This window comes from Pseudorca crassidens, chromosome 6, assembly GCF_039906515.1.
Source record: "Pseudorca crassidens isolate mPseCra1 chromosome 6, mPseCra1.hap1, whole genome shotgun sequence".
Taxonomy (NCBI): Eukaryota; Metazoa; Chordata; class Mammalia; order Artiodactyla; family Delphinidae; genus Pseudorca; species Pseudorca crassidens.
The window spans coordinates 198655-1313132 of NC_090301.1; the positions used below are offsets into that span (position 1 = coordinate 198655).

Consider the following 1114478-nt stretch of genomic DNA (forward strand, 5'->3'; position numbering starts at 1 on the left):
TCCGTATCCTGGGAGGGGCCGGACCACGAGAGCCCCGTGGGCTGCTGGGTTCCTGCCCAGGTGAGCTCCGTACCCTACGAGGGGCCTGACCACGAGAGCCCCGTGTTCTGGGAGGGGGAGGTGTGTATGAGCGTCCTCTCTGTACAGCCGGCACAGAGTTGCTTAGCAACTTCCCTGTGGGCAGTGCTGGGATGAAATGAGAACCGGGAGATGCCACGGGCCCCCTGAACCCCTGTCCATCTAGAGTGATGAGGTCAGTAGGCAGGTGCTGGCCACTGTGCTGCATGAGGGAGGCCCCACAGGTACCTCTTGTGTCTTCCACCTGACACCACGGAGGTTTCCCCAGGACAGAGCAGACAGCCTGTCTGGGGCAGGTGGGAGCTCCTGGTGACGCTGCAGGGGACATGAGAGGGACAGACCAGGCAGGAGGGGGTGGGAGCCCAGGCAGAGCCATGGGGCTCGGGGCCGAGGGGGCCTTTCTGGGTCTGAGCTGGGAGTGGACGTGCAGGTGGTGAGTGTGATCCAGGAAAGCTGCCCTGGTGATGTGAGGCTGATCCTGCTTCAGTGACAAGCCTTCCGGGTGATCCCAGAAAAGGATAGTGAGACGGATCCTGTTAGAAGAAGGTAAGTGAATCCCCCCAAGAGGAGGCTCTGTGAGCTGGTCCCGGGAGGGGGTGAAGGGAACAGGCATGGAAGCTGCGAGGAGTGGGCAGTCCCCCTGGGCGGGCGGCGGGTGCAGACCCCACTCCATGGTCCCACAGCTGTGCTTCTGGCTGGATTACTTGGCTTCTCGGAGCCTCAGCTTCCCGGTCTGCTCGTGGGGTGATGGTAGCATAGATTGACTAGTGATTTGCTCAGAACAGGGTAGAAAGGGGTCTAGTGGAAATTCCACACAACACCGTCAGTATGGGAATCGCAGGCCCTGTTTCCCGCAGGTCTGTCTTCAGGATCGGGAGAGCAAAGCCGAGCAGACTTGCAGCAGAGCCTGGGGACGGGCTCCGTTTGGTGGGTCCCCCCGTTTCCCGAATCTCGGAAGGAGCACCTCCAGTGGGAAGTGGCAGGTTCATCCCACACCTGGGAGCATCCAGACCTTAAGGCCCAGCAGCCCACGAGCCCTGTGTCTGGGCCCCCTGGAGGCAGGCGGGACAGGCCGGCATCCTCCTCGGCCCTCTTCCTGCCCAGAACATTCAGGGTCCGGGCCATCATTAGGGAGAAGCAGGGATGGGGGTGTCCCATGTGGGAACAGGACATGGAGCGGCTTGTGCAAGTGGACGTCCACACCGGGAATGTGGGTCAGTGGGACGCGGGCACCAGGAGGGGCAGGCGGTGGGCCTGAGGAAGCAGGGTGGGACTGGGGGTCCGGGGGGTGGTGCGAGCTTCGCCTGTGCTGGGCCTCAGACTCCACGGGGCTTCCCTCCCCTGTTCACTGGGCAGGAGGGGCCAAGCAGCGTTGGTGGAGGGACCCCTCACGTCCCCAGGCCCTGCCAGCATCAGCCCTCCAGACTCTGGGTCGGGGAGCCTGAGGGGAGCAGGTCCAGCTGTGCCCACAGGGAGGCCTGAAGGGGTCGGGCAGGAAGCACGGGTGTGGTCTCGCCTGTGCGGAAGTTCCCGAGCCAGTGTCCAGTGGGAGCCCTCACCGCGCACATGGGTTTCAAGTCCACAGCTCAGATCACCTTCTAGCCATTTGGTCTGTTTTCTAGACACAAAGTCCTAATATCTCCTATGTCCCCTGCCCGTGAAAAGGCACGTCTCACCTGGCACCAGGTGCTGCCTCTGGTCCCTCCTGACTGGAGGCCCAGCAGCCAGTGTCACCACGTCACGACTGTCAGGGGTGTCAGGCGTGGGGGGACGAGAGCACAAGGTCCAGGCCCACGAGGGGCCGTGCCGTCCACGGAGCCGGTGCTGTGGCTGTAGGTGTTCCCTCCCCCACCCTGCGGGCAGAGACCACCGTCCCCTTACAGACTGATACCAGGTGAAGTCATGTGGACCCTGCTCGGGCCCCAGCCTGCGAGGCGCTCTGCCTCAGTGGGGGAGGTTTCCTTTTCCCATGTGGGTTCAAGTAGGCAAATAACAGAACCAAAGCCGAGACCAACACAGCACAGGCTCCATTCAGTGGCCAAAGAGTGGAGAAGCGGGAACTGAGTTCACAGATCGCCTTCTCGCCCTCCTGGAGAGAGAGGTTTAATTTTAAAGAATAAAGACAAAGAGGGCTTCCCTGGTGGCGCAGTGGTTGAGAGTCCGCCTGCCGATGCAGGGGACACGGGTTCGTGCCCCGATCCAGGAAGATCCCACATGCCGTGGAGCGGTTGGGCCCGTGAGCCATGGCCGCTGAGCCTGCGCGTCTGGAGCCTGTGCTCCGCAACGGAAGAGACCACAACACTGAGAGGACCGCGTACCGCGCAAAAAAAAAAAAAGAATAAAGACAAAGGGAGGAGGACGGAGGCTAGTGATGGGATGAAGAGGCCTTCCGGCGAAGGGGTGGGGCTTCCTCCAAGGGGCTGAGGTACCACCTCCTTTTACCCGTTTCTGGTCCTTCATGTCCAGTCATGGCCGCCGGTGGGTGTGTCACTTCATATGCTGATATAGTAAATTCAACATGTGATGAGACTCGGTTGTGGCACTCGGTTGGGTCGGTTGGAGGTCACACTCATTGCCATCTTGGTTCCAGCTGGTTCCATCTGTTTGTTTGTTTGTAGCATCCTTTCTTATCTCTGGACCCCTTCACTTAAATACTTAGGTGAACTCCTGCTGAAGGTGGGGGTGCAGGACATCCCTGTGAAAGCTGGGTGCACGGGGCTTGAGCAGGGCCTGGAGCAGCTCTGACAACAAGAGGCGGAGGCTGAGACGGGGGGGCGGGCAGTCTGACGCCCGCACTGGGGCCTGTGGTCGGCATGCTGAGGTGGTCAGCCGGGGGCATGTGTCAGGGAAGGCTCTCGGTGTTTACACAGAAGATGTGAACGTGGGCCCAGATGCAGAGCTGCCTGCAGACGCTGCTACAAAAACCCCTGATTCTTTCCTGAGAAAATTTCTGGGCAGTCATTCAGGCAACAGGGCAAACTGCTTGCTCTGGAGGCTCTTGTGGGGAAGTGGGTAGATAGCAACAGGGGCTCAGCCTGCATAACCCCAGAAGCCCTCCCAGGACAGCCCCAGAACTGCTTCTGGAATGGCAAGGAGAAGTGGGTCTTCCACCTACAAGACATGGAGGAGAGGGCTGGGGTCTGCAGGGCCACCCTCACCTTCAGGGACTGGCTGGGAGGCTAACAGGACACAACATATGCTTGTGGCTTGTGTCCTCACAGGTGATATGGGTCACAGCACGCAGTAGGCGTTACCTCGAGGCAAGTGCTCACACTGAGTGTCCCACTAGCAACACAGCATGGTAGGATGCTGACTTTCTCCTCGAGGAGGTTGACTTCAGGTACGAGGTCTTCATGGAATTCTAAGCAGAGGGTTTTCAATGAGTCAGATTTCCCCGGCATGTTGGACGTTCTAGACCGGTGTTCGTGAACCTCTGGGAATGCTGGGGATTTCAAGCAGTCCCAAGAAGGCATGCACTGTGTTGCCCTACACTCGGCATACACAGAGTGGCTCTGAAGGGCTACGGGCCAGGAAGTTGCTTAGCAGGCCCAGGGGGACGTGGGGGTACTCAGTGTTCCTGCCGGCAATACGATGCCGACGCGAGGCTCCTAGGTGTCCTGAAAAGCATACTGCCGTTAAGAAAATGCACTGCATCGGCTATGGGTTCATGGAAACTGCTGCACGCCTCCGCTTCCGCACGGCAATTCAGGGCCTTACCTTGAGGCAAGTGCTAACGCTGAGTGTACCGTTAGCGAAACATCATGGTAGGATGTTGAATTTCTCCTCGAGAAGAGTGACTTCACGTACGAGGTCATCGAAGAATGGTAAGCAGAATGTTTTCCCATGGCAGCTCAGACGATGGCAATGACAAAGAATTCCATGGCACGTCGGACTGGCCAGAAATGTGGTCCTGAGGCCGTTCAAGGGCTCTGGAAATATAGCTCACCTTAAGGAACGTGCAGTGTGTTGCCCCTCACGTGGCATACACAGAGGGCCTCAGAGGGACCAACCTATGGGCCTCGATGTTGCTCAGCACTCCCTCAGGGGTCTGGAGGTACTCAGTGATCCTGGAGCGAAATAATGCACACCCGAGGGGCCTAGGAGTCCTGAAAAGGGTAGTTCCTTTAAAATACAGCAGTACAGCGACTTAGACCTCATGGAAACAGCCGCATGCCTCCCTTTCTGTCCAGATACTCAGCGCCTTCCCTCGAGGCAAGTAGTCAGGTTGAGTTTCCCTTTAGTTCTAGAGCATGGCAGGCTGAACTCCACCCCGGCCATGGAAGCACCTGGTTTAGAGAGAGGAAAATCATTTTCTTCCCAGAACTAGGCCTGCAGTGGCTAGAGGGCTGTCAACAGCAATGAATTTCACGTAGCTTCAAGGCAGCATGAATGGAGCTTTCAAAATGGGAAAGCAAGTCTAGTTGCATCAGGCCCCCATTTCCATGGGCACACTCAGCATACATCCCTATGGTTTCTAACAAGTCAAAAGAGACGCAGGTTACCCAGTGATTCCTTCCCTGAATAAACTCCTTGAAGCAGGGTGTTCTGCATCTAGCGAAATGCCTCAACCAAGGTACGCCCTAGCTAGGCTTCCAGGCCTGTGGCTCTTCAAAAGCTTGCAGTGTTACACGAACAACTGGGCTTTAGTGGTAGTCGAAACGCAAATTGAATTTCTCCTGGAGGCAGGGTGACTTCAGGTAGGAGGTCCTAGATGGAATGTGAAGCCAAGGGTTTTTCTCAGTGCAGCTCAGACTAGGGCAATGAGTCAGACTTCCCCGGCATGTTGGACGTGCTAGAACGGTGTTCGTGAAACTCTGGGAGCGCTAGGGATTTCAAGCTCTCCCATGAAGGAGGGCAGTGTGTTGCTCTATACTCGGCATGCACAGACTGGCTCCGAAGGGATACAGGCCTGGAAGTTGCTTAGCAGGCCCAGGGTGGCCTGCGGTAGTCAGTGCTCCTGCTGGGAATAAGGTGCGAACACAAGGCTCCTAGGTGTCCTGAAAAGCGTACTGCCGTTAAGATAATGCAGAGCAGTGGCTATGGCCTCATGGAAACTGCTGCGTGCCTCGGCTTCTGCACGGCCATTCAGAGCCTTACCTTGAAGCAACTGCTCATTCTGAGTGTCCTGTTAGCGACACAGCACAGTAGGATGCTGAATTTTTCCTTGAGCAGAGTGACTTCAGGTACGAGGTCCTAAAAGAATTGTAAGCAGAATGTTTTCCCATGACATCTCAGACGACGGTCATGACGAAGACTTCCATGGCAGGTCCGACTGTCCATAAATGTGGTCCTGAGGCAGTTCGAGAATTCTGGAAATGTAGCTCTCCTTAAGGAACATGCACTGTGTTGCCCATCACTCGGCATACACAGGGGGCCTCTGAGGGACCGACCTATGGGCCTCGGTTTTGCTCAGCAGGCCCACAGGGGTCTGGAGGTACTCAGTGAACATTGAGGGAAATGATGCACACCCGAGGGGCCTAGGAGTCCTGAAAAGGGTACATCCTTTCAAACACAGCAGAATAGCGACTAAGACCTCATGGAAACAGCTGCATGCCTCCCTTTCTGTTCGGATACTCAGGGCCTTTCCTCGAGGCAAGTACTCACTTTGAGTTTCCCTTTAGCAATAAGCATGGCAGGCTGAGCTCTACACCAGCCATGGAATCACCTGGTATAGATAGAGGAAATTCATTTTCTTCCCAGAGCCAGGTGTACAGTGGCTGGAGGCCTGTCAACAGCAGTGAATTTCAGGTCGCTTCAAGGCAGCATGCATGGAGCTTTCAAAATGGGAAAGCAAGGCTAGTTCCATCAGGCCCCCATTTCCATGGGCACACGCAGCATACATCCCTGTGGTTTCTAACAAGTCAAAAGAGACACAGGTTACCCAGTGGTTCCTTCCCTGAATCAACTCATCGAAGCAGGGTGTTCTGCATCTAGCAAACTGCCTCAACCAAGGAACGCCGAAGCTAGGCCTTGGGTCTGTGGCTCTTCAAAAGCCTGCAGTGTTACACGAAGAACTGGGCTTTAGTGGCAGTCGGAATGCAAGCCGACATTCTCCTGGAGGCAGGGTGACTTCAGGCAGGAAGTCCTAGATGGAATGCGAAGCCGAGGGTTTTCCTCAGTGCAGCTCAAACTAGGGCAATGAGTCAGACTTCCCCGGCATTTTGGACGTGCCACAGCGGTGTTCGTGAAACTCTGGGAGTGCTGGGGATTTCAAGCTCTCCCATGAAGGAGGGCAGTGTGTTGCCCTATATTCGGCATACACGGAGTGGCTCCGAAGGGCTACGGGCCTGGAAGTTGCTTTGCAGGGCTGGGGTGCCTGGGGGTACTCACTGTTCCTGTCGGCAATAGGGTGCTGACACGAGGATCTTAGGTGTCCTGAAAAGCGTGCTGCCATTATGATAATGCGGAGCAGTGACTACGGCCTCATGGGAACTGCTGCCCCCCTCTGATTCTGCCCGGCAATTCAGGGCGTTACCTCGAGGCAAGTGCTCACTTTGAGTGTCCCGTGAGCGACAGAGCATGGTAGGATGCTGACTTTCTCCTTGAATAGGGTGACTTCAGTTAGTAGTCTTCGAAGAATTCTAAGCTGAATGTTTTCTCATGGTCGCCTAGACAACGGCCATGACGAAGACTTCCATGGCACGTCGGATTGGCCACAAATGGGGTCCTGAGGCAGTTCGATGGCTCTGGAAATGTAGCTCTCCTTAAGGAACGTGCAGTGTGTTGCCCATCACTTGGCATACACAGAGGGCCTCCGAGGGAGCGACCTACGGGCCTCGTTTTTGCTCAGCAGGCCCACAAGATTTCTGGAGGTACTCAGTGATCCTGGAGGGAAAATGATGCACACCCGAGGGGCTTAGGAGTCCTGAAAAGGGTACTCCCTCTAAAATAAAGGAGAACGCGAATAAGACCTCATGGAAAGAGATGCACGCCTCCATTTCTGCCTGGCTACTCAGGGCCTTACCTCGAGGCAAGTACTCACGTTGAGTTTCCCTTTAGCTCTAGAGCATGGCAGGCTGAGCTCCACCCCGGCCATGGAAGCAACCGGTTTAGCTAGAGAAAACTCATTTTCTTCTCAGAGCCATGCTTACCGTGTCTAGAGGCCTGTAAACAGCAGTGAATTTCAGGTAGTTTCAAGGCAGCATGAATGGAGCTTTCAAAATGGGAAAGCAAGGCTAGTTCCATCAGGCCCCCATTTCATGGGCACAGGCAGCATATATCCCTGTTGTTTCTAACAAGTCGAAAGAGACACCAATTACACACTGGTTCCTTCCCTGAATCAACTTCTCCAAGCAAGGTGTTCTGCATCTAGTGAACTACGTCAACCAAGGATCACCCTAGGTAGAACTTCGGGCTTGTGGCTCTTCAAAAGCCTGCACTGTTACATGAAGAACTGTGCTTTCGTTCAGGTAGTAACACATGCCGACCGTATCCTGGCAGCAGGGTGAACTCAGGAAGGAGGTCCTAGATGGAATGGGAAACCGAGTGTTTTTCTATGTCCAGCTCAGTCTAGGGCAATAAGTCAGACTTACATGGCATGTTGGACGTGCTAGAACGGTTTACCTGAACCTGTGGGAGTACTGGGGAAATCAAGCTGTCCCAAAAAAGAGTGCAGTGTGTTGCCCTACACTCAGCATACACACAGTGACTCCGAAGGGCTACGAGCCTGGAAGTTACTTAGCAGGCCCAGGGGGGGCTGGGGGTACTCACTGTTCCTGCCGGAAGAGGGTGCCCCCGCGAGGCTCCTAGGTGTCCTGAAAAGCATACTGCCATTAAGATAATGCAGAGCAGTGGCTACGGCCTCATGGAAACTGCTGCACGCCTCCACTACTGCCTGGCAATTCAGGGCCTTACCTCGAGGCAAGTGCTCTCGTTTAATGTCCCATTAGCGACACAGCATGGTAGGATACTGACTTCCTACCTGAGTATAGTGACTTCAGGTACGAGGTCTTCGAAAAATTCTAGGCAGAGTGTTTTCTCCTGGCAGCTCAGACGAGAGCCATGATGAAGACCTCCATGGCACCTCGGACTGGCTATAAATGTGGTCCTGATGCTGTTCGAGTGCTCTGGCAATGTAGCTCTCCTTAAGTAACGTGCAGTGTGTTGCCCATCACTCGTCATACACAGAGGACCTCCAAGGGACCTATGGGCCTCGATTTTGCTCAGCAGGCCCACAGAAGGTCTGGAGGTTCTCAGTGACCTTGGAGGGAAAAGGATGCACACCCAAGGGGCATAGGAATCCTGAAAAGAGTACTTCTTTAAAATAAGGCAGAACCCCGATGAAGACCTCATGGAAACAGCCGCATGCCTCCCTTTCTGCATGTCTACTCAGGGCCTTACCTTGAGGCAAGTACTCAAGTTGAGTTTCCATTTAGCTCTAGAGCATGGCAGGCTGAGCCCCACCCCAGCCATGGAAGAACCCTGTTTAGCTAGAGGAAACTCACTTTCTTTGCAGAGCCATGCCTACAGTGGCTAGAGTTCTGTCAACAGCAGTGAATTTCAGGTAGCTTCAAGGCAACATGCATGGAGCTTTCAAAATGGGAAAGCAAGGCTAGTTCCATCAGGCCCCCATTTCCACGGGCACACGCAGCATACATCCCTGTGCTTTCTAACAAGTCAAAAGAGACACAGATTACAACTGGTTCCTTCCCTGAACCAACTTCTCCAAGCAAGGTGTTCTGCATCTAGTGAACTACGTCAACCAAGGAACGCCCTAGGTAGGAATTCGGGCCTGTGGCTCTTCAAAAGCCTGCAGTGTTACTCGAAGAACTGGGCTTTAGTTGCAGTAGGAACGCAAGCCGACTTATTCTTGGAGGCAGGGTGACTTCAGGTAGGAGGTCTTAGATGGAATGCGAAGCCAAGTGTTTCTCTTAGTGCAGCTCACTAGGGCAATGAGTCAGACTTACACGGCATGTTGGACATGCTAGAAAGGTGTTTGTGAACATGTGGGAGTATTGGGTAAATCAAGCTGTCCCCAAAACACTGCAGTGTGTTGCACTACACGCGGCCTACACAGAGTGACTCCGAAGGGCTCCGGGCCTGGATGTTGCTTAGCAACTAAGACCCTACTGCTGATCCAACAAAGGCCCTGATGCTGCTGCTACATCATGCCCTTACAGTGTCCCCAGCTAAGGGCTGACGCTAGGCCTCACTCAGGCCCTGTCACTCTCCCTAAGTCAGGCTCTGATGCTGTCCCTACCTGAAACCTTCACACTGGTCCTAAATTAGGCCCTGATGCTCTAAGTAACTAAGGTCTTGACACTATCCCTAGGTCATGTTCTGACACTATCCCTAGACCTTAACCTAACCTTGTCTTTAACTAAAGTCGAGCCCCTTATGCTAACTAAATCCCTGATGCTGCCCTTAACTAAGGCCCTGAAATTAGTCCCGAGGCCATGACGCTGTCCCTAACTGAGGCCTGGAGGCTCATCCGAACTCAGGCCCTGACAATACACCTAACTCAGTCCCTGACACTGTACCTAACAAAGGCTCTGATGCTCATCCTAAGTCAGGCCCTGACACTGTCTCTAAGGCCCTGTGGCCCTCAATATCTAAAGTCCTGACATCATCCTGAGCTACTATCCTGACCCATGTCTTACCAAGGTCCTGACACTGTCCCAAAGTAAGCCCTGACCCTGTCCCTAAGGGAGGCCCTGAGGCTGTCCCTAACAGAGGCCCTGATAATGTCTTTAACAAAGACCCTAATGCTGATCCTACAGAGACCCTTATCCTGCTCCTAGGTCATGCCCTGACACTGTCCCTCACTCAGGCCCTAGAGATAGGCCTCACTTAAGCCCTGTTGCCTTACCTTAGGCTCTGACACTGTGTCTACATCAAGCCCTGACACTGGTCCTGATTAAGGCCCTGACGCTGGCCCTAACTAAGGCCCTGATGCTCTCAGTAACCAATGTCTTCATGCTATCCCTAGCTCACTTCCTGACACTATCCCTGGCCTGGAAGCTGACTCTGTCCCGAGCTAATTTCTTGCCTCTTATCCTCACTCAAGCCCTAATGGTCTCCCTAACTAAGGCCCTGACTACTCCTAACTAAGGCCCTGACACTGTCTCTGACTAAGGCCCGGAATCTGTCCCTAATATAGGCCCTGCTGCTGGCAATAACTAAAATCTGGACAGTATCCTGAGCTAATATCCTGACCCATTCCTAACCAAGGTCCTGACACTGTCCCTAAGAAAGCCCTGTCGCTGTCCCTGAGTGAAGACCTGAGGCTGTGCCTAACTCAGGCCCTGAAGCTATGCCTACCTGAGGACTTGACGCTGTGACTACCTCAGGCCCTCATCATGTCTTTAACTAAGACCCTATTGCTGATCCAACAAAGGCCCTGATGCTGTTCCTACACCATGCCCTGACAGTGTTCCCAGCCAAGGGCCTGACGCTAGGCCTCACTCAGGCCCTGTCACTCTCCCTAAGTCAGGCACTGACGCTGTCCCTACCTGAAGCCATGATACTGGTTTTAAATAAGGCCCTGATACTCTCAGTGACTAAGGTCTTGACACTATCCCTAGGTCATTTCCTGACACGATCCCTAAACTTTACCCTAACCCTGTCCCTAGCAAATGTCCTGCCTCTTATGCTAACTGAAGCCCTTACACTGTGCCTAACACTGACCCTGAATTTAGGCCCAAGGCCCTGACACTGTCCCTAACTAAGGCCTAGATGCTCGTCCTAAATCTGGCCCAGAACTGTCCCTCACTAATGCCCTAACACTATTCCTAACTCAGGCCCTGACATGGTAGCTAACAGAGGCTCTGATGCTAGTCCTAAAGCTGGCCCTGACACTGTCTCTAACTAAGGCCCTGCTGCCATCAATATCTAATGTCCTGACACTATCCTGAACTAATTTCCTGACCAATCTCTTACCAAGTTCCTGAAACTGTCCCTAAGTAAGCCCTGATGCTGTCCCTCAGTGAGACCCTGAGGCTGTCCCTAACAGAGGCCCTGATAATGGCTTTAGCAAAGCCCCTGAGGCTGATCCTACCGAGGCCCTTATGCTGCTCCTAAGTCATGCCCTGACACTATCCTTAGCTAAGGCCCTGACACTAGGCCTCACTCAAGCTCTGTCACTCTTCCTAAGTCTGGCTGTGAGGCTGTCCCTACCTGAAGCCCTGACACTGGTCCTAAATTCGGCCCTGATGCTCTAAGTAACTAAGGTCTTGGCACTATCCCTAGGTCATGTCCTGACACTATCCCTAGACCTTAACCTAACCTTGCCTTTAACTAAGGTTGAGTCTCTTATACCAACTATATCCCTGACGCTGTCCCTAACTAAGGCCCCGAAATTGGTCTTGAGGCCGTGAACCTGTCCCTAACTGAGACCTGGAGGCTCGTCCTAAGTCAGGCCCTGACACTGTCTCTAAGACCCTGCTGCCATCAATATCTAAAGTCCTGACATTATCCTGAGCTAATAACCTGACCCATGTCTTACCAAGGTCCTGAAACTGTCCCAAAGTAAGCCCTGACCCTGTCCCTAAGGGAGGTCCTGAGGATGTCCCTAACAGAGGCCCTGAGAATGTCTTTAACGAAGACCCCAATGCTGATCCTACAGAGGTCCTTATCCTGCTCCTAGGTCATGCCCTGACACTGTCCCTCACTCAGGCCCTAGAGATAGGCCTCACTTAGGCCCTGATAGTTAGGCTCTGACGCTACCCCTACATCAAGCCCTGACACTGGTCCTGATTAAGGACCTGACACTGGTCCTAACTAAGGCCCTGATGCTCTCAGTAACTGACATCTTCACGCTATCCCTAGCTCACTTCCTGACACTATCCCTGGCCTGGAAGCTGACTCTGTCCCGAGCTAATTTCCTGCCTCTTATCCTCACTGAAGCCTTAATGCTCTCCCTAACTAAGGCCCAGACTAGTCCTAACTAAGGCCCTGACACTGTCTCTAACTAAGGCCTGGAATCTGTCCATAATATAGGCCCTGCTGCTGGCAATAACTAAAATCCGGACACTATCCTGAGCTAATATCCTGACCCATTTCTAACCAAGGTCCTGACACTGTCCCTAAGAAAGCCCTGTCGCTGTCCCTAAGTGAAGGCCTGAGGCTGTGCCTAACTCAGGCCCTGAAGCTATGCCTACCTGAGGCCTTGTCGCTGTGACTACCTCAGGCCCTCATCATGTCTTTAACTAAGACCCTATTGCTGATCCAACAAAGGCCCTGATGCTGTTCCTACATCATGCCCTGACAGTGTTCCCAGCTAAGGGCCTGACGCTAGGCCTCACTCAGGTCCTGTCGCTCTCCCTAAGTCAGGCTCTGACACTGTCCCTACCTGAAGCCCTGACACTGGTCCTAAATTAGGCAATGATGCTCTAAGTAGCTATTGCCTTGACACTATCCCTAGGTCATTTCCTGACGCTATCCCTAGACCTCAACCTAACCTTGTCTTTAGCTAATGTCGAGTCTCTTATGATAACTAAATCCCTGATGCTGTCCCTAACTAAGGCCCTGAATTTAGTCCCGAGGCTGTGAACCTGTCCCTAACTGAGGCCTGGAGGCTGTCCTTAACAAAGGCCCTCAACTTATCTTTAACTGAGGCCCTGAAACTCTCCATAATTAAGGACTGAGACTGTCTCTAACTAAGGCCCTGAGTCTGTCTTTAACTAGTGGCCTCACTCTTTCCCTAACAAAGGTTCTGACACAGTCCCTAACTAAGACCCTGATATGGTCCCTATAACTTCAGCTGTCCCTCATTAATGCCCTGATGCGGCCCATAAATGATGTACTGAAGACGGCACTAAGGTCCAGACAATGTCACTAATGACCCAAAATGTCTCTTACTAAGGCCCTCAAATTACCTCTAACTGAGGCCCTAATTATGTCCATAACTAAGTCCCTGACACTATCTCTAACTAAGACCCTCAAGTTATCTTTAACTGAGGCCATGACAGTGTCCCTAATGAAGAACCTGACACTGTCTCTAACTAAGGCCCTGAGTCTGTCTTTACCTAACAGCCTCACTCTTTCCCCAACTACTCCCTGATGCTGCCCCTACCCAAGGCCCTGACGGTGTGCCTAATTGCCTGAGCTGTCTTTCACTAATACCCTGACCCTGTCCATAACTAACGCCCTGATGATGTCCCTAACGAACAGCCTGAAGTGTCTCTTACTAAGGCCCTCAAGTTTTTCTCTGAGGCCCTGACACTCTCCCTAATTAAGGCCTTGACACTGTCTGTAAGTAATGGCCTGATACAGCTCCTACCTGAGATGCTGATGCTCTCACCAAGACCTTGAAGTCTCTAGCTGAGAAGCTGACACTGTCTGTAACCAATTTCCTGACTTTTTCCTTAACTAACATCCTAATTTTGTCCCTAAATAACGCCCTGACACTGGTCCTAACTACGGCCCCGACGCTGACCATATCTAAGGCCCTGACAATGTCCCTAATACACTTAGATGTCCCTCACTGGGGTCCTGATCCTGTCCATTACTAAGGCCCTGAATATGTGCCTGAGGACGTCTCTGACCCTGTCCTTAGGCCCTGACCCTCTTTCTTACTAAGGGCCTTGATGCTGTCTCTACAGAAGGCCCTGACACTGCCCCTAAATAACGGCCTGACACTGGTCCCAAGTATGGACCTGATCCTGTCCATAACTAAGGCCCTGAAGATGTCCCTCATTAAGTCTCTGACACTGCCCTTAATAAGCCCCTGACACTGTCCCTAGCTAATGGCCTAAGCTATAATTTACAAAGTCTCTAACACTATCCCCAAGACGCTGACACCCTCTCTAACTTAGGCTTTGATGCTGTCCCTTAGTGCCTAAGCGGTCACAAAATAACACCCTGATTCTGTTCCTAAGGCCCTGAATATATCCCTAAGAAAGTCTCTGTAGTGTCCTTAACTAACGGCCTAAACTCTTACGAAGGCCCTCAAGTGATCGCTGAGGGCCTGACAACACTGTCCCTAACTCAGGCCCTGTTGCTGGCCCTAACTAACGTCCCGATGCTCTTCCTAACTAAGGCCTTGATGCCGATTCTACCTGAGGCCCTAAAACCGTCTGTAACTAATGACCTGACTCTTTCCCTAACTAACACCCTAATTTTGTCCTTCATTAATTCCCTGACACTGGTCGACACTACAGCCCTGATGCTGGCCCAATCTAAGGCCTTGACGATGTCCCTAATAGCCTTAGATGTCCCTCACTGTTGGCCTGACCCTGTCCCTCCCCAAGGACCTGACCCTCTTCCTAACTAAGGCTATGATGATGTCTCTACCTGAGGCACTGTCACTGTCTATAATAACGGTCGACTCTTTCCCTAACACGCTGATGCTGTCCCTAATAGCCTCATGTATCTCTCAATAACGCCCTGATCCTGTCCATAACTAAGGCCCTGAATATGTCCCTAAGTATGTCTCTGACGCTGTCCTTAACTAAGGCCCTGATGCTTTCTCTACCTAAGGCACTGACACTATCTATAATAATGGCCTGACTCTTTCTCTAACTAATACCCTGATCCTATCCCTAATTGAGGCCCTGAAGATGTCCCTAATATCCTTAGGTGTTCCTCTGTATCACCCTGATCCTGTCCATAACTAAGGCCCTGAATATGTCCCTAGGTAAGTCTCTGACGCTGTCCCTAACTAAGGCCCTGATGCTGTCTCTACCTCAGAATCTGAAATTCTAATGTCCTGACTCTCCCTAACATCCTGACGCTGCCCCTAAGTGAGGCCTCGACACCTTAACTAAGGACTTGCCGCTGTCCCTACCTAAAACCCTGACACTGTCTGTAACTAATGACCTGACTCTTTCCCTAACTAACACCCTAGTTTTGGCCCTAACTAACGCCCTGACACTGGTTCTAATTATGTCCATGATGCTGGCCTAAGGCCCTGAAGATATCCCTAAGTAACAGCCTGAACTGTGTCTAACTAAGGCTCTCACATTATCTCTAAGTGAAGTACTGACACTGTCCCTAACTTAGGCCCTGATGCTGTCCCTTATAGTCTAAGCTGTCACTAAATAATGCCCTGATCCTGTCCATAACTAAGGCCCTGAATATGTCCCTAAGTACATCTCTGATGATGTCCTTAACAGCCTGAACTCTCTTCAAGTTATCTCTGAGGCTCTGACACTGGCCCTTCCTAAGGCCTCACGCCAGGGTTGTCCCAGGCTGCTGGGCAGTTTTCTCTTGTCCGCATCTCTAGCCAGCTGCCTGCCATCAGCTACTCTAAGATTCTGCGATGCAGTGGTCCCACGTGGGATGTGCCTGTGTAGGCTCACCTGCGGGAGGAGAGTCATGGCCACTCCGCCCTCCAGGGGGCTGCGGCTCATGGTAGGAACCTCTCAGCCAGTGTCTGGACACAGGGTTCTGTGTGCTTGTTTGTTGTAAATCCCTTGGAGTTACCTCTAACATTTTTTAAATGGATATCCCCCCCTCTGCATATTTATAATATAAATTATTTACCACACTAAAATCCAGGAATGACATTATTAGAATGAGCAGGAGAACACTGGATGTCCACCCCCCGCAATGATCTATTACTTGGAGGATTTTAAATTCTAATGAGAAAGCACTGAGTCTCCTCACCCTCTTGGGCGTCAGCACAAGGCGGGAATCAGCTGCATCCTTTATTTATCCCTCTGATTTTCCAGAACATTTCCTTCCAGGAGAAATCTCTGGGTTCTGTGGGAGCTGTGAGTGGTGGCCATCAGGTAAATCTGAGACTGAAAAGCAAGAGGAAGAGAGACAGAGGAGGAGATGAGAATAGGTGATGGGGAGAAGCAGGGGCGTCCACGTTCAATCGCAGGCTGAGAGTCTGGGTTAGTCTCCAGCGAAGCTAAGGACCACCAGGTTCTGGCCCCACTGGCCTTGTCACCTGGTGTGGGGACTGGGGACAGCCAAACCCCCATGGCCACTCTCAGAGAAATCAGGAAGGTTGGAGGGCACCCCTGAGAGCCAGATTGAAAATGGTCATGCTGTGAAATAATAAGATGCCCTTTCCAAAAAGTGAAGATTGTCCCCTTGGTTCTCAAAGACTTGCAAATACTCTGTGTCCTTCTGGAGGCATGCTGAAGCCTTCAGCCTTTGAGGGCAGTAATGGGAGTGCATCTGGGCTCAAAACAATCCAGCTCTCACTCCCTGAGGGTGCTGAGGATGACCCGTGTCCACCCCTCGGGTGCTGTGGGGCCTGAAATCCCCTGATCACCGAGGACGGGAGGGGCCGCACAGACACTCCCCTGGACCACCGGGAGCTTGGCTGCTGGGCTACGGTCCTTTATCAGATACATGGTTTGCAAACATCTTGGGCCATTTTGGATGGTGGATTATCTTATTCCTTGCTCCTTTTATACACAACTGTTTTTCACTTTGAGGAAGTCCAATTCATCTATTTTGTCTTTTGTTGCTTGTGCTTTTGGTAGATCTATGAAATCATGACCAAATCCAAGGTCATGTAGATTTACTCTCATGTTTTCTTCTACGAGTTTTATAATTTTCGTTCTTGCATCTAGGCCTTTGGTCCATTTTGCATTGATTTTGTATATGGGGTCGGGGGAGGTAAGGGTCCAACTTTACTCTTCTGCATGTGGGTATCCAGTTGTTCCAGAACCTGTGCTCACTGTTTGGGTGAAAATACCTGCAAATGATGCGACCAACAAGGGCTTAATTCTAAAATATACAAACAGCTCATACAACTCAAAAAAGAAAAAAAATAGGCAGAAGGTCTAAATAGACATTTCTCCAAAGACATACAGATGGCTAATAGGCACCTGAAAAGACACTCCACATCACTAATTATTAGAGAATGCAAATCAAAACTACAGTGAGTTACCACCTCACAGTGGTCAGAATGGCCATCATTAAAATGTCTAGAAATAAATGTTGGAAGGGGTGTGGAGAAAAGGGAACCCTCCTACACTACTGGTGGGAATGTAAATTGATGCAGCCACTATGGAATACAGTATGGAGGTTCCTCAAAAGCTAAAAACAGAATTACCATATGAACCAGCAATCCCACTCCTGGGCACACATCCAGACAAAACTATAATTCAAAAAGATACGTGGGCCCCAGCATTCACAGCAGCACTATTCACAATAGCCAAGACACGGAAGCAACCTGAATGTCCCTCAACAGATGAATGGATACAGAAGATGTGGTACATATATACAATGGAATATTACTCAGCCATAAAACAGAATGAAATAATGCCATCTGCAGCTACATGGATGGACCTAGAGGTTATCATACAAAGTGAAGTAAGTCAGACAGAGAACAACAAATACCATATGATATCACTTATATCTGGATTATAAAATGAGACCCAAATGAACCTATCTACAGGACAAAAACAGACTCACAAATATAGAAAACAGACTTGTGGTTGTCAAGGGGAAGACAGGGGAGAGGGATGGATTGGGAGTTTGGGATTAGTAGATGCAAATTATTATATATATATAGGATGGATAAACAAGGTCTTACTGTACAGCACAGGGAACTGTATTCAATACCCTGTAATTAGCCATAATGGAAAAGAATATGAAAAATATGTATATATGTATGTATGTACATATGAATCACTTTGCTGTACAGTAGAAATTAACACAACATTGTAGGCCAACTATACTTCAGTATCAATTAGTTTGAAGGCACTTTTATAAATCAGGTCTTATTTCTCTTGTCCTTTCATCCTGGGACAAATGTATAACAGAAACTAACCTGGATTACTCCGGGATGAACTCATATCACGCAGAACTTTAATTGTTGAACAAACCATGAATACCAGTTACACCATGGGAGGTCCTGATCCAATATGAAATTTGTAAACCTTGTATCAAGCCTGCAGAATCCACTAAATTTGGAAATTCAAACTGAAATGAAGCCACCTATCCCATGACTTCTCCACAACTAGTTATACACCATCAATTGGAAACCATATACAATCAAATGAATGTAGACAGAAACAACTATAGCCTTCCTGTTTTTTCCTTTTAGATGAAGACGGTATTTAAGGTGATGTCTTGGGCCGTTTCAGGGTGTTACTCAATTTCCTGGGTATCTGCCATGCACACAGGAGGTACACATGTTAGTTAACTTGCTTGTGCAACTATATGAAGGTAGTTAATACCACAAAACTGTATACGTAAAGTGAATTAAATGCTAAAGTCGTGTTTTGTATTTTTAATGACAATGAAAAAGAAGTGCAGCGCTGATATTTGTTACAAAAATGAACATTAAAAACATTCTTAGTGAAAAAAGCCATACAGAAAAGGCCACCTAGATCCCATATTCATCTTGTCTGCTTCAAATCTATCACGGTTGTCCAAATGAGGGAGAAACTCAGTAATGGGTCCAGAAAAAGAAAACCGGATCAGGATGGAAAAAGACATCTTCATACAGTTGGGACAGCAGGTGAAAGTTGAAGTGGGGCTGAGTAATAAATTATAATGTGGACATCAGGATTTCTTCATTTAGGGGTTATGTGCTGGTTCCTTGGGCAAAACACACTGAGCATTTTGTGTGAAGTGGCAAACGTGAGTACTTTTTGCCATTATTGCAACTTTTCGGTACATTTTAAATTACTGGAAACTAAATTACTTTTCTAGACAACCATGTCAGTATCATGCCAGAAAATCAGATAAGACAGACATCAAATTTTGTTATAGAGGACAAGACTTACCCAGACCACGTTCAACCAAAGTTATGATACTTATTTCCCTTGTAGGAGTCCGCATGGTATGAAGAGGCACCATGGGAGGAGTATATTAGTAGCTACCATCTCTTGGGTCCTGTGGATTACCTGGGGTACAGTAGAAACTGTGAGATTTTAGTATTGCAATTTTTCACATTACTTCAAAAAATATGCTAAAAAATAAATTCAGTAAAGTTGCAAAATATGGAATCAATATACACAAATCACTTTTGTTTCTATACACTAATAATGAACCACCAGCAAGAAAAATTAAGAAAACAATCCCACTGACAATTCCATCGAAAAGAACGAACTATTTAGCAATAAATTTAACCAAGGACATGGAAGACCTATACTCAGAAAACTATGCAGCATTGATAAAGAAACTGAAGACACAATCGAAAACAATACTCCATGCTCATGCATCAGAAAAATTACTATTATTAAAGTGTTTGGGAGAGGGGGAAGATGGCGGAAGAGTAAGACGCGGAGATCACCTTCCTCCCGACAGATACACCAGAAATACATCTACACGTGGAACAACTCCTACAGAACACCTACTGAACGCTGGCAGAAGACCTCAGACCTCCCAAAAGGCAAGGAACTCCTCATGTACCTGGGTAGGACAAAAAGTAAATAAATAAATAAACAGAGACAAAAGCATAGGGACGGGCCCTGCACCAGTGGGAGGGAGCTGTGAAGGAGGAAAGGTTTCCACACACTAGAAGCCCCTTCACGGGCGGAGACTGCAGGTGAGGGAGGGGGAAACTTCAGAGCCGAGGAGGAGAGCGCAGCCACAGGGGTGCGGAGGGCAAAGCGGAGAGATTCCCGCACAGAGGATCAGGGCCGACCGGCACTCGCCAGCCCGAGAGGCGTGTCTGCTCCCCCGCCAGGGCGGGCGGGGCTGGGAGCTGAGGCTCGGGCTTCGGTCGGAGCGCAGGGAGAGGACTGGGGGTGGCGGCGTGAACACAGCCTGCAGGGGGTTACTGTGCCACGGCTAGCCAGGAGGGAGTCCGGGGAAAAGTCTGGAGCTGCCGAAGGGTCAAGAGGCTTTTTCTTCCCTCTTTGTTTCCTGGTGCGCGAGGAGAAGGGATTAAGAACGCTGCTTAAAGGAGCTCCAGAGACGGGCGCGAGCCGCGGGTAAAAGCGCGGACCCCAGAGACGGGCATGAGACGCTAAGGCTGCTGCTGCCGCCCCCAAGAAGCCTGTGTGCGAGCACAGGTCACTATCCACACCCACCTTCCAGGGAGCCTGTGCAGCCCGCCACCGCCAGGGTCCCGGGATCCAGGGACAACTTCCCTGGGAGAACGCACGGCGCACCTCAGGATGGTGCAACATCACGCCGGCCTCTGCCGCCGCAGGCCCGCCCCGCATCCGTGCCCCTCCCTCCCCCCGGCCTCAGTGAGCCAGAGCCCCCGAATCAGCGGCTCCTTTAACCCCGTCCTGTCTGAGCGAAGAACAGACGTCCTCCGGCGACCTACACGCAGAGGCAGGGCCAAATCCAAAGCTGAGCCCTGGGAGCTGTGAGAACAAAGAAGAGAAAGGGAAATCTCTCCCAGCAGCCTCAGAAGCAGCAGATTAAAGCTCCACAATCAACTTGATGTACCTGCATCTGTGGAATACATGAACAGACAACGAATCATCCCAAATTGGGGAGGTGGACTTTGAGAGCAAGATTTATGATTTTTTCCGCTTTTCCTCTTTTTGTGTGTATGTGTATGCTTCTGTGTGAGATTTTGTCTGCATAGCTTTGCTTCCACCATTTGTCCTAGGGCTCTATCCGTCCGGTTTTTTTGTTTGTTTGTTTGGGGTTTTTTTTTTTAATTTTTTTCTTAATAATTATTTTTTATTTTAATAACTTTATTATATTTTATCTTACTTTATTTTATTTTACTTTATCTTCTTTCTTTGTTTCTTTTTTCCTTCCTTCCTTCCTTCCTTCCTCCCTCCCTCCCTCCTTTCTTTCCTTCTTTCCTTCTTTCTTTCTTTCTTTCTTTCTACTTCTACTAATTCTTTCTTTCTACTTTTTCTCCCTTTTATTCTGAGCCGTGTGGATGAAAGGCTCTTGGTGCTGCAGCCAGGAGTCAGTGCTGTGCCTCTGAGGTGGGAGAGCCAACTTCAGTACACTGGTCCACAAGAGACCTCCCAGCTCCACGTAATATGAAATGGCGAAAATCTCCCAGAGATCTCCATCTCAACACCAACACCCAGCTTCACTCAACGACCAGCAAGCTACAGTGCTGGACACCCTATGTCAAACAACTAGCAAGACAGGAACACAACCCCACCCATTAGCAGAGAGGCTGCCTAAAATCATAATAAGTCCACAGACACCCCAAAACACACCACCAGACGTGGACTTGCCCACCAGAAAGACAAGATCCAGCCTCATCCACCAGAACACAGGCACTAGTCCCCTCTACCAGGAAGCCTACACAACCCACTGAACCAACCTTAGCCACGGGGGACAGACACCAAAAACAACGGGAACTACGAACCTGCAGCCTGCAAAAAGGAGACCCCACACACCGTAAGATAAGCAAAATGAGAAGACAAAAAAACACACAGCAGTTGAAGGAGCAAGATAAAAACCCACCAGACCTAACAAATGAAGAGGAAATAGGCAGTCTACCTGAAAAAGAATTCAGAATAATGATAATAAAGATGATCCAAAATCTTGGAAATAGAATAGAGAAAATGCAAGAAACATTTAACAAGGACCTAGAAGAACTAAAGATGAAACAAGCAATGATGAACAACACAATAAATGAAATTTAAAATACTCTAGAAGGGATCAATAGCAGAATAACTGAGGCAGAAGAACGGATAAGTGACCTGGAAGATAAAATAGTGGAAATAACTACTGCAGAGCAGAATAAAGGAAAAAGAATGAAAAGAACTGAGGACAGTCTCAGAGACCTCTGGGACAACATTAAATGCACCAACATTCGAATTATAGGGGTTCCAGAAGAAGAAGAGAAAAAAGAAAGGGACTGAGAAAATATTTGAAGAGATTATAGTTGAAAACTTCCCTAATATGGGAAAGGAAATAGTTAATCAAGTCCAGGAAGCACAGAGAGTCCCATACAGGGTAAATCCAAGGAGAAACATGCCAAGACACATATTAATCAAACTGTCAAAAATTAAATACAAAGAAAACATATTAAAAGCAGCAAGGGGAAAACAACAAATAACACACAAGGGAATCCCCATAAGGTTAACAGCTGATCTTTCAGCAGAAACTCTGCAAGCCAGAAGGGACTGGCAGGACATATTTAAAGTGATGAAGGAGAAAAACCTAAAACCAAGATTACTGTACCCAGCAAGGATCTCATTCAGATTTGATGGAGAAATTAAAACCTTTACAGACAAGCAAAAGCTGAGAGAGTTCAGCACCACCAAACCAGCTTTACAACAAATGCTAAAGGATCTTCTCTAGGCAAGAAACACAAGAGAAGGAAAAGACCTATAATAACAAACCTAAAACAATTAAGAAAATGGGAATAGGAACATACGTATCGATAATTACCTTAAATGTAAATGGATTAAATGCTCCCACCAAAAGACACAGACTGGCTGAATGGATACAAAAACAAGACCCATATATATGCTGTCTACAAGAGACCCACTTCAGACCTAGAGACACATACAGACTGAAAGTGAGGGGATGGAAAAAGATATTCCATGCAAATGGAAACCAAAAGAAAGCTGGAGTAGCAATTCTCATATCAGACAAAATAGACCTCTTTAAAATAAAAACCATTAGAAGAGACAAAGCAGGACACTACATAATGATCAAGGGATAGATCCAAGAAGAAGATATAACAATTGTAAATATTTATGCACCCAACATAGGAGCACCTCAATACATAAGGCAAATACTAACAGCCATAAAAGGGGAAATCGACAGTAACACATTCATAGTAGGGGACTTTAACACCCCACTTTTGCCAATTGACAGATCATCCAAAATGAAAATAAATAAGGAAACACAAGCTTTAAATGATACATTAAACAAAATGGACTTAATTGATATTTATAGGACATTCTATCCAAAAACAACAGAATACACATTTTTCTCAAGTGCTCATGGAACATTCTCCAGGATAGATCATATCTTGGGTCAAAAATCAAGCCTTGGTAAATTTAAGAAAATTGAAATTGTATCAAGTATCTTTTCCGACCACAACGCTATGAGACTAGGTATCAATTACAGGAAAAATATCTGTAAAAAATACAAACACATGAAGGCTAAACAATACACTACTTAATAACGAAGTGATCACTGAAGAAGTCGAAGAGGAAATCAAAAAATACCTAGAAACAAATGACAATGGAGACACGACAACCCAAAACCTATGGGATGCAGCAAAACAGTTCTAAGAGGGAAGTTTATAGCAATACAATCCTACCTTAAGAAACAGGAAACATCTCGAATAAACAACCTAACCTTGCACCTAAAGCAATTAGAGAAAGAAGAACAAAAAAACCCCAAAGTTAGCAGAAGGAAAGAAATCATAAAGATCAGATCAGAAATAAATGAAAAAGAAATGAAGGAAATGATAGCAAAGATCAATAAAACTAAAAGCTGGTTCTTTGAGAAGATAAACAAAATTGATAAACCATTAGCCAGACTCATCAAGAAAAAAAGGGAGAAGACTCAAATCAATAGAATTAGAAATGAAAAAGGAGAAGTAACAACTGACACTGCAGAAATACAAAAGATCATGAGAGATTACTACAAGCAACTCTATGCCAATAAAATGGACAACCTGGAAGAAATGGACAAATTCTTAGAAATGCACAACCTGCCAAGACTGAATCAGGAAGAAATAGAAAATAAGAACAGACCAATCACAAGCACTGAAATTGAAACTGTGATTAAAAATCTTCCAACAAACAAAAGCCCAGGACCAGATGGCTTCACAGGCATATTCTACCAAACATTTAGAGAAGAGCTAACACCTATCCTTCTCAAACTCTTCCAAAATATAACAGAGGGAGGAACACTCCCAAACTCATTCTACGAGGCCACCATCACCCTGATATCAAAACCAGACAAGGATGTCACAAAGAAAGAAAACTACAGTCCAATATCACTGATGAACATAGATGCAAAAATCCTCAACAAAATACTAGCAAACAGGGCTTCCCTGGTAGTGCAGTGGTTGAGAGTCCACCTGCCAATGCAGGGGACACAGGTTCATGCCCCAGTCCAGGAAGATCCCACATGCCACGGAGTGGCTGGGCCCGTGAGCCATGGCCACTGAGCCTGCGCATCCAGAGCCTTTGCTCCGCAATGGGAGAGGCCACAACAGTGAGAGGCCCACGTACCGCAAAAAAAAAAAAAAGAAAAGAAAAAATACTAGCAAACAGAATCCAACATCACATTAAAAGGATCATACACCATGATCAAGTGGGGTTTATTCCAGGAATGCAAGGATTCTTCAATATACGCAAATCAATCAATGTGATACACCATATTAACAAATTGAAGGAGAAAAACCATATGGTCATCTCAATGGATGCAGACAAATCTTTTGACAAAATTCAACACCGGTTTATGATAAAAACCCTGCAGAAAGTAGTCATAGAGGGAACTTTCCTCAACATAATAAAGGCCATATATGACAAACTCACAGCCAACATCGTCCTCAATGGTGAAAAACTGAAAGCATTTCCACTAAGATCAGGAATAAGACAAGTTTGCCCACTCTCACCACTCTTATTCAACATAGTTTTGGAAGTTTTAGCCACAGCAATCAGAGAAGAAAATGAAATAAAAGGAATCCAAATCGGAAAAGAAGAAGTAAAGCTGTCACTGTTTGCAGATGACATGATACTATACATAGAGAATCCTAAAGATGCTACCAGAAAACTACTAGAGCTAATCAATGAATTTGGTAAAGTAGCAGGATACAAAATTAATGCACAGAAATCTCTAGCATTCTTATACACTAATGATGAAAAATCTGAAAGTGAAATCAAGAAAACACTCCCATTTACCATTGCAACAAAAAGAATAAAATATCTTGGAATAAACCTACCTAAGGAGACAAAAGACCTGTATGCAGAAAATTACAAGACACTGATGAAAGAAATTAAGGATGATACAAATAGATGGAGAGATATACCATGATCTTGGATTGGAAGAATCAACATTGTGAAAATGACTCTACTACCCAAAGCAATCTACAGATTCAATGCAATCCCTATCAAACTACCACTGGCATTTTTCACAGAACTAGAACAAAAAATTTCACAATTTGTATGGAAACACAAAAGACCCCGTATAGCCAAAGCAATCTTTAGAATGAAAAATGGAGCTGGAGGAATCAGGCTACCTGACTTCAGACTATACTACAAAGCTACAGTAATCAAGACAGTATGGTACTGGCACAAAAACAGAAAGATAGATCAATGGAACAGGATAGAAAGCCCAGAGATAAGCCCACGCACATATGGTCACCTTATCTTTGATAAAGGAGGCAGGAATGTACAGTGGAGAAAGGACATCCTCTTCAATTAGTGGTGCTGGGAAAACTGGACAGGTACATGTAAAAGTATGAGATTAGATCACTCCCTAACACCATACACAAAAATAAGCTCAAAATGGATTAAAGGCCTAAATGTAAGGCCAGAAACTATCAAACTCTTAGAGGAAAACATAGGCAGAACACTCTATGACATAAATCACAGCAAGATCCTTTTTGACCCACCTCCTAGAGAAATGGAAATAAAAATAAACAAATGGGACCTAATGAAACTGCAAAGCTTTTGCACAGCAAAGGAAACCATAAACAAGACCAAAATACAACCCTCAGAATGCAAGAAAATATTTGCAAATGAAGCAACTGACAAAGGATTAATCTCCAAAATTTACAAGCAGCTCATGCAGCTCAATAACAAAAAAACAAACAACCCAATCCAAAAATGGGCAGAAGACCTAAATAGACATTTCTCCAAAGAAGATATACAGACTGCCAACAAACACATGAAAGAATGCTCAACATCATTAATCATTAGAGAAATGCAAATCAAAACTACAATGAGATATCATCTCACACCAGTCAGAATGGCCATCATCAAAAAATCTAGAAACAATAAATGCTGGAGAGGGTGTGGAGAAAAGGGAACACTCTTGCACTACTGGTGGGAATGTGAATTGGTACAGCCACTATGGAGAACAGTATGGAGGTTCCTTAAAAAACTACAACTAGAACTACCATATGACCCAGCAATCCCACTACTGGGCACATACCCTAAGAAAACCATAATTCAAAAAGAGTCATGTACCAAAATGTTCATTGAAGCTCTATTTACAATAGCCCAGAGATGAAAACAACCTAAGTGTCCATCATTGGTTGAATGGATAAAGAAGATGTGGCACATATATACAATGGAATATTACTCAGCTATAAAAAGAAATGAAATTGAGCTATTTGTAATGAGGTGGATGGACCTAGAGTCTGTCATACAGAGTGAAGTAAGTCAGAAAGAGAAAGACAAATACCGTATGCTAACACATATATATGGAATTTAAGGGAAAAAATGTCAAGAAGAACCTAGGGGTAAGACAGGAATAAAGACACAGACCTACTAGAGAATGGACTTGAGGATATGGGGAGGGGGAAGGGTAAGCTGGGACAAAGCGAGACAGTGGCATGGACATATGTACACTACCAAACGTAAAATAGATGGCTAGTGGGAAGCAGCCGCATAGCACAGGGAGATCAGCTCAGTGCTTTGTGACCGCCTGGAGGGGTGGGATAGGGAGGGAGGGAGGGAGGGAGACGCAAGAGGGAAGAGAGATGGGAACATATGTATATGCATAGCTGATTCACTTTGTTATAAAGCAGAGACTAACACACCATTGTGAAGCAATTATACTCCAATAAAGAGGTTAAAAAAAGAAATACGTGGTGCCTCATGGTCGTCAGACGTGGCAGAGCGAGGTCGGCATCCAGCCGCCTCACACATCTGGGGAGAGCCGGCCCCAGGAGACGGGCGCTTAGGAGGCTGAGGCAGCGGAGGGGTCAGTATTTCTGTGCTTCGAGGGCGGCCCCTGAATCTGCCTTGAGAACAACGTGACATCATCTGGCTTCGCGGAAGTTTACATTTTTCCCTAATATCCCCCAAGTCTGGATAAACAGTGTTTCTATTTCTTCCCTTAGAAAGCAGTTGATTTATTTACCTACAGCAATTAATTTCATTTAAGGGGGCTGATAGAAATACTTATGATGTATCAGGGTGAAAAATTAATGGATGAAAAAATCAGAGTAGGGCTTCCCTGGTGGCGCAGTGGTTAAGAATCCGCCTGCCAATGCAGGAGACACGGGTTCGAGCCCTGGTCCGGGGAGACCCCACAGGCCGCGGAGCAACTAAGCCCATGCGCCACAACTTCTGAGCCTGCGCTCTAGAGCCCACGAGCCACAACTACTGAGCCTGCGTGCCACAACTACTGAAGCTTGCGTGCCTAGAGCCCGTGCTCCGCAACAAGAGAAGCCACTGCAATGAGAAGCCCGCGCAACACAACGAAGAGTAGCCCCCGCTCACCGCAACTAGAGAAAGCCCGCGTGCAGCAACAAAGACACAACGCAGCCAAAAATAAAATAAATAAATTTGTTTAAAAAAAATCAGGGCCAAAGGAAAATAAAGGCAGATCAGTTTGGAGAAGATGGCAGTCTGATTTGATTCGTGGATGAAATTCAGATTATTTAGAATGACGGTAATAGTCAGATTACTCCCAATAATGTTTTCGAAACACATGCCTCAGGGTGTTGATAGGGTTTCTAAAAAAATAGAGGAGGGTCCTGTTATCAAATACATTTGAGAAATGTAGAGTCAGACAGAAAAACAGGGGCCACCTGCCCCAGAACCCTTTTTCAGAGGATTCTCACACCCTTCATGTAATCTTCCTGAATAATGAGCATATTAAAACAATTAAAACAACAAGATCCACCATCACCACATGCAGAACCCCTGTTCATGTGCCACTCATATGTTCACTCAGACCCCTTTGTGCCCATTGCACAGATGGGAAACTGAGACCAGAAACCCCTCCCCAGCCCCGGGTTCCAGGAACTCATCCTTGGTCAGAATTGGCCAGGAGAGTGTCAGCCACACCTTCTGACAAGAGCCCTGAGTGAGGGGTCTGTGCTCCTTCGTGGGGGGCAGCCCCCCTCAGAGTCAGCCCATTGAGGCTGGGACCAGGCCCTTTATCTCAAGAGGGGTTCCCAGGGTCCACTTCTCACCACGGCTGAGCTTGTGCACATCAGACCTGCCGGCCCCCTGCATCCTCTGGGCAGACAAGCAGCTAACCAGCAGAACACACTGGCAGGCTGGGCAGACTGAGGAGTCGGTACGTGGAGGGGAACATGTGCGTGCGTTTCCCTCATCAGGGCCTTTTGCCTGAGGGAAGTTTGCCCCATTCAGGTGGGCAAAACCTCAGGAGGAAAACCCACGTCCACTGGTGTGAAGACCCAGAAATGGCTGGGTGACCACAGCAGCTGGAGACCAAGGAGGAATCCCAGAAAGGGGAGATCTCACCCCAAATCTCCCACTGACCCCAACACATGTGCAGGACTCCAAGTGGCCATGAGAAAACCTGTCAGAGATGGCAGGGAGACAGAACTTGGGGTTTACCTGATTGACCTGATTAAACAAAAATCCAGACACTCATGGTGGGAGGCAGGATCTCCACAACGCATTGTCCAAGATGTGCAGGATGCAATCTAAACTTACTGGACATACAAACAGAGGGAAAACTGTGGCCTACCATCTGAACAGACCTCCAGCCCCAGTGACCAAGGTGACCCAGGTGATGAAGACAGCAGTCACGGACTTTAAGGGAGCCATTCAATGTGTGCTCAGGTAAAACATGAAAGAATATGCTCACCTTGCATGAAAAAAAGGAAATGTCAGCAGTAATAAAAAAAAACTGTCGAACATAATCAAATAGAAACTCTAGAGCCAAGAAATACAGTATTCAAAATAAAAAAACCACTGTGCACAACAGCAGATTGGAGATGATAGAAGACAGAGCTGGTGAACTACAGAACAAATCAGCAGAATTTATCCAACCTGAAGAAGAGAGAAAAGGAAAAGAAGTGAGCAGAAGCCCACTGACCTGTGGGTCAAGAACCAAAGATCCCGCCTGTGTAATCAGAGTCCAGGAGGAGAGGAGAGAGGGGCTTGGGGGAAGCACTTAGAATAAACAGCAGCTGCATTTCCCGTCTTGGCGAGTTACATGCGTTTGCTGAGGCGCACAGAGTGGACAGAGCATCAGGGGACCTGGCTGCCCAGTGGTCCCAGCGGAGGCGCCCAGAGGGGCTGGACCCTGATTCCCCTGGGCTCAGAGCAGAGTCAGCCGGGCTGTGCCGGAGGTTAGCAAATGCTCCAAGTGGGCTCCCCAGGACGAAATGCACCTGGACATGCCTCCTGCACCATTTCCGTCTCGAGGCACCCCGCTGTCCGGGACCTACGAAGAGCATCCAGCCCAAGCTTCGAGGTGAGCCACTGTGCCCGGGGCCTGGCCGTCCACCCTCAGGGTTTCCCTGCCGGCCTGTCCTCTGCGAGGGGCACACGCCTCCCCCCAGGAGCCAAGAGCCGAGCCCGAATCTGGACCCGGCCCCGGAACTCTTGTCCCACCTCCCTCCCAGTCACTGCAGTGTCCACCTGGGGGTCCCCCTCCCGCCCTTCCCTGCCTCCTGCCCTGCAAAGGCCACCCCAGGAGGCACCTTATTTCCCTGGTGAAGGGCTCCTGGGGCCAATGTACATGACCACACTCAATATAAAATTCCCACGATGAGCTAAGAAATAAGAAAAATGTTACTTATGGCTGAGTAATAGTCCACTGTATACATGTGCCACATCTTCTTTATCCATGCCCCTGTGGATGGATATCTAGGTTGCTTCCATGTCCTGGCTATGTACATAGTGCTGCTGTGAACACTGGGTTGCATGTTTCTTTTCGAATTGTGTTTTTCTCCAGATGTATGCCCAGGAGTGGGACTGCTGGATCATATGACAGCTCTATTTTTAGTTTTTTAAGGAACCTCCATACTGTTCTCCACAGTTCACATTCCCACCAACAGTGTAGGAAAGTTTCCATTTTCTCTACACCCTCTCCAGCATTTGTTATTTGTAGACATTTTGGTGATGGCCATTCTGACCGATGTGAGGTGATACCTCATTGTAGTTTTGATCTGCACTTCTCTAATAATTAGTGATGCTGAACATCTTTTCATATGCCTGTGGACCATGTGTACGTCTTCTTTGGAGAAATTTCTATTTAGGTCCTCTGCCCATTTTTTGATTGGGTTGTTTGGTTTTTTGGTATTGAGCCACGTGAGCTGTTTGTATATTTTGGAGACTAATCCCTTGTGAGTCGCATCTTTGCAAATATTTTCTACCATTCTGTGGATGGTGTTTTCATTTAGTTTATGGTTTCCTTTGCTGTGCAAAAGCTTTTAAGTTTAATTGGTCCCATCTGCTTATTTTTGTTTCCTTTTCATTACTCTAGGAGGTGGACCCGAAAAGAATGAAGTAATGCCATTTGCAGCAACACGGATGGACCTAGATATGATCACACTAAGTGAAGTAAGTCAGACAGAGACAAACATCCTATAATATCACCTATATGTAGAATCTTAAAAAATGATACAAATGAACTTATTTGCACAACAGAAACAGACTCACAGACATAGAGAACAGATTTGTGGTTACCAGAGTGGTAAGGGGGGAAGGGATAAATTAGGAGTTTGGAATTAACAGATACACACAACTATATATAAACTAGGTAACCAACAAGGACCTACTATTAGCACAGGGAACTCCACTCAATACTCTGTAATAACCTACATGGGAAAAGAGTCTGAAAAAGAGTGGGTATATGTATACGTATACCTGAATCACTTTGCTGAACACCTGAAACTAACACAACATTGTAAATCAACTGTACTCCAATATAAAAGAAAACTTTTTAAAGAACGCTATTTACGATATGGCTGCCTTACTAGGAGCGTGATCGTGTGTTGTTTGGAGGCCTTCCTCTCATACATCTTAAGATAAAGGGGGTTTGATGCCAGCAGTTTTTTTTTTTAAACCTCAGCCTACGAGGCGTCTCAGGAGCAGCCCATCCGGAAGAGACGGCGGTGATTTCGGTAACACTATCTTGCCAGGAGCCAGCGAGCAGGGAAGACTCCCCGGGCTGCCCTCCGGTTTCTGGCCGAGCAGCCGAGGGACGCGTGCCTGCCACGGCCTGCGGCGGGAGCCCATCGTGTCTCCAGGGGCCGCCAGACTGAAGGCAGCTCGTCTTTCCGGCCTCTGACCGGACGCCAGGCACGGTGTCACCAAGCCCGTATAAAAGCGAGGGGCAGGCACAGTCCAGGCGCGCTGGGGACACGGGAGGACACCTGCCTAAAGAAGCTGCGCCGACCGGCCCGGACAGACCTCAGAGTAAGCCTGGGTGATGCGACCACGGGGCTGGGCCGTCCGCGGGGTGCGGGAGCCAGGGCCGCACACTGGCTCTTCTGGGGATTTAACTTTGTTAGCAGCTTCTGCCATTCAGCCTTCCGGTGACAAAGCCCGGGATGGAGACCGAGCCGCCGGCCGCCTCCCCCTTCCTCCCACCCCCGCCGACTGCGGGGACTGTTTCCCCTGTCCGCTGCTGGCTTTCTGGTGCCCCTTGGCTGGCTGGCTGGCTGGCTGGCTGTCCGTTGTTTCTGTTCCGTGAGGGTTTGAAGGGCTGCACTGCAGGGCTGGTCTTCCCGAGAGTAAAAGCTCTGATACCCCGTGTCTCTGGGAAGCCCCGCAAGGAGAACAGCCAACTCACCTCAAAATGTCAACTTCTCCCTCGGTCAGAAGGAGTCCAGCGCCAACCCCTGGTCCCTCCCAGAGGCAAAACCCTTGAGTGGATGCACCCCAGCCCCACACACACAGTCGCCCACGTTTTCACTTTTTTTTTTTCGTTTTCACTCTTTTAGTTCACCGGCAGCACTGCCAGCAAGGATTCGGCCCCTGGGGGATAAACTGCGGCGTTTCTAAGTCCTCTGGTCTACGGGGGGCCCCCTGGGGGGATAGGAGGCTCTCCAAGATCAGCAAGGGGTCTGACCCAGGCCCCTTCAAATTACTGCCGCTGCCCTGGGTCTGGGAGTGCGTGAGATTTTGCCTTTAAGAGCAGAGTCTAGTACCCACAGCCCTCTGGCTCTCTTGAAAGTAAGACTCGCTGGCCTTCAAAGCCAGACATTCTGGGGTTCATCTTCCTGGTGCAGGACCCGCAAGCTGGAGAGCTAACTGTGGGGCTCAGACCCCTTGCTCCTTGGGGAGAAACTCTATGATCGTGAAATCCCTCCCATTTGTGGGTTGCAGACCCAAGGGTGTGGGTCTTGACTATACTGTGTCTCCGCCCCTCCTACCTGGCTGGTGGTGGTTCCTTCCGTATAGCCTCAGTTGTGGAAGGTCCTGCCAGTCTTCTGGTCACTCTCACTGACAGCTGCCCTGTGAATAGTTAGAATTTGCACGTGCTCACAAGAGGAGGTGAGTTCAGGGTCTTCACCATCTTGACTCCTTCCCCATCATTGCTAATTTTGGAGTTAACAGCCTCCTTTCATGGAGTTCACTTATTTCTTTATTTGCTCTGCAAATATACGTGTGTATCCTGGTGCCACAGGGGGCCTGCGGTCACCTGGAGACACACCGAGGCCCATGGGACCCAGAGGAGGGGCCCTGCCTGATTGTCAGGGGAGGCTGGGGTCCTCAGAGTGTGGACATGACAGCGGAGTAGGGCTCATCCCTGGAGGCTGGGGAGGGGCTACATTCCAGGACGAGGAACAGACAGCCACGCAGTCACACAGAGTGAGGAGGGGTCTCCCCTCATGCCCATGGCATTCTGCAATTTCACTGTCACAGTAGACCCTGTCCCCAGCTGGGCTGCACTTGCTCCCAGATCCAGCCTGTCCCCACCTCCTTGGTGAGAACATGGTGAAGACAGCCCAGCCCCACGTGCCAGGGTGAGTACCAAAATAAACGATGGCCCTGAAAGATGGGTTCACGGCAGGCTGTCCCATCCCTCGGGCTCCTGGCGTGGAGGGCAGTGACCAGGAGGAGGGTGGCTCGCCCCGCGGCTCGGACAGGACAGCCCTCCCCGCCGTTTCCCCGCCTCCCCCGCCCTCCTGCCCAGACCCTCCCTGCCAGCTTCACCCTCCGCCCTTGAGGCCTGCAAGTGTCTTTTTTGTTTCTCCTTCAGAATCCACAGCAGGTGCAGGCTTGGCGCTCTGGGGTTAGTCACGCAGCTGCGTAAACCCCGACCCAACAAGCCAGCAGCCTCGGAGATTTAAAGTTGTTTTAAGGGATCTGCTGCCGGTCTCCAGGCTCTGTGGTTTCTTCTTTAGTTTTTGTAAGCATCCTGCACCTGAGATGCTTTTAGACTGCGAAGCGGGCGGCTCATCATTCTTCCTCTCTCCTCCCGGGCTCCTGCACCAGCGTCATCTCCTTCTCCCACACTGCGCCCTGGGTCCAGCTCTGGCCACAGATGTGAGCAGCTGTCCCTATGGCCAGCCCTCTGTCCCGAGGGTCAACCAGTGTCCAGAGCACGGAAGTTGCTCCCCAGTACTCACGCCCATGCACACAGGCACGTGTGCACACGTGCACACACATGCAGCATGTGTTGACAGGCTGGCACTGGGCCCCTTCTTCACTAGAAGCTGTGGACTAGACGCCGTGCAGGTGGAGCAACAGAGGAGCCAGCGCTGTGGGGCTGAGGGCTGGGCCTCCCCCCCGCTGCCCCCACCCCGCTCCCCCTCTGCCAGCAGGGAGCAGCCTGGTTGGCCCTTCAGTGCACGGCCTGAGGTTTTAACAGCAGCCAACTCTACATGAAAAACAAAAGCTCATTCTGTCCCCAGAAACTTACCTTGATCTCGATTTCTAATTAAGCTGGAGGTGCCCTTCCAATGATCTCGGCTTGTTTCAGGGGTCCACTGGGGTCCTGGAATCTCCCACCGGGCTTCTCCTGACCCAGTGTCCACCTGTGTGTTCTGAAACATGGGGTCTTGATAGAACACGTGGGGTGCAGCCAGGCCAGCAGGTCAGGCTGTGACTGCCGTTGAACAGACAGTTTGTCACTCATGGTCCCCAGAGGAGGGGGCACGCCCCACACTGCATGGCCTCCCGGGGAGCGGCAGGGTCAGCTGGGGGGCAGGGAGAGAGGGGACTGTGATTTCCATGGGAAGGCCCAGATGAGGCAGGGCAAGCTGAGGAATTCCAGTGGCCCGGGGTGCAGGGCTGTCCCTGGTTTCTGGTACCTGGTCCTGGGTGATGAGGGCAAGTGGATCGTGGCCCGGAGTGTGGCAGCCCACAGAGGGAGCCTCTGGATTGGTTGGGGTATGTTTGAAAAGGCACCCAGGAGACAGGAAGCCCAGGCACAGCACTGGGACGTCCAGAAGAAGGCGTGTCGGGGTCGTGTGTGCAGGGTAGACACTAGGGCCCCGAGCTTACAGAAGCTGGAAACCTGGTCATGCAATGAGGTGCTGGAAGGTACCACAGGCTGAAGCAACAGACACTGAACGTCTCCATCCTGGAGGCTGGACTCCAAGAGCCAGGCGTGGGCAGCGGGGTCCCCTGAGGCCTCACTCCTTGCCGTGTGGACGGCCGCCTTATCCCCGGGTCTTCATGGGGCGCCCCTCTGTGCGTGTCTGTGCCCTGACCTCCTCTTCCTATAAGGACCCCAGCTCTACTGGGTCAGGGCCACCCTAGTGACCTTTTCTAGCCTTAATTACCTCCATCACGTTCTGCAGTCCTGGGGGTTGGGACCACCTAGGACTTGGAGGACACGGTTCAGCGACAGCTCAGGGTGCTCAGGAAGGGACACCTGCCACGGGGAGCCATATGAATTGCTAGCCGTCCTCACCCAAGACCACCTGCATGAAACATCCAAAGACCCAAAATGGGATTTGCCATCAGCTGCTACTTCCTCTAATACAGGAAACAGTTCCAGAAGGTGGCAGGGCCGCTGGTCTTAGGCCATGAGGGGCTGACAGTCCAACTCCTCAAAAAGGTGTACAGGGTGCCTGGGAAATGTCTGGGGCCAAGCCAACTTCTCTGTTGTTAACAAGCTGGTTTCATGTGCTCTCGCACCAACACGGCAGAAAGTGACTGAGGCCCTGCAACCCTCCTTTATCCAGAACATGAGTAAAAGCTACACCTTGAAGAATCCGCCAAGGGTGTCCTATGATGCTGGCATGATAAAGATGTTCTGGGAGAAAAAAATCGAGCTTCACACTAAACAGCTGCAGAACGAGGACACGAGGATCCGCAGGAGTGCCCTGGACAGGTGAGCACAGTGCCAGCGACCTGGGGGCACAGAAACACACCTGCACCAGTGTTGCTCAGCCCTCAGGATGCAGGCGTCCACAGACCCCACCACCACCACCCGCTTCCTCTCCCCAGATCAGTGTCACAGGAGAAATGGGTACAAAACACTGAACACCAGCCACGTTAACTCAGATTCAAAATCACATTATTGAATCACTAGTGGGAGAGAGGAACACCCCATCCCTCCCTCCCCCCATCCCACCATCACCCCATCGCTCCTTCACCCCCTCCCTCCATCACCCCGTCCCACCATCACACTGTCCCACCATCATCCCATCCCTCCATCACCCCCTCCCACCATCACCCTGTCCCTCCTTCACCCCGTCCCTCCTTCACCCCGTCCCACCATCACCCCGTCCCTCCATCACCCCGTCCCTCCTTCACCCCGTCCCACCATCACCCCGTCCCTCCTTCACCCCCTCCCTCCATCACCCCGTCCCACCATCACCCCGTCCCTCCTTCACCCCCTCCCTCCATCACCCCGTCCCATCACCCCGTCTCTCCATCACCCCGTCCCTCCTTCACCCCTTCCCTCCATCACCCCGTCCCACCATCACCCCGTCCCTCCATCACCCCGTCCCTCCTTCACCCCGTCCCACCATCACCCCGTCCCTCCTTCACGCCCTCCCTCCATCACCCCCTCCCACCATCACCCCCTCCCACCATCACCCCATCCCTCCTTCACCCCCTCCCTCCATCACCCCGTCCCACCATCACCCCGTCCCTCCTTCACCCCCTCCCTCCTTCACCCCGTCCCACCATCACCCCGTCCCTCCTTCACCCCGTCCCTCCATCACCCCATCCCTCCATCACCCCGTCCCACCATCACCCCATCCCTCCTTCACGCCCTCCCTCCATCACCCCATCCCACCATCACTCCCTCCCTCCATCACCCCATCCCTCCTTCAGCCCCCCTCCATCACCCTGTCCCACCATCACCCCCTCCCTCCATCACCCCGTCCCACAATCACCCCATCCCTCCTTCACCCCATCCCTCCTTCACCCCCTCCCTCCATCACCCCGTCCCTCCTTCACCCCTCCCTCCATCACCCCATCCCTCCATCACCCCATCCCTCCTTCACCCCCTCCCTCCATCACCCCCTCCCTCCATCACTCCGTCCCACCATCACCCCCTCCCTCCATCACCTTATCCCTCCTCACCCCGTCTCTCCATCACCCTGTCCGTTCATCCCCACTCTCCTGAGGGTCTTGTAGGAAGCTGTCGCCCAGGATTAGTCTGGCTTTGTCTGTTTTCTGACAGTTGTTCCCACTGAGTTCAGGATAAAACAACGTGTCCCTTCTACTCCTTCCTGCACATTTGCTTGACTTGCAGATACAAAGCCACCTCCTTCTTTACTGGGTGGACTCCAGGGGCCTGTGAGTGCTGAGGGCATCTCCCTGAGCTCAGGTGACCCTGAGCAGACCCAGGAGTGACCGCTCGTGGACAGCTAAGACGGCGTATTAGCACCTAGACAAGGATTCAAATGGCCAGAAAATTCCAAAGCGGGCGCAGCCTTAGCCCCCAGATAGCATCAGCAGCTGCCGCCCTGGAAGCTGGGCTGGAAAGGAGGATTCTTGGGGGCCGCGGCGGGACCAGGCTTGCACTGACCTTGTGAGCAGCCAGAGGTCTGGTTGGCGCGCTGGGCGCCCCCCACCTGTCGTCCAAGGCTTCTGGCCACTCGGCACAGGCATGGGGGCCATGACATCTCCTGTCCTCACGGTGAAGGCCCCAGAGCTGGTCACTGCACCCACCTGGCCTCCGGGGGCAGGGGTCCTGCACGGAACCGTCACACGAATGGTTCCCCCCCACCCCAGGCTCCCTCCTGGGTCTCCGTGGCCTTGTCCCTGTCTTTCATGTGTCATCAGGCCCTGGGATGTTCTGGGTCTTTGGCCCATGGAGGCAGGTCCCAAGAGTGGGCCACGGGTCAGCACCGGCCCGGTTAGTCACCGAGGTCCTGGACTGCTATGGGCCAGACTGGGGAAGGGGGTGACATCTTCGCCTCTCTGGAGAGAAGTGGTTATTACGGAGCCTCGGACCCCTGCCAGCCCACACCTCACTCCTGGCCGGCAGCAGCTCTGGGCCACGTCCCCAGGGCCACCACAGCCTGGTAAAGGGCAGGAGCGTGGCCGAGGCGCGGGGCCCGGCTGTCCCAGCCTCTCCATGGGCTGCTGGGAGGCGCCCTCCTCACCTAGGTCCCTGGGCACTGGGACAGGTGTCTGCGGGGACTCTCGTTACCAGTCTGCCCGCCAGCCCTGGAGGTCAGTCCGGGCCAGGCGCCCCCCAGACTGCCTCCCTCCAAACCAAACCACACGCTCACATGTGGCCCACAGGCAGGTGTGACCCCTTGGCCAGGCCGTTCCCGCCCGGGGCACACCGTGTGTTGTGCTGTGGTCACCGCAACAGGCCACCTTCCCAGGAAGGGACCGCCCAAGGGGCCGGCGTGAGGGCGCATCCAGGCCTTGGGAGCACAGGTGACTGCAGTGATGGGCGCATCCCCAGGTGCGAGTCAGGACGCAGCTGGATCCCCGCTTTCCCTTCTGGGAGGAGCCCGAGTGAGATCCTCCGTGGCAGGCGAGGCCTGAAGCGCGGGCACCAGCTGGCAGGGAGGGGGCAGCTTAGCTCGCACGCGGCCAAGGTGCCAACACACGGGCCCAGCTGACCCCAGCCCTCCCTGAGCCCAAACGGTCGCCCGCCCCAGGCTCCGCAGCGAGTGGGCTCGGAAGCTGGAGAGGAGGAACCAGATGATGCTGAGCAGCCAGGAGGCGCCCCCGGGGCCCACCCCGCCCGGCACCCCCGACCAGCCCGCAGCCTGAGGCCCGACCTGCTTCCCCCGACGCTCCCGCCGTGGCCCCCGCGCCAGCAGAACCGCTTTGTGGTTTTGCGTCTCTAGCGTGACGCAAGCGCCCAATAAAATCTAAGCTACGTGGATGTTCGGTGCACATTTGTCTTCGCGTCTGTAAAACGTACACAGATTAAAAGCGACAGTGATGCTACTAACTTACAACAAGCCACAGAGAGAAGCCACCGGGCTGCAGGGACTCGTGCAATTTAAACACAGTTTCATTCACCTTTGATCAAAATGTGTGCAGAAGCTCAGCCTCAGGATGATGCCTGACGTGAAGGTGTGCAGAGCATGTGCTTCCCCAGAATTCCTTCACACTCTTTACTCATTACCAGGAACATCTCAGGAAGCTAAGCAGTCCTGTCCTCGCAGTCAGAAATTTCACTCGGGTCTGGAGGCACCAATCTCCTAAGTCCGCAGAGGCCATCCGAGCCGGGATTCGGGGCTTCGGGTTCAGTCGTGTCCCCCCCGAGCCCCCCAGCGGGGGCTGTGACCACCGCAAACGGGCAGGAGGACCGAGCATGCAGCAGAGGCCGGGCTGCAGCAGGAAGACCTGGTCTGTCTCATCTCCTGATGAGGCCCAGACACCAGCTGGTGCCTGACCCTCTCCGCCAGCCTGCCTGTGTGCGCCCAGCAGTGGCCACTGCGGCCCCTCGTTGGCGGTGCAGGACTGCCGGTATGGGGCTGGGGTCTAGCTCACGTCACCTCTCCAGACTGAGTAACAGGGAAGGACAAATCTGACTCGATATTGGGTCTGTTTCTTTAACTTTTGTATCTTATTGCTTTTGCTACAAGTTAATCACTGAAAGAGTGTTGCCTATAACCTGAAATATACAGGGTAGCCCATTCTCAAGGCTCTGACCTTTAAGGGTACAACACTTTTCATTCATATAAAGAGAAAAATTTGCAGGACAGAGAATACCACTTGTCTTGTTGGAGGTTTACAGGAACATCCTGACCTGACCTAGGTGGACAGCTGCAAGAACAAAAGATGCTGACACGAAGAAGTCTGCAACAACCAGCCACGCCCCTCCCCTTTTAGTATAAAAGAAGGCTGAATTCTGACTTGGGTGAGACAGTTCCCTGGGACATGCATCTACCATCTTCTCGGTCTGCCGGCTTTCCTAATAAAGTCCCTATTCCCTGCCCCAGCACCTGGTCTCTCAAGTTATTGGCCTGTCGTGCAGCCAGCAGTGCAAGCTCGGACTCAGTAACTATTGGGTTTGGATTCTGTTCTGTTCTGACCATCTGGTCCAGTTGGCAAGCAGAGGGGAAGGAGCATGGCTTCACCAGTTTTGGGAGCCTCTCCAGAGACTTAACCAGACAAAAAACGTTGACACCAATGGCCACGTGACACCCTGTGACATCCACGTGACATCCTGTGCTGAACACAGATGCCTTGTAGGGCGTTTCCAGAGCTGACCACACAGAGTGGAAAGGCAAGCGAAAGTCCAGCAGGAAAGGCCCAGAACCTGACACAAAGCGTGGATGCTTAGCTCCCCAAATGGCCCAGTGGCGAGAACCTAGCAAAGGTCCCTTACGACACCAACTTGCAAACACATGTTCCTTGGGTCACCTCGTGGGCTGTCCGTCATTGCTCGTGACTCAGGACATTCCACTGATAAACATGCTGGGAACGTGGTGATTAATTGCCCTAAAAATAGTTGGAGAACAAAAGTCCGTCACTAAGACTCACAAAGCCCCAGGCTGCTGGAAGGTAATTTCATCTGATGATGGGCTTAGAGCTCCGTGCCGTCAACACTGACAAACAGAGCCATCAGCTTGGACCGTCTGGGGTGGAAGGGCGTGTCGGTGCAGCAGCCCTAGCTGTGAGGCTGTGCACAATCTCTGTCCTCACTGCCTGTCATGCTGTGGTCACTCTGCAGTGACCCAGTGACCTTCCCTTCGTGGCAAAAGCCAAAATGGCATGGAGACAAGGCTCTTCACCAACCGCATCTACTCTCTTTGTCGTTGATCTTGGCCTCAGGCGAAGCCAAGCTAGACTCTGAGGTCAGAAGGCACTCGGTGAGGGAGAGGGTGCTGCAGCGAGGGCGGGCGGGCAGGACCCCAGCCCCAGGGGCCCACGTGAGGGCTCAGGACCGAGCTCTCCTCACACCTGGCTCTTTTGTAATTTTCCACGTGTGCAGAGCATGTTTAGGGGCTGAATTCCAACAGAATATCCACTCCTTCCTCTTCTGGAGGAGAATCTGAGGCACAGAGAAGTGGGGATGGGGCCCCAGCCACGCAGCCTGGAGAAGAGAGCAAAGAGAGCCTTTCTCTTCTCTCCACAAGCCTTCGCCCCTTCCCGGCATCGGGAGTAACTGAGGGAAGGGCCGTGATGGCAGAGGGTGTGGGGTCACCCGGGCTGCCTGATGTGAGGGGCGCCCCTGAGCCCGAGGCACTCCCGCCCTCAGGTTGGGCACAGACACCTGCTCCCAGCGGGTCTGTGCAGGCACCTGCCGCTCTCGGACCTCCACGGGGCACCTGGGGTCCGTCCACTGTGCCCATCAGCTCTTCCCCAAAACAGCATTGCCGCTCAGGTCTGACGTTCATCCTAGCACAGCAGGATAACTCCCAGTGGCTAGTTGGGTTTTTTCCTGCTGTATCATGGAAGGGTTTCCGAAACTCACACCACGTTTTGCCGAACTCATTAAGGCCGAGCAGAGCCACGCGCTCTGAAGAGTAACTGTGACTCTGAGTCCACGGCTGCCCGTCCTCCAGAACCAAGCTGGGGTCAGGCAGTTAGGTGACGGTCCGGCAGAGCCTCGTAGGGCCGCCCGGGCCCCCAGCTTGCTGTGCTGTTCCTCACCCGTGAGTCCCTTGCTCCACCTGCATGGGACTCAGTCCCAGTTCTAGCAGGAACCACAGCCCACAGCCCAGAAATTCCTGACACCTGTGGTCAAGCATCTTAATGTTTCTGCCGGGAAAACACAGGGAAGTTTCCTCTCAGTGTAATATGAGAGCGTCTGGCTGACAAGTGAGCTACAAAGAAAGCTTCTACTTTTCAGAGCTATTTGGACCTGGGCACTGCAGACAAGGGACAGAGGGGCTGTCATTGCGGGAAGTGAAGCCGCCCACGCAGGGCTGGCCTCCGAATTGGAGACCCCGTGGCTCGAGACCCCATGGGCGGCACCCATGGAGGCTCCCTGGACGAGGGTCCCCCCTGCAGAGCAGTGATGCTGGGCTTGCCAAACCAAGAACAGGGCTCATTAAACGAGGAAGTTAGTCATCCTTAGCGGTGGCTGGCCGTGTACCGTTTCTCTTTCCCTCAGCACACGTCTTGTAAGAATAAGAGCGTTTCTCAGCCTAGGCAAAATTAAGCTACTTAACAAAAATGTGTAAAGATTCCTTGACACCAGTTAATGCTGAGTCCTTTTTCGAATGCACCCAGTTACCCCCAAATTCCTGTGACAGGTTTGTGTGAACAAGACTCGCATTGAGCAGGTGACTCTACTTCCGGGGGGAGACCAGCATCCTGGGGACTGTCCCCCAACCCCGTCCTGAGGGGCCCCTTCCTCGTGGTGTCATTTGTCTGCTTCTCTATCCTCTTAAAGATGGAAATTCCCTCCAAGGGCTCAAGAGGTTCGAGCTAAACATCAGGGCTACGTCACCTCCCTCCCAAAGACCGGCACCTGGGCGTCCTGTGCATGAGGCTGAGTCTGAGTCTGCGTCCAGGAGACACGTGCCCCTCGTCTCTCTGATGCCAGGTAAGCCCAGGTCCCCAGCAGACACTCCTGAGGATGTGACCACAAATCCCCACCTTGTCCAACCGGTCACTTCTAGAAAGCTGACAAGGGGGACTTGCTCATCTGTCACCACTTTTATGTCCACTAGACAACATCTCTTTTTCAAGTGGGTTCTTCCTTGTGAGTGGCGTGGTTTGGTTAGACTGCCCCTCATGAGTGCAGAAAGCAGGATAATGTTTCATTTTCCCTTTGCCACCAATATTCAAAATGAAAAGTTGGCTTAATATCTACCTTGGATCTATTTCTCAGGCTTTCTATTGAGCATCACCATGGATTCATGGATTTACATAGACTGGATGCAGCCAGTCAACTCTGAGCATCACTTTAGATGCTTGAACTGTCACAGATTTGACCAGTGGGACCTTTCAAAGGATTTTCCACTCATCTTGAAAGTTCCCTTGCTTTCTGAAACAACAAAAGGTCCTAAGCTTGTGTGTACTGCAGCTGCCCCGGAACAGAAAATGAATAAACAAATTGTGGTACATTCAATAGTAAAATAATAGGAATAAAAAGTAACAAACTGCGGATACGTGCACCGAAGTGGCACGTGTGGTGAAAGGAGATTGGGGTGTGATAAAAACGTGCCCATCCTGCAGGTGACATCCCAGAAGGGGCAGAGAGAGTCATGGTGAAAGCGGGACTCCGGTCCCCTCCGGGCAGGGAATCATCTCTGAGCAGCTCAGGGGCGGAGTGGGGGTGGAGATGCTCCAGAGCTCGTGCGGGTGGAGGTTACATGACACACAGTCCTCACGGCGCCTGGAGCTGACCCTTGGGTGGTGCACCTTACTGCATGGGAATTTCATCCCAGTAGAAACGGTTTACAGTGAAGGCTCAGGTGCACCCCACCTCTGCTGCTGACCGGTGGCGGGGGGGCACATCCCATCTGAAGGGACGCGTTGCCCCCAGGGAGAGGCCACTCCACCCCCAGGGAGGGCGAGTGCTGGGCCCTGATGGGGGCGGGGGTGCTTATCCCACCCAGGGATCTCAGGTCCCCGGTCTCATGCGTTGCCCACCAGGATCCACTGTCCCTCTCCTCCCAGTCGGACCCTGATCTGGGCAGGTGCTCCTGGGACCGCTGAATGGCCCTTGGGTTCAGGATGGGGGAGGGGAGGGTCCTCCTGGCTTCACACGCGGCCTTTGACTGACGGCGCCTCGACCAGCCTCGTTCTGTCCCTCTCCAGCCATCTCACTGCCCGCACACCATCCACCAGCCCTACTGTCCCTCCCTCGCCTGGTCTGCGCCCGTCAGCATTCACTTCCTGGACCCCAGCCCACGGCAAACATTTGTGGGGTCCCCTGGTCCTGGGATGGAAATGCCACGAGGGGTGGGTCCTCACTGCCAGTCCCAGGGGCCTGGGCTGTGGGATCCCAGGGGCAGACAGGGGCCCCATTAGAGCAGGGTGAAGGCTGCTGCCAGGGGGGCCTGGAAGACGGGAGGTCGGCAGGGCTGTGCAGGGGAGACATGGGGCCGTGGCCAGTCCCTGAGGGGCTCTGAAGACATGTCCAGGTGAGCAAGGGGCCGGGCCTTACACTCGTGCAGAGGGCGAGGTCCAGGCCAGGGCGGCAGTTGGAGAGGGACGACGGGGGAGGGGCAGCCCTGCACTGGCCCCACCCAGGGAGCAGTGCTTGACGGGGCTGGGCGTGCAGCCCAGTGGTCACTGCGTCCCTCATCAGCTGCTGCAGAGAAGGCCGGTGTGAGAAAGATTAATAACTCAGGCTAGAGCCAAACCAAGGGCTATAAATAGACTTTTCCCAACCTGGGGAAGACAGAGACTTTGTGCAGAGTACAGTGTTTTGTGAGCTGCTAACTGTTCAGGGCCATCTGACTCGTGCTGTTGTCGGCAGGACAATGCTGCCCCCGATATCCACGTCCAAATCCCCAGAACCTGTGCATTATGTGACCTTCATACAAAGCGACTTCTCAGATGTAATTAAGTTAGGGGTCTTGAGATGGGGGATTATCCTGGGTTATCCAGATGGACCAATGTCGTCACATGGGTCCTTATAAAAGGGAAGCTGAGGATGTGGGGGCAGGGGGTGGCGCTGGCCTGATTCCGGCTCCTGGATGCCTCTCTCCCTCGAGGTGCATCTGTGGGCCACGCATGGGCGCAGCTCATCCTTCAGGGGTAATCGACTTAGAAACACGTTTCAGAAAATCCATAAACAAAAGCAGTTATTCCTGCGCACAGAGGGGAGAAAATACAATGGGCCGTTTTCCCAGCTCTGCACAGAGACCTCCGGGCAGGTGGCCAAGCCTCCAGCGTACCCGCCCCTCGGATTCAGCCCAACCCCCTTCGCAGCACAAGCTCAGTGGACTCCTGTCCCGAGGACCTACCCGCCCCCCAGCGCCCCCAGAGATCCAACAGAGCCGTTCACCATGAGACCTGAGGACAGGTGATGTGGAAGAGCACGGAAGCTTGACCTTTATCAGGAAGAAGTGACAACACAGGGCTTGGGGCTCCGAAAGCCAGGCGTGAGGGTGTCTGTGAAAAGCCATAGCGCACCTCCCTGCTTGCATTGCAGGCCCCAGAACAGAGACCTGCCCTCCCTGCCAGGATCCTTCTTGGGTTAATCCCGATTCAGGTGAGAGGACCCGACTTCTAGTTCACGCGCTGGTAGGGGTGCTACCTGGGAAGGACCTCGAGGGAGGCGCTGAGCGTAGGAGCTCCCGCCTGGGACAGCCCCATCTGTGGATGAGAAGGCAGAGCACGCAGTGGCCGGGCTAGGGGACAGTGGCCCTAGGTCAAGACCGCCGGTGGTCACCAGGTGGACGGCCACCTGGGAAGCCTTGACTCCTCTTATCTCCCCGCGTGTGGGTTTATCGCCCTCTCCGAGGGTCTAGCCACTCAACACCAGCCCATGTGATTCACCCCCGACCGCAGCCCTGCATGAACGCCCCGAGTGCCCCCCGCTGCAGCCCTGATCGTCTCGAATCCTTTGAAGCCCAGGTGCATGATTTCCTGCCCAGCACCCAGGCTGGGCAGCTCATGGCTGCAGCTTTGAAAGACACGCTCAGAACGATGCCTAAGAAAGTGGGGCATCGCCAGAGAGGCCCCCATGAAAGGCGCTGAGCTGGCCCAGGAGCCCAGAGGAGCCGTGACCTCACTGAGACCAGCACCAGCGTCCCGGCCTGCAGACACTCCTGGGAGCCGCAGCACAGGGCACGAACAAGAACCGCCACGCCCTGGAGCAAGGGCCACAAGGGGACGAAAATGGAACTAAAATGGACCCGACAAGCAGCAGACCAGCCTCCTCACCAGTCAGGGCAAAACTCAAGCTCCGAAGGAAGGAAGTGGATTCTCGGCCCCAAACCTGGCCACCATCAGCAGCGTCAGGACCCCAGGACGGGTCGCCAAGGAAACAGGGATATGTCAGTATTTTGACTGTTAAAGACTACACCCCAGGGCTTCCCTGGTGGCGCAGTGGTTGAGAGTCCGCCTGCCGATGCAGGGGACACGGGTTCGTGCCCCAGTTCGGGAAGGTCCCACATGCTGCGGAGCGGCTGGGCCTGTGAGCTGTGGCCGCTGAGCCTGCACGTCCGGAGCCTGTGCTCTGCAACGGGAGAGGCCACAACAGTGAGAGCCCTGTGTACCGCAAAAAAAAAAAAAAAGACTACACCCCAAATCCCATTTTGTCTTATCTAGAGAGAACTGCTGGATACTGCTGGATAACGCAGAAGAGAAACTTGAAAAAACTGCAGACGTCCCAGGAAGCAGTTCTTAACCTTCTGTCTCTGGGAGCTAGAATTTTTTGTTTACTTTCATAATGAAAATGGACCAAGTAGTTCAAATCACAAATACACAAATACTAATGGTATTAGTATTAATACTACAAATAGTAATGATATTAGTATTAATGGTATTAGTATTAATGGTATTAGTATTAATACTACAAATAGTAATGATATTAGTATTAATACTACAAATAGTAATGATATTAGCGGTTCAAATCACAAATACTAAGCGTGCAGTTCTTGCGAGGCCCCCGGAGCAGCAGCGCCTCCCAGAAGAAAGCCCCCACCCCGTGTCTAGAGTCACATTTCCTGGGAAAGGAAGCAACATGGCCCTCTGTCCCACCCACTCCTCTCAAGGCCACGCGGGGGTCAGGGCACACTCACCAGCCCCTTTCTGACTCGAGCTGTATAACTTTCTAGATGGGAATGCCAGACTGCCCTAGCGGGTGAGAACATCTGGACTACAAAACAGATGTGTTTCCTAATTGACAATGAAAATTAATCAATAGTCAATCCAAGAAAGAAATAGAAAATTTTACTCTAGCCAACCTCAGGATTATAACTGCAGAGAGTCTTTCAGAAAGCTCTGGGGAGTGCTCTGCCCATTAGAAATCAAAGCCCATTTACATAAGGTCTTGAGACAGTTATGCATCAAGTGACGTATTATTGACAGTTTACGTAATCCAGACCTGCACGTACAGAGTGAGTAGTGGGGCACAGGTCCTTGTAGGCCCTCACAGGATTAGGAAGGAAGGTTCCCTCCTAAGGAGGTCTGGTTGACGCAGACGCACAGCACACACTAAAGGGGAGGGAGGAGGCCCAAACGGGCAAGGAAAGGTTTTTGTTTAAAATTTTTCTCATCTTGCCGTAAAATATGAATTTTATTTCATCATAGTGAGAGTCAACAGTCTGCCGTCTAATCTTTCAACTAAGAGAGCAGGTGATGAAAAGATGGGGCAGCTCACACCCGGTGCAGCCCAGCCGACCCCATCCTCGGGAGGGGCACCAGCTAGTCAGGTTTGGCCAGATCAGGCCCCCTGCCCTGCGTGTGGTCTCCTGAACCTGCTCTGGAAACAGGCTGAGGAGAGGAGGGGTTTGTGTCCCCGACCGTGACGCTATGGCCTCTCCCTAGAGGGCAAGAAATCAGGAAATCGTTCACACTTTAAGTACCCCATCCTTGCTTGAACTAATAGCAATTACATTTGAAACGTGTCTGCCTTTAGTCCTCCTGGCCCAACGTGGTCACTCAGGCTGCACAGGGGCTGGGGCGCCGGCTGCCCTGGATTTGAGCCCCAGGCTCGCCCTTGGCGTTTTATCCAGTGTCCGCGAGCCTGAACTTCCCTTGACCGCGCACTCACATAGCCCGCACGCCTGAATGGGGGCGGGGGGGGGGGCATGGGGGCGCACAGGTCAAGTGTGGGTATTGCTCTCGCTTTCATCGTATTCCTGAATCTTAATTCTGAATGAATTATTAAGTAATTAAATGAGTTTTAATTATTTATGAAACCGTGTGCTAGTGATGCTGACGATGGGTGGAGTTTGCTGGGTTTTAAGGAACCTTCTGATTAAACAGTAAACAGTTAAAACAGTTAAAACAGCGGCAGAGCCTTCCCGCCTCCCCCATCGCAGGACTGCGCTTCCCGCCAGCGGCCACTCGGGGGCGCCGCAGGACAACGCGGGCGGCCGGGCGGGGGCTGGAGGAGGGGCCGGAGCTGGGGGCGGGGGCCTGGGGCGGCAGGAGACCGAGGGGCTGGGGAAGGGTGGGAGGGGTGGGGCTGGGCTAGGAGTTGGGGAGGAGACTGGGAGTGCCTACTGAGGACCCCCGGACCCGGAGGCGCTGCACCACCCCCCTTATGCCATCCGTGATGCCTCCTTCTGCCCACTCCCTATTTGGAGGACCCTAGCGCTCCCCACATTTTCTGCTTCCGGCTGGTGTGGGCCTTACTGAAGTCCCCGTGTGCTCACACCTAAGGGGACACCGCTCTTCGCAGGTTCCTAGGGCGAGGGGTGCTGAAGACCCAGAGGGGCCATACGGGAACCCGACCCTCCCTCTCCCTGCACGTGCGCGGGCCGGGCGGGCGACGGGAGGGACAGAGATGAGGTCAAGGTGTGTGGCCAGCAGGGCCCGGGGAGGCACAGACCGTTACCGTGAGTCCAACAGGCCCAGGACCGCCCGCGGCACAGCGCTGGCCGGGGATGTTGGGGGAGGGGCAGGTTACCGTCCGCCCCGGGTGGCCCAGCTGACCACCAGGAGGTCCCAGAAGCCAGGAGCTGGTGCAGAGCCCACCCATACGGGAGGGAGGGGGTTGGGTGGTGGTGCTGGGGGCAGATTCCGCACGCCTACCCCAGGGCCGGGGGTGACTCCGCCCTCTGAGCCGGTGTGGTCAGACTCCTGGACTGAACACCTGTTATGCACCCACAGGAGGAGTGGCCAGCACTGAAATTCTCAGCTGTCACAGCATCCAGTTTAATCCACCCAGGCAAGCTTTGCATCTGGGAAATAATTTTAGTTTATCTACAAGTTGGAAACCATGGAGGTGACGCTGCAGTTTGGCCAAGGCTGGGGAGGGAGAGACCTGCGCCAGCAGAGGTCACACTGGAACCAGGAACAGAGGTGACACCTCTATGGACAGCACAGCCTCCACGCAGCCATTTCCGGGCAAAGCCAGAGAGCCAGAGGCCGGGGGCCCCTGACACGTGGGGGCAGAGGGAGCCCACCCAGTGTCCATGCTGAGCCCAGCGCAGGAACTGCCATCAGAACCCCCTTTCAGTCAGAACCCCCTATTCAGCAGAAGTGCTTTATGCACACTTAGCATATTATCAGTTAGAGAGGGGCAGGACTGAACCTCTGGGAAAACAGACCTCAGAACTCGGAGTGCTCTCAGAGCCATGGGGGTTGGGCTTCTCAGTGTAGAGCCAGCAGTTCGGCCCTGGGCTCTGTGAATGGTTAATGAGCCCAGGGATTCCAGTTATTAGAGTAATGATTTTCTGTTTTGGCGAGGGGGGAGGGGGGCGGGGTGTTTGGTTTGGGTCTTGGTTTTGTTTTTTTGGCTGCGTTGGGTCTTTGTCGCTGTGTGCAGGTTTCTCTAGTTGCGGCGAGCAGGGGCTACTCTTCGTTGCGGTGTGCGGGCTTCTCATTGCAGTGGCTTCTCTTTGTTGCGGAGCACAGGCTCTAGGTGTGCAGGCTTTAGTAGTTGCAGCACGTGGGCTCAGTAGTTGTGGCTCGCGGGCTCTGGAGCGCAGACTCGATAGTTGTGGCACGCGGGCTTAGTTGCTCTGCGGCATGTGAGATCTTCCCAGACCAGGGCTTGAACCCGTGTCCCCTGCATTGGCAGGCGGATTCTTAACCACTGTGCCACCGGGGAAGTCCCTAGAGTAATGTTCTACCTCTAGTGCCAGGTTGGCTAGCCATGGAGGACTTTAATTTGGGCATGAAATGGCCATGGTCTTACCAAGGAGGTGATCCAGAACTGTAGGTTAACAACCTAATCTGTGGTTTCCTCTGCTGTATCTTCAGGAAACACCATATCTCCTGGGGCTGGATTGAGATAGGCAGCCCAAAGCAGTGTACAGGAAGGACCTAATTCTTGGAAAACAGGTAGACAAGATTATGGGTAAGAAGACAATGCTGAAATCTAGTCTAAAAGCCAAGGCAGGGTTGAAAGTGGAAAGTGAACAATGAAGGCCGAAGTCAGGACAGGGGAGAACAGACAGAAGGAGGAAGCGACTGAAAAATAACTTTGTGCAAACGCTGAAGAAATAAAAGCCCCCTCGGCGCAAGAGTTCAAGGAGGCAATTGCCTCCGAGTATGTGACGTGGGGCTTAGAGACAGCTCCCTAAAGGAATTGTGCAGGGCCGAAGAGGACAGCTAGGCGGGGGAAAAGACTACCTGAAGCTAAAAGAAAACAGAATCAGAAAAGGTGGCCCCGGGAAGGGAGCTAAGAGTCAGATACTAATTGCAAGCAGAGGCCGATGGGATCCTGTGTTGTTTCGGATATGCATATTCTCCCCCGTCTCTGTCTCTCCTCTGCTCTTTGCAGTGAACTGGAAACAATAACGCTGTCTCCTCTTACTCATTCTCAGCCCTTTGCACTCAAATTTCATCCCCCGCACTCCACTCATCATTGTGAAGGTGGTTTCCTAACTGAAGTGGCTTCCTAACTGAAAAATCCTATAGACTGACTTATTTTAATCCTCATTTTGCTACTTTTATTTCCATCAAGCCTCTTCTCAAAAGTCTCCTAATCAAAAGCCTTCTCTCAAAAGAGAGGCCTTTCCTGATTCCCCCAAATAAAACAGAGCTTATGTCATAAAAAAATAAAAAATAGGGGCTTCCCTGGTGGTCTAGTGGTTGAGAGTCAGCCTGCCGATGCAGGGGACGTGGACTCGTGCCCCGGTCCGGGAGGATCCCACATGCCGCGGGGCCGTGAGCCATGGCCGCTGAGCCTGCGCATCCGGAGCCTGTGCTCCGCAACGGGAGAGGCCACAGCAGTGAGAGGCCCGCGTACCGTAAAAAAAAATAATAATAAAAGTAAATTAGAACCCCAACCACCACAGACACCACCCAGCTAGGTCGTCACACCACAGTGTAGACGGGAAAACCAAGGTGGGAGGCTCAGTCCTGCTCTCAGGTGAGGGTTTCACCCAGTGTAGACAGACCACTAATAGTGGAAGGGTGGATCCTGCACAAAGGGTGAGGATCTCACCCAGTGTAGACAGACCACTGAAGGTGGGAAGGTGGTTTCTGTCCTAAGAGTGAGGGTCTCACCCAGCGCAGACACACCACTGAGGATGGGAAGGTGGTTTCTGTCCTAAGAGTGAGGGTCTCACCCAGTGCAGACACACCACTGAGGGTGGAGGGTGGGTCTTGCACTAAGGGTGAGGTTAGCACATAGGCCACCTGGTGACCTGGGCTCGTGCTGTCTGGTGAGGCTCTGCTCAGGCTGGCTGAGGTGTACAGGCTCACGTCCCGTGCAGGTTTGACCTTCCATGTAGGGTGGAAGCTTCCGTGGCTCTGGTGTCATGTGGGGTCTCTGTGAGCAGGCCTGGGGAGGGCACATGCCACCCTGGTGCTGATGTAAAGCCCCCTCCTCCCCTGCCACCTCAAGCAGCCCTGTCTGTGCGGGAGCCCCGCCCCGCCTTCCCCACTCACCCTGACGGCAGGCCTGAGGGCAGACTCTCCAGTGCCTCTGGATTCCGTCCACTCAGCCCTCCCCACAGGGCAGGCCTTCCCAAACTCTCATCCAGCCAGGGGATGCAAGTCTCAGACCTCGGGCTCTGCAGACAAACCCCCCACCAGGGTCCTGGGGCCGGCTCTGCATGGGGGGCTACAGGGCGGCCTGACCCAGCTGCCCCCTGTCACGCCCCCAGCTGCCTGGGACCCACATGGCCCAACACCCCTGCCCCTTAGAACCGGACCTACGGCCTTTAAGATGGAAATCCAAGGTGTGCATACAAGTGACAGAACAGTTTTCTGACCTACAGCACAGATGGAGTTTCTTAAACCAAAACAGCGCTGTGGATATAAATGCTCCAGGGGAGCCGTGAACAGAATCCGGTAAAGCGCTGGCTGGCCTCCTGCCCCTCCCGTGGGGAAGCTACCTCCTCAGCTACTGGGACCCTGGTGTTGGGGGGGCGGGGGGGAAGAGGCTTGCCAACCACACCTCAAGGGGCTTTCATCTTCGCAGAGTGGGTGGTGTAGGACCTCCTCCCCCCACCGCCCACCCCGCCCTGACAGCCTGTGCTGAACAGATCCGAGCGTCCCGTCTGGGGATCCAGGATCCATCGAGGGAAGGAGACCCCGCGGGGACTGGGACCCAGGAGTCGGCCCATGTGCCCACCTCGCCCTCCCACCTCACACCTTCAGCTCAGCCCGAGTGCCGTGTGGCTGCTGCTTCCTAACTTTTATTTTATTGGAGTGTAACACACGTACAGAAAAGCGCCTGGAACACACACGGTCAGCGCGGGGGACGATCACGGCGTGAGCTTCCACGACACCACAACTCATGGCAGGAGACAGAACACGGAAGCAGGGGGCGGCCAAGGCGGCCGGGGGCTTGCTGGGGGGACAGGGAGGTCACTTGGCTCGCTGGCTGCCCGGGCGGCCCTGCTGGGGGGTGAAGCAGGGACCGACGAGAGGCGCCACACTTCACACCCGCGGGGAGTGGTCAGGGCTGAACTTGTACAGGTACATTATCCAGAGGATGTGGACGGTCATGGAGACCCAGATCCAGACTTCTTCGTAGGGGTCGAAGCGGAAGCCTACGGCCCAGCAGAAGTCCTCCTCCCAGTAGCACCCAGGGCCGGACTTGCCCGCCCTGGGCCCTGGCTGCCTCTGCTTCTTGGAAAAGCCAGGGGTGGCAAGGCCATTGCTTTCAGGGCCACTGTCATCACTGCTAGAGCCCTTGCTCTGAATGATACTGAGGACGGAGAAGGGGATAGTGACGGAGCCCTCGCTGATGGGGACAGGGCCACTGGCATTGGTCCCCGGAAGGGGCTCACGGCCAGTGGTGGCAGGGCCGCTGCCGCCATCCCCCTTCCCTTTGCCTTCAGTGACGCCAGCAGAGGACGCCCCGCCTTTGCCCTTGGTGGCGAAGATGAAAGGGAAGGTGAGGGAGTCGTAGATGAGGCCAAAGGGGTCCTCGCCTTCAAGGACCACATTGGTCAAGGAAGAGGGGAAGGTGACGGAGCCCTGCCCGTTGTGCCTGAGGCTGATGACGTAGGTCACTGGCCGCGGGCTGTTTCCATCAGTGACCTCAGTGGCGGCACCGCTGCTGCTGAACGCGGGGCCCCAGCCATCGTCTGCATCTCATCTCCATCAGGGTCGGAGATGCAGCCGTGGCCTTTGTAGTTAAAGCCTGTCATCTCCTTGGTGCTGCTGAGGACGAGGCCTTTGCCGTGGAACACGGGGACTTTGATGTTCACCGGGAAGCGCTTGCCTTTGGGCGCGGCCTTGGAGCTGGTGGGCAGGTAGGGGGAGCCCCTGCCAACAGTGAGCGGCCCGGTGGGGTTGGCCGCGGGCCCCTTGTCCTCGCGCACAAGGGAGAAGGGGACAGTGATGATCTCCTCATCCTCTCGCCGAAGAAGTCCCTGCTCTCGGAGAGGGGGTTCTTGATGAAGTCGGCCACGGAGAGGGGGACCGTGGTGGAGCTGGGGTGTAGCCCCTGGAGCGGTCCACCATAAGCCTGCAGCCAAGCATGCGCAGCTGTTGGCTGGCGGTGGGGGCGTCCACGTTGCTGCCACCATACAGGGTGAACCTGCCCTTGCTGGTGCTGGGGCTCTTGACCTCGGGCCCCCAGGCGGGGTCCGGGGGCTTCTGGAAGAAGCAGACCCCCAGGTCGCAGGCGTCGCAGTGCTCGCCGAAGCAGATCTCGAGGCACTGGTCGGAGCCTGGGCCCTCCCCGTAGCACTTCTGCGCGATGAACTGCACCAGCTTGTTGAGGAAGAGCCGCACGCTGAGCAGGCTGACGTGGCAGGCGGCCCCGCCCGCGGGCACAGCCGGCACCGCTGGGCCCAGATGCGCACCTCCACCAGCCCCTGCTGGGCATCCTCGTCCCACTACAGGTGGAAGAGGATGTGCACGTGGGCCGAGGACCAGCCCCACTGGCAGCGGCCACACTGGAGCCTGGGGAGGAGAGAGGGGGTGAGCGGGGCCGGGGTGGCCCTCCCCCGGGCCCAGCGGAATTCATGACCCCAGCCCGTGTGTGCACATCCCTCGCTGCACCCACAACCTGAAAAGCCAAAGCCGGCGCCTTTCATCCATTCGGCACCAAGACGCTCTCAGCGGCAAAGCCGCGACTGAACGCGCAGGGCCGCCTCTGCGCCTGCTGCTGCCGGTCTGTCGCCTGCTGACCTGGGTCTCAGCTGCTCGAGGAGACGCCACCAGGACAGTGAGGAAAGGAAAAGCTTCTGTGATGCCCAGTGAGGGGGCGGGGGGCTGCAGAAAGGACCTGGGGAGCCCACCCCACGGGAGAGAGGCGATGGGGAGGCTGGGGGCGGGCAGAGGAGCGTGAGGAGAGCGGTGAGGGTGCCGCTCCGGAGGCTGAAGGCCCTGTGTCCTTCTGTTTCCAGACTGTCAGGTCACAGGTGAGTGACCCTCTGACCCTCACCGGAACTTCCCCTGATGGTGGGCTTGTCCCCACTGCGCCCCCGCATGCAGCCTCCAGCACACGTGGCCGGGGAGCACCTAGACACGGATGGTGCCCTGGGGACTGAACTTCCTCCTTTGTTAATTAATGAGCGCGTCATGGCTACACGTGGCCAGTGGCTGCACGTGGAGAGGTGGGTCTGCCCTAGTGACCATCCCACCAGCTGGCATTTCTGTCCGTGAAAACAGAAAACCAAGATGTACTCAGGGTCCTCGTCCCACCTGTGTAGAGTGGCTCCTCTGTGGGGCCCGGGTACCCACAGAGTACCGGGTTGGAAGGGGCCCCTCAGATGCGCCGAAGGCTGTTACTTCCTGACACCTGGGAAAGCCAGCATCCCAGCGCACACCTGACTCCAGGGATTTCGGACGCTGGGGAACTGGGGCGGGACTGGTCTGCGAGGCCCCCTCTCCCCTCAGCCCCCTCCCAGCTGGCCCCTGGGGGACCAGGCTGCCTGGCTGGGCAGGGCCCCTGCAGGTCTGGCCCGTCCTGGCTGCTCTGATGGCAGCTGGCATCACGAGGAAGAGCGAGGCTCACGTGGTGACCCATGGTCCCGGGGGCTCGTGACGCGGCCCGCACTCGGCCACAGCCCAGGCCGGGGACATCCTCCTTCCTCTGGGGCCCGTACCCCCTTCTTCCATCCCCTCAGGCCTCCCTGCAGTGCAGGGCCGAGCGGCGACCGGGTGCCTGCCCACACCCTGCTCCCGCTGTCAGCGCTGCCACAGAAACGAGGAGATGCTGCAGTGAACAAGCAAAGTCCTCCACGCAGGGGCAGCATCACCACGCCAGCTGCCCCTTGGCAGGGCCCCAACTGGCCTGGCAGTGCCGACACTGCCAGGCAGGGCCTCAGCTGGCCTGTGCTGAAAGGCAATGAACAGACTGCTCCCCCAACACCCCCACTTCCCGGAAGGGAGGAGCAACACCCGACCCACCCACCCACCTGTTGGGTGCCAAGGCCAGGCAGACACACGGACCCCCCGCCGCCTTCCTCACCGGCCAGGCCACACCCAGCCTAGCCAGTGGTTAAGTAGCCTCGGCCCCTCCCTCCCAGGACCCCACAGGAGACCCCCCCCCCAGCCGCACCTCGAGAGCCCCCGCAGCCGGTACTGGAAACCGCTGCTGTCCAGGTGCCCTGAGGCCAGGTCCTCCTCGGGGACCAGCTCCCAGGTGTCCTGGGGCTTCCTCTTGGCCATCAGCTGGGCCAAGGTGGTGGCCCACACATCCACGCCGTCCATGCTGGCGCTGGGCTCCCCAGTGCGGTCTGAGGGCTGCGCTGGCTGCGGTTCCTAGCGAGCGCCCACCCGCCTCCGGCACCGACCAATTGCCGCCTTGACAACCGTCTCGTCTCCATAGCAACCGGATTTGTCTCAGAGAAATGAGAAATAGGCCTTTTTTTCTGACCCTTTTGCGTATTTTTTATTACGCAAGCAGTGGATTTTCATTTTAGGAAAAATCAGAAACATAAAAAGGACAAACTACAATATGATAAAAATCGCCCATAGTCATCATTGTGGTGCTGACATCCACGTATTTTCGGTGCCTATGCACATATACATTTCCATAATTATTTTTCACAAATAGGAAATCTTACTGAACATATTATCCTAAGGCCTGCTTCTTTTACCCACAGCGTAGCATGGACGGTGATGCCCATTCTTCTAAATATCTGATATTTTCCAGTCTGTGGCTGGGGCATGATCTACCTGCCCGGCCTCTGTCCTTGACCACGGTGCTAAGTCTTTGCCATTACAAACAAAGCTTAAGGAACTTTACTGAACATGTATCGTTGCAAATTTTCCCATGACTTTTCTTTTTCTTTCTTTTATTTATTTATTTTTTTTGGTGTTTGTTCAGCTGCGCCACGCACGCAGCTTACGGGGTCTTAGTTCCCCGAGCACGGATGGAACCCCCGTCCCCTGCAGTGGAAGCGTGGAGTCCTAACCACTGGAGCGCCAGGGAAGTCCCTCCCAAGTCTTTTCCTTTCTTCATACTTTTTATTGGCTAGAAATGTACATTTACGTAAAAATGCCTTAAAGGTAATGCACAGCTTCACAAATTACTCTGAAGTCTTAGCTCAGGACCTGAAGGAGCCGGCCCCCAAAGCTGTCTGCGTGCCCCACACCCGCCGCCAGCAATCCCCTCTCGGCAGGGGCACCGGCGCTGGGAGCCCTGGCCGCTCCACCCGAGATGCAGCCTGTTTGGGGGCTTTGCGCCTCCCCTGAGAGGAAGCTCCGCCCCGCGTCTTGTGCGCATGCGTCTGGCTCCTGCGCTGTCTGTGGGCCAGCTTCGCCCCCCACCCCACCCCCCCGCCCCGTGTGTCCAGTACTTGGTGAAGGTGCGAGGGCGACATGGCTCGAGGAAAGAGCCAGCCGAGGCTGGAGGGTTGAGCAGAGCCGGGAGGGGCCTGAGCCCGGGGCGGTGGGGGGAGGGCTCAAGCGAGCTCCCAGGGGAGGCGGCACCCAGCGCCCTGTCCACTGGGCAGCGTGGCTCCGCCGAGGAGCTGGCCGGCCCAGTGCCACGGAAGCGGGTTTCTCCGTGGGTCCAAGGCTGTGAATCGGCAGCTCATGTTGACGAGAGGAAAAGCTCTGACCAAGTGAAACAGGGACATGGACTGTCGGGGCGGTGCTCAGCAGCCAGCAAGTCCCCCAGCGCCACGGCTGGCGGGAAAGGATGCTCCTCCAGGCCGTTCGGCAGCTCCCAGGCCAGAGCGGGCCTCATCCGGAGCACCCCGCCCGGAATGAGGGTCGTGGACCCTGCCCCTGGGCCTCTGGGCAAGCGGCAGTGCCCACAGCAGCGAGCTGCCTGCTCTGTGTCCCCTGCCGAGGGCTACGGCACCTGCCGGGCAGCCGGCTCCAGGTTCAAGAATCGCTGCATCCACCCCTGCTGGGAGCGGGCCTTGCGGACCTTTCCTGCAGCCTGTTCATGCCCAGACGCACCTAGAAATTCCAAGGCGCAGACTTAGCACAGCCTTCGCCCCCAGTGAATGCTCTGCCCATGGCCTGTTCACCTCCCTGTGGGCCTCCTCCCTATATCCACCTGTCTCGTGACTCTGCCTCTGTACCCTGCATGCTGAGCAGTTTCTTCTCATTTTTCTCCCAGTTCCTTGATTCTCTCCTCGTCTGTGTCCAGACTACAGCTGATCCTGTCAAGTGACTTGTTCATTTCTCAAACTTCCTTTTGGCTCTCTTTCAACTGGATGACATCTTTCTTCCTTGCAGCTAAGTGTGACAATGAGATAGAACAGGAAATTATTGGAATGTGCTTTGGGGAAGGTTCTGTAATATGGGACCAGGTAACCAGGGGAAGTCCAGCTTTTCCCATTCCACTTCCACCTTCTCTGTTCATCAGTGCAGAGGTGATGGCTGGCACTCCTGCAGCCACCTTAGACCATGAGGTGACCTTGCAGATGGAAACCACATGCTGAGACCCTGAATCCTTGAGGGCAGTTGGAGTCACGATACCACTTCAGGGTCGCCTACCTCTGGAGTTCTTCTTCAAGAGAGAAATAAACTTCTAGCCGCCATTTTCTGGGAGTTTTTTGGTTATCACCCAGCCAATCATAGCAATTCTAAGGTCCTGAATTTTGCTGGTCAGTCCAGGGCCATTGTGTGTATGTGGGCACCCATGCTGTCCTGTCACATGCCTGTGCAGGGGGCTGAGGGGATGGCTGTAGCCCTGGCCCAAGGAGCCCCCACCGAGCTCTCCCTCTCTGGTAGCGCCTCCAGGCACAGCGGCCCTGGCTGTGCCTACACCGTGCTGGGTGTGGGCACCCTCGCTCTGCCCAGACTGGACCACAGCCCTGTACACCAGGCCACCCTGCAGGCCTCTCCGCTCCGAGACCACCAACTGTCTCTGACTCTGGGGGAGAGTCTTGGAATCATAACTCACCACCCCCTGCCCTGGAAAATAACCTTTGGGTGATGAGACGGACCCTTTCAAAATGGAAGGAGCCTGTCGCCTCCAACCTTTCTCAGGACCTCCTCAGTCTGGCCCAGAGCCTGATCCAAAGGCCCAGGTGCAGACCCCGGGGAAGTCAGCCTCCACGTACCTCTATCCGTCTGCCCATTTATGTGCTCCCCAAACCCACGAGCCAAGCCCCCTGCAAAAACTACTTACAGGGTCAGCTAACAAATTCTTCAGGCATAAATATCCCCTCCTTTTCCTTTTGACCAGAGAAACGATGGGCGAAGCAAAACGCACACACCACTCCGTACGTGATTCCTGGGTTGTGCGGCGTGTCCTGGAACCACGGGTCCGGCTGTGTGCCTGTGCAGCCCGTAGGCGGGGTGGGAGAAGCCCTTCCTCGGAGCCGGTGCGAGGATGCTGGCGCCGCTAAGGACAGGCTCTATGAACGAGGCTCGGAGCCACGCCCTCTGCCTCTACGCTGCCCTCCACCTTCTGACCTATGACAGCCTCCCTGGGGCGCTGATGGCCCCAGTCCGGGGTGGGGGTGGGTGGGGAACGGTGTCAGGGAACCAGGTGCCACTTCTATATGATCGCCCCCCTGAGGGAGACGCCGAGGCCCCTCTCCCCGTGGACACTCTCTGGCCTCCCCCTCACACTCACTGCCCTGATCGGAGGGCAGGGGCAGCCCTCACACTGGGGGCTTCCAGGTGGAGCATGTGAAAGCAGACCTTCCGCAGCCCAGGTGAGACACGAGGACAGTCTCCTGCAGGAGTGTCTGTCACCCTCTTCGCCTGGCTGGCTCCCCTGAAGCCCCTCACTGCGAGCCTGGACGAGGGAACTGCCCCATTTGGACCGGGGGTGGGGAGGGGGAGGGTGGCAGAGGCAGGACCGCACAGCAGGGAGGCCTCAAAGCTGGCAGCCAGGTCAGGGTCAAGGGGTCGCTGGGTCCAGCACGAGGCCAGCCGGCTGATTGGCTTTGCTCTGTCAACAGGGCCCCACCTTGTGTGTCTGGACAGGAGAGGTTGAGACAGACAGGCAGACAGACAGACAAGAAGAGAGACTTGGGCAGAAGCGTGGTGCTCAGCTCGTGCTGGGCTCACCTCAGCCCCCCAGACCTCAGCAGAGGGGGTGCAGCTTCAGGAACATGGGCCACTCCCCGAACCCCAGGCCGTGTGGCCCCCCGGGAGGCCCGAGCCCAAGCATGCCGTCGAGGTGTGTCCGGGGCCTGCAGGCAGCAGGAGGGGGTCCTGGCCAGCAGCCGGGACAGCAGCCCCCACCCAGCCGGTTCTGTTCCTACAGGCACTTCCCGCCATCCCAAGTTCCAGCGTCCAGCCCAGCTGCTGCCAAGCGAGGGGCCGGCACCTCCGCCAGGTCCCGGAAGGAGCCGTGGCATCGGGCAACAGAGGGGACGGACAAGGGACGCAGGCGAGGGGGCACCTTCGGGGTGAGCCGGCACAGGCTAGGCAGAGGGGACCCGGCCCTCCAAGTTGAGGACAGCCTGCCCAGAGGGCAGCAGCTCTTGCATGCCCACGGGGGCGGCTGCACGTCCACCCAGGTCAGTCTGGCACTGGAGCCCGCGGGGCAGCACCTCAGCTGCCTGGGCGACCAGCCAGCAAGAAGCGTGAATGACACCCAGTGGGATAGGCCAGGGAAGTGTTCACACACGTGTACTACACACACATGAACACACACACATACCTATGCACACACAAACACACCACACACATATACACATATACAAATACCAACCCATGTATAAGCACATGCACACACGGGAACAGGTACCGGTGAACACACACCACACACAAAACACATAAACACATGAACACCTACACAGGCATGAACACACACCATACACATACCTGCACATGAATACACACACACGCCTACAAACCTACACACACACATACACATGAACACATACACCCAAACACACACTTTTGGAAATTTAAAATATAAATTTGCATTTAAACTCCCAACAGCATTCTAGAAAGTTTAGAAATGAGGGGGTAAGAAATCTGGCAACCCACCACCTTAACAAACAAGCCAACTATTATTCTTGTGTACAATAAATGGTGAAAATATTTTGTCCCTATTTTTTAATTTGATTCTTAAATTGGGCAGATAAATTAGGCGCTCTTTTTTAACTTCTGGGAAATGCTTCAGAAACAGGATAGAGCAGAAAGTTTGTATTTGCAATCACTATTAACCATTTCCTGTTCCAACCTCACACTAGCTGTGAATCCACCGCCCTCCCGGGCTGTGGGGCATCATTTCCACTGTGCTCCTCCCAGTCTGGGTCAGAGGTCACTGACACCACCACCCTCCAGCCCCTCGGAAGCAGTTTCAGGATGATCCTCCCACTTGCTGTGTTTCTCCTGTGAATGGAAACGTCCCTCCGGCTCTGGTGGTGCCTCAGGAGCACGGGAGCCCCCTCTCCCCCACTCTCCCTCCGCTCTTGTCGGGCTGTGCGTGTCACCTCGGCCGGCACACCTGGAAACTCTCGGGCCCCTCTTCTCAAGGTAGAAGGGTGGGTGGCCCGAGTAGGGAAATTTCCCCAGGCTCCTAAGAGCTAGACCCTGAGTCCTCAGTGCCCGCTTTGCTGAGAACCTTCTGGGCCGTTGGCTTCCTTCACTGCTGGTCCCTGGGCTTCTGCAGTTGGTCGGGCAGGAAGCAGCCGGCAGCCTGATGGACTGGGTAGAGGTGGGGTGCCCTGCAGACACAGAACACACACCCCGCGGCACCTTGCACCCAGCCACCCACGGATCCCAGGACCAAAGCTGCTGCTCACCCAGGCCCTGCACGTGGGATCCTCCCAGCGGGACCACCCCAAACTAGATCCACCCAGTGCACCTCAGCGGAGAAGAGCCAAGTGTGCCACCTGCCACGGAGCACATGCGGGCACAGCGACGATCCCAGTGGAGACAAACGCATGCGTGGACCACTGTCCATGGGATCGTGCGGCATGAGAGACCCACCCCGCGGGCCACTGCCGGGCCATCCCACTGTGTGCTTTGTGGAGACAAAAGTATATGCTGGAGGATGGACCAGTGGATGCAGGGTGAGAGCGGAAGGGAGATGGGTGTGGCTCAGAGAGGCACAGGGTGTCCCGTGGTGACGGACCTTGGCATCATCTCAGAGGGCTGGATGCCAGGGCTGTCACATGGCTACATCGTACAGCACTAAACACACACAAGTCAGTGAACTAAAACAAGGCCCTCTGCACTCCTCTGCTGGGCCGTACCCATGGCAGCATCCTGGTTGTAATAGCAGATGGCAGTTGTGCAAAATGTTATCACAGAGAGAGACTCGGCCCCACGTGCAGAGCCAGCTCTGTTATCCTCACAACTGGGAGCACACCCGCAATCACCTCAATGACAACGACACACAGCTGTCGTCACTGGAAAGCCCACTGAACTGGGGGTCCCCTGTTGGCTCTGATGAACCCCGTCCAGCGCCTGGTCATGTGAGAGGGTAATAGGTGGGACCAGGGGAACGGAGGCCCTGGCTGGGACCCCGGCTGGAATCTCCCAAACCTGAAGGGGTGAAATAAGGACGCAGGACAGAGAGGACAGGGCCAAACATCAGGGGACACAGAAAGGAGACAGATGGAGCCCTGACCTTCCCTCTTCCCTCCATCCAGGAAGCCTATTCTGTCCCTAATGAAGGATGGTGAGGGAGGGGGACAGGTGGGCACAGTGTGTGGGGTGGGCACGGTGTGTGTGGTGGGCACAGTGTGTGTGGGGGGGGACAGTGTGTGTGTGGGGGACGGTGTGTGGGGGGGGACAGTGTGTGTGTGGTGTGACAGCATGTGTTTGGATGGGGGTGTTTGGGGGAGAGTGAGCTGATAAGCACGGGGGAGCTGACTTTGGGGGGCCAGCACCCCGGAGGCTCTGGGGCTCCTACCCCATCCCTCACTTGCCTGCGTCCCTCCCTGGCTCTGACCCAGTTGCTCTGCTGGTCCTGCCGACCCCAGGCCATGTGCACCCCCTCCCCACCTCCACAGTCTCTGGGCCCCTTTCAGCCTCCTGAGTCTGGGTCCCCCCCGCCAGCCCACAGTCCCAGGGGTGTCAGCGGGGCAGGGGTTAAGAGGCCGGAGGGAGGGGAAAATCAGGAGGGGAGAGGAAGGGAAGGGGGGAGAGGAAGGGAATGGGGGGAGAGGAAGGGAATGGGGGGAGAGGAAGAGAATGGGGGGAGAGGAAGGGAATGGGGGGAGAGGAAAGGAAGTGAGGAGAGGAAGGGAAGGGGGGAGGAAGGGAATGGGGAGAGAGGAAGGGAATGGGGGTGAGAGGAAGAGAAGAGGGGAGAGGAAGGGAAGGGGGGAGAGGAAGGGAAGTGGGGAGAGGAAAGGAAGGGGGAGAGGAAGGGAAGAGGGGGAGAGGAAGGGAAGGGGGGAGGAAGGGAATGGGGAGAGAGGAAGGGAATGGGGGTGAGAGGAAGAGAAGAGGGGAGAGGAAGGGAAGGGGGGAGAGGAAGGGAAGTGGGGAGAGGAAGGGAAGGGGGGAGAGGAAGGGAAGGGGGAAGAGGAAGGGAAGAGGGGGAGAGGAAGGGAATGGGGGAGAGGAAAGGAAGGGGGGAGAAGAAGGGAAGTGGGGAGAGGAAGGGAATGGGGGGAGAGGAAGAGAAGGGGGGAGAGGAAAGGAAGGGGGAGAGGAAGGGAAGTGGGGAGAGGAAGGGAAGGGGGGAGAGGAAGGGAAGAGGGGGAGAGGAAGGGAAGGGGGAGGAAGGGAATGGGGAGAGAGGAAGGGAATGGGGGTGAGAGGAAGGGAAGAGGGGAGAGGAAGAGAAGAGGAGAGAGGAAGGGAAGGGGGGAGAGGAAGGGAAGGGGGGAGAGGAAGGGAAGGGGGGAGAGGAAGGGAAGAGGGGGAGAGGAAGGGAAGAGGGGAGAGGAAGGGAAGGGGGAAGAGGAAGGGAAGAGGGGAGAGGAAGGGAATGGGGGGAGAGGAAGGGAAGGGGGAGAGGAAGGGAAGGGGGGAGAGGAAGGGAAGAGGGGGAGAGGAAGGGAATGGGGGGAGAGGAAGGGAAGGGGGGAGAGGAAGGGAAGAGGGGAGAGGAAGGGAAGGGGGAAGAGGAAGGGAAGAGGGGAGAGGAAGGGAATGGGGGGAGAGGAAGGGAAGGGGGAGAAGAAGGGAAGGGGGGAGAGGAAGAAAATGGGGGGAGAGGAAGGGAATGGGGAGGAGAGGAAGGGAAGGGGGGAGAGGAAGAGAATGGGGGGGAGAGGAAGGGAAGGGGGAGAGGAAGGGAAGGGGGGAGAGGAAGGGAAGGGGAGGGGAAGGGAAGAGGGGAGAGGAAGGGAAGGGGGGAGAGGAAGGGAATGGGGGGAGAGGAAGAGAAGGGGGAGAGGAAGGGAAGGGGGGAGAGGAAGGGAAGTGGGGAGAGGAAGGGAAGGGGGGAGAGGAAGGGAAGGGGGAGGAAGGGAATGGGGAGAGAGGAAGGGAATGGGGGTGAGAGGAAGGGAAGAGGGGAGAGGAAGAGAAGAGGGGAGAGGAAGGGAAGGGGGGAGAGGAAGGGAAGGGGGGGAGAGGAAGGGAATGGGGGGAGAGGAAGGGAAAGGGGGAGAGGAAGGGAAAGGGGGAGAGGAAGGGAAGGGGGGAGAGGAAGGGAAGGGGGGAGAGGAAGGGAAGGGGGGAGAGGAAGGGAAGGGGGAAGAGGAAGGGAAGAGGGGGAGAGGAAGGGAATGGGGGGAGAGGAAGGGAAAGGGGGAGAGGAAGGGAAGGGGGAGAGGAAGAGAATGGGGGAGAGGAAGGGAAGGGGGGAGAAGAAGGGAAGGGGGAGAGGAAGAGAATGGGGGGAGAGGAAGGGAAGGGGGAGAGGAAGGCAAGGGGGGAGAGGAAGGGAAAGGGGGAGAGGAAGGGAAGCAGGGAGAGGAAAGGAAGGGGGAGAAGGGGGAGGGACAGAGGGTGAGGGAGGGAGGTGGGCGGGTGAGGAAGGGCCTGCATCGCCCTTTGTGGACACAGTCTGAGCTCTCGCAGATGGAACTGAGGTGAGGGGTAGTGAGGAGACCCCCCCCAGGGTCGGACAACACCTCCCAGCTCAGAGCACACCCCTACCCTCCAGCCCAGCCTCGTCCAGCCCTGGTCCTCAGAGGAGAGCTGAGTCCCCCAGAACAGAGCCTCAGGGCCCCAGTGTGAGTGCCACATGCCTCACGGGGACAGGGTCAGCAGCGAGCAGAGTGCTGGGTGCCTGGAGGCCCTGGGCTGACAGGAGCCCCCCCCCCCAGGGCTGCAGCCCCCCGAGGGGAGGCCAGGGGGGAGGGTTTGCCAGGAGATGCCTGTCGGCATGGGGTGTCACAGGGGTCAGCTGCGGCCACTCTCTCCCATACCAGCCACCTGAGCCATCTGGCCAGCTTGCCCCCCGACGCTCGACGCTCTCGGAGCGCACCTGGTCGGCAGGGACCCCTCCCACGCTCCAGGCGTCGCCGTGCTGGGGCCTCAGCAGCTGAGGCTTGGGGAGTGGCCCTCTGTTTGCCGCTGAAGCCTCCTCCGCCAGCGGCGCGCCCAGACATCGTCTTTGATGCTCTTTTCCCAGCGTCTCAGCTTTCTTTAATGTTTTCCCTTCACAGCGAGCCCTGCGTGTCTCAGAGCCGGAGCTGAACAGCAGCTGCCGGGCGGTTTCAGTCTCTGTCATCTCAGCCGACGAGACCTACGCATTACGCCCCTAATATCGGCAGCTTCAGGTCTCCTGTTTTCCATTCATTAGAACTAAACGCTTAGGGCGAAATGCGGCGAACAATCCAATCACTTCACAAATGTTCCGGCTGTGCGGGGGCGGGGGGGGGGGAGGAGGCGGGTCACGGACCCCAGGACCTCCCCCAGCCTGAGGCAAGTCAGTCCTGGAGGTGAGGTCTGCATTACCCGTCAAGGCCCGGCACTGGAGGGGCTCAGGAAGCTGCCGATAGTGGAAAGATCTGGAAACGCGGCCGCCCCAGCCCCGACGCCCCTCAGCACAGGGCTAGCAGGGTCACCATGGGGGCAGGGAGGGGCCCAGGACCCTGGGTAGGACCAAAGGGAAAGGGTCTTAGGTGGGCCTGGAGGAAAGGCCCCAGACCCTCACTGCCCACTGGGGGCAGCAGTGTGACCACTGCCCACAGCCCGCCGGGTGGCGGGGGCGGGCAGTAGAGGCCTGGTGGTGCCTGTGGTGCTTCAAACACTGTGGCTCCAGGGACCTAAGCCCAGAGAGGGCAGAGGGACGGCTGGGGAAGGGGAGCAGAGAAGACCCTGCACCCCCTCCCAGCGGACCCACAGGCTCCGGAAGAGTCAACAACAAATACAGAGACAAGAATGCCCGGGATGGAGACGCCCCTCCCCCGCAGTGGGAGGAAGGGGGCCAAACCCACCTCCCCCTCCACCTGCCTCCGTCTCTCTGTTTCTCCCTCTCTCTCACCTCGTCTCTGTGCAGAGCATCTCTCTCCCTCCCACCAGCTCCCTGCCCAAGGGCAGGAGGAGGAAGGGGGGGCAGGGGCTTGGGGCGTGGCCCTGCGACCTGACCCGGACACGTTCCTTTCCTCCTGCACTTCTGCAAGCAGTGGAGGAGACAGCATGCCGGGCGGGCTGGCGCTCCGGGCATGGGGACCCCGCGGGCACTGTGGCCACTCGTCTGGGCCGTGCTGCAGCTGGGCTGGCAGCCAGGATGGCTCCTAGGTATGTGGGTCGGGGCTGGGTGGCGGGGGGTCAGGCTGGGCAAAGACCTCCGGTTCTCAGTCTCTGGCGGGGGTGTGGGGGGAACCAGGCCCCTGAGGCCCAGCACGGCCCCTGGCAGGGCGCTGTGTGGCTTTGGGCAGGTGAAGGGCCCTCTCTGGGCTCTGGCTCCTAACCCACTCCCCTCACCTGGTGGTGAGTCCCTTCCTTGCTTGTGAGCAGGCAGGAGTATCCCAGCTCTTCCTGGGAGTCCCGAGGGACGGGCAAGCTCATGGCCCTCTCCGTAGGATGAAAGGGCTGGGCGGCCAGAGCCCCAGACCTCGGCCCCACTTGTGTTTTCCTGGGGGGAAGGGACTGACTGGTTCCATGAGGGCACAGGCTGGGTGGCCTGGAGATGTTTCTCCAATTATGTCAAAAGTGCAACAGTTCCAGTAAAGACCCATCCCATCGTGGGCCTGGGATGAGCCCCACCTGGGCCTCTGGACGAGCTGCCCTGGAGCACAGTGCCCGGGCACATCCGGGAGCGTCCACAGCAGGTTCTGGAGCGGGTCCCGGCCCCAAGCCCCTCAGTACGGGCTGTCCCCTAGGCAGGCCCTGCAGGCCCATGGCCAAAGCGGTGCTCAGGGAGAGGCCCCTCCTGGCTGCCCTGCCCTCAGCCACTGCGCCCGGTGCTGCCCTGATGGGAAGGGTTCCCCAGCCAGACCTAGGGCCTGTCCTCTAGACCTCGCTGGGCTCAGGGGTCAAGGGCCCTAGAAGGGCCAAGCCGAGGTGAGGCTGCCTGATCCCCACTGGCTGCCAGTCTTGGATTCTGTGCCCAGAGGCCCTCAGTTGTCTCTGCCTAGCCGGGCCTGCTCAGCACCTGCTCAGCGCCCAGGTCGCCCTGCTTTTTCCCCACACCTGGCCTCGCTCTCAGGATGGACGGAGGAAACTCACGGCTGCAGTCAGTGGTCCAAGAGCCTGTGGCCAAAAGGTGCCCTGTGCGGAGGCTTGCGGAGCCCAGGCACGGCATGCGGTGGAGACGGGGTGTGGGTGGAGACAGGGTGCGTGTCATCCCGGGAGGAGGAACCAAGGCCCGGGGGTTCGGGAGGCGCTGTGACTTGCCCTCGCCACCCACTCCCCACCAGGGCCCCTTCCCAAAGCAGGGGAAAATCAAAACGTGAAAGGGGCCGGCCTTGAGTTCCAGCTGAAGCCGACACTGGTGAGCTTTGTGCCCTCAGGCAGGTCCCTTAACCTCTCTGAGCTGCGGTTTTCCCACCTGCAGTTTGCTGATAATAATGCCTGCTTTATAGCGTCATGAGAATTCGATCTTATAAGAACTGTCTGGCCCAGCCTATGACACATTTTTTTAAGTCAGATATGTGTTATTTTTTTCAACGTACAAACTTGAAAAATATTTGAAAGATACAGAAAAGTTACCGAAACACAGCAGTGAACACCCTCACCCAGAGTCTTCAATTTGGTAACCCTGGCTTTCTGTGTTAGTTTGCTGGGGCTGCCGTAGCAAACTCCCACACCAGGCGGGCGGCTGGAACCACAGAAGCTTATGGGCCGGCGGTTCTGGAGGCTGGAAGTCGGACCTCGGTGTCACGGGGTCCCTTCCTCCCCAGGCTGCGAGTAAGACGTGGTTCCAGGCCTCTCCCAGCTGCAGGCGGTGGTGACGATGCTTGGTGTCCCTCGGCCTGTGGACACGTCACCCCAGCTCTGCTCTGTGTCACACGGCGTCCTCCCGTGTGTGGAGCTGTCCACGCATCCCCTTTTCCCCAGTAAGGACACGGTCGTGTCGGGTTAGGGGCCGCCAACCCCACACCTCATCTCAACGGATCACATCAGCAAAGACCCTGTTCCCAATAAGGTCACATTCCAGGGTGCTGCTGAACGCGGGTATTTGGGGGCCGGCGCAGCCCACAGCCCTCTCCATCCGTGCACTGCTGGTCACCTGAGCGTTAGTCACAGACTCTCCTAACGCCCGGGATGGTGGCTGACGCAGTCCCATAGATCAGATGCCCTTGCGTCCCGAGCCTGCCGTCTGGCTGGGCTCTTTCCCTGACGGAGCCGAGTCCAGACCCTCAGCTTCAGCCGGACGCCACTGTCCTCAGCCTCCTCTGACCTACAGCAGGCATTTTTGTTTGTTTGTTTGTTTTTAATCGAACCTCAATTTTATTTTAGATATGGAAATCCTTAGGCGTTTTTGAGGTGTAATCGGCATAGCATTATATTAGTTTCAGGCATACAGTGTATTTGTATTTGTATATATTCCAAAATGATCACCTCAGTAGGCCCAGCTAATATCATCACCATATACAGTTACCAGATTTTTTCTTGTGAAAAGAACTACCAAGATCCACTTTCCTAGCTACTTTCAAATACGCAACACAGAATTATTAACTCTAGTCGCCATGCCGCACATCACACCCCAAGGACTTATTTATTTTATGCCTGGAAGTTTGTACCTTTTGACCACCTTCACCCGTTTCCCCAGCCCCTACCTCTGGAAACTGCCGATCTGTTCTCTATATCCATGAGCTCAGTTTTTGTCTCGTTTTGTTTTTTTGGGTTTTTTTTAGATTCCACATATAAGTGAAATCATACAGTATTTGTCTTTCTCTGCCTGACTTACTTCAGGCAGAGAAAGATAAATATTCTCTAGGTCCATCCAAGCTGTCTCAAGTGGCAAGATTTCATTCTCTTTTATGGCTGAGTAGTATTCCATTGTATATATACCACATCTTCTTTATCCATTCCTCTGTCGATGGGCACTGAGGTCGCTTCTGTATCTCGGCAATTGTAAATAGTGCTGCAGTGAACATTGGGGTGTATATATCTTTTAAATTAATGTTTTCATTTTCTTCAGACAATACTAAGAAGTGAAATTGCTGGATCACATGGTAGTTCTGTGTTTAGTTTTTAAGGAACCTCCGTACTGTTCCAACAGCATCTGTGCCAGTTTCCATTCCCTTTTCTCCATGTCTTCTTCACCACTTGTTATCTCTAGACTTTTTTTTTTTTTTTTTTTTTTTTTATCTCTAGACTTCTTGACGAGGCCATTCCGACGGGCGTGAGGTGATACCTCATTGTGGTTTTTACTTGCATTTCCCTGATGATCAGTGACGTTGAGCATCTCTCTTTTCATGTGTCTGTTGGCCATCAGCATGTCTTCTTTGGAAAAATGTCTCTTCAGGTCCTCTGCCCACTTTTTAATCAGATTGTTTGTTTTTTTGCTATTAAGTTGTAAGAGTTTTTTATATACTTTGGATATCAACCCCTTATCAGATATATGATTTGCAAGTATTTTCTCCCATTCACTATGCTGCCTTTTCATTTTTTGATGGTGTCCTTTGCTGTGCAGAAGCTTTTTAGCTTGACGTAGCCCCACCTGTCTGTTTCTGCTTTTGTTGCCGCTGCTGGCATTCCTGAAGGAGCCAGGCCAGGTGTGCAAGCACCTGCCACCTGGGAGGTCACAGACATGATGGTCCTTCTTGGGGCACCCATCGGAGACCCGTCATACGGGGTCGCTCCCTCTGGGTCCACTGCAAAGCACGGTGGGGGGGGGGGGGAAGGTGCTCTTCTCCCTTCGGGATGAATCAGAGACCTGAGGTAGGGACCCAGCAGTCCACTGGGCAATGCTTTCAGCACCCACTGGTGGGTGTTGCCTAAATCAGGTGTTAGATGGTAGCTGTGAAATGTGGTCTCTAAGGCCGCCCTGAGCCCGTGCCAGGCCTCCCTCCACGGGAGCCGGGCCGGTGCCACCTTGGTGCTCACAGTGTGCCCCACACCCAGGCACCCCCCAGGGTCTCTCCCTCCTGACCCTGCTGAGGCTCAGCGGCTCTCTCCTCAACCCAATCCCCAAACAGAAAAACAAGCCTGGAGACCCCTCACTGACATTCCATTATTACATAAATAGACAACATTTAAATTTTCAATTACTCAAACAACATAAGAAAAGATGCACAGACATTCATCCTGCAGGGATAAAGGGGACCCCAGGACTCGGGAAGAAGCTCTGTTAGCATCCCAGGCCAAGGCTGATGTAGAGGGGTGGGGGTCACACAGGAGCCCAGGCCCCATCTGGCTCTCCCACCTGTTCCCAGCGCCATCTCAGCCCTGAGGTCTCCGGCCCCACACTCCCTCTGCTCTGCTTCCCGTGATGCTTCTGGGCTCTCGTTCCAGGGAACCATCTTTCTCCATCTGGGGGGCCTCTGAGCGCCCCGTGAGGGTCCCCCCTGTGGCCCTGCACGCTGGCCGGGCCGCCGGGAGCCCCTGACAGCCAGGCACCCTGTGCCTTTGGGGAGGCGGGTGCTTCCTGGTCAGTGTTGGGTCCCGAGCGGCCCCGGGTGATGGGCTGTCCCCTCCCACACTACCCCACGGACACTGCCCTTGACCTGTGTCCCAGGCCGGCCCCCCAGCAGCTGCATCCAGCCCCTGCCTCTGCCCACACTGTGAGGGTCCAGGGGGGGCGGGGCGGGGACAGGCATCCAGGTAGGGCTGTGCTGGGGTAGGGGTCTGAGGGGCAGCAGGGAAGCCATGCAGAGAACCAGGCCAGGGACCTACGTAGCCCAGGGTCCCAGCTACTCAGGTCCAGATTCTGTGAGAGCCCCACAGAGAGCAAGCAGGTAGACAAGAGACTCAAATGGCCACCAGTTCAGGCTGGCGAATGGGGGTGGTGGTGAGGGCCTGCACTGAAGACGAGCTGGGCCCCCGTCCATGCAGGGCTCGTCAGCAAAGGTCCCCACAGGCGCTCACGGGGGCCCTGATGGAGGGGCCTGTGCAGGAAGGGAGGCTCCCCAGGGGGCTCACTCGAGGCCTTGGCAGGTGGGAGAGGGGGGTTGGCGTGGACACAGGACGGCTGGGAGCACAGTCTGGGGGGCACCACCCAGAACAGCGGCTCCTGGGGTACCTGTGAGGCGCCCTGGGTCTCCGGACCCAGATGCGGGCTCGCTGCGGGTGGGAGCCCTGGGGTGGGGGGCGCCCAAGGGCCTTGTGCAGAGCAGGACTCTCGGATCCGGTGCACCATCACCACCGCGCGACTTTGACCAAATCTGTGTCCAGCAGGTACCGAAGCGGCGGCAGGGCGGTGGCAGGGGAGCAGATGCGGGCCCCGCGGGGCAGTGGGCCTGGCTGAGAGGGGAGGCCTGGCCGCCCTCAGGCCGCCCCGGCCTCCCCGCTGCCCCCGCCCCTCCTTGCCAGTGGGACGGGCCTCCACAGAGATGCGAAGACAACCGCCAGCCCTGCACAGAGCTGCCCCTCCACAGGGGCTGGGGGTGTCCCCCTCCCTGGAGGAGCGGGCAGGGGGCTGAGGGGGGCTGGGTCTTGGGGGGCAGCCTCAGGCCTGCCACTGTGTGCAAATCAGGGGCCACTGCGCAAGCTCCCAGCATGAGCCGTCCGCAGGGGGCTAAAGCACCGGGTGTGGGTTTGGCCACATGTGGGTCCCAACCGGGGCCCCTCCCTGCGACCTGGGCCATCACGTCAGCCTGGACTCTGTGTGGGGTGCGGCTGGGCATCTCCTGGGAGGGGCTGCCCCACCCCCAACCCCCCAGCCAGCGAGCTGGGTGTGAGGGCGTGCACACCCGTGCGTGCGCGTGCCAACGTGAGCTGCGTGTGTGTGTCGGCGAGGCGGGCCCCTGCATGTGGCGGGGCATCCCCAGGTGGGGCCTGCAGACAGAGCCCAGGCTCGTCCGCGCTGGCCTCTGGGCACCAGTCCGCAGTCGTGGCACGCCCAGTCAGCAGTGCCCACGGGGGGAGTGGAGGGGGCGCTCCCAGCTCTGAGCTGGTTCTGAGCTGGAGCCTGCCGGGGCTGGGTTCTCCGTGGGACGCCCCCACCAGCCCAGCCCGGCCTCCCAGTTACCCTCCCCCTCCCCCAGCGCAGGGAGCGTGGGGGTCAGGCCTGCGGGGACTGGCAACTGGGACTCAAGGAGGGAGAGGGTGAAGGCCCTTAAACCACCACTGCGGAGGGGGAAAAGCGAGGGCCTGGAGGTCAGAGCCAGATCGCAGCCTGGCCCCAGGTCTCAGTAGAGTCAAAGGACAAAGTCGCACCCCGGAGCGGCCCGTGAGAGGCGAGCACCCGTCCCCAGAAGCACTGCACAACCTTCCCATCGACAGGCCATGGGAGAGTGGGCGGGGAGGGTCTGGTGGGCGGGCTCCATACCCCTTCCGCACACCCGCCCACTGCTCCTTTCTCCACCCCTCAGATGCCCCCAGCAGGCCCTGGAGCCCCCTCACCTTCTCCCCGGCCCGGCTCACTGTGCCCGAGGGGGCGAACGCCACCTTCACCTGCAGCTTCTCCAGCAAGCCCGAGCACTTCGTCCTCAACTGGTACCGCATGAGCCCCAGCAACCAGACAGACAAGCTGGCCGCCTTCCCCGAGGACCGCAGCCAGCCTGGCCGGGACCGGCGCTTCCACGTCACGCCGCTGCCCGGCGGGCGACACTTCCACATGAGCATCATGGCCGCCCAGCGCAATGACAGCGGCGTCTACTTCTGTGGGGCCATCTACCTGCCCCCCAAGACGCAGATCAACGAGAGCCGGCCTGCGGAGCTCACGGTGACAGGTGAGGGCGTCGGCGACCCGAGGGCATGGGTGAGCAGGGCGGGGTCTGGGCAGCCAGCAGGAGCAGCCTCAGCCATGGGGCATCGTGGGCAGGGGTTGCCAGGCTCCATTCCAGGGCTCTGTCCCACACCCAGGACCACGGCGACCCACGGCCCTGGCTCTGCATGCCTGGAAGCACCCCCAGACCCACTTGTCCTCGAGGAAGAGGCTGGTGGCAGGCGCCTCTCAGGATGAGCTCGTGCTCGGAAGCTGTGCCGGGGTGCAGGCCGGGGCGAGACTGGTCAGCGCAGGTCTAGGACTCGCAGAGGGCAGGGCCCTGGGTCCCCCGGCTCTGACTCCTGTCCTGTTGCCCCTGCAGAGGGAGTCCTGGAGCTGCCCACAGAGCGCCCCAGCCCCCCACCCAGGACCGAAGGCCAGTTACAGGGCCTGGTCGCCCGTGTCACAAGCGTCCTGCTGGGAGCTCTGCTGCTGGTGCTGCTGACCTGGGTCCTGGCAGCCGTCTTCCTCTGGGCCACTCGGGGTAAGGCCGCGCCAGTCCCCACAGGCGCAGCCCACAGTCTCCCTCCCTTCACCCCTCCCCTGCTCCTACCCCCTCCATGTCCCCCCACAGGGAGGGGCCAGACTGGGCTTCCCAGGGTCTGTGGTCCCCTCACAACCCCTGTGCCTGCTCTCAGGAGGGGTGTGAGGGAGGGGAGTGGGGAGGGCAGCCCCCCCGCAAGGCTGAGTCACCTCAGGCTGCACCTTAGGCTGCAGGACACTGAAAGCTCTTCTAACCGCTGGGCGCCCAAGGTGAAAGCCACAGCCACCGCAGGCCTGGACACCGCTGAGGACACCCCACCCCTTGAGTGGGGTAGGGGTGCAGCCCAGCTGAGAGCAAAGCCCCTGTGGGAGGTCATCTCTCCAGGGAATCGCTCTTTCCGCCTTTAAATATTTTTGAGAACGTGCAGGGATCACTGATGATGCGCCCGCTGTGTGTGCTGCGCCAGCCGAGAGGGCGCTGCGCACTGGGCTGGGCCGCACGTGAGGCCTGGAAGCCAGGCGGGCCCTGGGGACCAGACAACCCAGGTCCCTTCCCAGGGACCCCTGAGACCCCCGCCACGACAGCAGGGCCTCGGGGCTCCCTGACTCGTGTGCTTCTCTGCAGAGGGCTGCGCGCGCAGGAGCGAAGACCAGCCTCCGGTGAGCGTCCTTCCCTTGGCGGTGCCCTTGCCGCGGCCGCACCTCGGGGGGGGGGGGGGGAGCCGGCCTCAGAGCAGCCACGCCCCTCGCGCGCCACCGCTGCAGTGTCCGAGGTTGGGTGGCCAGCCCTGCCCTGCTGTGCCCGCGCGTTTGAGAGAGAGAGAGAGAGAGAGAGAGAGAGAGAGTGTGTGTGTGTGTGTGTGTGTGTGTGTGTGTGTCAGCCCCTCGGAGACCGACGACCCGTCCCTTCTTCTCTCCCCAAGAAGGAGGGCTCCTCCACCGGGCCTGCGTGCACCGTGGACTACGGGGAGCTGGACTTCCAGTGGCGAGAGAAGACCCCGGAGCCCCCGGCCCCCTGTGTCCCAGAGCAGACCGAGTACGCCACCATCGTCTTCCCGGGCAGGCCGGGCTCCCCAAGCCGCAGGGCTTCCGCAGACAGCCCGCAGGGGCCCCGGCCACTGAGGACTGAGGACGGACACTGCTCCTGGCCCCTCTGACCGGCTTCCTCGGCTAGCCCGAGTCCTTCAGACCCTCCGCCAAGAGCCAGGGGGGCACCTTCCCTGGAAGAGCACAGAGTGGTAGGGCAGCCCAGGAGGTGAGCCTGTCCAAGGGTGACCACGCCCACCCCTGCCAGCACCTGCCAGCCCTGCCCGGCTCCGTGGGCGGGGGAAGGAGCCTCACCCCGGACTCCAGACCCAGTCTCAGGCTGAGCTGGCCAGAGCCTCCCTCCTACACACGCCAGCTGCCTCCCAGGAGGGCCTGGTGCCTGGACATAGGGGCCCGCGGGTCCTGGTTGGAGACTCCGCCTTGGAGCAGGCCTGGTAGGTCCAGCACGGATCCCTCGTGGGGCGCACGGGGAAATGCACAAGGTCAGGGCTCCCCTGGGGCCTCGTGTTCCCCCAGGCCTGGAAGAGAGCTCCTGGCGGCGGTGGGGCCCCTCCACCCTCACGCGTGCCCAGGCCCGTCATGCAGCCCAGGAAACAGGCAATGAAGGGAGCTGGCGGAGCTGGAGTCACGCCGCCGAGGCCATCCTGGGGGCCCTGGTGTCCCCCGTGTATCCCCACTTCTCCTTGGCGCCCATTCACAGTGCTACTTAAAGGGGCCTCCGCCGGGCCCCCTCCAGGGCACTGGGGCAGGTGCGGGGCCCCCTCGGCAGGGACCCCTCCGACGGAGCCGCCACTCCCTGTGGCCTGCACACAACGTCCGGGGCAGCTGGGTGTGGGGGACTCTGAGGCACGTGTCCCTTCTAGGGGTTCACGCACACTTCCTTGCTCTGTTACACTGTAATTAAAGAGTGATGAAAGCTCTAAGAAAGGCGCCGAGGGATTCCCTGGTGGCGCAGTGGTTGAGAGTCCGCCTGCCAATGCAGGGGACACAGGTTCGTGCCCCCAGTCCGGGAAGATCCCACATGCCGCGGAGCGGCTGGGCCCGTGAGCCATGGCCGCTGAGCCTGCGCGTCCGGAGCCTGTGCTCCGCGGCGGGAGAGGCCACAACAGCGAGAGGCCCACGTACCGCAAAAAAAAAAAAAAAAAAATGGCGCCGAGTTTTCCTGCTCACTCATTGGACACCGGCCTGAAGAAGTAGGATGCGCCAGCCTGCCCGGCCTGGCCCTCACTATCCCAGAAACACACTGGCCCTTCAAGGCCCCTCCTCTCCGTCCCCACCACACTCACGCCCACAGCCTGAAACCCCTCCGTCTTCAGGGGGCCACCGGGCACCGCCCCCCAGAAGCCCTCTCCAGGCTCCACGTCCCTGGGTCCCGTAACCCCCTGCCCCCGAACCTGGCACAGGACGTCCCCAACTGAGCAGCTGTGCCTGAATGTCCTGCCCCAGCCCCACGTGTCCCCACACCAGGCCGGCGGGGGGATGGAGTGGGCAGGCGAGCGAGTGGGCTGCCGCAGGCTATGAGTGAGCAGGTGCCAGGCTGCTGGGGGGGCTGGCATCTGTGGGGAAACCCAGTCCCTTCCCCTCTACAAACTGGATGATGGTTCAGTCCCCCAGGGAGGGGATGCACTGCCACCACACAGGTCATCGGCTCTTGTCCCTGACTACCGTGACAGACACCCCCAACCTTGCCCCCTCCCCCCCCCGCAGTGAGCCTCGTCCAAACCCGCAGGTGCCCGGAGCACAGCAGACCCCACCAGCTCCTCAGCCCTCGAGCTCACACCCTGTGCCTGCCATCCTGGAGACTGACCCAGGCAGAGGGAGAGTCACCGGGTCTGGGACACTGGAGGGAACACTGCTGGTGAATTTTGCAGACGACGCGGGCTTTTGTGCCTGGAAAACCCAGGAGGTTCTGTGGGGAAACTGCTATGGCAACAGGAAAATCTAGTCCAGGAGCAGCTGCAAGATTAACATCCCGAAATAAATGGCTTCCGTACATCCAACGGTAACCACTTAGAAGAAAAAGTGATAGCGAATATTCCGCCTATGACAGCAACAGAAAAGATTGTGTTCAAGGCGTAGATTCAGTGAGAAGAGCACGAACCCGCAGGAGAGCAGAGTACCGGCGTGGCCTGGTGATCTGGGGAGGATGCCTCGACGCCATCGAGACGTCAGTTCTTCCTAATTCTACAAATTTAATACGATCCCTGTGAAAACCACATTTCTGCAACCGTAAAGTTCATCTGGAAAAATAAACAGGCAAGTAACAGCCAAGAAAACCAGGAAAGGAAAGTGAAAGAAGAGCAGCTTTATCAGATCTAATACTGATGATCATTAAAACAGTGGCGTTAGCACATGAAAAGGCAGGAAGAGAGCCAATGAGTGGGGAACCATAGACTTCCTAGGTGGTGCTGGGACAGCACAGCTATTTGGAAAGTATAGTAAGGTAGATGCATCCCTCCTGCCCTGTGCTTGCATCAATCCCAACCCTATGAGACACAGGAGAAAAACCTACCAGACCTTCACAGGGATGCCGGCTCACCCTAGGTGCCATGGAAGAAAAGATGGGGAAATTCAGCTGTGTAAATTGGGGAAAACCCTGTAGCACATCAAAAACATCATCACGAGCAGACTGGGGAAGGAATTTGCAATATCACGCAGAAGGGTAACGCTCCAATTATAGAAAGGTCTAAAGTCGGGGAGACAGCAAGGGCAGAGTTGCAATGGAAAAGCGAGCCAGAGAAATGACGGACTGTTCACGCACATGCCTCCCACATGTTATGTGCACACATATCCCTTAAACAGGGAAAGGATGCTTATTTTCACTCAAAATAAGGAAACTGCAGATCACAGCCACACCTATTCACCAGCCAACTCGGAAAGCTTGACTACACCCTGGGCGAGGATGCTGGGAAGCCGCTGCTTAGCACTTAGTGGAGCATTTGCCCTTCACTCCTGAGCCCCCACCTGTGCAACACCTCCCGGGGGTACCAGCAGAAACGGGAAGCACGCGGGGTTCACTGTGCTGGACCTGATGGCTGAAGGTAGGGAGGCCCCGGGGTGGCAGGAGAAGGGGCCCCGCCCGGACTCTGGGTGAACTGGCTCCTGGGCGGCCGCCAGCCCTCAGGTGTGTGCAGGAGGGATGGAGACACTCGGCCCCGGAGCACGGAACCAGGTTGGGGTCCGGTCAAGAGACAAGTGGGCAATCTGAGCATCAAACCTGCCAAAATTAACATGAAAAATCTAATTGATTCACACACTCTGAGCAAGTTTAAAAGACCACGAGCTCATACTGATACTGGAAAAATTTTTTTAAGATGAAAGATCAGGGAGGGAAGGAAGTGGCCTCGGGTGTGCTGGCAGTGCCGGCCGCCCTGGCAGCCGCGCTCAGATAAGAAGTGAGACCGAGAGCGACACTCAGCACTTTGCATCCGCCTTCCCGTAAGGCGGCCCCTGCCACCTGCCGCCTGTCGCCTCTCACTTTTTCCGTTCCCCTGCTCTGCCCCAGCCGCGTGTGTCACCGGCCTGGGGGGGCATCGCGCCCACCCCCCCGCCCACACCCGTTCCAGCGGGTCAGTCTCTGCATCAGCGTCTGTGCATGTCACGGAGCCACAGCGTCGGGGAAGGGGGAGAGGGGGAGGGCGGGTCTCAAGGCTCCCTGCTCCCAGCCTGAGACCCCGGCAGCCCACCAGGTTCCAGGTGCTCCCTAGCCGAGCCCCACCTGGCAGCCCCTCTGCCCAGCAGAACACCCCCTCGGGCCACCTGTGCCCTCCCGGTCCCTGGCTGCTGTGCGGGGAAGTGGGGGTGGCCAGACACCTCACCATAGGAGTCCGAGGTCCCACAAGGCCTGCGGGAAGGGAGGGGGGCGCTGTGGCCAAGGCCAAGGCCAAGGCCTCCTGGCAGCAGAGCTCAGGTCTCAAAGTGAGCCCAGCCTTGGGAACAGGGAAGCGGGCCTGCTGTGCGGCGCCTGGGCTCTCAGCCCTTGTGGGTTGGTGGTCTGATGTGGACGGATGTCCCTATGGTCTGAGTGAGGTTCCTGAGTGTTTGGAGACTTCAGAATGTGGGGACCCCCCTGTGAGTGACCAAGGCGGTGCAGGGGACCCTTCCCGGGGGTCCTGTACCTCGACCCGGTCGGGCTGCCCCATCCGCTGGGGGGTGGCCTGTGTTCCTGGCTCCTGAGCCCACGACTTGGGTGGGCAGGGGTGGCGGGGGCTCCCCACAGCCCTTGCCTCCCGCGGTTTGGGGTGCCATGGGCTTGCCGCAGGTCAGGGCCGCCTCTGAGAGCCACTTTAGGGGAAAGATGTGTCACCTCCCCATAGCCCTGCTTCTCGGGCCCCGTTATCTGAGCATCACAAGGCGCTCGGCTGCTGGGCCCTCGGGCGGGAAGAGGCTCCGGGCCAAGGCACCCACACGTCCAGGCAGATGGCGCCCAGCCTCACATCCGCCCCGAGGGGCGCCGGCCCCCGGTGGCCTGCCCAGTGGGCACAGAGCCACATCTAAGAGCCCCCCAGCCGTTTTGACTTCTCCCAGCCAGGGGTCCCAGTGGGGGTCGTAGCGCCTCTAGATTCAGCTCCTGTTGGTCCTTTGGGCAAAATGGGGCTGGCCCAAGGGCATGGCCTGAGGGCGGGGCCTGAGGGCGGGGGGCGGGGCCTCAGGCACGCGTGTACCAGCGTCCCACCGACCCACCGACCCACGGCGGCAAAATCCATGATTGTTTTTTGTTTTTATCTCGGTCTGAATTCCGAAAATATACTATCAAATGCTATTATTCAGCCATTTAAAACATTAACTAATTAATTTACAAAATTCTGTCCATACACATTCATAGCAGCATTATTCACAGTAGCCACAAGATGGAAGCAACCCGCGTCCATCAACTGATGAAGGATAAACAGAATGTGGTCCGTCCATATGACAGAATATTATTCAGCCTCAAAAAGGAAGGAAATTCTGAGTCATGCTACACTGCGAATGAACCTTAAGGACATGATGGTCAGTGAAATAAGCCAGACACAAGGGGATGGACACCTATGATTCCCTTATATGAGGTCCTTAGGTAGTCAAATCATACAGAAAGTAGAATGGAGGGTGCCAACAGCTGGGGACGAGGGGTTGGGAAGTTAGTGTTCAGTGGGGACAGTGTCAGTTTAGGAAGATGAAAATGGGGCTGGGGTAGAGAATGGTCATTGCCACAGCTGTGGCAAGTCGGAGAGGCTGGAGAGCCAGGCGAGCTGATGCTGCGGCTGGAATCTGAGCTGTCAAGGGCAGAACCCCCTCTTCCTCAGGGAAGCTCAGCCTTTTCTCATAAGGCCTTCAACTGGTTGGGGGAGGCCCCCACGTTATAAAGGATAACGTGCTTTACTCAAAGTCTGCAGATTTAAATGTTAATCTCATCTAAAAATAGCTCTGTGGGCAGCTTCCCTCCTTCCCGCCTTCCAAACACTCTTGAGAGACGGCACAGGGTTTGCAGACTAAAGAAGACCACGGCCCCGCCCCACCCCACGTTCATCACGGTTTTATTCTCGGTGCCGCTCTGAGCGCACAGAACCTCTCCCTTCTTCCCTGTTACAGACACTGCCCGGGAAGGACCCCGGCCACCAGCCCCCCCACGCCCCTCCCCTGTGGGTCCACACCAGGACAGATGCAAGCACAAGCTCACGGTCACCTGGGGAGGGCAGGACGGGCCGCTGTGCACCCATCAAACTGGAAAAACGAAAAAGGCAAACAGCGTGCAAGAAAACAGCCTTCTCACTTGTATGGATAGCTTGTGAATTACTGCTCCTTTTAAGAAAATAGTCTGCTGTTATCGACTAGAATAAAACACTGCAGAGAGTCTTGCTCAGTCACCCCACAGTTGAGAATCCATCCCGCAGAAATCGGTCTTGGTTTGTAAAGACAGATGTTAAAAGATGCGCACTGCAGCTTTGGTTGCAGTGCAATAATAATGATAATAATAGAAGCCATCTGAATGTCCCCAGCAAGGAAATTGGCTGGCCCGTGTACGTCGATGCTCTAGAACACATCGTGCAGTTACTAAGAAAGCATGAGCTAGGATGTGAGTCTTGAAAGACATCTGTGTTGTTGTCTGGACTCCGCAGGAAATGGACCCCAGGACGGAGGTTGGCAGCTGGGGGCATTGGGGTGAGGGAAGTGGCCGTGAGCCACACCAGACCACAGCGACGAGCCTCGCCCGCAGGGCATGCGGCCCGGCCAAGCACTGCTGCACTCGGGCGGTCAGCTGCAGGACCACAGTCATGCGACTATTTCACCCTGGTGCAAAGGGAAACACGTCCATGTATGTTCCCATTTATTTCCTCTTGTATGAACCGTGGGAGGGGAGCAGGCTGCTGTCACATTTAGGGGCAGAATGGGGTGGGCCGAGACTCTGGGTTGACTAATTAAAACAAGCACTTGTGGCCACTGAAATTGTTTTAATGACACACAGCGGAAAACATTCAAAAGACTCAATGTGGGAGCCACCAAATGGACTGCAAGTTGGTCTCTACCCCGAACTGTGGGATCAGCACAGGCCGCTGAGCCTCAACTTCCACATCTGGGAAATGGACATAATACCTGCTTCACAGGGGCTTTGACTTATTAAAGGGAATGGAGTGCACAAAGCATGTGACACACAGGAGACCTTCTGTTAAGTATTTTGTCCTTTCCCCTCTGCGCACACACAGAAACGGAGCACAGTACTGAAGCAGAGAGAGGGACGGAGGAGAGAGACAGCGCGGAGGAGGGAGGGAGGGAGACCCAGAGAGACAGAGACAGAGAGAGATGGGGGAGGGAGGGAGGGAGGAAAAGCCAGATAGACAGACAGAAAAACAGAGACAGAGACAGAGAGACATGGGGGGAGGGAGGGAGGGAGGGAAAGCTAGACAGACAGAGAGACATAAAGACAGACAGAGACAGACAGAGACAGAGGAGGGAGGCGATGACCGCAGCCAGTCAGTCACAGCAAAGACAGAATTAGTGAGCTGGAAGAAAAGTCTAAGAGTGAAGCACAGAGACAGAAAATGATGGAAAACACACGGAAGAGAGTAAGAAGCATCCAGTGAGAATGGTAGCGTTCAGGAACGCGGGTCCCAGAAACCCTGGAACGGGATTAGGCAGCCAGTGTCGCCTGTTGGCGTCTCCCGTGGCCACTGGAACTAACTTGCTGACAGCAGCACAAACTCATCCCCCTTCAGCTCTGAAACGGGTCTCACTGTGCTAAAGTCACGGTGTCCACGGGGCCGGTTCCTTTTGGAGGCCCCGGGGGAGAATCCGCTCGCTGCCTTTTCCAGATTCCAGGGGTCACTGCATCCCTTGGTTCCAGGCCGCTCACCCATCCTCAAGCCCAGCATCGTAACACCGGCTCTCCCCTCTGACCCTCTGTCCCCCTTCTAAGTGCCAGCCCACCCAGATAACCCAGGACGATCCACCATCACAAGACCCTTAACTTAATCACGGCTGCGAGGTCCCTTTCTCACGAAGATCACACACTCACAGGTTCCGGGGGTTAGGACGCCGACACCTTCGGGAGCCTGTATTCTGTCTACCAGACATCACGTCTGTTTCACATTTCCTTGGAGGTCCTGCCAGTCCAGTAAAACAAGGAAAGGAAACAAAAGGAACAGCATTGGAGAGGATACAACGCAACGGGCAGTCTGCACTAGACTGTTTGCAGTGCAATAATAGTAATAATTATTATCGTTAGAACCCCCAGCAAGGCCCGACCCGGCCTGGGGAAAGCACCACAGGCGCACGGCAGAGGCTGGGGAAATGCCCAGGGGCTGGTCCATCACGTTGGACCCGAGGAAGGAAGGAGGAGGCTGGGAGAGCCCAGGGCCATCCCAGAGGGCCTGGGGGGTCAGATCAGCCTGTGGGGCAGTGGGAGGAGGGGGCAGAGGAGCGGCTCCTGTGGGTCAGGCTGGGCCGCACCTGAGGACCTGTGGCCCCGGAGGCTGGACAGTGGGGCACTGCTCGAGGTACAGTCACCCAGGACCAGGGAAGCCAGGGCCACAGGCCCCAGCAAGGTTGACCCCTGCAGGCCAGCAGCTGGTTCCAGCCCCGGAGAGCGGGGAGGGCCTTCCCTAGCTCAGCTGCCCCCACAGCAGCAAGCACCAGGTGCCCTGAGCCCTCGGGGACCAGCCAGAGCAGGTGCAGGTGGCGACAGGCCTCGGGGGTGGGTGAGGACGGTTTTAGGAGGGGGCCCGAGCTGCCCTGAGCCCAGGGACTCTCCCCACAGCCTCCCTCCCTGCCTGGGGGTGGGTCACACCTGGGGAAGCCCTAACCCAGAGCCCTCAGCCGCGGCCTAGACCATGAGGAACCAGGATGGGGCCCCGAGGAAGCCACAGTTCTGGGATGGACCCAGTCACCGAAGGCCGGCTCTGCTCGCTTCGGAGACCTCACTCCACGGCTGGCCTGCGTGGGGTGCTCAATGGAGGGGACTCGCCCCGGCCCGCTGGGAGCCCCGTGGTGGGAGGAGCCTGCCCAGGATGCAGGTGCAGGAGTGAGAGGCTGGCGCCTGCCTGCCGTGCCCACCAGGACTCCAGCCGGTGTCACAGTCCCCACACACGGACAGCCGGGACCTGCCCTGGCTGGCGCTGGCCCTCCCCCAGGTGGGCCAGCAGCGCTTTCCCGAAGTTCCACAAACAGGGCAGCCTGAGGAACAGGTGTCTGTCCCCTCCCAGTTCTGGAGCCAGAAGCCCCACGTCAAGGAGTCCCAGGGCCGCGCTTCCTCGCCAGGATCCAGGGAGGGTCCTCCTGCCTCTTCCCTTCTGGGGGCTCCAGGTGTCCGTGGGCCTGTGGGCACGTCCCTCCAGTCCCGGGTTCCATCTTCACATGACTTCTCCCTGACGGCCCTTTTCTCTTGTAAGGACACTCACTCCTGCCTGACTTAGAACCCAGCCTAACCCAGGATGGTCTCCTCTCAATCCTAACCTTAATTACATCCGCAAAGACCCTACTTCCAAACAGGTCACAATCTGAGGTTCCAGGTGGGATTCAGGGCACAATAGCCACCCAGTCTGGAAGTGAGCACAGGACACTGCCGTACACACCTGTGGCCTCTGGGCCTCTGGAAAGCCCCACCTGCCCGTCTTTGCTGGTTTCTGTGGCTTAAACCTGAAAAGAGAGGGGCGGACTCAAGCCACTGCCCAAAAGCCCCAGGTAGAGGGGCTGTCCGTACGGGGGACTGAGGCGGCCTGGGGGGGGGGGGGTGCCTGGAGCCCAGTGGCGACCCCTGAAAGGTGGCCGCCCCTGCAGGGACGGCTGACAGTGAAGGAGAGCAATAAGGGGGGTCTCCCAGCTCCCAGGGCGCTGGCTGTTCTGCGTTCCCTGGGGACCCTTGGGCCTCCACTGCTCAGAGCCTTCCTGCACGTCCCCACCCTTGGGGAAGACCGTGTAAGATGTCGTGCTGTTCCGGAATCCAGGCTAAGGAGGTGACAGAAACTGGGGCCATCCAGGGACACCCCAGAGGTGCTCATCCCGCATGACCAGCACCTGGGGAGACTGACCAGCCCCAGAAGGTCGCCCTGCAGGGTCCTCATCATGGAGCACCGGGGCCGTCAACAGAGCTGCTGGGGAGGGTGATAACGTGCTAAAATGAAGTCATATGTTTTTAAAAAGAATTTCTTCAAGGAATCAGAAAGAAATGCCAAAAAGATCATCATATTTGTGGTGGGCAGAAGGATATGTGTGGGTCACTTTTTTCTTTATAGTTTTATACATTTCCCAAATTTTCTACAGTGAACACATTTTATTTTTATAACCAGAAAGAAGATGTTACAAAGAAGAGGAAATAAGAAGGTGCTTCCACGAGGGCACAGAGGGCCGGTCCTGGGAGGTGACCCATCCAGGGAGGGGCAGCCACCGCGCTCCCCACCGGCCCCGCCGGCCGGCAGTGCAGACCAGGCACATCTGGGGCTGCCGCGCAGAGAAGGCTTTGCCTGTCCCCCTGCCCCATGGCTGGCAGCCCCCAGCACTGGAGAGTCTAGCTAAGGGGGGCAGACCCCACAGTGACGTGGCTAGAGCACTGGGGACCCTCCCCAGGCTTCGACGTGGAAAGAACTGAGGAGAGACAGCCCTGGACAGACACGCAGGATCCCTTTATTTCTTGTTCATAAGCCAGAAAAAAGCCAGCAGAGCAAGAGGAAAGAGGAAAATGGTACAGGCGACTAAGCACCGCGGGCTAAGCAAAGGATCCCGGTGCCACGCTCCCACCGCCACACGCCCCAGCCCCTGCTGTCGGCCTTGGGAGGGGGCAGGGTGGGCCATGCAGGGCCAGCCGCCCGTCCACCCTGGGCCATCCAGGCCACCCTCCCTTCCGGCTGTACACCTCCTTCCTAAAGACCAGCCCTGCTTGGAGACTGTTACAACTGAGCTTCTGTGAAATTCAATGAGGTCCCACACAAACACTCACCCTCACGAACCTCCTTGGAGAAGCCAAGGAGCAAAGGCGCCTCTCCAGGATGGAGCCCCATACAGGCCTGGGGTCACAGACGCCCCCACCCCGCCACCTCCCAGCATCCTCCGCCCCTGCTCCCCTCCCCGCTCCTCCTGGGCACCCGGGGCCAGGCCTGGCCAGAGGCCCATCAGGAGGGCCAGCAGCGCCCCAGAGGCTTGTCCCCAAGGCTGGGATGCCCAGTGCCCGCCCCAACGTTCCCCAGGACCTCCTGCAGGGAGAACATGCAGAAGGAGATCTCCTCATAGGAGACCCCGGTCCCACTCGCGTACAGACAGGCGAAGGTCAGGGCTCTCTCGGGGGTGGGCCTGATGGACGCCAGGTCAGAGTAGCCACTGGGGCCCTCGTGGATCGCCCAGGGCTCCGGGCAGCTGTGGGGGTCCAGGGGCGACCGGCTCAGGCAGATGCCCATGTGCAGCTGTGCCCTGCGCCCCACCGGGTGGGAATACAGCAGCCATGTGGGGCTCTGAGACAAGGCCGAGGCGGGACCGGGAGCTCGGGGGTCCAGGTCCCCCTGTTCCCCCCAAGCCCAGGCCCTGGGCCGGGCTCACCGGAGCCATCCCCACATCCCTCCGTCCCACCCAGCCCCCCGCCCCCTCGGGTATCTCCAGCACCCTCCTTCCTCTGGGGGTTCCTGGGGCCCAGGGCAGAGGTGTGGAGGGTGGAGGGTGTTCCTGGTACCCATGGTGCACCCCTCATTCTCCGGCCTGCTGGAGGGCGGGGTCGGAAAGCCCACAATGCTGCCCTGGCAGCCCCCGGCGGCCCCAGCCAGGGCGAGCACCAGCTCCCCAGGCAGGAAGGAGGCGCCCTCGTCTACACTGAGCACCTGCATGTGGCTGCCCAGAGGGCTCCAGGCACTGCAGTAGAGGATGCCACCAGCCTGCCCCCTGTCCCCCACCGCCAACTGGCCCTCGCCCGAGCGCAGGTTGGGCACGAGGCCCCCGTGGTGCCAGGTGCGGAGAAGGAGTGGGGGCCGGTCCCGCAGATCTCACCAAAGCACTCTCGCCGGTCCACGCGGTACATGTAGGCCGGCACCAGCAGGCGGCCCGAGCACAGCCGGATGCCATGGCTGGAGCCGACGGCAAACGTGGCCCAGTCTGCAGGGAGGAGGGGCTGCTGGTCCCCCCGATGGCAGCACCACCACCCTGGGGGACGGGGAAGACGGGGGCCAGCACCACCACCCTGGGGGACGGGGAGGACGGGGGCCAGTACCCGGGTTAGGGGACAGCTCAGGGGGCAGCCATCGGCTCACTGTGCCCCCACCGTCCACTCCTTCCGGCCACCCCCAGGCTGTACAAGCCTCCTGGGCCATTAGCAGGAGCCACGAGCCCAGGCAGGCCGCTGGGCCAGGATCTCAGCGGGTGAGCGGAAGGCCAGCCCCCAAGTGTGCGTGCTGTCCAGGCAGAGGGGCAGCTGAGGGCGGGAGGGTCTGGGCAGCCCCTCCTGGCAATGGGCTCGAGTCCCCTGGGGTGGGGTCCACACCAGCAGATAGCTCTTTAGATCCACTGTGCCCTGTCTGGGTCTCAGAGCCTGCCCCACCCCTCTGTTTAGCTCCTACCTGCCAGGGCCTAGGTGACCCCTGGGTCAGCTTCCACATGCCAGGGTCGGAGTGGCCCCGAGGGCAGTTGGTGGTCAGGCCCTCGGGGAAGGGGCAGCGAGAGCAGAGGGAAAGCTCTGGTGTCAAGCCGACCTACCCAGCTGCAACCCTGGGCTGAGCGCCGGGGGAGGAGTGAGAAGGAAGAAGAGGAAGGGGTAAAAGAGGGGACCCACCGGGGGTTTGGGGCCAGAAGGGACCTCAGCGCTCAGACAGAGACAGGTTCGGGAAGATGACAGAGCCTGCTGGGCACGGGACTGAGGTCTTCCGGGGACAGGATGGGGGCGGCCCACCAAACGGCGTCGGTGGCGCTTAGGCTGGGTGCGGAGTGAGGCAGGAGCTCCAGCCAGGCCCCCCTCCGCCGCCAGGGTGCAGACCCCTCCGCGGTGCAGAATCCCATTCCCCGCCCCGCGAGACCCCCTCCCTGCTCGGACCCCGCTTCCCCCCACCCCACCCCCGCGCCCTGCAGAGCGGGCGCCCACCTACCCTGCTCGGCGCCGCCCACCGCCTCCGCCGTGAGGTCCCGCGCGCCACCCCAGCTGCGCCCCGCGTCCCGGCTGGTCACGCCGCAGAGGTGCGCGGCGTTCTCGCCCGCAGCGATCTGCGCGGCCTCGCGGTTGCGGCCGCGCACGGCGATGAAGAGTAAGACTGGCCGTGCGCGCGACGTGCACCGGGCAGGGGTCCCTGGAGCGGTGCTCGTCCAGGACCGCTGTCCCCAGCACGCCCGTGGTGCCGCACTGCGGGGAGGGGGCCAAGCCTCAGTCCCCAGCCCTTCCGCGCGGCGCGGCCCCCGCCGCCCACCCCGGGCTCACCCGCACGGAGCCCCCAGCCAGCATGCCGGTCCTCTGCATCAGGCGGTGGGCGTGGGCGTCGTCGGGGCTCAGCCGCTGCTCCGCGAAGGCCAGCAGGGTGGGCCCGGGGGGCACGGGCAGCAGTGAGGGCACGCGGTACGTCAGGCCGGCCCTCTCGCCCTGGAAGAGCACGGTCCACGCGGGGACACGCAGGGCCCCATGCTCTGCGGGCGCGGGCCCAGGACCCCAGAGTCAGCGGGGTCCCTCCAGATGGGCAAGGGTTTTCTGCGGGTGCAGGCGCCGTGCCCCTGCCCTGGCCCAGCCCGCCTTCCTGTGCCCACCCGGAGACCACCCTGTCCCAGGGCCCCTCACCCCCGTCCAGGGTGGTCCCTCCCCAACGGCTATTGCACCTCAAATGTCTGGAATCTGCGCCTTGCGCCTCTCAGCATGGCCCACGGAGAGGGAACTGGTTGGTGACAGGAGCGGGGTAGCCTGGCCAGAGCCCCTCGACCCTGTGCACCCACGTGCTGGGGACTTGCGGTCATCACAGAGCCTGCCCGGCAGGAGGCTGCCAGGGGACCCCAAGGCTCTGGACAAGGAGGGGTTCAGTGTCCCCAAGCAGGGGCCCCACAACCACAGGAGCCGTGCAAACAGACACACAGAAAAGGACACAGAAAGACACGAAACACGGAAACATGGGAGACACAGAGGAAGACACGCTCACATGTGCTGCACGCAGATGCCAGGCTTCCGCTGCCATCACCCTCTCAGACCTGGGGTCCTGGGGGTGGCCAGGAGACGTTTAGAGGGTTGCCTGCTGACCCAAGGGGGGCCCAGCAGCTCTCCTGCAGATAAGGTCCTGAACTCCAGGCCCAGTGGGACATTTGCGAGGTGGGGGACCCGCCGCCCTGCCGCCCGGGCTCCTAAGCAAGGCTGGGGGACGTGGGGAAGCCCAGCAGAGCCACCCTACCTATGGGGTACCCCAAACATCTCACACGTGTACCCCAAGAGAGCTAGGGGCGGTACAAGCCAGTGGGGCAACAAGAGGGACCCCAAGGAGGCCAGAGAGGTCACCGCCCTGCCGTCCAGCCCCTGCCCCTTCCAAGCAGAAAGGAACCAAGTGTGGGGTGGGGGGTTTAGTCTGCAGTAGGGGTTAGGGGTTTGAACTTGAAAAGCAGCGGCTCCCACACAGTGATGGGAGGAAGATGAGCACCCTCCACGACGGAGCCCCCCAGAAGCGGGAGCACACACACGAGAGAAGCCAGGCTGGGGGACAGGGCATGGAGGCTGGGTGCGCTTCTCAGAGCTGAGAGCTAAGAGGGGAGGGGCGGGGTGAGACCACAAGCCAGGCACCAGGAGCGCCCCAGCAGGAGGGAGCGTCGCAGGGTTCAGCCACCATGAAGAAGGCCACAGCTCAGGCCCCACGAAGCCTGGCTCCCTAAACCTTGGCTGGTCGCCCAGCCCCCTCGCCCACAGGCCCAGGTTCCTGCAGGGGTGACGGAGCGTGGCCTGGGCGGCCTTTCTGGGGTGGGGTCACCTGAGGGAGGCTCAAAGGGCGGGGCCTCAGGTGTGGGTGCACTGGGGGCACACACAGTCTGCAATCCGCCGACCCCCTACCGGGGGTCCCGTTCTGATTCGCACAAAGGTGGGCTGGCCAAGCCCCCACCCAGGGATGGCAGTGAGTCTGCTCCCCGCAGCGCAGTGGGGTCCAGGGGCTGCGACCGGAACCGGAGGTGTCTGAGCAGCTGGGGGCCAGACGCGGCGGTAACCAGACAGGGTGCTGGGGGGAGGGGAGTCCCTGTACAGCGAGGCCGGCGCACATCAAAGGACACAGTCGGGATGGAGAGAGTGGGGTGACAGGAATGAATGCACACATACGCCTCCATGCCTGAGGTCCCCCAAACAGACAGACACAGCCACCTCTGCCCAGGACCGCCTTCTCCTGGGAGGCTCCCTGGGGCAGTGCACTAGCCCCACCACGCTGCCCCCTGAGCCCAGCAGACCCCTGCCCAACGCCAGGTCCGCCCACCCCACCATGCCTCTGGGGCCTCTGAGAGCAGCTTCCCGTGTCCTGGAAGCCCTGGGCCCCCACCCCCGCTCTGCATCCAAAGAGCAATTGTGCCCAAGCAGGAAGCAGGTGCAGGTGCCTCATGTCCCTCCAGGCTGAATGGACACAAATGGGACACTCTCTGCATTTGGTTTGCTCTGCAGGGCCCAGGACCGCCAGCAGCTGGTGCCAGAAGCAGGAGGGGGCTCAGGTCCAGCCCCCACTGTGGGACGGGGCAGCAGGGATGGAGGCCTGCAGGATGCAGGAGGATGCAGCTAGCTGGGCTGTCTGCTCACTGCGCACAGTGGGACGGGCTGCCGGGTACTAAGAGCACCTGCGCCCGGGCCGGGCCCTGCTGCAGAGCCCCAGAGCCTCGGGGGGTCCTCAATCTAAGAGGGAGAGCAGGCCTCCCAGGCTGCTGGCCCTGCCCAGCTGGGCCAGTGCAGCAGGTTCCAGGGCTTTGGCTCGACCAGGATGGCCGTAACCCAGCGTTCAGGGGAGTCAGCACCCGTAAGTCTCCATGCCCATCTACCCTCCCCAGCGTGGCCCTCCCCAGGTGATGCAACACAGAAGGGGAACCGAGTCCTGGAGAGGAGATGGGACCTCCAAGACAGTCTGGTCCCCTGGCCCTGGACCCAGGCAAGTTACTGGGGGTCATTCTGCCCCAGCAGGGGCCTGCCCCGAACTCCTGCAGCCGGTCCTGTCTGGGCTCCGCCCTGGAGCACGAGCCAGCCCAAGTCACCTGCCCCACGCCCTCTGGGCCAGCACGTTTGTCCCGTGGGCCTGCTGGCGCTGGGCACACTCAGCCTGCGGGGCTATGAAACGCATGCATACGAAGGGCACAAGCCCTTTGCACACAAGATGGGCAGACTTGGCTGTGTCACCTCAGGATGGGTCTCCAGCCTAACCCGGGTGTCCTGTGCCCTGTCCCGGGCAAGGACTCAATTCAGACACTTCTGCCTGGTGAAGCGTCACCTATGGGCCCAAGTGCTCATGCTTGTTGGGGCGGGGCCCCGACACCCAGCCTACACCTACCCCATCCTCTAAATCTACCCCGAGGCCCTGCAGGAAGTCGTCCCATTGCGGGGGGCCCATGTGGCAACTCTGGCTGAGGGCCCTCCGTCCACAAGCCCATTGCCCTCAGGCCAAAGAGAGGCAGGTCCTGGCCCCCGAGGGCCGGGGATATAGGTGAGCAGGGAGGGGCCTCACCGGGCCCCGCAGAGCTGGCTGCAGGGCAGCTGCAGGAGTGCTTGCCTCTCCGACCCACTCACAGGCAGAGACAAGGGCCCACTCTGTGGCCGGGAGCTGCGAGCTGGCACAGCCCCAGGGCTGTGTCAGGATCCAGGACCGTCCCGCCAGCCGTGCGACTGTGGTGCAGCACAGAGAGGGGTAGGTGGTGAAGAAGGGCAGCCAGGAGGGGGCAGTGTCCAGACAGGGCCACACAGGGCTCCTCTCTGCTGGTCAACTGGCTCCACCCTGGGCCCTCACCCTCCAACAAGGCTGTGCTGGGGGTGGGCCACCACCAGGGGCCACAGCTGACCTCCGAGGGGGACATGGGCGTCAGCTGCCCCCAGAGATGCCTCCCATCACGACTTGGGTGCCTACCTACCATTCCCTCAGCCCCCAAGATGCCAGCCCCTTTGGCCCTCATGGGCCCCACATCCTACCCCTGTGTCTGGGCCACCATCTCCTCCCCATGCCGGGGCCACACACCAGAGCCGGGCACCGGCAGGGCAAGGCGGGGCGGGGCAGCGGTGGCACCGTGGCACCCACTCTATGGAGGTGGCCCAGATGTGGCACACATCACCTCTGCCCCCTCCAGGGGCCCCAGGACGTCTCCAGCCAGCAGCCCATGCCCACATAAAAGCTCAGGGGTCTGCCGTGAACGGAAAGGGGAAGGCAGTGTGAAGGAACGGCTCACACAGCCTCCCGCCTCTGGAGCCCCGTCCAAACCAGAAGGCAGGATCTACCTTCCTCCCCTGTCTCCCAAGTCCAAGCCAGGTGCCGTCTCACAGGCTGCCCGCTGAGAACTGGGGCCTTCAAGTCCCCGCAGCACCTGTTCGAAGCCCCCCAGCCAGAGCAGGGCTGCCTAACCAGGGCTGCCTAACAGAAGGAGGCGGTCCGCACACACACACCTTGTTCCCTCTCTCAGGAGTTTTCACGTTTTAGTTAGATGCCAGCTGTTTTAAACCTAGAGACTTCACATAAAAACCTGTATTTCCAGCTTCTCTTGAAAAATCAGACGGTCTGTCTCCCCGGCTTCCCCCACTCCCATGGGCACTGCTAGCTGGGACACGCACACCCCATCCCAGTCACCCGCAGCCCTGCTCACCAACCCTGACCCCAGCATCACAAGGCCTGGAGATGCCCCTCCAGAGAGGAGATTCACAGACTCTGCGCTCCCAGCTTTATTGGTTGTGTAGGACTTCGCGTTTTAAACAACTGAGTTTGTCTTGGATGGACACCCAGATTGTTTCTGAAGTTCTCTGTTACAAACCATGTACACTTTACGTTGTAATAAATACCCCCAATTTTCCCTCCAGAAAGACAGCGCCAGTTTACATTCCTGCCAACCTCAAAGGCAAGAGTAACCGCAATTGAATTTCTATGGTAACGTTGCGTTCTTGGCTACTGTGCCCCTGAGCACAGGCCCACGCCCACGGGCCCAGCACTGCTGGCAGCGGTGATGGCCTGACACCCACTCCCTTGAGACAGCCTGCTCTCTGTATTAAGCGGCAGCAGTACTTTCTGCTTATCCTGGACTCACTCGCTTGCCCCTGTCGGCTGAGTTGGGGTCTTGTTTGCTTTGGGGGTTAGCAGAGCTGCCTGATGCTCAGGGCAGTGAGTTGCTTTGAGTCTTTCTTTAAATCGGGGTCATTTTGCCCATTCTTTGCTTGGCTATAGGTTCTCATCTATGGCCCTTACTCTCCTTCCCAGACTCCTATCAGGTTGGCTCATCCTGGATCTGATTCCCCATCTCCACTCTCCCTTGGGACTTCCTTCTTTGCATTTTCCTCTGGGTGGAGGATGCAGGAGCCTCCAGAGGTTCTCCTGGCTGACACTGGCTCTCTGCAGTGTCCATCTATCCTTCACGGTCTCTATTCCATTTTTTCAGAAGTCATTTTTTCTGTTTCCAAATATTCTCTTTTATTCTCAAGTATGCCGCAATATGTCCTCTAATCTTACTGAAAATTCATTCTTCTTAAAGTCCCTCCATTAGGGGCTTCCATGGCGCAGTGGTTAAGAATCCGCCTGCCAACGTAGGGGACACGGGTCCGAGCCCTGGTCTGGGAAGATCCCACATGCCGCGGAGCAGCTAAGCCCACGCACCGCAACTACATCACGCCGTGGCCAGTCACCTCCACCTCTCCGTGGGGTCAGCCCCCAGTCTTCCTCTGAGCTGGCAGGGCAGAGACTCTGCTCCCCTGCAGGCCTGGCAGGGCTGCCCACCCCCAGCCACATCCCATCCCTGGGGCTGAGGGGTGGGCGGCCTCCTTGCTCCCCCCGGCTCCCCGACAGCCTGATTGCAGCCCTGCCTGGGGCTTTCCTCCCACCCCCGGGGCCCCTCCAGCCGCTCTCCGCGGCCTCCGCTCTGAGCGGTCCTCTTACGTAACCTCTTCTCACACTGCAGCAGCTTAGAGGTTTTAAGGTGAAAATCAGAAGCTTTTTCTTTTTCTTTTTAATAAATTTATTTTATTTACTTATTTTTGGCTGCGTTGGGTCTTTGTTGCTGTGCGTGGGCTTTCTCTAGTTGTGGCGAGCGGGGGCTACTCTTCGTTGCGGTGCGCGGGCTTCTCATCACGGTGGCTTCTCTTGTTGCAGAGCACGGGCTCTAGGCACGTGGGCTCAGTAGTTGTGGCACGTGGGCTTCAGTAGCTGTGATGCGTGGGCTCTAGAGTGCAGGCTCAGTAGTTGTGGCATGCGGGCTCAGTAGTTGTGGCTCGCGGGCTCTAGAGCGCAGGCTCAGTAGTTGTGGCGCACGGGCTTAGTTGCTCCGCGGCACGTGGTATCTTCCCGGACCAGGGCTGGAACCCGTGTCCACGCACTAGCAGACGGGCTCCTAACTGCTGCGCCACCAGGGAAGCCCCCCAAGAAGCTTTTTCTAAGCCAAACCCAACAGCACCCTCAGCCCCTCCCTCGCCACCTGCAGGCACATGTGGCGCCTGTCCTCGGGCAAGTGGCTTGTGAGGAGCTGCTTCGGGAGGTGGGAGGTGTCTCCCCACCCCCACCCCACCGCGGGGTCCACTCCTGGTCCGAAGGCGCCTGCTGTTGGCGCCTGGCTGGCTCCCTCGCTCTGCCCGTGACGTTTTGTGTGACCGCAGAGCCCGCAAGCCTCTGGATGGGTGAGCCTCCCCAGGCCCCGACTTGACACGCGCTCCGGGTGTCCTGCCGTCTGTGCCTGCGGCCCCGGGGAGGGCACGTGTTCTCCGCGGGCACAGCCCACACCCGGGCTCTGCAGTGTGGTCCACACGGCCCGTGTCCCCGCAGGTTCTGAGAGTCGCCTGCTGGATGCGACGGGGTTTCCTCTGGTCTTCCTGCTGTTCCAGCGGGTTTTTCTGGACGTGTGAAAACCCAAGACCTCCCTGTCCTTGGGGAGCCCACGTTTTAGCATCACATAAGCGGGGTCCGGCTGGCAGGCCTCCTTCCTGCGTTCCCTCCGCAGGCCGCGTTGTTTCACTGATTCCAGGACACCATCCACCAAGACGGCACAAAGACCAGAGGACGGGGGCCTCAGAGGCAGAAGGGAACCATTGCTGGTCAAGGTGGTGCAGAGGAAACGGCACGTCCCACCCCAGCTGCTGTGGGCCCTGCAACAAGGCCCCTGGCCCGCGGCGCCGCACCCCAGGCCTCGTCACCGGCAGGAAACGCCCGGTGTGTGCCGCCTTCTGTGGCCCGCCACCGCCACCTCCTCCAGCCAGGGCGCTGCGCAGGGCGGCCCCGGCTCCGTCCCAGAAACAACTGGGAAATCACCAGCCTCAAAGCTGGCTTCCAGGGGGTCAGAAGCTGAGCACCACAGGCCATCCGCTGACCTTGGAAGGATGGAGGACAGACAGGCGAGCCACCAGGGCTCTCGGGAGCTCCATCGTGCTGAGTGCCCAGCCGCGGATGACGGAAGAGGGGACAGAGCCAGCCATAGGGCCAGCGAGGCTGGAGGGACCCACTGCAGGGCCCCCCAGGCAGGCCCTGGAACCAGGCGAGGCCACAGGCAGCCGACAACGGGTGGGGAGGGGACCTGCATTTTAAATCCTGGCAGAGAGCAGGAAGGGTCAGGTGGAGGCAGTCACGGGTGTCCCGACACGCCCACCCTGCTGGGGGCTGGAGATGGGCCCTGGCCCGGGCCCTGAAATCACGCTGGGGCCAAGACACCCCCAGGAGAACACCCACCTCCCCCAGGGTATGTCTCACCCGCAGCCAGAGGACCCTGGCCGGGCAGGTGGACCCGGGCCAGCCGCGTCAGCAGGGGCAGGGGCTTGTGTCCCCTTCGGAGCAGGCTCTGCTGGGGCTGCCCCTCTCCTGGGTGACAGAGGAGGGGACCGTGGATGCAGCCCATGCCCAGCCTCACCCATCCAGCCCAGCAGCAGCCACGGGACCTCTGAATCAGTTTGCGCCTGGCTTGTTCACGTTTTATGAGAGTGTACGTGCACTTGGCAAAAAAAAAAAAAGGCAAAGCATCCCAAAAATATAGAAAATGATACCCCCTCCCCACCCAACCCGGCCTCCAGGCGCCCAGAGTGAGTCCCAGCTGCGGTCTTGACACGCAGGAAGGTTCTGTTTGAACCGGCTTCCAAGAGTCGACGGCCTTTCTCAGAAGCAGGAGGTGAGCTGCCCCCTCCGTCCCCTCCTCTGGCCGTCCCTCTGTCCAGGGGCCACAGAGGCACACACCCGCCTCCTTCTCAACAGACACACGGCCAGCGACACGGCCACTGACCGACACCACCTGCAGACGGTGCTCCGTGCATGGCCTGGGGACACGCCGGCACGTGCATGTGTGCACGTGTGCCATTTGTGTGCAGGTGTGTGAGCGCGTGTGCACGCGCACAGGTGGACCCTGAGGGGCGAGCCCCAGGAGTAAACCGCAGGGCCAGTGGATACCACTTCACTTTTTGACACTTTGGGGGCCAGCTTATCCTTCAAGGACATGGAGGGGTCCCCCTGCCACTTGCTCCCTCCCACCCCCAGTCACTAGGCCACCTTCTCGAAGCCCTACCCTTACTCTAGCAGGAAATGCCTCAAAGTTTTAAGCCCTCTAATAATCCATGCATTACTTTAATTCTCCAAAAAAAACTTGCTTAGTCCTAAAACTTTTTATAGGAGGTATCTCTGCATCACAAAGCCCCTCACTGCACATTACCCACGTAAGACCACGCCTCAGCGGCCCGATGAGGCGGGGCTCCAAGCCACACAGTGGGGGACAGGGACGGGGGATGTGGCATGGGGATGGGAGACGGGGACAGGGATGCCCTGTCCCCACACACAGACTGCCAGGCTCCGGGTCGCTGACGCTGGGTGCTTGAGGAGCAGGGTACACGGGCACTTCACCTGGGCTTTTATGAGGTTGTTTTTCTAAGAACAGAAGGAAGGAGAGTATCGTGATTTATTCCCACTTTTACTGGAAGTTCAGGGCAGCCAGAAACAGAAAACGTGTCCGGCCTCCCAGACTGTGTGCACAGCCCGAGCAGCTGCCCCAAGGACCAAGGTCAATGGGGAGGACCCGGTCGGGGTGACTGAAGATGCTTGTGCCGGGCGGGGCTTCTCACCCGGCACTACTGACATTCGTGGTCAAAGCAGAACCGGAAGGACACATCACAGCAAACCACCAAGTGCAAGAAACCAATGCCTGTCTTCCAACAACGGTCTTGCCAACTCACGGGCCTTCTGGAAAACGGGGGAAATGACACCTTCCACGGTGGGGGGCATTCCTGTCACTGGCTCAAATGTGACTAAAAGTCATCTGTAAAGCGCCCGACGGCCCGGGCTCTGCTGGTCAGAGCTCCGCGTGGACCCACCTCACGGTGCTCTGCTGCCCACATGGAGTTCACCACCTCTGCCCAGGGCACCTTGGAGGCTCACGCTGTGTGGGGACCAGCGGAAGGACCACCCGTGCCCCCTCCCAGAGCTGCACCCCACAAGGTGGAATCCCAGGGGCCACAGGCAAAGCAGGGGCGACCTGGTCTATTCTGATTGGGCAGAATGGCTCACCCACCTGGCCTGTCCAGGACCTGCAAAGGGACGGAGTGCCCGCCACGAGGATGGAGTGAGGACGGGGCAGCCCTCTCCACTCGGCCCACCCAACAGAACTGGCAGAGCACCCGGAGGAATCCTGCCGAGAGCCACGTGCCCCAGGCTCCACAGGGCCAGCTCCCCACCGCCAACCACGGGCCCGGGCACCCCGCCTGCCACTGGCTCCGTCGAATGGAGGCCCTGTGAGCCCACGCCAGGCCTGCGGGAGCGCCCCACAGGCAAAGCCAAGGATCGAGGCCCCCTCCCGAGTCTCCCGCTGACCGTAGCGGGCGTCAGGTGCGGGTGGGCAGCGTCTTGTAGGGGTTCAGGATGCCCTTGGGGTCCAGGAGGGCCTTGAGCTGCTGCATGAGCTGCAGGGCCTCGGGTGGCTTGCTGTAGCCAAGGACGTCCTTCTTCTTGAAGCCCAGGCCATGCTCGGCACTGACGCTGCCCCGCTGCCTGGCCGTCCACTCGTACACGTAGGGCTCCAGGGTGCCCAGCAGCGACGGGCTGAAGGCCTCTGCCGTCACGTTGAGGTGCAGGTTGCCGTCCCCTGGAGGGACGCGCAGGTCAGGCTGGGCCCCCCTTTCCCGAGAGCCCCCAGCCCCGCCCCTGCCCTGCCTGAAGGCCACCGGAGGAGTGCCGGCCCCACCCACCTCTGCCCTCACAGCCGGCTTCCAGACCTTCACGTCACTGGCCACTGACCTGCTGGTGACCACTCCCCTCCTCTGGGGGCTGCAGCTCCCTTGGCTTCACATACGTTTCTCTCCAAGTTCTCCCCAGCCCCCCATCTCCACCCGCACAGCCTAACCTCCAACCCCTCCCCGAGGGCTCCAGACTGAGAGGAACGAACACCCACCCGACCTGCGAGAGCCCCAGGCTGGACCACCGATGCCTCCACAGACCTGGGTCCCCAGTGCCCAGGAGGTCTCGGACCAGGTGACCTGGGGGCCTCTGACCCTGTGACCTGGGGCTTCTTAGACCCCCCTCCCTCCATGTACATTTGTCAAATGCAGGGAGCAAACCAGGGATCCCTCTCCCACCAAAAGTGGTTCCCACTGATACCCTCAGGGTGAAGGCTCTGAAAACAAGGGTCTTTCCCAAGGGAAACACTGCGGGGGGCGGGGGGGGGGAGATAAGCTTATCTCCACTGACACTCAGATATCCACACCAGCAGCCAGCCTGCATGGGCTTGCGGCACAGTTCACAGGGCCCCCGTGGCCCCAAGGCCATTCCTGGCTGCGGGCTGGGACCCAGCCCCACTCCCACCCTCCCCACCTTCTGCACAGGCAAATCACCCCAACTCGGCCTCAAATAATTCCCACAGATACAAGCCTAAGATACATGAGCCCCAAATTGCAAACACACAGAAAAGAAACCATGATGACCAAGACCTGCAAGGACCTGCGACCTGGTGATTTCCAGAAACGGAAATAAATGTTTCACGTGTTTAAAGAAATGAGAGAGAAAAAAATATAAGACACTGACCAGGGAAAGCTTTTAAATACCCAGGCTGATCTTCTAGAAATGAAAAATACGGTCACTGAAATGTCAACAAGCAAAGAGAGATTAATGAAATGGAAAACAAATCAAGCACACAGAGGATCAGAGCTACAGACAACAGGAAAGACAGACAGACGCGTGGGGACATCGTGAGCCCTCGACTGAAGCTCCAGAAAGAAGGGGCGGGCGGGGAGAGACGATATTTGCAGAGACCACAGGGGAGCAATTTCTAAAAGCCAAGCCCACCAGACCCCAGCAGGGCACGCCAACGCTCACCTAAACCAAGCAGAGTGAAGCCCAGGAACCCCGAGGAAAAGGGAAAGATCTTAAAAGGAACAAAAAGGAAAAAAATGGACTCCTTTCAATGCAACCACACTCGCTGACAGCTAACTTTGCAGCAACAGAAGTCAAGCCGGCAGAATGATGTCTTCACTCTGCAGAGAACAGAACTGTCAACAGAGAATTTTGAAATCCATCGGAAAAAAAAACACCGAAAAACAAAATTGATACATTTTCAGGTAAATGAAACCCGAGACATGCTGTCACCTACTTTCCCACACTAGAGGCAATTCTAAAGGCAGGGCTGTGACCCCAGGTCAAAGAAGGACCAGAGGTGTGGGTGAGTCTAGACAAACACTGACCTCATGGAGTAATAACAACAGCGCTGCTGCTATCTGGGGCTAAAAACACGATGGAACACACTCCAAAACACAGTGTGTGACCAGGAGCAGATGGTGACACCAAAATGACAGGGTCCCAAGTGCTGATCAGGGCTTTCAGGGAAACAGAACCAGTAGGACACCTGCAGATGCACACAATGTACAGAGTGGGGGTTGGGGGGAGGGAGAGGGCTAGGAGGATGGAGGGACAGAGAGAGGTCAATTTTAAGGAACTGGCCCACGACTGTGGGGACGTGGGAGTCCAACCTGCAGGGTGGACCAGCATCTGGAGACCTGGGGACGAGCAGACGCTGCAGCGCGAGTCCAGAGGCTGTGGGGAGAACCCCCTCCCCGTCGGGGGGCATCTGTACCTTCCTCTTCAGGCCTTCGACTGCTTAGATGAGGCCCACCCACATCATGGAGGGTAATCTGCTTTACTCAAAGTCTGCCAATTTAAATGCTCATTTCATCTTAAAAATACCTTCACAGCAACATTCTAGATTGGTGTCTGACCAAGAATCGGGGCGACACAGCCCAGCCAGGCTGACACACAAGATGAACCACCGCACCACACTGTCTGGTAGGGGGATCATGATACTGATTAACTTCCAACCCTGCTAAGGTAGGGCCGCCCTGATAAGGCTACAATTCTAGGGCTACTGCCGAAAGAATAGATAGGCACAATTCCCTCGTTAGTAAATGGAAACAAGTTATACGAGAAAAAACACCAACCAAAAGAAGGTAATAAATCAGAGAAAAAGAAATAGAAGAAATGAAGGACAAACAGAAGGCCCAAAGTCAGACGAATCCAGGTCACTGAGTAATTACAGTCTATGTAAATTACAAAATATGCCACCTCAAAACAGCCTGCTTTGGCATAAGGATTATTTTGAGCTGAAGGCAACTGAAAAGAAACAGGCACGAGAAAAGCTCCCTGCCCTCCGTCCACCTAAAAGCAGGACACGAGTGTGTAAAGGTGTCCCCACATTCCAGCAAGGTCAGGGTACCCACCTGAGACAACTCTGGCCTTGGTCTACACAAGCCTCACGTCCATCAGCCTCCCTGTGTGTTTATGCACCTTCCCACAATTTGCTGCCTAGAAGTTCTGTCCTCTTTCTTCATCTGTACCATCTCCAAAGGTGTACTGTTCTTTGCTAAGATGCCCTCTAAGTCCAAGTTCTAACTGAAATCAAGCAGGACCCTGTGGGGCTCCTGCGCAAGGGAGCCTCTCTGTTCTGCCTCCATGACCTTCCCTGAGCTCCAAAGGGCAGATTCAAACAGCTGCTAATCAGGGAAGGGAGGGGAGGCAGAGACAAGGGAGGGGCGGCCAGGAAACAACAGCGCAGCCTTGGGCCAGGGTCCTGGTCCCTCCTCAAGGGACACACAGAACAGTGTATTTGAGCTCTTTACAGAACTAAAACCCCCAACAAATGGAAGATGTCAGCATTCTTCATTCCAGAAAAGACCACCTGAGGCCAGATCAAAGGCGCGCAGGCCCTGCGCACACAACCTAATCTCGTCAGCAACCCCACCCTTGAACCATGGCTGTAAAACTCCTCACCAAAACCTCCCGGGTTGGGACCCACAGTTTTTCAGGGCACAAGCCCACTGTGTCCCCATCTGCCTGGCAAAGCAATAAAGCTATTCTTTTCTACTTCACCCAAAACTCTGTCTCCGAGATTCCATTCGGCACCGGTCACCGAGGCCGAGTTTTCGGCATCAAACTGACAGCCCGCATCCCCTATCTTCAGAATTAGCAGAGGCACCAGGAGAAGCAGAGGGGTCTATTGTCACAGCGAGAGCTCCTCTCGGCAGCCGACAGCCGAGCACGTTCCAGGAAAGGGGCGGCACAGAGTGCACACTTTACCTGGAGGGCCTGCAGGGAGCACACTCCTCTCAGGCACCCACCGAACGGACATGGAAACTGGCTGCACCCTGGGCCAGGGACACGCTGCAACTGAAGATGAGCTCCACCCAGCTCTCTGCCCACAGCACAGTCAACAAGCCCATGATCTTTAAAATGGCTAGAAAACTCCCATATGTTTGGAAATTTAAAGACACAATACTGCCTACCTCATGGGTCAAGGAAGCAATGACAATGGAAATGAGAAAATATTCAGACCCGAAAGATAATGACAGTGCCATCAGACAGGGTGGGACCTGGGGCTTCCCTGGTGGCGCAGCGGTTAAGAATCCGCCTGCAAATGCAGGGGACACGGGTTCGAGCCCTGGTCCGAGAAGATCCCACATGTCGCGGATACAACTAAGCCCGTGAGTCACAACCACTGAAGCCCGCACACCTAGAGCCCATGCTCCACAACTAGAGAAAGCCTACACGCAGCAATGAAGACCCGACGCAGCCAAAAAATAAAATAAATAAATAAATAAATGTAAAAAAAAAAAAAAAGAAAAGAAAAGCACTAAAATCATTAACTTCAGCGGTCTGCTTTTCGTGATTAGCAGTAATATTTTGATATTCGACTACAAAAACTCCTCTATATCCTGGTTCCTCCTTTGCCTCTTTGACGCCGTCCCTCCGAGCTATCTGACAGGTTGCCTCCCATCCTATGTCCTCAGTATGGTCCCCGAATAAAACTTAACTTACAACTTTTAGGTTGTGCATTTTTCTTCAGTCAACAGAGACAAGAAACAAACCAAATGAGCAGTTAAACAGCCCCCCTCCCCAAAGGCTGGACATGGCACAAAGGAAAAGAGGGATAATATGAACAAGGTAATGCCAATACACTCGAAGGCTTAGAAGAGATGGACTAATGCCCAGAAAAAAAATTACCACAACCAATTCTGAAGAAAAGGAAAGCTAGGAGAGCCCTCTAGTTGTTAAAGAAATTTCTCTGTAGTCAATCCCACTCCCCCGCAAAAAAATACCCACAAAAACCTTCAGGCCCAAATACCCTCATTTACAAGTTCTACCAAACATTCAGGGAGAAGGTAATTCCAACCCGACAGACTCTGCCAGAGACGACCCCCAAATCGTTTTAGGACTTTGAGACCAACATCCAGCCTGGACAGAAGAAAGAAGCCTTACAGGACAGGATGGAGAAAGCCCTACACGGGATAAGTAAACGGGATCAAACAAGACACAAAGGTCTGGAGTGATGAGCCTTGTTGGCTGGTCAAAGGAAAACCAGCACTGGGCACCTGGGCAGACCCAGGAAAAGCATTTGACAAATCCAACGTTCCTCCTCAATTCTTGAAAGTGGAATCCCTCCACTCAAGCGTTCAGAGCGATGCTGGGCCAGGGCCAGGCCTCCACCGTGTGACCCTCACCGCACCTCTTCAGACCCTCACAAGCCCAGGAGGCACTGCTGAATCCCGCCCTGGAGACATGGATGGAGGCCCCAGCACACCTGCCCTGTGGACGGGGCTCTGAGACGCCCAGTTCCAAAGGCTGCCGGGAATGAAGCGGAATGAAACAGTTCCTTTCATTTTGCATGACTTTTCTGCAAAAAATCATTATCTGAACTGCTTTTAAGATCCTCTGTCTGAGGAGGGAGGGGTGAGGCCCCTTCATCAAACCCCGAGACCCCCGCGTTCAGGGCCCACCTCCCGCTGGCCCAGCCAAGCCCAGACCTTGCGCTCTGCCTCCGAGACGGCCCCAGAGACCGCGTGGCGAGGACGCGGGTCCTTCCCCCTCCTGGCCCAGGGTCTCCACCCGCACCGCGGGCCGCGCTCACCCAGGTGGCCGTAGCCCACCACGTGCTTGGCGTGCAAGCCGAGGCGGGCCCGCAGGTCGCTCACGAGGTCGTAGAGCCTATCCAGGGGCAGCGAGAGGTCGTACTTGTACACGTAGCCGTCCCGGCTCAGGGCCTCGGTGATCCTCTCCCTCAGGGCCCACAGCATCTGGAAGTGAGGGGACGGGCACGGTCACCTGCGGCGGGCAGGGCAGCGATGCTGCGTTGCTGTGGGGTGACCGCGGGGTCGCGAGGCGAGGAAACCCTCTGGGTGACAGAACGTTCTGCGTCGTGACAGGTGTGTGGCTTCTGTCCCAGAGTCCACATGGGACAAGGTCCCCGAATGAGGCCACAGGCTGGCCCCCGGGACCCAGGCACCCAGGGCCCCTCTCGGGACAATCAGAACTGATCCCCCATGGGGCCCCAAGCGAGGGTTGGGGGAGAGCAGGTGCGGGAGGACCATGGCAGACAGGGGGACATCCCGGGCAGACAGGGGGACATCCCGGGCCTGGGGACACGGGGAAGGACTGAGGGAGCAGAGAGGCAGGGCGGCCTCATCATGGTCACGCTGTCCTTCGCGAGAACGCCTTCCCTGTCGCGTGAGAGAACAGAGGGCCTGGGAATGCCCGTCCCACTTGGGCCTCAACCCTGCCCTGCCCTAAACCCCCCACTCCCCATTTCAGGAAACCTCTCGGCAAACCAACCTCCTCGGCAAGGCAAAAACTCCTTTCTCTTGCTTTTTTAACATACCCCCAGTGCAATGATCACCCCTGAAATAATAACAATAATTCCTCGCCACCGCGGAACATCCGGGCAGCGTCCGGATCTCCCCGGCTCTCTCACAGACTTCTACAGCAGAGGGTCACTCAGCACCTGCTGCCCGCACACACCTGGAGTCCAGCCACATCCCTGCACGGCCGGCCTGAGCCGGCTGGTCCCGCCTGTCCCCTGTGCCCAGAGGCTCCTCGAGCCCCACTCATGTCCATCACGTCCTGGTGCAGCCCCAAGTCCTGCTGCCCCCTCGTCTGCCCACTCCCTCTCACTGTGCTCCAATCCCACCCTCTCCAGAAAGTTCTGTCTGGAACACGGCAGGCACCAGCCCCCTCAGGGCCTTTGTGCACCGCACAGGTAACTCACTCCCCACCCCGCATCCATCTGTGCTCAAAATGTCCCTTCAGGGACTTCCTCCTGACCCCTCACCCACCCAGGAAGGATGCTGGCCCAGCCCCCTCCTGTGTCACCCAGCTGGGCCCCTGGCACCGACGTTTGAGAACGGGGCTGTGGAGCCAGCAGCCCAGACAGGGCAGGACCAGAGGGGCCACCGAGACAGGTGGCACCAACCCCCAGGGATGGGGCACCCAGCCCAGACAGATGGCCCGGCTGGGGACACGTGCTCACGCTCAGCCACAACCCACAATCTAACTGCAGGCGTCACGGGAAGGACGAGGGCCTCAGCCTTCACACACCTTGATCCTCCTCTGATCGGTGGCCAGGGTCCCGTCGGTCACCAGCCCCGAGCCCAGCACCTGCTCCAGGAAGCCGCTCAGCTTCTCCGCATCGTGCCCCGCCCCGGAGCCCGAGGTCTCGATGAGGACGTAGAACGGACTTTCTGGAGGGGGCAGAGGGAAAGCGGAGGGGAAAGCAGTTGGCCAAGAGCTAGGACAGGTCTAGGCCAGCCGCAGCTCTGGTACCCCTGACGGCGCTCATGTTGCCCACAGAGCAGCCGCTGGCTACTCGGGTTGAATTTCAGACAGTTTAAAAATAGGTCTTTCACTGTAAGAGAAGCCAGGCCCCCTGGAGACAGCACAAAGCTGTACTTTTGGTGCCTGGATGGGGTGGGGGCGCCCCAGGGACCCCTCTTACCAAACTGTGTGCTAAAGGGGAGGCCCAGCGCTTTGCAATGGCCGATAACACCCCAGGAGCCCTCCAACCATCCAGAGATCTTCTGTCCCTCCAGGGACCCTTCGCTCCCCACCCCCAGGGACCCTCCGTCTTTCCAACGGTCGTACATGTCTTATTTCTCTACCCTGGACAGGTGGTTTCCTATTTTATACGAAAACAAATGCCTCAGTAAAAACTTAAGGCATAAAGTTCTTTCCACACTTATGACTATTATGGACTGAACTGTGTAACCGCCCACCCCAAATTCCCACGGTGAAGCCCTAATCCACCTCTTATGTGACTGTATTTGGAAATTAGGCCTTTAGGGATGTAATTCAGGTTAAATGAGGTCCTAAGAGTGGGGCCCTGATCTTTCAGGTGCCCTCATGGGAATAGGAAGACACTCCAGAGGTCTCTCCCACACACACACAGAAGACGCCCCGTGAGGACTTTCACCAGAACCCAACCCCGATGGAACCCTGGTCTTGGACTTGCAGCCTCCAGAACCAGGGGAAATAAATTTCCTTCTTTAAGGCTGCAGTGTTCTGTTAGGGCAGCCTGGGGTAAGACAACGATCATTTCTTCCGGGTCGATTCCAGAAGTGAAAATACCCAGGTGTACAGCTGCACGGACTTAGCTTTACACAGAGCGCGGACTAAAGACCTGGGCATGACGAGCTCACTGGCAAAGCAGAACGAGCTGGCTGAGCTCCGAGGGCCAGCACTTCATGCGATGACACGTCTCCCAGTGCAGGAGCCGGGGGGGCGCCCCTGAGTGTGCATCTGGCTGTTCCAAAGACCCCAGGGCTACGGCACGACCGACAGCCTTTGACTGAACTCCGGGGGCGCACGTAAACGAATTTCAGGGAGAATTCTGCTCTCCACAGCTACAGGGACGCCGGAACCGTGGCGACGCTCCCTGCCACCTCCTACTTCACGGACGGGACGGAGGCTCCGATCAGCCCACACATCAAACGGCACAGTAGGGGCGGTGGGCGCTGCCAGTGGGCGGGGACAGCACCTTGCACGGGGCAGGCGAGATGGAGGTGGAGCCCGACCAGCTCCATGCACTCGGCGTCCATGAACTCGAATGCGGACAGGATCTCGCCCAGCAGGCCCCTGCAGGTGCAGAAGGTCTGCAAAACCTCCGCAAAGCCAGGACAGCCTGCAACAGACATGGAAAAGGACAGCTGAGCTGCTCATGCAGAGGCGGGGCCTCACCTACGGGCCCGCCTGAGCCCCCTTTCAAGCAGCAAAACCAACCCGTCTCCCGGCAACGGCGCTGCTGAGCTGGGCAGCCTCGCAGAGCGGGACAAGCCACCCGGGCCAGCCACCACGTCGTAGGTCCCAGGCATCGAAGAGGAGGAGAAAAGGCTGCCTGAGAGCCCCGACGCTCAGGAAAGCCACTTGGAGAGTCCACAAACACAGGGCCAGCCACGGCCGCCCCGGAAAATGGCTTAGCTGTGCGTCTCTGACAACACCCAGGGCCCAGCAAGTCATTCAAGGCACATGTACTGACCCCCGAGCTCCCCGTGGCGTCCCGGTGCCTGGAGCTGACCACCAAGCGGCCCAAGGCAGAGAGGGGACGTGGATATGTCAGCAGGCGGGGAGGGGTGGGCACACTTGGCCTTTCAGGGCAGGGATGGGAAGGCACTGAGAGGTCGTGTGGAGGTCAGGGAGGAGGGTCTGGAGAGAAGATCCCGCGAGTGAAGCTCAGGGGCTGAGGCCCAAGGGACACGTGCAGGACCCCCGGCTGGACGCAGGGCTGGACATGGCGGGTTTGGCGATACATGAACCCCAGCCGCAGGGAGCGTTAGTGAACTGGATACAGATCAGAAGAAACCTTCCAGAATGCATCACAGAGTGAGACAGGATGGAAACTCGGGTGCAGGGAAGACACAGGGAGGGTGGACGGATTGATAGGCTCTATCGTGCGTCTAATCGCAGTCCTGAGAGGGGAGCAAAACGGGGGCAACCGCTGACGACGGGGGGTGGCAGGAAACTTATGGAAGTGGGAGAACCAAGCCATGGGTTTAAGAAGTTCAGGAAACCCAGAGAGAAAAAGAAACGTACTCTCACACACGACATACCGAGACCCATAAAACGCCAAAGGTAAAGAGAAAATCTTTAAATCGGCCAAAGAAAAAGAGAGAGAGTCCCTCAGAGCAGCGGCAGCAGAGGACGGCTGGCTGGCGTCACCAACAGCCACGGAGCCACGCGGAGGGGCGCCCTCAACAGGACGAAAGGGCACAGATGCCAGCCTGTGCTCGCCAGAGTGTCTTCCAAGAATGGGGTGAAAGGGAGACGGTTTGGGACAGACTCAAAGCGAGGACTCAGCAGCAGGCGTCCACGACAGGAAACGACGGAGGACGTGTTCACAAGGCACGTGGCCTCTGCAGGAAGGCCTGACGCAGGGGACGAAGAAAATGGCACGTGTGGAAAATAACAGTAAAAGGACCACCAGAGACCGGAGACTGATGGGCTCAAGACGAGAGCCCGCGCGTGGTGGGAGCCACTGGGGCCCCTGCGTCCCGCCGCCGGGCAAGGTGCCGGGACCTCCCAGAGATGGGCCTCTGGACCAGCAGAGGAGCGGAGGCTGCAGTTAACCTAACGCAGCTGAACGACGGCGGGAAAGGAGATGCAAACAGGTGATGGAGGGATCGGAACAAAGTAGACGTGAGCCCGTTTTTCAAGCCTGCTCTGAAGGGAAGCAGAGAACGTGAACGGCCGGCGAGGGAAATGTCCCAACGCGTTCGCAGAGACAGGTGGTCCAAGACAGGGGAGGCCAGCGGCTGGCTTACAGAGGGGACTAATTACTGCCCCCCCAACCCTGTGATGAACAGACTCATGCCCTTGATCTCGCGCCAAACCACATCATTTCCCTGTGAATCTTACTGCATAAGCTGCCTAAGTAACAAACGGCAGGTGGATAAAACGGGCAAAGCCCCAGTTTTGTTACAGAATAGAGTGTGTGCTCTGCCCAGACCCCACCGTGGACACCAACGAGGCCAGGTCCCAGACCCTTTGGAAACAGCGAGAAGCCCAGAGAAACAGGAGGGACCGCACACGGCAGCTCAGCCTGAGAACCCGCTCGAGAGGCAGACGGAGGGCACCTACCGAGGAAAGCCACGTTCACAGCGCTGGGCTTGGGCGGACACAAGATGGACACGGCGGTGATGACCCCCAGGGTGCCCTCCGACCCGATGAAAAGCTGCTTCAGGTCATAGCCCGTGTTGTCCTTCCGCAGGGATGTGAGGCAGTTAAGGATGGTGCCGTCGGCCAGTACCTGGGAGGGAGCAGAGACGGGCACTCTTGCATCAGCCCACGGCCCCAACAGATGCCCTGGGGAGGCCGACCCAGCCCAGGGCACCCTGAGAAAGCTGAGCCAGTCATCAGCCCCCCGCCCCACTTTGGTCCAGGAACACAGGGGTCCCTAGGGTGGCACCAGGCCTGAAGTCACCCCAACAGGCTGAAAGAGGGGCTTCTCTTCCCCGGGTGCAGTGACGATCCCCACCCCCACCACGATCAGGAACCTCAGGGCCCAGTTCTCAAGGGAAGCTGGCCCAAAGCAGGGCACACCTGGGGTGCCGGAGGGCGCACCCGGGGAGGAGTAGGGCAGAGAGTGGCAGTGCATCAGGCCCCCCACCCCTGCACTGCTCATCCACAGGCCCCGCAGTCATGCTCTGTAGGCCCGTCCTGAGTCTTGCTTGGTTCATTTAGTCAGAAGCTTAGTGAAACAGCTTGTGAAAATGAGAAAGTGAGTTACAATAAAAAATAACCGGCGTCCAGAGGACAAAGCTACAGGAACCTCGTGATTTAGCAGATGCAAGTCGTTCCCTCCTTGGGTAAACGGAGGGCCCTTGCTTTAGAAAGCCCTGAGGTGTGCTTCACAGACTCAACAGCCCTAGGGGTGGTGACAGTGGCGCCACGGGGCTCGTCTGAGCACGAGCTACCAGGAAGCTGGAGGGCAGAATGCTGCTGGTCCGGGAAGCTGCTCGGGCTTCCCACGGCAGCTCCTCACAGGGACAGGAGGGCAGCGGACACGCCATCACCTCGTGGGAAGCCAGAAAGTGGGGTGCTTCGTGTAACCCCCAAGGCCCTGGTGGGACCGAGAGGAGACCAGGGCTGGTACAGTGGGAACCTGGATCTCCAGGCTGGGACGAGGCCCCATCCCCGAGGTGGCCTCGTGCACCTGCGCCACCCGGGGCCCAAGAGGGCAGCCCCCATGCTGGGCCTGCACCACCCCAGGTGTCTGCAGGGAGCAAGGGTGGACCTGACAGGGGGTCTCACCCAGAGACCTCACATGCTGACCACTGGGAAAGTCAGCCACCCTGGGACCGACCTGGGGACCAGAGCGAGCCCAGCCAGGTGTCCCTGGAAGCAGGGCCAGCACTGAGCCGCGACAGTGTCCCCAGCTCACCACTTCCAGGCCCAGGACCGTCCCCCGCAGCGAGCCGTATCGCAGCAACCGCAGGCCGCCTGCGTTGGTCGCCACGTTCCCCCCGATGTGGCAGCTGCCCTTCGCCCCGAGGTCCAGCGGCACGACAAAGCCCCGCTCCTCCACATACCGGCTCAGCTCCTCCAGGACGCAGCCCGCCTGGCAGACCAGGACCCCTGCCAAGCAACCAGAGCGCCCGCGGGGACTCTCAGCTCAGGACCCCCAGAAGGGGCGTCCACCCGGAACCCGGGCGAGGAGGAAAAGGGGCGTGTCCCCCCTCCCTCCCCAGAAGATGCCTTCATGAGAAAAGAAAAACAACAGTGAGGCGAAATGGAGGAGAAACACCTCACATACACCACCCACACCCACACCCACGCGCTTATTACGCCAGGGAGCCGCAAGCGGAGGGCTGCTACAAGGCCGTGGCCCTCGACCGTGGGGGTGATTCTGCCCCTGGGGACACGTGACAATCCTGGAGGCGATCTGGGCTGGAGGGGCCGCTGGCATCGAGTGGGTGGAGGCCAGGGTGCTGCTCGACACCGCCCAGTGTCCAGGTGCCCCTGCCAGACAGCACGATCCACCCGTATGTCCTGCCCGAGGCACCAACTCGCCGTTGCTGAGCCCCGAGCTTCATGAGCACGGAGCGCCTTAGACGCCTTGCACGCCCCGGGAAGGGCCGGCACGGCCAGGAAATGTCAATCTGAAGGGGCCGCAGGAACAGGTCAAGCCCAGGGGGTGAGTCACCCCAGTAACCAACTAAATAACAACCCCCCTCCAGACGCACCCGGGGGCCCGGCTCGGGTGGAGTGGTGGTGGCGTCTGGGCCCCCCCCAGGCCCGGGTTCCCCACGGCCCAGCCCTGCAGCTGAGAGGGATGGTCCTGACGACAGCTGGCCTTACCAGACACGTTGTGGAAGCTGACGATCTGGTTCATGAGGGCGGTGGACACGATGATCTCATCAAAGACGGGGGTACTGCCTCCCACCATGCCCGTGTTGCCCCCCTGTGGGCTCACGGCCAGGTTCCTCTCGTGACAGTACCTGGGACACGCACAGGACCAGCGTCAGGGCCCCTTTCCCACACCACCGGCCCAGGGGGACACTCTCGGGGCCCTCCTGCCGCAGCCTCGAGGGGGTGCCTCCTCGGCCCCCACGCACAGTGGGAGTCTGACAGGACAAACGTCCATCACACAGCCACCTGGGGAGCTGGCGGCCAGCATCTTCCCAGAGCACGGCTGAGGCCCCGGCTGCCCTGCGATGCCAGTCCTCCAAGTACAGACAGTCCGAGCAACAGCTGCAGCCCTCCCTGTTACCTGAAGAACCGCAGCCCCCAGGCACTCAGGGCTCCCTCCCACCTCCACGCCCCACGTCTCCTCTCTCCTTTAACCTTGGCCGCATGCCCTTCCCTCGCCCACCACCCTCCAGACCTACGTCAGACTCATCAGTAGCACCTCGTCCCCAACCAGGCTCCCGCTGTGCAAAGGCCTGAAGCGACAAGCGCCCCATTGGGTCAGGATTTGGGCAGCAGGGCACGTGCCCCGAGAGGCAGGCTGCCCACGTGCGTCAAAAACGCCGCCTGCCGGGCTCCCCTGGTGGCACAGTGGTTGAGAGTCCGCCTGCCGATGCAGGGTACATGGGTTCATGCCCCGGTCCGGGAAGATCCCACGTGCCGCGGAGCAGCTGGGCCCGTGAGCCATGGCCGCCGAGCCTGCGCATCCGGAGCCTGTGCTCCGCAACGGGAGAGACCACAACAGTGAGAGGCCCGCGTACCGCAAAAAAAAAAAAAAAAAAAAAAGCCACCTGCCATGCAGTCAGCCTCCAGCCGTGGCTCTGACAGAGAAGGCCGGGGCGCCCGCCCACCTGCCAGCTATTCTGAAGCACTGGACACACCTCAACGTGCCACCATGGGGACAGAGCACTCACAGGGCGCACACCTGCCATGCAATGACAGAGGCGTGGAAGAATAATTAGCAACAAGAAATGGGCACGGATATTGCCAAACGGAAGGGAAAAAAGCCTCTGACACTGTAGATACAACGTGGTAACATTTAAAAACCCTCACCCCCGCGAGAAAGATGCTGAGCTAACACACCAGAATGTCACCGGTGGTTTTCTTTGAGGGGAAATTACTGGCTGCTTTCGCATTTTTTTTCTTTATGGTTTTGTACGTTTTCCAATTTTTCTATAATCAACACGAGAACGTATTGATACAAAACATCAAAGAACACATTTCTCAAGAAAAGGTCCGTCTCCTTCCCTGCCCTGCCCTTCGAGTCTGCAGCCGCTCCCCACCCAAGGCCCAGCTGGTACCCCAAGGGTCCAAGATTCCGGGCTCAGCCCTGCTCAGGCTGGCACTGCCCCTGCCACCTCCCCGGCCCCGGTCACTGTCCACTTCACGGGGTCTGCCTGTTCTGTGTCCTGTGCCTGTGAGGAAACCATGGGTGAGCAACGCAGGAGGGAGGGTGGGCAGGGCGTGTACCTGAGGATGTGCGCCACCTCCTGGGACGTCCGGGGCCTCAGCAGCACCTTGCTGGAGCCTGCAAGACAGAAGCCGCGCGGTCACCCCGCGGCAGGGCTGCGTCCCACCTCCTGGCGGAGCTGGCCCACAAACCTCAAGGACCAAAACCCGACGGCAGGAGCGGCCCATCTCCAGCTGGAGGGGGCGGAGGGCCAGCGGGTGGTGGTCTGTGGTCCTGAGCTGGGCCCTGGGAAGCAGGCTGGCAGGGCCCCAGGGTAGGGGCGTCTGCCCGCCTTCCCCACTGAAGGTTACTGGGTTTCCCTTGTAATTTAATACGGGTCTCGCGCAGAGACCCTTGAGGCTACGTCGATACCCTGTCGCCCCGCAAACGGTCGCCTGTGAATCATCCTTACCTGAATCTGTTCTCAGGACAGGTGCCAGCGGTGATGTTTCTAGATGCATCCATCCCCTCCCCTCTCATGTATTTGTGTCCTTGGCCATTTAATCACAGCCGGGCGGGCTCATGGGTTCTTAGGTTGTTCATTGGTTACAATTCTTTGCTGCCACGATTTATTTGATGTCCAGCGTGGCCTCGTCTGTCGGCATTGCTGACCACTGTCTCCAAGACAATCAAGTGTCTTCCCACCCTTTCAATTTTGTGGGAAGTATCAGTACTTTAAGTGGCTACGAGGCTGCAGGAGGGCAGCAGGGCATCTAGCAGGTGTTCCTGCTGGCCAGCGATTTCATGGAGCTCTGAGAGTGGGCTGTGGTTGCTACCTTACCCTTTTTATTCTGAAAGCCATTTCTCACTTGCTGTTCATCAAATGGACTGTGCCTGCCCGGGCAGCTGGCTGTTTGGCACCCAGATCCTTCAGGACAGCACAGTCCAGGGACCCTGGTCACCCCCGAGGCTCTGTCGGTTTCACTCACACACTGTTTCTCAGCAACACCTGAGCGCCCACCCTCTGTGCCCTGTGATGGGCACAGAGAATAAAAACAGACGAGTTCTCCCGCCCCTGGGAAGTTTACTTTCTCACGGGGGAAAGGATAAGAAAACGGTCCAACGTGTTAATAAGGGGAGCCTACAAAGAGAACGGAGCACAGAGCAGAGAATCATCAGAGGCAACTCGGGGGAACCGCCCAGGACTGGAGGGAAGGAGCGTCCAGCCCGGACAGGCCGGGACTCGCAGGCCAGTGAGGGGACAGGTGGAAAGCCCGGCTGCACAGGCTCCGGACACCACCCCGCTGCGGCCTTCCTCCCTCTCAGCACCCTCACAGTGCTCTGGGGCTGTCCCTGCAGGGGGACCGCCCTGGATCCAGGCTCGCTCAGCACCCCACCCACCACCTGCAGCATCCCAGCGTTTCCAGGTGCCTCACCCCCATCCGCTTTCCTGGCCTCCTGAGCGCCCCGGCCTCCTGGCGCAGCTGCTCCGGCACTCCCGCCTCTTGTCTCTGCTTCCCCTGCAGCCCTAGGGCACTGACCCCTCTCCCTCCCTCAGGATGCCTCCGGGCTTGGGGTGCCAGAGGAGCCCTCCTCCCCTGGGGCCTCGTCCAGGCGCCCTCCTCACGCACACAAACCTGGCAGCGCCCCGGGTTCTCGGTCTCCCAGCGAGTCCTGGGGATGTCAGTGCCCACCGACCTCAGGGTCAGCACAGCATGCCCGGCTGCCGCCCCCTGCATGTGTCGTATGTCGGGGCTGCTTGCACACGACGGGGCAGAGCTGAGGCCCAGGACCTCCTGCCCGCCCTCTGCAGGAGCCTGCTGGCCGGGCCATGGAGACTGTCAACAGCAGGACTGAGACCTGGCCTCGGGGCGTCCAGTGGCCCGCAGAACAGGGTGCCCCCGCTCCAGCATCCGCACAACCCCTGGGACTGTGGCCCCCCGACGCTTCCTCGAGGACGTCCCTCCTGTCCCTGTGTCATCCACGTTTCCCTCTCCACCTGCTCATCCCCGATGACACCACAAACCTGCTGAGACGGCGCTCTCATCCTAGAACTAAAGACGAAAAGTCCCTTCACTTGACCCCTGAGCCCTGCAAGCCTCACCCACTTCTCTGACCCTCCTGGCCCCTCACACCCCAGGACCGGCTCCAGGGGCGCATGCATCCCCTTCACACCATGGAGAACCTCCCACGTGTCCCCAAGGATGCCCATGTGGCCCGTCTCAGCCTGTCCGTGCGGCCGCATCTGACCCCACGACCCCACCTCCCTGCCTTTCTTCCCCCGGCCCCTGGTGCCACGCCCCTTCGGCGGGCCCCTCGCCCCTCCACTGGACACAGCGGTCATCAGCCTCCTCGGAAGGCCGTTGCTTCCCCGCCCTAGACCTCAGACTAGCTTGCTCCACGGCCCGACAGGTCCCCTTGCGTGGCCACAGGAACACGTCCAAACCCAAACTCCTGGTTCTCCCTGCACAGATCCACCCTCCTCCGGTCACTCTCCGCATCAACTCAGCAGACGGGTCCAGTTTTTGCTACTGCTCAGGCCAAATGTCCCTGCGTGCCTGCCGTCGTTCCCTCACACCCTCATCCAGCCGTCAGCCAACCTCCCTTCCAGACACACCTGAGCCAACCGTTACTCAGCGGCCAGCCCCCCGCCCGGGCACCCGGGCCCTCGCACACCCACTGCGGCCCCCTCCGCCATGGCCCTCCGGCCGCACTCCCCATCAGCGGGCAGGAAAGGTCAGGACACACAGGGCCCTCGAGGCCTCGCTGACCCGCCCCTCCCCGACCTCCTCCCGCCAGCCATCCACTCGGGCCGCTCATGCGGTCTCAGGTCTCATGGCTCCTCCAAGGAGCCCAGTGCAGCCCTGCTCTGAGGCTTTGGCTGGCTGTCCCTGCTCTAGGCACGCCCTTCCAGAGGCTTTCCCAGGTCGGAGAAAACGGCCTGTGCTGGGGGGGCCTCCAGGGCGCTCACGGCCATGTGGAGCGCAGCCCAGCCCCTGCTCCTGCTGCCACCCCCAGGTCAGCCTCCTGTCCCTCTGCACATCCAGGGCCCCAGCCTTTCACTCGGTGCAGGCGCAAAGTTTGTAGGGTTAACCCATGAGCGAGTGGTCTAAGTTTTGAAGGAAGAAATGTTCAATAAGCTTCCATTTCAAATAAAATCTCACTTTTTAAGAAAAATTAAAAGACCCTAATCAGCTTTTGCTAGCTTACATTTTCTACGTAACTCTGAGATTAAAATGATCAAAAATTTAGACAGGCTTTCTCTCCAAAAGAAAGCCGCATAAAGGGGTATTTAGACAAAAATTCACCAAGTACCCCAACAGACGCCCACTGAGCAGCCGCTGGGCCCTGAGCCCTTGGACTCACAGCCGAGCAGGCCCAGCGCGGCCCCCCGAACTCAAGGAGACAGGAAGCCCGCAGGGGTCCTCCACATGGGCACGCAGGGCAGGCTGCCCACTGCCCAGCCCCCAGGTAGGTGGCTGATGGGGAGGAAGGCCCCCAGGAGACTGCAGCCGCCGCCCGCTCAGGGCACCCCAGAGCATGGGCACGCGGGCCTCGGGGACGAGCAGGTGGGGCGCCCTGCGTGGGGCTGGGCACTGAGGTCTGTCTGCCCAGACAGTAGCACCAAGGTGGGACCGCGACCGGCCTGGCGGAGCGGGGGCGGGCATCACCCTCTCCGGCCTCCAGGATCACTGCCTGCTGGGCGGGGCCTCTCAGCAGGGCAGTGCCGCCCCTGTGGGCAAGGCGGGGCTGGACGCCCTTCCACTCGAGGGCGCCCCAGCAGAGAAGTAGAGCCGAAGGTTGTCCAACGTCTCGGGCCTCCCACAGGGGCAGGACCGCCCCGTTATCTGCGCCTCCGCCCCAGTTCCACTCGCTCAAGACTCTGCACTGTGGTTTGGAACCTCACTCGGAGGTTTTCCCGCCGGCAGCACAGCCCTCAGAGTGTCCGAGTCAACAGCACAGCACACCCTCCACTACTCTTTTTCAGTCCCGAGTGCGCTGGATCCAGGCCCAGCCTGAGGACCTGGCCGCCCAGCGTGTCCTGGAATTACAGGTTTAAATATGCCCCCACGTTGTAAATTGCCTGTCTTCTAGCTCTCCTTAATATTGTAGCAAGAACATCACGGAAGTAGGTCACGTAATCTCTGAAATCATTTCAGAAGAGAACACAGGGTATTAGGAAATCTCTGTTATCAAGAGGGTGCGCTGGGTCCAGGAGGAGAAGCGCTGGTACAGTGGAGGAGAGGAAGCTGCACTGGGGAGAACAGGCCTCCCAGAAGATGCGTCCACCTCCCAGAAGATGCGTCCACCTCCCAGAAGGTGCGTCCACCTCCCACCCCTCAGAACCCGCGAACGTGACCGTATTCGGATAAAGCGTCTTTACAGGTGTAATTAAGGATCTCTGAGATGAGATCATCCTGATTAGGGTGGGACCTCAATCCAAGGACAGGCATCCTCACAGGAGAATGGAGAGGGGACACAGGGGAGAGGCCATGTGAGGACAGAGGCAGAGACTGGAGTGATGCTGTCACGAGCGCCGAGGTCTCCTGGAGCCCCCGAGAGCTGGAAGAGGCAGCCTGCACACCCACCGCGGCCGGTCACAGCGCAGGCCCCCTGGAGGGAGCCCTGCCCACGCCTGGATCTCAGACTCTGGCCTTGAGAACGGAGAGGATAAATGTGTCGTTTTGAGCCTGGTTTGTGGTTCTTTGTTACACAGGTGGCCCCGGGAGACTAATGCAGGCGCTGAGGGGAAGTGAGCAGTAGTTAACACACACACCCACCTCTGAGCAGCTGGCGGGGGGCGGGGGGAGGCGCTGTTTCATCTTTTAATGTGTAGACGTCGTGCATAAGAAAAGCGTTATGTGCCACCACCCAGAGCTCCTCACCGGCCTCACCTCAACTCACGCTGTTTCTCAAGCCCACCCACCCCGCCAAGTGTGAAGCATGAACAGACCCTTACTCACCCCGGACCGTCCTCAGCCAGTCCACATTGGGGGCCTCCAGCTCCTCTGGGTCTGTGATGACCCTGCCAGGGACGATGCGCTCCAGGGCAGCCAGGTCGTCCTCAGACACCACGGAGAAGGGCAGCCGCCGCACGGAGTAGCGCTCCCGGGTCAGCACCACCTCGGGAGCACAGGAGAATGCCGAGGAGCTGCCTCTTCGAACGAGGGGGCTGGTGCCCGTGGCCCCCCAAGGGCTGCCTGTCCCAGGGATCCTGGACGCCCCTGCCCATGTCCTCTGCTGTGCGGAGACTCCCTGAGGGCAGGCCGCCTGCCACCAGAAGAGCCACGCAGGCCGCCTGGGTGCCAGACGGGACATCATCGCTCCTGCCCTGAAAAGCAAGTGACTGGACCTGGAACTCTGGAATACTACAGAGCAACGGAAAGGGAAGCACCTGCTGGGAAGAGACCTCGGCAGAGCCCAGGCCCAGGAAAGGTCCAGAAACAGACAACACTTTCCACAGTGGTGGTGGCGGAGTGAGATTGGACCACCCGGGAGATGTGGGCTGGGGGGGGACAAGGGACACGAGGCCTTCACCCTGACGCAGTGTGCAGTCACCTCCTGACAAGTCACTGAGATGTACGCCCTTGGCTGAGGCCCCCCCTGGGTGTCAGCTTGTAACACCTGCAACAACTGTATCTCCCTTTCACCCCCCTTCCTTCAGAACAAACCAGGAGTTAAGGTGCTAAAAGGAAAGGGACAGATACCACTGAATTGTACACTTAAAAATGGTTAATATGATAAATCTTATGTTTCGTGGATATGTTACAAGTTTAAGAACCACGGAATCAAAGAAAGTGGGGGCGGGGGGAAGCTCCTCTGGCTGCCCACGGTGGGAGAGCCGGGATTCGCACAAACGCCACGCAGCCCTGCAGCCCCCCGGAGAGGCGGGAGGGGTGCAGCAGCCGTTTTCTGGATACTTCCACGTCACCTGATGCTCAGACAACCTGAGTCGGCACCGAGGGCAGCGTTCGCGCGTGGGTTCACACCCGCTGTGTGACCCTGAGAAAACGAACGAGCCTCTCTGTGCCTTGATGCAGCATGTGCCTCACCGGTGGGGATGAGGATTAAATGAACCACGGACGGTGACCCTCACCGTTAGGGGGTACGCAGTACAGGTGGGCGAGCTCAGGAAAGGAACTCTCTGGGACCCCCGACGGGGACCAGGAGCTTGGGGCCACGGCCGTCGGGCCAGCCCACAGGTGACCACCCGGGGCCAGGAGGGGCCGCCCCGGCTGGGAAGCAACGGCTAATCGCGGTGGCCCCGGCGCACCCGAGGGCGCTGAGTCACCCCGACTCTTCCGGAGGGGCCGGGGCGCGCGGCCTGCGCGATCACATGACGGGACCAGCCCGGGCGTTCGGACCCAAGGACCCCGCGGGCGCCCGCCGCGCCGCAATTGCGCGCGCCCGCCGCCCCGGACCCGCGCCCCGCAGCCCCGCAGCCCCTCAGCCCGGACCCCGAGCGGCCGCGCGCACGCACTCACGTCCGCGTCCCCGCCGCAGGCCTCGCGCCGCCGCAGCCAGAGTGGGCTGGACGGGCGGGACTGCGCCTGCGCCGGAGGCCTCCCGCCCCGCCCCCGACCCCGGGCCCCGTCCCCGCCCCCGGGCCCCGCCCCTGATGCCTCCAGCCCCCTGCGCCCTGGTGCGCAGCTTGATGCAGCTTCCACGTGGGGTCAGCTGGCCTTGACCCGCGTTGGCACCGGCTAGTGCGGGTCCCAGCGCACCCTCCCACCCCTTCCACGAGGACTGGCCCCGGGTGAGAGCGTAACTGCTCACTCCTTCGTCCTACGGGCGGTCCCCAGGGGACTCTGGCTCACCCCCCTCCTCTGCCCCAGGGACGCCCTGGCCCCCACTCTGGCAGAAGGGCAGACATCTCTGCAGGTCAGGTACGCACTGCAGGCAGGCCGAACCCGAGGAGCTCCAGAAGCTGCCTGCCCAAGCATTCTTTAGTGATGGGGCCTCAGAGGAGCTCGGCTGGGTTGGTGACCCGGCCGCAGGAAGGCCTGAACCACACCAGGAGGGAAGAAGCCTCTCCGGCCTGCTGCCTCCTCCGGCCCCTTCAGGTTTGCACCTGCCCGGTGCTGGGCTGCCGTCTGCAGCTCCAGTGCGTCCACCCAAGGGGGACAAAGGGAGGGGGGAAGCTTCCGGGCTGAGGGATGTTCCTCACCCCAGCAGCACGGGTGCCAGTTCCCAGCCGCATCACGTTCCCTCAGGGGTGCCCCAGCTCCATGGGGCACCCCTTCCCGGGGCTCCTGAGGCCCAGGGCCACCCAAGTAACACCTGCTCTAGGTGGCCGTGAGGCCGGCCCTCCTCCGAGCTCTGAATCCTAATCAGCGCCCCTCCTCCAAGCAGCCAAACCCAGACTCCAACTTCCTCCCCCTACCCTGCCCCCGCCCCTCGCCGACTTAGGGATGGCAGCCGCTTCCTCCAGTGACTGTTACCTCAGTGCTCCCTTTTTGCTCTTTCAGCCCTGGAATACCCTCAATTACATTGTTACAATAACTAACACAGTCCCTAGTACCCAGAGTAGAGTTCTCTTCCCACCCTCTGGCCCCCACGTGTCCTACCAAGGCATCTCCAGTACGTGTCTGGCTCATCAGTCCCAGAGTTCTTGGTGAGGCAGACAGGAGGGATGTTCTGTGGGATGCTAGGATGACGACCCGTGGCCCGGGGACTGCAGAGAGCGAGCGTGTGTACGTGGCCCAAGGCAGGGCCGCGACGGTGTGCTGCCAGCTCGACCAAGTATCAACAGAACAAAGATTCCGGTGGTCCCTGCATATTGGCACTGGCCAGATCAACAACTACCTGCCACCTGCCAAGAGCGTACGTTCTGCTCTGGTAACCATGCCCTGCCAGGAACAGCAGCTGCAGCAGGGTCTCACCCACATCTTCAGTAAACCATACTCCTTAAGACCTGCCCACCTCTTCCCAGGTAAGTTAATGGGGTGCGCTAGGAACATCACCCCTGACCTTCCCGCGAGGAGACATCCTGCCTTTGGATTATGCCCTGGCAGGGAGAGGACACTCCAGGCCTTCCACCTGGCCCTTCCTACCGTGACGACCCTCACTCCACAGGTCAACGTGGCCATCCTGCCAGCCATTACGTCTATTTCAATGACATACTCAGGCACTGGGAAGATAACCACAGAGGGGCCTGTGGACCCATCCAGACAAGCATTACCTAACCACCTGATTGCCGTGGGCCCTCACTTTGACCAGACCAATGGCATCCTGGACCTCTGGGAATCAGCAACAGTGCAGATTAGCACCCCACCCCCAAAACAAAGAGCTGGTGCCTCCTTTTCCCAGGCAGGCAGCCCTGGTGTGCGTGGAGCAAGATGGTGCAGGGAGAGGAAAGTCACAGGCCTTCCTCCAGAGCCGAAGGCTCCCCTCCAGCCACGGACCCGAGTCTGTGAACCAGGCTTCATCTGGAAAATGGTTGCCTGGCGGTGCTCTCCCAACCCACTGTGACCAGGCTGGGTTTCTGGACCCTGACCGTTAGAACTCGTCAAGGGAACATCCTAAGAGTTGTTTAGTTCCCACAGGGCCTTGGCGCCCAAGCAGGCCTAGAGGGTGAAACTTCTGTTCCAAAGGAAGCGCCTTAAGCCTCTAGAAAGCAACCCACAGCACTCTAACCACTTTATCTTTCCTGTGAGCTTGGGGACCAACTTGTGACGCCACGACACAGCTGAGGCCCAAGGCTGTCCACCAAGGTGCGGCCGGGGGTCCTGCCCAGGCTGGTGGCAGTGACACACCCCCTCTGGTCCACTGCACATCCCCTTCAAAATGCCACACAGGATGTACTTCTCATCTCCGGACACGATGAAGTTTTATTGTTTCCCGAAAGGATGCATTCTCAAATGTTCCAAAAAATACTTTATTCATTAAACAATATATCCATAATCTATAACATGATCCAAAAATACAGATATACATCTTTACATTATTTAATAAAAAGATTTACAATATTATCTTTCCTTTACAAAGAGAACATCAATAATTCCTTGAAAATACAATGTAACATTCATGTTAAAGCTGCATCATTTTGGATGAGATGTGGTATGATGAACACCACAGATACACACTAGGAAGGAACTTCACAGAACTCTCTCCTGAACGAGAACACTTTTCTTAGATGTCCTATTTTAAAATTCCTCTCGACACAGGTAATGAAGACCAACCACTGTTCACTGAAACTTGAGGAAAACCTGAAACCTTCCACGCCGTGACAAGTGTCCCAGCCCCGCACCAGGGCAGGCCCTGGCTGTGGCTACACGGGGAAGCTGCTCTTCAGACAGCGTTATTGCTCGAAGCGGTCCTCGCCAAGGGCTGCCAGCGATGGGTCAGGAGGCAGGACTGACACGCAGCTGGCCACTGTCCCCACACACCCCTGCAACTCCCTCACACCCACCCCGTCACTGCTGCCTGGGGCTGCGTCCGGCGTCTGCTGCCCTGGGCAGACGGGAAGCCACCCGGTTCACGTGGCCCTGCCAGCACCAGGTTCATGTCCACCTGCTCGGCGGCCCAGCCTCCAGTGGGGACAGTCACACAGGCCTCGGTGTATGCGTCCCAGCCACGAGCCCCACGAGCTTGGCCACAGGGGCGGGGGGCTCAGTTTAACACCTGCTTTTATTGGTGCAGCACGAGTTCTCCTGCAGGAAAATGAGAGGATGTTTCTCCAACTGCCGACAGATAAGACAGCAGTGGAAACAAGGGAACGACTCTGCTTCTCCTCTGCACGAGAAACCTCTTCCCTCACAAGTAAGCCCCACGGCCACAGAGGGCCGGCACTCTCGCTCGCTCAGAAATGCTGCGACGCCCAGGGCAGCCTCCACCTAGGTGATGGTCGGGCGGGGCTCCAGAGCAGCCTCCAGCATCAGCCCCGGAGCCCGGCGAGCATCCTGATGAAGGCGGCAGGCCTCAGACGACACCGCAAGCGGCGTGGGCTCCAGCCGACCCCTCGGGCCAGGACGTTCCCGACCACATGGCCACCAAGTGTCTTCTGTCACGGGCAGCACTGGTGTTCGGGGAGGCCAGACAATGCTCCGGGGACTCTTTCTACTCTGCTCCTGTTTTCCGTTTTCTCCTAAGCTACGTGCATATTATTTTGGTGATATTATTGTAACCAGCAAAAAGTAAACACTAGAAACATACAAGCACAGAAACTTTAAAAAAAAAAAAAAGGTCCACATGTGGGATGTTACACAGTGTGACAAGCAGGATGGTACCATCGGACTTTAAACAAAAGCTTAAGACAGAGAAGTCGGTCATCCTGCCTGGGAAACGACCGCGACCTCAGGAAACCAGGTGAGAAACCCAACTGAATCAGCCAGCAACCCACATCCACAAACACCATCGCTTTCCCGCAATAACAGCGGGTGTGAAGTGTTCACAGATGACGTGCAAATATTAAATTAGCTTCTAAAGAATCCCCACAGCTTACTGTACTTACCTATCTTCTCCACAAAAACTGGTAAAAGGGGGAAGAAAAATTTTTTTTCCACATTTATTCCCCACAATCCTTAAACACCTGTATTAACAAAACCCTAAGTTATTAAATACCAACGCCCCTGGGTTTCTAGCCAATGCTGAGACTGAGGGTGCTGACAGCACTCATCCGGACACGGCCCCCCTTCTCTGGGGCAGCAGAATGGCATCGGGTCTAGAAAGCCGTGTGGCTCCGGGATCCCCCAGGGACAAGCTGCAGCAGCGGCCGACCCCCTACCCCACCCCCGGCCCGAGACTGGACAGGCCACACGTGCTGAACCGACCTGCCCACGGTCATCTGGGATCAAGTGCCACTCCGTCAGCTCCCTCCAGAAAGGACAGAGTTGGACACGGGGCGCAGGCGAAGCCCCACTGGGAAGCTCAGACGCAGACCCCAGCCAGACCCCGCTTTCATCTGCTGAATATTAACTAACTCTGCGGGGAGTGGCCCCGTCTAGGACACAGCCTCACAGGTTCCCTTCTGCTTTCTTTCCTCTCCTTGGTGAATATTAGAAAATAGGAGGAGCATCTATAGTAACAAGGCCTCAGGAGGAAGCGGGTGTATCATTCCAGACGGCCTTCCTTATAAAGAAAACAAGGTTCGTCGAAATTGGGAATCTCAGCCCCAAGTCTGTCTCATGGACTTCTGGCCTGAACACAGAAGCAGGTTTCCCCTTCCGTAAATGCACGCCGGAGGCTCTCAAGTCCGAGGACACCTGCAGAAGTCACGCTTTCTTGGACCATCATGACACACGGAATCAACACACCGAAGGTACGCAACCTCCCCCAACTGTTACCAAAAAGACGGTTCAAAGTCGGTTTGGTGAATGCTGTTTAAAGAGAAAGGACACTCTAGTTTCCTAGCTTCATCCAGAATTGCTATTGTGGCACAAGAAATTCACAAATCACATCACAAAATTGTCTCCTCGATCTAAGCTGCTCATCTGCTGTGCAAATGAACAGGTTTCAAATCAGCCCCTAGCGGCTTGGACTCACTCCATATTCACACAGACCACGATCTTCATGCTACCACGATAATTCATCTTCACAGTAAAAACGCCAGGAATTCCCAGGGAAACAGAACATCAGCCCGTCTGCTGGGCCGTCTCTTATCGTTCGCTAATGGAGAGACGTTTACTCCAGAAAGTAAACCCCTCATGGAGGGAAGTGGGAGTCCAGACGAAAAGGCAGTGCACAGCGAAGCTGAGACCCCTGCCCACCCCGGGGAGAGCCGGCCCCTCCCAGGCTCGTCACCAGGCTCCACATGCACCGCTCTCAGTGAGGGTCAGAGGCGCCTGCAGTGGTGCCGGGCTCTCGGGGAGCAGCCCCGGGAAACCACAGACAGATGACCAGGGCTCACACCTCCAGCTGCAAAGCGATGGCAGTGTACCAGGCACGCACACCCCTCAAAGTCCTGGGGCCACTCGCTGTGACCGCCATGCTTGGGGCCAGGGGTCTCTACGAAAAGTCATGAGAATGGAGTCACTGTGGTAAGTCCCCTAGGGGCACTCCTCTGGGCAACAGGGCTCAGGTGGCTTCTTGTTTGTTTTAGGAAATATCCAGAATTACAACTGGCCATTGAGTTATTAAATATCATTGGAAACAAGGTCGTTTTAAAATGAAGATAAAATATTGCGACGTGAATGAAGGGATGTATTAACGTGCTCTTCGGGTCCGGGCGTCCGCCTCTTCCTTACTTCTTCTTCCTCCTTTCCTGAACACACCGCGGACAGAACCTGTGATGAGAAAGGCACAGTGAGGGGCCCTTTGCACGTGGGCAGCCAGACCCCATTTCCAGGATGGCTGGACGCTGCTGAAACGGCACCAGGACAGAGACCCACAAACGCAGAGAGCGCAGCCTTCCCATCGGGGAAAAGCCCCCACGCGGGCCATTCCATCCAGCACGTCTGTTCTAAAGTCGGTGGATAAGATTCGGGTCGGCGAGCAGCATGGTGCTTACACACGGGCATTCCTCTGGATCAAGCTCACGGGTCCTCCCTGTGCGATGACACCGCCACTGGGACCGAACTGGAGGCGGGCAGTCGGGCGGGGCCCCTTAACCTGGCAGAGGAGCAGAGCCCCGCCCGCCCCACAGGGCTGAGCGGGCCCTGGTGGCCCTGGGCGAGCAGGTTCCAGAGCCAGAGACACAGGGGGCTGCTCTGGGTCCCTCCTGGGCCCTGGCAGCCCCGTAACAGAAGGGAGGCAGCTGATCCTGTGTGATGCAGCTGCCCCGGCCCCGGCCACCAGCACCTAGTCCAGGCCAGCGAGTGAGCCTGGCCCTGCCGGGCCCTGGGGTGGAGGGCAACGCTGCACCAGCGAGCACGGTGTGCAGACTCCCAGACACGGGCTCAGGTCTCAGACCTAGGCGGGAAGCAGCCTGCTCTCTGCCATCTCCCAGGGGAGCCCAGGGAAGTCGGGAGTTAGCAGCGGGCTGGGGCCGCGGCGCCCTGGCTTCCTGGCCGGCTCTGCGCGTCCCGCCCTGTTCCCAGCAAGTGGTGGGCAGACCCTCTCCTCCCAGAAGGAAATGATTTTCCAGTGCCTACTAGACTCTTCCACCCAGAAGTCCCACAAACAACTCGAACCCACCACGTCCCAGTCAAACTCAAATTGCCCTCCCCGCCTCCTGTTCCCGGGACTTCGCTTCAGCGCAGGTCAGCAAAACCAGATTTCTATGCACACTAAAGCTGCCGCTGCCCACTGAACACAGGACAGAATAGACGGCGCCATGACCCATGGCACGTCTTCTCGATGGAACGGAAAGCCCGCGGCACTAAGGGTGCCTGGCCTGTGCCTGGCCAAGACCTAGTTAACGTTCTTCATCTTTCGTCAAAGCTCCCCGGGGAAGAACTCCTCATTCTCTGTTTGCATCTGTAATCATCTCTGCCTCACTCAACAGTCAGAATGGCCGTGGTTTGGGGGAACAGGAAGTGCAGGTCGCCTTCGATCAAGGCAGGGGTTGGAGCGCCGACTCTTTGCACAGTCGACTTACAGTCGGCCGTCCATACCCGCGGTTCCTCCACACCGCAGATCCAACCCACTGGGAATCACGGAGCACAGCAGTATTTACCATTGAAAAATATCTGCATCTAAGCAGTTCAAACCCATGTTGCTCACGGGTCCCTACATTATGCAAACGTAATAAAAGCCGCAACCCCGCGTGAGGCGGGTGGGTGTCCCCTGCAGCTCGGCCCCGGGGACCACGACCAGTGGCGGCAGGCAGGCCCCCAGCCCAGCCGCTCACCCAGTTCTCCAGGAAAGCCGGCGCCCATACTGACCATTTTCCTTTAGGCTTCGTGGTCAGGTCCACACAGGCGAAGTGAAACCACTCGATGGGGCACTGCAAGGCGAAGGAGGTGGTGGTCAGCCCCGCACTCCGGGTGCCACCCGGGCGCCACCCGCCCCGAGGACGCCGCCCCAGGCCTCAGCGAGGCCCCACTCACATCCGGGTTGTCACAGCCGATCATCTCCCCGTAGGACACCTGGTGGCACAGGCAGTAGGTGGGCTCGTTTGGGTCCACGGGCATGTCCAGCACGTCAGAGGGATGCACCGACAGGATGGTATCGGTGAACTCCGACCTGCGCGGAAACAACAGCGGTGAGTGGGGGGGTGGAGGGACGAGCTGCCCCGGATGGCGCCAGACAAGGCCGTGCACGAAGGCGTGGGAGGGTGTCGGGGGGAGGCGCTCACTACTCAGCGTCCAGACCAGTCCCCCCAGGGACAGGAACCATGCCCAGCCCCGGCCCCCCGCCCGATGGGGCCTGCTCCCCAAGCTCCTCCCCCAGCCTGGGTCAGCCCCCGCAGCCTCCCGCGGCCTCTCCCCGGCCGGGGCAGGCACACGCCACCACCACCAGCGGACACCTGGCAATATCCGAGAACCCACCTGAGCCCATCCAGGCAGCCCAGGTGTCTGAGCAGCCCTGGCTCCGCCAGCTCGCCCGGCACCTCCCCCACAAGAAGGGCCACCGCCTCGCCGCGAGAGCCACAGGAGCCCCTGCCCCCCTCGCCCTGCCCTGGCCCTGACCCCCAGGAGCCCACCACCACCCACCCAGCTGCCCACTGTCAGCAGGGCCGCCCTCACCTACCCACGCCAGGGAAGCGGCCTGTCGCCCTGCACTCCCCAGCTGCCCTCTGGGCTCCACTCACAGCCCAGCCAGACCCCTGCACTGTCCACACCGCCCTCCGATCTGCTGCCTGCGGCTCTGCAGCGCACACAGGGAAGGGCTCGTGGAATCGACTCTCATGTGTTTCGTTATTTAAAACAAAACCCGTGAGCTCAGGCTGGTGTAGACAAACAGTATGTTCCCACCAGTACAGAAAGAAAACCCTCCCTCCCCCACCCCCACCCCCAAAATAAAAAGTACAGGCGCAGATTCAAATGCGTACTTGCTAACCAAACACAGCAAGTCACACGAGGAACACGGCAAAAGGAAAGCTAGGACGTGGCGGCCGCCGGGCCATCTGAATACACTGACCCGGAAGGAAACGAAGAAAATCTGGTCCCCAAAGGGATTCACTGCTCACGTGCTCCCTGTGCACCAGAGTCTAGAAACACGCTGTGCCTTTGCGACCTGCCTCCCGGCCCAGCGAGGTGCCCTGGCCGCACACTGTCCCTGACACAAGTATGCTCGGTGCCCATGCAGCTGCCACACAGGGCCCTCCCTCTGTGTGGGCTCTGCTCTCCGTCTCTGGGAACGTCACGGAAACGCGTCCCGGCCCCTGTGCTTCCAAACTGCTTCAGGCACAGCCACGAGCAGGCCTTCGGGCTGGGGCGCTGTGTCACCGCCCGCAGGGTCCTGTCCTGCCGCCAGGGGCCTCCCTCCCAGGCGCCCCCCGGCGAATCAGTGCAAACCCCCGCGGCAGCCACCCACCAGCAGACTCAGGCCTCTCCTGTGGGGCTTCCCACCTCCGGCACAGACCTCGCCTCGTCTGCTCCGTGCGTTCTACTTGAGGCTCGACCACGCCGCACAGTTCCAGCTGCCGTGGCAGTAGGAGAGGCTGCAGGGCTTGTGGGGACCCCCCAGCGAGGACACCTCCAGCCAGCAAGCAGGCCTGGGACCCCGCACCACCGCTCCTCCAGTCTGACCTGGAGGGGGCTCCGGGGTGGGAGGGTGGAGGGAAGCGGCCAGGAGGTCACGGGGGCTGAGCCCACGAGGGCCCTTCTTGTTGGCCGAGCCCATCCCTGGGGCAGGCCAGGGCGACCCCTCAGGCAGCAGTGCTGCCCCTCGCTCCGGACCCCGGGACGTGGTGGGCACCCTTCACCAGCCACCCCAGGGAGCCCCACACGCTTCGCCCCCCACGCGCGTCCCAGGCGCTTCAGGACACGCCCCCCGACAGGCACGGCTACTCATCCTCAGGAGGAACGGCCCCCGCGTCCGCACGCAGATCCTGCCTGGCTCACGGGCTGTACAGACGGCAAGGATGTACCCGAGGTCTGGCGCTCGCCATTCGGGTGGCCCCCCTGCCTGGCCCCGCAGGGTGACAGGACCTGCCTCTGACCCTGGAACCGCATCACCCCAAGGCAGGCCGTGAAGCCACAGCACCGGCAGACGGGGTACACTGGCCCGCACCCGGCCCGTGGGTGTCCTGTCCTCTCCAGACACCGTCCCGGCCCCGTCCTGCCCCAATGGCCCCCGGGGACAGGGTGCCCCCGGTCACACAGCAGAGCGGGCCTTCAGGGCGGGCCTCAGCACCCCCGGCCCCCTCTGTCTGTAAACTGGGGCAGTCATGGCACCACCGCCCGGGGTGGCCGTGGAGAGGAAACGGTTCGCGCAGAAGCGCCGGGTCCAGCCTGACTTACCGAGGGCTCTGCCAACGTTGCCACCCCTGACTACCCCTTCTCACCTGCCGCTGCTGCGGCCAGCGCTACGAACAGCAGCCAGCGACATGCACGCCAGCCCCCTCAGTGAGGGGCAGCTGCGGGCCCGGCCGGCTCCAGCGCGTCCGCAGAGACGGGGTGAGACACCCGGGTCATCCCCGAGGTCTGAGCCACGGCCAGGCACGCACTCGTCAGGGAGCCTCCCACTGCACCAGGGAGCCAGGGTCTTGTCCCTCCAAGGGGGCTCATGGAGAGGAAGGGACACAGGAGAACACCTGCTCATCCCCAGAGGAGGCCGGCACGCCCCCAAGCCCTAAGCAGGAAGGAGCAGAAAGGCGCGGAACACTGCTGCCACCACGAGGTGGAAGACAAACCCGACAGTGAGGTCACACTTCAAAGACACTGGACAGCTGTGCAGTGACACAGGCAAGATGCCCTAGGGCTGAGGAAGAGGCAGCAGCCGAGGGAGCAGGCCATCCATCTCCCGTGCTCAGCCGAGGCCCGGAGGCCCACTGGGGACCACACCGACTCTGCAGGACCCCGGACACACGGCCGTGACCCTACAGTCCACTTACTGACCCTGGGGCCGTGCAGAGGCTGCAGAGTGACATCCCTGGTCTCTGAGCAGCCAGCCTCCTCCTCCAGGCCTCCGCAGGAAGGAAAGCCAAGCACCGCCCACAGACAGCCACTGTGGCAGCAAAACAGACACTCTGGCTTCTCCGTCAGGAGCCAGGGTGCCACCTTCGCCACCCCGCCCCAAGCCTGCTCCATCTGCCTGGACCAAAGAAGGGCAAGCCCTCTCCACGTGCCTCCAAGGCCAGACAACGAGACAAGTACATGACGTGAAAAAGCAGGAGTGGTAACCACAGGGAAGTGGGCAGACAGAAGCAGATGCAGAGACGACCCAGATGTTAAAATTAGCAGAGAAGGGCTTTAAACACACATTAGGAAGAAAACGTAAGTAACAGGGATGCAAATATGGAGACTTTTCAAAAAGGAACTAAAATCCGTAAAAAAGGAATCAAATGGGGGCTCCAGAATGAAGACTACAGTGTATGCGGACTTACGGCAGGCCCTTGACCAGGGCGGGCCTGGAGTGCGCGAGCCCACTTACACACAGGTTTTCTTCAGTGAGCACACGCTACAGCGCTACGTGACCCGTGGTCGGATGAACCCTCGGATGTGGCACCTCAGACTCAGAGGGCTGCCTGTAAGGTGATACACGGACTTCCAACTGCATGGAGGGCTGGTGCCCCCAGCCCCACACTGTTCAAGGGTCACCTGTAACGTTTATGGCCTCATCCGTCTGCAACGGACACAGCCTAACTGTTCCCACACAGTCAACAAACATGCCCCATAAGGCAGATGCTTTCAATCACCTCTGACACAGGTCTCATGGCCCAGCATTAAATGTCCTGCCAGATCTACAAAACCGGCTTCAGTAAGAACACACACAGGTCAGTGCATTCCCCAGGATCCCCCTGCAGAGCAGACAAGAAGGAGACGCACCGTCTAAATGCTCAACAAAGAGGCTCTCGCGAGGGTTCACATCTCATCAGCAACATCCAGACTCTGGAGAACGCTACAAGCCAAACAGCGCAGGTCCTTCAAGAAGGAAAATTATGAAGAAAAGAAAGGGATGGAGAAAAGCTTACGCATTAAAGAAACTTTACCTAAACAAAGACCCTGACGAAATAACAGGTACTGAACTGCCCGCCTACTATGAACAAGTAGAAAACTGGACAAGACACCTGAAGTAGGAGTTACCAGACACTACACAGAAGGCAGCACAGGACAGCGATCCTGAGAAGGTAAACGAGCCAGGTGAGACCTATGACCTTCTCAGCTTTCTGCCCGGAGGTACTTTCCACACGCCAGCCCTTAGAGAGGAGCAAAAGCCTGCAGGTCTAGGAGGGAAAAACCAAAGCTCAGGGAGGGTGGGGCTGCTGGAACTTGGGGGCAGGGCGCTGGAAAGGAGGAAGCTAGAGGAAGTGCGCTCCGGAAATCTGCAAACAGATCCATTTGAGTTTTTAGCTAAAGATTAAGCTGCCCGCGCACGGACTGACAATCCACAAGGCCAGGCAGAGAATACCAGGGACCCGCGAGCTGAGCAATTCCCAGAGCTCACACGCAGCCTGGGCAACATTCAAGTTCCAACCAGCCAGCATGGAGAGACCTCGCCAAGCACCAAATACATTCAGAGGAGAACACAGAAGGGTCACACCTTAGCAGGAGGGTTTAACCAACCCTAGAGTAAAGGCTGCTCTAACCTAGAGGTTGGCAAAATACAGCCTGCAGTTGGCTGCCTTTTCTACAAATAAAGTGTTCATGAAACACGGTCGCATCATTCATCTACACACTTGCTGTGGATGCTTTCAATAGTAAACAGCAGAGTTGAGTGGCCACAACAGAGACAATACGGCCTACAAGCCTGAAATATTTACTATCTGGCATATTAAGAAAAAGGCTTTTTTTAACCAACGTTAAAAATGTGCCTACAGGGCTTCCCTGGTGGCGCAGTGGTTGAGAGTCCGCCTGCCGATGCGGGGGACGCGGGTTCGTGCCCCGGTCTGGGAAGATCCCACATGCCGCGGAGCGGCTGGGCCCGTGAGCCATGGCCGCTGAGCCTGCACGTCCAGAGCCTGTGCTCCACAACGGGAGAGGCCACAACAGTGAGAGGCCCGCGTACTGTAAAAAAAAAAAAAAAAAAAAAAAAAAAATGTGCCTACAAAGGATCAAGCTGCTCCACAGGTGATTAAACTAGTGACAAAAATTTAAATGAATTTTTAAAATTCAACACCCGTTAAACGAAGACAACAAAATCCTGATATTCAACCACATAACACTGACAGTGTCTTAACAATGAGTCAAAACTTACTAGATGGGGGCTTCCCTGGTGTTGCAGTTGTTAAGAATCTGCCTGCCAATGCAGGGGACACGGATTTGAGCCCTGGTCCGGGAAGATCCCACATGCCGCGGAGCAACTAAGCGCGTGTACCACAACTGCTGAGCCTGCGCTCTAGAACCTGTGAGCCACAACTACTGAAGCCCGCATGCCTAGTGCCTGTGCTCTGCAACAAGAGAAGCCACCGCAATGAGAAGCCCACGTACCACAACAAAGAGTAGCCCCCACTCGCAGCAACTAGAGAAAGCCCACACGCAGCAACAAAGACCCAATGCAGCCAAAAGTAAAATAAATTAAATAAATAAAAATTTTAAAAAATGCTAGATGGACTTCCCTGGTGGCACAGTGGTTAAGAATCTGCCTGCCAATGCAGGGGACATGGCTTCAAGCCCTGGTCCGGGAAGATCCCACATGCTGCAGAGCAACTAAGCCCATGCGCCACAACTACTGAGCCTGTGCACCACAACTACTGAAGCTCGTGCGCCTAGAGCCCATGCTCAGCAACAAGAGAAGCCACCACAATGAGAAGCCCGTGCACCGCAACAAAGAGTAGCCCCTGCTCGCCGCAACCAGAGAAAGCCCATGTGAAGCAACGAAGACCCAATGCAGCCAAAAATAAATTTTAAAAAAATTACTAGACATGTGAAGGAGGAGGAAAATGTGATTTACAACCAGAGAAAAAGCAGTCAACAGAAACAGACCTGCCAAACTCATCAAAATGTATGCATTAAATATATACTGTTCTTTATATATCAATCATACCTTAATAAAGCAGCTTTAAAACAACAACAAAAAGAAATAGACCTGGAAATGACAGAATCAGAAGAGAAAGTTTTTTAAAAAGCTGTTGTAAAATGATATATTCAAAGATATAAAGGAAAATATATGTGTAATAACAGAAATGGCAAGTATATAAAAAAAGAAACAGAACTTCCTGATAAGAAAATTTCTTAAATCAAAGATTCACTAAAGGAGATTAAGATTAAATTAGACAACAAGGAAGAAAAGACTTGAAGATAAAGTAATAGAAACTATCCAAATGGAAGTGTAGAAAGAAAATTTCTGACAAAATAATAAGCAGAGCCTCAGTGATCTGTAGGAAAATCAAGCTAACACACATATATGATTGGAGTCCCATAAAAAGGACAAAAGAGAGCAGAAAAAAAATTTGAAAAACTGGCTGAAAAATTACAAATTTGATGCAAACTATAAACTAACAGTTCCCAGAAGCTCAATGAGCTCCAAACAGCAAACACACAAAAAACACACACGAGGACACATCATAATTAAGTTGTTAAAAATCAAGTTGCTGTGGACTTCCCTGGTGGAGCAGTGGTTGAGAATCTGCCTGCCAATGCAGGGGACACGGGTTCGAGCCCTGGTCCAGGAAGATCCCACATGCCGTGAAGCAACTAAGCCCTGCGCCACAACTACTGAGCCTGCGCTCCGGAGCCTGTGAGCCACAACTACTGAGCCTGCATGCTGCAACTACTTAAGCCCGTGCACCTAGTGCCCATGCTCCACAACAAGAGAAGCCACCACAGTAATAAGCTGCATACCGCAACGAAGAGCAGCCCCTGCTCGCCACAATTAGAGAAAGCCCGCGTGCAGCAATGAAGACCCAACACAGCCAAAAATATATAAATAAAACAAATAAATTTTTTAAAAAATCAAGTTGCTAAATGGAAACCTTAGAAGCAGCAAAAATAAACAAAGCCACTTATATACAGAAGAACAAAGATAAGAATTACCACTAATTTCTCATCAGAATCAATGCAAGATGGAAAACAACAGGACATCTTTAGTGATGAAAGAAAAAAAGAAGTCAACCTGAAACTTTATATCCAACAAGAATATCCTTCAAAGATGGAAGTGAAATAAAGATATTTTCAAAGAAACAAAAACAGAAAATTCATCACCATCAGCAAACCTGCACTGTAAAAAATGTTAAAGAGGGCTTCCCTGGTGGCGCAGTGGTTGAGAGTCCACCTGCCGATGCAGGGGACACGGGTTCGTGCCCTGGTCCCGGAAGATCCCACATGCCGCGGAGCAGCTGGGCCCGTGAGCCATGGCCACTGAGCCTGCGCGTCCGGAGCCTGTGCTCCGCAAAGGGAGAGGCCACAACAGTGAGAGGCCCGTGTACCGCAAAAAAAAAAAAAAAAAAAAATGTTAAAGAAAGTTCTTCAGGCAGAAGAGAAATGATACCAGATGGAAATCTGCATCTACATAAAGTGAAGGGCATTGGAAATGGTAAATATATGGACTAACTATAAAACTTTTTCTCATATTTTAAAATGTTTAAGATAAGCAATGATTTAGACCTAAAACAATAACAACAATATATTCAGAGACTTATGTCATACGTAGAAGTAAAATTTTTGATAATAGCACAAAGGACAGGAGGCAGAAAACAAAAGAATACTCATGTAGGCTCTTACATTAAACATGAAATAGTACAATATTATTTGAAATTCTTTGTGATAAGTTAATGAAACAGGGTATACACACTTGAATAGTCCTTAAAATGGAATACTGAAGAAATTCCCTGGTGGTCCAATCGTTAGGACACAACACTTTCACTGTCAGGGACCTGGTTAGATCAGGGAACTAAGATCCCACAAGCCATGCTGCGCAGCCAAAAAACAAAAAACAAAAAAATAAATAAAATGAAAACTAAGACTTCTTTGAGATACCATTGACACCCACTTAAAAAAAGTGGAATACTGAAAAAATACATGATTAATCCAAAAGAAGACAGGAAAAGAACAGATGGGACAAGGAGACAACTAATAGCAAGATAGTAAATTTAAATCCAACCATATCACTAATTACATTAAATCTGAATAGTCTAAACAGTGCAATGAAAAGAAGGAAATTTTCAGACTAGATAAAAAAGCAACACTCAATTATTTGCTGCTTTCAAGAAACTCACTCTAAATACAAAAACACAAATGTGGTGAAAGTAAAAGAATGAAAAAGGGAAAAAACACACCATGTAAAAACTCACTGTAAGACACTTGGAATGGCTATAGTAATATTAGACAAAACAGACTTCAAAACAAAGAAGGACAACAAAATAAATAATGATAAAGGAGTCCATTATTTTTAAAAAACCTAAATGTGTATGTACCTCCAAGTAACAGAGCTTCAAAATATATGAAGCAGAAACTCACAAAGCAGGAGGAGAAATAGACAAATCCATGTCTAGAGTTGGTGATCTCAACACTCTTCTCTCAGTAATTTATACAAGTAAACAGAGTATCTGTCAGGATACATAAAACTTGAACAGTGCTGTCAACCAAGTTATATAATTGACATCCACCCAACAACAGTAAGATACACATTGCTTTCAAGTATATATGGAACATTCAGAAAAACAGACCATAAACCACAACCTAAAACTTAATCACTTTCAGATAATTTCAATTACAGAAGTTCCTGATCACAGCAAAATTAAATTAGAAATTGAAATTAGAAAGTTACCTGGAAAATCTCAAATTATTTGGAAGCTGAGAAACATACTTCTATATAAGCTACAGGTCAAAGAAAAATCACAAAAGAAAATTTTAAATATTCTGAATGGAATAAAAACAAAAACATAACATATCAAAATTTGTGTGATGCAGCTAAAACAGTAATTAGAAGGAAGTTTATAGCTTTAAATATTTATATTAGAAAAGAAGGGAAGTATGAAAATCATACTAAGCTACTAAGCTACTTCTACCATAAAAAGCTGGAAAAAGAAAAGCAAAATAAATCCAGGCTAAGTAGGGGGACAGAAAGAATAAAGATATTAGCAGAATTAAGCGCAACAGAAGACAAACAGTAGAGAAAAAAACTCAATGAAACCAAAAGCTAGTTTTCTGAAAAGATCAAGGCAAAATGAGAGAAGACATAAATCATCAATTTCAGGTCTAAAAGAGTGAGCATCAGTACAGAACCTACAACATCAGAAGAATAATAAAGGAATATTATGAATAACTTGATGTCAGTAAGTGTGACAACTTATATGAAACAACAAATTCCTTGAAAGATGTAGATTACCAAAACTGACTCAAGAAGAAATAGAAAGGTTGACTAGTTCTATAACTTTAAAGAAGTTGAATACAGCATCAGACTGTATACTTAAAATGAAAACATTTTATTGTTATGTAAATTATTCCTTAATGAAGTTAATCTAAAAGGTTAAAAAAAAAAAGCAACAAGACTAAACTATAGGGTCCAGGAGTGCACTGTGTCAGGGACAAAACTACAAAGAAAGAATGGAAGTGAACACCCTGTCTGTGTGGGTCGTGTGTGTCTGGAGCTGAGGAAGTGGTGATTCTGAAGGGGCACAGGGAAGGGCCCCCCAGGGAGCGTTAGTCACCGGCCAGGCAATGATTACAAGGAGGTGCCTCTTACAGTAATTCGTTAAACCACACGTTTGTTGTGTGGTCTTCTGCATCTGTGCATTACTTTACAATACAAAGACACTATTTGGGGTTTGTTTTTTTTTAAAGATAAAAGTTTAAACACTAGGTTTAAGAACCAAAACTTTTTCTTTTGTCGAAAACTAACTCTCTGAACTCTCCCCATAACTGTCAGGATCATCTCCACAGAAGCCACTTGGCATTTTAGCATCTCCTATGAAGCAATGTTACACTATCTTGGAGGATGAAGCATCCCATTCATATTCTACGAAGCTATCTTGGCGGGTAGGGGGTAGCGAGTGAGAGAGTACTTTAAATGAAATATTCTGAAGTTCAAGTTAAATGACATGGATATTTAATAAATGCAGTCACACAATTTAAAAATGAATACATCTAAAACATGTATTTATATATAAAATGATCAACAGATGTGTATTCAACTACTAGGAAGTGGCTTAGCTTGAACCACACCAAACATCACCGTGTCTCTTAAGAGGCAGGGCACGCAGTGGCTAAGAGAATGGGTTCTGGAGTCAGACCGCCTGGTGCAAACCCAGGAGCTCTGAAGCCTCGGTCTCCACGACTGCAACACTGCTCCCTCAAGTTGCCGTGAGGACCAACTGACCCGACACGGGCAAAGCAGGAAGAGCTGCAGCACACCTGGCACGGGCAAAGCAGGAAGAGCTGCAGCACACCTGGCACGGGCAAAGCAGGAAGAGCTGCAGCACACCTGGCACGGGCAAAGCAAAAAGCTGCAGCACACCTGGCACAGGTAAGCACTTCCTCAGCCTTAGCAGTCACCGGTGTTTCCATCCTGAGCAAATACCAATGGTGTTCTTCAGGGAAAAAGAGAAAAAAAGCACCTCTCACCCTCCTTTATGCTTCTTTTTCTTTGGGGTGTCTTCTTCTGAGGTCCTCCTGCCACGACCCCGGGAGCCCCTCTTTTCTTTCTGACCTCGACCTTCTGAAACAATAAAGACCACAACTTTGTTCACAGATTTCACTGAAGCAGGACAAGATTTACCCAAATATGATATTTACCATAATGTTCCTAATACACTTATCAGACAAAATTCTTCAGAACTCCATAGTTAACAATAACAAAATGAAGAAAAATTAACAGACTTGCTTTTTAGCCCCCGTCCTCCAGAGCTTTCGAAGTCGCTGCCCTCCATCTTGTCCTTCAGGTCCGCCTCGAAGCGAGCCAGGTCCGCATCAAGCCTCCGGATGTGCTTATCCACCTACACAGAAGGATGCTCACACATTCCGTTCGAAACTCAGAGCAAAACGCCTCAGGGTCACAAATGCTCCTGACATCAAGCAGAAAGCACTGTCTGGCCCTTAAATTGAGTCCAGAAGTAACAACACTCTGCTAGAGCAAGGCCTGCTATTTCCCACTTGATGCAAGGGTCTTTTTTCCCCACATTCTGTTCCCCATCAACAGAATAAATCCTACTCAGGGAAAAAACCTTGAAGGCAGGCAACAATGAGAAACAGAGCCGTAAGATGCAGTGAAGTAAAGGGCTGAGGACCTTGGATACTAGATCCTGACGTAAAATGTGAAGAGCTATAGGTTCGTCAACAGAAAATGACATTTGAAGATGGAGTTCAGGACGGAGCTGGAAGGAAGGACCGCACAGAACTGCCCGTGACAGAGGGGATGCTCCTGTAGCTAAAAGGACGTCACAGCACCAGCTGGCTGGTGACAGCCGTCCAACACCAGCCATCACGGCCCCCGACTGGAAATGAACCGCAGTCCTAAGCTTCATTACACGTCAGAGAGAAAACGGACTGTCTTAAGGACGTTGATCACACCTAACTCCTTGGAAGACAGGCTGATTACTCAAAGGATTTAGCACTTTGGAGCATCAAAGTCCCAAACATAAGCATTAAGGTCTCCTCCTAGAGGATTCTTTCTCAAACACAACTAATTTCAGGCTTTAAAAAAATCACTGCTTAGGGCTTCCCTGGTGGTGCAGTGGTTGAGAGTCCGCCTGCCGATGCAGGGGACACGGGTTCGTGCCCCAGTCCGGGAAGATCCCACATGCCGTAGAGCGGCTAGGCACGTGAGCCATGGCCGCTGAGCCTGCGCGTCCGGAGCTTGTGCTCCACAATGGCAGAGGCAACGGCAGTGAGAGGCCCGCGTACCGCAAAAATAAATAAATAAATCACTGTTTAGGGCTTCCCTGGTGGTGCAGTGGTTGAGAGTCCGCCTGCCGATGCGGGGGACGTGGGTTCATGCCCCGGTCCGGGAAGATCCCACATGCCGTAGAGCGGCTGGGCCCGTGAGCCATGGCCGCTGAGCCTGCGCGTCCGGAGCTTGTGCTCCACAATGGCAGAGGCAACGGCAGTGAGAGGCCCGCGTACCGCAAAAATAAATAAATAAATCACTGTTTAGGGCTTCCCTGGTGGTGCAGTGGTTGAGAGTCCGCCTGCCGATGCGGGGGACGTGGGTTCATGCCCCGGTCCGGGAAGATCCCACATGCCGTAGAGCGGCTAGGCACGTGAGCCATGGCCGCTGAGCCTGCGCGTCCGGAGCTTGTGCTCCACAATGGCAGAGGCAACGGCAGTGAGAGGCCCGCGTACCGCAAAAATAAATAAATAAATCACTGTTTAGGGCTTCCCTGGTGGTGCAGTGGTTGAGAGTCCGCCTGCCGATGCAGGGGACACGGGTTCATGCCCCGGTCCAGGAAGATCCCACACGCCGTGGAGTGGCTGGGCCCGTGAGCCATGGCCGCTGAGCCTGCGCGTCCGGAGCCTGCGCTCCGCAACGGGAGAGGCCACAACAGTGAGAGGCCCGCGTACCGAAAAAAAAAAAAAAAAAAAAAAAAAAAAAAATCACTGTTTTATTGGGGGAGGCAAGGACGGGAGCCTCACTACACGACCTCATGTGCGTCGCAGACGGCTTTGTGCCACCTTGCAAACCCCAAGAGAAGCGGAATTGAAAGGAAATTGGACAAAACCAATTCTAGGACTTTACCTAAAGCTAACAAAAACAAGCATTAAAAGTACATATAAATGAACAAGCAAAACGGGCACAGGACACAAGACCACAGAAATGGTCCCAGGACGAGGACTCCTCCAACGTGCACTTTCTCTAGCGGCATCGCTCTATCGCTGCCCGGCCTCCACCTCGACGCCCCGTTTCCCGAGCAGCCTCCCCCTTGCTGCGTGAAAGCGAGGAGCGCGTCCGAGGGGAGGCCCCGCCCCCGCCCCGCCCCCCCTCCTCACCATCTCGTAGGTCTGCATGGCCAGCTGCACCTTGTCGTCGCTGTACTCCCTGCACTTGCTGTAGGCGCTCTGGATCCTCTGCAGGTGCTCCACGCGCTGACCCGGAGACAGAGTCTTCACCGTGGAGATATACTCTGCAGCCAGGATGTCGATCTCGGCTTTCTTGTCTGATAGAGTAATGGGCGAAAAGCCAGGACACGCTCACCAGACTGGCAACCAATAAAGCCTGACAACGACAAGTGCCAGCAAAGAAGTGGCTGGCCCACTGGCCGCCGGTGGCGGGCACCGCCTTCCCAAACACTCTGGATCAGCGAGACAAGCAGACACCCCGACCAGGGCAGTGCGCCCACGACAGTCCCAACGTATGACGCTGCCCCAGCAAGGGTTCATCGTGCCCTCTTGGACTCTCAAGTTTGAAGAGTCCATTTATTATTGTTTGAATAATAAATGATGTGCTCACCTTACCTATGACCCGGCAGGCTACTCTCAGGTACATACCCTAAAGATTTAGAGGCCAGGGCACACATGGGAAAACATTCATGACTGCAGATAACAGAAAACAACCCAAACGTCCAATCTACAGTAAAACAGATAAATAAGCTGTGGTCCGTTCACACAACAGAACGCTACCCAGCAACAAAAAACCAAACAACATCGGTTAATCCCACAAAAGGTGGCACTGAGCGAGAAAAGCAAGACACAAAGGAAAGCACACTGTATGATTCCATTGATGTTAAAGGCAAAGACAGACGCAACTCTTAACTCTTTGGTTTAGAGAGGTGAGAAAACCATTCTTGCAGGTGAAAACTCAGGGTGTACCCCTGGGGAAGGGGGGCCTGCTCATGAGGATCACACGGGCCCCCAGGCACTAGAGGCTCCATTTCTCCATCTGCAGAGAGGTTCTCCGCGTGCTATTTGCTAAGCAATCTACAAATGTTTATGCTTATTTCTGAATACAAATGCTTTATCTCACCATAAAAGAAACCTCTGCATTCACTAGTCAGGAAGCTGTTCCTTAGTGAAAAACCACAGCTATTCCAATCTTGCAAAACATGTGCCCAGCACAATGAGTGAAAAAGTGCCCATACCCAAGCACACCACCATGAAATGTAAAACCTCAGGGATAAAGAGAAAAGCCTAAAAGCTTCTAAACAGGAAAGGGAAAAAAAGATCATATATTCAAAGGATGAGAAACCCAAATGACATCAGACTTCTCAACAGCAACACAGAAGCTAGGAGACAATGCAGCAACGCCTGCCACATTCTGGGGGAAATGCCTGTCAATGTGGAATTCTATACCCAGCCAAACCATTCACTGCTGCATTTTCAGACATGCAATGGTATAAGAAATTTACCCTGCCGTAAATTTCCTTCTGGAAGCTCCCAGAGAAAACGCTCTTCTGAAACAAACGGGCAAATCAAGAAGTAGTATGTTTACAGCCTAGGAAACAGGGCTCCATGCCGAAGAGGAGCAAAGGGAGAGCCTAGGAAGACCTAGGGCAAGGCGTGCGCGGCAGGCCCGGAAACTGTCGGCCCGGACGGGACCGCAGGACAGAGGCTCCAGGAGAGGTCTCCATGCAGAGCACACACAGAACTGGCAGGTAACCTGGTGCAGCAGGCACCCTGAAAACGAGGAAAACAAAACCAACAAGAAAAGCAATTAAGAACTCCAAGAAAAAGACAGTTACTCCAAACAGGGCATGTGAGCATAGCATATGGTAAACTACCGACACAGCAGCCCAGGAAAGAAACAGCATCACTGGACAGCACAGCATCACCACAGTTCAAATTCTAGTCCATTACACCCAGGAGACAGGGGGAGGGAGCTGTGTGCGCATGAACCGAGCAGGGCACAACTGGAGACGTAAGTCTTCACTTTTTGTAATAACTGAATAGATAAAGTCTAAAACCAAAAGGAAATAAAGTAAGAAATAGCAGCAAAAATGAACTGTTTAGAAATAGGGAGTTAAATACCAAAAGATCTAAAAGGACTAACTGTTTAAAATAGGTACACAGTTTGAAAATAGAAAATCTTTTAAAGGAAAGAAAAGGTAACAAATATTTTGACTGCAGGAGGGGATGACGATTATAAAGATGTGACATGGAGACGTGTAGGGACACAAGGGACTAAGTTTACTTTAAAGACCCAGCACTAGGGGCTTCCCTGGTGGTGCAGTGGTTAGGAATCCACCTGCCAGTGCAGGCGACAGGGGTTTGAGCCCTGGTGCAGGAAGATCCCACACGCCACGGAGCAACAAAGCCCATGTGCCACAACTACTAAGCCTGCGCTCTAGAGCCTGTGAGCCACAACTACTGAGCCCACAAGCCACAACTACTGAAGCCCGTGTGCCTAGAGCCCGTGCTCCACAACAAGAGAAGCCACCGCAATGAGAAGCCCACACACCGCAACGAAGAGCAGCCCCTGCTCTCCACAACTAGAGAGAAGCCCGCGCGCAGCAACAAAGACCCAACGCAGCCAAAAAAAAAAAAAGACTCAGCACTCTCTCTGACACACTACCCAACACCTGCGGCCCAGGCTGGACAGCAGCCCCACTGCCCCAGGTCCCTGGAAGACCAGTACACCACCCCCTGGATCCCGGTGCTCCGCACCTGGACTTGGGGAGCTGCTCCCCACACCCTGGCTCTTCTGAAAGGTCTGAACCCACCTTCCGTCCTCTGGTCCAGCTCTCGCATCAGCTGGAAGTTCCTCTGAAGCTCACAGGGTAGGTTCTCAATACCTGAAACACAGACACATGCTTCTCAACAGCAGGACAAAACCCCACCTTCCAAGCGTCATACTTCAAGGCTACAAACAATAAGCCCACTCCGGCTTCTGTTTCTCTTAGAGTTTGGAGAGCAGAAGAATCAAGGTGTCTTTTTTCAGAGACACGAGTCCAACATTAAAGACAGTGGGGAATCCAGCCCTCCCCTATTTCACACTGGTAATCGGCTGACGTGCTTCAGAACTTGTCAGAAACTCGAGAAGCTAGAGGCGAACAGAGGGCAGAGGGAGGAAGGTGCCTGTGCGACTCTCCCACCGCAGACCCCAGGCCGCTCCTCCCGTGCAGACGCCCCACAACAGAGAACAAGCCCAAACCCCGGGGTCCTCCTTGCTCTCCTCCCACTCTACTCTGAACTCAGGGCATTGGGCGGTGCCCACCAGGGCTGTGCGGTAGAACTTGATGCCAAGACAGAGCCTCCCGACACAGCACGCACTGGCCACACGGGGCTACTGAGCACCTGACATGGGGCCAGTACAACTGAGGGACTGAACTTCTCATTTTACTTGAGTTTATTTAAAATCAAACAGACCGTGCGGGACAGCAGAGGTAAGGACCCTGCCCTACACTGCTCTCCTGTCCGTACGGCCGGGCTCCTGGTCCAGGCCAAGCTCCCCACCTGCCCGCAGCCAGGACAGGCCCCCTCCACAGATGACCGCTCCAAGAGCTCTGACTGTACAAAGCTGCTGCGTAAGCCCCAGGGCTTCCCAGCTCACACAGAGAGCGGGACAGACCCACCCATGGCCTCCCCGTGGGCTCCCCTGCTGTCCTACCAGGGCTCTCAAGACAGTGCCACCCCTGCACTCTCAGACCTGCTGGGCTCCTTTGTGACCTTTAAACTTTTGTGAACTTTTAAAAACTCTATCTCTCCCATTTGAGAGCCAGTTCCAGGAAAACAGGGATCATGTCTGCTTTCTTGGCACACAGCAGGTGCTCAGGGAGTGAGCAGGGGCCTCCGTCCGCAAGCCTTCACATGGGTGTCCCTCACAGGACAGGAATCGTGTTCCTCAGACCCTCCTCCTGGGGCCCCCTGGGCAGGCACCGGGTCAGAGGAGGTCATGCCACAGCACCCAGAACAGGCACCTGGGTGTAGGTCTCTCCAGTGACGATGGTGGGGAAGCCCCTCCCTCCACGGTGCTCTCCGGCCCAGGACGCTGTGCTCAGGTTGGGCCATGCCTGGGAGACCCCCTTGGGGAGGGCTGGATCCCCACTGCCTTCCCCGGAGCCGGGGTTCACTCCCTACTCTCAGCAACCTCGGGTGGGGGTCTGGGCGCCCAGGCCCGGATGAGTGAAAATCCCCAGTGCAGCACAAGGCTCCAGAGTTACCAGGCAAAATCCCCACCAGCCCGCATCCCCAGGCTATGCCCCCGCCAGGGCCAGACTGGAGTCGGACCGCAGAGCTCAAACGTGGGATCGCCACTCTCCAGTGAGTGACCTTGACAAGCTACTTAGCCTCTGACGCAGCATCACCCACGCTGTGAAATGCGGCAAATAACCACCTGCTCAGGAGTCCTCCAGAGGGTGCAACCTGTGGCACGCCTCGGGACGTTGGCCCACTCTGATGACCACTGCCTTGAACATCCTACCCACACGTCTAAGTACCGCCCCCAACCCCCTGCGCAAAGACAGGTGCCCTCAGAGACCCTCCGCGCCATCATGCCTTGCAGATGCACGAACTGAGGCTTGGAAGCGGACTCCCAGGTCACAGCACAAACAGGCACAGAACCCAGAACCCTCAGGCCCTGGGCCCCCCAAACCCGGCCCAGAATCCCAAGGGACTGAGACTCGACCACCTTAGTGGGTCACCGCGGTGGGGGCGGGTCCGGGAATGGGCGGGACGGGACTCGGAGGGGCGGGGCCTAGACAGAGAGGGCGGGGCCAGGGCGGAGAGGGCGGGCCCGACGACGAAGTTGGCGGGGCCTAGTGAATGAGGGGCGGGGCCCAGCCAAGGAAGACGGGTCCTAGGGACGAGAGAATGGGGCCTATGGCGAAAGTGGGCGGGGCTGAGCCTGGGAGGGTGGGGCCGAGCCGCGTTGGCCCCGCCCAGCACCCGCCGGCCCCCGCCCCGCCGTGACGCACCTGGAATTGGCGCGGCCGTGACGGCGGGACCCCGCGCCGCACCCCCAGTGCCCCTCCCTCGTGGGCCCTCCCGCCCCGCGCGTGCCTCAGCCCCTCCCGCCGCCTCCGGGCCGTCCCGCCGCCCCCACGTGCCCCGGGGTCCGCACGTGGAGCCTAGTGCGCGGGGCGGGGGGGGACGCGGCGGGGGCGGCCCGGCCAGGGCGGTGGGCCTAGGGGGCGCGGGGGCCGCTTACTGTCCAGGTAGTGCTCCAAGTACATGGCGGTCGCCATCTTCGTCCGCGGCCGCGCTCTGGGTCTGCGCGGGCGGTGGCCCCGCGAGAGGCGGAGGCGGGGCCGGCGTGGTCACTATTAATGAGCCCCGCGCGCTGATTGGTCGCCTTCAGGGGCGGGGCGCCGTCTGAACCCGCCCCACGGCTTCCGGTCGGGGCCGCGCGAGGTGTCGCGCGGGAGCTGGGCGGTCCCGGCGGGGCGGGCGGAGCAGGTGTCTGGTAGCGGGGAGGTGGAGCGCGTCCCGACCCCGAGGAGGCGCGGCCTCCGGGGCCCCGCGGACCCAGACTCCTGCGATTCCGGGGGTCAGCGGGGGCAGTCGTTCATCACTGAAAATGCACGTTTAAAGGTACACCCTCCTCCGTGAACTCTTCACTAAACCCCAGGCAGATATTTAAGAGTGGAAACACGTTCATTGTTTTGCCAATTTTATCTTCATTGTAGAAATTCAAACTGTACAGGAATTTACAGTTTCCCAACCTCCCGAAGTTAAAGGACTGTGATTATCTTGCTCACCTTTCAATCTAAATGATAGCAGTTTCGGTGCAACCTTTCTGGCCCCATTTAATGCTTGATGTGAAAATGCACACACGCGCGCTCGCGTACATAATTGCACACTACCCACCTTTTTATTGTTTTAAGTAGATAAGTGTTTTTATTAATAGACTTTAGAGCAGTTTTTGGTTTTCAGAAAAATCGAGAAGCAAATACAGAGTTCTTATACACCCCCTCCACACATACACACGGTTTCCTTTATTATAAACATTTTCCATGGGTGGGGTACATTTATTAAAATTGATGAAGCAATACTGATACATTATTATTAACTAAATTCCATGGTTTACATTACGAATGATTCTGTGTTGTACAATTATGTTAAGTATCCACCATTACAGTATCATACAGAATAGCTGCACTGCCCTAAAAATCGTCTGCTTCTCCTATTCATCCCTCTCCCTGCCCCCGAACCCCTGGCAAATACTGATCTTTTCACTGTCTTTAGTTCTGCATTTTCCAGAATGTCATATAGTTGAAATCATACAGTATGTAGCCCTTTCAGATTGACTTCTTTCACTTAGTAATAGGCATTTTAAGTTTCCTCCATTCCTTTTCGTGGCTGGATGGCTCATTTCTTCTTAACGCTAAAGAATATTTCATTGTCTATATGTTCCACAATTTATCCATTCACCTATTATTTAGTTACCTATTTTTGGCCATGCCGCGCAGCACACGGGATCTTAGTTCCCCACCCAGGGATTGAACCCGCACCCCCTACGGTGGAAGCACAGAGTCTTAACCACTGGACCACCAGGGAAGTCCCTCCATTAACCTACTGAAGACATGTTGGTTGCATCCAAGTTTTGTCAATTATGAATAAAGCTGCTATAATCATTCGTGTTTTGGTTTTCGTGTGGACATTTTTTTAAACTCCTTTGGGTAAATACCAAGAACTGTAATTGCTGGGTCACACTGTAAGAAACTGCCAAACTGGGATTTCCCTGGTGGTGCAATAGTTAAGAATCCGCCTGCCAATGCAGGGGACACGGGTTCGAGCCCTGGTCCAGGAAGATCCCACATGCCGCGGAGCAACTATGCCCCTGCGCCACAACTACTGAGCCTGCGCTCTAGGGCCCGCGAGCCACAACTACTGAAGCCTGCTCACCTACAGCCCATGATCCGCAACGAGAAGCCACCGCAATGAGAAGCCCGTGCACCACAACAAAGAGTAGCCCCCGCTTGCCACAACTAGAGAAAAGCCCAAGCATAGCAACAAAGACCCAATGCAGCCAAAAATAAAAATTAATTATTTTAAAAAAAGAAAGAACCCACCAAACTGTCTTCCAGAATGAGCTGTACTATTTTGCATTTCCACCAGCAACGAATAAGAGTTCCTGTTGCTCCACATCCTTGCTCCACATCCTTGCCAGCATTTCGTGTTGTCAGTGTTTTGGATTTTGGCCATGCTAATAGACGTGTAGAGGTATCTCATTTTATTTCCAATTCCCTAATGACAAGTGATGTTGGGCACCTTTTCACATGCATATTTGCTACCTGTACATCTCTTTGGTGAGGTGTCTGTTCAGATCTTTTGCCCAGTTTTTTTTTTTTTTTTTTTGCGGTATGCGGGCTTCCCACTGTTGTGGCTTCTCCCGTTGCGGAGCACAGGCTCCGGATGCGCAGGCTCAGCGGCTATGGCTCCCGGGCCCACTCGCTCTGCGGCATGTGGGATCTTCCCGGACCGGGGCACGAACCCGTGTCCCCTGCATCGGCAGGCGGACTCTCAACAACTGCGCCACCAGGGAAGCCCTTGCCCAGTTTTTAAATTGAGCTGTTGGTTTTCTTAATTGGTGTCACACTATCCACTTTTCTACCATTTACATTTTTAACAATACTCTTCACAAATTCTGGCCATGTTTTACTCAATTTTATGTCATTCTGTTTATTCGATATATTTCACAGTGTTAGTGTACCATACTTTAACAGACTCCTAATAGATGAACAATATTTTGATTGTTCCCAATCTTTCATTACCATAAATAGTGCTCTGGTGAACATTTGTTCATACACCTGTATGTATATGTTCCAGTTATCTACTGCTGCATAATAAAATACCTGAAAACTCTGTGGTTTAAAAGAAGCATTTTATTAGAGCTCACAATTTTTGTAGGTCAGGCATTCTAGCAAGGCTCAGTTAGATGATTCTTCTGTGTGATACAGTAGAGATCACTGGTGTGGCTGGAAGGCTGCACCCACTGGTACCAGGCCCAGAGCACCTACACATTGCCTGTCCAGCCCAGCTGTGCTTCTTATGTGGCTGCTCAGGGCTTCTGGAGATTTCCAGGAGGCCCTGGTGGAAGCTGCCAGACTCTTGTGACCTCACCTTGGTCATCCCAGGACATCACCTCACCACATTCCATTGGTTGAGTCTGGGGCCAACCCAGACTCAAGGGGAGGGGAAAGTAGACCCCCACCTCTCAATCGGAGGAGTAGCGCAGTTGTGGCCATCTTAATCTACCCCATTGTCTTATTAGTTCTTTTTTTTTTTAATATTTATTTATTTGGCTGCGCTGGTTCTTAGTTGAGGCATGCAGGTTCTTTGTTGCAGCGTGCAGGATCTAGTTTCCTGACCAGGGATTGAACCCGGGACCCCTGCATTGGGAGCGTGGAGTCTTAACCACTGCACCACCAGGAAAGTCCCGTCTTATTAGTTCTTCAAGATAGATTCTTAGAAATTGTATTGCTGGCTCAAAGGGCGTGTTCTAAGTGCTGCTATTTCCAAATGCATTGCCCGAGGGGAAGGTTATACTGACACTCCATTGCATATGTTTCTACTTTTGTTAACCCTAGATTTCACCAGGCTTTATTATCTTTGCTTAACATGATAGGGGGAAAAAAAACCTCAGTGTTTTGTGTTTCTTTGATTTCAAGTGAGGCTAAACAGATTTTCACACATTTGTTGGCTGTTTGTAGTTCTTCTGTCATTTTATGTCCTTTACTGTTATCTATGGGGAAATTGGTCTTCATGCCTTTCATCTAAAAAAAAAATTCTTTATTTTGAAGGGTAGTGGTCTTCCTGTATCATATAATGAAAATAACTCCTCCCAGATATTGATGAATTCTCTTACAAAGACCATTTTAGAAACTGCAAAAATGAGAGATGATTCCCTAACTATTGTCGACTGAAAAAAAATGCACAACCTAAAAGTTGAGAATTCAGCTTTATTTGTCAGACTTTCTGAGCAACTGCTCTGAGGAGGTAAGAGAGGAGCCAGGATCTATGAGAGTTTTTGCAACAAAAACGGCGCAGTCGAAACATCAAAAGAGTACTGTTAATTAAAGAAAACAGACACCTCAAGTTAATGGAGTTAACACTTTTCTATGTATGGGAAAATCCAACAGTCTGGGCTCACTGAAATCATCCCTCTGACGTGCACCCTAACTGTCTAGGGCCAGGACCCCGCTTCTCTCCCCCCTGAATCCCCTCAGGGCGCACCATCAGGGGCGTCTGCAGTAGCTGCCGGCTTGACAGCTGCAACACCCTTTGTTTACTGATGCGGCAGAGAGTACTTTTCATCCATGCTTTTTCTTTCAGTATGTTGCAATACTTTAGATAAATCTTTGACAACAAATTTCAACCTTGGGACTACTGACAGTTTGGGACCAATAAGTCTTTGCTGGGGGGAGGGGGGCGCCTCTCCTGTGCTTGTAGGATGGCCAGCAACAACCCTGGCCTCCCCCACTAGCTGCTCTTAGACCCCACCCCAAGCTGTGACTGTCAAAATGTCCCCCAGTCAAGAGCCAGTGCTTTGGGGGAAGGCTAAGCTACTCTAACAAAGAAACCCAACCAAAATCCACTAGCACAGAAGGAATTTTATTTCTTATCTAACAGTCCAGGGGCCAGGCAGCCATGCTCCGCGGGGTTACTCAGGGACCCAGATTCCTTCCAGCGTGGCGTCTGCCCCCAAAGGGCCTCGCCATTGTCTTCATGGTCAAGGGTGGATTGCAAGAAGGTCGGGGGGTTGGGGGAGAGGGAGAATGCTCCGCCCACCGTCTGAAGGGGCACACACCACTGCTCACGTCTCATTGGCAGTAACTTAGCCACCTGGCCCCATCTACCTGCAGGGAGGGCTGAGCGATGGCATCTAACAGGGCAGTGATGTGCCCAGCACAATCTTATTCTTCTGGAAGTAGATGAGTGCTATGGACTGAATATTCCCCCCCAAAAGTCATAGGCTGAATCCCTAAACCACAATGTGACTGTATTTGAGAGATCATTAAGAGGAAGAGAAACCAGACCTCTCTCTCTCTGTCCACAGCTGTACAGTGTGAAGGCCATGTGAGGACACAGTGAGAAGGTGGCCACCTGCAACCCAGAGGGAGAACATCAACCCTCCTGGCACCGTGAACTTGGACCTCCAGCCTTCAAAACCGTGAGGAAGATGTTCTGCTGTTTAAGCCACTCAGCCTGTGGCATTTTGCTCTTGCAACCCAGCTAAAACAGGGAGAAAGTCTTTGATGGATAGTAGCAAAGTCTGACCAATTCCTGTGATGGAAGGTGCAATAGGACAGTAAGAGCTACGGGGCCTCTTTTTTAATGCAAAGTCTCAAACTCACAAAAGCCGAGAGGACCTAACAAACTCCACATCCCATCAGCCAGCTTCAGTAATTCCGGCCAGCTTCTGGCCCTTCCCTCGCCCCAAGTACACTCAGGCCCAGCGCCCTATCTGGCATTTCCTCCGTGAAGTAGATGCCCTTGTGCCCGCTACCAGGCCTCCGTGGCAGGGGAGACTCGCACTGCTCAGGGCAGACTGCGGAGATGGTTCTCAGTGTAGCAAGCACAGAGACAGACGCAAGGACTCTCCTGTACCTGCGTCAGGGATGTGAGGTCACGACTGCATGCATGGAGGTGCTGCAGTCACCCTGTGACCACGAGGGACAAGCTATGAGAACTGGTAAGTTGTTGACCCAACATCTGACATCACTGAGTAGCAGAAACAGTTCTTGGCTGCCTAACTCTGGACTTTGTGTTATGTGAGATGATTAGACATCCTGGTGATTTAAGCCAGTTAGGCTGGCATTCTGGTACCTGCAGTCAAAGGCATGTTGGAAGAGGTGGAAGCAAAATTGCTTCCTGTATCTTAATAAGAAATTTCACCGTACTTGTGCCAGTTTAGCAACTTCTGCCATCAAAAGGGCATCCCCTGCATACAAGGACCCAGCAGCCAGGTTCCCCACATTTCCATGGGTGACCAGGAAGGCTGTGCGGTCACAAGCTGATGTATTGCACGTGTTCCTGCCTGTCTGCCTGGTAAGTTCATCCTACAGATGTGGTACAAGGCTGTCCTGGGACTTGCCCAACCCCAGGAGGGTTCTCTTGTGTACTGTAATCCCTAATCCCCTCATCCTTTTGAGGGCAAGGAGATGAAAATTTCAGAACAAGACTCATAATTCAAAGGCAGTGTTAAGTACTAGTGTTTGTATCAACGACCTTTCACTAGGTCGTACCGCAGTAACAAAGGGCCCCAAAGTCTCGGTGGACTCGGCATCACAACTGTGTTTCTTGCTGGTGCCACCTATCAGCTGCAATGGCTGTGGCTTGGCTGTGGCTGTTTGTTCATTCCAGGGTCCAGGGTGAAAAAGCAGCCCTAATCGTGCACATGCTGTTCTCACACTGGCGGCAGGAAGGGGAGGGGTGACCCGCACAACAGCTTTTAAAGTTTCTTCCTGAAAGTCAGCTCTGGTTACTTTACAGATGCCCTGGAAGTCACAGGGCCAAACCCAACATCAAGGAAGAAAGCCAACAATTGGGAATGATAGAATCTACCACCTTTCCGGAACCCACAACCAAATCAAGCAACGGTCCATCAGGAAAACGTCAAGCGACCATAGGTGTCTGGGGTCACGGGAAATCAGGGGCTTGAACCAAATGAGGTGGGGTAGGAAAGTCAGGCAAACTGTTGCCACGACCTCAGCCCAAGCACCGAGGTGGACGGTCTAGAGCTCGCGGGGGTCCGCTGCTGTCCCCAGCCCTGGAGAGCCCTCGCCCGTCTCTCGTCTGCAGCAGGGGAGCAGGTGCTTCACGAAGGCTCCCTGGAGAGCAGTCCTGAAGTTCACGGCCACACTTCCGGCTGCCTCCGGATTTCTCCTCGGCAAACTCGAACGTTCCAGAGGCAGTTCTGGGAAACGCGGCTCTCAGCTTGGCACGGGCCGAACGCTGGTGTCCGCCCCAACCCCCTAGGTTGAGGTCTGACCCCACCGTGACGGTACCTGGGGACAGGCCTCCGGGGCCACGAGGCCCGAGGGCGCGACCCCTCGACGAGAAGGCGGCCGACGCGGTCTCACCTGGAACCGCCCCTAAGACGACAGCGGCCAACCTCACTGAGCGCTTCCCGGTGCCGGGGCGCGCGCCCTCAAGGTCCCCGCCGTCGGGGAGTCGGCGGCGGGCGGGCCCTGAGGCCGCAGCCCCGAACTTTAGGAGGAGGGACGACCGCCCGCGCCCACGACAGCGGCCCGCGCCCACGACAGCGGCCCGCGCCCACGACAGCGGCCCGCGCGCGGAACGAGGCGCGCCCGGCTTCCGGCCCGGAAGAGGCGGTGCGACCGAGGCCCCGTCGGGCCAGTCGCGCCGCTTCCGCCGGACTAGTCCCAGCCAATCCGGCTCATCTGAGCCAATCCCGGCGCGCGCCGCGGGCGCCGGCCCATTGCAGCCAATGGGAGGTCCGGGCGGCCCGGCTGCGCTGGGGGTGGTGGCGGAGGCGGGAAACGCGGCGATGGCGGGCAGGCGCGGCGCTCTCATCGTGCTGGAGGGTGTGGACCGTGCGGGGAAGAGCACGCAGAGCCGCAAGCTGGTGGACGCGCTTTGCGCCGCGGGCCACTGCGCCGAGCTGCTGCGCTTCCCGGGTGGGCGCGGCGGGCGCGGGGTTCCGGGATGCCGGGGGCCGGGGAGGGGACCCAGGGGCCACGGAGGCCTCGCCGGCTCCTGAGGACGAGAAGCGAAGGCCTCCTGCGCTGAACTCGCTCTCGTTTGTCCGCGGGTCGGAGCGCCCAGGAAAGCGTCTTCATGACCAAGAGAATGAGTATATCTGTGACCCCTAAAAGTTTCCAAGTGCTGCTTTGTAATCCAAGTCTCCGTTTTATCTTGGGTTTCCCGCCCCCTGTCCTTGCATGGCTGTTTACCCTGTGAAGGGTTTTGTGTCATATTTTTAATTTTTTAAGGCAAAACATTGATCTTGAAAACCAGGGGTAGGGAGATGGGGGGGGATGCTTTTTAAAATTTTCTTGTTTTTTTTTCTTCTGGCCACACTGTGTGGCATGTGGAACTTCACTGACCAGGGAATGAACCCGTGCCCCCTGCGAGTCTCAACCACCGGGGAAGTCCGAAAGTGCTTTTTTTGAATATTTATCATTTTAATCTTTAAGCCAACCAGTCTACAAATCTTATACAGTTGATCCTTGAACAACATGGGTTTGAACTGCAGTGGTCCACTTATATGCATATTTTTTTCAATAAACATACAGTACTATGAAGTCTTGTGTTGGTGGAATGCAAAAATGCAGAACCTCAGATGTGGAGGGCCGACTTTGGGAGTTGAATATCCTTCTCTTGGTATCGAGGTAGCTCCTGGTACCAGTTCCCCTTGGTTGGCAGTTCCTTTGCAGTTGCTGCCTCCTACCTGAGTTCCTTCTTCCTAAAGCATTTTTCATCCCAGTGTGTCTGCACACTGCTGCCCTTTCTCAGGAAAAGGTCTGAACCTGTCTAAAGTTGTAAAATAAAACTCAAAGTTAGACTTGGGTCAGGGCCTAGAAATTTGGCACAAACTACGAATGTAGATGGAGAGCCTGTCCTCACTTTTGTGCGTTGTTCTCTTTTATTTTAGAAAGATCAACTGAGATTGGCAAGCTTCTGAGTTCCTACTTGGAAAAGAAAAGCGAGGTGGAAGATCACTCGGTGCACCTGCTGTTCTCTGCGAACCGCTGGGAACACGTGTAAACACCCCTGTCCTTCTGCCGCTCCCCCTGCTTCTGTGCCTGCCCCAAGGCTGAATGCGGCTCTGTTTCTGAGTGGTTGAGAGCATGCTGGAGGCTGTACCTTTACAAGGTTCTTTAGGTCACGGATCCCAAAGAGCACTAGTTAATGCTTTTTTTCTTCTCCCCACCCCCCGCTCCCAGCTTTTTGTAATTAATAGACTAGGTAGTTTTAGGTACACAGAAAAGAGCCCCCCGTCCCTTCCTCCCCACCCAGAGATGCTCTTATTTATGTCTTTGATGAACCAGTGTTGACACATCATTAAGTGAAGTTGAGTTTATGTTGGGGTGTGCCCTCTCGCGCCCTCTTTTTGACTTACATCATCTTGGTGGATTCCCTCTGCACCCTGCACAACTGTTGACGAAGTGCCTGTGGGGTCCGCTCTCAGGTGCTTCTGTTTCCATTTACACACGTATGTAGGTAACACACATGTCATCGGAGGTGTTTTGTTTTAACGTGAATGAATGGGACCCTACCGTACAGATTACCTCACGGCTGGTTTCCTGAGGCCGCCTCCCGATCTGCACTCTTCCTCTTCTCTCCCGTCCCAGCGGCCTGCTCTCCGGAAAGGCTGCCCCACCTTGGACTGAGGGATGCCAGTGGACGGACGTTCAGGTGGTTGTGCCTTGTTCCCTCTCACAGGCAAGCTGGCACTGCTCTCCTCTGGCTTTGGCTTAGCCGGTGGTCTTGTCTGGAAAGGCCTCCCCCTCCGTGTATTAGATGAGAATAAGGGCAGGTTTACAGTCTTTAACACATCTGGAGTTTATTGACATAAATGTTGTGATTTTCGCTTTTTGTGGATTTCTAGAAAAGTAATGTCAGAGCAACTGAAAATGAGAAACAGTTCTGACTCCATTCCCTAATTGCTGTCTGCTTCCAGGACACAGGCCTGCAAGTCTCTGGGCCATTCGTTCTGCCACAGCTCCCCCTTCTGATTATTCCAGCCACTGCCATCAGATTAGGTTTGCTGACACTTGGAAGTCCTTGGCTGACAGGTCGGATGCCGGGCAGCGCTGTGGCCCCTAGTACCCCTCAGGTCTCGTGTGCAGGACGGGCCTGGGAATGGGTGCTCAGTTAACCTAGGCTGTTTTGAGTTCACCCTGGTGCTTGGAGCACTTTCTGAGAGGACTCTGGTTACTTCCTCAGCCCCTGGTTTTCTGCCCTTTTGCTGTGCTGCGTCTTTACCGGGTCAGTTGCTGGTCGTGGAAGTCATCTCCCCTCCCAGCTGCTGCGCGGTTTCCCTGGCACCGATTGCGGTAACAGCCTCCACTTCCCTCCCCGGCTGTTTGTCAAAACCTACTGATCCTCTAGGGCCATCCAGGAATTAAATTCCTGGAAATGAGCAATCTCTCTTACTTTCCGTAGCAATTTAGCGATGTTCTTCTCTACCTGTTTTTAAACTTTTTATTCTGGAATAGTTGCAATCAGTCAGGAAGTCTGCGCCAAGAACCCCCGGGTGCCCTTCCCCAGGCTTCCCCGGTTAGTAACATTTTGCCACATTTGCTTTACCATTTGCTCACTCTTTTTAAAAATCAAGGGCTATTTTATGAAATGCTGGGTTTACCTGATGTTTCCTCATGAGTAGATTTGGGTTTGCATTTTTGATAGGAAGACCCCAGAAGTGACATTGGGTCCTCTTGAGGGCATCGTGGCGGGATGCGAGGCCACTTGGGTTTCCCCTGATTAGTGAGGGGGCTGCTGGCCAGGCTCTTCCACTAAGTGACTCTCTTTCCTGTTGTAAATAGTCAAAAGGGGAACTCATAAAACCAAAAATATCCCCTTTCTATGAAACCTCCTAGTTTGTGTTGGTTAGTCATCCTGCTGGAGTCTGTTATTGTGATTTTCTGATTCTGTCATTTCCGCAACACTGATCAGCTGGCATTCTGTGTAAGGAAGAGCTTTCCTGCCTTCCGTGTCCGTCCATCCGTCCGTCCATCATCAGTGGGTCATAAGCGCTACTGTTAGTCGTTTCGCTGTTCAGATTGTCCCAGCCTCGGCCTGTGGGAACCCCTTCAGGCTGGCTCCTTCGTCCCTTGGACGTGTTTCTGGCCTGACAAGGTATTGCGGCTTTCCGTGCCTCCTGCTTTAGCCGGGGCCAGCTGTTCTCTGCTCTTTGTAGAGGGTGGACTTCAGAGACCGACATCTGCTCAGCTTCTGCATGTGTTCACGTCCCCTGCATCTGTCTGACCCCTGCCATCTCATCCAGCACCCGGGCTCATCTGCCCCATCCTGCCCTCCACGGGCTGGTCTTAGGATCACTGCCCTCACCTACGTAAAGCCTGCCTGGGGCTCACGGGTGGTTGCAGCTCTGTTGTTAGAATGGGGGCACACGGTGCTGTGTCCAAACATCTCAGGCACGCCTTTGCCATTCCACTGTGTTCATTTGGGATACGGGTAGGTTCATTTGACTTTGTATACAATTTTAGGTTTTTCTTTTTTTTTTCCCATTCTTGTTGATTTCAGTTTTCAAATATGTAAAACATGAAATGGTTCTAAGAGTCAGAATCATACAGAAAGGTCACTGCCCTGCCCACCCCCTTTCCATCCAAGCCCTGCCTTCCGCTGTCGGTAAGCAGGCCCATTCACTTCTAAACGAAATCAGCAGATGCCTGTTGTCTTGACTCACCTTCTGTCTGATATAAAGGCAGCCGCCTGTGTGCCCAATGTGCTCTGCTTTGTTAGCAACGTGTCAGGAGGGTGTTTATGGGGCATCTTTCTCGCTCTCTGTACAGTTGCATCTTCTGTGCTCATGCCATATTCTACCAGTGTTCTGTTCACAAGATTAGGTAGTTTTAAGTGTTGATAATTTGCACTTAGGAATGACGCTGTGATGGGAATGGCGTCTCACTGTTGGAGGTGCCCCCCGCTGTGCTGTTCTGCGAGCTTCTCACCGTAACTCTTGTTCCCCAAAGTGCACGCAGTGCTTCTGGCCCATGCCAAGCCTCTGCACCCATCCTGCTAAGGTCTCGGGGCCGGAGGGTGGTGGGGACCTGCTGCCTCCTGCTGGAGGGTGTCCTGGCTCCCAGGCGGATGCAGGAGCATCCTTCATCACCTCCGGGCCACGTCCAGCCTTCCCTCCTGTTGGCCTGGCCCTCCCACTCCCGGACAGCCGAGCTGCCTCTGGACAGCTGCCGATGCCAGCTGCATTTATCCCCTTTAGTGGCGTTGTCTTTTCGTGCTGGGCTTTGCTGGGAGTGAAGATTCAGAGCCCTGGGGGGTGAAAGTCAGGCTACAGATGGCTGCCCGCGCGCGCTCCCTTCATGCTGGCTTCTGAATTGAATTGTGTCCTCAGGGTGATTTGAGCATGCGACTCAGGGCCTGTGAAGCCAGGACCATGGCTCACAGGATCCTCTTTTTTGTAGGCCGCTAATTAAGGAGAAGCTGAGCCAGGGCATCACCCTGGTCGTGGACAGGTACGCCTTTTCTGGGGTCGCCTTCACCAGCGCCAAGGAGGTGAGTGCCGCTCCGGCCCCAGCGCGTGGTTTGTGCCTGGTGTGGACTCAGTGTGGTCCCCATGGGCACAGAGCAGTCGCAGCGCGAGTCTCTTCATGTCACTGCCTCTAGCGGTTTGAGATCCCCGTGTTTGCCAGGTCAATTTGGTCTTTGTCGACAAGAAGAGAAACCTTTTTTGTAGCTACAGGTTTTCATAGATACAACTGCATTTTTCATTTGGCCGACACATTTCACATCATACATTTACACATGTGGTCCATCGGAAGGCCTGTTTCATCCAGCGTCTTGTTTGCGGAAAAGATGGTGAGAGTGTCTGGGGTGCTTTCGTGCAGTGTTCCTGACCCCCTGTTCCAGGGAGCTGCTGTTTCACAGGCATAATGGCAGTGACTACACTGCCCTTTTTTCCTGCTTTTTATTTAAAAATTTTCAAACATATACCAGCAGAGAAAATAAGCCACCCAGCACCGTCACCTGCCTCAGAAGCTTCTGGTCTCTGTGACCCCCAGACACATCATCAGTCCCTTCATAAACATTTCGGTGCACATCCCCAAAGCAGCTTTTCAGAAACCTCGTCTCACCCATTCCAGAGTGTCATCATTCAGGCAGTGTGCAGAGTTCCCAGTGCTCTCAGGAGCCGTTTGATCCGTCTTGTGTTTTTACAGTTCGATTGAATCGGAATCCCGCCAGTTAAGGTCCATTCTTGAAATGTCTCTTGAATCTCTCGATACATAGGTTCCTGCATCTCTTTTCTTCCTTCCGCTAAAATTTTTGAATTTTTTATTTTCCCGAGTCGCCTATCAAGAGGCACGGCGTGCCTGGTTATCTCCTTTTTGTGGTAACCGTCTTTGATCGTGGCTAATTCACGAAGGGCTGCAAAATGACAGCCTTCTAACCCTGCCAGTCTTCCCGCACGAGCTAGCTGGGTCCTCCTTTAGGGCAGTCCCCCGAGGTACCGGCCACACGGCTCCATCTGTGAAAAGCACGCAGGCTCGGGCAGGGCTGACGGGCTCCCTTCTCCAGTCAGGGTGTCCCGGCAGCACAAGGCTCTGAGCCCACAGCTCGGTTCTAACCCTTTTAAATCTTCAGAGCTGTGTGGCTCTCTCTTCCTCTAGAAGTGGGGACACTATTTTTAGAGTTGCGAGGATGAATGAGAGGGGACATGCAGGAGACAGCACACGGGGCGCTGGCGAGCGTCTCCAGGATTGGGGTCTTCCCCTCTCTGTAGAAGGGAGTGATGCCCTGGCTCGTCTGCTGCCACTGCTTGGCCAGAGGGTGTGGGACGCACGCATGATGCCCTCGGTCCCGGGCCCTGAGTGACGCGTCCTGGGCCCCGGGGTGTTCTGTCCACTGTGAACGTATTCACATGTCAAAACACAGGAAGGTGATGTGAGTGAAAGCAAAACGCTGGAGACCTAAAGGACAGAGCTGCTGCTGTGTAAGAACTCTCCCCTCAAACGTCAGCTCGCCTTTCCCCCTTTTCGATGAATTTTGAAACCAGGAATGAGACCGCATTAAGCTGGATCCGTAACGGTTGGGTTCTTCGTCTCCAGAATTTCTCCCTGGACTGGTGCAAGCAGCCAGACGTGGGCCTCCCCAAACCGGACCTGGTTGTGTTCCTGCAGCTGCAGCTGGCAGAGGCCGCCGCGAGGGGCGAGTTCGGCCGTGAACGCTACGAGAGCAGCCCTTTCCAGCAGCGGGCCCTGCAGTGCTTCCAGCAGCTCCTGGGAGACTCCAGTCTGCCCTGGAAGGTGGGCGCGGTGCCCGGGCCCTCCTGGGGGCAGCACTTTCTGGTCCTGGGGTTGGTGCAGGACGTGGGTCGGTGCCCTGATGCTGGCCCAGGGCAGGGCCGCACGGGCAGCGGCTCCAGAGCAGGCGTCCTGCACGGGGGACCCTGTGCCGAGCCGGCCGTCCAGCGGGCTCCCGTCCCCTGCTGGACGTCAGCTGTGCGAGGCCAGCACCCAGAACGCCGAGTCCGTGGGTGTCAGGCAGCGGCACTTTAGCTCCCATGCAACCGGGTCGAGCGTGGGGCCTTCGTTGACTCCAGGCGCCAGGCGGCCCGCACCCGCCACAGCTGCCACCTCCCTGCTCTCCGTCCCTGCGGCCTGGCACCCGCCCACCTCAGGGCACGTGACCCGGCGCCCCGGTCCATCTTCCCTGCACGTGCCCACCTGGCACGGCCGCTGCTCCTCTTACTGCTGGCAGTGTCCTCGCCACTCGGGCAGGTCCCAGGGTTTGGGTTCTCAGTTCTGGCACCTCGTGCTTCTCCCTCGCCCTCCAGCTGTGCCTCCCCGCTGTCCTGCTCTGGCTGGTGCTGGTTTGTGGCCAGGGCCGGGGCTCCTCTGTGTGCAGGTCCGGAGTACACCCTTGACCTTTCTGTTTGTCTCCTGTGTGCTCGGGGGTGGAAGGAAGGGCGTGTCTTTCCCCAGATGGAGGCTGCAGCGCGGTGCCTCAGATCCCTGTCATCTCTGCTGGCTGGTTCTATCAGCTACTGAATTCCAGAGTTTTCCTCTGGTTCTTCTTTTTTTGGCTGTGCCACGCGGCCTGTGTGTGGGATTAGTTCCCCGACCAGGGATCGAACCCCTGCCCCGTGCATTGAGAGCACTGGACCGCCAGGGAAGTCCCTCTCTGGTTTTTTTTAACTAGTTCTACATGGTGTAAGTTCCTCTTGATTTATACTACGTTTCAGCACCTGCTGGGAACGCGACAAGACTTCACAGCATCAGGAACGTGAAAGGGGAAGGCCAGCGGCGCTCTCCTCTCCTTCCTGCACTGACTGTTCGTCTTGTCTCGTTTCCCGCAGCTTTAAGAACTTCCTTTAATGTTCCTGTAGGGCAGGTCTCCTGGCATAGCATTCTCAACTTTTGTTTATCTGAAAATTTATTTTTCTTAGTATTTTTCAAATTTTTAAAGCAGTCACAAACTTACAGGAAAGTTGTAAGTACAATACAAGGAACTCTTCCAGGACCATTTGAGAATAAATTAGTACCTGACACCCCCTCCCTGTCAAAATGGGGCCAGTCACATGGATCCGCTCCTACTGCCTGACCCCCCGGTCCCACTAGTGACCCTTGTAACAGGACGTGGTTCACAGGCACACCTCTCTGGCCTCCAGCCTGTGACTTTCTCAACCTTGACTTTTTTGAAGGTCGCAACAGTCGCTTTGTAGCCGAACCTCAGATTGACTTTGTGATTGGATCAGGTTGTGTGTCCTTGGTGGGCTGTCGCTGCCCCGTCACGGGCTGCGCACCCTTGGTGTGTCGCGCTCCAGCGATGCTCCCCTTGAGCTCTGGGTTAAGCAGTTCACGGTGAAGTCACTCCGCGTCCCGCTTTGAGGTGGTGCTTTGACGCTGCTCATAGACTTCCAGTTCGTTTATATATTTACACTTGCACGGACTCACGTTTGTACCGCGTACTCACCAGCAACCTGTTTTCCTCACAATTGGAGGCGCAGGTTGGCCCAGGTCTGGCCCCTGGGTGACCCCCACCCCAGCCCCGGGTCCTTCTGATCAGTTCCCCTCACTTCCGGCCCTTCCCGGTCCCGGCCCATTACGATTGACCTCTGGGCTCACCCTGTGCTGTCCCGGCCCAGTGTCCTGAGGTGTCCCTGGTTCCATTTTATGAAGGAAGAGATAGAGGCGGTTATCTGGGCCCCCAGAGGACGAGGGGTGTCCACGTACGTGTCCACACGGGAGGTGCCACGCACCGCCAGCTGCCTGGGATGGTTCTGTGCCAGAGCTCTGCAGCTGGGCCGTGGCTGGCAAGGTGACCTTCAGGCGGGGCCGGGGGGCCCGTGGGGAGGCGGTGTCGCTCCTCATAGACTTTGTGCCGCGGTTACAGCTGTCTGAGCGTGTCTACACCCTGGAGCTTTTCCAGAGTTTGCTGCGCCAGAGGCTGCCTAGAGGCTCTTAGTGCCCAGAGCTGAGCCTTGCCTGAGGAGGGGCCTCCCAGGCACGCCTTCCCTCATGTGGCCCGGCATGTGTCCCTCCCTCCGGTGGAGGGTCGCTCCTCTCGTGGGCTGGCCCCCCGGTGACCGAAGGTCCTTGTGTCAGCAAGGTGGGGCAGCCAGCTATCGGGACGAAGCCCATCGTACCAGGGAGAGGAGTCGGACCCAAGTTGGGCTCCCGGCAGAACCTGCGGTACAGGCAGGTCCGGGCGCAGCCGTGGAGGGGCGAGAGTGGGCGCTGCCCTCGCCGCCGCTGCTGGCGGCACCGGGGTCCCCTGGAGGTGAGCGTCTGACTGGGGCTGCAGCCGGGGGGCCAGGCGGCTCGGTCCCAAGGGCCTGTCCAGCTCACTGTCCCTAGGCGAGGCCGGGGGTCAAGGACCCCAGAGGAGCGGAAGCCGTGCCCTCCGGAAGCTGCCCCACCCGCTGAGAACATTAACCTGTCTCTCCCCCCTGCCCCTGCCCAGACAGTCGACGCCTCCAGGAGCATCGAGGACGTCCACCGGGAAATCCGCGTGCTGTCTGAGGGTGCTATCCGGGCCGCTGCACACAGGCCGCTGGGGCAGCTGTGGACCTAGAGGGACGGGACCCCCGTCTGCCGCAAGGCAGGAGCCATGTGTGCACAGTGTCCGGGGGGGGGGGGGGGCGAAGCGGGACCCCCCAGGGAGTGGCCTGCGGGGAAGCCTCTCCTGCCCTCACCTGTGCCCCGAAGATACTAATAAATTAGTTATTGTGTTTCGCTTACTGGAGTTTCACAATGACTGTGTCCAGGCAGTTCCATCAGGGTCGCTGACCTCCTCGTGGATGTCTTCAGACACCAGTAAAGATGAAATGAAAACAGTTGTGGGCAGCCCCGGGCCCAGCAGGCATCAGCGGTGCCTGGGCTCTGAGCGCCGGCCTGGCCAGTCTGTGTCCGAGTGGCAGCGTCGCTATCTGAGCACGCCCAGTGCTCGCTTTGCTGTTCCCTCTGGTAAGGTCTGAAACGCAGGTGTGTAGTCCCTCCACCCTGTGAAGTTACTCCAGGATGCAGTGGCCCGGCAGTGGGCGGCGGGCAGAGCCCCCGTCTGCAAAGCACCACAGGTCTCAGCGCCCTTCTGTGCGTGCCAGGAGACCGGATTCCGAGCAGAAGAGGACGTGACAGTTTAAAGTGTCACAAGACAGTCTGACTAGGGCTTGGGAAAACCCGCATGTGGCCAAGCGGGTTCCAGCTCAGCAGTGGCGCCCGCTCCCCGCACCGGGCAGGGTCCCTTCTCATCCAGGTTGAATAGATGTGGCTGTCCATCCACAGGTGCTTGGCAGGTGGGGGCAGCCCAGCCCTCAAGGGAGGACAGGACACAAGCGCTGGGGGTGGCTGGAGCTGTGCACTCGGATGGCTGTGCTGTCAGTTCACAGCGGGTCCTGCCTGCTGATGACACCAGGCTGGCCTCGGGCGCCCGTCCGTCTGAAGGGCCTGGCTGTGTCCACCCCGACGTGCAGCATGCACTCGAGGTCAGAACTCGAGGCCCGTGACCCAGTGACAGAAACAGTTGGGAACCGCTCGCAGGGTCAGACCACTTGTTCTGCAGTCCCAAGGGTCACCCGCGGGCGTGGCCTGGCAACCCTCCCATCTACCTGCCTTTTGATCTTTCACATGACCAAGGCCACGTCCTAGGTGAAGAAAACGAAACGTGGGGCGGGGGTCTTGAGAGTACCGGTCCGTCAGGGAGGCTGCGTCGGCTGTGGGCCTGGGTGGGATGCCCGGAGCACGCTTGGGCGGGCCCCTGAGCGGGAGCTGGGCACCAGACGAGAGCTCTCTGTCCCAGGCCAGGAGCGGGGCCACGAAGGCCCCAGCGCAGACTCTCTCAGGGCTCGGCCGTGCAGGCGGGGGTGGGTGGACAGGCCGGAGCCCAGGGGAGGAGAGGCCAGAGCTGAGTGGGGCCCACGGGCAGCTGGATGGTGTGAAGACAGAAATGGCCCCGGAGACCACAAAATTAACGGGCCGCTGAAACTTTCTTCAGTAAGCCCAGCACGGGTTTTAAAACATCTTGCCAGGGCCGCGGCAGCCGGCACCGCCGACGGGGCTGCGTGTCCTGAGGCGCCCTGACCCTCTGGCCTCCCCTAAAGAAGCCTGTTGGGCCCCGTGGCCGGCAGAATGACGGCCCCCAGAGACATCCTCGTCCTGACCCCCGGAACCTGTGAGTAGGGCGCCCACCTGGCCAAAGGAACCAGGAGGTGGGAGGCCACCCTGGATAGCCCGGGAGGCGGGAGGGGCCTGGTCAGAGGGGACGATGCCAGCTCTGCGAGGGGGGCGGGAGTTGATCCAGGGGACGCGGGGGCTCCTAGGAGCCGGAAAGGACAGGTAGCCAGTTCCCTGGGACCCCAGGGGGACAGCCCCGTTGACCTCTGCCCGCCAGGGCCCTGAGAGGTAAGTGTTGTCTCGGGCCCCTGCGTGTGGAGGGCGTCACAGCTCAAGAAGCCAACGCGGCCATTTCTGGAGGCCAGGACTCAGGTTCTGAGCCATGGCGCTTCCTGCTCTCCTCTGGCCTTGGTCCCCTTGCACCCAAACTGGAGGGTGGGTGGGCAGGCGGAAGCGGTGAGCCGAGTGGGCCGGGGTCGCTCCGACTGTCCCACCAGGACTTCCCGGGCAGGGCGAGAGGCCCTTGTTCACATCCTTGGTGACCCGCTCGGGGGTGACCGGCTGAGGCACGGGGCGCCTACAGGGACGCTGCCCAGGGAGCCAACACGCCACCCGGCACCGCAGTTGCTCCCTCCCCGTCTATGAAAGAAGAAGGGCGTCTTCCCAAAATCAGGCTCCCCTGCATTTTTTTTTTTTTTTTTGCGGTACGCGGGCCTCTCACTGTTGTGGCCTCTCCCGTTGCGGAGCACAGGCTCCAGACACGCAGGCTCAGCGGCCATGGCTCACGGGCCCAGCCGCTCCGTGGCATGTGGGATCTTCCCGGACCGGGGCACGAACCCATGTCCCCCGCATCGGCAGGCGGACTCTCCACCACTGCGCCACCAGGGAAGCCCCTCCCCTGCATTTTTTGCTTTCAACGCAAACCACACGAGTCAGAGAGAGTCGAGAATCAGTGTCGCGGAACCAGGTCCAAATAGGAGGTCTGGCAACAAACGAGCTCAGCGCGTCCATCCACCAAGTCCTTCCTCAGAACCCTCGTGAGCTTAGAAAACACTTGTTCTCATTCTTACCATGTCCAACTACAGCTCTGAAAATATCTCCGAGAAAATCAAGACACAGACGAACCTTGTTTTCTATTGAAACTGTTATTATTTGCCATTAAGAATCGCGCACTGTACGGCTAAGAGTGAGCGCTCCTCAGTAATCCTTTCCCGACACACGCGAGACACAGCCCCCGCTGCTCAGGGTGGCCCCCACCTCCGCCGTCCGTGCCGCCAGCAGGAGCTGCAGCGAGACCCCCGGCCCTGCCAGCAGCGGCGCAGCAGAAGGAATGGAAGCCTTCCCACCCAACTCGACCTGATGGATGACGGGCGGATGAAGGGGAGAGAGAATGGGAGATGGAGGGAAGCACTCACGTCGGCAACACCTGGGGGGCCGGGATGCCCTCTGCTCGCTCGCTGGGCTGGCGAGGGCTCCGCAAGGAAGGCCCCCGGGGAGAAGGCTGCCACCTCCTGTGCTCCCAAACCCCCGCCTGCGCTCCCTGGTGGGACAAAAGCCACTGCGTGCGGCGGTGCCCGGGGCCCAGAACACAGGTTGAATGAAGGAGGCGGGTGCTGGCGTCCGTCCAGAAGGTCTCCAGCAGGCGCGAGGGGCAGAGGCACAAAGCTGAGGTTTGACCCTCCGGCCCCAAACCATCCGAAGCCTCACTGACCGGGAGGCGGAAGAAGGCCCCGGGGATGCTGGAGCGACAGGCAAGCAGCAGCTCGGGGGCCCCACGGCCTCACCTGCGGCTCTGGCGGCGCGTCTGTCCCGGTGCCACCTGCACGGCGATGTCTTTGGGCCTCACCGCCCCCACCCCTTGCTCCTCTCCTCCCAATGCGAGGAGGCCCGGGCCGTGGTTCCTCGGCCCCTTCTCCCGCCGCGATGGCCCTGGAGGCCACGTCTTCGGAGCCTGGCTCAGGACACGCCCAACAGAAGCCATGTCCGTCACGAAACTTCAAACAGGACTTTAATTCCAAAGCGAACCCGGGCCTGGAGCCCAGGAGGAAGCGGGGCCGGGCAGGGCTGGCAGTGTGGCGGGAGAGCCCCTCGTGCGTGTCTGGCGCTTGGGTCTCCAGCGGCGCGGGCCTCTTTGTGGGCGGCAGGCGGGCGGGCGGCGGCGGGCGGGATGAGATGCGGCGGCCGAGCGCCCCTGCAGGGCCAGTGAGACCGTCCCCCAACTGCAGGATCCTCAAAGGGACAAGATTTCAAAGTCTTCATCTTCTGAGTCAAAGAATCTTTCCAGTCGCTCTACGTCAGAAGCATCTAGAAGGAACACGACAAAACCTCAGCAGGTGTCAGGCATGGCTCAGCCTGGGGTGCGGGCCGAGGAGCAAGGGCCCGTGTGAGCACACCCGCCCCACGAAGGAGCGGTCCTGCCCAGCGCCGGACCGGCCAGGGCGCGGAGGGAGGCCGGAGGGTGCCCGGACCACCCGGCTGAGGCGCCCTCCTCCCGGGCGGGGGGTCCGAGCAGGTGGGAGAGGGGTTCTTGCCCTGTGAGCACAGGGACAAGGGCCTGGGCGGGTGAGGGCATGTGCAGCTGGGGGCAGACACGCCCCTCACCAGAGCCCAGAGGGAAGCAACGGGGGCCAGGAGGGCAAGGGTCCCATCCCAGGAGGGGTGCCCGCCCCCTGCACCAGCCGGGTGTGGTGGGGCATCTGTCCTGAGTCTGGCGCTGGCACCCCGACCCCCGCGGTTCCCGTGAGGCGTGGTCTGTAGTCCTCCCCAGGGCAGTCCCTATGTGCTCAGGGCCCCCCGGTGGGTCCCCTTTCCCCACGTGCCACGTACTTGATGCACTCTGGGGGAGGTGCCCCCAAGCCCAGAGCCACCGGGCAGTGGGGACGGAGCCACCTATGCCACATCAGCACAGGAAGCCTGGCCTGGTCCGGCTGTCAGGACCAGGGGCCACGGGAGGAGCGCGGGAGGGCCCGGGCGGGCTGCGGGTGTGCTGCCCCAAGCGGGTGGGAGGAGGGAGGGCAGCACCAGCAGCGTCCCTGGTCCCACTCACGAGGGGCTGCCGAGGGGCCACACAGCGTGAAAGGTCAAAGGCAACTGGGACAGGACCTGGGGAGGTGGAGGGCAGGGCAGAAGCATCACGCAGGCAGCACCCCCAGCCTCAAGACAGGGGACGCCCCCGTCCCCACCTGAGATGGGGCCCTGGGGCATCCGGACTCACCTAAGGACAAGTTCAGGACGTCAGGACAGGCCAAGTGGGAAGGCTGCCGCTCCACCAGCTCAAACATTGGCAGCGCGCCTCCAAGGAGGGACAGCTGTCAGCAGGACACAGCGCGTCAGGGGCCCCGTGGGCGGAGGGAGGCGCCTGTGCGCAGGCAGGAAGCCCGCCACCCCTCACCACCCAGACTCGGGACTGGAAATCCCAGTGAGCCTCCAGCAGAGTCTGGCCCCGCGCTTTGATCACAGCAAGGACGCACCTGGCGTCCAAGGACCAGGCAAGGCGCGCGAGACGTGGTGCAGCCGAGCACCGCGGAGCAGGGGAGGAAGGACCCTCAGACCCGCGCGGGGGCGGGGCCCCACCAACCTTTTTCACTTGCTGGCACCAGTCGTTAAAGTCGTCCTCGGTCCCACAGAAAAAGCCCTGAAACCAAAGCCAGCAGGAAGCGAGTGGCACACACGCCCCACCCGCCGGCCGCCGTGCGCGTCCTGGGCGTGGTGGCCACCGCACACCCGGCCCCCTTCGCCTCTCCAGCCCCTACGCCCCTCTGTGGGCTGCGTCCACAGCTCTACCCTCGCCCTGTGCCTGGACTGACCGGGGAGTGAGCCGGTCACAATGACAAGTCAGGGCAAAGCAGAGAGCGCGCCCCTCCCCGTGCCCCTGGGGCTGGGCCGCAGGCCTTAGTGGCCCACAGCATGCGGCACAAGGGGATAAGCGGACCCCTCCCGAGGGGACACCAGACATGCGGACCCCGTCTCCCTGGAGCTATCGTCTGCAGGGCTCCAGGGTTGGGATGAGCTACTGGGAATGCTCAACCCGCCACGTGGAGAAAAAGAAGCTGGGGAACCAGAGAGGCACTCGGGGCTCTTCTCAGGGCCCTGGTGTGAGAACACGCGGGATGTGGCCGGAAGACGGAGGCCTGTTTCCCCGGAGCAGCCGTCCTCCGCGGCCACGAGAGCCAGGATGCGCGCTCCCACCTGACCTGATGTTCACGAGCTCACAGCGGGGGGGGGGGGGGGCGCTCCTGTGACAGCGGAGCCCCCACGCGCCAGCCCGCCGCCACCGACCTCAGGGCGCGACCGAGACCCATGGGCGGTGCGTCTGGGGTCGTCCCTTCTCAGGACCGAGTGCCTCGTCGTGTCCACAACTCAGTTAATCACTCCCCTAGGGGTGTTATGATTCCTATAGGTGTTTTTGGCCTCTTTCAAACCTATTTTGAGAACAACCAACAACTCCAGCCGTGTAATCAGAAGAGAGCAAGCGAGGAGGTTCATTCCTAGGGACCGCTGTGCAGACTGGGCTACTCTAAAGAGTGAGGACAGACCAAGAAGCCCCGCAGGGGTGCTGCAGGGCAGCGACGCGGGACACTCTCGCGCGCACACGCCTGCCTGGGCCGCACCTGAGGCTGCCGTCAGCCCTTCGTGCTCCTTTGAGTTCTAAGCCACGTGAGCATAATACTTATTCCAAAACGCTGAGATTACAGAAACGGGGATGCCTTCCTTCTCATCCTAAAGCAGCAGCAGGACTGGGCACAAATGCCTCGGGACACCCGGGCACACGTGCGTGCAGCTGGCGACAGTGGGACCAAGCGGGGGACGCACCACGGCGATGGACGGGTCGAGCTCTGCGATGCTCATCCTGCTGGGCGGGTGCTGGCAGTGGAAGCTCTCGTCCGGGATCGGGCAGTGCTCAGAGGCCTGCAGGGCTGGCTGCGTGGTGTGAGGGTCCAGGTAGATGAGTTCCTCACCTGGGCGGGCAGCAGGCAGGTCAGCGGGAGGCCGACAGAGCTGCCTCACCACAGCCACCAGCGCCACGTGGCTGGACGGGAAAAGGGCACACGTCGCACCGGCCAGGTGGGGGCACACTGCCTGTCAAGTGGGGGGGGGGCTGCCCGAGAGACCACGCTCCTTCCTCCGACGTCACTGCAGACCCCACTCACCCACGTAGCCGATGAAGTATCGGGCACTGTTGGGCTTCCCTCCGATCACGCCCAGGGACTGGGGCATCATGAAGCAGTGCTGCGGGGCGGAAGACAGGCCGGGCCACTGAGCGAGGGGCTTCCCGCTCCCCCTGCAGCGCCAGGTGCGGACAACCGCAGACGAAGATCAGACCCACAGGGTGCGGGTTCCGGACGCCGAGGCTGCAGGTCCTCAGGAAAGCCCCGGGCAGCCGGAAGGGACAAGGGGAGGCTGGGGAGGCGCAGACAGGGTCGGCCCAGCCTGCACACACGCCGGGCGGACAGGCGCAGGGAGTGGCCGGCGCACCGTGGGGGCGGGGGGTGGAGATGGAGACGGGAGGCCAGCAGCTCCACGTCAGCAAGAGGGGCAAGGGCTGCGGGAGGTGGCAGCAGGGACGAGTGAGCTGGCGGGGGCCGGGGGCCCGCAGGGCGGTCAGAGGGCTGGAACGGACAAGACGGAGACAGCTAGTGCTTTCGCGAGGACGCGGGGCCTCAGCCCCCCGGTGGGCAGGGAAGACAGGCGGGAGGGCACCGGCCAGCACAGACCCACCTTCAGGGTCTCCGCGTAGGCCGCATTGATGTCCGTGAGCCCCAGGCGCAGCGGGACCAGCAGCACCAGCGGTCTCCATGGTGACGGCCTGCTGGCGACCTCAGGGCCGGCCGGGAGCCCGTTACAGCGCGGCTCGGAACCTGCAGGAAGCGCTGCGGCCCCGGCACAAGGCAGGCTGCTCCCGCACAACCTTCCTGAAAAAGGGACACGTGCTTTTATGGGCTAAACGAAGTAGGCAGAAGTTCACCCAAGAGAAACAGTTACAGGATTTACACTGTTAACAGGAAACGAGTATAAAAAAGTCAAGTACTTGAAGTACACCTCAAACTTGGAAAATAAAGTATAACACTAACCCTGCTGCCGAGAGGAAAAAAAATAAATTTGCACATTTTCTATGCGTTTAACTTAAATTTTTTATTGTGAAATAAAGCATACACACAAAATAATGCAAGAAAACATTTACATGCATCTTAGAAGCAATAATAAGACAAGCACCACAGAGCCACCAGCCCGGTGGACGCAGCACTGACTCAGGGCCCCTCTGGTCCCCCCTCAGCAAGGACAGCAACGAGCGATAACTTTTCTCCTTCCTTATTCTTCTGTCTAAACACACTGGGTAATCCTTCAATAATCGGATTAACTACGGGGTTCAGTGGTAGGAGAGAGCCACTCCAGTACCCCAAGCACACCAGGCACCCCGTCCGTGGTTCCTAAACACCTTTCCCCACTAAAAGGAACCAGGGGGAAAATGTCTGATTCCAGGGATGAGGCAGGGAATGTACCAGGTGAGCCTGAGTCTCGTTAATGCCAGAAAGAGAACGCTGAACAACAAGAACGACAGGACTCTGTCAAAGAGGCAGCCGAATTTGGGACAAGGAATAAATAATGACCATAAGGGATAACACCTTGAATTAAAAACAGAATCCAGGAAGCTGCTGGCTCTAAAAACAGGTCTTCCAAATGTAAATAAGGCGAGGGCAGAGGGGAGAACAGAGGGCTCTTCCCAAGAAGAGCGCCAGCAGATAAACTGGAAGGGGTGCACGCACTAGAGACACCACCGTTTCAGACCCGACGTAGTACATCCTCAGTGCGTGTGACGTATCCCCGCCAGATCACTCGCGAGCCGCTAGGCACCAGGGGTGCGTCCTGAACAGGTGACCGAGGCAGCGCTACTGACAGGGAGCAAGCCGTTTCCGGGTCGCTCTACCGTGGACACCGCCACCAGGCACGCTCCTGGTCAACAGGCCCGATCCAAACCTAAACGGGCCTGTGTCACGAAGCCTCCACAAACTCCAGAAGGCCCAGGCACATACATCTCCTCCATCGGGCTGCTCCTGCGGTGTGTCCTTAAACACACCTGTGGCCTAGTGAGTGACGTGCTCCTGGATCTCCCAGCCGCTCCAGCAAAGTAACAGAGCCAAGGAGACGGGCGTGGGAACCTCCAACCCATAGCCAGTCTGTCGGAAGCACAGGTGACCACCTGCACTGGCCACTGGGGTCTTAAGTTGGGGGCGGGGGCCAGTCTGTGGGTCTGATGCCACCTCCAGGTGTGCAGACAGGGCCAGAACTGAGCTGAACTGCAGGATGCCCATTCATCTTCACTTTTTATGATCTGGTCACCAGTATTAAAGGTACGTGTTTTCTCCTGAGTTCAGTACACATCAGATTCTGATATGTAGTCTGTAAACTTGACTCTTTTTGACCCAAAAGCTAAAACAGAAGTTTGACATTTCTAGGTAGTAAGAGTTTGTCCTTTTTTCTATGTACTCTGCATTAGTTTATATAAATGTCCCATGGACATTTCTGAAAAGGTATGTTCTGCTACCAGAATCTAGGGTTTGACACATGTTCCGCTAAACGCTCTTACTGTATTATTCACATCCTTGTAACTTTATTTTTATACACTCGATCTGCCATACTGTCTCCCTTAATTTACTATAAGTTTTGCTTCGCTGATTCTGAGGCTCTTTTGTGATGAGAACATTTTCCTTGCTGACTAGATGGTCGCCACTAGCGCGGCCCCTCTGGTGTCTCTGGAACAAGCGCAGGGAAGCAGGACTGTCGTTGCTGAGCTCGGGGCTCACTGCATCCTCGCGTGGCCTGGCCCATACAAATGCCCTGTTAGTAAGGGGTGGGTTTCTGGCTGCACCAGGCCCCCATTTGTAGTTTTCTAGCCCCATTAGCATTGTCAACGTGTCTAAATTCTCTGCTTTTCCATCAGGAGACCTCATGAACCCAGGTACTCCTCAGAATTCTAAACACTTCCAGTAGCGCCTGGCATGGCCGGAAGACGAGATGGCCAGGGCCAGTGTGAATCGCCCTTCTTCATGGCGCATCAGGGCACACACAGGGCCTTGCAGTTGAACTCAGCACACAGGCGTCAATTATTTGTAACGAAGACGCAGAAGCAGCGTGGGCACCAAGTGGCCTTTCCGCTCAGCCTGGCCGGCACCGCCCTCAAGGGCCCACGGGCCAGGCAGGGAAGCGAGCTGCCCTGGTCCCGTCTGCCACAACACCGCGCTCTGGCTCACTTACTGATGTCCTCCATCACCACCGTGTTGTCCATCGCTACGTGAACGGCCAGGGCGCTCCACGTGTCGAAGACGGCGAGCTTCCTACCAGAGAGGGCAGAACACACTGATGAGCCTTCACAGCTCGAAGACCTGTGGCCTCTGCCGGCCGCTTCTTCTCGCCCGGGCCCCACGCTTGCCACACCCAGCCGCCATCGTGCAGGGCAGGTCCTGTGCAGGAGCCTGCCGGGGTGCCACTTCCCGATCAGGCTGGACACGGGCAACAACCAGAATGTAAGCCCAGGTCTCGGACACTGCCCGAGGCAGGCCCAGCCCCGTTGTATCCTCCAGGGCCCCTGAGCCAACGGCCGGCTTGAGTTCTCACAGAGAACCTGCGGGTGACAGAGAGCCCAGCAGGGAGTCACCGTGCTGGGTGGGTCACTGTGGCCGAGGAATTACGGTTCTGAAAGAAGAGCAGATTCCGCGACCGAAGGCACGACGGGAAGGCCTCTGAGCTCACCTTAGGGGCTGTGCAGGGGCTCCCCAGGTGAGAGCGCATCCAGCGCACCTGGGGACACGGGTGGAGGGCGGAGGCCCCTGGTCTCCTGGTGGGAAGGCCAGAGCGGATGCCACCTGCAGGGCTCCACCGGCTACCTCCCTCCCCTCCCTCCCGGGCTCACCGAGGGCCAGGTGGGTCCCCGTGCTGAGAGATGCGGACACACAGGAAACCAAGTCCCAGGAGAGGCTGGCACTCCAGGGGAGCTAAGTGCCTGGGGAAAGCACAGAGCAGGGGCAGAGGGGAGGGCGCTCCTCTGACGCAGGCGCAGGGAGGCCTGGGTGGGAGAGGCCTCGGCGCAGAGGCCCGGGGAGCAACGCGGAAGGCCTTGGGGGGCGCTCCAGGCGAAGGGCACAGCACTGCAGGGGGAGGACAGGGCCGGCATGCTGGCCTGTGCCTGCCGCCCTCCCGGGAGCAGCGGGAAACCCCAGGACAGCTGAGAGAAGAGGAACAGATGGCCACCGTGTTTCTTGAGGATGTGACTCTGCTGCAGACTCTGCTGCAGTTTGGAGGGAGACGCCAGGATGGTAGAGAGAGAAGGCGGCGAGGGGGGGGCCAGGGGGGCAGAGAGCACTGCTCAGAGCTCGGGCACACGCGGGTGGGCTGTGCTCAGCTTTTGGCCTGAGCCCCTGGAAGGGTGGTGCTGCGTTCCTGTAGGAGCAGTGGGCTGCACTGGAGCAGAGGGCAGGGCCAGCTCTGGGTCTGGGCTATTAGGTCAACGTGCCCCTTGGGCATCTGAGGGGCACTGCCGAATAAGCGTCTGGTTGTGAGTCTGGAGTTTGGACAAATCAGGAGCTGCGCGTGCGCAAACAGGAGGTGAAAAGCCGCGACCAAAGGCGCGAGACAAGCCCGCAGGGCTCAGCAGTGCCGGCGACCAGATGGACAGAAGAGGACAGCTGAGCAGCCCAGGTTTCCAAGGAGCGCGGCAAGCACCCACACCGGGGGCTGCCTGTAGACAGCTGAGTAAGTCGGGGCTGAAACTCGGCCTTGGGACATGATGATGGAACTGACTGTGACCTCGACTGGGCTGCTTCAGGGCAGCGGGGCTGGGCCAGGACGCTAAAGGGCAGTGGGGGCTGGAAATCCCAGGGGCTGGGCAAGGAGACACAGACACAGTGGGCTTGGGGATCAGCTGGAAGCTGGACAGGAAGCGGAGCAAGTGTCCTAGACCCCAGGAACTGACCCCAGCAGCAGGTGAGGAGGCTCACGCTGGGCCCAGGGGCAAAGGGAGGCGCCCACGGGGACTCCTGCAGCGCGGGAGCAGGCGGCAGAGGCGCGAGGCGGACGCGCGGGGAGCCAAGGCTGAAGACAGTGGTCTCAAGGCAAGGGGATGGGCGGGAGCAGAGGCGGAGGCCCAAGGCGGCCACAGGCTGCCCGCCTGAGTGTCGTCACCCCACGACCACTTCCCACTTCCCAGGCCACCAGACACCATGGCACAGGAGAGGACGCGACACACAAGGAGCAAAGGCCCGATCCAGTGGCTGCATCTGGATGAAGGCATTCAGCCTCACTAGAAACGGAAATCCCAATTCGCGAGACCACCGGCACGGTCACCTCTGAGGACCCTCCTGAGGGTCCTGAAAAGAGGACGAGACCCCTTATTTCCTTCAGCAGCAAAGACTGAGGCAAGGCTGAGCACCCCAGGCACCCGTGCCACCCTGCAGGGGGGGCAGGAGCGCGCTCGGCACCTACTTGAGGACCTGGGCGACGGTGTTGGGCCCGTACCACTGGCCGATGGACTTGCCCTCGCCGACTCCCATTTGTGCTGCAGGAAACAGAGCCGGTCAGCGGCACACGTGCCCCGCCACCCCCACACCCCTCCCTGCGCCTCACAGAGGCCGATCCCAGCACGTGTGGCGTGAGGCGCGCGTCACAGGAAGCCTGCCTTGGGCACGAGCTCCTGACTGGCACCAGGACGCGTCCTCCCAAAGGGACAGACTCCTCCTCAAGGTGTCCCCTCCCCACCGACCTGCACCGGGCAGCAGGACTGGGGACATGGCCCAGGCGAGCGAGTTCAGGGCTCTACCCGCACCTCCGTCTACAGGTGGAGACACGACGCTCAGAAGCTGGATTAAGACACAGGAGCGCCCGGACTGCCGGCCGGAGCCCGGGAGGACCAGCGTCCAAGGCCACCAAGTTGGTGTCCAGAGACAGGGCGCCTCACAGCACTTCACCACTGGCCCAGGGCCGTCCCCACCCTGCTGGCCTGCGCCTCACAGCACGCCAGAGCTCTCGAGGACCCGACGCCGCAGCGTCCCGAGGCATGGGCCCGGCGCGCTGCCACCCCCCACCTATCTGGTGGATGGAGTAGCAGCTGTCCTTCCTGTCCAGGAACTCGTGCAGGACGCTGAAGTAGCTGTCCGGCTGCCTCGTCCGCCGCGTCCACCTCCAGTCTACGGAAGACACAGACGAAGTTCAGTCTCACCAAAATACAGGCAAGAAGGTTTCATTTCTCTAAGGCACTCAAGGCACTCGTGGTATCCAAACCTCTCGTGAACCTTTCTAAATTTAAGAACCGAGTTCTCCGGGATTTCAAATACACAGATGCCAACACATCAAGACAAATCCATACAGAAAGGAGAGAATGGCTCAGTAGTTTAAAAATAATTTCTACAAGACAAACGTTTATCAACATTTCTTTAAAGCCCCTTTCTCTAACCGACGAGAACCAACCACTGGGTCGTCGCTGAAGGAAACCCCAAATCCTAAAGTGTCTCGTGGTGACCCACTCCCGCCGACCTGGCCCCACCACCCTCCTGGCTTCCTGCAGACGTGGCCGCCCCAGGCTGACTCACCTCGGCCCAGGTGCCGGCACACCAGGGCTTGGGCAAAGATCATCTGTCCACACCGCAGCATGCAGCCCCAGCCCGTGTCCGAGGTGGGGCCGGTGCCCCCTGCCGTGGAGGACAGAGAGAGAGAGGCACTCACCGTCAGACCGAGGCCAGGAGCCCACGCACGGGTCACCTCCGCGTCAGGCGACACATGCCACGTGAACCTGCTCACACCAAGGCTGCGCTTGCTGGGAAGTGAAACGTCCTAACAACCCCCTCAAAATGGGCCAAGACGTGAACAAGTCACAGAGAGAAAAGAATGTCTGGAAACATGGAAAGATGCTCAGCCTCATGAGTAACGCGGAAAACGCCGCCCACCGGCCAGGGCACAGGGAGACTCTGATGCTGGGCACCGCGGTACCAGGTGTGCGCAAGACAGGCCCTAAGATGACAGGAAACAGCGCTGAGACCACGCGGGCCACCGTGGGGGGGCTGCATCCTTTGCCCGCCCCTCTGGCAGCCCCTCCCGCACACACGCGCAGGGGACAAGGCCCGCCTCCCGGGGCAGCGGTGGGATTGGGGGAGGCAGAGCCAGGTGTGCAGAAACAGCCCCAGCCACCCACCCACGCCCCACACGGTCGGCTCCACGCGGCCAAGGCCGACACAGACCACACGGCCGGGAGAGCCACCACGCTCCACCCGACGGCTTTTCCAAACACAGGGCTGCCCTCCAGCCTGCCCTGCCCCTGTGGGTTCAGACACCTATGGGTTCAGGACGCTGTAGGTCAGGAGTCTGTCCTCCCGACCACACAGTGAGCCTCACAGGCCAGGCGACCCCACCCCTGAGTCCAGGGCCAAGTAGGGGTGAAAGGAGAACTTTTGCTGGATGAACCAACATTTCCCGAGCATGTCTGACAAGCCCTGTCACTAGACACTAACCCTGGTGATGATGGCCACACCCCCTACCTTCCAGTGTTCCCAGACGTCGAGCTCTGGGGGACGGATGGAAGCACATCTAGCAGTGGGACCAATCGAGACAGGCCGCCAAGGCAGGGCCGCCTCCTGGTCCCAAACCTCGGCCTGGGGTTCTCTGACTGGCAGAGGTCAGGCGCGGAGCCAGGCCCCATCTGTCCACCTCCAGGGGTACCGCGAGGAGAATCACTTCAATGGAACATGCTTTCGTATCACGTGAAACACGTCACATCCACCTTCAGCTCCCACCACAACTAGGTGTGGGAGATACTAGAAAAGGCAACGGGTACGGAGCAAGGGCGTCCCAACATCCTGGACCAACAGCAAGAAGCACGCTGTACAGCTATGACGCAGGACAACACCAGATGCACAGGCACACGAGCCCCCCGGGAGCAGCAGGCTGCAGCGCGACCGTGACGTGCCACACCGCTTCCCGCCCCGTTCTGCTCTACGTTTCCAATGCCGGTCGTGACCCATTATCCAGATTTTAGGCCCCAGTAATAGAGTGTGGCTTACAGTCAGAAACAGCACTGCCTCAGCAGAAACAGGGGCCCTGGGTTTGGAATCCAGCTCTGCCACCACCAGGCGCAAGACCTCAGCCGGTTTATTTAACTAGGGTTGCCTCAGGATGACACCAAGTGACAAGTACTTGACACACTGAAGTCAAAGCTAGAAACCTAAGTTTTCCTCTTGAATCACATGCGCTTCATCCCACGTTACAACAAACAGTACTCACCAATGGCCGGGAAGTTCTTCCTGTATGTAAACCAAAGTCTCGACGCCACATCGGCCAAGATCTCGTCCTTTTCTAGAGAGCGTTCGAGAGAAGAAACATGCACACACAGCCGTCAGTTTCCAGGGCACATGTTACAGAGAGACAGCAGATAACTACCGCCACCAAACAGTCCTTTCTGCAGACTGAGCACGCAGAGCACAGCAGGCTCCGGCAGGGCTGGTACCTGTGAAGATGCTGTACTTTCTACCCAGGATCCAAAGAGGCTCCGAGGTTTCGGGGAAATCTTCAAACTCAGCAAATCGGAGAGTGTCGTAGGTCAGAGTAGCTATGGAAAGCAAAGACACACTCTGATGACAGTTCTATGATTTCATAAAACAACATCAGAGATAATTTATAGCATCTCCGTACAAAGAGCACACGTGGAATTCTGCATCTCAGTGCACCAGCCACACCACTACACTGAGAAATCAAACACTCGCGACCGACCCGGCAGCGGCCCTGCACCCACTTCCTGAGCCTCTCAAATTCAAGACAGAGTCATTGTCTGGCAGACCCAAGGGTGAGAGACCAGCTGGGGGCCAGGCCCAGGGCACAGAAAGGAGGGGGAAAAAAGGCACCTGATTTAAGCCCTTAACTGGTTTAAATTTAACTCTAAAAAGACAAAAACACAAGAGGCCAAACCTTTATCTCTGTACACGAGGGCGGCCCCAGGTGGCACAGAAGGTCGAGCAAGCCCTCCTGGCCGTCCCAGGGCTCCCAGGCCATCCCGACTTCTGGGTTAGGAGCCGTAATGCAGTGAGCAGCAGAGGGGCAGAGCACTACTCCTGGGAGGGACACTGACCTCCTGAAACTAGTGCAAAGCCCTTCAAGGTCCCGGGTGCCGCGAGGCCTGGAACCTGGGGGGCGCACCCCGACTTCCTAAGGAGGTGCCGTGCGTGCAGCAGCGTCCACCTGCTGTGTCTCCAAGGCCTGAGCGCCTCCTCTGTGAGCACCCCCTTCCGTGTGGCTTCCACAAAGAAGCTCGAGAGGCCGTGTCCCTACCGCCCTGGAGCTCCGGCAGAGGACACCCTCCCTCTGCACACGGCCCCGGAGGCGACAGAGCTCAGCCACTGCCCGCGAGGTGAGGGGCACACAGTGTGTCCCAGGTACCCCGTCTCCCCAGCTGCTGCCTCACCAGCTCCACAGTGCTCTCTTACCCTTCACCTGCACTCAGCTCTTTGGAAAATCAAAGATATTAAATGCGTTGCCCCCACACCGGAGTTTATTCTTCAACAGCCCTACCTTTCGGTAAAAATGACATGCTATTTATAAAAAAAAATAAAAACCCCGAAGACTACAAAATGTAAAAAATCACCCTCAGCTTCGTGCCCAGCACTGACTCTCCTTCCAGAAGCCTGTATGTGTAGATCCATAAATGAAGCCACGCCGCACCTGTGGTTTCTTCATCCTTTTCCACGTGGTGGTCGCAGCACCCCACCCAGATGTCTCAGGGCCTCACAGTGTCCTGCTGCACGCACATCCCTGCCAGCCCACATCCCACAACCTCCCAGCTCCGGCCTTCACAGGCTGGAGGTTCCCGAGCAGGCACTTAGCCTCTTGGTGTGGAAAGCCCCTCACCCATAAAACGGAACATATAACAGGATGCCCGGCAGCGCAGCGCTGAAGTGTCCCTGAAACCCTTCCCATGAGGGGCTCACGAGGAGGCTGGCAGACAAAAGGCTCCAAGATCAGTTGGTGTCACTAACATCAAGGACGAAGACAAGCAATTCTACTACATCCAAAAGGATTAACTGGATGCACAACAAATTCACAGTCACAGGGCTGGGATAGCAGCGCTCACTGAACGAACAAATCCGCTTCAACAGAAGGCCCTGTGTTCACCGCTTCAAGAATGCTCAAACTGGGACTTCCCTGGTGTCCAGTGGTTAAGAATACGCCTTCCAATACAGTGGACGCAGGTTCGATCCCTGGTCGGGGTACTAAGATGCCATATGCCGCGGGGCAACTAAGCCCGCACACTGCAACTACTGAGCCCTCGAGCCGCAACGAAAGATTCCCCATACCGCAACTAAGACCTGACGCAGCCAAAAATAATTATTTTTTTTAAAAAAAGGGATCCTCCCCCTTGCAAAAAGAAAAAAAAAATAGAATTCTCGAACGTTGGGAACCCAGACCCAGCTCTGCCTTTTTTCTTTTCACCTGAAATCCTACAGGGTCAGAGGAGTCCTGTGCTTCCAGAGCAAGCTCTGCTGCCCAGAGGGCTGGGTGCAAGGCAGGGAACATGTCTTTCCAGACATTCTTTTCTCTCTGATGTGTCTGCTTGTCCACACCTCTCCAGACGATGTCAGCCAGGCCGCTTTGGGATCAGGGGTAAATAATTTAATGTCCAAGTTTCTCTCTCCCCTTTTTTACATAAGATTACTTGTTTCTGCAGGTGATTATAAAAACCGAGTTGAGATGAGTTAAAGTTCTACCTTTTCAAGGAGCTGAAAACATCATGTGTCTCTGCTGCCCCTCGAAAGCCACCCCACATCTTCAGAAAGCACGGCCTTCTCTGACCTCGAGGCTTAAACGATACGTACGCTCAAAACCCACAAAGATGACTCCAAGAAAAAAGCACGCAAACAAGACCTGATTTCAACTGACAGCGCTGTGGGACTGTACCTCTCACCCTGCTGGACCGAGGCCCCAGGAGACTGCAGCCTTGAACTGAAGGCAGACATGCCTTCTAAACGCTGGAGGCTCTGAGCGACAGAGGGGCGCGGCACACATCAAAGGACTGCTGAGACGCTCCTGAGACACCTAGCTTCCCACAGTGAGAAAACTACCACCGCGAGGGAGACAAGCAGATAAGGAAGAGAAGGAGACAAGGTTCGTTCTGAAAGCCAGGTGACGACGGCCGGCCGCCCTGCAGTGGGGGGATTTTCATCTCCAAAGGCACCACATGCAAAGCAGGCACATCTCTCAGGGTAATGAGCCAACTTCATAGGCAACAAAGCCAACTTCAGAGGGAAGGCAGTAACAGGTGTCCTACCTATTAAGTTAGAACACATCACCGAGCTTCCTGCTGTAACTAACAGAATGATGGCTGTGCAGTCTCAGCCTTTAGAGTCCTCACTGCGTGAGGCACCTGAAGGGAAAAAATGGCCAAGGTGGCAGCCGCAGGGCCCGGCAGCTCAGGTGCAGCCGGGAGGTGACAATGCAGGTGGTCCCCACGTCCCCTGGGCCCACACCTCCCTGTTCCTCCTGATGGCAGGACCACCCGAGTCCTGCCCCCTGTTGGGTGCGGGTCACACCTGCCTCTTGAACCAGCCGCGGACACCCCGCAGGCCCTGCTCCCCTCTCCGGGCCACACGGGGCACCGGGCAGAGCATCCGGTCAGCGCGCGGGGCCAGAAGTCCGTCACTCCCCCCGTGGGAACCCTCCGCGCCTGTTTCCTCGCTGGTAAAGCAGGAGTGGTGCTGCTTTCCTCGAGGCTCATGGGAGGAAGAAACACGTCAACACACAAGAAGAGCTCTGATCCTCACTGGGTGGCGATGGGCAGCGCACGCGGGGCATCGCTGAAGCGGGTAGGAGACCTCGTCTCCAAGGCCCGCGACCACAGGGAGGTGCAACACCCGGGACGACGTCCACCGCCCGAGTGACTTTACCAGACCCGGACCCGGTAACGGAGCCCGCTCGCAAGGGCAGGGCCGCCGGCCACTTCCCGGGCTGCTTCACTGTCCTCAGGCTTCCACCCCGGAAAGCAGCACAGAGACGGACCTGAGGCGGCTTCAACCAGAAGAGCGGCGAGCGGAGGGCTTCTCGTTCCCGGGCCGCTGTCAGAAAGTCCCCGCGGGCCTGCGCAGAGGACGGGACCAACCCTCCCTCCTGACACCCACCCGCGAGGCCACGGGCCGGGGCACCTGGACCGGACCCCCAGCTCCCTGACCTTCGGCTCAGCCTGTGTAACGGAGAAATGAAAGACTTTTCCGAATTCCATTCACCTCCAGTGTTCAACTTCCTAATTTGTATTAAGATTTGATTTTGGAGACAGAGAATCCACACGCTAGCTGTATGACACCCGACTCAAATCTCTAAGCCTCAGTTTCCTCACCCACGAAATGGGGAGAAGCTGCCAGCTCTGCCCAGTGGGCTGAGAACACAGGACGGGTTCCAGCACCGTGGGCAACCCCCAGCCATGGCTCTGAGCACCTCCTGTGCCTCTTCCTCGTGTGATCTCAGACCTCATTACTTACAAGAGGAAACTAAATTCCCCCTTCCCTGAACCAAACAACACTTTTGTTTTATCATCGGTATTAATTTAGCCATAAATATGTATTCATGTTTGTGCAGAACAGAAAACATTACAGAACACCAGTCCAGAAAAGACTCCAACAGAAAAACTAATACTTTTCCCTTTTAAAACTAAAGTTCGCGATCACTGAGCTTCACAGAGGCCGACCAACACGAGGAGCCCACCCTCGAAGGTTCCTCATCGACTGTTCTCAGACTGACCAGCTCCACTGGGGATTGAGGCCAGCAGCCTCCGCACTCCGCCCAGAGGGCTACCTCGTCTCACACCACAGCCCTGTGATAACCTCAGCACCTTCACATCCGACATCATTTCATTTGAAGTTCACACACCTCCTGAGTTAAAAGGAGCCCAACTTCCCAAAGAAGTCCAGTCTCCAGATGCCCAGATAATGATTTTAATTTTTTTAAATCTTTTTTTAAATTTTTTTTGTTATTAATTAATTAATTTGGGGCCGCGTTGGGTCTTTGTTGCTGCACACAGACTTTCTCTAGTTGCGGCGAGCTGGGGCTACTCTTCATTGCAGTACACGGGCTTCTCATTACGGTGGCTTCTCTTGTTGCAGAGGACGGGCTCTAGACGCGCGGGTTCAGTAGTTGTAGCTCAGTAGTTGTGGCGCATGGGCTTAGTTGCTCTGCGGCATGTGGGATCTTCCCGGACCAGGGCTTGAACCCGTGTCCCCTGCACTGGCAGGCGGATTCTTAACCACTGTGCCACCAGGGAAGTCCCATGATTTTAATTTGAAATAAGATGACACACAGAAGCAAGACAGGCACCATCCACCTTGAGAAAGAAGCCTTTTAGAAACACCTTTCCCACCTGGTCACCTGGGTCCCAAACGCCTGATTTTCCACCTCTTCCTCCCTAGGGTGTCCCTGATCACACCCAGAAGAGGAAGTGGAAAGCCTTTTAACCGAATGGCAATTCCATTTTTAAAATGTTTCAATTTAATGTTATTAATATGATAGAAAATAGCAAACTGTGCTCCATAAATGTAACCACATGACAGTCCCAATTACATAACTCATCCAGGGAGAACGACAAAAATCATGCACCATTACTTTTCCTTTAGAGCTAAGTGTAATGTACCACATTTCAAAGACATTTCCTCAAAATGCTTATGCTTCTGAAAGATTATACTCCGTAAATACATATATTATATATGCTTTATGAATAAAATTAGAACAAGGAATCTTCCTTTCCTTCAGAAAATGCTTATGTTTAAGATAACAGGTTTGCAAATAGTTTTTTCAAATCCCAAATAGTCTATATGAAAACGCTGGTGGTTCAGTTCCGAATGAAAAAAGGAAGGAAGGGAAGGAGAATGGAAGGGAAGAAAAGCTGGAACTTCAGCGGCATGAGAATACTGCACACGCCGCTTCAGTGGCCACGCTGGACAGAGCGTCCACAGCGAGCCCTGCTGCCCTGCAGTGAGCTGCCCTCCTCATCAGCCACACTTGACGCCAACACACTGCATTTCCGTTACACACAGACTCTGCAGCCCAGGAACGTCTACAGGACAGGGATGTGTGCGTTAACACCAATTCAAGTTCTGCTTCTTCGATGGCCAGCCACATACCAGACACAATGTAAAGTACCAGAGATGAAGCACAAGACACCGGCTCTGTCCTCAAGGAACGGACAGCGTGTTGATTTAAGTGCCAACTGGAGCGGGTTTTTTTTGGCTGCGTTGGGTCTTCGTTGCTGCGCGCGGGCCTTCTCTAGTTGTGACAAGCAGGGGTTGCTCTTCGTTGTGGTACGCGGGCTTCTCATTGCGGTCGCATCTCTTGTTGCGGAGCACGGGCTCTAGGCGTGCAGGCTCAGTAGTTGTGGCGCACAGGCTTCGTTGCTCCGCAGCATGTGGGATCTTCCTGGACCAGGGCTCAAACCTGTGTCCCCTGCGTTGGCAGGCGGATTCCCAACCACTGCACCACCGGGGAAGCCCCTCGGGCGTGTTTGAATGAACAGTGCTTGGGGCCTGCCTGCCACATTCAGACCTCTACACAGCAGCCCCAGGGCCCCATCCCCAGCTGTCTCTCTCCTCCCACACTCAGACCCTCAGTGACCTCGTCCAAAGTGGCCCCCCGCACAGTTCTACCTCCAGCCCCGCCCTCCTCCCTCAGCTCCAGGCCTGCAGACCCAAGGCTCTCTGGACGTCACAACACGGACATCTTGCAGGTACCTCATGGTCACCATGTACAAGACCAAACTCCTAACAGCTCCCCACCAAGCGGGATCTCCCCACGTCTCCCCACCTGAGTGTCTCAGCTCAAGCCATAACCTCACCATCTCCAGCTCCTCCCTCTCCACCCTGCCCTCGCCACGTCCCACTGGTACAGTCCCACTGTCTCAACCTGCAGAGGCAGCCAGAGGTCAACGCCCTCTCCCCACGCTGACCGAGGCCTCCAAGGGTTTGCACGCGGCGTACTGCAACAGCCTCCTAACTGGTCTCCTGGCCTCGCTGCTGCCTATCTGCAGGAGGGCAGCCCGAGCAAGTCGCGTTACTCCTCCTCTCAAAGTCTCCGAAGTATCTTCTGCCCGCTCGGACGCCCTCACCACGATCCAACAAGGCCTCACCTGGGCCGCATCACTGCTCCGTCTTCAGCTCTCTCACCCCCACCCACTGTACCCTGGCCTCACTGGCCACTGGATGCTCCCGGAGCAGGACGCCTACCCTCCCCCAGCACTGCTTCTGAGTCCTGGTCAAAAGTTACCTCTGTGGTGAGACCTTTCTGGGCCATCCTGGAGACTCCAAACCCCTCCTGTTTGACCCACGTCACCCGCCCACGAGCCACACCGTGGGTGTCGTGTCTAGCATGTCAGCCAGCACACGGTTTTTATCTATTTTGTTCACTTCTCTAGCCCCAGGGTCTAGAACAATGCCAGACACAAACCCACACTCAGTAATAAGTATAGTTATTGAACGGATGACTATAAAAACAACCAGGAACTGCATAACATGTGGCAAGGAAGGCAGAATCTGTAAGGACTCCAGGGATGAGGGGAGGCTGGACCATTAATCATCCTAAAAGGTGGTACAGCACCACAGCAGAAAGAAAACTCTCCATAACACCCTACAAATGTCATATACGTTTTTATTAGCATCAGGAGAGGCCTTCAAACGTGAACAGCTTTTCTGCTTTGAAGCAGTGATCTGTGTCCCATGAGGTATCGCCATGTGGCTACTCAACTTTAACGTGATGGTTTTCACGTTTAACGTAAAACGACCATCACAAAACTGTTTCTTCCACCCTAACTGAGTCTCCCAGTGAATGCTCTTAGGCACCCAAGCAGTCATAACCTAAAAGAAAGTAGATGACTAAATAATTCTATTCCTTCCCCGACCCCGGGCCTAGTACTTTTTCTGTTTTGAAAAACTTCACAATACTTCTGGTTAACATCATGTTTCGGGAGTCATGGCTACCATTCTGTCCTACTACCTTGTGACTTAAGTGACAAGATGCCACAAGTCACTGAAATATTGGCCATACAGGTCTATATTACAGTTTCCAAACTGAGAATTCACTAAATTTACACTGCAGCTACCAGGAAAAAAAAAATGAGGCAAAAACAATGCCATCCAGAATGATAGGTGGAATTAAACCAGAAGAAAGTTTTTACAGATGTGGGGATACTTGAATACAAATCACTCCCTACAAGTTATAAAAGAACTAAAACTGCTGTGGGATGAAAAAGAGGGCCTTTCAAGGTGTAAGAATGCTTTCAAGGATACTGGACAAATATCCAAAATAGCGTGCCAGCAAAAATTAAACAATTCTCCCCCCTGGAGCAGAAACATGATGAAACAGAGCACAACAGCACATCCACAGATGTACACATACGTACGTATACGCACACACCCTCCCACCCCAGCCCCCACACACTTTGTGTCAGAGAATTAAGACATGATGAGATGGATTCAGTCCGTCTTTTCAGTCACGGAAAACCCTTAGATCACCTACTGGTTACTGAATTTGAAAAAAAAAAAATGCGTATGGTTTGAGTGGTGGAGTATGTTGCTCGCCTCCAGCCCACCCCCGTAACTTTATAAGAGTGAAAGTTTCCCCTTCGTAACTCCTAGCGAACGGACAAAAGCTTCCCCACCGCAGTGTCATGGACCGGCTCCGCCCGGCCTCCAGCACCGCTCAGCGTCCCCACCCGCCGTCCCGGACGCCGCGCTGCCCCGATCGTCCGAGCCGGCCGCGGGCCCGGGGGACCGGCCGCCGGGGCGCTGTGGGCGGCCCGGAAAAGCGAGAGACACGCAAACGGGGCTGTCAGACCCGCGCCGGCCTCCCGCGGACGCCGCCCGCGCCCCGCTCCGCCCCAGGGCCCCGCTCCGCCCCGCGCCCAGGCCGCGCCGGCGAAGCCCCGGCGCAGACCTCGGCGCCAAGCGGCCCGGCGAGCGCCGCCCCGGTCCCCCCGCGCCCCGCCGACCCTCACCTGCGTCCATCTTCCCTCCAGAGCCGCCGACTGAGCCCGGCGTCGCTCCGACGGTTCCGCAGAGAGACGCGACGGGCCGCCGCCGTGGCCAATCCGGGCCGAACGGGTGCGGGCGCGGGCGGGGCCGGAAGTACGCGACGGAAGTGCGCCGCCGCCATCTTGGCGTACGGCTGACCCAGCGCGGAGGTCCGGGCCCGCGCGCTCGGCTCCACGGCGGCCTGCGTCGTGCTTCCGGGAATCCCAGCAGCGACCCACCGGGGCAGCGGAAGCAGGCGCGAGCGGGCAGCAGGGCACCGGGGCGGGCTCGTGAGCCCGTCGTGCGCTCAGGCCCGCCGGCGCGGCCATCTTGCCGTACGGATGCCCCCCATGCGCCGTGTCGCCGCAGGGCGATGCCGGCCCGGGGCGCCCCCGCCCACCCTAGACGCCGCGAGCCACGGGCTGCGCCCCGCCAGGTGCCGGGTATCCAGGGCGCGCCGAGGACCGGGCCTGGCGGCCGGGCGGCGGGCGGCCGGGCGCCGCCATCTTGCCGTACGGCGGGAGCCGCGGGGCTGGCTCCCACGTCCCGCAGCCGTGTCGCCGCGCGCCCTCCCCTCGGGGCGGTCCCGCCCGGGGCTCGGCGCGGCGAGACGAGGGCCGGAGCCAGGCGGCGGCGCGGCGGCCCGAGGCCCGAGATGGTGATCTGCTGCGCGGCCGCGAACTGCTCCAACCGGCAGGGCAAGGGGGAAAAGCGCGCCGTCTCCTTCCACAGGTAACCGGGCCCCGCCCGCCGCCGCCGGCCCGCCGCCCGCGCGGCCCGCGGGCCACGCCCCCGCCCGGCCCGGCTCGGCCCGGCCCGGCCCGGCCGCGCGGGGAGACTGAGGCCGCGCGGCCCTGTCGGACGCGGGGTCGCTCAGGGCGCGGGCCCCGGGCCGGTCCCGCGAGTGAGTCAGCGCGGCGCTGTGTGACCTTGGCCCGGCCGGCGTCTCTGGGCCGGGCGCCTCGGGCCACCGTGGCTGGCGACTTCCATCCGCGGCCACCCGACCCCCGCGACCCTCGGCCGCCGGTGCGCTCCCCATGCCCACTCGGAGGCCGCCCGGCGCCCACGCCGTGGCCTCGGCAGCCTCTCCACCACCCCGTGGCCACCCTGCGCCCCATGGGTTCGGGTTGGCGCCGCCAGCCTCCAGAAACGGTGTGTTCTGGAAACACGCTTCTTTCGGTCGGTTGTCGTCTTGCGTTTGCTGTGACTTTTCTGCTTTTTTCGTCACGGGGGAGCCCGTCTTGATCTCTGCGATCAAGGATGTGGCCGAGCAAATGCGCCTCGTGGATTAACACGCGCTCCAGACGCTGTGTCCTAGAAGGGGCCTCGCGGTTGGCCTCGGGGAAGGTAGCCCTGCCGCGCGGAGGTGAGTCCCGGGAGGTCCCTGACAGCATCCAGCGTGGGGCCGGCCCAGCCCGCTCCTCGCCGGGGCTTAGCTGCGAGTCGTGGAGGGCTCTGTTCCGTGGGCGCCCACTGAAACCGGCCCGAGCCAGGACAGGGGCTGGCCTTCTCTCTGGCCTGGCCTGCTTCGTGAAGGCTCTGGAATTCAGCTTCTTACGGCGAGTCCTTTTCTACAACCTCCACGCTGGAGGTACCAGAACAGTGAGCAGAAGGAACTTCACCTTAGAAATCTCCTCCCGGATACTTTTCTGTTTTCCTTTTGATATTGCAGGATGGTGTTCAAGTTTTGCAAACCTGGAGGACATTTGTCCTGTAGTCTTACTGGAAGTTCATGGTGGGTTGCGCTAAGTCTTAGGTCGTTGCAACCTATCAGGATAGTAACAGCAGGTCGTTTCAGCGGTCAGCCAGCATGCTTACTTGAGTTTCCTTCAGAGCCCTTAGTTTTGTGACTGTATTTGAAAACGGAGGCAAAGCATTGCAGAGGAGGCTGCTCTTGGCATTCATAATGGCCGAGGACGTGGGAACTGGGGGGTAGGGGGAGCTTCGGGTAATGGGCTCCCAAAGCAGTGAGGAAATTTAGAGGATCATGCTGCTTGGAGCTTCATGAGGAGTTGGTGTCCCCATGGTCCTGGTCCCCAGCAGCGTCAGGTGGGTTAGGTGACCTCAGGTGCAGCAGAACAGCCCTCTGGAATGGCCGCTCTACTCCCACCCTCGTATGTGTAGTTTCACCAGAGTTTTCTAAGTAGACATCTTGACTGAATGAGAAAAAAATGATCATTAAGTGTCTTTTTCAGTGTTTGCCAGGGACTGGTTGCTTTTCAAAGGGAGCCGCAGAGCCACGGCTGTTGAGTCTCGCCTGCTCTGCAAGCTAGTTTCGCACCCTCAGCTCCTTGAGCCGCAGCTGGGGCACGGGGGCGGGGGTGTGTGTGTCTGGGACGCTCTCCTGGCCTCTTGCTCCCATCTCTGCTGTCTGACGCTTGGCCTGACTTCTAAATGGGGAGGGGCAACCATCTTCCTTTGGGCACCCCAAGTCTTGCATCCCAGGCACACCAGGAGGGTTGGCCAGCTATGAGCTTCTAGGAACTATTTCCAGGGTTTCCTGCAGCCTTTCCCGCTGTCCATCTGGTGCTGTCTCTCCAAGGATTCTGTATCCCTGCAGGGCATTTACCACAGCCTGGGAGGAGGTATCCACCTTCACTCTTTATCCACCCTATGGACTGTAAGCTTCTTAAGGGCAGGCAGTGCCATCTTTCATCTTTCTATTTCAGTAATAAGTTGCAAGTAGAAGGTATTTCTTAGATCTTTGTTAAGTTTTTAAATGGATAAAGTCAACACAGGTTGGGGTGTTTGCAAATACACTTGTTCTGCTTTTATAGTTGATAGTAGTAGGGGGAGGCATTTAATTATTTTTTTCTAATTTGTCATTTGTCCTGCAGATTCCCCCTGAAGGACTCAAAACGTCTGATCCAGTGGTTGAAGGCTGTTCAGAGGGATAACTGGACGCCCACTAAGTATTCTTTCCTCTGTAGTGAACATTTCACCAAAGATAGCTTCTCCAAGAGACTGGAGGACCAGCACCGCCTGCTCAAGCCCACGGCCGTGCCGTCCATCTTCCACCTGGCTGAGAAGAAAAGGGGGGCCGGAGGCCATGGCCGCCCCCGGAGAAAGGACACCAGGAAGGCCTCGGGGGGTCTGAGGGCACATGCAAGTGACATTGCCGACGGGAAGGCCGCTGCAGGGTCGTCGTCGTCGTGCTCGAGTGAAAGCCTAATGGCCAAGCCCGAGTCCCGCAAGCTGAAGCGGGGCGCATCACAGGGCAGACCCGCAGCCAGGGCTACCCGGGAGGCCGCCGGTCTGCAGCGGGCCCGACAGCCTCTGGAAGGACACGGAGATGACGGTCCGGCCTCCGCCACCGCGTCCGGCGGCCAGGGAGAAGCCAACACTTGTGCTGTGGATGCCGGCGACGAGAACGCCACCTCCCCGGACGGGGGCCTGCTGGACAGGAGCGGCATTTCCGTGGATGACTTTACCCCCCCGGGGTCGGGGGCCTGCAAGTTCATTGGCTCGCTTCATTCCTACAGTTTCTCCTCCAAGCATGCCCGCGAGAGGCCGGCCGTCCCCCGGGAGCCCGTGGACCGCAAGAGGCCGAAGAGAGACGCTGAGCCCGGCTGCAGCGGGAGCAGCCCGGGGCCCGATAAGGGGCCGGCGCAGAGCCCGCCACGCGCGCCCCCCACGGCGAGCTCATCGCTCACAGCCACGCCGCAGAAGCCCGCGCAGGGCCCCTCGGCGCCTCCGACCGACGTGACCCCGAAGCCGGCGGCCGAGGCCGTGCAGAGCGAGCACAGCGATGCCAGCCCCATGTCCATCAACGAGGTCATCCTGTCGGCGTCAGGAGCCTGCAAGCTTATCGACTCGCTGCACTCCTACTGCTTCTCCTCCCGCCAGAGCAAGAGCCAGGTGTGCTGCCTGCAGGAGCAGGTGGAGAAGAAGAACGGCGAGCTGAGGGCCCTGCGCCAGAGGGTCAGCCGCTCGGACAGCCAGGTGCGCGAGCTGCGGGAGAAGCTGGACCGGCTGCGGCGGCTGAGCCTCCCCCACCTGAGCAGCCTGCTGGCCCCCGGCCGCGGTCAGTACCCGGGCCTGGCGCCCGCGCGGCTGGGGTTCGCGAGCGCGGGGCCTGCGCCGTGCGGTGCCTCCCGAGAAGGGGAGCCAGGCTGGCGAGCTCGCCTCACCGTCTGGGCTCCGGGGTGCCTGGGAGGTGGCTATAGCTGGGAGCTTTAGCCGGTGAGGAAGGAGGGGTGGGAGACCCAGAACCACGGTGGTGGGGCCCGGACGGCTGGTCCTCCACCCCACTGGGGTCCCTTCCTGCCGCAGACCTCACGCAGACAGTAGTTGCTAACGAGTTAGGGTCGAAACGTAAGCTTAGACAGACGCGGTGAGCCATTAGAAAGATCGTAGGAGACTCTTAAAATCATGAGGAGGTTCTTTCCAGTTGGGTTGTGATGAATATCCTGACGTTAAGCATTCTGAACGTTAATAATAACTTTTTAAAACTTTTAAACACCTATTCGAGTAGAGTATGTTCTCTCGTAAGAACACCGCAGAAATACGTCGGCTAAGAAGTGGTGAAAATTCCCCTTTCCCACTCACCTCCCCACTTTTATTCCTGGTTGCCATTAAAATTTAGTGTGTAGGGCTTCCCTGGTGGCGTGGTGGTTGGGAGTCCGCCTACCGATGGAGGGGATGAGGGTTCGTGCCCCGGTCTGGGAGGATCCCACATGCCGCAGAGCAGCTGGGCCCGTGAGCCATGGCCGCTGAGCCTGCGCGTCTGGAGCCTGTGCTCCGCAGCGGGAGAGGCCACAACAGTGAGAGGCCCGCGTACTGCAGAAAAAAAAAAAAAATTAGTGTGTATTCTTAGACTTTTTTTAATGTTTTATGAAAAATATATTTATTTGGCTGCATCGGGTCTTAGTTGCGGCACATAGGATCTTTGGTTGTGGCATGTGGGCTTCTTAGTTGCAGCATGGCAACTTTTATTTCTTACAGAATCAGTTTTGAGGTTAGTATCTTTTGCCTGTTATGTGTATAAAGGTGGAAACCATTTTCCTACCACATCGTGCATTTAGTCTGAATCAGCATTTGTCTTCCAGGTTGCAATTACCACTGCAGGTGAGAAAAGGCTCCAGTGTGTGACAGGCTGTTCAGGGCCTACTAGACCCCCAGGTCAACAACCATCAGCACAACCAAAAACAAAAGCAAAACCCAAAGCCATCCTGATGTACTGGTCAGAGTTACACACTACATTCTCCTGTTATTTTAAAGTGGTTTTTGTAGTTTCTCATACCTGATATTCTTGGTACCTTTTTCTGCTCCTCTTGGTCAGACGCCCCAAAGTTTGTCACTATTGCAGGTCTTTCCAAACAGCCTGCATTGATTAGGTCTCCGTTGTTGTTTCTGCTTCCTTCTTCCTGACTTCTTTTTGCTTTCTTGAGTTTTATAGCTGTTCTGGCTCCTGGAGGGAAGTGCATAACGTCTTTGGGGACAGTTTATGTTTCCCGGTACCTGCAGTTGAGGCTGGATCCCTCCTTCTGTCCCTTTGGCTCCCCGCCACAGACCCGCCTCCTGTCGCTCTCCTTGCCCTTAGTTTCTAAAGAGTTTGTAATTTCAGTCTTGATTCCCTCTTTAACTTGAGTTGTTTAGGAGGGTGTTGTGGTTTTCAAGTGGATGGATTGGGGGAAGGGAGTTAATTTTTTGTGTTATTGTTAAGGTTCAGTGACTTAAAGATGCTTGCTTTATAGAATCTTCTGAGGTTTCATTGTGGCTCAGAATGCTCTTTGTTTGTGACTGCTTCCTTACAGCTTGAGAAGAAGGTGTCCTGTCCATCGATTGGTTACATTGTTCTGTCTGGCTGAGGCTGGATCTAGCTTATTTTACTGGTCAACTGATCTGTTTCCTAACTTATTGTATCCACTGATCTGCTGATTTTTTTTTTAATTTATTTATTTTTGGCTGCGTTGGGTCTTAGTTGCAGCACGTGGGATCTTTCGTTGCAGTGCGAGGGGTTCTCTCTAGTTGTGGAGTGTGGGCTCCAGAGGGCCTGGGCTCAGTAGTTGCAGCACACGGGCTTAGTTGCCCATCAGCATGTGGGATCTTAGTTCCCTGACCAGGGATTGAACCCACGTCCCCTGCATTGTAAGGCAGATTCTTAACCACTGGACCACCAGGGAAGTCCCTGATCTGTTGATTTTTAAGAGGTGAGGTAGGTCTGTCACTGTGATTCCTGAGGTGCTATTGCTTCTTGAATGTCTGTTCAGTTTAACTGTATTTACAGACCATGTTATTAGATACGTGAGTATGCCTCCATGTTACCAAACAGAAAGGCCTATTTTGTCCCATTTAAAGTTTTACTTCTTTGTCTCCTTATTTTCAACCTTTTTATATCCCTTTATTTTGTAGCTATATTTTAGCTCAATCTGAGAGCCTTATATAAAGTAATTTAATCCGTTTACAACTGGGATTATAGATAAATTGAAACTTGGGCCTGACTCTTTATTTTATTTTTTAATTTGTTAGGCTTTCTCGTTGTTTCTTTTTCTATTCTGATGGGTGTCTGTCAGCCTTCATCCTGTCTTCCTGTAAATGCTTGAGTTGAGGGGCTCCTGTGCCCCTTCCCAGCCCCGTCCCTCCCCCCATCCCTCCCCCCTGCGGGTCGTCTCTGATCTGAGCTCCAAATCCTCATCTCCCCAGTAGATGCACGTACACGTGGTATTGGTTACTTTATTCACCATGATTTATCGTTACCAATTTTTCCCTCTTTTGGATAAATAGTTAATGATTTGGGGGGAACTCATATGACAGAGAAACTTTGAGAGGAATCGAGTTTGAGATGCCTCATAGGTGCTGATGCCAGAGAGCCAGCACCCAGCCTCTTGAGGTTGCATGTGTGTGCCTGCAGAGGGGGGAGAAAAAGGTATTGTAGAAAGGGGGGTGCTTTGCTGGGCTGCCGCAGCTCTGATCAGAATGGAGAAAGGATGGCCGACTCGGCCACATGGGGTCACTGGTGACCACAGTCTCCTTGGAGTGGTGGGAATGGAGCTGGGTGTAGAGCCAGTGAAGGGAGGGGCCGGTGAGGGTGGCTGGGGACCAGGCACTTTAAGAGGTCGAGCTGTGGGGACAGTGGGCAGTAGCCAGAAGGGAACACGGCTCCACGGGAAAGTTGTGTGTGTCAGATGCGGACGAGGGAGCAGGTGTCTGCTGGGGCCCAGGTGGACAGGGAGAGCCGTGAGGACAGACAGGAGCGCACTGGGCCCTGAGGAGGGGGCGGGGGTGGGTGCTGCCCCTCTGCTCCTGGGCTCCCTGGGGTGGAGGGAGAGGCTGCAGGAGGAGCTGGGCCAGGGGCAGTGGGAGGGGTGGGAGGGAGAGAGGCCATGCAGGGCCCCGCTCGGAGCCACGGTCCCCGCCTGCGGCTCTCCTTGGCATCTGCTCCCTTGACCGTTCCCAGTGTGCTTACGACTTCATTCATCGGTGAAGGAACCTTCTGATGATTTTATAGGGTGTGTTGAAGGGACTGTACACATGTTTATTCAGTCCGTGACCTTCAGCCAGTCCCATTTTTTTGGACAGAATCCCTGAAGCAGAGAAGCCCGGCCAGTGGACCTGCAGGTTCCGGGCTCTGGGAAGTTTGCCCTCCAGAAAGCTGGTGCTGAGTGGCATTCCCACAGGATGGGGTGCTCTGTCCCTGAGCCCGTGCTGAGTCCAGGCGTCATGCCGCACCAGCCCGCGTTGCTGGCCTTTCTGTGAACCAGTGAGGATGAACATCTTTCCGCGTTCATCCCCTCTCTGTCCTTCCCTGACCGTGCCATTCCCGCCTTGCCCACTGACCTGTGAATGTCCCTGATGTGACAAGGATGTCCACTATCAAGTGTGATTCAGCCGTGCCCTCAGTTTTAATTTAATACTTGCTTCAAAAATATCTGTTTTCTTCCTGCTCTTTTATTCATTATACAGACAGTTCTTGAGCTAATCTGGAGTTTTAAAAGCTTTTTATTGTGGAAATCTTGAACATGTACAAATTAAACAGAAAAGTATAATAACCCCCTTGTACCTACCCCCTAGCTTCAACATTTATCAGTATTCTGATACTCTTGTTTCATCTATATTTTTACATACTCCCTACCTTCCATTGATTATTTTCTGATTAATAGAAGGTTTTTTTAGGAAAGTTTGAGAGTAGTCAGCAGATAGTACAGGAAATTCCCCCACAGTTTCCCCTGTTACTAACATCTTGCATTTCCACTTGTGTTAGTGTGGTTTATTCATTACAAGTTATGAACCCATATAGATACGTTGTTATTAACTAAGTCCACAGTTTACATTTAGGTTCCTGTCTTATACTTGGATTTTTTTTCCACTGACAAACTATTGTTAACAAAACAGAGTATCTTTCAAAGATACAAATCTCAAGAGGATTTTATTTAAGACCAACTCAGTAGAATGAAGTAAAAGATTGAGTGGGTAGAAATTTTGTGATTTCAAACCATTGAAGATGAATCATTGCTGGGCAAGAAAAACATGGTTGGGGAAGGGACAAAAAGAGGAATCTTTCAAACAAGCACAAACACAGGAGCACCAGCCTTGCCCCACTGAAGGCCTGGGGAGGAAGGCGACCACTGCACGCGTCTGAGTCCCGGCCAGGGTCTGTGCGCCCCTGGAAACACTCAGGCAGGTCAGCCCGCAGGACGCCTTATACTTGGGTTTTGACAGGTACATGAGCACATGTATCCTCATTACAATATCACAGAGCAGTTTCACTGCCCTAAAAACCTCTCTGTCCACTGTTCGCGCCTTTCCTCCCAGTCCTTGGCAGCCACTGATCTTTAGACTGTTTCTGTAGTTTTGCCTTTTCTAGGATGTCGCCTGATTGGGATGTATGGATGCTGTGAACTAGAGCATGCAGCCTTTTCAGGTTGGCTTCTTTCACTTAGTATATATTTAGGGTTCCTCTGTCGTTTTATGGTTTGGTAGTTCATTTCTTTTTTGTTGTTGTTCCTTTTCTTATATTGAGTTAAAATACAAATAACAAAAAATGTATCTTCTTAACAGTTTGTCAGTGTACAGTTCAGTGGCATTAAATACATTCACGTTGTTGAGCAGCCATCACCACCATCCATGCCCATAACTCATGTAAATCTGAAACTCTATACCAATTAAACAATAACTCTCCCTCTCCCCGCGCCTAGCCATTGGCAGCCACCATTCTACTTTCTGTCTCCATGATTTTGACGCATGTAAGTGAAATCATATAGTATTTGTCCGTCTGTGATTAGCTGTTTCAGTTAGCCTAGTGCCCACAACGTACATCCATGTTGTAGCATACTACAGAATTTTCTTCCATTGTATGGATGGACCACAATTTGTTTATCCACTCATCCATCGACGGACATTGGGTTGCTTCCACCCACTGGCTGTTAGGAATCATGCTGCTATGAATGTGGGTGTACAAGTAACTTTTCAAGACCTGACTTTCTGTTCTTTCGGGTGTATACCCAGAAGTGGGATTGCTGGTTCATATGGTAGTTCTGTGTTTAATTTTTTGAGGAACTTCCGTACTATTTTCCGTAATGAATACACCACATTACATTCCTGCTGACAGTGCACAAGAGTTCCAGTTTCTCGGCATCGTTACCAACACGTGTTTTCTGTGTTTTTGATAACAGCCATCCTCACGGGTGTGGGGCAGTCTCGTCTCACCGTGGTTTTCGTTTGCATCTCCCTAACGGTCAGTCACACTGAGCATCTTTTCATGTGTATATTGGCCAGTCGTATGTCTTCTTTGGAGAAATGTCTGTTCAAGTCCTTTGCCCATTTTTCAGTCAGGTTATTTGGGGGGGGGGTTTGTTGTTTAGTTTTAGGAGTTCTGTATATAGTCTAGATATTGATCTCATATCAGAAATATGATTTGCAAATATTTTCTCCCATTCTGTAGGTTGCCTTTTTACCATGTGGATATTGCCTTTTGATATACAAATTATAACAATTTTCTTAAAGTCCAGTTTGTCTATTTTTTCTTTTGTTACCTGTACCTTTGTTGTCATATTCCAGAAATCATTGTCAAGTCCAGTGTCGTGAAACTTTCATCCTATGTTTTCTTCTAAGAGTTTTATTACTTTAGGTCTTACGTTTAGGTCTTTCATCCATTTTGAGTTAGTTTTTACATATGGTGTTAGACAGCCGTATACCTAACCAGTTAGAGCCCACCTTCGTTCTTTGGCACGTGGATGTCCAGCTTTCCCAGGACCGATTGTTGAAAACACTGTCCTTTCTCCACTGAATGGTCTTAGCACTCTTGTCAAAAATCATTTGACCATACATGTGGGGGTTTATTTCTGGATTCTCTGTTCTGTTCCGCTGGTTTATATACGTCTTCGTGCCAATATCACACTGTTTTGAATTACTATAGTAAGTTTTGAAATCAGGAAATGTGAGTTCTCCAGTTTTGTTCCTTTTCAGGATCGTTTTGGCTATTCTCAATCCTTTGAGATTCAGTATGAATTTTAGGATGGTTTTTTTTATTTCTGCAAAAAACATTGGTATTTTGAGAGAGGTAGCACTGAATTTGTAGATTGCTTTGGTTAATATTGACAGTTTAACAATATGAAGCCTTTCAGTCCATGAGTATGGGATGTGTGTCCATTAATTTATGTTTTCTTTTAATTGCTTTCTGAAGTGTTTTGTAGTTTTCATTGTACAAGTCTTTCACCTCTGTGGTTAAGTTAATTTCAAAGTATTTTATTCTTTTTGATGCTATTATAAATGGGATTGTTTCTGTAGTCTCCTTTTCAGATTGTTCATGTTTTGTGTATAGAAATGCAACTGATGTCTGTGTGTTGGCTTTGGTATCGTGCTAATTTGATGAATTCATTTATTAGATCCAACAGCTTTTTTTTTTCCTTAAAGGATTACCAGATTACTTTAGCCGCCTCACCATGAATCACCGTGGGTTTATTGATGTTTTGTCTTGTTTTTAATTGAAGTATAGCTGATTTACAATATTGTGTTAGTTTCAGGTGCAGAGCAAAGTGATTCAGTCTTTTGTTTTTTCAGATTATTTTCCATTATAGGTTGTTACAGGATATTGAATATAGTTCCCTGTGCTATACAATAAATCCTTGTTGCTTATTTATTTTATATGTAGTAGCATATATCTGTTAATCCCATAGTCCTAATTTATCCCTCCTCCCCTCCCTTTCCCCTTTGATAACCAGAAGTTTGCTTTCTATGTCTGTGAGTCTGTTTCTTTTTTTTTTTTTTTTTTTGGTACGCGGGCCTCTCACTGTTGTGGCCTCTCCCGTTGCGGAGCACAGGCTACGGACGCACAGGCTCAGCGGCCATGGCTCACGGGCCTAGCCGCTCCGCGGCATGTGGGATCTTCCCGGACCGGGGCATGAACCCACGTCCCCCGCATCGGCAGGCGGACTCTCAACCACTGCGCCACCAGGGAAGCCCTGTTTCTATTTTGTATATAGATTCATTTCTATTATTTCTTAGATTCCACATGTAAGTAATATCACATAATATTTGTCTTTGTCTGACTTCACTTATTATGTTATTTTCTAGGTCCATCCATGTTGCTGCAAATGGCAGTATTTCATTCTTTTTTATGGACAAGTAATATTCCATTGTGTACATATATACCACATTTCTTTTTAAACTGATTGACTGCTGATAGGTACTTGGGTTGTTTCCATGTCTTGGCTATTGTAAATAGGGCTGCTGTGAACATTGGGGTGCATGTATCCTTTTGAATTAGAGTTTTCATCTTTTCCAGATATATGCCAGGGAGTGGGATTGCTGGATCCTATGGTCGCTCTATTTTTAGTTTTTTAAGGAACCTCCATGTTGTTTTCCATAGTGGCTACACCAATACCTATTCCCACCAACAGTGCAGGAGGGTTCCCTTTTCTCCCCACAGTCTCCAGCATTTATTATTCACAGACTTTTTGATGATGGCCATTCTGACCAGTGTGAGGTGATACCTCATCGTGGTTTTGATTTGCATTTCTCTAATAATTAGCAGTGTTGAGCACCTTTTCATGTGCCTGTTGGCCATTTGTATGTCTTGTTTGGAGAAATGTCTTTTTAGGTATTCTGCCCATTTTTGGATTGGGCTGTTTGTTTTTTGATATTGAGTTATATGACCTATAATCTAATAGCTTTTTTGTGCAGTGTTTAGGATTTTCTACATATGAGGTCATGTCATCTCAGATAATTTTACTTATTCCTTTCTAATTTGGATTCCTTTTATTTCTTTTTCTTGCCTAATTGCTCTGGCTAGAACTTTGAGTACTATGTTGAATAGGAGAGGTGAGGTGGGCAGCCTCGCCTTGTTCCTGATCTTCGAGGAAAAGCTTCAGTCTTTCATCATCGAGTATTATGTTTGCTATGGGCTTTTCATATATGGCTTGTATAGTGTTGAGATAGTTTTCTTCTATCCCTATTTTGTTGAGTGTTTTTGTCATGGAAGGGTGTTGAATTTTGTCAAATGCTTTTTCTGCATCGAGATGATCACGTGTTCTTTTCCCTTCATTTTGTTGGTATGGCATATTACACTGATCGATATTTGTATGTTGAACTATCCTTGCATTCCAGGAATAAATCCCACATAGTCACGGTATGTAATTCTTTAATATGATGCTAACTTCAGTTTGCTAGTATTTTGTTGAGGATTTTTGCATCAGTGTTCAGAAGGGATATTGGCTTGTAGTTTTCTTTCCTTGGAGTATCTTTGTCTGGCATTGGTATCAGGGTTATTCAGGCCTCAATACAATGAGTTAGAAATGTTTCCTCCTCTTCAATTTTTTTGGAAACGTCTGAGAAGGATTGTTGTTAGTTCTTCTTAAAATGTTCGGTAGAATTCACCAGTGAAGCCATCAGGTCCAGGGCTCATCTTTGTCAGGAGGTTTTTGATTACTGATTCAATCTCCTTACTAGTTGTAGGTGTATTCAGCTTTTCTATTTGTTTGTGATTTAGTCTTAGTAGGTTTTGTGTTTCTAGGAATTTGTCCATTTCATCTAGGTTATCCAGTTTGTTGGCATGCAATTGTCCATAGTCCTTTCATAGTCCTTTTTGTTTCTGTAGAATTAGTAGTAATATCCCTACTTTCATTTCTATTTTTAGTAATTTGAGTCTTCTCTCTTTTTTTTCTTCGTCCATCTAGCTAGAGGTTTGTTGAATTTGTTCATCTTTTCAAAGATGGTTCTCCTATTTTTTTTTCCTATTTTTAAATTAGGTTGTTTTATTATTGTTTTAAGAGTTCTTTGTGTATTTTGAATACAAGTCCTTTTTTGTTTTACTTCTTTATGTAATAAAGTTAAATATATGAAAATGTATGAGATAGAAATGGTAGGGGAAAAAAACAAACATGGGTTAGGAACATGAATTTTTCTAAAACTAGGGTCCAAAGAAGGAGGCAGGGAAGGAGGCAGGAAGCTTTTAGGCAGGGTGGGGGGCGTTGGAGGGGTTGGTAGGGGGTGGCTAATATAGCCTCCCAGTCTGTAGCTTGTCTTTTTATTCTCTTTTTATTTTATTCTCTTAACAGCATCTTGCAAAACAGAATTTTTTAAGTTTAATAAAGCCCTTATCAGTTTTTTTCTTACATCGATTGGGCTTTTGGTGTTGTATCTAAAAACTCATTGCCAAATAAGGTCACGTAGATTTTCTCCTGTGTCTCTTGAAGAAGTTTTGCACTTTAACGTTTTACATTGAGGCCTGTGATCCATCTTGAGTTAATTTTTGTAAAAGGTGTAAGGTCTTTGTCTAGATGCTTTTTTTCAGTCTAGTCATCCAGTTTCAGCACCGTTTGTTGAATAGACTGTTCCTTCTCCGTTGTATTGCCTTTGCTCCTCTGTAAAAACTCAGTTGCCTCTGTTTGTGGTGGTCTAGTTCTGAACTCTGTTTTGTTCCACTGATTGATGTATCTGTTCTTTCACCAGTACCACATTTTATTGATGACTGTAGCTCTATAATAGGTCTTGAAATAGGGTACTGTTAGTTCTCCAACTTTGTTCTTTTCCATCAATATTGTGCTGGCTATTCAGGGTCTTCTGCCTCTCCATATGAACTTTAGAATCAGTTTGTCAGTACCCACAAAATGATCGATGAGATTTTGATTGGGATTGTGTTGAATCAATAGATCAAGTTGGGCAGAATTGACCATCTTAACAATATTGAATCTTCCAATCTAGGAACATAGAATATCCATCCATTTATTTAGATCTTCTTTTATTTCTTTCATCAGTTTTGTAGTTTTCTTCATAAATCTTTACATATTCTGTTAGATTTGTACTTAAATATTTCCTTCTTTTTTTGGCGCAATTATAAATGTTATTTTTTTTAATTTCAAATTCCAGTTGTTTATTGCTAGTATATAGGGAAACAATTGACTTGAGTACGTTAGCATTATATCCTGCAACCTTGCTATAATTGCTGATTAACTCCAGTAACTTTTTTGTGGATCCTTTAGGATTTTCTACATAGACGGTCATGTCATCTGAGAACAAAGACAGTTTTATTTTTCTGTTTCACTCTGTGTACCTTTTATTTCCTTTTCTTCCCTTGTAGCATCAACTGGGACTTCCAGTTCATTGTATGAGTGGGGAGGGGGCATCCTCGCCTTGTTTCTGATCTTCGTAGGGAAGCTTTGAGTTTCTCACCATGAGTATGGCATTAACTATAGCATTTTTTTGGTTTTGGGGGGGTTTTTGGCCACGCCATGCAGCTTGCATGATCTTAGTTCTCTGACCAGGGATTGAACCTGCACCCTCCCCTCAGCAGTGAAAGCACGGAGGCCTAACCACTGGACTGCCAGAGAATTCCCGTCTGTAGGGTTTTTTAAATAGATGTTCTTTATCAAGTTGAGGAAGTTCCCCTTGATTCCTAGTTTATTGAGAGCTTTATCATGAAAAGTGATTTTGTCACTTTTTCTGCATCCATTGATATGATCATTTGAGTTTTCTTCTTTAGCCTGTTGATGTGACGGAGTGTATTAACTGATTTTAGAGTGCTGAACCAGCCTTGTATACTGGAATAAACCCACATGGTCATGGTGTATAATTTTTTTTTTTTTACGTTGTTAGATGCCATTTGCTCGTGTTAAGGAGTTTTGCATCTATGTTGATGAGAGATATTTGTAGTTTTCCTTTCTTGTAATGTCTCTGCCTGGTTTTGGTATTAGGGTGATGCTGGCCTCAATTGAATGACTTAGGAGGTATTCCCTCTGCTTCTGCCTTCCAGAAGAGATTGTAAAGAATAGGTAAAATTTTTTCCTTAGATGTTTGGTAGAATTCACCAATATTCTAGAAACCCATCTAGGCCTGGTACTTTCTGTTTTAGAAGGTTATTAATTATTGATTCAGTTTCTCTAATAGATACAGGCCTATTCAGATTTATCTCTTTCTCCTGGTATAAATTTTGCTAGTATGTGTCTCTCAAGGAATTGATGCATTTCACCTAAATTATCAAATTTGAAGGCGTAAAGTGTTCATAATATGCCTTTTTAACCTTTTAATGTCCATGGGATAGTAGTGATGTTCCTCTTTTATTTATAATATTGGTAATTTTTGTCTTCTCTCCTTTTTTCCTTAGTTAACCAGGCTAGAGTTTTATCAGTTTTATTGATCTTTTTGAAAAACCAATCTTGGATTTTGTTGATTTTCTTTTTTTTCCTGTTTTCAATTTCATTAGTTTCTGCTCCAATTTTTTTTTCCTTTTCTTCTGCTTGCTTTCAATTTAATTGCTTTTCTTTCTCTACTTTCCTAATGTGAAAACTTAGATTATTAATTTCAGGTACTACTTTTCTAATATACATTTCCCTCTAAGTATTGCTTTTTCTGCATCCCACAAATTTTGATAAGTTGTATTTTCATTTCCATTTAGTTTAAGTGTTTTTATTTCTCTTGAGGCTTCCTTCTTGACCCACTTGGTTCTTAGAAGTGTCCTGTTTAATCTCCAAGTATTTTGGACCGTTTCAGGTATCTTGCTGTTACTGATTTAATTCCAGTGGTCTGAGAACGTATTTTGCATGATTTCTGTTCTGTGAAATGTGTTAAGATGTGTTCTGCGGCCCAGAACGTGGCCTGTCATGGTGAATGTTTCTTGTGAGCTTGAGCTTGAGCAAAATGTGTGTCCTGCTGTTGTTGATGGAACTGGTGGTTAGTCAGGGATCTTTAGAGAAATAGAACCAGTAGTGTGTGTGTGTGTGTGTGTGTGTGTGTACACAGAAATTCATTACAGGAATTGGCTCCCACCATTATGTACGGCAAGCCCGAGAACTAGGAAAGCTGGTGGAGTAATTCAGTTCCTGTTCAAAGGCCTGGGAGGGGGTAGGGAAGTCCTGGTCCATCTGAAGGCCCCAGGACAGGAGATGGTGCCCCAGCTCCAACAGAGAGAGCAAGCTCGCCCCTCTGCGGCCTTCTTATTCTGTTGAGGCACTCAAGGCCCACGCACATGGGGAGGGCCATCAGCTTTACTGAGTACACCAATTCAGATGCTAATCTCTTCTGGAAAGACCTTCACAGACACCCCCTGAAATGTTGTACCAGCTAGTTGGGCATCCTCTTAGCCCAGTCAAGTTGACACCTAAAATTAGCCACCATAGTGGTTCATAGAGATCAGTTATATTCAGTTGATTGATGAGTTCATCAGTGTCCTTGCTGATTTTCTGCCGGCTGGATCTGTCCATTCCTTGTAGTGTGTTGAAGTCTCCAGCTGTGATGGTAGGTTTGTGTATTTCTCCTTGCAGTTCTGTCAGGCTTTGTCTCACGTATTTTGATGCTCTGTTGTTAGGTACATAAGCATTGAGGATTATTAATCTTCTTGGAGACTTGGCCTCTTGGTTATTATATACTATTGCTGCTCTTCACCCCTGGTAATTTTTCTAGTCCTAATGTCTGCTTTCCAGCTATTCCAGCTGTCTTTTGATTCTTGTCAGCATGATATATCTTTCTACATCCCTTTACTTTTTTTTTTTTTTTTTTTTTACGGTACACGGGCCTCTCACTGTTGTGGCCTCTCCCGTTGCAGAGCACAGGCTCCGGATGCACAGGCTCAGCGGCCATGGCTCACGGACCCAGCCGCTCTGTGGTATGTGGGATATTCCTGGACCGGGGCACGAACCCGTGTCCCCTCCTCGGCAGGCGGACTCTCAACCACTGCGCCACCAGGGAAGGCCCATCCCTTTACTTTTAATCTGTCTTTATATTTAAGGTGGGTCTCTTATAGACAACATATAGTGGGTCTTTTTTTTTTTCAATCTGCTCTAATGGTCTCCATCTTTTGATGGGTGGTCTTAGGCCACTCAAATATAAACTGGTCATTGCTTCAGCTGGATTGATGTCTGTCATGTTTGTGACTGCTTTCCATTTGCTTCTTTTGTTTTCTTCCTCTCCTTTTCAACCTTCTCTGTTTTTAATTGAGCGTTTTATTGGATTTCATTTTCTCTCCTTTCTTAGCATATCAATTAACACTTCTTTTAAAAAAGTTTTTTAGTGGTTGTCCGAAAGTTTGCAATATACATTTTTTTTTTTTCTTGCGGTACGCAGGCCTCTCACTGCTGTGGCCTCTCCGGTTGCGGAGCACAGGCTCCGGACGTGCAGGTCCAGCGGCCATGGCCCACGGGCCCAGCCGCTCCACGGCATGCGGGATCCTCCCGGACCGGGGCACGAACCTGCATCCCCTGCATCGGCAGGCGATTCCCAACCACTGCGCCACCAGGGAAGCCCTGCAATATACATTTACAACTAATCTGTGTCCACTTTCAAATAACACTACACTGCTTCATGGGTAGTGCAGGTGCCTTTAACAGACTGTCCCTTATGAAATTGCTGTCATTCATTTCACTTATACTTACGCTATAATCACCCTGTTACTACTAAAAATTTGAACAAACCTTTGTCTATTGTGTCAATTAAGAATAAGAAAAAGCATTTTATTTTTACCTTCATTTATTCCTTCTCCAATGCTCTTTTCTTTACATAGATATGAGTTTTCTGATCTATATCATTTTCCTTGTCCCTGAAGAACTTTTAATATTTCATGCAGGGCATGTCTGCTGGCAGTGAATTCTCTCAGTTTTTGTTTGAAAAAGTCTTTATTTCCTCTTTACTTTTGAAGGATACTTTCACTGGATGTAGGACTCTTCACTTTTCCTGCTTGCAGGTCTTCTAACAAGAAGTCCACTTTAATTCTTATTGTTTTAACTCTGTAGATGAGGTTTTTTCCCCTCTGGCCTCTTTTAAGATTCTCTGTCTTTGGTTCTCTACAGTCTGAATATGATATGCCTAGATGTAGATTTTTTGGTATTTATTTTGCTTGTTATTGTCTGAGCTTCCTGGATCTGTGGTTTGGTGTCTGTCATTAATTTTTAAAAATTCTCAGCTCTTTTTACTTCACACATTTCTTTATCTCCTTTCTTTTTCTGTATTCCAATCATGCATATGTATCACTTTTTTATTGTTGCACATTTCCCTGATATTCTGTTCTTGTTCTTTTTTCTTTTTGCATTTCAGTTGGGGAAGTTTCCATGGACATATCTTCAGACTCCCTGACTCTTTCCTCAGCCTTGTCCATCAGTGTTTTTGATTCTTTGTCTGCATTTCCTTTCTCCTCCGATGTTACTCATCTCTTCTTGCATGGTGTCCACTTTTTCCATTAGCATCCTTAGTATATTAATCTGATAATTACAGAATTTCTTCCATATCTGAGTCAGGCTCTGTCTCTTCAGACTGTGGGTTTTTTTTTTTTGCTTGCTTTTTAGCATGCCATGTAATTTTTTGGAAAGGTGGTTATGGTGTATGTATCACAGTGGAAACTGACGTAGATGGGCTCTCAGCTTGAAGTGTCGCCGTAACCTGACTAGCGATTGGGCCGCGTCTCATCTCTCCTGCAGCTGCAGCTGTACGTGCCAAGGCTTCAGATTCCTCCAAGTCCTTATTTTTTGTCTCCCCTGTTGTCTTTGGGTTTCTCTGAAGACTGTTTTTGTAGTAGAGTCGGTACCTTGGGGCATTTTCCCCTGTAATCCTGTTACGCTGGAGCCCTGAGGAGTGGTGTGGGGGAAGGGAAGCATTTTATAATCTTAGGATTAAATTTCAGCCTTTTAGTGGCCTGTATTCCTGGGCTGTGACCTTCACAAGTGTTTCTTCCCCTTCTTTCCCCTCCCTGGGGTAAGACCGGAAGGCCAGAGGGGCCAAGTGGGGAAGAGCCCTTCCCCCAGGTGAGATCAAGCTCTGGTGGAGTCTTTTCACTGCAGAACAGGACTTTGTTTTGGAGAATGCTCTGGGCTTATTTCAACATGGTTCCCTTACCCTACCCCTGCCAGGGACCCAGGTGATTTTTTTCTTGGCTTTTTGTGATGAGAACTTGGTGGGTTTCTGGAAATGAACCCCATGAAAGTGCGGGGCCTGCAGGACTGTGGCCCCGCAGATGCTTACTGTCTCGGTCTTGCGCACTCAGCCCGGCATCTGGTCCAGGGTTCCTGCCAGCTTCTGCTCCAGGTGAGCACATTTCTGCAGGTTTGGGGGAGACATCTGTGGCCGCACTTCTCTGATGGGTCCAAGGACAGTCATTAATTTTCAGTTCTTTCAGTGTTTTTCTTGTAAAGACAGGAGTTATGACTTCTAAGCTCTATGTGTCAGAGTGGAAGATGGCCCCTCCTCCCCTGTTGAGTTTAATTTGCGGGAAATCTGCCCATTTTAGTAACTGCCACCTTAACAAATTCACTTATTAATTCGAATAGTTTCTCAGTTGAGACTTTTGGATTAACTAGATAACCAACCATAACATTTATCCGCAAATAATAATTTGGCCTCTTTTTATGTCTTTTGTATTTTATAGAAAATATGCTCAATTTTCTGTCATTTCCTTTTCCCCCCTGTGTGCATGGGTGCCTTTCCATTTCCTGGGTGATGAGGTGAGGGCCTTGCCATCATTTTAAAAGAACAGCTTCCCCTGGGGTGCCCGTTCCGTGGGAACCAGCCGGACCATGTGTGCCGCGTGTATGCCCTCTCTGCCTGGGACAGCCAGCGCCGGCTGGGCCACCTGGGCTCTGCACCCTATGTGTGTGCAGTTGGCGTCATTTTCTCTGTGCCCTGGCGGGAACGCTGGCATCAACACAAAGCGATGTGGGCGTGGGTGGCACCAGGAAGACGTCCGTCCCTAGGTCCCAATGGACGGGTGTGCTCATTTCCTGCCCTGGGGGTCCTGGGCCTGTCTGCTGACACATTTGCCAGGAGACACAGAAGGGGACGCGGCAGGAGTTTCCACAGTGCGTGTTCCAGAAAGAGCCTTTGCTGCGTGCTTGGCCCACGTGCTTTCCCTGTTGAACGGGGCAGTCCCCTCTGGCCGTCAGTGGGAGCAGCAGAGGGTGTAGGCCCCAGTCCTCACTCTGCTCCACGCGGTTCGCCCCTCTGGCCTGTCTGACTTTCATAAATTCACCTTGACCTCCAAAGCCCCTCTCAGCTCTAAGATTTGGTCATCTCTGGTCTGTCCTTGTCTTCCACTTTCTCCTGAGGAATCCCCTTTTATCGTGGAACTACAGTTCCCAGAATGCATCCTTCAGGTTTGGCAGTCACTTCCTGCCGAGCTGCTAACAGCCAGGTGCAAACATTTCCCGTGTATTGGCAGAAAACAACCTTGAAGAACCTTGACGGTGTCCGGAGGGTAGAAAACTTAGGGATGGGTAAGCCTGCTTTCACTGTCTTGAGCCAAAAAAAAATGAAAATTTAAATTTCTTGGAGAAAATTTAAATTTTTGTTTTTGCATTTTGGTTGAGATCTTAATAAAAGAAAAATGAAATCAGGAAAAGAAATGCATAGAAAAGCCTGTCTGGTTTATTTGAAGAGGTTGAAAGGGGCAAGTAGGCTAGATTTCCTATTTATTATACTACTCATTTGTTTGACTTTTAAATTCATTTTATTTTTGTTTCTCTAACAAAGTATAACTTATATAGAGCTAAATACACAAATCTTAAGGATATAGTTGGATGGATTCTGGCATATGTATAGGCTCATGTCACTTGACATTTGGATTTTAGAAGAATCCTGTTGGTCTTTCTGCCCTGCAACACTTCAGTGCAAACAAGGAGCTGACAGTGGCTCCCCAGTGGTGGCAGCTTGGGGTGGGGGCAGGGCGGGGCAGCCAGCCTTCGGGGACCTGCCCACACCCAACGTTGACTGCTGTCCTTGTCCACACTGAAATTCATTACGATTAAGAGCAAGTGACAGCAAGCCAGGAGGACTGGATCTGAAGTGTTTCTCGGCGCAGGGCCAGGTGTCAGACCTTCTGGGTTGTAACCATGCGCTCGGGCCGCACCAGGAGTCCCCTGACATTTATTTAACAGCGTGCTCCTTCCTTTCCAAGCAAGCGCTCCATTTCTATTCACAGTGTTTCTTCTGGCTTTTAAAAGAAGAGTCATCTTAGAATTTTCTAGTCTTTTTAAATATACAGCCTTATAAACACACTGCTGCCCCTTCCACTTTCTTAGTGTGATGACAGTGTTCATCACATGTGAGCTCCGTGCTCAGTGACAGCCGACACCTAGGCGAGGGGTTCTGTTTCCCGAGGACTCAAGGAACCTCGGCTCGGGAAGGCTCCACGTGGCCTCGTGTGCACCATCCGGCCCTGCCGAGTCTGCTGATGAGCACATGTGGGGCTGAATCTCCTGGAGGCGGGGAGCGAGGCCCTAAGCTCTCACCCCACCCCGCCTGCTCTTCCCGAAACACCCTGCCACCCTCTGTCCAGGGGCCTGTGCCCAGCTGAGTGCCTCTTTGGTGCTTCTGACCTGTGCTGGTGGCAGTGTCCACCTTGGCTCGTGTGGCCCACACCGCCGCCCTGATAGTGCCAACCCCCCAGGACGCCGGCCGCACCTGGACTTCTCCCCTCGCCTCCCCCACCTTCTGTCCTCATTCACTCCCTAACCTACGTCGCATCTTAAGCCTCACTTGCCATTTTCTGGTTTTGGCGACTCTCCTCCAGGTGTCTGACTTCCACCCTCAGTCCCCGTGGCCACCTCCCTGGTCCCCATCCCCGGGACTGGTCAGCCCCACCTTTCGCCTCACCTGGCTGTAGTTTGCACACCCAGCTCCTCCCCTGCCTGAGCCTGGCGGGTGGTAGCCTTCACTCAGACCCGGCCCGGGGCCGCTACCCCGGAGCGAGGAGGGCAGGCGGGACCAGTTTAGGTGGGCCGCCGGCCAGCCCTGCCATCTTGTCCCACGACCCTGCAGGTGTAAACCGCGTGGTCCAGGCCCGCCTCAGGCCCACCAGCCCAACTCTCCCGGGACCAGCTGGGCTCTGCGTGTGTCAGCCAGCCGCCCCCATGCCCCGTCCTACCCATTTGAGAGCAGCTGGGCTCTTGTCCCTTCAGAGGACCCTCCGTGGAGCCCTTTTCCACCTGTGCTCCTCCTGTCTCGTCTCCGGGTCCCTGAGGCAGTTCCTTCATCTTGCTGGAGTTTCTTATAAAAACATCTTCTCTTGCCTCCTAGCAAACGAGGGTGCAGTGGAGACTCCCCAGGTCCATCTTTAATCCGTCTTTGCTCTGCCTCCCGCCACCTTCCAGGTGCCGGTGTTGCGGCGAGTCCCTGGGCCCCTGGGGGCTGGTGGCCACGGAGCATCCCTGCAGGTAGACTTCGCAGGCTCTGCAGCCCCGTTCTCCCGCTGGACCGGCTGTGCTCTCCTGCTCGTGGACCGCTACAACCACGTCCTTACAGGCCTCTCCCAGCAGGTCCTGTGGCTGTTCCTCCTGCACTGTTTAGGCTGCTGGTTTCGTGTTGACATCAGGGCAGTGGGCCTGTCCGTACATAGGCAGCGTCCCTGTGTACAGAACAGCTCCCTGTGCATCTCAGACAGTGCAAAAACCTACTTCCTCACTTAGAAACCCAGCTGAGGGCAGCTGCAATGTCCCTTGACACTCTGGAAGCCATTGGTTCAGGTTGCAGGGGGGTCGCTGGTGTCACCAGCCTCTCACTCGGGCTGGAAGAGAGAAGGGACGAGAGGCCGCGAGGGGGGCACGCATGGGCCCTGACCCTGGGGCCAGGGGAGCGCCGGGCCCTCCACAAGCCCTGTGTCGTGAGGACAAGGCTGTGACAGCTCATGGACCGGGACCACTGGGGACGAGGGGCTGGGACTCCCCACAGCCTGGTCTTGTTTTAATTTGAACATGTTTAGAAATCGCGATATTTTACCCCCAAAGTCAACATTTCTGGTTTCTCTTAAAATACCAGAATACCTGCAACGGAGAGCCCGTCCTTGCGGGGCAGCAGTCCCCCTGCAGGGACCCGAGACCCAGGAGGCGAGGCCGCCCCGTGCTGCTGTCGCACAGCCGGCAGGCCAGGGAAAGGCGGGCGTCTCTGCTTTCTTTCTTTTTTTTTTTTTTGCGATACACGGGCCTCTCACTGCTGTGGCCTCTCCTGTCGCGGAGAACAGCCTCCGGACGTGCAGGCTCAGCGGCCATGGCTCGTGGGCCCAGCCGCTCCGCGGCATGTGGGATCTTCCCAGACCGGGGCACGAACCCGTGTCCCCTGCATCGGCAGGCGGACTCTCAACCACTGCGCCACCAGAGAAGCCCTTTGCTTTCTTTTGATGCTTGTTTGTTTCGTGGAAGTTTCAGCTCCTAATGTTTCTACTGAGGTAGCATTTACATGAGTGAGACAGCTTAGGTGTCCCCTGGATGAGGTTTGACGGGTGCAGACCCTTCAGCCAGCACCCTCAGGCTGTTTTGTGCCTTCTGACTCCCCTCCCATAGATCTGCGGGCCTGATCTAAACGTTCTTACAAGTGGAGTCATGGAATGTGTACGTTTTTGTGTCTGGCATCTCTTTTCGTGGCATGTTTTTAAGGAATATCTGTACTATTTTAATTTCTAGTCTCGCATTGTGATCAGACAGTATGGTGGGAACTCTTTTTAGTTTTTGAAACTTACAGGTTTTCTCTGACCCCTTATAAGGTAAGTCTTCATGAGTCTTTCAGAGGAACTTGAAGGAGTATTCTTTAGTTTTAAGCTACAAAGTTCAGTGTATGTCAGAACCACCTCATTAATTATATTGTATAGGCTTTCTATTTCGTTATTTGAATATTATTCACTTGAACATAGACATGAATGGAGATTTCCTTTGGTTTCTTTCTGTCAACATCTGAGCGTCTTCAGTAATTTCTGCTTTATAAACATTGCTGCCACGTTTGGTGCGTGTGTATTCACAGATAATCTCCGCGGTGACCTGCGCCCTTAGCGTTCTGAGAGGCTGTTCCCTGTCTGCTTGAATGCATCTTGGCTTGAACTTCACTTTACCTGATTTTAGGGTCATGACGCCTGATTTCCTGCTGCTTGCCTTTGCCCCACCTTCTGATGCTTTTCCACATTATTTTAGGTGCATCTCTTGTTTACAGCAAGTGTTGAGGATCTTGCTTTGTGATTCATTCTGAAGAGCTTTTTCTTTTAACATGTGACTTCAGGTGTGTTTGGTGTTAGTTCTGTCTTAGTGCTTTATAGTGTGCCTGCTGGGTTTTGTTTTTAAAGTAAATCTTTCCCACATGGCCTGTTCCTGGTTGGGCAGCCTGGGGGCCACGGACCCTCTGTGAGGGACCAGCAGACCTGCCCTGCTCCCCGGGCTCCCGCTCCGCCTCTGGTTTCTGTGCGCGGCTGGGGCACCCACCACCCATGCCCAGCGCTCACGTCTGCTGTCCCGTGGAACATGTTCAGGACTTACTGCAACTCCTCTGCCATCATCTCTCATCGCCTTTTGGTGAAGTCTGTCTTCTAGGAACACCCTCAGGGGGAACTCACAGGACAGCATTCCGTGAGTGTTGAAAACTGGCCTTTCCAGTGCTCTCAACAGGAATGTGGCCCGAGTTCCTACCTAATTTTAAATATTCTACTAAACGTATTAAAAAGGTAAAGAGAAACAAGTGAAGTTAACTTTAGTAAATTATTTAACTCAATATTATATAAAACATTATTATTGCTGATTTACGTGAAGTTCCTTTTTTTGGACTGAGTTTTTGAAATTCAGCGTGTGTCTTACACTTAGAGCGTGTTTCAGCGGACCAGCCACCTTTCACAGGCTCAGTGTTGGACGGCCCAGCCTGTACCTGGACGGCAGGGAGGGCTCTGGTGGCCTCAGGATCCTCGGATCCGCGTTCCCTCCCCGCGTCCCTGGGGAGCCTGCCACCCGTGTTGCTGCGCAGAACGCTGCTCTGCTTTCTCTGTGGACCTACCCTTCTGGCATTTCCTACAAATCGGGTCGTGCACCGAGTGGCCTTCAGCGTCCGCCTTCCCTCTCTCCGCGTGCGTTTTCAAGGTCGTCCTCATCTAGAGCTTCCGTACTTTTTGTGTCCAAGTTGTACTCTGTGTCTGCGTGATCTTCTGATCCCCACGAGGGATCCCCACGAGGACATTTGGGGTGTCCCAGATAAGCCTCGTGTTCAGGTCTCGAGGGGGCGTGTTTCCGTCTCTCTCGGGTGCTCCGAGGGCAGGATTGCCGCCTGGTCGTGGCTTCCTGCCCTTCCTGCCGCCTCCCTGGCGGCCGCGGGGGCCACCCTCCTCTGCCACCAGCTGCTTCCTGCAGCCAGAGGCCTCAGCCCTTCTGCTCAGACCTCCAGGCTCTGCCCAGAGTCAAGGCCGGAGCCCTTCCAGGGGCTGACACGGTTCTCCCAGCCAGCCCTCCCCAGCCACACTGGCTGCCTGTTCCTGCCCAGCAAGGCCAGCCCGCCTTGTGTCTGCAGCTTGTCCGCCTGGTCCACCCTCCCGAGCAGCCGCCGGCTCCGGTCCCCAGCGCGGGCTCTGCTCCCCGCCCACCAGGGTCCAAACTTGCCCCGCTTAGTAAGATTGCACAAGGTCCCCACAGCCCCCAAGTCCCTTTCTGGCTCATCACCTCGTGTCTGGGAGGTTCCGCCCCTTCTACTTATCCTTGTGTCCAGCCGGCTCCCCTCTCCGGGACGAGTGTCTGTCTCCCGTCCGCTGGCTGCTGGGCCCCTCTCCCTGGACGATCGTGTGGCACATGGCACAGATGAATGAATGAGCCACGCGTCCCCGAGAGTCAGCAGCAGCAGGGTCTGCTGGAGCCCAGACTGGATTCTGAAGCTCTATTCTTTACTTCCATCAAAGATTGTAACTAGAAGCCTGATTTCAATTTCTCTTGCTGTCTAATGATGAAGGTTTGATCAGTCAAAGCTCCAGTGTTGCCATCCTCGCTTTCTAACTTTCCACCGGCAGTTTGAAAAGGAAGTACCAGAAGAGATAGCCAGGTTGGAAAAGAAAGGGAGTTTCACCCCGCCCCACCCCCCAAAGCCTGCCCATTTTATGCCTCATGAGGCTCAGAAGTCAGAGGTGTGAGTCCCTGTCCCCCACCCTCTGGTTCGCGCTGCATGCCCAGGCCTGGCCGGGAGCTTGGCCCTCCTCCGTGGTCCCCAGCGCTTCTTAGATGCTGTCTGTCGCTTCTCCACCACCAGAGCCCTTCGAGCTCCTTTTCCCCTGGGTGTCATACTCCCAGACTGCTTTCAATCTAGTCGAAGGTTGTGTGATTTTAGAGGCCGAGATGCTTCCGGAACTCCCGTCCCCTTGGTGTGTGTGACTGGGGAGCGGGTTCCTTTGCTCTGGCATTTTGGAGCTTGTTGATAGAACCCAGAAATCAGTAGTGTGGCCTTGGGAATTCCCTGACGGTCCAGTGGTTAGGACTCCGTGCTTCCACTGCCGGGGCCCCGGGTTCGACTCCTGGTAGGGAAACGAAGATCCCGCAAGCCCTATCATGCAGCCAAGAAAAAAACGTAGTGTAGCCTCGCACGCGGCTCAGCTGACGCCGGCCTCTCTCCTCTTCCCACGTGGCTCAGCTGACGCCGGCCTCTCCCCTCTTCTCACGCGGCTCAGCTGACGCCGGCCTCTCCTCTCCTGCTTTTGCTTAGTATCACTTGCACTGTTTGCCTGAAAGCACTTGGGTTTGAGGCGTGACAAGGCGTGGGAAGCAGGCGTACCGGGAGGAGCATTTGACTGCATCTGGGACCCAGACCACCTGTCCCTGTGCCCCCGGTGGGCCAGGTGCGGGCTCCAACCCCGCCTTCCCGTGGTCTCAGGGCGAGTCCACCGAACACGGCAGGCGTGAGGATCGCGTGAGCCCATTTCTGAAAACCCGCTCAGCAGCACGTGGTCCTTAGCCAGGCTCCATCCCCTGACTGCTGGCGGGTAGGAGTGGGGTGTGGGGCTGGGCTAGCTGCCTGGGAGCCGCTGGCAGTGGGCGCGGTCACGGTCCTGTCGCTGGGGCCTTTCCACCTGGCTCCTCCCCATTCAAGGCCTTGCTGTCGTCCCTCTTCAGTGACGGTGGGTCCTTTTGAGGGTCCTTTCCCTCTGGGTAATGGTCTAAAGGAGGCCCACGGGAGCTGCTGGTGCAGACCCTCGGCTTCTCCCGGGAAACTGAGTCCAGTCGCGTCTTGCCCGCAGGGTGCTCTCTTCACGTCTCACTGGCCCCAAAGCCCTCCGCTCCGCTCCCCACGAGCTTCCTTCTGCCCTTTACCTCCATCGCCAGGCCGCCGTGCCCGGGCACGCTCACCTAGTGTGGGGCCTGGTGTTGCCGCTTCCCCAGCCCTCCTCGGAGGCCCCGCGGCCTCTGGCCTCTCCTTGCCCTCCGGGCCCTCTCCTTCTCTTCTCTGTCGAGGTGCTGCCGGGCTCCAGAGCTGCATCTGGCAAGATGACGTTTGCTAATTGCTTGGCCTTTTTCTCCCCCTCTTGACAGGTGGCTGGTGGCGTGTTCAGGGCCCCGCAGGGTGAGCTGTAGTGACTGGGGCCTCCCCAGTGCGGAGTGTGAGTTTCCGCACAAAGCCCCGCAGGGACCACTGGCAGCAGCCGCTGACACTCTCTCCTTCTGTCCTCAGAGGCCCCCAGAATGAACCCTGTGCTGGAGCCGCTGTCCTGGATGCTGGGCACATGGCTGTCAGACCCGCCGGGAGCTGGGACCTTCCCGACCCTGCAGCCCTTCCAGTACCTGGAGGAGGTGCACATCTCGCACGTGGGCCAGCCCATGCTGAACTTCTCGTGAGTCCGCCCGCCGCTCTGCTCTCTGAGATGAGACAGGTGAACGCCAGGTGGGAAGGTACAGAGGGCACCTGGTGGTCTGTTTCAGAAAGGTGCCCTCTTCCTGCCCTGGCACCTGAGACGCACGCTGGGTGGAAATGGTACCTTCTTGTGTTTTAGACAATGTGAAGGTGACCGCAGAGTCTCAGGCTCGGTAGTCCAAACGTGGAGATAAGTGTGTGTGTTCAATTAAGTCCTTCATCTCCTGCAGTATGCCTGTGTGGAAGTCAGCCACCCCAAGATGACTGAAGATGGGGGCCCGGCTTTCATTTAGTCCTACCCCTGAGCCAGCCGAGGGCTCAGAGAAGCTGGTGTCTCGTGGTTCTCAGATTCTTAGCGTGCAGCAAAGCGCTTCCCTGCCACTCCTGAGGAAGCAGGTCGCAGTGCAGGGTGGCTAGGTGGGGAGCACCCCGGGCCGTGGGTTGGTAGGGAGGGGGCGGAGGATATATTGTCTCGTACCTTTTTGCATGATTCTTGACTGAATGGGTGAAGGGAAAGAATATCCTGCACATAAACAAAAGGTGGAAATTCTGGGTCATGCAGAATAACCCTTAATAGAAAGCAGTCTTTTTTAACTATGAGCTGTAACCCGTTAGAGACATTTATGACTAGCATTAATTAATTTTCTTTTAATGCTGGTCACTCAGTTTTGCGACTAACGTTAAAGAAAAATGAGAGTAGAAAATACGTATTTTGGTCAGTGTCGTGGTCTACGTGTATGTAGTAGATGGTATTTCTCAGTGAGGGCTTGTGGTCTCAAGAGGGCGTGTGAGCCGTAGCCACAACACCAGCCTGTCAGAAGTTCATCCGTGGTAGCAGTAGATCCCCACACGTCATGCTGGTGAGGCTGTAAGCGTTGGTGTTGAAGTTGTGAGTCGGTGCTCTCAGGTCAAGGTGCAGCTCTTACTCACCACCGTGAATTTGCAGTGGTGGCGGCGCGATAAGACGCTGACTCCTCGCCTGTTCTCCTACCCTGTGAATTAACTGGACTCCTAAGCAAGATAATAGCTCAGAAGAGGGAAGGCCTGGCATTGGGTGGGACTTTACTTTGTTGGTGGAGGGCTTAGGCTGAGAAGTGTGTGCGGTGCTGGGGCTGAAAAGGCCTTGGTGGGAGGACGGGTGGGGAGGAGAGATGGGGGAGCGGGGGTGCCCACACCTGTTGTCTCCCGTGTCTCCGCACGGCGTCCTTCACACGTGACTGTGTTTCCAGGTAGTGCTTCACGTTCAGTGGGTTGGACGCTTGCCAAGTGAGGAGGGGGCGGGCCACAAAGTCTGGCATGTGCTCTGGTGGGCACTGGGTACCTGGGCTTCACCTGTCACATTACCTGTCCAGGTTCAACGCCTTCCATCCGGACACCCACAAGCCCATGCACAGGGAGTGTGGCTTCATCCGCCTGGAGCCCGACACCAACAAGGTGGCCTTCGTCAGCGCCCAGAACACAGGTACTCCCCTTGCCGGCCTGCCTTGCACCCACGCGCCCTGCGTGCTGCAAGCAGGTGGGGTGACATCTGCCCCCCGATTTCTGTGTGACCGCAGACGTGGCCCCGTGGGTGCGTTTCGCGGTGGACAGTGTCGGGCCTTTGGACGGCTCGGGGAGCTGGAGAGTGGGGGGCCGGCAGGCGGGGGGCTGCGGGCGTGGCTCTGTGGGAACAGGCCAGCTTCATCTCCGGCCCTCTGCGCTCACATCTGTGCTGTCGCTCAGCTTCCCATGCAAGTGGGGCTCTGGGGGTACCTAGACCAGGGAGCAAAAGCTATGTCTGGAAGTTTGCTTTGCCCCCAGGGGGAATTCATCCTAAAATAGTAAACCAGGTTCATGAATTCGAAATTACTCAACACCCACCTACGTGACCCTTAACCTCGCTCACTGGCTCAAGTGCGCGCTCACTTCCTGGCAGCAGGTGGACAGTCCCTCCTGTCAGATCGCTGGGGGGAGTGGGACGGACCCACTCCAGGAGTTGCAGGAGGAGTTGCGTCTTCTCCCTCTTGGTACCTGGGGGCCATCGCAGGTGCCTGGGCAGTTATTGCCTCGATGGCTGCGGCGTTCAGATTGGTTGAGCCCTTGACTGCAGAGGAGGGTGGTGAGCGCAGGGCAGCCGGGAGCCCCGGGCAGGCTGCGTGGGCTGACGGTGTCCCTTGCAGGCATCGTGGAGGTGGAGGAGGGCGAGGTGAACGGGCAGGAGCTGTGCATCGCGTCCCACTCCATTGCCAGGACCTCCTTCGCCAAGGAGCCCCACGTGGAGCAGGTGAGCCCGGGTGGGACCGCACGGCACCCCTGCCTTTGCACTCCATCCTGGAGGCCTGGCTGTCTCTGGTCACCCGCTTCTTTCTCGCGCTCACACAGGCCGTGACGTGATTATCTATCCCTGCTCATGCGCGGTTGGCTGTCCTCGGGTTTGTTGAACAAGTATGTCCCCACCAGCATTGCACGGCGGGGACCTTGTTCCCTGCTCCTTGACCAGTGCGGTGTGTTTTCAGGATTTCTGATTTTTTTAATCTGCTAGATAAAAGGTGGTATCTCATTGGTGTTTTAAATTTAACTTATGAGTGAGGGGGCATTCTTCGCGCTCACTGGTGGTTTGTATTTCTTGTTCCGATACTTGATGTTCAAAGTCATTGCCTGTTTTTCTGCGAGGTGTCATTTTCTTGTTGATTTCTGGGAGATTTTTTATGTTCTGTGGATACTAATCTGTCGTCTGCTGTATTTGTGACAACGCCCCCATCCGGTGGCTTAGGCTAGCCTGATTCGTGATGTCTTCTGCCCACGGGCTGTACATCTTTCTCTAGTTGCTCTCGGGGTCTCGTCCTAAAGGCCGTCTGAATTTGGGCTCTGGCTCAGGAAGATGTCTTCTGCTCCAAAAGGATAAAATTATTCTTCCATTTTCTTGTACTCTTACAGCTTTCCTTTTTTACGTGTAGACCGTTAGTCTCTCTTCCTTTTTGTTTTCACGTGATGGGCTCCAGAGACCCCGCAGGTAGCCATGCACAGCAGCGTGGGGGTGTGCTGCAGGGATTTCGGACCTTGTTCGGTGTATTTCAGTAGATACCAAAGTTGCTTTCTTTATGGTGTCGACCATAGAGGCCTCGGACACTCCGTGGTGAAGTCTTAAGTGCTTTATGGTTCCTGATGCCGCTCTGTACCCCTGCCCTGCAGCAGCGCACAGAGGGCCAGCTGCCCCACACCCTTTCCCGGGCTGGGCCTTGAACTTAGGCCATCCTGGTGGCTACCAAGTGGCATTGCAGTGTGGTGTTAATTACATTTTCCCAGTGGCTAATGATGTGGCTCATCCTTGCAACGTGCTTATTTGCCGTTGTATTCTTCGTTTCATGACGTGAGCGTTCAAATCCTTTGTCCTTTTTCTCCAGCAGCTTGTTTGCCTTATCTTTGAGCTGTAAGAGTTTGTTACATATTCTGGACACAAGTCCTTTATCAGGTAGATGTGTTGATAAAACTGTGCTCTCAACTTAAAACTTACCATTTCATTTCTTTAACAAAATGTTTTACTTTTGATGAAGTTCTGTTATCAGTTTTTTCTCTTACAGTTAGTGCTTTTTGTGCCCTGTCTTAACATTTTTTGCCTAGCACACACTTTCACCTGCATTTTCTTCAAGAATTTTTACAGTGTCTCCTTTTACTTTAAGGTTTATTATTTGGGAATTTATAGTTTTGTATGGTGTGAAGTAGGAGTCAAAATGCTTTCATTTTTTCCTAGATAGATATCCAGTTGTTCCAGCACTATTTTCTTTCTTTCTTTCTTTCTTTTTTTACAATTTTATTTATTTTTGACTGCGTTGGGTCTTCGTTGCTGCTCGTGGGCTTTCTCTAGTTGTGGCGAGCGGGGGCTACTCTTCGTTGCAGTACGCAGACTTCTCCTTGCGGTGGGTTCTCTTGTTGTGGAGCACGGGCTCTAGGTGCACGGGCTTTAGTAGTTGCGGCACGTGGGCTCAGTAGCTGTGGCTCGCGGGCTCTAGAGCGCAGGCTCAGTAGTTGTGGCGCACGGGCTTAGTTGCTCTGCGGCGTGTGGGATCTTCCCAGACCAGGGATTAAACCCGTGTCCCCTGCATTGGCAGGTGGATTCTTAACCACTGCACCACCAGGGAAGTCCTTAACCCATTTTTATTATTTTTATCCTCGCTCAAAATATTTTATTTCTTCAATGGTTTTGTTTCCTTGAACAGGATTATTTAGAAGAATGTTACTTATTTTCCAACTATTGGAGGATTTTCTTGCTATGATTTCTAATTCAGTTCTATAAAACCCAGAGAACGTGGTCTGTTTGAAGTTATTTTGTGCCCCGTATATGATCTAACTTGGTGAATGTTTCATATGCACTCAGAATGAATAAGTATTTGACAGTTGTTGGCTGTAGTGGACTGAAAATACCAGTTAGGTCAAGCTGATTGATAATGTCATCAGGTTTTCTATATACTAGCGTGTTTGGGGGTGGGGGGTTCTTGGTTGTATCTAATTACTGAGAGGTATTAAAATCTCCAGTTATGACTGAAGATATTTCAGTTCCTTTCTTTGGTTCCATCTTTGCTTCATAACTTTGAAGCTGTGTAATTTAGATGCATACAGATGATATATGTATTATATTTATGAAATGTCCTTTATAGCTTGTAATACTATACCTGGAAGTCTGCTTTGTCTGACCCTAATGTAACCGCACCTGCTTTCTTATGCTTATCATTTGTACAGTATATCTTTTTTCCTACCCTTTCCACATTCAAATTGTGTCTTTATATTTACAGTACATTTCTTATAGAGTCTTGCTTTTTTTCTCTAGTCAGAAAACTCCGTATTTTAATTGGAGTATTTAGTTCATTTACGTTTAACATAAGTATTTGTAAGGGTGGCTGTACGTCCACCATCTTGATTTGTCTGCTTTACTTCTTGGCTTTGTTCCTCTTTTGTTCCTTTAGTATGTTTTCTTGGGTTAATTAAGTATTTTTAGCATTCTGGTTTATTTCTTCTATTAGCTTAACTGTATCCTTTTTTTAAATAGTTGATTTAAGGCTAACAATATGCATGCTAAATTTATCAGAGTCTGTTTATAATCAGTGACACACGGTTACATTTCCCACTTCACATGTGTGTTAATCTTACAGCTGTGTAGAATTGCATTTATCCTCCTTTTGTGCTGGTGTCATCATACCTTTTACATGTAAAAAGTATCCACATACATTATAAACCTTCACACTAGGATTTTTGCTTTACATAATCGGTTGACTTTCGAAGAAATTACAGTGGGGGGGGCAGGGGAGTAATCGCTTATAGTTACCCACTTAGTTTCTCTTTGTGTTGCTCTTTTCTCCTTCTATAGAGTTTCCTGTGGTATCATTTCCCTTCATTCTGAAGCTGCGTTAGTGGCATTTCTTGTAGTATAGGTCTGGCAATATTTCTTTTGAGTTTATTTCACCCCCAACTTTTTTTTCTTCTTCAGTATTTTTTATTGTGGAAAAATAGATACATAAAAGTTAATTATCTTAACCATTTTTTTTTTTTTTGTGGTATGCGGGCCTCTCACTGTTGTGGCCTCTCCCGTTGCGGAGCACAGGCTCCGGATGCGCAGGCTCAGCAGCCATGGCTCACGGGCCCAGCCGCTCGGCGGCATGTGGGATCTTCCAGGACTGGGGCACGAACCCGTGTCCCCTGCATCGGCAGGCGGACTCTCAACCACTGCGCCACCAGGGAAGCCCTATCTTAACCATTTTTAAGGGTACACTTAAATATATTCACATTGTTAATCATCTCCAGAACACGTTCACCTTGCAGAACTGAAACTCGGGCCCACTAAGCAGTAGCTCCCTGTCCTCTCCTCCCCTGACCCTGGCAGCCACTTCTCTACTTTCCATCTCTCCGATTTTGACTACTTAGGTACCTCATATCAGTGGAATCATACAGTTATTTTTCTTTTTGCATCTGGCTTACTTCACTGAGCACAATGTCCTCAAGGTTCATCCATGTTGTAGCCTGTGTCAGAATTTCCCTCCTTTTTAAGGCTCAGTAATATTCCAGTGTGTGGATGGACCACATTTGCTTTTCCATTCATCCATCAATGGATACCTGAGTTGCTTCCACCTTTTAGCTATTGTGAATGATGCTGCTGTGAACATGGGTGTACAGATATCTCTTCAAGACCTGCTTTCAGTTCTTTGGGGTGTATACCCAGAAGAGGAATTGCTGGATCACGTGGTTAATTTTATTTTTAATTTTTTGAGGACCCGCCATAGCTTCCCACTTTACCTGCACCATTTTACATTCCCATCAGCAGTGCACAGGGGTTCCAATTTCTCTGCATTCTCATCATTTGTTGTTTTCTGGTTTTTGGATATCACTCATCCTAATGGGTGTGAGGTGGTATCTCATTGTAGTTTTGATTTGCATTTCCCTAAACGATAGCGATATTGAGCAACTTTTCATGTGCTTCTTGGCCATTCATATATCGTTTTTGTAAAAATGTCTATTCAAATCCTTTGCCCATTTTTGAATTGGGTTGTTTGTTTTTGCTGTTGTTGAATTTTAGGAGTTCTCTGTTATTCTGTTTATGAATCCCTTATCAGATATATGATTTGCAAATATTTCTCTTATTCTGTGGGTTGTATTTTTTCTCTGTAAATAGTATCTTTTGATGCACAAAAGTTTTTAATTTTCATGAATTACAGTTTGTCTGCTTTTTCTTCATTGGCTGTAAATTGGTATCCAGGAAGTCATTGCCAAATCCAATGTCATTACACTTGCCCTATGTTTTCTTCTAAGAGTTTTTATAGTTTTAGGTCTTACCTTCAAGGCTGTGATTCATTTTGAGGGGTTTTTTTGTTCATTCATTTTTTGTACTAATGTTAGGTAAGGGTACGGTTTTATTCTTTTGCGAGGGGATATCCAGTTTTCCCAGCACCATTTATTGAAAAGGCCATCCTTTCCTCATTGAATGGTCTTGGCAACCTGGTTGAAAATCATTTGATAACACATGCAAGGATTTATTTCTGGGCTCTCAGAACTGTTCCATTGGTCTGTATATCTGTTTTTATGCCAGTGTCACACTGTTTTGGTCACTGTCATTCTGTAGTAAGTTTTGAAATCTGTTGAGAGTCCCTTGAGATTCCATATGAATTTTAGGATGGATTTTTCTATTTCTACAAAACGCATCATTGGCATTTTGATTTGAATTTTGTTAATTCTGTAGGTCTCTTTGGGTAGTATTTGTTTCTTAATGATATTAAGTCTTCCAATCCATGAACATGGGATGTGTTTCCATTTATTTATGTCTTCTTTAATTTCTTTCTGGAGTGTTTTGTATTGGGTTGGCCAAAAGTTTCGTTCATTTTTTTCCTTAAGAGGGCTCTACTAGCACTTAGTTGTCTTTAACTTCATTCAAAACAATTTTGTTAGATTGTGTGTGACAGCTGTCATACCAGCGTGCATTTATAGAAAGACTTATTGGGACTTCCCTAGTGGCACAGTGGTTGAGAATCCGCCTGCCAATGCAGGGGACACAGGTTCGAGCCCTGGCCTGGGAAGATCCACATGCCGCGGAGCAACTAAGCCCGTGCGCCACAACTACTGAGCCTGCGCTCTAGAGCCCGCGAGCCACAACTACGGAGCCCACTTACCACAACTACTGAAGCCTGCGTGCCTAGAGCCCGTGCTCTGCAACAAGAGAAGCCACCGCAATGAGAAGCCCACGCACCGCAATGAAGAGTAGCCCCTGCTCACCGCAACTAGAGGAAAGCCCGAGCGCAGCAACAAAGACCCAACACAACCAAATAAATAAATAAGTAAGTAAATACTTATCAAAATTGGTGAATTTTTGTATAGCCATTTTAATACCAAAGATGGAAGAAAAAAGCAACATTTTGAGCATATTATGCTTTATTATTTCAAGAAAGGTAAAAATGCAACCGAAATGCAAAAAAAAGGATTTGTGCCATATATGGAGAAGGTGATGTGACTGATCAGACGTGTCAAAAGTGATTTGCAGAGTTTCATGCTGGAGATTTCTCGCTGGCCGATGCTCCACGGTCAGGTAGACCAGTTGACGTTGATAGCCATCAAATTGAGACATCAGTTGAGAACAATCAACGTTATACGATGTGGGAGACAGCCGACATACTCAAAATATCCAAATCAAGAGTTGAAAATCATTTGCACCAGCTTGGTTATGTTAAATCACTTTGATGTTTGGGTTCCACATAAGCAAAAAAAAACCTTCTTGACCATGTTTCGACGTGTGATTCTCTACTTAAATGTAATGAAAGTGTTCCGTTTTTAAAACAAATTGTGACAGGTGATGAAAAGTGGATACTGTACAATAATGTGGAACGGAAGAGATCGTGGGGCAAGCGAAATAAACCACCACCAACCACACCAAAGGCTGGTCTGAAGGTGATGTTGTGTATATGGTGGTACTGGAAGGGCGTCCTCTATTATGAGCTCCTGGAAAACCAGACGATTCATTCCAACAAGTACTACTGCCAGTTAGACCAACTGAAAGCAGCACTCAACAAAAAGTGTCCACAATTAGTCAACAGAAAGCACATAATCTTCCATCAGGATGATGCAAAACGGCATGTTTCTTTGATGACCAGGCAAAAACTGTTACATCTTGGCTGGGAAGTTCTGATTCATCCATCGTATTCACCAGACATTGTACCTTCGAATTTCCATTTATTTAGGTCTTCACAAAATTCTCTTAATGGAAAAAATTTCAATTCCCTTGAAGACTGTAAAAGGCACCTGGAACAGTTCTTTGCTCAAAAAGGTAAAAAGTTTTGGGAAGATGATATTATGAAGGTGCCTGAAAAATGGCAGAAGGTAGTGGAACAAAAGGGTGAAAACGTCGTTCAATAGAGTTCTTGGTAAAAATGAAAAATGTGTCTTTTATTTTTATGTGAACACCGAAGGCACTTTTTGGCCAACCCAATATATGTGAAATTTAAAAAAAAAGAAAGAAAACTCACAGAAACAGAGTAGAATGCTGGTTACGGGGGGCTCAGGTGGGGGAAATGGGCAGATGTTGCCCAGTGGGTATGAACGTCCAGGTGTAAGATGGACAGCGTGGCACTAGAGTTGACAGGGCGGCACTAGAGTTGACAGTGCTCTGTTATATTAGTGAAATTTGCTAAGAGGAAAAAGATGTAACTGTGAGGTGATGGATGTATTAACTGACCTTATTGTGGTAAACATTTCACCATATACACATGTATCAAATCATCATGTTTCAGCTTAAACCTATACAGTGTTACATGTCAGTTATATCTCAACAAAGCAGGGTGCAAAGGAGGGGAAAGGAGCCAGTACTGGCAGCAAGCAGACTGCATCTGTTCTAATTCTTCTTTTTTTTTTGAATTGGAGTAGAGTTGCTTTACCATGTTATGTTAGTTTCTGCTGTACAGTGAAGTGAATCAGCTGTACATGTACATACATCCCCTCCCTCTTGCAAGTCAGTGAGAGAAACGTGAGGCCTGCACTGTCTGTAGTTCTCCAACAGTGTCCTGATGTCCTTGTTTATCAAACTCAGCCCCTTTCTTCATGACTCAGCCCCCTCCTTGATGCCTCAAGTGTTGTATGGGGTGGCTTCTTCATTTTTTTATTTTAGGACCTAAAACAAAGTCAGATCCATCTAACTCTCTCCTGGCCTTTCCTTCTCCACCTTTTCCCCACGGGACAAGACATAACAGGAACAAGAAATCATTAAAACATCAAGAAGTTCTCACATCGAGTTTCTCTCTACCGTAATATTTCTCTTTGGTCTGTGCAGTCGAGGAAAAGTGAGCACACTTGGCTGAAGTAAGAACTCGTGTCGTTGTCAAGATGGCCTCTGTCCCTGTGTTCAGAGGCTCCTTGGAGTTTGCCTTTGCCATCGGAGCTGGGCCCCAGCTGTGCAGGCTTCTCTCCAGAATGCGGCTCCTGCAGCTTCTGCTTTACCCAGTGGCCCCAACAGGCTCCACTTTGAGGGTTTAAAGGCAAACAGTTGCTTCCAGCCCCACCTTGTTTAAACTTGTTTAAACGAGGGTCAGTCTGCAGCTCAGGTGGATTCTCGTCCTGAGGGTGGACTTGGCATGACCTCAGGATCATCGTCAGCAGAGGCCGTGGGCACCGCAGGAGGTCTGGTTCTGAGCCTGAGCGATGTCATCTACGACCTGCCTCAACTTTAAATTCTGCCAAATAACTTTCCTTTGAAGAGAAAACTAGCACAAGAAATTTCATCCAAGAGGCCACCAAGCCCAGAGGAACCTAACAGGTGACTCCCGGGCACGGGGACACGCTGCAGTAGCAGTGTCGTCGCTGAGGCCACCTCGGTGAACACAGTCCCGAGTGTGCGCTCCGGCGGCTGGGCAGCCCTCACACACCCTCTCGCTGGGACCTGGGGAGGTCGTGGGGGACCAGCGTCTCCGCCATGGGGTCTCCCCCATGACTGTCTCCCTCCTTTTGTTGCCCTGTGTCTTGCTGCCCGGTGGCTGTTACCGGATGTTCACAGACTTCGGCACACAGAAGCAGAGCCGAAGGGCGAGGGAGCGGCCGCCCTTGGGTCAGCACACGGTGAAATGGGCTGTGTCCTCGTGGCGTGGCCCGCAGCCCCTGCGGCATCGCGGAGGCGGGACGGGGGATGCAAGGCCGCGCGAGAAGCCAGGTAGTCCTCAGGTGCTGGTTTTCGGGTGTGACCGCAGCCTCGGCCCGTCGGGCGGGCTCCGTGTGAGAGACACGCAGTGTCTTCCCTTTAACGTGGAAAGGTTCAACGGGGGGCGGGGGGCCCACCTTCCGTTCCCCGGGGAGGCATTTCCTTTGCCCCCGCCTGCGCTCCCCCTGCACGTGTGGTGCTGGGCGTCTGGCATGAGGGCGAGAGCCAGTGTCCTGCATCGGTGGTGGGGTGTCGGGGGAACAGGTGCCCCGCAGGCCGTGGGCTCTGAGGACAGGCGACTGCTGTCCTGTGGAAGCTGAGCGCGTGGCCCGTGGTGTGGGGAACACAGGCTTTGTTTCTCTCCACTGCACTTCTGTTTCCTCTGCAGAGTGGTTTCAAGGGTAAGAGCCTTGACTGTTTGTTTTGTTTTTTGCGGTACGCGGGCCTTTCACTGTTGTGGCCTCTCCCGTTGTGGGGCACAGACTCCGGACGCACAGGCTCAGCGGCCATGGCTCACGGGCCCAGCCGCTCCGTGGCATGTGGGATCTTCCCGGACCGGGGCACAAACCCGTGTCCGCTGCATCGGCTGGCGGACTCTCAACCACTGCGCCACCAGAGAAGCCCCGACTGTTTGTTTTTCAATTAAATTCCAGAACAAAGGCTGTGGAGTTGAAGAAGCAAGTCCCATGTGAGAATGTCGGCCCGCCACCCGTCTGCTTTCTATCTCTCTGTCCACCTCATCTGGGGCTGTGCCCTCCCGTCCTGCCCTCTGCAGCCCTCTCCCGTCCTCAGGCGTTACCGTGGCGAGGACAGCGCGTTGACCTTTGACACCTGTGGACGGTGGCAAGGACCTTAGGACAGGGCTGCTCAGACCACCACGCGGTGTGGTCCCTGGGGCTCAGGGTGGCAATTCTGAGGCACCGGGTCTGGGGCGGAGCCTGAGACTCTGCATTTCCAGCAGCCGCCCAGGTGGGGCTGGTACCTGGAGCCCACCGAGTAGCAGGGACGTAGGACACTGACTCTGTGTCCTCCTCCCGCCTCTGCTTCTGCTGTCACGTGTTGTGAGTACGCACGCACAGTAGACCCCACAGGGTTGTATAAATGCCAGTTAGCCCTCGTCGCAGCATTTGGGTGACGCACGGTTTTCCATACGTTTATCCTTGCTGTTGCTCTTCCTTTGTTCCTGCGTCTCTGCTTCCACCATTTTCCTTAAAACCTGAAGAACTTCCTCTAGTGTTTTGTGTAAAGAAGCGGGGGGTCCTGCTGGTGGTGAATTCTCTGTGGATTTTTTGTCTAAAAATGTCTTTATTTTGCCTTCACTTTTGAAGGGTGTTTTCACTGCAACCAGAATGCCAGGGGGACAGTTATTTTCATTGTTTTGAAGATGTTCTTCCTTTGTCTTCTAGTTTCCATCCCTTCTGTTGAATTTCTTGAATTCTAGACATCGCGCGTGAAAACCGCGGGTGACTTGAGGCCTGTTTGATGTCGTCTCCCACCAAAGGGCACTTCTTGCGCTTCTGGTGGTTTGTCCAGGAAGAGCAGGTCCTGTCCACAGAGATAGCACTACTTTGAAACCGGACTTCCCAGTCTGTTTCTGGGGAACTCTTACTCCTGGGGTGCGGCCCTAAGGGGGTCCTGACCAACAGCCGGGCGGTTTTCCGCGGCCCCTCCTTCTAGACGCCGGGCAGCGGTTCCAGAGGGTGGCCCGTGCAGCGCAGCCCCGTGGGTTAGGGCGCACCCACCCGGCTCCCCAGCCTCTGGGTGGCCTCTGAGAGTCAGCACCGGCCTTGGGGGGACAGCTGCTCTGAGCTGGGTCTCTCCCCTGCACGCCCTTCCCCCTGAGGCCTTGGCCTTGTAGCCTGGTTGCTTTAAACAGGCTCTGGAATCTGGCTTTCCTCTCTTCTCTGCCCGACGGTCGCTGGGGCCTGGCCAGCACGGGTTCTGACGCTCGTGGGCCCCCACCCCCGCCAGTTCTGGCGCCAGGTAGCCACCCCTGGAGGCGGCTTCCACAGTCCTCGGGCTTTCACCCTCTGTCCACAGACGTTCCAGGCAAACCCATTTTCTCATCGGGGGCTATGGTGCTGCAGGTCTGTGTTACTGTTAGAAGCAGCTGCCGTAATTGGCCCTGATGAATCGGGGGTTCCAGAAGTGCTGGTACCGAGTTTTCTGAGAACACATTTGGCATCATTTCAGGCTGTGTAGGGAGGGACGCGCTGGACAGCCGGCCCCTAGGCAGACGGCGAGGCTGACGCCCGCGCTCACCTCCGGACGTTTGGGAACAGCTGAGCGGCAGGGAGACGGCACGGGCCAGGGGTCCGGACGCCCATCACGGCTGCCGGCCGAGTGTCTGTCACCCACTGGCGGGGACTCTGCCTGGCTCACAAGCCCCTGACACTGAGGTGAAATGTTGCAGCTGCCGCGGGACTGTGTGGCCTGTGGTGGCACCTCAGCGGTCGTTGAATCTTTGGAAGGTGAAATTAAGGCGTTTTGTATTTGTTTTGTTCTGCTCAGATTACCCGAAAATTCAGGCTGAATTCCGAAGGCAAACTTGAACAGACGGTCTCCATGGCAACCACTACGCAGCCCATGACTCAGCATCTGCATGTCACCTACAAGAAGGTGACCCCATGACCCCAGGTAGAGCTGAGTCCGGTGGGGCTGGCCTGTGTGGTGACACTTCAGCTTCTCAGCAGACGCCGCAGCAGGTGTGGGTGTGGCCACAGGTCACCGTGGGTTCGAGGGTGTTGCCACGTGTTCCTGTAATGGCACAGAAAAACCAAATAAAAGGCCTTTATTTTTATGGCTAAGCATTTTGAATATTATCACTTGCGTAGACTGCGTTTCTTTCATCTGCTGGTGACTGTTTGTTCTCAGAGTCGTTTCCCTAAAAAGTTAAAAAGGGGCGGCTCTCTCCTTCCCTTCCTGCAGTTTTGGCGAGATCTGAAAATGCTTACAAATCCACGGTCGTCAGCAACAAGGTGAAGAGAAGGTCGGACACGAAGAATTGCAGCGAACCTTCCTTTCCTTTTAAAGAGCTGAGAGTGTAACGACCCCATTTCCATGTGGACGGAGGGCATTCCCAAGGCGAGAGGGTGGTGGTGAATTTATCATCATTCTGTAAATTTGATTTAGTCTCGGCAATATAATATTGCCTTCATTTGTTCGTTTACGATGGAAGTTTCCAGACATACACTGACCCCCCTGGACCTCACCCCGTTCCAGCTCCTGCCAGCATGTCCCCGCACCGGTGGTTCCGTCTGCTCTTCCCCCCTTTTTGTGGCTGGAGCATCTTAAAGCGAATTCCACACACACTGTCCCTTCTCTCGAACACTTCAGCATGTGTGTAAAAGCAAAACAGAGCCTTTCTCTTTTCCTGAACACAGCACAGCATCAGGGGCCTCACCGGGAACATAGACACGGGGTGAAAGGAGGCCGCGCTCAAGAGCAGGGGTCAGTGTCTGCAGCCACACACCCCCTTGTCACACACGCTGGGGACAAAAGGCACTACCGGGGTGGGGGGGTTGTCAGTACCTGGGAGCGCAGAGGAGGGACCGGGGCTGGTGCCGAGCCCTCAGAGGAGCGTGGCCGGAGTGTGAGGAAGGCGGCCGGCCCCCTGCGTGCAGGGTGGACGTGGTGGCTGGGCTGGGCTCGCCGAGAGCGTCAGGTCAGCAGAGACTCAGGCCCAGTTCGTCGTCCCTCCAGCTGCGAACCTGGGAAACCAGACAAGTTATTGGCCTCCGAAAGTCAACGACGGGAGAGGAATGGATGGACACTCCCTTTCCAAAAGGTAGAAATAGGAAACAAGAAGGCGTGACAGGTCCTGAGCAAGTCCCAAACCTTAAGGCTTAAGAGGAACGATCCTCTGTGGCTCAGTGTCTGTCCTCCGGGCCCCCCTGGGGTGGTCCTGCCCCCCCCCCCAGCTTTTCCGGGTGCAGCGCTCACCACGGTTCTCAGGGGTTGGAGTCGTGTGCCTGCGGCTCTCCCCAGGTTCTGCCCACCCCGGGGTCGCCCTAGCGGGGGCTCTACACCCCTTGCAGGGTGTGGGTCTCTGCCTAGGTCATGAGCCTGAGGCTCCAGGTGGCTCCATCCTTCAAAATTGAGGGAAGGTAGCAAGGCCCCCAGGGCTCTGCATTCTGCGTGCTGGCAGAGATGGTACCTTGTGGAAGCCAAACACCGATTCCAGCCAAGTTTGCAGCTGTGCCCTCCAGTGGGGCAGCCACGTCTGCTGTGGCCCAGGAATGTGGGGAGCAGAGCCTTATCCTCTGGGCCTGGGATGGAAGGGTCACCCCCACAATCTCTGAAATGCCTTTGAAGACATTTTTCCATTGTCTGGACTTTAGGCTTCTGTTTAGGTGGCTGCCTGGTCTCCCATGATGTGGGTAACTAGCTCGTAACTGATGAGTACTAACCTCCGTGTCAAGTCCTCCCAAGCGTCATGATCTGTCTCAGCAAGCTTTCTTACTACTTTAAGTATCAGTAGGCTGAGGATTTTCCACATTTTTAAGGTCTGCTTCCTCTTTGGTTAACAATTCTGTCCTTAAGTCTTCTTGCATTTTCCTCTAAGTATTCAAGAGAAACAAGGCCCCTCATGCTTCAACACTTTCACTTTGCTTGGAAATTTCCAGGCACATAACCAATTTCATTGCTCACAAGTTCTACCTTCCACAAAACTAGGACACATAGTTTAGCCAAGCTCTCTGTCCCGTCTTAACAAAGGTTGCCTTTCCTCCAGTTTCCAATGACCTCCATTTCCATCTGAGATCTCAGCAGACTGGCCTTTACACCTGTGAAAATTAGTAAAGGGAAACCTCGCGGAACTGGAGTGGGGAGGGAACTCCCTGGTGGTCCAGTGGTTAGGACTCTGAGGTCTCACTGCCAAGGGCCTGAGTTCAATCCCTGGCCGAGGAACTAAGATCCCACAAGCCACGCAGCACGGCCAAAAACAAAAAACAAAAAATAATGGAGTGGGAAGGCCACAAGGGGGAGCGCTCACCAGCTCCACTGGATGTCAGCACAGATCCTGACAGGAGGAGGCCACCTGGCCTCTTAGACCAGAAGCCCTTTACCACCCCCAGGAGGAAGGAGGATTTTCTCCCTGTCAGGCAACAGCCCAGCCAATGAGAAACTGTCACAGCTCAGCCAATGAAAAGCCACCACACTTCAGACCCCCATTTTCCTCCAATGGACTTTTTTGCTTATAACAGCCCCTCCCACCTTACCTTTTCCTCTATAAAAGAATTTCCTCTCCTTTGACCTACTGGACTTGCCTGTGGACTTGTGCCACGGTTACCTGTCCTGAAACACAAATCTTTGCTGCTCCTTAATAAACCCATTTTGTTGGTAAAAACTGGCTGTTTTATTGTTTCAGATGAACACATCCCATATATCTACCAACATTCTGTTCAGGATTACTTAGGTATTGTCTAAGAACACTGAGGCTTTCTCCACAGCTCTCCTCTTTTCTTCCTGGGTCACCAGAATTGCCCTGAACAGTCCGTTCACAGCAGTGGAGGCTTTTGCTAACATTCATCTTAAAACTCTTCCAACCTCTAATTTCCAAAGCCACTTGCACGTTTTTAGATACTTGTTGTTTCTTGGTAACAACTTTCGGACTTAGTTCAGGCTGCTGTAACGAAAGTAACCGTCCACTGGGTGGCTTGTACACAACCGCAATTTACTTGTCCCGGTTCTAGAGGCTGGAAGCCCAAGGTCAGGCTGCTGGCTGATTAGGTGGGAGGGCTGCTTGCTCATGGACGCGTCTCCACTGTGACCTCACGTGCAGAAAGGCTGAGCTAGCTCTGTGGAGTCTGTGTTATGCAGGCACCTGTTCCAATCGTGAGGGTGGAGCCTTTATGGCCTAGTCACCTCCCAAAGGCCCCACCTTCTCCTACCATCACTTTGGGGGTTAGGATTTCAACATACGAATTTGAGGGAAAACAGACATTCAGACCATAGCTCCAAGGGAGCCTGGAGGATGGGACCAGAGCTGTCTCTGCTGCTGGAATGATGCTGAGAGGAGCTGGGAGCAGCAAGGAAGCCCCCCACTCTCTCCCTCCTGCATCCCAGGCTGCTGCCTGCTCACAGCTGGAAGAGGGCTAGGAGGGCAGCACCCAGACCGGAGCAGGAAGGGTGGGGCTGAGAGCCGAGAGATGAAAAGCAAATAACTGACATGGTCACCTGGTCCTCTTCCTCCCCCCGCCCCCCGTGCTTCTTGTTGGGAAGCTGGAAGGCGTCCCCAGTCTGGATCCTGGGTTCCCCTGGGTTCCTCGCGGTGTCTGAATTGTTCCTCTAAGCCCTCTGTTTGCTGTAGTCTGGAGGTTGGATCACACTTCCTAAGGGCTGTCCGGGTCTTCCTGTGCGCCGTCGGCCTGTCTCACGTGGCTGATGCTAACGTAACAGGCCCAGACGGTGCAGCCTGCCCTCCTTATTCTCAGCGCCTGTCAGTCGGCCCGCCCGTGGGTGACCCCTGCCTGAGCCAGCTCCCCCATCAGAGCTGCCGAAGGGCCATCTTCCAACCCTGTCCTTCTGCATTCGGTGGCGGAATTCTCCGAAGAGCTTCCATCCGTCCAATTAGGCTCAGTTTGGTGTCTCTGAAATAAGTTCCCACCAGAAGGCCAGCGGAAACGCTTCTCTCTTCCCCTTTGATCATCGGGTTTTAGAACAGGTGTGCCAGGGACAGCGGTGCCGGCCGCCCGACCAGCCTTCTCACACCACAACCCCCCCCCACACCCCTCCTGCTTCTGTTATGAACCCAGTACTTTTTGTATGTTCGATGTGAGCTAGGCAAGTCCAGTCTTTTTCTTTGACAGACAGGAGGGGCCCACATGATGTGATAGTTGGCTGGATGGAGCCCCTCAAGCCCTGATGGCCTCTGTTCCCACTTCCTGCCTCAGAACCTCTCTTCTCTCCAGTGGGGGTGGGACTGAGAGGCCCCGGGCAGAAATGGAAAATCCCTTTATACATTATTTTCTCACTTATTTCCACTTTACTATTTGAGATCTCATTGCCGAGGTCACAACCCTTCACTCTCAGCCACTTTAGCATGGGATACATGCATTTTTAAGAAAAAAAGTTGTGCATCCACACTTAGGCTTCCAATTCAAATTTTAAGATTATAAAATTTTTTACTTAAATTCTTTGATTTTACCTCTTTTAAGATGAAAATCCTGTTTATCATTATTTGCTTTCCCCTACAGGATACGTATGATTATTTGAGAATAATAATATTGTTATTAATAAGACTACTGATTGAAGTTTCCTTTTTCTTTTTGCGGTACGCGGGCCCCTCACTGCTGTGGCCTCTCCCGTTGCGGAGCACAGGCTCCGGACGCGCAGGCTCAGCGGCCATGGCTCACGGGCCCAGCCGCTCCGCGGCACGCGGGATCTTCCCAGACCGGGGCACGAACCCGCGTCCCCCGCATCGGCAGGCGGACTCTCAACCACTGCGCCACCAGGGAAGCCCTGAAGTTTCCATTTTTGCTGTTGTTTTTACAGCTTTTTCATTGAAGATGTAAAGTTAAAATATAGTTGGAATAATTGATTCCTCTGGGTGTTTGTGTCACCAACTTGATAGAGAAACTCATTTGTTTAATTTTTTAAAGTTGACTGTTTTCTTAAGTTAGCTTTGCTTATGCAGAACATCCTACGTGACCCTATTGTCAAAAGTTTAAAACAAGGGACTTCCCTGGTGGCACAGTGGTTAAGAATCCGCCTGCCAGTGCAGGGGACATGGGTTCGAGCCCTGGTCGGGGAAGATCCCACATGCCGTGGAGCAACTAAGCCCGTGCACCCCAACTACTGAGCCTGCGCTCTAGAGCCCGCGAGCCACAACTACTGAGCTCACGTGCCACAGCTACTGAAGCCCGTGCACCTAGAGCCCGTGCTCCGCAACAAGAGAAGCCACCGCAATGAGAAGCCCGCACACCTCAACAAAGAGTAGCCCCTGCTCACTGCAACTAGAGAAAGCCCGCGTGCAGCAACGAAGACCCAACCCAGCCAAAAATAAATGAATAAACATAAATAAATAATTTATTTTTTGAAAGTGTAAAACAAGATAAATTTTGCTTCACGTGGGTGTATAGCCCAGCTGCTGAGTGCCCCACCAGGCAGCCCTGCCATGGTTTATCCAGCAGACACCCTGATGCTGGGCATCTGGGTTGTTTCCAGTCTTTTGCTGATCAAATAATGTCACAATGAATAACTTTATGTACATGGCATTTTGGACTTTGGCCAGCGTAGCTCTGGGATAGATTTCCAGAGGTAGCCAGTCCGAGGGTAAATGCATCTATGACTTGTCCAAGTGTTGCCCCTCCCCCAGGGACTGTGCCATTTTGCTTCCCAGCAGTGTTGTGTGAGGGGACTTGCCTCCACCAACAGGAGTCTGTGGTCAGATTTGGATCTGGGCCAACCTGATCGGTGAGCAGTGAGGTCCTGCACGCATTTCTGTTTTTGGCTGTGCCACCGCATGCGGGGTCTTAGTTCCCCAACCAGGGGTTGAACCCACACCCCCTGCAGTGGAAGAAGCGTGGAGTGTTAACCACCGGACCACCAGGGAAGTCCCTGCATTTCTCTTTTTTTGTCTTTTTCTTCTCGACTTTCGAAGCTTTTAAGTTCTTGTGAATTATAAACATTAATCCTAGTATTCCTGATTTTCAATGACCACCTTTCATGGAGGTGAAATGCATAGTTACAGCATGAACTTCACTCTTCCACAGTGTCCACAGGTGTACAGTTGAGTGGTGTTTAGTACATTCCCAGTGTCATGCAACCATCAACCCTGTCTACTTCCAGGACACTTCTGTCACCCCAAGGAGAAACCCCGTACCCATTAAGCCACTCCCACTCTCTACCCACCCGCCCCCCGCCCTTGCTTCCTGTCTCAAGGTGCAGATACTTTTGAAAATGTTAAATGTTATTGTTTTTTTCCCAGAAAGTATTTTGTCTTTTCTTGCTCCTGGATTTTAAATCATGTTGAGGAAGATTCTGCTCACTCCCCAGTTAGGAAGAAATTCACCCATTGTTTCTAGAACTTGTTTCATTTTTCATGCTTGGCTGTTGGATCCGTTTGGAATTTGTTTTGTGTCTAATGTGACATACGCATTCGATTTGGTCTCTGAGTGTTAACTCGTTTGTCACATTTGCTCACAAGCCCGACTCTTCCCACCTCATCATGGACTTGGTTCTCCAGGCACAGGGGTCTGTCTCTGGCGGTCCCGTGACCCTGCGCCTGCCTGTCTACATGCATTTGGCCTGGGGCCTGGTGGTCCAACAACAGACTCAGAGGCAGAGGCCTAGACCCTCCTCATTTCTCTTCTTTGAAGGGTTTTCCCGGCTGTTTTTGCCCTTCCCCCCCACCCCCACCCCCACCCCCACCCCACCTCATAGGAGCTTTTTTTTTTTTTTTTTTTTGCGGTACGCGGGCCTCTCACTGCTGTGGCCTCTCCCGTTGCGGAGCACAGGCTCCGGACGTGCAGGCCCAGCGGCCATGGCCCACGGGCCCAGCCGCTCCGCGGCATGTGGGATCTTCCCGGACCACGAACCCGCGTCCCCTGCCATCGGCAGGCGGACTCTCAACCACTGCGCCACCAGGGAAGCCCTATATGAACTTTATAATTAGCTTGTTTAGATCCAGAGGGGGGAAAACATTCTGATACTTTCATAAGGATTACGTTAAATTTACAAAGCTACTTAGAGAACTGTCTTCTTTATGAGATCATTTTCCTCTGGAACATGGGATTTCTTCTGTCCTTCCAAGTCCAGGGTGTCTCTGAGGTACCTTCAGAGTTTGCCTCACATAGGGTTTCGCATTTCTCACTCCGTTTATACCCCGGAATGTCATCTTCTGTTGTTGTTGGAAACGGGGTGTCTCCTCCACTGCAGCCTCTAACCCAATGTCCACGCAGATGCCTGCTCTCTCTGAGTGACCTTAAATCTGCGGCCTCCCTGACTCAGCGTCTGTAACATCACTTTCCCAGGCTGGAAACGTACCAAGGGATCGATCCTAGTGATGGAAGCAGGGTGGCAAAGGGACCTTCCTCTCCTCCCGCCCCCTTCCTTCCCTCTCGTCATCTGCCAGACTTCCCACTGCGAGCGCCCCTGGGTCCCATGCAGACAGAGCAGGCAGAGCTTGGAGAGGTGATGGGCTTGCAGGGGCGGCCGCCCCCTGGGAGGAAGCTGAGGAGAGGGGTCCTGTGGGGGGCCCTGGGGCCAGGAGGTGGGCGATGGGGGAAGGGGGGCAGCCCCCCTTGTGCACGGCAACCTCGCCTTTGGGCTCTTCCCCAGGAGGCTGGATGGGGAAGGGAAGACCCTAGCGGCCGTCTGGTCTACCCTGAGTTGTACAGAAAGGGAACCGGGGCTGAGAGAGGCCGCGTCCAGCACTGTGTGCCTGCTGCCAGGCCAGAGGCGGGGGGCGGGCGGGGAGGGGGACTGAGGAACGTGGGGCGCAGCTGCTGGTGCACGCATGGTGGCAGCACGTGCAGGCATATATGCGCGCAGGCCCAGTGTGGCACAGGGCAGCACAGGTTGGCCTTGGTGAGGGAAGACGTGCGCCTGTGCTCCATCACGTCGGGCCGGCCTGCCATCTGTCGGGTCCCCGGCAGTCGCAGGACAGGTACCAGGAGCAGACGGGGTCACCCTCCACGGCTGCGGAACTTTATTGGGATCGGACAAACACACCATCCTTGTCGGTCGTGGGCTCCCGCGTCCACAGGACCCTGCCACACAGAGACCCCCCCCACCCCGGTGCGCGGGGGACACGCCCTCCCTCTAGAAACAGGTTCAGCAACCACCACACGAGCCTTAGGCCCCACGTGCGGAGTCAGTAACACTCCACAGCTCCTCCGGCCTCGAGAGTCACCTTCAGGCCCAGAGTCCAGGCCCCCTGCCCAGGAGGACCGAGGCCAGCTCATGTCCTGACGTGGGAACCGCACACAGATGGGGCCCGGCTCCCTTCCTTCAGGGCCTGGGACGTGACCCTGACTTTCTGGCTCTAGAAAGAAGGGGACCAGCGGGGGTTCCGGGGGAGGGGGAACGATGGGGAAGGGCCCCTGTCGGCCCTGAAGCCCAGCTCCAGGGCCAGGAAGCCCCCCTCTTCCCTGTCCAGAGGGCCTGGGTCTGTGGAGGAGGGGCTCAGGGCAGGGCTTCCAGCTTCGACGTGGGGCTCCGAGGGTCTTCCTGGCTTGGGTGGGGCGGAGGGTGATGCTTTCGGGGGCCGAGGGCCTCCCATGTAAGGGGGCCGGGCTGCGGCCCCTGCCCAAGCCAGCAGCTCATCTCTCCGGCAGCAGCATGAAGAACGCAGCCTTCAGGAAGCGGCCACAGCTGCAGAGCGCGGCCACGAGCCAGTGGGAGCGGAGGCCGGGGTCGGTGCTGACCACGCACTTGAGCACATCCGTCTGGGAGGGACGAGGAGGCAGTTAGAGAGTGGAGCGGAGAGGGTGTGGCCTGTGCCCCCCCCACCCCAACCCTGGGTCAGCCAGGTCGCCTGAGGGAATGCTCGAGGCCGTTTGGGAAGGCTTGTGGTCCAGCTGGATGGAAGCCTCCAGCATGGGACCCGACCCAACAGGTGGATTCAGATGGTGAGAGGGAAGGGAGGGGAGCCTGCTGGGCCCCCAGCCATGGGACCAGCTACCAGCTCGGCCACCTGCTGACATCCCAGTGTCCTTCTGCAGATGCCGTGGAGCCTGGGGTGCCAGGGAAGGACAAATCCCTTAGCACAGGAGCAGGAACTGAGCTTTCCAGAAGCCCAGTGAATGGCCACTCCTTACTTCCTTATTTCTTTCTAGTCCTGCTAAGAAATGAAGTACTATCCCTACAGCTTAACCTTTGGCCGTGGTGTCAATCAGCATCCTGGCTGCCCTGGTGCCCAGCCTCAGCCGGGCTCCAGGACAGGATGGCAGGATGGGACAGCGGGAGGCCCACAGCCACGTGACTCATCCAGGAGGTGACACCCCCCCGCCCAGTGCCGCCTTCAGATGAGATCACAGCCCCAGTGGCCCCTCACCGCACCCCCTGTGGCTCCAGTCCCAGCAGAGGCTGAGCTCCGTCCCCTCGGCCAGTGTGCTTTGCACACCTTTGCCCACCATCCATTTTACAGAGGAGAAAACAGCTCTCCTACGGGTGCAGCTGCCCCGCAGTCCCCGAGGCCTGGCCAGGTGATCGGGGACATGGAGACTCTGACACCATCCCTGGGGGCGGGCGGCGGGTTTTAGCTCTGGAGTCGGGGGTGGTCAGACCCAGAGGGCCCACACTGGAGCTGGGCCGCAGGAGCCGTCCTGGGCTGGGCAGCCCCGGCCTCGCCCCTCCTCCAGCCCCGATCACCCCTGCCACTGCCAGCACTCAGGCGTTCAACCACCACCCCCTTCCTGGCACCGCCATATTCCCTCACCCATCCACCGCGTCTCCGCAGCCAGGTCGCCAGGGTCTTGCGCACGAACTCCCCGAGGCAGTCAACGAGGGCGTGGACCAGGGCGGGCTGGGCCTGTCGCACGCAGTCCACGGCCAGCCCCGCAGCCACTGAGTACAGGGACACAACCTTGCCCCAGGTGATTCCTGCAGGGAGAGAGATGGGTGCTGGTCACCAAAGGCCACCAAGACCCAGCTCGAGGCCAGCCCGCAGGGTCACGTGAGGGGGCTGAGCCTTTCTGAGCCACACCCCTGCCATTCCGCTGGTGACTGGGGTCGACACCCGGGGCAGCCTCAACCCACAGCTCCCACCAGACGGGGAGCTCGGTCAGCTGGCGGCTGTGCGAGTCCCAGCCACCGTCTGCTGCAGGTCAGTCCTGCCACCGTCACACGTCGTTCTCAGGCGGGGATGTCTCGAGCCTGCGTTACACACCTGCACACCTGGGCCAGGGCCTGGCGATGACCCTGCACAGCCCTGTATCTGCTGGAGGAGGTGATGGAGCAGAAAGGCAAAGAGGAGGCTGAGCAGGTCAAGGGGGCTCAGTGACTCGGCACTGGATGTGATAAACAGGAAGCAGCTTCCATCTGCGCCTGCCCCCAGCACAGCCCTGCGAGGACAGAGGATGTTCTCCATGTAAAGAAGCTGAGGCCCCGGGAGGAATGGCCTTGCCCAGACCACCAAGCTACTGGGGGCAGAACTGAGATGGAGCCCACCTGGGAGGAAAGACAGATGAATGACAGTCTGGGGAACAGTGCTTGCCAGTTGTACAAGGTTCCTTAATATAGAAAGAGATTTTATAAATCAATGAGAAAAAGAGAGAAACCTTTCAAAAGAAATACGAACACAGAATACAAACGGCTGATTCACAAAATAAGAAGCATTAACAGTACACTAGACACATGAAAGATGCTCACCCTCACCGATAAACAAAGAAGTGTACATTAGAACGCGATGTAAATTATAGTCTATCAGACAAAATTCCAAGTGGCAATGTGAAGATCCATGTAACTCTGCAGCCTGGTAACTGTGATGCAAAAGACAGCTGGAGGGCACCCAGCACCACCTGTGAAGGGACACAAACGCGGGTGCCCCGCCTGAGTCCTAGAAGGAAGCAGCACAGGCAGGGAGGAAGCATGCCCCTCAACCCATGCTCACACCACAGCTGGGACAGTCTGTCATAAGAGCACAAGTCAGTGCGAATGAATCCCTGTTCACAGTCGCCAAAAGGTGGAAATGACAAAACGTAAATAAGCAGTGAGTGGAAAGCACAATGTGGTCCAGCCACACAGCGGAATGATATTTGGCCTCAAAGTGGAAGGAAGCGCTGACAGGGCCACAACCTGATGAACCTTGAAAACATCGCGCTCAGTGAAAGAAGCAGACTTGAAAGGCCACACGTATCGTATGAGTCCATTCCTATGAAATGTGCAGGACTGTCAGATCCGTGGAGACAGAAAGCAGACCAGCGGTCCCTGGGGGCTGCAGGAGGGGGCCAGGCAGTGACAGCCTAATGGGAACGGGTGTTCTTCCCACTGGCAAAGAACTTGGAGAGGTGGTGGTTGCACGACACTGTGCATGCATTCAATGCCACTGAATCATACACTTTAAAATGGTTAACTGGGACTTCCCTGGCGGTCTAGTGGTTAGGACTCTGTGCTTCCACTGCAGGGGGAATGGGTTCAATCCTTGGTCGGGGAACTAAGATCCCACATGCCGCGTGGTGTAGCCAATAAATAATAAATAAATAAAATGGTTAATTGTACGTCGTGTGAATTTCACCTCAACGAAAATTTTAAAACCCCGTAAATCAGGCCAGGCCACTCCCCAACCCTCCTGTTACTGTCCCTTCCCATCTCCTTCAAAGTAAATCCAAGTCTGAAGTCCCACCTGAGCTGGCTGCTGGCCCCTCTGAGGCCCCCTTGTCCTGCGACATGGCCTCATGCGTGCTATCCCAGCCTCACCACTGCCTGCAGGGCTCCCTCACCCCCAGGGCTCTGCCCAAGGTCCTCCCTCTAAGGGCCACGCAGACCGTGATGGCATCAGGTCCTGGTGACGCTGCCGTCACACCACGCTCCCCATTGACCAACTGCTCGTGGGTGCCAGCCCTGGCGGGCTCTGTGCTGCTCACAGCTGTGCCCTTGGCACCCCCAGGCTTGGCGTCCTGCAGGTACCCACCACCACCAGGGGACAGGTGAAGGGTCAGCATGGCAGGGCGGGGATCAAGAGAATGAACACGCGTTCTGCGGTGCTGTGTGGAGAGGTGAGCTCCACGTGATGGCCACGTTTTACCTGGAGAGGAAAGCCCTGGTCCGGAAGGTGCCGGCAGGTGGTCTCTGGGAGGTGGGGCTCAGGTGTGTCCTATTCTCTTTGAGGTCTTTGTGTTCTTTTTTACGGAGATATAATTCACTAGCGTAAATTCATCCTTTTAAAGTGTGAGATCCAGTGTTTTTAGCATATTGACAATGTTGTACAGCCACCACCACTGTCGAATTGCAGACATTTTCACTCCAAATCACTGTCCCCAGGAGCACCACGCCCCTGTCACCCCAGCCCTGGTAACCTCTAATCTACTCTGTCTCTGTGGATTACCTGTTCTGGACGTTTCACGAATGCAGTCACACAGTAGGTCCCACTTTGTGTCTGACTCCGTTCACTGAGCAAAATGTTTTCAAGGTTCCTCCGTGCTGTCCTGGTGTGAGCACCTCATTCCTTGTTACGGCCGAATAACGTTCCATCGAGTGGATGGACCACCCATCAGGAAACGAGCACGTGGGCTGTTGGCCCCTCCGGCCGTGGGGATACGCGGCTCTGAACACTCGTGTGCAAGCCCTTGTGTGGACATGTGGCTTCCTTTCTCAGGGGTCAAAACCGAGGAGCGGAACTGCCGGGTCAGGGGGTGACCCCATCAGAGTTACCATTGGAGAAGCTGCCAGACCACTTCACGCCCTGACTCTTCACAGCCTCACCCGTGCTGAGTTCTCTGAAGTTTTGCCTTGAGTGCCCCAGTGGGCGCGAGGTGGCATCTTGTTGTGGTTTGATGGGTGTTTCCCTGGTGACTGATGATACTGAGCAACCTCTCATGCACGTACTGGCTGTTCACACATCTTCCTTGAAGAGATGTCCATTCAGACCCTTTGCTCTTTTTAAAGTGAGGTGGTCTTTTTAGTACTGATTTCTGAGAGTTCTTTATCTCATGTGTTTTCTGATCTTTCCGTGGTGAAATATTTTGCTCTTGTAATGAGAAGAAAAAAATGAAAACACTTGCCGACTTTCAGTTTTTCCACTGAAGGGAACCGAGAAGCGCCTGCAGCCAAGACGCAGCCTGGAACAGCGCCCCCTGCCTCTGCCTTCGCGGGGGCTCAGCCACGTGGGGAGGCCACCCGGAACCCTGCCCTGCAGTCCTCAGCCGTGCACGTCACCGGCTACAGCCAGAGCAGGTGAGGGGCCGGCCGGGACGACGAGGGGGAGGAATATCCAGCCCGGGGGGTCAGCGCGTGCAAGACCCAGCTGCTTGGGAGAGGCTGCGGCCAGAGACGGGCAGGGCCGGCAAGCATCTGATGGCTGGAGCTTGCCTGGTGGCAAGAGGGCCTGAGGACCGGGAAGGCTGGGATGAACAAGGGGTGAAGGGAGACCTCGGGTGGGCGGGAAGCGGGAGGGTGCGTGCGGCAGCCACGGGCGGGTCGGGGGGTGGGCTGAGAGCCCGTGGGCTGCACAAGGGGCGGCCCGCAGCCCTGTGCTCCACGGAGCCTGTCCCTGCTCCCCTTTCAAGTGGCTCTGAGTTCCACAGAGGTTAAGAACCACTTGCAGGTCACAGAGCCCATGAGGGGCTGGGCGCCCCAAAGCACCAGAGGGGCAGGTGGCGGTGTGGAGGCCACCACGAGAAAAGGGTAGGGCCAGCTGGGTGGGGCGGGGATGCTTGATCGCAGAGAAGTACATCCTGCTCTGGTTTCAAGCGAAAAATCACGGGCTTTAAACTGAACTCCCCAAGTGAAAGAAGCCGCTGGTACCCTGTGCCCATTCATCACGGCCACACCTTCCTCCCCGCCCCTCCCCCTCCCCGCCCTGCCCCAGCCCCTGCCTCGTCCTTCCAGAACCCAGAGCCCTTCTGGGCACGTCTCCGGCCCGTCCGGCACTGAGCAAGCGGGGCAGGCAGGGGTGGGCGCTTAGTCCCGGCTGCCCGCCCTCTGTCCCTGCCCACACACCAGCCACCTCCCCGGGGCCCAGCCGCCCCCCGCCCCCCTCAGTCCCGAACACCAGCGGCCGCAGCCGCATTCTCAGAGATGACCCTTCCTTTTAAAGCCAGCCCTCGCTCTAAGCCAGCCGCCCGCCCACCCGACAGCGGAGACAGACACCGGCGGCCACCCACGCGCCAGCGTCAGGCCTGACGGGAGCCCAGGGAGGGCCCAGGGCGGCTGTCAGCTCCCTTCCCCGGCCTGCCCAGGTCACCGCGAGGGCACCCGGGTCAGGACTGCCAGACCTCCTGGGCATCCCACGCCTCTCACCAGCCCGCTCCCTCCCAGGCACTCCCCCGTGAAGTCCTGGCCACCCAGTGACGCCCTGGAGGCTGGGTCCTGCAGCCGGGGGTCCCGCGTCCCTGCCACGCCAGCCTGCCCACCAGGGGTCGCAGGGGCCTCCCCGAGAGGGGACAGTGCAGGGCAACACCCAGAGGGTGCGGTCAGCGGGCTGGGGGCCCTCTGATGGGATGCGGCAGCCCCAGCCCCTCCACCGGCCTCCTTTCTTCTGCCGGTGGGCGGAGGTCCCCCATGGGGTGGGACTGTGGCTCCCGGAGCCCTCTGCCCCAAAGCCCTGCTGCCGTCCCAACCATCCGATGGCTAAGGAACGGCAAGGGGTGTTCCAAGGTCATGCCGCTGGTCGACGACAGACCCAAAGCCGCCTCGCAGAAGGGGCCCGTCCTCCCCAAAGCCCTTCCCACCCTCGATGCCACGTGGCCACTCACACCCCCACTCCACCAGGATGCGCCCCGGGAACACTCTGGCTCTGGGGCCCCCAAGCCCCCCTCCTTGAGGGCTGGGACTGGCCATCCCGTCCATCACAGGGTCCCCAGGCCCAGGGCAGCGCCAGACAGTGCTGGGGAAACCTCGGTGGGATCGGCTGATGGGGCAGGTGCTGCACTGGGCTGGGGGCTTCGGTCACCTGATGGCCAGCAGCGCCTGGTGCCTGCTACGTACCAGGACACAGGACCGAGGTGGACACGCAGGGCAGGGGCGCCAGAACAGGGCACGAGGTCACGGGTGGGGAGACGAGGTCTGTGGACCTCAGGGAGCCCAGCAGGTCCCAGGAGGCGGCGTGGGAACGAGAGGGGGTTTTGGGGGATGAGTCCTAGAGTTTCCTGGGAGCCTGGAGGCAGGTGTGCAGACCGGAAGCAGCACGAGCTGAACTCAGGGTGAGGGCACACGGAGGAGGGGCAGACGTCACCTGCTCCTAGGGCCCAGGTGGAGGCTCCGGGAGACCCACAGGTGACTGCGGGCCAGCCGGGTGAGACAGGTGTGTCAGCATTCTCCAAACGTGTGCCGGTGAGCCGCTCCACTGGGGACTCCCACCCTAGCGCACCCCTCCCACTGTGGGGGCTGTTCTGCGACCTGCCTCTGACCAACAGACTCAGGCTCAGTGACACGGCGACTTCTTACGTCAAAAGAGCCTGGCGGCGCCCACTTGGGCTGCTTGGGACCTGCGGCCACGCCGTGAGAGCCCAAGCCCCACAGGACACGTACTGCCACACGCAGAACAGCCCCACCCCACTCCAGCCAACAGTCAGCACCAACTGGCAGCCTGGGACATGCAGCCCAGACAGGGCTTCCGGTCACTGCAGCCCCAGGACCGCACAAGAGGCCCACTGTCCTTGGACCCAGGGAGGCTCCCCTGAGAGCCCACCCAGCGCTGCAGCCCCGGCCCTGACCCACAGACCCTGGGCCATGCCAGCAGTGTGGGCCCCCTGGACACACAGGCCTACCTGCAGAAACGATCTGGGCCGCCACAGCCAGGAAGGCGTCGGTCACCACGGTCTCGGACTGCAGGGGGATGTTCAGCTGGCGGGCCACGTTGCGGTAGACGCTGGGCCGGATCAGCTCCAGCTCGTCCGCTGCGGTCACACAGGCGGGTCAGAGGTGGTCACACCCACGGGGTGTGGGGCCCACACGGGCCTGGGGCCAGCCCACTCCTCAGCCTGTGGCCACAGCTGGGGACCCTGATCCCAGCCCTATTCCTGACCCCTCGACCTGTCACATGCCCACCCACGAGACACCACCCCCAGAACCCCCGGGGACAAGACCAGGGAGGTGCGGTGGGCACCCCCAGACCTGCCTCTGGGGCCTGTCCCCTCTGCCGAGCCAGCCACGCCCACCCTCCCCCCAGGGCAGAGCCGGCTGGGCCAGTGGGGCGGGCACCCCAGCAGTGCCTGACCAGTGACTCACAGCCCACAGCCAGCTGCATGGGAGGGCGGTAGTCTGACAGGCAAGCAGCCAGCCCGACATGGGTGTGGACTGTGCCAGCGACCCCACACCGGTGGGGAGCCCGGCTGCTGCCTCACAGGGGTGTCCTCGCTCAGGCGCCAGCACCATTCAGTGAACCAAGAAAAGGAGCCACTACCCGGGGCCGCCAGCACCACACAGGGTCAGACCTCGGCTCCTGGGGCCAAGCAGGGGTATCTGCATGGGGCGGCCGCACGTGGCAGCGGGAGGCCCTGTCAAGGGCGCTGCCTGCACGTGTGCCCGCTGCAGCGCCCCTGGCAGTCACGTGCCGGGAATCCCACACAGCCCTCGGACTGGGCATCCCCCAACCCAGCCGCCTCTCCGCCAAAGCAAACAGGAAAACGCTTCCGACTGGAAGTCCAGGCGATAAGGGCTCCGAGTCACCCATGGGGCCAGATGCACTCCATCTAATTAATTAAGATCTGGAACCAGAGGAGGACTGCGGGCAGGCTGGCAGAACGATGCGGGAGGGAGCATGGAAACTCTCAGGGCTGGCCTGGCTGTTCCCACATACAGACCCCGGGGTCTACTGGGGACTGACCCCAACTCGACCCGGGCCTCTTCCTGTTTGCTGCTGCTCCAGGAGCGGGGCGTCTGTGCTCGGGAGGAACTGGGGGTACGCTGGGGACAGGGAGACAGCTCCAGGCCATGACTGGTGGGGAAGGGGCGGTCACGCTGAGCAGCTGCAAGGGCGGATGCTTTGGTGGTTCAAGCCATCTCCCTCCAGGGTCCCCTTAGCCATCTCGCAGGAACTGAACCCCAGGGACTGGCCGTGATGAGGCCGGATGCTGGAGGAGGGCCTGAAGGCCTGGCCCCTGAGAGGGCCAGCGCAGGGCACTTGGCCGGACTCTGCTCCTCCAGCCCTGGCCGGAAGCATCCCAGGCTCTCCGGGTCTGAGGTCACAGTGTTGAAGGGACAGATACCGGCCCAGTCTGATTAGCAGAGCCCAAAGCAGGGCTTTTCAGAAAGTTCAAACAGTAGGGACCCCGGGCCCAAGGTAGAGGCAGCCCTGAGCCGCTGCTCGCAGGCAAGGAGATGGAGCTGGGGGCAGGCAGGGCAGAGGCAGGATCTCCTCCTGGCCACTCCAGGGGCTCTTGGGAGGTCAAGACACCATATTCACCAGGACCCTCTGGAGTGCTCCCCCAGTGTTGTCCCCACAGCCCAACTGGAAGAGGTGGCTCGGGCGCTGACCTCAGGGGAGTCCAGGCACTCTGGGCCTCTGGCTGATCCCCCAAACCCCACTTGCTCCCCTCCCCTGAGACCCAGGCGGGACACCGCCCCCCTGGCAGCCCTCTGCAATGGCCCCTCGGCATCTGTGTGTCTCCCCTGGACCCCAACACTCCTGTGCAGGCCAGGTCTACACAACCCTGCCCCCAGGGTCCACACAAAACAGGGCAAGCAGACGCGCAAGCCAGCCTGAGGAGGGGAGGGCGTCCGCTTTCACAGGGCGTTCCCTCCAACCAGGGCTCCCCTGGAGAGCCACCTGGTCAGGGCTCCATCTGCGCTGCCACACCTCCCCGTGTGCACACGCTTGGGGTGGAACTGTCACACTGGATGGGGCAGGGCTGGGCAGCCTCAGTCCCCGTGGAGAGGTGGACTGACTGAGTCAGCTGGGCCGGTCCCTCCCCCTCTGGGGTCCTTGGAGAAGGTGGAGACAGTTACCAGGCTGTGTGTGACCCCACAGTCAAGTACCTCCAGATGTCCACTCAGCTAGCGTCCAGGTGAGATCCTGGGCTGCCTAGCCTCACGGTAGCTCAGCCCTCCTGGGGCACTAAGTTTCACCGGGAGCCCTAAGAGGCCTCCTAATCGAGAGAAGAGCGACCCATGGCAGGATTTGCGCCAGTAACTGCAAGGACCTATTCTCCAAAACAAACAGCAGGACACGTGGTCCGACAAAGGATTTTTGTGCCCAGCTGAGCACAAGGGTCACTCAGGAAGTTTAGCCACCAAAACATCATTCTTCCCGGAGCTGTCTATCCTTTATGGCCAGAGTGTCAGAAATCCGGGCTGAGCAGGCAAATGCGGGGAGGTCTTTGGCGGGTGCACAGGCGAGCCTGAGGGGGGACTGGAAGAGTGGGGTGCTGGAGGGATCATCGGTCTGGGTGCGCCCGCCTTGTGCGCCGGGTTACTCAGGGCACACCGGACCAGCCCCCTCTCTGCCCCAGAGGGGAGACCGAGGCCCAGCAGGGGCGGGTGCCGGCGCGGTCACCGGCGGGCGGGCCAGTGCAGGGACAGCTGTACCCCGAGGCGCAGCGGGGCCGCCCCGCCGGCCGGCTTTGGAGGGTAAGCCTGGGATCCCGCCCGCCGAGGCCCGCACTCACCCAGGCGCAGCAGCACCGTGCACACTTCGGCCAGGCGGCCGCCGGGGGCGGGCGCGGCGCGCTCCGGCGCGCTCCAGGCGAGGCCGGCGCGCAGCAGCCGCGCGTGCACGAACTCCCGGCCGAGCGCCTTGGCCTGGGCCACCAGCTCCTTGTCGGTGGGCGAGCGGTCAAAGGCGTCCATGATCTCGGCGGCGAAGACCGAGGAGCGCCGCAGCACCTCCATGGCGGGGACGCGGGCGGGGGGCGCCGCACCTGCGGGCAGAGGGTGCTCAGACCCGCCCGCCCCGCCGCCCCGGCCTGGCTGGCGGAGGGGAAGGTCGGCCGCGCGACAACGGCGGGCAGCGGGGAGCGTGGAAGGGGCGCGGCGTGCGCCTAGATCGCGTGCGTGCGCCGGGCCGGAGCGCACAGGGAGGCCGGGCCGGCGCGGCTCTGGGGAAGGGCTTCGGCCAGCTGCGGGTAAGCGTTCCTGTTTGTGCCCCAAATCTTTAAAAGCGCGGTGTCACCTTCTTTTAGATGCCGAACTCAATCACAAAGATCCCCACGGGTGCCGGGGATAGGAAGGACCTCGGGGAAATGGCGATTGGCTCTGGGGCCGCCGTGCCCGCGCTCGAAGACGAGTGCGCGGGCGGCGGAGGCGTGGGCGGGGGGCATGGCCCGACCTGCTCCCAACCGGCGGCAGCCGGGACCCCGGCCCGGCCCAGCGTCCGGGGCCACCACCCACCTCCGCGCCTCGCCGTCCTCGGTGTTTGTCCCCGGCCTCCCCGTTCCCATGGCGCGACCCGCCCTGCTCACCTCTCCCGCCGCATGTCTCGGGCGCGGGGGCTGGGGAGGAGCGCTGGCCTCAGTATCTGCTGGCCGCCGTCTCCGCAGATCTGGATCCTTCCATTCAAACTGGCGAGGACGCGCGCCCCGCCCCGGCGCCCGCCCTGTCCACGCCTGAGCCGGGCTGGAGCGCTGAGGGCGCGGGGTCTCGGGCCCTACGGGGGCTCCGGCGGCGGCGTCGGGGGCGAGGCGAGTGCGGGCAGCACAGCGCAACTTTCCTCCGGGCGATAGGCGAGGCTTGGGGCTTTGCCTTCTAAGGGAAAGGCAACCCCGGGGCGGAGCCACGGCCAGAGCTTCCCCGCCGCCTCACCGCTTAAGGAGGACCGAGCGAGTTCCCGGTATGCGCTCAAGGAGGGCCACGGGGCAGGAGCTGTCCCCCACGGTCCCAGTGATTAGGACCTGGCTCTGGCACCAGCCGCCTGGATTCACAGCCGGCTTCATTATCGTATTGATTCCTAGAGGTTCTTTATATATTCTGGATGCTCTGCCCCTGGTCTTACACGGCTTGGTATTGGAGGTGGGTACTTGGATTTGCGTTGTATGGAAGGTATTGCAAATACCTTCTGCCATTCTGTGGTTTGCTGTTGCTTATATTGAACAGGAATTTTCTCAGTGACGTCCAACTTATCAATCTTTTCTCATGTTTAGTGCTTTTTTATTAGGATATTCTCCCGTGTTTTCTTTTAGAAGCTTAATTGTTTTAGCATTCACATTTAGATCTATGGTGGATCACAAATTAATTCCTGTGAATATTGTGGTAGGGGGTCAGAGCTCATTTTTTCTATATGGATATCCTGTAGACCATCATCAGTTATTGAAAGGGCCCTCATCTTTCCACTGAATTGGAGAAGAGTCCCCATTATACACCAAGTGACTGTGTATGTGAGGATCTGTTCTGGACTCTTTTCTATCCCACTGGTCTATTTCTCTATCCTTTTTTTTTTTTTTTTTTTGGCATGTGGGATCTTAGTTCCGTGACCAGGGATCGAGCCCACGGCCCCTGCCTAGGAGGCACAGAGTCTTAACCACTGGACCACTAGGGAAGTCCCTATTTCACTATCCTTGAGTCAACGTCTCAACAGGATGAACCCACTTGCCTTAATTCACATCATACAACACTTCACCCAATAGCTGTTGAATACATGTTCTTTCCGTGTGCACATAGGATGTTAAACAAAATAGACCATATCCTGGGCCATGAAGTCTCAACAAATTTCAAAGGATTGAAATCATACAAGTGTGTCCTCTATGAATTAAACTAAAACTCAAAAACAGGAAAACTATCAGAAAGCCTCCAAGTACTTGGAAATTAAATATCACACTTCTAAATAATCAGTGGGTCAAATAATAATCACGAGGGAAGTCGTAAAATATTTTGAAGTGAACTACAGTGAAAACATGACATATCAAATGCTGTGGGATATAGGTAAAGCAGTGCTTCAAGGAAAATTTATAGCTTTAGAAGAAAGGTTAAAATTAATGCTCTAAGCTCCAATTCAAGAAGCTAGAAAAAGAACAACAAGTTAAATCTAAAGATGAGAGGAAATAAAAATAAAAGCAGAAATTAATGAAACAAAGCAAAAATCAGGGAAACTCAACCAAGCCAAAAGAGATTAATAGAATGGATAATCCCCTGGAAATAATGGGTAAAAAAAGAAAACACAAATTCCAATGTCAGGAATGAAAAGAGGACATCACCACAGATACTACAAACATTAAAAAGCTAATAAGAGTATATTATGAACAACTTTATGACAGTAATTTGAAATTTAAATGAAACAATTTACCCAAACTGACGCTAGAAGCAATAGAAAATCTGGATAATCCTATAACAATTAAATAAATTTAATTCATAATTTAAAATCTTCCCACAAAGAAAATTCTAGGTTCAGATGTTTTCCTTGAGGAATTCCTCTAAACAGTTGAAGAAATATCACTGACCTCACACAAACCTGCACAGAGAATAGAAAATGAGGGAACATTTCCCGTCTCATTTTGGGAGGCCAACACACCATTGATGCTGACACCTATCAGGAACCTGTTGGGCCTCTGCCTTGGCTTCCCCGTCTGTAGAATAGAGAAAATAGTAATACCTACATTTTGTGGACCAAATTAGTCAATCCATGTATAAAAGTGCTTGTCATATAGTAATTGCTCAGGAATTGGAGCTGTTTTTTCAGAAAAGCTTTCAAGTGTGAGTGCTCATTTTATTGCACTCCTTAACGCACAGTCTGGAGCAGGACAGGGTCTGCCTCTGGCATCTCTGAAGAGCACTAAGGTTTGGGATTCCCTGTATTTTATAGGTGGAAATATGGAAGCTCAGGATGGGAAAGGGATTGCTGAAGGAGTCAGTGCAGGACTGGGCACAGGCAGATTGGGACAACCCCCCAGCCCTGCCCCAGGCCCATGGAATGTATCTCCGGCAGGGGAAGAACCTATGCCCACTCCCCCGCCCCGCAGTGGCCTCAGGCAGCTTCCCACCCTGCCCACAGCCTCAGTTTCCTCCTATACAAAAATAGGATCACGTTTTCTACTTCCTGTCTCCTGGGCAGCACGGATGGGTGCGGAAAGACTCGTGTGCCCTGGCACAGGAGCGATAGATGCATCTGTTTAGCGAGCTTCCTTCAGTACAGGAGCTGCCGTGCCTGGATCCAGCCATGCCTGAACCAGTGGACCTCTCCCTGGACATTTTAGACCAGCTCAAAGCCGTGCCTCAGGATACTCACTGCAGGATACTGAGGACCCTGAGGGACTGGAAGCGGCCCAAGTGTTTATCAAAAGGGGAGATTAAGCCCATCTGGAGTATCCAGACCACGGACCCTGAGCCAGACCTTAGAGAGCCCGGGTCAGGCTAGAATCAGTTGAGACCTTCCTGTCCCTTGAGGACTGGAGGAGGCTGACCTGATCAGCCCAGTCCCAGCCCCCAAGCCCCCAAGTGTGCGCAGACTTTCCTACAGTTGCCATTGGCACTGAGTTTCAGCCTCTGCAGATTTCCTGCTCTCCGCTCTTGCCTTTTGTCCGATCCCTCTGTCTGCCCTGCAATTGACCCAGTGGGTCCCTGGTTGCCGAGAAGCCTTCTGAGTGCCGACACCGGCCCAAACTGGCTTGAGCACAGGGAGCCTTGTTGATTTATGGGACTAAATTGTCCTGGGAGACGCCTACTGGTTTCAGGCATGGCTGGATCCAGGGGTCTCTCTTTCTATCTGTGAGTCTGTCTGCTCCTTCGTGACAGCTCTGCTCTCAGGCAGGCTGTCCCTGAGTGATGGCAGAAGACGCCACAGCTCCCTGTCTACACCGCACAAGTTCAGTCTTTCCCAGTGGGAAAAAAAGCCAGTCTTCCCAGGGAGTTCCTGGGGATGACCTGGGGCCAGCAGCTTCTGTCCCGTGCCTATCTCTGAACCAGCTGTGGCTGGAGATGGGAAGGTGCCAGCCTTTCGGGCCCAGTCACATTTGTGGCTCTGGACAGGGTGCCGGGGCCTATCGGTGCCACTGAACAACCTGGAGGAGGGTCCTGGCTTTCCATAAAAACCTGCTCAAGTCTGCTGTGTGGGCCACAATTTGGGGAGCAGAGGGCTCCATAACCCAGTGACACCAGTGTAAGAAAGTGAGTGGCAACATTCACCTCGACGTGGACAGGGGTCCTGCCTGGTCTGCATATGGCCACGCAGAGGGACAGGCACAGGAGAGTGTTGTCCCCGCCTCCAAAGCAAATGCCCAGGCCCCCGGAACGCTGTCCACAGCCTCCTTCAGAGCCCATGTGGGCCTCTTGCCGAGCCTGGCCCTGGAGGGGACTGAGTGGCCGGGTGTGGACGTGTAGGGCTCACGTGCGGGCTCTGGCGCGCAGGGCCAGCTGTGGACTCAGCAAGGGTCTTGGCAGGAGGCTGGCCTCCCGGTGGGTCTGGGCCTTGCACCTGGTAGGCGCTGGCCTGCATGGTCTATTGAGTGGCTCCTGGGCTCCTCCTGTGTCCAAGGATCCCCGGGCCCGCGGGGCCGGCCTCACCACAGCCTCTTCGCTCTCCTCTCACAACGTATCCCGAGAGCCACTTCTGCCTCCTTGCTGCTAGTGCCCCAGTCCAGGCCACTGCCGCCCACCCCCTCTCCAGTCCGCCCTGTGCACGGGGACAGTGTCCTTTCAAAACCAACCAGATTCGTCAGCACAAGGCCAGGGCCTCTCCCCTCTCTGCCTGCTCGGGGGTTTCAGCTGAACAAACACACTTGTGCCGCAGGGCCTTTGCATGGGCTGTTCCTTCCTTCCTAGATTGTCACAGCTCTGCTCATGTGCCACTTCCTCAGAGAGGCCCCCTCCCGCGCCTGCCTCTCCCTTTGCCCCGGCTAAAATCTTCCCACCCCACTGTGCACAGCAGATCCCTGCAGGGGTAGCTGGAGACAAGGTGGCCTGGGAGGATGTGGCACCCTAGGGGTGTGACACACTCTGCCCCTCACGCACGCCCAGTCTGCCCTCCCGGGAGTCCAAACCATCCCTGACGGTAGTTGTTCACAACGCTACATATAGTGTTGTGTTGTGTGTGTTCTGCTTCCCTCTGGGCAGCCGTCCACCTAGGCCGCCCGCCTCCTTCTCAGGCTACCCCCCGGGCCCCCAGGCGGGTGCCTGTGCTGAGCACACGTGTGGACAGAACCGAGAGCGGGGCCGGCTGTGACTACGGCCCCTACTCCTTCCAGTGGGTCCCCAAATCATCTGCTTTGGGGGGGGAGTTTATTCTAAACCCTGAGCCCTCCTGGCCCCTTTCCTCTTGAGGGCTGCGGTGTCCGCCTGGCCATCAGCGATTACAGTAGCGATGGGACACCTCTGGCTACAAGGAACAGAAAGCCAGCCCTCAGACAGGCCAGGGACTTATGCTCTCAGCTCCTGGAAGGAGGAAGAGACAGAGGGGCAGCGGGCCTTCCCAGGCACCAGCCTCTCTGCAGGGGGTTCCACGTGCCACCTCAGTGGAAGCGGAGACGGAGGCTCCTGGCCCAAAATGTAGAGTGTCGTTGAACCCTGGAGACGTTTAAGGAATCCCAGAAGCGGGAGCTAATGAAGTACTCAAGAGGCCGTCAGTCGTAACCCTCAGGGTCGGCCCAGGCCTCGGGTGAGGTCACCGCCGGCTGCAGATCAGAGCGCCCCAGGGGCGGGAGCCTCAGGGGTGACACGCAGGGTCACAGTGGGCTGCCTCCCGGGGGTCTCCCCTCGGGCTTCTCTGGCCCCCACCCCACCCCAGGGACTAAAAGGCGGGAGCTGCACCCCAACTCCCATTGAGGAGGGGTCCCACCGGTGCCACTGAGGGGCAGGTAACCCTCCCCACCCCCCCCAGCACAGTTGGGTGGGCGGACGCTGGGGGACGGGCCCCTGGGGTGGGGCTCTGCTCTGAAAGGCCGCCTGGGTGGGCGTCCGTTCCCTGCTCTTCCAGTGACCCGGCCATCCGACCGTGACCAGAGGTGTCCAGACGGGACCTGGGGTACAGAGGCAGCACCTCCAAGCTTGGGAGGCTGACAGCCGCATTTGCCCAGAGCTCTCCCGGGGCCAGCCCCTCCCCGTTTATTTTTCGCCAGAAGCTCATTCTTCACGGGGAATCAGAGCCCAGGCCAGAAGGGTTTTGTATAAACTTGGATAAGAGCAAGATAAACAACCTGGGAGCCCGCACAACAGAGGGCAGCGCGGCCAGGGGAGGGGTCCACGTGCCCGGCTTTGAGCCCAGCCCCCCGTGTCCAGTGGGGGCTGGAAGGGTGGGCTCCAGGCTGGTGTGGCCTCGTGTCCTGGGTCACATGGAACAGCCACGTCGCACCTGCCACCATCGCCAGCCCCTCTGGCAGCACCCTGGGTGCTACAAGTTATAAAATGAAGTCTTGCCTGCCTGAGGGGTGAACAGGGCAGTCGCGTTGTTTAATGCACTCGTAGGGCCCCAGGAGCCGAGGGGGCCAAGTACCTTCCTGGCGGTCTGTCAGCGTCTGAGCCTCATGACTCGTCCTGGCAGAGGGTTTGCTCATTTTCTCCAGCGCGACTTCTTTTTCTCATTGGTTTGTCTGTGTTCTTTGTATTCTGGGTATTAATCCTTTGCCTGCAAAAGTTTCCCCCAGGCTGTCACCAAGCGCGTTTCTTTGCTGGTTCAGAACTGGCAGGTCTGAGCGTCCCGCCCTGAGCTCCTAAGCCGGCCGCCCAGGCTTTGTTCCTGACCTCCTGGTGTGCTTTTTAAAATCCATTTCTGTGAATGTGGAAAAGACTTTCTTTTTCTTCCCCAGGTTGGGCTGGCGGTTGGTCCAGCATCTCCTGCCGGAGAGGCCTGTGATGTTCCCAGAACTTTAAACACTAAGCTGAAGCGGGTCTGAGTGTGTGTGTCCCAGACCTACCCCAGCTTCTATCCCTCCACGCTTCCTATTACTTCATCATATGTGTTGACGCCTGGTACAGTCATTTCCACCTGTATGCATTTGTTGTGCATTTTAACCAAAGTTATGCATGTCCGTGGTTTAAGGAATCCAGTGGTTCTTGGGGGTTTTCCAGGAAAAGCAGCTGTCTCAGGACCACCTTCCCGGCAGGCAGTTTCCAAGTCAGGGCTCATCCCAGCCCCTCCTGTGAACGCCTCTGCTTTCACTGCTGCATTCCTCAGCCAGGGCGTATCCCTGCAGGATGAGGAACTAGCAGCTCCCACAGCCCCACACCTACTTCTTGGTCCCTCTATCTTTCTTCCTTTTTTTTTTTTTTTCCAATTTTACTGGTCTAGTTGATTTACAGTGTTGTGTTAATTTCTGCTGTACAGCGAAGTGACTCAGTTATACGTATATATATTCTTTTTCATATTCTTTTCTATTCTGGTTTATCACGAGATACTGAATACAGTTCCCTGTGCTCTACAGTAGGACCTTGTTGTTTATCCATCCTACGTATAATAGTTTGCACCTGTGAACCCCAAACTCCCCATACTTCCCTCCCCCACCCCTACCCCCTTGGCAACCACAAGTCTGTTCTCTATGTCTGTGAGTCTGTTTCTGTTTTGTAGATAAGCTCTTTTGTGTCATATTTTAGATTCCACATATAAGTGATATCATATGGTATTTGTTTTTCTGACTTACTTCACTTAGTATGATAATCTCTAGGTCCATCCATGTTGCTGCAAATGGCATTACTTCATTCTTTTGAATGGCTGAGTAATAGTCCATTTTATCTCTCTCTCTATAAATACATATGTATATATGTAAAGAAGATGTGGGACATATATACAATGGAATATATACCCGCCACATCTTCTTTCTCCATTCATCTGTCGATGGACATTTAGGTTGCTTCCATGGCTTGGCTATGCACACGGGGTGCATGTATCTTTTTGAATTATAGTTTTGTCTGAGTATATGCCCAGGAATGGAACTGCTGGATCATATGGCAACTCTATTTTTAGTTTTTTGAGGAACCTCCATACTGTTCTCCACAGTGGCTATACCAATTTACATTCCCATCAACAGTGTAGGAGGGTTCCCTTTTCTCCACACCCTCTCCAGCATTTATTATTTGTAGACTTTTCTTTTTTAATAATTTATTTATTATTTATGGCTGCATTGGGTTTTCGTTGCTGTGCGTGGGCTTTCTCTAGTTGCGACGAGCGGGGGCTACTCTTCGTTGCGGTGCGCAGGCTTCTCATTGCAGTGGCTTCTCTTGTTGCAGAGCCTGGGCTCTAGGCACGCAGGCTTCCGTAGCTGTAACTTGCGGGCTCTAGAGCGCAGGCTCAGTAGTTGTGGCGGACGGGCTTAGTTGCTCCGCGGCATGTGGGACTTTCCCGGACCAGGGCTCGAACCCGTGTCCCCTGCACTGGCAGGCGGATTCTTAACCACTGCGTCACCAGGGAAGTCCCTATTTGTAGACTTTTTAATGATGGCCATTCTGACCCGTGTGAGGTGATACCTCATTGTAGTTTTGATTTGCATTTCTCTAATAATTAGCAATGTTGAGTGTCTTTTCATGTGCCTGCTGGCCATCTGTGTGTCTTCTTTGGAGAAATGTCTATCTAGGTCTTCTGCCCATTTTTCCATTGTGTTGTTTGTTTTTTTGATGTTGAGTTGTATGAGCTGTTTGTATATTTTGGAAATTAAGCCCTTATCGGTCACATCATTTGCAAATATTTTCCCCCAGTCCATAGGTTGTCTTTTTGTTTTGTTTATGGTTTCTTTTGCTGTGCAAAAGCTTATAAGCTTGATTAGGTCCCATTTGTTTATTTTTGCTTTTATTTCTATTACCTTGGGAGACTGACCTAAGAAAACATTGGTATGATTTATGTCAGAGAATGTTTTGCTTATGTTCTCTTCTAGGAGTTTTATGGTGTTCTCTCTTATATCTGTCTTTAAGTTATTTTGAGTTTATTTTTGTGTATGGTATGAGGGAGTGCTCTAACTTCACTGATTTACACGCAGCTGTCCAGCTTTCCCAGCACCACTTGCTGAAGAGACTTTCTTTTCCCCATTGTATAATCTTGCCTCTTTTGTCAAAGATTAATTGTCCATAGGCGTGTGGGCTTATTTCTGGTTGGCCTCTCTGTCTTTCTTTTTAAAATTTCCGGGTCCTTCATCTCAATGGATTGGTGGAGGGTTCTCCTCTCGGTAAAGGTTTGAAGCCATGTTCACAGTTCTAATTTTCTAGGGAGATCCTTCCGCGCACACCCCGAAGCTCGCCACAGGTGCGTCCAATCATCCAGGGTTACCTACATTCAGATGCGCTCCCCAGATAAAGACCCCCGGCATCCCTGGGCCCTGACCCCACAGCCCCTCCACTCCGCAGGGACTCCATCAGGACCACGAACGACGCTGTGGGCTGGTCTTACCCTGTCCTCTTAAAGACATACGCGAGACAGGTCGAACACACGTGCCGTCGTGCTCTTTAATCTTCGAGGCTGAGGACGACAGGCCCCACCTCCCTCTCTCATTGGTGGAGGACCGAGTCCCCGCCCACCTCGGTGATCTCATCACCATCCGCCTTGGCCGCAGCTGGAAGTACCGTTCGCCGCCGAGATGCCCTTCCTGCCTGGAGGTACCTTACGGCCCTGCAAATGCTTATCAGTCGCTTTAACAGATGCATCCGCCAGCCATCGTCACCTCTCCTCCGTCTTCCTGCCCCATCTGCACGGTCCCCGCCGCCCGCCCCGGGTTAGGAGAGCGCCTCCGTTCTGCCTATGGCCTGTTGGATTCTGATGCCTCCTTACTCCGTGACTGTTGTCTTAACAGTACCCTGGTCTCTGTTTTTTGGGCACAATATCTTATCTCTCTGGGGATTGTGATTTCAAAGGGCATTTTGGTGGCGGCATCCGCAGACTGCCTGCTTTGTCCCCGTTTTTCCAGCACTTCTATATGATTTGGTCCTTCCCTTTGGGGGCGGGGGGGGGGGGGGTGCGTGGAATTCCTTGGCTGTCCTTCCACGTGGACAAGAAGGACCAGCAGCGCCTTGTGGGATCCGAGCAGCGCCTGGTGACTGGCCGGCCTCTTTCTTGGGGTCCCCGAAAGGAGGTCTTCTTCCCCTGAGAAGCTTGCTTGGGTCTCCTGCGTGGGTGGGGTGGAGTGCCCGTCTGGCTGGTGGCATCCCGGAGCAGAGTGCGGGAAAAGGGGCCCGACCACAGGTCGGAAGGCGGCACCTCCTTTACCCCTCCCCCAGCCCTCGCCGTCCCCCACTTTCCCAAGGTTGGGGCCTCGCGGACCCAGTTTCTCTGGTAAGGAGGGTCTGAGCTCATTTTGTCCCGGGGCCTGGCGGTGGGAGGTAGGGAAGGTCAGACCCCTCACAGCCACCTGTGCCCCACTGCTCATCACTGACCCCTTCTGCAGGGACTGGGTTTTTCACTGTCACAATATTCACATCTGGGGGGTGGGGGGATGGGTGCACTCCTGTCCCTGGACAACTGGCCAGGCCACCTGACCTGCCTCGGCCAGTGGTTCGTGAGCAGTCATGAGGGCCACAGCCAAGCAAAAGCTTAAAGGTCAGGGTGTGTCTCTGCCTCCTTGCTTTTCCCTTTGCTGCAGGATGGCCAGAGAGGGCTGTCTTCCCACCGGGCACCTGGAGGAGGACAGCATGTGAGTGGAGCCTTGGGGAACCTGGCAGGGGGGACACGGTGCCTGTGTGAGAAAGGAACCTCAGCTGCCGACAGCCACCGTGGTTGCCGGGCTGTTTGTACCAAGCGCGGCCGGGCCGGGCTGACAGCTGCCCTCACTGAGGTGGGTACCAGCCTCACCTTCCCATTAGAATCTCTCACCCACTGCTGTCTCCTCTCCAGTTTCCTTTGCTCCTGTGGGTTCTCCTCTGGTTAAAAGCCCTCCGTGGTCATTCCGGAGGGGCTTGCCGAGGGGGACGTGGCTGCAGTGACCCTGTGCCTGTTTCCCAGCCAACACTCGTGCAGACTTTACGGGCGCCCCTGACGCCCCTGAGCCCATGCCTCTTGGGTTCTCTCGCCCCTGTTCTCTTTCAGAGCAGCTTGTGGGAGCAAACTCCCTGAGTGCCCGTGTGTTTGAAAATGCCTTTAATTCCATTGTTGTGCTTGAAAGACTGTGACTTGGAGTAGAATTTGAAGCGTCCCTTCACTGTCTTCATTCTCCAGGTGTACCTGTCCCCCTGATTTTTGTTCCTTTTCCCCCTCGTATCCTCCCCCACCCCTCCGTCCCTTCCTTCTCTCCATCCTTAATTTCCTGTGGCTGCTGCCACAAACCTGGTGACTGAGAACAGCAGACACCTGTTGTCTCCCAGTTCTGGAGGCTGGAAGTCAGAAGATCCAGGAGTGGCAGGGCTGTGTCCCCTGCAGTCTCCGGGCGAGGGTCTGTCCCAGGCTCTCCCCCTCTGCTGCCAGCCGCTCGGCCTGGAGCTGCGTCACTGCCCTGTCTGCCCATCTCGTCACGTGGCCCCTCCGTGTCTCCCTCTTCTTTTTTTTTTTTTTTTTTTGGCTGCACCACACAACCTGCGGGATCTTTGTTCCCTGACCAGGGATCGAACCCGTGCCCCCTGCAGTGGAAGCGCAGAGTCTTAACCACTGGACCACCAAGGAAGTCTCTCCGTCTTCTTATGAGGACATGAGTCACTGGACTTAGGATGTCAGTGTGACCTCATCCTCACTTGATCACATCTGCAAAGTCTCCATTTCCAAATAAAGTCACATTCACATGTATCGGGGGTTAGGCCTGAAACATATTTGGTGGGGGGACACCATCAAATCCACAGCACCCCTCTCCATTTTGAAGATTTGTCTTTATCTTTAGAGTTCTGACATTTTACTATTATGTGTCAGGTCAAGATTTTCTAACCTGAAAACCACATTCCTCTTCAGTTTCGGGGAAACTTTCCCCAGCGTGTGTGTGTGTGTGTGTGTGTGTGTGTGTGTGTGTGTGTGCGCGCGCGCGCGCGCGGAGTGCCTTCCCTCCCCCTCCCTCCCCTCTGGTCTCCTCCTGGAACTCCTGCTAGAGGGACAGTAGGCCTGGGGCATCTCTCCTCCACGTCTCGTGACTGTGTTTTTCTGGGCTCTACATTCTCGAGGGATTCCTCGGCTCAGCACATGAATCTATTTACTGCAGGGACACGATTCCTTCCGCAGACGCTGCCCTCTCTGGCCTCCCTGCATCCCAGAGTCTTCTCCGGCTGCTCCGTCAACTGTGTTTCCCAGGCTTGGGGGTGGGGGTGGGGTTCTTTCTTCAATCGAGCTGCTGTTTCCCGCCCGTCCTGGCCTGCTTCCAGTGCCCGGTGTGCTGGCTGAGTAACAAGCCCAGAGACGTTCCCGTCCAGATCCCTGAGATACGCTATTTCACACGGCCGCTGGGGCTGTGGGATTAAACTCAGGGTCTTGAGAAGCGAGAGCTCTCTGGATGGTCCAGGTAGGCCCAGGGCCATCGCACCGGTCCTATAACAGGGAGGTGGGAGGGTTGGCCCGTAGGGGAGACGGATGTGTCACAGGGTCCAAGAGAAGCTGGGTCGGAGACAGGCTGCGTTGCTGGCTTTGCAGGTGGAGGAGGGGCCACGAGGCAAGGGATGCTGGCGGCTTCTAGGAGCAGATTCTCCCCCGAGGCTGCAGAAGGAATGTCTCTGCTGACACTTTTAAGCCCCCAGGCCTCCTTTGGACTTCTGCCCTCCAGGCTGTTGGATGAGGGCGTGTTGTCTTGGTCTCGCTCAGTTTGCAGTGATTTGCAGCCCAAGGACATGGGCTTAGGGACCTGCTCTGCTGCCCCTCTGCCCCTGTAACCTAGTCATAAAACTAATACGTGTTCATCCGATAAATTCTGGGAAGTACAGAAAAAGTATTAAAATTTTGCGTGGAAGATTCATACTCTGGCTCACGGGCAACCATTGTAATGGTTGGATGCACTTCTCGCCATCCACAGGAGAGATGGGGGAGGGGACTCAGGGATGGAGGGAGCTGGGCGGGAATATGAGCCATTTCTGTTTCTCCCACTTGTGTCTTAGGTTCCGAGCGCTCGAGCGTCAGGACTTTCTAAGCAGCATTTTGGTGTCTGTACCACCTTCCACTCGATGGGCGTTTCATTCCGTTATTTATGTCACCGGGTTTTGAAGTTTGCATTTTTTCACTATTGGCCTAAATCGTGTATCTCTGATCATTTTCCTGGCCTCAGTGCCCGGGAGCGGAGTTGCGAGGCCAGTGGGAAGGGGAGTTTTAAAAGCTTCGCATCTGGAGCGAGTTGTGGAGACAGTGTTGTCCCCCGGGGCCCAGCGCCAGGACCCGAGCCAGAAAAGGGCTGAGGAGGTGGCGCTTCGTCGGTGGGCACGGGGCACAGTGGGCATTTGGGCTGGAGCCCGATGCCACCCTTCTCTGCCCAGAGAGATGGCGCAGGCAGCGTCTGGGGGGCTGGAGGCACCTGGAGGCGCCCAGCTTCACCAAGTGTCTCCCAAACACCTCTCAGTGCTGGAACGCAGGGATTGGCCCGTGAGGCTAGAGAAGGTGGCCCAGGCCCCGGGGGGACACCTGTGTGGACGGCCTCGGGGGTGTGGCTGTCAGGGCTGCTTGCCCCTTGGCTACCCTGGGCCCCAAGTCCCAGCGGGCCTGCAAGTGGCCTGCTCACTGGGGTGCGTGGGAGAGACCTCAGCCGCACACTCAGCAATTACCGCGTGCCCCCGATGGACGTGTCAGACGTGGCGCCCACGCTGGGCAGAGAGGAGCCTGGCTCGGGCCCATCCCAGCGGCCATCTCCAGGGCTGTCACACCGTGCCCCACCCGCCCCCGGCCGTCCCCCATCTTGTGGCTCAGGGTTCATGGAGGGCCGCTTTGGGCCCTGGAGAAGGGTGGTGGGCACCCAGCACAGGCTGGCTGACCCTTGGCCAAGGTGGACACTCCCCCGGTTGCACGGCTCCTGGGAGAGGCCAGCGGAGGCTGGTGGGGGAGGGAAGGCCTGCCCTAGGGGCCACCCCCGTCTCAGAGCTGGGACCCGAGGCTGCTGTGAGCGCCGAGGCCCTGAGGACAGGCAGCAGGTGGCAGCAGCTGGCAGTGGGCACAGGGCACAGCCCTGAGCTGCTAGAGCCTCCGGAGCAGCCCTGGGCTGTGAGGCCAGACCCAGTTCAAGCTCCGGAGAGAGAACCTGGGGCTCTGCATCCCAGAGTCTGCGGGTCAGGGGCGGGCATCCACTGATGCTTGGGGGAGGGGGCCCCGGAGGTAGGCAGGGGGCAACTCTGATGCCCCCACCTCCCCCGGGGTTGAGGGAGGGCAGGGCCCTGGGGTTCCTGTCACTGTTTGGGGCGGGAGCAACCAGCCACATCCCTCACTTTTGAAGTTTCCACAGTTGGGAGGATTCAGTGAATGGGGTGGGGAGGGGGAGGAGGGCCCCACCCCCGCTCCTCGCTGCCCAGCTCCAGGGGCAGCACGGGATGCAGGGCCCACACCCCTTTGCAGAGCTGGCGACCCCAGGGCACCCCGCCTGCCCCCAAGCCTGGCCTTGAGCCAGCAGCCGGCTTCACACCCCCTTCACCGAGGCCCTAAATCGTAGGTGGTTTTCCTCTCATCTGTGATAAACGATTAACCACAGGTGTGGACCTGCCAGCCAGGTGCCAGCAGGAGGGGTTGGGGGCAGAAGCCGTGACCCCTGCGGTGCCCAGAGGCTGTCGACTGAGGGATGTGACAGGGCTCATCTGCCCAGGGGCCGCCGGGAGCCCCCCAACCTGTAGCCCACGTGGGACAGAAAGCACCCAGGTCCTCGGCCACCCCAGGCGACGGGGACAGGCAGCGAAAGGGCTGGACGATTACTGGGCCCTTTTCCTGCTCTTGGGACATTTATTTTTCCCGACAGGATTTCTTTTTCTTCCGTCTTCCCCCCCTTCCTGAGGCCTGGAGGCCTCCTTTATGCACAAATATGTTATTTTGAAGCACTCTGCATTGTTCTGAGATTTCAAAGTCACGGCCAGAAGCCAGAGACAACATATTTTTCTGGCTATAACAGTAACAGTAAATCCTGGTCACTAAAGTATGCTTGGAAAATAAGAAAGCACGCGGAGAGAAAAAATTTGCCTCTGTGTTGCTGTGTAGAGAGCAGGACTGAGTACTTCGGTCGCTTTCTCTTCAGTTTAAAGTAACATACACACTTGTCCAAAACTAGCGCATGGCTCTGAAACCTGGTCTTGCATTTAATGCTCTATCCTGTGTGCCCCGGCGTCCCTTCACATTCCTGGTGGCCGTGGGGCATCCCGTCCATAACCAGAGGCTCCTACCCGCCCCTCCAGCAGCCTGTCCTCACCCACAAGGCATGCCTGCCTGGGAGACCCCTACCCTTCGCAGACACTCCCCCCGGCTTTGGGAGTGGGGGGCTGCATTGCACGTGGCAAGTCCGAGGTCTGCCTGGGGTTTGGACTTGAACCTGACGGAGGGACGGGGTACTTCAGCTCAGAAGAGAAAGCCGGTGCCCTCTGACCTTCCCAGTCCCAGGGACCCCCAGGGTGCATGTGGTTTAGGGACCATTCGCACTCAGCTGGGGGTCCACTCACGGTCCCCATTGGACAGAGGGGAAGCTGAGGCTCAGAGAGGGCGCGTGTGGACAGCAGGGGTCAAAGTCTGCGGGTCAGGCAGAGAGACCCCAGGGGCCCGAGGCGCCAGCAGGGTGCTGGCTGGCGGGGGGGGACCCGGCAGGTCCTCTGCCCTGAAGTGCTCACCGCCTGGGTTCCGCGCCGCACCCGAGCCCAGGGGCCGCTTGACCCCGTCCTCCCTGTTCCCCAGGACACCCTGAGATGGGACAGCCCTGGGAGCCCCGTGACACCTGCCATGTCTTTGGAAGAGGGGCCGTTACGCCCAAGGAGAGGCGGCCAGGCAGGCCCCACCTACCACCCACCCAGCACGGCCTCAGCACCCTTGCCACCCACTCTCCACGAGGGCACCGCTGCCAGCTTCAGCCCACGGGGCCTGGCGATTTCCCTCAGCGACCCACTCCCAGGGGCAGGCAGCTCCAGCCCCACCTACGCCTGCCACCCACCGTACCTGCGCGGAATGTGCTCCTCCGACACCCCTGACGTGAGTCAGTTCGACACCAGTGTGGCTGCAAGAGGGCGCACCGTGGAGCAGAGGCCTGGGTGCCTCACCCCAGCGCCAGGCCCCGGACCCGGGGTCCCGGCACAGTCTGACACCAGCACCAGGGCCACCTTGCGACTGGGATCCTCAGGCCGTGGGGAGCTCGGTCAGGCCAGGAAAGGGTGGCAGGGACAGAAAGCACTGTTCCTCACTGGGACCCTGGGCCCGGCATCGCAAAGGAGAACCCAAGCTCTGGTGGCAGAAAAGCCCCCTCCAAGCGTCCGCCCCCCGCGGGAGCCCCGGCCTGATGAGCATGGCCTCGAGTGGAAGCCTGGGTGGTATCCTTCTGTGCAGTTCAGGAAGGCCCACCGGCAACCTTCCCCGCCCGCCCGTGCACCTGCCCCCGCACTGAGCCGGCTCCGTCCTGTGCAGCCACCCTGAGCCCTGCCTGGCCTGCCGCCCGTGTCCTCCGACCCCAGCACCTGGGCCAGGCAAGGGCCAGCCGCCAACACTCCAGCTGCCCGTGTCCTTCTGTTGCAGGAAGGGGGACCCCTTCCAGGGCCGGGGATGGCTCTTGTCTAACGCTTGGAAATGAAATGTCCGAGGAGACAGACGTGCTGACACAGCAAGAGACGTTATTGGGAAGGGGCGCCCGGGGGGAGAGCAGCAGGGTGAGGGGACCCAAGAGGACTGCTCTCCACGTGGCTCGTGGTCTCGGGTTTTACGGTGATGGGGTTAGTTTCCAGGTTGCCTCTGGTCGGTCATCTTGCTTGGCCCATAGTCTGACTCAGGGTCCTTCCTGGTGGCGCGCCCATCTCTCAGGATGGACTCCAGTGAGAAGGACTCTGGGAGGTCGGGTGTCTCCCTCTTCCAGCCCCTCCCGAATCCTCCCGGGGAGTTTTGGCGGTAGCGGCAGCACCGTGTCCCTTATGGGGACCTCCTGTTGTGAGAGAACTCAGGCAAGCGGCCTGGTCAGCGGTTCCCTACCGCTGCCTCATCGGGCGTGCAGCCTCTAGGTGGCAGCCCTGCCGAGCCCTTGGAAGGCAGGGGGAGACTTCCTGGCTCACAGCATCTTCCCTGCGGTGGGGTTTCCCTCAGGCTCAGCCCCTCCCTGCAGGAGGCTCAGCTGCGCCTCCCCCCTCCAAACCTGCTGCCCACCGTTCGCTGGATCTACTTTCCTTTTCCTTTGCTTTTGTGTTTCTAGCATATTCCTCTAGAACATTATGGACCGAGTGGTGTCCCCCCCAGATTCATATGTTGAACCCCAATGTGGTGGTGTTAGGAGATGGGCCTTTGGAGGGTAATTCGGGTTAGATGAGGTCCCCACGATGGCATTATCACCCTTCCAAGAGACACCAGAGGGCTCCAGCTCTCTGTCTGTCTGTCCGTCACGTGAGGACATGGCAAAAAGGTAGCCGCCCGCCTGTAAGCCGAGAAGAGGGTTCTCCCAGGAAACAACCCTGCTGGCCTTGGCCTTGACTCGGACCCCCAGCCTCCAGATGTGAGAAATAGATGTCTGTCCTCTAAGCCTCCGGGGCTGTGGGTCTCTCCTGGCAGTCGGAGCGGACTGGTGTGAGTCTGGTGCCCAGATGTCGTCTTGACTCCTTGTTTCTGCCTCTGCCACACGCTTCCGTCACCCAAGCGAGCTGTGCGCCCCCTTCCAGGCGGCTGAACTCCTACCGCCCAGGAGGGGCCAGCTGGGCTCTGAGCTGTAGGTCTGCCCCCTCCCGTGGTGCAATCACCACCACCACCACCACCACCACCACCACCCCCCCGCGCCCGTGCCCGGGGTGACATCACTGACGTGCAGCACAGCCCTGGAGGGCTGCCCTGTGCTGATGCGCTCAGGCACAGACGGAAAAGTGGAGCAAAATGGTTAGGAAGAGCTGCGTTTCTAACATAACTCATTCTAAGTATTTATAATTAATTTTTTGCTAATGACGGTAACACCCCGCTCACAAAATTCCTGAAAATTTAAGGGCAGGCTCTTGGGAGCCGCTTGGTGTTTCTGTTTCCGGCGGATGCTGAATCCCCAGCCCCCCTCCGTCACCATCGCCCAAGCTCTAGCCCTGGGAGTCTTCCAGCACCTTCCCAGCCTCCCTTGGCGCAGTGGCTCCCAGTGTCGCGGGGTGGGGGTGGGGGGTCCCAGCTGGGGGCACAGGTATCCGCAGGGCCCTCTGGCCCCAGCGGCCTCGCCCTGTTGTGCCCCGGCAGCTTTCCTGGGTGAAAACAAGCACAGGCTGCTCTCCTGCTCTTCCGGGGTCCCGGGGGCGGCCTGGCTCTGGGCTCTCCCGCAGCTGTTCCTGGGCCAGGCTTCTCCGAGCCAGTTTCCCAGCACTGATGACTCGGCTTCGGGATCAGTGTTCCTACCGTGGCCACCTCCCGAGCAGAGGGAGGGAGGTGGGGAAGCTCGGCCTTTCCTGCCCCGAGGTGGTGGCCCTCCAGGGGGGAAGAGCACAGGGCTGGGATACGGAAAGTCCAGGCTGACACAGTTGACCGGCCAGAGGTGACTTGAGACCACTCTCTGGGGGGAGGGCATGGTGACCCAGGGTCCAGCCAGGGCTGCCCCCAGGCCACAGCAGCACCTGGTGGTGGGAGAGCTGCCGGCTCTCCCGGGTCCCTGCCTGGGGTCCCCTGTCCGGGAGACACCGACTCAGGCCCCTCGGGCTCCCGATGCCTCCCCCTGGGCCCTGCATCTCAGCTTCCCCTGCAGACCCCAGCAGGGAGTGCCCACCGGTTCCTCCCAGCCCCACCCAGGCAGCAAACCCAAGGGTGCAGGAGCCCCGACCTCATACCCCTGTGCACTGTTGGGGGTTTCAGCCTTGTCTCTGCGGCGTGGCTCTCCTTCCCTGGGGCCCTGCCCCACCCTGCCCAGGCTGGGCTGCCGGGGCACTGCCTGCTTCCAGGCCCAACACAGACATCCCAGGACTGAGACCCAGGCCACCGCTTTCAGATTCCAATCCATTTCTGGACTACAGCAATTCCTATCATATCTTCGAGTCCAGCCGTTTCTCCTCCCTCTGTATCTGTCTCTCTCTGTCTTGCCGCCTCTGTCTCTCTCCCCCAGGTGTTCAGAAATACTCCAGCGGGGGCCGCATCCTGGACCAACTGCCTGAGGACTGAAGATGCTCCAGGAGGCCCTGCCATGAACACGGGGGCTGCTGTCAGGGGAGCAGCATCAGGACAGTGAGGTGTGGGGTGGCTGCAAGGAGGGCGCGAGGGCCCTGGACTGACTGAGGGGGCAGCCCCCAGTGGGCCGGCCCCTCCCCAGTTCCCAGGCCTGCATCGCTGTGTGGATCTGCTTCCTGGGCAGAAGAGGAGGCTGGACAAAGGGGAGGAGCGCGGCCCCAGGATCAGGCCTGGCCTTCCCAGGCCGTGGGGCCCTGATCCCTGAGTCCCAGCTGGGGTTCCCTCGAAGGACAGAACCCTGTGAGCACCCCCTTCCCAGAGCATGGGGTGGTCACACCCCTGAGGTCTGGCACTGGACAAGGGCCCGTCGTGAGGCTGGTTATCCCACAGCCAAGTGCACAGGCCCAGGGAGGCCGCTGGTCCGTCCCTGAAGGTGTGGTTTTTCCCACCTGAGGTCCGCACTCGGGAGGGGCAGGGGCTGGTTCTGTTGGCCGGGTCATCTCAGGTCCTGGGCCCCCGGCCTCCCTGGCTTTGAGGCAGCCTCGCTCCCTCTGTCTCCAAACCTTCCCCTTCTCTCAGTTTCTCAGGGCCCCTCATGAGGAGGTTCCTGGGGGGCTGCACCCTCCCCCAGCCCCACTTCTGCACAGCCTCAGGGCAGTGCCACTCAGCTGTGGGCGGGGCTCACCTGGGTGGTGAGAATGGGCTGGGCACCCGCTGGGGTGTCCTCAGCCCCCTGGGCCCCAGGACTTTCCAAGGGGACATGCTCTGTCCTCCCCCTTTGGGGTGTGTGTGGTGTCTGATAAAGGTGACCTGCACCTCCTCACAAGAAGCCATCGGGCCTGGAGTCCACCTGTGAAGTCCTAGGAGGAGACAGGAGCAGGTGAGATGGGGGGGCGATCAGCAAAGTGCAGCCTGGGCCCCTCCGCAGAACAAGTGGCCAGATTTCTTCAGCACCTAAATGGCGAAGGGAAAAAGAGACAAGACGGATCATAACGTGTGGGCCTTACTGGATCTTGATTTGAACAAACTGTGTGTAGTCACACATCTGAAACCACATATATACACATGCACATATATATGAAATTTGAACACTGGCTCTACATTTGATATTAAGGAATTATTGTCAATGTAAAAACAATTATTTGTAAAAAAAAATACAGTAACATGGCCTTTTTTTTTTTTTTTTTTTGTGGTGCGCGGGCCTCTCACTGCTGTGGCCTCTCCTGTTGCGGAGCACAGGCTCCGGACGCACAGGCCCAGCGGCCATGGCTCACACGCCTAGCCGCTCCGTGGCATGTGGGATCTTCCCGGACCGGGGCACAAACCCGTGTCCCCTGCATTGGCAGGCAGACTCTCAACCACTGCGCCACCAGGGAAGCCCAACATGGCCTTTTTTAGTGTATAGTTCTATGAGTTTTACTGCCTGTATGGATTTGCGTAATCTCCAACACAGTCCCATGGCCCGGAAGCCCCCTCCCGCTGCTCCACTGTAGGCGAGGCTGCACCCCAGGCCCTGGAAGCCACCGCTCGGTTCTCCTTCCCTGGTGTTGCGTCCTTGTGCCCATGTCACTTAAACGGAGCCCTGTACCACGTACGCAGCCTTTGGCGACTGGCTTCCTTCTCTCACATGATACATTTATGGCCCCTCAAGTTGCAGAAGTATCAGTGCTTTGTTCCTTTTTATTGCTCAGTGGTGCTCCGTGGTGGGGATGGACCACGGTCTATGCACTCACCCCGTTGAAAGCCATCTGGGTTGTTTCCAGTTTGGGGCGATTATGAATAGACACGCTGTAGACATTTATGTACAGGTTTTTTGGGTTTTTTTTAATTTAATTTTTAACATTTTTATTGGGGTATAACTGCTTTACAATGGTGTGTTAGTTTCTGCTTTATAACAAAGTGACTCAGCTATACATATACATATGTTCCCATATCTCTTCCCTCTTGCGTCTCCCTCCCTCCCACCCTCCCTATCCCACCCCTCTAGGTGGTCACAAAGCACCGAGCTGATCTCCCTGTGCTATGTGGCTGCTTCCCACTAGCTATCTATTTTACGTTTAGTAGTGTATATATGTCCATGCCTCTCTCTCACTTTGTCACAGCTTACCCTTCCCTCTCCCCATATCCTCAAGTCCATTCTCTAGTAGGTCTGTGTCTTTATTCCCATCCTGCTCCTAGGTTCTTCATAACCTTTTTTTTTTTTTGCCTTTGATTCCATATATATGTGTTAGCATATGGTATTTGTTTTTCTCTTTCTGACTTACTTCACTCTGTATGACAGACTCTAGGTCCATCCACCTCACTATGTACAGGTTTTTGTGTAAAGGTAGGTTTTCATTTCCCCAGGGTAAGTACCCAGGAACGGCAATGCTGGGTCATTATGTAAAGTGTCTGGTCGACTTTTTTTTTTTTTAAGTAATAAACTTTTTTATTTTTGGCTGCATTTGGTCTTTGTTGCTGGGCGTGGGCTTTTCTCTAGTTGCGGTGAGCGGGGGCTACTCTTCGTTGCGGTGTGCAGGCTTCTCATTGCGGTGGCTTCTGTTGTTGCGGAGCACGGGCTCTAGGTGCATGGGCTTCAGTAGTGGTGGCGCGTGGGTTCAGTAGTTGTGGCTCCCGGGCTCCAGAGCTCAGGCTCAGTAGTTGTGGCGCACGGGCTTAGTTGCTGTGCGGCATGTGGGATCTTCCCAGACCAGGGCTGGAACCCGCGTCCCCTGCACTGGCAGGCGGATTCTTAACCACTGTGCCACCAGGGAAGCCCCAGGTTGACTTTCTAAGAAGCTGCCAAGCTGTTGTCAGAGTGGCTGCACCATTCTGCCTTCTCAGCAGCGACGGCCTATGTCCCAGCTTGCATCTTCACCCTGAGTGACCGACCATCCTGCTTTGCCAGGACCTAGGGGTTTCCTGGGACAGGGGACTTTCAGTGCTGGAACCAGGAAACCCCTAGGAAACCAGGATAGTTCATCACCCTATCTTTGTCAGCACTTGGTATTGTCAGTGTTTTTTATTTTAGCCATTGTAATATGTGAGTAGTTAGTATCTCATTATGGGCTTAATTTGTATTTCCCTGAGAGCTAATGATGTTGAGCATCTGTTCACGTGCTATTTGCCATCCATGTGTCCTCTGTGGGGAAGTGTCTGTTGAAGTCTATTCTCGATTTTTTCTTACTGGGTTGTTTGTTTTTTAACTGTTGATTTTTGAGAGCTCTTTATATATTCTCAGTACATACAGTTGGATATGTGATTTGCAAGTTTTTCTTCCAGTCTATGGCTTGTCTTTTCATTCTCTTAATAATGTCTTTCTGAAAGCAAAATTCAAAAATTTTGATGAAATCCAATTTATCATTGCTCTTTTAAAATTTGTACTAAAATATGAAGAACATAAAATGTATCATTTTAACCTTTTTTTTCATTTTAACCATTTTTAACTGTACAATTCACTGACATTCGTAAATTCACCATGTTGTGTAACTATGATCACTGTCTATTTCCGGAACTTTGTCATCACTCCAAACAGAAACTCTGTACCCATTAGGTAATATCTCCCTGTTTTTCCCCTCCCCCAGCCCCTGGAAATCTCTATTCTACTTTCTGTCTCTTGAATTGGCCCATTCTTTTTTGTTGTTATTGTTGCGGTACGCGGGCCTCTCAGTGCTGCGGCTTCTCCCGTTGCGGAGCACAGGCTCCGGACGCGCAGGCTCAACGGCCATGGCTCACGGGCCCAGCCACTCCGCCGCATGTGGGATTTTCCCGGACCGGGGCACGAACCCGTGTCCCCTGCATCGGCAGGCGGACTCTCAACCACTGCGCCACCAGGGAAGCCTGAAGTGGCCTATTCTTGACCCCTCATCTAAGTGAAGTCATACAGTGTTTGTCCCTTTGTGATAGGTTTATTTCATTTTATTTTATTTATTTTTAATTGTGGTAAAACACAGGTCGCATAAAACGTACCATCTTAACTGTACAGTTCAGCAGCGTTAAATACATTCACACAGGTGTGCAGCCAACCTCCAGACCTCTCTTCATCTTCCCAAACTGAAACTCTGCCCGCATTGAACAATACGCCCACCCTGGCAGTTACCCTTCACCTTTCTGTCTCTACGAATCTGGCTACTCTCGGGACCTCACATACGTGGAATCAAACAGTATTTGTCCTTCCGTGACTGGCTTATGTCACTTAGCGCCACGTCGTCAAGGTTCATCCAGGCAGTGGCTTGTGTCAGAACCGCCTCCCTTTTTCAGGCTGAATAGTGTTCCCGGGCACGTCCAGACCCAGTCATCCCTCCCCGACCGGAGATGCTGGAAGGGGCGGGGCCTGCAGGACAGGACGGGAGCCCAGGCCCAGGTGCTCCCAGGTGCGGGAAGGAGTAGGGGCAGCGCGAGGGCGGAGGGCGGAGGGCGGGGCGGGGGGGGAGGGCGGGGCGGAGGGGCGGCCCCACCCCACGGCCGCCCCGGCCCGGCCCCGGCCCGCGGCCTGCCGGGAGACGTAGGCCCGAGCCTCTCAGGAAGCAGGACTCGGAGTCCCAGAGAGCTCCGCGGCGCGCCTGCGGGCCGCGACACTGCTCGCCGCGTGGCCTGCCGGGACTTGTAGTCCAGCGCCTGCGGGCGCCCCGGCGCAGGGCGAGAGAGGGACTCGGTGTCCCAGAGAGCCCCGCGCTGGGCCACGACGCCGCGCGCCCTCGCCGTCGCCGCCGTCGCCGCCGCCGCCGGGCTTTCTCCGGCCGCCGCCGACACTGTCGCTGCTTCGCGGACTGGAGGGCCCAGGCATCTCCGGGCGAGCGGAGGCTGCGGGTGGGAGCCTTCGTGGGCACTGCGGAGCGGGCCGGGGGAGGCCGGGATGGAGCCCCCCGGAGGTGGGCGCGCTGCCGGGCGGGCCCGCGCCTGGGGCGGTTGGGGAGGGGGCCGGGCGGCGGGGGGAGTGGGGCGGGGGGAGGGCTCCGGGGGCGGGGTCGGCGGTGGGGGTGGGGCGCGGAGAGGGCACTGGGGGAGGGGTTAGGGGCGGGGGTCCAGGCGGGGGTCCGGGGTCTGAAGGAAGGGCGGGGGCCGGGGGCGGAGGTGTGAGGGGCTTCGAGGAGTGCCCGGTGTTGGGTGGCTCCTCCGGGGAGGCATTGGGCTGGGCCGGGCGAAGAGGAGAACGCGGCACTGGGGATCCTTCGGAGGAATGGCCCTTCCTTCTGACTCCAGCCCGCCCTCAACCCCAGCTGGTCCCCAGATGGTTGGAGGAGGGGGCGGCCGCCGGGTCCCAGGGGAGCGGGGAGCCCCGTGTACCCGGAACAGGGCACCGAGCAGGCCTGCTCTCCCTGCAGTTGACTGAAGCGGGTGAGCCGAGTTCCAGAGCCTCCAGGCAGGATTTCGGGGCCTCCCGGCGGTGCAGCGGATGGTCTGAGAGCCGCGCAGACATGGCTCACCTCAGGGGATTTGCCAACCAGGTAAGGGGGGCGTCTGGACCGCGGGCGTGTGTGTCGGTGCACGTGCGCCTGACACGGACCGCTGGCTGCAGGGTCTGAGAAAGGGCGCTTCACCAAGGACTGTCTGTTGAAAGTCGTCCTGGCGTTTCCGAAGAGCAGCCCCTGCTAAGGCGTGTGTGGGTTGAAGGGAGGAGCTCGTGGGGAGCCCTGTGATGCACAGCCGTGCGCAAAGCGGGGAGCAGTCTTGCGGTGCTCAGGCTTGGTGGGTGCAGGGCCGACTCCGGTTGGCTGGTTTGCAGCGTTCTGTGGGGCAGGAGTCTCCAAGTCTGTCAGCGTAGAGCCACAGTGCAGGGTCAGTGGAGGGCGTGCAGAGACGTATCTTGGGAACCGGGCCGGCCCGCAGGAACCTGGGTCTGCGCATCTGGAGGCATGTGGAAGGTCGGGGTCCACATGGAGCTTCGGCCTGGGTAGGGGCTGGGGGGGGGGACGAGAGGGGCTGAGAATGGGTTTTAGCAGCTGTTGGGAGAGTCGGTGTGCAGGGAAAGCCGAGGACACGTGTGTGCCTGTTTCTCTCAAGGGGGCTGGAAAGGGCTGCCCCTGGGCTGGAGGTGCCTGCCTGGAAAGCGCCCACTGCCTTTCTTTTTTGGTTGATTGGTTCTCATAATTCCCGACAGCCACTTTGAGGCGTCTGGCTTTGCACTGGGGACCCTCCACAGTGTGCCCTGAGGCTGGGTGGCTCTGGATAAGAGCGTCGGGGCAGCCAGCTCTGGGCTTCTGGGCCATACGTTTCCCCCTCTTTTGTTAGTTCAAATCGAGTGTGACCCGAAGCTGATGTGAGGTGAGCCACCTGGCAGTTGGGTGTCCCTGCGTCCTAGCTGTTGGGTCTTGTTCTCCTCATCTTGTCGGCTCCAGCGTGGTTTAGGCTGAGCGCTGTGAGGTGTTGGGAGCTGCTCTTAAAGAGAACTTCCGTGGGCTGAGTCTGAGGATGGGTGCTCGGGAGGAACAGGAAGCGTGTGTCTGTGTGTGGGCGGCGGGGCTGGGGTCAGGGTCAGCTCCAGGCCCAGCTGGGCTCCTTGGAGAAACCTGGAGCGCCTCACACAGTTGCTGGGCAGGGCATCCTGGACCGGCTGTGGCTGCAGACGGGCCCCAGGGCCTGCTCGCTGACGCGGACGTGAGCTGGTGGGTTTTCGTTCATCAGTGACATCTTGTGTCTTAAATTACATGACTCAGATGCTGGGAGGGAAGTCTGGCTCGAGTTTATTTTTATAAAGAGCTATAGGAGTGGCTCCCGTGGGTCCCAGAATGAGAAATGGGAGCTATGAGCCCCCCCATACCTGTGTGCTGATGGTGCTTGGAGTGTGGCCTGGGCCTCCGGATCACATGCCCGGGGAAGGGAGCGCAGGCCCAGAGGAGCTGAGGAAGAGACCCCAAAGGAAGGAAGCCCCTTTTGTCCTTTTAGGGGTGGAGAGACTTGGTCTTTGTCGGTGGCAGGAAGCCTGACAGGACGTTGTTTTCTCTTGAGACGGTTGTCACTGTGGCCCTTCGAGGCGGCCCCTGCATGGGGCCGTGGGTGTGCTCCTCCACAGGCATGGGGGAGCCCTGCATGTCAGGCCCCTGCCTAGCTGGTTCCTGCCCTGCCTACAGGCTCTGGATGGCTGCAGGCAGCACCGCGTGCACATTGGCTGCCACCCTTCGTGGGGTGGTGGGGGCTGTTGGGCACCCCTCATCTTGGAGGGTGACGCTTATGGCAGACGTATCGCTAAGTGGACATACATACAGACACACTGCTGAGTGGCAGCTGCAGACCTGGCAGCCCCAGGGCTGATTCAGAGAACCAGGGTCTGGGCCCAGCAAGCAGCCTGAGCGATTGTCCAGACCACGCGTGTTGTCAGGAAGGGCGGCCTGAGACCCAGGCCCCGGAGCACTTGTCTCTCCTTCCGCTGGCAGGGCTGTGAGCAGGTTGTGTCTGTGATGTGCCTGTAGGGTTGGGGTCACGGCCAGGAGCCTTCCTGTCACGCTGTCTGCTCAGGGGACTGGCCTGTAGCGGTGGGGACCCAAAGAGTGTGAGAGTTGGGGCCGGGGCTCCCTGCTTCCCTGCCGAGCCTGGAATCTGGTTAGGGGTCTGCCCTGTCTCCCACTTTGGGGCCGTGGAGGGCTGGGCACCCTGCCTGGGGTATCCCTGGTCAGGCCGCTGTGGGGGACCAGCCCCAGCCCTGCCCCGCGTGGAGAAGGCGGGGAGCGTGTGTCGCTGGCAGAGGCCCGAGAGCTGGAGGGACAGCGGTGCCCATCAGTGCTGCCGGGCCTCGGTCCACCTCCCCTGGGTCTTCTCTGAGACCACCGCAGAAGGAGCGCTGGTGGGACCGGAGGCGTCCCCGGGGCCGTGCCAGCCCTGGCTCGGGCTGGGGCTGGGGCTGGCGTGCGGGTGAGTGGTTTGCTGGACCGGCCCCCAGAGGTGCGAGAGGCCCTCCTGGGCTGGCTGAGCCGAGGGGCACGGGCGGAGGGGCAGGTGGAAGGGGGCTGTGTCCCAGGCTCGCTGGCCCAGCCCTCCCCGAGGCCCCATCACCTGCCACCCTCTCCTGGGAAGGCAGTTCGCTGGCCACTTGGGGTTGACACGTCATCTCAGTCTGAAGCCAGCTGGGCCGCAAACGGAGCTCTGCCTGGGCGTGAACCCCAGGGGTGCACGTGGGCTTTGTGCTCCCCAGGGCTGTCTCCTCCGGACCTGGTGAGCGCGGCTGCCCTGGGATGGGCCCGCCCTCAGCACCATCACGGACAGCGCTTAGCAGCCGAGCAAGTGGTGACGCCGCCGCTTTGGGTGGGCGCCCCCCGAGACGCCCTCTGGGTGATGGTGCTTGGGGTTTGGAGGGACGTGAGTCCTGGTGGATTTGAGGCCCGGCAGGGCTTGGAAAACCCTTTTCACCTCTGTCTGGACTAAATGCTATGCTCCCTGCCAGCCTTTCCACGGGTCCCACCCAGAGCTGCTGAACCTCACGTGGGTCCTGGGGCTGCAGCGCCTGTGCGGCCGCTCCAGGCTCTAAGAACGTGGTCGGTGGCGGGAGTGAGGTGATCTCAGAAGCCCAGGGGACCGCGGGGCGGGGGTGGGGGCGATGCCAGGGGTGCCCCACCCGCTCTCTGGTGCTGCTGCCTCCACGCAGCCCCACGTGGAGCTGTCTCGCCTTGGATGCACTGAGGGTCAGGGACAAAAGCAGGGTTGTCACCGCGGATGCCCCTCTGCCACAGCGTCCAGGTGCTGGGACAAGGAGGTGCCGAGCGCCTCCTGCCCCAGCGGCTCAGCGCCTGTTAGGGTGGTTTTGTGCTTCTGCCTTGAGCACTGGGTGGGACGGCGTTCCGTATATTTGAACCTCCAAGATCAAGCACCCAAGAAAGTGTTAGTTTTCAGCTCTGCGCTGGTGTGAGGACTGATCTGGGGGCTCGAATGGGACTCTCTCTAAGGGGTGTAGCTTCCGGGTGTGGCTTCCAGGTGCGCCTTCCAGGTGCGCAGGGAGAACTCGGTTAACGTGTGCTGGGTTTGTTTTTTGTTTTAATTAACAGGCTTTATTTTTTAGAGCAGTTTTAGGTTTACAGGAAGATCGGTGAGAGTTCCGTACATCCCTCGTCCCTTCCCCGGGGAGTCTGTTACAGTCACTGATCCAGTGTGGACAGGCTGTTTCTCACGAAGCCGGCAGGGCGCATGAGGCTGGCTCCTGGGTGGTTACAGCGTCGCCCAGGGTCGTCTCACGGTCCCCGCCTCCCTGTGCTCCACCGACTCGTCCCTCCTAACCCGTTACTGTGCCTTGCTGGGCCCTCCCCAGGCGTGGGGTGTGGGCAGGTCGGGGTGACCTGCGTGGCCCCTCTGCCTGCCCACGGCCCTGGTTTCTTGGCGAGAGCCCAGGTCTCGCCGCGCTTTCTGGGGGCGTTTTCCCTTGTGTGGAGGGTAACTTTATCTTCTGAACGAAAAGTGATAAAGGAAGCGAGGAAAGCATCTGGGGGCACTCCCTGGCTCTTCGCGGCTCTTGGGGTCACTGGCTGCCTGGCCCGCCCTCTGTCCCCAGCACTCTCGCGTGGACCCCGAGGAGCTCTTCACCAAGCTCGACCGCATCGGCAAGGGCTCGTTTGGGGAGGTGTACAAGGGCATCGACAACCGCACCAAGGAGGTGGTTGCCATCAAGATCATCGACCTGGAGGAGGCTGAGGACGAGATCGAGGACATCCAGCAGGAGATCACGGTGCTCAGCCAGTGCGACAGCCCCTACATCACGCGCTACTTCGGCTCCTACCTGAAGGTGCCTGCGGGCTGGGGGCTTGCTCTGCGCCAGCCACGCCCGTGCCCGCCCCTCCGGGGAGCCGTCTAGGTTCCCTGTGGCCAGCACGGGGACGGCCCCGGCAGTCCCCGTGTCTGCTTGGGAGGCCGAGGCTGGGTCTGCTCCCACGTGGGCCTGGTCTGAAGGGCAGGGGTCCCGACAGGTCAACACGGACCCAGCCTCACAGTGGAGAGGGCCCCCAAGAAGCGACAGCCCCCAGGACCAAACGTGCATGCAGAGAGGGGCCTGGCCTCGTCCTGAGGGGGAGCCCTTGGGAGGGCAGGGCGTGAGCAGAGTCTCTGGGGTCGGCCGGCTCTGGAGTGGCCTGGCTGCGCCTGCTGCCCGGGCAAGGGTGCATCTGCTGGGAGAGCTCTGGGACCCCCGCAGCCGGAGCCTGGAGCCCTTCCCAGGAGGGCTTTGAGGGAGGGGGCTCGGCTGCTGACCGGGCACTTGGTCTGTCTGCAGAGCGTCTGCAGTGGGGGCGTGGTGGGAGGGGAGCCAGGCTGGGCTGCTGCAGCCCGTCCCCGGTGGGCGTCCTGGCTGAGTCACCCCGGTGGGGGCGTGTGTCGGGGTCCCATGCTTGTTGGCTGCCCTGTGCTGACGCGCGCTTCTCTGGTACCAGAGCACGAAGCTGTGGATCATCATGGAGTACCTGGGCGGCGGCTCCGCCTTGGACCTGGTGAGGTGTGGGCCACGCAGTGGGTGGCCCGCAGGGCGGGGGCCAGACTGAAGTTGTCTGGGGGTTGTCCTTGGGCCCTGGGTTCCCGTGACCTCCCTCCCTTTGCCGTCTTGGCACATCGGATGTTCCTTGGGACCCAGCCAGTGCTGAGGGGTCCCGGGCCTCTGCAGGCCTCTGGGGGGTAGGGTGGTTAGCTCCCCCAGGCAGACAGCTCAGGGGTGTGGCCAGGACTCCGTTCTCAGCTGTTACGTTTACAGCGAAGGTGAAGGTAGCGTGTGTCTGTCCTCAGAAAAGGGCCTCCCCCACACCCACGTGACGTGGCCTCTGGAACTTCTCTCTCGAGAGTGGGTAAAGAAGTAGGAAGCCCCCGCCATCCAGAGGGTCACCCCGCGCGCGGTAGAGAGGAGGTCGAGCTCAGGCCTTGGCGCTGGCTCTGGGTGGCAGGGAAGGGAGGGTGGGCCGGCGTTGCAGGGGAGGCCCGAGTGTCTCCTGTGTGTCTGCAGCTTAAGCCGGGTCCCCTGGAGGAGACCTACATCGCCACCATCCTGCGAGAGATCCTGAAGGGCCTGGAGTACCTGCACTCAGAGCGCAAGATACACCGAGACATCAAAGGTCCCTCGGGGCTGTGAGGTGGCAGGCGGCTCTGGGGCACGGGGCTGGCGGTGCTCAGTGCGCCCAGCCTGCGCTCCCCGTGGCCTCGGAAACCCAGCGGTTCCATCTTGCTCTGTCTTCCAGAAGACACTGCCAGTAACGGACAGAGCTTTCTGAGTACCGTGTCCCTGTGCGCTGGCAGAGCAGCTCTGCACGTAGCGTAGGAGGGACCCTATTTAGGCCAAAAACATGGACTCTCGCTCAGGTCTTAGATCTGAGAGTGAGGTGTAGTTAGGGCAACCGTGCTGGTGTACACGAGTGGCCAGGCCACCAGGGAGGGACCTGGCTGAGGGGCTGACGGGAGGTGACTGGCAGAGTGAGGGGACGGTCAGGGTCACCTCCGCCTGTTGTGTGACTTGGGAGGAAGGGCCGTCTCTCTGTTTGTGGGATTTTTCGTAAGAGGCAACCACCACGAGGGCCCTGGAGCCTGGCCTGGGGGAAGCACGTGGCTGTGCCCCTCACCTGCCGGCAGTGCCCTGGGGCCCTGGTCAGGTCGTCGGGCGGACGCCGGGAGGGAGGCGCTTCCTCGGGCAGCTGCGTGCGGGCGGGAGCCCTCGTGGCGCGGAGGGTGACGCCCCGCTGTCCTGTGTCGGGCAGCTGCCAACGTGCTGCTCTCAGAGCAGGGTGACGTGAAGCTGGCAGACTTCGGGGTGGCAGGGCAGCTCACGGACACGCAGATCAAGAGGAACACGTTTGTGGGCACCCCCTTCTGGATGGCGCCCGAGGTCATCAAGCAGTCGGCCTATGACTTCAAGGTGGGCGCGGCGGGGGGGGGGGGGCAGGGTCGCGGGCGGGGGCGCTCAAGGTGCCCCGGCTGCAGTGGCCCCGTGTGGCTTTCCGTCCAGGCTGACATCTGGTCGCTGGGGATCACGGCCATCGAGCTGGCCAAGGGCGAGCCCCCCAACTCCGACCTCCACCCCATGCGCGTCTTGTTCCTGATCCCCAAGAACAGCCCACCCACGCTGGAGGGCCGCCACAGCAAGCCCTTCAGGGAGTTCGTGGAGGCGTGCCTCAACAAGGACCCCCGATTCGTAAGCACCTCCAGGCCCCCCGCTCCAGCAGGTGCCAGCTTGCATGGCTGGGCGGGTTCTGGCCGCACTGGAACCAGGCCCCAGGGGTGTGTGTGTGTGTGTGTGTGTTGGGGGGGTCTGTGTTGGGAGCTGGGAGGCGATGGGGCCTGAGGCCCCTCCCCTGTGCCAGGTGCCCCCTCGCCCCAGCCTCTCTTGGTCCAGGGTGGGCTCTGCTGCAACCCCCGGCGGGTCCGGGGAAGCTCCAGAGGGCTCCCCCCTGGCAAGGACGGCGTGCAGCACCCCCGAGCCTCCCTGTTGCCCCTTCCCACCCGGAGGCCCCTCACCGAGCCCCCGGGAGCAGCAAGGCTGAGGCCCAGGGCTCGGCCCAGGCTGTTTTGCACCCGAGCCCCCGGAGCTCGAAGGGCGGAGCTTGGCTGCCCGGCGCCAGGTAACCCGTGCCCGTGCCCGGCAGCGGCCCGCCGCCAAGGAGCTCCTGAAGCACAAGTTCATCACGCGCTACACCAAGAAGACCTCCTTCCTCACTGAGCTCATCGACCGCTACAAGCGCTGGAAGTCAGAGGGCCACGGCGAGGAGTCAAGCTCCGAGGACTCCGACATGTAGGGGCCCCGCTCGTCCTGTGGGGCTTCGGTGGGCACAGGGGCGGGGTCCCTGCTCGGGGGTAGGAATTGGGTGCTTGTTCCTGGTGTCGCGGGCCCAGCGTTCAGGGCCGTGAGGCCAGGTGCGCTTCGCGGCCCTTGTGACTCTTCCTCCTCCCCTTCAGCGACGGAGACCCTGAGGACGGAGAGCAGGGCCCCGTCTGGACGTTCCCCCCCACCATCCGGCCGAGCCCGCACGGCAAGCTGCACAAGGGGACGGCCCTGCATGGCCCCCAGAAGGTCTGGCTGTCCCCGCGCCCACGCCAGGAGGGTGAAGGCCTGTTCAGAGCTGACTGAGGGGAGGGCTGTGGGGGGGCACGTCTCCTGGGCACGTGTGCTCCCCAGGGCGGGTTTCCAGGAGACCGGAAACGGGGCGCCTGAGTTCGCTGCCCTGCTCACCCCTCCGCGCTTTGTGTTTGCAGTCAGCGGAGCCTGTCAAGAGGCAGCCGAGGTCCCAGTGCCTGTCCACGCTGGTCCGACCCGTCTTTGGAGAGGTGAGGGCCGGGCCGGGGGGCCTGGGGGGCAGGGGCTGTATTGCTGTTCTTCAGAGATGCTGCCCCCGCAGGGCCACAGCAAGGTACACTGGCCAGCCTGCCGGTGCGCAGGCTTTCTGGGTCCCGTAAAGCCCACGAGGGTGGACCTGTGGACCCGGCCTTCTGAGTGGAAGGGCCAGGGATGGCTGGGGCAAGCTGGCCTAAGGTGACCCTTAAGTTCCCAAGCCTGCCAGGGTTCTCTGGGGTCTCAGGGCAGCTTTGATCGTGAATTACTGTCTTAGGACTTTTTGTCTTGAACCAGCAACACGGGGTGACTCTCTTGTCTAGAGAGAGGCCGGGAGATTTAGATCTTGGTGTTGGGTGTCAGGCCCTGGGCAGGGAGCCCTTAAGGACAACTCCCCAGTGGTCACGTGACCTGGTGTCTGTGTCACCTGCTCACGGGCAGTCGGTAGCATCCGCAGGAGCATAAGTCAGCCGGCAGTGGGTTGTGGTCAGGTCAGGTTCACACCCAGGGTGTCGCTGGCACCTGGAGCTCGGGGGAGGAGGAGGGGATGTTGAGCGTGGCGGCAGCATAGCCTTTCCACGGAGGGTGGGGTGCGGGCACGGGGCAGGGGCGTCAGGATGCAGGCAGGCACGCTGCCACCTCCAGGGGCCTGGAATGCCTGGAGTGGGGGGAACGGGATTGGGGGGACTGCCCCTGGTTGTGCGGGCACCTGGGGCTGTGCGGCAGGAGCTCTTGGGGCTCAGCGTGGACAGCTGGATCAGAAGCCTGAGCAAGGCTGCCACGGGGCGGGGCCGGCAGCTCTGGGGCTGCGTGGTGTGTGCGCGCGCGTGTGTGTGTGTTCATTCGCGTCCCAGCTGCGAGGGGTGGGCCGTGGGCTGGGCCGTGGGCTGGTGTGTCGGGGTAGGGAGGTGGGTGGGGAGGTGGAGCCCCACCTAGGCTGGCTGGGGCCCCCTTAGGGTCCTGACGCTGTGGGCTGGGCCTGCCTGAGGTCGGCTGCTGGGGGGGTGTCCTGGAAGGTGTGCACCCCTGTTTCTGTAGTGTCGGGCGTGGTGGGGACGGGCTGACCAGTCTCCAGCCCCTCCCTCCCAGGCCAGTTGCAGGGAGGGCATCTCTCTCCTTTGGGTCCTCACAGCCCCGCGGTGCTGGTGGCGCCTGGTCCCGAAGGTCGGGCCGGCGGGTCTGGCTGTGTCCTCTCACTTGGCGGACCTGAGCTGTGGGCTTCTAGGACCCTGGTCAGGGGGAAGCCACGTGATTGGAGAGCCAAGGCCTGAGGACGCGGGTGCTGCAGGGGCAGGCGGGGGGTGGGGCGGCCACTGCCTCTCTTGGGAGCCCCGCCCGCAGGCGTTCCGGGGACCTGCTGTCCCAGCTGTGTGTGGAGGGACCACGCTGCGAGTCACAGGCGAGGGGAGCAGGCCACCAGCCTGAGCCTCTGACCAGGCGCACGGGTGTCTCTCTGCAGCTCAAAGAGAAGCACAAGCAGAGCGGCGGGGGCCTGGGGGCGCTGGAGGAGCTGGAGAACGCCTTCAGCCTGGCTGAGGAGTCCTGCCCCGGCATCTCGGACAAGCTGATGGCTCAGCTGGTGGAGCGCGTGCAGAGGTGAGGGTGCTGGGGCAGGGGGGAGGCCCAGGACGCGCTTTGGGTGCTCGCCCTTGGGACAGGAGGCGGCAGGACGGGGCCGCACCGGCTTCGCTCGGTGTCCCGGAGACCCCACCCCGGCCGGCACTGCCGGGCGGCGGCAGCAGTGACGGGGCCTCGGGTCCGCAGGTTTTCACACAGCAGAAACCACCTGACGTCAGCCCGCTGAAGCCGCTGCGGTTCGCACACAGGGGAGAGAGGGGTCTTCGTCTTGAGCTGCCTTGTCGAGGACCGCGCTCACTGGAAACCCCGTGTGCTGTCGGGGCCGCCGGCCTCCCTGCCGGGCCACGCCCCCAGCCCCGAGCAGAGGGCCGCCCCGTTGCCACGCCCCCCTCGTGGCCAGGCCACGGCCACACTCGGCAGCAGAGCGGTGCCTGGCCGTCCCCTCTGTGGGCTCCCGGGCAGTGCGGCCACCCAGACTGAGGGGCAGATATGCCTCCTCCCCACCCAGCCCGATGGCCCTTGGAGGTTGTAGATTTGCCTTGTGGTGTTGGATCAGGTACCGTGTCTTCTCATAAGTACTTGTCAGCCAGAATGTTGTTTTTTAAGAAAAATCAAACTTCCTTGCTTCCGTAAATAGCCTGAGGGTAAGGAGTTGGTTTTCATAGAACGTTGAGAAGTTCCTGCCACTTTCAATAAAGACCTGACTTGGAGACATGCTGGTGGTGGCCGGGCGGGGTCCACAGCCTGCGCTCCAGGCCTCTGAGCTCGTCACAGCTCGCAGGGACCACGTGTGCCCACTGGAAGGAGAGGGGCAGCACGCAGGCATACAGGAGATGCCCTTTATTTTTAACCACACGCAGGTTAGCACAGCGCACCTCCTGGGGGCTGATAAATTACGGGGACTTTGCTTTCCACTTTGCAGAGGTCTGTGGGGTGGGCGGCAGAGTGGTTTCTGCTGGACTTCCATGTGGCTGTGACCCAGGGGCCCTGTCCCACCCCCCGTTTCACCCAGCCTGAAGGGCAGGGTCCTGCTCTGGAGGCGCAGAGAGGGCAGGTGGGCACCAGCCTCGGCAGTGCATGGAGCCGGGCCCATTTCCACGCACACGTGTGTTCGTCCCGCTGCCCCACGGGGCCAAGGGAGTGACTGGGTCTTGAGGGGACTGTGCCCCTCCCAGGTGTCCCTGTGAGTGAGGCCCATCCACTGCCAGTCTGGAGGGGGGACACGGGACGTGCAGTCATGGGCACGTGCTGCTCTGCTTGCTCGGGTCTGTCCTCAGCCGGGCAGGGTGGGCTTCACGCCTCCTCCTCGGAGGTCCCGGCCCTCCCTGCTGAGGTGCTGGCGCTCTTGATCACCTCCATCCACCTGAGAAGAGGTTTCGGGACCGTCAGGACCGGGACCCGTCCCCCGCCCACAGCAGATTGGGAAGCGGGCGTGCTCTGACCATCAGACCAGTGGGCTTGCGCTCAACTGTCTTCCCAAGAGTGACCCCAAATAAGGAGGGCATGGGACTCAGCATGGGCCAGTTAAAAGCCTGGAAACAGTGCTCAGTCCTTCCTTTCTAGGACCCAGAAAACCCGCCTCTGGTGTCCTCAGTGGAAGAGGGAGAGCCGAGGAGATACGGGGGGCCCTGGCAGCCCCCCGCGAAATTACCTCCCTAGCGTGTATTTGCTCTCAGCCCGGAAGAAGTAGACGTGGGACTTGAACTGGAGCTTGAAGACGTGCTCCTTGTGGATGCCGTCGGCCTCCCCGGGGAGGCTCACGCTGTAGCCCAGCAGCGGGAGGCTGGCCAGGGGGCAGTCATCCTGGAAGGCAGCAGGGCACGCGCTCGCCAGGCGCCCAGCCCCCCGCCTCTCCCCACACGGCAGCAGCGGCGGGGCCAGGCTCGTTCAGAACCGAGGGGGTTCTGTGAGGGCGCAGTGGGCGGGCCTGGCGGTCCTGCAGTGCCAAGGGCAGAGCCCCCCTCGGGCTCGGTTAAGCACCCCTACCTGGTGAGTTTTGTAGAAGAACAAACAGAAATTGGTGAAGACCACCCACAGCTTCTGCCAGCCGCTACTGTTCTTGAACTTCCTCAGCAGGTATCCCGAGAGCTGGTTCTGGAAGGAAAAGAAAAGCCTGTGGGCACGGGTGTCCAAGAACCGCCAGCCCCAAGACAGCCACTCTTGTGGGCTCTGTCCTCCCAGGGGCCTCCTGGGAGCAGGTGTCTCCCCAGGGTCACCCCCCCACAGGCTTCGCTGGCTCCGCACTGACACGAACGCAGTGCCCTTCCCCATGCTCTGACGCTCTGCTCGTTGGCAGCTAACAAAGGAGGGTGGTAAAAAGTCTGGACAACGAAGTAGAATAGCGCTCAGTTTCTTTCCCGTCATCACCAATCCCCTGTGACACGGAGGCCAGACAGGAAGGTTCTCAGGCGGTGGGGGGCAGGGGTGCCCCGTAAACAGAGGCCCACGCAGCCAGCGGCCCGGCCTGCAGCGTGGCGCTGTTAGGGAGAGGAGGGGCTGCCCCGCTCAGCCCCGAGGCCTGCGCCGCTCTGCGCTGGCCCTCCTGCCCTCCGGCCGGCGCCACCGCTTCCGTCCTCGCACCTCGCGCTGGGGCGAGGCACACGGGCCCGAGTGCATCCACAGACGGTAGGGCCCTCCCCATGACGCAGGCCTCTGCCCCCGTTGGGGGCTGATGCTCACGAGGGCCCCGCGCCTCTGACACGTGAGGGGGTGGCACAGACGGTGGACGCGGTGTCCAGGGCCACTCCGCCGTCTTGCAGGCCCCAGCGAGCTGGCCACAATCCCCGCTCTTCCCCGCCCCCCCCGCCCCCCGCCGTGTCAGGACCCACCCACGCTCCTCACCTGCTCTGCTGGTCCCTCCCCCAGCTTCCGCGGAAGCTCAGGACAAGTGGAGGCAGAGGTGACCCAGGCGCAAAGAGGCCGCTCCCGGTGAGGGAGGCAGCCATCCCAGGATCCCGGGGCGACAGGCCCTTCGGAGAGAGCTCCTGACGGCGCCCTCCCGGCCCCGCCCACCCGGGCTGCTCTCCCCTGCCACCGTGGACCCCGGGTGTCCCATCAGCCCACACAAGCAGGGTCTCCAGTGGCCGCACCTCGACGGCCGCGCTGCGGTCGGCTCTGGAGATGCTGGTGGTGCGGTCCCAGCACACGTGCATGGCAGTGCTGGCCCGGTGCTGGCCCGGCCCCCCTGAGGAGCAGCGGGCCCTGCGAGCGTCGTCTTCCGACTCCTCCAGAGAGACCTCGTCGGAGGGCCCTGGGGGAGAAGTCAGCCCCTGCTCAGAGGAGACGGGACCCGCCCGCGCCCCCGGCCAGCAGCAGGCAGGGTGCGAGACCACGTGCTGCTCCTGCCAGAAGAGCTCCCGCCCGCCCGAAATGTCCCTCGTGGACGGAGAGCACGTGGGCCCAGCGGGCTGCCCGTGACCTGGGTGACACCCACAGGAAAGCTTCCTTGTCTCCTGGGGGCCCGGCCAGCACTCACTGCGGGGAAGGGGGCACAGCACGCTGCCCAGCGGTGCCAGGGCCGTGTCGGCGCTGCTCTTGGCTGCATTGATGGCAGCGTTCAGGTCCCTCATCCACTTTTCCTTCTCCAGCTGGGTGCTGCGGGGCAGGGCCGAAGCTCAGCCACTGGGCAGGGCCCCCTCCCACTGGAGGGCAGAAGGCCAGGGTGCCTGCTTCCCCCTCGTGCGCCCTATCCTTCGGGTCCAGAGGGCTTGTCAGGACGCTGCTGGAGGCCCAGCCTGCACCTGTCACGCTGGAACGGGGGGGCTCTACAGGGTACTTGGTTCCTGGAACGGGTGTTTAGGTCTCTGGGGCTGTGAAGCTGAAATATGAGACTGGGTCCTGGATCATAAATTAAGCTGCCAGGGTTTCCCGGTGGGAGTCCAGTGCCCTGTGCTCTGACATCAGCCAGGACCCCGCAGGATGGGAGCTGAGAGCCAGGCGCCGCCCGCCCGGACACAGGACGACACCTTTGGAAGAAGCTGGGGACGCGGGCTCCCACAGGGGAGGGTCCAGGCACAGCGTCCAGGCCGCCAGGAGCTCGGGTCGCCTTGCTGTCCACAGGGTGTGGGGAGTGGGGAAAGCGTCTGTCTGCTCCTGTGCTACGGCCCAGTCAGCCTCCTGCTGCCCAGCTCCGGGGCGGGAAGCACGTGACGCTAGGCCTCGGTGTGGCCGCCCCGCCGGGCTCCCCCCACTAGCCCGCCGGCCCCCTCCCTTGAGCAGCCAGCAGTGTCACAGCCAGTCTCTGCGGATGGTCTCAATGGTCACAAGCTCCCACGGACAGTGAAGCTGCTCCTGCGGTCGCGCAGCTTTGATGCAGTGCTCGAGGGGCTGCGTGTCCCCGCGACCGCGACACTCTCACAACTCAGAGGGGACCAGGGCCGCTGGGATGCGGAACGCGGGCGGAAGGCCCTTACCTGGCTGCCACCACGACTGTCTTCTGAGCGGCGTAGATGGTGAAACAGTGCGGGACAGACCACTCATTCTCACGTTCTTCCACCTGCGGGCGGGAGAGGAGGGGAGTGTGACCCGGAGCGGGGCTGGCGGAACCCGAGCTTGCGGCAGGACACAGGTGCCGACCAAGCCCACGCCGACTCTACGAGGGGTTACAGGAGACACAAGGGATCCCCGCGCCATGGCGCCTGCTGCCCAGGTGGGCAAGCTGAGGGCCATGGGCACCCAACTACTCACCGGTGGGTCCAGCACTATTAGCTGAAAATCAAGCACGGGAAAAAAGGTTGAGCATTTTAGTTGAAAAGGGAGTTGGACAATTCATGTTTATAAAGTGGTACCAAACGCTAACAGAGTTAGATTCAGGCTAATCTCAGTTATAAGAGATTAAGAGAAGTAACTCCAGAACAAAGTATTCCTTAATCAGACCTAACAGCCTAGAGGAGAAACTGTCCTCTGACGAAGTGAGCTTGTTCTAGGAATGAGGAAGGTGACTGATGGAACCCACCCTGTCACAAAGTCAAAGGGAGAAGAGTGACCATCCCCCTCCACATGCTGAAACACCTTTGCCAAAATCCCACACGTTATTTCTGATAATCTCTTATATACAAACAGAAGGAAACGGTGTCTTTCACAAGCCAGGAGTCACCATCCTTCCCTCCACAGTCAGGAGCGAGGGCTGTCTGTCTGTCCCCAGGACCAGCCAGTTACAGGTGACCCACCCCAGAACATGGGATGCCAACCACCGAGCCTCACGCTGGACTTAAAAGGGTCTGAAACTAACAGGAGCGCAGCCAGGAGGAGAAGGTTATCAAGATGTCGGCCGCCCCCTCCAAGTCAATATGTAAATTTAATGCAATTTCCACAGAAACGCCAATGTTGTTTCTTGAAGGAATCTGTCCAAATGACTCCAAAGTTTATTTAGAAGAATTAAATAAACACTTGAGCAAAGAACTGTTTAAAAAGAAGGACAAATAAGGGAAGGAACTTACCCACACAGTGACTAACCCTTACACCACCACTAATTAGAAGAGTGTAGACTGATGTTGGGACAGACAGAAATGGAACAGAACCTTCAGAAAGAATCCAAGTGTAAGGACAAGAATTTTTTTATATAATAAAGGCAGACTTTGGGATCAGTAAGAAAATGGAGGATGTAACAAATAACGGGAAAACTGACTATACGAGGAGAAAATGTTACATCCCAACCTAAAAACATCAAAACCAACAAATTTTAGGCGGATTAGGTAAAAGAGAAAAAACCGTAAGCACAGCAGCAAAGAAAGTCCCACAGCAACGTAGTCTTGGTGTGGGAAGGACTTTCTGAGCCCGTGCCAAGGACAGAAACCCTAAATTAGGAAAAGATGGACAGACCGACCACAGAAAAACATCTAAGTTCACCCCTTCAACACATATTCGTCGGGCCTCTGTGCCCGTGGCCATTCTAGGGACAAGACAAACGCGATCCCCGTCTGGAGGGACTTTATAAACTCTGAGGTGACACTGAAGTGCAGGCAAAGTGACGGGAATTACGTACCTGGAAGGCACCTGAGACCTGGAAGGGTTTAGGAACGCTTCACCAACACTAACAGGTCAGAGCGACAGACGCACCCGGTGCCTCCTGGGGGAGAGCAGAGGGCGCAGGAAGCGGCCTTGCTGGCCATCCCTGGGGCGCGGAGGACGGGGTGGATGGCCAGCGCTGCCCAAGGCTGGGACGGCGCAGGCGCAGACGGGCCTGGAGGGAAGGCCACCCAGTCAGCCGCTCCTACAGCCACTCAGTGGGAACAGGGAGCCCCAGGCTCACATACACGCGTGGCGGTTTATCTCAAGGCCGTAACTAAGGACGCGTAGAAAGATCCAATGGCGCTGTTTCTAATTCTGAGAAACTAGACGTAGCCAAAACGTCCGGTGCAGGGAGCTGGTTAACTAAAGTGTGCTTCGGCGCCCCAATCCACTACTCATGGCTCCTGAGCCGGTGGCAGAAGCAGAGGACACAGGAGCATGTTCGAGGTGAACTGCCGAGCAAAGCCAGTGCGGATTACAATGCAGCTTGTGGAGGGTGTTCCCCAGATGATGGCGAAATGCTGACAGCACTTACTACTGGGCAGTAGTACAACGATGAGTGCTTTTCACTGTACATCTTCAGTTTTTCTCTATGCTGAAGGTATAATTTTTAAAAGTATACTTTAAAACAGATGGGGTCTGCTTCCAGGGATGGCAGGTGAGGTCATTCAAACTGACCCCTTTTTGCTGAGAGTTGGAAAAGCTGAACAAATGTTACAGAGACACCTGCGGAGGCTCTGATGCTCTCTGGAAGGTGGTGCAGTGCCCAGGGTGCGGATGGCGGGGAGAAGGCCCAGACGCCACGAAGGAGAAAGGGGCGGAGGACGGCGCTGACGCTTTGGGAATTGGGAACTGGACAGGGGTCGGACCCCACCCATCCTACACCTGGACGGGGCCTGGCAGGGCTGCAGGGAGAGGTGCTCACTGCCTAAGATGTTCTGGACAAACAGCACATCTTTATAGCAAAAACCTGAACTTGGCCTCCTATCTCTGCTGTTCCCAAAGATGGGTTCCAGGCCGAGTCTAGGTTCACACTCAAGAGGGAGTCTCTCCATGACCTTTAAGGCCACAGAAGGCACTGACCACGGAGGAGAAGACAGACCGCATCCCATTAAGACGAAGAATTCCCGCTCATCAGAGACAATATTAACACGCCACGCGGCACTGAGACGGTGGGGATGCGGACACGCCCTGGCGGCATGTGGTGTGGACAGAGCATGAGGTGCGGCCCAGCCCCTCAAGAGCTCTGAAGACAGAGCTTGCGCCTCTTCACGGGGTGGAGGTCAAAGGACAAACGAGAGGACACAGCACGACTCAGTGGAGGTCACCGGGAGCTTCCCTGGGGCCAGTCCTGCCCTGCAGCCCACCCTCTCTTTAGCGGTGGTGGTCTCTGTTTTACCATTATAAAGCTGTGTGTGTGTGTGTGAAATAACTAATTATGATGCCCAAAGAAACCCAAATCGTCAGTATAAAAGAGAGAAGTATAAAATCGAGGAAGTGAACACTCTACAGTCTTAAGAATTCGGGGTCCAGCTTCCTCTTCTCAAAGCTGTGTCAGCACCCAACCCCTCCAGCAGCGCGGTGGCCCCAGCGCCCGACCCAGGCTTTTCACGGAGTCTCCCGCCAAAGGACAGGGCTCCCTGGGAGGAGTAGGTGGGTTCCTGGCGGAGCTGGGCCTTGTCCTGCAGGGGCTGGTGGCCTTGGTCAAGAGGCCCTGGAGGGGCTGCAGGTGGGGCTGTTTGAGCACCGAGAACAGTAGCCATAACAGGGTGAAAAGGCGTGAACAGCCCGGCAGGTGCTGCCACGTGGCGCGGCCCCCGACCCCCGGTCCGGACCCGCCCGGCGCCGGGCGCTCACCAGCATGCCGCGCAGCGGGAGGAGTCCCCGGATCCGGAAGCGGCTGGTCCCTGAGGCACCTCTGCCTGTGTACAGCAGCATGTCTGAGAACTGAGGGACCAGAAGCTTTAGAAAAATGAATTCTAAAAACAAGTAACAAGGATTCAACATCTTAACAATCAGACCAACTTCAACTCCAAGGGCCCCGTGTGCTTATGCAGTTTGCTGGAGGTTTTTGGCAGAAAAAGGATTTTTGTTCCATTCGTACAGTCATTTTGCCCAGGGGTGACCAGCAACCACATGGGCCAGCAGACCTCTTGGCCGGCGGGAGGCGCTGGGGGGCTGGTCCTGAAAGTCACCCCCACCCAGGAAGGCTGGGGTTTGAATCCACTAGCTGGGCGCGAGGAAGGGAGCTGACAAAAGGGGACCTGCTGGCGGCAGGGACTTGCTGGGAGGACCTGTGGGCTCGTGAGTAAGGCCCTGCGAACTGACGCTGGCACGAGCAGAGCGGCCCTGCAGCCGCAGGTGTGTGGATTTTTTCTACCTTCGGGCTTTTGCTCATCCTGCAGACAGGTGCCCAGAGCCCAGAATAAGGAAGGTGGCAGGCCCGGGAGTGTTTCTGCGACCCTCTCCGGCTCCTGACAATGAGGCCGCCCGCCTGGACCGCGCCCATCGCACCTACCAGAAAGAACATCCTCTGCTGCAGGCCCTTCCTGGTGAGCTTGTGGAGGCAGCCCTCGCGGATAAACTCCTGCAAGACACCATCGGGGTCCCTGTGTGCTGGCCGAGGGCACCTCGGGCCCTTCCGCGGCGCCCTCCTGCCCGGATGGATGCCTGAGGACCCGCCGTGCCACTCCAGCCTCCCTCCCGTCCGCTCCCCTCGGTCACCCGCATCCTGTTTGGTGTCGGTTAACTCGGTGCCTGGTCTCTGAGCTCCCACAGGCCGGCTGTGCTGAGAGCCGGCACACAAGGCAAAGGGCATTGTTGAGGGGCAGCTTCTGGAAGGTTCCACCATGGAGATGACGTGAGTTCAGCTCTGAGAAAAGCTGGGCGGGGCAGCTTGAGAATGGGAGGGAGGAGGACAGGACACCTGGTTCCCACCAAACGTCACAGGGGACTTGTTAGCTGCCACCCTGGTGCTTGAGCAGAGGATTCCTAAGGCCACGAAGGTGCTACGGCCCAGAGTGAGACCCTCCCGTGGGCTGAGGCTCAGCGGAAGCCCCCCGTGTCCCGGGCAGCCCTCTCCCCCCGGGACTCGGGGCTCCCCTCACCGCCGGGCCGGGCCCCGCACCTGCCTCCGGGGCACAGATGTCTGACATCCCTAACTGCCTGCGCCCTGGCTGAAGCACTGTCCCGGGGACCCCAACAGTCCGCTTTGGACGATTTCTGGGGACTCTTCTACCGTCCGCTGTTCTATCAGACAAACAGCACGGGCTGGTGCCCCGAGAACACCCCGGCCTTAACAGCCCTCAGATGACCTGAGCAAGGGCACAGGGAGGAGAGCTCACCCAGTAATCCTCACGGACACAGCGAGAGGAGAAACCAGCCCCAACCCAAGGGACAGCCCTGCAGGAGGAGGCGGGCGGCCCCCAGCCCTCTCTGGGCCGCAGCTGGCAGGCCTTCCCGCCGTCGTTGCAGGGCCAGCTCCGCCGCTCCCCAGAGACCCCAGCCCTTGGGGGTGCGCTCCCCGAGGTCCTGCCTCCTCAATGCCTGGCAGTGCTCACCCTCGGGGCCTCGTCACCCACCTTCAGTTCACAGCCCTGCTCTTCGACCCTGCGCTCAGACAACTGGGGTGGGCTCGTCTCTGACTGATGCACACATTTCACTTGGGGAGGCCAGGAGCCCCGGGGGTTAAGGCAGGACTCGGAGACCCTGACGCAAGGCCGCCCCGGGGAGCCCGCCCGGCCTCTGCTCTACGTGGCTGCTCTTGTTTATTTGCCCCTCTGGTGACAGTTTCCTGGGGCCACCATCTATAAGTCACTGCGTGGGGCACTCAGAGAAACAACAGTGTAACAAGAGCCCTCCCAGCTCCCAGCCAAGGCCCTGCTCCAGGAGGGCAAAACCTTCCTTAGTCTTGTTTCTTTGAGCTCATGGTCCCACACTCGCAGTACCTTTCTTCTAACAAGGGCTAATGCAAAACAGGATTTATACACCCACGCTCCAATACTCTTACGTTTGTGCTGAGACAGGAACATCCCACATCCCTGTGCAACCCTTTGTTTTCGGGATCTTAGTTCCCTGACCAGGGATCGAACCTGCGCCCCCTGCATTGGAAGCATGGATTCTTAACCACTGGACTTGTGCAACCCTTAAAACAATTTTCTTTTGCTGACAGTACTGAGTCCAAAGCAAAAGGAATTAGTGACAGAAAGTAAGCAGCCTGGGAGACATACAGACCCATGGATACAACTGAAGGTTCAAAAACGAACTCACACTCCATGGCCCACTGATTTTTGACAAAGGAGTGAAGACAGTTCAGCAAAGGTGTTGGGACAACTATACATCCACTTGGAAAAGAGCAAAGTTGGACCCATATCTCACACCATACACAAAACTCAAAATGATCAGCTCTAAATGTAAGAGCTAAAACATAAACAACCTTTAGATGAAAACACAGAGGTAAACCTTCATACCTTGGATCAGGCAACAGTTTCTTAGCTATGACACCTAAAGCACAAGCAACCAAAGAAAAAACAGACAAATTAGACATCAGCTAAATTAAAACCTTTAGTGTTGTAAATGATACCATCAAGAAAGTGAAAAGATAACCCACAAAATGGGAGGACATATTGCAAGTCATGTTCTGGCAAGGGTCTGGTATCCAGAGTAGATAAGGAGTCTCGCAACAGTAAAAACACAACCCAATTAAAAGGTGGGCAAAAGACTTGAACAGGCATTTCTCCAAAGAAGGCACAGAAATGACCAATAAACATATGAAAAGATGCTTGATGTTAGTCACTAGGGAAATGCAAATCACAACCACGAAGGGATGCCACTATGTAACACCAGGATGGCTAGAATCAAAGACAAGATACGGAGAAGGGCTTCCCTGGTGGCGCAGTGGTTGAGAGTCCGCCTGCCGATGCAGGGGACACGGGTTCGTGCCCCGGTCCGGGAGGATCCCACATGCCGCGGAGCGGCTGGGCCCGTGAGCCATGGCCGCTGAGCCTGCGCGTCCGGAGCCTGTGCTCCGCAACGGGAGAGGCCACAACGGTGAGAGGCCCGCCTACCGCGCAAAAAAAAAAAAAAAAAAAAAAAAAAAGATATGGAGAAGTCGGAACCATTCTATACCCTTGGCGGGAACGTAAAGTGGTGCAGCCACTGTGGACAACTCTGGCGGTTCCTCAAAACGTTAAACACAGGCCCGGCAATTCCACTCCTAGGTATGTACGTTTGTGCCCAGGAGAAATGAAAACACATGTTCACACAAGGACTTGTACATGACATTCACAGAAGCACTATTCACAATGGCCGAAAAGTGGAAACAACCCAAGTGTCTATCAGCAGATGAACAGGTAACCAAAATACGGTGTCTCCAGAGAATGAACACTATTCAGGCACAAGAAGCAATGAAGCCCCAACACAACACACAACACGAATGAAGCCTGAAGACACTGCGCTGAGTGAAAGAAGTGAGACACAGAAGGCCACACACCGTGAGAGTCCATGTGTATGAAATGTCCGGAGAGAAGCCCAGAGACAGAAAGCCGATGAGAAGCTGCCAGGGACCGGGGAGCGGGGCGGGGGCGGCTGCTGACAGCGATGGGGCTTCTTTTCGGGGAATGAAAATGTTCTGGAATTAGTGGTGACGGTTGCACAACCTCATGAATATACTGAGAGCCACCAAGTCACATTTTGAATTATATCTCAATTAAAAACAGTAACCAGTTCACAGAACTTTCTCAAAGTCACTCACCCTGCCGGGAGCAATAAGGTTCTCTATGCCGACCAAGTCCCGCTGCAGCTCCATCAGCTTCTGGAGGTTCTCCAGCCGGACGAGGCTGTGCTGGAGTGTGGAGGTCACCTCCGTGATGGCCTTGAGGGCTTCTGCGTGGGGAGGTCCCTCAGTACAGGTGCCCGGGCAGGTGAGCTGGGGGTGGCATGGTCGAAACCCTCCACCCACCAGTTTGTGACAGGAACTGACAATTTAAAGGTGGTTTTAATTCCAGGAACATTGTACTCAAACTCCTCACAGGACTGCTAGGGACAGCAAGTGTGGGTCCCTGCAGATGACCTGAAACGTGGACTCGTTCAGCCCAAACTGCTGACTAGCCAACGCTCACGCTCGGTAAAGAGAAAGGGCAGAGTCTTTATAAACAACTATTTAACGTTACGGGCAAAGCAGCGTCGCCCACCCTCATTTTACCTGTGCTGCTCTTCTTTCACATTTCCCCTAAAATGCATGGAAACATTCTGGGCAATTTTGTCCCCTCCTTTTTGGCAAACACAAAACACTTGCTTTTAGGATGCAGAGGAAGGGCGCTGTCCACATCATACGGTCTGTTTTGCTCCCTGTACGTCAGAAAGTTATCTGATCTATTCTCAGGACACCGGGAGACCCGCTGGAAGGAAGGGCTACCTAGCTCTTCGTATTGTACTTTCAGAGACAGACAGCGGTGACCGGACCTGAGAGGCAGTGACTTCCTGCTCTACGTTTGTGCTGCAGCTGGAAGTCAGTCCTATCTGAGGTCACAAGGGTCAGGGTTTATTCCTTCGTCCCTCTCACCAAAGTCAGGAATGACAAAGCCCACCGACATCAGAAGCTTCCCCCAGGCCACGTGGCCCCCCAGGTGTGCGGCTCAGAAGCAGACCACCGACCCCCTGCCCTGGGCGCCGCGGGCGGAGAACGGGGTGCCCGCGGGGGCTGGGTGTTGGGCGCGCACTCACCGCGGCGGTCGGCGCGGTCCTGGTCGCCGCGGTCGGGGTCCTGGCGGTCGGAGGCGCACAGGCGGCGCAGCAGCAGCCGGTAGTGGCGCAGGCGCTGCAGCGGCTTCAGCAGGAAGGCGTTCAGCGGCAGGTAGCAGACTTTCTGCAGCTCGAAGTCCCGGCGCAGCGCCTCCAGCCTCCGCAGGCGCCTGCTTGCCGCTTCCAGCTCCGTCAGGACCTCGTGGAGCCTCTGGAAGTGGCGGGTGAGCGTCTGCGGGGCGGGGGGCAGCTGAGCGGCGGCCCCCGGGCCCCGCCCTCCCCTGTCCAGTCTCCCCCTACACCGGTCTGCCTCGGTGGGCATCACAGGGGACGCGCCGGGCTGGAGGAGCGCCGCCCGGCGGCCGCGCGTGCGTGTGGGCCCTAAGTTCACGCCGCGCGCCTCCGCCTCCGGGACGCGCTCACCACCCGCCCCCAAAACCGGGGGCCTGGAGGCACGGCGGGGCTTCGGGGGCGGGGCTTCGGGGGCGGGGCCTCGGCGACGCGCTGGCGGCGCCCACCCCATCGGTCCCGGTCCCGCGAGAGCGCCGAGCGCTGGAAGCACGACCCGCGCCGCCGCCCGGAGCGCTGAGGCCGCGGGAGAGGCCGGGAACGGGCGCGAGCTCAGCAGGAGCAGCCGCACCGGCCCGCGGCTCTGAGGGGAGCCCGGCCCGGCGGGACGCGGCCCCGCGGGAGCGCGCTTTGTCCCGAGGAGAGCGTGTCGGGACGAGAGTGCCGGCCAGCGCTGCGCTGCGCGGGAGGCGGCTCTCTGAGGACCTGCCCCGAGGGGGCGTGTCCCGAGCGGCGATAGCGCTGGGAGCGGAGCGCGCGCTGACCCGGACGCCGTCCTGTCGGGACGCCGCGCTGCCTGAGGGGAAAGCTGCCCTGACTCGTGCACCACTCTCAGGGGAACACTGTCCTGACGGGGAGGCGGGCGCCCACACGGCCAGCTGCTAGGCCGAGAGCCGCGCGCACACCCGCGCTACCTTTAGCTGAAGCATGTTGCTGAGCAGGACGTCCCCGATGCGTCGGTGGTCGCCTGTGGCCTGGGCACTGGAAGACCCCTCCCTGGAGTGGAGACGGACAGACACACACGGTCAAAACCTCGCGACAGCGTGTGAGATACGCTTCGCTTGCTGCCAGTGCCATGGGGGGTCCCAGGCTCAGCAAGCACCTCTGAGGGCGAGGCCGTACTTGACAGAGGCAGTTGTCACATCTCAGCCACCCTCCAAATGGTGGTGACCGGGCGAAAAGGGGTCTCCTTGTAACCTGCCTCTGCCCTCTCCTCTGGAACAGGGTGAATGCAAGTGACGTTCCCTATGGACTAACGCCGTCTCGTGCAATAGCGGCCCTCGCGAACTAGCTAGGACGCTGGGAAGCTCCCGCGCACGGGATGGGGCAGCCTGCGGCCGTTACCAGAGCGCCAGCCTCTGCTCCACCTCGCGCAGGAAGCCGCTGTGGAACTCATAGATGGGGTCGATGTTGGAGAAGAGCAGGGTCATCAGGTCCGCAGGCATGGCGTCCGCCTTGACCACAGCGCTCCGGAACCACTGCCGGGAGAGCTCAGGGTGACCCAGGGACCTGGCCCCTGACGACACACGGCACCGGCCCCGGAGCCCCCACGAGGCCAGCTCAAATCAGCGCCGCGGCTGACCAGCCAGTTTGCACAACAGAAGAGAGCAATTCTGGGTGAAAAGCTTCGAAGGGATATATTCCCAGGTTCACAGAAAATCGGACCCACTATTCTGACCTGACGTAGACATGTTTTAAGGCAGGCGTATTTAACAGAACATGTACACACACACACACACACGCAGGTCTCGGTGGGGGGGATCCTGTGTCTCTGGCCCAGATTTAAGAAGTATTAAGAAAATCAAAGCAACAAGGGACTTAGGTTTCATACCACGGTAATAACTTCTAAATCCTTCAGGTATGTTCGCTCTGTAGCAAGAATCTCCTTTGCTATGAAGTAGGCCTCGTCCGCGGGCGCACACTGCAAGAAGTGCAGACAGCGTGAGCGTGTCAGCCGGCCACGTCGCCGACGGTCCTGGCGCGCCAGCTCTTCTGCTCAAGTTAACGCTGTCACGTGATCTTCACGTGCACTTCCTGAGAGCGTCACTTCTAAGTAAAGATATAAGCCCCGCTGTATCGCCCCCAGATGTTCTTCTCATTTTATATTATTCTTTTTTGAGAAAAGAATTGCTGTTTAAACAGCAACATATAGTGAAGCTAATTACTCATTTTGTGATGAAATTACTGTTCAGATATCACTCACAGGACTGTAGCTGCTTAACACACAGATACAGGCACACCTCAGAGAGATAGCGGGTTGGGTTCCAGACCACCGCAATAAAGCAAATATTGCAACGAAGTGAGTCACATGAATTTTTCTGGTTTCCCAGTGCATATAAAATTACATTTCCCCCATACTGTAGTCTATTAAGGGTACAACAGCCTTGTGTCTTTCCCTTTTTTTTTGGCCATGCTGCACAGCTTGAGGGATTCTAGTTCCCTGACCAGGGACTGAACCTGGGGCCATGGCAGTGAAAGCACCAAGTCCTAACCACTGGACCGCCAGGGAATTCCCACATTATGTCTAAAAAAACAATGTACATACCTTAATTAAAAATTACTTAATTGGGACTTCCCTGGTGGCAGAGTGGTTAAGAATCTGCCTGCCAATGCAGGAGACACGGGTTCGAGCCCTGGTCCAGGAAGATCCCACATGCCGCAGAGCAACAAAGCCCGTGCGTCACAACTACTGAGCCTGCGCTCTAGAGCCCACGAGCCACGACTACTGAGCCTGCACTCTAGAGCCTCCGAGCCACGACTACTGAAGCCTGCGTGCCTAGAATCCATGCTCCGCAACAAGAGAAGCCACCGCGATGAGAAGCCCACGCACCCAAACAAAGAGGAGCCCCTCCTCCCCACAACTAGAGAAAGCCCATGGGCAGCAACGAAGACTCAATGCAGCCAAAAAAAAGCAAAACAAACAAACAAAACTACTTAACTGCTAAAAATACTAACCATCATCTGGGCCCTCAGTGAGTGGCAGTAGTAACATCAAAGCTCACTGACCACAGATACCACAACAATCATAATAATAATGGAAAAGTTTGAGGTATTGTGAGAATTATCAAAATGTGACACAGAGACACAAAGTGAGCAAATACTATTGGAAAAATGGTGCTGGCAGACTTGACACAGGGTCACCACAAACCTTCCATTTGTAGGAAAAAAAAAAAAGCAGTACCTGCGGAGCGCAATAATACGAGGTCTGCCCATGCATGAATGTATGTGATTAGCAACAGTTAAGCCTAACTCACACAAAAGTCATTAAAATTGCCAAGCGATGTACGTTTTATCTGTGCCGGCGGTTAGAGCCGGAGGCTGCCTGACGTGGCCCAGCCCCGGGGCTCTTAAACCTGCGACAGGGCCGCTGACCATCTGCAGGGGCCACAGGCAAGTCAGCGGTGACAGGACCCTCAGGAGCGGGAAGGGCAGCACAGCGCTCCCAGCGAAGCACAGGCCTCGTGCCCACCTGGGCTGGGGGCTGTGTCTTATCCCTGCAGGGCCCCACCCCACTCTGAGCACACCTCAGAGAGCTGCCTCCGCCTCGGTCAAGGTCGGTGCATGGCCTCTCCTCCACCCTCTCCTACCTGGCGGACACCTGGTCCTGCTCCGCCCCCGCACGCTCGCCCCGCTGCTCTTCCCCCAGATGGAGGATTTAGGGCCGACCCTCCCACGTCTGCAGCCGTGCCAACAGGCACCTGGGACGTGCCCAGGAACAGAGGTCCCTGCCCTCGAGCTGACAGCTTCCCAGGCAGGAAGCAACTCCAGCTACCGGGGAAGTGACCCAGCTGGGCAGCAAAGCGCACAGAAGGACCAAGGGAGCAGGTGGGGTGGAGGCTGGCAGGACAGACGGCTGCCTCCTAGAGAGGGCGGGGCCGGGAGGCTGGGCGGTGGGGGCCAGCCCAGAGGTCAAGGATGGGGGGCTACAAGGTGAGCCAAGTGGTCACCAGCGGGGTGGGAAGGCAGGGTGTTTGGGGCCTATCTGAGCACATCGGGGTGCGCGGGGCTCAGGATGTGTCTGGGGGCCGGGGCTGGTCAGGAGGCGCAGGGAAGGGAGAGCCAGGCTGAGGGGTGCTAACCCTGATGGTCAGGGTCTGGGTGGGGGGAGGTGGCGAGTCGGCCGAGGGAAGGAGTGCGGCAGGGCGAGGGTCCGAGTCTGCAGGTGACCCGTTCGGGGAGGAAGGTGGGGCCGGGTTTGCACCGTGGGGTCTGAGACTTCTCCCCGGGGCCCTGGGGAGTTTAGGGAGGTCGCGGCAGCAGAGGCCGCTCCTCCTGTGTGTCCCGGAGGCCACTGCTACGGCAGCCGCCCCCTCAGCCGCGGGGACACCAGGAGGTTCCACCTGACCCTTCACAGCCTGTCCTGCTGTCCTCCCTCTGGGACTTGTGTGTGGCGCGTCCGTGGGCTGCTTCTCACGCCAGCTTTTCCCACAACACTGGCAGCCACACAGTACCATGGCATCTCCTGGTGTCCTGCCCCGGACACCTGCAGGCCGCCTTTCTAAACTTCATGCTCGTCAATTCTTTCTTTCTGGGCTTTGTGCTATTAAAAAATGACTGCTTCAAATCCACTGAAAAATCACTGAGCTTGTGTGCTCAGTGAGCTCTCTGGGGCCAGAGCTGCCCCAGGAGGCCCACGGTCCTGGTCTGGGAGGCTTCGGCCCTCCCTGCCTGGATCTCCCTGTGGCCAAGCGTCCTGGCTCTGCTCTGGATCGCGGACACGTCGCACGCACGCTGCCGGTGAGCATTTCCTGCCTGGGTCCCCACTGAGGCCCGAGACCAGCTCCTCTTCCCGTGGCGGGTGAAGGTGCCCAGACAGACGCTCAGAAACAACCACGGCAGTATCACTGCTGAGGTCACAGTAATACTGCAGGTGCCAAGGGGATGCCAGCAGTAGAGAGGTCAGCAGCAGCTCGTGGGTGGCCAGCCTGGGTAGCCAGGGCCAACCCGATTTCCAGAGCAAAGAGCACCTCTCAGGAAACTCAGTGGAGAGACAGCAAAACAGCTGCTGCTCTGCCAGCCATACCAGCAAGCAGACCTGCCCGCAGGCCCCAGGTCAGGGCAGAGCGAGAGGCCCTGCTTTGTCCCCACAGAGCCCCGAGCCTGGTGCCCACACACAGGCAGGGGAGCAACCCCACCTTCCCTTTCAGGCCTTCCCAATACTGTGCGTCCCCACCAATTTCTATTAAAAAGGAAAAACAGCACAGTAAGTGGGAGACACAGGAAGGAGGAGGGATCCCAGGAAGCTGGCACACGGGCTCCGAGGGAGGGTTGGGCAGCCCCCCCGCACCCCCCCCCCCAGCCGGGCAGTCAGATGCCGACGCGGGAGCCCAAGGCTTCCAGGACCTGCCAGGGGAGTCATCAGGAAACCTGGGGGTCTCCCAGCGTGCATATGGGGGCCAGGGCCTCGCTGGCGATGCTTCAGGCTGTGGCCTCACTAGCGAGCAGGCACATTTCTCTGCCTGGTCCGTGGCGCTCTGCCTACCGACCTCACTCTTCCCCCGCAAGTCCACACGCCCAGCCCCTGGGACGCACCTCCAGAACGCCTCAGCCCTCAGCCCCACGGCCTCGCCTGACCCCCAGGCCTCCTCCCAGCAAAGCGGGGAGGCTGAGACCCCAGGTCCCCGGGATCCACAGCCCCGCACTTGGAACCTACGGGCGCCAGGAACGTGAAAGGAATGAGGAGGCCCGTCTTGGCGCAGAGGGACCCCGAGCGCCCCAGAGGTGGTGGGAGGGTCTCAGGACTGGGGAACCCCCAGCCCCTGCTGCCCAGGCCCCCAGCAGCAAGCCCCCCGGGGGCGCCCACCTTGTGTCTCAGCTCCTCCTGGTCGTCCGTCCCGGCTCCGCCAGCGTCGCTGAGGACGGGGCTCAGCAGGGGAGAGGAGCCCTGCTCAGCTGGGCCCAGTGGGCTCAGGCTCGGTGGGGTCTTCCGGGTGGAGGGAAGCTGAGGACTCTCCACGGAAAGGCCTGGAAGTGAACGGGCGATGGAGCGAGAGATGAAGAAGGGCAGACCCGAGGGACAGCACCTGCCACCAGGCCCTTCCGGAGACACGCAGGCCTCAGTGTGACATAAAGCAACGGTGAGAACCGGTGACAAGTGAGAGCCCGCTTCCCCAGAGAACCTCCAGGGCTCTGGTTCCCGGGGAAGACGCAGGCACAATAGAGCCAACGGGGAGGAGGGAGCGCACGTAAGAGGCCAAACTGACGCTGACTTATCTGGAAAAGAACGTGTATTCTAAGGCCAAACTCATTAACCATTCACTTAAAACACTGGATCACACTCGTCATACTGTTTTCTACTTCCCTGAATTGTTCGTTAGCAAGGATTTTATTCTGATTTCTAGAATCATACCACAAAAGTAACTAATACTTAACTTTTTCCCCTTCTGAAAATGATGTTTGCTTTTGACCAGACTGAAGCCAAAATTCTGGCCTCGTTCTATTTCATCCAACATTTTGTGATCAAGAAATTCTCTTTTCTATTTAAAAAAATCCTCAAAGGTTTATTTCTAATGTTTTTCTATGAGAGATTAGTAACTATTAAATGCCACGTTTGAAAGTCACCTTAAAGCAGAGTTTTAGAGGAGACGTTTAACTGTTCAAAAGCAATTTAAGACAGACATTCACCTTGAGCTTATAAATGTGCGGCGTTTTAACACCCAAACTACCATCATCTCTAAGTATGATTATTAAGTCGCTTTACAAAACGCTAGAAGTAACACAACGGGTTTCAAAACGAGATCCTTTCACACTGTGATTGGGGACCAAATGCAGTTATCCACGGTGACCAGTTTATAGACCCAAAACTTAGTTTATTCAGCCTAAAGCATGAAGTGTGTAGGAGGCAGGCTGGTGCAGAGAGCTTCCTGCTGGCCGGGCTGCCACGCAGAAGCTCCTGCAGCCCTCCACCGTGGCCTGACGGCGGGAGGGAGCCCTTATTTTCACATTGACAAGTTCAGAGCTCTGGGAAGCCGGGACCCCACTCAGGGCTTCTGGGGATGGGCTACCAATGCCGGATAGCAGAGCTCTCCTCTGGGATTCTCACAACCACACAGATTTAAGACACAGAGAAACGTTCACTGACATTAGAAAACCTGGACAACGTAAGGACGTGAAATTATCGGAACCAGTTTTATTAAAATCTGCTTTTATTACACATTTAAAATAAGCTAAGCCACCTTAAAAGAGCGTGCCTTGCCTACGTCCCCTCCCCCGACAGGCCTGCACTGTCACTTCTCCGGGACCAAACCGAGCAAGGGCTCTGGGCTGTGCCAGAGGCATGGCTCCTTTGACTGCAGAAGAGGCTCGTTTCCGGCTGAGCTGTTCAGGATCACACTCCAAGGCCCGTTGTGTCCCTAAGTAGCCCGGAATTGCATAATGAGACACCTTCACACAGTGAAAATTCAGAAAAGATGTAGAAGCTACTAATAAGCTACTTATTCTTCCAGGCGTGTTGCTCAAGGTGTGAGAACCAAGACGCTCACCCTCGTTGGTTCTGAGAACAAGTCCATGGGGTGACCCTTGCGTCTTCCCGCCCCGCACAGCCCTCCCGCCCGACAGAAAGCTACTAGTGCACAGTTTACCACAGAGTTCTTGCAAAACCTGACTTTATTTTTACATAGCAGAAGGTGACAGGTGAGGAGGTGGTGTTAGCTCTGAAGCCTCCTGTGACAAGGCCAGGGTGGGCTCGGGGGCCGACAAATGGGCCGACGAACGGGAGACCAAAGCCCAGCAAGTGACCGCCTCGGGACAAACAGCTCGTCTGGAATAAACTGCTTTGACTCTAGGAAGGTTAAAAGCCATCATTTGATATTATCATTGTAGACAAGGCTGCCCTCACATCTGCAGGTTCCACATTTGAAGACTCAATGAGGACGGAATATATCGGGGGGGGGGGAACGTTCCAGAAAGGTCCCAAAAGCAAGACTTGAATTTGCCGCTCTGGCAACTGTTTACACAGCATCTTACGTTGCATTTACAACTATTCACAGAGCATTTACACTGGATTAGGTGTTGTACCTAATGTAGAGATGATTTACAGTATCCGGGAGCACGTGGGTGGGTTGTATGCAAATACGACGCCATCTCACATAGAGACTTTCCCGTCAGGGGTTCTGCTATTTGTGGGGTCCTGGAGCCAATCCCCCGTGAATACTAAGGGACAACTGTACTTACTATTTCACAAAAATTGTCAACTCACAATTTAGTGACTCGATTAAGAAGCACCACAAACAGACATTAAGCATTTGTTTTTATTAAATCTGTCAGCCGCAGCAAAACGTAATACATCGTACCTACATCAAACTCTGTCAACACAGACGCTACGAGACGAAGCGAATAAATCTGCAAGGAGCTGCTTTCAAGCAAGTGGCAGTAAACGAGGCTGCTGGAGCGTGCGGGCCACTGCCTCTCTGTCGTGACGCCAGTGACGCGAGGGCCCCACGCCCAGAGCACACCCGTGGGGCCGTGGTTCTGCTGGCCAGTTCCAGGAGCGGCCGGGGCGCGTGAAGGCTGCTCTGGACCGTGTGGTGGCGTGACAGGCTCTGACCTTAGAAAGCCCTGTCCACGTGGACGACCTGTATTAGAATGCACACCAACAGGCAGATTGCGTAAGCATTTTTAAGATGCTAAACGTCAAGTTTTAGGTGCCACAGAGTATGTGTAGCCTTAACTGACATGGTGAAGAATCTTAAATGTTTGTAAACCCAGACCTCTGCGTCCAAGGTCCTCTACTGTCAAACAGCCAGGAGGAGTCAATGTCGCTCTGAGTCACAGGACCCGCTCACACGTAGGTGGTGCGCTACTGCCCCACCGTGGCACCGAGAACCACCAAATCCTTGCAGACGAGACAGGTTTGGAAATGCTTCCAAAAGGAAATGCTTTGGGATGGGTGGACAGCTCTCCGTTTCTGCTGTCCACCCAGAGTTCACAGGCAGCCTCTGCTCTCAAAGGTGCAAGGTTTGACCGTCTTCAAAAAAAACACTGCAGGGCTTCCCTGGTGGCGCAGTGGTTGAGAGTCCGCCTGCCGATGCAGGGGACACGGGTTCGTGCCCCGGTCCGGGAAGATCCCACATGCCGCGGAGCGGCTGGGCCCGTGAGCCATGGCCGCTGAGCCTGCGCTCCGCAACGGGAAAGGCCACAATGGTGAGAGGCCCGCGTACTGAAAAAAAAAAACACTGCAAAGGTAAAACTTTCGTTTCAGTCAGTCAGCAGTGAGCCACCCTGGGAGATGATTTTCTTTGTGGCATTCTTTATTTCCAAACATTTCTAAATATCCATCTGATAATTTTTGACATCGTTTTGAGAGGCGCAGTACTGTGCTTTGTGTAACCTCCTTATCGTCTGACCAGGTGATGAAAGAGAAACATCACATTTAGACAGGAAGCTCAGCTACTTTTATTTCATACCTTTAAATTCTCTTCTTCAAAACTCTGTAATAAAATAAACAATTTTGAAACTTTTTGCCTTATAGCGGAGCAAGAGTCAGCTCCAGTTTGGAAAGTTCAAGGTCAAGTTTGAAGGTTAACATGATGGAGGGAGTGTAAGATCTAGAAGCTCCCTCTGTGGCTGGAACAGTGATCACTAATCCCATAAGAAAAGGGAAAAGCTGATTTTTCCAAAGCACCCAGGTAAGCGTGACCCTGAGGAGCCGCAGGAAACCACGTCTGGCTCCACTTCTGAACTAGGACGTCACGAGTCTCTTATGGGAAACATGGTTCATAAAATAAAGTAGGAGGTAAAGAAGCGGCTACTCCGAGGGGCCCGAGGCCCAGCTCACCCCTTCCTCCTGCTGTGTGTTCGCCTGCCTCCCAGGGCTGTGACGGCTCAGTCTGCAAGTGGCTGTGGTCACCTGAGACTCAGGGGGTGACGTCTACACGCATGGCGCACCCAGGGGCATTTTCCCGAGGCTTCTCTTCTGTTTCCTTCTAAGCAAACAAGACTCTTTCCTTGTTAAGAGAAACGGGGGTGCCAACCTACAACTCATTCACACTCTGGGCCACTTGTCCGGATGGCGCCTGCCAGGTGTGGGGTCTCCTCTGCTGACACGTGTAGGTAGTCCAGGGTGCACGTCCTTGTTCTAATAAATGACACATTTTGTCTAAAGTTTGAGAAGCTGTGACTTATGGATCTTCTGAACTATTGGAGCGACGGAGGCAAGGGCCCCGAAACAAACTATTCAAGTAAACTAGGAAGTGTGGAGGTGACGTGCGTTAGGAAGGAGGTGCAGCCTGTGAACGTTCTTGGAAGTAAAGGCCACACAACTTTTATTACCCTCCTAACTGGTCACCCTGTGCATCCACTGGGTTCATCACGGAGGTGTTGCCACCTCATCCCCGTGGGGGTGACGGCAGTGGGGGCGTCAGTGAGGGACGGGCCGGTGTGATGGGGGAAGAAATGGAGACCCTAGTGATCCACTGTCCTCTGCTCTAAGGGGGGGTCCCCCAGGGAGTTCATGCCAACAGGAGCCTTTCTAGACGCTGCCAGCCACCTCCCGCCCCCATCCCACTGGGCGTCAGGTGCCTCGAGACCCCAGAGGGAGCCCGGCCCCCGCCCCGAGGGGCCTGCGCTGCCCCGAGCACCCCGTCCTCAGCCGGCTTGCTGCAGCCGCTGCGCAGGAGTGGGGCAGCCCCGAGGCCTGAGAGGGGCTGAAGAGGCAGACAGCTCCGTGGACGCAGCAGAAGCTCGTGGCAGCCAAGAGAGGGTCCAGGAGGAAAGGCCAGTTCAGAATCTGAGCAGCTGCCGCACTTCGGGCCAGGGATTTTATCAGGTGGGGTCTAGCTGACTGCGGGGAAAAGGCAATAAAACGGTCTCATTTTCAGAGTTAAGAAGCCAACAGCACGTGTTCTGTGCACTATAAGCCCAAGGACCGTGCAGTTCAACCCCAAAGCTGCCAACAGTGTTGCTCTCAGCCGGCACCTTGGAGGCTCATGCGGGCCCAGAGCCAGCAGACCACTGGCTCTCCTACATCCCCCTCTGCACACTGACCACAGGGGCCACGAGCCTGAGCGGGGCCGCTGAGAAAAGCAAGGCACTTCCCCGACTGGCCTTCCATAGGGGCGTTGCCACCCACAGCCGGCATGAGACAGCCTGTGGGCTCCATGGGGCCAACTGCCTATGAAGACAGATGTCGGTGGTGATGTGAAAAGATACAGGGCTGTTTCCGGGGTTCACCTGACACATGAGATAACCTTCCATGGGTGTAAATCAAAACTGCACGCAAGTAGAGGGAAAGGAAGCTTAAAAAGCCATCAAAATCCATAGCAAATATTCCCTTATTTTATTGAGTAAACGAAGAGTTCTGAATTAGTACATATCTGCAAATTTATAAACGGCAATTTCAACAGGAAACAAACTTTCAAGAACCACAAACCAGGCAACGTCAATGTGTCTTTAAAGGATGAACGAGTTCAGGTTTACAGGGAAATGCCACCCCCTTTTCTCCTCATTCCTGGGGACATAGATACGTTCATGCAAAAGACAGCATCCAGGGTCACGGCGGGCAGGGCACTGCGTGGAGAGACAGTCCCACAGCGGCCCCCGCGCCCCGGCCAGCTGCGACAAGCTCTGTCACTTCAGGACAGGGGCCGGGGCGCAATCCCACGAGTGAACCCGTGGCCTTGAGAACAGACACTGAAATGCCCAACTTTAAGTGCCTGAGAGAACGTTAACATTTTCACCTACAAAGTACTGTGCCAAGAATGGATTTCTTTCTGGTGCTCCCTGAACCGGGAGGGAACAGCACACCCTGAAGACGCACAACTGGCATCCCTTGTCACACACACATAGGGGCGTGGCCCGTGTGCGCCACAGGACCGGAAGCACAGCACGCCTGGTGCTCAGCCACCCCTCCAGGGCAGCAGGTGAGAAGATGCCTGCGGTGAGAACCACACCCACAGCACCAGAGCAATTAAAGGACTTTGCAAAGTGGCGACCTTGGGGATGATCAAAGTTCTCCACGTTAAACTTCTTTGTGCGGTTTTCATTGCCCATCCCTCCATCATTACTACCATTTTAAAAACGCGTGTTAACTGGAAAAAGGAGTCCTGCTCTGACCCCGCACTGAGAGAGCTCCTGTGTGATGTGAAAAGGCACACACGGGACACGCCGCTTCCTGCTTTAGTGCCGTCAACCTGCCTAACGTGAGGCTGTCGTTAGACCCTGGAAACGGAAAGACAATCATAGACTTGACAGCTAGTAAACATAAACAGTCCACGTAAGTGGAGTGCGTCACTCCAGGGGACTTGGCGGGGACGGCGGGCAGCGCCTCTGGGCTGCGGTGACAGTGCCGGGCTCCCCCGTGGGCCGGCGTGAGGAGGGCTGCTCCCAAGCCTGTGGGTCCCACGCCAATCTGCACATTCATCCTGTAATCCGGGTCTGCGGGGCCACCCTTCCAAGGTGATGCCACTGCATAACGTGTTTTTCAAATAAAAGGCGATCACCACGAACGGCCTTCAGCAAACCCAGCAAAGGCCGGCTGCTGGCCTCACTCAGAACCATGCTGGATATTTTAATGTTTCCTGTAAGCCAGCTCTTACTAGACAGAACACGACAGTGCCACTGCCTGGGCTACAAGCAGAAAGACAGGACCTGTAGGAGCTATCTTTCAGGCTCATTTTCCCGGTTGCCGAAGGGTCCCCTCCGGGAGGGGGCTCCTCCCACTCGAGTGAAGGGGAAGAAGGGCTGTGGGCAGAGTCCAAAGAAGCCACAACTGATATTAAAGAAATGGTTTCAATATAAAAGGAAAGCTGTAAAATTAAACATATCGTGAACACTCTGGAAAAGGAAAGTTGTTCAAAATTTCTCCAAATCTGACCAAAAAGCTAACCCTGAATCTGAAAATCACACCTTCACCAGCAGTGTCCACAGAGCGTCTGGGATGCTGGGCTCGTTCTAGAGCCGCGCTGCCCATGCGTGGAACAGGGAGGGGGTCAGGGGTCGGGGTCAGCAGTCAATGCAGCTGCAGGTCCAGCCTCCAGGGCTGCAGGGCCTGAGGGGCAGACCGACGACAGCCCAGGCCGCTCGGCTTCCCTGCAAGTCACCGGCACAAATGGGAAAGAGGAAGGGGAGACAGACGGGCTATCTCGACCTTGAGCAGCACGCGGACCGGGTCTGGATCCCAATTTGAGCAAACCAGACGTCGGCCAGCACTTCGTCCACCTTGTGGGGTGACATCTGTGTGGGGTCAGTGAGGAGGCGCCTTACGTTTCAGAGACACATGAGCGCTGAGGAAGGTCGTCAGCGCGTCAGGCCCGCTTTATAGGAGGGGGGCAACACCCGGGGGGACGTGGCGGGGGGGACACAGGACAGCCCTGCCCAACAGGCTTGGGCTTCACTCCTGATACGCCTCTTTCCGCTTCTGCATATCCTGAAAACTGTCTAAACAAAAGCTAGAAAATTATCCCCAGAAAAAGAAGTTTCTTTGAAAAAACAAGACAAAACCTGTAACAGGAAGGTCCAGTAAAAGACATCTGAGAACACGACTTATTCAGATTCTTCGACATGTGACGACGACCACACAACCCCCCCCCCCCACACCCCCCGCCCCGCATCCTGCAGCCCCGGCTGCTCTGCTGGCTCAGACTTTCTGCCCAGACACCAGGACGGGCTGCTTTAAAGACAAAAGGACACTCTTGTTAGTTCGGAGCGTCGGGGGGCACAGTCAGGAGACAACAACCGACCAAGGACAGAGGCAGCCGTCATGTCAACTAAGATTCAGGAAAAGCGTTGGATGGACAGCGTCTGTATCAGCTCCTTGCCACACACCCCCACGGTGTGTCTTTTCAGTGACACAAAGTGTCCCAGACGTGCCATCCTCACCAGTGACGTCAGTCACGGTCACACAGTCTCTCCACAGACGCCGGCCAGTCAGCACCAATGCAGACGGACCCATGGCCTGGGAGGTGCGGGGGCGACGGGTGAGAACGTCCCGGGACCAGAGCCACAAGGGACCCAGAGCGGCGGTAAGGCAGCTGCGAGGATGGAAAGTACCGACCCATTAGGCTGAAGCCCCTGCTGGTACCCGACTGACACCATCGACACCATCGACGGACGGCGACCGAGCCTGCAGGGAAGCCCCGGCATCTCCACGCGGCCGCCGGGAACGGGGTCCACACACACGGCGAGGATGGGACTTTCAGGAAGAAAACTAACCTTTAAACACGGTGCTGCTCCACCAGGTGAGACCGGGAAGGAAGCACAAGACCCAGTCCATGGACTCGGTGACAAATCCAGCCCTCGAGGGGCCCGGCCACGCAGCCTGTGCTGAGCGCTGGCCCCACGTCCGCGGGGTGTGGAGCGCAGTGCCCCCAGGGCCACAGCCACCTTGGCCTGTCCACACACATGACCTTGCCCAAGGCCTCTGGACGGATGCGTGCGGATGGGGTCTATCAGAATCAGCCCGCAGCTGTGTCGGGTGCACACCTGACCGGAGGAGACACCACTGCTACAAAAGGCCAAGCCCCCTGCAGCTTGGGGAGGTCCCGGGTGCCCAGTCCCCACGGGGAACAAGCCCCCGTCGGCCCCAAGGAAACGGCTGGCCAGCTCGAGCCAACGCCATGCCCCTTGGGCCGGTTGGTGTGTCTGGTTCTGCCTTCCCTGCAACCGAGTGCGTGGCGTCCCCCAAGGAAGGTGGAAAGGACACAGTCTCGCTTACACCGCAGGTTGAACCAACGCCTCTCCAAGCACGGTCCCTGGATCCTAAGTCACGGACGCAGCCAAGCCTCGGGCGCTGAGCTGCCCTGGGCAGTCCCAGACCACAGCACACGGAGGCCGCAGCCCCCGCTGCCCTCCCCAGGAACTGGGTCCTGTGGGGCCTATTCAAGATTTCGTGCAGTCAAATCAGACAAAACCTCCATCATAATTAATCATGGGCCGCACACCTCACCTTAAGAAGCAGCAACAGGCATAAGGCACACATTCCATTAGAGGTCAACACGAATCAGAACCGTGTCACACTCAAAACACATAGCACCACTTTTGCAGTATCGAAGCCAACGCCAGAAGAATAAAGCTGCACAGGCGAGACGACCAGCCCCGAAGGGTGAGCTGGAGACACTCCCCCACTCTAAACCCGCGGCACAGCTTTTAACACCGCTCCAAGCGCAAGTTTTCACTTTTGGCATTCCAAATGCAACAATCAATCAGAGAATTAGGGTGAAAAAGGAACATCTAGCCGTGACCACAAATCACCTTCTGTATCGAAAGCCGACAGTCGGAGCCCTCACCCCCCGAGCAGGTGAGGGTCCCCAGGAGGGAAGCCGGGAACGGTCAGGACAGGTTTTCATCGACCTGCTCTCCAGGAGTCAAATTCTTTATGTTACTCTGCAGATCGAAAAGGACTCTCCCTCCCATTGTCAGGGCAAAGGGGTTACCGAAGAAGAGGCTCACGTCTAGGGGGGCCTCGGCCTCGGAGCCCCACGAGTCTGTGTCGGAGCCACTCGGGTCCTCAGCCGTCGTGGGCGGGCAGCTGAGCTGCTCTAACTGGTCGACGATGTCCGAGAAATGGAAGGCTGAGCTGGCCTCGGAGCGGACCGAGCAGGCGGGGAAGTTGGCCATGGAGCTGGCCTCGGACTGGGCGGCAGAGCCGGGCGTGTGCGCGGACAGGCTGCCGGGCAGCGGCGCGTTGCTGAGGGAGCTGGTCTCGGACCGGTGGAGCCGGAGCGAGCTGGCGGCGGACGGGCTGAGCAGGCGCTGCATCAGGCTGGCCTGCGCCTTCACCTCCAGCAGCTCCGAGGTGTCGGCGGGGTGCGCGGCGCCAAGGCTGCCCTCCTCCTCGGACTCAAAGCCGCGCGCCCCGCTCCCACGGGCCGGCTCCGGGGAGGACCCCTCCGGGCTGGACGGGGCAGACCCCAGGCGGCCACACAGCAGGGCCTGCGGGCGCAGACTGCCGAAGGGGAAAGGAAAGGCCTCAGAGCCTCCGGCAAAGAAGGAGATGTCTGCCAGGCCGCCATCTCTGAACTCCTCGAACGCCGGCAGCTGGGCGCTTGTCAATGTGAAAACAGGGCCCCCCCGGAGGCTCTGCCGGCCACACATGGGCGCCCCCCTGGAAGGGGAGGGGCCCACGGTCAAGGCACCCTCACCATGGCCACTGTGACCCGCACGCTCCCTGCCGGCCCCCCCTGCCTCTAGGCCTAGGGCGGCGCGACTCAGCCCCTCAGTACTGCTGGGGCCACAGCTCCACACGCCCCGACCCGACCCGACACCTTGGCAAGGCTGGAAAGCAGGCGGCCCGGGGGGCGGGGCCGCGGCCACGCCGCTCCTCTCTGCAGCTGGCCACCTGGCGCTGGGAGCCGGGGGCCCCGTCGGGGAGCCGCTGCCGTCCTTGGAACCGAGCAGGCCCACGGGGGCTGGAGGGGAGGCGGGGCGCGAACAGAAGGAGGCACTTGTTGAAGACGGGGACGCGGGAGTCCTCGTGCCCTCGGTGAACAAGACGCTCTGGGGATCAAATCAGGAGAAGAGAAAAAGGAACACGTGAAATGAGCAATTACTGCTGGGAAGTCGCAGAGCTAACTGGGCCCAGGTGAGTACAGCCGCACCCACACATTTCTGTCACAGCTTCTACAAAGGAGGGCAGCAGGTCAGACCTTTCCTTTTAGAACTGAAGATCTGTAAATGCAGACATGATTTCAAACGGACCCAGGATCTATTTAGGTCCCTTGTAAGTCCACTTTTTTCTCTGCATTAGGCGTGACCTGTCTACAAGAAAGGCCATTTCCACCACTAAAGGCCCTGAGTCTCCCTGGCACCCGGGTCACCCTGAAGTTGCCTGGGGCTGTCTTTGGGCATCATTGTTCCCCTGGGGCTGGGCAGCTGGAGGAGGGGTGAGCTGCCCCACTCGGCTACCCAGGCGCCCTCCCCCGCCCTGCCAGGGGTCACCGGGGGACAAAAGGCATTGGTGCATCCACACACCGCCCAGGCAGCAAGGGCCAGGTCCGCACACGGAGCTCCTCGCCCACGCCGTGCACAGGAGCCCCGGGCATCTTGGAGGCGCAGGAGCGGCCCCGCGTATGAGCAGGAAGAGGCTCACGAGGGGGGCGCAGGGTGCTGGGAGGGGCTGCTCGCCCCGCCGGGCGCCTGCGCTGCGTCCTGGCTCACGGTCCCACACGCAGGGACACGGAGCAGCCCTTCCCACTCACGTGTCACCGAGACACAGCCGTGTCACACCGGCACTCACAACATCACAAGGGGGCGGTCAGACCAAAGCAGAAGCAGCAGCAGCAGCAGCACAGCGACCACCCCTTTAGACAAAGCGGCAGCTCGCGACCCGTAAGATTAATCCCTTTTCGTGTGTCTACCACGTGGCTTTTTCCTAATCATCGACCATATTCCATATTCTCTGTGATTTTTAAAAGACAGCATCAGAGAACTGAAAGCTTAAGTGTAACTTTTAGACTACTCACAAATTTGAACTTTGTTAAAGAAACAAAAATAAGTTCTTTTAATTTCAGTTGATTTAACAAGGAATTCCAAAATAGAAAACATACCCAGAAGAGTTAAAGAATGTTGATATTTAAAAGACCCGATTAAAAGAAAATTTAGGACACATGAGCTTTAATATATGAGGTACAAGTGTAGCTTCTGGAAATACTATAACAGTATAAATGACAAAACTGTCAACGAAAATCAACTTTGTGCAGCAATAAAAATGTATAAATATGAAACTATACAGCCACACATAGAAAGTTACGAAATAACAGTACATGAAAAGAGCAAGATTCTCTGTAAAAATATACTTGCATGTGGCAGTCAACACGCAAATGTGAACACAGGGAGCGACAGCAGAGAAGCAGACCTGAAACACAGAGTCACCGACGTCCCGGCCTCGCAACACAGAACTGTCACGTCTGGGACACTGTGGCCAAACGTCTCCTGTGAGTGTTTGTGTGCACCTGTGTGCACCTGTCTTCATATAGCTGTGATCATGTCAAACACACAGGCATACACATTTGTTTCCTGCTTTTCACCCTTAAGATAATAGCAAAAGATGCACTCAGTGAACACGGCTTCACTAAGCAAATCATCTCCCTAAGCTGGCATTTAACCGCACCTTGCACTTTTACAGAAGAAGTATTTCTCAGTTGTTTTCCTGACAACAAAAAGCACTGTGTCCACAGCACAAAGAGAAGAAAAAAATACATAGAGAGAAGCACAAAGAGAAGATAAAAACTGCCTGGATCCAATCGCTCAGAGATCATGTTTGATGCTGTGCATACACTTCTCTTTTTAAATCAGAATGAGGACGTGACCCAGGCTGCTTCGCACCCTGCTACTTTCACGTACTGATATTCTCTGGGCGCGTCCTGCTCGCGCACTATTCTCCCGAAACGAGATTTTTAAAGGCTCTTGAGTAGCGCCTCCCGCGGACACGCCCAGAACTGCCAGTGACTCACCCGGCACAGACGGTGGTCGCTAGGATTTCTCGAATGATAAACAACACTGTCACACATCTCACTGCACAGAGCTTTCTCTTCACTCAGGACTCCTTTCTGCAAACAGGGTCCCAGGATTGGAATTTCCTCACAAATGACAAAGCTAATCTTAGGACTCTTGTTACAACATTGCCAGATTATTTCCCCGAAGAGGACAGGTGATCATATCGTGTACGTTTTACGCAGAAGGACTGACCTGCCTCGGCAAGTTGGCATTTAGGGCGCGGAGAGACATCTGGGTCTTGCTGTGTTTTCTGCAAACAGAGAACAGGCTGTGAGCCCCCAGCCCTCCTCTAAAGCAGCACATGCTGTGCCGCGCGAGGACTTGCATAAACGTGTGGCCAAGCCTCTGTTAACGTGAGGCACGTAACCAGGAATGGCGGGATGACAGAACACAAGCACTCAAACAAAAACTACACGTCCAGAAGAGGTGAAATTGCGCCCTTCACACTGAAGGAAAAGCTCCACATGCAAAGCAACAACACGAATTTTCAGATTCAAAGTTTACCACGCTACGTAAAAACATTACATCTAAGCTAAGCGATACAGACTAGAACCAAAAAGCATTATCTGTATCTGTACACAGTAACTGTAAATAACTGTAAAATACAAATCTATTACCATTAAAATAAATAAAAGAAACAGAACTCAAGTGCCAAAATACACGTTTACATATGTGAAGTGATTTTTACTCAAATACAGGTTAAAGTATTTAAAACGTTAATTTTCAAAGCCCACACTTTTCATCATGAAGATGAGAAAATTTACCTCTCATACGGAATCCTCTTCATCCCACCGTCTTTGACATAATCCACTAGTTGCTTCTGAGTTCTTCCACTGTGGAAAAAAATCAGGTTTTAAAGAAAAGAATAAACAGTAATTCACAGCATTAATTTTTCACAAAAGCAAAGGAAAAGTAAGACTTGCCCATCCTCTCTCACAAGTTTACATATACATTTAAAAATTATACTTTGCAACAAGCATAACCAGTTTTCTAAACAGTTTTTACGAAGCCTATTTTTCCCACTATTTTATTTGATATGCTTTCTCCAGTTTTACAATAGCTGCAGTCTGCGTGTAGTTCTCTGGAACATTCACACCACCTTCTTCTTGACTGAGGCTGTTCGGGTTCTCAGTCCCACAGACAAGGCCAAGACCCGCCTGGCACTGCTGCCCCACCTGTATCTGAAGGAGGAACCTCTGCTGAAGAGGATGGCTCTAGCTCTGGGCTTCGGCTGATCAGCAAGTCTGAAAAAGGTGTGATACTCTACACACGTCTTCCAGAAGTTCTTACACGCGTCCCTACTCCCCAGCACGAATTCCAGGGTGTCCTGGTAAGGCCCCTGGGAACAAAAGACAAAGGTTCGAGTCACTATATGAAGAATAAAATTTAGGAAGGCAAAAGGCTGCTCCAAAGTTAAAGATTAGCACGTTTTCTTCCTCAAGGTTGTATACAAAGACTTCTGGTTCCATTTACATTTAAGAGAAGAAAAACACAAGGTATATATTCATTGTAGAAACATCAGGAAAATGTGGCCATCTACAATTACACAACTGCTAACATTCTGAAGTTTACCTTTGTAACCTTTTCCCACCTAGGAAACTAAGGCATCTTTCCAGGCCGGCTGACGCATTTATCTGTTATCACCCAATCATTCTCCTGGGGGTTCTTCTGGGATGTTTCAGATGCCCAGGACACACAGGGTTTTCAGGCTCACAAACATCACCATGAAGAAACTACTGCATTGTCTCTCATGGCTATTCCTTAGGATAAATTCCCAGAAATGGTATACTGAGCTCAGAAACAACGCACATTTTTGAACCTTATGATATATTATTACCAAATTACTTGCCAGAAAGAACATAATACTTTGACTCCTATGTTTCATCTTAAAAATGTAAGTGCTTAGGGATACAAAACGTAACCTTGCCAGGTGCAGAGACAGACACAGTCCGGAACTTTGAAACATCACGCTGTTCCAAAGAAGAGCTGCTTTGGGATATAAAGCCGCAATTCTCTTCTCTCCCTGTCCTTTCAGAATAACTGCCAGAAACTTCTTTTTTTTTTTTTACAGAGAAAAAAAACGCAGCCTTTTACTTGTATTTTGTACATGTTTTTGGCATTCCTTATACTTCTCTCTCATCCGCAGAAGAAATATTTGAGTAAAAAACAATTAAGCTATCTCTTCATACTTGCTACCAAACACACTTACACGCCGCACATGACCCTGGGGTTTGACAAAAGCTAATCAAGTTGAGCCTTTGAAAAGCTTAGGTGAAGCCTCTCCTCCAGACTGGCCCGGAGCTCTGATCTCCCAGAGTGTGTCTAAGCTGACAGCCTCCTAAGCTTCAACGCCACAGCGGCTCAGCTAATCTACTTTTTATTTCCTAACTTCCTTTGTACAATAGACATATAACAATGTGAACATCTCTGAATAGTCTGACGTACTGGATTTTTCCAACTATCAGACTGTACAGACATTTACTTTTCCCCCTTTTTACTAATGTCAGTAAATTTATATTTAATTATTACCTTACTGACTCACAATCTCAAAAGAAAGGAACATTTATTTTCTGAAAATCAAGTCTACTTCCATTAGAGCTATTAAAGGGTCAATTTCTGAATCAAAGACACATGAGAATATTGGAAACGCCCCTCTCTTCATTCTGGACAGAAGCTCCAACACTGATTTGCTGTGCAGCTTCTTCTGATCACAGCTAAACACTCCGTATTTCAGCTTTATTACCCAAAGAAGGACTGGCTGTAATAGACCAACAGTTCTCAGCAGCCCTGGGAGTCTGTCCCACGTGCACTCTCTCAGGCCAACCCCACAGCTGAGTCTTGGGCGGGGCCACCCCCGGGGATGCTGATATGCCCTCTAGGTGAGAAGTGCTGGGCAGGTCACCCCGAAGCCTGTCCCCAGTCCCGAATCCTGTCCTTAAATTCTTATGTGAGTTATGCTGAAACGATATATAAAGTAATTAAAGGGACTTCCCTAGTGGTGCAGTGGTTAAGAAGCCTCCTGCCAGTGCAGGGGACACGGGTTCGAGCCCTGGTCTGGGAAGATCCCACATGCCGCAGAGCAACGAAGCCCGTGCGCCACAACTACTGAGCCTGTGTGCCACAACTACTGCAGCCCACGTGCCCTAGAGCCCGTGCTCTGCAACAAGAGAAGCCACCGCAATGAGAAGCCCGTGCACCGCAACTTAGAGTAGCCCCTGCTCGCCGCAACTAGAGAAGGCCCACGTGCAGCAACAAAGACCCAACTCAGCCAAAATTAAACAAATAAATTTTAAAAAGAAGTAATTAAAAACTCAGTATTCTAGCAGAGTAAATTCTCTTACAACTTAAAAAGTTCTCAAAATAATACTTACATGGACCTCTGGGTGGAGTTTGATAAGAAACCTCTTCCTCTTAAAGCTGAGCTTCCGGAGCCTGGACCAGTTGAAAGTGTTGATCTTGGTGCTGCTCTGGAATTCAGGACACAGACGTTCGTTGAGGAACATCTGTAACCTGACGCGTGCACACGACTTCTCATGAAACAGAGAAGGTTAAGTCACATCCTTGCCAGAAAGCACAGCAAGCCCCTGCCACTTCATGTTCAGAAAGACTCTGAATTAAAACGTCAATACTAACCACACTAATCTCTCTGTTTTAGGAAGAAAACTTTATTTCTTTGATAAAGCTTTATTACAAGCTCCTTTTTTCAATGTTAACAGTGAACATTTTTGAAGCCCCCCTACTGCGAGGACGGCAGCTGGGAGGGGCCTGGTGGTGGCAGGGCGGGGCTGGGTTTCCCACTGAAGGGAAGGACGGAGGGATCCCAGGGGTGCCAGATGGGACCCGGATCCAAGGCTGAACCCCCGACTCTCCAGAGTGGGCACACCGGGCAAGGACCTCAGCTTCTAAACAATTTTGTCCACTAAGGAGACCAGGGCCCTTTGCTCTTCCAGGGTGGGGCAGGCAAAGAACAAAGGAACCTGGACCATCTTATTGTGTAAGAAAGTAAACAAGTGCTCAAAAAATGACGGGGAAATGTCGAAAGGACACAGGAGGGATTTCCTTCCCTGGTGGTCCAGTGGTTAGGACTGCACCTTCCAATGCAGGGGGCGCGGGTTCGATCTCTGGTTGGGGAGCTAAGATCCCACATGCCTCGCAGCCAAAAGACCAAAGCATAAAACAGAAGCAATATTGTAACAAATTCAATAAAGACTTTAAAAATGGTCCACATCAAAAAAATCTAAAAAAAAAGAAAAGGGCACAGGAGCCACCTGAAGGGACTCCCTGATGTGGGTCAATTTAAAGATCAAAACAAATAATGACAACAGATCAAGTATCAGATTATAACCCGAATTATAACTTGAGTGATAGTACGATTATAATACAAACCCATGATCCACAGGGACGTAAAGACAATAAACAAACGAGGAGAAAACCCTTCTAGGATCATGAAGAATGGAATTTAAAAAGCTGCCTTTTGGCAACCATCCGGGAAATTTACAGTCTTAAGTATCTCTCCACAAAATGCTTACTAATTACAAAGGATAAAAAGTCACTTTGCAGCGAAGAAGCCTGTCAAATGCCTTCCAACCATGTGATGGATACTGGCACTACCGGCAATGGGACAGACAGGCACCGTGGGCCACCTCGCGGGCTGCACCAGGCACACTCGCTTCTGTCATTCACCCGCCCAAGAAGCTTAACTAGGGTCTGATCGTCAGCAGGTGCTGGGAGGCCCATGTCACAAAATGACTGGCCTTGAACCTTCCAAAGCATCAAGGTCAGGAGAATCAAGGAGAGAAGGAAGAGAGTTCCAGACTGAAGAGGCCAGAGCGGGATCCTGACTGGGCAGAGCGCTTGGCCTCAGAAGGGATCTTCTGAAACCAACGAGACTGGGGCAACTGGTGGAAGCTGGATGCGGTCTCTGGGGAAGGAGCATGTTCTACTGTTCTCATATCCTTTCCATAACCTTGAAACATTTCCAGAATTAAAATGTTAAATGGACTGAAACACTTTTCTGGCATTTTCTTTTCTATTCTCGACTATCATGACCATTTACTCTTTTCTACAAATTCAAGATGGGGGGTGGCAAGGTGAAGAATGTTTTCCCTTCAGAGATACTAAAACAAACAAACAAACAAAACAAAACAAAACAAAAAACCCACAACAACTTAAGCAATTAAAGAGGAAGGAGGCACTGAAACATGCACGACAGGGACAAACTCTGAGACAGGGGAAAGCTGTCAGGCACAAAGGCCATTTACAGGAACGTCCAGACAAGGAAATCAGCAGAGACAGAAAGCAGCTTAGTGGCTGTCAGGGGCGGGCAGTGACTGCTACGGTGTGTGGGGTGAGGCTGCGATTTAAACGTTCTGGGGTTAGTGGTGACGGTGACACAATTCTGTGAATATACTAAAAACGACTGAATTATACTTTTAAATGGTGAACTTTACGTTACGTGTGAATTATATCCAGTTTTTAAAATTCCTGAGTTAAGAAGTGTCCTTGAGGCCAAGATACAAATGACAGGGTCTAGATGAGACCCAAGTATCCCAGCTCCCAACACTGTCCAGACACGAAGTCACTTCAACTGCTACTCAAAGTAAAATATTTGAGGGTTTTCAACTGGGTTCTCAAAAAAGCAAACAAAACAACCAAACAATAAAACATCAACAAAAGAAAAGAAAACGCCCACCGCCAGCTCTCACCTCTAGATGGTAGGTGCCTAGGGCAAAGGCTTAAGAAAGCAGGTGGCCACAGGAGGGGCAGGGAAGGGCCTGTCCTCCCCAGGAAGACACAGAAAAGAGCGAGAGACACACTGTTCCCAGCTGCAAGCTTGCCTTCCCATTTTCCCTTTGGGTCAAAATAAAAAATCACCACATCCCAGGGCTTTAACCGAGTCATAAATCGAAACAAAGAATCCACGGATGACTGCCCTCACTCTGCCCTGGGCAACCCTGACACTCACCGAGCAGCGCCACTCAGAGCCACTGCTTTCATTTTGGATTTTATCAAAAAAATCCACGGCTCAGCTGTAAATGCCAAGTAAGACCTGAAACAGAACCCGGAGACTCAGGGCTCTCTGGGCCACCCTCAGGCCTGCTCCCCCGGACAGAACCGCCTTCCGGACCTGCATCCGCATGTCCACACAGCTTGTCCAAGGCTGCTACTGTACCCTGCTCTGAGATCTCGTCTCCTGGACCTCCACACCCACCACGACCTCACGTCCACCCCTCCCCACACTCCCTCCATTTTTGGTAAATTTAAAATTCAGTATTTATATTACTGATCACGTAAGTACTGCTTGCAAGTTGAGCCAACCTGAATTATAACTATACTTTGCTCCTTTGCTTTTTAAAATTAATTAATTAATTAATTTTGGCTGCTTTGGGTCTTCGTTGCTGCACGCGGGCTTTCTCCAGATGCGGCAAGCAGGGGCTACCCTTCATTGTGATGCGTGGGCTTCTCGTTGCGGTGGCTTCTCTTGTTGTGGAGCACGGGCTCTAGGTGCACGGGCTTCAGCAGTTGTGGCACATGGGCTCAGCAGTTGTGGCTCGCGGGCTCTAGAGCGCAGGCTCAGTAGTTGCGGTGCACGGGCTTAGCTGCTCCACGGCATGTGGGATCTTCCCGGACCAGGGCTCGAACCCATGTCCCCTGCATTGGCAGGCGGATTCTTAACCGCTGCGCCACCAGGGAAGCCCACTCCTTCGCTTTTAATTTTCCTCGAGTCACTAACTGCCTCTTTTCGTTTGCCTAATCTCTAGGTACCCGTCGCTAATTCTAATTCAGCCCAAAACTTCCCCGCAGACCTTTAGAACTCTTCGATACGGTCTAACCCATGAAGCCATCGCTCATTCTTCCCCCTGCCCCCTCAAAGGCCGCACCTCCCGGCTTGCGGGATCTCAGTTCCCCAACCAGGGACTGGACCCGGACCCTGGCAGCAAAAGCACCGAGTCCTAACCACTGGACGCCAGGGAGCTCCCCCATCAGCCCTTTCTTGGAGGCCGCCTCTGTGCTTATGCTGACGAACGTTCTCCCCATCTGAGCACAGCCTGCACCTCTGCCTTCTCCAATCTGAGTCACCCTGTTTCCTCAGCTCCCATCCGAGTTTCTCCCTCCTCCAGTGTTGGCCTTCAAAAGGCTGTGCAGGAACTGACTTTCTGAAAACCTGCATATCTGAAAATGCTTTCATGTTCTCTGTACAGGAGTCGCGTTGCACAGGGCACAGAATCCCGGGCTGGAAATGCTCTTCTTTCACGTGTAGAACCTCCGGTCTCCAGCTGCCAGTCCTGCCGCTACTAGCCCGGCAGCTCTCCAACTGCCCCCACCTCTGGCAGCTCGCGCTGACGAGCCCTGCTGCCGTCACACTGGAACCTGCAGGCACCTTCAACCTGGAACTTTGTGCCTTGAGTTCTGGAAACTTTTTCTCGTGTAATTTCTTTAACAATTCCTCCACTGCTTTTTGGTTCCTGCCTCCAGAATTCTGGGGTGCTGGACCTCCTGGATGGCGCTGGAATTTTCTTTACTTTTCTCTCCCATCTTTCACCCTTTATTTATTTATTTATTTATTAGCGGTACGCGGGCCTCTCACTGTTGTGGCCTCTCCTGTTGTGGAGCACAGGCTCTGGACGTGCAGGCTCAGCGGCCATGGCTCACGGGCCCAGCCGCTCTGTGGCATGTGGGATCTTCCCAGACCGGGGCATGAACCCGTGTCCCCTGCATCGGCAGGCGGACTCTCAACCACTGCGCCACCAGGGAAGCCCACCCTTTATCTTTTATTCTGTTCTGTGGAGATTTCCTCAACTGCATCTTCCAAACATTCTCGTTCCGCCAATGTGCGTCACTCTTTTTCTCCGTAACTGCCCTGCTCTTGTTTCAGAGATGCAAGCTTTTCCCTTATTTCTGTGAGGCTTTTTAGAAAACGTAATACACACAAATTGAAGGTCTGTGGCAACCCTGCACTGAGCAAGTCTATGGGCGCTGATTTTCCCAATAGCATTTGCTCACTTCGTGTCTCTGTGTCACATTTTGGTAACTCTCACAATATTTCCAACTTTCATTATTATATTTGTTATGATATCTGTGATCAATGATCTTTGATGTTACTCTTGCGAAAAGATTATGACTCTCTGAAGGCTCAGATGATAGTTAACACTGTTAGCAATAAAGTATTTTTAAATTAAAAAAAAGAAGGAAAATGTAATACAGTGACATACTAACAAGGTTCAAATCCTTAAGGTACCAAAATTGAGTCCAGAATGAACAGGCCCCTCTCCCCACTTCCAAAAGCCTGCAGGCTATAGTAACCATCCTAGGGGCAGTCAACACCAGTTTATTTTGTAGGGAATAAATAGAGTGTGTGTGTGTGTAAGTTCCCCTCTTTTCCCCATAAGCGGTAGCAAATTCCACACACAGTTTTGAACATCTTCTCCATTTAACAATACATCTCAAAGAATGTTTCACGTATCAGGACACAGAGAGCACATGCAACCTTTGGACAGTTGTCCAATTATCCCATAATATGGATGCCCCACCATTTATTTAACCGGCCTCCTAATAATTAATCACCAGTATTTTACTATTACAAACAAGGCCAGAATAAAAAATCACAAGAGAAACGTTTACACTCATGCTAAAGCTGTGTTCCTGTTCCCCATGAACGCGATGTGGGTAAAGCGATTTTTCTGTTTTGCCAATCTGATAGATGAAAAGCAGTAACCTCTCTGAGGAAGCGTGCTTTCCATTTCTTCCACCCTCAGCACAGTTTCTGTTTCTTCTGAGTCTCTTCTTCGCACAAATTTGGGACCTGTCCCTCAAATACCATCTTCCCTTGAAGAAAGGCTCTCCTCAAATTTCTGGCGACCCTTGGTCACTGTCTCTATTTAACAGCAAGGCTCTGGGTGTGCCTGAGTTAGTGACCATCCTGGTAAACACTGGCCAGGGAGCATCACGAGGGGACGCTAGTCTAAGGGACATCTGACAAGGGACAGAACATCTGTGTCTTAAAGCGCCTCTCCACGGACCACTTATTAGTTAAAAGAGGAAAACCAGTAACTATGCAGTAGAGGAACCAGAAAACACAGCGATCAAGGTTCGCATCGCCAGGGAGGCCAGGTGGCATCTCAGGTGTGACCCCCGAGGGGGACACATGTCACCTGGGCAGTGGTCCAGCTGGGAACACGTCACCTGAATCTAATCACAGGAAAACAGCTGACAAACACAGACGAGGAACTTTCTATTACAAAGGGGCTGTGTTCTTCAACACCGTCTTCATAAAAGAAAAAAGAATGTTCCAGATTAAAGGCGACTGCAGCGTGACGGCCTGGTTCTAGATGGGATCCTGTCCTGCAGGGAGACCACTGGCCAGCTGACAGGACTGAGGACGGACCCGTGTGCCAGGTGTTAAGAGCCTGCGGCCTCAGTGGTGACTGACTGTGGTCACGACAGAGCATATACTCTGCTCTTGGGAAACACACACTGAAGTTCTCGGGGTAAAGGCCCCGACGTGTGCAGCTTACTCCCCAAGGCTTCAGAAAAAACTGTGTGCGTCTGGGCGTGTGTCTGTGCGGCAGGGATGAGAACACATGTCAGCGGGAGGTGCAAATGGTGACAGCTGAACCTGGGGGACAGGTGCATGGGGTCTCTGTGTGCTATCCTCATTCTCACAGCTTTTTGGGACGTTTGAATTGAAAGTGTTTCCAGATGGAAGTCTTTACAAGAGGAGGCTCTGAAGTGCTGGTTGGCAGCTCCCAGGGCTGCAGCAGGGCCCCCGATGTCAGAACCCGCTCGTGAGGCACCTCGTCCTGGAGCGGCGGGTCGTGCTGTAGCTGCCGGCCCCGCCCCATCCGGCCTCCCCGCCCCCCTGGGGATCCCAGGCTCCTCGCTGGGCCGTCAGGGCCTGCTTCCCTACTCCCCACACTCTGGCGATAGTCCTTGTTTTCTGTGGTTTCCTTTTCCATTCTTTGTTCTTACTGATGTAAGGTTAAAAAAAAATTCCTTAACGGTCATGCCGGTGGGGATTTTGAGGGAGTGGAAATGAATTCAATCTGCCGCCTTTCATTTCAAGTCTCTAACCTCATGCTTTTGCAGTTTCTTCTGGTCATAAATTATTTGTCCTTTTCTGGAGAAATGACAACAACTTGATCCTGAGGGACGTGATTTCCCCTCTGTGCCAGGTAGGAACCGCCATCAAAGGGAGCGGGTGTGGGAGGCCCTGGACACCACTCAAAGGGCCTGGATTTCAGGTGGAATGTAACAGAACTGACATTCTAAACGCAAAATTAAATTCTTTTCCTACGGGAAATTGAAATTTGCTGGCTAAGTTGAGAAAGAGAAAGGAAAAGCAGAAGAAACAAAGTGTCCTTGATCAGGGAGGCCTGGATCAGACCAGCCGTTTCAGGCGCCGGCAGCGAAGACGGGCCACAGAGGGAAGAGCTGCAAAGCCAGCTGGGCGCCAAGAGCGCCACCGCCAACCCTGGGCACCACGTTCCACCAGAGGTGCCCGGCTCCACGGGCCGGGAGCAGGCAGCTCCTGGAGGGGAGGCGGGAGCACCTGGCGAGGCGCGGGCTCCGGAGCTGCAGGCCGGCGCCCTGGCAGCTGTTTCCAGGCGCGTCACACCCCACGGCCCGGCACAAGGACATTCACCACAAACACGACTCAGTGGCCCTTTATGTAACGCTCACCCATCCGAACGCCGCTACCGCACACATCCCCGGGAACCCTAGCACTGCCCTCGGAGGGTCCCCAGGTTGTTCTGTCTTGTGCTTTGAACGGTGACTGGGACCCGTGGCGGAGACCCCACAGGGCAGCAGCCTCCCCGCGGGGGTGGACGCCGCCCTACAGGGCAGCCAGAGCCGGGCTTGAGGTTCCACGGGGGCGACCTTCTGTCAACGTTAGAAGGACAGTGGGACATGACTGTGCGCCCTGCGGGCCATGGGCCCCGTGACAGTGAGTCCAAGACAAGAAGACAACTTCTCTAACGGGTGAGAGGTTGGATCGGAGGGTCCGCAAAGCTCTTCCTCCAAGTCTAAGACGGATTCAGCAACAAAGACTTCCCAGCAAACGTAAAACAACCCCAAGAAGCCACAGCACAGCCGCCCTCCTACCTGGAAGACGAGGACGCCCATGTGGGAAACGGCCAGGTTGATCTTGGCCCCCTCCCTGTCAGAGGCCGTGTGGAACCTGATGCCGTACATTTCCAGCTTCCGGGCAATTTCCAGCACCTGGAAATCCGACTCGGCAGGCGTCTGGCCCCTGTAATAAAAGACAGCATGATCACAGCACTCCTGAAAGAGCCGAAACACAGGACAGAAGCGACCAGGAAAACAGACCACAGAAACAAACCAACAAAGGAGGCTCTGTTCTTCAGAGGGTCGGTCACCCACTGTATGTTTACGTACACATCAAACAGAACACCGCACACGGGCCACGGAAACGTCCGCTTGCTTCTATTCTGTAATCCATTTCCTAGTGGGTCAAATGTTTTCTTTGCACTCATTATATGTTCAGCCTTATAATTTTATCTTAATACAAAGTAATGTGCAAACATTACGTGCAGAGACAAATAGTAAATAAAGGAAATACCACAGATAACTCTAGTATCTCATTAAACCCATTTCAAAACTTTAAAAAACTATTTTCAAAAAGTACAATTCTAACCATTAGAATACACTTTTATAAAAATGAAATTATCGGGCTTCCCTGGTGGCGCAGTGGTTGAGAGTCCGCCTGCCGATGCGGGGGACACGGGTTCGTGCCCCGGTCCGGGAAGATCCCACATGCCACAGAGCGGCTAGGCCCGTGAGCCATGGTCGCTGAGCCTGTGCGTCCGGAGCCTGTGCTCCGCAACAGGAGAGGCCACAACAGTGAGAGGCCCGTGTACCGCAAAAAAAATAAAAATAAAAAACTAAAATTTATATAAAAATATTTTGCTAAAAAAGTGACTACTTACTCAGTTACAGCTAAATATTCTCATAAACATTAAGAATATTACATATTGGGGCTTCCCTGGTGGCGCAATGGTTGAGAGTCCGCCTGCCGATGCAGCGGACACGGGTTCGTGCCCCGGTCCGGGAGGATCCCACATGCCGTGGAGCGGCTGGGCCCATGAACCATGGCCGTTGAGCCTGCACGTCCGGAGCCTGTGCTCCACGACGGGAGAGGCCACAACAGTGAGAGGCCCGTGTACCGCAAAAAAAGAAAGAAATTATCAAAATGAAGAAAAATATAATCACCACAACAATTGGTTTTATTGACGCCTCGCACGCGGCCCGCATGGCGCCGAGCAGCTCCAAGGCGTGACGCTCAGGTAAGTCCCAAACACTCCATGTGGGATGTTCCATTAACAACTCTTTTTTTCTTCTTACTTCTGAATGCCTGAGTTTTTGGATCTTTAAGGAATAACACAACTGTTTGCGTTATGCCATTCTTGTGATTTCCATTCTTTGACTAAAATGTCTGTTCTCTGAAGCTGATATAGACATCTATTAACTTGCATTTGAATAAATCATCTTCAACTAGATGATGATTCCATTGTATATCCACCACATCTTATTTGCCCATTCATCTATTGATGGGCACTGCTTCTGTATCTAGGCTATTGTAAATTATGCTGCTATGAACACTGGGGTGCATATATCTTTTTGAGTTAGTGTTTCTCTTTTCTTTGGGTAAATACCCAGGAGTGGAATTGCTGGATCATATGGTAGCTCTATTTTTAATTTTTATTTATTTATTTTAATTTTTTTTAAAAATTGGAGTAGAGCTGATTTACAATGTTGTGTTAGTTTCAGGTGTACAGCAAAGTGAATCTAATATATCTACTCTTTTTTTCGATTCTTTTCCCATACAGGCCATTAGAGAGTATTGAGTCTATTTTTAATTTTGGGGGGAAGCTCCATACTATTTTCCATAGTGGCTGCAGCAATTTTCATTCCCACCAACAGTGCACAAGGGTTCCCTTTTCTCCACATCCTTGCCAACACTTATTTCTTGTCTTTTTTTAAAAAATATTTATTTATTATTTATTTATTTTGGCTGCTCTGGGTCTTCATTGTGGCAACGCAGGATCTTTGCTGCGGCATGTGGGCTCTTAGTTGTGGCATGTGGATCTAGTTCCCCGACCAGGGATTGAACCTGGGCCCCCTGCATTGGGAGCACGGACCTCTGGACCACTAGGGAAGTCCTCTCTTGTCTTTTTTTTCTATCGAAGTACAGCTGATGTACAATGTTATATAAGCTATAGGTGTGCAATATAATGATTCACAATTTTTAAGGGTTAAACTCCATTTATAGTTATTATAAAATATTGGCTATATTCCCTATGTGTATAGTACATCCTTGTAGCTTATCTATTTTATACTTAGTAGTCTGTACCTCTTAATCCCCTACCCCTATCTCACCCCTCCCCGCTTCCCTCTCGCCATGAGTAACCAGTAGTTTGTTCTCTACATCTGAGTTTGTTTCTTTTTTGTTGTATTTACTAGTTTGCTGTGTTTTTAGATTCCACACATAAGTGAAATCGTACAGTATTTCTCATTCTCTGTCTTATTTCACCTAGCACAATGCCCTCCAGGTCCATAGAGGCTGCTGCAAGTGGCAAAGTTTCTGCCTTTTTCACGGCTGAGTAGTGTTCCACTGCACAATACATACACGTCTTCTTTGCCCATTCGTCTGCTGACGCATTGCTTGTCTTTCTGATGACAGCCATTCTGACAGGTGTGCGGTGGTGTCCCATGGTGGTTTGGATGTGCACTCCCCTGATGGTTAGTGAGGGTGAGTGTATTTCCATGTGTCTGTTGGCCATCTGTCTGTCTTCTTTAGAAACATGTCTCTTCAGGTCCTCTGCCCAGCTTTTAATCAAGTTGTTTGCCTTTTTCATGTTGAGCTGTATGAGTTCTTTGTATATTTTTGCAGACATATAATTTGCAAATATCTTCTATTCAGTAGGTGGCCATTTGTCTTGTTGATGGCTTCCTTTGCTGTGCAGAAGTTTTTGGTTTTATTAGGTCCCATTTGTTTATTTTTGCTTTTGTTTCCCTTGCCTAAGGAGACAGATCCAAACAAAAACATAGTTGACCCTGAACAACTCGGGGGTCAGGGGCACCGAGCCTCTGCACGTAAGTTACAGCCAGCCCTCTGTATCCGAGGTTCCACATCTGAGAATTCAACCCGCCTGAGACCACGCAGTATGTAGCATCTACTACGGAAAACGGTCCGTGTATAAGGGGACTCACCCAGTTCACGCATATGTTGTTCAACGGTCAACTGTATTGCTAAGACCCACGTCAAAAAATATACTGCCTGTTTTCTTCTAGGAGTTTTATGGTTTCAGGCGTTACATGTAAGTCATCTTTTAAAAACATTTATTTATTATATTAGTTATTTGGTTGCACCGGGTCTTAGTTGCGGCAGCCAGGCCCCTTAGTTGCGGCTCGTGAACTCTTAGTGGTGTGGGATCTAGTTCCCTGACCAGGGATGGAACCTGGGCCCCCTGCATTGGGAGCGTGGAGTCTTACCCACTGTGCCACAAGGGAAGTCCCCTTACATGTAAGTTTTTAATCCATTTTGAGTTTATTTTTTGTATATGGTGTGAAAAAGGGGTCCAGTTTGATTCTTTCGTGTGTGGCTGTCCAGTTTCCCAATGCTGTTTATTCAAGAGGTTGTCTTCTCCCCACTGTCTAGTCTTGTCTCTTTTCACTCACCCACAAGTGTGTGGGCTCATTTCTGGGCTCTCGGTCCTGTTCCACTGATCTGTGTGTCTGTTTTTATGCCACTTCCTTCCTGTTCTGATGGCTGTAGCTGTGTAGTTGTTTGAAATCAGGGAGTGATTCCTCCAGCTTTGTTCTTCTTTCTCAAGATTATTTTGGCTATTTGGGGTCTTTTGTGTTTCCATACAAACTTTAGAGATATCTGCAACACTTACAAACACATGCACATGTGCATGCGAACACACGACGTGCAGGCGCGGAGCCACCTCTCAGGTCTGGTGCTTTACTCCCCTCAAGGCGGGTTCTCAGTGTGACTGAGCATAGACTGGTCACCGTCCCACCGGCCTCCCCATGCATGGGGGGGGTCACGTCATGAACCCCCACCCACCGGGCCTGGCAGTGAGCCTCTCCCACGGGGCTCTGGTCCCCATCCTGAAGCACTCTTCCCTGGGGTCCACGGCCCCAGGCTGTCTTCCTTCTTCTGGCTGCTCGTGGCCCTGTCCTGGGGGCCTCCTTCTCACGGCCTGTGGGGCCTCTCCCCACCCCCATCCTCCAGGGGGCGTCCTGGCCCCGCCCCGCCTCACCCCTTCCCCCGCCTGCCTCACCCCTGGCCCCGCTCCGCCTGCCTCACCCTGCACAGTGCGCTTTGGCTCCACCCCTGCCCCGTCGCCGCTGCCCAGGTGGGACGCTTCACACCGCGGCCACCCCACCCTCCACGGGCGCCCGGCTCCGGCCCTGTGTGTCCTGGAAGGAAGGGGACCCTGCCCCCAACGCTAGGAGCAAATCCCACACAGGTGACCGTCCCCTTTGGGGCAGACCGGGGACTCACTCAGGCTGGCACGGGGAGGGGGCCCTCTGCTCGTCTGGTCCTCGGGGTTTGGGTGTGACACGGGGTGCGGCGCATTCCCCCGCCACCAGCGAGAACCAAGGCAGCCTCGAAAGAGGCCACGCCCCTCGGCGTGGAAGCGGGGCCAGAGCCCTAAGGGCCAGGTGCGCGCTGAGGCCGCGTCTGGGAAAGGGTGGCCCCGTGTGCACAGCTCGGACGCCCAGCGGTGCCCCAAACCACCACACCCAAGACGGAGGTCAGGCCTTGGCTCCGTGACGAAGGGGGGCCCAGAGCCCAGGGCACGCGTGGCACCGCGGGGTCACGTGCAGCCTCCCGCCAGCAGCTGGGGCTATTACTGGCTCCTAGAACCTTGGGGGCCGTGCCCCCCACCCCCAGGCTGCTGCCTCTGCCGGCACCCTCACGGTCCTCCTGCACCCCATCCTCCCCGCAGAGTGGGCTCTGCCTGGCACTGCAGCCCACATGCCACAAGTGACACATCTGTACAGACAGTGCCACCCCGAGCCAGGCACACAAAGGTCCGCTGGTGGCTCTGAGCGGTGAAGGCATGGAAAAGCGCACGGCCCCACAGGGAAGGGCATCCTCGAGGGTTGGAGCCTGGGTCTGCGTTGCCCAACGCCCGCCCTGCACGTGACGTCAGCGCGCTCGCCTCTCAGCAGGCTCCCCCACGAGGGGGGCCCAGTCCTCCAGGACCCCTCCCCATCGAGCTCTCCCTCTGGTGAACTCAAGCTCACAACCCCCGGGCCCGGGGCCGCCAGCCCTTCTCACGGCCTCCCCAACTCTCTTCCCCTCTTCCCCCGGGTCGCCCTCACCTCGTCCCAGCGTCAAGCCTTAGGGAAGCCAGGCAGCAGGGCTGCAGCAGGAACCATCCCGCCCCCACCCGACACCTGAGGACTGGGCGCGGCCAGTGCGGGACCCCGTCCACTGCCCCCCACTTACGGAGGGACGCCAGCACTGCCCGGGGCCCGGGCACCCTCCCAGCCTGTCCCGAAGCGGCCTGTGGACGGAGTCCCGCCCGGCCAGCCGACTGCCCCGACGTCCGGCGGCGCCGACTCACGCGTGCCCCCGATGGAGCTCCAGGATCCGCTCCAGGGCCCGCTCCTGGCCCGGCAGGTACTCGTGGGCCCGCAGGTGCTCCCGGACCAGCGCCTCTTCGTAATCTCCTATTTCCGCTAAGACGAGAAAGTAACAGGCGGTCTTTCTCATGTTTACATGAAGAAAAATACAAGCGTCTGTGCGTGCAAGTGCGTAAATTAAAAGCAGAAGAAAATTACCCTAAATCTGTAGCCAAAAACACATCCCTTAAATAAACAAAACGTTGTATTTTACTTTTCCACGTATTTTATGCCGTTCGAGGCAAACATAAAGGCAGGCGAAGAGAATTCTTTCTGAGTCTTGAAGAGGAAAGACGCTGGTGAGCGGCTCCAGGGAGGGAAACTCTGAGCTTTATACCCTGTTTGCTATGTTTTAAACGTTTTCTCTGTAAGTTGTCTCAAGACTACTGTGACCAGGATAAGGTCCTTTATTTTGTTTCAAGATAATGTATTTTAAATTGTTTCTTCCATCAGGCCCTCTCAAATTCTTGAGGAACAGTGAGTGTTTCTTTCTAATTTCATGTATTTTAAGGCCACACATATTTTCAAAATAGTAGTTAAAGCCCAATAATTTTAAGCAACATACTTTGTTCTGAGACAGTCTCAAATCACAGAAAAGCCGCATGCACAGGATCACAGCTTGGGGTGTGTTTTCTACAAAACGGGACATTCTCATGCATAACCCCGGCAGCACCACCCAGGTAAGGACAAGGCCACCAGCTGCTGCTCCATCCGAGCCTCAGACCCGTTCACGTTTCAGCAGCCGCCTAACTTTAAGGCAAAGGACCCGGTCAGAATCCTACACGGCATCTGGCTGTCGTGGCTCTTTACCGCCCTTCAATCTGAGCAGCACACTTCCAAGGTGGAACTTCCAGGCGGACGAGTTATTCTAAGATAACTCAGCTCGCACAGAGCCCTCAGCAAGAGGCACTACCGAAGGCCGTCCGCACTGCAAAGCCACCTGCTGCCTGAGAGGACCTCAGGACAAATCACAGATAACTAAGCCACTTCGACACCTGTGCTTATGGGTGTGAACGGGTCCCACTGTGCAGGACGGCAAACCTCTGGTAAAATCTGCTATTTGGAGAAGGTGAGTCAGGGGAAGGACCAAGTAAACTGCACACTAACCCATTAACTTAGAAGTTCCTAAAATCCTGAAACCTCTCTATATCATACTTCCTGAGTTCAAATTTCAGAAGTATTCGTTCTATGCCAGGAAGATGCGGTCCAGCCTCTAGTCCAGAAGCCAGGCGGGGATTCCCTTCTGTCTGTCCTGCGGTGGGGGGCAGGGGGGCCGCTGGAGAGCCCAGGCGAAGCGCGCACCTGCTCTCCAGACCCTCCTCTCTTATGCTTCTCCCAGGTCATGCCTGAAGTCACCATGGCGCTCAAACCACCTCCCGCTCTGAGATACTGAAGGGCTTCCTTTGTCCTTCGGGGACTGACACCTGACTTGTCACAGGGGCTGTGACGCTCTCCCCAGAGTCGGGGTGCTGCCTGGCCCCCCCACTGGAGGTCTGAGGGCCACGTGAGACCACGGGGAGGACGCGTGGCCTGTCTCCCCTCCCAGGTGGGAAGTTAACCCTCAGCCCTTCAGAAAAACCTGCAAGCTGAACCGCCCGTCCTTTGCTGGTGCCCAGCCTGGGGCAGGTGAGTCAGCCACAGGCGCAGCCATCCCGTGTGAGCGCAGGGCCAGCAGGACACTCACCCTGCAGGAGGTGGGACGCCAGGAGGGCAGCCGTGGTGTCCGTGCAGGTCAGACGCTCCTCCAGAAGGTCTCTCTTAAGTTGCAGGGCAAACAAGTATCTAGGAGGGAGTTCCAAGCACAGAGATCAGCTCCAAAGCTTCTGAACACACTTCCCACGTCTGTCTCAGGAGGACACACAGCCCCAGGTCACACCAGAGCAGAAGGCGAGCAAGGGCAGTCACAGGAGCTTAGCGCGTCCACACAGCGGGCGGTCCACACGCCGGGCACACCATAGCCCAGGGCGCCAGATCACCTGGAGCCACACCTTCAAGGGGGAAGCTCACAAATTCGTGCCACTTCTGTGAACACGCACAAAACTGCACTCGCGGTTTGTGTGAAGCAGCAGAAACAGCCAATGAGGGCGAAGCTTCAAGTGTGGCTATGGAGCTGTAAGGCAGATGGATAATGTTCGGTCTTGGCTAGAATCTGAGAAACAGGTAGTCTTGAATTAACTGGTGAGAATGTAACAGAGAGGGTGACCGAAACTATTTATATATTCATTTATCCCATGAGCAAATAATCCCCAAGCACATATATGCTCCAGGTGCTGTTCTGGGAGCTGGAAATACCATGGGGCGCAGGGCAGATGCCCCGCCCTTGTTGGGGGTCCACTCCAGCGTGAGCCGTCAGCGCTTACTGTGCTCTCTTAAACTTGGAATGTACACACCCTTGGCCTTAAGCAATCCCACCACTATGAACTTTTCTACAGAAACACTTCCAGAGTTCACAAAGATATGTGGACAAGCATGTTTATTTGCAGCATTACAGCAGAGAAAAGCTAGAAACAATCTAAATTTGCACTAACATGAGACTGGCTAAATAAATTAGGTTACAGCCATACATACTAATACGGAAAGACATCCATGGCATGCCATGGATATGTGGGGGAAAAAGAAACTCAAACTGCAGTTCTCTGTGTAGAGTTTGATACTGTTTTGTAAAATAATGACTTTAAAGCCCCACGTCTACTGGCATACCGCTGTGAATTCATCTGGAAGACTCATGTCCAAGCGTTAACACTTCTGGGAAGGCTGGGTGGGCAGGGAGTGAAGAGGAACGCTGACTTTTTACTCTACATAACTTTAAAGTTTTTCTTCTTTTACCACAAACATGCAGTTTTTTTATAAATAAAAAGATGACCTTTTGCATAAACCCGGCTTGGACCCAGGACACGGAATTAGGTTAACACTTCCTGTTACTCACCAATGTCTAGGAATAAAAAGTGATTCTCTCAAAAGGGACTTCCTGGTAAATGTGAGGTGTTTAATACACTATTAAGACAAGCTCTGTGCTCACTCGTAAGGCGCTTTCTGCCGTCCTGGGGTTCAGCTCCTAACCCGTAAAGATGAGACTAGAGCCTTGCGGTCTCTACGTGTCCTCGCAGCTGAGTCTATGACTTTGTGATTCAGAAGCGGTTGGCAAAGACCTTCTAAGCAGAGGTTCTAAGACTCTGAGGACCCAGGTATGGATCCACATTTGGTCAGGAAGCTACTCTGTTACCACTGCATCATCATCATAGCTCTCTCTTATCTAACTTCTGACTCCGGGTTTTGAGTTGATTTTTAGGTTTTTGCTTTATTCCTCATGATAAAATCAGTACATAAAACACAAGGAAAAAAACCACTTCCATAATCTTATTGCCCAGATGAAACAACTGCAAACATTTTCTTTCAAAGAATCAATCGTGAATTGAAAAGCGTAGCAGAAAAGAAATCACCTAAAGCATTTCTGCTCCATATATTCATGAGGACACTCCCAAGTAAGTGTATTTTGTTGGTTAAAAAAGTAAAGGAATGGGCGAAATTCCTACCGACTTCATGCACAGGCACAGATCTATGGAGAATATCTGTTTAGCAGTGCCCTCAAACACCATTTTTAATTCTCAAATTTGTGCCATAACCATTCTTCCAAACCCTGTTTGCATTTGTGTCTGTGCAAGAGTGAAAATGCAAAACTATGACACCTTGGTTACAGCTTTGACACAGACACTAGGCTCGTTCTTTGAATAAACAACCCTGACCAGGTGCTTAGGTAAAGCACAGGTGCTGTCGGGGACACAGGTGAAGGAGGACCCTGCCCACGGCAGCTCTGGGTCAGTCAAGCTCTTTACCGTGTATATTCTTCTTGCAACTGACCCGGATCAGGTGGGAAAAATTTCACTGCTAGGCGAAGCACTGTATTCTTTGGCCCTATAAAAAGAAAAATTTTAAAGTCCACAAATAAGGTCACACTCTGTATTTGCTATCTTTCTGCATATTCTGGTGTGACTGAGCTAGTGCTTTCAAATGGACTGTTAAAGCAAATCTTTCCAAGTAAGAGGATGTTAAGAAATTTCCTCTGCGTGAAATTGTTAGTCCTAAGTACCAGTCACATATAGCAAAGAAAAAATTGAAAACTTTTGCTTTAAGTAGAGATTACTAAAAGAACCCTAAAAACAAGCAGGAAACTGCACATTAAAATCTTAAAATGTATTCTTCTTTATATTTTAGAAGTAAAAAAGTGATTAAAAAAATAAAGGTGTTTATACTATTAGTCATAGTAATAATTTTAAAAGCCTGGGAGTTCCGTGGTGGCCTAGTAGTTAGGACTCCGGGCTTTCACTGCCAGGGTCTGGGTATGATCCCTGGTTGGGGAAATGAAATCTTGTAAGCCATGCGGCAAGGCCAAAAAAAAATTAATAATAAGGGCTTCCCTGGTGGCGCAGTGGTTGAGAGTCCGCCTGCTGATGCAGGGGACGCGGGTTTGTGCCCTGGTCCAGGAAGATCCCACATGCCGTGGAGCGGCTGCCCCTGTGAGCCATGGCCGCTGAGCCTGTGCGTCCGGAGCCTGTGCTCCACAACGGGAGAGGCCACAACAGTGAGAGGCCCGCGTACCGCAAAAAAAAAAAAAAAAAAAAAAAAAAAAAAAAATTAATAAAAAGGCCATTATTTTTGAAATCCTTATATACTTTAGTGAAAGAAAAATGTTATCATTCACTATACTGAACTAGAACAACCTGATTACTGTAAAGAAAAAGTGTAGGATATTAGCTTATCTGAGTATTTTAGCTTTATTGAAATTTTATAATAACACAGCCACATGATTTCCACCACAAGAAAAGAGGAACCGTTTTGCTAAACTGCTATGGCAACCGAAATGGCCTTTGCTTATCAGTGAACAAAAGTCCCTTCCATACAACCTCTTCTCAATTTAGTCCTAGAAAACTTACAGGTGAATTCAGGACTAGAGATTTCACCCCATATGTCTTTTCATAACTTAGAAACTGCACACTTATTTTTGGCCAAAAATGAAGGCAATATCGAGCAGCATATCCTATTTCTTCCAAATTTGAGGCAAGTAACTGAGAACTGAGTTAAACGACGCCCCACCCTCCACGTCTTACAGTTTAAAGCTAAACGGCAAAGTGACCTCCAAGTTCTCCTGCTGCTGGCGTCACCATGCTGCTGCCCAGAGTGGTGACGACCATGATCGTCTGAACGTGCCTTGAATTTGGACAGTCAAGGACAAAGCATCTTAAGTGAGCAGAGCTTTAAAGAGTTAAGAAAAGGACTTACTTCGTACTTGTCTAACGATGGGTTTCATAGGTTCAAGCCAGATCTAAAGAGGATTTAAGAAGAGATATCAAATCCATTAAATTATTTCTCTATTTAGCGAGAATGTTACAAAACACAAATGTTTATAATTAAGGGAGATATTTAAGGCAGAAGTATTTTGGCCCTGCTGCTCTTGGACACACGTCGAATCCTGATATAACAGAGTACAGCAGGGCACGCTTTGGGAGGCGTGGAACAGGATGCTGCCAACCACCCCACGTTACAGAGGCTGCTGTCGCCGTGCACAGGACCGGCACCCAGAGCTCTGTGCGTGCGTGCTGGGGCTGCTATCTGTCAAGACCAAACAAGTATCGGCCACCTGCTGCCTTTGTAAACAGCGAGCTGATGAGAGGGTTACTGTGTGACAGGGGTAGAAAGGGGCTCTACAGTGCTGACATGCTTTTTGAACTAATGGGTTCATTTGGTTTCTTTAAAAAACAGTTCCACCTGTAAATATTAAAGCTCCACACTTTTATGGTTCACCTATTAAGTAAAATGAGGCATAACCAGTTTAGTAAAGCAGTTTGCTCAAAATCCACTCTTGAAATGATCATCACACACGATATACTCTAGCTGCTTTTATAACTTATGAAGAAAGGATTTCCTTGGCACATGCGCTAGTAGATTGAAAAAAATTAGGAGGGATGCCAATTCAGGCTTAGGTAGAAGGCAAATATATTCCCTACAGCTGTAAATAAAATACTTTAATAGCACAGCTTTGATAACAACAATGTGCCCTGCTTGTTATCATTCCAGGAGGTCCTCAAAGGTCTCTGGCCCGGATGCATCATCACAAGCACCTGCAGCCCACCTACCACCTATCTCCAAAAGCAGATGAGAAGCACATACCCAGCAGGACTGGACGTTTTGAAACTCCAAGCCGAAGTAGTCACATTCTATCAGATTCAGGCGCTTCCACACCTGGGTCAGTAACACCTGGCCATAGCATTTAGGCTGCGGTGAGACAGACGAGAAGAAACACGAGGAGGGTTACACGACTTCAGACAACAAAGATTTACGAACACTGTGGCATAAAGTCCCTTCCCACACGCAGAACTTCATTATATTTAACTTCTTGCTTCGCTTTCCTTTCTGACGAGGCGCACAAACTGTCACAAAGCGAACAGATGAAACTGAGGCTCTGTGCGCAGGAACTGAGGCATCAGTAAAGCTAAAAGCGCCTCCATTCTACTTTCTCAGAGCGTGTGGAGTCACATTTCTTTGTAACTTTAAGGTGGTAGGAACCATTCTTAGCCTCAGTAAACATTTTATCCAACAATTCTGATATTTACTAAAACGGTGAGTCTCATAGTTCATGTTTGCATGAGATCCCGTGGATAACTTAGCGTCTGGCAGCCTTTCCCACAGGGAGAAGAGCATGAACTAGGCAACAAACCAGGTGGGGAGCCGGCCCTCCACTCTGCTCACAAAGATCAATTCCAGTGGACTAAAGGCAGAGGAGAATGTTTCCATAATCTCGGGCTGAGTACAGTCTCCTAAGCGGAGCACAAAGGAAAGATTGATAGATCCGGTTAAGTAGAAATGAAACATTTCTGAATAGAAAGACACTGAACAAAGTTACAAACTAGAATCATGCTGAAAAAATTATAACTTACGTCTCATGCTGCTCTTATGAAGCAATACAAATGGCCTTAGGCATACAAAAAGGTACTCAAGGGACTTCCCTGGTGGTCCAGTGGGTAAGACTCCATGCTCCCAATGCAGAGGGCCCCGGGTTTGATTCCTGGTCAGGGAACTAGATCCCGCATGCATGCCGCAAGTAAGAGCACACAGGCCACAATTAAGAGTCCGCATACTGCAACTAAGAGTCTGTAATGCCACAACTAAGACCCAGCGCAACCTAAATAAATATTTAAAAAACCAAAACCAAACAAACAAAAAACCCAAAAAGGTACTCAAGCCCTCTAGCAATAAAATAGATTAAAACAGTGAGGTGTCACTTTTCACCCATCAAAGAGGTTATGATGATGCCAAGAGTGAGTGGCGTGGCCATGGGAAGACAGCCACACACCTGCTGGGATAATGTGAAAACACTTTGCAATCTGAAGTGTATACATGTACCTTTGCCACAGCAACTCCGCTTCTACTTCCTCCTACAGATAGCCCAAAACAACTGCACAGAGCTACACACCAAGGACAAACTAGCAAAGAACTGGCAAAATGAGTAATGGCGTATCCCTAATTAAAAATTACGCATCCCTGGGCTTCCCTGGTGGCGCAGTGGTTGAGAGTCCGCCTGCCGATGCAGGGGACACGGGTTAGTGTCCCGGTCCGGGAAGATCCCACATGCCGCGGAGCGACTGGGCCCGTGAGCCACAATTACTGAGCCTGCGCGTCTGGAGCCTGTGCTCCGCAACAAGAGAGGCCGCGACAGTGAGAGGCCCGCGCATCGCGATGAAGAGTGGCCTCCGCTTGCCACAACTAGAGAAAGCCCTCGCAAAGAAACGAAGACCCAACACAGTCATAAATAAATAAATTAAAAAAAAAAAACAAAAAAACCCGCCCTTTGTCCTAACAGAAGCTCACAGAGAATCACAGAGCAGAACGAGCACCTCATCAGGACAGGAAGGTGAGCTACAGTGTGACCTCACGCTGAAAGTACAATTAGTAGGGAACACACACGCAGGTCCCGCTGGGCTCCGTTCCTATGACGTCCCTCAGAGCATCACAGTAGGGCTCCCTGTGACAGAGCAGGTGCTGGGGAGGCCGTGCAGTGCCCTGCGGGCCCCGTCTCACCGCAGGGACCACCCACACTGGGGCCCCTACATGGTTAACCGGCCAGAAATCATAGATTCTGCTGCAACCCACCCCTGACCCCACGACCCCTGGGTGTCTGACCCCACAGAAGTCCTCTCAAAGCCACGCCACCCCTCCCCCAGGATGGGCCAGGGCACCCCAGTCCCACCCCCAGCCCCCGCGCAGGGCTGGGTGCACACCTCCCTGTCGGGTCGGCCTAAGGGGGGGGCGTGTCCTCTGAGAACCCGCTAAGGTGCCCTTGACCTCCGCTAGCTCCCCCAACAGTCACATCACGCGGCCCCCGGACAAGGTGCTGGTGGCACTGAGACTGGTTCTCACCCGCCCTGGGCTCCCCACCCCGTCTGCGGTCGGACGGGAGGCGGCACAGCCGTACCCGAGCCGCCCACCCCACTACCCGCCGGCCAGCCCTCCACCTGCAGTGAGCGCGGCCTGAGCTCTGCTCTGGGGCCGTCCCAGTGGGACTACGGGCACCGACCACGGCACGTGTGTGACACGAGGTTGCTCACGACACAGTGCTGCCTGGCACCGCCCAACACCCAGGGCAGGGGCTGTATATCGGGGCACAAAGCACATGAGTTACACATGTATTTGTATGTATATGCACATATGTACACACATTTATGGATACACGAAAACACATACATGTATAATGCACACAAGAATGGACACACATACATACACACATGCATGGGTATACATACGGACACACATAAACACATGTGGGGATATGCGTATATAAATGCTCATGTATGATACACACATATACACAGACCTGAATGGACAACTATATATATTTAACTTCCTGAATTGGAATAATTTTCTTTTTTTTTTGCAGTACGCGGGCCTCTCACTGTTGTGGCCTCTCACGTTGCGGAGCACGGGCTCCGGACGCGCAGGCTCAGCGGCCATGGCTCACGGGCCCAGCTGCTCCGCGGCATGTGGGATCTTCCCGGACCGGGGCACGAACCCGCGTCCCCTGCATCGGCAGGCGGACTCTCAGCCACTGCGCCACCAGGGAAGCCCTGGAATAAATTTTACTAAACTAAAAAAGTTTTCCAAGTCAATTACTAGCCTATGTTCAGGTAACAAAAAGAATTTTGTATTCTCCGTGTGTCCTGAAATACATAATCAATTCCCACAAAAACCATCAGAAACAGGTGTCTCCACAAACCATGAAGGCACAGACATCTCCAAAGATATTTAAATTAATCCAAGGTGACACAGATGGCGGGGCGGGGTGGGGGGGAGGGAATCCCTTAAATTTGCTTTATGGAAAAGAACCCCCAAACTCCAAACAAATCCACATATACACACACATTCCCCAAGAGAAAGATTCCTCCTTATGGATGTCAATGGAAACATCCCAAGTAAAGTATCAGCAAACATAACCTGGCAAAAACAGAAAGAGTGACACATCATAGCCAAGTAAACTTATTCAAGAGAGAGAGGATAATTCAACACACCATTAGGAGATCTAACATTAACCTGCAGAAAAATATCCTACGGTTATTCCCAGAACCTGAGACTCTGAGAAGGCATCTGATAAAATTCAATTCTTAATAAAATAGGAAGAGAGGCATGATTCCCTAACATCTAACAAGACGGGGTGGCTGCCCCCAACCGCACATTCCATCACTAACGCTATATGCCAGCACCAAAACAGGAAGAAACGGGAGGCCAAAAACTGGAAGAGAGGAAGCAAGGTGTCATTACTTGCAGGTATGATACTTTACTTTGAAAATCCAAGAGCATCAACTAGAAAACTATTATAAAAAAGATGAAATTCAGTTAGGTGATGGGGGAGAATTATTATACGGATATCACCAGGCTTTTCAGGATAGAGAGGAAGAAACAACCACATTTGTAACAGCAATGAAAAAACTGAAATATCTTGGAATAAACTTACAATAAAAGAAAGCCTTACGGCGAAAATTTTAAAAACAGTCAGGAGACTGAACAAGGGGCGGAAGTGGACGGCGCCACCTTCTTGGAGAGAAACACCCGCGGAGACGTCAAGCTTCCTTCCATTAATCCACAGACTCCATGCGGCCCTAATAAAAGTACCAAGAGGATTCTTTAAGGAACCTGAGAGGCTGATTCTACAGTTGATGTATTTTTTAAAATGCAAGAATGGTCAGGAAAATTCTGAAAAAGAAAATTAAGAGAGGATGAGCCTTAGCAGATAGTCAACCTGTTGAAAAACTATAGTAATTAAAACATTTGGTACTGGTGCATATGTCCACACAGACAAATCAATGGAATAGAGTAGGAGGTGAAGAAATATACCCAAACACATAAAACAGTGGAGTGCCTGGTAACAGTGACATTTCAAATCAATCAGTGAGAGCAAAACAGATTATTCAATAAATATTATTAGGTATCCATCTGGAAAAAACTAGGCTGTACCCTTATCTGGCATAATAATTTCAAGATGAATAAAATATCTAAACACAAAAATATCTACCCATCAAAGTACTGCAGTGAGATAAATCTGTTTTGTACTCCACATGGGGAGAGGCTGTTTTCATTTCACTCCAGCAGCTAAAAGCCATCACAGGAGGCTTGAGAGACTGAACACAAAAATAAAAACCTCTGCACAGAAAGAAGCACTGTAAAGTCAAGACTTCTTCAAAGATAAACAGGGGAAAAACTTTGATAGCTCGTATCACAAAGGGTTAATTTCTTTAAAACATGCCAAACTGCAACAGAATAGAAAAATGGGCAAAAGGACAGGCTGTTCACAAAAACAGAAACCTAAATGACGTTTAAACACATAATTAGAGATATGCAAATCAAACCTACACTGAGATCCCATTTTTCGTGTATCAGCTGGGCAGAACTCAAGAGTGTCTGAAAGCACCATGTCAGGGAGCAGAGCAAACAGGCACCCCCCGTGGGACCATGCGAGCAAACTGGGACCACCTCTGTGGAATCACGATGGAGCTACCTACCAAAATTTAAATGTCCACACCATGCTTTCAAAAACCCCACTTCTAAACAGTATTTCAGGGGATTCCTTGGCAGTCCAGTGGTTAGAACTCTGCACTCTCACTGCCGAGGGCCCAGGTTCAACCCCTGGTGGGGGAACTAAGATCCTGGAAGCCACGTGGCACGACCAAAGGAAAAAAAAAGTATTTCACAGGTGCAAAGCTATGCATATAGAACAACATTTGTCACAATAATGCTTCTAATAGCAGACAATTAACCATACCCTAAATCTGCAGCAAACCCGGTGACCCTTGCGGCGGGTGGACGAAGCCGCTCTCCCTGCACTGAAGTGAGCAGACCGCCAAGGTAAACTGTTAGCATAAAAAACCTGGGTGCTGAACAACGCACACACCACCACTGCATGGGGGGATATAAATATAGATATAAATCTATACATACGCATGTACATACTGTAGGTAAACGCACAGACTCTCTCTAAAGGGGCAGTTAACTAGGAACAGTTGTTGGTTCCAGAGAACTGAACCACGTGACGCAGAAAGGACTTAACCACAAAAGAATGTCTGACAAATGGACCACCTGAAAATCAGAAACTTCTGTACATCAGAAGACACTGTTAAGACAGGAAAATGGCAAGTCACAAACTAGAAAATATGTGCAATACGAAAGTCCAACAAAGGTCATGAAGCCAACACATATTTAAAGATCTACAAATCATAAGGAAAAGGTAGACAGTCCAGTTAAACAGAAGTGGGCAGAAACAGCTGAACAGGCACTTTCAAAACAGCATTATCTAAATGGCCAATGAACAGCAAGAAAAGCTGCACAGCATGATGTCAGGGAACACAGGCTCAACCAGACGCCCTCCAGGATGCTAAAGAGGAGAGGACTGGCAATACTGACACTGGCAAGAACGTGGGGAACCGCATGCAGGTCGCGTCCAGGCTGATGTGGGTGCAGGTCTGCAGGTCTCCTGGGGAAAGCGGCGGCCAGACCTGCCCTACGGCTGCGCAGTCCCAGTCCCGGGGTACGCTGAACAGAAGTGTCTGCTTACGTACAGCGAAACACACGTTTGAGAACGTTCGCAGCAGCTTCACTTATAGGCAAACCCTGACAAGAGCTGAAATGTCAAACTGGATGGATAAACGATATATGGTTTGTTGACACGATGGAATATGACCCAGTGATGGAAAAGAGAGACCACTGCTTCATGCTTCATGCAGCAATACTGGTTACTGATAAATGTCAGCGCACACACCATATGACTGTCTCTGTACCAAACTGAGTATCTGGCAAAAGCATTTTATAGTCCTAAAGATCAAAACAGCAGCTATTTGGGGGCTGTAAGTGGCTGGCAGGGGCACAAGGGAGCCTGGGGTCCATCTCCACCAGGGGTGGGGAGCAAGTGCACACACGTCAGCTCACCAAGCTGCACACGAAGGGCTGCACACCTCACTGTGCAAGTGACACCCTGGTACGAAAGTCACCACAAGGAAAATAAGAGGTCAAACATCCTTGGGAGTTCCTGAAAGCTGACCTTTCACCTTTTACATTAATCCTTCTAGAGTTGCTCTGAGGCGTCAGGACGCACAGGGCACGAGGCACCTGGTTCCACCGCTGGACGGCCCTGCCTGGAAAGAGTTCCCAGCCTTTGGCCAAAATGCCTTTGCCTAAATCCTCCCCTGATCCATCTCCTGCAGACATGGTCCAGTTTGTCAAGGGCCCTTTCAGAAAGGTCACCCAGAACAGAACACACCGGAAAAGCCCAAGTCCAGCGTGGCGCTCCACGCGGAACAGACTCACTGGAGCCCATGACCTGTGCAAACGCAGGGACCTGGGGTCAGAACGTGGGTCTCCGTGAGAGCCTGACGCTCACGCACACACCAGCCCGTTCCAGTTTATAAACAATCGTTTCTCAAAGTGCTCAACATGAGAGACGGAGAGACTTTTTTAGACCACAGGTTTTGGGAGAGCAGAAACCATATCTTGAATTTTGTTCAATAATTAACAATTCACCGCACGTGTAGAGACTTTCAATAGAATGAGTTCTCCTTGGGGAAAAAATACGAGGTGGTTCTTGATACTTAAATTATAAAAGAGCGTCAGGAGGTTCTTGGCGCACGAAGTAATTTACAGGACAGGCACTGAGATGTCTGTTAATGAATCAATCCCATAATAACTGGGACAACCCCTTCCATTATGACCATAGGTACTGAAGTCCAACCCAACGTCATTTATTAAAAGACAGGGCAATCCATCCTGAGCAAAAGGATCAGGTGTGGGTGAGGTGCTCCGTGGGCTGCACGCAACTCGGGAAAGCGAAGAGGGAGGGCAGAGCTGCGAGTCTCCGGCCGCTCCCAGCTGCCCTTGGGCCCTCTGTCCCTGCAGCGACACAAGACGCACAGTTCCCGGGCATGTGAAGAATTTTAGGAAGATGCTGAACGGTTATTTTCCAAACCTAAAGAGGACAAAACTAGAAGAAACAGCTTAATCGACAATTTAGACATCAGCTAAAAATATAGAGAGGCATCGATGGTCAAGATGATGAAAGGTGAAAGAACTGGCGTGCTGCCCGATCAGCGCCAAAACGGCAGAGACAGTGACCTGACCAAGCTTGGTCACCCTCTGCCTGACGTGGATGAGAAACCAGGGATTTTCTTGAGATACCTTCCGGCGCCTTGGTTTCATCACAAGGAACAAGTTGCATCATGCGGCCGTAGGAGCACAGACCTGGAGTTGGAATCCTGGCTTTCCGCTTGGTGGCTATGCTGGGCCTGGGTTTTCCTCATTTGAAAAATAAATAATTCTTACCCTGAAAGGGTTTTCTGGGGCTGTCACGAAACCACGTATGAACACTGCCCCACGGGACGCCTGGCACAAGCCGGGTGTGTTGTCTGCACACGCGCAACCGGGTCAGCACTGCACAAAATATCTTCTAACTGTGCACAGAGAGAGCTCCCACCCCCGAGGACCGTCCGTCCAGGTCTTGTGCTTGTTCATCAAGTGTGCACAGTCTCCTCCTGACACGTGTCTGGAAAGAGGCACTCGTTTCATCTGCCTGGAGCAGAAGAGGAAGCAGACGGGGCAGGGAGCCCCTGGACTCTGCACGGGGAGCATGCTTCTCGCAGGCAGCCAGTGGTTTCTCCCTCCTGTCAACACCTATGCAAACACATAGATGCGGACTATGTTTTGTACAGTGTAGTTTAAGAGTATTTCAACATTACTTGCCAGGATAATTTTCTACAGGTTCATTCCTCTCAATTTTTACAGGAGCGTCACAACCACGACTTGGCTGGTGCAATATGGCAGCTCTGTTCTGTGTCCCTTGTATCTGTCACACGTCCATCTCTGCCTTCTCATGTCTTCCATACTCAGAGCTTACCTTCTGTTCCTAAAAATACAGACACTGACCATCAGTCGGACTGCAGTCTGCACGGTCTGTGCCTACAGGGGCGGATGGTCAGAGGGAATGAGGCTGCCTGACCAGCATGGAGGGCGTCTGAGCACCGGCATCCCCGACAGACAACAATGGAGAGACCGACTTCACAGCCCAAACCAGGGCGGGGCTTCAAACACCAAGCCAGAGGAGACACGGCATTAATAACACAACCAAAGTACAATACAGGTTACAGACATTTTGTTCAGTGTTTCCATTTTTCCAGTTGGTCACAACGGCAGAGCTCTTCTCCAAGCTTAGACATAAAGCATATTGTTAAATATCTACATAGACAAAAGTACCATTAAAGATTTTGTCTGGATGGAAATGGGTTACAGCAGCTTCGCTAACAGTACTTCTTTCTTCTCTGTCTTAGCAGCGTGGGAAGATCCTTCTTGAAAAGCCTGACTTTGTCCTGCAGCTCGTTGCTCCATGTGCCCGTCTACAGCTCATTTGTCAAACCACAGCTCCTCCGTCTCTGCTGCTGGACTGAAACTCACATCTCCACTGCTAGCTTCAGGACTTGAGATTTTTCTTGTCTAATGATTAGATCAACCCCGAACTTCCTTTTATAATATTAGACTGTGCAATGAAGACAATCTTGCGAGCTCAGAGGAAACTGTAGCCACATTCATTCGGGGCGCTCTGCAAGGTCACCGCGCTTCTGACGGGCGTTTCCCTCTCACTCTGGCTCATACTCAAGTCTGAGATTCTCACATATTCCTCAAATGCTGTATCACCAGAGACCCACTCCCTCCTGCGCTGAAGGCCACAGGAGCTGTGTGAAGCTGGAGGACATGAAGACATCACTGCTACGTGTGCTTATCAGGGAGGGGACACAGTGTCCTTGGACAGAGGCACCAAATGAGCTCACACAGCCGTGGATCCGCTGGTGCCCCAGCTCCTCCTCCAATAGCTTCCCCGAAACTACTCGAGGAAACAGGACAGCTTAAATCCCCAAATAAGACCCTGTTAGTACGGGTGAGCTAGTTATCTCTTTATTGCCCCTCTGCTCCAAGCCCGCCCTTCTTTGTGGCTTTGTGACCCTGGGACAGGACCTGCAGACATCTCTCTCTGACCAGCTGGAGACAGCACAGGAAGAGAGGGCCTCTCTCCCTGCTTCTGGGCTCTGGGCTCACAGCTGCTGGCCTGTGCAGGAGGCCCAGAAGCGACTCTCTCTCAAGCTCCGGTCCCACCGCTGGGCAGCTCCTGCCCGCAGCCTGTTCCTCGGGCCCTTGGTCTGAGCCTTGGGCTTGGGGGCGGCGGCAGCTGACTGCACTCCCTGCTCCGCATCCTGCGGGCTCCCCTCCCCGCTTCATAGTTACTGTCTGTTACCAGTTAACAATTGTTGCATTTCCCAGTTCACAGGGCAGGTGTATTCTGTCTCCTGACCCAGACCCTGAATAACTCGGCACACAGACCCTGGACGACGCCCACGGCGTGCACAGCCTAGGCAGGAGAGAGTTCCAGAACTGGGGGGAAAGCCAAACCCACAGCAAGCCTCCTGCAGCTCGTCCAAACGCGCACAGTTAGCACAACAGCCGCGACGTGACGGCGGCAGAAGCTCGTGACCAGATGAGGCTTAAACGCCGAACGGTGCGCATTAAACAGAGGGGCACGTAGACGTCTGTCCTGCGGGGTGCTCTCATGAGCGGGGGGAGGGGGCGACAGCAGAGAAGCAGAATCCGTGATGAGCATCCTAACAAGACCCTGTGGAGGGGGGAGGGGCTGAGGTGTGAGCACAGAAGGAGAGAGACGGGAACCCCCCTCCCAGCTCCGGGAAGGACCATCCCGTCTCCTCCCACCAGAGCGAGGGCGCTGGTGACCCGGGTAAAAGAGGCCGCATGTCCCCACCACATCCTTACGTAGTTTATGTCCCATGGCGGCAGCCAAGGAAGCAACCTGATACTTCTGATGAGTTTTAGTAGCTGGGCGATCAACCCACTATTTTTTTTATCCCTTGTCTTTAACTTACCATCAGGGAAAAATAAAACGGAGGGTGTATCTTAGCGGTGAATCTCCTAGAGCAGCCAGTGTCTCGGGTGATCCCTTTCTTTCCTCCTCGTCAACAGAAGGGTCTGGTTGGCTTGCCTGCCCTGACGTGTGTGCCCCTGTGCAGACTGCCTGCTCCCCAGCCAGGGCCCTACAGAGGGGACCTGCCTACAGAATCAAACTGTGCCTTTAAAAAGGTCACTGGAACCAATACCGAGCAGTCTGAACCTTCATTTGCAAAAATACACGGACAACCAGGAATGAGCAGATGCTTAACACCAAACTCCTGAAACAGAGGTGTCGACCTGGAAAGCAGACAGATGAATTCCCGATGAACGGAGCGGATGTGGTAACCAAAACCAAAACAACGTCATTAAAAAGAATAACGAAGATCCTCAGAAAGGCCAATGGAACAGGTCAATGTATTCGTAAAATGAGAAGATTTCGAAGAAGAAAAACAGCAACTAAAGAATAAAAGGAGGAAATAAAAAGATAACTCCAGAAATTAAAGGTCACCAGGAGGCCTGAACTGAACGGGTAAGACGTGCACCTGCATGGGTGTGGACAATAAATGGAGGCATTTCTCTCGAGATGGAGTAATGAAGAAGCATTCAGACTCAGGAACGTGGGAACCACAAACGTGTCTAAGAGGAATCCCAGGAGGGGGCGACACAGGAGGGGAGGGGTTGGGGGAAGGGGTGCTCAGTGACTCCTCTGAGAACGGCAGTGTAGCCTGTCACTTCCTCAATCTCTTGCTGGAATCACTGAAGATCAAGAAAGAAGATAAGAAACAAAAATGTAAAGTCCATTTTCAGCAAAACTAGGAAACTGCTAAAGCCTGAATCACAGCTTGGTGGGAGGAGTGCCAGCAGCAGAGCCAGCCCGAGGGCGTGGGAGGGCGTGGGACGACGCCCGCCCCGACAAGACGCCAGGGCACAGGTTTCAGCAGAAAGCCTCACAGAGCACTGAGTCAGGCGACCCGCACAGCTTGGGGGGTGAAACCTACACCCCTTGTTTGCAAAAAGGAGGGGAAGAGGCGGCGGCGGCAGAACTCAAACCCGGCCCTTCTGGCTTGGAGAGGCACAGGAGGCGGAGCCACATGAGGCACACGCAGGCCAGGATGAAAGACCGCGTGCAAAGACCCAGGCCAGCTGCTGCTTTCGGCTGACTGAAAATGAGGGGTGAACTGAGTTCCCCCCAAGCCTTAGGTCTTACATAAATGCCAAAGGTCCACAACTCTACAACCAGTCACTCATACAAGACCCCCTTAAAATAGCTAATCCATGAACAGCTGAACTGCTTCAAAGATGGGTGACCAAAATAGAACAATCCTGCAAATATCCAAAGACATTCGAGATAAAAGAAGGGAAAAAAAACAGAAAAGAAAGTCAGATGAACACTTAGCAGAAGAACGCTGCCTCTCAGCAGATGAGACTGCGGCCAAAATTTCATCATGAAGTTAGAGAACAGCTAATAAAGCAACTGCCTCTGTACTATAGGAGCACAACGCAGAGAAACAGGGGCTCTGGAAAGAGAAGAGAAGAGAACAGCTGTTCAAGGAAAAGGGACCACCTGGGAGTGAGTTCCCGGGTGCCGGCTTTCTGGCCATGTGACCCTGGGCAACAGTGTAAACTGGGTTACTTGTCTTTCATTATTGAGTTGTGAGAGTTGTTTTAAAAAATATATTCTAGGGACTTCCCTGGTGGCACGGTGGTTAAGAATCCGCCTGCCAATGCAGGGGACATGGGTTCGAGCCCTGGTCCGGGAAGATCCCACATGCCGCAGAGCAAGGAAGCCCATGCGCCACAACTACTGAGCCTGCGCTCTAGGGCCCGTGAGCCACAACTACTGAGCCTGCGAGCCACAACTACTGAAGCCCGCACACCTAGAGCCCGTGTTCCGCAACAAAAGAAGCCACCGCAATGAGAAGCCCGCACACCGCAACGAAGAGTAGCCCCTGCTCGCTGCAACTAGAGAAAGCCCGCACGCAGCAACAAAGGATCCAACGCAGCCAAATAAATTTGTATATAAAATATATATATATTTCTAGATAAAGTCCTTATTGATGTGTAATTGTAATTTTTTCTCTCATTCCTTTAACTTTCTCGATAGTATTATTTCTAGCACAATTTTTTTAAGTGAAATCCAATTTATTTTTTTTTTTGTCACGTGTGATTTTGGCGTCATATCTAAGAAGCTACTGTCTAACCTGAGGGCATGAAAATGTACTCCTAGGTTTTCTCCCCGGAGTTTTATAGTTTTAACTCTGACATTTAGGTCACTGATCCATTTTGAGTTACTTTCTGTGCACGGTTTGAGGGGTCCGACTTCACGTAAGGATTTATTTCTGGACTCTCAATTCTATCCCACTGACCTATACCGTCGCCTCTCGGTATCCAGGGGCACTGCCACAGAGAGCCGGATCTGCAGATGCTCAAGTCCCCAGTGGTGCTCCATGTCTGCGGGTCACGTGTGCGTGGATACATCCGCGCTCGGCTGAATGTGTGATGTGGGGCCTGCAGGCACGGAGGGTGGTCTGTACCTCTGTCCTGCTGGCACCACACCACGTGGATCACTGTTGCGTTCTAGTCATCCTTGGAACGGGAAAGTGTGACTCTTCCAACTTTCTTCTTTTTCAAGATTGTTTTTGGCTATTCTAGGTCCCTTGAATTCCCATATACATTTTCAGATCACCTTGTCAGTTTCTGTAAAAAAGCCAGCTGGGACTTGACAGGGATCACAATAGATCTGTAGGTCAGCCGCGGAGCACCGCCATCTTAATAATAGCAAGGCTGCTGATCCATGAAGATGGGGTATCTTTCCACTGATTTATTTAGATCTTCCTTCACTTCTCTCAGTAGTTTTACAGTTTTCAGTGCACAGGGTGTTTTTTTGTTTGTTTGTTTTAAAGTTACAGTTTCACTGCTCATAATTTCACAGTTTCACTGCTCATAATATGTGTTTGGAATTGAGTTGAGCTGTCTCTGGTGATGGTTAGGTCTGGGCCGTCCCAAGCAGGGGTGGGAAGTGGAGGGATGAAATGCAAAGCAAAACTCCTGGGCTTCCACAGCTGAGCTCGATGTTTCCTTTTACCGCCCTTTGCTGGAAGCACGAGGAACAGTTGCAAATAAGCAGTTATGACATTTTGGTAAACACCATCCTAAAATGCCAGTGAAAAATATATGTTCTCTAAACCAAATCTTTTCTTTTAATCTTTAGCTATTCATTGAAGGCAAAAAAAAGAAAAGTCTGTTTCTCCTGACATTTGATTCTGGCATTTAAAATTCATCTTTAAAGATCATGTTTTTCAGAAACAGAGTGGGATTTATTGAATTTGTTTTTAGTAGCATGTAGGCATTTCCCCCCCTAATTAATGGAGCTTTTCAGAGAACATGAAATCTGGTTCTATCACAAATCAGTACTTCTAGTAGACAAATGTAAAAGATTCAATTATTTTAGGACTTTACATATATTATTGTGTTTAGTTTTTAGGAAAAAATGCAATGTAAAAAATAGTTAATATTTTTGTAGCTGGATTCAACATAAACACTCTACAGTTGTGGTTTAAGTTTTAAAACATAGGAAAATGGATGGACAATACAAAAGGGAGGATAATTTGACCATATAAATAAAACAAATCAGTGAATTGTAATTTAATTAGAATTTTATTGTGCTTGAGAATTTGCAATTATTTTTATAATTATACTGCAAAGGAGAAAAGAAAAGACCTTTCTAGGCTATTCCCTTTGGAATTTTTTTTCCCATAAATAAAAAGTTTCATTCAAAATCTACAGGTGACTAACTGGCTTTTTTCAAAACTCTTTTTATGGGTTAAAACTACAGACTTCCCCTTCACGAAATTAGTAGTTGACTACCAGGCAGCATATAAATTTTGAGGTTCTTTTGTTAAATTTGTTCCTAAGTATTTTATTCTTTTTCGATGCCACTGTAAATGGAATTGTTTTCTTAATTTTATTTTGGGATTGTACATTGCTAGTGTATTGAAATACAAATTGATATTTGTATATTAATGTTGTATCCTGTGGCTTTGTTGAATTTAATAGTTCCAACAGTTCTTTTTTTTTTTTGTAGATTCCTTAGGATTTCCCATATACATCATAATGTCATCTGTAAATAAGAGATAGTTTCACTTCTTCCTTTCCAATACGGATTCCTTTTATTTCATTTTTTCTTACTCTTTTCCTTTTTTTCCTAATTGTCCTGGCTGGAACTTCCAGTACTGGGTAAGTTTTAAAAATTCCCTGTATCTCAGTTTTCTCAATTATAAAACAAAACTAATAATAATGCTGCTAATGGTTAAGGAGGAAATTAAATAGTACAGGCAAAGTGCTTCTGAACAGCACTCAGAATGTGGTAAACACTCAGTGTTGGCCATTAGGTTGTATACAAGAAACACAGCTGAAGCAAATGATACAGAAAGGTTGAAAATAAAAGAATGACGTGGTTGAATCACGAATATGGCAAACAACAACAACAAAAAGTAAGGGAACACGAACTTTATAGAATACATGGTTGAATTTAGGCCAAAAAGGCAACTGAGACCAAAAAAAAGTACATATTTTATAAGAGGAAAACAGTGCTATGCCCATCAGCATATTACAACGAATATCTTGGTACCAATTCACATGGTGTCAAGATTCATAGCACAGAAACTACAGGAGGTAAAAAGAGAAACAGGTAAACGCGCAAACGTTGGGAAGTGCTTACATGATCAAGTGGACGGGTGTGACGTGGACTGTGGGCCTGCACCCCACGTGCACACACACGGCTGACCGTCTGGAAGATTAAACGGGTAACATGACCACAATGTCAAAGGCATTATTTCTGGGTGTAGGAGAATAATACATTTAACTGTTTTCCTCTGTACTGACTGACTGAATGTTTTACTGTGAGCATGTATTAATCTTATCATTTGAAAAAAATACATAAAAAGTTTTCTACAGTGAAAAAGAAAAAAAAATCAACACGAAATACTATAACTTTACAAAGTCAGTTGACGTGAATAATTAAAAATAACAGCATCAGTTTCTAAACTGTAGAAAATCTGCAGCAATAAAAACTTTGGGGGACTTCCCTGGTGGCGCAGTGGTTGGGAATCCACCTGCCAATGCAGGGGACACTGGTTCGAGCCCTGGTCCGGGAAGATCCCACATGCTGTGGAGCAACTAAGTCCGTGCACCACAGCTGCTGGGTCTGCACTCTAGAGCCCGCGTGCCACAACTACTGAAGCCTGCGTGCCTAGAGCCCGTGCTCCGCAACAAGAGAAGCCACCGCAATGAGAAGCCCATGCACCGCAACGAAGAGTAGCCCCCGCTCGCCGCAACTAGAGAAGGCCCGCGCGCAGCAACGAAGATCCAGTACAGCCAAAAATAAAAATAAAATAAATAAAAATTAAAAAAAACAAAAACAAACAAACTTTAGTTTTCCAGAACTTAGAGTAACAATTTTCTGAAACACGTTTGCCCTCCTCTGGTGCTCTTAGGTGTCTCCTAATCTGATTCCCCTAAATAAGGAAAAATTGAAGACCCTTCGCAGAAGCCTGTGCTCTCAGCAAGAGTGTATCAAAGTCTCTCAAGACGTCTTTTTTTATTCTTTATGTTAATATGCTAACAAGTTAAATTTTATCTCAGTACTTATGTAAAATTTATGGTTTCATTTCATAATACAATTTGGATTCCTCGCTACATTTAGGATATGTTTCTACTATTTTATACGGTTTTAAAAGACATAGAATTGATATAAATCAGAGCCAGAAGCAAACAGCTATAAAACTGACTATCCTTGACTTAGTGTCTGATTTAAAAGAGTCCATGTTCCAACATAATTTCCAGAAGGAAAGCAACGTCTAGAGCCTTAAAGTCATTCTGAGTTGTCTTAACTGAAAATTACTTTAATAGGGGGAAAAAAGGCTTTTCTTCAGCTATAAAAATCTAACTTTATCAGATTCAAATATCAAAACATGCAAAAAAGCATAAGGCCACATATTAGTGGATAAAACAAATGCAAAAAATATAATTATGAGGAAACATAAATATCTAAAAATAGAACAGTAAGAAAGAATGTATCTTTCATAATCAGTGATGTTAAATTTATTTTAGAAAAAGATATTTTAGGCTTAACAGTGAAGCTACGGCAGAAGTCTACACGGGAACTTCTGAAGAAGGCTCAGTCCCAGGCAGGGGTTTGAGACCAGGAGCCAAGCAGGAAAACATTTCTTCCTGATTTTCACTGTCACCAGAAAAAGCCCTCAAGTAAGGGCTGGGCTCCTCTCTGCCACGGTGGCAAGTTACATAAACTACAAAATTACACACACAAAAGCGTAACACATGTGCAAAGGACATTCCAAAGCATTCCAGTAACAACAGTTGGGAAGCACCTACAGATGTTTTTCATGTTTCTTTTAAAGACTAGTCAAAATCTCGCTGAAAATAAAAGCCCATAATTACTGTGACCCAGGAGTCGAGGACAGGAGAGTTTAAAGCGGCCTCCTTGGTCAACAGCTGACATGGCTGGCATGTGTGTCTCGCTGCGAGGGGCCTGAGCGCAGGAGGGCCAGGGCCTCCCCGGGGACCCACCCCCTGCGTCCCCTCTCCTCCCACCCACACGCCGGGCTCTGGGTCCTCAGCCTCCAGGCCCCTGCACCCCCTGCACGTGCCGGTCCATCTCCACCTCTTCCTGTCTAAGGGTGCACCCACACTCCGCCCCTGCCTGCTTTGTTTCTCTCCTGAGCACTAAGGGCTCTGCTTTCCCTAGTTTATCCTCGAGCTTCTACTGCAGCATAAGCAGCAAGAAGGCTGGGCTCACCTGGCATCCCGGCCCGGCTTCCATAGTGGTGCCCGGAGCATCCCAGGTGCTGGGACACACCTGCCCCCGAGAGCCATGGGGTCGCGGAAAGTGGCACAAACGCACACCGACGGCCTGTCCAGGTGTCCAATCCCTGACTGTGCTTGCCATAAACTTTCTGTCCTTTTCTTCACTGTAAGTTGTCACTTTCTGTGATGTCTCCAGCATCTCCTGGCTTTTTCTTTTCACTTCAAATACCATATACTTACTCTCAACTTCCCATTTTTTTTACCTTCTAATATGATGTAGAAAAATTTGCAAATTGCATATTTGATAAGCGACTAAGATCCAGGATATGTAGAGAACTTTTAAAACTTAACAAAAAAACCAAACAACTCAATTCAAAAATGGGCAAAGGACCTGGATAGATATTTCTCCAAAGAAGACATATATATACAAATAAGCCCATGAAAAGATGCTCAACATCACTGACCATCAGGAAAATGCAAATCAAAACCGCAGTGAGGTACCACCCACACCCATCAGGATAGCTGCTATCAAAAAAAAAAGAAAGAAAAAGAAAAGAAAACAACCAGTGTTGGCTAGGATGTGGAGAAATTAGAAACCTCATGCACCGTTGGTGAGAATGCAAAATGGTACAGTCACTGTGGAAAACAGTATGGAGCTTCCTCAAAAAGTTAAAATAGAATGACCACGTGATTAAGCAATCCCGCTACTGGGTATACACCCAAACGAAAAGAAAGCAGAGTCTTGAGGAGACGTCTGTACGCCCATGTTCACAGCAGCACCACTCACAAGAGCTGAACTGTGGAAGCAACCCATCTGCCCCTCAGCATTTGAAGGGCTAAGCAAAGTGTGGGCCATCCATGCAGTGGAACATCATTCACCTTGAAAAGGAAGTTGTGACACGTGCTGCAACACGAGAGAACCTCGACACCACGGGGCTGAGTGAAATAAGCCACTCGCTCAAGAACAAATACTGTGTGATTCCACTTATTTGAGGTACTCAGAGGAGAAGAATCACAGAGACAGAAGGATGGTGGGTGCCAGGGGCTGGGGGTGGGTCAGCGTTTCAGGGGGACAGAGCTTCAATTTTACAAGATGAAGAGTGACACGGATGGACGGTGGTGATGGCTGCACAACGACGAGACTGGACTTAGCGCCACTGAGCTGCGCACTGAAAAGTGTTTAACATGGTAAATCTCTCCTGCATCTATTTTACCAAAAAAAAAAAAAAAAAAGTAGAGCAAACACACACACAAAAAACCCCTCAAAACAAAACCAAAATAGTTAAGTCTGATAAAACTGTGTCTAAAAAACATAACTTTTGCCTATTAAACTGGAGATTTCATTAGAAACCATAATAGGTGCTGCGGGGGGTGTAAAGCGCTTCTGCCCTCTGTGGGGCTCCCCGAGGGCCGTACAGCACCCGCTGACGCAGAACCTCCAGCTCCAGATATCCATCTACAGGGAAAAATCCAGAATGTGTACAAAGATTTATCACAAAGAAACTGAAAACTAGAAAACTACGTAGTCATTAAAAATTTAAGGAGAAAGTATACAGAAACATGTTCAACAGTAATGCTAAGTTTAAAAACAGACTACAAATGTATGTGGTTTGATTCTAGGTGTGTTTATGAATATATGTGAACAGATAAAAAGGGTGGAAGGATATTCAGAACACTGTGCTTGGCTGTTTCCTGGGTGGTGATTCTTGGCTATAGGCCTTCCCCATCTTCCATTTTCTTACAAGGGACACGTGTGATTTGTAACAATCAGCTGAACTCCCTCCCAAACAGGTGGCATCAGGAACCCTGTGTGCCATCCTGGCTGGTCTCTGAGGTACCGGCTGCGCGAGAGCCTCGCCAGCGGCACAGCGTTGCCAGGGAGCGGACCGATTAGCACCGGTGCAAGTGCTAATCCTGGTGGACACGCTATTCGTGAAACAGTAAGATAAACTTCGGAAAAAACGTGTATTAAACACAGTACAAGTGAAAACACAGAACGCTCTCCTTGAAAGAAGAGAGAATTGCAATCTTCCAGCCAGCTTTCTGGAGAATCTTGGTTACTTTCTTTAACTGAAAGTGATCAGTAACACAGAATTAGGTTCTTAGGACAGAAAATGAATTGTGCGGCTGCTACGACCTAGCAAAGCTCCACTGAGAAGTGGAGCTTGGAGGAAGTCTTGTGGGACACCATACCTTCTGGGGGGGGGAGAGGAGGGGAAGAAAGGGGGGAGGGGAGGGAGGGGAGGGGGAGGCAGAGGGGAGGGGAGGGGGAGGCGGAGGGTAGGGGAGGGGGAGGGGAGAGGGGGAGGGGAGGGGAGGGGAAGGGAGGGGAGGGGGAGGCGGGAGGGGGAGGGGAGGGGGAGGCGGGAGGGGGAGGGGAGGGGGAGGCGGGAGGGGGAGGGGAGGGGGAGGGGAGGGGGAGGTGGGAGGGGGAGGGGAGGGGGAGGGTGTGTTTGTTTTGTTCAGGGATTGAATGAATGGACGGAGGGAAGAAATGAGGGTCAGGAGAAATGGGTCAGCAGAGGGTGCCCGGGGTGGGGGAGGGCACACAATCCAGAACCCGTCAGCTCTTCTCGAAACCCCGGCCGCGCATCCTGCCCAGAATCACCTGAGGATTCCTCAGCAGCACGGCATGTTTTAAAGGTGGCCCTGGCGACCCAAATGTGCAGTAGGTGTGAAAGGCTCACTGGAGGCTGCAGGGGGTGGGGTGGGGGGACCAGGAGGACGGCAGCGCTCTCAGATGACCTGGCTGGGGACAGGAATCAGGACGGGATGCAGACAGCCCCGGGGCCAGGCCCACCAGCGGCCCACACTGGGCAGCAGCCCCCGTGGATGGAAGCAGCAGGAGAAAGGCCACAGGATCAGAGAATGGCTGGCAGTGGTCCTGTGTGGACGAAGGGCCCATGAGACGGTCTAACGGGTTTCCAGAGCAATCCACGTACCTGGGCAGGGCAAAAATGGACACATCCTACAACCACAAAGTGCACGCTGGGGACACACCCTAGAGAAACCAGCGCACGCAGCAACACACACAAAAGCATCCGCAGCAGCACTGCTCCTAACATCCAGACACTGTTCACCACTGAACAGAGCGGATTCTATAAGTGCAGAAAGCCCTGGGGTGTGCCAGGCTACACAGCTCAACATGGGGGGCAGGACATGCGGTGTGTGTCGGGCAGCCGAGTGAAGGCCTACAGAGGACGACTCTGGGCCTTTCTAGCCTCCCCGCCCACGTGGCCCCCGCAGGAGCAGACAGGCGCGGACGTCACCGCCCCCCCCCCCCACTCTGGCTACACGTCCGGACGGGGCCCCTGAGCAAAGCCGTTCCCAGACTTGGAGCAAGGCCCTTCCTCACGCCATCGGGTGGTGAGGCGCTGAGATTTAAAACCTGGTCCTAACGTGCCCCACGCGGCTGTAGGGAGAGGGATGAGCGTGCGAGCCCAGGAGGCCTCGGTGGTCAGGCAGCACCACTCTCAGGCGGGCCACCTCCTTGTGGGGAGTTGCGCCAAGAGTGCAGGCATCGGGAATTTCTGGGAAGGGGTGGAAGCTGAACGGGAACAGCGATTCAAGGGCCCAATCAGTGAAACAAGTACAAGGTCAGCTCTTCTAGCCTCCTATGAACACAGGACAACAGAACCAAATTCTTTCTGATCAGTAAATGAGAGCATCACGTGGATAAGAGCAAGGGTTCTGGAGACAGCCAGGGGGTGGGGTGGGGTCACAGGCCAGCTGCGTCACCCGGCAGCTCACTCTGCCTCTGCCTCCTGCTGGGGTTGCCAACGACATAAACCCGTCACGTGTCTTAAGGGCTCAGGAAACAGCTTGCAAGTCAAGACAACCCAATGGGCAAGTTTCCTTTCTATGACCCTCTGCTGGGACCCTGAGACAAGTCTGCTGTCTTCCATTACACAACGGTGGGGATGGGTCTTCCCTCGGCGACATTTCCCGATTCTTTTCCATTTGTCATCGGTCATCATCGCGGGGTCATCCAACATAGACTGTGCATGCCAACCCTCAGGCATGTCCGTGTGCAGGCGTGTGCGTGCATGTGTGTTGGAGCTTCGATACCACAACTGGGTAAATGTCCACACCTCTGCCTCGTCCCACCCTGCCACATTCCTGGGCTTCAGGGCCAAAACACAGATCAATTTTCCAAAACAAAATAATAGGTTTCAAAACCTAGGGCAGAATCACATAATTGCTGCATATACTAGGGACACACAGAGCTCTTATACAAAGCCTATATTATCGCCAAACTTCAGATGCTGAATTACTAACGTCTTCTTCTGAGATCAGACCAAAATAAGCTCTCAGGCGGTTTCTTTGCCATATTTAGGGCGCTCGTGTAGGAGCAGCGACAGACATCTGGCTACGGTACTCTCCGGAATTCTGGCTATTTCTTCCTGGCCAGAAAGAAAACATTAAGTTTTTACTGGAATAGCAACTTCCAAGTCCTCCAGCATGGGACTTCATGGCTGAGAATCTGTCCTCCTACTTGCCACATATTTAAGCTAAAGCTTTTGCAATTCTAAAAAAAAGAAAGAAAGCAAGCCCACTCTGAAACTTTTGAGGATGTTAAGAAAAGGGGAAACGTGAGCAACCTTCACGTTCATTAGCACTCCACCACACCTGCCAGCGAAGGCATGACATTCACTCCCGTGGGTGAGGTCTCCCTCACCCAAACCACATCCCAGACTGTTCTCTCAATCACTAAATATCACTCTTTCCGCAATACTGACTCCAGATAACAGAAAAGCTATAGGTGACGTCCATTCCTAAACCCGCCATGAATGGTCAGCGACGCAGGAACGTGCCCTGTCCCCAATGCCGCGCCCTCTGCAGTCGAGGGGAGGCCTCTCCAGGGAGGACAGGACCGCCAGCTCGGCCCCTCTGCTGCTCCCAGGGCAGCATGGACACCGCTCACACGTACAGGGCAAGGAGCTGGACACTTTCTACTCCCTGACTTTGCATGCAGGACAATCGAGCCGACACACGGCCTCCAGATGGTTTCTCTTACAGCTGAGAAAAAAAACTTTCCAGACCTGAGGTCAGATTTCTAATTTCAAAACCACAGAATTCATTTAATTAACTGAAAACAAATCATGATTTTACTAGATCAAAAAATTGGTCACTGACTGACCTTCAGGGAGTTAAAAATCCCATCAGTAAATGTCAAACATCACTTAAAATTAGATAGAGTTGAAGTTCCACCCTGAATCCATGAGACAGATTTCTCCCCCTTTCTTTGCGCCCTTCCGGACACAAATTAGTAATCAATATAAAGAACCACGAAGTACACCTTGCTTCATTATCATACGTAATCACGATAAACGTAAGTTTGTTAAAGCAGATGATCCAAATGGATGAGACTAAATCGTAGACATTGGCAGGTAGTACTTACAGATGAGATAAATATTGATTTAAAAATACAATTGCAGGGGACTTCCCTGGTGGTCCAGTGGGTAAGACTCCACGCTCCCAATGCAGGGGGCCCGGGTTCGATCCCTGGTCGGGGAACTAGATCCTGCGTGCCGCAACTAAGAGTCCGCATGCCGCAACTAAGACCTGGCACAGCCCAAATAAATAAATAAATAAACAAACAAATACATCTTTTAAAAATAAATACAGTGTCAGTAAAAGTCTAAATGAAACTTTAAAATGTTTCAAAAATTTTGACACGGCAGCTCCCGCTCCTCTACCAGCTTCAGTTCCCAGGGCCTCCAGGGCCTGCCCTCAGCCTGCTTTCTCTGTGGTCCTCACAACTCTGGGATGTAGAAATGTTCACTCCACGTGTGGTAACTGGGCCACAGCTAGACGGTTAACTCCACAATTACTCATAATCTATCCAAGGAACCACCCCAAAGATAATTTTTTTTTTTTTTTTTTTTTTTTTTTTTTGCGGTACGTGGGCCTCTCACTGTTGTGGCCTCTCCCGCTGCGGAGCACAGGCTCCGGACGCGCAGGCTCGGCAGCCATGGCTCATGGGCCCAGCCGCTCCGCGGCATGTGGGATCCTCCCGGACCGGGGCACGAGCCCGTGTCCCCTGCATCGGCAGGCAGACTCGCAACCACTGCGCCACCAGGGAAGCCCCAAAGATAAATTTTTAATGGTACAATTCTCATATTTTTGGGCTGAAAACCTTCCTTTCTTTAGCCATTAAAAATTTTAAAAATTTCACCTCAAACCACAACGAGATACCACTTGAAACCCACTAGGATGTTTAGAATCAAAAAGTCAAAGAATAGTAAGTGTAGTTGAGAACGTGGGGAAATTGGAAGCCTCATAAAGTGGCTGGTGGATAGAAATGGTGCGGCTGCTTTGGAAAGCAGTCTGCCAGTTCCCCAAACGATCACACACAGTCGCTGTACGACTCAGCAGTCCCACCCCCAGGGGTCTGTCCGAGACAAGTGGAAACGCATGTCCCCACAAAACCTGTACCCAAATGTTTACAGCAGCGACGTTCGCAACAGCCCAAAGGTGGGACGTCCACCAGCTGACGAGTGGGGAACAAAAAGGAAAATAGTGCTGAGACGTCCAACAACGTGGATGAACCCCTAAAACACCACGCTAAGTGACAAGCCAGTCACAAAAAGCCACGTACGACTCTGCTCAGATGAAAGGGGTCTGTGGAAACAGGACCCAGGTCACGATTTGCTTAGAGCTGGGGGGGGGGGCACCGAGGATGCTGGGGCTGCGAGGGCGACAGCTAAAGGGCGTGGGGTTTCCAACTGGGAGGGATGAAAACGTTCTAAAACTGACCGGCGTGATGGCTCTGCGTTTCTGTGAATACGTTAAAAACCACTGAATTGCACGCTTTACGTGGGTGACTGTACGGTTATATCTCAATAAAGTTGCTAGAAAGTTTCAGCTTATCCAGTGCTGCTCAGGAAAAAGCAGACAGACCCCAGCTTCCAGCTTCCAGCCACCCTGACTTTGGGGCAGCAGGACTGCAGACCGAGAGAGAAAGCCAGAGGAAGAAAAGGCTCCCGTGTGGCCAGCGGTTTTGGCTCTCAGAGTGCTGGCCGGTATCGTGGGGCCTGAGCTGGCAGAAGCAAAGCTCACATCACCGCCCTAGTGGGTGGGAGACAGACGGAGCCAGGGGCTCGCGGATGCGCTCACCCCTCTGAAGGAAGGGAATGAGGGCTGGGGGAGGGCAGCCTCAGCTGCTGAAGCAGCAGGAGACGATGAGCCACAGACTCTGCCTGTGAAGAGCCACAGGCACCAGCAGAAGACGCCGTTTCAAAAATAACTAAACGTCAACTTCTTCCCCTAAGAATAAACCTTCAGTATCAACCAGGGGAGTCCACACAGGCCACACCAGGCCAGGTGCCACCGGCTGCACATCAACCCTGCGAGTCTGCAGACAATACTGCAGAATACTTAGTAAAAAATAAACCAAATCAGCACACCGTAAGATAGGTGTGGACGGCCCCAAAACCCCAGACACAAAACACAACACCTGAATCCCTAGCGTCAGAAGACGTTGCCATAGAGGGAAAAACTAAAAACTCCTAACGAAAGCACGTTACCCAAGCTCACCCTCGCTTCCGTTCGGTCGACCGCACTTACCGGCACTGGTCCAAACACGGAAGCAGCCTCGCCGCCCAGGAACTGCCTTCCAGGAGGAGAGCCCGGCCAGCTCCGGGGTGGGGGCGTCTTCCCCAAGACCTGCCTTTTGTGCCACCAACAGAGGCCATCCGCCCCGGGACCTCACTGCCCGGCACCTCAAGTCTATACCACCCACAGACCCACAGCGAAAGTCACCCAACCACAGTGTGTCTCTCAGTCCAACTGTACAGGGCGGGCGGGGGAACGACAGACAAGATCGGTGACCAGGGATGGTGGGGCAGGGGCGGCAGGCCCAGGGAGACCCAGCCTGGGCTCTGCATCTCGGATCTTGGCAACGGCGGCCCACGGGAGACACTGGGGAGGAGGGAGCAGGGCAGATGCACCTTCTCCAGCAGCCCCTCCCGGAGGAGGCCCCACAAAGTGCTTCATCTGGCAAACCCGCCCAGCCCGCTGACACCAGATACCAGACCTTCAGAGACTTTCCAGGGACTGTGCACCTGATCCCTGGCAGCAGCCGTGTGAGAGCCTCTGCAGAAAATGGCCACAGACTCCGGGTACTTCTTCAACCTGGGCTTGCCTGGCAGCCTGCTTGATCAGCCAAACCCGGCAGAAGGTACACGTGTGAATTACAAGCCTAGGCCTCAGGGACCTCACAGCTGCCACCCCCGAGCGCATTCCCATCACCATGCGCACAAGGTCACGCCAGCTCGCTGGAGAGTGAGGTCCTACACGGAGAGAGGTTCCAGCTGGGGCCCCAGACATGTGAGCGAGGCCATCCTAGACCACTCAGCACTCAGACCAGAAGAACCTCCAAGCCAACACTCAGACATGCAGAAAATATTAAATATTTGCTCTTTTAAGTTATCAGGTTTGGGGGTGACGTGTTACTCAGCAAAGCTAACTGATACAGTTGTAGACGACTAGGGTACTTAGAAATAGAATACAACTAACTTACAAAAAAATACATTGAGTTTTAACTTCTCCTGAAAGGTATGCATCAGTGAGTAGCACAATTTAAAAAGGACCCCATCCAACTCGGGATATACAACAGCAATCTGATTCTTTACTTTCTGGTAACTCTGCCAGGTCTATCAAAATACCAAACATGATGGTTCTATTTGGTTAAAAGAAACAACAATCTCAATTTATTAAAACTTCGACATGCTCTCTATATTCTGAACCTTTATAAAATGCTATCTCTGATTTAAAAGCAAATTTCTCAGAGAAGGATTACATCTTATTTATGACTCAACGATAAATGTGTGCTTTTTTTCCTTTTCTGGTCCTAGGTTTAGTTGATAAAGACCATTAAGCAGGCCAGAAAAAGATGCTCTAAAAGTAAACCCTAACTAACGCAATTCTTTTCTTTTCTCTTCTTCCTTCCTTTCTTTCAAAAAATCTGAACCTCTTTTAAGCCTAGACCATAGCAAATGTGTTTATCATAGGACGGCTACACGGTGGGAATTCTTCCAAACATTTGTCCGGAAAAGACGTGGGAGCCCAGCTAATTCCCAGATCTTTAACCTGTTTCTCCAGGTGACTCATCCGAGTACGGTAAGACAGGGACCGAGAGCCAGTCCCCTCCTTCAGGGCTCAAAGGTGGCCTGTTCCCAACTCCCTGCCCTGCAAAGGCTGCTTCTTGCAACACAGGAGTGACCTGGGAAGGTGGACAGACAGGCCCTACCAGTTCCAGTTACCACTGCCCTGACGAAATGACATCTGGTTTCTTCCTCAAATAAGACCTAAAAGAAGCATTCAGGGTTCCCTGAGTTCAGACACTAGGAACCTAGGCACTAGATACCTGCCATCGAACACTCAAGGTGTACCCTGGGCTCCAAGCAGGAGGGCACCTCTACTCCTCAAGCCCCCCAGCTGGCCTCTCCCCTCCGCTCCCCGCCCCCGACCGTGCTCACCTCCTTCCTCACCTCTGCCTTCTCACACAAGGCATCCTGCCATCAGGCTCTGCGGGAGCCTCAAGGCTTCCTCTAGGCCTCTTCACACCGGGCCCACAGCTCCTCAATCATCTATTTTCTGTGTAGCATCTGGACCTCTCCCCAAGCATAAATAAACCTCCTGCTAAAGTTTAAGTTCATTCTCTCGTCTTTACTTTGTGACATTAAGAGCAGGGGATGCTTCCAAAGGTATTACTTTAAACCAATATAAAAATATTAGAAAAAAGAATGTATTCCTGCATTACTTATGAAAATAAGTAATTTTTTAAAAGAACGTTCATTCTATTGCCATTTAGAAAATCAGAAAAGATGTTTTCAAACATTTGCTATATTCAACTGTCTTTGCCAACATTATCAGTGCAATGTATTATTAGAGAATTTTCACGATAAAAATGTTCCTACTGCTGACCTAGAAAGACAAGCCCTGTGCGAGCGCTGTGCCAGGCTCTTCGTGTGCTGAGTGCTCTGCCCTCACCCCAGCCACCCTGGGAAGCGGGGACCTGAGTCACCCTCACATTCAGACGAGGACACACTGTGAGGCTAAGGGGCGTCCCTCACCCAGCGGCTCGGCCACCAGGACCTGGGTGGAGACAAGCTGGTTCCAGTCTGCACTGCGTGGCTCTCAGCCAGCCTCTCAAAAGAGAAGAATGTCAAGACCACATTACGTCAGAATTTTAAGTCAGGAGAACACCACTCCCCAAACTAAAAGGGGAAACGCAGACGGAGTTCCCAAGGATTTTATTACCAGCCCAGCCACTCATGGGCGACTTGACAAACAGGCAAAGTCTAACCAGCAAAATGGAGTTTGGTACATAATACCAAATATTACCCGACTTCTAGAAAACGCGAGGAACTAGGCCTCCAGGAATCTCGCTTCTTACCTCAACGTCAAACACCTCGACGGAGCTGTCCAGCAGCTGCACTCGGATGGGCGTCCTGGCCGCTGGCCACGCCGCTGCTGCCGAGGGGCCCTGCCCAGGCTCGAGGGTGCTGACGCCCGCGGGGGTCTGGGCGCCTAGGCGTGTCCCTGGGGTCTGCAGGACGCGGTAGGTTCCTTCCAGCTCCCCCATTCTTCACCAGCTAAGAGTGAGGAATGCACTAAAACACACAAAAAACCCCCAAATTATCCCCAGTTATTTCAATATTAAAACAACGTAAGAAAATTGTCAGGTACACAAGAACTCTCTGTACTGTTTTTGCACTTCTACGAGTCTTAACGTACATCAAAATTAAGAGTTTAGAAAGATTATCTTCTCCTCATACCTCGACTGGTGAGCATACACAGCAACACGCCGCAACACCACTATCGCTGGGGTGCACGCAAGCTGGCAGTGCGTGAACTCATTTAACCCCCAGACCCTCTGAAGGAGCCGCAGCATCTCTGCCCACCGGCAGGGGAGGGGAGGCCCACAGCCGCCTGCCTCTCTTTCCCCAGACCACCCGGAGGCCCTGCACCTCCTCCCTCCACCAGCCCAGACATTCACGTGCTGACCACACGCTCTGTGTGCCGGACAGCGCTTTTCAGCAAAGGGAAAGGGGTACACACAGCACGGTGCCAGCATGGGTCCTGGGTCCCACCTCCGCTGACACGGTGGGGAAAATGCCAAGGAAGGTGGATGAAGACAGCCAGGCTGTCTGCCCGCTTTGCACACCCTGGTTTTTCTAAGCTGTGTCACCAGGCTGGAGTGGGGGCCACCAGCGGTTCAGGAGGTAACTTCAGACTTGGCGCTGAGTGACAGCCTAGCACACGTCACGGGGAGCACACGCGTGCCACCCTTCCCAGCACCCGCCCTGTCCCGTCCTCATAATACCCTTGTGGTCACCACCACCCACGCCCTCCTCACCTATGACGACACCGAGGGTCTGCAAGGGTCAGAGAGCTGCCCCGGGAGGCGCTCGTGCCCTTTCAACCCTCCTCAACGTGCCGGGGGAAGGGTCTCCGGTTCTTAGCTGTTAAGTGGAACAGAGCCAATCACGCCATTGTTTTTTAACAACCAAAGGACAGGCTCAGTGCCTGCTAGAATCTGGTCATACTGCCTTGCTTTTAGTCGTCCTTATTAATATAATTACCTTCTATTTATGGCTAATTCCCTTCTTAAATACGTGTATTTATGTATGAAAGTCAACTTAAAGAAACATACCTAATGGTTAAACACAGTATGGCAAACACAAATGTCAGATGTTTAATCAAGAAAGAATGCAGGGGCTTCCCTGGTGGCGCAGCGGTTGAGAGTCCGCCTGCCGATGCAGGGGACACGGGTTCGTGCCCTGGTCTGGGAAGATCCCACATGCCGCGGAGCGGCTGGGCCCGTGAGCCATGGCCGCCGAGCCTGCGCGTCCAGAGCCTGTGCTCCGCAACGGGAGAGGCCACAGCAGTGAGAGGCCCGTGTACCGCAAAAAAAAAAAAAAAAAAGAATGCAGATGCGGTGAAAACCATTTTATTTTGCTTAATCAGCTTCAAAAAGTCTTCTACTAATTTGCAGTAAATATTTTAGAGAATTAATCTCACTAAACTCCTAGTCCGTGCCCTTTCATGCCAACTTAATTGCTGAGTCCTGTGGCCTTTTCCTCTTTTTCGAGCTTATTTTGTTATCAAGATAAACCAACTCATGAACTTATTGTCTCTTCAATTAAGATGGAAAAGCTTCTCAGTGACCCACTGCCAAGCAACTCCTACTTAAACCCTACTCAGCGAAGACCTTCCCAACAATCTGCGTGAGAATTTCCATGCATGTCTGGTTTATCAAACAAGCAAACAGAAAATGAGAAAGCTAAAACCCCCGGGAAAGGTGAAATGTGCGTAGCATGAGCAAAGTGATGAGGCGACGTGTCCTTCTGCGAAATACAGCTCCCGACCCACCCCATGCACCAACGGGCTGACCCCCGGCTCGGACTGGCACGTAGATTCCCTGCACCACACGTGTGGTTCAGGTCGGCAGTTACCCACCGTCTTCAGAATTCTCTCTCCAGGCTGCATGCCCCCCGGGAGCGGTCACTAATTCTGTAAATATTTGCTAAGTATTTACTTAATTAACGTCGCAGGCATCAAAGAACAGGCACCGTGTATGCCGCAGTCAGGAACCACACTTCAGAAAAGCCCTGTTTTCCTGCCACTGACTGATACTCAGCGTGAGGTGTATGAAGCTCTGAGAGCCATAAACGTGAGCGTTTTCATGCCAGTCTCACAAACTTGAGTAGTTACTGCGGAAGAGAGGGGTGTTAAGGAAGTCAAGCCCACCTCTCAGGTGTCCCAGGTGCGCACGCAGGTGAGAGTAAAGCGTGGTCAGCTCACAGCACTCGCCCAACACCCGCCACCAAGAGGAGCTTCTCCTGAAACAAGCTACGGGATGTTTCACTTTGGGCACCAAAGTGATCCTTTCCCTTTTAAGTAAAGCTACAATTCTGAAAACATATATACAACCAAGATGTACTTTTAGCAGTCACTTCTGTTGTGTATTCCACTGTAAAATTCTCATTTATATTTCTTCATAATAATTTTAGATGGAAAAAAATTTCTTCAGGTTCTTTCTCTTCTACTTATTATAAGAAAGTCATGTCTGAACGCCTACTTTAAACAAAACAAAACAAACCAAACCAAGCAAGACTAACCTGTCTTGAGGGGCACATCCGGGTGAGAAAACTGCAAGAACAGGCAAGGAGGTTATTCCTAGAACAGTCACGGCAGTGGTTCCCTTGGTGGGAGGGGCCTGTCCCGGGGGCAGGGCACAGGGGAGGGGTCCTGGGTGTGGCCGGCACAGTTCCATCGCTTCACTGGACAGTGTCCACTTTATTCATTAATCTGTACATTTGATTAATGCAGTTTTTCTGTATCTGTGTTTATTTTATAATAAAAAATATATTTAAACCAGCATACTTTTAATTTACCATTGTTTCATCTCTCATAAGAACATAAGATATGTTAGATGAAAAAAACCATTTTCTTGGCTCAAGGAATTCTAAAACATGGCTCTTGAGAGGAAGCCTTTGCAGGTTCGTACACCTTGTGAGCAGCATGCTTACATCCTAGTTATTTGCACCTGGTCAGAGTAAGACACCCACACAGCTTAGGCTGAGACTCCGGACCACGAGACGGCCTGATCCCAGAGGTTCATCCCAGGGAGACAAGTTCTCTTAAGAGGAAGTGACCCCATGGGGCACCCTCCTGCTGATATTCCAAAGAAAGCTCTGTTTGCTATCACACAACGGCAATGGGGCATTAAATCACCCATTTGATAATTACTCAGCTTTAAGTTTAAGAAAGTTTAGAAAGGAAGACACTTAATGGAAAACTGAATGTAACTGCTGTGCTGTGAATGTTAGTTAATAATCATGGTGTCATTTTAGAACGAGCAGCAGAAGGACCCCTCCCTGCAGGAGCGTGAAGCTGCTCATTCAACAGTCTTGCTACATACAGCCTGATTGCTTCCTGTAGTCTGACAATGGGAAAAAATCAAAGGGAAAAATGTATGCACTGAATTTGCTTTACATAAATTAATAAACTAACAGAAATTACTTTATTTTGCTCTGTGTGCTTATAAATAAACATTAAAAAGGCAAGAATATGCAAACTGGACTAGACACACAGAGCGCGTCCCGCAGTCCTGCAGGCTCTAAACGTCAGGCATTAGCCCCTGCTCGCTCCCCTGCTGCTGCCAGAGACCCTCTCCAGAAATCTGGAGGGAATCAGCGGTGTCAAGAGTCAGGTGCCTACGAGGGACTCCAGTTCCCTTCTCCCTCCCAGGTGAACAAAATGATTTGCAGTCTTCATTCCTAAAAATATTTCTGGTGGCTACATACAAACTTCCACCACTGATATTTAGTATTACCTACTACAAACTCGGCTCCTATATATTCTCATTTAATAAAAAATTTAAAAACCGACTCGTGACATAAAATTTCCATCTTGAAGTTGGAAAAATTCGGCTCAAAAGTCTGTCAAGGGGCTTCCCTGGTGGCGCAGTGGTTGAGAGTCCGCCTGCCGATGCAGGAGACACGGGTTCGTGCCCCGGTCTGGGAAGATCCCACATGCTGCGGAGCGGCTGTGCCTATGAGCCATGGCCGCTGAGCCTGCGCGTCCGGAGCCTGTGCTCCGCAACGGGAGAGGCCACAACAGTGAGAGGCCCGCGTACCGCAAAAAAAAAAAAAAAAAAAAGTCTGCCAAGGCTTTGGGTGATGATGTGTCAATGCAGGTTTGTAACAAAGGTACCACTCAGGGGGTTGGGGGGGACGGGGGGGAGACTGTGCACGTCTGGGGGCGGGGGGCATATGAGAAATCTGTGAAACTTCCACTCAATTTTGCTGTGAACTTAAAATTGCTCTAAAAATCAGGTCTATTAAAAAGAAAAAGAAGCTCTGCCACATAACACATAATTCAGAAGTGACAAAGCCAGGACATGAGCCCAGCCCAGATTTGGCCCTCAAGTCGTCTCCCCCGCGGCTGGGAAGTCAGCCTGTGGCTCCCCAGACAAGCGCAGTCCACTGTCCACAGCAGTGGAAGTTGCTAAAATTTCGGTCACGCATGGAAACGATCTCTACGTGCTTCTTTGATGAAAAGGTGAATAAAAGCAAGGTACAAAGAAGGCGCGTGGCGCACTAACTGGTTAAAAGAGGAAGACGGTAAACACATGCATTTTTCAAACAACCACCCTGGAGGGTAAACCAAAACCTAAAGGAAAGACCTTCCTCTGGGGGCAGGGGGAGGGGGAGGCGCTGGGAGGGCAGCGCTGGGCTCTGCTTCCTGCGTCTACAGTCATGTCGCATAGGGAACCTTGTCGATGTGCTTTTGCCACGTAACATAACCTGTTCCCAGAAGTAACACCAGGGGGTGACGGCCATGGGGGCCAAAATTCTGCCCACCGCAAGGTCTTTGTCGGGTAATTCCGATGTCTGCATCATCTCAGCTGTAGCCTGTCTTTTCTCGTGTGAGCTGGTATTTCCCTGGTTCTGTGTAGGCCAGGTAATTTTGGATTATATCCTGGACATTTTAAACACTGTGTTATGAGCCTCTGGCCTTGTTCAAATCCCACAGGGAATGTGGCACTTCTCTTTCAGCAGCAGGGCCTTGCCGGGTTCAGGCCGCAGCCGTGGTCTCAGCATCAGCTCCACCTTCAGAGGCTCCATCCTCCCTGTGCACCATCACCCAGCTGACAGCCTGGCTCCCGGGCTGTGGTCGACCCCTTAGCTGAGTTCCCACAGCCTCTGGCAAGTGGCACACGGTCGGCCCCATGCGTGTACAGCTCGGTGTCGAGCCCACAAGTTCACTGGCAACTGTGAGGGGTCACCTCCTGAGCACCGCCCTCCATGGGGGTCACAGGCTGCAGGAAAGAGAGTAAAAAGCCCTTGGAGTTTTAGGTGTCTCAGGCCTGGCTGGAGAACAGGGAGAGAGAGAAGAAATGGTGGCTTTCTCCCACTCCCTCTAGAGCCCAAACTGGGTGGCTCCCCCTGCAGCCCTCCCTATCTGCCCCTGGAGCCCAGCTCCGGGTTTCGGACACCTGAAGACGCTGGGGACCGGGGGTGCTGGAGGGAGAACAGGAAGCTCAGTGCTCCTGCGGCAGGCACTTCAGGCCCTGGCCTTTGTCTGCCCGTCACCACTTCTTTGCCAGGGTCCTCAGGGCTGCTCCCGCAGCTGTCTAGCTTTGTGGCCACAGTCAGCGGGAGAGACAGGGTGGAGGAGGCTCATTCCTTCTTCCCACAAACGGAACTTGGCATCCATGCATTTAAAGCATGTTTGCAGAGGTCATCTTTGAGAGAGGGAAGAGGGCTGATTTTTATTTCCTTCTTTCCTGGCGCCTGTATCTCTTGAATTGCCTACCGTGATGAACGTGCGCTACTTCTGAAATCAGATGGCTTCCGGGCAGACGACGGCAGGGGCCACCTACAGCCGAGCCCGCTCGCCTTCAAAGAGAGAGCCGGGGTAAGCACCCACGTCTCCTCTAGGTGTTGCGCTTGTTCTTGCTTCTCAAATAGTGCAGTTAAAATAAAAACTAACATTTTAAAACACTCTCTTTAGATCAATTTAAAAAATTGATTTCTTGTTCTGACACTGAGACTTGTTCCCCCCACACTCAGCTTGTGTTAACTATTACCAAGGCAACTGGGATCTGAACGACGCAGGAGGTAAAGTGAATCACGCCCAGTCATTTAAACGGCTGTAAAACAGCCAGCGCTGCTTCCTGCTTCCAGACACATCCCGCCAGCCGCAGGAGGAGGCGCCGTGCACCCTCACGCACGTGCCTCCACGGTGTTGTGTGGCACCAGGCAACGGACCACAGGCTGCCCCTATGCCGGCAGTGTGACTCTAAAGCCATTCTGCCTCGTTTCTGGGCCCCTACCTGGCACCGGCCTGCCAAGGTCCTAAGAAAGGCCCTCAGTGAAGTGCGGCCATGATCACAGCCTTCTGGGAAATTCGAAAACATATTCAAATTGCAATCGACTAACACTGCTGCCCCTTCCACCCCAAGTCTGTTTCTGTCCCTCCTTCCCTCCACGTCAGGCAGCTCAGGAGAGGACCCAGCTACCAGCACAAGGAGCCAGGGACACCCTTAGTTTGGGCTGAAGTGGAGACGTTTCAGGTGTTCACACTGAGGTGACCACCCGCCTCACAATGCAGCTATGGCTCCCGGAACACCACTGCCAGTCCCGTGCTTGCGTGCTGGAGGGTTACGGAACAAAGGTGCAGGGCCCAGGCCCTGCAGCAACATGAACAGACCCGATGGCACCTGGTGCTGGAAGCATGTGGGCCCTGGGAAAGGAGCAAGGTTTGAAACTCGGGGAGCCAGACGCACATTTGTGGGAAAATCATCACCAGACTTGTCAAAATGCAAGCAGAGTTCGGTACTCAGTAGTCAAAACTACACTTCTCGCCTGTCAGAAAAAAAAATTTATAATGTAGCAGTATGACTATAAATACACCATTGATTTTTTAACGTTTTTGAATGGAATTGTGCAAAACAGAATTTATCAGAACTCCTGCTTTTCCGAGACATAGCCGTGCTAGAAACAGCAAGTGTGAAACCATGTTTTATGCATCCTAACAATCACTAATAAGATTTCTGATCAGCCATGCTAGAGGAATCACTGAATTCTTTCTATTCTCTGTCATACGAAGAGACAACTAAAAAGTACATAGCCAAATGAAAAGTATTACAGAAGTGTGTCAGATAATTAACAAATATGCTCTCTTTCTGGATTTAGTGATGTCTGTATCAATGGTCAGCTTTTTCAAATCTGTATCTTATTTACGTTTTCTCATTCTAAATAAATATCTGCAAATTAATTTTCAAATTGATTTTTATTTGTAACACTGTATTTTCTTAAAGAGGTCTCCTCCCCCAAACTGGATAAGTCTCAGGCCCCATAAAAGTTGGCATCTGCCCTTGCCCCAGATAAAATTTGATTAGTTCAAACACTGATTGAGCACCTTGCCTCGGTATCAAGCAAGTCTAAGTCCTTAAAGATACGGGAGCCTGTAAGAGGGAGGAAATCCCTCCCATGACAGTGGGAGAAGACAAAGAAGACAGTCTGTTAAAGGGCGGTAAGAGCCATGTGGAAGTGAAGTGAGGGAGCCTCCAGGAATCTGGTAGGTGGAGAGGGAGGGAGGAGACCTCAGCAAAAAGCGGGTGTCTGCACATCTGGTCCTCACAACCCCCATCGCACACATGCTGTCCCGTCTCCGGTTTAAGGGACCCCACGTGGCAAGTACACAATGATCTAGAAGGGGAGACCACTGTGGACGTGGCCCTGACCACTGCCTGCCGCAGCACTGGAAGGCAGGAGGCACGAGGTAACACCGAGGAAGGCAGCGCGGCTAGCCTGGCCAACGGCTCTCCGGGATGAAGCAGGAGCTGGGCCCTGCGGGGCGACAGGAGACCAGCTGGACAAGAGCAGCCTGTGCGCAGGCAGGGGCTGCTGGGCAAGGCTGAGAGTGGCGGGGGCCCTGAGGATGCCCACGGTGGGTCGGGCTGTGGGGGTCTCGAGGGCCCACCTAAGAGGTCTGGGTGGAATCTCATACCTCCTTCTGTGCTGCAGCTGGGAGAGAGGGGATGAAGAAAGATTCGTCACTGCACCCGACAACGTCAGAGGGCCTTTCTGCTTTTGAATTTTAAAATGACTATAAACCAGAACACCAGCTTAGCGAGAAAACAGTCCTGTGACCCTAAAATAAAACTACTTACATTACTCCACCTTCCCTTCTGATCCTTGCCCATGTCCTCGCACATTTTTACATCCGTATAATTGCTGTGTACAAACTACCTCGCCTTTTTGGTTAAGACGTGTTTTTGAACATATTTCCATGGATCAAAATGGTTCAAATTTTGCTGGGAAGGAAGGATAGGAAGGAGATTGCCAGAGCATGTCTGCTGGCTGAGGAGTACTCTACCCCTCTGACATGCAGAGTTTATGTATCAAAGTTTGTTTTCAAAAACAAACTGGGATTCCAAAATCAAAATCTTTATCACATACGGCTAGCTGCTCTCCAAAAAGATTAGACGAAATTTACAGAATCACCAGAAACCCACCAAACACCGGCCTCTATCATATTAGGCTTTGTGGAACCCCCTCACATTTCTGGCACCCTGTTGCCAAGGTAAAACCTGGAATTGACACATATGCTACCGTGCAATCATGCTCTACACACGGGATCTCAGAGAGCACCACCAGAGTGACCTCGGCGCAACATCCAGCTTTACAGGGGGGTTTCCCTGCGCCTAACGCCAAGCCGTGTGCAGGAAGCTCACGACCCCTGAGCAAATGAGGAGGTGGCAGGCTTATACGAAAGCAGGTGAAGAAAAAACAGGAACAAACCTGAAAGGGCAAAAGCAGCAGCAACAAACACCTGTTACCGTCTCAGGATAGAGGAGGTGCTGGTGTGACTAGAGGCAGGAGTGTTTGGAAAGGAGTGGAACAGAATTCCTTGGGGCCCAGGGGATTTAAAAGAGCTTGCATGGAATTACCCATGCATCCACCTTTGCTTTCTCAATCCAGTGCATATCCTTCCCTCCAAGCAGGGTAATTCTGCTTAAATACTGCGTACTTCTCTCTCTACTGTCTACTCAGATCATTCTTCCACCTGGTAATACAATGGCTAACACTTGTCAAGCACTTACTGTGTCCCAGGCATCTAGCTAACAGCGTTTCCACTGATGTTTAATCCTCACAACAAGTCTATGAGGCAGGTAAACTGTAACCTCATTTGCTGATAGGGAACCTGAGGCAGAGATAGATGAATGTATCATACAAACTTCCCTTTTGGGAAAGGATGCCCATGCATGTAAATGAGCCAGTAAACTTCTGCAGCTCCTGTCAGCGTCTGGTCCAAACAGCTCAGTGTGAACTGCTCACGGAGAATCTGCAACAAAGCAGGAGCACGGGGGAAGCAGGGCCAGGGTGTGACCCTAAACCGGTCACCCCGCTCCTCTGCTTCCAGACGGGGCCTGGGCACGTCTCCTCGGCAGATTGTGAGAGAACCAAATAAAATAACGGGCGTGAAGCGCTTCACAACCCTTCCCAAAGAGCTACGTCTGTAGTGTACAGGAACTCATAAAAAACTTTCAAAAAACAGCCGATAGACAGACAATGAACATTAGATGTGGCCTACCAGCAAAGGTCACTCCATGCCTGCTGACCTCAAATGTCCTCTCCCATCTCTGTGGCAGGAGAAAACTGCACACTGTCCACACACACAAGCAGCCCGCTGGTCCAACGCTCCTGACACCCATCAAGCACCTCCGCAGTCCTCCGCCGGAAGCGCCCTCACAGACGTGAGCAAAGGTACAGAGAAGAGCCACCCTGAGATGTAAATCTTCCCATCCTTTCACTGTGGACTGACATTATTTCCTTCAACGCACCTTGTGTGAATTTGTTTTTCACGGCAATTACTGACCAGCACACGAAAGGCCACCAGAGGCTGCAGCCACCATAGTAAACGGAAACGGGGGCATATTCCAGCCCCAGCTTTCACCGTCTGCCTTTAGAAGTCTCCCCACTGTCTGAGGAGCCGTTCTACACTTCATGGAGTAAAAACATTAACACCTGAGCTTCCCTGGTGGCGCAGTGGTTGAGAGTCCGCCTGCCGATGCAGGAGCCAGGGCTTCGTGCCCCGGTCCGGGAAGATCCCACATGCCGCAGAGCGGCTGGGCCCGTGAGCCATGGCCGCTGAGCCTGCGCGTCCGGAGCCTGTGCTCCGCAACGGGAGAGGCCGCAACAGTGAGAGGCCCGCGTACCGCAGAAAAAAACAAAAACCAAAAAACAAAACAAAAACATTAACACCTAATACCGATTCCCGGCGTTAAGATACAATCTAAGGAAAGGCCAAAAAGGGCGTGGTCTCAGGCGGCGCGAGCTTTCACCTGTGGCTCTGCCGGGGCCTCCGCGCGGGACCCTCCCCGCTCACCCCCGGCGCCTCCACGCGGGACCCTCCCGCCCACCCCGGGCCTCCAGCGGGCAGGCTCCCCACACACGGCCCTCCCCGCACGGGGCCTGCCGCCCTAAGTAAGGCCTTCTGAGCCCGGGCGTGGACTCCTCTGGCCTCCCGCCGTCCGGAGGCGCCCGCCCTGCCCTGGGCTTCGGCCCACGGCCTCCGCCGCCCACCCCCGAGGCGCCGCCCGGCCCCTGCCTGACCGGGGCCCCGCTGCCCCGCACGCTCACCAGTCGCCAAGCCCGCGCTGTCGCCTGCAGCGCCCTTCAAATCCCTCGTCTGCTCCGCCCGCTTGCTACCGCCCGTAGGCCGCCCCCGCGCCGCGCGCCCAGTCCCTACCCCCCGCCCAGGGCTCCGCCCCCGCCCCCGCGGACGCGCCGCCGATTGGCCTGCGGACTCTGGGGCGGGGCCTCCGCGGCCGCGGCCTAGAAGCGCGGCACAGAATTCTGATTGGTGAATGGACCGGAGGAGGCAAGGCGAGAGGGCAAGCGCGGAGTCCAATGCAATTCAGCAGATATTCGGCTGGCAGGGCGGCGCGGGGTCCTGGGCGGGGCGCGGTTCCGGCTCGGGGAGGGGCGGGGCGCCGGCTCAGGGGGGGCGGGGCGTCGGCTCTGAGAGCAGGGTCCGGCTCGGAGGGCGGGGCGCGGTGCCGGCACGGCCATCTGCTGGCTCCCTCCACCCCCGCCCCTGGCTGCCAGCCTTCCCGTTACCTGCTCCACCCACCAATTGCGATCCTTCTGGGGCTACTGGTGTGGCCTACGGGCACCGATAGCCCCGTGAGGATGTGCTGAGGAGGAAACGGGCCGTGCTGGCGAGGCCCGAGGCCCTTCCAGGCTTCACAGTCCTCCTCTAGCCTTGTGGCCCCCCACCCGGAAATGGAAACGTGACACCACGTCCGGAGCCCCCAGGCCCGCGACTAGCAGCAGCACACGCACCTTATTCGAAGAGGTTCAGTGAACTTCTACGCATCCTTCAAGACCCGGTTCAATTTGCCCTGGTCCTGGCCCCCGCCGCAGTCCCCGCGCCTCCCGGGGCAGGCCAGGAGCGCGCCCGCGAGCCCCCGCGCGTCTGTCTAGGGAGTAAGCCGAGGATGGACCCGGACCCATCTAGGAGGGACTCCTAGGTTTCTGGCCACCGGATCAAAACCCCGACCCCTTACGTTTCCCAAAGGAAGCAGGAACAGCCGCTCCCCGCGGGGCAGCTTCGGATTCGAGACTCAGAAGGGCACTCCTGTCCCCAGTCGCTCCCTCCGAGCTTTTCCTCTAACTGGCCCCCAGCGACACCACCGGCAGCCCTGATGTCAGAACCCAGGCGCTGTTCTCGCTGCTCCCAGGGTGGCACACACACCCCTCGGCACGGAACCCCGACAGGTGAGCAGCGCCAGTGGGGACCCCGCAGGGGGAAAGCCTGGTCAGAGGCTGCGGGGTGTATGCTGGAGGGCCTGAGGCAGAGGTGCAGGACCTGGGGGAGGAAGGGACCTGGAAAGAAGGAACCAGAGACAGGGTTCTAGGCAGACACTGAGAAAGAAGTAAAGGGGCCCTGGGGTGGTCAGTGGAGTGGGCAGAGGGCCGGCCAGCCACCCACATCAGGCTTACAGTCCAGGTTTTCAATATTTCTTCTAATAAGTTAGTAGTTGTTACTACAGTGAATGAGATCCTTCCCCACATTTTCTATTTAGTGGGCAGACATCACTGAACTCACTAGTGGTCATTTTTATCATTCACTTTAAGTAGATGATCAGATTCCCCTGTAACTATTTCCTTTCCAATCTTTATGGCTTGCTCTTTTGGGCTGGGATCACCGATACAGAGTTGTTGGGTACAGATGTTGGTGCAAATAATTCCTCCTGATTTTTAAAAAAGTTTATTTACTTATTTTTGGCTGCATTGGGTCTTCGTTTGCTGTGCGCGGGCTTTCTCTAGTTGCGGCGAGTGGGGGCTACTCTTCGTTGCGGTGCCGCGGGCTTCTCATTGCGGTGGCTTCTCGTTGCGGAGCACGGGCTCTAGGACACGTGGGCTTCAGTAGTTGTGGCTTGTGGGCTCTAGAGTACAGGCTCAGGAGTTGTGGCGCACGGGATTAGTTGCTCTGTGGCATGTGGGATCTTCCTGGACCAGGGTTCGAACCTGTGTCCCCCGCACTGGCAGGCGGATTCTTAACTACTGTGCCACCAGGGAAGCCCCCTCCGGATTTTTATACACAGAAAACGCAGGGCTTTCTCTGAATCTTTCCCAGAAAACCTTACACCTTTACCTCGTTAAGAGCCAATAACGAGAACTACTCACTTAATATCTAAACAATAGTGCTTTATTGGTAAAAGGTTAGTTTCAATGGATACAAAATTGCTGTGTAAAATAAGTTTTCAAAATACATTTTTATAGGTAAAGCTTATATCTTAGTAAAAGGGCAATTATCTATTAGGAAAAGTATTTAGATTCGGGCAGCAAAACAAACGGGAATTTAAAAGTCTTACAGTGTAGGTCCACCCACACCCCCATAACCATTAGGTGGCAGCTAGCACTAAGTAGTAGTTTTACTATATAGAGCTTACACCTACTACTTTTCAAGTGCTGCCACACCCCACCCCTTTTTAAAGACAGCTTTTACTAGCATAGTTAATAAATGACATAATAACCCAAATAACTAGCCTTGCATGGAGGGGCCCTAAGGTCATGGAACACTTTTTCTTGGTAAAAACTTTGCACAATGTGCCTAAACCTATAGCTCTTGACCATTTGCAATTACCCAACAGTGAAAGGGCAAAGTCAGGAGAACACCCAGTGATTTTCTGTAGTACACCTTGGTAACTAATATATTTCAACCATCTCATTTTCTTTTCTGTCTGTTGAATACAAAACCCCCTCCTCGTCCTTGGAGTAATAAGCATTTTCTCCATTTTAACCCCTCTTGTTCTAGCAAAATGAGAAAACTGAACCAGCACCTGCTCCCTCCAGATCTTCTTTCATCTGTCACTTTTTGGAGACCAATTTCCCCACGTCAGCAGCAATGCTGGAAAAAAGCCAACCCCCAAGTGCATCAGCGCCCCTTTGAGTGCACGACAGGGAGACCAGCTACAAGGACAGGAAAGGGCCAAGGCCACAGGGCACAGGAAACCAACCAGATGCGGCTTCAACTGGCGGCACCCGTCAGCCAGCCCACGGTGCAGACCTGAAATAGCCTTCATTCTCGCACGATACATGGAAGGAAATGACAGTGGCTGAAAAAGGACTAGACAGCCTGCACACACAAAAACATTACTGCTATTTGCCTGAAAACCAGTCAGGAAAGCATCAGTTAAAGGGACGCCAAATCAGGAAAACCTGGCAGGCATTCTGGGCCCCACGGGGCTGAGGCCTCGGGGCCACCTACCCGAGGACCCTTATTTTCACTGCTGAGGCACGTCTCCTATACCTGCAGTTAGAGAAAACACATTAAAGTGCAGTATAAAAATACAAAAAGGCTGGTTTCTGCACAGATCAACTGTTAATTTTCCTTAAAAAGTTACTTTTTTTAGTTGAATAAAAATAGTTTGACTCTCATTGTGTAGGTAAGAATCTTAGTTGCAACATGAAAACTGCAGCTCACGTATACTTTGATTTTTCACGGCAAACTCTACAGAAAGTGGCTTGTGGCGAGTTCGCTGCATAGACCCAAGAATCCAAAGACTTGTTAAAAAATTCACCCCTAAAAGCCTGTTTTTAAAAAAGCTATTTAAGTATAAACATGTATCTCACTGGGTAATTCTGTTTCGTTTGGTAAACAGATAAATGTGCAGATGGACCAACAGTATTGAGTTATAGCAGCAGAACTGGTTTTAGGTGTTGTGCTCAAACAAAGCAAGACAGCTAACCAGGTGCCATGACTTGGTGAGAAATGGCCTTGTACCAGGGCAGCTCTCATCTTTCTGTGTCACTAGGTCCATGTCTCTGCTACTCAGGAACATTCTGGGAAATCTGAATGTTCTAGAAATAAATCATGATTAGTCGGTTAGGCCAGCCAAATCAAATTCAACTATTAACTATACATGCTGACTGGTCCCTGGGAATCAATTCTAACATTAGTGGTCAGTTAAGGTGGACAAAAAATGGAAATGGAAAGTTAACCTCACAAAATGTAAAGTATAACATAATGAAATATAAATGTTAAAGTACTTCATACAAAATAACACATCAAAAGTTTTTAAAAAATTAAATTCTCAGGCACAGGTACTGTAAAATGTGGACAGGCACCCCTCCAACAGTCTTGAAAACACGCAGCTGTGTTACTTGTCAGAGTGTTATCTTGCAAAGTGTTTTCTGGAAAAACAAAACACAACACATTTAAATGGGAGTGATGCAATGCCTGCTGCTTGGCCACTGGTAGCGTTATTTTCCTGTGTAACAACAAACGGCACAAACTGAGCGGAAGGTGGGTTCTGAGGGCCACAGTTGACTAAAATCAAAACGCCACTTATGAAGCTCTTGGAAATCAGGAGTACTGCAAAACTGAAAAGTATACAGAAATGCAGATTAATTTTATGTACCAAAAGTAGAATTCTCGTAATTCCATAAAGTTTTAAGAAAAGCAGCAGCAAGATCAGAGAGTGAGCTAACATCTATTGCTCCCTCCTGCCTCAAATGAGCCCCACCCCTCAGGAGTCCGTTTCTCTGCCATCATTTCCCATCAGGCAGCAAACCTGCCCAGGCAGGACTGCCCTGTGCGGCCAGGAGGTCCATCAGTTGACATGTGACGTGACCACAGGCAGGTAATTTTAAACCCTTGCACAGCGTCCATGTCCTCACTGGGCAAGTGCGAACTCAGCACGTGCCCTCAGGACCTTCCTAAGGTTTCAACGTGATGACGAAAGAAAAGCAACCAACTCTGACCCAGGTGGGCTTCTCTGGATGCTCCCTTTAAAAGCAACTGGTCACACTGTACATGTGTATCTGTGTCTTTCTGTGCATGTATTTCACAACTAAAACCTTTCCCAATAAGCCGCAAAGGGGCAGGGGCTTTGTTTTGGTGACCAATGCCCCCAGCCTGCCCGCCCCGCCCCACGTCCTTCATCACCTGTCCGTGTTGTGGAAGACTTCTGACAGGTGCCTGACCTCCGGGCCCCTTACCTCCCATCTCATTGGTCCTGCAATGTGTCAGCTCAGCCTGCAGTCACTCGGGCCATCCCATCGCCTCCTGAGGGACTGCATCGACGCTCACATGCCCTACAATCAGGTCCATATCCCAGCTCTGTGCCAGCTTGAACTCCGACTGGCCCCACTCCACTCTTCCACGGAGCAGGCTTGCCTCCGCCCCCACCCATGTAACTCTTCATTCTCTGGTCCTCATGTGACTTCACCTCTCCCTCCTTCCTCTTGGAGGTATGGAAGCAGCCACTGGACAGCTCTTGAGTGTCCCCCTGTCCACAGGGTACAGGGGAGCGGACATTTGCCTTTTCCTAGTCTCCCTTCAAGCAGGGAGGCCAACATACACCCGGCCACACAGCCACACGCGCCACTGATCCCCAGCGGCTGGAGCAGAGCTGTGGTGAGGAGCAGCAAGGTCACCCTGGCCTGCCTGGCATACTTCTCCCTCCCTTGACCCCACCTCTACTTTTAGTTGGCCTAAGCTGTTCCGGTAACACTTTGAAGAGATGTTTTCAGCTTTAATAAATTTCAAACTGTACGACCAATAAAAGCTACTTTATTTCTTCTACTGCTGTGAGACAATAAAAACAGATCCTGGTCTCTGCCCCCAGCCCTGGCACACAGCCCCTAAAACCCTTTCATTTGCTAAGTGGTCAGAGCACCAGGTGCACCTCTTGTCCTGATACTTGGTCCTTGACCTCTGTTCCTGACACAGGGCTCCTGAAACCCATGTACCTTCCCTGATTTTGTGCTAATAAGGGAACTCTGTGGGTTGGTCACCAGAAAGACCAAGCCATGATGAGAAGCTTGTCATTTCCAGCCCTGTCCCCCACCCTCCAGAAAGGAGAGAGAAGCAGGAAATGGAGTTAATGACTGATCATACCTATTCGAGGAAGCCTCCTTTAAAATCCCCAAGGCAGGGGTCTGGAGAGCTTCTGGGTTGGTGAATCCATCCAAACCGGGCAGGTGACACACCCAAGCTCCTCAGGGACAGAGGCTCCTGCACTAGGGACTCTCTTGGGCCTCACTCGCCCTGTGGGTTTCTGCATCTGGCTATTCACCTCTGTTCTTTATTATATCCTTTAATAAATGTGACCTAGTAAGCAAAACGTTTCTCTGAGTTCTGTGAGCCGCTCTAGCAAATTACTGAACCCACGGTGGGGTGGGCACCTCTGACCCCTAGGCGGTCAGTCAGAAGCAGTGGTGACAACCTGGATTTTGGACTGGCATCTAAAGTGGGGGGCAGACTTGTGGGACTGAGCCCTCGACCTGTGGGGTCTGACAGCATCTCCAAGTAGATGGTGTCAGAACTGAGACTGCAGGACCCCAGCTGGTGTTGTGGAGCACTGCTCGGCGCACGGGAACCTCCACACATTTGGTCACCAGGAGTGAGGGCACTCTGCGTGGAAGGAGACATACAGGAAAGGAGCACACAGCAGGGAAGAACAGTGTTTTTCCCTACGTAGGAAGGGGAAATAGTTTTTCCATTACAATTGTTACTCACACTTATAAGCTTAGAAAACACGAAAACCCTTTACGAAACAGGAAGCGTGGAGCAGCTTCCGTTTTGAGGGGCAACCTCTATCCTTTCGGGTGGACACGCGCCTGCTCTACAGGCCTGGTCGTTACCTCACACGTGGTGCCCGTGGACCGCGCTGTCGCCATCCCCACCCTGCATCTGCATCTGCATCTGCGCCTGCATCCGGGCAATCATCTCCTGCATACGGCGGAGCTGCGGACACGAGATGAACACACCGTTGGTTCTCGGGCTCTGCTGTCCCCAAGCAGGCTTTACGGGGGTCCTGTGATTGCTAGTACTTAAACGTCTGTGCTCTCCCAAAACATGACCATGAGTTAACATACAAAAAACTCTTACAAACCAGTAAAAGGACCAATGGCTCAACAGAAAACTGAGCAAACGATATGAATAGGCAATTCAAATAAAAAATAAAAATTATCAAGAAACAGAAGAAATAAGAAAGACAACATGAGACAGTTTTTGACCTAAATAGATAGGAAGGAGTTGCCACTACCCAGTGGGGAATGTGCACTCAAGGGGAGTGACGGGCCCAGCTACTTTGGGTGATTCAAATGGTGACTCTTCACCCTCCTGCATCCCCATCACTTTTTTTTTACATTTGTTTCATTTATTTTATTTTATTTTTTCTTGCTATTTCTTTTTTAAACATCTTTATTGGAGTGTAATTGCTTTACAATGGTATGTTAGTTTCTGCTTTACAACAAAGTGAATCAGCTATGCATATACATATATCCCCATATCCCCTCCCTCTTGCATCTCCCTCCCACCCTCCCTATCCCACCCCTCTAGGTGTTACAACAAAGCACCAAGCTGCTCTCTCTGCGCTATGCGTCTGCTTCCCACTAGCTATCGGTTTTACATTTGTTAAGGCATATATGTACATGCCACTCCTACACTTTGTCCCAGCTTACCTTTCCCCCTCCCCATGTTCTCAAGTCCATTCTCTAGTAGGTCTGTGTCTTTATTCCTGTCCTGCCCCTAGGTTCTTCATAACCATTTTTTTTTTATAGATTCCATATATATGTGTTGGCATATGGTATTTGTTTTTCTCTTTCTGACTTCACTCTGTATGACAGACTCTAGGTCCATCCACCTCACTACAGATAACTCCATTTCGTTTTTTTTTTATGGCTGAGTAATATTCCATTGTATGTATGTGCCACATCTTCTTTATCCATTCATCTGTCGATGGACACTTAGGTTGCTTCCATGTCCTGGCTATTGTAAATAGATGAGAATTGCTACTCCAGATTTCTTTTGATTTCCATTTGCGTGGAATATCTTTTTCCATCCCTTCACTTTCAGTCTGTATGTGTCCCTAGGTCTGAAGTGGGTCTCTTGTAGACAGCATATATACGGATCTTGTTTTTGTATCCATTCAGCCAGTCTATGTCTTCTGGTGGGAGCATTTCATCCATTGACATTTAAGGTAATTACCGATATGTCTGTTCCTATTACCATTTTCTTAATTGTTTTGGGTTTGTTATTGTACGTCTTTTCCTTCTCTTGTGTTTCCTGCCTAGAGAAGTTCCTTTAGCATTTGTTTTTTTTTGTTTGTTTGTTTGTTTTTAGCATTTGTTGTAAAGCTGGTTTGGTGGTGAACTCTCTTAGCTTTTGCTTGTCAGTAAAGGGTTTAATTTCTCTGTCAATTCTGAATGAGATCCTTGCTGGGTAATCTTGGTTGTAGGTTTTTCCCTTTCATCACTTTCAACATGTCTTGTCACTCCCTTCTGGCTTGCAGAGTTTCTGCTGAATGATCCGCTGTTAACCTTATGGGGATTCCCTTGTATGTTATTTGTTGTTTTTCCCTTGCTGCTTTTAATATTTTTTCTTTGTATTTAATTTTTGATAGTTTGACTAATATGTGTCTTAGCATGTTTCTCCTTGGATTTATCTTGTATGGGACTCTCTGTGCTTCCTGGACTTGACTATTTCCTTTCCCATATTTGGGAAGTTTTTCAATATCTCTTCAAATATTTTCTCAGTCCCTTTCTTTTTCTCCTCTTCTTCTGGGACCTGTATAATTCGAATGTTGGTGCGTTTAATGTCCCAGAGGTCTCTGAGACTGTCCTCAATTCTTCTCATTTTTTTTTTCTTTACTCTGCAGTAGTTATTTTCACTATTTTCTCTTCCAAGTCATTTATCCATTCTTCTGCCTCAGTTATTCTGCTACTGATTCCTTGTAGAGAATTTTTAATTTCATTTCTTGTGTTGTTCATCATTGTTTGTTTGCTCTTTAGTTCTTCTAGGCCCTCATTAAACGTTTCTTGTATTTTCTCCATTCTACTTCCAAGATTTTGGATCATCTTTACCATCATTATTCTGAATTCTTTTTCAGGTAGACTGCCTATTTCCTTTTCATTTGTTAGGTCTGGTGGGTTTTTACCTTGCTCCTTCATATGCTGTGTTTCTCTGTCTTCTCATTTTGCTTATCTTACTGTGTTTGGGGTCTCCGTTTCGCAGGCTGCAGGTTCGCAGTTCCCGTTGTTTTTGGTGTCTGCCCCCAGCGGGTAAGGCTGGTTCAGTGGGTTGTGTAGGCTTCCTGGTGGAGGGGACTAGTGCCTGTGTTCTGGTGGATGAGGCTGGATCTTTGCTTTCTGGGGGGCAGGACCGCGTCCAGTGGTGTGTTTTGGGGTGTCTGTGGACTTATTGTGATTTTAGGCAGCTTCTCTGCCTAATGGGTGGGGTTGTGTTCCTGTCTTGCTAGTTGTTTTGCATGGGGTGTCCCAGCACTGCAGCTTGCTGGTCGTTGAGTGGAGCTGGGTCTTAGTGTTGAGATGGAGATCTCTGGGAGAGCTTTCGCTGTCTGATATCACGTGGAGCCGGGAGGTTTCTGGTGGACCAACGTCCTGAACTCGACTCTCCCACCTCAGAGGCACAGGCCTGACACCCGGTCAGAGCACCAAGACCCTGTCAGCCTCACGGCTTTTGGGAAGTCTGAGGTCTTCTGACAGCGTTCAGTAGGTGTTCTGTAGGAGTTGTTCTTCCACATGTAGATGTATTTCTGATGTATTTGTGGGGAGGAAGGTGATCTCCACGTCTTACTCCTCTGCCATCTTGAAGGTCTCACCCCATCACTTTTTATCACTATGGTTTCTCTCCGTTTAGAAAGGCCTCTAGGCAAGTGTTGTAGAAGATTTACCTCAATTTTCTTCAGGTAACTTTTGTGATTATGTTTTTAACATTTAAATATTTGATCCACAGTGAATTAATTTGGCCAAAGAAGTGTTTTATTTTTGTTTCCAAAAGGCTGGCCTGTTTTCTTATTATTTACTCAACATGCCTCAATTCCACCACTTTAACAGGTCTCAGCACCACCTTTACCTCAGAGCACATTTCCACACTTCTGATCTATTCCCAGACCTGCATTTACTTATTATTAATTTTTAAAAATATATTTATTTTCTTTATATTTGGCTGCACAGGGGGGTCTTCGTTGTGGTGCTCGGGCTTCTCACTGTGGTGGCTTCTCTTGTTGCAGAGCACGGGCTCTAGGCGCATGGGCTTCAGTAGTTGTGGCACGCGGGCTCAGTAGTAGTTGTGGCTCGCGAGCTCTGGAGCACAGGCTCAGCAGTTGTGGTGCATGGGCTTAGTTGCTCCGCGGCATGTGGGATCTTCCCAGACCAGGGCTCAAACCCATGTCCCCTGCACTGGCAGGCAGATTCTCAACCACTGCGCCACCAGGGAAGCCCCGACCTGCATTTAATCAGCCTAACCCGCCTGTACCAAACTCTGGACGGCCACCGTTTGATGTTTCCGTAACCAGTAAAGCAAGCCTCTTTTGGTTAGTCTGCTTTTTATAGAGCTTCCTGTGTTTCCCAATGCTTAGCCTTCAAGACAAATGGAATTGCTTCAAGTTCTCGCTAAAACGAAGAACTCAGCAAACACACAACTCTGTGGGAATTGAGTTAGAGAGAGCTGTGATCCTCACCCTGAGCATCCTACCTACAAAGCGTTGTGTCTATTCAAATTTTGAAAGCAGTTTTCAGTAGAGCCTTTTCTAGTTTCTTCCCCTATGTAAGCCCTACTACGTATTTCTTTCGTTTTCATTAATGATGCTGAATGAGCTTCTTTCATGATATTTTCATTGTCTATATATGGGAAAACTGCTGATTTTTAAACATCTTACAAAAACCAGTCACGTTACTGAATTCTCACTATTTCCAACTTTTCCCACTAAATTGCTGTTGGGTATTAAATGAGATAATATATGTAAACCAATATATACACTTATGTATATATATACATATTATCATGTGCAGATATATATATATATATATAACAGATTAGTTATATATAGTATGTTCCTTTTCAAAAAAAACAAGGAAAAAAAACTATATGAACTACAAATAATATTTTTAGGTATACACTGAACAGTAGACTCAAAAACAGGAAAAGTACTTTTCTACTTACCTCAGCTTCCTTTTCCAGCAAGATCTGGTCTTTATTCATGTCCTCATTTTCCACTTTTCTAAGAGGTGAAAGAAATTACAATTATAATATTACGACAAATATAGTTGGTCATTTCTGACAACAGATGCTCAAAGTAATATTTCACTTTATATTTCTGAGAAACATATCTATTGAAAATTGCATAAATTTATCATTTTTCTGATTAACGACATGAATAAGAAAAGAAAACGATGAAAAATGGAATACGAAATGGAAAATTCAAGATCTCTTTCTTACTCTAAGCTGGGGGGTGGCACTTTCGACTTTACCCCAAAAACAGTAGGTATTATCTGAAGAATACTCTTCTAAGATAAGTTATGAACAAACACTACAACAGTCGTACTTAAAAAAGGAACAGGATGTGAGTGTCCAAGTGGAGAAGCCGGCGCAGGAGGCCCTCTGAGCCCTCGAAGACGCAGCTCCACATGGGCCCACTCCCTTGGTACCACAACCTGGCTGTATTCCTCAGACTGGGATGTTCTCGCTGCCTCTAAATCCCTTCTTCACATCTGGTCCCCAAATCAGTAACACCATAAAGCAGACTCTAAAGTGTACCTCATACGTATGTACGAAGGACCTTGTGTTGAAACAGGATCCAACACAAGTCTTTGGCCTTTCCATCTAGAGCTGTTCTTGATATGCAACGGTTAAAGGTACCTTTTAACAGGCACAACAAAAAAACCCCACCCCAAACAAAAACAAACCCCAACCCCACGATTTGATTAAATTAGCAACAAGTATCTCCCAATCGCTTCTGAGTAGGAAACCAAATGGTGATGCTTAGTGGTCAAGGCTGAGCTGGACACACAGAGGAGAGGGGGACAGCATGACTCAAGGTGACCAAATATGGACCGAGGGGACAGCATGACTTGGGGCAACAACCTGCCGCCTCTTTTGAGCCTCTCGGATCGGAAGTTTTCATAGTGAAGGTCCTGGGTCACCTCTTGGAGATCCTGCATGTGAGTGCTGAAAGAGAAAAGGATGCACCAGGGCTATGCCATTCGCGTGGAAAAAACACCCAATGAAGGACACAGAACACACACCAGGAACTAAGACCCCAGATTACTTGGTAAACAGTACACAAAGTTGCTGGAATTTCGGGATAAGGGAATGAGGCTGTGGAAACATCTACAGAGGCGCATCTCTTTGCTACCACGATAAACAACGCAGACACACCCAGCTGGGCCACGGGGTCTCCGCCACAAGCACCACCCCTTGCGTGAGATCACCACAGTGGACAGAAGGAGAGGCACAGAGGCTTTAGGAGACTGTTTAGGTAAACAGTGTCTGAAACAGAGCACACTTTTCTGAAAGAACTTACGAAAAACAAGCAATTCAAACATTTGTGACTCCTTAAGCTTAACGTGTATGTCACAAAGAGCCTATTAGTGTCACCTGTGGAGAAAACCATAAATCAAAGTACTTATCTTCTGGATAAGACAGAAACAGCACTTTGCATCTTCTAATCATCTTGGAAAACACTCCTAGCTTCGGCCCAGCTTTTTCAGATACTTAAGCACTCAGCTCTGAGACAGGATCATGACAGCCAAGGGCCTGTCCCTGGAGGGCCTGGGTGCACTTTCACACCTGACATGGTGACTGAATTACATCTGACATAACTTGAATGCCAACTTTAATGGTATTTTTAGTGATTTTAATTCACCAAAAATTCCTAAACCAAGTGAGACCTACGTGGCCTGTAGAGCAATTTTCAGTTCTTCAAAATTTATCTGGACCAGCCGTTCTTTGATCTCAGAATTCTGATGAAAGAGGGGTTAGATTTTAGCAACACTCTTTCTGTTAGCCTCTTTATTCAAAGGCAACAGCAATGCATGTTTGTTACTAAATGTACAATTTATTTTTAGAGGAAAAAAGTCTGTTTTTGTGGTCAGGTCTGTTCTAGCTGCTAAAAACCGACTGGAGAACCTCAAGGCTAACCGGGGCCACCTCGTGTGAGAGCCCGAGGCTGATGGGCACGCTGCACTTCAGCAGTGGCTGGAGAAGGCTCCCAGGGTCCCAGGCAGCGACGCTGTCCATTTCCTCACCAGAGCCGAGGTGTCCTGTGCATGGTGCAGCCACACCACAGGCGAGCTCTGGTCTACTTTTAGCATCAAAAAGGTCTTTGAGATTAGGAAGGAGAGTGTATTAAGCTACAGGCCCCAGGTGGAAGAGGCTAGTCTGCTACAGTCCCAGAGAGCGGAGGGCCTTCTGCATCAAGCCGGGATAGCCCTGCTGCAGGAGCACAACGGAGCCGGTGTGGCTCGCAGGCCCCATGCACACCCCCCACTCGAGAGCTCTGCTCTCCAAGCCGGTGGGAATGCACGCGCGTCTTACATGAGCATCGTCCTCAGTTTCAGGAAGTCGTTGTGCTCTGGGTTCTCCACCTCCACGACGCCCCACGGGTAGAGGCGGCCTCTGACTTTCTTGCCTTTGGCTTCAATCAGCTGATTGGATCCAACCACAGAGAATGGGATACTGGCCTAGAAAGAGACACACGGGGTAGACTGGCTCCACACAGGGAACCCCAACTTTCACTGCGGACACAGGAACGTCAGCACAGAATGAGCACGCCACTGCCAACTAGGAGGCTCACTCGGAAAACCAACGGTACACATATTTTACTTGCAAGTGGCAGTTCTTTTCCACATGGGACAAACTGTAGGAAATCAAACTAAACCTGCAGTGAGGTTTCTAAGCCTCAGGTAACAGCTATGCCAGAATATCTTTAGAGCAGAACTACCACTGCGACCAAATCTACCTGGCAACCTCAGAGGCCAAGCCTTCTAAGACTGTGCTTTGCCAGCTCTTTCCATTTTAAATGCACTGACTACAGGAAAAAGGAGTGAGTTAGTTACACTGTGTACTTGGAGACAAAGCTCCTACCTTGAGAAGTCTAGTCTGCTCTTTAAAATCTTCATCTTCATCTGACTCTGCATCAGGTAAGTGATAGATTTTGATGTTATGTTCTTCAATCTCATCCAGAATCTGAAACAAACACCAAACCAGGAGCAACTGTAGCAAACTGCATACTATTTCAGTCAAGTCTAACGCATCATATTAGAAGTATGTCAGAATTATCCAAATGTCAATAATCATATTGATTAAAATCATTTTCAAATGATTTTACAAAATGCTAAAAAGGTATTCATGCTTGCACCGAGGGACCCTCTGTCCAGAGTAACAACAACAACGTATCACCACCTTCACTGCCCAAAGCAGCAGACTAACGACAGTCCCAGTACAGCAGGTAAAGCAGACCACACCACAACCAGCCTCCGGAAGGAGTCCTGCAGGTAGAGAAGGGAGATGCGCCCAGAGGGAACATCTCCTCAAAGGCATGGAGGGGAGGACGCAAGGGTTGTGTCTTGGGAATTACAAGAAATCCAGAATGGCTGGAAGGTTAAGACATCCAGCTGGACAGGACAAAGAAACAACTGAGGTGGACAGTTCCCTGAATGCCACCAGGTGAGGGATCTAGGGGTCTGGATTTTATTCAACAGGAAAAAAGTGGTCAGCAGTGTAACCTCACAGTCTGAACTGTCAACCAAGTAGCAGAGTAGCCTAGAGGGAAAGGGCAACTGGGCTGGAGTTGAAGTAAGCAGGCACTCACCACCAGCCAGTCCACTAAGCAGCAGCCCCAAGCCCCCAGTGTCGGTGCTCCGTCAGACGCGAGGTTGGGGCTCTGCTTCTACTCTCACGCCAGAGTCTGGACCACCCAGGGAAGGGAGAGCACAAGCAAGTAAGCAGGAAGCACCCCTACTTCAAACCTGCTCCCCAGTTTTCTCCTCCTTAATGTGACCTGAAGGGCCCTGCGTGGTCAAAGATCTTGGACGAACCCCCTGTCCGCACTAAGTTGGGGTTTAAGAGAAGGCCCTCCTCCCCGCACAAGCTGGCCCTAGTCTGTTCCTAACTGCTTGTTCCCCAACGAGATGGAGAAGCTGAGCGGTGAGCGTGACCCCCTGCCTGCTCCCCACTCCGCAGCAAGAAAGTGATGGACCAAAAATAATCACACCTCCTCACTGTGGGCGACTGCAGAGCTACGGGGCCATTCTGAGAGACAGGGAGGTGGGCAGATGTTCTTAGACTGTGAAGGAGGAGCACACCCACAGGTACAAGGAAGAAACCGGATAAGGAGAGGGACTGCCAAGGCCCACGATTTCAATTCCTTTCAGCCTTTGAAATCGAGCCCGAAGAATTTTGGACACAGGATCAGAGATGGGTATAAAGCCTCCTAACCCCGAGAGCTGCCCCTCCTGCCTGTCCGGAATTTAATGTAACATCCTATGAAAGGTGAAGTTCCCTTAAGTGTAAATTGCCAAGACACTTACTGTCAAGCATAGAAATGCCTAAGCTTTCAGGGACTCTTCCAAGGGCCTGAATACTTCCTAAAACACTGGCAGACATGTGAGACAATAAAGGAAAGGGCTGACAAACACAAGTCCGTATTAGTTTAAAGCTCCGCTTACAGCAGAAGACATCAAGAGAGACACGAGGTAACACGAAAGTCCAACTAGGTGAAGTAACGTGCACCGCGACAGTCAATGCCTAAAAATACGCGAGTACCTGTGAGTCAATAAAAACGCAGTGAAGAGCGGCAAGCTCTGAAACCCCAGAGAACACGGCAACGGGCTTCAAGCACCGTGACAGAAACTCGCACCAGCAACCAGGCGGACGCAAACTGCAACGAGGTGCCGTTTCCCATCTCTCAGGAGGGACCCCACACACGCCGGGAGCACATCCAGAGCTGCTCCAGGGCCGCAGAGGAGCAAAAGCTCACACTCTGCTTTGGGGGCTGCAAACGGCTACAAACCTGTTTTGAGGGAAACGCAGCCCTCCTTCAAAAACATAAACGCACCTCAGTCCCTTTCTAAGAATTCGTCTGACTTACACAGTTGTGAGACGACAGAGGCGCACCGACGCTGACAGCACGGACATCAGCAAGGCCTGCTCTGTACCAGACAGGCAGGGACTGTCCGAACCCCCCGCCCCGGCCCGGGGAGCCCAGCACGCACCCTCTTCTTCAGGCGCTCCCGCTCCTTCAGCGTGAGCGTGTCGGCTTTCGCGATGACAGGCACAATGTTCACCTTGTTGTGTATCGCCTTCATAAACGCAACATCCAATGGCTTAAGTCTAAAAGTCATGTTTAAGGGAAGAATAAGGAGATCACACTGAACTTTTTTCTCTCAAAATTACCCCAATTCTTATAATAAAATATGCAGTTTGGAGGAAAGCTGGAAACCCACATAGTAAACACAAAATCTTAATCTACACACCAGGTTTCCATGGTAAACGCTTACTTACCCGTGTCCGAAGGGGGAAATAAAGTAAAAGCAACAGTGCACCCTGTTATCAATGATGTGCCGTCTGTTCAGACCACTCTCATCATGCAGGTACCGTTCAAACTGCTCATCGATGTAGGAGATGATTGTCTTAAAGCTGAGAGAAACACAAACACAGGTAATCACGGGATGCAAGAGGCAGCTGTCCCAAACTTCAAAGGCAAAACGAGCTGTTCTATTCCCTGCCTCTCCAGCAGGTGTGATTTTATAATTCAACTGTAAGATGGGGACAGAAAACCGACGCCTAGGTTTGGCAAGATGGAGGCTTTCGGAAACTGTGCTAAGAATCATTTCCATAAGTGTTGAAGGTCAAAAGCCTGGATGGATAGGTTACAAAGAGGCTGAGCTGACTGACTGAAGACAGTCGGGGCAGAGTGGGAGCGGAACACGGGAGCTAAGGGCTGCCTGCGGAAGGAAGGGAGAAACCCCTGGTGAAGGAGAAAGACGCAAGACAGCCCTCTCCTTCCTTCCCTCTTCTCATCAGTGCTGGAAAGTTGGTGCTTTATGCTTATGGGGATTAGAACCAGGGGAGTGTGTACAACGAAGGCGGATTCTCTGCAAGGTACAGGGGACAGACTGCGCTTACATCCTACTTCTGGATTTCTTTACTTGTGCAAATGGTGCAACAAGCAGCCAGTTACAGACGCTAGCTCTGGAGCAAGTCTCTTAAGAGGTTTCATCTTCTTGAATATGGAAAAGAGAAAGGCTGTACTACCATATCTTGTCCACTGGCCATGGTCCAAATCAAGGTGCTTTATTTATTCTAGCATTTGCTGTATGGTTGGCTTTGTGATATCAGATCTCACTAGAACGCTCTTACAGAAAAAAATACTCATTCCCTGTGAAATTCCTCATTTAAAATGCCGTAATTAAAATGATTTAAATTGTCTCATTGTTTTATTATACACAGCTACTCCAAACCCAGCAATCAGTCATCAACATTACAGACTGAAATACACAGAAACAAACGTAGGCAGGCACACAGCCTCGTCACTGGCGGGGCTCTGGGGCACGTACCAATCCCTGCAGTTGATGGCGTCCCCGTAGCCTGGTGTGTCCACCACAGTCAGCCGCAGCTTGACCCCTCGCTCTTCAATCTCAACAGTTGATGCCTCAATTTGGACAGTTCTTTCAATTTTCTCTAAGAAAAAGAAGAAGCAAACTTAATAAAGGAACGTACCTTAAAATAGAGCCAGTTTGCAAAAATGAGAAATTACCTGTTACTTTCTTTTTATTAAACAAATGACTCAGAAGTTCACTATTTCTCTTTAAGGACAGTTCTCAGAAGGTAACATGAGGACTGTGTAAAAACGACCCAGGGTCAGCGAAGGACACATCGCAGCTAAGATTAAAGGGCTGCTTGGGAGTTGAAAATTATAATTTCTGATTCCCGGGACAAAAAGAACAATTAATGAATTCATTTAAAAACCGTCCAAGGGCTGCAGCCGTGTTGTGGTGGCCCAAGTCCCAGACTGATGTATGCACGGTTCATTCACTCAACAGCCTCAAGAAGCCCAGTGTCCAGTGCTGGACGCTAACACCTAGGGGAAGAGGTCCGATGACACCTATGCCCACAGAAATCTTCTGTGTATGCCGGTTTTTTCATGAGAACACTGATCCTCCCATCAAACATACAACATAGGCAGGAACTATTACACTTTGTAGACAAAGAAAACAAGCTTGGAGAAGACGGACCACGGTACGTGGTCTGAGTGTGTATAATCGAGATCCAAGGACGTCAGGTGCAGCACACCTTTCCCTACCTGACTGACGCTCTCCTTGTGTCTAGAGCCAAACAAAAACAAACAAAACACAAAGCTAAGGCACAAAATACTAATTATGCACTCCGCAGCAGCTTTCACGTAGTGCAGTGTGGAAACTTCCGTACCTGCGGCTCCAGGTATGACTCTTTCTGGGTAGAGGTCAGTCAGGAAGAGGCTGTTTATGAGAGTTGATTTTCCGAGACCCGATTCACCTTGAAACAAAAAGGAAATTGATGTCATGACGTTACATGTGTGACACAGTCAAATCTGTTGAGCGTTTACGTGAGGCCCGGCCCTGGACTGAGCGCCTCACAAGCATCCGTCTCTGCATCCCATGTGACGACTGTGAAAACGGCACAACCCTCCCGGTCCCACTGAGGGGGGAATAGGGGCTCCAAGGTCAGCAGCCTGTGTGCTCAGAGTGCTGTCCAGAGCAAGGCCTCAATTGGAATCCAGGTCTGTGAGGCTCCAGGATCCGTTAAGGTCATAAACACAATGTGACCTCTTCCCAAATATGTGGAATGGACTTGAGGTGGTTTTTTTTTTTTGAGAAAAGGAATGCACAGTAGATTTTCAGGTATGGGCTCCGCTAACCCTTAAACTCATCACGTTTCAGAGAACTGAACACACACACACGTCAACAACGCCCAGCTTCCCAAGCTGTGGCAGGGCACGGAGGACGGATGGACAGCTAACCCTTGCGCACAACCAGTCTGCCATCTCCCCTGTGACATCAAGGCAAGAGCAGGCCCCTTGCCCTCTTCCTGCTTCACTCACAGCCCCACATCCCACCGCTGGCAACCACTGTACATCAGGCAACTTCCTGCTCACTTTGCTGAGTGTAACGCGACCAATTCGGGCAGCGCATAGCCACTCAAGCATTTAACGAGTTAAAAATTCCACTTAAACCACTGTGTATCACGTATTCTGAATATTTGAAGTTTGACTTCAAAGAAGATGCAAAATACCAAAAATTAAAATTCCTATTCCAAGGAAGCATGAACAGATTCCAACACTTTACTGGAGGTCATCATCTAAGGCTTAAGTTTGCATGTATTGGTCCGACTGTCCCCTGGGCACCTCGGTGCGACCCCCCCTCTGCTAAGTGCCTGCTCAGCCTGTGGAAGGAGCATACATCTGATTTAAAAATTACCTCTGGGAAAATCAAGAACAGAAGACTGAATCTGAAATTTGTAGACATACACGATTAGGACTGCACTTTAACTAGACTGCCATTTTCATAGATGAAAAGGAACATTAAAAGGACAAAAACAGAATTACATTTTGAACATGTCCAAATATAAGAGAGCAAGGATATGACCTAATACACACTATCCCAGCAAGTTGTCCTTTTAATAAAGTGTCCAGCAACGCCCTTTTACACGTTCACTACACTTGCAGGGGACTTTGCCAGGACGTGCCAAGTCCTCTCCCCGAGTGCCAGGCACAGGTGTAGGTGCGGGGACACAGCAGACAACAGGATGGGTGAGTCCCTGCTCCCATGGAGTCTGGCAGTCCAGCAGGGGAAGATGCCAGGCAAAGCCACTCTGTCACCGACTGAATGGTGAGAGCTGTGACTAATACAGCTGAAAAGGGACCAAGGCCAGAAGACAGCTGAGCAAAGGTGTCTGAGTGGAGATGGCTGATTCTAAATTATGAATCTTAATTTTAAAGGTATAAGTGATTTATTTCACTTGGAATAGCTTTGGGGTAACATCTACAAATAATCTGCTTATTAACTCAGAACATGATGCCACCCTTGGGCTGAATCTCTGAGCACACCTAGCTTTGCTCTGTCCTAATACTTTCACTAGTATCTCTATCCCAGCTGGGAGTGTCCCAAATAGGAGCCTTCAGATGGGGGAAACGACGCGAATGAAGGTGTGGACCAGTGCAAATCCATCACCACCCAAAAATTTAACACGAAACAGCAGCAGCCCCTCTCCGCTGCGTCCGGCAGCTTTGGCGCAGCATACAATCGCTTAGCCTCTGAGGTTGGTCGGTGCTGCCGCCCCTACTGGTAGCCTGCTTCTCTGCACTGCCAAGCAATGTTCTGTCGTGTGGATACAACACAACCTGCTGCTGGACAGACACCCGAGCTGTGTCCAGAAAACTGGCTTTGAGAATTCACACACAGTCTGCGACGTGCTATCACTTCTCTCGGGTGCGCCTAGGAGGGGACCGCTGAGTCACAGGGTGCACATGTAACTGTGAAGAAAGGGCACACTTTGCCTTCTCACCAGCTGCTCCACTGCTAACACTTGCACTGCCTGCCTATAGCACTTCAGCCAGTCTGGCGGGTATGCGGGGCTACCCCATCGTGGTTTTCATGTGTGTTTCCCTGATGACTGAAGAGGACGTCATCGTGTGTTTACCACCCATCTGTTTACCTCCCATGAAATGTCTCTTCAAATCTTTTGACCCTTTTTGTAATTGGGTCATTTGTCTTCTTACTAAGCCTGTGAAAACTTTTATATTCTAGATGTAAGTCCTGTGTTGCATATACTACGATATGAACACTTTCTCAGTTTATGGCCTATCTTCTTACTGGTGCCTTCTGAAGAAGGCAAATCTTGAGTGAAGCACAACGTATTATTTTATTTTGTGACTAGTGCTCTTCATGTCCTAAGCAATCTGCGTGCTCCAAGGTCATAAACATTTTTAAAGCAATTTTCTCCTAGACTTTTTATAGCTTTCCAACTAGGTCAACAATCCATCCTGAGTTTATTGTTGATGTTCAGTGTAAAGGAGGGGCTAGAGTTCACTTTTTTCCCCAACAATCAAGCAATTACTACAGCACTATTTGTAAAAAGACTAACCTTTTCCCATGCTGAATTACCTTGGCACTTTAGTCAAAAATCAGCTGACCATATACATGCGGTCTGGGCTGTTATTTTATGCCGTTGATCTCTATGCCTACCTTACGCACTGCTGTGGATTTTGTTGGAAATCACATTGTTCTGTCATATTCTAGGCCCTCTGCATTTACATTTGCACTTTAGAATCAGATCACTAATTCCTGTTTTTCAAAAGTCTGCTGTGATTTTGACAGGGATTTAATTGACTCTATGGGTCAATCTGGGGAGGCAGGACATCTGAAGAGCCTCACTCCACGAGCAGGTGAGGTCTCGCAACCCAGTCAGCTTTCCTTTGGTTTTTTCAGCTGTGTTTTGAAGTTTTCAGTGTTGGTCTTGCACACATTTTGTTAAAAAATTTTTTTTAAGTTTAATACTTTAAAAAATATATTTATATTTATTTTTATTTTTGGCTGCTCCGGGTCTTAGTTGGGGTATGTGGAATCTTTTTGTTGCGGTCCGAGTGCTCAGTAGTTGCAGCGCGCGGGCTTAGCTGCCCCGCAGCATGTGGGATCTTAGTTCCCCGACCAGGGATTGAACCCGCGTCCCCTGCATTGCAAAGCAGATTCTTAACCACTGGACTGCCAGGGAAGTCCCCACATTTTGTTTTATTATCCCTAAGCAGTATGTACCTTTTATATTACTATAAATGGTACTACTTTTAAAAAAGATTTTATCATTGTAATTATTTTTGATATTGTATTTCTAAGTTCATTTTTAAATTACTTGCTGGTAATTATAGAAATAAAGTTGATTTTTGTATACTGACTGGAACCTGCGATCTTGCTAAACTTTACCTATTAGATCTAGCAGCTTTGTGTTTTCTTACGATTTTAACATACACAAATCATGTTACTTGCCATTAAGGAGATTTTACTTCTTTCTCTCAGTTTTTCATGAGTGAAAGTAATGCTAACTATAGGTATTTCCCCTTTAGGACCAAAGTGATTGATTTCCAGTGTTCAACCACACATTCCTGTGACCAACTCCATTCATTTAGGATGCACAGTCAGTCCTGCCATGACACTTGCTTTGAAAGTGACAATTTGTTCCAACACAACTGATATATTATGTAACAATTTCAGCATAATACAAACGCTGCATTTACTTATGTGTGATTTCACTGGTGAGAAACTAGGTCTACCCAGCAGAATCAAGCCACAAAGGAACACTCCTCCCAAGGCATACACCACAGCTACCAGCTGACGTATTACAAGCCACAGCCACTTACCTCCAGTGTCCCAACTGTCCACCCATCCTCAGATAGCCCTCCTTCCACAACCTCACAATAACACACAGGCTGCAACCATCCTGATGCCCCCTTTCACAAACTTCAGTTCAGTGGCTTATTTGGTGTAGTAATTTTGATTTCTTAACCATTTAACATGTGAAACTGAGATCATTTTTACTATGTTCCTAACACGTCACTGAGGAAGGTTTTGAGGGTCGTGTCCCTATTTTCCCTGCATGATGATTTTTTAGGAACACACAAATATTGTGTTACAGTAGAACTGACTGTATTAAGGACTTGCTGCAATTTTAGTAAGGTGTCTGTGTCTAGGCTCATGAGGAATTAAGTCTACTTTTCTCATCATTTGCAGTAGGGCAGTGCTTGGCCTAATACTCTCATAATGCAGAGCATGTCTGGTGAATGTTCCACGTGCCTTACAAGAACAGGTGTCCTGCAGCTGTTCAGCACAGTGCTCTGCATGTCAGCTGGGCTGTACTGTTTGACAGCATAACTTAAACGTTCTACAACGTTACTGACTTTCTATCTGCTTCATACACTACTGTGAGGAGTGTTAAAAACTCCTGTCCTCACAGATTTATCTTTCTCCCATCAGACTCTGCGTCATGCATATTTTAGATAATGTTGTTTTGAACAGATCCCTTTCTCGTTATGATATAAAGTTCTTCCTCTCTGGGAATATTCAGGTAGTAGACCTAAAGTCTGCTTTGTCTGATAGTAATTCAGCCACTTCAGCTTTATGACTGGGGCTTGCATCACAATGTCCCATTCTTTTATTTTTAATGGAAAGGGTCTTTCCTGTAGACAACAGGAGGTCATTTAGTCTGATAACCCCTACCTTTCCCTTATACTTTACCTTGTCCATTTACACATAATTATCGACAAGGTTATGCTCAAGGCTGCCATCTTGCTGCCATCTTCCTTTTTTGTTTTCCTGCTTTCTTTTGGACTGAATACTTTTTTTTTTTTTTTATTTTGCGGTAAGCGGGCCTCTCACTGTTGTGGCCTCTCCCGTTGCGGAGCACAGGCTCCGGACGCGCAGGCTCGGCGGCCATGGCTCACGGGCCCAGCCGCTCCGCGGCATGTGGGATCTTCCGGGACCAGGGCACGAACCCGTGTCCCCTGCATCGGCAGGCGGACTCTCAACCGCTGTGCCACCAGGGAAGCCCCTGCATACTTTTTTATACTCTATTTTATCAAAGCTATTGGCTTTTAGCCAAGTCTTTATTTCTCTAGTGGATGCTCTTAAGTTCACAACGTGCACCATTAGCCCAGCATCTTCCTTTCAGTAATGTCCTACCGCCTCACACGTAACGTAAGAAGTTCACAGCCGCACGCTTCTACTCACCCTGTCCTCTGCGCTACCCTTATTCATTTTATTCCTACACGTTACACACTATCAATTATCTTTGAAAGAAATTGAAAAGCAAGAAGTCTTATTTTTACCAATACATTTGCCATTTCCAGTGCTCTCCTTTCTGTGTCAACTTGAAAACCTCATTTAATCTTCCTTACGGTATACGTCTGATACTGATAAATTCTTTCCACTTATTTATCTGAAAATGTCTTTACCTTCTTTTTAACCTTCATTTTTAAAGGTTATTTTTGACAAACACAGAATTCTAGGCTGATAGTTTTATACTTTCAGTACTTTAAACTGTCATTCCACATGGCTTACATTATTCCTGATGAGCAGTCAGTGGTCCTTCTTACCTCCGACCCTATGTAATGTTTTTCTTTTTCTTTGGCTGCTTGTAGGATTTTCCCATTCATCAGTGGTTTTCACCATCTGGTTACATGCCCTGGTGTGCTTGTACGATTTTCCCATTTATCAGTGGTTTTCACCATCTGGTTACATGCCCTGGTGTGCTTGTAGGATTTTCCCATTCATCAGTGGTTTTCACCATCTGGCTACATGCCCTGGTGTGCTTGTAGGACTTTCCCATTTATCAGTGGTTTTCGCCATCTGGTTACATGCCCTGGTGTGCTTGTAAGATGTTCCCATTTACCAGTGGTTTTCACCATCCGGTTGCGTGCTTTTCTTTATATGTATTCTGCTTGGTGCTTTAGTTTGGATGCTTTCTATTGCCCCCGTTCTTCTGCAGTGTACAATTTGCTGCTAGGCCCATCAGAAAATTTTTCAGGGTGTGGCAAGCTGCAGCTCTCCTGCGAATCTAGCCCTCTACCACATGAACAAAACAGAGCTTCACTGGGACAGCTGTGCCTGTCTGTTCATGTGTCGTCTATGGCTGTTTCCCACGACGACAGTGGAGTTAACAGCTGCACCAAAAGCTGTAAGGCTCACAAAGCCTTAAATATTTACTATCTGGCCCTTTACGGAAAGAGCTTGCCAACCCCTGAGTTATTCTATCAGGGCCAGAAGTAACTGTCTGGCTTTAAAGCTCTACATTAAGTAACTGTGTGACAGACTGCACTGCATTTGTCTTTTCTACCAGGAACTGGAATTTGCATTATTAACAGCATCATGTAATTGTGCTCCTAAAACATGTCACCATTCACTTCTCTGGGCCTAGGGTCCCACAGTTTTTTTCATCTCAGATTTGTGAACTGTTTATCCCAGAAAACAATCGTTTGTCCCACTCATGCATGAGCACCCATCAAGCTTTCCCAGCGGCTACCTCAGCATTTGGGGAGAATCTTGCGATTATCAGAAATGAAATAAAATGTGGTATGGTAAGCAGAATTAATAGTTCATCAAGTTAAGTTTGTTATGGACACACTGAAACAGAATATATATGCTATAATCCATGATAAAATATATCTGATATAATAGACATTTCAGGTAACCACTCAATTTCAAACGACTTTAAGTACTTATTTTAAAACACGTGTGTGTAGTAAGGGTTGTTCCTTGTTTAAAATATACCCACCAGAAAAAGTTGAACAGTTCTTTTTATGAGTATTAAATAAACATGTTTCTGGTTAATTATAAGTGTTTGTTATCTTTCAAGTGTAACAAATTACTGTAAAATTCAGAGGCCTAAACCAACAACAAACATTTACCACCTCATGGACTCTGGGTCAGGAGTTCGGGAGTGTCTAAGGTGGGCGGTTATGGCTTGAGGGTCCCTCTGTGGTGACAGGGATGTTGGCCAGGATGGCGGTCACCAGCAGGCTTAACTGGGGCTGGAGGACATTTCTGAACGGTCACTTACATGGTCACTGGCAGGCCTCAGCGCCGTGCCCTGCAGGACTTCACTATGAAGGGTCCCGACAGTGATGATTCAAGAGAAGGCAAGGCACAGGCCACACCTTCATCTCCACAACGTCCTACTGGCTACACGAGTGAGCCCTGCTCGGTGGGGAAGGGGCTAGAAAGTGTCATGGACACCAGGCCGCAAGGATTTGGGGGGCGGCGGGAGGGCTTCAGAGGCCCGCTGTCAGAATGAGCAAACACTTTCACTACATACAAGCAAAAAATGACATAAAAATTATAATTCTGCACTTCAGCAAAATTTTCTAAAGAAGTTTTTTTTTCAAATTCCCAAGTTATTTGACTCCATCAACAAAGGAATCTTCCCTGTGACTTTTAGGTTACATTATTATACTCCACAGGTTGGGAAAAGGAGACACCCACATATTTAATAACTTGAGAGTACAAGTTAATTTCTTACCAACCACCATTAGCGTGAATTCAAAACCTTTTTTCACTGATTTTCGATGAACTTGATTGGGAAGATTTGCAAATCCAACATAGCCAGGAGTTTCTGGATTTATAAACTGAGTTGGTTGTTGCTAAAAAAAGAACAAATAAACACCTTATTAGTTGCTTTTAAGACATTATTAAACCTGTGACAAACACAGATATCCTTAGTTCTCACAAATTAAAGAAGTATACACATAAATCAATACTCCCAAAAAGTCACTGCTATCAGAAAACTGACGGTATTCATTTGAAGATATTTAAAAAAGAAAAACCAATCCAGTATCACTTCATGCCTACATGCTGACCTAAAATAACATTTCTGTTAAGCAATTAAGCAATACATAAAAGATACATGCTTAGTTCATCTTAGTACAATTTCAAATCTCAACTTAAAAAATTGTCTACAGAGTTGAAGGAAAATCTGTCAGACGTACAAAGTAAGACCCCACTTACAGTGGTCTCATGCAACAAACTTCGCTAAAGAACAGCTTCCAGGGCTTCCCTGGTGACGTAGTGGCTGAGAGTCCGCCTGCCGATGCAGGGGACACGCGTTCGTGCCCCGGTCCGGGAAGATCCCACATGCCACGGAGCGGCTAGGCGTGTGAGCCATGGCCGCTGGGCCTGTGCGTCCGGAGCCTGTGCTCCGCAACAGGAGAGGCCACAGCAGTGAGAGGCCCGCATACCGCAAAAAAAAAAGAACAGCTTCCAAAGTAAAGACTTCGTGTATCAGGAGCGGTGCATTTGTGAAAAGTAGCCAGGAAACAGTCATGTCTCTTGCTGCATTCCTAGCTCAATGGAACCGAGCCCCACCGAGGGTGAGGCAGCCCACTTAGGGGTGGGATGCTGAGAATCTAGCTTCACAGACCAAGAGAAAGAAGACTGAGAGTGAGAAAGGGGTCACGGCGGAAGCCGCTGAAGCATCAATGTTCCTTGATAGATGGATACCTGACACGAGGAGATTCAAAAAAGCAAGTATAGTAAAACAGTGAAATCTAGGCTGTGATATACTAAAAATGGGAAGAAATAAAAAAAGATACAGCAATTGATGTATTAAACGTACAAGGCAAGATTTAGAATAGTACTTCCTTTAAGGTTACCTTTTATAAATATATAGTCACACATGCAAAAAGAATATTCACAAAACGTCACAAGCGGTTATTCTGAATAATGGAATTATGGCTAATTTTTATTTTCCTTTTTGCTTATCAAAGTTCCACACTGACACTTGTATAAAAAATGAAAATCGGGGCTTCCCTGGTGGCGCAGTGGTTGAGAGTCTGCCTGCCCATGCAGGGGACACGGGTTCGTGCCCTGGTCCGGGAAGATTCCACATGCCACGGAGCGGCTGGGCCCGTGAGCCGTGGCCTCTGGGCCTGCGCGTCCGGAGCCTGTGCTCCACAACAGGAGAGGCCACAACAGTGAAAGGCCCGCGGTACCGCAAAAAAAAAAAAGAAAATCACTATGACTGCGCATCACTGTAAGAAACACCCGAAGATTTAAAAATAAAAAGTAAAGAGAAATAATAATCTTGCAATTTTAACTACAAGTTCTGTGTTTCTCAGCATGTCTTTTAGAACCAATTCCTTTCCAGGCTCTGGGCTAATTTTCAAGAGCTGACGTAAGCCAATTTATCAAGTCTGAGAACCCCATAAATTTCATCATGATGAATTATTACAATTTTAAAATTATTATTTGAATGGTCTGCTGGGAATGATCTAGGGAGGCTAAATGGATTGTCATTAATGTTTTTAGAAACAAATTGAAAATCTGAAAAAAGAAAGCTCACAGCTTTTAGGATGACTGTTAAATTAGAACTCTGTCTTAATGAATCAAATAACAGTTATATTAAAAATAATGAATCAGGGCTTCCCTGGTGGCGCAGTGGTTGAGAGTCTGCCTGCCGATGCAGGGGACACGGGTTCGTGCCCCGGTCCGGGAAGATCCCACATGCCACGGAGCGGCTGGGCCCCTGAGCCATGGCTGCTGAGCCTGCGCTCCGCAGCGGCAGAGGCCACAACAGTGAGAGGCCCGCATACCGCAAAAAAACCCAAAAACAAAACAAAACAAAATAATGAATCATAAAAATCTTGACTACAAAAGGTTTCAAAACATAAAGCAGTTTCTCCTTATATTGTAGATACACAAAGTGTGATCTCTTACCTTAGACATCTTTAGTGAAGTTTTGTCAATCTGTCTAAAAAAAAGAAAAGTACATGTACATCCATACACATATACATACATATTCAATTTAACATGAATTGATATGTAAAAAGGCTCACATGAGGCATCAATAGCTTGTCTCACTCAGCTTCTCATTATGTGAAATACTTCCCCAGAAATGATGAAATTATCACATTATATAAATTAGATATAAAAAATTAAGCTAATGAAAGCCACCATCTATACACATGTATAGATATATACATTCCATGTCTTCAACAATACCTTTTTTAGTACTGATTACACGTTAGGCACTAAGGAGCAACTGGAGAAAAAGACAAATTCCCATAACCTCTGGAATTACGTAATTTCCTTTCTCTCTTTGAAAGCTTTGTACAAGGAAGGGGTGCCTGTCGGAGCCCATCTGTCTGCTGTCTGCTGGAGACTTCCTGAGCTCCTGAGAACTGGACCTTGACACTGGGGCACACACAGCAACACAACTACACTTACAAGTAAAAGAAAAAGGACTGAAGGCACTTGAGTGCTCGAGAACTGTGACGATAGTTCGGAAGCTTCGGGAGATGTGGGGTCTGCTGGCTAACCTTTGGTGACAAAGTCAAGAGATGTGAATACAGTCAAATTTGATTCCTTCTGGTGCTTAGAAACTTATGAGAAAACTTCTTTCACTTTCTTGCCTCCCTATTTCCCCCAGACTGAAACATTCCTGAATGCTGCACACACCCAAGTTTCCTTTTTGAATGGAAATGTTCCCAAACCTCTGAAAAAATGGTTAACCAAGGTCAAGATAGCAGTAGCATTCTTAACTTAACTCGAACTCTGTGGTACGATGTCATAGAAGATAAGGATACAGTCTTGGTTCTCCCTCTCATCCGTCTGGCAGGAACGAGAGGGGAAAAAGGAGAGGAGTCTGTAAACTGCTTCTTACTATGACAGATCATCACTAAAGGTGGGGAAGGAGTACTGGGTGCAGCCTAGTGTGCAAAGGAAGGAGCAATTCTGACTAAGGAGACAGGTAAAGCTCCATCTAGGTTGTCCAAAATGCTTCAACCTAGGCAGCAGGATCAAGGCAAGCTTCCAGGACAGCAGAAACGCTAGGCAGCAGGAGAAGCAGAAGATGAAAGCTTCCTCGGAAGGAAGAACCAGAAAGGAACGAGAAGAATACAGTGAACCCTGGAAGAGCTTGGGAACAGAGACCTTGGGTGTGAGGACTCGAGGGGTAAGGTGACAGGCCCATGTGAGTGTGCCCTCGTCCCCCTGCCTCCAAGATGAGCTCAACAGCCAAGCTGCAGGAGGAGGAAGACAACACCTGAAACCAAGAAACAGTATCGCTGTGATGAAGATGAAAGCACAGTAATTCACACACAGCCTTCTGGACCTAAAATCCACGATTTTCAAACCCAAACTGCTGTAGCTGAACTAAATGAAAGGTCACAGTAGAGACTCGGAATGTGACATGGAAGACCAAATGTAAGAAATCTTGGTGCACAAGGCAAACATCAGGGAGGGAAATCACGGGTAAAAGACAGCCTCAGAGACAAAATCTAGGAAACCTACCTGTTACAGTAAGAGTCCCCATAAGTAAAAGGGGAAGATGGAGGAAAAGAAAACAGTAATAACAAAAGAAAAATGTCCCAGGAAGAGCAATCCCAGAGTTTAACTGGGGCTGTGTACTATACGACTGACTTAAGATCTCTTGAATACAAGGAACATCCTAGGGGAACACTATTCATAGTTCAGAATTTAAAATATTAAACTTCCTCAGCAAAACCTAAGAGTTGGGGGCAGGAGTGACAGCAGAGAGGTAAAACTTTCAAGAGGGAGAAGGGAGCAGTCAGCTGGAAAACAGATAGATGGTCCTGGCAGAAGAAGCAGCAGACACGTTGTTTTAAATAATAAAGAGGTAAGTGTCTGATAACGAAAAATAAAAAAGGAAGGTAGCCATTAAAAAAAACTTACTTCCAAATTAAGAGAAAAATATGGAACAGCAACTTGATCAAACCAGTAAAAATAATGGAAAAGAAACAGAAAAATTCAAGAGCATCAGTCACCAGTCTAAATGTGAAAGAAGCAAATTTTCTCCTTAAAAGAGGAGACAGGTTGGGGGCAGGGGCGGGGCGGAGGGAGAACCACAGAAAACCAAGGTATGTTACATGGAAGAAACATGCTTAAAACAAAGTAGCTAAAAAAAATGTTGAAAACAAAGGAACAGGCTAAGAGATACCAAGCTAGTGCAAACAGAAAAGAACAGGGAGAGACATTGTTAATACCAACCCTGTTGGGATTTAAGGAAAGTGTGGTCATGATAAAAGAAACAATTTATAAAGATAAACCATTCATAAACCCGTATCTATGAATACTTACAGCAGATAAATACATAGAGCAAAGACTAGAAAAAATACTATGTGAACTTGACAAAAATACAATTCAAGTGGGAGGCTTTAATAGCTTCTCTGGGAATTGGACAGACTCCCTACACACAGTATGAGCAAGGGCAGAGGTCTGAGACCACCGACACATCTGAATTAACTGGTATAGAGAACCTTGAGTCAATAGACAAAGAAAGGCGACTAAAGAAAAACACTTTGTCATGTAACTGCTGTGAAGAAAATTTATGCAAAGTTATTTTTACAGTCCGTGTTCTCAGATCATGATCTGTTAAAACAAAGATAAAAAGGAACTCCTAGTTGTTCAGAACATTCCTTGATAACCCTTGGATCAAGGGGGGATAAAAGCAAAGCCATAAGTTATCTAGAAAGCAATGGAAAGAAGATAAAAGCAAAATCAGTGGGGCACAGTAAAGTTTCATAGACTCAAATGAGAATTTGGGTTTTACATATTTTCACTATTAAAGAACACGGAAAATAACTCAATAGAAGGATAAATAAAACCAAAAGCTGGTTCTCTAAAACAAATTCCTCACCAGTTCCTTCGAGGAAAAACAAGAAGATATAATCACAGACATAGGAGACCACATGTGTAAAGATGGCCACAAACTAGAAAATCTGGAAGAAATGGATGATTTCCTAGACACTGTAAATTAACAAAATTGAAGCAAGAACTGAAAACCTGACTATAACAAATCCCACTGAACAGGTGAACAAAGAGTTACCAATGAGGACTTCCCTGGCGGTCCGTCCAGTGGTTAAGACTCTGCGCTGCCAATGCAGGGGGCGCGGGTTCGAACCCTGGTCAGGGAACTAAGATCCCACATGCTGCATATCGTGGGCAAAAAAGAAAAACAAAAAAATAATTGGAGGAAAAAAAGAAAGGGACCAGGACCAGACAGAACTAGACCTGAATTCCATCCAAAACTGAACAGATAACTCCAGCGTCACTTAAGCCACTACAGAAAAAGGGAAAGCACTCCAAGTTATTTTATGAAGACAGCACAACTCCAACAACAAACCCAGACGGAGAAGAAAGAGTGAGCAAGCTGGCTGGCTGCAGGTCAATCTCACTTATGAATAGAAATGCAAAATTTCTCAATGAAATACTTGCTAGCAATTATATCCCGGAAATGTACCAAAAGCATCTATCAATACAAGCTGTTACAACAAATTAAAGGAGAAAACCATATGTGAATAGATGCTGAACACGCATGTGATAAAATCCAACAACCAACTCTAATAAAAACACTAAGTGAGGAAACGGCTTAAATATATTTCCGGAAACCAACGGCAAACGTTATCCTCTAAACAACAGATGCTAAATTATTTAAAGTACCATCACTAATTAGGAAAGGATGCCCATTACCACCACAGTTATCTTAAAACACTTATGAAAAACTCCAAACATATTCAAAAGTAAAACAAAAGCCACAAGGACCACCCCATCCTCCAGATTCAACAGTTATTAACTCAGATATCCCCTCAACCACTGTCCCGGATCCCTGATTATGAGTACTAGATATTTCTAAAAATAAGGACTGAAAAGCGACAAGCCATTATTATAAGGAAGATTAGCAATACTCCTTTAATATAACAAAATACCCAGGGTTCATATTTTTCTAATTGTCTCTTCTTTTTGTCGTTGTTCGTTTGAAGCAGGATCCAAATAAGACCCTGATGTTGCAGTCTAACCGTGATTATTTACTGCTACTCTGGCAGGTTTAGTGAAAATGATTTTTCTGATATGACTGAATACACACCCAAAACCCCACAAACACTTCGGTTAAAAAAGATTGCAGAATATGGTAATTTACTTAAGGTGGCTGCATACAAGACAGGTGTAACTCAAAAGTTCTATTTTGCATTAGCAATGAATACCAAGAAATGGAAATGCAGGGAAAATGCCATTTATAATAGCGCAAAATCAAAACAAATATAGGAACAAATTTAGAAAGAAAACAGGCCTAGCATGAACCAAATCATTTTTATTTCTTAAATTAGTAGATGAGTGTGGTCCAATCTCAGCTGGACTCCCTAATGATGAGTTTTTTTTTTCTTAAAGGACTGGATAAAAGGACTTTCAAGTTCACCTGGAGAATAAATGCCTGAGGATAGAAAGGGAGAGCAGGCTCTCGCCTTACTAGCTATCACACGCCTTACTAGCTACCACACGCATCTGATTTCACACCAACCTGGTGGGGCAGAGGACTGTCATCAAAGTGGCTCTGGAGCTTCCACCCACCCGCTCCTCACTCAACTCTGGGCCCCTGCCTGTACTCCCAACCAACTTCACGTGAGCACCCTGACAGTACTGCACCTTAAGCCCACGCATGCGCAGGCCCTTATTCTGCTCAGCAGGTGAGAAGGGGACCATCACTCCTATCGGTTTCCTCCTACTTAAAACCCATCTTGATGCACACATACGGGGAAGTGGAGAATACTATTGTAATATTATTGGAACAGGATGTTAATTCTCAAAAAAACACTTATTTCAACTTTGTTTTAATTTTACCAAGTTTCTCTTACCACAACCTATTTCTTTCATACTCAGGTTTTTTTTTTTTTCTGAAACATAATTTGGATCCACTACAGTTTTCCAACAGTTTAAGTTATTAACTGACTAATGTAAAATGAAAGTTGAAAGAGAAATGTTGAACTTCTGAAGCGCCTGGTTTTCAGTGAGAAAGCCTTGATCCAGCAACACAAAATGCAAAGCACTGTGATTAGTTTAAACCTTGGATGCAGATCAATCAGATCCCCCAAACCTCAGAAATTAGGTCAAATGAAAAATTTATGCACTCATTCTAGATACTAGAAACTATTTAAAACTTTTTTTCTCTTTGACCCACGGCTTCCCTCTTCCACAGAGCAATACTTCCACCCCAGTCCACACAGAAGAAATCAACTTTTCTAAAACAAAAGGGGACAAAGAACAGATGGCTAAAACTGGATTCTCGGCAACAGAAACTTGCTTTGCTACTGGCATTTATGTGTATCAGTGGACTACTCAAAACCACCATTCACCGACATGTCATCCTTGTATTTACATTCATTATCCCCATCCACAAACGACCCTGCAAAGTAGGACCCAAAGGTCCACAGTCCCTCATCCAGAACCCTTGGAACATCTGGCATTCAGAGCCTTTGGATCTGAGGTCCATGTACAGTATACCACACTCTTAACAGCATGAGGGCAGCACCCCACAATGAAATGAGTTTTCTCTAGTGACAAGTATGACGATGAGCACAAAATGAAATAAGTAAGACTATACAAGTGGCTTCACCCCAATTCTGCGGCCAAATGAGCTTTGGTGTCCCCTTCTCTCTGGAGAAAAAACAAAGCCAACTTTTCCTTTTCCAGCAGTTTCTGTCTTTCGAGTTGAGTATAAAAAGGACCTGAATCACATTTATTAAAGTCCACAGAGGGAGGTTGCCGCCCATCCCATCCCCATTTCCCTAGGTCACCCTGCTAGTTCAAGAGCACTCAGAATGCAAATCTGATTTGACTGAAAAGCCCTTGTTCTTTACCCTGGGCTGCAGTGCTCGCTGAGAGACCAAGACGAAAAACGGGGGGGGGAAAAAATCAGGGTAACTTTATGGCCGAAGAGACCACTGCCATAATTCATTGCGAGTTAGGAGGCTGGGCGGTGCAAAGAAAGCCTAAGTGGGAGCTACCAAAACCAAAAATAACGAACCTTAAATTACAAACACCAGGAAAGCAGCCTGCACGACCCGTACACCATCATACATCTCTCCTTATGATGGCAAGGCTGCTTCGGCCATTAAGCTTGCCTTGAGGTACTATAATGATCTGAGTCGTTCAAGAGATACCTGAAAACCTGTTTCGTGCTGATGACCGTCCTAGGCAACAAGTAAAGCTGGGCAGGTCCACACACCGCTGCCCCTCACAGGACAACCACCGCACGGAACAGCAGAGGCTGACAGCAGGTGGACACCTATTTCAGGGGGAAGAAGTCTAACCCGGCCGCAGTCCTGAATAACAGAGCAGAAACGAGGCAAGCAAACGGCGGAGGTAAGCGGGCTCCAGGCAAAAGGCAGGCTCTGAACCAAGGCCAAAGGTGAGGAAGACCACAGCAGTCGGAACTGTAAGTCAGCGCTGTTGGGTCACGCGTCCGCGTGTTGGGGACACAGACAAGGCAGCGAGGCACCGACGAAAACTGAGGCCGTAAGGGTAACAGGCGGTCCTGCGGGCCTTACTGAGCCACGGCGGCCACAGGTCGGCCCCATCTCGGGCCTTCAGGGGAACGGGCCCTCCGCCCGTCCCTCCGGATTCGGCCCTGCGCGGGGCCTCCCCTCCCCTCCCCTCCTCCTTCTCCTCCCGCTCTGTGTGCGGCCAGGCGGGGCCTGCTGAGTGGAGGGGGCGGCCAGCGCCCCGCGAGCTTCCTCTCGGCCGGGAGCCGGCGAAGCGGAAGCGCCAGTTAGCGCGACCCGCACCGTCCCTCCCGGACCACGACCGCCAGCGCACGCTCCACGTCCCAGGTCCATTATTGACCACGCCCCACGTAACTCCCACCTGGTGAGAAGGGCCACTCGGGTTCGCCCGGGACACACCCCGCCGCCTCCGCCAGCGCCAGGGCACGGGGGGACGGGGGCCGGGACCCGGTAGGGACCAGAAGGGCGGGGGAGGGGCCGGGAGAGCGGGAAGAGCGCCGGGGGGATGGGGGAGATCTGGGGAGGGCCCAGGACGCCGGGCCGGCCGCCCCTCCCCCACACCGTGCGAGCGGCCCCGCCCGCGTCCCCCCCGGAGCGGACAGACCACCATCCCGAGCCGACCACCGCCTCGAGCCGGCCACCGCCCCTCTGCGTCGGCCCACAGCTTGCGCCCCAAAGGCGGCCGAGACCCACTGCGAGATACTCACCGCGGACGCACCGAAGAACAAGCCGACCGACCGCGCCGCGGATCCGCCTGCAGACTCGCGCCCCGCCCCGCGTGTGGACGGATTGCGTCAACGCGTCGATCCGCCCCCTTGCCAACGCTTTCCTCCCCGCCCCCATTCGCCAGCTTCCGAGTGCGCAGGCGCAGGCTCGTCCGCGGTTTCCGCCTCTGCGCAGGCGCCGTGCCCCTCCCACGGCGGTTGGCCATATAGAGGCCGGGGGTGGGGGGGAGGTCAAGCGTAACCTCTTCTCCTTTACCAAGATGGCGGCTCGTCCCTGTTTCGCCACAGTTCCTACCTTATGAGCTTCGTTTCCTTACGCTGATAAGAGTGGAACAGGTAATGTAATTCATTGCTTTGTGAATAACTAGAATGGGGGGAAGAGCGTTTCTTTAGATGGAGCTAAATGACCGGTGAGAAGAGAGAGGGACGGGGGCAGGGCAGGTGGCGGTAAGAGTTCGGAACGACCACGGGGAGGGGACTTTTCGCCTCTGGTCCTCTCTTCCAGGAAGATGGCGGCAGCACCGAGCAGGGAGCACCGGAGCGGGACCAGGGAGGGACGGCGAGCGGCCGGCGGGGCTGCTCTAGCCCCGAGCCGCCGTCGTCTCGGTGGTCCGGGCCTCGCCTCGATTGGCTGCCGTGGGTCACGTGGGGGTCGGCGACTGGTGCGCGGACCATAGAGTTGGGCGCCCGTCCCCGGGGACGTGGTCTTCGTGCGCCAGAGCCTGGAGCCCGCGCCCGACGGGAAGGGGGGAGGGCGGGCTGCCCCTCGCTTTCGCTAGGTGAGGCCTGGGGGCGCCTCCAAGTCCACTGCGGCGGCGCGGCTCGGGGGCGGGAGGGCGACGTGCCCGGCGGGGGCGTGACCGGCCCGGGGCGTCCTTCCCCCCCTCCCGCGGCCTGCAGGCCCAGCAGCTGGCCGATGCTTGCTGGGAGGCTGGGCGCAAACGGTCTCGTACAGGAAGCCTTTCTGGGTTACCCACGACTGACAGTAAACACGGCTCTGGAGTCTCTCCTGGGCGGCCGCGTAGCGCGGGGCGCCTGAAGCTCTTTGTGACCGTAGGGCGTCCTGACAGGGTGTCTTTGGAAAGTGGCGAAGTGCTCAGGGCCAGGCGTCCTCTCCCCGCCGACTCAGGAGGTGGGGAAGTCGGCCTGTGCGTGGTGTCCGGGCACCACGTAAGACCAAAGGAAAACTGACCTCTGTGTTTTATTAAGCAACGCTATGGTCACGTCCATATGGTCAACGCTATGGAAACGTCCGAAGGAGTGTAGATGAGTCTTAGAGGAATCTTCAGGAGCAGGATGGTTTACCCTTGAGCTGCGGGGTTTCTTTGTCCTCAGCTGCAGAGCTGCCGAAAACCCTCAGGCGTTGCGTTGCCTTCACCTGCGTTTGGGTGTCTGCCGCAGAACTAAGGACGGACAGGCACTCTCTTGGCAGGTAGCTTTCTTGAGGCCCTGTTAACACGGAGTGAGTCACAATTAGGATTTTGTTTGAGGTAACTGGTAGTGCTGTTCTACAAAATGATCTCAGTGTTCTTTTATGGGAGCGAACCCGGGCTAATGAGACATTGGCTGAAGCCTAGTGCTCAGGTTGATATTCGGTCACTTTGAACACTAAGCAACCCCAGCTACCCTTATGAAGTACGCTTAATATTAGGATGTTTGGAAGCAGTGTTAAAGGTTGAGAAGGTATTTGGTTCAGAGTGGCTCCCATCATTTGAACTCCCAGTTGTCTGGATCTGAGACATCAACCACCCACCTGTCATGAGAGCTTTAGGTTTGGAGAAAACTGAACATACCCCCTCAAGTCTTGAAGGACAAAATATGAAAGCCATTGAAAACAGTGAAGATTAAACTTCCCTGTAACTACTATTAATTCTGCTGTGTGTCACGTCCCGATTGGGGCTTACCTCCTCTTCTCTAATCAGGCTGAGGTCACCTGAGTAAAGGAGCAGTGCGTGTAAGGAGAGCACTCCTAAGATGCCGTTGGCCCACATTCCTCGGCACTCGAGGACCCGCTGGAACCCGGTCACAGTGCCCCCTCCAGGGGGCCAGGCTGACTTCTCAGCGTCCTGATGGGAGAATTTCTTCTTGAATCATCAAGTATTTTTTTTCCTTTGGATTTGTTGTTTGGGGTTTCTGGCGGTCTGACTTTGACCTCATGGCTTTACTTCTTCCACAGTAGAAAATATTTCAAAAACATATATATTGGAAATGGCTGTGTGCCAGACATTGTTAAGGGTTCTGGGGATGCAGCAGAGGTAAAGAGGACACAGACTTTTTTTCTTTTCCTCAAGCAGTTTATGGTCTGGTAGGGGAGATTCGCTTGTAAAGGAGAGATTACGGTGTTCTGAGTGCAGTAATGGACGTATGTACAAGGGGTGGAGGTAGGACAGAGGGGGCAGTGATTACCTGTTGGAAAGTCTTCACAAAGAATGTGGTTCTGAAACTGGAGTTTAGAAGATGAATAAGAGTTTTTCCAGGAGGAGTTGGCAGGATGGCCTGTTCTAGACAAGAAGACTAGCTTATGCAAAGGGAACAAGTGACAGCTATCCACTTAGGGGGTGGCATATATGGGCAAGCGGTTGAGAATTTGGTACACTGCTGACATCTCAAATGGTGAAGGACTTAATGCCCTAAGACACTGACTTGGACAGCATTTCAAATGATTACACTGTCCACCAAGATGACTTGTGATCTTTAGTCACAAGTGGATCAGATAGACTCACCATTAATGCTTGGCAGCTGAAACTTATTTACCTAAAGGGCTTGAGCAGAGAACACTTTTTAAAGTACAGAGTGATACTTGTATTTGGTATGGCCCATTCAGCACACATGCATCTCACAGGGCTAGTGATCATAGGAAGGCATTTCCCTTTTCTATTAAGAAATAACCAAGCTCCTGGAAGAAACATAGCACACAGCTGAACTCTCAGTTGCTGACTTTTGGTGGCAAAAAGTCCAAGGAGCATGTTGTCAAACGTTTTGACCAAGTATAGAAAGATAGCCAAAGAACCTTAATGTGTCAGAATGCCTTTTCTCTTGAGTTATGAAGGCACCACAACATTGAACATTTGAAAGCCAAGAAAAGAACTAAACTTTCTTCAGTGTGTAACATTTAAAAACTTGATTACACAAGTTACTTTGTGGTAAAGCAGGGTTTTCATTTATTTTTTTCCTTTTTGTATTTCTAACATCAGAGACATTTTAGAGGTGATATTCCTAGTCGGCTGCTGTTTACCCGGTGAGGTAAGGTTCCTCAGCTATCATTTAAGACAAGCCGGACTTGTCTGGGTGTCTGTCATGTTAGTCGTCTTGTTGATGCTTGCTGTTAATTTGATAACAATGCATTGGCCATGCATACTCTCCCTTAATACTGTTTATTGGCACTCATTTGGATTTTAACATTAAAATTTAATTTTACCTCAAATCAAGGTTATATCTTCATATACTTTTGAAAAGATCAAGTAAATCTGGAAAAGCTTGTGAGGAAGAAAAAGTGTCAGTTTCCTTCCTCCCATCATGTCTCCTCCCTTGCAGGACACCCACGTTGGTCTCCTAGCTGTTGGCTTTGGTCTTTGCCTCCATCTCTCGCATCCACGCCTGACTCGCTCACTTCCTGCGCTTCCGTCCCCTGTCCCACACATGGTCTCCCCACTCTGACGTCTCTCACTTTCTTTCAGCCCTCTGCCTTCGCCCTGCAGACAAGTGCATGGCCGCCCAAAGCAGGTGCACCTTTAATGTGCTGTCAGGTATTTAGTGTTTATATTCTGGCTACTGGTGCCATTCACAGTTGGGCCAAATGGTGTGATGGGATTACTTTTCCTTTCCTGGAGAAGTTTTTGTTTTTCCTGAAGTTCTTATTGGTGGTTTTTGTTGTTTTCTTAGTTTTATATGCATTTGCCGCTAAACGTCAACCCCAAATTCACTAGTTGTCTAAACCTCCTTTCAGGCAATTCAGTTCTTTTTATCTGATCAAGTTCAGTAGGCGCAGACCTCCAACCTGCTGGAATCTCACTTCAGATCTCACTGCCCTCAGTTTCTTGGAACCCATGTCTTTCTCTTTCTTGATTTTCTTTTCTTTTCTTTTCTTTTTTTACTCTCTCATTTTGATGGAGCTCTTCCTCAAGGAGTTGCCTGGGAGATAAAATTTTGAGAGCCTGGATGTCTGGAGTGCGTTATTCTGCCCATATACCTGTGTTTAGAGGTTGGACATCAGTTTGCCCCTCTGTCTTCCATCCCCCAGTGTTAGCCTTGAAGTGTTAGAGCTTTCTGATTCTTGAGCCTTTATATGTGACCGTGTTTTCTTTTTTGAAGCTTGAGGGATTTTCTGTGAAATTCAGAGCACCCGGTGCAGTGATGTCCCTTGGAGTCTGTTTTCATCTAGTGTCTTGCCTGCCCTTTGGGCCCCTTTATTTTGGAAACTTCTGTTCTTCAGTGCTGGGCGTTTTTCTTGATTTATTACCTTCATAGCTTTCCATTCACTTTCTTTCTCTTTCTAGAATTCAACTATTGGACCTTCTGGATTGACAGTCTGATTTTCTTAGGTTTCCCATTTCTTTCTGGAAGACATTCTCAACTTCATCTTTGAGCGCTTCTATTGAGTTTTTCTCTGTTTCTAGGAGATTTCTCTTATTCTTTCTGTTCCTATGTTATAACCTCCTGTTTTTGTTCCATGGATATAGACTCTCCTCTTACCTCTCTGAGGACATTGGTGAGTTTCAAAGTTTTCTTTTACCAAAAGTCACTGCTTGCTTCTGGCTGCTTTTTGTGTTGCGACTTTGGCTTTCGTATCCGCCTTTTCTGGGCTATCCGGTGATGTTTGCTTGCCTGCTTACATGTCAGAGGGACTGGGGCTTGCCAACTGTGACATTCGCTGTAGAGGCATCTGGCTGGGCCATTTCCTTACAGCACCCTGTCAGCTTCTTCAAGTCTCTTTGGGTTCTCCAAAGAAATACCTCCCAGCCTCTTGCCTGGGGGCCAAGTGAGGGGAGAAGGCCACAATCTTAGCAATAACTATGGAAGAAGTTACTTCCCCTGTCTTCAGAATGGTTTGCCATCACTCCACTGTAACTGGTGTCCCCAGTCCAAAGATTCTAGTTCCCTTTCCAAAGGGGAAAAAAACCACACCCTTTGGCTAAGAGGCATGAGAGGCAAAAAAAAAAAAAGAACAGAACACAGAAAACTGTCCTTTTTGACAGCATTTTCTTACTCCTTTTGCCTGGCTGCCCTTTCGCAATGTTATTTTTAGCTTGCAACTTGCATTGCACTTAAATTCCTTGTTCTTCTGTCATTTACTACACCTTTCATAGCCCGGCTGTGGGTTTTACATTGTCTTAAATGTGTGCTGAAGGCCCTGGTAGGAAAGTGGACGGAGGTTGTGAAAAGGCCGGTCTTCACAGTCAAGAAGCTCACAGGGCCGGTATGCAGAGCAAGATTTTTAGTTTTCACCGATGATCAAAGACTTGACATTAAAATCATATTTCCCCTACAGACTGGGGAAAATAAACGTGACCATTTTAGTTACCAAAGGTGAGGGGGACAGGTATACCCCAATGTCGTGTAGTGTAAATAGTTTAATTCATTGGGAGGGTAAATTTTGCCTTTGCAGTGCCTATCCACGCATCTCCCATAATCATGTAATTGTATTTCTAGGAATTTAACCTGTCGAGGTACAGGCTTGAGTGAGTAGATGGTACTCTTTTCTGCAGTGCTTGTAATCGGAAAAAAACAAAACAACATCAGCAGGGGGTTTATTTTATGGTTATTCCATGCAACGTGCAGTTGTTAACATAGGTAAACTTGTGTGTAAAACTTGGAAAGACAGCCATATGCATTTTTAAATGGAAGTAAGTGTGGCATTACATGCATGTAATGTGATCTTAGTTTTTATTTAGACCATGTATTAATATATCCAAGAAAAAATATTAGGTAAAACAATAGTTTTGGAGATATTTCTTGAGGAAGAATCAAGAAGATTGCCAATTTTTACTTCTGTTGTTGTGTTTTACAATATTTTTATGCTAAAGATCATTCTTTGGTTGACGGTATTATCGTATTCATACTATCAGTTAATAAAACTGGTATGAACGTAGTCCCCATGGCCCCTGCCCATTCCATCCCAGGCTCTGCCATGGGTGCAGTATCCTCTCAGGAGGCTTATCTGTGCCCTGAGACCCCACAGCTGGAACAGCAGCCCTCATCTAGGTCAAGGAGAGGCAGGAAGTTGCTGATGCAGAAACCAGTAGTTAGGTAGCAAGTGCCGTTGAGCAATTAGGATGGATTCTTTTCTGAAAGCGCTCTCAGGTTTGCCTTTTATTTGTGTGAATTGCTATTCTTAGACGTTCCTGGCTGTGGACTTTGTCAGACATGCAGCGGTGCTTGGGTCTTAGGCATTGGTTCTTTCTACCAGACAGGGCAGAGGGTGGAGATGTTTGTTCAGGTGGGGAAGGTAGTCCTCCACTGGAGCGGGAGTCAGGAGACCTGAATGTACTTCAGTTTAAACTTGTTCTTAATCAGCCTTGTGATTTTGGGTGTTTCTTTTTTTCTTTTTTTTTTTTTTTTGCCATATGCGGGCTTCTCACTGTTGTGGCCCCTCCCGTTGCGGAGCACAGGCTCCGGACGCACAGGCTCAGTGGCCATGGCTCACGGGCCCAGTCGCTCCACGGCACGTGGGATCTTCCCCGACCGGGGCACGAATCTGTGTCCCCTGCATCGGCAGGCGGACTCTCAACCACTGCGCCACCAGGGAAGCCCTTGAGTGTTTCTTGATCTGTAGGACTTCAGCTTCTTCCTCTCAAAGATAGGAAAGGAGTCTCTGAGGTGGTTTGTTTCCTTTCTTCCTTCCTTTCCTTCATTCATTTCCTCCCTCCCTTTACCCCTCCCCTCCCAGCGTTCCCCCCCGCCCCCGCCCTTGTTCAATTCAGTTTATCAGAAACTTAGTTTTTCAACTTGGAAGGGTGACACCTGGAGCTAATAGTCACTCATACAGCATCCCGTTTTGTGATCTGTTTCAAGGATGCACGAGTGATACAAAAAGCCTTGCCTATTAAAGCTTTTTTTGTTGCTTCCTACACACCAGGCATCATGACCTTTACTTCCAGCAATGGTTCAACCAGGTGATCTTACACCCCCACCCCCACCCCAGAATATCTGGAAACATTTTTGGTTGTCATGAGTTGGGAGTGCTGCTGGCATCTCATGGTTAGAGGCCAGAGGTGCTCACCATTCTGCAGTACCCAGGACAGCCCCCACAAGGAAGAATTGTGTGGTCATAAGGAAGAACTGCCTGGTCACAAGGTCAGCAGCAGTGAGGTTGAGAAGTCCTGCTTTACCGGCTCTGTCCTTGGAGGGCTCTAGGATGTAGCAGTCACAGGCCCCATTTTTCAGTCAAGGAGAGTGGAGCCTGGTAGGGTGAGGCCACTGGCAATTGCGGCTGAGTTACGGCTGTACTGCCTGCACTGCCAGAGTTCTCGTGGCTGTCACGGATACCGAGGAGGGCCATGGTCACAGAAAGTTCTCCCCAGGCTTACTCTGCCAGGCCTGGGCTAAGCGCTGCATGTAAACTCTCATAATCCTCACAGTGACCCGATACTAACGTCAGCTCCCTTTTGCAGGACAGGAGACAGAGGCACAGAGAAGTCAGGATTTTCTTTTTTCCTTGCCTTGGTCCTCATTTTCAGTTCACACATTTAAACATTCAGCCTTGACAATTTACCTAGTGTTTCCTCTCAGCATCTCTAGAGTTTCTCTAAAATTTGGGATCCAGAGGTGATGTAATGTCCAGGAGCGGGGCCACCCAGGCCTTTGTAGCAAGGTAGATATTCTACCCTGAAGGAAACACACTAAAATTGGTCTGTGTCTCTTAGAATTTTGAATATCATTGATTCCTCATCAGGCATTTATTTTTCACCAAGTACATATCTGTCAGTAGGTTTCCCGGAAGGAAGTGAACAAATCAGAGTTCCAGACCTAAAGCCATTGAGCACTCAGGGCCCATCTCTGCAGTAACCTGTAAACGGCTGCTGTCGGTCAGTCTTCAGCCACCGTCAGGGGGTCAGCTTTCACTCTTGCTGGACTGGTGTTTCCATCTTCCTATTGCAGCAACCCAGTTCCACCGCCTCTGGCTGCCTCCGTGACGTCATCATATGACTACACAGGTCTGGTGGGGTAAGTCCCTGCTTAGCTTTACCTGCCCCACCCTTCATCTGGGTTACAGGATAAGCCACTGGTAGACTTGTTCTTGTTTTGGACCCCCTGGCGCAGCAGGGTGTCCTGGCTATGGCAGGTGCCCTGTGTGTTTGGAGGGGATGAACAGACAGGACAGTGTTGATTCTGGACTCTTGTCTTTCCTGCCTCTTGGTGAATTACCATGGGCTGCTGCAAGCCAGAGCAGCTTTCTAGGCTCTGAGGGGTGTGCTGGACACAGAAATAAGGCAGTCTGCAGGCCACATCTCAACCTGTTGCTCTTGTGTTCTTCAACCACCGTTGACTCTGGCCTTCACAGATGGTTTTGTAGTTCAGCTTTCTCCAGAGGCTTGGATGTGCTTGGCCGGCACGTTGCTGAGATCCGGAAGCATGCTGAGCACGGGCCTTCTTTGTGGCAGTGCAGCTTGGTACCGTGGGGCTCACCGATGCTTGGGAAGCCAAGTGTCCTCCTGCCTGTTTTCTATGCTGTCTCACCTTTATCGGCATGATTCCTTTCTCTAAGCTTCTAGCATCTTGTTTTGGGGCGTGGGTTGAGCTGGCCTCGCTCTGCTGGCTGAGGGAGAACTCTGCGTAGCAGTCCCAGCTCTGTCCACGGGCAGGATACACTGTCTTCCCAGCTGTAAGGTCATTAACGGCACTTAAGCTTCTAGACACAGTGCAGGCTGGACCAGTGCTACTGCTGTTGGTTTCTTTCTGGAGGAAGGAAATACCTTTGGCCAGAGGCAGTTCAGTGTGCAGCGTTATCTCTGTTGCATAACCTGTTGTGCCCTTCCAGGGAAGTTCTGTGCACCACCCGTTAGGCCTGTGCATCGCTTGGCCTGGGCGACTGGAGTTAAGTGAAAGGGGACTGGGAGGGCGGGCGCTGTGAGTCAGGAATCTCTTGGACTAACGAGGGTCAGGCGCCAGGGGGCGTAGTGCCGAGCTCCCTGCCCCTCGTCATCCTACAGACCTCTGGGTGGATGGTTCCTGGGGGAGGGAAAGCAGTCTTCATGCTGGTGCCTTGGTAGCAACGGCCTGCATGGCAACTGCTCTGGCCTCTTAGGAGGTTTCCATCAGGAGGCTCTGGAGAGAGCTGCGCTCCTGAGGAGGTTACCACAGCAGACAGCCTTGGGGGAAATGGAAGCTGGCGAACACGCCCTGACCGCCGGGCCCCTCAGGACCAGCAGAGGCCAGAGGGAAAGAGAAAGCCGTGCAACTGTAGAGTTAGAAGAAACAATGTTTGAAAGGATGTCGTGTATTTGGCATGTTTTGCTGTTTTTGAAATTCTGGTTGAGGTGAGTGACTTGTTGAGAAGTGGCTCTGCCTCTCAGGGCTCCCTTCTCAGTATACAGGGTGTGGTTTCTGATTCCTTGATATACAGAGTTGAAAGTTTTCGTCCTTGTTTTAACTTTTTCTTTAGAAATTAAAAAAGAGTAATAAAAGAGGAAAGGATGGCTCTGTGTGATCGTTCCTGTCTTTCTGATGTACCATTCTGACAGTTATGAACCGTGCTAACTCTAACTTGGTGGTGTCCTGTAACTTATAAATAGAAGGCTTGGAGGTGTCTGGGTGGGACTTTAAATTCACTTCTCCCTCACTTGAGATGGTGCACTGACTCCTGGACATAGGGTGTTAGGTGATGACAGGTCAGGTGCGAACAAAATCAAGGATGATGCGTTATCCTAATCGGTTTTATTTTGTATGTTACTGTTCATTTCACTTTTATGTGACATGCTTTCTAATTTTATTAATACTTAGCTCATTTATAAATACCTTTCAGATGGAATTACTGAATTATATTGACTGTTTTGACTTTTTCTCATAAGTGTAAGATTAGTTAGGTGTTCTTATAGCACTGGCTTAAATCTGTGTGTGTGAGATCAATTTGAAGAATACAGTTTTTTTCTGTAGAAACAAGGCTTCCGTTTTGATACATTTGCTTTTGCTTGGAGCTGACTCTCCTGCCCCTGAGACCAAAGTGCTGTATTGCCTTTGTCGCCAGAGCAGTGAGCTCAGCAGTGCTGTCAGGCGGCCTGTGCCCAGGGCCCCTTGGCTCCTAAGCTCAGCCTGGCGGCCTCTGGGGCGTCCAGACCAGGTGACCCATCAGGCTTGCTGCCGTTTGGAGCTATCCCTTAATTTCACAGGTGCTGGAGATGATCACTGTGTGCCCTTGAGATTGGGTTAAGTGTAGCTCTTTTCTGAAAGACTGGGCAGGGAGGAAACGATGGTGTTACTGGGAAAGGCAACACTCTCTTTTTGATCTTTGAAAACACGGGTTGGCTTTCCTTTGACCCGTGAGACATGCCTTTGCTTTTGGAGCAGCGTCGCGTGACATCCTCATCTTCTCGTCCTTGGGTGCTTGGGGCTTCAGGTATGCCTACCTGCCAGAGATGCCGCTGAGTTGGAGGTTTACACACACCTCCAGCCCTTGATTTCTTCTGGATGGTTCCACACTGTGTGGGTAGTGTTAGGACCAAACCTTCAAGGAGGAAATGGCACGTGAAGGATTCAGTGGGGATCTGTGGGAATTTCCATAAAATCTCACAGGATTGTATAGTATTAGGTTTTTGGTGTCAGTTGGTATATGGCTTTATTGAAGGTGTATGATTTTGGTTTTCGGCTATTTAGAACTTACTGGATATGCATTAGAAGGCTTCTTATAGGACTGTTTTAATTCACAAAGGTAGCTTTGCTTGTCTTGTTATCTCCTCACCCCAGTCCTGAAGTGGTAGGGGTATGTGAGGGCTTTTCTCTCTTTTAAGCCATTGTGCTTTTTTTGGTTTTTTTTGCGGTGCGCGGGCCTCCCACCGCTGTGGCCTCTCCCGCCGCGGAGCAACAGGCTCCGGACGCGCAGGCCTAGCGGCCATGGCCCACGGGTGCAGCCGCCCTGCGGCATGTGGGATCCTCCTGGACCGGGGCACGAACCCGAGTCCCCTGCATCGGCAGGCGGACTCTCAACCACTGCGCCACCAGGGAAGCCCTAAGCCGTTGTTGATTGAGTGGTCAGTCTCTTTGCCCAGCCTAAATATCGCTCCCCTCTCTTTGGGCCACGGTCCCTTACGTGGCATGGCTGGCTCCAGCTGCTGGTGTCTCTGAGTTTTGCTTCTTGCCCAGAGAACAGTCTGTGATTGGTGGCTAGCTCAGATGGGCACGTCCCTTGTGCTCCTTCTGCTTGTGGTGTCTGAAAAGCTCTCGGAGCACCTCTGCTCTCCCGCAGGCCTCCTTCCTCCTCTGCAGGAGCCGGCGGGGAGTCCCGCTGTGGACCCTGACGTCATTTGGGGTGTGCTGCTCAGCATGTTGACGTGGTGCTGTCAGCAGCTTTCTTGACACTGTCTGATGGTTTAAAATTCTGCTTTTGGACTTCCCTGATGGTCCAGTGGTTAAGACTCCATGCTTCCACTGCAGGGGGCACGGGTTTGATCCTTGGTTGGGGAAGTTCCACATGCAGATAGATAGATAAGTAAACAGATAAATAGGTAAGTAAATAGATAAGTAAGTTAATAGATAAATAGACATTAATAGATAGTTAAATAGGTAGTTAAATAGATAAATCACAAATAAGAAAATTTTAAAAAATTTAAAAAAATAAAATAAAAATCTGCTTTCATGAACTTTGAAAAAATGATGTGTAACAGGCTTTAGTGTCATCACAATATTATAAAATTTAGGTAAAACTTTGTTATGCTCCATAAAATGTGAGTGAGAAGTGCCCTGATGTGAATAGGTGAACTCATAGTCAGATATACATTATTAAACTTGGGTTTGACCTGGAGTTGGATGGTCACTGTCATTTGCCACCCCCTCCTACCTCAATGTGTTTATTTCCAAGTTAAGGCATTTATTTTTTCTAATTACAAAACTAGTACTCTCCTCTATTTTAAAAAAAATGTTTTTTAACTCTCATACTTTAAGAGCAGTTTCAAGTATGGTACAAAACACTTTTTTCTGAACCACCTGCAAGTAACTTGGGGACATGAAACCTCATCACCCTTGGCTATTTCAGTGTGTTTCCTGCAAACAAGATGCTTAGTACAACCGCTCACACACATGAATACTTTGCTACCTTCAGACCAGTTCACGCCTCACCAGAAAGACCCAGTTCACAGCCCTGTGTTGACACTCCTTGTCAGGTCTCTAGTCTCTCCTACACTGGAGCATTTGCCCCATCTTACCTTGACTCTCCTCACCTTGACACTTGTTGACCACAAGCAGTTAGTTTGCAGAGTGTCCCTCAGAGTGGGTTTGTCTGTTTCCTTTTGATTCGATTCAGGTTTTGCATCTTCAGCTGGAATAGCACAGAAGGAGTGCTGGGTTCCTCTCTTGGCATTGTATCAGATGGTGCGCGATTTCGATTTGTCCTGTTACCAGTGGTGCCCGCTTGGCTCACTTGATAAAGGTGGTGTCTGCCAGGCTTCTCCACTGAAGTCTTTGTGATTAATAAGTATACTGTGGGGGGAGGTGCTTTTGAAACTAAGTATCTGTTCCTATCAGACTTTCGATTTGCTCATTTATATCAGTGCAGGCTAAGAGCTTCCCATTTTATTCAGTTGGCTGTCATCTTTTATTATCGTTATTTATTTTGATGTTCGTATTTTCCCATGTTTGGCCAGTGGGAGCCCCTTAAAGCCAGCTGCTGTGTCCTGGCTTGGATAAGTCCCCATTATTCATTTAATACTTCTTGCTTTCTGGTACAGCAAGGTACTCTGGGCTCTTCATGTACAATGCTTTCCTGCCCCAGACCTGAAATCAGCCTTTTCTTTGAGGAGGCCCGGTTCCATTTTACGACCGTTGGTACTCAGAGAAGCAGAATGTGGGCACCAGTTGGGCTGTTGTTGGGGTGTTAATGCACTCAGGCCCTCTTAGTGGACAGAGATGGAGTGTGTGTGTGTGGGTGTGTGTGCACATACATGTACACATGCACACACACAGATATACAGATGCCTGTGTATTTACAACACGTTTCTTTTTACATCTCTGTATGTTGAAAGGCACGAGTTCATTTCAGAACCTCGGTTTCTATCTAATACCACGGGGTTCATTCCAGTCTTTCCCTTTCTGAATTGGTAGCTCCCTTTTCCAACAGTGACAATCCTAGGTGCCAGTGTCCCTTATATATTTACTTATTTGATTAGTCACTGTGTGTGTTCCCAGTCTCCTGTTGCTGCCCCGTCTTCTGCACAGGTGCCCTCTGCTCTCTTCATCTCACTCAGCCTCTGATACCCTAGGTATGTGGACACCCCGTTTTGTGGAACTCATATCCCAGTTTCTAGAAATAAAGTTCTGTGCACTGTCTTTTTGCCCTTTCGAGGCTGTTACCTGAGCCATCGCTTCATTGTTGGTGATGCCTGCTGTATGGTATCGATGCGTCACTGTGTAGTTAGTTACCACTATCTCACTGGTGCACAGTTGTGTTTTTCCAGTTCTTTGCATGTCACTATGCTTCTATGAGCCTTCTTATACCTATTATGCCTATGCCTTCTGTGTTCTTGTGCAGGTACTTCTGGAGAGTAGGTTCTTTGGAGTGTTATCACTGAATTGGATTATGGGTATGTCGATTATTTGTGGGTTTTTAAAAAATTAGTTAATTTTATTTATTTTTGGCTGTGTTGGGTCTTTGTTGCTGTGCGCCGGCTTTCTCTAGTTGCAGCGAGCAGGGGCTACTCTTCGTTGCGGTGTGCAGGCTTCTCATTGCAGTGGCTTCTCTTGTTGCAGAGCACAGGCTCTAGGTGGGCGGGCTTCAGTGGTTGTGGCTCGTGGGCTCAGTAGTTGTGGCTCATGGGCTGTAGAGCACAGGCTCAGTAGTTGTGGCACACGGGCTTAGTTGCTCCACGGCATGTGGGATCTTCCCGAACCAGGGCTCAAACCTGTGTCCCTTGCGTTGGCAGGCAAATTCTTAACCACTGCACCACCAGGGAAGCCCGATTATTTGTGTTCTTAAATTGCATTCTAATGTTACCCATTCTCAACGATAGAGAAGCCAATTTTCCTCACCATTTCAAAATCTGCATCACTTCTGTTCATCTTTGTAGATCTCATAGTATAAGGGCAGAATGAAGATGAACACACCTGTTCATGGGTTTATGTGCCGTATGTCTTAGTTTTCCATGAACTGTGTGTTGATAGGTCCTAGTCTATTCAGATGTTTCCCAACCAGAGAAAAACTCTGTTTGTGTCCTAACTTCTATATGGTAGCCTTTACTGTACAAAATTCTTAAGCTCTAATAGGGTCAAATGAGTCAGTATCTTCCTTGGTGATGTCTACAGTCTGTGTTATCAGTAGGCCTTTGCACCCTCAAATCATAGGTTTTTCTCCCCAGTCTTCGAATTCCTCAAGGCTTGATTTTTTATGGCCAGATCTCTAATCCAGCTGAAATTTTATTTTGGTGTATGGTGTGAGGTAGGGATCAACCTTTATATTTTTCCCAAAATGGATTGCAAATGGGCCCAGCGCTGTTTACTGCCTAGTCTATCCTTCCTTGCTGATTTGAAATGGCACTTGTTTCAAATGCTAAACTCATAGATACACATGAGTTTTTCTTTTTCCTTAGCAAAAACCACCAAGTACTAATTACTGTTGCTTTATGGTGTGCTTTACTTAACTTCAGGTTGAATGTTTTTTCTTTTTCCCCCTTTTTTTCTTTTTTCCAAATAACCTAGAACAATTTTATTTTTAGGTGAATTTGGGAATCTTTTTTACAGTGTATATATTGAAAAACAAAACCTACGGGGACGTTGTGTTAAGTTTCCTAGGGCTGTGAAAAATTGCCACAAATTTAGTAGCTTAAAACAACACCAATTTATTCTCTCACAGTTCTGGAGCTAGAAATCTAAAATCTGGCAGGGCCACGCGCCTTCTGGGGGCTTTAGGGGAGAAACTGTCCTTTGCCCCTTCCAGCTTCTGGTGGCTGCTCCCATTTTCTTTGGCTTGTGTGTTCCAGTGTCTGCCTCCACCTTCATATAAGCTTTCTCCTCTGTGTTGTCTCTTTGCCTCTCTTTCAGAATGACACTTGTAATGGACCCATCCAGATAATCCAGGGTAATCTTTAAGCACTTCTGGAAAGACTTTTTCCAGGTAAGGTAACATTTAAATTCCAAATATCAGGACCTGATGTCTTGAGTGGCCATTGTTTAGCCTACCGCAGATGTTATTTGGCATTTCCTTGAGGGTGTAGATGAACTTGCGGGGGCGGGGGCATGGAAACAGACATCTCTGTGATGAGTGTCCTGGATGATGAAACTGCTCCATGACTGAGGCATCTAGTGTGTGTGTTGTTTTGCTAACACTGAATTTCCCTTCAGTTTTCCTAGCTTTTCATTATAGTAGAGGGGTTTTCTAGACAGATGGTCATCTGCAAATAGTGGCATTTGTGTGTTAGCTTAATTATTTCTCCTTAGATTGTGTGTTTGACAGTCTGTGACCACAGTAGACATCTTTGCTGTTTCGTTACTTACTTTAATAGGATAATTTTGGCCTTTCACTAATTGAGATACATTTTACTTCTGGGAAATACTCTTCGTATTGCCATTTCCTTCTATTCCTGAAGTTACATTCCATGGGAAGCAAGGAATAGATGCTTGAATTTCATCAGTCAGACGGATGTTTTTTAAATGGCCATCTATCAGTCATGTATATATGTTTTTTTGTCCTCCTTGGAGCTATAAATGTGAGATGTGTACATTACCTAATATTGAATCCTTACTGCATCCCTAGAACAGACCTACTTAGTCACAGTGCCTTATTCTCTAAATTTAGAGTGGATTTACTGTGCTGGTGTTTTGTTTAAAATTTTATATGTTTGTAAACTCTTTTGTAGTTGATAATCTCTTTTCTCTGCAGCACCCACTCATTGTTTTGGGGAGGCAAAGCAGTGCCCTAATTTTCCTCTGGGGAGCTCCCCTTTTTACCATGTACAAGCCATGTGTTTTGGTTGAAATGGCCCAGCTGCGTGGGTGGACCCTGATTGGCTGTAGCTAATAGACATATTCCATCCCCTTGGCCCCTTGACTATAGTTATTGTTCCTCTGATGGGCTCAGAACCCAATTGATGCCGGTGAGATACAAAAATAATTCATGGGGCAAAGAAGCTCCTACTTCCTTGGGAACTACCAGAAGATATAATTACTGCCATTTATAACACTTCTTATTTCAGTACCAGGCAAGGATAATATTATATCATTGTGCACTTGTATTCTTTGTGTGCTCTTTCCTTGTCTTTATCAGACTTGAAAGAGTTAATTGCTCTTTAATTTATTTTTTCAGAGAAACTGATTCTGGTTTTGATTGACCACACCAGCTGTATTTTGTTAGTTTTTGTTTTCTATTTCACCGGTTCTTCGTTTATTTATTCCATGTACTTTCTTTGATTTTCTCTTTCCATCTTGATTTGAATGCTGATTAGCTCATTTATGTTCATTTCTTCTTATAATAAAATTTACAAGTTTGATTCATCCTCAGAGTATAGCTTTGGTAGCATCCTGTATGCCCTGATAAGTAGTGATCTTTGATCTTTTTCTTTTTTTACACCTTTTTGTTAGGAAAACCTTCAAACATATCCCAAAACAGGAGAGAATATTGATATTTCACATACCTGTCACCCAACTTTAAGAGTTGTCAGCATTTTGCCATTTTTATTTTATCTTTCCTTGCTTGTTCCGCACTTGTCATACTTTTAATTTTGAGTTTGAGTATTTTAAAGCAAATATCACATTTCATGTCACTTGTAAATACTTTAGCATGTATCTTCAGTAGATGAGGGCTTTAAAGAAATTTTACCTAGCAAAATTAACTATTTTGTTAGTATCATCCAGTATCTATTCTGTGTTCACTTTTCTCCAAATGTCATAAAATACGTCTTTACACTTGGTTTGTTTGAGTCAAAGAAAACCCAAAGAAAGTGTCCACACTGCATTAAAAATCTAAACAATTTTAAGATCTGTAACAATCCCTTTTCTTGTTTATGAAAGCAGCGGGGCCATTTGTGCTGGGGGTTTTCCCACATTCTGCATTTGGTTGCTTGTATTGTTGTGGTGGCATGTGGTATATTCCTCTGATCCTCATACTTTCTGTAAACTGGTAGCTAGGTTTAGATGCTTAATTGGTTTGGGGGGTGGTTATTTGTTTTGGGTTTGGGGTTTTTTGTTTGTTTGTTTTGGCAAAGCTGGTGTAGGGAGGGTGTCAAGAACACATCATAGATTGTGCTGTGTACTTCATTTTGCATTATACCAGGAGGCGTAATGTCTGGCTGTCTTTCTCTTCGTTATGTTACAAGTGATCAATGAATGAAGTGTCTGAAGGCTGATTCTGTCCCTCATTATAAAGTTTTTTATCAACCAGTTATCTAAGGGGCTTAATAGCCATTTTGCTTATATTCACTGTTTCATTGGTGTGTTAGTTTCCTATTGCTGGTGTAACAAATTACCACACACTTGGCTGAAACCAGTCTCACTGGGGTTAAGTCAAGGTGTCAGCAGGGCTTCCTTCTGGAAGCTTTAGGGGAGAACCCATTTCTTGCCTTTCCCAGCTTCTTGAAGCCGCCTGCATTCCTTGCGGCCCTTTCCTCCATCTTTAAAGCACATGATTTTAAGGATACTTACTACATTTAGGTCCCACCTGTATAATCCAAGATAATCTTCCCATCACAATATTCTTAACTTTAACTCTTATTCATTTGTAATATTCACAGGTTCCAGGACTGAGTACCTGGCTATCTGTTTCTACATTTATTTGTTGGCATTTTTACATGAAGAAGGTTTCCCTGATCAATTCTGGTTACTCTAAAATACAATTCCTCCTGAAGAGAAAGGAGAAATGATTTCTTTGCTTTATTCATATTTAGAATATGTTTGGACTAGCAACTTCCAAAGCAACAATGCATTTTTGTTGCTTTCCCCCCCTAGTATTATAAACTTGTAGATGTGCATGTAATTGTGTTTCAACCCATTGAAGCCAATTTTTGATGCTTATATTGTTCCCCCTAGTTGGCTTCTGTGTTCTTTGGACGTGACCCCGTTAGTCTGTGACTCCTTCCTTGCTCTTTGCCACAGCGAGATGTCCCATCTTGTGACCTGGACTCAGCTATTTTTCCAAGGAGCCTGGTTCCTTTTAGTGGGGAATGGTGTTGATTGCCACAGTCTGTGTGCTCAGGGTGCCCAGTGCCACTGCATTGCTTCTCGTAGCAGACAGGCCTAGGAACCGATCATGAGTATAGATATTTCCAATTCAAATAAAAATCTACATGGTTTTTGCTAATGCTGAAAATTGTTTTTTAAGGATATTAACCTTATCCTACAACATAAAATATTTTTAGCATAATAGTAACTGATGTTATTAGATTATATCCCACTTGGAATATACTGTCAAGTTACTGTGTTTTAAAGTTATGTTTTTCTCTGATGCTTGCGCCACTGTTGTGACATTGTTATTTAGGTTCATTTCAATCTTTTTTACTAAAAGTATTAAAGAAGTATAATAAACATACAGAGAACTATGCAAATCCTTAGTGAAAATTCGTTGAGCCATAAATGTTAACTGAACCCAACCATGTAAACACCATTAAGACAGAGAAGCAGGACATATTTGTTTTTAGAGTTTGTTCTTCTCTGATATATATGGTTCTAAAGGCAGAGGGACTCAGTGGTATATTCAGATGAGTTGCGTCCATCCCTGTCCCTCCTCCCTTTTCTTCTCCCAGTGTTGCCTCCCATTGTTTCTTCTTGCAAATACGAGCAGACATAGGTACACTGGTGTTTCCGACACTTTCTTGGAGTTAGGTAGCTTACTCTGCACCTCCTGCCTCCTTCGCCGTTTCTCACTAACCTTGTCCCTAGAGACCATGCATAACAGTGCATGGAGATCTTGCCATGCATGCCTCTTAGGCCGCCTGTTATTTTGTTGCATGGACATAGCATGGTTTATCCAGTCAGTCTCCTCCTTAGGGAATTTGTGGTTACTTCCAGACTTCATCAGCTTTTTATTTCTCAGTTTTTCTGCTCTTGCATTTCCACAATTCTTTCTTCACACAGTAGCTAGAGTTCATCCCAAGAGGGTGCTTCGTGTCTGCTTGGAGTTGGCCTCTGTGCGTTCACCTTAGTCTGGCACCACCATGCTGATGAGGGCCCTGCTGCCCACCTGCTTCCCATCCTTGGCTCCCTGTGGAGCCAGAGCTAGGTTGTCTTTCTCTTCCTCCCCTCTTTGGTTGTTACCGGTTTTCTAGTAGGAGGGTTAACAGTTTTTTCGTGCCCTGTCCAGCGTTCTCTGTTGACAGATGAAACCTCTAAGGTCCTGCACCCCAGATGCTCTTACAGCATGGTGGTCTACCCTGAGTCCTGGATCTCAGGTGTTTGACTCAGGACAGAGATTAAATATCTCTGCTTTGGTCCGTACCTTGTATTTTGTTTCGTTTTTGTTTAATGCTTAAATTTTTTAATTAATTAATTTATTTATTTGGCTGTGCCGGGTCTTAGTTGTGGCACTCGGGGGATCTTCCTTGTCACGTGCGGAATCTTCATTGTGGTGTGTGGGATCTTTGGTTGTGGCGTGTGAACTCTTAGTTGAGGCATGCATGTAGGATCAAGTTCCCTGACCAGGGATCAAACCCGGCCCCCCTGCATTGGGGGCATGGAGACTTAACCACTGGACCACCAGGGAAGTCCCTGTACATTGTACTTTGTATTACTGTGCCTTTATGTTGAATTAGTTCTTTGAGGGGTTGGGGACAGCTGTATCATTAAGGGTTTCTAGGAAGTCTTTAAATCCCAAAGTGAGGGATTTAAAGGGATTTAAATTGGGAGACTCAGAAAGGTAATACTGGAAGAGATGATGGAATCCCATCTCCTCGTCTGACAAATGAGGAAACAGGTCAGTTGAAGGTGTGTGATGTGCCCAGTGTCACCAGGCAGACGGCACTTGAGTGCCCACGGAGGCTTAACACCCTGCAGAGGAGAAAGTCCGAAGACTTGATGTTTCTGATGTTTGTTTCTTCCTTTGTAGAAAAGCATTTCATTTCTATTTGGACAGGACTTGTTCTAATTCTTAAGTATCCACCCATAGCTTTAGCTAGCTTTGTATCCATTGCAAAGTTTTTTATAAACACGAGCTAAAAGCTCATTCTAGCTCATGGAACTTTTCTGTGTAAATTGTAGGAAGAAAAAACACCTTCAAGTATATTGCCCTAGGTCAAACTTGGAATTATTTTGTTTCTTGTAGTTTAATTGTAGGACTGAGGGGGAGAGCCAGCCAGAGCCCTCCTCCGTGGCCGTTCCATCCCGTCCTTCTCTTCCCAGAAACGCCCTCCAGGTTGAGGCAGGAGGGTGGGCCTCCAAGCCTGTGTGTGGAGGCGCTGCTCTGAAGCATGGTGTTCAGAGACCTCACGATGCACTTCCCTAGAAGCAGTGGTTGGTTTCTTTAAGGACACAAAGACGTGTCGAGGCGGAGACCTAAGGAGTCATCTAATCCAGACGGTCACCTAGTGGGGAGCACGTCACCGGGTGGGAAGTGCTCTGCCTAGGTTTCCAGGGCGCAGATCCAGCGAGGTGTGCTCCCTCGGGGACCTTTGTCTTTGTGCTGAGGTGAAAGGTATCTGTACTCGTTCCTAGTTGTGCTGTTAGCTGCTGGCAGAGATTGGCCTTCTGTGCTGCCCTCCAGACACTTAGAGACAGCTCGCAGGTGCCTTCCGATTCCCAAGGGCTTTAATAGGTTAACAGAAAGCCTCATCCTCCACAAAGAAATTCACCACAAAAAAGCTCACTTCAGACTTCTTGCTGGTAACATGGTCTAATAAAACAGAAAAGAAAATCCTTGTGACTCAGGCTTCCACTCATTTATAGTAGCTAGTGCCACGTAATAGCACCTTTGTTTCCCTCCAAGTGGAAGTATCTTTCTTGAAAAAGTGAGGCGCGTCATATAATACAGCTTCTCCCCCCCTCACTCCCCATATACACTCTTGTGAACACTTAGCATATGTCCATCCATAATTTCTGTACCTGTTAAAACACACTTTTTTTGGTAAGTGGTATATGAAATATATGCTTTTATGTGTGCTCACCTACCAACTTAACAGTAAAATTGCTGACTTTTCGAGTCAGTAAGTGCAACCCCCGTCCTTCACCCTGTGGCCCTGACACTTCTCAGTACCCGACTCTGTGCTCCTGTTCTTTCTCCTCTTCACAGAACTCTGTGTCCTCAGTGGCCTGAGTGTCCTTCCAGAGTTATTTTTGCATAGACAAACGTGTTTCTCTAACACCACGGGTTACGTATTGGTATAACATAGAGCTGCCCCTTTATTGACACGGATACTGGGTATGTGGTGTAGTTGGGGACGTTTGCTCATTCACCAATCATTTGATGCAGGGCTGTGTGTACTTGAGTGTCTGCTGACTGTATCCTACGTAATCTCTTCTTGCATAAACCAAGCTCATATAATACGTCATCTAGGACATTCACCATCAGATCAAGAATTTAAGACACTTAATAAAGCAGTTAGAACACAGGATTCCTTGAGGGTTTTAAGATTTTTTTTCACCTGACATTTTTTTTTTAAAGCAAACTGGCTTTGTTGAGAATTTCAGTGTGGTAAACTTAGTGTTCACAGAAACATTTCTCTTCACTTTTATTTCCTAATTTTTAATTAATTAATTTATTTTTGGCTGCGTTGGGTCTTAGTTGCTGCGCGGGCTTTCTCTCGTTGGCATTGAGCTGGGGCTACTCTTCATTGGGGTGCGTGGGCTTCTCATTGCGGTGGCCTCTCGTTGCAGAGCACGGGCTCTAGGCGAGCGGGCTTCAGTAGCTGTGGCTCGCGGGCTTCAGTAGCTGTGGCTCGCGGGCTTCAGTAGTTGTGGCTCGCGAGCTGTAGGGCACAGGCTCAGTAGTTGTGGTGCACAGGCTTAGTTGCTCCGCGGTATGTGGGATCTTCCCGGACCAGGGATCGAACCTGTGTCCCCTGCACTGGCCACTGGCAGGCAGATTCTTAACCACTGCGCCACCAGGGAAGCCCAAAATTTGTATTTTAAATTACAATGTGTAATCAGATTGCTCCTCAGAAAGGTCACTCAGTTATTCTTCTTCCAGCCACACCAGTATGCTCACACCGTTTCTGTCCTCATACTTTATTTTTGCCAATTTGAGAGGTGAAAGAGTCTCATCCTACCTTCAAATCTATTTTTTTTTGTACAAATTAAATGTTTCCTGCATTTGCATGGAAGATTTTTGTATCTTTTGCCGTTTTTTTTTTTTAATGGGTTGTTAGAGTGCTTGGAAATACTGTAAACTACACTTGGCCACTTCTTTCTCAGATCTTTGGGACTATACCCTCTACCATGTGCCCCTGGGTGTTTGTGGTAGAGGAGATACTCTCGTGACTAAGACAAGTACCCATTTTGTATTTTTTCCCCTACTCTAAATTTATTCATTATGAACAGGAGATTTGTAAAAAATGACTTGAGGGCTTCCCTGGTGGCGCAGTGGTTGAGAGTCCGCCTGCCGATGCAGGGGACACGGGTTCATGCCCCGGTCTGGGAAGATCCCACATGCCACAGAGCGGCTGGGCCCGTGAGCCACGGCCGCTGAGCCTGCGCGTCCGGAGCCTGTGCTCCGCAACGGGAGAGGCCACAGCAGTGAGAGGCCCGCGTACCACAAAAAAAAAAAAAAAAAAAATGACTTGAGATTTTCTTCCTTTAAGACTGTTTTATAAAGTTTATTAATAAAAACTTTTTGTCAGGTTACATTCCTTTCTGCCTTGATTTGGAAAACCGACTATAGCACTGCTGTTCAATAAGAGCTTCATGTATAATTAAAAATTTTCTGGTTTCCATCTTTAAAATGTAAAAAGAAACAAGTGAAATTTAAGTTTGATAATATATTGTTTAACGTAATCCAAGATGTTATCACTTCCACATGTAATTAACATAAAATCATTAATAAGATGTTTTACATTGTGTTTGTTGTACTAAGCCTTCAAAACCCGTGTGTATTTTAGCCTTACGGTCTATATCAGTTCTAACTAGCCAGGTCTCGAGTGTCCATAGACACACATCGCCAGGACGTATTGGCCAGCATGGCTCTATAGAGTGGTTTCATTTCATTTCTGTGGAAATCCATTCACTTACTCTTTTGAACCTAACCTTTGTCCCATCTGCTTTTTAAAAAGAGTTATAAGGTGTATTTATCTGACACTTGTTCTTGATTTAGGCTCTAAATAAATATTATTCTTTACTCATCTGTGGAAAGATATTGCTGATTGTTTCAGTATTTGTAAAATTAACGTGCTAGAGTATTCATTTAGTGGAACGTGGCGATGTGTTGTTCATTTAGTGGAATTAAACACTAATATCCCCAAACAGTGGGATACCTACTGTAGAGCAGACTATCTTCCTTGATCTTTTTAACAATTTACAAAGCCCTCAGAAGTTGATAGAGGTGGGAAATGTAGAAAGTCAGAGCATAAGCAACCAGCCAGGGTGACCCAAGTAGTATCTGGCAAGATTCTGAACGTAGGTGTCCTGACGACAGGTGTGGTGTTAATTACACAGTCTCTTCGCGCTAGAGACACCTGTCATGACTTAGCTAAAACTTAGTTGTTACCTATTTTCACGTTATGGAGAAATACATGTCATTGAAGAAAATTCTAAGTTACCCTTTCTGTCACTTCCTGAAAAGAAGTGACGCTGATAGAATTAGTGGAGAAAGAATCAAGCCAGGTAAAGGAAAACATGGACCACAGGTATTTGTTTCGCTCTCGTCTGAACTTGTACTACTATATTTGGGGGGAACAAAGCTGCTGAGTTGAACATACATATGGTAATAAACACTATCTCTGAGCCAAAGAAAGGAACCTAGTTTTTAGGTGTTCAGTATTCGAATGCACTACCAGTCAACGTGGGTCGACACTACAGTTTATATTTATAGCTACATATAAATAAGCTTAATCACAGAAGGAGTTTACTAGTATGTCTCAGCTCTCAAGAAGGATGCAGGGGCTTCCCTGGTGGCGCAGCGGTCGAGAGTCCGCCTGCCGACGCAGGGGACGCGGGTTCGTGCCCCAGTCCGGGAGGATCCCACATGCCGCGGAGCGGCTGGGCCCGTGAGCCACGGCCGCTGAGCCTGCGCGTCCGGAGCCTGTGCTCCGCAACGGGAGAGGCCACAGCGGTGAGAGGCCCGCGTACCGCAGAAAAAAAAAAGGATGAAGGCATACTCTTTGCCCAAACCTGAGCACCACACAGTGTGGGAGAGCAAACTGTGCTCCACACCCCCGCCCTTAGCACCAGTCTCCCACAGGGTGGCAGGACTGCCGAGGGAGTATCAGACCTGAGCACTCCCACAGCCCCAGCGATGCCCCCGACCCCCATCAACGTGACCCTGCTTGGAGGGGTTCCTGTCAGGTAGGTAGGTAAAGCACAGAGGGTAAGTAGCCTAGGTTACACACCTCAGTTTGTCTGTCCATGTTCATTGACAGATTGTTTACAGTTGTTGGCTGTGATGTGGTTCTTGTATATGCTCCTGTAGCATATATCTAGAAGTGAGGGGGTTCGCTCACAGTATTTGCATCTCAAGCCTTAACTGGCCTTGTGAGTGGTGTGAGGTAAGGACTTAGGTTTTTCTTATGTAAATAATCAGTTTTGCCGGAGGCATTGATTGTGTAGTCCATGCAGGAGGTCACCTCTAATGAGTCTGTCTGTTATGCCCACATCTGGGCTTTCTCACCTGCTCCTGCACAAGCACACACTGCCTGAATTACTGCAGCTGAAAATCTTGGATTGGGGAGGGCACATCCTCCCCACCTTGTTTTCCTCAGCGTTGTCTGTGGCCCTTGATCTTCTGTATAAAAGTTGTTGTATACATATAAATTAAATATTTTGTATAAATGTATATAGAAATATTGTATAAATGAAAATTGTGTAAAATCTGGTTATAAAATTATACACACATGTGCATGCCTCTCTTGGGATTTAAGTTGCATTTGCATTGAATTTCTAGTCTAAGAGAATTGCACTCTGTATGATTAAGTCTTCCTATATAGGTGAACGTGGCATTTCTCCACTTATTTTGGTCTTTCCTGTATTTTGACAAAGGTTTTTACAATACTCTCCATAAATTCTACTTTCCCATTAATTTATTTCTAATAGTTGCTGGTGTTCTGGAACATAATTGATTTTGCGTTCTGGTCTTGTTTCCAAAAAACCTACAAACTCTTTAGTTAGTTCTAATAGTGCATTTATAGGTTCTCCTGGATCTTGTACTTGGACAGTTATATTGTCTGTGAACGCTGGCAGTTTGTTTGTTTGTTTGTTTGCAGTACGCGGGCCTCTCACTGCTGTGGCCTCACCCGTTGCGGAGCACACGCGCAGGCTCAGCGGCCATGGCTCACGGGCCCAGCCGCTTCGCGGCATGTGGGATCCTCCCGAACCGGGGCACGAACCCGTGTCCCCTGCATCGGCAGGCGGACTCTCAACCACTGCGCCACCAGGGAAGCCGACGCTGGCAGTTTTGTTTCCAATCCTCATACGTTCCATTTTCCTGCCTTACTGCCCTGGTTAGAATCTCTAGTGTAGGTTTGAATAGAAAATGCTCAGTGCAACCAGCCTTCCTCATGATCCCAATATGAATGCTTCTAATGAGGACTCTTGGTAGGTGCCCATCATGGAGTTAGGGAATGTGTCCTTGTATTCCTGTTTTATCAGGAATGGGTAATCTATATCATGTTCTTCATTTGAATGTTTTTGAGATGATCAGATCTTCTTGTTCCAGCGCTAATAATGTGGTGAATTACTTTATTTTTCTGATATTGTACCACCTTGCATAACTGGATTAAACTTGACTTTATCATTATATATTACGTATTTGTTTTTACATCTCTGGATCAGTTTGCTAGATTATTTTAGGCTTTTGCTTTTAAGTACCTAGATGAAATTCACATATTCTTTTCCCCTGCTACCCTTGTCTGGGAGGTATTAAATTTCCCTGGCTTTAAGTGAGTTGGGAAGACAGTCTCTTGGGGCTTCCTTACAAAACCATCTGGGCCTGCCTTTTTGTTGTGATTTTTATATTTGTTTCTTCAAATATTGGAGAGTTGGTTATTTAAACTTTCCATTTCTAACAGACTCAGTTTGGGTAACTTACTTTTCTAGAAATTGCCTATTTCATCTAAGTTTTTGATAATACTTTTCTCAGTAGAATTCTTGTATGATGTTTCAAAGTCTCTATTTTAGTTATAGTTTTTGACCCACTTCGAATTCTTAGTATTGCCTATTTTTACCTATTCTCTTTTTTTATTGATCATTTCTGCCAGAGATCTAACTAGTCTTTTTAGATTTAGCTCAGTTTATTTTCTGTGGTATATGTCTTTTACTTCATTGATTTCTTATCTTTATTTCTATTTTCTTTAGTTTTATTCTGTGGCTTTTCTAATTTTAGAAGAGGGTGACTAGCTAATTTTTACATTTTCCTCTTCACTAATACGATGACTAAGATTATAGATTTGTCTCAAGTAACACTCTGGCTTCATTCTACAAGTTTGGATATATAACTGCTTTATTCTAAATATTTTCAGATTTCTTCTTTGACCCATGAGTTATTTAGGAGCAAGTTTTAAACTTTCCAGGATTTTTTAAATTTTAACGTGACTTCTAATTAATTGTGTTATGATCACAGAATGTTTATTAATTTTTTGTCATTTGTTGGAAAAAAACTGGGGGGGGGCCTTAGCTCCTGACCAATTTTTGTAAAAGTTCGATGTACACTTGCAAAGAATGTGCTTTCTAATCGCTGGGCAAAGGATTGTATACGCCCAGTAAGGCAGGTCTGAATTGCTTTGCTTTAACTCTGTGCATTTTTCATCTCCGTACTCGATGTTACCAAGAGTTGAGTCAGTCTTGCCCTGTAGTCTTGGCTGTAGCAACTCCTAGTAACCTTCAGTTTTTATTTATACATTTGGTAGCTACAGTATTAGATACTGCACATACGCGATCAGAGCTGGCTGAACTTTTTATTCTTGGCCTTCTTTGTTCTTAGCAATGCTTCTTATCCTGCAGTCTGTTTTATCGGAAAATAATATAGATAGCCCAGCTTTAATCTGCTTAGTAGTTGTCTGGAGTACTTTTTCTATCCCTTTACTTTCAATGTCTATGTCCTCATGGTTTGGGATTCTTAAATAGCTTATAGCTGGATTTTGTAACTGGCTAGTTAGTGTATTAACATTAGATTATTGCCACATTGGGATTCATTTCTTCCATTGTATTTTGTGCTTTATTTGCCTTTTAAATTGCTTCTCTTTTACTTCTCTTGCTTCCTATTTTCTTTTTTTCTCTTTTATTTAATAATTAATAATACAGGGCTTCCCTGGTGGCGCAGTGGTTGAGAGTCCGCCTGCCGATGCAGGGGACACGGGTTCGTGCTCCGGTCCGGGAAGATCCCACATGCTGCGGAGCGGCTAGGCCTGTGAGCCATGGCTGCTGAGCCTGTGCGTCCGGAGCCTGTGCTCCACAACGGGAGAGGCCCCAACAGTGAGAGGCCCGCGTACCGCAAAAAAAAAAAAAAAAAAAGTAATACAAAATAACATAATGAATAAGTAATAATGTATATTATATTAAATAAGATAAAGAATTCTAGGGCTTACCAGGTGGTGCATTGGTTAAGAATCCGCCTGCCAATACAGGGGACATGTGTTCCAGCCCAAGTCTGGGAAGATCCCACATGCCGCGGAGCAACTAAGCCCACGTGCCACAACTACTGAAGCCTGTGTGCCTAGAGCCTGTGCTCTGCAACAAGAGAAGCCACTGCAATGAGGAGCCTGTGCACTGTAACGAAGAGTAGCCCCTGCTCGCCGCAACTGAAGAAAGCCCGCGCACATCAACGAAGACCCGATGCAGCCAAAAATAAATAAATAAATGTATTTTTTTTTAAGATAAAGAATTCTAAGTTGACAGTTAACTTTCTTCAGCGTAATTTATAGGTGTTATTTCATTGTCCTCTGGTAGGCATTGTGCTGTGACATGGTCTGCCCCCAGTCTCGTGGTATTCCTTTATAGGTAACCTGTCTTTTCTCTCTAGTTGCTTTTAAGGTCTGCTCTTGTCTTGGTCGTTTTTGAGGTTTCACTGTTCTACACCAAAACGGAGATTAAATTATCCACCTGGCCACCTGTTCTGTCTCTTTTTAGGAGGGGAGGGAAATGTAATATCTTTACATTCTAAAATTTTCTCCATTATTTTTCCAATATTTCTTCTCTGTTCTTTTTTTTTCTTTTTAATATTTATTTGTTTGACTGTGCTGGGTCTTAGTTGCAGTACGCGGGATCTTTTAGTTGCGGCATGCGAACTCTTAGTTGTGGCATGCGTGCGGGATCTAGTTCCCTAACCAGGGATCAAACCCAGGCCCACTGCATTGGGAGCATGGAGTCTTAGCCACTGGACCACCAGGGAAGTCCCTCTTCTCTATTCTTTGTATTTGCCTCCTGTGGACTGCCTATTAGACATGTGTTGGACTTCCTCATCCTTGTATCTGAGGTTCTTAACCTCTCTAATTTGTTCCATCTCTTGATTTTTTTTTTAATTGTAAACTTTATGTCTTATGTTTCTAGTCGCTTTAAATTTTTTTTTAATAGCCTCTGATAGTTCTGTAACCTGGAGTTCTTAAGTCTAATCATCTTTCAGTCTTAGTTTTTGAACTTTGGACTTTAAGCTTCTCTACAGTGTTGGTAGATCTGTGGGTGTCCTTTGCAGCCTGGGTGTGAGGTTCATTCCCTCCCAGGTGGGGTTGCTTTCTGTTTTGTTAATTTCTAGGTTTGGGCTAGGCCTTGGACAAATGGGGCTGTAGGAATTTGAGCCCTAAACCTTTATTGAACCTTAATTAAACTAGTGCATGGTTGCTAGTACTCGAGAGGGGTTTCCATCTCCCAACACTGGCCAGTGGGGAAACGTCCTGTAGTCTCTCTATGCTAGTGGGCCAGAACCTACCTTCTGTTGAGGGTTAGTTTTTGGGGGGATCGTGGCTTTAAGTGTGTGTGGGGGGATATATCTATTCTAACCTTTTACCTTGAGGAGCCCCAAAGCTTCTCCCCTGTGCCCTTGAACACTGAAAACCCAAATGTTACATACTGCTGTTCTCCTTTTGAGGCAGCCATAAGGGGTTTGCATATTATTTTGTGTGAATATTGCTGGACCCAGATATCTCAAAATTTGCCTCTGCAGACTGTTAGTTTCAATGTAGTAAAGCTTGCTGGGAAGGAAAGCCGGTTGTAACTATCAGCACAAAAGCATCCTGAGATGGTTTGTAGCACAAATTTAACATTTGATTTTATCATATCTTTTGTTAATTATATGTTGTTGTTGTTTTACAGTTTTTTAAAAAATTTATTTTTGGCTGTGTTGGGTCTTCGTTGTGGTGCGCCGGCTTCTCATTGTGGTGGCTTCTCTTGTTGCGGAGCACAGGCTCTAGGCGCGCGGGCTTCACTAGTTGCAGTGCGTGGGCTCAGTAGTTGTGGCGCACGGGCTTAGTTGCTCCGCGGCATGTGGGATCTTCCCGGACCAGGGCTCGAACCTGTGTCCGCTGCATTGGCAGGCGGATTCTTAACCACTGTGTCACCAGGGAAGCCCTAATTATATGTTTTTAACCATCTCTTTCAAGGCATCCTGTGCACCAGGTACTCTGTGAGCTTCTCCTGTGGTGACTTCCTAGCTTCCTTGGAAGTTCCTTGACAGTGGACCTGCCTACTTTTTCTGAATCCCTCCCTTCTTCCTCCCTTCTCAGACCCCTCTGTAGTGCTGAGCCCTCAAAAACAAAAAATAACAAAACACACTTGTCGGAGTTGCTGGTTGGTTAATCCGCATGGAAAGACTACCTCCAAACTTCAGTGATAACATAGGAAGGGATGCTTACAGAGATTCTTCCAAGTCTAAGGAGGTGCCACCTTGCCCAGGTACCATCCTGGTGACTTAAGGTACAGCTTTGATGACAGTGTCCTCAGCTCCATGGTTTCTTCCCCCAGTGATGTCATGAAGTGCTGTCATATTCTGTCAGCTGTGATGGGCTTCTCCCCAGCCTTCACCTTGTACATGCAGTTGCCTACTTGACATCCCCACTTGGCCATCCAGTGGGCATGTCAGATGGCATATCCGAGTTTTTGCATCACACTTCCCCTTACCAATCTAGGCTTCCTTCAGTCTCTCCATCTCAGTGAGGGCAGCCAGGAACCACCCTGCCGTTCTTTTTTTTTAATGTTTATTTTTTAATTTTTTCTCATTAGTCTCCCTGCTGTTCTTGACTTCTGTCATTCCCCGTGTCCAGTTAATAAGAAACTTCTGGTGCTACCGTTGGAATCTGTCCACTTGGTGCATCTGCCATTGCCAACCACAATGGAAAGCCATTGTCACCTTTAGACTGAACAACTGCTGTGGCCCTGCCCCGCCCCCCCTCTCCATGTGTACATACTTTGACAGTGTTCCACTGAAAGGAATACCCAGGTCCTGCCTTCTCCCCCTCAACTACCCCCCACCCCCCGCCCAGCTTCCCATCATCCTGAGCAACACGTGTATCATGGCCGCAGGCGAGCTGACCTGTCCCTGGGGGTCCTCTCTACCCTGACCTCGCCTTCCCAGTCCTGCCAGCGCCCCGGCTCATGCCTTGTCCCCAGTGTGTGGTGCACTTCTGTATGTCATGTAGGATTCTACTCATGGGCTGCTTCATCAGAGGTGCAAATCCCTCCACTAGGCCTGTACCCTTATAAAAAAAAAAAAAAAAAGAAGGAAACCGAGGCCCTTGTCAGATATTACACAAGGAATGCAGACCTGGCTTGTCTGCAAGCCATTCTCACCCACCAGGGTGGACGACCCTTGAGGGCAGGGGCTCTGTTCTGCTCCTCTTGTTTGTTTAGGCTGTGAGGCTGGAGGCACAGCTGTAGGAGTGGAGTCCTTAAAAAAGGGGTCTACAATTTTTAAGGGAATTAAACTGGTAGCCAAGGAGTAGAGTAGGGATATTTTATAGACGGGAAGGACACAAGGTGCAGAACCGCAGGCGAGTGCGCCAGTGGAAATCTGTGCTCCGAACTTTGGGGGCATGGGGTATGTTTCCACGCGAGTTTATTAGGCCAGCTTGTCCAGCTATTGGAAGTTGTAGATGGTTGGGGCCAGCAGTTAATTTCCTTTGTGTTGTACCTCGAGGTGTCTTGTTTCTTTTTGGGGTGGGGAGGCGGTATTGGGGACCTCAATGCTAGAGCTGCAGTCCCTCCCGCCTTCGCTTTATGAAGGTGGAGACTGATTTCCCAACTCCCCGACACCCCCCACCCCCCAGTAAAAGGCTCCCGAGCCCCCGGGGAGTTAGGTGCTGTAGGAGCAGCGGGCGGGCGGGGGCGCGGCGTTGGCCGGCGGGCGGGGCGGCCGTGGTCTGACGTGTCCGGGCGGGATTGGAGCCGCCGCCCTATATAGCCGCGGGGGCCCGGGCGCCGGCCTGGAGGGAGCCAGCCTAGAGGGAGCGAGCGAGCGAAGGTCCCGGCTTCTTCCGCGGCGAGCGGACGGACGACGGACGGACGGACGGGTGCACCGCGGGGTGAGCAGGCCGGGGCGGGCGGCGCGGGCCGGGGTGCCGGGCGGCGGGCGGCGCGGGGAAGTTGGGGCGCCGGGCTGCCGACGTGGAGCCCCGGGCGGGGGGAGGGGGCCGGGGCCGCCTTTTGCCCCAGCGCCCCCAAGCCGATACTCCCCCAGCCAGCACAGCCACCCTCCCCCCGCGGGCGCCCCCCTGACCGGTCGGGGGTGGGGGGGCGGCTACGTGTCACCACTGCGCATGGGCCGCGGCGCTGGCACGGGAGGAGTGAGAAACTTTCCCGAGTGCCGCGGCGCCGGCTCTGCGCAGCCCACCGCCCCGCCGAGCAGCCCCCAAACCCCAGTCCGGGTCCCGCTCCCTCCGCGCGCCCGCCGCTGAGGTGGGGGGGGCCGACCTGGGCCCAGGTCGGTGACGTTGGCGGCCGGGCCCTGCCCCCTCCCCCTCCTGCTCCGGCAGGGGCGCCCCTCCCCCCAGCTTGGCCGGCCGGAGGGGGCAGGGGCGGGGGCCTGTCCCGCAGGGCATCCTTGGCGGTGGGGCTGGACGGGACGGCGGCACGGGGCCCAGGCAGGCCGGGCCTCACCTCCACTTGCTGCCGCCTGCGTGGTCGGCCGGGCCCTGCTGCCCTCCTCGGGGCTGGAGCGCAACTTGGATGTGCCCCAGGGTCCACGGACGAAAAATGCATTACGGAAAAGTACCGAATTTGGATGAAAGGCGGGGAGGCCCAGCGCGTTGCTGCCCCTTTAAGCCTTTCCCCGCCCGCGGGCTCGCGTGGCCTGTGGGAGGGCCTTGCTGAGGTGGCATCTGCGAAAGTTCCTCCTGCAGGATGGGTGCCGACTTCCAGAACTTGGTGAAACGCACAAATGCCCAGCCGTGTAGACTTTGTGCGGGTGGCCTTATATTTATGCTTTGTGATCTCGCAGCCATCGGGATTTTATGTTCGTATTCTCAGTTGGTTTGTGGGTCTTGAGAAGGACTTTGAAATTTTTTTTTTCCTTACAAGCTTGCTGTGGGGATAAAAGTAAATAATTTCAACTTTGGAAGAAGAGGACAGAGGTCCTGGGTTTCCTGGTGGTTTTTTGATACCCTGCATACTCAGTCTTGTCTAGTAGGTAAACAAAGCACTGAGATCTCATTAGTTGACTGAGATAAAATTCTTCCTGGACTACTACTCATGAGTTCTCTTTGCAAAAGACTTGCTCTTTTGAATATGTAATTGGCAAAACATTACAAGGGAATCAACTTATATTTCCTTGTTTATAGGCAAAAAAGTAAAATTCTTCATTTAATCTGTTGTACATTTGTTAGGACCGAGCTTCAGATGTAAGCCACGTATGCTGTGACTTCACCTGGGCACCCTGGTGCATAACCGTCCATCCTTGTGGGAGTGCCCCCCAGCCGCTGCATCCCACCCTGGGGAGGGGGCGAGTAGGAGAGAAGAGTCTTTGCTTCTGTCTAGCCTTCTTCCTTTGGTTCTAGTTCTTTCTTACATAGTTGTATTTTAAAATGTGTTTTTTTTACTGTGGGTATTTATACTCTGAGAAACAAGACTTAAAGTCCAGGTTGAGAAGAGTTTGAGATTTGCATTGGGTGGATCTGAATGCTTGCATGGAAAGTAGTTGAGAGCAACCAAAACGATGAAGGGACTAGGGCATCTTGGGAATCACTGAAGGGGGCTGGAGAATGGGCTGAAGGAGTACCTGAAGTACTCCTTCACATACCTGAAGGAGTCTTGTAGGAAAGATGGACTTGTTCTCTGTGGCAAGAAGGGGGAAGAAGGAGCAGATCTGGGCCCGACCTCAAGCCACCTGTCCTGACAGCTACACAGTGATGGAGAAGCAGCAGAGCCTGGGCCCCCAGGGAAGGCTGTGTGGCTCCTGTTCCCCGGCTTATTCAGAGAGTGGGAGAGAGTCGTCGCTGAGGTCCCTTTTGGTCCTGATTTGAGCAGCTGTATTCAACTAAGGGAGGAGCTGTGATAGCAAATGTTTGGTCTCTGCTCCTCAGGAGGAGGCCTGGGTAAGGTCTCCTGGGACTGATGGCCAGTAGGGAAGACGGGGTAGGGAGCACACACGCCTGGATGGGCGTGAGGTTGTTGAAAGATCTCCGAGGGGTGGGCGTAGCGCTGTGGGGGACGGTTTCTTAGGTGCTGCTTTGTTGAACTGGCGGCAGGTTGACAGTAGGGCTGGGGGCACGGGAGGAGGACTGGTGCTGGCCTTTTATAAGATCTACCCCAGCGCCTCAGGTAGGTCTCAGGTCTGCACTTACACATGGATCAGCAGATCGGTTTTAAAATGGATTCTTTAGAGACAGGAGTTTGAGAAGTTTATGAGAAAAGCAACACCCTAATTTGATCATATCACACCCTCGATGTTCACCTGTGGCTCGCTGTGATCCATTCATTCCAGCTGGGAGAAACTGCCGTTTGAAATCTGGAAACTAGAGACTAGTGTGTCCTGTCCAACCAGCCTGGAGTTTTCTGTAGGTCCACCCTCCGCCCTTAGCTGCCTGAGGGCCTGTGCACACATGGGGGCGTTAGAGGCTCTGCCGGTTGGGCTGTATTGAAGCCCCTTTCTTGAGCCAGTGAGGAATGCGGGGCTCAGTAGAAAGGCTCACCGGAACTGACTCGTGCTGCATGTGGGAGCTGGCTCAGAAGGGAGCCTCAGGAGCTCCTCCCCTCTTGTGTGTGACGCCAGGTGCAGGGTGGGGGCTTCTCGTCAGAAATCTGTGGCTGGAGCGGACGTGGACAGTGGCTGCACTGCGCGGGCTTACCTCGTAGCTGTCACTGGGCACTGAAGACTTGCCTGTCCAAGAAAGCAAGAGGACTGGTCAGTTAGGAGCACAGAGAAGATGGTGTGGGCGTCATGGTGGTCACGTGGGTGAATGCAGCTTCTTAGAGAGTGGGTGTCAGTGGGTTTTGATAAGGGATGTCGGCACCTGGCGTGGGAGGCTGTTCAGGTCGCAGGTCAGCAGTCAAGAGTTGCCAGGAGAGCGGGGCAGATGCCTGGGTCCTGGCTTCCCGTTGGCGCTTTGACCTGGAGCACTGCCATCCTGTTCCTAGACGGGCTAAGTGTGGGCCCCCTGGACACTGGGAACCCCGAGGCGGGCTCACCTTTTCCACCCCGTCAGGACCCACGCGTGGATGTGCTACTCTGACAGTCTGGTTGAATGGAAAGGGTTTCTTTCTTCCTTGCCTTAGTCACTGAGACTTGCGATTAGAATGCGTTGGAGGCAAACTCTTAAATAAAATAGTCTCGGTCAGTTTGTCTCCACCTTCTCCACTTGGGTCTCAGGTGCCTTTGTGTGTTTGGTGGGACTGGGGCCCCAGAGCGGGTCTGGCCTCTGGCTCATAGTACTTCCCCCATGTGACTCAAGCCCCTACATTGAGAGATTTTTTTTTTTTTTTATACCACTGGTTCATGTCCCCAGCTGGGACATTTGAGACCCCACTGAGGCACCCCTGACTGCCATGAACCGTCTTCCTAGCTCCTGAACCACGCTTGTATTATGGGCAAGAACTTGGGGGTGTTACTCTCCAGTGAGGTAGAGTATTCTTGTTACTGATGGGAATTCTCCCATTTTAGCCCATGCCTCACCACTGTCATAATGTCTCCCTCATCAAGCGCACGTGGTGCGGCTGGTAACCTGCCTGGCAGCCTCACTGTCCTGAAGTCCCCCAAGGCAAGGTGACCCACCCCTTTTCCTTGGTCCTTTCAAGCTGGCCTTTGAAGGTCCTTTCCAGCCCTGCTATTTTATGGCCTGGTCTCTAAATCCCCAGTAGATTAGAAGGGACCGAAGAACTTTTATAGGCTAACAGCAAGAAGAACAAAGTAACTACAAAATACACAGGGAACTCTTAAAGACAGTAGCCCTCAGTCACCCTAAAAAGCTCTGGAGCCCCCAAGGTCCACAGTCTGTTCTAGATCATGACACAGTGTTGCAGACCTTTTTTCTTCTGGCTCAGCATAGATTAATAAGAGGAATACAGGAAAAATTACTCGCCACATAGCAGAACAAACATCAGTTTTGTGATAATTTTACTTCAAAATGGTTACATGTAAAAGGGATACACTTACGGGATTCCCTTGGGTCCCTGGAAAAGTTGCAAGTTGCCCTCTAGAAGTTCCAGATGGTTCAGGTTTTACCGTAATATGTTTGTTTGAAGCTAATGGCCTAGGGGCTTCCTTGGTGGCGCAGTGGTTAAGAGTCCGCCTGCCAATGCAGGGGACACGGGTTTGAGCTCTGGTCCGGGAAGATCCCACATGCTGTGGAGGAACTGAGCCCGTGCGCCACAACCAGTGAGCCTGCACTCTAGAGCCCGCGAGCCACAACTACCAAGCTCGTGCGCCTAGAGCCCGTGCTCCACAAGAGAAGCCACTGCGATGAGAAGCCCGCGCACAGCAACAGAGACCCAATGCAACCAAAAATAAATAATAAATTAATTTAAAAAAAAAGAAGAAGCTAATGGCCTAGTGAAAGGGTTCCTTCCATTTTTTCCCCCCAAGCAATTTGCCTAATATTGGTATTAGTAGCCAAAGTGTAAGTAATACTTTGACCTTTTCTGGTTGAGAGGTGAACAGATCTGGGTTGTAGGATGCAGATAAGTAACTTTTCTCTGGTTTTCTCCTTGCTCCCTCTCCCCTTGTCCCACACCAGAAAAAGCTGGCAGGCTAACAGAGGCGGCCTCAGGACGGACCTTCTGGCTACTGACCGTTTCGCTGGTAAGTGTGTCTTGTCTCAAGGCTTCCTGGGCCTGGGCTGTGTGCGTGCCTTCTTCCATTATGTTTTATCCTTAAGTTCCTAATGGTTCTTCAGAGAGAATCACTGTAGCTAACCTCCCAGCACGGAGCAGTGTGTATACTTCAGGTAGATGTGTCATCTGGTTTCCATCTATTTTTAATCTTTTTTCCTTAAATGTGAATTACGTTTGCTCGGGGTATCTGAATTTGTATCTTGCTTTTCTTTAGAAATACAGAGTTTAATTTTCTTGAACTGGGGGAGGGGTCTTACTGTGTTGTAAAAATGATGAAGAAACTCACTCTTAATAAATTACTTGACCCTCTTATACTTTTTTGCCACGGTGGCACAAGAAGACACTTGGTGCAGAATTGTGTGAAGAGAGTGGGTTCTTCCTCTTTGCAGTAGCATGGGGCTCACCTGGAGCTGGAGAGAGGCAGCCAGTGCTGAGTGAGCCCCTTTTCCAAATAAGGGAGCTGTGGCTTTGAGAGCCAGAGTCTCGCTGAGCACTGCGGCCACTCAGGAGTGGGGTCCGGAGGCAGACTGCGGGGTTCCTACCCTGAACTGAGGAACTGTGTGCCCTTGGGCCTGGTCCCACCTGCTGCAAGTCCCCTCCCACACCTGGGAGACCGGACGTGGGAGAACAACCAGTCACCGCACGCCAGAGGCACTTAGACTGCTACCCCTCCTACCTCTTGCTGTTACACTGTCGCCACAGAGCAAGGGAGGCTGCTCTTCAGTGGCTCTTTGCAGCTACTGTCAAATGATACATTTTATAAGCATTAGGAGGCATGAGGATAACAGATTAACCAAATAACTGAGATAGTTGTTAGTAGAACCATCCAGATGTTGATCTGTGTCTGGGGCTGGGTCAGACATGTATTGGGTTCCATTGGGGCCCCGTGGGTGGAGAGAGGGGTGGCCTCTGGGCGTCCTGGTCCTGAACCTCTCAGCTGGAGCCTACATCTGCTCTGTTATGGGCAACGGGGGGGAGGTTTTCCAGGGTGCCCCCCCGCCGCTTGAGTTTCTCCTTTTCATCACTTGGTGAGAGTTTGGGAATCACCTTATGTCAGCAGTTGTAAGTGAGGAAGATAAGGTGTTGCTTGCTGTTGAAGCAGAGTGAACCCTGGGCTTAAACTCTCAGCTGAACGGATCAGGTAGCTGCGAGCTGTCTGTGCCGGACTTGCCTCTCTGACTCACCCCCCTGCTTCAGTGGCTCACCCGGATCGTGTGGACTCCCGAGATCAACCATGAGCTCCGTCGCCGTTCTGACCCAAGAGAGCTTTGCTGAACACCGAAGTGGACTGGTTCCGCAACAAATCAAAGGTGACGGCCCCTTCCCCACTGTTCTTGTTGACCGTAAGACACCGCTCTTTCCAATCCTCATGAGAGCCTGTGGCCTCTCCAGAGGTGCCTTTCAGCCCTGTGCTTGTGCGGTGGGCCAGGACCCACCAGTGCTGTGTGCTCCGTTTTGCACTACCCTCGTGTGAGGGGTGAAATTGGCCAGGAGTGGTGGATGGATCGCCTACAGTAAGATTTAAAATGTGGACAACGTTCTGGAAAGCCAGTGAATTTGGCCTTTGTGATTATTAGGATTCTTCTCCAAAATGGCTATTGCCCAGTTGTGTTGAACTGGACTCTGGGATGGGAAGCATCCCAGAGCTCTGTCGGGAGATAGCTGTGAGGATGAAGGTGGGACTCGGGCGCTGCACTGGCCCAGGCAGCCAGCCCCAGTGGGGACCAGTGCTGCCCAGGAGGGACAGTACACGAGCTGCGGCATCTGCAGGACGGTCGCTTCGGCGTCTCTAGCTCATACTTCACAGTCTTGTCTTTCCCTTCAGAGTCTGATGTGTGTGTATGACTGCAGGACAACTTGACTTGAATGCTGTTTCCATCCAAAGCCCTTCATCTGTAGTTAGATTTTATAAAATTTGTAGCTGAAAGAGTAGCTTGTTCTACCCTTTGTCGTTCCAAACATTCTTTAAAGTTTTCCGATAACTAAATTGAATATCCGTTCTTAAGTTTAAATTAATTAAAATTACAAGTGCGTTTCATCCGTCACACTCGCCACGTTTCAGTGGCTTGTCTCTCAGCAGTGGAGACCTAGACACTGCCGTTCGCTTGGGTTCTCAGTGCCTGCTGCCTGGGGCTTCCACACGACCCAACAGCCCTGTGGGGTCTGTGCCCCCGTGTTTAGGTGAGGGGAGCGGGCACTGGCAGACTGGAACAGCTCGTCACACGGAGTCTGTCTTGGCATCCAGGATAGCACGGCTGCATGGCTAGAGTCACGACCCTGGAGTCGGAATTCCAAGGGTCATCCCTCTGCTCTGCGTGCACCTCTGTTCACAGTAGTTTTTATTGGGCCCTGCCATTGCCGAATACTGTTTTCAGCCCCGGACCCTAGGGTGACCCAGACAGTCACGCTCCTGCTTCCATGGAGCTGTGGTGAACGGTCGGGGCACTGTGGAGGGTGGAGCAGGGGGTCACCGGGACCTGATTTCCTCCTGTGCTCTCTGCGTTGGGAGTGCGGGGGGCAGAGATGGCAGGTCCCGCGATGCTTTCAACATGGTACATTACAGTGGGAAATCAGCTGCAATTTACCTCGGGGGGGTTCTCGCTGGCAGTGCTGGGCAGCAGCAGCATTTTGTTCTGCAAATTTAAGAGCTGGCTATGTGCCAGGCATTGTCGTGGTCGTGATTGTTTTTGAATACAGGATTGGAAGACTCTTCAGGGCCGAAAAGTCTGTGTCAAGGCCTTCCATCAAGGAGCTCACCCCATTAGGGGAGCAGTGGGGCATCCAGCGTCTGAGCTGAGGCTCACAGGGGAGGCTGTGCGTAGGGCAGGGGCGCCATCCGGATCAGAGTCTGGCCCTTCCAGTTGACAGGCTGAACTTGAGGGCGCTGGGCCTGCGGAGCGGCGGGGGCCCTTGCCTGTGACCGAGGGAAGAGGTGGGGGGTTGTCAGTGTCAACTGTCAGCAGTCAGTGCTCTCTCTTTTTGACGTTGAAACCCTCCTCGTGGTTTTTCCATCTAACACTGAAAGTGGTGTGCTTCCTCTTAATCTATGTTGGCCGGTCCAGTTGCCACTTTAAATTCAGAGGAGGAGAGCGACCCTCCAACCTACAAGGATGCCTTCCCCCCACTCCCTGAGAAAGCAGCTTGCTTGGAAAATGCCCAGGAACCTGCTGGCGTCTGGAATAACAAGATCCGGCCCATCAAGGCTTCCGTCATCACTCAGGTAGAGAGTCCATTCTTTTTTCACCTGCCCCTCCAAGTAGGAAGCAGTGGTGTCTGATGGGAGGTTTTTGTTTTTGTTTTCTTTCGGCTGTGCCGCGCTGCTTTCTGGATCCTAGTTGCCTGACCGGGGATCAAACCCCGGGCTTCGGTGGTGAAGGTGTGGGACCCTAACCACTGGACTGCCAGGGAATTCCCGGGAGGGTTTTTGAACATGCAGATGTGAGAGTGCTTTGGACATGAGAGGAGGCCTTTGGATTAAGTCGGTCTCCCCACCCCCCCAGAGCTCTAGGGAAGCACAGCTGCCCTGTACCCCAGCACCCAGAATGGATGGTCCCATATGTTTTCAGTCCACTGCAGTCCAGTCTGTGCTCCAGCTGCTGGAACTGCCCTTGGCTTCCGTGTCACCAGCGTCAGCAGCTGTCCCGCTGTCTTGAATCAGTTTTCTCCCCTTGATTTTTTGGGACTCCGCTAGCCTGTCTCTGCTCCCTGGAGCTGGGGTGTTGGCGGGCTCAGTGCTCTCTCTGTGTGTCGATGTTGGGTCATGGTTGTCGACTACCACCCACGCACTGAGAAGTCCCCCTAAGCCCAGGACTCATCGCCGGCTGTAGTCTGGTTCCCCCAGCCTCCTGATGTTGTAAATGCACCAAGCTCCACATAGTGGCTCAGGCCCTGAACCACAGTCCTGTTGGTTCCCTGCTTCCACCCTTGCCTCTGCTCAGCCCGAGTCCTCAGTCAGAATGTGTCCTCCTTCACACTCTCCGTTGTCTTCTCATCTCACCCACAGGGTGGGCTGAGGGACCAGCACTCCCCCTCCTACCTCGTGGACCCCCGCTGTGCTAGATGCTCCCCGCCCCCTTTGTGAAGCTCTCCTCCCTTCCCGCTCCTCTGCTCTGGCCCCTCCCAGCATAGCCAGCCAGGTCCTTCTCCCCTCCCAGTTTGTTTCCTTCACTGACCTTGCTCATTACTGTTATGTGATGCCCCTTGCCTTCATTTGTACTTGGTTGGTGGCGGGACAGGGGGTGTCTTCTTCACTAGGACTTCTTCACAGTCTCCTGCCCTTAGGCGCTTTCCACTTGTCTCTTAACTGCCCTCTGGGGCCTTAGAGCAGTAGGCAGGGGTGATACTTAGTGAATGAACAAACTCACGTTCTTTACTGTGTATGTTCGGTTTCTGGACACTCCTGTCTTCTCTTCTTGGCCTCTTAACCTTACCTTTTTGACCTTTTCTGAGCAGGTGTTCCATGTACCCCTGGAGGAGAGGAAATACAAGGACATGAACCAGTTTGGAGAAGGTGAACAAGCAAAAATCTGCCTTGAGATCATGCAGAGGACTGGCGCTCACCTGGAGCTGTCTCTTGCCAAAGACCAGGGCCTGTCCATCATGGTTTCAGGGAAGCTGGATGCTGTCATGAAAGCCCGGAAGGACATTGTTGCTAGACTGCAGACGCAGGTGGGTGTTCCCCAGCCGGTCCTCCCCAGAAGGGGCACTCCAGGCACTGCGGACACGGCTCAGACCCGATCCGACTCTTGCCACCAGTGGGCAGGGCCATAGAGTTTGCAGGCAGGCCAGCAATATTCAGAGCCTCCTGGCACTTTTAGTGTGAAACCACTAACTCAGTGATAGAACTAGGGCACCTCCCATTTCTGCTCTTGCGGTGAATGAACTGAAAGTTAGAGGGGCGTCCCAGAGCTTCAGACACGCAACTGAGCTTGCCCAGTTGGTGGAGTGAGGACATGCATGTGTAGATCAGCAGTTCCCACTTCAGGCTCTGAGGGTCAGTGAGTACGTGCCTTGTTAAATACACACTTCCAGGCCCCGGGCTTGGGAGATCACGAATTCCATAGTTCTTAGCAGTCTGATACCAGTTACTTGGAATTTATTTGGGAACCATTGTAATAAATGAGTAAATCAGTGATGCATTTCTCCCGAAGTGGCATCACTTAAAGGCCAAGATAAATGCAGAGGATCGTATTAAAATGTAGTTTGACAGGTCTTAGATGGGTTTAGGTGGGCATGAGGGTCCTTCCCACCTGTTGCTGAGTCTCTGAGCTTTTGGGAGAGCTGGCTCTAGATGTGGTGGTTCAAAGATGGGGGGCTGGCGCAAGAGGGGCCCGGTGGGCTCCCATAAATATAACCACATCCTGTTAACTCACTTATTAAAGTTAATAAAGTTAACTTCTTAATATACCCACATCAACCCAGTCTGTGTATGGTCTTCCCTCATCATCTCGAAGGCGTCCTTCCTGGTTGGATTTTTCCTCGGTGTCCGGATGAGACTTGCCCGCTCCCGCTCGTTCATTCCTCAGCAGCTCCTTCCTCTCCTCTCCTTAATGCCGTTGATTTGTTCTCGAGGGACAAGCAGGTGTTTGGCTCGTTCCACTGTCCATCGTTATTCCTGTAAATCGGAGGGTAGATCTAGGGGCTCTCGATTGCTTTCATGTTCAGCTTGTATGTTTGGCAAGAAAACGTGTGGGTAGTGCTTCTGTACTTGGTGTTGATTCCAGGATTGATCCGTAGACTCAGGTGTCTTCAGCAAATCCATCCATGGTAAAGTTCCTGACCAATCTTTTGCTTAATAGTTCTATCAGCCATTGCTATCGCTGCCTGAATTCATTTGGGGTTGCAAGTGATGGCTTTCTAGTCTCTCCCTCCTCCTGAATTAGTTGGTATTCTGATGAAGAACTTCCGGGTGGGACGTGCAGGATAAATCATTGATCCTGGGCTTCCCTTGTGGCACAGTGGTTAAGAATCCGCCTGCCAATGCAGGGGATGTGGGTTCGAGCCCTGGTCTGGGAAGATCCCGCATGTCACGGAGCAACTAAGCCAGTGCGCCACAGCTACTGAGCCTGTGCTCTAGAGCCCCGGAACCACAACTCCTGAGCCCACGTGCCACAGCTACTGAAGCCCACGCGCCTAGAGCCCATGTTCCGCAACAAGAGAAGCCACCACAGTGAGAAGCCCACGCACCGCAACGAAGAGTAGCCCCCCTCGCTGCAACTAGAGAAAGCCCGCACACAGCAACGAAGACCCAGTGCAGCCAAAAATAAATTTATTAAATAAGTAAATTTATTTTTTAAAAAAAATTGATCCTTTTCCCCTTAGTTTTTAGACCACATTGGCACTCTGGCATCTTGTGTCCATGGGTCTTCTCAGTGTCATCATGAACTTCTGGTGTGTTGATTAGTTCTTTATGCAGAAATTGCCTTGTCTCTGGCCCACGGGAGCTCCTTCAGGGAGGCACCCTGCACCTTCTGACATAACTGTTCATCTTGAACCACTTCCTTATTTGTAACACAGACTGACCTTAGCCATCTCCTTCCACAGACCTGAAGTCAGTTGTTGGTCCAAGAGTTCTGGATGTTTATGGTGGGAAGTTGCATGAGTTCAAACACATGCTTCTAATTAAGGTGAAAGATGGTGGGGTTTTAAAATCATTGAAGTAATTCTCTCTCTATTGAGGTTATGCTATCATCTTGATATATAGTTAGGTTTGTTTGTTTTTAGTTTATTTTCGGTTTTTAAAAAGTACTTAAATATTCCATGATTGCAAAGCCCTGTGAGGTCCTCTTGGCCCCTTTCTCCCCTGCTGGGTGGCCATTCTCGGTCTCTGGGGTGTTCTTCCATTGTTTGGTTTGCGAATAGAAGCACAGGTCACCTTGCTGTGAGCTCTGTTCTGCACCTTGTTTCTTTCTGCCCTGCATCCTGGAGCAGTGCATCGAGGCGCAGGTAGTGGCTTCCTCGTTTCTTTACACAGCTGCGCAGTGCTCTGTGGGTGTGCTGCGATTTCAGGCATTCCTCTTGATGGGCCCTTGGGTGGCTTCCAGACTTTTGCTCTTAACAAATCATGCACAGTTAAACACCTTGTGCACCTGCTATTTCCTGTTTTACAGTTATCTCGGGAGAGATTTCCTAGAAGTGAGATGGCTGGGTCAGAGGTTATCTGCATCTGTAATTTTGCCATCACAGCCAGATCCCTCCCCTGAGGTGCTGTGCGTTTGTCCTCCCGTTGGCTTTCTCAGAGCCTTGCCAGGGCCGTCAGATACTGGGACTTTCTGGACTCTGAAAGATAATTGCGTATGCTTTTAATCTGCGTTTCCCCTGTGCACTGGTCTCCTGCCCTTTGCTGTCCAGGTAAAGGTTTCCGTCCTGCTCGACGCAGTGGGGCTCTTCAAACCCTGCATCAGTAACACGTTACAGATACAGTTCCCAGTTTGCCACCTGGGTTTTGATCTTGGTATGTTTTGCCGTGTGAAAGTTTCATTCTTATGTAGTCAAAATTCGTTACTCTTTTGTTTTTTTGAGTTGTTGTTAGGAAGGTTTCTTTACTTTGGGTAGCAGGCAAGTTTATTCTTATTTCCCTGGTGCTTGTAGAGGTGTTCTTATATTTCGAGTCCTGATCTGTTTGGAATTTAGTGTGAATGGTGCCACAGACAGATCCAGAAACATCCTTCCCCACATAGCTATCAAGTCATTGACACCAATTTTAGTTTCCCCGCAGTGATTTGAGTGGCAGTTCTTATCACGTCCTAAATTTTCGTGCTAACTTGGGTCTGTTCCTAGATTTTGAGTTGGTCTGTCTCTCCGTGTGCTCATGTTCTCTGTTTTATTGGTAATGGTTTTATATTTTAATATCTAGTCCAGTTACTGCCACCACTCCTGTACTGTTCTCTTTCAGGATTTCCTGTCCATTCTATTCCCTTTTGTTCTACCCTTCAAGCTTGATCATCAGCTTTTTGCTCCAAGCGGTGTTAGATCACCCAGGGCTGTGCTCTGCCTTGTGGGACGCACGTTCCACCTGCTGTGTTTTGGGTCCAGCTGCTGAGATGAGTGGTCCGCCTTTCGCATCTTCTAACCATGTGTTGTCAGTATGAGTTAAAGCTGCTGAGTCCGGATCCTAATTTTTTCTTCCTCTTACGGACAGTAAGAGTTGGGTAAAGTAGTGGTTTTCCCCAGGGTTCCCCTGTGTGCAGTCATGTGCTTCTTCCTCTCCAGCCTCGTGTCGGCTCTGCTTTCTCGTGTCTCCTTCGTGGGAAATACTCCGGTGGAGGTTGGCAGTGGCTGTGGACAGTGCACGGCCTTAATGAGCAAAGCTTTCCTGCCAAATACAGCTCTGGGGCTGAGGGTGCATGTATATTTGGTCATGTTAAAAAAATATACATCCACTAATTTCTGTTTTCTTGCAAATTTTTATCATGAAAGGATTTTGATTTTATAGAGATGATCATTTGGTTTTTCTCCTTAGATCTAACAATATGATGATTTATAGAAATGGATTTCCTAATATTGAACCATTTTTAGAATAAACCTCATTTGCTCATAATTTATAAGCCACTGGTCTTACTTTCTGTGCTAGTTGGGAAGTGAGGGCCTTTTTCATTGCCTCCGTGATACAATTTAACATTTCTGTTGTGAGTGTTGAAAAGTTGGCTGTGAAGCTGTGTCCTTTGGGGAAGGAGGGAAGCTGGCTGGTCTGTGACTTCCTGCTGCACTAGTGGTGGGAACCTTAACACTTGGCCCTTTTCTTTTTTTTGACATCCTCTTGGTTGATGACTGTTTATAGATCTAGGAAGACTGGAAACCTCTGTCTTCCTCCCAGATTTTCCTGTGACTTCAGAAAGTTACTTAATTTCTGGCAGTTTGAGGATTTGGATTATTGTCGTTTTCTTTCCTCAAATGGGTTGTCTATTTTAACTGGTTGTAAAAGAGATAGCAAGAAGAGTTTATTCCTACATATAGGGCTTATGTCTGAAGACAAGAGCATATAGTGCTCCAGAGACAACAATTCATCTGGTTAGTCAGTCTGTGCCTGCGTTCCTGCTGTGTCCTAGTGTGGTGTGAGGAGTCACTGAGCTAGGAAGCAAGCACGTACCATTCTTGAGTATTCCTGTCCTCGTGATGGCTTAGAGCTGGGCTGAGAAGACACTGAAGGAATAATCGTGATGGCTGAAGGGGTGACGCAGGACCATGGGTCTGTGTCACGTTTGAACTCATTCAAGCCTGGGGCTTGGTCCTGCTTCCCCATGCAGGCCATGTTTAACCCGAGACTGTTCTGAAGGACGGGTTGGGGCTGGCAAGGTGAGAGTAGGCAGAGGTGGCGTTCCAACCAGGGAGAATGTCGTGGGAAAACGTGCTTTTGCGGAACCTGCAAATGTTTTTGTTTTTTTGGTTCTTTTCCTGCCACAGGCCTCAGCAACTGTTGCCATTCCCAAAGAACACCATCGCTTTGTTATTGGCAAAAATGGAGAGAAACTGCAAGACTTGGAGCTAAAAACTGCAACCAAAATCCAGATCCCACGCCCAGATGACGCCAGCAATCAGATCAGGATCACCGGCACCAAAGAGGGCATCGAGAAAGCTCGCCACGAGGTCCTGCTCATCTCCGCCGAGCAGGTGTGGCCAGCCACGGGCCTGGTGTGCGTGGTGGCCTTGCCCCAACCACCGGGAGGCCCAGATCTGTGCCCTCATGGTTTCCGTCCTTCCCTCTCAGGACAAACGTGCTGTGGAGAGGCTGGAAGTAGAGAAGGCGTTCCACCCCTTCATCGCGGGGCCGTACAACCGGCTGGTCAGCGAGATCATGCAGGAGACGGGGACACGCATCAACATACCCCCGCCCAGCGTCAACCGGACCGAGATCGTCTTCACGGGGGAGAAGGAGCAACTGGCTCAGGCTGTGGCTCGCGTCAAGAAGGTTTACGAGGAGAAGGTAGCAGTCAGGAGGGGGGCAGAGAGCAGCCCAGCCCTGCCCTGTAGCCTTCGAGGCCTGGACAGCTCCAGTCGCCACAGTTAGAAGGGGGCGCCTGCGCCTCCCCGTAGCTGTGAGGCAGTGGGCCAGGCTCTGCTGGACGGCTGTCCCCACGGATTCCCACCCGAGCTCCCCCTGCCCTGTGTGCCCCTGGGCACGTGTCGCTCAGAGCTGATCAGGCCTTTGGGTGAGCTGTTAGCCTGAGTCGGTGGGCTTTGAGGTCTGACGCTGGTTCCTTTATTTGGGGAGAGGACGGGGTGTTTTTGTTTCTTCCTAGCTAGTTGCAATGATTACTCTGGGCTTGACTTAAATTCTGCAGTAATTCTTTTGAGGAGAAAGCCCAGTCCTTGATTAATGGAGTTTCTGGGGATTGGCTGGTCATCGTCTTCACTATTCGGGGCTCACTTGCTGTAGTCGGGGCCCTGTGTCCTGCTCCCGGCCCTTCCCTCTGACACCCTCACGGCGCTCCTACTTAGAAAAAGAGGACCACGACCATCGCAGTGGAGGTGAGGAAATCCCAGCACAAGTACGTCATCGGGCCCAAGGGCAATTCCCTGCAGGAGATCCTGGAAAGAACTGGAGTCTCTGTGGAGATCCCTCCTTCAGACAGCACCTCAGAGACTGTGATCCTCCGAGGCGAGCCTGAAAAGCTGGGGCAGGCGTTGACTGAAGTCTATGCCAAGGTAACTGCTCACTGTGGGGAGACTCCGATGAGCGTTTCCTGGGACCGTGTCAGGGGAGGGCAGCACTCACCTGTCTCTGAGCCCTGGTGAGCCACCTGGCTTGGTGTTCACGAAACCTGGACTCTGCAGACCCACGGGTTTGTTTCCTGGTTTTCCTAGGCCAACAGTTTTACGGTCTCCTCCGTCTCTGCTCCTTCCTGGCTTCACCGTTTCATCATTGGCAAGAAAGGGCAGAACCTGGCCAAAATCACTCAGCAGATGCCAAAGGTAAGGAATCGTTGTCTGCTGTGTTGAGTTGATCTTCGTCATCCCATTGCTGACATTGCTTTTGTCCTGTGGGGGTGGGGGTGCCTTTGAAGACCGGGGCACCCGTTTTAAAGATCAGTTGTTGTGGGTGACAGTCAGCTGCTCCGTGGTTAGCCAGGGGTGAGCAGAATACGTTTTTTCAAATACCTGTGTCACGTCTTTGGGTCTTTTTAACCAGGGGAAGAGTGTATTGCTAAGTCTATTGAATATCTCAAGAAATACCTCATTTAGTTGTTACGGTGTCGTAACCTGTGAGTAGTTACATCTGAGAATTTCGTGGAGCAGAACTTGTATACGATTCGTGTGGAGGTGGAGTCTGTGGGCCTTTCTGCCCTCCGCGTCTCTGTCCTTCGGGCGGCAGTAGGTCCGGTAACCTTGGCAGAGAACGCGTGCGTCGTATTTCGTTCCTGTTCTGTTCAGAGTCCTGGTTCCCACGGTGGGGCTGGCTCCGTGGTGCCGACCTCCCGGGTTGCCCTCCCCGTGCGTTGTTTCTCACCTGGTGTGTTGGGCCGGGTGGGGTCGGGGGGCAGTGGTGGTGACGTTTCACCCCCGTTGTCGTCTGTCTCACCCCCCCTCGCACACGGGGGGGGGGGGGGGCGTGAGCAGTGAGGTGTTGATGTGCTCCATGCCAGTGGTTTTGGTGGCGCACAGTGGGGAGGCCTTTGCGGTTCCCACACAGTGTTTAGTACCAAAACCGTGGTCATCCCCAGACCGCCTTTCCAACTTCTCCTGGTGTCTGTGGATCGGCTGCTGCCCCGGGAGAGCAGCCCAGGCTCGCATAGGAGGTTGCTGTGGCCGTGCCATCCCGGTGAGCCGACTCTTGTTTTGGTGCGGTAGGTCCACATCGAGTTCACGGAGGGCGAGGACAGGATCACCCTGGAAGGCCCCACAGAGGATGTAAACGTGGCCCAGGAACAGATCGAAGCCATGGTCAAGGACTTGGTAAGGTGCCCCGGGTGCTGGCCGAGTGGGCATAGGGCATAATCCTGTCACTTGCCAGTCAGACCTCACGTGGGGGCCCTGGAGGCGCGGGAGGGGGGCCCAGTCGGCAAGTGGCGAGTTCTGAAACAGCTGGAATCTGGCCGAAGTCCGGGAGAGCCGTGGGTAGACGAAACCTTACTGTGGAAGAGGGTCTTGCGAGAGGCCTGTAGGACGATCCTGCCGCAGACCCTGAAGCTGAGTGGGAAGAGAGGGCGGCTGCTGCCAGCTCCCGGGCCTTGGTTCTGGCTGTGTGTCTGCGGATCTGGGCCCAGGTCCTGGACTGTGGTCTCCAGTGTCCTGCTCTGTGCTTCTCCCACAGATTAACCGGATGGACTACGTGGAGATCAACATCGACCACAAGTTCCACAGACACCTCATCGGGAAGAGCGGGGCCAACAGTGAGTGGGGGCAGCACGCGGAGGGCAGGTGGGGCGTCCTCAGCAGAGCGCCAGCGGGAGGGCGGCCTAGACTCCTAGCTGGGGCCTCCCCCAGGGCCGAGGTTGGCCTGGAGCTGATGGGCCTAGAGGTGAACGTGATGAGCCTGGTCGTGAAGGCATGCAGGGGGCCGTGTCCTCACAGTTCAGCCAGACCTGCTGGGGTGGGGTCTGCCATCCGCCATCCTCACGTGCGCCCCTGACCACGCCCCTGCTGGGCTGGCCAGCCCAGGCTCAGCCGGGGACTGAACCGGCTCAAGTTGGAACGTGCCGAGTGAGCGCTCCGCTTGAATCCGCGGATGTCGGATGTGTTTTGAAATCCACTGCTTTGCTCAGTTTAACTTCAGTGCCGTTCTAGGCATCACGGTGCTCACCAGTCCTGAGAACAGCTCTGTCCCCTGTGTGTGACCTTTGGTGGAGGTGAGGTAGCGGGCACCCCCCGCCAGTGTAGGTAGGACACCTCCGTGTGCCTGCCCTGTTGGGTTTTGCCCTGTGCAGTCCATTCTTTGTTCAGAGTAAATATAAGCTAGTTAGTTGCTGCTGCTTTAGTTGGTGTCAGTTGTGAGTTCTGGAGCGTTTTAAACAACGGGCAGACGCCCACAGGGAGTGACACCAGTCAGTGCTGCTTGAGCCGTAAATTTGCACACACCATAAATTTGCTTTTGTTTTTTGTTTTGTTTAACTGCAGTGTTTTCTTAAACAGAAAATGTAAGGAAGTGCAGTTCTGATGTTAATTTCTGGTTTCTGCTCCCTGGGAAGTGCAGAGCCACTTTGCATTGTTCAGAGAATTGTGTCTGTTCCGTTCTCTTCTGGTTCAGTTTCTCACCTTCGTTTTCTTTCATCTAAAATCTGCCACCCAGCTTCTGTGTCCTTGGCTCTTGTCCCGTGTGGTTCTGCCCTGGAACAGCAGCCCCCGAGCGGGTCGGCTCATGGCTGTGTCCGTGTTCGCTCAGATCCCTCCTTGGCGACCCTCTAAGGAGCTTGGTTCCCCTTTACTACATGGTGGGCAAAATGCCGACCCCATTTCCTGGTGATGAGGCTTCCCCAGGGTGTGGGAGCCTGGATCTCTGTCTAGAGAAGGTGACAGGGGAGGGTTGTCAACAACTCCACTGGTTTTGCAAAGACAGTGAAGTGCTCAGGCTGGAGCTGAGCTGACGATGGAGTCTCCTTAGACAGCATGGCCTCCATGGGCTCCAAGGTGGTCGATGGGGGTGCTTTTATCTTCAGGTAATGTGGGAGCTTCTGGATTTTAATGGCTTCTTATTTTTATTATATTCTTGAGAGTAATTTTTTTTTACTTGAACAGTAGTTGTCTGTCTCCACATTAGAAATGCGCTGGCCATGCCCAGACCAGCTGTATCTCAGGCACCGAGTGGCCCTCGCCGTAGGACACTGGAAGTTCTCAGGGAGGTGCCAGCCTGTGGTCCATACCTGGCTCCTTGTCGAACGTGGAAGGTCTTGCTGTGGAGTTTTTGCTTATGGGATGAGTGGTTAGCTTTGGGGAGGGCTCTAGCCCTGTCCTGCCACGTTGTGAGTCATTGGTGGCGCAAGGTAGATTCTGCATCCAGTTGCGCGTGTCCTTTTGTGTTCTTCAGTAAACAGAATCAAAGACCAGTACAAGGTGTCTGTGCGCATCCCTCCCGACAGCGAGAAGAGCAACCTGATCCGCATCGAGGGGGACCCGCAGGGCGTGCAGCAGGCCAAGCGCGAGCTGCTGGAGCTCGCCTCCCGCATGGTGAGCCCGCGGCTGGGGCTGGGGCTGTGTGGCAGCACCTTCCTCCTGTGCCGTCCTAGAGGGTGGCCGGTGCGGGTGTGACTTGCTGGTACCGAGTTTCCTTCATTCCCCCCCATCCCCAGGGCCCCATGTAGTGCTAGGGAGGTGCTAGGGCTCTGGGTGCTCAGCCTTGGCCAGACCCCAGAGTCCCAGCTGCAGTGATGACTTCTCTGGAGGTGATTCTCGTGTGCAGCCAAGGTCAAGAAGCACGGCTGTGTGGTTATCTGCACAGCCAGCGTCGGGGTGGTGCCTTGTTCCCCATCCCAGAGACTAAGCCACCAGCCCTCACACACGTTTCTTGGTTTTCTGAGTCAAATGCAGACAGATATATCCTTGCTCGGGGGTGCCTTATCCTGGTACTGGGTTGCTGAACCCTTGTTTCTCTGTCACCCTGATGCCAGTCTGATCCAGAACCTCCCAGAATTGTTTGAAGCGTCTGCTTGGCTGTTAGTGTTTGTCTCTGTATTCCAGCTCTGCTCGTTTTCTTGTACTTCCCACGTTTTGATAGGACCTCTGGAGGAGGGTGAGAGCCACACGGGTTCAGCGCCCTGTTTTGAGCCACTCTTCCTTAATTGTCCGCACAGGGACGCGGGCCGGGCCACGCAGTGTTCAGGAGGGCTGTGCAGAGGGCGAAGCCTCGCAGCCCGCCCGTTAAGTAGAATTGCTGGATGAGCTGCTGCAGTAGCACTTCTGGGTGAAGGGTCCTACACTCCGTTTTCTCGTCTGCTTTGTTCAGGAGAATAACACACAACCAGAGTAACGTGCGGTGTGGGCATTGCTGGAGAGGGCAGGCGCTCTGCGAGGGGTGCTCCCTGCCAGCCGCTGGTGCCTGGCCGTGCTGCAGGGGTGCACCTGGGCGCCCCTCACTGTGCTCAGTTGTATTTTTAGGAAAACGAGCGCACCAAGGACCTAATCATCGAGCAGAGATTTCATCGTACAATCATTGGGCAGAAGGGTGAGCGGATCCGTGAGATTCGGGACAAATTCCCAGAGGTAAAGGTTCCCCAAAGACGTTCTTGATTCAGTATTTTGGAATCCAGTCCTCGCGAATAATCAGACTTGGCCTCCTGATGATCTGTTCTAGGTCATCATCAACTTCCCAGACCCAGCACAGAAAAGCGATATTGTCCAGCTTAGAGGGCCCAAGAATGAGGTGGAGAAATGCACGAAGTACATGCAGAAGGTGGCGGCGGATCTGGTGAGGGCGCGCTTCCATGCTTTGCTGTGCGACAGTGTCGAGGGTGGTAGGGCTGGGGGTGCTCCCCAGAACCCCTGCTTCGGGGCGCACGCTCGGGCACTGGGGCAGCCCCCCACCTCACGGTGCTTAGAGCAGCAGAAATCCTTTTCCTGTGCAGAGTTACTTTGTTTCTTTTCATAAATTTATTAATTTACTTACTTTTGGCTGTGTTGGGCCCTCGTTACTGCCCACGGGCTTTCTCTGGTTGCGGCGAGGGGGGGGCTCCTCTTTGTTGCGGTGCGCGGGCTTCTCATTGCGGTGGCCTCTCCTGTTGCACAGCACGGGCTCTAGGCACGTGGGCTTCAGTCGTTGCAGCACGTGGGCTCAGTAGCTGTGGCCTGCGGGCTCTAGAGCGTAGGCTCAGAAGTCGTGGCACAGGGGCTTAGTTGCTTCGCAGCATGTGGGATCTTCCCGGACCAGGGCTCAAACCCGTGTCCCCTGCGTTGGGAGGCGGATTCTTAGCCACTGCGCCACCAGGGAAGTCCCTGCTTTGTTTCTTGAGGGGTCTTCGGATACCTAGGCAGAGAAGTTCTCCCATCCAGTAAGGAGAAGAGAGGGTTACACAGGTAGCCTGAGGAGTCACGTGTTGATTTGTTATCTTCCTCGAAACTTGGAATGCGAAGAGGCAGTTTGGAGAGTGCTGAGGGCGGTTGGTGGGAGGGCTGCAGGTGCCCCGTGCTTTCCAGGGGTTCTCAGGGGCTTGGACTTGACCTCCTCAGAGGGGTGATGGGGAGGGCTTCCCAGCGCTGCCCTGGAGGGTGGGAATTGCTGCCCTCATGGGCATTTTGAGCTCTCTCCTAGGCCTGGCATCCCGGCCTCTGCCCACCCTCAGGCAGCTCTGCTCCTGGCTATGACACCAAAGAGCTGGTGTGTGTCCAGGCACTTCTGGATTGTAGAACACGTGTGTAACAGATCACAGGCGCTCTCGCGGGCCGCTCTTCCCGGGAGGGACTTTGCGGTAGCTGACTGGCACGCCCGGTTGGTCAGTTGTCGGATAAGTTGTCTCACCTTTCCTGTGACAAATCTCTGGAGGTCAGGTGGGGAGAGAAGTAGGTCGCAGAATCCTGTCATTCCGTCCCACCTTCAGGCACAAGAAGGAAAAGTCAATCTGTAGTACGACGGTTAATTGTACCATCTTTTGTGTTTTTTAGGTGGAAAATAGCTATTCAATTTCTGTTCCGATCTTCAAACAGTTTCATAAGAACATCATTGGGAAAGGAGGTGCAAACATTAAAAAGGTGACCGGCCGGCGTGTCTCCCGAATCTTGGCTCTGCCCCCCCTGCCCCCATAGCCCTGCGCTGTTCTGGCTTTAGAGCTGAAGAAGGGAGCCTTGCTGCCCAGCCCTGGGAAGTCAGCCCCTCACGGTCCCCTCGCTCCTTGTAGATCCGGGAGGAAAGCAACACCAAGATCGACCTTCCTGCAGAGAACAGCAACTCGGAGACCATCATCATCACAGGCAAGCGAGCCAACTGCGAGGCCGCCCGGAGCCGCATCCTGTCCATCCAGAAAGACCTGGTAACGGGACGCTGTGTGGCGGGGTGCTCTAGCCTGGGGCCTGGGGCGCAGGGCCGGGTGGGCCACCAAGAGATGCCTGCCGCTTGTCCCACTCAGGTGCTTGGAAATCGTCCCATTCTGAAGGTGTTACTTTTTTTTTTTTTTTTTTTTCAATTTTTTGAAAAATTAACAGGCAAGAGACTGCATGTGTTTAAAGTGTGCAGTGTAAGTTTTGACCGCTGGAGTCACCTCCACGATCCAGATAGCGCACACCGTCACCCCGAAATACCCTCATCCCCCTTCACTCCCGCCTCTGCCCCACTGGGCTCCTGGTGCCCCCCCATCCACCCTGGTCTCTGCGCCGCCGTGGGTTGGGGTGAGTTTCCTGCTTCACTGTGTGAGGGGAACCGTGGCGCCTCCGCCCGCACGCAGGCCTCGCTGTTCTCAGACCACAGGTCCTTCCAGATTCACCACGTTGTCACATGTGTCAGTGCTGCTTTTCACTGCCGGGTGACGCTTCATCACAGGAGATCATGTTCCTTCTTGTGTGAGCTTTGTAGTTTGTGTCTTTCAAGGGGTTTCCTCTTTTATCTAAGTTGTCAAGTTAACTAGTGTAAAAATTTTCTTAATGTTCACGTATTATCTCTTTCCTGTCTCTGGTAATGTCATCTTTCTCATTCCTAGTATACGTAATTTGCAGCATTGTAGAATGATCTCCTTTTAACCCTCATAATATTCTTTTCTCTGAAATCTACTTTTTCTCTTATCAAAGTGAGATTCTTTTAGGCAGCTTGCTTTTTTATTCAGTCTGACAGTCTCTGCCTTTTAAATAAAAGTGTTTACGTTTTAATCACATTCGTAATTATATATGTCTCTGTGGTATGTGTGGCAAGTTTTATTACATACACTTAGTAAGTTAATTAAATTACATTTAATGTGACTATAATTTTTCCATTTTTAAAATTGTGAAGTTTGGAAAACAAAATTCAGCATCCTAACCACTTTTAAATGTCCAGTCCAGTTCAGTGGCACTAAGGCCATTCATACTGTTGTGCAGCCGTCACCACCGCCACCTCCAGAACGGTTTCATCTTCCCAAACGGAGACTCTGTCCCCACCAAATAACAGCTCTTCCTTCCCTCTCCCCAGCCCCTGGCCCCCTCAGTGTGGTTATTTTACGTAGAGCACTTGGATTTAAACCTGCTGTCTTGCTGTTTGTTTCTCTTTGTCCCATCTGCTTTGTTCTCTTTTCTGCCTTCTTTTGCGTTAGATGTTTTTATGATGCCTTTTAACCTCCTGTTTTGGTCTGCTGGGTGCACCTCTGTTTTAGTTTAGTGGTTGCTTTAGGGTGTTTGGTATATATATCTTCAACTTCCCACAGCCTGTCTTCAGGTGACTTGATGCTGCTTGAAACTCAGTGTAAGGAACTGAGAACAGTGGGCCTCCAGCCCTGCGCCCGCCACTGTGTTTTGTCGACATACCGTAAACCCTACATGCATCTTAATAAGAAAATACACCCACGTCAACATATCCTCTGCGCTCTAGCTGTTCATCCCTCCCTCCCTCCAAACGGTGACAACTACCAGTCTTTTCACTGGCCCCATAGTTTGCCTTTTCCAGAATGTCAAATAGTTGGAATAGCATGTAGCCTTTTCATACTGGCTTCTTTTACTTAGTAGTAAGTAGTAAGATGGATCGTGTCATAAGAGTAACATTTGGTTTTGTAAGAAACACCAGACTGTCTTCCACAGTGGCTGCACCATCTCGCATCCCCACCAGCCCCACATCCTCAGGTTGGTGGCTTTCGTTCAGCACTCGAGGCTTTGCCTCAGTGTCTCTCACTTAACGTGGTTTCCGACGAGACACCTGATGTCATCCTTGCTCCTCTGGCCTGTTTAATGATCATATCACCAGCTTTTAGCAACTTACGATGTGTCCTGGTGTAATTTCATTCGTGTTTCTTTGGAGTTTGAAGCTCTCATCGAGCTTCTTGGATATGTGAGGTTAGAGTTGTCTTCAGATTTGGAAATATTTGGGTCGTTATTTCTCACTGTTTTTCTGTCGTCCGGAAGCTCAGATTCCCTGGTGCTAGGCAGCTTGACCTTGCCCTGCTGTCCACCAGTGCCTTTTTATTTGCTTGCGGAGGAGGAGTGCTTTTTTCCCTCCTTTCAACAGTCTCTTCAAGGTCATTAGTTTTTTTGCAATGTCTGATCTGTGATTATACCAAGTATATTTTCCTCTTTTCATATATTGTCTTCACCTCTACAAGTTCAGTTTCAGCCATTTGTTTTTATGCTTGACACATTCAGCTTGCCTTTGGCTTTTTGACCTGTGTAGTCTAGTGATGAAAATCCCTGTTTTAGTGTCCTTGGCCCACTGGCTCTAACTCTGTGTCATTTCTGGGCTGTTTTCCGTTGTTCATTCCTCGTGATGCGTTGTCTTTGCATGTCCGGTTTTTTGTTTGTTTTTTTAATTGGATGCTAGATATTATGAAGTTTACTTTGGTGGGTGCTGGATATTTTTGCATTTCTATAAATAGCTTTGAGCTTCGATAAGTTACTTTAAAACAGTTTGCTCCTTTTCGGACTTGCTTTTTAGATTTGTTGGGTGGGATCACAGCGGTGCTTGGTCCCGGGTCTGTGGCGGTCCTTTCCCTGGCCCGGCTGGTCTCCCTGCACATTCAGCCCGTGAGCTTGCAGTGCTGGGGGCTGCGCTCTCCCTGGGCTGTCAGGGCTGCATGCTTGATGCAGGGGCTTGGCCGCGGGCAGGGACCAGGCTTGGCCTGTTTCCTGTCTCCGGCGTCTTGTCGCTGTGTCACGTGGGAGGTGATCCAGTCACTGTGCTCCGCCTTGAGTAGAGGCAGGGTCCTTGCTTACGGGGCTCTTGGGAGGGTTGGTCCTCGGGCATCTCGGCCCTGCCTCTGCTGCAGGCGCCTGAGGGGAGACATCTTGTGTGACGTCACGGCTTTCCCTCCGCGGCATGTCTGCCATTTCCCGCCACACAAAAACCTGGCTCGCTCGTGCTGTGTGTCATTTCAGGCCAACATAGCCGAGGTGGAGGTCTCCATCCCTGCCAAGCTGCACAACTCGCTCATCGGCACCAAGGGCCGCCTCATCCGCTCCATCATGGAGGAGTGCGGTGGGGTCCACATCCACTTCCCCGTGGAGGGTTCGGGAAGTGACACCGTGATCATCAGGGGCCCTTCCTCGGACGTGGAGAAGGCCCGGAAACAGCTCCTGCACCTGGCAGAGGAGAAGGTGAGCACCGCCCAGGAGGGTCACTGTGTCTGTCCTCTTGTCACGCTGGGCGCCTCCACACACCCTCTCTGTGTGGCAGGTTAGCAAACACCTATATATACCTGTATGTCTCTGATTCTTGCCCCCACTGAAGGGCCTTTCCAACTCGGATGCCTACATATTCAGTGTAGAAAATGTGCTGCTAGGCTTGTTATTTGGGGCTTTTTCCCTCAAGTATGATTTACATACAGTAAAGTTTAGTGTATAGCTCTGAGTTTCGACAAGCATACGTTCATGTGACCGCCACTCAAATAAAAACCTTTTGACTGTCACCTCCCAAGGTTCTCTGTTGACTCAGTCGCCTTTGCCCTTTTGTTAAAATCCCAGGTGCCGCTCTGTTTGTGGACTTGGCTCCGTTTCAGCAGCACCGCAGTGGACGGCCCGCTTTGTGGGACGTCTCGGGAGGCCTTCAGCTTCGTGCTTTTTAAACTGCTCTGTCTCTTCTAGACCCTTCGCCTTTCCATATGCATTTTGGAGCCAGCTTGTCAATTTCTAGAGCGAAATCCTGCTTGGATTTTGATTAGGGTCATGTTGGATCTGAAGATCAAAGCAGGGAGAATTGTTGTCTCGGCAGTTTTGAATCTTCCAGTCCACATCGATTCAATTTTTAAACTCTGATTTTTCATTGGTGTTTGGTAGTTTTTAGCGTGAAGATCTTGTTCACGTTTTGTTAGGTTTATGTCTGTTTTGATTTTAGTTTGTTTTTATTATAAATGGTACTTTTTATACGATTGGCACTTCAATCTCCAGTTACTGTTGCATGTAGAAGCATATTTGATTTTTGCATATTGGCCTTATTTTATGCATCTGGTCTACAGCTCACTTATCAGTGACGGTACCTTTTTTTGTGGATTCTTGTGAGTTTTACAGGTGAAACACACCATCTGTGAACGTGCAGTTCTTTTTCTTTCTGCCCTGTACCGCCTGTGTGTCTTGTTTATTTACTACGTTGCTTGGACCTCCCGTGCGCTGTTCAGTAGCCGTGGTGAGCGGACAGCCTCGCCTGGCGTGGGCTCGGGGCAGCCCTCGGCCCTTCGCCGTGCGGGACGTGAGCTGTGCTCTGGGTCTTTGGCAGTCGCTCTTTATGCAGCTGAGGAAGTTCCCTTCTGTTCCGAGTGTGCTGAGCGTTTTTTTCAGGAATGGGTGTATTGTAGGATCTGTTGACATGATCACCTGGTTTTTCTTTTTTTAGTGCAGATATTAGATTGATTTGGTGTTTAACCAACTTTGGCGTTTCCGGGGCGAACCCCACCTGTTTTTGATGTCTCATCCTGTATCATGTTGCTGGGCTGGGCTCAGCTAACTCGTTAGCTTTTAGAATGCTGCTATTTGCGAGTGTCTGTCTGAAAAATTGAGGATTCTCAGTGGTGTTTTGCGAAACTGGCACTCAAAGATAACAGACTTAGGCTGTTCACCGTTTAGCTTGGGGGCCGGGTTTCATGACAAGAGAAAGGAGAGTGGTTGCCCGGCATGGGCTTGTCCGCCTGGGGGTGTGTCCCCCTCACATTTCTCCTGGCGCTTCTGCCAGAGGAACCGGCATCTCAGCGACGTCGCCAGGCCAGGGCCTTTCGTGGTGTCAGATGTGGGCCTTGGTTGGCTTGGCCGTCTCCGAGTTGGAGGTTGCAGCTGGTGGTGCGTAGGTCACCTGGAGCCCTAGGGAGTGAGGACTGGACAGGGCGCTGTCCACTGGCGTCGGGAGCAGTGTGGGTGCCCGGGCTGGGAGAAGCTCCCGGCGTGCCATGGGCTTCCTGTTGTGCGGGTGCAGTCCCCCCAGCCCACGTCCCCTTTGCAGATGGAGATAGAGAGCAGCTCGCAGAAGCTTGGTCATTGCTGGTCAGTGGCAGGCCTGGGGCTCTAGGCTGAGTGCTGTCCCCACCTTGGTGTCTCTGATCGTGGAGGGGAGGAAATGCGAGTACCATGTTGTCCGGGTGTCTGTCCACGTGCTTGCTGAGGTTTGAGTAGCCCCCTTTGGAAGGACGTTGGTGACACTGTGAGGAGAACTCCCCCTCACAGCGCCAACCCCTAGGCCCTCTTCGTCACCTGCTCCAGGGCCCAGGCAGGTGGCTCAGGCCAACAAACGTGGGGTTGGTTTCTGCAGCAAACCAAGAGTTTCACTGTCGACATCCGCGCCAAGCCGGAGTATCACAAGTTCCTCATCGGCAAAGGGGGCGGCAACATCCGCAAGGTGCGTGACAGCACCGGGGCCCGCGTCATCTTCCCGGCGGCTGAGGACAGGGACCAGGACCTGATCACCATCATAGGGAAGGAGGGCGCCGTCAGGGAGGCCCAGAAGGAGCTGGAGGCCCTGATCCGGAGCCTGGTGAGGCCTGGTGGGGGCCGGGCCCTGGCTGGGGGCCCTGGGGTCCCGGCGCGCTCAGCAGGGCGGGTCACACTGCGCCCTTCTCGCAACGCCGCAGGACAACGTGGTTGAAGACTACATGCTGGTGGACCCCAAGCACCACCGTCACTTTGTCATCCGGAGAGGCCAGGTTCTGCGCGAGATCGCTGAGGAGTACGGCGGTGTGATGGTTAGCTTCCCACGCTCCGGCACGCAGAGCGACAAGGTCACCCTCAAGGGGGCCAAGGACTGCGTGGAGGCAGCCAAGAAGCGCATCCAGGAGATCATCGAGGACCTGGTGGGCGCCCGGGAGGCTCGGCAGGGTTCCAGGCCCCGAGGCGGGTGGACGCTCCCTCGGCAGCGCCAGGGGTCTGGTGTTCAGCCTCCTTCCTGATGGTGGGTGGGCATCCCACAAGGACCGGCCTCCCCCTGCTCCTCCCAAGGGGAGAGGTCCCCTGAAAACGTGTGGGGTTTCTGAACCAGCCTTTAGAACCTCACCCTCCTTGTGGACCAGCCCAGCCTCCAAACGTCATCCCTTGAGGGATGGCTCCTAACAGCACCTCCTGCAGTGCGGTGGGGGAGGGGCCCTCCTTTGTCTGCAGAGCAGTGAGATGTTACGTTCTAGTTCTGGGCGGTACGCTTTTTGGGAAGCGCTTCAGAAAGAGGCCTCCCCTTTGGCCCTGCCCTGCACCGCAGGCTGTCCATATGCTGGGAAGCGGCTATAGGGGGACGGAAACGAAAGCGATGGATGTGAATTTGACCCTAAGCAACTAACCTTTGCCGGTTATTTTCTTTTTGCTCTGTCTCCCCACAGGAAGCCCAGGTGACCATAGAATGCGCCATACCCCAGAAATTCCATCGATCGGTCATGGGCCCCAAAGGTTCCAAAATCCAACAGATTACTCGGGACTATAACGTTCAGATTAAATTCCCAGACAGAGAAGAGAACCCAGGTGAGTCCTTGCGGTGAGCCCTGTGCTTGCGAAGCGGAGGGCGGGGGGGGGTGTGTGTGTGTGTGTGTGGTCCCAGCCTAGGGCAGGTGGTGGCGGCTGTTGGCTGTCCTGGTGAAGCTCCTCCTTTCCTGGGGCTCCTGCGCGGGTGCACTGCCAGTACGGTCGGCTGTCCTGGGGGCTTCCAGAGGTTCAGGGTCACTCCCTGGTTTCTCAGAGGTGGGCTGTGTTAGTTGCTCCAGGGTGGTGAGGTGCCCTTCAGATCTCCTAGAGGTTCACAGCTGCTGGTGACCAAGCCAGGGGAGAGCAAAGCACCTGCAGCCTCCTGTGCAGTGGGGAGCCCTGAGTGCAGGCCTGCCGCTTTTTCCGGGCCCTCTGTGTGCCACGTGTGCTGGGCTCCGTCCCGGCAGCACCTCCTCCCCGTTGCCAGCACCCCTCTCATGAGGCAGCCACTGACCGGCCAGAGGGCACCGTCTGAATGGCTGGCTGCCTTTATGGGACGGCCCTTCAGCTCCAGGTGTCCTGCCTGTCACCTGGTTGTGCTTGTGCCCCCGGGGACGGGACAGGGCAGGGCAGGGCGATCGGTGGTCAGGGAGGTGACCTGCGGGATGCAGATCTAGCTGGTGTCTCAGACCCAACTTTGTAAATCCCGTGTCCTCCTTGCTTGCCCATCTCCTTCCTGTTGACCCATTGGGTCTGGTGGCAGCCCTGTGGCCTGCAGGGTGCACTCCCATTGCTCTGTCCTCTGTCCTCTACGGAGCTTGTCATGGCTGTTGAAGCTCCTGGTTTCCTGAGAAGATGGGCTGTTTTGAGTAGAAACGAGGTAAATCGTATTTGTCACATTTATGTTTCACGCTTGAACGTTTACTTCCTCATTTTGAAACTTCACATTAAAGAAAGATTACACAGGATGGTGTAAAGATACATCCAGATTCATCCCCCTCCCTTACACACAGGCACGCTTGTTTTTTCTGAGTTATTTAAATGTAATCTTGAGACGCACCCTTTACCTGTAGTGGCTTCTTCGTAAGGATGAGAGCATTCTCTTCTATCACTCACCAGACTCAGAAGATCCAGTGTTACGTGATACTGCGGCCTAGTTCGTCGTCCACATGCAGGTTCTGCTGATCTTAAAAGTGTCCTGCCGAGCCCACACCTTTCCCCAGCTCAGTCCAGGGTCGTGATTGCTTTAGGCCGTTGTGTCTGTGTGCTCATTCGCTCCTGGGTTCTGTCTCGCTCCACGAATGTCGTGTTGTTTATTTCGGCCACGCCCAGATCCTAGAGGGGCCAGGGGAGCCACGCCGCCGGCTCCCGTGCCCCCCAGTGCTCTGGGATTTGCTGGCTTCCTGGCACAAGAAGCTGGCCCCTCCCCAGCCATCTTCTCCAGCCCCTCCTGGCTGCCTCCACCCAGCACGGGTCACTTGGGTTGTCATGACCATCCGGGCACTGGTCTCCTTCCCTCTCGGGCGCAGTGGGCCCTGCTCCGTGCCCCTCCCGCAGGTCTGTCTCCTCCCCCAGCCAGCCAGCGTCCTCCCAGAGTCAGGCAGGACTCTTCCCTCCCCACCAGCACCCCCCGTAGGCGCTGGACCAGTGTATGGGTCTGGACAGGGACGAGCGTCGTGCGGTGGCCCATAGGATGGCCTGGGCCTGGGCGCTCAGCAGCTTGAGTTGCCCCTTCCCTGTCCCTAGTGCACAGTGTGGAGCCTGCTGTCCAGGAGAATGGTGACGACGCGGGGGAGGGGAGGGATGGCAAGGAGGCCGAGCCCGGCTCCCCCAGGAGGTGCGACATCATCGTCATCTCCGGCCGGAAGGAGAAGTGTGAGGCCGCCAAGGAAGCCCTCGAGGTGCGTTCAGAACCCCACCACCACTCCCACGTCCCTGGGGGCCCATCAGCAGGCACCGGGGTGGGGGCGGGGAGGGAGAGCGGCTCTAGTCACTTGAGCCCAAGCACCTCGGCTCGCACTGCGGAAGGTACTGGACTGGGTCACAGCCCAGGAGCAGGGCTGCAGGCCCGGGCCAAGGACGGGCGCGGAGCTGGCGGGGCTCGGACTCACCCTCCGTGGTGTGCAGCTGCCGGGGCTCACAAGGATGAGTAATTGCTGAGCGCCACCTCAGTGGACAGAACGGGTTCTGTCGTATCACGGGTCAAGTGGGGCAAGCAGCTTGCCGAGGTAAAGGGCACGGTCGGGGCTGCAGTCGGGATAGTGGAGTCTGTGGTCCCGGGTGGTGTCCCATTGCTCTGACCCACTCTAGGGTCTCAGCGAGGCTGGGATCAGGGCGAGCCTCTTTGTGAGCCCCACTCCCCTCCTCTGTGGGCCCCTGATGCCTCTCCCTGGAGTTGTGCTGCTTTGCTTCTGCAAGGGGCTGCCGCGTTGAGCACAGGCCCGGGTCTGTTTGCTCTGCCAGCATTGACCTGAAGACTGCATTCCACATCCTTTTTCCGTGTCCTCTGTTGAGTCAAAGGTCTAGGCAGCATTCTCAGTCCGAGTGGAATGGCACAGAAGGTTCGATTGTCACAGGCTCGTCCCCTGTGCTCCATGAAGACCTGTTGCTGAGCCCACAGGGTCCCTCTGCTCTTCGCTCTCAGGCCTAACCTCACCCCCTGCCCTGCAGGCGCTGGTTCCCGTCACCATTGAAGTGGAGGTGCCTTTTGACCTTCACCGGTACATCATCGGGCAGAAGGGAAGCGGGATCCGCAAGATGATGGACGAGTTTGAGGTACAGCTGTTGGCGGGTCCTTTCCCCGGAGACCAGGTGTCGGGGGGGTGCCCCCCAGGTCAGGAGGTCAGCCCTCGGAGTGGGGCTTCACGTCCCACCCGCCTTGTCCTGAGCCTGCAGTTGTGTCCCTGGCCAAAGGGACAGGTGGACAGCTGATCACGGCTCCCAGGCTCCCCGCTGGTGGGGACCAGATAGACACGTGTCTGTCCTGCACGTGCATCAGGCCTGTCCCCGTCTCCGCACAGGTGAATATTCACGTCCCGGCACCTGAACTGCAGTCTGACATCATCGCCATCACAGGCCTGGCTGCGAATTTGGACCGGGCCAAGGCTGGGCTGCTGGAGCGGGTGAAGGAGCTGCAGGCAGAGCAAGAAGACCGGGTGAGGGCCGGGCGGGGCTGCGTGGGCCAGGGAGGATCACCCGGGGGGTCCGACCTCCAGCTCCCGGGCTGCCCCTCAGCCAATGAAGTCAGGTGGCAGCGGGAGAGCCAGTTGACCCACCGTGCAGCGAGCTTTCATCAGAGGCAATGTTGGGGCCGTGGCCCTTTCTTCTTGACGTAACGGTGGCAAAGGTGGGCTTCCACGTTAATTAGCTGTTTCTTAAGTAAATCTGAAGACATTTGCCAACCTTACAGGGAAGGTTCAGCTGGGGAGGCCTGGGAGCCATTGATAGGAAAGACCCCCTCTCCCCCCAACATGTGACTGTGGTCCCACACGGCTCCCACTGACGCCCTCGGTGCTGTTTCCCTGCCGTTGGGTGGACATGAGAAGCCGCTTTGCCTCTCTGTGGGGCTGGCGTTTGGAGGATTCCACGAGTGATGCACGCAGGGGCGGGTGTTCGGGAAACTTGAAGCACCGTTACATTTTATGTGGGGGTAACGGACTCCTTGCTGAGGGGAACCTTCCTGGCGTCTGGTGATGGGGCAGGGCCCGTGAACCTCACGAGTCTGTGGTCCCTGCTGTCTCAGCCTCGGCACAGGCCATGGGGGCCCTTCTCTGCCCAGGGCTTTGCCTGAGCCTCTGCCTGTGGACATCCCTTAGCGCTTTTGTTCCCTTTTGTGGGTTTTTTGTTGGTTTGGTTTGGTTTTGGGGTGTTTTTTTTTGCCTGCTTTCGTACCCCTACCCCAAAAGACCCAGAACTTTTTTATACTTACTCATCAGGTCTCTGTTTCACAAGTTAGGGTAGTAGAGCCCAGGGCTTGCTGTGTGCTGTGCCAGGCCTGTCGGTTACCAGCACGCAGCTTTCCCTCTTTTCTGAAGGATCTGTGCTCGTGGTTGTGGAATGGTCAGGTCCTCGGGTTCTCATTACTAGCTGATGGCGGAAGGGGCGCAGCGGCCAGCGGGAAGGCCGTGTCTCGTTCTTGTTGCAGAGGTGACGACGGATCCCTTCCAGGTTGAGGATGGAAGGGGCGCGTGGGCGCGCGATGCTGAGGGCCGAGGCGGACGTGCCCCCCCTCCCCCTCACTCTCTCTTGTCTCATCTGCAGGCTTTAAGGAGTTTTAAGCTGAGTGTCACTGTAGACCCCAAATATCACCCCAAAATCATTGGGAGGAAGGGGGCAGTGATCACCCAAATCCGCTTGGAGCATGACGTGAACATCCAGTTTCCTGATAAGGATGATGGGAACCAGGTAAGGAGGACCCCACTTGAGTCAGACGCCACGGTGGAGCGCTTCAGGGGCAGAGGGGCTCTCGGTGGTCTTCGTCCTGACCTGGGGACAGTGACCACGCAAACTTAGGGCGTATCCAGAGGGGTGATGAGAGTAGCAGGTCTCTGGGGAGCTGATTGTGGCTTGGGGTCTGGGCCCATGTTGGCCCAGGCCAGCGCACGAGGCTTCTCTGTCATGGGCTTGGAGCACTTTTCCCATGCCCACCTGGCCCTCCACCTGCTGCACTCAGAGGGCGGTGGAAGGCAGCCCCTCCCCCCAGACATGGCCCCCAGGCCGTCGCACACCCCTGCCTGCCCCCTCCCTCGCACTTTCTGCCCCTCAGGCTCAACCTCTGGGAGGTGACCTGGGCCCTCCTGTCCCCCGCCCTGCCTCCTCTCCTCCCAGCCTCTTACTGCTCTGGACTCAGCCCCTGGCATCCTCACTGACCCTGCTGACCCTGCTGACCCTCCCCGGTGCATCTTGGGCAGTGCCGTTTCTTCACCTCTGTATTTCTAAGCAGTGTTCATAAAACTACTGTTCTTCTTCATTCGAGACTTGTTAAAATTATCTTGATCTTGAGAATTTAGTTCAAACTCTTCGCCTTCACTACCTTTTATTTCCCCCAACTTTTCCACGTAATCATCAGTTTTTAGTCACTGTTTATAGTGTTGAGATTACTTTGGTTAGCATTCCATGAGCCAGGTGGGGCTGAGTGGTCCTGGGTCGCATTCGTGGCTTTTTCCTGTGAGGCTTATGCTGCGTTTGCAGTCTGTTCTGTGCTGTTGTGTACTTGGCGGACGATGGGACCGCCGGCTGGTGGGAGTCTGGGCTCTGCTGGGCTGGGTTCTGGGTGGAGCCCGCCGCCCACCGTCTGCATTTGCTTCTTCGGGACCGGAGGCACCTGGCCACAGCCCTGGTGTGTCCTGGCGTTTCTCTTGTCTCTCTCCTGGCGTGGGTCACCGAGTTCCTGCTCTTCTGTTTTGTGTCCAGGTGTTCGTTTGTGTCCTGTGGTCCTTCTGCGTCGTGTTGTGTTCTTCGGTGTGGGCGTAGTGCTCTTTCCTGTCCTGAGGAGCATGGCTTTAGGTTGTCGCTTCTAGTTTCCTTCTCTCTGCCTTGAGTTACCCATTTGCTCTGCTCATCTTTACGGCCCTGGCGTCTCACCTGCTGGTTTGAGGGGCAGGGGTGCCGGCCACGGTTGTCTGCACCTTGTCTCCAGGTCGGTGTGTCTGTCCAGCGGAGACGCCTCCAATGGAGGCCACCCACCCCCGTGCCCTCAGCTGCCAGCGTCCCCTCGGCTTTGGGGCCCGGTGCCCTTCCTCCTGCTCGTCCGCGACTGTCTTTCTGGTGGAGTGTGTGCGGGGGGCGGGAGAACACAGGTACTGGTAACCTGCTGTTTTAGGCGCTCTCCCTTCTGAGCTGGTTGGGTTTCCCCTCACCCTTAAGGTGAGGCCTTCCTCACCCAGGCCCGCTGAGCGCCTACCCCTCTTCTCACCTCCCCACAGAGCTGCGCCCCGCTGGGTCGGTGCTCGCAGTCAGGCATCCCTGGGTGCCCCCTCTTCTGACCGGATTCTCCTTTCTCAGCCCCAGGACCAAATTACCATCACAGGGTACGAGAAGAATACAGAAGCTGCCCGGGATGCCATATTGAAAATTGTGGGTGAACTTGAACAGATGGTTTCTGAGGACGTCCCGCTAGACCACCGTGTTCACGCCCGCATCATCGGTGCCCGTGGCAAAGCCATCCGCAAAATCATGGATGAATTCAAGGTGAGTCCCCGACCTGATCGTGAAGGGCGTTGAGCCCGAAAAGCACAGCAGGGGGGAGCGGCTGGGTGTTCCGTGCACCATCGAGCCACTTATGTCCCCACGAGCCGGTTGAGGGGGCAGCGGGGACCACCTGAGGCTTCACCTCTTCCTGCCTGGGTCGCTGACCACACTCGGGAACCGGATCGGGAGACTTCCGAGGCTCAGGTCTCTGTCCCTCAGGTAGAGGTCGCGTGGGGTCACAGCTGTGTGTAGTTGACCCTGTCGGCAGCGCCCTGCATGGCCTGCGGAAGGCGGCAGCCCTGTGGTGGCCGATGGCTCTGCATCTGTGAGGGCACATGCAGCTCTGAACACCAGGTGCCCCGCAGGGCCCCGGTCCTCCCGAGGGGGGATCTTCACTAGAAACAGACCGTTCCCAGCCGCACACGACGGGGCCCTCAGAGCCGTCTTAGCTGCTGTGTGTGCTCCTTCCAGGTGGACATTCGCTTCCCACAGAGTGGGGCCCCAGACCCCAACTGCGTGACCGTGACAGGGCTCCCGGAGAACGTGGAGGAGGCCATCGACCACATCCTCAACCTGGAGGAGGAATACGTGAGTCCGGGCTGGGCGGCAGGCACCTGGGGCCGGGTGCAGGGGTGCCCGTCGGGCATCGCTGCTGCAAACTGACACCCCCCCCCCCTGCACCCACAGCTGGCCGACGTGGTGGACAGCGAGGCGCTGCAGCTGTACGTGAAGCCCGCCCCCCACGAGGAGTCTAAGGCGCCGTCCAGGGGCTTTGTGGTGCGTGACGCGCCCTGGACCGCCAGCAGCAGCGAGAAGGTGAGGCTCAGCCGTCCAGCCCCTGCGCGTGCGCCTCGGCGGCCGTTCCAGAAGCTGCTAGGGGGCGGCCTCGTCACTGAAGCCCAGCCCTCTCTCCCCCCACAGGCTCCCGATACGAGCAGCTCCGAGGAGTTTCCCAGCTTTGGGGCTCAGGTGGCCCCCAAGACCCTCCCATGGGGCCCCAAACGATAATGATCAAAGAGCAGAACCCTCTCCAGCCTGCTGACCTGAACCCACCACATGATGGTTTGTCTCAATCTGACCCAGCGGCTGGACCCTCCGTAAATTGTCGATGCTCCCCTTCCCCGAGGTCTCACAGCGAAGCCGGCACCCCGCGCTGTGTGTGGCCCGGTCCCGGGCCTGGTGGCACCCAGCGTAGCGCGGGGCCTGCTCCCAGCCTTCGCTCTGGGCGGCTCTCCACTCTTGTGAACACTAAGGAGGTCACAGGACGGTGTCACCCAGCACGTCAGCGAGGCTCTGGCCTCCGCCAGGAGAGCACCGCAGGTGCAGCCGAGTCTACTTCCTGTGTCATGACCTCAGGAAATAAATTTCCTTGACTTTATAAAAGCCAAAACGTTTGCCCTCTTCCTTTCCCACCCCCCTCTCTCTCATGCCTGCCTGCCATCCAGATGCTCCTCCCTGTAGAATGTGCTCCGCCTTCTTCCAGCTGCCAAAAAGCCCAGTTACCCAGACCAGGGCAGGGCAGGTCGGGAGGCCCGGTGTGCACACTGGGCGCCCGCAGACCCAAAGGAGAGCCATGGTGGAGCCAGAGGGATCAGGGAGGCAGGAGGGAAACGCGGTTCTTGGGGGGCCCTGGCTTGCCCTGTGTCCCGTCGGGGTCTCTGCCCCGGACCGCACAGGCGCAGGCCCCGCGTCTGGTGAGCCTGGTGAGTGCGGGGCCTGAGGAACGCCAGGTGGAGAGGAGGGGGCTGGCCGGGGAGGTGGAGACCACCCACTCCTGCTGGGCGGAGGCCCCACCCTTTGCACGCTGGCTGACTTGGTTTTACACCACCTTCCGCTCCCTCGCACCCACCCCTTCCCAGATGCCCCCTGTTGAGTTAGTTGCCTCTTTCTACCTCAGAGCTGGTATGGGGTGTCCCGAGCTTCAGGGTGTGTTTGCTGCGGCCTTGGGGGCTGGAAGCCGAGTGCCCGGCTCAAGACTGTGCTGTCCCTCACCCACTGGGTCGGTGGCCAGTGGGCCCGTCCAACGGGGAGCACACGGGCCACCCCCCCAGGTGGCCGCTGATGCATGCTCGAAGGGCAGGCCTCTTGGCCCTGGGGTAGAGAGAGGCTGCCGCTCGGCCGGGACCAGAGGCCCCGGTGCTGCTGGCGGCCTCTTTGTCAGGTGTGTGGTAGGTCAGTCCCGCGGCTGGACCCCAGGCCTTGGCGGGTCAGGGTGCCCCGGCCCCAGCCGGCTTGGTCAAGGTCCACCCTGAAGAGGGAAAGGTGGGGCCCCATGTCCACGGAGGCGACGGGCCACTCGGAGTCGTCTTGCCAGATGCTGGGCCTCGTAGAGGAGCTGCCCTGTGCCCTGGGGACAGTCGTCTCTGCTCTGACCACCTTCTCCCCACTCCCAGAGTTTTTCTCTCAATTTATTAACTGGAGCTCGGACCCCTTCTGACTCTTCAGTTCCTGAGTAAACCCCGAGTCTAACTGCGGTCGCCTCTGCAAGTCCCCACTAGCTCCGGCGGCCTTAAGTGTGCCCATTCAGAGGCGTGGCCACCTGGGAGAGGAAAGGAGGGGCGTTTGCTCCTGCTGGGTGGGCTGCGTGACCCCGAAGGAGGTGGGGTTGATTGCAACAGGGAGACAGGAGGAAAGGCCCCCCCGCCTCTGGGAGCCTCGCAGGGGAAGGACCATCCCCTCTTCTCCTTCGGCATGAGTTTCAGAGCCTTTCCCACTGGCCCCCCAGGAGTCTGCCCACACCTCCCCCTCCCTCTGTCTTTCCTACAGCATCCAGCCCTGTCCTCCCCAGAGTTAAATTTTTAATTCTCACAACAGATTTTTGCACACGTGCATTTACTGCTAAACGTCATAGATGCAAACTCCCCTTTCCTAAACTGTGTTTGGGGTCTCGCTCGCTCTGTTTTTGGTTGTTGTTAAAGGGGATGAGATGACTGTGCCCAGGCCTGTCCCCTGCGGCCTCCGATGCTGCGGGGAGAGCCTGGCGGGAATGGGCGCGTGTGTCCGTCTCCTCCTTGTTGAACGTCTTCCATATCATATGTGTCCATGGCTACCATCCATCCCTTGGCCTTAACTTTAAAATTGGGAGATTATATGCAAACATGTGTAAAGGCTCATGAATATGGATGACACTGGAATTTTATAAATTCTAAAATAAAACCCGAAACCAGATACAGTGTGCTGGGACTCATTTTATCACGTCCCGCGTGTGCTCATTCTTTTTTTTTTAAATAGTGGAATTTTTTTTTTAATTTATTTTATTTTTGGCTGCGTTGGGTCTTCGTTGCTGCACGCAGGCTTTCTCTAGTCGCGACGAGCGGGGGCTGCTCTTTGTTGTGGTGCGTGGGCTTCTCATTGCGGTGGCTTCTCTTGTAGCGGAGCACGGGCTCTAGGCACGTGGACTTCAGTGGTTGTGGCTCGAGGGCTCTAGGTGCGTGGGCTTCAGTAGTTGTGGCACACGGGCTCAGTAAGTGTGGCACCCGGGCTTAGTTGCGCCGCGGCATGTGGGATCTTCCCAGACCAGGGCTCGAACCTGTGTCCCCTGCATTGGCAGGTGGATTCTTAACCACCATGCCACCAGGGAAGCCCTTGTGCTCAGTCTTGTGAAACCAGGGGTGTCCTCAGCATGCTCTTGAGTGGTAACTGGACACCCACAGGTATTTGGTGTAGTTCTCCCAGCTGGCATAGGGTTCTCAGCCCTGTGTTAACTGTTCCCGCAAGAGCCACAGCGCTGGGAGGCGTCATTGTTGGGGGTGGACAGTGACCCGGCACTTCCCACTCCTAAACATGCACCCTGCGGGGGCACCAGCAGGCACCAGGAGGTGTGGACGAAGTTTGAAGGCAGCGCTGTCCCCAGCAGCTGGGCAGAACGGCTCGGTGGCCGTCTTCATTCAGGGAGCTGACACAGCAGCCGGGGTGGGCTAGTCATGCACAACGCTGCAGGGAAGGCTCGTGGTTGTGCGGCCCGTGGAAAAGGTCGCACCTGTGGGTTCCATCGTTCCGTCCCTCCAACGGAGGCCATGTTGGTGGCTACTCTAGGTGGGAGGAGGAGGGTGGTGTGGGAAGGTCCTTGTCAGGACCGCGTCCTGGTGACCAGGGCTGTGTCTTCGTTCAAAAGCTGGTTACACTGGTGTGTTCACTTCATGAAAACCCGAGGTGTGACCTAGCATTTCTTATGTTTCCATAAATTTACTTTAAAATTTAACACCAACAACAAAGCAACCATCTGCAAGAAAATACTTGTGGATTTGGTGACAAGGGCATGGTGCGTGCAGCCCCACCACCCACCAGCGGAAGGACGGCTCATTTTTTAAACAGCGGGTAAGCAAATGGCAGGTTCCAAAAGAATGTCAGTGGCCACACCACAGCCTCAGCCCCACTGGTCAAGAAATGCTCAGTGCTGCCCGAGGCCCAGAGCCGTGGGTTTTTAAGTCAAGGTGTCAACCGGCAGTTCTGGGGAAAAGCTGGGCGGTGGTGCAGTGCATCAAAGCGCTTTAAAAACCACGTGTCCTTTTTGACACTGCTGGGCACTTCGAGGAGCGTCCCCTAAGGAAATCGAAGATGGGCAGTGTCTCCGGGCATTTATGCCGTGTGATTTCTAACCGCAGAGCAAGAGAACGGTAAGCAGATGGCGAAGTTGGGAGGTGCTGTGTGATCCGAGCTAGGAGAAGGTAAACACAGAGAGAGGTTGTGAAGCCAGTCAGTGGACAAAGTCGAACTGCAGGTACCGTTAAGCTCCCAGCTCTGAAGAGGACCATGTGCACCCAGACAGGCAGAACTTCTTGAAGGAGATGCACCGAGCATCGCAGGAGTGTCCTTTCCTCGAGGCATTCACTGGTCAGGGGATAAAGTTCAGTCTCCTTCCAAACCTTCCCCATCTGGGCGCTCGCTGCCCGGAGAGAAGGGGTGCCCACTCCTCAGAGCGCACCGTCTGGGGGAGTCAAGTGGTACCACAGGAGGAGAGGAAAGGGCGGCTCAGAGGCTGTGGACAGGCTGGAAGGGAAAGGGGCTCGAGATGAGAAGACAGACCTGCAGGCCTTGTGGGGACGGGGCGGGGGTGGTGGGCAGACTCCCAGCAGGTTTCGCAAGACGCTGCGTGGACAGGGTGGGAAGGGGCGGGGCTGGTCTGGAGAGGGGACACCGCCATCTGAGGGAGAGCACGTGCAGGGAGCACGGGAGAGAAGACAGAGGACAGGAGATGAGCCTCACCGAAGGGCTGAGGGGGATGGAAGTGTGAATGGAGCAGCCCGTGGTAGAAGCCACCTCCTATGCCTGCCAGGCGATGGGGAAGGGGCAGGGGCTGGAAGGACCGGAGCCGTCCTGCCCCAGGGGAGTGAGGAGACAGCACTGGTCCGTGGGGCTGGGCAGGAGCTGCCTGATACCCCCGGACACAGCATGCCCAGCGCTCCAGGTACCACGCTGCAGTTGGCCGGCCGTGGGCGCCACAGCAGGCCTGAGGGGCCAGGAGACAGGCTGTGGCCTCTGAGGGTGGTGAGCCTTTGACAGCTCCGCATCTCCCCCCCGCCCTCCAGGTGGGGCTGCTCTCAGGGCGACCCCTTTGCCTCTGGCTCCTGGCAGCCTAGGCTCGTGGGCCCAGATTCATCTCTGAGCCCGAGGGCTGGTCCTTCCGCCCCGTTTGTTCCACCAAGAACCTGTTTTCAGGAAAGGGCAGAGAAGGGGGAGCAGGACAGCGGCAGAGCACCGGGGGCTGGGGCGCTCACCTCGTCCTCGGCTAGCGCCTGCTTGGCCAGGTACTACTCCCGCTTCACCTTGATCTCCACAGATCCGGGGATGTCATGCGCCAAGAGGTCAAGGACCCGGCCGATGGAGAACACCACGTGCTGCGGGCAAAACAAGTGCCCAGGGTGGCCTTCGTGGGGCACCTGCTCCTCAGGTGTGGGTTGAGCGGACAGCAAGCATCAGTGCAGAAAAGGAAACTCCCGGAAGAGGCAGAGGCCACAGCGACAGAGACCACCCCCCGGCTTCCGTGGGACACTCCGCAGTGCCCAGGGCATTCTGACGTCCACACAACTGGAGACAGAGGCCAGGCAGGGAAGGGATGCAGAGGACTGTGATCTGAACAAGGTGACACAGCAGTGAGCGCCCTTGGTCACGCCAACCCCTGCATACCTTGTGCTGGGATTAGGCAAAGTACTGGGGGTGGGGAGCGGGGCCCACCATGCTGGTGCCTCACACACGATGATGAAGGCCAGGTGGATAGCCAGAAGATTCCAGTAGGTCCGGGCATGATGTCCATCATCCCCCCGAAAGCCCGATACCTGCAGGAGACATGGGGCTCAGTGGGGAGCCGGGCTGAGGGTGCCAAACACACTTCTCAGCTCCTCCTCCTCACCGGCTGGGCTTACCAGCGAGGGTACTGGGAGCAGGGAATGTCCCCACACAGGCTGCCCGGCCAGCTCCTTTGCTATCCTGAGCACGACACTGGGCTTTGCTGGCTAGTTCAGATTGAATGGTCATCTTGCTGTCCTTTCATGTCCTCCGTATTTCTGTGTTGTGGTAACAGCATTACCAGGGCCAACTTTGTCGGAAAAGAAAAAAGCCAAAAATCTTGAAAATAAAAATTCCCCAAAGAATGGGCTATACTTAAAGTGGCTAAACGAGACACGACAGAAGGGACACATCGTGGGAGCTGGAAGACAATTACGCAGTGCTGAGGCCCAGAAAGACAGACAAATAGGAGAGAGTGCTCAAGACACATGGGGGAATGGAGATGCTCCAACAGCAGAGAAGGTCAGGGAGCGTGGAGAATCACTGCCTGAAGGAATAGAATGCGGCTGTTCCAGAACTAAAGAAAGGCATCACTCTAGATCGGTAGCACCTGCTGAGTCTCGGTCAGAAACTTAAATAAGCCCTTCCGTGACAGGCCTGTTAGTGACACAAATGAAGGAAAAGGAAAAAGTCTTAAACGCAACGAATGCTTCTAACAAGAAAAGCCAGTGCACGAAAGAGAAATATTTAGAAAGAGCTGAGGGAAAATAATGCTTAACCTAGATTTTTATACCTGCCATTTGAAGGACAAAATGAACATACTTAAGAGTTCACCAGCCACACCGTTCCTGAAAGTGCCTATTAAAGGATAAACTTCAGGGAGAAGAAAAATGAACTCAGAGGAAAGACAATGCATAAGAAAACACTGTAGCCACAGAAGTTAATGAAATACACCAGAGTTGTGATTAACAAGTGACTAAAAGTGTTTTGTCTTCTTCTAGTAGTAAAATTAAAATCTGAACAACAAAGCTTAGAAGCCTGACCTAATGGGTATATGTAGAACCTTGCTCCAAAATTAATAAAGATTCTGTTTAGGTTCACTTGAAACGTATGCAAAAATCCATTGTGACCAGCAGATCCTAAAGGGAGACTCAACAAATGTGAGGTTTACATCAGGTCAACTCTTCAGGCTCTCTGACCTCCGTGCAGTTAAACCACAAATGATTTTTTAAAAGTAGCAAAAACAAAACTCTGTGTGTTTGGGAAATTACTTTCCTAAGTGATTCATGGATAAATAGGTAAATCACAATTGAAGTGATGAAATATTTAGAAGTGAAGGATAGAAGTATTATCAACACTAGTGGAATGAAGCTTTTAAAAAGTTTGTTCAGGGGCTTCCCTGGTGGTGCAGTGGTTAAGAATCTGCCTGCCAATGCAGGGGAGACGGGTTCGAGCCCTGGTCCGGGAAGATCCCACATGCCATGGAGCAACTAAGCCCATGCGCCACAACTACTGAGCCTGTGCTCTGGAGCCCGCGAGCCACAACTACTGAAGCCCGCACGCCTACAGCCCGTGCTCCGCAACAAGAGAAGCCACTGCAATGAGAAGCCCGTGCACTGCAACGAAGAGTAGCCCCTGCTCGCCGCAACTAAGAGAAAGCCCACGCACAGCAACAAAGACCCAAAGCAGCCAAAAATAAATAAATTTATAAAAAGTATGTTCAAATAAATTTATAGACACAATTTGTTTATTAAAACCCAAGAAGTCTGAAACGAGTTAAGGTTTCAACTCAGAAAATTGATTTTCAAGAGGAAATACATGTACTATATCTGGAAAGAAGATGGGGCCATAACTACAAAATGAGGTCTTAAGAGAATATAAGTTCATGTCGTTACATTCTAAAGCTTAACTGAAACAGTTTTCCGTAAAAACAAATACTAAATACCAAAACTGACTCAAGAAGAACTAGAAAAAGAAAAGAAGCTTGTATCCATGGAAGGAATGGGGTTGGTGATCAAGATCCCTCCCGCAGGGCAGCAACCGGACCGGCGGGGCTCCGGAGGCGGGAAGGAGGCGGGAAGCCAGGGGCGCGAGGCCCTCCCAGCCTGGCCCCTCCGGGTGGGAGCCCCGCCCAGCCCCGCCCAGCCCCGCCCCGCCTCACCTGCACGTGCGGTTGTGCGCTGCGGCTAAAGCGGGCGGGGCGCGCGCCAGCGTGAAGTTGACGAAGCCGCGCAGGTTGCGGGCGCGGCTCCACTGGTAGTAGGCGCGCGGCGGGAAGTCGGACGAGAAGGCCAGTAGGAAGGCCCGGGCGACCGGCGGGGCCGCGCGCCCCGCCCCGCCCCGCCCGGCCCCGCTCTCCCCGGCGGACACCCCGGGCAGGCCCGCGCGCTCACGTTGCTGATGACCGCCGGGCGGGTGATGCCCGCCAGGTTGGGGAAGCAGATGCCGATGCCTTGCGCGCGCTCGGCCAGGGGGCGCCGGCGCTCGCGGACGAACTTGCGCGCGTGCAGGCGGATCTCCACCCGGTTGTTGAGCAGGGCGAAGAGCGGCGCGAGGAGGCAGGCGGCAACGAAGACGGTGATGAAGCCGGACTGCAGCACTGCGGGGGTCGGTGGTCGCCTCCAGGCCCTCCGGTAGCCACGGCCCGCGAACCCTGACCCCTGCCCGCCCGGTTGCAGCTGGTGGTAAGGGCCACGCGTGCCTGCGACCGATGGCCGACACTGCCCACCGTAAACCCTTCACTTGCGCCTTTCAGGGGAAGCCCCTGACTGTGCACAGCAGCCCCGGCCTCTGGCCTTTCCTGCTCCTCCTGATGGTACTCATCCCGCAGGCTCGGCTGCAGGGCTCCTTCCTTCAGGAAGCCTCCCCGGACTGCTGTCACAGAGTTGGATGCGTTTCTGGCTGGTCATGGGCCACCCCATCTCCCTGAGGTCAGGGACTCTTAACAGTCCTCCCCACTGCTTGGCTCACCCTGGCAGGAGTGGCAGTAGAATCTGCCTCTGATTCTAGGGCTGATTCTAGGAAGGGGCTCCTTGAAAGGGGTTCCTGGCTCTTAGGTATAATTCCTAAGGAGAGCATGGGGTCCCATTGCCTTTTGTCCAGTGGAGTAGAGACACAAGGTCAGCCGGCTCACATTATCATGAAAAACCATGTTTCTCCCTTGTGAGCCTTCTGCTCCCTTTTACCCACAGAACGATGCCACTACTGCCACCCCTTTTGCTTTGGCTGCCGGGGAGCTCAGAGCTGCCGGGGAGCTCACAGCAATGTGTTGGCTCAGATGCAGCACTTCAGATTGTGCCATGATTCTCTCCCCTGTCATCAAAGAGAAGGGCCTGGCTGCAGGGACCAGTGCCCGCATTAGATGCGGACTCTGGCCTCAAAAACTGCAGTCACCTCATGCAGGGAATGAGCCCCAGGCATAGGCCTCCACCTGGCAAGGGCACTGGAGGGTCCAGCAAAGAGTGCGGGCATTGAGAAAATGTCTGGAGAAAATCAACTCCCCAGAGGTGTAACCTTACCTCTCAGGGGGCCTTTGCCCTCACCCCCAGGGCTGACTCTCCTGCGTACCCCACTTCTCATTTCCTACGGGGGGCTCTGGCCCAGGCTTTCCAGGGCGGGTTGAGATTAAGGCCACTCCAAGGGAGCCCCATCAACTGCCCAGGTCCTCTTCCAAACCCCAGTGCCCAGGATGCTGCCACTGCTGCCCTCAGCCAGGCTTTCCTGGGCGCTCCCCACTCTGGCCGCCACAATTCCTGATCTTTGCAGGCCTGGCTCCATCAGGGACCCCTACATCATGTTTCAAGGCAGATGTAGGCAGGAATGCTGAGGCTGGAAGCCCCCTCAGTAGTGCGGCTGCCCCTCCCCGCGCACGGTGGCTGTGGCCACCGCCATGGCTCCTACCCATCTCAAGGTGCCCGTCAAAGGGGCCCTGGAAGGGCAGAAGCTCGTAGTCTGCCTGCCTCCTAGGGCACCTGGCCAGCCCTGCCTTCCTCTCCTTGGAGCAGAGCCGGGACCTCTGCCACCAGCCCCGTAGCTCCCTGGAGACAGAAACCCCCAGGACGATGGCCCCGTCCTCCCAAGCCGGGTCCTGGTCACTCTGCAAGCAAAGGGCAGCAAGGGGAGGAGGGTCTGGGGCCACAGGGTGGGCAGTGCGAGGGTGAGGCCTTCCGCTCCTGCGGCAGCAGGGGTGGCGGCGAGGGCGTGCCAAGCTCCCCAGCAGAGCTCTCAGGCAAGTCAGCATCACTCGTAGGAGATCTAGGGGCATTGATTCCTCCGGGGAGCTGTGTCAGGGCTGGGAGGGAGCGGATGAGGACAGTGGGGCACGTGTGTGTGCATGTGTGTCGCTCGCTAGCCCAGCTACACCTGCCTGTTGCTTGAATTCAGCTTCCCGGTACCACCTGCCCTGAGAGTCAGGGCCACGCCCACAGAGGGCACGTGGCTTGGCCAAGGTCTGAAGCCACGGTTTCGGTTGCCCGGGGGAGTTGCCAGGGAGCGGCCATCACAGGGAGATCGGGTGTGTGGGGATGCTGGAGGGCGTCCAGGTTGAGTCCAGCCTCGGGCCAGATAAGAGGCCATGCCTGGACAGGCCATTGCAAGGGCTCTGCATGGGAGGGGCGCCAGTGCTGCCAGTGGGTGGCACTGGGGAGGTGGGACCCCAGTGTCCCCGTTAAGAACGCCCCCGGCCCAGCCACAGTGGGCTGCAGACAGGATGGACTGGCATGGATGGGGCAGGGCCCGGGAACCCAGGCCTCCTCCCCTCCAAAGCTGGCCCCTGGGCAGGAGAACTCAAGCACCTGCTGCAACTACATGGGGTGGAGGTGGCAGAGCGCCTGTGGGGCAGGTGGCTGGGGCCGACCCTCCCCCTACACAGCACTGGAGTCACTGGGGTCCAGGAGGGGCCGGGCCTGCCTTCCCCCCAACCTCTTCTCCCAGCTGGGGCTGGACTGGGGGCTGTGGCCTCAGACACTTCCGGGTCCCACGGTCCCTGGGTGCTTCCCAGGGACGGGTTGGGGTGGGTGACTCGCGGGACCAGAATCTCCTGCACGTTGCAAATGATCTGCTTGCCCACCGTGATGACCAGGAGCTCCTGTGCCAACTCAGTGAGGCAGCCTCCAGCCGCACACTACAGCATCAGGGCTCCAGATTACCTTGTGGGAGGGACCAGCCTCACGGCTGCCTATCCTTCTCTATGCCTCGAAGGTGGCCCCTGCCATGCCCTCATCTCCCTTTCAGACATGCCAGGGGCACCTTGAGGACGGCAGAGACCCTCCTTCCCTCCCTCCCGCTTCCTGACCTCATTCAAGCCCCCACAGTCTTCCCCAGGTCCCGCGGGCGGACTGTCACGGGAACACCAGAAGCACGGCCATACGGCAACCCTGGGCTCTTTTGGGAACCCACATGGGGTTGACCCTAGCCTGTGGCTCCAGGGAGGACCCAGGATTCAGGCAGGCCTCACCAATCAGTGACCTGATCAAGCCAGTGAGAGGTGGGCCTGGGGCTTTTATGGGGAGCTTGTGGGACAGCATGCCTTGCACTGGCTACTAAGCTAGAGGGTGTCGTCCTGTGCTCTTGGGATATCAGCCCCACACTGCAGCATGTCTTCCCTACCAGGTGAGGAGAGCCTGCCTGAGGACACAGCCAATGCTTGGGAAAGCAGTGCAACATTGTTGAAACACCTGGATCCAGCCATACCTGAGTTCACAGAGTCCTGTATTTTCAACAGAGGAGCCAGTGAAACTCCATTTTTTGTTGAAACCATTTTGAGTTGGGAACTTTTCCCACTGATAACCGATAACAAAGCTGCCTGACTGCTGTGTGTCATGTGCAGTCATGCCCCGAGTTGTGGTCCCATCTGCCCTGTCCCTGGAAAACCCCTCCCCTCTCATGCGAAAATGGAGAGTGTCCCTTGGGGGTCAGTCACTTTGCAGGCAGCTGTCGGGTTGGGTCACGGCCCAGACCCATGGGAAGTTGCTGTTCTCCATCAGGGAGAAGAGGGTCTTTCGGGTGAGGTGCTCCACAGGAGCTGTTGGACTCCCACCCGGGTCTCCTTGGCCCAGCCTAGAGGCCACCTGTGGACTGTTCAAGACACCCATTCATGCTGCTTCGGGGTGTGCTTGGCCCTCAGCCAGTAAGGAACCACAGGCACATTTTGAGGGATTTTCTACAATGTCTCAGAGGGCGTGGGGCAGGGTTGAGCTCATAAGCCCACAGTGGTGACCCCCCCCTCAAGTACTCGTGGGTGCACCTCCTTCTGCACAGCCCCTGCCCCTTGCATGCTTCCCAGGGTGACACCCACACCCGTTACTTGAATCCGGGTCTTTGCCTGGGCGTCCGCTCTGGGGGAACCCACCCTCCTACAGTGATTCTTCATCCTGCACAAACCAGCTTCCACTTTCTGGAAAAACAGGTTCACCCTGGCTCTCAAAGCTGCTGGGCCATGCAGGTGAGCCTGCTTGTGCTTGGGGGGTGGGGCGAGGGGCGCCTTGGGGAGAAGCCCCGTGAGGGTCGCCAGCCTCTGCACCCACAATGTGCCAGCCGAGCTCGTGGCCGTGACAGCGGCTCACGGTCCATCCCTGTGACTGGCGCTCGGCTCAGGTGTGAATCGGGTGCCAACGGGGACACGTGGATTGTGAGTGTTCCGTGGACGGCTGTCCCGAGTGGGGTCTGGGAAGGGGCAGAGCGGTGCGCAGGGGTTGGAGGGGCGGGGGCAGAAGAGCGGCTGACGGAAGGCGAAGGGAGCACCACACGGCGGGGTCCTCGCGCGCCCACCTCCTCGCTGCGGACCCCAGGCGAGGTGTGGTAGTTGCCCGGGTAGCCCACGAACCTAGGGGCGAACCATGCCTCTGCTCCCGCGGCCGCCTGCAGCCCACCTGGCGGAAGCACGAGGGGCACCACGTGCCGGACTCCTGCGCCGCCCCCGCCTTCCCCGAGTGCCTAGAGCCCACAGTGGGCGGGGTGAGGGCGTGACCGACGGCCAGGCCGTGCGTGGCGTGGCGGGGCAGAGAGCGGTGTGGGTGTGGCCGGATGGGGGCGGGGCCTAGGGTCAAGGTGTGGGTGGGTCCAGATGGGCGCGGTCGCTGTGGGCGTGACAGGGGGCGTGGCCAGGCAGGGCGCTGCGGGTGCCGCGCGCTGACCTGCCCTTGAAGAAGGCGATGTGGATGGGTGAGGAGAAGTTGACGAACTGGAAGATGAACACGTTGAGGGTGAAGGTGTCCTCGAACGTGGTCTAGGTCCGGTGCGTCTGTGCGGCACAGCGAGCGCCTGTCGTCAGCACTTCACTGGCGCAGGGAGTGCGGAGAGGGCCGCGTCGCCCGGGTCTTTTAAAGAAATTCATTCAAGAAGGGGGCCAAGTGTGGCGTTACTGAATTTCTAACTGCAAAAGCATCTAAAGGCGTTATGTCGGTAAAGGAAGAGCTGGGGCAAGTGACAATAAAAAGTAACATGATGCGGCCCGGGAAAGCGGACTGGGGCACAGGTCTGGGGGGCTGGGCGGAGAGGGTGTCCAGCAAGCAGGTGCTGAGGTGGAGGTGGGAGCATAAACGGTGAGTTGGAGGAAAATCCTGAGGCCGGAGGGGGACACACAGCCGTACCGTTGCAGGAACGTTACCGCTGGCTCCCCCAGGGCCCTGTCCCTGGACCCCCACCTGGAGCCTCTCCCCGGGCCGCCTGCCCACCCCACATTCTCTCCGCGGCACTCTGGGCCCGCACCAGCCTACCTCGCTGTGCGCTGCTGACCTCTGTCCCTCTCCTAGACCAGGACTGCAACTTGTGCAATTTGTGGAACGGATGGATTTGTCCTTAGGAAATGGAAAGGGGTCAGAGAAAGGGGGGAGAAGCAGGCAGAGACGGGCAAGGATTCCTGCTGATGCGGGGCGAGGCCTGGGGTGCCCCCCTCTCCCCAAACAGAGGCCCTGCTCACTGCCATGTAAGGGACTCTGGGGGGAGGATGTGGCACGTCCCACCCGTGCCTCATTCAGATATGACAAAAGTCATGTTCTGATTCGGTCCAGCAGGGCTGGGTCCCTGGTCAGCACCCAGCCGGCCTCGGCACTCACCCCATTTCGTCAGGACGTGGGCCAGGGCCATGTAGATCTTGGAGAGGTTGAGGATGAAGACAAGGTTCACCATGGACCCCATGAGGCTGGAGACGCGTGACGCCTGATAGGAGACGGCAGGGTGACGGAGGGGTGGATCAGAGCCCCACCCCCACCCCACCAGCAGGAGCAGTGGAAGCTCACCCAGGCTGCGAGGAGGGTGTTGTCTGACCTGGACACCAGGATGGCCATGATGGCCCAGTACAGGACGATGGACCCCAGGCACATGACCATCACGGCCACCTGTGGGGCAGCCCAGCCCCCCCCCCCCCCCACAGCTCCGTCCCTGCTTCCGCCCCTCAGCCAGGCTGTGCTTCCTGCCTCCTTTTAGTGGGGTTGCCAGGCAGTGGGGGGGGGGGCAGGCAGGGAGGGGGGGCAGGCGGGGGGGGCAGGCAGGGAGAGCTAGAGGGTGGGTGACCTCTGGCTATCAAAGGGGCCTCTGTGCACTGTTGTCAGCCCCAGGTGCTCAAGAACCATCCCTCCTTCTCCCCTCCTACTTGGGAATTCCTTGACATCTAAGGGGGTCAATTAGGAAGCCCCTCTGACTGGAAGACAAGACAGGGTGAGGTGGACCCCTGTGCTGGGATTGCCCCCTCCCCCGCCATGCTTGAAAGATGCCCTGGGGGAAACTTTCCCAGAGCCCCCTGCCCGACACACACCTCTTACATCGCAGACCCCCTAACTTGGCCCCTCCCTGGAACCCAGGTACATGGGGGCCTTTCTGAGGACGTCGGGGGTCTTGTGGGTCGCAGAGGAATCGTCAGGCCCCAGCCCCAAGGCAGGAAGGGGGACGCAGCTGCCCCATGAGGCTCAGGAGGGCAGAGGCATGACGGGGGGCGGACGGCAGCGGGGACCCGTCACCATCACCGTGACCACCGTGGAGCCGGCCAGCACGGCGCAGGCGGCTTCTCTTGGGGAGGTAGGGCTCACTCTCACTGGCGACGGGGTTCACAGGTGTTGTGGGAGCTGAGGCGGCAGACTGGGGCCTCGGCCGCTCCTGGAGGGGAGCCGGTGCTTAGCGGGAGTGCGTGCTCAGGGAGCGGCCTCTGTCGGGGGTGACCCACCTCGTAGTGGGAGCAGCCCCAGGACGGTGCCGCCGTGGTCGGAGAGCCGGCTAGCCTGTGGCGGGGGCATGAGGTTCACACGCGCTTGGGACTGGTGGTCCTTTACTCCCTCCTGTCCCTCCCTTTAGGAAAGGCCACACCTGTCCTACGTGTGCCCATCATTGTATTCTGGAGGCAGAGACGCGTTTCCTAGTGCACAGGGAGGGAGGAAGTTTGCCCCAGGAGGGCCCACACCCAGAGTCTCACCTGTACCCAGTTTAGATAATTTAGATGAGATTGGGGACTTTTTGCATTGTTGATATTTAGATGAGATTTTGGACTTAGAGTTGATGCTGCAGTGGGCGAGACTCCAGGGACACTGGGTTGGGGGTAAATGTATTTTGCACATGGGATGGACATAAAATTTTGGGGGCCAGAGGGTGGACTGTAGTGGATGGAACTGTGGCCCCCATAAGATATGTCCACCTGGAACCTCAGAATATAGCCTTACTTGGAAAAAAGGCCTTTGCATGTGTAGTCAGGGTAAGGATCTCCGAATGAGAGCACCCTGGATTAGGGGGACGGCCTAAAACCAATGACAAATCCCTGTAAGAGAAGCGGAGACAGACACAGCGACGCACAGAGGGAGAGGCCACGTGAAGACAGACGCAGAGATGGGAGAGACGCAGCCTCAGCCAGTGGACAGGAGGATTCCTGGCGGCCCCCAGAACCCAGGCCGGAGGCCCAGGTCCAGTTCTCCAGAAGGAACCAGCCCTGCCAACCCTCCATACTGGACTCTGGCCTCCAAAACTGGGAGAAAAGCAATTTGTTGTTTTAAACCCCCCGTTTGTGGTAATTTGTCCCAGCAGTCCTAGGAAACTGGTACAGATGGGTTCCCAGCAGTGTGTCAAAGGTGTCTCTGTCTGTGGGTCCATCCTGGGCACCAGGGCTCGAGGCCCAGTGAGTATGGCATGCCGGTGAGGCCGCTGTTCCCATGGAAAAGCTGACACACCCTGGAAGTGTGCGGGCTGACGGGACCCAGAGGGCTCAGGGACCCCAAGGGGCCCCTCGCCCCGGCCTCTTGAATTCTGCTCAGTCCGGCTGTGCCTGAGAGCTCGGGGGTCGCCAGTTGACCTTCTCGGCCAGCCACACATAATGACAACGATAATAGTGAAAGCTCCAGGTGGACGTCTACTGGTGCAGGCACCCTGCTGAGTGCTGCGGGGGGGGGGGCGGGGGGCGCCAGTTGCAGTCCCAGCCCAGTGGGGACCTTGCCACCCCGGTTACGTAACTCACAGAGGGCTCTGCCTTAGGTGGTGACCGAGCTGGGCTTACGGGTGGGGCGGGGCCAGGACCCAGGGGGCTGCCTTCCTCCCCTCACCTGCCCTCTTACCTGGACCAGCGCACAGGCGCGGGGGAGCAGCCAGAAGGGGCAGAGTCCAGGCAGAGCGGGCACAGCTCCTGCCTTCTGGGCGGGGAGGGCAGCTGTTGGGGCTGGGCAGGCGGCCCTCCCCCAGCCCCGCCCCCTTGCCCCCCTCCTTCCCCACACTGTCTTTGCCAGGCCCAGCATTTCTTTTAAAAATGTATGCAATGATAATTTTGGAGATAACTTCTTGAAATTTCAGCTCCATAGTAGGATAAAACCCAAGCCCAGTTATTTATCTATTGTAAGAAAAGTTTACACTATTGTAAGAAACAAGGGCGAGTGCCAATAAAATTAACCTGCGATCACACCTGTCCACCTGTCAGTCTGGGAGCACACCTGTCTACCTATGTCCACCTGGGATCACCCTGCCTACCTGTGTCCACCTGGGAGCACAACTATCCACCTGTCAGGGAGCGCACCTGTCCACCTGCCAGTCTTCCAGCCAAGCTCGCGGGCAGGACCCTCCATGACATCCTTAAGGCAGGGATGTGCTCAGTGCTCACCTCTATCCCCAGCTCTGCACAGGGCCTGGCACCTGGGGGGTCCCTCTTACTGCACACCCATCTCAGGAGGCAAGGGGCAGGCCTGGGAGCTGAGGGGAGAGGACACTACGTGGGTGCGTCTGAGGACACCATGAGACAGCCCACCAGGGGCACCAGTGGGCCCACCCCACGCCGCTGGCACCAGCCAGCCTGTGTAGAGCCCTGCAGGGGGATGCCGGGCCCAGGCAGGGAAACCCTGGGAGTCGACTGTGAGTGGCCTGGGTACCCAGGGCTGAGCCCCAGGTGGGGGTCTACACAGCCGCACGTCCTCTGGGGACCACATTCAGCCAGCAGGGGTGGGGGCCTTCTAGGAAGCTGGGAGGGGACCGGTCCTCGGGGAGGACACCCCCGGCAGCTCTGGGCACAGCTCTGCCCTCCTCGCCCCACCCGGGACTGTGGACTACCCCCATGTTGACCTCGGCACCTGAGCCCCCAGGGCTCCAGCCCACTGTGCCTCCCACCTCCCGGACCTCCCTTTCCTGAGCCCCATTCACCTCCAACCAGCATGCCCAGGATGGGTGTCCCCTCCTCGAGAGGCACATCACCCACCGGACTCCAGTCCTGGGTGACCGGGGGTCACTGTGGATGCCTCCGGCTCTGCACCCCACCCCACCGTGGCCAGGTCCCTCAGTACCCCCAAGCCCTCAAGCGTGCACCCTGTCTGCCTCTCACGGGTCAAGCCCAGATCCATCCCAGCCCGGTGCCCTGTCTGCCCTGCGTGAGCCAGAGGGAGCTCTGTAAAATGCAAGTCTGCCCAGGACCGAGACGAGGACCCCACCTGTCGCGCCCCCCATGACCCTGTGGTCTGGCCTTGCCCTCCTGGGGCCCCGGCCCTCCCTGCCCCAGATGGAGCCTCAGGTCCTTCACAGGTGGGCTGTGCCTTGGGCGCCAGCGCCCTGGCCACAGCCACGCCCCCGCCGCATCCGGGTCCCCGGAGGCTATGGGTGGCCTCTCCCTGCGTCACCCGAGGCCGGTACACTCCACAAGGGCAGGAACCGCCGCCCTGCACAGCACCCCAGCACTGGTCGCCATCTTGACAGACGTGCGCATGCGCGATTGAGGGCAGGCGCATCGCTATCTTTGGGGCAGGACGGGGGGTGGGGGGGGCGAGACTGTGCTGGGCGGCAGGGTGGGGAGCCCGTGAGGAAAGCGAGGACGGGGGGCCGTCCGGGGCAGACAGCCATCCCAGGGTGCCGGCCTGCCTGGAGGTGAGAGGGCGGCTCTCCCTGGACCCCGGGCAGGGGCGACCTCTGCCAGGTTGGGAGCTCCTGGGGTGGCCCAGGGCTTCCCGGGACATGTCTGGTGGGCCAGGGACACTGGGGGTTGGAGTCAAAAGGGGGCCCTGGCTTGCAGAAGGGGGTTCCCGGTCCATGACCAGCACATGGGGGTGCCCCAGAACGGTCCCAGTGCTGGGTTACCTTATGGGGCCAGGGGGTGGGGCAGGGGCAGGGCTCAGCCAGGGAGTGCTGGCCTAGGAGGGGTCGGCATGGCCGGTGGCTGAGCCCCCGCCACAGCTCCCTTCCTGGGGACACCTGTTAGCAGCTAGGGGCCCAGGAGGCCCCGAGGGGCGGTGGGCACGAGATTCACTGAGCCAGGCGAAGTAGAAGGCCACCTTCTCCCCGAGGTACCTGCGCACATGGTCCAGAAGCTGGTACTTGTGCCACTTGTGCCAGCGGGCCCAGGGCTGGAGCCGGACCTGCCGCTGGGTGAGGCCCAGGGCCCGTGGGCCCTCTGGGGGTGTCGTCAGGGGCCCTGGGGATGAGAAGCGGTCGGGCAGGGAGGATCCAGGCTGGTCTGGGCACCCTACCCCAGCCAGGCACAGTCCAGGTGTGTGGGGGCCTCAGGGCAGGGCGAGACCCACAGGTGGCCGCCGGCCCAGCATGGGCACAAGGCAGACAAAGCCCAGGATGCAGGGTTGCTGCTCAAGGGCAAAAGAGCCACTTTGGGGGCTGGGGGTCCAGGAAGGCCTCTCTGAGGAGGGGACATCTGTGCTGAGCCCCTCGGCCCGGGGTCCGAGTCCAGGGCAGAGGAAGGGCCTGGAGGGGTGGCCCTGGGAGGAGCCAGTGACTGTGGTCCAGAGCGGGCTCCGCGTCTCTGGGTGAGAGTTCTGCCGACCCCGTGCCGTGCAGCCCTGGCCAGCAGGGAGGGCGAGGCCCGCGGAGCGTGATGGAGCCTGAGTGCCCAGGCACTTCCCGGTGCGCGTCCACATTCACCCCCTCGGTGGCTGCCCGGGACCGACTGTCCCCCAGTCACACAGCAGTGGGTGCGGGACTGACCTGGGCCCTGAGGCCCCGCTGCCCCTTCGTGCGGCTCTGGGGGCCTCATGGGGAGTAAACAGCCTCCTAACCGACGCAGTGGCGTTTTGTCAAGGGTGATGGTTTGGCTGACCGAGCCCGGTACGGTGGCAGCTGGCGTGGTGAGCACATCCTCCCCGGGTCTTGTGAGGGGCTCGGTGACCTCCCCATCCCCCCGAGGGAGAGAAGCTGCTCGGGGAGACGACAGGCCGCAGCAGGGCCTGGTGTGCTGCTGCCCCGCATCCCAGGGCAGGACCTGGGGTCCCCCTCATCCAGAAACTCACCCTCTGGTGGCAGCCCGACCACCCTGCCCCGCCCCTGAAGCCCCTGGAATCACGTCGTGCTGGGGGAAGGCTGCGCTGAAGACCCCCTCCCCCAGCGGCTGGTCGATCCCAAACAGGCGCTTCCTCTCGTGGCCGTATGGGGTCTTGGCCAGGACCTCGAACAGCTAGGGGTGGCAGGGATGGCACTGGTCACCTGTCATGTGACAGGGGGGCGGGGACACCCGGGCCCTCCCGTCTTGGGGCTGAGCCCACAGACAGCCTCCCGAGGCTCCTGGCGACAATGGCAAGGGTACACCCAGCTCTTCCTCATGTCACCGGCTCACACAACCCCCAAGGGTGGTGATCGTTCTCACGCTTGGTAGATGGGAGACCTTGGCTGGGACGCTCGGCTCATGGGAGTCGAGTCTGGATTTGAACCCATGCCCTAGCTAAGCGCAGCCCGCCCTGGGTCCTCACTCTGGGCAGGAGTCAGCCTCCACCTGGAGGCCTGTGTCGGGGGCGGCCCAGCCCCTGCTGGGCAGCCCACGTGGCCGGTGCCCTTCGGTTGTCACCAGCCGGTTCTCCTGGGCAGGCCTGTCCCAGGCCCTCCCTCACCATAGGCCAGGCACTGCCCATGCTTCTCAGGGACGCTCAGCCTCTGGTCGGCTCTGCCCGTGGTTCCCGTCCTCACTGACCAACTGGACTCACACCTCCCCAGTCCCCGTGGTCTTGGCAAGTCCCACAGGTTCTTGAAGGTGATACCCATTCGGGGCCCCAGCTGTGCTCCCCTTGTGCAGTGAGGTGGGGGCAGCCTCCAAGCATCCATCCCCTCACCCCCCCGGGGCCCCCAGCCCCGGGACCTCATCCCTCTGGACAGGACAAAGGCGAACCTTCCTGTGTCCGCAGAGGCCTCTGCTGCCCGCTGGGGGCCGGGACGTCTGGGGCCGCAGGCCTCTCAGAGCTGGGTCAGGACCCCACTCACAATCTGGTGCCTGTAGGTGATGGGGAAGAAGGTGGCCTGGTTCTCACTCCCGAGGAACCTGTGGGCTCAGAGTCAGAACTCAGGTGCCTGCACCTCAGCCAGGCCTCAGAGAGCGACCACTGCCACCAGGCGGCATGGGCAGCTCCCGTGTGGGCCTTTTCCTTTCCTGAGGGTATGGCAGGACATCACGGAAATCCCCCCAGGGTAGGGGAGAGTGGACTGCACTTGGGCAGAGGAGCCCACAGGCATCTGCATCCCCTGAAGTTCCGAACTCAGGACCAAAGGCCTCTGGGCGGTGTCTGGTGGTAGCCTGTGTGGACAGGTGGTTGACCAGAGGGCCCTCCCTGGGACACCAGGACCTTGGGGATTCCCTGTGTGGGGACACGTGTGGGTGAGGCTGAATCCTCCCACCAGCCCGGGAAGGAGGTGTCCTCAGCATGGGGGTTTCCAGTGCTGGCCACCCACACGGGTTCCCCCAGGCCTGGACGCTGCCCTAAACTGCCTGCTGGGTGTGTGGCTGTGTGACCTGCTTTGGGCAGTAAAATGTGAATGGGAGAAGGGATCCAGGAGCCAGTGTGGACTGACCGCTTGCATTTTCTGTGTGGGATGGAGCCTGCACTCCCACCTGGGCCCCAGGACACCGTGCCCACCCACCACGGACATGGAGCTGAGCAGGAAGTGGACCTTCACGTCCAGCCACTGAGGTTTGGGGGATGCTCATTCCGCAGCACAACCTGCCTATCTGACTGATACAGGCGACGTGTAGATAATGCAGACATGCACGAAAGCTCACCCACCTGAGACTCCCAGGCCCTGGTTGAAAAGCTCTGGGAAGGAGAGAGTTTAGGGGAAGAGCAGCAGGTTTTGGTTCACTCATTCGTTGATTCTTTCATCCATCCCAGGGCCCTGTGTGAGGCTGTCGGGCGGAGTGGTGGGGCCATCTTACCTGGACAGATTGCTCACTTTGAACTGGCAGGAGTAAGACTTGTGGGGCACGTCGGGCACGTCCTCCAGCAGGATGTTGGGGAACTCCAGCCACTCCAGCAGGCTGGCTGCCCAGTTGGAGGCCTGGTTGGGCAACTCCTGGAAGGAATTGTCAGTTGCCCCTCCCTGTCCTGAGGGGACGCGGACACCAGGTGGTGGGGTGTGGGCGTGTGGGTTTGCAAACCGGGCACCCTGGCTCCCGCCCTCCCCGGCTCTGCTGTGGGCCCTGCAGAAACACCAGGCAAGCCCCTTTCCCTCTCCGGGCCTCTGGCTCCAGGGCTGCTCTGCTGGTCAGCTCTGAGGTCACCTGGGAGCCGCTGCCCCTCCGCCCTGTGCCCCTGCCTGGAGGGGGGCCCAGGTGGCCCGCTCAGAGCCTTGGCCTCTGTGCGCACTGCCCGCCCCTCCCCTGAGCCCACCATGGGGCACCACCCCTCACCCGACTTGGCCACAAGGCTTCCAGGAGCACCGTGGAATTGGCGGGGGTGGGGTGGGGGAGCTGGCAGGGACCCTCGGGGACACGGAGTGGGGAGCCCCCAGGATTGTCAGCACTGGTGGCTGCCCCCGGGAACTGGAGGGCCATCACGAGCGATCCTGGCTGTGGGGGGCCTCCAGGCCCTCTCTGCCCCCCACGTGCCCTGGGTACCTGCAGGGGCAGCTTCAGATGCAGGTCCTCCGCGTAATAGCGGAGCACAGCCCAAGGGGCGCTGAAGAGGTGGTAGCGCACCACGCTGTCCTCGTCCTGGACATCACGCTACTGGGACGGGGGGCTCCGTGAGAGCCTGGGGTGCACGCATGCGTGTACACGTGTGCGCGTGTGGCATGTGCGGTCATCTTTATGCACGTGTGTGCACACGTGTGCGTGCGTGTTTTGTGGGTGCACGTGTGTGTGCATTCACACTCTAAGGAAAAGAGGCATTTCTGTAGCCATGGTAACAGCTCACCAGCGCCGTTTTAAACCTATTTGATAAAAGGCAACTTGCTTCTGTGGGCCTGCCTCTGTGGACCTGGCTTCTGTGGACCTGTGGAAGCCGGCAGGGGGGGCCGCTCCTGTTTGGAAGCCAGCCAAACAGCGACAGTCCCTGCGAGGCCGCCACCTGGCTGTCCTGACGTCCATGGGCAAGAAACTCTGCAGGTAACGAACGCCCATCTGCGCCTTCGACAAGCCACTGGGCATCTGTGTATGTTATGCACGTACAACAGAGGTGTGCACACACGGGCGGGCCTGGCCGTGTGTCTGTGTGCAGGCGCGTGCCAGGCTCTCCTGGAGCCGGAGCCGGGGACTTTCAGTTCCAGGGCCCAGCCTCTCTGCTCGGGGCCCGGCGTCTCTGTCCCAGGGACCGGCGTCTCTGCTGAGTGCACCTGCTTTCCCAAACTGTCCTCTTCAGTGGCTCTCAGCCCTCGCTACCATATCACAGCCATCGGGGTCCCCGAAAGGCCAGAAGCCCAGGGGACAGGCATGGGCGTCCCCAGCTGGCTGTGACATGTGCTGAAAGCTGAGGGCCGCCATCTGGACTGAAGGCTGAGGGCCCTTTGGGCAGCGTGTGGCTTCAGGCAGCGTGGTCCCCGCGCCCAAGGAGGATGCAGCCCAGTTCTGGAAGAAGGTTTGGCAAAGTCATGTGACCGCACCTGTGAGCCACACCGTTTCCGTCGTACAGGGCAGCTTTGCAGCCCCTCCCCGCACCAGGCTGTCAAGTGGATCTGAACCTGGAAAGGGAGGGGTCTTGGCCCCAGTCCCACGGTGTGTATGTCTGCCAACTCTTAAGGCAGCTCTGGAAGGGAGCGCAGCCGGCTGTGGGCCGGGAGGGCGGGCCGCAAGGGCGGCAGGGGCTCACTTCATGCCTGAAGGACAGGAAACAGAACACAAGGTGGAGGGAAAGCCGTGTGGTCAAAACCGACCAGGACACCGTGATGCTGGGACAGCCAGGCCGACAGCGGAAGGGGTTTGCGCGCATGGAAGCGACGAGGAAACGTCCAGGATACAAGCACCAGCACTGATGAGAAAATGCGCCCAGCATTGCTATCGGTGGACGGCCTGATAGCAAAAGGTGCAAAAGACCGTTCGCAGTACTGGAAACACAAAGAGCCCATAAACATGCAAAAATGCTCCATCCCTGTAGGAATCAGGGAAAAGGTGAATTAAAACCGCAGCGAGACACCACTGTACCCCCACCAGGTTGTAAGAACTGACACCACCAAGTGTTGAGAGGAGTTCCCGCTGTCGGCGGTGCAACGTGCCTGGGGACTGGTGTGGCCCTGCACCCCGCCAGCGACCCTACCCGTAGGAGACAGCCCCGTGAGGGCACGGCACAGGTGCACAGCAGCCCATCTTCATAATCACCCCAAACTGGGAAGAAGTCAAATGTCTGTCCACACAAGGACGGAGAGGAAGATAGTGGCTTCTCCACAGCAAGGACAGTGGCCAAGCGGCAGCTGCACCAGCGACGCAGGCGGGCCTCGCGAACACTACGTCAGGAGGAGTGACACTGAGACCTTCCATCAGGTTCAAAGAGACAAAACCAAGCTGTGTTGTTTGGTGACGTGAAATGGGGGCAAAAATGATTTTAAAAAACCCACAACACAAGAATGTGATTAACGTAAAATTCAGGATTGGTTCCTCTGATGGCAGAGCCTGTTCCTGGGGAACAGAGGAAGCCGTGGGAAAGGAGGGTGGAGCGTGCGGGAGACCGAGGGGGTCTAAGTGATGCCAACTGTTGTAACCGACATACTGCATGCAAAAGGACTTCTTCAGCTGTTAAATTCTATAAAAACACAGTTATGATTACAAATGTCACCCCTTGACAAAAGCTTTAACGCTGGAGGTGGGACGGATGAGCGGAAGGTGGCTTCTGAGTTTTCAGGCGGCCTGAGGCTTTGGCCTCCTGCGATGGGTGGGTATTACACTGGCCTGTGGTTAGTGGTTCCATGGGGTGCTCACTGAAGGGTGAGGCCCCCAGCAGGACTCTGGGTCTTCATTTGTTCCACGCCTCGGGACACCACGCCCTCAGGGCTCGTGGGGCAAGGTCACTGAACGAACGCTGAGCCTGGGGCTCCCCAGCTACCCGACGTACCTGGCCCACAGGTACGGGACGCCCAGGCTCCCGGTGGGCAGTAGGATCTGGGCACCGGCCGCTTGGCCTGCTCCTCTGTGTCTCCTTCCCAGGCCCTCCCTGGTCCTTGCTGGGGTGGGAGGGCTCAGGAGGGCTTTCAGGACAGCCCTGCGTTGGACCACGGGGGAAGCTGAGCCCTGGAGAGGGGCTGGGGTCTGCCCTCTGGCTCCTCTGTGGCCCCCATCCCTGCAGAGTGAGCCCCAAACTCCTCAGGAGTCTATGTGGGTCTCGAAGGACTCTGAGTGTGAGTCACATCAGCCTTAGCTCCCTGCCACAGAGACTGTAAAAGCTGGGCAAAGCACAGGAAGCAGTGGATGCCGGGCTAAGGCCCTCGAGAGGAGGGAAGCATTCGTTTCATCTCTCTCCCTCATGGCGTTTCCAAACTGCAGGGCAGGGCCACAGAGCCCAGAGGGAGGTCAGAATCCGGGGCTGCTAAGGGGCCTTGGGCTTGAGGGCTGCTATGTGGAGAGGACGGAGACACAGGTCTGTGAGGAGATCGGGGGGTCCTTGGAGCTGCTGACTCGTTCACGCCCAGAGGCGGCTGCTGCAGGCTGATGGCTAACAGAGACTCAGGAAGCACAGTGCTGGAGCTCCAGCCACACAGGGAGGAGGGAGCCTGTCGGCCCCTCTGGCTTCCCAGCTGAGCCTCCTGGGCGATAGCACAGGGGTGAGGACTTTGCACCTGCGGGATGAGCGCAGAGCTGACACCTGAAACCAAGCTCAGGCCCATCCAGGTGACCTGCCAGTAACTGGACCACCTGCCAAAACAAAGCTCAACACTGTACAGGAGGGTGACAGAGTCAACAGAGACCCAGAGGTGAACCACACAGTGGAGCTATTAGCAGAAAAGGCGCAAAATAATGATGGTTATTAAGTTAAAAGAGAAAAAAAGGGTAAAGAATGGACAAAACGGTCCGATGAACAACTGGACTATTTTGAGAGAGAATTAGAATGTATGAAAAGGAATCAAATGCACGTGCTAAGGTAGCAAAGCGGAGGCTTCCCTGGCGGTCGGTGGTTAAGCCTCCACGCTTCCGCTGCAGGGGGTGCTAGTTCGATCCTTGGTTGGGAATTAATAAGATCCCGCGTGGTGCAGCCCAAAATAAGAAATAAAAGAGCAAAGCACAGCACATGAAATTCAGAGCTCACTGGACGTGTTTAACAGTAGACTAGACTCAACAGAAGACAGGATGCTGAGCTTAAGGAGAGACCAGTAGAAAAAGCGAAGTTCAGAGCAAAAAGAATGGCAAGAACAGAGCAGGGTACAAGAAGGATGGGGTCATGGTCAAAGGCCCAATAGACTGTAATCTGAGAACCAGGAGAGAGTGGGAAAGAAGCAATCTTTGAACAAGAATGTTCAAGAATTTCCAAATCTGATGAAATAAATCAGTTCAAAGGTTCAAAAAGCTCAGTGAGCTCCAAACAGGATTTAAAAACTAGGAAAATCATTGTGCAGCATAGCTCTGCTGTATTAAAGATAGAGAGAAATCTTAAAAGCAGCGAGAAAGAAAACCATGTTTTTTTCAGGGGAAAATAATAAAACAGGCACATGATTTCTCAACTGAAACAACGGAGCCCAAAGACAATGGAACGACATCTTTAAAGGGTGGGGAAAACACTGCAAACTAAAATTCTTTATCCAGTAGAAATGTTCTTCAGAAATGAAGGTTAAGTGAAGATGTTCTCAGACGATCAAAATCTGAGAGATTTAGTCCCAGACACATGCTCTACAGTTAATACTAAAGGGAATTCTTCAGGCTGAAGGGAATACTCTCAGGTGGAAGTGCAGGTATGCAAGAACGAATGAACAGACCAAGAGGATAAATAAACAGGTAAATGTAAAAGTAAGACTCTCTCTGTTTACAGATGGCATGATCTTGTGTATAGAAAATCCCAGAGAAGCCACTACAAACACTATTAGAACTAATAACAGGTCTGGCAAGTTTGCAGGATACAAAATTAACACACAAAACAACTGTATTTCTGTACACTAGCAACAAGCAAGCTGAAAATAAAACAAAGAGAGACAACCCATTTATAACAGCTCCCCCCAAAAACCTGAACAAATTTAACAGCAAAAAAAGTGTAAGATGTACACACTGAAAAGTACCAAATATTGTTGAAATAAGTTGAAGAAGCACTAACTAGATAAACGCAAAAATATCCCATGTGCATGAATGAGAGGACTTAACATTGTGAAGACAGCAGTACTCCCCAGATTGACCTACAGATTCAACACAGTCCCTATCAAAATCTTAGCTGACTTTTTTTTTTTTTTGCAGAAATTGACAAGTTTAAAATTCATATGGAAACACGTGAGACCCAGATTAGCCAAAACGATGTAGAAAAAGGAGAACAAAATTTTAGGACTCACAATTTTTTATTTCAACACTCACTACAAAGATAGGATAAGGGCTTCCCTGGTGGTGCAGTGGTTGAGAGTCCGCCTGCCGATTCAGGGGACGCGGGTTTGTGACCCGGTCTGGGAGGATCCCACATGCCGCAGAGCGGCTGGGCCCGTGAGCCATGGCCGCTGAGCCTGTGCGTCCAGAGCCTGTGCTCTGCAACGGGAGAGGCCACAACAGTGAGAGGCCCGCGTACCGCAAAAAAAAAAAAAAAAAAAAAAAGGATAATCAAGACAGAGTGGCACCAGCATAAGGACAGACATATAGATCAACGGAATATATTTGAGATTTTGAAAATAAACCCATATATTTTATTATCATTTTTTAAAACAAAGAGGTCAACAATTCAATGGGAAAAGAATAGTGACTTCAACAAATGTTGCTGGGACAAGTGAATTTTCACAAGCAAAAGAATGAATTTGGACCCCTACTTCACACCATTTACAAAAATTAACTCAAAGTGGAGTTAAGATGGTAAATTAATAAAATATCTATACCCCAATTTAAAAAAAAAAGAATGGGATGTGTTTATATGTACTGATGTGAAAAGCTTTCTAAAATTTTGTGAAGAACAAAACACAATAGCAGAAATCTAATTTTAAAACACCTACATAAGTGTGTGTGTGTAAAACATCTACATAAGTGTGTGTGTGTGTGTAAAAAAAAAAGATAACAAGTTAAAGATCACAGCCCTAAGGGTTTTTTTGTTTTGTTCTCGGGTTTTTTTTGGCCACACCAAGCAGCTTGTGGGATCTCAGTTCCCCAAACAGGGATTGAACCCAGGCCCTTGGAAGTGAGAGCGCACTGTCCTAACCGCTAGACCGCCAGGGAATTCCCCAGACCTAAGTATAAGGACTAAAATGATAAAACTTTTTAGGAAAAAACATAGTTGTAAGTCTTAATGACCTGGTTTAGGCAATGATTTCTTAGATACGACACCAAAAGCAAGGCAATAAAAGAGAAGATTGGTAAGATGGTCTTCATCAAAATTAAAGACCTATCTGCTTCCAAGCACATCATTAGGAAAGTAAAAAAGGCAACCCATAGACTGGGAGAAAAAATACGTATATGCAAATCATGTGTCTGGTAAGGGACTTGCATCAGAACATAAGAGAACTTTTACAATTCAATGATAAAAAGACAAACAACCCAATTTTTTTAAAAAAATAAATTTATTTATTTATTTATTTTTGGCTGTGCTGGGTCTTCGTTGCTGCACGCGGGCTTTCTCTAGTTGCGGTGAGCGGGGGCTACTCTAAGTTGCTGTGCGTGGGCTTCTCAGTGAGGTGGCTTCTCTTGTTGCAGAGCACAGGCTTCAGTAGTTGTGGCTCGAGGGCTCTAGAGCGCAGGCTCAGTAGTTGTGGTGCACGGGCTTAGTTGCTCCGCGGCACGTGGGATCTTCCCGGAGCAGGGCTCGAACCCGTGTCCCTTGCATTGGCAGGCGGATTCTTAACCACTGTGCCACCAGGGAAGTCCCATAACCCAATTTTTAAATGGGCAAAGATTTTGAATAGACATTTCTCTAAAGAAGATATACAGATTGGCAATAAGCCTATGAAAACATGCTCAGTATCACCAGTCATTAGGGGAATACAAATCAAACCCACAGTGAGATGCCACCCAACAGCCACTCGGACAACTATAATACCAAGACAGACAATAAGAGGTGTTGGATAGAATGTGGAGACATTGGAACCTCATTCATTGCTGGTGGTTTGTAAAATGGGGGTCACGTTGGAAAACAGTTTGACGGTTCCTCAAAATGTTAAACATCGAGTTACCATATGACCTGGAAATTCCACTCAGTGGTATACGCCCCCGCACCCCCAATGAACACTTACATTAACACAAAATCTTGTACGTGATCTCATTGCTGCATTAATCACAATAACCCCCAACATGGAAACAACACAAATGTTTGTCATCACTTCTTTTGGGTATAAACTTAGAAGTGGGATTGCTGGATCATACGGTAATTTTTTTTTTTTTCTGTTTTAAAAAATATTTTTGAAATAATTTGAATGAATGCTCTACAAATCAAAAACCGATTCACAAGTCCCTATTACATAATCAGCAATTTCATCAAGTCTCCTATATATGGTCTGTATCAGTTTTCTTGATTATAAGATGTCAATAATATGGAAATATTTTTAATATAACAGAATATTTAATTACATCAGTTTCCCATAAACACACAAGTCATTTAATGATGTTTATATTGGCCACTTCCATTGGTTGGCAAGAGGCTCTTCCACTAAAGGCTCCCATGGTTTCCACTGCACCATTTTTCTTGCCAGGCTTAGTTCATTTTCAGCCTGAAGAATCACCTCTTCTATTTGGCCTCCCTGAAGTTGCTCTTCTAATTTTGTAACATCTGGCTCCGCTTTAACCATACTCAGCTTCTCAGTTGTAACCTGTTCTGTATACTTCCGGTATGCTGCATTTTTAGGGATTTGTCCAAGAATCTTTGTATACAATATTTTTAGCCTCTCGTGTGGACTCTCACATACAGCCAGTCCCACAAGGCCAGTGGTCTTCTTCAGCAAGCCCGCCATGACGGCCATACGGTAATCCTGTGTTTAATTTTTTGAGGAACCCCTATACCGTTCTCCACCGCAGCCGCGCCGTTTCACCTTCCCGGCGGCAGTGCACGAGGGTTCCAGTTTCTCCACGTCCTCCCCGGCACTTGTTTTCTGTTTCTTTGTTGTCGTTCAACCATTCTAACGGGTGCGAGGTCAGGGCATCTCCTTTTAGCACGGGTCTTTCCGGTGCTGCGTGGAGAGCAGGGCTGGCAGGTGGGCACTGGTGCAGAACTCTGGGGAGATTACGGTGGCTCGGGGCAGACAGGACCCGTGGGGTGGGGAGTGAGGAGAAGTGGATCCGATCCACTTTGAAGGTAGAGAAAGTGTGGGGCGCAAGAGAGCAGAGTCTGAGGTGACTTGGAGTTGGTCCTGAGGCCAGAGCAGGAGGGAGACGGCCGCCCGCTCTGCCCCCGAGCCCCCTCCAGCTCCCCTCATCCGTAGGGACCCCCTTCCTGCTGTGTGCTGTTCACCCCACCCTCCAGCACAGAGGCTGGTACCACAGCTGGCTCCGGAGATGGTGCTGGGCGAGGGAGGGGAGGCCTGGTTCCTGAGGACGGCGGCCTGGGCCCCGTCCTCCCGCTGCCACCCCTGGGTGCCCCATCTGTGTCCCCAGCCCCGGTACCAACACAGGCACGGCTGGCAGATGCTGGGAGGGGCTCACCGGCCCAGGGCTTGGCGGGGCTCCCCACCCTGCCGGTGGCTGCCTGGCGTCCAGCTGGAGGGAAGGAAGTGGGAGGAATGGCAGCTTCTGGCCACGTGGCCAGAGGGGCTCACAGCACACGTGCATCCGGGGGTGAGGCCAGCCCCGGGCCTCTCCGGGGGCTTCCACGGGCCACGGAGCACCTGGGCTGTGGGCAGCACGGGCAGGACCCGGGGCGCCCACCGTGCTGGCCTCCAGAGGCTGGAGAAGAGCTGGATGGCCCCTAAGTGCCCTTCGGATAGGCCGGAGGTGGCCACGGCGCCCAGAGGGTGGAATGCTTCTGCGTTTCTAGGTGTTCCGGGTGAGTGTTTCCCCCGAGGCTATGTTTTGGGGCAGCAGGAAGGGAGGCACCTGTGTCCACTCTCAGGCTGCAGCAGCTGGAGGCTCGAGGCCCCGGAGGACCAGGGAAGAGGAACCTCCCTGGTGGGGACTCCCGGGTCTGGGACCCGGAATCTTCCCCAACAGCCTCACTTGGGGTGTCTGTGGCCCCCCAGGGACAGGGGTGGGAGCCCTAGAGATGGCCAAAGGAGGCCCACAACAGGCTGCCCGGAGGGAGTCTCCTGCAGGCCCCAGGAGGTGTGTTCTTCTCCAGGTTTGACCCAGGGGACAAAGCTTGAACATGAGTGAGCCTGAGGCCAGGCTGAGGCCCTCAGGGTCCTCGGGGCCTCCCAGAGTGGCTGACCTGGGCTCCGGGGGTCGGCTGGAACCTAAGGCAAGGTGGGGCCGGTGTTCCCACCCCAGCAACTTTATCAAAATCATCTGCACTCCCCTGGGCCCAGGGTGACCTAACCTGAACCCCGTCACTAATTTTGATCCTAACTAACCCTAACCTTAACCGAAAACCTACCCTGTCAATAACGTCACCCGTGCAGAGCTCCGAGCCTCGCCCTCACCTAACCCATCGGAAGCTTACCCACGCTCTGACCCTGACCCTGATTCTAAAGCCCATCTCCGCCCTCTGGGGGTTAGGGCCTTCTCTCCCCGTCACTTCTGTGTTCTGATAAACTGGCGGATGCAGAATGAAGCAGACACAGCCCAACAAGCACCCACGGTCTCTACCCAGACCCACCACTGGCCACGTCTGCTGCGCTCACGGCTCTGTTTTTAGGCAACCGCGTCACCCTGGTGCGTTGCTCTGTGTCCCATTCCTTCCCCCTTCGCCGGGGGCCCCACCCGGCCCCGCCCAGCCTGTTCTGAGGGGTGTCTGCTCATCCCTCAGGGTTAAGGGCACCTCCCTCTTCCCTTCGCTGGGGCAGGTGAGGGTTTGGGTGTCGCTGGGGGACGCAGGAGGGAAGACACAGTTGGCATGCATCCGCCCCACCAAGGGCCTGGGGCCATTGTCTCCCGGGTCCCCGCGTCCACCTCCTAACCCTAGAGCAGACCGAGCCTGGACCCGGGGAGGGGAGGAGGGGAGGGGTTACCTCCGAGGCGTTGGCTGTGCTCCCGTGAGAGTCCCCCTTCTCTGCCCCGGCGGCCACGTCGATCAGGACGGCACTGTCCTCTTCCCGGGCCCGTCTGTGCTGCATCCCGCTCTTGCATCCCGCCAGGGCCAGGGCCGGGGTGGGGACGGGTGGGGTAGGAGGGGCACGTGGGGCCCGGTCCCTGTCTCACCGCACAGTCCGCACTTCAGAGGGGAGGACGGGGCTTGGAGCAGGGCTGGGTCCGGCCCGGGAGCAGAGGAAGCCGCCCTAGATTGGGCCCCTGCTCCAGACCAGGGAGACGGGGAGCACAGGGAGGCTGGCCCCGCAGCTGTCTGTCTGCCCACCTGCCCAGGGAGTGCCCGCCTCCCCCTCCGCGTGGCAGGGCCTGGGAAGGCCCGAGGGTGGGCTTGGAGTGCAGACCCCCCCGCCTCGCCTGCAGGGGGAACAGACCACCCTTTAATAGAGACAGGGCCGCGGCTCCTCCTCGGGGATCCTGGGCCAGCGGGGAGGACCCTCTGGCCATGTTGACCCTGCGTCCTTCCTGCCGGCCCCTGGATCCCTCTGCGGGGAGGACGGACACCACTGTTGCGGCTGCCGGGTCGGCAGAGCGGGGCAGAGAGCGCGGGGAGGTCTGCGGCCAGGAGGGCTGCTGGTGGCTGGGACGGTGCGGGGGCGGGGAGAGCTACGGGAGCTGGGGCAGCTGTCATTCAGTCCAGAGAGCCCGAGGCCTGGAGGAGCAGATGGGAGCCCGCACCAGGCCCCAGATGCCCCGCCGTGGCGAGCGCGAGGGCTGGGGCGGGGTGTTTGTCCGCGCTCTGCGCCGGGAGCACAGGGACCGACCGAGGCCGCCCCACCTGCGAAGGCCCGGCCCGAAGTGAGCTGCTCTGCGGCGCGTCCAGCGGGCAGGTGGGCAACCGCGGTTCCCCAGGGCTGGGGTCCCCCCACCGAAGCCACACGGAGCACCTGGCCCTTCTCACCCCCGAGGGCCTGGAGGAGATGCCGCGCCAGGCCCAGGGGCCTGTGGAGCCCTGACGGGCCAGGTGTTTGCCCAGCCTCCCTGGGTCCATCTACCCCCTTCCTCTGGCGACCCATTCATGGCAGAACGGGCTCCCACCTGGCACAGCGGCTTCCGGAAGAGGCCTCCGAGGTCATGGCCAACCTCCCAGCACCAGCCTGGTCTGGCAGCCAAGTCTGGGTCAGCCCTGAGGGCAGAGAGCTGGGAGGGACCCTGTCCTCACGGCCCTGCCCCCATGGCCGTTCCCCTCCTGCCCTTGGCTGCCTGTGGAATTCCCTGAGTCTGACCCTTATGCTGGCTGGAGCCCCTGACCTCGGCACCCATGCAGTCGAGGAGGAGGAATCCTGGCAGAGGGCAGCCTCAGGCTGACCCTGCGGGGCTTGCGGCAGGAGGGCTTGGCCAAGCTCCCCAGCCTAGGCCGCTGGACACTGTCCTCTGGCTGCCGCTGCGAAGGACGGTCCCGGCAGAGACCGACCCGCAGGGTCCCAGGCCCTCCGCTGTCGGTGGCCCCAGCACTGTCTGCTCAGGAAGAGCAGAGTCAGCGGGTTCTGGAGGCGAGTGCGCAGCTCAGCTGGAGCCTCAGAGGGACACAGGCGCGTGCAAAGGCACACACGCCTGCGTAGAATCTTTTACTTTTCACTTTATACAATGTATTATGGTTTGAAATTTTTTCAAGTTGCATTACTTTAGCAGTTAAAAAAAAAATTAGGGCTTCCCTGGTGGCGCAGTGGTTAAGAATCCGCCTGCCAATGCAGGGGACACAGGTTCGAGCCCTGGTCTGGGAAGATCCCACATGCCGCGGAGCAACTAAGTCCGTGCGCCACACCTACTGAGCCTGTGCTCTGGAGCCTGCGAGCCACAACTACTGAGCCCACGTGCCACAACTACTGAGCCGGCACGACTAGAGCCCGTGCTCCACAACAAGAGAAGCCACTGCAATAAGAAGCCCGCGCACCGCAACAAAGAGTAGCCCCTGCTCGCCGCAACTAGAGAAAGCCCGCGTGCAGCAACGAAGACCCAACACAGTCAAAAATAAATAAATTTATTAAAATAAATAAACTTCTAAAAAATAGTCTATTAATAAAAAATATATTATTAAAAAAAATTTCAGCAATCAAGCAAGCTACAATTAGCACGGCTGTACTGCTGGGTCCCAGGTGCTAGGAAGGGCCCAGGCCCAGGAGCCGCTGCTATGCTAGCTTTATTTGACCATAACTTTTAATATATGTTTATATAATATTCAGAAATACATTAGTTAAAAAAAGCTAAGCCTCCAACTACTGTGGCTTTGACACCAGACCTTTGTGTGGCTTAACCCAAAAGGTTTTCTTCCTCACCTCGTAAGTAGGGAGGTGCTGGCACCTGGGTGGGTTCAGTGGCTCAAGGGTGTCAGGGCCAGAGCCCTCGCCTGTGGCTGCAGGAGTGCTGTGGCAGGTCCAGCCACCGAGTCCACATTCAAGGTCCTGTGCTAGCTGCACCTGCCCTTCTTCTCGGGAAAGCAGGTGTCGTCAGCTAAGCACGAGTCTCAGGCCGCCCCCGGCCATGAGGCAGTCTGGAAAGGTGGTTTGGAACAAATGCACCTCGTCCTGGGGGGTGGGCACATTGCTGGTCTGGGCGAGACCACTGAGGTGAGTGCCCACTGCAGTGACTGCCAGCTGGGAAGGGCTCCGTCCTCCTGACACTTGCCTGCTCTGCACAGAGCCTGAGGGGTGGACCACGGATGTTCAAGGCTTCCTGTGCCCGGACGAGCTACCTCGCTTGCACAGCGGCTCCCTGCCCCCAGGACCCTCCCCCGCTTCCCCCAAACCTTCTTCTTGCACAAAAGGAGCACCCTCCTCCAGGCAGCCCCCCAGCCTGCTCACCAGCCATCTGCCGCCGTCCTGCCTGCTTGTCTCTGGCTGCACAGGGCACTTCCATCCCCGCAGCCTTCACCCCGGTCCAGTGCGTCTGCATGCCTATCCCCTGCCCCCCGACCCCTATCTGTCCTTCGGCCCCCCTGGGTCCCTACCCCGACTCCCCATCCCCCCTGGTTCTTCCTGCCAAGTGCCCCAAGCCCAGAGCTGGGGGTTCTCAGGGCTCCTTCGCCCTCATCCCACCTCCTTCCAGGCTGCTCTGGCTACGGCTTCACTCTCTGCCCCTCCCCACCTCTGCCGCCCCTTCTCGGGTCCCCGCCCCCTCCCCACCTCTGCCGCCCCTTCTCAGGTCCCCGCCCCCTCCCCACCTCTGCCGCCCCTTCTCGGGTCCCCGCCCCCTCCCCAGTGCTGGTCTTCTCTTCAGGGTCACCCACTCCTCCTGTTAAATGACTCCTCAGCGAGCCTGTCCAAAACGCTCTGCTTTCTTCCAAAGCACGGGTCACCTTCCAACTACGTAACTGTCTTATTACGGTTATTGTTTAATCTATAGCCACTGTATGTGAAGTTCACAAGGACAGGAATTTAAAAACCTCTGTCGCGATGTCTCCCAAGTGCCCAAGAGAGGGGCTGGCACGGAGCAGGTGCCGAGTGCCTGCTGAGGGACGAAGGTCAGATCGCCCACGGAAGCTGCCTCCTTCCCCTGGCTTACCATCGGCGTCGTCACCCCCGCCCCCTGGCTTACCGTCGGCGTCGTCACCCCCTCTCCCCCTGGCTTACCGTCGGCGTCGTCACCCCCCTCCCCCCGGCTTACCGTCGGCGTCGTCACCCCTCCCCCTGGCTTACCGTCGGCGTGGTCACCCCCCCTCCCCCTGGCTTACCGTCGGCGTCGTCACCCCCCTCCCCCTGGCTTACCGTCGGCGTCGTCACCCCCCGCCCCCTGGCTTACCGTCGGCGTGGTCACCCCCCCTCCCCCTGGCTTACCGTCGGCGTCGTCACCCCCCTCCCCCTGGCTTACCGTCGGCGTCGTCACCCCCCTCCCCCCGGCTTACCGTCGGCGTCGTCACCCCTCCCCCTGGCTTACCGTCGGCGTGGTCACGCTGCAGAGACCCTGGTGAGGCGGCTTGTGCTCACCACCCTCTGTTCACGGGGTGCTCTCAGCAGGGACTCGGGCCTCACTTTATCCCCTCGTCCACTCCGTCCCTGTTGTGGGAACCCTCCTACTCGGACGCATCCCTCTGTGATGGACGTGCAGTCCACGTGGCTGTGGCCTCCTGTGGTTTCCCAGCAAGGGCGCTGTGGGCTCCTCCCCACTGAGGAGCATTTACCGTAGCCGAAGGCCCAGGCTGGACTCAGCCACCGCTGTGCCCGGGGCCTGCGTGCAGTGCCCTGCCGGCCAGGAGGGGACAACTCCCGACGTGGACGCCCCGGTCCGTGCCCCCTCTTCCCCCGTGGCAACCCCGCACTGTAGCAGATCAGCTCCCTGCCCTGGTTTGCACACCTCTGATGGCAGCCCTGGCTGGCTGGCCCCCAGCTTCTCTGAGCTGCCTGATTGTCCTGGGCCCATGTTTCTACCCGGATTCTCCTTCCTCTGGTTTGCAGGAGTCCTTTACATCTAAGCGTCAGGCCCTTTGCCAGTTCTAAAGTCTGAGCACACGTCTTTCAGTCTGCTCTCAGTGGTCTATTCATGGTGTCCTTTGCCCACAGGAATGTTTACTATGTAAACTAACCCATCAAAACCTTGTCTTAAGGCTGTGCTTCGGGGATTAAGCGGCGTTTCTGCACTCCCAGCTCACGAATGTATTTTCCCACCGTTCTTCCTACTGGCTCGCGATTCTACTTTCACACGGAGACTTTTAATCCTCAGGTCGGCCTGCGTACGACGTTAGGCTGGGTCAGTGTCCCTTTTCCCACAAACTGTGCTCCTCTGCCAGCCCCGCCCAGGACACAGGCCTCTCGTCCCGGGACCCACGGGCGCCCTCAGCAGCACCGAGCCCGTCCGAGGGTCTGTGCGGCCGGCAGTATTTCTACAGTGTTGGCAGTGTTTCTACGGTGGGTTTGTAGCTTTTTTGTTTTCCCCCAGATTTTTTATAATCTGGAAGGAAATCACTGCTTTTGACTCATTTTCAAAGGTGACTAAACCTTTTTAAAGTTTCAAGGTTCAATGTGGATCTTTTCTTCCATATAAATTTTAGAGTTTAAGGATCTTAAAAAATCAAATGTCATTCTGATTAGGATTGTGCTGGATTTAGCAGAGCTTTCCCATCCCTTCTACTTTTTTTGTATAATTTTGAAAGTGTCTATTAAAGAGCAGGTGCTGGACTTGGATTTGTGACCCGAGACGGGGACGGACGGGCTCTGACCCCAATTGCACATCTATCTGCGGCGCCTCCTTGAGCCTTTTTCTCCAGTGTCCTCTTTGCTTGAAGCTTTTTGGGTTTTTTTCCTACTTGTGAGTTGGATGTTGGATAACTTATGTCTACGAGCGGCTGCTCTAAACTTACATCTTCCCACAAACTCTCTAAGCTCTCGCTCCCTCTTCCACACCAAAGCGAAAGCCTGCAGTCTCTACTTGCACTTGCCACGGTCTTACCTCGATTTAAAAAAACCGTAGCCATGCGGCTCGGGTCACTCATGGTTTTTCAGGGGCAAGTTTTGTGTCTTGTCAGGAACCGTCCTAGCATTTACAAAGAAAAGAGCTCACCAACCAGTCGAGTACGTACTTCTAAACCAAATTTTGCTGGTTTTGGTACTGCTGCCAAACCCTGTCTTTCCCTTCCTTCGTTCCTCATTTGGATTCACTGCTCGTGTGGGTGGACTCCTCCACATAATCCTTCCAGCAAGGGCACTCAGATCCTGAAACGCTGTGTTTCTAAAACGGCTTTCTTTTGTCCTCAGCTAGTGTCTGGCCAAGGGCAGAATTCTAGGGTCGCAACGCAAGGGCTCTCTGGGGCCAGGTCCTACCTAACTCTGCTTTCCTTTCCAAGAGTTCACTCTTCAACAGGGAGATGCTCACAGATGCACGTCACACAATCGATTCTGGCGAAGATTTGAGTCAGGACTTGGACGTGACCTCACCCTCAGGCCACCCCAGCAGGCGGTCACCCCCGAGCTCCTGGCCCCCCACGCGGCTGCCCAGGCTCTGCGACAGGCTCCAGAGCAGTGCTGTCCAGTAGGACTTTCTGTGACCATGGAGACGGGCTGCCCCTGGCGAGATGTGGCTATGGTGTGGCAAGTGCAGCGGAGGACATGAATTTTTAATTTCATTTTAACAAATTTAAACTTGAACTGATGCAGCCACGTGTGGCACAAGGGGGCCCACACTGGACAGCGCAGCTTGGGTCTTGGAAGAAGGAGGAACCCTGGAGACCCTGAGAGTTGGTCCTCATTCTGCAGAAGGGAAAATCCAGGGCCCCAAGAGATGACAAGGTCCTTGTAGCATTCAGGGTGAGGGTCAATGTAAGTTTCGTAAAGAATAAGGGTGAGTGTCAATGTAAGTTTCGTAAAGAACAAGCCAACACAACGGTGGGGTAAGAAGGGGAAGCAGCATTCGAGCAGCCATGAGGGCAGCTCTCTAGAAACAGTCCTTGCAGAGAGACTCAGGTGGGCTCAGACCCGCCAGCGGCACAGCACAGTGTGCGCGGGAGGCGGCCCCTCCTACCCCGAGGGCTGCGGGGGACCAACGGGCAGGCCCAGAAGGCAGCCAGCAGGGCCTGGCGGGCGGCCACTGCTCTTTAAGAGAGCGCTGGGGGTCACGGCACACAGGGCTGAGTCATCCTTTGCCTGCAGGTTTGTTTTTTAATATGTAAGATAAAATTGGCATCAACTGGTCTAGGAGGCTACGAAGCTCTGGGCTGACAGGCCCGAGGGCCCCTGGATGGCCCGGACGCCCCCCCGGCACGCGCCCCCAGACCTGCTGTTTCACCCTCTCAGGCGGGCTGTGGCCTCCCTCTGAGAGGAGGAAACGGAGACGGTCGCGAGCAGCACCACGGGTGGCGCGGGGCTGTGGGCCACTAGCTCGGAATGCGGACTGGCCGGAGGTGGCAGCACTGGTGTCCAGGTGGCGAGCGGCACCGCACACGGCAGCTTTCACTCAGTGCCTTTTTATTGCCATTGGGTTTGTGACCGTCGTTGATAGAGCGATGATTTACGAGCAACGGGTGGACTAAAAACCGTGGCTGGGAGGCTCTTGGAAGAGAGGGGCCGGGAGCTTCAGAACCTGACGAAGGTGGCATCGATCTGCCGCACGGTGGGGAGGGCCAGCATGATCTTCCGCCGGTACTGGGGGTCCTTCTGCAGGGGGTTCCGCTCCAGGTACACAGTCTCCAGGCTCTTGGCGCCCTTGAGCTCGTCCAGGTCACTCCAGCAGTCCAGGAGGTTGTCGTTCATCTGGGGGAACACGCGCACATCGGAGAAGCCTTAGGGTGCTACAGCCCCGCATCGCGCCCCCCTTCAGAACACGACAGCCCTGCCCCGCCCCCTTCAGGTCACACCAACCCGGCCCCCCAGCCTCCCCACGTGGGGCACGAGGCCCCCGCTCAAAAGAGGGGTGACCAGCACCTCACGGGGCCTTCCATCCATCACGGCACATCCTGGCCGGGCCGCGTCCCATATGGGATGAACCTGGACACGGTGCCACGACAGGGGCAAATCCATGTTCAGTTCAGCAGAGGGGAGACGGAGCAACCCCACCCCACCCCGTCTCCAGGCAAAGTGCTGCAGCCGGTTCGGCTGTATTTCCTACAAACCATCCTCGGCCATTGTCCCCAAGGCCTGACTATGCGCTCTGATGACAACACGGACAACAGACCAGAGGTCGCTCGCCGGACACTCAGGGCACGAGGGGCCTTGATGGCGTGCACCCCCGGGACACCCACCGCCCGCCTCTGTGGCGGAAATGCTGCACCACGGCTGATCCCGTCCAGGACGCGCCACGTCAGGAGGACGGGCTCAGAGCAGGTCAGGAGGCCCCGTCCCGGCTCTGCTGAGGCCCGCGGGGCTGGGGTTGGTGGGTGGGGAGACCTCTCACTTTTCAAACCACCATCAAGGTGAGGGCACGTAGGGCCTCTGGGTTGGAGCACCCGTCACCCAGCTTGGTCCATGCCTGTCGCGTGGATGTCGTGGCCCTTCTGCTGGGGCTCCAAGAGACCAGTCTTCAGTTTCCAAAGAATACGGCAGACGGCCAAGTGAACACAAACTAGAGAACTGCCTCTGTGAACGTGAGACGTGCCCTGGATGGTCGGAGTGAAGGGCGAGGGCAGGGGGCTCAGGCGGCACCCGCGGGGACATCACCATCATGGCTCCCGGCTGTGCTGCGCCAGCAAACGCTCAGTAACCGGCTCCCAGGGAAGCTGAAGAGCCCCGACGTGTCGTGTCTGCCAGCTTCTGTGGCTGACCTCATGCTGACCATAGCACTGGGAAGAGAGGTGCACGGCAGAGGCTCCAGCGCGTCGCCGCCCGTGAGCTGACAGGTGACAGGGCTGGGTGTGCAGGGTGGGCGGGGAAGCTGCCCTGAGTGCATGCCCCGCACCTGCTGCCCTCACCCCCTGGCTCCGGCCACACCCGGTTCTAGAAATCACGCTTCAAGAGACACCAGGCCTGGGGCCCGCCATGCACATGGTGGTGGGAAGGGCAGACCTGTTCCCTCGGAACCTGCGAGGGCAGAAGCGGGGTGGCCGAGGTCACACGGCAGCAGCCCCACTCAGAGAAGGTATGACATCTGTCCATGTGTGGGAGGTGAAGAAGCCGAGGCCCTTGACGGTCCCATCCACTGCCACTTGGTGGGGACGCTGCAGAGGCTTCGAGCACTGACCAGGCACTGGATTAAGTCTCGAGAGAAGGGCCCAGTTTTGCCGCAGCACCAGGGTCTCCAGGGAGGGAGAGGATGACGGCCACGCTGCAGAGCGGCTGTGTGGTGGGGGTCTTCGGGGGGAAGGCGAGAGCAGCCTGGAGGTGGGAGTGAGGACCAAGACACCACAAGCCACCTCCAGGTCCAGGGCTACGTTCACAAACGGTGACTGAAAACCTAGGCTCGGTTTCTTAGGACGACTTCCTTGAACACAGATCACATTTTCCTGTTGTACACCTAGTGATTTTGGATTGAACGCTGGACGTCGGGGCTAAGGCGGTGTAGAGACGGCCACAGGCTCGGTTCCACACTCCTTCGGGGCGGGTCTCCAGGAGGCCAGGACCCCCTCAGGGTCCCCAGGCCCTTCCTGGTGGGACGCTCCGAGCGCAGCCTCCTCTGGACACACCGCTGCAGCCTGCTTCTAGGGGGCTGGAGGGCGTCGTAGCTGAGCCTGTGGCACCTACCCCTAAGGCCTGGCCCGTTTGGTGTCTAGCTGGATGTCAAGGGTGCTGGTGAGACCCCCACCTGGGCAGGGCTGGAGCTCCATCGTCCCCCAGCTCTGCTCTCCTCCGGCAGAGCTAGTGGGTGAGCCGCGAGAGGGGTGGTCTCGTGCCCAGACTGCCCACCGCTCAGCCACAGCCTGGCAGGCGACCCCCACGTGGACTTCCAGGGCCCTCCTCTCTCCAACACCTTGTCCTGAAGAGTCCAGCTGCCATGAACTTTGACCGCTGCGTCTTCAGCTCCACAGAACTGCAGTGTTCCGCTCAGGAAGCTGGTCCTAGGCAGAGCAGGGCAGCCCGGGGCTCACTGTGTCATCCCCGTTCTCAGGGCCTGCGGCCTGCTGCTGCCTGCTGTGCGCTGCCCGGACGGAGCAGCCTCGGGCCTTGGGGTCGGTTCATGGTGGGAGGGCGACTCTGGCGCCAGTTCCACTGTCACAGCCAGTCTTGTCTTTAATAACTCACTGCACGTTATGAATCTCCCACAGAGCTTCTCCTCGATTCTCCCAGCGGGTATACAATGCAGGGTTTCTCAGACTCGCCTGTTTAAGGAACGCTATTTTCACAGAACTCCACGTGGGCCTAGTGTGCCCCGTGCTTTGGGAAAGCCAGATTTCCAAAACCCAGAGCCCGGCCTCGTGGAGGGCCCGAAGCCTGCTTCTGAGCACGGAGTCACGGGGACCCGGAACTCAGAGCAGGACTCAAGGTGCCTCCACCGCAAAGGGAGAAGAGCTGTCCCAGGATAAAGCCTTAAGCAGTACTCTGTTAAGCGTTAGTCTACGACACTCCTCTCGTACAACATGAGCTGCCCATGTGGCCAACGCAAAGTGTGCAAAACCAGAACCAGAGGGAAGCAATAGCCCCCGTGGCGGTGGCCGCAGCTGCTCGGTTACCAGAAAGAGGCCGCTGCAGTGGAGAGTCACGAAAAAGACACGCATGCCTTAAGCACTTTTAACTTGCAACGTGCGAACAGCACATTCATTTACTAAAAGTAGCAATGTTACATTGCTTAGGAGAAGTAAGGTCTTTTTGCAGCAGAATCTACTTAGAAACCGTCTCCCACTCCGCTGGCGGCTGACGCTCCGGCAGGGCCGCCATCTCCTCGTCTTTCTCAACAGAGTCGTTTGTGGCTGACACACACTGTGTGCTTCCTGTGTCACACGTCACGGCATTTCCAATGCCACCGTCCTGTTAGTCCCCGCTGGTGCGCTTACTGTCTTTATAAACCCCAGGTCTTATAGTTGAGGGTATTCCACAGTACAGCCAGCCACAGGGCAGTTTTCTCTAGGATTTAGCGAATGTGGACCTGGGAGTTTTACTCACCACCAATGGCACATTGTAAAGGATGTCTTTGACACAGGTAACTTTCAGAGATTCTTTTCTTTTTTAAATACATTTATTTATTTTTGGCTGCGTTGGGTCTTCGTTGCTGCGCTGGGGCTTTCTCTAGTTGTGGCGAGCAGGGGCTACTCTTTGTTGTGGCGTGTGGGCTTCTCATTGCGGTGGCTTCTCTTGTTGTGGAGCATGGGCTCTAGGCGCATGGGCTTCAAGTAGTTGTGGCGTGTGGGCTCAGTAGTTGTGGCTCACGGGCTCTAGATCTAGCATAGGCTCAGTAGTTGTGGCGCATGGGCTTCGGTGCTCCGCGGCATGTGGCATCTTCCCGGACCAGGGCTTGAACCCGTGTCCCCTGCATCGGCTGGCGGATTCTGAACCACTGTGCCACCGGGGAAGTCCCCGGAGATTCTTATCTTTGTATTTTTCCAAAATGGAACTCAAAACCATTCATCTGTATTGTCTCCACAGGAATTCCAGCATCTCTGGAAGCCTCATTGAGGGGAAAAAAAAAAAAAAAGGCCTTTATGTCTCTTTTTTCAAGTTCTGCACAACTGAGATGTAAAGGAGCAAGGTGTGATGTGGAGTGTGACCTTCCAGGTACGCCCGTCTTCTTAAAGAGTCTCCCAGAAGGTGCACTTTTTAGTTTTTTCCATCTAGAATGTTTCCCACTTCCTCCTCTCATTTTTTTTCTGTTATATGAAGTCGACCTTTAAAGACACCCAGCTACTTGTCGTGTAGAAGGACCCTTGTTCTGGATTCAGCCGCCTGCTTCCCGTGGTGTCACCTAGCTCGTTCTCCCGGACCCTCTACTTCCTGACAACTGGAAGTTAGGTCTACATGCTTGGTTACATCACACTAAACATTCCTGGTGAGCACACTTCATACATGAAGCACATCGGGGGACACAAGGCATGAGGCTGTCCCACTACCGGGGATAAGTCTGATCCTGTGGACACACTGGTGGCGCCCAGATGACTCTGGGGAACGCGTCTCCCCTTTGCAATCAGCAAACTCTCGGCGGGGCGACACTTGGCACACGTGCGAACACCCTGCTCGTCCACGGTTTTAGAGTCTGGTGATGAGCCTGCCTGAATCCCAGACTGGAATTCCGCTACAGAACATCACCCTGGCTGACATTCCCCAGCAGACTATCTCGTGGTTTTCAAGACCCAAACTTCACCCAAATGTATGCATTTCCCATCACAATGGTCTTTGGTGGCTAATGTTTATATAGAAAATTTACATTTACTTCCCCTCAAATTCAATAACATTTTAAACAAAACTGAGGTGTGGAAGAATTCCCAAGATACATTTCTCACACAACAGAATCACTTCAACAGAGGGGATGCGTGCCTTGTATGTTGCTGGCATCAAAGAAGGTGTCTGTTACTTCACACAAAGCTGGGGTTCAGGAGAGAGCAAGGGGGAGCCCCTAGGAGACAAGCCAGTCTTTTCATCACCCCGTCACGGGGGTGGAATCCTGTTTTCTGCTGCATTCTGTCGGCTGGAAGTGAGTCACTAAGGTCAACACACACTCACGGGGAGGGGTTACACACGGCGTGAATATCAGCACCTTGCGGGGGGTGGGGGCACACCTAGCGCCGTCTCCCTGCTGGGCGCCCTGGGTGCTGGCCTAGCCCCAGCCTCCATCTCTGGACCCCTCTTCTGGTTGTGCGGCTCCTCTGTGTGGTTCCCTGGCCTCTTCGGAGCCAAATCCCTTCGCTCCAATGCAACCGGCTTACCACTAGCCACACCTGCCTCTGGGGGTGGGCTGTACACCAGACCCCCGGCTCACGGTGGCTCGCTCGGCTCCCCCAGCCTCTCGAAGGCTGGTTCCGGTCTTCCCAGACTTGCTGTGGCATCACGTGCTGACAACGCCCAAGACTCAGTGCTGCCGCTAAGGGGCAAGGGACATGCTCACAGCAGGCCACCTGTGCTCTAGGGAAACCGGGTCGATCTTTTAAGATGAGGAAAGGAAAGCACACAGGACACAAGCAGGGTCAGCAGGATGGCTAGACAAGGAAGAAGCACGCCTTAGACGCAGCACGAATCTTGGATCAGACTGAGCGCATCCGGACGACGCTCACTTTGCAGACGGCAGTCACCGGGTGGAGCGTGTGGTGGCGCCTGCAGGGGCCACCAGGCAACAAACGTGCTTCAGGAGGACACCGTGTGGAACCCTGACACTGAGGACTTCAGCTTGGGGGTCATCCTGCCACCCCCTCAGAGGAGTCTCGAGACATCTCATGCCCTGTTTCTCCTCCTCTGGGCTCGGTGACACTGCTCCCGAGACAACACTGTCACCACGAGGCAAACACAAGGCACATTCTGGGACGACTGACAGCAGAAGCCCATGCGACACCTCCTTCCGTGGTGCCGGTACACCCCCGTGCTGGGTGCACTGGCCCCTTGGCGGGGTCTGGAAGCCCTTCAGTCACGTGGCAATCCTCGGGTCTAACCGTACACTGTGCAGGGCTCCTCACACTTTCATGTGACCGTAGTCACCCAGAATCTTCTAAAATGCCCATTTTGGTTTGGTCTACATCTGGGGCGTGGCGGGGCCCGAGATCCCGCGTGGGTGCCGAAGTCCTACAGCCCTGCCCACAGTCCCATTCCACGCCACAGCCTCCAGGGCTGGAGTAAACGGTACCTCACTCGGCAGGACCAGTGCAGCTGAAGTGTCATCAACCCCTTGTGTATTAAACTTACCCAGAATTCCTGCAGCTCTGTTAGATGGCTGACATTTTCAATCTTTTTGATTCTATTTGACGCAATGTCCAACATCGTGAGTTTGTTCTAAAATAAGGAAATAAAATTTTTCCTGGATTACCTCAGATCAACAACGAGCGCGCGACCATGCACACAGCGTTGGGCGCTGAGCTTAGCGCCATGAGGCGAGCTGCCCTCCCAGGACGGGAGTGAGCTAGCAGGGGGACAGCACTGCCCACCTCCTGCAGCCTCCCCGCCCACCCCCAGACCAGGCCGAAGACACAGAATCCTCACGACTGCCTCACTGCGCTCTCACCATTGGGGTCTGGAACTAGTTCCTTCAGATTCCAAGCCCCAGGCTCCCAGATCCTGGCCCGCAAGGACCCCAGCGACACGCCTGGTCCCGGGAAGGGCAGCTAACACGAGGCCGGGGCTCTGAAGAGGGGGTAACAGTTGCAGCAGCATCTATTTAGTGCTCAACCCAAGGAAACATACAATTCCAACTGATCCTTAGAACAGCGTTTCCTCTTCTTTTAGGGCTGAGGAACCTGGGGCTTGGCGGGGGTGAAGGGGCCCTCCTTCCAGCACAGGAGGAAGGGCGGAGAGGAACGCCTGGGCACTGAGGGACAGCGGGTGGCCACTGGCCTGGAATTTACAGCTGATGGGAGAGAAGAAAGAGGGGGCTCAGCCCCACTGGGGACAGCGTCCGGGGCTCGCCCGCTGCGGGGCAGGCATCGCACTGTCTCGTGGAGACGCTGTGCTCGACCCTCTATTCCAGAAATGTCCAGCAGACGCCTACTTCCCAGCACACATCAGCTAAGCCCGAGGAATTTTTTTTTAAAGTTCACAGAGTTTCAGGATTTCACAGAATAAGATTGTAGTGAAAACGAAGCCTTTAAAAGCTTGCACTGCTTCCTGAAGTACGTTTAACCACACCAATTGGCAAGTTTTTCTAAAATCAAAAGGGAAACGTTACAAGCTGGTTGACAGCCCCCGACAATACATTCTCTTCCTCTCTGCTCATTTCTGATTGCGGGTTGCCTTCTTACATTTTCTACTGTGTTCCTGGGATTCTGACTCCAAATACCAAGTTTTAAGGGAAAGTTAAAAAAAAACTCTCAATAAAATAAAAACAAAGCCCACAAACACACACACGAGCGGGCAGCCAGAAGCCCTGCCAACCCAGAAGCGCTCCGGCCCTGGCCTCTGACTCCTTGAGGGCCGGGCACAGTGTCCTGTGCCGTCTGGGCACAGATGCGGGTGAGGAGCCCTTCCACTGGCTTCTGTTGGGCTCCTGGTGTCCGCTCAAATAGTTGCGTGACTACAGGAGGCTAGGAGGCGCCTGCCTGCGGGGCTCGGCGACTTTCAGAGCAAACAGGGACTCGGGAGAACTCTGCAGAAGGGGGCCACCGTGGGCAGCAGGGCGGGGCCAGGGCAGGCCCGCTGCCCCCTGCTCTGCGGTGCTGGGCGGCGTGGGATGTGTCAGCGCAGGAACCGGCCAAGCTAAAGCATGTGCGGCCCGCGGCAGGATGTGACCCTTGTGCAGCCCCAGCAGAAGGGCTCAGCACCAGGGGCACCCGGCTGCCAGAACTGGCCCCAAACGTCCAGGAACAAGGATTCCGTCATGGGCTCAATACTACCTCGTGTTTTGCTGGGGAGCTGGACAGTGTTTTGAAAGCTCATTCAAAAGCAAACCAGTAAGAATTGCTTTTATAAAAAAAAGGAAGGGGACAGGGTGGGGAGAGCACGCACAGGAGAGATTACCCCGCTAGACCCACAGGAAGATGACCCAGCACACAGAGGGGCAAACAGAGGCAGCAGTGGGGGAGGACTCAGCTGTGGTGTCAAGATGGTGGATCTGCCATTTGGGAAAAGGATACTTACTGCCTGATCTCACACCACAAAGGTAAATTCCAGATAAATTAAGAGATAAAGCTTAGAAGAAAGTATAGGTGAATATTTGATCTCTAGTTGAACAAAGGTCTCAGAGGAAAGCCTGTCTCATTTGATTACAAGAATCGTACAATGATTACCTTTAAAGCCACAACTGCTATTTTTCTGTTTTGTTGCAGAGGCCCCAGAAGGGTGCGGTGCTGACCCCAGACCGAGGCGCAGCGCTCCTACTGGGACAGTCCTAAGCTCTTGCCCCGTCCTGTGCGCCTGGGACCCCGCTGCTCTTTTGGGCCACACCGCTGCCACGCCCTCTCCTGCGTGGACCCTCCGCTGACCGTGGGGACCGGCGGGGGAGGCCAAGGAGCAGAGGGGGCACCGCCCGGCTCCAATCGCATGGCCTCCGCATGGCCGCACCTCTCAGCTTAGCCTCACGGTCCCATTCTGCACCGGCCGAGTGTGCAGCCAGTTTACACACCAGCTCTGTAAACTCTCAGTTTGATTGGAAGGCAGGGAAAGGCGACCAGACTCACTGTAGGCAAATTCTAGCTTTTCTAAAATTTTGTATGTAGATGTTGGTGAAATGAAATTCAGAACGTGGATTTCCCCTGAAAACATTACTAATGGTGGCTAGGCCCAGGGGCTGAGGCGCAAAGCCCAAAGGAGACTTGACGAAGATTGAAACGCTGTGTTTACAACAACAGAAGTGACCAATCTGGTTACACTTGCTGCCAAGTCAACAAAACAGGAAAAAAACCCAGTAAAATTGAAAGAGTAAAAGTATTTTATTTGTCTTGAATACTGCACTGAGGAAAAGCAGGTTTGCCTGCAGGCAGCTGAGGGGCGCAGGGGCTTCCTGGGGGCTCAGGGCCAGCGCTACCCCTCCCTGCCCAGCGCCCCTAAGGCTGTCCTGCGCTGGGCGGGCAGGGCTGCTGAGGGGCGGGCGGGAGGGAGCGAGACTGTGCAGGATCTGGGCCGGGGGGGCGCTGCTGGCCCCGCGGGCTGGGTAGTGGGGCCCAGAGCGGGAAGAGGGGGTGGCTGCTGCGCCCACTAGCCCTCCGTGGGACAGGGACACCTAGGAGCAGCCGGGGTTTACTTTTTTCTTAACTTTAATTTATTTTTGGCCGTGCCCCGCGGCACGTGGGATCTTAGTTCCCCGAGCAGGGACTGAACCTGCGTCCCTTGCACAGGAAGCACAGAGTCCTAACCACTGGACGGCCGGGGGAGTCCCTGGGGTTTACTTTTTAAAAATCTTCCCCAACGCCTATAGGGCCATGCAGTGAATCTATCCCCGCGACACACGGCTCAGCTCAGCGCCCGCTCAGGGCTGAGCAGATACCGCCTGCGTCTGTGTTTCCCAGCGTGAGGAGGGATGGAAAGGTCACTAGGACAGACCTCCAGAGGCAGCAAGTCCCCTCGAGAGCCCCCGGAGGCTGGTGTGTGCTGCCTGCCCGTCGGGCACCCCATGACCCCACTGCCCCACAGGCGGCCGGCGGGCTTACGTTGTTGTCCAGGCCCTCGATGACCTCGATGCCGTTGTGGCTGAGATAGAGCTCCCGTAGGTTCACCAGGCTCTGCAGGCCCTCGATCTTGGTCAGCCGGTTGCCCTGCAAGAGGGAGAGTCAGAGCAGCAAGGACGCGCGAAGCTGCGTGGCTTGTGGCAAGTGGGGCTGCTTACCATGGGTGCCTGACGGCGGGGCATCCGGATACAGCTGCAAGAATGGGACTCACACACACAGAAAAGGAAGACCGAAATCTTGCGTCTGCTGTACTGGGCTAAAGCTCATACGCGGGGTTAAAGGCTTTTATGCAAAGCACTCACTTTTCATCTACTTGGGGAAGGCCTACCTCAATTTAGTAATTCAAAAATGTCAGAATCACAGAATAGTTTAAAATAAAATCAGTTCTCATTTCTTTCAGCAACTACTATAACTCAAATTAAAGCCTAACGCCCTCTTCTTAAAGAAGTCTGCGGAACATCTGCTTTCCAAAAGGCACCTGTGGTTTTAGGGGACCTGCCACGCTGAGGTCCTGTCCTCAGAGCACCCCGCCACATCCTGCCTCAAGGGCCTGGTGCCACTTGCCTGCTTCTGACAAAAAGGAACAGGAGCTGAGGCGCAGCCACGTGCTTCCCAACCCCCGAGCCAGGCCGCATGCCCTCCGCATGGACGCGGGAGGGCCGCTCCCACCGTGGAGCCCAGCACTGTAGGTTTTGGAATGAGCTCCACCTTCTGAAGAGACCCTCTGGCTAAAAACCAGCTCGAACTTTTACTAGGAAAAGGAGCGTGATGCTTAGAGAATGAAACTGTGGTCCAGCATGCGTCACGCACGACTAAGGTCAGTGAAGTATAATGTCTCAGTCGCTCCCTGCCGGTGAAACAGAGAGCCCATCAAAGCCTGGGCCCTGGGCCTGCAGGACGGAGGCGGCAGGGGCGGGGGGGTAGGGCGGTCAGTACCTGCATGCTGAGGACTGTCAGGTTGGTGAGTGCGTCCAGGTTCTGAAGCTTAGTGATCTTGTTTTTCCCCAAAAACAAACTCTCCAGGCTGGTTAACGTGTCAATATTTTCAATTGCCTGTGAAAATCAGGACAGGGCAGCGCTTAGCTACCCGGGGAAGAGGAAGATCTCTGGGCAAGGAGAGAGAGCCGCCCGGGGCGTCGGGCAGGTGCTTCTCCACTCTGGAAAATTTCCCATGCAACCTCACGTGAAAGCACAACATGAGAACACAGAAAAGGTGGGGGTGGGAGCGAGGCGTCAAGGCCCCCCCTTACTTGGGCTCACTCCCGGACCTCGAGTTTCCACAGAGCCCTGGAGCTCTCGGGACTTCTCAGGTCCCTCAAGTCCTAAAATTCCGAGTTGCCACATTATTACGTGACTCTATGTAGGGTTTGTTAAAATGCATTCCACAAGAGACAGAAGCTGGGAGCTCTGGCCTTGGGATGCCCTACGGGATTCCTAGAGCAGGTGCCCCCATTCCCTGACTCTCCGCCCCTCTTCCTGTTTCTGCCACCTGCTTCCTTGCTTCTCCTTGCTCCATGCCGGTGCTCCGCCATTCAGCTGGAGATGGATCTCCCGCAGCGCCTTGGGTAGCAGCCGGCTTAATCAACGCAAACTGACCAGGCCTCAGGCCGCCGCCTCCTCTGAGTTCACTGCTCTCCCAGAACAGGTTAACTACTGGCTTCTTCAGCACTAAATGACCAGACTATGTGCACGGGAACACAGTGGGGCCTCAAGCAAGTGCAGACCGAGCATCTTGTCTGGCCCTTCACAGTAAGATGTGGCTGGGGGCAGTCTACGAGGATGAGGATTCAGAGGGAAGGCATCCTTAACTGCTACGGCCTGCATCAATTTGTGACGAGCCACCTTTCTCTTGGAAGATTCCATAGAGAAATACTCGATAAAATGCTGACAGCTGGGCCACTGTCTAGTTTTAAGTGTGCTGCTTTGCTATTTTCAGCCGTATCACCACCATCGTCATGAGAGGCCCTTTGCCAGAACCACTCTCTTTGGTTTGCATCCTGTCCAGCTCATGAGGGCCAACCTGGGATGACCGTGTGCTACGAGCTTCCAAAAGTTGGACAGAGGGTCACTTGCGACACGGAGGGAGGGTAAGAAGTGCTCCGAAACCCCTGCCCCCAGCTGCTCAGCAGGGGAGGACAGGCCAGCCGGGTACCAGGCTGCGTGCTCCTTCCTACGGCCCTGGTGTGGGGCGAGGCATCGGCAAGCCAGCCCTCTGCTGCCTTGGGACACTTTCACTCTGCAGTACATTCAAAAGCAAAGTGTTTGGGGCTGATCAGCTCACCTCGGGCAGAACCTAATGGAATGGTTTGGTAAGAATTATGTCATGGTTTGAATGGGGAGCAAGTGAACTCTACGTGCAGAAGAAAGGCTAGAACGCTGCACCTGGGCACACACTCTTATTAATACTGACGTCCAGTCAGCACTTTTTCTTATGAAAAATACAGCCGACCGCACACCCTGCACCCACACCGTCCAGGCCACGCAGCCGCCACGCTCGCACCTACCCGGATGCGGTTGGACCCCAGCTCCAGCATCTGCAGTTGATGTAAGCTGCTTACGTTCTCAATTTTATTGATTTTATTGTTGACCAAGAAGAGCTTTTTCAGTCGTGTCAACTTATCAATTCCTTCAATGTTTCTCAGTAGATTAAAAGAAATATCTAGAATCCTGGGAACAGGCAAAACATTTATTTTTTAATGAGTGTAGGTCACACAGAACTCAGAATGTAATTAACTTAGAGGCAGCATCCCGACCCGGGGGACCGTGCCTCACCCGGGGGCGGGCGCAGAATCTGTGGCTGCCCAAGAAGGCCCGGGAGAGCTGGGAGGCAGCCTACAGGTTCCCGATGCCTCTGGGCTCACAGGATGGTGTTCAGGGCAGAGACCATGTCCTCCCTGAAGAGACCAGCCAAAAGCCTCCACAGGTTTAATTTGCAGGCTGGGACTGTGGGCAAGCCAACGCACCCCTGGAGCCAGGTGCAGGGCAGGACCCTGGGGCAGAAGTGGCCTCCCTGGGCCTGAGAGCTGGGGCCCAGGGCTGGCTCTGGGGAGGCTGGACGGGCCCCTCCGTTGTCTCCCTGGGTCTCACGACTCACTCCAGCTCTGTCAGTCCCTCCAGGTTCTCAATCTTCTTGATTTGGTTGTCGTAAAGATCCAGCTCTCGAAGACTCTGTAGCTCCTCTAGATTCTCAATGCACTTAATTAAATTTTGACGGAGGCAGAGAGTCTAGGGGACAGAAAGAGGGCAGCTGACGTAGGCAACAGGGAGGCCAGGAGAAAGCGCCCGCCGTTACAGGACACGTCTTCCGGGTGGGAGGACATGGTTTTCCTTCCCGTTTTCTAGAAAGCTGCTGATCTTGGAAAGGACGGGCAGACACCCAAGGGAGGCTGGAGGCAAGCCCCATTCTGAGCAGACCTCCTTAGTGAGGGAGGCAGCGGGCAGCGGGGGTGCTGTGTCCCAGCAGAGGGAACCCTCAGCAGCTCAATTCTGAAAAACAGATTGGGCTGAAGCGAGTTAAGGACTGCACAGGCTGGGGTGTGTGTGGCTGCAGGCGGGCTTCGACCTGAGGCACTGCAGGCGGCCGCATGCCCGAGCCACCACTTGAACCTGGGGCCACTCAGCCTGCCGTCTGCCCTAGCAACCCTGCCAGGCCCAGGAGGAAAGGTGCCCGACGGCAGCTCCTGGTGCGGCCTAGCACCTTTGCAAGGACTGTCACTTGCGCAGAACTGACTCTGTTCTGGGTTTATCTATGTCCTTCGGGCGGGACAGACTCTGGAGTGTCACCTCCCCTGCAAGGACGGAGTTCCTCTCACCTTCACTTTCTTCAGCACCTCGAACCCTTGAATTTTTCCAATGCGATAATGATTCAAATCAACGTCCTGAAACAAGACGAGACCTAGCTCAGCTGCAGGCAAGCGCCTGAAGACATGCTTCCTGGAATCGGAGCCACGAGGAGGCCGGGCAGCGGGTGGAGGCGAGGGTGAGGGGAGAAAGGGAGAAGCGCTACACGGAGTCTGCGCAGACAGGGGGTGGGGACTCAGAGGCGAGCTGCAAAACGCTCCTCGGTTCAGCTACCACGGGTAGCGGCTTGACGTAAAACTGACCCTCCAAGCGGGTGGGATGCGAAACCTACTCTCACCCCTTTGCCCCCTTAGCACAGAGCACAAGCCCATGCTCTGAGTCCCGCATCCCCACCGACGGCCGGCTGTGGGCTCAGGGGAGGCCCCACGGGCCGCCTAGACACAGCGGCTGGCTCCGCCCTTCCCAGATCATTAATGCGCGGTGCTTCTCAGAGGCTGGGGATGGCAGGACCCCACCACATACAATGCAATCATCTGACCCATATAATTTGAGTCAAAGGCGTTTCATTTGGTTAAACAGAAATGGCAGGTCAATCACTGGTATTAAAAACAGTAAGAACACAGGGTCTCTGAGCCAACGGAGACAGGCTCAGACAACTCCTTCCAGGGAAATCACTCGCTAATCTGGCACGCTCGTAAAAGATACCCTGACGGTCAGAGTGCTGTCACCATGCCCCCCGAGGTTGGGTTGAGCAGGCTGCATTACCTCTGCATTTCTGTCCAGGTTAATGGTTTCCATATCCACAGGCAGCTCTTGTCCTTCTGAAACAAGAAGAAGAAGAAAAGCCCATTCAGAGCCCCCCGTCTCCAGGAGGACGCAGACCCTGCGTCCACGGAGAGCTGGGTTGGGCTGCCTGGGGCACAGAGCCAACTCGAAAGCAGAGGAGAAACCAGCAGGCAACACCCGGAGGGCATGGATGACGCAGCAGAGCTAACATCTGTCTGACAATGGTCACCCTTCAAGATCCTCAGTTTCCTGAACTCAGCAAACGCCTCCAAACTTCCATCTGTGCTGCACAATTTCCCAGGAAGGGAAATGCAGTCTGACGCTGTTGTCAGAAAAGCCGGGGGAGGGGGAACGGTGACCGAGCCTCAAGCGACCCCAGCCAGGGGCCAGGAAGCTGCCCACCGCCACCTCCTGGTGATGCCCGAAGCTGCGTAGCTGGTGGCAGCCTGCCTCCCGGTCTTTCCCTTCTTGTCTGTGACAAGAAAGCAGGTCATTTGAATATAGATCACGCTGTGGGCACATCAGATGTTCTAGGATGTGCCTTCTACTGCTTTGGAAAGTGGCCCAGCATCTACAAACATGTCTGTCTGCAAAGAGTGAAACAAAACGCTCAGCTCAACAGACAAGATTGAAGAGCCTCGCTGAGCAATTTCCATGACCCTCTTGCCGGGCAGGATGAGGAGCCAGTCCACCCTGGAGAGCAGGCCTCCCGTCCGGGGGCCTGAGGAGGGCTGCCACCGGTCCCGCACTGGGCTCTGGGCCTACTGCAGCACATCATCTAAAAGGGTTAAATGCTCTCCCCAGCCTGCGTGCATTAGGATCTGAATGAGGCCACACACTGTAACTAGAGGGCATTTCTATAAAGTCCCCGTTTGTTCTTGCAATTCGTTGTTGAAGAAACTGGGCCGCCTGCCTTGCAGAGGCTCCTCCTCGGTGGCAGCGGCTCCTCCACGGTGACTGCTATCTGGCCTGTGCCCCCAGGGACCGCTGGTCACCACTACCGTTCGGCCTGCTTCCTTCAGCTGCCTCTCCCCGACGGCAACACTGCATATGCTCCTGCGGCTGAGCAGGCTCACAGCCCAGCCTCACGCCCCCAGCGCCCCCCAGCACGGGGCAGCTCGCAGGCTGGACTGGAGGCCTCGGAGAGGCACGCCAGATGCAGGCCCAGCCTGACAAAGACGTCCTGGCTTCACACTGGCTGAATTCACCGCGCTGCCTTTTCCATAACCACCGACAATGGCTAGTTAAAAAAACATGTCGGGCTTCCCTGGTGGCGCAGTGGTTGGGAGTCCGCCTGCCGATGCAGGGGACACGGGTTCGTGCCCCGGTCCAGGAGGATCCCACATGCCGCGGAGCGGCTGGGCCCGTGAGCCATGGCCGCTGAGCCTGCGCGTCTGGAGCCTGTGCTCCGCAACAGGAGAGGCCACAACAGTGAGAGGCCCGCTTACCGCAAAAAAAACCCCCAAAAAAACCCCATGTCATTTACTCTAGTTCAGCCATAGCTTTACAAGATGTCAACCAACCCAAAAATTAAATAAAAGGAGCTGGGCAAAACCAAGAGATATGCCCAAACGATCCCCCTACAAAAGACAGCACAGCCAACGGCCTGAATTCAGGAAGCTGCAACGAAAGACGCGCGCTACAACAAAGGCAGGGTGTCCAGGACACATGGTCACAAGGCTTAAAGGGTTCTGTTTGTAATACATCCAGCACAGGGCAGTGCTCAAAATGGCAGCTTAACCTTTGAACAAAGTTACCAGCCATCTTTCCAAACCTATCCTGTATGTTTTAAGTTTTAAAACAACTTATAGAAAATAAGTGAATGGTACCAGTTGTCACATTTGAATTTGTTTTACTTGAACTTAAGATCTAAGTTAAGTATAGGTAGGAGCAAGTCCTGGTTTCTCTAAGGACCTATAAAAATGCACCTTCCTAGAGGACTTGTAACCAGCTAGTAGCCTGGAAGAAAGAACACCGGATCTAGACAAGTCGGGGTCCAGTCCAGGGGCTCCACTTTGTAGCCATGTACCCTAGGGCGAGTCACAGTGAGCCTGTGCTCACGAGCCAGGGGAGAGCCCATGACAGGGCTCGGTCAACATGCCAGGCATTCAGATGTGAGGGCAGGTGACACTCCCACCGCTTGGCCTTCCTGTGACTGAGTCAGCAAGAAGAGCTTTCACCCATCACTCCCGTGTACTTATTCCACCCACATCACTTCCAGAATATCGACTCTGAAGCTCCAAAGTAATGTGACTGGTACTTTTGTGGTAATCTCCTTTTGCCTTAAAATTAGGTTGCCATAGTTACCAACCATCCTCACTGGCACAGACCATGATGTTATTTTAAAAATTCGTTTTGTTTTAATTACCATAACGGTAATGCATGACTATTAAAACTTTAAATACCCATACACTGTGGATAAATCTAGAAAATGCAGAAGGTACGAGAGACCCTCTCAAACCTGCTGTTTAGAGAGACTGCCCCCCGGCCCCCCCGGGCCAACAACAGTTTGATGTGTTTTCTCTCTTAAGTAAAACTACACACTATTATTCTATTATTATCATTTTAAAAATAAAGATAGGATTTTAACACGCATCCCATTTGTAAAGAATTTGCTCTTTTCACCTAATAATATATCTTGGACATCTTTATGTCTGTTTCTATGGTTTCTCTCACTCCTCTGAATGTAAACTGATTTTCTAAGCAAGCAAAGAAAACAAACAAAAAAGGCTCAGATCATAGTTTGGGAGGGTGAAAACCCACCATTACAGGCTGAGCACTTACTTTTCTCATCTCTAAATTCATTTTGTTGTTGTTAATCACTAAACCAACTTAGAAGTTGATCCTCAGGCCTATAAGTTTGGTGGACAGAACTCAGAAATGACTAAGAGAGAATCAGTTTATGTCCACGGTAGGAAAAGAGAGCGCGCTCGTTAGCCGAACTGTTTATTTCAAATTGCACTTTCTGCACATGTGGTTAATAAGACAATCTTCTGGTTCTGTTTCAGATGACACATTAGTATCAATATCGTTAGTATTTGCCTTCAATGGAATTAGGAAAAAGTTCATCCTGCCTGCAAGCGCCGTAAGTGTGTAGCTGGCTCAGGGAGCACCTCAGAGGGCGCCCTACTCCCAGTGCCCCTGGCCACCCACCGAGGGCCTCCAGAGCCAGCCAGACAAACACCCGGGCGCCACCCGGGGGCCCATCACATGCCACAGAGCCCCATCCTCCTCCCGCTTAGTGAGTTTAAGGTTCTTAACTCGGCCTGGTACCTTCTGGGTCCTCTTCCCCCCGCTCCTCTCCGTCCTTCAGGCTGTGCGCACTGAGCTCGGCCACCATCCCGCTGCTCTGCTTCTTCCCTTCTTCATCGCCCGACTCTTCCGATTCCACCCGCCTGTCAACTGAACCCACACACATCCATAAGAACTCACACCCATGTTAGGGGGCCCTTTGAGGAACATATAACAGATTGACATCCAGTTGGAAGTCAAAAAGACTTCATTCAAAAATGTTTGTTGAACTCAGTTCAACAAACATTTGAGTGTTTTCCATGGATGTCCCAGGTACCACCTGAGGCATCCAGTGGAGGGGGGAACTGTGGCAGATGGGAATGGGGCACAGCAGGGAGGCCACAGGGGTACAAAGGTGAGTGACATACTATTCCTGCCCTCAAGGAACCCGTGAAGAATTACCAGGTGTTCTGGAAGGCCTGGGTGGTTTGTGATTAAACGCCCTAGCGGTAACACACAGAGAAGCACCTCCTGTCTGGCTCCCTTTTGGCCTGGATGTCCACGTAGAGGGGACCATGTGACCCTCCCGCCACATACCTTCATCCATGCTCCACTATCCATTTGGCCAAGAAAACCAGCCCAGTTCACAGGCCCACGTTCTGAAAGAAATCAAGACTAACTCAAATCAGACTGTGGGCAGCGGGGAGCTCTAGAAAAAGGAGAAGACAGCCAGTAGTGCTAAATGCCCCACGAAGTCACTGATGCTGAATGTCAGGGCACCGTGACACCAGCGCAGTTTTGAAAGGCTGGTAAATAAATATTTTTTGAATTAGCAAATCAGGCAGTGATTAAATGTGGCAGACTGGTAAAAATTCTTTGGCAAGACTGTCAAATAATTTCCCTTTTTCCTGACTTTTTTTGCAGCCTCTTTTGGAAATCTGTGGAAGACCTGGAGCGCTAATGGATTACTCGGAATCATCAACCACACTGAAAGCATTCTCTTTTCTCCCAATGCAGCTTATTTACAAAGGGGTATGCTCTTTGAGGGGAAGGCAGCTACTTCACCTTTGTATCTCCTGCTGGGCCCAGCAAAGCAGCACCCAGGCAAGGACTGCTGGATAAGTCCTGATGAAATCCACCTCTAAAACCTCCAAACGCATTCCTTCTTCCCTGCCCTGGCAACTGCCTTGGCTCAGCTACTCATTACCTGTGGCCTCGGCTCCTGCCTGGCCTCCTGACTGGTCTCTCGGTGGCTTGTCTGGCTGTTTAATCTATTCTCCATTGCTAGAGAATCTGAGCTTATTCTAAAATCCAAATCTGATCTTTGACTCCAAAAATTTCTGGAATGCCATTGACTCTTCCTGAGTTTGCATCCTGTCTCTACAGACACAGCTTTGGCATGTTATTTTCTTTTCCAAGCCTCCGTCTCCTCACCTGTAGAAAGAGCTAGTATAGTACCTGCATCTCAGAGCTGCTGTCAGGCACAAAAACATGTGCATGACACGTACGCAGACATGTGATAAATCAGTTGTTACCAGGCACAGGTGGTCAAGGCTAAGGGACAGCAAGTTCTACTGGGCAATGGTCTGGTGCAGCGGAGCCCAGGGTGGGAGGGGCTTAGCTAATGAAGGGCAGCCAAAGTGAAACAGGGGCATGGGACAGCAGATCAGCACATAAGGTGACTATGCGGCAGCGGGGACTATGGACTGGCTCAGGGTATCAGCAGTGGGCACGGGAGAGGTATTAAAGATTTGGAGAGATTAAGGAAGCAGGGGCAGCAGAGCTTGTTGATTCATTGGATGGGTGGGAGCCGGAGAGAAGGAATTGCCTGGGTTTCCTACTTGCCATTTACCAAGACACAGAAACAGCTAAAGAGGAAGTGGGAATAGGTGGGAGGGTGGGAAGAAGGGGGATAAGAAGAGGCGTTTCCCTGCGTAAAAAGACCTAATGGTCTGAAAGTCCAAGACCCTTCATGTGCTCCTCCCCCCAGCAAGGCCCTCCACGACCTCCCCTGCCAGCCTCACCGGCACTCTCCCTCGTTCAGTAGGACTGTGCCACTCCTGGCTGAACTCTCCTCCAAACAGGTCACATTCCTTCACACCCCTCTGCCTTCGTGTGGCTTCCTTCACCTGAAATGACCTCAGCCCATCTCCAACCCGGCTGATTTATAGTTGTCTTGCACGATTCGGCTCAGAGCTGGCTTTGGCTGCGCAGCCGTCACTCACAAACATGCCTGCTCTTCTTTCGCCGCCCCCGCTTCCCTAGCACTTGACACTGGAGACTGTGGCTGCTCTTCCGGAGCGCTGAGGCCAGCGGATCGAACAGCACGGGAGCACTCGCAGACACGACTGGCTCTCTGACTGCGGTAAGCGTGTGTATGTAACTATATGCACACATAACACGCATATACTTTTTTCAACAAAGCGGAAGAGTTTGATTTAGTCTTTTTGGAACTATGATCGCTTTGAAAACAGGAAACCGTCGATTTTGTAACTCAGCTCTTGGCTCCTGGTCACCCCTTCCCCACGACCCATTCACTTTCGAGAGGACCCTTCTGCACCCCCGCCACGTTCACCAATGACCCGACTCGGGCGAGTCCCAGGGAGCCGCGCGCCTGGTTTCCTCGTCAGCTGCCCCGGGACTGGGGACTCGCGGGGCTGGCTGAGGAACTCGGTGCGAGGCTCCCACCAGCTGGCGGACGCCAGGGCTGTGGGACCACCGCGCCCTCAGTCCCCACCCACGCGCCCGGCTCGCCCCGCCGCTGGCCCCGACCCTAGGTTTGGCACCTCCCGGGCCGCCCGCGCCTTCCCGGCCGCTACCGCCTCAGCACGGGGTCCCGGGTCCAGGGCCACCCCCGCCCTGCCGGCTGGCAGATGTCAGGGGGTGCGCGCGGCGGGGTCCGAGCCGCGGCCGCAGGCGGGCCGCCCCGTTTCTCCCGGGCAAGGCCGGTACGGGTCGCCGCCCCCCACCCGCTGGGCCCTTCGGTCGCCGCCCCGCGGGGCCGCTCACCCTCCATCATCTCCTGCGACTGTTGCTGTCCCGCGCCGCGCTCCGCCGCCATGTTGGCTGCTCTTCCCCTTTCCGGTATCTATCGCCTCAGGCCCCTCAGCCAATGAGGGTTCCCAGCTCAGAGCTTTGCCAGCCAATGGAATCACATACGCTTGCGCGGCGCCAGAGCCTCATGGGAGTTGTAGTCCTTCCGTGAGGCCGAGCCCGCCCTCAGCCCCCGCGCCGCCAGCCACACCACACGGCGGACAGGTAATTAGCGCTCGGGAGGCTTTGAAGGCGAGGAGCGGGTTGAGGGCAGGGATAGTCGGGGCCGCACGCACGGAGCCGAGCCTGCAGGAGAGCGGAGAGGAGTCTGGGAGCCGCTCTGGGCTCGTGGGCTGGTAGCCAGACACGGCGGGGCGGGTCCCTGCGTGGGGCTGCAAAGTGCGGGCCAATCGAGCGCATCCCCGGCCCCTCCGGGCCTCAGCGTCTGCGTCTGCACAATGTGCCGACATTGTTCCGGCGTCGCCGCGCGGACTGAGCCCGTGTGAAGGGGCCACTTCCAGTCAACGCTTAGCGCAGGGCGCCCGCGCTCGTTTCGGGCCCGGGGCCTGTCCGCTACCGGGTCCGCCCGAAGTGCCGGGAGAGCCGCTCGGGGCCCGGGACGCCGACCCGGCCACTGAGGGCGCAGCAGCCCACGTTGGCCCCCGGCTCCGCGGGCATCGTGGGCCGTGAGGGAGCAGCCCTGCGCTCCCCGCCTTCAGGTCGAGGTCTCCGAGGGGCGAGCTCCGCGCTGCTCACCCTTCCTGAGACCAGAGGAAACGGCGTCCGCGGACCGTGCTGGTGGAGGCCCTGTCTCTTTTGGCTCCTCCGAGGCGCCTTAGACAGACTCCGGTGCGTCCCTAGCAACCGTTAGCGCGGGCGTCTCCTCCCGGGCTCGCTGCGTCCCCGCCCACGGGCGCTAGCGGTTGGCCCGTGAGTACTGTCAGTCGGCATCGGTCGCTCTGCCATTGGTCGGTGGGGCTAGAGGCGCGGATGGGCTCCCTCCCGGCGGGTGTTGGGAGGTCGGCGCGTGACTCTCTGCGGCGTCAGGTGAGCTACCCGCACAGGGGGAGCAGGCCCGCGACCCCGCGCTGCCCGCGTGCCCGTCCGCTTGCCGCCCTGCGGCCGTTTGCCCCCGGCCGCGCCCGCGCCCTTCTCTCTGCGCGCCTCGGGGTCTTGGCCTCGGCCTGGCCCCACCTGGCGCTCCGTCCTCGACCCTAGAGCGACTGTGTGTGCCTTGTCCCCCTACTGGAAGGGGGCCAGGAGGAGGCAGACCGCGTCTCGCTCTCGGCTCACGGTGCCCGGCACGTAGGAGCTTCTCAGTAGACGTTTGTGGGGCGAGCCATGGGCTGTAGCGCCGTGTCCATGCTTCCTGACGTCCCCACTACACACCTGGGCTTTATCTTTAACCTCCTCACCAGTGTTTCTTTTCCTAGACAAGGGCCGAGGCCTTGGGATGCGGTCTTGATGACTTGTATTCCCTTACGTACTTCCACGTCTCGCCCAGTAGTCCTATATCAATTCTATGTCTAATTTCTCTTGTGGCTTTCCCTCTCCGTCTTTCTGGTGTTGCTTTAAGTTAAGACCTTATAATTTTTTGCCTGGATGACTGTAACTCCCCCCTCCTCCCCCACTGGTCAGGTGACTTACAAGCATAGACCTCTAAATAAGATCCATACTGCTTGGGCCGGCGTAGGAGGCCCTGGGAATCCCAACCAGCTTCTCCAGGCCCATCCCCACCGACTCCTGTGCGCTGAACTCCTCCCCAAGGGCTCTGTGGGAATCTTTCACTTACTGTGGTTCTGCCTGGGAGGCTTCTTTACTCTACCTTGCTGGGCTCAGCCCTGCTGGTGCCTCCTCCAGGATGCCTTTGAGGACCTTTCAGGTCTGAGAGGTGCCTTTGCTTACACCCTCCCTCACAGCAGCCATCATCCTGGATACTCTGTAGGATTCCTTGATGCAAGAAACAGAGAGATAGTCTCAAAATGGGTCTGACGGTGAGTGAAGTTATTGGCCCCCAAGCCTAAAGTCCAGAGAAAGGCATGTTTTATGGTAGGTTCATCCAGTGGTTCGAAATGACATCTTGCCATTTTCAGCTCTGCTCGCCACCGTGTTAGCTTCATCCTGAGGCTGGTTCTGCTCTCGGTTGTATAGCAGTGGTGGGAGCATTTGGAGCTATTTGCTTCCTAGCGTTTGTTCTAGTGGGAGAAAGTCGGTGGCCTCCAGAAGTTCACCCATAAGAGCAAGGAGTACTATTCCAGAAGCTCCCTGCAAACCTCTCCTTCTGTTTGGTGGGGGGTGGGGAGTGTCACTTACACCTTCTGGAATCAAAACTAGCAACGGGAGTAGGATTGCTCTGAAGCACCATGAGGTGCTCTCTGGGTCCAGCTTCCCACATCTTCTGCTCAGAGTGGCTACAAAACAAAACAAAATAATACCCTCCCCCCCCCCCAAAAAAAAAGAAAACACACACACACAGCAAAAAAACAACACCTGTTCTAAAAACCTAGTCCTGGATTAGGCCTGAGTCAAAACTGAACTTGTAAAAAAGGAAGAGATGTAAGGCTGTGTGAAGCTAGGGTCTGTGCTCTCAGGGGCCAGCCTGGGGCTGTGGCCTGAATGTGCTGTGCAATGCTGAACTAGCTCGGCAGACTGCGAACAGCACAGGAGGCACCAAGGGAAAACGGATTGTCTTTTCTGTGTCCATTTCTTAATTTATCAACTTTAGACACTATTTACTTCCCCCCAGGAAGGACAAAACATTTTGTTCCCTCCTCCTCTCTCCACATTTCCTTCCTTCCTCTCTCTGTTTCTTGTCAGTTTTATTATACAAAGTAAACTTTTGTAATATTTACAATGTATTCTGAAGAGTTTTATTACTTTCTTTTACAAAGTAAAGTTTTATAGCACTTACTGTGTAGTCTGAAGTCGTAATCAAGTCTTCTGGGCTTTGTCTATAGGCTGGTTATAGAAGTGGAAAACTGAAATATGATCATGTTGTTGTTAGTTATTGCAGAATAATTAGTGCATTGAGATGCTTAAAGAAGGGAATATCAACCTGTGACATTTAAATGTTGCTACTTGAAGGAGAGCAACACGTTCTAATAAGTTTATTATTTCGCTTCTTTCTTGCTTCCTACTCACCATTTGGTTCATAGCCAGCTATTGCTTTTTAGGGTCCCGTGCGGGATATAAACGTGTACATGTAAAACATCTCAATTTTCCAGTATATACTAGTTGATTCATTTGCAATATGAGTCACAAATCAAAACAGTAAAATGAACGTGTTTAAACTCACCACTCAAATTAGGAACTGGGAGACCCTGTGCCATTGTGCCCTCCCTCATTGCAGCTCGCTGCTGGACCCTCATAGGACATCTCCTGCCTGAAGTTTGGGTTTGTCACGTAACTGTGTACCCCTAAACAATATACTTAGATGAGGGGGGTATGATAGAAAGGGAATCCTGTTGCCGATAGTCTTTCATAACTTGGTTTTTTTCACTTATATTGCTAACATTTATCCTTGTGTGTATAGAATTTGTTTTCACTGCTATAATTCATAGCATGAATATACCAGGATTTTAAATCTATTTTCTAATTACTAAATGTTTAGGATTTTTCTTTTCTTTTTTCTTTTGCCATTATGAACCATACAGCCCTGAACGTTCTTGAGTGTGACTTGCTACCTATGTGTAAGAATATCTATAGAATATAAATCTAAGAGTGGAAAGTACTGTCAGAGGAGAATGTTTGACTTAAATTGTTTTCTAAAGAGATTATATTAATTTGTTAGCCTTCCCATTGATCCACATCTTTATCAACATTTGGTATTAGAATTTTTAGGTTCTTAATTTTTGCTGATTTAGTAGGGTGTAAAATTGTCATGATTATGCCAGTAAAGTTAAGCTTCTTATCATAGGTTTATAGGGTTTTCTCTTGTGAAATTCTTGTTTCTATCTATTGCCCATTTTTCTTTTTCTTTTCCTTTTTTAAAATTGAAATATAGTTGGCATACAGTATTGGTTTCAGGTGTACAACATAGTGGTTTGACAATTATATACTTTAGGAAATGATCTCCACAATAAGTTTAGTAACCATCTGTCATCATACAAAATTATTACAATACTGTTGACTATATTCCCTACATTACATCCCTGTGACTTACTTATGGTATAACTGGGAGTTTCTACCTCTTAATCTCCCTCACCTATTTCACTAATCCCCCCAGCTACCTCCCTTCTGGCCGCCACCAGGTTTTTTCTCTGTACTCATGAGTCTTTCTGTTTTGTTTCTACGTTTGTTTTGTTTTTTAGAGCCACATATAAGTGAAATCATCTGGTATTTGTCTTTCTCTGACTTATTTTGCTTAGCATAATAACATCTAGATCCTTCCATGTTGTTGCAAATGGCAAGATTTCATTCTTTTTTTGACGGAGTAATATTCGATCATATGTGTATATATATATATATGTATGTCTATATAATTTTGTATCCTGTAACCTTACTGAATTCACTTGTTAGTTTTAATAGTTTTTTGGTGGGATCTTTAAGGTTTTTAATGTATAGTGTCATGTCATCTGCAAATAGTGACAATTTTAATTCTTCCATTCCAGTTTGAATACCTTTTGTTTCTTTTTCTTGTCTGATTGCTTAGGCTTGGACTTCTAATACTATGTTGAATAAAAGTGGTGAGAGTAGGCATCCTTGTCTTCTTCCCAATCTTAGACGAAAAGCTTTCAACTTTTCACCATTGAGTATGACATTAGGTGTGGTTTTGTCATATATGACCTTTATTATGTTGAGGTATATTCCCAGTATACCCACTTTGTTAAAATTTTTTGTCATAAATGGAAATTGGATTTTGTCAAATGTTTTTTCTGCATCTATTAAGATGATTGTAGGATTTTAATCTTTTGTCTTGTTAATGTGGTGTATCATGTTGATTGATCTGCAGATACTGAACCAGCCTTGCATCTCTGGGATAAATCTCACCTGCTCATGGTGTATGATCCTTTCAATGTATTGTTGAATTCAGTTTGCTGGTATTTTGTTGAGGATTTTTGCATCTGTGTTTGTCAGGGATATTGGCCTGTGGTTGTTTTTGTAGTGTCTTTGTCTGGTTTTGGTATCAGGGTAACGCTGGCCTTGTAGAATGAATTTGGGAGTGATTCTTGCTTTTCAATTTTTTGGAATAGTTTGAAGAAGATAGGTATTGACTCTTCTTGGTAGAATTCACCTGTGAAGCCATCTGGTCCTGGTGTTTTGTTTGTTGGGAGTGTTCTGATTACTGATGCAGTTTCACTACCAGTAATCAGTCTGTACAGATTTCTATTTCTTCCTGATTCAGTCACTTGGAACATTGTATGTTTCTAGGAATTTATCCCTTTCTTCTAGATTGTCCAATTTGTTGGTGTATAATTTTTTATAGTAATCTCTTATGGTCCTTTGTATTTCTGTGGTGTCAGTTGTAACTCCTGTTTCATTTCTGAGTTTATTTATCTGTACCCTCTCTTTTTTTTTTTCCTTGATGAATCTGGCTAAAGGTTTATAAGTTTTGTTTAATCTTTTGAAAGAACCAGCTCTTAGTTTCATTGATCTTGTTAATTTTTTATCTCTGTTTCCACTCTGATCTTTATTATTTTTTTCCTTCTACTAACTTTGGGCTTTGTTCTTCTTATTCTGTTTCCTTTAGGTGTAATGTTAGATTGTTTATTTAAGATTTTTCTTGTTTGTTGAGGTAAACGTGAATTACTATAATCTTCCCTCTTGGAACTGCTTTTGCTGTGTCCCATAGATTTTGGCTCATTGTGTTTCTGTTTTCATTTGTCTTGAGGTTTTTTTTTTCTTCTTTCATTTCCTCTTTGATTCCTTTATTGATCCATTGGTTGTTAAGTAGGCTGTTTAGCCTCCACATGTTTGTGTTTTTCCATTTTTTTTCTTGTAATTCATTTTTCATTTCATGATGTTGTGGTCAGAAAAGATGCTTGATATGATTTCAGTCTTCTTAAATTTACTGAGGTGTGTTTGTGGCCTTTCATGTGATCTATCCTGGAGAATGTTCCATGTGCACTTGAAAAGAATGCGTATTGTGCTGTTTTTGGATGAAGTGTTCTCCATATGTCTATTAAGTCAGTCTGATCTAATGTGTCATTTAAGGCCAGTGTTTCCTTATTGATTTTCTGTCTGGATGATCTGTCCATTGATGTGACTGGGGGTGTTAAAGTCCTCTGCTGTTATTATGTTACCACCTATTTATCTCCCTTTATGTCTGTTAATATTTGCTTTATGTATTTAGGTACTCCTAGATTGGGTATATATATATTTACAAGTGTTATATCTTCCTGTTGGATTGAGTCACTTTATCATTTTGTAATGCCCTTCTTTGCCTCTTGTTACAGTCTTTGTTTTAAAGTTTATCTTATCTGATATAAGTATTTCTACCCTAGCTTTTTTTTATTTCCATTTGCATGAAATACCTTTTTCTTGCTCCTTCACTTCTGTCTGTGAGTGTCTTTAGATCTGGAGTGAGTCTCTTGTAGGCAGCATATATATGGATCTTGTTTTTTCATTCATTCAGCCACTTTATGTTTTTTGATTGGAGCATTTGGTCCATTTACATTTAAAATAATTATTCATAGGTATGTACTTATTGCCATTTTGTTAATTGTTTTCTGATTGTTTTTGTAGTGCTTCTCTGTTTCTTTCCTCTTCTCTTGCTCTCTTACCTTGTGATTTTTGTGACTATCTTTAGTGTTTTGTTTCAATTTCTTTCTTTTTGTTTATGTATTATAGGGTTTTTTGTTTGTGATTGTCATGAGATTCATATATAACAACCTATATGTATATGTGATTATTTTAAGTTGATAGTTGCTTAAGTTCAAGTGCATTCTAAAAGCCCTCCATTTTATTCCCTCCCCATACCACATTTTGTGTTACTGATGTCGTATTTCACATCTTTTACTTTGTGTATCCCTTAACTACTTATTATAGGTATAGGTGATTTTACTACTTCTGTCTTCCAACCTTTCTACTAGCTTTATAAGTGGTTGATCCACTGCCTTTTCTATGTTTGCCTTTACCACTGGGATTTTTTTTCTTTCACAGTTTAAAAATGTCTAGTTGTGGCCTTTTCTCTTCTGTTTAGGGAAGTCCCTGTAACATTTCTGTAAGACTGGTTTAGTGGTACTGAACTTGCTTAGCTTTTGCTTGTCTGTAAAACGCCTTATCTCTCCTTCAAATCTGAATGTTAGCCTTGCCAAGTAGAGTATTCTCGGTTGTAGGTTTTCTCCTTTCATCACTTTGAACATATGGTGCTGCTCCCTTCTGGCCTGCAGAATTTCTGCTGAAAAGTCACCTGATGGTCTTCTGGGAATTCCTTTGTATGTAACCAATGGTTTTTCTCTTGCTGCTTTTAAGATTTTCTATTTATCTTTAACTTTTGACATTTTAATTACAGTGTGTACCTCTTTGTGTTCATCTTTTTTGGGGCTTTCTATGCTTCCTGGACCTGGATGTCTGTTTCCTTCCCCAGGTTGAAGAATTTTTCTGCTATTATTTTTTCAAATAAATTCTCTGCCCTTTCTCTCTCCCTTCTCTTTCTGGAACCCCTCTAATTTGAATGTTAATATGCTTGTAGTTGTTCCAGAGGTCCCTGAAACTATTCTCATTTTTATTAATTCTTTTTTATTTTTTCTGTTCAGCTTGGGTGATTTCTACTACTCTGTCTTCCAGATCGCTGATCTGTTCCTCTGTCATCTAATCTACTGTTGATTCCTTCTAGTGTATTTTTTCATTTATTGTATTCTTTAGTTCTGATTGGTTCTTCTGTATATTTTCTAACTCTTTGTTGAACTTCTCACTGTGCTCATCCGTTCTCCTCCTGAATCCTGTGGGCATCTTTATGATCATTACCTTGGAGTCTTTTATCAGGTGGATTACTCATATCCATTTAGTCCTTTCTCTGAGGCTTTTCATTTGGCATATATTCCTCTGTCTCTTCATTTTGCTAATCTTTATTTCTTTGTTTTAGGTAGGTTGGTTATGTCTCCCAGCCTTGGAGAAGTGGCCTTATGTGAGAGGTGTCCTGTGGGACTCAGCAGCACACTCCCCTCTGGCCACCAGAGCCAGATGCTTCAGGGGTGCTCCCTATGTGGGCTGCGTGCGCCCTTCTTTTGTGGTGGGGCCCGCTGCTGTGGGTGTGCTGCTGTGTGGAACTGGGCCCCAGCCCAGCTGCTTGTGAGGCCCAGCCACGTGAAGTGGCTGTGGGCACGCTGGTGGGATGGACAGAGCACCTGGTGCTACTAGGCTAGAGGGAGGATTCCAAAATTGTACCCACCAGCCCTGGTGTCAGCACTGTGGAACACAATCACAGAAATGGCTGCAGCCAGTGTCCCAGTCCCCAGGGTGAGCTGCAGCTGCCCCTGCCTTTCCAGGAGGCTCTCTAAGATCAACAAGTGGGTTGACCCAGGCTCCTTTGAAACCACTGCCTTTGTGCTGGATTTCAGAGTGTGTGAGAGTCTGTGTACAACCTTTAAGAGCAAAATCTCTGTTTCCTACAACCTTCCAGTTCTACTGAACTTAAGCTCTACTGGTTTAAAAAAAAATTAATTTCTGGGCTTCCCTGGTGGCGCAGTGGTTGGGAGTCCGCCTGCCGATGCAGGGGACACGGTTCCTGCCCCGGTCCGGGAAGATCCCACATGCCGCGGAGCGGCTGGGCCTGTGAGCCATGGCTGCTGGGCCTGTGCGTCCAGAGCCTGTGCTCCGCGACGGGAGAGGCCACAACAGTGAGAGGCCCGCGTACCGCAAAAAAAAAAAAAAAAAAAAAAAAATTAATTTCTGAAAAGCTGGTTTGATTCTTTCAATATCTTCCTAGTTATTTTGAGAAACTCTTGTTTGCTCACTTTTGTGAGCAAAAGACTCCATCTTTTATAGTTTTAAACACATTTGCAGTTATTTCTACCATTTAGTCTTCTTGTGTAAATGACTTTGTTGTTTGATTTTTCTGCAGACTTTCACTCATGGTATTTTGTTTTCTTATCTGTTTAATTGAAAGAGAGCATATTTGGTTAATCTTAATCTTTGGAAAATCTCAGGCCTCTATTTAGGATGCTTTGTTTCTGAGAGGATTGCTTTTGCCAGGATCTTGGGGGTGCTACTGAATTAGGGCCACACTGCCCCTCTTCAAGGGTCCCTGGCTTCTTTTAGGAGTCTAAGAGTAACTCTCTTGTCTCTTGAGGTGACTCACTCTCCCAGTTCTGGTTTCAGCTCATGTGTGTTGTTTTTACCTTTTGGAAGTTTCTCCTACTTTCAGGTAGCTCACAGATGCCATGGCCACCATATTCGTGGTGAGACCTAGTTGTTCTAAAATGCAAGGGCCACAAAGAGTTATCCAGTCCACTATATTCTTAGTCTTATTTTTTTCCTAGAACTTTTGTTCTTTAATTCATCTGGAACTAATTTTTGCACATGGAAAGTCATAGGGATGCAATTTTGCCCCAAACTAATTATTCTAATTCCATTGAGAACTAGCAGATCACAGTTATTAAGCACTTACAGTATGCCAGCCCCAACTTAGGTCTCTGAATCCTCACAAGAGTATTATGAGGTGTGGATTATTGTTAATCACACCTTACACATGAGGAAACTGGAACTGGAAGGTCAGGTGCTGTCCAGGGCCTCGCCGAGCTGGGGAACATGCTGGCGGTGCCCTACTGCTCTTCACTGTGTGCCAGTGTCCCTTCGCTCTGTTTCTGAGATTGACTACGTTCTATTGGCTATTTTTGTTCCTCTACCTGCAATGACCTTTGTTTATGTAGCTCTGTGGCGTGTTTTGATGTCATGATCCTTCCACACAGGTCTTAGTGGGACCTCTAGTTTTCCCTCTGTCTAGGGGGCCCCCCTTACCACCGAGGTCAGCGCGCAGCCTAGGTGGGCATTGCCAGGCCCTAATGTTAACTTCTGAGGGACCTGGGGCATGAGCGTACCAGAGACCCCACATTGCTATCATTGTATGCAAAATGATAAATCAGCCCACAGACTGTTCACTGGGAAAGGCACTGCCCTCCTACCCTGATGAATCTTTATGATGACTTTGCAGCCAGGGTGGGATGCGTGGGTTGGGCTTCCTTAGAGTTCTTTGCTGTAATGTGGTGGCATGGGAAGGGACAGCTGCCAGGTCCATCCTGTGTTGGGAGGCCTGCTGTTGAAGCTTGGTCTCCCTCTGCCTTCTTATCGTTGGAGCAGGGCTGCTCCTCGGCCTGTCCTTGGGTCGGTGGGTGCTGTAATATGGGAGGACTGATGAGGGGAAGAGGCCGGTGCAGGTCTGGAGAGTGGGCTCCAGGCCCTCTGGCCGGGAGCTCTGGGTTCCGCATGCCCAGAAGGTGATCCAGAAGTGGGGTGTAGGCTCTAGGGGCACGTCGCCCTGGCCCTGGCCTCCTGCTTCATCAAGGCCCCTGGCCTGGGCCTCCTGGCGGTGGGTCTGTACTGTAGTGCAAAGTGTCCTTCACGGCTCCTTCCCGCTCTGTTCTGGTTTTCCCCCCTCTCCTTCTCTCTTTCTCATCCCTTCCTATGCACTTCTCTCCGTCCGACTATCCTTGCTTCGTAGGCTCTGACCCAGGATGGCTCTCGGGCGCCTGTGAGTCTTTTGGGGCTGAGCTGAGCTCAGCCTTGTGAAGAATTAGTTGGCTGAACTGCCTTTGTTCTTGCCTTGCAGACGCTGATCCGTTCACTTCATTTTCCGGTGGACGATGGTCCCGCTGGCCCACCAGCTCCCGGTGGAGGACAGCGGCTCCATGGCCTCAGAAGAGGACCGCCGGGGCCAGGGCGGGAGCCTCTCCCTGGCAGCGCCGCCAGAGAGCCCTGCTGTGCAGACCGCCTCCGAGCCCAGCAAGTCCTGGTCCTTGGCCCACAGACAGCCGAGCAGAAGGAACGGGCTGTCGAAGCTCTGCCAGAGCAGGATGGCGCTGTCTGGTAAGCAGCCCTTCTTATCTCCAGGGGCGTCCGCCTTGCGTGTGAAGGTGGGGGCCACGCTTGGCTCCACTCAGGGGCTCTGCTCCTGCAGAGAAAAGGCCTTCGTTTCAGGCGATGCCGGCAGGACCCTCTCCTGCCACGTTTGTTCTGCTGTGATTCTTGTGCAGGAAACTCCTTTTCAGGCGGCGGTTGGAATTGGCCTGCGGTCCAGGGTCGGGGTTTCTCGCTCCGGGGTGTGTGAGACGGCCGGGCTGGGTCGGGTGGGCTGCGCGAGCCAGAACTCAGTTTTATTCACTGGGTTCGGCGCATGCTGGCTGACCGCGCCCAGGCTCCTGCTTTCCTCCCGGATGCAGGATGCAGGCTAACGGGTTAGACGGGCTTGCGGGCAGCAGTGCCCGGGGTTGGCCGAGAAGTGGGAGGTGCCACTGCCCCCCCTTCCTTATTTCTCTGCATCAGCTGGTGCCTGCGGGGCCCAGACCCAGCCAGGAGGAAGGCGCTGCTCCGCCTCGGTGGCTTATCGTCGGAGGGCGTACCTGGGCACTGGCAGGTGCTTGTTGGGGGTGGGAGGCCCGGACCACGGGGAAGCCTGTTAGGACGACGGGGAGGTGGCTGGAGCTGGGGGAAAGGGCTGCAGGGGAAGCGGGGGCGGGTCTGGTCTCCGGGAGAGGGTAGGAGGATCTGGAGGGGCCAGCTGTGCTCAGGAGACAGATGCTGTGGCGGTGGCCTCGCTGGTCTGTGAGGCGGGCAGGTGCCCCGGGAGTGAGGGCTCCAGCCGGGGGCTCTGGCCGGCGAGGGGTGGGAGGAAGAAGCAGAGCTGGCACCTCAGTGCTTGTCCTGAGGCCCGAGGGTGGTTGGATTGAGCTTGGCACTGGCTGCCTGGGAAGAGGAGGCCCCGGGCAGGTGACCATGTGGTTTCTAGCCTCAGAGGATGGTCAGGGTGGGTCCGCTGACTGGGAAAGCCAGGCGTCCCCTCTGAGGGCCCAGAGTGGAGAGCAGGGAAGAGTCCTGTTCGCTTGTTTGCTTTCTGAGCTGCTGGAAGGATGGAGTTGACATTCACTGAGCTGGGAAAGGGGGGAGCCGGCACCTGGAGCCCAGGGGCCATCAGCACACGTCTATGTGAAGTGTATATAAAGCCACCAGGGATGGTTGGAGGTCCTGAGGATGAGCCTGGGGTCCTGCAGTGTTGAGAGGTGAGAAGGTGGAGGGCAGAGGGTGCCCTGCTGAGGGCAGGCAGTTTGGGAGGAGGGGAGCGGCCCTCCCGGCCCAGCACTGCTGAGGCGTGGGGAGGGGGGGGCGAGGCCTGGGAGTTGACCGCTGGGACTTGGGAGCCGCTGGCGATGTTGCCGAGAACTGACTTTCTGGAGCCGCGGTGGGGAGTGAGCCTGTGGGTGAAGGAGGAGGGAGACCCAGCGCAGGTGGTGAGACAGCAGGGAGCTCTGGGGTCTGGGAGACTCCACAGGGACGGGTGAGGGGTAGCAGCCGGAGGGACTGTGGGTCTTGGACCGATGGACACGGGAGCATGCCCCTGGGAGGGGCGGGTGGGAAGGGACTTCAGAGGGTTGTTTGCACAGTGTTGAGGTCCTTTGTGCTTCTGTGTGGTGGTTGTCTAGGTGGCCCCTGGGGAACATTCAGATGCACAACCCTGCAGGTCAATTTCATCCTTGGACCCTTTTGCAGGAGCTAGAGGTGGGGACTGTGTGTTTTGTGTGTTGCAGCCACGCAAGGTTTAAAGTGTCCCTTCCTTTGCTTTCCAGAAGACAGATGGAGCTCCTACTGTCTGTCGTCATTGGCTGCCCAAAATATTTGCACAAGCAAATCGCACTGGCTGGCTGCGCCTGCGCAGGCAGACCTGGCAGGGTCCCTGGGCAGCACGTCCTGTTGCTCCCTGCTGCAGGGCTTGTCCTCAGGGTGGTCCACACCTCCGCTCCCGGCCCCTGTGTGCAACCCCAGCAAGGCCGTGTTCACCGTGGACGCCAAGACCACAGAGGTATGTGCTTCGGTTTGCGACCCAGCCGTGAGTTTGGGGTCTGTGCCTTCAACCTATAACCTGAAACAGAGGCACTTGAGTGTTTTGGGTGCAATGAGAAAAGGGGCTGGTTCTACCTACATAGTAGCAAAAGAGAGGACTTTGGAAACCTACCTCCGTGTTAATCAGTCGAAACATTGAATCCTCTCATCAAGGCAGAGATTCAAGGAAAGGAAAGCAGCGCGTTACCTATTCATGGTTTTGCTCGAGCACTGGCTCAACTAAAATAGGCCTGGATATTCAGTGTTTGAATTAAATGCATTTGCATCATGCACGTTTGTGTGCAAAGAGCTGAGACTGTCAGGCGGGCAGGCCGTGGGGCGTGCATCCCCGTCTCTCCCGCCTGGTCTTCACGACGTGGTGTGTGCATCTCGGCGGGTGAAGGATGGGTGGTTTCAGTCTCAGTGCCATTGCTGCACTGGCTGGTGGTCATTCTTGTTTCCATGCGATTGAGATGCCGGATGATCCGGGGCGGCTCTGCTGGGAGCTCGACGGCCGCGGGACGTGGCGGGAAGGACAGGTCACTGGGCTGTCCCCGCACCACCTCCTCGCTGCCTTCCCCTTGGCTGTCCGGGAGCCAGAGGAGCTGCTGGTGACGCGGGTGCCCTCCTCTCTGCGACCTCAGATCCTGGTGGCCAGCGACAGAGCCTGCCGGCTCCTGGGGTACAGCAGCCACGACCTGATTGGCCAGAAGCTCACACAGTTCTTCCTGAAGCCGGATTCCAACGTGGCGCAGGCCCTCAGTGAGGAGCACGTGGAGGCCGACGGCCACGCTGCTGTCGTGTTTGGCACGGTGGTGAGTGTGGGCCTCTCGACTGCCAGTGGTCACTGCCGGCGCCGTCCTGCCCTCAACCTTGGCATGGGGAGCACCTGGGGCGGCGGGGGGAGGCCGTGTGGGAACAGAGATGGTACTGCTGCTGGCCTGACGCATCCCCGGTACTCCTGCGTCGGGAGGAGCCTTGACCGCCTTGCAAGCCTGCAGGGCCCACACCAGGTTCCCGAGGAGTCGCACGGTTCTGTTGTCTCCCATCCACGTCTCCACGCCCTGCTTGTTTGGTGGTCTTGGAGGGGCTGGCATGGCTGCAGGGTTTCCCTGGAGCTTTGAGCCTTCCTGTGTGTGTCCAAGCTGGACGTTGATGGGCTGACCTGCATGTTAGATGCTGAGCCCTGAGCCTCAGGCACCAAAACAAGTTAGAGAGGACCAACTACATCCAGAAAATTACCCGTCCACGAGACGACTACCTAGAAGAAAATTCAGACGTTCAGCATGTATTGGTGTCTGTTCTTTAAGAAGTTACAGACACCGCTCTTTCCCCTGCTTTGTTACCATGAGGCTGAGGATGGAAAAAACCTACTCTTCGATAGATCATTCATTCACCCAGAGACTGTAAGGTTAGGTGTCAGAAGCCTTGTTTGTACTTTAGTTTATTTCCGAAACGTGAGGCAGGTGAGCAGCGGCCAGGAACGCCCACGTGCCAGGTTCTGGCCGGGTCTGAGCCCCTCTGCCCCCAGGTGGACATCGTGAGCCGCAGTGGGGAGCAGATCCCGGTCTCCGTGTGGATGCGGAGGGTGAAGCAGGAGCACAGCCTCTGCTGCGTGGTCGTGCTGGAGCCCGTGGAGAGGGTCTCGGCCTGGGTGGCTTTCCAGAGCAACGTGAGTCTGTTTCTCAACTGCGTGTCGCCTCCCCACCGGGGCCTTAGGGCAGAAAGAGGGCATGGGGTTCTGGGGGGTTGGCCCCCGGCAGCCCCCTGACAACCTGTGTGCACTTGGGCAGGGAACCCAGTCTCCCTGTGGCCCCGTTCCCTCACCTGTAAAATTGGGATATAATCCTGACACTCACAGGATTGTTTCAACACTTCAATAAAGCGATAACACGTACATCTGTCCGAGTGGTGGCTGAGGTGCAGACGGCCCTCAGAGGCAAGCGTGGGTGTGGTTGCGGTATGGGCTTCTGCGGGTGCCTGGAGAGATGCGTGTTTCGGTCCGCCCGGCAGAAGGAGGAAGACGGCGTTCTTTGTGCCGCTGCGCTTTGTGGGGGTCGGGTTGTGGGGGAGAGGTAGCACCGATAGCCTTGCCTTCAACTTGAAGACACAGAAGTTCGGTGAGGTTTAAAGCTGACGCGCAAGAAACTTTGATTACAAGGTTTAAAATGCTGGCTTTTCCTCCAAGGGAACCGTGACGTCCTGTGACGGTCTCTTTGCCCACCTGCATGGATTCACGTCTGTGGAGGAAGTGGTCGGGCAGCGCATCACAGACCTTATCCCTTCTGTGCAGCTCCCTCCGCCTGGCGAGCACATCCCCAAGGTAGGACCCCCGACCGCCTGCACTGCCTGGCCGTGGCTGGGGCCCTGTGGCCGCTGGAGTCTCTATCTGATGAGCATCAAGTTCTTAGACCCAAACCCCTGGCCTGCAGATGGAGGCCGGGCTTCCTGAGAGTAGGAGTGGCCCGTGCATGGACATGACGGGACGGGTTCCATTTAGAGGTGTCTGGGCTCTGCAGTCTTGACGTAGGCTCAGAGCCTCCGTGGCTCTCTGACTGACTGCTCCTGCCCCTCGGCCCTCTCCCTGGAGCTCCTGCTGGGGTCTCTTTATTGACAGGTCTGGGGGCTGAGAGGAGCAGGGGGAATTGGCAGGTGGCAGGTCTCCCCCCAAGGCAGGACTGCAGGTCAGACGGAGGCAGGTCTGCAGGTCAGACGGAGGCAGGTCAGTCGGCAGCTCTGGGGGCAGTGGAGCTTTGAGGCTGAAGGTTCTCTTTTCGTCTGGGTCCTCCCAGTTCCAGGTGCTCCGTTTACCAACTAGCACGCAGCCCTCACACAAGCAATCACGTTGCTGGGAATTCACCTGATGTCACATCCCAGCGACCGGCAGGGTCAGCCGGATGGTCGATTTGGGGCTGAAGTCGGCTCTGCTGCTGCAAGAAATAGCAGATTCTTTCGGGACACCTGTAGGCACTCCCTGGCTCTCCCACTGGCCTTAGGCTAAGAGAGCTGAGCCCTCTGAGGTGGTGCTTTGCTATTTTTAGGCTTTCCAGCTCAATTGGAAACCTCTCCCCCGTACCTTATTCTCTTTATGTCCTTTACTCTGTTCTAAAGCAGTGGGACCACTTGGACCCCAGAGCTCTGGACTATTTGGCAGCCTCTTATGCTTAACTGAATGTAAGCAAACCTCTGCCCACCCCAGGCACGTGGCCACAAGAGGTGTGTGCCAGGACGGCAAGCACCCTCCCAGCAGCCCCACGCTGGAGCCGCCTCACACCCCCAGCAGCAGGTGGAGACAGACACCCTGCCCCCTCTTTCCTCAGGGCTCCCTGGGGCCTGGGGTCTGGCCTGCACCCTTACCACGGGGAGCCTGGGGTCTTGAGTTCTGCCCCTGGTCAGAGCGCTGTGCTGATGCAGTGGGAGCTCCCCCCCGTTCAGGCCTTGGGCCTCTGCAGGTCTTGTGTCTTGCGGGTGGACCCTGAGAAGGGGGCAGGCGGTATTGAGTGAGGGGTAGACATGAGGCCTGGGCCAGCTTGCCATCTTGGGACCAGGAAGGGAGCTGACTCAGAAAGCCTCTGGTTAGAGGCCGCACCGTTGAGATTGGCTTGGGAGACCGGATACGCCCGAGTATTTGAGCAGAGAAACGTGATGCGAGGACTTGGTTGCGTGGGTGACAGAGGAGCTAAGGAGGCGGAGGGTGTGGGGGGGGCAAGCCGCCCAGAGGTCAGCAACTACGGGAAGCCACTGCCCCCCAGGCTGGAGGACAGAGGGCGGGGCTGAGGGGCTGAGGCCGCCTACAGAGGTGGGCGCTGGGGGGCACCAGTGGTCCAGGGTGGACAGCAGGGAGGAACTTGCTGGTGTTGCTCCCGCAGGGCTGGCGCCTTGCTTGATGGACCCTGTGTGCTCTGCGCTCAGGGCCCCCGGCCCGGCCGCAGCTCCCGGTCAGGGCTCTGCGTTCCCTGGGGCAGAGAGGGGTGGTGCGGGGAGATGGTGGAAGGAAGAGCAGTGTGGAGAGTTAGGTGTTTGGGGGGCACCCGCCAATGGGCGTGGGTGGACGTACATCTAAAGCAGCAAAGGCTCAAGGCTCGGGCCACAGGAGGTGCTGTGGTTAGCTCGGTGGTGTGTCTTTCTTTCAGAATCTCAGGATTCAGAGGTCTGCTGGAAGAGCCAAGGATGGTACCACCTTCCCTCTGAGCTTAAAGCTGAACTCTGAACCCGGCAGCGAGGAGGCAGCAGACGGCGAGGCGGCCCCTGACTGGGGCTACTCGGCCTCCATCTGGGTGTTTTCCACCATCAGTGGGCTCATCACCCTCCTGCCGGACGGGACCATCTACGGCATCAACCACAGCTTTGCTCTGATGCTGTTTGGTTATGGAAAGGATGAGCTCCTGGGCAAGGTGTTTCTCCCCCGCCCCGCCTTGGGGAAGCCGGTCTTGGCCTGTCCTAGGCCTGTGCTTCTGCATCCTCGAGCCCAGCTCGCCAGCTCTCCCCGCGGGAACTCGGGCGCGGAGAGGGAGGCCTCTGCTCACGGCCCTGTTCCCCCGCCTGCGCCCATTTATCTGGACCCCACAGGGAACACTTGATGACCCCGCCTGGGCTACCCCCAAAGCCTTTGGGTGCCATGTGCCCCCCCAGGAGAGGGAAGGGGCTCTCTCACCCCAAAGCCTGTCCCAAGCAAGATCGGGTCTGAGTTATTGGATGAGGGTGTGTCACAGCTGTGCGGATTCGCTCCACACCCACGGGCCGGGGCTTGTCCACACCTCCTCTGACCATCCTGGGGTCCGTTGTGAGTCAGCGTGGGAGGAAGGTGTTTCTAGAACCTTCTTCCTTGGATTGGGCTGGGCTCAGAGGGCAGGCGAGCATCTCAGGCTTCCTCGGAGTGGCTTTCCTTGGGTGGTCTCAGCAGTCCTCCAGGGCTTCTGAGGAGGGGGCACGGGCCCCCACTCGACTGGGGGGGAGTGGTTCATGCAGGAAGGAGAGGCTGCTGTGTGATGTGTTGCTCTTGACACCTGAATGACACCCCCGCCCCTGGCCACAGGCCCTGCACCTGGCTGGACTGTCTCCTAGACGTGGATGCAGGCCTGGCGTTCCCCACAGCCTTTCACCGAGCACCTTGTTCCCCACAGGCAGCCGTCCCCTCTTGTCACTCTTTCTGGAGCCAACCCTGCACCCCGTCCAGCCAGCCAGAGCTTTAACTTCTTTTGAGGCTCCCAAAACTGGTCCCTTTCTGTTCTTTAATAGAAATACTAAGAAACAAGTAAAATAAATTTTAGTTAAATTAAGTCAAACTTAGTTCAATTGAAGTTAATGAAAACGCAGTTAGAGTAACTCTTGGACAAGGGCTCCCCACAGGAACATTGGGGGCGCCAGGTCCTTCCAGGGAGTGTGTGGACGCAGTCTCGTCAGGGCGTACTAAGAGAAAGGGAAGCAAGTTTTGATTTCCGTGTTGAGCGTCCAGGGCTTCGGGTCTGCCAGAAGGAGTTTGACCAGGGTCTTTCCTAACCTTGTCCAGAGACTTGCTGGCGTTGTCTTCATTCTCTGCCCAGACGGGACGGAGGGATGGTTCAGTGGGTCAGTGAGGATTCTCACCAGGTTCTGAAATGTCCTTTTGTTTTCTAGAACATCACTTTCCTGATTCCTGGTTTCTACCACTACATGGACCTTGCCTGTGACAGTTCCTTTCTGCTGCCAGACGTGGCCAACTGCCTGGACGCTGGCAGACACAGTGGGCCTGGGGAGACCACTAGGGATGCCCAGCACACAGCCGAGGGTGAGAGCTTGCCGCCTCCTCCCAGGTGCACCTGTGGCCGCCCAGTCCCCGCCCCTGGCCTCCATGGGTGATGGGATGGCCGTCATGGGGACCCTGTTTGTGTGGGTTTGATGTTTCTCTCTGTCTCTTGTGGGCCTTCCGTGTTCCCAGGGGATGGGATACTTGTGTGCGGGTCTCACAGATGTGTTAGCGCGAGAGGTCCCCAGGTGAGTCACTGCATGCCTGTGTCCGCAACACCGGCCACTAGTTGGCGGTCTTATGTGAGTGATATAGCTTTATGTAAGTGGCTGAAGACCGGATTGATGCAGCATATCAGATGAATCCCTGAGTAAACAGTCCTGGCGGGATTTGTTTATTTCTAGTACTTTCAACATTTAATATGATTCCAACAAGTGGCCTGAGCCCCACCACGTGATGTTGCAGGCGCCGTGTGTGAGAGGGCGGCGCGTGGCTCCTGCTCTGGCTTTGGAGCTCCGGGAAGCAGGGGACCAGCAGCCTCCGGGGCGCCCACCTTCCCCAAGCAGGTTCAAGGAGGAGCTGCCCCGGCGCTGCCTCGGGGGCCGTCCCAGCTCCGCACCCGTGGGGTGTTGTCACATGCGGGCGCGTCCGTGGGAGGACGTGGTGTTTGAGTAGATGTGTGAGTGGGTTTCATGTGGCCACTGAGGGGGACGCGGCTGCGTGGCATCCAACTGGGACGTGGACCTTTATTGTCAGACGGTGTCCAGGTTTTAAAAGATGCTTTGTTAGGCTACTGACTCTCTTCAACCACTTTTCTTTTATCTATTTATTTATTTATGTTTGACTGTGTTGGGTCTTCGTTGCTGCGCGCGGGCTTTCTCTAGTTGCGGTGGGTGGGGGCTACTCTTCGTTGTGGTGTGCGGGCTTCTCGTTGCGGTGGCTTCTCTTGTTGCGGAGCACGGGCTCTAGGCGTGCGGGCTTCAGTAGTTGTGGCTCACGGGCTCTAGAGCGCAGGCTCAGGAGTTGTGGCACATGGGCTTAGTGGCTCCACGGCATGTGGGATCTTCCCGGGCCAGAGATCGAACCTGCACTGGCAGGCAGATTCTTAACCACCGTGCCGCCAGGGAAGTCTGTGACCACTTTTCTTAACATGGGGTTTCCTTCATTGTATCCGGGTTTTTGTGTCTGCAAAGACTCCTTTTTTTCAAGTTTTTTTCTGTATCGCTGATGCATTCCCTTTCCTCTTTTTCCAGATTTCCAAATTCTTCCTGGGATGTGTGTGTGTGTGTGTGTGTGTGTGTGTGTGTGTGTGTGTGTGTGTGTGTGTGTGTGCGTGTTTCTGGGTGCGTGGGGACGCGTGCTCTTGTTTATGGTGCCAGCCCGCCTGTGCCTGTCAGCCAGGGGCCGGGACTAAACTTTCTAAGAGCCTCCCCCATGCAGGCTGCTGTGTGGCAAGGACAGTCTTGCTCCTCTGACCCCAGTAACCTGTGATGTCCCGGGCCCTGGTGTAGGCAGGCAGGCGGAGGCAGGTGGCACACGAGCCGTAGGAGGTGACCAGCGCTCAAAGGAAGGGCACAGCAGGGGAGGGTGTGCCGTCTTGGGGTCTGTGAGCCGGAATGAGGCAGGGGCAGCCTTCTGGGAAAGTCAGCAGCGCCGGGCGTGGTGAGGTAGGTGGCCAGAGGGCCAGGCCCCAAGGCCCTGGGGAGGGAAGCAGGGCCCGGCTGCCAGGCCTTTGGTTTTTACCCGGCGTCAGAGCGGAGCCCTCGGGGGCTGTCGGCAGATGAGGGGCAGGTTCGACTCTGGGGTCGGTAGGTGCGGGGCCCAGGGCGGAGCAGGGAGAGCCCAGGGAGGCTGTGGGCCTGGACCTGGTGCCCGTGGGGCAGTGAGTGGCGGTCAGATCCGAGACCTGCTGTGGACGTGGGGCTGGCGGTGTGTCTGAGGTCAGGTTAGGCCCCCTTGCCCCCTGCTCACGAGTCACACGGGCCGAGGAGGTGCATTTCAGCAGGACGAGCCAGCGAATGGAAAACACTCTTTTTTTTTTTTTTTTTTTTGCTGTTGCTGCCAGATCTAAGGGTGAACACTGAGACCCCAAAGCCAGTGGAGAGCCAGGCTGCCTCGCCCAGGGCCCAGGTTCCAGTGGACGCCGGGGGCCGCCTCGCCTTCTCCCTCCCGGCGCTGCCCACTCTGGGGTAAGTCCTCTGGGGGAGGGGCGGGTGCGCGAGGGGCAGGGGGGAGGCACCCTGGGGAAGTGTTCAGTCCTTGGGAATGTTGGAGGTGACACCTGCTGCTGCCCCTCGCGATGGCAGTGCTTCTGTGTCACCCGGCCGGGTCCCTGCAGGCTCCGTGAGACGGGCCCCAGTTTATGGATAAGAAGGCGTTCAGGGAGGTTCCGGGGAGCTGATTCCAGCGTAATTTTCTCATTCTGTAAATAATTTGAATCTGTTTGCTATGCATTTTTAAATAACAAAGTTATTCTATTTAGAGGAGACGAGGTACAATGTGGAAAATTTAAGAAAGTAGAAATAGAACATCCACTTGCTCAGTTACCACAGTCCTGTTGTGCATAGCATTTTGGTTTGTTTTCAGTAAGTTTCTCTTTTTAAAACAGTCTCTTTGAAGCGTAGCATACAGTCATGCGCCAGCCTCTCTGGACCTTCTCCTCTCACCCTGGGAGGCCCTGCTCCCACGCCACTCGGTGTCCCTCACTGCCCTGGGGTCAGGACGCAGGTCGGAGGTGCCTGTTCTTGAACTTCACCCAATGCACTCCCTTATCTCCGGCATATTTTGTTCACCATTGTGTGAGATTTATTCACTCACACATACACGCTGTTTTCTAGTCTTGAAATTATGTTTTAAATACGTACTACATGAATGTGTATGTTTTTCTAAGTACAGAAGAATAATGGTGAAAAGTAGAAGTCCCCGTGACTCTGTCCCCAGAGAGAACCTCTGCCGTCAGTGACCTTGCAGGACCCCTTTCCCCATGTGCTTAGATGGAAGTGTGTGTTACATAGGCACGGGCAGGCTGCCATGCACACGTTGCCCTAAATGTGTGCACGTGCCTGGACACGCGGTGTGTGTGTCTCGGAGACCTTTCTCTGCAGCGCTGCCTCAGAGCCGCCACCTCACAGGTGGCACCATGGTTTGTGAACACGGCTCCTGTCATCTGCTTCAACTTCCTGGCCTTTTCCTATTTAACTTTTGGTGGCTGGAGCAGCGTGACTGCAGGCTCTCCTTGCTGTGTGTGTGCGTGTGCGCACGCACACACACACACACACACACACACACACACACGGTGAGGAGGGAGGATTCTGTGCTGCCTGGGGGCGCATGGTGGGGCCTGGGCTCAGGGGCACCCGCTGGTGTGGGCGCCAGGTGCCCGGCCCGCGTCGGGGCAGGTGTGTCTTAGCGATGGCTCACGTGCTGAGCGAACCTCAGTGCGGTGCGTGGGCTTGATTTTCTGGGACGTGGGTGGGTAACGAGGAGCTTCAACTAGATGGGCCATTCCTGCATTTCCTCTTCGCTGGACGTTTCTGGTCTCGCAGTTCTAAGTGTTTGATGCGTCCTTCATGGGCCAGTTACCGTCTTCTTCCTTCACTTGTCGCCTCACCTGCTGACACCGCAGAGGCCGTGTGGCTCCCCGGAGACGGGTCCAGGGCTGGCCTCTTGGCCCAGGTAGATGGTGGTGGTAGATAGAGGTGGCGTCATTCTTGCCTGGTCTCTGCAGGCCCTCGCCCCCTCAGCTGTCCCTGAGAACTCCACTCACAGCGGCCTCCTCTGTGGGACCCATCCTTAAGTGACGTCTTTCCTCTCCCCGCCTCTTTATGAGCCCCTGGTGTAACATTTACAGATCACCGCACGCCTCCCCAGCCAGGCCGGCACTGCCACTTTCTGTTGGCCTTGGTGCCTGCAGCTGACCTTGGGCTGACACGGGGCCGGCGCTCAGCACCGCCGGCCGAGTGGGTGCTGGCAGCGGGGCCGGCAGAGGGGAGTCTGGATGCAGATTGCCAGGTGGGCCGTGGCGGCCTCTTCCTCAGTGGTCCGCCCGTGCTGAGTGCGCTGGGGGCTTTGTGCTCCAGCTCTCAGGACCCTGGGGGCACGGCTCTTCCAGCCTCCTGCCCCTCGTGCCCTGCCCTCTCTGAGCTGTGAGATCCGATGGTGTTTGTAGCCATTGTGGTTTACCGCGTGCAGTGTCCAATGCCTCTCCTTTCTTCCCACACCTCCACCTTGCGGGCAGGAAGAGGCTGGCTGCACGGCTGTCGGGGTCCCACTCACCGCAAAGTGAGATTGCTGACCACAGCCTTGAGCAGAGGGTCCTAGGCACTCAGTGGCATTCTTGGATAAATCATTGCTAAGCGTGGATTTATCTGGAGAATATGTGAGTTGGTTCTTCATTTTTAAATTTAGTTATAAAAGTCTTTTTTTCTGTCATAAGTTTATGGCGTTAACTGCATGGTGCGGGTCTCTAATCAAGGGGAGCCCCTGTGGCCTCTTTTTATTGACTCTTCTGTGGCTCCTCAGTGACTATGTCATCCGTATAACAATCCACAGGGTGGACAGCGTCCCAGAAGGAAGCCCACCAGCCCATGGCCAACAGCCGTCACCCCAGGACCAGCAAAATATCCCGGAGGGAAGGCCGCCAGCCCAGGAACAGTCACTGCCCGAGGGCCGGCGAGACATGCCGGGGGGATGCCCGTCAGCCCCTGGCCGTCGGTTGTCGCCAGAGGACCACCGGAGCACTGCCTTAGAGAAAGAGTGGCTGGCAACAGCAGAGAGCCTCAGGCAGGACCTTCTGGGAGGAAACAGGTCTGACCCAGTGGACACAAAACCATGTGCTTCCCATGAAGATGCTGAAACACCAGTGCCAAGTACAGATGGGACCAGTGGTGCTGGAAGGGGTGGCCTATATCAGGAGACACAGCTGGGACGGAGGGGCTCGAGTGGTACCAGCGATTCAAACCACGGGGCTGATGCCACCAAGGCCAGGCCGCACGCTGCGGGTCAGCTGGCAGGGCAGGGCCTCCCGGTGCGCGGCCCTGGATTCGAGGCAGAGTGGAGCACTCAGCGGGGAAGCCCGGGCTCGGCCCCCAGCCCCCTGGGGACGGTGCAGCCCTTGCTCTCGACGCTTTCTTTGGATGAGCCGTGGCTGGGGACGTGCTTGATTAAGGAGCAGCTGCCTGCACCGAGCTTTGCGGGGCCTTGGGGTGTCTCCTGTGCCGAGCTGGTCCCCGCAGAGCAGCCCCCGCCCTCCGCCCCTGCGTCCTTGTGTGACCTGGGAGGCACAGACCCGCATGGCGGCCGCTCGGGCAGCTCCTCGGCCCGCTACACCCTTGCCACTGACCTGCCCGGTACCGTGGAGGCCCGGGAGGCTGGCGAGAATTCGTTTTCCTGGAACCTCAAGGAACTCGTTTTCAGCGAATGGACAGACCGAACTTCTTCGAACTGTTCCTGCGCTACGTCTGAACTCGGGGGGACCCGGTCCCATTCGCTGGGGGTCTCTGATGTGGACGTGAGCGGTTTACGCAGGCAGAGGTCAGAAGTCCTGGACGGCCGGGAGCTGTTACTGCTGACCGGCACCAACTTCAATCTGGGTGAAGGCCGGCAGTTCCGTGAGAGTTGTCTGGGGCTGGATGGAACAGAACCATCGCAGACTGGCTTGGTGTCCTCCGAACACTATGACCTGGGTGGCCGAGAGAGCCTGGACCGCGTCCCTCCTGTGTCGGGAGCCGGCCCCATGGATGCGTCCCTGTTAGAGGCACCCAGGCTGAGCCTCCAGGTCACCTCCACGCCTGTGAGAGCAGACGGCTCTGCGCCGCTTGGGGCCGCCCACCTGCAGCACGAGATCCAGGAGGGTGCCTACGCGGGGAGCTGTTACCACCGAGACGGCTCACAGCTGAGTACGTGCGGGTGGGGGGCAGGGAGGGCCCGGTCCCCCGTTGCCCTGCTGCCCCAAGAGCGTGGCGCAGCGGGGTCAGGGGGGCTTCCTGATTCTGGCCTCTGATGGGGCTTCATCCCCGGAATCGTTTTGGCAGGAATGAGGTGTTATATTAAATATAGAGCCGAGGTTAGAGTTTACCTCTTCAAAGTGAGGATTACAGGTGCGTGTGCCGGGGAGGGGGCAGCCCGGGGGCCCAGGCCCTCCGTGCGGTGCAGCAGGGGGTGGGCTCCCCGCTGCCACACCAGGAGGCAGGTGTGGCTGAGGGGCTGGTGGTGGTTTTCCGTGTGCTGTCGGGGTTCAGGCTGCTCTGGCCTCAGAATCTCCATTCTGGGGGTGTGGCCGTCAGACCCCTTCACTTGTCCCTTTTTCTTTTCCTAATTTCCTAATTTGCCGTATTTCAGCCAGTTGTTTCCTCGTTGCTGATTTCGTAGTGTTGGTTACCAGGGTTTTTCCCAAACTTAAAAGAGTTACATAAGTAATATGTGTTATTTGCAGAAATATTAGAAAATATAAACAAAAAGAAGAAAATAAAATCCCCTGTAAACCTCCCCGATAGCTACCTTAGATTTGCTGTGTTCCCAGGAGGCTGTGTCCACGCACACATGTGCCACGGCAGTGTGCACGGTGACGTGTACAGTTAGGTGGCACGTGTGTGTACGTGTGGCTCCCGAGCCAGACTCCTGTGGAGGGTGTTGGGGGCAGGTTTTCCAGGCTCGTCCGAATCGGTGGCTGGTGGCGGGTCTCTCCTGAGTCCCCTGGCCTCCGGCTGCCCCCGAAGACATGCTGGGCTGCTGACACCACGCCGGCGGGAGGTGATGCGGCCGCCAGCCTCAGCTTTGCCCTTCTCCGGGCTCGGTGCCCTCCGCCCCTGCCCCAGGCGCTGTCTGTTGGCTTTATCTCGTTCTGGGGGTCTTGACACTGCTGTGGTGACAGCAGCGGGGGTGTTTGGTCTCCCCTTCCGTCCTCAGGTGTGCAGTTTGAAGTGAAGCGGGTGGAGCTCCAGGGCTCATCCACCCTGTTCTGCTGCTGGCTGGTGAAGGACCTCCTGCACGGCCACCTGGACTCGGCCCTGCAGACCCGCCTGCTCCTGCCTGGCTCCGCCCACTCCACCTGCGAGCTGTCTGGAGCCAGCCTGGGGGAGGTTGGTGACTGAAGTCAGCTCCTGCCTTCCGCCCGCCTCTCCCAATCAGCATCTCTCTCTCTCTCTCTCTCTCTCTCTCTGTCCTCTGGGATGGGAAGAGGGTCTGTGTAGTGTCTGTCTTCTGACATTCTGTGTATCAAGCCACATGTGGGATTTCAAATCTGTGTGTCTCCGTGTGCACAGTGGGGTCCAGGTGTGTGCCAGTCTGGACAGACATGTTGAGGCCCCTGGCATACCCCGTGGAGAGCGGGTCTCGGGCCGGGGACCCCGTGGGCCTGGGAAGAGCGGGGAGGGGCAGCACAGGGCGTGGGTGCCGCTGTCGCCGCTCGGCCTGCCGCTGCCCGGCTCCTTCAGTGCGTTGCTTGTGGTCCCCCGGACGTGCCTTTGCGTTCGCAGGTGCTCGCAAGCAAACCCTGGATTGAGGAGCCCCCCGAGGCTGCGGAGCTGGAGGGGCTGGCGGCCTGCGAGGGCGCGTACTCCCGCAAGTACAGCACGCTCAGCCCCATCGGCAGAGGGGCCTTTGGCTTCGTGTGGACGGCGGTGGACCAGGAAGCCAATAAGGAGGTACTGGGCTCCTGCAGGGCTGGGGTCTGCGTGCTGAGGGGCCGGCTGCCCGGCCGCACACCCCACCCTGTAATGTGCCTTAGAGCCACCGCCCCTCCCTCCCAAGTCCCGTTGTGATTAGATTTGTAGTTGCCTGGGCGTTTCGTGATTCGGGGGAGCTGGCATGGTCGCCGTACTGCCTGTCCCGGCGAACCCCGCAGACTGCCCAGGTATCCCCGGGCCCGGCCTGCCGATTCCTGGGAGGGCCAGCGTGGGACCCCTTCACCACGGCGGCTTCTAGTCACTTCTGGAATTTACCAAAGCTCCGTGCTTGGATTGGTACCTCCAGGATCTGTATCAAAGTCTTGTTGGTTTTAGTGATCTTTCAGTGGATCCTTTGGATTTTCTTCCTCTGCCGGCAGTGGCAGTCCTGTCTCTTTCTCTATTACTTACATCTCATCGCCTCTTTTCCTTCCTGCTGTCACCTTGGCTAAGAGCCGCAGAGCCGTTGGAGTAACAGGTACACTTCCCGACCTCGGGGTGGTCCTCTGTCAATTCCAATGGCTCCTTTTATTGTTTGACGGATACCTTTTGTTTGAGAATACTTCATTTTATTTTCAGTTCACTAAATTTTTTTTTTAAAGAATGAGCGTTGAGTTCTATCAAATGTCTTTTCAGCATCTGTTGCGATGATTGTATCTTTGTTTCCTTTATTAATATATAAATAACAACACTCAACTTCCATTCGTAGACTCACTCCTCAATTGTGTTATAACATTCTTTTAATGCGTTGCTGAATTTGGCTTGCTAATATTTTTATTTGGGATTTTTTCACTTACATTCATACGTAAGTGTTTTTTCTTTTTTCTCTGCCAGTTCTGTGGGGCCTGCAGAGCTGGGGACACCGGTGGTCACCAGCACTTGTGACGTCACGTCTGCAGGGGTTTCTGTGGCGAGTCTCGTCCCCTTGGCTGTCCTTGTCTTCACTGTCTTCTCTTTGCTAGACTTGCCAAAGAATTGCCTATTTTCTAATCAAATATTTGCTTTGTTTTTTTTATATTTCTTTTCTTGTACTTTCTACGAGTTAATTTTGCTATTTTTCTAGCTTATTAGCTTGAATGTGTGTTTTTTAAGCTGTTACTTAATAATAAAAGCTTGTGCAGCGTTGAGTTGTCTGAGTGCACCCGGCCACCTTCTAGAGGTTTAAACACGTGCTGCTCTGGGTGTCACGTGTTTCTAAGCAGTCTCGTTCTTCAGTTTCTGTTGTCATCTTTAATTTATTTGGGGCAGATCTTCTCACTCTCAGTTTGGATCAGGAATCCAAAAGGCTCTGTGGGTTTCTTTAGACCTTTATACCTAAGGAAGAAGAAAGGAGCCCCAGAGTTCTTCTCTTGGTTTAAAACGAAGCCACATGAGTAATTTTGCCTTTCAGAAAACAGGGATGTCAATTTAAATGTTATTAGGCCAACACATTATTAAGTAAAAGCAGCCAATCAGAAAGTATACTTTGAAGGGTTTGGGTCCAGTTCTCAGGACAGAGTGCAGATCGATTTGCAGGGTGTTTCCATCTTAACAATATCAATTCTTCTGATCCACAGACATGGGATGTCTGTCCATTTATTCAGATCTTTAATTTCTTTCAACAATGTTTTTAAAATTTTATTTCATTTACTTTATTTAAAAAAAAGTTTTATTTTATATTGGAGTGTAGTTGATTAACAATGTTGTGTTCACTTCTCAACAATGTTTTATAGTTTCCAGTGTACAAGTCTTGTCCTGCTTTTGTTAAACCTCCAGTGTTTTTATATCCAGTTTCTTCTCTTTCCTGTGTTCATGTTTCATTTGCTGGAATATATTTGTTACTAATTTTTCTAGGAAGGATGTATGGCTGTTCCACTCGGAATCCTTACATGTATTAGGGTGTGTTTTTTCCCTCATATTTTAGTGGAGATGTGCCTTTTTCCTCTCAGAACGTTTTAGACACACAATGGTGTCTGTTGTCATCTACCATTACTTTGAAGTGAATTTTGCTGCCAGCAACTTGATTTTTATCCTTTCTGTTTTTGTTTTTTTTTTAATCTTCAGAATTCAGAAAGTTCACCAGGACATATTTCTCTGTGTGTGTGTGTGTGTGTGTGTGTGTGTGTGTATGTGTGTGTATGTGTGTATGTGTGTGTATGTGTGTGTATATGTGTGTGTATTGTGTGTGTATGTGTGTGTATTGTGTGTGTATGTGTGTGTATTGTGTGTGTGTGTGTGTGTATGTGTGTTCCTTATTCTTGCTTGACACTTGGTAAGACTTCAATCTAGATGTTTAGAGCTTTCTTTACCATAAGAGGATTCTCTTCTCTTGTTCCGTTATTCTTTCCCCTGAAGCTCATGTTAGGTGTGTGTGGAGGCCCTGGAGGCCGCCTTCCTTCTTGTCTCCCTGAACCTGCAGCTGGACGGGCAGCAGGCAGCTCCCTGCAAACACGCGAACTCGAGCTCTGCCGTCTGCACCGCTCCGGCCCCGCCTGACTCCATCATCCTTCCCGTGCCCAGTAACCTGGATCCTCGGGCCGTCAGCCTTGCTTCCACCCTCATCTTCTTGCTTTCCCTTGCGTCTCTCATCTGACCTGTTAAATCGTGGTGACCCTCCCCTCGAAGCATCTTCAGAGTTTGTCCACTTGTCACCACGCACATGCTGGCACCCAAGCCACCACCTTTGTTCTTCAGATTATTGTGGGGTGATTGGATATTGCAGAAGCTCCTAAGTGGTCTCCCTGCTTCTGCCTTGTGTGCCGTCACTGCCCCTCGTGCCGCCTGCTCACCACGCGCAGAATCTTCCCCCATCTTCACTCTGCCTGCAGTGCCTTCCCCTGCCCCTCTCAGAAGCCGCTGCCTCAGGAAGCCCACCCCGGCCCCCGCACCCGGCACTTCCCGGTTCAGCTGCCCTCGCTTTTCCTGACCCGCGGTGCATCTTGTGTATCGTCTGCTTCCCGGCAGATGCTGATCTCCGTGAGGGCGGGGCTCTCTGTCGTCTGGTTTGGGGTCTCCTATTGAAGTGCAGAGCAGGCCCGGCCCGCGGCCACTGCTCACCACATGCCCAGCACCCACCTAGGAGCAGGTGTTTTGTTGAGGGGCAGGGATGTCATTCATTGACCTAGAGTGTTGGTTTTCTTTACTAACGGTGTCTTTTTCTTCTATTCCACACTCCAATTGACTATCATTAGTTGACTAACACCATTTTTTCTGTATTTATCTTGTGTCCATCTGTCTTGCTGAACTCTCTTATTAGTTCTCAGGATCAACATGAATGACAGTTTTTGTTCATTTTTTCTAGTTCTCAGGCCTCTTGTTTCATTTTCTCAGCCAGGACATCCAATACTCGGTTGAGAAATTGGGGTGGCATGCGGTGCTCTGGGGAGCACCTGTCTTTCCGCAGCTCCGCCTGTGGCTCCACCGTCACCCCCGTCCGCCCACTTTCTAGGTCGGGCTGGTCCAGTCAGCACTTCCGGTCGGCTACTGACTTGCTTCTCTGTCTGCTCGCGCCGGAGGGTTGTTGTTCAGTTTCTTCTTTCATGTCCCTGGGGCTCAGCGGGGGTCGGGGTGGGGATAGGGTGAAGGCAGAGCAGCAGGCTCGACGGGCTGCTGGAGGCCTGGCGGGGATGGCTGCAGTCACCTCCTCTCTGCTTTCCTCGCAGGTGGTGGTGAAGTTTATTCAGAAGGAGAAGGTTTTGGAGGATTGTTGGATTGAGGATCCCAAACTTGGGAGAGTCACTTTAGAGATTGCCATCCTGTCCCGGGTGGAGCACGCCAACATCGTCAAGGTAGAGAGCTCTTGTCACACTCGTTCTCGAGTTCGTTGTCTTGAAGGTTCCCCGGCAGGGCCACACCCAGCTTGTGTCTCTCCAGGTGCTGGATGTATTTGAAAACCGAGGGTTCTTTCAGCTGGTGATGGAGAAGCACGGCTCCGGCCTGGACCTCTTTGCATTCATCGACCGCCATCCCAGCCTCGATGAGCCCCTGGCGAGCTACATCTTCCGACAGGTGAGAGCGGGCCAGAGCCGCCTGGGGCGAGTGTGGGCTTGGCTGCCTGGGCCCAGGGCTGCAGGGTCAGTGATACACACTCCGTTCTCTCTGTGAGCTGGATCTGGCCTTCGGTTTTCGGATTTTATTGAGTAGGATATGTATTTTGAGAAGAGAATTCTATGGATGAAGCAGAGAGAGTAAGGTGGGGAAGGAAGAATGAGGCCAGGTACTATCATGGAATGACGGCAGACGTGGGTTGATGATTCAGGTTTACTTATATCCCTACAATATCCGAAGCAATCTCAAAAATGGACCAGCAGAGCTACCAGACTGGGTTTTGAGATTGTGCACTTGATCTGAATCCTCGTTCACCAATGGGAAATCATTGCTCATTTGTACGTAGAGATCATTCTAGTGCCAGCACCATGAGGCTGTTGGGATTAAATCAGAGTGCCTCTAAGGCCCTTGTGCAGCACACACACACGAGTCCTGCACACAGGAAGTGCTTAATAAACGTAGCTGTCCAGTTAATTAGTCCACAGAGGTTGCGGTTCTGGCAATCTCACTTTACAGTGAGTATTTGTCTTGATCTCCTTGTGTCTGTCTGTGTCCTGATGTTAGTCCACTCGTTAGTTTTTGGAACGGAAGCGTGACCAGGGAAGTGGAAAGGTGTCCTATGACAGAGAGAAGTTGGGTGGCAGCGCGGGGAGGGGGAGACTGCAATTCTTGTTTTAGTTTTAATATCGTGGTAGTTCCATTCCAGACGATTCCTAGCTCCCTGGAAAAGATGGAGAGATACCTGGGACGGGGCTGTGACCAATTCACAGATTTGCTCTTCGTTTCCTGGAGCTGACTTGATTTCTAATGACAGCTTCCATGAATTGACATTTCTTCCTCAAAGCTATAAGCCCCCAGAAGTTATTGGATTTGTGAAATTAAATTTCTGAGGCACCTACTTGTAAGTTTCGGTCATCATGGTTCTGCCCGAATGTCACCTCTCCCCCCTTGCTACTTTGGAAGGTTATTTACGCATCTACTTTACTTCATGGCAAAGATTTGTTTCTGAAATCTTCATGGCAAACAGAGTGTCAGTATGACATAACATTAGGAGTCACTTATCAATAGCTGCTACCTAACCGTTGTTAATTTGGGGCAACTGATACAGGTAATTCTAGTGTTCAATACTTTTTAACTTTTGCAAGAGGTATCTATAGCCCCTTTGTAAATCTATATACATAAGTGTTGTTATATGTAAACATGGATTCAGAACTCTACAGAACTATATTATTACATGTAAACGTGTGTATGTGCAGTGCCAGGTGTTAGTGCATTGCCTCTCAGCTCCAGAGCTGTGGGTCTGCTTGGTGAACTGCTCTCCTGTGCAGCTGGGATGTTGCGGGGGGCCTGCAGGAAGAGCAGCTACTCCCATTCAGGTTCTTTACCCCTTTGTAGTTAATGAACCTTGATGAAGCCTTCCATGTTCAGATTAGTGTGTGCTTTCTGTTTCCCAACTGGAGCCTGATATGTACATGTGCATGTGTGCACGTATATGTATGTACATATACACGTAAAAGTGTATGTATATGTGTGAACGTATAGGCATAGACACGCACGTGTGTGTCTGCACACTTGCGTATGTGTGTACGCGTGCGCATGCATGCTTCCTTATGTAAATGTGCAGGTGTGGATGTGTCTGCATGCGTGTGCATGCAAATGTGCATTCATTCATTTAAAGTTAATTAATTCAGCTTAGTTTGTCTGCCATGAACTATCGCTTCTGACTCAAGATATTCATCTGTAAATATAAAGTTGTCTCTGATGATGTAAACGACTGACTACATCCATGAAATCACTGTGTTTTTTATTTATTTATTTATTTAAAATTTTTGGCTGCGTTGGGTCTTCGTTGCTGAGCGCAGGCTTCCTCTAGTTGCGGCGAGCGGGGGCTGCTCTTTGTTGCAGTGCGTGGACTTCTCATTGCGGTGGCTTCTCATTGCAGAGCATGGGCTCTAGGCGCGTGGGCTTCAGGAGTTGTGGCACGTGGGCTGAGTAGTTGTGGCGCACGGGCTTCCTTGCTCTGCGGCATGTGGCATCTTCCCGGACCAGGGCTCGAACCCGTGTCCCCTGCATTGGCAGGCGGATTCTTAACCATTGCACCACCAGGGAAGTCCCGAGATCACTATGTTGATTGGTACAGTTGGTGTCCAAATTATGAATGGGGTCAGAAATTGTACTAATCTTCCTTAACCTTAACTGAGGTGCTGCTTTTGTTGGTCTCTGTCCCCACATGTGCAGTGCAGGCAGACAGCAGTGTGTTCTAGTAACTTTACCCTTTCACGGGGGAGACTAACGTGCTTGGCTTGTTGGAATGAAGCCCATTTCCTGGGGAGTTACTTTAAATTCACATGGTAGAGACTTCCACACATGTTGGGGAACGTATGGCTGACACTCAGTGCTGATCTTTGAGGAGCTGCCAGAGCCTTGAAGTAGGAGTTTGGAGACTTGGCTTCTGTCCCCAACTCTGCTCGAATTGCCATGTGAACTCTGGGCAGAACACTGTCCCTCACTGTGAACCAAAGGTGGTGGAGTCAGGCCTTCTGTAGGGCCACCTCCCATGCAACCAGCCCACACTCATTAAGGTGCCCACCATGTGTCTTTGTAGCTTCTGCCGTGGTCTGTCTGTCTTTCCTCCCAAGATGGTCGTTCTGTATCTGCTGAGGAGGTTTCATTGGTAGCACACAGACAGAGAACTTAAAACTCACATATTTATCTGGGAGAGGGAGGAATGGGGGTGTCAGTGAAAGATACAAAGTTTCAGTTTTGCAGGATGAGTAAGTCCTAGAGGTCTGCTGTACGGCATGGTCCCTATAGCTAACGATGCTGCATGGTCTACTTTAAAATCTGCCAAGGGGGCAGACCGTGTCTTGGGTGTCCTTATCACAAAATAATAATAGTAATAAATAATGAAATTAAAGAAAAGAATCCTAGATCTGCGTTGCTGCCTTGTGGGCATGACGTGTGCCAGCCACACTGAGCATGCTGCCTGGAGCTGCTTTTCCTCCACACGGCTCAGCCGTGTGCGATCTGCAGCCTCCAGAGTCTTTCCTGTCACCAGTTTGTGATGAGTTAGAGAACTCTTTTGTTCTTTTTCTTTTCTTTTTTTCTTCTTAATCCTTAATTTAAATTCATGTTCTACCTGAATTGCCTTTTAAAAAGTCCCCTGTGGCCTCCTGATTTCAGCTGGTGTCAGCAGTGGGATACCTGCGCTCCAAGAGCATCATTCATCGGGACATCAAGGACGAGAACATCGTGATCGCTGAGGATTTTACAATCAAGCTCATAGACTTTGGCTCGGCTGCCTACCTGGAGAGGGGCAAGCTGTTCTATACCTTCTGTGGGACAATTGAGTACTGCGCGCCCGAAGTCCTCATGGGAAACCCGTACGTATCATGGGAGCTGCAGCCTGTTGTCACACCTGCCATCAGACCTGTGGTTGGTGGGGTTTTAGGGGGAAAAATGGTTTCAGTTTGTGCCTCTTTGACGAGGGTGTTGAGTGATAAAGTATGTTTGGGAAATAAGTGGGCAGGCAGGCAGGAAAAGTAAGGTGGGTCAGGGAAGCTGGTGGGTGGAGACAGAGATTCAGTATATTATTTCCTCAACTTTTATGTTTGGAGTTTTCATATAATTAAAAGTTAAGAGAGGGCTTCCCTGGTGGTGCAGTGGTTAGGAATACGCCTGCCAATGCAGGGGACACACGGGTTCAAGCCCTGGTCTGGGAAGATCCCACATGCCACGGAACAACTAAGCATGTGTGCCACAACTACTGAACCTGTGCTCTAGAGCCCACGAGCCACAACTACTGAAGCTTACATGCCTGGAGCCCGTGCTCCGCAAAAGTGAAGCCACCGCGATGAGAAGCCCATGCACCCCAATGAAGAGTAGCCCCAACTCAATGCAACTAGAGAAAGCCCGCGTGCAACAGTGAAGACCCAATGCAGCCAAAGATAAATAAATTTTAAAAAAAAAGAAAAGAAAAAAAAGTTAAGAGAAAGATAAAAAGAGTCCCAAAACTTGGGACTCTTCAAATTAATGAAGAGGATTTTTTTTTTTAGTTGGTTTATTTATTTTGATGACAGAACTAGTAATCTAGTCCAATAATATATTGCTGGGCTGGCCATGTAAGAAATCAAGCAACAGAAAAAGTACTAATGCAGAGGGTCCAGGCTGAAGCTGGGTCCACTCCTGGCCAGAGGTGCTGTCGCTGACTGGCCCAGCATGCGTCAGCTCGGGGCGCGCCAAGCTTCCTGTGCTGGCTGAGAGGAGCAGCAGGGGTGCAGGCCGCGTTTACATCTCTGCACCCCAGAAGCCTGTGAGCTGGAGGGGCCCGGCCTGGGCAGGGCCTGGTCTCAGGGAACTCGGGAGAGGAAGGGACACCGATGTAGCTCAGGCGCTCGTGGGCTTGCATGGAAACGGTGCTCAGTGTTTCCCCTGCGTATGCATGGATTTCTGTCTTGTCCACATGTAAACGAAGTGTGTCTGTACACGTATGAGATGAAATCCAGTCAGATCCGGACCACAGGTATTATCCTGTACCACCTACACGTACTTTGGAGCAGTGTGGTTAGGACGTGTCTCTCCAGGAGGGCTTGTGGTTAGAGGGACAGACGCCAGAGCGTCGCGGGGTCCTTCACTGCCCAGTTCTACATCCCGTCCTCAGGGACCCCGCTTCCTTGCTCTTGTTTTCATGTCCTTCTACTCCAGGGGCGGCAGATCCGGCCCCCACCTGTTTTCATAACTACAGTCCTGTCGGCTCACGTAGTGTCTGTGGCTGCTTCTGTGCTGCCCTGGTGGACAGAGGCCACGTGGCCCCAGCCTGAAATACTTACTGTTTGGCGCTTTGTAGCAAAAGTTTGCTGACCCCTAGTCTATTGGATTTTTCTAGTCTATTGGATTTTTCTCTTTAGCCTCCAAAATTCTTAAAATTTCTTTTTCCAAAACATAAGTGGCACAGAACAAAAACTGCCAAATCTGATTTTCTGGCTGTAGCATTGTCTCATCCCCTCACTTCCCTGAGGTCTGTCCTCGTGGCCCCTCCCCTCCTGGCCCCTCTTCTCGCCTGGGGCCCAGCCCCCTGCCCCTACTGCCCACTGGTTTCCCGACTCCTGATGTCCCCAGGCTCTCTGTGGCTCCCTGGAAGGCAGAGGGCTCCGTCCTGGGCCCTCTTCTCACCAGTTCCTCTCAGCCACCTTGTCTACATTCCTGTTCTGCTGCAAAGACGCTGCTGCCCAAGTCTCTCGGGGCCAAACTCTCCCTCCGCCTGAGCTCCAGACCCGAGGGACCAACCGCAGTGGGCAGCACGGGGGCTGGTGCGTGGGGGCCATCAGCCTGGCTCCCGTGCCCGCCCAGCAGCAGCCTCACCTCTTCTACGTGGAACCAAGGTGATATGTATTTTGCTGGTTTGCTGTGAGGATGAGGGTTAGACCATGTACGTGCCTTGCAGAGCACCAGCATCTCACAAGTGCCCAGGAAATGGTGGCTGGGATGAGGGTGTTTGTAACCACAGGCAATAACAAAGAGCACCCCAGGGAGCTGCCTCCCTGAAGCCTGCTCCTCCAGCCGGCCGGCTGCCTGCACTCCCTCTGTCCATGCCCTTCTCACTCTCCTCTATCTATCCTGCGCCGCTGCCTTACCTCATCCTTAAGGATGCTCACCCGTGCCAGTCTCGCCTTGAGCATCCTTCACATCTTTCTGAAGCTGCCTGTGGCTCCCCAGGGCCCCCAGTGAGCCGAGTTCCTGCGGGCCTGGAACTCTGCCTGCGCTCCCGGGCCTTCTCTCCACCTCCTCCAGGAAGCCCCCGGGGAGGCACTCTGCTCTGCCCCCGTGCCATCTCCCGACTGTCTCTCAGCTGCCGAGTGGGGCTTTGCTTTTCCTCTCCCTCTGCAGCATGTGGCCGGCACCCGGCTGGGGGCGGACGGGCCGGCGCTGAGGACGTGGTCGAGGAGTGTGGCGCGTCTCCCTGGAAGCCGCTCTCGGGTGACTTGTGTGGGTGCCAGGCTCACGTGCGGGGCCGGCCCAGCGCCCCGAGTGCTTTCTCTCCTTCCTGCAGTTACAAGGGGCCAGAGCTGGAGATGTGGTCAATGGGCGTCGCACTGTACACGCTGATCTTCGAGGAGAACCCCTTCTGCGAGCTGGAGGAGGCCTTGGAGGCTGCGATAAAACCCCCGTACCTGGTGTCGGAAGGTGAGCTCGCGCGGTGGCGGGCGGACGGGCGCCGGCGTTGCACAGGCTTCCCGTCTGCGAGAGCAGCGCACCCGGGTCCGTGCCGATAGCCCAGCTCTCTCTCTAATCTCTTCTTCTCGGACTTTGATCTGAACGTAAGGACGATTTGAATATGACCTTCAAACATCACAACTTTATTTTTAGGAGAGTTTCCCTTTGGACCATAGGGCCCTCTTCTGAAGGATGCGCAAACACTAGCCGTCTCTGAGCGTGGCCGTGGCAGTGACTGTAAGGTCACCTGTCGGGGAGGGCAAAGGATGGACTTGGCCCCCCGGCCGCTCATGTGGAACCTGGGGGTTTCTGTCCCACCTCGAGCTCCCGTGAGCTGGCTCCCCCAGGGCCATGAGTGGCGGTTTGCGTCTGCAGTGAGGACCTCTGGGCGGTATGCCTGGAGTGGGACCCTCACGGCCCATACCTGGAGGTGCTCCTGGGAGCTGGACCACGGGTTCTGAGGTCTCTCAGACATTAGTGACATAGTGACATTCTGTGACGCCAGAGTAATCATTCATCGTTACAGGCAGTGAGGAGCTAAGTGCCCTCATGAATCTAGTCTGGCCTTGGGCTCTTTGCTTAGGTTAGAAGCCTGTGTCTCAGCCCGCTCGGGCGTCCATGACAGGACACCGCAGACTGGGGGCTTAAAGCAGACATTTATTTCTCAGTCTGGAGGCTGAGAGCCCGAGATCAAGGTGCTGGCAGATGCGGTTCCTGGTGGGAGCCCTGTTCCTGGCTTGCAGATGGCTGCCTTTTCCTGTGTCCCCACGTGGCAGAGAGAGGGAGAGAGCCGGCCCTCTCGTGTCTCTCCTGATAAGAGCACTGATGCTGTTGCGGGGGCCCCTCCTCATGACCTCGTCTAGCCCTCGTCACCTCCCAAAGGCCCCACCTCCTAATATCATCACACTGTGAATCTGGGTAGGGGGGTGCACAGTTCAGTCCAGAGCAGCCTAGAAGAAGATTTGTAGAGCTTTGCTAACGTTCTGGATTCCGTGGTACCACGGCTCTTGCAGCTCTGCCTACGGGGGCTGCTCCGCAGGCTCTCTCACTAGGCTCTCAGGATACTCACTTGGGCAGTGAGGCTTGGGTGGCCCTGGCTGAGGTGACACTAAAAGGAAATGGGACCCAGATCCAGACTCAAGGCTGGGGGCTCTTCTCAGAGCTCGTGCTGCCTTCCTGTGGGGACTGAGCTGGGGCTCTGCTGCCGGCCACCTCCCACCTCCGTCCTGTCACGTGATCCCTGTGTCCACAGCTCTGCACCCCCAGAGTCCCTCAGATCAGGCCCAGGTTAGGAGCTGCCACACTTGGTGTGGTGAGCAAGGTGGGATCTCGAGCTCCAAGCTTTCCTTTCAGAGGCAACAAACATCTCCCACAGCCCCTCCTGAAGCATAGCTGGGACCCCACATCCAGAACTCCCGGAGTGTTAGTTCGAAGTGGGGATCCAGAGCCACCTCCTGTCCCATCAGACCCAGGACCTGCAGTTGTGAAATGTGTTCCACCTGCCCCCAGCCTGGGTCCTCCGTCAGTCTTCTGGCCACACGCCTTTCTGTCCCCAGATCTCATGAACCTCATGTCTGGGCTGCTACAGCCTGTCCCCGAGCAGCGCACCACCTTGGAGAAGCTGGTGACAGACCCCTGGGTGACGCAGCCTGTGAACCTGGCTGACTACACCTGGGAAGAGGTGTGTCGACTAAACAAGCCAGGTGAGAGGGGAGGCCCGTGCCCCTCGGGGCTGAGGCGGTTCCCAGGCTGCTTCCCGGGTCTTGGGGGAGGGCGAGGTTCCTTCCTCTGTGCTGCCCTGGACATGAACGTCAGGGCCCAGAGCTGGCTTGTCGCCTGTGAAACAGACTCCAGAGGTCCCTGAACACCACCAGGGGCTGTGGAAGGTGGGTGCGTGCCCACGGGAGCCTCTGACAAGGAGGAAACCGCAGACGGTATCGAGGGCTGCGCCAGAGAGTTTGCGAAGTGTAGCTGGCAGTGGCCTGAGCGGGCCGCAAGGGAGGATAAGGCCCAGACGAGGAGTGCGATGGTCTGGGGGACCCCGGGGGCCCACGGCTGGGCGCGGCAGCCCCGTGTGTCTGGTCCCCGCTGCTCAGAGTGGGTGGACGCTGTCGGCGGCTCTGGGCGTAGAACCCCCGCGGCGCCGCAGCAGGGCCCAGGGGCTCTAGAGCATTGCCAGTTGGGTTCTGAGGGGCCCTGGCGTCTTTTGCTCCTAAGAATTTCTCCAAAGAGAAGCAAAGTATTTTAGAATCTTGCTGTTGGCAGTTGGCACAGTATCTTTTTCTTTCTTCAGAGAGCGGAGTTCTGTCCACGGGCAGTCTGGAGCTGGAGAGCAGGAGCCCAAGTGCAGCGGCTCAGGCCCCGGAGCTGCGCAGGGCTTCATGTGCGCGGGCAGGCCCCTAACCGCCGGGGAACCCAGCTCTCTGCTGCTCTCCTTCACTCAGGAAGTCATGTTATATTCAGGCCCCGTCCATTCAGAGGAAGTAAGTTCTCAAGAATTAGGCCCAGTGCACCGTCTGAAACCTCATATGCAAGCTTGATGAATGTTAGAACAAAAGCCAGGGATACTATATTGTTTTAGGGTTATAAAATAGACTTGGAATTCATTTTTTTCATGGCCTTGAAAAAACATTCTAGTGTTCAATTGAGTTTTGTACTATTTTTTACTATTAAAAGGCTTCTAATTTGTGAAATTCCAAAAGGCACACAAAAGGTTTTTAACCCTCTTTCTACTTTTGTATATGTGCCTGTGTTTCTGCTTCCTGACTTGGTATATGCTCCTCTGATATGAGGAATGTGTAGAACCTATTCACCAAATGACCAGACTATTTCATTAATTTATTTCCTTGAACGTTTTCCAAATTAAAGCAACTTTGTTAGTAAGCAATTACCCTGACTTGGACCATGTGAATTCTACAGCGCTGGTATGGGAAGTACTTCATTTCTTTATTTTTCCGTTTGTGCATCTCCACTTGCCACAGCTGGAGAGAGGTTCAGCCTTGGTCAGTTTGGGGGTCCCTCCTATGGGTGAGCCCAGGGCTCTGCAGCTTGCTTGGTCTAAGGAGACTAGAGGGTGTGGTGTTTCAGGCATTGCCCTTCTCCTTGTGCACGAGCTCACCAGGGCTGGCCCACCATCTGTCTGTGCTCTGCTGTCCACCCACGACACCCTCCCAGCACTCCCCAGCCAGTCCAGGCTCCCTCCGTGACTATGTGGGGGGGCGTTCAGCCCCAACTGTCCCTCTCCCATCCCTGTTCAGGCCCCAGTGCAGCTCTCACACACTCAGAAGGCCCTTCCCCTCTAGGCTCCAGTCCATCCCCCTCTGAAACAGAGTCAGCTAGCTCAGGCACAGGAAATCCAGCCTCTATTTTGCATCTGTGTTAGAGGGGAGGGAGCGGTTGGTGTCAGAAAGAAACCTTTCATTTTTCCCCTGCTCAAATAGCAGGAAGAAAACAAAACCAAAACCAAGACCCCCCCCCCCCCCGCCGCCCCCCGCTACCCCAACCCGTGCCTTTTTCCCACGTTATCACTTTCCGCAGGTGCCAAGGCTCCTGTCCCGAGCTCTAGGGAAGATGCTCAGGGGCCAGCCTGCCTCTAGTATGCTAGTGTTCATTTAAGAAGCATGCAACTGTCATGATATTTTCAGATGCTCCGATGACAGTTAATTTGATTCTCAACTACTGGGATGCAGGATATTGCCTTCCCCTTCCTTTAGGAAGTGCTGCCTGAGTCTCCGTGATGTCTCAAGAGACTGACGAGGGACCTTCCTCCATCCGTCAGGGACAGTAAAGGCAGGGCTTTTAGAAGTGAATTTTTAAAGTGTGTAGTACGTTAATGACATTTACTCTTCAGAATCAAATGAGTCTCGTGATGTTCAAAGAACTCTTCAAGAGTGGGGGAAAAAAACACAAATGTTTTCCTATGTAGTTTTTATGATGCTTATAACACAAAAGAAGTTACAGAATGTTTCTACAGACAGGTGTGCAATGGGCCGAGAATGCAAAGTTCTAGGTCTCCAAGAACTGTTACTTCTCTATAAGAAAAAGTAATTAAAACTCATCTGATTTGATGGCAGCAGAAAGTCTGAACACTCTGAGAGTGCTCTCTGCAGAAAGAGTCCAGATAGAAAAGTTTACAGCCTCTTGCTTCTTTGGCATAATCCTTCTGTAGAAAGATTTTTAGCATCCAGTCTGGTGCCTGGCCCAGAGCTCTATAAATTGTATCCATGCAAGAATCAAGTCCTTTTTCTCAGTTCGGAAACAAGTAGATAAAACAAGAAGAAATACTTATACACTAAGGCTTGGGCTTACAATTGGTGGAATTTAGGCAGCTGAGAAAGCACACCTTTTTTTTCTTTTTCACCACTGTCCCCTTTTGAAAGATGGTTAGTGTCTATATTTGAACTGTTACAGGCCTATGTCCGAAATTTAAGAATGAATGCAAATTAGGCTGAAACATCACTGGATTTCATCCCAAGAGGAAACCAGACCTCTAAGCTGGGAGGACCCCCCCCCCCCTTTATTTTAAACTGTAAAGACTTCTGGAGTTCCATTGGATACTTTAAACCTCTAGAATATGTGTGTGTGTGTGTGGGGGGGTGTTTATCAAGAATTATAATTGGAGCTCACAAGAAGTAAGGGTGCTTGTCAAATAAGGATTGGTTGGGGTCTGAAATGGTTGCACGGTTATAAAGGGAGACCTTGAGACCAGAAGGTTGAGCTGGCAGGTGCTGTTCTGAATAGGCTGGGGGTGTCCCTGGGTCTGGAACAGTTCAAAGCTCACGTTCTCAGCGGTGCAGAGAGTGGCTGAGACCAGGTCCTCCACGGCCGCCAGACTCCATTTTGCATGCCTGAACCGATCGCTCCACTACCATTTCAACTTGTCACTAATATTCACATTGAATGCAGATTCCACACCAAATAACTATATCTGGGACCGGCTCCCTTTTACTCAGACCGCCCGGTCTCTACCTCAACGTGAACCTGCCTTGGGAGGGGCCCTGCTTTCTCCGGGGAGGTTACTGCTGGACCGCGAGGCGGTGGCCGGTTTGAGCGAGGTTACGGTTTCCTCTCACCTCCACTCTTAAGAGGAATTTTAAGGTAATGAGAAGCGAACGTATGGGGAAGGAGCTGTTCATTTGTTGCGCTAGCCGAGAGCTCTAGAAAGCGGAAACCCGGGCAGCGGAGGCACCAAGCAGAGAAGGCGCGCTCTCCGCGCCCAAGGTGGCGGCGGGCCCAGGCCCCAGAAACCGGCCCAGCACCGGACACCTGCGGACAAGGGCTGGGCGGAACTGCTTCCCGCGCCTTCGCGCTGCCGAGGGGAAGGGCGGAAGCGGCGGACCCGGGAGACGGCTGCTTCCGGCGTCAGCGGCGCTGCCGCTGCCTTCGCGCTATGGCTGCGTTGGGTCGGCAGGTGAGGGGGAACCGCGAGCAGGGGCTCCTGGAGGGTCGTAGAGGCCGGCGCACGCCGACCTGGTGCCGCACCCTGATCTGCGGCGCTCTCCGCTCCGCCAGTGCGGCTTTATCCCACTTTCACCCCGCCGGCGCTGGGCCGACCCCGCGAGTGGACCCCAGACAGGGCGAGAGCGGGAGGCGGGAGCAGCGAGCGGGTGGACTTGACTGGCTGGCGGGGGCGCGGCGGCCGAGGGCGCTGGGGAGGCTTTGGGACGGGCCGTGAAGGGCGGTTGAGTGGGGATGTGGGCCTCGTTCGTTACGCGCCAGCCTGAACCCTGGAGAGTTCTGAAGTCAACGGGAGCAGTTTGCCTGCAGGCTACCAGGATTTCTTTTGTGGAATGAATTTACGTGAATCTGGAGACTCACGTGAGGTCCAGATTTTTCAGGTGTGGGTACCACCTCGGGCCCCCAGAGTTGGCACGGAGATCACTTTAAGTTACAGACATTTGAGATTTAGCAGACACAGAAAGAAGCCTTCTTGGGGCGGCCCTTATCGCGCTAAAAGCAGAGCTTTCTGGGAGCGAGGGCGCCACAGATCCTTCCTCCTGGGGAGCCTTACGGCCAGGAAGGAAAAAAGAGAGGGAGGACGACGTGTATCTACATAAGCAGACATTATCACAGACTTCCTGGGCTCCCATTTGCTCGCCTAGGAGCCCACCACCCATTTGCTCCAGGTAGCCCCCAACTCCAGCCATTTAGGGAACCAGCGCTTGTGAGCCACCACATGCATATAAGTAAACCTTTTCTTCTGCCTGCTAATCTTCCAGTTAAATCTGCAGGCCCCCCAGGCACTGAGAAGGTGGAGGAGACCCGCCCCCCCATACTTTACCTGGTGGCGTTGAAATAGTTCTCCCCTGTCCCCCTTGTCTGTGTCTCCTCAGTTATAGCAGCAACAGCTCATCTCTGTGCTTCTGCAGTTCTCTGTTCTCTGTACGTGAACGTCTTTCTCTGTAGGCTTTTTAAGTTCAGGTATGACTTTGCGGATTGCTTGTAAAAACTTCTGTTTGTGTAGGACCAAGGCACTAAATACCCTGCCTCAGAAATCCCGAGGTGTCCATTATGTGGGAGTGGTGAGGAATTAATTCCCTTTGGGGGCTGTGTCTTACAGGTCTTGGATGGGCACCGCCTGATCCCCCTCACCTGGTCCCTTATTGCTAGGCAGACTACTCGGCTTGGAGGACAGAAGAGGACGACTGCTTTTTTGCTGCGTAAACTGACAACGGTCTCCAGCGGGGGGGGCCTCGGGGAGTCACCCTCTGTTGAACCCCAGAAGTACGCGCAAGAACCAGAGCACAGGACGGGGCTGACTCAGTGCCTCCTCGAGAAGCAGAGGACGGCTGTGGAGCGAGAGAAGGTCGTCAGTTCCCTCCTGGACATGGGTTTCAGTGATGTCCATGTTAACGAACTGCTCAGTATACAGCCAGGCACCCACCCTCAGCAGTTGCTGGATATCATTTCAGAATTAATACTCCTGGGTCTGAATCCAGAGCCTGTGTGTGTGGCCTTAAAGAAGAGTCCTCAGTTACTGAAACTGCCTGTCATGCACATGAAGAAGCGCTCCAGTTACCTGCGAAAGCTGGGGCTTGGAGAAGGTATGAGAAGGTGTAGATTTTATATAGAGAGCTGAGGAGTCAGAGATGGGGAACGAATAGCCTGGTGAGGTCGATTCGGGGAGGTTTCTGGGGGAAGGCCTTTGAGAGGAATGTGTGATTTGGCTTGGAGGTGAGGAAGCAGAATGAGCTCCGCAGAGGGCATTGCAGGAGGGAGGGGGACTGAGTGACCGACCCAGGCTCGTGTCTGGCGTGTTCACTGGAGGCTCTGGCATCTAGAACGGTGCTGGGCACGTGGTGTTGGTTTATGTGCAGGTATGTTGCCCTTTGATGCTGAAGCTGACTTGGGGTGGGCTTAGGGCTTTGTGTCTGTGTGATGGGAAGCCAGAGAGACAAAGTTCCCTGTAGAGGCTTGGATTCCAGTCAGGTGTCTCGATTTACTGTGGAATGTGAGATCTGCCCAGATTCCTGGGACACTGGTGGAGTGAAGGCAAAAAGAGCCACCATCCCCACCCCCACAGGATTTGAGCCCCGGGAGCCCTAGAAGTTCACTGGATCTCTTTACGGGCCTTCTGGGGGGTGGGTGGCGTGAGCAACTCCTAGGACCCCTGCCTGCTTTGATCAGAGGAATGCCACTCTTTTGTTTATTCTTGCCTCTTGCTGGTGAAATATTGTCGGGTGGGGGAGAGGGAGAAAAGGTTTGGGAATTCAGATTTCAGAGGATCTTTACGGTCTCCTTCTCTAGAAAATGAGCAAAAGATAGTGGTGTGGGGCTTCCCTGGTGGCGCAGTGGTTGAGAGTCCGCCTGCCGATGCAGGGGACACGGGTTCGTGCCCCGGTCCGGGAGGATCCCACATGCCGCGGAGCGGCTGGGCCCGTGAGCCATGGCCGCTGAGCCTGCGCGTCTGGAGCCTGTGCTCCGCGGGAGAGGCCACAACAGTGAGAGACCCGCTTACCGCAAAAAACAAAACAAAACAAACAAACAAAAAGATAGTGGTGTGTGTTTCTCTTAACAGATTACCTATCGCAGTATAATCTAAAAAGCTAAACTTAGCACCTTACATGCAGCGGTTATATCAATAAATTAACAAGCTCAGCGTGGCCTTAAGCTGCAAAGATGAAGACTAAATTCCTGAAATTCATTCCTGACACGTTTTATCAAGACACTGACTGGCTCACCTGTTAGGAAGATTTTAATTAACAGTTTAAATAAGTGGTTCTAAGTTTCTAGGTACTAAATTTTACTCAGTTACCTGTAGGAAGACCATATGCCCTAATTTGCCTGGGAGAGTCTCAGTTTATACCAGTTATCCTAATGCAGTTACTAATAGGGACTCTGTCACTGAGAAGCACCGTAGTGTGGATAAAATATATGGTCACCCACTAACCAGGAGATCACCAGTCTCTGTGGTTGTGTGTCATGATTCTTGTGGTTATTACATTAATTATTAGAGCGGAACGCCCTTTCATTGAGTTCAGGCTCCTCAGTCTTAAGAATGTTGGTTGTGAATATTTCAAGGGCTATTTTATCATAGAAGGAAACATGAACCCAAAGCCCTGATATGGGGGAAGCTACTATCCCATCTTACTGTCTGAGCTTTCCAGTAAATCCCTGTGAAAGTCTTTTCTAGGTGAGAAGGGCAAGAGGAGACCTAGAATATGAAGTAGGTGCCTTTCAGCTGTGAGGCCAGAAAGAGGCCTCTTGATACCAGGAGGGAGGGTTGGCGAGTCTGAGAAGTGAGAGGGAGTCAGTGGGGAGATGTCTCATTCTGGCCCATCCCATTTCCACGACGCTTCTGGGAAGACGTTATCTGAAGCTGGCACTCCTTCTGTGGAGGAGAGGATCCTTGTTTGATTTTTAAATGCTGGCTTGTATTGGGTGTGGTTGGCCACTTGGGCTTCTGGAATATCCTAAAATTATGTACTTGCCCTTTTTTACGTTCTTCAGGGAAATTAAAGCGCGTGCTTTACTCTTGCCCTGAAATTTTCACCATGCGTCAGCGGGACATTGAGAGCATCGTCGGGGTTCTCAAGGAGAAGTGCCTTTTCACGGTAAAGCAAGTCACCGAGATTTTGCACAGATGCCCCTGTGTTCTTCGGGAGGACCCTGGTGAACTGGAATACAAATTCCAGGTGAGAATTCCTGGTGGCGTGATTAGTAACAGCAAGTTTTCGAGTGTAGTCAGGGTTAGCTGACTCGCGGGGGCGAGTGGATGAGGTGAAAGGCCTAGACCCTCTTTGCTTGCACCAGCCAAAGAGAGTTCGGTTTTCGTTCTTCACTTCTTTACTACAGGTAAAAAAAACCTCTTTTGCAACTTTTCTGCCATTAATAACGGATGACCCAGGTCTATTCTTAGAATCCTAATGAGGCCTCTGCTTAAAATAATTTAAAAATAGCTAGAACCTTCCTATCTTTAGAACCTATTTTGCATGTTGATCTTAGAAACATAATTGTGAAGGGTGTCCTAATTTTTTGGTAACAATTATGATGGCTTAGGTCAAATCCTAGATGTTTTCTGAATTTTTTGCCTATTTTTTCCATACTCATAGTTTTCCTTACCCCATGAAGAAAAATAGAACTTAATTTCTCCCTCCTGCCCTTTATTTTCTGCTGCATTTTTCTCGATATGAATTTGAAAATGCTTTGAAAGCCATCACGCAGGTGTCGGGATCGTAGTGTTCTGCCGTCGCTAGTGAGGCAGGTCTCTCCCAGTGCTTTTGGACAGTTCAGTTCACTGCGCCTTAGGAGCCTACTAAAGCTTTCTGCAGCTGCACTTCCTAACCATGCTGTGTCTCCAGTATGCCTATTTCAGGATGGGGATTAAACATGTGGACGTGGTGAAGACCGACTTCCTGCAGTACTCCATGACCAAGACCAAGGAGAGGCACGTGTTCCTGGAGCGCCTGGGCCGGTACCAGACCCCCGACAAGAAGGGGCAGACGCTGGTCCCCAACCCTTTACTCAAGGACATCCTCAGGGTTTCAGAAGCTGAGTTTCTGGCCAAGACAGCCTGTTCTTCTGCTGAGGAGTTTGGGGTTTTTAAGGAACTCTTGGCCCGGGAGGAGGAGGAGTCTGAGGGCCGAATGGCTGATGCCGGAAGCCCGGAGGAGGCGGGGCCGTGACGGACGGACTGGAGTGCAGAGAAGCCCAGACGGATCGGAGGGTGCTGTAGTTTCCTCAAGGTTTTTGGGAACTTCACTTGGATCTTCTCAGGTTATTTTTCATTCTCAAACTGGTCTTTTGATAAAAAATTAATTGGAAATCACCTGAGAAGTAGACTAAGAAGCAGATGCATTGGTTTGATCTGCCATCAGGTTCAGGGGGGAGGGCCCTGTTCCGTCCTGAGTAAAAGGCTGACTTTGAGCCTCTAGATCGTGGGGGGGCTCGACACATCGACGTTCGGCCTTACTTTTTCTCTCCCATCTGTGTTGGTGACGGTCCCGTGACAGTGGGGGATGTTTCTTCTGGTTCAGGAGTCATTTTACATCCTGCTCACGACAAAGACAGAGTTCTGAGAAGACAGCGAGCTTTTAGGTTATCACAGCACTTTATTTTATGAAAACAAGGAGCAGGTTTTCCACAAAAATACTCAGGTTTTCAGTTCAGAAATAGCTTATGGTTTCGTAATTGCAGTCGTTGTACAGCAGAGCAAAAGGAAGTTGGTTAGTGATGTATGGTTTTGTTCTGCACAGCTTCTTAACGCCAGCAACGCGGGGGGGCGCTGTTTGCATCTTTGTGAAGAGCAGGCCCTGACTCTGACCACCGGCGGAGTTTGCTTTCACGCCAGCTCAGGCCCAGGGGGTTGCGTCCAGGCAGGCCCCTGACGTCTCTGGCGTCCGTGGAGTTCTGACCTGGAGCCAGGGCCACAGGTCTGGGCTTGGTTTCATTTCAGGGAGCTCTCCGTGACACCAGAGGTGGTGGAAGGCCCCTTGGGGAGGCCAGTGGGTCTGAGGAGTGACTTGAAGAGTTGGGGTTGGGGAATGGGCTTGGATGTAAGCCAGGGGTCATCTCTGAGGTAGAGGTACAGCCCTGATGGCGTGAGCTCTGCGAGGGATGGGAAGATGGGTGATTCCTAGAAGGTTCTGGAGATTCCTTTCTTGGGGGCAGCTGGCACAGGATTGATGCTGCAGAAGACATTTTTGGTGATGTGCCCAAAACTCAGGTCTTTACAGCATTTTAACAGCTACACACGAGACTCCTGGTGCTTGGCCTCGCTTTTCTTGCAGAGACCACGTAAGTCCTGTCAGGTGGCGGTTCTCACCTGGGGGTGATCTTGACAACAGGGAACACCTAGCAACATCTGGGGACATTTCCCATCTGGTTGTTAGGACCAGGAGGGTGTGCAGTTGGGGTCTAGTGGGGTCTAGTAGGTCGAGGCCAGGGCTGCTTCTAAACATCCTACAGTCACAGGACAGGCCCACGACAGGGTGAGCCAGCCCAGAGACAGCAGCGCCAAGGCTCAGACACTGCTCTCAGGCCCCATTTAGCAAAACGCGACCGTGTTTATTCGTGAGGACTTAAGATTTTAAATGGGCTTACATCTGTTTCTCTTTTATTTAAAAGTAAAGTAAATAGCTGATTTTTAAAGAGAGTTCCTCTCTCCTCTGTACTGGGGTTCTCTTGGTAGGTTTGAGCTGTGTTTCATTGCGGGTAGGTTTGAGCTGTGTTTTATTGCGGGTAGGTTTGAGCTGCATTTACTGAGGTGTAGATGCTTTTGCTTTCTCCAGGCTCATATTCGAGCATGACTGCAAAGAGAAAGACTTTTTTTTGCAAAAGCACAGTAGCTCAGTGAGTCCCTCCACACGTGGGCCGACATCAGGGGCAGTTGTTGGCCAGTGGCAGGAGTTCCAGCCCAGGGAAGGTGCTGGAGGTTGGCTGACACCGGGTGGAGCCCTTGCCTGTTGGTGCGGCTGGTGGGTGAGCAGCAGGGTGCCGCATAGCTTTCCTCATTTGCACCCGTGTCAGTCCTTGTGCAAGGGGAAAAGGGAGGTTTTGTCTTTACTGTCTTAGCCATGGGCAGAATGATTTGAAAGTAAAGAGATTTCATTTTTCATTTACTCTTGTGTTTTGTGGTCTCCGGGTGGCTGGCACGATCCCTGGAACCTAGGGTGTTGCTCTTGTGCCCCCCAGTCGGGACTAACAGAATCTTAAATCTAAGCTCGATTACGTGGTTAGTTGATCCAAGTTTTGATTAGCACAAGGCTAACTCGGCAACTCAGGATCGCTCCTTTCTTTTCGACACAGAAATGTGTATGCGCCTGGCAATGTTTTGATTCCATTTTTGCTAATTTTTTGGGGTGGACCTTGAGTATCTCCAAGGAAGACGTTAGAGTTTTAAGAAGGAGCCGTGTGGAAAAAAGCAGTGGCTCATTTGTAATGTTTCAAGGATGAATTATAATTCCTTTAGCATCAGGAAGTCTTTCACTAGATGTTTAACTTATAAAACATCAAAATGGGTTAATCATAAGAAAACACAGCACCAAGCTCAGGATTCAGTAGACTGTTTCTTGTAGAAACAAGGGCTTCTAAGCTAAAGACTGGAACACGTTACATTTGCCTCGTGGCTGAGGGGCTTGAGGTTATTAACATGGCAGTAGAGGGTTTCGTCTTCTTTCCAGTGATATCACTTGATCTTGCTGTTTGCTCGTGACGCCGTAGCCTACACAGAAGCACAGTGACAGGTCCCAGTGCCACAGCAGAGGTCAGCAGTACGTGTTTATGTATGTGGTTTTCTCTCGATTCTCCCAGTGTCAGAGCCCCTGGACTGCACTCAGCCGTCTTCTCCAGGTGGGCCTTGGAGACTGGGGACCTTCTGGAGTACAGTAGAGACTTCTCGAAATGACTATTCCTCCTTGCTGAAAATGACAGAATGCATAATACACAGACATATGCACACAAAACTTTAATAAAAATAAAAAGCCTAAAATATAACTCTGTAAAAAAAATTTTTTTATAAAAGATGAAAGGAAGAGCCCCTTTCTGTGGCTGTGGTGCTGACTCAGGGCAGAGTCAGTGGAAGATGCACGGGGCCTGAGTTCCAGTCTGGGCCAGCGGCTAAAATGTTCGGCACGCTAGAGGTGGGCTGGGCTTCTCTGATTTTCAGCTCATTTGCAGGGAGAAGCAAGCGCAGCTTAGAAGCGTGCTAGAGAGCAGGCGTGGCAGGATGACGCGGCGATCTGTGTGTGAAGGAGGAGCGTGTGGAACACGGTGCTCACTACCTGAGAGCCCCACACAGCGTTATTTGCGTCCTGGACTAAGAGAAGCCCTAACCAGCATCGCGTTCAGGCTTGTGGGAGGAGCCCTGGCTGGACCTGGTAGAGGTGCTGCCTTGGCTTTCCAAGTGGGGTCTGAAACCCTTGAGGTTTCCATGAAACCCTTGAGGTCTTTGGTGCCTTGGTGGGACTTGTCATCCAGGGGAGAGGCCAAAGCCTATGACCTCGAAGACCAGGGATTAACCCAGTGTGGTGCATGGGCCAACTTGGCCCTGCCTGTTTTTGTAAATAAAGTTTTATTGGAACCCAGCCACGCCTGGTCAGTCACAAGTCTGTTGGCTGCATTTGTGCTACCACTGCAGAGCTGAGTCATTGCCACAGAGACCATAGGGTCCTCAAAGCCAGGAATACTGTCTGACCTTTGCAGAAAAGGTTGTAGGTAAAAAGTGTTTAAACTCCGTCTTAGTGTTATCATTTTCTCTCTCAGAGTCAGCTGGTCCGTATGATGGAGCAGTAGCCTGCGAATGGTCAGCATAAATAATCTGCTGGCGGAGGAGAGCCGGGCGAAGTGCTTGCAGCGTGGCCTTATCTCTGCCCCTTCCTCCCAGCCCCACCATCTCTGCTTTGGAAGCTGTTGAGAGCAGTTCCTCAATTTTGTTGCTAGCTCTCAAAGGGAGAACGCTTTCTCTGACTTTGGAATCTGAGAACGGGTTTCTGAAGGTTGCAGAAGCGTTCCTGGTGGACAGCCTTGCCATCCAGGGCTAACGTGTGCGCCGTGGGTGCGCATTCTCCCTAGGAGACGGCAGCCTGGGCTACGTCAGGTGTGGGTTCTGTCCCGGAGGTCTCCCTGGTCGTGGCTGGTGCTTGCCTGGCCTGGCCATCTGTCTTCCAGAGGCCAGAGGAGAGAAGCCACTCAGGGCACCGACTCCAGCCAGGACCTTGTTCTCAATCCAATTTTAGACCTCATCTTCCTGGGCTTTAGAAACTCGTGAGGTTGATGGAGCGTTAACAAGAGCATCCTGATCCTTAGAAGAGAAAACAGACCAGGGCGTGAGGAGGATGGTGGTGGTACCCATTCCGCTTTACAGCGGCGGCTCCCAGGTTGCTGCCCCCGGAGTACCTGAAGAGCTTGCCACGTCAGAACTGTGAAGTTTGTTCCCTGTGACATGGCAGTGGGTGCTGGGGGGCAGGCTCGTGGAGGACTGACTATACCCCCCAGTGGTGGGGACATGTGGGCAGCACTGCAGCTTCAATTTGAAATCTGCAGGCTGCAACCCCCTTCATTTGGTGCCGCCTTGGATCTCTTCTCTGAAGGCGTATGGGCTGTCCCTGGTCTCTCTCGACTGAAATGAATTCTTGCACTTTGTTCTTGGGGGTGTGTGTGTGTATGTGTGTGTGTGTGTGTGTGTGTGAATTTTTCCTGCTTATTTGTGTTTTCTCCATTGTCTGAAGAATGGGTATCCTAAAAGCCAGTATTTGATAATTTAACAGTTGAGGGTTTCTGATGTGTTTTTATAGAAATGGATTCATTGAATGAGTTTAAAAACACATATATTGGGCTTCCCTGGCGGCGCAGTGGTTGAGAGTCCGCCTGCCGATGCAGGGGACACGGGATCGTGCCCTGGTCCGGGAGGATCCCACATGCCGCGGAGCGGCTAGGCCCACGAGCCATGGCCACTGAGCCTGTGCGTCCAGAGCCTGTGCTCCGCAACGGGAGAGGCAAGAGTGGTGAGAGGCCCGCGTACCGCAAAAAAAAAAAAAAAAAAAAAAAAAAAAATATATATATATATATATATATATATATAAATCTTTCAGATGACTTATTGCAATATAAATGTTTCACACCCCAGTTATATCTGTGGGTGGTGAATTGCTTGCAAGCCTTGGAGTGCATGTTTTGGGTATGTGGTGGCGGGGGGGGGGAAGTGATGCCTTTGAGTAGGTGGGACCTGAACGCAGAGACTTTTGATGGGAACTGAACGCCTGAGGTCACACGTTCTCGCTCACGTGCCGCTGCCCAGCCTGTGGGTCCCAGCCTCTGCTTTCCCTGCTTGGTTGGTGAACATTCTGCTTTAGTGTCAGCCTATACCTGCGAAGCTCTTTTGCTTCTGGTTGTTTATAAAGGTCTCTGAGTAACATTTCTTCTTCATCTCCTCAGCCATATAAAAAAATGTAGCCTGTTTGTGAAGCTGCTTGGTACCCAGGAGTCTCACTCCTCTCCTACACCACCAGGAAGATGGGCTTCTAAGCTCCTTTATGGAGCTCGAGTGGTGAGCTGTCCTGGGTCAGCCAGAATACCTCTTTCATTCCCAGTGCGTCACGTTGATAAGAAATTGTGTCGGGCTGTGGCTTAGCCTAGTATCTTGCAAATTATCGTGAAGGTTTCCACAGAGCGTGCGTGTGAGGGGGTGGGAGTCACATGGGCTGACTTGCCACAGAGGTTGGGAAATGCAGGATTAAGCAGGAATAGCGCTAGAAAGCTTCTTCCGTTTCAGGGTTTCTGAACGCTCAGGATGCCTGTGTTCGTTGGCACTCTCCCAGTGAGGGAGTCTCAGGACTTACCCAGAGTTACGTGATCAAGGCCGCACGCCCTTTCTCAGTGGACTGCCATTTAGGGTCTGGAAAGCACTCCTAGAATTCCTCTGCCTTCTGGCATCCCAGGCCCCTCCCACTGTACCCCCTCGCCTGCCCTCCCAGCAGCCCCTGTCAGTCCCACCTCCCTCTAAGAGCTCACCCGCCCCCTCCATTGCCATTGCTGATGACTGGGGAAGGGGTTTCTCTGCCCGTTGAGATAGAGTGGGGCTCGATGTATCAGACCAAGTTTATGTCTATTGGGAGGCCTTCCTTAAGTATTATTTTTCTCACCCATTTTACCCCCCTTAGGAAGTTCTGAAACCTTCTGGTCTGAGTTTATGACACAGAGCACACACTGGGCTTTCTTCTCAGGGCTCCACAAGGAGACAGCAGCCCTCCTGAGGGCCGCGTGCTGGGGTGGTGTCCCTCAGACTTCCCAGCAGCTCTGCTGGCTGTGGGAACGTACCTTAAGATTTCTTCAGTGTAGGACTGTTACTTTGTTTCCTGAAATAATTAGAGAAATGCGGTTTATTAAAAAGAAACCTGTGTCCCTGTAACTCTGCAGCTTCCTCGGCCCAGGCTGCCTGCTGTGATCCTGTCTTGTCTGTAGGTCACATGTGTTCCAGTTTGGGGAGTGTGGTAGTGAGACACTGACACAGGGATGAACGTTTGAGTCTGTGTGTGCCCACCTGGCTTGGGGTGGGAGTTGTGGAGTGATGAGGAAGGCTGCCTGGCTGGGTGTGAGTCATGGAGAGTGAGAGGGAGTGTGGAGGATGGGTGATGGGAGACAGGTGATGCGCTTAGGTAAGGCAGGGTGGGTTTTTCCTTGACTCAGAAACGCAAGACCTGGTGCATGTGGTGACTGGTCTATGGAGAATGTGACTGAGCTTTGGACTCTGCTGTCTGTACTCAGGCAGTGCATTATATAATAATCTGTGACTACCTTGAGCCCTTTGGGGAAAGAACCTGGGTGAGAGTGAATAAAAAGTAAACAGAGACTTACTGTATTTATACAATTGGACCTGTCAGTAACACTTCCCTATACTAGTGCCAGATACTGTGTGAACGTGCATAACCAGAGTGACCCCTCCCAGCACCACCACTCAACCTCCCTCCAGCACCTGCCCTGTGACCTTCCCAGCACCCACCATGTAACCTCCCCAGCACCCACTCTGTGACCCCTACCAGCATCCACCGTGCCCAGCTGTACCCATCTGTGTGCGCTCACGTGTACACATGTGGGCACACAGTTCCTTAGCATAGCCGGGCTGCACATCTTGGCAACCTGGCTCAGCCATGGCCTGTGGCATCCCACAGCCCCAGTCACCAGGGCCACCTGTGGCCGCCTGCAGGGCACAGCACGGGCCTCCTCCCTGGGACGCACCTGTCTGGGGTCCTGGCACGCGTGCTCTCACAGCTCTCTTTGAAACAGGTGTCTGGATGCACTTTGTAGACTCTTTTATACCTGCATCACAGGAAAGCTCAGTGAAGCCGGAAACTGAGCAGAATGTTGCCCAGCCCCTTCACCTAGGCTACACAAACCTACAGGTAGCTGTACAGGTGTCTGAGGGGAGGCTATTATTCTCCTGATAAAACTTTACCTCCTGTGGATGTATTAAAATGTCCAACATAAAAATCATGTAATTGAAAAAAATGACTTTATCAAGGTATGATTTATGTAAAATAAGATACACTCATTTTAAGTGTACATTATGATGAGTGTTGACAAAGTGATATATAGTAAGAGATAAAGTGTGCTGGGACTTCCCTGGTGGTTCAGTGGTTAAGAATTCGTCTTGCAACGCAGGGGACTCCGGTTCGATCCCTGGTCGGGGAACTAAGATCCCACATGCTGCAGGGCAGCTGAGCCCGCGCTCTGCAACTACAGAGCCCATGCATTCTGGAGCCCACATGCCACAGCTGGCGAGCCCGCGTGCCAGCCCATGCACAACTGGAAAAAAGCCTATGCACTGCAATGAAGAGCCTGCACGCCACAACGAAAGATCCCGAGTCCCCCAACTAAGACCCAATGCAGCCAAAAAATAAATATTTTTTTAAAAATGTGCTATTTCAAAGACATGTCTTGCTTGAGACAGGCTACTTGGCTCCGAAGCCTTGAGACAATGTGACTGCACTCTTACGGGCAGTTGATGGAGAAGTTTGAGAAGCCTTGGAGATGCAGGCATTAGACACGGGCGGTGTGGAACAGGAGACCTGGCTCCCAGCCCTGCCTCCCACTTACTAACTAGTGTACTCTGAGCACGTCTCTGGAACTGAAGCCTCTGTTTCGTATGAGATGGGAATTGCTTATACTGCCTCTGTCACATGTTTGTAGAGAATAACGAATGAGAAAGTGTTTGACTCTTGGTAAAGCTTTTTAAACGTCGGAGCTGTTTGAAAGAGATGCAGGGAGTTCAATGGGTAAAACTCATGAGCTTAGTCTAGGAGAGTCCTTAGGGTCTAAAGCCTTAGCTAAGACTTCCATTGCCAGCCATCAGGCAGTAAGAGGATCTGGAATTAACTTCCACATGTGAACAACTGGTCAAGATCCAGGAAGTAAGTCTTTTCAGATGTTAGAAAAAAGACAGTGCAAAACAGTAACCCAGAGAGAAGGGGAGCAAGCTGAGCTCTGGGATGGTCCTGGAATTCGGCCTGGAGGCACTTTTCGGACTGTGTTGTGGGTTAGGGAGAATCCAAGCAGTGGCTACACTGAGTGGGCGAAACAGAGATTGGAGTTGGGGAGGCAGAGGGTCAGAGCACGGAGAGGAGGGAGCTGTGCAGAGGAAGAGCTCCAGAGATCTGGAGGGGCGGGCCCCTTGAAGATTAAGCTGTGTGTGCATCGGGTGAGCAAAGACGGGCAGCAAGGAACTACTGAGGAGCTGGACAGTTCCCAGAGCCAGAGTGGGGAGATCTTGGTTAATAGGCTGTTCCAGAGCAATAGAAACCCCAGAAAGGCCCTGCCTTAAAAGTGGGGCATAATTAACCCCAGAATAAAGGCTATGCTAACGCCACCCTAAAACAGGCCTCAAAAGGATCCATCTAAACTGCCTTGCAAAAAACCAAAAGCCAAAAGTCAAACAAAGGAACAGGACAAGGATGCCCACTCTCACCACTTCTATTCAACGTAGTACTGGAAATCCTAGGCACAGCAGTCAGATGAGAAGAAGCAGTAAAAGGTATCTAAACCGGAGGGGAGGAGGTAAAACTGTCACTATTTGCAGATGGCCTGACACTAGAGAGCACTGAAGTCGCCACACACAAACTGTCAGAACTGGTAAATACATACAGCAAGGTAGCAGGATGCAAGATTAATATACAGAAGTCTGTTGCACTTCTCTACACTAATAATGAAACATCAGAAAGTAAAAAAAAAAAAAAAAAATCCTGCTTAAAGTCACGTTTTTAGAAAGCCCTAGGAATAAACTTAACCAAGGAGGTGAAATACCTATATGCTGAAAACTAAAACATTGATTAAGGGAACTGAAGATGATTCAAAGACATTGAAAGATATCCCGTGCTCTTGGATCGGAAGAATTAGTATTATTAAAATGGCCATACTACCCAAAGCAATCTACAGATTCAATGCAATCCCTATCAACACAGCTATGACATTTGTCACAGAACTAGAGCAAATAGTCCTGAAGTTTATATGGAACCACAAAAGACCACAGATTGCCAAGCAATCCTGAGAAAAATGAACAAAGCTGGAGGTATAACCCTTCCAGACTTCAAACTGTACTACAAAACTGTGGTAATCGAAACAGTGTAGTATTGGCAGAAAAACAGACATACAGATCAATGGAACAGAACAGAGAGCCCAGAAATAAACCCACACACCTATGGTCAGTTAGTCTATGAAAAAGGAGGCAAGAATATACAATGGCGAAAAGACAGTCTCTTTAACAAGTGGTGTTGGGAAAGCCGGACAGTTACATGTAAATCGGTGAAATTAGAACATTCCCTCACACCACATACAAAAATAAACTCAGAAAGGTCTAAAGACGTAAACGTAAGATGTGACACCATAAAACCCCTAGAAGAGGACATAGGCAAAATGATCTTTCACATAAATTGTAGCAGTATTTTCTTTTTTTTTTTTTTTTTTGCTGTACGCGGGCCTCTCACTGTTGTGGCCTCTCCCATTGCGGAGCACAGGCTCCAGACGTGCAGGCTCAGCGGCCATGGCTCACGGGCCCAGCTGCTCCGCAGCATGTGGGATCTTCCCGGACCGGGGCACGAACCCGCGTCCCCTGCATCGGCAGGCGGACCCTCAACCACTGCGCCACCAGGGAAGCCCCTATAGCAGTATTTTCTTAGATCAGTCTCCCAAGGCAAAAGAAATAAAAGCAAAAATAAACAAATGGGACCTAGTCAAACTTAAAACCTTTTGCACAGCAAAGGAAACTTATCAACAATACAAAAAGACAACCTACGGAATGGGAGAAAATATTTGCAAACAATGTGACCAACAAGGGCTTAATTTCCAAAACATAAAAACAGCTCATACAACTCAACAACAAAAAGACAACCCAATCTAAAAATGGGCAGAAGACATAAATAAACATTTTCCCAAAGAGGACATACGGATGGCTAACAGGCACGTGAAAACATGCTCAACATCACTAATTATTAGAGAAATGCAAATCAGAACCACAATGAGGTATCACCTCACACCAATCAGAATTGCTATCATCAAAACGTCTACAAATAATAAATGCTGGAGAGGGTTTGGAAAAAAGGGAACCTTCATACACTGTTGGTGGGAATGTAAATTGGTGCAGCCACTTTGGAGAACAGTATGGAGGTTCCTTAAAATACTAAAAATAGAGTTACCATGTGATCTAGCAATCCCACTCCTGGGTATATATCCAGAAAAAAGGAAAACATAATTCAAAAAGATACATGCACCCCAATGTTCATAGCAGCACTATTTATAACAGCCAAGACTTGGAAACAACCCAAGTGCCCATCGACAGACGATTTGCTTAAGAGGTTGTGGTACATATACACAATGGAATATTACTCAGCCATAAAAAAGAATGAAATATTCCCATTTGCAGCAACATGGATGGACCTAGGGAATATTATCCTTAGTGAAGTGTGAGAGAAAGACAAATACTATATGATATCATTTATATGTGGAATGTAAAAAATAATACAAATGGATCTATATACCAAATAGAAACAGACTCACAGACATAGAAAACTTACGGTTACCAAAGGGGAGAGGTGGCAGGGGGAGGGATAAATTAGGAGTATGGGATTAACAGATACAAACTACTATACATAAAATAGTTAAGCAACAGGGATTTACTGTATAGTGCAGGAAATTATACCCAATATCTTGTAATAACCTGTAGTGGAATATAATCTGCAAAACAAAAAACCAAACCAAAAAACCCAGAAAACTGAACCACTATGCTGTGCACGTGAAACTAATGCAGTTTTGTAAATCAACTTTACTTCAATAAAAAAATTAAAAACAAAAATAAAAACATTCTTGAAAAGAATGCCAAAAAAAATTCCAACAGTCTGTACCATAAAGTTTATAATGTCTAACATCCCAACAAAAAAATTACAAGAGTATCAGTCATACAAAGAGTCAAGAAAATGTGACCCATCAACAGGAAAAAAAATTGAATAGAAAAACACCCAGAAATGAGAGCAATGACTGAAATAGCAGACATCTGTTATAAATTTGCTGTACACGTTCAGTGATGTAAAGGAAAATATAAACATAATGAGAGAAGTGGAGCCTCAAAGAAAGAACTAGATGGAACTTCTGGAGATGATAAAACACAATATCTGGGACTTCCCTGGTGGCACGTGGTTAAGAATCCGCCTGCCAATGCAGGGGACACAGGTTCAATACCTGGTCTGGGAAGATCCCACATGCTGTGGAGTAGCTAAGCCCATGTGCCACAACTACTGAGCCTGCGCTCTAGAGCCCACGAGCCACAACTACTGAAGCCTGCACACCTAGAGCCCATGCTCCGTGACAAGAGAAGCCACCGCAGTGAGAAGCCTGTGCACTGCAACAAAGAGTAGCCCTGCTCGCCGCAACTAGAGATAGCCTGTGTGCAACAACAAAGACCCAACACAGCCAAAGCAAAACAAAACAAACAAAAAATCACAATATCTGAAATGAAAATTTTGCTGAATGGGATTAATGGTAGGTTAGACACTGCAGAAGAAAAGATCAGTGAAATTGAAGGCATGGCAGTAGAATCTATCCAAAACAAAGTAAAGAGAAAAAGGAGTGAAAAAAAGGAAAAGAGCCTCAGTGACCTGTGGGACAATATCAGTCTAATACATGCTTAATTGGAGTCCCAGAAGAAGGAGAGAAATGGATGCATAGAAAAAGTGTTTGAAGAAGTAATGGCTGAAATTTTCCAAATTTGATGAAAGCTAAAACCACAGAGGTGAAGCTTAACTCCAGAGAGTAAAAACACATGTACATAACCTACCAAAGCACATCATCATTAAATTTCCCAAAAAAACAGTAATAAAGAGAAAACGTAAAAGCAAGCCACAGGTGATGGGGACCGCGTTACATATAGAGGAACAAGAATAAGGGTGACTGAAGTTTTCCCATCTGAAACTGCAAGCCAGAAGACAAAGGAATGACCTCTTTGAAGTGCTGAAATTTGAAAAAAACACAATTATCAACCAAAACTTCTGTGTTCAGCAAATGTGTCTTTTGAAAATGAAGGTGAAATAAAAGCCTTTTCAGACAAACAGAAGCTAAGAGAATTCACCACCAGCAGACCTGCCCTATAGGAAATGTTCCAGTGAGCTCTTTAGGCCAAAGGTAAATGGTACCAGATGGAATCTTAGACCTGCACGAAGGCATGCAGAGCGCTGGAAACGGTAGACGTATAAGTCACTACAAAAGACCTTATACTCTCAACATTTTTAAAAAAGATGATTGTTGAGAGCAAAAGTAACACACTGTGTGGTTCATGGCATATGTGGAAGTAAAACGTCCGGCAGTGACAGGGGAAGTAGAAGCTTGCTGTTGCGTGTCTTCTATGATACTGAAGTTGTGTTGTAATTCAAGGTATATTGTGATCAGTTGAAGACGCATATTTTAAATCCCAGAGCAGCCACTAAAGAAAATAAACCAAAGAAGTATATCAGTGAGCCAACAGTACAGGTAAAACAGAATCCTAAAAAATAATCCAGAAGTAGGCAGGGAAAGAGAAAGTGACAAAGATAAGGTGGGACAGATAGAAAACAGTATGTTAGATTTCAACCCAGTCACTTCAGTCATTTTGTTAACATGTAAACGGTCTAAACACTCCAATAAAAACCAGAGATGTCAGACTGGCTGCATAGCAAGCCCCTCGCAAATGCTAAATACAAGGAAGTCCCTTTCAGATACAATAGGTTGAAAGCACTGGGTGGAAAGCTATGGGCAAGTGCAGGGCTCTCCCGGTCAGGTACTTGGTGGTCGCCCCAGGCACTGGTGTAACTAACACAGTCGGAAGACGCAGGTGCAGGGGCTCCGGGGTGCCATTCCACAAAGTCCAAATTCAGGGGCCTGTAAACCTGGGTTCCCAAGTCCCAGTGCAGCTCAGTGCCTCTGGTGTATCCCTGCTGCGTGTCACGCTGGCTTCATGTCCAGGCTCATGTCAAGCCTTCTGTCTTGCCTTCCTGCATCCCATCCCAGTGATCTTTAAACACGTCAGGTGTCACTTCAGCTCAGTGTCCTTCAGTAGCTCCCCACTTCACAGAGGACACATGCAGGTCCTTCCAAGGGTCTCCAAGGCCCACCCTCCACGCCCCCTCGCTCACTCGGCTCCAGCCCTGCTGGCCTTGCTGCTCCTTAGACGGGCAGGCAGGCTCCTGCTTTCAGGGCCTTGGCAACAGGTACACTCTGACTGGGCCATTCTTCCCTCAGATATCTCCGCCCGCCCATGTCTGGTCATGTCACCTTCTCCATGAGGCTTCCCCTGACACCCTGCCGAATGCTGCTGCCACCCCCTCCTGCCCCCCGGGCCTGGCTCTCCCGGCCCTGCGTATTCCTTTCTTCCATCCTCCTTTAGCGCTTGCCACCATTTAAAACACTGCAGGACAAACTCGTGCTTCTTGTGTACTGTGTCTCCCTCAGCTAGAACGTCAGGACTCCCAGGGCAAGACTTTGGCCCGTTCGGCTCGCTGATGTGTGCCGAGTGTTCTGAACCACGCCTGGCACACGGGAGGTGACCGTCCGTGTGGTGGACAAAGCAGGTTGTAAGTATGACCCACGGAGTCAGAGTGTTAGCAAGAAAGGCCCGAAGAGGTGGGCTCGGCAGACTCCCTCCTCAGCCCGTCTTACAGATGGGGAAACTGAGGCATGAGTGCCTTGCCCAGGGCCGTGTCAGGAGCTCACGGCAGAACCACGACTCGAGGTCTCCTGCGCTGAGGAGTGGCACTTCCTGGAGTCTCCGCATGCCCTGCCATCCAGGGAAGGGAGGCCGATGCCACCCCAGGGCGTGGGGAAGCAAGGCCCGAGGGCAGGAGCAGGGGATCCCGCTTCTAGACCTCAGCTCTGCTCCCAGCTGCACAGCCTTAGGCAAGGTTTTCAGCCCTTTAGCTTCAGTTTCCTCATTTGTCGCGTGGAGGGGGTGGGTGGTCAAAGCAAGCCCTTTCCGTGCTGTGACTACTAGACCTCAGGGGCCTGTGAGGACAGGGTGGAAGCATTTCAGGGCCGGGAACACGACACAGACATGGTGAAGGCGGAGGAGAGGGACTTACACGTGGTGACAGACGCCTCCTTCCCAGACCGGAAAGGACTTTGTCTCCGAGAACAGCCGTGTGCAGGGCTGGGGCACCTTTCTACAGGCTGCTGGCACAGAGGAAAAGGGCCGTCGCTTACAAGGAGCTCAAGGCCACGGTTGCCCTCTTCCTGCAGCCACTGTAGGTCTGGGGTTCTGCCCCTGCCACTTCCTGGCCTGGGGGCCTGTCCCCGGGGCTGCTCAGCGACTGTGGGTACTCCTCTGAGTTGGGGTCCTGGGAGCCTGCAGGCTGGTTTCCCTCAGGGCTGGTCGGAGTCTCTGGGTCTGGCAGGCCTCAGGGCTGTGTGGCTGGCGTGGGAGCTTCTGTCCTCAGCCCAGAAGTCTGAGGCAGGCCCGTGGCCTTTTTCCCTCGCACTGCCTCGTTTGGTCCCCAGGCGAGAAGAGCCCCCTCCTCCCTCCTCTCCCTGTGTCCCTGTGATTGTCCCAGACCCCCAGTTATCTGGGCAGCCCCTTTCACCCTGGCACTTTGGGGCAGTGGGAGGCCTGGCGGCTCACTGCCTGCCAGCCTCCCTACCTGGACGCTTGGAGGTCTGGGGCACCGTAGCCAGGCCCCTGTCCTGGCATCTCATGGCTGGAGGTCCTTGTGGCAAACCCACCCTGGGGCCAGCGGTCCCGTCAGAGCCTGCCGTCATAAGCATCTAGAGGCCAGGCCCCAGCCCCAGTGACCCCGGCAGGCAAGGGGAGCGGCCCCAAACTCACCAAGCTCACAGTGTCTGCCTTTGAACCCCGGGGTGCAGTCACAGCTGTGGGCATCCTCACCAGGCACACAGGTGCCTCCGTTCTGACAGGGGTTGTCTGAGCAATTCCCAGGGGCATCTGTGAACAGCCACGAGCAGTTAGTCTCAGGGCCCCACAGGAAGGCCTGATAGCATTCCCAGGTTGCCGTCCCCAAGACCAGTGGGCCCTAGGGGTGGTCAGAGAGCAGAGGTGAGAAGACTGGCCTCAGTGTGCTCAGCCCTGACCCCATCACCTCGAGCGAGAGAGGGAGGGCTCTCGGTGCTGAGCCGTCACAAGGCAGAGGCGCCTCGGCTCACAGCTTAGATCGTGGCTGCACTCTGGTCGTCTTTGGGAGAGACTCCCCGCTCTGCCCTGGCCTGTGCCCCCTGCCCCACGTTTCTGCTGACTTTGCCCCGCCGCACAGGGTTTCTTCTACTCGGAACACAGAGGCCAACCCTTGAGAGCCCTCCTCATCCTCCAGTGCCTGTTCCCGAGCCAGCTGTGTGTCCCCAAGTCCCAGCCCTAGGCAGCCTCTGTGCAGCACTCTATGCTGGCGTCTGTGCCCCTTGGGCCGCTGTCTGCCTTCCGCACTCTGGGAGCTAGAGGCAGGTTGGTCAGTGGTGCTGCCTGGGAGGGGCAGACCTGTCCCTCCCCCCTTAGAGTCCACTGTCTTTTTTTTTTTCTTTTCTAAAGCTTTGCAAGATAGCTGTTTTCATTTTTAACTCTTAACAAACTAAGAAACACAAAAGAATAAGAATCGTGCATACGCCACCACTTCGAGTAACCCCTCCACATCTAATCCAGCCCTTCCCCCTTACCCCCCTTCTCGGCAGCCGCCTCGTGGGGGGAGGTTGTTTAACATTTTGCCAATCTTGTTTAATCTATTTCCCGCTTACCATCTGCCTTTCTTTCTCTAGTTGGAGAATTTCAAAGCAGTTCACAGAAACCATTTCACCTGTAAATATGTCAGCAAGTATCTAATATATAAAGACTTAAGCACAATACTATTATTACAAAATTAACAGTAGTTCCTTAATATCACAAGAAGCCGCAGTCCGTGTTCACATTTCCCTGATCATCTTTAAAAATGTTACTTACAGTTGGTCCCATCTAATTCAGATTCATAAAGATTCACATTGCCTTAGTTTGATGTATCTCAAGGCTCTTTTAGTCTATAAATTTAACCTTCTTCCCCTCTGTGTTTATTGAAGAAATGAGGTCATTTGTCCCGCGGAATTCCCATCCTCTGGGTCTGACTTACGGCATTAACTTGCCCCTCCCCACGTTTCCCGTTAACTGGTAGTAAGAGAAAGGGGCTTAATAGGACTCAGGTTCACAGGGGCTTGGCTTTGCTTTGGCCTCACGACAGGTGGCTGTGTGCCCTTTGGCCACACCAGGAGACATGATGTCTCCGCATTTGGTTTTCATCATGGGAGGATCGATCACTGGCTCAGTGTTGGCAGCCTGCTTAATCCAGAGTACAGTTCCCTTAGGCTCTGCACCTGACGGCTTGAGAAGTCATACAGACCCCTGATCTCTACTAGGGTCATGTCTCATGTGATCTGTCACTTCTCTGCCTCCACTAGCTAGGGAGTACCCTCTGAAGACCTGCTTTCCTTCAGCCACCCCTTGGTCACCCTAAAATACAGTCCATACAGGCAAGGCCAGGTAAGTGCTCCATTCTTTTCCTTTATTTGTATACTTGCAGAGTGAGTTGGTCCCCCAGCAAGCTCTAAAGTTGACCAATACGTTGTTCTTTCTTTCTTACCATTGTTATGACCTTGTGGACTTGTATATATTTGATGGGTTTCAGTCTGTTGCTGTCATTAGCTTTCTTCATGCTCAAATTGTCCCATCTTTGGCCAGTGGGAGCCCCTTCAGGTTGGCTCCTGTGCCCTTTAGACACAATCCTAGTTGTTTTTGAAAGCCTGCTTGCTTTTTTACAAGTATGTCCTAGGATTTTTTTAGGCTGCACCACGCAGCTTGTGGGATCTTAGTTCCCCAACCAGGGATCGAACCCGGGCCTTTGGCAGTGAGAGGGCGGAGTTCTAACCACTGGACTCCCAGGGAATTCCCATGTCCTGGGCTTATTTTGTCCATGTTCTGCTTCAGCCTTGGAATCAGCCATTGCTCTGAAGACCGCAGTCTATATATTTATTTATTAAAAAAATATTTATTTATTTATTTGGCTGCTCTGGGTCTTAGTTGCGGCACGCGGGATCTTCATTGCTGTGTGCAGTATCTTTAGTTGTGGCATGCAGGATCTTTTTTTAGTTGTGGCATGTGGGATCTAGTTCCCTGAACAGAGATCGAACCCGGGCCCCCTGCATTGGGAGCATAGAGTCCTAACCACTGGACCACCAGGGAACTCCCCCCCTGGTTCCTTTTAGTGGAGAATGGTATCTAGAGTCCACAGTCTGGCTGATCAAGGGGCTCACTGTTACTGTGGTGTCAGTGCTCCAGGTCTTTTCAGGAGACAGAACTAGGAAATTAGATTTAAAAAATAAAAATGAACAAATTATGAGTTCATTCCAATATTTCCAGTTCAAATGAACAGAATTAAATAAAATCAGAGGTTTTACTTCTTTGATTTTTATATTGTATCACTTCATGCTGAAAATCTTTGTGGCATTAACATAATTATTTTCTTTATCCCACAATGTACATGTAATAGTTTGGAAATGACATTAAGATCACTGAGTACAGCTTAAAATTTCTTGGCAATTCTTTTAATCCTTAGATTATATCCCACTAGATGTTAATAGTCAGAATGCTGTTTTATTTATTTATTTTGGCTGCGCCAGGTCTTAGTTGCGGCACGTGGGATCTTTAGTTGCTGCACGTGGACTTCTTAGTTGCGGCATGCAGACTTCTTAGCTTCGGCATGCAGACTTCTTAGCTGCGGCATGCATGCGGGATCTAATTCCCCAACCAGGGATCGAACCTGGGCCCCCTGCATTGGGAGCGTGGAGTCTTACCCACTGGACCACCAGGGAAGTCCCTAGGATGCTGTTTTAAAAATCACTTGAAGTGATCCTTTTTTTTCCTGTGTGGTTATGCCATCGGCATGGTTAGTACGTTTATTTCAGTTTGTTTTCAAATTTTAGGCATTGCTTTCTTTTTTGGTGTCATTTAAAAAAACATTTTCTTATTTCTAAAGTCACATCTATAAAGGTACATTTAGAGATACCTATCTTCCCTCTCCATTCCCTTTATTTCTTCATTCTTGTTCTCTGCTTAATTATAGTTAATCATTTTTATTAGTTTTATTTATTTTTAAATATAAGAAAATGGGTATGTACATTCATATTTCCCTTCCCCGCTTTCCTACACAGAAGAGACACCAAAACACTGTTCTGCACAGTACATTTTGGAAACAGCTTTGAGATATACTTTATATGCGATTCAGCCATTTGAAGTGTATAGATTTTTAGCATAGCCACAGATATGTGCATCCACCCCCGTGGTCAATTTTAGAATGTTCTTATCACCTCAGAAAGAAACCCAGTACCTTTAGCTCTCACCCCATATACCTCCACCCCCACCCCCAGTCCGAAGCAACCATTGGTCTGCTTTCTCTCACTCTAGGTTGCCCTATTCTGGACTTTCACATGAATGGAATCAGATTATGTGTTCTTTACGACTGGCTTCTCTCACTTAGCATAATGTTTTCAAGGTTCATCTACGTTGTGGCATTTATCAGTACTTTATTCCTTTTCATGGTCCAATAATTTTGAATATAACACATTTGTTCATCCATTCATCAGCTGTTTCCACCTTTCGGCAATTGTGAATAGTGCTGCAGTGGCCATCTGTGTAAGTCCTGGTGTGGACATACGTTTTCATTTCTCTTGGGTGTGTAGCTAGGAGTGGAATTGCTGGGTCACATGGTAACTCCATGTTTAATTCTTTGAGGAACTGAAGCAGCTGCACGACTCTACATTCCCACCAGCAGTGTTGGAGGGTTCCAGTTTCTTCACATCCTCATCAGTGCTTGTGGGTATCCTGACTTTTTCATTCTAGCCATGCTGGTGTATGTGAAGAGGCATCTCACTGTGGTTTTGATTAGCATTTCCCTGATGACTAGTGATACCAAACATCTTCTCATGGGCTTGTTGCCATTTGTGTATCTTCCTTGGAGAAATGTCTATTCAGATCCTTTGCTTCTTTCTTTTTTTTTTGTTTTTTGCGGTACGCAGGCCTCTCACTGCTGTGGCCTCTCCCGTTGCGGAGCACAGGCTCCGGACGCGCAGGCTCAGCGGCCATGGCTCACGGGCCCAGCCGCTCCACGGCATGTGGGATCTTCCCGGACCGGGGCACGAACCCGTGTCCCCTGCATCGGCAGGCGGACTCCCAACCACTGTGCCACCAGGGAAGCCCTGCTTATTTCTTAATTGGGTTATTTGTCTTCCTCTTATTCAGCTTTAAGAGTTCTTTATATATTTTAGATTCAGATTCCTTTTCAAATATATGATTTGCAAATATTTTCTCCCATTTTATGTGTTGTCTTTTCACTTCCTTGATGATGTCTTTTGAAGCACAGAAAGTTTTAAATTTTGATGAAGACCAACTTAACCTTTTTTTTCTTTTGTTGCTCTTGCTTTTGGTGCCATATCTAAAAATCCTTTGGGACTTCCTTGGTGGTCCAGTGGTTAAGAATCTGCCTTCCAGGGGACGGGGTTCAACCCCTGGCTGGGCACTAAGATCTCACATGCTGTGGGGCAGCTAAGCCCATGCGCCACAACTACTGAGCCCATGGGCTCTCGAGCCTGCGTGCCACAACTAGAGAGAAGCCTGTGTGCCACAACGAAAGATCCTGCATGCCACAACTACGACCTGATGCAGCCAAAAATAAGTAAATAAATAAATATTAAAAAAAAATCCTTTGTCAAATCCAAGGTAATACAGATTTACCCGTGTTTTCTTCTAAGAATTTTATAGTTTTAGCTCTTACATTTAGGTCTTTGATCCATTTTTAATTAATTTTGTGTATGGTGTGAGGTAGGGGGTCCAACTTCATTCTTTTGTATGTGGATATCCAGCTGTGCCAGCACCGTTTGCTGAAAAGACTCTTCTTTCCTCCACTGAATGGTCTTGGCACCCCTGTTGAAATCAGTTGACCACAGATGTATAGGTTTATTTCTGGACTCTTAATTCTATTCCACTGATTTATACGTCTATCCTCGTGCCAGTATCTGGCACTGACTTGATTCCCATTGCTTTGTACTAAGTTTTGACAAACGGGTATGTGAGTCTTCCTACTTTTTTAGGATGTTTTTTGCTATTCCGGGTCCCTTCCAATTCCATATGGATTTTAGACACTGTACATAACAATTTTCCAGAGACATTTTATGGTAACCTTACAGAACATGGAAGTGTGCAGGGGTGTTTAGAACCTGTGAGCCCATGTCAGCAATCCTTACTCTCTGTACTTGGGACACCAGCCTGCAGAGACTGTGACTGACATTTGTGCCATGCTCGGGCAGCTGGGACCCGAAGCCTAGAGTTATATGAAGCAGTGGGGGTTTTACTGGGGCACCACTCTCTGTAGCCTCATTTCACAAAGTCTCCACTGAATCCTGAGTTTATCGTGACAGACAGACACACACACACACACACACACACACACACAAACACACTCACGAGTAAATAAAAACAAAGAGAAGGCTGTTTTGAACGAAGGTGGGGGACAAGGATGGGGCTGCACCCTGGGGCGGGGGCAATGGGCTCCTCCTATATGAAGGATAAATTACAGAGTAGAGAGGTTTAAGTTCTGCCCCCACTTATATGGGTGTCAAGGGGATAAAGCCAGCAGAGTCCAAAAGCCCTCCTGGGGTGAGAAATTGGGAGAAACAGGAAGAATTTGACCAACTTCTGCATTCACTCCAAGTTCCCAGGATGGCAGGAATCTTGGGAATCCTCCAGGAGCATCTCCTGGGTGCTTGAAGGAGCGGCCCTGACCTGGAGAGTTGCTTGGTGAGCAAATGCCAAATCAGGAGCATTAACTGTGTGCTTGGGGGGTGCCTGGGGCTTTCTGGGGATCGTCCTTCCCTTAGACTTTTCTTTCCCTAGAAAGAAAAGTCTAAGAACCATCAGAGAGAAGGAGCAGATTATTCTAGAAGGAAACAAGAACAAGATTGATACCCAGTGACAGCACAGTTGATGACAGTGGACAGATGTTTGAAGAACTGAATGGGAGAGGAACTTTGAACCTCGAATTTTATACCTAGCTAAATTGTCCTTCAAATGTGAGGGCTAATAAGTGTATTTTCAGGCATATAGGGCCTCAGAAGTTTGGCCATGTGAAGTTCCAACAAGTACTTTGTGGACCTTGGCAAGCTGATTGTAAACGTTTACAGAAATACAAAGTCAAGAACAGCCAGGACACTGACGGGCAGCGAGAGGACTGGCCCCGTGGGACTGCGAGCCTTGCCAAAGAGGCAGCCTCTGAAGCGGTCAGGCTCGGCCTGAGGAAGCCAGGCAGCGGCACGGAGGAGGGGCCACGACGAGGCGCTGACCACGCCAGTTCTCGAGGGACACAGATCATTACAGTGCTCTCCACACCCGTCCTGCTGGCAGGACGGCGAAACCTGACAAGCTCAGATTCTGGAGAGACTGTGGGCCAACTCACTGCACCTCTTGACTGCTGCTGGAAGGACCCAGACTGATACCCCACTTGGAAGACAACTCGCAGTCTCTTGTCACTGGGGCATTCACACATCCCGAGCCTGCACACGTGCCGGGAGATGTGTACAGGAGCACAGAGCAGCACTGCCGACAACGGCAGACACGGCCCACGTGCCCTCGGAGCGAGTTCACTGACGGACTAGATGCTGGACAGTGAGGGTGAACGAGCACAGGATGCTGGGCGCAAACGCGGGTCTGGGGGCAGCACACAGACAGATGCTGCCCGGTGAGGAAAGCCTGTGGCTGTCGGACACCCATGCGGGCGGTGAACTCACTCCTACCATCCAGCCTCTGATGGAGCAGAGGGATGGCAGCACGAACTCAAGCTCGTGGTTCACTGGGAGGACAACAGCAAGACACAGGCTACTGCTGTGTTCTGGTTCATGGGTGGGTTCCAGGTCGGAAGGCTGTTAGTTTAGCAAAAGCTAACCAACCAGACTCACTAAGTAAAAGGGGGCCAGCCTGGCCTGATGGTGAGAATGTGACAGGAGCCAAAGACCGTGACTAATTCTGTGCACCTGGGGGCCATTAGAGATGTTTCGTCCTGTTATCACCTAAAATCATTGCACACTCTCTCAAGGCTTCGTCCCTCACGTTAGCAAACGCTGCAGATGGCAGTGACATCCGGGGCCAGCCTGGTGCCACCTCGAATCTCTCCTTAAGAAGGGACCCAGGAGAGGTCACTCACATCCCTCTAATTTCTGAGTTTTGTGAAATGAAACATCTGATATTTAAAAGGGCTGACATAACGCACACCATCAGATAAAATGTTTGTTTTTTCACTTACAAAACGCCAGCAACACGAGTGTCTTCACTCTGACCGCACCTTAGCCGGTGGCTTCGTTCTCTGACCGCGTCCGACCCACAAACTGCGCCCCCCCGGTGCTCACCAAGGCCTCGTACAGTGAGGGGTGCTGGGCTGTGTGGGGCCGTGGAGCCACCGCTGGCAAACACACCCTGTGGTGCAGGTGCCTGGATGTGTCCAGGTGTCCTTGGGTGCGCTGGGGGCCTGCAGGTGAGGCCGCATCCTGGGCGCTTGACTCTCCCTTTACCGAGTACTCTGCCTTCTCTGGGGACTGGCTGATGGGTGAGCCCAGTCTGAGCCTGTGGTGTAGCTCAGGAGAAAGGGCCACTGGCTCCTAGAACTGTCCCCAGAGGGACAAGGCCCCGAGGGTTAGAACGGGAGGAAAGATAGAGCAAGGGTCTGAGTTTGAGGAAGGAAGGTGGCTTCTTGGAGCTGCCCAGCTGTGGCCCTCACCGGCAGACAGTTCAGGCCCTGCTTGCCGAGCCTGGGTAGCGGCAGCCTCCTAGGCGGTCCTCCAGCTGGAGCCGCCCAGCGGCTGCCCCTCCACTCATTGCTGCCATCCTGCTCCCTGTACATCTCTGGGAGAGGCAGGGAGGGCTCTGCTGCTCGCAGAGGGAGAGGAGGGGCCGTCTGCAGGGTACAGCGGTGGGCCAGTCTCTCCAGGGAGGACCCTGAATGTCTGGGTGGCTGCAGCCCCCAGGCCTGTTCTGGTCTGCCTGCGTGGTGTGGTTTGGTCCCCCCTTTCCAGAGCGGGGCGCTCGGCTGCCCCTCGGGCAGGCCCCGTGCCTCAGCCCTCCTCACTGGGGTCCTTCAGGCCCCTGAGGGTGGTCAGCCCTGAAATCTACTCCTGCTGACTTACTTTCCACGCCCTTGTCACCACTGCGTCCGGGGAGCTGGAGGGCCAGGCTGACCTGCTCGGGGACCTCCTCCGCGTTCTCCAGCTGCACCAGAGCCGTGGGTTCTAGGAGAGATCAGGATGCCACAGCGCGCTGACCATGAAGCCTGCTCCCTCGCGCCCAGGACTGTCCCTGGGCCGCCTTCTTGAGCGGCTTCTCTCCCTGGAGCCCAGGGCCTCCGACCCCATTGGGGTCCCCCGCTGGGGACGGTGCGGGGCACTGGAGGTGGTCTTGAAGCCCAGGTTTCAGGGACCTCGACCCTCATCCCACTGGGAGGCCTGGCACTCACGTGATCTCACGGTGACCCTTCTGCCAGGCGAGCTGCGGAAGCTGGCGCTCACTCGTCCTCTGCCGTCCACAAGCTCCGAGAACCTGTGGGAGAGTCAGCGCGGGTCAGCAGGCGGGTTCTGGGCCCGGGCTCTCAGGGGCGGCGGCTGAGGCGGGCACCTGGGGGCCTGGGTCGGCGGTGCGGGGGCGCCGGGGTCGTTGAGCAGACGCAGCTCCGGCAGGCGCGCGGGGGCCGGTCGGGTTCTGAGCGCCCGCGGGGGGAGTCCTTCCCGGTGCCAGCGTCTGTCGGCGCCGTCCCTCGCGGCTGCGGGCGGGTAGAGGACGGGGTGGCCGCATGGGCTGGTCTGGGGCTCCCTGTGCCCGCGCCCTGCCCCGCTGCTCCGAGGTGAGAGCCGAAGGGGCGCGTACCCCCATCCCACCCCGAGCCCCGCTCCCCGCCCGATGGGGAGCTGCGGATGCGGCCTGGGAGTGGTCCAGGTGCCGGTCCCCGCCCCCCACCCTGGCCCAGGCTCTCTGCCTGCAGGTGGGGCCAGGCCTCGGACCCCGTCCAGACTCACCTCATCTGAGGCCCACGCCCTGCACACCCCGAGAGAGAGGGCATGGCTCCTCCGTGGGTCCTTGTCACCTAACCGTGGCCTTCCGCAGCCCCCACCCCCAGGGCTGGGTACCTGCCTCACCTGCGAGACCCCCCGCCCCCCACCGGCTCACAGAGGGGCCCCGACCTGCCCTGTCTGCCTGGCGGGCGCGCCTGGGGCTGAGCTGGGTCTGAATGTCACAGGGCAAGTGCGCCCCATGCCCTGAGGGCAGGTCGGTGGGTTGGGAGAGGAGGGAGCCCGGGCCGCCGCCCACCTCCCCGCAGCACCATCCAGACCGGCCGTCCTCTTGTGAGCTGTGACGTGTAAGCGGGGTCGCGCGGGACCCCCGCGGGACCCAGCGGGCCTCCTGTGCTCCTGGGAGCACACCCGTGTCCTCACCGTGGCCTTGAGCCTCCGCGTTCCTCAGCTGCCCCCACCCTCCGTCCGCCCACTCTGCCCTTCCTTCTTGCCTCTCCCAGCCCACCCCTTGCTGAGGCTGTCCTGCCCCTCCTTCCCATGCTGCGGTCCAGCAGCTCCTCACGGCTCAGGCCTGGCTGCCAGGCTGCCACCCAGGGCCGCCTCCACACTGCCACTGCCCACTCTCGGCGCTTGTTTTCAGGGTGACGCCCTGTATTTACCGCTCAGCCATCTGGGGTCCACTCGGGCGGACGGCACAAGGTGAGGAGTGAGATGCTTAGTCTTCTGAACTGTCAGCTCAGTGACCCAGCACCAGCTGCCCAGGAACTCCTCCCCCAACTTCCATGCATGCAATTCTGTGTCAGCACAGCCCTGTTCTCGGCTGCCTGTCTGTCCCTGGGACAGTGTGGCCTGGGCCAGAGCAGGAGGACTGCCTCCCGGACAAGGTGCCGCACTTACAGGTGATGATGTACAGGTGAGCGGGCTTGCTGTGCAGCTGGTCGCCCCCGGCGCTCTGCACGGCCGTCACTGACAGCTGGTACCGCCGTCCAGGCCTCAGGTCCCGCACTGTGTAGGACACCAGCCTCCCGTTGGGGACGTAGCGGCTCTTGCTGCTCTGGCTAGTGGTCACGTTGATGACGTAGGCCTCCAGTGAGGTGCCCGGAGTGGGGGCATCCCAGACTACGTGGGCGGAGGTGGCCGTGACTCGGGCGGCGGTCAGGTTGGCTGGCGGCAGAGGCCCTGGGCGAGCACGGAGCAGGGGAGGGAAGTGAAGGGGGTTGACGGGGTCTTCTGCCCAGGACACGGTTTAAAGATCTGACACGGATTGCTGAAGCTTCATTTGAAGCCAGCTTGGGTGGTTACAGACCACTTCGTGGTCCTAAAGGGTGGTGTGGAGGGGCGTTCGCAGCTGCCCAGGGCCTGCAGCAGCTCCCCCTCCTGCCCCAAGGGGCACCCCCAGAATGCCACCCGCTGGCCCCCGGTGAGGCCCCCTGCCTGGTCAGTCCATCAGGGGGCCCTCCCGGTGACACTTTCCATCCCTCAAGGCTGGCCATGCACGCCTTCTCCTGGGATGTAGATAGGGGAGGGGGCTAGACAGGCAGAGGGTGGGCCAGGGCCCCAGCACTGAGGGTCAGAGCAAGGACTTGAGCCTGTGCTGTCCACCTGCACCACCGGGCGAGGCCCTGCTCACCAAGCCCCTGCCCCTTTCCCCACCCCTGTCCACTGTGCCCCCTGTGCCCGGACAGCCCGCGTGTTGGGAAGGGAGGGGCAGTGAGGGCCGGGCGTCCTCCCCGTGGCAGCGTGGCGCTCACTCGGGCAACTTGCCGCTTGTCCCTCCTGCCCTGCTTGGTGACCCTGGTCCCGCAGCAGCCCGGCAGCGTGCGAGAAGCCACGCGGAGGGCTGCCTAGGAAGGTCGTCCCCCGCGGGAGGGCCACCCAGCCCCCTGCAGCCGCCATCCCGGGCGCCTCTGGGCACGCCTGCTACACGTGGCCAGGGCCAGGTTTCTGGTGCTGCGGCCACTTTGGAGAGGACTGAGGGCTCGGGGGGAGGCGAGACCTTCCAGAAGCCCCCGTGCGAGCCGAGCCCTCGCCATCCTACTTACGGGTCCACACGTGCAGCGGCGCCGAGGCCAGGCTCTCGGTGGGGTGCTCCTGCCCCCCAGGCCCGCTGAGGGCAGTCACCCAGATGGTGTATCTCCTTCCTGGAAGCAGGGCCCTGTGGGGAGGGGAGGCCAGGGAGAGAGGAACGGGACGGCTGTGCTGCCAGACTGAGGCTCGTCCGCGCGGGTGTGACAGGGGCCAGGGGTCGTGCCAGTGCTGGTGGCCAGGCAGCCTCCACGAAGGCCAGATTTGTGGCCTGAGACCTGAGTGCTCCGGGGGCAGGAAGCTACTCCCCGGTCTGTCTGTCTAGTATTGGAGTGGCTGGGAAGGTCGCAGGCCTGCCGGGGTGGCTGGTGTTAAGACAGGAGAGGCCGGAATAGGGCAATTGGAGGAAAAGGGTTAACAGGCCCCCGCCCGCCCGCAAGGCTGGCCCTGGGCTGGGCGCGCCGGGAGGGTCCCCAGCCCCCTCGTGGAGCAGACGGCCTCGCTGCCCCTAGACGTTTGTGCCCAGTGAGGCTCCTGCGGAGTGCCGCTTCCTCCTGGGAGTCTGGAACCTTCACCAGGCACAGGTGCCCGCGACCACTCCCAGGAAAAGCCCCAGGCGCTGTGTCTCCGACGGGCTCCCCGGGGAGACAGCACCTCACGGTCTCGTCACGGCTGGTGGTGCGGAGCTAAGCGTGTCGTGTGAGGGGAGGGGGCTCTGGAAGCTCACGCCTGGTCCCCGACTTGTCCCTGAGCCCCTTCCTTTTACTGATATTCTTTGTATCCTTTCTCTGTCCTGAATCCAGCTGTGAGCACGGCCTCTGCTGAGTCCTGGGGGCCCCCTAGCGAACGTGGGCGTGGTCCTGGGGACCCTGACGTAGCCACAAGATGCCCACCTTGGGCCCCATTTGTGTCTCTGTCCTGCCACTCTTGGGAAGTGGGCAGGATGTGAATCGAGGAGAGTCACAGCAATACTTAAAAGACAAAGAAAGTGGAGTGTCGTCTCCAGCACTGACAGCCGTCTGCTTAGACGGAAAGGACAGACGTGCACAGAAAAAGTGTGAGAAGTCTGCAAACCAGAAACGTACCAAAATGTGGGTGGTTCAGAGGATGTGGCGGACAGAGCGCCCCGCCTGGCCTGGCCTCACCTTCCAGAGCCCCGCCCCCTGGCCGTGGCCTGTGGCTGCTCTGGGCTGGACGCTGCAGGGCTGTTCCCGCTGAGCCCGCCCAGACTGCTGCGCAGGAATTTGGTGGGCGTGTCCTGGAGTGGAGCCGACTTTACTCCCCAGCCTGGGGACCCCTGCCTGGGAGGCTGCCAGCACTCTTCCTCACCCTTGCCCTCCAGCACTGCCTGCCCTCCTGGCCAGGGGCTGGAAACCTCTCTGGTTGACGAGCAGCCCACAGGGGTCCCTGAGCCGGGGCGCCTAGGCCGTGGGGTCTGAGGCTTCCCTGCAGGGTTGCTAAGGGGTTTATTTCAGTCACCGGCCATTCTGAATGACTGATGTTCATTTGAATTTTATTTTTGTAGTTTTGTTTGTATGTAATTTGTAATAATTAAGCCTAAGAAGTTTATATGCCTAGTTTAAGGTTCGAACATATTACTGAACAAGATAAAAATGTCAGGCGACCCAGGGGTGCCACGGTTTCTCCCTCTCAGAGGCGTCTGTCTGCGTGACTCAGGCTGGAAGAACTCTGGGCTGGCCTCTGGGTAGCCAGTGTCTCACTGGCCTCCGTGCAGGAGGTCTGTCCTCAGATTTTTAGAGTGTCTCTGCTTTTGGGGGCACTTTGAAACACCTGTCTGGTGGCCCCATGAGGAGGCGAGGCAGGAGTGAGACCCAGGACCGACCAAGCGCCCCTGCTCCCCCAGGGGCTGGGCAGGTGGGGAGCACAGGGTGGCGGCAAGAGCGAGGCTGGGAGCCGGGGTGGGGCAAGGCCGCCGCGCTCTCACCTGAATGTGAACTTGTCCACACCCTTGTCCACGTCGGTGGACTCGTCCTCCTGGGCCTTGGGGTGGCGGATGGACACGCGGACGCTGCTGACAGTGGCGTGGCGGATCCTGTGCAGAGCCCATCGCACCGAGATGGTGCTGGCGGTCACGTTGGTGACCTCAAGGCCCTCGACGGGGCGGGGTCCTGGGGACAATGGGGGCACAGCCGTGTGGCACCTCCTCACCCCTGGGTAGGGCGGGGCCGGGACAAGAGAGGAGGCTCGGGAAGGGCACTGGGAGGGGGTCGCGGAGAGGTGGCCTCACGGTGAGCCATCCAGCCTGGGCTGAACACGTCCCCCAGCCCAGTGCGGAGTCGGGGTGGGTGGACACGCCCCAGGCCCCTGCCTTGGGGGGGCTCCAGAGGGGCTGCTGTGGACACTGCTCTGGGCGGTCTTGGCCCCTTCAGACCGCCAGGGGCGAGGTGGCCCCTTCCTGACCCTCTGGCTGGCTGTCTCAGTGGCACCGACAGCGACTACCTGCACTGTCTGGATGGTCCAGGGGCCTGACGGGGAGAAGCCAGGAAGGGTCCTTGGCGACCTCAGGGAGGGGGCCGAACCCCAGCCAAGGGAGCGGAGAGGGGCGCCCGAAGCTCCCGGGGTGCAGCGCCCCATTCTGCGCACAGCGGTACCCCTCCCACCCTGTCTTCCTTCCAGAGGCCTTTCCCCGGCAGACCCCACCTCGAGCAGCGCAAAAGCACTTCTTCCTGAAGCCAGGCTGAGGGTGGCCTGCTCCTCCCCCAGGCCCCTGAGGGCTCGCTCCTCGGCCACGTGCCCGGCCCGCCCTGCTGGCCCGGTGTGTCCTCGGCACCGCTCGCTGGCCTCCCCCAGGACGTGCTGTCCTGAGTCCTCGTCTCGCCTGCACTGGCCCTCAATGTCCTCGGTGTCAGCGTCTGCTCGGGCCAGCAGCTGCTGCCAGGATGCCTGCCTCCCTCCTCCCGGGGCACCTGAGAAGGTGCTCCCCCGCCTGTCCTCCGAGGGTCCGCACCCAGCCGCCTGCCTGTGTCCACCTGCCCTGGGCCTCACTCGGAGCCCGTCAGCCACCCCACGGGGCTCTCGACACACCCAGTAGTCACATCACTTCCCAGTTCTCGCTCCACCCTCCAGCCTCCAGCCGCCCCTTCCCCAGTCTCTTGACCCCCTGGGCCAGCGCCCACCATCCCACCATCATGGGTGTGTTCTGGGATTCTCCCCCCTCCCCTGTTGATCCCAGGAGCAGACAAGCCAGCTGGGGCCCCAAGCCTCTGGACGCCCTTACACACAACTTCCATTCAGGGCAGCTCCCCCAGAGGGCCCTCCCTGCGGCCCCTTTGGCCCCTTCTCTTGACCTGCAGCAAGGAGGCTCCATCCTCACCCCCGGGGTACCTGGCCGCCTCCCCTCGGCCCCGCCCCAGTGTGGGCTGGCAAATCAGCCCAGGACCTTCTCAGGGGCCCTGCTGCACTTCCCCAGTCTCGCTCCCTCACCCCCATCGCCGTCTCTGTCCCGCAGCTGTTCCTCTCCTCTGTGAGAAGGTTCCCTCTCTGCCCTGCCTGGCAGCGCTGGCGCCAGTGTCGGGGATCGGCTGGCTGGCCCCCAGCCGGCTCCGCGGCGTGCGGCCCGTGGGGCCCTCGGGGGGGCGGGCAGGTCTGCAGACACTCACGTGTGCGGGTGAGAAGCACCACGGGCCTGCTGATGTCGTTCTTGTTGTTGGCATTGCGCTTGACCGAGAAGACGGAGATGTTGTAAGCCCTGCCGGCCGCCAGGGCCCGGAGCTGGTGCGAGGAGCGGCCCCGGTCCACGAAGTCCGTGCGGCGGTAGGAGCCGTCGGAAGAGGCGTAGGTGACCGCGTAGCCGTCGAGCATCTGCCGGGCGGCTGGGCCTTCGGGTGGGCGCCAGGAGATGGAGACCCCGCTCTCCTCCACTCGCTCCACCTTGAGGGCCGTTGGTGGGAAGAGCTCTTCAGGGTTTCAGTCAAGAACAAGGGAAGGGGGGTGGTCAGCTGTCGGCCGTGGAAGCCCCGGCCCCCAGGCAGGTGTCTGGCCCATTAGCTCTCGGGCCTGGCTACCCCGGGGCGCAGGTGGGCCACGGCTGGTGGGAGCCCGCCTTGGGCTCCTGGAGGGTCTCCCGTGTGCGCGCACGCGTGACTGCGCTGATGCCGCCCGTCGGCCTGTTTGCTCCTCCCGGCTTCCCGGGCAGAGCCTGGGAGAGCAGCCGCCTGGACACTCGGCCCTGGGGGCCGTTTGGCCCTTTGGCCCGTCCCACGGGGTGTCTGCAGCCCTGGGGAGGAGGGGAGTCCGCCCCCGACGTCGGCACCCTGGCCGCCTCACCTTTGGCACAGTCCTTGCCCGTGTAGCCCGCTTTACAGGTGCAGCTGTGGGACCCGTTGCTGGCCAAGCAGTAGCCGCGGCCCCCACAGGGGCTGGAGAAGCAGGGGTCGCTCACTGCGAGGGGGGAGGCAGCCGTGAGTGTGCGCACGTCGCCAGGCCCCCCTCCAGCTGGGCCTTGGTCCTGACCCAGGGCCGTTCCTGCGCTGATGCAGTTGCGGGGTGGAGGTGGGTGGTATCACGGCCGCACTCTGGGGAGGTGGATACGGGGGGTGCGGGCACTCTCGTAGGGGGAGGGCAGGGCTTGCCGGGGCCCCGTGGAGAGGCCAGGCAGGGAAGGGCTCTGACTCGGAACCAGGCCATGCTGCCCCGGCCCGAGGCAAGGTGACTTGGGGCGACCACTCCCGGGGGCAGCAGGCAGCTGAGAGCACTGGGGTTGGGGTGTGGGTGCGGCCCCAAGCTCACAGGCCAGAGCCTGCAGTGCCCTCCGCCGCCCCAGGCCTGTGCAGTGGGGCTCTCTGGCCACAGGCGGTCCGCACTGCGGCACTGGAGCCCAGAAGCCCATCCACACTATAGTAGGTCTGAGTGGAGCCAGCCACGCCCAGCTTAGGGGCTGGGGACACTCGAACAGCCCAGGTCAGGCCACGCCCCACCCCGGGGATAGGCCTGTTTTGGGAGGGGATACACAGCAGCAAGTTGAGAGAAGTACTGCTTAGACAGTCCCAGAGACGGGAAAGTGCTCCAAAGGAGAAAAATGGTGCTGGGGAGACGGGTGATGGTGGGGGGGCCCCTGCAGGTCTGTGGTCAGGGAAGCCCTCGTCCAGGAGGGACATTCCAGCCGGGACCTGGTCCCCAAGGAGCCCCTGCTCAGGCTGATCAGGGAGAGTATCCCGATGTGAGGAACCGTGAGTTCCTGGCCCCTGGGGCGGCCCTGAGCTTGGCCGGTGCAGCGACAGCAGGGCCTGTGGCTGGACATGGAGCTGGGGGGGACGTGAGATCGCCGGGGAGGGTAAGTACAGGAGGCGGGGGCGGGCAGAGGAAAGGACCCCGGAGGAGGGAAGGGCGGCTGGGCCCCACCTGTCTCGCAGTGGTAGCCGAAGAAGCCCTCTGGGCAGACACACAGGTAGGCCCCGCCACCGTTCTCGCACCGGCCTCCGTGCTGGCAGGGCCTGGAGTCGCAGGCGTCCACCTCTGGAGAACACCCAGAGAGTCGGCCAGGGCGGCAGGGGGGTGTCTGGGGGAGGGAGGAGAGGACAGCGGGAAGAAGGGAAGGGGAGGCAGGAGGGAGGCCGGGCGGGGGCGCAGGGCGGCGGGGCGAGCCCGGCGGGCGGAAGGGGCTGGCGACGGGCCCCTCCCCTTGGCGGGCACCCGGCCCTCCCCTCCTCCTCCCCCCTGGGGCCCCTCCCCCAGGGGTCCTGTCCAGCAGGGCCACGGGGACTGCCCCATCCCCCTGCTCTCTGAGCGGCCCAGGGTCTGCGTTTGTTGACAAGAGGTTTTCCCGGGGTGTCAGGGGCCTAGCGAGTGTGGTTGAGGACCTGGCGCATGGGGATCCCCCAAGCGCAGCCCCTACCTGTCTCGCAGTGGACTCCAACGAAGCCTGGGGGGCACTGGCAGACAAAGGCCCCCGGGAGGTCCCTGCAGGACCCTCCGTTTCTGCAGGGCTGCGTCAGGCACTCGTCTGTCTCTGCAGAGACGGGACATGTGACGGCATGACCCCCCGCCCCCGGGGTCTCCTGTGCACCGAGGCTTCAGCCTCGCCGCTGCCCTCCACTCTGCCCACAGAGCCTGCCCCCAGGCCGCTCCGGCCTTCACCGCCCAGGCTTCGCAGGGGCCCCGACTGGACATCCTGGGCCTGCCCCGCCATGCCGGGGCGGTGTCTCTGTCTCGGGGCTCAGAGGACCCCACAGGCGTGCGGGGAGCAGGGCTTGCTCAGCGGTGCACCCGGCAGGCCTCCCCTCCCTCCTCTGGCGCAGAGCACTGGGGTGTGACCTGCCCCCCTGCCCCCAGGCCAGAGGCTGCAGGAGGCTAGCTTTTCTCAGCTGAGCTCTCAGTCCCCCTGGGGAGGCAGAAGCAGAGATATTTATAAACTGCTGTCCTTCTGGACATCAGAACTGGCAGGGACCTGAGAGAGCAGGCAGTGCCCAACCAGAGACCAGCCCAGGGAGAGGGGCAGCTGGAGCAAGGTGACCACGGCCAGGGGACGCCAGTGCCCCAGGCCCACGGCCGGGGTGCCGGAGCTGCCGGCCCGCAGCGAGGGCCGGGACCTGTCTTACCCAGCTCACAGCGGGCTCCTTCATGCCCTGGGCTGCAGACACACAGGTACCCAGCGACGCGGTCCTGGCAGGAGCCCCCATGCAGGCACGGCTGGGATCGGCACTCGTCAATTTCTGGGAGAGGAGAGCCCGGGTGCCAGGTGCCAGGAGAGGCCCCAAGAACAAAGCAGTGTTGCTGTTGTTAGAGGGGGTGACTCGAAGCCAGGTTAAGACAGCCACAGGTCAGCTCTGGTGTGAGGGTTTGGACAGAGGTCTACGGCCTCCCCCAGGTGCTTGGAGAGGCCAGAATCTCGGCAGGGCTGCCTCGGCGCAGGGGACACTGTGGACCTGGGCACTCGGGCTGGGCCGGCGTCTGGGAAGTGCCTGGGGCTGCCCTCAGTGGCCCTCGGGGGACAGGCCCAATCTTGCCAATTCATTAGATAACAATCACGTACGGAACCAATACATTTGGGGGTGAGTCCTTCATTTTAAAATACCGCAGGCTTTTTAAAAACCGCGAGTTGTGCTCCTGAATTAAAAGTGTTCAATTTAGAAGAGTTTACTTTTAATGCTTAACGTGTAAATAAGTAAATAAATGGTAAGGACGTAATGACACCTGGGGGCCGGCACCCAACCTGGGAGCTAGAACGCTGGCCGGCTCATCTGGTCACGTGCAATTCCCAACTCCTTGTGACCCGAATTTCTGTGCTTATCTCTTCTGTGCCTCCTTAAATTAGTTTTAAAGTTTTTATGAATACCTTAGACAATATATGGTTTTGATCTTGCTCTTTATGAACTTTATTAATAGGACATTGTGGTATATGCACTCTTTTCTCACTCAGCATTAATGTCTCCACATTGTTGTGGGTTGCCATTTTTACTGCTGTATAATATTCCTCAGTGTGATTATACCGTACTTTATCCTTTCTTGTTTAGTAGGAATTTGGGTTGGATTTAGACTTCTTGCTATTGCAAAAAAAAAAAAAAAAAAAAAAAAAGCTGTGTCTTTCACATCTCCTGGTGTAGATGTGAGTTTTCCCTAGACTTATACCTAGAAGTAGAACTGCTAGGACATAGTTTATATGATGGTCAACTTGCCAGGCAAATTACTAAGCTGTCTTCAGAGTGCTTCTACCGAGCTACACTTCCTCCAGCAGTTCATAAGAAGTCCTGTTGCTCTACATCCTCACCAGTATTTGGGCTTTTTAGACTTCTGAGGTTTTGCCAACTGAAAGTATCTCAGTGTACTTTTTTTTTGCGGTGCGCGGGCCTCTCACTGCTGCGGCCTCTCCCGTTGCGGAGCACAGGCTCCGGACGCGCAGGCTCAGCGGCCGTGGCTCACGGGCCCAGCCGCTCCGTGGCATGTGGGATCTTCCCAGACCGGGGCACGAACCCACGTCCCCTGCATCGGCAGGCGGACTCTCAGCCACTGCGCCACCAGGGAAGCCCCTCTCAGTGTACTTTTGATTTGCATTTTGCTGATCACTAATGAAGAGAATGTTTCTTTTCATTGGCTTTATGTACCTCCTCTTCCACGAAATGCCTACTTATGTGTTTTACCTATTTTCCTATTGGGTTGATTTTATATATATATGTTATATATATAATATATATTATATATAAATAAATCTATATATAATATATATAATCTTCTCCCAGTTTGTAGCTTATATTCGATTTTCTTAAGGCCAATGAATTTAAATTCCTCAATTTTAGCTAGTCTAGTTGTCCATTTTTTCTTTTATAGTTAGTGCTTTCTGTGGCTTAAGGAATCTTTCCCTACCCCAAGGCCAAAAAGATATTTACCTACATTTTCTATACAAAATCATATACTTAAAAAAAACCCATTTAAGTCCTTAATCCATCTGGAATTAATTGTTGTGTATGGTGAGAAGTGGGGAAACGGTGTAATATTTTCCCAAGTACATAACCATTTTATTCCAGTTGTCATGAAGATTTTCTCATATGCTTTCTTTCAGAAGTTTATAGCTTTATCTTTTCCATTTATGTCTATAATTCATTTCACACATATAAAAATTATCATTTTTGATGCTATTGTACATAATATTGTTTCACTTCATTTTCCAAGTCTTCACAGCTAGAATATGAAAATATAATTGGTTCTGTGTATTGACCCTGTATCCTGTGATCTAGCTGAATTCACTTATTAGTTCTATAGCTCCTTTTGTAGGATCTCTTAGAATTTTCTATGTGCACGATTGTGTCATCTTTACTCCTTCCTGCCCAATAGACATGGCTTTTCCCCCTTTTCTTGTCTATGGCACTGTCTAGGACCTCCAGGACAACGTTGGAAGGAGCTGGTGAAAGGGACACCTTTGCCTTATTACTGACTATAGCAGGAAGTTTTCACCATTAAGTATTTTGTTCGCTGTTGACTTTTTCATGGATGCCCTTTATCAGGTTGAAGAACTTTTTTTCTACTCAGTTTATTAAGAGTTTTTAAAATAACAGTTGAATTTTGTCAAATGACTTTCTGCATCTATTGAGATGATCATATGGTTTCCTCCTTTATCTCCTAATGTGGTGAATTACATTTATTGATTTTCAAATGTTGAACCAACCTGTGCTCTGAGGTGGCTCCCTCTTGGTCAGGTTGTATTACCCTTTGGATGAAGTACTGGGTTTGATTTTCATCATATTTTATTAGGATTTTTGTGCTTTGCTCATGAGGAATATTAGTCTGTAATTTCATATGTGTAATGTCTCTGGTTTTGGTATAAAGGCAATACTGGTCTCATAAAATGAGTTGAGAAGTGTTCCTTCCTCCTACATTTTCTGAAAGAGCTCCGTATATAGTATTATTCCTTTCTTAAATGTTTGATAGAACTTGGTGAGGCAGTCTGGTCTTGCCATTTTCTTTGCAGAAGAGTTTTAAATTACAACTTCAATGTATTTCATAGCTATGGGGCTATTCACATTTTCTATTTATTCTTGTGTCAGTTGTGGTTATTTGTGTCTTTCAAGGTAGTATTCATCATTTTCTCTAAGTTGTGAGATATATCGGCTTAAAGTTGCTCACAATATCTCCCTGTCCTTTAAATGCTGGTACGATCTTTACTGATGTCTCCTCTTTCATTCTGATATTGCTAATTTTTCTTTTCTTTGTTTTCCTTGATGAGTCTAGCTAGAGGTTTAATTATTTTTATTGACCTTTACAAGGAATCAGCTTTTGGTTTCATTGGTTTTCTCTGCACATGTCTTTTTTATAATTATATTTTATAATTGTTTGTTATTGATAAATAAAAATGCAATGAATTTTGTTATAACACCTATATCTACTAAACATGTTCCATTTCCTATCACTTTTAGAAGTTTTCCTGTAAAGACAACAATATCTGCTGCAAATACTGACATTTTTACTTCCTCCTTCAGCATTTTCATGACTTTAATTTCTTTTTCTTACTTTATTGCATGGCCTAGTACTGCCAGTGTAATACTGATTAGACTTGGTGATAATGGGCATCCTTGTCTTGTTCTGAATTTTCAGGGGAATGTTTGTCTACTTAGGATACCGTGTATTCTGGGTTTGAGGAGAGGTGTAGTAAACCTGCCTCGGAAGCTGACTTCCTTCCTCCTGTTGGCAGCTCAGCCTGTCTGTGTCAGTTCAACAGAAGAACATCTTTTGAATTCCAGATCCTCCCCTGCATAACAAGGGTCAGGAACACATCGTTCCACAGCTCTCTTGATGTAGTCTGTACCCCTTCTTCTATAAATATGTGGAGTGTAACTGTTGTGCTTCAGGTGGTGTGTCCAGCCTACCTGTGCCTGGCCTAAGCACACCTCTCTGTGGGGTAATGAACACGTGGGGGCTATGGGGGCTCTGCTATTTCTCTCTTCTAAGTTTTCCTTCCAATAAGATTCTATATTATTTTACACCACATGGTACTAGAAGGGTGTGTGTATCATGTTATTTTTATCTGGATGAGGAAGTACTTTTTTATTCCTTATTTGGTAAGAATTTGTTTCATGAATAGGTATGAATTCTATCAAATGATTATTATGCATTCTTTGAGATTCTTACATGATTTTTCTCCTTCAGTTGGTTTACTGTAGATTTTTCTAATATCAAACTATTTTTGCAATAACCCAACTTGATAATGGTGTATATAGTCTTTATAGACTGTCAAATTCCTGCGTCTGTTTAATGGACCCCTAATTTTACTTTCTCCAACTGTCCATATCTAGTGTTGGTTTACGGTTATCCTGGCGTCACACAGTGGGTTGGCACATACTCCTTTCTACTCCCCGGAAGAGCCTGTATCACGCTGCAACAATCTGTTTCTCCGCAGTTTGGTGGAATTTACCCATAGCATTGTTTGGGCCTGGTGTTCCCTTGTGAGAAAACTTCTTTGCATCCTCAGCTCTCTGATAGGTTAAAAGGTATGATCTTACGGGTTCTCCAGTGTTTCCTTGATGTTACAGTGAGACTGATGGTATTTTCTAACTGTCTACATCCTAACTGAATGGATCACCTCAGTATGTTAAAAATACCGTTTTATCATCTCACTGCCGGTGTCTGCTGTTGAGAAGCCCGGTGCCGATACCGGTTTATTATCTCACTGCCGATGTCCGCTGTTGAGAAGCCCGGTGCCGATACCGGTTTATCATCTCACTGCTGATGTCCGCTGTTGAGAAGCCCGGTGCCGATACTGGTTTATTATCTCACTGCTGATGTCCGCTGTTGAGAAGCCCGGTGCCGATCGGATTCTTGTTCCTTTTTTCTCTCTGGATGTTTTAAAGATTCTTTTTTTCTGTTTTTCTCTGATTTTCTTAACTTTTATTACAATGTGTCTAACGTCTTCCTTTTCTCCTGTTTGATGTCCTGCAGGCCGTTTCAGCCTCTGGTCATTCACCAGTAATTCTGGGGATTACTCCACAGCTGCTCCCACGTTTCCTCCTCACTCTGGGATTCCTGTCACCTCAGCGTCAGCACTCCTACCCTCCTCAGCGCCTGCGTTGTCTTTTGATTTGAGTGTTGCCCTGCTTCTCTCTCGTACAGCCCCGCACGCCAATCTGTCCACGCATTAACTTAAGTCTTCGTCCGTATCCATTTGTAAGTTGTGTCTGTTACTTCAACTATTATAGTTTTTCAATCTTCTTATTTCTGCTTTCTTTTAAAAGATTATATATTGATCCATTTTTTTATGGCCAGTGCCATGTTTCCTTCTGTATGTTTGTCATGCTTATTTTATATTCTTATTTATCTTCTATACTTCTACCCCCAATAGTATGTGTTGTCTGGACTTTACTGTTGTTTCGGAGGTGGCCGTACTTGTTGGGTGTCTTGATATCTTGGCTTATGGGTGCGCGTTCCCTGGTGGTACCCACTCCTCATCTGATGGCATGTTGAGGAGAAGTGGCAGTGGGCCAGGGGTGGCCTCCTAGACAGTAACCACCAGCCCTGGGGGGCTTGGAAGGACAGGAGTGAAGGAAGATGCTTGAAGCCAGGTGGTCTCCACCTGTTTTCTGGAACTCTTCGCCTGATAGGGCCGCCCAGGTCCGACTGGGCCTTGCAGGGCATTTGGGAGATAGAAATGTGTTATGTGCCCCTCCCATCTCTGGGTGCTGTCACTGTCCCTAAGCTACTTTGTTTAAAAACCTTTCTTTCATGAAAAATGTGTTACCATCGCACAGATTTTCTGATGAACAGAGTCTGGGATGCTTTGAATTAATGCCACATGCCTGCGGTGGTGTCCGCGGTGCCCCTGTCTCCAGGGGCGTGGGTCGGGGGGTCTCGCCTGCAGGCCGTGCACCCTGGCGCACTGTAGGGCCCTGGAGGCAACACTGTCTAGAGCAACAGCCCTCAAAGCGCTATGGGGGCTCGTGGGGACCTTGTTCAAACGCAGGGTCTGATTCCACAGGTCTGGGTGGGGCTGGGAGCGGGAGGTGAGGCCTGAACCCTGATCTGCTTCTTCGGGGCTCTGCCTTTGGGCTACCTCTTGGCCTCGGTGGCCTCCTCTGCAGAGTGGGCGTGTGGGTGCTGGACCCCATGCTCTGGGATGCTCTGAGGACAGGGAAGCCCTTAGACAAGGGTACAGAGTGGAGCTGGCACTGGTCATCACCACCATCACCACAGGGTTTTGGCCTCACTTTGCACAGAGGATACCAAAGGGAGGAGGCGCAGGCCAGGGTCAGAACTGCAGCCCCTGTGCTCTTCCACTCGGCCTGGGGGGGGGGGGGAGGGCTTGGCCCTGTGCACCCACCCACCCACCCCAGAGGGCCCCCAGGTCACCGTGGCACTGGGGAGGCTCGCTCCAGACGCCCTGCGGCTGGCAGACGCGGATGTAGTTGGAGGTGCTCGGGCTGTAGCCTCGGTCACACGAGTAGAGGGCCACCGAGCCCAGCCGGGTGCCGTTGAAGCGCAGGGTGGCGTGTGTCACCTCCTCGGGTGGGCCGCAGTCCACCTCTGCAAGGACACAGCAGCCCTGTCCTGCCCCGTGGGGTGCCTGCCGGCCCCTCCTGCTGCTCTGCCCTTGGCTCCGCTGGGCTGCACGGCCTGGGGCCCTCGCTCCCCACACAGCCCATCCCGGGGTGAAGGCGCCATGCCTTCCAGAATGGGCTTCTCAGAGGTCTCCCTTCCTTCTTTCCCATCCCTCCCCTCGGCCCCCTGCTGGGCCCTGCTCTGCCCTTCAGGGAGCGGAGGACCCCCAGCCCTCTCACCTGCCTGGCACCGGCGTCCGGTGTACCCTGCTTGACAGTGGCATGAGAAGTCTGTCCCCAGGGCCTCGCAGGTACCCCCATTCATGCACGGGCTCCGGAAGCAGGGAGAGGGGGCTGCAAGGGTGCAGGGAGTCCCTGTCGCCCACCACCGAGTCCTCCCCAAAGGCCTCGGGGCTGCAGGAGAGCGTCCCGTCTCTCGCCCCAGCTCCGCCTCCCACGCCTCCGTGGTCGGGCCATTCCTGCCCACCGGGCCTGTCTTCTTGTCTGCGCCCTGGCCCGCTGGCCTCCGCCCCCCTTACCGATCTCGCAGTGCCGTCCCGAGAAGCCTGGGGGACAGTCACACTTGTATTTGCCGATGTAGTGGAAGCAGGTGCCGCCGTTGTGACAGGGGCCAGAGGCGCATGAGTCTGGCTTTCCTGGAAGCAGGAGGCACCCATCGGGCGGGGTCGGGGTCATGCGTCCACCACCCCTGCCCCTTCCCTGATCCCTTGACATCCCAGAGCTGGGGCCTTGGCGGGGACGCTCCTGACAAGCAGACGCACGGTGGCAGGGTCGGGGGTCCTGGGTCGGGGCCTGGCTCCTCCCCACTCTCTACAGGCTGATCCCCACTGGCTGGGGCCGCACCGATCTCGCAGTGCCTTCCGGTGAAGCGGTAGGGGCAGTCGCAGCGGTACTCGCCGCCCGCTTCCTTGCACGTGCCGCCGTTCCTGCAGGGCCCCGAGCTGCACAGGCGCGGCCGGGCTGGAGGAGGGACAGACAGAGACAGAGAGGCGGGTAAAGCAGGGCCAGCTTCCCGGCCCCGCAGTGCCCACGACGCCCCGCGCGAGCCTTCTCCGTCCTCAGGCACCGCTGGGCCCCATGCGCCCAGGCCTGCCTCTCGGCGGAGCCTGAGGCCCAGCTGCAGGGGGGCCGAGCCAGCCACGTGCAGCCCCTCGGCCTCGGGGTCCCTCTGCCCGCCCGCCCGCCCTCTCTTCCCTGCCTCAGGCTCCGCTGGAGGGCCAGGAGAGCTGGCCCCGCCTTCCTGCCCGGTGGGGAGCTGGCATCCAGGACCGGGCTGGGAGCCCTGCTGTGGCCCTGATTTTCCTGTTTTCTGTACCTTTCCTGTGGGCACCTCCTTGGACGTGCGGGGCCCCGGCCGCCCGCCCGGGCTGGAGGAGCCGCACCTTCACAGCCCAGCCAGGAGTTTAGGCGCTTGGCCTCCTCGACGCTCGGGGGGGACGTGAGGCAGGAGGGGGCCTGCCCCCAGGCTCAGGGGGCCGCTTCTCGCCCTGCATCCTGTGGGGCCTCCCAGGCTGCCAGCCCAAGTTCCGGCCACCCCACCCCGTGTCCCTCCGTGTCCGCTCTCCGGGATGCCTTTGCCGAGGGTGACGGACCTCAGTGGTCCTTGCAGAGGACGAGGCCTGCTCTCCGGAAAGCCCTCCTCCTGCCTCAGGGGTGGGGTGGCCGCAGGGGCTCCGTGGTCAGAGTGCCGGGGAGCTGCCCTCAGGGCCACCGTGGGAGCGGCAGAGGCGTGCAGGTAAAGGTCCAGGCTTCAGCTCTCGGGACGAGTGAGGGCAGTGGGAAGGCTGCAGGGCTGGATGTGGGCCGGCTGCCGAGCCCAGGAGAATGGGCCGGGCAACACGGGGTCAGGGGGCCGGCACCCTGGGCTCTGACCAAGGGGCGCCTGGGTCACTGAAAAGAGTTCTGAGCGTTGCTTCAAACTGCGTGGAAGAGACGGCCCTGGGCGGGTGCTGGCGAGCACAGTGACGCCTGCTGTGTGTTTACAGAAGAGTGCTCACGTTCTTAACTGGCTAAATGTTGTAAAACGTTGACATTCTCCAACTGCGCCCAATCTAACAAAGTCCTAATGAATTTAAAACTCAGTGATTCTAAAATCCACTTGGAAGAACACTGAGCAGGAAAGGAAGCCCGTCGTGCGGACAGCGCTGTGATGAGCCAGAGGCGCGGGGCAGCCGCGGTGGCGGCCCCGCCAGCCCCCCGCCCCCTCGAGTGCCGCCGCGCCCCACCTTTCTCGCAGTGCCGGCCGTGGAAGCCCCGCGGGCACTCGCACGTGTAGGAGTCATCGTGGGCATCACAGGAGCCTCCGTTGAAGCAGGGGTCCGAGTCGCAGGGGGACGGCAGCGCTGCGGGGACAGAGGGCAATCACCCTGAGGTCCTGGCTGGAACCAAGGCCAAGGTCTTGATTCTTCACGCTGGGCTCTAAGGTCCGCCCTGGAATTTCTTGTATTTCTGATTCTTCCAGAGTTCATCCTCACTCTTACGTGAGCTGGGACTGAGCTGTGGTCCACGAGGGTCTTGGTATCGTCACCACCAGCACCACCGTCACGTGTAGTCACTCGCTACCTAAGTCACTGGTCATCCGCGCACTAACAGATACGCGGGGTGAACCTGTTTCTCTGCAGGTGCTCGTCAGGTGCACGTTAACGTTCTAGCACCTAAGCCCGGGGCTCAGGCAGGTGCGGCGTGGCACGTGCGCACGGCCAGGCCATCCACCCCCAGGTCCCCTCGAGGGCCCCCTCCTGCTGCGCCCACTGCCTTCTCCCCCACCCCCCACCCCGGCTTCTGGGCCAGACCCTGGCCTTGCAGGCTGGTGCCCGCACCCCCCCCACTCACAGTGGCTGACGTTGTGGTCGGTGTGGCAGACGCACAGGTAGCTCCCGCCATACTCCATGCAGTGGCCGCCGTCGGGGCACTGCGTGTTCACGTTGCAGGGCATGGCCGTGACCTCTGCAGGGAAGGGGTGAGCCCATCTCACGTCCCCGCGTGTCTCCCTGGAGACCGTGTGTCCTTGAGAAGGACCGAGCTGCCCGGGTGACCAGGTTCGGGCACCTTTGTGGCCTCCCCACCCCACCCCCCGGGGCCCGCCATACGGGTCCGGGCCCAGGCCCAAGCCACCACTTACACGGTGGTTGTGGGGATTCTCAGGGTCCAGGCAGGAAGGGCGCCCCCATCCCAGCCCTGGGCACCTACCAAATTCGCAGAGGAGCCCAAAGAAGCCCGGAGGGCACTGGCAGAGGGTGGTGTTAGCCCCCAGGCACCTGCCACCATTGCGGCACTCACAGTTGTTGGGGGTTCCTGCCACGGAGGGAGGGAGGGAGGAGCCTCCAATGTCGGGGGCCCTCTCCTGACCACCGTCCCGTAAACCCCGCTCCCCACAGCCTCTCTCATGGGGGTTTGCGTGCACACCCCACGGGGCCCCGGCAGCCCGGCCCACACGCACTCTCCCTGCAGTCAAGGCCCATGAAGCCTTCGGGGCATTCGCACACGTAGCCCTGGTCCGCATCCACACAGGTGCCCCCGTTCTGGCAGGGGGCCGAGAGGCAGGCGTCGGGCGCCGGGTGGCTTCCTGCAAGAAAGATGGAGGTCACCCGAGGCCGCGCAGAGAGCACGGCGAGGATGGGGCCTCGGGCCGGAGAGGAGGTGTCTTAACCTCTGTCCTTAGTGCCGAGCGCCCGGAAACTGACCTCTAGCGGCCCCTCAGTCCCCGAGCCCCTTCTCTGGAGCAGAATGAGAAGCCAGAGTGAGGAGGGAGCCCCAGGTGTGCACCAAAGGGCCCAGCTGAGGCCAGAGCCTCCAGACATTTCCCATCCAGCATCTCTGTTAGTTAAAGATTTGGGATTTTTACCTTTAAGTTATCTTTCTGCTGCCGATTTCTAGTTTAATTTTGCTGTGGTCAGAGAACACAGTCCTTTTCAATTTATTGAGCCTTATTTTATGGCCGACAGGATGGTCTGTCATAGTGAAGGCTCCGTGAGTCCTGGAAGGAACGTGGGTGTCCGTGACTGTCAGTCGGGCCAGGTCGGCTGGCAGCGCTGCCCAGTCCCCGCGTCCTCGCTGGTCCCCATGCTTGTATGCTCTGAGCCACCGAGATAGGAGTTCCGCCGAAAGCCCCGCCTGTGACGGGGGATCTGTCTCCCCTTGTAGCTCTGCCAGCTGTTGCTTTGGGTATTTCTATTTGCGTTACTAGGTGTTGCATATTTATTGTGTCTTCCTGATGAACTGGCCCGTGGTCATTATAAAAGGTCCCCATTTCTGGCTGCTCTCCTACTCGAAAGTTTAATCTGAATGATATGAATACAGCCACTCCAGCTTCTCCTGATTCGTGTTTGCCTTTTTAGTCTTTTTGTTTCTAAATGTTCAATTTCCTCATGTTTTTTCAGAATTTATCTTTGAAATTAATATACAGTAAAATGACTTGTGTTTGAGGGACACGCCTAAGAATTTTATCACATGTATAGCTGTGTGTATATGGATACAGGACAGGATACGGGACGTTCCGTCATCCCAAAGACCTCTTTGTTTTCTCTCTGCAGGGTCACAGACCCCCTCCGTCCTGAACCCCTAGAGCTACTGATCTGTTCATCACTGCAGTTTTGTCCTTTCAAGGATGCCAGAGAAGTGGAAGCAAACAACCTGTACTCTTCTGAGACTGGCTTCTTTCACTCAGCGTCATGCCTCCAGGACTGTCTCAGGTGTTATAAGCATCAGTAATTAGTCCTTTTTATGACCGAGTTGTGTCCCACGTCGACAGGTACCGCAGTTCATGTGTCCGTTCACCCTGGGAAGGATGTTTGGGTTCCCGGTTTCTGGTGGCTATAGACATGCTACAGACATTCCTGTACAGAGTTCTGTGTGACATAAGTTTTCATTTGTTTAAGGTTAATACCTATGAGTGCGATTGCTGGGTCATATTGTAAGTGTATGTTTAACTTTATAAAAAAAACTATCAAACTATTTCAGAGTGGCCAAACTGTTTGGCATTCCCACCAAAAATAGGTGAGAGTTCCCGTTGTTCTGTGCCCTCACCAGGTCAGTGTCTTATTTTAGCGATTATCATAGGCTTGCAGTGGCATCTCATTGTGGCTTTAATTTGCGTTTCACCAATAGTTAATGACAACAGTTTTGTTCATCTGTTTATTTGCCTTCTGTGTATCCTTTTTGGTTAAGCGTCCGAGTCTTTTTTTTTTTTTACTTATTTATTTATTTAGGCTGCCCCGGGTCTTAGTTGAGGCATGCAGGATCTTTAGTTGTGGCATGTGGACTTCTTAGCTGCGGCATGCATGTGGGATCTAGTTCCCTGACCAGGGATCGAACCCGGGCCCCCTGCATTGGGAGCGCTGAGTCCTAACCACTGCACCACCTGGGAAGTCCCTCTCCCAGTCTTTAGCTTGTCTTTTCATTCTCTTAACCATGTCTTTCACAGAGGAAAAGTTTTCAGTTTTGATGAAGTCCAATTTATCTATTTTTTTTTTGATAGAGCATGCTTTTGCGGTCTTGTCTTAGCACTCTTTGCTTAACTGTGAGTCACAAAGATTTTTCTATCTAAAAATCTTTAGTTTTCTTCTAAAAACGTTACAGTTTTCTGTTTTCTGTTCAGGTCTATGATTCATTTTGTGTTAATCTTTGTGTAAGAGGTGTTTACGTTGGAGTAGCGCTGCCCAGTCCCTGCGTCCTTGCTGGTCCCCATGCTTTTATGCATCCTTTTTCTGCTGAATCTCTCTTATACCTTTTCAAAAAATAATACCCATGTTTGTGTGGGTCTGTTTCTGGATCCTCTTTCCTGTTCTGTTGATTGGTGTGTCTGTCCCTTTGCCAATACCACATAATCCTGATCACTGTAGGTTTATAATAAGTCTTAATACCGGGTAGTGTGATTCCTTAAAATGTATTCTTCTTTTTCGAAATTGTTTTGGCTATCTTAATTCCTTTGCCTTTCCATATAAATTATAGAATCAGCTTGTGTGCAGCTACCAAAAACCCTGCTGAGATTTTGATTGGAACCATGTTAAGTCTACAGGTCGGTCTGGGGAGAGCTGACATATTTGCTATGTTAAGTCTTCTAATCCATGAACATAGTGTCTCTCTATGTACTGAGAGCTTCTTTGATTTCTTTCATCAGCATTTTGTAGTTTTCAGTATTTAAACCCTGAAAATGCTTTATTACATTTATACCTAAGTCCTTCAATAAATGGTATCATTTTTAATTTTTTTATCCATCATTTTATGGTTTAAAAATTAACTGTAAATGTAATACATATGAACGATTGCAAAAAAAATTTCAAGGAAAATAGAATCAATACTCCCCGGGGAGAATGGGGGCACTCATTCTGCCACAGCCTTTCCAATTCCCGATTCCATCAACTATCAAAATTCTTACCAATCTAATGGGCAAAACCTGAAATTAGATTTTTATTTAATTTGTAGTTTCTTGATTAGTGAGACTGAGCTTCTTTTCACCTGTTTATGGTGTCTGTTTCTCTCTGTGTGACTTTCCTGCTTACATTCTTTGCCATTGTTTCCGCTGAGTTGTTTGTCTTTTGCTTATCAGATTACACACGCCCAACTTGAGGGAGCCCAGGAGCTCAGAAAGAACATGATGGGGCGGCCGCCCCAGACCCCCTCCACGCCCTCCGCAGCACATCTCGTCCTCTGGCATGTAATCTGGGCTTAGTGGCCCCACTCTGCTACTTACTTCCTGTGACCGCACGCCTGTCTGGGGTCACGTGGCTGGAGGACAGAGAAAGGGAAAACCAGCAGGAGTTTGCCCACACTTGTGAAGCCCAGAATTCCCCCGGCTGGAGCGGAAGGCTCCGCCCACTGCTGCCGCCTCTGTGGGTCCTGCTTCTCCGTCAGCGCTGATGCCGACTTCTGGTTTCGGGGTTGCTCTGAGACCAGGCGGCGGGGTCGGGGGGACACCAGAGGAAAATGATGAGGACTCGCCCCTGTGCTTCTCCCCACCCCGCCCGCTGCTACGTCAGAGTCCTCAGAGCCGCTCCCAGCACTCAGTCCAGGACTGGTCGCTGCACTCAGTGTGAGACCCATCCCGTTACTTGAAAATGATCTGTGTCTTCCTATTGGCAGCAGGTTTCTTGTAGAAAGTATATGGTTGGGTCTTGCTTTTCAATTCGATTTGACAATCTCTGTCTTTTGTGTTTTTAACCATTTTTACATTTAAATGTAATTGCCAATATGACTGGATTAAACCCATCACCTTGCTATTGTTTCTTATTTGTCCCACCACTTCTTTGTTCCTTTTTCGTCTTTTTTTTTTTTTTTCTGGGTGAACATTTGTTTATATGAAATCGTAAGGTGAGAAGGCATATGTAAAATTTCATAAATGCCACTAAAAAGTTATTTAAACTTTAACTACTAGGCTTCATTTATTCTTAAAGATATAAAGTTGTGTTTTCATTTTGAGTTAGAAAAATATATTCCTTTTTCTTCTCAATGACTGTAGATTTTTCAAATTTTCCTGCACACTTTTATTTTTATTTATTAACTAGAGGTAGCTAGTAATATAACTCATTTGCTCAGTTAACATTACGTATTTATTTAAGGATTAAATCCTCTGAATCCTGAATTCCTTTCCACTGCTAAAATCTGGTATTTTGTAATTGTACCTTTGAATATTCAGTGGTAGTTACAGCCAGCGTTCTTTATCTTCATTTTTCTTCTTTTCATACCTTCTGTATTGAGTATTTTTAGGATTCCATTTCATCTCCGTGATCGGTTTATTGGCTATAACTCATTATTATTATTTTTTTACTTGCTGCTCTAGGGTTTACAATGTATACCTTTAACTTACCACAGTCGACCTTCAAACAGTATTATACCACTTCGTATATAATGTCAGGACCTTACGATATTATACTTCCATTTCTCCCTTTCTATCCCTTATGCCAGAAGTTGATAAGCAAAGGCTCAAAGACCAGATCTTGCCTGCCACCCATTTAAAACAATAAAGTATCGCTGGAACATGGCCACGCCCACTCACTATGCACAGTCTGTGGCGCACTGCTTTCGCCTTACGTTGGTAGAGCTGAATAGCTGTGACCACATGGCTCATAAAGCCAAAAGAATGACTACCTGGCCCTTTAAAAGCTTGCACAGGCTGCTTTAAGCTATTGGCGCCATACATTTTATGTCTGCGCACATTGTAAACCCCACATGTGTTGCTATTTCTTTGTTTCAAAAATACCTTTAAAAAGATTAACAAGTAAGAAGAAAAGTCTTTTATTTTTACCCATGTACTTACCATTTCTAGAACTCCTCATTCCTTTGTGTAGACCCAGATTTTCATCAGGGACCATTTTTCTTCTGTCGAAAAGACATTTCTTGTAATGCATATGTGCTGGTGGTGAATTCTCTGTTTTTGCTGTCTGAAGAAATCTTTATTTCACCTGAATTTCTGGAAGAGTTTTGCTGGGTGTATAGCACGAGGTTGACAGCTTATTTCTTCCATGCTTTAGGGGTGTCGTCCCAGTGTCTTCCGACCTGCGTTGTCTCTGATGAGGCTGTTGTCATTCTTGTTTCTCTGTGCAGTCTGCCTTTTCTCTCTGGCTACTTTTAAGGTTTTCTCTGTCACTGGTTTTCAGCAATTTGACTATGATGTGGCTTCGTGTTTTTCTTGGAGGTTTGGTTTTCATTTTCATCAGACTTAGAAAGTGTTTGGCTGTTGTTTCTTCACATACTTTCTCTGCACCCCTTCAGCCCCCTCCCTCATTTCCGGCACTCCAAGTACACACCTGCCAGACTGCATGGTGTCTGTGCACAGGCCCCTGAGGAGGTGCTGTCCTTTCATCTTATTGTCTCTGGGCTGCATGTTGAATTGCTTCCTTTTCTCTCTTCAAGGTCATTGATCTTTCCTTCTGTGATGTCTTAACCTGCTGTTAACACCATCCAGTGTATTTTTAAAATTCAGATATTATAGTTTTCATCTCTAGAAGCTTCTTTTTTTCTATCTCCTACTTCTCATTATGTCTTTTTCCCTCAGCAGTCTTGAACACATGGTGCGTGTTCATGATGGACAACTGAACATTTGTACTTGCTGGTTCTGCCACCTCTGGCCCGTTTCTACTGGTCTATTTGGCTCCTGGCTGGGTCATGTACTCTCAACCCTTTGTGCGCCTGTAGTAACTTCTGGTCGGGTGTCCTGGGGTCCTGGCCTCCGTTATTATTCCTATAGTAACTTCTGGTCGGGTGTCCTGGGGTCCTGGCCTCCGTTATTATTCCTATAGTAACTTCTGGTCGGGTGTCCTGGGGTCCTGGCCTCCGTTATTACTCCTATAGTAACTTCTGGTCGGGTGTCCTGGGGTCCTGGCCTCCGTTATTACTCCTATAGTAACTTCTGGTCGGGTATCCTGGGGTCCTGGCCTCCGTTATTATTCCTATAGTAACTTCTGGTCGGGTGTCCTGGGGTCCTGGCCTCCGTTATTATTCCTATAGTAACTTCTGGTCGGGTATCTTGGGGTCCTGGCCTCCGTTATTATTCCTATAGTAACTTCTGGTCGGGTATCCTGGGGTCCTGGCCTCTGTTATTATTCCTATAGTAACTTCTGGTTGGGTATCTTGGGGTCCCCTGGCCTCTGTTATTATTCCTATAGTAACTTCTGGTCGGGTATCTTGGGGTCCCCTGGCCTCCGTTATTATTCCTATAGTAACTTCTGGTCGGGTGTCCTGGTCCCCTGGCCTCCGTTATTATTCCTATAGTAACTTCTGGTTGGGTATCTTGGGGTCCCCTGGCCTCCGTTATTATTCCTATAGTAACTTCTGGTCGGGTATCCTGGGGTCCTGGCCTCCGTTATTATTCCTATAGTAACTTCTGGTCGGGTGTCCTGGGGTCCTGGCCTCCGTTATTATTCCTATAGTAACTTCTGGTCGGGTGTCCTGGGGTCCTGGCCTCTGTTATTATTCCTATAGTAACTTCTGGTCGGGTATCTTGGGGTCCCCTGGCCTCCGTTATTATTCCTATAGTAACTTCTGGTCGGGTGTCCTGGTCCCCTGGCCTCTGTTATTATTCCTATAGTAACTTCTGGTCGGGTATCTTGGGGTCCCCTGGCCTCCGTTATTATTCCTATAGTAACTTCTGGTCGGGTGTCCTGGGGTCCTGGCCTCCGTTATTATTCCTATAGTAACTTCTGGTCGGGTATCCTGGGGTCCTGGCCTCCGTTATTATTCCTATAGTAACTTCTGGTTGGGTATCTTGGGGTCCCCTGGCCTCCGTTATTATTCCTATAGTAACTTCTGGTCGGGTATCCTGGGGTCCTGGCCTCCGTTATTATTCCTATAGTAACTTCTGGTCGGGTATCTTGGGGTCCTGGCCTCCGTTATTATTCCTATAGTAACTTCTGGTCGGGTGTCCTGGGGTCCTGGCCTCCGTTATTATTCCTATAGTAACTTCTGGTCGGGTGTCCTGGGGTCCTGGCCTCCGTTATTATTCCTATAGTAACTTCTGGTCGGGTGTCCTGGGGTCCTGGCCTCCGTTATTATTCCTATAGTAACTTCTGGTCGGGTGTCCTGGGGTCCTGGCCTCCGTTATTATTCCTATAGTAACTTCTGGTTGGGTATCTTGGGGTCCCCTGGCCTCCGTTATTACTCCTATAGTAACTTCTGGTCGGGTATCCTGGGGTCCTGGCCTCCGTTATTATTCCTATAGTAACTTCTGGTCGGGTGTCCTGGGGTCCTGGCCTCCGTTATTATTCCTATAGTAACTTCTGGTCGGGTGTCCTGGGGTCCTGGCCTCCGTTATTATTCCTATAGTAACTTCTGGTCGGGTGTCCTGGGGTCCTGGCCTCCGTTATTATTCCTATAGTAACTTCTGGTCGGGTGTCCTGGGGTCCTGGCCTCCGTTATTATTCCTATAGTAACTTCTGGTCGGGTGTCCTGGGGTCCTGGCCTCCGTTATTATTCCTATAGTAACTTCTGGTCGGGTGTCCTGGGGTCCTGGCCTCTGTTATTATTCCTATAGTAACTTCTGGTCGGGTATCTTGGGGTCCCCTGGCCTCCGTTATTATTCCTATAGTAACTTCTGGTCGGGTGTCCTGGTCCCCTGGCCTCCGTTATTATTCCTATAGTAACTTCTGGTCGGGTATCTTGGGGTCCCCTGGCCTCCGTTATTATTCCTATAGTAACTTCTGGTCGGGTATCTTGGGGTCCCCTGGCCTCCGTTATTATTCCTATAGTAACTTCTGGTCGGGTATCTTGGGGTCCCCTGGCCTCCGTTATTATTCCTATAGTAACTTCTGGTCGGGTGTCCTGGGGTCCTGGCCTCCGTTATTATTCCTATAGTAACTTCTGGTCGGGTGTCCTGGTCCCCTGGCCTCCGTTATTATTCCTATAGTAACTTCTGGTCGGGTGTCCTGGGGTCCTGCCCTCCGTTATTATTCCTATAGTAACTTCTGGTCGGGTGTCCTGGGGTCCTGGCCTCCGTTATTATTCCTATAGTAACTTCTGGTCGGGTGTCCTGGGGTCCTGGCCTCTGTTATTATTCCTGTAGTAACTTCTGGTCGGGTGTCCTGGTCCCCTGGCCTCTGTTATTATTCCTATAGTAACTTCTGGTCGGGTATCTTGGGGTCCCCTGGCCTCCGTTATTATTCCTATAGTAACTTCTGGTCGGGTGTCCTGGTCCCCTGGCCTCTGTTATTATTCCTATAGTAACTTCTGGTCGGGTGTCCTGGGGTCCCCTGGCCTCCGTTATTATTCCTATAGTAACTTCTGGTCGGGTGTCCTGGTCCCCTGGCCTCCGTTATTATTCCTATAGTAACTTCTGGTTGGGTATCTTGGGGTCCCCTGGCCTCCGTTATTATTCCTATAGTAACTTCTGGTCGGGTGTCCTGGTCCCCTGGCCTCCGTTATTATTCCTATAGTAACTTCTGGTCGGGTGTCCTGGGGTCCTGGCCTCCGTTATTACTCCTATAGTAACTTCTGGTCGGGTGTCCTGGGGTCCTGGCCTCTGTTATTATTCCTATAGTAACTTCTGGTCGGGTGTCCTGGTCCCCTGGCCTCCGTTATTATTCCTATAGTAACTTCTGGTCGGGTATCCTGGGGTCCTGGCCTCTGTTATTATTCCTATAGTAACTTCTGGTTGGGTATCTTGGGGTCCCCTGGCCTCCGTTATTACTCCTATAGTAACTTCTGGTCGGGTGTCCTGGTCCCCTGGCCTCCGTTATTATTCCTATAGTAACTTCTGGTCGGGTATCTTGGGGTCCCCTGGCCTCCGTTATTACTCCTATAGTAACTTCTGGTCGGGTGTCCTGGTCCCCTGGCCTCCGTTATTATTCCTATAGTAACTTCTGGTCGGGTATCTTGGGGTCCCCTGGCCTCTGTTATTATTCCTATAGTAACTTCTGGTCGGGTGTCCTGGGGTCCTGGCCTCCGTTATTATTCCTATAGTAACTTCTGGTCGGGTGTCCTGGGGTCCTGGCCTCCGTTATTATTCCTATAGTAACTTCTGGTCGGGTATCTTGGGGTCCCCTGGCCTCTGTTATTATTCCTATAGTAACTTCTGGTCGGGTGTCCTGGGGTCCTGGCCTCTGTTATTATTCCTATAGTAACTTCTGGTCGGGTATCTTGGGGTCCCCTGGCCTCCGTTATTATTCCTATAGTAACTTCTGGTCGGGTGTCCTGGTCCCCTGGCCTCTGTTATTATTCCTATAGTAACTTCTGGTTGGGTATCTTGGGGTCCCCTGGCCTCCGTTATTATTCCTATAGTAACTTCTGGTCGGGTATCTTGGGGTCCCCTGGCCTCCGTTATTATTCCTATAGTAACTTCTGGTCGGGTATCTTGGGGTCCCCTGGCCTCTGTTATTATTCCTATAGTAACTTCTGGTCGGGTGTCCTGGTCCCCTGGCCTCCGTTATTATTCCTATAGTAACTTCTGGTTGGGTATCTTGGGGTCCCCTGGCCTCTGTTATTATTCCTATAGTAACTTCTGGTCGGGTATCTTGGGGTCCCCTGGCCTCCGTTATTATTCCTTTAAGGGGTGGGGGATTTTGTGCTGGCAGAGAGTGAAATTACTTGGGCTCAGTTTGATCCTTTCGAACTTTCTTTTAAGATTTCTTGGGGCAGATCAGATTAGCCGTTAGCTTAGCATTTACTTATCCCCACTACTAAGGTGATACCACTGGGGACTCTACTCAGCATTGGCCCTGGCTACGAAGAGCTCACTCCACTCCAGCTGGTGGGGAGGCGGGTCTGAGTTCCAGGAATTGTCTGACTCACCACTCCCAGTGGTTCTTCCCCAGCCCAATAGATTTCACCCGACCCACACTCAAGGGGTCCCCCTGCAGATCTCCAGAGCCAATCTCGTGCTCTCTCCCCTTCCCCGCTTCCCCTCTCAGTAGCTCTGTCCTTGCTGGTATTATTCCCCCAAATTCCAGCCACTGAATTTGAATCTCTGTCTCCTTGACCCAGAGACTCAGAGGAACTGCTGGAGTCTGGATTCCTCCCCGGCCCCACCCCAGCATGGCAGCCTGGAAACGGCGCCAAGGCAGCCTTGGGGCAACTGTAGGGCTCACACCATTTCATTCCCTTCTCTCAGGGATGACAGCCCTCTACTTTCTGCTGTCCAATGGCTGAAAACAGTTGTTTCATATATTTTGTCTGGTTTTCTCATTGTTGACAGCGAGAGGGAAGTTCCCAGGGCAGTTAATCCTTGTTGGCCACAAGCAGAAGGCTAGATACTCCTTTTTATAATCTCCAACGTTTGGCCAGCTTCCCGCTGTATGTGCAACGTGGCTAATGAGCTTGTACTGGGGTAGACAAGTCAGTTGTTTCCTATTGTTTGCTTTCGTTTGCATTATTCTTCGTACAAAACATGGTTTCTTTGCAAAGTCTTTTGCAAGCACTTCTCTGTTTTCTGACGTGAGTTTAGTTAAATACGCTGATACTTAAATCACAATCTAGGCAATCGTGTGACACATCGCGATGATTTCAGGCAGCAGGTAAGGCTGCCACCCTCTCGCCCTCTGCACCGTGAAGCCTCGCCATCGCCTCAGGACACAGGCCGCCCTGCGTGTGGCCATCCGACCAAAGACCAACGGAGGGCACAGCGCCCATCCGCGTCTTACTCACGGGTAGAACCTAATTTCCTTCTTAGGTTTTGAGACTCGAAGCAAATCGAGTTGAGTTTGCCTCGAGCGCCCCCCCACCGGGGGGATGCAAGCACCGCTGTTGTGGGAGGCAAGGCGATGTCAGGCGCTAAAGCCCCGAACTTACTGCGTGGGTCTCTTAACTGACCTGCCGAGTCCTAACTGGCACTTAGAACAGTATGCAATGGAACAGGAGCTAGCAGCCTCCATCACTTGTAGGAGAGACAGCTTTCTTTCCGACGCCCACGGCTTGTTCCCTAGCAAGGCGAGGGGTCTGGGGTAGGAAGGAGGGACGTTAAACAGCCAAGAATCTATCTCCTGAGTCGGGAGAGGGGCCTCGGGAGGGCGCTCATCCACACCTGCACTTTCCGGATGGAGCCCAGGCCCAGAGAGGGGAAGACATTCGCTCAGCCTTACCCAGCACGTGGACAGCAGAGCTCAGACCAGACCCCCCCACCCCCGAGAGGGAAAGGGGGCAGCTGACTGCTGTCACCGGTGGGGGGCTTCGGGCACGTGGCCGTTACCTGTCTCGCAGCGAGGTCCCTCGAAGGGCTCTGAACAAAGGCAGGTGAAGTTCCCCACCAGGTCAACACACGACCCTCCGTTCAGGCAGGGGTCAGAGCCGCACTCGTCCACATCTGGGGGCGGCAGAGGTGGGTGCTCGGCTCTGTGCCAGCCCTTGAGCACCTGGCACCCTGCGCCCCTGCTCCCACCCGAGGGCACACTCACCCGTCTCGCAGGCTGCGCCCGTGTAGCCGGCTGCGCACACGCACACCGCGGAGCCGCCCTCCGCCTGGCACCAGCCGCCGTTCTCGCACTCTTTGGCGTCGCATGGAGACTGTGCTACAAGCACAAAGGGGTGGAAGGCCATGGGATCCCCAGCTGGGGTGGCCCCACTGCTGACATCTCGGGCTGCAGCACGCGTGGATCTGGCCGTCTCTGGAGGGCATCGGGCCCTGGGGGACCAGGGCAGTCCCAACCCACCGGCACTGAAAGCTTGTCTGAATGGGGTTTATTTCAGCAGACCTGGGGAGGAGGGAGGGTGTGCCTGTGCCTGGCGGGGGACATGGGGGTGAATGGGACCCAGCTCCCACCCTCCTGGGCAGTGCCCCTGCTAAGATGACTGTGACAGAGCTGTCATCACAGGACAGGGCTCTGGGGCTGAGAGATTCCTCCCAGCTGGGCTGGGGGCACGGCCTGTGACGGAGCCCTGAGGGGGCGCAGGAGGGGCCTGAGTGGTCCGGGGCTGAGGGTCCAGGGTGGGCGAGGCGACACTTCTTGCTGCAAGGACAGCCCTGCAAAGGCCTCGGCCCCCAGTCAGGTGGAAGTGAGCAGGCGGGACCCGCCTTTGTTGGCGCTCTGGCCTGCCCCTCACCCAGGATGCTGGCCTCACCTGGTGGCTGCTGGCAGCAGGTGGGGGGACACTGCCTTCCCCCAGCTATGTCGCCTGTCCTGCTGACAGCTCATTCCAGAAAGGACTCAATACAGGAACCAGACGGGATCCCCAGAGCGGGTGACCCACCCTGGAGTCAGGGTGGGGGGCAGTGGGAGGAAGGAGGCCTGAACCCTGGGAGGTGTGGCGGTGCTTTGGTGGCTGACGGCACACGGTGACCCCCGTCTCTGGGACCCTGACTCCACCAGAGGGCAGGGCTGGGCACGGGTGGGGGAGGGGAGCCTCGGGCCGAGTGGTACCCATGTCCCTGCTGGGCTCTGCCCAGCATCCCTGCTGTCGTGGGCTCTGGGGGCCGAGGTGGGTCCTGAGACCAGAGAGCCTCATGGGGGACCGGGGGCTGGTACCCATGGGTGTTGCCGTGGTGGCCATGAGGAGGCCAAGGCTCAGGGCTCCTGGCTCTGGCCCCAAGCCCTCCCAGGGTCCCACCCGGCCCGGACACGTGTATACACACCAGAGTTAAGGACTTTAAAACACTCCCTGTGGCCGTAAGTCTCCATTAGAAATGGTTTTTCTAGATGGAGACATTGGTGCGGTGGTTACTTGTACACACTCGAGTTAACCAGGTGTTACATGTTTTTCTAAACAACAGTTACACATCAGGAAGCGTATGCACGGGACAGTGTGTCTGGCTGCGCCGGGTGGGGAGCAAGGGTCATCGTGCTTTGATTTTAAGGGGCTCCGTCTGTTGGGCTCCCCTAGTGGCTGCCCACGGTGGCACGGGGGTGGGAGTGGGGCGTCCACCTTCCTTTACCAGGTGGGTGAAGGGCCCAGGGTGAGGGGCCCCAAAGAGGTGCTGCATGAAGGGCAGAGAGTAGAGGCCTGATCAGAAAGCACTGCTTCCAAGAGGCGCGCTCAGCAGTGGGGCGGCAGACGGGCGTGTGGGCTGCAGTTTGGAAGCAACAAGGGGGTCTTCAGAAAGACCCCAACCCACATCTAGGCCGTAAGACCCCCGGGATGGAGAGAAACAGCCTGCACTCCTGCCAGGAGCAGCTGGGGTTCAGGGGTGCAGGCCTACGGTGAGACGCGTCCGGAACCAGGCCCTGCCCTGTCCCAAGGCCTCATCCTTGGCTGTGTGCTGTGGTCAGCGCTCCTGTCACGCCCAGGGGGCGGGGCCTCTCCTCTGGAGTCTGGGCTCCTGCGCCCCCTGCGCCCGGGCCTCCCTGGGGCCGGGCCCCCTGCGGCACGCTGACCTGATGCCCCCACCAGGCTAGCCACCACTCCCTGGTCGGGCAGGACCATCCCCGCGGCCCTGCAGCCCCTGGTTCCTCTCACCTGTCTCACAGGTGGGTCCCCCGAAGCCGGCCGGGCACTGGCAGATGAAACTGTTGACGCCGTGCGTGCAGGTCCCGCCGTTCTGACACGGGTGGGAAGCACACTCGTTCACATCTGGAAAACGGGGCAGCCGGGGACTCAGTGGAGGCGCCGCTGGGGAGGACCTGCCGTGGCCCAGGGCGGCGCGGCTGCAGAGCCCGCCCACGTGCTCGCCATCACGGAGCCGCTGTGTCTGGCTCCGCCGGCGGCGCCTCCCGGACGCCACCCACACCACGGGGACAGAGGCCCGCGGCCTCGGGCTCTTGGGGCCGTTGGCTGTGCTGCTGGGTTCCTCCAGGTGGGCGGGGTCCCAGCAGAAACTCACCCAGGTGGCACCTCCTCCCCGTGAAGCCCGAGAGGCAGGAGCAGGTGTAGGAGGGGTTGCCCGTGACGCAGTCGTCGATGCACTTGCCGCCGTTGAGGCAGGGGCGCAGGGTCAGGCACACGGAGGCTGCGGACACAGGGAGGGCAGGGCCGTCAGCCTGGCCCGGGGGCCCTTCTCGGGGGGGGCGCTGCGAGGTCCGCTGCTGCTGGGTCTCCGTTATCCTGAGGACAGGCCTCCCGCAGGGCTCAGCTCATGGGGCCCACCCTCCGCAGAAACAAGGCCACCGAAACCCGCCATGAATGAGCACACCTGGGCAGGTGCGGGGGCATCCCAGGGCTTCAGACCTCCTGTTACTAGGAGGGCCCTGGGAAGAGCTGGCTGGTGTCCAGGAGGGAGGGAGAGAGGGGCACTCCCGGAAGGGCCCTCGGGCCCTGAGCACCACCAAGGCTGTGGGTGCCTTTGAGGACCGTCCCTGCCCCCACCGGTCCACTCACCGAGCCACACCGGCACTCAGGCCGCGTAGTCCGGCTGCCCTGCAGCGGGTGGCGGCTGACTGCCTGAGCCCGTTTCAGGACCAGCCCTTCTCATAAGGTAAACTGCCAGGTGTGGGCGCCCCGCCTCTCAGGTGTGAACCCACCCTCCCTCCCCGGTGCCTCCAGACTGAGGCGCACGAGCTCCATCTCCTGGGTTTGCAGCGTGGGGCGGGGACACGAGGGGGCCGGTCTCCCTGCAACCCCACGGGACTGTGCCCCTCAGGGCCTCCATGCGCGAGAGCTTTGAGGGCCAAGCAGGGCCTCCTCCGTCTGCTCCCCGCAGAGGCCTGGGGCGGGAGAGAAGCACCGCCACATGGGAACGGCGTCCCCGGGGGACTGACTGGACCCTCCTCTGAGGACCCCAGTCTGCAGGCTCACAGCCGGCAGCCTCTGTGGGGAGCGTGGACCTACCCACACCTGCACGCACACCTGCACGCACACCTGCACGCACACCTGCACCCATACTCTACCCCTCAACCACAGCCCAAGCCCCTGGCCGCTGGCAAGCGCCAGACCTCTGTGCTGCCCACGCAAAGGTGTGGTGACGGAGTACCGTCCCCGTGCCCCGAACCACCGCGGCTCCGAGCCCGGGCGGGTGTTGCCACTCTGGGGGACGGGGTGCAATCAGTGGCCCCTGGGCTCCTGGCCCTGTGGGCCGCCCCCTCGTTCACACTGGTGAGTGGGTGGGCTCAGGCTCCCCAGGCCTCTCTCCCCAGGGCCCATATCCAGTCCTCGGGGCGGTACACACCTGCCCTCCCCGCCCACCCCGCACCCCCCCCCCGGGGTGTGCGCCTGCTCCCCTGGCAGGTCTGGGTGGGCTTCCTTGTGCTGGGTTCATCCCTGGGATGGTGTTCAGGAGAAGCAGCCCCTCTTGGTGGTCTTGGTCCCCATGGGGGTGGGAGGCGATCTCCGGGGGAGGTCCCAGCACTGGCCTCACTGGCTCCAGGTTTGGCCGGGGGAGTGGCACGGCTGAACCCGTCACTTGACACCCTCCCCCCTCCGTTTATAAGCAGGGGTTTCAGGAGGGTCTGTGACCCAGAGCCACACAGCAGGAGAGCCGGGAGCACATCCTTCTGTGGCCAGTCCCGCTGTTTCCACAGGACTCACGCTCGCCCCCGGGGTGGACCCTGCTCCCGTCTGCTCTGTGTTCTGTGCCTGAAGGACCCCGGGCGTCAGAGAGCTCCCTCCTGTCAGGTAGATGTCCAGGTTGTCACACAAGCACCAAGTCCCACCAAGAAGCAAGGCAGCAAAGTGGGTGGGAAGAGGGCCTGCCTCCCAGGTGGTCCTGAGGACGCGGGAGGCCACGCAGGGATACCCAGGATTCCCTGGGTGGGGATGTGACCCCAGCTCCCCCCCTTCACACCCCTTCACACTTCAAACCGTGGTCTCCAGCAAACTCCTTCCCCTCAGCAGAGGCAGGAAGGCCTCCCAGGGGGAGACTGAGGCTCAGGGGTGAGCCCGGGGGAGAGGAGCCGAGGTGGGCGGGGCCGTGCGTCCCCAAGAGGCCCGGGGCTCCCCCTCCCCGCCCCCCGCCATCCCGCCTCCCTAGTCCATGCCCCTCCGCCACCCCAGCCACTCTCTCTGTCCTCTTACTTGTATGGCCGCAGCCCCCCACGCGCACCTGGGCATCATCGATTCTGAACGCCCAGCGCCCGGGCACGCCCACGTTGGTGGTGGTCTCCACGTCCGCCATGTCCGCTGTGCGCGAGCCGGGGATGCTGAAGTAGCGCCGCCCATCACCCGCATTGAAGCCGGCCTGCGGGCGGGTGGGAGAGAGTGGGGGCAGGTGCGGGCTGGGTCCGCAGGTCTCCCTAACGTTCCTGAGACCCACCTCCCGCGGGGGCGGCCTCGTGAGCTGCGGAGTGCTGAAGACTCAGGGGCATCCTCACCGGCCCGCCCCCCCCACCGCCCCGTGCGGTCCCCGCCTCCCAGCCACGCCCCACCCTAACCAGCAGCTCCTCCAGCCACGCCCCACCCTAACCAGCAGCTCCTCCAGCTGCTGACCTGGTTGGGCCCTGCCAGCCCTCCCCCCACCCCTTCCCGCCCACTCCTGGGCTCCTGGGCCTCCCCTAGGACCCAGGGCCAGTGTGACCTCAGGAGAAAGCAGAGCACCTGGAGCGGGGGGAGGGGCACTCCCAGGCCCTGGGGGCTCGCAGTTGACCACCCTCCGCACCTGGGATTTTCTGCTGGCCACTGTCCCTCAGGCCACGGGCCAGGCCACCCCAGGCCACAGCGCACACAGAACTCTGTCCCAGCTGCAGCTGGCCCTGTAGGGCCTGCCGTGTGGGTCAGGACAAAGGCGCTTTGGCCGGAGAGTGTTTCTGTGGTTCTGGGCCGGGAGAGGCCTCTGCACAGCACTGGGTGGAGCGGGGCGCGGGGGGCGTCCACCTGCCTCATCAGCTCGTGACAGTCCCAGCCGTGGGGAGCAGGGGCCCCTACCTGGGCCGCGATGCCCCCCAGACCAGCGGCGTCGCCCCCGCTGCTGGCGTGCGTGCCCGTGGTCCACGTGATGGACTCGTAGTTGAAGATGGTGAAGGAGAGCTTGCCGTCGGTGATGAGCACGGTCTGGAACGTGTTGACCTGCCAAGGAGGGGCCTGAGCGGGGCCTGTGCCCCCGTCTCCACCCAAAGACCCCGCCCCACCCACATTGCTGTCGCCCACTGGTCCCTTCTCTGTTTCCCCAGCGAGATGGTCAGCCACAGGGAGGCCCCGATGACCTCGGCCTCCATCCTCCGCTGTGTCCCCAACGCCTGCCCTCCCCAGTATTATCTGATGCCTGGTGAGCGAGTGAAGCCCACTGAGGGGCTGTGGAGGCCACGGACGCCAGGAGCAGACAGTTTCCTCTGTGGGTCTGGGGGCACAGAGGGTTCATGACTACCTGGCCAAATCCACAAAATCATCTCATGTGAGATGAACAGAAAAGTAAAAGGAGAAAAAGGGGAAAGAAGGAAAGGCAGTTTTCAATCGCTAAGTTTTTTGGTTTTCATGGAAAATCCTCCATGAAAATATTAGTGGGCAGTGTACACATAAGAGGTGCTATTTCAGAATGGACAAAGGGTGAGATTGTTTAAGAAATGATCGTGGGACAAATAGGAAGCTCTGAAAAACAATTAAATTGGAGCTTTATATCTCTTATGAAAATAAATCCCGAAACGAGTAAGGTTGTAAATGAGGCTGTCGTTGGCCTAGAGGAAAACGTAGGCGAATATGTAGAACGTCTAGGGAAGGACTTTTAAGCCTGACATTTGTTAAAACTGCAGAAACCACAAAGGAGGTTTATACATTTGACTACAAGAACTTCCGGATATAAAAAAGTGTCACGAGATCAAGCTGAATGGCAACGAGTGAAGGGAAAAGTGTGTTTATAACACACACGGCAGAGAAACTGATGATGTCTTTAATTCAAGTAGAACTTCCACGGATCGATAAGAAAAAGGACAGAAAGATTACAGACAAATTGGCAAAGGGTGTGAACAGAAACATCACGATGGAATACAACTGGCCAAGATTCCCCGTTACTAGAAATCAGAGATGCGTAAAGCTGAAAAAACCAGGGCCATTCCTTTCGCGCCTGTGGAGCGGTGCGTTTGGCCGGGGTGCAGGGCTACAGGCGCTTCTGAATGCGGCTTATGCAACTACGAGTGGGCAGTTTTGAGGGGAAATCAGACTTGCGCAGGCAGCAATCTCCCTTCTAGCAACTCATGCCGGGATGATTTCACAAACCACTGGGGGCGATGCAGCGCCCCTCGGGGCACCCCGTGACGGAGGCAGCAGGCCCACCGGAGCGCAAGTGCCGCCACGCCGGGCTGGCACGCAGGCATCGCACATGGGGGCGTCCACGGTGAAAGACGACAGCAGGGGAACCGAGCAGTCTCCTGCAGGAAGGCAAGCTCAGGAGCTGGGACTCAGGACGAGGAGGGCGTGAGGGCTGGAAGGCCCGAGCAGTGGGAAGGTGTGGGGAGGGCCGGACCGCGGCTGGTCAGCAAGGCCAGCGGAGGGGCTTCGCGAGCTATGAGGCCCAGACGCTTGAGGAGGACGAGGACATGCCCGAAGCTTAACCATCACTTTCTGTTGATCGACCTGCCCCTGCAGGTGCCCCCAGGGGAGGGCTTCCCCATCTCCCAGCTCCCAGCCTGGTTTCCACCCCAAACTCAGAATCCCGGTTCCCCGTCTCACAAGGTAATCATTTTGGAACTGACATCTCCGGGTTTGAAAAGAGGAGAACGTTAAGGTTTCCTCTGTCTGCTCAGGAGGGGCCCTGGGCGCCTCCTTCCTCCCAGGCGGAGAAGTAACAGGTAAAATGACTCTGCAGAGGTGAAATTATAACATAAAAAATGATGTAGAAGAACATATAAGAATGAGGAAAGTGCCCACAATACTGTTGAGTGAAAGAAACACTCACAAAACAGCACGTTCCAGGTGGTTCTATTTATTTTTTAACGTGTGGGTCGATTCACAATAGGACACGTTGAACAGGAGTTGCCTCCTGCTGGTGGGGCTGGAGATTCTTTTTCTCTACTTTTTGTTAAAAAGACATTTTTCTTACAAATTGGCGATAAGAAAAAACAAACAAAACATACAAAATGTTAGTGGGCTATGTGTGAACAAAAGTTCAGGCGTGAAATTTCTTTGTAGTAATGTTTACAGAAAAAGCCCATCTTTCCTGATTTGCTCTCATACTCCTGCTACAGCCCCAGCAGTGACGGTTACTCTCGCAGGGTACCTGCCAACCAGCTGGCTTCTCTTTGGCCTCTTGGGGGCTGCAGGGTTCATCACCACCTGCACGTCCCTCCCCGCCCCGTCCCCACCTGAGCCGCCGCGGCTGGGGACTCCGGGCTCCGCTCAGCACATCTAGGACCGAGCCCGTCTGCCACCTGTGCCCACCCCTCCCGCCCTGTGCCTGCGATGGGAGACCGGGCACCGCCCTCGGGGCTTCCCTCTCCTCCTCAGCCCAGTGTGGTCACACCCACCCTAACTGCTGTGCTGAGCCCTCCAGTCCCTCCAGCTCCAAACCTCCCCCACGTGGCCGAGCCAGGCCCCCAGGCTTGCACAGCATCAGGGAGAGCCCACGTCCTGCTGGCGTGGCGTCCCTGTTACGTGGTCGCTGGTGTCCCCCCTGTTAGAGTGCGCCCCGCGGGAGAGTCATGTCCTGTGCTCTCTGTCTGGGGCCGCCTCCCCAGAGCCCAGAACACTGCCTGCCCCAGACGTGCCCCTAAAGGAATGTGTATTGAATGTGTGGGCACGCCGTCCTGAAAGGCCGCCCGCTCCCCAGTGCTCTTCTCTAGAGAGCCGCCCTCTGTCCCACGCGGTTGTGGCCCGGCACCCCTCGCGGGCCTGGCCGCAGGAGGTGCCGCTCACGCATCTGCTGCCGGAAGCGCTATGCCGCCCTCACTGGGGATCCGCCCGCCACACGGACCACGCTGGCTAAAGTGGTCGGTTATTCTGGACTGGGCGCTGTGGCCGTTTGGCGTCATCAAGGAATAATGTATTAAACGCAATAAACTTCCCATTTAACCCTTTGAGTACTGAACCGTTCCAAACGGAAACCTTCTATCACAGACCGTCTGCGTCCCCCGAGGGAGTGAAGGACGGTGTTGGGGCACCTGGCGTTTCCCTGGACGTGGGTGGTTTCCAGGAGGCCCAGGCTCCATCCTCCCTCCAGCCTGGCCCTGTGACCGTGGGCGAGTGGCTTCCCCCCTGAGCCCAGCTGTCCCCTCTGGGCACGAAGCCCAGAGATTGCGTCTGGCCCACTCAGCAAGCAGGGGGCCCTGGAGGGAGACCCTGGGCCCCAGATGGATGTCCTCCCTTCCCCAGGACAGAACACTCACGGGGGAAGAGGAGCTGCCTCCGAAGAAGGTGACGCGGTACCAGGTGACTATGAAAACCCAGGTGGCAGAGAAGCCTGGGAGCTCGGGGAAGTAGCGCCTGACATCATCTGTGGCCCTGCGCAGCGTGGCTGCGTCGGTGGCCTCCCGGTAGTACACGTCGCCTGCACGCCGGTTGTCCACGTCCGCCCAGAAGGCCGCCACCACGCAGCGGTCCTTGGCGATGGGGAAGGCCACTGGGGTGAACTGAGAAACCTCCTTCAGGAAGGAGACGATCCCGTTGTTGTTCACCTGTCGGGGCAGAAAGCCAGAGAGGGGCCAGATGGGGGCCTCCCCAGCCTCACCCCCTGGGCTGAGCCAGCCTTGGGCAGGGTATTTTCAGGATGGCCTGACAGTTCCTGGTCCCTGATTTGGGATCCCTGGGCCTGCCCCAACCCCTCCCAGACAGGCCGTGGCTCAGGGCACAGGCTCTGACCTGTTTGCTGTACACGGTGCCCTGCACAGTGCCTGGCCCGGGGCTGCCAGCGTGGGGTGGGGATCCCCCAGTGTGGGCCCTGGCTTTGTGCGGTAGGGGGCTCAGACCTGCCCAGTGGCCCCAGCTCCTTGGTCCGACTCCCATCAGGGGCCGCAGGAGGGCAGGGCAGTCCCAGCCTCTGAGCCAGGTCTGGAAGGGTGAGGAGGAGGCGTGCTTGCCAAGCAGGGGTGGGGATGGGCTGGGACCACTGTGGACAGGGGAGGCCGGGAGGGCCTCGAGGGCCAGGTGGGGCACCTGTGCTCCGGACCCCAGGTAGTGGAGCCCCAGAAGGCCCCTGAGCACAGGAGGTGGAGCGGCATCTTGTGGTCAGACACAACTGGTTCTAGCGTTGACCCTGCCACTCTCCAGCTATGCAGCCACCAGGCACGTCAGGCTTTGCCTCTCTGTGCGCTGGCTCTCCACCTGCAGGATGGAGCAAACACTCATTCTGGCCTCACGGGGTGCTGGGCAGGGTTGAGTGGACTAACGATCACAGAGTCGGCTCTAGACCGTCACGATTTATCCTGGGAAGACTGTGGTCAGCCCGTGCTTTTAGAAATGACCCTTCGGGTGAGGGCAGGCTCTGTAATCTACACCAACCAAAAAGGCGGATACATACACCTTTCTTCTTCTTTTTTTATAAGGTTATTTATCTAATTTTTGGCTGCATTGGGTCTTCGCTGCTGCGTGCGGGTTTTCTCTAGTTGCTGAGAGCAGGGGCTACTCTTTGTTGCGGAGCACGGGCTTCTCATTGCAGTTGCTTCTCTTGTTGCGGAGCACGAGCTCTAGGCATGCGGGCTTCAGTAGTTGTGACACATGGGCTTCAGTGGTTGTGGCTCACGGGCTCTAGAGCGCAGGCTCAGTAGTTGTGGCGCAAGGGCTTAGTTGCTCCGCGGCATGTGGGATCTTCCGGGACCAGGGCTCAAACCCGTGCCCCCTACATTGGCAGGTGGATTCTTAACCACTGTGCTACCAGGGAAGCCCAATAGACCTCTCAAAGGCACCAAAGAGTGAAGAAGGGGGCATATTTCAATTCTAAATCTTGGACAAGAAGAGACTGGAGGTGAGCCCAGTACTCAAAGCTCCTTTCCCCCTGAGTGAGTGCATCTGCAGAGGCAGAAGCAACAGCTGTACGACAGACCTATAATTTTTGTAGCCTCATGGAGGGAAAGAGATAAATGCCAAAACTCGGGGCTAGCTCAAGGTAAGGAACCTGATAACCCCCACATTAAGCTGGGACCTCTAAGACCTGCCTCATAATCAGGGTGAACCCAAAGTAAGTGGTCCTTATGCAGATGTACACTCCACCTTCCCTTCACCTGGGCCATCCAGGCACTTTGAGCCTGGAACTTAGATTAAGGTGGAACCCCTAGGTTCCAGGCAGGAGTAAAGAAAAACCCTCCCTGGAGCAAGATGTATCATCTTAGGCCTCAAGTTATTCCTGTAAACATTTGTTCAAATACAAATTCCAGGACACAGTCAAAGATGACCAGGCACACAAGGAAGTGAGACACTGCTGACAGGAATAAGCAGAAATAAGAAAAACATCAGATATTGGAATGATCAGACACAGACTATAAAATAACTAAGTTTACTATGTTCAAAGAAATAAAATGCAAGCTTTAAAATTTCATCAAGAGAATACCCAAAATAATCTTGAAAAAGAAGAACAACACTGGAGGACTTACACTTTCTGATTTCATATCTTATCCCAAAGCTACAGTAATCAAAACAGTGTGGCACTGGCACAAAGACAGACAGATAGATCAATGGAATAGAACAGAGAGCCCAGAAAGAAACCCTTGCATATATGGTCAGATGATTTTTAACCAGGGTGCTAAGACCATTCAATGGAGAAAGGACAGTCTTTTCAACAAATGGTGTTGGGAAAACTGGATATCCACATGTGAAAGAATAAAGTCAGACCCTTACCTAACACCATTTACAAAAATTAACTGAAATGGATCAAGGGCCTAAATATAAGAGCTAAAAACATAAAACTCATAGGAAAACATAGGGCAAAAGCTTCACAACAATGGCTTTGGCAATGACACCAAAGGCACAGGCAACGAAAGAAAATATAGACAAACTGGAGTTCATCCAAATGAAAACCTTTTGTGCATCAAAAGACACCTTCAGCAGAGTAAAAAGGTCATCCACACATGGGAGAAAATATTTGCAAATCATATATTTAATAAGGGATTAATAGCCAGAATATATAGTAAACTCCTACAACTCAACAACAACAAAAAGCCAAACAATCTGATTAAAAAAATGGGAAAAGGGCTTGAATAAACGTTTTTCCAAAGAAGACATACAAATGACCAAGCCAATGAAAATATACTCAATGCCACTAATCATTAGAAATGCAAATCAAAGCCACAGTGAGCCACCATGTTACACCCATCAGGATGGCTATTATTTTTTTAAAAAAGCCAGAAAATTACAAGCATTGGTGAGGATGTAGCAAAACTGGAACCCATGTGCACTGTTGGTGGGAATGTAAAATGGTGCAGCCACCGTGGAAAACAGTAGGCAGGCAGTTTCTCAAAAAAACTACAAATAGAATTACCACATGATCCAGCAATTCTACTGCTGGGTATGTATCTGTACTAGTCTGATAGAGCTGCCATAACAAAATGCCACAGACTGAGTGGCTTAAACAACAGAAATGTATTTACCCACAGTCCTGGAGGCTAGAAGTCCTCAAGGAGCCACTAGGGCTGCTTTCTAGTGAGGCCTCTCTTCCTGGTGTGCAGATGGCTGCCTTCTTGCTCTGTCCTCACAGGGCCTTTCCTCTGTGTGCACACGAGGAAGGAGAGAGCTTTCTGGTGTCTCTTCATCTTCTTATTGGATTAGGGTCCCACCCCTGTGACCTCATTTAACCTCAATTACCTCCCTAAAGATCCTATCTCCAAATACAATCACATTTGGGGTTAGGACTTCAGCATATAAATTTTGAGGGGACACAATTTAATCCACAACAATACCAAAAAGAATTAAATGCAGGGTCTTGAAAAGATATTTGTATACCCATGTTCATAGCAGCATTATTCACAACAGCTGAAAGGCGGAAATAACCAAAGTTCCATCAAGGCAGGAATGAATAAGCAAAATAGGATATATGTACGTAATGGAATACTATTAAAAACGGAAGGGAATTCTGACACAGGCTACAACATGGACGAACCTTGAAGACGTTATGCAAAGTGAAACAGCCAGTCACAAAGGGACACATGCTGTGTGATTTCACTTATATGAGGTACCTGGAGTAGTCAAAAATCATAAAGACAGAAAGTAGAATGGTGGTTGCCAAGGGGAAGGGGAATGGGCAAAGTAGTGTTTAATGGATATAGACTTTCAGTTTTGCAAGATGAAAAGAGTTCTGGAGATGTATGGTGGTGATGGCTACACAACATGAATGTCCTTAATGACACTGAATTTACACGTAAACATGGTTAAGATGGTCAATTTTATATTATGTATATTTTCCACAATACAAAATTTTCTTAAAAAATCATCAGGGGGGCTTCCCTGGTGGCGCAGTGGTTGAGAGTCCACCTGCCGATGCCGGGGACATGGGTTCGTGCCCTGGTCCGGGAGGATCCCACATGCCGCAGAGCGGCTGGGCCCGTGAGCCATGGCCGCTGGGCCTGCGTGTCTGGAGCCTGTGCTCCGCAACGGGAGAGGCCACAGCAGTGAGAGGCCCACGTACCACAAAAAAAAAAAAAAAAAAAATCAGGATTGGAAATTATTTTTTAAACCCATTTAAAAGAACTAAGTAGAAATTCTAGCACTAAAACCAAATAACAGAAATTAAGAGAATTTCTGTTTAAATTAGACATTTAAGAGCAGGTCCGATGGAACTAAAGAAAGAGTGAGTTAACTGGAACTAGAAGACAGCTCAGAAGGAAAGATCTACAATTTAGAACAGAGACAAAAAGGTGGAAAATGAAGAAAAGATCAGGACTATGGGAAGCAGTAAGACGGCCAAATGTATGACATGGAGCAACAGAAGGCAAAGAGATACAAATGCAATAGTTGGGAAATTTCCAGAACTGCTGAAAGACATCAGATTGTATATTCAATAATCCCAGTGATTCCCTACCTGGAAAAAACAAAAACAAAGCTATAGAAAATAAACGCTGGAAATGCAGAAAGTCAATGACAAGGAGACAATCTTAAAAGGAGAAAACAGATAAATTACCATTAAAGGCATTACAGGTAAACTGACTGCTGACTTCTCATAAGCAACAATGGGAGCAAGAAAAACAGTGGAATTATATATTCAATGTGCTGACAGATACATAAACTGCCAACATAAAGTTTTATACTGAGATAGAATATCCATTACTGCTGAAGGCCAAACAGAGAAAATCCATACAAATAATAACTAACTAACTAACTAAATAAATAGCAGACCCCTATTAAAGAAATTCTAATGGGACTGGGACTGGTGTGGTCTTACAGCTGACCCACACTAAAAGGAAAAAAGGACAAAGAAGTTGTTATGAGGCCACCATCACCCTGATACCAAAACCAGACAAAGGCACTACATAAAAAGAAAATTACAGACCAACATCACTGACGAATATAGATGCAAAGATCCTCAACAAAATACTAGCAAACAGAATCCAACAATACATTAAAAGGATCATACACCATGATCAAGTGGGGTTTATCCCAGAGATGCAAGGATTCTTCAATATGTGCAAATCAATCAATGTGATACACCATATTAACAAACTGAAGGATGAAAACAATATGATCATCTCAACAGAGGCATAAAAAGCTTTTGACAAAATTCAACACCCATTTATGATAAAAACTCTCCAGAAAGTGGGCATAGAGGGAACCTACCTCAACATCATAAAGGCCATATACGACAAACCCACAGCAAACATCATTCTCAATGGTGAAAAACTGAAAGCATTTCCTCTAAGATCAGGAAAAAGACAAGGATGTCCACTCTCACCACTATTATTCAACATAGTTTTGGAAGTCCTAGCCACGGCAATCAGAGAAGAAAAAGAAATAAAAGGAATACAAATCAGAAAAGAAGTAAAACTGTCACTGTTCGCAGATGACATGATACTATACATAGAGAATCCTAAAGATGCCACCAGAAAACTACTGGAGCTAATCAATGAATTTGGTAAAATTGCAGGATCCGAAATTAATGCACAGAAATCTCTTGCTTTCCTATACACTAATGATGAAAAATCTGAAAGAGAAATTAAGGAAACACTCCCATTTACCACTGCAACAAAAAGAATAAAATACCTAGGAATAAACCTACCTAGGGAGACAAAAGACGGGTATGCCGAAAACTGTAAGACACTGATGAAAGAAATTAAAGATGATACCAACAGATGGAGAGATATACCATGTTCTTGGATTGGAAGAATCAATATTGTGAAAATGACCAAAGCAATCTACAGATTCAATGCAATCCCTATAAAATTACCAATGGCATTTTTTACGAAACTAGAACAAATCATCTTAAAATTTGTATGGAGACACAAAAGACCCTGAATAGCCAAAGCAGTCTTGAGGGAAAAAAAACAGACCTGAAGGGATCAGACTCCCTGACTTCAGACTATACTACAAAGCTACAGTAATCAAGACAATATGGTACTGGCCCCAAAACAGAAACATAGATCAATGGAACAGGATAGAAAGCCCAGAGATAAACCCACGCACCTATGGTTAACCTATGACAAAGGAGGCAAGGATATACAATGGAGAAAAGACAGTCTCTTCAATAAGTGATGCTGGGAAAACTGGACAGCTACATGTAAAAGAATGAAATTAGAACACTCCCTAACATCATACACAAAAATAAACTCAAAATGGATTAGACACCTAAATGTAAGACCAGGCACTATAAAACTCTTAGAGGAAAACATAGGAAGAACACTCTTTGACATGAATCACAGCAAGATATGTTTTGCTCCACCTCCTAGAGTAATGGAAATAAAAACAAAAATAAACAGATGGGACCTAATGAAACTTCAAAGCTTTTGCACAGCAAAGGAAACCATAAACAAGACGAAAAGACAACTCTCAGAATGGGAGAAAATATTTGCAAATGAATCATTGGCCAAAGGATTAATCTCCAAAATATACAAACAGCTCATACAGCTCAATATTAAAAAAACAAACACCCCAATCCAAAAATGGGCAGAAGACCTAAATAGGCATTTCTCCAAAGAAGACATACAGATGCCAAGAAGCACATGAAAAGCTGCTCAACATCACTAATTATTAGAGAAATGCAAATCAAAACTCCAATGAGGTAACACCTCACACCAGTTAGAATGGGCATCATCAGAAAATCTACAAACAACAAATGCTGGAGAGGGCGTGGAGAAAAGGGAACCCTCTTGCACTGTTGGTGGGAATGTAAATTGATACAGCCACTATGGAGAACAGTACGGAGGTTCCTTAAAAAAACTAAAAATAGAACTACCATATGACCCAGCAATCCCATTACTGGGCATATACCCAGAGAAAACCATAATTCAAAAAGACCCAGCAATCCCATTACTGGGCATATACCCAGAGAAAACCATAATTCAAAAAGACACATGCACCCCAATGTTCATTGCAGCACTATTTACAATAGCTAGGTCATGGAAGCAACCTAAATGCCCATCGACAGACGAATGGATAAAGAAGATGTGGTCCATATATACAATGGAATATTACTCAACCATAAAAAGGAACGAAATTGGGTCATTGTAGAGACATGGATGCATCTAGAGACTGTCATACAGAGTGAAGTAAGTCAGAAAGAGAAAAACAAATATCGTATGTTAAGGCATATATGTGGAACCTAGAAAATGGTACAGATGATCCAGTTTTCAGGGCAGAAATGGAGACACAGATGTAGAGAACAAACGTATGGACACCAAGGGGGTAAGCGGCGGGGCGTGGTGGTGGTGGTGTGATGAAGTGGGAGATTGGGATTGACATGTATACACTGATGGGTATAAAATGGATGACTAATAAGAAAATAAATAAACATTTTTTTTAAAAAAGGAAAAAAGGACAAAGAAGTTGTTATGGGCTGAATGTTTGTGCCCCCTCCCCTCAATTCATACGTTGAAACCTACTCCTCAGGGTGATGGTATTTGGAAGTGGAGCCTTTGGGAGGTGATTAGCTCATGAGGGTGGAGCCCTCATGAATGAGTTTAGTGACCTTAAAAACGAGACTGCAGGGAGCTCCCTTGCTTCTTCTGACATGTGAGAACGCAGCGAGAAGATGGCCGTCTATGAATCAGGGAGTGGTTCTTCACCATCTACTCTAGATCTGCTGACCCCTTGACCTTGGACTTCCCAGGCTTCAGAACTGTGAGAAATAAACATCTTTTTTTGTTGTTGCTGTTTAAACCACCTGGTCTATGGCATTTTTGTTACAGCAACCCAAGCAGACTAAAGCAGAAGGCTTGAGAATAAATCTACATGAACATTGACCACATAAATAACGCTTTGTGGAACTGTGCTTGAAAACAGAGAATTAAAATCCATGACGATAATAGCCTGTAAGTTGGGAGAGTATAAATCATGTTAATGTGATTCAAGGCCACTGTATTTTCCAAGAGAAGGACAATGGCATTAATAAACTTATTAGTGAACATTGATAATTAAAAGCACATATCGTACTGTCTAGGATAATCACTGAAAGAACAGAAATAGTGTAGATAGTCCTAACTGATGGGGGGATAAGATGGGATGATTACAGTATTTGACATAAAAGATGGCAAGAAAGGAGAAAAAAAGGAAATATGAAGCAGTGGAACAAACAGCACAAGAAGATAGACTGAAACACAAGTACCTCAATGATTCATTAAATGGATATGATGTTCCAGTTAAAATATATACTATAAATTAATCAATAAATAAAACGTTAAAATACTATATATAATACCATTCAAATGCTAAGCAAGGAAACCCGGTATAGTTATATTGTTTTCAGGGAAACTAGACCATAAGGTAGTAAGTATTGTTAGAGATAAACAGGGTTACTTCATAATAATAAAGAAAGATATAACGACTTTGTATTTTTATATACCTAATAAGAAAGGCTCAACATATAAAGGTGAAAAACTGACAAAAGAAAATAGGTCAATTTGTGCGATGAACTGGGAGATTGGGATTGACATATATACACTAATATGTATAAAATGGATAACTAATAACCTGCTGTATAAAAAATAAATGCAATAAAATTCAAAAAAAAAGAAAATAGGTCAATTCATAATCATGGTGGGACATTTCAACACATCTTTGCTAGTAAAATATACACTAGGCAGACAAAAATAATCTGTCAGAATATGGAAAATTTGAACAATGTAAATAATAATTGACCTAATATATAACACAAATATAACATTAAAATTTACCATATACTGACCACATAGCAAGTGTAAACAAATTTCAAATGACTGCAAAAAGTATAGAGTTTGTTCTCTGGCCACAGTGCAATTACACTGAAAATCATAACCCCCAAAAGGTAGAAAATTCCTATGTATATGGAAATTAAGAAATATAAATAACTTTGGACAGAAAGATAACAAAAGTGTTATTTAGCAACAATACGTGAAGGTATGGTGAAAGCAGAACTTAGGAGCAAATTTATGGCCACATTTTACCACCGCATTACTAGAGGTCTATTTATAGCAGTTCCTTTTACCCAAGAAAAAATTACAAGGCAGAATAAAAGGTAGGAGACACAGTTTGAAGAGACACAGCAAATATCAGAACCAGACATGACGGGAGGCTGGAATTATCAGACTGGGAATTTAAAACAACTCTGAGTAATATGCTAAGAGATCTAATGATAAAGTAGACGGCATGCAAGAACAGATGGGCAATGTAATCAGAGAGATGGAAACCCTATGAAACAACAAAAAGAAATGCTAGATATAAAAAGCACTGTAAAAGAAGTAAAGAAAGACTCTGATGGGCTTATTAGTAGACTGGTTACAGCTGAGGAAAGAATCTCTGACCTTGAGGATATTTCAACAGAAACCTTCAAAACTGAAAAGCAAAGAGAATAAAGACTGAAAGAAAAAGAAACACAGAATAAATTATCCAAGGACTGCTGGACAACTATAAAAGGAGAAACATACATGTAGTGAGAATTCCAGAAGGAGAAGAAAGAGGGAAAGGAAGAGAAGAAATATTTGAAACAGTAATAACTGAGAATTTCCTCAAATTAATATTAGACCACAAACCACAGATCTAGGAAGCTCAGAGAATACCAAGAAGGAGAGGTGCTCAAATCTCCTAGGCATATCATTTTCAAATCATGGAAAAATCAAAGATAAAGAAAAAATCTTGAAAGAAGCCAGAGGGAAAAAACACCTTACCTATAGAGGAGCAAAGATAAGAATTATACCTGACTATTCCTCAGAAACAGTGCAAGCAAGAAGAGAGTGGAATGAAATATTTAAAATGTTGAGAGAAAAAACCCACCAACCTAGAATTCTGTACCCTGCAAAATTATCCTCAGTGAAGATAATCCTTAGTGAAGGAGAAATAAAGGCTTTCTCAGACAAACAAAAATTGAGGAAATTTCTTGCCAGTAGACATGCTTTTCAAGGTATGTTAAAAGAAGTTCTTCAGAGAGAAGGAAAATGATATAGATGAGAAATCTGGATCTTCATTAAGAAAGGAAGAGCATAAAAGAAGGAATAAAGTAATAAAGGTAAAATAAAACTTTTATTTTTCTTATTCCTAACTGATCTAACAGATAACAGTTTGTCCAGAATAATAATACCAACAATGTTTTCAATCATATTATATATGCATATGTACACACACACATATATATGATATATATATATTGTAAAACTATAAGACATTGATGAAAGAAACTGAAGGTGACACAAATGGAAAGATATACTGTGCTTATGAATTGGAAGGATTAATATTGTTAAAATGACTATACAACCTAAGGGAATCTACAGATTCAATGCAATCCCTATCAAAATACCAATGGCATTTTTCCACAGAACTAGATCACATAATTCTAAAATTTGTATGGAAACACATAAGACTGTGAATAACCAAAACAATCTTGAGAAAGAAGAACAAAGCTAGAGGTATCACACTCCCTGATTTCAAATTATACTACAAAGCTATAGTAATCAAATAGTATGGCACTGGCACAAAAACAGACACATAGGTCAATGGAACAGAATGGAGACACCATAAATAAATTTGCTTACATATGGTCAGTTAATATACAACAGAGGAGGAAAGAATATACTATGGGGAGAAAGACAGCTTCTTCAAGAAATGGTGTTGGGAAAACTGGACAGATATATGCAAAAGAATCAAACTGGACTACTTTCTCACACCATATAAAATAATAAACTCAAAATGAACTACAGACTTAAATGGTGGGGAGAGATAAACTGGGAGATTGGGATTGATATATACATGCTACTATATATAAAATAGATAACTAATAAGGACCTACTGCATAGTACAGGGAACTCTACTCAATACTCTGTAATGACCTATATGGGAAAAGAATCTAAAAACGAGTGGATATATGTATATGTATAGTTGATTCACTTTGCTGTACACCTGAAACTAATACAACATTGTAAATCAACTATACTCCAATAAAAATTATATAAAAAAGACTTAAATATAAGACCTGAGGGACTTCCCTGGTGGCATAGTGGTTAAGAATCCGCCTGCCAGGGCTTCCCTGGTGGTGCAGTGGTTGAGAGTCCGCCTGCTGATGCAGGGGACACGGGTTCGTGCCCCAGGCTGGGGAGATCCCACATGCCGCGGAGCGGCTAGGCCCGTGAGCCATGGCCGCTGAGCCTGCACGTCTGGAGCCTGTGCTCTGCAACGGGAGAGGCCACAACAGTGAGAGGCCCACGTACCGCAAAAAAAAAAAAAAAGAATCCGCCTGCCAATGCAGGGGACATGGGTCCGAGCCCTGGTCCGGGAAGATGCCACAAGCCACGGAGCAACTAAGCCCGTGTGCCACAACTACTGAGCCTGCACTCTGGAGCTCCTGAGCCACAACTACTGAGCCTGCATGCCACAACTACTGAAGCCCGAGCTCCTAGAGCCCATGCTCCACAACAAGAGAAGCCACCGCAATGAGAAGCCTTCGCACTGCAACGAAGAGTAGCCCCCGCTCGCTGCAACTAGAGAAAGCCCACGTGCAGCAACGAAGACCCAACACAGCCCCCCCCCCAAAAAAAAGACCTGAAACCATAAAACTCCTAGAAGAAAACACTGGCGGTACACTTTTTGACATCAGTTTTAGAAATTTTTTTTTTGGATCTGTCTTCTCAGGCAAGGGAAACAAAAGCAAAAATAAACAAATGGGACTTAAACTAAAAAGCTTTTGCACAGCAAAAGAAACTATCAACAGAATGAAAAGGCAGCTTACTAAATGGGAGAAGATATTTTCAAATTATATATCCAAGAAGGGGTTAGTATCCTAAATATACAAAGATCTCATACAACTCAACATTAAAAAAACTCAAACAAACAAAAAAGATTAAAAATGGGCAGAGAACCTGAATAGATTTTTTTCCAAAGAAGACATACAGATGGCCAACAGACACATGAAAAGATGTTCAACTTCACATCATCAAAGAAACTCAAATTAAAACCACAATGAGGTATCACCTCACACACATCGGAATGGCTATTGTCAAAAACACAAATAAAAAATGTTGGTGAGGGTGTGGAGAAAAGGGAACCCTTGTGCACTGTTGGTGGGAGTGTAAATTGGTGCAGCTACTATGGAGAACAGTATGGAGGTTCCTCAAAAAATTAAAAATAGAACCACCAGCAATTCCACTTCTGGATATTTTCCCAAAGAAAACAAAAACACTAATTTGAAAAGATATATACACCCCTATGTTCACAGCTGCAGTATTTACAATAGGCAAGACATGGAAGCAAACTTAGTGTCCATTGATAGATGAATGGGTAAAGAAGAAGTGGGATATATATGTATATGTATGTGTGTGTGTGTGTGTGTGTGTGTGTGTGTATACATATATATATAATGGAATATTACTCAGCCATAAAAAAGAATGAAATCTTGCCATTTGTGACAACATGGATGGACCTAGAGGGTATTATGCTAAGTGAAGTAAGTCAGAGAAAGACAAATACTGTATGATTTTACTTATATGTGGAATCTAAAAAACAAACAAATGAACGAACATAACAAATCAGAACTCGTCGGGAACAAACAGGTGGTTGCCAGAGGGGAGGAGGGGTGGGACAGTGAGTGAAACAGGTGAGGGACACTCAGAGGAGGTACAAACTTCAGTTGCAAAATAATGCGTCACAGGATGGAATGTACAGCATGGGGACTGTAATAACTTGTGTGGCGACAGACGGCGACTAGGTCAGTCATAATTCAACTAAGAAACCAAGAGCCAGAAAAGAGCGGAAGACAAAAGGAGGAACAAAGAGCAAAGGCAACAAATGGAAAACAGTCACAAGTGTTGTAGACATTAATCCAACCATATCAGTAATCACTCTGAACATCAATCGTCTAAATGCGCCAATGGAAAGACAGAGATTGTCAGAGTGGATCAAAACACAAGACCCACCTATAAGCTGCCTACAAGAGACTCACTTTAAATATAAAGACGCATATAGATGAAAGGTAAATGGATGGGGGAAGACATATCACGCTAACACTAATCAAAAGAAAGCAAGGGCTTCCCTGGTGGCGCAGTGGTTGAGAGTCCGCCTGCCGATGCAGGGGACACGGGTTCGTGCCCCGGTCCGGGAGGATCCCGCGTGCCGCGGAGCGGCTGGGCCCGTGAGCCATGGCCGCTGAGCCTGCGCGTCCGGAGCCTGTGCTCCGCAACGGGAGAGGCCACGGCAGTGAGAGGCCCGCGTACCGAAAAAAAAAAGAAAAAAAAAAAGAAAGCAAGAGTTGCTATATTAATTTCAAACAGAGCCGACTTCAAACCAAGGATATTATCAAGGGTAAAGAAGGTCATTTCATAATGATAAAGGGATCAGTTCTCCAAGATGTCAAGACAATCCTTAGTGTGTATACACCTGACACAGCATCGAACTACATGAGGCAACAGCTGACAGAGCTACAAGCAGAAATGGACAGGTCCACCGTTACGGTTGGAGACTTCAGTAGTCCTCTACCAGAAATGGACAGATCCCGCAGGCAGAAAATCAGAAAGGACACAACCCAACTCAACACCACCATCAAACAGCTAGATACAATCGAAATACCACCTCACCCAACAACAGCCGAAAACACGTTCTTCTCAAGCTCATAAGGAACACTCACCAAGACAGACCACATTCTGGGCCATAGGACGCACCTTAAGAAATTAAAAAGCATAGAAATCATACGATATTTGCTCTCAGACCACACTAGAAATCAGCATGGGGTATATAGTCAATAACATCGTAATGACTTGGTGTGGCGACAGACGGTAACTAGGTGACAGATGGTAACTAGTGAAGATAACTGGAAAATCCCCAATTACATAGTGGTTACACAACACACTTCTAAATAACACATGGGCCAAAGAGGAATGTCAAGAGAAATTTAAAAATATTTGAACTAAATGAAAATTAAAGCACAACTTATCCAAAATTGTGGATGCAGTGAAAGCACCGCCTAGAGGGAAATTGATAGCACTGAATGCATGTATTAGAAAAGAAGAAAAATCTAAAAGCAATAATCTAAGCTTCCACCACAGGAAACTAGTAAAGAAGAGCAGAGTAAATGCAAAGTAAGTGGAATAAAAGAAATAAGAAGAATTCAAGAAAAAAAAATGAAATTGAAAATAGGTAATCAATAAAAAAATCAACATAACAAAAGCTGGCTCTTTGAAAAGATCAAGAAAATTGACAGCCAGGCTATCTATGACAAAAAGAGGACACAAATTACTGACATCAGAAATGTGAAAGGGAACATCAGTACAGATACCGTGGTTGTTAAAAGGATAATAAAGAGATAATATGAAAAAAATCTATGACCATAAATTTGATTACCTAGACAAAATGGACCGATTCCTTGAAAGACACAATATGCCAAAACTCACACAAGAAGAAATAGACAATCTGAATAGGCCTATATCTATTAAAGAAACTGAATCAATAATTAATAATCTTCCAAAACAGAAAGCACCAGGCCAGACAGGTTCACTGGTGAATTCTACCGCACTTAAGAGGTTATACCAATTCTCTACAATCTCTTTCAGAGGATAGAAGCAGAGGGAATACTTCCTAACTCATTCTATGAGGCCAGCATCACCCTAATACCAAAACCAGACAAAGACATTACAAGAAAAGAAAACTACAGACCAATAGTGCTCATGAACATAGATACAAAAATCCTCAACAAATTATTAGCAAATCAAATCCAACAACGTATAAAAAGAATTGTATACCACAACCAAGTGGGATTTATCTCAGCTACGCAAGCCTGGCTCAACATTCAACAGCCAATTGATGTAATCCATCACATCAAGAGGCTAAATAAAGAAGAAAAATCACATGATCATGTCAACAGATTCATGAAAAGCATTTGACGAAATCCAACGCCCATTCATGATAAAGACTTCCAGTAATCTAGGAACAGAGGGGGATACAGAATATCTACAAAAAACCTACGGGTAGTTATGAAGAACCCAGGGGCACGATGGGAATAAAGACGCAGACCTACTAGAGAATGGACTTAAGGACACGGGGAGGGGGAAGGGGAAGCTGGGACAAAGCGAGAGAGAGGCATGGACATACAGACACTACCAAACGTAAGGTAGATAGCTAGTGGGAAGCAGCCGCATAGCACAGGGAGATCAGCTCGGTGCTTTGTGACCACCTGGAGGGGTGGGATTAGGGAGGGTGGGAGGGAGATACAAGAGGGAAGAGATATGGGAACATATGTATATGTATAGCTGATTCACTTTGTTATAAAGCAGAAATTAACACACCATTGTAAAGCAATTACACTCCAATAAAGAGGTTAAAAAAAAACACCACCTACAGGTAACATCATACTCAATGGTGAGAAACTAGATGCTTTCCCACTAAGATGAGGTAGAAGGCAAGGATGTCCCTCTCACCACCGTCTTCAGCATTTGTTCTAGCTAATGCAGTAAGAAAAGGAGACAAAAACCTCTGCTCTGTGAAAGATAATACCAAGAGAATGAGAAGGAAGGCCACAGACCTGGGGAAACTGTTTGCTAATACGATACAGACGGTTATGCAAAGTACACAGAGAGCTTTTAGCGCTCAGCGATAAGAAAACAACCAACCTTGTCAAAACCGGGCCACAGGCCTTAACAGGCACCTCACCAAAGAAGATACGCAGCAGCAAATAAGCACATGAAAAGACGCTCAGCATCGCTGTCCGGGAGATGAAAATCAAAACCACAGTGAGATAACACTTCACACCCACTAGGATGGCCATCGTGGAAAAAGGAGATAATAACAACTGTCTGCGAGGATGTGAAGAAACGGGAACGCTCCTACACCGCTGGTGGAACGCAAGATGTGTGGCCACTCTGGAAAACAGACAGTGTCAGCTCCTCACATGGTTAAATACAGAATAACTATATGCACCAGCAATTCCATGCCTAGATATATACCCATAGACACCCAAGAGAACTGAAAACATGTCCACACACAAGGATGTACTGTACACAGACGTCCACAACAATATTGTTCATAATAGCCAAAGGGAGTAAGCAAGCCTCATCTGCATCAACTAAGGAGTGGATACGTTATAAAAATAAATGGAATTTTTTGGCAAATAAAAGAAATGATGTACTGACACAGGCCACAACACGAGTGAGCTTTGAAAACATCATTTTAAGTGAAAGAAGCCAGTCACAAAACACTATGACTCCACTTACATGAAACACGCAGAACAGGCAAATCCAAAGAAACAAAGTAGTTTAGTGATTGCCTAGGTCAGGGGTGTGCTGGAAAAGGCGGAGGATGGTCACTCAGGGGCGAAGGGCTTCTTCTGGGGTGAGGGAAATGTTCCCAGGGTGACTGTGGTGATGATGTACAGTTCTGTAAGTATGTGAAAAGCCATTGAATTGTAAGAGGGTGAACTGCACAGTAAGTGAATTATACCTCAGTGATGAAGACGGAAGAGAAAGAAAGAAGAGAAACGAAAAGGAAAGAAAAGGAAGGAAGGCAGGCAGGAGGAAGGTGGCAGGTAGGCGCTCCTGACCGTGGGCCTCTGGGAGCAGGGAGGGCCCAGGAGTGCAGGGGTGCGGGAAAGAGGGGCTAAAGGCTAAAGCGGGAGCTGGCCTCTGCTCTGCCCGCGGCCCCTCCACTCTCCTGCGCTCCCGTAGGAAGAGAAGATGCCCAAACTCGACTCCTGGCGTTTAGACGGGTTTGCAGTGGGGACGGGAAGCTTCAGGGGCCCTGTGGGTGGATCTGGGCCACGTGGCCTCTGTGTCTGAACGAGTGATCGCTGCCTGCACGTCCGTCCGGGAAGTGGCTGGGCTCTCCTTCCAGGGGCCCTGCACGTGGAGAGGGCAGGGCAGCACAGACCCCGCCCGCAGGCCCTGCAGCAGAAAGGACTTGGCGTCCAGGAGCCACGCGGAGCCCGAGCCGGAGCCGGAGCCGGAGGCCTGTCCTTGCCCAGCAGCGCCCCCTGCCCGAGGCAGGGCCCACTGCACCCTGTTTACAAATTGGGGCCCTGCCCGCTCCCCGGGACAGCTCGTAGGAGCTGAGTGTGATCTGCGGGGCCTGTGACTCTCTGCCCAATATCCCCACTGGGGCGCGCGGACTTGAACTTGAGCACTAGCAAGGGAAGGGCCCAGCTGGGTCGGTGGCCAAAGGGAGAGGTCCCTGTGCCACGAGCCGTCTCGGTTTTACGTGAAACAGCAGCAGCGGCCCTCGGGGGGGCTCAGCTAACGCCCCGGCACCCGGAGCGCAGCCCTGGCCGAGCGGGACCTCGGGTCCCAGAGGGGCCCTAAGAGCCAGCCTGGTTCGCCGATGGCCCAGCTAAGCTGGGCCCCATGGTGTCCACTGGGGGGCAGCGGCTGTCCGGCTCCAGCGCCCACTCCGGAAGTGGCGCCGGGTCAGCCTGCGCGTGGGCAGAACTGTAAGTACCGGCTTCCCCTGCAACCCGGCCACGGAAGGAGCTCTGAGGGACGCCCAGGTTTGTACTGACCTGCGGGGGCTGCTAAGGGTCTGCTGGAGGGTCAGCGGACTGCCGGCTGAAGGGCCAGATGGTAAACACTTTTCACGCCGTGGACCATATACGGGCTCCTCGCATATGCCTCTTTGCCCCTTTTGTTTTTGTTTTCACAGCCCTTTAAAAACACAAATCACACTCGCAGCTCCCAGGTCACGCAGACGAGGCTGGGTGGGGCTCCGTGGGCCGCGCTTTGCGGGAACCCACATGCGCCCACGCCTTTGCTCCGAGCCCTCACGGCCACGATGCGCAGAGGTTCACAACCAGACCCTCCGCAGAAAAAGCCGGCGCTGCCACCGGACGGAGCCCACCCAGCCCGGCCAACTAAGGGCGCCCATCTTCGGGAACAGACCGCAGCTGATGGTTGCACGGTCTGGGTCCCTCGGGCAGGTGTCCAGGGTGGGGCTTTCTTTGATGGGACTGACGGGGATGCCCCTGTGTCCCTCCTCGTACCAGAGATGGCAATGCAGCCACCACCATGACCCAGCGAAAGAAAGGGCTCTGCGTTAGGGGCGCAGAATCCACTGCCACACCCCAGGCCTGTGTCCACAGGAGCCTCGCGAGCCACCTCTGACCCCTCCCAGGCCCTCCACGGGGGTCTCACTGCTGCTGATACTTTGCCGCCACGGCGCTGCCCTTCCAGCCTCATCAGCCCACTCTGGCCACGGCACTGCCACCGTCGACTCCCTGGACCATTTGTGTGTGGCAGCGGAGGGCTGGGGTCTCAAAGGCCCCCGCAGTGCTTAGAGTCAGGTGTGCGACGAGCGTTCTGTGTTCCCCATCCTCTGAGGGCACCTGGTGTCACGAGCCCTGGACCAGCCTCCTTGAAATCATCCCGAAAGGCTTCTGCCCCTGTGGCCTTGCCTGCCCGGGTCCTCACACCCTGGCCGGGCTGTTTGCTCACCAAACGTGGCCCCAGGAGGGGTTCAGCTCCCCTTGGCTGGCCTCTGGGTGGTGGCCAGGACTAAGGGGGGTGTGGGTACCGGGTTACACAGCCCTCCTTTGAAGACAGGGACCTGCCCGGACCGTTCCTGGCACCGTGAGGCATCCCTCTCCCTGACAGCAGCCCTGCCTAGCCTGGTAGGTGCGCCCCCAGGGGCAGCCCCCATACAGGGGCTGCAGGATTCGAATTTCACTTTCTGTTGGATGGCGGAATTCCAGGTCCTGGAGACACGGTCACTTGGTTGAGGACTCTGCGTGTTGTCATCAGCGGTGGTCCATGGGGGCCCCGTGGGGGATGTAACGGTGTCTGTACATGTTACACAAATGCCTGTTGCTTTTGCACCTGAGCCCTCCTGGTGAAAGGTCTGGGTGTGAGCAGAGGGTGGCTAGGGGAGGAGGTGATTAACGGGGCCAGGACGGGCACACTGGCTTTGTGGCTGAGGAGTATTCAACCCACACCTGGGCAGGACCACCTCAGCCCCCGGGGGAGCCGGGGGTAGGTGACTGCTTTGCGCCCCTAGATCCAGTGCCTGGCAAAGCCCTCACGGCCCACCTGAGTCGGGCAGCAGTGCAGCTGCCCACCTGACCTGCGCTGGGTTTGCATCCCTGTCTGCGAGCTATGAAAGTGGAAAAACCACGGGACACTCCGGTCACAAACTGCTCTACTGTGCCTGCCGCCCAGGTGTGGGCCCCGCCCTCCCTGCAGGTAAATTCACGACGGCACAACCTTGTTTGTCTCATGACGCGAATTCATACTGGGCCTTGGGTTCTGTTGTGTGTGATGACTGAGACCACAAACGGTCAGAGACACGGCCCTTAGGCCTTAACCAAACCGGCGGGACAGGCAATCCGAATCAAGTTGAACAGATCCTAACCTGAGAGGCCTGCGTCCCCTCAGGTCACACGTCTGCATGTGGGGAGAGGGATCACAGGACGTCTCTCCACGGCGGGGCAGGGGCTCAACCCTCGCAGTCTGCCTGTGACTGGGCGATTCCCAGCATACCAGATTTTCAGTGTAGAGCTGGGAAGGTTTGCGCAAAAGCAGGGTGAGCTTGTCAGCCTAATGGGAGTTGCTTTCTGGGCCAATTTACGGCCTCTGTAGTCACTGGTGATGGCATCCAAGATCAGCAGGGCGGTCCGCAGGCGTTCGTGCGTCAGGATGGACGGTGGCCTGGCCTTGGACCACTCCTGGCCTCTCTGGGATCCTGCACAGCCAGCTGCACCTGGGACCTGGGGCTGAACCCCATCTTGCTGCCTGGAGTCCTGTGGGCAGCAAATCACCCAGATCTGGTCCTGGCCTCTGCTGGTCCGATGAATCAGGGTGGCTGACGGAATGGCAGACTCGTGTGAAAATTGGAGCTTGGCCCAGAACAGGGGGGGCGGGGAGGTGGGCCGTGGGGGAGGCCCCGAGCGCTTTGCTCGTCCGCTCCCTGCTTGGGCCGGGTCTTGGGGTTGTGTTTGCAGAGACTGGCTTCGAGAGACAAAGTGTCCTCTCCCTTGCGGGCAAAGGCAGGCTCGCCATAGGAGAGATGGCTTCCCCGAGCCCCGGGCTTCCTGGCTATGACACAAACCCCCAGTCTGGGTTCCATCTGCCTGGGCCCCTCCGTGTGGCCTCATGACACCACGAGGAGAGCCAGGGACACCAAGGCGAACCACACGGTGTGCCTCTCCCTGCACCATGAGCCCTAACGGCCTTTGTTCCTGACCCGGGAGCCTCGGGCCTCGGCCAGCTTCTGAGAAGCAGTGACAGGCTGACCGCTGGTGTGTAAGGAGGCTACCATCGAATCCCAGACCTCAACAGTTTTATGTTGATCACCTTGAAGCTGTATATAAAATGGATCTTTTCCCCTAGAAAAACACAACTTACCAAATGTGAAAAGAAATAGAAAATCTATTTTTTTATATTCATAAGGAAATTCAATTAGTGTTCACAATTTTCCCACCAAGAAAACTCTAGGTCCAGATGGCAGCACCAGTGAGTTCTACCAAACATCCAAGGAGTAAGTCCAGAGATACACGAACTCTTCCAGACAGAAGAACTCATCTTCTGAGGCTAGCACAACCCCGACACTAAAATGTAACATGGATGGGCTAACAGCCCAATCTCACATATAAAACCGCCCAAATCTTAACGCAGTTAGCAAACTGAATGCAGCAGTATATGAACTGGGTACATAATTCATCACTACCAGCTTGGATTTCTGTTAGGAATCAAGCGTGGCTTTACATTAGAAATCCAATGAATTTAAGTGACCCATTTAACAGATTAAAGGTGAGAGTCACCTTTATAGGTGTAGAGATGGTATTTACTAGAGCCAACACCCACATGTGATACAAATTCCCTGAATATGAGAATAGGAATAGGAGGGGACATTCTGATCCGGAAAAGGGCATCTTGAAAACGAACAGGAGGAAGCAGCACGTTTAGTCGTGAAACACGGACACTTTCTTTCTGGGTCCTGCTAACACGCAATGTATCCAACCAGCACAGCAAGGCGAAAAATGAATCAAAATGCAAACGGACTAGAAAGGGAGAAACACAACGACCATCAGGTGCAAATGCTATGCACGTGAATGTGGGAAAATCCAGAAGAATCCCGATGATGCAGCAGAATTGGTAAGAGGCTCGGCCTGGTTGTTACATATAAAACTAGAAGCGGTAAGAACTCAGTTGTGATTCCACATTGACAGCAGTAAGTACTTAGAAAAGAAATGAAGAAAAGACACCGTTTACAACAGTATAGAGAATAGCAAGTCCTTAAGAATAGATCTAACAAAAGATGTTAGATTTATTAGAGAATGTCAGAGACAATCTAAATAAACGCAGGAACGTGCTCTGTTCCCGGGCCACGCGAGTCAACCCAGGTAAAGGTATCAGTTCTCGCATCAGTCTTCATACTCCACGCAATCCCAGTAAAAATCCCGGCAGACGTGGGTCTGTGTGTGTGTGTAACCTGATAAGCCAACTGTAAATTTTATATGAAAAGGCAAAGCCAAGAAGGACCAAGACTTCCTGGAGAAGAAAAGATGGAAGGACTTGCTGGTCCAGGATGGATGCTGTGGTGGACACTGGGCTCTCACACGGAACAGTGATCAGACAGGTGGGCAGGAGGAGGGCCGGGAGATGGCCCAGGCACACACTCGGTGGGGGGTGGGGGGCGGGCTGGGGGGCCTACCTCGTGCCCAGCTCCACATGCGCAGGCACGGAGGTGTGAGCGACCAAGCTGCACAGCAGAGACGCTGTTGTGGGGGGCCATGGAGAACATATTCAAGACTTGGAGGTGATTTTTAAAATAAGGCACAGGACATCCCCGGCGGTCCAGTGGTGAAGAATCCACTTTCCAACGCAGGGGACGCAGGTTCCATCCCCTGTCAGGGAACTAAGATTCCCACATGCCGTGGGCAACTGAGCCCGCGTGCCACAACTAGGGAGCCCGCACACCGCAACGGAAGATCCCACGTGCCGCAACTAAGACCCAACACGGCCAAATAAATAAATAAAATGTTTTTAAGAAAAAGGCACAGGGGCTTCCCTGGTGGCGCAGTGGTTGAGAGTCCACCTGCTGATGCAGGGGACACGGGTTCGTGCCCCGGTCCGGGAAGATCCCACATGCTGCGGAGCGGCTGGGCCCGTGAGCCATGGCCGCTGAGCCTGCGCGTCCGGAGCCTGTGCTCCACAGCGGGAGAGGCCACAACAGTGAGAGGCCCGCGTACCGCAAAAAAAAAAAAAAAAAAAGCACAAAAAACCTCTGACCATAAAAATAAAGACGGGTACATTTACTGCATTAAACTCAAGAGTACCTATTCACCCAAAGGCGCACCAAAGAGCGTGAAGTAAGGTGCAGAGAAAAGGGAAAAGATGTTTGCAACACTTGTGACCTGGTGTATGTACACAACTCCCATAAAGTAACAAGGAAAAAGGGAACTCAGTAGGAAAGAGGAAAGACTTGACAGCGGGCTTACAAATGAGGCAATCCAACGGCAAGTGAACAAGATGTGCTCAGCCTCATGAACAAAACAGAGCAGCAGCACCTCGTTTTCACGCCCGTCCACAACCACCGGGCTGGCAAGCGTGTCCTGCAGTGGGAACACCCGTGGCCTCTGTACTTCACGAGCTGGGAGCGGGTGCGGCCCATGCCCGACAGCCCCACCCCTAGGGCCCACCACCCTCCACGCCAGCGCCCACGTGCACCGGGACGCACGTTCCGGAATGTTCCCAGACAGCACAGTAAGAATGGTCTAAAAGTAGGAACAGCTCCAAATGTCCACCACAGTGAAACAAACAACTTGAAGACGATCTATGTAATTGAACCACGGTGATAATGGACAAAACATGGAAGAACCTGAACAACTTGGAGGGAAGGAGGCAGGTGCAGGCAGCCTTGTCAGGGCTGCACGGTGTGGGCGGCAACCACAGGCCTTAACTTGGGGCCGCCGTCCCTCGGGGCTGGCATCACATCTGCTCTTTCGCTGCACACTTACTTTGGGTCCCCTTTTCTGCCCGTGTTTAGGAAAAGAGTCAAGGGTGAGGAGTCACAGTTGGATGGGGGGGCGCCGCAGGCTGGAGTGAGGGTCCCTAGGGCCGTGGCCACCTGCCGGGTGGGACCGCCTGCCCCGCCCTCCCTGCATCCTGCACCGCCCCCCCCCCCCCCCCCCCCCCCCCGTCTGTCTTCCTCGGCTGGCCTGGGCCCCATGGCTCCCCCACAGGCGCTCTGCCCAGTTTCCTTCCTGCCTTTGAAGTCCGGTGCTCAGGTGTGTGCGGTGTGTGCAGAGGCCTCCGGCCTGCCCGCCAGCGCTCGGCCGGCGGGCTCCCCTCTCCGCCCCCACCGGATGGCTGCCGCCCTCCCCACGGGGCGGGGCCAGGGCAGAGCAGGGCCGGGGCCACCTGGGCAGGGGCGTGCCCGGACTGTCTTCCTCCAGGGGAGAACGTCTGAACCTCCGGTGGGGCGGGCGGGGCTGGCGGCGCGGGGAGCGGCACGGCACCCCTCCCCCCCACCGGGGTCCCTCTCCTTCTTCAGGGCCAGCGAATGCTACTCCCACAGAATATCAATCTTACTATTATTATTTCTCTCCTTGCAACAGCACTCTGTAGAACGGGCAACACGTCGGGAAAACAGGGGAAAGGACTCGACCCCGACCCCCTGCCGGGCACCAGCGTGCTCTTCAGCCACTGACGTACCGGAAACCAGACCCGGGCCGGCCGTCGGCTGGGTCCGGGCCCTGCAATGTGCCGCCCCGCGTCCGCTGCCCCTCAGGACCTGAGGCCAGCCAGGTGGGCCTGGGCTGGTCCCCTGGGGAGGCCCCGAGGCCACAGCAGCAGGAAGGGGGCCCGCGGGGCGTGGAGGAAGCCTGCCCTTGACCTGGGGGGGCGTGTGGCCCGCAGAGGGAAAGGCACCCAGGCCTTTCTCACAGGAGGGGCCGGCCCTCCCTCCGCTGGGCCAGGAGAAAGCGCAGAGAGATGGCCTGGTGGCATTTCCGACTTGGATAAAACTGGGAGGGAACTGGGAGGGAACTGGGAGAGAGCTGGGAGGGAACTGGGAGAGAGCTGGGAGGGAACTGGGAGGGAACTGGGAGAGAGCGGGGAGAGAGCTGGGAGGGAACTGGGAGGGAGCGGGGATGTCCTGGAGAGTCTCTCAGAGGCCACTTGCAGCCGAAAGCGTTTGACGTGTGTCTGGCTGGTCCCTGAACTGGGCAGCTTGGGGCTGGCTGGTGCCACCCTTGCTGGGCGAGGGGCTGCTCTGGGCCAGGAGGCAAGCCTGGAGGGGAGCTGGGGACCCCACGGGCACAGCACCCCAGCTCTGCAAACATCAGATCCGAAAGGGCGGGGCCTTGGTTCCTGCTTTGACGTTTCTGCCAGAAATAAAACAATAAAGTTCTGAGGCCTTTTATAAGCTTGTTTTGAAAAATGTAGGCATGTCTTTTATTTCCTGGCAGCTCTCTGGGGAACCAGGATTCCTTCCACAAGCACAGCTCGGGGCTGGGGTCCTGCTCGCAGGGCGGCCGTGGGCAGGGCCCTGGGCCCCCGGCAAGGTGGGGCCCTGGACACCCAGACCTGGCGAGGAGGGGAGGCTGGCCCTCTCTGAGCACCCGGAGTGCCAGGTGGCCTCGCCTGGCTGCTGGAGGGCCACAGAGGACCGGGTGGGGGGGGGGCACTGCTGGGCAGCCAGGGTGTAGCCTGCGGGTGGGGCAGTGGGCTGGCTTCAGCGCCCAGCGGGGGAGGAGGGATTCCCTGCAGCACTGGAGCGACGGCCCTTCCCCCTCCCAGGCTGGGCCCTCGGGGCGCAGGTCCTCTGCTACCTCCCTACCGTGCCCCCTGCCGTCAGCTGTCCAGGGCCTCCCGGTGGCCACCCTCTCGTCTCCTGCTGGGCCTTGTGGTCCTGCCTACGGCCCAGAGCCCAGGCCCTTGAGCCCCACCCCACTCCAACAGGGGCTGCCTCTCCAGTGGGCGGGGGGTCCAGGCACCTGCCCCTCCCGTGTCCTGTCCCTCCAGCTGTCCTCACAGCCCTTCCCTTCCTTCCCTGTGTAGATTAGATGGCAGCTCCTGCCTCACCTCTGGCACACCTGGGCCAGGTGCCCCCCTAGGACCAGATCCCAAGTCCCCAGAGGCCCCTGGACATGCCCTGTGCTTGGGCACCCACGCCCCCCTCCCCCGGGCCCAGCACAGCCTGACCTTGCTGCCCTGAGCTCTGAGGCCACGTCGGGTCCACTGTCACCCTGCAGCCACCGCCCCTGGCTGCCACCTCCAAGTGCAGGGACAGTGTGCCTCTGCTCCCAAACCTAGGCCTCTCACCCTGCCAGTCTCACTCTGGGGACGGTGGCCACTCCCCCGGGACACCAGCCCTACCCCAGGCCCCATCCACAGCAAGCCTCCAGAGCTGCCTGTGCCCGGCAGCCCCTCTGCCCAGAGCAGGTGGCGGGAAACATTCGCTGCAGGACGTGTGTGAGGGCCCGAGGGGGCTGTGTCTGGCCCTCGGCCAGCCGCCTGGACCCGCCTGGAGGACAGCCTGGTCCTGGGACCTGTACCAAGACACGGTGCCCACTCCTCCCACCCTGGACGCAGCCCCCAGCACTCAGACTTCTGCCCGAGCCGAGTCCTCGGGCTGGGAGCCGGGTAACGCTTCGCACACAGCAGGCGTTCAGTGAAGGACTCGCCCCGGTGTGTAAACGGCCAGTTAATGGCTGCTAAGGCTCTGAGGCTGGACCCCCTGTGGGGAGGTACGGGGGTTGGGGGGAGTGGGGGGGAGGGAACGAGCCGGGCAGCCCCCTCCAGCCGCCTGGTTTCAGAGCCATGGGAGCAGTGTCCACTGGGGCCCAGGCTCCCGCAGCTTGTTTTGTCCCTGGGTCTGCCCACTGTCCCCACCCCATCGTCGACTGGACCGCAGGTACCCTGTGTGGCCTGGAAGCGGCTGTGCCCTCCAGGCTGACTCAGGTCACCTGAGGAGGCCCCCTTCCCCCAGCAGAGGAGGGTGTGAATAAGGACGCCCTCTGGGCAGCAGGGGAAAGTAGGGAGACAGCCCTGAAAAGCACACTCCTTGGGACCCAGCCAGCCCCCCTGGAGGAACGGAAAAACAAAAGACCTGCCTGAACAAAGATGTGCACTGGAGCATCCCCGGAGACACTGAAGCCACCCACACAGGCCACAGGTTGTGACTGCTGAAAAGAATTATGGTATAGCCACAGGATGGAATATTACACTGCCACCAAAAAGCACACTCTTCACAGCAAATTTAAGGCACTGGAAAATGCTCACAGTATAATATTGAACGAAATATGCAAAATGGAAATTTGTATGAAATGGCAGCTCCAAATGCGCTTGAAAACACATCGGGAAGGATGTTGCCAAAATGTTTAGAGCGCTTGTTTTGGGAAGATGGAATTATGGGCGTGTTATCCCAACAGTCAGAGGATGAACAGCCGACGTTTACAGAGCTGCTTCTACAAGCTAGCTCTCTTGCAGAGGCTGGGAGAGCACCGTGAACAAAAGAGACAAAATTTTAGGACTAAAAGTAAAACTCTGCTGCTGGTGCATATGTCCGCTCCTTGACTCAGAGCTAGGGCTCCACCAAGGTTTCCGGATGGATGTGTGACTAAATGAATTAGCAAATAAGTCAATGGTGAGTGAGTGGTGGGCTGTCCTGGAGGCACGCTGTGGCGAGCTGGTCACTTCTAGCTTCACACAGCCCCTGAGAGCTGAGGAGGGGAACACCTGAGTCCTTCCCAGCCGGCCAGGCTGGCTTCCCAGTGAGGGTGGCGGGGTGTGTGCCCGGGGCTCCGGGTGTTCCTGCCAGAAGGCATTCCCTAGAGGTTACGTTATGTTTTGACAGAATGTCAAACTTACAGAAAAAGTGCAAGGCACTCCTCATACTTTTGATCCACATTCACCAGATTCTAGGATCCTGCCCCATTTGCTTCATCATGCTCTCTCTCCTTCTACACAGATGTTTCCTGAACCACTTGACAGGACCTTGCAGAAGTGATGACCCTTTACCCACTGAGCCCCCTACTGTGTATTCGCCTGAGCAAGGACATCCTCTACCGAGAACACACGGCTGCCCGGAGCAGGACACTCAGCACCGAGGCAGTGTGGTCAGTACCACTTTCTCCCTCGTTTATACATTTAATCATGTATCTATACTCGTATCGGCGTGAACTCGCTGGCTCCCCTTTCCTTAGGGACTGAAATCTGTCACTACCATTAAAGTAATGCTGCGCTTGTCCCGAGAGCCCCTTTCGGGTGTGGCCGCTGTGTCCCTCCGCCACATCCCCATCTTTCTTTGATCACGCTAGTGCTTTCTGGCACAAGCTTTCCCAAGCTCATTTTCTTCTCTTCCTGCCATGGCTGTATAATCTCCAGAGAGCCCCAGTTCCTTTCAGTGGTGCCTGGTGTTCGGGAACCAGGACCTGAGCCCGAGGACTGCTCACGGCCGCTGAGGTGTCGCTGCTTGCGTTTCCCTCAGTGGGCAGACGCACCTACACACCTACGTCCACATCCGCCAGCACGACGCCCAAATACAGTCAAGCACACGTGGGTGCCAGGACCGTGTACTGATGTGCCTTGTGGGCACACGCCCCGTGCAGGGTAAACAACCGAGGTGGGGTCAGAAGCGACACGCGGGGAGCGCAGGGACCAGGCTGGGGGAGTGGGGCCCGTTCAGGGGAGGAGGCCTGCCTGTCCTGGGAGGGGCTCCGAGCTGGCAGCAAGCACAGTGGCTGAGGGTGACCTGTTCTGTATTGGCTGGAGCAGAGGGAGCTGGGGGGCTGGCGGGGGACGGGGGCACAGGTACACGGGGCACAGGTACACAGGGCCAGGGGCGCTGGCGGGGGACGGGAGGCACAGGTACACGGGGCCCAGCCCCAGGGCCAGGGGCGCTGGCGGGGGACGGGGGGCACAGGTACACGGGGCACAGGTACACGGGGCCCAGCCCCAGGACCAGGGGCGCTGGCGGGGGACGGGAGGCACAGGTACACGGGGCACAGGTACACGGGGCCCAGCCCCAAGGCCAGGGGCGCTGGTGGGGGACGGGGGGCACAGGTACACGGGGCCCAGCCCCAGGGCCGGGGCGCTGGCGGGGGACGGGGGGCACAGGTACACGGGGCCCAGGTACACAGGGCCCAGCCCCAAGGCCAGGGGTGCTGGCGGGGGATGGGGGGCACAGGTACACAGGGCCCAGCCCCAAGGCCAGGGGTGCTGGCGGGAGATGGGGGGGCACAGGTACACGGGGCCCAGCCCCAGGGCCAGGGGGGCTGGCGGGGGACGGGGGGGCACAGGTACACGGGGCCCAGCCCCAAGGTCAGGGGTCTGGGGGGGCACAGGTACACAGGGCCCAGGGCCAGGGGGGCTGACGGGTGATGGGGGGGCACAGGTACACGGGGCCCAGCCCCAAGGCCAGGGGGGCTGGGTAAGGGCAGGAGAGAAAGGCAAGGCTCCCTCAGCCGCCCCACGGACAGGCTGGAGGGGCAGGGCCAGGAGCCGGAGGCCCACGAGGAGGTGCCGCACGCGCCCAGGCCGGCGGGGTGGCCGCTCTGGGAAGTGGGAGCATTTCCAAGGCAGGGCTGCAGGCCCAGCTGCCTGCTCTGACCACGTGGGAACGAGGCGGGGTCTCAGGGGAGCTCCCAGGATGGCCGAGGAAGCAGGACTTCTGTCTGGGCCGCACTACGGCCGGGGTGGAATAGCAAGGAGGCAGCGGGACGCAGGAGTCCTGAGGCCCCTGGGCCTGCATCTGAGGCCCACTTTCCTCTCTGGGCCGGGGAGGACTGCACTGCCCGCCCTCCGTCGGGCTGCCGGGAGGTCCAGGCCGAGGGGCCAGCCTGGATCTCGCCCCGGCGCTCTCCCCCCACGTGGGGCTGCCAGGCCACCCAGGACCCTCCCTCGACCCCTGCCCACCTCCACCTCCACCTCCGAGCCCCTTGCCTGTGCCCCGCTCCACCCCAGGTACCAGCAGGAAGGGAGCGTGGGGAGGGGCCTGCCCAGGACCCTGTCTGCCCCCTGGGGGCTGCGGCCTCTCCTCCCAGCCAGGGGGCTCATGCGTTTCTGCGGGGGCTTCCTCAGGTCAGAAAAGCCGAGCTCCACTGCCAGGCCTGCCTCCATCTCACTGGTTTTGTCCTGTGGGTCAGGGTGGGTTTTCCAGATGGCTCGGAGCTGGTGGCCAGCCAGCGGACTGTCTTGGTTGGCAAGGTGCCACGGGCTGCACAGGTGGGGAAGCCGGGGTTCTCGGAGGAACCGACCAGCCACCGGTCCCGGGCCGCCTGCGGACCTCCCCTGGGCGGGCGGTCTGGGAGAGGCTGGGCGGGGACTGTGCCCCCGGTGGGGATGCCAGCGGATAAGCAGACACCAGGTGTGGAGCCAGCCTTGTCTGGGACACTAGAGAGAGGGGCTGCTGGCCAGGGCTCAGGTCAAATCAACTGTCAACACGTCTTCCCCCAGGTTCGGAGGTGCCACTGCCCGCCCCGGGCCCACACCCTTCCCGTTTCCCACTCGGGGCTCTCCGTGACTGGCCCCAAGGTGCTCCAAAAGACCAGAACAAGGAAGAGTCCCCAAGATTCAGAGGTCAAGGGTGTCACAGCACTGTGCGTGCGGGGCCAGCAGGGGCTGGAAGGGGCTCTGCAGGGGAAGGATGGAAGGCACGCCAAGGCGGGTACCCCCCTGTGCATCACCCCCAGCAGCCCAGCCTTGGAGACACAGCCGGCAGGCCCCGCACCCATGTCTCGGCCACTGCACCCTCGTAACAGACGTGTGGACCCCCTCAGCGTGCCCAGCACCTTCGCAGACACCGCCCACCTGGCACTCCTTCCCCGATGAAGGAGCAGAAGTGCTCCCTGAGGTTGCCACTTGGGGCTCCTGATGCCAAATAAACCAAGACCTTCCTCCGCAGCCCCCAGGCCTCACCCTTCTGGGGGGACACGGGGGCTCCTCACCACCGCTGGCCGCTCACGGCCTCTCAGTCCCCGTGGCCGCCCCGCGCGGACGCTGCACCTCGGCCGGGCCTGCAGGCCACAGCACAGCTGCCATCTCTACCTGTGAACTTGTCCAGCTTTTTTCCCTGCAAGAAGGTTCCCTCTCAGCTGCCGCGCTCCATGCCCACCAGCGGGGCCGGCCTGGTTTGTGTTCAGAAGGGACTCTCAACAATTTTCAGAGCCTTACAAGTCACCACATACGGCTGCTACGGCGTGAGAAAGAAGCAAAACGACGGGGCTTTCTAGAAAGGAGGCCACCGCGCACACGGCAGGACCGAGTCCTTGCCGGGGTCGATTCTGATCAGAAAGCACTGATCTTCACGCAGGGTCACGGCGAGGCCTCCATTCACTCACCCGTGTGTCCATTCACTCCACAAGCCTGCTCTTTGCCAGGCATCGGGCCGGGGTGTCCAGCCCTGGAGGATCCTCACTCGGCCGGATGCAGGCACCTGGGCTCAGGGCTGGCTGACGCCGCGCCCGGCTGGACGAGGGTCAGAGACAGGGGCATGCAGAGAAGCACTGTCTCAGCTGCGCGAGCTGGGAGGCACCAGTCTGACCCACTTGCTTCGGAATAAATGCCTTCTCTTCTCTAACTGGCCTCATTTCTGACCCGCTGCCCTGCTCCCTCCTTGACCACAGAGCCCTGGCCATTATTTCAGGCAAGGTGTCCGGGGCCCTCAAGGTTTCCACTGTCTTTCCTACCGAGCGAAGAGAGGTGAAGTGGGCTCCCTACGTCGCCACGGGCAGGTGTTTGTCAGACGACAGCTTTTTTCAGGAAAGAGCTCTCATGGAGACACAGGTTTTGCGAGGAACCACGTGCTGGTTTCAGATGAAACCGTTTGTTTTGCTAGCACATCTCTCCACTTTAGAACCATGTCTCCCAGTTGCTTTGGCAGGGGTAGATGGTTTTGGTGAGGCTGTTAAGAGGGTCGGCCGTTTTAATAATATTTTCACCTGTGACTTGGAGTGAGGAGGTTGCGCCTGGCCCGAAGGTTCAAGGAGCATTTGGACAGAGGCTCTGTTAAGACGATGCCAACGTGAATTTTCCCCCTTCTAGGATGCATGGGCCTCCCTGGCTCCCAAAGACCCTGAGCACAGCTCTGCCCCCAGCCCCATACTTCCGGAAGTCAGTCCTGCCCCTCTGTCCAAGTCCTGGCCCGGAGGAACGTGCACTGGGTGGCACCTACAGAGAGAACGGCTGCCCCTCCCACCTCTGGCGATGGAAGGGCTGTGGTGGGAGGGTAGCTAGTGATGCTGGCAGCCGCGCTGGGGTCGAGTGGAGAGAGGCAGTGTTGATGGGGGAGGTGACAGGGCTGATGGGGGAGCTGGCAGTGCAGGCAGTGGTGCTGATGGGCGGTGGAGGGGGGAGGTGGAGGTGGTGCTGGAAGTGACAGAGGGCGGGGCAATGGTGTTGGAGGTACAGGGTGCCGGCACTTTTCTAGCTGGGATTCAGAGGACAGCGCACGGTGCCCCCCAGTAAATGCTCGATGCAGCAATGAGGCGTGACATTGCATTTCCTCAGTGGCCCCGGGTCCCCCCGGGGGGGTTCTGCTGTCCTTAAGCCTGAACTGTCCCCGCTCTCCTGAGCTCCCTCTGGGAGTCCTGTTTGAAGGTCTGGGCCTGAGTGGCCAGCCCCCAGGCTCAGGAGGAGAGGGAGAGGGAAAGGGCGGCTCAGAGACGACCAGCTTGCTGAGTCTCGCACAGCACCTCTGAAAGTCTGGGCGCGTCCCAGCCTCCAGCAAGTGGGCCTCAGGTGTCAACTGGGGGCGGGGCCCGTGTGGCCCTGGGAGGGGCTGAGACCTCGGCAGGCCAAGTGAGGAATTGAAGGGGCCAGGAGCCCCACTCGGGAAACTGAGGACCCAGGAAGCAGTCGCCTGCTGTTACACTGCTGTCTGTGAAGGAACCGGGACGGGGCGGGACGGGGCAGGCCTCCCCTCACCCCGCTGCGCTGGGCCCAGCAGGGGCACACGGCTCAGTGCCCGCAGCCCAAGCCCCAGGCGGTCCGACAGGGGCAGGGGCCAGGGCCGGGCGCGCCCCGCTCCACTCGCCAAGGTGGCCGGGCCGCAGCTCGGGCCCCCAACCCCGCCCGCCGCTCCCGCGGGCCGCTGTCCGGCCTTGGCCGCCGGAGGGAGGAAGCGCTGTCCTCATTCCACCTCTGGCCGCCACGGTGCCAAGTTGCTGGCGGCGGCGGCGGGACTCGGGGCGGCGGGCAGCGGCCGGGGCGCAGCACCCCCCTGGCGCCCCCCGCGGGCTCGGGTTACTCACGTAGAGGCCGGAGTGCTCGGCGCCGAAGAACGGAAAGGGCACGGAGAGCGGCCGCAGCCCGGAGCCGCCGTCGTCCTGCTTGGGGGTGACGGCGTCGCCGCGCTCCGCGCCGAATGGGTAGAAGTCGGCTAGGGCCACAGCGCCGCGCACGCCGCGCGCCCCGAGCCCCAGGGCCGCGGCCAAGAGCAGCGCCCAGGTGGCGCCGCGCCGCATCGCCGGGGGTCGGCGGGCGGGGACGGAGCGAGGGACACAGCGGGACGGAACGGGGACAGAGAAGGACGGAGCGGGGGACACAGCGAAGACACAGCGGGGACGGACAGGCGACGAGGAGGGGCCGCAGGGGGGCTTGCGGTCACCGCGGGGCAGGAGCGAGGCCGCGGTCGGGAGTGGCCCGCAGGGCCGGCCGGCCGGGCGTGCGGGGAGCGCGGCCGCGCCGTTGGTGGACTTCGGAGTCCCGCTGCCGCTCGGCCGGGCCGTGCTCCGGTCGTCTCTCGCGGAGGAAGGCGCCGGGCGGGACCGCGTTCGGAGCCGGACCCGCCCCTACGGCCGCGATTTAAATATCCAACCGGGCGGTCACTCGGGCCTGGGCGGGGCCGGGCCGGGCCATGCAAATTAGGCGGCTCTTAAAGCGCCAAGCGGGGCGGGCGTCTCAGCCCACGGGCCCGAGCCCCCCGGAGGTAGCTGTCCGCAAGGAGAGGGCTCTGCGGGCGTGCCCTGCGGCCGGGGCCATCCTCCTCCTCCTCCGTGGGTCCCCAGGCGCCCGTGTGGGGCCGGCCCAGAGGAGGTGCCTTGTCCGCAAGGCAGCTCCAGGACAGACCCTCAGGCCTGCGTGAGTTGTTGGGCCTGGGGGCAGGCCTCCTGGGTGTCCTTTCAGGCCCCTGTCCCCCAGGGGACCAGGTCACCCTCCTGCCAGCGTGTCGTCGGCCGGGGGCCACCCTTCTGGAAGTGGCCAGAGGCCAGCCTCACGCTGCCCACCCAGCCCTGAGGCTTGCCATCTGGTCGTATGTGAGGAGGACTCTGGCCCGGGCTGCTTCAGGGCATTAAGCAGTTTCTGCCCTGCATGGCCACATCAGGAGAAATGCGGGGGGAGATGATTTGGGGGCCTAAGGAAACCTCACAGCAAGAGAAGTCTGGGGCCAACTCCCGGTAAATCAGCCTTCCATCGGGGAGGCTGGTCCACGCCGGCCTGGGGGCAAGTGGACAGATGCCCCGTGGGTGGGAGCAGGCCCTCGAGTGCCCACAACTCAGATTCTGCGTCTCCAGCCTGTGGCCATCGCAGCTCTTCTCGTGCCACAGGAACTTGCTCTGAGTCAGACTCTGTTTGTCCTCCACAGGGGGCCGGCATCTGGCCACCTCTGGTCCCTAGGCCCAGAACAGGGCCCGACCCCCGGGGGCTCTCCACCCTCTCTGCTCTCGGGTGCTGGTGGGGGCTGATTCGTGAGGACAAGCCAAGCCTGGCACCCCGCTGGCTCAGATGCTGAGTGGGGAGGTGGGGGGAAGACCTGAGCCAGGCTGCAGCACAGTGGTCAAATCATGGCCAAGGTCGGAGGAGGGGTGTGGCAGCCTCACCCTCCTTGGACAGGGAGGGTCCGTGAACCTCACTCGCAAAATCCCCGTGGGGTCAGGACACGGCCTCCAACAGTGCAGCCCGGAGGGCAGAGCTGCCAGCAGGCCGGTCACCTTGGTGGGAGCCCAGGAGGACGTGCTTTTCCATCTGTGGGTTTTCTGTGGGAAACTGGCAGCCCTCTGCCGTCTGTGCCGTGGGTTTGGGGCCCAGGGGAAGGCCCTCTCCTGTTTGTTTCCTCAGGGGGGAGGGCAGGTGGCCCCTCCCTGACAGGGAGAAGGGGCAGAACTTCCCAGCTTGCACCAAACCACGGCGGGGGGGGGGGCAGGGGGGAAGGTGGGAACAGTGGGTTGTCCAGGCTGACCTCTGGACCCCCCCCCTAGACTGGCCCACCTCCTGCAGGGGGTGGGAGGGGGCACACGCCCCGTCCTCCCCCCAGTTGCACTTTCCTCCTCTGAGTAGGCCGCCTAGGCGGAGGAGGTCCCTCCGGGGCACTGCTGACCTTCTCCTGAGCACATGCCTCCGGGGACCCTAGTAAAGGCTCTCTTCTGGGTCCTCCTGGGGGCCTGTAGGGGCAGGGCTGCCCCAGGGGCCATGCCCGGGGCACACGGTGGCGCTCGGCAGGCAGACCCCCCGCGAGGCTGTGCATTTGCAGGCACAGGCCTGCTGACCCTCCGCGGCCCTCACCCTGGGCCATTTGCAGTCCCATTTGGGAGACTGGGGGTTAACAGGAGGCACCGCCATGCTGGGTGTTACATTCACACACACACACACACACACAGCTCCACAGGCGAAAAAGAGAAAAAAAAATTTTTTTCCAGGTGCTAAAAATATTATCAGGAAATACTTTTCAGCAATGTGCTGTTTCAGGTTCCCCTCCAGACTCAAGGGTGCCTTTGTCTTGGCCACAGAAAGTCCACATTTATCAAAACCAAAATCGTTTTATCAAGCAGGCTCGTGTTCCGCGGCCAGGAAACCCGAGACTCCCCAACAGGCCTGTGACATTTTAATTTAGGGCCTGAGTGTGTACGCAGTTTAGATGGGGAGCCCCGGAGCCGACCTCGGGAAGCCCCAGGACCCCGTGCCGGCCAAGGTGGGGAGCGTCTCCCCCACCGAACCTGGCCTGGCCGGCTGGTCCCTGCAGGGCTGGGACGGGGGCTCTAGCAGGGCTGCTGGTGGTGGAGGCTGCCTGGCTGCACCCCCCTCCCACTCTCTCCTTCCCACCCGCCCTGAGCACCTGGGGCTTCCACGTAGGTGAGACCTCAGGGAGACCCCTACCTGGTCCGGGAATGAGGTCAGGAGGTCACAGGGCCTGGAGGGGCAGGCGGGATCTGGCTCTTGCGGAGGCCCACCCGGCGTGGTCACTACACTGTGAGGATGGATGGGGCCTTGGTGCAGCTGCGGCAGAGATGGGGGGCCCTGGTTCAGGGTACACAGCTGTGCACACGTGGGTGCGGGCGGCCATAAGGCTCTCACACGGAAGCCACACGCTTGCCATTGGAAATGTTTAAGAAAACAGCAGTTTATCTCCATCAGAAAAATCCTTTCTCCTAAGTATACAACTTTATGTTGAACAAGTAAAAACAGCGTCTCCTACACTGATTGAACTTTCATTGAAATATAAGAAATCTTACGTCTCCCGGGAGCAGTCTGGGCAAGGAGGGTCCAGAAATCACCAGCAAGGACATTGATCAAATAGCGCGTGGCCCTCATTTCAATGTTGAGAAACCTTTCCGACCCCTTTTGCATCTGGGGTGTATTCCTCTCTCATCTGTGCACGTTTACTAGGCACCTCCTCTGTGCTGGGAGATTCAGTCCCAAAGGCGTGACGCTGAGACGCCAGTGGCCACCAAAGGGAGGCAAGTGTTGACACTTTCCAAGTGTCAATCTCCAGATGCCGGGTCCTTCCTCCCCACCCGCCAACCCTCAGGCCCTTCCTCCACAAGGGAGCTGCCCACTGGGTCGTGGGGTCGCCGGGTCGAGGAGGAAGGGAAGGGACTTGCCTACTAAATGCCAGGCCTTGAGCATCAGAGCTGTGTGTGTCTCACGGCCCTACCCTTCCTGTCTGTACCAGGCTCTCCAATGGTGGGGGCAGCCGCTGGGTTGCTATGCGTTCCAATGGGCCGCTGCAAGCTGGTGAATACCTGGGTGCGAACACCACCACTAACGCCTCCTTCGCCCAGAGCAGCGTTGTTAATGGGTCACCATGCTCTTCCCCTCTGAGTCTGGGCTGAACTTCAGAATCCTTCTCAACACAGCCACCAATAATCAGGCAGAGCTGACAGGCAGAATGAAACCTATTTTTTGTGCAGTTCGCAACATATGGCAACTCCGTTACTAGGTTCAGTCAGAAAGGAAGGCCTGACAGGACAGCCTGTTTTAAGTGCGGGATCGTGATTGGAATGGGTGGGCTCCAGGAGCTTTGGCCCTTCTCACCCCCATGAGTCCTGGAGGGAGGAGGTGCTTCGGGGTGGCGGCTAGCACCTGCGGACGCAGGAATTTCCTGGGCTGGCTGGTGCCCCGCAGATGTTGTAAACACGTCACTTACAAAACAAAAGAGGCCCTTTGGAGAGGAAACAAATCACTCCGACCAGTGTTCATGGGGGGAAAAGAGAGAAAATGCGAACAGGTGAACCAGGCATCGGCCTAAGATGGCTGCCCCGGTCTCCGTGGCAACCAGGGCTGGATTCCCGCAGGAATTTTCCCAGAGTTATAGGCTGGGAAAGTGGGTGGTTCTCTAACAACTTTAACGTTTACATCCTGATGCCTCTCACGGGCAGTGAGTCACGGGGCGGGGAGCACGGGGGGTGGGGGTGGGGGTGGGGACTGGACTCTGAGTCACTTGCAGCCACCTGCCACCGTGACGGCCCTGCAGTTCCTGGATACGGAGGTCTTGCCGCCTCTGTGCGCAGGGATGTGGTAGCTGGGCCCTGCGGGACATTATGTTTTTGGCTTCAGTTGGTGGAAATGTTTTCCACGTGTTTCCCCATGTTTACAGAGCTGAGGGCACGGAATGCAGCCCGTGGCTGCGGAAGCTGGCCTGCTGGGGCCTGGCCGCCGGGATCTGGCCGGGTCAGCACATCCACAGCGGTGCCAGGGCCGATGCCGGCCGCGGGAGGCTCCGTGCTGCCGGGGAGGGGCGCGTCGGAGAGCAGCGGCTCCGGAGCTCGGGCCACGCCAGCCGGAGGCGGGGGTCCCAAGGGCTGGGGGAGCTCTGTGGTCAGGGGATCAGAGGGTGCCCACTGACTCCCGGCACGGGTGGTGGCTTCCCTGGCCCGGTGCCCCTCGAGCTCGGCCCCCCGGCTGAGCAGCACGAGGCGTTGCTTCCCCAGCAGCGGTTCTGCTGCCGGGCCGGTCAGGGCAGTGGCAGCCGGGCCACCCAGGGGTCGGGAGCCGGACTCACTCCTTGGCCTGGAAGGCCTGGCCGAGGCGGGCTCGTCGCCGCTGCTGCACTTCCTGGTCCCGCGGCTCCTTCAGGCTGGCCACCTGGGGACAGGGCAGGAGCTCGGGCGGGCGGGCGGGCCCCGTGGCTGAGCTCCGTGACCGGAAGGGCTGGGAGGCCGCGGTCCACGGCTCCCAAGGGGGCGGTGTGCGTGGAGAGAAACCCCGGCAGACAGACAGACTCACCAGAGGCCAGATGGGGCGTGCAGGGTCCCACCTCTGATCAGGGTCACCCCCCCGTGGGCTCTTAGGGACCCGGGTGACCACCACTCACAGTGGGTGGACCTCCTTCCACTCAGCCATGAACACACTCAGAGTAATGAGGAAATAATGCTCCTGGGCTTATAAATCGAGCAAACGTGGCTTGGAGGGTCAGGGACACCACCTCAGGGAGTCAGCGGGCTGCCACTCTATGTCTCTGCGTCTCAGTTCCCTCCTCTGTTCCCCCATCGAGCAGCTCCCCCGAGGCAGAGAGCTCGGAGCCCGCGCGGCAGCCCCGGCTGGCATGTCTGTGTATGTGTGCGTGCACGTGTGTGTCTGTGCACATGCGTGCGTGTGGGGGGGGTGTGGTCAGCACAGGCACACACTCAAGGCTCTGTCCTGCTTTGTTACTGCCCCGCCCCCCCGTTCGCTGCTGCCCCCGTCCCTGACTCCGCAGGACGGTGCAGCGGCCACCGCCACTAGGACTGCCACGCGCCAGGCACCATCTGGACGTTTCATACGCAGCAACCACCGGCTGAGGGACTGTCCCCGCCCCTCTTTATGGGGGGCGATGGCGGCACGGAGAGGGTGGTGACCCGCCCCAGAATCCCCCTCCGCCCCTCAGTGAGGTGTGGGAGTGACGGAGGGTAGTGTGGGGTCCCGTGGGGATGGCCTGGAGCCCACCGGGCAGTAGCGCTGCCGGAGGACCTCGGGCTGGGGCCAGGCGGGCGCAGGGACCCTCCCCTCCCTCTGCACCCCCGCCGGGCGCTGGGTCCCCGCCCACCTGCTTCTCCAGCACCTTCACCCGCTGCTGGTGGGTCCTCTCTCGGGACGCCAGGGCCTGTGCAGCCTGTACATGGGCTCCGTGCAGCCGCTCGGCCTCCACCATCAGGTCTCGCTGGTGCTGGGTGGCCAGCTCCTGGAGCCGCTGGGCATAGGGGAGACCCCAGGCACCTCACTGTGGCCTGCCCACCCAGGGCTGCGCAGAGTCCCGGGACAGGCGCATCCAGCCCTCCCCTGGGGACCCCCAGTTGGCCCGGCTGCCCTTTGCTGGAGCCCAGGGCCTGGCCAGGACCGGAAGGTGAGCGGAGGGTTTTGTAAACACATTCGGCCCCCGGGCCTTGTCTGCTCCGGAGCCCCACCCACAGGCCGGCAAGGTGAGCCTTACATCTGTTTTAATGGCATCCTAGTTTCCACTTGGCTGGACCTGGGGTCCCAGAGGCATCGCAGGCTGATTCTCGCCCCCACCTCCCTTGCCGATTCCTTGTCTGGCGATAGAGGGTCTGTCCAGTGGTGAAAGGGGAGATACCCCAGAACACACAGGAGCAGCCCCTGGACCTGCCTGTGGGCCTGCCTGGCCCTGTGTTTCCCACACTCCTCCCCCTTCTGGTCCATGCACTGGCTCACGGTCCCCTGATGGTCCCCCCACTCCCACGGGGCCCATGGAGCCCTGAGACCTGAGGTGTCGCCCTGGTGGACCCCTTTGTTGTCTGGGGCTGCGTCTCCGCACCTGTTCTGTGTAGGAGTGGTCCAGCCCGCCCTTCCCATCTGGGCGTGTGCATATGTGTGTCCAAGCACGAGACAGAAGCACTGGGACCCACACCCACCCGGACACCCCCAGCCCCAGGCCCCGGCCCACTCCCAAGACTGGGGTGCATGGAGCCCAGCTGGTTTTGCCTCAGGGCCCTGTCCGCTTCCTGGTGCAGGCAGGTATGGTCCAGCGGCTCCTTCTCGGCCCCCGCCCTCACGTTGTCCCTTTCCCTCCTCAGCTCTGTCTACAAGAGCAGAACCTGCCACAGTCTCTGGCGGGGGTGTGAGCTCAGGCCAGCCTTTTCCCTGGAGAGCACGTGGGGTGCCCCCGGGAGGGGCTCTGGATCCCATGAGAGCTGGCTGGGTTGGGGGAGGGAGCTCCCTGGCCAGGATGCCCAGTGGCCTGGGCCGTCCAGCATGTGGGGCTGCTATGAGAGTGAGGGGGGACCACCAGTCACGTTGCTGTCCTGCTTTGGACCAGCTGCATCTCCTGGTACCTCCAGGCCCTTGCAGTGCCGCTCCCAGCCTCAGGGAGCCTCTGTGCGCTGCATCCTGGCACCCCTGCACCTCAGCGCCTGCAGCCGGCTCATAGGCCCCAACCTCTCCCTGACCAGGTCCCAGCCAGCCTGTGTCCTCTGTGTCCCTGTCCCCACAGCCCGTCTTCCTTGGAACGGCCCGCTGCTTGAGTACAGCCCCCCTCCTGGCCCCCATCCTCACCACGCAGGCACAGGACAGGGGGGAAGAACTGGGGATGAATGTTGGGTGACCAATGAAACAAACACTTTTGGTGGGAAGGTTTGGGGGCTCCTTTTTGCCCCCTTGTGGATGGTCCCTTTGGAGGAAGGAACTGACACGCAGGGCAGGCCTGGCCCATCAGCCACTGGGGCAGGATGGGAATCTGGGCCCCAGACCAGACCTGTCCACTTCCCCGGCTCTGGGCCGGGTGGGACAGTGGTCAGCCCCAGCTGCTGGAGGCCCAGGCCTGTCCTCTCGCCCTCAGGCTGGACAGGGCCTGGTCTCTCGGGGGGCCCTGGGACATGGCGGATCGGTCTTGAGTGCAACGTGACGGGGGCGGTGTCCAGCGTGTTACAGAAGGAGGGGACCCTTTCTTCTTCAGGACTGAGGAAAACGAAGGGTGCCCCTCCACTGAGAAAGGAAGTCCTGTTTCTTTAAAAATCCAGTTACACTCCGGGAAGTGCATGTTAAAAAGAGAAGAGAAAAGTGAAATCCAAAGTAAATAAACGGCTGCATCCGGGTTTCCCTCCTGAGACGCCAATAAAGGGTTTATGGGTTTTCGGGCCCCTCACAGCTGACCTCCCGGAACTCGTTAGCTGTTCCTCCCCTCCCCCATCTGGGCTCCAGGGACCCGCGGTTGGCTCTGCTGCCCGGGGCAGTGCCATCTCGGCCTCCCAGCCCCCAGGCCCCCTACCCCGAGCGGCCACGGGAGCCCTTGGCTTCCCCAGCTTGGCACTGGGCCTGCCCTTCAGGAGAAGCTGCAGGGTCCTGGTGACCATGCCCGGCTGGACAACACTTCTCTGTGAGAAGGCAGGTGGCCTTGTGTGGACAAGCTGGCCGCTGGCTCTCAGTGACCTGATCTGCTGGCCTCTGCGCCTCCGTCCTGACCCCAGTTCTGTCCCCAGGGTCCCTGCCTTCCATGGCCACCCCACTGACCCGGCCACTTCCCTCTGGAAAACCGTCCTGTCCCCGAGCCCACCTGAGCTGGACAGTGTGCACATGGTGGCCAGGGCCTGCCCGGGACACGTGTCCCCATGTGCTTGGGGACACGTGACCCGGGTGGCGGCTCTCCTGGAGGCTCCAGGCCTGGCAGCTCCTCGCCGGGCGGGGCCTTGCTGTCCTCCCTCGGGGTGTGTTGGTCAGTCCTCTCTGGAGCCTGCCCTCCACGCTGGGGTGCCGCCGTCACCCCCTGTGGGGACCCCACTGTTCCTAGTTCTGCACCTTGCTCCTGACACAGTGAAACACTCTCCTTCCTGCCCCTGCCGTGGCCGGTGGCCTCTGCCTCTTCTCCGACCCTGAGCCTGTCCTTTTCACTCCTCGCTGGTGTCCACACGCCCCGCCCCCCGACATCTTTGCCCTCCAAGTCTGAGAGCCCTGGGCACTGTCACCTCACCATTCGTCCCAGCGGCCACGACTGTGTGCTGGCGAGGCCAAGCCTGGCCCCTGTGGTGCCCGGGCCCTCCTGCCCTGGGCTGCACGGCCCAGACAAACCCCGCCCCCGCACAGAGCCATTCTGCGCAGGACCTGGCAGGCAGGTGGCACAGTGACAAGCTCAGGGATCCACTGGGCCTGAGGTGGTCCCTGCAAAGTCCATGGGCTGAGCCATGAAACACGGACCCTCCACCGCCCTCTGAGAAGCCCTGGCCGGACACTGCTGCCTGGACCTACCGTGAGGGACGAACCTTCCCTTCTCGGCCCAGTTCCCTTTACACAGCTGAGCCCAGGCTGGCAGGGTCCACCCACACCTCCACCCAGGGCCAGTGTTGCGGTGCAAGGGACAGCAGCTGTACCCGGTCATCCGTGCCACGTCGGGAGGGCCGTGTCCCTGTGCCTGCACATGAGCCCAGCTCCCGGCTCCAGGGGACAGGCAGCGAGACCTCTGCCCAGGTGTGCTCACACAGCCTCCGGCCACCACCTGCCAGGCCGCCCGGGCAGCAGGACCCAACCATGCCCTCGCCCCAGAGAGGCCTTGGGAAGGCTGCCCTGCTCTGGGGTCCAGGACTGAGCCCCCAGCTCTCCCCACTGCCAGGACTCCTGCTTCCCCCCCCCGCTCAGGTGGGGACACGGAGCCTGAAGGGACGGGTGCCTCGGGTGCCTGGTCACCAGCCCAGCGCAGGCTTTCCACCTACTGCCCGGTGGTCTGTCTTCCCTCTGGACTCCCTGTCCTGCCCACCCCTGGGGGTGTTGAGAGGGCATCAGAATCCCAGGCCCAAAGTCCAGCCTCGCACTCTGCCGGGGTCAGCTGGATGGGTCGTGCCTGTTCCTATGGGGCAGAGGCAGGACATCGAGGTCAAGGGAGCTGCCTCTCAGGCCACGTGACCTGGGAGGTCCCTGCACACAGCAGGCCTGCCGGGTGGGTCCACAGAGCCATAGCTGGGGTTGGGGCCTGGGTGACATTCTGCCTGGTTCCAAGAACGTCATTTCCTTTCACTAGCCTCAGTTTCCCCATCAGTTAACCTGGGCCCCAGGAAGATGCTCTGGTGACCCCAACCCCTGATTTCAACCCAAATACCTCCACTTTGGCCCGTTTCATACGTGAAGATGGTCCATTCACGCCTGAGGACAGTTCAGCTGTCAGAATCACTGGCCAGCAGGCCCCTGGGCCTCCCTGCCTTTCACATCCTTTCTGCCCGTCTCTGGGCCGGCCCGTGCCCTGTCCTGCATTCATTCAGCCTCTTTGGTTGGTTCCCTGTCTTGCACCCCAGCCCATGTTGGGTCTGCAAGGGTGACGAGACGGCTTCCGGCGCTCTTCCTGGTCTCTGTTGTGCGGGCCTACACCTACCCTCCCATTGCCCCCATCTGCAGGGCACCCCCTGAGCCTGGGCTATCTCCACCGCGGACAGGGGAATCTGGGCTCCAGAGGCGGGCAGTGTGCCAATGCCACACAGCTCCAGGCAGGACTGGCGCTCAAACACTGGGAACAACGCCGCGTGTGTGTGTGTGTTTGTGCGCGGGTGTGTGCGTGTGTGTGTGCGCGCGTGTGTGTGTTTGCCATGACCTGTGGTCCTCCCCCGAGGACAGCAGAGGTAGAGTTGGGGTAACATCACCGGAGGGCTGTGGAGGTCCACAGGGTGACCTGCCAACGCCAGGCTGACCCTGAGCTTGGAGGCGGGTGGACAGGCCCAGGGCGGGCATACTCCCCACTGGCAGGTTGGGACACAGAAGCCGGTGCCTCCCCGACCCCCCAGCCCCTGCCTGGACGCCCGCGAGGCCCTCCCCCTACCCCCGCCTCCCCACCCCCAACTCTCCAGGGACCACCCTTCCACCCCACCCCCCTCTTCCGGGGACCATCCACCGGATCCGGGTACCTGGGCCCGGTGCACCGCGAGCTCCCCCTGCAGGCGGGCCGCCCGGGGCGCAGCGCGGCCGCTCCTCCCGCAGGACACGCCTCTCCGCGCGCTGCGCCCGCCGCCGCCGCCGCCGCCAGAGCACGTGGGCCGGGCAGGGGCCGGGCAGAGGCCGCGCGTAGGCAGGTCACTCTGGCCTGAGGCTGAGCCCCCGGCTCGGCTGATTATTTTTCCCGGAGCTGTGTGTCCACAGTCCACCTTCTGTCGTAGGGGCGCCCGCAGTGGAGCAGGAAACCAGGGAGAGGCCTTGGGGCTCTGACTCCCTGCGTGCCCCTCCCGCCTCGGTTTCCCCTCTGTCAGCTGGGGATTGGACGCGTCTGGGTGACTCCAGGCCTGACACCTGCCTCCAGCGTCTCCCTGGACTTCCCTTCACACGGAGGGAGCGATTCCTAAAGGGAAGGCAGGGCCCTGCCCCCCGGGGCCCCTCACCTGCTGCAGGGCCTCCCGTGCCTGCGCTCCAGGGGGGCGACCTTCTCCTCTAGCAGCGCCCGCTCTGGGCCAGGCCCTGCCTGTGCCTTCTGCCCTCGTCCAGGGCCTGGTGCCGCGTGTCCAGTGCTTCTGGGGGAGGGAGGCACAGGCCGTCTGGAAGCACGGCCCGGGGTGTGCTGCAGGTGAGGCTGTGGCACCTGGCGTCTGCCCAGATCACGTGCAGTGGCTGGGAAGCAAAGACGCAAGAACAGGTTGAGTGCCATGTGCACGGATCGGGCAGTTTCCGATGTAACCACGGGCGGGGTGGGAGGGGTCCTAGAAGCAGGCCTTGTTGGCCCGGCGGCGTGGGCAAAGGCGGGTTCTCCGCTGTGGTCAGAGTGGCTCAGAAGACACATCCGTTTTCCCTGCCCTGCTTCCAGCCCTTGGAAGAAAGACCGCGACAGTCCCCCCGAGTCCTCCGAAGCTCCCGGGGCGGGTGGGGCTCAGCCCCCACGCCCTCCACCTGCAGCCTTCTTCCCCTGTGCCCACCTCGTACCCCCGTGACTCAGGCCTCCCCACCCCTGCTGCCCGAGCCCAGAGTGCTGCTGGCCGCCCCCCTCTCCCGCTGCGCCGCCCCCTCCCTGTCACCCCTCCTCTCTGAGCCTTCACGAGGACGGCGCCTGTGGTGTCCCCGGGCTGGAGCTGGTGCGCAGTGGGGCCTGGCGATTCTCGGGAGCACACGGATGCCGTCCTGCCCGCGAGTGTCTGGTGGGCAGGAGGTGGTGGTGATCTTTGGTACAGAGCACTCTGGAAAATCAGGAGCCGCGTCCGGCCCATTGCGGGGGCTGAGCGGGGGGCGGAGGAAGGCAAGTTGGGGGCCCCGGGATTGTCCATACGGAGCCTGTGGCGGCTTGGGCTCAAGGAGCCAAGAAGTGGAAGAACGCGCCACGGAATGGTGAGGTAGCCCGAGGGCCGCGTGGCGAGTGAGGGGGCAGGCAGTGCCACGAGGGCTCCCAAGCTTGGACTGCGTGCGGGGTGTCCGGAGCCCACTTGCTGGGATGGGAAGGTGGGTGTGGGAGCACGTTGAGGGGTCTCCCGGGGGTCACTGCGCCGGGGGCAGTGTCAAAGGACCAAGTGACTATGGAGGCCCTGGCACGGAAGGCCAGGGAGTGGGGGGAGGAGGGGTCCAGGCCAAGTGGACTTCAGAGCAGAGAAAAGAGGAGGCTGGGCCCAGGGAGGACCAGAGAGCTGGCGGAGATCGGAGGGAGAGGTCGGGCTCCTGTGCGGAAAGCTCCAGGGGCTCGGGTAGACATGGACCCAAAAGGCACCCTTTGGAAGGGACCAAAGTTGCTGGTGATCTCTGTGTCTGTGTGGGTCCCGGGAGGTTGCGGTGCTGACGGTCTGGGGAGAGGGGGAGGGGCAGCCCTTCCAGAATCCTGGCTGGGGGAGGGGAGATGGGGCCAGCAGAGAGAGGAGGGGGTGTGGGTTGTGGCGGGCAAGAGGTGCTTGTTTAGGAAGAGGGAGACTGGGTCTAGAGCCAGAGCAGGAACGCCTGAAGGCACAGGGACCCAGCAGTTGTGCCCCGGGAGCCGTGTGTCTAAGGGGGCTTTGCATCCACCTCCCACTCTGTTTTCACTAAATACAAGAGGAGGACTGGCTCAGGGGAAGAGGGGGAGCCACCGGGCACCCCCGTCCCAGGCTGGGTGAATGTGGGACAGGTGCCGTGACCCTGTAGGAACTTTTCTGGGTCTGTCAGTTTAGAAAGTTAAAGGAAAGGGAGGGCAATGCTTGTACCTCAAATTGAGGTTTCACCCTTCTTTACAATTTTGGAAATTACAGTTTTCTGTTTGTACACATTTTCCCGTAGAAAAGCAGACGTTTCCTTCAAATATGGCTTAAATATTTCACGGTATTTTAAAGAGGCTCTAGGCCACTCGTGATGCGCTATGCTCCTCTTGTAGTGACTCAGCGTTTGTGGAATTCAGATGAACCATAATAACTGAACGGGGCACCCTTTATGGACACCTCCCTTTGCCCCACGGAGTCAGTCTCCTTGCTGGCTTGCTTTGGTTCTGAGCCCTGAGCCTGAATGGGGGGCGGCTGGCCGTGCACGCGTCACAAGCCTGCGCTCAGCGCGGGGGTTCAGCTGCAGGAGTGCACGAGGCTCGACCGCCGGCTTCTGTGGTTCCACCCCGGGCCTGGGGAAGGAGGCAGGGCTCGGCGCGTGCCCTTGGGCCAGCCCCCAGCCTTGGTTTCCCCCTCTGCGGACGGGTGTGATGCGATCTCACAGCGTTTTCGTCGGGAGCAAGAGAAGGACGGGAGAAGAACTGTGAGGACCGCCCCCCTGTATGGGGGCTGCTGTAAAGTGGGGGTCTGTAGAGGCTAGAAATGCCTCAGGCACTAGCACAGCAGGCGGACGCGACGTTCCGCACCCTGCCTGTTGCACAAGAGCAGAGCCTGCCGCCAACCCCAGCGCATCCTTCGGAGTTCAGGTCCTCAGCCTTTTCATCCACTGGCGACAACGGATCGATTTGTTCATCGGCTGGCAAGTGTCCAGTGTGGGTGAGCGCTGGGCAGCAGTGCACGGCCACCTGGCCCTGCCCTCTGGGAGCCTCGCGAGCCCTCTGGCCGGTCACAGGACAGAACTAGCGCTGGGAAGTGCTCCAATATAAGGGGACCCAAGCGCCTTACTTTACACGGTGGGCCTCAGTAGGCCAGACAGGAGGCTGGGATCTGGTGCCGGTTAGGGACAGCTGGAAACTTCTGGACTCTGTCCTGTCCTGCTTGCCTCTTCGTCCACCCTTGTGCCAACCCCTGCTGCTTTGACCACGCTACTGTTACAGTCAGTATTACGATACTATTTCAAAAATTTCTTAGAAAATCTCAAACATCTATTCTTCCCTGTAAACTCTGCAATCAGCTTATCCAGTTTCCCTCCAAACATACCACAAACAAATAGACAAAACCGAACCAAGAAAGCAAACAACCAACAACCAAGAAGCAACCGACAAACCAGGAACATAAGCAAAGATCCACCCAGAAGCTGATCAAAACATCATAACGGCCCCAAAGGCAGCCCCTCTCCAGTAAGACGAGACACAGCCGCAAGAAGAGGCACAGCGTCTATTCTTCTAAACAACCTTTGAATTAAAGAAGAAATAAAAGCAGAAACTCCTAGAGGATTGGTAAGAAAGGAAAAGAATTCATGATAAAAACCTTTGGGGGGCTTCCCTGATGGGGCAGTGGTTAAGAATCCACCTGCCAATGCAGGGGACATGGGTTTGAGCCCTGGTCTGGGAAGATCCCACATGCCGCGGAGCAACTAAACCCGTGCACCGCAACTACTGAACCTGCGCACTAGAGCCCACGAGCCACAACTACTGAAGCCCACGCGCCTAGAGCCCGTGCTCTGCAACAAGAGAAGCCACCACAGTGAGAAGCCCGCGCACCGCAACGAAGAGTAGCCCCCGCTCCTCGCAACTAGAGAAAAGCCCGCGCAGCAACGAAGACCCAACGCAGCCAAAAGTAAATAAAGCAACAACAACAACAACAACGTATGGGGGCACATACCAAACCACAACGAGGGAAAACACAATAACACTGAATGCTTTTACTATTGAAAGAGTAAAGCCCAGAATAAACACAGCACTAAGCAACTGAAGAAATCAGAAATATTACAACAACAACAAAGAGTGTGTCCATAGGGATAAAAGCTGAAACGAATAAACCACATGAAAGGAGAAAAGAGATAAAAGTTGATTCTTTGAAAAGACCAATAAAACAGATGAACTGTTGGCAAGTTAAAGAGAGACAAATAAAAATCTCCAACATCAGGGACAGAAACAGATCTAACTATAGATATAAATAAGTTCTAACTACAGGTGTAAAAATGAAAAACGGCCACCAAACATAAGAGCGAGTTCCTGGCAGCGCCTTTGAACATGAGATGGGTGACTTCCAAATGTCCAAAACTGACCCCAGAAGAGATAGAAAAACTCAGAGACCGCGAGGGAAAAGCTGGGAGAGGAAATGAAAATGTATTACGTAAGCTGACAGGAGGGGCGGGGCATTTGCAGGTGAGTTCAATGTAACCTTTCAGGAAGGCTTGACTCCGAGGCTATTTAGATGATCCCAGGTAGTAGAAAGAGATGGGAAGCTCACCGATTCCTTTTATGAAGATAAAATACTCTTAACACACAAAACATCTGACAAGCATGGTGCCCTAAAGGCGCACAGACATTCCTGAACAAGTATCGGGAACGCGCTCCAGCCACAGCGCGCCCAGAAGGCCGAGCGGCTCCCCACTTCGCCTCTAGAACCTGGACTGAAGCTGGATTTGGGCCCTGGGGCTGAGCTCTCTGGAGAGGAGGGGAGGGTGTGCGAGGGACTGTGAGGTGCTGGTGGACGCCTCGAGCCCCTCTGAGCCATCGAGGCTGTGACCTGGCGCCGGTCCGAGGACAGCCTCGGGCGGTCTCTCCCAGTGGGCGGGCGCCAGGTCCCCCTCCGCGCCTCGCCTCCCGCTGGCTCAGGCCCCGCCAGCTGCCTGCAGGCCCCCCGGGGGCTGTGTTCGCGCGTGTCCTAACCTTGGGGCTCGGTTCTGCATTGTTGATCTATTGAATTCCCAGGGTAGCCCTGGAAACAGGGAGGGATTTGCTCTCAAACAAGAATCTTACTGTTTGCATAGCACAGCCTACCATTTAATTAGAAAAATATGTTTTTAATTAACTTTCTCTTGACAAACACATTGGCTTCTGTGAAACGAGGGAAAAATCCAGTCCATGAGAGTGAAAGATGTTGTCAAGTGCAAGCCTTGCTCTGGCTCACGCTGGCCGCCTGGCAGCCTGGCCTGGACGTGGTGCAGGCAGTGGGTGGCAGGCGGTGCGGCCACGTATCCTGAGCCCACAGCGGGCTGGAAACGCTGCAGCCTGGGTTGGCTGTGAGTGGAGAGTGCCCGGGGCCTCCGGTGACTGAGGTGTGTCTGAACCCCCTCCCGGGCGCCCACTGCAATGACCAACAGGTTACAAACATTGGGAAAGACTTCCCTCAGCTGGAGACCAGGGACTTTGAGGGTTCCCGAAAGATGGAGCGCACATGGAGGCAAGTGGCCTAAAAATAGGATAATTGCGAATTGCCAGAATTCTTAGAAGAATTGGACAAACGACGGATGGATTCTAGCACACAGTTTGCTCAACACTCGATCAACCAGAAGGACGAACAGGGGTGGAGAATACGTGAACAACTTCCGGCAGAGCCGTCTGCGCCCCGTGTGGAGACCCCACGTGGGCACCTCAGAGGCCGCGGCTGGAGGGGGCAGTGGGGGTGTGGAGGGGAGGCCTCCAGGGACCAGGGTCACGGTGGGGGAGGCACCAGGAAGGCCCCCACTCCCCTGGCAGGCAAGTGCCTGGGGGAGGAGCCGGAGGACAACCCCGCAGCTCTGCCCTGAGGCGGGGGCCGCCACCCTCCCCATTCCTGGAACAGAAGAGTTCTGGGGGGGCCTCAGTGCCGTCTCTGCCGTTGCTCCCCACGTCTCCCCTTGGGCTCTTCCTCTCTGCCTTTCCTTGGGGTGTGAAACATCTGGCCAGAGACGCGTGAAGCCCCTGATGGGTTCCTCTGCAGCCCCAGCTGGGAAGGAGACCGGACCCCCTTCTCAAAAGGAGGAAAAGAATCACTACGTGAGTCGCTCGCGGTCAGCTGTCAGGAGAGCAGTCGGTCCACGGAATCTGATCGGAGGGTCTCGAATCAAAAAGAGAACAGAGTTATTGCAGGAAAGGGGAATCGTGTCCGAAAACGGTAACTGATGTTCTCGAGACGGTGAGCCCAGCGGGGAGCCAGAGGGCGAACCATCTGCGGTGAAAACACCAGCGCCAGCCCGGGGCCGTGGGGCAGCAGGGAGAGAAGGCAGAGCGGCTAAGACCACGGAGACCCTAAGTCCTCCCAGACTTGGTGGGAGACGCGATGAGAAGGTGAAGTCTGAGGTCAGCGAGGGAGGCAGGCCCAGAGTGCAGGGTGGGCGGCTGAGAGTTGCGGGGTGGGGGGGAAGAGACGGTTTCGAAGTGGAAAGAACTCGTATAAACTGAAGGTAGGTTTGATCCTGCACGCGGAGCGGGCTCCCACGCGCAGGGCAAACATTTCAAAGATCAACGGGCCCTCCGGCTCCCACTCCGGAAGGAGCAGCTCCAACAACCTAAAACACCCTCACATTTCTTGACACCGTCTGACACTGAGGTCAGAGGGCAAACAAGGCGCCTGAAATCTAAGGAAAAACAGGCCCCGCTCAGAAGAGGTGGGACGTGAGCCTGACTCAGGGAACCATCTGTGCTCACGAAGAGCTCAGCTGACGTGCCTAACAGAACCCAACCGCGAAGGGCAGCGTTCTGAGATGGCCCGTGACCTTTGGCCGGTGTTGTCCCACGAGTTCGTGAGGTTATTGGCGAAAGGATTTGCAGCTGTAATTAAGGCTCTGCCCATTGGCTTCGAGTTCACCCAAGGAGAGGGCACCCAGGTGGGCGGGCCTAGTCCATTACAGGGCCATAGGCCGGTGCGGGGGTGGGGGGGGTGGGGGGGGCAAGCAGCGGGCAGCCTATGGGAAGGCGTCCAGAGGACAGCTGGGAAACGGGACCTAGTCCCACGGCTGCGAGGGGACGCTTCCCGGAGCCTCAAGAGGGTGGACCCAGCCTCCCAAGTGTGGGAGCCCGGAGGGAGCCCAGCCCCGCAGGCAGGCAGGCAGGCCAGCGGGACTTCTGGCCAAGGACAGGGGCTCACACGTGGAGTGAAGTCAGCCGTCCATGGCGACTCGCAGCTGGGCCGTCAGAGAGGGGGATGCCGGCGGGGACTGCTGGGAGCACAAAGCCCCCGTCTCGGCAGACGCGGGCAGGGGGTGGGGTGGGGTTCAGACTCAGGGACCAGCTCTTCAGGGACCCCACCTGGGCGCTGAGGAGAAAGAAAGGGGTGGGGCAGGGCTGGAGGAGGGGAGCCCTCAGAGCACAGCAGAGCCAGGGCACAGGTGCAGAACCCCTGCTGCTGGGGGTGGCCGTGGGAGGTCCTTGAGCTCAGGTGACACACACATTCTCTTCACATTTAACACCGAATATTAGGGGAAAACACTTCAACTGTTGTAACACCCCCCCCTCCCCCAAGCAGTGACCAAGAGACCGGACAAGGATGACACCAGGATGCAGACACTGGAGGGAAGGGGCGAGCAGATGACCCCACAGTGAAAGGACAAAAAGGAAGTCGTGAGGAGTCGTTAAAGGGGCAGGTGTCTCGTCAGCGATGGAAGAAAAGCGGAGCATAAGTTATCACAAAACTTGTAAGTGGGGCAAATTCTCCTGCAAAAGGGAGAGACTCTAAGGTAGGATTGTAACCAAAGCCAGGCTGACGCGACGATGGCCGAAAACCCACAGGGCGAAGTGCAGAGGCCAGGGTCAGGAGATGGCGGGGGCACTGCCAGCGTTGGGCAGAGCAGAGTTCAAGACAAATGGCACGGAGCAGGGCACAGAGGCCTCCAGACCAGTAAGCAAACGTTAGCGGGCGCGTCAGAGAGATCTAGAAGTTACAGACCCTTAGAGATAAAAGGAGACATTGCCCCAAAAAACTGTCTTGGGAAAATTCCACACATGATTCTTAGCTTCGATAAATCCAGGAGACAGAATCAAGGTGGAATATTTGAACGATGTAAAGTTTGGTTTAGTAGGCATATTTCAAAACGTGTAACCTGCGAACAGGAAGCACTGGTTTCAAATGTGCACGGAACAAATACATGTGGACATACGTGTAGGATGAAACAGCCTGGCCCCGCCTCCCCTGCTTCCTCAGACCCCACACTTCCTGGGCATCTCCCAAGCCCCCAGCCAGGCACCTGGGCGCTGGGACTGAGCCCTCCGAGGCTCTCCCCAGCAGCTTCAGCCACTGGGGCCTTTGAAACAGAAATCCCCTCTCAGCTCACAAATGTTTTCCAGGCTGAGCTCCTTCTCTGCTCTCTGCCCATCGCCTGCAGGAGGCCACTCCTCAGAGGCTCCTGGCCTAGCGGGCACCTGGGACCCAGGCCCCTGCCACCAGGCTCCAGGCCGAGCCCCGCACGGAGCGAGTCAGCGCAGGCTTGGCGTCCGCACCTGCCCTCTGAGGGGAGGCCTGCCTGCCGGCTGCCCCTGGGGCCCTACAGGCCTCGCCCGGCTCACTGCTATGCTGACATGCAAGGCCGTCTCTCCAGGTCCCTCCTCGCAGGCACTGGGAGGGGGTGGCCTGGACCCGAGCCCGTGTCCTCCTCAGCCCCTCTGCTCTGCTGTCTCCATCAGCCTCGTCTTTCCAGCGTGGGGCCGGGGGACCCGATTCCCTGACACCTGGGGGTGGCCGCCTCTGGGGCCTGTACCCCCTGAGCCAGGTGCGCTGTTCTTGGAGCTCTGAGGTCCTCAAGCAGCCGCAGCGACCCAGACCCGGCTGAGCCCTGGCCCTGGCCCTGTCCTGCCGAGGGATCTTAGCACAGCCCAGGGTTCCTTGGACTTGTGGGCCTGGGTGGGGTGCAGGGAGGGGGGTCCGGGCCAGCCCCCGTCCGCCCAGGCCTGGCCCCCACCCCAGGCCCAGATCCTCACCTGAAAACTTCACCCCGGTGGCCGCCTTCACACCCGAAAGGCCAGCACGTGGCATATTTACCCAAGTCCACCCTGTGCAACCTCCTTCCATGTCTGAGTGTCATAGAAGAAAATGCGGTCCCGTGGCCGCATAAATATGACCCCACGCACCTGGAGAGCTCCAAGGCTAGGCCAGCGCCGCCCTATGCCTGCCGCCAAAAGCACAGACCTGGGAGGCCGGGGGTCTGCCCCCGACTTGGCCCCTCGCCGACTGTGCCACCGGGGCCAGGTGACTCCCTGCTCAGGACTCAGTGTCTGCAAATCTGTGAAATAAGGGCTGGGACCACTGCAAAGAAGGCTCTGCCAGGGTGGCCCAGACGAGCTCTGTGGGGGCCCGACGCCCAGGGGCCGCCTGCCCCAGCCCAGCACAGCCAGTGCCACTGCCTGCGGGGACCTGGAACCCGCCCTCCCCCAGAAGCCTTCCTCCGCACCCCGCCCCCTGCCCCGGGGTGTGAGGTGCGCCCACCTGGAGCCTCGCTCCTCCGCGCCTCGGGGACACCTCCTCCTGCAGGGCCCATGCAGCCTGCACGCCGGCCTGTGGGGAAAGCGGGGCAGCTCACCTGGCTCCCAGGGCCTGTGGGGCTGCCTCTCAGGGATGGCCCCTCCCATTGCACAGGCTGGGAAACTGAGGCTTGGTTTATTTAAGTGACCGGCACCTAGATGGTAGGGGCTGGAGAGGCCCCCCCTCTGAAAATTCCCTGCCCTTCCCGTCCTGCCTCAAAGTCAAGGTCCCCGGGGGCAGGTCTGGGGTGCCAGCTCCCTCTGCCTGGACTCTAGGCCCCTCCCCACCCTTCCTTCTCTCCTGCTGGCTTTGCTCCTGGACATCCCTCCCTTGGACTCCGTGCCAGGCCCGGGCCTGCCTCCTGGGCAGACCCAGGAGTGGGGGAAGGGGGGCAGAAAGGAGGTGGGGTGACCAGCAGGGCAGGGGGCCTCCTTCTGAGGAGCTGACGTGGGCCGAGGACCCGGTGGGGGAAGAGGGCTCCTGGCGGTAGGCACAGCCAGTGAAGATGCCCAGAGGTGGGACTGCAGGAGGCCGGCGTGGCGGAGTAGCTGGGGGCCAGGTCGGGGCGGGCCTTGGAGGTCTCTGGACTTTACTGCCTTGTGACGGGGAGGCCACGGCTGAGAAAGACCCGCCAGCTGCCAGGTGCTGGGGCGCCTCGGGGTAGGGGGCATGCTGGTTCCGGGGTCTGGCCCCGTGGCCCGGGCCCGAGCAGCTCCCGGGACGGACCCTCGAGGTGCCAGGAGGGGGGCTCTGGGGGACCTTGTAGTGGTGGCCAGGGCAGGGTGGAGAAGGGCGGCCACCTTCCTCTGCCCCGGCCGGTGCCCTCTGCAGCTGCCCCGCGTGGCTCGGGCGCGCTCACTCTCGGCCTCGCTCAGCCGGCAGCTCAGGCTCCCCTCCTGGCAGCGCCAGGCATCCTGGGGGAGAACCAAGGTCGGGGGCAGCTGGTGGGCAGGGGCGGGTGGAGGGCCAAGTACCCGGCTGGAGGGTGGGGTGGGGCAGCTCAAGGCTGCTCGGGTGGGACAGGGCGGTGGGCGGCTGGGCTGGCCTGCGGGTGCGGGGAGGGGGGCACCGAGGGCTGGAGTGGCGGCTGGGGTCCCGTGTCCAGCTGTGCGGGATGGACACAGCGGGGCAGCAGGGCCTGCAGGGGCACGGGAGCTGGCCCGTGGGTGGGGTCAGGGTGACCTGCAGGGACGGCCCCCCGCCGGGGTCTGGGCCTGTGTGGGGCTGGAGCCCGTCCCCGGGGCTGGCACTGGTCAGGCGGGGCGGGGGTGGGGTGGGAGTGGAAGGGGAACAGGTGTCCGTGGAGGACCCCGTCACTGTCAGTCTGTCTCTTCCCACCCTCGCCCCTTCGAGTCTGGCGAATCTGGCGGGGGCAGCTCATGGACTGCCCTGCGGGATCCCCGGGGCAGCAGGGTGGGGTCACTGGGGCACTCTAGGGGGCCCTGGCCAGCTCCTGGGTTGGTTCTTCAGAGGACGGAGGGCAGCCCTGGGCAGTGGGGCAGCTGGCTTTCGAGGGCTGCTGGTATTTATTGGCATCTATCCCTCAGGGTCCTGCCAGGGTCTCAGTGGATCCAGGACGGACAGACAGAAGGACAGCAGACCGAGCGAGCAGCCCCTCCCCGCCCCCATTCCCGCTCCCGCCGGGCATCCCTCAGCTTCTGCGCCAAGTCCCTCAGGGCGTCCCTCACCGAGGCCACGGCCCCCTCTGTGCTGCAGTCTCCCGGGGCAGGCGAGGGCCATCGGAGCGGCGAGCGGGACCGGCCGGGGGTGCTGGCACTCTGCCGCCCAGGGGAACCCTGGGTGCCCTCTGAGCCTGCAGGACAGTGACGACTGAGAGAGCGTGGTGGGGATGCGGTGACAGACACGCAGGTGCCCCGTCCCCCTTTCTCTCTGCCATCCCCGGCCATGGGGAGCCTGGGGAGAGGCACAGGGCTCAGGCCCCCGCTTCTCTCCTGCTGGCTCTGCTCCCAGACATCCCTCCTTTGGATTCCTAACCCTAACCCTAACCCGAGGGTCATGGGCCCTGGGGGGCGGGGGTGATGCCCCAGGAGGGTGACACAGCTGGGACAGGAGCCTGCCTGAAGCCACAGACGACACTGACCTTTGGCGGGGGAGCCGGGCCGCTTGGGGGAGGCCACGGGGCTCTGTCCCCGGAGCCCCAGGCCCAGGCGGAGCGTGGACCACAGCCGGCCCAGCTGGGCCTCCGCCTCCCGCCTGGCGCCCTTGGCCTGGGCCACCTCCTGCTGCAGGCTGCCGAGCCGCTGGCAGGCCCCGTCCAGGCGAGCCTGGAGGCCATCGGCCGTGCCGCTGGCCTTCTGCAGCTCTCTGGTGACGCGGTGCAGCTCGGCCCGGAGGGCCCGCTCGGTGCCCCGGCTCTCGCAGAGGCGCTCCTCCAGCTGCTTCTCCCGGGCCGCGGCCCTGGCTTCCGCCTCCACCAGCGTCTGCTGCAGCCTCAGGACCTGGGGGAGGGACTCGGGGCTCCAGACCCACCTGCTCTCTGAAGACTCCCCAGCCCGCTTGGCCTTAGCCCCTGCTCGGCATGTCACAGCTAGGGGGCCCTGGACCTGCTTCCCACCCCCTGTCTGACTATGGGGACACCGAGCCCAGGTGGGGAGGGACACCCCAGAACCATGGAGCAGGTCCTGGCAGGCAGCAGAGCCCACTGGCAGCCTCACAACCCTGGCCAGACGGGGCGATGGCCCCAGGCTGTGCCCTCCTTGGCCTGCGTGGGGCAAGCCCCAGGCAGACCCTGCTCGTGGCCTGACTCGTGCCCCCATCCCCTGGGATGGTCCCTCCATGGACTCGGGCAAGGTGCCCGTTGAATACTCATGAGTGAATGGGGGGTAAACGGAGACGCCACAGCCCCTCAGGAAGTGCCCAGGCTGGGGTGGAGACAGCCAGTCCCCCAGCTTGGGGCCCCGCGCCTGCCAGACGGGAAGCCCTGGGCGCTGCTGGGCTCCTACCTCCCTCTGTGAGCCCTCTCTGGCTGCCTGTGCCTCGGCCGCCAGCCTCTGCAGCTCCGGCGTCCCCTGCTGCGCACCCTGTGTGCCCCGGACCTGCATCCGGCACAGCTCCTGGCTCTTCCTCTGGTTCTCGGCCTCCAGTGACATCACCTGGGTGTGTGGGGTCGACACTGATGGGGTCGCCTGGGCCTCTGTGCCAGGCCTCCCTGACCCCTGCCTCTGCTCACATGGCCCGGGAGAGAGCCTCCCTCCCGGGCAGCAGACTGCACTCAGGGAGGCTAAGGCCACGTCCAGTTCCAGCCTGGGGTCTGTGCCGTGTCCCCCGCAAGACCAGGCCCTTGGAGCTGACTCTCTCTGCCACTCCACACCCTCTCCTGGTGTCTCGCCTCTGGAGCCAGGACACTCTGTGGAGCCCAGAGATGTGAAAAATGCGGGTGCAGAGGCCACTCGAGTGAGGAAGGGTGCCTGTGCCCGTCCCTACAGTAGACAGTTCACCAACCGATTTGTCTGCAGAAGTCTGGCAAAACTGGGCGTGCACACTTTGAAGGCAGTCTGGGGCCCTCCTGGGTGGGCTTGAGACCAAGGTGGTCAGTGTTGAGTGGCCCTGACCTCGGACGCCAAGGCTAAAGGATGAAGCAGTACCCATCTGTTCACCCTGAGCCCTGAGGCGGCCGTGATGGGAAGAAGCCAGGCCACTCGGGGCCATGGGAGCTGCCCACCCCGTCCCCCCGACAGCCAGCATCACCACCGGGCGCCTGAGAAGACGTGCTGGGAGAGCCCCACCGTCGGTCCCTCTGTGGAGTGGGGTCCCCTCCGCGTGGCGCCCTGGCTCACTCCTGGCCCTCAGAGTCCGTGGGCGTCCGAATGGTTGTTTTAAGCCAGTAGGTTTGGGGCGTGTCCTTGTGCCCCACAGGCAGACCAAAGCCAGACCCCGTGAGTCCGAGCAGGGCCCTTCTGCTGTGGCTCCAAGTCTGGGGAGTGGGGGGACGCTCCTGGAGGGGTGTGGGCTCCAGGGCGGCCCCTCACCTGTCTGCGTAGCTCCTGCAGCTGCCGGCGGGCGTCTGCCCGTGCCTGCTGTGCCCCCCGCAGAAGGGCCCGCAGCGTGCCGGCCTCCTTCTGAGCCGCTGCCCGGGCCTCCTCCAGGACCAGCACCTTCTGCGCCTTCTCCTCCTTGGAACGCTGAAAGCTGAGCAGAGGGTCACAGCCTTGGGCCGGGGAGCTCCCTGGGGGCTCCGGCATCCCCCCAGGTGACGGTCCTGGCCACCCGGCAGGCCGCCCGCCTCACTCCAGCCAGACACTCCCCACCTCCGATTCGAGTGTGCCGAAGCCCAGCCTCCTCTGTCTGGGGACGCCTCTGGGTCCGACTGCCCAGCTGGCCGGGCCCCTCACCGTGTCTCAGCCCCTCTCCCCACTCCCCTCCCTCTAGCCACGCTCCTAGAGACCCGGTGTCCAGCATCCGCCGGCACCTCTGCTGCTCCCCGGGGAGGGCCGCAGCTCCGGCCAGGCTGTCCTGCCTCTGGTAGGCATCCCGGAGCCACTGACCAGGTCCTTGGCCTCCCTCTGCTCCCCAGCCCTGGACACCTGGGGCCTGTCTTGCCTGCTGAACGGAACTTCCTGAGGGCGAGGACAGGCCTGGCGGCGTCCCAGCCTCCACCTCCCGGGCCAGCACCGTAGACCCTTTGGACGGGCAGCTGGCACCTGGGTCCGCTGGGTGTGTCCACTTCACCATCATCTGGCCCAGCTCAACAGGACCAGGGCTGCTCTGTGGGGCGGCCGCCCTACCTGGCCTTCTCCTGCTCGACTCTGCGGATGGTGGCCCGCAGCTCGGTGTTGGAATCCCGCAGCACGTCCTTCTCTCGGGCCTCGTCCTCCAGCAGCCGGCGGGCATCCAGGGCCTCCCTGTGCAGCCTCTCCCGGCTCTCCTCGCTGCCCTGCAGCTCCCGGCGCAGGGCGGCCAGGCCCTCCTGGGCCTCGTCCAGCTGTGCCCGCAGCCTCTCGGCCTGGGGAGGAGTGTGTGTCTCTAGGGGCCAGCTGGGGGCCACGGGCCAGGGTCAGCTGTGGCCTCTGGCAGCGCCAGTGCCCCCCCAACACCCCGGCCCCGGGTTGTCAAGTGCTCGAAGGAGAAGCAGGCAGCCTGGCTTTGCCCACGCCGCTGAGGCTGCAGGACGGCTCACAGGGGCCCATCCCAGAGCCCTGGCAGGAGACACCCTGGCCCTTCCTGACCCTGGTGCTGCCCTGCGCTCCCTCCCTGGACCCTGGGGACGTTGGTCACCGGTCAGCAGGGCCTGTGTGGGACACAGCTCGGCCCACACGTCTGCACTGTCCCCACCTGTGTCCCTCGGGCCGGCTCCTCCCCTTCAATAAGGGTGTGGACCCCGGGCCACCGCCCACCCTGGTGTGGAGAGCAGCCTCAGCAGCCCAGGTTCCTGAGCCCTGCACGGCCGTGGGCACGTCCACTGCCTCGGGCCTGGGCTCCCTCTCCGTGAGGGAGGGAGTGGGGAAGCCAGGTCTCTGGGCGACGGCGCCCTCAGCGTCCTCTGGCCGCAGCAGGGCTGCTCGGACTGGGCTGTCGCTGTCACAGGAGCATGGTTCAAGGTGCCCGCCACAGAATCGAGGGCCTCCTAAACCCCAGGGGTGAGGGCAGCCGAGGCCCCAGGGTGGGAAGGCTGTGGAGCCAGTGGGGACCTCAGGGCCCAGCAGCCCGGACCCTGGCCTCAGGCCACCCGCACCTCTGTGAGCTGACCCGAGGAGGGGGAGAGGCTGCAGGTGTGTCCTCGTCCCCTGCCAGACCTGCTCCGGGCCCAGAGGGGGACTCCCACCGCGCTGGAGCCGGGACCTGTGTCATCTCCTGCTCCGGGGCCCTCCTCACCCCCTGGCTTCCGGGCAGGGCCTGCGGGCTCCGTGGTTTTGTGGGGCTGAGAGCCGAGCTGAAGCGTCCGTGGCGGTCAGGGTTCCTAAGCGCCCTGGGTTCCTAAGCTGCCTCAGGGCCCCCGGGGCTCACCCTCTGGTGGGAGGCGCTGGAGGGAGCGCAGACCCCGGGAAGGGGCAGCCCGGCCCGACGTGCGGGCTCTGGGGCTCGGCCGGGATCCCTGGTCTCCCCACCGACCACTGGCGCACTCTGGAGAAGGCGTGCCCCAGAGGAGGAGGTGGGGGAAGCCACAGAAACGGAGCCTTGTCCAGGCGCTGGTTTGCCAGAGCGAGCCCCACTTTGCTGGCTGTTTCAGCGGGACACTGTCCAGGCCCCCGGCCGGCCTGGCTCCCGCGTCCGCCGGCTGTTATTGTTGTTCTGTTTTTGGGAAGGGCCCCCCTCCGCTCCCCTCCCGCCCCCCACATGTGGGAGCCACAACTGCGCGGAGCATTTTCCGCTGAGCTCAGCAGAAATCCACCCGAAGGTCAAGGACCAGCAAAAGGGCCTATCCATCATAAAAGAAGCTGTTTTCATTTCCCAGGGCCGAGGAGATGAAAACAAGCAAAACAAACGTGGGGGAGGGAGCCCCCCGCCCCCCCTGCTCCCCGCCCCCCCGCCTCATGAGAACAACCACCCCTTTTACAGGAATTTTACAGCCAAATCTCTTAATGTGATTATAATAATTATTTCTTTACTAGAAATTGTATAAACAGACTCTTTTGAAATCTCCTGCAGGGAAGTGACCCGAGGGCTCTGCACGGGGGAGGGGCTGCTGAGGGGCCCTGGCCTGTGTGTGCGTGTTCACACGTGTGCATGCATGTGCAAGCACACACGTGTGTATGCACACAGCATGCGTGAGTGTGTGCGTCTGCACACACCTATGTGCAGACGCGCGTGCCCACATGTCCGTTCACACGCGTGTGTGATGCTCATACGTGTGAGGACTCTCGGGGTCACGTGTGCTGCTTGTTGCACAGATGTGGTGCCCATATGTGTTTGCATGTGTGAGTGCTGTGTCCACGCATGAGTGCATGTGTGTGCACTGCCACTCTGTGTGTGCACGTGTGTGCATGGGGGTGTGGTCTCCATGTGCACAGGCGGTGTATGTATTGCGTGTGATACACGCACACGCACACACGCACATGCACACACGCATGCACGCACGTGTGGACCTCAGGCACGGCTGTGAGAGGCCTGGATGTTCCTCCAGTTTAAAGGCTGTGAAAGTGTTATGGTTTCCATGGCGACTCTGGGCCAGCCTGGCGCCTGGGAGGGTCCTCTGGGCTCCCTCCCCCTGCCATTGTTCCCCTTGCCCCCCTCACCCGCCTCAGCCTCCACCCCGTCCCCATTCTGGGGCCCCTCTCCTTTCTGGGGGCGGCCGATCGGGGAACCTGAACTTCCCACGAGGCATTGCTTTCTCCCTTCACCCACCAGCACAAACGTGCCCCCCCCGGCTCCTCCCCCTGCCGCCCCCAGTTTTAAAATCTCATTCTGCTTCCCCGTGTGGTCGCTGACCGGGCCTGACTTCGAAATCTGTTGAAAGGAGACCTTTCTCTTTGGGGGCCAAAGTAAACAGGCTGTCATGTTCAATCACGCTCTCGTCCTCTCCTGGCCCGGCTCGGGGGGCTGGGGGAGGCCCGGCCCCTCTGCTCACTCTGCTGGCCGCTCCCCCGCCTGCCTGCCAGCCTTGGCGCCCGGCCCGGGGAGTGCATGAGGTCGCTGGGCCCCGGGGCCCCTCCCCCAGCCCCAATCCCTGTGCCCGCCTGCCCGCCCCCTCCCGCGTCCCCACGTCCTGTCAAATCCCCTTCAGAAACACCTCCCCAGCCTGCCTGCCGAGCTCCGCTCGCCCGGGCCCAGACTGGCCCCCACCCCGGGACACCTCACAAGGCTCCGGGGGCCCCGCACCAGCCTCTGGGCCCTGGCGGGGCCCGCGCGTGGCTGCCCCGGGACACCCCACTCGCTCTGCGTGTCTCCCCCCGTCCAGGGCAGCCTCGCCCCCCCAGGGCCTGGTCCGGCGGCATCCAGGCCTCACGCTGTGTGCGGGCTGCACCCACTCAGCAGCGTCTCGCCCGGGGTCTCCCCACGGCTTGTTGGAAGGTGGGTCCCGGATGCGGGTCCCCTCCTACCCCTCAGGTCACACCTGCCTCGCAGGGGCCCCCCTTCCCACCCTGCCTCACCTCTCTCCTGGCGCTGCTCCGCTGGGCCGCCATCTCCCGGAGCCTCTCGCCCAGAGCCCTGGCCTCCCTCTGATGGGCCGAGACGGCGTCCTCGAAGTGGGCCTGCAGGGCCTTCAGGTCTGCGGTCGTGGCGCTGATGGTGGCCTGGGGGGAGCAGCAAGCCGGCCGCAGCGTCAAGTGTGCCTGGCGGGAGGCTCAGGCCCCCACGGGCAGCCCCACGCTGTGCTGGGCCAGGCGGGCAGCCCGCTCGGGCCACGTGAGGTGGGCCTGGGGCTCCGGATGACCACGGCCAGTGCCGCCAGTGCCGGTTCCTGAGGGTCCCAGTGGTGAGGGGGGCGGGGCAGAGGCCCCGGTGTCGGGGTCGGGGGGAGCTTCCTATGGGAAGGGCTGACCCTGCCCCCTGAACTTTCAAGCAGGCGGGTGGGATTGGGGGACGCTCCCAGGCTCTAAGTGTGAGAGTACCTGCGACACACCTGGTAGGGGTCGGGGTCGTCCCTATTCGGACCCGCGGTTACGCCCCGAACTTGGATGTCCACGTGGGCGGGACCCGCGGCTACGCTCCGAACTTGGATGTCCATGCGGGCGGGACCCGCGGCTACGCCCCGAACTTGGATGTCCACGCGGGCGGGACTCAGCTGGGCCTGACTCTGCTTTCCGGTGGCCGCAGCGCCAAGACGCTCCTCTAGTGCTAACCGAGGGCCACCTGGAGCAGGGGGGCCTCTGGGCCACAGGCTTGGCCATGGCGGTGCGAGAACCCCTCCTGTCCATGAATGAGGACACCACCTGCCTACCCTGAGCCCGAGACCCAGCCTAGCTTCCTGGCCAGGACATACCTCCGCCACCGCCCGGGGTGGTCTGGGTCCCCAGGGGCAGTTTCCTCCGCAGGGCGAGGGACAGAGCTGGCTCTGTGCTCCAGGGAGGCCTGGTGCCCTGCTGCCCCCGATGGGGTCTCTGGGAGACACCCTTCCCCCGCCCCTTCCCAATTCACAGGCCACTGTCTGAGGGATCTGGCAAGCTGGGGCTCTATCAGGCCAAGCTTCCTGCCCTCAGGGAAGGAAGCTCGCTGGTGCCGCCTCTGTTCCTGGCCCCTGCTGTCCATCTCCACTGAGAAGTGTCACCTTGGCGGCCAGGTCTGGCTGTGCCCCCCAGGACAGCCCCAGCGAGGCTGCAGTGAGCGCTTGGTGTGGCCAGGGTGGGGTGCGGCTGTCCATCTCCACTGAGAAGTGTCACCTTGGACGGCCAGGTCTGGCTGTGCCCCCGGGACAGCCCCAGCAAGGCTGCAGTGAGTGCTTGGTGTGGCCAGGGTGGGGTGCGAGTGGAAGGACTGCCGGCCAGGTCTGGCTGTGCCCCCGGGACAGCCCCAGCGAGGCTGCAATGAGCGCTTGGTGTGGCCAGGGTGGGGTGCGAGTGGAAGGACTGCTTCCTCGGGATCAGGAACCGCAGGGCGAAGCCGGGAGCCCCTGCACCGACGGGGGCCTTGCTTGTAGGTCACCCACAACTGCTGTTCCGTGGCCGGCATTTCTCCCCACCCTCCCCTCTCAGTGGGTTTTAATTTCCGTTTTCCAAGTCAAGGTGGCAAAAGAACCCTTAATGAGCTCCCGGAAGAGCCCAGCTGGCGGGCAGGCCCCCCCCCATCCAGTGGGAGGCTCAGAGCCAGCTCTAGGGAGGACTCCCAGAGAGGCCCCTCTGCGAGCCGGGGCCTCCGCTCCCGGGCCTTGGGGTCTTTCCTGGCCCGAGGGAGCAGCTAGGGGGTGGTCGGGGAAAGGAGGTCCCAGTTCCATGGGGCTCCCACACCCCTCGCGGCTGTGTCCATGGTAGGACAGAGCAGGGCGGGGGCTCCAGGGAGAGAGGCTCTTAGGCAACACCTTCCCGGGTGCCAGGAGCGGCCCGGGACTGCTCTGCTAGTGACCCGGGGGTCCAGGTCGCTGCATCAGGAGGGGGTGAAGAAACACCCTGGCAGCCAACCCCTAATTGCAACACTCCTTCCCTTGCCCAGCGCCCCTCCCGCCACGGCCCGCTAGGTCGGAGCAAACGGCCTGGGCTCCCCAGGCCTGCCATCTGGGTGTCCTGCCCTCGTCCAGGGCCCCTTGCGGTCTCTGAGCACGGCCCCGCTTGTGGGGTCAGAGGGTCGCCACCCAGCCCTGAAGCCTGCGTTCCACCCACTCACTTGTTCATGGACTCACTGAGCCATTAATGCAACACCAGGGGAGCATCTAACCCCGCACCCTTGGGGCTGGGGACACACCGGGGACCGGGGTGAAAAATGAAGGTGGGCAGGCTGGAAGAACGAAGGCGGGGGCAGAGGAGACATGGCGCTGGCCCAGCTGAGCCGACTGGGTGCGGCTGGAGTCCTGAGGGCAGGGTCCGGCTTTGCCCTCGACCACCCCCGCTACCTGTGGGGGGACTGCGTCCCCCAACCTCACCGTGAGCCATCCCCCCGGCCCCCTCCTCCCGTGGGCGGCAGGGCCCTGGCCTCTGCGTCACCCACCCGGGGCCTGGCGCCACTCCGTAAACAGGCCGAGGCTACCCTGCCGGCGACTGCAGCGGTGCCCAGCCCCGCCCGTGGGGTGGGGCACAGGGCACCAGTGTGGCCACCCCTGCTCCCGGAGTCTTACTTGCTGTTGCCTGCCCTGTGCCCCCAGACGGGGGCTACTGAAGAGAAGCCAGGGACCCCAGGTGACCCCAGCTGGCTGCCCACAGTGGCCTCCATGCACGTGGGGGCCTCTGCCCACTGGCCCAGGGTGGGCGGCTACCTGCTGGGGTCTCTTCTGGCCCCTCGGCGGATGCCTCCCTCCAGCTCTGCTGGGGATTCTCTATGGGGTCCTTCTGGTGAGCGCTTGCCTCAGTTACAACGCTGGCCTACCCGCTGGGTTTCTCCTTTGGGAGGGGCCTCTCCAGAAAGTCAGCCCCAAGAGGCCCTCGGAACCTCCTACAGCTATGCTGTGCCACAGGCAGCTGAGGTCAGACAGGGAAGGCCAGGGGCTGGGGGGCTGGCGGGCATAAGCCTGGTCTGCCCCCTCTGTTGCTGGTGCCAGGCCCTCCCCTCTCTGGCTTCTGCCCAGTGGCACAAGGGTGACTGGCCTGCTGCCCCCCACCCCTGTCCCACCCCATCACCTTTGCTTCCCGCAGAGACACTGTCCCCTCCCAGCAGGGGATCTGGAGATCCCTGGGGGAAACGGAGGCTCGGGTGGGTTGGGTGGAGGGGATGCATCCCTGGGACCAGGCAGGGAGGGGGCGCCTCTGGGGTCTGCCGCCCCCGCTGGGCTGTGCAGGCGGCCAAGCCAGGTGTCTCGCTCCGGCTGGGGTGCGGGCTCACCTCGGCTCGCTCCTGCCGGCCCCGGGCCTCGTGCTGCACCAGCTCCAGCTCCCACGCGGCCCTGGACAGCTCCTCCCTCAGCTGGCTGGTCTCCGCTTCTCTCAGAGACAGGGCCTGGGCGACAGGGGCAGGGTGCTCGTGAGAGGGCTGGGGGGCTCTGAGGAGAGGCTCAGCAGAATTCTGGGTGCCACGGCTCTGCCAGGACGCAGGCTCTGGGAGGAGGAGCCCCTCAGAGGCAGCTGCATCCTGAGGGGGTGGGTCCAGCCTGCCAGCCTGCGCTCAGGCAGCTCCCCTGCCCCACCCAGGGTGCCTTTCCCCTCCCACCTGCTTCTGCCCAATACCTGCTCTCTCCCAGCGCAGGTCAGGGGGCTTCACGGGCCACCTCCTCCCTGGAGCCCTCCACCTGCTCCAGGCACAGAGCAGGAACTGCTGATCGTTCCTAACCCCCCCACGTGCTCCGCGTCGCTGAGGGTGAGGGGTGCGCGTGAGCCGCCGGAGATGCTGCGTTTCGCGCACCAGCCCCGAGGGGGAGGGACCCCGCTCTGTCCTCAGGCTGTGGGGTGGTAGGGATTTGGCAATGCCCGTCAGTCACAAATGCACATTCTCTCCCTGCCAGGCCCCCTGGGGAGGGCAGCCTGGAGACACGCGTGACCGACGCTCGGGGTCTCCGAGGAGTATTTATGATGTTATTCATAATGACAACAAGACTCCCACCGAAGGGAGGCCAACAGAACGAAGGGGGATCCCTGCACACGTCGGGGCGCCATGCAGCCGTGGAAAAGAACCAGCGAGCCCTGAACACAGTGTGGAAGCCCCCAGGTCTGTTGATCCTGAGAAGAGAAAGGTCCAGAACATTGTGTGTCCTCTTCATCCCTGTGCTACAGAGGCGGGCGTAGGAGCGTGTATTCCCACTTGCTGGCCTGTGCACGGCAGTCTCTGGGAGGAGGTTTGTAACAGAGTGTGTCTGCTTTTTGCCCTGGGTGCTGGGGGAGCCTCTAAACCCCCGGAATTTCACAGGTGAGGGTTGTCTGTTATTTGCGGACCCTGGGGCCACACCTGAGCTTGTGCTAACAAGGTGGTCGGAACCCTGGGGCAGTGAGCCACTGAGACCGGCCTGACCACCCAGCCTCTGGGAGGGGGCTGGACCCTGAGTTTAGTCCATCACACCCACACAAGGAAACACCAATAAAACCCTGGAGCTTACCGGCTGGTAAACACCCTAATGTGCCAGTGGGTGGCCGGCCCTGGCTCTGCGGAGAGAGAGCCCGTCCCCGTATCTCTGCACTGGGCTCGTCCTGGCCTGTGTCCTTTACAATAGCACTAACGGCAAGTGCGGTGCTTCCTGGAGTTCTGTGAGTCACGCTGGTGAACAGCTGAATCCGGGGCTCTGCCCTCCCCGGACATTCGTACGATGCTGTTCCTCTACCACAGCCTCCCGACCCTCCTTCAAGCCCCACCCTCGACACGCCGTCCTCACTTTCAGGAAGCAGCAGAGCGGAGTGGCCAAGGACATGGTCCCCACTGCCCAGCAGGTGTACCGTGCCGCCCTGGGCAAGTTATTCAACGTCTGTGAATCTCTGTTTCCCTCCTGTCAAAGGGGCCGATAAGAGCGTGAACCTCTCAGCGTTGTGAGAGTCAAACTAGAGATGCAGAGTCTGACAACAACCTTGGTTATTCCTGCTACTGTAACTCTTCTCCCACGATCTGTAGCTGTACCAACCCCTGAGCGTCCTGTCACAGTGCGACAGCCCACAGGAATGTGTTTACTTGTCCGTCCCCTTCACTCAACAGCGCGCGCTTCAGGGCGGCGCGGGATACCGGAACTGTCTGCACTCACAGGGTAGCTTTTACCTGCCCAGTGTCTGAATTCCAACGGCCTGTGGGATGGGAGGCGGGTTGGGTGGGTGGCTGATGGATGGACACACTGATAGCCGGCTGGCTGGTGATCAGATGGATGGAGGGATCATCAGACACGTGGACAATCAGTGGATGTGGGTGGGCAGCTGGGTGTGTGGATGGAGGGAAGGGTCTTTAAGTGAATGGATGGATGACTGGCTGGGTGAGTGGCTGAAGAGACGGATGGTCAGGTGAGTGGAGGATAGTTGTGTGGATGGACAGTTGGGTGGATGTTTAAGCAAGTTGATGGATAGATTCATGGTCACGTGTGTGAATGGCCAATTGGGTATGTTAATAGACGGCTATGTACGTGGGTAGACAGCTGGGTGTGTGAATAAAGGATGGATATTCAAGTGAACGGATGGATGATGGACAGGGGAGTGGAGGGACAGTGAATTGCATGGATGTGTAAATGGGCAGGTAATTTAATGGGCAGATGGATGAATGGTTGGATGGGTAGATGGATGGGTGGATTGGTGGATAGATGGGTGGATGGATAGATGGGTGGATGGATGGACAGGTGGATGGATGAATGGCTATGTGGCTGGATGGACAGATGGTTGGATGGGTGCGTGGTTGGATGGATGGATGGATGGACGGATGGATGGATAGATGGATGGATGGATGGATGGGTGGATGGGTAGATGGATGGATGGATGGATGGACAGGTGGATGGGTGCATGGTTGGATGGGTGGATGGATGGAAGGACGGATGGATAGATGGATGGATGGATGGATGGATGGATGGATGGATGGGTGGATGGATGAATGGGTGGATGGGTGGATGGTAGGTGGGTGGATGTCTGTCCACCAGGACTGCTGTGGAAGATCAAAGCTGCAATGACAGTGGCGTGGAAAGGTTGCCCCGCACAGCCCTCTTGCTGGGTCGGAGAAGGCAAGTGATCAGACACGAGAGCTCCCACTGCCTCGTGGTCGGCCCATCACCTGCTGCATCTCGCGTTCCAGCTGAAGGAGACTCTCATCCCGCTCACGCTTCAGGCTCTGAATCTCCTCCTGCAGAGGCTCCCTCTTGGCTGCACTTTTTGCCACCAGCTCCTCCTCCTGTTCCAGCCTGCGTGCCGCCACTTCCTTCTCCTCTGTCAGAGACAGACTCGGGGTCTCCTGGGCCGAGGAAAAGGGACAGGCCATGAAGACTCACAGGTCAGGACTCGTGAGACCAGCAGGCGCTTGTGTTCCTGAGTGAGACTGGGTTCGTGGGACGTCAGGGCAGGACAGGCGCCCAGGGACCATCCGGTCCAGCCAGCCTCACGCCGACACCTCACACGCAGTGACACGCGCTGCGAAGGGCTCTCTGGGCCCCAGCGGCTACCACCCCCCACTCAAGTCACAGCTCAGAAACTTTTCCTGAGCCTCCACAGAGCACCAGGCACCCTGACATGCAAAGTGTGTAAGGACGTGTCACTCGAGGCCTTCTGGGACTGTGACCAGCGGGACGTCTCAGAGGGGGACAGAGCTCCGTCCAGCTATGGGTCCTCAGACTGCGGCCAGGTCAGCCGACGCCCGTGGGTGCCTCTTCCGTGAGGGACAGGGCCCTGGCCGCCCACGTGCACTGTCAAGGGTCCTCTGGCCCAGCCTCAGCGTGGCCTGGGCACCCCTGCCGCCCGGCTGGTCTCCTGGGCCCCTCCCCAAGTGCCTGCCGTCCCTGGGGACATGGTAGACTCCCGGGAAGCGGCTGGGCAGCTGGGGGCTGGTCCCAGGGAGGCAGACCTTCTCCCTCTGGAGCCGGGCTAGGTCCTCGAGGTGGGCCAGCGCCTGGCTCTCCAGGGCCAGCTGCGTGTCCTGCTCCTGCTGTATCACCTGCTGCAAGAGCCGCCCCACGTCCCCCTGCAGCTTCGTCTCCTGGACCTCCCAGGTGCACTTCAGCTGCTCCATTTGCACTGTGAAGGGACAGGCGCATCTGACACCCGCCGCGGGGCCCTCCCTCACCCCTACCTCATCCCCCGGAACACCCTGCGGCCCTGTGAGCCCCTGTGGAGTGGCAGCCCCCGGCTCTGAGGATACGGCCCAAGCCAGCAGGACAGAGCCCCCCAGGTGCCACTGCAGGCACGTGTCCTGATCCCAGCCTGCGCTGGGCAGCCTGCATGCTGCAGGGTGGGCTGAGCAGGGACGGGCGCACAGGGGGTGGGGCCGGGGGCTGCCACGCTGACCCTGTGGCCACAGCCCGTTCTGAGCCTCGGGCCAGCGCCGGCAGCAGTGCCCACCCATCACAGAGAATAGTGGCACAAGTCACTCAGACACACGAGCTCTGGGCTGCGTTTGGGCCCCTTTGGGGGCTGGGGAGTGGGAGCAGAGCATCAGGGGACGAGCTCATCTAAAGGGTCCGTCTGGGGCTGGTCTGGGGACAGGAGCCGAGGGGGCCTGTCTGCGGAGCACCTTGCAGGGCCTGCCGGGCCAGCCTTGCGCTCTGGGCCTCTCCCTCCAGCTGCTCCTGCCGTGACTGCAGCTGTGACGCCAGCTGTTGGGCCTCAAAGAGGCTGTTCTCCAGGGAGTCCCTCTCGGCCCTGCAGAGAGTCACCAAACAACAGGCGAGTCACTCACTGGCGTGACTGGCGGAGGATCCTGCCAACGAGGGACAGCGTGGAGCCCATTTGCTAGGACGGTGCCCGTCAGGGTGGGATGGTAAATCAGAAGGCAAACGGGGGACAGCTCGTTCATCGTAAATCTAAGAACAAACTGGACCCTGCATAAACCATGTTCCAGGTGGACTAAAAAGCTAAAATGCAAAACAACACAAATAGACAACAACTAAGCGACTCAGAACTGTAAAAATAGTAGAAAAAATCCAGAAGGGTGTTTTATAATCTTAAGCAAGACATAAAAGCCACAAGACAAAAATAAGGAGGCCAACAGATCTGAATACACTTAAAGAGAGGGAGACGGAACCTTCTGTGCAGAAAAGATTCCACAAACCAAGTCAAAAGACAAGGGACAGGGCTTCCCTGGTGGCGCCGTGGTTGGGAGTCCGCCTGCCGATGCAGGGGACGCGGGTTCGTGCCCCGGTCCGGGAGGATCCCACATGCCGCGGAGCGGCTGGGCCCGTGAGCCATGGCTGCTGAGCCTGCGCGTCCGGAGCCTGTGCTCCGCAACGGAGAGGCCACAACAGTGAGAGGCCCGTGTACCGCAAAAAACAAACAAACAAACAAAAAAAACAAGGGACAGACTTGGAGAAAGTATTTGCACTAAATATGCAAAGGGTGAATGTCCGTCACATACAAGGAGCTCCTGCCAATCAATGACAGAAGGCGTCTGATCCTACAGAACAATGAGAACAGTGACCGGTATTCACAAAGAAAACACACATGGGGAATAAACGTAAGAAACTCACTGGTCCTCAAGGGGGTTCTAATCACAACTATGATGGTTAATCGATTACATGTCACATTAGCAAAAGCTTAAAATAACGATCACATCTAGTGTTGGCAGGGTGTGAGGGTGACTTTCTCTGGTTGGGGGGAGGGGGGCTGGGAAATTTCAGAACGTAAAGCGTGCATGTCTTTGGGCCACAGCAATCCCACTTCTAGGCGTCGGTTCTTCAGAAAATACACATGAACCAATGGCGCAGCGCAGCGACGTTCCCCGTAGCTCCACACGGGGCATCAATCACACTCAGCTTTGATGCCATGAAATGCTGGAATGTTTCAGAAACTACGGGGCATCTCGTTAGCTGCTAAGACAATGAGGACATTCTCTTAAAGAGTCACTCTGAGAAGCAGCCTTCAGAGCGGAACTCGTGCAGCACGATTCCCCCGCGTGAAGAAGCCGCCTCTGCGTCTGGGCACAGACGCAGCCCTTCAGAAAGTGCCTGGGGTGCACGAGGTGACTCACAGCGGCACCCGCTTCGGGGGCGGGTGATGACACGGACTGCGTCTCTGACAGCAAATCCATCAGTCCAGCCAGCCAACGAGCGTGTGCCCGGTCCAGTGCTGGGTGACGTACGGTGAAAAAACCAACCAACTAACCAACGAGGACACACCACACTCAACACAGATGCCCACATGAAGACACAGACAGCCGACGCGCAGCCCCAAACGGCTCGGTGGGTCAGGGAGGGCCACGGGCCATGGGGGACCTTGCTCAGCCTGTCCCGGCCCCGCCGCAGTCTCCCTCGGGCCCCCTGCACACCTCTGCCGCCAGTGTCAGAGTGGGGTGTTGTCAGCACCTTCCGGGGCGCCCTGGTGTCTGCAGGGTCCAGGAACCTCACTCCTCTGATATCCCGTCCCCCCTCCAGTCCCCACCCTCTTAAGCACCTCACATGTTCCCCACTCTCCACGTCTGGACGGCTCTCCCCAGCTTTCTGTGCCCACCCGGGCCCCTCTGAGGGGAGTGACCTGTGCCAGTCCCGGACACTCTAAGGATGTGTCCAGTCTGTCCCTCCACCAGAGCCCGGGAGCATCTCACTTCCTGGAAGGAGGCCCGGCACCACCAGCAAGGGTGCGTGGGATACAAGTGGGGACCCCAGTCCATCCTGCTGGAGCCTGAGAACTAAAAGAGGTCCGCGGCACCGCAGCCTTGTCAGGGCCTGGGACGGGGGGCCGGAGGACCTTGAAACCTGGGCTCCTCGGTCATCAGGAGAAGCAAGCCATGTCCCGTGCCGCCCTGTCACCAGAAGCTCAGACTGGTCCCTGCGAAGTGCTGTTTAGTGGGTGTGGGACTCCGTCTGGGAGCTGCAGGGCCTCCATGCACAGAGGCCCTGGGCCCAGTGCTGAGGCTGGGGGAGGGTCCCCTGACCAGGGCCCATGCTCTGGGCGGCAAATGCTGGCGGGAGGAAAGAGGCCCCCTTCCCTGTCCTCTGAGCACTGGTGGGGCCTGGGACGGGGCCAGGAGTGGGGTCTTGGGACCCTCTGCTGCCAGCCACCAGGAGGAGACTTCATCGGGCTTCCTGCTCCAACTTGTGGCCATGCTTTCCTTGGGAGGAGAGGTCTTCTGTGAAGAAGTTCGAGGACCTGGGCCTCTAAGTTTCCTCATGGCCCCCAGTACTGGAATTTCGGGAGGAACTCTTTCTACAAAAGTACTTCGATGTTCCTGAGGAGGGCACAAGGTGCAGAAAGCCACCAGCTTATGGATGTCCTTACAGGCCACAGGCCAGCTCAGCTCACCAGGCAACAGCTGGCAGGGCACCCTGTTCTCGCCTGCAGTGTCTGTTCCAGGTGTCCTGGAAGTGGCCCCGATGGTCTTCAGGGTTCACCCCCACCCCCAGCCTCGTGGTTCCCTGGGGCTGCCACCACCCGGGCTCCAGGGGTAGTCACGGGGCCCCAGCCTGCATGTCGGAGCCCTGCGACGCCCAGGATCTCCTCAAGGATGTCAAGCGGCTCAAGACGGCTGTGGGCAGTGGGGAGAAGGGCACTCTGTGTCTGCTGGAGGAGGAGCTGGGCGTGGCTGCTGGCCATCTGGCCAGCTCTCACCCCGAGCCTGCCCGGGAATGAAGTCTCCTTAGAGTTGAGCCACGCTGATGGCGGAAAGGCAGGCTGTTGAGAGCACCAGGAGCGCCTGGATCCAGCCTTGCCTGAAGCCGTGTGTACCCTGAACTGCTCAGATCCATGAGCAGGACGTTCCACACCTTTTCTTCTGCTGGTCTGAGGTGGGCCAGTGCAACCATCTCTCTCAGGAAAACTGTTCTAGGAAGGCTCTCGCTGCATTCACCTCTTCTAGGTGCTCTCTGACCCCACGGGCACTGTGTTTGCCCCTCCCTTACAGCCTCTCTCCCATGTAGACATACCTGCCCTGCCTTACAGTTGCTGAGTGACTGCCCATCCCTGCCACACCACAGGCTCCCTGAGGTCAAGGCCACATGACCCCAGGTACCTGAGGTCAGCTGCCTCCTCAGCTGTGAGCTGGCCCTGCCTCTCCAGGGCCTGCTGCTTGGCCAGCAGCTGGGCCCGCTCTTCAGACAAAGCCTCCTTCTCCTGCAGGGCCCTCTGGAGCGCGTCCATGTGGGCCTCCTGGTCTTGCAGGCTCTGGGCCAGCTGCTCCTCCAGGGCCTGTTTCTTGCATGTGACCTAGGGGAGGGGGAGGGGAAAGTCCAGCAGAGAGAGTGGAAGTGTGAGGAGGGGCCTCTCCAGGGAAAAGAAGGACTTCAGAAAAAGTGGTTTCATGCAGAACGGCATGGAGGAAAGAGTGGAGGAGGAGGGTGGCTATGAGACATATTGGACCCCTGGTGCATGTGTGTTTTCACAGCAGAGGGACCTCCACTCCTGTCACCATGATGGAGAAATTATTGAACTGAGCACCCCCAGGTGGGACCCAGCTGCCAATCTAAATGGTAACCTCTGTTGGGTCACAAGTTTCTGGGGTCAGGAGACATGGCACAGAAATGCAAAGAAGGTGACAGAGGAACAGATTGTAGCAGACTAACACCTCCACCAAGAACATCACAAAAATCTAGACAAAACCTATCACAGGAATCTGTATAAGGCCTCAGAGAGCTGTCAAGGTAGCTGGGTCTGAAGGAGCCAAGATCTTGGAGGAAAGGGAAACAGAAGAGTGAGACCACCACTCAGTATCTCTTCTCTCCTCAGAGCATGTGCTGTCCTATTATGAATAGGACCAGAAAGTGCAGTGGAGCATCCAGAATGTCAGGCAGGACGTCTGGCAATCTCAGAATTGAGACACAAACACCCAGAGTTCAGGGTGGGGGCCCTAGTTAGGAGCACAGGAGAGCCATTCCATGAGGTCAACACCCCGAGGTAGCTCACTCTTCAAAAAAGACTGAAACCAGTTACAAAACAGCTAAATCCAAGACTGGGTAAAGGTGATCTGCTCTGACTCTGATATCCTAAAATGAAAAGCAAATTCCCTTTGGAAGAAGCTTGTATCACCCAGAGCCTCAGATTAGCTCTACAAAACCTCAAAATCTGTCATTCAATAAAAAATTATTAAGCACCAGGAGATAAGGCCAAAGGACTGAAAACGAGGAGGTAAAAGACAACAGAAATAGACCCAATTTGGGGGTCCAGATGTTGCAGTTATCAGACAAAGACCTGAAACATGTTATAATTAATGCGTTCAAGAACATATCCAAGAAGATGGAGAATTTCACTAGACAGCTTGTGCGTGTGCGTGTGCGCGTGTGTGCTTGTGTGTGCGCGCGTGTGCGCGCGTGTGTGCTTGTGTGTGTGCGTGTGTGCGCGTGTGTGCGCGCGTGTGTGTGTGCGTGTGTGCGTGTGTGTGCGCGTGTGTGTGCGTGTGTGTGCGTGTGGTTGAAGTGACCATTTGAAGCAGAAATATTAATAATGTATTACAGAGCTTATAACAACATATGTATAAATAAAATATATGGCAACAAGCCCTAAGGATGGGAGGGATAAATGGAATATATTGTTGTCACGATCTTACATTGTTTGTGAAATAGTATAATGTTATTTTAATATAGACTGTGCATACCGTAATTTTAAAGTAATCACTAAAATAATAACAAGAAGAAGTATAGCTTTAAAAAGTTAATAGAGAACATAAAATGGAATACTAAATAAATATGCAAATAACCCAAAAGAAATCTGGAAAGGCAAAATGTAAAAATTTACAAAAAAATGAGATAAATAGAAAACAAACACCTAGATGGTGAACTTGAACCAAGCATATCAACAGTTACCTTACATGTAAACGATGTAAACACTCCAGTTGAAAGGTAGAGATTGTCAGAGTAAATACAGAAGCAAGACCCGACACACTTCACATATACAGACATAGAAAAATGAAGGTTAATGTATGGAAAGGATATAACATGGAAACAGTAAGTAAAGAAAGTTGGTGTGGCTATATCAATATCAGGAAAATTAGATGCCAAGAAAACAAATGTTACCAAAGATAAGAGGGGACATTTTATAAAGATAAAAAGTCAGTTCAGCATGAAGACATAAAATACTAATTTGTGTGCTCCTAAAAATAGGAATTCAAAATATATGAAGCAAAAGTAGACAGAACTAAAGATAGAAATAGACAATTCCACAATCATAGAGATTTAAATGTCATTAATAGAACAAGTAGACAAAAAAAATATCAAACTAATAAAGCAAACAAACTAATAAACCCCATAAGGACACAGAAGACTTAAACAACAGTATCAAGCAACTTGACTTAACTGATATTTATAGGCACTACACTCAACAATGGCATAATACACATTCTTTTTACATGAACATGGAATGTTCAACAAAATAGCTAATATGCTGGGCCATACAGCATGCTTCAATACATTTAAATCTGTTCAAATAATATGGAGTATATTTTCTGACCTTATTGGAATTACATTAGATGTTGATAATAATTAGATACTTAGGAAATTCCCACATTTGGAAATTAGGTAATATATGTCTAAATAATCCATGGGTCAAAGAAGAAATCACACAGAGAATGAGAAAATAGTTTGAACTGAATGATAATAAAAACACAACAGGCAAAATTATTAGAATGCAGAAGAAACAGCCACAAGACCAAGTAGGAAATCTGAATAGCCCTATATCTAATAAATAATTAAATTTTTATCAAAACTTTTCTCACAAAGAAAACTCCAGACTTAAATGATTTCACTAGTGAATTCTACCAACATTTAAGGAAGAAACAGAAATTTTAAAACACTTTCAGGACATAGAAGAGGAGGGAACACCTCCCAACTTATTTTGTGAGGCCAGCATAACCCACATTCCAAATCTGACAAAAAACATTATGAGAAAAAAAATTATAGACTAATGTTCCTCATGAATATGGATGTCAAAATCCTTAAAAAACATTATGAAATTGTTTATCTCAGGTATGCAAGGTTGTTTTAACATTAAAAAATAAACCAATATAATTAGCTGTATTAACAGAATAAGAATGATGGCATGATCATCTTAATTCATTCAGGGAACACATTTAACAGAATTCAAAACCCATTCATAATTAAAAAAAAAAATCTCAGCATGCTAGGAATAAAAGAGAGCTTCCTCAATCCGATAAGAGGCACCTATGAAAAGCCTATAGATAACATCACACTTCATGGTGAAATATTGAATTCTTTCCTCGTAGTTGAGTTTGGTAGGAGGATGGCCACTCTCACTACTTCTTTTCAATTTTGTTCTGTAGGTCTTTAGCCAGTGAATTAAGAGAAGATGAGATAAAAGTCACTGAGATCAGAAAGGAAGTAAAACTGTTGTTATTCACAGATAACATGATTATGTACATGTAAAACCCTGGCGCTTATCAATGAATTTGTCAAGGTTGCATGACTGAAAGTTAATCAACGAGATTATATTTCTATATACTAGTAATGGACATAGGAAAATGAAATTAAAACAGCAAGGCACAATATCAAAACTAGGAATTAATTTAATCAAAGACGTGCAAGACCTCTACACTGAAAACTACAAAACACAGCTGAGAGGAATTAAGTAAAGAAAAAAATGGAGAGATATACCATGTTCATGGAGGGACAACTAGATACAGTTAAGATGTCCAGTCTTCTCAAATTGATCTATAAATTCAACACAATCCCAGTCAAGGTTCTACCAGGCTTTTTTGGGTATAGAAATTGACAATCTAACCCTAAAATGTATATGAATATGCAGAGGTTTGAGAACAGCCAAACAACCTTGAAAAGAAGGATAAGACGGGGACACTCACATTACTTAATTTCAAGACATTAAAAAGCTACAGGGGGCTTCCCTGGTGGCGCAGTGGTTGGGAGTCCGCCTGCCGATGCAGGGGACACGGGTTCGTGCCCCGGTCCGGGAGGATCCCACGTGCCGCGGAGCGGCTGGGCCCGTGAGCCATGGCCGCTGAGCCTGCGCGTCCGGAGCCTGTGCTCTGCAACGGGAGAGGCCACAGCAGTGAGAGGCCCGCGTACCGCAAAAAAAAAAAAAAAAAAAAAAAAAAAAAGCTACAGGAATGAAGACAGTGCAGTTTTGGTGAAAGGATGAACACATAGATCAGTTTGCACAGATCAACAATATGATCTGGGCACATATATGCACATGTATGATCGATTTATTTTCAACAAGTTGCCAAGATAATTCAAGGAGAAAAGGAAAGTCTTTTTGAAAATTGGTGCTGGGACAACTGGATATTAGTATGAAAAATAATGGACTTCAGTTCCTATTCATACCACACACCTGACTTCAGTTCCTATTTCATACCACACACCTGTGGTTCTCACACCGTAATGTGCATCAGCGTCACTGGGAGGGATAATTAAAATCCAGATTTCTGGGCCCCACCCACAGAGTTTCAGATTCAGTAGGTTTGGGGAGGGCAGCTGAGAATTTGCATTTTAAACAAGTTCTCAAGAGATACGAATGCTGCTGGTCTGAGGAACACACTTTGAGAACCACTGCTGTACAGAAAAATCAACTTGTAATGGATCATAGACCTAAGAGCTAGATGAAAACAGAGCAGGATATTGTCTCGTCCTTGGGCTAGGCAAAAATTTTTCAGACAGCCCCTAGAAAACACTAACCATAAATTTTTTTAAAACTTGGTAAACTGAATTTTGCCAAAGTTAAACTTTTCTGTCCATCAAAAATACCATTAAGAAAATGTATATTTAAAAAAAAAAAAAAAAGGGATTCCCTGGTGGCGCAGTGGTTGAGAGTCCGCCTGCCGATGCAGGGGACACAGGCTCATGCCCCGGGCTGGGAAGATCCCACATATTGCGGAGCGGCTGGGCCCATGAGCCACGGCCGCTGAGCCTGCGCGTCCGGAGCCTGTGCTCCGCAACGGGAGAGGCCACAACACTGAGAGGCCCGCGTACCACCCCCACCAAAAAAAAAAAGAAAATGTATAGGCGAGTCACAGAAACGTGAGTACATCTGTCTGGCAAAGTACTTTTATCCAAGATATACGAACTCCTACATATCCATAACCGAAATATGAAAACCCAATAAAAATAGGCAATAGACTTGAATAGATATCTGACAAAATAAGGTATATGAATATTTAGGAAGCACATGAAAATGTGCTTAATGCCATCTGTTATCAGAAAATGCCAATTAAAACCACAATGGCGTATCACTTCACACACACAGAATAGCTAAAAAGTAAAGACGGATGATGCCAAATGTTGACGAGGCAGAGGAGCGGCTGGAAGCCTCCCACGCTGCTGGTGAGTAAAATGATAGAACCACTTTGGAAGACCGCTTGCCGGTTTCTTATAAAGTTCAACACACACCTACCCAGTGACTCCACAATTGCACACCTATGTATTTACTCGAGAGAAATGAGAACATCCACACGTGACTTGACCATGAATGCTCATCGCAGTCTTGTCCACTCCCCAAATGGAAAGAACCCAGAAGTCCAGCAGCGGGTGAATGGATAAGCAAGCGTGGTTTATCCGAATGATAGAATATTACTATGCAGTCAAAAGGAAGGAGCTCTTGATACACCAAAGAACAGGGATGGCTCTCAAAGACGTCATGTTGAGGGAGAGAAGCCGGGCTCAAAAGAGTCTATGCCCCATGGCTCCATTTACAGCAAGGTCTAAAACAGGTCAGGGCAGAGGCCACCTGGGTGGCCGTGACAGGAGGGAGCCTGCTGGGCTGGTGGAGACACTTTGCTTACAACTGTCAAAAACTGTGCACTGGCTTACTGAGTGTAGTCACCCTCTGACTAAAAAAAGAGGAAAAGATGACCCCAAAAAGGCTAGGACAGTCTGAGAAACAGAAAGAGGCTGGACTGAGTCCCAAAGGTGACAGACCATGAAGTCTGAATGCCACTGGGGGCCGGAGACGCTGCAGAGACAGGGTTTCCATGTGGACCGACAAGGCTGATGTCAGGAGAAAGCAAAGGTGCTGCAGTGTCTCGTCCCAGGGAGTCTGACCTCCTCCATGGAAGATCCATGTCAGCAGATTTGGGAATGAACGCAGGAATGCAAGAGCGAGTGAGTGACGGGGCAGCTCTTTTGTGTGGATGTGGTCCAGGAAGGAGAGAAACAAGACAACGGAGGAGGAGTGAAGCCTTCCCCCCGAGCTTGTGAGCATCAGTGGGCCCGAGGCCTTCGACCCTCTGACCAGCGGAGAACCCAGCCCCCGGATGTTGGGGACAGGCCTGATGTAAAGGTCCTTCTTTGTGTGTCCCTCCCCCGTTCCCCGCCTCCCAGCCCTGCGGAGACGGCTTCGAATCAGCCACGTCAGGCAGCATTGCAGTTAGAAAGCGCTGGTGCTGACATGCATCCTGAACCAGCGTGACTTCCAAAGGTGCCGTGTGCCCGGCTGCCCCAGAGGCAGCGGTGGTCCTGCTGGGTGGGCCTGGGGGCCCGGGGCCCCGCGGACCCCTCACCTGGCCCACCTGCTCCAGCTGCCGCCAGAGAGGCAGGGAGGGGCCCATGTGCAGGCCCCGCCCCCACACCCTCAGCCCCCAAGTCCAGGAGGGGAGAAGGCGGGGAGAGCACGGGTGAAGGGAGGGCCCTGAGCTCAGGGGAGCAGGGTGGGGGCAGGAACTCACAGCCACGCTGGGGAAGCGAGGCTCAGGCAGGGTCCGTCCCCCTGGGCCCTTGTCTCACCTGCAGGACCAGGTGGCTCAGGGAGCCTTTGTCCCGAGCCAGCCCCGCCATCAGGGCAGCCATGTCAGCCAGGGAGTGTCTCTGCTCCACCCCCTCCGCCTTGAGCTGGCACACGAGCAGTTCCAGGTTGGTTTTGCTGGACTCGGCCTGGGGGGTGGAGGGAGGGCAGAGGGCACCCCAGCGGGGAAGCCAGGGAGGGACTTTCAGGTTCATGGGCAGAGCTTCCGCTGGGCAGAGCTGTTAGCGCCGGGGAGGGAGTGAGCCCCGCATCACGGAGGTGTGTGAGCCGGCGCTCTGGGTGGGGCCTGGTGGAAGGGGGCCCACGGTGGTGAGGCCTCTGGGGCAGACGGTGGCCCCCGGGTACAAGGCTGCAGCCAGGAGAGGTGACAGGGCGACCGAGGGAGGGGGCACCCTGAGAGAAGGTGTGCCCAGCGCAGGTGGGCCGGTGCCCACTGGCCAGGGACCCAGGAGGCCGCCGCTGAGTTTGGGGGCTCTGGGGATGGCCTGAGGGCCCAGGCAGCGGGGAGAGAGGAGTAGAAGTCGTACCTGGGCCAGGGCCCTGCGCAGAACCTCCGCCTCACTCTGCAGGACGTCCCTCTGCAGCCGTGCTGTGTTCAGCACCTCCTGGGCCGACACCAGCTCCTTCTTGAGCCCCGAGACCTTCTCCTCCAGCTGCTCCAGGCGCCCTTGACTGAGACCCGGAAACCAGAGGGCGCTAGGTCACCTCAGGGCGAGACGGGGGCCGGCAGGCAGGGCAGCTCCCTCCAAGCCCAGGGGCCCCAGAGGAGCGCGGCTCGCCCTGCAGGCCAGGAACCGCTGAGCCCTTTCTGGCTGGAGGTGGCACTGTCAGCAGAGGCCTGGCCCACACGCCTGGGTGAGCAGCGCGGCACACACGCTGGGGCACCCATCTCGGCTGGGCCCAGGGTGGTGGATTTGCCCCGGGGTGGCGCTGGGCCGGGCTTGGAGTGGGTGTCTGGGTGGCGGTGGGGGCCGGCCGCCGTGGGCGGGGCCTGCTGTCTCGCTAGGCACCCCGACCCCTGAGACGAGGCTGGTGCAGAAGAGGTCGCATCAGCAGCTGAGGACGCGGGGCCCAGAGGGGACAGGACAGCCCGCTGGTGGCGGCGCGGCGCCCCTGCCGTCCAGCTCCCTCCGGCCCTGCAGGCCCTGCTTCACCAGCTCCGCCTTCTGCCCCGCCCCCCGCAGGAGGCTTCTCTGCAGCCCCGCGCGCCTGGCCTCCGGACTCTGCCGCTCCCTGTCGGAAACATCCATCTCCCCCTCAGCTCCTCCACGCCCCTCCCGAGCTGCCTCCTCTCTGGGAGCAGGGGAGGAGAAGCCGGGGGTCCCGGGCGTGCAGCGGGGAGGGGACCCCAGGGATCCAAAAGCCCTGGAGGGCCTTGCGCCCGGGGTGTCCCTGCCCTCGGCCTCTGCACCTGCAGAACCCAGCGGGGAAGAGGGGCGCCTGCCCGACGGGAACCCCACAGCTCCAGGTCTGCTTGCGCTGCTGACCTCCCCTGACTGCTGAGCCTTGTCAAAGCTGTGCTCGCTGCTGACCCGCCCCCGTCGCCCCGGCCAGGTCCCCTCTGCCGGTCACCCACCAGCCAGGGCTGCAGTCTCAGCAGCTCTCTCCCGGCCGTGCTCTGAAGCACCGAGTCCTGAGGCCCCATTTCCCAAATGTCCCTGGGATTCAGCCCCTCCTTCCCCGGTGCTGAGGGGCCGCTCCAGCCTGCCCTCCACCCCCCTGGCCCTAGGACGCTGCAGCCAGATCAGCCCTGCCAAAGCCACGGCTGTGAGGGCGGCGTCGCTGCCAACGGCTCCCCCGCGGCCCCTGTGACCTCTGCTCCTTGGCGTGGTGAGGGGGCCCCGCCTGCCTTGCTTTGCGCCCCACACCTGCTCCTGTCTCCCCCTGGCAAAGCTCTTCCCGCCCCCCGGGGGCCCCCGCTGGCTCCTCCGCTCCCGGGCCCCTGTGCCAGGCTGAACCCGCCTGCTCCCATCTCTTTGCCCATCTCCCGTGTGTTTCTCCAGAGCGGGACCGGGATGAATTTTTTCTTTGGACCTCCTGTCTCAGAACCAAGTGCGCTGTCAGGACACCCGGAGAAGGGGCGGCCCCGAGGGACCTGCAGTCCCAGCCCCCGGGGTGAGCGAGGGGAAGCACAGGAGGTGGTCCTGTCTGCCCCTGCGTCGCTCCCTCCTGCAGGAAGCCTTCCTGGGCCGCCAGCCCACTCCCCGCCCCATCTCCCGGCTCGGGCAGTGTGTGGATTTGGGAAGGCCCACCGAGCCTCTCACTCAGGACTATAAATCCTGGGGGATTCTCGTTCCAGGTCCTTCACCCCCACCAGCCCCAGGGCAGTAAGACGTGCACAGAAGAATCCAGACAGCCTCACGGCCGACTGCACCACGGAACAGCAGAGCCGCAGGACACGCCAGGAGGGCACGCTGGGCCACCCCAGCAGATGGGGCCAGAGTTGGGGTTTTATGGACCACCTGTGAAGGCTGGGTACGACCCCCGGAGGAGTCCTGGCTGCCAGCGGGGAGGTGGGAGAGAGCACAGCCTGCTCCCAGGAGGGGAGTGTGGAAATGGGCCGGGCGGCCGGGAGCCTGGGATGCAGGCCAAGGGGCAGGCACGTGCTCAGCCTGGGCTTTGGGAGGGTGAGTCCTGGGGAGACACAGCCCAGACGGGCCCAGACGAGGGAAGAGGGGCTGTGCTCAGTGCAGGCAGGGGCTGGGGGGTGAAGGGGCGAGGAGGCAGCCTTCGGGCCAGGAGTACTTCCTGTCCGGGAGATGGCCCTCACTTCTCCTGCGGGGGGCATCGTGGAGAAGGTGAGCCCAGCCCTCCAGCCTCACCTTCCCCGGAGCTTGCTGGACTCCCGGCAGCGCTTCGCCTCCAGCTTGCCCAGGAGGTCCTGGCGCTCCCGGGCCTGCTCCTGCCTCAGCTCCTGCAGGAGCCTCCGCGAGGCCCGCAGCTCCCGCTGGCTCTCGGACAGCTGCTCGTGGAGCCCGGCGGCCGCTGCCTCGGAGGACTCCAGCCGCCGGCGCAGCTCCTGCCCGCGAGTGGGAGCGTGGCGTGAGCCCCGTGGCCTGGCCAGGCCTTCGACCACAGAAGCCAGCGGGGCTCCCGACTGCCCGAGAAAGGATGCACTTCAGACCGGAGACCCTGCCGGGGTGTGGGGTCCAGGGGCAGGCGCCTGGTGGGCCTTGTGGCTTTGCTCCGGTGGGGACGGGGCACAGCGTTGCCTCTGTGGCCGCCCACCTGCTCCCGTAGCCGCCGCCTCTCAATGACCACCTGCACAGCCCGCAGCGCAGGGTCCAGGGCGGCCGGGGAGCACGCCCGTGGCGGGGACGCGGCCCGTGGGGGGGACGCGGCCCGTGGGGGGCTCCTTGGTTGGCCCCGCGCCTCCTGGCCTTCGGTGCTGCCGCTCCAGGCTGGCTCCGGGCACCCCGCGTCTGCCTTCGCCACCTTCAGGGCGCAGGGAGGAAGGGGTAGAGGGGAGAGAGCGCAGGGCTGAGGTCGGACGGGTCCTTCCAGAGCATCTCCCGGGCCTGCTCGAAGCACCAGGACCCTGCAGCCCCTCCGCTGCTCCACGCGGGAAGGACCCGGGACGGGCCCGCACCTTTGTGATGCTGTCCGAGGTGAGCTGCAGGGATTCCACCTCAGCCCTCAAGTCTCCCGGGGCCGGCCGGCCTCCACTGTGACGGGACTCCTGCTGGCGGGGGGGGGGAGGCTGCTCAGCGGGCCCGGGTTCCCCCACCGCGAGCCGCCCCTCTCCCAGTGCCACGCACCAGTTCCTGAACCTCCGTTCTGAGAGAGGAGATGGTTTCCTCCTTGTCCGCGTTCTGCTCTGTGAGCTTCCGCACCAGCAACGTCTGCTCCCAGAGTCTGGAGAGAAGTCGGGGTGGGGTCGTCAGTGCACAGAACAGAGGCTGGGGCACCGGCGGGCCCTGGAACCCCCCGGCCCCGTCGGCCACCTCCTGGGGTGTGGCCTGCCTGCTGGCTTCGGCCGCCTCTGCCTGCGTGGACCTTAGTCCCGCTCCAGTCAGACGCCTGTCTTCTGCTCTAGAACCTGCAGTGGCTCCCGCTGTCTCAGGGTAGAGCGCAGAGCCCGAGTGCAGCACTCAGGGCCCCCGCTCTGACCCTGACTCAGCTCTCCAGCCCCACAGCGTGGCTTCCCAAGGCCCTGCTCTGTCTTTGGGGTGTGGCAGGTGCCGTGCTCACCTCTGGGCTTTTGTCCCGGCTGGTTCCTCTGCCTGGAACTCCTCTGCCACCGTAAGTCTAATGGTGTCATTGTCTTTCCTTCCCGGGACCGCCTTCTTCTCAAAGGCCCCTGGCTGCCCCCCAGCACCCGGGCCTCCCTTCCCGTGGGCCCAGAGCCCTCGGCTCAGGCCCCGGGCGCTGAACCCTCGGGCTGCGCTAGACCGCCCGTGCCCCCGGGCCCGCCGCGGCTCTCCTCCGGGCCGGCTCCAGTGTGTTGGACTCGCTGACTCCGAGGGCGTTCGTGACCCCGTGAGCCCCAGGTCCCGTGGAACAGAGGCCCGTGGCAGCGTTAGGAGCTGCCTCCTGCTTCCTGCAGAAGCTGTCCTCACAAGACCTTCGAGCACCACACGTGAGTTCCGTGTCCAGAACCTCCCACGATAACCGGGGGTGGACCCCGGCCCCTCTGGGGGCCCTCAAAACAGGCGCCCACCCCTGAAAGGATAGGCCTTTTAGGTCTGAAAATTCCACTTCTGGAAGCAGCCATGGGGGCAGTGTCCACAGAGACGCGCCCAGCCGCAGGGCGCTAGCGCTGCCTCCAGGGCATGGTGGGTAAGGAGAACTGGACCCTCCTGCCTTTGCCACGAGGTGGCGATTATGAGCCGTGGGCGGCTTCAGGGCAAGTGCCCCGGTGTCAGGGTGTGGGGTGAAATCAGGAGTTACAACTGCATGTGAGCAAAGTCCCAGACCCGCGGCCGCAGGGCAGATGGGTGGGCGTGGCAACCCGCCCCCGCCCCCCACCCCTGACCTCCTGCACCCACCTGGCCTGGAGTGCCACCTTCTCGGCGTCCCAGCGACCCTGCAGCTGCAGCATCTCCCGCACCTTGTCCTGCAGCTGCTGCTCCAGGGCGCTGGCTGTGCGGCTGGCCGTCAGCCGCAGGTTGGAGCCGAGGTTCAGGCAGGCCGTGTGCAGGCGCTGGGCCGTCCTGGCCGCGTCCACTCGCATGTCAGCGAGGCCCCTGGGAGACAAGGGCGGCACTCCGCTGAGCCTCGGGGCTGCCTGTGGCTCGGCCTGGAGGCTCCACGCTGGGCGGCAGGGGCAGGGTCTGGTGACAGGCCTGCGGCAGACCCCTCCCGTGCCGTCCTCAGGGGAGGCCCCGCCGGGTGGCATCTCGGAGGGGCGGGGGTAAGCGGGGAATGGGCCAGGCCGGACAGGACAGGCTGTCCACCTTGAGCAGCACTTCCACCCTCTGAGCCTCAGGGGCCCAGGGTGGACCGTTGGAGGTTCTCGGCAAGGGCAGGGGGGAAGCCAGAGTCCCTGCGGGTGGATCCGGCCCCTGGCGCTGCATCTCCCTAGCTGGCCTGCCTCTCTTCTCTCCCCTGCACCCTTGCCTGCCTCACTCTGTCCATCCGTCCATCTCGTCCACTGCCCACCTCTGCTGCCGTCTCCACCACTCCCATCGGGCCCCCCGTGGGAGGAGTGTGGTGGGCCCGATGCCTGGGCCTCAGGTGCCCTTCTCCCCGACCCTGATGGCGCCCACGCCTGGCTGTGTGGGCAGGGTGGCTGGCACGCACCTCTCGGTGGCTGCACGCAGCTCAGCCAGGTGTCCACGGAGGGCTGTGACCTGTCTCTGCAGGAGGAGGACATCCTGGTGTCCCACCGCGCAAGTACGCTGGGTCTGAAAGCAAGAGGCTTGCGTCCACTGCAGGCGGAGGCCAGGCGCTGAGGGGTGAGGGGAGCCCTGCGGCCCCATTCACCCGCCCCACAATCCGGTCCTCCGGCTCCAGGCAGGCGGAGTGCAGCCCCTCATCACTACCCTCCTGCATGCGGCGCCTACCCCACTGGCTTACCTTCCTGAGCAATGCAACTCGCCCCCGTCCCCGGGGGCAGCGCTTTGCTCCCCTCCCCAAAGGACCTGGGGAGGGGACCACTCCCAGGTCCAGAACCAGGACCCACTCAGCCTGGTTCCCCCAGTGGGGCCGTGGGCGGCACTCAGCTCCCGCCCTCCAGCTGGGGGGTTGGGAGCACGACACAAGGAAACAGACCTTGCCTTCTCCAGGACCTAGAGAGCAGCGCTTACTCTCGGAGGGCCCCTAGGACGTCGGGAGTGGGGCCTGGCCCTTCAAGGTGGCAGGGAGGCAGAAGCCTCTGCCAGTAGGAGCCCATGCAGTGGTAGGGGTGGGGGAGCCACCCTGAGAACAGGCGGAGTGAACAAGGTTGTAAGGTGCAGCGAGAGCCCAGCGCTGGGCTGTGAACGGGGAGGGGACGGGGTGGAGAGTTGGGGGCAGGAGTGGGATGGGGTCACGTGCGGTCAGCGGCGCCAGCCTTGCAGGGAACTAGCCGAAGGCCAGAAGGTCCTGAGTCTCCCCACCACCGTCCCAGCCCCTGCACTGGGCTGTGTCCTGAACACTGACCTCCAGGGCCCCCCGGGGGGCTCACCACCACGCCCAGTGCTTTCCGGTGCTCCCAGGGCCCCTCCTGCCTGGTACAGCCCCACCCGCGGCTTTTCAATGTTGCTTCAAACAAAGCACTTTCACGTCCTGCCGGTCCTCCAGCTCCGGACCCACACGCTCACCTGCTACTTCGTGAAGCCTTTGCCGATCGCCTCCCCTGAGCCCCCATCTGAGGTGCCCCCCATCGAGCCCAGAAACACCTGCTGTGTACCTTGTGTAGGGAACGCCCTTTGCGCCTGGTGCCAGAGCCTTGTGTATGCTTGCACCCCACCCCCCAACCGTGACCATCAAAGAGCAGGGATTAGACATCCCTCCTGCTGACACGAAGAGCGACTCCTGTCCCGCCTGCCCACTAAGACACTGGAATACTTGGGATTCCACACTTTACGACTTCTTGAACGCAAGGCTGGGCGGCCGGTATGGTAAGGGACACGCAAGCCAGGAACCAGGAAAGTCAGGGACTCTAGGGGGCTCGCCAAACAGTAACTTGAACACGTTTCCTTGACCACAGGGGCTCTGGGGACAGAGAGGAAAGCTTAAGGTCCACCCAAGGGGGAGTCTGCTCACATGTGGACGTGATCCCCCAAGCTGCACTCCAAGTAAGGTGTGCTAGAGATGGGCGAATCAGCACACACGTGCGCACGCACACACACGCAAACGCGCACGTACACAGCTGCTTGCAGGGTGCTATAACGAGGTGCCGTGGACAGTGAACAAGCGTGCACACGCACACACACACACACGCACACACACATGCACACACACACCTGCCTGCAGGGCGCTGTAAAGAGGTGCAGTGTCCCCCACAATTCACATGTTGGAACCTAATCCCCAACGTGATGGTATTTGGAGGTGGGGCTTTCCAGTTCCACCTTCAGGATTGGTGTTAGTGTCCTTATAAAAGAGGCCCCACGAGGATCCAGTCCCTTCTGCCATGTGAGCTTACAGCCAGGAGGTATCGTCTGTGACCAGGAAGCGCTCTTCACCAGACGAAGGACCTGGCGCTTTGATCTTGGACTTCTAGGCTCCAGAGCTGTGAGAAGTAAATGTCTGTGGACAAGCCCCCAGGCTGGGGTATTTCTGCTACAGTGGCCTGGAGGGACCAAGACAGTAAGGAAAAAATCTCCCTGTGGTTTTGGAACCACAAGTTAGCCTTGGTGCAGTTTTCAGCCTGGATTCACAAAACCTGGGTGGTTTAAAAAAAACAATAAAGCTGAAAATTTACTTCAATGTGGTCCAAAGGTCGTCAGAGCCCCTGAGAACCCGACCTAAGCAAATGGCAGTCCTTTCTGGAGCACACCACGTTCATTCCAGGTTTCAAACAATTTTCAGAGTCCCAAGGATAACATGCAGGTCTTAGGTAAAAATTTTTTTTAAAAACCACCAAAGACACAAGGAAACACAGCACCATGACCACGACCTAGCAGAAACAATAGACTCACACCTTGAAGAAGTTCAGATGTTAGAACGTCAGACCCAGACTACAAAATAACTGTTTCCTAATATGCATCAGCAAACACACGAGAGGCTTGAAAGTACCAGTTAAGAGTGAGATAGCTGGAAAATATCCAGAATAACGTCAGAATTGCTAAAGCTGAGAAACGCCACGTTTAGGATTCAAGCCTAACAGGCAGGTTTAAGGGCGGTTGGACCCCAGAGGAGCAAACTGATGACCAGGAGGGCAGATTCTACCTTCTATCTACCACGTAGACCAGGGGGAAGAAGGGAGGAAAGTCTGGGAGGTTAAGAAGCGTGGGAGGGAGCACGGGGATGGGTAAGGTCCACGGGGCGGGAGAGGACAGGGGAGAGCGGGACGCGGGTGACACTGAAGGAGGTGACGGCTGCTTGCCAAGGACAAGGGGAGCGCGGCATCTGATGAGTCCTCAGCAGGATAAACACAAAGAAACCCGCGCGTCTGCGGCGGGAAGCTGGCGGGAAGCTGGCAGGATGCAGTCACAGAGAGCGGCCGCTCACAGCGGCCACGGCAAGAGGACGACGGCCTCCGTGGCGGGCCAGCAGACAGAGGACGGGGGTCTCTAAGGCGCTGAGAGGAAGAGCCGCCGGCCAGCGGCCAAGGGGGAATAAAGACCCTCGATAAACCAGTGCCAAACTGGACGCGAGGCCCGTCTCCAGGGCATTTGTTTCCCTAGTGGCCAAGGCGGGGGCGTGATGTGTCTCCCACGTCTCCCCAACCCCACGTGGGAGCCCGGCCATCGACGACCACCCTGTGATGACAAGCGCATATTCCCTCTTGGCGTCCCGTCCCCGTGCAGGGGTGGCTGCAGCAGGAGGGGCCGCTCGGCTTCTGACTGGAGCAGCTGTCCAGCAGGAGGAGCCCTGTCCACACAGTGGGGTTGGGCCTCCCACCCCGCCCGATCCGTGTGGGCAGTGCCGAGACGGCCCCTCTGAGATGGGCTTGTCCGAGGGACACCTGTGCAGGGTCAGCCTGAGGCCCAGGCACCCGGGGACCAGCTCGGCCTCTGCTCCTGCCACGTCTGGGGAGAAATCCTGCCCATGGGGCCCGTGGCAGACGCCGGGAGGTCCGTGGGGACATCCAGGGACGATCGGAGCAGAGGTTGCAAGCCCAGCGGGGATGTGGACAGGCAGAGGCGTGGGGTGACCCGTCTCAAATATGTCCCCTACCTCAAGCTGGACGTCCTGCCCCGGTGACCAGCCCGGGATGGTCAACACAGTATCTCCCCCCAGCAAGGCTGAGGCCTGGAGCCCCGTGCCGTGACCCCGTGCCCCAGGGCTGCGGGTTTCAGAAGAGGCTGCGTGGGCCCTGCTGGGCTGGCCAGGGAGTGGGGGGTTGTGGTGCGGCCCAGGCTCCTGTGTCTGACCCTGAGTTGGGCCTGCAGAGACTCTTCTCTCTAGAGCAGCTCGGCCACGCCAGAACCAGGGCTCGGCCCTCACTCTATTTTCCAAGCCCAGCCAGGCGTCCTTCTCTCAAAGCGGGGGTCTTCCCACGCAGTGTCCCCCACCCTGCAGACTAACGTGGCCAAGCCGAGTGGGGGACATGGTGTGGCGGGAGGCCAGGGGCCTTGCCCCCAGAAGGGGCCGTGGCAGAAGCCAGCTCTCCGTTTCCCTGTTCCTGCCCCCCACCCCGACCCCGGCCACGGGAACCAGACCAGGCATGCCCCTGCCCACGGGCGAGAGCCGGGGAGCACCTCTCTCTGGGTCCAGCGCTGCCTCTCCCGCAGCTCCAGCTCAGCCCGCAGGAGGAGCACGCTGTGCGTCGTCCCCGCCAGCTCCTCGGCCAGTCTGTCGTTGGCCTTCTTCATGTGTCCTAGCTGCTCCCGCAGGAGGGTGTTCACCTGGGAGAGGCCGGTGCTCCTGTACGGGTAGGGACGGAGCGGCGTGGCCATGGGCGGGTGGCCTCTCCCTACAGACATGCTCAGACAGCCGGGCCCCGAACCTCCTGGGCCCAGACGACCCCAGCTCGACTGTGCAGTGCCCAGACTGCCCCTAAGAGGCACTGGCCACCTGCAGCGGTCCTCAGTGGCCCCGCCAACGGGGGCCAGCCTCTGGGTGCCAGCCCGGCACGCCCCCTCCTGCCCTGACTCGCTTGCTCTCCCCACCTTCCGCCCCTCTGGGCTCCGCTGGCTCTGCCACACAACTGTGGCTGGCTCCTAACTCCAGGGGCTGGGAGACCATCAAGAGGCTTAGGGCTTGGGAGCCTGGCCGAGGGTACCAGGGCTGGGAAGGTACCCTGCCGCGCAGGGCGGGGGCAGAGGGAGTCAGGCCTGCCCCGTGGAGGGGGCAGCTCCTCTGGGACCGTGGGGGTCTCTCTCCACCCAGGGCAGGTCTGCATGTGGCTGCAGTCAGGGACCCCAAACCCTCTGGAGCCCGCACCTCCAGGCTAGCCGCGCGGCCACAGGGACTTCCTCTGCTCCTGTCTGCTCTGTGGGCATCAGCCTTCTCCTGGCTTATTTACCAACACCCTCCACCCCCCTGCTCCAAAACTGGTTTTCAAAATGCTTCTCAGCACTTTTCTTCCTTATCCAGAGTCCCTGAGGATGAACCAAGGCCGGGAAGTCTTCCACAAATGGCTTAACCTCCCCCAGGTCTGGAGACAGAGCTGGCCGTGGAGTGGGGGCTCATCCCTCCCGCTGGCCGCCCTGCAGGGAACGTGGAGAGATGCCCTTCCCTTCCGCGGCCGTGTCCTGGGGCTTGGGGCTACTTCCGGGGGCGCTGGGGTATGACACACACTTACCAACGGTGCACAAGTAAGCCCGATCATGAAATCAGAGCGGCTTGAAGCCAAAGGGGCCTGGGAGTCAGGGCCAGAGTGTGAAGTGGACTGGGACTGAGGGGAGAACCCTCGGGCCCCCCAGGATTGGCCAGGCCAGCCGAGGGCCAGGAGCAGCTCAGGCGGCCTTCCTGGAGTTCAGGCCAGAGCCCCGGCCTCAGCAGGCGGTGGGGGCCTGGGGTGACACACGAGGGCGCAGAGGGCCAGGGAGGCCCCATGACCTGTGGGACCTGCACTCTCGCCTGAGGCCCTTGGGGTGGTCCTCCTCCCCGTGCTGTCCCTCCCCGTGCTGCCCCTCCTCGTGCTCCTCCCCATGCTCCTCCTCCCCGTGCTCCTCCTCCCCATGCTGCCCCTCCCCGTGCTCCTCCTCCCCGTGCTGCCCCTCCCCGTGCTGCCCCTCCCCGTGCTGCCCCTCCCCGTGCTGCCCCGCCCCGTGCTGCTCCTCTCCGTGCTCCTCCTCCCCGTGCTGCCCCTCCCCGTGCTGCCCCTCCCCGTGCTGCTCCTCCCCGTGCTGCCCCTCCCCGTGCTGCCCCTCCTCGTGCTCCTCCTCCCCGTGCTGCCCCTCCCCGTGCTGCCCCTCCCCGTGCTCCTCCTCCCCGTGCTGCCCCTCCCTGTGCTCCTCCCCGTGCTGCCCCTCCCCGTGCTGCCCCTCCCCGTGCTGCTCCTCCCCGTGCTGCCCCTCCTCGTGCTCCTCCCCGTGCTGCCCCTCCCCGTGCTCCTCCTCCCCGTGCTGCCCCTCCTCGTGCTGCTTCCCGTGCTGCCCCTCCCCGTGCTGCCCCTCCCTGTGCTGCTCCGCCCCGCGCTGCCCCGCCCTGGAGCCACCTGGGAAGAGGTGTCAACAGCCCGACGGCACAGTGGCGTCCGCTGCGCAGTGACGGCCGAGCTCCCTGCTGCCCCACTGCCCTGCCTGCCTGGCCTCACCTCTGCTCGGCAGCCTCTAGCCGGCCGAGGGCTTCCTCCAGGTCGACGCTGTGCTTCTGCTCTGACCTCCGCAGCCGAGCCTCGGTGGCCTCCAGCCGGGCCTGCGGCTGGAGAGGGGCATTAACCCACCTGGCTGGACACTTCCAAGCCCAGCGGGCTGGGCAGCTTTGGCACAAAACCCTCCCAGGGACGGGTGAGAGGGCTCCCCTTGGGTCCCTAGTTGGGGCGGGGCCAGGCTGGGATAAGGGCTGGGGTCGAGCTGGGGTCAAGCTGGGTCTGCTAAGACGGGTCAGGCGGGCAGCCGTCCGTGCCATGGTCCTGTGCCATGTGCCCACGGCTGGCGGAGTGGGGGTCCAGGCTCTGGTCCGGCCACATAAGGGGCAGGATGGCCGAGATGCAGAGCAGGCCTGGGGTCACCCCCATGGGAGTGAGTGAGCGTAGGGTCCCGCCCCTGCAGCTGCCCTCCTGCCTGTGCTCGACCCTCCGTCTGCTCCCAGCCCCTCATCTAGCGGGTGGGTGGGTACCACACCCCCAGTAAGTGGGCCTGGCAGGGAGGGGAGCCCCCCAAATTGGGCCAGGTGGACCCCGAGCCTGCTGGAGCCTGAGCAGACGGGGACCCGGGGCTCTGAGGGGAAAAGGCAGTGCTGGGGGCCCCGACCCGAGGAGGCCGGCTGGTGGGGGGCTGAGGCAGGTAGGTCAGGAGAGCTGAAGGGCACCCTTGTGGCACGACATGGGGCCTGAGTACAGGGAGGTGAGTGGCCCCCGCAGCTACCAGTGGGATTGGAGAGGAGGGCCCGGGGGTCCAGCCGAGCCCAGGGGCCTGGGCGGGGGCTGGGAGTCTAGCCGGGATGGAGGTGCCCACGGAACCGTCACGCGGCCCCTGCTACCACCATCCGCCCGCCCATCTGCTTGGGGGAACCTGGGGAGGCTGGGCCCCTCTGCGGCCCTCACAAGGGCTGCTGAGCCGCCTGCCAGAGCTGGCACAGGCCTGAGTTCAGAGCTCACTGACTCACGAGGTTTCCTAATTGGCCGCGGGATTTCTGCGGCTTCTATTCCCATAGGGCCTCTAGTTCCCAACATCTCCCCACCCTGTGCTAGGAAGATCCCCGCCCCGCCCCGCGCAGGGCCCAGGGTGGGCGAGAGACGTTGTCCCCTCCGGGGATGAGGAGGGCCTTCCCAGTCTGCCCGGGGGTGGGGCTGGCGATGAGAACAGGTGTGACAGTTCCGGGTGGGGGCAGGGAGCCCCTCCCTCTGTGGGGCTGGTGACGCCGCCTATCCCAGGAAGCCCTCGGAACCCTCGAGGAGACGAGGCTGACCCAGGGCCCTTGGGCGTTCGGCACTGGTCACTGGTCATGCCGGAGAAAGACCTGAGTCAGGTCTCACCCAGCAATGGCAGCGTGGCCCTGGATAACTCGGACTAGCTCTGAGCCTCAGTTTTCTCATCTGGAAAGTGGAGTCATCTGCCCTGCCACGTAGACCAGGGGGACTCTGCAGACACAGGGGCTCCCAGTGTGCCACACTGTGGGCCGGGCACCCCAGCCCAGTCCTGCCTCAGAGGCCATCATGTCTTAGAGTGGCAGACATGGGACAGAGGCTCTGGCCTAGCAAGTTTCATCACTTTTCTGCCTCGGTTTCCCCATCTGTCCACCAGGAGGCCCTCCCAGCCCCACTGGTCGTGACCAAATGGCCTGTTGCCACAGCCAGTCACCCTGGAGGGCACCGCGCTGCCCAGGGCACTGAGGACAGAGGCCCAGGGGCTCCGTCCGCCCTCGGCCGTCGGGGGTGGGGGCTGGGGGCGGGGCCAGTCCTCGGCGGCCGCCAGGCGGTTCCTTTTGCTCCCGCTCCTCCCCTGGGCAGTTGCTGCCACGTGCCCACGCTGGGCTGGAGGCCAGGGCCAGGGGTCAGGAATGCCCCAGCCGCCCCCAGGGCTTCTGGCAGGTGGGGCACAAGTCAGTGCTTAAGCTGGGGGGGGAGTCCTGGGGGACCCCGGGGCCGGGGAGCCCCGGGCACCTGTCCCGCTCTCACCGGTCCCCTCCAGCCTCAGCTTCTCTAGCCACCGCCCAGGGTCCAGCCGTGCCATGGCTGACCACTGTCATTCCACGTCCTGAGATGCGCTGACGGATCCACCGGTCACCCCGGGCCCGGCTGCCACCCTCTGGCTGCCACGCGTCCCTACGCACGCTCACCTGCTCGCTGACTGCGTGGTACCTGCCGGCCGGCTCGTCCCGCTCGGCCCCCGCCTGGGCCAGCAGCTCCTCCAGCCGGGACAGCTCCTCCTGCACGTGGGCCGAGGCAGCTGGCGGCTCCCGCAGCGCTGCAGGCGCAGCAGCAGGTCAGCCTGTGGCCAGGCCAGCCCCCAGCCCGGCTCCCTGTCCCGCCGCCGGTCTGCCGATCTGCCGGGACTGACCCGGGGGACCCCGATCTGGGGCCGCACCTCGGCCGCGGGCCTCCCTTCCTCTCCTGCCGTGGACATCACGTTTCACCCCGGTACAGACCCCTGCCCAGGGCGAGCCCCAACCCAGTTACAGCGTCCCCCTGGACGCTGGGGATCCCACACCCCCGTCAGGCAGTGAGAACTGCTGACTCAGGGTAACCAGATCTCACCCCCAAGTAGTAAGTTGCTGTTCTAACCACACAGTGGGCTTTCTTTTTCCTTAACACACAGTGAGGTCCCCAGTTCCTCTAGGAGGCTGGAGAGCCCCTTATTTCAGAAAGGGGTCTCGGGACCCCCACACGAGGGGGTTGGGGCACACTCTGGGGCCAGGCTGCCCTACTGGCTGGGTGGCCTCGGTGCAGGGACCCAGCCGCGCACGCAGCCGTGACAGACAGCGAGAGGCACCGCGAGGGGGCCCGGGGGCTGGGGGAGCAGAGCTCTTGGGGGGGGGGCTGCTTAGCGTCCACGCCTCCTGAGTGTCACCCTTTAGGATTTCATCATCTAATGAAAAATGAACATAATTAAATCAAGACTGGTGGGCACAGATGTGTGACAAACCAACGCAGGGCTAGGTGGGCATGGTCCCTGTGGCCTGGTGGTGAGCGCGCCGTGGGGATGGGCTTCTGACCCCCGGGGACGATGCCGTGGGAAGGTGTGCTTCTCGCCCTAGCACAGGGGAGGATGATGGGCCGGGAGGGGCCGGCCCGGTCAGGGGACAGTGAGGGGCTTGGCTCCCTGAAGCTGGACTCTGACTGACGGCTCTGCAGCCCCCCTGGTGGCCCCCCTCACCTTGGGGCGGCTCCTCGCCCAGGCTGCCAGCCACAATCTCACGGATGCGGGCAGGCACGGGGATGGGTGAGGCCCGCCAGCCTCCCCCATGCACGGTCAGCGCCCGGTCTTCTCTGCTGGCCATGGGGCTCAGAACGGTGTCCTCCAGCCTCTGAAAAACACCGGCTCAGAGATGCCTGGGGCTGGCAGGTCCCTGGACAGCTGCCAGAGCCCCACGTGAACCCACTGGAGTTAGTGGGCGCTGCCACGGGGCTCCCATACGGTGGCAAAGTGCGCTGGAGAGGACTGGGTGAGGTCACCAAGGCCCGTGCCTTGGTTTCCCCACCTTTCAAGGTGGGAGGGCACCCTGCCCATCCTGGCGCTGCTCTGAGCACAGGTGAGGAAAGAAGAGCTGGTCCGGAGAGCTCCGAGCCTAGGGCACCACCTCGTCCCACCCTTCAGCGCTGCTCCGCCTCTGCGGGGGCTGCACTGACCGTCGTGGTGGACCTCTCCGGGGACGCTGGGAGGCAGGCTCCTGCCTCTGGCCCTCCTGGAGCAGGCAGCCTCCCAGTTCTCACAGTGGGGTTGGCAGGGAGGGGTTTGAACCCCACCCAGCAGGCCCAGAGCCCCACGGCAGGAGGGGCTGACAACAGCAGAGGGACAACTGGTAGAAGGTCCACCCACACACCCCCCTTTAGGACAAGGCCAGCCATGTGGGGCTTCCCCGTCCACTGGGAGGGGCACGCGTGGGCCCTGGGCCGGGGCAGGGTGGGAGCCGAGGGAGGGACAGTGGGTGGATCGTGGGGACGGCCCTCCTTCCTAGCCGCCTAGAACAGCTGACCATCTGTGGCAGAGGTCCGAATAGCCCCGGACGCGGGTAGGAGACCCTGGGTCTTGGGTACCCAGAGACTGGTGTTGGGGTCTTGGGCTCCAGTTGGCACTTTGCCTCGGCCCTGGGCATTCTTGGCTCCACGACGATGGCACCGCCGGGGGAGGGCCTGGGCTGCCCTCCAGAGCCCAGGGCCGGGCGGGGCCTTTGTCGCCAGGTCTGTCGTGGTGCTGACCGTGGGGGGAACTCGTGAACGCTGCAGGCCGAGGCAGCCACTTCTAAGCCAGCATGAACATCTGGACGTGAGAGGGCAGCGAGGCAGGATGGGCCTGCACTCAGGACAGTCCGTAGCTGCCCACCGGCCCTGCTGCCTTTGCGATATGAGCTGTCAGGCAGTGAGTGAAATAGCAGAGGGTAACCAGACGCTTCCCAGGGGGTCCTGGAGATGGATGTCCCCTCCAGTGACTCTCTAGGGCGACAAACCAGGGTCCTCCCATCACCCCCGAAGGTCCCAGACTTCTCAAACTTATCACCATATGCCCAGCCCCTCCCCACCCCTGGCTTCCCAAGACCCCCCACCCCGAGACTCCCCAGATCTCCCTCCCATCCCAGGGCCCTGGTGAGTGACCACCGCACAGCCTCCTACCTGCCTGTCCTCCTCTGATCCCCCCAGCTCTCCCTGAAGACCCTCTCGAGGCCTAGACCCCTCCACCTGGCTCTGACCCTCAGGCCTGGGCCAGTAGGGATGGAGGGCTTCCTGGGTGCAGCCCTGCTCCCCCCACCCCACTGCCCTGGTACAATCTCAGCCCGTCCCCTCCTCCTGAGACCCCAGCCTGGTCTCTTCCGCTCACGTCTGCCTGGACACGAGGCCTGCCCCTCCGTCAGCACCAGAGTGGCCAGGGCGACCCCGAGACCCGGGCTCTTGCATGACACCTGGTGAAGCCACGTTCCCATCCCAACAGGAGCTCGGTGCTGGGCAGACACTGAGCAAACTCGCGGGACTGAATTCCACCGCCCCCCACGGGGAGTGAGAACCCTGGCTCTGGTTCACCTGGACCCCAGTCCTCCTTCACCTGCGTGTAGGAATTTGAGTCCCCTGGGAGGTCTTGGGAGGCACCTTGACTACTCCCCCTCGCCGACCCCCCTTCAGCATGACTTCGGGTGAGCAGCCTCCCTTGAGGGGAGGGGACGAGGTGCCTGCTGGCCCCTTTCGGCAGAGCCCGGAAGGGGGCGCCGAGACCACCAAGGCCGCAGGCAGGGGCTCAGCCATCGTCCCCCCTGAACCCCCTTTGCACTCAGGGAAACCAAGGCCCAAGGGGGAGGCGAGAGCCACCTGAGACCCGCGGGACTGTCGAGTCCAGGAAGGCCCCTGCCCCTCCGCTCTCCACACCACCCTCCCCGCCCCAGCGTCCGCGGCGCCACCCGCTAACGGGAAGGCAGCAGCGGCATAAACTTGACTCATTCCTAACATTTACGGAGGGTCAGTTATTAGCCGAGATGTCCCAAGAGGAGCTGGGCGCGTAATGGGTTCCAGCTGCAGCCGGGTGCCTGCGATGGGCCGTGGCCCAGCTGGAGCGGAGGGAGGCAGCGGGGTCAGCACGGTGGGGGTGCGCGGAGGCCCTGGGGCTGCCCCCTCCCACCCCGCCCCACCTCCTGCCCCCCACTCCCCCCAGTAATGGGGGCAGGGAGGGGCCTTCACCCAGGGCAGGTCACTGGGCCTGCACCAACCTCTGGCCTTGGGGCTTGGTTCCCCCTGCGGCCGCCCGGGACCCCGTGATGCCACCTGCAGCCCTGTGGGCCAGGGGTGGCTCTGGGTCAGCTTTGGGGGGGTGTGCTGTCTGCCTGTGACCGGGCAGTGCACTGGGAGACTTCTAGAAGCCCCCCTCCCCCCCTCGCAGTCTCAGCTGGTCAGAGGGGACACCAGAGCTGGGCATCAGCTCCCCAAAAGACCTCAGACTCACAGTTGAGCCTGACCATGTCCCCTCCTCCTTTCTGTCCCCAGCGTCCTCCTCCCCATCAGCTCAACCAGCTTCTAAGGACCTCAGGGAGGTCACAGCCCCTGCGTGACACCCCCAGTGAGCCCTAGAGGGGGGCCTGTGTGTGCGGCCCAGTGGGGCGGCCATCCCCTCCTTCCTCGCCGCCGCCCTCGCCGTGTGGCCCTGTGGATGGGGAGGGTCTCCGCTCCGAGGACCCTGGGCTCCCCTCTGGGAGAGGTGGGCTGGGGCCCCTGCTCTGCCACTGCCGGTGCACTGCCTGACCTCAGGCATGCCACCTGCTGTCCCGAGCCGTGTGTTCTCATCTTTGAAAATGGGGCGTCCCAGGGACCCGGGGGCTGCGGCTCTGGGGACCCCGCCCTAACCCCACAGGTGAGGACATGAGGCGGCTGGGGAGGGCGGGTGGAGCTGTAAGACAGAAACGGAACCCACACGGAACAATCTCACTCTCTCCCTCACTGGTGACCAGCATCGGACCCCCGAGTGGCCCCTCTGAATCCGCAGGCTGCCCAGGCACAGATCCCCAGGGAGAGGAGCCCAGCGACTTCTGGAAGGAAGATGAGGGTGCCCCATACCCAGAGCCCAGTGAGGGAGACCCCTGGGTGGCCCGGGTGGGTCCAGATGAGCCCCGTGGCAAGGCAGGGAGGGGCGCCAGAAGCCCCGTTGAAAGTCACCCTGCGAGAGCGGGTGTCCAGCGGGGGACCTCAACTCAGCCAGCAGCGTGAGCGAGTCAGAATCCTGGGCCCCTCGGCAGAGTCGGGGGATGGTGGGGGGGGCGCCCCTGGCCAGCAGCCTGGGTCTGGGGTGGCGGAGCTCCAACAGTGCCACCGTGTGGCCGCAAGGGGCGCTGCAGGAGCTGTGACTGCCCGTCGCTCGAGGAGGGAGGCTGGGGCTCCTGGGGGCGGCGGGAAGGCAGAGGCTCCCTTGCTCATGGAGATGTGAGAAGGGCGTCACCTCTCAAGGTCTCCCAGCACCCGTTTTATATCTGTCATCTCGGCTGGAAGGGAGGCTCAGGGTCTTGCACTCACGGGCGGCAGTGTTAGGCCTGGGCCCCTGCCCGTGGGCCCCCAGCACCTTCCCAGTGGCCCGAGATCAGGACTCCTCAGGCACGCTGGCCTTGGGTCCCCTCCCCGAAGGCAGAGGAATGGGGGTCGGCCCAAGCCTGGCTTCCTCCTCCGCCTCTGCCCCTCAGACCCTCCCCAGCACCCCCACAGGGCCCCAGGCACCCCAGGGCCAGGCTTTGGCCCTCGCCAGGCGCGGGCCCAGCTTGAAGAACACATCTGAGGACAGGGCCTCCAGCCAAGTCCAGCCACCGGACGTCTGCTTGCCATCCTTCCGTGGCTTGGCCGGCTGCAGAGAGGGCCCTGGGCCTGGGTGGCGGCCTGCCAGGCTCCATTTCCTTAGGAAAAAGAGCTTCTCTGTGCCTGGGGTAACCCCTGGCCCCCACCGTGCTGTATCTCAGCACCGCCCAGTTTCAGATCTCTGTGCGTCCGTTGAGCCCTCTGGGGCCCTGGGCATCACCCCAGGAGCCGGGTCAGGCTTCTGTGGGTGGTAGTTTGGGCCTCAACTAACAATAAGGGGGCAATCTGGGCCAGGCATGAAAGCAGGCACTGGGGATGGGGGGACAATTTCTCATTCATCCCCGCTTCCCCAGCCCGGCACCGTCAGCGCTTGGCACGCAAGCAGGCTCAGACACAGGTCACTACCAGAGGGACTGAAAGCCAAGCCCAAGGTATGAATCACAACTGAAAAATGACTCATGTCAAGGGATGACAGAAGGGCAGCATCCTGTCCGTCTTGTTTGCTACTGTGTCCTCTGTGCCCACACGGACTTCCGGGAGGAGGGGGCCGCTGAGTTGGACCTTGAAGGATAAATAAGAGTCCAGCAGCCAGAGGGGACAGAGGTCAGGCGTCCAGGTGGAGGGACCAGAGGAGGAGAGGCAGTCTGTGCGGGGCTGGGGAGCAGGGTGCACGGGAGCCACGAGGCGGGAGAGGTAACTGAAGGCCTTTAACATCCCCGTGAGGATGGTGGCGCCCCGTCTTCGCTTCTGAACGAGGAAGGGAGACATGTCCCATCTGATTGGCAGTGACCCTGGCTGCCGTCCACACAGGGCTTGGCCACACCCTGGCACTCTCAAACCATCCCGGCTCCTGTCCTGAGGGTGGGCCCTCACTCACCCAGGCTCTGGGGAGCCCCCCAGACCACCTGTCTCACCCTCGTACAGATGGGGACCCTGAGGCAGACAGTCAGTGGCAGGGCCAGTTCAGGTCCAGAACCTGAACACCACAGTGCCCTCCTTTCTGCTCAGGGGCAGCTGCGACTTCATGACTGTGCCAGCCCTCCCGGGCCTCCTGACAGCACCTCCTCCCTCTCCCCGGTGCCCCTCCCTTCCCCCCTCCCCCTCAGACCTTCCCACTTTGGAAACTTAAACCATAAACACCTCTACAAAACCCGTGAGTGGAGAAGGTGTGTGTGTGGGGAGGGGAGGACGCAGGACACAGAGGACCCAGGGAGCCAGCCCTCCCTCCACAGTTACTAGAACAGCCAGGTAGACTGTGAAACTCCTACTCCTGAAGACGTCAGAGAGCCACGGAAGCAGTGGGGGAGATGGACCGACACTCAGGGAGAGGTGAGCGGCAGGGCGTCCTGGGCTGGGTGGGTGCTCTGAGTTTGGAAGATCAGCGACAGAGCCTGGGAACGGAGCGACCCTCAAAACAGAGCTGGTTTCTCAGCTATGATCATTTTAAAAGTGGTAACAGCTTCCCAACACGTCAAATACCTAGGAGCCAATGTGCTAACAAAGTATGTGCAGGGCCGCTCCGTGGAGAGCTACGTTGAGTAAAATTAGCAAAAACGTAAATGGAAGAATGGAAGACAGCATTGTAAAGCCGTCAGTCCTCCTCAAATTAATCTGCAGATTCAATGAAATCCCAATCCGAATCCCAGCAGGGTTCTTAGTTTGTAGAAATTAACAAACGGATTCTAAAATTCTTATGGAAGAGTCAAAAGTACGTAGGGAGGGCTTCCCTGGTGGCGCAGTGGTTGAGAGTCCGCCTGCCGATGCAGGGGACACGGGTTCGTGCCCCGGTCCGGGAAGATCCCACATGCCGCGGAGCGGCTGGGCCCGTGAGCCATGGCCGCTGAGCCTGCGCGTCCAGAGCCTGTGCTCCGCAATGGGAGAGGCCACAGCAGTGAGAGGCCCGCGTACCACAAAAAAAAAAAAAAAAAAAAAGTATGTAGGGAATCGTGAAGAAAGCTTATGCTCAGACGTAACGACACGTCACAGATCCACAGGGACGAAGACAGGGTAGCGTTGGTATAAGGACCAGCTGACCAGGGAAGAGGCCACGAACTCTGGAAGTATATATGCGCACATGCACACGCAGACACACGTGCGCAGACACATGCACACACTGGTGAGTGACAAAGGTGACACAGTGCAGTGGGGAGATGATGGGATTTTCAGTCTGGGGCAAGGCCCACTGGCTGTTCATACGGAAGGAAACGCGTGGTCTCCACCTCACACCGTACACAGAGGCCAATTCCCAATGGGTTGCGGATTTAACTGTGAAAGTAACACAGTAAAGCTTTTAAGAGAAAACAGAGAAGAACCTCTTAGTGGCCTTGGAGTAGGCGAAGTGTGTTTCTTAAATAGCACACAAGCAGCAGTAACCTAAGGTGGAAAATGGACAGATTGTGGCAGGTTACAGTCATGAACCGTTCCTCAAAGCACCGTTACAGGGGTGAAAAGGCCACCCACGGGAGGTATTCGCAATACACGTATTTAATAAAGGACTTGTTTCCAGATTAGGCCATCAAATCGAGATCAGTAATAAGAAGGGAAGGCACGACCCCAAGAGCAAAACGGGCACATGGTAGAGCAGACGCTTCACAAAGGAAGATGTCTGGAGGGCCCGTAAACACAGGGAAATGTGCTCAGTTTCATTAGTCATCGGGTAAACGATAATTAAAACCATAGAGCAATACCGCTGTACATTCCCCATAATGGCTGAATAGGAAAATGACAGGAAATGCCTAGTGCTGGCGAGGATGTGTAGCGGCCAGCCCCTCACACGCTGCGAACCCATGCAGCCACTTTGAAATCTGTTGGCGGTGTTCACTGAAGCTGGATGTATGCAACCTGTGACCCGGCACTCCTGTGGCTGGGTGTGCACCCAACAGAAACATACACATATGGCCCCCAAAGATGTGGAGCAGAACGTTCGTGGCGGTGCTGTTCATGGAACCACGCAAATGGCCATTAGCTCTAAAATGAACCATTTCAGAAGTGCGGCATATTCACACACTGGCGTGCACAGCAAACTAGAGCGACGCGCTGCATTCCGGTGAATTTCGCAAACGTGGTGTAGTACCAAGAGTGTGTGTGTTTACACACTCACGTATACGGCTCCATTTCCCTGAAGTCCCCAAATGGGCAAGACTAATGTATGTTGGGGGAGGGGGCTTCTGGCATTCTGAGAATGCTCTGCTGGGGCGGGCGCCAGCCACACGACGACGGGCTCAGTTAAGCTGCACACTTAGGATGTCGGCACGCTTTTGTATGCATGCAAGGGCCAGTTTCTAGAATGCGGGGCTCTGCTCTCATCCCCACACTCTGTGTACAATGACTTTCCATCCATTCTCCAACCTACCACGTGTCCACCACTCCCACCCACCCACTCAACCATCTGCCACCATCTGTACGACAGTCTCTTCCCCTACCCACCCGAATGTCCCCTTATTCCTCCGTCCGCTGATCCTGAGCTCGGCAGACTCTATCTGTAGGCTAAATCCGGGCCTGCTGCTTGTTCGTAAGTAAAGCTTTCTTGGAAAATAACTACATCCATTTGCTCACACAGTGTCTGTGACCCCCTTCATGCTCCAGTGTCAGAGCTGAATAGTTGCTACAGAAACTTTATGATTTGCAAAGCCTAAAGTATCAGTCATCTGGCCCCTCCAGAAAGTTTGCCAGCCTCTGCTTTAATCCATGTATCTACTCATCCCACCCCCCCATCCCACCCCATCCCATCCTATCCCATCCCACCCACCCCACCTCATCCCATACCATCTTCTCTCTTGCACTAAGGACATTGCTCCAGCAATCCTTCTTTATTGCTTACATATCAGTTATTTTTCTCTCTATCAGACCATTCTTGTCGACGCAAACTGTCATAATTTATCCTCGCCTTAAAAAGATGTATTGCCCCTACGTGCCCCACGAGTTACCCTTGTGGTCAATGTCACCCATGACCCCCGCGCTGTTGAATGCCGTGGTCCACCGAGTCTGTGCTTGACCTACTAGCAGCACTTTGTGCTGACGGTCGTTCCTCCTCCCTGGAGCTCTCCCCTCACGAGGTTTCCAGACATGGCCTCTCCCAGTCAATCTCACCTCCTTGGCCTCCCCGTCTCGGTCCCCTTGGCCGGTTCCTTCTCGCCTCGCCCACCTTTAGGTGCGGGTGTGCACCCGCTCCTTTTCCTGGGTACAGTCTCCCCTTGGGATCTCACCCAGTGACCCACATGCCAACGGCCCCGGACATCTGGTTCCAGCACGGAGCTCTTCTCTGAAACCAGATCCAGGCGTCCGTTTGCCCCCCGACTGCCTCCGTGCGGACGCTAATCAGCTTTTCCACCTGACGACGCTCAAAGCAAAACCTCTGTGCACAGGGTAGTTAAACTAGATGTAAAGAAAAGCTTGAAAATCTCTATATGTTTGAAAACTAAGGTATTTATACCTTTAGATAATCCAGGGCTAAAATAAGAAGCCACAGTGGAAATTAGAAAGCAGTTTGAACTGGGTAAAAATGAAACTTATTATATCAGAATTTATGGGACGCAGCTAAAGCCTTGTTTAGGAGGAAATGCACACATTAAAGAAGAAAGTGGGAAAGTGAAATGATGCCGCCACGGTGGAAAACAGTATGGAGTCTTCCCAAATTAAACATGGGATTACCGTGGGATCCAGCAATCCCACTTCCGGGTGTACACCCCAAAGAAGTGAGAGCAGGGATTTGAACAGGTATTTGCTGCACTATTAACAACAGCCAGAGGTGGAAACAACCCAAGGATCCATGAGCACATGGATGGATTACAAAATGGGGCCCATCCGTACAGTGGGATATTATTCAGCCTTAGAAAGGAAGGACCTTCTGACACAGGCTACAGCATGGATGACCCCCTAGGACACAAAACTAAGTGAAATAAGCCAGACACGAAAAGGCGAGTATCGTATGATGCCACTCATATGAGGTCCCTAGAGGAGTCAGATTCATAGAGATAGGAAGTAGGGTGGTGGGTGCCAGGGCTGGGGGAGGGGGGGAGGGGGAGGGGGGAGTTCGTGTTTAGCGGGGGCAGAGTTTCAGTTGGGGAAGATGAAGAAAGTTCTGGAGTTGGATGGTGGCTATAGCTGCACAATGTGAATGTACTTAATGCCATTGAGCTGTACACTTAAAACTGATGAAAATGGTAAATTTTATGTATATATGATTTACCACAGTTTTTTAAGTAAAAAAAAAATTTTAAAACAAAGAAGGCTGCAAATCAACGAGCTAAGCACGCATCTCAAAATATTAGAAGAAAAACAGCCCAAAGAACTGAAAAGCAAAGGAATAAAAAGTATATAAATCAATGAAATAGAAGACAAAATACCGTACAGAGGACCCACAATGACCGGTATCAGCAATGCAAAAGGAGGCGTCAGTTCGGGGTGACCAGCTCATTGCAGCCTGCCAGGGACTTCCTCAGATTGGGTCCTGGGTGACCCCTGGGTCTCAAGCGCCTCAACACTCAGGGGCAGGTGGTTACCTGCTTCAGAGCCTCAGACTTCAAGAAGACAGTAAGAGGATATTGGGAACAACCTTGGGCAGTAAATTTGAAAATTTATATATAATAGACAAGTTCTTAGAAAAATACCGTTAATCAAAACCTAACCCAAAAGAAAGAGTCTGAAAATTCCTGAAGCTCTAGAGGAACTGGGCCCAGACTTACAAATCTTCCTGCCCATCGGCCTTCTCCACCGCCTCTGCATCCAGACCCTCAGAGAATCCAGCTCTGAGGGTGGGCCGGGGCCGGGGTTGACAGGGGCAGCAGCTCCGGCTGCAGCAAGTGGGGTGTCAGGAGCTCCTCTGGGCAGGGGAGCACATTCAGGTCTGGTCCCCCAGGAGCCACGCCTTGCCCGGACTCCTCGGTTTCCCCGTCTGTAGCTGGAGGGGCTGGAGGATCCCCCCTCCTCCCCCTCCGGACGGGCCTATCCGGGCATCTTGCGGCGCCTGCTGCCTGCTCAGCCCTGGAGTAACCACCGCGATCTCCATCACCGTGGTGAAGACAACAGGTGTTGGCTGGGCGGGCAGAGCGGACCTCGGCCAGGGCTCCCCGTGGCTTTCAGATGACGGTTTCCCACGGGCAGCGGGAGCTGGGGGGCAGCCACTTTTGCCAAGCACCGATGCCCACTGCCGGATGTCGGCACCATCCTGTGTTTCTCCCTCAAACCAGCCCGTAACCATAGCAACTTGCTTCGACTCCCGAGTCTCTATTTTCCTGGAACCCAAAGGCGTGGTAGAATCCTCACAGGCTGACGGGGTGCCTGGCTTGGAAACTGGTGTGCAAGCGGCCCTCCCTCCCCTGACCCCCACCGGCCCTCATGGCCACCGGCACCCAGGGCCTCGCAGAGCTGGACCTCACGGGAACTGGACAGAGAAAGTCACCCCACCCAGGGCCATCTTGTCAGCCTTGCTGCCTGCATCACCTGATTCAAATATCCTGCCCCGGTCGTGTTCTGTCCTGCGTGGGCACCTGTGTGTAAGGTGCCTGTGTGTGTGTGTACGTGTGCACCTGTGTGTGTACGTGTGCACCTGTGTGTAAGGTGCCTGTGTGTGTGTGTACGTGTGAACCTGTGTGTGTACGTGTGCACCTGTGTGTAAGGTGCCTGTGTGCGCGTGCGCTCACGTGGTGCTCATGCTGACCACGTGAACACGTGGAAAGTGCCCCTTGGAGCCGGGGAGGTGTGGCCTCTCTGTGCAGGGTCCTTTCCCTCCCCAGGTGCCCTTGGGACCTGCTCCCAGGAGGGTGCCAGAGGGCAGCCACACAACTGACCTGGATCACAGCGTCCAGCCCCAGCCGGGGCCGCTCGGCAGAGTCCCCGTTGCCTGGCTCGCTGGAGGCGGAACTCATCGTGGGCTGGGGCACAGGACCCAAGGGAAAGCAGGGACTCTGCTGCCGGTGAGTTTCCTCCTGGGACCCTGGCAGGGTCAGGACCTCCTTCTGTGCACCGACCCCGCACCTGGGCAGCACCTGGCTCCTCTGTCCTGGGTGCCCAGCTGCCCTCTCTGGGTTGGCGGGACAGCGTGGCTGACTGAGCCCATAGGCGTTGCTGCGGCAACCACGACGCTGAGGGCTGGTTTTCCCTGGAAACAGGAGTGCAGGCCCTGTTGCCATGGGGACTAGGGAACGCTGTTGTCCAGAAGCTGTTCCCCAGGAGACCTGGAGAGGCCCTGGGTGAAGCTCTCCGCCTGAGCGACCACACCCGGGCGACTGGCCTCTCCCCCGGGCCCCCAGCCCTGCAGGGAAGGGCCCTCAGCCCTCCACTGAGCAGTTGCCCCAGGAGGAGTTGTGTGCTTGGTGGCCACACACCAGGTAGAGGAAGCGTGCAGACCACGGGTCCTTCCTGATGGAGAATCATAAACTGTGACTCTTGTCCGAGCATTTGCAAAGGAGCTTGAGTTCAGTAGTGCAATGCCGTGTAACAGGTGCGCAGAGCCTGCGGAGGGGAGGTCACCTGCCCCAGGCCCAGAGCAGAGCCCGTCTTCCTCACCTGCCCTCGGATGCGCCTCTGGAACCTGACTTCCCTCTGGAGCCCGTCAGGTGACCTGCCGCGTGGCTTGTGCACTTCCTACTTCACTTTCTCTCACCTGAACCTCCCCGGAACCACACAGACCACTGGCAGCAGCTGACCTGTTGTGGGTGGTGATGGGAGAGGTCCCTGCAGGCCCAGAGCTCTGTGCTCCCCAGCCTGGGCCTCTGCAGTGAGTGTGGCTCCCCAGTGTTCCCTCCCCTCAGGGGATCCTCCTTCAAATTTGGACCTTTCCCAGCCGGGCTAATGCCGACAGGAGTCCCTCTTGGAAACGGGCAGCCTCTGGAGGTGGACCCAGCAGCGGGAGTGACAGCCCCTCTAATGAAAGGAGGCCAGTTTGGGGCCCTGGGGACGGGGGGTGGTCCCCAGACTCCCAGAGACCTGGGCTCTTCTGAGGCAGCTCAGGAGATAGAGGTGGCCTGCCGGGCAAGGCCAGAAGGGGCCAGCAGTGAGGGTGGACACTTAGTGGGTCAGCGTTTCTGTCCCCAGGGCTGCCAGGGGCGAGACTGACGGGGTCCAGGCCACTTCCTCAGAGCCGAAATGTACGACGGTGCTGCCGTTGCTTAAAGGAAGCTCTCCCCAAGAAACGCGTGCCCTCTGTCTCCTCCTGGTGTCCTCAGGCTGCCCCCCCCCCACCACCCGTGAGGATAGCCACGAGCGTGCCCTACGCAGGGACAGGACGGGCTCTTGGCCGGACACAGCCCCGCCGGGCATCACTGGACAGTTTGGGGGACGGGGGACAAGGCCATCCTCTGAGCACGGCCCCTCTGGATTAGTGGCGACTTCTGGCTTCCGGAGGCTCCAAGCAGAGGCCTAGATTCTGACCGCCATGGCTGGGGCGCCAGCCTGGTACCCAAGGCTGCCTCTAGCTCCTGGAGCCCTGGACCCCTGTGGGCCCCGAGGACTGAGCACCTGGGGAGCTGGGGAGGGGGCTGGGGAAGGGACAGGCTCGGCACTTCCTGCTGCCCGGAGGCTGGGCCTCATCTGCCCCCAGGGAGCTGGGCTTGGGGGCTGGGAGAGTGCGACCCTGCCCTCTGGGGAGAGCTCCTACCTGGGGGGCTCAAAGGGGGGTGCTCGGACAGTGGGGGGATGAGAGGCTGCAGAGGTCGGTGTGACCACCCGTGAAGGTGACTCAGACGAGTCCAAATAAGACTCCGCCGGCCGGACACAAGGGAAGTTGGTGCCCCTCTGGCGGGTGGGGTTGTCTAGCCTGTACCCCACCCCTCCCCACCCGGACACCCGCCTCGGCCTGTTCTGCCCCTTTGAACACTCGAGGCTGAGCAGAGCAGCCCTGTGCCCTCTGGCCTTACCCTCACCCACCCCAGCACCCTCTCCTCCAAGACCCCTTCTCTGGCCCCCATGCCCCTGCCCCCCTAGGCTCACACGGGCCCCCTACGCACCACCCAGGGCTTCACGGCCCAGCGTCCGTGCTCGCGGCTTCTCGTCCTGGGCCATCAGTGGGCCGGAGAGCCCTCAGGGAAGGGCTCAGCCCAGGGCCTGGGCACAGCCCCCGGGGAAGGCTCTGGAATGAGAGAGGGTGTGATGGAGAAGCTCACCATAAGGGGGGTCCCAGTGGGACGGGCCTGCGGGCAGGGTGGGCTCAGGGAGGACCGCGGCTGTCCTGACCCCCTCCTCATGGGCTCTGCTGGCCGGCGCCCTGGACCCAGCGCCTCCCCCTGCGGCTTGGAGAAGGCCAGGGCCCCCAGGCAGCGAGCGCCGTGCTGTGGCCTCACCCACCGGCCCCTGCCCAGCACGTGGCCACCCTTGTCTGTGCACAGGAAGGTCCCTCACCGTCAGGGTGTCACCGCGTTTTGTCACAGTTCCCTCCTTGAAGCAGGAGCCTCGCTGGGTTCTCCTCAGCCCCTGCTGAGTTTACAGTGACAGGTCACCCATAAACTCCCTCAGGACAGTCCGCAGTCCTGGCCGTGCCGGGCCCACGTGTGGACAGGGGGCCCCAGGGGGCTGGGTGAGGAGTGGGGAAGCTGAAACAGGGCCAGGCTGGCCTCACCTCTTTCTGCCCCTCGCCGGCCCCGGGGGCACCAGAATTTGCCACCCCTGAGCCAGACCCTCCCCAAGAGGAAGGGACCTCGAAACTCCCAGGAAAGCGTGGGCTTCCCCATGCTCAGGCCACTCCGGCCCTTGGACGGCCTGACAGACGGAGCCGGGGTGGATGCCTGCTGCGGACATGATGGGGGACCCTGACGTGTCCTCTGAAGACGGGTCACATGCAGGGCAGCCTGGGAAGAGGGTGGGAGGCCGGGAAGGGGCGGGCTCCTCTGTCCCAGCCCCGTGGCCTCTGGGCCGCAGGTCTCGCCGTAATCGGCCCTGGGACCTGGCTGGCGTTTGTGCCTGTCTATGCTCCTCTGTGACCCTGTGCCCCGGGCCCCCCCGCCTCCCGTGCCCCCAGCAGACGTCTCTCCTGGCAGCCGGTTTGGTGGGACGGCCGGCGACAGCTCCTGAGAAGAGGGGCTCCTACTGGCCGCTGTGGCTCAGCTGACCCGGGTCCACCGCCTCTTTGGGGTGTGTCCCCTGCAGGTGCTGGGCAGAAGTAGCCTGAGAACTCTGCTGCGGCACCAAAATGCAGCCCTGTTCTGCCCACTGGCTGGGGCGCAGCCTCGGGCACTGCCCAGAGCCGCTGACTGGCGACAAGGCTGGCTGTCCCACTGCCCGCTGGCCCCAGGCTGCTGGCTGCCATCTGTGCGTCTGCGCCTCCCGGCCATCTGTCCGCGCCTGAGGCCTGGCCATGAGGTAGCAGCGGCGGCCCTGTAACGCGGGGCTTGGGAGGCTCACAGTTAGGGACACTGCCGGCCAGCCTCTTGGGGTCACCCCAAGTGGGCCCCTGGGCACGTGTGCTGTGGGAGCGGTACCTCACCGCCTTCCCTCTCTCTCCAGCTCTGGGGGCCTCTCTCGGCGTCCAGTCCACTGCCCGGAGACCATGAGGGGGCGCATCAGCCCTGGTGTTTTGGGGTGGGGGATAAGTCTCAGGACGTATCCCAGACAGGGGATAAGTCCTGGGAGGCCACCAGGAGCAGAACCCAGCCTGTATTCATCCACTGGAAGGGCTGCCCGAGACTGCTGCCCTGGGCGGGCTCTGGGGGACGGTCCTGGGGAAGGGGTGCGGGGATGACGCATGGGCCCTGCCCCTGGCACCTGCTCTCACGGGGTGGGTACAGCGGAGCACCAAGCTCTGCACGACGGTGAAGACGGCAACCCGGGGGAGGGTGCCTCTGCCTGGGGCACCTGGGAGGTGTGGTGCTATCGGGGCATTAAAACCCTGCCACGAAAGTCCTCATCGTCAGAGCCGAGACACGGGGGATCCTCACCGTCAGAGCTGAGACACGGGGGGATCCTCATCGTCAGAGCTGAGACACAGGGGGATCTTCATGGCCTTGGATTTGGCAATGATTTCTTGGATATGATACCAAAAGCACAGGCAACAACAAAACCAAAAATAATAGACTGGATAAATTGAAAACTTCTGTGCATCAAAGAAGCTATCGAGAGAGTGAAAAGGCAACCCTCAGAATGGGAGAAAATATTTGCAAATCATATATCTGATATCGGAATTAATGTCCAGAATATATAAAGAACTCCTACAACTCAACAACAGCAAACTCCAAACAACTCAATTTTAAAATGGGCAAAGGCCTTGAATCAACAGCTCTCTAAAGAAGACATATAAATGCCAATAAGTCCATGAAAAGATGCTCAACATCACTAATCGTTACGGAAATGCAAATCAAAACCATAGTGAGATATCACCCCACACCCATTAGCATGGCCACTATCAAAAAACCCCGGAACGGACTTCCCTGGCGGTCCAGTGGTTAGGACTCCGAGGGCCCAGGTTCAATCCCTGGTCGGGGAACTAAGATCCCACAGGCCGTGCTGCGCGGCCAAAAAGAAACCAACCAACCCACCAACCAACCAAACAAACAAAAAGCCCCAGAAAATCACAAGTATTGGCAAGGATGTGGAGAAATCAAAATGCTTGTGCATTGTTGGTGGGAATAAAACATGGTGCAGCCACTATAGAAAACAGTGTGGTGCGTCCTCAAAAAATTAAACATAGAATTACCACGTGATCCAGCAATTCCACTTCCGGGTACAAACCCAAAAGAGTTGACAGCAGGGTCTCAGAGAGATATTTGTACCCTCGTGTTCATAGCAGCGTACTTCACAACAGCCAAGTGTTCGCTGATAGATGCGTGGATAGGCAAATGTGGTCTGCGCATACAATGGGACATTACTCGGCCAGAAGGGGTGCAGCACTGACACAGGCTACAGCACGCATGAACCTTGAAGACACTGTGCTGAGTGAAATAAGCCAGCCACAAAAAGACAAACGCGCCGATCGCACTCGTATGCGGTCTCTAAAGCAGTCAAATTCATAGAGACAGAAAGTATGGTGTTTACCAGGGGCTGGGGGAGGGGCATGGGGAGGGAGTGTTTAAAGGGGACCGAGTGTCAGTTTGGGAAGAAGGAGAGTTCTGGAGATGGATGGTGAACTTGGTGGCACGATGTGACTTTTTTTTTTTTTTTTGCGGTACGCGGGCCTCTCACTGCTGTGGCCTCTCCCACTGCGGAGCACAGGCTCCGGATGCGCAGGCTCAGCGGCCATGGCTCACGGGCCCAGCCGCTCCGTGGCATGTGGGATCCTCCTGGACTGGGGCACGAACCCTTGTCCCCTGCATCGGTAGGTGGACTCTCAACCACTGCGCCACCAGGGAAGCCCGTAAATATTTTTAATGTCATTGAATTTACACTTAAAAATTGTTAAGATGGTAAATTTTATGTTATGTTTTTTCGTCACAATAAAAACATCTCAAAAAGAAAAACAAAAACAACTCAAATCTGCCGGCACCACCTGGGGATCAAATTCTTCTCCCCCACCTGGCAGCTTCGATGAGCCCTAGTAGCTTCTTCAGTCCGGGCTGTGAGATAGATGCCACGTTCTAGGGGAGGGCGGGAGTGACTCCGGTCTGGCCCTGGGCTGACTGACTGGGCCTGTGCGACAGAGCTGGGTCACTCTGCGTGACGCCAGATGACCGTGTGGCTGCTCCCTGGGCCCCTTTCTCAGCCCCCTCTTCCCCAGCCCTGTGCCGAGGCCCTCGGGACCCTCCTCTCCCCATAGACCCCTGCCCGCCCCGTCCTGGGCTGTGGCGACCCCTGCCTTCCTTCCGCTTGGAAAGCTTCATGGCTCAGCTGTCTGCTCCCCACTTGGTGGGGGGGTTACCTTCCCGGTGACCATGCTGGTTGGCCACATGCCTGCTTCTCTTTGGGTGGCCCGGGTGTTCACAAACGCCTGGACAGCTCACCTCCTCAGGGCTCCCCCCCGCAGGCCCCATTGGACAGACAGACCCTGCCTGCGCCCCCTGCCCCCCGACAGCACACGTGCACCTTGCATCTTGCGCAGGAACCGACCCGAGTGCCTCCCCAGGCTTCTCCACCAACCTGGGGGTCGATTGTCCCATCACCCGCTTCCACACCTGGTCCTGCAGGTTCCCTGCGTGTTTACGTCAGAGCTGGGCACACGCTGAGAGCTGGGTCCCTGTGAGAAAAGGCAGCAGGCTGGGTGGCTGCCTCCCCAGGGGCAGCCTGCCTCCCCTCAGCCCCCGGGCCCCTCCTAGCACGTAGCAGGCCCGCGGGGTGGTGATGGGTGGTCAGGAGGACAGCCCCTGGGCCACGGGGACCAGCAGTGGGACAGATCCTGGCTGTCAGGGCTCACGTCCCGTAACCCGGGGGAAATGCTTTCCCAGGAAATCACTGGGAATCCAGGGGCTCCAGCCCCAGGGGCATCACTGTGCACGAGTCTGAAGTCCAGTAATGGGGGACAGTGGGCGACATGGGATGTGCCCCAAATGGGCTGGGAACCGAGGAGACAGGGCGGAGCGAGGCCACGCCGAGGCCAGAGTCCTCTCCTCCGTCTGACGCTGCTCTGGAGGGCACCCAGGGCAGGACTGCCACCTGTGTCCTTCCGGGGGCAAACCCCTCGCCACCTGGATCGTCCCTCACCTGTGCCGAGCCCTCGCGGGGGCTGCCATTGTGCTCCCAGGACTCATTTCACAAGCCTGTTCAGGTGGAACGCGTGACCCCTTTCCCGGCACCTCTGGGAACCCCCGAAATACAGGCTCCCGTGCTGCCCTGAGTTACACTGAGAGATGGAAGCAACACAGACACGCGCAGGCCAGCCAGCCCAGTGCCGCCAAGGCCCACGGGGAGCTCTTCAGATCCGCCCACGATGCTGGGCATGTCTGGTCTTCCCCTCGCTCCCCGCTGGGGTCCCAGGGCTGTGGTCCTGGCGGCTGTGGCCCGAGGTACGTGGCTCCCCCGTGGTCTAATGCTACCTGGCCGGCTGGGGTGGGCGCCTGCTTCCCCTGCGCCCTGGGCCCCGTCTCTCTCGTCTCTCGCCCCACTCTCCCGGCTGGGTCCTGGCGGGTCCAGGCGGGGCTCACATCCAGCTTTCCTGGGCCTCCACCCATTGTCCAAGTGCCGGCTGCGTGCCAGCCTCTGTGCCCCCCTGGCGCACGCTGAGGAGGCCCACACTGCCCCAGCCGCGTGGAGCTTACCATCTGCTGGGGAACTTACCACCCGTCCAGGGGCTGCAGGGGAAAGGACGTGGCCTGGCTCATCAGGGCTCCGATCAGAGCTGAGGTCTGGGAAAGCACGGGAGGGCAGCGGGCAGGGGCAGAGCGCGGGGGGGGGAGCGTGTGCAGAGGGGCCGGGGGGGGCGGGCAGCGAGGAACTGGCAGGGGACCAGTGCGCCACAGGAGGGGTCAGGGCTCAGCCAGGCAGGGCCTGCTGTCCGGCCAGGGTAGGAAGAGAGCCCTGCAAGCATGGAAGTCCGGAGACGGATGACCCAGAGGCGCGCGCTGGGGCCAGATTCCTTCCTCTGGGGTGGGCAGGCTCTGGAGGCTCAGGGCCGTGGCTGGGCGGCCCGGGGAGGAGCGACGTGGGGCTGAGGAGGGGTGGCTATGGGTGGAGGTGTGCACGCAGGGAGGGGGAGCAGATCCAGGACTAACTGGGTGGAAGCAGGGTGACCTCGAGATGGGAGCAGGGGGTGGGAGAACCCTCTGGGGGCAGACTGGAGACGCACGCTGAGCTTGCTGGGTACGAGGTGCCTGAGACGTTGGAGGGCAGATTGGCCTGGTCCTGGGGCCGCAGGAGCAGGGGTGTCAGCAAAGGGCGATGATGGACGTGCACGGCAAGGGAGAGGAGACCACACAGGAGGGAGAGTGGACGCCAGCCTCAGGCACCTCAGTGCCCCTGGTCGGGGGGAGGGGCTCCAGGAGCCAAGCGAGGAGCGCTCCCCGGACACAGGGCTACGCCTGAGCGGGGGGCAGGTACCTAGTGGGGCCCGTCGGGCGTGGAGCTGGGCCTTCCTCTAGGCTCAGAGCCCCTTGGCGCTTTGGGTACACGAAGTGTCGCCAGGTCTCCTGGGCAAATTCAGGAGAATTGTGAGATTCTTGGGAAAGTGAAGCTGGAGGAATGTAAGAATCATCGAATCACAGACAGTGGAGTGAAGGTGCAGAGAGGGCCCCACGCCCGAGGGTCAGGGTCAGGAAGGAGAGACCCCAGCTCCTCTGCAGCAGCGCCTCCTCCCTGCAGGTCAGAGTCCCATAGAGACAGAGGGGCCGAGGCAGACGGCTGGGCAGGTGCTGGAGGCGACGGCAGGGCGAGGCTTCCCAGCCGGGCCGGGCGGTCCCAAGGAGACTTTCCCCAGCTGGTTCCAGCTCCAGGCTCAGGTGGTGACAGGCGTTTTCTACTCTTCACTCTCTTTGCCTCTCAATGACGTTACTCCTCAGATTCTGAGCCACAGCCCACACCCCGGGGTCCTGAGAAGGGCCTGCAAACCCTGAGCAAGTCCACGTGGGAGCCACCTCCCTGAACCTCCTCCAGAAAGACCTGTGGCCACGGAGAGGACATGCGAGTTTCTCTGAAGGCTGTGGGACTCAGGACCAGAGTTGACACTCATACAAGGAGACAAAAAAATGCCATGATGCCCACCCCCCCCACCCCCTGCCATGAGTCAGGGGAGGTTGCAGAAGACATTATCTTGGTCCAATCTGATTTGTAATGGGTGCAAAGTGTCCAGGCCCACCCTGTGGTCATTTCCTTGCTGTTGGAGGTATATCAGGATGGATGGCTGTACTTAGCAGGAGTAAGAGCCACAGTGGTAGGAAAGGCCAAGGGGAAGCCTTTAAAACCACCTACTGCCATGGCCAAAATTGTCCAGCAAAACATACTGTGTGCCAGTGCAGTGTCAGGGCTTAGAGCCACCTTCAAAACTGTGACTCACCCGGACGACCTCAGCAACAGATGGGTCAAAAATGAAATGCTTAGATAAAATCCAACAAGATATATACAAAACCTATTAGAGAAAAACTGCGTAACTCTGATGAACAAAATCAAAGAAGATAATACTAAATGGAGAGATATTTCATCTTCATGGATAGAAGACTCAGTATGTCAGGACGTCAGTTCTTCCCAACTTGGTCTATAGATTCACTGCAATCCCAACCCCAGCAATTTATTTTGTGGATATCAACAGATTGATGTAATGTTTATATGGAAAGAAAAAAGACCCAGAAGGCAACACAATATTAAAGTAGAAGAACAAAGTCGGAGGACCGACTCTATCAGACTTCAAGATTTACTCTAAAGCTACAGTAATCAGGACGGCAAGAGACTAGACACATACATCAATGGAACAGAGTAGAGAGCCCAGAAAGAGACCCATATATGCAGTCAGCTGACCTCTGACAGAGGAGCAAAGGCAATACAATGGCGCCAAGCTGGTCTCTTCCTCAAATGGCGCTGCAATCACTGGACAGCCACGTGACAAAAATGAGTCTAGACACAGACTTTACACCCTTAACAAAAATGAGCTCAAAACAGACCAGACAGCAAAATGTAAAGCATAAAACTATAAATCTCCTAGAAGGTAACACGGGAGAAAACCCAAATAACCTTGGGTATGGTATTGACTTTTGACACAACGCCAAAGGCATGAAAAAAGCAGTGGATAAGCTGGCTGTCACTGAAATTAAAAACCTTCACTCTGTGAAAGACAATATCAAGAGAGTGAGAAGACAAGCCACATAATGGGAGAAAAAATTTGCAAAACACACACCTGATAAAGGACTGTTATCTGAAATATGCAAAGAACTCTTAAAACTCAACAAGAAAAGAAACAACCCGACCAAAAAGTGGGCCAATGGCCTTAACAGACAGCTCACCAAAGAAGATATGCGGATGGAAAATGAGCATCTGAAAAGATGCTCCACATCATAGGTCATCAGGGGAAATACGAGTTAATGTGAGGTGCCGCTACACCCCTATCAGCATGGCCAAAATGCGGAACTCTGACAACACCATGCTGGCGAGGATGTGGAGCAACAGGAACGCTCATGCGTTGCTGGTGGGAATGCAACACGGTGCAGCCGCCCTGGAAGACAATGTGGTGGTTTCTTGTACAACTAAACATACTCTCACCATACGATCTAGCAATCATACCCCTTAGTATTTAACCAAAGCAGCTGAAAACTTACGTCTACACAAAAACCTGCATGCAGATGTTCATAGCAACCTTACTCATAGTTACCAAAACCTGGAAGCAACTGAGATGTCCTTCAGTAGGCGAGTGGATAAATAGACTGTGGTCCATCCAGGCAATGGAATATTATTCAGACTTCAAAAGAAATGAGCTATCAAGCCATGAAAACACATGGAGGAAGCTTAAATGCATATTATTAAGTGAAAGAAGCCAATCTGAAAAAGGCTACATACTGTATGCTTCCAACTCTATGACATTCTGGAAAAGGCAGAACTATGGAGACAGCAAAAAGATCAGTGATTGCCAGGGTTTGCGGTAGGGGTAGGGATGAATGGGTGGGGCACAGGGGACTTTAGGGCAGTGAAAATGCTCTGTATGATACTATAATGGTGGACACATGTCATTATACGTTTGTCCAGACCCATAGAATGTACAGCACCCAGAGTGAGTCCTACTGTAAACTCTAAACCTTAGATGATTAGGACACGTCAATGTAGGCTCACTAATTCCAGCAAATATAACATGCTGGTCGGGGGTGTTGACAGTGGGGAAGACTACATACCGCTAGGGGTAGGGGGTGTATGGGAAATTTCTGACGCTTCCTCTCTATTTTGCTAAGAACCTAAACCTGCTCTAAAAATGTGTCTTAAAAAATAAAAACTCAGTGGGATTGTGGTGACTGGCAGTGGATTACATAAACCGAACCAAGTCGTACCCTGCAACCCAGGTGCTGTACTTTGTGGTTTCTTTAGTAGAACAGACAGCACAGCCTCTGGGACGTGCTAGGTGACTACTGATCTGGGAAATGCATTCTCTTCAACCCCCTTTAGAGAGGAGGGTCGGAAACAGTTTGCATTCACTTGGAAGAGGCAACAACGTAAGTTCGCGATCTTGCCCCAGGTTCATCCTCGTGCTCTGTGTCACAACATAAGCCTGATGGGCCTTTATCATTGGGACATCCTGTAGAACGTCACTCTGGTTCACCGTTTTGATTACATCCTGCGAAGAAGACCTGGGGGCATTAGCTAGCAGTTCGCTGGATGCCTTGTTAGACATATTCATCCCAAAGTGCGGAGGGTAAGTGACTTGGAAGGTTGTGGGTTCCGAGTGGGGTCAGAGCCCAGCTGGGCTCTCCAGCAGGTGCAGGTGCAGGTGCTGGTGGGACCCGGGGAGAGTGGGCAGCGCGTGGCATCTCTGGAAACCCTAACGTGGTCGTGGAGGTGGTGGAGCGGGACCACGTCATCTGCAGCCTCACTGCTCAGCACAGTGTCTACCATGATGCGCAGCCCTGGCAGAGAACGAGGCCCTGCCTGCGAGACCCCAGCGGACCGTGTGCTCCAAGCTGCCCATCGGGAGCCACCTGGTACAGGGTCCTCACCTGTGCCACGAGGCAGGAAAAAATGATGAAAAGATATGAACACTGGAAAAGAAGGAGTGAAAATGTTGTTATTCATAGACGACTTGATTGCATAGAAATTCGCAAGGACTCTACAAAGAAACTACTAGGTTTGCTTATAGAGAAGAGTTAGCTATAAATCTATATATTAAGAATCACTATTGGAAATGAAAATTTAAAAATACCATTTACAGGGCTTCCCTGGTGGCGCAGTGGTTGAGAGTCCGCCTGCCGATGCAGGGGACACGGGTTCGTGCCCCGGTCCGGGAAGATCCCACATGCTGTGGAGCGGCTGGGCCCGTGAGCCATGGCCGCTGAGCCTGCACCTCCGGAGCCTGTGCTCCTCAACGGGAGAGGCCACAACAGTGAGAGGCCCGCGCACCACGATGAGGAGTAGCCCCCCTTCATGGGCAGTTGGGGAAAGCCCACGCGCAGCAGCGAGGACCCAATGCCGCCAAAAATTAATTTATACATAAAACAAAACCCAGACACCTGGGAATACATCACATAAAAGATGCGTAAGACCTCTACACTGAAAACTGGAAACACGGCTAAGTTTAATTTTAAAAGACCTAAATTAATGTTCATGAACAAGAATTTGTAATATTTTAATAGTTTCCATTGTCCTTAACTTGATGTATAGATTTAGTGCAATTCCCACCAAAATTCCAGTAAGCTATTCTGAGGAAATAGACAAGATGACTAAAATTTGTATGCAAATTCAAAAGATCTAGGATAGGAAATACAATCTTTAAAAGGGAGAATGAAACTGGAGGACGCTCACTACGTGATTTCAAAACTCTCTATAAAGCTGATGTACTTAAGACGGTGTGGTGTGGACATAAGGGCGGATAAATTGAGCAACGAACGGGAACAGAGGCGGAAGGAGGCCTGCACCCATGGTCAGCTGGCAAAGGGGCCGCATCAACTAGATGGGAAGGAAGGGCTATTTAACAAACATGGCAAAGACTGGGTATCAGCCTGGATAAAAATGAACCTCGCCCCCTTCTCGCCTCCACGGACAAAGTCAACGTGAGGTGGGTCATAAACCTCAGCATTAAACCTGACACCACAAAGTTTCTAGAGGAAAACACGGGAACAGATCCTCGGGACCTCAAGGGAGGCAGAGGTTTCCTAGGGAGGATCCAAACAGCACAGACCATAAAAGAAACACAGGAGCAAGTAGGACCTTAAAAGTGGGATTGCAGACCCTCTGGCCTCTCAGCTCCTGCGCTGATCACAGCTACCCTGTGACAGTGTCTGGGTCGCCCTATCAGTGCCATCTCTCCCAGTGGCTGTGAGCACCACGGGGCAGCGGGCCTCGGGTCTGCTCAGAGCCCCACCCCAGTGCCCAGAGCTGTGTCCAGCGCCCAGCTGGGTGAGCAGCGGGCTGGAGCCAGGCCAGCCCCAGCCCTCCACAGAGACACAGGGCTGCATGGGGTGGGTGCCCATCTCGACCAGAGGGAGCAATGGCGTGCATCCTAGAGGTTCTGCGTGAGGACCTGGACGTGTGGACGTGAGGACCTGGACGTGTGGACGTGGCTGTGGCTGCAGCACACGCTGCTCTGGCCTGGCCTGACCCTTCCCAGGAAGGAGAGGCGAGGGAGCCTGGCATAGGCAGAAGCCAGTGAGGGGCAGGAGCGAAGGGACAGGGGTCGGGGGAGCCAGGCAGAGGAGGGGGAGGGGCTGGGGGCTGCAGAGTGGCCCCAGGGCTGCGAACTCCCAGACGCTCCGCGCCTGCAGTGGCTTGCGTGCCTGCGGTGTGCCCTTGAGTCTCCAGGGCTCGAGTCCTGGCTGTTTGCCCTTGGACATCTTGGTGCCCTAGTCCCGCCACCCTGCGGGCCTTCCGTGGAGGTCGTACGTGAGGATGTGTTTTGCAGGTTCAAGGTCTGGGCCCAGGGTGTGCAGTGTCAGGGCGCCCGGCCCAGCTGACGGTCACACACCCCATCCTCCAGCCCTGGGGAGGCCCGGGCGAGGATCCGCTCCCTGAGCTCCCCGCAACAGAGGTGCAGTCAGGGAGCGGGGGGCCTTCCTGCCAGACTCCTCCGCAGCCCGGCCCCACACAGTGAGGACAGATGACCAGCGGCTTCTTTATTGAACATTCCCAGGCCAGTGACCTATGGGGACGGCCGCTCGCTGGGGAGGCGCTGAGGGTCCAAACAGCCCACATCCAGGAAGCTCCACTCGGAGGGGTCAGGCCCCTGCCCGGCCCTGCCCCTCCCCCCTTCACCCGGGCTGGGTCAGCAGCTGTCCTGTCCCTGTCCCCCTGGCAGAGTCTGTTTGCCCCTGGGCTCCCACCCGCAGTCACTGCGTGAGCATGGGACAGGCAGCCGGGTCACAGCTTGTTCTGGGGGCAGCGCTGCAGGGCCTCCTGCAGGGCCCCAATCACTCGGTCCACGTTCTCCCGGGAGGCGTTACAGCCCAGCAGGCCGATCCGCAGCACCTAGGGCGGGGGCGGGGCGCAGATGTCAGCCTCTGTCTGGGGTCCTGCCTGGCTGTGACTGAGGCCAGGGCAGAGCCAGCTGGTGTCCCCCTGTGCGGGAGGAAGTGGGTGGGAGGGTACACGTGGCCTAGGTCACTCCCCGTACAGCCCCCGGGGTTCAGAGAAGGTGCTCCCTTCCTGACGCCCTGCTGTACCGGGTCCGCAGACGACTGCTGACCTCGGCCTGCATGTGGTACACTCAGCACAGAAGGCCCCCCTCACCTTCCCCACCGAGGGCCCGAGGCCGCCCGTGATCTCGATGCTGAAGTGGTCCATGACGTAGCTGACGAGGTCTCTCCAGTCGTAGCCCGCAGGTGCGGCCACGGTGGTGACGGTGGGCAGACGGATCGCCTGCAGGACAGGCCGGGCTCAGCCACCTCGTGCCATCACAGCCAGCTCCACCTGCCCTGGCCTGGCCAGCCCTGGCCGCAGGCTCCAAAGGGGCAGGCAGGGGTGCATGTGGGGGACGGAGAAGGGGCCCCAGGAGAGCGAGGTCACCACCGCCCCAGGAGCCACGCCTACCGGCTGGTGCTCAGAGCAGGGCTTCCAGCCTCCAGGGACCCCTCTGTGTGTCTGTTCTCTGACAGGCCACACGCTGGCTTATTCAGCTGACCCCCTACCCCCAGCCCCTCCAGGATGGTGTCTGGCTGGCGTTCTGGAGGCCGATTGGCGTCCTCCAGCTCAGGGAGCACCCATAACTACTCCAGACGGAGAGGCTCTGGGGGAAGTGGAGGCATCCAACTAAATGTCCTGAGATCCGGAGGCCAGGAAACCGTGACCATGACGGGGACTGTGCCCCCATCCCCAGGACCGCCCCTGCCCCCACCAGAACTGCATATCCATAAAGGGGGCTGGACAGGAGCTCGCCCTCCCCCCACTGCCATGTGATGCCCTCTGCCCCCGCCCTCCTCACCGGATCCTTCACGAAGAGCTGTAGGCCCAGCCCCTGCAGGCGCCCGTGCAGGTACTCTGAGGCCTCGCGGTGCTGCTGCCAGCTCTTCTCCAGGCCCTGGGTGGGGAGAGGGCAGTGGGGTGGGCAGGGTGGGCTGGGGGCCCTCCTCGGTGGGCAGAGAGGGAGAAACTGGCTGGCATCCACCGGGGGGGGCAACTTTGGCCGGGGGAGGGGCTCCTCTCTTGGCCTGGACCCTGAGCGCCTCGGGAGCCCCCTGGAGCCCCAGGTTCAGGGCCCTGACTCTGCCCCAGGGGCCGGGCCCGGGCTACCTCAGGGAGGTGGAAATAGTCTGGGTCTGGGAGGGGGACGTGGCGGCCCAGCTGGTTGTTGGATCCTCCAGGCCCCTGGGAGGGGTGGGGACGACCTGGCCAGAGGTGGGGGGCTGCCTGGGGGCAGAAAGGCTTCTGGGCTGCACGCTGCCTCCTGCCCTCCCAGCCGCTGAGCCCACAGTCCCTACTCCACGGGGGTCCAGCCTCTCCGGCGGCACAGCTCCCAGCCGTGGCCCAGTCCCCTGCCCTGCAAGCGTCAGCTCCCGGCCTCTCTCCCGGCTGCACAGGTGACCACCCAGCCCACGGGACACCTCGAGTCTAGCCCAGCCCATGGGACACTACCATGTCCCACCCAGCCCATGGGACACTAGCCCAGCCCTGGGCCGGTGGCGACGTGGGTGGACGCAGGGGGCAGACGTGGCCGGCGCAGCACTGCAGCCTTGCTGGAGGCAGGTCTTGGCCCAGGTCTCTCCCGGCCTCTGGACCGCCAGCTGGCAGGGCCCCTGGGGGCCGTCCTGGGGCTGTGTTTCCTGGCCTGGGCCAGACTTGGCCTCCTGGGTCCCGAGAGTGTGGACCTTGCACTGGGCCAAGGCACCACCCTGGTCGTGGTCACACCCAGCTGTCCCCACGTGGCTCCTGCCCACACCCGGGAGCGGGTAGTGGCCGAGGGCACAGCCAAGCCTCCTGACGGTGGTCTCACTCCCCCCCCCCCCGCCCTCTGGCTCCACTTCTTGGCCGCCCGCCCTCTCTTCCTCCCACCTGGGCCCTCTGCTCAGCCAGGCCCGCGCTGAGCGCTTCACTAAGAACCTAGGGCCTGGAAGGGGGTCCACACCTGCCCTTTCGCCGCATCTGCCCTCAGGGCTCTATCCTCCGGGGCCTCTACCCTCAGCTGGCAGCCGGCTCGCCACCCCCCGCGCCCACCCCATGCCTGCCCAGAGCCTATCCCCCTCCCCACTCAGGGCTACTCTCCAGCAAGGCCCCCAGCACCTCTTCCTTCCTGCGGGCCCCTCAGCAAACCAACCGAGTCTTAGCATCCCTCTCGCCCCCTGCCCCCAATCAGGGAATCTCGGGGTGGGGGCCACCCAGCGGTTCGCCAGCCTCAGCACCTGCCGGGTCCCCGCTCCACGCTGCTCCGCTGCCCCTCCGCTCACCTGCTCTGCTAGATGGGCCAGGCTCTCTCTCAGGCTGTACAGGCTGACGACGGGGGTGGTGTGATGGTATCTGGAAGACAGGAGCGGGTGGCCAGGTCACTGGGCGGGGCCAGGGCAGTGACTGTGTCTCTCCCAGCCCCAGCTGGCCCAGGCTCTCTGACGAGGGGTCGGCCCCCACCCAGGGGAGCGCGGTCCAGCTTGGGGGCTACAGACCTGCAGCCAGATGTGGGGAGAGCCTGGCTCAGAGCAGGGCACTGGCCGGGCTGCGGGGAGAGGCTGACTGGGCTGGAGACCAGGCACTGGCTCCCACCTGTGGCCCCAGTGCCCCGCTGGGCCCGCTGCATAGGGCGCAGTTCCTGGTGTCCCTGTCTACGTGTGTCACGTAAGGGGCCTCGGGTTAGGGTCAAAGCCACCTCACAGAGAGCCCCCTGTCCCCCACTCCCTCTGAGAGATGGGTAAAGCAAGGCCCAGGATTGGGAAGATGTGTCAGGCCAGGTCCAAAGTGCCTGCAGATGCGCTGGGACTTCTGGGAGGAGAGGGCCCATGGAAAGTGGGGTGGGGACCATGCCTGGGGGGCCTGGGAGGAATGGGGGGGACCCCGCTGGGGGCATTGAAGGCTTGGCACTGGGCTCCAGCTGGGGTGTGAGGGCATGAGGGTGGAGGCTCCCACCCCTTAGCACCTCCCTCCCCCACCCACCCACCCCCTTTCCTCCCTGCCCAGCCCCGCCCCCTCTCTCACATCCTGGGCTTAGCACTTCCCTCCCCCCACCCACCCACCCCCTTTCCTCCCTGCCCAGCCCCGCCCCCTCTCTCACAGCCTGGGCTTGTCGTCACAGCCCCAGAAGTTGGCCAGCCACTTGATGTCCAGGTAGAAGGAGAAGGGCTTGGTCTTCCGAGTGTAGATCTTATTTCTGGGGAGGAGAATCAGCCTGAATGCCCCCAGCCCCCCGTTGCTCAGAAGTGAGCCAGATGGGTGGGGCCCCCAGGACCCCCGTGTCTGTATTCAGGCCCCTGCGGCCCAGCTGTGCCTCTGCCTCGAGGGTGTGCGCCTGTCACTGGGGGGAGCATTGCAGAGCACGGCCCGAGGAGCCGTCCCTTCCCTTGCTCTGTCCCTCCCTCCTCGGGGCCACCTGGCCTTGCTGCCCGTCCAGCCCTGGCTGGGGGCGGGGCACACTCACTTGGCCTTGTCGCTGAAGGAGATGAGCGAGGTGCCTGCAGGGGCGTTCAGGACCTTCTGGGAGCCCGAGTATAAGACATCGATGCCTGTGGAGGGGAGGGACGCATGCTCAGGGGCTGAGCCCCACGGGGGGGAGGGGTCACGGGGGGGCTGCCCAGCCCAGGTCCTGAGAGTCCAGCAGACGTTGCAGGAACCTGGGACCCACCATGCAACTGGTGTCAGAAATGGGAGGGACAGTGTTGGAGGACTAGACCCTTACCCTGTGGGGTCCGACGCTATTGCAGGTGGGCTGAGCTAACTGGAGGGCACCCGTTAGCATCTGCCTGGTGTGGAAAACCCACACGTCTGGGGTCAAGCGCTGGGAGAGAGTGGGGGGCGGCGGAGGGTGGAGCAGCAAATGGGTTTTTCCTTCACATCTTGCAGTGCCCGTCCCCTGGGCTCCCACACAGCCTGAGGGGAGTTTCAAATTATGGGGCAGCAGCAGAGGGCGGTGGTCAAGCCCAAAGCCGGGAGGACGAAGGGCCAGGATTCAGATCCAAGCCCTGCACCGTCTCTGACTCCCTGAGGGTGGGGACCCGAGGCAACTGCATGCCCAGGTGCACGGACGGGTGGACCCGGAATGTTCTTTACAGTTCATTCCTAAAGCCTAAAACTGGGCGGACCCAACGTTCTCCCGAGAGGAAAGGGGTGAAGTGGGGGTTCACACAAGCGATGAATACTCAGGACCAGCAACACGAGCGACCTTGCTGACATTAGGTTGACGTCTGCTGACCCACAGGGTCCCGTGGAGGCCGGTGGGGGGCAGTGAAGGCCAGAGGTCCTGAGCCTGGCCCTGCTGCTCTGCGGCCTGGGCCTCAGGCTGGAGCCTCCTTGCCCGGCTTCTCCCTCCACGGCGGGGGCGGCCAGCCTGGAGGCCCAGGGTGGGCATCCCGGGGACAGCACTGCCCGCCTGCTCCCATCCCCAGGGCCCCTCTGTGTGCCTGTCCTTTCAGAGCAGTGGTTTGGGGTCAGCCCAGAAGGCTCCCCCTTCAGCACTGGATCCCGCGGAGCAGAGCCCTCTGCAGAGGCAGAAGCGGACCAGGCCAAGTGGGCCGGGCGGCCGTGGACGCAGCACCACCCAGAGTGGAGCCGGGCTTTCCTCCCTGAGGAGATGCTGGGCCTGGAAAGCTTCCCCGGGCTGGCCTGCAGGTGACAATGTCAGCGGTGCTCCCGGCGTGTGACAGGTGTTAGGGGGGTCTCCGCCCTGATTGGCAGGGGCCCTGGCACTGCCCCCACACCTCCTCCAAGGCTCTGGGTGCCTCTCCAAATGCCTCCCCTGGAGGGTCCCTTCCTCCCGCCTGCCGCCCGGTCCCGGCCCGACGGCCCAGCAGAAACACGGGGTGTGGCCAGTCTCTGGAGCGTGTCCTGCCCCGTGAGGAGCTGGCGGCTCTCCCACGCCTTGTGGAGACCAGCGCCTAATCCGTATGCAGCCGACGGACCCGCAGGCCCTGGCACAGCACACCCCCAGCCAGGGCTTCTGACGCTTCGGGCCACCGGTGGGTGGCTGGGCGGGGGGCACTCCCTTACCCTGCTGGTCCATGTAGATGGGGACCCCGCCCAGGGATGCCACCGAGTCCACCAGCAGCAGGCACTGGTACCTGGGGGGAGGGGCAGCAGAGAGCAGGAGGGGCGTCAGACTCTGCCCCGGGGTGGGGTTTCTGGAGGGGCCTTAAGAGCCTTTAGAAGGGCCACCGGGGAAGCAGGGGAGCCTCCCACCTCCCACAGCCCCCCGGGACCAGCTCTGTGTCTGAACCTGGGTGAGCCCCCGGCACAGCGAGTCACCCTGGGGGCCCCAGGTGGCCGGACCCAGGTACTCGTGAGGCCAGCCAGGCAGTCTGTGTCCTGGGGGCTGGCTGGGTGCTCTGACTGCTCAGGCCCAAGGGCCATGTGGGGTCCAGGGACCAGCCTAGCACAAGGCTGCATCTCTTCTGCTGACAGCCCACAGGGCAGAAGTCCAGAGCATGGGAGGACAGAGTCCAGGAACAGCCTGAACTGAAACCTCTGACTTTCCTCCACCTCCACATTTTCTTTAAAAAACACACGAAGAGTATTCCACGCGGACCTATGGGAGTCATAGCCCAGGTGACATCTGTGAGCTTGATTCACTGGACAAGACCCCAGGCGGCAGGTGGTCCTGGCTGGGCTGTGCCCAGTGGGCCCGAGGCCCCCATGGAGGATGGCAGCCCTGCCAGGGTGACCCTGCCTGTCAGTGGAGCTTCTCTCCTCCCACCCTGTGGTCAGCTGTCCAGAGCACGACTGCTGGTCCTAGGAGGGAATCCCCCCGACCCCACCCAAGGCCCTGGGCAGCCCATGCAGGGGTGGGGGAACCTGGCGGAAGGCAGTGGAGGACGGTGCTGCTTTGGGGCTCTGGGACCTCGGGGCAAGGGGGGCAGGCCCTGGCACCAAGGCTGCAGGGTCAGCTTGAGCCCTCCCTAGTCATGGGGCCAGGAGGGCAGTGGCACTGGGGGGACACCTGACCCTGCTCTCAGATGGGAGGGTCCATCCAGCCTCGGCCCAGAGCCAGGAGGACCCCCGAGGACCTGCACCACCATCACACGGCAGAGGCTGGGGGGACCGGCCAGCAGCCCACCACACTCCCACCCTGTCCTCAGACTGGGTCTGAGCTGTGCTTGGCTCTGCCCCCAGCACTGCCACCCTGGAACAGGCTCCCCCGAGGGACAGGCTTACCTGAGGGGACAGGCTCACCTGTGTGGACAGGCTCACCTGAGGGGACAGACTCACCTGTGGGGATAGGCTCACCTGTGCGGACAGGCTCACCTGAGGGGACAGGATCACCTGTGCGGACAGGCTCACCTGTGCGGACAGGCTCACCTGAGGGGACAGGCTCACCTGTGTGGACAGGCTCACCTGAGGGGACAGGATCACCTGTGTGGACAGGCTCACGTGTGTGGACACCTGAGGAGACAGGCTCACCTGTGCGGACACCTGAGGGGACAGGCTCACCTGTGCGGACACCTGAGGGGACAGGCTCACCTGTGGGGACAGGCTCACCTGTGCGGACACCTGAGGGGACAGGCTCACCTGTGGGGACAGGCTCACCTGTGCGGACACCTGAGGGGACAGGCTCACCTGTGTGGACAGACTCACCTGTGCGGACACCTGAGGGGACAGGCTCACCTGTGGGGACAGGCCCACCTGAGGGGACAGGCTCACCTGAGGGGACAGGCTCACCTGTGTGGACACCTGAGGGGACAGGCTCACCGGTGGGGACAGGCTCACCTGTGCGGACACCTGAGGGGACAGGCTCACCTGTGCGGACACCTGAGGGGACAGGCTCACCTGTGGCAGAGCTCCCCATAGCCATCGAGGGGCTGCAGCACGCCACTGGATGACTCTCCCTGGGTCAGGAACAGCAGCACGGGCTTGTGCTGGGCCAGGGCCTGAGAGGACAGAGGTTACAGCCATGGGCAGACCCAGTGCGGGGAAGGGGCCTCCGTCTGTCCCCCTCCCCAGGGACAGTGCAAATCTGGGCAGTGGGAGCTGGACGCCCCTCAACCCCTCCTGCCCCACCAGCTGACCGGCCCCCTCCCCGGGCTGGCGCACCCCCCGTACCTCCTCCACCTCCCGCAGCGTGAAGTGGCCTCCAGGGTCCTTGATCATGGGGTGTACGCGGGCTCCTGGGGGCAGAGTGAGTGGTGAGCAGTCCCCGCACGCTGGGGGGAGCCAGTGCTGGGGACAGAGGCCCGGCTGAGCAGGTGGGTCCTGTGAGGGCCGCCCATGCCTGCCCCCAGCCGCTGCTGGAGGGGGAAGGTGGAGTGTGCTTGGTGAACCCAGGTTCCGGGGTGCCGTGGATGAGAGCGGGTCCCTCAGCTCCACTGTCGCCTCCCCAGCCCACCTTCCCTGAGCCCAGCCAGGCCGGGGCACCCTGGTCCTTTGCAGCCCTCTCCACATGGGAAGTAGGGAAGCATCTGTGCCAGGCTGAGCAGATGGGCGCTTCCCAGCAGAGGGTAGCTGCAGAGGGGCCATGCATTTGGTGGATGACTGGGTGAAGGATTGAGGGGGTGCGGGAGCAGGCTTTGCCCCCTCTGGGGCCTTGGGGCTCCAGGGAGGCAGGCCCTGGTCCTGCTCTGTCTCTTGAAGCCCTGCACCCCCGTGCACAGCAGGCCCCCAGTGTCATATGCAGGAGGCAGGGAGGCCCTAGGACCATCCAGCCTCAGGGGCCTGAGGTGTGTGGTGGAGGCAGGGGAGGGGCTTGCCCAGGCCAGGAGGGTGGCCGAGGTCCGCTCAGGGTCCCGGACCCTGCCTGACCCGAGCTCCCCTTGAAAACCGGCATGTGCACTGGAGGGGCCCCGGTGAGGGGTCAGGATGCCCTCGGGCTGTCGGGGGTTGTCCATTAACCTGGACCGAGTGTGCCCATGTGCGGAGCTGACCAGGCAGGGGTTCCGTGATGTTTCCAAACCCGCGGTAAATCATTAAACCCAATGCACCCTAGGGCTTTCGACTTCTGTCTCTTCCTTTAGTAAATTTTACTCTGGAACTGGACACCCTGTCCATACGTCCGTATTTTGCAGCTCTAGAAACAGCTGTTTCTGAGATTTTGAGGGGGGGATGTCAGCTTCTGAAACCTTGTCCTGTGACAGGGTAGAGGTGGCCCCTGGGGACCTCAGACAGCTGCGGGGATGCTCTGGGTTCGTGCTGAGACCAGAGGAGTCCCTGCAGTGCCGTCCCCACCACGGGCTCCGGAAATAGCTGTTCCCCAAACTCCGGGAGACCAGGGGGATGGGGGCCCCTCGAGCATCCCGACGCCCTCTTGGAGGAGACAGCAGGCTGGCAGGCAGGGGGATGCGTGAAGGGCCTCCAGGGGGGGTAAGTGCTCAGGGCCCGAGGTTGGTACCTGGAGAGGGGGGCTTCCAGGCTTTGTGCCGGAGGAGGGAGGCCTCTGGGGAAGGATGGAGAGAAGGGCCGCACCCCACGCCCACACCGTCTCTTACCGATGCGCTCCCCGATGTCCTGGGCCCGCTGACCCCAGATGCCGTTGACCCCGACCAGGAAGGAGTCCCCCGGCTCCAGGAGGTTGAACAGGGCGGCCTCCAGTGCGCAGTGCCCTGAGCCGCTGATGGCCAGCGTGAGGGGGTTCCGGGTCTGGAACACGTACTGGATGCCTTGCTTGATCTCGTCCATGATCTGGGGGCAGTGGACATGCAGGTCACCGCCTCCCCTACTCCCACCCCAGGGAGGAGGCCACTCAGGGCACTGACCGCTGTGTCTCAGTGGCCTACCTGGAACATCTCCTTGTGCATGTGTCCTATTGTCTGCCTCCCCCCAGCCGCCATGACGCGGGGGGTCAGGTTAGAGGGGCCGGGCCCCAGCAGAAGCCGGCTGGGGAGGGACAGGGGCTTACTCAGGGCTTCTGGGGGGGCCACCAGCAGTGGGTGGGAGGCCATGGTCCTCACCCAACCTGCCGCCTTGTGCCCCAGGGCCGCACTGGCCGCGGTCAGTGCCCGGAGCATTTCCCAGCAGGCCCTGCACTGGACGATGGGCACCGGAGGACACGGAGGCGTCCAGGAGGTGAGCCTGGTTGACGGGTTTCTGCTCCACCTGCTGTCTTTTGCTGTGTGTCGTTGTTACCAGGCCGTTATCAATGCTTGTCCTGCACGTGAAGGCTTGGAAGCAGGGGTGTTGAACCCTCGGTGGGAGAGGAGGAGCCAACAAAGTCCAGTCAGTGAAAAACAGATCTTGGCAAGCTGCCCTCTGCCCTCCAGCCACCCCTCCCTCTCCGTCCCCGAAGGATGCCCAGCCTGGTACGCCTGGCTGGGCTCAGGGGGCCCCAGCGTTTTTCTTATGTGACTAGAGCGCCAACATTTCAGACTTGGCAGACCTGCAGGCTGTGTTAAAACTACTCAGCCCTGCTGTGGTGGTGAGAAGGCGGTTACAAGGGTGTGGCTGTGTGCTAATAAAACTTTATTTATAAAAGAAGCGGTGGGCCAGATTTGGCCCAGGGCCACAGTTTGCTGATTCTGGCTTAGCTCCCGGAAAGACTCACTTCAGAAAATATATGCTCCACGTGTATAAACACACATATGTACACACTGAGGACATGTCCATTCTTGATCCTTTTGGAGTATTTCCTCTGCCCGTCTACACCTGAGGGCCCCGATGATTGGTCTCCACACACGTAACCAAGGGGTGCTCACTGGGGAGCCTCCGCAGCTTCTGAGTCAGCACGTGGGTCGAATAAATGCGACCAAGACTCCCTGCAGGAGGAGCCAGGCCCAGCCCAGGGCGGCAGCCCAGCAGAGCCGCTGGCGTCCTGGGACATCGAAGGAGCCCTGCGTTGTGGGTGACCAGGCCGGGGAGGCACTGGACCGGATGCTCTCTGAGTAGCTCTTGCTTCTGACAGCTCTCAAGGGGCCGGGTTGGAGCTTGCCAGCACTTCCCGTTTTGTGTTTAGGGATCTGACGCCTGGGCCTCAGTAACCAGGGGGGCGTCCGGGCTTGCACGGAGCCCCCGTGGTCGACAAGTGACTGCACATGACCTTCCCCCATGGGGACTTGCCCTCAGCTCAGCAGAGCCCTGCATTCAGCACTCGTTGCTTGGGCTGGGTTCGTCTGGCATCCTGGGGTGGCAGGGACTCCACAAGCTTTAGCCAGGATGGACGGGCATGGCCTGAGCACCTGGAGACCCTCACAGCCCTGCTGGGTCTGGGAGGAACAGGCAAAGGGGACAGGCCCCGAGTGGTGGGCAGAAAGAAACTCAGGGAAGGGGGGCCAGACATGTCCCTGTTGGCCCAGGGCAGGCCTGCCACGCCACCGCTAGCCTGGCCCTGTCCTGCACAGGGAGGCCCAGCGGGCGCCCCCTCCCTCGCTCCTTCCTTCCCTTCTTTCCCCACTGCCCCGACATCTTCCTTACCAAGCGATCCCTCTGGGCCAGGACCCAGTCTGGCAGCTCCAGCTGATGCAGTGTCAGCTAGAAGAGAAGCAGAAGCCCCTACCGGCGGCCGGCGGGTGGGGCAGAGGACCTGGGGTCTGCGACAGCCTCCTGGGAGCTGAGAGGAGACGCCTGAAGGGCCTGAGCGCCTGGAGGAGGGGACAGCCCCGGGGGGCTGCTGGGCAAAGTCCGTGGGGGCTTCGGAGCTGGGTCTTGGAGAAGGGAGAGGCGGGCCCACCCCAGGGTGGGAGGGGTGGTGAGGGCCTGCTAGGCAGAAGGAGCTGCAGGGACCTGGGCACAGAGGTGGAGGCCTGTGTGAGGGGGGCCCGTGCAGACCCCTGCTGGGGCCAGCAGCCTCAGATCTGGCCCGGCCATGGTGGCTGGGGCCCGGTACTGGCCTGGTAACACCTGTGCGGCACTGGGCCTCTGGAGTCACAGGTGTGTCAGCCCTGCCCAGCCCTGGTGCTGACCTGCCACAGCTGAGGAACCTTCTCCTGCTGGAGGGGGTGCCAGCCCCACAGCTGTGCCCACGCTGGGGGTCCCCTGCCTGCTGGCAGCGGGGGGACCACCCGGTCCGCAGGACAGACCCCTCGACTCTGCTCCTGCCCTGGCCACCTTGTCTGCAGCCACACGGTCCCTGGGCTCCTTCCCTCAGTCCCTGAGCCCAGAGTCCTGCTCGGCCCGCCCTCCGCCCACCTGAGAGCTGCACCACCTGGACCAGTGCATCATCGGGGCCTCCCACCAGGTACACTGCTGCCTTCGCTCCAGTCTAACAAATGTCTCTGTGCCTTTGCACGTGCTGTTCCCTCTGCCTGGAAGGCTTGTCCCTCTCTTTGCTCAGCCCCTCTGGCTCTTTTCTCAGAGCTGTGGCCAAGCCTCCCGTCCGGGGAGCCATCCTGTCTGGAGTTCCTCAGACGTCCTTCCGCCACGCCACAGGCTGCATGGGCCGCCCTGTCTGTGTAGGCCTTGGGCAGGACCCCACTTCGTGCAGCCCTGAGGGGTGCCCAGCGTGGCACGTCGGGGCAGGAGAAGCCTGGGCCCGGGGTTGGCCGACCCGGCCTGGCCGGTGGACGGGTGGGGGCAGCCCAGGGAAACGAGGGAGGTGTGTGTTCTTTGTTCCAAAACAGGAAGATGTCCTGTGTCAACGTAACCGGGAGGGGAGTGTTGCAATCCAGAGAGGCGTCTCCTCAGTCCGAGAGCAGATTGGGAGCCGCGAGCCATTGACGCCAGTGAGCAGCGCGGCAGGTAACCGACCTCTGTCTCCCAGAGCCCTGGAGACAAGGGCCACCTGGCCAGGTGGGCTAGGCAGTTCCTGGTCTTGAGGCCAAGGTCAGCACAGCGTCGCCCGGAAGCTGCGTCTTGTAGCTCCGGAAGGACCAGCCGGCTCACCCGGGGCCACCCTGCGGGGCCTTGAACCAGCAGCCGTGGGGGCCTGGGAATGAAGTGCAGACCAGCTCCTGTGCCTGCCCGCGGCGGGCTTCCTGGGTCCAGCTGCCCGTAGACCCAGGAGTGTCTTAGTCTCCCAGCCAGTGGTGGAACCCACAGGCTGATGCCTGCCACACACTGAGCCTGGTTTTGAAATTTCACTTCTGGTTTCCCACAGTTGACGTGAAAAGCACAAACGACTGCTTTTGCCTGAGGGTCTGCAACCTGCCGCACCCCAGAGGCGTGTCATGAAGGCAGGCGGTGCCGTCTGTCCCCTTGGCCCTCCGGGCAGACAGTGACCTTGTGTGCCGGTACCGACGGGCTTCTCGTCCTATCTACCAGCTGGGAGTCTCCACGGATGCTCTGTTTCAAACCTACGGCTAAAGCCAGCCTGTCCTGACATTCTGGGCCAGAGGAGCCGCCAGAGGCCCACCGCTCCCATTTTCACAGACAGCCCGCCAGGTCCCAGACGGCCTGAAACCCGCAACCGTAGCCAGAGCGGCAGGACCCCCAGGGCTGCCTGGTGGGAACTGCAGCTTTGCCTCAAGGCGTCCGGCTCAAGGCGCCACGGCCAGGTCCCCACCTGAGTGGTAGGGGTGGGTCTCTGCTGGGAGAAGGTCAGTGGGAGCCTGTCCCAGCGAGCAGCCCCTGCTGAGGCATCACGTGCCTGGGTATTTGTTTAGTGGTGCCCTGGCAGGTGCTACAAGGGCCAGGCTCTGGACACCATCGATTAACTGCTGTTCCCCCACCCACCCCCGGCCCAGCACAATGCTGCTTCCTTGTGGTCAGGGTGCCCTGGGTGAGGACACCAGGTCGTGGTGTGGAAGCCTGCGCCTGTGGCGAGGGGCCAGGAGCCCAGCTCTGCCTTGGAGAATCAGGACTGAGCAGTGTCAGGGCACTGCCACAGGTATGGCTCACGTGCTTCAGCTCCACTGCGATGAGGGTGGACGGGCGACTTGCGGCAGCAAGTCACCCCCGTTCTCCAGGCGCTGAGCAGGCAGATGAGCCCCTGGCCACGTGGTGACGAATGACACGTCGACCACAGCAGCAGAGCACCGTCGCAGAAAAACCAAGCGCTCCTGGGGCTCTCGAGTGTCCGCTCTGTGTGCTGTGATTCTCAGGGCCTCATGGGGGGCTCGGCCCCTTTCCCATATGGGTCCCTGTGTCCTTCATAATGTGACAGTCGTGACAAACCAGAGAGGACCCCGGAGCCTTGCGCCTGCCCCGTGAGGTGGGAGGTTTGGCCAGGCTGCACCCCACGTGCCCTCCGGCTCCCACGGCCAGTGCCCCAGAGGGACGGCTGGGCGCCAGCCGCTGAGTTTACTAAGACGTAAAGAGATCCTTCTGAGTGTTTCCCACTGACGTTTGGACTTAAAACATTGCTTTTTTAAAATTAATTTATTTGTTATTTATTTATATATATTTTTAAAACATTGCTCTTAACACAGCAGAACCGGGGTCTAGGATCGCCCAGGCGCCCCACCCTCTCGCGCCCCAAAGCCCAGGAAGTAGCTGTTTGTATGGCCCACCTACAGAGCTGAGGAGATGGCGCACACCGGCCTCACAGACGTCACGGAAGTCGATCCAGCCTTTGCTGTCAGTCGGAGGGTACATTTAGCATCAACTGTAACGTCAGTTTAAAATCCAACGTGAGATGAGGGTCGTCGAAACCCAGGGCACGAGAGTTTGCGGGAAAGTTTGGCGAGACTCAGGCTGGACTGGACGCGCACGCCTGGAGCTTCCTCCCGGGGATCGCCGCGGTGCAGGCACTGAACCCTCTCTGACTGTTTTCCTATTAGCGGGAAGCTGCAGTTTAGCTGCAAGGCAAGGTGAGAGGTCGCCCCGCCCTTCGTGTTTGGGATCCCAGGGACCCGGTCCCTTCTGCTGTCAGGGACTGCACGGCCTGTCCTGTCTGGCTGGTCCTGCGGAGGCCGTGAGTACAGGTCCCCGGTGGGGAGGGAGCTGGCCCAGGGCCCGCAGCTGGATGGGCTGGACCAACACCTTTGCTGGCGCACCCCGACCCGGGCCCTGCGCTTGTCTGAGCCCCGCCCCCGCTGCTGCCCCCGTTGCCCACACCCGCATCTCTCTGTGCCTCCAGGGCTGCACACGGGCTGAGGGCACTCTGCCCGCCGAGGTCTGGGAAGCAAAGGGGTGTCTAGCACCCCAGACTCTCCCGTCCAGGCTCTGATCTCCCCAAAGCGCTGCCCACTCCCCTGCCGAACCCTCCAAGCTGAGGACGGGCACATAGGGGTACCTCCGAGGGTGGGCTCCCGGGAGTCTGGGCAGGACCCCTGAACTCTGGAAGGTCTCAGAAGTCAGAAGTTCTGTGATTCTGGGGGAGATGCCTCTAGCACTTCGTTGCCCCCACCTGTCGGCAGGCCCATGCCTGGCTGGCGTGTTTCCCTCAGTGTTGGGGGCGGCGGGGGGCCGGGGCGGCGGCCAGCACTGTCCTCCTGGAGTCCGCTCTGGGTTCCCAGAAGAGAGAAGTCCCCTGACCCCACCCTCGGGACCCTGGGAGCCCCACGCAGGGGCTATGAGCAGACTCTGCGTCGGGCCCAGAGACGAGGGCCTGGCCTCCTTCCTGGAGGCGGCAGCGGCGGGCAGGGCGTCTGGAATGGCCTCCACCGTGTGGCCTGAGCAGCTGCTCACCCCGCCTGGACCACAGATCGGGGAGGCGCTGGCATCACGGGCCACGGTGAGCAGGGAGACCGGGGCTGCCTGGCACACAGGTGCCAGGTGCTGCAGGGCCATTGGGCCGGATCACGTTCCTCTGGGCCTCAGGAGTCAGAATCTCAGGGAGTTTTTAAGGCCTCCACCAAGCTGAGCGGTCCTCGCATGCCGGGACGGCCTCACCCTCTTCTCTGAGGCGACCGTGGAATCCAAGCCAGAAGGCGGGTTGTCTGCGAGGACGTGATGCTCAGGGCAGGACTGCATGCAGCTCTGCGGGGTCAGCCCACCTCCACGTGTCTTCGCTGCAGCCTGCCTTCCCAACACTGGTGCCAGGGGAACAGGCCCCTGCCACGTAGATCTCAGTGCTCTCAGGTGTTGTGGGTTGCACTGTGCCCCCCAGACTGTATGTTCTGGTCCTGACCCCTGGTACCCGTGAATGTGACCTTATGATAGGTCTCTGCAGGTGCGATCCAGGTAAGACAAGGTCATCCTGGGCACAGCAGGCCCCCATCCGATGGCGGGTGTCCTCACAAGGAGAGGGAGATTTGGGCACGGGTACAGACACACACAGAGGCTATGCGATCGGAAGGACGCAGCCACAAGGCGAGGGACGCCAAGGATCGCCAGCCACCAGCAGAAGCTGGGGAGGCAGGAAGGAGCCTCCTCCGGCTTCAGAGGAGTGCGGCCCTGCCCACACCTTGACTTTGGACGTCTGGCCTCCAGAACCAGCAGAGAACACATTTCAGTTTGCGGGGATGTGTCACAGCAGCCCTAGGAAGCTAATGCAGCAGGGGACCCCTGACGCTGGGGCTTTACCTTTAGGTTTTGCTGTCAACGGCTGTTAAGAGTCAAGAGCTAGGGCACTGCTGGCCGCCGCGCTCCAGCCTCCCGCTGCCTGTTGGTGCCAGCCCCGCACTCCAATCCCCCCACCCCCCGGTCCCACTGCCTGGCACAGCTCCTCTGAGGGCTCATTGGTGTCTCTTTCACAAGCCCTCACTCTTCTCTCCAATCTCACACCCTCAAGATTTCTGAAACTCTGATTCAGCAAACACAAAAGTGGAAGGTGTTCTCTGGCTACACAAGCACTGGGCTGATGACAGGGATGCCGTCCCTGTGGCCGCTCAGCCTTCCCGGTGGGCTGCCAGCCCTGCCCCACCTCCGAAACTCACCCAGCTCTTACGGAAAGAGATGAGAAACGGCCCACGTCCCCTGGGACTCTCGTGCCCATGGCCCTCCATGTCTGACCCTCACTGAGAGCTTCCTAAACGTCCATTGCCCTAAACGCAGTTACTTCTGGGGGCCGGGTGAACGCTGTTGGAGGAGGTTGGAGACCTGAGTGGACCCGCTTCTTCCTGGGGCCTGGCCCTCATCGGTCACTTAACGCCCCCGACTGGGATTGCCTCTTCGGCAGGAGGTATAGGTGCCCACCCTCACTGGCATCCCAGGGGTTTATGAACCTCAAAAGACATAGGATGTGAGAAGACACTTTGCAAACTCTTGCCCTGAGTCACCTTGGCCTGATGCTGTGGAGAACCTGGGGAACTCTGCTATTCTCAGGAATTTTCCCAGGAAAAACAATTCAATGCCTACCTGACATTCAGCTTCTAAGTTGAATTTTAAAAGATAAAAGTATTATATGCTCACCATAAATAATTTTTTAAAAGACAAAAGAAATTTAAAACAAATCAAATGCTTGGAAACCCTCTATGGACACCAGGCCCCTCTTACACTCTGTGTTCATCCTGCCAGCTTTTTGTCTGCGTCACTGAAATCATTTAATATGCGCTGATATTTCAGTGGCGTCAACACCGGAGCCTTCATGGGTCCCTGAGGGAAGGATAGAGAACAGGTCAGAGCCGATGCTGCCTTTCACTCCTGAGACAGTCTGGATGCTCAGACTTTGTCTGCCTTTCCCGGTCCAGGTTTTTCTTAATGAACAGGAAAGGAAACGATTTCTTAAGCCATTTCATAGACCTTCAAGAGGCAGAGCTGATACTCTCATTTGTCAGTGTGTCGGGTGAGCAGGTCTGTTCGATCCAGCTGCAGCTAAAGTCATTTACCTTGGCGTTTCTAGAGCAACATCTTCTCAGTGTCTCTCCCTGACATCCCGGGGGCTGCCTTCCAGCTGCTGTGGAGGAAAGGGTTAACAGGCCCCCGCCCGCCCGCGAGGCTGGCCCTGGGCTGGGCGCGCCGGGAGGGTCCCCAGCCCCCTCGTGGAGCAGACGGCCTCGCTGCCCCTAGACGTTTGTGCCCAGTGAGGCTCCTGCGGAGTGCCGCTTCCTCCTGGGAGTCTGGAACCTTCACCAGGCACAGGTGCCCGCGACCACTCCCAGGAAAAGCCCCAGGCGCTGTGTCTCCGACGGGCTCCCCGGGGAGACAGCACCTCACGGTCTCGTCACGGCTGGTGGTGCGGAGCTAAGCGTGTCGTGTGAGGGGAGGGGGCTCTGGAAGCTCACGCCTGGTCCCCAACTTGTCCCTGCGCCCCTTCCTTTTACTGATGCTGCTTTGTATCCTTTCTCTGTCCTGAATCCAGCTGTGAGCACGGCCTCTGCTGAGTCCTGGGGGCCCCCTAGCGAACCTGGGGGTGGTCCTGGGGACGCAAATATGCACAGTTGACTTTTCAAAGCTCAGGGCGTTGAGTTGCACCGCCGGCAGCTCTGTAATCAGATCCATGCAAACGCTGGCAGCTCTGTAATCAGATCCATGCAAACTTCAGCCTCATTTCCTTCCTGTGCTGAGAGACGTTCTGACGTTGCGCTTCATTAGTTCATGTTTTTGTTTGTTCACCGTCATTGACTGCGTCTACTCTGAGTCAACCGTATGAGAATAAATGACTGTGCATAAGATGATGAGAAAACCCGCGGGCTTACGGTTCTGACATGCTGGCCCAGGGGAGGGACAGATGCAGCTGCCGGCTGTGGCCTCCGAGAAGCCCAGGCGGCAGCAGGGAGCATGTCCAAGGTGGGGACAGGCGGGCAGGAAGCTCTGAGTCTGACAGGGGAGAAAGGTTGACCGGGTCATGAGGGTGGGAGGTACAAAGGGCCAGCCCCAGGGAGCCGGCAGCGTCAGCAGCAGAGGAAGGCACATTTGGGGTCTCTCCTGAAAGCCCCGCGGAACCGCAGACTCTTCCTGAGCAATGACGGATCCAGCAAGGAAGGTGCTTTGAGAGCTGGCCAGGAGAGGGGGGCGCCTCCCCTGGTGACCTCCTGTGTGTCTGGAGTGCAGAGGGTCCCAAATGGGAGTGAGTATCTGAATCCCCAGATTTCTGCTCAGCAGGACTTGGGTGGTCCCGGGAATCTGCATTTCTGGCCAGAGATCCTCAGCAGGGAGCCCGAGGCGGCCAGGATTCCCAGGGGACCCACAGGACAGGGAGGCTCAGAGGGTGTGGGTCTGGGGTCAGAGGTCACCTGACTCCAAAAGCCTGTGCTTGGGCCCTGGGAGCCTCCAGCCTGGGGATGGGACAGATGAGGTAGGGGGACCACGTGCTGGCCCCGCGGAGAACAGCGACACCCAGCGGCCAGCCTGAGACCCCACAGGATGCTTCTCATTCTCCTTCCTCAAAACGCAGCTTTCTTGCTCTTCCTGATGGCAACGTGACACAGGTTGGTTGTTCCAGGCGGGCACAGGGGGACTGCAGGAAGGTCTAAAGAGGACGGTGCCCCTTACCCAAGATCCCACCCAGGGCCAGGGCGAGAGCGCCAACCCTGCAGAGGGTCTGGGCTGTGCACGTGGCCCCAGGAGGTGGCTAGGCACTCACCTGCCTGCGCGGCTGTGCTCTGAGCAGTGCGACAGTGACCCCTGCGGAGTCTGCGGGGACGTGCAGAGGCAGAGGTGGGTGAACCGCGGGAAGGACGCGGTGGTGGAACCTCACAGGGGACAGTCACAAATTTAAACTATCTTCAGTGTGAGTCACGACAGAAACACTCGAAGCAGACACAGATGTAGAGCTCATAGAACCTGGTTCCCACCAGCAGCCCAGGCCCACTGGCCGTCTACATCTTGTCGACCTCATTTCTTTGATCTGGTCCCCCAGCCCCCCATGTTCACTTGTCTAATTTTCCCTGTTTCAAAGCAAATCCCAGACCTTATGGTGTTTTACCCGAATCTTCCAGTGTGCATCTAAAATAAATGGACATTTTCTTACAGTGCCTCATGCTTCACAAAACTAAATCAGATTGCTTCATATCATCTAATGGCCCGTCCAGAGACGAACTTTCCCGATTGTCCAAAATATGACCTTTCACAGGTGGTTGGTTAGCGTTGGGTTCAGACTGGGTCCCGGCGTCGTGTGTTGCTGGGTGCAAGTCTCCGTTCATGGATGACCGTCTCTCGTGCATCGGTGGAAACAGGCCTCTGCAGGAAGCTTGTCTAAGGTCAAATCCTGGCTCAGGAGGTCAGGGTGGGGCCCGAGACTCTGCATTTATGACAAGCCCCCACGTCATGGAAAGCTCTGGGTCTCGAGGGCTTTGCTGGCTGCCCCCAGCCCCTGGCCACCCGGCCGGCCTCCTCTTCCTGCATCTCCGTCACCCCCCAGCACCCCTGGGACACCGACATCCTGTTCCAGGAGCCTCTGAGAGGGGAGGGATGAAGGGACAGGGCAGGAGGGTCACCTTTCCCCAGGGTCTGAGGTTTGACCGCGTGGGGCCCAAGGCCGCGACTGATTTCCTGGTGGGAAGGGTGAGACTACCCTGAGAAGGGTCATCCCAGGTCAGGAGATGCCCCCTTCCTCAGGACAGACCCCTCCCCTCAGGTTCCTTTCCCAAGACCCCAGCTCAGACCTTCACCCGGTCTTGCTGGAAACCCTGGGGTCCAGCTCCCAGCCTGGAATCCCCCCTTGCCTCTGCCCTGCTCTGGTAGGGGCTCTGAGAATGCCAGCACATCCTTCTGTGCTGCCCCTGCCCCCAGACCCGGTATGTGCAGGAGGGCGGGTGACTGAGGTCACGGGCCTCCTGCTGACCTCTGCCCCTGCCCCTGCCCCCCAGGAAGCTGGCGCAAGGCACCCAAGCTCCTGAGACTCCAGACATGGCCCAGGAGGCTACAGATAAGGCTGGGGGCGGTGTCGGGGAGACCCGGGAGGCCACAGACAAGGCTGGGGGAGGCGTCGGGGAGACACCAGGAGGCTACAGACAAGGCTGGGGGAGGCGTCGGGGAGACCCAAGAGGCTACAGACAAGGCTGGGGGCGGCGTCGGGGAGACCCAGGAGGCTACAGACAAGGCTGGGGGAGGCGTCGGGGAGACCCGGGAGGCTACAGACAAGGCTGGGGGAGGCGTTGGGGAGACACCAGGACCCCGAGAGGACGCTTGTTCTCCCTGTCCCTCCAGAAGCACAGGACAAAGCTGGGGGAGGTGTCGGGGAGATACCAGGACCCCAAGAGGACGCTCGTCCTCACTGTCCCTCCAGAAGCACAGTGGTGGGAGGTCCTGAAGGGGACTGGGGCCCCTCCTCTGCCAGCTCCTCCTGGGAAGGGTTGGAACCAAAAGCCCAGGGGGCGGTGGGATTCCCGTGTGTTCTAGAAGCCCAGGGCGTGGGGAGAGGGCTCCTGGTTTGCCCGTCCTCACTTCGCAGCACTTGACTCACCCAAGCCTGGCGCCCCTCAGGGAAGGCAGGCTGTTTAATTCCCTGTTTATGAATTAAGACACCGAGGCTCGGAGCAGGGGCCGCCTTCCGCAAGGGCAGCTCCGTTACAGCGGGGAGGAGCGCGGGGAGAGGGGAGGGACCAAGCCGGCCTGGGGGAGGAGGGGCCTGGACCTGTGTCCACCCAGACCGCGGCCACCGTGAGCACACGCTGATGGGCGTCAGGGGTGAGCTGGGCTCCCGGCTTTCAGCCCCGGGTGCGAGTGTGGAAGGAGCAAACGCTGGGTCATTCCGAGGGGTGCTTGTCGTCAGGGCCTCAGCCCGGATCTCCCTGGGAGGTGGCAGGCACCCCCCAGCTCAGCCAGGGCCGTGGTCCTCCTGGGGGGCGGCGGTCCCAGGCAGGCAGGACCTGGTGTGGCAGCTCACGTGAAGACTCGCCCACCAGGAGCGCTCTGCTAACCTCCCTGTCATTTCCAGACGCATTCCGCGTCCTCCCCCTCTCCCCACTGCTCCCAGCACGTGGCTCAGACCACGAGGCCGCCGGCATCTTGCTCCGTGCTGACCCGTCCGAGGGAGCTCGCGCTCCTCCGCCAGGGCCTGCACAGGCCTCGCCTTGGTCCTGGGAGCCCCTGGTGCGCTGCCGCCTCTGTTTCACCCATTTTTCCCCAGAGATTGCACCTCGGGCGGGAGGCGTTCAGGCTCCCAACTCAAAGCCCGTGGCCGCTTAGTGAGGAGACCTGAATGCACCGGCCAGAGGGACCGCAGCCCCACGCTCATTCCTGGTGAAGCCTTAGCCAGTAGCAGCGTCATCGGGGCGTGGGGTGGCCTCCGGCTTCCCTCTCCTCTGCTCCTGAATAGCGGATGAGAAAGCAATTGATCCCCAAACTGCTTCCTCCCAGGCCAGCCTCTCTTCTGACAAGATCTAAGACAAGAGTTCACTTCAGCCGCTTTTGCTGCCCATTTCGTCCCTGCGATGCCATCTTCTGGATGAAAGCCTCTGTGAGCTGCGTTTTCTTGGGCTGAAGCCTGCTGCGGGGCTTCTTCTGCTCCTGAGAGCCCCACATCCGGCCAGTCCTGCAGAGGAGTGCTACTCGCGGGCTTGTCTGCACAGAAGAGGTCCCAGATGACTGATGGATTCTTCAGAAGAATAACAAGCCCATCATCATATGGAGGGAAACACAAATTCGGGAGAAAAAAACAGACAGGAAGCTACCAACACCAAAAAGTGTGGAGGTGAATGACCTCTGCGTACAAAAATTCTGGGTTTGGGAACTTAACCTAAGGGGTCGGCAGAAGTGCCTAATCAGGGGAAGGGGCTCCAGGCAGCCTGTGTGAAGCAGGTGATGGACACGACCAGTAACAGAAGGTGGTCTGGAGGAGCCGTGGGAGGTTCCAGCACTGACTGCTGCGGTCGTGGAGCCTGATAGAGAGAAATGGTATGAGATGGTATCAATCACATTTTAGTGGGACAGAGCCGATGCCTCTGCAGATGGAGCCACCAAAACAGTGGTTCTCAGCCCAGCTGCACACGTGGGTCAAACCGACGAGCCTTAAAAACGGCCTGGGCCAGACGCCTCCACGGACCTCCTGATTCAGTCAGTTCCACGAGGCTCAGGCATGCTTCCCGGGGACGCTAAGTGCAGCAGTGGATGGGGTCCACAGCGTCAGAGGGGTCAGTGAGAATTCACTATGGCTGGTTTGAGGAGAAATGCGTGTACTGAGGGGTGCTGGTCCCCATTCCTGACCATCGGGACCTTCTCGGGTTTCCAGGAATGACCCAAAGCCATGTGACTGACCTGGGCCACCAGCCACAGCAGCCCTCTGCCTTCAAAACCCCTGTGAGCTCACAGGGTTGGCAGAGCCTATATCACGGCAAGGGCTACGCAGCCTCTGCAGGGCAGGAAAGCGCACGTGGTGAAACGAGCCAAAGTGCAGCACCCACACGTTCACCTATTTTGATATCTCGGCATAAAAGATAGAGCGACACGTGGCACCAGGCCAGACGAAGACCCCGGGGATCTCAGGTCTCAGCCCTGGCGCCTGTGAATAGCATCTTACCAAGTAAAGTGTTCGCAGGTATGTTTACAGGAAGGGTCCTGAGATGGGGACATTTTTCTGGAGTATCCAGGTGTCCCTAGACGCCATCACAAGAGCCCTTATAAGAGAGGGACAGAAGGAGATTAGACACACAGAGAAGGCAGAGGACAGTGTGACAATGGAAGCGGGGATTTAAAGATGCTGAGATACTGACTTTGAAGACGGAGGGAGGGGCCGTGAGTCAAGGAGTGTGGGTCCAGAGGGTGGGAGAGGCCAGGACAGATTCTCCCCTGGAGGCTCCAGACGGACCCCCCCTGCTGACGCCAACACCCTGATTTCGGCGAAGCGAAACTGATCCGGACTTGTGGCCTCCAGAACCAGGAGAGAATGAATTTGGGTCGTCCTGAGCCACGTTTGTGGTGTGTTGTTACAGCGGCCACAGGAAACTCATACACGTGGCCCAAATGACAGATACAAAAACACAGTCACAACAAGGTGGGAGCTGGAAGGGCCTGGACCCCACGCTCCTCCATATGCCCCAATCAGCCAGGACTCTCCCCTGGCATCCCCTGCTTCCTGACTCCTGGGTGAGTGGGGGAGGGAGTCACCCCAGTAGAGGCCACCCACAATTTTCTGAGTTGTCAGGGCTCTTTTTTATAACCTCATACTTTCTTGTAGTTTTTAAAAAATTGGTTATTTATTTCTCAAAACATTTCAAAGTTAGTACCTTCTTTTATAAACACTCAAATGTACCTGAAGCATTGATTTAATATTTAGAGGTATTTCAATGTTATGGGTACAGGTACGCAATCTTTTAGGTGTGTTATAAACATTTTCTCCTAGGTTGGACCTTTTTTTTTTTTCATTTAACTCTGTCTCTGGTTGATTTTGTCACATTCAAGCTCTAGATTTTGCTGTGGCCCCATCTGTCAGGTTTCTGGACTCCTTATGTTCTGGAAAGGTCTTCCACAGCCCAAGGAAGAGAAAACTAGGATTTGTATTTTTGGGGGGACAAAAGTAACCAGAAGTCTTAATTTTTCTTTTAGATTTTGACTCCATCTGGAATTTTGTGTGTATGTAAAATGAGGAAGACACCTTATTTTTTCCTCCCCCAAATAGATCTTTAATCAACAGACACAGTTCAGAAAATAGGCTGATTTTCCCTATTGGTTTGAAATGTCATCTTTATCACAAGCTAAATTCATGTATGTCTGTTCTGTGTCATTTTTTGGTCAATTCCTTTGCCAGTATTGAGCTATTATCATTATTATAGCTTTAAGGTTGATTTCCCATAAGGCAGATAAATTTCCCTGAGTATTTTTTCTTTTACTTGTGTCAATTTTTTCTTGCTATCCACTCTTATTGGTTTTGCCTAGATTAACTTGAGAACCAACTTACCTTCCTAAAATACTCTCTTATGATTTTTATAGAAATTACATTAAATTTATAATACTCAGTCTTTCCTTCCAAGAAAGTATACTATCTCTCAATTATTCATATAAATTCTATGTCTTCAATAACCTTCTATAGTTTTTTTAATAAAGAACTTGTCCGTTTATTGTTTAATTTATTCCTAGGTACTTATATGTTTTTGTTGCTGTTGTGATTGGAATCTGTCTTCCATTACATATTTACATTTTTTAATATTTTGAAAGGTTTCAAAATCCATGGACGCACCACTAGATTTAACGAATGTTAACATTTTCTTCCTTTTGCTTCAGATCCTGTTTTTTAAAACAATAAAGTGTCCTGATACCTACAGTAATCAAGACAGTGTGGTACTGGAAAAAAAAAAAGACCAGTTGATCACTGCAACAGAACAGTGACTAAAAATGGACCCAAAACGTACGGCCAACGGTTTCTGTCAAAGGTCCCAGTGTGGCTGACCAGAGAAAGGAAGGCTCTCCAGTGAGCGGTGCTCCAAAAATCAGAGCTGCATCGTAGACCTAAAGGTAAAAGTGAAAACAACAAAAGTGCAAGAATAAACCACAGGAAAACAGGAGGAAATCTTTGCAGCCTTGTAAGCAAAGATTTCTCAGGACACAAAAAACACTAACCAAACACACAAAAAAAGATAAATGGAACTTCATAAAAATTAAACACTTCTGCTCATCGAAAACATCATCAAGAAAATAAATAGGCAAATCACAAACTGGTAGAAAATATTCACAGCGCACATGGTTGACGAATGAGTTGTATCCAGGATATGTAAAGAAGCCTGCAATTTAATAATAAAGAGACAAATATCCAACTTTATTTTAATGCAAAGACTTGAACAGACACTTCACACACACACACACACACACACACACACACACATATACAAGTGGTCAATAAACACATAAAAAAGTTCTTAACATCATTAGCCATCAAGGAACGATCAAGGAAAATAAGATGTGGCTAAAATTGAAAGAGGCTGACAATACCAAATGTTGGCAAGACCGACGCAAGTGGAGCCTCTCACGCTACTGACGGGAGTGGAAATTTTTACTGCAGTTTCTTGGAAAGTTAAATATATATATATTTTTTCTATGACTCAGCAGTTCCTCTTCAGTTTCAAGAGAAACTAAAAATATATATCCCCCAAAAGCCTTGTACAAGAATGCTCAAGCTTATTTGATGATAGTCAGAGACTAGAAACAACCTAGATGCTCATCAACAGGAGAAGGGCAAGCAAACCACGGCATAGCTGCAAAGCTGGATCACCACTCAGCGGCGAAGAGAGACTGCCGGTGTGTTAACAGCATGGGTGAAGCTCAGAAATGTTGTGCTGGAAGAGTCCAGGCTCAGAAGCGTACAATTCCATTCACTGAGATTCTAGAGCTGGCAAAGGAACGCCTGATACTAGAAATCAGGTCTGAGATTGCTTCTGGGGTGGGGAATGGACTGGGAAGGGACACGTGAGAACTTTCTGGAGTGATGGAAAGGTGCCTGGCTTGCTGGGTATTTGTCAAAACTGATTAAGTGGCACACATCTGAGCATTGCACTGTGCGCAAAGTACACCTCGATAAAGACTAAAGCCGAGAATGTCTCACAGACGCAACTGAAGTTTCTTATGTACCCTTCCCTAACCCCATTCTCCTTCCTCCCTCCCCAGAGAAACTCAGCTCCAAGGTCTTTAACATTAAAATCGTGCCTCCAGAATTTTGCTATACTTGTGTGGATTCATAAACCATAAGTAAAAATGTCTTCTGTGGTCAAATGCACATGGTAAACACTGGCTGTTTGCCCCTTTTATCCAGGGTTATGTCTTGAGGGTTTAATCCATGCAGCTATACATAGATCTGGTCCATTCATCCTAACTGCTGTGGCAGTTTTTACATGAGCACATCACACTTTATTTATCCACTCTTCCACTGGTGGACTTTCAGGGGGGTTCTAATTTGGGGGTGTTGAGCAATACTGTGACGACTGCCCTTGTGTGTGTTTCCTCTGGACTTGTGCTGGGGTAACATCTTGAGTGTAATGGCTCACCTTCCGAGCCCTGGTCCCTGAGCGGGGTGGGGTTTGCTGGACGGCCGGCAGCCTGGCCGCCTGGGGCTGTGCAGGCTGAGTGCTCGGAGATCTGAAGGCCGTGGGTGCTACGTCATCACTGTCGTAATCGTGACTTTGGGTTGAGCAGCTTTTCAAGTGTTCGCTGTGTCTGCTGGGTATTTGCGTTCCTCCCTATGAGTCCTTCTTGCCATTGTGTTCTTCCACGTTTACTGCTGGAATTTTTCCTGGTTATTTTGCCATTTGGCCAGCTTACTAAATTCCTTGTTTGTTCTCTTAGATTTCCCAAGTAGTGACAATATTTCATCTGAAAAGTGTAACTCTTTCTTCCTTTCCACACTTAGATCTAGCATTTGTTTTCTCCTGCCTTCACATGGAGCAGAAGCATCATAAAATACTGAACTTGAACAGCAATAGCGTCCATCCTTGTGGAGCACAGGCTCCGGACGCGCAGCCTCCGCGGCCATGGCTCACGGGCCCAGCCGCTCCGCGGCACGTGGGATCTTCCTGGACCGGGGCACGAACCCGTGTCCCCTGCATCGGCAGGCGGACTCTCAACCACTGCGCCACCAGGGAAGCCCATCCTTGGTTGTCTTTAACCCTGATGGAACTACGTTGAGTTATTCATTCTGATATTTGTTTCTTTGTTTACTCAGTCATTCATCAAGTATTTCTTCGCCTGTATCTTTTGTGCCAGGCACTGTTCTTGATTCTGGCGGCACAACTACGAACAAGGCAAACAAGATCCTTCCTCCCTGGTAGAAGAGAGGAAGTAAACAAGAAAAAATAAAACAATTTAAGGGACATGTAAATATTACAATGAAAATAGAGTAGGGTACCATGTTTGAGGGTGATGGAGACTGTGTCTGATGTTAGGCTTTGATCTATCTCTTTGAAGTTAGGAAGACTCATGCTATTACTAGTTTAAGCATTTGTATCAGGAATCATTGTTGAATTTTATCAAATGTATTTTTTGCATTGATCAATATGACATGGTTTTTCCTGTTCTACCCTATTAGTGCGATGAATTTAATTATAAGATTCCTAATGTTGAACCATCCTTTCATTCTTGGAACAAATTCTACATGGTCAAGACATGTCATTCTTGTACTGTACTCTTCAACCCCACTTAGGATGTTTGCGTGGATATTAGAAAGTGATATTAGTCTTTAGTTTCTCTTTTGTGCTATTGTTGATGTTGGTCTCAGGACTACATTATCTTCAGAGGAAAAATCAGGGATCGTGACATATTTTTTCTGCCTTGGATCACTTTAGATAACAGATACTATGTTCCTGGAGGAGTTGGGAGAACTTGTCCATGCAACAATCCGGGCCTAACCCGCGAGCACGTGTGAGGGAAGTCAAATCATTTACTGCATCTCCCATTTTTTCCCCTGTGTTACTGGGCCATTCAGGTTTTCTCTCTCCCTGTGTCTTAGTCTGCTCGGGTTGCTACAACAGAACACTATAGACTGGGGGCTTAGAAACAACAGGAACTTATTTCTCATAGTCCTGGAGGCTGGAAGTCCAAAGCCAAAGAGCTAGCAGATTTGGTGTCTGGTAAGGTCTGCTTCCTGGTTCACAGACCTCCGACTTCTCCCTGTGCCCTCACACGGTGGAAGGTAGGAGGGAGCTCCCTGGGGTCTCTCTTCCAAAGGCACTAACCCCATTTGTGAGGGCTCCACCCTCATGACCTAATCACTTGCCCAAACCCCCACCTCCTAACACCATTACATCAGGGATTAGGATTTCAACATATGAATATGGGGGGACATAAACATTCAGTCTATAGCACCTTGTAAGAAAATCTTGGTAATTAATATTTTCTTAGAAAGTTATCAATTTTATTTAGATTTTCACTTTTTATATAAACATTGCATTTTAAATATCTTTTCTGTAGTTATATCCTCTCCTCATTTTCAAAGAACCAATCCTTTTTTTTTTTAAGTCTAATTGTTGTTTATTTTCTATTTCATAATTTCAGGTTTTCCTTAGCTTCTTTCTTGTACTATCTGTTGAATTTTGTTGTTGTTACTCATAATCTAAATTCTGAAGTTGGACTTCCCTGGTGGCGCAGTGGTTAAGAATCTACCTGCCAATGCAGGGGACATGGGTTCGAGCCATTGTCCAGGAAGATCCCACATGCTGCAGAGCAACTAAGCCCGTGCGCCACAACTACTGAAGCCCACGTGCTCTAGGGCCCGCGAGCTGCAGCTACTGAGCCCGTGTGCTGCAACTACTGAAGCCCTCACGGTCTAGGGCCCGTGTTCCATGACAAGAGAAGCCACTGCAATGAGAAGCCCGCGCTCCGCAACAAAGAGTAGCCCCCACTCACCACAACTAGAGAAGAGCCTGCGCATGGCAATGAAGACCCAACGCAGCCAAAAAATAAAATAAAATAAGATAAAAAGATAAATGCTGAAGTTGAATGTAGAGGCCAATCATTTTCGATCTTTCTTGAATTCTTACCAAGCATTTAAGGCTTGAATTTGTTTCTTTTAACACAATGGCTACATCCCATTGGTTCTGACGAAGCACATTCTCATTCTCATTCATTTCTAACTAGAGTATAATTTCAGTTTTATTTCCTCATTGAACCAAATAAGTTTTCTAAGTTCTAAGATGTTTGATTTTGTCCCCTGGAGCCACACTTTTCTCGTTTCCTTCCTGTTTTATTACCTGGGCCTCAGAGAGAAAGAGATGACCTGAACAGTTTCTTCTTCGAATAATTTACTGATACTTTGGCGGGCCCTAGGCCTAATTAAAATTATGTCAACGTGCTTGGGCTTTTGCGAAGGGGCCGCATGTACTGGTGAGGGTTACAGGAGGAAACTCGCTGGGGTAGCTGCAGAGAGTTCGTGAAGGACTGTTTATTCAGCGGAGGCAGGGCTGGGGGCCCCTGAGGGAGGGGGAGCCCCAGGAGTCAGCAGCGCTGGGAGTCTGTGTCGGTCCCGGAGGGCACAGGGAGGGGCCACACCAGAACCTGGAGAAGGTTGTGCGGGAAACAGAGCCCTCAACAAGGGTGGCAGCCCCCCCGGCGAGATCTGAAAAGGAGGTGCTGGGGAAACCTGCCCCCACCTCCCCCCACCCTCTCCTCCTGCCCTCTAACCTCCTGCTGGACCCTCCCACTGGCTGAAGGCAAAGCAGAGCCCAGAGGAGTCAGGGACATAGTGGGTGGAGGCTGACTGGGGAAGTGGGGGGTCGGGCGGGGTCCTGCCCTGTGCGCTGCTGGGCATCGCCACCGCAACACTTCCCACTTCGCAGAAATTTCCTGGGGAAGGCCCCGTCTTCTGTAAGACGGCAGTTGCCCTGAGCAGCATGGTGTCCTACCCAGCCCCTGAACCCTTGCCGGCATCTAGCAGAGTGCTGGACCCCCTCCCTTCTGAACCCCAGAGCACCTGCTCTAGGCCCCAGAGCCTCCCCCTGGCTTCACCTGCTGCCTGACAGCAGAATCTATAAGCCACATCACTGGGGAGCCTCAACCTTCCCTCCCTGGACACGGCTCAGGGTGGGTGGCGGGACAGTCCTGATTACTAGCCCTACCTAACAACATATTCACGATACAGAGGACACCCTTCCTGTTCCCTCACCCTACAAGCCCAGACACAGCTCAGAGCTTGTGGGGTCTTTGCAGATGTGCAGAGGAGGGAAAACAGTGGAGGGGCCGGGCGGGGGGTGTGCTGGGGACTTTGACTGACCTTTAAAGAGTCAGCATTTCCTTCTGGTCTGGGTCACGAAGGGAGCTTCTGGAAGCAGCTGCTGTTCGGACACGGTCCCCCACAATGGGCTTTGGCCCCAGCCCAGCCACCCGGCTGCCAGCTGCTGCTGGCCAGACACTGAGTCAGCAATTGGCCGTCAGGCACACCAGGAGCAGAACCCAGCAGAGCTATCCAGACGCAGTGCAGATCCCCTCCAGGCCTCCCAAGCCCAAAGCCCAGGGACCCGTTCACCTGGGGCCTCGCCAATCTCCACCCTCGACTGGGTGCGCATCTCCCAGCTCTGCTCTGGGTTCCAAACCTGGAGCCTCCTGCAGGTTATTTCCCTTCTTCATAAAGTTTGATAACATTGATCTTACCTCCTGGGTGATTCTGCAGTGAGGTGAGATTGGGAATGGTTAAGGGGGAGGGCGTTTTCCTACAAATTCAGACTCCTGGGCTTCATCCCAGCCCTGCCCACTCTCCAGGGCAGGCGCTCAGGGGTCCGGCTAATCAGAGCCTCCAGTAATTAAAGCCTGGGGTGGGCCAGTCACCTGGGAACCTGCTCCTACCATCCCCCAAGGGCTGCTTCACCCCCTGTGGCTCTGGCCCCTGAGAAGCTACTGGAGTCGTAGAAAGTGTGTTCAACCAGGGGTCTGGCTCAGGCTGACCGCAAGTACCTGGGACGCTCAGGGCCTTTTCAAGTCTCTCAGCCTTGGTTTCTTTATCCACAAAACGGGGTCGATGATTGTGCCTCCCTGTGCAAGGGGACCTGCGTGTAAGGAGCTCAGTTATTCAAAAGTAAGCACTTTGCAAATTCTGCAGCATGATACAAACGCTGGCAGGGCCCAGGTTACTACTGATGGGAGCCCAGAGCAGTGTCCGTATGCGGGCTCGAGGCTCTCTCCCTGGCGGCCCCCCCGTGTTAACACGTGCTCAGCCTCAGGCTGCCCTCAGGTCAGCCTGGTTGAGAGTCCCAGCCCTAGGACTCGAGTCTCTGGCCCGTTCTGGACCCTAGCCCCACTGCATATGCTGGGTCAGTGACAGGAGCTCTGCTGGGCCTCTTCCCCTGCACCCAGGTCAGTGGCTGGTGTCTGGTCCCTGCCCCATTTTGGCAGCCTCCGGTGGGTCATACAGGAATCCTGTCCGCACCGTTGCTGCGGTTCCTGGATGCTTGCACCCGTGTTGGCCTCCCAGCCTGAGTGTCGTGTTCTCCTGCCCAAGACTGACCCAGACAGCCTGGTTCTCAGACAATTTACACACTGCCTGTTGGCTCACTTGCTTTACTCTTCCCCAGACCCCAAGGAGGGCATTGGGCCCACTTTAAACACAACATGAGACTCTCAGAGGATGAAACAAATGAGAACTCAGAGGGTGGAAACGTTCCATCCAGTGGTGACGGCAGGAAGGCTGCATGGAGGAGGCTTTCTCATAGGGCTGTGGAGGATGGGAGGCTCAGCTTAGGGAAAGGCTGCAGAAACTGAAGAGAGGGGGTGACTTCAGTGTAGCTCTGCAGATGCCGACAGGGCCGCGGTTCCCAACCTTTTTGGCACCAGGGACTGGTCTCGTGGAAGGCAATTTTTCCACGGATGGGCGGGGGGTGTGGGGGGTGGTTCAGGCGGTAATGTGAACGATGGCGGGATGGGAAGCAGCAGATGAAGCTTCGCTCCCCCACTGCTCGCCCCCTGCTCTGCGACCCGGTCCCTCACAGGGGCCCGGGGGCTGGGGACCCCTGCTATAGGGGATCAACGGGGACCAGGTGGGCAAAGGAGCTTCAGCCAGATAGGGGAGCTCTGTCCAGCTCTGCCTGGACATCAACGCGCTGACTTGGAGCAGGTCTTTCCCTTCCTGGCCTCAGTTTCCCCATCTGTAAAATACGGATAAAGGCCTTCCAGTGCTGGATCTGGAACCCCACCGCGACTCAGCTCGAGCCCACAGAGCTCCCCCCGCGGCCTGGCCTCACCTCACAGTCCGGATCCGTACCCCGCGCGGGGCCCTCTCGCTGCAGAGGCAAGGACACCTGCGTCCGCGGGGATGTGCGCCCCGCTCTCTGGACCAGGCCAGACACGCCCCACCGTTGCTGTGGCAACGGCGTTCCCCTGCGGCCCCGCAGAGCCCGGAACTCGGCGGCAGTGGGTTGCCGCGGCAACCAGGCGGCACCTCCAAAGGGCGGGGCCTCCAATGAGAGGGGTCTCCAGTGGGGCGGGGTCTCCAGGGCCTGGACCGCAAGAACACCAGATGCTCTGTGGCCCCTGAGGGGAGGCGGGCTTGGGCAGAGGAGGCCCAGGTTGAGGCAGTGCGGCATTGTTCAAATTCCACGTGTCCCCTCAACTCCTCCAGGGCTCCCATGTACTTCCATAGCAGCCTCACATCCCACCACTCCCCCAGCTGTGGCTTCTTTTCAGGCAACCTGTCTTTTCATTCCGTCATTCATTCATTCATTCGTTCATTCATGGTCTCCGGTTTCTGCAGGTTTGGTTTTCTTTTTCCTATTGGGGTTCATGCTAATTCCTCACTAAGTATTTCTGTCTATCTACAATTCTGGAAAAGTCGAAGCCAATATTTCTGCAAATATGGTTTCAGTGACTCTATGCCTCCTTCAAGAATTTCAGGATCGCTTCTCAAGCACAGGTCACGGGTTCCACCTGGCTCCCAGCTTCCCCGGACCCTACCACCCATCCTTGGCTTTTCTGCTGAGCCCTGGCCTAGCCTAGACTTTGGGTGCCCACCAGGCAGGAGCCCCGGCCCAGCCTTTTCCTCCCAGCTTCCCCCCAGTTCAAGCACATTCAGGCCCCAGGGATGACCCGTGTTGGACAGTCGTTTTCCTGACCTGGATATGCCATCCTGCCCGAAGAGCTCCTTCAGCTGACTCCTTACCCACCTGGTTCACCTGGTCCCCTCTGCACCTGCCCAGTTGCTGTCCAGACATTACCATCCTGCCATCAGCTCACCTTGACTGTAGCCACCACTACATTTTTAGTTTCCTCTTGGTTTGTGACACCTGGGTAGTTTTTCTTTTCTGTTTGCAAGCTTGGTTTGTGTATTTTGAATTTTGTAATATATTTTTCTACAACTTATTCTTATGAGGTTAAACCATTTGAAATTACCATTTTTCATGATCCAAATTAGTTGAACATAAGCAATTTTATATAACTTAACCTAATATTTGGAGGGACTGGGGTCTTTCAACATTGCTTAGCCTTAGGGAAGTCTACAGCTTTGATAGATTTTTAAAATTTAAAAAACCTAATGTAGTATTTATTAGTATTGTAAATGGTGCCAAAAAAAGTAAAAAATGAAAATGGGTCTTAATTTCTACTCCTAGATAGTGCTACTGGCCTACAAAATATATCCCTGAATATGAGTAGAAAACTCAAACTATATAAACAGAAAGTAGACAGATCGATCGATAGATCGATAGATAGATAGATGGATACTTTTTTTTTTTAAGTGAATGCAACCTTGCTTCCCTCCCCCAACAGCAGGCCCAGCGCTGGCAAACACTGCCAACCGTTTCTTGTGGTTGTTTGGGTATATTATGCACACTCCTCTGTGCCCCTTTTAAATAATTGAACAAACATCTCGGTGGTCTTTCCACACTGGCACATAACTTTTGGACTCATTCTTTTCAGTAACATCAGAGAACTCTCTCCTGTGCACCCCGATTAATTTAACCAGGGCTCGTGGGTGAACACCTTGGTTATCTTGTCTCTTGGGAAATTTTTGTGCGCAGATACTGCAGGCAGATTTCTATCCGTGGGATTACTGAATCAAGGAGGGGGCACCTGAATGCAGACACGCCCAGAAAAATCTCTCCACTGCCCCAACCACAGCTGTGGTGTGGAGGGCTCCTTTCCCCACACCCACAGGGTACTGGATGCTGCCAAACATTTAAACTTTGGACGCTCTGACAGGTCAGAAAAAAGATCTCACTGTTCTGACCTGCATTTCTTTAACTATGACTATCTTTGCTTATCGACCCATTTTCTTTCTGTAAAGTGTCCCTTTCATAGTCCGTGGCTATTTCTCTGGTGGTTACTTATAGTTTTTGCTATTAGTTTGCATAAGCTTTTTATACCTCGAGGAAGTTCCCTTCATCTTCATATGTTTTGAAATACTTTTTCCAGGGCAGGGTTGGTCTCTCAGTTTTGTTTATGATGTTTCGGCCATGTAGATGTTTACTTTTTATGAAGTCCATCTTCTTCTTTAGAGCAATCAGCTGGTGTACCCTGATTTCTCCACACCAAGATGTTGAATGCATCCATTCACACTTCATTCTAGTTTCCTAAAATGTCATTTTTTACAAATAAATGTGTACTTCATTGGAAATTTATCTTGATGTCGTGTCAGGTGGGATCCAATTTTATGTATTTCCTATAGTGTCCTACACCAGTTATCAAATCATCTATTTTCTCCAAATTTTTTGAACAGATACCTTTATCATAAACTTTTGATCTATTTTCTTTTAATACTGGTATATTTTTAATGATTAGAATATCATGATATGTTTTAATATCTAATGGCAAATCCTCCTCATTCTTCTTTCTTTTTAACAAATCGTCTCACTAGTCTTTCTTGTTTTTCTACATGAACTTCTGCTGCTTTTTAAATTGAGATTGCAACAAGCGTGTAGCTTTAATTTAGGGAAAACTAGACCTTTTACAATATCACCTGTTCCTTTCCAAGAGTATGCTATACTTTTCCATTAATTTACCTCTTTTCATGGATTTCCAGCGTTTTCCTACCTAATTTCTTTGTAAACGAGAAACCAGCACATTTCCTGTTATTTACCTTTCTTAGTACTATTGTGGTTAGACTCCTCCATTATAGGCTCTAACTGGTTATTTGTTTTTATGGAAACCGTTGCCTTCTCAGTGATAATTTTTCTTACCTCTCCCTAAAGTACTGTTTCCCATAGCTTTTCACTCATCCCTTAAATTTTCTTGGTAGATGATTACGTCATCTGCAAATATTGATAATTTTGTTTCTTTTTTTTGTTTCAATATTTTAACCTTTTTTTCTCCTTTGTAATTGCATTGGCTGATACTTCTAAATAAAACAGAGATGAGATGATAATGCACATCCCTAATTAAACGAGAATTCTTTTGCTGTTTCACCATTACGAGTATTGTTTGTGTAGGGCTTACCGTGTGCCCAGCCCTGGACCCAGCATTTCATACATGAATCCTCACCACTGCCGTTTGATGTTGGTACTGTTCTTATCCCACCAACAGGAGAGGTGACAGACATAGGCGCTGGTGAACTTGCCCAGAGTCACACAGCTGATAGAGAGTGAAGTCAGACACTAACCCATGCTGCCCCTTGGCTGCACTCTTATCCCCCAAGATCCTGAAGGGATGCTGTCTCCTAAAGTGAAAGAAGAAGCCATCTTTCCCCGAAGGGAGTAGTTATTTGCTTTTTAACCAGAAATGGATGGCCCTCTGGTCAAATGCCTTTTCAACACCTGCTAAAGTCATCCTATTTCTTTTTATCCTGTGACTTACGAGAATGGTAGATTATAATGATGGAGTCCTTAATACTGAACCACCCTTGCCTTCCAGAGAATTTAGTCAAGGTGTAGGGTCATTTTAATGTTGTTTAGATTGCAAGCCACGTGTGGCTCCCAGTCTCTGAGCGTGGCCTCCTTTCCACACTGCAATGAGGTGAAAGCAAGAAGGTTTGTTATGCTGTGGACATTTCTGCAACATAGGTCTGATCATGTTTTCAGGACCTGTCTGCAGGAAGAAAGAAGGGCAGCAGCCCCCAACCAGAAGCAGGGAGACTCCTTGACCTCAGTTCTGAACCTGTCAAATTTACTGGTTTTCCTTTATCCATGAAAAAAAAATCCACAATTTCACCCGCTGCCCCCATCTTTCCAGAAGCTGTTTCGAGTCCATAGCGGTGTGAAGCCCTTGAGTTGATACATTTGAAATGCAACCTAAGTGGACATTTTCAAACCAGAAAGCATCACGATGAGCGGTGATGGGGTGGAGCACATAACTGAAAGCAGATGCCGACCTGCACCTCAGAAGAGGGTCAGAGCACAAAACACAGGGCAGTGCGCTGTGGCAGGGCTAAAACATGAAGGATGTGATTGTTAAGCCAGCCGTTTTAATGGTGGGGACGGGCACCGATGCTAGGCATCCCAAAAGAAAAAAGATGCTAAAACAGAGAAGAGGGGCTTCCCTGGTGGCGCAATGGTTGACAGTCCGCCTGCCGATGCAGGGGACGCGGGTTCATGCCCCGGTCTGGGAAGATCCCACATGCCGCGGAGCGGCTGGGCCCGTGAGCCATGGCCGCTGAGCCTGCGCATCCGGAGCCTGTGCTCCGCAACAGGAGAGGCCACAACAGTGAGAGGCCCGCGTACCAAAAAAAAAAAAAAAACAAAACCAGAGAAGAGAAAATATTTGAAAAACAAAGGAAATGAATTTTCCAGAATTAAAGAAAAATAAACAACTTCAGATTGAAGGACTCACAGACTGTCAAACAGGAGACAGAAAAATCCACACCATAAGAAAATTCTAGAAGCATCCTGAGAGAACATGGAACTAGAGCCCAATAAGCGTGGACTCTTCTCAAAAGCACACAAGGAGACCACAAAGTCATATGTTTAAAGTATTGAAGGAAACAAACTTTGCACCTAGAATTTTACATCCAGTGAAATTGAAAGTATTATAAAAAATATTCTCAGAAATACAAGGTTTCAGAATGTTTCCACCCAAGGCCCACATTGAAAATACTTTGTATTTCATAAGTAACACAAATGAAGAAGACTCTTCAAGAGGTATGGACAATAAGGACGACCAAGTTTCTTAGAATGTGTATTAATTGTCTTAAAAGAGAGGACAAAAGAAAAGAAATAGAATATATCCACAATAACTCAGAACTGTGTAATTCCAGACAATCTCATTATTGCCAGGGAGTGAGGAGTAAGTGACCAAACAGGTGGTGAGTAGCGAAAAAAGAAAAAAGAAAAAGAAAAAAAGAAAGAAAGAAAGAAACAGCATTTTAAATTAAGGGCAATTGCTATAAAAACAAAAATAAGAATAAGGATGAACCACCAGGAGAAAGAATATTTACTCAAAAAGAAACAGGAAAGAATATATATAATAAATGGAAATTTTTAATAAGGTGGCAAATCTAAGTCTCAATATAACAGTTCTATAAATGTGAGTGGGTTAAATTCCAAGTAAAAGGTGGAAGCAGTCTGGATTTTGACATCCTCACAATGGGTTGCCTAAAAGACATACACTTAAAGGTACAAAAAGTTTAGAATAAAAATGTTGGCAGAGGACATACTAGCCAACATGGACCAAAGGAAGCTGGGTTGACCTCTTCATATATGACATTCAAATTTAAGGCAAAAACAAACAAACAAACAGAAAAAAACCAGCAACAGATGAAGAAGGACCTTACATGCACGCTGGTGAGAGGGGCCGCAGAATGACGGTGCACACCCGTCAAAAGCATTGAAATGCCTGAGTTTGCCCCAGTGCCCATCAAGCGACGCCCGCCAGATTTGCGCGGAAAAGTAGGCATTTCAACAATTGCAACTGGAGACTTTAACTTAAAACTAATAATTTAACAGCTCGAGCAGACAAAAATTAGCACCATCTCCACATTCTGATCTATATAATGAATAATTCTGAACTTTTAAATACATACAGAACTTTACACCCATCATACAGAGAACACAACCTTTCGAGCACACGCAGAATATTTACAGAAATAGACGAGGCGTTAGGACGTAAAGAAGCCTCCATAAGTTCCAGAGGAGAAATCCACGCAGACGGGGCTGCTGTCCTCTGTTTGTGCTTCTCAATCCCCCTTGCCCGACGCTCTAAGGGATCGTCCTACATAGACCATGTCAGTGGGGGCTTCAGACAAAGGGAGCACTGACAGATAGCGGAGAGTGAGGTTCAGGGTCTTTTCCCCAGGTCCCTTCCGATGGGCGCTCAGGCTGGCTGCGTTCCTCAACTGAGGCCTCTGCTCCTATAGCCAGGGCACCTCCACCCCCCACCCCCGGGGCAATCAGGAGACAGCGTCGCTCAGCTCTGTGGTTTCCCTACCTCCTACCCACACCTTTGTAAGTACTCCCTTTACCAGGCCCTGCTCATTTGAACGTGCCATCTGCTTCCTGCCAGCATCCTTATGGAACACGGACTACGTGCTCAGACAATAATGCAATTAAATTAGAAATTGGTAACAAAAGTTTATCATAAAAGAAACACTATTGGAAAATAAGTAACATTATTAAGTAACCCATGGGTTTGGGTTTAAAAGGAGATCACATGGAACATTAAGAAATATTTAGATCTGAATGATAATGAAAACATTGCATGTTCAAATTCTGTGAGACCCAGCTAGGGCAGTGCTATAGAAGGAATTTGGTGCCTTTAAATGGATCAGAAAATAGAAGAGTTACAAGTAAATGAGCTAAGAATTGACCTCGAGGTGGAGCAACGGATCAAATCCAAAGAACCAGGAAGGAAGGAAATAATAGATAAGGACAGAAATAAATGAAATAAAGGGAAAGATGAGAAGATTAACAAAGTGTAAGTTTGTCCTTTGAAAATGTTAAAAAAGAGAAAAATGCAAATCAGCAAAGTACAGAATAAAAAGGAGAAAGAAGTACAGAAACAGTAGGTATAAGAATAAATATGCTAGTATTTATTCTACAACCTCCGTGACATGGACTAATTCCTAGAAGCATGTAAAATGCCAAATTTGGCTCAAGAAATAGAGAATTTGACCAGAGGGATAACTCTGCTGGAAATAGAAAGGATAAAAGACCCACCCTCCCTGGGGGGCCCACATAGTTTTATTGTTTCTACCAAAAGTTTGGAAGAACAATAACTTCTCTTTTTGCAGGTGGTGCCAGGGAATAGAAAAACAGAAGCTACCTGGGGGGCTTCGGCGGGTAGGGTGGTCTCCTTTGCAGAAGTGTATGTGTCTGTGCCCTTGCTACGTTCAAGGCACAAGCCCCACGGATGCTGCAAACGGAGGTGAAGCACCTCCCTTACTGCACAGTGTGAGGGGTAAATGGTTAACCGGGTAAACCTTGGGGGCAGCGCCTGGCACCTGCCCGACGCCACCGAGGCCCTGGGGATGCGGAGGAGGCTGACGCAGGGGCTGCGTGGGAAGGGGGTCCCGGCGCCCCGGCTTCAGGGCGGCAGGACGTCACCGCACCCACCGCAGTTCCGGTGGGCGAGCTGGCCAGAGGCTTTGTCAAAGTTGCCCAGCAATGGGGTATGCGGAAGGAGGTCGGTGGCACGCAAAGATGCCAGTCCGTCCCTGGTGGCCTGTTTTCCGGCTGGGGGATTGACAAAGGCTGGGCTTTGCCAGTGGGGACCAAGAGCCGCGTGTGACTCGGTCCAAGGAAGTTAAGCTGGAGAAACAGGCCGTGAGGACGGGGGCGCTGACGACCTGGAGAAGTGGGGCGAGAGGATGGCGGGGGTCTCCACCCGAGGCATGACGGGAGGAGAAGCGGCAGGTCCACTGGCCGGCCGGTTGCATCATCCCTGCTAGGAGGGCTGTCTGCGATGCTCTGGTCTCCCTCCAGGGCTCTGGCCCAGACGCCAGGCGCGATTGAAAACTCACCTGTTACACCTAGAAGTCAGTATCTCTACCACCCCCGACAGCCCCTCCACGGTGCAAGGAGGGAGGCCCTCGGAGGGACAAACGCGAGTTTTGTCCCTCAGCGTCGATGCGTTTGTACTGCTGGCATCGCGGGTGGGGCAGGTGAAGATTTAGTGGTTTCACTTGAAAGGGGTCCGAGTCGGGGTGCGGGGGGGCCCAGGGCTGCGCCAGGGGAAGGGGCGGCGCGTCCGGGCCCGGGTGTCGGTCCCCCACTCCCCCACCTATCGCACCGCGGTGTCAGCGGTGATGTCACAGCCCGGCCCCAGCCCCATCCCCGCCGCAGCCGCGACGCCCGTCCCTCTCCCCGCGCGACAAACCAGCTGGCGGCTGGGGCTTGGGCGCCGCGCGCAGCCAACCAGCGCGGCGGGAGGGGCGCGGGGCGGGCCGGGCCGGGGGCCCGCAGCCGTCACGCGGTGCCGCCGTCAGAGCGCCGAGAGCAGCCCGGGAGCGGCAGCAGCTCCGCGCTCGGGGACCCGCGCCCATGCCCGTGCTCATGCCGGGCCGCCGCCACTGACGCCGAAGAGGTAGGGCAGCGGCTCTCCCGGCCTCCCGAGCCCCGCGTCCAGAACCTGCACCCCGCATCCTGCACCTGCATCGTCTGCGCCCCGGGGCGGGGAGCTCGCGCCCTGCGCTGGCGTCCTCTTCTCAGCCAGAGGCGCTGGCGCCGCGCGGCCCCTTCCCTTCCCCCGACCCTCCCCCGTCCCCGCGGAGAACAATGGTGCAAATTCTGGGGTGTCCGCCCTTCTTTAGCAGCTGGGCAGGGCCCTCCGGAAAGGCCCCTCCGATGCGGCCCCGGCTGCAGGGGGACTCTCGTCTGGGATGGGCGGGGGTCGTTACGGGGAGGGCGCAGGCAGCTGGCTGCATCTCGAGACACCCTCCCCCCCTTCGCCGATCCTCCCCTCCCCTGGAGTGGAGCCATTCCTAGGGATGCGGCCGGGACTGCGACCGGACCGGCGGGGGAGGGGAGGGATGGAGAGAAGGCGAGAGGATGCGGATGGGGCATCCGGGAGGGGGCGCGACTGCAGCGGCCAGGCCTGAGGGGAGGGCACTCAGGGCGGCCGGGCGCGAGCAGAGGCCCTGGTCCCCGGGGTGGGGGAGGGCGGATGCTGGAGCCGAGAGCCAAACAGGCAGGCGGGCAGGCGGGCAGGCGGGCGGGGCGGGCGGGGGCTGCGGCGGGAGGGCTGGGCCGCCAGCTTGGTGCGCACCTCCGAGACTGCCCATCGCCCCACCCCAAGTCGCGTCCTCCTCCCAAGAGACCTCTTCTCCCTTCCAGAAAGACCCACGGTTTGGGAGGGGCCGCCTGTGGATGCGGCCTGCGTCCACGCAGCCAGCGCCCCAGTAACAGGTGTGGCCTGCAGGAGGGGAGGGGGCTGCGGGGCCGCGACGTCTCGGCTGGCGGCGCTTCCCAGGCGCCTGAGCTCGGATGACAGGGACACTGCAGCTTAGACCCTTTCGCTAGTCCTTTAAGCTGCCTGTCGCCCTTACTTCCCCTCCAAACCCGCCGCGCAGCCCTGGCGGCGGGCAGGGAGGGTCCGCAGTCTGCCTGGCGCTGGGTGGGCTGGGGGACCTCGGGCCGCAGGGGCGGAAGGGGGAGGGGAAGGAGGGAATGCCAAGTCATGGGGCCTGCCTGGCGCGGGCGCGACGTCGCCCCGGCGCGGACCCGATGCGCGCCCACGTTCCCGGGAAGAGGGACTTTCCCACAGAGACCCGCGGACCCTCCCTAAGCGGCCGCCCCCTCCAGGGGATGCCTGCATTGCTGGGATAAAGGCCTGTTAGAGCAAAGGATTGGATCTTAAGGCTGAGGAGAGGAGGTGGTGCGGAGAGGCCCCTGCGGCGCAGGGCTGCCCCTGTCCTAACCCTGGGGAGTCAGCGCGACACCCAGCGCGCGCTTCTGCAGGACAGTCACACCTAACCCATCCTCTCCCTGCTCTCGAGCTGGCTGAGGGCCCTTTACCGGGGCAACCGTGCCCATCCCCCTCTCGGGCTGAGAAAGCCGCCGCAGGTTTGAAGGGAAGCTCTGGGGTCTGGAGTGGGGGCTTGGGGCTGTACCTGCGGCGGCCATTTTGCAGGTGTGGTCGGCCACCCGCCTTAGCTGAGCCTGAGGGAAGGGGGTAGTCAGGAATGAAGCAGGTGCGGCACTTCCAGCGGGTTGCAGTGTCTGCGGTGTAGGGTGAAGGATGCTGCTGGGGCCAGGGCCGGATCTCAGGACTGCACTTGGCTGGGGTCGAGATCCAGGAACCTTCAGGGGCTGATGCTTGCAAGGAGGCCACTGGCTGAGAGACCCAGACGAGGTGGAGGGGACAGTCAGTCTCTACCTGGGTGTGAAGTCTGGTGAGGGTACTGGGTCAGAGCCAGGGAAGGGACTAGAAACTCCATCCCATGCTATGCCTGGATCTGAAGGTGAGCAGGGAGTTGCCTGTGGGGCGCGGCCCACAGGACAGAGGGAGGGTCGGTGTGGGGTCAGGGCCCCTCCCCCACAAGGCTCCCAGGGAGGGCCCCTTTGAGGAGGGCCTGCCAGATGCCTGCTGTGTCCACCCACTGGCTGCTACCCCTGCTGAGTGTCCGTCCTTCCACCTCCCCCCGCAGGAGTGGCCCATAGACTGCCCGTCCTGGGGCCTCCCGATGGGCCAGCCACGGCCAGGTGGAAGCCGAGGCTCTGCCTGAAGCCCAGAGGTGGGGCGCAGTGGGAGTCACACCCAGACTCACTGGGTGCAGGGGGTCCAGCCCCCCAGCCTCGTCCCCCTTCAGTCCCCCTGGTGTCACCACTGCTGACCCAGGGCTGACCACGTCCTTTGGACGCGGAGCAGGGAAGTCCTCCCCTGGGCTCTGTGGAGTGTGGGATGGGGCTGGGGGAGGGACCGGGAGTGGGGGGGAGGTGGAGATGGGGGGCATAGCCTCAGGAGAAGGCTCAGAAGGGATGGGGCAGTCTGCCTAGGCCCATTCAGCTCAAATAGGCCAGCCAAGGTGGGTGAGCTGGGCGTGGCGGGGGGGGATATTCTCATGCGGTCCTGCTGTCACAGGATTGGGGCCTGTGGAAGGGCTACCAGCACTGGGAACCCCACCCTGGACTTTAGGATTGACTGACCAGGGCCTGTGCTCAGGCCTGCCAAGCCCTTCAGACCTGAGACCCTTCTGAGTCTGGAGGGGCCTGGGCTGCCTCCCCTGGGAGGGAGAGTGGCTGGCCAGGGGTCGCTCTGCAGCGAGTGACCCCCAGGATGAGTGCGTGGCTGCCCTCCTGCCCAGTCCTACGTGCTCCCTAGAGCACTCCCCGTTCAGTATTCTTCGGCCCAAAGGACCAGGCTCACCACCCCTACCCAGGTGGGCCACTCCCACTGTCTCCCCTGCCCCATACCCTGGAGCACCTCTGAGAATGCTGGAGGGGCCGGACCGTGCCCTCCCGCAAACCTCTCTGCTCTGCCAGGGTGCCCAGGGGCGCCGCCGGGCTGCTGGGCCTGCTCAGTACGTGGTTCTGTCCAGTTAGCTGGTGGAACTCCTCCCACCTGGCCTCACCCCGAACAGGCAGGCCCAGGGCAGGGGGCGGGGATGGGGCTGGTGGCAGGTGTGCTGCACCGTCCCACCTGTTCTAGTGGGTTTGCTGAGCACCACCAGGGTCCTGGCTTCGGGCTGAGGGGCCGCTGGCTGACCCCGGGCTCCCCCAGCTCCCCAGCCCAGAGTAATGGAGACGTTGGAAGGGTGGAGGGTACGGTCAAGGTCAGCGGTCAGCCGAGGCTGAGCCTCCTGACCCCTCTGGGGTTTTCCGCAGCCCCTCCTGTGGGCTTTCCCCTCCCCCGACACACACCACCCTGAGCCCGCTCCCTCCCAGCTGCGCCCCCCCGCCCCCGTGCTTGCCGGAAGCCACTCCCCTTGCGGCCTCCGAGGTGTCACCCCTGGGATTGGGAAGGACACACCGCCTGCGTGGCTGGGCCCCGCTTCTGCCTGCCGCTTCTCTAATGCCTCTGCTGGATTTAATCTCCTGATCCTGTCCTTGTGTCTGGGCCGGCTGAACCCTGGGTCCCCGCCCCCGCCTCATCCCCTGCTCAGGAGCCCCAGGTGGGGAAACGCCCCCCTGCCCCTCCCTCTACCTAGGTTTCAGGGCTCCCTGGGGTCTGGGGAGGACAAGCCAGGACCCCCCAGCCCTGGCCTCCTGTTCTCACTCCTCACCTTCCCCACTTGGCTCTTGGGCTGACTGGAGCTGCTACTCGCATACACACTCACAGACACACACAGACTCACACACACACGTGTACACACACGCTCACACACACAGGTCCTGCCTGGCCCTCTCTCCCCTGGGGCACTCCACATGAGCCCCCACTGTGAGATCCCCGCCCCCTCCAGTGCTGCCAGCGCCTTGAAGCCTGCCGTGAGCGCCCCTGAGGGCCACCCCACCCCACGCAGGTAGCTTGGGGGCCAGCGAGGAGGAAGGGGACACTGATCGGGGCAGACTGCATTGCACACCTCCGTGTGCCGCCTTGTCCGCGCTCCCAACACCTCAACGCGCAGGTGGCATCGCACCCATTTTCCAGATTTAGAGGCTGAGGCTCCTGAGAAAGCATGTGACTTGTCACAGAGGACCTGGGGTTCCACCCCAGCTGCCTCCGACTCCAAAAACTTTGCTCTTCGAGCGCTTTCTGCTCCCCCCACCCCCACCCCATTGCCACCCCATCCCGTGCCAGCACAGTGCCTTACACGCAGTGGCCACTCCGTAAACGCTGGTTCCTTGTTGGGCCAGTGGCTTTAGCCCAAGGCGTTCGTTTCCTGTGGCCCCAGGGCGAGCAGCTGCCTCTCTGTCGGGGGTGGGGATTGTCTGTGTGTCTCTGTGTTTCCATCAGGACCTGCCAGGGCTCCTGAAATGCAGCTCTGGGATGAGGGTGGGGATGCCCCAACTGCTCCTGTAGGCCCAGCTCCCTGCAGGCCCCCTCCCCTAGCCCAGCCTCTGGCCTATCCTCAGGGGTGTCAGGAGTCCTGGCCCCCCACCCCAGTCTCAGCCCTGCAAGTAACACTCAGGTAGTCCTCAGTTTCCTTCCCCGTCTGTCACCAGCTCAAGCCAGGATGGTGAGGGGCAGGGCTTGGTCATCAAGGCTCAAGGCCTGTGGGTCAGTGGGGACCATGCTTCTGGGGGCCATCATGGGGCTGGGGCAGAGGGTGACTCAGCTGCTAGTGTCATCTGGTCTTCACTCTCCACCTGCTTCTGGGTCCAGGGCTGTACCACGGCCGAGGCTGTGCCCAGGAGGGCGGCAGCTCCGGGACGAGCAGTGGTGCGGTGGGCGATCTCAGCTGTCCCTTTCTTGTACTGAATGCATCCCTTTCATCCTCACCTTCCCCAGCTTCTCAATCACATTCTCTCTTCCGCTGAGTCCCCTCTTTCCTGGCGCTCTCAGCCCCGGAAGCCACCCCCCTCCTGCTGCCCGCTGCATCCCCTGGGCTGGACTCTGTCCGCTGGCCCCGGAGCTGCTTCTTTCTTAGTTTCCTGTCCTGTTTGGCTCAAGCGCATCCTTGTGTGACATCCTAAAAAGGGTGATGAGTCCTCGGCTTCTAGAGCGTGTCTTCGCTCTGTCCTCACGCTGGTCGATGCTTTGTCTGGGAGCACTTTTTGTTGGTAAATCACCCTGAAGCCTTTGTCATCGTCACCTTCTGCATCCAGTCACCTATGAGAAGTCTTTGTCAGCAACTCGACTTTCCTTCCTGAAATCTTTTAGGATCCTTTCTTCATCTGCGGACTCCTGACCATCCATGCAGTTGGGTTACGTGTGGGTTTATGTGTTTACTGGTGCTCGGTGGGACCTTTCAGCTGAAGACAAGCTCTATTCTTTCATCTGTTCATGTTTCTTCCCTTTCATTTTTTTCTGTTTTCCTCCTTGAATTCAGGCATTGGTCTTCTGTGTTCTGGCCTTTTCTCTCATTCTGTCTCCTCGTTTATGTCCTACTTTCTGGACAATTTTTGGACTTCATTTTCGAGTTCTTTGGGGACGTTTTGTGTTTCAGCATTCACACTGTTTATCTCTAAAAGAACCGTCTTCCTTGTCTCTAAGTGTTCCCGTTTCATAGCATCCTGTTCTTGTTTTGAGAATGTAGCATCTTGAAACATTCTGAGTCAGGTTATAAAGGTTTTTTGTCGGTTTGCTTGTTTTTGCTCATGGTTTTACCCTTTCTCACAGGGCTTGTTTTCTGCTGGTTTACTGGTCTCTCACTTTGAAGCCGCCGGGTGGCCTGCTGGGTAGTGGAAGGGTTCCTGCGATCTGGGTGGGATTCCAACTGGAGCCGAGTGTGGGGTGGGGGGTGCCCAGTGGCAGGTTTGCTTTAGGCAAAGGTGTGGGAGCTGGATGCCAAGCTGTGTCCCAAGCGCCAGAGTGCAGGGGGCCAGCGTCCACATTGAGGACATCACTCTTGCCGGGTGTTTTCTTCCGTTTCTGTAGGGAAGAGCCTCCTACCTTTTGCCTGAGGATTTGGAAGCCACGGCCCTCTGAAGAGGAGGCAGGGAAAGGGGTGAGGGTTTCACCATCGAAGTGGTGGTTTCACAGGCAGACTTGCACCCAGCGCCCCCTCTTCAGCCTCACTCCCCACTCCTGCCCACTGCTGGGTCCATGAGCCCTCAGCCTAGAGCCCCCGGAGGCCCCCGCTATTGTGCTACAGAGGACCGCTCCCCTAATCCTCCTGGAGTCGGGGGAGGGCCTGTCTTACCCACTTTGCACATGGGGTCACAGGATCGTGCAGAGTTCCGCCCGTGCTGCTGGCATCCTGGAGGTCCACTTCGAGGCCTTGGCCCCAGTCGGCTGGACCCCTGGCCAGGGGTCTCCCTGCCACCCTGAAATCGGCGTCAGCATTCTCAGAACTCCATGATTTACCCCTGGGCTCTCAGTAGTGTTGCCAGGAGTGTGCGGCTCTACCGGCTGTTCTCACCCTGTCCACTTGTCTGCACGTTGCTGCCTGAACCACGTTTGTGAGATCCCCTAGGATGCGTCATTCGCTTTTGCGTCTGGATGGAGCTCCCGTAGGACTGACTGGTCCCCAGGTGTGGGGCATTTAGGCATCTCCATTCCCTCCCTCTCAACTCCTGGACTCATGCACAACACCTCTAGTTGCACAGCTGCTGGCCATGTGGTCTGCAGCCTTACTAGAAAATTGCCCTGTTGTTTTCAAAGCGGTTGAACCAATGAACTTTTCCCAGGTGATCTGTAAGTTCCTGTTGCTGTATCCTTGTAACAGTTGGGGTTGTTAGACGTTTTAATGTTGTGATCTGTTGGGTATGGTTTTAGACAACACTTTGTTAATTACTATTGTGGTTGAGTATCTTGTCCTGTAATTTGCCTGTTCATATCTTTGTGCCCATTTTTTCTTTTGTGTCTCTTTTCTTTGATTTTGTCTGTTCTTTATATGTTCTGCACGTGAATCCTTGTTGATCATATGGGCTACAGACATCTCCAGGTGGGTGGGCTTCTCCTCACCCTTTCAATGGTATCTCGATGCCTGGACTTTTCCTTTTGGTGTCTTCCATGGGCTTAGAAATCCTTCTTAAAGGTGAGCATGGAGATAACAGTGTTTGGTTTCTTCCAGAACTTTGTTGTTTGCATTTAGGTCTTCAGTCTGCATGGAAGTTGTTTTGGAATAAAAAGGGCTCTAATTTTGTAGGACTGGCCAGTTGTGCTGGTCTGTCTTAGTCTGCTATAACAGAGTACCACAGACTGGGGGGCTTAAAAACCACAGAAACTAATTCTCACAGCTCTGAGGCTGGACATACAGGATGAGGGCATGAGCTTGGTCTGGGTGCAGCATTGTCGCGGTACCAGCATGGCCAGGTTCTGGTGAGAGCCTTCTTCTGGGTTGTGGATGGCTGACTCACTGTGTTTTCACATGGCTGAGCAGAGACAAGGAGCAAGTTCTCTTGGGACCTTTTTAGGGCGATGATCCCATTCATGAGGCTCCATCCTCATGACCTATAGCCTCCCCAATGCCCCGCCCCCAACACCATCACACTGGAGGGTAGGGTTTCAACGTAGGAATCTGGGGGGAACACAGACATTCAGTCCATGACACCTGTTTTCTCAGCATCACTGGGTCAGCATCCCTTTCTCTTCTCATCAGCCTGTAAAGCCTCCTTGTCAGAAGGGCTGTGTGTGCAGGTCTGTTTCTGGGGTCCCGTCTGTTACAATGGTGGTGACTTGCTTGTCCCAGCCACCTTGTCTTAATGACTACAGCTTTATATTAAGTCTTGTTATCAGTGGGGCCTATTGCCTTCTACCTCTTGTGTTTCTTTTTTTTTTTTAACATCTTTATTGGAGTATAATTGCTTTACAATGGTGTGTTAGTTTCTGCTTTATAACAAAGTGAATCAGTTATACATATACGTATGTTCCCATATCTCTTCCCTCTTGCGTCTCCCTCCCTCCCACCCTCCCTATCCCACCCCTCCAGGCGGTCACAAAGCACCGAGCTGATCTCCCTGTGCTATGCGGCTGCTTCCCACCCTCTTGTGTTTCTTCAAGCTTGTTATTGGTATTTGTAGTATCTTATGCCATATAAATTTTTAGAAGCAATCTGTCTAGTTTCACAAAAAGACTTGTTTGTGATTTCATTTGAAATTACATTGAATGTTTTGATTCATTTGGGTGAAAATAAACATTTTTAAGACATTTAAATTTCTTTTTCATGAACAGGTTGTAGTCTTCATTTATTTAGATTTTCTATAATGTTTTTGTAAAGTTTAAAAGTTTTCTTCATAAAAGTTGTATGTATCCTTTGTGACATTTATTCCTATGAAGGTACTTTATATTTTTGGTTATTTTTTAAATGCCACCTTAAAAAATATTTTTAAACTCTTGTCTCTAGTGCATACTAACATGGTTGTTTCCTAGCAACTTTGCTGACCCCTCCCACTAATTAAATAATTAAAATAATATGTCTCTGGATCCTCTTGATTCCTGTGTAGATAAGCAAATAGTCTGCAAATAATGACAAGTTGTTTTATTCTTTTCCAACCCATATTTTGCCCATGTTATTCCTTTTTCTTGCCTTATCACTCTGGCAAGAACCTCTGCTACAATGTTGAATACAAGTGGTGACAGCAGGCATCCGGAACTTGTTCCTGAATTTAAAGGAAATGTTCCTACTATTTCACCATTAAGTGTGGTATTTGGGTAGATTTTTACTAGATACCTATTATGAGATTAAAGAAGTTTTATCCTTCTATTGCCAAGAGTTTTATCACAAATGGATTTTGAAAATGACTGAATACTCCTTCAGGATCTATAGAGGACCTCATTTGGCCTTTTTCTCCTTTAATCTGATATGTGCTGAATTGTATTAATAGATACCCTAATGTTAAGCCATGCATTATATTACCATACTGGTATTCCTGAAATAAACCTACTGTATTATCTTTTTTATTTTCTGCTGGACTTTCTTGTTAATATTTTGAACTTTTCTATCTATGTTCATCAGTGAAATTGGTCATTTCTCAAATGTTCTTTGTCTAATTTGATGCCAAGGTCATATTAGCCTCAGTGAATGAGTTGGGGATATAAACTTTCTCCCTCTGTTTCCCTCTCTTTTTCCTGTTCTCTTAAATAGTTTGTATAAGATTGGAAATATCTGGTCTTTTGTATGTCTGGTAGAACTCATAAAAAGTATCTGAGTCTTCTACTTTTCTGGTGGTTAATATTTTAAACTATTGAATCAATTATTTAATGATTGTAGGAAAATTCAAGTTCCTACTGACAAATTTTTCTCCTGGTTATAGGTCATCTTTTCTGGCTTCTTGGCACGTGTAGTAATTTTTAAAATTGAATTCTAGACATTTCTACATTGTGGAGCATCTGAATTATGCTTTCTTCCTGTAAAGAATGTTGGGCTTTGTTTTGGCAAAAGCAGTTAAATTACTTGAGGACTTATTTGATCCTTCAAGGCCTGATTTTAAGCTTTTATAGAGTTGCTCTAGGGTAGATTTCACTTTGGAACTAGTTAAGCCCACACTAAAGTATGATTTCTTTGGAGTCTCTACTGAATGTCTGGGGGCCTGGGATGGAGGGACCAAGAGAACTGTATTCTGGCTGGTGGAAGCACAGATGTCTTCTGACTTTGTGTGAGCTTTGGGAAGTCTTCAGTCTTCAGTCTTCTTTGTCCAGTCCATGGGCATGGACTAGTAGTCTACAAAGATGCAAGGGGATCCCTATGCAGATTTCTGGAGCTCTATTACTGAGCAACTGTTTCCTTTCCAGAACTCTGACCCACAGATTCCAGCAGCTGCAACCTACCCAAACTCTGACTTCCATCTCCCCAACTCATCAGAGTTGCTGAGCTGTTTGGGTCCCACCTCCCAGTGCCTGAGGTCTGTACATTGTCTCTAGGAAGATTTGGAGTGATTGGAGGGAAGGGAGACTCATATGTTTCCCTCCTCTCAGTGCTTTTTGTGCCATGTCTGAAAACAGTCATTTTCATCTATTTTGTCCAGTTTGCTAGTTGTTGTTCACAGTGGGAGGTTAAGTATGGTCCTTGTAACTCCTTCATGGCTGGATGTGGAAGTGCTATAAATTTTGCTGGTAGTATTTGCATGATCATTTACTACTAAGTTTATTTATAACTCTGTAGTGATTTTTTGTTTTGTGTGTTAGTTATTTAGAAGTTTATTTTTTTAATTTCTAAACATATGGGTTTTAATGATCTTTTATTGATTTTTAATTTAATTGTGTTCAAATTACATGATGATTTGATACAGAGTCTTTGAAATTTATTGGGAGTTGCTTTATGGCCTACGACAAGGTAAAATATTGAAAATGTCCCCTATGTATTAGAAAAGTATGTCTCTAATTTTTGAGGGCAAGGGAGCACGTATGTTCATTAGTTCATGATCGTTATGTTGTTCACATCTTCTGCATCCTCATTAATTATATGTCTGCTTGATCTGTCAGTTAGTGAGAGGTGTGTTAAAACTGCCGTGGTAAATTAATGAATTATTCCATGTTGCATGACTCCTAACCTTTGTTTTATGGTTTCATCATTTTGTCTCTCTGGGGCCATTCTGGGTAATTTTTTCTGACATATTTTCCACTTCATTAATTCTCTGTTCAGCTCCACTTAATTTGCTGATTGACGTGTCTGCTAAGTTTGAAAATTTAAAGGATTACATTTTTATATCTAAAAGTTCTGCATGGCTTTTCCCTCGTGTTTTACTGCACTATTTCCCATTCCTGCTTATTTCTGTAGACATTTTAAGTGCACTTATTTTGTAACCTGTATCTGACAATTGTAACATCTGAGGTCCTTGAGGATCTAGTTCTGGTTTTCTTTTCCTTTTTTGCTGATTCTCATGGTGAATTTCATCTCTGTGTCGGGTAACATTTCACCATCAGCTGCTACTTGACAGATCTTCATCTCTGGGAATACTGGGACCCCAAGGGTAGGAAGCTATTTCCAAGGAGGATTTGTATCTGCCTTTGTGAGGTGCTTTGGGTGCAACACCTGAGACCTGCTCTGAGCTAATTTCTCAACCTTGGGCTTCCCTAACCATGCTGGTGAATTTAGACCCAAACCTGCATGAGGTCAGGGCTGTGGCCTCAAATTCTCAGAAGCACTGGCTTGTTCACCAATGGAGCTGAGAGTCCTTCAGACCAATGCCGACATCCCTTTGACGGCAGATGGCTTTCCCCAGCCTTCCACTCCACGGGGGCTGTAACTTTGCAGGATCCAACTTTTTGTGGCATTTGATTCCAGTCCCGACTGCCTGTGTTTGAGGCTGTCTCCCATCCCCCCACTCAGCAGGTGAAACCCAATTCTCTGCATTTCTGGCATCAGCAAACGCCTGCAGCTTCCTTCTGGGTGGGCTTGTGGGATGGGCTCCCCACTTTCATTTCAGCTCCTCCTTCCTCTTTTCCCCCCTTTTCCAGAATTCTCTTCTTTTATTCTGATGCTTGTTATTTATCCCAAATTTCTAGGTGATGTCTAATGGGAGGGTATCTCATCCATCATATTGCCAGAAATGGGAGTCTCTCAATCACCTTTCTCCCCCCATCAGTTTTGAAATATTAATTTTAATGAGCAAAACTGATTTTTGTCTTCATGCACACCAGCGCTTGTCAACCGAAAGTGAGCTAGCTTTCTCTCTCCCTCTTTCCCTGAACCATTTGGTAATTATTTTTAAAATAATTCTTTTTAGGTAAAATATGAACATGATTTAGAAGAGTCGAATGTATCTACAAAACTCATTTAGGGAATCAGCAGTTTTTGCTGTCTATCTGCAACCTCTTTCAACTCCCTTTAGCTGTTGTTGTTACTTTTTGTTGTTGTTACTGTTGTTATTTAGCTCTAGATTGCTAAATAATGTGCTATTCTGCTCATTTTTGGCCTGTTTCAGAAGTTACATAGGTAGAATTATATAGAATTCAGTGTTTGGTTCATCCTTTCTAATTTATCTTCTCTCCCTCCTTAAATGCCATTGAAATAACAGTAGAGGTAAACTAAAGAAAGACCTAAATGCTTCCATAAGGATAAAAAAACAGGAGACAAGGCTCAGCAACCACGTTTTGGAAAATGAAAGGCAGAGCCCACGTGGTAACTGACAGCAGGTCCAGGAAAGCCAAAGGCATAGAGGGAGATTGGGAAGCAGCCCGCGGACGTCCTCACAAGGCTCAGGAACTGGGCCCCCAGCTGCCCTGGGCAGACGGGTCCAAAGTCTGCTCGAGAAGCAGCTAGACTCCTGAGAATTCTCCCCACCTGCTCCTTCCCCATTTCTTTCTTCCTTTCTAACCCTTCTCCCTCCTTGATCGCGTCCATCTCCATGACTTAAAGAGTCAGTGCTCACAAGCAACTGATGCATTTTTCCTGCCCTGACCCCTCCTCAGATGCTCACATCCAGCCTCCTCCCAAACATCTCCAGGCATCTCCTGCTGGCGCCAGGGTTAAGGGGTGAACGAGATGACAATCCTCCTCTGGCAGAGCCTCAGCTGCTGGTTCACGTGCACCAGGTCCTTCTCAAGGCAAACCTTCAAGTCCCGAAGGTCCGCCTGGCAAAGCCATGGCTCCCTGGGGGACGGTGGGTTCTGGATTGACCTGGGACTGCTGTGAAGGACTCCCCACCTCGACCCCCATGACTTAAAGCTATACATTTCCTCGTGAGTTCTGTGTGAACTGCACTCCACAGCTTTGATATGTTGTATCCTCATTATTCAGTTCAAAATATTTTCTAACAGTCAATGAGTTTTTTTTCCTTTGACCCATAGGTTATTTAGAATTGTATTGCTTTATGTCCAAACAGTCGAGAGGTTGTAGGTTTGGGGTTTTTTTTAAATTAATTAATTTATTTTTGGCTGTGCTGGGTCTTTGTTGCTGCGTGAGGGCTTTCTCTAGTTGCGGTGAGCAGGGGTACTCTTTGTTGCGGTGAGCGGGCTTCTCTTCTCTAGTTGCGGTGGCTTCTCTTGTTGCGGAGCACGGGCTCTAGTGTGTGCAGGCTTCGGTAGTTGTGGCACGCGGGCTCAGTAGTTGTGGCTCGCGGGCTGTAGAGCGCAGGCTCAGTAGTTGTGGCGCACAGGCTTAGTTGCTCCGCGGCATGTGGGATCTTCCCAGACCAGGGCTCGAACCCATGTCCTCTGTGTTGGCAGGCAGATTCTTAACCACTGCACCACCAGGGAAGTCCTGGTTGTAGGTTTTTTTATTGCTTTTTTTTTTTTTTTGCGGTACGCGGGCCTCTCACTGTTGTGGCCTCTCCCGTTGCGGAGCACAGGCTCTGGATGCGCAGGCTCAGCGGCCATGGCTTATGGGCCCAGCCGCTCCGCGGCATGTGGGATCTTCCCGGACCGGGGCATGAACCCGTGTCCCCTGCATCGGCAGGCGGACTCTCAACCACTGCGCCACCAGGGAAGCCCTACTGCTTTTTTGTTTGGTATTGATGTATAGCCTAATTCTACTGTGGTCAGAGAACATATGAATTTAATTTTATGAAATTAATGGATTTAATTATAAATTGAAATTCGCTAGCCTTTACTTTATGACCAGCCTATGGCTAATTTTAGTAAATGTTCCATGGGCGCTTTAAAAGAACGTGCATGATAGATATTTTTCCTTTTCAGTAGCTGATAGAATAGGCAAAGCAGGGACTTCCTAACAGTCCAGTAGTTAAGACTTCGGCTTCCAATGCAAGGGGTGTAGGTTTGATCCCTGGTCGGGGAGCTAAGATCCCACATGCCTTGCCAAAAAAGACAACAAAACAGAAAACGTAAAACAGAAGCAATATTGTCACAAATTCAATAAAGACTTTGAAAATGGTCCACTTAAAAAAAAAAAGAATAGGAAAACGAAAAAATTTTATCTTTTTGTTTTCCGCCTCTCTGTGTCTTTTTATTTAAAGATGTCTCTCGTCAACAGACTATAACTTTAAAAAAAAAATCTGTTCTGACAACTGTAACATTTGACTTGGAGTGAATGGTCCATACTAATTGACTTGAGCTTTTATCTAGGGTCTTCAATCTTCATTTTCCATTTGACACTTTTTTTTGTTCTGTTTTTCCTCCTGTATTGCCTTCTATTGGATTAATAAAAATATTAAAAATTTTTTCTATTTATCTTGCTATTAACCTGTTAGTTGTACATTCTTTCTCTGCTCTTTTGATGGTTACCCTAGCAATTGAAACAAGTATCCTTGAGAGTCTAATATAAATGATTACTTTTCTACTTAACGTTGAAACCTTAGAACCTGTATTTTGGCTTCCATCATTTCTGTTGAGAAGTCAATTGTCAATCTTTTTTTTAATATAAATTTATGTATTTTATTTTTGGCTGCATTGGGTCTTCAGTTGCTGCGTGCGGGCTTTCTCTAGTTGTGGTGAGCTGGGGCTGCTCTTCCTTGTGGTGCGCAGGCTTCTCATTGTGGTGGCTTCTCTTGTTGCGGAGCACAGGCTCTAGGCACGCAGGTTTCAGTAGTTGTGGTGCGTGGGCACAGTGGTTGTGGCTTGAGGGCTCTAGAGCACAGGCTCAGTAGTTGCGGTGCATGGGCTTAATTGCTCTGCGGCATGTGGGATCTTCCTGGACCCGGGCTTGAACCCTTGTCCCCTGCATTGGCAGGCGGATTCTTAACCGCTGCGCCACCAGGGAAGTCCTCAATTGTCAATCTTATTCTTGTTCCTTTAAAGGTCTTTTTTTCCTGCCAGCTTTTAATACTTTTCTTTCCGTCTTTGGTACTCGACAGTCTTACTGTGATGTGCGTTGGTGTAGTATTCTTGGTGTTTGCAGAGCTTCTTGAGTCTGGATGAAGTACTAAAATACTTCAGTAGTTTTAGACAATTAATGGTCATTATCTTTTAAAGTATTGCTTCTCTCCTATTCCATTATTCTCCTTTTAGATTTCAGTTGCATGCATGTTCGACCATTTCACTGTGTCCTGTATTTCTCTGACGCTCACTTTTATATTTTCTGTTCTTTGTTTTCTCTGTTCTTTAACTTTCCGTTGACCTGTTCTCCACTTCGTGAACTCTGTCTTCAGATGTGTCTAATCTCTTCCGTGTTTAATTTCAGTGATTGTATTTTCGGTTCTAAAATTTCCATTTGATTCTTTTTTATAGTTTCAAATCCTCTTGCAAAATTCTCCATTTTCCCTTTATTCTCTCCATCCTTTCCTCTCTTATTTTGAACATAAAAGTCATGATTATTTTAAAGTGCTCGTTTGATAAGTCCTAGATCTGGATCATATGTAGGTTTGTTTCTTTTTACCTTTCTTTCCCAATTTGTTTTGAGGCATATAGCCCCGTCTCTTTTCATGACTTGTGAGTTTTGATTGGTCTCAGAAGTTGCCTGCGAATACATATGCGAGGCTCCAGATGGCTCAGATTTTCTCTTCCAGGCAGGTGGAGTGAGGGTCATCCCTCGTTCAGCCCCGAGCTGAGCCAGGGCTGGCCGCAGTGTGACAAGGTGCAGCCCACCTGTGGCTCTGCCCTGTTGTAGGTTCTGTGCCCTTCAGGGCTTTCAAATCAGACCCTGGCATGATTGCTGTGGCCTCTCCTCCCAGTGGACCCAGAACTCTAACCTCGGACTCCTTGGCACCTGAGACCGTGGAAGACTTCTCTTTGATTTCCAGAGGCTTCCTACTTGAGTTTTAAACTTCCGCCCCTCATGCCTTCGGAGTTAGGCAGATGTTTTAAGGGGAGAACTGACCATTTGTTTGGCTTAAGTCTCTGCTTCTTTCTCCTGGGATCTTGACCTCTCAAGTTTTGTTTTTCTCGACCAAAAAGCTCTGCAGGTTCTCCATCCCTCAGCAACGGCTTTCTGCCTGGGAAAACTCTAGATTCCCGGCCCCGAGCCCGTGACCAGAATGCAAAACGCTCAGGGAGAAAGTGCTGGGGAAAGTCCTCCCCTGCCCCGGTAGTCCCATCTCTGGAATCTTGGCCTGCCTGTCTGCGTGGCTTCTGTAGCTCTTAGACCTTCAAACAGATTTAAAAATTGTATGCAGCTCCTCTAGCTGTGCACGGAGGGGAGCCGTTCCGCCATCTGGACGCACGAGTCCTCCTTTGTTTTTCATGCTTGGCGTCAATGCATACTTTCTCTCCAGAGCCATAAGCAGAGTCTCCTATATGTTCTTGTAACACTTTCCAAAATAAAGTTCTAGCTCTATTTTTCAACATGGGACAGCCAGTTGTCCGATACCAATCTCACCCAATCCCTGCAATGCTGCTTTATCATATGTTGGCTTTGTCTGTGTGTGTGTGTGTGTGTCTGTCTGTGGCCAAGCTTCATCTTTTCCATTGATATCTCTGTTCTTGTGTCACTACTAGACTTTGTAAATTATTGTAGCTTTAGAGTAAATACGATAGCTGGCAGGGGATGCACCCCCTCTTTGTTCTTATTTTTCAAAACTCTCTTCCAAATACTTGCCAAATTCCACTGAAAATCCTGCTGGAATATTTTGCTTACTGGAATTGCGCTGAATTAATATAGCTAAGTCTGAGGAGAACTGAACATTTTGCAATGTCAAATTGAACATCTTTCATAAATATTTTCCTCGTTTCTAATTATTACTATTTCGCCACTTGGGAATCACTTATTCAAAGGGTACGGCCTTTATTTTTAAGGCATGAGGCCCATTGCTAAAGGCTTGCCTAGAAATCTCACCCCAGTTTGCATTCTCACCAAGAATTCATGACCTTGTTCCTACTCTTCCCACTCCAGCCAGCATGTCCTAAGGCTTTTCTCAGTTTAGAAAGGGCAAAGATTTTCCAGCACAAGGAAACGTGGATTCTCAGAAAGGCACGTCCTCCAGTCCACCCTGGACGGTCATTCATGGATGTAAGAAGGTGAAACAGTGTTGGAAAAAACGTTTCTGGTGGGTAGATGAGGGCGCACTTGGTCTGTGAAGGGCTGTGGGGTGGAGCTGGGCGTGATTCCAGCCCCTGAATTCTGCTCCACCCACCTGGGCTTTTGCTCGTGTCCTGGACCCGTTGGCCCTCAGCTGTTGGCTGGCCTGGCAGTTCCCTCTCTCCCTGTAGCCTCTGGAAGAGCTGTGTTGCCTGAGGGGACGGTCCTGCTCCGTGCCCAGCCTGCTCTGGGGAGTTCTGGGGAGCCTAGGAGCTGGCCCTGGGACTTTACAGCATTGACCTCAGCCCTGGCCATGCCCTCCCCCATCTGTAGAGAGAGGGTCCCCAGGGTCTCTGCAGGCCCCTCCTGCTCTTGGTCCTGGGTCTGTGTACAGAGGTCCCTGTCCCATTCTAGAAGGGGGTCTTTGGGCCAGATTCTCCTGAGGGTGTCCATTACAGGCAGGGAGACTGAGGCAGAAGGTTCCCTTTTCAGAAGGGGAGAGGTCATGGGACCTCAGTGTTCCATGGAATCACCTCCCGGCTCATCCGCGGCTTGTGGGCACTGCTCTGTCCATTCATCTTGGGCCCGTGGGCTTCCAGCCCAGGGAGGGACAGCCCTCTCGAGCCGGCACAGACCTGGCATGGAGCCTGCCCGGGGCCTGCGTCCTTGGGCGGTGGGGGGGTGCCTCCTCCGTGTGAGTGTGACCTGCAAGTGGACGTGAGGGTCAGCTTCACATTCACACCTGGGTGGTGGCCAAGCAGGCCCAGGGAGCGGCAGCCGCGTGCAGAGGCTCACTCCGTGGTGGCCAGACAGTGGCCGCGCCCTTGCCCTCCTTCCTCAGGCGTTTGCCCCGAGCCTGGCCACACCGTGGGTTCCCTCTTGGCTTTCCCCTTTTGTTTGTTCTTAAAATTTTTCCAAAGCAACATGGAGACGTGGCATCCAGGTCCAGGGCTGCGAGTCTCCACGGGAGCAGCAGCCCCGCCCGGGCCTCACCCTCCACAGTCCGGTTTTGGTTTTGTCTGATCCGTTTAGATCCCACTGGGACAGAGTCAGCTTTTCTGCCCCATCGCACTGCTAGCGACCCCACCGCATGCAACGCGCCTCCCCGTCTTCCTGCTGTGTTTCCTGTGTGTTGGTTAGTATTTTGTGTTTACGCCAGCAGAACTAGTGGACATTCCTTCCTGCTGCTCTCAGGGGTGCACTCTGCTTATATTCTCTTTCTTGAAGAACGTGGTGTCAGGAATGAGTGATAACGTAATGCCTGGGGTCATCACTGATCTCTCCTCAAACCCTCTGGTGGATGCTTCTCCGCGTAGGGAGACCACCTCCCGCCTCGCAGCCCCGTCTTCTTCCTGGCTGGGTCCCCTCCATTGCCCTCCGATGAGGGACGTCCCCCCCTCGAGGCAGCCCCAGGGTCCTGCTGGGACCCCTTCACCATCCTCCGGGCTGGGCCCGCACCCACGTCTGCCCCACCAGCCACCTACCTGCTGGAGCACAGGTTCTAGCCTCCTGCAGGGTCTTCCTGGGTCTTCCTCTCACCCTCCCTCCCAGTTGTGATTGGCTGAGCTCAGAGTTCTAGGCCGAAAGTCGCCGTTCCTCAGCACTTGGAAAGTGTTTCTTCATCTGGTATCCCTGAGATGCTGGTGCCATTCTGAGTCTCCATCCTTTCTCTCTGGAAGCTTCTGGAATCTTCCCTTTAGCCCTGAGATTTCACAGTTTGCTGTGGTTTCTGACCTTTTATAGCAGGTGGGGTAGGTAGACCCTTTGAATTTGGAGACTCATGACTGGCTGTGCTGGGAAGTTTTCTTGAATTATTTCTTTAGTAGCTTCTTTTCATTGATCCCCAAATTTCATTTCTCTCCTCACACAGAAAATTACTTAACTGTATTTCCAACCTTTTTATTTACTTCTGAAGGTCCTGTTTTCGTAGTCTTAATTTCCAAGGACTCGTTCTTATTCATTAAATGGTCCTTTGAAAAAAAGCTACTTCACTTGCTCCTGGGTGAGTAAATTTCCTTTCTGAGGATATTAATTACAAGGTGTTGAAACATTTTTGTTCTTCTCTTCCTGCTTTGTCTCTTTCTGCTGTGCTCCTTTTCTGTTTGCTTTAGTCTCTGTATTGCTTGCTAGAGGCTATGGTCCTGTTTCCCCAGCAGAGGACCCTGCCCTCTTCCCTGGCAGCCAGCAGGTGGGGGCCCTGCAGCAGGAGGAGGAGGCTGGGGTCCCCCACTACTGGGCATCTTCACTGGGCTTTTCACACCCACCTTCAGCGGGTCCTCAGAACTCCAGGCTGGACCAAGCCTCACTCTCCCAGAGGGTAGCCTCTGGCCTCCTGCCTGATGGTGGCATGGGGTGGGGGGGCAGGTCCTGGATGTTCACCGGGTGGGGATGGTGGTCTCGGGGTCTTCATTGCTCTGCTGGGGCTGCCATAACAAAGTACCACAGACTGAGGGCTTAGACAACAGAAGTGTATTGTCTCACAGTCTGGAGGCTGGAAGTCCCAGATGTGCAGGGTGGTTCCCTCCAAGGCCGTGGGGGAGAACCACTGCCTGCTTCTCTCCTGTCTTTTGGCGGTTTACCCCCAGTCCTTGGCTTGTAGACCTCTGTCTTTGTCTTCACGTGGTACTCTCCGTGTGCGTCTCCTTTTATAAGGACGCTGGTCACCCTGGGCAGGGCCCACCTCACTCCAGTGGGACCTCATCTTAACCAGTTATAGTGCCAGGACCCTGTCCCCAAATAAGGTCACGTTCTGAGGTCCTGGGGTTTAGGACTCAGCATGTGAATTTTCAAGGGATACAATTTAACCCATGACATGGCCTGACCCTCCCTCTGCTAACTTTCCACAAACACCTGTTTTCGGTCCCACCCAGCCGCTGACCTTCAGAGGCACCCGGAGTCTTTCCGGGTCCCAGAGAGCGAATCGGCTGTTTCTGGTTAGGCTCCAGCTTTCCTAGGCTCCTCTCATCCCGTTGGCGTTCTTTCCTAAAACTCGCGGCATTTCTCACCCGCAGCTGCCCTGCTCCGTTCCTCTTCCTGTGGACTGGTTATCCGAGCAGGTGTCACAGCCGGAAACATCTGCGCTGCCCTTGTGGATATTGTTTCTAACTCGCGTCTCCCTTTTTCCCAAGGTGTCTCCTGTGCCCGCTGGGGCTCCCGCCGCCACTAGGAGTGACCCACAAAGGCCGCAGAGATGGCTGGGGCCTCGGTGAAGGTGGCGGTGCGCGTCCGCCCCTTCAATTCCCGAGAAATGAGCCGCGACTCCAAGTGCATCATCCAGATGTCCGGAAGCACCACCAGTGAGTATCGCGGCTGCCGGGCCCTCGGGGTTACCGTTGCTGCTGGGCCCTCGGGGCCGTGGCTGCTGCTGGGCCCTCGGGGCCGTGGCTGCTGGGCCCTCGGGGCCGCCATGGCTGCTGGGCCCTCGGGGCCGTGGCTGCTGGGCCCTCGGGGCCGCCATGGCTGCTGGGCCCTCGGGGCCGTGGCTACTGGGCCCTTGGGGTCGCCGTTGCTGCTGGGCCCTCGGGGCCGTGGCTGCCGGGCCCTCGGGGCTGCCGTGGCTGCCGGGCCCTCGGGGCCGTGGCTGCTGGGCCCTCGGGGCCCTGGCTCCCTCCTGGTCCACCCGGGGTGTCGGTCTCCTGGGGCTGCAGTAACAAATGACCACAAACTGGGTGGCTTAAAACAACGGAAATTTATCCTCTCGTGGTTGTGGAGGCCAGAGTTCAAAACCGAGGTGTTGACAGGGCCACACTCCTCTGGAGGAAGATCCTTCTTGCCTCTCGTGGCTTTTCCAGTTGTGGCCGCCAGGTTGGCCTGCGGCCGCATCACCCCAAGCTCTGCTGTCATCACGTGGCTTCTTCCCTGCATGTCTGTGTCTTTGTGTGACCTGATGACCATGGGACGTACCCTAATCCAGTGTGACCTCATTTCAACAACTGACTACATCTTCAAAGGCCCTGTTTCTCACGTTCTGAGGTTCGGGGTAGACAGGAGTTCTGGCGGGGCCGCTTTTCAACCCAGGGCACAAGGTTCCTGTTTCTTGTCTTGTTTCAGCTGCGTTTTACTTTGTCTGCTCTTCTGTTTTGTTTCTAATTGAAAGTCATCTTAAGCCTTTCTGAGAAGTAGGAGGCTTGGGGTCAACAGGGTGAACAGGGAGTAGGAAGAGACAGAATGGCAATTTCGAGAAGGTCAGAAGGACAGGCATGGCCTCCAGGGCCCGTCTAGTGCGCAGGACCCGGCTGCCGGAGCCGCAGAGAGGACTTAGCCCCGGGCCTCCCCTTTTGCTCTTTCTGGTGCCACAGACTTTGTCCTGAGTTGGGGCACGTTTGCAGAAGAGTGGACAGAGCCCAGTGTGCAGCTCAAGGAGTTCTCAGCAGCACCCCACTGCTGAGAACAGAGCGATGCCGGCACCCGGAAGCCCCCCTCCCCAGCCCCACCCACCCTTACCCACAGGGGAGCCGGCATCCTTGCTTCTAACACTAGGTTAGAGGCTTGTTTGGGGTCCCCTGGAAGTCAAGCCAGTGTTTGGCATCTCCTGCTGGTCAAGAGCCCACCTCCACGCTTGGTGACTTAGAGCAAGAATTCGCCGTCCTCTCTCCCAGCTGTGGGTTTGGCAGGGCTCAGCCGGGAGGTTTGCACCTGGAGCTGCTGCCGTCACCGCAGGCTGCCGTGGTGCGCCTGCACCTGAGTAACCCCACCCCCTCTGTCATCCACCGGGTTGGAGGGAGGGGCTGCCCCAGGGGAAGGGCGCTCAGGGCTGATGGCGGCTGCCGCCCTAGGCCTGTTCTGGGGCTGAGGCTTCGGGCGTGGCTGGGGGTCTCTGCAGGAGGCCCTGGAGCAGGTTGTGGAGGCCCCACTCAGAGCCTGTGGGGGGTCTGTTGGGCATATCTGGGGGCTCATAGTGACTCTGTGAGTGGGGCTGCCTCTGCTTGGTCCCTGGAAGCAGAACTGAGGTGAGGATTTGGGTGCCAAGAGCTTATGTGGGAGGTGGTCCCTGGATGCACTGCGGGGGTGCAGAAGCTGCGAAGCAGCAGGTGAGCAGGTGGCCGCCACGGGCAGCGGGGGCTCAGCTCGCTGGGACCCTCTGAATACAGAGTGCACCTCTGGGCTGTCCTCCCCAGGAAGCTGGGGGTCTTGTTCAGCTGCTGCCCAACGCGGGCGGAGGGTCCGTTCAGGTCCTGGCTTTCTTGTATCTCCAGCCTGGCCCCCTCGAGGCTGGAGAAAGTGCTCAGGAGGTGTGACTCAAGCCTTAAGGTGGGAAGCCAGGGACTGTGACCGCAGGTGGAAGCGTGACCCTGGGTGGGCAGGCGGCATCTGCACGAGGAGCTGATAGGGTTGCGGCCACATCGCTGTTGGGTGACCCAGGACATCAGGAATGGCTGTGAGAATCCCCGTCCATGCTGGGTCAGGCCCCAGCGGCATAGTTGCCACCTTAGACATTAGCTGGGGGTCTCGGCTTGAGGGGCTCACAGGTGACCAAACCCTACGGGAACCTGTAGAATGGACAGAAAGAACAAAGGATCAGAGGCCGACCCCGTGTCTCCCCTGGAACCTGGGGGCGGTCCAGGACAGGGTGGGGCAGGTGTCACAGAAGCAAAGAGCTGGAGATGATGGCGGGCTGCACTCAGGGGAACTTCTGATCCACCTGGGGCCTGAGAGACAGAGAGAGACAGAGACGGAGAGAGAGACAGAGACAGACAGAGACAGAGACAGAGAGAGAGATAGAGACAGAGATAGAGACAGAGAGAGAGATAGAGACAGAGAGAGAGATAGAGACAGACAAAGGGAGACAGAGAAAGACAGAGAGACAGAGACAGAGAGAGAGATAGAGACAGATAGAGACAGAGACAGAGACAGACAGAGAGAGAGAGAGAGATAGAGACAGAGAGAGAGATAGAGACAGACAAAGGGAGACAGAGAAAGACAGAGAGACAGAGACAGAGAGAGAGATAGAGACAGAGATAGAGACAGAGACAGAGACAGACAGAGAGAGAGAGAGAGATAGAGACAGACAGAGACAGAAAGAGACAGAGAGACAGAGACAGAGAGAGAGATAGAGACAGAGATAGAGACAGAGACAGAGACAGAGAGACAGAGATAGAGACAGAGAGAGATAGAGACAGACAGAGACAGAGACAGAGAGAGAGATAGAGAGACAGAGACAGAGAGAGAGATAGAGACAGACAGACAGAGACAGAGACAGAGAGATAGAGAGACAGAGACAGAGACAGAGATAGAGAGAGAGAGACAGAGATACAGAAAGAGAGATAGAGATAGACAGAGAGATAGAGAGAGAGACAGACAGAGGCAGAGAGAGAGATAGAGGGAGACAGAGTTAGAGACAGAGACAGAGACAGAGAGAAAGACCAGAGAGAGAGAGAGACAGAGAGAGAAACAGAGATAGAGAGAGAGAGACAGAAAGAAATAGAGAGAGACAGAAAGACAGAGAGAGAGACAGAGAGACAGAGAGAGACAGAAAGACAGAGACAGAGAGAATGACAGAGACAGAGAGAGACAGAGACAAAGAGAGACAGAGAGAGACAGACAGACACAGAGAGAGGCAGCCCCCAGCACAGGGAAGCCTGCCTGAGGAGTGGCGTCGGAGGGCGGGGTGAGCTCTATTCCGGGGGGTCCCGGGCCAGGGGCTAGGGCGGGGCAGGCGGCTCCAGAGCCGGCCGGAGGCAGAGGCTCACAGGAGCTGGGTTTGGGCAGCAGCTCACGGTCGTTTTGTCAGGGTAGGAGCTGATCTGCCAGCCCTGTCAGCGGGGGCGGTGACGTACTCCTTGCATCTCAAAACGAGGGGCACAGCAGGAGACCCCAGTTCTTGGAACGTGCCACCCGGAATCTCCACTGTGACACAGAAATTAGAACGCTTAAAAGTCGGTTTAAATTCTTATCCTGTAATCATGGCCTTGATAGCAGCGCTCTTCATCTGAAACACAGCAAATCTAGCAGTTCTGTGAGCCAACCAAATTGTATGTGATGTGTGCTTCTGTCCCTACAGCTGGGACCCTATCTCCAAATAAGGCCACTGTCTGAGGTTCTGGGAGAACACTGTTCAACCCAGGACAGTGCCTGGAGGGGAGGGACCCGCCCAAAACCACAGGGTGATGTCTTCAGGGCCGGGCCCCCAGCCTTCCAACTGGACCCTGGCAAGCTGGGCCCAGTGTGTGCTTTCAGGGAATGGACCACCATTCTGGAAGGTCCACCGGGACCCTACTGACCAGCAGCCCCCGTGCGGTCTCAAAACCTAACCCATCCGAGAAGTCGGCCCCATTTGCCATCACTATTCTAGAATGTTCTGGGCTCCAAATACAGTGAGACTGGGCCTGGGAGTCCACAGCAGGCAGCTTGGTTTTGCCAGGAGGTGGTGACGCGGTGCAGGCCTTTCTGTTAGCGGAACGGCTCCACACACGTGGTGTCAAAGGACGGACCCCGGGGGCCAGCAGAGTCCTGGTCAGCAGCCTTGGCCGACGGTGCTGGGGGCCTGCCGCCACTGGCTGGCCCCAGGCCAAGATGCCCCTGTACTCCCTGCCTTGAGCGGCCTCTCCCCGGGGGCCACCGTGAGAGTCGCGACGGGCTCTCCACTTGCAGGGTTAGGGTTGGGGTTAGGGCTGCCTGCGCCCCTCAGGGTTAGGGTTAGGGTTAGGGTTAGGGTCAGGGTCAGGGTCAGGGTCAGGGTCAGGGTTAGGGTTAGGGCTGCCTGAGCCCCTCAGGGTTAGGGTTAGGGTTAGGGTTAGGGTTAGGGTTGGGGTTAGGGCTGCCTGAGCCCCTCAGGGCTGAGGTGCTCCCACGGCCCAGGTGGGGAAACGAGGCCAGGTGGGGTCAGGTCAGCACACATCGCTGAGCTCCAGCCTGCGCCAGGCTCCACTCCTGGCATCGGGCCCCACGGAGCAGAGCAGAGGCTCTCACTGCCCTGGGGGTGACGCTCCAGTGGGGACACGGAGATGGAACTAGACGGGCCGGTGACAAGGGCCACAGATCGCAGTCAGGCAGGCAGTGACGGGCGTGGGGGGCCTTGCCGGGGGCGTGGAGCGTGGGGGCCAAGTCAGGTCAGTGGGAGGAGCCGTCGCTGAGGGCTCATGAGGACCGGCACGGCCCCGTGTTGAGAACGTCCCCGAGACTCCCGACACTGAGGTCTCGGTCTCCGTTTCCACGAGGCCCCTCGCTCGCTCTCTCTCTCCTCTCACTCTCACACACACACACACACACACACACACACACACACACACACACCCCTGTCTGCCGATTTCCGTGGTGTCAGTGCTCTCCCCACGGTGCAAGCTACCCAGGGTTTAACCACAGACCCGTGGAATTCCGCAGAGCTGGGCCACGGCTCCCAGAAGGGCGGGCGCCGCACGCGGCTGTGGGGTTTCAGGCTCTGAGGACACGGCTTCCCTTGCTTAGCTGCTCCCGCCCCCTGTTCAAGCTGGGCCCTCCCAGCTGTCGCCTTTGTCCTCTGTGCTCCTGCAGCAGGGGCAGAGGGCACGGAGCCCCCCGCTCAACAACCCGCGGTCCCGTCCCCCTCCTCAAACCCACGGGAGGAAGCGACCTGAGAGCTGCCCGGGAAGCCCCTCGCCACCAAATCGCCTCAGTGCCGGCAGGGGGCTGCCGTCCAGGCCTAGTCCAGGCAGGTCGCCCTGGTGAGGGCTCCCAGGCGTCGGTGGAGAGCAGGTCTGGGGTGGAACCTGGGGAGCGCCGTCCCCTCTGGAGCGCAGAACCCCATCTGTGATCACGGAGACACCACAGGACCCCTGCAGGACACCTGGGGGTCAGGACCAGGGCAGGGGTCAGAGCCACTCCAGGGGACCCCGCCCAAGGGGGAGGGGGCAGGTGACAGCAGTTCCCGCGGGCCAGAGCAGCTCTGCCTGGTGGTCCCCACTGCGGGCTCTCCTCGTGGCCCACTCCGCGTTCACTGACCCTCGCAGCCGGCTGTCCCCTGCCCACCCAGCGTTCCTTGAGCACATCCGTGCCCCGTCCCTGGTGGGGGGGGTCGTCAGGGAGCTCCCGGTCCACACAGGGTATACAGCAGACGCCCCGCACCAGGACACAGTCAGAGCAAGGTCAGCGGGGGGGCAGGTGTCGCAGCCCGCGAGCAGGAGGGGCTGGGTGGGGTGGGTGGAGGTGGGGCACTGGTGGGCGCCGTTGGGGGCCCTGCCCAGATTGCCTGCGCTCCGGAGACGCCGTGACTGTCGTTCCCATGGCGCCGGCGTTACCGTGCTCGGGTTCTGGCGGCCGCATCCCCAGGTCCAGCAGGAGTTGAAACCGGGATGGCGAGGTCTCCTCTCAGCCTCACTCCTGGGGCCAGCATGGACGTGACCCCCTCTCGGCTCCAAAGAAAGGGCTGTGATGGTCAGTCACCTGCTCCCTCCTGCCGGCCTCCCGAGGGTGTCGGGTCATCTCCCAGAACCCATAAAGCCTGGGGTCTGGGACCCAGAGCCGGTCGGCTCCTGCCCGCCAAGCCGTGGCCCGGGGCAGCTACCGAGTGGGGTGAGGCTGTGGGAGTCCCAGCGTCCCAGGGCTCCGGAGCAGAGCACCGTGGACTGGACGGCTTAGATGGCAGCTCCTGAGGTGCTAAGTCCCCGATCAGCGTGTCGCCGGGTTGGTGCCTTCTGGGGTCCAGAGGGAGAATCCGTTCCCTGCCTCTCCAGCCCCGAGTGGTTTTCTGGCAATGCCGGCATCCTCTGGCTTGCAGAAGCACCATCCCAGTCTCCCCCTCCCCCTTACATGGGCTCCACACTACGTGTGAGTCTGTGTCAAATTTCCCCTTTCATGAGACACCAGTCATGTTGGATTAGGGCCCACCTGACTCCAGTATAACCTCATCCTTACCAGTTACGTCTGCAAGTATGTAAGTAAGGTCACATTCTGAGGTCCTGGGGGTTAGGACTCAACATGTGAATTTTGAGGGGTAGAATTCAACCTGCAACAGGGCCAGGGCTTGTCCCCTTGGTGTGAGTTACAGGTCACCCTGGACATGTGCTGGTGGGGAAGGGTGGGGTGTCCTGGAGTCCAGAGAGGCGAGGCCCCCAGCCCACTGCAGCTGGGGAAAGCCAGTCCAAGGGGTTGGCAGACACGTCTTTCATCTCCAAGTAGGTGGGGGAATGTGGCCCTCAGATGGGATGACGTGGAGCGGTGGCCTGGAGCCCTCTCCCACCAGGACAGCCCAAGTTCCTGGTGGAGGTGAAAACCCCCGGCCAGGTGGGCCCTCGGGGGTCCTCGGGGTCCTCTACCCACACAGACTTCGGGGGTTCAGACAGCGTCCCAGAGGGCAGCCTGGCGGGCGCGGGGGCCGCAGCCCCTTCTGCCCAGCCACCGAAGACATGCCGCCCGCTGGGCCCGGGCCTCAGGGAGCCGAGACCTGTCCAGGGCCTGGGAACATGGGATGCCTCAGCCCTGCCTGGGGGGCTCCCGGGGTGCCCAGCAGGCCCGGCGGTGTGTGCCGGTGGCATTGCTCCTCCTTTGATGAACCGACGTTTTGTGAGCACCGCCTCCTGCCAGCCCAGGTGCAGCTGCTGGAGGAGGGGGACGGGTTGGGAGAGGACCTAAGCAGAGGACAGTCCCACAGCCCCTGAGAGCAACCTGGACGGGACCTGCAGGTGCCCCGGCAGGAGGAGGGACACGTGTGGTGTCCCTGCGGGGGGACAGCCAGCACGCCCCCGACATGGATGAGCACGCGGGCGTGATGGGGCCCCAAAGCAGCAGGGACGCGGCTGTGACTGTGCTGCACCTCCCAGCGCTCGCATGCAGGGCAGACAAGACAGACCTGGGCTGGGGGGGAGTGGGGTGTGGACCCGAGAGGTGGGACGGGCCAGGGGCTCGAGGTCTGACCCAGTGCCTGTGCCAAGGGACTGTTCTGGGCTGCCTTGGCGGGGGTTGGGGGGAGGTCAGACAGGGTAGGGGGCAGAGACGGCTGGTCTGCCTGGAAACAGGGCCCTTGTCGCTGCCCATTGGCAGGGGGGCTGGCTTTGTTGGGGCCAAGGCCTCTGAGGACCCCTCCTCCCTGCCCTGGGGTCCCCCTCGGGCGGGCGCATCCAGGGTCAGCCTGTCCCTGCAGCACAGCGCTGAGCGCCATGCCTGTCCCCTCCCCGCAGCCATCGTTAACCCCAAACAGCCCAAGGAGGTGCCCAAGAGCTTCAGCTTCGACTATTCCTACTGGTCACACACTTCGGTAAGCCCAGGGCTGGGGTTCCAGGGGGTGGGCTGCTGCCGTGCGGGTGCCAGCGCAGCCCTGTCCGCTGTGCGGCCCTCAGCCAACGCCTTGACCTCTCTGCGCCAATGGGCCGAGGGACCACCCCGCTCCTCTGCAGGGCCGACTGGGAGGTGGGGGCACAGGTGTGAGGCCTGTGGGGAGGGGCCTGCTTTCCTGAGCCGCCTTGTGTGAGCTGTGACACACACTGCCCAGCTGCGGCAGGGACCAAGGGGCCATCAGCCCACTGGGGGCAGTTTCCCAGGGTCCTAGCCGTACAGCCGTTTGCCTGCCAGCCTCTCCTCTTCCCCAGACACCCCAAGCTCGGTGTCCGAAGCGGAAGCTGCCCCCTGGCGCCAGCCCCTGCACGCCCTCCCCCGCCCCCTGGAGCCTGGGAGAGCCCCGGACCTTGCGCCTCCACATCCCCCATTGGGCCTACACCAGTCCTCCCATCCCTCAGCCTCCTGAACCTGAGAAGGTGTCCAGGCCGCCTGCCCCAGGGCCAGGGCCACCTCGGGTCACACCTTGAGCGCCTGGTCCCGGGACGGCCCCAGGGCTCCCCATTTCACCTTCCCCATCCAGCCCCGCCCCTCACGTCGTCAGGGTAATCCTGGGCCTGCCTAAAGTGACCGCTGTCTTCAGGACAGCGTCCAGGGGTGATAGCCAGGACCATGGACTCCTTGGGCCCCTGCCCTGCTGCCTCTCCAGCCCCACCTCGTCACCCCCACAGCTGCTACCTTGAGCACCACGTCATGTACCCCCGCCTCTGGGCCTTTGCACATGCTCTTCCCACTACTAAAATGCCCTTCCATTCTGTCTGGCCCTAGACTGGCTGGCTCCTCCCACCCTTCCCTCCGGAAGCTGCCTCCCAGGCAGGACTATTTCCCCTCTCCGGGTCTCCTGTGAGTGGATGGGCCGGGCAGGCGTCCCTCCCCACGGTGCTGTGGCCCTGGCGCCCGGAGGCCCTGGGTGCGACGCAGTCTCTCAGTGAACATCGTGGGCCGAGAGCCCAGCACGGCAGGCCCAGCCCCCTGCAGCTGCTACCCTCCTTGTCCCGCAGCCGGAAGACATGAACTACGCCTCGCAGAAGCAGGTGTACCGCGACATTGGCGAGGAGATGCTGCAGCACGCCTTCGAGGGCTACAACGTCTGCATCTTCGCCTACGGGCAGACCGGGGCCGGCAAGTCCTACACCATGATGGGCAAGCAGGAGAAGGACCAGCAGGGCATCATCCCGCAGGCACGCGGTGGGGGGGCCGGTGAGGGGGACCAGCAGGGCATCATCCCGCAGGCACGCAGCGGGCGGGGGGACCCGGTGAGGGCAGGACAGGCAGGCGAGCACAAGCTGAGACCCGGGAGAGCAGGGGGCCGGGAGGGAAGGTAAAGCATGGGGGTGGCGGGGAGGGCAGGGCAGGAGGGGCAGCGTGGGGCAGACGGGCTGTGAAGGGGCTGGAGACCCAGATCCGAGGGTGGGGAGCTGCGGGAGGGCCCCAGGCCTGGGCAGTGCCCACCATGGTCACACCCATAAGACAGGGAGGCTGGGACAGCTGCTGGTAGGGGCCGACTCTTCCTGGGAGGGCTGTGAGGGCTGGAGTTCCCGGCAGGGAGAGGCCCGGGACAAGGGGACGCCCACGGGGTGGGTCTCTGAACCTGAGCTGGTCAGTACTTGACCTGGTCAGGGCAGGGGAGAGTGCTGGGTGGTCTGTCGCATGGCAGACCCTCCACCTCATGCAGGCAAGGATGATGCAAGGAACAGGAGGGGATCAGACGTCAGCTGGGGGGCCCCCGAGTTAGCAGAAGACAGTGGCTCCTTGGCTACAGGCCGTCTCAGTGCCTTTAAGGTGGAGCGGGAGGGTGCGGGAGGGGCCCGGGAGAGCAGAGTCCAGCCTGGGTCGCAGGGACCACAGCACCTCGAGGGGTGAGGCTCTGGGCACAGCCCAGCCTCACGTCTGGTGGTGTGCTCTGTCCCTGCAGCTCTGTGAGGACCTCTTCTCCCGAATCAACGACACCACCAACGACAACATGTCCTACTCCGTGGAGGTAGGGCTCTCCGTCACCCGTCCCTCGGAGCGTGGCTTTACTGACTTAAAGCCAGTGCCCGCCACCGGTCTGTGCCCTTAGCTTGTCATTCACGCGTGCATGTGGCAAACGTGCCAGCCCACGCCGGGCACAGGAGCGAAGGGCAGTGTCCGCTCTGCAGTGTCTGCTGAGCAGCTGCTCCGAGCTGCGTGGCCCGGGTGGCCCCGCTGTGACCGTGTTGGGTGAGCCCCCGGCACGGCTGTGTGTGGGGAGGGCCAGGCAGCGGGTGGGCTGACACCCCCACTGACATGTTCGTGCGGGGGGCCTGGCCGCACCGTGTGCTCCCCCCCCCAGAGGTCCCTGATGTCCTCGCTGCCCCGCAGGTCAGCTACATGGAGATCTACTGCGAGCGTGTCCGTGACCTCCTGAACCCCAAGAACAAGGGCAACCTGCGCGTGAGGGAGCACCCGCTGCTGGGGCCCTACGTGGAGGACCTGTCCAAGCTGGCTGTCACCTCCTACAATGACATCCAGGACCTCATGGACTCAGGGAACAAGGCCCGGTGTGTGCGGGGTGACGTGCCCACCCTCCCTGCCCTCCCCCTCCCACCCGCGCAGCTCCGAGTCTCTCCGAGGAACACCTGTCCTTGGGGTGCCTGTTGGTATCCCCATGGGGTCTGTCCAGCAGCCCCCATGGAGGTGTGGGCCTCGTGGGCCTAAGGACATCAAGGGCACATGCCAGCCCACGGGGGCCTCCAGCTCCCCCAGGAAGGGGACGCTGTCGCCTACACAGGGTCTGCTCCTCGTGGGGGGTCAGGCTGTGCGCCCTGGGGGGTGGTGGCTGCCCTGGGTGGGGCCAGGCTGTGAGGACCAGCCCTGCCTGCTTGGAGGGCAGATGGCCCTCTGGACAGGGGCATGTGGGGAGGGTCGGCCACAAGGTGCTGCCGGCCACGAGCTATTGGTCTCCGTGACCACGCTGCCCTGGGCCTCCCAGCCTAGGAGGGTCTGCCCTGGTTGTCGTGGCAACAGTCCCCCTGCCTTCTGCCACGCAGGGACTCGCGGGAGGGTGAGGATCCCTGGCCAGTGGCCTACCCTGCACTCAGTAGGGGTCCCCGGGGGCTCTTCCACCTCTGTGGAGGCAGCTGTCGGGCAGCGAGCCCAGCCTGGGGGCTTCCCTGGGGGCTCTGCACGGCGGCGACATCGGGACCAACCACTGGCTTCCGCTTGGCAGCCTCGGGCCTTCTCCCCCAAGGCCGTGCTGGCCCCCCCGGATTGGCCGGTGTGGATGGACAGTAGAGCCCCCTTTCCCTTCTGGGGGCCTTTCCACGTCACAGCCTGCAGGCCGCCGCCCAGGGGGCTCTGCTCAGCCCCTGGGAGCAGGACATCCCCAGTCACGGGGCCCCGAGTGCCAGGCTCGAGTCGGGGCCGAAGGAGCCGCACCGGACGCCGTGGGGCAGGCAGTGTGGGCCCTGCCCGAGCCCTACAGGAGGCACGGTCGCCACCAGGCCGGGCAGGGCGGCCCCGGGAGCCCGGGGAGCTGACGTCTAGTGACCTGGTCAAGCGGGCCGGCAGCACCAGCGGCCCACACGCCCGACCACGGGACCCTGGGTGACAGTGTGTGGCTTCTGTTCCCCAGGACCGTGGCGGCCACGAACATGAACGAGACCAGCAGCCGCTCCCACGCCGTCTTCAACATCATCTTCACGCAGAAGCGCCACGACGCAGAGACCAACATCACCACAGAGAAAGTGAGTTCAGCCTCGGCGGGCGGGGCCCCGGGCCGGCGGGTGGGGAGGCCCAGCCGGGTGCCGGCCCGTGAGGCGTGGGCGCGGGCCGTTCCCTGCCCAGCCCGGGCCTCGGTGAGGGGCTGGCCAGCCCTGCGAGACCACCTCTTCTCGGTGTTTGGCGCCACGTGGCTGGGGAAGGGACTGAGTGGAGGGGCCGTGGACCCTGGAACAGCCTCCTGCCAGGCGGTTATGGTGGAGACTGTAGGCCCGAGGAGGGACGTCTCCGGGACAGCCCCACTGGCCGGAGACGCCTCGGGGGCCCTTGGAGGGCGGTGTCGAAGGCCGCAGGTTGTGAGTGCCCGTCACAGGCTGGCCGTGGGCCCTGGTGCAGGCTGGGGGTGCCCCTCACCCCGTGGGCACCGGCATCTGTGAGCACAAAGGAGAGGCTGTGCTGAGCGGCCCTGCCCACTGCCCCCGCCCCAGATGCCTTTCCCATGAGCCTTGGCCTTGTCAGTGGACCCAGGCAGGCGCCTCGTCTCCTGGGGCCTTTATCCAGACACGCTGACTGTGGGCGCTGCAGGGGCAGTAGGGCGGGCGCCCTCCGTGGCTCTGACCCTAAGCATCTCGATTTCTCTGACTGGGCACCCTGCCAGCCAGGCCCTGCTCCCGGGGGCAGCACCCTGAGGTCCACAGAGTGGCTGGGGGAACTCAGGGTGCTCAGTCCCCGATGAGGCTGGGTCACCCCGGCCTGGCGCCGTCCTCCCGGGGGCCTGGCTGCGGGCTGCCTGCAGCTCCCACCCCTCGGGCTCAGGGCAGCTGGCAGGCCCACCAGGCGACTCCTGCCCGCAGCCCTGGGCTTCCCTGGGTGCATGTGTCTGCCTAGCCCGGGCTGGGCGAGTGCTGGGGAGGGAGCCCCTGCCCAGTGCCCGGGTGGCTCCGGGGGCAGCGGGCAGTGGGGGAAGGGGCTCCCGGAGCCAGGTTCAAATCCCACCACACGGTGAGCCTGGTCTGTGGAACGGGTGATAGCGACAGTGACGTGCAGGTGACGAGCGGCCAGCAGGCAGGGAACAGCTGGGTGCCAGGTGCCCGGGGCAGAGGCCGTGCAGCCTCCCAGGGAAGGTGGCCTCCTCCTCAGAGGAGCTGAGAGCAGGGCCGCTGTGCTCCGCAGGGTTGGGCGCTCCGGCCCCAGGGAGGGGGGCCCCTGCAGGCCGCACCCAGGGGAGGCGGGGGCCACGCAGCGTCACAGCTCCTGCGCGTGACACACATGTCCCCGCAGGTGAGCAAAGTCAGCCTGGTGGACCTGGCCGGGAGCGAGCGGGCCGACTCCACGGGGGCCAAGGGCACGCGCCTCAAGGTAGGGCCGCCCCCACCAGGGTCCCCACCGACTTGCCGGCGGGGCCTGGCGCCCAGTGGCTGCAGGGCGTCTCGGGTGGGCGCCCCCTTTGCCCCTGCTCTCGTGGGACGGGGAAGCGGGAAGGGTCAACGGTGCAGGGCTGGGCGCTGGGTCTCCATCAGGGCCGAGTGGTCAGGCCCGGTCCTGCCGGAGCGAGGGGCCTGAGGCCTCCTGACGCCCGGCCTCGTCTTGCCCGCGCAGGAGGGGGCCAACATCAACAAGTCCCTGACCACCCTGGGCAAGGTCATCTCCGCGCTGGCCGAGATGGTGAGCGGCTCCAAGCACTGCGGTCGGGTGGCCTCGGGGGTGGGGGGCCCTGCTGGGGAGGTGCCGGGAGCGGCCACCTGTCCCTGCTGTGGGGCCAGGTTCACGGAAAAGCCCAGAGGCTTGGAGGTGAGGGGGTCCCCGGGCTGGAGATGGAGCCACGACCCTGTCCCTCCCCCGAGCCTCAGTTGTCCCACCTGTGAAATGGGGACGTGCCGCCTCCCCACAGGGCCCTGGGGGCGGCCTTGGGCTGCGGGCGGGGCAGGGGCCTTGGGTGGCCCCCGGGCTGTCGGGAGGAGCCGGGACCCCCGGGCTGAGGGGCTGGGCCTGGGGGGCGGTGGAGGGGAGGCAGTGTAGTGCGGGGGGCTCGGGCGGCTCGGGCTCCCCCCACCGCTTTGCCCCTGGGCCCGGCGTGCTCCGTCCTCAGACCCTGTCTTTGCCTCTGCAGGACTCTGGGCCCAACAAGGTAAGCATCTTCTTCCTCGCTTCTCGGGGAGCGGGGGGGGTCTCAGCCCTCTCGGGCGGGCGGGGGGTGCCTGAGAAGCAGAGCCGGGCCGGGGCCGGTGCGGGGAGAGCAGCCCGCGGGGGTGGATGAGAGACGGCGGGAACTGAGATCATGGTGAATGAACGGCGAGGAGCCTCGTGGAGGACAGAACGGGGCTGCGAGGGTGACCCTGAGCAGGAGGGTGGCCTCCCGCCCGCGTGGCTGGGGGGCCGGGGGCGTCGTGGCTCCGGGGCTGGGGGCTGGGGAGCACCCAGGGGGAGGAAGCACCGGGCGGGAAGCCCGCCGAGCGTGTGACGCGCTGAGGTGGAAGAGCCTGGTTTGTGTGAGGAGCGGTGGGAGGAGGCGCGTGCGGTGGCGGGGGTCCCAGGAGCGCCGTGAGGGGCTCCGTGAGGAGCGGAGAGAGCGCGCGGACCGCGACACCGGGCGAGGCTGTGAGAGGAAGCGTGAGACGCTTCGGGGGCAAATGCGAAGGACCCGTGTGATGGGCTGTGTGACGAATTGTAGGCAAGCGTGGCCCGTGTCGGGGGAAGCGAGCGGGTAGCTCTGTGAGGAGGCGGAGGGACTCTGGGCGCTGCGAGGAGCTGCGTGAAGGCTGAAGGGCCACGTGTGACAGGCGCGGGCATGTGTGCGGCACTGGCAGGAACTGTGTGCAGAGCTGTGCTGCAAGCGTGACGCTCTGTGCAGGGACTCTGCGTGAGGAGGCGAGTGAAGCTGCAGCACAGCGGGAACTGTGAGGGGCTCCGTGAGGAGCTGCGAGAGGAGCTAGGTGTGGACCTGCTGTGTGAGGAGACACGTGAGGACGTGTGAGGTCTTGCGTGTGGCGGGGAGAGAGCCGTGCGGAACCTGGGCTGTGAGGAACAGCGTGGGGTGGGACCTGGGAGGGGGCCTGTGCAAGAAGGTGTGAGGAGCGTGTGGGAACATGTGCAACGACAAGCAGAATCGTTAGGAAGCGTGCGGATTCGGGGGAACTGTGGAAACGTGAGAGGAAGTGTGGGAGGTGGTGTGAGGACCTGTGAGGGACATGCGTGTGGAATTGTGTGGGGACGCGTGAGAAGACGTGTGGAAGTGCGTGAGGGAACCTGTGGGAGCTCTGAGAAGCTCTGAGTGGAACTGGGAGGCACTGTGTGCTGAAGTGTGTGAGGAGCTGGGTGTGACTGTGAGAGACTGTGGAGGTGTGAGAGGAAGTGTGAGGAACTGTGTAGAACTATGAGGAACTGTGTAAGAAACTACGTGAGGAACCGTGTGAGGAACCGTTTGAGGAACTGTGAGGAGCCGTGTGAGGAACTGTGAGGAACCATGTAGAACGGTGTGAAGAACCATGTGAGGAACTGTGTGAGGAACCGTGTGAGGAACCGTGTGAGGAACTGTGAGGAGCCATGTGAGGAACTGTGAGGAACCATGTAGAATGGTGTGAAGAACCATGTGGGGAACTGTGTGAGGAACTGTGAGGAACCATGTAGAACGGTGTGAAGAACGATGTGAGGAACTGTGTGAGGAACCGTGAGGAACTGTGTGAGGAACCGTGAGGAACTGTGTGAGGAACCGTGTGAGGAACCGTGTGGGGAACCGTGTGGGGAACCGTGTGAGGAACCGTGTGGGGAACCGTGTGGGGAACCGTGTGAGGAACCGTGTGGGGAACCGTGTGGGGAACCGTGTGAGGAACCGTGTGGGGAACCGTGCGGGGAACCGTGTGAGGAACCGTGTGGGGAACCGTGTGAGGAACCGTGTGGGGAACCGTGCGGGGAACCGTGTGAGGAACCGTGTGGGGAACCGTGTGAGGAACCGTGTGAGGAACCGTGTGGGGAACCGTGCGGGGAACCGTGCGAGGAACCGTGTGGGGAACCGTGTGAGGAACCGTGTGGGGAACCGTGCGGGGAACCGTGTGAGGAACCGTGTGGGGAACCGTGTGAGGAACCGTGTGGGGAACCGTGTGAGGAACTATGTGAGGAACTGTGTGGGGAACCGTGTGATGGAAATAGGAAGGGACTGTGAGGGGCTGCGATGGAGACTTTGCAGGAACAGAGCGAGACCAGTTTGGGGGCTCAGCGCCTGGAGCCGGGAGCGTGGGGGCCCGTGGGCGATGAGGCCAGAGGGCCGGGCCTGACCCGCTCCACAGCGTCACCAGGAAGCAGCTGACTGTGATCTAGCGGAAGCGGCCATGGGTTGGCCGGAGGCTCAGGAAGACTGACTGCAGCTGGCTGCGCCCTCGGGCTGCCGTGTGAGGAGCCACTGGCAGGAGGGGTGGCCGCGGTGGCCGGCAGGACGGCGGAGGGTCGGGGCGGCGAAGGTCCTGGAGCTGAGGCACTCGTGGCCGGGCGGGCGGAGTGGAGGGAGCCACCAAGTCAGAGGCGCCGCTTGGGCTCCTCATGGGGTGAGCGGGTGACCGTGGGGCATTTACTGTGGGAACGAGGAGCGTGACAAACGTGGCAGAGAATTCACCCTCAGGGGTCAAATGATTAAGCACAAGGTGGAAGTGGAGTCTCCTCACCCCCCAAGTTTGCGGTGGGAAGGAAGCTGCGCTTTGGTGGCCAGACGCCACCACACCTGCTCTCGCGGGGGAGCCGCCCCCGAGCGGCGGGTCTCGGAGCGTCCGTGACTCGCGGGCCCTGCAGGCTCCCCTCCGGGTGATGCGTCTGTGCCCTGAGGAACGCCCTCGCGGGGCCCTGGGGGCCGCTGCGGCTGCCGAGCAGACGCTCCTGAGGCAAAAACGTGCGCGAACGAGGGAGGCGGGGAAGCCCCTGCGCCGCGCTTGGTGGTGCCCGCGGGAGCCCCGTCCTGACGGGGGTAGCGGGTGCCGAGGGGGACCAGGTTGCTGGGGGCTTTGGAGCCGCTTAGGCGGGACGGGCCCGGGCCTGGCGCAGGCGCAGGCGGCTTTGCGTGCACGGGGAGGGGCCCCGCAGGGCTTCCTGCAGGCGAGGGGCCTCTTGCCCTCCGTCAGCAGAGCTGCTGGCGGTGTTTGTGGGGCGATGGGCTCGCGCTGGTCCTTCTGACGGCGCGGAGCGAGGACGCACTGGCCCCGGCCCCTGGCATCAGCCCGCCCGGGCTCGGCCGGCCGTGTGGCCCAGACACACTGTGGCGACGGAGGAGGGGGGAGGCCGGAACGTGCTAGCAAGTCCCTGGTCGCAGCCCGAGCGGAGGCACTGGGACTGGGGGTCGGAGAGGCCCTGGGAGCAGCCCCACCCCGAGCCCCAGGCGCCTGGACTTCGGGGACACACCCGTGCTCGAGCCCCTCTTCCCTCCCCCTGCGGCGGCTCGGGGCTGACCTTGGACGCTCCTCTCCCGCAGAACAAGAAAAAGAAGAAGACAGACTTCATTCCCTACAGAGATTCGGTGCTGACCTGGCTTCTCCGGGAAAACCTGGGTGAGGACTCGCCCGGCCCGGCCGCCGCCGTCCTCCCCGGCCTGGGCGGGTGCCCATGCTTTCCGGGCTGTGCGGCGAGCCCGGGGGCTCCTCCGGGGGCCCGGGCCAGGGGTCAGCAGTAGGTTAACGACGCCAGGCCCGGGGACCCGGATGGCCCTCGGGGCTGCACATGAGCAGACACTGTGTCAGAGCTCCTGAGCCAGGACCCACCCTCTGGGCCTCGGTGATTCTGGGGAGCCCCGGCTGGCTGACCCTGCACCCCAGAACCAGCCTAGCTGGTCCGCGGCTCGGGCCAGCGTCGGGTGCAGTGGCCGGCCTCCCGGTGGAGGAGAGGGCAGATGGGAGACCCCGGGGGCAGGTGGGCCCCCAAGAGAGGACGCGAGAGTCACAGGAGTGAGTGTCCCTTCACCTGAGATGCAGCCTGGACGGAGGCCTCTGCCCCAGGGCCACACCCAGGTCCCGCCCCAGGGTGGGTGGGGAGGCCCTTCACAGCATGGCACCCCGAGCCCTTCGCGGCATCGCCTCGCAGTCTGCTGGAGGCCACACCCTGGGGATGTGGTCCCCGGGACACAGGTCCCTGTGGGTCCGTGCGTTTCCTGATGCTGGGATCCACGTGACCCGAGCTGGGAATCTGACATGAAACGTTAAGAAACGTATCAAATAGGAAGGATAAAAGTGAAACGTTTATGGAGCAGAAACAGTCCTTGTAGTAAACGCCATAAAACTCTCCACAACTTTTCTCTTTATTATGGGGAGGGGGAGGCCTGTTGGTTGTAATGTGACCCCAAATGTCGGAAAAGCATGGTTTTATGTAGACGAAAAGTGAGCAGGGTGCCCGGCGCGGTGAGGGAGGCCGGCCGCCTGCTGTCTGCTCACCTCCCAGCTACGCCTGTGCGGGCGGAGGGCAGGGGGCGCAGCAGCGGGGCTGACCCTCCTCTGGGACCACCTGCTCTCCTCCCACAGGTGGGAACTCGCGGACGGCGATGGTGGCGGCGCTGAGCCCCGCAGACATCAACTACGATGAGACGCTGAGTACCCTGAGGTGTGTCCGCGGGGCGTGGACCCTCCCTGTCCCCCACCAGCCGGCTTGGGCGGGAGTGGATCCTCCGGGTGCCTCCTTGCAGGGCCGGCTCACCTGGACTTCTTAGGCTCCAGATGGCTGGCAGGGCACCTGGTGCTTCCGGGCCCCATTCCATTTCCCACCGCGAGTGGCCTCGAGTGGCCCAGGGCCCTGCCACCTGACCAGGAGAGCTGGGCTCACGGGCTGAGCGGTTCGCCCCCACCCGTGGTCCACAGAGCCGCCGGGGTTTTTAACGAGCCACGGGGGGGCAGGCATGTCTGAAGGTCCCTCCGGCCAGGGGCCGTCCCGGGCTGCGGGAAGCAGCTTGGCGGCCGGGCTCGGCGCTCTGGCCTCTTGGCTGCCCCAGCAAAGGACTGGAGTGCAGGTTAGATTCGCAGCGTCCACCTGGGACCACAAGTCCAAACGCGGAGGCCTCGCCGTGTGGAGAAATTTCCACCCCGTCCCTTCCCCTCCCGGGGCCTCGGTTTCCCCAAGTGGCAAGCCCCCCGTAGGTCAGTGGCCCTGGTGACTCCCTGTCGGAGATGCCCCTGCAGCTGGGCGCAGGCGGGGCTCCGGGTGCCCTTGGCCGCCGGGCAGCACAGCCCCCAGCCCCCCTCTGCCACCCAGGTACGCGGACCGGGCCAAGCAGATCCGCTGTAACGCCGTCATCAACGAGGACCCCAACAACAAGCTGATCCGCGAGCTGAAGGATGAGGTGACGCGGCTGCGGGACCTGCTGTACGCCCAGGGGCTCGGTGACATCGCCGACAGTGAGTGTCCGTGCCCGCCCGTCCTGGCCAGGGCAGCGGGGCTGCGGGGCTGGGGCAGGTCCCGCTGCCCTCGCGGCCCCTCTGGTCTGAGGCCCAGGCTCTGCTCCGGGCTCCAGGCAGAGCCACCGCTGGGTGGGGGGCCGGGGTTCTGGACTGGGCCTGGGGAGCTGCATGGTTCGGGTTTGCCGCTGGCCCAAGCAGGCCGGTGACGGTCTCCCCGGAAGCCACAGCGGCCGGCCGCGGTGCCGGGGTTGTCCCCCCGTCCCGCTGAAGACCACCACCACCCTACCTGATGCCCGGCCTGCGACGGCGCCCTCTGGAGACAAACCTGTTCTTCTGTTTCTGTCTCTCCCCCTCGCCTCCCCCCCTTAGCCAACACTGTGCCCGGAGGACCCAAATGTGTGTATCCCCTCCGCTGCTCTCTGCGCATCCCTGCTTCGGCCCAGCCCCGCGGGGCCTAGGGCAGCACGGTGGGGGGGCGGGGCGCACCCACCCCTCCTTGGCCTTCCCCCCCTGGGGTCTGGGGGACCTGAGCCCTCTCTCTCACGGCACCCTGCGAGCCGTGATCCTGGTTCACCCTCGCGTCTGCTGGGAAACTGAGGCAACCGGGAGGCGTGGGGCAGCCAAGGCCTCAGGCTGAGCGCGGCTGGGGTCAGGCTCTCTGCCCGCCATGCTCCTACAGGCCTGAATGTCAGCAGAGGCTGGGACAGCTCACAGGGCCGGGTCCATCCCCGACTCCTGGCTCTGGCCCCCCTCTGACCCCACCCACCCTGAGGCCCCTTCCCCTGGAAACGCCAGGAGTGTGAATGCGGCCAGGTCCTCCCAGCCTGCGTCTCCCGCCGGCTGTGGGCCCGGCTCCCCGGGCAGGAGCACGCGCTGGGGCCTCCCCACCCCAGGGGCCACAGGGCGCCCTCAGTTTCCGCAGTGCCCGTGCTGTCCTATGTCTGCCGCTGCTCTGCTGTGTGTCTGCTTCTGCCAGGAGGGGCCTGGGCACCTCCCGCCCCAGGGGCTGCGTCAGCCCCAACTCCCAGGCCTTGGGGGGCAGGGAGGCTGGGGTGGCGGGGGGCCCAGAGCAGCTTCTTGGGGTGGAGGAGCGTGGGCTCCCTCGGAGGTCCCACAGTCCACGGCTCGGCCAGGCCGCTCGGCGGGGCGGACAGCACCGCCCGCGCCCGCAGCTCGGGGTGCGTGGCAGGCTGGTGGGTGGCGGGCTCGAGGGGCGGAGAGGATGAGGATGAGAGTCAGGGCCTGGGTGCAGGGGGGCCGCTGGGCAGTGGCAGCAAAGGGCAGTGGGAAGGGGGGCAGGGGGGCAGGGACGCCGGTGGCCCGCAGGCTCGGCATGTGTGCGGGGGGGGAGCGGAGGCCCTGGCGGGGATGCCGAGGGACCTGGTGGCGCAGCCGCACCGTGGCAGGGGCAGCAGTGCATGTGCTCGTGCGGGTGCCCAGCTCCTGGTCCCTGCTTGCTACCTTCTCTTCACCTGCCTCTTGCTTTTTCCCAACTTGGTCTTTCTTTTCTCTCCTCCCGTCTGTCTTCCCCGCTTCCTCTCGTAGACGTGTCCGACCTTGAGAACAGTAACTGTAACCGTGGCGGGGTGGAGCTGAGTGCAGTCCCTGACAATCTCTCCACAGTGACCAACGCCCTGGTGGGTGTGAGCCCGTCGTCCTCGCTCTCGGCCCTGTCCAGCCGTGCCGCCTCTGTGTCCAGCCTGCACGAGCGCATCTTGTTTGCCCCGGGCAGTGAAGAGGCCATAGAAAGGCTGAAGGTGAGGCAGGGCCGGGCTCGGACCTGGTGGGCGCTAGGCCAAGACCCCTCCTCCTGGATGGTCGCAGGCGGAGGTGCTTGGTCAGAGGCGAAGTGAGCCATGCAGGGGGGCACGGGGGGCGTCTCGGCCCCCGACCCCAAGCACCCCGTCCAGGGGGTCGGTGCACCCTGTCCAGGACTGTGGGGCCCGTCTGCTGATTAGGGCGGGGGTCCTAGGGCCTCTGCGCCCTCCCTCCCGGGTTTCCGTGCTTAAACCTGCTCTTGCATGGTCTTCACCCTCCCGGCCTGGCCACGGCGGCCTGCATTCAGGGTTAGGGTTACTGGCTTCCTTCAGCGAGTGGGTACAAGGTGCCGGGTGTGAGCGGCGGACGGCGAGCCCAGACGGAGGGGACAACGGCACAGGCGCCAGACCCGGGCTGATGAGGGGGTGGGCTGTGCGGCCACCCTGGGGCGTAGGGCCCACCTGAGGTGTGGGAGGCGTCCACCCGGGATGGACCTGGGGTACAGAGGCCCACTGGAATGCAGGGGCTGGGAAGGAGACGGGGAGGCGGTGCTGGTGTGGGAAGTGTCGTCCGTCTCACCCGTGGTCCAGGGGCACGCGAGCCTCAGAACCGGTGTCAGCGTCTCCCTGCGTGTTTGTTTCTCCCTCTGGGTTTATTCTGCCTTTCCCTCTGTTCTCTGTGTGTCCACAGCAAAGACACGCGTCCTTTGCACGTCTTAGCCCTCAGCCCTTCACCTTGACCTTTCAGACTTCGAGCAGTCTGGATGGACCTGGGAATTGGGGTGCTGGACCCTGCAGGCCCGGCTACTCGTCTCTCCTTTGCCTGGCACGCAGGCCTCTGTCCACTGCCTGCCCCCCGCGCTGACCTCGCTCTGCTCTGTCTGCTCCCCAGGAGACAGAGAAGATCATCGCTGAGCTCAATGAGACCTGGGAGGAGAAGCTGCGGCGGACGGAAGCCATCCGGATGGAGAGGTGGGCGGTGCGGGCTGGGGGCCGGCAGCAGCCCTGTGCTCAGCTCTCGGCTCCTGCACCCAGGGGTGGCCGCGCCCAGTGCAGGACACACCCGTCCCCTCTCATCCAGTGACACGCCCCCCGCTGTCACCAATGGCCCCACTGAGCCGATCCCCAGTCAGGGGACCAGTCCCTCAAGTGGACACCTGAACTCACTGACCAGATGGAAGATTGTGCGGGTGCTGACCCCCGCTCTATCCCCCAGGGAAGCACTGCTGGCCGAGATGGGCGTGGCCATGAGGGAGGACGGCGGCACCCTGGGGGTGTTCTCTCCCAAAAAGGTAGGAGCTGGCCATTCTCTGGGCTGCCCCGATGTGGACAGGGCTGGGGGACCTGCGGCCCTTGGCAGGTGTCGGCTCCTGGAAGGTCAGCAGGGTCCTCCTGGGAGCAGGGAGAGCGGCTCCAGGCACCCGGCCAGGCTCACCCGCAGCCCTCCCTTCCCTGTGTGGAGCCTAGACCCTGTCTCCTCATGGTGGGATGTCCCTATGGCCTTAGGACGTCAGAGAGGTCACTTAGCTGCCTGAGGGGTGGACGGGGTCCTGAAACAGGTGGGGCCTGGACCCCCCAGGAGCCTGTAGCCCTCATGGGCAGGGTCTGGCTGTCCCAGCAGGGACCCCTCTTCTCCCACCCAGGCCAGCTTGCCCATGGCCCCGGCCCTCAAGTGGAGCAGAGCACCGCCCCCTGTTCAGTAGCTCAGATGGGGCGAAGCATGAACATCAGGGGAAAAGTCTCTGTGTGATTCTAGGACCCAGACCCCCACCCCCATGCCCCCACCCCCAAGATTGCCAGACCCTCAGAGCCCTTAGGAGCTTAGCTTCAAGCCCAGAAGCCTGCCTGGAAGGCAGTGGCGTCTGTTCTGACGCCAGCACGGGACTCCGCAGGCCCTGCCCCTGCTGCCTGGCTGACCTTTCACCCCAGCAAAGGGTTTCTTCGTTCGCCAGCCTGCGAAGCTGGCGGCACGTGGAGCCCCACGGAGCCACTGGGGCCCCAAGGGAAAGGAGCACGGGGCGCTGGTAGGATGGGCACATCCGCTAGGGTGCCTGCTCCCTGGGGACAGGGCCGGGCTCCTCAGGCTTCTCCCGCACCCACGCACTCCGGCCCAGGGAGCAGCTGAGGCCCAGAAGCAGGGAGGAGGGGTGCCCGGGAGGCCCTCGGCAGGGCGGGGAGCAGGTGGCGCCCTGGCGGGGTCCTGCCTCAGTGCCTGTCGGATGGGCCTTTGGTTTCCGTTTGGAATGCTTCGCTCTTGAGCTGTTGCGTTGCCAGTGGGTGCAGTGCCCGGGGCGGGCAGAGGGATCTGCTGGTGGCCCCGGGCCTGGACACTGTCCAGGAGTGGGAGGGCGGCCCTCGGGACCACCAGGGACACTTCCTCTGGAGGACAGTGGGGTCCCCACTGGGCTCTGGAGAAGCACATGGGCCAGCTGGGTCCCCCGCTCGGCCCCGTGGAGGGAGCACAGGCCCTTCCTGGCTGGATGCCTTCTGTGCTCAGGGGAAGGGGCCGCTGTGGATGGCCTGTCCTGTGTCTGATGACCAGGTGTCCACAGCCCTGTGCAGGGGTGTCAGAGGGGTTTGTAGCTCAGAGTGGGGGCAGCTTGGCCCAAGGTGCCAGGTGGGGAACAGACAGGAAGCTCTTCCAGCCTCCGCCATGTTGCAGGATCCTTGCCCGGGACTGGGTGTGAGGTCAGGAAGTGTCGGGGCCCAGAGACCCCGGGTGAGAGCAGTGGAGAAAGTGAAGAGAGGGGGTGCTGGTCCAAGGCCCAGTGGACAGAGCCTGCAGTGGCTGCCCTGGGCACGGGCTGGGGTGGGGAGCCAAGGGCAGCGCTCAGACGGGGCAGCTTGCGGGAAGCGGTCACCTTGGCCTTGGGTCATGCTTTGGTAGAGCCGTGGTTAGGACAGGTGTAGGCGTCTGACCTGGGTGGCTCAGGGGACTTTTATCACAGCCTCTCTGCTCCCTGGCGTCCAGGGCCCGACCCCTCCCTGCCCAGCGTCCTAATCCCAGGGCCCTCAGCTCCTGGCTGCCCCGGTTGGAATGGGGACCTGCAGCCCCGTTTTAGGATGGAGGACCAGGCCCAGGCCCCATGAGACCCAGCCTTGCCCTGCACATCCAAGGGCCTACCATAGCCTCCAAGCACTCCCTGGGCACTCACGTGCTCAGAGCTGGGGTCCCAGCCCCTCCCGAAGCCCAGCCCCCCACGTGCCGCCTGGCAGCTGTCCTCCCAAGACTCTGGAGTCCCCATCAAAGTCTTCTCCTCTCTGCCAGGCTGGGAGGATACTGTGTCCCCCGAGAGGCCAGGCCTAGGGTGGGTGGCAATCTGGTCCTGGGGAGAGAGAGGGCAGCAGGCAGCCTGGGCCGGGCTCCCCCCCTGCCCCCCGAAGAGAGGTGACCCTTCTATCTCCGCAGACGCCGCATCTCGTCAACCTGAATGAGGACCCGCTCATGTCCGAGTGCCTTCTCTACTACATCAAGGATGGGATCACCAGGTGGGGGTCGACGGGGCGAGGGGAGGACTGGGCTCCCCCACTGAGGGGTCGCTGAGCCCGGGCACCTGCTGGCAGGGGTGCTGTGGGCCCCTCTGGGCAGTGTGGTCCCCCAGGCCAGGCCGCTTTGGGGGCTGTCCCCTGGACCCCCGCTTGTGCTCTCCAGGCATTTCCCGTAAGAGCTGGGCATGCTGGGGGCTGCGGGGGGACCAGGCGGGCCAGTGGGTGGCGTCGTGGCGCCCTGGGTCCAGCCGGCGCTGACGACCGCACCACACACACAGAGTGGGCCGGGAAGGCGCAGAGAAGCGGCAGGACATAGTCCTGAGCGGACACTTCATCAAGGAGAAGCACTGCGTCTTCCGGAGCGACTCCCGAGGGGGCGGTGAAGGTATGGCCTCCCCCAGCCCCGCCCCTACCCGGCGCTGCTGGTGTCGGCCCTCCTGGCTCCCCACTCAGTCCCGGGAGCCCCCCTGCCCCACCCCGAAAGGTGCTCTGAAGGCTGGGCTGGGGACATGCAGCTCTGTCCCTGCACAGGGGGCTGGTTGGGGTGCTCACGGGCAGGAGGGCACTGAGCCTGGATCGAAGGGACGGCTATTCTTAGGCCACGCCTTCCCGTGGGCTGGGAGCGGCCATCTGTCCATCTCCCTGGCCGGCCTGCCCTCGGGCCTCCATCCCCACTGCCGGTTCTGGGCATGACCCTTCCTTCTCAAGAAGGCACCTGCTGGGCTGTCCCAGTGCCCACGGCCCCCGAGATCAGGGCAAGTGTCTGGACAGCCTCTGGGAGGCAGACCAGTGACCAAAGCCCCCTCTGTGACCAGGCCACTTCAGGGTGGCCTTAAACAGTGTTGCGGACGTTGGTTCTCCCAGAATTCCGTCCCCAAAGCTCTCTCTCCCCTCGGTGGGTGGGCACGAAGGCAGGAGGGGCTCTGGGACTCCTGGGGACATGCGAGCCACTGTTTCCCATCCCACCTGGAGACCCTGCGGGGCGGGGCGGTCACCCAGCACGGCCTCCCCACCTCTGACTTGGGCCCGTGAGCCTCCCAATGGGACATCACTTTCCTCATCTGTGAGGGGCTGAGAGGCCCCTCTGGCTTCTCGAGGCCCAAGCCAGGTGCCACAGGGGGGAGAGGGGCCTGGTGGGGGCCGCGCCTGGGTGGCAGGTGGCCAGGTGGGTCGAGCCCCCTGCCCCTGACCCTGAGTGGGGCTTGCTGGGCTCAGACGGGGACGTGGCCAGGAGGACAGCCCCTCACGGTCCTCTCCGTGCCCCCATCTGTCCTATAGCCGTGGTGACCCTGGAGCCCTGTGAAGGGGCAGACACCTACGTCAATGGCAAGAAAGTCACGGAGCCCAGTGTCCTGCGGTCAGGTACAGTGGAGGCAGGGGTGGCCCCTGTGCCGCCCACCCTGCACGCGCGCCCCTCCTGCTCGTGCGGCACCCCAATCCGCCCCCCACCAGCCGGGCAGCGCACGGGCCGGGGCGGGTGGGGGGAGAAGGCCGCTCCAGGGGTGCCGAGGCGGGATTCCGGGCAGGGGTGCCTGTCCCAGAGCCCCGGTGGGCTGGCGCGTGGTGGAGCAGAGGAACAGCCAGCGGGGTGTGCGCTGCACCGGCCTCCGGACGCCGGCCCCCTGGCTTCGTGTCCTCGTGTTCTAAATCACACCTGGAGATATGTCTGTCTGTCTATCTATCTGTCTGTTCACCTATCAAGAGATTTATTTAATGGAATTGGCTCAGGACGTGGTGAGGGCTGGACAGGCACGTCTGAAATCCACAGGCGGGACTTTCTCCTCAGGGCAGCCTCAGTTTAGCTCCTGAGGCCTTTCACCCGGTGGGGGGAGGCCCGCCTGCGCAACGGTGGGTGGGCTCCTTCCCGAGGTCACGTGACTGTAGGTGCACCGTTGGGCTCCCCAGCCCAGCCAAACTGACACAACACTGACCATCGTGTCAACTTTGGCTGGGGTGACTTTTTGCTAAGAATGAGGGGGACCCTCCCCTTCCCCAACTGGGGGTGCAGAGGGGATGGGAGGCCTAGAAGGCGACGCCTGGCAGCCTGACGTGCAGACCTCTCCGGCCACCCTGAAGGGCCTTGTTTTTAGCTTCCAGGACCCAGGGTCCTGCCTTTGAGGTCCCGAGGGATGCTTTGAGGGAGGGACACACCGTGCATCCTGGGTTCATGGGCCTCGCCTGGCCGCCAGTGGCTGGTGTCCTCGCCTGGCCGCCAGTGTGGGGAGATGGGGCAGTTGAGCTGGGCAAGGGCAGGTCCAGAGCTCCCTTCTTCCCCCTGTTGTTTCAGGATGGGGCCTGGGGCTTGCGCGCCCGGGGCAGGGCCCGGACTGGGAGGGGCGGCCGAGCTCGGGAGCTGGGGGAGGGGCTGAGGGAGGCCTGGGGAGGACCAGCCTGCAGGCCCGGGTTCTCCTGTGGGGAGAGGGGCTGAACCAGCTCTGCAGGCCGCAAGGCAGAGCCGAGGTTCCTGGAGAAAAAGCTGGAGAGAAACTAGGCCATCCAAAGAGACCCCCACCGGCAGGACTGTCCAGAGACAGCAGGCCCTGCCCTCGTGGGACAGGTGCACCCTGGAGGGTCCTGCAGACAGGGTGGACCCTGCCCCGGAAACACACAGACCCCTGCCCTGCTTCCGCCGGTGGGACAGATGGGAAGGGAAGCTCCCTGCAGGAGGGGGCCAAGCCCAGCCCTCGGGTAGGGGAGTGCCAAGGCCCAGGGCACGGGAGCAGGAGGCCAGGCTGGCCCCGGGGGGTGGCACCCGTGGGGCCCTGGAGGGGATGGGGCAGTGGAGAAGCCTCAGGCTGTGTTTTGCCACCATCACTGCTGCTGAAAGGGGAGGTGCCGAGGGGAGGAACCGGGGAGAGTGGGGAGGCCCGCTCGGGTCCTGGTGGGGGAGGTGGCCCCCTGGCGGGGGCAAGGGTGACCCCCGGGCACAGGACCCGGGGGGCCGGCTCCTGGCGGCTGGAGGCCCCCCCAGGGGTGGGTGGTGCTAGGATGCAGCCCCGGCTGCATTCGTCCTCTCTCCCTCCTCCTCCCCCCTCTCACCCCCGAGACCAGCCGAGGCCAAATGTCCACCAACTCTGGCCTCGCCTCCATCCCCCAGGAAACCGCATCATCATGGGAAAGAGCCACGTGTTCCGGTTCAACCACCCTGAGCAGGCAAGGCAGGAGCGTGAGCGCACGCCCTGCGCGGAGACGCCCGCCGAGCCCGTGGACTGGGCCTTCGCCCAGCGCGAGCTGCTGGAGAAGCAGGGCATCGACATGAAGCAGGAGATGGAGCAGAGGTGAGGCCCCAGGGGCTGCCGCCCGGGCGCCCCCCGCACCCGCCGCCGTCCCGCCCGCCCTCACCCCCGCACGCTCTCGCAGGCTGCAGGAGCTGGAGGACCAGTACCGCCGGGAGCGCGAGGAGGCCACCTACCTCCTGGAGCAGCAGAGGCTGGTGAGGGCGGTGGGCGCTCGAGGCCGAAAGAGGAGGGACCGATGGGTGGAACCAGGGAGAGTGGGGAGGCCTGCTGTGCTGGGGCTGCGTCCGGGCACCCTGGGCCCGGGCCCGGGCGGGAGGGCTGGGGACGACGGGCGGGTGTCCACGTGGAGACCACCAGCCTCGCTTCTGCGCCAGGACTACGAGAGCAAGCTGGAGGCCTTGCAGAAGCAGATGGGCTCCCGGGGCTACCCGGAGGCGAATGAGGAGGAGGAGGGGCCCGAGGACGAAGGTGAGGGGCCCTGTCCCGCGTGGGGGTGGGCTGCAGAGGGGGCTCAGGAAAGAGGCGGCCCCGGGCTGCTCCCTGCAGGTCAGCTGCTTGGCACCTTTGCCCTGGGGTCCCCGGTCTGCAGGCAGGATGCGGGAGGCTGAGCTGCAGCAGCACACACCCGTGCATACGCACACACCCGTGTGTGCACCCACCCGCTGGTTCTGGCAGGGGCGGCCTGGAGCATGAGGAGGGCGGGGCGGGGTGGGTGCTCCCAGGCGGGTGCCCTGCGTCCACTCACCCCTGTCCTGCCCGAGGGAGGCTGGTCTCTGCTCCACACCTCGGGACCCGCTTTGGGAGCATTTGCTTGGGCGGCCCACTGGCTGACCTCTCGCTGCTGGGGGCCCGAGGGCAGCCCAAGGGCAGGGTGTTCACGTCCAGCTCGGCCTCCGGTCAGCTGGTCGGCACCTTTGTGCTGATGTGACCAGGTCTCCCCCGGCTGGACTCGTCCACCCGAGAGGGTGTGTGGGACAAGCCCCGGTCTGCCCTCCTGCCCCCGTCCCACTGCTGCCCCCCAGGTCCTTGCTGAGCTCCAGCCTGACTCTCAGGACCCTGGCGCTCAAACTGGGGTAGCCGGCGGCCTCTTTGGGGCACGAGGGTCGTCCCCTGCGGCAGAGCTTCCTGCCAGTTAGTGTGCAACTGGGGACCCGCGCACTGAGCGCCCAGCCCCGTGATGACCCCGTGCGCTTCTCCCCGCAGTCCAGTGGACGGAGAGGGAGTGTGAACTGGCGCTGTGGGCCTTCCGGAAGTGGAAGTGGTACCAGTTCACGTCCCTGCGGGACCTGCTGTGGGGCAACGCCATCTTCCTCAAGGAGGCCAACGCCATCAGTGTCGAGCTCAAGAAGAAGGTGGGCCCCTGCCGCTGCGCCTGCCCCTGCTGTCTGTGCCTCGGAGGGCGGGCGTCACCCGTCCTGCTTCCCGCCGGGCCTCGGTGCCAGGCTGCGCCGCCTCCCGGGGGGGGGCGGGGCGGACCCCCTGACCTGCAGCCCCCGGGAGGAGGGGGGGCGGTTGGAGGGGGGGCCCCAGACTGACAGAGCAGGACGCGTAGGCAGGCCGGTGGGCAGGTGGAGCCTCCTCTCCAGGTGGAGTCGGCGGGAAGGTTCCGAGGACGGTTGAGGGACAGGCAGCGGGAAGGAGGCCCTTCCAGGGCCAGGCTCCACCCTCCCCGGGGCTGACGGGCGTCCTCCTCATCGGTCACAGGTCCAGTTCCAGTTTGTCCTCCTTACGGACACACTGTACTCCCCACTGCCGCCTGACCTGCTGCCCCCAGAGGCCGCCAAAGACCGAGAGACTCGCCCCTTCCCCCGAACCATCGTGGCCGTGGAGGTCCAGGACCAGAAGAACGGGGCCACCCACTACTGGACGCTGGAGAAGCTCAGGTGCAGTGGGTGGGCCGTGCGGTGGGCAGTGGGGCGGGGCTGCTCCCCGGGCCTGGGCCGAGGCCGCTGAGACAGAGGCGGGCGTGGGATGCAAGGGGCGCACGCGTCCAGGCAGCGATTCCTCCTGTTTCGATTTCTTTTAAAATCAGAAGACAAGATGTAAGTAGGATCCAGCCTCATCATAGAATCCACGTTCTCCTCGACCAGAGCAGTGGCACAGTTTGGAGGAAGGGGCGGGTGAGGCGCTGCAGGAAGCTGGGGGCTCCTCCACCTGGGGGGGTGGAGGAGGGCCGGGTGGGGGCCCCAGGGAGGCCGGCCAGGTGTCCTGGGAGGTGTCTGCCCTACGGCTCTACCTCAGGTCCCGCACGCTCACCGTGACGTGCGCCTGGCTCTTCCTGGGTGAAGGTGACAGGACGGCTCTTTGCCACTGAAGACAATTTTAATGCTGCTCAAGTGCCCCTAGAAACGAGAGGCGCGTGGGCACAGGGCCGTCCGGGGGCCAAGGAGGGAGAGGGGGGCCTTGCCACGGCCTCTGCGAGGTTTTCATGGGCAAAGCAGGGCAGGGTGAACAGTGAGGACCGGCTGGTCAGCATAACGCCTGCGGGCTTCGGGCCCGGGCTGTGCCCGGGTGATTTAGGGCTGGGGAGCCGGCTGGCGTGCAAGTCGGCTAAGGGGCGGGTGGTGGCCTGTGTGGAGGTGGGCTCACCCACAGGCTGTTCACTGTCGGGGCAGGCCCCAGAGATGTGGAAACGTCATGAGATGCAGAGAACGGAAAGCGTGGTCACGACGTGCTCACGCACGCAGACACGTTTATACGCGCTCCATTCCGCTCACACACCCTCACACGCAGACGCTTTCCCTTCTTATGAGGTCCCCGCCCCCGGCACACGCACTGACCCACGCGCATTCACAGACACGTGACTGCCTCTACCCCGTCCTCCTGGGCTGCCGTCTGCTCTTGGAGGGTGGATGTCCCCCACCACCCCACGTCCCTCCTGGTGCGCCTGAGCCCCCGAGGGAGACGTCTGCGTCTCTCCCACCACCGGCCGGTTTTCCGGGGGATAGCCTCTAAAACGCCTTGTTTCCTGTGTCTTCTCACAACTTGCCCTTTGACCCCCGAACTTCCGGGGCTCCGTGCCCCGACTCCCCATCCCGAGCGGGGCTGGTCCCCGACCCCACCCGGCTGACGTGCCGCGGCCATCACGGGGGCCGAGAGGAACGTGTGGCAAACTGCAAGCCCCTTGGCCACGGTCGGCTGACTCCGAGGACCCCAGAGGGTCCTCCTGTCAAGCCAGCTTGAGCCGTGGGTGACCCTGAGCAGGATGCTGTGGCCTGAGCCGTGCTGGGCCTGAGACCCCAGGATGCTCCCCCGGGGCCCACGCTGACCTCTGCCCTGCAGGCAGCGGCTGGACCTGATGCGGGAGATGTACGACCGGGCGGCCGAGGTGCCCTCCAGCGTCATCGAGGACTGTGACAACGTGGTGACTGGTGGAGACCCCTTCTACGACCGCTTCCCCTGGTTCCGGCTCGTGGGCAGGTAGGCGCCTCCTCCCCCCGGGCTGAGAGATTGAGAGAAGGTGGGGGGTAGCGCGGGGTTGGGCCCTGGCCCTGACACGAGGAGTGGGCCGGCCAGATGCCTTTCTCCATCCCGACTCCCCGGCCCTGGTCCTTCCTGGTCTGAGCCCCCTGGCCAGTCCTCTCCACACATCGGTGGGCCCTGGCCAGGGAGCGGGGTCTCAGCATCGCCACCCACCCCTGCTCCGGGACCATGGCCGTCAGGTGACACCTGTCCGTGTGTGTGAATGTGAGGCTTGGTCAGGCTTTCAGGTGGGGTGTGAGCGGGAGGCGGAGCCGTGTCCTCCCAGAGCTCAGAGTCCACGCCTAATGTCCCCAGCCTCCTGGTCCGGGGGGCTGCACCCGGCCCCTGCCCCCCACGGGGCAAGGTTCCTGAGGCCTCAGTGCGGCCAGGCTCCCGAGGCCCTCACCGGCCTCAGCCGCACCTGGTCGGGACCATACCTGCCGGTGCCCTCCGGAACCTTCCGGAGCTCTACACTGACCCCCGTGCGTTGTCTGCCCACGCCTGGGGACCGGGCACTTTGGCTCTCTTGCCTGTCGAGGCAGCATCCTCGACGGTCGTGTGTTTGGTTTGGGTTCTCCTCGGAAGCCCCTGCCCCGCCCCGTCCGCCCGCGAGGAGCTGGCGTTAACTTCTCTCTGTCTTGTCGCACTAACCCCAGTTCAGTCACCTCTGGCTGCAACAGCTACCCTCTTCTCAACACATGCATGAGCGAGCGCATGGCTGCTCTCACCCCCTCCCCCGCCTCCTCGAGCCCCGACTCCGACGCTGCCGAGCCTGCTGAGGAGCAGAGCGTGGGGGAGGAGGAGGACCTGGAGGACGACGTCTTTCCGGAGCGCATGCCGTGCGACGGCCGGGACCCGTTTTACGACCGGCCCCCCCTGTTCAGTGTAGTAGGAAGGTTGGTGAGGTCGAGGACAGCATGCTGGGAAGGAACCAGCTCTTTTGCACAGGAGCACTGCTGCGGGCACGATTTGACCGCCGTCAGGGCGCGGCCCCCGGCTAGCGGGGCCTCCCCAGGACAGGGCGTAAGGGGGCGCGGGGGTTCCTGGCCTTCCTGCAGGGGCCCCAGTGATGGAGGAGGGCAGGGTGCCCCGGGGCACGGGCTCCTCACTGGTGGGCCTGTTTCCGCAGAGAGGCCTCCGGGACTCGGGAAGAGCAACGCCCCTGCCCGTTCAGGGCCCGCGGGGGCATTCGGAAAGGCGGAGCCGTGCATCTTTGCGGCCCCCCCACCCCACCCCGGCCAGCGTGGCTTTCCCTCCCTCCACTGTTTTCCAGAAGAGATGGAGGGTCCTGGTCTGCTCCCAGTGCCCCTACCCTCTCTGTGGGGAGAGGGGCAGAAGCTGGAGCCGGCCGTGCCGGGGGGCAGGGAAGGAAGGGCAGGTGCCCGGGCAGTGGAAGGGCCTCCTTCTGAAGCCCTGGGTCCCGGGCAGCCCGGCCTCTCTCTGTCCCTCCTGACCCCCAGTGCCGGAGACGGTGCCAGTGGCCGTGTGCCCTCATGGGAAAGTGCCCTTTGCAGAGGAGCCCATGATTCAGTTTCCTGGACAGAGGAGAGAGGCCAAGTTCAGTGGGGGAGCGGGGGCCCCCCGCCCTGCAGGCAGGTTGGGCGTACCCAGTCCATCCTTATGTCTATGACCGTGGAGTGGAACGCAAGCAGGAAGGTGAAGGAAAGGCCTAGCAACCTAGCTGCAGTAGTAGGAAATTCAGCTCATGAAAATGGAATTTACGTATAGGCAAAGGTGTAAGATAGCTTTAACAGCACTCTTTAGGAGTTTCAGACTGCTTCCTTGGGCTAGACCGATGGAAGTGTTTGGAGGTCTTGACCTTGCAGCACCAGTACTGAAAGCTGAAGGCCGAGGCTGGTCCCCAGATAGCGGGGTTGCACTGGGAGCCCTTGGGTGCGGGTGGTGGAGTGAAGGCCCCACTGGTTCCTCCTGGAAGGAAGCAGGTTCTCAGCTGGCGCGTCATGGATTTATTCTGATTACTCTTCCCTGAGTGTGAGATGCTGGCCCACTGGACAAAACCGCGTGGCTCTCTCCGAGACGCCCCGGCTGGGTTCCTGCTCTGCTGAGCCCGAGGAGGAGGTGCGGCCCCAGGGCCAGCTGCACGCGGGCCTCTCAGAACGCCCGGCCGCTAGGGCCAGGGTGGCCGGGTGCCAGGCAGGCGTGGGGTCGGGGCACACGGGGGCGAGGACACCGGGAGAAACGGGGGTGGGCTCTCGCAGTCTCAGCCGGAAAGAGCTGGGTCCTTCCGACATTCCCCCCTCTGTGGATCTGGGATGTGACAAAACCACCAAGCCAAACCAAAGCCACGAGTGAGAGGCCAGCTCCCCACGGCGGGCGTCTGCGAGGGGTTCATCTGGAAACGTCCTGATCTTTTTGGTTTGGCGAGAATTGGCTTTTCCCGCGCAGCAGCTGTGCCGGCCCAGGCCCTGAGAAGGGCCCGCCCTTGGTCTCCTTCTCTCCCTCTGGTAGCCGCTGGCTCTCTCTCCAAGGCTTGAGCGAAATGGGGGCGCCCACTCTTGTCTCCCTTGGACAGGCTTCCCGGGCCCCAGCATGCGTCTGCACCTCACCAATCTCGTGGTTAGCGCTGCCCCACACTCAGCCCCGGCTCTGCCACCTCCTCTCTCTCCGGCGGGTCTCAGCCTGCTTCAAGGTGCCTCACCTCTGTGAACAGGGCCCCCGGCAGGGGCCTCCCCCGTCCTCAGCCGGGGCTCCTCACCCAAGTCCAGGGTCAGCCCCCCGGGGGGTCTCCCTCTGGCGGTCTGGGTGCCAGTGAACTGGGAGGTGAGATGGGCCAACCCAGGTGGAGGAAGTGGGCCTGGGGGCTCCGTTTTGCCCCATGATCCTCCCTGCTCAGACCGTGGCTTTCAGAAGGCGGGTGGGCTGCAGAGAGAGGAAGGCGAGGGGGTGACTGTCTGGGATGGAGGGTCCCGGGGAAGGGGGACTGGCGACCGCCCAAGGGACGTGTTCAGGACTGGGTGGGAAAGCACTGACCCGCCGTGTCTGCTCTGTGCCGTCTGGGCTGGCGAGGCTGGGCCCTCGGCTCCCAGCTGGGTGCGCTCTGTGTGCCGAGCCGCTCAGCCCGAATCGGCCCCCGCGAGGCTCCAAGCCACCCCGTGTGCGGGTAGGTGCGCCGTGGCCGGCAGGGCTCTCTGGACAGGGCTGGGTTGTTCTGGCCCAGGGTGGCGGGTGCTGACGCCAGGTTGTTTCCGGCACCTGGTGGGCAGTGAGGGGGAGGCCCAGCCTCTGCACCGTGGCCCCATCCCCTCAAGTTCTGGGGCTGCCGGGCGGGGTGGGCCTGGGGTCTTCCAGCCCCCGCCCCCTGCCCTCGAAGGTGGTGCTGCCAGCAGGGGCCGTGGCTGCTGGGCCCCCAGAGGTCCCTTGTGGCTGAGTGCACCCGTCACTATCACCAATCAGACAGGGACCGGGGCAGCAGGAAGGAGAGAGTATCCAGCGTGGCTTCTTTCTCTGCCTTTGGGAGCCGCAGCTGGATCTGCACGCGAGCCCACCTGGGCACCCGTGAGCGTGAGAGCCTTCCCACAGCCGGTGATGGGGTTCAGAGGGAGGGAGTGTGGCCGTGGATTCCAGGCGTGTTCTTCATTGTAAGGCCCTAACCTCCAGCCAAGGGCTCCCTCGAGGTCCCGGCCCTGCCGTTTTTCGATGCCAGGAGTACCCGGGCTTTCTTTCCCCTCTGACGCGAGGAAACCCTGAAAGATCAAGAGAGGCTAGATTTGCTTAGTTAATGAGCTGCATTAATTAAGCCGGTGGGGGGCGGGGCGTGGCGTCCGCACGGTTGGGAGCTGCACAGGAGCCGGCCTGTGGGGTCTCACGCCAGCTGGGGCTCTGCTGCCAGCAACTTCCTTAATGTCCTCGGGCCTCCGTCTTCACCTGTGAAATGGGGCAGGAATGGCGTATTTCACCAGCTCTACACGGCGTCTTAGCTCTCCGGCACCGTATTTGTGCCCCTAAGAAAGAAAGACGCAGCCAGTCCAGCTAAGATGCGCCGTTGGTGAGGGGGCCCTGGTCTCCGTGCTGGGATGTGAACGGAGGAGACGCGGGCGCACCTGCCGCCCGGGGTGCTGGGGGCTCCAGTGCCTCCCCCGTGAGCTTGGAGGGACAGGCACATATGGTTTCTTCACTGGAGTTTTCAGTCTCGTGGGCTGCCAGTGGGATTGTTTGAGCCTCAGGACACGAGGGGCGCAGCCCCCTCTGATGTGTGGGACCCTGGCGTCTGTGCCCACGGGTGGGCCACGTGGTAGAAAGCGCCCCCTGGGAGACCACGGTAGGTTTGTGGAGCGGTGAGGCCCTGGGGGGGGAGCCAGGAGGGGGCCCGCCTGCCATGGCCTTCGCCTATGACCTGGGCTGCGTCCGGTGCCTGCCTCAGTTTACTTCTGTGCAGTGCCTCAGACTCCCTTTGGCCTGGCCTTTGCGGACTCAAAAAGGGGGAGGGGTAGCTCCTGCCCCTCCGTTACTGCCCCTCAGGGGCGGTCCTGGGTCGCCTCCAGGGTTCTGTAAGTGGCCTTCTGGGAGCTTGAAGTCCCTGTGGAATTGCCCCCTGGCCCTTTCAGGAAGGCAGCCCTGGGCGGGCCGGGGGCTTTGAGGCGGCCCTGAGCCTGGCTTCCCCTCCTGGCCAGGTGGCCCTGGACAGCCCTTAAACTCTCCCTCGGGCAAGCTGTGCTGATTAGGCACCCCTGTGCCTGGCACCATGCCCTCACCTAGCCCACAACCAGAGGTGTCCCCGCCTTCCCCGAGGGTCCTCCTGTGGGTTCCCTGCAGGCTGCGGGTGGAGTGGGCAGGCCGCGGCCCCTCCCTCCGGCTGTGCCTGGGGCTTCTGGGAGCCTCCCGACACCCGGCTTTCTGCAGCGGGCAGTGCCCCGGGGAAGGGGTCCTGCCCTGGGGAAGAGGCCCTCCACCTGCTGGAGGGTGGGTGCTGACTTGGCCCTGCAGCTTGGGGCTGTCCTGCCCAGCTCCCTAAGCTGTCTCAGGCAGGGTGGGGTGGCTGGGCGGTGCCCCAACCCAGGGTACAGGCCTCCAGGTGCAGGGGCAGAGCAGGGTCTGCACCTCCTCCCACAGCCTGAGTCCTGGGCCCCCTCCGTTTCCCCTTCTGGACCTCATGACTTTGCTCATTTCATGGTAGCCCCCCTCCCACTCCCAATGTCAATCAAAGGCCCTTGGCCAGGAGCCCGGGTGTCCGGCGAGGGAAGGCCACCACCGTCCCGTCCCGAGGTGGGTGCTGGATGAGGCCAGCAGCCCACCCCGGCCATCCCCTGCCCGCTGGTGCCCTCTGCTGCTGTGGCCTCAATGTCCTCTTGGGACCAGGGCCGGGGCTCACCTTAGTGGGTGGTCGGGGCAATGGAGCCCCAGGCCCCCACCAACCCCGCGATGGGCAGATGCGCCCCCACCATCTGTCTACACCGTGCCCCCGAAGAGTTCGTGGGAGGAAGGGGCACTGTGCTGGGGAAGAGGGGCTTCTTCTAGCCCCAGGAGGGTGGCCCAGGTGGCAGCACACCCTCCCCTGACGGGGGCCTGCCTTGGCCTGTGGGCGCCCAGAAAGCGAAAAGCAGTCAACAGAGATGGGCCACGAGTGAATTCAGACAGACAGGGAGAGCCGCGCAGAAGGCGGCCTGGACGCGGAGATGGGAGCCGCTGGGGGCAGTGGCAGGAGCAGGGAGATGGGCGCCGGGGGCCAGAGCGGGGCTGAGCGGGCGGGTGGGGCTGCCGCAGGGGCTCAGGTGCCTCTTGGATGCAAAGAGCTTGGGGGCCACGGCGGGTGCGGGTCTGGTCGCGCCTCAAGTCCCCTCTGGCGGCTGTGGAGGCCGTGAAGGAAGCGGGTGGGAGGCCAGGGGTGATGGGCTGGGTGGCGGATTTCAGAGAGAGTTTTGAGGTAGAGCTGATGCATCTGAGATAAAAGCCAGGACGGTGCTCAGATTTCCGACCTCCTGCGGGGGGAGGGTGGCGGGAAGACACGGAGCCCACCTGAGAAGGGACACCAGGGCCTGGAATCAGGGCCCCTGGGGAAGAGCCCCTCCCCGTGCCTCTCACCACAGGGGGTCCAGAGTGGGGACCCTGGAGCTCTCAGTGTGGGGCGACATCAGTGGCTCAGCCTGGGCGAGGGGCAGGGTGCCTGGGATGACACGCCTCTCCTCCTGTCCTCCCAGCTCCGTCCTCCCCCCGCCACTGGCCATGCACCAGGTGCCAGCGCCCACCTGGCCAGCAGACTCCCACCTCCCCTCCACTGTCCTCCCTGCTGCTCTCACCTCTGTTCCCACCTTCCCCCATCCCTGACTGAGGCCCTGGGCCTCCCTCACCCCTCCTTCTGCACTTCCTCCCCAGCGCCTCCCACCCTCTTCTGTCCAAATCCTGCCCAAGCCGTGCCCCTCCCCCGGGACCACCACCCCGGACCCCCAGCCCAGCGAGCTCAGGGCTGCCGAGGTCTGCTCCTCGGGGCTGGAGGGGAGGGCAGAGCAGGGTGGGAGGCAAGGGTGACCCCCGAAAGGAGGGTGCCCCGAATGGTGAGGAGCTGTGCTCACAGCAGCCGGCCCACCCGGCGGGGCAGCACAGGCTCTTCCAGGGACCCCCCTGTCCTCCTGGCTGCCCGTGTGACTCCCACTCGTTGGCCGGCTCGGGGAGAGGGGCACCGCCAGGGTGACGTGGCCTCTGTCCCGCCTGTGCTGGCACTAGGTGGGTGCACAGCTGAGCTGCACAGGAGAGGGTGGCTCTGGGCACCCTGGGAGCTGGTGGGGCCGTGCCAGGCAGTGCCACGGTTTCTGGGGTGTCCCTCAGGGCTCAGCCGGACCCCTGGGCCCCGGTGAGGGGGAGGTGCCCTGGCTTTACTGACATCATGGAGCTCCGACCCGCCGTGTTCCTGGAGGGGCCCAGAGGGAATCGTGAGGCGTATTCCGTCGTGGGGTCCGTGAGCAAGCGTCAGGGGCCACTGGGAAACGGGTGGGGAGACAGGGGCGGGGGGGGACATCAGCACCAGCGTGAGGGTCGTAGGTCAGCGAGGCGGGTCCCAGGTCCTCCTCCTTGAAGCAGGCTGAAACCTCCCTCCTCGGCTGTTCTCTGCTCAGGCCGCGGGCTTCGCCCCGGCCCACCCCCTCACCACAGCCTCTGCTCCCGCCGGCGCCCGTGCCCCCCGTCCCTGCGCCTCCTCCCGTCTCCTCTGCGGCCGAGGACCCCTCCCCTCCCCGCCCAGCGCAGTGCCCCGCCTGCCCGCCCGCCCTGCTGCTTGCCGCCCTGGCTGCCCGCTTCGCTCTGCTTTGCAGTGTTGTGTCGTGAGCCCGGGCCGTGCAGCCGCTGCCGCCTGTCACAGCGCACAGCGGGCTGGTCCTGACCGTGGCCCCTACCTCCCCCAGGGCCTTCGTGTACCTGAGCAACCTGCTGTACCCCGTGCCCCTGGTGCACCGTGTGGCCATCGTCAGCGAGAAGGGCGAGGTGAAGGGCTTTCTCCGCGTGGCCGTCCAGGCCATCTCAGGTGCGTGCGGGGCGGCCCGGGCTGGCTCTGTCCCTTCACCGATGGGGCCCCTGGGTGGGGAGACCTCTGCGGGCCTCGCATGGTGGTCCGCGTGCATCCAGCCCCACCCAGGCCCCCGGCCTCCTCTGTTTCTCCCTGTGGGAGAAGCCCCTGCTGCCCGGCTCCTGGCTCTAGCTTCCTGGACTCTTCCTGGTCGGCTGGGGCCCCCGGGGCTGTGCAGGCCGAGCCCAGGGCTGTCTGAGCCCACTCCGGCTCGGGCCTGCCACCAGGCAGCCCCAGGTGGACCCACGGAGCCAGCCTGGCGCAGAGGTGCCCCCCGCCACACCCCCTCCACCGCCATCTCTGCCCCAGGGCAGGCGCACAGACTTGCAGCCCTTAGCTCCGGCCCTGCCCACTGCAGCCCCCAAGCCTTTCCTGACTCCCCAGCATTGCCCGCTTTGGACCCCTTGACCTCTCATGTGCTGGCCTGTGTCCTCAGAGGCCATGAACACCCCCTCCACCGTGGGCCTGGCGATACAGCCCCTCTCACTGCAGAGGCAGACACCCTCGCCCTGCCTAGTCACCTTCCCAGCACCCCCTCCTGGCCGTGGGCAGCCACACAGGCCTTTGAGCCTGGGTTTGCTGCCTTGAGAATGGCGTCCGCTTTGAAGCTTCCTAGAGGCAGGAGTGCGGAGAGGTCACTGGAGAACACAGACGTGGGCGCGCTCGGCCAGAGGGCCTGGTGCTCGCACCGTAACGGCCGTTCCTCCCTTCTCTGCCCTCGGGCCCCCGGGGCCTCCACGGGACTCTCTTTCCTCTACACGTCTCAGCAGCCCAGGCACCTTGGGGCCAGAACGGGGCAGGACAGAGTGTGTGGCAGCGGAGTGTCTCCAGGCTGAGACAGGGAGGCTCGGAGTGTGAGCAACCTGGGTGGCCTGTGCTCCCACTGGCCAGCTCACGCAACCCCACTCTGGATGTCTGGTCCCCCGTCGCCAAATTCTCACTACCCCGTCATTCCAGGTGCTCTTTCCGCACCTCCCAGTCATGTCACCATGGTGCCGAGGCCCCTGGGGACCCAGCTGAGAAGGGGGAGCCTGGGCTCGGGGGAGGGTGGCTCTAGGTGACAGGGATGCTGGGAGCATCTAGCGCCACCTCATGCCCCGGGGCACGCTGCCCCCGCAGCCTCCGGGGGCCTGTCCTCCCTGGGCTCTCCCTGGGCCCTTCCTGACCCGCTCAGCCCTGGTGAGTGGGTCCCCCTGAGCCGGCTGCCTTATAGGTCGACGGTCTGTGCTCGGGCCACACCTAGCGTCCCCTGTCTAGTGGCTGTGGTGGAGGAGAGGGAACGTTACAAAGCCACAGGGTGTTGTTTCACGGTCTCAGAAGCCACACCTGCCCCCGCCCTCGACCATGGCAGGGGTCGACTGATCCAGCCTCCCAGCACGGAGCCCGGCTGTGCACAGGCCCTGGGCCGGCCCTGGGTGATGGTGGGACAGAGCCACGGCCCCTCGGGCAACCAGGGTGGAGAGCACGGTGGTGTTAACACCCCGACAAGGCCGCGGAACAGAGGGTTGGAGCCCCCTGGGGTCTGTGAAGTCTGCTGGGGTGGCATCTAGCCAGAGTGGCTGGACTTGGGGGCCAGGGAGTCTGTGGGAAGTCAGATCTGGGGTCCTTTAGGCAGCAGGAGGAGGGTTTTGTCCCAAGCACAGTGGGGAACCCCAAACGCTGTGAAGGACGGGGTGTGAGAGCGTGTGGGGCACTGAGTGTCCAGATGGGTGACGGTGGCGGCAGAGGGACAGGTGCGATTCCCAGAGGAAGCCAGGAGGACCTGGTGGGGCAGGCCCTGCTGAGGGGGAGGTAGGGTCCGGAGGACCCCTGGGTTCTGCTGGAGCATCTGAGTCTGGGCCAGGGCAGGTGGGGGCAGGCGGGCGGGGCTGGGGGGGAGAGGGGCAGGGGTTGAAGATTTTGTTCTGAAAATGTGGAGTTCGCGGGCCCGTCAGAGCAGGCCGTGCTGAGGACGTGGCTGCCTCTGGGCCCCGGGCTAGCACAGGCTGGGGGTCAGTGTGCCCAGGACGGCGCCCTCATTCTTCCAGAGCCAGTTGACGGTGTCGGGGTTCCCCCCAAAGTGGGTCAAAGCCCGTCCTGGTTCCCGTGCCCTCCCCTCACCGGGCAGCTCTGCCACTCCCACCGGGGGGCCAGCTGGGCCCTGACCACCTGCTCCGTTCCCGTTTCAGCCGACGAAGAGGCCCCTGATTACGGCTCCGGCGTCCGCCAGTCGGGAACCGCCAAAATCTCTTTTGACGACCAGCATTTTGAGAAGGTAGCGTGCAGGGGTGGTGCAGCCATGGGCGCCACTGGACGGGCCTCTGGCCTGTCCTCAGCACTCCGGGCCTCACTCGGAGGAAGGGCAGACGGTGTCTCCCTCCCAGGGCTCCCATCTGTGCTCTCAGGCGAGAGGGCGGAGGAGGGGGTCCCGCTCGGTGCCCCCCCGGAGCGGGCAGCTCCTCCTCTCTCCTCTAGGCCCCTTCCTAACCTGACACCACCCAGCCACCCACCGCCCCACCCTGAACCTCAGTGCTTCTGAGGCCTTGGGCCCAGAGCCCCCCAGCGATCGCGGTCCCTATCGGAGGGGTCGTCAGTGCTGGGGATGCACAGGAGGGGCAGAGGGCATCAGGCAGAGAGTGCGGAGGACGAGAGGACGAGGCAGCAGAGGCTATGGGGGGGCCTGGCCAGGGCCCTGAAAGCCAATGGGAGAGTCTCACTGCGTCCTGCCCACAGTGGGGAGGAGCTGCGGGAGGGGTACTGGCTGGGGAGAGGGGACAGAACTTAAGGCCAGAGACCGCTTCCCACCTTCCTTTCCCACTTGGTAGGCTAATATAGGCCGTGACAGCATGAGAGACAGGCCTGGGGAGGTGGGTGCCTGCCCACGGCAGGGTAGTCCTGGAACGAGGCTCCCGGGGTCCTCGACGCCGCTCTAGTGGCCGCACCCAGGCCGGCTCTGTCTGACTGTGTCCCCTGCCCACACAGTTCCAGTCCGAGTCCTGCCCCGTGGTGGGGATGTCCCGCTCGGGGACCTCCCAGGAGGAGCTGCGGATCGTGGAGGGCCAGGGCCAGGGTGCTGACGCGGGGCCCTCGGCCGATGAGGTCAACAACAACACCTGCTCAGGTGGGTCCCCGCGGCTGCTGGGACAGGCTCTGGGACACGGCCCAACCCCGCGAGGGCCTGGAACTCCTCCTCGCCCGCCCCGCACCCCCTCCCCGCCTCTTAGCTGGCACAGGCGGTGAGGCCCAGCCCTTGAGCCCGGGCTCTAGCCCCTTTGGGTCCCGCCATGCCCCTCTGTCCTTGGCTCCCAGCAGCAGTGACCCCGGAGGGCCTCCTGGACAGCCCCGAGAAAGCCGCCCTGGACGGGCCCCTGGACGCCGCCCTGGACCACCTCGGCCTGGGCAGCACCTTCACCTTCCGCGTGACCGTCCTGCAGGCGTCCAGCATCTCCGCCGAGTACGCCGACATCTTCTGCCAGTTCAAGTGAGTCTCGTCGGGGCCGGGCTGTGCGGGTGGGTCTCGGCAAGGTGCGGGGGGCACCTGGTGACCCCCGGGAAGCTGTGGGTCCCCGTGTCCAGGCCCCACACCCGCCGAACGTCTCCTCCCCATTCACAGCTTCATCCATCGCCATGACGAGGCCTTCTCTACGGAGCCCCTGAAGAACACGGGGAGGGGGCCCCCACTCGGCTTCTACCACGTCCAGAACGTACGTCCCTAGAGCCCCTTCTCCCCCCCATGGCCGGCCCCTCCTGGGCCCGGGGCCTCGTGCAGCCTCCCCCAGCTTCATTCATTCTCTCCGACACGGCTTCTCCCTCCTCTGAGCACCAGCCCTGTCCTGGGCACCGGGGGCCTTGGTGGGTTTAAGACTGGGGGTGGGGGCAGATCAGAGCCCCCGAGGGCTCCCTGCAGCGAGCCTTGGGCAGATGTGGACGTGCAGTGTCTGGGGTGCCCGGCGAGGCCACCCTGGACTGGCACTGGGGCTGAGGCCGGGGCAGGGCACGCGGAGAGCTGCAGGGTGCCCGGGCAGACGCCCGAGAGGCCAGGAGAGCTCCGGGCCGGGGAGTGTCTCCAAGCCAGGCTGTCAGGAGAGCAGGGACTTGCTGCTGTGAGGCAGGAAAATGGGGCCATGCCGGAAACTGTCGGGTGGCGAGGCCTCAGGGGCCCGGCCAGGGGATGCGAGTTTGACCCTGGCCGCCCGGCTGTGGGTGTGTAGCCTAAGCAGGCACAGGGGCCTTGCTCAGAAGGCCTTGCGAGCTATGGCCTGTCCTGACCCTCGGAAGAGGGGCTCCCGTGGTTTCTAAGGCAGGGAAATGGGCCAGGGCTGAAGGTGTGCGTGGTGGACTCCTTTCCTGTTGCTCCAGCAGAGCCCCACGCCCTGGGGCTTCAACAGCAAAGACTTAGCCGCTCTCGTCCCTGGAGGCTGGAAGCCCGAGACCCAGGTGGGCAGGGCTGTCCCTCTGAGGCTGTGATGGAGGGTCCGTCCTTGGCTTGTAGACGGCCGTCTTCTCCCTGTGTCCTCACGGCATCTCTCCGTCCGTGCCTGTGCCCCAATGTCCCCTTCTTACGAGGACACCAGTCATGTTGGGTTGGGGCTCCATTCTAACTTGATCACCTCTGTGAAGACTCTGTCTCTAAACATACGTGCGGGGGGCGGTTAGGACTTCAGCCTATGAATCAGGGGGGACACAGTTCAACCCACAACTCTTGGTGAGTGGGCGAGGGCCCGAGGAGGGTCAGACCGGATCACAGAGGCCCCTCCTCCAGCTCTGTGCTCTGAAGGAGCAGCTGAGCCTAGGGGCCCCCAGCCCCATCTGTCCCGGGGAGCGAGCCCTAGGGCCGCTGCCCGGTGGCCTGTCCACTGGGAGTGTGACAGTAGGAGAGGTGGGCTGGACAGACCTAGGCAAGGAGCACTGCCCCCCTCGTGGGCACAGGTCAGCCCGGCTGGGGGTCTCCAATGTGGGCCTGGAGTGCCGAGTCCTTTGTGGGGGCTGAGCGCTCACCTCTGTGCCTCTCCCTCCCCCCCTCGACCACACCTCCCTCCAGATCGCCGTGGAGGTGACCAGGTCCTTCATCGAGTACATCAAGAGCCAGCCCATCGTGTTCGAGGTCTTCGGTCATTACCAGCAGCACCCGTTCCCGCCCCTCTGCAAGGACGTGCTCAGGTCAGCGGCCCTGGGCCGGGGGGTCAGGGCCTCTCCACCCCCTGGCCAGCAGGGTCGGCCCGTGCCCCGGACAAGCCTGGTGTGGCGGCCGCAGAGCCGTGCGCCTCCCACCGCCTATCTCCCGCCTACGGCGGCTGGTTTCCTGGGTCGGCAGGACCCAGAGCGGGTCAGAGATGACCCCTGAGGACCGAGGAGGGGTTTCTTAAAGACCGTCGCTGTCAGAACCTCAGCCTGGGCTGGGCATGGACCGCGTACTGGGGCCGAGGGGAGCCGGGTGCTGGGCTGGAGGAGGCCGGGGTGGCCCACGGGGAGACGGCTTCTGTGGCCCCCCGAGAACTCCGCCGAAGGGTCCCTGAGTCCTCAGCTCCGCAGACTGAACGGGGCCCTTCGTCTGCTCCCTCGTTACTGCAACCTGCCGGCGGCTCACTCGATGGGGGGCGAGTGCCCTCTGGGCCACCCCACCCAGAGCGTGGGGGGAACAGCCGACGGGCGTCAGGGGCAGTGGGACCCCCTGTTGCCACCTCCATCTCCCCTCAGCTGACACGAGGGGCCCAGAGCAAAGCATCTGGGGTGTCGAGGAAAGAGAGGGCCCAGGGAGGAGCTGGTTTCGGGGCACCTGGCCCCAGGACCCTTGTCGGTCCCTGGGAGTGCCAAGGGGGCCCTGGCCCGGGAGCCCCTGGCCCTTGCCCCGGTTCTCGGGGCCTCGTGGGGCCTCGCAGGTGGGCTCTGGGGTCCTGAGGGGCCCCCCTCTCGCTCCGAGCTGGTGGAGGGCCTGAGACCGGGCCCTCCCCGGGCCCTGTGGGAGGGAGGGAGGGAGACCCGGGCTTGGCGCCGGCAGCCTGCTAGCCTCCCCGGCCAGCCCCTGCCCTCGGCTGCCCGCTCCACCTTGGGGGCCTGCAGACGCCAGCCTCTGGTCACCTCACATGGGTGCTTCTGTCCCCACAGCCCCCTGAGGCCCTCGCGCCGCCATTTCCCACGGGTCATGCCTCTGTCCAAGCCAGGTAGGCGGGGCCCTCCTGGGTGCACGCCTGGGCGAGGGGGTGCCCGTGTAGGCGGTCCCTCCAAGGCCGAGCGCAGTCCTGGTGACGGGTCGGTGCTCTCCCGGCCTCCTGGGGCCACCCTGCCCCTGCTGGCCTCATGGGGTCCCCATGGAGTAAGGGGCTCACACTGGAGCGGGGGGCACAGGGCGAAGGTACAGGGACGTCCTTTACCCCTCGGCACGTACAGGGCAGCAGGGCAATGGTCAGGGGGTGCCTGCCCAGAGCCCCGTGAGGCTGCCTGGAGCCGACAGTGGGGGGGCAGGGGCTTCAGCGGGGCAGGGACATCTGAGCTGAACCTCGCAGGATGGACGAGGTTTGGGGTGGAAGGCAGACCCGGAAGCTGGTCCACAGGAGGCTGACGCTAGTGGTGGCCAGGCCAGTGGGGTCCCTGGACGGTCCGCACCTTGCCTGGCGCCCAGAGCCCCTCCCCGGGAGCAGGTGGGCGGAGCAAGAGCTCTTGAGATCGGTTGGGTTTTAGTTTAAAGGGGTTATAGGGCTTTTTCCTGCCCTCACGACAAGGGCTGAAGTCCAGGGACACAGTCTCTAGAAGGCTGGAGCGTCAGCACGGGGGCGGGCGGTGCAGCTGAGGCCCTCACAGTCCAGGAACCCGCTTGGAGGTCGGGGGGCGTTGTCCCCGGCATGGGTGCCCGAGAGGGGCCGTGCAGGAGGTGCGTCTGCTGCTTCCTGGGCCGCGTCCGCGGTGACCCTTGCGTACCCGCCCCCGAGTCCCCGTAAGATGGTGGCCTTCGGACTGAGGGCGCCGCAGGGGGACGCACGCCAGCCCCTCCAGGCCTGCAGACCACTTGTGGACATTATTCTTGGCCTCTCTGTGGGTCTTAGGTTGGCCCCTTGTGTTTCCTGGGCTGTTCAGCCTTCCCTGCAGCCTCCAGGGGGACACCCAGATGCACATTTGTGGTGGAGCGGTGGGGCTCAGGTGGGACTTGATGGGCAAGGGGCTGTGGAGGGCAGTGGGAGCCGAGGGCCGGGGCCCCTTGAGCTGGAGGCAGGTGCTCGGGCTGGTGCGGCGGCTGAGGGTGAGGGTGGTGTAGCAGAGGGTCCTGGGCAGGTTGTGTGGCCTCCGAGCAGGCAGGGCTCCTCCGTCCTGCTGCTTCTGTGTGGCTCAAGTACCGCCCTCTGCAGAGCCCGTGCCAGGTGCGCGTGGCTGAGCGCTCCTCCCGCGGGGCACAGAGAGGCCCACGGTCACGTCTGTCCCCAGGCCCATCGGTACCCAGAGCGGGGCGTACCCTGGGCCCTGGGGAGGGGTCTGCTGGTGCTTTATCTTGGAGGGCAACGACCTCACTGCTCCTGAGGCGTCCCCTCCCTGGCCTCCCCTCTGAGCGCACCCTCGGCACGTGGCTTCTCAGTTTCCCACCAGTGTGTGCTTCTCCCCTGTCGCCCCCAGTGCCCGCCACCAAGCTCAGCACGCTGACGCGGCCCTGCCCCGGGCCCTGCCACTGCAAGTACGACCTGCTGGTCTACTTCGAGATCTGCGAGCTGGAGGCCAATGGCGAGTAAGTCCCAAGGCTGGTGCAGCCCACGCTGGGGATGGGCTGGGGTCCTCTGGGGTTGTGGGGCAGGGAGGGGTCCGGGGGCTGGGCCAGGTGGCACGTGGTGGCATCTGGTCTCCCTGGACCGGGCCGCCCCACCTTTGATCTGTTTTCCTGTGTTCACCCCTTCTGCTCCTGGGGGCCGGGTGTGTGCGCTGTGGGTGGGGGGCAGGGAGGAGGGGAGCGGCCCTCAGCTCTCACGTCTCTCTCCCAGTTACATCCCTGCAGTGGTGGACCACCGTGGCGGGATGCCGTGCATGGGGACCTTCCTGCTTCACCAGGTGCGAAGCGCTTGCTGCTCCCGCCAGCCTCCAGTGCCCGCCCCCCCCAGGGACCCCAGGCCATCTGACTGTGTCTTCTCTCCTGGTGCCTCGCAGGGCATCCAGAGACGGATAACCGTGACCTTGCTGCACGAGACAGGCAGCCACATTCACTGGAAGGAAGTGCGAGAGCTGGTCGTGGGTGAGTGGTGCGGGGGGGGCCTCGGGGGAAGAGCACAGACCACCCCCTCACCCCGGGCCCTGGCCGGACGCCTGGGTTCTAACCGCGGCCCTGCCTCTGTTGCCGTGTGCCTCAGCCCCTCACCTGAAGAGAAGGGCTTGGCCTCAGGTGACGAGTCCAGGTTTCTATTTAATCGCTATACTAACTTGCTAGGGCTGCCGTAACGAAGTGCCAAAAACTGGTGGCTTAAAACCACGGAAATGTATCCTGTCCCCGTTCTGGAGGCACAAGTGCTGTGACATAGGTGTCAGCAGGGGCCACGCTGCCTCGAAACCTCAGGGGAGAATCCTTTCTTGCCTCTTCCAGCTTCTGGTGGTTGGTAGGGACTCCTCGGCTTGTAGACACATCTCCCCCGTCCTCCGTCTTCACAGGGCCTAGATACTTAGATGACGGCCCACCTGACTCCAGCGTGATAGCATCTTGACTGATCACGTCTGCCAAGGTCCTATTTCCAAATAAGGTTCTGGGGGTCAGGGCTGCAACACGTCTTTCTGGGGGGACACAGTTCAACTTACAGAGATCACCCAGGAGCTTAGACGCTTTCCTTCTGTAACTTCATGTCCTGAACTCTTTCATCTACTGGAAACATTTCCTTTGCTGATTCTTTGTAAAGAATTTGTCTTCCCAGTTTCCGTTCAAGGATAGGGACCACGGTCCATTCCAGCGTGTCATCAGCATGAAGCTGCCCGCGCCACCCTGGCCTGGAGCTGAGGGCCCCGTGGAGGGCCCACCCTGGGGCATTGCTGTGGCCGGGGGGCAACAGCTCCAGGGCAGTGTCCCTGGGGCTTGTAGGGGGGGTTCTGAGGGTGTAGTAACAGGACTGTGACAAGGGACCCATCGTCCTGCACCCGAAGTGCAGGATTGTGGGCAGGGAGGTTCTGGGGGCCCCAGGACAAACGCTTTTATTTTAGACGTTTCGCATCTATTTTCACACAAATCAGAAAAACAGTCGAACAAGCACACACACCCCCATTTCAGATGTTGTTTAGGGTGAGTCTAAAAACTCTGCATCAATTTAAAGAGAAGGTGAAGCAGACCCCCAGCTCGCTCGCGGACGTACTGCACGTGGGTGGGAAATGATGCCGCCGTCACCCCGAGCCTGTTCTGCCCAGAGGGAAGGGTCTACACCACCTACTGACCCGGCTCTGGTCCTGGTGGAAACTCTCCCTGACGCCCCACCCCATCACCCTCATCCCTAGGACTGTGTCTGCACAGAGGCTGCACCCTCGCTGGCCTTGGGGAGCCAGGCCCTGGTCCCGGGATCCCACCTTTCTCTCTGCTCTCCGGGCCACATCCCATTTGAAAATGCAGACAGGGGTGTTCGCCTGTGTGTGTGGTGAGGGGATAAGGGTGCTATTGAAGGGGATTCGGGGAGATGCTGGCAGGAACACCAAGGCCCCCACTCTTGGGCTAAGGGGTTTGGGCTTTGCCGCTCTGGGCTGCATCAACCTCGCAGACCTGAGTGGACGTCTCGGCCTGACCGGGGCTCCGAGGGCATCAGTTTTGCAGGTGGAGCCCTGGGCAGACTCTGAGCCGACAGAGTCCCTCCGAAGAGCCTCCGCTGAAGCCCACGCCCGGGGGGTGAGGAGGGGTGAGGCTGGCACACGGGCCAGGTCTCTTCTTGCAGCTGAGCTGCCCCAGGAGGGGCCGTGTGGCCCTCCCCTGCCTTAGCCTCCAGCCATGGGGGACACACCCTTCGGGGACACGTGGCTGGAGGCCCACACCTGCCTTCTCCCAGAGCTCAAATGTTGCTAGAGGCTTCCAGGAAGTGGAGCCCCAGGGTGTGGGCTCAGAATTCTGTCCTGGTGCTGGGTCTTATTTCAACTCTGCATGGGGGGCGGGGAGGAGGGGAGAGGCCAGGGATTCCTTTCTGGCTTAACAAAGAAAAGTCAGTATTTGTTTATTCCTCGAGGAAGCAGAGCAGTGAATTTAAGGATCTCTACAAGGCACGAAATTATTACTGAAACCACCAGGAGGGAGTTCTGACTCAGTGGTTCTGGTGCCGTTTACAGTCACTCCCGCCCCCCACCCAAGTGCGGGCGCCTTGGAGGGCGCTGTTGGAGATGCTTCTCACAGGGAGAGATTTTTGATGCAGATAGTGTTTCTTTTCTTTCTTTCTTCCTTTTTTTAAGTGTAAAGAGAAAAGGGAACATTTTCTCCTTCTCATCTTGCTAAGATTTCCTTTTCCAGCAGGTGGGAGGGCCTGTGAGTTCTAGGCTGAGGGACTGGCGTCTATCAGTTGGGGTGGGGGAGATACTGCGAGAGTTATCGATGGCTGAAAGACTGAGAAACTCAGAACTTAGGCCGCAGGGAAAGATGGCAGGACGCCCACTGACAGGCGGCACCACGTGCAGGTGCAGACCCCGTGTGGGCCTCCCTGTCCCCCACGCCCCCGGTGTTGCCTTTTGTCAGGTGCTCTTGTGGCCACGTGGGGAGCCACGTGATGTGGCCTCACAGGTGGAGGCTCCGGCCCAGGCAGAGGCGGAGAGCAGGGACCCAGCCCCCCACCTGCCCTCCTGGGCAGTGACACGCGGCCTGTCCCCTTTCCTGTAGGTCGCATCCGAAACACCCCGGAAACCGACGAGTCCTTGATCGACCCCAACATCTTGTCCCTCAACATCCTCTCGTCTGGATACATCTACCCGGCCCAGGACGACCGGTGAGTCCCCTGGGGGCGGCGGCAGGGCTGCTCCCGACTCCCTGGAGGAGGGTCCGCGTCAGAACCCAGGGTGCGTTCTCAGCTCATCCACTTGGCCCCCCCGGCCACAAAGGGCCCAAAGCTTTCCAAGCCCTCCTTTCTGAGCCCTCCGGGAAGGGGTGCAGGGAGGGGTGCCTGTGGCCGCGACTTCCCCCGGCAGGATTGTCTGCGCACCGTCCTGTCTCTGGCTCACTCGGTCACCCGACAGAGGGGCCGCGTGGGAGTTGCCGGCGGATGAGCTGGGTCCTGTCCTCGGGAGTGTCGTGGGTGGGTGGGCGGGATGGGGCAGTGGGAAGCATGGGGCGAACAAACAGGTTCGATTTCCCAACCACACCACTGCGGGCAAGTCTGTACCCTCTGGCAGGGGTGCTGGGGCCGAGGGTCCTGGAGTTCAGGGTCGAGCTGGGTCGGCAGTCTGGCGTCCCGGGGTGGAGGTCTGCCCAGCGGCACAGCTTAGCCCACGCTCCTCGTCACTGGGCTGTTCCTTTCCAAGCTCCCAGGTGATGGCCGAGATCTCTGCAACCTGGGCAGTCTGAGCTTGACCGCATCAGGGTGGGTGGATGTGGCCCCCCGGCAGCCCCTGACAAAGCAGGCCTGTCGGGGTTTGCCAGGCCGGGCGGGGATGTGAGGCGGAGGCCTGTGGGGGCCCGGCCGGGGCAGGCAGCTCATGACTGAGAGCCGCCCTCCCGGGGGGAAGGTCGGAAGGCTTGGCTGTGTCTGAGGTGCTGCTTTCTGGGGCTTCGGGGACACGGGGAGGGCGCTCCCGAGTCCCGAGGGCTCGACCAGGCCCAGGAGGAGGAAGCCGAGAGCTGACCCTGCGCTCGAGCCATGGGCGTCTCCGCGGGCTTCGCGGCTGTGTTTGCAGGAAAGATGTCTTGAGGGCTGGGTGTGCTCAGAGCGGAGTGCGGACACCCCGCACGTGCAGGGAGAACTGGATCCATAAGGATAAAGGGTCCTGGGACCAGACGGAGCTCAGTTTCTTTATTGACTCCCTGGAGAGTGGCTGTAGGGAACCATCCCTTGGTGTGGGCAGCTTGGGGGGTGGGGGCAGAGACCCCAACAGGGGCAGGTGTGGCTCTGGTTCCAGCCCTGCCCCAGAACCTTCCAGAAGAAACTCACCCTGCACTCATGTCCAGAGCGGGGAGGGATTGGGTGAAGAATGCTGGGGGGGTGTTCTCACAGGGGCGGGGGACACCATGACAGGCAGGCGGGGCTTACCTCGGGGCAGGGGCCAGTGAGGCACAGTGCGGGGGCAGGGGGGGCCTGTCGCCATGAGAACACACCCTGGGGACATGGCAGAGAGGGCCTGGCGCCCACCCGCACGGGCTGCCTGCAGGGACACGGGCCGCTGTGCCCGGGCCGTCAGGGGTGGGGACCCCGGGGGAGGTGGGGCCCGGGAGGGCTCTGTCTGCCATGCTGAGTGCCGCTGTGGACCTGGAGAATGACCTCAGCATTCCCCTGACCTCTGACCCTTCCTTTGCCTCGGCAATTCCTAGATTCTTGGGGCAAGAAAGGGTCGGGGGGGGGAGAGAAGGGGGCGGGGGTGCCTCTGGGCCTCCCGCCCTACACGGTCTCCCTGCTCTGAGGAGGGAGACTGCGTTTCTGGGTTCCCGTCCTCCGGCCAGCATGGCTGCTGCAGGGCACAGGGGGACCTCGTCCTGGGCTCAGTCCCCAGGCAGTGGAGGGGACAGCTGCTCCTGGCTGGACCTCGGGTCAGTGGGGCTTTGGCCAAAGAGGTTCTCCCTGTTCCTGGAGGCCAGAGGACCCATCGCTGACGGGCTCTGTCCTGTTCCCTGGGGGCTGTGGGCAGTGAGGCCGGCCAGCTCTGGGCTGGTCCGGGCCCTCACGGCTCAAGGACGTCCTTGGGCTGGGGCTGTAGTCCTTGCCCGTAGCTGCTTTGCCCCCTGCTTGGCTTCTGCCCGTGCCGTACGGCCCCAGGACTGCCCCGACCCCAGCCCGGCCTGGAAAATCTCAGGGACGCTCCTCGGGGGGTGGCCCCCGGCAGGAGACATTCTGAGGCTTAGCTGGCCAGGCCGGCAGCTCCTCCCGAGGGCCCTCGTCTTCCCTGGACGGTGGCTGACGTCCGCGGAGCCGCGATGGGCCCGGCTGCTCTGCGGGGGACCCGGCAGGCCCTTCTGCCCCGAGAGACGCTGAGGCTCAGAGACCCAGGTCTGCTTGGGCCTCGGAGCCTCAGCTGCCCACCCGCTTTGCCGCGGCCTCAGCCTCCTCCCCGCTCAAAGGTGCCGCGCTTTGCAGCCTCCCCGGCTCAGAGTGGGCCTGGGGCCGCGGACGGCTTCTCTCCGCGCCGCCCCGCCCCTCTGTGGCCGCGGACGGCTTCTCCCCGCGCTGCCCCGCCCCTCTGTGGCCGCGGACGGCTTCTCTCCGCGCCGCCCCGCCCTCACTAACCTGTGGTTGTTTGTGTTTTGCAGGCAGTTTCTTGATTCGGACATGCCTAGGTACCATTTGCGCCCCTTGGTCTCCTTCCAGCCTCGCCTCCCACCCCCGCAGCCCTGAGATTTCATTTCCGCTTTTTGGATTCCTTCCACACTTGCTCACCTCTCCCTGCCGTCTCTCCCATCTTCTCCTTTCATTTTATTTCCTTTTGTATTTCTCTCTTCCTACTGCTTCCTTCCCCGTCACCCTCCCCTGGCTGCGTCCCTTCTGCCCCCACTCTTGATTTTGGCCGCTTTGGTAGTTTCCTGCCCTCGGTAGACACTGGCTGACTTCCTGCTCCCCTCCCCCCCACCCCACCCCTGAGCCTTGCCCGTCCCTGCACCCCAGCGGGAGCACCCGCATGCAGGCTGGCCGGCCAGGCCCACTCCCCGCAAAGTGAAAGAGAAAAGAGGGAGGGGGGAGGGGCCGTAGACAGGAGCAGCCGGCTGAGATCCCCTCGCTCTGCGCTTCCCAGGCCTGGGTGCGAGCCCCTTGACTGGCCAGGCGGGTGGCTCCAACCGCACACCCTTTTTGGAAGTAGGTGGGTGGGCCCAGGCTCTGGACGCGCTCGGGTGGCCCCAGGTCCAACCCCCCGAGGCACGGGCTCCTGGGCCGGGGACAGCGGATCCCTCGCGACTCCAGTGAGGCCCTGGCCCGGTGACTGGGTGCAGGGTCCTTGAGACCCTGGGGGCGGACAGCCTCACGGTCCCTAATTCAGACTTTGTCCGTGAGACTCTAGTCTGTTCTGAGCGGAGGGTCAAGGCCGTAACTGTCTTGCCAGGCTGGGCGGCAAGGGAGGGAGAGGCTTCTGGGGGCCAAGCCGGGGCGGGCAGCTCATGGGTCCCTGTGGATTGTGGCCAGAGCTTGGTGGCCCTGGGGGTCACTGTTTTGAAGGATGAAAGGAGCGGCAGGAAGGCTTCCAGTGCCGATGTTTGAGGCTTTAAGCTGCGGGGAGGGGAACGGGTGGCACCTGCCCCTTTGTGAGGGGGGAGCCCCAGGACCAGGTTGGGGGCACAGCAGGACGTTCGGAGGCCGTGTCCTTGTCAGGTCATGGGTGTGGTGTGTCAGGACAGATGGTCACTGTGAATGTGCCCCGGGCAGTTGTAGCTGAGGCCCCCTGGGGCAGTGAGCAGACTGTGGTTCCTGTCGGGGTGTGCCCGAGGACGTACGCACCCACTCCAGGAGCAGATCCTTGCCCTCCCTGGGGACACGCAGCTGGGTGCGGCCGAGACCTGGTCAAGGAGAAAACGGCAGTGGACTCTGTACCAGGGGAGGGTCACAGCCCTGCGGAGCCCAGAGCAGGGACCTGCCTCTCGGGCAGCCCGGAGGGCCTGCTGGAGGTGGCAGCTTACCAGCTGGTCCTGGAGGTGGAAGTCTGCCGGGTCTCAGAAGGCGCTGGGGCGGGATCCCATCGGCTCGGGTTCATCCCTGAAGGGGTCCCGATGTAGGGGCTGTTTCCCTGATGAGTGGAAACTTCCAGGCCCATCAGTACGATCGCACGGGGGTGTGTGGGCATTCTGTTCAAGTTTGCGTTTCCACGAGCAGCCCAGCATGATAGAGGGTGTTCAGGCTGGTCCTGGACACCCCCCTACAAATACCTCATGCCTCCAGGAGGGTTCTGGGTAAAATGGAAACATACCCTCGGGCCAGGAGGAGACATGGCACCAGGAAAGGAAGGGGGAGCCCCTCCTTCCCGGCAGGGCCTCCTTCGCCAGCCCCTAGACTTCAGGAGGACCTCACCCCTGCACCCGAGCAGGGGGCCCCAGCCCCCAGTTTCAGAGGTGGGCTCATCGGCCCCCAGTGGACTTGGCCCGAAGAGGAGGCTTAGGGCGCTCAGAGGGGTGAGGGGTCAGCACCCCAAGACTCGGGCTAGTGCCTGCTTCATGGGGCTGTGTTTTGCGGGGCAGGAAACCACTGTGGTGGGTGGTACTGGGGACTAGCAGAGTCCCCAGTACTGGGGACACTGGCAGTGCACGGTGACCCCCACCCATCCCATCTGGAGTGGGGTGGGGACTGGGGCTGTACCGACTGGGCTGGGGCAGCCTGGCTGTGAATGTGGACAAGTGGCAGAATCTTCTGGAACCTTGGTTTCCTTCCGCCTCAGGATGGGGATTTTATTAGGGCCTAAGGTTGTGATGTTCAATGAGATGAACGTGGAAAGCTCTCAGCAGGGGTCTTGCGTGTGGAACTTCATTAATGTAAGTTGTGTGGTTATTTTCACTACTACCTCGTTAGTATTTAATTTAAAATGCTCGTACTTAATTTAAAACACATACCTCCTGAGCAAAAGCCTGTTTCTTCTAACCACTCCAATTTTGCCGAAGGGGCCCCACTTAAATACCAGGGACTCACGCCCACCTTGCGGAGCCCCCGAGACACGCAGGAGGGGTTGTGACACAGCCTGCGACCCATGAAGAGCTGGGTCAGACCTTCCACGCTGTCCGCGCCTCTTACCCCAGCTCACGCTCCTGCCCAGGGCTCGGGTTTCCACCCGCCTGGAGCAGAAAGGGTCCTCATGACCCTTTAAAGCACAAAGGTGTTGAGGAGAAGGCTGGGGGACACTGGCAGTGCACGGTGACCCCCACCATCCCACCAGGCGCGGGATCTGATTTCCCCAAACAGGTGGCCCAGGTGCCCCAGGTGCCCCAAAGGCTACTCCAGCCTCCCCGGAAGGGCCCAGATGTGGGATCTTGTTGAGTTTCCCCTTCTGTCCTGCCATGCTGCGCCACTTATGGGGCCATGACCCTCCCTCACTCATTCATCCATCTGTCACATGTGAGCCACGTTCTTTGGGGTGTTAGAAAGGGGGATTAAAGACTAAGATAGGAACAGTCTGTCCCCAGGAAGCTCAAAGCCTGGCCCGGGGGTTCGCTTGTCCCCTCATCCCCTCGATCCTCCATCCCCTGTGTCCCTCTGGTCTAAGAGCTCGCTCTGCGAGGTGGGTGATGCCACTTGGCCGAGCACGTGTGGCATCCAGACACAGCAGAATTCCTGAGGTTCGAGGCCGTTCCACTGCTCTTAGCCGCGTGGGCACGTCTTGGGATCACGGTCCCCACTGGACAGGAGGGCTGCCCTGGTTGCAGTCCGGGGGCTCAGTCCTGGAAACCTGCCCATCAGATCACCACCCCCAAGAACCTGGGCCACTCCTGCAAGTGTGACACTCTTTCGAGAAACATAGTTCCCAGAGCATCACGAGTTTCAGGTTGAAACCTCGAGCGTGGGGTTTAATTTTCAGATTCTCGGCAGACCCATTCGCCTTAGGATGCCCGCCACGCCGGCCTGTTGCTGCACGATGGCTGTGACGCACGTCAGAAGTTTAAACGAGCTCTGATGGGCCGTCGGCAGCAGGCGTGGTAGAGTCTCATACAGAATGACCAGGTGCTCGTGTCGAGAGCCCTGAGATTCCATCACCTCCCACCCGGGCAGCCCAGGGCCTCCCGCGGACCCACACGTGCTCACAGGCAGGGTTCCCGCTCCACCAACCCCGGGGAAAACGAAACAGCTGCAGCCTACTTGTGGCAGGATAGAAAAGATGTTTACAACATGTGGCATTTTCTTCGTCAACAGAACTTTCTAACTGAGTTTTCAAGTTTTCCCCGTGTGGGTCCTCGCTTGTTTGAGCATCACGCTCTCGTCCCAGAGCTAATTTGGGGTGGTTCTGTTTCCGGGGTCTGCTGCCTGACCCCTTTGGCTGGAGGAGAGCCGCCAGACAGGCCTCCTCGTCCAGGAACCCCTCCCTCCCAGGCTTGGAAGGCTCGCTTGGAGTCAGGATGTCAGCCGGAGGCTCCCGGAAGTGGACCGGAGGTGTCTGAGTGGGGGACTTCTCCATGCTGGGTCCCCACTCTGCTGCAGAGGGACTGTGTTGATGGGCATTTTCCGTCCGGCTGGGGGCCCTGCAGGAACCCCCTGGGGCTCTGCTGCGGGTGCAGGCTGGCCTGCCCGCGGCCCCTTTCTTTAAAACGGGGTCCCAGGGCACGGCACGCAGAGGGAAGGGCGAAGGACCAGGATCCATGGTGGAGCCCGGCACGGCCTCGCTGGAGGGAGGGACTGGCCACTTTCCCCAGAATGGGCTGGATGCAGAGGGTCCACAGTATGACGGTGCTGAGCCGGTGGTGAAGCTCTGATGCTCTGCCCTTAAGGTGGCCCCACCCCAGCGTTTCTGCTTCCGTGAGTGCGGGGGCCCCGGAATCTGCATTTCTGATCAGTTCCCGGTGGTGCAGATGCTGCGGGTCCAGGGACCCCAAGTCTGGGCCACACGTTCCCCTTGAAAGTGTACCTGGGGGGCCGACTGAACTTCGCTCAGGTAGAGTGAGCAACGCCGCAGGGGAGGGGCGCCTTCCGGGTGACCTGACCCTAGAGGGTCCGCTGGGGCTGCTCACAAGTCGGTCCTGGCGTGGTCTCCCCGCAGGCCAGGCACCTCCGGGAGGCACCGCGGCTCCCTCTCAGCCCGCTGGGTCTTAGTTTCCTGCCATGTGACACCCGGCCCAGGGGGGCTGCTTGGGTCCCACGTCGGTGGGCTGCCGCCCTCCCGCCCTGCTGGGCTGGGCTGGGTCCTCACGCCCCGAGCACTTGCGGCGGGAAGGAAGCCGGCAGCGTCCTGTAGCGACATTTTAGGCAGGTGGACAGAGGTGGCAGCGCTGAGCCAGGCCCGGGGCCAGCGGGAGGCTTTGGGGCTGGCCAGCCTGCCAGGGCCGGGGCCTCAGGCTGGGCCGTGCCCAGGGTGCGGTTGGGCCTCCTGGGGAGAGGACTTGTAATAACAGTAATGCCTCCCAGGCCTGTCCTCAGCTCCTCCCCGGCTTCCTTAACCCGCAGGATGTCTCAATGAGGAGGGGCAGTGACTGCCCGTCATTGGTCCAGGAAGCAGGGCACAGAGGTGTCTGCTGTCAGCCCGAGGTCACGTGCTGTGAAGTGGCATTTGGAGCTGGGCTGTCGGGGGCGGGGGGCGGGGGGGCATTTGTTCTGAGCTGCGCTGCAGCGGGCCTCTGGCTCTGTCCGCAGACCTGGGGCGTTTGCGGACCCCTGGGACAGAGGGCATCCCTCTGGGTCTGGGTGGCAGCTCCAGGTGCGCCCGGCTGGTCCTGCTGGAGATGGACCCAAGGCTCTCCCTGTGGACACAGGGGAAGGGGTGTCTGCAGGTCCCCGGGCTGGGGCTTAGAGTGGGCCCCACCCACAGGGAGCCCCCCACCCCCGTGGGCCGCGTCTGGGCCCCACGAGACGGCAGTCAGCAGCTCCGCGGCTGGTGTGGCCCAGCCCCACCTGCTCCGTATCAGTTAGCTGGTACCTGGCTGGGTGACGGTGCTCGTTCTGACATGTGAATTTCTTCTGTGTGTGTACGTGTGTGTCCTGGCTGCCACCGCCTTTAGCGTTTCGTTTGGAAGTGACACTAGGTACAGCTCACTTTTCTCTTCTGCGCTCGCTCGGTCTGTCCTCTTCTGACTTTCAATTTCCTTTCTCCCCCGGTGTCTCCCCGCTCTCTCTGCCCATTCTCTGGTTACCCCATTGTCCTCACGTCCTGCCTCTGGAACTTTCTCCTCAGTGGCGTGTCCGGCAGTGGCCCTGCCCTGTCCCGCTGCTTCTCCCGCGCCCCTGGACTGCGCCATGGAGAGAGGGGGTGGCCGTGGCACTGTCCCTGCCCCTCCGCGGCTTCCCTCCTCTCCCCTCTGCATTGCCGGGTGGGCCCGGCTCCTCCGCAGGGGCCGGGCCGTGTCAGGGCTGCTTGTGGTGATGCGTTCCTCAACTGTGTCTGCGTGAGGATGCTTGGACGGAAACCGGGTGAGGCTGGGGGCTGCCAGGGCCCACAGAGCGGCCACACTGTGCCTTGAGGCACAGCCCCAGCTCAGATACGAGGGTCCTCAAAACAGCACCCGGCCTGAGGCAAGAGTTTAGAGCTCTGCCATCAGATGCTTGAAAACGGAAGCTGTCGTATGACAGGAAACCCTGCCCTGGAGGCCACCAAACTGTCTGGGCCCTGGGCCTGCCCTGAGCTGCCCTCAGAGGGGTTTCCTGGCCCCTGGCTCATGCACTGGTCATTACTTTCTGGGTTAGAGACTGGGGACAGGAAGAAACCACCACTGCCCGCTCTGTGCTACGTGGGGCCCTGCCTTTCCACGGGGCCTGGCTGAGGTGGGCGGAGGCCATGCCGTCTGGGAGAGGGGCCACCCCGGTTTTCACCCCCAGCATCCTCCCCCAAGGGCGAGTCGGTTGGTGGAGGAGATGGCCATGGAGAGTGTCGGCAAAGCCGGGCGGGCTCCCTTTGAGGCCAGGGAGAGGCCAGGGTGCCTCCTTACTCAGGCCGAGACTGGGTGGAGTTGGGCACCCCATCCCATGGTCTCCCCACCACCACCGTCGCCTCTGCCCCCTTCCCCCCTCCTCTCACCCTCCCTCCCCTTTCCTCTCCTCCCCTCTCCATCCTCTCACTCCTGCCTCAGCTCCAGGGGACCCCTCTCCCCCTCGCCCAGGGTGGAGCTGAGAGGGCTCCGCACTCACCCTGGGGGGCGCCTGAGTCCCCCACCTGGCATGGTCCTGAGTAAGGAGGGCTCCATCCTCCCTGGACACCAACACCTGGGCCGCTGACCTGTGGCCCCAGCGGCTCTCCCTGCGGGTGGCCCACACGTCTGTCTGTCTGTGTCTGTCCGTCTGCCTGTCCCCACCCCACCAAGAGCAAGCCACACCCGACCTTCTACCTTGTCTCTGCTTCCGTCCAGGACCTTCTACCAGTTTGAGGCTGCGTGGGACAGCTCCATGCACAACTCGCTCCTGCTGAACCGGGTCACCCCTTACCGAGAGAAGATCTACATGACCCTCTCTGCTTACGTCGAGGCGAGAAACCTGCCCCCAGGGCACTCCACCAAAATCACCCATCCCCCAAGCCTGAGCTGCTTGCCAAGGGGCAGTGAGGGTGCTTGTTAGCCCTGGACAAACCCAGTCAACCCTATTCTCTTCTCAGAAGCCTTCTTAAGTCCTTGAATTAAATCTATGTACTTTTAATGGCTGTGCTCGCAGTTAACTAATGCTGCTACCTTTAGTGTATGGGTTTGTCCTTGGGGTTGCAAGATGGCTGCAGCACCGCCAGACACTGCATCTATCTTCCAGGCAGCACAAAAGCAGAAGCGTCCCATTCCCCATCCCCAGGGTCTCAGGCCGTGACCTCCCTCTGAAGCACAGGAGGAGGCTGGGGGCGTGGGTGTTTCTTGCTGTGCACAGTACTGAGGAATGGGGGCGGGGGTTTGGGGTCGGCAGCCAGCGGGATGGTAGAGACGAAGGCATCCACCCCCTGAGAGCCTAGCTACTCCAGCTGTAATATGGGGACCTACCTGTGTGACTGCCCCACGGGATGAGGTTGGCTCAGGCTGAGAAAACACTTGCAGGGCTTTGCCCAGACAAGACACCAGCTTTGTCAGCAGTTATCCCGGAGCTTCGGGAAAACCAAAGAACCGGCTGTTTAAGACAGCACCTCGCTTGCTGTGCAGTCATTTCCTGTGGCGTTTGAGAGTTAAACTGTGGGTGCACAGACAGGGTCCAGTCAGATCCTCACAAACGTTTTGGGGAGTGTGTCACCCCGCTTTAATGGTGAGGCAGCTGAGGCCCGTGTCCGGGACACTTGGGGCCCCCGGCAGTGGGTGCCCCGCTGTCTCTCCCTCGTGTCTGTGGTTCGGTGCGGAGGCTCTTGTGCCCCGAGGGGGAGATGGCTAGGTGCGGCTGGAGCCGAGCCCCCGGGGTGTCCTTGGGTACGAGCCCCTCCCTGCCCTCCGCAGATGGAGAACTGCACACAGCCGGCCGTCATCACCAAGGACTTCTGCATGGTCTTCTACTCCCGCGATGCCAAGCTGCCGGCCTCGCGCTCCATCCGCAACCTGTTCGGCAGCGGGAGCCTGCGGGCCTCGGAGAGGTGAGCCTGCAGTGGCGCCCTGGGCGCAGCGGGTACCAGACTGGGCTCTGCGCGGAGCAGTATGTCACGTGGTGCACTCCGGGCCGGCTGGCCCATGAGACAGAGGACCCGCCCCGGTCCCGTCAGGCCTCCGGCTCTGGGGTCCATCTCACTCGGACCGTCAGTGGACGCCGCCGGGCACTTGTGGGGACCCCGATGTCATGTTGGGGGGTGTGAGAGAGCCAGGCTCTCCCCACAGGGCACAGTGGGAAGGCCTGAGGTGTCCACTCTGGGGCCTCCCTGGGAGGTGCTGGTGACCTTCCTCCCCAGGGGCCATGCGGATCTGTGCTATTGGGATTGCTCCCCCCACTCTGTGGGAGAAACTGGGTAAACATGGGGCTGGGCGGGAAGGGGGACTCTGGACAGCACTTCCTGAGGACCTGTGCTAAGCCAGTGCTCTTGGAGGCTGGGGGCACGTGGGGGAGTCGGACACCAGGACCTGCGTCCCTTCTTGCGCTCTGACCTGCATTCTTGGGGGTCACCACTGGCAGCCTTCAGTGAGGCTCCCCACGCACTGTCTCGTGGCCCCTGTGTCCCCACTGCCCTGGCACAGCCGGGAGGAAGGGGGGGTGGGGGTCCTGGCCTGGCCATGGTCCTGTCGTCCAGGAGGTCACCCCGTGAGCGTGAGCCCCTCTCCATGAGCAGGTTAGCGGGGAGCCCTTGGCAGAATCAGTGGTCCCAAGAGGAAGGGGGGCCCTGCGGGAGTCTGGGATGGGGACCGTGTACAGGGACTGCATCGCGGGGAACCAAGCACCTCTGCCACCTCGTGCAAGGCCGCTTGGCGTGGGCGGCTGCAGGACTCGTGCCCAGTGTGCGTTTGGTGGTGGCGAGAGTCGGTGCCTGGCCGACGCGGGGCCAGGTGGCGACGTTCCTCCTCCCATCCCCCACCACTCCTGGCAGCAATCGCGTGACGGGCGTGTACGAGCTCAGCCTGTGCCACGTGGCCGACACGGGCAGCCCAGGTAAGCGTCTGCCCTGGGCTCTCTGGTCGGGGGTGGGGTGGGGCACCGTTGGAGGTCAGGGAGCCCCGTCCCTGGGACCACCTGGGTGACTTCAGCCACGCTGCCATTTGGGGGCCCCTCACCTGGAGACTCGAGTGCTCACCTCGTGCCCCCCGGAGTTGCTGGGGGGCTGGAGGACAGTGAGGGGAGAGAGGAAGGGAGAGGAGGGGCAGCCGAGACCCCGCGGGACACCTGGCTCTGGGGGGGGGGTCCTGCCTCCCTCGGGGGATAAGCCTGCAGCTAGGGACACGTCTGACGGGCGTCCGCTCCAGGGATGCAGCGGCGGCGCCGGCGGGTGCTGGACACGTCCGTGGCCTACGTCCGGGGCGAGGAGAACCTGGCAGGCTGGAGGCCGCGGAGCGACAGCCTCATCCTGGACCACCAGTGGGAGCTGGAGAAGCTGAGCCTCCTGCAGGAGGTGAGAGGGCCAAGCCCACCAGGTCCCCACCCCACCCAGGATGGAGCGCGTGGCCCTCGAGCCGCCCGTCACAGGGCTTAGGGCCGCATGACGCCACCGGCTAGGATGGGAGGTTCATTCTTTTTTTTTTTTTTTTTTTAATTAATTAATTTATTTATTTATTTTTGGCTGTGTTGGGTCTTTGTTTCTGTGCGAGGGCTTTCTTTAGTTGCGGCAAGCGCGGGCCACTCTTCATCGCGGTACGCGGGCCTCTCACTGTCGCGGCCTCTCTTGTTGCGGAGCACAGGCTCCACACGCGCAGGCTCAGTAGTTGTGGCTCACGGGCCTAGTTGCTCCACGGCATGTGGGATCTTCCCAGACCAGGGCTCAAACCCGTGTCCCCTGCATTGGCAGGCAGATTCTCAACCCCTGCGCCACCAGGGAAGCCCGGGAGTTCATTCTTGACCCAAGCGCAGACTGTTGGGCACGTAGATGAGACAAGAAAGGAACAGGGAGGGAAGCTAGTGGGCGGGGCGAGGCCCTTCTGTCGCTCGGGCCAGGACGGCCAGTGTCCAGCAGCGGCACTGACTGCTGACCCGGGGCGCGGGTGGGAAGCGGGCGTCGGGGGCCATGTCCACCCTCTGGGCCCTTCCCGAGTCCGCAGCTGCAGCGCGCACGGCCCCCCGGAACGCAGCTGCGGGAACACAGTGTCCGTCCCGTTGGCTCACGGCGGCGCACGGGCAGGTCTGTTGGCGCCACGTCACATGCCACAGCCCAGCAGGGCGGCCGGCTCTCCCGGGCCTGAGCAGGCCTGGGGCTCAGAGCAGCCGCCCGCCCTCCCCGCCCTGGCGGGAGCAGAGGCAAAGCCACACTCGTGCTCCTCTGTGCAGGTGGAGAAGACCCGGCACTACCTGCTGCTGCGGGAGAAGCTGGAGACGGCCCAGCGGCCTGGTCCCGAGACCCTGTCCCCCATCTCCAGCGAGGACTCCGAGGCCCACAGCTCGTCCAGCTCCCCGCTCGCGGCTGCGGGCCGGCCGTCGTCCCTGGAGGCTCCCAACGAGAGGCAGCGGGAGCTGGCGGTCAAGGTGGGTGGCAGGTGGGCGGCGGCCATGCTCCTGGCCCTTTCCTGGTGCCAGTGACTTGTCACGGCCACCAGGACCTGGGAGAATGAGTCCGTAGGGTCACCTTGACCCCACCCCCACCCCACCCTACCCACATTGGAACCTGGGGACCTCTTATAGCCTCTACTCCCCCAGGCAGTGACCTGCTCTCTCTTGCATACCTGTGCTGATGGGGAGCTCGCCACCTACACCAGAGCTGGCCTTTCAGCTGCTGGGTGGGCCACGGGGAAGGCCTCCCGCACTTCAGGGGGTGCTGGCCCCACCCCCACTCCCGCCCAGGCCCCAGGCCTGCCCCGGGGGGCTTCCTCAGACCGCCGCATTACCTGGGAGAGGTGAGGGTGCTTCCCACCTTGACCTGGGGTGCCTGGCCCCTCGGCCAGTCTCCCGTGTCCTGGGCCTGTGTCCGTGGCAGAGCCGGGTCCTGGGAGGTCCCTGACCAGGCGTTTGCTCTCCCGGCAGTGCTTACGGCTCCTCACCCACTCCTTCAACAGAGAGTACACCCACAGCCACGTCTGCGTCAGCGCCAGCGAGAGCAAGGTGGGCGTGGAGGGGCCGCCCACGGGGGGGCGGGCCGGGGCTGCTGTGGCCGAGAGAGGGAGATAAGTGTTTTCTTAGGAACATTCCTCTCCCAGCCTAAAGGGATGCCTCACAGCTAAGGGGCTGGCTTCCCGGGGCCTGAGGCTGGGGTCCGTGGAGGGCCGGGAGCGAGGGGCCCGCTGGGCCCAGGGGTGTCCAGTCGGTGTCGTCCCTGGCTCCCACTCTCCCCGGTCCCCGGCCCTGTCCAGGCTGGCCCTCACCCAGCTGCCTGTGTCCTGGGCTGGCCAAGCCCCCTCTCCTCGGCTTCCTTCCCTCACCTGGGGGCCCACCCTGGTCTTGCAGCCCTACATCCATGCCCAAGGCTGGGGCGGCTCTCGTGCTGGAGGCTGGCCCTGGCCCGTGTCAGGCTCCAGGCTTCCCTTCCAGCGCTCGGGCCCATCACCCGTCCCCCCTCAGCCTGGTAGACAGCCCTGCCCGGCTTTTGTGCTCTGCACCGGCCTCTCCCTCTGCCCAAACCTCCTCTTGCCGCGGCTGCCAGGCTGCGCACCCTGAAGTCGGGGCTCAGAGGCTACTCCTTCCCCGACCCCCACCCAGCGGTCCTCGCTCCGTCTTTGGGGCTCCACAGCCTCGAGGACCTCCTTCAGCAAAAGGCAGAGCCTAAAGCCCTGGGCGGGGTGGGCCGGGGGACGGTGGGGGCTGGGAGAGGGTGGGGAGGCTGGGAGGAGAGCCCAGCCCGCAGCTGGAGTGGGGTTGCCCTAAACAGGGATAAAATGCAGGCAAAGGTGCCGCGGCAGGGATGTCCCCACCCGCAGAGGGCCCTGAGGCTGTCCCTGAAGAGCCGTCTCTCCTCCGCAGCTCTCCGAGATGTCTGTCACCCTGCTGCGGGACCCGTCCATGTCCCCTCTGGGGGCGGCCACGCTCACCCCCTCCTCCACCTGCCCCTCCCTGGTCGAGGGCCGGTACGGGGCTGCTGAACTGAGGTGAGTGAGCTCCAGGCTCGCGGCAAAGCTTCCACCTGCACAAGCTGACCGACAAAACGGCTGTGACTGGGGCACAGAGCGAGCAGCCAGGGCTCGAGGGGCTGCGTGTCTGGGGACAGCTGCGCACTAGGGCAGGGCTGGGGGAGGGGTCTGCCCTGCCCAGCTGATGCGGCGCCGTCCAAGGTCATTTTCTGCTAAAGCGTAGATTTAGAATACAGTCGTGAATAAAACCAGGAACGGGTCAGAACACTGAACAAAAAGCCCTTTTCAGTGGCAGCTCTCGCAAAATACTCAGTGGGAAAAGTGGTGACAGAGCGGAGCCTAGAGGACACCTGAGCCCACCTGACACCTGCCGAGCGGTGTTGGGAGTGGGGCGCACGTTGCTGACAGCGCTGGTGTCTGACCCATCAGGTCGTATAACACCTCAGGCTTTCCAGATTTTCTTCTTGAAAGAAAAAGGCATCAAGCCCTCTGGGCGCCATCCTGAGTCAGGCCTCCTTGGCCACCGGGTCCGTCGCTTGGGCCTGGTGGCTCCAGTGGACTATAGCAGCTCCCTGCACGCACACGGTCCCTGAGGAAGTCGGGTCAGCCTCAGTTTAACTTTGGAGACAAGAGATGCGGAAGCCGCTTTCGCAGGGGGTGGAGGTGGGGAGCCAGAACATGCCACGGGAGAAGGCGCTGCGTCGGCGTGGACCCTGCCCGCCACACAGCGCGGCGCAGCGGCGGGCCGGCCGGAGGTCTGAGCCAGCGTGGGGGGCAGGCCCAGGCAGTCGCCCTGGCGGTTCTGAGCGGGTAACGCTGGCCGTCGGGAAGCCGGGCCGGAGAGGCACCTTCTGGCAGGAGTGCAGGGGCTTCACTGTGCTTTCCCAGGACCCCACAGCCCTGCTCCCGGCCGGCCAGCCCAGAACCTGAGCCCCTGCCGGAGATGGATTCCAAGAAGTCCCCTTCCCCTGCCCGGGCAACGGAGGCCGACAAGGAGCCCCGGCGCCTGCTGGTGCCCGACATCCAGGAGATCCGGGTCAGGTGCGTGAGGGCCCTTCTAAAGCACCGGCCAGCCCGTTCTGCTCCTGCAAGGACAGCTGGGCCGCCCCTGACCTGGAACGGAGACAGCTGTATGCCGGGGGCCCCCTGACCTAGGACAGGGGACAGCTCTGTGCCGGGGGTCGGGCAGGGCCCCCTGACCTAGGACAGCAGTGGAGAATAAGCAGACATAAAGGGCAGGAGGGTGGACCAGAGCCAGAGCCAGTGCTGGGCGGGGGCTGGGCACCTGGTGGGCAGCTGCAGAAAGATGGTTTTGGGGCGTCCCCATCCCCAGCCCGATCGTCTCCAAGAAGGGGTACCTGCACTTCCTGGAGCCGCACACGGCTGGCTGGGCCAAGCGCTTCGTGGTGGTGCGGCGGCCCTACGCCTACATGTACAACAGCGACAAGGACGCCGTGGAGAGGTTTGTGCTCAACCTTTCCACAGCCCAGGTTGAGTACAGCGAGGACCAGCAGGCGATGCTCAAGGTGCGACGCGGCCGCGGGCGGGGAGAGCGGGAGCTGGGACGGGTCCTCCTCTGCGGGCCCTGCGTCTGCCCACTGCCCGACTGAAGCCGGGCCCGTCTGTCACGGGCAGGGCCGTTGGGGTCAGCCTCACTGTCTCTCTGCCTCTCGTGTCCCGGGGCCACTCTGCCCACCCACGGGGCTTGTAGTCCTGGTGACAACGGCGGTGATGGGTGCGGCAGGCGTTAATCCTCTCCCATTTGATGGCTAACGACAGTCCCCTCTTCCTGGGGACGCCCACAGTGGGTGTCATGGAGCCCTGTAGGGCCAGCGGGGCAGTGGGCCCAGGAGTCCAGCGCCCTGTGCCTGGCTTTGCCCCTGCTCCTCTCTGAGCAAGCGGTGGCCCTGGACGTGAGTAGCCCTGACTCCTGGCTGGTGGCCACAGGGCCCACTGGGCACTGATTCCCTGTGGTGGGGGAGGGGGAGGTGTGAGCTCAGCCCGCCACCCACGCCCACCACGTCGCGGGCTCGGGCCTGAGAGAAGACGCCAGGATTAACGGGCCCCAGAGGATACATCTGGGCGAGCAGTTGAGCCAGGGTCCCCGGGGGAGGGACCTTGGCCTGTGAGGGGTTGACTCATCCCACGGGGACACAGAGCAGTGACAAGGTAGCCTCGGGCATGGCCACGGGGATGACCAGAAGATACCGGCTTCCGGAGGGGAGCCACCGCCTGCAGGGTCAGGACGGGCTGTGCGTGCAGCAGCGCTGCCCCCTCCTCGGGGTCTTCTTTTCTGCTTCCTCATCCTTGACGCTCCCCCTGGGGGGGAGGGCCCTTCCCCCCCACCTGGGCCCCGGGGGAGCGGCGACCGCCCCTAGCTGACCGCGGGAGGCCTGGCGCCCCTCACGGCAGTGCCCCTCCACAGACCCCCAACACGTTCGCCGTGTGCACGGAGCACCGGGGCATCCTGCTGCAGGCCAGCAGCGACAAGGACATGCACGACTGGCTGTACGCGTTCAACCCCCTCCTGGCGGGGACCATACGGTACGTCCTGCCTGCAGAGGGAGGGGCGCGGTCTTGAGGACGTGGATTCTCGTTTGCGGGCCTCCACGTCGGGGACATGCTGCACCAGGCTTGGGGACAGCCAGGCCCCCGGTGGACGGAGCCCCGCCCCTAGTCAGTGACTCACAAAGGAAGCTGGGGCGGGGGGGGGGCCGCTCCCCGCGAGTCGCAGGGACAGGAGACAGAGGTTACGGCTCTTGGGCGACCGGGGAACCAGAGACGCTAATGCCAGCAGCCTGGCGCCCTGACCGCCACGTCTCTCCCGCCCCCGGCAGGTCCAAGCTCTCCAGGAGGAGGTCTGCCCAGATGAGGGTCTGAGCCGAGCCCTCCTGGACAGCCAGCAGGCCCGGCCCCGCTCTCCCACCCTCGTCACCATCTGTCGTGTCATCCGCCGCCCAGCCCTGCTCCCAGCAGACAGCCAACGCGCCCCCTCCTCCTGGGGATGCCCGCGCTGGGCCCCAAAAGACCTCTTCTGGCCGGGGACCTGCCACACGACCTGTCGTGCTCCCAGCAGAGGCCGCGTTTGTTGTCCTTTCTTCATTCAGAACGCACCCTGGGTGGGAAGAGCTGGGAGACGCCAGGAAGGCCAGAGGACAGGAGCCACGGGGGCATCGCTGCCGTTCTAATATTTTTTTAAGCATAGACAGACTCTAATTAATATACATCAGTTAGTGACACTGAAACAGCCCACTCGGAAGTTAACTGTAAGACTGTTTTATTTATAAGCGTGCATCTCTAATGCCCTCACCCAGACCCGCAGGGCTCAGGTGGACCCACCCCGCTTGCTCCCAAACGCACCTCCCAAGCTTCTTGGGGACACACAAGGCAGGGCAGCTGCCTGGGAAGACCACAGTGAGGTGGTGTCTGGACAGGCCGGGCGCCTCCTGGTTGGCACCACGGGGCACCTGCCCGGCCTGAGCTGAGGCCTCTGCCCAGCGGCACGTGGGGCAGGCCCTGGTCCCAGGGCGTGTGTGTGTGTGCGTGTGTGTGCGTGTGCGTGTGTGTGTCTGGGGGGTCTGATGCCTGAGGTCTGAGCAGCGCAGAAGGTGGGTGCATCCTCCTCGCAGGAGGGAGGACCCACGTCTCACCTGGACAGCAGCTACCCGAGGTGTGACTGTCCCGGTGACGCCGGCAGCCCGTCCCTGGCGGCATGTGGGACAGCCCGTCCCTGGCAGGATGTGGGGCAGCCCGTCCCTGGCAGCATGTGGGGCAGCCCGTCCCTGGCAGGATGTGGGGCAGCCCGTCCCTGGCAGGATGTGGGGCAGCCCGTCCCTGGCGGCATGTGGGAGGTGAGGCAGCAGGCGCCTGGCTGGCAGCTGTCCTGGTGGGAACCAAACGGGAGAGTGGTCAGGGTCCCACCGGGAGTGTCACGTGTCCAGGCCGGCTGGGTGCGGGGAGCTGTGTTTAGAGGTGGTCCAGGCAGTGAGGGGCTTCTGGTGCGGCGTCTGCAGCCACTGTGAGACCCGGGGTGAGCTCCAGGGAAGGAATCGTGACTTCCCCTCTTTGCCCCAAGAGCGGAGTTTCTGAGTCCTGGTGAGAAAACTCCATGGGGTCAGGTGAGGGCAGCCAGTGCTGGGGTCATCCGTCATCAAGGGGGCTTCCTCCTGTATCCGAGGGTGTCACCCTTGTCTTGTTCTGCCCTCTCGTGACAATATCCATTTCGTCCCCTTTGCAGACCCCATGCCTGAGGGTTGCCCGGGACCGGGCAGGAGCCAGCCCCGGGCTCAGAGTCTGGTCGTGTGTCATGCCCAGGCCATAAGCCCTTCAGAGAAACCACGGGGTCTTCAGTGACCTGTTCCTACACTCAGAGGCACATTCAGCCACCGCAGCACAAGACCCGCCCCTACCACGTCCCCCAAGAGGAGGTGACGGAGGGTTCACATTCCAGACTGAAGTCAAACACTGTCCAGAAACCAGCAGGCCTGTGCCCCCCGCACAGGGCTTCCCTGGAGGCAGAGGCCAAGACGCAGAGGCAGAGGGGACAGCACACTCTGGAGCAAGCGCTGACGCGGGCCACCACGATGGCCTTGAGGGCAGGGAGGAGAGACAGGTGGGGTGAGTTGCTCTAAGATGGGTCGGTTCCGAGAGCCCCTCCTTCCTGCGGGGAGATTGGAGGTGCAGGGCCAGGCCACGGCCACTCAGGTCAGCCAGCCTGAGGCGGAGGCCTCCTGAGAGTCTGAGGCCCTCTCACCCCGGGCACAGGTGTCTGGGGCCAGCCAACCTGCAGAGCACCCGCTGAGTGGGGCAGGGGGCCCCCGGGAGGGTTTCTGGGAACCGCCCCCAATTCAGGGGCCTCCACGGCCATGGAGGCCTCCAGGGCTGCTTCGTCTGGGCCTTGCGCCGTCTTGGCAGTGACTCGGAACCAGGTGTGGCCCACCTGGTGGCCCCTACCCGCCACCACTTCCTCCTCTCAGGCCAGCTCCACGCGAGGGCCTGGGTCCGAGAATTCCGTGTGTAGTCAGGAAAGCTGCTCTCTCGTGCCCGGTGTCACGTAAGCCAGAGACGAGTGGTTTGGGACTCAGTTGCCACATCTGTGACATGGGAGGCTGGTCTGGAGGCCCGTGAGGGTCCTCAGGTTGTGGGGTGCAGACAGGAAAGTCAGGTCTGGCTGTGGCTGCTGTGTCCTGCGAGTGGGGAAGGAGAGAAAGATCCAGAAAGCCGTCTCTCTTGGACGGGTTTCGGTTCAGTGCTTGCTGCCGCCCAGGCTGCAGCCTCATTGTGCTTGAGGCCGTGCTCGCCTGGAGAGGGCTCTCTGTCCCCCAGGGAGGGGTGGGCTCCTTCCGCTGTGGGCCTAGTAGGAGCCCCAGGGAGGGAGATGCTGGGCTCCCGGCTCCAAAGCGATCCGGCTGGTGCCCAGGGCCGGCTACTGAGACGCTCGTAAGCTTCAAGGCCTCTCTGTTCTGAGTAATCATTGTCTCACTCACCGACAATGCGTGCGTGCGCGCGCACACACACACACACACACACACACACACACACACACACCCCAGGGCGGCTGCAGTGACGTGGTCTCCCGGCAGTCCTCGTCCCCCCTCGACACCTCTGGGGCGGATGTCGCAAGGCACTCGGGGAGGGTCCCCAAACGTCGCCCATGCTGCAGGCACGGGCAGGGTGGCCACGCTGGTCCTCCGTCAGCTCTCCTCAGTGTGGGGACCCCGCAGGCACCCTCCTGTATCCCTGGGGCTGGGCCACGTGTTCCCCCGGGAGAGACGACAGGCTGTGGCTTCTTCCCAGTCCGTGCGTCCTGCGGCCAACTGTCCCCTGAGTTCCCCTGTGGCTTGTACATACGTGGTTGTGTGGCACACCCCAGCCCCTGCACTGTAACTGCCATCCTGATGTAATGACTCTAGTTCCCTGATGTCCGAAACCCAAGTGTTAGGCTCTAGGCTCCTGTACGATGTGTGTGCACTTAATGCTCTGTCCAGTTGAGAAATAAACATGGCTCTTCATGCAACACCAGACCCGCGGGTCTCCGCCTGGCTTTACTGATGCGTTAGGTCTGTTTGCTGGGGCCTGAAATAGCCACAGGGCCAGGTGTCCAGCGCTGTCTGGAGACAGCACGCATCTCCCAGTGGCGAGGTGGGGAGGGGAGAGAGCCTTGAGGGGTGGGAGGTACAAGGTGGTGTTTATCGTGGTCGCATCCAGCTGCTTCCCTCAGTACCTGGCTGCACCTGTCTGAACAGCTCCAGGTGCCCTTGGGTATGCCACCCCTGTACTGCCAGCCTCATGCCCAGGCAACCCCGTCATTTTATATGGTCAGCGTTACCTGACGGGTGCTGGTTAAGCCCCTACGCTGTCCCCGTGCTGGCCACTTAAGGAACGAGCGCCGCTAACCTGCTCCAAGGACCTTTCCTTGGTCCCCTGGCTGCGCCCTCACAGCCCCCTGTGCCGGAGGGGGGGGAGAGGCTGACTGACCGCGCGGTGCCCAGCCCAGCCCAGGGCCCTCCAGGGAGGAGGCGCAACGGCAAAGAGGTCAGTGGGAGGCCAGAGAGTCCGCTGCGCAGCCGAAGGAGGCCTTGGGGCTGCCCTGCTTCTCCGCGGGGAGTGCCCCAGGCGTGGGCTGCTCCGCACCTGCTGCGGTACGTATAGGAATCAGGGCAGCCCGCTGTGGGCAGCGGGCGTTAACCGTAGCCTGGCTACAGGGCGAGAGGGGCTGCCCTCTGCTGAGGCCTCCAGGCACAGCCCTGGAGCTTTCTCTGCACCCCTACTCCTCCTAGACCCTCCAGCCCCTGATGGTCTAAACTGCCCATTTTGAAGGCAGGAAGTGATCAGGGTAGTGGTGGGAGGGGCGCTGGGGGGTGCACTCCAGGGGCTGGTCTCGTGGGCCTGCAGCGAGGGCCGGGCTGCCCTGCAACACCTCTGGCTTCCTGGGCTCCAGACACCAGGCCCGACGTCCAGGTTGGCTCCAGCAAGAGCTCCCCCATCTCCGGGCCGCTGCCCCTCCCTCCCGCCAGCACACTCCCACCCGTCCTGGCTGCGTGGGGTGTGGGAGCCCGGCTGCGGCGAGGGAGGGGTCTTTTGGAGAGGAGTCCGGTGCCTGCAGAGAGGGCCCAAAAGCACCCCTCCAGCTCCCAGAGCTTGATTTCTAAACCCATCCTCCGATCAAAGGAACCAGCACTTCCTGGAGAAATGGCTGCTTCTAGGGCTGGGGCTGGAAGTACACAAGGTGAGCCTGCAGCATCTTGTAGCGCCAGGAAGGTAGGAAAACCCCCCAAACACCCACACTGGTGGGAGTATGTCAGAGGGACAAGGACCCAGCTGAAAAGGTTCCCCAGTGGCCGAGACTGGAACAGTCTGGGCAGCAACAACAAAAATCTACTCACAGACTTGTGGTCACCAAAGGGGAAGGTGGGGGAGGGTAAATTAGGAGTTTGGGATTAACAGGTACACACTCCTATATATAAAACAGATCATCCAAAAGGACCTGCTGTGTATCACAGGGAGCTCTACTCAATATCCTGTAATAACCTGAATGGGAAAAGTATCTGAAAAAGAATAGATACGTGTATATGTATAACTGAATCACTTTGCTGTACACCTGAAACTAACACAACATTGTAAAGCAACTAGACTCAACATAAAATAAAAATTAAAAAAACAACAACAAAGGGCTTCCCTGGTGGTGCAGTGGTTGAGAGTCTGCCTGCCGATGCAGGGGACGCGGGTTCGTGTCCCGGTCCGGGAGGATCCCACATGCCGCGGAGCGGCTGGGCCCGTGAGCCATGGCCACTGAGCCTGCATGTCCGGAGCCTGTGCTCCACAACGGGAGAGGCCACAGCAGTGAGAAGCCCGCGTACCGCAAAAAAAAAAAAAAAAAAAAAAAAAAACTGAGTCAATAACCCACTTTATAAAATAAATATCCACGCTGATAAAAATAAATTATCGCATAAATAAATGAATGAGGTAGAAGAAACTCCTGTGTGGAAGAATTCCAATTGACGCAGATACTCTGCTCTCAAGGAGGGGAGCCTATCCCATCCTCCTTATAGGTGTGGACCACTCTTAGTGACTTCCTTCCAAAGATGACATGATGGAAAGAGGGGAAAAAGGGCAACTTTCCAGTGGAGACACCTGACATGCACTACCTGAGGCAGGTGACCGCGGTCAACACCCACGGTGATCTATCATGCTGCTAGTACGCACACTGATACGACGAGAAGCAAATAGCACTTTACCTCTGTGTCTTCCTCCCCCCGCCCACGATCCCAGTCTAATAGTGAAAAAAGGCCAGATAAATTCTAATAGGGGGATATCCTACAAAACATGTGCCCAGGTCATCAACAACGAGGAAGTCTAAGAAACCGTCACAGCCAAGGAGAGCCCAGGAGTCGGGACAGTTAGATGTGACGTGACATCCTGGATGGGATGCTGGGACATGAAAAGTACGTTAGGTAAAACTACACTATAGGAACGAACTATGACAGGAGTCAATAACAACAATCGATATTGGTTCGTTGATCGCACCAAACGCACCACACAGATGTAAGATGCTAACAATGGGGAAGCGAGCACAGGGCACGTGGGAATTATCTGTACGATCTTCTCAACTTGTCTACAAATCTAAAATTATTCTAAAAGTAAATTCTACAGAAGAAAGACAGAAACAGAAGGAACAGTAAATAAAATGGCAGAACAAAGCCCTATCATGTCAATATCCACTGAGATGTAAATGGATCAAATACGCCAATTGAGAGAGCCTGGCTGGATGGACATGAAAACACTAGTCCATGCCGCCTTTCACAAGCCGACTTCAACCCTCATCAGACAAGGAGGCTGAAAGTAAGAGGATGGAGAGAGATACGCCGTGCAAACATGAACTAGAGTCAGAGTGGCTATGTTCATATCAGATATAGACTGCGGAGCAAAGAGATTACCAGGGACAGAGAGAGACATTACATATTGATAAGAGGGGTTAAATGCACTAAGAAGACAAGGCAATCCTTAATATATGTGCACCAAACCGCACAGTCGCACTAGAATCCTTCCCCGTTTCTACAAGTCTTCCTAGACTTGTATAGTTGGACGAGCTTCTCCCTCACCCCCTTTCCCTGGACCCCCCAGAAAAACACAGGAAGCTCTCTGGGAGGAGCTGCCCGTGGCCCCTAGCACACACCGGCCCTTTGTGCCACATCTCCCCACCGCTTAGACAGCCAGTGCTTCAATCGCCTGCTCCAATTCTCTGTCAGACCATTACTCTGAAGATGAAAGTGTCTTCTCTGGCCTGAAGAAACGGAACTTGACCGTACAAACTGGTGCAAACCCTGCTGGCACTCTGAGCGCTTGCATCTACCACTGGGCCCGCAAAGCCCAGGGCAGGGTCAGCGTCTGCTCCTAGTGGGACCCATTTGTGGCCACCTGGGGCCGTGGGGCATCAATCTGACTTGTCAGCCCTGTGGGAGCCACCGCCAGCTGGGAACCTACCCCCAGCCGTCTGCAGTCTCAGTCTCTCTCGTTGATGGACACACAGCCTTTGTCGGCACTCTGTGCCTCAGCAGGTGCAGGAGGACCCTGTAGAGATTCAGCCCATCTCTGCCTGGCTGCAGTGCCCACATGTCCCCTCATTTCATGGGTCCCTGTGGCCACCTTAGGCAAAAGCACCGGGATAGCCATTTGCCAATCCCGATCACCTCTGATCCTGGAAGGGGGTTCTTCTGATGGGTATCGAAATGTCCTAGTTTAATGCACCCCTTAAATTTCCATAGTGATTTGCGTGGGACTGTCTCCTTAACAGGTCAGTTTTCTGTTGATCATCTACCTGATCGTATGGCCAGGCCATTGGCCACCACCCGCGAGTCAGTAAAAACTCAAACGCAGAGGCAAACCGCATGCAATTCAGCCCACTGAGCTGATTCGTTTTTACCTTCTTTGATCACATGGTGACCATGCAAACAGGATGCTGCCCATCCCCCTGGAACTGCCGTCCGTAAACCAGGCAGCCCTCTGTTGGTCTGCTGAGAGCTGTGTATAGGGCACCGTCCATGCGGTAGTGGCGTCTGGCGGCTCCTCAGGGGTTCCAAAGTCAGTGCAAGGGGGAAACAGGCTCCCTGATCATGGATGTTCCTCTGGGAGCATGCACCTGTATAAGTAAGTAAATAAAATTTCCATCTTATTGGGGAGCTCTTCTGGTCACGGACCTCCCCACTGGCGGTTTCTTTGGCATCACTTAGGATGTTTCAGAATTACTTTATGTCCCAGGGTAAGAGGAGTGATCTCAATCAAAGCCCAATAGCTGACCAATCATCTCAGACGGAAATGTTCTGGTCCAGCATCCCAGTGGTCCCCGCTGGGTGGCGCTCGCTGACTTTTACCCTAAGGCCCAGTCTGTGCTCCACATGGGGCAGTAGTTCTTTTGCCTTATAGTTCAATTTGTCCTTACTGCGCTCCAGCTTCTACCGGACATAATGAAGATGGTAATCCCCTTTCGTCCATCAGGCGTCCTATACTATTTCGTATTAATAACCTCTGTGGGCTGGACAATCTCATTGACCCCCACTTAGAACTCCCGATCAATGTTGGCTGAAGGGTGCGTTTACACGCCTCCTGTTTTACGGGATTAGGTAGGGGATGCCGTCCCCAGTCAGACACAGTACATATCCCCAGAATACGTTCTGCTACAGCAGATGCACCTCCCCTGCAGTCTGTTCAAGCATTCCAATTTTCATCCAAAGTTTCACTTCAGTCTCATCAACTCTTGCGTTCCTTTCTCCTCCTAAGATCTAATGTTCGCTTCTATTGGGACTTCGCCCACAGGTTTTGGAAACACAGGGCATGGGCTCTAGGTCAAGGGGTCCCAGCAATGAGTCACCTCCGAGTTGCCCCCACCTTCCCACGAGCTTCTGAAGATCTAGAACCAAGAGAGATGCTTTTGCCCACTAAAATCATTTTTATTTTCCCTTAGAAGGTGAGGGCTTCCAAGTTATTCCATTTGTGGGAAGTGTAATTACAGTATCTTGTTGTCGCAAACAGGGTAATAAAATAATCCAGCCCCACAGCAAGAATTTTGTTTTGTCTTCTAGAATAATTCTGATGTTTTTCTCTTTCAGTGTTAATGCTATCGCCTAAGTGATCAAACAACATCTCAAATGGGGACCTGATAGAATTATAATTCTTGGGATAGAGTTTTATAAATGGGCCTGCTATAAATGTGAATCTTAATAGTCCCCCGCTGCAGTGAGTAATAAAACAGATGCAGGGGCTTCCCTGGTGGCGCAGTGGTTGAGAGTCCGCCTGCCGATGCAGGGGACGCGGGTTCGTGCCCCGGTCCGGGAAGATCCCACATGCCGCGGAGCGGCTGGGCCCGTGAGCCATGGCTGCTAAGCCTGCGCGTTCAGAGCCTGTGCTCCGCAACGGGAGAGGCCACAGCAGTGAGGGACCCACGTACCACAAAAAAAAAAAAAAAAAAAAAAAAAACAGGTGCTGGCTGCTGACGGAGGCTTCCTGGTGATCTTTGGCTCTGACCTCGATGCAGGTGACCGTTTTAGCAAAGGTCTCGCCGCCAAATCTCATGGGTGGCCATTTATCCTGACTCTCTAACGCCTTCCCCATTTCCAGGCCTCAAAGCCAACACCCGAAACTCAAGCTTTGCCTGGGGTTCTCCAGGCCCACAGCCTTCCCCGAGTCTGATGCAGAGCTGCCTCGGCATCTTGACAGGAAGATAGTGACCATTCGTGGCAATATTACGTACAAACAGAGGGACCAAGGCCTGTGGTGCCTGGACCCCCCAGGGGCCTTGCAGCACGTCCAGGGGATGAGATGGGAGGAGCATTGAAAACCGCTTCTCAGAGTTGCTCAGAGGGACAGTGCAGGCGGGACATGCCCTTCCCTGTCCTCTGCTCACGTGGTGGCTTGGGGGAGTCCTCGGGATCCCAAGTCTGAAAAGGGGTGCCTGAGGGAGGCCACCCTGACCCCCATCATTCCCAGCCAGGGACTCACTCCCAGGAGTCCTGGGAGACCCTTAAGTTGGGGATATGCCTCAGGTTCCCGGAGAGCCCTGCCAGGGATGGGGTCTCCAGGCCTGGGGACCTGGGCTGGGAACTAAGGCCAGACTCCGAGGGTTCGGGTGTAAGTTCAATACTTGGACGTGCCTGGGTCTCACCTGTACTCATGTCCTTGGCCCTACAAATGTTAGAGGCGACCCTGGATCCAAGGATCCCAGGATACAGGCGAGAACACTGCGGCTGGTAAGGAAGCCACGCGAACCTGCACGCAGGCAGCCAGGCTGCGGGACCACGCTCTGGACTGCGGGACCTCAGGCTATCCTAAGGGCAGGTCAGAGCCTGCCGGCCCTGGCACACTGGGCTCCCAGCTGAGGCCAACAGGGCAAAGGCGGGAGGGTTCCAGAGGCTGTGGCAGGCTGAGGACAGGGCAGCTGGGGTGTAAACTTTGGAGGTGGTAGGAAAGGCGAGGGGAGATGGGCCTTGTTGCGTGTGTGCTGGCCGGGACGCAGGGAGGGGAGGGCAGGGGCCCAGGGCTCAGCTTTGTTTCTCTTGGGTAGCACTTCTCACTAACAAAGTGGTTCTCATCTAGGGGGGCTTGGAAGTTCCTAACAGACACCAGCACCTTGTGATACTGACTATGTACCAGGCAAGCTCTAGGTGATGACCGAAGTCAAATCACTTGCCCCTTGCTATGGTCACAATGTCTGTGTGTCCCCACAATTCCTATGTTGGAATCCTAAGGCCGGGTGGGATGGTACTGGGTGGGACCTTCGGGAGTTGATTAGGTCACGACAGTGGAGCCCTCGGGGACAGGATTAGAGCCCTTATGAAAGAGATGCCGGGGAGCTCCCGCATCCCTTCCACCATGTGAGGACCCAGCAGAAGACGGTGGTCTGGGAACCAGGAGCCTGCCCCACCAGAACCCGGCCACGCCGGCACCCGGACCAAGTGGGCACTGATGTCGGGGCTCCGCTTACAGACCACCCAGCCTGTGGTGTTCCGCTGCAGCGCCCCACCGCCCGGCAGACTGGGACAGTCCTACAGGAAGGAGTTAGGGCCGAGGGACAGTGGCAGGCAGGACAGACCCATGACCCGAGCTGCCTGTGTGCCCCGCTGGGTCTCTGTTGAGCATGCCATCCTCACCCTGTCGGTCTCGGTCGCAGTGCAGAATTCACATTCCCTTCGTAAATTAACTTAAAACCTTAAGCAGAGCTGGACACAGCTGCGTAGTGAGAGGCAGGTGAGGGGGAAGGCAAAGCCCCGGCCCTCCTCCCCCTCCCCACCAGCGCCGGGAGCCGCCCCCCAGCTCTTTTCCTGGAGCCTTAACTGTCTTTGAGGACGGAAGAGGGGCTGCACCAGAGAGCCCCAGCCCCACGGGGCGCGGAACCTCCTAGAAAAGGAGGGGAGGGGGCGGGGCGGGGCGCTAAGGGGCGGGGCCCTGGGCATGGGCCGGACCTGGCGCCGAGGGGCGGAACCTGGAGCGGCGGGGACGTGGGCGGCTCCGGTGGCCTGGCCCCGCCCCCATCGCCGAAGCTCCGCCCCCGCCCGCCAGAGCTGTCCTGTCCAGCCTGTCCCTGCCCCGTGCGGGGCGCAGGGCTGGGACCAGCAAGTTGAGCATCGTCAAGGACAGCGATTCTGGCCTCCAGTCCAGTGTGTGAGGCGCAAAGACTACAGAACCGGTGGGGGTTCTGCAGGGGTGGGGGTGGGGTCCGGGGTGTCCTTGAGAAGAGACAGAACTTAGCGTGACCCTTGGGCAACCCCGCCCCGCTGTTCTCCAGAGAGCACCCTCCTGGTTACGGAGGGTCACTCCGCTGCCTCTGCCTGCTGCCTGCTTCCTCCGGCCCTCACACCCCTCCGCACTGGAACCAGGACACCGGACTCCTGAGGGCACCCTTTCTTCCTCCTTAGCCACGCCCCTCTAGCGTGTCCCACTGAGTCCCGTGTTGCCCCTCATCACGGTCGGAGCCCTCATCCTGGCCAACCTCTGCCCTTGCCACCCTGGCCCTGGCCAGCCCTCCCTTGGACGCCCCAGTGCAGCACGAGGAGAGGCCCGCACGAAGAGCGCCTCCGGCTCCTCTGACGCAAACCCTCCCCCACCTTCAGAGCACCCGTGGAGCCCGCATCCCCCTGCAAGGCCCCATGATCCTATCTGGCCCACTTCCCAGCTTCTCTCCTCCCTGCTCCCTCCATGCGAGGCCTCAGAACGCAGCCCTTGAGGCTCCGGGGTGCACGTTTTGGGGTCCAGTGCCTGTCACGGGGCTGGTTTTATCTCCACTTGCTGATGAATAAGTCAACTCGGGTCTGGCCCTCCGGGGGTCACTCGCAGCTCAGGGTTGTCTTCCAAGGCGCTGCCTCTTCACGATGACATGGCGGTGCCCCCTTCAGGAACCCCCTCCCCACCCACCGGTGGTCAGGATTGGACCCCGTGGGGCGGACTTCATGCCCTGCAGTTTCCAGAGGGGGCGATGCCGGGCCAGGGCTACACCTCCTTCTGCCGGCCAGCTGCCACTCTGGCCAGCAGGCAGCCCCGAGAGGAGACGGGGGCAGGGGCTGTGGCCGTGCTCTTGGCACCCCGAGAAGCTCTGCACTTGATCCAAGGACAGGACGGCGGCTCTTGACGTCCTCGGCACTGGAGCAGCGGCCAAGGGCACTGATGCCGCCACCAGCCTTGGCTACATAAACGGCCTCTCTGAGGAGCCTGCTGACGGGCCATCTGAAGCGTCCCTGGGCCTGGGCCCAGAGCAGTGCGCCCAGGGGCCAGAGGTACTCACCACCTCACCAGAGCAAGTGCGGGAGGGGGCAGGTGAACTGCTGCTGGCGGGCAGCGTGGCCGGGGCCTCCAGGTGAGCCTGGACCTCCTGGCAGCGGAAGACCCCGGGGCCAGGCCATGGGTGGGGCACCTGCATGGGCAGACGGGGGTTTACCAGCAGGCCATGCTGACCACCCTGCAGGTGCAGGGCCCTGCTGCTTTGTTTCAGTGCCAAGAAGTCTGTCTCCCTCAGGCTGAGGCTGGTGGCCAGGCAGGAAAGCAGCTCTGGCCTGGGACTGCCCTGCCTGCGGCCTGTCCGCCCTCATTCTGCATGAACAAATCTCCCTGTGTGGCTGGGGAGGCCAACGAGGGGCCTGGGCCTCCCGATCCTTCTTCCAGTCACCTGGCCACCTGAGGTTGTCAGGGGAACCCACCGCTACTGCCCGGCCCCGGTTTGGGGGTTCCGGGCTCTAGCATGAGTCCTCAGGACGGTCGCCTTCCTGGGCTTCTTAGTGCAGGTGTTTGTGCTGATCCAGTCATTTGGTTCCACGCCAGGCCCTCTGGCCCCAGTGGAGTGGACACATCCTGAGGTCCATGACGATCTGGGCATAGCAGGGTCCCCCGGAGCTTCCCCTCAGGCCGCGCTGAAATGACGCACCTGCTCCTGTAGGTGTTGACCTAGGAGACACTGCAGGACCTCGCACGGGCGGCCTCCCGGCCCTGGGGGCAGGATCCGTCCAGCTCAGCAGCAGCGGGCGGTCACCACCACCTGGTTGACCAGGTGATGCAGGTCTCTGTCAACCTACGCCGACAGTGGCAGAACACACAGTGTGCCGGGCCGCTGAGGGCAGACCCAGCGCCGTGAGGAGGCAGATGGAGACACTGGTCACCACCTGGACAGGACACTCCTGCCCGTACCGCAGCCATTGGAGTCGTTCCCGGGGGCAGCGGCCACAGGCACCGAGGCCAACGGCCTGGAGCGGGCGGGGGAGATGGAGGGAGCTTCAGCGGGTCAGGGGCCGGCACTGCCCCGGCTGGGCTGAGCTTCACCTGGGCCAGGGAGGGAGATGCCGCCGCCTTTCTCTTCCCCCTCCCCCAGCCCCGCCATCTTTCTCTCCCTCTCTCCTGCCGAATTCCAGTGCCAGCCCCAGGGCTCCCGAACAAGCTGGGTCAGGGTGTCGCTCCCCTAACCTCAGGGGGTTCCACCAAGGCCCCCTCCAGCCTGTGGACCTCCCCTACCCTGCCCCGTGGGACGAGGGGCCCCAGCCCCTGGCCTTGTGCCTGGGCATGGACTGTGGCATCCTTCCAGGCAGGGGGCTCTGTGGGGGGTCCTTTCTGGGCCTCTCCACCCAAGGCTTCTGCTCAGCCCAGCACCTTTGCCGGTCCGCACCTCCGCCCGGTTACCCTGTCCGCCCAGGCCACGTGGCCCCTTGTAAGTTCCATCCTCCTGCGGCCCTAGGCGTGGGGTCCCCAGACTCCTGTGGCAGGCAGAGCTGGCCCCTGGCCCTTCTTCAAGAATCCAGGACCCCCACCCGCTCTCGGGGACCCTCTGAGGGACCAGAAGGGCTCCCAGGCCAGCCGTTGGGGCTCCCGGTCTGCAGGAGGGCGTGAGGGCCTGGCGCCTCGGGGAGACCAGGCTGACCTGTCGTCTGTCTGTCTGTTAGTCCCTCGTCTCCGGCTCTGCCCTCGTGCTCCCTCCTCACCTTCCTCGGATGCCCCTTCTCGCTCTGCTCAACGTCTTCCTCACTCTCGTCTCTGGCCGGGCCTTCTCTCCTGCTCTCCCTATCACTCTGCCCCCGTTGCTTTCTGTCCCCCTGCTCCTTTCCTCCACACTTCCCACCCCCATTGCCTCTTGCCTTCTCCTCGTCTGTCTCTCATTCTCTCCCATCTCTCACTTTTTCTCTATTCCAGAGATTGTCTCTGTCTCCAGGGCCTCCTCACGCCCCGGGCTGAGGCACGTGGGGCTCCTCCCACCTCTGGCCCTTACAGATGCTCGCTCGTGTCACCTGCCGGACACAGACGTCAACCGTCCCCTCCGCCCCTCCTTACACTTGGCCTGGGAGCTCAGGACCAGCTGCCTACACTCGGCACGGCCCGGGCCTGGGCCTGGCAAGGCAGATGAGAGCCAGCCCTCCAGGGCGGCCAGCGTGGCCCCTCCAGGAACTGCCAGACGGATGTGGAGTGTGGGCAGGGGTGGGAAGCAGGTGGCAGGGCCCGAGGAGAGCCCCCACGGGGAAAGCTCTAGAAAGTTACCTGGGAAGATGCCCCCAGGCCCCCACCTCCCGCCATGTGAGTGTGGGTGGCACACACAGAGCCTTGGTCGAGAGCTTTATTCCGGCCCCTGTGGGGCAGCAGCAGAAAGCTAGCCATCAGAGCTTCACAGCACCCAGGAGGCCCCACCCCCCGGCACCCCAGAGGTACCAGGCTCCGGGTGCAGCCCCACCCAGGGCCCCTGGCGTTGGCCTCGCTCAGGCCTCATCCTCCTGCCGTCTTCCCTGCCCCTCTTCGGCCCCAGGGCTAGGGGTGTCTCCTCCCCACGCTCCGTGCCTGGGCTGTTCTGCCCACCTGGGCCTCGTGAGAGCGCCCCCAGCCCGACCCCGGAGCTCCTCGTCGCTGCTCACGAGTCCCCGCCTCGGCAGCACTGCCCAGGAGCCCGTGGCCCACCTCCTAGGCCAAGGTCACACACAGAGAGTCCTGGCTTTTGTGGGCCTTGGCTCTGGTGCGGAGGGCGGTCAGCGCAGATGCTTCCTGGAACTCCTTGGCCATGAAGTAGTAGCAGATGGCGTCCAGACAGCAGTTGGCGTCCGAGAGTCTGCTAGTGATCTGGAGGGCAAGACCGATGGCACAGGTGCGCAGGCCCATGGCCGCGCGCAGAGTCAGCACCACGTGGAAGGGCAGGAAGCAGACCACGAATACGGCCAGGTTTGCCAGGACCATGCGGGAGGCCTTCCGGGTGGCTTCCGCCTGGACTGCGTCGGCGGCTGGCCTCTGGGCCAGGGCGGTCACCACCTGCAGAGAGCAGAAGACCAGCACGGCCAGCGGCAGGCAGAAGCCCAGCAGTGAGAAGACCACGGTGTAGGATTTCTGCCTGGAGCGGCTGGAGAAGCAGAAGCTGCCGTCCTGCACATCCAGGAACCAGCGAAGCACCAGGGAGCCCAGTACCAGCACCCAGAGCACGGCGCACACGGCCACGGCCTGGCGTGGGGAGCGGAGCCTGCGGGCTCGCAGTGGGTGCCGCACGGCCACGTAGCGGTCCACGGCGATGGCCATGACCAGGCTGATGCTCATGTACCTGTTGGCCAGGTAGATGCCCTGGGACAGCTGGCAGAGTGGCGAGTCTGTGCTGCTCTTCAGGAAGTGCAGAAAGAAGGGCAGGGCGCAGAGCAGGCAGAGGTCAGCCACGGCCAGGTTGGCCATGTAGACGCGGGTCTCCGTCCAGCGCAGCAGGCGGCAGCACAGCACCCACAGTGCCAGGCTGTTGAGCAGCAGACCCAGCACCAGGAGCCCGCCCGTGTAGATGAATAAGATGTACTTGACCGCCGGGGGCCCGGGGAGCTCCCTGGAGCCGCAGGTACTGTTGTTCATGGTCCTGGGGCTGCAGGAGGGGAGCAGGGTGTGAGGCGCGCAGGCCGCAGGCCGGGAGGGGAGCCCGGGCCCACCCACCTCCGGCCAGGGATGCAGGCGGTGAGCGCCCACCCCGCAGTCAGGAGCCCCCAGTTCACCTTCCCAAAGAAGAAATCAAAAGGAGCTCTGAGGCACCCTCCAGGCCACCCCCACCTGCTGGATGGGTGGGGAAACCAAGGCCTTCAGAGGCCCGCGGGCCCAAGGTGCCCGGTGAGCAGACCCAGGGCTGGACCCAGCTCCCCTCCCCTCTCCCGAGCCCCGTCTGCAGGGACCTGCCTGCCGCTGGGCAGAGAGGAAATCGGGAGCCCACCGTCCACCTCCAGTCCCAGCCACCCCAACTCTGCCAGCTCTTGGGATGGGGGGGCCAGGGGGGCCAGCCTCGCCCCAGACCCAGTACCATTCTCACAGGGTGGGGGGACGCTCAGAGGCGACTCCGAGACAGGCTGAGGACAAAGCCCAGGGCCGCCTACTGCCCCCTCCACCCGCTCGGCAAACCCAGCTGCAGGTGGTGCCCGCGTCTGATCCACACCTGCACCTCGGTGGGCCGGCACCTGCCCCGCCTGGCCTTTCCTGGCTGCCGAGGTTCAGGACAGCAGGGTCTGTGGCTCAGTCAACCAGCTCTCCAGAAAACTCCAGAACTCCGTCTCCCTCCCCCCTCCCCCCTCCTCCCTCCCTCCCCCCTCCTCCCTCCTCCCTCCTCCCTCCCTCCTCCCTCCCCCTCCCTCCCCCTCCCCCCTCTTCCCTCCCTCCCCCCTCCTCCCTCCCCCCTCCTCCCTCCCTCCCCCCTCCCCCCTCCTCCCTCCCTCCCCCCTCCTCCCTCCCTCCCCCCTCCCTCCCCCCTCCCCCCTCTTCCCTCCCTCCCTCCCTCCTACCAGTGCTTTATCCTCTTCCTGAGGGCACAGTGGCTGGGGCCACCCCAGGCGCCAGCCTCCCTCCCTCCCTCCCTCCCTCCGAGACCCTCCCCAGCTCTCTGCCCTGAGGTCCCACTTAGATTGGCCTGAGGCCACCCTGGGGTCAGGAGTCCCCTTGAGCTCCCTACAGCCAGGGCCATGAGGGCAGCCCTGCTCCTCCGGGTGCAGACCCGTGGCTCAGAGCCGGCCTTAGGGTGGCCCTGGGCGTGGTACACCCTGTCATCAGAAGCACGCACGTGGCCTCACCCTCCGTGCCTCTCGCTCCCCTGGACATGCTCCGTGACACAGCCCGGGGCTGCTGGGATCAGCTCACCAGGGTGGAGGTGGGCGGGGTCAGCGCTCTGACATTCGGGGCCGGGGCAGATGGTGCAAAGGCCAAGCTCTGGCTTCACCCTGAGCCGGGCAGCACCCGGGGGTGCTGGTGTCAAACGTGCGGGACCACGGAGCACGCATGCGTGAGCGGCGCACGCCCACCAGACCCCCTCCCATCCCCCCACCTTTGTTTCTCTGGCTGGAAGGACCTGGAGGGGTGGGACGGGAGTGGCCTTCCTTCCCCCATGGGCACAGGCCCTGTTGGGGGCTCGCTGACCTTTAGGTGAGGTAGGGAAGGGGGTTCAGTCCACTCAGGGGAGGGCCCGCAGCCAGGTTGGTGTGTTCTGCTCCGCCGGCCCCCTCCCCACACAGGAAGGGAAGAGTCCTGGAGCCCGCGGCTGCAGTGTCAGGTTCACTGGTGTCCGGCATGCGGGCGCCCACTTCCTCAGCCACGGCCCCCTGGGAGCCTCCAGGCCACAGGCCACTAGGGAGGCAGGAGCTCAGACTGTAGCCAGAGCAGAAGTCTTCCACCAGTTACCCCCCTTCCACCTCTGCTGAATTATCCACGGCACATTTGCCAGGAATTATGTTGTCATGGGCCCTTTCACCGTGTCTGAAATCCCTACAGCCCCTGAGGAGCCTCTCTCCTCGTTTTCGCAGGGTTCTGCTTGTTCTTGCCCTGTTCTGAGCGACACTCTGCACAGGTTCTGTGACCCCCAGACCCACGCAGGCAGTCTCCTCAGACCCCGGAGCCCACTGGAACAACTGCTGGGATCCTCCCTTCCCGTCCGCCTGCCCTGCTGGCCGCAGCCAGGCCAGCTGCGTGTGGCACCCCCAGCCCAGAGCCCGCGGAGCCTACTGGGAATGTCCCCTGATTCTGCAGGCCCAGCTGCCACAGGGGGTCCTCCGTGCCCCTCCCCACCCGAGCTGGGTCCAGGGCCTGCCCCTCGCTACTCGGGCCAGTGGTGCGGCACCCGTGGGTGGCTGCTGTCTCTTCTGGATCACCCGCAACCCAGGGCACTGCCTGGGCGGGAGAAGAGGAGGCAGGCCTGTCCCCTCCCTTGATGCCCTCCACGCAGACGGCTGCCTAGGGTCTGGGCCCCGGTCCACACACCCCGGGGCGTATAACTTTCAGTGTAGCCTCAGCGTGGCCCAATATTTTGTGCAGGAAAGTTAAAAAATCTAACTGCAGTCTTTCAATTTTCCCTTTTATAATAAAACAAACTAACTGTCAGGGAGAAGGACACCAACTTTGCAAGCGTCTCAAGGTGCACACGAGACCCTGAGGAAATGCCTTGCTCGTGGCGCCTCATCTCTGTCCTTTAGGGTGAAAAAAGTTTGGGGAGTCAAGTCTCAAGGTCCAGCTCAAATAGCATGGGGTCCCCAGAAGGCATGGCAACCAGTTGAGGTCCCTGCCTGTGCCAGGCGAGGGCGTGGGGCCCTCTGTGGAGAACAGGGGCCCCAGCTGGCCTCCTGCTTGGATGTACAGACCTGTCACCTCCAACAGACACTGTGCACCATTGCCCTGTGGCAGCTACGGCCCCTCGCAGCACGGCCGGTGCTCAGGGTCCTCGGCTGTCAGGGGCCCTCTGCCAGTTCCTGCTGGGGGAGGCTGGCCCGAGGGGTAGGAGGACGTCAGAGGTGTCGCTTCCTGCTCCAGGGGTGACAGTGAGATCAGTCGGCTTCCCCTGCAAGACGTAGGAAGCCACCCTCTGATTATGCGCTGAAATACCTTTGCTGTCACCTGGAGATAAGTCTGGTCATGTTTGGGAGGTCCGAGCACAGCGCAGCCTCCCGCCAGCCCTCCCTGCTGGCCCCCCAAGGAACCCCGCAGACTCCCTGAATGGGATCTGGGGCAGAGAGTGGGCACAGACCCCCGTTGCCTGGGCACCATAGCAACCTCTGGAGCTGTGACCCCACTTTAGAAATAGCCCAGGATCCAGGACAAGTTTCACAAGGCAGCGCTCACTGTGCGAGGAAAACCCCACTCAGATGCCTCCTCCTCCAGCTTCAGATGCTTGTCTCCACCCACGGATACATTTCAGAGACTTAATGAGGTGGGAGCCCAGGCCCTGGGAGACACCCTAAGTTCCTCTGCACTGCTGTCCACGCTCTGCCCCCTTTCTAGACCATCACCTCCCGCAGATCTCCTCCATCAGGACACTCTGCTGAGGTTCAAAACCCTATCCCAGCCCCCACCTGCTGAGACCCCATTCCAGCCCTCACCTGCTGAGACCCCATCCCAGCCCTCATTCCGCTCTGAGACCCCTGGCCCCAGGGGTGCTGGCCTGCTGGCACTGAGCTGCCAAAGCCTACGCAGGTGCTACCTGATGGGGGTGGTGGGGAAGCAGGGCTGAGGTGAGCCGGTCCCCCTGACTGTACGCCTCCTTCAAGCCGGCAGGCGGTGGGCAGGCTGATGACAGCAGAGTCGGGGTGACATGGCTCCCCACCACCTGCACCAGCCCCACCCCAGGGCTGCCTGGGGGAGTTTCTGGGAGAGGAAGTGGGGTGCCAGAGGCCGCCTGTGTCAACACCTCCAGAGGAGTGGTGTGCTTGCTAAGACAGCACTCGCTCTGGAGACGGCCCGAGCTAGCGAGTCCAGACCACCAGGCGGCGCGGAGGCACCCTCTCTCCCATCGTCTCTGGCCTCTCTGGATGGCGCTGAGCCTTTCCCAGGGCTGAGCCCCGTGGCTGCGGTCGGTGCCCGCACGCCACCCCGGCACGCTGGCAGGAAGGCCCTGCACCTTCGCACGCACTACACCCACGCTGACGCTGACGGGGTGACCGCGGACACACGGGGGCTTCCTGCAGCTCTGCTCCAGCCGCAGGCTCGTCCCTCCCCTCCACCAGCTGCACCTCGTCACACCCACCTCCTCAGGGGCCTTCTTTCCAGACCATCCCTTCCCCTGGTCTAGAGTGTTCTCCTCCCCCGCTCCGCCAGGCCCTCCCGGGGCGTTCTCTTCTCCCCACTCTGAGCTCAGGGCTGGGACACCCTGCTCAAAGGGCTACTCCCGCCCCCTGCAGAGCCCACCTCCGGGCTACGCAGCCCTCCGCTTGGGTCCCGCAGCACCTGGCCTCAGCACCTCTCTCTGCACAGACTGCCAGGGGCTGCGAGAGCTCCGACCCCAGCCCTGCCCATCTCCACAGGCAGAAACTGAGGCCCGAGAAGGGGAGTGGCTGGCCCAGGCCTCCTAAGCCTGCAGAGACCCTGCCCAGAGGCCCCTGAGGAGGGCCCGGGCTCCACCCTCCAGACCCAGGCCTGAGGGTCCCCCCGTGGGCTCCTCCCCTGCCTTGCCTGCTCTCTGCCCGTCCCCCGACCCCCAGCCTCCCCAGCCTCCTCCCCTGGCCCCTCCCTAGCCCCCCACCCTGCCTGGCGTCCTCCACAGGGCTTCCCCTGAATGTCTACTGTGTCCTTGTTCTGGGACCCCACCCACTCTTGCGCATAGTAGGGCCTCAACAAATCCCGTTCACCGGTCAGCAGGGGCCCCAACCGGAGAATCCAACCGGGTGGCCAGCGCCAAGGAACAAGCAGATTCTTGGCCCATAGCGGGGCGCTGCAAACAGGAGTGGCCGCAGGCTCAGAACCCTGTCGGCCTGGAGTGGGATGGAGCGTCTCTCCCCACCTCCCTGCCCCACGGCCCTTCCGTCTACTGGCCCTTCGGCCAGCTCCCTCCCAGTGGAGGGAGCTGGGGCTGCTCAGGGGAGGGCCGGGTCCTTTCCTCAAGTCCCACTGGATCCCCGGGGCTCCGAGAGGCCTGGCCCATTCTCACTGCCGGCTGGTCTCAAAACCATAAAGGACCCTCCTCAGAGAAGGACTGGGAAGGATCCCACTGCTGGCACCCACCGTGGAGCCCCCCGCGCCTCGTCCCAGCACCCTCCTCTCCGGCTTTGCACGTGCTAGGGAGCCCACGTGGCAGGCCCGTGGGTGGTGGCGGTCCAGGCGCATGTCTGAAGGAGGGTCTCTCCTGCCCCTTCCTCCCGGCCCCCCACCCCTCCGAACGTTTGGGGTTTGAGAGAAAAAGGCTGCTGGCAACAGCTGCAGCTGGGAGATAGGCATCACTACCCACCCTATCTAGGTAAGCCTCCCTTCGAGGGACGTGCCCCCCGGAGGCGGAGTCACTCCAGCGTAGGCTCTGGACGTGGCCCAGGGCCCCTACCGCACCGCCAGCCGGGAACCTCACTGCTTCCCGGGCCCTAGCTTCCTCACCTCGGGTGGCAGCGAGGCCCCTGCCGTCAGGGTCAAGGAGGGGACAAAGCCCTGAGAGTGGGGGATTCAGGACCCTGGCCGAGAAAGAGGACGAAGGACCCTGAGGACACCCAGGTGGGGTGTCCTGAGCCGGGCAGTGTGGCCCCTGGCCAAGGGCCTTGACCCACCCAGGCTGTCCTCCCCAGGCTACATACACTCTGTGTCCACTCCGACCTCACTCTACACTACGGTCTGCCCCTCTTCTGTGCCCACCCTCGCCGCCCCACGCGTGGGCAAGCGTGCTGGACATGGCTGGCGGGGGGCGGGGGCGGGGGCCATGGCCAGGTGGGCGTACCCAGCACGGGGCAGCGCGAGGCTTCACAGAGGGCAGGTCAGGACCTGGAGGCTTCTTGAAGGAGGAGGCCCTGGAGCTGGACCTGGGAGGTGGGAGGAGTGGAGAGGGGGAGGGGCTTCCTGGAAGATGGAAGCACGACGCCTGCCTCGGCTCCGGGACAGAAGGCTGGAGATGAGCCACAACCTCTCTTGCACGATCCCCAGCACAGCTGGGCGGACGGGGCAGCTGGACCGCCCGCAGGGAGATGTGGCCGTTGGCGCAGGCGGAGGGGGACCCTGCGCAGCAGGCACCTCCAGAGCCTGGCGGGCCGTGGAGGCTGGTGAGCCTGGCGGGCCGTGGAGGCTGGTCTTCCATCTCCCACCACCTGCCTTTAATCTAGTATAGCTGACTCTCTGTTCTCGTGGATTCTGCATTATCTCTGGTGTATTGAAATATTGCACCAAAGGAGACTTTATCTTGATTACTGACTTCTGTGGGGCCTCGTAGATGTGCCGGGCCGAGGCCTCACTTGCCTCACCCTGGCCCAGGCGCCTGGCCGGGATGGCGTGGGCCCGTGGGCCCGTGGGCCCTGGGCTCAGCCTTGGGCCTGGCATCCCTGCGAGGCTGAGAGAGGAGGCGTGGGCTTCTGTCACGGCAGGTACTTTCTGTTCCCCTCTTCTCGAAAACCAGGCCTGGGAAACATCCCTCCCGCCTCCCGCTGGTTTGGCCAAAAGCCAGCCTGGGGGCCCTGTCATCTGCCCCTGCTCTCACCGTAGTGGGGCAAGGCGGGGGTGACTGCAGGACGCCACACGGGGAGTGGAGGAGGATGGGAGCACACCCCTCAGGAAACTGCGGGCGATGGGGACACAGCTCGGGGGAGGAAGAGGATCCCCCTCGCCCTCCTCCCGCTGGCCGGCAGCCCTGCCCTGGGCCGCCCGCTCTTCCTCCCAGTCCCTTCAGCCTTGTCCCGGGTCCTCACTCCAGCCACTCGAGCCCCCGCACCCTGAACCGCTGCCGGCCCTGTTCGCACTGGGCGGGCTGCTTCTCCCCCGCAGGCCCTGGGCCCTGGGTCCCCCCTGAGCCATCAGACCAGCCTCAGCTCCCCAGAGGAAGGCCGGGAGAGGCAGGGGACAGACCCTTCCGGTCCGGGCTGCCCCCTCGCCCCCTCCTCTCCGGCACCGTCCCCCCGTCCCCTCACCCAGCAGCCGCTGGCCTCTAGGAGCCCTTCTCTGCTGGGTCTGCCTCCCACCCCCCGGCCTGGCTCTTCCCAGCCTCACTCCCTTTGTCTCCCTGCAGGTTGGTCGGTCTCTCTCTCTCTCTCTCTCTCTCTCAGGGGCAATGGATGAGCCCAGGTCCCCGGCTCTGCCCACAGCCTCACAGCCCCTCAGGGGACCCGGCGGTGGGATCCACAGACCAGAGGCACGGCCAGATGGGGCCTCGCAGGCCCAACTGCCCGCCACCTGGGGAGAGCCACCTGCGGAAGGCATCCTTCTGTGACTGGACATTGGGAATCGGCCAGCAAGGGGACGAGGCCAGGAATCAGCCCTCTGTCCTCGGGCGCCTTCCTGGCACCTTGGCTGGCCTCCTGTCTGCTGGAAGCGCACTCAAGTGTCACTGGCTGGGGTGACACAGTGGCTGGAATTGGACAGGAGCCGGGGAGTTGATCCTCATGGGGCAGGAGACCTGGGGTTCTCTGTACTAGACTCCCTACCTTGATATACAGCTGAGCTTCCCGTAATAAAAAGTTTATAAAAATAGAGACACAGGTGCGTGGCTGGGGAAGGGTCTGCGTTAGGTGGGCAGATGAGGCGGCCGGTCAGCAAGGGCACGTGGAACGGGAGGGGCTGCCTGCCCGAGTCCAGCTCTTCGGCCCGAGGTGCCCTCAACCCAAGACTTGCCCTGTGCCAAGCCTGGCGCTCACCCGGCCGCCAGCGCAGGGCCTCGGGCACGACCCACGACTCATCTCCGTGCACTGCCCACTGGCCGGGGGCACGCGCGGCAGCCGGCAGCTCTGCCACCCGCCTCCCTCCTAGACCCCACCTCCTGCCTGCCAGCCCCGCCTGGCTCAGTGGCAGATGCCACCACGGCCAGCAGGGGCCCTCCCGCGGAAGGCCTCCAGCCCCTGCCCCTGCGGCTGCCACCTCTGTCCTTCCACAAAGCCACTACGTGGCCTCTGAGGCCCGCCCTGCTCAACCTGCCCCCCGTTCGCTCATTCGTTCACCCACTCAGCAAATGTGGCTGAGCGGGGAAGGGTGTGGGCAGGAGGGCAGGGGGTGCCAGAGCCCTGGCAGCCGCCCTCAGGGCCTGGCTGTGCCGCAGACAGGGGACAGGGAGGCCAGCTCCCACAGGCCACCTTTGGACGCCCACTGTGTCACCCGCACGGGCTCGTGTTTCCCCCTCAAACGGTGGAGTCAGTGGGACGCAGCCAGAGAGGGAGAGCACCGGGCTTGGAAACACCAGGGAGGACGTGGCGGCCACGCCGCATGCCTGCCCTCGGCCTCTGGCCTCCACTGCCACCCGGTCCCCACCCGGCCAGGGAGCCCACGGGGGGCCGGCTCTGAGCGGCCCAAGGATGGCTGCCCTGTTTCCAGGAACGAGCAGGCACATCCGGGGCAGGGAGCCTGTGGTCCTCTGGTCAGACAGCCAGCGCGGCAGATGCTCTCCAGGCTCTGGAATGTCCCTCCGTCTGTGACCACCACACAGGCCAGGGGCCCGGCGGACAGAGGCCATGGGTCCAGGGCACGCACTCCGGTGCCCTGGGACGGGCATCCCTGGCGTCCGGCCGTCCCGGCGCCACTACTCTCTCACTGCAAGCTCCCCCACCCAGTCCCCCTCGTAAACCCCTGGTGCCCCCAGACAGACCCCGCTTCCGCCCTCCTATGCTCTGCAGCCCCTTCCTACCCCCGTGCTCCCTTCGCCCTGGGACCCCTTGGCGCCCAACAGAGGCCAAGCCAGGGATGTCCAGTCCTCTCCCAGCTGGCTGAGGGCAGGGGCGCCTGACGGCCCATCGGGCCTCCTCTGGGGCGGCTCCCAGGCCGCCCGCTCCATCACCTGCCCTGAACCCCGGGACCCCTCCCGCAGGGGCGGTTGGTGGGCCATGGTGCTGCTCCAACCGCAGGTTCCTGCCTGCTCCATGGTCTCCTTCCCCTTTCTCTGCCCAGGGTTTCTCTGCCTGGAAGGCAGCTGCTGGCCCCATGACAGTCCCCCCTGGGACTCCACGTCCCCGGGCGGCCCTCCAGCGCCAGCATCCCACCTGGTCTCGGGCTTCCCTTCCCAGCAGAGATGGCCATCCCGGCCCGCGCCGCCCCACCCGGGCATCCCCTGCCCACTCTCCGCCCTCCTTCCTCACCAGGTGGCCAGTCCCCTGCAGGGGCCCCCACTGCCCAACAGCAGCTCCCAGGCCCTGCTCCCGGCGACGACCTCGGGCTGGGGAGTCCAATGGGCAGAGAGCAACCCAAGTGTGTGCCCAGCACACATCATCCTTGCCTTAAAGTCAGCAGCTGGATTCAGAGCAGGAGGGGCGCGTCTCCCTTGAAAGGCTCCTGTCTCTCCACGAAGGGTTTCCCCCTTCCCCCCTTCCCTAAGAGCAGCCGGCCTTTAGCTCAGGCTGGTTTCAGCCGGTCTGTCTGGGGCGAGCCCAACTTAACAAGCACCCCACCCACCTATGCACATGTATGTATATACACACGCACGTACACACACGTGCACGCACACACACATGCACACATACATATACACACACGCACATAGACACACAGACGCGATCACAGGCACAGATACATGTCTACACATATATGTATACATGCGTACACGTATATGTACAGCAGTTCAGGGCGGATTCATGGGCCCTACCCTCGCACCTGCTCACCCTCACCTGGGCCACCAACCTCTGCTCTTATATCCCCCACCTGCCCGTTCTGGGCCCCTTGCAGCAGGCCTGCCACCCCATCCACCAGCTGTTCGTTTCCCCCCACTATCTGCTGAGCGCCCTCTGGCAGCCCCTGAGCCAAGCAGCTGGTCTCCTGCTTGAGGTCAGGGTCAGTCTGCACAGCCCCATGTGGTGGGGCTGCACTTCCAGGAAGTCAGTACTGGGGCAGATTCGTCAGACTGCAGGGCTGTGGAAAGCTGCTGGGGCTGCTCCTGTTTAGATAAGTGGCCAGAAGAGGGGTGGGGCGTGCGGACCGTGCCCCGGCGGGGGGGCGGGGGGGGCTGGCTGCAAGAGCAGCTTCCGGAGCAGGACAGAGCACGACACAACTCGTGAGACCCGTCCCCAGGGAAGTGCTGCCGGCCGAGAGGATGGGCCCCTTGTCGGCCATGGTGCTGCGATGCTCCCCCCGCTGCACTTCCCCTCTGGAGAAGCCTGGCCTGGGTCTGGCTGACTGCTTGCCTCCCCTGGGGGCCCAGCCCTCTGCAGAGCCTGGCTAGAGGACAGTAAGTGCCTCAGGCCCATACGTTCTCCCAAAAGACAAAAGACGTCTGCATGCACAGTGTCTGCTTCTCCCAACCCCTCCTTGCTCCGCCACTGGGATTTGGGACCCACCATGGTCAGCACATAGAGGCATCCTCCCTGAGGGCCCTCTGGCTGCCATGTCGTAGACCCAGCAGGCCCTGGCAGACCACCTTGTTCCATCTCCCAGCAGCACTGTGCAGAGGTGAACTATCCCTAGTTCTTTACTTTTAAAATGTTTTAATGAAATGTTAACTAGGTCTAATGCACACCAGGTACCTGTGCACAGGTAAGGGGGAGGGCCTCAGATGGCCTCTGAGGCCCCCTTGCATGCTGTCTGGATCTGGCCGCAGGACCCAGGGCACAGGCTAACTGTTGGGCCACTGCCCTTCTGGCTCTGAGACGGTGGTGCACTCGCCTTATTTTGCTCTTTCCTCTCTGGCTTCTCCTCTCACATCCCTGTTGTTCTCCATCTGGGTCCCTAACTTGGGGTTTGCTGGGGTTTGGTCCTGGGCCCTTTCTCGCCCCATCACACACTCTCCATACAGATTCACCCAGTCCTGTTGATTCAAGAATCACCCCTATCCCCTGACCCCTCTGCCAGCTCCAGCCCAGACCTCTGGACCACACATGGACTGTCCACAAGGCATCTTCTCTTGGACATATAACAAGCACTTTAAGCGCAACTTGACCAGAACTGACCACATCATCAAGCCCCTTCATCATACCCCCATGCTGTAATCTTCCTTCAGAGTTCCCCATCTCAGAGAATGATCCCTCTTGTGGCCCAGGCCAGATATTTGAGTGTCATTCTTAACACACAATTTCCACTCCCTCCTACATCTAATCAGTCATTGATAAGTTAAATATGCAGATTGTAAGCACAATAGCAATCATTGAAAAGATAAAACAGGGAGGCATAATAAATAAACCAACGGAGGACATAAATGGAATATGAAACAAAGTACTCAATCCAAAAGTGGGAGGAAAAGAGACAAAGAATAGATGAGATAAATAGAAAACAATAGCAAGATGGTAGATCTAGCCCAACCATATCAATAATCACATTAAATATAACTGGTCTAAACACTCCAATTAAAAGGCAAATATTATCAAACTGATTAAAAATGCAAGAAGTGACAATATACTCTCTAAATGATATACACTTTAAACAAATAGATAGATTAAAAGCAAAAAATGAAAACAAAGTGAAAGAATGGAAGAAGATGTAAAATGAAAACACTACTCATAAGAAATTTGGGATGGCTGTATTGATATCTAAGTAGACTTCAATACAGGGACTCTTACTGGAGATAAAAAGATGACACTTCATATTGATAAAAGGATCAACTCAGAAGAATAAATAGACAAATCCACACTTATGATAGGTTATTTTGACACTCCTCTCTCAGTAACTGAGAAAAAAATTATTAAGGATACAGTAGACTTGAACAACATCAATCGACTTGCCCACACTGATGTCCACAGAGCAGCATACCCAACAAGAGCAGAATACCCATTCTTTTCAAGTACACATGAATAGTCCCCAAAATAGGCTATATACTGGGCCAGAAAGCAAGTCTCAAAACAATTAAGAGGATTTAAATCATATAGAATATGTTCTTCAAATACAACACAACTAAATGAGAAATCAGTAGCAAAAGATATAAGCTATCTAAAGAATGCCCAAATATTTGGAAATTAAGCAACATAAGTATAACAAACTCAAGGTTAAATAGGTAATCAAAGGGAAATCAGAAAATATTTTGAACTAATTGATATGAAAACACAACTTATCAATATTTGTGAGATAAAGCTAATGCAGTGTTTAGAGAAAAACTTGTAGCTTTAAGTGCTGATACTGGGAAAGAGAAAAGGCCTAAAATCATTCATCTAAGATTTCACTTTGGGAAGCTATAAAACAACAACAACAACAAACTAAACCCAAGTAAGTAGAAGAAAGGAAATAAGAAAAGGTAAAAGTAATATAATAGAAAAATTACAACAGAGAAATATCAATAAAATGGAAGTTGGTTCTTTGAAAAGATCAATGAAGCTGGTAAACCTCTGGCTAAACTGATCAAGAAAAAAAAATCCAGACAAAGGATCATTCACTCCTTGATCAGCTGGAGGCAATGGAACTCAGACTGGATACAAACAGACTGACTTTAAATCCCAGCGCTTGCTACTTACTAGCTGTGGCCAGATGATCTCTGTGTTCATCTTTATCCTCATTTTGTAAAACACACATAATACAAGATTATGTATTGGAGCCTGAATCAAGATGGCAGAGTAGAAGGACGTGCTCTTACTCTCTCTTGCAAAAAAACCAGAATCACAACTAACTGCTGAACAGTCATTGACAGGAAGACACTGGAACTCACCAAAAAAGATACCCCACATCCAAAGACAAAGGAGAAGCCACAATGAGAAGGTAGGAGGGGTGCAATCCAATAAAATCAAATCCTATAACTGCTGGTTGGTTGGCTCACAAACTGGAGAACACTTATACCACAGAAGTCCACCCACTAGAGTGAAGGTTCTGAGCCCCACGTCAGGCTCCCCAACCTAGGGCTAGGGCAATGGGAGGAGGAATTCCTAGAGAATCAGACTTTGAAGTCTAGCGGGATTTGATTGCAGGACTCTGACAGGACTGGGGGAAACAGAGACTCCACTCTTGGAGGGCGCACACAAATTAGTGTGCACATTGGGACCCAGGGGAGGGACCCAGGGGAAGGGCCCAGGGGAAGTGACCCCACGGGAGACTGAACCAGACCTACCTTCTAGTGTTGGAGGGTCTCCTGCAGAGGCAGTGGGTGGCTGTGGGTCACCGTGAGGAGAAGGACACTGGCAGCAGAAGTTCTGGGAAGTACTCCCTGGTGTGAGCCCTTCCAGAGTCCACCACTAGCCCCACCAAAGAGCCTGAAGGCTCCAGTGTTGGGTTGCCTCAGGCCAAACAACCAACAGGGAGGGAACCCAGCCCTACCCATCAGCAGTCAAGTGAATTAAAGTTTTACTGGGCTCTGCCCACCAGAGCAACACCCAGCTCTGCCCACCACCAGTCCCTCCCAGCAGGAAACTTGCACAAGCCTCTTAGATTGCCTCATCCACCAGAAGGCAGACAGCAGAAGCAAGAAGAACTACAATCCTGCAGCCTGTGGAACAAAAACCACATTCACAGAAAGATAAACAAGATGAAAAGGCAGAGGACTTTGTACCAGATGAAGGAACAAGATAAAACTCCAGAAAAACAACTAAATGAAGTGGAGATAGGCAACCTTCCAGAAAAAGAATTCAGAATAATGATAGTGAAGATGATCCAGGCCCTTGGAAAAAGGATGGAGACAAAGATCAAGAAGATGTAAGAAATGTTTAACAAAGACCTAGAAAAATTAAAGAACAAACAAACAGATGAATAATACAATAACTGAAATGAAAACTACACTAGAAGGAATCAATAGCAGAATATCTGAGGCAGAAGAACGGATAAGTGACCTGGAAGACAGAATGGTGGAATTCACTACCGCAGAACAGAATAAAGCAAAAAGAATGAAAAGAAATGAAGACAGCCTAAGAGATCTCTGGGACAACATTAAACGCAACAACATTCACATTATAGGGGTCTCAGAAGAAGACAGAGAGAAAGGACCCGAGAAAATATTTGAAGAGATTATGGTTGAAAACTTCCCTAACATGGGAAAGGAAATAGTCACCCAAGTCCAGGAAGCGCAGAGAGTCCCATACAGGATAAACCCAAGGAGAAACACGCCGAGACACATAATAATCAAATTGGCAAAAATTAAAGACAAAGAAAAATTATTGAAAGCAGCAAGGGAAAAACAACAAATAACATACAAGGGAACTCCCATAAGGTTAACAGCTGATTTCTCAGCAGAAACTCTACAAGCCGGAAGGCAGTGACATGATATACTTAAAGTGATGGAAGCGAAGAACCTACAACCAAGATTACTCTACCCGGCAAGGATCTCATTCAGATTCGATGGAGAAATCAAAAGCTTTACAGACAAGCAAAAGCTAAGAGAATTCAGCACCACCAAACCAGCTCTACAACAAATGCTAAAGGAACTTCTCTAAGTGGGAAACACAAGAGAAGAAAAGGACCTACAAAAACAAACCCAAAACAATTAAGAAAATGGTCATAGGAACATACACATGGATAATTACCTTAAACGTGAATGGATTAAAAGCTCCAACCAAAAGACACAGGCTTGCTGAATAGATACAAAAACAAGACCAATATATATGCTGTCTACAGGAGACCCACTTCAGACCTAGGGACACATACAGACTGAAAGTGAGGGGATGGAAAAAGATATTCCAGGCAAATGGAAATCAAAAGAAAGCTGGAGTAGCAGTACTCATATCAGATAAAATAGACTTTAAAATAAAGAATGTTACAAGAGACAAGGAAGGACACTACATAATGATCAAGGGATCAATCCAAGAAGAAGATATAACAATTATAAATATATATGCACTCAACACAGGAGCACCTCAATGCATAAGGCAACTGCTAACAGCTATAAAAGAGGAAATCAACAGTAACACAATAATAGTGGGGGACTTTAACACCTCACTTACACCAATGGACAGATCATCCAAAATGAAAATAAACAAGGAAACAGAAGCTTTAAATGACAAAATAGACCAGATAGATTTAATTAATATTTATAGGACATTCCATCCAAAAACAGCAGATTACACTTTCTTCTCAAGTGTGCACGGAACATTCTCCAGGATAGATCACGTCTTGGGTCACAAGTCAAGCCTCAGTAAATTTAAGAAAATTGAAATCACATCAAGCATCTTTTCTGACCACAACGCTATGAGATTAGAAATCAATTACAGGGAAGAAAATGTAAAAAACACAAACACATGGAGGCTAAACAATACGTTACTAAATAACCAAGAGATCACTGAAGAAATCAAAGAGGAAATCAAAAAATACCTAGAGACAAATGACAATGAAAACACGACAATCCAAAATCTATGGGATGCAGCAAAAGCAGTTCTAAGAGGGAAGTTTATAGCTATACAAGCCTACCTCAAGAAACAAGAAAAATCTCAAATAAACAATCTAACCTTACACCTAAAGGAACTAGAGAAAGAAGAACAAACAAAACCCAAAGTTAGCAGAAGGAAAGAAGTCATAAAGATCAGAGCAGAAATAAATGAAATAGTAGCAAAGAAAACAATAGCAAAGATCAATAAAACTAAAAGCTGGTTCTTTGAGAAGATAAACAAAATTGATAAACCATTAGCCAGACTCATCAAGAAAAAGAGGGAGAAGACTCAAATCAATAAGATTAGAAATGAAAAAGGAGAAGTTACAACAGACACCGCAGAAATACAGAGCATCCTAAGAGACTACTACAAGCAACTCTATGCCAATAAAATGGACAACCTGGAAGAAATGGACAAATTCTTAGAAAGGTATAAACTTCCAAGACTGAACCAGGAAGAAATAGAAAATATGAACAGACCAATCACAAGTAATGGAATTGAAACTGTGAGTAAAAATCTTCCAACAAACAAAAGTCCAGGACCAGATGGCTTTACAGGTGAATTCTATCAAACATTTAGAGAAGAGCTAACACCCACCCTTCTCAAACTCTTCCAAAAAATTGCAGAGGAAGGAACTCTCCCAAACTCATTCTATGAGGCCACCGTCACCCTGATACCAAAACTAAAGATACTACATAAAAAGAAAACTACAGACCAATATCACTGATGAATATAGATGCAAAAATCCTCAACAAAATACCAGCAAACAGAATCCAAAAACACATTAAAAGGATCATACACCACGATCAAGTGGGGTTTATCCCAGGGATGCAAGGATTCTTCAATATATGCAAATCAATCAATGTGATACACCATATTAACAAATTGAAGGAGAAAAACCATATGATCATCTCAATAGATGCATAAAAAGCTTTTGACAAAATTCAACACCCATTTATGATAAAAACTCTCCAGAAAGTGGGCATAGAGGGAACTTACCTCAACATAATAAAGGCCATATATGGCAAACCCACAGCAAACATTATTCTCAATGGTGAAAATCTGAAAGCATTTCCTCTAAGATCAGGAACAAGACAAGGATGTCCACTCTCGCCACTATTATTCAACATAGTTTTGGAAGTCCTGGCCACAGCAGTCAAAGGAGAAAAAGAAATAAAAGGAATACAAATTGGAAAAGAAGAAGTAAAACTGTCACTGTTTGCAGATGACATGATACTATACTTAGAGATTCCTAAAGATGCCACCAGAAAACTACTAGAGCTAATCAATGAATTTGGTAAAGTTGCAGGATACGAAATTAATGCACAGAAATCTCTTGCTTTCCTATATACTAATGATGAAAAATCTGAAAGAGAAATTAAGGAAACACTCCCATTTACCATTGCAACAAAAAGAATAAAATACCTAGGAATAAACCTACCTAGGGAGACAAAAGACGGGTATGCAGAAAACTATAAGACACTGATGAAAGAAATTAAAGATGATACCAACAGATGGAGAGATATACCATATTCTTGGATTGGAAGAATCAATATTGTGAAAATGACTATACTACCCAAAGAAATCTACAGATTCAATGCAATCCCTATCAACTTACCAATGGCATTTTTTACAGAACTAGAACAAAAAATCTTAAAATTTGTATGGAGACACAAAAGACCCTGAATAGCCAAAGCAGTCTTGAGGGAAAAAAACGGACCTGGAGGAATCAGAGTCCCTGACTTCAAACTATACTACAAAGCTACGGTAATCAAGACAATATGGTACCGGCACAAAAACAGAAATGTAGATCAATGGAACGAGATAGACAGCCCAGAGATAAACCCACATACCTATGGTCAACTAATCTATGACAAAGGAGGCAAGGATATACAATAGAGAAAAGACAGTCTCTTCAATAAGTGGTGCTGGGAAAACTGGACAGCTACATGTAAAAGAATGAAATTAGAACACTCCCTAACACTATACACAAAAATAAACTCAAAATGGATTAGAGACCTAAATGTAAGACCGGACACTATAAAATTCTTAGAGGAAAACATAGGAAGAACACTCTTTTACATAAATCACAGCAAGATATGTTTTGCTCCACCTCCTAGAGTAATGGAAATAAAAACAAAAATAAACAAATGGGACCTAATGAAACTTCAAAGCTTTTGCACAGCAAAGGAAACCATAAACAAGACAAAAAGACAACCCTCAGAGTGGGAGAAGATATTTGCAAACGAATCAACGGACAAAGGATTAATCTCCAAAATGTATAAACATGCAGCTCAATATTAAAAAAAAAACAACCCAATACAAAAATGGACAGAAGGGCTTCCCTGGTGGCGCAGTGGTTGAGAGTCCGCCTGCCGATGCAGGGGACGTGGGTTCGTGCCCCGGTCCGGGAAGATCCCACATGCCGCGGAGCAGCTAGGCCCGTGAGCCACGGCCACTGAGCCTGCGCGTCTGGAGCCTGTGCTCCGCAACGGGAGAGGCCACAACAGTGAGAGGCCCGCGTACCGCAAAAAAAAAAAAAAAAAAATCGGCAGAAGACCTAAATAGACATTTCTCCAACGAAGACATACTGATGGCCAAGAAGCACATGAAAAGCTGCTCAACATCACTAATAATTAGAGAAATGCAAATCAAAACTACAATGAGAACGGGCTTCCCTGGTGGCGCAGTGGTTGAGAGTCCGCCTGCCGATGCAGGGGACGTGGGTTCGTGCCCCGGTCCAGGAAGATCCCACATGCCGCGGAGCGGCTGCGCCCGTGAGCCATGGCCGCTGAGCCTGCGTGTCCGGAGCCTGTGCTCCGCAACGGGAGAGGCCACGAGAGTGAGAGGCCTGCGTACCACAAAAGAAAGAAAGAAAAAAAAAAACCTACAATGAGGTATCACCTCATACCAGTTAGAATGGAAATCATCAGAAAATCTACAAGCAACAAATGCTGGAGAGGGCGTGGAGAAAAGGGAACCCTCTTGCACTGTTGGTGGGAATGTAAATTGATACAGGCACTATGGAGAACAGTATGGAGTTCCTTAAAAAACTAAAAGTAGAATTACCATATGACCCAGCACTCCCACTACTGGGCATATTCCCAGAGAAAACCATAATTCAAAAAGACACATGCACCCCAATGTTCATTGCAGCACTATTTACAACAGCCAGGTCATGGAGCAACCTAAATGCCCATCGACAGACGAATGGATAAAGAAGATGTGGTCCATATATACAATGGAATATTACTCAGCCATAAAAAGGAACGAAATTGGGTCATTTGTTGAGACGTGGATGGATCTAGAGACTGTCATACAGAGTGAAGTAAGTCAGAAAGAGAAAAACAAATATCGTATATTAACACATATATGTGGATTCTAGAAAAATGGTACAGATGAACCGGTTTGCAGGGCAGAAATTGAGACACAGGTGTAGAGAACAAACGTATGGACACCAAGGGGGGAAAGTGGAAGGGGGGTGGTGGTGGGATGAATTGGGAGGTTGGGATTGACATGTATACACTGATGGGTATAAAATGGTTGACTAATAAGAATCTGCTGTATAAAAAAGTAAATAAAATAAAATTTAAAAATTCAAAAAAAAAGGAAAGAAAAGAAAAAAATCCATAAATTACTAATATCAAGAATGAAGGAGGATACATCATTTAGATCCTACAGACATTAGAATAATAATAAAGGAACATTATTAATAACTTTATGCAGAGACATTTGACAACTCAGTTGAAATTCACAAATTCCTTGAAAGTCACAACTTGCCAAAATTTGTAGAAGAAATATAAAATTTGAATAGCCTGCATCTATTAAAGTTGTTGAATTTATAATTAAAAAACCTTTCCACAAAGAAAACTCCTGACCCAGATGATGTCACTGGTGAATTCTATCAAACATTTAAGGATGAAATAATGCTAATCTTAAACACTTTCTGAAAATAAATAAGGAGGAACACTTCCCAACATATTTTCAAAGACAAGCTTTACCCTCATAGCAAAACTAGACAAAGATGGTATTACAAGAAAACTACAGATTAACATCATGTATGAACATAGACACAAAAATCCTTAATAAAATACTTTTAGCTGATTGAATCCAGCAATATAGAAAACAAATAAGCCACCATGCACAAGTATCCCAGATTGTAAGGTTTATTTTAACATTAGAATATCCATCAATATAATTCGCTATATTAATAAAATAAAGGAGAACATAATCCTCTTAATAGGTGCAAAACAATCATTTTACAAAATTCAATACCATTTATGACAGAAACTCTCAGCAAACTAGGAACGGAAAACAGGTACGCTCAAAACCACAAAATATCGCTGAGAGAAATTAAACTGTCAAAAATGGATAGCTACACCATGCTCGTGGGTCGGAAGGTCCCACCCAGTTCTCCTCACGTCCATCTGCACAACCAAACCTATTAAGGAAGCACGAAGCATCTCGTTCTGCGGGCTTTGCTTTCCAAGCAGACCACAGCACTGCCCTCTCCCCTCAGCGCCCCCCGCCCGGTCCCCGCGCACCGGGACACCCTCCTGTCTCGCTTGCAAAAGGCAGAAGCCTTCTGGTTGGTCGCCTCCCCCCAGTCGTTCCTGAGACTCCAGCCAGAGACAGATGTCAAGCAGGCACACATGGGGCACACACTGCCCAAGACGTGAGACCCCAGCTCCTGGAACGGCCTCGGGACCCTCACACGCTTCTCCAGCCTCAGCTCTTGCCTCGTTCCCAAGCCCACTCCCCGCACTGCAGGCACAGACAGCTTCTTTCCATTCTCTGAGGGTGCCCGGCTCTTCTGCCAGCCCCTGCCCTGCACCTGGCTGACCCCAGGCTGGTCGAAGACCACCCAGCCCCACCGCCACCCCCATGCGTCACCTATCACCTCATTGTCATGACTCTCTGGGTGACCCGTGTGCAGACAGTCCAACCTGGAGCTGCACGTGCTCACAGAGGGGCTTCAGAATGAAGGGACTAGGGGAGCAAGATGGTGGACAGGGAGCGCAGATGCCGGCGGTCCCGTCCATGGGGCTTGGGGGATGAGGGCTGAGCTCACAGACATGCACACGTATGCCCCGGCACCCCGGCATCACATCTGCCCAGGCCCCGGAACCTGCAGGGGACCTGGCCTGGCCCCGGACGGCGCAGCCCCAGCCCAGCCCGAGCCAGTGCTGGCTCCTCAGCCTGCAGCCTCACTTCCTGGGTGATTTGTGAAGGGACCAGGAGTCCCAGGCAGCTGAGGACAGGCCCTGGCCCTGTGTGTCGGGGTGGGGGTGGGGGGAAGGGGCGGGGCAGCGGGGTGGGAGGCGGGAGGCTTAGGAAATCGCGCACAGGAGTGCCCCTGACTGAGCCTCCACAGCCACTGGTCCCAGGGACCCCGAGTGAGCAGGCTCCCAGGCCGGACTCGGGGCTGTGCGGTCTGGGCAGATGCAGCCTGTACTCGCCAGGGATCAGAGAGGAATGGCCTGAAGGTCGCTGCACAGACTGGACACCCCCGGGCTGCGGCCAGAACCCTGGAGACGGAGAGGGCCCCAGAGCCGCAGAGCCGAGCGCTCCTGGGACGGGCGGGCCCAGCCTGCCCCAAAGCTTGTCCTCTCAACTAGAAAGGACTCTTCCTCTGACGGAGCAGCCATGTCCTGGGCCACGTGTTGTCATAAAAACTCAAGTGTCCCCAGGAAGAAAGTGCCTTTTCCCTTCACTTCAAACGGCAGCAAAAGCTCCGTTAAATCTGTTACACGTCAGGGAAGAAAAGAAATTCAGCAACGCTACAAGAGCCATAAACGGGACACTGAACGAGGCTTGCTTAGGAACGGAGAGGGGCAGACAGAGACAGAGAGGCAGAGACAGAGAGAAAGGGTTTGCTTAGGAACGGAGAGGGGCAGACAGAGACAGAGACAGAGACGTAGAGACAGACAGAAAGGGCTTGCTTAGGAACGGAGAGGGGCAGACAGAGACAGAGAGGCAGAGACAGAGAGAAAGGGCTTGCTTAGGAACGGAGAGGGGCAGACAGAGACAGAGAGGCAGAGACAGAGAGAAAGGGCTTGCTTAGGAACGGAGAGGGGCAGACAGAGACAGAGAGGCAGAGACAGAGAGAAAGGGTTTGCTTAGGAACGGAGAGGGGCAGACAGAGACAGAGACAGAGACGTAGAGACAGACAGAAAGGGCTTGCTTAGGAACGGAGAGGGGCAGACAGAGACAGAGAGGCAGAGACAGAGAGAAAGGGCTTGCTTAGGAACGGAGAGGGGCAGACAGAGACAGAGAGGCAGAGACAGAGAGAGAGGGCTTGCTTAGGAACGGAGAGGGGCAGACAGAGACAGAGAGGCAGAGACAGAGAGAAAGGGTTTGCTTAGGAACGGAGAGGGGCAGACAGAGACAGAGACAGAGACGTAGAGACAGACAGAAAGGGCTTGCTTAGGAACGGAGAGGGGCAGACAGAGACAGAGAGGCAGAGACAGAGAGAAAGGGTTTGCTTAGGAACGGAGAGGGGCAGACAGAGACAGAGACAGAGACGTAGAGACAGAGAGAAAGGGCTTGCTTAGGAACGGAGAGGGGCAGACAGAGACAGAGAGGCAGAGACAGAGAGGCAGAGACAGAGAGGAAGGGCTTACTTAGGAATGGAGAGGGGCAGACAGAGACAGAGACGTAGAGACAGACAGAAAGGGCCTGGAGCGTCTGAGAGCCAGGCCCGCGCACTCCGGCCCCATCCTGCCTGCTGCTCGGGAGCCCTGCCCCGCCGGGCGCCCTCCCTGACAATCGCTCTCAGAGCACCAGGATCCCGACACTCACCCCGGAAGCTCTGCCGCCCCCAAGCTGACCAGGCCTAGGGAGGGAGGGAGGATGGTGAGAGAGAAGGTCCAGGCTCCGGGCTGAGCAGGACTCGGGTCCCACCGAGGAGGCGCTGCCTGCTGTGCCTGGAGCAGGAAGTGATTTTACCACAAAACTCGAGCAGACGGTTCAGGGCAAAGTCTTCTGGGAAAGCCCGGGAAAGGAGGCGTCCTCACCTGCACACCCCCTGGCCCGCCCCTCTGGGCCATCCAGGGCCACGGCACATGGGAGGGAGGCCCCCAGTGGCATGTCCACAGAACAGGGACCCCAGGCAGGGCCTGGCCCTGGACACAGCCCTGGGCTCAGCACCGGGCACTCAGCTTGGTGTGGGTTCCGTGAAGCCCAGGTGGGCCCAGAGTAGGGTCCCAGTCTGTGTCAGTCAGTATAGTGGAGGCTTGAGGCAGCAGTGGAACTGGGCCTGCCTGGCTCCTGAGGCTGGCCTGGCGCAGGGCCCCTTCAGTCGGCCGGTGGCTGGCCACTGTGAAGGGATGATGTAACAGCTGGCGCAAGCCTGGGGCTGACGGCAGGAGGCGGCTTGGGGCACGGAGGCCACCCCCGACGGCGCCCTGCCTCTCAGTGCCCAGACTCTGCTTCCTCTGGCTCAGTGAACAAGGCCGGCGCCCGCTGCGCCAGCTGTGGCCTAGAAGCCCAGGTGGTGGGCGCCTTCCCATCTGCAGCGGCCGCGGTCCTGGCCTTCAAACGACCCCGCCGTGGGACCCAGACGGGGCCCTCACCCAGCGAGGGACCAGGACTCTCCCCAGACGGGCACAGCGAGGGTGTCTGGCCGAGGGGAACCGTGAGTCGCCCCACGGGCTCCTGGGGAGAAGCCGGCAGCGTCCCACCCTCTGCCCCGGGAAGGCCCACCCCCGCCTTCTGGGGTTCTGGGAGTCCTGGCGCCTTGCCCGGGGCGGGAGCCCAGTGGTGTTGGGGCAGCTGACAGCATGTTACTTTTCAGGCCCCTTTGGAAGGGGGGCGCTCCGCGCGGCCCCTGTCTGAACCCTCACGGGGTGAGACAGTGCACTGGCTTTCTCTGTGTTCACGTGAATGAAGTGCCTCGAAGCGAAGCAAGTGGGGAAGGGAAGGGGATCAGCGTTTGACAAGAGTTCAGACGCGGTGGCCCAGCTCAACTGCGCCCCCCGGAGGCCTCCCCAGACCGCCCCGGTGGAGCAGGGAGCCCCAGGCTGGCCCGAGGGAGAGGTGCCCAGCACACAGCTGGTCGTCCAGGCAGGGCCATCGGGTGAGCTGGCCGACTGCAGAAGGGCTTTGAGGCTGGGCAGGGACGTGTGGGTCTGGAGGTACCCCTCCACGCCCCAGCCGATCTCGGGACCGAGCTCTTCAAGGCAGTGGCAGCTGCAGAGAGCACACGCACCCTGTGGAGGCTTAGAGAGAAAGTCCACTCCAGGGAAGGCTGCGGCCGCGGCTCAAGAATCAGGAGCAGCCTGTCTCGGTCGCTGCCGGGACAAAACACCGCAGGCTCGGAGGCTTAACCACAGACATTGATTTCTCCCAATTCTCGAAGCTGGAAGTCCAAGGTCAAGACACTGGCCAATTTGGTTCCTGGCGGAGCCCCCGTCCTGGCTCTCAGAAGGCCGCCTTCCGTGTCCTCACGTGAAGCTCTGCTACCTCTTCTAAGGACACCCACGGGGTAACCTGCCGGGGAGACCTAGCCAGGCGGGGTGTAAACACCCTGCATTTAAGCCCCATGAGGGACTCCGGATGCACGTGTCAGACCTCCCCTCCTTCCCTTATAAACATCCTGCACCCCAAACTTGTTTTCGTGTCGCCTCCGAGGTCCAAGAAGAGTTGATACCATGGGGTTTGGAGCTGGATCACCCACTGCGCCTGGTGACAGGGGCCTGCCTCTGGGCACAGGTGGTGGTCTCGTCCCGTCCGGGGGTTTGAGATACACGGACAGCAGGGTGACAGGGCAGGTGGCTGGGGGCCAGGTGTGAGGCCGCCTCTGGTCACTCATGAAGGAGCTCCAGCTGCAGGGCAGAGAGAGCCAGGCCTGGGCCCACGGACTGCAGAGGTGGCCGGGCTCCAAGAGGAAGGACCCTCCCCCGACAGCAGGTGTGCACAACAGACTCCCCCAGACGCCCCCGCCCACCTGGCCCTTAGGCCCTCTACTCCTTGGCTGCGCTCAGGGAGAGGGAGGGGACGTCCAGACGTTTGCGAACCACTGGGCATTCAGGTCCTGAGCTGACACTGACCTCTGGCACGGCCTCACGGGCCCTGCCAGGGTGGGACACAGGAGGCTGTTGACAGTGGAATCTTGCCAGGACTGGCTCCCAGCGGGCAATGGCGTCACTTCCTGGTCTCCAAGCATGTAACTGGGATTCACATGTGCAAATGACCAACACCCTCTCTGGGGTCAGAGACGCCAGTCAGGAAGGCCAAGGGCGAGGCTGAAACCATCACCCACCCCAGACAACAAATCGCAAACGGTACCTCGGGGGAGGGTGGAGACTGGGACACCCCCCCCCCTTGAGCCTCCGAAGACCCCGGGTGGTCCCGTCAGGAGTGGCGGCCCCAGCCCAGCTCCACGTGACACAGAACTCGGGGTTCCCAGGACAACTCCTGCCCCCCGAGGGCAGCATCAGGCCCGGCAGTGCTCCGTGACGGTGCAGGTCAGGAGAGACGAGGACCAGCCCGCACTTTCGCGCAATGGAACGGCCACTGGCAGTTTTTTCCAGACTGTGTTGTAATACAGGACAAAAAGACCCAACTGGCTCGACGCCCCAGTCATGGTGATGACACGGCGTTGAAGTCAGAGGAGGAAGATGGGGCAGGAGACAAACCAGGCCACGATCGGGGCACCAGAAATGGTTAGGGGTTGAGGGGTCCAGGGGTCAGAGGCCTGCAGGCTATCCCCTCCCAAGTCAAGAGCAGAGGACCTCATCCCGCACCTCCTAGAAGGAAGCAGGAGACCGCTGGGCGCCGGCGGCAGCATTCGCACCAGAGCCCGTCGGCTGGTAGACCAGATGACTAGAAGGCAGCCAGGTGGGGGGCCCAGTGTGGACGGGGAGTTGATGGCAGCATGCCACTTCAGCCACTCGCAGACTGCCGTGTGCCGCCCCTCCAATTTTCTCTCTCACTACCCACCTCCTCCTTCCCTACACCAGCCCTGCACCGCTCGGGCCACCTGGTCACCCCCCGTGTCTCAGCAGCCAGGCGGGAGCCCCACACCTGCTCCCCCAGTGACAGCCAATGAAGCCGCTGGCTACCTAAACCAGGAGCCAGCCGGAAGCTGCTCAGTACTGATGTTTATTTATAAAGTTACATCCTAAAAACGTTTCTAATAAATAGTTTTAAACGAGATCTGTCCCGACGCGCCGTAAGGCCTCTCTCCGGGGCCAGGGAGACAGGGCGTGGAGGATCTCAGGGAGGCTCTGTGGGCTCAGCGGCATGGAACGAAGGTGCCCACCCTGAGTTTTTCTTGCCCTTCCTGCAGCACCTGCAGGGACGGGGGCTCTTTGCCAGGACCCGCTCAGGCCGGCCGCCGCGGCCCTGGCGTGTGGGCCACTGGGAGCCCCTCAGACCCCTGGTCACCAGAGCCGACACGCAGGATCACCCGGTTAGGCTTTCATCACTGCCACGAAGGAGGCCTGCGGGAGGAGATGGCGAGGGCTGGCGGCACTGCCCTGGTTCGAGGGGAGAAGGCCCGCCCTCACGTCCTCCAGGGGCTGTCACGGCAGCCCCAGCTTCTGGGCCCCGAGAAGCTCTGCCTGGGGCTCTCAGGGGAAGAGACCAGGGCACCTCGTGTCCCAGGGCACAGCCCAGCCTTCAGGGTGGCCGCTGGGAGGAGCTAGGCAGGGGAATTAAGACGCAGGGCACCAGGAGGCCCCAAAGCAGAGTGAGCTGGGCCCTCCCAGGCCCCATACGTACCTCCTTGAGGAGCTGCCCCAGCATCTCCTGGCTGTGAATGGAGCGCCTGTGGGAGAAGACACCGCTCTCACCCCTCTGGGTCCCTCCCCGCGCACCTGGAGAGGCAGCCACGCTCCAGGCCCGCCTGCTCTCTAGACGGCGCACTCTCCTCCCACAGGCCTCTGGGCTCTGCCAGCACAGTGAGAGCTGGGGTGTGTGCGACAGGTGGGAGAGAACCAGGGGCGCTAAGATGCTGAGGACCACGGCCCCCCGACCGACACACACACACCCCCACACACGGCCCCGGCGCCCCACCTGTCTATTCTGGTCTCTACGGTCACTGTGAAGGCCCCCTCTGTGTCTGGCAGGTAGGTGGAGGGCACGATCCAATAGGTCCCCTCGGACAGGTGGCAGAGCCGGCTGACCTCCTGGGCGTAGCAGTGCGGCACACAGCTTAGCAGAGGCTCCTGGAGCAGCAAGGAGGGCGCATCCTGGCCCCCGCCGTCCGCTGGGACCTGGGGGAGGCCCGGGCTCAGACCGGGCGGCCTGCCCGTGGGCGGACCGAATCGGCTGTGTCCGCCGGGACGGCGAAGGCAAGTCCTCTGTCTCAGCCTTGGCCTCGCTCCCTTCCCAGGCAGCACTGCCCTGGGTCGGGAGCAGCCCAGTGCAGTCTGCTTGGACCCCGTCACACATGCCAGGCCCCCGAAGCTGGACTCGCCACTCACCAGGGCCCCACCACCCGAGGGCCGCAGCCTGGGGACCAGGAGAAGGCCCACCCTCACATCCTCCAGCGACTGTCACTGCAGCCCCAGCTTCTGGGCCCCGAGAAGCTCTGCCTGGGGCTCTCAGGGGAAGAGACCAGGGCACCTCGTGTCCCAGGGCACAGCCCAGCCTTCAGGGTGGCCGCTGGGAGGAGCTGGGTGGGGGAATTAAGACCCAGGGCATCAGGAGGCCCCCACTGCGCAAGCCCCTGCCCCAGGACTCATCTCTTTGGCCCCGGCACCGGCACTTTTTTCGAAGCGCCGGGGGGGTACCCCAGGGGTGGCCTGCGGTGGAGCGAGGCACCAGAATACGTCCTCAGCCGTTGGGATCCTGAGGGCACAGAACCTTCTCAGAGAAGAGCCGACCCTCCGCTCCCCCACGTCGTCTGCAGCGCAGGCTAAGCGTGCCCAGCCCCATGACGGGCCCCTGACGGCACAGCTCCGGGCCATCCTCCAGCCCATGCCGTCCTCGGGCACCTGCCACTGTCCAAGCCCATCTTGAAGCGGGGTCCCCAGAAGGAGCAGGGGAGCCACGCCTCACCATGGGATCTGGGTTTGTGACCTCTGACCTCTAGCACTTCACCTCCCCGCCTTCTCCAGCTACACGTCGCTAGGTGCATCCTGTTCACGCGCTGGGAGAGGAAGAGCTGACTGAGGCCGGGGAAGGCGCTCGGGGCGGCGTTTGTGACGCCCTGGCCCTCGCCTGGCCTCCACAGTCTCCTGCCACCCGTGCCCACGTGAGCCCGGGAGGCAGCCTCTCCTCTGCGGGGGCAACAGGCGCACTTCCCCGAGCTCCCGAAGGCCGCCCCACCCTCCTGCTGCCTGGGATGCGGCCCTGCACCTCGGCCTCGCTCTCAGCTCCTACCCCCAGCTCTGTCTTCTCTTTCTGATCAGAAGACCCTCACTCGGTGGCGCGACCATCCGTCACGTCTCAGCGGGTGTGGGCCTCCCCTCCGTCCCTTTCCTGCTGGTCCCCAGAGCCCAGGCCCTCGCTGGTTCCAGACTCAGCCACGGGGTTTGGGGCGGGGAGGATTCACGCGGCTTCAGGGCGGCTCCTGCTGGACAACGGCACCCTCTGCGCCCTGTCGGGCCTCCCGGCTGCAGGTGCAGTGCTGGGGGCAGCTCAGGACACAAGTGTCCAGTGGTTCTGAGCCCAGGCGAGTGGACGAGGGGCTGCCTGAGCTGAGCCGTGACCCCCAGTGAGCTATGGACTTTAGGAATAGAAATGAGTCTTGTGTGTGACTGGATGACGCGGACAGAGCCCGGGGGCCTCTCTGCCCGACCCCGGCTCACCCCACCCGGACGCCCGGGAGCAGGGGCGCCTGCCTGGAAGACGTGGAAGCCGATGGGGAGGCCCTCGTGGTCACGGCAGTGCTGGCGCAGGGTGATGCGGACGCAGCGGGGGCCCGCGCCCTCTGGCACCGAGAGGGGGAAGCGGGGGTTGGTGGGGTAGGAGGCAAAGTTCCGGCTGCCCCCCGCCGTCCGGCCGACTCTCCAGGAGCCCCGCAGCCTCACGGTCTCCCACTCGCCCATGGGCAGGACCTCCCGGGGGGCAGCGCTCTGGGCTGCCGGCTGGATGGCGCTGCCGGGGAGAGAAGCACAGGAGGCGGCCGTGGCGCACACTCACGCGGCCCTGCCCCAGTCCCCGGCCTGCCCACCACCCTCACCTGAGGCAGACTCTCCCGCTGGAGAAGACCCGGAGCAGGAACCGCCCTGGCACGTCCTTCAGGAAGGTGCTGGGCACGGCCAGGTAGTAGCCCGGGGTGAGCTCACAGCGCAGGTGGACCTCGCGGTCGTACGCGTGGCATGCGGTGCCCGCCACGGGGGGCGCAGACAGGGCCTTGGGCAGGCTGACCCGCCGCTTCTCCACCTGCAGGGGAGGCCCGTGTGCATCCGTCACAGAAGGGGCCCCCTCGAAGCACCCAGGCCTACGGGTCCCCCGCACCCCGGTGAACCCGGGCCTTCCCCTCAGCCCTGGGGTCAGTGGCTCCATCCCACACGGGAGCCTGCAAGTCCTCCTCTGCTCCGGGAGGAGACAGACAAATCCAGACAGGGCCGCGCCTGCAAAGGCAGGAGGCTGATGCAACCTGGGCACTGCCAGGCAAACGCTTGCTAGCAGTTTCTGCACGAGGAAAGCAACACCAGGCAGGCCGTGGCCGCACAGAGACGGGGAACAGTGTGATGTGAGCTGTCAGACCCCGTCAGGACACACAGGGTTAACAACCAAGCAACTGGGCAAGCCAACGGGCAGCGCGGTCCTCTGTCGGCCACCCTCCTGTCCCCTCGGAGAGCAGGACAGGGGTCTCCACGTACCTCCACCCTGAGGTACGAGGGTACCTCAGACAACCCACGAGAGCACAACAACCCCATCCCTGTTTTGTAGGGAGGTCCGGGGCTGCCCCCAGCAGCCCTCCTAACACCTCTGCCAGCTCTGCTAACGGCTGCTTCTGTGTAGCTTGCCTTTGGCCAAAGGGCACACCCTGGGCTAGGCGGAGGGAGGTGAGTCCTGTGGACTCAGATCTGAGCGGGGTCTGTGGGAAGACAGCCGGGGGGGGGGGCGAGGGGCACGTCGGGGGCTCCTGGGGCTCAGGCCTCCTCACCCCTGTGCCTGCATCCCACAGAGCGGGGTGCCAGGCCCGGGTGGGTTACCTTCCAGATGTGCAGGCCCACGGCCTGGTAGTCCCTGCCTGGGTGGCCCGCCGTGCGCAGCCGCGGTCTCTGCAGGACGGCCATGTATACCTCGCTGGGCTCGCAGACCCGCAGCCAGAACTTGGGGTTGCTGGGGAAGCCACTGTAGTTCCGGCAGCCTCCCGCCGACTGGCCCTTGACCCAGGCCCCGGGCAGCTCCTGAGTGTGGCACAGCGCCCTTCCTGGGTGGCGACCCCCACGTCAGCTGCAGGGACGGGGTCCCCCTCCTGCTCCCTGCACGAGCAGGGGCCCCCCACCCCGCCACCTGTCCCCCCAGGGCAGGTGGGGGTGCAGCCACCGCTCCGCCCTGAAGAGAAGCCAAGGAGCAACCAGGCACCCTGCGGTGGGATGCGGGGCCTGCTCAGCCCCGGACGTCAGAGGCCAGTCGTCCGGGCCACTGCGAGCCACGAGGCCTCCCCCAGGGCGCAGGCCTCCCTTACCTGAGCAGAGGCTCTGCAGGTGGCCAGCCTCCGAGATGGGGAAGCCGATGGTGACCTCGTCAAACTCCCGCAGAAACTCATCCTCCTCCACCCAGAACTCCCCCTCCTGGAGCTGTGACAGCAGCTCAGACTGGGCCGTGGACTCCACCCGGTTCCACCCTTCACCCCTGGAAGGAACCTCCCTTCAGCCGAGGCCTCCCGCCTGCTGAGCGGATGACGGGGGTGGCAGGTGGCAGGGCGGGGTGGGGGTGGGGATGCTGGTCCCGCCCTGCGACCCTGGGCCGGCGAAGGGCAGCGGCCCTGGGCCAGGTCTTGACGCTGAGCTGATGACTGGGTGCAGGCGTTCCGTGGGTCTGTCGCCCGCAGCCCGGCAAGGCATCCACCAGTCCGTGGGTGCCCCTGACCCAGGACAGGCCCCGACCGCCCCGGGCGCCTGGGTCGCAGGGCCCAGCACTAAGGCTGCCTCAACAGGCCATCTGGGGCCGAGCACAGAGCACGGTGGCCCACGAGCAGGAGAGCAACCAAACCCTGTCCTGACCACGGCCCGGCCTCGGACACCAGGCGCACACACGGTCAAGGCGGCTCTGGGCTGCCCCTCGGGCCCCGCACCCCTCCCCCAGCAAGACCAGCGCAATGACCCAGAGTGCACCTCGCCGCACTCACCCCTCTCTCCAGGGCCCCTGCCAACACCGCCGGCCCCAGGGGTTCTGAATCCGCAGCAGCAGGATGCTCTGACCAGCCCGATCCCGGAGCTCTCGCAGGTCCGAGACAATGAAAGCATGAAACTCCCCCAGCGCCCTGGTACCTGGGTGAGGGACAGCCAGGAAGTCCTCAAACCGAGCAGATGCACAGGTCCGCCTCCTTCCCTGGGACGCCCCAGCCCACTCAACCGCAGCTGCACAGGCACCCGGGTCCCCGCGGGCCACCAGGGGCTCCTTTCCTGACCGCTGCCGACAAGTCAGCTCCGGAGTGGCCTTATGCAGCGTGAGTCACGCTGAAGGCCTGGGTTTAGACTGCGGCTCGGCTGCCGCCAGGCCTGACAAGTCACTCCCTTCTCTGGGCCTCAGCCCTCGTTGAGGATGATGAGGGAGGTTCTCAAAAGGGCTGCTCCCAGCACGGTCACGGGCGGGTCTGTGACACCAGAAACTAGAGAAACCTCTTCCCGGCGAGGCCTGCTAAGGTGTCAGGGGCGCCAGGTAGTGTCTGAGCAGAAACCGGTGGGGAGGGCTGGAGGCCCACGGGAGACCCTCCACCTGGCCAGAGGCCTTGGGACAGACAGGCGCAGAAGTGAAGGGGCCAAGCAGAGACTGGTGGGCGGGTGGCGGTCCAGACAGGAGAAGAAACTCCTGGAATGTCTTTAAGTGCTTTGCTTAGAAAGGCACTGGAGCCGCCACTCTGTGTGTCCCGCCCACGTCCCCAGCCCCCTGCCACTTCGGTGGGCTCCAGCTGCTCTCCATCTTTGCCTGTGGGCTCCCCCAAAGCCTGAAGTGCCCAGAGTTAGTCCTACCCCACCCTGGGGGCAGCTGATGCTACACAGGCCACCCCCTGAGGCAGTGTCTCGCATAGCGTCCCAGCACAGCACTCTGTGGGCTCCCCTCACCCCCGAAGTGTGCTTCCCCAACCCCACCCTGAGGCCTGCAGGTGGGCAAACCAGCCCGGGGCTGTGCTAACGCTCGCGCGCCGCCGGGCAGCGCGACGGCCAACACGTGGCAGTTTATTTTGATGTTCTTATTCTTTGGACAAAAAGCCCGTTAGGAAAATAACCGTAAATATGAAAACAATTATGCATAAAGATATCCACTGCAGTGCTATTTATAATAGCATAAAATGGAAAGACCTCGAATACCCAACATCAAGGGAAGAGTTAAGAAGAGTGCAGCAGACACACTGATAACGTAAGACGTTGACAAAGTTTACACAGCAACACAGATAATGGCATATGATATAGAATATAAAACATATACATCTTTTTGAAAACAAACTGAGAAGGGACTAAAAAGTCAAAAGTAGTCAAGTCTGAGTGATTTGTTTTTTCAACGGATTTCTTTCAATGAGCAGGTATATTACTAAAGTGAAAACCTGACTGTCGCTTTTGCCAGGTTACCAGCTGGGCCAGAGATGGTGCCGCCACCTGGTTCCCAGCGACCCCAATACAGGCTCCCGCCTCCCCATGGCGGCAAGCCCTGGTCAAGGGAAAAGGGGACACTTCCCTCCAGAGAAGGACGGTCAGTAGGGAAGGTCACACACTCAGACACCAGTTCCGAAGGTCCTCCTTTCCGCTTAGCCCATCTAGGACCACAGTAAAAAGCTCTGTATAGGAGGCCGAGAGGGCTCAGGTGTGCAGGACTGCCATGCCGCCGCCCGCTCCCGCCTACCTGTTCTGGGGCTGAGCACTGAGCAGCTCAGCAGACCGCGGTCCTTCAGGCTGAGCAGATGCCGACAAGTCCTGCGTTCCGCGCCCCTGGGCCTGTCCTGCTGGCCGCTGGCTCCTGCCATGTCCTTCAAGTTCCACCTTTCGGCCAGGCCACCAGTGAGGTCCACCAGGGCGTCAGCCACCTGTCCCGCCCACAGGTGCTCATAGGACCCGTAGACCCTGGGGAGACAGCCAGGAAGGCGTGAGGCTCCGGTACCAGGCCCCCTGCCCCTCTCCTGTCCCCTGTGGTCTGCCTTCTACCCACCTCAATCGCCTCTCTTTCCTCGCCTCTTTCCCTCCCACCCTGTCCTCACCAAGTCCAGACACAAGCTCGCCTCCAAGGCCATACGGGACAGCACCCCGCAGTGCCCTGCGGCCTCTGCCCCTGTGGGGCACCAGTGGGAGGCGGGCACGGAGGCTGTGAGCTCCCACTCCTGCGTCTCTCATGATCAAGGCCTTCGGCCCCGCCAGCGGCAGCAGTGGAGGGCTCACTCCCACCGCGGAGGCCTGTCTACGGGCCCAGCGCCTTTCAGCACGGCCATCAGCACACTCGGGGAGGAAGTCCTTGGTCTCAGGACTACGATAAACGAGCATGGTACCTCGGTGGCCTCATTCCTTCCCAGCAACCTGCACAGAGGCCGCCTGTCCCCAGTGGTGACACAGATAGACGGAGACATTTCTCTCACTTGGGTTTGAGGAAAGAGAGAGGAAAACACACACCCTCTTTCTGGAGGCGAGGCCTTCATGCCCGACTTTGAAATGAGGGCAGGGAAAGAGGGAGTGGGCAGAGGGGACAGCAAACCACAGGCCAAGTCTCAGAGTCTCTGTCTCTGGATGGGTCGCCCCACCCAGGACTGGCCACCAGACCCTAGCTGCTGACAAGGATGCTGCAGCCCAGGGCGAGCAGATGTGCTTCCCAGGCCCCCAGCCCGCCTGGCCCGGCCCCTCCACCCGCAGCGTGCGTACTTGGCGTAGACCTTCTCCAGTAAGGGAAGCCAGAACACATCCTCCCTCTGGCACCGGGAGAAGCAGAGTCTCCCTGCAAGACAAGGCAGACGGTCATCTATGGTCACCTCCACCCAGCGTCCAAACTGCCAAACTCGACAGGTGAAGGAGCCGCGGTACGTCTGGTCGAGCCAGCTCGGCTGTCCCGGAGGAAAGACCTGCCGCGCGTGGGGAGAGGCAAAAGGAGATGGTGAGAGAAGCCACCACGCGGCGCGCTCCCAGCATCCCGAGCAGAGCGTGACCGTGCGGAACGGTACCCTCCCGTCGTGCAAAGGGTTCCACCTCCCCCGACGCCTGGCTGGCACGTTTGTCTTTTTATTCCAAATGCCTGCCTGACCCAGGGCTCGGGAGATGGCAGAGCAGGGCAGAAAGTAGCCCTGCTGGCCCCTGCGGGAGGGGGTCACTGCATCTGCGCCTCGGAGCCCCCGAGGGCCGAGTCCCGCAGGGCAAGAGCTTGGCTGCCTCCTGCTTCCTTCCAACGCGGGCAGACAGGAAGCAAGGGCCGGAGGGGAAGCCGCGCTGTGGCAGACACCTGGTCCAGGAGGTGCTGGCTCTTCTGCAGGGCGGCGCAGGCGCACAGGAACCAGCAGTCCCCTAGCAGCCCTTGCTTCACCTGTCCTTCCTGAGCGCGATCTGCAAACAGCTGGGGTGTGGCGCAGATTTCCTGAAATAAAGAAAATCGTCCAGAATTACTTCATGCCTGTGGCTAGCTTTAAAACCAAGAACACAGGATCTATGTGACAGGGGCTGGGGAGGAGCTTTTCTGGTCATCCACATTGCCTAAGAGGGGACGGGAAGCAGCTGGCTTCTTGCAGCCGGTATCCGTCAGCCCCTCCTGGCTTCAGATCATCGCATCCAGCTTAAGATTCCAGGGTCCCTGTCTCTGTCCACCTCCCTTAATTGGCAAAACTCCCAACTCTGGATGAATCCTACCCCGCCTTTCATAAAACGGTTGGTCTAGAAAACGGTTTCACTTTAAATTCATACAGGCAAGTATGAATTTGTGGGTCCTCTATACTGTTTCTCTAAAAGGCTCAGTTTTCCACACTCCTGACTAGTTTACCCCTTCTCCTTCCTCCTTCTCTTCTCAAAACACCCTCGCCCCTCTGAGCGGATGGCCACACCTGATGCTCCATCAGAAGCCCCCTGACCTGACCCCATTCCTGCCCTCAGTATCTGGTCCCTCCCACGATCCCCGCTTCCTTCCTTCTCTGCAGGGAGGATCCCACCAGCATAAGGCATGGGAGAGGATGTCTTCTCTTCTCTAAGATGCTGTCCCTGGGCACTATTTCCTCTCTAGGCCCATCACTGACCGACTTCTCGAAAGAGCTGCTGCCCCTACTTCCTCCCTCCGGCTCCTTGCCACACCTCGTTGCTTCTGAGCCAGTCATGCCCCCCAAACTGCTTTTATCAATGTCACCTCTGTGTCGTCACCTCCAACGGGCATTCTCTGTTCTTGTCTTTCCCAACACTCGGCAGCATCAGAGCAGTGGCTGTCCCCGACCCCGGCAGTCCCCTCCTGGCTTCCATGATTCCAAGGGCTTCTGGCTGTCCTTTCCCCTCGCTGCCTGCCACTTCTCAAGTCTACCTGTCAAGGCACCTGCGGTTCCTCAAGGCTCGGTTCCAAGCCGCCTCTTCTCTGCCCATACTTCCTCCTGAGATACCTTCCAGACCCTGGACAGTAAGCCATCTGTTACAGTCCCAGCTCCCAGTGGAGCATCTAGGCCAGGTCTTCCTGAGCTCCCGACTCTCATACCCACTTGCCTACTGTCAGCTCCGCTTGAACCTGTGAGAGCAAAACCCAAGCCTACATTTCCACCCCTAGCTCTCCCCCACCTCCCAGTTTCCCCAGCACAGCAACCGGGACCATCATCCCCCAGGTGCTCAGGCTAGAAATCTAGAAGTCATTCTTGGTCCCTCTTTCATCCTGACATCTACTTCCAATCGGTCACTAAGACAAACGGGTCTCAGACCTACCTCTGCCACTTCTTAGTCCTGAGACCTTGGGCAACCTTTTGACTTAACGTTGGTTTCCTGGTCTGTAAAATGGAGATACAAGTACCAACCTTATAGAATTATTAGGTGGACTAAATAAAATCAAGGGCATAAATTCTGTGCACATAGAATACCTATAGCCTTTACTGGCATATAATGAGTGTTATGTAAATATAAGTTTCTCTTCCCATTTCCTGACCACCACGAACCCAGCTCTAGTTTCCAATCGGTCACTAAGACCTATCAAGCCCCCCTCCAAAATATCTCTCAAATCCATCCACTCCAAAGCCCCATCCCAACAGCTGTCACACTAATCTGAGCTCCTTCATCTTTCTCCGGGACCACTGCAATGGCCACTTTCATTCTTGCCCCAACAATCCATTTCACACCTGGCAGTAAGAGTGAGCTTCTTAAAACGTAAATCAAATCGAATCACTCCTCTACTAAAAACATTCTAATGGCCTCCCATTGTCCCCAAAATCCACCCCCCACACTTTTTTTTAACCCAAATTCCACCGGCACGGCCGGTAAGGCTCTTTGGCCCTTGGCACCTCCATGCCAAACAGGCCCTCTCAGTGCTGCCCACGGAAAGCACCTCAACAGGCAGAGCCAGGTCTGGCCTTCTTCCAGGGCTGGTGCACACAGCTGTCCCCACTAAGACTGCATACACTCAGGGAGAGACGGTTCCTTGGACAGTCTTATTCAGCTGATACACCATTTCTAAAGATACCAGCATAGCACTAGGCCGGAGCATCCCTCTAAACTGCCACCTTGAAATAATTACATCTGAAAGTGCAAGTGCACGAGGTCCAAGACAGGAACGCGCAGAGCAAAACGGCTTTGCTTTGTAGGCTCAGCCTGGCCCTTCCAGAACATAATGAGAAACAGAACGAGACCGCTTGTGGCCAGAAGAGCCATGCAGACTGGAAGCTCTTCAAAGCAGACGCAAGTGGGGCTGAGTTTGCGTCTGTTAAAACGCCCCTCTCGCTGTGGCTTGAATCTCCTATTGAACGGAGCTCTCGCAAGGAGGGGCCGTAAACTCGGGTCCAGCACACCCCGAGTGGGCTGGGGAGGGGGCCTGGCAGCCCACTCAGGAGGACAGCGGCGGCAGACCCTGCCGACCGTCGTGCATCCAGCCCCGGCTAACCCCGGCCGCCGCGCTCGCACCCCTGCAGGAAGGAGCGCCTGGAGGCCTGCCGCGAGACCCGCGCGCCCCCCTGCCCCACCTGGGGCCGCCTCCACGTGATTTCCTCCCGGAACTGGGCCAGCGGCGTGGAGAAGCTGGAGAAGAGCGAGGAGTCCGAGGCCGGGAAGGCAGCGTCCCGGAAGAGCTCCCTGGCCGGCGCCCGCATCTTGGGCACCCCGAGCTCCCATCTGCTGCCCGCGCCCCGGTGCCGAGCGCAGCCGAGGGGGCGCGCAGCCCCGGAGGGAGCGCGAACCGGCCGCGGTCCCACCTGCCTCGCGCCTCCCCCGCCCGGCCCGGCCCCCCAGCCCCGCTGGACCCACAGTACCACCCGGCCCCGGTGCCCGCCCGCTCCGTCGCCCCGGTAACCGTCGATCTAGGCTGCAGCCAACCAGGCGCGTAGCCCCTGATCACATGACAGAACGGCCCAATCCCACTCGAGCGTTGGGAAGTCCGCGCCAGATTCCCAGCCCCCAGAGGGCGTGGCTCTCGATCTAGGCTCCAGCGAAGCCGGTTAGTCGCCTTGGCTGCACTTCTCTTTCCAGGGCCGGGGGGCTCGAAGGTGTCTCAGCGGAGACTCATACCTGGGAAGCCGGCAGCGTCTTGTCCTCGGGCCGGTGTGGTTCGGGTCGGGGCGTCAGGACTGCCTCCTGAGGCTGAAGGGACCAGAGAGGCAGTCTCGGCCGAGGTCGGGCCACGAACTACAGGTCCCAGCATGCCGTGCTGCCTCCAGAATGCACTTCTTCTGGCGGGGGCGGTGGGTCCGGCCACCTGGTGTCGGGAGAGCCAATGAGAGACTCGGGAAGGGGAGCTGTGGGCCGTCAGGGACCGTGTGGTGTCCGCCACTGTTGTGGTTGTGTGCTGGGGTCCTGGGGAATGTTACGGCCCCGGGAGGGCCTACCCAGGCCTGGGAGGCTGTCTCAGGGCAGGCTGGGATCAGACGCGCTAGATCCTGAGCCGGGCAGGCGATGAGGCTGGAGCATCCTCCGGGTCCCCAGATGGCCGGGCATCTGGTGCTGGTGGGCTGCACAGTGACCCGCTGGAGTTGCGGTTGTAGCTCATGGCCGCTCAGTGCTGCGGGTTGGTGAGGGCAGTGACTTAAGGATCTGCTCAAGGATTCACCTTTGCTGCAGGAGCCTGCCCTTCCCCGTCCCCATTCCTAGGAAGGAAGGCAGGCAGCCAGCCAGAGGCTTATTCTCTGATTGCCTCTCCAAGCCTGCTTCACTGTGGCTGGAGCCTTCACAGAGGGCCGCACAGGGGAGGAGATGGGGTGGGGTGGGGCACAATCCTTCTAGGACAGCTCTCTGATACCTACTAGAGCTTCTCAGATTTTGTATCCGCAGGCCGCTTTTGCCCAGCCTCCCAGATAGGAAGGGTGGTCAGATCGAAGCCCTTCTGCAGTCTGATCCATGCTGATGAGAAACGGAGCCTGGTCCAGGAGCCCCTGCCCCGGCGTTCTTGCTCCAGAGCCCCCGGTTGCTGTGACAGCTGCGGCTTCTCCCTCTGAGAGGTCCAGCAAGGCCTGCATGAGGAGCAGCTGTTGGTGGTGGCATGATACGGGGGGGTTTGGAGGCCTAGGGTCCTCATCTCTGCTGAGGTTCTAGAGAAGGGAGTAACCGCATCGTCTGACATCTCTCTCTGGGATGCTCATTTCATGACCCTTGCCCCCGTGGTGCTGACTCTCCCAGAAGATGTTTATGGCAGGCTGGAGGCTGCACCGTAGCTGGATGGAGTCAGGAATGGCCTGGGCCCTGCTTCATGTGGGTGTCCTGAAGGACTAAGAGAAACTTCCCTGACCTGGGGTGTTGGGCGACTGGTCTGCTCCAGGTAACACGCTGGGGTGGTGAGCAGCGGGCTGGGGCCAGTCCAGGATCTGGACTCTAAGTGGGGGCCTCTGCTGTGCCACTTACCCAGGCTTGCAAGCTCTGGAGAGCAGGCAGTGTCCTGTGGGCATGTCGGTGTCCAGAGCTGGGCCCACGCCCAGAGAAGGGGCCAGCAGACAGTTGGTGCTGGGTAGGCAGCAGCCCAGGCCTGCAGTGTTGGTTTGTGACCAACACCGAGACGGCATGAAGGCATCTTTCCTGTCGGCCTGCGGGCACAGCTCCTCCTGGGCCACACTTACCCCACAAGCCCTGTGGTGCCTTTCCCCACCTCTGGGTGCAGAGATGACCCCTTGGCCAATTAGCAGGAGTCCCCTCTCCCTCCTGGGCCCACTCCCCAGCCCTGTGCAGAGTGGAGCCTCTGGCTTGGGGTATCAGGAGGCGACGGAGGCAGCCTGGGGTGGGAAAATGAGGAGGTGTTCTGGGGGCTGCTGGTGCACAACCCGTCTCCACAACCGCAGGTCCCGGGATGGGCAGTTATTTAAAGTCTGACCTCAGGGCCCTCGCTGTAAGGCGGGAACACCAGCTCCATGTCATAGCGCTGTTTGACGGTTACAAGTGAGACATCGGGAGGCCCCGTGGAGCTGCAGAAGGATTGGCCTCGGGCCCCTCAGGTGAGGAAGCTCTTGAGACACGTTCTCAGTTGCATTGATGCGTCTAAATTGCAAGGCAGTTTCAGGCCCGCAGAACAGTGAAGGCCACGTGCCCGACCCTAGGCAGCCCAAGGCTGACTCGTGTCCCGGGCCTGCGGGCGGTGGGGCGGCTGTCCCTCTGAGCAAGCCCTTCTCTCCGGGACTCTCCTCCTCAGGGGATGGGACAGGTGGGAGGTCCCCTACCTTAGCAAGGCCCTGGGCGCACAGGACCAGCCTCCACCGCGCACATCCCAGAGCTGACTCTGGCCTCTGAGCACCGAGAGACGGTGGGAGCACGGGTGTCCGCCCCCCGGGGCCGGGGGCACGCAGAGCAGTAGTCCAGGGCCCCCGAGCCAGGAGCACCCTGAGGTCACCTGAGCAAGAATCACTGGAAACCTGGCCCTGCTGGGCGGCTGTCCCAGCTGCTCTCTGGGCCCGTCTCCAGCTGCAGGGACCCTGGGGCGGGCTGAGGATTACATGAGAAACAAGGCTGGGCCTGGGCCGAGGGGCGTCAGCGAGGGCCACGAATGTGGACTGTTTCCCTGTGGGACGGTCTTCGCTGGAGCGGAGTGGGAGTGCGTCCTGGAAGCGTGGGTCTCTCCCCTGCCCCTGTCTGGAGGTTCCAGCTGAAGGAATCTCCCCAGGCAGGGCTGGAACAAAGCCATCTGTGTCTTTCCTGCAACCCGCAATCAGTTCAACAGAAGTGAGGAAGGTCCCGCCCCTAAGGGCTTGAAGGGTCAAATGCACTTGACAACGCTGAGACGTGGAGTTTGTACGATCCCCACGCATCTCAGAGGTAGGTGTTACCGTCCCATTTTACGACAAAGAACCTTAACTTCAAAGGGAGGAGGGGGCAGCCCAGGACCCCACAGCTATACGTGGGACGGAGCCAGCGTTCCGAAACCAGGCAGGCCTAGGTCGCTTTGCTTGCTGACAGAGGAATGGATTCTTTTGCGGTGATGTTTTAGATTGTTTGGGTTTTTTTTTTAACCTCATTGTTAAAAATAATACACGCTCCTGTTAGGACTTTCCCCCTTAACTACTGCTCCCAAGTGGTCACGTGTTCTTAAGTTTTATTTTGAACACAATACAGGTAATTTCTTCTTGACTTCACTGCTCTGAGGTGACCGGATTTCCAAGTGGGATATTTTCTGCACTGCGGGCGTCGCGTCCTCTATTCCTCTCTGCTTGCTCGTGCGTTTTTGAACAAGGAAGGATTATCTGGGCCTGGGTGGGTGGGCGGTAGCCTCTCCCCCCTGCCCTGTGCTGAGAGCCCCTGCCGGATGCTGGGCTATAGCCCTGTGGGAGCCTCGGCACAGCCCGTGTTCAGGGCGCATCCTGCGCTTGGCCTTCACCCTCCCAGCATCTGGTGATTATTTAGAGAGAAAGTGAAGAAAAAAACAAAAAACAAAACCCGTAACAGCTGCCGTCAGAATCCTCTTGATGAAAGGACAGCCTGTGTTAGGGGATGTGGGTTAGGGAGGCTGCCTGGGGGAGGCGGCCTTAGGTGGCCCAGCCTGGCCGGGGAGGTCTGATGGTGGGTAGAGGGGGGCAATGGCTAAGGAGAGGAGGCTGGAGTCCCGGATGTGTTGAGAGCGAGGATGCCTTGATCAGTCTGAGCTTCTTCGTGCGGCCCAGTCTTTCCACGACCCCGGGTCTTGGGCGAATCCTACCGCTTCGCGCTTCCTCTGTTCTTTCCCTTCGTCAGGCCTTTGCTGACGCGAGGAGGGCTCTTTGATGCTCCAGTCCGTGAGTCCCGTCTTCACTGTGACCATTCTTCTCGGGTTGCATTTTTTTTTATTTAAAAAGTTGTCCCTTTAAGAAACTTCCAAGGTCCCTGACTGGTTCTTTTTCTTGACTCCTGGTCATCTCACAGGTGCCTATTCCTGTCTTAGGGTTTATTTCAAACCACCCCCACCCCGCCATTGTGTGGCCAAGACGTTAGTTGTGTTCTGATTCCTTTGTCAGCCCTGCTTCCCTGGGGGTCCGCTTGGGCCGGGGAGTGTTGGCCGCTGAGCATGTGGTTGGTGCTCTCCTGGGTGGGTGCTTGACGTGGCCTTTTGTTTACATCTGAAGCTCTGCCCAAGGCACCTGGCCTGAGAGAGGGGGGCTTACCCCCAGTAAGTCCCAGTAAGAGTGGGGGAGGGGAGAGAAGCGCCCCCAAGGCAAGTCTGGACCACACAGGACACGGCTTGAGGGACTCAAGACGCCCGTACCTGGACTCCAGAGAGGCTCCAGGCAGCGCGGGGCTCTATACACAAACCCTCACGGGTCAGCTCTCCACACACCATCTCTCCTCGCTGCCCCGCCTTCCTTGGCCCCAGCAGATCCGATGCTCACGGCCACTCCCATCCCCATCCTGGACATCACCCTCCTCGGCCCAATTCTCCTGCCTGACTGCTCCCCTCTCTGTCCCGAAAGTTCTGTCTCCCAGCACTGCCCTCAGCCCCTATGGTGGTCAGTACTGCCACTGGCCGAAACCCCCCACCTCCACGCACGTGGCAGGAGCGGACAGACGTGGCGCATGGCCCCAGCGCGTCTGACTGCTGGTGTGAGCCCCTTCACAGCCCCATCTCTGACGAGGTGCTTTCGTCCATCAGCATGGGTCCTTGAGGAACGAGAGACAGGAAGCCCACACCCCCGCCTGGCCTGAAGCGGACACAAGGCACGAGTGAGAGATAAAACTTCGTTATTTAAAACACTGGTATTTTAGGGACTTCCCTGGCGGTGCAGTGGTTAAGAATCCACCTGCCAACACAGGGGACATGGGTTCGAGCCCTGGTCCGGGAAGATCCCACATGCCACGGAGCAAGTAAGCCCATGCGCCACAACTACTGAGCCTGCGCTCTAGAGCCCACAAGCCACAGCTACTGAAGCCTGCGCACCTAGAGCCCGTGCTCCGCAACAAGAGATGCCACCGCAATGAGAAGCCCATGCACCGCAATGAAGAGTAACCCCCGCTCGTTGCAACTAGAGAAAGCCTGCGCGCAGCAACGAAGACCCAACGCAGCCAAAAATAAATTTAAAAAATAAATAAAATAAAATAAAACGTTGGTATTTTAGAGCTGTTTGTTGCCAGAGCACAGACATCGGCCCCAGAATAGGTGTGAGGCTGTATCAGGACATACGATGCAGGCCGGGGGCTGGCATGGGCCCATCCCTGGAAGCCGTGGTATGCAGCCACAAAACATTTGGTAAAACTCAACCGTGACGACCCATGAGGCAAACGATGTCCAAAATAACTCACAGGTCTGGTGGAAGAGGTTGGGAAACCCTGGCAGCCTGTGTTGGTCACAGGCTGCGTTTGGCAAGATACCACGAGGGAGAGATAGCCTGAAAACACATGCCCGGTTTGCAAGCTGGGAGGAAAAGGAATCGAGAAAGGCAGGAACGCAGGGACTCGTGGGGGTGAGAGGCCACCTGCTCATCCCAGAGGGCAGATCAGTCAGGACCATGTGGCAGGACGACACCGAGCTGTGGGTGTCGCTCCCGTGAGACTGTAGGGCTTGCTTCTGAGCCTCGCAAGGCCGGGAGAGGCCGGGGGGGCGGGAGCGAAGCAGGCGCCTCGGGCGTGGCTGCACGCCCACAGAGGCCACGGCAGGACCTTGGGGGACCACAGCGCTGTTGAGAGTTGCACTGCGGCCGGGGGGGCGGGAGCGAAGCAGGCGCCTCGGGCGTGGCTGCACGCCCACAGAGGCCACGGCAGGACCTTGGGGGACCACAGCGCTTTTGAGAGTTGCACTGCCGAAGAAACCAGGAGGCTGGGACTAAAAAGTTTGTGACTAGAGACTTGAAAATGGTCTTGGTGGAGAAGAGGCCGAGGAAGCAGTTCAGCCCCCAAAGAGGGCTTGGCCAATGCCATTATCAGGCGTGACCAGTTAGACAGGAGAAGGGCGGACCCTTCCCGGGGCAGAGCCAAGGGCCACAGAGAACCCAGGACTGGGGAGCCTGGCCCAGGATGGGGCCCCTGGCAGGCCTCTAACACTGCTGTGGGGCGGGGGCTGCTGGTCCCCCGTGGTTCTCCCTCCGCAGGGGTGTTGTTGCTGCCGCCCTGTCCCTGTTCCCCGCGGGCGGGTGACTGGCCTTCCAGCTCGCGAGTGGCTGGGCCGAGTGGAGCCCCACCAGGCCCTGGTGCTGGGACAGCCCCCCGAGACCCTGGGCCGTAACTGGGTGGGGCCAAGTCACCTCCTGGCTGGGGCAAGGGGGTGAGGTGGAGGGGCTGCATCTTGAGTGCAGGAAGGAGAATCCGTGGGACATCTGGTGACCTGGGGGCCGGATGTGGCAGGGCCAGGGCTGCTGGCCCACCATTTGCGGGCCTCCCTCGCCCTGGCCCCTTGGGTGGGGGTGGGGGGGGCTCTGTGACTGGGTCCGGCCAGTTGGTCAGGTGACGTGTCACTGCAGGGCCAGAGCGCGTAATGCTGGTGGGAGACCCACACCAGAGGCGTGTCACCCCGTGAGCCCAACCCTGCGGGCAACCAGGAGGACCAGGGCCCGACCGCTGCCCTTTGTCGCAGTGGCTGCATCAATCCCGGCGTCCACAGCTTGGCCATCCTTCGTGGCGATGCCCCAAGTGGAGTCCCCGACCTCACTCCCTCCTCCAGCCCCACCAGTACCTGCAGCCTCGACCGCACCTGTGCTTGCAGACATCCTTCCTTCTCCATCCCCCGAAGTCACACTCACCTCTTCCTTTACTCCAGTTTGGGATGGGGGACCACTGCTGAGAAAGGCCCGCAGCAACGGTGGTCAAGTGGCCTCCTTGCTTTGGTGTTTGGGGGTCCGGGGTGGGGGGAAGGGGCTGGGGAGGGTGGAAGGTGCCGCTGGCGCTCAGACCCCCAGGGCTGCCGGGCAGGATCGGGGGCTTCCGAGGGCAGAGCCAGGATGGTCAGGAGGGGCTGGGGGGCAGAGAAGAGCCTCAGCAGTACCCCGCCCCTCCGGCCTCTGGCCTGCGTGTCTGGCGGTGACCAGCTCAGGACCCCGCCCCCCGGCAGCTGGGCAGGTGTGAAGGAGCTGGACGAACAGGCCGGGAGGTAGTTTGCAGAGTGGAGGTTTAATGGGACAGTCACGGCGACCCTGCACAGTGGTCCCCCGGGGGGCCCGGCTCTAGGCACTGGGCTCCCCAGGCCTCTTCCGGCAGGGTGGGCCTAGAAGGAGCACCAGCGCCGCCTGCCCCTCCCTGTGTGTTATTGCTGCACTGGCCCCAGGCAGCCTCAAGACAGACTGTCCTGTCCCACTCCCCCTGGGGCCTGGGATCCCGTGTTCCCTGAGGAGCTAAGGCTTTCCAGGGGGCCCCTCCCCAGGGACATCCACCCTTTACTCGGTGTCCCTTGCCCCCCACGCGGAAGCATGTCTGCATCCTCTGCCGGAGGCCAACCGAGGCTGCCATCCCCGGGGGTGGGGTGCGGGGGCCGCGGGCAGGAAGCACGCTGGGGGGACAGCATGGCCCGGGCCCCCGGCAGATGTAAGGCACGGTGTGGCGGTCGCCATCGACCCAGGGGCAGCGCCTGGCAGTCAGTGTTGAGACAGGAGGGTGTGGCGTGTGCTGGCCGCTCCAGGCCTGCAGTGCAAGAGGGCTGCGGGGACCAGGTCCCCAGGCCTTGGCCGGCCCCGGGGGTGCCCCCAGAGAGCCTGCAGGAGGGGTGCGTGGGCCAGGCTGGGGCACGGTCACGGTGGGCCGAGGCCCAGAAGGCACAATCGTGGTGTCGAGCAGTCAGGGCTAGGCAGACACGTTGACATCCCTGAGAGAGATGGCGCTGCCGGGGGCCTCGTCCCCGAGCAGCAGGGCTGGTGCGTCTGTGTCCGCCTCCGAGTCCGCTCCGGCCCCGCCTTGCTCCACGCTGGGCTCTGTGCCGGGGCCCAGGCCCTGGGACAGGATCTGCTGGATGGTCCGGCGCAAGTTGGGGTGCAGCCGGCCCTGCGTCTGGTAGAAGACCTCCAGGGCGAAGGACTTGAGGGCGCCGGTGCAGAGGTCCTCGTACAGCGGGATGGTGTACATGCGGGACATCTGCGGGTGGCCGCTTGTCACACCGGCCGCTCCCCGGCCCCTGCCGCCCGCGGGCCCCAGGGCTGCACTCACACTGCCGCAGCGGGGGCCCCACTGTCCTTGCCTCCACCACTGCAGGCCTCTGTAGAGGCCCCGTCTCCAGGGAGCTCGGGCTAGGGGGGCACTGCCGGGGGACAGGTCTGGGGAGTGGGGAGGCCGGGCCCCGGCAGGCCTGGGGTCCTAGGGCCTCTGAGGAGCTCAGATGTGCCGGCTGTCCACGCCCAGGGCCCAGTGGGCCCAGACCCCCACCCCGGACTCTGCTCCCGGCCTGGCCCTCGGGCACCACCACCCCAAGGCCCGGTGGGGTCTGTGCTCTTCCCCCCACTGCCAGCCCCAACGCCACGTCTTCCCCACCCCATTCTCTGGGATGCCCAGTCTGAGTGGGTGGGGACGGGGGGGGGGAGGGGAGGGGTGGGGAAGGGTGGGGAAGGGGTGGGGGAGGGGTGGGGGGAGGGGTGGGGCGGGCCCGCGCTGGTGGCTACACCTGGCTCTCGAGGAAGCGCCGGACCCTGTGGAGGTCAGGGTAGTAGTCGTTTCGGACGACGATCTGCAGCCAGCGGATGCGGATCTCGGCGTTCATCGAGTCCAGCAGGGAGGAGTAGCACTTGGACAGGCTCATCACCACCTCTGCCGGCCACGGGCAGGTCAGGCCAGCCGGCCCCTCCCCTCCCCCACCACCCCAGCGGCTGCAGGACTCACCCTGGGGCAGCGGGGACCCGTCCAGGAGCCGGTCCAGGAAGAGCGCTGTCTGGAAGGTCCTCCACTTGGAGATGTCGATGGTGCTGGCGGACGCGGCCGCCTGGTCCAGGGGCTCCGCGGTCCACAGCTGGAAGAGGGCCTCCACGGGCCGGGTCAGGCTGGATCCCTGAGACAGGTCTGGCTCGGCCAGCGGGGGGCCTGTGGCATTCAGCCAGCGCTCAAACTCCAGCCCTGCAGGGAAGACACCACCCTGGGGTCCCGAGCAGGCCTGCCCGGGAGACACCAGACCCCGAGGGTGTGCCTGGGTGTGACTGTTCCGGGCCTGGGAGCCCCGAGGGCGGGGGCCGTCTGGGGACGGCCGGGGTCACCTCTAGCCCCTGCCACTCCAAACCACTGGGGTGGCTTCGGCGAAGGGGCACACAGAGGCTCGAGCTGGTGACTGAGGGACCCCCGGCCCCTCCACGCCTCTCCTGGGTAGGAGACAACGAGGCATTGTAAACCCTTGGAGGGAAGGTGGCGGGATAGGCTCTGCCCCACGAGGGGGTAGGGGACACCACCCTGGGCAAAGGATGTTCCTGCTTTAAAACCCTGGAGCTGGGCAGCCGTGGGGGCAGGTTCTGCCCATCGCCCGCTCTCAAAAGCCCTTGGAGCACCTACCAAACCCTCCCAAACACAGGGTCCCCCTGCCCACACCTCCCAGCCACATCTCACTGCCCTATAGCAAGCCCTGGCTTCTCCCAGATGTCAGACCTTCCAGTCTCTTCTTTGGCCCCCAAGCCCTTGGACCAGGCACAGCCCCACGAGCCTCACAAGCAGGCCAGCTGCCTTCAGCTAGCTCTCAGGCAAACCTCTCTCCGTGTCGCAGATCCTGCCCCAGGCCCTTTGCACAGTTTCCGGGGACCTTTTTCTGGGACTGCTTAATCAGGTCTGCCTGGCCTAAGTACCGCCTCCATGCTGGGAAGCACACCCTCCTCTCTGCTCCTACGGTGTCCAGCCCGAGGCCCACACTGTCCAGCGAGCGTGGCTGCAGGAAGGATGGATGAACCCGAGGGAATTTCTTCCAGGCAGAGGCGTCATCTTGTGCGGTGGAGCCCACACACCCGCCGCCTCCCTGGCAGGCCGAGGGGCTCGCCGGTTGCGGACCCGCGGCAGGCGGTGGGCCTCACCTGCCCGGCAGTCCACACTCTGCTCCTTCAGCTCCGGGAAGAAGGTCAGGAAGGAGTCCAGCAGGTCCTGGGCTACCACGCTGGTGAACTTGTACTTCTCCACGTAGGCCTGCTGGGGAAGGGGCAGGGCTCGGCAGGCCTGGGGGCTGGGCACACCGTCCCCATCCCACCACCCGCGCCACAGCTGGGGCCTGCACAGCCGGAAAGGGCCACCGCCCCGAGGCGTCTGTACAGAGCGGTGTGCAGGGCCCAGGGCGGCGCGGAGGCACCCACTGCTGCCACATGGGCCCTGCCAAGTGGTCAAAACCGGAGGGAGGGAGGGAGGGAGGGAGGGACGGAGAGGAGGAAGCACCCCAGGCACTGCCCGGAGAGAAGGCCACGTCCCAGCTCCGCCCACAGGCCCCCGCCACTCCATCCTCACCACCAGGAGAGAAGGGCAGCCCTGGGAGTCGGGGCAGAGAAGCGGGGGCGTTCGGGGCCTGTCTCGGGGAGGCGGCTGCTCACTCGGAGAAAGCTGTCAAAGCGCTGGGGGTCCCCGCAGAGCTGGGACAGGTAGTACACGAAGCAGTAGCCCTTCTCGTAAGTGAACAGGTTCATCAGGTGGCTCGGATTCACCCCTGCAAGGGGAACACCGTGGCTCTGGGCGGTGCCCTGACCCTCCCATGTCCCGAGGGACGGGGGCAGGATGGCGGTCAGGTGCTGTGTGGAACGGGAAGCGCTGAGGGCCGCCGTCCCTCACATCTAGATGTCCTAGGAGTGTGGAGACGGGGCCCGCCTTACCCAGGGGGCCTCGGTGGAGACCTCGGTCCACACACCACGGTGACGGGTGCTCAGAGCCCCTGAGAGGCAGTGGCAGGCTGAGGGGCCCCTGACCTGGCCTCTGCGGGGATGCCACGGTGGGGACAGGGACGCCCGGCCAGAGTTAGCCTGGGCTGGGCAAGGAGGCCCTGCAGGATGACGTGTCCAGGGCCCGGGGCAGGGCCGGTGGGAGTGGGTACCTGGCTCCAGCTTGACCTGCAGCTTGCTAACTGGGCTGTCCTCGCCGAGGAGCTTCATCTGTCTGTGCAGGGCATCCAGGCGGAAGGCTGTCTCCAGACAGGTGAAGGCAGCACCTGGACGGGGCAGGTGCGAAGCTGCTGCCCTTGCGGCTCCCTGCCCTGAGCCTTGTGGAGATGGCCCCTGGCCACCCGGCTGGACACATGCACGGCAGGGGGACCGCACCCCGGGGGCCAGGCTGGGCTCCCAGCCCCTCACACAGTGCCCGGATGGCCCCGGTAGCCCAGCCTGCACAAGGCCCCGGCGGTGACCCCGCCGCCCCTGCCCCAGCCCGGGTGGTACCGTAGGTCTCGGTGGTGATGCGGCGCTGCGCGTAGGTGGCCAGGCCCTCGCTCAGCCACATCTCCTCCCATGTGGCGTTGGTGACGGCGTTGCCGAACCAGCTGTGGGCCACCTCGTGGATGACGTCGATGATCAGGAACTCGTCACTCTCCAGGATGGAGGAGATGATAAAGGTGAGGCAGGGGTTCTCCATGGCCACGATGGGGAAGGAGGGGGGCAGGAAGACGATGTCATACCTGCCCAGGGTGGGGGGTGACCGTGAGAGGGCCGGGGCCCGGGCAGTGAGCGTCACTTCCTTCCCAGGAGGTCAGACAAGGCCCCCCACCATGGGCTCCCGTTGCTTCCCGGTAGGGTGGGGACTTGCCCTCTGAGCCCTCCTACAGTCAGCCAGGCTCCCAGGGGCCCCAGGACGTACCTGCCCCACAGGTAGGGCCCGTAGAGGCGCTCGGCTGCGCTCAGCCACTGCTCCACCGCGCCGGACAGCTTGCTGGTGGCCGTGGGCAGGAGGCATGGCTCAGCCCACACGCGGCTCCTGTCACAGGGGCGAGGGTGGGTGGGGGCCGGCCAGTCCCCATCCCTCTCACCCCACTAGGCCTTTCCTCTGCTTCTGGGCTCGAACACCACCTGCACCTAGTCTGGCCTGGTCCACCGCCCAGCTGCTGCCCGCCACCCTGCCTCACTCACTGCCACCACGCAGGCCCTTCCCGCAGTGGGGGCCGGGCCACACGCGAGGGGCCGCTGGCTCCTCCTGTCTCTGAGTCGAGGGACCCCGCACAGGTGTGAGGCTACGTCCAGCGGCGGCCCGGCCCGGCAGGAGGACCAGCTTGCGCAGGGCGCTGGGGAGGCCGGAAGCCCAGCCTCCGGGTCTGGGGGTGCACGGGAGTGAGCGGGCTCCTCTCTCACTGACAGGGGCGGCCCCGGGGAGTGGCAACATGGCACGTGGGGTCCTCTGGCGGGTGGCTGCAGACGCGGGCCGCACACCCAGCTCACGGTAGGATCTCCCCGAGGCCTGGACTCCGGGCAGCAGCAGCTGCAGGAAGCAAGAGGCGGCCCTACCTGGGCCCGATGTCTGCCGGCTGGAGGTCCCCGGCCACGAGGGCCACGAGGTAGGCGGGCACGGGGTGCTCCATGTGGAAGCGGTAGACGCCCTCCTCCTCCACGTAGGTGCTCTGTGTGGCACTCATCAGCACCTGCACCCCCGACGGGGCCTGTGTTCGAGGAGGCCCCACCCATCAGGGCACCCCGTGTCCTCGATGGGGAGCCCCACGCCCTGTCAGGGCACCCCGTGTCCCCACTGGGAACTCCATAGCCCGGTCAGAAGCCCCACATCCATGGTAGGGAACGCCACGTCCCCGACGGGAAGCCCTGCCACCTGGATCAGGTAGCCACGTCACTGTCGGGGACCCTCTCAGCCCCATCAGGGGTCCCCCCACACTATTCGGGGAACCCCACGCTGCTGGTCTGCACACCTCTTGCCCCAGTCGGGAGTCGGGTGGGCGTAGGGGTGCTGCCACGCTCAGGCCAGGAGCCCTGGGACCCAGCGACTCCGTCTGTGCCCTCCCCTCGTCAGGGTCCTATTGGCTCATCCTGGGTCCAGGACCCCGACCCTAACAGGCTGCCCCCTCCTGCACAGTGAGGAGGGTGGGCTCCTCCTAGAGCAGTGGTCCCGGTGGCAACCGGGGCCAGGCTCGGGCAGGTAAGAGTGCGGAGCGGGGCCTGCTGGTGGGCGCTGACCTTGACGACGGCCGAGTAGGTGCACTTGACGGCGGGCGTGTCGAAGCACGGGAAGAAGGAACGGTTGCAGACGGAGTGGCCCTGGGTGAAGACGAAGGGCTTGGCACTGCCGTAGGTCAGCTCTGGGTCCAGCCACCAGATCTGCAGCGGGCGGTGGGCAGGGTATCAGCCGACGGCCCCTGGGCTCTGGCCCTTGACGCCCTCCCCATCACGTGGGCTGAGGCCTCCTGGAGACCAGGGCTGCTGGCTGACGGCCCTCACTGTACCCGTGAGGCGGGGGCACCTGAGGCACACAGGGAATGGGGGGAGCCTGGGGGCCCTGCCCCACAGAGAGCAGCACGTGGGGACGCCAGAACACCCCTCCCTGCCAGCCCAGCCTTGATTCCTGAAAGCTAGGCAGAGTTTCTGGAGAGGACAAGGCCTTGGGAAGTGGGCCCCAACCCCCCTGTCCTGCTCAGGCTTCCAGGCCCAGGGCTGCTGGGGCAGCGGCTGGAGAGGGAGGGCATGAGGAAGGGCCCAGGAGGGGACGGCCCGACTGGGCTCGTCCAGGGCCAACAGCAGCTCCTGGGCACCATCGCTTGCCCACCCTGGGCAGGCAGGGCGGCTGACACAGAGTGTGGCCTGTGCTTCGCCACCAGGGCCAGGCCTCTCTCCAGGTGGGAGGCCAGGCACTCAGGGAGTCCCCCAGCCTGTGCCCCTCACACCAGCTGCCAGAGGGAAACTGAGACGGTCAGAGCACCTGAGTCCAATTCTCACAGGCAGGCGCGAACCCGGTCTCAGCAGGGAAGGGGAGCCGGGAATGTGGACGTGTGGGGAGAGCAGTGCTTCCTGGTGACCCCCACGTGCGCCTGAGCCCAGGGCCACCCCTGGAAATGGGGCAGCCTCACAGGGAGGGATCCCCCACGGGGAGAAGGGCTCCCGGCCAGGGCCCGTGGGCAGGGAGCTCAGGCTGGGCTCTCAGAGAGGACGCGTGGGACAGGAGCAGCCCGGGGGGAGGGCCGCTGGGGCCACGGCCGGAGCACTGTGGACAGACCCCGCAGCGGCCACCAGCGCCCAGCCACCCACCTCCCGGGCGGGGTGGCACTGGTGGGTGCCTCGCTCATCTGCAGGATGGACGGGGACCTCCGCACAGGACCTGACACCACACACGGTGTCCTCGGGAAGGGCAGCCGTCGGGGGTGGGCGTGGGCTCAGGGCAGGAGTGGGAAGGATGCCCTTCAGGGCTTCTGCGCAAGGAAACGGCCCCTGCCTGGAAGATGCCTCCACCGCACAGTGCCGGTGGCCCGGGGAGGCCACGGGGGGCCGAGGATGGGGGTGCTCTTCGGTGCCGTGCCGCCTACCTGCTTCCACGCCTGCCAGACACTGTCGCCCTCTCAGCCAACCTCCCCCCAGATGCCAAGGCCAGGCCCCACCCCCACTAGGGAGCCCTCCCTCGCACCCTCGTGCCCACCACTGCCCCCAGCCTCCCTAGGGCCATTTCAAGACACCCCCTCTCAACTCCGGCCAAACATTCCAGGGTCTCCAGGAAGGTCAGCACGGAGCCTGGGGGAGCTCCCCCAACCCAACCGCAGTCATTCTGTGGGGCCCCAAATCTGTTCTCACGCCCCCTCTGCCGGGACGACACGATCATTGAAGCCAACTGGACTGTTCCGTGTCCCCACTTCAGTGACCGAGCCACGCAGGTTCTCCCAGGGCCATTATGGAAGGACCCTAGCCCCCTGCAAGTGACAGGTCTGAGCAAACCACAGCTGATGGTATCCACAGTTGCTTGCCACTGGGAGTTGTCCATGCTGAGACCACAGAGGTGGAGGACCCCAGACCCAGTGGGGCTCCCTACCCCACAAACCCCAGACCCCAGACCCAGGAGGGGGCTGCCTCTCCTGCAGACCCCAGATCTTAGCAGATGCCCGGGCTCGGCAGGGCTGCCTATCCAGTTCCTGCAGACCCAGCCAGACCCCTGTCAACGTTCACGGACGTCTTCAAAACTTCCTTCGGGCCGCTATGTCTCTGTCCTCTCACGGTGAGGAGTGTGCAGTGGTATCTTCCTTTTCTGCTGACCCCTAGGGCTGCCCCAGATGTTTAGAAGGCCTGTCTGGGGAGCCTGTTCAAAAATGCAGACTCCTGGGCCCTGCCACAGAGCTTCCTGGGGCTGGGACCCAGGAATCTGCATTTAATGAGACTCCCCCCGCAGCGCTTCTGCAGGTAGCCCTTGGCTCATGCTGGGGACAGGCCCCCGTGGTCAGGCTGCTAGGGATACGGTCAGGCCAGCAAGGGTGGCCTGTTATGGGCCCTAGTCCCACCACTCTGCCAGTCTTGGGTGGACCAGACACATGAGCTCCAAGTTCACAGATCAAGGTCCGGGAGGATCATACCCCTTTGTTCTCGCGGCTGTGGTGGGAGGCATACGTGCCGCTGTCTGAGATCCAGGCTACCCCAGCAGGTGCCAACCCAGCAGGCCAGGGGCCAGGCCAGCACACCCACGGAAGCTCACAAAGGAGATGAGGTGGCAGCTGAGGGCTCCTGGGAATCATGCAGGAAGCCCATAGGTGTGTGTCTGCTCTAGGCTCTTCCTGTCCAGATGTCACCTTGATGGCTCCTGACCTGGTGCCTCTGTGCCACCTGTGCTTCACCGTATCCATTTACATGCCGTGGGCGCTGACACATGGAAACTTCCGGGGCCTCCCAGAGCTACGTGTATGCTGTGTGTGTGTGTTTGGAGGAAGAGCAGTGTCACAAGTGTGCTGTCCACGTGGAGACCCAGGAACCCCCATGCTTCCAGAACGGAAGGCCCTGCTCCATCCTGAAAGCCCTCCTATGGTGGAGGGGTGCTGCAGCACCAGCACCCAGCCTGGGCCACGCAGCCTTCCTGCTGAGCCCCTGGGGCGGCAGATGCTCCACGTCCAAAGCCCTGCAGAGCCTACGTGTGTCTGTGTTGGGGACACAGGGCAACCCTGCCGCCGCACCCGCCAGTCCCCACGGGGCCTGAAGTATTAGAGCCAACCCGGACCTCTCCGCCTCCCACTCCGGCAGGTCCGTCCCTCTTGCCACTTCCAGGGAACAGTCCTCTGAAGGCCAGGTCACACGGAGGCCCTTCCACATCTGACACTGCCTGGCCTGCTTCTCAGTGCCAGGCTCCCTCAGATGTATGGCTTGGCGTGTGCTCACCAGAAGCTGTCCCTGTCCCCAGGCAGGGACAGCCCCTGCACACCTGAAAGGAGAGGCTTCCCGTGGTGGCATGCTGTCCCCTGTCCCCACGGTCCAGGGCCAGCACCCAGGCTCTCGCTCGGTCCAAGGTTCCTAAGGGCTCCCCGGGCACCAGCTGGGAAGCACTGCAGGCACCTGGCCAGGACTCCGGAGCCAGGTGGGGAAGTGCCAGGCCGGCCCCATCTCTCCGCAGGTGCCTCAGGCGCAGAGCCCACATTAACGCTCCCCTAGCCTGGCGGCAGCGCGGGGAGACACCGCCTGGAAACGACCCGGCGACCAGCCCACCGCCCCAGCGCCCACCCGGCGGGGGGGGGGACTCACGGCGGGGGCGTCGGTCGAGGTGTAGCGCAGGATGACCTGGAAGGGCTGGTGCGCCTGCAGTTCAGGCGGCAGCGTGACGGTGAGCGAGGAGCCGTAGTCCGTGAAAGGGTCCACCCTGAAGGCCAGCGGGCAGCATGCGGGCTCCGCGCCGGGTGCCTCGGGGAAGGCGGGCAGCGGGGGCGGCGGCGCGGGACTCGGCCCGGGTGCAGCGAAGGCGAAGGCGCAGGGTGGCTCGCCGGCGGCGGCGGCGGGAGCGCGGCGGAAGGCGGCCGAATGCAGGCGCAGGGCCGGGTGCGCGTCGAGCACGAGCGCGCGGGGCGCGGGGCGCCGCGCGCACAGCTCGAGCACCAGGCAGCCGGCCAGCTCGCGCGCCTCGGGCCGCAGCTCCAGGCCCAGCTGCAGGTGGCGGAGGCGGAAGAGCTGCGCGCTGGAGGCCGAGGCCACGTCCAGGGCGGGCGGCGGCTCGGGCGGCGGACGCGCGGGCGCGGCCTCGGCGCCGGGCGCTTTGCGGCAGCAGCACTGCGCCGCCATGGCCGCCGCGCTAGGTGAAATCCATGGGCGGCGGCCGCGCCGGGCCGCGGGGAGCGGGTGAGGGGCGGCGGTGGCGGCAGCGGCGGCAGCGGCGGCGGCGGCGGCGGCGGCGGCGGGGCGAGGGCACAACAGGAAGTCGCGCCGGGAGCCGCCCGGCCCGGCCCCGCGCCGTGCGCCGCCCCGCTCGGGCTCCGCTCGGCCGCCGCCGGGGGCGCTGTGCGCGGGGAGACCGGGGAGCCGGGGGCGCAGTGAGCGGGGGCGCTGTGAACCGGGAGACCGAGTAGCCGAGAGCGGGGCTAGGACCGCGAGCCCGGGGCGCTGTGCGGGGCGGGGGGAGACGGGGGCGCTGTGTTGGGGCCGGGGACGCTGTGCCAGGGATGAGGCCGAGAGCCGGGTGCGGTGCATGGGGCTGCGGCTGCCGTGTGCAGGTGGCCGGGGCACTGTGCTGGGGGGTGGGGAAAGCGGGAGCCGGGGGTGAGGGGCGGGACGCTGTGTGCTCGGGGTCCGAGGCGCGCCGGGCGGAGGAGTGGCCCTGCGGTCTCCCCACCCCTTTGCGCTTCCTACCCGGCTCGCGTCTGGGAGACCCCGGGAGTCAGGATGCCCGATCCCTCAGCGATGCTGCGGGCCAGGTTCCTGGGGCAGCGACTGCTGGGACACCTGGGTCAGGGAAGCTGGGAAGTGTGGCGTCTGGAACTCAGTGTTATTCGTCCATTCGGGAACCTCTGGTCCCAGGGAATGATGGAATGATGGAATGATTTCCATACACCCGACCCACTCCCCTGTGAGACCAGTGGTCTGTGTTACGTGCCATATGGTACATGGCGGTGCTCAAGAATCTTAAGGCTGTGCTGTCAGATTATTGTAGCTATTTAGATTTAAATTAAATTAGAAGTTCAGTGTCTCAGTTGCACTAGCCATATTTCAATGTCTCCGTGTGTGTTTGGAGGATAGTGTCTGGCTAGTGGTAGCCATCCTCGACAGAGCAGATATCCCATCATTGTAGAAAGTTGTGCTGGACAGTGCTGCCTTAAGGCCTGTTGGGGCCCTGGAGGAAGATTGTATAGGTGAGTGCTGGGCAGTAACAGGACCTGGCCTGCCTGTCCCCATTCCACCTCTCCCAGGCCTGTCCAGAGACTTAGGCCCAGAGGGGATGCCTGCAGACCAGCGAGGGTGCTCAAAGAGCTAGCTCAGGGGGATCTCGAAGCCATGGAACCAGAGGGGCCACCAAGATGTTGCGGTCATCATCGCGTAAGCAGTCAGACCCTTAGGGAGAAGGGGCTTTTTGGCCTGGAATCCCACCCACCTCTCTCCCCGATCGGTCTCCCTGTGGCAAAGTTGGGGCCTGACTCACAATGCACTTGACCTCGATGGCGTCCCCGAGTAGCGTTTGATCCTTCTGGGTTCAGTATCCCAACCTGTCACCCATGTGATCCTGCCTGCCCTCCTCCCCGGGTGGGGGCTGGGTGGGAAGGATGGCTGAGTGGGAGGACACATGTTCACTGACTCAGAGCACCTGCACTGAGGCATCTCTTCAGTTTTTCCTATGTGCCCTCTTAGCTGGGGGGACACAATCTCCTTGTCGGGGCGCCACCCCAAACTCGCCAGTCACCTGGAGGAGGGGTTTCAGTCCTGCGTCCGAGACCCGAGAGGGAAGAGAGCTGGGGTCTGGCCAGTCCTCGAGGCCTTCGGGCGGCCCAGCGCCTGCCCAGGTGCCAAGGGCAGAGTGCTGTAGATGGCACTCCCAGTTTGACCAGCCTTTTGGGGCCACCACCGCCCACCAGGCCGGTGGGGCTGGAGCCAGAAGACCTTCAGGAGGGCTGTGCGTGGGCGCCCACACTAGCCTGCCCTAGGGACCCGCAGGCAGGCCTACCAGCCACCTGCACACTCAGGGTAAGTTACCATCAGGGGGCTTCTCGCCCTCCTGGTCCCCTGGACTTGGGTGAGCAGGGATTGGGTCTCATCCCTTCTCTCCTGGGCACCTCCCAGCGGCCAGTTCTGCACACGGAAGCGGTGGAATGGGGCAGTCCTGCAGGTCCAGAGGAGCTATTACCACTTCTGCCCACCCACCCCCAGCGGGGGTGGTGCCTTCCACCCCACATTTTTTTTTTTTTTTTTGGCACGCGGGCCCCTCACCGCTGTGGCCTCTCCCGCTGTGGAGCACAGGCTCTGCATGAGCAGGCCCAGCGGCCATGGCTCACGGGCCCAGCCGCTCTGCGGCATGTGGGATCCTCCCGGACCGGGGCACGAACCCACGTCTCCTGCATCGGCAGGCGGACTCCCAACCACTGCGCCACCAGGGAAGCCCCACCCCACATTTTTGTAAGGAACCAACACAAGCCAGTCTTACGGGAGCAAACAGACCTGTTCTATGGTATTAAAGGCAGCCCACCAAGGCACTGTGCGGGCCACAGGGGTCGTCTCCACTCTCCACCCTGTCCCTGTCCTGCAGAGGACAGCGCCTTCAGTGCTGGGGGACGGGGGCACTGCCTGCTGACAAAGGTCCAGGGTGGCTGGAGCGTAGTCCTCCTGTCACCCCACCCCAAACCACTTAGGGGAGAGGAACCTGAAAGCCGGGACTGCTAGAGGCTGGGGCTTCTCCCATAGGAATTTTCATACACCAGCCTTTTGATGATCAAATGCTGGCTGGCTTGGGTGGGCTGATGCAGCTGACACTCCGCCTGCACCCCAGCTCTCCCCTGATGCACGTGGACTAGGTACCCCTATTCAAGTGCGCCGGCACTGGGAGGGGAGTGGGTCCCTGGCCTCACTTGCCAGCAGGTGGACACGGAGGCAGGAGGGCTTCCAGGAAGCCTGTGGTGTTCAGCTGGGGGCTGTGTTGTCCCTGGGTCAGAGGTCCTAGGGATACCTGGGCCTCTGGTGGCAGCCGAAGCTGGATGGTTCTCAGAATGGAGCTGGTGGGACAAAAGGCTGATGGGACCCACAGATGTCCTTCAGCCTGGCCCGGGCTCTGACATCCTGGCAGCCCTGTCACCCAGGACCAGGTCAGCAGGTGAGGGGGTGTACCAGCAAGGATGTCATGAGCACACGGGGTAGAAACGTGGGCTCAGGTCCTGGCTCCTGACCTCCTAGCTGGGCAAACCGCTCAGCTCACCTGAGGTTACAGACGGAGCCACCGGAGCCTCACCTGCCACGTGGAGGCAACAGCAGGAGCTTGTTTATGGGGTTGATGAAAAGTGACACGAGCTATGAGGGGCTTGTGGCAAGTAAGTGGCAGCTGGCAAGCTTCCAAAGCTGTGTGAAAGTCGGGTGAGCCACGGAGAGCTGCATTTGGGTTATGACGAGGGCTGTGGCTCTTGGACGTGGGGGCTGCTGACTGGTGACATCGCACCGGGCTGGGTGCTGACCTGCAGGGTGTGGTGTGTGCTCTGAGCCAGGGACCGTCACAGCTGGAAGCCCAGATGTGCAAGAGGGTTGGGAGGAGGAAGACCCTTTCCCAACCGCCCCAGTGCGTCACTCGCAGAGTGTGAGCTTCCCATCCCCACAGCTTTGGGCTCTGCTGGGTCAGAGGCCTTCATCTGCAGGTAGGATGCTTCCATGTGGGGACACAGCTGGACAGGAGGCTGAGACACCACTTCACCATCTGGGCTCCACAAGCCTCAAATCGGGAGTTGCTCTGCTGGGTGAGGTGACTGATCGCACCATGCAGCTTGCAGGATCTTAGTTCCCTAACCAGGGATTGAACGTGGGTCCCAGGAGTGAAGGCACCGACTCCTAACCACTGGACCGCCAGGGAATTCCCTGATCCTGACTTTCAAGGGGCAGCAGGGCTTTGCTGCTGCTCAGGGGGGCCAGGAGGAGTATGCTGGAACTCAGGGCATTCTCCTGATGCCACCCACTACTCCTTGGTTGTATTGCAGAGGTCACAGAGGCCAGAGCGCCAGTGCAGGCAGGACCACTCAGGGCTCATCAGACACCCGACTAGGAAAGACCAGGACCTGAGGCATTGGCTGAGGGTCAAGGAAAATGATAAACGTCAACTACAGTATTTTATTCATAACCTTGTTATGTATATATTTGTATATTAACCAGGGATTATGTTATCTGTAACTCATATGTGTTACCCAATTTTTCCTTTACTCTTTCCCCACTATCTTATTTAAGGAGTGTTGGTGATTAGTCTTCTAGTATAGTCTTTAGGCTGTAGTGTGTCCAGGCGGGGTGCCTCTGAACCAGAAGAGGAACCAACAGGCTCAGAGACATGGGTGGTCATTGCATTGTTGACATGACCTTGGCTGCAGGATGTTAGGCTGGGACTCATTGCTGTTGCTGAAACTGGGAGGCCAGTAAGGTAGGAGGTGGGTACGGACACTGAGACCCCCAAGGGTGCCCACATTGGGTGGTCTGTCACACAGCCTCGAGCCCTCACTACGTGTCACAGCAGCTACAAGTCTGGAAACTGGGCCCGCACCACCTGAATCGCATGTTGCGTTTTGTGATGGGGCCAGTGTGAGGTTTGGGAAAGCCACTGTGGCTTGAGCAGGTGGCAGGCATGAGGTTCTGCCAGCAGCCCCCCAGAAGCCCCCCACATCAGAGTGGCAGGCAGCCAGGAACAGGGTGGCGGGTCTCCATGACTCCTGTACTTCCCCATCTCCTGACCTTGGCTCCCTGGCCTCCATCTCTCTGTAGTAAATGTGTTTCTGGCTAGAATTCCTCAAGTGGTTTTGATGTTCCTGACCAAGCTCTGTCTAATAAACCTGCTGACGAGGGGCGGTACGGTTCTCAGTTCTCTCCTCGGCGGACACACCCCAGCCCTACCGTCAAGGCGGGACAGAGACCTTCAGGAAGTTGCAGAAAATAAAAAATCCGTGGGACGTGAGGCAGGAGAGGACAGACCACCCCCCAGTCAGTGCACGAACTACCTCTTCCCACCCCGAGGCTGCAGGAAACTCCAAGCGCCCCGCTTTGGGGTTGGGCCGTCCTCAAGGGCTGACCCATTAGGGCTCAGTCGGGCCCGAGGGCTCCCCGGGCAGGCGGGACCACGACTGCAGGGCCTCCTCGTACTTCTGGAGCTGGGACCAGAAGCCCGGGTTGGGCTCGGCCACCGGGCGGGCGCTCTTCACAGTCTGCAAACGAGAGGCTTTGGCTAGACACCGCGCAGCGTCGGCTGCAAGCTCCGCTGGCATTCCCAACGCCCGGAGGCCCCGCCCCAACGAGCGGGCCCTCCTCGAAGCCCCGCCCCCACGGGCGGGCCCCCGCCCCTGCCTAGAGCCTCGCCCCTCCCAGAAGGCCCCGCCTCTTCCCGCCGGAAGCCCCGCCACGAGAAAGTCCCGCCCTACCTGGAAGGCCCGCTCCCGCGTGAGGCCGCGATGACGCATGAGGTAGGCGGTGCAGACGGCGGCCGAGCGGCTGCGGCCGTTCTTGCAGTAGACGAGGCAGGCACCACCGGCGCGTACCGCGGCCTCCATGGCGGCACAGGTAGGCTCCAGGTGCGCCAGCAGGTCCTCAGCCGGGTCGTCGAATACGGGCACGCGCAGCTCGGTCACGCCGGGCGCGCGGGGGCCGGGCTGCTGGCGCGAAACGTTGACGCATAGGGTGACGCCCGCGCGCTCCAGCAGCTCCGGGGCGGCCGCGGCCTTCGCGCTCCCGAGGAAGAGCGAGGGGGCGACGCGCACGAACGGCGGCGGGGCGGCCTTGGTGGCCCCGCGGCGTCCGGCTTGCTCCGCGTCCATGACCGGCTCTCGGGCCCCCAGCACGGGTGTCTATTTTGGGCCGTCGGGAGGCCAGCCGGGCGGCCCCGGGTCCTAGAGGCCCCCGGGGTGGGCCCTGTAGTGGTTGTGCACGAGCGGGCACGCCCGCAAAGCCCTGGCCGCCTCCTCATTGATCAGGTCTAAACGGGAGCGGCCTCCTCTGATTGGCTGAGGCTGGGGGTTGCGGCCGTTGGCTGGCCTGGTGGCCATCGGAAGAGTCTGATTGGCCGCAGTGAGGTGGGCGGGTTCGGGTTGCTGGGAGGAATGGGCCTCCCCTCGCTGGATACCAGAGCCCCGCAGGTTGCAAGCCGGGAGATCTGAGAGTAGCTGGTGCCTGTCCCTGCGAACGTGGAGGTTTCCAGCTGGGCGGGGCTCGGGGAGGTGCGCTTCTCAAGCTGTGGCTGGTGTGCAGAGGAGCAGGCGACCCTGTCACAGATTCTCATCTGGGCACTGACCAGTATCCGCCACGTCGTTTTGTAGGTAGGCCCCTTAGTAACTGATTCTCTTATAACCGCATCGCCAGGTGAGGTGCCCTTTAGTATAGCTTTATGTACATTCCTTTTTGTTATTTGTTTGCTAATAAATCACTCTGTGTAATTTCTGCATTTTATTTTCCCTTTCATTGTAAAACATGGTTCATATAAAATAAAGCTATTTATTGTTAGCTTTTCATCATTTTTTCACAGACCAATATTTTTGTTTTTATTTTTCTCTATTATTTTTTTTGCATTACTACTGTAACTTTAAAGAATTAATACCATTTAATTACACAGTTGCCATGTAAGAAGCCCTCTTCACTAGATTTTTCTGAGGTCCAGTGTCTTTCAGGGGCTGGTTTCAGTGAAAAGTTAACTGTCTTCCAGTCCTGCATGCATCTAGTTATTGCCATTTCAATTCTATTCTAATAATATGAAAACATTTTTTCTGCTTCATCTGCATCATTTACTTAAGATTTGCAATCCGTTCTATCAGAAATTATTCTCCAGTACACCCATGCCCCCCACACACACAGAGTACTCAATAAACCTGACAAAATGAACCTATACAGTCTCTCTGGGTGACCTGGATTCTCTCCATTCTAGCCAAAGCCACCGGGCATTGGTAACTGTCAGATCTTTTTTGCTACCTGGGGTTCTCCCTTGAGCTAAAGATTCAAATGTTGGTGTGTAACCAGGTCTTCACTGGTCTTCACAGGTCCAGACATCACCTACGTAGAGGCCTTCTCGGCATCCATTTCCTTCTTCTGTGGCCTAAGGAAGGATTCTGACTTTCCTGGGATGGGATTCCCATTTTTCCCAGAGTTCACGGGAGCCATCCAAGTAGGTGGAGATTCCCTGTCCCCCAGCTCCAGAATTGGGCTTCTGATTACGTCCAGTCAGTGACGCCTATACCCCCATGACTGCTCCGGGAAAGGGCTTGGGCTGCCATGTGAACCAGAGAGGAGAGAGGGGCTTGGAAACCTCTGTCCTCTCCTTATGAGCTCAAAGGGAAGCCAGCCTTGGTTGAAAGCACAGCTGAAGAAACGGTCCTCGAAGATATTGCTGGGCCACTGGATCAAACCAAACCTGAAGAGCCTCCAGCTTCTGGACTGTTTGGTTTCCTGAGCCATCCAATCACCCTTTGCTGTTGGATATTTGAGGTGGATTTTCTGTTCCAAGGCCTCTTAACTGATAACCTCACACTCCTTCACCCCATTGAGTTAATGAATCGGTAACGAGTCATCCTGCGTATCTCAGATCCATTCTGTCCACCTTGATGCTGTGTTTACTTTGGGCCACCCTCTTCTGGGCTTGGCACCAGCCTCCTGAGGGGGGCCTCCCAGCCTTCCTCACTGGAGCCGGAATCCGCTTTTGAAAGCAGTGCTTTTCTGAATGTCGGTCCTGACTCAGCAAGTTGTGATCCGTTAGTGGGTTGTGAAATCAGTTTTGTGGGTTATGACCTATATTTTATTTTTAGTAAAATGGTATAGAAAAGAACAGACTACATGAAAATATTAGAGTGCGTGCATGTAGCAGAGTGAGTTTTTCCTCATTTTTTGAGTTAGTTTGTACTGGCTCATGATATGAAATGGGGTATTACAATGGGTCCCAGGCAAAAAGTCTTGAAACCTCTCAGAGCACACATCTGACTGCACCGCCCTCCTGTTTAAAAATGTCTTGCTGCTTCTGTTTTTAACCTGGCGTTCAAGGCTCCTCCTGCTTTGTCCTGTCCATCATCCTTTCTCTCTGTTCCCTTGTCACCTACAAATTGGCACTGACCATCTGCCTCTACAAGGATTAAATTATGAGCCAATGCAGCTGCTGATCTTCAACACCTCCTGACAGGAATTCAGGGCAGAGATCAGGAATGTGGCGCTCCGTACTCTAGGAAAAACTGGCAGAACAGTTCTTCAGATGGTTAGATATTTTCAGGAGAAGATTTTATGAGCCCACTTCTTGATTCTCCTCTTATGTAGAAAGGCACTAAAATCCCTCATGGTGACGTCTGCTCCTCGTGACGAGCAGAAACCTGCAAAAAATATGTGCTTGACTGCATGTCCTCCCCCTTCACCAGAGTCACGTCTGTACTGACCTCCCGCTACCTGTTCAGAGCAGTTTCTCCGAGCTATCTGACATGCTGCCTCCTCGGGTATTGTCCTCATTTGGCCCCCCAAGAAACTTAACTCGTAATTCTCAGGTTGTGCTTTTTCTTTTTTCAGTCGACACCACCTGCCCACCACACCATGGCCCAGTGGTTTTCAAAGCGTGGTGGGAACTTGGTAGCAATGCACGTTCTCAGGAGTCCACCTACTCAGGACCTGCTGAAGCGGAAACCCTGGGAGTGAGACACAGGAAGCTCTGTGTTACCATGCCCTCCGTGTGATTCTGATAAAAGATAAAAACCTAACCATCATTTAGTTGATCTAAAAAGTAAGCAAGGTTTTTACCCACTTCCTTAAACATTGTATTTTGACCTACTGCCTGTCATTTATATCCACTTACTTTCCTCTGATGAGTCATGATCACACATATACATCTGCTCACTTTTTCCTGTGGGTCAGCTGAGGCGATACTCAGTGGCCCTCGCTGCCGGGCCATGACTTCTAGTTTCCCTTGCTTTCCTTCATGTGAACTTAAAAGCACTTGAGAAGCAATCAGCCAGTAGAGTCCTTTTGGAATTTTTTAAAATATTCTTTTACTCACAAATCTTTTACAGTGTCTCACATGTATCTAATTTGATCGCAGTTTTTGGGGTTTTTTTTTTGCGGTACGCGGGCCTCTCACTGTTGCGGCCTCTCCCATTGCGGAGCACAGGCTCCGGACGCGCAGGCCCAGCAGCCATGGCTCACGGGCCCAGCCGCTCCGCAGCACGCGGGATCCTCCCAGACCGGAGCACGAACCTGCGTCCCCTGCATCGGCAGGCGGACTCTCAACCGTTGCGCCACCAGGGAAGCCCTGATTACAATTTTTAAGTGGTTTTTGTTGACTTCAACTGAATTTTAATAGAAATGCCACTCTTCTTCTCCATGCACAAGTCAGCAGCCATATTTCACTAAATTTCATAACTATAATCGCAGGTTCAGATTTGCTAACACCATCAGCGGTCATTTGAACAGCTAACTTGCTGAAAGCCAGTCATCCTAAAGGTCCGTTTGCTGAACTACTAATTTGCTGATTTTTGCCAAGTTTATTCACCAAAAACTTTAAAAACTAATAGTCTTGAATATTGTCGATGAATATTAATATATTTTTTATGAAAACATTCTCTTGGAATATATTGTTCAGCATCGTTGTAGGACTTGTATCAATTTGTGGAAATAGGGCTTTTTAATCTTTGTATGCCTGGTTTTTAAAAATACCAGTGCATATATTCTTAAGAACATAAGCAGAATTTCAGCATTTCATATTGCATTTTTTTCCAGTTTATAGAATTTTCCAGAACACCTTTTTTGGGCCACATGTTAGTATTTAGAATTGTTTTGCCAGCCTCAGAAAGTTGTCAGATTTGCTGAAACAAATAGTTTTAGCTGCTGCTGAGTCAGTCTTTTATTCTGGGTGATGTGTGAGTTTCCTAGAGTCACCGTAACAAAGCATTACAACAAACCCATAGGCTGCAAACAATGGAAGTGTATCCTGCCCTCTGTGTGTGTGTCTCCAAGTCTCCCTCTCCTTGTAAGGACACTAGTTGTTTGGTTTGGGGCGCACCCGAAGCCAGTCTGACCCCTTCACTTGATCGCATCTGTAAAGACACTTTCTGTATAAGGTCATTCCCAGGGGTTAGGACTTCAACTTACCTTTTTGGGGGGGGCGGGGTGGGCACTGCTCAACTCAGCGGGTGGGATGGTTTAACAGGCAGTTTTAGTTGACTGCTTTTCTTTCTCTTCACAAACAAATTTTAAAGACAGCACGGTTTGTCTCTGCTTAGCTTCGCAAGCTGCAGTTGGAGCAAAGCAAAGACGGGACCTGAGGGGAAAGGATAAGAGGTAGAGAGGGGACCTAGGAACCAAGGTGGTACTGGGGGGCTGAGAGGGGAGCAAGGGAGAAGAAAGAGGTGAATTGGGAGACAGATCGCAGGGTGGAGGAAGTGCCCCTGGAACCCTGGGATCCTGGCACAGCTGCCGCCTTCCCACCACTCCAGCTCGTGGGGGAGGGCCTGGTCGTCAGGTGTTCTTATCCCTTTCCCCTGTTCCAAGGGGCAGTCTGTGTCGAGAACCCCAATCCCTGTGCCTCCAGAGAGCCCCTCCTCGCTCTCTCTCCAGGCAGCCACAACTGCTTCGGTGGCAGAAAGGCCTCATGCTCTTTCCCACCCTTGTGTTTTTGCACGTACTAGTCCAGTTCCCTGAAATGCGCTCTCTTCTGTTGAGAGAGCTCCTACTCATCCTCTGAAACCCCACTTAGGACTCTTCTCCCATAAAGGTTTCCCCAGTGACCCCTCGGTCCAGACAGCTAACCCTTCTCTCCCAGTGACCCTCGGCACCTCCCTCGTCTTTTTCCCCAACCAAGCCATGAGCTCCTGCTCTGTGCCTTCCACAAACACTAACTGAACGGAAACGACCGGCTTTGGAGTCAGGCAGGGCTTGATCAAGTATTGGCCCTACCGTGTGCTAGCACGTGACCGTGGACAAGTTAATTTACTCCCTTGTGCCTCAGTGTCCTCAGGTCTCACATGGGGCCTCTGTGCTCTTCCTGGGGGGCGTTGGGAGCTTTTAGTGCTATCTCCCCCGGGGAGGCTGACCTGCCGTCCTCTGCTTGACCACGAGATGGGTGTCCGAGGTGGAGACCGCCGGCCCAGGCTCAGCAAGCCGGTGTGAGCGTCTCCGCGGGGCACCGGATGCCCCGGTGGGATAGCTATGCAATCAGCTTCGGGGGTTGCTGGTTGAGATAAGATGGTGTGTGGATCTCGGTACCCAGTGGCCCTAAGACCTTCAGCCAGCGTTGGTCTCCCCTCCCCCTGCTCTTCATCTTCCTAGATTCATCCCGGAGGCCCCAGAGGGGGAAGAGGAGGAGCCCGAGGGTCCCCTTAGGGAGCAGGACCTGAAGGAGGCCCGCATCGAGCTCGCCCAGGGTGTGCAGGAGTGGCAGGACGGCTGCGTCTACCGAGGAGAGTTCAGCAGGACATGAAGCTGGGATGCGGAGCATTCTCTCGGCCCACGGGCGAGGCAAGTCGTTCCTGGTGCTCTCCCCTCTCCGGCCCCAGTTCAGCCAGCCACGGCCTGTCCCTCTCCTTCGGAGAGGCACGTGCTGTGAGCTCATAGATCCACCGATGGGAAGGATGCTAGGCAAATGTCCTTCCTATTTGAGAAACACCCAGAGAGACTTCTGAGCTCACGTCCGAGGTTCGCCTGGGTGTCCACAGGCTGCAGCTCGGGAAACTGTGACTTCAGAAGATAAGTTCTTATTCTAGGCAAATATTTAAAATTGCGAATTACTGTCGTGAGTTGTATATTTGTATTGATGAAATTGCCTTGTATTTAAGCTCAAACAGAAAAAAATGGATCTTCCTAAAAGTGAAAGTGCACTTTTGCGCCCCTGCAGCAGGCGGTGTCAGGACCTCAGTGGGGACTCTGAGGGGCCCGTGGCAGGAGCTGTTGGCGCCACCTGGCGTCCCCGCGAGGGTGGAGCAGCCGTGCATCTGGCGAACCTGGGGGTATGCTGTGGCCTGGGGGCTTAGTGCGCCTCCCCCAGGGGGAAGCTGGCTTCTGAAGGCTTCCCAACAATGTGCTGCAGGTGCGCTGGTGGAGGATTCTGCCCTGCTTGCAGGGTTGTGTGACTCAGTGGAGACTTAAGTGCATCTTTTGCTTACAGATAATAAAAACCGTCTGGAGGCACTGTAGGGGTGTGTGCGTTTGGGGGGTTGGAAAAGCATCAGAGGGCAGGACACCTGGCATTGAAGCTCTTCTGGGAAGCAGGCGCTGGCTGGCACAACCTCCTAGGGGCTGTGTAGGGTTCCGGCTCTGCCCCTCTCTCTTCCAGGCTTGGTTCTGCCTGTGGGGCCCCGGTTCACCTGGTTTTGGCGCCCAAGGCTGGGGGACCTCGCCCAGCCTCTCACCTCCTGCACTTAGTCTCCCGAGTCCAGGGGAGAGCGGGGCAGGGAGGCGAGCGGGGGTCTTGGGATGGAGCCTGGGGAGCGGTGGGGGCAGGGAGGGGACAGCAGGAGCAGCGGCAGGCAGAGGCGGAGCTTCTGGGCCCCCAGCCCAGTCCCCCTGGAGTGCGCCCCCAGCACGGAGGAGCCTCCAGACCTCACGTGAGGACAGAGGCCGCGACCCGAGCCCGTGCTGAGCTTCTGCCAAAGAATGCACGGCATCGTGACCCCGATGACCAAGCGCTGATTTTTGTTCAGCATCTGTTTCTTTAGTCCTTGGCTACTTCCTCTTTTACCCAACACTGTGGTGTCCAGTGGTCAGACAGCCTGTGTTCCCAGCCGTGGTAGGTTGGGGCCCACTGACCGGCCCTCCTGGCCCCGGGTCCTCGCCGTGCAGGGGGACCACAGCAGGTGGAGCCTCGGCTTTGTCACTGCCTGGGGGGACGTCTGGGTCCACTGAGCAGGTGCTCCTGCAGCCATGGCGGCTCCTGAACCAGAGAGGCCAGGAGGACGAGAGGGCGTGCAGGCCGAGAGCAGCGGCTTTAAATGTGTCAGCTGTCTTTGAGGAACGGGCCCAAGCGCATCAGTCCGGCTGGTCAGATGAGGCTCCGGCACCGTGTGGAGGAAGGATGGAGAGGTTCCTCCAAAGCTGCACCCTCCTGGGAGTGGACAGAAACCCTCTCTCCTGCAGGCGAACCGACGAGCCCCCTGGGGGGTGGATTCTCCTCACAGTTCTACACAAATGGTCTGCAATGTGGGACTTCTTTTCAGTTGGATAGACTCTGATAGGCCCCCCCAAATCATACAAATGGAATGAAGGTGGGCATCAGATGGGCTGTCCCCCGCCCGGCGCCTCACTGCTCATTGTGTCCCTGCACTGGCCAGGAGTAGTAACTGGCAGGACCAGGTCCCCCCACATGGGACTGGAAAGGACCCTTCTAGGCTGCTGTAACTGCAAAGTCCACCTTCAGGGCTCACGCAGCCTCAGGCTTGGCTGGGTCCAGGGGTTCCAGCGACTCTATCAGGCCCTCTCTCTCCCATCTCCATGTGGGCAGCCAAGTTTGACCTGCCATGAGGCAGAAGGGGGTGGTGTCGGTGTCACACCTTCCTGCAAGAGAGAAAGGGCCCTAGTGGACACTGGTGAGACTCGGGGATGCGTCCCGTGGCCAAACGCAAATCAAGGCTGTAGGCGGGGTTGGGAGCCCTTCGCTTGGCCAGGCCTGGTCACGTGTGCCAGGGGCTGGGGTCAGTCCTCCGTCAACCTGTGGGGACTCGTGTCCATCACCAGAGGAAGAGAAGGGGCGCTAAGCAGGCCGCAGTCACCGTCCCTCAGGCGCAGGGTGGCCTGTGAGCACGGCCGCCGGCTGCCTGAGAGCCCAGCCGCCTGCTTCTGGTGGGGAAGGCGGCTGTCTGACTCGCGTGAGAGTCAAGTCTAGTGACTGAAAAGTGCTCGGAATGGACATGGCGCTCTGATTTCCTCCTGGGGCCCCAGTAGAGGGGCACCTGCACCACACTCCCCCCCCCGCCCGGGGCTCGGGACCCGAGCACAGATGGCCCACGTCCATGGCCTCAGGAGCGAGCAGTCTTAAGTTAGGGCCACGCCAGCGACCCCGGGGCTAGCGGCCCCCCACTCTCTGGGCCAGCCTGCTAACGTGGACCTGAGCGGGGGCGACGGGGTGAGAGCAGAGCCCGGCGTGGGGCTCCCGAGTGGAGACAGCTCCCGCCCAAACCCAGGCAGTGCTGACACCTCCCCAGACTCCCCCGCCTGAGCCGGGCAGGAGGGAGCGTGGCCATCGGGGGGCCGAGCGCCTGGCACCCGCTATGCGTGATTCGGGTGACCCCTGGCACTTGAGGGGGGCCTGCTGGCCCGGCCCCCTGTGAGCCCAGTCAGCCCCGCAGCCCCTGTTCACTGTGGCCCAGGCCTGGAGGCTCAGCTGGGAGGGCGTTCTGGAAGGTTCTGGGGCGGTGCAGGGCGGCTCCTGCAACAGCCGCTGCGGAGCTCTCTGTTCACAGTCCTGCCACGGGCAGCTCTGCCGGGACCACCGCCACGGCCTGGGCACGTACGTGTGGCCGGATGGCTCCAGCTGCACGGGCACGCTTTACCTCAGCGCCTGAGAGGGCTACGGCACCATGTACCTGAAGGAGAGGCTCTTCCAGGTGAGGGGATGGCCCTGGTGTTCAGGCCACCGGACAGCAGCACAGGTGCTCCTGGGGAAGATTGTTTGTTTGACGAGAAGTAGCTTTCTTGGTCTTAGTGAGTATAATAGTATCGTCACAAGGCACAGTCGTAAGATGCGTGAAAAGAAAATGAAAACGACAGGAGAAAAAAATGAAAGCTGGTCGCTGTTCTGCTCCCCGGAGCAGGGACGGGCTAGCAGCACGTCGTGTATCCTTAGGTTAAACAGTAGACTCACCGCAGATATTTACCTCTTTACACATAAACTGGCTCAGTCTACACTTACTGTTTTGAGACTTGCCCTTTTTCCTGGAGAAGATCCTGGTTTTGCAAATAGAGACACCTCCCCCGCCCCCATCTTACTCATTCCAGGAAAAGCCCCGCTTCAGCACACAGAGCTGGAAGCTCTGACAGCATAGAGCTGTGTGACAACCACCACAGTCAAGGTGCGGAACAGTCCCAGCAGCCCCGGAACGTCACCCGTGTGCCCTTGGAGCAGCTCTGTCCTCCCACCCCCAGCACCCAGCCGTTGCGTTTTTGCCTATAATTTTGCCAGGTCATAAGACTGTCATGTGTCTTCTTCTGCGTTTATGGTTTTAGCTCTTACCTGTAGGTCTGTGTTTGAGTTAATTTTTGTGTTTTTGTGTGAAGTAAGGCTCCCTCCTCCTCCTCCACGTGTGGACGTCCAAGTGTTCCAACTCCATCTGCTGAAAAGACTCACTTCTCCACCGCCTAGCCTTTGCGTCTTTGTGAAAAATCACATCTGGAAACTATAAAGCATCAGTGAATGTAAGGGATGATTATTGTTCATGGTTGGCTTTTTTTTTCTTTTTTTTTTTTTTTGAGTTGTAAGAAAACTTAGCAATTGCCTGATCCTTGGATTTTGAACCTGGGAACCTTGGATTGGAGGTGTATATTCCCAAACTCCCTGAAATTGTGTGCAAAAATTAGTGGGAATGGGCATTTTAGGTGAATGAGGATCCATCGCCAGCAAGTTTTCAGAGGGGGCTGTGACCCAGGAGAGTTAAGAACCACAATTCCTTTGCCACGAGGAGGAAACTGAGGCCTAGATGTCATTTGGGACCCGTCGCAGCCAATTTGAAATCTCTGTTGAATCCCTGGGATATGTGAGCTGTTCTCTGCATATTCAGGGTAACGACACTCCACTGTTTGGCTTCTATTCTGAGTCTTTTCACCATGGGTCGCCTGAGGGGTGGTTGACGCATATGGTACGGTGGCCCCCAATATAAAGGAGCTGAAAGAAGGAGTGGATGTGTTCTCTAGGATCACGAAGCCTGTTTAATCTTTGGGCCAACAGCTTATGTTCTGGTGCCTGACTACCTTCCTGACTGTCTCACTGACCATTTTCCACGACCACCGTTGCCATCGTTCCTCCCGTTTTGTATTCTTAGTTTGTGTGGTTGGCAGTGAGCAGGCTTAGTTTTAAATGGTGCTGCCAAGTCCAGCTAATTAATGGTGCAGGTGGGTTTTAGCAAGCTGGCTGACTGGGCAAACTGAGCCAGGCATGGAATTCCTGAAGATGTTTGGGGGTTCGTCTTTATTAATCGAAGGTTAACATTCTCTGACAACTTTTGTTAGAACTTCTGCTGAACCTCAAGATCAGTAGGTTGCAAGTGTTTCAAACCTTCACTTTTTCCCGGCCTGCTTTGTGTGTTCGCTTTGCTTGCAAGTGTGTTTACTCAGACGGCCAAAAGGCCCGTCCGTGCCTCTTTGTTCATCGTCAGCTGCTCCTATCAAATTCCAGGCCATCACCCAGCGAACACTAGAGAAGTTTGAACACTTGGATTTCAAACATTTTCTTCAGTTTGTGGAGTGGTGCTACCAGTGGTACCGTTCTAAGCAAGCAGGCACAAAGCCACGTAAGTGTTTTGTCTGTTTAGGTATTAGCCGGTTCTGCTCTTTCATACAAACATCTGGAAAAAATCCATTGACTGTTCTCTTTACCTAGAGGGCGGAGACAAAGGATTTCGGTTCCAGAGAAGTGACTGTTTTGGAGAAAAATGTGTTGGTCTTTTAGCTCTTTTGTAATTAAATCTGGATGTACCTCAGAAGAATCTTAAGACTGTGTTGATAAGATGCTTTCCTCAGGAGAAAGGAGGAAAAAAGCAACTGGAACTCAAAGCTTGAAGTTCTGTGACAAAACATGAGCTGTCCAGGATAGGAGGTTGACAGGGTTTCACTACAGCGCTCTGCTCTCGCTGGAACAGATGTCCTTCAGTGTAGTCACGGCGTGGACTCCAGATTTCCAGATTTTCAAGAACTGGATCAGGGACCTGGAAGAGATTATCAAAGTGTGACGGGAACTTGGGAGCTGGATTTTTTTATATTTGAATTTGGGGACTGTTGTCCTTGCTCTGAGAAAAGAGACAATGACAGCGAGCACTGCCACCAGCGCTGTTACTGGGAATTCGGAGACCTGAGTTTTCGCCAGACGCTCAGTGCAGACTCTGGCGATGCTCCACCCAAAGTGAACTCCGCCTGCAGATGTGGCCCCTGGACTTTCGCCCACGGTGATTCTGCCACCTTACTACTGAAGAAGGCGTCATTCCAGTGGACCACGTGACCCAGGAGGCATCCAGCGAAGCATCAGGATGTGGCCTTCACCTCCACTCCCGTGCTGTTCTACCCGGATTCAGCACAGCCCTTTGTAGGGAAGTCAACTCCTCAAGCCAAATAGCTGAAGCTATTTTATCAACAAAGGCTCCATTTCTTCCATGAGTGTGCGTTTTGTTTCTTCAGTTAAAGCCTTCAGAGACACATAATACATTTGGACCAGGGGATATTTAGTTGTCAGCACTGTCTGAAGAATGGCAACGTCTTTCTGAGAACCACATCGGACCATGCCCCACTATCTTAAAAGACTGAAATTCAGGAAATATCTAACCTGCACCCCATTCTTTTTCCGTGTCAGATCTGTAGTAGCCTGCTGAATGAGTAAGCAGATGTTCTGACCCACTGGGATTAAAACAAGGGCACAGTGAACTCCCAGCATCTTCTTTGCGATTACTCAGGAACCAGAACTTTTCACACAAATGGAAGAAATTCTACCAAGGAATCCGTTTACCTAACAGCATCTCACAAAGCTCCAATCAGATTCCAGAAAACGCCTCTTGATACATCCAGCACTTTGTGAACAACTTATTTTTGTTGTTAAACCAATTAGATCGTGGGTTTTCCAAAGTCTTTGTGGCCATGAAGCCCTTCGAGTGAAAACTTTATGGAAGCCCAGAGTAAAAGGGAAGCTGCTCTGGAGGAAGCAGAAGTGGGGGCCTACAACCTGCCACAAGCATCTTACTTTACCACCATGGTGACATCTAAGGAGACTTCTTTACAGCAACTAGAATTCTTCAGAACACAGTTTGAAAACCACTGCCCTAGACAACAGTATGTTCGACCTGAATGGCATTCTGTCCTGTACCTGTACCCAGCACCGTCCATGTTCAGTTGATGCTGAACATTCTTAGGAATAGTTACCATGGGCAAACTCAGAAAAGTGCAGGAAGATGGGCATACCTTTGCCCCCCAGAGTAGTCATATGGGCTGAAGAGGTGGTATCAAATGGACCTAGAGTAATAGCCCTCTACCCACAGATGGACTGCCAGTGATTCCTGGATTTGATATAGCCAGAGAGCAATTCATCCATACTCTACACTGACAAACCCCCTTACCCAGCTTCTTTCACAAACACCAGAGGCTCTAGTGGTGCTTGAAACACATGACCTTGAAGTCTTGATCCTTCTTGGATACGTGAATCACCAGGTATTGGAGCTGACGTTGATGCTGATGTCTCATTGAAGCCATATTAGACCAACTGTACATTGGACCTCCCGTCCTCAGCCATGGTACTCTACTTTGTGTGCAAGGGTTAACCATAAACTATGAAAGCAGAATTCAAAGACTGGCAACATTACCTGAAAGGGTACCAGGTCATTATTCATCTTCTCAAACTATGTCACTATCACTCCACCAGTGGCAGTTACACTTCTTGGTTTTTATTCAGTTTAACTGCTGTTTCCAGGGTGAATGAGCTAATAACGGTTGAAAAATCGCTAAAACATTTCCTCCATCACTGGCATATCTGCCTATTCTCCAAAATTATGAATACTCAGCTCTACCTACATGTAATACCTGAGCCACAAGAGACAATCTCTGAACATCCTTTCTCGTGTGTGTGATTTAAAATGTGGCCATTTCGAACATTTTCTTCCAGCCAATGAGAGATTTTAAGATGGATCTTTTGATGTCCGGTACCATTAACTGTTGGTGTTAATGATGTTTGGAGGTAGGCCTTTTGACCAGGCCGTGGTAGCTTACTTGGTGGGCATCTCACATTGCGTATCATCTGCCTTTTTGCTGGAAATGGAGACTGACTTGAAATCTACAAAGCCTGCAGCTAAACATTTTATCAGTACTCACGAGCTTCCTGCTGGTGCTTCCTAATGTCACAAGACCGCAGTGCCCTGTCCTTGTGGATGTTGTCATGGAATTTCATCTGTCTCAGTGCTGTGAATCAGAGTGGCTGACTTCATTCCTGGTCATGAAATGCTCTCAGGCATGCAGACAGCTTACCTGTGCAGAAGGGATCTGACTCACGACCCCCAGACCAGATCACGCAGACTTCGATTTGTGCCACGGGAAAAGCCACGTTGCCTTACTTCAGGGTCGACTTGAGGACCAGCTGACCTCAGCTGCTTCAATGAATGCGCTGGTTAAATGTCGGAAATGCTTCTTTACGTCTTCGTCTCTTATCTTCTAGGCTAATTGTGATTCTATGACTGTATAAATCAGTCTATAAATCACCAAACAAGGCCTAAGTCTGGTTACTCTGTACTGCTCACCCTCAACAAATAAAATCTGATGACTAGCCTGCTTGTATATACAACTGTTATTTGTAATGAAGAAGTTATCTACAAGCTCAGTTCTTCTACTGCCTTCAAAATGTCAGCTCGATTTTCTTTTTCTCCTATACTTGACCGATAGAGACCTTGATCTACACTGGCAGTCATTCCCTGTAATCCTGTCAAAATGAGGGACGAAAGGTAAAGACGATCGTCTGTTCAAGAGTGTGAAGTACACTGTGTATAAGAATTGATGGTGGAAAAAGCGTAAACTTCCAACCTAGTATCTTACTATCTCCACGCCTCAGATCTCATCTTTCAGCAGTACCATTCAACCAGTCTGAGGCCTTCACTCGTTGATGAGATGATTCTCAGAGTTGGGCTGAGTTACAGAAGATGGAGACTTGATTACCAAAGAAAGTAGGGCCAACCTTTCTCTCCCAACCCTATCGCTCCCAGATATAGAATGGGCTTCTAAACAGAGCCGCAAGTCTGGATTAAGGAGATAGCCTTCTCCTGCGCTGAAGGTTCTTGGGCAGATGAGCAGGAAAATGAAAGTTGCTGTACCTGACTGGCCCTTTAAGATCCAGTTAATCCATAAACCCTGTGGACTAACCCTGGAGTACTCAGGGTTGAAACTAATGTACAGAGCTCTGATATTAAACTGCCCGTTCTAGCTCATGGGCTGCCTATTGACATGGCTGGCCCTGCTGAAAGTACCTTACCTACTTGCCTGTTTACCTGACTCAGCCCTTGCCTGCTTTTTTGACATGGCTGCAATCAGACTGGCTGTCTTGAGAAGACTACAGCTGATCTCGGTCTTTCTTATACCCGGTTCCACCAAGGGGTTCTGAACAGAAGCAGTCCGCACCTCACCCACCAGGACTTAATGTTCACAACACGAAGGACTGTGCTGTACACTCCTTGACCAGCAGCTTTTTTTTTTTTTTTTTTAACTGCCGAGTAAGCCTCTATGCCTATATATATTAGATCATCTTCAGCACTTGGAACTCTTTCCACCAGATCTGAAGGAGTAGAGCAGATTGAAATCACTGTCCATTCCCCTCTTCTACAGTAATACAGAGATGAATCTGATTTGCCAGTACTCACAGAAATGTACCAATTCAACTTGGCAAAAGCCTTAAAGGAACATAAGAGAACTTTTCCAGTGAACTTAAAATTTACCCCTGACTTGATGAGTATCACAGAACCATTTGCCAGTGGGAGACTGGTTGTCCTGCTTCCTGTCAGCAAGACAGTTGGGCTCTCAAACTCATGACCACTGAGTTTACTTACATTGGAACTGTATAGTATCACCCAGAATATGCTATTGGACGTGATTATTACATTCAGATGGATTACAGGCCTCCTGAGTAGAAGACAAACTCGCTCCTCGTGATTTTTTCCAGATACATTTATTGTCAAGGAAGGAACCAATGCCAGCTGTTACCATTCAACTTTATAAGCAGAGATGAAACTTTTTCAATATCTGGTCTTACCAGTGACCAGATCAATCAGCACAGTCCATCTCCTTGACCATAGTGATTGGTTCAGGAATGGTCATGTAATTCAAGTTGGTCCAGTGATACCCAACCCTGAGAGGTTTAGTGAACTGTGGAGGAGAAGCTCAGAAGCTCTGCTAAGTTTGCCTAGCTCTGTAGGATGAAAAGCTCAAACCATATCTAATGAACCACTCAAAGAATGAAGCCAGTACAGAGGAAAGCAGAGCCAAATGATGGAGAGACTTGGGTCCTGATGACAAGGTTTGTGCCCCTGGATCCAGCCATGCCTGAAGCTAGTATATCCCCTGGACTTTTCAGTTATGTGAACCAATAAATACCCCTCTTTGCTTTAAAAAAAAAAAATCCTTCATCAACTCTTCGGTGACCTTGAGGTAGTTTGTCCAAGAAAGGCAAGATAACGTGATCTTTCCCCTTTCTTTATTTCAGAATAATACATTGATTTCCTAACAGATTTCAATGGTGGTGAGTGGGGGTTAGGTTTTTTTTAGTATCTTTGTCAACTCCTGGATGTTAATATGTATGACATGTTTCTGTCCATTGCAATCATTATGCTTTTTGATGCCCAGGGCCTGTCTGTGGTCAGGGAGAGCCTCTTTAGTTTAGTTCTTGCAATTCTGACTCAACACCAGCATGCTTTGGTAGCTTTCTTGCCCCCTGCTCTGCAAGGAGTTCCGGGCTCATTCAGACACTTCCTGCCCTGCACCCGGCGTCGACTGCTTACACGTTGAGCCTGGCTCCTTCAGTGGGACGTGATAGTTAGAAACCACGATCTGTGTGCTCATCACTACTGCATTGGTTGGTTATTATTTTTAGGCCTTTTCAATAGCAGATCTGGAAAACACACCTAGAAAAAAATTTTTTTCATGGATTATTTATAACATTTTTTCTTTTCTTTTTAAAAACATTTAAAATCGAATGATTTTTTAAATTCCATAGTGCTTTACAATTTTCAGAAGTTTCACACACGTGATTTCATATAATCCCACCATAACCCTTTTTTTGGTCCCCTACCCCTATATTGCCCCAGCCCCCTCTACCCACTGGTAACCACTAGTTCTCTGTACCTGTGAGTCTGCTGCTGCTAGGTCATAAACCCACAAAACTCTTAATAAATTTGTAGGGATAGAAATAATACAAATTATGTACTCTGGCCACAGTGGAATGAAATTAGAAATGAGTAACAGAAAGAAGTTTGGGGAAATCACATAAAACAACACACTCCTAAATAACCAGGGGGTCAAAGAAGAAATCAAAAGGGAAATTAGAAAATGCTTTGATATGAATGCCCAAGAAGACACAACTTACCAAAACTTATGGAATGCAGCTAAAGCCGTGCTTATAGGGAAGTTTATAGCTGTAAATGCCTATATTAAAAAGAAAAAAAGTCTCAATCAGTAACCTAACCTTCCTCCTTAAAACACTGGTGGAAGAAGAGCACACTAACCTAAAGTAAGCTCGTTAGTAGCCAGATAAACGTGTGTCTGTTAGAGCAAACATTCATGAGACAGAGAACAGAAAATCAATAAATTCAAAAGGTGGTTCACTGAAAAAAATCAGCAAAACTGACATATCTGGCTGCACTGACCAGGAAAAAGTGAAGACCCAAATTACTAAAATCAGAAGTAAAAGAGGGGACATTACTACCAAACTAATAGAAATGAAAAGGATTATGAGAGAACACTGTGAACAATTTTATGACAAAAATTGGATCACTGAGATGAAATGGACAAATTGCTGAAAACACATGATCTACCACAACTGATTAAAGAGGAAATAAAAAATCTACACAGACTTATAACAACTAAAAAGATTGAAAAGGATTAAAAAAAACTCCCAACAAAGAAAAGCCCAGGCACAGATGGCTGGTAAATTATACCAAACATTTAAAGCAGAATTAACACCAATCCTTTTCAAATTCTTTCAAAAATTAAAGGGGACACTTCCTAACTTATTTTATGAAGCCAGCATTACTTTGATTCCAAAGCCGGACAATGACATTATGAGAAAACTACAGACAAATATCCTTTATGAATATAAATGCAAAAAGCTTCAACAAAATACTAGCAAACGAAATTCAGCATCATGTCAAAAGAACTATTGAATATCTGACATGACCAAGTGGGATTTACTCCAGAAATGCAAGGGTGGTTAAACAACAAAATAATAAATGTAATACACTATATTATTAGAAATGAAAGAAAAAACTATTTCAATTGATGTAGAAAAAACATTTGATGTAAAAAATCCAACAGCCTTTCATGATAAAAACACACAACAAAGAATAGAAGGGCCTTTCCTTAACCCAGTAAGGGGCACCTGCAAAAAACCCCGTAGCTAACATCAAACTCAATGATGAAAGACTAGATACTTTCTCCCTAAGATCAGGAAGAAGACAAGAATGTCTTCTCTCACCATTTCTATATAGTATTATATTGGAGTTGTTAGCCAGTGTAATTAGGCAAGAAAAATAAATAAGAGGCATTCAGGTTGGAAAGGAAAAAGTTAAACTCTATTTGCAGATATCATCTTACAGACTGAAAATCTTAGGAAACCACTTTAAAACGAACAAACTAGTATTAAACTATTTTGACTAAGTATAAAAATATATTAATCTAAAAATAAAACTATTACACTATTAAAAGTAGTAAATACATTCAGTAAGATTGCAGGATATAAGATCAACATACAAAAATCAATAGTATTTCTATACAGTTGCAGTGAACAAACCAAAAGTGAAATTTCAAAAACAATTCCATTTACTATGGCATCAATAAGAATAAAATGCTTATTAATGCATTTAACAAGACCAGTGTAAAATTTATACTCTGGAAACCTCAAAACATTGTTAAAGAAATTAGAGGAGGCCTCAATAAGTGGAAAGACATCTCCCTATCAGAATCTCAACTGACTTCTTTGTACAAATCGAGACTGATTTTAAAATTCATATGGAATTGCAGGGGTCCCAGGATAGCCATAACCATCTTGAAAAAGAACAAAGCTGAAGGACTCTGATTTTCCAATTTCAAACTTACTGCAAAACAACGGTAATCAAGATAGCATGACACTGGCCTAAAGGTAGACATATAGAAACAATGGAGTAGAACAGATCCCAGAAATAAACCCATGTGTCTATGTCAACTGATTTTCAACGACGGTGCCAAGAATTTTTAATGAGAGTAAGAACAGTGTTTTCAACAAACGGTGCTGGGACTACTGGTGATCACACACAAAAGAGCGAAATTTGACCCGACCTCACACCACATAGAAAAATTAATTCAATTTGGATTGAAGAGCTAAATGTAAGAGCTTAAACTATAAAACTTTGAGAAGAAAATACAGGGATAAATCTTCATATCCTTGGATTTGTCAATGGATTCCTAGATATAAGCAAGGAAAGAAAAAAATCAAAATTAAAAACTTTTATGCTTTAAAGGATTCTATGAAGAAAATGAAACATAACCCACAGTATGGGAGATGTTTTGAAAATCATTAATCTTGTAAGGGACTTGTATGTATTTAGGATAAATTTTAAAATCTTACGACTTAATAATAAAGACAAACAACCAAATTAAGAAATGGACAAAGCGTATGAATAGAAATTTCTACTAAGAAAGATACACAAATGGCGAATAAGCACGTGAAAGGATGCGCAACATCATTAGCCATCAGGGAGATGAGAGAGATCACTTCACAATCGCTAGTATGGCTATAGTCGAAGTCAGTAAGTGTCGGTGAGGATGTGGAGACGGTGGAAACCTCGTGCGCTGCTGGTGGGAATGCAAAATGGCGCAGCTGCTGTGGACAACAGTTGGCAGCTCCTCTAATGTTAAACATGGAGTTACCATAAGACCCAGCAATTCCACTCCTAGGCATATACTCAAGAGACATGAAAACATATGTCCACACAGAGATTTATAGCAGCATGATCCATAAAAGCCAAAGAATGGAAACCACCCAAGTATCCATCAGTTGATGAATGGATAAACAAATTGTGGTCTACCATACCATGGAGTATTATTCATCCATAAAAAGGAATGTAGTACTGAGACACGCTACAACATGGATGAACTTGAAAACATTATAGTAAGCAAAATAATCTAGTCGTGAAAGACAACATATTATATGATTCCATTTATATGAAATGTCCAGACAGGAAAATACACAGAGACAAAGTAGATGAGTGGCTGCTTAGAGATGGAGGGGTAGGGGAATCGGGCATAAAAGCTGTCGGGCTGGGAACCGTTTTGGAGGATGAAAATGTTCTAAAATTGATTGTGGTGATGGTTGCACGGCTGTGAATGTACTAAAAGCCATTGGATTGTGAATATTTAAATGGGGGTATTGGATGGAATATGAATTAGGTCTCAACAGAGCTGTTCACAAAAGAGTCCCAGCATTCTAACAGACATGCCCTCTTGTCACTTCCGTTTCCTTTTAAAGAGGTGATGTGTGACACCGAGAAGCCATCAGACCCACTTTTAAGTTCTGCTTTATTGTCAGCCCTCCCAGAAGCGTCGCCCTGATGCCATGTGGTCTTCAGGACGGTGGCTTTGGCCCTGCACACTTCGTCACACAGCTGCCTTCCTGACCCACGTCCTAGTCCCCAGAGCAGCATGGGGAGTGGCTCTGGGTGCTGGTGGGCGCGGCGGTTGACGGGGGGATGAGGGGCTCCCACCTTCTCTACTCTACTCGCCAGCAGGTGTTTCTCTGTGAAGTTCCTGCATCTTCAGGGGTGCTGGCGAAGTGGAGGATGGGCGACCTTTCTTGGGAGGACTGTGCGTTGCTTAAGGGCAGGAAGGTGGAGGGACATGGTTGAACCTCTGATGATTGTCGGGGGCTCGCTGCCCTCCTGTCCCCCAGCCCACTGTGCCTCCTGCCACCAGTGGCCAGAGAGCAGAGCCAAGAGTCTCCCCTCCAGAGAGGGGTGTGAGCTGCCAGGCAAGACCGGAGAGAACCTGATGCTGCCCGGTGGCCTTTCAAGGCGTGGTGAGCGGACACAGAGCCGGGGCTGGAGGCTGCAGGTCCGAGGGCCCGGATGCAGGAGCAGAGGGATGCCGCCAACACCGAGCCCCACTCTGCGCCCTCAGACCTGCTTGGGGGCTGTCCAAGGCTTGGGGCGCCTGCCTGCCTGCCTTGCTGCACAGCCAGGGCTGGGCCCACCATGGGATGGTGGGCGAGGTGGGCAGCTCAGAGCCCCCTCCGCGTGTGGCGTCGTGCGTGACCAGGAGGGCCCGTGGGGGCTAACGCGGTCTCTCGGTGCAACAGAGCCGGCCCCCTGTCGCCGGCTGAAGCGGAAGGGCACCGCCTGCCCGAGGGCCTGGGCTTGGACGAGCAGTGAGTGGCTGAGGGTGGCGGTGGGCTGGGTGTGCTGCCAGGCCGGTCCCGACCTGCGCTGCCCCAGACAGCACGGCTCTCGAGTGGCCTGGCCCTGCTGCGGGCGGTGGGCATCCTGGACGGCGCCCGCCCACTAAACCCTGGAGGATGGGGCTGGGGTGGGGCGCGGGGGAGGCACACCCACCGGACTCACTGTTCCCCTGGGGCAGGTGCCAGGCCCACTCCCGAGGCGCGCCCGCTAGGAGTCTGCTCCCCCCACCGCAGCCTCCTCCCCACTCCCACGCCGTGGTGCGGGTCCCCAAATGGTGTGGTGTCGTCTCCTGCCCAGTGGGGCCGGCCAGCACCCGGATGGCTTCCAGGGCACGGGGCTTGTTTCCTGTTCCCAGTAGCACCGCACTGGACACAGGGCAGGCCCCGGGGCTCAGGGCCTCGGGCACAGGTGACGGGTGCCTCCCGACGGCCCACGTGGCTCCCCTGCAGGGTTCCCTTCTTCAAGTTCTGCTACGAGTGTGGCCGCTCCACTGGGGTGCGCCTCGCACCCTGCACCCGCTGCTACGGGATCCTGACCTGCAGCAAATACTGCAAGACCAAAGCCTGGACCGACTTCCGCAAGGATTGCCACTCGCCGATGGCCATCGGTGAGTCCAGGTGTCGGGCCGGGCTGCTCCCAGGACACAGGCACCGGCCTGCAGGGTGGCCGGGCAAGTATCCCCCATCATTCTCTGAAATTGCTCAAATTCAAGCCACTCTGCAGAATTCCCAGATGGGTCTGTGCGGGGACAGGGAGGGCACTGTCCCCGTGTAAGGTGGCGACGCCACGCTCAGTGTGCCCGTGGCTCCCTGGAGGTGTGACGTGACACCGGGGGCTCCGCTGGACACCTGGGGGCTCTGCTGACACCGGAAGGCCCTGGTAGACAATGGCTTCCCCGGACTGCAGGGCACTTGGCCTTGGGGCTGCTTCTGGAAGTTTTCTCCTAACCCGCTCTCCCGGGTGTCTGTCGCAGCAGGAGTCTGCTTCTAGAAGCACCCTCCTCTCCCACCCTCCCCACCCCCCTCTGGTGGGCTGCAAGGGGAGCTGAGGGTGCGTGGGTAGTGACTCTCTGCTGGCCCTGTGCTCCCGGTGAGGTGGGTGGCGAGCAGAGCTGTGTGCAGACTGTCCCCTGGGACGTGGCCAGGAGGCCCAGGCCTGCTGGGGGCCAGGGAGGGGGGCAGGTGTTGCCTGTACTTTCTCAGGGCCTGCTCTGGGAGCAGCAGCCGCCGGCCCTCGAGGGCGTGCAGGCCCCCGGGGGACGGCCCAGGCCCCTCACCTTCTCCTCCTCCCTGCCGGTTCCTTGTGCAGGGGCCCACCGGAAGGACGAGGACTGGAGGGTGGAAGGATCTCAGTGGCGGAGCCGCACCTGGTGCCGAGGCTGCTCCCTCTGGGAGGGCCGGGCTGCCTGTTCTCACCTGCTGGCAGCTGCCCCTTGGGGTCGCTTCTGGGCTCCTGGCCCCGAGGAATCGAGGGCGGGGGGTCTGCGCCTGTAGGGCTGTGCGTAGCAAGGTCTCCCTCCTGACCCCCAATAAAGCGGCAGCTCCTGGGGGTGTTTTTAACCCTCTCTGCCCCTACCCGGGCCAGGGGCTCCCCGTCTGTGCTGGCGAGCTCACTGGGCCCGTGGGCCTGGGCCGTCTGTCAGGAGGGCCGGAGGGTGCGGCTGCAGCGCGCTCTAGAGATTATCGCTGGGATGGGGGACCCACAGCCCTGCTCTCCATCTGGGCTCAGAAGGGATGGGCTGGGTGTCTCACGTTTCTGCCCACGGGCTCCAGGCTGTCCGCTGGCGTCTAGCGCGTTCACTTCTTCCTCGTGCGTTTACTGAGTGTCTGCTTTGCCAGGGGTGTTCTAGGGGGGCTGCTGGGTGTGGACTGAGACGGAGGAGGAACTAGAGGGCGACCGTGAGCCAGGAGCACAGAGTGAGGAGGGTGGGCCCCTGGGGGGTGCGTCTGCTCTCGTGGAGGGGGTGGGGGGAAGGGGGTGGGGGAGGGCGTGGTGAGGAGTGAGGGCAAGAAGGTGCTGGTGTTTCCAGGGAGGAGGTGGCGGGAGGGGGCTCGCTGCTGAGAGCAGAACCGTGGGGAGTGGGGCAGGGCGGGGCATGGCAGTGGGCAGGGAGTCGGGGCTGGAGCCCCGCAGGTGAGGACCCCAACCAGGCAGGCTTTTTGCTGGTCAAGGCGGCATCTGCAGCCGTGGTGGTTTTGCTTGACTTTCCTAGCCTCTTGTGGGAGACGGGGCTCCCTATGTGGGAGGTGTGCTGGGGGCCGTCCCGACTGATGCTCCTGTAAGGGGAGAGGAAGGCCTGTGGGCAGAGTGAGAAATGACCTCGTGTGTCGCTCTGGAGCTGGGCTGGCTTTTCAGAGGGGCTCTCCATGGAGGCTGGGGGCTGGGCCTTTGTAGCAGCCTCAGCGAGTTGTGGCTGCAGGCCCCCCGGGGGGACACATAACATGGCAGTGGAGGGCCTTCCTGGGGAGGGGAGGGGTGGGGGTGTGGCCACCTCCCACTGCATCCGCCAGAGGAAAACGTCCTAACAAGGACTCCTGAAAAGTTAGAGAACATGGGTGGGTGCACGAGAGTAAGAAATAGCGAACGACGACTATTCCCGACACCCGGAAGTTACCATGGTCGGCACCGCGCTGTGTGTCCTTCCAACTTCATCTGTGTGTCTGCAGACAGCACACACAGCACAGACGCACATGCGTATCTGAAGTGGGAGCACGATCGTGTTCTAAACTAGGCCACGAACATCGCTCTATGCTACTAAATGCTCGCCTGCAGCATCATTTTCCTCGGATGAAGTGTGTTTTATTCTGGTTATGCGCGATGAACGCAGCGTAAAGTGTAACTGTGCTGAACGTGTTTAGACTTCCATCTGTGCACGCTTGTGTACATGCGTGTATGTCCTCAAGCACCCCGTGCACACATGTACTTTATCATGCACTCCATCCATTTACGTTAATTGAAACAAAGGTGAACTCTGCGACTTTAACCTGCCTTCCTAGAGCACTGCGTGGTCCTGTCCCTTGCACGCAGGAACCCGAGCACGTCTGCCCGATGCCCCTGTGAAGGGCGTTTGGGTTCACCGTTCACCTGTGAGAGGGTGCTGCACACACACCGTTGGCCTATTTTCCCCTTTGTCTAAATTCACAGGCGTTAACTCTTCACACCTTTGGTTTTGCGTTCTGGGAGGTCACCGCGCGTGTCCCCACACCGCACCATCAGTCACGGGCTCTGGCACTGTCGCCCTGTCCGGTCCCCTGGGGAATGCTTGTACCAGTGTGAGCACACTTCCGATTCAACATTTGTCTTTCCTCTTGCCCTGCTTTCACTGGAGAGCTTTGCTCTCCCCGACTTGTGAGGACTCTTCCTAAAGCACATCCCCTCTCCCTCTCCTGTGGAAAGGGCCTTATCCCAGTTGAACTTGGCCACGTGGAATTTTCTACTCTTTTCTTCACTTCGTCTGTTCTGTCCTTCAGGGTCCGGTTTGCTGGGCTGCTTAGGGAGCAACCCTGGACGAGATTATACAAGGGTGTGCCCAGATTTTACAAGCGATTTTCTTGCACTATGGTTTTACCTGTAATTTTATAATCAGACTAGAATTCATTCTTGTGCAGGACCCGAGAGCCGCCTAGCTGAACCTCTCCCCCCAGGATTAATGGTGATCGAGTGTCCACTTCTGTTTGCTGCCCGGGCACACGTGCTCCTGGGTGCTCCAGGCTGCTGGCTCTACTGTCCCCGGGACAATCCCACCAGGGTTCTGTTCCCTCTGAAATGCACTAGCTGTTGTCCGTACGCAGATGAATTGTAAATTGTTAGGTTCAAGAATGTGTTGCTGGGACTTTGTAATTATTTTCAGTGTTTAGTTTGATCGGGAGACAGCATCTTCTGTATGTTGTTTTCTAGGCAACAATATGTTGCTGTTGAGTTTGATACTTTCCGTTACAAAGGCATCACCGTCAACCTCTTTCACACCTCACGTCAGATCTTCAGCAAGTCTGATCAGCTCCGCCTTCAGTGTGCGGCCCAGGGCCATGTAGCTCCGCCCTCCACCCGCACGCCCTCAGAGCCCTCGCGCCTCTGGCCGCTGCGTCGCCACACCCACCCTGGCGCTTGGCTCCACCCTCTGGCTGGACCGCCCTCCCGCAAACGTGGTTCATTCCCTCCCTCCCGCCCCCAGATGGGTGCTGCGATGTCCACTCCTTTCTGGGCCAACACGTGCACTGAGTGCGTCCCCGCTGCCCAGCATGCTCTGGGCACCCAGGACACCGCAGAGGACAAGGGCACCGGGTCCCTGCCCTGGGGGGGCCCACATTCCAGGAGGGAGAGCTGCTGTGTGGGGGAGGGCCACGGCTGCCGGCCTCCACAAGGAACTGTGTGCCAAGCCGAACCGCAGGTGCCACAACAGTGCCTCAGTACCGTCCACGGGGGACCCACCCGCAGGCCCCAGCGTCCGTCTTACACATGACCTGTGCCCGCACCACGGATGAAATCGGGCAGCCGCGGCTGCTGCTTGCCCCCAGCTCTCTGGGTGGTCGGCCACGGGCTCCGGAGATGGCCATGCCTGGGTCCGTCCCTCCCCGGCGTCCGTGGCTCTCTATCCCTTCCCCGGCGCGCTGGCCGGTGCTGCAGTGGTGCTGGATGACGTGGCAGCGGCAGGCCACCTGTGACTTTAAGGGAATGCTTTCAGCCACTGATTTCTTAAAAGGATACGCGGCATTCCGTTCTACGGTTGTTGCGCTTGGGCCGTCCCAGCTTAGATCTTGCCTCTCTGCCCCATTGATCTATCTAGTGCATGCCGTGCCTCTGTGTATTTTTACTTGTGTGGTGAAGAATCCCCCCATCACCGCCACCCTCAGGCCACGGCCCAGCGCTGTCCTCTCCGTCCCTTTCTCACGCGGAAGTTCAGCTGCGTCTCCAGTATATACGGGAACCCATCACCTCTCACCTTGCCCTTGGTGGTCCCTGCAGTGTCTGGGAGGCTGTGCCTCATGGACCCCTCCTTCGTGCCGGCCATTCCCCTCCCACATTGCCGTCCACGGAGACTCCGACCAGAGCAGGGATACAGCCAAGCCAATGGCCACCCCCTCGGGTCCCGAGTGCCTCGGGCAGCCGCCGGTCGGGATTTCAGACACAGGGGTAGCTTGGGCTCTTGGCTGTCCCTGGGGTCAGCTTTCCCCTTGACAGACTCAGAGCCGGATGGCACCCGGCACTGCCAGTGTGTGTGGAGCAAGGGGGGCCCCGTGCTAGGGGCTTCTGCAAAGCAAAGCTCCCTTTCCAGAAAGTTCTGTGATGTTGCTGAGACCCTCTGCCTGCTTCTGTTCTCTGAGCGTGAGGATATGCCCCGAAATCCCACCTCCCTTCTCCCGGCCGCGGTGGGCTGGGCTGGCCGCTGGCCCCTTGGCTCTCTGCGAACTTGGAGTTCTGGTCGCTTAGGCCCCACGGCAGGAAGACGGGCCCCGGGAAGCTAGGGAGGCTGTGTCCAGGCTGCACTCTGGGCCCGACCTGTGCCCCCGACGACACCCTGGACCTGGAGGAGGCTGCCCGCCCCTCCCTCGTGGGTCCCACCCCCTCGGGGGGTCGTGGCGTTGCTGGGACTGCTGGTCGCCTGCTGGAGGCTGGTGGGAGGGGAACGTCCAAGGTCGCTGGGGCAGCAGCGCTCGGGGTGAGACCGCCATCGGGGGGTGGGCTGAGGCCAGGGAGTACGGTGTGCGAGGCCTGGTGACTCTCCGGGACCTCGGTGCCCCAGAGGGAGGAGCTCCGAGGGCCTGGTGCTGGGTCCCTCAGGGGCTGTGCTGGGTGTCAGGGCCATGAGGGCAGGAGGGGGACCAGCCACGGTGGGGGGGGGGCACAAGGCAGCGATCGACGGGTCTAAGTGACGGGTCAAGTTTTGGCGGGAGGGGGTGCAGGGTCAGAGCTCAACGTTGAAACGCTCAGTCCTGGGCAGCTGCAGGAGGCGGAGCTGCAGAGAAGCGCACGCTGGCGCCGGGAGCACGTGGCAGGGCTGCCGGGGTGGACGCGTCAGCCGTGGGCGGTCACTGGAGCTGCGTGGTTGGATGGGGGGGTGCGCGGCCTCAGGGTCAAGTCCTGCGTGTCCTGAGAAGTTGAGGGGGAGAGCGGACTGCCCACGGCCTCAGGAAGGGGAGGCAGCACGGTGGGATTTCTCCTGCCCCGGGCAGCTGCGGAGGGGGTGTGTGTCCGTGTGTGTCCGCGTGTGCAGAGGCGGTCACTGCCAAGTAGGTGGAGGGCCGGGCTGCCCGGGGGCTGTGTCGCCGGGCAGCCGTGAGGGGTGTTTGCTGAGGCTGCTCCGAGGTGCTCCCACCCCTGCCTTCTCACTCCCCCCAGCCACGCCCACCCTTCCTCTGGCTCAAGAGTGTGCCCGGATGCCCCCTGGCTCCCCTGCGACCCTCGCTCGCAGCTCCCCCCACTCCAGGCTCCTCTCGGCCAGCCACCTGGACGCTGGGGTCCTCCCTCAGGCTGGTAAAAGGGGCCCTGCCACGTGCCTCGCCCCAGGCCCACACCGGGGACACCTGAGGTGGGGCGGGGCGGGACGGCGCAGGGGGGCGGTGGCCCAGGGGGACCGTGGGCGACCTCAGAGCGAGGGTGGCGGCCGTGGCCTCCGGGGTCCAGACTCAGTGGAAGAGCAGCAGGCCAGGAGTGCAGTGAGGGAGGACGGCGGAGAGTGTGCGTGAAGGGGGGCGCGGTGCGGGCGGGGGAGAGAAGGGGCGGGAGTGCGGATGGGCTGACGGCCCCTCCTAGGGCCCCTCCTAGAGCGGTGGAGGAGGGGGGCGGGGGACAGGCCAAGAGGATGCTATGAGGGGAGCCCATGTTCTCAGGGCATGAGTGGAGGGGACAGTGGGGGGTGGCGGGCCAGAGCCTCTGGGCCGGAGGGACCAGGCCGGTTGGTAGTACCCCGAGGGATGCCAGATAAGGTCTGGGGAGCAGCCCGGAAGCTGGGAAGGGGAGTCGGGGAGCCCAAGAGGGGCACAGCCTGGGAGGAGGCCTTGGGATGGGGAAAGGGCAGTGGCATTTGGCCGGGAATGTTGGTGGTTGAGATAAAGGGCCTGGAATTTGGGGTGCTGGGGTTCTGCCCAGAGCCAGCGTTCTATGCTCTGGAGAGATGGGGTGGGGGGCAGGGTGAGTCCCAGGAAGGATGCAGAAAACAAGTGCCTGGAACCTCAGGTTCCTTCCAGGCCACAGAGCCCCCGCCAGCCCCCGCTTGGAGCCTGGGGAGCTGGGCACCCGCCCCTCCCCCCTTCCGCCCACTACCTCCTCCTCCTCCGGGTCCTGGGGAGGCTCCCAGCTTAGTTTCCTTTGTGGTTTGTGTTCTTGTTTTTAAAGAGACCACCCTCCACCCCCTTATAAGAGCTTCAAGGCCCTGGATCCAACCTAGTGCAATGCTGGAAATTTTAAAAAGTCAACAATAAAAGGAGCCCCTCCCCCTCCCCCCGGTAGGACAGGTGTCCGCACAAGCGTGTGGACACGCTGGCCTTGCCCAGGCCACCCACAGGTAGCTCCCTGTGGAGCTGGCTGATCTCTGCCCGTCACTGTGGGTCGGTCAGGCTGTCTGTGGCTTCCTGCATCCCCATGAGGAATGAACGGAGCCCAGGAGCCAAGGAGGGGGAGCCTCTCGCTGCCCAGCACCTGGCCTGGGGTGGGCAGGGCTTGGGAGCTCACGGGTGGTCCGGGGCCGGGCCCAGGGCTGCAGGGACAAGGCACAGAGACCCCCGAGGTGGGCGCCCTCCCTTCGTGCTCCTGACCCATCGGCTGTCACCTCCCCTGTGGACTCCTTTCCCCCGACAGGGAAAATACATCCAGCTCTGTTCACAAGGAAACCTTTGAAGCAACGTGGCAACGAGCCACAGAAGTCAGACCCTGAAGCTGCCACGCAAGTCGAGGTGCTTACGTTGCACCTACAGTCACGAGTGAGCGTCTGGGCGCCCACCTGCCTATACAGGGCTCCAGGAGGAGCTGGGCCAGCAGGAACGGGGACCACCCCAGGACTCGTGGAGGGGTGGGCGGGTGAGCACGCAGTTGCTGCCCGGCAGGTGTCCAGGGAGGCCTGAGCTTCGCCCCAGGCCCAGCAGGAGCTGTGACCCCTGCAGGACTCCCTCCGTGGAGCTGCATTCTCCTCCCAGGGTGCGCCGCCTGGCCCCCCCGACCCCGTGCTGGGGGCCCAGCTCCCTGTACTCACGGGGCCCAGGGTCCTGGCTGCTGGTCCTTCAGTGGTCCAGGGCCCCAGGAGACAAGAGAAGCTTTGTGGAACATTTGACCGGCAGCCACTGTGGGCTGCGACACCCAAATAAAGTGACCCTCGGTGGCTGCCGCCTCTGCGTTGCAGCCTCTGGCTGAGGTGCAGGGCCCTGCACTCGGTGCGGTGCTGCAGAGGCCGGTGTCCAGGGGCTGCAGGGCCCCCCGGGGGCAAAAGTGGGTCTGGCAGCTTCACTCAGGGATCCCACGGGACTGCCTGGGGAAGGGCAGCGTGGCTGGGCAGGGGTCCGCGCTCTGGTGAGAGGAGCCAGGTGTGGCAGGGCTCTCTGTAGCACTGGGGGCTGACTGGACCATCAGGATGTCTCGCCAGGCTCGGCCTCAGGAGACGCTGGTCCCCGTGCCCTGATCTGGGCATCTCTGAGGCTACTTGGCAGGAACTGGTAACGGGAACCTTCCTGGGACACGTGTCTGGATGTGTGTGTACAGAGCAGGGGCGGTGAGGGTGGACGGCAGGGGGGACCCCGGTTGGGGGCAGGACAGCACTCTGCAGCCGTGGGCCACACCGCCAGGCGCGATCTGTGTCCGAACCCCTCCTGACCTCCCCACCGGCCACGGCCTGCTGTGCACGGCCCACGGCACACCCTTGCGGCCGGGCTGAGCACAGCGGGATCACTGCAGCCACACGCGGTCTCCAGCCTTTTATTCATACGAGGACTCAAAGAACACACGTCACCTGCTGACACCGTGCAGCACAAGGAGACGGCAGGCCTGGCCGCCGCCTGGCCAGTGCCCGTGGCAGGGCCGCCCCTTCCAGAGACACATGTAGGGCAGGGCCGGAATGCAGGCCACTCTGGGGCCGTCCTGGCACACGGGTGGTCACTGCCCCAGAGCCCCTGAGAGTTCAGCTAGCCCTCACTCGCAGGGAAGGAGGCCCCAGGCCCAGCCCCCTGCCCAGGCACGACAGGGTTACGATGGGGTGGGTGTGCCTGTGAGGCTGGGCTGCCGGCGGAGTGCAGGACCCCACACACCCCAGAAGCCCTAACCAGTGGCCAGGGGCCCCCCGGCCCCGTGAAGAAAAGCAAAGCAGCGCGAAGCAGCCTTCTCAGGGCCCGGGGGCTGGTGAGGACCACTCTCCCTGGTCATGGTGGCTTAACATCCCCCAGACCCTCAAGGACCACCCTCCTGTGCCCGGCTCCCTCTGTCGCCAGCCCCTCCCCAGGCCCTGCAGAGGGTAGGGCCCAGGAGGGTGGGCCCACAGGTCTACGGAGGGGCCTGGACAGCCTGAGTGAGCGGGGGTGCGCCCAGATCCCAGGGCCACGGAAGGTCGCCCGGGACCTTCAAAAGCATTTGGGGATGAGCTGAGAAAGCAGCTCTAGGTGAGAGGACGGGAAGCGCTTGCAGAGTACGCACGGCTGGAAAAGCCCTTAACTGTCAAAGCTCCCCGGGCCCTGCAGCTGGCGGGGTCAGGGAAGGGATGTCCCTCCGGCCTGCAGAGCCGGGTCTCGCTGGCCCTGAGCTGAAGTTTCACCAGCCACCCAGCATCTCTGTGGCCAGGTGACAGCCAGGGGTCACCTGCAGCCCTGGCCTGTGTCGCCCTGAGCTGGGACTGGCCCTGGGTCTGGGTGGAGACAGGGGGCAGGACAACGGCAGGTGGCGCGTCCGCACAGCCCAAAGTCCCCTGTGGATGGGCAGGAGCCGCGGCCCAGCCCCGCACAGACGCAGCTGAGAGGTGGCTCTGGTGGGGGGGGTGGGGCAAGGTTCATGCGTGATCTCAAAGGCCCCGTTAGACCCTAGACGGCGGGAACCCCGACGCCCTCTCAGGGATTCTTGGGCGCTGGGGGTGGGCCTGACTTTCAGACACCTGGAGGCCCCGGTGCTCGGCGGGGCAGGCGGGAGATGAAGGCGCGGCTCGCGCTCCGGCGGGACTCTGCTCGGGCCGCCTCCTCGCAGGCCCCGGTACTGCCGTGATGGCGCAGGAGCTGGGGGCGAGAGACGGCACCGGCATCCCCGAGGTCCCTGAAATGCATGGCTTTTGGGGACGCCGTTCCCTGCTGACCTGAGGGCCTCATACAAAACTAAAAGCCAGGGTGGCTGGCACAGCCCCTCGCCCGGCCCCCAGCACAGTCACGGCCGCGGTTCCTCGCCGACCCTTCCTGTACCGTCTGGTTTTGGCAAAGTCAGTCCTTGGCCTCGGGCCCTGGGGCCGGGCAGTTACCGCCACCGGGGCCTGGCTGCTGAGAGCACCAGCGGGAGGCCGGAGAGCAGCAGGAGGCGTGTGCAGGGCTGCGGGCGGCCCGTGGCCGACGCCTTCTGACCCTCTCGCTCGGAGAGGCCGGGCAGGGCGTGGCTCAGGGGCGTCCGGGAGCTGGAGCTCTTCCTGCCGACCCTCCGGCCACACTCGTCGTCGGGGCAGCCCTCGCCGCTGCCTGAGCCGCTGCCGTCATCACCTGGGGAGAAGAGGCGGCTCCAGTGGGCCCGCCCAGCCCTGGGGACCCCGAGAGCCGCGTCCCTCCGCCTGGGCCTCGCGGGCCAGTGACGCCAGCTCCGCCCTGACCGCAGCACCCCGACCCCCTGGGCCTGCCGAGGCTGGGAGGACGTCCGGGCCGGGTCACAACTGTGCCCGGGGACAAGGGGCAGGGGGACTTTGTGACCACACCGGGCAGTGGCAGCGTCCTCAGAGCCACTGTGGAGGCCCGGGGGCTGGGAGGGCCCCATCCGCTGCAGCCTTCCCCGGCCGGGGGCTCTCCCTGGCGTTCTGGCACCAACCCTCAGCTCTCAGCCCCCAGGCCACCCCTGGCCCGCTCTCACTGGCGTCCTGGAAGTCCACGTCGTTGCCGTTGTAGGCGCCGCGCAGACGGTTGGTCGTGATCTTCAGCTGCATGATCTGCTGGCGGATGGCCATGTCGGGCTTGGTGATGTCCACCTCCACCTCGGGGTTGTTGATCTGGTTGGCCAGGCCGTCGCCCATCACCTCGGGCAGGTACCTGGAGGCCGGGAGGGCAAGCCCTGGGTCACTGCCCTGCTCCCCACACAGGGGCACTGCCCCAGCACGCCTGCCCACTCCCCTCCCCCCATCAGGGCGGTGGCAAGCCTGAGACCCCCCCAGAGGCTCCAGGGGCCGACGGGAGCCCGTGCAGACCCCACTGCAGTGGGGTGAGGATGCGCTGAGCATGGCGCCTGCTGTGGGGAGCTGGCACAGGGCGAGGACTCAGCCCTCATCCCAGCTCTGGGTCCCGTTGGGTGTCCCGCGTCAGGTATGGCCCTATGCACACAACATCTGGTACCCCAGACTGGCAAGGGGCCGTGAAGGAGGGACGGAGTGTGTCAGCCAGGGGCACCTACCGACCCTTGGCCACCCCATTCCAGCAGCGGTCATCGCTGGCCGCGCTCATGGCCAACTTCTCACTGCACAGCGTCCCCGGGAGGCTGATCCAGAAGTCCTGGGCATCTCGGAGCTGGGCCTTGGCCTCGGAGACCTGCAGGGCAGCAGTCAGGCCCCTGGGCGCCCCGGCCCAGCCTGCCCTGGACCCCCAACCGCTTCCCCCCAGGGCCTGCCCGGCTGAGGGGCCCCTCACCAGCTTCTGAAGCGTGCCCGCGGGTGGCTTCTCCGGCAGCGCCAGCTTGCCCCGGCGCCGCTTCTCCTCGGGCTCGGGGCCCTGGGGGTTCACCTTGGGGTTCCCGCAGCCCTGGATGACCTGGGGGGAGAACGCAAGTGTCCTGGAAGGGTACGAGGCCGTATCCGGGGCGCCCACCCTCGCCCACTGCATGCCCCTGCCCGCACCTTGGCTGTGAGGGTGTCGCTGTTGTCCTGTAGGGCGCTGATGGCCTCTGCCAGCCACAAGTGCACGCCGCCGATGACGCTCTCTGCGCCCGTCGGGCCCCAGAACTTGTCTGTGATGAGCACCATGGAGTCTGGCACGGGCGTGAGCACACACACAGGGGGCACTTTGTACGTACGCGCACTGGCTCACCACGTGCTACCACACACACGGCAGCTTGTACGAGACGATATATCTGTATGTCGGCTCACTTCAGGCCAGCCCGTGTACACGTTAGCGCCTGTGTGTGTCGGCACACGTACACCTGGCCCACCACATCCCTATGTTACCTCACATAGTTTTCACGTTGGCTCGAGGCATGCCAGCACACGTCCACGTTAGCACGTGTCTCAGCACGAATGTGGGCTGGCCCACGTGTCAGCACGCGTTAGAACTTACACATCTCGGTATACTGAGGCTCGGTAACTGAGGCTCGGTATACTGAGGCTCGGTAAACTGAGGCTGGCAGAGACGCCGGTTCCTGTCTGAAGTCACACAGTCAGCTGAACCCTCCCGTCAGCTCACGTGTGTCACCGTGGATGCACGCGGGCTCACCGCGCAGCAGCAGGTGTACACACTGTGGCACATCTGTGTTGGCACAGCTGCTTGGTGACCCACGTCACGTCGGCACCCCTCAGAGCTGGCCCACCCCAGGGCAGCAACGCACACGTTAACTCACGCATGTGTTGGCACGTACGCGCTCAGTGGAGAAGGGCAGGACTGTGACCCCGCAGGGCTCCCTCCCGGGCAGCTGCCCACGTTGCAGTCTGTTCGGGACGTTCGGGGGGCAGCTTGTTCCTCGCCCCAGGGACCGCCTGCTCCAGAGGACAGGCCCGGTTTTGCACGCCCCCAACCCCCCTTCCCGCAGGCGGTGACGGCAGTGGGAGCTCACCCAGAAGGTTCCTCCACTCGGCGTCCAGGTCGGCCTGGTTGGCCAGGCAGCCCTTGAGCACGTTGCGGCAGTAGTCGGGGCAGGGCCGGGCGCCAGGCACCCCCAGGCAGTGGGCACAGTACACCAGCTTCATGACGGCCCGTGAGCACTCCGGGCTCAGGGGCACCTGGGGAGGCAAGGCAGCCTGAGCGCCACCCCGCAGCAGGTGTGCAGCCCCACAAGGCGCGCCCGGGTCCTTCTCAGATGACCAAGCAGGCCTGCTGGCCATGGTGGGGCTCCGTCTAATAAGCGATACACTCACAGTGCCGCGACTCCCCGGGGCACCGCGGTCACGAACCCTCCCAGGGAAGCGGGAATACCGCCCACCACGCAGCTGAATGGATGGAGGCTGCGGCTGTAGGTGACTCGTTAGGGACCCCAGTGGGGGTGGAGGTGGCTCACGATGCCCTCCCACACCCGACGCTGGTGGGTCTGACACGAGCGAGCTGCCCGACGGGGCCAGGCATCCCTCGCCCCGGCCTCGGAGCACACATCTCCCTCATCCCCCGTCTCCCGTCCACCTGACCCCTGGAGCTGGCTCAGCAACCAGCCGCAGCCCTCTTCCCTTCCCTTTCTGCCCGGGACCGGCCTGGCCATCGCTGCCCCGAGCAGAGCTCGCATGCTGGATCCTCCCACCCGCCCGGGTGGGGGGTGGAAGGGGACACCGGGAGTCCCAGGGCCCCGGGGTGGGGCGCGGGGACGTGCGGCAGGGGGCGGGGCCTCCGCGCGCACCTGGGCCACCTTCCGGACCACGTCGCTAGCCACGCCCAGGCCCTGCACGAAGGCGCGCGCCGCCACGAAGGCGCGGGTGGCGCGCAGGCGCAGCTCGCGGGGGGCCTCCCCGAAGGGCCGCAGCGGCTCGGCCTGCTTGCCCAGGCAGTCCAGGTAGTCGTCGGGCAGCAGCAGCTGCGGGTGCAGCTGCCGGAAGAGGCGCTCGAGCAGGCGGGCCCAGAACTCGGCCAGCGTCTCCTCCAGGTGCAGGTTGGCGCCGCGGTAGTAGAGGCGCAGCTCGGCGTACAGGTCGCGGAAGGCCTTGGCGTTCTGCACGTACAGCTCCCCGAAGGCGCCCGGGAAGGTCTCCTGCAGCGCCCGCTCCGAGTCGTTCAGCAGGCGCTGGAAGTGATCTGCGCACGGGAGGCGGGCGTCAGGCCTTCCCGGAGCCCCCTGCCCACCCCGCGTGCTGTGGCAGCGCGACCGGCATTAAGGGGGCTCTGCCGGGGACCCCCGGTGCTGTGAGAGTCATCAGAGCCTGCACGGGTCCTGGGTGCCCACCCCCACGGGGCTCTGAGACCTCCCCCTCCTGGCCCGGGGCCTGGGCATCCAGAATCCATTTCTGAGCTGGGCCTTGAGCAGGGGACACACGGTGCCTCACTGCCCCCCGAGATCACCTGGCAAGGGTCTGTGTGGAGGGGCAGGAGGGTGCTCTGAGTCGGGGTGGGACCCACTGGGGGAAGAAGGCCCAGGGCGTCCCTCGCCTGCTTTCCCTCCCAGCAGCTCTCCTTGCGTCCCTCCCCCTCCCCGTACCCCGGCCTCTGACACCCAGCCAGGCCCCCTGCCCTGGGGGTGTGCCTCTGCACTCTCCACCCTGCCCACCTCTGAGGCTCTCCTGGGCTTCCTGCCCTCCCCCTCCGTCCTCATCTCTCTCGGACGCCCTCTCTCCGGTTTTGGAAGCTGGACAGCCTGAGGGTCTGGGGAGGGTCTCCGCAGCCCTCGGGATGCACCCAGAGTCTCGGAGGGGGGTGCCGAGGCGGGGCATGAGCGTGGGCCGCAGACCCCTGTGGTTTCAGGGAAATACCTCTGGGCCCCGTGTGCTGAGAACGAGGCCCCTAACGCCGTCCGCCCCTTTCAGCAGGGAGACGGCAGGGTCCATAAGCACACAGACCGTCCACTCAGACGCTTCCTCGAGAGCTGTGGCCAGCCCTCCCCACACAGGCCCCAACTCGGGTGTCCAGGGACACATGGCCAGGCTGGCTTTGCTCTGAGGCGTGATGGACATTAGGCCTCTGGCTCTCGGACCCGTGTCTACACCCACCCCACCAAGACCCTCCCGCAGCTCCGGCTGTGCCCCTGCAGCTCCCCAGCGGATGGTCCAAGCTCCCATCCAGCCCCTGCCGCGGGACTCCGGGTCCTGGTCCCCACACCAGCCTCCGGCCCAAGCGGGCAGTCTGTAGCTCGTCGCTAGCCCAGCAGCACACAGGGTGGTCGCGGGGCCCCCAACCCCACGGCCAGCCTCCAGCCCCATCTTTTGAGCAGGGTCCTGCTCTGAGCCAGGACGCTGGCAGCCGGCCCAGAAGGTGTGGCGCGTGAGCGTGGGCCCCGCGTCCTGGAACACAGCCACCCGAGGCCCTGCTACACGCAGGTCCCAGGCGCACTTCAGACGAAGGCTCTGAGACCCCTGCCGCTGGTGGCCAGGTAAGGACTGCTCCTGGGGTACAAGGCACGGGGCAGCCGGAGCAGGCACGACAGTGGGGCTGAGGTGCGGGGCGGGAAGCGGCACGCAGAGGGGCAGGTGGAAAGGACTCTCGGGGTGGGGGGCACAAGTGGGCCTGGAAGCGGAAGAGGAGTCGCTTTTAACACAGATTAGTGTCCCGAATGGATGCTGTGCAGGCTCTGACATCAGCTGTCACTTCTGGGGCCCCTCCCACCAGCGCCCGCCATCCCCTCCGAGGTGCCCGCTGTCAGTGTCACAACGTCATCCCGCCATCCCTTGTTTAGGGGCCCAGACACGACGAGAGAGCTGGTGAGGGGCTGGGAATAGGTGACTGACACACACAGCTGACCTGGAGGCTCGAGGGCCACGGCAGGGGCCCCGAACTCCTTGTGCCTCCACCCAGCACCCTGCAGCCCCGGCCTGGCCCCCGATATCAGTCCTCACGCTGAGCCCCCCAGCTCCAGACCACCTGGTGGCCAGTGGCAGGTGCCTAGGAGAGCTCTGGAGGGCAGAGGGTCCCCTCTGAGGGCCTGATGGAAGGGGCAGGCTGCCTCTCCCCAAACGTGCATGCCTTGGGGTGCACGGAGACCTGCAGGTGACCCCCAGTTCACGGATCCCTGCTCAGACCCCTGCACGCGGCCAGTGCTCTGCTACTACGTCCCCTCTGACCCTGCCTCACTGCGAGAGGTCCCCAAGTGCCCAGCCCCCCGCTGTGAGTGTCCTGCGGCCCCGGAGCCCCTCACCGTCAAAGCCCCGCAGCTGGGTGGCCAGCGTGGCCTGCAGGGCCCGGCCGCTGTCCAGGAGCGCCGTCTCCAGCTCGGCCCGGCTGCGGTTGGCCAGGTTCTCCTCCATCTCGCTGGTGCAGCAGGTGTAGCCCTGGGGGCAGATCCGCAGGTGCTCACCTGTGGGGAGGGGCTGGCGTGAGGGAGAGGAGGGCTATGGGAGGCTGGGGGGCGGGGCACCAGGAGAACGGGCCTCGCGGCCGGTGGGCTCTCCTGCAGAGAGGGGACGTGATCGGCACGCGGGTGGGGCTGCCTGCCAGGGTGGGGGGAAGGCAGGCCCGGCTCGGGGCAGCGCCTGGGGTGGGCCGTGCAGCCCTCAGCACAGGGCACAGGAGCAGGGCTTCCTCTGCAGAATCCCACCTCCAGGCCTCCTGGGGCAAGCCCCGGCGGGGATGGGTGTAGAGCAGGAGTGCGGAAGGCTGAGCCCTCCTCCACGCCCCCTGCGTGTGAAGAGGGCCGCCCCAGGGGCCCTGAGCAGCTCAGCTCACGCCTGGACCTCAGCACAGAGAGGCCTCAGGTCCTGTGGGGGGGGCACGGGGGGCTGCCAGGTTCGAGGCTCACAGCGGAAGTGCCCAGGCCTGCCCGGCGCCCCTCCCTGACCCCAGTGCGGGGTGCCAGCTCCCACTGAGGAGAGCAGCCCCTGCAGGCCACCCACCCACAGCTCCGGGCCGGCCAGAGGCAGTGGCCCCTCAGGCCGAGGCCCACCCAGTCAGGACAGCCCGGGCACAGGTCTGCTGGGGCCCTGCTGTGAGACCCGCACCCACCTGGCAGGACACACCGAGCCCCCTCGGGTGTGCGTACCCTCCTCTGTACCCTCAAAGCCCCCATCACCCCCGTGCCGCCGCCCGGGCGCGGGCTCCCGGCAGCACTGCTTACAGCAGCGCTGGGACTCTCGTGGTGCAGGGCGCACCTTTGAAACTGTGCTGGTCCCCGTTCTGAGGTGGGTGCTGTGAACCCACTTTACAGACCAGGAAACTGAGGCTGGCAGAGACGCCGGTTCCTGTCTGAAGTCACACAGTCAGGGGCCGAGTGGCTCAGGCCGCTCAATTTCAGGCCCCCACGGCCACTGGGCTGCCTCACAGCCCCCCAGGCCCACTCCCCACAGGCCGCAATTCCTGACTCTAAGCGGGGCAGGGCATGGAGGGAAGTGGACGCAGGGGTCTGGCCCGGACAGGGGCTGTGTGGGGCTGGAGTCGAGGGCTCGCCCGGTGCGGCTGGCACAGTTGCAGGGGGTCGTGGAGCAGCCTGGGCAGAGCTCTCTGGGTCCCGAGGCTGCCCTGAGGGGTGGGGGGCTGCAGGGTGGGCAGCGGCCTCCAGCGGAGGCCTTGCCTGGGGGAGAGGGGTGGGTAAGACCAAGTCATTCTCCGCAGGCTGAATTAACCCTGGAGAGCCTGCGGCGGGGGGGGGGGGGGGGGGGGGGGTGCTTAGGTCACACTTAAGTCTGAGCGTCCTCCTCTCCTGCACACGCCCCGGGGAAGCAGGGACAGGTGCAGAGGACAGAGTCACCCTATGGCCTGTCTGCAGCTCTGTGCCCATCAGTGTAACAGCCAGGAGAGGGCAGCGGTGCCCCAGGCGCGGTGGGAGGGGGCAGAAGGGCGCTGCACACTCCGGTGGCACTGGAGGGACGTGAAAGAGGCTCGGTGGGGAGGAAGGAGGGCGGGGGGCAGAGGCAGGAAGCGCAGCTCCTTCCCCCTTTTCCCTCACAAACCTGCCCCCAGGGCCTGCTGTCTAAGGGGCACTGTGGTCTCCACCCTGGAACAGGGCTGACTGTGGGGTAGATGTCGGAGCTCGTGTGCCTATGCCCTGCAGAGCCCCAGACCCGCGGGGTGGGGAGTCAGGGGTCTGGGACCTGCCCCCTGCCCCGGGTTGAGTCAGGCCTTTCTGGCCACGTGCGGGTCTCACGGGAACCAGCTGGGGTGAAGGGACAGAGCCTGGCTCCCCAGGGCCTGGCAAGAGAGTAAGCACCCCCATCCCTGCCCTCCTTCCTTCGGGGGGTGGGGAGGGCTGGGACCCGAGGACGTCCCCAGAGACAGTTCTTCCTCTCGGCTGCCCTTGCTGACGCTGACCCGTGGCCCTGCACCATCGCCAGCAGGGGGCAGCTCACAGACCAGGACGAGGGTCCCCCACCTGGCGTCGTCCCAGCTGGTAGAGCCGGGCAGACAGTGGACCCGTCTCCCTGATGGTGGAGGCTGTGCAACAGGGCCGTGTGCACCCAGCCAGGAGGGGCCTGGGCCCTGACCGCCTTCCCCCTGGCAGGGGCCGGGAGAGCACCCTTGGCGAGGACCCTCCCCTGCTGCTTGGGACCAGCGGGCCGTGGTGGTGCCCGGCTGGGGGTCGGGGGCTGAACTGGGTACGTGCCCTGGGGCTGGGAGCGGCTGCAGGTGCCAGCCTAGGCTCAGCTGTGACAGGCACCCAGGCCAGGTTGGATGGGTCACAGGGCAGCAGCGGCCAGGCAGGAGAGGCAGGAGGGTGCAGGCTGTCGAGGTGGCCTCCCCGGCTGGCCCCCCTCCCTCCTGAACCTTCCATTCCTGCAGGCAGGAGAGAGGCGAGGACAAAACACCCAGGACCCCCTTTTCTCAGGCCGGCTCCTTGGCAGTGTCGGGCCCACCCACCGCTCACAGCCGTGAGCCGCCCCCCCTCGCCCCCCCCCCCCCCGCCCTTGGCCTCCCCGCCCCTCCCCCGCCCCCGCCGCCTCCCTGCGGCGCCCCCTCAGCCCCGCCTGGCCACCTCGTCCAGCCAGCCCGGTGACCTGCGCTGTTCCGGCCGCCCCAGCACAGCCCCCGTCCCTCCCTCCCTCCTCGGACACACACGGGAGTGAAGACACGGAGCCAGAGCCCGGGCGCCGGCCTGAGGCCCCGGGCAGGCTGGGCTGAGGCTCCCCGAGCCCGCGGCAGGGCAGACGTGGTGGCCGCTGCTAGTCGGTGGGCAAGGCCCTGGCCCAGCTCGGCCTGGGCCCGCGGGTCATCTGTCGGTCCTGGACATCAGCCGGGCAGAGGTGGGCTCTGCAGGGCACCTTCCCAAAAAGCAAGTCTGCTCCCTGATCTAAGCCGCACGGTTGGAGGGGGGTGGGGCCTGCCAGAGGGGAGGTGAGCTCCCTGACCCTGGAAGTGTGCAAGGCAGACTGATAAAATCCCCCTCTCGTCATTTCACACCTCCACCCCCAAACCCTCACCTCTGGAGAAAGGGGGGCACTCGGGCCAGGCAGGAGGGCATGGCTGGCATCCTGTCCGTCTTAGAGCTGCCCAGTCCCACCCTCCGGTCACCCCCCCGCCCTTTCCCCTCCCCACTGGGAGGCGTCAGCCTGGCCCCTCTTCCCACTGCCCCTCCCATCTGCACTGAGGCTCCTCCCCCAGCTGGCCAGTGGCGGCCCCTCCTTCCTTCCTCAGTCTGTTGCTGCTTTTGCAACAGCAGACTACATCCTTCTAGAACTCTCCCTTCCCTCAGCCTTTGGGACACCTCCTCTCGAGATCCCAGGTTTTTTGGGAGGAAGAGGGGAAGCTCTTTCATGGCAGGTTTGCTCCCCCATCCCCAGTCTCTTTAGAGCCTCTCCTCTAGGCCTGGCCCCTAGGTCCCAAGTCTCCAAACCCCCAGCCGCCCTCCCCAGGTTAAAACACCTGCACTCGCTTCCTACCCCGCCCCCCCAGCAGTTCCTTTTCTTGCTGGATGGCAGACCACGTATCCGCCTTCTTCCCCCATGCTCAGACCTCCGGGGGGCACCCCAGATTCCGGCTTCTCCTCAGCAAGTCCCATCAGCCTATGGCTTAAACACCGTTAAGCCCCACACCTCCTGCCACCTGCTGACACAGCCGCAGTTCCCAGCCCTCCTAAGGGCACAAGCAGCCTCCTGATGGCGTTCCCACCCGGCAGGCCCCCCACCGGCTCTGCAGACCCAGTGCTTTAGCCCAAGACCCCACCCCAACAGGGATCCCCATCACCAGTGCTGGATGCAGACCTCATCTGTCCGGGCCCAGCCTGGCAGCCGCTCCTGACTGGTGGCCCCAGAGCCCTCCCAGGAGGCTGCAGAGGGAAGATGGCGCGACACCAAGCCCGTCTCTCCAGAAGCTTCTGCAGCTCACACGGGGGTACGCAGACCGCCTGCTCAACTCGCCTTTAAAGCCACATCCCAGATGCTCTGCACCGACAAATCCTGCCGCCCCTAGAATACTCTCGGCAATTCGGTGCAGGCAATTAGCCGCCCTGGCCTCCCAGGACGGTGCTGGAAGGCAGCTCTGTGGCCAGTTCTAGGCACCCTGGCCTCCAAAACACGAGGGAGAGGCCCAGGTCTGGAAAAGCAGTTAGGGGGCTGCGTCCCTACCCCTCCCTTCTTCTCAGCTCTGGACCCCAGCCGGCCTGCTGAGGGGGTGGGGCGTGCAGAAGGCTCTCCCCAAGCACGTGACCCTTCTTGGGACAACTGCCCATGCCCACTCCTGCTCCTGGACCCCTTCCAGCTCCAGTGGGCGCTGCAGGACCCTGCTGCGGGGGGGGGGGCACTGGACAAATAACCCGAGGTCCCCTGGGCACCGCCCACAACCCGAGCTCCGGACCTTCTTTCCTCATCTCCTCACTCCGCCCCACGCCCCCGCCCCGGCCCCGACCAAGAAGCGTTTGTCCCTGGCCAGTCTCTGTCGCAGGGTTACCCCGAGCACCTAGAGTCCATGCAGGGGGGCAGCCTCAGACCCACCTCAGACGGGACATTTCAACCACCATCCTCCCCCGCTCCTAACGCGGCAACAGAACCCGTAACCCCTCCTGCCCCGCTCCCAGCGCGCTTCTCTACCCCTCACCGGCCACCTCTCCGCCGGCCCTAAGCCCCTCCACCATTCCGGCCACGTGACAGCATCACCAAGGCGGCCCTCTGCCGCCGCTGCGGAGCCTCCGTCACGCACGGGGACCGAAACTGAGGGGTCTCGGCTGCGACACCTCTGCGCTCGGCGGGAGGGGTCCGCCCCTCAGGCTCGCCACGGGTCCCGCTGCCCAGGGGCTGCGTCGCTGGCGGCGGGACAAAGACCGAGCGCCCGGGCGCCAGCCGCTGCCGGCCAAGGACCGAGGGCCCCACGGCGCGGCGCAGGAGCCGGCGCGCGGGGGTCTGGAGCGGCGGCCGAGCTCCTGGCTCCTGGTGCAGCGAGCAGGGGGCGCTGGCGCAGTGGGCGCGGCCGCGCAGAGAGCAGGGGGGCCGCGCCGCCGGGGCCTGCGGCAGGCGAAGGGGGGCGGGCAGGAGGGCGACGCGATTGGCGGGGAAGGGGCTTGCCGCAGTGGGCGCGGCAGGCCCTGGCGGGGGTGGCAGGAGAGGGGGCTCGCAGGGGCTGCCGCAAGCGAAGGGGAGGGGAATGGGTTTGACGGAAGAGGAAGGGGGGCTTGCTGCAGGAAGAGATGGGGGCGGGGAGGGGTGGCAGGGGCGCTGCGGGGATACAGCGGGAGGCACGCGAAGATGGGGTGAAGGTGGGGAACTGAGGGGAGGAGAGGTGGGTTGGTGATGGGCGCACTGAGGATGAGGGATCGATGGGGTGGACATGGAGACTGGCGAGGGGGCTCATGATGGGAAGGGGATGGAGAAATGGATGAGGACGCAGACGAGGGCTTGTGGTGAGGGTGCGGGTGAGGGTGAGGGCGGGGTAGCATGGACTGAAGGTGGGGTTCTGGCGGTGGTGATGGGGGACGACAGCGCTGGAGATGAAGACGGCTAGGAGGAGGGAGTGGAGGTGAGGGTAGTGGGCCTGCGGATGGAGATGCGGTGGGCCGGCGGAGATGGAAATGGGTATAGGGCGGGCGGCCGGCTGGGCCCGGGCGGGGTCACCGGCTTGGATCCCAGCTCCGCGGACGCCGCCCGGGCTTAGCCCGAAACCCCTTCTCGGCGGCGGCTCCGGCGGCGGCGTCCCCAGCTGCGGTGGTGGCGGCGGCGGCGGCGGTCCGGGCGGGCGGCGCGCGACGCCGGGTGCGAGCGCGTGGGGGGCTCGGGGTCCGCCCGTGGAAAGGCGGATGAGCAGGATCGGGTTGGAGAGCTTGGAGGAGGTGCGCGGAACCGCAGCCGAGCGGGACCGGCTGGAGGACTCCGCGGCCGCCTCCCAGGGCGACACTACAGCCGCACTGGCGCGCACCGTGGAGGGCGGCGGCTCCCCGCGCGGCGACGCGCCTCCTCCCGCTGCCCCCGCCCCGCTGCGCTCGGCACCGCCCCCGTCTCCCAGGAAACCGCCGCGGCCGCCCCGCACCCCTCCTGCCGCCGGCTCGGCAGCCGCGCTCAGCCCCCGAGCTTCCCACGGCCAGAGGCCCACCCGGCGCCCGCCAGGCTCCTGCCGCCCTGCCCTACGGGGGGCTGCGCCCCATTTGGAGTCTGGTGGGCAGGGGAGCCAGGGCCCATCCCAGAATGGTGATGGGAGGGGCGTCAGCTCTCTCCTCCGAAGGAGAGTGACAGCCCACTGCCTGAGAGTCCCCTCTCCGCATGACAACGACCAGATCCCTACTGCTGTCTGGGCACTCAAGGGCCACCATCGGTCACTCCCGTATCCTCTCCCCGCCCTCTCCAGCCCCCAGCCTCTGGCCTCAGGGACCTGGGCCTCCGTCCTAACGTCCTGATCTGCTTCCCTAGGAAATATCAGACCGCGCCTGGCCACGCCCTCCTCTGGCTCAGCCACCTCCTCCTCCTGGCTCACCCTCCCACACCCAGGACCAATCCCCTCCACTCGCTGCAGCCCCAGCCCTGCTCCTTGCCTCCGCCGTGCCTGCCAGACCCACTGGAGAAACCACCCACTGAGTCCCCCTTCCCGCAGTGCCGCCGCGCCGGGTCCCCCCCTCCCCCGCCCCCACCCCGGCCAGCCCGCACAGGGACACGGAGACACGCGCCGCACAGGTAGCTCTGGAGCGAAGTACCCTCTCCAAGGCGGCCCAGAACACCGAGGGCCCCCGAAGAAGGGGGTTCCACCAGGTAGCTCACAAGGCCACTCTCTGCTGTCTGGTTCCTGCTCAGGGACCCCCCCCTTGAGTAGGCCACCCTGCCGGCAGGCACCGGGCTTGGGGGTGCCTTGGCGAGGCGGTGGGCCCCCCGGAGGTGGGCCTGGAAGCAGCTCTGGCTCAGAGGCCAGGCCTCTTCCCACTGGCCTCCCCACAGTGCTTCAGGGTTCAGGGCTCACACCGGGCCTCAGAACAAACTGGGGATGAAGGCGCGTCTTCTGTGCCCGCGACCCCAGGTCTTGGTTGCAGGACAGGAGGCCTCTCGTGGGGCCTGGGAGTGAGATGCTCCCTGGAAGCCTCACCCACCAGGCCAGGCTCAGCGCTGATTCCTCATCCTTGGCCCAAGCCCAGCTGCAGAGGACACTCCCCCAGGACTCTACACAGCCGTCCCTGACAGGGGCCGGGGGGGAGCTCTGGGCTCCGTACAGCTCTCCCATTTAGCTTGCCCACCCAACCTCTGGGCCAGGGGGGCAGCCCAGGAGATGGACCGATGCCGCCTGCCACTGCCGTGTCCACCGAGGAGATCCTGGAATAGCAGGAGGGGACCCTGCGGCCCAGGGGTCCTCTCAGCCAGTTTCCCCCAAAGACCCAACGCAGGCCATCCATCCACACTGGGAAGGCTGAACGGGCAGAGGGCACAGACGCTCAGCTGGGCCGGAACATAGAGCAGACCCCTGAGTGCCACTGAGGGAGCCCTCGGGGACAGGCTTAGGCCCAGGCCCATGCCCAGCACCGGCTCCATAAATGCAGAGGGGAAGGAACAGAGGGGCTCAGCCGCTCACCTCCCCACAAAGCCTGGCAGCCTCTCTGAGGTCACGGCCATCCCTGCTGGCATCCGCTCTGACCTGCTGCTTCCACTAACCCGTTGGTCTCACGCACCCTTCTCCCCTGCCCTGCTCTCTTTCAAGGCCCACTCACCTCTCCCTTCCTCCAGGAAGCCCTCCAGGTCCCTCTGGGCAGAAGCACCTGCCTAGCCTCTAACCTCCCCGACCGTGCGCAGCCCTCCCTGGGGGCTTTCCGACTGGCCCCCCTTCTCAGCAGCAGCAGCAGAGCTGCTCGGCCTGCTGGTGGGAGCCTCCTCTCCTCTCGCCTCTCTGCCCAGCGTCCAGGCTGGACCTGGTGCTGAGTGACAAACGTACAAAGAAAGGATCTCTGTGTAGTGTTGGCATTCAGGGAAAGGGGCTTCACAGCAGCGCTGCCCCAGAGCCGCAGCCTCAGACCTCCCCCTCCCCTGGAAAGCCAGCACCTCCCCGGCCCGACCCCTCCCCAGAGGCGGCATGACAGCCATCTGCATGCTGGTGCGAGGGGGGCCGCGGGGTGACTTCACAGTCCACAAGGACTCCCTTATTCTTCCAGAGGCCCCGGCCACCTCCTGATGAGATGGAGCTCTCACTGGGTGTCTGCAAGGGTCTCAGCCATTTCCGGGTTTGAGAATCCTTTCCTCTTCCCGACAACTGCTCTCTCCCATTCTACTGCTGCCGGCGGCGCCACACAGGGAGCTAGAGTGACATGCCCAGGCGACTGAGCTTGGAGCGCTGCAAGGGACACAGAAGCATCCTGGCCTCCCCCGCCTCTCCCATCGCAAGACCTCCCTTGATTCCAGTCCCAGGGGAATTCCTGAGCAGGAGGGTGGCGGCTGAAGCAGGAACAGACACGCTCTGCCCGCAGGCGACATGCAGACGGCCACCCAGAGGGCCCTGGGAGTTCTCAGGTGCGATGGTCCCCAGCTGCTGATTCAGCACGTCCGCCCAGGCAGCACCTCCGTGCGCAGCACACACCCAGCTCGCCGGTGTCGGGGCACCGAGCCCAGCCCCAAAGGCACGATTGGGAGGGCCTGCGCGCAGATACAGCCAGGACACAGCTAACTGTGCACCTCAGAGAAACGATGCATTATTTTTCAGAATAAAAGTATCTGGCCCCAAAGAACTGAAAACAGGGACTTGAACAGAATCTTTTCCACCCTGGTTCACAGCAGCATTATTTGCAGGAGCCAAAAGGTGGAAACAGCCCAAGCGTCCACTGATGGCTGAACACATAAACGAAACGGGGCACACCCACACAACGGGCACCATTCAGCCCCGAGTCACGAAGGGCCGACACGCACCACCACGTGGACGTACCCTGAAAACATACGCTGAGCGCGAGAAGCCCGTCTCGAAACGACACATACTGCTATGATTCCACTTAAGTGAGGGCCCCAGAGGAGTCAAATTCAGAGACAGTAGAATGGTGATTCCCAGGCACTGAAGAGAGCGGGGTGGCGGGGGGCGGTGAGTGTTTAATGGGTACGAAGTGGGGGAAGATGAAATTCTGCGGGTGGATGGTGGTGACGGCTGCACAGCAGTGTGAGTGAGCTTCACGCCGCTGAACGTGCACGTGAAAGTCATTAAAGCGGGAAATTTTATTATGCGTCTTTCACCACCAAGAAAGCACACAGTCCCGCTCCCCAGTATCTGGGACATGCTTATACTAAACATGTGGAGTGGACTCATATTAAAAATGTGTTCGTTGTTTATTTGAAACCTAAATACTCAGGACACACGCTACGAAACTATTAACTATCTGAAATAGCAATTTCACTGGGTCTCCTGTAGTTTTATCTGCTAAGTCTGGCGGCCCGGCCCTCTGTGGGGCGTGGGGAGAAGCCGGACCGAAGTCACTCAGGCTCCCCACCGGCAACTCCCCGCCACGCGTGGGCACGCTCACACGTGCACTGCCTTCCAGGCTCCCTGGAAAAGGGCCTCAGACCCTGCCCATGCCAGCGGCAGGAGGGCAGAGGTTGACGTCAGAGCAGGGTCTGCCTTCCTACAGCCCCCACCTCCTTGGAGAACGGTGGGCCTCACCGTCTCAGTCAACAGGAAGATACAGTTATCCCCATCTCACAGATGGGAAGACTGAGGCTGGGAGGGTTCTGAGACTTGCTCAATGTCTCAAACGTGTTGCCTAGTGCTGGTCTCCTTCCACTGGCCCGAGTGCCTCCCTGTCTTCACTGAAGGGAAGGAAATGAAAGTGCTGGGCACCTGGGGGCCCACCAGCAGCCCAGAGGTCCCAGGTACGGAGATGAAGGCTCCTGGAAGATGAGGGCAGAGTGGTGGCCTGGCCACCCTGCTAGCCTGCACCACCCCGTCAGTGGCCAGGAGCTGCTGAGACCTAGAACACCGTCAGGCAGCTGGGCAGGAGCCCACGGGGCCAGCGGCCACGCCCAAGCCCCGCACGGGAGGGACACCTGCCGGGACACTCCCGCAGCAGCACAAACCCACCAGAAAGGGCCCCCACCACCCAAGCACACGGAGGGCTCCCAACCTGGGCAGCCGGGTGACCTCGGCATTTGCCCGCTTCCCGGCTCCCCAGAGACGGACCCTGACCTCCTGTGGGGCCTGGGGGCTGTGGGAACGGGTGGGCCAGCCTACCTCCTGACCTCTCCAGCTCAGTTTCTGCAGGGTGGTCGAGCTGACGCATCGGTCAGGGAAGGGCCAGGTGTCTACGCAGCCCGGGAATTCTGCTCCCTCAGGCACCCAGGGTCTTGGTCTCCGCTCTGTTCAGCCACACCCAGCAGGCGAGGTGGGACGGTCCCGCCCAGGGCAGTCAGCGCCATCCCCAGAGAGGGGTCAAAGGGGCGGGACAGGCCCCACATGACCTGGGCAAGGAGAGGCCCCTTCTGATGCGGGCTGCCAGGCCCCTAGGCTGGCCGTGGGCTGGCCGTGAGTGGGGTCCTGCTGGCGCTGTCTTCCCCCCACCCTCCGACGTCTCTGCAGAGCCTGCAGGGCCCCTGGGCCTCTGCTTGGGATTCATGTCTGAATACCACCTGCCACCCTCCCAGGCTGCCCTCCTGGCTGGTGGCACGGCCCTGTGCTGGGGCAGCACTCCTCCATCGCGGGCTGCCCCTCCAGCAGGGGCCTGCAGCCAACTCTTCTTGCAGTTCCCAATTTCTCAGGACCAGGGCCAGCCAAGGGGGAACACGGGACACCACGAGACAGCGCCACCCAGGAAGCAGCAGTAGTGACCAGGGAGCCCCTCCTCTCCAGCCCGATCCCTCAGACCCCCAGTGTGGGGTGGGGTCGATCCCTGGGCCTGGCCAGCACAGGCTGGCCTCCCTCCCCACCAGGGGGCACTCTTCCCCACAGCCACCTCTGGAGAAAGGATGGGCCTGTCTCTCCAACAGGCTCCCCCGCCTGCCGTGATGCCCCCCCAGGACACAGCCCCGTGCTGAGCACTCCACACGAGAACCCAGTTTCACAACCACTCCACACAGCAGGTGTTGCTACCATCCCCATTTTACAGAAAAGGATTCTGAGGCACAGAGAGGTTCAGTAATTGGCCCAAGGTCACACAGCGAGGGAGCATGGCGCCAGACTTGAAACCTGGCGGCTGGGTGGCGGGTCCAGGAGACCAGGTTTTGGCTTCTGCTAGGGCTCCACCTGTTTCCTAAGACACACGCCACTGGGAATGGCCACTGGATCCAAAGGACACTGGCCCTGGGCCAGGGGGTGGCCTTGAAAACTCTAGGTAGCAGAGGAGGAATGCCTGGGGTGGGGGGCCCAAGGCAAGAGCCCTGCAAGAGCAGCGTGGGACCCTCGGGCCCGGAGGGGAGTTGTGTCCGAGCGAGTGCCTCAAGCCCTCAGGGAGGATGGGGCGAGAAGGCCACGGCTCACAGCGAGTGGCCGAGCAGCACGTGGGCCAGGGGCCGCCCCAGGCTGGGAGGGGTCTTCGCTGTGCGGTCAAGGGGGACATGTATGGTTCCAAACCACATGCGTGTGTCTAAACCCACACGTTATTTCTCGTTACTTATAACTTACAAAAGTAACACATGGTCACCGTGGCCAGCAAAGCTGCAGTTCACGTGAAGCCTCTGACACCCTTCCAGTCCCTGCGCGGATGGCATTGCAGCTGCGTTTCAGCACCGAGGACAGCGCCCGGCACACAGTAGGAGCTCAAGGAACACTACCGAGTGACTCAGAGAGACTGATCTCGGTGTCCCTATCGCCCTCACCCGCAGGCAGCTGGCCGGGCCCCCGCTCCGCCCCAGTTCCCGGACGGCCCGCTGGCTCTCCTGGGGCAGACGTGGCGCTCCACCGGCCCTCCCGCCTTGGCTGGGGGCCCAGCCCGCCGCCCAGAGGCCTCCTCTTCTCTGGGCCCTGGGCCTCCTTGGCCGCTGGCCGAAGACTGCAGACCCGTTCTCAGAATAAAGAAGTAATGAAGTAAAAAATTACGCAGAGGATCATGAAGGAAGCTAGCCGCAGTGCTGCAGCCGTCGGAACATTATAAACAGGTGCGTGAGGAGGTGCCCGTGCGCTTTCCTATGGCATCTTGCAGGCCTGATGCCCATCAGAGACTCAGAGCCGTGGTGAGTGGGAACGCTACTTCGAGATATTTGCTACAAACGTAAAAGGACACGAAAAAATCAGCAGTTTCCACTGGTGACCAAGTCCCAGGTTCTAGAATGTCATCGTCGCCTTGTTCACAGTAACAATAAATGCTAAAGGTTAGCAAAAAAGGAGATTAATTTCTTTCTCAGTCAAGTTCATGAACTCCCTGACCCCTAAACCTGGGCCTCTCCGGTGCACCCTGGTGAAGGACCCCAGCCTCAAATGACCTGCCTGCACACCCACGTCTGTCCACCCCAGTTTGCCCATCCTTTTGGAGCTGACTCCACCACCATCCCTGCAAGGCCGTCCTGGCCCCAAAGCAGAGGGGTGCCCCCTCCCCTGCTGGCTCGATCCTGCCTAGAGCTTCGGTTCAAGGGCTTCTCATGGGGTGGGACTGGCGTTTCGGGAAGCCACCTCCCACCTGTTCAGGAGAGTCCTGCACTTCATGGGGTCCCTGGCCTCCCTGTCCCCTCCCCTAAATGCTGTGACAACCAAAAACGCCCCCCGGGAACGGCTCCCGGCTGGGAACACCCACTTTATCCTGGGGCGGTCAGCTGTGTGTCTGACCTGCAGCAGCTCCCAAACATACAGTGACGGGGAGGTGGCAGTCCCTGGGCGTTAGGTCACTGGAAGGGAGACCGGCAAGGCGCCTGGAGTGTCCTGTGGGCGGCCACTGCCAGGCCAGGGGACGGGGGTCAGGGACGGCGGGGCTTAACGTTTTAAGAGCCTCGTCCCTTTAAAATACCCCTATGGGTCCGGTGTGTCCCGAACTCCATGATGAAGGGAGGTGGGAGTGAACACCTCAGCCGGTCCTGAAGCAGGTGGCATCACCTGTCTCCCCAGGGCCTGCAGATGGTCCCAGTGGGTGGGATGTACTCTCCGTAGCCCCAGACACTCGAGGACGCACACAGACGTCACACGTGGCTCACCACAGGGCCCAGATGTCCACAGGTGGCCCCAGGATGCGCTTAGACACACAGACGAGCCCGTACGGCCACCCTCAGGCTCAGAGAGTGGGCCTCAGCACTGGGGATGCTGTCCGAAGGTGTGCACAGGCCACAGACCTCCACAGGTTCTGGTGCTGATGGCGGGCCCAAGAAATGTCCCCGCCAGGGAGACACGGGGCCACAGTCGCTGCCAGGTGCACCTGTCCAGGACCTGGCTGCCCGCCTGAGAGGGAGACGTGTTGGCCTATCCCTCAGGCTGCTGGGAGCACTGCAGCCTAATCCACCCCCAGGGCCAACAGCCGGGGCGCAGACGCGGCTCAGGATACGGCCAGTGGCTGCCTGGCTCCGGACTGCGGGGTTTCTCACTAGACCCTGACCTTCCGGGGGTGGGGCCCATAGCTTGAGGGTGAGCACAGAGCGGATGAATGGATGGACGGGTAGGAGGGTGAAGGGCCTTGCCTCCTGCCTGGCCAGCCTCTCCTCGTCCCTTCCAAGCAGGCGGGGCGGCGGGGCGCGGGCGTTTGGTGCCCGTCGGCAGGACCAGCTCTGAGCTTAGGAGGCCCTCCTTGAGGTGGTGGGCTGGCAGAGTTTGGGCTAGAGTTGAGCGGAGCCTGACCTTGTCTTCTCCTGCCGGCCGGCTGGCCGGGCCCTCCTGCAGCCCGAGTCCTCACGTGCACCTCTCTTAGGCCGGCTCGTCTCCCGGACACTCCACCCAGCCCCTCCTGGGGCTCGCCCACCTGTCCTAGCCTTGGAGCCCCTCAGTTCTCTGGGGCCTGCCAGGGCCCGTCTTTCCTTGTACCTGTGGGAGCTCTGTGGCCTCCCCGCCAGCTCTGTCCTCTGGCCGACCTCACCCCTGCAGCCTGGAACGCACGCCCAGCACCTAAGGACAGGGCCACACGGATGCCCCCCAGCGCCCCAACGAGGCAGGCTTGCGTGGGCTCGCCCTGACCTCCTCCTCTCTGGGGCACCCCCTCAATGGGTGGCACCATTGCCCGGTGCCCACACCAGATACCTGGGACAAACCTGGGCCAGGGCAGCAAGGCCACGGAGGAGAAGCTACTCCAGGGACAGGGCTCTGGGCACTGGGGACCCCTTTCTGGGACCCAGCTTCCCCACCTGCACACTAAGTGGTTGCACTAGGTGGTACTCGGCCTGCCCTGCAGGCACCCCGTCCTGCCCGCTCTGGGAGGCTGGGAGGGGTTGCCAGGCAACGGGCCAGTGGAGGCCAGGGCACGGCTTAAGGACGCAGGGCCTTGGACCGAGGCCGGGGCTGGCTCCTGGACACTTCAGTGGGTGGGAAGGAGTGGTGAGGAGGCGGGCCCTGCAGGGCCTCCGCTTGCTGGCCTGCTCCAGCCCAGGTGCTCTCCTTGGCCCCAGGCCCGGCTGTGGCCACCCTGTCCATCCTGTCCACCTGTAGGGCCCTGGGCTCCGTCACACTGCAGACGCGCGAGCTGATGGGAGGCCTGCCTCACGGTGCTGCTGGCTGGTCCTCACCTGATGCTGGACCCCATCTTCCATCTCCTGCCTCCCCGCAGCCCCGGACTCGACCAGGTCACAAACTGCCTGGCCTCCCCCTGCCGGAGTCCGAGCCCGCACAGCTCTCCTCCTCCAAGATGCAGCAGGGGCGGCAGGCAGGGCGCTGGGCCTCCAGGGGCCCGAGGTCAGGGCAGATGGTGAGGGAGCAGGGTGGACGGAGCCCGCCGGGCCTGGCCTGTCATCCAGCCAAGCCTCTAGAACCCAGGGAGCACTTCGTACAAATCGGCAGCCAGCGTCCTCGGCTGGGCCACGGAGCCAGAAGCCAGCGGCCCGCCCACCTCCCCTCCCCACACCCTGCCCCGCACGCTGTGTGCCCTGCTCAGGGGCCCTCGCACTTGTTGTGGGGGGACCCCCAGCCTGTCTACGGCAAGCTGCTGTCAGCGAGCCACAACTCTCCCAGACGGGTGCCCCTGACCCCCACGAAGGTCATCAGCTGAGCCCCTCATTGCCCAGCCAGGCTCTGGGACGTGCCACAAGTGAGATGCGTCAGCTGAGCCCCTCACTGCCCAGCCAGGCTCTGGGACGTGCCACAAGTGAGATGCATCAGCGGGTCGGCAGTTACCAGACTCTGAATGTCAGAATGAGTGGCCCCCGGCCCTCCTCTCAGACTCAGTTGGAGTTGGAGAAGTTAAGGCCTACAGGGTGCAGAGCTCTGGCCATTTTCCTGAGAAGCCTGCAGGCTGGTGGAGGTGAGAATGGTCTGACACCGTCACTCCAGCACCAAGGCCCCGGTGCACGTCGGGGCCGAGACCCTGAGCCTGTGGCATGGGCCTGTCCTGAGGAGACACCCACCGAAATACCCAGAGCCCAGGATCCCCGCCCTGGACAGCACGCACCCGAGAGTGAGGTGCCACGCCTGCAGTGGGCTGAACCCTGGCCCTCGTTCGTATGTCAGAGTCCCCAGGACTCTGACATATGAACCCCCAGGACGCTGACATATGCCCCCCAGGACTTCAGGACGTGAGCTCATTTGAGTGTGGGGTCTTTGCAAGTGTAACTGGTTGGGCCCCTAACTTGATAGGATTGGTGTCCTCATTTCCATAAAGTGAAATTCAGAAACAGACCAGCACAGGGACACCTACTCATAACGACAAACCCAGAGACTACAGACCAAGGGCCCCCAAGGATCGCCTGCAACCCCCAGGAGCCAGGAGAGGCCCTGGAACAGCTTCTCTCTCACGGCCTCAGGAGGTCCTAGCCCCGTGACACCTTGATCTTGGACTTCTAGCCTCTGAACTGCTAGACAATAAACTCCTGCTGTGAGGCCACCTAGCCTGCTGCACCTGTGCCAGCAGCTGGGAGAAGCGGACACACGCCTGACCCCCAGCACCCAGCCCAGCCCGGCACCACACAGGCGGCGCTCAGCGTACTCACTGCTGAGGTTGCCCAGACTTGGGGAGCACCCCGGGAAAACAGGGAGAGCCCTGGAGAGCAGTGGGTGTGTTGGGGATGCCTGGGAAGCTGAGCAGCAGGGCCAAGCCCCGGAGGGAGGATGGTGATGGGCGTGTGCTGAGGGTGGGTGTGGGGAGGGCCGACCTGGCAGGAGGGGGCGCGTGTGCCAGGAAGGTGAGCCAGCCAGGAGCTGGTGGGAGCCAACGCTGAGGCCACAGGCAGACGAGGGGTGGGGTGGGTATGGCCTGGCCCCCCAGGGGCTCCTAAATCTACCCAGGAGTCCAAGATTCCTGCCAGGAAAGCCAGTGTGCACCCCTCACACCCAGAGCTTCCCTTGCACCCATGGCGAGACCAAGAACAGTCGAGAAAGCTGGAAGCCCCGGCCCTGCCCCCACTGCAGGGGTCACGGCTGGGAGGACAGGACAGCCCCCACCCCACAGCTGGGGACAGGGCGTAGGGCCTGGGGTTGGGGAGGACTGCAGCACCTCCGCCTGAACCATCCGCCCAGAGCCTTCAGGCAGCTCAGAGCACCTGCCCAGGCCTGTTCCTAGACACACGTGGCAAGAATGCCGCCAACTGGCACGGGGTAGGTGCCCCGGGCTGGAGCCCTCACCCTCCTGAGCCTGTGTCCTCTCCCAAATGTGGGTGATGACCTGACCCCACAGGGCTGTGCTGACGGCTAGACGTGGTCACAGCTGGTGCCAGGGACCAGGCAGAGACATCAGACAGGCAAGGCCTGGGCCCTGAGTCTTGGTCTGAAATCTTCCTGAACCAAGCCAGGATTCAGGGAGGAGGGTCTGGCTTATAGGAGAGCTGACCAACCTCTCACCACCTGGGCGTGTCCAGGCCTGGGCCCGATTTGATACCGGCATGGCCTTGGGTGAGCCCCTCTCCTGGCCTGTCTCCCTGTCCAGGACCAGCCAGGCTGACACCTGCGCCCGTGCACGTGGGTGGCCTAGCACAGGCCCGGAGCACCCACACACCCTCTGCTCTCCTCGCGGCTCCGAAGCCCACCTGCCGCCTGGCGGGAGTGTCCTCAGTCCCTCTCCTGGGAGGCCTCAGTGGCCCTGCAGCCCTGTCCCTTATTAGGACCGGCATGGAACCAGTCTACCAAGACCGGCCTGCCTTGTCTTCTGGACTCACCTACCCCTGGATGGGGCATCTGTCCATGACTCCTGGGGGACCTGGCCCAGCATGGTGCTGGGGACACGCCAGGGGCTGCTCTTAGGGTCAGCCAGCAGGACACAGCTGGCCCATCCTCTGTGTACACCCCGGGCAGGGCTGCCTGACTCACGCCCCTGGAGCAGCCCTCTCTAGCAGGGCAGGAGCGGCAAGCCTTCACCGGACAGGCTCCCGGGGCCAGCTCAGGGTGAGGCCGGCCACATGGAAGGCCGAGTCACTGGCAGCAGTCGGGGTGGAGGCAGGGCGGCCCCGGAGAAGGCGCAGGAGGCGATCCAGCTAAGAGGAGCTCTAACCCGGCCTAAGCAGTGGAGTCTATGACCAGAAGGCAGCTGGTGGCCCATAAGGGCCTGCCCTCGAGGCCCCATTTCAGGCCTCCAGGCTGGGGTGGCACGAGGCTTCCAGAGGACACAGAGCCCAGGACTGTTCAGCAGTTAATGCCACCGGCTTTGGAGTCAACAGACTGGGCTCTAGACCTCAGAGCTCCACGTGGGCCGAGGCCCCTGAAGAAAGCTGTGGGGCTTCTCGGCCTCAGTTACTTTTCTGTGAAGCACGTCTGCAAAGATCCCTCCTCATCTGCTGTACCAGCTAGACAGTCACGCGGAGGGACCCACGCTGAGGGCTCCCAAGTTCCAGACACCACTGCCTGCAGGCCCTCCAGGGGCCTCTAGGGCGGGGGGCAGAGGGGAGGACATGCCTGAGGCAGCCGCAGAGTGCCTGGCGTCCGCATGCACCCCTCCTACAGCCTTCCGGTGGTCGTGACTATTCCCGTTGTCACACGTGAAGAAACAGAGGCACAGAGAAGCCAGGTCGGGGGTGGTGGCGGCGGGGAGGCTGACGCGGCAGGGCTGGCCTCTGAGCCCAGGCCCATGGAGGACGTCCCGCCCCTCGGAGGAGCACGCGGCGTGTCCGGCACCAGCAAGGGCCAGGCCGCCGCATCGTGCAGGTGGCCCCCCTACCTGTGGTTCTCCCCACAGCGGGAGGGGGGGGGCGTATCCTGCCCTCACACTGGGGATGATGAAACCTCAGCTGCTCTAGTGGTGAAGGGACAGCAGCAGCTGGAGGCCACGGACCACCCTGGGGCCCCAAGCCAGGCACACGGGGGCCTCTGCCCTCTGAACAGGCAGCGTGCGCACAACCGTCTGCTGTGAGGCCGGGCTGCATGCAGACGGCCTGCGAGAGCCTCACGGCCGAGGGACAGACTCGGAGGGCTCTCAGCCTCGGGCAGGACGGCGCAGAGAAGCAGCGGTTTCTGCTGGGAGGCTAAGGGGTGGTCCTCGGTGGGGAATCCACAGGCAGCCGGGGTCCAGGAGCAGAGGGGCTGCCCACCAGTCCGTGTTGCACTGACAGGCCCACGCTCCCCTCTGACCTCCATCCCCAAAGTCCAGGCCCCTTCTCCTGTGCCCAGGCCCTCCGTCTCCCACTGCCCACCCACCAGGGTTGGCATACAGCAGGCCGTGTGCGGGTCTCCAGCAAGTTGTGACTCAGAACCTACTTTGTGCCAGGAACTGTGCCAGGCTCCGTGGCTACTAGAGAACAGTACAGACAGAGGTGGCCTCTGCCCCCAGGGCCTCAGCGAAGGGTCAGAGAGATACACGGCAAACCGTGTCAAGTGTCAGGAGGCCGAGCAGATGCTCAGGAGACATCGGGGGACCAGAAGCCACCCCACAGGCAGAGACAGAAGATGGCCGGCCCGTGTGCGTGCGTGCGTGTGCGTGTGCGTGCGCGCGTGTGTGCATGTGCACGCGCGCGTGTGCATGTGCACGCGCGTGTGTGCATGTGCGTGCGTGAGATGCAGCCCGGGGCTGGGCTTTTCCCCAGTGTTGCAGAGGGAGCCAGCTAGAGAGGTAGTTCCCCCTCACCTTCCACACAGCGCTCTGGCCGGAGGGAGGGCTACCTGCGCTGTGCAGCCCGTAAGAGGGGATGTGACCATCGTCCTCATCACGGCCGCGCCTGGCTGTCCATCCAAAACGCTACACACAGTCACGAGCGGGAGCCCCGTGCGCACTGATGGTCCCTCCTTCGTGAGCCCACACCATTTCTGCTCTCCCGGGCAGCACAGGCCGGAAAGCCCACCCAAAGACCCAGGGCCGCCCTCCCTCCCTTCCAACGACTAGCAAGCGTTGAGTCTCTACCCCACCAGCCAGCCCAGGCGTCCACCCCGGGGGCTCCCCAGGCTGGAGAAGTCTGCCTGCCGGCTGGCAGGACAGGAGACCAAAGGCCCGGATCCCCGAGAGCAGCGTGTCACCACGGGGCCACCAGAGGGCGCCCGTTCCACGGAGCCCGGCCAAGTTGCTCGAGCAGGAGAGGACAGGACTGGCCGCTGCCTTGGGAGGTCACCCTGTTTCCTTCACCCCACGTGGCACCGGCACTCTCCTCGGGGCCTGGGCCCTGCAGGGCACTCTCCAGTTCAGGTGCTTACGGGGGAGGCTGAAGCCATAGGGGGTCGGGGAGAGCAGCTTCCCAGAAGCCCCTGGACCTGGGACGGAGAAGCCACGGGCACTGGTCAGGAGGGGGCGCAGTCCAGGCCCCGGGGGGGCAGCACCTGAAGCCCTGGCTGGCACGGTGCTTGGACAGCTGCTGGGCGGCCGTACACCACCCCCCCCCCCGTCATGTGCGCAGCAAGGCACTCTGCTGGTCCTGGGTCCCCAACCCACTGCAGCCCCAGCCCAAGGAGGCCAAGACCCAGCCCCCCGCTGGCCCCGCCTCACCTTCTCCAGCCTGCCCTGCTCTCTCCTAGCCCTCGACGGCTGCCCAGACTCTGCCATTCTGTCTCTCAGCCTAACTGGGACAGAGGCCTGTGGATGCGATCAAGTTTAGGATGGTCCCGAGGACACAGCGGCCGAGTGGGAGTGGACGTGTGAAGGAGAGCTGTGGGGCGAGGGGACCTCGGAGTGCCGTCTAAGATCGGGGCTGGGTGAGGGCAGCTGCTCAGCTGCCCTGAGACCCTGGTGTCCAGGGGAAGGGATTCAACCGAAAGGCCAGGGATTCCCGGGCATTAGCTCCTCTGTTTGCACGGCGGGTGGCGGGGCTTATGAACCAACGTGTGCTGGCCCCAGGCACCCAGATGTGCCCCCCAAAACCTGTCCCCTAGGGAGGGTGGCAGCCCTGACAATGACAGGGCTTTGCCAGCAGACAGAGGCACAGGAAGGCCTACCTTGAGGGACTTGAACCCGGGGCAGGGGGCTGTCAAGGTATCAAGGCAGAGGCTTCTGTGGGTCCTGCCCTGCTGGGGGCCAGGGTCCAGGGCCTGGCTGCCCCCTCCCATTCCCCAGCAAGACACGGCCATGGACTTGCCCCTCACACTCCTCTCTCGCTCAGAACTCCTGTGGCTGTGGTCATTCCATGTCCCCCGTGTCACTACTCGAATGCCCCCTCCCCACCCCCGCCCCAGTTTGGGAGGAGTTCCCCAGGGCAGGAAGCTGGTCTGCTCCGCTCTCATCCACCGTGTCCCAGGCCCCCTGAACAGACGCGCAGACCCACGGTGGTTCTGGACACATTCGCAGTTGGAGGAAAAAGCCTGGGGGTGTCTGTGAAATCCTTAGACCTCCACCCTCACTCCAGTCCCCAGAGCTCCTTAGAGGCCTGCAGGGAGGGTGTGGGCAGGACTGCGGGCAGCTGCAGGCTGAGGCCGCCTGAGACGGCGATGCTCTTACAAAGAAATGACACGGCCCCTGGGCGGGATCCAAGGCGCCGACCACCTGCAGCTGGACTCCCCGCCCGAGGCGGCCCTGAGTGCCGGGCGAGCACAAGTTCCCCGGGCAGGAATCCCTGCGAGGTGATGTTCCCTTCCCGGTGGCAGAGGTCGAGCCTCTCCACCCTCGCCCCCGCCCCTCCCCGAGCGCACAGTTCGCTCCCGACCTCCCCGGGGCCCCTAGGCTGACTCTGTCGGGGACCCCCGGGAATCCCCGGGCCGACCCGAGGCGCCTCCCGGAGAGGGCCGCACAGCCGGTGGGAGTCCCCAGCCCATGGCCGCCGTCGGCTGCGCCCCGACAGCCGGCCCCGCAGCTCAGCCCTGCCTGTCCCGGAGGACGCACCGAGCCGGGGACCGCCCGGTCCGCCGCCCTGCGAGGAGAGCTCCGCCGGGAAGGGGCCGGTGTGCGTGTTGGGGGCCGGGGGGCGGCCGAGTGGAGCAGAGGAGACCCGGGCGGAGGGAGGGCGGCTCGGGGCGCGGAGGCGCAGGGCGGACGAGGGCAGAACGGGAGAGAGAAGGGGGCGCAGGGGAGACCCGGGAGCGCCGGGTCACTCACCCGAGATCTCCGCCTGGGGCACGTCGCTCAGGCTGAAGCCCTTGGTCCCGTAGATGTGGCGGACTTCGCCGCAGCTCCGACTCTTGCTGGCAGGGTCCCCGTGGGCGCAGGCGGCCAGTGCGACGGCCACGCACAGCAGCCACCAGCCTCGGGCCCGGAGCTCCATGGCGGGGCCGGCGGCGCCCCCGGCCGGGCCCGTGCAGCCCCCGCCCGCGAAGGGCAGAGCCAAGGTCCCGGCGCACTCGGCTCGCGGTCCGGAGGCGCCGGCGGCAGGGGAGGCGGAGACAACAAAAGCCGGCGGCGGTTGGGCGCGGGACGCGCGGGGCGCGAGGTCCGGCCGCTCTCTCCGGCGGCCCAGAGCGCGGCAGGCGAGCGCGCAGTCCCGGCCCGGCCCCTCGTCGGCCCGGGAGAGGGGCGGGGAGGGGCGCGCGGGGCGGGGCGCGCAGGGGCGGGGCGGGGCGCGGCGCGGGGGCGCGATCCGAGGCGCACGGGGCGCCCGTCCTGCTCCCGGGGCCGCCCGGCTCGCGCGGATCTGTTGACTGCTGGAGGGAAGCGGGGTGGCCCGGAGCGCGCGGGCCGTGTCCGGGGTCCCCGAGGGCGGGCCCTCCACTCCCAGCGCCCGGGGCGGCGGCACCACCTGTGGGGGCGGGGGCGGGGGTGCTGAGGCAGGGCTTCCCCCGCCGGACGTGACATCACGCCTTCCGCGCGCCTATCAGGGGCTTCCCCGCCCCCAGCCGAAGTCGGCATCCCTCCCGTTTTCTCTCTCCTCGGATCAGGCCGTGCCTTCCTGCACCCTGGCCGCGTGCCTCGCGCGTCCGCTTCCACAGCCTTGGTCCCCTTTGTCCCCCGCCCGCACCTGGCCTGCACGCCTTTACGGCCCCTCGCCCCGCGCCCATTTCAGCCTCCTCTCCCGCGGCTCCAGCTCACACTTGATTTTTAATGTGGAGGAGAGTGGGGGGCTGTACGTGGGAAACTAGCCAAGAGTCTAGACCTCGCGCGCGCCCGTTCCTGCGTAGAGGCAAAACCAACGAGTTAGTTGTTGGAGATCGTCAGCGGGTTTTGTGTCCCCTCCACGTGATGCTTTGGATGCTCGAGAAGCGAGCGAGGGGGGCAGAAGCTTGTCCGTTGGCTTGGGCCGCTGGGCGGTGGCAGGTGACCTCTTGGGGAAGGGATGGCGTCGGGCCGACAACAGGTCAGATCGCTGGGGGCTGAGAAGAGCGTGACAGTGAGTGAGGCGGCGGGGGACCGTGCAGGGCGGGTGGACAGTGCTGGTAGCCGCAGAGGATGGGGATGCGGGCCGCGGGAAGTGAGGTGAGCGACCGGGGCGGGCGGACGGGAGCTGAGGGCGCCTCCGTTTCTTCCTTGCCGGCTGCTGCACTCCCCCACCCCGTTCCTGCTCTCCTGATACGTGTGCAAAGGCCCCAGAGACCACCAGGCCATGACCCCGGGTGCCTGATTGGTTGAAATGGGGGGAAATGCAGTAAATAGGCACCCTTGGAAGAGGACCCCAGGGTAACCACCCTGTGCCAATAAGGGCGCCCAGACCTTGAACCTGGGGGCTAATGGTTTCACCTCACGGCAGGGCAGGAAGGAGGGCCCCACGCCTCCCCTGGGGTTCCCTGAGTGCTGGCTCAGCAGCCTCAGAGGGGCCTTGCAGCCTTCTACCCCCTCGCCCAGAGACACTGAGTCATCGTGTGAGAGGGGCTGGGAGGCCCCTACCCCAGCGTGCTGGCCCCAACCCTGCTCACGCACCTGCCGCCCGGTCCCGCTGGTGACTCCCAGATCCCGTGCAGCGCTCAGGCCAGCCCGTCCCTGCTTGCCCGTGCCCAGTGCAGCTGCCTGGATGCCTCCCCCATGCCCGCCGGGCCCCTGCCCCCCCTTTCTCTTTAGGAGCTCGCCTCCAGCCACGTGCTTCCGGGTCAGGCAGGAGCCAGACAGCCGGAGGCTCGATGGAGTCACACACGCTTACTGCCGTTGTTACGGGGATCCATCGCCTCCTCTTAATCTGGCCAGACGGGGAGATTTCTCAGGGTGGCGTCGGCGTCCAGTGCGTTTCTGGGCCTCCAGACAGGGGTGTGGCCAGAATGTCCACGTGCCGTGCTCGCGTGGCCGGTTTTCAGGACATGGTGGTCACGGGCACGGCCCTTACACACGCCCCTCCCAGGTGTACGATGACTCCATCCCCTAGAGAAATCCTCACCACTGCCTGCAAGGTCCCTGTGTCATTCCCCTCCAGAGGTCACGACCCTCGCAGCCAGGGCCCTTCCCCTAGTGTCCCCTAGTGGGGAGACACGCCCCCAGCTGGATCCGAGCTCTCATTTCCCTGACGTCGAGGGGAGGCGGGTAAGTGAGGGGCGCAGTGTCCCTTTGGAGAGTGGCTGTAAGGAGAACTGGGGATGGCAGCCGGGCACCCTCCCCTACCCGGGGGTGCGGGGCTCTGGCTGTGTTCCTCTTGGTCTCCTCCACGTTGGGTGGCTTCATGGGTGCTCAGCCTCTGTGCACTTGAGGGGGTCGAGTGGAGGCCAGGGGCCAGGCTGGGGCAGAGGTTCTTCCCAGGGCACAGGCGTGCCTCCCCACCAGGTGCAGTTTCTTGCCAGTTTTCCATCATCAGGACCCTTGATGACTGAAAGTGACAGGAAGCCTCCGTGAGGAAAGGAGATGCATCGTCGTGGTATCCGGCACTGGCTGGCTCCCTGGTCCTGTTCCGGAGCGAACGGATCAGACCCGAGTTCAAATCCCGGCCCTCCCACTTGTCCGCAGCGTGATTCTGGATGTGGCACTCGGCTCAGTTTCCTTATTTCCTCTGTGAGGATCTAGGAGGGAGGTCTGTGCCCAGCGTGGACCCAGCTCCTGGGGGCCCCTTCTCAGGGCCTGAGAGGAGGCAGTAATGAAGGCCCTGCCACAGTGTTGGCCTGTGGCCCAGCGGGATGCCAGGCGGGACCATCCTTCCGGCTCTGGAGGGGCCGGCGCCTGCCAGAGGGCCTTGCTGACAAGGAGCTGGAAGGCCGGGTGCGGAGGCAGCTGACTGCTAGGTGGTCACGGCTCGAGGCGGCTCTGCCAGGTCACGGGGCTTCGGGGACCCGGAGAGGAGATGCCTGTGCACCTGCAGTGTTCCTTCACCTCTTCCATCCAGTTGCCCGGCCCGCAGAGCCCCCTTCCTTGCTGCCCCGCCCAGGGGAGTGCTTATGTTGTACAGACGTGGACACTGTTACTGGGCGAGGGAAGGGGCCCGTCCCAGGTCATGAAGCCCAGAGGAGCTGCCCCAGTGCCAGCTGCCGGGACTCCGCTGTTCCTGAGGCACAGCTGCCTCTGCCAGGCCCCCACTTACTGCCCCGGCCCTGCCGTTCAGATCTAGTGCCCGTCTGGGGCCGCCCAGGGTGAGGGATCCCCACACCGCCCGGGCTTCGGGAGCCAGGGCCGGGTCACACTGGGGAGCGCCTCGTGAGCCCACACGTGGCTGCTGTGGCTCCAGCCAAGACCACCACCTCCTGCTTTGGGGCCCTGGTCCGCCAGACGTGCGGGCACAGACGTGCAATGGAAGGAAGGGAGGAAGGTGAGTGGTTTGCTCATGAAAAGGAAGTGGCATCGTCCCTGAACGAGTGGGTGTGTGGTGGACTTGCCCTCTGCTTACACCAAGGGAGGGCTGACAAGAAAGGGACCATTTAGAGTCATCTCGGAAGGGGGCCTGTGCTCTCCCACGTTTCCGTCTTCTCGAGGAGTGACCCCGAGTCCTGAAGGGCAGCACCCTGCCCCCCACTTCCTTTCTCCGGCCAGGGCGGGGTCAGGGCATGGTGGGCCCCGCTGCTCAGAAGACGGGGAGTGAGCGGGTCGCCGGATCCACACACTAGGGCTGCCGGCCCGCTGGCCTCCACCTCTGGATCCCCACGGGCCCGTGCTCCCCTTCCCCAGCTATTGCGGAGCAACAGGGGAGCCCCCAAAGCAAGTGTTCAGATAGACTGAGCAATTCCATCCACGTGTCTGCTGACGACCGCCACTGCCAGCCGTGTCCCTGACGAGGGCCCCATCTTGTTGGCAGTAAGGCACGGGGTCAGAGGGCACTGGGCAGGACAGGTAGGCTGCCACACCCTGACCCACTGGGGCCCCGGAGGTGTTGTGATGCCCTGGGAGTCAGTGGAGGACACAGGGTCCCCCCGCCTCTGTAGGGCACGGGGGCCCCAGGCCGCAGCCTGAGAGAGGAAGTAGATGCCACTGATAGAGGGTGTGGCTGATAGAGGGGAATGTGACACTGGCTGAGCAGGGGCTCCGCCAGGCGGGGCGTCTGCAGACGGAATCAGGGTCCCTGACAGGGCTCCCCAGAGCCTGGGGGTGGGAGGGAGAGCCACCCTGTGGGCCTCGTGGATGCCACCGGCTTCCTGCAGCTCCTTGCCTCTGGGGGGAGGTGGGAGAACACTCAGAGTCCCTCACTCGTCAGCTCGGGAATGTGTCTCTTGTCCTTATAAAGGGTCTCGGCCCAAGGCCACCCCGGGATCGCCCCAGTGTGGAGACCCAAAGTTGGCCCCCACTCTGCCCAGACACTCAGTGGGACTCTGGAGGCCCCCCAGACGCGGGCCTCGTCCCAACCCCCAGAAGACTGACTCTGCTCTGAGACCGAGCTGCTCCCCAAGCCGGGGCAGGGGCTGCCTCGGGAGGAGGCCCTTGCTGAGCACCGTGGGGTCAGCAGGTCAGACGAAACACGGGTTCTCTTGTTCCGCAAGGTGGTCCTACCTGTCCCCCCGCCCGGCTCAGACTTTGAGGCAGACTTGTTGGCAGCCTGCTCAGCTCTGCGGGGCCCTTTGATCTGCCAGCAGCCTGGGCAGGCCTCTCGTGCACGCGGGGCTCGCTGGGGAGGAGCTGCGCGGGCGGGGCGGCCGAGTCTGGGGTCTGCGCACCCACTGGAGGAGAAGGCCCCACCCTCAGCCCTGGGCCCGCCTGGCGCACGCTTCCCTGTGCCGCCTTCCGCGCCCCGGCGCCTTGGCCCGTCCCCGGGGAAGGGGTAAGCCGGGACCCGGGGTGTCCAGGCACCGTCTGGCGTGTTGGGGCGAAGCCGTCCCGGCCCAGGCCACCGGAAGCTTGCTGCATTCCGGCTGGGCTGGCTGGCTCCCTCCCTGCCTCGTTCCGTGGGCCCCTCCGCACCTCTTCCCTCCTGGACCATCGCTGGCTTCTCATCTTTTCTCTCTCCAGTCCATGTGGCCGGGCTGCTGGTTCTAGAGCCAGCTTCTACCCAAAGCCTGCAAAGACTCTGCCTGCAGGGTGATGCCAGAGAGCCCCCGGCCACGCACTTTGCGGCTGACCGCTGACCGTCACGTTAAACCAAGCCAGGCCGCTCCCTCCGCCCCAGACAAAACTGGCTCTTCACTCCCGGAATCTTCCACTCGTCTTGGGGCAGGTCTGAGGTTGCTTCCAGCCCCAGAGGTTTGGGGCCAAGGACATATGTGTCCACGCAGATGCAGCACCCGAGACCTCGCGGAACCTCAAGGGAAGTCGGTCTTCCGCACTTGAGGCCTTCCAGCATTCCTTCATCACCCGGAGAGCCCTCGGGCTGGGTCCCCAAAGCAAAGAGCAGTTTCCAGGGCTCGGTCAGGCTCGAGACATCCTCTGAGAACCCCGTGGAGGACTCGCCCCTGGGAGGAGCTGGCCCAGAAGCACCAGGGTCCGCCACGTGGCCGAAGGAGGACCTAGATTCCAGTTGTCATTTTCAGGAAGAGGCAGGTCGGCATCTACAAGGCATCACCTTGCTCGCTCACCAAGATGCTTCCTGAGCTCCTGTAGGCGCGGGCCCCGTGCTCGCCTCGTGGGCCAAGATCCCAGCATGCCCAGGACACGATGATTCCTCTGCACCACGCGGCCGCTGAGTGGTGCTCCAGGAACGGACCTCTCTCTCACTGGCTGTCCCAATCTTTGCTGCTCCTGACGAAGGTGCCCCGGGCTGCAGGGCCGTCGGTCCGAGGGTCTTCCCCAGGGAGTCCGCCTGAGAGAAAGGGCTGAGTCGGCAGGGAGGACGGGAGAGGTGGCCAGGCTGGGGGCCCCTGTCGGCCAGCCCGGGAGGAGCAGAGAACAGTGGGCAGGTGGATCTGGCCTCAGCGGCCTTGGTGGGCAGCCCACGGGCTGGGGGCGGGGCCTGTACGCCGGGCTGAGGAGGCCCCCAGCCTGTGTGGTCAGGACCCGGCCCAGCCACCCAACGCTCAGCCCACCATGCGCTGTGTGAAGCTGGGGCCGGGGCAGAGCCAGGCAGGGGACAGAGTGTGGGCCCACAGGGAAGCGCTTTCTCCTGGGGGGCCCTGCAGGGTCCAAGGAGCAGGTCTTGTAACCTTGGCAGTGCACCGAGTCCCAGGGTGGGAACTCGCGTCTTCCGGACCCCGAGGGGAGGCACTGGCAGGTGGGGCTGAGAGAAGACTCGAGCCGCCGTGGTCTGCCAGTGACACTGCCGGGCTCTGACTCTCTGTGCAGGAGTAAAAGCCTCCTGGGTGGGAGGGGACACCTGACGCTGAGCCAGGGACCCCTACCCCTGGAAACGGGCGGAAGGTGGGAGGAAGGGGTAGTCAGGGGGCAGGCTGCTTCCAGAGTCAGGGGTGCGCTGCCGGGAAGGACGGCGTGGGGAGCGGTTCGGCCTCGTCCTGCCCTGCTGTCCTGGGTGCACCCCAAGGTGAGGGAGGGTTCTGGCCCTGGCCCTGCGCACGGGAGGCTACAGGCCCCTGTCCCCCAGCACAGCAGGGACATCCCCATGGATAAAGGAGGCACCGGCTGGAGCAACACGGCTGAGGAGTTGGGTGAGAAAGGGGAGGCTGGTGACCACAGCTGCAGCCATGACCTGGCCTGTTGGGTCGTTCCTACAGCCAAGCTCAGCCCGAGTGTCCCAGACCTGGGCCAGTTCTGGGTGAGCAGGACGTGGCCATGGCCCACCTTTGCTGGGAGGCGGGGGGCACTGGAGGTCAAGTGTCCCCTCCGCGTAGGCAGCTGGTGACTTAGACCGGATGGTGACGTTGACCAGTTTGCCTGTCACCTTGGCGCCTGCCCTTCAGTGAGAATCTGGCAAAGGTGTCCCCGAGATGGGGACAGACGGGCCGGCCTAGCCCTTCCCGAGGGCCCCGATCAAAGGGCTCCCCAGGCCTGAGGCTGGGGCTGGAGCCGGGGAGGGTGGCCTGAGGTGCCTGCCCACTGTGCCCTCAGCCCCCGGCCCGCAGCCCCAGTGCCCTTGCCTCGCCCCGAGACCTCTCCCCTCATCCCCTCCAACACAGCTGAGCCACCCCAGGAGGGCACTGTATCCTTTGCTTCCTGCCTTATCGCATAGGAAAAGTGGGCGCGATGCAAGGTTGTTCCCTGAATAGCCAGATAACCTTAAAAAGGGACAACAAAGTTGAAGGAGGTACATTTCTCAATTTCAAAACCCACTACAAAGCTACAGTAATCAGATAGCGTGATACTGGCGTAAAGACATAGACCAATGGAATAGAAATAAGCCCGTGCATGTCTATGGTCAATTGGTTTTCCACAAGGGTGTGGAGACCATTCGCTGAGAGAGAGAATAGTCCCTTCAACAAATGGTGCTGGGATAATGAAGTTAGACCCCTAGCTCACACCATACACAAAAATTAACTCAAAATGGCTCAAAGACCTAAATGGGAAGAGCTAAAGCTATAAAACTCTTAGAAGAAAACAGGGGTCGATCTTCATGACCTTGGATTTGGCGATGAGCTTTTAGCTAGGACACCAAAAGCACAGGCAACAAAAGAAAAAAATCGATACATTGGACTTCCTCAAAACAGTGAGGTCACAACAGTGAGAGGCCCGCGTACCGCAAAAAAAAAAAAAAAAAAACCACAAGGAAGCACCATTTCATACCCACTAGGATGGGTATAATAAAAAAGATGGAAAATAACAAATGTTGGCCAGGACGTGGAGAATTTGGAACTGCCGTACATTGCTGATGGGAATGTAAAATGGTGCAGCCCCTGGGCAGAACAGTTTGGTGGGTCCTCATTTGACCTGGCTATTTTACTCCTAGGTATATATACCCCGAAGAACTGACAACAGGCAGTCAAACAAGAACTTGTACATGAGTGTTCACAGCAGCATTATTCACAGCAGATAAAATGCGGAAACAACCCCAGTGTCCACCAACTAGTGAGTGGATAAAGCAAGTGTGGTCTGTCCACACGATGTAGTATTCACCCATGAAAAGGAATGAGGTGCTGACACAGCCCACGACCTGGATGAACCTCGAAATCACTGCGCTCAGTGGACGGAGCCGGTCGCAGAAGCCACGCGTTGTCTGGTTCCTCTGTACGAAACGTCTGGAGGAGAGAAATCCACAGGGGCAGAAAGCAGGCTGGTAGTAGCCAGGGGCTGGGGCGGGCGGTGAATGTGGAGTGACTGCCAATAGGCGAGGCTTCCTCCTGGGGTGACGAGAACGTGTTAGAACCAGAGAGAGGTGGTGCTTGCACGGCATTGTGAAGGCACCAAACGTCACCGAACTGTATGCTTTAAAATGGTTAATTTTATGCCACGTGAATTTTACGTAACCCGCTCCCCACCAAAAAGAACCAGGGCTGTCATTCTTTGTAAGTCTGATTAATTTGAGTGAAGCCTAGGAGCACACCTGGCGTGAGCCATCCTCCTGGGATGTTCTTGTGATAAGCTGTTGTGACAGTTCCTTCCAGAGTGGGGACAGCGAGGAACACCAGAGTTACAGGGAAGGAGGCAAGCGGGCAGTGCGTCCTCCTCTGACTCCAGCCCTGGCGGGGACCTGCATTTGTCAGCTCGAAGGCAGGTCCCCTGGGAGGGAGGGAAGGGGTGGCGAGGGGAAGTGCGTGGCAGGAGCAGAGCTTCTCGAGCTCTGAGTCTTTAGTTTCCCACCCACTGGGAATGCATCTACCCTTTTACAGCAGACAAGAGCAATGTCGTCGCAATGTCAGGTGCCCATAGAGCCTTCTCCGTGTGCCACTGACGCGTCACCGCCAGGTCAGGAGAGCAGGCCACGGAGCTCACAACGGGAACTGGCGCGTCCATCCTTCATCCACAGGTGAGTGAGGCTGCTCCCCGACACCCCCCTCCCCTGACCCTCCACCTCAGGCTCCCTGGCTCAGGGACTCCCGGGGAGATAGTCGCCTTTGCTCTGACCAGCACAGGCTGGCCCTCACCTGAGTGTTCACACCCTGCACATGTCCCTCATGCCCTGGTCCAGGCCACGAAGACCCCCGATGTCCTGCTTCTTCATCCTCAGGGGCCTGTCCGGTGGGGATGGGACACACCCCTCAGGACCGCGTTCAGAATGAGGCTCAGAGCGGTGGTTGCCAGCCAGCCTGCTTGCTGACCCTCCTGTTGCCTCAGAGAGACCCCCAGCCTCAGGTTCCTTCCCACCCTGCAGATTCTCTGGAAGGAGCTAGTCTCACCAAATGACCATTTCTACGTCTGCACCTTCAGGCTGTCCAGATTGGGTATTCTGACTTAACTGCAATTGTGGAAAATGCACTTCAAAACCAGAGACCTTGCCAGCCCCCTGCCCACCCCCCGCAGTGGTCAGAAACACCCGGGACACCAGGCAGGAGCTGGGTTGGGTGCCCCCGGCGCCGGGAGTGCAGCTATGTAGGGGGTAGAAGGAGGGCCCGGGATCTTGGGACTTACAGGTGACATGCTTGGTTTGGACAGGTGGGTCCACCTGTCCGAACCAAGGAGGGTCTCCCGCAGGGCCTCGGGTAGGGGAACTGTTTGCTGCAGCCCCTGCTGGAGTGGGCGGAGGTGCTGGGGTGAGAGGTGGCCGAGCAGGCCGAAGCCCGCTGCTGTCAGCCGAGCTGCAGTGAGCGTGACCAGCAGCCAGAATCGAAAGCTTCCCAAAAACTTTAAAACATTCTCTAGTAGCGCATGTACACGTGGTTGTTATAACTCCAAATTCAGAAGTGTGTGATGAAAAATAAAGTTCCTGTTCACACCCCAGATCACACCCTCCATCCAGAGTATGGAGGTTAACACTGCAGGCATGCCCTTCTAGAACTTTCTCTGCGTCTTAGCTGGGCATCTGAGAGACCCTAATAGTTCAGGTCTATCAGGCATATTGTTGTGGAGCGTTTTGAACTGAACCCTGAGTCCTGGTGGTCATTTCACATTCGTGTGTCCAGGTCGCCCTGTCCTTTCTGTTTGTTTCCTCTTTATTCTGAAAGGCGGCTGCATTCTCCTCCTGTTTAACCACGCCTCTGCTCGAGAGTCCTGTTATTTCAGACAAATCGACATTAAACCCCACCAGTGAGTCTATGTGATCACACGTGAGTTCTTCTATAGAACAGATGATCAGAAACACGTCTGCTGAGTTATGGGGTGTGCACTTCAATATTTTAAATAAACATGGCCAAATTGTCCTTCCGAAACACCAGGCCAGGTGAAGCCCCTCGTCATGTGCCCACCTGGACGACAGGTGAATCTCACGAGTGTTTCCATCTGTGCTTCCCTAGGACTGGGAGGTTGAGATGTTCTCATAAGTTCGTGGCACCTTGCGTGTTTCCTGGGGCCCATCTATCCGAGCCCTTTGCCATCTTCTACCTTTGTTGTTGGTCTTTCTGTAATGATATCTGAGGAGTTCTCTATGGATAAAGACAGGTCTCTCACCTGGAGTCTCCGTTGCAGATTCCACCTCGCCCGCAGCCGTGTGAGTCAGTCCACATGAATTCTAACCCACGCAGGTGGCTTCCGGACTCCCATCCTCCCATCTCTGCACAGGTTTCCGTCTGGACCAAAAGCTCACGGTTTCAAATACCATAGTTTAATAGGACACATATTTCTTAATTTTCAAAATTTCTTGGCTGTTCTTTCAAATGTTCTCCTCTGTAAGAACTCTGGGCTCGACCTTAAGTCTCATGAATTGCCCTGAATGTGTAGGCTAGTTTTGGGAGAATTGATTTCTTTTCTCAAAATTGAGAATCTTACGTATTTCAAATTTCTCCCTTTATTCAGTTTTTTTAAAAATTTCTTTTCAATGAAGTTTTATAATTTTTATCATGTAGGCCAGTGGTCCTCAACCTTTTTGGCACCAGGGACCAGTTATGTGGAAAACAGTTTTTCCATGGGCTGGGGGTGGAGGGATGGTTTCGGGACGACTCAAGGGCATTTGTTGGGCACTTTATTTCTATTATTATTACATTGTAAGACATAATGAAATAATTATACAGCTCCCTATAATGCTGACAGGAGGCGGAGCTCAGGCGAACGCGAGCCATGAGGAGCGGCTGTAAGTACAGATGAAGCTTCGCTCGCTCGCCCCCTGTTCACCTCCTGCTGTGCGGCCCGGTTCCTAACAGGCGATGGACTGGTAGTGGTCCGTGGCCCGGGGGGTGGGGACCCCTGATCTAGGCCTTTTACACTTTATTGGATTTATTTTTAGATTGTTTTGGCTCTTGTGACATTTTTGGCAATGTATTTTCCTCAGTCATGACTTGTACAGGAAAGTTAGTGACTATTGAATGTTGCTTTGTGACCTCACAACCTGACTGAATTATCTAACTAGTTTTAATATCTATATCTATATCTATATCTATATCTATATCTATATCTATATCTATATCTATATCTATATATTTTTTGGCTGCACTGCACTGCTTGTGGGATCTTAGTTCCCTGACCAGGGATCGGACCTGGGCCCTCGGCAGTGAAAGTACCAAGTCTTAACCCCTGGACCCCCAGGGAATTCAGCTTTTCAGTTGGCCCCCTTCTGACTTCTCGATAGCACCTACAGTTAATCATGGCTTGATCTTTTTATTTTCAAATATTTATGGCTTTCAGTTCTTTTTTTAAAGTATATATATTACTGCCTTGCCTATGATCTCTAGTGTAATACTGGTAAAAGACGAAATGTTGTAAAAATATTGGTGGGACTTCCCTGGTGGTGCAATGGTTAAGAATCTGCCTGCCAATGCAGGGGACACGAGTTCGATCCCTGGGCCGGGAAGATCCCACATGCCGCAGAGCAACTAAGCACGTGCGCCACAACTACTGAGCCTGCGCTCCAGAGCCCGCGAGCCACAACTGCTGAAGCCTGTGTGCCTGGAGCCCACGCTCAGCAAGAGGAGAAGCCACGGTAAGGAGAAGTCCGTGCACCGTGACAAAGAGTAGCCCCCGCTCGCCGCAACTAGAGAAAGCCTGTGCGCAACAACGAAGACCCAGCACAGCCAAAAATAAAAATAAATAAATAACTTTATTAAAAAAATATATTGGTAATGATGGAGACCTTTGTCTGTTCTCCTGACTGTAAGGGGGGTGCTTTTAAGGTTTTACCGTTAATCATGACTTTGGCTGAAGGTTTCTAGAAGAAATCTTTATCACGTTAGGGAGGTTTGCTCCATTCTTTCAAAGCTTTTAGTAGGAAAGGATATGAAATGCTTTCAACACCTTTAAGATGATCCTGTTTTTTTCTCCTCACTTCTTCACACAGTGGGTTATATTTATAGATTTACTGATGCTGAGCCGTCCCTCTGTCCCAGGATTAAACCCTCCATGAGATGCAGGCGTTTTCAACCCCGTCCTGGTTATGGTTTGCTGAGTCAGCCCCCAAGCCCTCCGGTTCTGCTGGTCTGGGTGACTTCTCCTGCCCCGGGGCTCCCTGCCGGTCTCGGGGCAGGCGGCCACATCGCTGTGACTGTGGGGTCAGAGGGGCGTCAGTGGCTCTGGCCCCCGTGTACCTCTGGCTGCTGTTCAGCCAGGGTGTGACGGGCAGCACCTGCCGGGCCCGGCCTGCCTTACGCAGCTTCTGGTGCTGTGTGTCCCACAGTCTGGAAAGTTCGCTGTAGAACCCTGGCCCCCTCCTGTCCTGCCCCGGGCTGTCCGTGCTTGGTGTCCCCAGTCATCATCGCCCGTGCTCACGGTGGCGCCGTCCTGCCTTGGGGAGGCAGGTGTGGCCTTTCCGGGGCTGCCTGGAAATGGGTGGAGTCACCCACCCCGGAACCCCCCGGGCCCAGCAGCTGAGACCCAGGGGTCTGCAGCCTCTCCCCGCACATCTTTGTACAGTAGGTCCTTTGGAATTTTGAGCTTGGGGGCGCACGGCTGAGCGCCGTGCCAGGGCTGGAACCTGCGCCTGACTCTGTGGGCCTGGTGTCCCCAGCAGGCTGGTGCCCCCGGGCAGATCTGCAGAACGGGTCATGTGGTGGAAGTGGAGATGCGCATCCCTTAATCCAGCAGAAACCACTGCTCAAAGCTGTGGACACTTGGCTCCCGGCCCCGTAAGTGGGCTGGTGCCTTGTCATCACACAGAGGCGTGTGGCTCGGCGGCTCCCTGGGGCATGGCACCCGCCCATCTGCAGAGGGCGTAGGCCCTGCAGCATCCGTCCTCCGCTGAGGGCACTGCCTGGGGTCTGCTCACCCAGGAGGCCACCCTTCTATCCTTTGTTTCCCCAGGGAACCCCCAGAGGGCAAGGTGCAGGTCAAGCAGCAGCCCTGATCCCGAGGCCCTCATCCTTCCCCAGACCCCGCCGTGGTAGAGCAGCCCCTCCCTGTTAGCCCCCGGAGCATGGAGCAGAGGCCCCCGAGGCCCTCTGGGCCCTGTGGGTGGTGTCAGCAAGTCTGTCTGTCCTGGCACACAGAGTCGGGAGATGGTATTGGGTCCCTAGCCTCTGAAGTGGACGGGCAGGGCGGAGGGCGGCAGCTCACAACCCAGGACCCCTCACCGGCTGTCCCGCTTCCGCCCACAGCTGGGGTCTGGCCCGCCGGCTCCCGGGTACCGGCCCTCAGGCCTGGCAGCCCTGGGGAGGGGTTCTCGGCACGGATCACCTGGCCAGCTGTGGCCTGGCCGGCTCCCAGATCCCTGCAGAGACAGCACCTTGTGGACGGATTAAAAATAAAACGATAAAATAGAAAATGACCAAACTCGGGGAGAGGCTCTGCGAGGCTGCTGGACCCGACGTCAATTCTCCAAACCGTGAATTTGATGACGCGGCAGAAGCGGCACACAGGCCGGGTTTCCCTTGAAATGCACAGTGGTTTGGCGTCTTGTTTTTTTTCTTCTTTAAATTACAGGAGGAAGGAGAGCTTGGCAAAGTATAGTTTGGGACTTGCCAAGCCCAAACTATTTGAAAAGAAGAAAAATCACAAGATTTTTGCCCAAACTCTAAAAAGACTTTGATTCTGTTTGAAATTGAGGTCTGTGCAGATGGCCCGCTGGGCGGGGGTGGAGCCTTGGCCCGGCCCCCCGTGTGGCTGCAGTGTGGCCCTCAGTAGGCGGACCCCGCTGTGCCGTTCTCCAGCTAAGGAACCTGAGTCCCAGAGGGCTAGTGGCCAGAGCTTGTTTAGATGTTTACAGACCCTTCTCCATCTTCACTGCCCTGCCAGCACAGCCGTTTGTGTTCAGAGGAGCAAGTGGGTGACCTCCAGCACCTCCTCCACATGTCGGGGGCCCCCCGGGACAGCAGGACCAGTCTCCCCGCAGCAGCTCTGGGAGGTGGGGTCCAGAGTTTACCCGGCACAGGCGGGAGGGAAAATCCACACAAGACTGTTTCTGACATCAGTGACAAGTCTGCGGTCCCTGAGACCAGCCTCACGTTCTGTAATTCACTAGAAAGCCTCTCAGAACACACCCGAGCTGCTACACTCAGGGTTATGGTGTTTCCCGGGAAAGGAGACATGTTAAAGGCAGCCATGGGGAGAAGCTGAGCGCAGAACCTGGGAGTACGCCAGACAGGAAGCTTCCACTGTCCTCTCTTGGAGGTAGGATGGTCGGCCTCCCCACATCCACGTGAGATCAGGGCCTGGAGCACAGCCAGTCGTGGGCTCACTGCAGCCCGAGTCTGGAGCTGCTCCGGGAGCTCCGCTACAGGAGCACAATTCATCGATTGATTCAGGATTGGCCAAGTGGCTGACCTCAGCGTCCAGCCCCTCCTGAGGTCAATTGATACCACATGACCCCAAGACTGCACCTCACATCACATTTGTCACCGAGGTCGCCAGGTGAACAAAGACACCCCCACTAGGTGGTACCTTCCAAGGGCTCAGGGCTCACCTCCTGGAAGCCGGTGCCGTGGCCAGGCCTCGTTTTGGGCGAGGTTAGATTCTCTGCTACCCGGGCCTGCGCTGGGGCACATCTGAGGGATTCCTGTCCGGACCAGCATGCTTTTTCCGGAGGCATCTCCGCCTCCTGTGTCTTTCCATCTTGTCACCCCAATCCTTCTCTGGGGCCACCCTCCAAGGGGTTCCCTGGATGGGGAGTGGGGAACAGACCCCTGGGGGCCTGCGTGCGGGGGGCTCCAAAGCCCCAGGGGCCTTGGCCTGGTTTGGGGTTGGCCTATCTCTAGGACTGGCCGTGGCGTCCAACTCTGCATCCGCGGGGCGGCGGGCAGGCAGCACCCCCTACGCCCTGAGACCACCACAGCCAACCCTCCCACCCAGGGTCCCAAATGCACAGCGATGGAGGTGGGGCTCAGCCTCAGGAGGATGACCTGGAGCCCCACCCCAGGTCGGCGCAGGGCGGGGGAGGAGGAGGCCACCAACAGCTCCCTGACGCCACCCCGCTTCTGGAGAAAGAATGGGAGCGGTGAAGCAGACTGTTCCAGAATCTTCCAGAAGAGAGGCCCCATCAACCCTGGGTGATTGATGACAGACCTGGGGCTGCCCTGCCAGTGATCGATGCCGGGAGAGGGGCCGGGCTGCCTGGCCCGGCTGCAGGGGGCTCCCTGCCAGGTCCCTCTCCCACCCTGGCCCAAAGCGCCAGACCCAGACAGGGAGAGGCTGAGGCCGCAGGGGGTGTGGGGCTGCGCCCAACTGGCTTTGCCCTTGACCAGCCCGGCCTCTTCCTCCCCTGGCTGCACTGCCTCCTTCGGGGCGTTCATGAGGCTTGGCTCCGTCAGTGGTTGGCAAACTTTACTTTTAGCGGAAGATGCTTAATTGAAAGGAGAGCTTACCTGGACCCCAGCTCAGTCTGTAAAACGGACAGGCCCGAAGCTCTTCAGGCTGTTGCAGGAAGGCGGCCCTCACCCCGCCCTCGCAGCCCCGCCGTGCCAGAGAGCTGGAACCAACAGCACCTTTATCATCAGTCAGGGGATGTCTGGGGGTCTGCCTGTGTCACGGGGGTCACCTCCGCTACTGAAGCCAGCTGACTCGGATGCTGGCCCGTCACAGCCGGCTTCCCAGCAGCACCTAGATTCCTGTGCGATTGGGTCACTGGCACCAAAGCTCAGCTGAGGGTCCCGTAAACTGACCACTGCCCTTGGGATGCCCAGGCTCCGGAGCAGCAGGACCACCTGCAGACGCGTCTGCTCTCCACAGCCATGGCGCCCCCGCTTACTGAGACCGCAGGACCGGGGGAGGACTGGGCACACCTGGCCCCATGCTTGTTTGGGGCTCTGCCCGGGACCCTCGCCCCACCGGGCCCTCCTCCAGAAGCCTCAGCTCTCACATGGGGGAGCAGTCCCCGGTTATAACAGAGAGAGAAGGGATGGGTGGAGGTCCATGCAAGTCCCTGCTGGCCCAGGACGTGTCTTGAGAGCCTCTCCCTGGCACGGTGGAGTGACCTGGGGCTCACCCCACACTGGACCCAAAGGCCCACGGCCCCCAGAGGGCTCTGAACCTCGAAACCTGCCCATGGCAGACATCCCAGGGCAGAGGCCTGTGTGTCGTCGCCTTCCACGTGAGGCCACCACCTGGTCACATGGCTGGTCAGGCGAGGGCAAGGCTGGGGTGCAGGGTTCAGACTCAGCCCGAGTCCTTCCAGCCGCTGCCCACCCTGCCGACCACGAGGGAGCCAAGCTCTGCTCTCGTGGGCCTCTCCCTCTCCCCTCCTGGACCCCGGCATCCATCCCTGGTGAGCCGGTCTCGGCCTCTCCCTGAGCTTCTCCTGCCCTGGGGGCTGGTGAGCAGATGCAGCTGGCCCTCAGCCCTCTCTGCGCCCCGGTGGAAGGGGAGAGTCTGCAGGGCGAGGACAGTGCCTGCGACTCCGAGGTCTCGTGGGGACGACTGCTATGGCCTCGTGGCTCCTGGGCCCTTGGGAACTCGATGGTGGAGAAGGGCTGCAGCGAGGCTCTGAACTCCAGGGGGTTCCTGAGATAGCCCCCCCCCCACGCACGCAGGAGACGCGGATACAGGCCACATCCTGCGTGGGAGGCGGGGGGTGGCCACGCCGTGAAGAGGGGCGCTGGGCGGCAGGCCAGGGCCCTCAGGAGACTGTCCGAGGCTGGGCCCCAAAGCCAGGGCCTGCGCTCGGTGGGAATCAGGGGTGGCTGCTGCTGTGGGAGACGCCCTCCCCGCTGGGGCCCACCTTCCCGCCTGCCCGCCCTCCCCTCCACAGTCTGCGGCCTGGAGAGAAAGAGCGGCCACCCCGTGTTTCATACGTGACGGCCGTGAGGCTGGGGCGAGGGGCGCTCCGGTGGGCGGCCCAGGAAGACCTCTGGTGAGGCAGGCTGCCTTCCCTCCGTCAGGTTGCAGAGAACCATACCCAGCGGGGGACGAGGAAGGGGAGAAATGTGGGAGGACAGGGGCGCCCCCGTGGGGTGCTGATGGGGGAGGTAGGCACACGTGGCCACCGTGGAGGGTCTGGGATGCCATGGCCCTCGTGTGGCCTCGGAGCATGGCGGACTCCAGTGGGGCTCAGTGTCCTGCTCCCCCAACCCCTCCCGGCTGGCCTGGGACCTGCAGCTGGACAAGAAGGTCTGAACAGGCCACGGTCTCCCAGGGCAGGGCCCGTGGGCCCTTTGTCCCTCCCGGGTCTGACCTGCCCTTCCCCTCCCGGAAAGGCCACCCCTCTTTCTCCAGCCAGGAGCACCGTGTAGAGCTGTGCGGGGGGTCTGCGGAGAAGGTCTCTGGGTGGACCTGGGGGGGGGGGGCGCGGACCAGAGCCGGGGGGCTAGAAATGCAGCTTGGAGGCAGCGGGGTAGGGCCGGGGGTTGGGGGTCATGGAGGCTAGTGCCCCTGAGCGCCTGAAGGTCAACAAGCGGGGACAGCGTCCCAGCACTAAGCTGTGCACAGGTGTCCACTGTTGAGCAGGGCCGTCCCTCGTGCTGCACAGCCTCAGTCTTTGCTGCGTTTCCAGAGAAGGTGAACAGACCCCTCCCCTCCACGGGGCAGCATCTCAGCATCCCAGTCCTGCCAGAGTGTCTGGGCCCCAAGCCGTGGCTTATGCACCCCACTTGCCCTGCCTTCTCCTGGGGTCGGATGGTGGTGGGGAGATACCAGCTAACAGACCCTTCAGGGGCACCCTGGGGGGGGCAGGAGGTTACAGGGGGACCACCAGGATGGCCTGGACAGAATTGGGGTCCCTGGTTCCCAGGTCTCTGCTTCCCACAACAAAGACGGGCTGGGGTTCCTGGGCCCAAGGGCAAAACGTGTGCATGTGGCCCCAGGGCCAGCCGGGCCCAAGGTGGCTGCAAGGAGGGAAGAAAGGGGGTGGGAGAGGAAAGAGTGGGTGGGAGAGTACTGCTCTGTCTCTGGAGATGAGGAGAGCTGGTTCCTGCCCTGGGGGGCCAGTGAGGTGAGCCCAGGAGCGCCACTAGGATGGGTGGCAGAAGGCGGGGCAGGGGGCAGGTTGGGGAGCTCGAGGGGGAACTGGGGACCTTCCATTGTTTCTTTACCGGTTCATTCTTTCTTTCATTCATTCATCCAGCATTATGTGACTCCTGCTCTGTGCCAGGTGCTGTGAACCCCAGGAGAGTCCCCCAGCCGGAACCTGCTCTCCCCAGGAACCACTAAGCATTATTTAAAACGTGTACAGGTAGCGTTTCTGAGTAAACAGTAAATCCCCTGGTCAGAGTTCAGAGGTGCTGGGGCTTGTGCAGGGCCACGCCTCCTTCCGCTGGTGTCCCCCCTCCTGGAGTCCTCTTGAGGGTTTGTGCGTCTGTAGTGGGGCACACCTAGACCTGGACTTGCAGCCAGGACACACACACGTGGAGCTGTGCACACGGCTGCCCCAGTTGCGGTTCCCTGCACACTTTCGCCCCAGTGCGCGGTATGTCCCGTGCGCACGGAGACGTGTGGACATGCGGGTGTTCCCGTTTTTTGGGCCCAGAGCCCTCAGCCCCAGGTCATTTCACAGGCACACAGGGCTGGCAGAGGGATTCCCTCCTGACGGGCAGGGTGGAACTTTGGGCCGAGGTTTCACCGTGACACCCCCTGGATAGAGGATGCAGAAAGGAAAGAGCGTGCAAACTGCTTCTCAGTTGCTGTCGTTTTTCTCCAACTTTTATCTTGAAGTGATTGCAGACTTACTGAAGAGTTCCAGGAGGCCCTGCACCCCGCTGCCCCCGGGGCTGGCATGCTGCAAGGTATAGCACTTTGTCCACACTGACACTGACCCTGGGGGGTCCTACCGACTAAACGGCACACACAGGGCATGCTCCCCGGGACGGAACATGCTGGGCCTCCGGGGTTCCCCCTGCTGCCTTCCCTCCTTCGCCCCATGGCACCCAGTGCAGGGTTTACGCGCAGTCCCACCCCACTCCCAAAGGCAGCACTCCCAGCCTCATTTTTGGTGTCCCGAAGGCAGGCTGGTCACTGTCCCCTGACGCAGAGGACACCTGCCTGGCATCAGACAGAATCAGGGGCACAGGTGGTTTCTCCCGGCCCACCTGCCCCTCCATCGCCACCGGATGGGCACCCCGTGCCCTGCGCCACAGAGCGGCTCTCCAAGCCCCCCGGGCGGCTCCCAGGACTCGGCGGGCCCCAAGCAATCATGACCCCTGTGTCAGGACTCCCGGGGGCTTCCAAACCGCCACGTCAGCCCCATGGGGTCCTGAGAACTTGTCAAAATGCTGCTGATTTCTGCTTCCCAGCTTGGGGGCAGCTGTACGTCTTGTCGGCTGGATTTCAGCTCCCGGGGCTGTCCTTCCACCTCAGCTCCTCCAGTGGCCCCAAAATGATGATTCTGAAGGCTTATTCACGTCACGGTGGGAGTGACGTTCTCTTGTCGCTTCTTCCATCCTAAGCAGAAGAAAAGTCCCCCTAAGCAGCTACTTTGTACCATGTTTTTACGGCTTCAGATTTTGTCTTGTGTAGAGAGGCCCTCCTTACCCTGAGATAAGGAAATGTAATGGTCTCCCACGGATCCTTTGAACATTCATGCTTTCATTGTATTTATATCTTTGACTTTTCTGGTGTCAAATGTGAGATCTATAGCTAAGCTTTCCCCCAGCCAGCTCTAGGTGTCCCAACATCGCCTATCATACACCGAACAACCCAGGTCTCCCCACACAGGACGTGGTCCGCGTGTTTGGGTTGATACCGGGAACGCCTCGTCCAGCATCTATCCACTTACACGCGTGACGGTACCACCTCATTGTAATTATGATGCTTTACTTTAAACTTTTCCTTTTCTATTTAAAATGTCTTCTTGGTGTTTTTATTGGAATCACATTAATGTTTTAGATGAAGCTCTGGAGAACTGACATCTTTATGATGTTGAATCTGTCTACGCAAGGGCATAGTCTGACTTTTTATTCATTCAGAACATATCTGTGTAAACATTTTCTTCATGCAGAGTTTATTCCTCAGGATTTTATCAGGCTTGTTGCTATTTCAAGTGGGATCTTCTCTTCTATCTTCTACAATTTATTATTAGGGGTATTGATGAAAGCTACTGGTTTCTATATATTATTTTTGTACTTAGTCATCATGCAGAATTCTCCTTTGGCTTATAACAATGTTTAGTTGATTTTATTTGTTTTTCCAAGTATGCAATCATATACTCTGAAAATAGTGTTAATTTTACCTTTCTTTTTTCAGTTTGAATGCCCCTGGTTTCTTTCCTTTTCTCACCTGTGCAGCAATGCCAAACATTAGGGCGGATGGTGGGTTTGTCTGGCTTTGGTCTTAGGGACGAAGATATCTATATTTCCCCATCAAGCATGATGCTTGTGTGGGGTGGAGGTGTCTTTATCATGTGAGGGAGGTGTCCACCTATTTCTGTTTCGTTACCTTTTTAAACTTTAAATGAGAATGAATGCTGCATTTCATGAAACATCTTCATCAAATCCACGCATTGCGTCAGTAACTGCCCCCTGAAGTAGGTCCTGCTTCTCATGGAGTCTGACGCTCCTGAAGTGCGAACAGGCTAGAGCCTGTTTGCTCGCGCTTCACTTAGGATCTTTGCACGGGTCTTCATAGAAGAGACCCATCTTTATGTACAATATACGTTGGGTTTTGACATCAGTATCACGTTTACCTTGGATACAATCAGAACCTGTCTGTGTCTGTGCTCTAACGCTGTGTGAATGATGTTGGAACGATCTGTTTTTCTTGGAGGGGGTTGGGCAGAATTTCTTGGTTACACTGCCCGGGTCTCGTACTTTTTTGGAACATAGCTGCTTGACACACTTCTCCTTTTCTTTCGGCAATTGTTCTATTTAGGTCTCTCCCTCACCCTTGTTCGTTTTAGCAAATTATGTTTCCTAGGGTAGGGCTCATGTTATCCATTTTCCACGTTTATTTGCATAGAGTTTGAGGAGGTAGCAAGTGATTTCCCCTTGCTGGGACTGCAGGGCCGCTGCTCTCAAGTGGCCGCGCTCCTGGAAGGTTCCTCTTTAAAAGTAGAAGGACTCGTCTGAGGTGGGGAGACGGGGGTCCCGTGCACTGCCGGTGGGGGAGTGAAACGGCTGCAGCCGCTTTGGAAAAGTCCGGTAGTTCATTCAAAGGGTAAACATAGAGCTACCACATGAGCCGGCAATTCCACTCCACTCGAGTATATACTCAGGAGACGTGAAGTCACATGTTCCTCCGGAAGCTCGTACGTGGGTGACTACAGCAGCATTACTCACTGCAGCCGGAAGGTGGAAACAACGCAAGAGTCCCGTGACGGATGGACGGACGAACACAGCGCGGTCTGTCCATACAACGGAATATTATTCGGCCACAAAAAGGACTGGAGTTCTGATCCGCGTTACAACATGATGAACCTGGAAAGCATTACGCTAAGTGAAAGAAGCCAGTCGCACGAGACCGCATGTTATGTGATTCCATTTACATGAAGTCTCCACAACAGGCAAATCTAAGGAGACGGGGAGCAGATTGTGGCTGCCGAGGGCTGGGGGGTGGGGAGTGTGTGGAGCGGCTGCGAATGGGCTCGAGGTTTCTTTGGGGGAGGGTGACGGTGTCCTACAGTTACACGGTGGTATTGGTTGCACAACGCTGTGGGTATGTTACGGTATGTAAATTATAGCTCAATAAAGCCATTAAAGTCGGGGGTGGGGGGAGAGTAAACGGCCTCAGCACACGTTCTTATCATCCTGACAGGCAGAGACAAGCCGGGGGCAGAGGGTGTAAGGGCTCATTTGAAACAAAGTGCTCTGTGACCGACTAGGAACCTTGAGGGAGAGGGACTCAAAGTGGCGTTTTGGAGGCAAATCTCGTAACATAATTTATTGAAAATGCAAACGAATATATAGAGAGTCAGGCCCATCGTAATCCTCCACCCTCAGCCCTGCACCTCAGATTTCAACTTCGTTAACGGTGTGACGGGCAGACTTTCAGATACTCAGAAGGCTGCATTCTGGGGTTTCTCAACCTTGGCACTGTCGACGTTCTCTGTGTAGGGACGACCCGTGCTTCCCGGGGTGGTGAGCAGATCCCCTGCCCTCCGCCCAGCAGACGCCAGGAGCACCCGAGTCGTGACCGTCACACGTGTCACATCGTGACATCCACAGCTGTCTGGACACGTGGCCGTGTCCCCAGGTTGTGCGAGCCGGGTGGGAACCCGTCCCTGGCTGAGAGCTGCTGCTACGTCCTAACACAACTGAGATCTTGCTGTAACTTCTGGAACCAAGGGGCAGCTTCCTCTGGAGACGTGCACAGGCCGAGCCTACCCCACCCTACGGGGGGACCGTTTATTCACTCTACCAGCCAGGTTCCGGTGGCTTTTCTGCTAGTTTTTCACCATTATGACAAAGGTTCCTGCCATATACATCCTTGCACAACTATTTCCTTAGAAAAAAATTCTCAGAAATGCAGGGTCAGAGGTCTGCCTATTTTAACTTTGGACGCACGTTTCCAGAAGTCCTCCAGGAAGTCTGTCACAGCTCCCAGCGTGTGGAGGTACTCTGGGCAAGCATTAGTAACTGTGCGTAGCCAGTCTGAATTTTGCTTAGAAAACACAGTATCTGACAGAAAAGAGCAGTTTCATAGCAAGAGATCACATTGGGTGTTAAAACGCCACTTTGTAAATCTCTTCTCGAATTTTTTCCGTCTTTGATATGGGGAATTGTTTCCCACCTCTCAGACGCTTTAATTACTCAGGGTCACTTCGACTTTGTGTGTTTTGGAAATAGCTGTCATTTTAATCTTCCTTGAAAACGGCGCACAGAGAAATCTTCTCAGTGCGACGCGCGGCTCCTGAGTGCCCAAGGTGCACCGCCTCGTGAGGGCTCCACGTTTTGGAAGGAAGTTTATAACAGAGCAAAGGACGTCATGGTACGATTCTTCTCCCTCCCCAGTTGTATCTCAGGTGCTCGCTCTGTCGTGTCCCAGCCGTGGTTGTGCACGCAGGGGGCTCACACGCACAGCGCTGCGTCCACGCTGCCCGTTCCCTCCAGGCGCTGCCCACCGGCTCCCCCTTTCCTGAGAGCTGGGGCGAGGGGGGGTGCGGAGGCTGGGGTGCTGAGCCAGCCCAGGACAAGGGATGCCCTCTGCGGAGGCTGCAAAGAGGCAGGAGGGCGGGGAGACCAGGGAGGACGGGTGAAGGTGGGCTCGTGCGGGTGTGAGGCTGAAAGGTGAGGCTGAGGGTGAGGAGTTCTGGAAGAGGGGAGACCCAGGTGCGTGGGGTGGGGGGCCGCATTTTCGGGGAGCTCCTTCTCCTCAGCCTGGGACCCCTGCCTTGCCCACAGAGGGCCCCTGGGGTGTGAGGGGTGGAGCCCGCTTTTGCTGGGGAGACTCTGCCTGAGCCACTTGGCTCGTCTGACCCCCCGGCTCTGATTAAACGCCTGTGCCCAAGGCGGCCTCTGGGAGGCAGCCAGGCCCCCTGCCCACGGGTTCCGGGCTGTACCGCGGGCCGGCGCCTCGGGGTCCCTGACTGAGGGTGGGGATGTGTCCCTCGTGGTCCAGGAGGCCGTGCAGGTGCAAAGTGGGAGCCTGTGTCCATCTGCAGTGGGCGCCCTTGCGGAGCTGGGGTGTGCCCGGACTCCAGGTGCTTAGTCAGCCTCCCGGCCGTCAGAAACCATGCTGAGCTGCCCCCTGCGCCCACCCCCGGCCCCCCCAGCCCTCTCTGGCCTTGAACTTCCGCTCACTTTTCCTGAGGTGTGAAATTGACGTGTCCCGTGGGTGAGTTTTCACAAGCAAGAAACACCCGTGAGACCAGCACCCAGATTGAGATGCTAAACACAGCTGAGCCCTTCCCAGGCACGCCCCGCCCCCCGCGGGTGATGCCGCCCCGGCCCCCAGGGGTGTGCGCCGCTCTCTGGGCTGCACTTACTTAGGGGAAGCAAATAGCACCAGCTCTCGGGCTTCCCTGGTGGCGCAGTGGTTAAGAATCCACCTGCCAATGCAGGAGACACGGGTTCGAGCCCTGGTCCGGGAAGATCCCACATGCCGCGGAGCAACTAAGCCTGTGCACCACAACTACTGAGCCTGCGCTCTAGAGCCCGCGAGCCACAGCTACTGAAGCCCGTGCGCCTAGAGCCCGTGCTCTGCAACAAGAGAAGCCACTGCAATGGGAAGCCCGCGCACCACAACGAAGAGGAGGCCCCACTCGCTGCAACTAGATAAAGCCCGCGCGCAGCAACGAAGACCCAATGCAGCCAAAAATAAATAAATTAAATAAATAAATTAAAAACAAACAGCACCAGCTTTTGGCTTCTCCTCCGTCTCACCTACTCTGACAAATCCCGCCAGGTCAGTGGCTAAAACAACACGCTTTCGCTCTCTCCCAGTTCTGGAGGTCAGAGGTTTGCAGGACTGGTTCCTTCTGGAAGCTCCAGGGGAGAATCCGTTCCTGGCCGTTTCCAGTTTCTAGAGGCACCTGCATCCCTTGGCTCGTGGCCTCCTCACCCCACGTCTGATTCCTTCTCTGACCCAGCGGCCTCCCTCTTACAAGGACCCACGTGGTAACAGCGGGACCTCAAGGACCTCCACTTAATCCCATTGGCAATGTCCTTTCTCCAGTAAGGGGCCACAGTCACAGGTTCTGGGGCTTAGGACGCGCGTGTCTCAGGGGCAGTATCCTGTCACCCTTGGGGGCTGCTACCAGTGTCTTCTTGCCCCTGCACGGGGGACACGCGTGCTGCTGTCTGCTGGCGACACCCTGCGGCTAGAACGGCTGGATCAAAGGCCTGTGTATGTTCAGCTTCCAGGCCTGAGCCTCTCTAAGGCTGGAGGCTGGGACTCTGGCGCCCAGACATCCTGCTGCCCAGGCCTCTGCCCCTCCCGGTGTCCCCTCCCTCCCAGCCCTTCCACACCCCCAGGGTTAGCCTCTGGCCTCCCTGCTGCGCACAAGGCAGGGCGTCCAGATGGCAGGTGATTGCCCTGCCCTGGGCAGTCAGACAGAGGCCCAGGACTCACCCAGCCAGGGACCCCAGCCACCTCAGGTCCTTGTCTACAGATGAGGGGCCGTGGGCGGGGGTCTCAGAGACCCTTGGGTGCTGCAGTCAGACGAGCACATATGGTGCGCCTGTGGCTGTCCCCATGCGGCCGTGTGTGTGTGTGTGGTCAGGGCTGGGGGGCGTCCACATCCACACACACAGGGCCCCTCCGGGGCAGGCACAGGGTCCCCTGGCCACTCCCTGAAACGTGTACTTGAGGCCCCGCGTGTGCTCCTGGGAGCGTCCACTCAGACGGGCTGGCAACCCACCCCCTGCCCCGCCCCAGCAGTGGCTCAGCGCCCTGAGGAAGCACGCGCCCCCCGCCCCAGGGAGGGTCTCTGCACCTCCTCCAGCCTGTGGGCCTGAGCAGGGGTGGTGCTGGGGGCTGGGCGCCCTCCCTCTGGGGGGCAGGCTCGTTGCCTGACAGCAGCCAAGCTCTTGCAGGGCAGCTCAGCCCCGCCGCAGCCTTTCTCCCTCACCCGCAGCCCGGCCCCTTTGACGCCTGCGTCCTAGGTCTGGCCGGGCGGGGCCCTGTCTGGGCAGGCACGACAGCCCTACCTTCGGGCTGTGGGTCCGGAGGGCAGGGGTGTGGGTGCAGCCCTGCAGGGACCAGGGCTGGGCCTCCTGCCCGTTGCCTGGCCTTAGCCTCCGCTCCCACCAATTCAGACCCTCGTCTCCTCTGATCTTGAGTCCGTCCACCCACTGCCCTCGGTCCTCAGATGGAGAAACGGAGGCCAAAGAAGGGAACTCACATGTGGAGAGTGGGCAAGGGGCCTGGGGCAGGGGTCTCCAGCTCCTGTGGCCTCACCTGGGGGACAGCACGCCTGGTCCTTCCTGCCACTCCCTCTCCTCTCCTGTCCGCGAGGCCAGCCGTCCGGGCGGTGCCCAAGCACGGCTTGTACCAGGAAGGGGAGCATCTCACGGAGTGTGGTGTCCACTGAAGCCAGGTGCCGGGCTCTGGAGGGAGGAGCTGCGGGCGCTGGCGTCTCGTCGAGCTTCCAACTCTGAGTAGTGCTGGAAGTGAGACTGTCCCCTGAGTGGAGCCACCCTCCCCAGGGGGTTGGCGGGCATCAGTGTCTGCTGTCCAAACCGGCCTGGTCACCCCTCATCTTCCAGACCAGGCTTCTTGGACCTGGGCCATCCTCGGAGCCACGGCCCTGAGAAAGGATGCTGGGACAGCGATCTCAACCCCACGGCCCGTGCAGCTGGCCGTGCCCCGCGGCTGCGCGGTGGCCAGAGCCTCGGGGGGGCGGGAGGCCGGCATGTGCAGTGACCACTTTGTCGCAGCAGGACGTTCGGAGGGTGTGAACGAGGGCTCCGTCCTCAAGCCCAGGACACAGGGCTGGCCTGGCCAGGTCCCGCTTCATCACGCCCTGGCTGCCCTGTATTGGGAGGTCGGGGGACACTTCCTATGGCTCAGGGTTTGGGAGGTGGGTCTGAGTCTCCTCCCATTTCTGTGTCTCTGTGCTTCCACATGTGTGTTAGCGGTGACGTGAAATGCAACATTTAAACTTCTGGAAGGACTTCTAAAGTACTTCATAAAATTAAAGAAACTGGGAGACAAGTTAGATTAGAAAACCCACATGTTCTAATAAACATGTGTATTCCAGAAAACAAGTCAGCAGAACGAGGTCACTGCCAGTGGGAAAGGACACTTGCGGCCTGAAGGAACTGTAGGCAGTGGGTCCTACAGGGAGAGTCACACCGTGTTTCAGCAACGGGGACGGACGCAGGCAGAGTCCACACAGGAGGAGTGCCAGCGGCCGTCAGCGTGAGAAATGGTGCAGTCTCATTTTTAACTAGAATCATCACAGATATTCCGAATTGTATTAACAGCGATTTCTGGAGGCTTTTAATCCTTTTTTCTGCTATTATACATTTTTGTAATTTCTATATTTCCTGTATTTGCTTTAAAACCAGAGAAAGGAGGTAGGGCACATGTGGGGCGAGGTGTGTCTGCCTGTCCCCCGGCACCGTCTGAGCTGCGAGTCTGTGGACCAAAGGGCCTGGGAACGTGTGGGGAGCACCTCCTGTGGGCCAGGTGTGATCGCACGTGGGCTCAGGCCCAGAATCCCCCCCGGGGCTCCGAAGCCCGAGCCCCTTCCACCACTGTCACCCACAGATTCTCACACTCCTGCGTGTCCCTCAGACTTAGGATCAACCTCGTCCTGCGGAGCCTGTGTGTCTAAGGCCGGGCATGGCCTGGCCAGGGGGACCCCGAGGTACTGGGAACCCGACTCTAGCTGCGACTTCCCCCTGGCGTGCACTCGGCCAAGAGCTGGGGTCCACAGTCCCGGGCTGGGCTGGCCCCTCTCCTGGCTGTGGCTTGCTGGCAAGTCGCAGGACCTGAACTTCCCTTTCCTCCTCTGTAGAAGCAGTTGGTAACATCCACTGTCTCGGGAGGTAGTGGCAATTGGATGATGTGTACAAGTGAGAAAAGGGGGTGCCGTGCCTGGCCTGGGGTCAGGGCTTCTCAGACAGTGAATCCATTAGGAATTGCACGTGGCTGCTAGTAACGGACCTCTGACGACAGTGACAAAAACATTCAGAGATGATTTTCTCAAGCAGAAGCTGGGGATCGTGTGGCAGTTCCAAGCTCTCATCAGCGGCCGGGGCTCCTCTGTGGGGCTGCTCTGCCATCCTGAGCACAGAGCTTCCAGGCTCGTGGCTGCCCCATGGTTGAAAACGGCTGCTGGGGCTCCGTCCTTCACGCCTGCATTCCAGGTAAGAGGAAGGGACAGGCCCAGGGCAATGGGGGCCTTCTGGGTTGAGCTGGCCTTCTCTCTGGAGCTCTCCTGGAAGCCCTTCGGCATGACTTTTGCTTCCATCTTGTTGGGTCCCTCGAGCTGCAAGGAGGCTGGGAGCTGCCTTTACATTGCTGCCCCATAAAATCAGAGTGCTATACTGAGGGTGGAGGGAGGGTGGGTGTGGGGGGCAGTGAGCAGCGTCTGTACAGCTGCTATTATCACCTGCGAGGCGCCCCACGCAGCGCTGGGCGTGGCGGGCTGTCAGGACTCTGAGGGACGCGGTGGGTGCAGCCTGCCAGGATGGTGGTGGCCTCCCGGGGCCACGGGTGCTGGGGAGGGAGCGAGGCTTTGCACACAGCGACTCCTTTAGTCCTCACTAGATCCCGAGAGCCAGCAGTGCTGTCCGCTGCGTGACACAGCTGGGATTTGGAGAGGTCCAGCTTCTGGCCTGAGCCATCCGCCTGGAAAGTAATGAGCTGGCATCTCCCCAGCCGGCCTGACACCACGTGCAGCTCTCGCCACAGCCTCCCCGCCCCCTCTGCCCACTGTTGACCATGACCACGGCTCTGAAGAGGGGCTCTCAGCAGAGTCCCAGCCTGGCTGCCCCCGCCCCTCGGCAGACTTGGAGGGGACATTGGGCGAGTCTGCCTCCCCTTCTGGGCCCCAGGCAAGGGTGGGGCCTGAGGCCACCAGCTGTCCTGCCCCTGCGGGGTGGGCATCTGGGGAGCAGGCCGCGGTTGGAGCTCCCGGCTCCCAGGGGCTGAGCAGAGGTGGCTGGAGGACAGTGCCTGGGTCTCCTAGGGGTCTGTGGAGGACTGAGCGGCCGGGGCTGGAGGGCCTGTCAGGTGGACATCTGGACACAAGTGGAGGGCGGTGCCCGCCTGGCCTGCCTGCCCGAGGTCTCACAGGGCGCGCACGGAGCGGGCCCGGGGCTACGTGATGTGGGCCATGCCCTGACCTGGCTGGCCCGGCCCTGACCCTCGGGAAACCTGTCTTTTGGCCTTGGCTCCCCGACGTCCCTCAGCAGAGCTGGCCCCGCGTGCTCTGAGCCTCCCCAACCAGCCTCTCCTGCCCCCCAGGCGATGCCAGGCCTCCACCGGTGGTGTCCCTTCAGTGCGGCAGTGCTGTGTGTGTTTCTGTACCCCTGTCTGTTGCAGCAGTGACACAAACACGGCTACAGAACATCTGGAAAAGACAGAAGAGAAAAACAAGCAGCCTGGCACCAGCAGGGCTGCACTTGGGGGTATTTTTACCACTGGGCCTTCGCCCTGACAAGGCTCCTTTATTCTGCTCCTGTGGGTGACGGGCCCGGCACAGCTCCGAGGGCTCCTTCCTCAGCGTCGGTGGACAGAGCCCAGGACCCATCCAGGTCTGGCTGGTCACACCCTATTTTTAGCAGCTCGCGGGGAGCTGGGGCTTCAGGGAGTGAATGTGAGCGATGGGCTGGAATCCCCCAAGTGGTTCAAGATGTCAGGGGGTTAGGGAGGGACGCGGGGCTGGCATTTCCTGTGCTTGCTTTGAAGATGTGCAAACAAAGAATGGACTGTGGGCGCGGGCCGAGGGCCCTGAGCCTGTCTGGCCTCTGAGCTGGAATGGGCAGGGCAGGGGAGGAGCTGCGCACCCAGGAAGGGCCTGGTGGGGACCAGCAGGGGGGACGTTGCCCTGTGGGGCCTTCGGGCGGGGAGCCCCGGACGGGAGAGCGCTCCCTCCTGGCCAGCTGGGAGCCCCCGCTGTGGCGACGGCCACCCTCTGGGCGCCCTCCTGGGGCCTGCTGGTGATGATTTCCCAGACCCCTACCTGCACCTGGGTCTCCCCAAGAGTCTGTCAGTTACCTCAGCTGCCCCCTCTCCCACGGTCACCCCTGACCCAGGCCGGGAGGGTGCTAGCCCTGGGGCACTTGCACCTGATCGGTCACCTTCCCAGCTGCCCAGATGGGGACGGGGCTGCCAGGAGAGGTGCCCCAGAGGCTCTTCCAGCAGCTGCCCCCACTCTGCCGCAGTTCAGCAAACCCGCCTTGTGCTGGGTGCTGTCAACAGCTACACACACGTGGTTCCTCCTTTCACTGAGCTGATGCGGTCACAAAGGTGGGGTCCCCTCCCAGGTGGGACCCGGGCCTACGAGCGGACTGGGCAGGACGGCGCCATGGGAAGTAGAGATAGCGCTGTGGGCAGGCGGGTGGGCGCAGGCGCAGAGCCCCCCGGGGGATCGCCCACTCTCACTGCCCGTGAGGACAGCCCTGTGCCCTAATGGCCCTGCCAGCCCCCGCCCTGCCGCCAGCTCTCAACACCCCCCCCCCCGAAGATGGTAAGGGCAGCATTGCAGATCCTTCGGAGGGTGAGGGCTTCAGGGTGAGTGCCCCCAGCTCCTTCTCTCCTTCGTCGCTCACTGGAGGCAGGAGAGAGAACAGGTGGGCAGAAATAAGAAGAAAAACCAGTTTCCTAATGAAATCCGTCCACCACTGCATGCTTCTGCCCCAGCTCCTGCCTGGGGGAATTCTAGGGGGGCTGCCGCTGGAGGGGTGCCTCAAGGTGCGGGTGTCCGGGGGGTGAGGGGGCCTGTTCTGGAAGCGGGTGTGGCCCCGGGGCAGGGAAGGTCCAGCCTGGACATTGTCACTGCGGCCCTGGCCCACGGCCCTCCTGCTGCTGGGCCCTGAGTGCGCTCACTCCCGGGCAGCCCTGCTTCTAGAAGGCGTGAGGGCGGAGCCGCAGAGCCCGGGTGCTGCCTGCCTGGGCTGAGCCCCCGTGGCCTGGGGTGCTGGGACCCACACCCCTCCTTCCCCTGAGGCCCTGTGAGGCCTTGGGCTGCGAGGCTGAGCAGGGGGTGCCCAAGGTCCAGTAGGCCCAGCCCTGCTCTCGCTCGTATGGGGCGGGGGTACCCCATCAGCTGTCCGGGGTTTGCCCAGCCCGACCCCTGGGGTGAGGGTCCTCGACCCCGGAGACAGAGACGGCAGGTCTGAGGGCCCAGGCACTGGCTGGCCTCCTCAGAGCTGATGTCCAGGGGAGGGAGAGACTGTGAACCGTCTCTGACCACGTTTCTGCCCCCAAACTTGATTGTCGAACCACATTCCAGAACCCTGCACGCCCTCCATTGCTTCGGACGAAACCTCCCCTGAGTCCACCTTCGTAAACTGGCCCCAAGGCCCCTCTGCGGAGGGGCAGCACCCCTGGCCTCACGTCTCCCCAGGGCGGTTCTGTGGAGCCCCCAGTCTGCCGCAGGGCCGGGCCTGGGCCGGGCCTCTGTCCTGCACCCCTGTGTCTGCAGCAGGACCAAGGATCTTTGCCTGAAGACAGAAATCCAGCTCAGAGGAGCTCAGCAATGGAGAAATGAGTGTCACGTGTGAGACCAAGCTGCCTGCCGGGTGAGCGGTAAGTCACCTCCCCAAACCCTGGTGGCTATGTGACCTCGGGGCGGCTTGGGGCAGAATCAAGGCAGCGAGAAGATCCCTGACTCACCTGGAGCCAGAGGAAAGCCCAGAGACCTTGCCTTCACCTGGAACCCTGGAAGCCGAGTTCAAGGATTCCCACCCAAGCAAGGGGGCTCAAGGGCCTCCTGCTGCAACCGAGGTCAGAGGTCAGTATCTGGGTTGTGGGCCACGGGGTGTCAGGTCTGGAGCCGGGGAGGCGGCCACCGGGGGCCCGGGCAGGCAGGGGAGCCACTCGAGGCCCTGCAGGGAACAGGCAGGGCTGGCTGTGCGGCTGGGAAGTTCCCTGCGGAGATGCGCGATGGGCCGAGGTGGATGAAAGGGCCACCCAGCAGGAGGCCACTCGGCTCCCTGGACCCAAGGAGGTGCCGCTGCCCCCTCGCTGGGGCTGCGCTGGGCCAGCCTCGTCCCCAGCTCATGGTCACCCACACTGTGTACGTCCCTGCCCCCTTGGGGATTCTGCAGAGCCACTCCTGCTGGTCCCTGGGGTCCCAGCTCTAGAGTCCCCAGGCAGCCGCTGCACCCCGCCCCACCCCCTGCTCCAGGCCCTGTGTTACTGCGTCTTCTGTGTCCTTTCCGGCAGACAGCTCCGCACGCCCCCGCCCCTGCCTACATACTTGAGGGTGAGAGGAGGTGCTCTCTGGCACCTCCCTGCTCCACCCACAGATGTGTCTGCAGCTCCTGGGGCCAGGGTAGCCTTGTGGAAGGCCTGGCTCAGCTAGGCTGGCTCAGGAGTGAAGGGCAGGGAGCCGAGGGGCAGGGGAGGGGCGGCGGTGCTTGGCTCAGGAGTGAAGGGCAGGGAGCAGAGGGGCGGGGGAGGGGCGGCCGTGCTTGGCTCAGGAGTGAAGGGCAGGGAGCAGAGGGGCGGGGGAGGGGCGGCGGTGCTTGGCTCAGGAGTGAAGAGCAGGGAGCAGAGGGGCGGGGGAGGGGCGGCCGTGTGCAGGGGGCTGCCTCCTCTGTGCTTCCATGGCCTCCTTGGGTGGAGGATGCGATCCCATCGATGAGCTGCCCGGGTCACTCCGGCGTGTCCCTAGGGTGGCGCTGAGGGTCAGAAGACCCAGGACCCGTGTTAGGGCCCCTCAGCACGTCACCCCCAGTCACTGAGGCTGCAGAAGTCGGTGTCGCTGGGGAGGGGCGAGACCCCCGGCCTCAGCAGCCCCCCGGTTGCTCAGCGTGGGCTCTAGAATTAAAGCAAACTCTAGAGTCCCAGCGCCCGTCACACGTCCAGTGTAGACCCCACCAGCCCTCGGAGGGGGTGGGAGGGCCTCGCCCCAGGAAGCCCCCTTCCTAACACACCTCAGGCCTGGAGTCGCCTGTGGCCTCGGTCTGTTCCCTAAACTGAAGGGGAAACGGCCCTTTCCCGCTCTGCAGTCTCCGGCTCCGCAGCATAACTTTCAGATCCGTTAAGCTGTTCAAGACGAAAGATCTGGATAAAATACATTCCGTCCACAGGACGTCAGCTTCTGGGACTCAGGAACACATGGCTGTGGGACCAGGTGCTGTACAGTTTAGACCTTTTATGAGGCAATTTCTAACGGTGGCGACACTGCCCTGGGGGTACTTGTGATGCCGCAGCCCTGTGGCCTCTGGTCGGGTGAGAGCCACCGGCAAGGAACTGGACGCCCCCTTGACCCTCCCTCGGGTGACCACAGCAGACAGAACCTTCCAGAAAGCCCCCTCCCCCCAGCTGCTCAGGCCTGTCCCGGACACTGAGAGGCTCGTCTCCCTGAGGATGCTGTTCCTGTGCTCAAGGATTCCTTCCTCCGGTGTCTGGACGCCTGGTGGGCTGGCGGGGATGGACTCTGCAGGACCCACCCGGAGATGGCAGGGGGCTGGCTCCCCCCGGCCCGCCCTGCTCAGCATTCCCACAGCCGAGGTCCTTCCCCAGAGACAAGCCCCCACCCAGAGCCCTCACAGCGGCTCACCGACGTCAGACCACATAGTGTGGGGGTCTCCCAGGCCCGGACAGCGGCTCAGAGCCATGGAGTCGGGCAGCGCTTAGCGGGTCTCCTCCCCCAACCCTGTGGGCCTCGGTCTTACAGAACAAGTCTGCTGGCTCTCCAAGCTCCCTTCCCTGGTTGCAACTGGGGGGCTGGGGAGCTCTGACCGGCACCCCGAGGAAGCGGGGGGCCCTGCGATCTATGAGGATGGAGGGTGCTTATCCCGTGCGTTCTGTCTGGCCACACCGAGGCCTCTGTGCTCAGCAGGCAGCCAGGCCTGGTCTCTGGGCTACACTTGGTCCCTCGGGGGCCCCTCTCCTGGGCAAGCCCTCCCTTCCCGACGGCCTCCAGGACAGCCTGAGGCTGGGGACTCCCTGGCTGTCCACACATCTCCCTGGTGGCTGCCAGGCTTTCTCCCCAGCACCCCCGGGACCCCAGAGGAGCCCTCCCCCCGTCTGGCCCCAGCTCCTGCCTCATGTAGGCCGGGTCGTCTCTGTGTGTTCGCTGCTTAGCCCCCGGGCTGGCCCTGCCCCCGGCCCTCTCTACGCTGTGGCCACACAGGTCCTCCCCAAATATGCTGAGTCCTGGGCCTGGGTCACCCTCAGGATGGAGCCCAGTTTGACCCTTCATGACCCGGGCCAGCGCAGCCTGACCTCCTGACCCCCCACCCTCGTCTGAGGCGCCGTGGACCACTCGGGGCTGCCCTGGCCCGGCGAACACCACACTCCTCGTTGGTGGTTTGGTGGCTGGGCCTTGCTCGGCGCTGAGCTTCCAGGTCATGGCTCTGACATCCCCACGGGAGGTCTGGGCGAGTCTGTCCCTCTGCCTGCCTCCGGTTTCCTGTGTGTCCGCTGAGGGGACCAGAACCCTGTTTTGCTAGCTGTTTTCCAGGGTGGATGGAGCTGGCCGTGCTGGGGTGTGGTCTGTGGAAGGTGCGCAGCTCTGGCTGCCTTTGGTCACGTCTTCGATCCCAGGAGGACCTGCCTGTGGGCTGGGTGAAAGGGTGTGAAGGGGAGGTCGGCCAGCAGCCCCTGCTGGGAGGGGCCCACGTCCCATAGGAGAAACAGGTACTCCTGACCTTCTGGGGCTCGTGCCCTGCCCCATCTTTCCCTGAGCCCGAGGAAGGCTCCTATTGTGTGTTCAAAAGGGGCATAGTGCCCAGGGCCCCAGCGGATGCAGAGGAGCCCGGATGGCAGTGCGTCAGGAGGTGCTCCTTAGGGCTCCCACTCTGGGCGCCCCCCAGCCCCCGCCTCCCCAGTCGGACCACAGCCAACAGGAGCGTGGGAGCTGTCTCGGTCAGAAGACTCTGGACAAGCTTTCTCCAGTGGAGAAGACCTCTGGGGTCCCTTCCAGCTCTGGGGTTCTGGAATTGGGGACATCGTGACTCAGCAATTGAAGATGAGTCAGCAGCTGTGAGATTTATAATTTAGCCATTTTCGATTGCATGACTCAACTATTTTAAAGTCCTGATTCATCAATCTCGAAATGCTCAAATGGATATTAAACCTCCTTTATTCATAATACCCAGATACGACTGAAATTTGAATATTGACTGAAACGCCAAGATTACATTTATCTGTGACATCAGGTTATTTGACTGTTCTAAGGGTAACAGAGCTGCACAGGAATCTTAGTTTAATTGCTAGAAGTAATACGTTAATGTTTATCAGGTACGTGCGTGTTTTTATACTTCTGCCATAGAAGAATGCAAGAGTGGTTCAGTGATTAGGAGCAAAGATGTTTAGTGTAAAAGACGAGAGACGCAAGCAGAAAAGAAGTTGATTAAAGTCCGCACTATCAGGCTTGAGTCGTATCAGGATGAACTCATCCTTTTCTCTTTTCAAACAGATGTGTTTCCCAGCTCACTGCCCAGAAAGGGCGGGAAGCCGTGACAGCTGACGGCGGGAGCACACGCGCCCACATGTGTGTCTGGACAGAGCCCCACCAATGGGAACCCTCAGGGATCCTTGCTGAAATGGCCGAGTCCAGGTCTGGGGCAGGGAAAGCGTTTGCTGTGTTGTTGTAATAACAGCTTTGTTGAGAAATGACTCACGTGCCATGTAACTCACTCAAGTACGGTGTGCAATTCACTGGTTTTTAAGTATGTTCACGCAGTTGCACAACCTTCACCACTGTCCAATTCCAGAGCACCTCGTCACCCCAGAAGGAGACCCCACGGCTGGCGGCTGCTACTCTCCCCCCTTCCCCAGCCCCGGGCCACCACACGTCTGCTGTCCCTCTCTGCACACTTGCCCGTTCCGGACGTATCGTGTCGATGTGGGCTTCAAGGCTGCCTGCTTTCCCTGAGCACATGGAATATGCAGGGGGTTGTCTTCGAAGAGCGCCCTCCACCGCCCAGCTCTTCCAAGAGCTCCTTTGTTGCTTCTCCCTTCAGGGCTGGGGTCTCCTTCCTGCTCCCTTTGCCTCTGGGTCGGCCTTGTCCCCCACAGCACTTGGTGGAAGCCACTCAGTGTCATCACATTCCTGTGGCCTCTGCTGGGCCCCAGGGCCAGCAGACCCCAGCAGGCAGCGTCCTGCTTGTGGGTGACACTTGCGAGTGCCACTGAGGCCCTACAGACCCGAGTCCTCTTCATCCCCCACGGCCACCAGCTTCTTCAGGCCCACAGTGGCCTTTGGAGCGTGCCAGCCTGGTCCTTTGAACTTTTCCAGCCCATAAGCTCAGGCAGTGTAAACTGGCAGCCCCAGCCCAGCCCAGCCCAGCCCAGCCCAGCCCAGCCCAGCCCAGCTCGGCCCGGCCCAGCCCAGCCCAGCCCAGCCCAGCCCAGCCCAGCCCGGACCAGCCCAGCCCAGCCCAGCCCAAGTCCTGTTCTTCTCCTACAGGAGGACGTGCTTTGTGGGCTGGAGCTGGGCCGTCAGGGAGGCGCACGTGGGGCCGGGGGCAGAGCTAAGAGGCCTCACCAGGCTGTGCAGCTGAGGGCCTGACCCAGAACTGGCACGGGGGGCAGGGCCCGGTGCCGGGTCAAGGCTGGTGGTGGGACGTGCAGCACATCATAGGCGTCTGTTGGTACAGCCCTCAGGTCAGCACCTGCCCTCTGCGGTGCCCACTGCACGTCTCCTTCCACTTCTGCACCAGCCATGATGGGCGTGTTTGTAGCACAGAGACTGGCAATCGGGGCAAAGCAGCCTGTCCCCCGTGAGAGCCCACTGCTCAGCATGAGGCCGCATGCTGCCAAATTAACTGAGTGACTGAAAATCAGGGTGTGGTCAGGGTCCCCCCAGAGCAGTGCCTGCCCCAAGTCCTCACAGGCTGCAGGCCGTGCTGGAGGGGGAGGGGAAGGACGCACCCTACAGGAGGTGGGCACTGGGAGCGCCCTTGGGTGGCCCTGACCCTGGGCCTGCTGCAAGCCGGGCCCTAGGCCCTGAGGATGGGGCCTCCCCTGTCAGACCCGGTCCACCCTGTGGAGGGCTGGGCCCCATGCCGGGGCCGCAGCACACAGAGCAGGGGCTGCCACAGGCCCAGGAGACTCTGAGACCCACCCGTGACCACCGGGCAGGGCAGCCTGCCGGGGGCACGGCGGGGGTGGGGAGCGGCTGCCAGACCCAGGTGCCGCGTGTCCAGCTGGGCTCTCCTGGCCGTTTCCACGCTGCTGTTCACAGGGGTGACCTGGAGGGACCCCACGGCGGCCCAGCCTGATCCAGGAGCGGGGCAGAGCTGGGCGTGCCCTTCGTCTGCTCATTCGTTCTCTCACCCCTTCGTTCATTCATCTGGAAACGTCCGGGGAGTGCTGGGCTCTGGTGCCGGGTCCAGGGGTGGCTGGACAGGCTCTGTCCTCAGGGACTCACGGGTAGCTGAGAGACATAAACAGGAAAGAAAAACAGAAGGGAGAAAGAGACAGCGTGTTCAGGGCAACCTGCCGGGGCAGCGGAGGTGGTGCGGCCGATTTTCCAGGCCAGGACACAGAGGCCTCCTCCTGGGATGCTGGACCTTCCTAGGGCCCTTGCCTGCATTCAAGGCTCCTTGACTCACGCCATGTGAGTGAGCTCTGTTCCTGGCGACCAAGTCTCTCCCAGACGCCGCCTTGCTGGCCAGCCACACCGACCCCTGCAGCCCCGCGTCCCGGGACCCGGCAGCAGTGAGCGTGTGGCTTTCTGGAGACGGGTGTGGGGCCGCAGCAGCGGGAGGGGGAGGAAGCCAGACGTGCCCAGGGAGGCTCCCTTTCCTGACGTTAGGTGGGGATTGGCTATGAGAAGGGCCGGATGGTGACCTAAAGACAGGCTGAGAGGGCCAGAGGCTGACCGACTGCAGGCCTGAGGGTGCCTGGCCTGGGGGGTGAGGGGCTGCTACGGATGGCAGGCCCTCGGGCAGCCTGGCTGCCCTGTGCCCATCTACGGCTGCCCCGCCCGCCCCACGTCTCAGCCCCCTCGTGCCAGCCGCTCTGCTTCTCCATAAGGACGCTTGCGACGCACACGCCCCGCTTGGAGCTGGCCCGTGAGCCAGCATGTGGTCTCCGAGAACCGGCTGCGGTTGCAAACAAGACGCGTTGATCTTGAGGGTGATTCATCTTCAGGTTCATCGGAGCGTGGAGCCCAAGGACGGATTCATCCTCGTGGGGCAAAGCTTGCTTTCCAGAGCTAACTTAAGGGGGATATAAACTGTGAATTTTAAAAGCCAAGAACAGCATGTGAAAAATCTTCCAAGCCTTTTAATTCTCTTATCTCCAAGGCACTGGTGAGGATAGGCTGATAAACGCAGGTTTCAGACCCATGCATCTCCCGGGCCCATGGGCTCCTCCAGCAGGTTTGGAGAGACCGTCTCTACCGGCAGCAAATCATTTCTGGGTGAAACACGGCAGCACCTGCAGCGAGCAGATTACCCCTGAAGTTCAAAGGCTGCACATACGTTTTCACGGGCAAGGTTTTTTCAGAAACCTTTTCACTGAAGAGTAATATACGTACAGAAAAGTTCACAAACTGTAAACGTGCAGCTCGATGCATTTAAAAGAGTGAGCACACCCATGAGACCACCACCCAGACAAAGGCACAGAGCTCCCCCTTGCTGACCCCCTCAGAGGGAACCACTATTCTGCCTTCCATTACCATCAGTGAGCTCCATCTGGGTTTGAACTTGGCAGAAATGAAATCATACAGTACGTGCTCTTTTTTGTATCTGGTTTCTTTTGCTCAACTTTTATTTGTGAGATTTCTCCAGGTTATTACGGTCAGAAGTTCATTCTTCTTTTCACTGTTGTATTCAACTGGATGACTATATAATTGTTTGGAAGTATTTCTCTATGGTATTGTCAATGGACAGTTATGTTTGTGGTTTAGGGCTCTGATGAATACCGTTGCCCTGCCTCCATGCCGGTGTTCTTTTGTGAATATACACAGCATTTCTGGGGATGGAATCACTGGGCTGTGGACTATGTGTATTTCCAACTTTAGAAGATACTGCTGAACTGTTTTCTAAGTTACAGCACCAGTTTACACTCTCGCCCAAAGCATCGCTCCCCTTTCTTGCATTGGTGAGAACCGCTGGTTTTGTCAGTCCTTTTAATTTTAGCCATTCTGGTGATCATTGTGGTTTGAACTTTGCACTTCCATGATGACAAATGACGTTGAGCACTGTTTTTCCACGTTTATTTACTCTCTCATGAGTGCCTTTTCAAGTCTTTTGCCCATTTAAAAAAATGAGTTGTCCCTGCACACAGATGTTTATAGCAGTTTTATTCATAATTGCCAAGACTGGAAGCAACCACGATGTCTTTCAGTGATGGACAAATAAACTATGAGACATCCAGACAGTGGACTATTACTCAGCGCTGAAAAGAAATGAGTCTTCAAGCCATGAAAAGACATGGAGGAACCCTAAATGCATATGACTAAGTGAGAGAAGCCAGTCTGAAAAGGCTACGTGTGTGATTCCGACTAGATGCCATTCTGGAAAAGGCAAAACTGTGGAGACAGTAGGAAGATCCCTGGTTGTCAGAGGCTGGGGGAGGGGGAGGCATGAATGGGGGGGCACAGGGGAGTTTTAGGGCAGTGAAAATACTCTATATGGTGCTGTAATGGTGGACACATGACATCATGCATTCGTCCAGACCCACAGAACGTACGCCACCCATAGTGAACCCTAGTGCAGATGACGGATTCTGGGTGATGACGCCATGTCAGTGTAGGTTCATCAGTTGTAACAAATACACCATCCGGGGGGATGCTGATAATAGGGGAGGCTCTGCCTGTGTGGGGGCCGGAAGTAGAAGGGAAATCTCTGTACCTTCCTCTCAGTCTTGCTATGAACTTAAAACTGCTCTAAAAAAATAAAATTTATTAATTAAAAAACAGAGTATTTAGAAAAGAAGCAAGAAACAAAATAATCGGTGCAATACGAGTCCTTTGATATAAAGTGATTTTTATAGAATTTATCGAGATGTTCATCATGTCTGATACACGACTGTTTTTAGAAAGCGTATGGGTGCTGGCAAAGAAGGTGTGTTCACTGACTGTGGAGCTCAGCATGGGTTACACATCTGAAATATAAGTATGTAACATTGTAAAGTTTTATGTTCTTGTAGGCATACTTCCGGTTGTGTTAGATTCCATTAGTGAAATCTTTTCTATTTGGGGAGGGTAAAGGGGCTTTTCTGGACAAAACTCAAGTGCAAGAACATCGTTTTGTTTTACCTAAATCGAAGGTCGTTGCTGGGTGGGAACATGCCTGTCAGGCATCCCTGGGCACCTCCCCAGCCTGTCCCAGTCACTTGGGGTCCCCAGTGTCTCTCCCCGCCCAGAACCTCGGCCATGTCTTCAGTCCCCATGGTTGGTGTGGACACACGCGGGGTCAGGTCCACTTGGCCTGGTGATCTCCAAGTGCCCCAGGAGAGGCCGCCGGGACTGCCCGTGGGTGTGGGGTTGGCCGTTCCTCTTGGACCCTGCCACCTCCCTAGGGCGTTGCCATGGCTCCTCCTGTCCCCTGGGGCCCACCCCAATCCCACCCCCTCGCCAGGGTGCCCCTGTCTGACCCCTCCGGGGGTCCCTCCGTCTGCTCTCCGCAGCAGGGTCCCTGCCCTCAGCTGCACGTCCCTGTACACCTGCGCTGGGCTCGCCAAGCCGGGGCGGGGGGAGGGGTGTACGGCGCGCTCCACTCGGCATATTTTTTTGCACTTTGCTGATTTCCATCTGCTGGTTTTGGCCTTTTTGATCTTCCAGAGAAGACGCGAGCTTTTAAATTTGCCTGTTAATCTAGTCCCATCTATTTCTCCCTCTTCTCCTTTTTAAACAAGTATTTGTTTCCCCAAGTATTTGTTTATGCCAGTGGGGAAGTTCACATGTTTCATGTGTTTCTCATGAGCACCAGCCTGGTTACTTCCCTCCTCCTAACCCGCAGAGCCCGCGAGGCCCACGGCTCTGCCTCCCCGCAGGAGAACCATTTGGCACTGGTTTTGGCCCAGTCCCGTGGAGACTGAGTTCTGGGGCCGGGCCAGGCGGGAAAGGGGGTCGAGGTGCTCAGCCTTCCCCGAATGGGTGCCTTGAGCAGAGGCTGGGCTCCTGCCCTCCAGCCAGCACCCGGGGAGGGCAACACCTCCAGCTGGCCCCTCGCGGGCTCTGCTGTCCCACGGCCCTGAAGCCTCTCCTGGTCCAGTACCTAGGAGCAGCGGCTGGCAGGGATGGGGCAGCTGTGGGACCAGGTGTGCGGGTGGCGTCAGGCCAGGCGGGGCTCCCAGGCTCTGCCCACGGGCCTGCCCTGTCGGCATCGGGGAGGATCGGTCCTCCCAGACTCCGCTCCAGTTGTCTGCCCGTCCTCCTTTTCCAGAGAGGGAGAACTTGTGCTCTGGTCTTCGAGGATGGCTGAGCACCGACCGGGAGAGGCGGTGGGGGGGGGGGGGGGGCGGCCTTGTGCCCTGAAGCTCTCGTGCCCGGCCTATTAATTAAGAAACTAAAATCATCAGACGTGTCGCTCGCTGCACTCCTGTGAGCAGAGTGCCGTGAGGCTGCACGGTGTGTGTCCAGGGCCCCTGCCCCGGTCTGGGGAGAGGGCTTCCTTCCCCCACTGGGTGAGGGGCCGACTGAGCTCTCTGAGGCCCAGGACCACCTGTCCCACCCGACGCTGTCTCCTCACCTTTCCCGGCATCGCTGGCCCCTGTTTTCCCCTGTTGGCTCCAAGCTGGGTCACCCCCATGGGGGTGGGAGGAGGGGGCAGCCGAGGACTTGGCATCTGGCTGGTCCTTCCCAATGGATTGGTGCTTCTGAGCCCTCCCCACACTCCGTGGATGAGACACACACGTGGAGAGTAATTTCTTCTCGCTCTTGGCCGGAAGCCGGGCCAGGAGGGAGCTGCCGGCCCCCCCCAAGGCCCTCCTGCAGGCGCACTGCTTGCCAGCCGCTGCTGGGCGAAAATCTCTCCTCCCTCGTCTGCGTGATGCTCTCCCTCTTCAGGACTCGCCCCCTCAGTGAAGTTCCCGCTGGGAACCTCTCCCCGGTGCACCTGGCTCGGCTCTGCCCCGCATCACCTCTGCTCACTGGAGTCCCAGGGGAAGGGGATGCCCTGCTCTCTCCCACTTGGTATCAGGCCCCAAACGTCTGGGCAGCATTGATTAAGTGAGTGGGGAAGGAAAAGTCCCCAGATCCCGAAGAAGACATGCCACAGAATGAATGGAAAAAGATATTTGCAACATATGTAACAGACAAGACTTTGTATCCAGAGTATGTGAAGAGCTCCTGCAAAGCAATTATAGAACAGCAGGAAACAGAAGAAAAACAGGCAAGACACTGGCCAGCTTTTCGCAAAGAGGAAACCCAAACGGCCATCAGACTCAGGGGAATGTGCCCAACCTCGTGGCAAGCAGGGAGGTGTGCGTTGAACCACAGTGAATCACGACACAGACGCCAGATGGGCAAAGGTACCCTGTGGACGAGGCCGGGTGGGGGGGAACGGGAACTGGCAGACACTGAGTGCAAATCGATGAGGTCGCTCTGGGAGACGTTCTAACGACGTGGAGTCAGCCTCACCCCTGACACACACCCTGGAGAAGTCGCGGTGTGAGTGATGGCGTCCAGGTACACAGCAAAAGTGGTCATAGTGGCCTCATCCTAATGGCCAGGAATTGAAAAGGACCCGATGGCCGTTGGGAGTAGAATGGAGAAATGTGAGGCCCAGGTGTTGAGGCAGGTGGAGGTCGCCTGGGGCCAGGACCGCAGTCTAGGGTGCCCAGGTGGCTGGGACCTGCACCTGCACCGGCTCTTGGAGCCCTGGCCCGGCTGAGCAGGGCTCTGCAGCTTCTCCTGGGCCCAAGGAGGGCAGGGGAAACTGAGTCTTCATTCCGTGGCAGCCGAGAGCACCGGCGCGTCGATTCCGAAGATGCAGCAAAAGTGAGTTTCAGCCCAACACCGTCATCCCTCGGTGTTGTTAGTATTCGTTTTATTGGCTTCGCACGATTGTTCACGTTTAGCTTGCAAACATCTAGTTCTATGTCTAAATGTGTTTAAATCGTACAGCAAACCTGACTTAAGTCAACCCTGGAGCCGTAGGAACTGCATTTCCTTTGAGAGGGGCCCGTGGAAGCTGTCCCAGGGCTTTCTCTCGGGGCAGGGCTGGGGGCACTGAGGACGGGACAAGGACACTCCCGGAAAGCTGGGGCTCTCGGGGGTCCTGGTGGTCCCTGGGCCTCAGGGTGAGGAGGGGGACACGGTCGAGGCCTGAGGCCAGTGAGCCAGGCCCGGGGCTGGACGCTGCTGACCCGGATGGCCACCAGCAGATCCTGCCCACTGCCTGAGAGCCCAGTTTGGGGACGCTGCCCCCCCCCCAGGGCCTTCAGGGGCCGGGGGTGAGGCCTGTGCGTGTCTGAGGGTAGGTTTGTCACGTGAATGCCTGCCTTGTGTCTGGGAGGCCTTGAGGGTGGGCCTCCCTCAGTGACAGCCTGTGATAAGCAGGTGCTGCGTCATTCCTCAGGAATGTGACTCGGCCGTGTGGCCCCAGACCTCGCCACCCAGCTGGCATCAGGGGACCCTCCGGGCCAGGCCTACACGCCCTCCTCCTCTGGTCTGGGCCTGTGGGCGTGGGGCACGGACTGCTGCCCCGCACAGATGGCCTGAGCCTGGGCTTGCTGGGCTGGGGGTGCATCTTCCTCGTCACGGCACCGGGGCCTGGTCATCTCTGGATGCCCACAGGATGGTGCAGGGCCGTGGCCTTGCAGTCAGCCGGGAGCCTCAGGCCCAGAGGAATTCCTGACCACGTGGAGGGCAGGGCAGGGCAGGTGGGGCCGGCCAGCTACCAGCGTCCAGGGATGGGGAGGGGCCTGAGAGTGGCCGCACGAAGCCCACCCCGGGGCCCGGTGCCTGCAGCCGGAGACCTGGCCGTGGCCTGGCCAGAGCCCCGTGGGGGCCGCAGGGGGCAAGAGCCAGGGAACAGGCTGGGGTGGGGACCCTGGCCCTGAAGCAGGCCTCCGAGACACCCCCCCTGCAATCCCAGGGCCCAGCGCCCGGGCCCCAGCTGGACAGCCCACAGAGCTAGGGAGTCCGCCACCTGCAGCACCCCTGCCAGGCCACACTTATGGGGGACGAGGGTGCGGCCCTGGCCTGGCTGGGGCTGAGCGAAGATGACAATCAGCTTCTGAAAGCGCGTCTTCTGGAACATGGACCACGTCAGGGCAGACACGGCCCTGCTCTCAGGGGCAGGCAGACCAGAAGCGGGCGGAGTGCGGGGGGGCGTGAATGTGGGAGCACCGGTTCAGACCAGGGAGGGGCTCTGAGGAGGCACCGTTCAGGCAGAGACCAGGAGGCAACGGGGCGAACCTGTGTTGGGGACGGCGCCCCTGACAGCCGAGCGGCTGTGCAAAGGCCCTGGGGCAACCTTTGGGAGGGGAGAGGTCAGACGGTGCACGTACAAGGAAAGGGAGGCTTATGGCGGGAGCGGCCAGGGGAGCTTGTCAGAGTCGTCTGCTGTCACCCCAGGACCCCATGCAGAGGCCACGTGGAACCTGGTCCCCACAGCACCTGGGCACAAGGCCACTGGGCCAGGCTGGGCAGGCTTTAGTCTGAGGAACATGGAGAGGAGGAGAGAGGGAGCTCAGAGCAAGTGAGAAGTTGGCTTCGGGGGGAAGAGGGTGCAGACCCCTGGGACCTGATGGTCAGGGGACCCACGTTGGACTAGAGGGACCCAAGATCGAGAGAACAGGAGAAAGCCTCAGTGTCCCCTGGGGTTTGAGAGCCAGGGGAGGCTCTGGGGGCCTCCACAGCCCTCCTCCCTCTTCCCATACCACCCCCTCCCGAGCCCCTCGTCATCCTGATTCTCTCATCTCCTGCCCCCACTGCCCTCCCCAGAGGCAGGAAACCTCTGTGGGAGGCTCCGCTCAGGACCTGTGCCACCTCAGGCCTTGGGGTGGGCAAGCCCAGGACTTCAAAAGCCCGGGAAGCCCCCAAGCCGCTCCCCCCGGGTCTGGCGCACAGAGCCCCTTTGTCTCCCTGCCCCAGGCCCTTCCCCGCCCCTCTGCACACAGCAGTCTGCAGGAAGTCCTTGGTGTTGCCAGCCAGGGGACCCCCACCACCACTGCCTGGACCGGTCCCTGGGAGCCTGGCCTGCCCAGGACACTTGGGCGGTCTCTGGGCCAGTGTCTATGGGGCGTGACAAGCAGAGAAAGGAGACCCCTCTTATTCCTGCGACGGTGGCTGCTGTACCGGGTTCCAGAAGCTTCTGCAGAGACCACGCGCTGAAGACCCAGAGAGGTAGGGCCAGCCTCAGTGGGAAACCCAGCACAGACCAGTGGAGGACCAAGCCAGTGGGGCCCTTGGCAGCCCCCTGGGGGACCCAGGCTTCACGTCACCTGTTCCATCCACGAGGTACTGTGTCTGCATCTGGGCTCAGCCCTCCCTGATCTACCTGACTGCCAGGACTTCAGCACATCTGCCTGCTTTGTCTGATGTGTCCCAGGTGTGACAGGTCCTCAGCAGCGGCCGCAGCAGGTTCACCATCAGAAAAAGGTGCGAAGTCCCCCATCTGCCCTGCACCCTGCCTCTTGGCCCTCGCCCACCCCTCAGCTTGGTTCTCCCAGCTGTGGCCGTGCAGACCTCCCTGCTGTCCAAACATGAGGTTGCCCCAGGGCCTTTGCACAGCCGCTCGGCTGTCAAGGGCGCCGTTCCCGACACAGGTTCGCCCCGTTGCCTCCTGGTCTCTGCCTGAACGGTGCCTCCTCAGAGCCCCTCCCTGGTCTGAACCGGTGCTCCCACATTCACGCCCCCCCGCACTCCGCCCGCTTCTGGTCTGCCTGCCCCCGAGAGCAGGGCCGTGTCTGCCCTGACGTGGTCCAGGTTCCAGAAGACGCGCTTTCAGAAGCTGATCGTCATCCTCGCTCAGGCCCAGCCAGGCCAGGGCCGCACCCTCGTCCCCCATAAGTGTGGCCTGGCAGGGGTGCTGTGGGTGGCGGACTCCCTAGTTCTGTGGGCTGTCCATGACCCTTTCAGAGCCCCCAGGCATGAGCATTCTAAAGGACCCACGGGAAGCCAGGGGCCCCGGGAAGCAGGCAGGGGCCCGGAGGCCTGCTTCCCTCCCTCCTTTTCTGCAGGGCGCTTCGTCCCTCCCAGGCCAGGCGCCTGTTGGAGTGTGCGGGGGTGTCCCGGGAGCCGCAAGGGGCCAGGCCCCAGATGTCCCCGGAGCCTCCTGGGTCCCGGCTCCCACACGGCGCAGCCCTGTGAGGCTTGGGCGTCTTTGTGGAGAAACCATGAATCGCAGTTCGGAGTGAAATGAAAACTCCTTTGCTCACTTTCTTCTTCGTTAGGTTTAGGGAGTCTCTCCTGATAGCGCCGCCCCCCATGGTGGGCCTCTCCCCAAGGGGCCCCAGGTCCCACCCCCAGAGGCCTCCCTCCTTGGCACTGGGGCCAGACTCGCTTGCTCACGGATGAGTAGCCCAGCCGGGCCAGGGTGAGGCTGGCCCAAGGTCAGCGAAGGACAAGCAGGGTGGGGAACCCAGCTGCCCCCAGGCCCTGCAGGCCCTTTCTGGGACCTGGAGGGGGCTGGGCTCTGTGCGGCCAGCTGCCCACTGCCCTGGGGGCCCGATGCTGAGGGCCGTGTTCCGGCTCCAGGCCCGGCAGGTGCGGCCGGCCGCAGACAGCTGGGGCTTCCCGGGATGCCTGTGGCGTGAAGTCAGCTGCCCATCCTCGGCCACTGGCCACGGCCCAGGCTATTTTGGGAGCTCTAGCTCAGACCCCGGCCGTGCCGCTCCTGCCCCCCTGAGCTCTTGGGAGTCTGGTCAGGGGAGGGGACGGTACCCTCTCATCATGCATCAGTCTCGTTCCCAGACCCCCTCCAGGGCACAGCCGGTCCGGCCAGGGTGGGTACCCAGAAGGGCAGGGGTGCAGGGCTGCTACGGACCGTATCTCTGGAGCCTGCCCGCCCAGGATGCCCTGGAGCAGGGCCACCTCCTTCTGGCAGAGAGGACTCTGGGAGGTTCCCCCAGAGCCTGAGTCTGTCCCTAGGGGAGGCGGCCAGGGTCAGGGACGGCTTGCTGCTCAGAAAAGCCAGCTCTGTCTCCTCTGCCCAGCTGGGCACACGGGGAGGTGCTAAAGGCTGAGAGGGGCTGGTTGGCTCTCAGACCCAGTGTCCAGGTCCTGACCGACATAGCCACGAGGAGCCTCGGATGGCTGCTGTGGTCCTGCAGCCACGAGATAATGCTGAAAGCGGGCAGCCCTGCCGACACGGTGGCCTGACCCTGGCCCGGGGTGACAACCCGGCAGGAGCTAAGCAGGAGCCGGGTGGCTTGGACGCACCAGGGGTGGGGCCCTGGGAGGAAGACAGTGGGGACAGACCCCAAAGCCTGGCCCTCCTGGGCACACTTGCCTCATGCTGGTGGCCGTCCCTGTGTCCTCCTGTGCCCCCGGGTTCCCGCCGAGGGAGGGCTCTGGGAGTTGGTGGTGGTCCACGGAGGCCCAGTCCTACCTGGGACCCGGGCCGGTGGGGCTCCTCTGGAGAGGGTAAGAGCCAGTGGAAGTGCCCTGGGGGGGCTTCTGCTGGGTGAGCCCCCAAGGAAGGGGGTCCTGGAGCCTGGGGAGGGCACAGCAGAGGGGCCGTGACCTGAGGGGTGCTGGGCTGGTGGGGGCCACCCAGGAGACGGCCCTCGGTCTCGGGCCGCGGCTCACAGCGCCTGTCGTGCCTTGCGGGGTCCACAGGCCCAGCAGCGGGTCCCTGAGGATCCAGACACAGGGCTGGCAGCAGAGTGCTCTCCGCCCCCACGCCGTTGGAGCCCTTCCTGGCCTACGAGAGGGGGCAGAGGCCAGAGCTCTGGGGCTACGAGAGGCAGCAGAGGCCAGAGCTCTGGGGCTACGAGAGGCGGGCAGAGGCCAGAGCTCTGGGGCTACGAGGGGGGCAGAGGCCAGAGCTCTGGGGCTACGAGAGGCGGGCAGAGGCCAGAGCTCTGGGGCCTTTTCGCTGCCTTAAGCTCCAGGCGCTCGCACGCTTCATCTTCAGCTCTACGCGATGCTCACCACTTCCTCTCCTCCAGCACCTCCTGAGCGGGGCCCTGCTGCTTGACGTGTGTGCGTGCACGTGTGTCTGTGTGTGCCTGCGTGTGCGCGCGTATGCCGGTGAGCACTGCGTGTGTGTACGTGCACGTGCCTGGGTATGCACGGGGCTGCGTGTGCGTGTGGGCTGGGGAGAGTTTCTGGCCTTGAGATGTCCCTCTCCCTTCTTCCTCTCTGGCCCCCACTGGGTCGGGCTGTGTCTGGGACCTGAGAAGCAGTGGTCTTCCGTTTCCCCCAGACCCTCTGTCAATGAGGACCCCTTGGTGGGAGCAGAGACTCCTGCCAGGGGGCCATGTCTCCCCTCTTTCCTTCCCAGGTAGGCTGCCCCCCAGCCAGCCTGCCTGCCGTCCTGTGGGCCGAGCCCTTCCCGCCTCCCTCCTGCAGGCCCTGGGGGGCTCCAGGGCCGCCCAGGGAGAAGAGGGCTGACCCCAGGGCATCTGCTCTGCACGCCGGCCAGCCCATCGGGCAGATGGCAGGAGCTCCAGTGTCCACGACGGATGCTCAGGGGCCCCCGGCCCCCCCGGTCTTGGGGAGGCATGGGGAGGAAGCAGCCCCCCTCCACAGAGGCAGGAGGAAAATCTCTCACCACAGACACGCGCCCCCCCGGCTGCGGCCACCGCTTGCGCCCCCCTCCCGAGGATGAGCGTTGCGGGTGGCATCTGGGTTTGGTTCTTCCTTGTAACCCCGGGGCTGGGGCCAGAGCCGAGGTGTCCGGCCCTGCGGGGTGTGGGATTTCTGGAGCCTCTTGTTTCCTGCTGCAGGAGGCCCTAGTTCAGACAGAGGACCCTGGACACCCTCCCAGGGCTGCGGAAGCCAAGAGGGGCGTATTTGCCTGGCTGGGCGTGCTGAGGGGTGGCCCGGCTGTTCTCTGGCCGCTGTCTGGACCTCTTCGTGGTGGAGGCCATGTGGCCAGTTCCCGTGGAGGTTCTTGTTTAGGGCCTGGAATAAGCACTTAAGGGGCTGAAATGGATCCGGTTTCCAGTGACACTCAGAGCTCAGCACCGGGTCCCCAAGGCTCGGTGAAGGAGAGGAGGGCTGGGGTGGGCAGTGCAGAGCTGCCCAGCGGGGGAGGCCCTTCCTCGCACTCTGGGGGGGGCCCTGGGGACTGCCATGGCCCCAGCGCCCTCCGAGCCTCGGCCCGAGGAAAGGGAGCCTAGTGACAGCCGCCCTGAAGCCGTGCCCGTCCCGGGCCCGTCCAAGCCACAGGGTGGAGAGGAGAAAACAGGAGAAGCCAGAGCACAGCCAATAAAGTCTCCTTTATGCTCCGGCCAACCCAAATCCGCAGACTCAAAATAACAAAGTGAAGCTGTGGGTTGCACCCCAGATGCTGCCGGCACAGCCCGGAGACGCCACTGCTCCGGGGGCCTCCCACCCGGGCTTCTTCCTAGAGCCCCTGCCCTGCCCAGACATCCACGTGCTGTCGAGGAGGTGAGGAGGGTGGCCGCCCCGCCCCAGGACGCTGTGCGTCCTGACGGCCACTGCGAGGAGAGGAGGGGGGGGATGCGGCAGGGAACGGAGGTACCTTCAAGGCTGGGACCTCTGACCAGGCACGCAGGGCGGAGCCCAGTGGGCCCGGACTCGCGCCCCTGCCCTGCCACTGTGCAGACAGAGGCCGCAGAGCAGAAGCCTCGGGAAGTGACATCGCGGGAGGGATGGCTCCTTTTCCCTGCTTTTCCAAGTAGAGCGTGTCAGCTCCCCAGGAGAAGAGGGGCGAGGGCTGGTGGCCTTGGGGACTCTTGGTGGTGAGGGTGCAAAGGAGGGGCTGAAGTTCTGGTTGATTCTGACAAAGGGGGCGCAGCCCACTGCCTCTGGCTCCCCTGTGCAGGGGACGCGCTCAGCCTCGCCAGGGAGCCGCGTCCTCTCCAGTTACCGTCTGATGAGCCTCGGAGCCTTGGGAGCTGCCCAAGCTGCGCTGTTCCGACCGCAGGCCTGCTTGCCGGGGATGCTGGCTTTGCTGCGAGCTGGCAGGAGGGGCCGGCAGGGCAGCTCGGGAGCGGGAGGTCAGCCCTGTCCTCTGGATTCGTCGACAGCGTCCCCTGTGCGCCCGTCCCTGCACCCTGGTCCCAGGGAACACGGAGCACAGGAGATGGGGGCAAGTGCTCTGGGGCGGCTTGGGGGTTCAGAGGATGGGCTGGCATGGCCAGGCATGGCTGTGGCCGGAAACTCAAGTCCAGTCAAGGTTACCAGCAAGGCCCTGGGGAGCAGGTGGACCGGGGTAGGGATTCCGTTCCCCCGACCTACCAGCTATGCAAACCTGGGAGAGTCACTCAGCCTCTCTGAGCCCACTTCCCCTTTGCAAATGGGGGAGTTCCCATCTCCAGGGGTGCTGCAAGGTCTTCATGAGCAAGCAGGGGAGAGCTCAGCCCAGCGTGATCCGTCCCCCTGTGGCGGGTCTCAGCCAGGCCAGGATGATGAAGGGCGTTCACCCAGGTGGAAGGAAGGGGCCAGGCTGGCGAAGCTGGAGGGTGGCAGGTGCGAGGGCCACCGGGGAACAGCGAGCGCTTTGCTTGGGCGCAGAAGGAGGAAGGTCCTCCGAGACATGGCACCAGGCCACCAGCGGGCCAGCAGCCCTGAACGCCGAGCGCTCACTGCCCGCCCCCCACAGTGCTGGCCGTTGGCCTGAGTTACTCAAGTGGACATGCGGGTGTGGACGAGGTGGGGCTGCCCCGCAGATTCTGGGGTAGTGATTACGATCTCTTTTCTGAAAGCAGCGGGACCGTCTGGAGAGGTGTCTTCCATGACAAGTGTCCTCGAGGGGCTCAGGGTTTGGGGACCCAATTGACTCCGTACCAGCAAGGGCACGCTGTGCACCAGCGCCGCGCCAGGGGCCGGAGGAGAGGCGGGAGGGGGGCTGGCTGGGGACCTCCAGCCATACTCTGACAGGAGACCTTTTGAAATCTGAGGACCACAGAGTAAAAGAAAATCCATTTCCGATTTCTTTGAAGCCCCGAGGCTACAAGGAAAGATGAGAGAGGGGAGCGCCTCACAGGGGAGCGGAAAGCTAGTTCTCCCAGGCGCAGCCGCGGCGTCCTGTCCCTCGGGACCTTGGTCAGGCCCTTCCCCACGTGCTGCAGTCTCCTGTCCACCAGACACCTGGAGCTGGGCAAGCAGCTGGTCGCCACGGTCCCTGTCCCTTCTTCCAATCCTGATGCTTCGTTTAGTGTGTGATGGACGTCCAGCCTTGGGGCGGGGGGTGGGTGGGAGGCCCGCAGAGTGGCTCCGGGCCTCTGCTGCTCTCAACCGCTCGGCGGGCAGGCAGGCGGGTGTGTGTGGCTCAGCAGGGCCCAGTGACCGGCAGTGACAGTGGCATGACTTCCGGACACATCTGAGCCCAAAACGTGCTTGGCTTTTGGGAAAACACCACTCTGTTGGCCTCCGGAATCAGCCGTGCTCGTTGGGGCGCCAGCCAGAGGGCTTGCGGCTCTTCAGCTCCCCTCGGTCACACCAGCCTCCCACGTGGCCCGAGAGCCTTGCTGTTTCTCTTTCTCCCCGGAACACCTCTCCTGGGGGCCGAGCTGGGTCTGGAGTCTGACCTGGAGTCAGCCAGCGTCCCCAGGCCGGTGTGGGCCTCCTTGGTCACCTCTCCCAGCTGCATCCACACCTCACGGCATCCTCTGCTCCAATGGCGTTTAAAATATGATTCGGGCACTTAGCTGTCCCTGGCCGCCGCTGTGGGCTCTCACGACCTACTGCACGCTGCACGGAAGCACTTTCTTTATAACAGAGAACCTTGAGTGCCTGGCCACATGCAGCCACTGGTGGGCCCGACAAACAGGTGCCTCTCTCCTCACCAAGGCCGGCAGGTGAGCCTGCCCATCGCGTGACTGCTTCCACAGGAAGGGGTGGTGTCACCACATGTGCTCACGCTAGATGCTCACGGGAAGGGGGTGTGCACAGATGGCACCCTGGGCAGGAGCCTGACTCTCGCCTGCTTCCTGCAGCCGGTCTTCAGTTGTGGCCGCGTCCTTCCAGTTTACCTCGGGTGAGTTACCTACGATGACTCTCAGCACAAAACCAGGCAACACGCATGCATGAGACGTTTTCGTTACCGTCAAACACGAAAGTTTAAATCTTAACCAAACGCGGCATGTTTTACCTGAGACAGTTCACGTCAGAGCTGCGTGGCACCTGGCCTTCCCCGGCACAGGAAGGCTCTACACATCTATGGAAAACCAGTGAAAACATGACCTGTGCACACCTTCCATGAATTTCCTCTGCACTCCCACCCCTCCCCCGGCACGCCGGTCTCCTGTGGCTTCGGAACTTAGGAAGGCCCTCCCCGCTCCGCCCGGCGCACCATGAGTCCTCCAGGTAGCAGGGAGAGCTGCGGTCTGCCAGCTGCCTGCTCCCCCTGCTTCTCAGACCGGATCACTTCTCAGCCCAGCACCCCTGCCCAGCCAGGCTGCCGCTGTCTTGTGCCTGGAAGTCACTTCCTCTCTGGGGCCTCTGCCAGCCCCCTGGCTACAGGCAGGCCGATCGCCCCCCAACCCACCCAGAAGAAACCCATCCCCTGACTGAGCACCCTTGCTGAGCCCTGCTCAGGCTCAGCTGTGGCCTCCTTCACCCACGTGCTCTGGCCAAGCAGCCTCTCTACGTCCTGGGGAGGGCTCGGGGCCCGTCTGTCCCGACACCTGCATAGATCTGCGCGCCCGGCATAGGGCAGGTGCAGACGGGGCTCAGGAAGTGTGAGGGAACGGACGGATGCATGGACGGATGGACGGATGGATGGACGGATGGACGGATGGATGGAGACGCAGCTCAAGCCAGGCCCCCAGCTCCCCCGCCCCCCACACACATATGGGGAAGCAGCCTGTTTTCCGCAGCGCCCCTCTGCAGAGGGGGTGATCGCCCCGACACAGCTGGGGCCTGGGGGGCACGGGTGGGACCCCCGCTGAACGGGCATGAGATGGAGGGCATTGAAGGGGCGCCCACCCAGGCTGGCCCCGAGGGGGAGGCAGCATAAAGTCTCACCTTCCAGAAGAGTTCGTGAGACGCACAGGGGTCTGGGGCTGGGCCAGCCTTGAAATGGCGAAGCCCATCCCCGCTCCACACACGCCCCAAGCAGGGTGCAGGGCCTGATGCTCCCGGGAGAGTGAGAGGGGCCTGGAAGGCAGCAGCCACCGCCCCCCTGCACAGCCCGCCAGCCCCTCTGCAGGGCCTCCAAGCACTTGCTCTTCGGCATTTAAAAATCACGAATCACTCCACCTGCTGTTTCGAGTGTGGTTGGAAGCCCCTGAAAACAGCCTGCTCATCGGCCCCCCCGGCCACCACTTGACCCTGGGCAGACGCCAGGGACCCCCTTCCGGGGCCTCCTCCTGGAGGGGCATCCAGCTCCAGTTCAGGGCACATCCTGTGTGGCAGATCCAGGGCCTCCTTGGGGACTCCGGGAGGTACTGCGGCCCAAGGGCAACCCAGGCTGAGGGGATAGCCCAGGGGGTCGGGGAGCCTACATGGTCCTGGCAGGTGCTTCATGGGGAGACCCCCAGGTTGGCCATGTGTCATCCAGGGTCCCTCCGTGTCCCATCAGGGTCACAGCCTGCCCTGTCGGGAGAGCACAGCCCTCGGGGACAGTCCCAGGGTAGCCGGGGTGTGGCCCACTGCTGCTGAGACCGATGGTGGGGGTAGGCTGCGGGAGCTGGACGGGCGGGCTCTGTGAGCCCTGTGAAGGCCCAGGCCTCTCTGACCCTTTGCGGGGCCAGGCAGGGCGGCATCGCTGGCTCAGACGTTTAACCCAGAGCCACAGTCCTTTCAGGAGGGTGGGCAGATGGGACCAGACCCGCATCCTGTCAGGTCCCGGGGGGCTGATCTCCAGACGCCGCTGACTCCTGGCTTCTCATTATTCCTGGGGGCTCCAGAAACCCTCCCATGGGGCCCTGCGTCTGGGTAACCAAAGAGACTTAGCTCCAGGCCACCAAGGGCAGCATCTCAACATCAAGATGACCTTCCGTGATGCTCTAGCTGGTGGCCCAGAAGGTCCCACAGGCCGGGGGAAGCAGCCCAGCCACGGCCAGCGCTGAGTCAGCCTGCATCTCCCCTCCCTGAGAAAAGGGGTGCGGGGTGAAAGAGTCCCTGAAGCCCCCATGGCTGCATGGGCAAGCTTCCCATTCTTTGGAGATGGTCCAGCGAGAGGAGCCTGACTCCCACGGATCTGCTGGACCCGGCTGAGCCTCCGCGGCCTGGCTTCGGGGGGGCGGGGACGGAGGGACCCAGGGATGCTTTTCCTAGTTCCGCCCTCCCTCCAATCGACTTCCCTGCGGGGACCCGGAGGCTCCGTGCATATTTGGGGCTGAGTTTTGGATGCGAATCTTTGAATTTACCCAGAAGAGCTGGAGGGGTGCCCGCAAACCCCGTTACCTGATACAGTGCTTTGGTCTCCACCTGGGAGTGAAGGAACTTGACGCTCAGCTCTGTCCTTACTTGACGTGGCTGTCGGGAGCAGGGGCGTCTCATGCTCTCCTGCCTTCATTTCCCCGCGTTGGGGTGATGGTGATGACAACTCAGGGTGAGCCCTTTCCGGACGCCCGTGGGGACCATTTTCTACGCTCATGCCAGGAGTCCAGACTCGAGGGGTTTGGAATATGGTCTTGCTAACACCTCCGCCAAAATTACCAAGGACACCTTCCAGGCAGCTAAAAAAAATTTGTTTAATAGGAAGGGCGTTTTTTTCCCCATTCATAAAAGTAATGCTTGCTTATTTTAAAGGTCGCAGAGAATACAGAGACACACGACGCTGACACTGCCCTGATCTTGTCACCCCCCTCTCCTTGCTGCTGAAGCTTCTGGCTTGCTGCCCTCCTGGCCTCTTCCTGGCCCACTGCACCCAGATATACACACATACAAGTGGAATCGCATCGCACACACTGTTTTGTGGCCCAACGTTTTCACCAGCGGGGTACCCGGTCATCTTTCTGTGTCACTGTGCCTGCAGGCGCTGCCCTTCTAGCGGCTGTGCGGCATCTGCTGGAGGTCACCAGCGGCTTGGGCCGTTTCTGAGAGCTGCGCACCAGGGGCTCGGGGCTGGAGGACACTCTTGGACTGCCAGCTCTGCCCAGTTCTTGTGTCGTTTGCTTACACGAAATTCCTAAACTTGGAATATGTGGGGCAAAGGGCATTCAACCCTTAAAGACCTTTAACATTTCCTGCCAAAAGGCCCTCCCCGGAGCGGGATTAAGCCTCGAGCCCGGGGTGCGCGGTCACCCGCGACCCCGCTGCCCCCAACGCCGCCGTCGTCCCTGCCTTCTCATTTGCTCAGCGACGGGACTCAGAGGGCATTGCGCGTGGCTTCAGTTTAATGCGTGAAGGTCCCAGAGAGGGGAACCATCCTTCTAGAAGTTTCTGACTTGCCTTCGTTGCTCCATCCCAGTAGGACTCTTTCTCTCCAGGCGCTGGCTTCTGTCTTCCCTCGGAATTAGGGCGGTGGCGGCTTCCACAGCTCCCTCCCCACAACGCTGTGGCCTCCACAGCTCTCACCCTGGGGCACAGCTGTGTCTGTCTTTGTGGCCCCCTGACCTCAGAGCCCAGTGGGCTGGCCCACCCGCCTCTCGGGGTGCCTGGCGCCCACCCACGTTCCTTCCCCCATTCTTTTCAGTGTTTCTCAGGCACTACTTTCAAAGCAGACGTTTTGGGGTCACCTTGGGGCTGCGCACCACACATTTAGGTGCTGGTTTAGCTGAACTTGGGATTCCAGGTTCAAAATTAATTTCCTTCAATCCTCTGAAAACATCTGTTTTCTTCTGGTTCTCAGAATTTCGCTGGGCCACTTGATAATCTGATGTCAGCACTCTCAGAGGTTAACGGCTTTTCTGAGAACATCTAGAGTTTTATCTTTCTCTTTGATGTCTTGATCTCCTTTTAATGTGTGTGTGTACGTGTCGTCTGTTTGCCCTTTCAACCCGAGGCTCTTATCTTCCTTTAAGATGAAGCCACTCTCGTTATCTGATTCTTGAAATATGTACCCCTTTCCGTTCCTCCCTCTGCCTCTGTGATTTCAGTCCCATAGATCTTGACCCTGTGTGTCTAGTTTCTGCCTCTTAACCTTCCATTGTATTTTTTACCTCGAATCTCAGCCGCGTCCTTATGCCCTTGGGGGCCTTTCTTGACCCCATCTTCCATCTCCCTGAGCGTGTTCCCTGCGTTATAAGCCCGTCCATCAAGTCCACGGTCGTTTCCCCGGCCCAGCTTTTCCGCTGGTCTGGCTCCTGCTCCTTGTTCCAGCGCCCTGCATCCCCTCGTGGACGGTGTTTATTAAGCGGCCTCTTAGTTCTGGGCTGCCTGGGGTGGGTGGGCTTCCGTGTCGCATCACTTCCCCTGTGCATTTATATTCCCACGGGACGGGGTGGAGACAGGCATCCGGGGCCGGGGGATGGGGGGCTGCCGCCCGACCGCTGGGGGTGTGGAGGGAGGTGAGTTGGGGTGAGCTGCTGGATGCCACCTGGCCCCTTGCCCACCTGGGCTCCCCTGTCCCCGGGCTTGGGGCCCCCACTCCTGCCCCAGCCCCTCCCGCACTTGGACCTGGTACTTCCGCCCCCGGCTTCTTACGTTGGGGAGGGGCTGGCAGCTCATCAGGTCCCACCCCTCCTGCTCTCACCGTGATGCCAGTGATGCCGAGTGAGAGGCCAGCACATACTGAAGAGGCGGGTCATGGTCAGAGCCACATGCCCCTCCCGCTGCAGGTGGGCTGAGGCCCAGGAAGCCGGCGGCTGGGAGGATGGGGGAGTCTGCAGACAGAGACCCCTGTTCTCTCCCCGAGGGCTGCCTGGAGGGGACAGCCAGCAGTGGGCCAGCCCGCGGCGGCCACTTCCAGGCTTTCGGGTCTGCCCGAGCATCTATTATGGTCTCCAAAAGCAGCCCCGCCATCCCAGGAGGGAAACCTCGGGAACGTTCTGTCATGTTCTGTTGGATTCAAAAGTAGGTCTCGGACGATTTTTGGCGTCTCTCCTCCACGCTCATTGCCAAACCAACTGCCGACTCCCTTCCAGTCCTTCCACATCTTCTTGCCTTTGACCTCTGAGACAGCACGGAAAGTTCCAGCTTCCCTGTTCGGATCTGACTCGAGGTCCGCAGCAGGTGTAGCCCGGGGCGTGGGGGTAGGGTGCCAAGTCACAAGCTGGCCCTCAGGTCTGGGCTCCAGCTGTCTCCGGGGACTGACACCAACAGCTCCCAAATGTCGCGGGGGGGGGGGGGGGGGCTTCTGATCCGCCGCGGAGCTCAGCGACGGGGAGTCCCTCAGAGACACCTGGGGATCCCAGTGACCTCCGGCCTGTGCCGAGTCCTTGCAGGGTCCCGGGAGGAGGGAAGGCCGGGGTGCTTTGGGTCTGCCCTTGGGGACCTCAGTTTTCCCGGGGTAAGGGATCGCTCACAGCACCAAGCAGACCACAGAGGAGGCTGACTGTGGCCCGGGGCAGCCAGTGTGTGCAGGAGGGTCGGGGGAGGGGGGGGGTTGGCAGGAGCCCTCGCCCCAGAGGACCCTTGTGGAGATGTCCCGGGAGGGCTGAACCTCTGGGGGCACTGCTGACGGGGCGGTGGCATCACGGCTCCACGTGGGAGGGGGGTCTCGGCTTACAGGCCCTCGGGCAGAATGCTGTATTTTTTTTTTTTTTTTTTGCGGTACGCGGGCCTCTCACTGCTGTGGCCTCTCCCATTGCGGAGCACAGGCTCCGGACGCACAGGCTCAGTGGCCATGGCTCACGGGCCCAGCCGCTCCGCGGCATGTGGGATCCTCCCGGACCGGGACAAGAACCCGTGTCCCCTGCATCGGCAGGCGGACTCCCAACCACTGCGCCACCAGGGAAGCCCCGGAATGCTGTATTTTTGATCTGGGATTGACACGACTACAGTCTGCACCTAAAACTCCAGAGCAGCCTCCAGGGACGAGGGTGGGAGGGGCAGGGGAGTCGCCTCTCCGTTGTCCAGGGTCTGGGATAAAACTGTCGACCCCGCATCGTTCAGAGAATCCACCCAGGCGGCTCTACCCTGGGCAGGCACGTGCCCGGGCTGGCGGAAAATGGCCGTGGAAGGACCGGCCCATCTTGCCCCTTGGCCTCTGGCCTGCGGTCAGGCTTGCCCGGCGTAAGGGAAGGACGGTGTCGGGTTCACCGCTGACAGCTCACAGCCGCCAGGGAGGTTCACTTCCTTGGAGAGTGGGTGGGTTTATAGCCCCAACTGACACCTGGGGAAGTTGAGGCTGGGAAACACCAGTGGCTCCCCAGGGACTCCCAGTTAGTAAATCACCACGTGGGTCTGCCCGAGGCCAGAGCCGGTGCTCTGAACCATCTGCGGTCCTGCCACCAGCTCGGAGCGCACTTGATTACCATCTGCTAATCAAGTCTGTGGGATGCGCTCCCCCAGGACACCTGGACACTGTCCTGTCTGTGGCTGGTCCATGCAGCACCACTGTCTGTCCTGAGGCCTCTAGGACACCCCCCACGAGGCCAGCGCACCCAGGACCAAGAGCCATCCTCGTATGGCCTCACAGTGAGCACAGCAAACCCTAGGCCCCCTCTGGCCCTTGGTCTCTTCTTCTTCTTCCAGACTCTGGAAGGCTCCTGCACGTGTGTGTGAGCCCAGGGCTCAGGACCCCACGGGCACCACATGGCATCTGGTATCAAGTTACCTGGAATGTGTGACTGTGGGCCTTTTCAGCTCACATGGAGAGTCATGTGGTCCAAAGGTGATGGTTGGAGACCCCTGTGCTAGTCCTATGATCAGTTTAAAAGAAATCCTTCCTGGCTTGAGAACAGAAAAAACAGTCACAAATTATTTAAGCTGTCGTAAAGCAAGGACATGAATTTGGTTTAAAGGACAAACATTTACCGTTCTTGATGTAATTTCGGAAAGTCTCACAGTGAAGGAGAGAATCCAAATTGGAACCACACTGAATTAGGATGCAAGGGCTTGCGGCGACCTGGTTAAACACTCGCACCCGCCATTTGCAATATTAAGCAGGACGATGGCACAGACACAAAAGGAAGACATGTACCCACGCGTCTCAGTGACTGACCGTTTCTTGCCAATGTGACGGTGCCTTTTGGCTCTCTGCGGAGAGAAGGCAGTCTGCCAGCGAAAGGCCAGGATGGGGCTGTGCACACATCAAAGCACACGGGCAGAAGGCTTTGGCAGACCCTCCCCTGCACCTCCCTCTGCATGGTCCGTTTGGGCGTCCCACTTTTGCTTGCATGCCTCCCCTGATGGCAGCCTCACTACTTCACAAAGAATCAGTCCTTTTATAGTGATGTTCCTGGTTTTGGTCCTTAGGAGACCCCACAGTCACTCCTCAGTGCTCTGGCTGGTCCAGCAGCGTCATCTGGAAACCAGCTTCCAGCAGACTTGGAATGTTCTTAAAGACGTACAGAGGAGGGGGAAAGCCCCAAGAAATAAAAAAGCCTGTTCTAAAGAGCTGGGATTTCCTGATTACTAGTCCCCAGACCAGGCCTTTTACTGGCCATAGGGCATTTCATATTTAGCCCTTGAAAAGCACGCATTGGCTAAAGGCAGGGGAATGGCATGTCTTGAATAGCATTTTGATGGAAATCCTCTTTGCCACATTTCATCCCGGCACTTCAAAGAAGCAGAGCCTCCTCTGTGAGCTCCTATTCACCACCTAAGACCTGTGTGCCCACCAGGGACGGCCCCCATCCCTGGCCTCTCAGTCCAGACTGGCGGGCTCACTGGTGGGCTCAGCAATCTGGCTGTGCTCAGCCACAAAGGAGCAGCCGCGTGGAGGGGAGAGACACTAGGCGCAGGAGGAGCAGATTTCAGCAGAGACGCAGCAACTGACACAAAACAGACGTGGCTTGTCTTCATCAAGGGCTTTGAAGAAAGAAATCCAAGCCGGATCGGATTCTAACAAGATGCAAACAGTTTGCACACAACCATCAGTGGGAGGTGCTTGACATAACGTCTTGCGAATGGCAGCTCGCGATGACATGCCCATCTGCAGGCGGCTAAGGGGAGTCCCGCGTGCACAGATGTTTTCCCGGAGCCATCCTTGCGCTGCTGCAATTCATTTTTTCCAAAGTGGTGCATGGACTAAAATGATCTTAATCGTAAGCTACTATTAACATGCCACAGCCCCTACATACCTTTTTTTTTTTCACAAAAGTAATTCAAAACAAATGTGGCAGCGCTAGGAGTACAGGGGGATGTCTGCACATGGTGATGTGAAGGCATGGGGAAGGCTCCAGTGCCATCTAGCTCTTGTTACCATGTGCTCCTGTGAAATGCAGCCAACCGACACTGTGCAGTTCCAACTCCAGCAGAGTTTTAAAGACGGTCACTGCACCCGTTTTCTTTCAGTGCCACCACCACAAGCTTTAGGTGACCTGCACCTAGAAGTTTCCTATGATTGCTGTACCAGATTGCCACAAACGCGGTGGCTTGAAACAGCACGAGTGTATTGACTTACAGTTGTGAGGTCATAAGTCCTCAAAACAAGGTGTCGTCAGGGCCGCCTTCTTTCTGCAAGTGCTAAGGGAGAATACACTCCCTGGCCTTTTCCAGCTTCTAGAGGCACCTGCATCCCTTGGTTCATGGTCCCTTCCTCTGTCTTCAAAGTCAGCAGCACAGCATCGTCATCATCATCTCTCTCTCTCACCTCTGCTACCCTTCAAGTGCAAAGTTCTGCTGAAGCCAGAGCTGAGAATGCAACATTCAGAAATGAGGAAGGAATTTAAGTGTTTCACTGCAAGAAACAACTGAACACAGTGATGCAGAAAATAAGGGACAAAAAAAGCTCTAGGACGTGTAGAAAACAAATAACATAATGACAGAAGTAAGTCTCTCTTTATCAGTAATTACTATAAATGTAAATGGATTAAACGGCCCAATCAAAAGGCAGAGACTGGCAGAATGAATAAAAACATGTGATTATGCTGTCTACAAAAGACTCACTTGAGATCTAAAGACACAAATAGATTGAAAGCAAAAGGGTGGAAAAAGATATTCCATGCAAGCAGTGACCCAAAGTGGGCAGGGGTGGCTATACCAATATAAGACAAAATAAACTTTAAATCAAAAAAAAGTTATAAGAGGGACATTGTATTAATAAAAATTCAATACAGAAAGAATATGTAACAATTATAAACATTTATGCACCTAATGACAGACCATAAAAACGTAAGACGCAAAAACTGACAGAATTGAAGGAGGAAATAGACAGTTATACAATAATAGTTGGAGACTTCAATACCCCACTCTCAATAATGGATAGAACAGCTAGACAGAAGATAAGTAAAGAAATAGAGGACTTAACACAATAAACCAACCGGTTCCAACAGATGTATACAGAACGCTCCGCCCAACAAAAACAGAATACACATCCTTCTCAAGTGCACATGGGACATTTTCCAGGATAGACCATCTGTTAGGCCATAAATTAAGAATCAACAGATTTTTAAAAGACATCAACAGATTTTAGACATCATACAAAACATCTTCTCTGACCACAACGGGATGAAGTTAGAAATCAAGAGCAGAAGGTCAACTGGAAAATTCACAAAATTGTGGACATTAAACAACACCCTTTAAAATAACCAGTGGATCAAAGAAGAAATCACAAGTGAAATTAGAAAATACTTAGAGATGAATGAAAATGAAAACATGACATGCCGAAACTTATGGGACGCAGCAAAGGCTGTGCTGAAGGGGAAACCTGTGGCTGTAGATGCCTGTATGAAAGGACAGGAAAGATCTCAGCACCACTAACGATCAGATAAATGCCAGGCAAAACATGATGGGCTGCCACCTCACGCTTGCTAGAATAGTTATCGTAAAAAAGACGAGAGACAAGTGTTGGCAAGGATGTGGAGAAAAGGGAATCCTTGTACACTGTTGGTGGGAATATGAATTGGTGCGGCCACTATGGAAAAGAGTATGGAGGTTCCCCCCAAAATTAAAAACAGAACTACCATATGATCCAGCAATTCCACTTCTGGGCATATATCTGAAGGAAACAAAGCTGCTATCCTGAAGAGATATCAGTGCACCCCCATGTTTATTGCAGCATTAGTTACAAGAGCCAAGACACGGAAGCAGCCTAAATGTTCGTCAGGTGGATGAATGGATAAGAAATGTACTGTATATACACAACGAATGTTATTCAGCCACAAAAAGGAAGAAAACCCTGCCATTTGCAAGAATATGGCTGGACCTTGAGGGAGTTATGCTGAGTGAAATACATCAGACAGAGAAAGATGAATGCTGTATGATCTCATTTCTATGTGGAATCTAACAAATCTGAACTCATAGATACAAAGAACAGATTGGTGGCTGCCAAAGGCAGGAGGTGGGGCCTGGGGAATATGATGAAGGTGGTCAGAAAGTACAAACTTCCAGTTATAAGTTCTGGAGATGTCACGCACAGCGGAGTGACTACAGTTAACAACACCATCTTGTAGATTTGAAAGTCACTAAGACAGTGGGTATTAAAAAGTTCTCATCACAGGAAAAGAAATTATAACTATGTGAGGTGAGGGATGTTAACTAAGCTTATGGTGGTAATCAGTTCATGTTATTTGCATATATCAAATCATTATGTTGTACACCTGAAACTAACACAATGTTATATGCCAATTACATCTCAATTCAACTGGGAAAAAAACAAGACAGATCTCAAATCAACAACCTAACTGTACAACTTGAGGAACTAGGAAAAAAAGAACAAACTAAACCCAAAGCTAATAGAAGTAAGGCGATAATAAAGATCACAGGAGAGAGAAATAAAATCGAGAATAGAAAAATATAGAGAAAATTAACGAAATTAAAGGTTAGTTCTTTTCAAAGATCAAAAAAAAATTGACAAACCTTTTAGCTAGATGGACTAGTAAAAAAAGAGAGAAGACTCAAATTACTAAAATAAAAAATGAAAATGGGGACATTACTACTGATTCTACAGAAATAAAAAGTATTATAAGAGAGTACCGTGAACAACTGAACAGCAACAAATTGGATAACTTGGGTGAAACGGAAAGATGCCTAGAAACTCAAAACCTAACAAGACTAAATCACAAAGAGACAGAAAATCTGGATAGACCTGTAACTAACAAGGAGGTTGAATCCACACAAGTGCACCCCAGAGGTATCGTGGGTTTGCTTCCAGATCACCGCGGTAAAGCAAACATCACAACAATAATAATCACCGCGGTAAAGCAAACATCACAACAATAATAATCACCGCGGTAAAGCAAACATCACAACAATAATAATCACCGCGGTAAAGCAAACATCACAATAATAATAATCACCGCGGTAAAGCAAATATCACAACAATACGAGTCACACACAATGTTTGGTTTCCTGGTACATATAAAAATTACGTTTACACTATACCATAGTCTATTAAGTGTGCAATAGCATCATATGTAAAGAAACAACGTACATACTTAATTGAAAAATACTGAATTGCTAAGAAACACTAGCGCTCATCTGAGCCTTCAGCAAGTCCTAATCTTTTTGCGGGTGGAGGGTCCCGCCTCTGCGTCGGAGGCTGCTGACGGATCAGGGTGGTGGGTGCTAAAGGCTGGGGCGGCTGCGACGATTTCCTAAAATAAGACAATGAAGTTCGCTCCATCGAGTGACTCCTCCTTTCACGAACGATTTCTCTGCAGCACGCAATGCTGTTTGATAGCATATTATCCACAGTAGAACCTCTTTCAAAATTGGAGTCAACCCTCGCAAACCCTGCTGCTGCTGTATCAACTAAGTGTATGTAATATTCTAAACACTTTGTTTTGCGATTCCATCTCAAGAAGCTACTTTCTTTGCTCATCCATTCAAGCCGTATTATGACACTGCAGTAATTCAGTCACATCTTCAGGCCCTACTTCTCATTCTAGTTCTTTGGCTATTTCTACCGCATCTACAGTTACAATAGTAACATCAAAAATCACTGATCACAGATCACCATGACAAACATAATAATAATAATGGAAAAGTTTGAAATATTGCAAGAATTATCAAAATGTGACACAGGGAAATAAGATGTGCAAATGCTGTTAGAAAAATGGCACTGATAAACTTGCTCAATGCAGGGTTGCCACAACCATTCAATTTGTAAAAACTGCAATATCTGTGACGTGTCTGAAGTGCAATAAAAGAAGGTATGCCTGTAATCAAACATCTCCTTGCAAAGAAAAGTCCCGGACCTGATGGCCTCACTATTGAATTCTACCAAACATTTAAAGAATAATGAATACCAATCCTTCTCAAGCGTCCACAAAATATTGAAAAGGGAAGGATACTTCCTAACTCATTCTATGAGACCAGCATTACCCTGATATCCAAACCAGACAAGGACACTACAAGAAAACTACAGATCAATATCCCTCATTAACGCTGATGCAAAAATTCTCAGAAAGTGCTAGCAAACTGAACTCAGCAGCATATTAGAAGGATTATACACCATGACTAAGTGGATTTATTCCTGGAATGCAAGGATGATTCAATGTAACAAAATCAATCAATATAATATGCCACATTAACAGAATGAAGGGAAAAAAACCACATGACCATCCTATTTGATACAGGAAAAGCATTTGACAAAATTCAACACCCTTTCATGATAAAACACTCAACAAACTAGGAATAGGGGGAAACTCCCTAAACATAATAAAAGCCATATATGAAAAGCCCACAGCAAACATCATACTCAATGGTGAAAGATTGAAAGCTTTTCCTCTAAGATCAGGAACAAGGCAAGGATGCCCATTTCTGCCACTTCTATTCAACACAGTCCTGGAAGTTTTAAAGCTATTAGGCAAGACAAAGAAATAAAAGGTATCCAAACTGAAAAGGAAGAAGTAAAACAATAATTGATCACAGATGATAGGATTTTATATGTAGAACGCCCTAAGTATTCCACAAAAAACCTGTTAGAGTCAATAAATGTATTCAGTAGCAGAATACAAAGTCACCACACAAAACCAGTTGCATTTCTATAAAATACTTAGGAATAAACTTAACCAAGGAGGTGAAAGACTTGTACAATGAAAGTGACAAAACATTGCTGAAAGAAACTAATGATGACTTAAATAAATGAAAATACATCCTATGTTCATTGATTGGAAGGCTTAAAATTGTTGAGATGTCAATACAACCCAAAGCAATTTACAGATTGAATGCAATCCCTGTCAAAATTCCAATGACTTCTTTACAGAAATAGAAAAGCCCAGCCTAAAATTCATCTGGAATTTCAAGGGACCTAAGAGAGCCAAGATGACCTTGAAAAAGAACAAAGCTGGGGACTCACAATCCCTGATTTCAAAACTTACTATAAAGCTACAATGACCAAAACAGTGTGATGTTGGCACAAAGACAGACATATAGACCAGTGGAATAGAATAGAGAGCCCAGAAGTAAATCCTCAAATACATGGTCAAATACATTTTGACAAGGATGTCAAGGCCATTCAATGGGGAATAGACAGTCTTTTCAACAAATGGCACAGGGAATACTGGATATTCACAAAAGAATGACATTGGATTCTTCCTTTACACCATATGCAAAAATTAACTCGAAATGGATCAAAGACCTAAATGTAAGACATAAAGCTATAAAACTCTTCAAAGAAAACAGTGCGAAAGCTTCATGCCATGAGATTTGCTAATGGGATATGACATGAAAATCACAGGCGATAAAAGAATAGACAAATTGGATTTCATGAAAATTAAAACATTTTGTGCATCAAAAGATAATATCAACAGAGTAAAAATGTAACCCACAGAATAGGTGAAAACATTTGCCAATCATATATCTGATAAAGGGTTAATATCTAGAATATATAGAGAACTCCTAAAACTCAACAACAACAACAAAACAAACAACCCAATTTTTAAAAATGGGCAAAGGACTTGAATAGTCATTTCTCCAAGGAAGATATGCAAATGGCCAATAAGCACATGAAAAGATGCTCAACCTCACTGATCCTTAGGGATGTAAATCAAAACTACAGTTACATACCACCTCATACCCATTAAGATAACTACTGCTACTACGAGAGAGAAGATGCGGAGAAATTGGAACCCTTGTGCACCGTTGGTGAGAACGCAAAATGGCGCATCTGCTATAGAAACCAGTACAGTGGCTCCTCAAAAAATTAAAAATAGAATTACCATATGGTCCAGCAATTCCGCTTCCGGGAAATGGCCGAAAGAATTGAAAGCAGGGTCTCAAAGAGATATTTGTATACCCGTGGCCATAACAGCATTATTCACAATAGCTAAAATATGGAAGGAACCCAAGTGTCCACTGACAGATGAATGGATAAGCAAAATGTGGTCTATAAATACAATGGAACATTATTCGGCCTTAAAAGAAAGGAAGTTCTGACACAGGCTTCAACATGGTTGAACCTTGACGACATTGTGCTGAGTGAAATAAACCAGTCACCAAAAGACAAATACTGCATGATCCCACATACACGAGACACTTAGAATAGGCAAAACCATAAAGACAGAGAGTAGAATGGCGACTGCTGGGGGCTGGGGCAGGGGAGGGGAGGGGCAGCTATTATCTAATGGGCATGGAGTTGCAGTTTTACAAGATGAAAGGAGGTCCAGAGAAGGACGGTGGTGATGGTCGCACAACAGCGTGAATGTCCTTAATGCCACAGAACTGTGCATTAAAAAAAGGTTAAAAGGTTAAAAAAGGTTCAGATGCTAAATTGCGTCGTGTGTATTTTACCACAATAAAAACAATTGAAAAGAAAATGTGGTGGCTTAAAACAACAGTAGATTATTGTCTCACATAGTTCTGTGGGTTAGTGTGGTTCGTCCAAGATGCCTTCAACGGCACGTCTGGTGCCGTGTCTAGATGGGATGGCTGGGCTCACCCTAGTCTACTGATGAAGCACTTACATGTGGCCCTCCGCGTGGTGGTCTCAGGGTGGGTGGGCTCCAAGAGTCCTGGGTGGAAGCCGCAAGACTTCTTAGGACAAGCTTGCGGTTCCCAGGACACCCCTTCTGGTGCATCCTCTTCCTCACGCTGGTTGCTAAGGACAGCTCGGAGTCCGTGGGGGAGCATCAAAGAATGAGCAGTTCTCCTGAACCAACCCATCATGTCAGAGTCTCCTCCTTGCCCCATCGTGTAGCAGTCATGCAGGTTGGGTGGGGGACCCACGTCCAGCTCCAGACGTGCACTGCCCAGAGCTTTCACCCCTGCCATAGTGATTGGGTCAAGGACGGACAGCAGAGGCCCAAGCTGGTCGCATCATGCAATCCCTCCAGCCCTGATAATTGGTTGAGGTTAGAATGTGCGTGACATGACCTGTTTGCATGTATGTCCAGAGAGGTGACATCCTCCTTCTCTTGCTTCAGGCCAGGGCTGCCCAAGAAATAGAATGAGAGCCACATGTGTAATTTACAGTTTTCTAGTAGTCACATGAAAATAAGTAAACAGAAATAGATAAAATTAATTTTAATGTTTTATTTAACTCAAGATGTCCCCAGTATTATTATTTCAACAGGTGATCAATTTAAAAATGACTACTAAAGGACTTCCCTGGTGGTCCAGTGGTTAAGACTCCGTGCTCCCAATGCAGGGGGCCCGGGTTCGATCCCTGGTCAGGGAACTAGATCCCACATGCCGCAACTAAAGATCCCACATGCCGCAATGACAATCCCATGTGCCGCAACAACGATCCCACGTGCCGCAACTAAGAACCGGCACAGTCAAATAAATAAATATTTTAAAAATAAAATAAAAATGACTCCTAGGATACTTTACATTTTTTTAATGACATCTTCCAAATCAGACATGGACTTTATTTTCCATGCATCTCAGTTTCAATCGGCAAGCCTCATCTCATGTGTTCAGCAGCCAGTGAGGCCAGTGGCTACCCTGGTGGATGGTGCAGGTTCCCAGGGTGAGGGGAAGGATGAGGCCGACTTCACACCCCAGGAAGGTGCAGGCATCACCACGTGCGGAACAGAACAGAGAGGACGGCAGAGAAACCAAACCGAGGCCTGTGCAATCCTGCCCTGAGGACCGCACTGCTACCGGGGTTTTCAGCAACGAGTCAATAACTTCGTAATTGCTTCAGCCTGTGGGAGCTGCGCTTTCAATGCCACACCCAGCGGCCTGGCTGTCAAGCCCACTTCTGTCTGGTGGTCTGGGAGGGTCACCCCTTTGAAGAGGGCCAGCTGGCTTTTGAGAGGCTTCTCGCTGATTTGGTGTGGGGGGGGGGCCCTACCTCTTTCAGAAAAAAGAAAACCAAATTCAGAAATACAGATTGGGTTAGGGGATTTGTAAGGGCCCTGTGCAAAGCCCACAGCACAGCCGCCGCCGGCTCTGGGTCTCTGGTCACACCCGGGCGAGGCTCAAATCCCTACACACCTGCTTCACCAGGATTCCTCCTCAGCGCCCTTTATGGCTTCCTTCTTAGTATTGTCAGGCTTATGTGTTCTATACAATGTTGACCAGATCTTATCATTTTATTGTGCTTCTCCCATCATTACAAACTCTGTAGAAATGTACACAGGTGCTTCGGAATCCAATCACCAGTCTGTCGCTGGCCGTCCGCAGGAGGAGGGCATGTGGGGAGGGCGTCTCCCAGGGCTTTGATGTCAGTCACCTGAGGCGAGGTGACCGCCCTGAGGTCAGCATCAATATGTTCTCTGTTTTCCCTGGAAGAGACCTGCTGTGAGCTCTCGGACGTGAGACATGCGGGCTGGTTTGGTCTAATGAAAGATTGCTGGGCAGCTGGTGAGTCTAGACGAGGGCAGGGCACGCCTGACCCATGATCCAGGGCAATGGGGTTGGTGGCATGGGGGAGGGGCCCGGACAGGGGTCAGGAGTCAGTCCAGCAGGAAGGGAGACTCCAAGGCCACCCCCCTTCCCCGCAGCGTGGAATGCTGAGCTTCCACTGGACCAGGACGCTTCAGGGTCCCCTGCAACCAAGCACACCCTTGGGCTCAATCCTGGCCTGTGGCAGCCTCCTGCCACCTGACTTTGGGGTAAAGGGTGGTTTCCAGCCTCCCCTGGCCCCCTCTGAGGGTGGGAGCCCTGAGGGAGGGCCAGCTGCCATCCCCGCCAACCCGGCCAGGCTGGCAACCTCCCTGGATGGGGGCTGGGCTCATTAGCGGGTCCTGAACTTCTGTGCCGGGCGGAGGAGGGGCTTTACCCACTGGGGACGCCGACCCTCTGTCCCTGTCCTCCCTCCACTGATGGGGACACACGTGGCGGGCAGCCTTCCCAGGCGGGAGGAGTCTCCACGTGCCCTTGCTGTCCACGGGGCTGACCTCGAGGCAGAGGTGACCGGCAGAGCCCTCCTGGCGGTGCCCAGGGCTGGGGGCCACCTCCCTGCCTGTTTCCTGGGTTGCTCATCACCACGTACCCTTCACTAAAGGATGAAAACAGCCCCTCGCCCTCCCCCAGTCATCCCGGGACCCTGACCACACGGCGCCAGGAGGCCCGTGACCACTGTCGCAGTGCCGGGCCTGGTCCCGGGTCTCCAAGCCCCATGTGCCCCGGGCGTCCTGCAGAGAGCCGAACCTTGCCGTGTGTTCACAGAGCGAGGGTCCAGGAGGGGCCCCGGGGTCAGAGCGCTGCCAGCCTGGGCTCCTGGAGGGAGGGTCTGCGAGGCAAGCCTGGGCAATCTTGCCGCCAGGTGGGCAGCCTGGTGCGGTGGGCGCAGGCGCTGCAGGAGGTGCTGGGGGGAGGGCGGAGCAGCTGCGTCCACACACACACACACACACACACACACACACACACCCCGCCTCCCCGGACTCCCCAAGCCTGGCTTGTGTCCAGTTCTCAGGGGACCGGGAGGGGACCTGGCTCCCACGTGTGGGCACCACCAGCCTGGGTCCCAGAGACTCCTGTGCCGGAGGGGTGTATGGGGAAGTGAATTTTTAAAACCGGGGTTCAGAGTCACTTTAATAATTAGACATTTAAGCCATGGCTGGAGGGGAGGTGACGGGGGTGGGCCCTGGCACGGGGGGCTTCTGCTCTGCACCCCACGCTGGGTCTCTGTTACACAGGCAGCAAGAGCTCGGCCTCAGGGACCCAGCGTGGCTCTCACGACGTGGCTCAGGGCCGCGGAGGGGCTTCCACAGTGTCCGGGCTGGGGGCCTGTCCCCCTGCCTGGGATGGAGCAAAGGGGTTTCAGGGAGCTGGAAACCAGGGCACAGAGGATGGGCCCTCACTTGGGGTCCACCTGCCTCTCTCCAGCCAAGCTCTGGTTCTAATCTCTGGGCCAGGCCTGCCCTTTTATCTGATGGAGGATGGGGACCCCTCGTCCTGCCTGGTATGGTGGCCCTTTGGAGGTGTCCTACCCTGAAGCGCCCCGTGCTCGGTGCTTGTGGGAGGTTGGGTGCTGGCCCTGGGCTGGGACCCGCCCTGCTCTGATGACAGACAGCCCCCTCCTCCCGGAGCTGGCATGTGCAAAGCAGTGCTCACCCTGTCCTTGAAAGCCAGACCCAGAGGTTGGCGGGAGGGGCAGCAGTCGGGGGCCTCCAGCGCCAGGTCCCGCGTCCCAGGCCCCCATCCGCCTGTCGCTGGGAGGCCTGGGGTGGAGGGGAGCTGCAAACACTGTCCCACGGTGGCCCTGGTGCAGGTCTTGCCCTGGGGGAAAGGCTCCTCCATCCTGGGGTCAGAGAGCTCTGAGAGTCACATTCGCCTTTGAGCCTGGAAGGCAGGAGGGAGGCCTGTCCTGCCGTAGCCGCAGGGCCACCCTGGGTCCCCTCCCTGGGTCCCCTCCCTGCTCACACAGAGTCCCGTTCATCCTGTGCACGAGACCGATGGTCGGGCACACGCCCTGGAAGGGCCATCTGACCACACCGCCCAGCCTCGCTCCTGGCGGGGAGGTACGACAAGGTCCCTTGAGCCAGGCCACGGCGGAGCAGATGCTCCAGCGGAGGAGGGTGCCACCCTCCCCCAAAGTGGGCAGGGCCCACCGTGACCCTGCCTCTGGAATCAGAAACTGTGTGGGCCAGAGGGAAGCAGCAAAGCGAGGAGGGCCAGTGTCTGGCCCCTCGCCAAGTCTGAAGGCCCCGCCCAAAAGCAGCGCTGACCACCCCTGGGAAACTGGGGGGGCCTACGGGGAGGGAGCTGAGTGTCTGAGCGAGCACCGTTCAGGCCGCCCGGCAGCGACTGGCGCTTGGCTCAAGGGAGGTGTGACTTGGACAGCACCCTCTCAAGACTGGGGGTCCCAGGCCAAGAGCTTGGGGTGTCAGAGACCGGGCACTGCCGTGCCCCCGGCTAGACTCAACTCCCGAGGCCATGGGTCACCACTGAATGGGTGGAGGAGCTCGCGGCGCGGGGCCCTGGGGCCCAGCGGGTCAGGGGGTTCAAGACGGCAGCTTGCATTTCGGCTTCCCAGCCTGGGAGACAAGGCAGAGCCCCTGGTCCTGGAAACCAGAGCCCCTCCCCTCCCCGCCCCCGTGCCTGTGTGGTCCAGGTGGGAGCTGTGCTGGCCTGTGAGGCGGAAGTCATTGAGCCTCTCTCAGGCACTACTTAGAGTTTTTTTTTTCTCAGCCAATAGTAGCACCTGGGCTGTCTTTGGAGTCAGCTCTCCTTGGGCTAGAACGGCCGTGACCCAGCGATGCCCACACATGTTAGACTCGGGGTGGGGGGCTTGCACCCACCCCTCCCTCCGGCGCCTCCGCCCTCCGCTCCCCCAGGTGTAGCTCTGCAGCCTTTTCACGGTCACCTGCGAGAGAGGCCTCGGGAGTCTGCAGGGAGGGGCCGCCCCCCAGCGCAGGGGGCCTGGAGCCTGTGCCCCGTGGGGATCCCACCACGGACCAGCTGCCTGTGCTGTAAGCCCGTCTGAGGCTCCCGTGGTTTCGGGCCTCCCCAGCTGCCTGGGCTCAGGTCTTGGGCTGTGGGTCCCATGACTGAATTTGTTGCTGCTGCCTGTGGGGGCCCCGGGGACGGAGGAAGCTGAGTCCACCCTACGTCGGCGTCAGTGTCCTGGGGTGGCCGGCGCCCAGCACCGCACTTGGTGCCCTCCCGTAAGAGGAGTTTATCCTCTCCTGGCTCTGGAGGCCAGAAGACGCCAAGGTGTCGCAGGGCCGAGCTCCCTCTGGAGGCGCCTTCCCGCCTCTTCAGCCCCCGGCAGCCCCACGCGTCCCTTGGCTTGTGGCCGCATCCCTCCGACCTCTGCCTCTGTCTCTGTCTTCCCTCCAGGCATCGCAGTCTTGAATTCCCTCTTTCTTCTCAGGTAAGGACCCCTGTCCTTGGGTTGAGGTCACATCTAATCCAGGATGGTCTAGTCTCAAGATCCTTATCTAATTACATCTGTGAAGTTCCCTTTTCCAAATAAGGTCACACTCACAGCTTCTGGTGCTGAGGACCCAGACATATTTTGGGGCCACGGTTCAACCCACTACAAGCACCGCCCATGCAAGCTGGAGGCAAGGCCGCTGACCCACCTGCCTGCCTGGGCTCTGTAGCCCCAGGTGTAAACTGAGGGGCCTGGGGCTGGTGACCTCTGAGCCCTCGTGAAGACGAGGACGCACCCAGAGCACTGGGAAGGTGCGAAGCGTCCATGGTAAGGCTTGAAGGCGCCTCGAGGAGCTCCTGGAAACAACCCTCAGGGTGGCTCCCACGGCAGGAGAAGCTGCTGGGAGCAGAGGCAGCCTGAGCGGGGGCAGCAGAGAAGCAGGAAGGAGGGGCAGGGCCGGGGAGCCTCAGGAAACAAGCGCCGCATCCTGACCGCTGTAAGCAAACAACAGAAGAGCGCGCAGTTATATCTACTAGCCGGTAACACACTGCCTCTCCTCTGGGTGGCTCAGAACAAGAGCGACCCCCCCTCCTCTCACCCGATGGCGGGTGAGCCCCCCGCTTCCAGCCAGCGAGGGTGCCTGAGAGGGGATGGGCAGGTTGCTTCCAACTTTAGGTGCCTTGGTGGCCAGCCCTCCTTTTACGCACCCATCCGTCTGCTTATCCTAAAAAGCCAGGGCGGTCCTAGGGCTCTCCTCTGGAGGTGGCCCCAAGTCTCTGCCCGGGCCAGCCGAGTCCTCAGTGAACCTTGAGCGCTGGGTAAGGTGTTCGAGAATCACTTTTACCACTTGCGTATCACTCATAAGGCGTTCCAATTTAAATTCGGTGGCCCTGTCAACCATACCAAAGAGGGTGTCGGACAAGACAGCGGCTCACCTCCGCACGGGCAGCCCCGGTGGACACGGCGACCCCTTGGCGACAGGGATGAGCTGGGTCCTTCCTGCGCCTTTGCCATCCTGGGCGCTGCCTCTGCCTGCGTGGCCCGAGGAGGCTCCCTGCCACCCTGCCCACCCCGGATTTGCTCCAGCTGGAGGGCGCTGGAGGGCGGGCCCCTTCTCTTGGAGGGCACGCTCTGGACCATCCACATCCACATCCACTCACATCCCCTGGGACAGAACAGAGTCACACGTCCACCCCAGCAGCAGCAGCCATGCTGGGGAGGCGAGTGTTTATTCTGGGTGGCCGTGTGCCAGCGGGTGGGCGCTCGTTACCAAGGCGAGAAGGGGAGAAAGCACGTCGGGCAGAGCCAGTGATCTTGGCCACACGCGGGCTGTTTTTCCCCCGCCAGAGGTGACAGTAGAATACTGAGGAAGTGACCGTCTTATCGTCCGTCCATTTTCAAGACCCTCCCCATGGAAGGATCGTACATCCTTGGCTGTCGGCTCTGAGGGGCCGTGTGACGTCTTTGGCCGATGAAACAGCAGCAGAATCGTGGTCGCTACTCAGAGATGTGCAAGAGCGAGCCCGGGCCCCTCCCCTCTTCTCCGCCAAGACTGGCCGTGGGTCCGACAGAGGCAGCAGCTTTCCAGGCGGCGGCCAAGAGGGTGACGCAGACCAGCGTCTCCGCCGACCCTGGTGGACCTGTGGCGTGAAGGACAAATGGCTCTCGGCCGAGGGAGGCCGCTGGGATCTGGATGCCATACGCTACCGAGGCGGAACCCAGCCTCCCAAGGCTGATATACGGAACCCACGACCTACGGTATTTCTGCGAGTGTCCGTGAGTGTGTGTGCACAGAGCTGAGAGCACAAACTACAGACGGGTCAGAATTGCGCTTTTTCCAGTTAACTTACTTCAGAGACTTTCCCATTTCATTCAAGTTCTTGAACCCATTTTTAGTGGCCTGAGGCCCAGATATGGCATGTTTTTGTCCAACCCGCCCTGCTGATGGACATATATTGATAGATTGCAGTAGAGTTTGTGTTATTTTACACAATGATGTGAAGATTATCTTTGTATATATGTGTTTGAATTCCTTATTATTTAACTTAACGTCTGGAGATGGAATTTCTGGGACAGAGTATGTAAGCAGCTTAAGGCTCTTTCTACACGTTTGCCAACGTGCTTTCTAGAAGCACTATACGGATTCGCCCTTTTGTTGGCAGAAAACTAGGTCATGTCTCACCCTAAGCTCACCAGCACTACCATTTCTAAAAGTCGTGGCAATTTTGATAGAAAAAACATGCTCTTTTATTTGCATTGCATTGATTAACAGCGAATTTAAATTGATTTTAGAAATATGTCTGATAACCACTTATGTTTCTTTTATTGTGACTTTTTTGTTTGTCCATTTTTTTCTATTAACGCCCTAGTGTTGTGAAAAGTACTTGCTTTTCTCTTAAGTCAGTGTAGTCACATGGTGAAGATGTGTTCATGGGCGCGTTGAACAAGCCTCTGGCTCCCAAGACGAAGACTCTTCACGCGTTGAATGTCTGGTTTTTGTCTGTCTGGTGGTGACCTCTGGATCCCTTATGGTATGTCTGGAATTTGGAATGATATACTCACCCTGCTCTATTTTTGCCAAGCTCTGCTGTCTTCCTGCGATGCTGGTGGAGAATTTAGCTCCTCAAGCCCTCCGGCCCCAGCCCTGTGTCCTGTGCTCAGTTTTCTTTTCTGGCTGCGCCTCGAGGCTTGTGCGATCTTCGTTCCCCAACCAGGGATCGAACCCAGGCCCTGACAGTGAACGCGCTGAGTCCTAACCACTGGGCGGCCAGGGAATGCCCAGCTGTGCTCAGCTCTTTCATGGCCCATCTTTCACTCTAATCACCACTAATTACATTTGCTGCATCCCAAGTCCCCGTGTGGTGTGATGAAGACCGCAGTGCCCCTGCCCCATCCTTTCACCTCTTTCCACTCCTTCCTATGTTCACATCTCACTTTCACCTTGGCAAGGTGGGTGACGTTTGCATTCTGCTCTGAAATTGTATTAAGTCTTCTCTAATTTACCCCAAAGTTTAAAATCTAAAAACAAGAGTATCTACCTTATTGTGACTATGTGAATATTATCTTAAAGCCAGAAAATTTATTTGTATTATTGAATTGAAACTTTGTTATATTACTTATTTCAGAGCCATGATACAGCTTCATGGCTCCTTCCTGGCACAGCTATTTGTTTTTCCTAGAATTATTATTATTCTTTGTTTGCGGTACGCAGGCCTCTCACTGTTGTGGCCTCTCCCGCTGCGGAGCACAGGCTCCGGACGCGCAGGCTCAGCGGCCATGGCTCACGGGCCCAGCCGCTCCGCGGCATGTGGGATCTTCCCGGACCGGGGCACGAACCCGTGTCCCCTGCAGGTGGACTCTCAGCCACTGCGCCACCAGGGAAGCCCTTCCTAGAATTATTAATGGCCTCTTTTTATCCTCACACTGTCTGTCTTTGTCACTTAGTGAGCTGTGTAAGAATCTCAAGGATGGTACCTGATCTTTGAAATCCCTCTTCTCACGATGTTTCCCCCGGAACCTGTGTCTGCTCAACCCAGTCTCGGGGGGCTGCTTGCTGGGGTCTTGGCACCTTCACCTGTTCACCCCTCAGTGGAATCTGTTGCGATCTGGATCTTATCGCTCTCTGATGCATCTGACGTTTTCATCTTTCAAGGACCCACATCCTTAACACAAGTGATCAAAGAAAAAAATAGATAAATTCGAGTTCATCAGAATGTAAAGCTTCTGCGTGCCAAAGGACACGATCAATAAAGTGAAAAGACAGCCTACAGAATGGGAGAATATATCTGCAAATCATGTATCTGGTAAGGGTCTAGTACCTACAACTCAAAAATAAAAAGACAATTAAACCTAATTAAAAATGGCAAAGGATCTGAATAGATCTTTCTCCAAGGAAGACATATGAACGGCCAATAAATACACGGAAAGATACTCAGCATCATTAGTCATCAGAGGAAGGCAGGTTAAAACCCCAATGAGACACCACTTCACACCCACTAGGATAGTTAGAATCAAAACAGCAGATAATAAGTGTCCGTGAGGATGTGGAGAAATCAGCCGCTCGCGCACTGCTGGCGGGGCTGTAAAGTGGCGCTGTTGCTTTAGAAGACGGTCTGGTAGTTCCTCAGAAACTCAAAGAGAGAGTTGCCATATGTCCTGGCAAGTGCATTCTTAGCTATATACCTGAGAGAATTGAAAATATATGTTCAAACAAAAACTCGTACACAAACTGTTCATAGAAGCATTCTTTATAATAACCACAAAGCGGGTATAATCCAAACGTCCATAAACGGATGAACGGATAAACGAAATGCAGCACATCCATAAAATGGGACATTCTTCAGCCACAAAAAGGAGTGCAGTGCTCACACACGCTGCAACGTGGATGAAGCTTAAAAACATTGTGCGAACTGAAAAAAACAAAGACACACACAAAGGCTACACGTCATGGGCTTCCATCTATTGGAAATGTCCAGCATAGGGAAACCCACAGACACAGTCATTCGATTAGTGGTTGTCAGGGGCTGGGGGAAAGGAGGAGTGGGAATGAGAGCTCGTGGGTGCGGGGTCTGGAATTACATAGTGATGATGGTTGCGTGACGCTGTGAACATACTACTGGCTACGGAACGGCCTACTTTAAAACAGGATCTTATAGGATGTAAACTGTATCTCAGTAACGATAAAGACCCCCACACTTGTGCGATTTCCTTTTCACAAAGCATCTGTGAAGAACCCTCTCTGAGAACTCACGTACCCGAACACGTCTTTATTCTCCACCCATGTCTGTCCATCGATTGACTGATTGAGTGATTGCTATCTAGGGCGTACCTCCCAGACTCTCCCTGGTTAATGCTTTCCTGGTGAATGCCTCTTGGATTTTAATGACAACTGGCAGAATGTATGTATCTCTCGTTACAACGTTTTTCAGCTGATGCTTGATTGTATGGGAAAATCTGCATTACTAGCCTCAAAATGCAACACAATATTTTAAGCAAAGCTATGCCTCGAATTACCCTGCAAGCAACAGGTGGGGTGTCCAGTGTCAGCAAAGGGGTACCAGGATTGGAGGTCACCGCCCCGTGGATACATCTCGGTTTTCTTGGCAACCACGCATCACAGCCAGGCTGACTGTTTCCCGTAAGGATGTGGTTTTAACATTTTCTAATCAAACAGAACTTGTCACTATATAGGGGTTCTTTCATATTTTATTTCATGTTAGGGAATGAGTGTGAATTTAGGGTTGATATGTAATACATATAATTGTCTCTTTTTAAAATAATGGAAAATGCTTTCCCAGGTAGCCTTTCCATGTGAAACGGTTGACCTTCAGGAACGGATTGTTGATGCTGTGTGTGACTCGTCTGTAGGTGGACTGGGTATAGGATTCCAGGTTCAGAACGATTTTCCCTCGGCCTGTGGCCAGTGTTATTCTATTGTCTTAAGGACTCTGGGTACTGATGAGAAGTTTGATGCCAGGTTGATCTTTGTTCTTGTTGAGTGACCTATTCTCGCTGAGAGTTTCTGGAAGTTTCCTTTCCCTGCTGTGTGGATGTTCACCTGTTACTCTGGGCAGGATGTTCAACCTCCCCCCCGTGACCTGTGGATGGCGATGCTGCAACCTCCCAGGGTTGCTGTGATGACGGGCGAGGCGATCTTCCTGGGAATCTGCCCGCTCATGACGCCCGGCCCCTCACTGTTCCTCTCCTGCTTCCCCTGATCTTGAGATGGACCCCACTGCCCCCCAGCCCCTGTCTGGCAGACCTGCCACCAAGTTGAGTCCAGAGGAAAGAGCTAGTGAAGATTGGAAAGTCAGGTAGTCCACGGGTTTTCTCTCTGAACTCACCCCTTGTCTTCTGTTTTGTGCGTACAGGGGCATCGGGTGATCAGAGCAACACAGGAAATGCAGAAGCTGCAAGCGCTCTACAGAGCCTCGCAGGACAAGCTGCGGAAGCTCAGCGAGCCTGGTTTAGCTGTGCCTGGATCCTCCCACATCCCCAGGGTGGGCCGATGTCCCCAGGTACCAAGCCTGCTCCAAACAGCTGCTCCGGGAAAACTGGCATCTCAGGCGCCAGAGCTGGGCCGAGCCTCGGAACCTGGTTCCTGGGTCTCCTGGCCACGGCCAGAGGGCTTGTCCTGTCTCCTTATCATCACTACAGAACCAGAAAACTAATTAGCAAATACATGACTTTCATAAATAGAGGCTCAGATTTTCCAAGAAAGACCAAGGGATTGCGAGGGAACCAGGAGCCCCACTGAGCGGATTCATGACGTGAGGAGGCCATGAAGAGTGACCTTGCGGAGGTGCTGGGCAGCCCGGGGTGCTCTTAGGGGGACCCCAGACCACGTGGCCCCGCTTCCAGGGGGAGAGCTCTAGACTGCGACAGAATACATTGCCGTTGCGGTCAGCCACCCACCTTGTGGTCATTTGTTGTGGTAGCCCTGGGGGACTAATACACCCAGAGTAAACGTCAGCACTGTGCTGAAGACGGGAGAAGATGTTATAAAAATAGCAAGAAAGTATTAAAAGGAAGAAAGTAATCATCTTTCTTTCAATTTGAGCAGCTTGTCTTACGGAGATGGCATCTAGAAGGTCGAACCGGACGAAGGGGAGGCTCCTGCTGCTGGGAGACACCCCACGAGTCCCTTTATAAGCGGGACGAGAGGCGTCACGCTGACGCTGTCACGAGCCTGGAGGAGTCTTGTCGGCAGAAGGTCATTCCGGGCCCCCTCCCCAGCAGAGCAGTGCCAGGCATGGCCCCACTTCCCGGCACGGTTACAGCGTCAGAGGCCCCTCCGGTGTCATCCTAGCACCGCTGTGCTGTCGCAGGACCACAGAACAGGCCTTCCCATGGTTCCCCTCTACTGACTGAGGCCCTGGGTGTTGCCGGGGGCCCCCGCCCCCCGAGGATGGCCGCTCCGCCCAGCACACGGAGCACCCGCTAATCCGCAGCGCTTTGCGATACTGTGTCCCCAGCGCATAGAACACGGACCCGCAGGGCCCTCGTTTCCTCCCCAGGCACTCGCTTTGATGAATTGGCGCTTCTTGCTCTATGCTTTGTGGGTCCACCCGGGCCGGTTCCCAGAGGGGTTTCGCTTCCACAGGGGACCCAGCAGGACTCTCCTGCTGCCACCCGGTCATTTCAGGTTTCTTAGGCCGAGAGACCAATAGGCCAGGGAGAGAGTCACCCAATCAGCAGGGGATTGGCGGTCAGCAGGAGGTGGGGCAGAAAAAATGACACCCTGGGTGTCTCCGGGTGCTTTGGGGGAGGCAGGGGTGGGCCTTGTGGTGAGCAGGGGTGCAGACCCCTCGGGATGAGGGCCCGGGGCATCCCTCCAGGTGGGGCACCTGTCCATAGGGGTGTACCCCAGGGAGGTGGGAAGCGGGCGTGGTGAGTGCAGCTGTCCTTTGTCCTACTGCCCTTCCTGCTGGTAGTGTCGCAGGAAGAGAATGGCCAGGGCCTGGAGGAGCTCCTCCCACAGGGCAGACTGCGCAGGTCTGAGCGATGGGGAGGCGGGCTGTAGTGACGACGTAGCGGCATATGCCCGGGTCTGGCTCGGTGAGAAAAGGGAGCCAGGTCCTTCCCCAGGAATCTCCTTTGCCCAAAGGAGCTGCTTCCCCCAGGTTTAGGCCCCTCTCTGGGGAAGCGCTCATCCAACCACAAGTCCATGCAGTGGTCCAGACACCAGCCTCAGTTTGGGAATCCTCTGGAGGGCGGTCAAGGGTCAGAGCTCCCCGGGGATTGGCCGAGGCTGGCGTGACAAGGACATCATATTTCAGCTCCCCCCAGGCCCATCCTACGTTCTCAGTTCCCTCTAGAGGTGGTCCTTGAGGACAGTCAGTCCCCATAAGCCGTCTGCACAGAAACACCCTGGGGAGTCTGCCCCTCCCCGGAGCCCCGCCCATGATGGCCACTTGGACGCCTTGTCCACCATTCCCCGCTCTGACCAGTCACTGTGGGAGAGGACCAGCCCACTCGGCCTCACTGCCCACTTTCCCCTTCTCCCAGTGAAACAGTGTCAATTCTTTCCCTCTTTTTACCTTTGCAGCACACTTGTTTTTATTTCTTCCGCCTTCAATTATCAGCGTGAATCAGCTGACAATGGCTTTTCTGTCCTCAGGGATACTTTGCCCTGACCTCTCCGTCCGTTTCCTAATTTGCTTTGTCCTCTGTAAGCGACGTTTGCATCATAAGGCATGAAACGCTTACATCCTGTTCTGTAACCAAAATCCAGTCCTTTTATGTTATAGATAAGATTATCCTAAATTTGAAAATAAATGAAATGCTCACGTTTTGGGAATTTGGTCAATATTAGCCACGGAAGAACCAAGGAATGCAAAGCTTTCTGGTCTTTTCTGGAGTTTCAAATCTGTTTTGCTTTTTCTTCAGGGGTTTTTCCACTTCCCACGGTGACCTGGCGGCCCTGTGGCGTCCACTTTCTAATTCCTTTTGTGCCTTGGTTCCTGTGGCCCGAACCCTCGCCCCACAGCGTGCTCTCCCCGCTCCTCTCAAGACTTTCCGGTGACTCCCACCCACAGAATCTTCCCTTCCCTCCCTCTGAGTGCCGCAGTCTCTGGCTCAGGGTAGATGAAGGGCCCCTGAGCCCATCCCTGCCCTCCCCCTGCAGACTGGGGTGCATGTCCCACCCCCATCCTGGATGCTGGAAGGAGGCGGAGAGGAAGGGCTCTCCAGGACGCAGCCCCAGCATGGCAGGGGGACTCCACCCGAGGCCACAGGTAGAGAGAGAGTCCTCCCAGGGGAACTCTCTGCCCATTGTGAGCCAGTTCAGGGCCTTCTGAGGGGGGCGCACAGTCCATGTGATGGGGACATGCCCAGAGCTGCCTAAAACACACAGACAGCAGCTCCTCTGTGTTCTGGGCCCAGCTGAGACAGCTGAACATTCCTGAAGCCTGACCACAGCATCCGGCTGCTCTTCCCTGGGCCATCACTAACAGCTGGGCCCCACCCCCCAGCCAGGAGGCCCAGCCCAGTGCGGGATGTGCTGCCGGAACAGTATAAGGAGGTTTAGACAAGACGAGAGGCTAAGGAAAGGGTCCAGAGAAAGGCCCCCGTTTTCAGGCCGCCTCACCTCATTTAGTGCCTCTTCAGCGGACGCTTGCTGAGGGCAAGGTCCTGGGGCGTGCTGGAGATTCGTTTCTTCGATTCCGCAGACATTTGTTTAGGCTTATTTCGTGTGTGGCTCTGCACTGGGTGTTGGAACACGGACAGGACCAGGTTATAGGCCTTGTTCTTGGGCTCACGACCTGCTAGGGGAGCGCCATGTCAGGACGAGGGTGAGGCTGGGAGGGCACAGGGTTCAGGAAGGTGCTCACTCCCAGGACCAGTCCCGTCCTTGTATGAACCCGGAGAGGAGGCCTCCATAGTCTTTGTGTCATCTAATTGGCTGTGAAACGCGTCTGTTTATTTCTTAATTTCAGTTATTGAACTCTTCAGTTCTAGACTTTCCATTTGATCCTTTTGAAATGCATTCCAGCATCGTGTCATCTAGTCCCTTGAGCGCATCAATCAGTTATTTACAATTTTCTATCTGACAAATCCAACATCTAGGCCGTCTGAGGTTCCGTTTGTAATGTTTGTATTTTTCCGTTGGTTGCTGTTCCAATGATCTTGTCTTCTGACATCCCTGGTGATTTTTAATTAAATGCTGGACACTGTGTTTTTTTTGTTTTTTGTTTTTTTGCGGTACGCGGGCCTGTCACTGCTGTGGCCTCTCCCGTTGCAGAGCACAGGCTCCGGACGCGCAGGCTCAGCGGCCATGGCTCACGGGCCCAGCCGCTCCGCGGCATGTGGGATCCTCCCGGACCGGGACAAGAACCCGTGTCCCCTGCATCGGCAGGCGGACTCTCAACCACTGCGCCACCAGGGAAGCGCCCGACACTGTGTTTTTAAAATTACCGAGTTTAACTGAAGTTCTGGTGGTTTTAACTTTGTGCAGATAAGACTTACTTTTGCTTAGACAGATATTTGGATTTACTTCTGGTAGATTATCCTAATCCCACGTGGACTGTGGGCTAAAGTGGGCTTTTGTGTTTGAGAGGGCGAGGCTGTTTCCTTTAGGGCACTCAGACTTCTAGACGGTCCTGCAGAGATCCTGTGCCGTGCCCCCTCTCTGCCCCCTGACCCTCTTCTCGGGGACGAATAGCTGCTTTTGTCCCTCGAGTCCTGAACCAGCGCTGGGAGCTCTGCCTGGGTTCTCAGACACCAGAGGCGCTGAAGTTGGGATCACCTTTCCAAACTTCCCTTTTCTCTGCAATCTTGGTTCCTCAGCTCCTTGCTGACTTAGCAGTTCTCTCCACGGCCTCCAAAGAACTGATCTTCTGCTTGTTATCCAGATTTTCTAGCTATTTTCAGCAGAACAGTTAGTCTAAAAAAAAATAACCCACCCCTCCTGGGAGTGGAAAATCAGTCTTACTTTTGAGAACAGCAAGTGTAGCCATCGTTTCCTTTACGGACGGTGCTTTTCGGTGTTGCTGTGGTTTTCCCAGGAACGCCTTTGCTATCCTCAAACCAGAAAAATATTTTCCCACGTTATTTCCCAAAACATGTTTAGCTTTCCCTTTCATATCTGTCTTTAATTCGTCTAAAATTGATTTTCAGTGTGGTGCTGGGGGGGGCACTGTGATGGGTCAAAAGCCTCAAGACTGAGGACGACAGTTGCATCATCACCCTTGGTTGCCACTCCTGTCAAGCTGTTAGGCCCCGCCATGCTGCAATTCTTTTGTTTTAAAATGCTAATTCACATCCACCTTCCTCTCTGGATCCAAGTGTTTTTCCTTCCTGGCTTTTGTGACAAGACCATTTACAGAGCCCTTGTCATTCTTGCCACTCACCTGTCTTGTTGGAAGGTGTCCAGCCCAGGACCTGGCTGCGTTTGTTAAATCCTGAAACTGAGGAACGATCCCTTTTGCTGTCTGTGTGGGGAAGAGCCCAGAGTGCACTGAGCACACACTGGTCTGAAACGGGCTCCTGTCCGAGTGGCCGCACAGGGCAGGTCGGTTATCGGAACATAGATGAGGAATCTGCTTGAAGCCGGCCGGGGCTCTGGGAAGTCGCAGCTGTTGCAAGTGGTTGTGGGGTGACACCCAGGCCTGGGGAGGGGTCAGGGCTGCAGGACAGCCGGGCGATGGGCCTGAGCTCCAAGTCCAAGGTCCTCACCACGTTCAGAGGGGGCCTGGGGGCTTGGCAAGGGGCCCCTCTGCACCCTTTCTCCTCCACCGTGGCCAGGTTTACCCCGCGATTCCAGGCGGCAGCCAGGACAGGGCTGAGGACAGCAGCTTTGGGTGGACAGGGTCAGAAGCAGGCAGTTCTGGGGGGGGTGGCTGCCCAGAGGCACATCGGGGGCCCCCTCATCGCCGCCGTCTTCAGGCAAGGGGCGCCCGCAGCCAGGTCAGAGCTTTCCCGTCTCCTGTGTGAGGCCTGCTGCAACCCTGATGACTGGAGCTCACCACATGGCCTCCTGCCCCAGCTCACAGGTGGGAACAGGTGGCACGTGGCCAGTTTGTCCCAGCTGCTCACCTGGAGGACGTGGCTTAAACCTGCAGCCAGAGACAGGCCTGCCGGTCCCCCACCCCCACCCCCACGGCCATAGTGGGAGCCCACCTGTGGGCAGGACGGGGTCTGGGGAGCAGACAGTTCCCCAGCAAGAGATTCAGAGTCAAGCCTGCTTCACACACCCACCCAGCAGAGAATTCTCTGAGACCTGGAACCCAGAGCCATGGTTCCAGATTCCCCCCTCAAGGCCCTGGAGACCCGGGGATGTGAGAAGGAGCCATTGGGTGGAGGGGTCCCTGCTCTGCTCTTGGGGAGACCAAGGGGCGTGTGCTGTGGCGGAGCGGGCCGGGGAGGGGTGGGAGGGGCAGAGGTTTCGTCCTTATGCTGCCAGCAGATCTAAGGGCTGGAAACAAAAGAGGCAGCTCGGAATGGGGAGAAAGCATTTCCTCCTTACGGTGGGTTGAATACCGTCCTCCTTCATTCATGTCCACCCAGAACCTCAGAACGTGACCTTATTTGGAAATAGGGTCTTGGCGGATGTAATTAAAGTTCGGATGAGGTCACGCTGGATTAGGGAGGGTCCAATCCAATGACTGGTGTCTTTATAAGAAGAGAAACAGAGACACACACACACAGAGGAGAAGCCATATGAAGATGGAGCAGAGCTGGAGCGAGGCATCCACCCGCCAAGGAGCACTGCGGACTGCATGCAGCCACCGGAAGCAGGAGAGAGACCTGGGACAGACTGTCCTTGGCGGCCGCAGAAGGACCCAGCCCTTGCCGACTCCTTGATCTCGGACTTCTAGCTTCTGAACGTGAGAGGGTAAAGCCCCCAGTTTGTGGCTGTTGTCTTAAGCCCCCAGTTTGTGGTAGTTTGTTACGGCTGCTCTGGGAAGCAATTACACCCCCAACTGACCCTCACCATCCCATCTGCACCCAGAAGAGGGTCAGGACGGTCAACAGGTCACCTGAACTCCTGAGGTCAGCGGCGGGGAGCGTGGACTTGGGCTCCTCAGGGATTAGTGAGGCCAGGTTGCTGGGACAAGTCGAGAGACCCCAAGGAAATGCTGGGCTCTGGGCAGCAGAGGGCGGCCAGCGTGGCCTGGGCTGACCACCCACTGGATGGCCAGCTTCTAGATGAGAGCATCCCCTGCTCCAGCGTTTCCTGCAATGAGGTCAACCTCAGAAACCCCAGGGAGAAGGGGAAATTGCTCTGAAATGTTGGGGTCCCGTCCCTTGAGCAGTGAAAAGCGGGGAGAGAACGGGGTGTGTGACATTGCCTCTGGTGGTTCTGGCGACCCGAGGCCTTTCTGAGGTGCTCAGGGTCCTGGCCTTAAGTGAGGGGTCATGAAACAGCAGCAGCCCAACCACAAACTAAAACTGCCTGAATCACAGGTGGAGGGAAAACATCAACGTGGTTGTCTCTAGGGAGGAGAATTTGTTTTCTCTATCACTTTTCTGTATTTTCTGAATTTTCTGTAATGATGACGTGTCTCTTTGAAAATGAAAAAAGAAATTCCTTTGTAAAGGGTCTTGGCTAATAGGAATGAACACTGACTTGCAGGTCGCAAGTACCCACAGTTATAGGAATGGGGCAACGACCTGGCAGCCTTCCGACGTGGCGGGTGACTTCCGGCCCATTGCCAGACGTGACTGAGCGGCCTGTGGGCAGGATGCAATTACTTGCTGGTTTGGAAACCAGTGATTCATGGTTTTAGATCAGCAGTTCTCAAAAGAGTTCTCAGCTGATCTTCGGATCACGTCAGAACCCTTTCCATGTGTTTGGGCTCTATCTACCGTATTTACAGCATTAGCAATTAGAGTAGAAAAAATTTTAAATATTTACTTGTCAATTCATTAAAAATTAACCACAGCAAAGTCACTACATGTCATGACAAATAATACTTTTGATGAAAAATAGCTGTAGTTGCCAAAAGAAAAACAAGGGAGGAAAAAGGGGCTTAAAATTTTGGGGGGCAGATCTCTTTAGCGTGTGGCTTCAATACAAGATGGCTGGATCTTGCTGCTTCTGCATCCGGTCTGTTGTTTTAGATTATCTGGGTTGGAGTATAAGAAGAAAAGCCGGCCTCACACAGGTATGCAATTGGAAGAGAGGAGCATTCTATCGGCACCTTTCAGATAGTTATAGATATTGTTCTTTGATACCACTCTAAGTTGACAGTTCCTTGAAATTAGTTACAATGTGGATTCTGACAGCCTTCCCAGTTCCCCCACCCACCCGCCCGCCCACCGGCCCCATTCTAACAGAGTGGGCGGTCAAGGGCAGTGGAACTGGTCCGTGGGATGCTGCACTCTGAGGAAACAGGGCAGTGGGAGCGGCTGGGGGGCCCCAGGCTACTGACTTGAATACCTAGTGAGATAGCGGACAGCCTGGGGAAGAAAGGGCAAGATGAACTAGGGACTGAGTATTCTGAGCTATGAGCGGACAACGCCACAGGTGACGTTTTGCTCCTCGCTTGGAGAGAATGCTCGAAACCTGGCCTTGGAGGCCAGGAGGGCAGGCAGGACCGGGACCCAGGGGCCGTCTCAGGTGCGTGGGAACGGCCCTCCCTCTGCAAGGCCATCCGCATTGCCCAGTGGGGCAGGGGTCCCTGGAGACTCCAGAGTGACCTGTGGGGATGGGGTAACAGGTGAGGAGGGAGCTCATAGGCCCCATGGAGTCTGTGCCTGAGGACATGGACACCCGGCCGCCTCCCTCCAAGCCCTCCCGCTCTCCCGGCTAGACTCCCGGTCACCTGAGGACAGAGTCTTGGGGCCCTGTTCTCCGGCCCTGCCCGGGGGTCCACGTCAGGGTCTGTCGAAAAGAGGTATGAACAAACAGGTAAGCGACACCTGAACGCATTAGGAGCTTGGGCGCTGGGAGGGCTGGCGGGGGAAGGCCAGCCAGGGGCTGGGACTACCCAGCCGGGGCTCCTTAGCCTCCCCTGAAAGCACTAAGGCCCCCGGGATCTGTGTGCTGTCTCCTGGCTGCCTCTGCTACCCCTCTTATTTACAGGAAGGTAGAATATGGACGTGGCAGAAAGTAAGAAGGAAGGAAGGAAGGGAGGGAGGAAGGAATTATTAGACTAGGAAACAGGCAGGCAAACTCTGCCCGGCCCCTCCTCCGCGGCTCTCAGTCCCGACCTCCAGGGAGGCCTTGCTGTCAAGAGCTCCTGGGTGCCTCTCAGAACAGGAGGGAGTTTTCGGCAAGTGCACTTGTGTGTTGCTATATTGATACATATAAACGTTTCGAGCTTTTTGAAATTGATCCTGTGGGCCCTTCCTGAGCCGTGCTCTGCATCTGGGCAGCGTTTCCAGTAGCACATGGTGCTCTGAAGACCTGCACCAGAGGTGTCATCATTTACTAAACCAAACCCCTGGGAGAACAGTTTCAGGAGGGTGTTTGCGTGACAATGACATGGAGATAATGACATGCAATGTTGCATCCATGGTGTGAAGCTCTCAGCCTTCTCCTAAGAGGTTTTGGTGGCCGAGTTTCCGGGTCAAAGGGCAGGTGCGCTGTGGGTTTGGGTTTGGCCACATTGTTGGAGCGTCCCTCCCAGAGGCTGTGCTCACCCGCTGTTCCTGTGGCCTCAGGGCCCGAGCATCAGCTGGTCCACGCTGCCCGGAGCACCGATGGCGCATCGTCACCCTGACCGTTTCTCTGTGTAGAGCTGAGCGGTTTTTCCATGTTTACTGTCGCTGGGCTGAATTTCAATTCCCATTTTGTTTTCTGGACTGAGAAAGCCTCCTTCCGGGGCAAAGCGATTTAATTAAGTTAAGTGGAGTGCCCAAAGACACAGCTTTCTGGGATCCAGAGCTGAGGGGCGTGTTCTTGGCAGGATCCCCTGCCCCAGCCCCACTGTGTTCGCGAAACTTCCTGGATGAGGCCCAGCAATCAATTAGCTTATCTGGAGCGAAGGTCCTCGGGGTCATGGGCCAGCGTCGGGGCCCGGACCCCGTGGCAGATGCCCCCTCCTTCCCCGGGGAGCACAGCCCCTCGTCGGTCCCCGGCGGGCCGCCCTGCAGGCTGCCCCGAGCTCCCAGGGCCCTGCCTTCCTGGCTGTCACTTGCCGAGTTCTCATGAGGCCTTCTGGCCCCCGATCACCCCCTGCACGGGGAGGACCTGTGACGGGCTGCCCGACGCGGTGCCCGCTGACCAGGCCAGTTGGCCCCCGTTCTCGTGGCGGCTGCTTTACTCCACTTGAGTAGAAGCCGACAGAACACAGAGTCTTGGGCCTCCTGAGAGGAAAGTTTTTATGACAGGAGCTCGCGTTCATTGGACGGCTACCGCCAGGCATCTGCTAAAGACTTAACCCGTGTGACATTCTTTAAAGATGGCAAAGCCGCTAGGAGGAGGTGACGTTGGCGCCATCCTGCAGGATGAGGCCAGGGTGGGTGAGGCATCTGGGCCACAGAAGGGGGTTTTGGCACAGATAGTGCTGTTGCGGTCTGGCGGGAAGGGGGTGCTGGCGGGCACAGTGCAGGACAGGGCATGTGCGCTGGGATGTCCCCCCACTGCAGACTCAGTTCCAGCAGGAGAGAGGCATTTTCCCTGTGGGCCAAGCCCCCCTCTTCTTGGAATCACCAGAGGCGGCTCCTTCAGGCAGGCCTTTGGGACAGGTGGCGGGAGAAACACGGTCGGGCCACCTCCTCAGTGTGAGCGCCTGGGCTCTGTCCTCTGCACTGGGCACGTGGATGGTTCTAGAAGGCAAGGGCTGCTCTTTTCACTGGCCTGGGGATGTGGGTGCTGTCCCAGCAGTGAGACCCTACCCTGAGCTCTTGCGGGGCACGGCCCACCCAGGCCCTCCCTGCTCCCCTGGCAGGGCAGCCCTGAACAAACCTTTTCAACCGGTGGGACAGCAGAGGAGCCCTGCAGGATGGCAGCCTGGCCCCGTCTCATGAATATGCATCAGGCAGGCCGGTTCTTTGGGTCCTCCCTGCTCTCCTTCGCGCCCCCACCCCCAGAGACGGCACTTATCTCTGCCGGTGAATAGGGTGCTATTGTGGGCAGGGCTCCAGAATTTTAATGACTTGCAAAATATAGTTAATTATGTAGAAAGACATCTTCTGCACTTTTTCATGTAAATGAGACAAATTAATTGGCGTTCAGGAGCTGTGAGAAGGCGCCGTCCCAGGAGGGGCGGAGGGAGTCCTTTGCGATTCTGAAGTAGGTGCCTGCCAGAGAGCAAGGTGAAAAGCAGAAACAGAGAAGGGTAATTTCTGATCCATCCAATTAATCCCAGCACCGGCCGCTCGGCTTGTAACCCAAACCGTGAGAAAGCGCAGCCCGCGGGTTCTCGCCGCTGTGCCGCCACTGAGAAACCAGGGAACCTGGGGCTGCTCACCCTCCCTCAGCGCCCCCGGTCCTTGGCCAAGTTCCCGAAAGTGGCCCTGGGGGTGGTGACAGTCTGGCCACTGTGGGGGGATGGGCAGTGTCCACATCGGCTCCAAATCAGTCAGAACATTTGAGTCAAAAAATCCGCCACTTCAAAGGAATAAACGTTTCTCCAGAGAAGATGCACAAATGGCCAAGGATGGGAGGATGCGCGACGTTATTAGTCACGAGGGAAAAGCCAGTCAAACCCCAGTGAGACGGCGCCTCACATGGGAGGATGCTCGAGGTTATTAGTCACGAGGGAAAAGCCAATCAAACCCCAGTGAGACGGCGCCTCACACCCACTAGGACAGCTACCACCAAAACATCCCAGAGATAACAAGCGTTGCTGAAGTTGTGGGTTGTGGAGAAGCTGGCAGACTCCTATGTAGCTGGTGGGGTGGGAAGATGGTGCAGCCACTGTAGGAAATGGTTTGACAGTTTCTCAGAAGGTGAAACGTGGGATTACCATACGATCCAGCAGTTCCTCTTGCGGGCACACACCCAAGAGAACTGGAAGCGGGATCTCGAGGAGATATTTGCACAGCCCTGTTAACAGCAGCATGGCTCACAGTAGCCAATAGGTGGAAGCAGCCCTGGTGTCCACTGACCGCGGAATGAGTAAAGAAGGTGTGGTCTATCCGTGCAGTGGAGTATTATTCACCCTAGGTAATGAAGTGCTGACAGGGGCTGCAACACAGATGAACTCTCAGGACGTTAAGTGAAATAAGCCAGACACAGAAGGACAGGTACTATACGATTCCATTTACGTGAGGTGCCTGGAATAGTCAAGTTCGTAGAGACAGAAGGTAAGTTAGAAGGTACCAGGGCCTGGGGCAGGGGTGTTTCTGTTTAACGGGCACACGGTTTCTGCTGGGGATGATGAAAAAGTTTTAGCTGTAGTTAGTGGTGGTGTTTGCACAACGCTGTGAACGTATCTGATGCCATTGAACTGTACAATTATGCGTGCAATCGTTATTTTTAAAAATCTGCCCCTTAGCATTTGCTGAGACCCCCTTGTCCAAGCCTCTGGCCGGCTGTGCGGGTGAGAGGTGGGAGGAAGAAATGAAGACCCCTTCAGCCTTCTCGTCTGAGTTCCCTGTGGACCTCTGTCCAGGGCAGCTGGGCCGGGCGTGGGCAGCCAGGAGCAGCAATGGTGCCCAGCGGCACCCTGGCTCTCGGCCCATCCTCCTCTCTGCTTCCAGAAGCCACCCAGGGTCACTTTACCACACTCCCAGCCCCCAGTCACACCAGATCTGCCCCACTCGGCTCATCTTTCTGAAGCCCCCGGGGCTTGCCCAGCCTGGGTGGGGATGCCACGGCCCCCAGAGGCCCCTGCTCTCCCTGGGAAACGCCGTGGGAGAGCCAGCCGACAATGAGCTTCTATCTCCGGGGAGAAACCAGACCCGGCTTGGCTCAGAAGCCCCCAGCACCACATTCTTATCAGGCCGGACTCCTCAGCGAGTTCCACTTAGGAGGAAACCCGACCTGCCCACGGCTGTCGGAGTCCCCCAGGCTTTGAAAATGAGAATGCGTGACCGGGAGCAGCCTCCCAAAGCCTGGTGGGCAGTGTGGCTCCCTGGATCTTTCCAGAAAGCTTCCTGAAGACCCTGGGGAGGGGGATGGGGAGGGGGTGGGGCCCTGGGGAGCTGCGCTGGTCCTTGGAGATGCCACTGCCTGGCCCGGGCACAGGGCACCTGCCGCAGTCTCTGGATCCTAGCCAGAGCCTCGGGGACAGTGCGTGTTCCCAAGCAGCAGGCCTCACTGCCACGCAGAATCTCAGACCAGAGCCCTGGACAGACGCCCCTGCTGGCAGCGCGACAGCCACGTGGAGGAATGCAAAAACGACCTCGTTTCCCAAAGTTGCTGCCTGTGCACCTGCCCCGTGTGCAGAGCGCTCGCCTAGCCAAGGCCCTTACAGCTGGACACAGGGCCCTCCGGAGGGCACGGTGGCTCCTTCCCCAGGGCTCGCCTTCGTGCCTGGGTCCCAGAACAGACCACTAGACACTAAGGCCAGACTTGCTCAGGACAGCCTGGCTCCAGGTCCAGAGCTCAGGCTGCTGGGGCCAGAGCTGACCAGGGCCTCCGTGGGCACAGCCCCACAACTCAGGGCCACCCGTGACTCAAAATGGGCTGCCCTGGCCCTTTCTGGGAGGAGCCAGTGCCCCTCATGTGGTACCTGCTTCCCTGGGCAGCTAAGATGCAGTGGCGGGGGGGCCTCCCCCACTGGCCGCAGCTGCCTCTGGGCACTGCAGCCCTGGAGGTCCCAGCTGTCTCCCAGCACGGCCTGCCCAGGAAGGCCAGAAGGACAGACTCTGGGAAAGGGTCTCCTCCTCCCCTCTCCTTCCTTGCAAAGGCCAAGACTCACACCACAGCCCTGCAGGCCTGGCCACCCAGAGCCCTGCAGGCTGGAGGGCTGCCGGGGCCGGAGTCACCCGCCCAGACCAAAGGGCCGAGCGTCGAAGCTGCTTTGCCACACTGAGCGCTTTGCAGGTCTAGACAGGGATTAGCTGTAACTGCACTAATTTCCTTCTGCGTGATGCTCCGGGCGTGAAATCATGCAATGCAGCAGTCACAGGTAGACCCAGATGAGGGGCATTCACGTAGATGGAAGATGCTGGAAAGAAGTGCGGTTTCTGGAAGCCCTTGGGGCCGTGGGAACTCAGGGAAGCGTGAGCTTGGCTAGCGCGGCCGGGGCCCAGCTTCCACCTACGGGGCCTGTGGGGGCCTCTTGCCCTTCATCTTCCATTAATTGTGGCCACAAATCCAAGGGGGGTAAATTTTGACCAACCTACAAAGTATCGCTCTCTGCTAAGAGTTAGATTACGCTGGTGAAGAACAGTTCCCGCCGTAACTGATTACCTTCCGTGTGCTAATTAAATGACACCTCAAGGTAGTTCCAAAAAAAGTCATCTTGAAAGAGGAGCTGGCCACGGACCTGCAGCTCCAGCGCTGGCCTCCCCGCCCCTCCTGGAGGTTCCGTTTGGTCCCCCTCGGAGCATCCGGTCCTGGACATGGGTGTGAAGCCGTGCGCCTCCCTGGGCACACCCTGGCCTGTGTCTGCACGGGGCCGGGGGCCCTTTTGAGGCCTGGCCTGGCTCCCTTCATCTTGGGGTCCTCAGCAGTCCAGCCCCTGGAGGCACCCAGAAAATGAGAGAGGGAGGGAGGGGGAGAGAAAGAGAGAGACCGTGAGCTGGCCGGGGACTGCACCTGGTGGCTGCTGCACCCGGCCCTCTGATCCTCAGGCTGGCGTGGCCTCTGGGAAGTCTGTCCCTCTGCTGCCCGGGCCCGTTTCCTCCTCCGTGAATGACAACTAAGGGCTGGGGCAGGACGGGGTCTGCAAGAGGGAGCCTGTCCTGCCCCTCCCCACCCTGAGGGGGTAGGGGTATTAGGGCATGGAAAGCAACCAGTCCTGGCTGAAAATGTACTCCCTCACCCCGCTTTCTTTAAATAAAAAAGGGTTCGAATGACCAGGCGCTCTGACGGAGAATCGCGCCGTTGAGACAGACGACCTTCAGGGGCCGTTGTTACTCGGTGGCACGACGAGCCCTCCGTTCAGAGCCGCCTCTTCCTGTCGGGGGAGGCCCCTGTGAGCCGGGGCCCCGGGGTGCGGCCGTATCTCTCAGCAGGTGAGATGCTTTCCAGATCATGGCAAGGGACTTCTGTGGGAATGCGTGGAAACCAACTGAAACTGGCTCAAAGGGAAGGGAAGTGGGCAGTGGAGGAGGCAAGGCCAGGCGAGGGTCTGCAGGATTGAAAGGAAGAGATTTCCCTTCTGAGCTGAAAGGTATTTCAGTCCTGGAACCATGACACAGCCACAAGGGAAGGTCGCCCAGGAGCCTTTGGCCTGCAGGGGGTCTGAGCGGCACGCCTGCCTCCCCTCCCCCGCCCAGGGCCAACAGGTGGGCCACGCGGGGCGGCCCTGGCCAGGGTAGGCCCCTGGTGAAATGGCCACACGGGGGCACCGACCCGCCTCCAAGGCTTCAAGGTGGGCGGCGTGGAGGCCGCCTCGATGGGGTGTCCGATGAGGATCCCGCAGCCCAGGATGAGATCCGCTGTCAGGCAAGAACCCACTCCCAGCACCAGGCCTGCAGGCTCGGGGACACCCCAGCAGAGGGACGGGGACTCACTGCAAACAAGGAGCAACACAGACGAGCACAGAAGGACGAACCCCACGGTGGCCTCGCTGGTCCTCCCAGCGCTGCTCTCTAGAGTAAAGCGTCCTTACGAGGAGCGTTTCCCCAATTTAGTGCCTCTACATGCGCCTAAGGATGTCTGCACACAACTGAGCTCTTAGTTTACACCAGTACTTACACCTCACGTGTGTGTTGGCTGTTTCCCAAGTAATAAACGTCTTAGAGATCTCACCTGTGCCGCGTGGCACAGAGACGTCGTCCATCCTAGGTAGATGGTGACATACGTGTGCCTTCGTCGGCTGGGAGGCCCTGATGGGAACTGTGTCCACTTACATCCGTGAACTCCTCTGACACGAGCTCTGTCCAGGTTGCTGCTCCCGGGGTGGGGACTTTGCTACGCTCACAGCTGTGTCCCCAGTGCCAAGGCCGTAAGCTTTGTTCTGACCCGTGAACACCTGTCCACAAACCTGTGTCATCAGCCGTCTATACTTCGGCCAACCCCACGGCCAGGACGGCGGCTCTGGGGCTTTGCCCGCATTGGCCAGGTCCCTGGGAGGCTCAGCGTCTTGCCGGGTGTCTCCCGGGCACTGGCCTTCCTTCTCTTCGAGCTGTCTCCCCCACCCCGCTCCTCTCTCTTCCTTCTGAGGACTTGCCTCACTGGTTGGAGGCCTGTACCTCCTGGAGGCTGATCTTTTGTGTTTCATCTGTCACAGATGTTTCCTCACCCGCCCATCGCCTGCCTCTTCACCTGAAATACTCCCTTGCGGCTATTTCTCAGCTCTGAAGTTATTAATATTCATGAGGCTGCAGTCTGCCGGTGTTTCCTCGGAGTCTCTGGGCCTCCGGGCTTGCGGCAGTGGGTCACCTGCACCCAAGGTCATGGGCGTTTTCTGAGAGGTCCCTCGGCAGGCGTGCACCCTGGTGGAAGGTCCTGGGCTTGGCAGGGACATCCCTGCCCTTACCTCTCCCGGTCCGGGAGCCCCTTCGCCCTCACTTCCTCTCTGCTCCCTCCCCCTCCCCGCTCGGACCAGCACCCAGATGGCCTCAGGTGCTTCCAGACACAACCCTGTGGAGGGAAGGGCGGCCTGGAGCCCACGTCATTCATTCATTCATTCATTCATTCATGGAGTCGCCCCTCAGTTCCAAATCACACCACGTGGTGAGGCTCTGTTCCCAGCCATAATTCTCACCCGGGCTCTTTATACCATGAAATGAGGTGTCTCTGATCCTGGCCCCGGGCCTGACACACTGTCTGTGCGAGGAAGACCTAGTTCCCACCCCCAGGGCAGGCTCTGAGCAGCTGAGGGCGGCACGCCGGGTTCCCTGAGTTTCTTGTCTGACCTCAGAGAAGCCAGCGGTGGACCCCGGGGAGACGGGTTCCCAGAGGAAGCCCCTCCCTCAGCTTGATGCCTGGGGGAAGCAAAGGGTCAGACGGGAAGGACAGGGCCTGGAAGAGTCGGGAGGGCCTGTCGCTCGCCCTGGAGCACTGCCCTGGAAGCCCACCCTCTTTGGGGCTCCTGGCGAGGCAGGGGGTGGACCAGGCCGCTGGCCCTCGGCCTGGGCCCACCCAGGAGGGACACTCTGCCTGGGGCAGCTCCTGTGCGCGGCCATTCTGCTTGCTGAAGCCAGCACACGGGGCCTTGGGATTACCGGCCAGGCCACCCTGAAACACCTGCCTGGACTGAGGTGCCCCGGAGGCCCCCAGCTCACGAGAGCCAGGCAGGCGTGTGAGGCCCCGGCAGGACCGGGACTCGGACTGCGCACATCACATCCTGGACTGAGGTCCCGGTGCCTGCGAGGCAGCCCCTGCCCCGCGCAGCTCCCCACTCAGCCCTCGGTTCCGAGAGCACAGACCTCGGTCCCTACGAACCCCAGCCCTGGGGTCCCCTCCGACTCGCCGCACCCTGACCCACTTGAGTGGAGCTTCTCTGGTCACCGGGGCAGGGCTGCCTGCTTCCTCCTGGGAGCCCCGAACGGGAGGGTCTCAGCTCCTCCCATCCAGCCTCGGAGCGGCTCCCTTCTGTGTAGGACACTAGCCACGGAACCACTCACAGAATTAAAATGAATTTTCTGGAAGAATAAAAACACTGGAGCGCCAAAGCCAAGGTGATTCACCACCTAATTAAGAAAGTGCTCTTCGCTGACAGAAAACAAGTCGGCTAAATTATACAAGTTTAATCAGAGCACGTCATTTTCTTGTGTGTCCGCGTAATTAATACCGACCAGGCAGTGTGGGGAGCTGTGCCGTTTCCAGTCTCTGGAAGGAACTGCTGACCCTTCGTTGGGGGTTTGAAATAAAAATCAATGCTTCAACTTAAACATCTGGTCAATGAGAAAAAATTCCCTGGATTTGTGGATTCTATAATGAGTTAGTCCTCCAAGTAAAAGAAGCCCGGCCCAGCAGGGTCTGCAAAACCCAGGCTGGGTTGGGGAGGACGGGTCCCACGGCTGAGCCTGGGCCGCGGGGAGCCTGATTCCCACTCTGAAATCCCCGGTCAACTTTTTTTTTGCAGCTTTATTGAGGTGTAATTGATAATTTAAAAAGCTATATACATTTAAAGTGTACAACTTCATGATTTGATACATGTACAAACACTGTGAAATGATCACACCACAACCAGGCTAAGTAACACTCCATCACCTCCCATAGTTACCATTTGCTTTCTCTTTCTCTCTCTCCCTCCCTCCCTCCATCCTTCTTTCTGTTACTGAGTCCAAGCTCATTCTGCTCGCCGCAGGACAGGCCAGTAAATCGTGAGATGAGATGTTGGGACAAGGAATAGCGACTTTATTTGGAAAACCAGCAGACGGAGAAGACGGTGGGCTAGTGTCCCAAAGAACCACCTTACCCAAGTTAGAATTCAGATTCTTTTATACTAAAAGGGGAGGGGGCGTGGCTGGTTGTTGCAGACCTCCTGGTGTCGGAATCCTTTGTTCTTGCAGCTGCCCATGTAGGTCAGGTCTCCATGTACCTGTAAACCTCCAAGATGAGTGTTATTCTCTGTTCTGCAACTTTTTATCTCTATATGAATAAAAGTGTTACACCTTTGAAGGTCAGAGCCTTGAGAATGGGCGATCCTGTATATTTCAGGCTACAGGCAGACTTCTTAACTTGTAGCAAAAGCAGAATACAAAGGTTAAAGTAAAAGAAGAAACTGATCCAACATGGAGTCAGTCCAAATTACAGCTGCTTCTTTCCTTTCCTACTTTTTTTTTGTGGTGATAACACTTCAGATGTACCGTCTCAGCAAATTGCAAGTACGCAATAGTGTTAACTGTAGTCGCACTGCTATGCATTAGATGAACCAGAACTCGGCACCCTTTACGGGACATCTCCTCATCCCCCCCAGTCCCCGGCAACAACTTTCTGCCCTCTGCTTCTAGGAGTTAGACTGTTTCAGGTTCCACATGTAAGTGAGATCATGCAGTGTCTGTCCTTTTGTGTTTTATGTGACTTATTTCGCTTACCATCATGTCCTCCAGTTCATCCATGCTGTCGAAAATGGCAGGATGACCTTGTTTTTTAAGTCCAAGTAATATTCCGTTGTCTAAACATAGCACGTGTTCTTCATCCATTCATCCGTCCCAGGTTCACTGCAGCATTACTCACGACAGCCAAGATAGAGAAACAACCAAATGTCCCCAGTCATCTTGACTTCTCTCCTCCACTTCTGACACGTCCAGCTCATGCCCTCCTTTCTACTCTGACCACCTTGGTGCTTTCGGGCCTCCCCACCTCCAGTGGGCCTCCTACAAGTTCTCCCTGCTGCCGAGGAGTCTCGCCCAGACCTGGGGACACGAGTCACCTCCCGCTCAGGTGGTTTTGCAGCCCCCATGGCCTTGGTCTGGGAGGGGAGCCTTCCCCAAACACCTGACCGTGTCAGCTTCTGGGCAGTGTTGGTTGGGAGGCGACGCAGGCTGGGTGGGGGCAGAAGGGAGAGGCTGTGGCTGGACCAGGGCTGGATCCGAAGCTCAAGGTTGATTTCCTCCAATCTGGCCATCACTCGGTTTTGTGTTAACCCAAGCGATGGGACCTTTTCCAAACAAATGCACCCTCAAAGCTGAGGGGCTGGAATCCTCCAGGGTGGCCTGGGGACGCCCAACCAGAAGACCCCCCATCGTCAACCTGAAGCCCTTTTGCTCAGGTTCGATTCTTCCTTCCAAGTGGCATGTCAGTCACTGGACTGCAGCCAAGCTCAAAACATATTTCACGGAGTTTTTCGAAAATGCCACTGTCAGCCTGC

The 1114478-nt window shown here is 56.2% G+C and overlaps 28 protein-coding genes, 2 long non-coding RNA genes and 1 pseudogene across 90 annotated transcripts; 12 read left to right on the top strand and 19 right to left on the bottom strand.

The window, feature by feature from the left end:
- The first annotated feature begins 31086 nt into the window (after positions 1-31086).
- FAM240C (family with sequence similarity 240 member C) lies at positions 31087-38025 on the top strand. Of its 2 annotated transcripts, none has more exons than XM_067739804.1 (3): positions 31087-31184; positions 34907-35055; positions 37796-38025. In XM_067739804.1, the coding sequence occupies exons 2-3, from the start codon at positions 34910-34912 to the stop codon at positions 37908-37910; spliced, it is 261 nt and encodes an 86-aa protein (XP_067595905.1). In that variant the 5' UTR covers positions 31087-31184; positions 34907-34909; the 3' UTR covers positions 37911-38025. The 2 variants fall into 2 exon arrangements, with proteins under 2 accessions (XP_067595905.1, XP_067595906.1); XM_067739805.1 differs by having other exon boundaries at positions 31091-31184; positions 34871-35055.
- Positions 38026-51306: 13281 nt separating this feature from the next.
- RTP5 (receptor transporter protein 5 (putative)) lies at positions 51307-54844 on the bottom strand. Its single transcript, XM_067739940.1, is given in 6 exon segments — positions 51307-52225; positions 52228-52486; positions 52489-52568; positions 52571-52906; positions 52909-53042; positions 54646-54844. Coding segments are annotated over 6 exon segments (1620 nt in total). The 5' UTR covers positions 54798-54844; the 3' UTR covers positions 51307-51566.
- Positions 54845-65005: 10161 nt separating this feature from the next.
- Positions 65006-74102, top strand: PDCD1 (programmed cell death 1). Its single transcript, XM_067739806.1, has 4 exons — positions 65006-65108; positions 71291-71650; positions 72008-72172; positions 73051-74102. Exons 1-4 carry the CDS (start codon positions 65033-65035, stop codon positions 73323-73325), a joined length of 876 nt encoding a protein of 291 aa, XP_067595907.1. The 5' UTR covers positions 65006-65032; the 3' UTR covers positions 73326-74102.
- Positions 74103-82975: 8873 nt separating this feature from the next.
- NEU4 (neuraminidase 4) lies at positions 82976-95012 on the bottom strand. The gene is given in 11 exon segments (XM_067739922.1): positions 82976-84145; positions 84148-84280; positions 84282-84622; positions 84625-84759; positions 85743-85903; positions 85905-85993; positions 86069-86285; positions 87665-87792; positions 89304-89461; positions 93501-93608; positions 94964-95012. Coding segments are annotated over 11 exon segments (1872 nt in total). The 3' UTR covers positions 82976-83792.
- Positions 94686-116428, bottom strand: D2HGDH (D-2-hydroxyglutarate dehydrogenase). Of its 5 annotated transcripts, none has more exons than XM_067739941.1 (10): positions 116370-116428; positions 114849-115216; positions 109965-110022; positions 108387-108526; positions 107470-107663; positions 106167-106335; positions 104071-104214; positions 102636-102778; positions 101173-101338; positions 94686-95868 (listed from the first exon to the last, which is right to left on the bottom strand). In XM_067739941.1, the coding sequence occupies exons 2-10, from the start codon at positions 115204-115206 to the stop codon at positions 95609-95611; spliced, it is 1632 nt and encodes a 543-aa protein (XP_067596042.1). In that variant the 5' UTR covers positions 115207-115216; positions 116370-116428; the 3' UTR covers positions 94686-95608. The 5 variants fall into 5 exon arrangements, with proteins under 5 accessions (XP_067596042.1, XP_067596045.1, XP_067596044.1 ...); XM_067739944.1 differs by having other exon boundaries at positions 114849-115211; positions 116370-116412; XM_067739943.1 differs by having other exon boundaries at positions 116366-116406.
- Positions 116429-118744: 2316 nt separating this feature from the next.
- ING5 (inhibitor of growth family member 5) lies at positions 118745-141946 on the bottom strand. Its single transcript, XM_067739946.1, has 8 exons — positions 141826-141946; positions 139400-139471; positions 136734-136900; positions 134632-134743; positions 134373-134466; positions 123813-123948; positions 123648-123709; positions 118745-122108 (listed from the first exon to the last, which is right to left on the bottom strand). Exons 1-8 carry the CDS (start codon positions 141860-141862, stop codon positions 122066-122068), a joined length of 723 nt encoding a protein of 240 aa, XP_067596047.1. The 5' UTR covers positions 141863-141946; the 3' UTR covers positions 118745-122065.
- A 7133-nt stretch (positions 141947-149079) lies between these two features.
- On the top strand, positions 149080-158523 carry DTYMK (deoxythymidylate kinase). Of its 2 annotated transcripts, none has more exons than XM_067739949.1 (5): positions 149080-149260; positions 150238-150346; positions 153749-153839; positions 155462-155587; positions 158247-158523. In XM_067739949.1, the coding sequence occupies exons 1-5, from the start codon at positions 149131-149133 to the stop codon at positions 158355-158357; spliced, it is 567 nt and encodes a 188-aa protein (XP_067596050.1). In that variant the 5' UTR covers positions 149080-149130; the 3' UTR covers positions 158358-158523. The 2 variants fall into 2 exon arrangements, with proteins under 2 accessions (XP_067596050.1, XP_067596049.1); XM_067739948.1 differs by having other exon boundaries at positions 149082-149260; positions 155390-155587.
- A 3358-nt stretch (positions 158524-161881) lies between these two features.
- On the bottom strand, positions 161882-182100 carry ATG4B (autophagy related 4B cysteine peptidase). Its single transcript, XM_067739953.1, has 13 exons — positions 181893-182100; positions 173382-173483; positions 173159-173230; positions 171475-171573; positions 170971-171072; positions 170372-170444; positions 168149-168228; positions 165614-165807; positions 165046-165124; positions 164708-164853; positions 163473-163529; positions 163110-163203; positions 161882-162199 (listed from the first exon to the last, which is right to left on the bottom strand). The coding sequence occupies exons 1-13, from the start codon at positions 181900-181902 to the stop codon at positions 162126-162128; spliced, it is 1182 nt and encodes a 393-aa protein (XP_067596054.1). The 5' UTR covers positions 181903-182100; the 3' UTR covers positions 161882-162125.
- Positions 182101-182127: 27 nt separating this feature from the next.
- On the top strand, positions 182128-223353 carry THAP4 (THAP domain containing 4). 3 transcript variants are annotated; one of them, XM_067739950.1, is made up of 6 exons: positions 182128-182640; positions 184746-185932; positions 209713-209872; positions 211245-211354; positions 212052-212155; positions 223043-223353. In XM_067739950.1, the coding sequence occupies exons 1-6, from the start codon at positions 182282-182284 to the stop codon at positions 223160-223162; spliced, it is 2040 nt and encodes a 679-aa protein (XP_067596051.1). In that variant the 5' UTR covers positions 182128-182281; the 3' UTR covers positions 223163-223353. The 3 variants fall into 3 exon arrangements, with proteins under 3 accessions (XP_067596051.1, XP_067596052.1, XP_067596053.1); XM_067739951.1 differs by lacking the exon at positions 212052-212155; XM_067739952.1 differs by lacking the exons at positions 182128-182640; positions 184746-185932 and adding an exon at positions 202406-202538.
- A 7806-nt stretch (positions 223354-231159) lies between these two features.
- On the bottom strand, positions 231160-241963 carry BOK (BCL2 family apoptosis regulator BOK). 4 transcript variants are annotated; one of them, XM_067739954.1, is made up of 4 exons: positions 241741-241963; positions 238903-239031; positions 232914-233077; positions 231160-231921 (listed from the first exon to the last, which is right to left on the bottom strand). In XM_067739954.1, exons 1-4 carry the CDS (start codon positions 241961-241963, stop codon positions 231796-231798), a joined length of 642 nt encoding a protein of 213 aa, XP_067596055.1. In that variant the 3' UTR covers positions 231160-231795. The 4 variants fall into 4 exon arrangements, 2 of the variants coding, with proteins under 2 accessions (XP_067596055.1, XP_067596057.1); XR_010944102.1 differs by lacking the exon at positions 231160-231921 and adding an exon at positions 235521-236162 and having other exon boundaries at positions 232939-233077; XM_067739956.1 differs by lacking the exon at positions 231160-231921 and adding an exon at positions 235847-236162 and having other exon boundaries at positions 232944-233077.
- A 27-nt stretch (positions 241964-241990) lies between these two features.
- Positions 241991-263089, top strand: LOC137226001 (uncharacterized). Its single transcript, XR_010944104.1, has 3 exons — positions 241991-252744; positions 253125-254385; positions 254514-263089. It is a non-coding gene; the product is annotated as an uncharacterized lncRNA (long non-coding RNA).
- A 2741-nt stretch (positions 263090-265830) lies between these two features.
- Positions 265831-276626, top strand: STK25 (serine/threonine kinase 25). The gene is made up of 12 exons (XM_067739965.1): positions 265831-265990; positions 266444-266566; positions 270595-270825; positions 271466-271522; positions 272026-272134; positions 272771-272928; positions 273019-273204; positions 273656-273801; positions 273966-274080; positions 274263-274334; positions 275798-275934; positions 276103-276626. Exons 2-12 carry the CDS (start codon positions 266537-266539, stop codon positions 276140-276142), a joined length of 1281 nt encoding a protein of 426 aa, XP_067596066.1. The 5' UTR covers positions 265831-265990; positions 266444-266536; the 3' UTR covers positions 276143-276626.
- A 115-nt stretch (positions 276627-276741) lies between these two features.
- FARP2 (FERM, ARH/RhoGEF and pleckstrin domain protein 2) lies at positions 276742-368418 on the bottom strand. Of its 11 annotated transcripts, none has more exons than XM_067739959.1 (28): positions 368298-368418; positions 357533-357749; positions 329995-330099; positions 329107-329149; positions 327663-327741; positions 325514-325611; positions 323772-323886; positions 318268-318415; positions 310536-310631; positions 308340-308503; positions 307929-307997; positions 307357-307414; positions 304935-305166; positions 294539-294699; positions 290567-290656; positions 290080-290213; positions 289650-289731; positions 288649-288898; positions 287678-287808; positions 284444-284512; positions 283783-283872; positions 280603-280623; positions 280329-280411; positions 279392-279510; positions 279006-279166; positions 277903-278010; positions 277568-277719; positions 276742-277279 (listed from the first exon to the last, which is right to left on the bottom strand). In XM_067739959.1, exons 2-28 carry the CDS (start codon positions 357719-357721, stop codon positions 277210-277212), a joined length of 3117 nt encoding a protein of 1038 aa, XP_067596060.1. In that variant the 5' UTR covers positions 357722-357749; positions 368298-368418; the 3' UTR covers positions 276742-277209. The 11 variants fall into 11 exon arrangements, 7 of the variants coding, with proteins under 7 accessions (XP_067596060.1, XP_067596058.1, XP_067596061.1 ...); XM_067739957.1 differs by having other exon boundaries at positions 310536-310691; XM_067739960.1 differs by lacking the exon at positions 310536-310631.
- A 1931-nt stretch (positions 368419-370349) lies between these two features.
- SEPTIN2 (septin 2) lies at positions 370350-403612 on the bottom strand. 3 transcript variants are annotated; one of them, XM_067739975.1, is made up of 13 exons: positions 403498-403612; positions 396210-396239; positions 394018-394138; positions 386404-386490; positions 385533-385656; positions 384478-384612; positions 384189-384306; positions 382060-382161; positions 381511-381656; positions 380059-380142; positions 379138-379195; positions 374814-374916; positions 370350-372359 (listed from the first exon to the last, which is right to left on the bottom strand). In XM_067739975.1, exons 2-12 carry the CDS (start codon positions 396216-396218, stop codon positions 374815-374817), a joined length of 1086 nt encoding a protein of 361 aa, XP_067596076.1. In that variant the 5' UTR covers positions 396219-396239; positions 403498-403612; the 3' UTR covers positions 370350-372359; position 374814. The 3 variants fall into 3 exon arrangements, with proteins under 3 accessions (XP_067596076.1, XP_067596075.1, XP_067596077.1); XM_067739974.1 differs by having other exon boundaries at positions 396210-396243; positions 403498-403603; XM_067739976.1 differs by lacking the exon at positions 403498-403612 and adding an exon at positions 402449-402610 and having other exon boundaries at positions 396210-396243.
- Positions 403130-470944, top strand: HDLBP (high density lipoprotein binding protein). 7 transcript variants are annotated; one of them, XM_067739969.1, is made up of 30 exons: positions 403705-403851; positions 406710-406758; positions 418696-418768; positions 439872-439936; positions 441166-441278; positions 443031-443188; positions 444421-444636; positions 449371-449577; positions 449675-449890; positions 450406-450612; positions 450772-450879; positions 451756-451860; positions 452219-452297; positions 453929-454068; positions 454996-455100; positions 455192-455305; positions 456496-456582; positions 456729-456860; positions 459877-460095; positions 462233-462454; positions 462552-462770; positions 463287-463425; positions 465112-465266; positions 466036-466140; positions 466386-466520; positions 467626-467769; positions 469369-469554; positions 470026-470142; positions 470242-470370; positions 470476-470944. In XM_067739969.1, exons 5-30 carry the CDS (start codon positions 441203-441205, stop codon positions 470560-470562), a joined length of 3807 nt encoding a protein of 1268 aa, XP_067596070.1. In that variant the 5' UTR covers positions 403705-403851; positions 406710-406758; positions 418696-418768; positions 439872-439936; positions 441166-441202; the 3' UTR covers positions 470563-470944. The 7 variants fall into 7 exon arrangements, with proteins under 7 accessions (XP_067596074.1, XP_067596068.1, XP_067596069.1 ...); XM_067739968.1 differs by lacking the exon at positions 406710-406758 and having other exon boundaries at positions 403693-403851; XM_067739971.1 differs by lacking the exons at positions 403705-403851; positions 406710-406758 and adding an exon at positions 404277-404294.
- A 4360-nt stretch (positions 470945-475304) lies between these two features.
- ANO7 (anoctamin 7) lies at positions 475305-501726 on the bottom strand. Its single transcript, XM_067739923.1, has 25 exons — positions 501622-501726; positions 492812-492997; positions 492050-492157; positions 491386-491532; positions 491048-491121; positions 490423-490480; positions 489462-489625; positions 488741-488919; positions 488471-488635; positions 488302-488354; positions 487764-487961; positions 484937-484991; positions 484734-484807; positions 484017-484115; positions 483834-483936; positions 483514-483575; positions 482849-483004; positions 482548-482712; positions 479680-479875; positions 478522-478650; positions 478173-478378; positions 477941-478032; positions 475917-475980; positions 475749-475829; positions 475305-475391 (listed from the first exon to the last, which is right to left on the bottom strand). Exons 1-25 carry the CDS (start codon positions 501724-501726, stop codon positions 475305-475307), a joined length of 3006 nt encoding a protein of 1001 aa, XP_067596024.1.
- On the bottom strand, positions 499064-499539 carry LOC137225719 (NADH dehydrogenase [ubiquinone] 1 alpha subcomplex subunit 5 pseudogene; annotated as a pseudogene).
- Positions 501727-508573: 6847 nt separating the features above from the next.
- Positions 508574-529307, bottom strand: PPP1R7 (protein phosphatase 1 regulatory subunit 7). Of its 4 annotated transcripts, XM_067739997.1 has the most exons (11): positions 529113-529201; positions 526701-526762; positions 526134-526274; positions 522852-522907; positions 522098-522163; positions 521380-521510; positions 520790-520952; positions 519222-519338; positions 518268-518372; positions 514876-514962; positions 508574-508875 (listed from the first exon to the last, which is right to left on the bottom strand). In XM_067739997.1, the coding sequence occupies exons 2-11, from the start codon at positions 526708-526710 to the stop codon at positions 508699-508701; spliced, it is 1053 nt and encodes a 350-aa protein (XP_067596098.1). In that variant the 5' UTR covers positions 526711-526762; positions 529113-529201; the 3' UTR covers positions 508574-508698. The 4 variants fall into 4 exon arrangements, with proteins under 4 accessions (XP_067596098.1, XP_067596096.1, XP_067596097.1 ...); XM_067739995.1 differs by lacking the exon at positions 526701-526762 and having other exon boundaries at positions 529113-529301; XM_067739996.1 differs by lacking the exon at positions 526701-526762 and having other exon boundaries at positions 526146-526274; positions 529113-529284.
- On the top strand, positions 529280-568626 carry PASK (PAS domain containing serine/threonine kinase). Of its 6 annotated transcripts, none has more exons than XM_067739990.1 (18): positions 529280-529361; positions 539845-540101; positions 541856-542088; positions 542753-542923; positions 543640-543780; positions 544297-544431; positions 546242-546502; positions 547725-547875; positions 549899-550022; positions 552385-553730; positions 554740-554912; positions 555309-555476; positions 559139-559264; positions 559350-559484; positions 562707-562906; positions 565543-565706; positions 567293-567439; positions 568030-568626. In XM_067739990.1, exons 2-18 carry the CDS (start codon positions 539879-539881, stop codon positions 568137-568139), a joined length of 4008 nt encoding a protein of 1335 aa, XP_067596091.1. In that variant the 5' UTR covers positions 529280-529361; positions 539845-539878; the 3' UTR covers positions 568140-568626. The 6 variants fall into 6 exon arrangements, 4 of the variants coding, with proteins under 4 accessions (XP_067596091.1, XP_067596092.1, XP_067596093.1 ...); XM_067739991.1 differs by lacking the exon at positions 529280-529361 and adding an exon at positions 529505-529985; XM_067739992.1 differs by lacking the exon at positions 529280-529361 and adding an exon at positions 530118-530183 and having other exon boundaries at positions 565573-565706.
- Positions 568627-570863: 2237 nt separating this feature from the next.
- Positions 570864-591816, top strand: MTERF4 (mitochondrial transcription termination factor 4). 3 transcript variants are annotated; one of them, XM_067740000.1, is made up of 5 exons: positions 570990-571146; positions 572296-572779; positions 574686-574870; positions 575537-575901; positions 583332-591816. In XM_067740000.1, the coding sequence occupies exons 1-4, from the start codon at positions 571126-571128 to the stop codon at positions 575858-575860; spliced, it is 1014 nt and encodes a 337-aa protein (XP_067596101.1). In that variant the 5' UTR covers positions 570990-571125; the 3' UTR covers positions 575861-575901; positions 583332-591816. The 3 variants fall into 3 exon arrangements, with proteins under 3 accessions (XP_067596102.1, XP_067596101.1, XP_067596100.1); XM_067739999.1 differs by lacking the exon at positions 583332-591816 and adding an exon at positions 579438-582520; XM_067740001.1 differs by lacking the exon at positions 583332-591816 and having other exon boundaries at positions 570864-571146; positions 575537-578669.
- On the bottom strand, positions 575322-671687 carry SNED1 (sushi, nidogen and EGF like domains 1). 12 transcript variants are annotated; one of them, XM_067739978.1, is made up of 33 exons: positions 671181-671687; positions 638812-639099; positions 635423-635563; positions 634577-634739; positions 632451-632576; positions 632087-632200; positions 630091-630204; positions 629886-629999; positions 618714-618839; positions 618464-618568; positions 618107-618220; positions 617500-617616; positions 616118-616234; positions 615793-615909; positions 615494-615607; positions 615066-615239; positions 608834-608947; positions 608131-608244; positions 607638-607751; positions 606564-606677; positions 605897-606193; positions 604222-604405; positions 602294-602406; positions 601149-601430; positions 599857-600001; positions 599699-599781; positions 599373-599474; positions 591918-591976; positions 591004-591120; positions 590264-590354; positions 582909-582989; positions 581991-582028; positions 575322-578593 (listed from the first exon to the last, which is right to left on the bottom strand). In XM_067739978.1, exons 1-32 carry the CDS (start codon positions 671391-671393, stop codon positions 582003-582005), a joined length of 4293 nt encoding a protein of 1430 aa, XP_067596079.1. In that variant the 5' UTR covers positions 671394-671687; the 3' UTR covers positions 575322-578593; positions 581991-582002. The 12 variants fall into 12 exon arrangements, with proteins under 12 accessions (XP_067596079.1, XP_067596082.1, XP_067596080.1 ...); XM_067739979.1 differs by lacking the exon at positions 575322-578593 and adding an exon at positions 578626-579975 and having other exon boundaries at positions 590264-590351; XM_067739977.1 differs by lacking the exon at positions 575322-578593 and adding an exon at positions 578626-579975.
- Positions 671688-676014: 4327 nt separating this feature from the next.
- CROCC2 (ciliary rootlet coiled-coil, rootletin family member 2) lies at positions 676015-743433 on the bottom strand. Its single transcript, XM_067739924.1, is given in 34 exon segments — positions 676015-676230; positions 677171-677314; positions 677994-678161; positions 681960-682158; positions 682428-682485; positions 682488-682653; positions 691500-691568; positions 691983-692056; positions 692164-692449; positions 693137-693348; positions 693637-693994; positions 694499-694648; positions 695525-695684; positions 696281-696498; positions 699584-699727; positions 702900-703013; positions 705741-705917; positions 706524-706693; positions 707190-707317; positions 710619-710812; positions 717066-717083; positions 717289-717435; positions 717835-717983; positions 718425-718600; positions 720130-720326; positions 720536-720742; positions 721066-721162; positions 722296-722493; positions 723050-723153; positions 727096-727261; positions 729099-729205; positions 731285-731412; positions 732322-732472; positions 743213-743433. Coding segments are annotated over 34 exon segments (5199 nt in total). The 5' UTR covers positions 743291-743433; the 3' UTR covers positions 676015-676143.
- A 12071-nt stretch (positions 743434-755504) lies between these two features.
- On the bottom strand, positions 755505-766608 carry AGXT (alanine--glyoxylate aminotransferase). Its single transcript, XM_067740002.1, has 11 exons — positions 766232-766608; positions 765944-766136; positions 764565-764629; positions 764292-764392; positions 762519-762589; positions 760954-761038; positions 760591-760686; positions 759776-759845; positions 758317-758412; positions 757626-757754; positions 755505-757364 (listed from the first exon to the last, which is right to left on the bottom strand). Exons 1-11 carry the CDS (start codon positions 766460-766462, stop codon positions 757257-757259), a joined length of 1245 nt encoding a protein of 414 aa, XP_067596103.1. The 5' UTR covers positions 766463-766608; the 3' UTR covers positions 755505-757256.
- Positions 766609-796795: 30187 nt separating this feature from the next.
- KIF1A (kinesin family member 1A) lies at positions 796796-886756 on the top strand. The gene is made up of 51 exons (XM_067740003.1): positions 796796-796937; positions 816813-816980; positions 824775-824851; positions 825930-826109; positions 826844-826909; positions 827272-827450; positions 828524-828635; positions 829891-829968; positions 830209-830274; positions 830720-830737; positions 834062-834137; positions 835101-835179; positions 835825-835967; positions 836340-836366; positions 837516-837727; positions 838620-838699; positions 838944-839019; positions 841137-841216; positions 841495-841601; positions 842495-842578; positions 844314-844494; positions 844577-844649; positions 844830-844923; positions 845659-845807; positions 846160-846338; positions 847738-847875; positions 848574-848813; positions 855270-855388; positions 857599-857684; positions 858392-858530; positions 858722-858890; positions 859023-859113; positions 860451-860569; positions 861515-861570; positions 863012-863120; positions 863371-863437; positions 863534-863618; positions 866211-866316; positions 868785-868811; positions 874152-874175; positions 875493-875607; positions 876543-876676; positions 877616-877677; positions 877989-878134; positions 879004-879198; positions 879694-879771; positions 880627-880751; positions 881622-881774; positions 882067-882259; positions 883159-883277; positions 883571-886756. The coding sequence occupies exons 2-51, from the start codon at positions 816875-816877 to the stop codon at positions 883611-883613; spliced, it is 5460 nt and encodes a 1819-aa protein (XP_067596104.1). The 5' UTR covers positions 796796-796937; positions 816813-816874; the 3' UTR covers positions 883614-886756.
- An 11040-nt stretch (positions 886757-897796) lies between these two features.
- GPR35 (G protein-coupled receptor 35) lies at positions 897797-931421 on the bottom strand. Of its 2 annotated transcripts, none has more exons than XM_067740011.1 (2): positions 931289-931421; positions 897797-899076 (listed from the first exon to the last, which is right to left on the bottom strand). In XM_067740011.1, exon 2 carries the CDS (start codon positions 899064-899066, stop codon positions 898149-898151), a length of 918 nt encoding a protein of 305 aa, XP_067596112.1. In that variant the 5' UTR covers positions 899067-899076; positions 931289-931421; the 3' UTR covers positions 897797-898148. The 2 variants fall into 2 exon arrangements, with proteins under 2 accessions (XP_067596112.1, XP_067596113.1); XM_067740012.1 differs by lacking the exon at positions 931289-931421 and adding an exon at positions 921122-921258.
- CAPN10 (calpain 10) lies at positions 924409-935878 on the bottom strand. 5 transcript variants are annotated; one of them, XM_067740010.1, is made up of 12 exons: positions 935553-935877; positions 932864-932995; positions 932293-932489; positions 931289-931506; positions 929577-929718; positions 928914-929080; positions 928435-928655; positions 927453-927655; positions 927112-927367; positions 925340-925539; positions 925046-925091; positions 924409-924765 (listed from the first exon to the last, which is right to left on the bottom strand). In XM_067740010.1, exons 1-12 carry the CDS (start codon positions 935676-935678, stop codon positions 924736-924738), a joined length of 1938 nt encoding a protein of 645 aa, XP_067596111.1. In that variant the 5' UTR covers positions 935679-935877; the 3' UTR covers positions 924409-924735. The 5 variants fall into 5 exon arrangements, 4 of the variants coding, with proteins under 4 accessions (XP_067596111.1, XP_067596108.1, XP_067596109.1 ...); XM_067740007.1 differs by having other exon boundaries at positions 927079-927367; XM_067740008.1 differs by lacking the exons at positions 924409-924765; positions 925046-925091 and adding an exon at positions 925098-925231 and having other exon boundaries at positions 927079-927367; positions 935553-935878.
- Positions 935879-936470: 592 nt separating this feature from the next.
- LOC137226017 (uncharacterized) lies at positions 936471-941175 on the top strand. 3 transcript variants are annotated; one of them, XR_010944114.1, is made up of 4 exons: positions 936471-937336; positions 937851-938003; positions 938666-938817; positions 939115-941175. It is a non-coding gene; the product is annotated as an uncharacterized lncRNA (long non-coding RNA). The 3 variants fall into 3 exon arrangements; XR_010944113.1 differs by having other exon boundaries at positions 936471-938003; XR_010944115.1 differs by having other exon boundaries at positions 936471-938003; positions 938715-938817.
- A 1874-nt stretch (positions 941176-943049) lies between these two features.
- RNPEPL1 (arginyl aminopeptidase like 1) lies at positions 943050-953153 on the bottom strand. Of its 2 annotated transcripts, none has more exons than XM_067740005.1 (11): positions 952524-953153; positions 948999-949139; positions 948321-948472; positions 947680-947796; positions 947265-947500; positions 946925-947038; positions 946431-946543; positions 945927-946035; positions 944761-944991; positions 944546-944688; positions 943050-944022 (listed from the first exon to the last, which is right to left on the bottom strand). In XM_067740005.1, the coding sequence occupies exons 1-11, from the start codon at positions 953052-953054 to the stop codon at positions 943735-943737; spliced, it is 2175 nt and encodes a 724-aa protein (XP_067596106.1). In that variant the 5' UTR covers positions 953055-953153; the 3' UTR covers positions 943050-943734. The 2 variants fall into 2 exon arrangements, with proteins under 2 accessions (XP_067596106.1, XP_067596105.1); XM_067740004.1 differs by having other exon boundaries at positions 945927-946038.
- LOC137225969 (uncharacterized) lies at positions 953078-965074 on the top strand. Its single transcript, XM_067739926.1, has 5 exons — positions 953078-953302; positions 954612-958490; positions 959957-960401; positions 961461-961671; positions 964212-965074. The coding sequence occupies exons 1-2, from the start codon at positions 953078-953080 to the stop codon at positions 955635-955637; spliced, it is 1251 nt and encodes a 416-aa protein (XP_067596027.1). The 3' UTR covers positions 955638-958490; positions 959957-960401; positions 961461-961671; positions 964212-965074.
- DUSP28 (dual specificity phosphatase 28) lies at positions 957038-958883 on the bottom strand. The gene is made up of 2 exons (XM_067740013.1): positions 958352-958883; positions 957038-958138 (listed from the first exon to the last, which is right to left on the bottom strand). The coding sequence occupies exons 1-2, from the start codon at positions 958742-958744 to the stop codon at positions 958010-958012; spliced, it is 522 nt and encodes a 173-aa protein (XP_067596114.1). The 5' UTR covers positions 958745-958883; the 3' UTR covers positions 957038-958009.
- Positions 965075-988131: 23057 nt separating the features above from the next.
- GPC1 (glypican 1) lies at positions 988132-1017695 on the bottom strand. 3 transcript variants are annotated; one of them, XM_067740014.1, is made up of 9 exons: positions 1017026-1017695; positions 995372-995530; positions 992930-993321; positions 992159-992324; positions 991230-991360; positions 991024-991143; positions 990791-990924; positions 990257-990432; positions 988132-989895 (listed from the first exon to the last, which is right to left on the bottom strand). In XM_067740014.1, the coding sequence occupies exons 1-9, from the start codon at positions 1017189-1017191 to the stop codon at positions 989660-989662; spliced, it is 1680 nt and encodes a 559-aa protein (XP_067596115.1). In that variant the 5' UTR covers positions 1017192-1017695; the 3' UTR covers positions 988132-989659. The 3 variants fall into 3 exon arrangements, with proteins under 3 accessions (XP_067596115.1, XP_067596116.1, XP_067596117.1); XM_067740015.1 differs by lacking the exon at positions 1017026-1017695 and adding an exon at positions 1000195-1000501; XM_067740016.1 differs by lacking the exon at positions 1017026-1017695 and adding an exon at positions 999363-1000177.
- Positions 1017696-1114478: the final 96783 nt, after the last annotated feature.

What these genes read in the sequence shown, in the direction of transcription:
- FAM240C (XM_067739804.1), top strand. Translation starts at nt 34,910, where the DNA reads ATGAGTAAAAGCTACACCTTGAAGAATCCGCCAAGGGTGTCCTATGAT. An exon ending in CGCAGGAGTGCCCTGGACAG is followed by an intron (nt 35,056 to 37,795) that starts GTGAGCACAGTG and finishes CGCCCGCCCCAG; the next exon opens with GCTCCGCAGCGAGTGGGCTC.
- PDCD1 (XM_067739806.1), top strand. Translation starts at nt 65,033, where the DNA reads ATGGGGACCCCGCGGGCACTGTGGCCACTCGTCTGGGCCGTGCTGCAG. An exon ending in GCAGCCAGGATGGCTCCTAG is followed by an intron (nt 65,109 to 71,290) that starts GTATGTGGGTCG and finishes TCCACCCCTCAG; the next exon opens with ATGCCCCCAGCAGGCCCTGG. An exon ending in CCTCTGGGCCACTCGGGGTA is followed by an intron (nt 72,173 to 73,050) that starts AGGCCGCGCCAG and finishes GTGTGTGTCAGC; the next exon opens with CCCTCGGAGACCGACGACCC.
- D2HGDH (XM_067739941.1), bottom strand. Translation starts at nt 115,206, where the DNA reads ATGATGTCCCGTCTGGCACCCAGGCGGCCTGCGTGGCTCTTCTGGTGG. An exon ending in TGTGAACGTGGCTTTCCTCG is followed by an intron (nt 104,215 to 106,166) that starts GTAGGTGCCCTC and finishes TGTCTGTTGCAG; the next exon opens with GCTGTCCTGGCTTTGCGGAG. An exon ending in TCTCGCCTGCCCCGTGCAAG is followed by an intron (nt 102,779 to 104,070) that starts GTGCTGTCCCCG and finishes TGCCCCCTCCAG; the next exon opens with AAAGTCCGTTCTACGTCCTC.
- ING5 (XM_067739946.1), bottom strand. Translation starts at nt 141,862, where the DNA reads ATGGCGACCGCCATGTACTTGGAGCACTACCTGGACA. An exon ending in CCATGCAGACCTACGAGATG is followed by an intron (nt 134,744 to 136,733) that starts GTGAGGAGGGGG and finishes CCTTCTGTGTAG; the next exon opens with GTGGATAAGCACATCCGGAG. An exon ending in ACGAAGCCTAAAGGAAAATG is followed by an intron (nt 122,109 to 123,647) that starts GTCAGTATGGGC and finishes TTCTCATCACAG; the next exon opens with GTTCTGTCCGCGGTGTGTTC.
- DTYMK (XM_067739948.1), top strand. Translation starts at nt 149,131, where the DNA reads ATGGCGGGCAGGCGCGGCGCTCTCATCGTGCTGGAGGGTGTGGACCGT. An exon ending in CCTTCACCAGCGCCAAGGAG is followed by an intron (nt 153,840 to 155,389) that starts GTGAGTGCCGCT and finishes CTTCGTCTCCAG; the next exon opens with AATTTCTCCCTGGACTGGTG. An exon ending in ACTCCAGTCTGCCCTGGAAG is followed by an intron (nt 155,588 to 158,246) that starts GTGGGCGCGGTG and finishes GCCCCTGCCCAG; the next exon opens with ACAGTCGACGCCTCCAGGAG.
- ATG4B (XM_067739953.1), bottom strand. An exon ending in AAAGTACAGCATCTTCACAG is followed by an intron (nt 173,231 to 173,381) that starts GTACCAGCCCTG and finishes AACGCTCTCTAG; the next exon opens with AAAAGGACGAGATCTTGGCC. An exon ending in TCGACCCGTCCATCGCCGTG is followed by an intron (nt 163,530 to 164,707) that starts GTGCGTCCCCCG and finishes CTTTGGTTTCAG; the next exon opens with GGCTTTTTCTGTGGGACCGA.
- THAP4 (XM_067739950.1), top strand. Translation starts at nt 182,282, where the DNA reads ATGCCGGCCCGGGGCGCCCCCGCCCACCCTAGACGCCGCGAGCCACGG. An exon ending in CGCGCCGTCTCCTTCCACAG is followed by an intron (nt 182,641 to 184,745) that starts GTAACCGGGCCC and finishes TTTGTCCTGCAG; the next exon opens with ATTCCCCCTGAAGGACTCAA. An exon ending in AGGAGCCCCACGTGGAGCAG is followed by an intron (nt 212,156 to 223,042) that starts GTGAGCCCGGGT and finishes TGTTCTGCTCAG; the next exon opens with ATTACCCGAAAATTCAGGCT.
- BOK (XM_067739954.1), bottom strand. Translation starts at nt 241,963, where the DNA reads ATGGAGGTGCTGCGGCGCTCCTCGGTCTTCGCCGCCGAGATCATGGAC. An exon ending in GGCCCAGATCGTTTCTGCAG is followed by an intron (nt 233,078 to 238,902) that starts GTAGGCCTGTGT and finishes CTCTCCCTGCAG; the next exon opens with GAATCACCTGGGGCAAGGTT. An exon ending in TGCGGAGACGCGGTGGATGG is followed by an intron (nt 231,922 to 232,913) that starts GTGAGGGAATAT and finishes CGTCCCTCCCAG; the next exon opens with ACGGATGTGCTCAAGTGCGT.
- STK25 (XM_067739965.1), top strand. Translation starts at nt 266,537, where the DNA reads ATGGCTCACCTCAGGGGATTTGCCAACCAG. An exon ending in ACTTCGGCTCCTACCTGAAG is followed by an intron (nt 270,826 to 271,465) that starts GTGCCTGCGGGC and finishes CTCTGGTACCAG; the next exon opens with AGCACGAAGCTGTGGATCAT. An exon ending in GATACACCGAGACATCAAAG is followed by an intron (nt 272,135 to 272,770) that starts GTCCCTCGGGGC and finishes TGTGTCGGGCAG; the next exon opens with CTGCCAACGTGCTGCTCTCA.
- FARP2 (XM_067739957.1), bottom strand. Translation starts at nt 357,721, where the DNA reads ATGGGGGAGCTGGAAGGAACCTACCGCGTCCTGCAGACCCCAGGGACA. An exon ending in AACTCCACCCAGAGGTCCAT is followed by an intron (nt 308,504 to 310,535) that starts GTAAGTATTATT and finishes TTTTGTTCCCAG; the next exon opens with GGGCCTTACCAGGACACCCT. An exon ending in AGGAGGAGCTGAGACACAAG is followed by an intron (nt 290,657 to 294,538) that starts GTGGGCGCCCCC and finishes CACTTCTTGCAG; the next exon opens with TGTGCGCCCGCGGACGAGGC.
- SEPTIN2 (XM_067739975.1), bottom strand. An exon ending in GCCATCAACTGCAGGGATTG is followed by an intron (nt 384,613 to 385,532) that starts GTACGTGCCCCA and finishes TGTTTCTCTCAG; the next exon opens with CTTTAAGACAATCATCTCCT. An exon ending in AGGCTCAAAAGAGGCGGCAG is followed by an intron (nt 379,196 to 380,058) that starts GTTGTTGCCCCA and finishes TTCACCTCTTAG; the next exon opens with AAAAGTGGAAAATGAGGACA.
- HDLBP (XM_067739973.1), top strand. Translation starts at nt 441,203, where the DNA reads ATGAGCTCCGTCGCCGTTCTGACCCAAGAGAGCTTTGCTGAACACCGA. An exon ending in TGCACCTGGCAGAGGAGAAG is followed by an intron (nt 460,096 to 462,232) that starts GTGAGCACCGCC and finishes TGGTTTCTGCAG; the next exon opens with CAAACCAAGAGTTTCACTGT. An exon ending in AGACAGAGAAGAGAACCCAG is followed by an intron (nt 463,426 to 465,111) that starts GTGAGTCCTTGC and finishes CCCTGTCCCTAG; the next exon opens with TGCACAGTGTGGAGCCTGCT.
- ANO7 (XM_067739923.1), bottom strand. Translation starts at nt 501,726, where the DNA reads ATGCAGCACAGACGGGCCCGGGAAGAGGACAGTGCCGTCCTGATCGAC. An exon ending in ATCTGAAGCTGCCCCTGCAG is followed by an intron (nt 491,533 to 492,049) that starts GTACCCAGGGCA and finishes CCCTCAGGACAG; the next exon opens with GGAGGGGCAACTGACAATTC. An exon ending in CTGGGGTCCGCAGCGAGGAG is followed by an intron (nt 479,876 to 482,547) that starts GTGGGCGCGCGA and finishes CTTTGCTTGCAG; the next exon opens with AGTGACCAGGACCCGGCTTG.
- PPP1R7 (XM_067739995.1), bottom strand. Translation starts at nt 529,164, where the DNA reads ATGGCGGCGGAGCGCGGCGCGGGACAGCAACAGTCGCAGGAGATGATG. An exon ending in GTCGCAGGAGATGATGGAGG is followed by an intron (nt 526,275 to 529,112) that starts GTGAGCGGCCCC and finishes GTGTGGGTTCAG; the next exon opens with TTGACAGGCGGGTGGAATCG. An exon ending in TCGAGGGCCTGGACAACAAC is followed by an intron (nt 514,963 to 518,267) that starts GTAAGCCCGCCG and finishes TCCTTATTTTAG; the next exon opens with AACAAACTCACGATGTTGGA.
- PASK (XM_067739990.1), top strand. Translation starts at nt 539,879, where the DNA reads ATGGTCCCGCTGGCCCACCAGCTCCCGGTGGAGGACAGCGGCTCCATG. An exon ending in CCGGCGCTGCCCACTCTGGG is followed by an intron (nt 550,023 to 552,384) that starts GTAAGTCCTCTG and finishes AACAATCCACAG; the next exon opens with GGTGGACAGCGTCCCAGAAG. An exon ending in AGCACGCCAACATCGTCAAG is followed by an intron (nt 559,265 to 559,349) that starts GTAGAGAGCTCT and finishes GTGTCTCTCCAG; the next exon opens with GTGCTGGATGTATTTGAAAA.
- MTERF4 (XM_067740001.1), top strand. Translation starts at nt 571,126, where the DNA reads ATGGCTGCGTTGGGTCGGCAG. An exon ending in AAAGCTGGGGCTTGGAGAAG is followed by an intron (nt 572,780 to 574,685) that starts GTATGAGAAGGT and finishes TACGTTCTTCAG; the next exon opens with GGAAATTAAAGCGCGTGCTT. An exon ending in AACTGGAATACAAATTCCAG is followed by an intron (nt 574,871 to 575,536) that starts GTGAGAATTCCT and finishes CTGTGTCTCCAG; the next exon opens with TATGCCTATTTCAGGATGGG.
- SNED1 (XM_067739978.1), bottom strand. Translation starts at nt 671,393, where the DNA reads ATGCGGCGCGGCGCCACCTGGGCGCTGCTCTTGGCCGCGGCCCTGGGG. An exon ending in CGACCACAACGTCAGCCACT is followed by an intron (nt 617,617 to 618,106) that starts GTGAGTGGGGGG and finishes CTGTCCCCGCAG; the next exon opens with CGCTGCCGTCCCCCTGCGAC. An exon ending in CGAGCCTCCCCAGTGCCACG is followed by an intron (nt 608,948 to 615,065) that starts GTGACCTGGGGG and finishes CTCCTCTCCCAG; the next exon opens with AAATTGACGAGTGCCGATCC.
- AGXT (XM_067740002.1), bottom strand. Translation starts at nt 766,462, where the DNA reads ATGCTCCGGGCACTGACCGCGGCCAGTGCGGCCCTGGGGCACAAGGCG. An exon ending in GGACATCGGGGAGCGCATCG is followed by an intron (nt 764,630 to 765,943) that starts GTAAGAGACGGT and finishes CTCTGCCCCCAG; the next exon opens with GAGCCCGCGTACACCCCATG. An exon ending in TGTGACGACAAGCCCAGGCT is followed by an intron (nt 759,846 to 760,590) that starts GTGAGAGAGGGG and finishes CCTGTCTTCCAG; the next exon opens with ATACCATCACACCACCCCCG.
- KIF1A (XM_067740003.1), top strand. Translation starts at nt 816,875, where the DNA reads ATGGCTGGGGCCTCGGTGAAGGTGGCGGTGCGCGTCCGCCCCTTCAAT. An exon ending in GAGCTGGAGGCCAATGGCGA is followed by an intron (nt 863,121 to 863,370) that starts GTAAGTCCCAAG and finishes TCTCTCTCCCAG; the next exon opens with TTACATCCCTGCAGTGGTGG. An exon ending in TCAGCGCCAGCGAGAGCAAG is followed by an intron (nt 879,772 to 880,626) that starts GTGGGCGTGGAG and finishes TCTCCTCCGCAG; the next exon opens with CTCTCCGAGATGTCTGTCAC.
- GPR35 (XM_067740011.1), bottom strand. Translation starts at nt 899,066, where the DNA reads ATGAACAACAGTACCTGCGGCTCCAGGGAGCTCCCCGGGCCCCCGGCG.
- CAPN10 (XM_067740006.1), bottom strand. Translation starts at nt 935,678, where the DNA reads ATGCGGGCGCCGGCCAGGGAGCTCTTCCGGGACGCTGCCTTCCCGGCC. An exon ending in CTGGAGAAGGTCTACGCCAA is followed by an intron (nt 931,507 to 932,292) that starts GTACGCACGCTG and finishes CTGTCTCCCCAG; the next exon opens with GGTCTACGGGTCCTATGAGC. An exon ending in CCTGCAGAGCCTCTGCTCAG is followed by an intron (nt 928,656 to 928,913) that starts GTAAGGGAGGCC and finishes GTCGCCACCCAG; the next exon opens with GAAGGGCGCTGTGCCACACT.
- RNPEPL1 (XM_067740004.1), bottom strand. Translation starts at nt 953,054, where the DNA reads ATGGCGGCGCAGTGCTGCTGCCGCAAAGCGCCCGGCGCCGAGGCCGCG. An exon ending in GCTTTGACAGCTTTCTCCGA is followed by an intron (nt 946,039 to 946,430) that starts GTGAGCAGCCGC and finishes CCCCTTCCCCAG; the next exon opens with CAGGCCTACGTGGAGAAGTA. An exon ending in CGGGTCCCCGCTGCCCCAGG is followed by an intron (nt 944,689 to 944,760) that starts GTGAGTCCTGCA and finishes CGTGGCCGGCAG; the next exon opens with AGGTGGTGATGAGCCTGTCC.
- LOC137225969 (XM_067739926.1), top strand. Translation starts at nt 953,078, where the DNA reads ATGGGCGGCGGCCGCGCCGGGCCGCGGGGAGCGGGTGAGGGGCGGCGG. An exon ending in ACCGGGGAGCCGGGGGCGCA is followed by an intron (nt 953,303 to 954,611) that starts GTGAGCGGGGGC and finishes GTGCCCTCTTAG; the next exon opens with CTGGGGGGACACAATCTCCT.
- DUSP28 (XM_067740013.1), bottom strand. Translation starts at nt 958,744, where the DNA reads ATGGACGCGGAGCAAGCCGGACGCCGCGGGGCCACCAAGGCCGCCCCG. An exon ending in CGCGGGAGCGGGCCTTCCAG is followed by an intron (nt 958,139 to 958,351) that starts GTAGGGCGGGAC and finishes TCTCGTTTGCAG; the next exon opens with ACTGTGAAGAGCGCCCGCCC.
- GPC1 (XM_067740014.1), bottom strand. Translation starts at nt 1,017,191, where the DNA reads ATGGAGCTCCGGGCCCGAGGCTGGTGGCTGCTGTGCGTGGCCGTCGCA. An exon ending in GCGACACCCTCACAGCCAAG is followed by an intron (nt 991,144 to 991,229) that starts GTGCGGGCAGGG and finishes TTCTCCCCCCAG; the next exon opens with GTCATCCAGGGCTGCGGGAA. An exon ending in CGGGCACGCTTCAGAAGCTG is followed by an intron (nt 990,925 to 991,023) that starts GTGAGGGGCCCC and finishes GCTGCCCTGCAG; the next exon opens with GTCTCCGAGGCCAAGGCCCA.